The sequence below is a fragment of the Papio anubis genome, chromosome 2 (genome assembly GCF_008728515.1).
Source record: "Papio anubis isolate 15944 chromosome 2, Panubis1.0, whole genome shotgun sequence".
Taxonomy (NCBI): Eukaryota; Metazoa; Chordata; class Mammalia; order Primates; family Cercopithecidae; genus Papio; species Papio anubis.
Genome location: NC_044977.1, coordinates 116,629,302 through 117,605,463, shown reverse-complemented (window position 1 = coordinate 117,605,463; position 976,162 = coordinate 116,629,302). Strand labels below are relative to the sequence as shown.

The following is a 976,162-nucleotide window of genomic DNA, read 5'->3' as shown; positions in this document are numbered from 1 at the left end:
AAAAAAGAAAATGCAGAAATCACCGGTCTTCTGTGTCGCTCGCGCTGGGAGTTGGAGACTGGAGCTGTTCCTATTCGGCCATCTTGCTCCACCCCCCGAGTTTTATACTTTCATATGCTTTTGTGTTACTAACTTTTTTCCAACTTGAAGAACTCCCTTTAGCATTTCTTATAAGACAGATTGAATGGCAATCAAGTCTCTCAGGTTTTGTTTGTGAAAGTCTTTATCTCTCCTTTATTTCTAAAACACCACTTTGCTATATATTCTTAGTTGGCTGTTTTTTTCCCTTCAGCATTTTGGATATGTAATCTCATTCTTTCCTGCTCTGTATGGTTTCCGCTGAGAAATCTACTGCTAACCTTAATATAGCTCCTTTACACGTGATTTGCTTCTTTTGCTGCTTTCCAGATTCTCTCATTCCCTTTGATTTTTGACAATTTAGTTATACTATTTCTTGGTGCAGTCTTGTTTGGGTTTAATCTGATTGGAGACTTCTTACTTTTCTGTGAGTGAATATTTATATTTTCCTCCAGATTTGGAAAGTTGTTTGCTATCATTTCTTTAAGTAAGCTTTCTTCTCTTTTGTCTCTCTCTTAATCTTCTTTACCCTCTATAGTTTGAATTTTGCTCTTTTGATGCTGTTCCATAAATCCTGTCAGGTTTCTTCATGTCTTCTTATTTTTTTCTTTCTTTTCCTCTAACTGTATATTTTCAAATAGCCTGTCTTTAAGTTCACAGATTCTCTCTTCTGCATGATAAATTCTGCTGTTGACATTCTCTATTACATTTTTTATTTTACTATATTTTTCAGCTTCAGATTTTATGGTTTTTTTAAATGCATATAATTTCAACTTTTCTGATAAATTTCTTGTTTTGGACATTTACTTACTTTCTTGATTTTGTTGAATTATTTCTGTATTTCTTGAAGTTTGCTAAGCTTTCTTAAAACAATTATTTTTAAATTATTTTTAGGCAGTTTGTATATCCTTATTTACTTGGAATTAACTACTGGAAAATTACTGTGTTCTTTTGGTGATGTTTTGTCTTTTTGGTTTTTCATGTATCTGGTTGCCTTTTACATTGATGTCAGCACGTTTGATGTAGAAGTCACCTCTTCTAAACTTTATGAACTTGTTGCTCTGTAAAAAGACCTTTCCCAAATGTGGGAGGTTGTGACGGTACTTTCTGGGTGAGGTGAAAAGATGCTGGCACCAGTGACAGCACTGCTGTGTAGTCTTTGTGCAGCTCTATGATCTGAGGTTTGTGTTGACCAACATTGCAGGAATTCTTTGCAGCAAGACTGGATATTTGCAGTGGTAATGAAGATTGTAGAGGTCTTTGGTGGCAATGGCCACATGTGCGGGCAGTATGGCTCCAGGATCGGCAAAGTAATTGCTCTAGTACCTGAAATGCAGGCACCTTTACCACTATGTTATTAATAGTTTATGAGTCGCGGGTGCTTGTGGAACAGCCAGGGAGCTAAGAGGCACACAGGCTTGTGCAAGTTGAGTGTGTCTGAAGTTAGGGTGTGGCCTGGATGGGCATGTGGCATGAAAACTTGGCTTCAGGACTCAGAGTGTGAACTAGCTCATTATGGCTATGGCTCCAGTGTTTGAGACATAGTCAGACCCAATGCACCCATGGAGTTTGGGTCTAGAGTGCTGGGACACTTAGGGCAGCTGTGGTCATGAGAGATGGCGGTTCCTTTCCTGAAGCAGCTCAAGAGTGGTTGCTTCTTTGGTAGAAGATGGGTGTATAGCCATGTCTCCTTCCTGGAGGTTCCCTGGTAGAAATTATAACCTCGGTGGCAAGAGATGCCAGTGTCCTCTGTGGAGCAGGCCGCTGGAGACTACAGTGGTTCCTGTCACATGATGGATATCAACAGCCTGTGACTTTCTCATTTGTTCCTAGTCATCTACTGGCATCTCAGGTATGTCAATCTCACCAATGATCCTTTCTATGTGGATAGTGTGTCTGTTTGCTCTCCTATGTTGCTGCAGATTCTTTAATAGGTCTTTGAGCCCTCATTAGCCTATTTTGATTTGTGGATAGCTGCATATATATTTTTGTGGTGGGATAAAGGCTGGTATCCCCTACTCTCCCAAAAAAATCAAATAGTATTCTAAGAAGTAATTCAAGAAATGTCACAAAGCAGTGCAAAAATAATTGCTAATGCAAATAGTTTGGTTATTTAAAGAATATTTATGTGTGAATGTTATAAATGGTTTTTGTTGGCTCGTGTTGAGTCAGTACAGTGATGCCATGACAGGCAAGGCATAGTCTAAATGATTAAAAGAAAAACCAAACTAAAAAAACAAATACACTTTTAATGAAGAAAAATCTTTCAGTTAGATGGATTAAAAAAAAAAAAAAGTCAATTGACCTAAACACACATTATGGCAATAACATAAAGCTGTTCTACTTGCCAGCTGCTAAAGTTCTTTTCAATTTTTTTAATGTGAGAAGTCAGGGTCAGCAGAACTGCTAGAAAATAATATCGTAATGAATACACTTAAAAGTTTCTCTTAAGTCACACAAGGTGTGTTTAATCAGATGTAAAGATGTTTTTCTCTTTCTCTTCCTGTGGTTTAAAGGCCACAGGAAAGCAGCAGGGAGCCCAGTCAGCTAAGTGGGAGAGATGCCTCCAAACTGCTATATCTGGCCACCAGCTTGAGACATTTGGGATTGTTGCTCTACTTCTAATGCCTAGGTAGCAACATTCATTGCATCATTCTTATTACAACATAACACAAAAAGGATAAATTATAAAATAAAAAAGATGGATAATTTTTATTTCATTAAAATAAAATTTTATATATGTGTATATAAAGGACTATCTATATATGCATACATATAGTCTTCAAGTTTGTTAGAGCCTGTTCCTTATCTACCCTTTACTTCGTTTCTCCTGATTTTTATCTATTGTACTTAATAACAAAATTTTATTACCTTTCCAGGTATTCTTTGTAATATTATGGGCACTTTATATTTGTGAGCTATCCTGTTCATTGCCCTTTTTTCCTCTTTCTCTTCTCTGACACAACCATTTCATCTTGTCCATGATTGCACACCCTCACATTTCTTCTCTCTCCCTGATTTCTAGTATCATCTTGCTTTTTCTCAAACTTACCTATATTCAATAATTTGTCATTTTTGAGACAAAATATAATGCCTAGATTGTAAAATATAATGCCCAGTTTCTTGAGTTTTGGTAAGTTTATAAATTGTGCAACTCCAACTCCAAGTGAAACAGAGATCATTGTACTCCCCCAAACTTCCTTTGGGTCACTTCCTATCCAGCTTACTACATTCAAGTGGGTAACCACTATTCTAATACATAAATCAGCTATGCCTGTTCTTAGCTTTCATATAAATAGAATCAAATAGTATGTACTCTCCTGTGTTTGGATTCGTTCACTAAATACAATATTTCTAAGATTTAATTTTTGGGGAATTGTCAGTAGTTCATTCATATTCATTTCTGAGGAGTATTCCATTTTGTGACTATATCACAATTTTATTCATTTACCTCTTGATGGACATTTGGTTGGTTCTAGTTTTAACAATTATGGTTAAAACTGTTATCGATATTATTGTATAAGTTTTGTGTAAATATTTATGTTTACTTTTTGGGGTAAATATCTAGTCATAGAATTGCTGTATCATAGGGTGTATTTGTTTTAATACCATGAGAAAATTTCAGTCAGTTCTCTAAAGCAGTCGTACCACTTTGCATTCATACCATTAAAGAATGAGAGATCCAGTTGCTCCACAAACTTGCCAACTTAAATATTCTCAGTCTTTTTTTTTTTTTTTTTTTTTTTAATCTTAGTGATCCTACTGGGTGTAAAGTGATGTTTTATTGTGATTATAATCTGTGTTTTCCTGAATATTCATGTTGTAAAACACCATTTTTGTGTGCTTATTGACCATTCGAGTACACGATTTCTTTTGTGAAATAACTGTTAATTTGTTCATTTTTTGTCAGCTGAATATCTTTTTACTATTGACTTGTAATTTTTTATATTTCTCTCAATATGAGTTATTTTTCTGATATATGTTTTGCAAATATTTTTCCTCATTTGCAGATTGACTACATTCTTAATGTTACTTTTGTTGTTCAAAAATTTTTGGAATGAACTAAAAATTGTGAATCTTTTTTCTTTTATAATTAAAATATATAAATATATATAATATATATTTAAAAATAAATTAAAGGTTGCTGCCCAGGCATTAGAAGTAGAGCAGCACTCCTGAATGGCTCAAGCTGGTGACGGGAGGTATAGGAGCATCCCTCCCACTTAGCAGACTAGGTTCCCTGCTTTCCCGTGGCTTTCCGTAAACAGACCATTCACGCATTTGCCTGTGAACTTAAAATAACCCATATCCCACATGCTATTTCCTTATACATATTGCTAGTTTCGTCTCTCTCTCTGCCTGATTCTTTATTCCTGCATCACATGACCCAAGGATGGAGGACTGCCCTCTTAACTCATTGTAACATCCCTGCCCAGGATCTGAAAGTAAAAGTATTTTAACTTGCTTTCTATTATGATGATGTGCTGAATTTGTGCCTTCCATATTTCAAACCAGGTCCTACCTCAGGCCAAACCTGCCTCAGGACATGGGGGTGAGATGGGGGGACACAAAGTTATGTTCCTACTGCCAGAGTGATGGTCAGGCAGACCTGAACAGAACATGGGGCAGATGAGAGCCAGAAGGGTGTCTGCCATTGTAAACAAGTTTCCTTTGTGAACAACCCCTTGGTCATTGGTTGGACAAGTAGGCATTAGACCACCTGCCAGGTAAAAAAAAAGTAAGAAACACTGTAAACACCCATGTCCAACTCCCCTTCATTTCCTACTAGGGTAGGGTTGCTAGCTGCTCTGGTACCAGAACCCAGTTTAGCTGGGGAGACTCAAAACATCTATTTAAGAAATCTTTGCCTATTCCAAAGCCATGAGAATATTCTCCTATAATTTCTAGTAGATGCTTTATTATTCCAGTTTTTACATTAGGTATGTGATGCAGCTCAACATAATTTTTGTTTGTAGAGTGAGGTAGAAGTTAATGTTCATTTTGTTTTTCATAGAAATAGTTGATTGCTTAAGCCCTATTTGTTAAAGCAAAACAAAAACAGAACACTCCTTTCCCAATTGAACTAACTTTATACTTTGGAAAAGTTCAACTTGCCATATAAGTATGTAGTTTCCCTATATATTTCCTGGACTCCTTATTCTATTATGGATGGTATTTTAAAAAGGCATTTCTCAAAAATTTACTGATAGTTTACAAAAATAAAATTGACTTTTGCCTATTGACCTTATATCCAGCAACATAGCTAATTTTGCTCACTAATTCTACTTAGTCCTATTTTTTTATTTTAGAATTCCATTGGGTTTTCCATATATACACACTTCTGTACAATAACAATCTTCTTACTTCTAACTTTCTAATAATTACATTACTTATGTCTTTTACTTGTTTTACCTCAATTACTAGGATTTCTAAATCAATTTTGAATAGAAACTGTATATATGAACCTTCTTCTTTTCTCACAGTTTTGAAAAGGAAACAACCTTCCAGCATTAAATTTCTTAGCTAAATATTTTTTGTAGATGCCCTTACCAGCCTGAGGAATTTCCCTTCCATTTCTAGTTTTTGAGTGTTTTTCTCATGAATGCAAACTGAATTTTGTCAAATGCTTTTTTGGTGTTTGAGATCCTATGATTTTTCTCTAGCCTACTGTTAATGAGATGAACTACATTGATCAAGTTTTGATGGTTAAGCCAGTCTTTCATTTTGAGATTAAGACTGCTTTATCATGTAGTATTATTACTCTTTTGAACACAGTGGGTCTTCTTGTAGGCACTTTTAAAATACTCTCTTTACTATTTTTCAGAGATTATGATGTGCCTTGGTATAATTTTTTTCATGTTTCTTGTGATTGGAGTTTGTTAATGCTTTTGGATTTGGGGGTTTATAGTTCCATCAAATATGAAAAATTTTCTACCATTATATCTTCAAAGTTTATAGTCCTGTACTTTGGTGACTTTAATTACAATATATTAAGCCATTTGAAGTTGTACTATAGCTCACAGATACTTTGTTCCTTTGTTTTATCAGTATTTTTTCTCTGCATGTTTTATTTTGGATATTTCCGATTATTGTGTCTTCACGTTCATTAATGTTTTAATCTTTTGTATCTAATCTGTCTTTAATCCTATTCAGCACACAGTTGTCATCTAAGACATTACATTTTTTCATCTATAAGATTTTGTTAAATATTTATAAATATACATGCCACATCTCTAGCTAAACTGCTCCATCTTCTCTACATTCTTGAAAATACAAAATATATAGTCATCCTTTGTTATCTGCAGAAGATTGGTTCCAGGACTCCCATGGATACTAAAATTATGAATGCTAGAGTTCCTTACATAAAATGGCATAGTAGTTGCATAAAACCTATGCACATTTTCCCTGTACTTTAAATTATTTCTAGATTATTTGTAACAATACAATGTAAATGCTATGTAAATGATTGTTATACAGTATTTTAAAATGGTCTGCTATTTTTATTGTTATATTTTATTATTTTTTTCAAATATTTTTCATCTGAGATTGGTTAATTCCATGGATACTGAACTGGTGGACTCATGGACTCCAAAGATTCTTCCACCTACAGTTTTCTATTATTTTTTCTATTATTTTTCTATTATTTTTCCCCACAGGCCGTAGGTAGTTTTCATACAACACATTCACTGATGTCTCAGCTAAAGACTCTAGGGGAACTCTCTAGATATCCAGAGCTCTTTCTCTAAGGCTTTCTTCTCTAGCTGCTTGGCCTTCTTGGATTCCATCACCATTTTCTCAGTACAGGAGGATCTTCTACATTCTCACTGCAACCTGAAAACTGGGAAATTTCAGGTCTCATTTTGCTTGTTTTCCTTCTCTCAGGGATCACTGTCCTGATGGCCAATGACTGAAATCCCTATTTTATGTATTTGTGCTCAAGCCAAAGTCATTGGACAAGGGAACCAATTATTAAAGACATTTGAGGTTGATCTTCTGGGATATAAAGCAGCATGTAAAAGACAGAGAGAGGACGTGAAGGGGCAAATAGAAAATATCCAGCATACTTGACCAAAGAAGTTCTCATCTTAGCTTCTTCAGAATTTATTCTTGTAAATAAACTGGACTGAGTCCTTTGGCCTCATTTCCTATTCTAAGCATCTATAGACTTTGCAACATACGATAAACTTAACCATCCTCAATTTCGTAGTTGCAAAAATACATAGTGTCAGAGCAATTTTGCCTATTTGTTCATCCATGTTATTTAAAATAGAAGGCAAATTTTACAAGTCCAAAAGTTAAGAGTTCAGTCTCCTGATTTTATTAATAATGATTCTTCATTATGTACAATGAAGTTCAATATATGTATTCAATATATCTGAATAACAATAATAGCTATAACTTATTGAGAAACGTCTGTATAAAATGTGCATAATATATCATTTACAGATATTTTTCTTGTTTAATCCTCAGAGTACCGTTATAAAATAGTTATCATTTCAATACCTATTTACATATTAGAAAACAAAATTAAACTGATTTTGTATGTTCACAAAGATCATATAACAAGTAAATAGCAGTGCTTGGATTTAAGCATTGAGCTTTCTGCCTCTATAGCTCACACTCTTGTTGCCTCTTTTTGCTTTGGTAAAAAAAAACAAAAAACAGTAATACAATTTCAAAGGCAATTTTTATTGTTGGGCTCCAGAAAAAAAATTATTCACATTTTCAATTTCAATATGAAGGTTAACTCAAGTGTTTTTTTAGGCAGCTTGCCCAGACTCCACTGCTTTTCCTCCATAACTGGTTCTTTCCCTCATTTGGTACCTTTCTCATATTGAACGGTAAGTCCACTTTCAATATTTCTCTGATAGTGAAAAAGAGAGAAAAAGAGAGAGTATGGAGCTTTAAGCCTTTTATTTAGTTACAGCTACTGAAATATTTTCATGCATAAAGGCTGCAAAACTGTACTCAAAAAGGGTTGCTTGACATTTCAAAATGGTACCATCTCTGTAAAGATAAGAAGAGCATGCTATTTACAAATCTTCCTTAACACATATGATGTTTCAAGGATTCTTTTCATCTTAAAACTGAAGTGCTTATACCTGTTTTCTCATCTAACACTGCATTAGAAGTGACAAAAAATAGCGTGAATCCAGCTCTGACTGCCAATGCATTGTTATGTACAGAAGGATAGAAGTCAGCTTTGTCCATATTAGCATTAGAAGACCTTGCTGACCTATTTACTGGTGTACAATATTTTATATCTAACTACTGAGAGGAATTAGTGCTCTGTGTGTGTGTGTGTGAGAGAGAGAGAAAGAGAGAGAGAGAGAAAATAGCAGGAAAATAACAGAGTAGAAGACAAATTGGAGTAAAAAGAGTGAACAGCCTCGTTTTTTGGATCTGTAGTCAAAGGGCAGAAGGAAAAAGAGGAAACTTTCATTTATGGTAAGTCCCTAACAGTTATCACCATCTACAACTGACATCAAAATAAACGTCTCCATTATAGGACCCAATGCCACCAAACAGGCATAAAGATGTCACCTATTAATGAATTCTCTGTCATGGGAGATGTCCCGGATAGAAGATCACTTTGGGGATATATTGATCATATTGTACCAAAGTAGACGTTTGATAGAATGTACTCAGAGGTCCCTTTTAACTCCATTGTTCTATAATCTTAAGAGTTATATAGATTAATAAGTAATTCTTTCCACATTACTATGTATTTGTGATGCAAACAGAAATTCCCGACTGTTAGTAAGACAGCAGCATGTAAGTGCACAGCATATTTCTGACCTTTCATTGCAATTCATTTTTTTAAAAATTATAGAATTGTTATATTTGAAGATCATTACCTTCAACTTTTCATTATTTCAGATGAAAAAGCAAAGACTTGGAGAAGTAAATTGACTTGTTAAAGTTCCCCGAGCTACCTAGTGGTAGATCTGCTAAGTAAATCATAAGCTACTAAGTAAACTATGGGAAGTTTAACTCAGTTTTCTAACTTATGCATGCTAAAAGATAGTTTGTAGATACAGTGTGCAAGAAAAAGCCATTTTTACTACATTTTACATTACTATGTTACATCAGTTATTAAATTTTCTATATTTAATTGTTCTATCGGTACAGTGGATAAACAGTTTTCTTCCCAGAAGTCATATAAATGTTGCTTCATACTTATAATTTTAAGATAATCATACAGAAAATATGCCATATATTTTCAATGATTTATATTTTTATATAGAAAGATAAATAAGTTTTAAAAACAAAATTTTAAAAATTTATATTTGTATATAGAAAGAAAGATAAAACAAATAATTTTTAAAAACAAGGCATGAACTGACAGAAAACTTTAGTTTTATCTGGACATTTAATACGTTTCTCTACTAATAAGCAAAGTATGAAAAATATATAATCTCAGAATTAAGTTGAACTACTTGTTGGTTGTCTTTAAGCACCCCACATCAATAGATGGTTTCAAATTTTCTTAGTTATAGACTTGGTTACTGAATAAGTCTGGTATTCTGAGCCATCCTGATAACTCATGATAAACTAGCAATCCACATGTCAGTTGAGAGGCCCTTTCTGCGTTCTGTAGGTTATGTAAGTGACCACAACTCCAAGGCCTATGCGAATCCAGAGCTCTCTCGTGTTTTCTACAGAAGTGCAAGCCTTCACAAGCTTATGATCTCCTTTATCACCTAACCTCCTGCTTCCACATGCTACTCTTTTGCAAAACCCAACTTCCTTGGCAATTTCTATCCACAATCAGCAATCATCAACAACATCCATCCCTCCCAAAACATTTGTGAATATGGCATGACTAAGGTAGAATTTCCTGAGTACTGAAAAACCTGAGTAATGAAAAAGGATGAGAAGGTCTTGCTTATCATGCAGTAAACACTTTTAAGACTGAAATTAAACATTCCTTTTTTTCTGTAGTCCTCTGGGTTCCTCTCCTAGCTCTCCCCCAAGGTATCATTCCATCTTATGTCCTTTCCAGACACCTTTCTTCACGAGCCCCTATTTCCTCATCCCTTTCCATTTCCTCTCTAAAGGAAAAAAAACATATCTTTCTCTGTCCCAAAAGACCAGCTCCATGCTTTGCTCTGAGGCCTTTAGCCTTTGGAATGTCCTTGAGACCCATCCAGGCAGTTATGGTATTTTTGTCCTAACTCAAAGACAGTTTTCTCTCTCTACAAATCTTGGGGTGTATTTATAGATAATAATTTATTTGCCATTTTTCCAGTTTTAAAGTAACTCTAGGGAGGGCACAAGAAGACCCGATACATAGATTGGCCTCTGAAAGATCCTAAAATTACCAGGAAACTACATTGGAGCAAATTATGTGCTTCCAGATCTTAGAAAAAAAGATAAAATAGGGTTGGCAAATGCCCACTTGCCTCATTGAATATTATTCAAGCTATGATTTTATCAATGTTATTGTGTTTAATAATTTGAATTTAAGTGACTACAATAATGAAAACTTACCTTTATAGAAAGAAGTGAATAGTACTTCCTGCTTGCTAAGTTATTTTACACACTTCATCTCACTTGAGCTTCACAGAAACCTTCTGGGAGAAATAGATGAGGAAATAGTATTAATTTAGTTTTTGTTAGATGTCATGAAGGTAAGTGATTTTTAGAAATGGGATTTCAACTTTAGTCCTTCCATATGTAGCTACTCAAATTTCGCCATTTTTCTATATCTCTCTGTCACTTCCACAATGGTGACCACCCTCCTGTCTTGAATTTCTCTAATTCAGTCTCGCTTCTGCAACCGAAGAGATATTTTAAAAATCCAGATTTGCTCATTCCACATCCTTTCTTAAATTGACTCAATGCCTTCCCATTGTGTGATGGTTAATATTAGCTGTCAACTTGATTGGATTGAAGGATGCCTAGATGGTTGGTAAAGTACTGTTTCTGGGTGTGTCTGTGACCGTGTTGCCAGAGGAGACTGACATTTGATTTGGTGGACTGGGAGAGAGAGACCCACTCTCAATGTGGGTGGGCAGCCATCAACTGCCAGTGAGGCTAGACCAAAGCAAGCAGAAGAAGGTGGGATGACCTTGCTTGGTTGGTTGCCTTCTTATAATCATTTAATCACGAATTGCCCCATCTATGACGTTGGGGTCAGGTGTCTTCATAGGAAAGCATGCAATATCATGGTACCAGACATACTGTGGTACAACTGTTTTTATAGTCATCTATTTCTGTTAGTGGACTTCAAGTTATATGAGGACAGTGACCATATTGCTTAAAAACACTTGTTGAGTAAATTCGTTCAGGGGTCAGCAAATGACGTCTGTGGGCCAGATTTAACTCACAGCTGTTTTTGCACAGCTCACAAAGTGAGAAGTTAAAAAATTGTAGAGTTAGAGAGAGAGGAAAGATACAGGAAAAGAAGGATGAGCAGGAGAAGGAGAGGCAGCAGAAAAGATATATAACCCTCAAAGGCAAAAAAAAGTGTATCATCTCTAACTTTACAGAAAAAATTGTCAATCTCTAAATTAGTAAATAAAACAATGAAGATACTTTGAATCTAAATGTTTGCCTCTTTCAACAAGCCAAGATCCTTCTCAAATATCTTACGACTATCTTTAAAATCTTTTGATTATAGGGAGAGTCACTTAGTATGTTATAAGAACATTCTAAATGTCATTTCACCTTACTGATTAATAACAATAATAAACATCTCTGATGTGTATTGCCAGGTAACAGTGGCTGCTCGTGGCATTAACTAGCTTCATGAGATTGATTCAACAGAGGTTGCTTATATCTGCCAAAAGTATGATAAGCTTGGCAGACTATAAAACAAAGTAGAAGAAAAGTGTTTTTGAGAGCAAAATCAACCTGGTAATTTCGACTCTCTTATACTTTGTTTCAGAAAATAGTTTATTCATCAAATTGAGAGCCCATATGTGAAAGAGAAGAAACAAAGCTTTCATGTTAGTGGGTAGCACATCCTCTACTGTTTTTATAAGAAAAGTGTGGTCTAGGTAGTTTTCAAAGGAGAAAAACAGTTTTTTATTTCCGCTGCTTTTTAATGTTTTTAAAGTTGTTATTTAAATAGCCAGCATTGTTAAGGTCTATTATGTATTCAACCACGTGCAATTTTATGTATTTTGCCCTTAGCAACCATATTTTCTTTGTTGTCTGCATCAAAATAAAGATATTTAGGTGAAGGTTTTCACTTTCCAAGTTTTCACTCTACTTAGCAAGTTACTGCATGATTGCTGATTCTCTAAAATATCAAATTATAAATAGGATGACTAAATAAAAAGACTCTTATTGGTATTTGATAATTTGAAAATGTATTGAACCTAGTGCTTTTTGCAAAGTCATGTGAAAATATTCTGGTGTACATTGTCTTTTTATGACAAAGTGTTTTAATAAGCATTGGACAATAAATGATAAAAATATTTTTGTTAATTTTCTTTATAATACTTATAAATTTACTTACATGAATAATGTCATTGGAAAACTAGAGCTCAACAATTTTACAGTGCAATTACTGAAAATGTGTCCTCCTGTTCACTGGTTTGCTTATCAAAAGTCTATCAGCTTGAGGTATGATTTATTCTTTGGCAAGCAAGAGTGTGACCATTCAAACCAATGGACATCAGCCCAGTCAAGTCTGAGCTTTCAGGATTTAGGGGAAGTGGAGAAGGGGAAGTACTGAGAACAGGGAAGGAATAGACTCTGTGCTGAAAAGCCTATTAATTTACTTTTTATAGAGGAGATGATGAACATGTTGATTACCTATATTCTTAACATATGTAATCAGCTAATAAATAAAATTAGAATCCCTGAATTTGCATATATTATTTCTATGTATTATTTCTATATATTATTTGCAACAAATGATATATTACCATCTAGCTCCAAGTTGTGATCACGTCCACTGTCAGAGCCTTTACTGGGAAATTCACAGAAAATGCAGAATCTGTTACTGTTTTAGCTCAGAGTCAAGTAGCATAAATCATAGATTCACTATTCAGTAATTAGGCGTTGAAATGGCTCAGAATATGGTAAGTAATTGTTTAATAATTCTATTCATTTAATCAACACACAGATTTTGGAGCCCCTGATATATGCGTGGCATTTCACCATAAATAAAACTAGTGTTTTTTTCTCAAGGAGTAAGCAGTTTAATTGGGGGCAGCAACTTATAAATACTATCATTTCAAATAGCTTTGAAAGTATGAAATATGGGCTATGAAAACACAGGGCAGGTAGGAAAAAGTTTGTGTAGAGGATCCCTTATGAGGTTCATATTGTCACATCACCAAATAACTATGATAAATGGAAAGAAATAAAACATATTTGAGCTGCAAAAGTACCCCACAATTTTCCAAAGGGGAAAACATTGATACAACTCTGTTTTTTTTGTTTCTTTGTTTTGTACTGGGCCAGTTAATTTAATTAAGGGCAAGAAAGGTCTGGAAGACTCCGGTATTATAAAACTCAATTTATAACTTGAGTTCCTTTTATGAAATGCATTATAGACATACTTGATTAGGAATTTATTTTTAAAATATGGTAAATAGTTATTAGGAACTTTGCTGTCTTGATGTCAATGAAATAGTGAATAATAATGCTGGTTCTATCTACCTCTAATTGAGTTTTCTGTAAAACTCTACCAAGTGTTTGATATCTATTTTTTCCATTTAATTATTTTAATGAGCTAGGTACTATTATTATCACCATGTTACAGATGAAAAAACTAAAGCATAGAGATATTAAGTAACATAGGGCAGCTAAGCAAGGCATTGGTAGGTGAAAGAGTTGGGATATAAACCCAAGGGTGAAGGACTCAAAGATACGCATTTAACTATTGTATTTTATGAAGGTAAAGACAAAATAAAGCTCAACATGCTTATATCTGAAAAGTCAACAACAAAGGATATTGGCCAGAATTAATATGCCTGTAACTTGGCCATAATCATTTACATATTTTTCTTTTAAAAATGTTTATTTGAAAGCAAAATTCTAGATCTTTTGTGTTGTGTTCCCTGATATTTTTTACCCATTGAATTCCAAATATACAATTTTACTCTATTTACGTACTCATTTTGGACCTGTGCCAAATCAGAAAGTAGTAATTTTAGGATACAGTGGTAATTCATAGTTTAAGACAAACCAAGAATGGAGATTAATAAACAGTAATCAAATGGTAGATATAAAATATGTGCTTGTGGGTGAGATTATATGCTATAAAGTCAAAGATGTTAGTTGATAAATAGTAATATTTCCATGCCTCTCAGAAATATTTATATATGCATTGTTGCCAAAAGTGGTAAACGTGGATGAATCGTAAAGCTCATTGTTCCCTTTGCTTTTTTCACACATGCTCCTTGCACTACTTTTAGGGAATCATGTGCCCTTGGCATCTTCCCTAGTCCCTTGTAAACTTTGATTACAGGATTCCCTTACATGGCCCATTACCATCAATTTGATTAATGCAGTATTCCTTTTTTTTTTTTCCTCGGGGCCTCTCAATACCCAGAAACCTAGTTTTACATTTTCACCAAAAGCTGAACTTTAATTATCACATCTGTGTTTGTTTCCTCTTGCTGCTGTAACAAATCACCATGTTTAGTGGTTTAAAATAACACACTTTTATTTTCTTACACTCTGGGAGTCAGAAGTCTGAGATGAGTGTTACATGGCTAAAATCAAGGTGTCAGAGAGCTGTGTTTTTTTCTGATGGCTCCTTCATACTCCTTTTCTGAGAGGCCACCTACATTCTTTGGCTCATGTCTACATCACTCCCACTTTTACTTTCATTGCCATATCTCCTTCTCTGATGCTAACTCCCCTCACTTCCTCTTTCCTGTATAAGGGCCCTTGTAATTACATTAAGCCCACTTAGATAATCCAGAATAATCTCTGCCTCTCAAGATTTAACTTAATCACACCTACAAAGTCCCTTTTCCCTATAAGCTGACATATTCACAAGTTCTGGGGATGAGGATGTGAACACCTTTGGAAGGGCTACTTGGGACCATGATCCCTAAAAATGACATGGCAAGGTTTTGAAGAAAAACCTGTTTGCAATTTTCAACATATAAATAACAATCTTCATTTACAGGCAGTCCCAAATAATCCTTCCAGTTCTGCCTGATTATTTCTCTTCTCATCTTTTCTTATCTCAAGTGTTTGGGATAAAGTAACTGAATATAGGAATATAATAAGTCAAGTCACTTCATGTAGTAAATTATTATGGTTTTCCCCCCTACCTTTCGTCCTTTTGGTATTCACCAATGAAATCTGTTTCAGAACCACATTAGATTAAAAGAGGAGGCATTGTGGTATGGTACCTAATTATGTGTTCATATTACCTGTGTTTCAGGAATTATGTGGACATAGTCTGGTGAATGACACATGGCAAGTGCAAAACTAACGTTTGGTCTTGCTTTCTCCATCCTTTTCAAAGTCTAGTCAAGTCTGTAGGATGAAATTCATCTGTTCTGAGCGTGACCCTTGAGTTGTCATTTTGGTCCTCCCAAACATCCATCCCAGTGGTTTGTATTGAAGCGGTCATTCACTGAGATTCTTCCATCTGTTCAGTTCCTGATCAGAGGTGACTTCAGTCCTTCAACAAATGGTGCATTTGAAAAGATTAATGGTTTTTTTTTTATCCTCAATGATGTTTCTAAATTCTGCATTAGGAAACAGAACTTGGGCTGGAAGATTTTGAGGGTAGAAGTTACCAGAGTCATAGCAGCTATGGTTTGGAATAGTGTGCAACTTAAAAAGTTGTCTCCTCTCCCTGTGCTTCTTGAATCTTTGAAAACACATTTATGCACAGAAAACATAAAACAAGGATAGCTTGCTTCAGATTGATTGGAGTTCCAACGTTTGCTTCACTTATTAAAGCTTATGTCATTTAATTAATCCTAAGTTTTATTTTGGTAGGAAATTATTTAGGAGTAGAAGCCATTTTATTATCATAGAACAAAGGGAAATAATGATAATTTTTAAAAAGATTATAAAAAGCATATTTTATTTCAACCTTTCTAATTTTTAAAATAAAATAATGCACATCTGTGACTAAATAATTCTATTTAGGAAGAAAAGGTTTAATGTAGCTTCTGTGGGCTGTTGTACTAATGAGCCCTGATCAGCTGAACTCTATAAACTCTAATATTTACACCTGGGATTCTTGGGCCTTTGTCTAGATTCATCATAAAAGACCTTCAATATTTGCTGGGTTCAACCAACAGCCATAGAGTGCCCACTATCAGTTAAGGCTTTACACTATAAACTAGCAGTGTAAATATAAATAAGATATAGAGATGTTATATATTTATATTTCTGCAAGAGATTTATATTCTAGAACAACATTCAAGTTCTATCCAAATACAAGTACAGCACTCCTGCACAATGGTGGCACCAACATAAATAAATCTGGTCCCTGCCCTATGGAACACAGAATCCAATGTGGAGGCAGAAAAGTCTGTAAGAAATACACTGTAGAGTGAATGTATGTGTATTAAGTGGAGGAGCTTTAGGTTGGAGAGGGTCAGCAGGCAAGTAGCCTCATAGAATTTTATGACATGGGCCATCATGCAGTTCAGAGTGTGTTGGTCACTCTGGTATTTCCAGAAATTAGATAATCAGTGTACTCAGGGGAGATGATCAACCTCTCAAACAAGACAACAGTAACTGCATTCTGAACATTAGTGGATACATCATTGAAGATATTCTTTTGCTATGATGAGAACGTTCACATTTCCTTTCCATATCATTTCATTTTCTCATTATCAAAAATATTACCATAGAGTATACTATGAATTACATATTTACTCATTCATAGAGCATACTATGATTACATATTTACTCATTTAATCCTCAATACTAGTTTATGAGGCAGAAAATAGTATCCTCATTTTACAAGTAGGGAAAATGACGCATAGAGAGGTTAAGCAACTTTCCTGAAGTCCTATAGTCTAGAAATGAGGAACTGGGTTTGGAGTGCAGCTTCATTCTAAAGCTGACAGCTGTCACTTCTGTGCTATTTTGCTTAAAGGGTCTTTAGAAGAAGTGTAAAACTGGTCAAATAAAATAAAAATTAAAACATTTTTATTATATAGGTTATTCTTGATTAAATTAGACATAGGTGTTTCAGGAAGACATTGTCTCCCCAAATTATGTGTAAATTTAAATACTCTAAACTTTCAGAGACAAGCCTTATTTCCTTGGGTGTCATTTCTTGCCCTTCCAGATATATCTTGAAAAAGGATCAGAATAATAAAGATGTGAACCAAGTGTGGTGGAAACAAAACAGAGAGATGTAAATGCTTTAAAGCTATAGCAACAGACGTGCTAATTAGTGAATAGCTCATCTCTATCGTTTCTGTATAGCCTGTGGTAAAATGTCTCCATGTGAGGGAGGTGATTTTATATATATGTGTGTGTGCGTGTGTGTGTGTGTGTGTATATATATATAGAGAGAGAGAGGGAGAGAGAGAGAGAGAGAGAAAGAGAGAACATATTTAACTTTTCTCCTCTCAGGATTTATCTGAAGGATCTGTCAGTGTCACCGAGCTCTAAAAATGGTTATTATTCCATAAAAAACCCTTCCATTTCCTTGCATATATAACATTTTTGTCTTAATTGCAAAGTTAATGTTATTTCCCATTGTAGCTATTAGTGTTAATCTCTATGTACAATTCGCTTATTACAGTAAAGCTTGGCTATCTGGAGACCAGGCATCCTAAAACCCCAGGCTTTCATCCAGATCTGAAGACAATTGGAGAAAACATGCATACACAGGATCACCTCTGCCCATTTCCTTTTTGTCTTGGAGGCTTGTTTCCTGTAGCCATTTGAAATACACAACAGAACCAGCTTAGATGAAATGAAGATCCCAGGGCTACAGTTCCACATTATAACTGATTTGTCTACCAAAATGAAGAAAGGAAGAATAAGTGTAGATAAAATTAGATTTTTTTTTTTTGGCAAAAAGAAAGAATAGCATTCATTATGTAACAGGAAACAAAAAGACAAGGAGGGAGAAAATCAAAAAAATGGAAGAGAGAAATGGAAATTAATAGTATCTGGTTCTCTTACTGAGGTTGAAAAATGAGGGTAAGGAAAGGAGGGGTCAATAATTGACTCAGAGAATCTTAATTTAAAACAATATAATAACACTGGAGGGGCAAATCAATCCAGAAAATCTACAGTAGAAAAGATTTAGTTGCTGGAGGTGAGTGGAGGATTAGAAAAAATGCCCAATCTCAAAGGAGTCAGAGACCAGGATCAAAATCAATATGGACAGCAATGTTGAAGTGAATTGTTCACCACAGAGTAAAGTGGAATAGAAGCAACTGAAATCTACTGTAAGAGAGGGAAGAGTTCTGAGTGATAGTTTATAACTCGGCAGCATTAAGGGCTTGTTTTTAGGGTCACCAAGAGCTCTTTTCAATGGTGAGTAGTATGGCTTGAAGAGTCAGTTCTGGGTTTACCTGTAGCCACAGTGGTGACTAAATGTTAATGAAGCAATTGGAGACTGTGGACAGCAGACACTTCAATAGTGGTGAACTGCAATAAAAAGGCATGGTTAGCTACATAGTGCTCATTATGCAATGATGATGATGGTAGAATTCCTAAATCCCTAATACCCGGGTATCCTCTCATTTGTTGTCCTTCCAGATATGCCTTGAATAAGGATCAGAATAATAATTCATATCCTATACTGTTTTCATTTCCTATAATGAATTCATTCTTGACTCTATTTCCTAATAGTATAGGATATCACTCTGTGTGTGTGTGTGTGTGTGTGAGAGAGAGAGAGAGAGAGAGAGAGAATGGCATCTGTGCATCAACATTGAAAACTTCCTGAAACTGTTGATACTTCAATGCAAATTGCTTTGAAAGTGGTATCTCTCCATTAAACTTTGTTAAAACCAACTACTGCATGTACCGTTGACCCAACGAAGGGTGAGGTAACATGCTTAGTAGCTATGGCTTAAGTCCAATGTGCTATTAGCTGTGATGGGCCACAAGGCCCATGATGACTTATTATCTTCCATCAGCTCTCTCAGGTCATGTCATTACCCATATTAAATACTGCTGTTAATTATTCTTCCTTGTATAAATGCTTGACTCCACTGGACACTTTCCCTTCATCATAAACACTTGGCAAAACCACAACCCTGTTTAAATTCAATTCCTTACCAACTCCATGGCTGTATCTGTACAGCTGGAAAAAATGTATAGCCACAGTGTGTTCATTCATAACCGCAAACCACAAGTGAGTCCTTAATACCATGTTGTAATGAGACAATGCTTCCCTAATTTAATTGCTTTCACTGTTCCAAAAGTCTTGATACTCAAAACACAGGCCATAGGATCTGTAGCATCTTCATCACCTGGGAACAAAAATGCAGAATGAAATGCAGAATGAAATGCAGAATCTCATGCCAGAATTACTAAATTTGATTCTGCATCTTAACAATATCCCCAACTCATTTGTATGCACACTGAAGTTTGAGAAGTACCAATCTTCTGACCTCTGTCTTCCTCACTCTGCTCAACCCACACTTATTTCTATATATTCTTAAAACATAACCAGGCACATTTCCACTTCAGTGTATCTGCAAGGGCTATTCCTTTTGCCTAGAATGCTCTTCCCTTGGGTGTCCATGTGGCTAATTCCATCATCTCCTCCAAGTTTTGTTCAAATATAATTATCTCCTTGAGTCCTAACTTGATCACCCTATGTAAGAGTCTAATTCATTCTTCTTGTCACACATAACCACCCCTTACTGTATATTTTTTCTTTCCTTCTCGCTCATCGCTTTCTAACATACTATGTCATGTCCTTTTTTGTTTTGTAGAGCTATCTATCATTTGTTTTCTGTCTTCCCCCTCTTGAACAGAAACACCACGAAAGCAGGTTTTTTTTTTTTTTTTTTTCTTATTTAGTTCACCGATGTATTCCAATCACCCAGAATATTGCCTGGTTCATAGTATGCACTCAACAAATATTTGTTGAATAAGTTAAAAAAAAAAAAACAGATGATGTGGAAATGAAATACCTGAACCTATGCCCCAAGCCTTAGGCTTTCAGTTTGGTCTGCAATTGAGTTCATTTAGGTTGAAGTGTCCTCAATGGTATGAGAGACTGAGAGAGTGAAATCGCCATTCCTAGCTTTGCTATTTTTGTCTATCCGTTTTAGTCCATCTTTCATCTACTTTTTGCATACAGAAAACTACACAGAAGTGTGTACTTCTTCTGTGACATAATTTTTCTTTAATTCCCTGCTTCTCCTGAGCCCCTGGGACTCCAGGATTAAAACTTGTATTTTCTGAACATTTTTTCTCAGAATATTCTTCCAAATTTCTTTTCCTAACTGAAAATTGTCTATAGCTTGAGAATAGGATATGCTCCGCAGAAACCTCATGTATTAGTCCATTTTCATCCTGCTGTGAAGAAATACCCAAGACTGAGTAATTTATAAAGAAAAAGAGGTTTAATTGACTCACAGTTCCACATGACTGGGGAGGCCTCACAATCATGGCAGAAGGCAAAAGAGGAGCAAAAGCACATCTTACATGGTGGCAGGCAAGGGAGTGCATGCAGGGGAACTGCCCTTTATAAAGTCATCAGATCTCATGAGATTTATTGACTATCACGAGAACTTCACAGGAAAAACCCACGCCTATGATTCCATTACTTCCCACCAGGTCCCTCCCATGACAAATGGAGATTTGGGAGCTACAATTCAAGATGAGATTTGAGTACAGTCAAACTATATCACCTCACTTGGAAAAGGCTAATACTTTCAAAACCCATTCACCTCACGTGGTATTGGTGTCCTCCTTGCTCCCATGAGCTGCTTCCAGACCACTGTTCATTCTCCAACTGCCCAACTCTTGGTTCCTACGCTATCTCACTTTCTCTCTCTACTTCTTTGCTTTTGTTTGTTTGTTTGTTTGAGACAGAGTCTTGCTCTGTCACCCAGGCTGGAGTGCAGTGGTATATCTCAGCTCACTGCAAACTCTGCCTCCCTGGTTCAAGCAATTCTCCTGTCCCAACCTCCCAAAATCCCGAGTATCTGGGACTACAGGTGTGTGTCACCACGTCCAGCTAATTTTTTGTATTTGTATTTTCAGTAGAGATGGGGTTTCACCATGTTAGCCAGGATAGTCTCGATCTCCTGACCTTGTGATCTGCCCGCCTCCCAAAGTACTGGGATTACAGGCATGAGCCACCGTGCCTGGCCTCATTGCTATTATTAATCAACCTCCTGACCATTCCTTCTCATTCTTTAATGGCTAGGACATGGTCCACTGTGCACGTTGAGAGAGAGAGGAGCTCAGTATTCTGTCCTCCATGACTTTCAGATACTCATTCAGTGATATTTTTCACCCCTCCACAGCAGCCACTCAATTTCTATGGTCATAATCTTGATTTGTATTGCCCTGGACTACTCCATTTGTGATGTCACTAATTCAGATATCTTACTGTCAGATGACAGCTTTCTACCTTCAAGTTATCTGTTTGTCTACTTTCACTCAAGTTTTCTGACCTCATCAGGATTTTCAGACAGCAGAGTCCATGGTCCATAATTTTAATCACCCTTTTTTCAATACTCTGAACCCCCTTGCCAATTACCTGGCCAACCTGCAAACCTGAATGAACTCAACTAAATGGCTTTCCTTTTCTGCTCTTATGAATGCTGTTTGAGAAAACCGTGTAGCTAGTTGTTTTCTTTTTGATCAGAATATGTGTCCATCCTGAACTGATTCGTCAGTACTCCTTAGGAACTCTGTTATTTGTTTTGTAGTCAGAACATTTCTTGTTTCCTGTAACAATTATTGAAGTTCTCTGAATCTTGATATTTTGTTTTTGTACATGTGTTGTTTATGCCTACAGCCTGTAGTAAGCAAGTACAAACAGCTAAGCAGTAAAACTCCAGGTAACTGAAGCTGGGAGCACTATCAGATGTCACAATCAAGCAATCTGGAGTTCATGTTTTCTGAGTAGAGAGGGAGCCTTTGTGAGGTAGGACTCAGCCTGGAAGCTCCAAAAAACACAGTTCAGATGGGCTCAGAAAGAGTCAGAAGGCACAGAGCAGAGAGCATGCAGGGCAGAAAGGCCATTCCCAGGTAGTAAGTGGCTGAGCCTGGCATTTTTCAGGGTTTTTGGAAGAAGGACAAATCTTAAATTGTGCAGACAGTGGAGTGGCTATCAGTGGACACAGAAATACCACTGATAAAGCCTCTAAGGAGTCTGACTGTAAGGAAGCTTTATCCAGGGAGTTGAATAATTCTCTACTATTAAAATTAATAACCTCAGTTCTGCTCCAATGTGGGATACAAAAAGTGTGGGATGCAGAAGAGATCAGCAGATGGCAGCACTAGATGATGAGGAGGAGAATCCAAATGTATGGAAACAGAACTAGTTCCTTATTTCCTTTGGCCCCCTAGAAAAGGGTTTCCTGAAGAGCACACACACACAAGGTAATTATTTGTAGTTTTTGATATGCATTCATACACTGATAGTTTTTGAGTGCTGTATGTGACTTTTTTGTAGTTTATGTGTTCTGTTATCCTATACTAATTATTTTGCTTCTTCATATGTTTACATATAGATGATACTACTTTTAAACAGCTTATTCCTTGCTAAATGAGCTACACTTTACATAAGCACGGTCCAACTGCTGAATAGTTTTACAATGTTTTGGTATATTTAAACAGAAAGGGAAATGGATTCTCTTTTTATGTAATAATTGCTACAGAATTCTATAAGCTTACTGGTAGTTGTTAAAAAGTATCATTTTCCTAGAATTTTCAATTATGGAAAGCGTTTTGAAGCACATTTTTAAGCATTTTAAGTGTTGATGGCTAGTCATGAAAAATTTGAGGTTTCCTATGATGATGGTGATACGCTTTGGCTCTGTGTCTCCACCGAAATCACATCTTGAATTGTAATTTCCATGTGTCGAGGGAAGGAGGTGATTGGATCAGGGGGCCAGGTTCCCCCATGCTGTTCTTGTGATAGTGAGTGAGTTCTCATGAAATAGAATGGTTTTATAAGCGTCTGGCCTTTCTCCTGCTTTGCCCTTCTCCCTGCTGCTACCATGTGAAGAAGGTCCTTGCATCCCCTTCACCTGTTGCCATGATTGTAAGTTTCCTGAGGCCTCCCCAGCCATGTGGAACTGTGAGTCCATTAAACCTCTTTCCTTTAAAAATTACCCAGTCTTGGGTATTTATTTACAGAACTGTGAAAATGGACTAATACAGATAGCATGGATTGTAATGAAAAGAAAAATCACAAGTCATTGTATCAAATTATTCAACAAATAGGGGAAGTGAACAGAATGTCAATGGGTGACAAATGTTGAGTGTTACAAACTATTATGCATCAAGTGAGGAAATATTTTACATTTAAGAGAAAAAGTAACGTATCTGGTGGCAGCAATGGTGAGCTAAGAGATTTTGTCCTTTCTGCACTCTGAGGTAACAGAATCAGGGTGTAGGAATATGAACAGTCACCACTTGACTTGTCTTCAGGCGAACCTGTGTTCCAACTTGGTTTAAGTTGATGTAGGGAGTTTGAAAAAACATGAAGTAAATCATATGTAGATAAATATATTTACCACAAACTAGGATTCTAGAGAAATTAAGGTTGGATTGAAAGGAACATCAATTTGAAAAAAAAAAAAAAAAAGGCAAATGAAGAAATCACATGATTGTGTGTGAATACTAGGATTGAGCAAGTAGCTCACTAGAGCCATCTTACATTTGTCCAGTGACCAAGAATGAAATGGGCATCGGCCACAGTTAAACTGATACTTTTTGAGGCTACCATCTTAGAAATACAGGCGAGACTATTAGACAGCATTTAGAGAGTACATTCCTGAATTCTTCTGCTGTTTTGATTGGTTCTTTGAGGTAATTTTTTAGTGGTGAATTCTCCCTAGGCAGTAGCAGGAAAATATTTGGCTCTTGAGGTTAACCTCCAGGGTGTAATCCCAGTTGCTTAATACTCAGAACAAGCTATTGAGGGCATTTAACTTGCTGGGATAAAAATAGTCCTTAATTACAGTTCCTAATGGGTATTGGTTTCATTCTGAATTCTTACCTCATTATTTCATTTAACCTCTAAACAATCTAGCAACTTAGATAGTACAACCTGTTTTAGTAATAAGGCTAAAATAACAGTCTCAGTGGGAGAGGCCTGTAAACATTCCCAACCTCTTCTCAACTGGGAAGAGCCACTGGGGAAGTATTCACTTGCGCCTGGAGTTATACTGAAAGTCAAACTTAGGGAGAGTTTGGAGAAAAGTGAGCCTGTTTTCATGTCAGCAGTAGTACAGCATTCTCTTCAGGGAATGATCAAGACTTTGATAGTTTAGGAATACACTTTTCTCACCCTAACAGAAGTTTTTTACATGACGGAGAATATTACCTTTTTATAGTCATAGTATAACATGTAAATGTGGATAAGTATGCAGGCTAATAAGAAGGTATATGGGCATTGTGTCATTGATATTAAATTAATAATAATTTTTTAAAGTAACAGCAGTAAAAGCCAAAATAATAATACAGCAACAGTGAAAAGGGTGGTTTTCTGAAGAGTAAGAACACTACCAGTTGGCTAAATCTCTTTAACCTTTTATTTGATAGCTAAATTTAAGTTAAACCATTCAAGAAGTCATTCAATGTTATGCATTATTATATCTTTATTTAAAAAAAGCAAAAGATCTAAAATCTGACATCAGAGAAGAAAAATCCAACACTTTGTCAGATGTATCTGGCATCATCTGCAATGTAGGGTAGAGAGTTCCTTTTTATATCCATTTCTCAGCTGTAATAGGTCTTCTTCCACTGTGCTCTGGGAGCAAAATTTGCTACATGCTCCTCCAGGGGCTGAAGACTTCTGTTTTATAAGGGCTAGGGTCTAGCTGGGGCTTCCTGGTTTTTTTGTGGAAAGGAACTTTTCCTTCCTCCAGGCCTGCACCACTGAGAGAAGCTTTCTATAGTCTCCATGCCTGCCATCTTTGTTATTAGTATGCATTGGAAGGAAGCCTGTAGAGAAGAAATAGTGGGTGTGGATTCCACTTACCTCTGTTGCTCTCAGGGATTCTATTTTCTTACCCAAGCTTAAACTAAGCCTTTAGAAATTTGTTCACATTTCAGCTGGATTCCTCTTACTTGTTCATGTGTACCTGACATCCATCTTTTCCTTACAGGCTCTAACACAGGTGAAGCATACTTATGTCATGTCTTGATTTGGATTTCAGGCTACTTAGCTCTCCGATGGGCTCAAGAGAAGTTATGATTTTGCTGTTTTTCTGGCTTTTTCTTGTTCTCAGAGTAGGAGTAACACTCTTTACGTATTTCTGCACTCTAGGCAGAAGCACCAAAATCCATAACTTCTCTTAATATTTAATATTTACCACCTTGTCCTTTCCCTATGTTTTGAACGAGGTCCTCCATACTATATTTGTCTTTATCCAGTCTGCATTTTTTAACTTTTTAGTGATTTTTTTTAGTAATTATAGCTTGCTTCCAGGATTACTTATATTCTGTATTTTTTCTCTTCTTAATTTATATTTGGTTCTTTTCGGTTTCTCAATTTTTATTTTTTAAGTGTGTCATTTATTCCTCTATCTTTTTGACAACATTAAATATACTTAGGTTAAAGTAATTTTTAGATCCATTATTTTCAATTCACTGGGAGTGAATTTATCTCTAGGATTATATTATTTATTATTTGATTTTTCTCAATAATAGTTTATCACTTATGCTTACTTTCTAGCCTTTTCTGAATAGTTAATTTATCTCTCTCTCTCTGTACCCATGATCTCTCTGCCACACATGTGGCAACATTGCATATCTCACCTCCATGCCAGTGGGTGGCCTGACCCATTTCCAGGTTGTACAGTGGTCTCTTACCCTGCTCACAGAGCAGACCTAGGCAGAAGTCAGTGTTTTCATCCGTCCTAGTCCCTGATGTCACAGTGGAGCCTGATTCTGGTCTTTGCTGTGTGTTGGATGCTTTTCATCTCTTTTATTTGCAGCAGTTGACTTCCTTGTGGCTTTTTACATTCTTTCAGACCTAGAAGCCAGCAAGGCCTGTAGCTTTAACCTTTCTTACCACTGTGTGTTTCTCTTCTATTTTGGGCCAATGAAAATGTTTGTCCTTGAACATAATGACTGTATGGCAGTTCTTTAGATAAACAGAAACAAAGTGTATTGAATAGCATTAATAAAATATTTATTGTAAGGGATTGTGTCATGCAGTTGTGGAGACTGAAAGTCCAAGATCTATAATTGGCAAGTCTACGCAAAAGAACCAATTGTAAAGTTCCAATTCAAATCTGAAGGCCTGAGAACCAGGATAACTAATGGTGTAAGCCCCACGTCCAAGTTCAAATGCAGGAGAAGACTAAAGTCCCAGCTCAAAGACAGTGGGCAGAGAAACAGAATGCTCTCTTCTCCCACCTTTTTGTTCCATTTAGGTATTTAATGAATTGGATGAGACCTACCCACATTGAGGGGAGCAATGTTCTTTACTTACTCTATGGATTCAAATGTTGATCTCACCGAGAAACACTCTCACAGGCACACCCAGTGTGATGTTTAGCCAAATATCTGGGGCGCCCTGTGGCCCAGTCAAACTGACTTGTAAAGTTCACCATCACAACTACACTGTTTCATATCATTTTTTAAAAGTTATTGATAAAAGTTTGATGTGAGAAGAGCACTTAATCATTGAACTTACTCTGCCATTTTCATTGGGAATCTAGAACAAATAAATGTTATTGCTTTATTTAGTAATAAGCTTGGATAATTGTACATAGTGTATGGTTAACAATAATGCATAGAAATTTATTAAAAAGGTAATGAGTATATCTGTTATATATTGCTATATACCCTAGCTCCAGAAATTACTAGCTATGTGGTAGTTCATGAATTCCTAAATAATGTCATTTTTTTAATACTCAGTGTCTGTTTCCTCAGCTGTGCAGTGGAGATAGTAAAGAGTACCTATTTAATAGGATTATTGTGAAGATCATGTAAGGAGTTTAGACTGGTGTCTGACACATGGAAAGCTCTTGATAGCTGTTGTCTATTACTGCTACCATTATTATTACCAGTGTTTGTGTACGTATGCAAAATTAAATGGAATATATGCCTATCTTTGTATTCAGTTACTTATTCCGAGGGCAAAGCATAGGAATTAGACTTACGCAGTCATAGCCTTGTACTTTTTACCCTGTATGTTTGTTTTCCTTATACCAGCTGCCTTGATGCAAAAATTGTGCACCAGGCTCTTTACCACTAGCCTTGTAAACCTAAATCCATAAAATAATGGTCAAGTACACTTACACACACACAAAGATTCTCTTTATCAGATCATGTCTTTTTTTTTTTTTTTTTTTTTTTCTGTGTGTGTGTGTGTGAGATAAAGTTTCGCTCTTGTTGCCTAGGCTGGAGTTCAGTGGCCTGATCTTGGCTCACTGCAACCTCCGCCTCCTGGGTTCAAGCAATCCTCTTGCCTCAGCCTCCCAAGTAGCTGGGATTACAGGCACCTGCCACCATGCCCAGTTAATTTTTGTATTTTTAGTAGAGGTGGGGTTTCACCATGTTGAAGTCTGGTCTCGAACTCCTGACCTCAGTTGATCCACCCATCTCGGCCTCCCACAGTGTTGGGATTACAGGCGTGAGCCACCGCACCTGGCCCTATATTATGTCTTTTAAATATGACATAATATGACATTACAATTAGCTTTTAGTTTTAATAACTCTTACATATAATATATATATGCAGACACATATATAAGCATATATATATACACACACACACATATTTGCTGCTTTAAATATTGATCGTTCATTCCAAACTTTCAACGCTTCTCTACACTACACACCAACACAGATAAACACACATACTCACATACACAATTTAAAGATGACTTTGAATTTTATGCCATTGAACAAATAGATACTATCAGGTGGAAGTTCCTTCAACTTCCCTGCAAATTCTGCAAGTTTACTTGTGTCTGCATTTATTGCCATCCTCTTTAGTTTTCAGGCCCTTCTACATTCTCAAGAACCTTATCAACCTTCCCTTCTCTCTGTTATCAGTCTGACCCTCTCTACTTGATTCTTTCGATCAACAATTCAAAGTTAATCTCTCCAATAGTAAAAACAAAAATCAAAAAGAAAAATACCTGACCCAATTTCTCTTTGCAGCTACAAATCGATCTCTATCCTTCCCTTCACAGTCAAACTTCTGGAATGAATGTTCATGATGACTGTTTTCATTTCCTCTCCTCTAACTGACTGCTAACACACTTTAGTTTGCCTTTTGCCCTGAATTTTCCACAGCAACTGTTTCACTGAGGCCACCAATGTCCCCACTGGACACTTTACAATTCTCATTCTTATCCCCTCACCAGCATTTGCTGCTTTTCACCTCCTTTTTTCTCTTTTTTAAGATTACTTTGGTACGTACACCTTAAAATGCTGTTATTCCACCCAGCTGTGTCAGAGGCCCTTTTCTCTTCCTTGTTTATACACTCTGATGAACTATCTCTATTATCAATGATGCACGTGCGGACAGTTCCCAAATGTCCACAATATCCACAATGTCCACAGTACTTCCCTTCACTCCAGATCTATCATCAATAGCTAGCTGCTGTTTTCCACTTGGATTTCCCACAAGAACCCAAAATTCAACATATCCCAATAAAGCAAATTATTTTTTATTCCCCAAACTGCTATTTCTTCAGAATTGGTTATTTTAGTAAATGGTACAATAAGCTATTCAATTCCTCAGGCAGTAAATCTGGAAATGATCTCCAATGTTTTGTCTCTCTCACTTTCCTCTCCATGTCCTATCAGTTCTATACCCCGAATAACTTTCATAATTTTCCATTTACATCAATTTCCACTGCTGCCATTCTATCTACACCACCACCATCCTAGTGTGAATAATGTGAGCACCATTGAAGGACTGCAATAACCTCTTTTTAAAAAAATTATATAAATTTAAGGGGTACAAGTGCAGTTTTGTTACACAGATATATTAAGTAGTGGTAAAGTCTAGGCTTTTAGTGTAACCATTACCTGAATAACGTACATTTTACCTGTTAAGTAGTTTCTTGTCTCTTACCCCCACCCATCCTCTCCACCTTCAAGTCTCCAATGTCTATCATTCCTCACTCTGTATCCATGTGTACATATTATTTAGCTCCTACTAATAATTTACCTCCCATTATTTAGTTCTCACTGAGAACACGTGATATCTGACTTTTTGTTTCTGAGTTATTTCACTTAGGGTAATGGCCTCCAGTTTTATCTATATTGCTGCAAAAGACGTGATTTTATTATTTTTATGGCTGAATAGTGTTCTATAGTGTGTGTGTATACATTTCATTTTCTGTGTATATATTATATGTATATCTGTATATATGCACACACACAGACACATTCCATTATGTATATATACACACATTCCATTCCTACTGGTTTAAGATGATACATCATTGCGTTTTTAATTTGCATTTCTCTGATGATTAATAATGTTTGAGCATTTTTTTTGGTATGCTTTTTGACTATTTGTATGTCGGGTTTGAAAAATGCCTATTCATGTCTTTTGCCCCCTTTTTAATGGGGTTATTTTTCCCCTGCCTCTGGCTCCACATCTACAGGGGTTATTTTGTTATTACTGTTGTTGTGGAGTTGTTTGATTTCCTTGTAAATTGTGGATATTAGCCTCCTGTCAGATACCTAGTTTGCAAACATTTTCTCCCATTATAAAGGTCATCTGTTAACTGTGTTGATTATTTCTTTTGCTGTGCAGAAGGGTTTCAGTGTAACTGAGTCCCATTTGTCTATTTTTGTCTTTGTTGCTTGTGCTTTTGAAGTCTTACTTATTAATTTTTTGCCTAGATCAATATCCATAAGAGTTCTATAGGTTTTCTTCTAGTAGTTTTATAGTTTTGGATCTTACATTTAAGTCTTTAATCCATCTTGAGTTAACTTTCATATATGGTAAAAGGTATAGGTCCAATTTTATTCTTCTGCATATGGCAATCCCATTACTCCAGCACTATTTCTTAAAAACAGTGTCCTTCCCCAACCGTATATTTTTGGCAATTTTGCCAAAGGTCAGTTGGCTGCAGATATGTGTGCAATGACCTTTTAATAAATTTCCTTTCTTACATTTTTTATTCATTTATTCATTGATTAAAAATATTTATGAAGTATTTACATGTGCAAGATAAACCATGTGCCAGGCATTAAATTAAATTAACAAATTAAAATAAATTAACGAATTAAAATAAACAAACAAATCTGTGAACCACTTCTCAAATAGGGCAGATGAAAATGCATAAATAAAAATTACTGGGAATCAAATGGTGATTTTGCAACAAAGGTATTACAGATGAAGTGCCAGAGAAGTTCAAAAGAAAAAGTACTACTTCCATCGTGAAGGTAAAGGAAGGAGGTTTCATGGCAGAGGAGACATTTGAACTGAAATCTACATTTTTTGGCTTGAGAGTATTGGGGTTAAAAAGATAAAGGGAAAAAAGTATTTGGAAAAGGAATGCTCAAAAAGAAGAAACCAGAGTGAAGGAAAGCAAGTAGGGTTAACGTGTATGCACATCACTAAATCTAGCATCCAGGCTGGGTGCTCAAAGGAGTTCATTGGAAGATGAGGCTGAGAAGTAAACACTAACATAATTTATGGGGGTGCATTATTCCCACATTCTTCACCCCTCTGTACATTGCATTTGGTTGGTAACATATAAAAATAGAGGTCCAGGTAAGGTGGCTCATGCCTGTAATCCCAGCACTTTGGGAGGCTGAGGCAGGTGGATCACCCGAGGTCAGGAGTTCAAGATCATCCAGCCAGATCAACATGGTGAAACCCCATCTCTACTAAAATTACAAAAATTAGCTGGGCGCGGTGGTGCATGCCTGTAATCCCAGCTACTTGGGAGGCTGAGGCAGGAGAATCGCTTGAACCTGGGAGGCGGAGGTCGCAGTGAACTGAGATTGCACCATTGCACTCTAGCCTGGGCAACAAAAGTGAAACTTCAACTAAAAATAAATATAAATAAATAAATATATAGAGAGGGCCATATCTGAAATTCTTAATAAATTAAAAGAGGAAGGAGATCTAGTTGAACTCTTCAGGAATGAGGTGTGACTCAGAAAAATAAAAATGGCTCTTATGTGCACATTTTCATCATGCCTACCCACTTTAGAGCCACATTTCAACTGGCTCCTCCATCCACAGGCAATCTTTACAAAAGGGAAAATTTCTATTAGGAAATCCTTCAAGGCTGCACATTACCTCTCTATATGTGTAGGGGCAAATAGGCAAATATCTATCACCTTCTAGTGATCAAAATGATTTAGTTAGCTCAAAGCAGCTATTACATAAACCAAAATTTTAGATATAATAATATGGGTTTGAGGTAAAGTCTAAAAGGCTCCTTTTCATAATAGCATCACACATATTGAGTACTTCTAATATATTTTCCATTGTGAGAGTAGTAGAATAAATGTGAACCTGCTACTTCAGGCTTGCAACCTGATTTGTGAATTTAAAAATTATAATTATTATTTTAAGCATCAAATATAGTACATTTATTTCTCTGAAAGAGAGAAAATGAGAAAGAAATGTGAGAGGGCAATTATCTCCAACTTGAATCCTAAGATACTTAAATCATCTCTTGTTTCCTTTGCATTAAATATTTATATTGATTTCTTAATACTGTAAGGGACACTTAACAACTCTATTTATATATAAATGACTGGAAGAACACTTTTATACTTTGAACTGAACTAGATTATTAAGAAATCAGCACTTGATATTGTATAAAAAAGTATTTTGTTATTTTAATGTAGTCCATAAATTATAATTGAGCATAGGAAAACAAAAGAAAAATTTACTCATTACAAGCAGGGAAATCTACTCTAAACCAAATTCTTGCCATTTTAAGTTTAAGCCAATCATCATTTTAAGAGGTATTTTCCTAAAACATTTTCTTGCTCTTTTAAAAAATCATTTAAATATATGTTTTTAGAGTTAGCTTTGAACTCCATTTATTTTCTGGATCTCATTTTTCTTTCCTTTTCTGGACAGAAATCTTACGTTTATCCACTTTTTTTTCTTAATGAACTTAATACATCTTACTTCGTTAAACATGCTCAGTTCTCCTCCAAATTAAAAATAAATCTTTTTTTTTTTTTTTTTTTTTGGTAGCTGGCAAGATGGCCGAATAGGAACAACTTCAGTCTGTAGCTCCTAGTAAGATCAATGCAGAAAGTGGGTGATTTCTGCATTTTCAACTGAGGTACACAGCCCATCTCATTGGGAATGGTTAGACAGTGGATGCAGTCCATGGAGGGTGAGCTGAAGCAGGGTGGTGTGTCATCTCAACCCGGAAGTGCAAAGGGTCAGGAAACTCCCTCCCCTAGCCAAGGGAAGCCCTGAGGGACTGTGCCATGAGTAACAGCCCAGATACTACACTTTTCCCACAGTCTTCACAACCTGCAGACCAGGAGATTCCCTCGGTTGCCTATACCACCAGGGCCCTGGGTTTCAAGCACAACACTGGGTGGCCATTTGGGCAGACACTGAGTTAGGTGGAGGAGTTTTTTTCATACCCCAGTGGCGCCTGGAATGCCAGTGAGACAGAACCATTCAATCCCCTAGAAAGGGGGCTGAAGTCAGGGAGCCAAGTGGTCTAACTCAGTGGCTCCCACTCCCACGGAGCCCAGCAAGCTAAGATCCACTGGATTGAAATTCTTGCTGCCAGCACAGCAGTCTGAAATTGACATGGGGCTCTTGAGCTTGATGCAAGGAGGGGAGTCCACCATTACTGAGGCTTGGGTAGGTGATTTTCACCTCAAGTGTAAACAAAGCCAACTGGAAGTTCAAACTGGGTGGAGCCCACCACAACTCCACAAAGCATCTGTAGCCAGACTGCCTCTCTAGATTCCTCCTCTCTGGGCAGGGCATCTCTGAAAGAAAGGCAGCAACCGCAGTCAGGGGCTTATAGATAAAACTCCCATTTCCCTGAGACAGAGTACCTGGGGGAAGGGGTGACTGTGGGCACAGCTTCAGTAGACTTAAATGTTCCTGCCTGCCGGCTCTGAAGAGAGCAGTGAATCTCCCAGCACAGCACTTGAACGCTGCTATGGGACAGATGCCTCCTCAAGTGGGTCCCTGACCCCTGTGCCTCCTGACAGGGAGACACCTCCTAGCAGGGGTCAGCAGACACCTCATACAGGAGAGCTCCTGCAGGCATCAGGTGGATGCCCGTCTGGGACAAAGCTTCCAGAGGAAGGAGGAGGCAACAATCTTTGCTGTTCTGCAGTCTCCACTGGTGAAACCCAGGCAAACAGGGTCTGGATTGGATCTCCAGCAAACTCCAGCAGACCTGCAGCAGAGGGGTCTGACTATTAGAAGGAAAACTAACAATCAGAAAGGAATAGCATCAACATCAACAAAAAGGACGTCCACACAAAAACCGCATCCGAAGATCACCAACATCAAAGACCAAAGGTAGATAAATCCAGAAAGATGAGGAAAAACCAGTGCAAGAAGGCTGAAAATACCAAACACCACAACTTCTTCTCCTCCAAAGGATCACAACTCCTCGCCAGCAAGAAAACAAAACTGGAAGGAGAATGAGTTTGATGAATTGACAGAAGTAGGCATCAGAAAGTTGGTAATAACAAACTCCTCCAAGCTAAAGGAGCATATCCTAACCTAATACAAGGAAGCTAAGGACATTGAAAGAAGGTTAGACAAATTGCTAACTAGAATAACCAGTTTAAAGAAGAACATAAATGACTTGATGGAGCTGAAAAACACACCATGAGAACTTCATGAAGCATACACAAGTATCAATAGCTGAATCAATCAAGCAGAAGAAAGGATATCAGAGATTGAAGATCAGCTTAATGAAATAAAGTGTGAAGGCAAGACTAGAGAAAAAAGAATGAAGAGAAATAAAACCTCCAAGAAATATGGGGCTATGTGAAAAGACTAAACCTACATTTGATTGGTGTACCTGAAAGTGATGGGGAGAATGGAACCAAATTAGAAAACACTCTTCAGGATGTTATCCAGGAGAACTTCCCCAACCTAACAAGGCAGGTCAACATTCAAATTTAGGAAATACAGAGAACACCATAAATATACTCCTCAAGAAGAGCAACCCCAGGACACATAATTGTCAGATTCACCAAGGTTGAAATGAAGGAAAACATGTTAAGGGCAGTCAAAGAGAAAGGTTGGGTTACCCAAAAATGGAAGCCCATCAGACTAACGTGGATCACTCTATAAAAACACTACAAGCCAGAAGAGAGTGGGGGTCAATATTCAACATTCTTAAAGGAAAGAATTTTCAACCAAGAATTTCATATCCAGCCAAACTAAGCTTCATAAGCAAAGGAGAAATAAAATCCTTTATAGACAAACAAATGCTGAGAGATTTTGTCACCACCAGGCTTGCCTTACAAGAGCTCCTGAAGGAAGCAGTAAATATGGAAAGGAAAAACTGGTACCAGCCACTGCAAAAACATACCAAATTTTAAAGAGCATCAACACTACGAAGAAACTGCATCAACTAAAGGGCAAAATAACCAGCTAGCATCATAATGACAGGATCAAATTCACACATAACAATTTTAACCGTAAATGTAAATGGGTTAAATGCTCCAACTAAAAGACACAGACTGAAAAGTTGGATAAAGAGTCAAGACCCATCCATGTGTTATATTCAGGAGACCCATCTCACATGCAAAGACATACATAGGCTCAAAATAAAGGGATTGAAATGTACCAAGCTAATGGAAAGCAAAAAAGGAGCAGCAATTTTGATCCCAGTCTCTGATAAAACAGACTTTAAACCAACAAAGATCAAAAAAGATAAAGAAAGGCATTACATAATGGTAAAGAAATCAATGCAAGAAGAAGAGCTAACTATCATAAGTATGTGTGCACCCAGTACAGCAGCACCCAGATTCATAAAGCAAATCCTTAGAGACCTACAAAGAGACTTAGATTCCCACAAAATAGTAGTGGGAGAAATTAACACCCCGCTGTCAATATTAGACAGCTCAACAAGATGGAAAATTAACAAGGATATTCAGGACTTGAACTCAGCTCTGGACCAAGCAGACCTAATAGACATCTACAGAACTCTTCACCCCAAATCAACAGAATATACATTCTTCTCAGCACCACAATGCTCTTATTCTAAAATTGGCCAATATTGGAAGCAAAACACTCCTCAGCAAATGCAAAAGAACAGAAATCATAACAAACAGTCTCTGAGACCACAGTGTTATCAAATTATAACTCAGGATTAAAAAATTCACTCAAAACCTCACAACTACATGGAAACTGAACAACCTGCTCCTGAATGACTACTGGGTAAAGAATGAAATTAAGGCAGAAATAAATAAGCTTTTTGAAACCAATGAGAACAAAGACACAACGTACCAGAATCTCTGGGACACAGCTAAAGCAGTGTTTAGAGGGAAATTTATAGCACTAAATGCCCACAGGAGAAAGCAGGAAAGATCTAAAATTGCCACAGTTAAAAGAACTAGAAAAGAAAGAGCAAATTCAAAAGCTAGCAGAAGATAAGAAATAACTAAGATCAGAGCAGAACTGAAGGAGATAGAGACATGACAAACCCTTCAAAAAAAATCAATGAATCCAGGAGCTGGTTTTTTGGAAAGATTAACAAAATAGACAGACTGCTAGCCAGGTTAACAGAGAGGAAAAAAGGGAAGAATCAAATGGACACAATAAAAAATGACAAAGGGGATAACACTGCTGATCCCCCAAAAATACAAACTACCATCAGAAAATACTGTAAATACCTCTATGCAAATAAACTAGAAAATCTAGAAGAAATGGATAAATTCCTGGACATATACACCCTCCCAGGACTAAACCAGGAAAAAATAGAGTCCCTGAATAGAACAGTAACAAGTTCTGAAATTGGGGCAGTAAATAACAGCCTACCAACCAAAAAAAGCACAGGCCCAGACAGAATCATAGCCAGATTCTACCAGAGGTGCAAAGAGGAGCTGGTACCATTCCTTCTGAAGCTATTCCAAACAACAGTAAAAGAGGGACTACTCCGTAACTAATTTTATGAAGCCAGCATTATCCTGATTCAAAAACCTAGCAGAGACACAATAACAATAACAAATCAAGCCAATATTTCTGATGAACATCAAGGCAAAAATCCTCAATAAAATATTGGCAAACTGAATCCAGCAGCACATCGAAAAGCTTATCCACCACAATCAAATCAGCTTCATCCCTGGGATGCAAGGCTGGTTCAACATATGCAAATCAATAAACGTAATCCATCACATAAACAGAACCGATGGCAAAAACCACATGATTAATTCCATAGATGCAGAAAAGGCCTTTGATGAAATTCAACACCCCTTCATGCTAAAAACTCTCAATAAACTAGCTATTGATGGAATGTATCTCAAAATAATAAGAACTATTTATGACAGACCCACAGCCAGTATCATACTGAATGGGCAAAAGCTGGAAGCTTTCCCTTTGAAAACTGGCACAAGACAAGGATGCCCTCTCTCACCACTCCTATGCAACATAGTATTGGAAGTTCTGGCCAGGACAATCAGGTAAGAGAAAGAAATAAAGGGTATTCTAATAGGAAGAAAGAAAGTCATATTGTTTCTGTTTGCAGATGACATGATTGTACACTTAGAAAACCCCATCATCTCAGCTCAAAATCTCCTTAAGCTGATAAGCATCTTCAGCAAAGTCTCAGGATACAAAATCAGTGTGCAAAAATCACAAGCATTCCTATACACCAATAACAGACAAACAGAGAGCCAAATAATGCGTGAACTCCCATTCACAATTGCTTGAAAGAGAATAAAATACCTAGGAATCCAACTTACAAGGGATGTGAAGGACCTCTTCAAGGAGAACTACAAACCACTGCTCAACGAAATAAAAGAGGACACAAACAAATAGGAAAATATTCCATGCTCATGGGTAGGAAGAATCAATATTGTGAAAATGGCCATACTGCCCAAAGTAATTTATAGATTCAATGCTATCCCCATCCAACTACCATTGACTTTTTCACAGAATTAGAAAAAAACTACTTTAAATGTCATATGGAACCATAAAAGAGCCCATATAGCCAAGACAATCGGAAGTAAAAAGAACAAAGCTGGTGGCATCATGCTACCTGACTTCAAACTATACTACAAGACTACAGTAACAAAAACAGCATGGCACTGGTACCAAAACAGATATGCAGACCAATGGAACAGAACAGAGACCTCAGAAATAACACCACACATCTACAACCATCTGATCTTTGATAAACCTGACAAAAATAAGCAATGGGGAAAGGATTCCCTATTAATAAATGGTGTTGGGAAAACTGGCTTGCCATATGCAGAAAACTGAAACTGGATCCCTTCCTTAGCCTTATACAAAAATTAACTCAAGATGGATTAAAGACTTAAATGTAAGACCTAAAACCATGAAAACCCTAGAAGAAAACCTAGGCAATACCATTCAGGACATAGGCACGGGCAAAGACTTCATGACTAAAATATCAAAAGCAATGGCAACAAAAGCCAAAATTGACAAATGGGATTTTATTAAACTAAAGAGCTTTTGCACAGCAAAAGAAACTATCATCAGAGTGAACAGGCAACCTACAGAATGGGAGAAAAATTTTGCATCTATCCATATGATAAAGGGCTAATATCCAGAATCTACAAAGAACTTATACAAATTTACAAGAGAAAAAAAAATCAAAAAGTGGGCAAAGGATATGAACAGACACTTCTCAAAAGAAGTCATTTATGCAGCCAACAAACATATGATAAAAAGCTAATCATCACTGGTCATTAGAGAAATGCAAATCAAAACCACAACGAGATATCATCTCATGCCAGTTAGAATGGCAATCATTAAAAAGTCAGGAAACAACAGATGCTGAAGAGGATGTGGAGAAATAGGAACACTTTTACACTGTTGGGAGTGTAAATTAGTTCAACTATTGTGGAAGACAGTGTGGTGATTCCTCAAAGATCTAGAACCAGAAATACCATTTGACCCAGTAATCCCATTACTGGGTATATACCCAAAGGATTATAAAGCATTCTACTATAAAGACACATACAGACGTATGTTTACTGTAGCACTGTTCACAGTAGCAAAGACTTGGAACCAACTCAAATGCCCATCAATGATAGACTGGATAAAGAAAATGTGGCACATATACACAGTGGAATACTACACAGCCATAAAAAGGATGAATTCATGTCCTTTTCAGGGACATGGATGAAGCTGGAAACCATCATTCTCAGCAAAGTAACACAGGAACAGAAAACCAAACACCACATGTTCTCACTCATAAGTGGGAGTTGAACAATGAGAACACATGGACACAGGGAGGGGAATGTCACACACTGGGGCCTCTCAGGGGGTGGGGGCACTAGGGGAGGAATAGCATTAGGAGAAATATCTAATGTAGATGACGGGTTGATGGATGCAGCAAACCACCTTGGCATGTGTATACCTATGTAACAAACTTGCATGTTCTGCACATGTATCCCAAAACTTAAAGTATAATAATAAAAATAAAATAAAAGCACAAAAAAAGTCATTTTTTTTTGATGACTTTACCTTTTATGGTGAAAAGCCTAATCTTATTATCTTTCTGGATGATTTAAATTTCTATGGTTTATCAGTATACTCATCTACATCACTTCCTTCATTTGTTCATTTTATTCCTTCAAAACAAATATGCACTGAATTTCAGTCAGTCCTTGCTCCCTTCCTTCACTAAGTTTCCATTGCCCTCTTTAATTCACTTGTGTTGTTTGTGTCCTACTTTGGTTATTTGTATATGTGTTTTGTTTAACCTTCTAATTAAAAGTTCTTTGAGGATAGTGTCTCTGCTTTGTGTATTTTTATGTCTTCTGAATATCTAATCAATTGCTTGGACAAGTCTCTTCAAGGAAGCACAGAATATATACAAGGCATTAATTTCTAGAATTTCTATCTTAACAGGCAGGGATAGAGAAGGAATTAAAGTAACATAAACAAATTGAACAGAGATTCAGAGGTGGGAAGCCACGATTTGTAGTTTTGCAGACTCAAGAATCCACTTTTGCAAGACTGAAGGAACTGGAAAGAGGCTAAAAGGAGAAAACCTGGGAGTAGCATGTGGTGAACTATGATTATGGCTGAAGTTAAAGTTTGACCAGCAAATTGTTTCACCTTTCTTCTTTTGGTAAACACCCTAGGCTTTTCCTACATCGGCCTTTACTGTATGTGTAAATCTTGTTGGGCTCCCTTACCTCATACAAGGGTACATCATGTGTCCTGCACTTGGTCAATAAAATTAACCCCATCTTCAGTCACAGAAAGGAATGTGCGACCCAAGCAAAATCATTTTAAGTCCTCCATAGAATTTCTTTTCTGTGGTTAACAAGGTAATTTTCCCTGGGGATGCTGCCCTGAAGAGTAGGTCTGGAATTGCTGACAGGCATCCTGCCCCAAAGGTGAAGAGAGGCTTCCTGAAAATAAAAGCAAGCCAAGGAATAAAGAAAAGGAAAGGAGAAAAACTTAAGGACTTCAGTTAAGGGTCTGAATACAATCAGGGTGAGAGCTAAATGCACCCTCAACTTCTCAGTTAGGTAACTGAGTTTGGGAGTTTGCTTTTTTTTTTTTTTTTTTTACTTACTTGGGCCTGAGTTGAGTTTCTATCACTTTCATTATAAAGAGGATGGGTGATGTTGAAAGATGTCTGTATTTTTTACAATGAAATGGAAGATCATTGAATATTTTAAGAAAAATAGTAATGTACTATTCGATTTTGTTGTTGTTGTTGTTGCTACATAGTTCAGACACCCTTTCATCTCTTTTGTGTACTATTGCAATAATTTCATAACTAGCTTCCCTGCCTTTGGTTTTGCCTCTCCTTCCGTATTCCACTCCCCATGCTGCTACAGACAGACTTTTCTAGAAAGCAAATATGATCACACAATTTCCTTGCTTAAAACTCCCCCACTGACTCTGTTTGAAGGGTCAGGTCCAAACTTAATTGTCTGATACACAAGTCCCCTCATTATCTGACCCTGGTTACATACAAGCTCATTTATTTCCCCTCACCTACATACCTCTCCATGCTGTAGCTAAATTGAGCTGCTTGCCTTTAAGAACACATTTTGTTCTCTAGTGAGCTCATGTCTTTAAATATGTTAGTCTTCTGCTTGGAATATCCTTCCCTAGGAAGTCCTTTTGTATTAAGAATGAGGGTATCATAAGATCTAGGTAGGATGCTACCTCAGAGATATTGTACACTTCAAGTGGGAAGAGACCGTGTCTCATAGTTCCTTTGATTCTTCAATAATGCAGTAAAAGGTACAGTTAGGCACTCAAAGGATTGATGAGTGAAAACTCATTTACTGAATTACATTTTCTCAGGAATGTACTTAACTCTGTATGTAAACACAGAAATACAAACTTCCAGGACTTAAATGTGATTGACATGAGAGAATGTAGTGTAAATAAACTTTACTAGCATACATACACACAAAACACAATCTTAACTTTCTTAAGAGCTATATACATAGTGCATTGTAAGTGTGATTTTAGGCTTAAATGCTTCTGTACATTTCAAGTTCTTAAATAATTACCAAAAACGTACTTTAGAACCTAAAACACACACACACACACACACACACACACACACACACACACCCCTAGATACACAGTTGAAAGAACTAAAACTCTGGGAAATGAGCAAATGTGCAAACTGTCATATAATAAAGTACCATTGGCTCTTAAATGAGCAAAGTATCTTTGAAAATATGGCACAATTGGTTTATGAAAACATTTGAGGCTAATATATGCTCATTCTGAAAATTATCTCAAAAAAGTGGGGTCCATGTCCCATAAGTATAACTTTAATGTATTTTATGTAAGACATACATTTAAAAAAATTGTTTTCCAAGGACATCTGAGAAAATTCCTATGTCTTTATGCTCAATTTTTAGCTAAAGTTAGAGATAGTCTATAATTATGCCCTGGAAATTTATTATTGACTCAATTTGGCTTCACACATTAATTGAACTACTTTTAGAGCACCAAAATAAGTCAGGCATACTGTTAGGTATATGGCATACAGCAGTAAACAAAACAAATTAAATTAAGTCCCTGATCTCATGGTACTTATCTTCTGGTGGGTGAAAAAAGCTGGCAAGCAAACAAATAAATATAATCAGATTATAATAAGTATGTTCAAGCAAATTCAAGAATTTAAGAAGGCAGAGAGTGAATGGGGAGGAGAATGCTATTTTAGATAACAGAGTCAGGGGAGATTTTAAAAAATTATTTATTTAGAAATGGGGTCTTGCTATGTTCTCAAGGCTAGTCCTGAACTCATAGGCTCAAACCATCCTCCCATCTCAGTTTCCTAAGTAGCTGACTACAGGAGTATGCCACCATGCCCGGCAATATTTCTTTGAAGGTAACACTTGAGCAGAGACCTATACGAATGAGGGATAGATATCAGGAGGAAGAGAGGTCTGGGAAGAAGGAATAGATATGTACAAGCTCCTGAGTGAGATATTATTTGATACCTTGTAAACAAGGGAAACAAACGATCCAGAAATAATGACACAAGATAGGCTGTGCTATTGCGTTATGGGAGGTGCAAATTAGTGACAGAAGAAGGGAAAATGAAAATAATTTCAGCTCAGGGGATCTTTAAGATAACATTTTTGGTAGTTTTCCAATAGGTAGAGACGGTGATTTGGGTAGTCCAAAATAGAGATATGTGGGATTGAAAGCCTGTTGAGCTTTGGTTGTTAGGATAAGAAGTTTGTATTTCACATGATAGAAAGTACAGGTTTATTAAAGGGTTTCAGAAATGGAGTTTGTCTTGTTTAGGGCTAGATAAAAACAGGATGGATTTAGCCAAGCTGTATAAACCATATGTGGTAGAGGGTTGGTGTGTGAATAACTAGAGCTGGAGACCATGTGGATTCTGGTTAACTGGATATAATGTTAGTGACCCTAAAAGTCAGGTTCCATCTTGTTAGTATTAATAATATCTATATATTTTGTCCAGGTTATAATAAAACATTACCAGGAAGCTGTGCAGGGGGTCCACTTGGCAATGCTACAACTCAAAGACTATTTGGCTCTGTTTTTTCTTTTAGAACAGAAATATGAGCCGCCATTGCCCTATAAACTCTTTCTCAGTATATTATTTATATTTAACCAATTTTAAGTAAAATACATATAATTTATAAGGAAACTTGCAAAATAATTTCATCTAAGCATCACATTTTATTAATATTTTTTCTTCCTAAATGCCTTGAGAAAGAAAAACAACATGCTAATCTCCTGCTGTGGGTCTTTGGGATTTTCCAAAGAATGAGTAATATTCCTGCTTTTTCTTTAAGAGAATATGCTATTTAATTTTCCTTATATAAGTAATTACTAAAGAAAAACATCTTTCCACTTGATGATCTCTGGACTGAAAGCATACTGAGTCTACACACTACTCTATTGAGGTGTCCGAGGTACAATATGCTATTTACACTCAAGCCTAGCTTTCTTTTTCAATATTTTCATTTTCATTCCTGGGAAAAACAAATTTTAACATCACAATGATTAGGTATTAGATACATGCTTATAAAGTTGATTTCTCTACTTCTCTAGTGGTTTTCCCCTATTCTCACTCAATAGATGTATTTTCATACTAAGATTCTTTTTGAGCAAATATTTTCAGAAAATGCTAACACTCTGCCTATTTGCTATATTGAAGTCTCCTTCTAAATTTACAAAGGAGCAGACATGTGTAGGCAAGCTTCATAGGGTTTTTATTTGTGTTTGACTTTCCAGGGTTCCAGTATTCATTTCAAACAATTCTTGACATGGTGAAAGGCAGTACACACAAGCACCATTAATGTCACAACCTAGAAGGCCACATGATTTTCAATGTAAGTTGGATCAAGTCTTCTATATTTTACTGATGCCTTCATCACTTATTCACATGTTTAATGTCTTCTTTTTTATGTCATCATTCACATTTAATATGTTTAGTCTAATATTAAGGTTAATTAATAGAAGACAAATATACCATAAGAAAAACAAAAGGCAACGCTGGGCACTGTGGCTCACACCTCTAATCCCAGCACTTTGAGAGGTGGAGGCAGGAAGATCACCTGAGGTTGGGAGTTCGAGACCAGCTCGACCAACATGGAGAAACTCCGTCTCTACTAAAAATACAAAATTAGCCGGGCATGGTGGTACATGCCTGTAATCCCAGCTAATTGGGAGGCTGAGGCGGGAGAATCGCCTGAACCCGGGAGGTGGAGGTTGCGGTGAGCCGAGATTGTGCCATTGCACTCCAGCCTGGGCAACAAGAGCGAAACTCCGCCTAAAAAAAAAAAAAAAAAAAAAAGAAAAGAAAAGGAAAAAAAAAAAGCAGGAAGGACCTAGGAATCACTCTAAAATCACTAATGACTTCCTGGTTATAGATACCATATATTGCCAGCAAATGTCATTATCAGTTTTTAACACTAATCTCAAATATCCATACACATACACGCATGTGTGTTGGTGTTTGAATCAGAATAGAAAACATACCATGAAGATACTAAAAATAGAAACATCTACGAATTACATAATTTGTGTGCCAAGTGCTTCACATGCATTATTTTGGATAATCCTTACAACAATTCTACAAGGTAGGGACCATTATTATCTCCATCTTGCAGAGGTGAAATTCGAAGTTTAAGAAGATTAAGTGACATGGACCAGGCAATTACAAATTAAGTGTCAATCCAGGATTCAAACTCAGGCAACCTGATTCCAGAGTCCCAGCCCTTAACTACATACCAACAAAAGAAAAATAAAGTAAAAAACAAAACTTCTTGCTATGTAAGTGCTTTTGAGATCAAATGGTAGGGGATGGGTTTACTTCCTTAATAGGGTTTGATTGGGATAGTGGGAAAAAAAATGAGCAAGGAGGTTTGGCTCATTCGACTGTATGTACAGATTGTGATAAATGCTGTTTGTGTGACAATTCATTTTGTTAAAATGCTTAGGCTTTTTGTAAAACTAACTCATAGGAATGAGGTAATAATGGCCAGCTGATAAAGTGTAGCCATGAAAATAATGAAAAAGAACCCACAATAGAACCATTTAAAATTAATCTCCTACTAAAAATACCAAATATTGGAAGTGAAAAATGCTTAGTTACTACCTTTAGGATTCTGATATTAACCTCAGCAAATACAGTTAGGAAGTGGTGCCTACAGCCTTGGGATACAAGAGAGTATATAAAATATCATGTTATGTAAATTATAATGGAGAACTTCATAGAATCATCCTTTTTTATTCTTCACTTGTCAAAATCATATCCTATATCAAGTTAGGTTAATTATGTAATCTCATGAAAATTAACAGGACCCATTTAGCTACTTTCACAAATATTGAAATAGATACTTACTTCTCAACTTTCTTAGGAAATTCCAGACAAATTTCAAAGGGTTCAGGTTGTCAAATGAGACAAACTTGTGCAAGTTGGGCATGGTACACCTGTTACCAAGAATCAGATGCATGTTTCAGTAGAACGAAACCTCACTTTCTTGGGAGCATTACAGAAATCTGCTGGATTTGTCAACATATAGCCTAAAATTTAAACTTAAAAAAAAGAAAAAAAAAATGACAAGATAGACTGGATTCTAAAACGATATCAAGACAATGTGGTACTGAATTTCCTCCAAGCCAAAGGAACATGTCTTATTTAAGACTGTTTTTTAAAAATCAGAGCGGAAATGGTAGAACCTTGGTTTCTTACTTACCGGTATTAATTAATAAATGAGTGATACTCAAGGGCCACTGCAGTCTAAATGTTAAACTTCCTTTCTTTTACTTGAATTGTACAGATTAAAGCATACGTAAGATTGAGAAATATGAAGCAAGCTCTTAAATGGTGAGAAAAAAACATCTCTCTAGTTCACGTGTCACTTATAGCGATTTTCTACTGCTAGGTTTTCCTTTTGGGTTATGATTATTACAGGTGGCAATCAGTTAACTTAGTGGTTCTGTAGGCACCGCCCTATCTTCAACTCACTTGCATTTAAAAATTCACACAGAGAGGCTAGTGGGAGGCGGGTAGGTGTAAACAATGTGCTATAGTGAGTCACACCCGTCACAAAAGCCAACAATGATTAGCTGTGATTTTTAAAAAATCACCTATCCAGCGGCAGAAGCTGTGGGCACAGCCAGGAGGGAGAGGCCAAAGGCAGTGGCGTTGCGTTTACACTACTCGCACGGAACAGGCTACAGCCAACGAACGCTTCAATTCAGAGATTACTCTGCCTCTAGCTGGAGGAAGCAGAGGAAACAGAGGGGAGTTCGGTGGCAAGAGATTTACCAAAAAGCTAGGGGGGGGGGGGGGGGGGGGGGGGGAAGAAGAGGCACAGTGGAAGGCTGTTGCCTCCAACTCCGCTCTCTCCGTCACCAAGACGAAAACGCCTGGAACCCAAGCACAACGACGCCGAGAACAGTGAAACTCAGAGCGTCCGAGGCCTCGCGTCTGGACGGCCGTGCCGGTTCAGTCACACGCCGCTCTGAGTGGTTTGGCGAACGCCACACGTGACTCCCTGGGCCCTTCACCCCTCCTGCCGCCGCGGGCGCTGCGGGAGCTGCGGGCGGAGGACGCTCGCTACCGCGGGAGGAGTGAGGGAGGAGGGCGGAACTTGTAAAGGGAGGGACCATTACCAGCACCAAGTCTGCCACCGCAGGACCCGCGCCCCCGAAGCCCACCCCCCACCAAGATCGCGCCTCCAACCGGCGGGAGGGGCGCGCAGGGGAGGGGACGCTGTGCAATAAACCGGGCGGGGCGGGGGAGGCAGGGGAGGGAGTCCTGGCTCTGAGGGGGCAGGATTGGGTCTGGAGGATGGTCTGGCTTGATTCAGACTCCTGCACCCGACAACGCCACGGAGTGAAGGGAGAGGGAGAGAGAAGGTGGCAGTGTGTGTGCGCGCGTGTACGTGTGTGTGTGCGTGTCTACAGGTAGCAGTGGCGGCGGCGGCGGCGGCGGCGGCGGGGACCGGAGCAGGGGACGCATCTGCAGCCACCTCCCCGCCTATGATTTTCGGAGGCGATTGCTCACTTAGCTGAGGATCTGTAGCCCCGGGAGATCTTCTCATCCTCTCCATTTCCAAGCTTCATAGGTGTCTTCCAGTTTCAAGTGTGTGTTTTGGGTATTTTATTTTTAATTTTTTTCCTTCTCCCTCTAAATCTTCTCGGAAATTCTGCATGTTGAAGCAGGTGGCTCCTGGTACGAAATCTCTGGATACATTTGGCTTGCCAAGTTTTGCTCTTCGCTGTCCCCTCCCGCTTACAGAAGCATCTGTGGTGCTTTTCTTTTTGGATTTACATGCAGAAAACGTATATATGTTTATATACCGACCGCATAATATATAAATACATATACGCGTGCCCAAGCGCCTGGTTTTCGTCTCTCCTCCCTACGAAGCGGAATGTTTTGGAGCCGATGGATAACAAGAACACGATTAACATTCTTTTGAGCTTGTTTTTTAAAAGGGGGAGGGAGCGTGAAGAATTGTTTAACATTCGGCCATCGTTTGGCTGCACACTAAACACCACGAAGTATTTATGGTTGCAGATCAGGTGCAAACGGGGCTTAGAGAGAAAGGTAAGGGAGCTTCCTGCGTCCGCCGAGCTCCGGCGTTAACCTTAATCCCGGGGACTGCCGAGAACTTCCTACTCCCTGCCTCTCCTTCGCCTTCCCCACCTTCCACCCACCCTTCCCTGCTCTCTCTCTCTTCTGTAAACTCAACCCTTTTCCAATCCCACTGGGGTGGGGGTGGAGGGTGCTGGAAGTGTAATCGTCTATTAGAGTTTAAATGCGTCTCTCTTTCCCAGGCGAGTAACTGAGTTTTCCAATCGCCTTTCTGGTGGTTATAGGAAATGAATTTTGTCCTTTATAAAAAATAATGCTACCTAAATAAGTGTTTTAAACATCTGCAGGTTCCAGTCCCTCACCCTATCCTCTGATGAAAATAAAAGCAATAAAAAATAATGAACTTTAATAAACTGGGTGGTTTTTTTTTTTTTTTTTTTTTTTTTCAGCGTTGGGGTTCATGGAAGCTCCCAAACGCTTATTTTTTTTTTTTTTTCCATTTAAAAAGAAAGATAACCAGCAAACAAACCAGTATCTCAGGAGTCCACAGCGGAGGAGATTCGGCTTCCGTTTCTGCATAAAACCAATACATTTTACTTGGAGGGTAATTTGCCAGAGTTGAGCGAGACGAAGCCGTGTCTAAATAAGTGCATGCCACTAAATTTCCTTTTAAATCCACCTTTTACACCATGGCCAGTCGCTTGTTTAACTCCCGTTCAAGGGACATGGTTTTCAGACCTGACCTTTTGGGGAGATGTGGGAACTTCCCCTCATTTCTTCTTATGTCCCTCTAACCTCCTTCCTCCTCCGCGCGGCATCTCTAGCCCTGGCAGTTTGTAAATTGCCCGTTTTGCCCACCCTCCTGGTGGGCGTTTTCTCCCCCACTCCACTCCTGCCCCCTCTGTCCTTTCTTCATTGGCGTCTTCGGAGCAGATGCATCTTCTTTTTTCTTGGGCTCACTCTCCCGTTTACCCCTCAGTCCTCCCACCCGCGACTCCCCACTTGCCCCAGCTCTTCTCGCCGCTCCTCCCCGCCTCCCCGCGGCGGGTTGACCCTTCAATCTCGAGTCCCGGCCTGTGGGTGGGCGGGGGGGGCGCCGCGGCTGTGAGCAGAGGATCAGGCGGCGGCGCGGAGAGCGCGCCCGGGCGGCCAGCGCCGAGCGTGCGGAGCTGGCGTGGGGAGACACGGCAGGAAAGGCGAGCCGGAGTGGGTGATGAGAGGCCGGGAGAGCCCGTCCGAGCCGGAGAGACCGGAGAGAAGGGAGCGAGCGAGTGTGCGGCGCGCACGCTGCCAGAGCCCGGGCGGAGTGCAGTGGCCTCCAAAGCCTTAGAGCGGCGCCCCAGTCACTGCAGCTCTTCACCCTAGAGCTGTGCCCTGGGACCACAGAGACCAAGAGCATGGAAATCGGCTGAGAGGTACAAAAGAAATAAGGAACAGATTACGAGAAAGCGGGGAGGGTTTCCTGGCGAAATACGGAGGCTGAGCAGATGGAGGAACAATGCCGCCTCCAGAAGAAAACCCTTGCCTGAACCCTCGGCGGAGCGCAGAGGTGCTGCTTTCAGCCTTCTGCTCTCCCCAGGCCCTCCGGCTAGTTCTGGGGTTGGTTCCGCCTGTTAGTTTGACAGGGCTAAGAAAGTTGCTCTTCTTCCCCACAACGTTTCCTGCGAGGTGGTTTTCAGATCTGTATGGTTCCGGTCAAGATGTCACTCCCTAGATCCCCCGCGTTGAGCAACTAATATATTATGCATTATTGGGCAATAAGCTCTCCTGGGAAGAGAAGGTATTCCAAACATTTAAACCGTTCTCCATCGACGCCTGCCCGCCTCAACACAATATCTTGTGAGTAGAAATGAAAAACCACCTGAATTTAAAATTATTTAGGTTAAGATTTTGCACTGGGAATAATTTCTTCCAGAGGAGGTTGTTAGTGTGTTATAGAGATGAGGGATATTGCATGTTCAATATTTGATTCATTTGTGAAAATTCTAAATCATGAACAGTTGGCCTCCACAAAGGTACTGTTTCTTTTTGCATTTCCAGGGCCATAGTGATACATGTAGGATTTGGGAAACGTGAATTCGTATAGTTAACCCAGTATCTGTTACTCTGCATTTTTACAGGTAGTTAATATACTCATTTTCCCTCTTTTTATACTTAAACTCCGGTAGACTATTTTTGCTTAAATCAATTGAGTTGTCATGCTGTACATGAAAATTACAGGGTCTTAATGCATTCCTCACAATTAATTGTGCTCAATTATTAATAGGATCATAGATATTAAAATGTCACTGAGAAAGGGTATGTGTACCTATGTTTGAGTGTAAAACCTATAAAATGTCTCAGCATTTCCATCAGCCATTGTAACCTAGCAGAACACGAGGTTTTTGAAATGAGCTCAGAAGCAAGGGCCATTCATGTATTTAAAATGTTAAATGTTAAATGCAAAAACATTAAATTTACTGTGCCTTTGGCAGAGAATGAATCTAAGTCTACTTGCATTGCAGAGTGATTGAGTGATTCACAGAGAAAGTGGAAGTTAATCATTACTCAGGCCTTCTGATTACATGGTTTGATTAAAAGAAGTAACTGTTTTCTGTAAGCCTGCTATTCTGCAGTTAGTCTTCCCAATCCTCTTAACATAAGCAGAAATTGAGGGAGTCAATCTTTCAGTAGATTCTACTAGAGTTCCAGTAGTGTGGAGTAAGAAAAGCTTCTTTAGTTCCCCTCCTTCCCATTGTCTCCCTTCTTCCACCCCCAAAGTACTTGCTGTCAATCTTTTCTTTATTCCCTCAGTGTAGTTTTACTTTGTGAAATTTTCCACTTACATTTAGTAATAACATACTTTCAAATGTAAAGGTTTGAATGGCTTTGAAGTTGAAGGTGAAATATACACTTACAGAAGATAGGCTGAGAACTCTGTTGGTTTCATTTGCAGAGGGTTGGAAAGCCTGATGACCCTATGCATCCCTGGATGACTTTCTTGGATCACTCTCTGAAGTCTCTTCCAACTCTGAAATTCTTATATTTTATTCCGCTTTTACTATTTTCACATGGTTATCCAGTGGCAGGATCTACATATCCCTTCAAATTACATTAAACTGGCTGTTTAGGGTTTTCTTTATAGGATGATTAAGTAGCTAGAACTAGAAAATACAGTTATAAATCTAAAATAAGAGTGTTTTATAAAATTTTTCACATAAATTTTAATGTTATTGACAACTTTTTGTGAGACAATACTAATACAGATATAGCTATGAGGGACACATATCTCTCTGGGTTTTCACGGGTTGAAACAAATAGTTTTTAACATAGTAATGGTTTATCTCGATAATTCTTTATTATTTTTACACAAATGAGTTATTTCACAAATTACCTAACAAGTACTAATTTGTAGTTTGTGTAAGCAAAACACAGTTAAAATTAACAGTAATATTAGAAACTGCAACTGTGTAACATATACCTTTTCCACATTTTAAAGGCTTATTTTTTGAAGTGAAGTTTGCAGTCGGTTTCCATCTTATTGGATTGTCAATAGGAAAATATGATTTTTCAGTTATGTTTTAATTATTTGTAAATGGAATCACCAAAGTCCAGTCTTCTAGACTTAATATTATTATTTCTGAAATATAGGTATGGTCTTATTAACATTGGCCAGTGGCCCTTTATGGATTATTACATGCCAAAGTCCACAACCCTAATGACACTCAATACTTTTCACAATTCATTCTTAAACCTCCTTATGTAGATTAAAACACTGTCCTCTTGGCTCCCCTTCTGAATTTACTCTTTAGTCCATTCACAAGACTCTTACTTACTATTTTCCCCAACACTACGTACCATTTTAGGATTTTGTGGTTTGCTTATGTTAATCTTTCTTCATTGATCCATTCCCTGCCTACCTACCCCACCTCACCAAATATACACCAATGATAGGACAGAAAAACATTTTAGTTCCTTGGGTGGTCTTTCCTTCATCACGCTGCTTCCTTCCCGTACTCTTACTCTGAGCTCCCACAACACAGTATTTATACTGGGAGTAGCCCACCTTTCACACTTCTGATGGTTGGCTTTCTCACTGCACGGTGAATTGCCAGAGGTCAAAAGACATGCCTGATTTATCATGTCATTCAGAAATGATAGCTTAGCTTCATGTCTGAACATAAAGTCTACCATAAATGAATAGTAAGTGTATTATTTATAAATATATTTGGCTATGAAGTAACAGAAAACTTGGCTAACAGTGGATTAAGCAAATAAAGCTTTATCTCACATAATAAAAAGTCAGGAGAGGATAGTTGTTTAAGCATTTTATCACGCTTCTTCTATTATCTTGGAAACTTTCTTCTCATGGGCACAAGGTCACTAATGTGCCTCCAAACTCGTGCTTGCTTTGGGGGCCCAAAATGGGGGAGAAAAAAGATAACAATATTCTCCCTCAGAATTTTTCAGCTTTGACACTGTTGTCGTTGTGGGCTTGATAATTATTTGTCTTTGTTATGGGGGTGTGTACTGTACATTATAGGGATGTGGAGCATCATCCTTGGCCTCTATCCACCAGATGCTGGTAGCACACCCCACTCCCACCTCATCATGAGTTATACCCAAGTATTTCCATTCATTGCCAAATGTCTCTGAGAGGTCAGATTGTCCCAGGTTGAGAAGTATTGCTATGAGATCAGAAGGAAGGAAATTCTCTGTTTCCTACTCTTCCCTACCCCTGTTTTCTTTTTTGCTCCCCCTTGCATTATGGTGGTGGCGAGGATCTTTTTGATTTTTGTTTAATAAGTAATAGAGGACACATGATGAGATTTAAAAAACAAATAAGAAGAAGGAAGAGGAGGGGAAGAGGCCAAACAAGCCTTCTCTGAGCATTGTGTCTTTTTTTATGGTGTGAACATTCTCCCTATAGCCTTCCATTCTCATATCACTGCCAGACTGTGTCAGCTGGCTTCTTCTAGGTAACTGAGAGGTTGGAAGATAGATTTTTAGGATGGCATTTTACTACCTTCAACAAAATCAGAATCTTTAAGAAAAGAAGGGGAAATGGATTTGGGTTTGAAAACTTAGTGTTTGCCATGGCAAGTGAATGAATACATAAAATTCATCTAAATACTTCAGGAGAAAGAGTAAACACAAAATAAACATCCATCAAAGAGGGTCAATATAATTTTTCCACATGCTAAATGTTAATAAAGTAACTAGGATAAAACTGTGACATTTTTCCTTTTGATGATATTTTACTTGGAAAATAAATGGGCAGAATGGAAACATATAGCGCTTCATAACATTTTTCTCTGCAGACAGCTTCCCTTCTCCTCCAGTCTATTGAATAAAGCAATAGAGTTTGCTATTGATACGTACCAATTATTTAGTAATCATGTGAGAGATGTCATAGGAAATAAAAATGCAGCTCTATTGTTTTAATACTTCTTTCTAACGCTTGTATTTAGAAAGATAACACATGCTAGTGAAGGCAGTAGGTAAAATGCGTACAGATGTGTTAGCATGGACTATAGAAACTTTAGGTAGGGTTGCTTAGCTACCTACCATCTACCTACCAATAAATACTCTTGGATTCTATCATAGGAAATAATTCTACCTTACAAAGGTATATTAACATTGCTATGGATGACCAATGATCTTATCTGATTGATTGTAATATTTTTTCTTCCTACCCTTGTTTATATTTTCTGTAAGTTCGTTGAATGCAAATTTTTGTTTAACTTTGTATAGAATATAGAAATATAAAAGATGGTGTCTGTTAGGAAGCTTTTGCCTGCAAGTGACAGAATATCCAATTAAAGGCTTTAACAAAAAAGACATTCATCATCTCACAGAACCAGGATTCTGGAGGTGTGCTGATCCAGGGTTGGCTAACTTAGGAGTTCAAGGATGTCATGGCTCTGGTACAACTTCACTGTAAATCTCTTGAGTCTTTATCTTGGAAACAAGATAAACAATATGGTTATCACAGAGCCAAATATCACCTCTTCTCATAGCCCCACTCAAAGCAAAAATGAAAAAGCAGCCTTCTTCTCACGGATATATCTCTTTATCTATAAGGAAACTTTTTCCCAGAAGATATCAGCAAACTTCCCTTTATGCCTGAATGACTAAAACTATGTCACATTTCACTCTTAATTTATAACTGGCAATGAGACAATGCGTTGTGCGATTGTTTTTGATCATCATGGTCGGTCCCTTGAGGGCTGGGGGAGAGGTCTGTTTTCCCTGCGGACTTGACTGCATCACACAAAAAATCAGAGCTCTGTTAAGTGGGAGGAAGGGGGCAATAACAATCTAGGGCTCCTAATGGGGAGTTCCACAAACAAAATGCCTATCCTTCTCAAATCTCTTAAAATATGGAATGCCTATGTGAAAATTAAATGCATGAAAAAATAATTACATGGTCTTTGAATCCATGGAATAAATGGTGTATATGTCTGGCTGCATGCTTCTGATGTAGAATGCATGCTTTCATGATGTTACAGAGGTTTTTTTTTTTTTTTTTTTTAATAGAAACTGAATAATTGGAAAATGTAGGAATGTGTCCCGCATAAAATTGCAAATACCAAATTATACTATATTACATGTTTAAATTATAAACCTTGCTTTGTCAACATATACCTATCTATATGATCATATAATGTAAACCATAGTTAAATCAGAGGATGTCTACCTTACCAAACAGACCACGTATCCTTATCTATGTTTGTCATATGATTTCACCATCATAATGCAGAAATAATAAGAGAAATGACTGAACCCTTTGGCCAGTTACTCTCATAAAGAAGGACTTCATATATGCTTTGCACAAATAAAAATTACTTCTTTGTTTCTGATAACGGTTTATTTACTTGAGGGGCTCAAGGGAGGGATCTAATTTTCAGCTCACATACCAGTGAGCATCTCTCTCATTGAACATTATGACTCATTTTTGTAAACAAGGAAAGCTTTATTTTCATTCTTTTGCCTGACTTCATGGAAGCTCAGAGCCAATTTTGTGCTCAATTGAAAAAGATGTCCTTAATCATCTTCTTTTACTTGGCTTTATTATTTGGATTCATTTTTAAACTTTAACTTTGTTTCAATATTTGATTATTTCAGAGTTTTTTTAAATCGTAGCTGCTTGAAATTATTTTTTGGAAGGAGAAAGAATGTAATGAATACATGCACAAACAAATGAGTGCCATCACACATCACTCAATACATGTCTTTTTTTCCCCTGAATGAATATATGTTTGGAAATTAGATGATACTACGTTCGGTAAACTGCTGAATTTGTGGCATGAGAGGAGCAATAGGTACAATATGGTGCAATAGGATTTCAGGGAAAAGAGCAGTTGTGCTTGAGTTATTTTTATGGAGATACATATTGTAGTTTGCAGACAGGTGGGAAACTAAGGCAGTGTAGGTGAGATAAAGTATAAATGAATTGAATTCATTATATTTATTTTGCTCTATGAACAGGTATCAGTTGTGTCTCAACTTTTTTTCTCTCCAGTTTTAGAACTCTAATAACCTCATTGCAATAACTCTTTCTACAGTACAAAGGACTCAAAGCCGCAATGTAAAAGAAACATAAACTAGGAAAAGAATGAGTTTGATATCTCTGTTTCAAAGCAACTTTTGTGATGGATGTTGGCGATCTTCTTGGCTTACCTTCAGTATGTTAGAATGTGCCTTCTGAGCATCTCATCATTCCATTGGCAATGTTCTATTTTCAGGCTCCATGCCTAGAACTGTTTACACCACAGCAACCACCTCTGAACTGGGCTCCTCGCCTCCAGGGGAATTGATTTTTGAATCAAGCTTAAAATGGTAATTAGTAACTCCATCTGTGTTTAGGGTCAGGAACAGATGCTTTTCCTTTTTGCTTTAATGGAAGATAGATTTGAAGGTGGAAATATAGTGAAATAGAGTTTAAGTAGATCTATATTGTGGTGGGCACTCCTACGTCAGGTGATGACCATCATGGAAGTATGTTTTCAAGCATCTACCTGAACCCTTTCATCAGATAAGAGGTAGATGCTTAGAAGGTTTATTTCACAAATCCAGTGTGAATTCATTATGTTTCATAGCAATGAGCCTAAGCTACTGCAAGTTCCTGAAACCTCTGCTAGGGAGTTAAATGTTTAATTATATTTAATATACCATATTTTATGAAAACCAAGGAGCAGTGATTCTAGAACACTGCATTTTATTCACACTGTGGAAAGAACACCCCAATTTATTAATTCCACAATGCTTCCCTACTACTTAGAATTTTTACTTTATATTTCTATAAGGAGAATTTTTAGACAAATAGATACAGATTTTTAACATATATCAATCTTTTACATGAATAAAACATATAATATTAGCAAGATGCATTGGTTTAAGAATTAAAAAAAATTTATCCTATTCATAACCTCTTCTGAATCATTTTTTGACTCATTCATAGCCATGTTTTTCCACAGAAAATAGTATGTATGTGTTGGTGATGCACTATTTTTTAAAGCCTTCGCGATTGTCTTCAGAATTTAATTCCAAGCAGCTGATACCTTCTGAATGATTTGATCCTAGTATGTTGTTGATTTTACTAGAATGTGACAATGGAATGTTTTCAGACAACAACCAGAACTCATATGCCTTCCTTAAATTGTCCGGAACTGTCAGGAGTGGTGGTTGTCTGGTCATGCTAAGAAGAATACAAACAATTTTCACATATTTAGTCTATGGCTACTATGCCTCCACTACTGCTTGGCCATAAGGAATTATAAAATGCACCCTGATTTCAGATATGTTAAAGGTGTCAGAGTCAATGAAATATGGCAACTTTAAATATACATGTATCCTCATTTTTTAAACAACCTAATGCAATAACGATAACTAATTAACCAACCTAATAATCTCCAAGTAGTTAGATAAATTATTGCATAATTCTTAGAAACTATGATTAAAATCTAATCCTCTCTCTTTTTTTCTCTATTTGCCCTCCAATTATGTAATATATAAAATACAGCTAGTCTTAAGAAAAGAAATAATAGTAGGATGAAAACAAACGAAGATAACTAGACCAGAAATGAAAGAGACCGATTTCTGGGAGCAGACTCTTCTAGTAACCCTCTGTGTCATTTCTACTGATCCCGTCACTCTAGGCTTTTGTTTTCATGTTTCAAGTGTATGGTTGGACTAATTAAACATGTTTCCTGGCTCTAAAATCTATTTTGGATAAAGATAATCAGAAATAAAGTCCATAATAATATATTGCACATGTTAAGTTAGTATGATACAAATACATAATAGTGGAGGGATGTACCCTAAGCTGGTAAGCTTAAAATATGTAACATATATAACTTTAAGATTTATTGTATCATGTATAACTTAAATATTTTACATGTTTTGGGAGACTTGTCCATACATATCTTACTTGTTCTTTAAAATAACTGTTAAGCAATGCAGAGGATTCAACGGAACAAAAGTAGGACTTAGGAACTCTTCTCAAATATACTGGATGAGAAAGATTACTAAATAAATCACAGCCAAATAGCGGATGTAAAAGTGGGAGGAGGCAAGAAGAAAATGCATTTCCACCAAGAACAAAGAAAACTTATGCAAGGAATTAACTATCACTATATATAAATGTTCTTAAAAAGAGTTATCAGCAAGAAGCAAGAGAAAATTGACAGGTAAAAATGAAGTTTCCCTTTTTAATTTTATCATTACTGAACCATATTTCATATATATATATATCAAAGGAAGAGAAGAAGCCTATGGTTGGACTAGTCAGATGCTACTATTTGTGGATACATCTTGACAGTTCTTACTGTGCAGTTCCACAGACAACAGTGTTTCTTCCCTGTATTGTATTTGAAAATTGCCACTGCTCTTAAGTGGTCAGAAAGCTGGGCACTTACTTTCTGATGAATAACAAGCTCTCCAGAGGTGTGCCACTCTCTCTCGTTGTAACTGTAGTCGCCACAGAGAAAACACTGTGTTGCTTTTCACCTACCTGCTTTGCTTAAAAAGTGATTTGATTTATGGGGCATGTAGAAAATCCTTCTTTTTTATTTTGGCTAGATATTCTTGAAGTTTTCTCATAATACAATTAAGATATCAAAAACATATGATACAGTATTACTGAAGTAGTTTTCTATAAAATTATTAATTAAATTATTTTAATCCTCTAGTTGTGTCACTTTGTCCATAAGAAAAATATTCAAGATACTAGTTTTTAAGATGGAGAGTACTATTTAATGGCTTAGAGTCTCAGACCATTAAATGGGGTTCAGAGATTATATTCATATTGTAATCACATCTTTATGACTAAATGGGCAAAATCACATTTTTTGACCTAAGGCGGTTTGTAAAACATATTGTACAAAGGCATAATTTATTTCTAAAAACTTTAATAAATTTTCAATGGTCTTTCCAGCTGAAAAAATGAAGGGGCCATGGTGGGTTTTAGATAACAGAGGCCCACTTCCTTAGTTTACATGTGACACAACTGAAGTCCAGAGGAAAAAAATGATTTGCTTGTTTACGCAATGGTAGAGCAAGCACCTGATCTTCACATAATGCCTTCATGCATTAGTTTTATTTAAAGAGCAGTAATACACACATCAGCACTATATATTCTGTATATAAGTTACCATGATTACATAATTACTAGAATTTTAGAAGTATAGGTAATAATCGCCAGAACTGATAAAAAAGGGGAGTCATATTTTTAGCAAAATTTAGTGGAGGAGGTGTTATTTAAAGGAGATTAGGATTTGAATAAATAGAGAAGAGAGAGCAAGCATTGCTTGCATAAAAGCAATAAAAATCAAGACTAAGGCAGCAGAGGCAGTTGGCCATTCTAGATTCTTTCAAAAGTAAACACACACATACAAACACATTAAGAAATACCATTGTAGAAAGTAAAGAAAAATGCTTATTGAAACCATACATCTTATTTTGCATTTAGTATTTTGGTTTAGGAACTCTGCAGATTAGAAATAATAATTATATGTTTATTTTGAATAAATAGTCCTCAGAAAAATTGGTTCATATTACTCAGATCAGAAAGAGTTTGCTTCCACTAAAAATAAATTATTTAAAATGGAAAGTATGACTTTCTGAGATTGTCTATTCGTGTCACTGGTTGATACAAAATCAAGCTGAGATTATTTGATTGCTTGTCATCAAATGAGACGATTCTTCTTATCACGAGCCTGCCTACATATGGTTCTCTAGCCCGAGCACTCTTTCCATAAGAAATACTAGAAATGTTCTGTCTTACACAATATGTCTTCTTTTCCTTGCTCCTTTTCAACATGGTATTCCAAGCAGTCCCTCCAGATTTGCTGATTGCAAGACAAAAATTCCTATTTGCTTAAGGGAGAGAGAATCTAGTGGGTGCTAATCTGTCTTTTAATGCTCATTGGACAGACTCATCGTCACTTAAAAATTTTTAACATTTTTAAGGTCTAAGGGACAATTTCAAGAGAGATGTATTCTTCTGTTTCTACTAAATTCTACATAAAATCAATACATCCCTCCTGACTCTCCTTGAAGTCACTCTCCATAAAAACAGCAGCTCATTCTGGGAGTCGGTGGCTAGAATAACCCGCATCTGGAGATTAGGGAGGGAATCATTCAGAAGAGCATAAGCATGTTTTCTATAGAACTCCATAAACACGGCCTCTATAACTTCTCAAGAATAGGTGCATTGGCCGGGCGCAGTGGCTCACGTCTGTAATCCCAGCACTTTGGGAGGCCGAGGCGGGCAGATCACGACGTCAGGAGATAGAGACCATCCTGGCTAACACGGTGAAACCCCGTCTCTACTAAAAATACAAAAAATTAGCCGGGCGTGGTGACGGGCGCCTGTAATCCCAGCTACTTCGGAGGCTGAAGCAGGAGAATGGCGTGACCCCGGGAGGCGCAGCTTGCAGTGAGCCGAGATCGTGCCACTGCCGATGGAGCTGGAGTCCGTCTCAAAATAAATAAATAAATAAATAAATAAATAAATAAATAAATAAATAAATAAATAAAAAAGAATAGGTGCATTACAACTCTGCCAGTCAAAATACGCTGGGAATAGTCCTGGTATTCCATTTTGAATGCCATTTCCTCACCAGCCTTCTCTAGAACTCCTAGGAAGCCTGAGATTTCACAGAACAGCCTCTCGTGGGACACTCTACCATAGAAATCTGGGAAAAACAAAGAGCATGGGGTGGTGCTACTATAGGAGGGAACGAAGGTACAATCCCTGGAAATGGAATAATTTGTTAGAGCATTAGAAAGAGTATAAAGAGCCATCTTTAACATTGCAATATCTTTTATTTATCCTGCTACACTCAGGTTTGCAAAACTGCCATATGTATATATGTATATCAATATGTAAATGTGTATCTACCTCTCTCTCTCTATCTGATTAAATTGAAAATTAAAGTCGAATGATTGATATGAGAAAGCCTGAGACGAAACAATCACTTTTCTTGGAAAAAAATTGTTCATATTCCATATATACGGTACACGAGAATGTGGAAAAACACTAGAAAACATGTCACTGGCCACCAGGAAAATAAATCTAGCATTCATCTATCAGTCCATATATATTTTTACTTGTCTTCATGAATATTATTTCTTTCCCCCATTTCCAACTCCTGATTTCCTGTCTCCTGATCCCTGTATCCAGTCAACAATGTCTCTTACATGGCATCCTTTCTGTACCTAAATCCAGAACCCAAATTCAAAATTTCCCATTGTGCTTTTGAAATGTTGCAAAAGCTTTCTAAATGCAAGTATCAGCAACCAACACTCTAATATGAATAAGTTTGTCTGAATATTTCCCTCCCCCATGTGATACTTGGCTAAAAAGAATGAAACATAAAAAAGTATTGCTGGGGAAGGCGGGGAAGATCAGTTTAAACCAAGATCATTGCCAGTGAGAACAAGCCTAGGTTAATGCCAGGTGCTTACTAGAAGGATGTTTTAGGGACCTGTAGGGAGGCCAAGAGGCAATCTCTGGAGAGGGTGGGAGATTGAGGAATTTGAGTCTGGGAAAGAGGCTGAACAAATGAGCAAGATAAGAGAGAAAACAAACAAACAAAAAAACTCGTTCTGCATCATTCTTTAGCTTAATAGGTAACTTAATAGGTAACTTAGCTGCTGCTAAGTTAGTACTGAAATTCATGATTCTGTGCGGACTTCACATCTCTTTGATTTAGTTTTTCTGTCTGTAAAAAATACACTGAGAGTAGTCCTGCTAGTCTATTTTGAATGTCATTCCTTCACCAGGTTATTCTAAAACTCTAAAGGAGTATAGGGCTGTTATGGGAATAAACAAAATAACAGCACTTTTGCCTGGCACATAAAAAATGTTCAGAAGTGTTCGCATTATCATGAGAACCCTCTATACATAAACACAGACACACTCTGCTCACCTACTAATAGCCGTTTATCACATATTTCCTAAGTACTGGGTGGGACATGGTGCTAGGCACAATGGAGAAGGCAAAGATGAGTCAAACGCTATCTCAGTTGTGACAATCCTTTTTTCACCTGGAGTTTTTGAAATTAAGATATAGTGTTCTACATCCATGTTTTTGCTAATGCAGGGGAGATCGGGCTGCTTTTATTTCACTAGCACATGGAAGGAGGGATAAAGCATTTAGAAATGGTGAAATTGGCAGCTTTAGAAAATTCAAGAACTCTATCAGCATTAGAATGTGAAAACATTTGAGTCATAGGCTTGCTAGGGAGTGAGTATTTAATAGGTGCCTTTGTAAAATCTCCAAACTAGGCTGTATCATTTTCCATACATGTTTAAATCTCTTAATTACAAAGCAACTTTAATTATACATAAAGTATGCCACTTCAATCATGTTTTAATCACACATAAAAAATTAAATTTATCCCAAAGTTATTTTCTGCATTTCAATTCTGATTTTTAAACTCTGGCATATTCTGTACCAAAAAATTGCATTAAGCTAATGTTTATGCTTGCACATAATCCCACACTTTCAAGGCAACACTTAAAATATTCAGAAGAGCTTCACAAGAGGGAGTAGTTTAATTCTGTTGTTGACTCAGAGCCATTGTTCTTCACAGTTACAGCTCCGCTGGCATAGGCTACATATGGTCACTTGTTTTCTCAGTGTACAGAGTGATAATGCATTAACATTCTGGCTGGTGGTGGAGGCTATGCTGTGCTTTAGAGAAATATAGCAGGGAAGATGTGCTGCCTCTTTGGCAGAAAAGAGGACAAGATCAACACGGGAGAGCCTGCAGATTGCTATAAACTAATCACTGGGACTGTACACTGTGGTGGCTGACCTAGAAGTCAGATCATTCCCTTACAGAGTCTAAGTTTCAAACATTGTCTGTCTGTGAGTAGGACTTACATTGAAAGAGTGGTCATCAGAGAGAACTATGGATCACAGCCACAGAAGGAAGTTTTGCCAGCTTCCTCCACCACTGCCATTCAGAGGTGCTGTTCTGGAGCCCTCGGTTGCCACTTGGAAGAGACTTTTTATGATCCCACTTTTGCTCTAATCATGGCTATGTAGGCCGCAGGTCAAGTGGAGTACTGGGCTGGTGACTGATGGCCCTGTTGAGGTCCATTAGAAGTAGTACTTAAGTACTTTCTTAGGTCATTAGTATGCAGCAACAAGAATGGGGATTTTGGCTGGAGTTTAGTAAACATGACTTTTCTTATGGCTTTTGCAATTACCTTTGGTGTGTATGAAGTGAGGAAAAAAGGCCAAGGAAGATATTAAGCATCGATTCCTACCCCGCCCTCCAAAAACCCCTCATCTCTTATCTAATATTATTCCATGTGGGATTGTATCCCAAGAGACATTTCCAGTTATGAGGGCTTCTACCTACTTTTTCCTACTTATCTGGGTTACATCTGTGGTTGTGAATAGAAAAATTAGTACCAGTGGCAGCACCAGAGGGAGCCACTTACACGCTTTTGTTTTTAAGCAGTGATGAAGCTGACAGTAAGACTTAAAATGCGGAAATATTAAGATTTAATTGTATTTTCTGAAAGAGAATGGCAGAAAAGTAGATGATATGTAAAATCTGTTAACAGCAATTCCAAATTATGGGACTAGTAGCAACCATCTTATTTCTCCCACTTGAAATATTTGTGAATGGTAATTGCCTGGCTGCAATCCAGAAAGTAAATCATATTTCAAAATGTAAAATTGTATTTGGAGCAAGAAGTATTCTCTCTGATCCTGGCATTGTCCCTCTGCAGAACACTATTAGTAAGGTTGCATGTTTGAAACCTATACCAGTTTGCTGTTTTTGTAATGTTAATGACGCTACCAAAAATAATGAGGAATTAAGACTAAAACTTTTTAGATACACATATCAGTGCTCAATACATTCTCTTTCTCATTCTGACACACACACACACACACACAGTGTGCACACATATTTGCACAGGTGATTTTGTTGTAGAGCATTAGAACCAGGATTACTGTAAGGACATCAGCTAGGCTTGTTCTTGAGTACCATGATAGGGTTGAGGGAATTAAAATACTGAAAGGAAAATAGAATGTATTTATCTTTATTAGCACACTGACCATTTTTTTTTTAATGAGGAAATAGCCAAATCCATAAAGTTCTGAGTGAAACTCTCTTAATTACCACACTGACAAAATATTTCAAGAAAATATATTGATTCCAACTTCTTGGAGGGGAGGTTTCTAGCCCTTCTCTTGTTTTATCTTGGCTGATTCTAAAACAAATTATAAAAACCTTGGAAAGGAAGAATTGCTATAGTTCTTCTTTGAACAACAACAAAAGAAGTTGTATTCTTAATACTGCTCAGCCTTCCTCCACCCCACTTTGACAGCATCAGGCATATCCAATAACATACAATCACAAGAAGGGATTCTGTGAAATGAGATGATCTCCTTTGACTCTGTAATGGTACTTTTTTGGCCTGATTTTGATAAGGCCTGCAGTACATAATGCTGACAACAAATGCTTTCTTAAGTCCCTTTCCATGTAACAGTAATTATCTTCAAGAAAGTATTTGATTAACTATGGTTCGTGCTATAGATGGAAAGGAGAGAATAAGAAACATAGCTTGTGCTTGACTTCCTGGCGATATTTATCCTTCTTTCTTTTTAAGAGTCCTTTCTTCTCTTTCTGCCTTGCCCACCCTAGCCAACTTGCTGCCCTTGCAGGCTGCCCATTCCTAATCCATGTGTGGGGGAAGTGATGGACTAAGGAAGTTGGGGATGCAATGTGACTGTGATCTAGTGTCCTTCTGCCTGCAGAACTTTTAAGAACACAAATTTGCCTCTGAGACAAGGAAGTTCATATATTTTTTGTTTTATCTATCCATCCATCTACCTATTTAATTTTAATTTTAAAAATGAAATTTCTCAGCCAGGTGCTGTGACTCATACCTGTAATACCAGCACTTTGGGAGGCCGAGGTGGGCGGATCACAAGGTCAGGAGTTCAAGACCAGCTTGGCCAATATGATGAAACCGCATCTCTACGAAAAATACAAAAATTAGCCGGGCCTGGTGGTGTGCACCTGTAGTCCCACCTACTTGGGAGGCTGAGGCAGAAGAATCGCTTGAACCCAGGAGGCAGAGGTTGCAGTGAGCTGACATCATGCCACTGTACTACAGCCTAGGTGACAGAGCAAGACTCCATCTCAAATAAATACATAAAATAAAATAAATTAATTAAAAAAAGAAAAAAAAAACTTCTTAGTCTAAAAAGAGGGACCATTACTGAAGAAGGGATCTACAGCAATTTTGTTAACTTCCAAAACTCTGGAAGACATTGGTTATCACTTCCTTCAGGAGCCTTGACCCCACATGTCTAGAGAAGTTCAGGGCCAGAGCAGCAGGTCAAATGGGAAGCCCTGGAGCTAAACATATCAGGTGATTCTGGCTACCCTATGGGCAAAAGGTTTCAAGAACCTTCTTTTCCCTGGAAAAACAATGAGAAAGGAAGCAGCAGTGGTTGTGGTACAGCAGGTGACTAGTGAAGGCTGCAGAGGTGCAGAGCTTTGTATGTCCAGAGAAGGTGCCCCCGGCATGTGGTTCCACACTGTAGCGATTATCAGGTCTGCTTTGTGCACAGATGATCCTGAGTTCGGGAAAGTACCCCAAAGTGTCTCCAAAGCATCTTCATACTTACGTTGTATTAAGATGTGAACATATGGGAACAGGAGTGGGACCCGGAAGGGAGAGGGGCATGTATGGTACCGAAAATGATCATCTTCACATCTTGTTGTTTCAAGCTATGTCTGCAAGTAAATCGGGAGCTGTGCTGCTAACTTAACAGAGAGATGATGCTTGAGTATTGATTTGAGTGTGAGAAAGGATATATTTATTATATAGTACTCTCCTTGGTAGTATACAAAAAGCTGGGAAAGGGCAGGGAGCAGAGTGAGTAGAGGGCATGTCTTCCACTTAGGGAGATTAAATGGCTATCTTTGAATTGGACTGGAGGAGAAGCAATCCTTAGGGAGCTAGGAAACCAATGGACTTAAGTAAGGGATCAGTGTGGTCCTTTCTTTGTAATCTGAGAATTACCGCTATGCTTTGTTTAGCAGTGTACATAGAGGCTTCAGTTTTCCAACTCAGAACCTTAGTTAAGAGACTAGAACTACATTATATGATATGCAACATCTCCATGTGTAAAAAAAAAAAAAAAACCCAAAAAACAAAAAACTTCTTAGTCTAGAAAGAGGGACCATTACTGAGGAAGGGATCTACAGCAATGTGTCCATTTGTGTTTAATAATAAAACCCTTGAAAAGAAAAGGATCTGAACATTCATGTGTTTGGGGAGAGAAAGGTAGGATGATTTGAGGAGCAACATCTCACTTTGGAAATCAGATTTGGAGGAGCAGGACCACGAAAGGTGAAGTAGGTGGTTTTGAGAAGGCCCAAGGGTATACAGCCTAGAATGACAAACAATAGGAAACAGACAAGAAATGATCTTGGGACAGAGCAGGGAAGAGGCCCTAAGATGTCCACATATGAATAACGTCATCAGAGAAATCCACCTGAAATCCCTAAACAAATAAATTGAAACAAGAACCCACAATAAGATGCAGATGGAGACAAAAGGGCAATCAAGGAGGCAACTGCCAACTAAGCAAAACTTCTCCTTGGTCTTTGATCAAGCAAAGTCAGAACATTTGCAGTGTTTTGAAAACTGCATTTGTTTTACAAGCTAATTGTTATTAAAGGGTGATTTCAAATAGTTAGATTTAACACTACTCCAAATAATTGTAGTAACTCAATGGTATATGGTTAAATTCTGGACCTTTGAGCAAGGCTTTCAGCAAAAACCTCCTTTGTCAAGTGCAAAATAGGCAAATTTACAGCTCCTATTATATAGGGATTGCTATTTAAATCTCAGATGGCAGGAAGTAGGAGGGGGGATAATTTAAAGCAACTGACAGGCATTATGTCTTTCTCTGATCCTTATTTTTTAAGTTCTCAACAAGTAGTTTAGCAGTAAGAAGACAAATCTCTCCCAGAAAAAGTAGAATGGAAAGAAGCTTGATGCTATGCATAGTACACTGGGATTGAAGTTGGATGATGTAGATATAAGTTGACGTAGGTAAGCTTTGACTTTGCTGTATGCTAATGATTGCCGAAGGCTGTTCAACCTGGCTGAGTTTCAGTGTTTTTCCCTATAAAATAAGAAAGACAACATATTCTTGCCTGTTTCATAGAGTAGTATTAAAGGACTGTAAGTCAAAGTCTGAAAAGGCATTTTATATACTATTAAACTCTATATGAATATGGGATACCATTGAGTATAGCAGAGAAAATGGTAGTATATTGTAGTAGAGTCAAATTGGATGAATTCAGGGCATAGGCCTTAGAATCAGAGGAACCTCTGCCATTAAGTTATTTAGTCTCTCTATGCTTCAGTTTCTCTATTGATAAAGGGAGATAAGGAGAGTACTACCTGTGGAACACTGCATGGAGTAAAGGTTATATATATATATATATATATACATACATATATATATATATATATATATAGAGAGAGAGAGAGAGAGAGAGAGAGAGGGAGATAAAGGAGCTTGACATAGAGCCTAACACACAATAAGAGTGCATACATAAAATGAATATTAGCTATTACCAGGTGTGATTATTGTGGTTGACACCACTGAGTTTATTTATCTTAGAAATGGTAAATTCATGAGCTTCACAGATAAGGAAGGACCTTGAAGCTCAAGCACTTTGTTTCTATATAACACTTACATCACTTGCATTATACTTGTTGACATATAGATGGTATTTAAACCATGAGATTAGATTACACCACCAAAGGAGTGAGCATAGGTAGATGCTCAATATATGCATTCCATTCCCCAAACTTCTAAACTACATAACCGTATGCAAGCTCCTTATCCCTCTAAGCCTCATTTCTTCATTTGCAAAATAGAGATAATATCTTCCTCATAGAATGAGAGGGTTTAATGAGATAGTATATGCAGAATATGCAGCACCTCATTGGAATGATTTCATTCGGTTCTTTTGGTGAAAACTCAGCCTTCAGAGATGGCCTTGAAGGGCCAAAGGGAAAACAGGGCAACCAGGAGCAGCTTCTTCCTCATGATTTTAACTGTGTGAGTTGTTTTCCCTAACTCATATTTCTTTTGCTTTCTATTTTCTGAAAGACTTCATGTTTCAGTTAGTTCAGACAATACTGCTTTGGTCACAAAGCTGACCCCTACTACATATAATCCTGAGGCTTTTTCAGGTAAAAGACATGCAAAAATATACCTACAAAACAATGTGTTTATTTCTTACTTAGATATTCCAAAGCATGTGAGCATTAAGATTCGAAAGAAGAGGTGGGAGACATATAGTTGCAAATAATATTTGTATTCTTTAGAATTTGATATGATTAAATAGATACTGTTGTGGCCCAAGCACAAAGATTTCATCACTTTAATATATATAGTTAAAGTGAGTCTAATGTATTTTGAGAGAGATATAAAGAAACTCAAATATTTATTCTGAGATCTTCTACAAATAATGTTTTGAAAGTTCATATAAAATAAATCTTTATGATACCATGATCAAACTGTAATATTCATCTGTCTGTATGAATTCAACTCTTATGTTCAATAATAGAAATATATGCTCTTATAACTATAAAATTGAAACCTCTTGAGAGTACAAACTGGTAAACTTGGAAATCTATTACTTGGAATTAAAACTGCATGTTATTTTTTCATAGAAAATGATCTACCTTTTCTGTGTTAGGTATTACATTTGACATATTCTTCCATGTCTCAAGGTAATACCTATGGTCTCACAAATTACATTTGTAATTAGTTATTCATGCCATTAAACTTAAATATACTATAGAAGTTGAAGAGAGTTCGTAGAAGTAGAAAATAAAAATAAAGTTTCTGATTTTTTTTTTTAAATGGGCTTTTTCAGTTTTAAGACTACAGAATTAAATAATCATTTTAAAAGCTCACACATGAAAACTATTTTAAAAATGTCTTGATATGTGATACCTGAACTCAATTCTCTAAGTAATCTATTTACAAAAAATAATGATTTTCTATTTTGCTTAATTATCTGAATCATATAAGCATTTTTACTTTAATGGAAACAATAATTTTCTTTATAAAATGAGTAATTCATATTTTGTTATCATTATGTGAATTTAAACACTCTTAGAAAATACATATCAGACACTAATAGGAATTATTTTGAGTTGCTTAATTATACACTGCACAGAAATGTAATAATTCATAACAGATTGCTTGCAACAATAACTTGCAATTTCAAAGATATTATGTTTAGGTCTCTATCAGTTTACAGTTATTTTGTAACTTATAAATAGTTCTTGTACATGTAACTGGTGTAACAGATATTGTAACATAAAGTGTAAAGGGAATGCACAATATGAAATATTGAATTAACTATGTTTTTTAGGTGTTTTATTTCTTCTTAAACTAAACTTTTATGTAAACTTTCTGCCTCCCTATTCTTCTCAGAGTAAGTTTTACTCATAAAATTTTGTGGCTTTTATTATTTTTATTAAACAAGAAATATTCATCTTAATAATTAGACAAAAAACAATTGAGCAAATAGGAAGAAAAAACAGAATTCTGTCATCACAAGGTAGCTCCTTTTATTCATCCATTCTCTTTCTTTTTATTTCTGTGTTTGTGTGTGTGTGTGCATATTATTTAAAAGTATATATACATAAATATTTTTATTTCTGTGTTTGTGTGTGTGCATATTATTTAAAAGTATATATACATAAATATAAAATATAAGTATATATAACACAAAGATGGTATTTTAATGCTCTGTTATATATATATTTGTTTCACATATTAATATGTGAAATATTAGAAGGTATAATTATAATTATAATATAATTAGAATATATAATTATTATAATTTTAAGATATAATTAGTATACAATATAATATGGTATACTATAATTTAACAACTTATTGTTTGAAATTTTTGTTCTCAGTTCTTTTTTCTGTTAACTATGAACTGCATATTTCAATGCACAGTTGTTTGATTATTTTCTTAGGATAAATTACTGATCATGAATTCTTGGGGTAAAGATGTGCACACTTTAAATTCTTTCAATGTATGTTCCTAAAGTGCTTTCCATAAATGTCATAGCCCAATGAAATGTCTCAGGCAGAAGTTCGTTGTGCCCTGTGCAATACAGATGTTATATTCTTTTAGATATTTTCCAATCCAATAGGTATGATCTTTCTTGTCATTGCATAAATTGGCAAGTCTTTGATAGCTAATGATATAAAACTATAAAAAACATGTATTTGCCAAATGAATTTCATCTTTGAGATTTCATGTAATTTTTCTAATCTACTGTTCATTTATTCTGTTTATGTAAACACAGCTATAGATCATTTTTTGTTTCTTTCTTTAACATCAAGTTTAGATTCTGAGAAGCCAAATTATGTACATATTAACCCATATATTCTTTAGATAGTTTTATGTCTTGAGTTTTTACAATTACATATTTTTGTCATTCAAAATGTGTTATGTTATGAAGTATGATATAAGGATCCAAACCACACTTATTCAACTCACAGGCCCTGGGCCACATGGGGTCCAGGATGGCTTTGAATGTGACCCCATCACAAATTTGTAAACTTCCTTAAAATATTATGAGTTTTTTTTGGCAGTTTCTTTTCTTTTTTTCTTTTCATTTCTTTTCTTTTCTTTTCTTTTTTTTCTCATCAACCATCATTAGTGTTAGTATACTTTATGTGTGGCCCAAGACAATTCTTCTTCTGGTGTGGCCCAGGGAAGCCAAAAGATTGGACACCCTAAAAATAGTAGTATTGAAGAGTCTATCTTTACACACTAATTTGAAATGTGTACTTTTTCATGTGCAAAATTTTTACACATAGTTGAGTCTTCTGGAATTTCTATTCATTGCCATTGCTCTGCTTATTGGGTCAAAATGCTGCATTGTTTTAATTTATTATGTATTTCTAATACTTTTGTAATATCAGGTAGTACAAGTCCTATGCATTAACTACTCTTTTTTTCAGATATTTTCTTACTATTCTGTCTACTGTTTCTTCTAAATATATTGTAAAATATTCATCAAGTAAAAAGTAATATAATTGTTATGATAAATTAATAAGGAAATGTTAACCTCACACTCTTGATTTTCAGAATCAGGAACCTAGTCTATTTCTCAGTTTTTAAAAAATCATTTTTTATGGTATACTTTTTATTTTTAAATAATCTCTAATGTCTAGAAAAGTTATTTATTTGGACATAATCTTAAAATTAGAATTTGCAAGAGTACAAATGTCTATTTTTAAAGCCATTTAAAAGTAAGGTGCCCATCTTTCCTTCAAATACATTAGTGTACATTTCCTACAAATAAGGATATTCTCTTTCCTAATTACAATTGCCATCAAAATTAGGAATTAACATTGGTATGTTATCCCATCTAATCCTTAGACCCTTTTCAGTTTTTATCAGTTGTTCCAACAAAATCCATTGTAGAAAAAGGATCCATCTTATAATAATAATTATTTTTATTATTATATGAGACAGCGTCTCTGTCACCAAGGCCGGAGTGCAGTGGCGCAATCTCAGCTCTTTGCAACCTCTGCCTTCTGGGCACAAGCAATTCTTCTGCCTCAGTCTGGGACTGGGACTACAGACTGAGGCAGAAGACTGGGACTACATGTGTGTACCATCATGCCCAGATGCATTTTGTATTTTTTGCAGAGACAGGGTTTTGCCATGTTGCCTCAGGCTGGTGTTAAACTCCTGGGCTCAAGCGATCCTCCTGCCTCAATCTCCTAAAGTGCTTGGATTATAGTCGTGAGCTACCACACCTGGCCCAATTTTGAATTATGTTTTCTTTTTACTTGCTATGTCTCTTTAGGCTTGCTCAGTCTGATACAGTGTGTTAGTCATTCTTTGATTTTATGCCTCAACACTTTTTAATTGATACATAATGATTTTACAAATTAACAGGATACATGTAATATTTTGATACATATATACAATGTTTAATGATCAAATCAGAGTAATTTGGTTATCCATCAAATTCAAACATTTATTATCTCAAACTCAAACACTTATGATATATGTATGTGTATATAGTTGTGTGTGCATATATATAGTGTACTATATATATTTATATATATATATATTGTGCACACACACAATGGAATACTATTCAGCTATAAAAAGAAGGAATTCTTATCATATGCAGCAACATGAATGAACTTGGAGGACATTATGCTAATTGAAATATGCCAGGCACAGAAAGACAAATATCACATGTACTTTCTCATATGTGAGAGCTAAAACGTTATTCTCAAGGAGGTAGAGAGAAGAATGGTGGTTATCAGAGGCTGTGAAAATAAAAATACTATATGATCTAGCAATCCTGATTCCATACCTTAGCTGCTATGAATAGCACTACAATAAACATAGAAATATAAATATCACTTCAATTTCATTTCCTTTTGGATATACCTAGTAGTAAGATTGCCAGATCATATGGCATTTTTATTGTTGTTTTCTTGAGGAACAATTATACTGTTTTTCTATAATGGCTGTACTAATTTACATTCCCACAATCAGTATACAAACCTTCCTCTTTCTCCTTGCCAGTCTCTGTTATTTTTTTGTCTTTTTGATCATAGCCATTTTAACTGGGGTGAAATTATATCTCATTGTAGTTTTGATTTGTATTTCTCTGATGATTAGTAATGTTGAACACTTCTTGTGTACTTGTTTGACATCTGTATGTCTTCTTTTTGGAAATATCTATCTAGATCATTTGTCTTTTTTATATTAGATTTAATTTTTGCTGTTGAGTTGTTTGAGGTTGTTATAGATGCAAGTTATTAATTCCTTGTCAGATGGATAAACTGCAAGTATTGTTTCTATATTAGTCCATTCTCACACTGCTATAAAGATACTATCTGAGACTAGGTAATTTATAAAGGAAATAGGTTTAACTGACTCACAATTCTGCATGGCTGGGGAGGCCTCAGGAAACTTACAATCACGGTAGTGGGTGAAGGAGAAGCAAGGAGCTTCTTCACAAGGCAGCAGGAGAGAGAGAGAGAGACTGAGGAAGTGCCACACTTTAAACCATCAGATCTCATGAAAACTCCCTCACTATCACAAGAACAGCATGTGGGAAACTGCCCCTGTGATCTAATCACCTCCCACCAGGCCTTCCCTTAACACATCGGGATTACAATTTGAGATTAGATTTGGGTGGAGACACAGAGCCAAACCGTATCATTCTGCCCTTGGCTCCTCCCAAATCTCATGTCCTTTTCACATTTCAAAATCAATAATGCCTTCCTAACAGTCCCCCAAAGACTTAACTCATTCCAGCTTTAAAGTCAAAAGCAAGTTAGTTACCTTGAAGATACAATGGAAGTGTGGGCTTTGGGTAAATGTTCCCATTCCAAACTGGGAGAAATTGACCAAAAAAAAAGGGGACATAGGCCCCATGAAAGTCCAAAATCCAGCAGGGCAACCATTAAATCTGAAACCTCCAAAATCTCCTTTGGCTCCATGTCTCACATCCAGGGCACACTAATGCAAGGGGTGGGCTCCCACAGCCTTAGTCAGCCCTGTTCCTGTGACTCTGCAGAGTACAACCCCTGCGGCTGCTTTCACCAGCTGGTATTGAGTGCCTGCAGCTTTTCCAGGTAAAAAATGCAAGCTGTTAGCAGATCTACCTTTCTGGGATCTAGAGGGTGGTGACCCTCTTCTCACAGCTTCACTAAGCAGTGCCCCAGTGGAGACTGTGTTTGGACTCCAGCCCCATATTTCCCTTCCACACTTCCCTAGCAGACATCCTCCATGAGGACTCCACTGCAGCAGACTTCTGCCTGGACATCCAGGCATTTCTATACATCCTCTGAAATCTAGGCAGAGGCTCCTGAAGCTCAACTCTTGTCTTGTGTGCACCCACAAGCTGAACACCATGTGGAAGCCACCAAGCTTGGGGCTCACATCCTCTGAAGCAATTGCCTCAGCTGTAACCTTGGCCCCTTTTAGCCACAGCTGGAGCTGGAACAGCTGAGATGCAGGGCACCAAGTTCTGAAGCTGCACAGATCCACTGGGCCCCGGGCCCCGTCCATGAAGCCATTTTTCCCTCCCAGGCCTCTGGGTCTGTCATGGAAGGGGCTGCTCTGAAGGTCTCTGACATGCCCTGGGGGCATTTTCCCCATTGTCTTTGCTAGTAACATTCAGCTCCTCCTTACTTGAACAAATTTCTATAGTCAGCTTGGCTCAAATTCCTTCCCAGGAAATGGGTTTTTCTTTTCTACCACGTGGTCAAGCTTCAAAATTTCCAAACCTTTATACTCTGCTTCCCTTTTAAACATAAGTTCTAATTTCAAGCCATCTCTTTGTGATCATATATAACTGAAAGCTTTCAGAATAAGTCAAGTTATCTCTTGAACACTTTGCTGCTGAGAAATTTCTTCCGCCAGATACTCTAAATCATCTCTCTCAAGTTTAAAGTTCCACAGATGTCTAGGGCAGGGGCAAAATACCACCAGTCTCTCTGCTAAAGCATAGCATGAGTGAACTTTACTCCAGTTCCCCAAATGTTCCTTATCTCCTTCTGAGACCACCTCAGCCTAGACTTCGTTGTTCGTATCGCTATCAGCATTTTAGTCAAAACTATTCAACAAGTCTTGAGGAAGTTCCAAACTTTCCCATATCCTCCTGCCTTCTTCTGAGACCTCCAAACTGTTCCAACCTCTGACTGTTACCCAGTTCCAAAATCATTTCCACATTTCAGGTTATCTTAGTGGCAGTACTCCACTCTTCCAGTACCAATTTTCTGTATTAGTCCATTCTCACACTTCTATAAAGATACTACCTGAGACTGGGTAACTTGTAAAGGAAAGAGGCTTAATTGACTCACAGTTCCATATGGCTGGGGAGGCCTCAGGAAACTTAAAATTGTGGTGGAAAGTGAAGAAGAAGCAAATACCTTCTTCAGAAGGTGGCAGGAGAGAGAGATAAAGAGCGAGGAAAAACCATCAGATCTTTTGAGAACTCCTTTACTATCAAGAGAACAGCAAGGGGAAAACTGCCCCCATGATCTAGTCACCTACCAGCAGGTCCCTCCTTCAGCATGTGGGGATTACAATTCAAGATGAGATTTGGGTGGAGACACAGAGCCAGACCACATCAGTTTATCATTCTGTAGATGACCTCTTCACTCTGTTGGTTTTTTCCTTTTCTGTGCAGAGGCCTTTTTTTTTTCTTTTAATCTTTATAGAATCTCATTTGTCACCTGTGTTACCATAAAATCAGTATCCAGATTAATGTTCTAAAATGTTTTCCCAGTGTTTTTTCTAATAGATTCATAGTTTCAGGTCTTATATTTAAGTCTTTAATTCATTTTGAGTAATTTCTGTATATGGTGAGAGACAAGGGTCTATTTCCATTCTTCTACATACAGATATCCACTTTTACCAGGATTATCTATTGAAGAGACTGTCCTTGTATGTTCTTGGTGTCTTGGTTGAAAATGAGTTGGCTGTAAATGCATAGACTTATTTCTGGGTTCTCTGTGCTATTTCATTAGTTTATGTGATTTTATGCCAGCACCATGCTGTTTTAGTTACTATAGCCTTGTAGTATACTCTGAAATCAGGTATTATAATGCCTCTAGCTTTGTTCTTTTTGCTCAGGATTACTTTGACTATTTGGGGTCCTTTGTAGTTTCTTGCAAATTTTAAGAATTTTTTTCCTAAATCTGTGAAGAATGTCATTGTTATTTTGATAGGAATTGCATTGACATTGTAGATCACTTTGGGTAGTATGGACATTTTAACAATATTATTTCTTCTACTCCAGGAACATGAGATCTCTTTTAATTTTTTGTGTGTCATTTCTAATTTCATTTATCAGTATTTTATAGTTTTTATGGCAGAGCTGTCTCACCTCTTTGGTGAAATTTATTCCTAGGTATTTTATTGTTTGTAACTATCATAAATGGAATTACCTTCTTGATTTCTTACAGATTGTTCACTGTTGGAACATAGAAATACTAATGTTTTTTGTGTCATGATTTAGTATTATATATTGCAACTTCATTGAATTAGTTTGTTAGTTCTAACAGGTTTTTGGCAGACTCTAGTTCTAACACGTTTTGGCGGAACAGGTTTTTCTAAGTATAAGATTATGTCAACAGCAAACAAGGACAATTTGACTTCTTCCTTTTTCATCTGCATGCTTTTTTTCCCTTTCTCTTACCTAATTGCTCTACTAAGACTTCTGCTATGATGTTGCATAAAAGTGATGAAACTAGGTATCTTTTTCGTCTTCCAAATTTTACAATAAAGTTTTTCAAATGTTCCCCATTCAGCATGATGTTAGCTATGGGTTTGTCATATACAGCCTTTAATGTTTTGGAGTATGTTTTTTTCTATATTTGTTGAGAGTTTTTATTATGAACAGATGCTACATTTTATCAAATGCTTTTCTGCATTCATTGAAACAATAGGCTTTTGTCTTTCAGTCTGTTCGTGTGCTAGCACATTTATTTATTTATTTATTGAACCATGCTTGCATCCCTGGGATAATTCTTGCTTGATCATGATGAATAATCTTTTTGATATGCTGTTGGATTCAGTGTGCTAAAATTTTGTTGAGGATTTCTGCATCTATGTTCATCACAGATATTGGCTTGTAATTTGCCTTTTTGTTGTGCCCTTGTCTGGTTTTGGTTTCAGGGTAATGTTGGACTCATAGAATGAGTTTGAAAGAATTCTTTCCTCTTCAAATTTTTTGGAATAGTTTGAGGAAAATCAGTATTGTATTTTCTTTAAAAGTTTGGTAAAACTTAGCAATGAAATTATCTGATTATGGACTTTCTTTGTGGAAATTGTAAAACTTACTTAATCAACCTCATTACTTAATGGACTGTCCAATTTTTTTATTTCCTCATGATTCAATCTTGTAAGATTATATGCTTCTAAGAATTTATTCATGCCTTCTAAATTTTCTAATTTGTTGGTGTATAGTTCTTCACAATAGTCTCTAATAATCTTTTATATTTCTGTGGTATCAGTTGTAATGTTCCATTTTTCTTCTCTGATATTACTTGGATCTTTGTTTTTTCTTAGTCACAGTAAGGTTTATCCATTTTGTTTATCTTCTCAAAAAAACAGCTTTCTATTTTGTTGATTATTTTTCTATTTTCTTTTTCATCTCAATTTCATTTACTTTTGCTCTGATTTTTAGTATTACTTTTTCCTTCTATGAATTTTCAGTTTTATTTGTTCATGCTTTTCTAATTCCTTTAGGTGCTTAGTTAGGTTGGGTTTTGGAAGTCTTTTTGTAAACATTTATTGCTGTAAACTTTTTTCTTAGTACTACTTTTTCTATATTGCATAGGTTTTGGTATGTACTGTTTCCATTTTAATTTGTTTCAAGGAATTTCAAAATTTTCTTTGCAAAGTATTCATTGATCCATTGGTTTTTCAAGGCCATGTTGTTTAATTTTCACGTATCTGTGCAATTTCCAAGGTCTCCTTTTGTTGTTAAGTTCTAGTTTTATTCCATTGTGTTCAGAAAAGATACTTGATATGATTTCTACTCTTTTGAATTTGTTCAGACTTGTTTTATGACCTAAGATATGGTCTATCCTGGAGAAGTTCAATATGCTGAGGAAAATAATATGTATTCTTCAGCAGTTTGCTGAAATATTCTATAAATATCAGTTAGGTCTATTTGGTTTAGAAACTCTAATTTTCTTTTTTTTTGGTTGAGTTTCTGTCTGGAGGACTTGTTCATTGCTTAAAGAGGGGCATTAATGTCTCCTACTATTACTGTGACAGTCTGTCTCTTTCTTTATATTTATTAATATTTGCTTTATATATTTTTGTGCTCCAATGTTGGAGTACATATATATTTACAATAGCTATATCCTCCTGTTATACTGACCCAATTATTATTATTTAATGACCTTCTTTTGATAGTTTTGGACTTGAAGTCTATTTTATCTGATATAAGTTTAGCTACTGCTTTTTTTATGGTTTCCATTTGCATGGAATCTTTTTTTTCTCCTTCACTTTTATTCTATGTTTATTTTTATAGGTGAAGTGAGTTTCCTGTAGGCAGCATATGATTGGGTCTTATTATTTCAGTTGCATAATTCAGTTTATTACATTCAATATTATTATTGATAAGTGAGGACTTACTACTACTGTTTTGTTTCTGATTTTCTGGTTGTATTATAAGTTCTCTCCTCCTTTCTTTCTTTTCTACTGTCTTTGTTTTGGCTACGTGATTTTTTTCTGGTAGTATGTTTTAATTTCTTTTTATTTTTAACATATCTGTATTATTTTTGATTTATGATTACCATAAGACTTACAAAATATTTTATGATTATAACAACTTAAACTGATGACAACTTAACTTTGACTCAAAGAAAAGAAAAAAAATGACTCCATCTCCCCACATTTTGACCTTTTTTGTCTCAATTTATATTTTTATACATCCTATCTCTTAAGAAATTATGTAATTATTTTTGATAGATTTGTCTTTTACTCTTCATACTAAAGGTATGAGTGGTTGATACGTCACAAGTTTAGAATATTGTGCATTTGTATTTGTACTTGCCTTTTCCATTGTTTTATACTTTCAGATGTTTTCGTTTTGCACATTAACATTTTTTTCTTTCATATTGAAGAACTCCCTTTAGCATTTCTTTTAAGCTCAGTCTGGTGGTCATGAATTTCCTTAGCTTTTGTGTGTCTGGGAATGTCTTTAATTAGAGCTCCTCTATATGTTGTTTCTTTTGTTTTGCTGCTTTTACAATCCTCTTTTTGTCTTTGGCCTTTGAAAATTTGATTATTATATGCTTTGGAGTAGTCTTATTTGGGTTAAATCAGGTTGGTGATCTTTGATCTTTTAGTATCTGGATAATCTTTCCCTAAGTTTGCAATATTTTATGTTATCATTTTTAAAATAAGTTATCTACACCTTGCCATTTCTCAACTCCCTCTTGGCGGTCAATGACTATTAGATTTGCTCTGTTGAGGCTATCTAGATCATGTAGACATTCTTTTTTCTTTTTCATTCTTTTTTTCTCTCCTCTGACTGTGTGTTTTCAAACAGCCTGTCTTCATACTCTCTGATTCTTTTGCTTAATCAGTTTTGCTGGCAATAACCTCTAATGTATTTCTCTATCTAGCCATTGTATTTCTCCGCTCCAGGATTTCTGTTTGATTTATCTTTTATTATTTTATTATTTTTGTCACATTTATCTGAATAAATTTCTGCACTGGTTTACTGTGTTATCTTGGAGTTCACTCAAAACTACTGTTTTGAGTAGTTGATCTGAGAGGTCACAAATCACCATATTCTTAGGGTCAGACATTGGCTCCCTTTTTGTCTTCTCGTGGAGGTCATAGCTACCTGTTTGATTTTGTTTCTTATGGATGTATGTCTATGTCTTTGCATTCAAGGTTTAGTTATTTATTTCAGTCTTTGCTGTCTGCCTTGGTTTGGTCTTTCTAGAGTACGTATGACTAGAAGTCCTGTGCGGGTTGATTTTTGAGTACCCTCAGCCCAAGAACACTGCCTCCTTTTCTGCACTAGATGGCACCCTTGATCAGATTTGCCACAATTCTTACAAATAACTTGAGAGTGCTGCCGGTCCCAGATTGGGCGTGGGGGAATCCTAAAGTGTATATCCCCGCTGTGTGGGAAAGCTGGCTAAGGGTTATGCCCAGAGAGCCCCTGAAGTACCTCCCCTAAAGCATGTTGCTGCTGAACAGATTTGGTGATTTGGCATCTCCTTTGACAGATGAAGAATAGCTGCTGAGTTTTGTTCACTGGCTGGTACTAGCCACACCTCTACTTTATGCCTCTAGTTTCCCTTAGAAGCCTTCACCCTACAGGCATTTGTGATGCTTCCTGTGGATTCAAGCAGAAATGTTTTTCCTGTGAAGAAACCTAACTGGTGACGCAACTGTCAGTCTTCCTTGATCTCACTTTTTCCAGGGTAAAATCTGAATCTGGTAGAACCTTTCTGCATAGTGCCTGGCTAGGGGAAGGGTGTTGTGGCCACAGAGTTTTGTTTCTCTTACCTCCTGCTTGTGGTTTTTCACTTCTCTGTGATACCTGGAGTCATCATAGCCTCAGTTTTTAGTTCTAGGATATCTCTGGTGATAATCTTGGCTCAAGATAATTGATTTTGGTTTCCTATGAGGGAGAGTAAAACCAAATTGCTCTTACTCCACCCTTTTGATAATATCACTCTCTCGACACTTTTAAGGATTATAGAACTGTTGTCTTATAGTCTCTAAGTTTGGAATTGTCTGATATTTCTTCATGATTACTTTTACAAGATGCATGTTTTGGAAAAATGTCACAGAAGTGAAGCTATTATCTTACTGCATCCTATCAGGTGGCTCTTGATTCAGGTGGTATCTGCCAGCCTTCTCCCCTGTAAAGGTGTCTGATATCATTTGGATATTTGTCTGCTCTAAAACTCTTGTTAAAACTTTATCCCCAATATAGGAGGTGTGACCTAGTGAAAAGTATTTGGGTTATGAGGGATATGTCCTCATGGTTTAGTGCCATTCTCTTGGGATTAAATGAGTTCTCACTCTTAGTTCCTTTGCCATCTACTTGTTAAAAGGAATCTGGCATCTCCTTTTCCTCTCTCTTGCTTCCTACCATGTGATCTTTACATACCAGCTCCTCTTTGCTTTGTATCATGAGCAGAAACTTCCTGGCAGCACCAGAAGCAGATGCTGATACCATGCTTCTTGCACAGCCTGGAGAACTGTGAGCCAAATATATTTTCTTTATAAAGTACCCAACCTCAGATATTTCTGATAGCAATACAAACAGATGAAGACAGTATTCTTTTCCCCTTTGTAATATATCATGCCCAGCTAACTTTTAATTAGTTAATTGACTGTATCAGTATGTATTCATTCTATTTTCACTAAATGGGTCACAGTTTTTATTACTCTCATTTTATTCTTTCATGCTAAAATTTTCCCTATTTCACTAGTAGAAACATGTTAGGGTAGAACACGTGAACTTTTACCATAACCCTATCATACTGAAAGCACTTTCTTGCCTTCTGGCCCAGTAAGATGTTCCTGGATCATCTTGTGCTTTTCCTTCTCTAGCTGTTGAACCAGCCATTTCTCCAAGGATCCTTGTGTTCCCTTTTTTTTGTTTTTAATCTACATTTTGGTTTGTTTCTTTATGAATAAGAGTAGTTTTGGGCAAATATGGAGCAAACAATTTCTTTTTATTCATGTACTTTTCCTATCAAATCTAGCACACATATACAATGTACAAAATCTTTCTTGTACTTATATAACTTTTTATTTGTATGAAATATGATGAAATCAGTATCTGTGAGCATTTTTCAAATTCAGTAATCAATTTTTGCCATGATTTTTAGATATATACATATATATATAAAATATATACTTTAATTTTTACAGCAATTTCACATTTGTAGTAAAATTGATTGGAAGATGCAGAGATTTCCCATATATGCCCTGACCTCATTCTTGCATATCCTCTTCTATTATCAGCATCTTACACCAGAGTGATACATTGTTATGAACAGTGAATCCACAGTGACACATACTTATCATCCAAAATCCAAATTTTCATTAGGATTCAGTGTTGGTGTAATACAGTGTGTGGATTCCACAAATGTATAATGATATATGCCCACCATCATAGTATCATGCAGAATAGTTTCACTGCTCTACAAATCTTCTAGGGCTCTATGATCTACCTATTTATATCTTCCTCCTTACCAGCCCCTGGCAACCACCAAGCTTTTTACTATTTCCATAGTTTTGGCTTTTTAAAAATGTCATTTATCTGAAATCATATGGTGCATAACAATTTTATATTGAATTCTTTCACTTAGTAATAAGCATGTAAGTTTCCTCCATGTCTTTTCATGGCTTGATAGCTCATTTCTTTTTAGTGCTAAATAATATTCCTTTGTCAGGATACATGATAGTTTATCCATTAACCTACTGAAGAACATCTTGGGTTCTTTTAAATTTTGGAAATGATAGATAAAACTGCTATAAACACCTGTGTGCAGGTTTCTGTATGAGCATAAGTTTTCAACTTCTTTGTGGAAATACCAAGGGGTGTGATGGCTGGATCAAGTGTAAGTACTTTTGTAAGAAATTAAAAAACTGACTTGCAAAGGTGCTATACCATTTGTATTTTCGCTAGTAGTCAATGAGAGTTCCTTTTGTTCCACCTCCTTGCCAGCATTTAGTGTTGTCAGCATTCTGGATTTTGCCCTTTCTAATAGCTGTGTGGAAGTACCTCGTTAGTGTTTTAATTTGCATTTCTCTAATGACATACGATGTGGAGCATCTTTTTCTATGCTTATTTACATCTGTATAGCTTCTTTGGTGAGGTGTTTGCTAAGGACTTTGGCCAATGTTTTAATCAGGTTATTCATTTTCTTACTGTTGAGTTTTAAGAGTTCCCTGTATATTTTGGATGAATTCTTTATCAGATATATCTTTAATAAACATTTTCATCTAGTCTTTGGCTTGTCTTCTCATTCTCTTAGTAGTGTCTTTTGCATATTTTTTTATTGTAGTCAAGTACAGCTTATCAATTATTTCTTTTGTGGATTGTGTCTTTGGAGTGGTGTATAAAAGTTAATGCCAAACCCAAAGTCCTCTAGACTTATTTCCTATGTTATCTTTTAGAAGTCTCATTTCCTTTTAGAGGACAGTGATATTTGAAGCCAATATTTGGGTGCTGGGTATCCTCATTACTATTTGGGAACCACTCCTCACAGGCTCTCTCAGTGGACAGAGTTCGGAAATATATATTTATCCAATTTATATCTCTTTATATTTCTATATCTTTCTATTAAAAATAATGAGTTCACACTATTACCTAAAGTTCTAATCAAACACCACATAATTATTTGGGTTTTCTCCCTTTTCATATTTGCAACATTTTTATGTTAATGAGAAACACGGCTTTTATTATTCTTAAGATATTTACCTATTTGACCAATTGCCCTGTATTGAACCAGTCTCCCATTGCTGCCACTGTGCCTTCCTCTGACAGACGTCCTCCTCACCCCACCTGGGCTCTGATGCTCCTTATTGGGCTGCCCTCCTGCAGGAACACCCTCATCCTGTTTGGGATTGAACAGCCTATGTCTGAACTTGCCTCTGTTTGGATGACTCCTCATTCTGCGAATCCCCTAGCTCCCCACAGTGTTCCCTCCCTGTCTGAAACCTCTCCTCACCATGCTCAGGCTCTGATCCCTTTCTCTGGGCCATCTTGGATGCAAACCCTCCCCCATTAAGATGCCTACTTTCCTCTGTCTTACCCAGTTAGTTTAGTTTAATAATGTTCAGTAAGGAAAAAGAAGGAAAAGAGAAGAGGGCCTGATCTTTCATGTCCCTCAGTAAAATTTACAGTTTCATTGTTAGCTTTCTCAGATTTCTAGCTATTTTATATTTTTGCTTGTATGGTGCATATTTATTTTCTTTTTTTCTATTTTCTCCCTTTGTTGCTGGTACATAGATAAGTTTTTATTTGTACTTTGAGTGTTTAATTTATAACCAACCAATTTCTTGATCATTTTGCTCCCTCCTTATATGTATTTAATTGAGCTCTTCCTAAAACATCAGTTGTTCTATCACTTTATGCATAATGGAAGTTTTCTTGATCTGATACTTCTTTGTAGTTGAGAAGCTCCTGGCTTAGGTTATATAATTTACAGGAAACAAGTTGCTTAAATAAAAATGTCCCTAAAAATTCATTAATTAGTATTAAGATTTATGATTTACTACATAAAATGATGAAATATAGAATAGTGAGGCCCTTTTAAAAGTATTTAAGAATCAGCCAAAATATTGCTTGCTTTTTAAGCTTAGATTCTTTTCTTCTAGACTGTGGAAGTAGAAAATACACAATTATTCAGAATTCTAGAATCGACTTTAATCCAAAATCCTTAACTAGAAAGTGGGGGTCAGGAGAGGTGGGGAATTAGAAATTTAAAACTATGTGTTATAGTTTATATTAGATAATTTTGAGACATATTCAAATTACTCAAACTATTTTCTCCTTAACTTTCCTTTTTTTCATAAAATCTTTAAGAGTATCAAACAGTATAGCAAAGTAGGTTCTAATGTTCATATTCTTATTTCTAATATAATACATGAGTTCTTTGTAGTAGTGGTTTTCAAATGTTAACATGCATATGAATTATCTGGTAATGGGGGCTAGGAAATTGCATTTTGATCAAACACTGCAGGTGATTACAATTCATGGGCCTCACTTAAGAAACACTGATTTAAAGTGAAACAATATTTGAATAAATGCTTCAAGTGGTATACTTTTGTTTAAAGTGCAGACAAAGAGTAAACACACTTTTTTCTAGTGATTATATCATTATTCAGGGAATACAGGGCACCATGTAGCTGGAGTCAATTGCACTCTCTACAATCTACTATCAGAATAAGCTGTTGATGTTCACCAGCTCTCTAGGATCAAGAGCTAAGTTCCTTGAATGTTCTTATCCTTCCTGAGGTTTTTAGTAAAATGACACCCTATAAAATAGTCTAAAAGGAGTTGTAAAGTCACTCTATATTGTAGTTATTTATCCAATTTTCAGTGTTTAAGAAGCTTTCTATTAGGCAAGAGTAGGTTCAGAATTATCTGTGAATAGCTACAAAATAATGGTGGTTGTTGGAAACTCCTAAGAATAGCACATGCTTTAGAGGAAATTTTTTGGTCATTTGGTCTAATGTAAAACTTAAAAGGTGGCCTGAAGTTCACCCACCATTTGAAAATATGTAGGTGCTCAGTTCCATGTAACTAATGCTCTGCTTTCTCTTTGCTTTCTGTCACTTCTGAGGAGCAGACCTGTGAAGCTTGAGGCCACTCAAGTTCCAAATTTGTGACAAATCTCCCAGGGCTCACTGGAGTGGCAGTAAGTTCTCGCAGTTTGATTTCTTTTCAATCATTGAAGTGTTAGAAAAGTAGCAACAAAAGCTCCCATGGAAAAACAGCAGTTGTGTTTCCTGACCATCCACCATAGTCATGACTTACCTCTTTTGTTCCGATGATTTTTCTGTTGAACAATTTTAATACTTTTATCCATACAATATGCAGTATAATTTTGACAGGCTGGTACAATCCTTTAACCATGCTTTGAGTGTGGCTACTGTTTCTCACACTTTTTCTCCTTCTACGCCCATAACCTGCCATAGAAAAATTGGTTTTATTTTTGAAAATTTCTTTACCCTTTTCAGCTATTATTTTCACTTTAAATATATAATGTTTTTATGTTATAAAGTTTGATTCTGTTTTGATGGTATATGCATACACACACATATGAAAATCTTACATTCATGGAAGCATTATTTTGTGATATTTATAATCAGTTCAATAAAGTCATTTTTAGAAAAAAAAAAATGTAATAGGCTGGGTGCGGTGGCACACGCCTATAATCCCAGCACTTTGGAAAGCTGAGGTGGGGGCATATCACAAGGTTGGGAGATCAAGACCATCCTAGCCAACATAGTGAAACCTTATCTTTACTAAAAATACAAAAATTAGCCAGGTGTGGCAGTGTATGCCTGTAGTCCCAGCTACTCAGGAGGCTGAGGCAGGAGAATTGCTTGAACCTGGGAGGCAGAGGCTGCAGTGAGCTGAGATTGTGCCACTGCACTCCAGCCTGGGTGACGGAGCAAGACTCCATCTCAAAAAAAGCAAGCAAGAAAGAAAAAAATGTAGTAAAAGTCTGTACCATGCGTTTAGTCAACAAGGAAGGCTAACATCAGTTTTAATGAGAGAATATTATAAAGAAGATATAATGACTTTTGGGTCAGAAAGAACCACTGATACCAAACTGAGGCTCTGTTCTTTGTAACTAAATCCCAAACCAAACTGATTAACCGACAACCGCAAGAACAAAATCAAACACCACATGATGCATGTTATTAGAGCGTGTCTATAACTCCATTTTTAAATGAACTTATCAAACACCGAGTGAACCCAGCACTTGTTGAAGAAGAGACAGAAATGATTATTTAACCTTTGCTAAGAAATTAAGAAATCAGTTTTAAATGACCAGCGTTAAAAGCAAAACAATTTTTCATTGTCACCATCCAAATATACTAAGAAGGAAACATCTAGAATATATTTCCCAATATTAAAATTATTTCAGAAGACTGCTGTACCTCACACAATTTTGTTTATTCTGGTTAGTGACTCCCATTCTTTGGCAAATAATACATGGCACACACATGAGTTCTGGAACATGTTTTAATAACTCTGAATTTCCTACCACTCATGACCCATCTCTTATGATTTGAGGACCTTACATTAGGGAAGTCAAACAGGGAAGACTCTATATTTGTGACCAAGAGCATTAATTTTAGGCGTGGTTTAACTATGTGTCCCATTAATTCCATAAAATATCTACAGGTTATTATCTGTAACTCAACCCACCCAGATCCATGTTCTGCTCTTCTCTGTCTTGTTCTATGCCTTGAGAAGCTAACCTTGACTTCTATAAGCTACATCCACCTAGGCCCCCTTGATAGTTGGCTTCTTTTAAAAATCCAACAAATGCAAGACAATGGTAGGAGAACAGAGTGTAAGAGAGAGAGTTTGGGTTATACCCCCATCCCTGCCATTCTTTCCGGCTCTAAGCCATGATTTCTAGCAGTGACTACATCTTTTTATCACTGTGATCCTGGTTGGGTGGCTCTCTTCTATGCCTCCAGCTCTAATTGTACTCCAGTAACACTATTTTTCTCTTGTCCTTAGACCAGTCGTAACTTCTTTCTGTTGCCATTCCCTGGGTGCTACAATGTTCCTTTTTATTTTTCTTCACCCTGTCCAGATCTAAAGTTATCCTTATTAAAACTTCTCGAAGTAGATTCTGATTCCTGCATGACTGACTCAGACATTAGCAATAAGAAGCACTACATAAAACACTTGACTGTCAAAATTCCATTTTTGGATATAGAAATAAGATGAGAAACCTGAGGAAAATTCCCAAGTCATGATCTGTTTAGAAAGTACCTATACTTGGAATAATTTGACTGTTGCTTCCTCCTGCTCTTTATCCCCTGGTTTCTTAATTATCATAGGTAGATTTTCTGCTGTTGGTATTATCCATCACCCCCAACACTACATGTGTCTATTGTGACCATAACTACTGCTTTCTGAGAGGACTCGGTCGTCTACTGTAAAGATCTAATTACGCACTGTGACCAGAAGCCCTTTAAGACTGAATGAATAAAGATGAGGCTTTTTCAGCTACAATATTAAAGGACAGTTGCAGCTGCAATAAAACATGCATTGGAATTTATCCAGCACTCCTGTGTGCAGCCCCTTGCTCCTCCTGCTCTTGAACATTGATGGATATGACAATGTGTCTAATCCCAGTTGTATTCTGTGGTACTTGTCTTGGAGCTGGTTGTCTGACTTGCCTCTTCATTCAGCTTAGTGGACTTGATTTCCTCTCATTTGGGTACCAACTTTTGATTTTCTTTAAATCTTGCCTCCAGACTACAAACATGCCAAGTATTGTGCATCGTGTGCTGTTTCTTTCATTGCTGTTCCTGCCACCATCACTCTTGGCTTTGCCTCTGCTGCTGCCATTACTTTCACCACCCCCATCCACAAACACACACATACACACACACACACACTCGTGCATACACACACACACGTGCTGTGCTGTGTTACAGACAAAGGTCTGCTATCTTTGCCTTCCTGATCCTGCCTTCCCTGCTATTGGTCACCTTTTAACCACTGCCACCATCCCCTCTGCCATCAAACTAGCAATTTACTGGTCTGTTTCTTTCATTTCAGCCCTTAGACTGAGTTTTCAAGTATCTAAGTCCCCAAAGATTATACAATTTGTTATTTTGGATTTTTTTTTAACATTGCAGATTTATTATCAAGGGAAGTTAGTCCTGAAGGATTCATTCATTTGGGGTTTATAGCAGATAGGCATGAATGTATTTTTCTCTTAAGAAAATAGAAATAAGTCTTTGATGGTTTGGTTATTTTGAGATAAATTTCACTTTAATGGTGGTTTTTTTGGTTTTTGTTTTTTCCCTTTGGACTGTATTTCCAAATCAAAACCCTTTTCATTTTATGATGGAGAAAATCTTATATCCTAGATGCATAAATATTTTGTGTTATAAAGTTTCTATACCAGAAACCCAATTTCCTGGTTAAGATAGGAATAGAGTTTAATTAAGGTGAAAAAAATGAGCCTTATGCATATTGTCTTTCCTATTAAGACTATATAAGGAAAAAAATGACAGAAATGAAGGAAATAACTAAGTTAAAAGACATGCCAACTTGATCCAGAATTTCTTCCCTGCATTCGGGGCTCACAGATTCAATATGCAGTCTTTTCCAAACAGTATGCAATATAGTGCTCCTATTTTAAAAAATAATATGATTCTAATACTGATAACTGTTATAATTATGAATCACTGAGAAAAAAGTTTTATTTAATTTTTCACTTTTGTTTTCAAAGTTTAGAGCTGAAATTATTAAGAAAATACAGAAAACCTGTGGAAGATTTAGGGAGCACTAATAGTCACTCACATGTTTTAAAATGGGACTTCTAAAGAAAGATTAAAGGAATTAGAAGTATTCAGTAGACAGAAAAGATAAAGATACAATTGCCTTCAGGGAGTTAATGGGTACTGGATGTTCCTTTTTTTTCCCCTTGAATGTAAGAAGAGGGAACAGTGTTATCTGTTAGCAAGAAAAGTAAAAACGATAGTTACTGTGTGGACATTTTTAGGATTATTTCTTCTGAAGTTCCTTAAAGATAGACTTATCTGGGAAATATTTCAGTATTTTCCAAATTCAATTCAGTGGAGACACAATTTATTAGAGATACTCACTTTCTAAGATTTCCTTGGTCAAAACAGCTTGACAAATGTCTCATATTAAATTCCTCTCTTGGATATTAGCAATCTGGATTAGCATATTGAAGAAAAATTTATGGAAAGAAAAGAGCTTGTTGGAGTCTATTTAATGCTTAGGCAACCAAGTTTATTTGCACAAGGGAAGAATTTTTTCCCCCATAGCACATACCACATTCTTTAGTTTTTCTCTTAACACCTGTTAAGAGACACTGGTTTAAAGCCTGGAGAATGATTTTCTAAACCTGTTGAGGCTCATTGTTGAGTTTTAGTATTATATTAACAAATGGTTATAAACTTGTGAAATTTAATCCAAGGGATGAATGGGAGCCAAATAAGAAATATGCAGGAAACTATATAGAGGAATTATTTTGAGGTTGAGTAAATACTTTATGCTTCTATTCCCACAAAATGTGTCCCAAGGTGTAGAACACAAGGAAAAATGTGCTCATCTCACATCTTTGAAAAAGTTGAAGTTTATTTCTTTTTGTTAAAAGGATTGCTTATTCACCTGCAAAAAAAAAAAAAAAAAAAAAAAGGTACAGGAACACCTTGGATATATTGTAGGTTTTGTTCCACATCACTGAAATAAAGCAAATATTGCAGCAAAATGAGTCAGACAAATTTTTTGTTTCTCTGGCCATATAAAAGTTATGTTTACACTATACTGTAGTTAATTAAGTATGCAATACCGCTGGATCTAAAAAAATACGTATCTTAATTTAAAAATACTTAAAGCTAAAATCCTAGTGGTTATTTGAGCCTTCAGTGAGTCTTAATCTTTTTATTGCTGGAGGGTCTTGCCTTGATGTTTATGACTACTGATTGATCAGAATGGTGGTTGCTAAAAATTGGGGTGACTCTGGCAACTTTTTCAAATAAGGCAGCAATGAAGTTTGCTGCATCAGTTTATTCTTCCTTTTAGGAAAGATTTCTATGTAGCATGCAAGTTAGTTTGATAGGATTTTTCCCACAGGAGAATTTCTTTCAAAATTAGAGTCAATTCTCTCTCTTAGTTGCTTTATCAAGTAAGTTTAGGTGATGTACTAAATCCTTTCTTGTCATTTCAACAATGTAGATTTTATGTCTTTGACATCCGTAAGAAGCAACTCCTCATCCATTCAAGTTTGTTCATGACATTGCAGCAATTCAATCATATCTTTAGGCTCTACTTTTAATTGTAGTTTTTTGCTTTTTTTTTTTTTTTTTAAACCAAATCTGCAGTTACTTCCTCCACTGAGGACTTAAACCACTCAAAGTCATCCATGAGGGTTGGAATTAACTTATTTTTGCTAATGTTGATATTTTGTTCTCCTCTCATGAATCACAAATGTTCTCAGTGGCACCTAGGATGGTAAATCCTTTTGAGAAGGTTTTCCATTTACTTTGCCCAGATCCATTAGATAAATCACTATCTATGGTAGCAGTAGGTTTACAGTGTATTTCTTAAATAATAAGACTTGAAAGTTGAAATTCACTCTTAATCTATGGGCTACAGAATGAATGTTGTGTGAGCAGGCATGAAAACAACATTAATTTTGTACATCTGCGTTAGAGCTCTTGAGTGACTGGGTGCATTTTCAATGAGCAGTAATATTTTGAAAGGATAGGTCTGAACTGTAGGCTTAAAATATTCAGTAATCCATGCTATAAACAGAAGTGCTGTCATCCAGTCTTTATTATTCTATTTATAATGCACAGGCAGAGTAGATTTAGCATAATTCATAAGGATCTTAGGACTTTCACAATGATAAATGACCACTGGTTTCAACATAAAGTCTCTAGTTGCATTAGCCCTTAACAAAAGAGCAGTCTTTCTTTTGAAGCCTGCAAGCCAGGCATTGACTTCTCTCTAGCTCTGAAAGTCTTAGATGGTATCTTCTTCTAATAGAAGGCTGTTTCACCAACATTGAAAATCTGTTGCTTTCTGTAGCCACCTCCTCAATGATCTTCTGGATAAATTGGTGCAGCTTCTACACCAACCAGCACTTTCTGTTTCACCTTGCACTTTTACGTATGGAGATGTCTTCTTTCCTTCAACCTCATGAACCAATCTCTGCTGGCTTCCAACTTTCCTTGTGTAGTCTCATAACCTCTCTAAGCCTTCACAGAATTGAAGAGAGTTAGGGCCTTGCTCTGGGTTATGTTTTAGCTTAATGGAATGTTGTAAGTGGTTTGATCTTCTTTTATCCAGACTACTAAAACTTTCTCCATATCAGCGATAATGCATTGTTTTGCTTTCTTATCATTTTTGTGTTCAATGGAGTCACACTTTTAATTTTCTTCAAGGTCTTTTCCTTTGCATCACAACTTAGCTAACCATTTGAAACAAGAGCCTTAGCTTTTGGCCTATTTTGGTAGGCGTCCCTTCCTCACGAAACTTAAGTATTTCTATTTTTGATCAAAGGTGAGAGATATGTGACTCTTCTTTCGCTTGAACAGTATAAGGCCATTGTAGGGTTATTAATTGGCCTAGTTTCAGTATTGTTGTGTCTCTGATAATAGGGAGGCAGGAGGAGAGACAGAGAGATGGGGAAATGGATGGTTAGTGGAGCAGTCAGAACACACATATTTGTTGGTTAAGTTTGCCATCTTTGTGGATGGAGTTTCCAACACCCGGACACAATCACAATGGACACATCAAAGATCACTGAACACAGATCAACGTAATAGATGTAGTAATAATGAAAAAGTTGAAATACAGGAGAAGTGCCACACAAAACGAGCACATGCTGTTGGGAAAATGACACCAATAGATTTGACGAATGCAGAGTTGCCACAAACTTCCAATGTGTGAAAAATACATTCTCTGCAAAGCCCAATAAAGAGAAGTGTGATAAAACAAGGTATGCCTGTATTTGAAGTATATATTAAATCTGTTAAACTACCAGGTCATGATGTAAATTCCTGGTTGCCTTCTGTATTAATCTAATTTTAGTATTTTGAAATGAACCTGAAAAATTTGTATTGTAGGTGCATATTAGCCCTTTTAACTTCAAAACCATGACATTTGCACTCAAATTATGTAAAAATATGTATAAACAGCAATTAACTTAAATTTGGAGTAATGAATGTGTCTTTGCAAGTTGGAAAAATGCCAGTAACATTTGGGATCTTAAATCTGTTACCCAGTTTTCAATGTGCAATGATTTGTATTGAGTGCATTACCTGTTTATTTTTTATTTTAAAATCATTAAATATGAAAATCTTTTTTCTTTTTCTTTTTTCTTTTTTTTTTTTGAGACGGAGTTTCGCTGTCTCCCAGGCTGGAGTACAGTGGTGCGATCTCAGCTCACTGCAAGCTCCACCTCCGGGGTTCACACCATTCTCCTGCCTCAGCCTCCCAAGTAGCTGGGACTACAGGCACCTGCCACCACGCCCGGCTAATTTTTTGTATTTTTAGTAGAGACGGGGTTTCACCGTGTTAGCTAGGATGGTCTCGATCTCCTGACCTCGTGATTCACCCGCCTCGGCCTCCTAAACTGCTAAGATTACAGGTGTGAGCCACCGCGCCCAGCCTAAATATGAAAATCTTAATGCTATAAAAAAGTAAGTGGGATTTTTTGGGTATAAAGAGTATTGAGTTATTTCCATTGTATTTAAAATGTATCAAATGTTTATTTTTCATGTAAAATTACTAATCATATTTTCTATCAAACAAGGTTTGTAACTTTACTTTGTTAGCATTTAAATGACTGGATGGGGGTGTTTGTATTGAAAGGTTTAAATTTTGCACTAGTTTTCTTGTATACTTTCAGTAATTATTGAGTCTTAATATTAGACTAGAAACAACTATAAAATTATTTTCAAGATTATATTAAAATATTAAAAAATTAACTTTTGAAAGGTGTTTGATTAATTCTATTAATCAGAGGTTTGCAGGATTTGATAATAAACACCATGGCAAACAATATAGCCTAGAGTTTCTGAATTTAAGGATGTTAATAACTTGCCTGCTGTTAGTTGTAGTAATAAATCTTTCAAAATTTATACTTTTGCCTGATTAATTATAGTATGACTTGGTCTAACAAGTAAGATATACACATACACATATTACATGTATCTTTTAAGTAAGCCAGCAACCTATAGTGCTAACTAAATATAATATGATGCTATACAACCAGTTTAGAGGAAATGACAGAGTGGTTTGAAGCCAGTTGGGGTCTATAATAGAACACTTATGGCACCAATCTTTCCAGGGGAGGCAAATGGCTGTATATTTTAAAGTGGAAACACAAGATTTAAAATTAAATGCCAGTCAGGTATTGTGCCTAGTGGCTATAATCGCATCTACTAGGAAGACTGAGGTGGGAGGATCACTTGAACCCAGGAATTGGAGGCTGCAGTGAGCTATGATCATGTCACTGCACTCTAGCCTGGGTGATGGAACAAGACCCTGTCTCTAAAAAAATAGAAGTTTTTTTAAAAAATTGAATGTCCAATTTTTATATTTTTACTTTTATATATATGTGTGTGTGTGTGTGTGTGTGTGTATATACTATTACTATATATATAGTCACTAAAGGATAAATTGAAGCTCTTTGTGACTAAATTATTAATTTTTGAAACTGTACTCCCAATACCATTTTATATAACTTTATCAATTATGATTTCTGTTGCTTTGAGATTTTACTGAAAATTATTTTCTATTTTTGAAAGCATTTAATGAGAATGGAAAAAGAAGTAAATAAACATATATATTGTATGTGCAGTATCAATAAGGATGCGCATAGCACATTTTAAAACTTTACTTTCAGACTTTTCATATTTAATTTTCAATTTTCAACAATGTTTACTTTTTCTGGCAATTTATGAATTTTTGTTGCTTTAGTAAGAAAAACGTGTAAACATTACTCTTAAGCTGGAATTATTTTCTAGAGAACAATTTCATTGTATTTTCTTAGTAGAAAGACTATAGTGCTAGTTAAACCCATAACCATTAATATTGAAAATTGTAATGCTGTAAAGAACTTGAAGGGATCATATTTTTCAAGGTAATACACTTTTGAAATAGATAATTTACACCCACTCATGCTTATTCATTGACAGCATATCATTGTATAAATGGCTCACTTAACTGATCAGTGAACATACATTCTTGGATAATAAGCAACATAAGATTGTATCAATACTTTGGTATTAATTTGCTCATAATTTTTGCTCTACTCTATTTTTTTGTGATATCTGTATATAATTTTAACTTGAAAAGATCTGTAAAAAATATAGTTTGAAAAATATCACATATACTGGGCATCTTTCTAAAAAGGCAGTATCACTGGAATACAATACTAAGATTATAGGAATTTAGACTTATAGTCTTGTTTATAAAATCCTGACTTAAACATCTTTTTAAAAAGTGTAACGGCTGCTCTTCTAAGGTTGTTATAAAATCAATTTCATATTTGATATTATGTTGTATGCCTAGATAAAACGATAGATGTCTGTGGCTCTATATCTGTGTAACAGAAGGAGAGCAGGTAATGCTGCTCATCAAAATGAATAGGCTCTAATATCTATAAAATGGAAGATAAAATTTAGACTTCTGCTTGAATGAAATGAGCACGGGTGTGATTTCAGGCAGGTCTGGTATACATTTATTCCACCTTCTACCATCTTTTCTCCCAGTCTCGATAAGGCAACTTCTGCATAGCTGATTTATAAGCTAAAAATTACAACTATTAATTTAAACACAAATGTGTGGATTTTAGTCTTTCAAATATATATATATTCTTTATTTTACTTTATTTAATTTGGTTCCTTGAAGAAAATGGAACATTTCTCAAAAAAGTTAAAACTTGAAAATGCCCTTACTATGTTAGTTTATTTTTTATATTTCCTGGCCTCAATGGCTGGATGTTTGCAACTATATACTGCAGTGTCTATCTGTCTATCTACCTATTTATCTATCTGTCTATCTACATATATACATATGTGTGTATATATACATGTGTATATATGTGTGTATATATAAATATACACGTGATAGACACTGCAGTATATAGTTATGTATGTATGTATATATATACACACAAACTCACACACATATATTACATTTTGTAGCCCTTTAACATTACAGAAAATATTTTCTTTGGTGTTTTTTTCCGCTGCTTCAACAATGCAATTTGCAAGGACATATATTAAAAAAAAAAAAGCAAGTACTTGTGTGAAGATCTATTATGGTTTCCTGTCGATTGGTGTCTTTTGTTTTATTTGGTATTATAGTAAAATGACCTGTTCCATAGGTATGGTTAATTAAAGCTTAAGTTCATTAAAGATTAGTATCCAGGCTCAAAACTCTTTATACCTGTTTCAATTTATAGAAGCAAAACCTGAGACTTGGAGAGGTTAGATAATTTGCCAATGATCTCATAGCTAGCGCATGGCTGAACTGACTGCAATTCCTGAACATTTTGCTCTTCCCATACAGTAAGCTCAACTGGTACCGCCTGCACTAATTTTTTGTATTGTTTTGGTAGAGACGGGGTTTCATAGTGTGGGCTAGGATGGTCTCAATCTCCTAACCTCGTGATCCAGGCACCTCGGCCTCCCAAAGTGCTGGGATTACAGGCGTGAACCACGGTGCCTGGCCTAATTTTCTTGCCGGCTTTAACATTCAAATTTTCTTATTGCTATGTTGACATGTAAGTCATGTTTTGTTGAATACTTACAGTATAGTGATCAGTTTGTGAACACGGTGAGATCACACTGACCATCCTTAGAACATGGTCTGTTCGATTCCTGGCCTCTAGTATCCTGATCATGTCCAATAGTAGAGACAGAACATAAACTCATGTTTAAATGCATTAGTCAATGTTATCCAGAGAAACAGAGCCCATAAGAGAGAGAGAGATTACTTGATAGATAGATGATTAATAGTATAATAGGAGATTCAGGGATACCTCAGAAATACTGTATATTCAGTTCCAGACCATCACAATAAATAACACACTAAAGTGAGTAATAGACATTTTTTGGTTTCCCAATGCATATATAAATTGTGTTTACATGACACTGTATATTAATAAGTGTATAACATTTTGTCTAAAAATGTACATACCTTAATTAAAAATATTTTGTTGCTAAATAGTACTAATGATCATTGGAGACTTCAGTGAGTCTTAATCTTTTTGCTGGTGGAAGGTCTTGTCTTAATGGTGATGGCTGCTGACTGATCAGGGTGGTAGTTGCTGAAGATTAGGGTGGCTATGGTAATTTTTATTTCATTTCATTTCATTTCATTTCATTTCATTTTATTTTATTTTATTTTATTTTAATTTTATTTTATTTTATTTTATTTTATTTTATTTTATTTTATTTTGAGAAAGGGTCTCATATATTCTTTTTGCATGGGCTGGGATGCACTGGTGCAGTCATGGCTCACTGCAGCCTCCACCTGCCAGGCTGTAGCAGTTCTTGCTAAGTAACTGGGACAACAGGTGTATGCCAACACACCTGGCTACTGTTGTGTGTGTGTGTGTGTGTGTTTTGTAGAGATGGGATCTTGCTATGTTGCCTAACTGGTCTTGAACTGCTAGGCTCAAGTGATCTTCCTGTGTTGGCCTCCCAAAGTGCTGGGATTGGGATTGGTAGTTTTTTTGTTTTTTTGTTTTTGTTTTTGTTTTTTTTTAAATAAAGCAACAATGAAGTTAGTCACATTGATTGATCCTTCCTTTCAAGAAAGATTTCTTTATAGTGTGCAAGTCAGTTTGATTGGATTTTACCCACAGTAGAACTTCTTTCAAAATTGGAATCAATCCTCTTTAACTATGCTGCTGCTTTATCACCTACATTTATGTATATTCTGTATCATTTGTTGTCGTTTGAACAATGTTCATAGCATCTTCTCTGGGAGATTCCATTTCCAAAAACCACTTTCTTTGCTTCTCCATAAGAATGAACTCCTCATTCATTCAAGTTTGTTCACAAGATTGCAGCAATTCATTTATATCTTTAGACTCTACTTTTAATTCTAGTTCTCTTGCTGTTTTTACCAGATCTGCAGTTACTTCCTCCACTAAAGACCTCTCAAAGTCATCCATAAGGGTTAGAATTGACTTTTTTCTGCTAATGTTTATATTTTGATCTCTCATGAATGCTCTTATTGGAATTTATAATGCTGAGTCCTTTCCAGAAGGTTTTCAATTTACTCTGCCCAGATCCATCAGAGTAATCATTATCAATCTGTCTATAGCCTTATGAAATGTATTTCTTAAATAACAAGACTTGAAAGTTGAAATTGCCTCTTGATTCATTGACTGTAGAATGAATGTTGTGTAAGCAGGCATGAAAACATTAATCTCTTGCATATCTCCATCAGAGCTCTTGAGTAACTAGGTGTATTGTCAATAAGCAGTAATATTCTGAAAGACATTTTATTCCAGAACAGTAAGTCTTAACAGTGGGCTTAAAATATTCAGTAATCCCTGCTGTGAACAGGTGTTCTGTCCTCCATGCTTTGATATTCTATTTATAGAGCATGGGCAGAGTAGATTTAGCATAATTCTTAAGGGTCCTAGGATTTCCACAAGGATAAATGATCATTGGTTTCAACTTAATTCTCTAGTTGCATTAGCCCTTAATGAGAGAGTCAGTCTTTCTTTTGAAGCCTGCAAGCCAGACATTGACTTGTTCTTTCTAGCTATGAAATTCCTAGATGGTATCATCTTCTGGTATCATGTTTCTTTAGAAGAAAGCCTACAAGCCAGGCTTACTGTAGCCACCTTCATCAGTGATCTTAGCTAGATCTTTCAGATAAGTTGGTGGCAGCTTCTACGTCAGCACTTTCTACATGCACTTTTATGTTATGGAGACATCTTCTTTCCTTCAACTGATGAACCAATTTCCTTCGACTGATGAATCAACCTTGCTTCCAACTTCTTTTCTGTAGCTTCCTCACCTCTCACAGCCTTCATAGAATTGAAGAGAGTTAGGGTCTTGCTCTGGATTAGGCTTAGCTTGAGAGAATGTTGTAGCTGTTTTGTTCTTTTATCCAGACTAGTAAAATTTTCTCTGTATCAACAATAACACATTATTTTGCTTTTTTATCATTTGTGTGTTCAGTAGGTAACACTTTTAGGCTTATTTCCAACTTTTGATTGAAAATGAGAGATGTGTGACTATTCTTTCACTTGAACAGTCAGAGGGCATTGTAGAGTTATTAACTGGCCTAACTTTAATACTCTTATGTCTCAGGGACTAGGAAGGAAGGAGCAGAAGGAGAGAGACTTGAGAATGGCTAGTTGATGGAGCAATCAGAACATACACAACATTTATGAATTAAGTTTGCCATCTTAGATGGCTGCAGTTCACAGCACTCCAAAACAATTACAAAAGTAACATCAAAGATCACAGTGTCGGCCCATTCACATTGCGATTAATAAATACCTGAGGCTGGATAATTTATAAAGAAGGGAGCTTTAGTTTGGCCTGTGAACCTCAGGAATCTCACAAACATGGCAGAGGGTGAAGGGAGAGCCAGGGCTTAACATGGTGAGAGCTGGAGCAAGGAGAGTAGACGCCACACTCTTTTAAACCATGAAATCTCATGTGAAAGAGCAAGAACTGGGCCAGGCGCAGTGGCTCAAGCCTGTAATCCCAGCACTTTGGGAGGCTGAGATGGGCGGATCACGAGGTCAGGAGATCGAGACCATCCTGGCTAAAACGGTGAAACCCCGTCTCTACTAAAAAATACAAAAAACTAGCCGGGCGAGGTGGTGGGCGCCTGTAGTCCCAGCTACTTGGGTGGCTGAGGCAGGAGAATGACATAAACCCGGGAGGCGGAGCTTGCAGTGAGCTGAACTCCAGCCTGGGCGACAGAGCGAGACTCCGTCTCAAAAAAAAAAAAAAAAAAAAAGAAAGAGCAAGAACTGACTCATCTGACTCATTGTTATGAGGAGACACCAATACATTCATGAGGGATCCACTCCCATGACCCAAACACCTCCTAATAGGCCTACCTCCAACATTTGAGGTTACATTTCAATGTGCGATTCAGTGGGGACAAAATATCCAAACCATATCAATCACTGATCACCCTAGCAGACACAATAGTAATCAAAACATTTTAAATATTTTGAGAATTACCAAAATGTGGCACAGAGACAGGAAGTGAGCATATGCTGTTGGAAAAATGGTGCTGATAGACTTGGTTGATACGTGGTTGCTACAAACTTTCAATTTATTAAAAATGCACTATGTGGAAAGTATAATAAAGGAAACCACAATAAAACAAGGTTAGCCTGTGTGTATATATGGGTGTGTGTGTGTGTGTGTGTGTGTGTGTGTGTATTATATATGTTTATAAAGATTTATTTTATGTTATTGGCTTACACTGTTATGGAGGCTGAGAAGTTCTACAATCTGTCGTCTATAAGCGGGAGACCCAGAAAAGCCAGTGTAGTTTGAAGGCCTGAGAACTGCAGAGATAATGGTATAGATTCCAGTACAGGTGGGAGGGCAGAAAGAATGATGGCCTAGCTCATACTATCAGGCAGAAAGCAAATTCAACATTCCTCCACCTTTTTGTGCTATTTAGGCCCATAAGTGATTGGATGGTATACAACCATCTGCTTTACTGGGAAGGGCCATCTGCTTTAGTAAGACATCAATTCAAATGCTAATCTCTTCTAGAAACACCCTGACAAATACACCCAGAGATAATGTTTAACCACATATTTGGGCACACTTGGCCCAGTGATGGTGACATATATAATTTATCATCATCATAAATAAATATAAATGATATTTTTAAAACTGATAAGCTCTAAGAAGAGAGTAAAGAGGTGACATGAAGTAGTGACAAGACAGGAGGTGAGGATGTGGAGAAGGCAGCATGAACTAGGGTGGCAAGGAATGATACCTCTTGGGAAGCAATACAGCATGTTGAGAACATGGACTGAGGTTCAGATTCTACCACTTATTGCCTGAGTAATGTCAGGCAAGTTACTTAGACTCTCTGTTTCTTAGTTTTCTCATTTGTAAAATTGGAGCCCTGTCAGTATTTACATATTAGTGTCAATGTGATTTAAATATGTGCAATGTGTTTAGAATAGCACCTGGATTATAGGAAGGATTCAATAAATATAGCTATAGTATCTGTCAAAGACCAATTGGCTCATTCAAGAGTTCAAATGAAGAGAGTTTAATAAAGGGGCCATTTATAGATGTGTAGGATTAGCTAATGGAACCAGCAGTATGTGGAAAATCACCCAGGTAAAATAGTAACAGTAGAAAGCCAAGCCATTACTACCTGTAAGCCTGACGAGGCAAAAGGAAAGAATGAATGTATTTACCAGAGCTTGGTGGGAGCAGTAGCTGTGTAAAATGATCACTGGTATATTTTGGAGCTCAGCATATGATCTTCTTCCTTCAGTCTCCATAATCTTACCATAAAGGTGATTATTTTCTGTATGATTTAGCTGCTTTTGTATATGGAGTCCCTGACAAGAGCTGTGGTGATAAAGAAGCTCATCCATGAAAGAAGAGTTGCTTGGCAGGGAAGAAACATGGGAGGTTGATACTGTAACCTATCTCTTCCCATTTTTTAATCTTCTAGCGTTGCTTACTATCAGAACATCCAATCAGAATTCTTAAGGGAATCTAGATGTGTTCGTGAAGGATATCCTGAGGCACAGAGAAAGACACAGAAGGGTTGTGAATGAGTTGAGGAGGACATTAGGCACTCAGCTTCATTATCATTATCATCATCATTATCATTATTATCATCATAATTTTCATCATTATTAAATGACATTTGTATTGAGAAGTCAGGCCATTCCAAAATTAGGGGGAATAGTACCAAGAACAGAGGACAGCAAGTTTCAACGCCCTGAATCAGGGTTGATACATGTGGTTCTGCAGATTTTGAACCACATAAGTGCAGGGAGTTATATACACAGAGGCTAGGTTCACAAAGCATAAAGACAAGTGTGACTTGAGTGAAACAAATATGTGAAATTGGGGGAGCGATGCAACTGTAAGGATAAACAAGTTCAGATCATTTAGATTTTTAGAGGTCATGCTAAAGAATTTGAGTTTTATTTTACATGTAATAGGAAGCCCTTTGAGGATTTTAAATAAGGAAGAGAGGTGATCTTATCTATATTTACAAAAGACAACTTTAGATGCTACCCGAAGGTTAAATTCTTATAGGCAAGCAAGACCAGAAGAAACAGGAATGATCTCACAGTAGTCTTGCTGAGAGATAATAGTGGCTTGACCTAAAGTTGAGATTCAGTATGTATGAAATAAAGCAATAAGACTATCTTATGGGTTGAATATAAGAGGAGGTGGAGATGATGAGAAAGAAAAGAACCGAGGATAATTCCAGGTCTTTGGTTTAGGCAGCTAGGTGGACAAGATTGGCATTTATGCAAGAGTGAAATCCTGAAAGTAGAAGCAGCATGTATTTTGCATGCATGTGTGTGGTGTGTGTAATAGGAATTAGGGAGATGGGTGATAGGTAATTGTTGCAGAACCAGGAGTTCTGAGATTTCAGGATTTGAAGAAACCAAACTGACATATTAAGGAGACAGTCCAGAGTACAGAGATGAATTAAGGCCTGAGATGTACGTTTGAATGTCATTGTGATATTGATGGGATTTAGAACTGTGGAAAGTAGAAGAGGAGTAAGGACTGAGGCCCCGGGTACACCTCAGTGTTGTGTTAGGAATTTCAGCAAAAGTAGAGAAAGCACTGGAGAGTGAGAAGAAACAGAGAGAGAGAGAGGAGGGAAATCACTAGTGTTTATGTCATGAGTGCAAAAAGAAGAAGATATTTTTTTCTTTTGCTCTGTTTTGTTTTGTTTCTACATGATCCTGAAGGCCAGACATCAGAATACAGTGTTTTTAGAAAGAGGGAGGGATCACTAGTGTCCTGTGGAGCAATATGGTGCTGGACATACCACCTTCTTTCATTCTCAGGTATCTCACCCTAAAGATGATCCTTCTCTTTTCTGTATCATTTATCTTCTCCTCTGTATTCGATCCTGCCAATAATTATTTAAATATGCTAAAATCTTTTCTCTCTTAAAAACCAAACCAAACCCAAACAAACAAAAAATCCCACAAACTCCTCCCCAAACTCCAGATCCAGCTACTTCTCCCATCGTCAATGGCTCCTTCTCATCCAAGAGCAGTCTAGCCTCTGTTTCCAGTTCCTCATTATCCACTTTCTAATCTACAAGTGAGTTGTGATTCTTTTGGCAACAAGTTACTGAACATCTAGATACAAGTGACTTAAAAAATGAGGATTTATTTTTCTATTGAGAAGAAGGTTGCATGTGGGAAGTTTTAGGGTTGTTTAATTTAGCAATTCAGGGATGTTGGTGCTCTGCAATCCCCTTGGCTTTTTTCTTATGGTTGCAAGGCAGCTGCAGCATTTCTAAGTATTGTGTCTGCACTTAGGAGATGTTTATTTTTCACTATTTCACATTACATTAAGGAAGAAACACCCTTTGAGAAGACACTAGCAGACGCCACTAAGATTTCACTGGCTAATACATGTACCCATTCTCCAGTCGCAGAGAGTCTGAAAGAGCAAAGATCTAGCATCTTTAGCCTCAGTGGTGGGAGACACTCTGTTAACACAAGAAATAAGAAATAAGAGGGTATATTATTTTTAATGCTCAGCTCATAGCCCATCTCTTCCTCTAGATTAAATTACATGATCTTAGAGCAGTAATTTGTTTTGTTGTTCATCATTTTCTTAATGCTCAGCCCATTGCTAAACTCAGTTAAAATATATTTATTTAATGAATGCACCAACAATTCTCATTTCCTGTTTCCACTTTGTTAGGGATTAAACAAATCCCCAAGTTTTTCAGGTGCGTGTATGTGTGCATGCACATACACATGTGAATTTAATTGCAAATATGCTTGGAAACAATGATAGCTGTCTTTTAACTAACGCATAAACTCAGTGACATTTCTTTGGTTAATCAGAGGCTATACATGCTAATTTTCTAGTTCTTGAGTTTGTTATGGTAAGCAGAGATTGACAAATAGTTGGCTTCCAGGTCAATGAGATATTATTTCATTGTAGAAAACAAGATCATGAGAAACCATGGAAGTTTTTTCTGGGTTCACATTTTAAAATAATTTCTGAAATAATCTGAAGGAAATTAATGTCTAGTTAAACTTAAAGATGCAAAATAAAACTATTGCCATCAATATATTTATAATTTTATGCTATAATGATAAGCCATGCACAGACCTATTTCAAGAGAGTCCTTATAATATGTTTAAGTAATAGGCAAGTCCTAAATAATTTGTAGTTAAGTACTATAATAGCATATTTTTGTGTATCAAATACATATTTTTAAAGAGGAAATTATAATTAGTGTGTTGTAGGTATTTATGAAATACTTATAAGATAACTAGACCAATAAATAATATTAAATTAAAGGAGGCAACATGCTTCATAACTAATGCTATCCACATGACCCTCAGAAAATGGTAAGCCTTCAGGAAGCTTACAGCTTAGAAGATCAGACATATACAAAATGATGAAGAGCTGGGACAATAAGAAGAAACTGCTATTCTCTGTTCTTTCTTTGAAACTTGGCATCCCTTCTTCCCATAATAGTTCAACCAGCTAATATTGAACTATTAAAGTGTTGAATGTTATCACCCAAATACTATGACAGAGCTCAAGAACTGAAGGCATGGTTTTTGTTTGTGTTTTTGCTTTTATCATTTTTGGGAACATGTAGAAGTAGAAGTACCAGTCATTAGAAGCTGCAACTAATTGTTTGGATTCTTTGCAGTTATATTGTGGCCAAAAGTTAGATACAATCTATATTCCAGAATTTCTATTTTCTCGGCCCAGAAAGAAGTTGTGTCTACGAATGTTAAAGAAATTTTAGTGTGTTTATAGTCCATTTTTTTGATGTCTACATGGAAATAAAAGAGAGGTTTTCCGGGATAAATCATGGGGTATAAGCATTGGATCCAGTGTCCCAACCTCAGTTGACTTTGATGTCTTCACAGTATGAAGAGCTGCCTAGGGAATGCTCTCTTGCCAGACCTAAAGCACAGTCTTTGACACTCAGCAATCTTGTGTGAGTGGGTCTGAGACTTAGGCTATTTCCATGATTACATCTGGATGGTATCTCATACAGGAATGAATCAGAGAGAAAGTAGAATGGAGAGACAGTAGTTTACTCTAGAAACTATTGAGCACCAGGGTGGTTTATTATAAGCAAGGCAGATATGTCTTGTAGTCAAATCTAAACAATTAATACCTATATGAGCCTTGATGTAAGGAAATCAATCAAGGAGACTGAACTGTCTATGCATGGCTGAAATCCTTGATTCTGAATCAAAAGGGTGGTAAAGTACCAAATTCAGTTAGTGATTTTAGTGAGCACTAGGGGAATTTTATACTCTGGCCAAACATGTGTTTATCCAATCCTCTTGGGGAAAATGTAGGCTCCTGAGTGTACTAATTCTCTCAGTCCCATTTGTGTTTTTTTTTTTGTTTGTTTGTTTGTTTTGCCTCTTGCATTAATCATGAACTGTGCTAAATATTGCGTGGACCACATCATTTAATTCTCAAATGGGGGAAAGATTCTATTATGACCATTTTATAGACTTGGATACTGAGGTCTAGAAAGACTAATAACTTACTTAACTTTACTCTATTTGAACATCATTGACCCTAGTGACCTCCATTCTGCATAATATGATATTGTACATGTAGTAGGCCTACAACACATATATGAGAAATAGAATAATAATAATTCTCAAGTCAACATCAATACCATTAACTTTCAACTTCATTTGACATTGTCCTATAAGTACGTGTGATTTAGTAAATAAATATTATTGAATCATGTCCTGGTTCCTCACAAAAGAAACTAGAAAGATTATCTCTTCATATGACATAACCTGAAAATATATTGTAACATTCTACAAAAAAAATCTCTCTTCTTCCCTGGTTTCTCCTTTTGCCTCTTCACCTAGTTTTTCAAATTTTACTTACCTGTATAGGTTAAATGTCTTACTACTTAGTAGCTGTGACAGTTTTCCGAGTGCCTCAATTCTTCACCTGTAAATTTCACATAAGAATAACATTTATTTCGTGACATAGCTGTGAAAAAGAAATCAGATAAAGCATGTGAAGTTGTGCTTCTCAAACCATCTATGGTGAATGAACATTTTCTATAAGTTATTATCAATTGCAGATTGATAAAATATCAAAAATCAATTGTAAGATAAATTAAATAAAAAATAGAAACAAATTTTTATTATTAGGTTCAGCGCTGCTACTGTGTTGAATTCCTATAAAAGTCTTTCAAAGTTTGCTCAGATTTCTTTACTTATCTCATTGCAAACTGATAGCAAATAGTTTGCTCATTGGCAATAGTCCGTTGGCCCCATTTTGAGCACCACTGATGTAAAGCTCCTAAAAGAGTGCCGTTTACATATTATATGCTCAATAAATATTTGCAGTTTTATTGAAAATAAGCAAGGTACCAATGACACTGTTAGTTTTTTACCTTTCTTAACTTTTTAACTTTCTCCTCCAAATCACTCTGTCTTCACAAAATTTTCTTCATTAGATTTTACTACTCCCTATCCTCCTCAATGCTTTTGTTCCTCTTGCTAATTTATTTTGAATGTCCCTTTAATTCCTGAACTTAAGGCTCTCCCTCTTTTTGCATGCATTTTCTTGAATTCTTCATTTCTTTAGAAAGTCGCCTCCTCCCTGACTCTACCACCTTCTCCCCTGGATTTCTGTCTTACCGTAGCCAGTCTCCAATTCAGACAACTCTGCCTCCCAGGTGATTTTGACTTTCGGCCTTGTTACCTTGCTTTCATATCAGTTCAACAATCTTCTGTTGCTCTCTCTACCATCATTTATTTCTGTTTCAACTTATTTTGCATGCAGTGGTTATTATGTACTATTTCAATAATGCCTTACATTTAAAATAATTGTCATTAATTTGTTTCCTTAAAAAAAATCTGTCAGGAATTGAGAACCTGATAGTACCAAATAAATTCAAGAAAAGGTGTTTTATATTCTGCTGAGACTTTATTTCAGCAGTAAGTCCTCTTTTTAGTTCTCTTCGAAATTCAGCCTGTCTTTTCTTAGCTTCCTTCAGTCACTCACTTTTTAATTCCTCACATCTTTCTTGAGGATTGTTTGTAACTCTGGTCATGCTGAATTGCTTTATATAGGAGAGGCAGGATCTCCACCTTGTCCTAATCCCTCTGGGACACTTTATTTGCTCAATTTAGCTCTGAGAAGAAATCATTTGTTCCCAGACTATGGGCTAGAGATCACTGGGGCATGCTAGTATGTATGCAAGTGGTCTATAACTCTACAGGTACTCTCTCCCCAAACATCAGTGTTATTAACTCTTCTGAATAACTGAAACTATACTTTCCCTTAAAAGGATCATCTTGTTCAAAAACATGAGAACATTATTCATTGCAAACAAACTGAAAACAAATCAATACAAAATATACATCAAAGTGTGCTTATTCTTAATTGTATCCCTGTGTTTTCCCCACACTTGAAATTCCATCTCCAATTTCTTTTCACTTCTCTTCTGTAGAGATCTGTTGCTCCCGCTGACCTTGTGGTACATTCAGTTCCACATTTCAACCTTAGCCACAAATGTTAGCACTGCCTAAAATGTTCTCTTGTAGTATCTCTGCCAATTACCATTCATTTATTATTGCTGTTATTGTAATTATCATCATCATTGTCATTGCTGAATTGGCTCACTTCTTCGAAGAAGATGTCTTGGCTGACTTCTTAAGGCAAGCAGTTTTCAAAGTGTGATAAGAGGATGCCTCGGGGTTCTTGGTACCCTTTCAACTACATATTTGTGTGTGGGCAGACTGTCTTCTAATACTTTAAGCAAAACACCGTATCACGACAGATTGAATGAAGAAGCAGATATGGCAATCCAGCTGTCTTATATTAATCCCAGCATTAAATACACTTGCAAAAGTGTAAAATGGCACAATTCTTCTCACTAAATGATTTTGTTTTTGAAAATATTGTTATTTTATATAAAATATATTTATATTAATATATAATGGGTTTATAGTTGTTGCTGAAAGATAAATTGATACATAATATACATTTTTCAAAATTTAAGCATATTATGGTAAATATCCATAGAGATATTCTAAATATTTAAAAAAAAAAAAAAACCTCTTTAGAATCCTCAAATATTTCTAAAGTCTAAAGAAATGGAGAGACCAAAAAGTTTGAGAGTTACTGCTTTAAGCATTAAGGTATAAATGGCATTTTGTTGTTATATATATCTGCTCATTCTCTTCAGCTTCATAAATAATAATAAATAGCATTTACTGAAAGTCTACTATGGAGAAGCATGATATGATATGTATACTATCTCTATCCACACAGTAAACCTGTAAGTTAACTTTCTTACTCTAATTTTATAGACGCAGAAACTGACGTTTAGGGAAATTAAGGAATCCCTCAAGTTTTCCCAGAAACTATGCTGGTGGAGTTAGGCTACTACTTAACTCCAAATCCCTGCTATTTCTTAATATTTACCACTATCTTGCGTAAATCCACATTATTCATCAAACCACCTCCCATGGTATCAGTAACAATTGTTTTCTTTATTTTTTGAGATGGAGTTTTGCTCTTATTGCCCAAGCTGGAGTGCCATGACGCAATCTCACCTCACTGCAACCTCCGCCTCCCGTGTTCAAGCAATTCTCCTGCCTTGGCCTCCCAAGTACCTGGGATTACAGGTGTGTGCCACCATGCCCAGCTAATTTTTTATTTTTAGTAGACACGGGGTTTCTCCATGTTGGTCAGGCTGTTCTCGAACTCCCGACCTCAGGTGATCCGCCCGCCTTGGCCTCCCAAAGTGCTGGGATTACAGACATGAGCCACCGTGCCTGGCCGATATCAGTTACAATTCTATACGCAAGGAGTTAATGAACAAAATAATTATTAAATAGATAGAGTCAGCCTATCTTTAGAAACCCCTAATGGCAGATGTTAGTCTTCAAATGACCTATTTATCTCTAGAACTATTGTTTTTTCTGAACTATTTTTTTCTAAATTATTTTCAGTCTGAATTGCCTCCTGTAGACAGTGGAATATTGGTTCTGCAAATCAATAGGTTTCAAAGAATGAACACAATTCATTCAACTTCTACTTAAGTTAAGCTTTCTAAGCTTAATTCTATATTAATTCACCTGTAGATGCTTAATTTGATCTGGAAACATTTTATAATTCCACTTCCTGATAATATGCTTAGGCATTTCTCACAGAGGAATTAAGATTTTCAAAGTTATCAGTACATAATTAAGCCTTGTTCAATTAACTGGCCTGCTGCCATGCTTGCAGGGTGCCGTGTCCTGCAACTCAGGAAAGTGACACAGCATCAAAGAGGATTCTGGCTTTTGTAGACAGAGCCAACACTGAAGAAGTAATGCTTAGGAAAAACACCCAAATGAGTAATCCATTTTAGTTGTTGCTGAGAACTTCTTGGAGGAAGGAGCTTTGCAGGACAACTGACTCATCTTGCAGCAATGTGTAATGCTTGTGCTGGAAAAGATTCTGGTAGGTGAGAGCAACTATGGCAGCAAAGGGCAGAAACACCACCCCCTAGCACACAGAAACAAAAGTTATTTGAGAAAGGACATTTGTCAGGAAAATAATAAATTTGGTTTTAGCCAAATTTGATGTAAAGCCTACATTTTTAACGGAAATGCCAAGTAGGTAGTTAGAAATGTCAGAGTGAACATCGGAAAATAGTAAGACAAAATTCATAGAAGTGAATGTTTTAGATTAGAGGTGAGAGATGAAGTCATACATTTTTTGAAAGGAAATCACAAAGCAATAAGCTGAAAGAGATGACTGTTAAACTTTGCATAAATCTTATTGTTACACTGAGAGATTAAGAAAAGTAAAACTTAAAAATGGCAAAGAAAAATATGGTAGAACATGCAGTTAGAATATGCCAGTGCCTCCAACGTCTAGTGAGAAAGAAGTTTCAGGAAAGAAGATTCCATCGACATTGTGAAATATTCCAGAGAAGTGAAATAAAGAGGAAGAAAATATTTGGCTTGTGAATGAGAAGATACTTGGTGACTTGTGAGTTGTTGATACATGAGCTAGATTATATGGCAGTAAACATGAGAAAGAAATGTGATTATAGCTTAAGGAACTAATGGAAAGACAACAATTGATAAATAGACCAGGTTCGAGTGAGGCTGAAAGTTCCAGGTAGGATGATGTATGCATAACTTGAGGGAAAAGTTTCATCATCATCAGATTGTCTAGTAAAAACACGAAAGACATATTCATTGAGCAATTGTGGTATAGAGACGCTGTCTTAGGTGCTTGAACATAGCAGTCAAAAATCAAAACCTAGATATCTAAGCTGTGGAGCCTGAGATTTTTTTTGAATATTTAACAGGCTCCTAGCCCTGGGCTAATTAAGCACTATTAGAAGAAACACGCTCTTGTGTTATATACAGTGGTGTGCTGGTAATCTGGCTTACTGGGAAAAAAATTAAAAAATAAAAAGCCTTGATAGAGTATTTGAGGCGTTCCTAGTTGTACATATTCCTGTACTGTAGCCAATTTCTAGCTACCAAGATAATACCACTGGTGTGGAGTTGGGAAGGAGGTGCAGAATAGGCTCCTGAGCTGGCTGCAACAGAGCGCTGGTACTGGCATGTTTTGTTTTGTATGCTAGATATTAACATACTTCTACCTTTATTTTATTCATATGTAAAATAGGAAAAATATTTTGCAACTTTTATGAAGTTGTTTATTGATGAATATTTTTGGCGGAACCAAAAACTGGAGAAATGCAAGCTATGAAATTAATCACCATTAAGTGAAATGGTTAGACATTTATACATGAAAACAATATTAAACTTAGATTTGGAAAAACGTAGACAAAAATAAACTCACAGATGGTAGACAACTTTAGAAATGCAGTAATACACCTCACTTATCTAACATCTTCAGGGAATGAGCTGTTTCATTTAAGTGAATTTTCCTAATAAAACTTACAGATTCAAACATTAGCACTTTTTAATTTTAACAAGTTTATGTGGAAACCTTTAAAAAATGGATTTGAAAATTTGTTGCCTTCTTTATTTTTATAACACATATTTTGAGTTTAAAAATAATATGTGATCATTATATAACATTTGAAAATAAACACATATAAAGGAGAAAATAAAAATATATTTCTAATCTCATCATCCAGAGGAAACCAGTGTTTTCAAGATGATTTAATTTAATTTCATCTTCTTACTTACATGTATATTTTTAAGTAATTGAAATATTTTTAATCAAATATATGTTATATGAATTTATTTGCAAGCATTTCTCACATCATTATTCTGTAAATGTATGTTTTTAATGGCAGTTCTATTTTGTCAAATATGCACACTAGAATCATTTTAAATATATACATATTGTTATTGATAGTAATTTACATTGCTTCCATTTTTCGTAATTATAATGTGCTGCAAAGAACAACCTCATATATCTCTTTCTACCTTAGGACATTTCTAATTATAAATTCCTGAAAATGGAATTAGTGGGTCAAAAGATAAGGTTGTTGTTTTAGACAGTTAATGAAGTTGGTCAAATTTTAGTGCCAATTGGTCAACCCTTGCCTGCAGAAAAAGTATGACAATTAATACTTTCACTAGAATGTATGAGAGTACCCATCTCTCTGTGTTCCTTGTCATCAGCAGACATTGCCATCTTTATTATTGTTTTCAAACAATGTGCTGCATGTCATAATGATTCAGTCATCATCATGTTTATAAGTGAGATTAATGAGATAATGTATGAGATAACACCTAGAGTACTGCATGACACATAGTCATTAGTTAGTAAATAACTAGGTCAAAGTTGAGGCTTAGCACAATGTTCATCCCTCATTCACATTTCAGTGTGAGTCAATGAGGAGTCTGCTCCATGCAGTCCTTTAGAGATCGAGGCTTCTTCCACCTATTGGCTTCACTATCACTTAAGGCCTTAGAATCCTTGCTTCAAAACTCACTTCTGTTTAGTGGTGACCACAGGCAATCTAAGGCACAGTTGTTAATTCAAGTAAATTTTTGTTTTATTCATATACAAAGATGCACCCATGATTTATTAAAGATTGTAAGCCTGTTTGCCACCATTGTAATGCATTTTCTTCTTTTTATAACCTTTATATCTCAAGCAAACACATATTATACTGATTCATGATTGCACACTGAATGTCTGCCACTCCTCTAGGGTAGAAGCACTTTGAGAGCCATGGGCTGAGCTTGATTCAACTTAGTCTCTTCAACACTTGATATGGTGTCTGGCACTTATTAATATTCAATAAATAATGATTGGGTCAATGAATAAATAACTGGATTAATAAATGCACTTTTTGTTCCTTTGCCTGCTTTTGTGGTTTCATTCATGTGGCCATATGTTCTCTCAGTGAGTCTCCCTCTCCTTCCACCAGTTATCCTAATCTTCAAACCTCTTGGAACTTCTGGGATAGTATATATAAAATAGAATATTAACTATCTGTGGGCCTAAAATAACTCTTGAAGTAGTTAAGCTTAGAAACATTAATAAAATTTATTTACATCAACACTGCCTTACTGTCTGGCCCATTACTATGTTCTGGGGAACTGAGGCCATCAAATAAACAAATCTGAATGAGTGAGGCACATTTTCAAATCAATGTAGGCAGATACTCTATTACCTAAAAAAGAAAAAAAACCTGGATGTGCATTATCCTCATATGATGAATAACCCTTTTCCCTCAATAGTAGTATTTGGCATATTTGAATTCAACGTTTTCCCATGTTTTGTGTTTCCTGCACCATGTCTTCTTTGGAATAAAAGGAAACAAAGAGTTCCTGGGATATCAAGAAGGTTCTGTCCATTTAATGACTTTTAAAAAAAGTCACTTACTACATCTATAGTAAGTGAGTTGAATCAACTCAATTGAAAAATAAAAAATAATTGTTCTTAGAGTTATCCACTGCAATGGAATTAAAAGCCAGTGCATAATAGAAAACTCTGTATTATGGAATTGGGGAACTGATCTGACTTGGTGTATAACTAGGGTATTGTAGGACGAGCTACTTCAGATTCCACTACTGCTAGATATATAGCCTTCATATGAAATATAAGTTTTATAATATCTGTTCTGTCCCCATCAGAAGTTTATTAGGCTTAGTTGAGATCAAATATTCAGAAGAAATAAAAATGTTATCAATACTTAGAGCAACACTACTTATTTTAAATAATACACTATTGATACTTCTTCTAAAGCCTTAATTTTTAAACTTTTTTCCAGTTCTTACTGGTAAAATGAATTTTATTCAAATTACAATAATATTTCTTAAATAATTTATTATTTATTATAAAAGATAATGTACCTTTAAAATGGTTTCTAAAATCTCTCTTCAGAGAGGGCACCTTTGTTGATTTCCAACTGGGCTTTCACTCTAAGTAGGCCTCCCAAACATAGCAATACCTCTCGGATTGTTAATTAGTTCTCCTACTCCAAGTTACACTGATGATCCCCTCTTCTTTTCTGATAGTTCCTGGGGAAGCAGTCTGATTACACAGGCCATTGCATATTTAGTTGGCCAATTAAAATCTTTGTCATTTCAAAATGTTCCTTGGCTTGTATCGCTTATGCCAACAATCTTTATGATTCAGGAGAATATTCCTAAGGCAGCTGGATCAGCTGGATGCTAACTGACATTTGGGTGATGCCTAGGAAGCAGAGTTAAGTCCTCAGAAAGTTGGCATATGCACTTTTAAAAACTAAAAAAAAAAAAAAAAAAAATACATTCACAATGTTGTGTAACCGCCACATCTGTGTAGTTCCAAAACACTTTCAACACATCAAAGTAAAACCCCTTATCCATCAAGCAGTCTATCCTAATTTCCCCTTCCTTCCAGACCCTGGTAGCACCAATCTGCATTTCGTGTTTTTCAAAACTGTTTAATGTGGAAGTAATTTCAAATTTATGAAAAGTTTTAAAATAAAAATAATACAAAGAACACCTACATACACTTTACTCCAATTCATCTGTTGTAAACATTTACCTCATTTGCTTCTCTATTATATATGCATATAATATATAATAATTATAATTTTATGTTAATTACATATGATTATATATATGTATAATTATTTTCTGAACCATTTGAGGGTGACCCTCAGACATTTGTGTGGTCTGGGCATATATTCTCAGATTCAACTTTAGAATTGACTTGTGCTCTTTCAGTAGCTGCCAGGGGTGCATTTAAAACACAGAGATGATTGTATTTCTAATATGCTCAAAACCCAGTGGGGACTTCTTTTTTGAACAGAGAAATCTCTTAACTGCTTTGCAAGGGCATTCAGTGTGCCCACACCGTGTTTTTTAACATCCTGTCTTGCAACTTCTGCTGTCCCCATTTCTTTATCTTTCATCAACTTCATCCACACTGAACTGCTTATGATTGCCAGTGACTGCCATCATATTTTTGGGGATTTCTTCTTCCAGATATATCCATCTCTCTTTCTCTCCTTGTCAAATTCACCCATGGCCCAACTTAAATGCATATTTTTGTTTTCACTTCCTTGACCTTATCCTTTATCCCCAAACACACATAGCACTTGTAGCAGAGGGACTAACAGCATGGGTTTGTCTTGCCAAATCATGGGTCTGTCACTTGTTAGCCATGTGAATTTGAGCGATTTCCTTCTCTTTTCTTCTGTTTGTTCCTCTGTAAAGTGTGAATAATAATAATACCCACCTCCTAAAGCTGTTATAGAATTAAATGAGAGAACACGTCCAAGTGTCTAAAACAGTCTTTGGTAGATAGAAAACAAACACTCAATAACATGTGAACTACAGTTTTAGCAAGACTCAGCTCAGTATATTTTGATTACTTGTTTATATATCAATCTCCCAGGGCAGGCTATGGGATTCTTAATGATGAAAACCCTTGTTTATTCATCTTCATATCTCCAGCCTTGCTGTTAGGAGAGCTACCTTGTGAATAATAAATACTGCTAACTTACAGGTAATGCCCTTCTTTAGACAGAGTGGATTACAAGAGACATTTCAAAGTGACACAATTTAAAAGAAAGGTGGAATCTGCACTAAGGAATCTTTAGCTTGTAACTGCTTGTGTGTGCTGGAATGAGCAAACAAAAATTCTAATTATCTTTCTAGGAAATGGATCAAATAAAAGAATTAGTTGATCTCCAGAAAACAACAACAACAATAAAAACCTGCATCCTTATAGCAAATGTATTGAATTTATTGTACTTTGAAGTACTGCTGTTGCCTCAGGTCAGCATTAAGCTTCTAAATTCTATGATATATCTACAAGTATATTAGTTTTCTAGGGCTACTGTAACAAAGTACAACAAATTAGGTGGATTAAGCAACAAAAATTTTTTGTTTCACAGTTCTGGAGTCTAGAAGTCTGAGATCAAGACATCAGTAGGATTGGCCCTTCCGAGAGCTATGAGGAACAATCTATTTCTTGTCTATCTTTCAGCTTCTGGTGGTTTGCAGGCAACCTTTGGCATTCCTTGGCTTGTAGATAAACCAACCCATTTTCTGCCTTCGTGTTCACATGGCGTTCTATATGTGTATGTAGCTCTGTGTCAAAATGTCCTGTTTATAAGAATGTCAGCCATATTGAGTTAGGGGCCCAACCTAGTCTAACCCAACTTCATAATAAATAATTATATCTGTAATGACTCTATTTCCAAATAATCTTCTGAGATACTGGGGGGTTAGGACATCGATATGAATTTTGGCAGGTACATAATTCAACTAATAACAATAGACTTTTAGAGAATGCCTTTAACATTTATTAAGGGTTGAATATCAATAGATGTGCTTTTGTTCTTCACTGTCCTTCTAATGAAAATTGTTTTTGATGCTGCTTTCCAGAACCTAAGTGTTCAGAGGAAACACTGAACGTTTCTAAACTTAGAGTTATGATACTTGATATTCCTGTGCACTAGAGAAATTCCTATCCAAATAGATAGATTTATGATTGTAACCTGAACTTTGCTGAAGCAGGCAGGTTTGCAAATTTTAGCAGTGTTGACATTCCAAGAAAGAAGGTAATGAATTCTAGAAATTCAAATCTGATCATTAAGGTGGAAGGGCTGGGGTTAATATAAAACTCACCAGAAGTAAAATATTTAGACAAACAGTAGAGGTATCATAGAATTTAGGGACTTGGGGAACATTCAATCCTTCCCTTAAGAAAAAGTCATTATATCCAAAGTAATGCACACGCTATTCTCAGTTCTCAAACACAGAGATAGGATGTTGATTACATTAAAGTAAGAAATTTGAAAATACCTAGCTTCTTACCCTGCCCGGTGGTAATATCTCTTAAAATTTGACCACAAACGTATTCTACTCTCTGTTTCCTTCACGTTTTTGTTTTCGTTTTACCTGCAGAAAAACTTCTGCCATTTCTATTATTTTTGTCCTTAGTCATAATGTCTTTATGAATGATTTCATTGTTTTACCTTCTAAAATCTTGCCTTGTATAGAAAGTTTAAATGTGAGCCTTATAAGAAATGATGTTCCTTGCTTAGAAAGTATATTTCAGGAGTACAATTTGCAGAGTTAGAAATTATATTAAATAATTAAAATGGAGAATAGTTTCACTTATCAAATTGTATTTGAGTTAACCTTGAGAAACTCTCAGTATCTAGTATTGTGCCTTGGGTAGAAGGAATTTATTAATATCACCAACCCCCTTGGACTTATTAAAATTATCTTGTATTCAATATTTTTGAGTGAAATTAATACTTTCCCTTTTATTATTACTAATAAAGGAATATTATTAACCTGGGGTCGGAATACATAAAAAATATCATGAGGATACAAGTTCTTGAAGAATTTAATTACTGTGACTATAGCATCTTTTTTCTTAGCATTTTTTAATTGTCAGCCTGAAAAAGAATTGTCTGTACTATGTTAGGCATTTTGGCTCAACCCTGAGTATTTGACCCAAATGGGATAAGTGAATCGTTTTCATCTGCTCCCTTAGGAGTCTCTTGGCTTTATGAATCTTGCATCATGAATAATTAAACAGTGTTGGCCTATAAATTCCATCAGAAGCACAGTATCTCAGAGATTCATATTTATTTCACAAAAGATAAATACATTGAGGAATCAAATCTGGCAATTGTGTATAAAGCTTACTTTCAGGTATAAGTTTTTTTTTGTGCAGTGAGAATTCAAAATCCTTAATAGACAAAATGTTAGTAACCCCACAACAGAAATCCAGGAAAAGTCCATTACTGCTTTTAAAACCTTCATATTAAGATTTCCTATAAAAATGTAAATGTTATGTCTCTAAATTTGTGAATTCAAGCTATTACACAGTACAAAAAATATAGAAAATGTTTTGATAATTACTGTAAGTTGAGAATATGAACTGTCTCAGCAAGAGTACCTGGCCCTTCTAGAGTAATGAAACATAACTTCAAAGAAGACATTATTTTCTCTGTTCATTTGGATTGTTGGCCATTGGGTTAAAAGTAGAGATTAATTCCCCACTGTGGGAAATGAGCATTGAAATGCTGACTTGCAGAAAAGACGTTTAGAATGAATTCAGCTTTCCCCTTTTTAACCTTCAAATATGGACCTTGAAGTCCAGGAAGACAAAACTATAAACTTCACTAAAATAGCTGCTGTTTGAGGACTATGTGCCTTGAGTAGTACTCTTCTCAGACAGTGAAGCAGCATGATCTATTTCAGAAAACTCTTTCTGTTTTCCCCTTCATTCTCCCTATCCCCAATTGGCTGTTTATAAATGAAAATATTGTATAATAAAACAATACATTATTTTTTTCATTGGGCATTAATTTCTAGTGTATTTTAAATGTGCATTTCCTACTAAGTTCTCAAATAAATAATCTTAAGTCAACTTCTCTGCATCATTTTGCTGGTCAGAAGGACAAGCCTTCTGTGTGCACTATAGCTGCTAGATGCTAGTGGGCGAATAACACAGCATTCCTCTTTAATGAGGCGGCAGATTTCCTACCTCTGAAAATTAAGAATGTTGGTCTCTGCAGTAATTTGGCACAGGGCTGCTTTTACTTTATTAAATTTCTTCTAGTAGCAATAAAAAGAGTGCCAGTGTTAGCCTCAAACCCAGAGCTAGAAAGAAAATGTGTTGTTAGCCTAGGCCAGGTCTCAGTTGAACTTTTTAATACTGTGTGTAATTTTTTTCTTCCTCCTGCTCCTCCTCCCCTTCTTCAACTTCAGCCTCCCCCTCGTTCTTTTCCTTTTCCCTCTCTTTTTCTTTCTCTTCCTCCTCTTGCTCCTTCTCCTTCTTTTTCTGAAGTCTAGTCTGTTTTTATTTGAGAGTCCTCAGACTACTCTCAACTATCATGCGGTAGAGTCTTCAGTACTTCATGAAAGACTTGTCCTTCTAAGAACTGAGAACAAATAAAATAAACCTGAATTAACAAACAATACTTAAATTCACAGATTGGAAAAGTGGCAATTATTCTGTGAAGTGTTGCATCATCCTAAAATAAAACCCCAAAACCTTCAATTTCTTAAGAATATCTATATCTATATGTGTGTGTGTGTGTATAAACTATATATTCTCATATGCAAATATGCAGCACTTCAATAAAATGCTCAAAATTATTTATGAGAACAGGAAAACCTGAGAATCACTTGCCTAATATGAGGTTATTCTGACATATAGTTTGATATGTATGTACTGATTGTCACAGTTTTCCTTGGTTAGTTTCAGTATAAAATATTCGTGTTATTATTAAATATGCTTAAGAAATGGCAGAAGTTGGGCTGGACATGGTGGCTCATGCCTGTAATCCTAGCACTTCGGGAGGCTGAGGCGGGTGGATCACGAGGTCAGGAGTTTGATACCAGCCTGGCCAACATGGTGAAACCCCGTCTCTACTAAAAATACAAAAATTAGCTGGGCTTGGTGGCACACACCTGTAATACCAGCTACTCAGGAGGCTGAGGCAGGAGAATTGAACCTGGGAGGTGGAGGTTGCAGTGAGTGGAGATCGCGCCACTGCTCTCCAGCCTGGGTGACAGAAGGAGACAACACAGAGTCTCACTCAAGAAAAAAAAAAAAAAAAAAAAGAAATGGCAGAAGTTATACATAACAAGCTACTATGATTCCGATACCATGAAACTATATACAATCTAAAAATAGTTTTTATATTATCTTAGATGCAGCATTAAAATTACCAATATAAATTTATACTCTGGCTAATGGATTTTCCAACATAGAAAAGAAAATAAGTGTTTTACTAATTAATTTCCAACTCATCACCTCAATAATTACTAAAGTTTGTGAAAAACATATAATTTCTAAACTAATGTTACTAATGTTATTTCAATGACTTGTTAGGGTAGTCAAAGCTATTTATACATGAATAACAAGTTATTCGTGTCTGCTTTAAATTTTTGTCTAAATGAATCATTCTTTTGTTTTCTAATTAACAAAATCCTTTATAAGAAATAACTATATAGAGTCTGTGTATATATGTGTACATTTATATATTCACTATTTAGCATCTGATTACTCAGCTCTCTAACATGCTGTCTCAAAATTTTAAGTTATTTATTATTGTTTTTATTTTCAAATCTTCAACAAAATATAAGATTTAAAATCAGCTTGCCAAAAGTGCAACATCTTATATGGTTTGCACAATTTTTTCTTACAAGTCTAACAAAAAACAAACCTTTTTGGGAGCAAATACTACATCTTATCTGCCAGTGAATCCCCAGATCCTTGTATGATGACTGATACATGGTAGGAGCTCAACAAATCTTTTTAGCAAGATTTTTAGCAAGAGTTAATTAATGACTGATCACTTATTGCATAGCAATTACTACTAATCATTCCTCAAGTGTATGTTTTATCTCTTTGGACTAAGCACATTACTCTTAATAAGATTTACAAAATTTTTGGATGTAATGTAAATACTCAAATCCTTGCATTTGAGACAGTTTCTAAGAGAGAACAACTGCTAAATGTTGTTCAAAATCAGTTAATTGGGTCTATTAATTGGGTCTATTTATTAACTAAACAAGCACTGCATTTTAAGAGAGTACAGTTAATGAGATGAAAGGAAGGAAGCAAGTCATTTTCTTCTTTAAGAAATTATTGAAGTTGACATTGTATTAAGATATTTTATGGCTGTAGTTCTCTGCCTACAGTGCCTTATAAATATTGATTATTTAAGAGTAAAGTAAGACAAGCTGGAGAATTACCTAAAGAGAAGGCTAAGAAGACAACTAACATCCCATGTGGCCGGTAGACATAATTCAACTCAAAAGCAAGTTTGGTTTCCTTAGATCAGCGGAGTGCAGCCTGAGTGGGGACTCTGTCTCTAGAGATGGTGCTAATGCTAGGAGCTGAAAATAAGTTTTGAGGGAAACATTAACAAAAAGTCAAAATTTTATAATAAGGTGCTTAAAAATGAGTTTCCTTATGTTATCCTGTATGTGGGAGAAAAATTTGGATAAGTTTAATGTTGTAACTTTTAGGAGTTAAAGCAAGCAGGCAAGATAACTACATACATAATTATAAATCTGTTTATCATCTATTTTAAAGCTGCTCCAAAAAATTGTGGCCTTTTTTTTTGGTGTAAGTGAGCCCAGTTAACACTGGAATCTAGGTTTCAGAATGAACAACCAGAATTGGTAAAGGTCTGGAGTCATAGAAGAATATAGAGCATTTGGGGAACTGTGTAATGAGTAGATGTCATAGGTGATAGAGATGAGACTGAAGAAGTAAGGCCAGAGTATAAAGGGTCTTCCTGTGCTACACTAAGGAATCTGCTTTATCCATCCTTAAAGTGATGTGACAAGGTACGGTTGCATTTTGAACTGTCATTTAGACATTTCCATGAAGGGTAAGTGGGTGGGCCTTTACTAGATATAGAGACAACATTTTAGTATGTTACAAGAGATAGAAAATGCATTTATTTGAATGTAGAATGGAAGAAAGATCTACCATTCTCCATTATAGATTGATTATGTGTTGGAGACAGAAAGGGTTGTTAACTGAGTCAAGGTAGTTGTGGAAGCAATTGATAGGATGATGGAGACTTTGACTAAGATAAGGAAGGGAGGAGGAAGAACGGATCGTAGAAGAGTACAAAAAATTCATGTTTTGATTTGTTGACATTGGGTTATCTGTAATGTCCTAGTGAAATAAGCATCAGCAGCCAGTTGGATATATTGCTCAGAGTTCAGGGGAGAGATCTGGACTAGAAATAGGGATGTCATTTCTAGTAACAATGTAATGTAAGTGGGTATCAATGCAATGTAATGTAAATGGTGTCATTTACATACAGGTGGTAGGCAAAGCCATAGAAAGTGAGATGAGGCCAAGAATGAAACCCTCACCAGGTGCAGTGGTTCATGCCTGTAATCCCAGCGTTTTGGTAGGTTGAGACAGGAGGATCCCTTGAGGCCAGGAATTCAAGACCAGCCTTGGCAACATAGTGAGACCTTGTCTCTACAAAACATAAACAAACACAAACAAACAAACAAAAAAACCAAGCATAGTGGCCAGTATCTGTAGTCCTAACTACTCAGGAGGCCGAAGTTTATCACTTGAGCCCAGAAATTTGAGGCTATAGTGAACTGTGATCCTGCCACTGCATTCCAACCTGCATGAAAGAGCAAGAGCTTGTCTCAAAAAAGGAAAAAATAATAATGAAACCTTTAGTATTGACAGAGTTGTAAGGGACAAGCACAGAAAGGGTAGAAAGGAACCTCCTGAAGGGATCTGCAACTGAATAATGAAAGAGAAAAACCTAAAGAAAATTGAAGCATGGAAGCTAGAGGCAGATTAACTTTAAGAAGTTCATCATGCATTTTTCTAATGATAAGTGATGTTGAACTTTTTTTTTCACATGTTTGTTGGCTGCATGAATGTCTTCTTTTGAGAAGTGTCTGTTCATGACCTTTGCCCACTTTTTAATGGGGTTGTTGATTTTTTTTCTTATAAATTTGTTTAAGTGAGATACCATCTCATCAGTCAGAATGGTGATTATTAGAAAGTCAAGAAGATGGCGAGGTTGTGGAGAAATAGGAAGGCTTTTATACTGTTGGTGTGAATGTAAATTAGTTCAACAATTGTGGAAGATGGTGTGGCAATTCCTCAAAGATAGAGAACTAGAAATACCATTTGACCAAGCAATCCTATTAATGGGTATATACCCAAAGGAATATGAATCATTCTATTGCAAAGATACGTGCATGCATATGTTCATTGTAGCACTGTTCACAATAGCAAAGACATGGAATCAACCCTAATTCCCATAAATGATAGACTGGATAAAGAAAATGTGGTACATATACACTATGGAGTAGTATGCAGGCATCAAAAGGAATGATATCATTCCTTTGCAGGGACATGGTTGGAGCTGGAAGCCATTATCCTCAGCAAACTAATGCAAGAATAGAAAACCCAACACAGGGTATTCTCCCTTATCCTTATAAGTAGGGGCTGAACAATGAGAACACATGGACAAAAGGAGGGGAACAACACATACTGGGGCCTGTAGGGGGTGGGGAGGGAGAGCATCAGGTTAAATAGCTAATGCATACAGGGCTTAATACCTAGGTGATACATTGATAGGTGCAGCAAACCACCATGGCACATGTTTACCTATGTAACAAACCTGCACATCCTACACATGTATGCTGGAACTTAAAACAAAAATAAAAATTAAAAAAAAATTACAATGAACAATATCATGTATTAGAAATAGGCCAAGTGAAACAAGGACAAAAATGTGAAAATTGGGCTGGGCGCGTTGGCTCACATCTGTAATCCCAGCACTTTGGGAGGCTGAGGAGGGTGGATCACATGAGGCCGGGAGTTCGAGACCAGCCTGGCCAACATGGTGAAATCTCGTCTCTACTAAAAATAATCCCAACTGCTCCAGGGGCTGAGGCATGAGAATCACTTGAACCTGTGAGACAGAGGTTGCAGTGAGCTGAGATTGAGATTGTACCACTGCACTCCAGCCTGGGAGACAGAGCAAGACCTTGTCTCAAAAAAAAAAAAAAAAAAAAAAAAAAAGAAAAAGAAAAAGAAAGAAAATTGGATGTGGAAAATAGTACTTCAATTTGGCTATTGCATGAGGTATTTCAATTAATAATCAGGGTTGATGTAGTTGAAGAACTAGAGGAAATAAGTATAGACTATTCTTTCAAAAGTCTTACTTGGAGAAGGAAATAGGTAGAACAGGATATGCTATAAAAGATGGCTGTGTTTGTTTGTTAAATAAACAAGCCTCTCTGCACGCAGTGGAAAAATACTAAATAGAAAGGCATCATTTGAAGACATGAAAATAAGGGCTATGATGGAATGGCTTGGTTCCTGAGGAGATGAAGACATGAGATCTAGAATACAGGTGGCTATATGTGTAGCGATGGGCAAGAGTGAGGATGAAGGAAGTAGGAAAATAAAAGAGTGAGGAAGAGAGGAAAAGGGCCACAACTGATGTAAATTATAGAATCCCAAGCCAGAATGTATAAACAAACAAGAGACTGTATTGACTCTCATAATTGGGTAGGTCAGGAATAGAACTGGCTTCCATAGAGCTGGATCCAAAGGAGCCTAGTTATCACAAACGTGAAATCTGGCGGTGCTAGCTTAATTTTGTAGACAGGCTTTCTTTGTGTCATTAGCTTGATGGTCACTGTCCAGATAGTCACATGTCCAGATTCTACTCGCATTTTAGCCTCAAGGAAAAGACTCTTCTACTCCCAGTGTTGGTATATCAACCCAGAGGATTTCTCTGGTCATGTGCCTGTCTCAGATCACAGAGATGAGGGTGAAAAACCATTATAGTGAGCCCAGACAAGACCAGAGGAAATGGAGATTGGATGGAAAAACAAGTAAAAACTGACAGCAACAGGGAAAAAAGAGCAGCTATGAACAATAAAGAAAAAAAATTGATATGATTTGAGAGAGGGCCTATGTGTGAGAGAGTAAACACACGACCACCTTTATTTTTATTTTTATTTTTTTTGTAGGGTTGTAAAGTAGAAAGAGAAGTTGTTAAAGTGCAAAGGATCAGAGTCAAGTTAGGGACTTGCAGAAGGTGATGATTTCCAACTGTCATTGAAGAGAACCAGAAAGAAAGCTGGCCTGGATATGTAAAGAGGTGGACAATTTGGGACATTTATGATATAAGACAGTTGAAAAGACACTAGATTTGGTTAGGACGGACTGGAGTATATTCCAGTGCTACCACATTTTGTTTGTACCTGTTTAGGCAACATCTCTTCTCTGGTCCTCTTTTTTCCCCTTTTTTATTTGTACAAATGAAATGTGAAAACATGATTCTCAGTGCTAGCCACAAACGAGGTATTGCATTATGGAGTCATAGGCTCAGAATCAGATGAATGACATTAAAGTGATCTAGAAGCCAAATGTATGACTTGCCTCCTGGAAAAGAAATGAAGAATGGGTTTCTATTTGAAATTACCCAACTCCCACTGAATAGAAAATGTAAAATAAACCAAAACTCACTTTTCCTTCTCTAGTTTTAAAATATATTAAAGATGATCCTGCTATTTTGGTGATGGTTTGCACATATGCACTCAGATTTGAATAAACCAAAGGAGAATATAAAAAGAGGAATAGGTCCAAGATGTTACTCATGGGGTCTGGATAGTACTAAGACAGATTTATAGCAGTTACTTTCCGTATCTCATTACATAATTACCCAATCAAGGACATCAACAAGATTTAGTCTCATTAAATTGGTACTAAATGTAGTAAATTTTCTAATTCATCAATAAGAAATCTCTAGGTAATTTGACTAGGTGATAGCTCTAGCTTTTTAATTATTCCACTTAATTAGTCAATCACTTATCTAGATCGCTAAGATCTTTGGATAAATGTCACATGAATTTATTAAGTATAGGTTCTTTGAAACTATCTAGACTGTAGTCAAAATCCACATAGTTTAGTTAACTTTGCTCATCTCAGAAGAAGTAAAGTAAGATCAATTGGGTATGAATAATAGGTGCTTCATAAGCACAATGAGTTTGTGTGTGTGTGTGTGTGTGTGTGTCTACACAAACCCTTAAATTGCATTCATCATGTGTCAGGTATTCTTCTAAATACTTCACATACATTAACTCATTTAATCTTCACAAATATGCCTTTAGAGAGATATAATTGTTATTATTAGACTAGTGGTATTCTGATTTTTCAGATAAGAAAATTGAGGCATAGAAAGCTGGCATTCAAATTGAGGCAGTTTGGTTCCAGAATCTGTGCCCCCAGTAACACAATAGTTATGCTATAAATATATGCTATTTTAGAGAGATTATTTACACAGGGTTAAAGGTATTTTTCAGAATTGACAGGATTTGGTAATGTTTTATAACAACTAAATAAATATTTATTGGGGAGTGTCTCCTATTTTAAAATAAAAATTATTTTCTGACTAATATAAAATTATCATGGAAAAGATTGAAAGGAAACTAAATATTACACATAAACTGCAATGCAGAACTAATAACTGTTACTCATTTTGATCTGCTTCCTTCCAGCCCTCTTATAAATATGTTAATTGATTTTACAAAATTTGGATCAAGTTTTAAATAAACTTGTATATTTTGTTTCTTTCACTTAACATTTTATTAGAATAATATTTCTTTACATAATCTTCAATATGACTTTTTTCTTCAAGTCATTTGTTTTGGATGTAATATTTTCATATGAATGTATCATATGTTAAATAAGTCTCTTATTTTGTTTACTTTGAAAATTCAAGTTATTTATTATATCAGATAATAATATTATGGTCATTGTTATGCCTTTTGAACATTTTTTAAGGTAGCTGCTTAGATGTTGAAATTATTCAATTAAATCATATGGTTTTTAAGGCTCTTTTAAAAACACTCACAAATTGCTCTCGAGGAATATTATTGTTCCAGTTTGCATTCTTACCAGCAGAGTGTGACAGTATTCAATTCATCACATGCTAATTAGAATGAATATTTTCATTTTAAAAAATATTTGACACTTTGGTAAGTGACAAAATTATATTTTATTGGTGCTTTAACTTTTATTTCTTTGATATTAATAAAATGACACATTTTATGTTTGTTATTCGTTTGTGTTTCTTTTATGAACTGTTGAGGTCTTTTATCATTTATCTTTCTTGTTATTTACACATAGGGAATTTGTTTTTCAAATCCCTCTTCACTCTCCCTAAATTGACATCTATCATTCAATTTTGTTTGTGATAATATTTGATGATGTTCACTTGCATGTAATCAAGTCAAGTGGTCCTTCATGTGTTATTTTTCATTTTGATGACATATATGGAAATGCCTTTCTCATGTTTATATTACAGTCATCTGTATACCTTTCTAGTGCTTGTATGTCTTCATTTTTTTATAATTACACTTTAATATACCTACATTTCTCCTATATATGTGTGAAAGGAGAACCTCAACATTTCTTTCCAGAGTATTTTTGAAATTACTAGTTTATCATGTGATATAATTTTTTTAACACATTAATTTGTTTCCAGGTGGATCTGTCTCTTCAGGTTTTGATACTCTCAAATTCCTGCCTTCACTCCCAGCCCCATCTCCACACTTTCAATACACTATCAGAAATTTCCTGGATAAATTTTCCTGCTTTTGTAAATTATAGGAACATTTCTTGATTTTTCTCAAAATATGACATAGAAATTTCAATTTAAAAATTTGCTAAATCCCTTTATATTTTAACATGATCTGTTAGTTTTTTGAACATTTCTCTTGGAGGCTATTTTAGATACAGCGGTGAGGGAAGATCATTCTGAGACGATGACAGTTGGGCAGAGGGAGCTGAGTGAAGTGAGTGAGAAAACCAGAATTATTAACAGACATGAAGGAAAAGCAATCTAATGAGAGCTGGGTTTAAAAGACCATGAAACCTGATAAGAGCACTCTAATTTCCCGAATGCCTAAAACTATAGGCAGACAATGTCCTTAATTATTGACAACTATTATTACATGGACAGAATCTTAGGTTTCCCAGAATTAGAAGGAAAACTTAGGACAAAAAACATCACTTTGATACCCTTTCTCATTAGTAGGAATAAAATTGCTTAGAATTTAAATGTGTTATAGATCACGTAATCAGTGGTAGAATTTAGAGAAGATACAAATTACTCAACTTCCTGTTTTATATCCAGTCTTTTAAATCTCCCAAACTCCAGTAGTTGATTCTGTGGTAGTCATGTTGTAGGAACTATAGATTATCTATCACACAGATATTCTTGGTAAAAAGCTCCTCAATAATTGAACACATCTTTTTGATGTTGTTTACCTTTTTGCTTTTTGAAAAACATATTCTAAACTTCCAAAATGTAATTTTAAAAATACCAAGAGATTCTAGTTTTCATGTCAGGATATAGTTGTTAACACACTTATAATAGTTATATTTTATGACAGTCTTTTTCATTAAACACGTAAATTAGACTTTCTAACTTTTTATAACTCAATAGGAGGGCATAGAATTTCATGAAGGTCAAAGCAGTATGATGCCATTGTTATAGATTGCGTAGAAAATTAACATTAATTGGAAAATACACAAATTAATACAATTAATTTTATTCTACTAGTCCCACAAGTTTAAATGAAAAGATAACAGTTTATTATTCAAACATAACAGATATTATATTTAATAATACATTTAATTTTAAATGAGAAAATAGTCTATGAACTGTTAAAGACAAAGTTAATGATATTGAACTTTTTAAAATGTGAGCAACTTTATTTAAAATTTATTTTTGTAAGTCTTGAGACGTTGTTCCACTTGGAGAAAAAAGATTTGCTGATACATGTATGGCAAAAGCCCCTGACTTATAGAGTGGAAGGGCCCTTGCAGATCATCGAGTTCACTAGGAAGACACAGAAACTGCAGATGAGAGAAGCCATTTGGCCCACAACCCTAAGAAACAAAAGCATTGCATGTCACTCCTCTACAACTATCATTATTCCTTTGAACCACATAAATGAACAGATCAAAGGGTATGTCCATCTTTAATTTCATTAAACTTTGCCTGAAATGTAACAGTTTATAATAGTCAGCAATACATTAGAGTTATCATTTCTCCCAATTATTTCTGACTTTAAATTTTTACCAATCTTGATGCTAGTAGAGTTAAATATCTTTTCATATATGTTTAACTACAAATGTTTCTACGGATAACACAGATTATAAAAGGCTATAGGAAATTAATATAGTGTCACCATAAGAGTAAACGGTAGACCAATTAAGCAGAAAAAAACCTTAGACCTATGTGTATTTAGAAAATATACAAAGCAGTAGAGAAAGCATTGCTCACTGAACAAATGATGCTGGGATATTTTACCACCTATATTGAAAAATACATGTTTTATGGATGACAGAATCACGTCCAAATGGATTTAAGATCTGTGTGTGAAATTCTAACTTTGAAACATTTTAGGAAAAAATATCTTTTTGATCATGGGGAGAGGGATGGATTTATTATAAATTCTCTTATAAAATTTTCTATTTGTTAAACAAAATTTAAAAGATGGAATGTGTAAGAGAAATATTGGTAAATAAGATTCATTAAAATGCTCGAAACACATTTTTAAAGGGCCTACAAGCAAAGCTGGGAAAAAAATTCACAGACTGAGTGTAGATGCAATGCATATTTCTCTTAGAATCTTAATAAGCAAAATATTCATATTAAAAGTCTCCTTCAAGTCAATAAGAAATAAACTCTAAAAGGGGAATGAAGTTGGAACAAAAGACATAGGCCAATATATCTATGAAAAGATATTTAACTCTACTAGCATCAAGCTTAGTAAAAATTTAAAGTGTATTACTGATCATATTATAAGTTCTTACATTTCAGGCAAAGTTTAATGAAACTGAAGAGAGACATACCCTTTGATCTGTTCATTTATGTGGCTCAAAGGAACAGTGATAGTGGTAGAGGAGTGACATGTGATGCTTTTCTTTCTTAGGGGTGTGGGCCAAATGACTTGTCTCATCCTCAATTTCTGTGTTTTTCTACTGAACTAGATGATCTGCAAGGGCCCCTTCCACTCTATAAGTCAGTGACTGTATTAGTCTGTTTTCACTTTGCTGATAAATGCTTACTCAAGCCTGGGCAGTTTCTGAAAGAAAGAGGTTTATTGGGCTTACAGTTCCACATGCTTGGGGAGGCCTCATAATCATTGTGGGAAGTAAAGAGGAGCAAGTCACACCTTACTTGGATGGCAGCAGGCAAAAAAAAAAAAAAAAGGTTGTGCAGAAACTACGTATTTTAACTCTATCAGATCTCGTGAGACCCATTCACTATCACCAGAACAGCCTGGGAAAGACCCGCCCCCATGATTCAGTCATCTCCCACTGAGTCCCTCCCGCAGCACGTGGGAATTATGGGAGCTGCAAATGAGATTTGAATGAGAACACAGAGCCAAACCATATCAGTGACTTTAGCCATATACACGTAACACAGGTTATAAAAAACTAGAGGAAATCGCATAATAATTTAATAATCTTCTTTTCCCTCCTTCAAAAATTGTTGTGCTTATGTTTACTTTCTCTTCCATTTGAATTTCAGGATTTTTCAAGTCACATAAAAAATTATGCTAGGATTTTGTTGGGAGTCGTATGAAATTTAGATTAATGTAAGAAAAATTGCCCTGTTTGAAGTATTGATTCTTTCCATTTATGACCATGGTTTCTCTCTTAATATTTTCAGTTCATCTTTCATGTCCTTCAAGCCAGCTACATAATTTTCTGCAAAGAATTGTTGTATGGTTTTGAAGGACTTACTTTGAGGCATCTTTTAAAATTGTTATTAGAAATGACTTTTTTACAATGCATATTTCCTAGTAAAATGCAACTGATTTTTATATATTTACATAGAATCTTGTAATACTTTTTTGCAGATACTTTTTCCTACATAGGTAATTGAATAATCTGTAAATAACAATATTTAGTTTTTTCTTTTCATATCTTTCCTTATATATTTTTCTGACATTAATTTGGCCAAATAGTCCAGGAAATGTCACATTTCTTTTTTGAGGTCTTATCTTTTTGTTTTTTGTTTGTTTTTTAACCTCTTAGAAATCTGGCAAGGCCTCACAGTGTAATGTTGAGTAGTGCTAGTGATTGCACCTTTTTCTAGTTTCTAACTTTATATTTATTTTTATTTTTGAGATGGAGTCTCACTCTGCTGCCCAGGCTGCAGTAAAGTGGCATGATCTTGGCTCACTGCAACCTCTGTCTCCTGGGTTCAAGCGACTCTCCTCCCTCAGTCTCCGGAGTAGCTGGGATTACAGGCACGCACCACCACTCCTGGCTATTTTATTTTTTGTTATTTTTTCTTTCTTTTTTTTTTTTCTTAGTTTTTAGTTTTTAGTAGAGACGAGGTTTCGCCATGTTGGCTAGGCTGGTCTCGAACTCCTGGCCTCCAGGGATCCGTCTGCCTCGGTCTCCCAAAATGCTGGGATTACAGGATTGAATCACTGCACTCAGACTAGTTATGCTTCTAATGTTCACCGTTATTTTGAGGTGAAGTTACAGGCTTCACTGGACTGTAAAAGGACTTCATGGCACAAAAAACGCTCGGAACCTTTCACTGAAATTATCAGTCTAGGGATTTGGAGCAAACACTGTGGATAAAAGACTTCATAAAGCTTGCTGGTTGCCCTTCCAGTTTTTATCATTCCACAAAGCATAGGACTCTGTACCACCCTGATTTAGTTCTGTGGATGTCAGAACTAGAGCTCTGAGTCACTGCACCTCTTAGAACAAGCATTATGTAGCTCAAGGAAATGGAAGGAAAGAAGCAAGAACATAATTTGATTTGTTCTTTACTATTTTATCCTCCCACACTCCTGACTGTCTCCTGCTCAAAGTGCAAACCTGAACAAAACAGTTCAACTTTTGCCTGTTATCATCTTTATTGTAACTAATATGTATGTTTCCTTAATTTCTGGTCAAATAGAAGAAGCTTCTTTCTAATAAATTAATATATATTTAAAAATCCTAACATCTTAAGTTTCAAGTTTAGTTCATTCTTTTTAACCTTTTCTTATTTTCTGATATATGCATTTAAGCTTATGTGTACTCCTCTAAGTTCTGCTGTAGATATACCCTACAAAACATATATAGCGTTCTCACCATTTCAGACTTGTATATTTGTTATTTCTTCTTTAAGCCATCAGTTTTTAAAGGGGTATTTATAAATTTTCAAGTGTTAGTATGGGAATTAGGAGACAATTTTTTTATTATTTCTAATTTTGTTGCAGTGTGGTTTTTATGCTGTTAAATCTTCAGTATTTATTAAGACTTACTTGGTGATCAGTTCTTGTAGATGTTCCATGTGTTTGAAATAATATTGATCCACTAACTGTTCTGCCTGGGGTTTTGTAGTTATCTATTAAGTAATATTATTTTTTTCTAAATATTTCATGTCTTAGTATTGCTTTCATTTAATACATTAGATATTAACATATCTATGTTAAAATTGTCGAATTCCATATTGGCTTTTGTCAAATTCTCTTTATAATTCTTTCAAGTTATTTATGTATTTTGCAACAATATTGTTAAGGAAATACAGATGAAGTATTATTGTTTCCCTAGTGAATTGTTCTGTGAATTACACATTTTATCTCTAATACTTTTTTTCGCCATAAAGTGTTTTTTATGAAATCAATGCAATTATGCCAGTTTTCCTTTCCATTTGCTTAATTTCTCTTTCTTCATTCCTTTCTTGAAATACCTTCACTGTTGTTATGTTTTAATAGTTATTTAAACAGTATGCAGCTGTTATTTTCAATGTATTTTAAGTTTCTGTCTCTGAACTACGTTTATTTAATATATGTTTATTTTGGCCACTGATCCATTTGAATTTATTCTTTTTCATCTTATGTGCTTTATAATTACTAGTTTTTGTTTTATTTTGTTATTGCTTTTTTATTTTTGCTTTTTCATTCTTCTTTTCTACCTTCTGTTTGATGACATTTTCTTTGTTCTACTTGGTATGTTATACATTTTATTTCTATTTGTTAGTGTTACATTAGATTTTTAACACTCTTGTTTACCAAAATAATGTTTAACATTAAACCATAATTATATCTTCTAAAGTATAAGAATCTCAGAATATTATTTTACTCTAATCACTACTCACCTAATCATTTTATATATTCATACTATTTTCATTTGTTTTAGTTCCAATTTGTGTTTAAATCAACCTAAACTAAAACCTACTCTTTGTTCATATTCTTTGCCATTTTTTTTCTCTATGTGCACGTATTTTTCTATGTATTTGCCAGTCATTATTTTTTATTTCCCCCCACTTTCCTCCTGGATTGAATTATCTTTTCTTGATGTGAGTGAGTTCTTTATCATTTCTTTCAATGACATTCTGTAAGTGGTACACTTTTGCCTATGACTATCTGAAAATATCTTTATCTGAGTCTCAGTTTTTAATTACAGTTTAGTTGAGTATAAACTTTTAGGGTAACCGCTAGTTTTCCTGGGATAGCTTGAATATATATTCCATTGTAGTCTGGTCTCTATCATTGCTGTTGAGAAATCTGGTGTTGTCTTCTTGGTATTCAAAAGTAATCTTCTTATCCCGGCTGTCTTCTTTCCTTTTTCTTGATGTGCTGCACTATCATTTTGGTAGGTCTAAGGTTTGATTTTATTTATTCTACTTAGGATTTATTCTGAATCTGATCATTAAAATATTGTATCTATCATGAAAAAGTCTCAGTCATTGCTTCTTTCAAAATCTTTTCCTTCAGTTTCTCCATTTTTCTCCTCTGAAACTTTTATTATTAGGTGATTCTTCAGCTTTCTTTTTTTTTTTTTTTTAAATTTCTATCTCTATTTCTCTGCATTATATTCTGGGTAAATCTTTTTCGTGAAACTTTCATTTCACTAATATCTCCTCAACTACACTTAATCTGAGCTTTAAATTTTCTTTTCTACCCTCTGTTCACTCCTTTCTCAGCCTTTTTCTTTTTCTGCTTCCTTCTTAATTAATATTTTTCTGGGTTTCATTTCTGCTAATACTGTCTCAAGCAGTCATGTTTGTGCTAGGCTTTGATTATCCCCCATGCATTTATGACTTCCATATCTATATCTCTAGGATGATTCTTAGAGTATTTGCCTTGATACCTCAAAAACTCCTAAACTGAGCATCATTTCCTTTCCTGAATCTGCTCCTAATTTAGCTCCTTATAGAATCACATGCTGAAGCCAGTTCTAGGAGTCATCCTAAGTTGCCATTAACCCCTCAACTGTGCCATTAATATTCTACGCTATAATACCACTCACCAAATTCCATTTATTCTACTATGTAATGTGACCCACCTGTGATCCTTGGCACCCTTATTATTCTCACTTGAATGCTGTAATTCTTCCTCACTGACGAGGAAGCAAGATAGTGGATAACGGATGAGATATGGGAGCAAGATAGAGTGAATTTGAATTTGCATCTCTGGGTTTATTCTATGTATAATTTCTCCAAATCTCAGTTCTTCACATAAAATGGTGGAATAATAACACTTACATCATAAAGTTGATGTAAACACTTTAAGGAAAAATGCATGAAAAGTGTTTAGTGCAGTATCTGACTTATAGTAGGTATCAATGAGTGTTAACTTGTGTTATTATTAGGAATGGGTCACCCTGCATCTACATTCATTAATACCTCTGTATAAAGTAGACCTGTCACATAGAATCATTTAATGAGCCTCAGCATTTCACATGTACCTTCTTAGATATAGTGCTTAATTCATTTATGGTTAGGGTTCTAGGCGTAGTAATTGGTACATGCACAATACTGCAGGTATATATTTCTTATGGGTCAATCAAGCTGTATTTGATTGAAGAGCAAAATTAATGTTATAAATAATAATATTTGTTACAATAGAATTTCCTATATATTTGGATATTTTCTAGGCAAGGCTAAAATAGTGTGCATATATGTGGCTCGTGCTTCTATTTAATTAAATTGTAACAAGATTAGAATACAATAATTACTTAGTCATAATTACATAACAAGAAATATAATTGGCAAGGGAGATATTTTTAAATATATTAAATCAGAATCCATTGCAAAAACAATAGTTTACTGTAGCAGTACAAAAGTAGAATAGGTTGGAAGAAAACCAAAGAAGGAAAGAGGAATCTATAATCTTTGATTAAATTATTTGCACTGAATTATTAAAGCAGATGATAGTGTGAATAAATCATGCTAGAGAAACCCTATGCTTTAGGCTTAAAATTTGGAGTTACAATGTTCTAACATGGAAAATATTAGCACCTCCTTAGGAATCCTGGGTAGAGGGAATTTTCTGGATATTTGAGTCTATCCTCCAGCTCCAGGTCATTGTCAGTGGCCCCTGAAACATATCATTATTATATGTTAATGAATATTTCTCCAGTAGTAAAAAGTGAGAGCTCCACTTATTGAATTCACGTTATACATCATACTTTGGATTAAAGTTTTACCTATGGAAAATTTCATTTATTCTTCAGTATATGCCTATTGGGTATTACCAACTTCGTTTTACAAATGAAGAAATTGAAGTTCAGCAACATTAAATATCATGCCCCAAGTCACAGAGCTGTTGAGCCGCTTGTCTGAGAATTCTATCCAGGCGTGTTTATGAGGTATGAACCACAGTCCCTGCCTTCTGGATGTGTGCCAGATTTTGCCTACTAGTGAGAGGACTCATTTTTACATGCTCCTTGGTCCAAAGAGTAGAAAATGGCATAATTTCAGTAAGCAATAATGAACTACAATTTTGTGTTAATCATTTGAAGCTGCTGATAAAATTGGGGATTAGTAACTCAACTTTAGTAAGCACTCTTGTCTATTGTAAATATATTTGGAGTGGGTGATGTATGTTAGTTAATATATGTATTTAATAATATTATAATAGCTAACATTTTAAAGTGTTTACCATGTGCTAGGCAAAATTCCAAGTCCTGTACATTCATAAACTCTTTCAATACTAACAGCAAACACATAGAAATAGTACTCTCATCACTTATATATTACAGATGAGAAAATTGAAGCACAGAAGGCCAAATACTTTTTCCACATTCACACAACCAGTAAGTGGAAAACTGGATAAAATTTAGGCAGTGTAGCACAAGAATTTAGATAGTCAACAACTATTCTATGAAACAAATACACATAGAAAAAGATTTGACACATGTAAATAATTTAATTGAATACATATGTATATATATAGTATTTCTTCAGAACTTTTACCCTTATTTTGGTTTTTTTGAAAATTTCCAAAAATTTGTTAAAGTTGAAATAAAACTATACTAAATTTCCACATGGCTATCCTCAGATTCAGCAATTGCTGCATTTTGCCATACCAAAAATGGTTGATGGTTCTCTAAAATGTATAATCCAGACTTCTCTGGTTACTTGTGGTTTCTTTGATCCTTTTCATCTGTGCCCTGTTTTTCCAATTCCTTCACATCTCTGTCAATATTTAGCATTATCGTTGAGTGACTGTGTGTGGGGGCGGTGGGCGGCGGTGGCTGTGTTTCGTTCTATTGTTGCTATTGTTTTGTTTAGTTTTGGCCATTCTGGTTGGTGTATAGTGGTATCTTGTGGTTTTAATTTGAACTTGTCTCCTGATTGATGACACTGAGTAGTTTTTCATCTGCTTTTGGGCATTCGTGTATCTTCTTTAGTGCAATGTTTGTTTGTTTGTTTTCAGTTTTTCTGCCCATTTGTTTTATTGGTTATCTTTTTTTATTGAGTTGTAGTTTTCCTCAGTATATCCTAGATACTAACCCTTGGACAGATATATATGTATTTTATAAATAGCATCTCAAGTTATTGCTTTCCTACTTATTTTCTTAATGGTGTTTTTTAATGATTAGAACTTTTTGATTCGATGAAGTCTAATATATCATTTGTTTTTCTCTCTTTGCTTACATTCTGTGACATGCCTAAGAAACTTTGACTAACATCAAGTTATGCATACATTTTATGTTTCTCCAATAGCTTTTTATTTCAGATTTTATGTTTAGATATATAGTTTGAATTATTTTTATGCATAATGTGAGGTAGTGTTGAGAGTTCATTAATTTCCATACGAATGTTGTTATTCTAGCATCATTTTTAAAGAAGACTTACATTTTCTTATTTGATCACTTTTTTATATTTTTCAAATATCTAGTGAATAAATAATTGAGGATTTATTTCTGGTCTTGATATTCTTTCACTGATCTATTTGGCTGGTATCATACAGTCATGATTATTGAGAATTATACTAACTCTTGAAACCAAGTAGTGTAAATCCTCTAACTCTGTTATTTTACTGAATTGCTTTCAACATTCTAGATGCTTTGCATTTCCATATAAGTTTTACAAACAACTTATCAATTTTTATAAAATAGTCACTAGAATTATTAAATTTTGTTGAATCTTTTGTAATTTGAGGATCATTACTATATTAACAGTGTTAATTCTTTCAGTTCAGGATTATAACTATCTGTATATTCTTTGCTTTCTCTCAGCAATATTTTATCATTTTCAATTTACAGGTCTTACATACTTGACTAAATTTGTTACTGATGCTATTGCAAACATAATTGATTTTTAAATTTCATAGTTCAGTGGGTTTCTCCTGGTATATAAAATATATACATTTTTTATACATTAATATTGTGTTACTTGAGCTTTCTAAAATTACTTGTTTATTCTATCAATTTTGTAGATTCCTTTGGATATTCTATGTAAATTTTCATATCATTAGGAAATATAGATGGTTTTACTTCTACCCTTCTGATGTTTATACATTTTCTTTCTTTCTCTTATTGCAATGAGTATGGCCTCTAGTAAAACAGTGGGTGAGTTGCGAGAATATACACCATTACCTTTGTCTTAATTTTAGGGGGAGAATTACATTCAATATTTGACCATTAAGTTAGATATTAGCTGCAGCATTTTTTAGCACCTTTATCAGGTTGAAGAAATTTTCTTCTTTTCCTGGTTTTCTAAGAGTCTTTTTGGGAAAAAAAAAAATTCTATTGAGGTGTAAATTACAAACAGCAAAATACACCATCTTAAGTGTATTACCATAATCAAGATACAATATATTAAACAATTCCACAAATTTCTCTTATACCCCATACCAGTCTCTGCTTCTGTCTCTGTACATGAAGTTTGTGTTTCCTAGAAGACATGTATTTTCATATGATTTGAATCATAGAGTTTGTATACTTTTGTAACTTGCTTCTTTTATTCAGTATAAGGTTTTTTGAGAAATAGTTGCATGTCTCTGTAGTTGATAATTTTCGTTTCTTCTTTTTACATGGCTAATTTCTCTATCTATGCTTGTTCTCATTTCCTGTCAGCTTCTGCAGATTTTGTGCTACCAATTATACTTGGATTTTCCTGTCTCCATGCCGCCTTTTATGTTTCTCCTTAATATGATTCCATCTCCTTCATTACTCAACTTTGAGACCAGAGACTATGTCTTCATATTCTTTATATTCATTTAGTCAGTCCTTTATTGGGTGTCTATGTTGTGGCTGCCATGATGGGCTCTTAAGTGATGCCAATACTGCTGGTTCAAGGATCACATTTGAATAGATAGCGTCTAGAATATTCTGTGATACTGGGGACAGGTGAAGGTTAGATTACTAAACATTTCCTCATCTAATACAAATAATATGTGTAATTCCATGTAAACATACAAAATATTAAAATTTATATTTATCAAGAAAGCAGATTATACTGCAGATGATCAGAACTAAATTTTTATATACATATATATGGTTATTCAATTCATAAATGTTTTTATAAAACATGGGAATATCCGAGATACATTGAATTTACAAACCTTGGAGAGATCACCTGCATGGATTCTTCAATCAGGAGCACATTCATATTTAGTCTGTTAGCTTATCACAATTGACAGAGATGCTTTGGTTGTGAGTTTGGAATATGAATATAAATGTGGTTGATGGAGAGACAAAATAAAGGATTTTTCTTAATGAGAATATATAAAAATAGATGGATTTACCTAATTAATATTACTCGTGTGTTTAAACAGAATATGCACAATTAGGATAAGATTTAAAGAGATAAGATTTCCTGTTGTAAATGGAGATCTTATTATTAATATTTATTAAATTCCTTTTTAATCCAACTCTAGGATTTTGAATCTTAGCGCTTCTTATAGTCTTCCAGAAGATTTTTTACTTTTCTCCTTCTATTGTTTAATCTTTTATTAGAGAGTACCAGCAGAAAAAGAAAGTTTTGCAGTGGTGTAAGGACACCTTTCTCGATGAATCATCATGATTACATTTTATGTAGACAAAGGCTATTACTTTGCCATTGTTTCTTCAGATATCCTTATTTAGGCTGGGCACGGTGGCTCACACCTGCAATCCCAGCACTTTGGGAGGCCGAGGTGGGCAGATCACCTGAGGTCAGGAGTTAGAGACCAGCCTGGCCAACATGGCAAAACCCCATCTATACTAAAAATACAAAAATGAACTGGGCATGGTGGTGCACTCCTGTAATCCTAGTTACTCGAGAGGGAGGCTGAGGCAGGAGAATCACTTGAACCTGGGAGGCAGAGATTGTGGTAAGTCAAGATCGTGCTGCTGCAATCCAGCCTGGGCAACAAGTGCGAAGCTCCGTCTCAAAATAAATAAATAATAAATAAATAAATAAATAAATAAATAAATTCTTATTTATATCTTCTCTTAAACTTGAATAGCTATCCAGTAAACTAGCATTATCAGCTCACAAGATAATTTAGACATTTCTTTCTATGAAGTTTTGGGATTAAAATTACAAACATATACACATATATCTATTTCATAGCATAATTTTAAGAGCACACTTTTAAAAAAACCAAAATTATTAAACAACCACAAGATAGTGTGTAAGCTACAAAAAACGTCTTCAAATCAATTCTTGCATTTGGAAAAAATCTCAAATGCTAAATAACTAGTCAAAACATTTGATGATTCACAAATTGATATTCTATTAAAATTCAGCCATAAAAATGAACATTTGCATTAGAAAAAAAATCAATATTCAAGGCCCAAGTAGCCTAGGCTGTTTTTAATGTTTGCTTTAATATAATTATCTTTATTGACTATGAGAGTTATTTTATGGTGTCTACATAACAATAATGCAATAAATATCTTAATATATATGAATGTATCTGATAATTTTCACAATAAAAATTCCTTTGTTGTTCAGAAGATAGGCACTTTTTATAAAGTTTTAGCTATCATTAACAACATGCTTCGTCTCAAATTAGTATTTGGCTGGTAAATGTCAGTTTCTCTAAACTCTGAGTAGGTTCATTCTTTTAAATACCTTATTTTCACAGAGAGACCTTCTCCAACTCCTCAGCATGGGTTTAGTCTCCCCGTTACAAGCTCCCAAGATATCCTGGGCTTATACTTCACAACACCCAGCACATATAATGGTGTTACTTGAGTAACTGCTTTTATTCTTTGCTATTCTGTGAGCTTCATTAGTGAAGGAACCAGGTATTATTTACTCTGCACCTAACACAATGCTTGCACATGGTAGGCACTAAAAAAAAATAACTACTGGGTTTTTATGGTAATCAAATGACTGTGTTAGTATCTTCCCAATTGACATCCTCCAGGTTTGTTTATCTTTTTCCAAGATATCTCAGAGTTTTATTTATTTATTTTGTTAATTTTTATTTTATTTTAAATTCCGGATACATGTGCAGGACGTGCAGGTTTGTTACATAGTGCCATGTGGTTTGCTGCACCTATCAACCCATCATCTAGGTATTAAGCCCTGCATGCATTAGCTATTTATCCTGATGTTCTCCCTCCCCTGGCAATCCCCCAACAGGTTCCAGTGTGTGTTGTTCCCCTTCATGTGTCCATATGTTCTCATTGTTCAGCTCCCACTTAAAAGCGTATCTCATAGTTTTAAATGGGTAATTGGATGACCTCTGAAGGCTTATCTCTCAGACTTTCACAGCATCCAGTAACAATTACTTTGTAAGAACCTAGCAAATTTTGATAAGCAAACATCTAAATAAAAACAAAACTTAAAGCCCAGAGACTTTATCTACTTCCCACTTAGAAATTCTTTATCATAATGCAGTAGTTCTCTTTACTACATACCATTTATGTTACCATTGTTGTTAGTGATTTGGAGTAACAGATTTTTGTCCAGTTTTGAGAGATTGAAGGAAAATGTGAAGGAGCAGATAATTATGTAAATAAATTTATAATTATATATATTAGAATTATTTATAAAATATAGGACTCTCTACATATAGAATTTCTCTATATAAAATTCTATAAATTCTATTTTTATGTTCAGTGAATGTAAAAACATTTCATAATGTAAAGAATAGATATAGATAGAAGATTTTTATCGAAAGGGAATTGGTTTTTCCCTTTCTTATTAAATAAATGCTGAACAATTATTTAAAGAATATTGGTTGGAAAGATTCCAAGTTGTTAGCCTGCCTAGCCCACCCACATATCTTGGTACAGTCATGGTCTTATAATAATAAGGCAGTGTCTGAGTACTCACAGTTTTCAAGTACATGGCAGATCCTTACATGGTATCTGCTCACTCATGCTTGATTTAATAATGCTTGTCATGACCTAGACTTTGAGGTTGCTAGACACTTATGACTCTATATGTTAAGTCACACTGTAATAATTTTTTCCACAAATATTTTTACAAGAGTAGACATTTCAAGTGGTAAGTAGTTCATTTTGATAACAATCAACTCTGTTATCAAGAGTGGATATTCTACTTTTCAATATTCAGAAGTGATTATTAATTTTTTGGCCATGAACATCAAATTCTAGTTCTTGGCAATTTTCCTAGAGACAGTAAAAGAGGATCTTATGATCCCAAATCTCCAAAGTATATAAATAAATCTTCAGGTCTAAAGGAGTAATTTCAATGAAATGTGATACCTTTATTCGTGTGTGAACTCTTAGATGACACAAATTAGGTTGATTTGAGGTTTGTGCTGTGTCAAGCTATGTATGTAATAAATGCTTCCAGAGAATATGAGCTATAGTTCTGATGCTGCCAGAATTTCATTTTTCACAGAAGGGATATATAGTTTTCTAGCTAATGTTTTCTTCATGAGCACACATGTTTCAAGTTCACTTATATGTGTGCATGTATGTGTGTATGTTTCAACTAACATGTAAACTTATTCTTTATACTGAAAAGTATATGTAGGAATACTTGTTATATGAAATTAGGCACTGCAAGACATGTATTAATAATTTGATTCAGCATATAAATATTAAGTGTAGAGCAACTGGGAAAGAGAAATAGCAAACTGCACAAATCACTGAATTTTAATCGACGTCCCCTCCCCTGGCAATACTTTTAAGTTCCTATATAACCTTCACAAAGGGGTTTGATGTTAAAATATTCAGAGGAAGCAATGATCAGGCTAGCAGCAGCAGGTAAAATGCACTTCCTAGTCTTGAAAGACTTATATTTGAATTGCTGTTCATTGTAGTTACATAAACTAAAGTTGAATTATATATGAATTACATTGTGTTTATGAATTATATATGTAATTTTATAGACCTTTTGCAACTTATAAAGCCTTATTCATAGTATCTTCTTTTTTCCCCATAATTAACATGACATATAGATGTATGTATATGGCATGTTTTGTGTGTGTGTGTGTGTGTGTGTGTGTATTTAACCCTATTTTACAAATAAGGAAACTGACACTTAAGGACGTTGAATGACTAACCTGACCTCACAAGTATTAAGTACCATATCCAATTACTTGAAGACTAAGACTCTTAGTTAACATTTACTAAGTAAATATATAAGAATTCTGCAATATGGAAACAAAACAAATCTTCGAGCAAATATTTGCTGAGTGCCTACTGTGTGCAAAGCAGTGTGGGAACCTCATTTTCTCAGGGCTCAGCAGCATGTTCTAAATCCCTTGGGTGTTTTATAGTTGCATTTTCCGTCATCATAAAGGCATGACCCTCTTCTGGGCTTCAAGCCAAACACTGAACAGCATGAGATAATGTGCAAAGGCTTATTCTTGACATCTGATAATTTATAAAAATGAAGTTGTCCATGAGAAAGATTCCTATAAATATGTTTTATATAAAATCATTTGTAGAAGATTTTACTTTTTAAATTAAATTTTTTGTTTTTCACTTAAAAGATTGTTGATAAATTTGGCCTACTAAGCTGTTATAGACCAGACATCCCTAGTGCCTGCAATTCTCCCTGGGAATGCTTGTCACTTTGTAGGAATCATATTATCTTTTTGAGACCATCTGAAGATAGTTTGTTAATTTGTTGGTTTACCAGTCTCTAGTTATCCTGAAAGACTTAACTCCATTTCCAAAGGTGCTACAGGGTGTAGCACTGTAAATCTGATACTCGATGGTAATTTTTGCATTATATATAATATCTTTTATGGGAAATTCTGTATGCATAACTAGAAGGGAACCCTGACAGGGATTTTTTTTTTCTTATTATCTTCTATTTAAAGCACTTTGCTTCTTTTGCTCGCTGAAGAGAAGAAATAACACACACTAGTTATTGGTAAAAAGATAGGAAAATAGCAACATCAGAAATCTGATAATTAGGAGGTTTATAATGGCACATATGTGTCATAAACTGCCAATTAATCTTGATGATGAGAAATATAATCAACTTTAGTTACAAATAATGCCTCTCTTCAGAAGATTTAGAAAAATGTCAATGGTCCATACAATTTTTATCTTTGTTTCTGTTTCATTGAACCACTGTAGGCACACTCCTTCAGAATTTTTATCTGCAGGCTATCGGGAATACTGGTCCTAGTTATTGAGTGTAATCCACACACTTGCTTATTTATACACTATCTGCAGCATATGTATACAGCATTTGGTGAATTAATGAGGAAATGTATGTGGTGGAATACATTCTGAGATTCTAAACTGATAGCTCATATGTGTGTTTTAGCATTTTCAGAAATAGTGTTTTTAATCCCCCCCCCACATTGAATTTACTTCAAATTTACATTTACATATTGAATAAACTTCAATAATTCAAAATCTAACCTAAAAAGAGGAAAAATAGAGTTTGCTAAGCACATATCTTTCAGTTAAAATATTTTGATAGTATGAAGACCCTTGAAATCTCTTAACCTCACATCTGCTATCCACACTCGTCTACTGCATTCACAGACCAAGGTTAAGAAAGACTTGTTTATACCCAGGATTTCCATGTCCTCTTTTCTCTTTCACTCTTCAACCCATTCCAATCTGGTTTCACACGAACTCCCCATGAAAATAGACTTTTTCAGCACTTGATGTCACCATTCATCATCTTTCAGTCCTCTTCACTGGCGATCTCTCAGCAACATTTCACCTCCATTGACCACTTTCTCTTTCCCTTAACTTTTCTTCCTACCATTCCCATTTCTTCTTTCCCTGCAGGCTTGTCTTCTTAAGTCTATTCGTGTTGGACTTCCTCAAGACGAAAAACTCCTAAATAAATATTTACAATTAAGGCCTCAAATCGAAAGAGCAGATCCAGAGATTTCAGAGCTTGTTTGATATCTACAGTTGACTGTCTCATAAACACCTCAAGTTTAACAAGTCTATAATTGAACAAAATATGCCCTTCCCCCACCCGACACACATGGACTCCTTCACATCCAAACTTCCTCTTCCATTCTGTGTCTCAGTAAATGATATCCCTCTTCAACTATTGCCTGAGTCAGGAAACAGAGACTTACTCTGGATGCCCAGCGTTTTCATCCTCTTTATTAAGACATCACTTTTAATTTATGAACACTCCTTGAATTATCCTAGTTCCAGTTTCCATTGCCGTAACCTGAATTCAAGTCACTTTAACCCCTACCTGGCTTAGAGCTTTGGCAGATCGTAATGGAGCTCCCTGCATGGAATCCAGGAGCCGCATTGCAGCCAAAGCGAACTTTTGAGAACAGAGATTTATATCATGCCACTGCCTTACTTAAAATTCTGCATTGGCTTCCTATAATTCTTAAATTAGGGACCATGTGTTTAATACAGCCTATGATGCCATTTAGAATTTAATATCTGCCTACTCTCCAGAGAACTCTGATATTCTGTACCACTCTTCTCCTAAGGGTCTTTCAGTATATCAAGCTCCTTGGTATACTGTTCCTTGGTATACTTGGTGCCAAAGCTCTATATGAGAGCTTTGACACATTCCATTACCTCCACCTTGAATGTTCTCTGCATCCATTGTACCCTACCTCATCTCCCATTACCTAAACTATTCTTCAAAGCTTGGTGAAAATGTCACTTCCTCAGAAGCCCTTCCTGACCATTCAGGATCTTCTTGTTATCCTAACTCTCATTGGCAGTAGATTCCTATCACTGAATTTAGCACAATTAAATAATGACTTAAATAACTACCTGTTTGAAGCCTTTCTCATCTGCTATAATAGAGGCTTTATGGGATAAAGAACTATATGTATATTGCTCATTGCTGTACAACACCCAAAATAATAATTTGCCCATTACAGAATTTGTATGTATATATGTTTAATTAATGAACAAATGAACAAGTAATACTTTCAACAGCTGACACCACATATTTCTAAAACCACTGGCATAAGTGGGCACTAGGTAAATATTTATAAATAAATCAGTGAATATAATGAAAATATACATTTTTGCTTAGTGTTCCTGATAAACCTTGAACTTTGACCATGTTATTAACTATACCTTTTATTTTCAAAATGTTGTTTGCTATTTTTTCCTTTGGCAAAAGGAATTTTCTATCCTCTTAAAAACATACTTACCAGAGAAAAGAAGTTGGAGTGCTTCTAGTTCGACATACTAAAGCTGAGGGTTACCATTTTATACCTAGGAAATGTCTTCCTGTTAGAGTCTATATATTTCAGATTTTAATGAAATGAGGTTGAGTGAAACTTTCTGCAACTTTTAGATTTAACTGATTTTACCATCACATTATTTTAGTTTTTTTAACTGTGAATATTTCTTGGACAAATTCATAGTCCTTTGCTGAAATGTAACATTTTCCTTAATTATGAATTTAGACAACACACCACACTAGTAACTAGCTATAATTGTGACTTCAACACTTACAGAAAACACAAATATTTCATATCATTTTACAGTTGTTACAGACATTTTAAAATATTATTTTTACACATCCCTACCTTGAAATTATGGTAGCTATTAGACCTGCTTCTATGTCTTGTTACAGAATGTGCTAAGAGACACATAAATACCCATATTACATTTAGTCAAAATATTGTTAACAATATTATTGGTTCCATCAGAATTCTATATTTGTTTATTTTTAATGAATTTTAAAATATTCTGGGACACGGACTTGGTTCACCAGATTGCCAAGAGGTCCCTATCACAAAATGATCAAGAACTACTGCATTATGCTATATTTTCAGTTGTGTCATTCATTGTGTAGTGTTCAGAAAAACTTTTTAAGGAGGAGACTCTAGTTTTTAAATGAAAGGTCAAAATGAAAAAGAATGTCACAAGTTGTACATTCAAACTTAATTGTAACACTTGGTTTTTCAAATGATTGTGTAGGTGTCTTGCCTTAATGTGCAGTATTCTTTTTCATCCTTATTCTTCTTTGCACCCAAACCCTTCTCACTTCAGGCAGAAACCGAGATTTTGAAGTAGGGTTGGGTCCCTGAACACTTGCTACTTCACACTTCGCTGCAGGAAAATAATTATTTTGGATTAAAGTTTTTCACTTCTGCTGTAGGGAATAAATACATGTTTGCTGCTGATCAGGAAGAATTAACTTCAGGTTTACTCTATTCTGGACCACACAAATCTATGCTTTTGAATGGAAGGTGGAACCAAGAACCACCCTTAACATTTTGTCACACTGAGAGTGGAGGAATTGGTTGAGGAATCTTTTCATGGTCTGTAAAGGACAATTAAATCTATCCAATTAAAATTTTAAAAATGATAGCACAATTAGCTCTCTCTTCTTAACTGGATTGTTTTGTTTTTGAATGGAAATTTTCATTTCTTATCGTCATTACTAATGCCCAATAAGAGAGAATATATTTGAATTCTATGATTGCTATTGAAATAATTATGATTTCACTTAGTATGTCCACCATAGTACGTGGTCTTCAGCAAATTAGCAATTAATCATTTGTCTTTGTGATTGTTTTCAGGTAATAGTTATTTATGTAAATGTAGAAATTTTTTATATGTTGTATTGATGAAATTATTTCAAAATGCAGTACATCTTTCCTTACTTTCCCAAATAGTATGTGTGTGTGTGTGTGTGTGTGTACATATATATTCCTCCCTACATTCTAAAAATGATTTAATCGTGACTATTGGTATTACATTATTCTAAATATGACCCACTTTTCCTGACAGTTGTTATAATATGAAAAAATGCAAACAGGCATTGGTATTAGGGAAGACATTGGCTTTGAAGCAACGTATCTGGGTTTAACTTCTGGCTCCTCTGTTAAACATGCAGTTTTGTGACCCTGGACAATTTACTTAGCTACAGCTCAGTTTACTCAACTGTAAAAAGGGGTAATGTTAATGCCACCACATACTACCTCATTAATTGAGAAGTACATATCAGGTACCTAATAAATAGTAGTGATTAGAATTAGTGTGTTGTAAATTCTGTCTTAAGGACAACTGAATACTTGGTGTTTTCTCCTATAAGAAAGATCCATTTTAGGGTTCTTTTGTCTACCTTTAGTGGCTAACATATCACTGCTAAGAGTATTTGTAACCTGTAACTCCTTTCTTATTTTTGCTTTGGCTTTTTCTTCTTCTCTTTGTAATTTTGGCTTGTAAGTTTTAGTGTTATGATTAGCAATTCTTTTGTTTTACAGCCAAGGTTACAAAGGTATTACTACATGTCTATTCTATTTGATCAATGAGCTAATATATTACATTATGATGCATGTAATTATTTTTTTCTGACAGATCCTTTTGTGTCTTAGGTGATTTTATGTCATCGAGGACTTTTATTTTCCACTTGATCTTGTTTGGAACACCATGAAACTACCATGGAAAATAAAATGTAAGCCAGGGAGGTTTTCCTGTGTCATCTTCGCTATCCCTGAGGCTCTCCATGTTATATATCTACAGGAACATGATTACATCTTAGAAGTGCCAGGAGAAAATAGGTTGGGGTAGAGGTACATGATTCTTCCCGTGGAAGTGCCTTTTGCTGTATAGTTGTTCTTCTCTGGAGCCCTCTACTCCTGCCTTCCCTCTGCAACTTTTTGGTCTGCTGGTCCTGGGGGTCATTTGCCAGTTTCTTCCAAGTTAGCAACCTTGAGATTTTGTCCTGCTCATTAAAAAAGAAGTCCACAGCTCTTCAGTTTGCTTCTCAAGGAATACAGTTCTCCAGTCATATCAAACTCTCCTCTCTAGGGCTAACAGCCCGAGGGTGAAGTTGAGGGAGGCAGGTTGTTTCCTAGTGGGGTCAAGCCCAGCCTGCACTCTTTTCCTAGTCTGACTGCTCCTTCTAACCCCTGACGCTGCTGCTCCAGCTCAACCAGCCCATTTGTATCAGGTGTCTTCTCTTTGATAATGCAAAAAGTTTCCATCATCGTCCTGATGTTCTTTTGATATTTTCACATCATAGTTCCATCATCACAAGTCCATCAGAAAGATGGCACTTCTGGAATACATACAAATTTCTTCCTTACAGGGTCTATATTTAAGAATATTTTGAAACCTGAAGTTCATCAAATAGTATCTCATTGTTATAAAGTCTCCTTCCCCACCACCCACCCACTGCCACAAGTAAGGCTCTAAGTAAAATTCTAACATAACCTATTCAGCTCCAAGTCAAAACTTGTTGCTACAAAGTAAGTATATGTATAACACATCTTGATGTTTTTAACATTTAGATATTTTGAAGGATTTTTAAATGATTTGCATCTCATTTGATGGTTTTTTTTTTTCCATATATAGTTCCCATTACTCTTTCTAGATTTGTTTTTATTTTTTCAAATTTTGATACCAAAAAGGTATTTAGTTCATGACCAGCCTGGGTAACATAGTGAAACCCCGTTTCTGCATAAAATACAAAAATTAGCCGAGTGTGGTGGTGTGTGCCTATAGTCATAGCTACTCAGGAGGCTGAGATGGGAGGGTCACCTGAGCTTGGGAAGTTGAGACTGCAGTGAGCCATGTTGTGCCACTAAACACTGCACTCTAGCCAGGGTGAAGGGAGTGAGACCCTGTCTCAAAAAATAAATGAATAAATTTTAAATAGTATTTCTATATTCATGGATTTTAAATGATTTTTTTTTCACTGGCAAACAATAAGTCAGGATATGTAACTAAATAGCATAGTTATATAAGAATAGTGCCAACATGCTTAGATTAATTTAAGAACATCAAAAATTATACCCATGTGAAACTATAAGGTCCATACACTACATGTTTGAATTTTAAAAGTATTATTGTATATTTTGTTCTATAGAATTGTGAATTGATTGTTTTGATGTCTTTTGCACAACTGAGTTAATTTCAGGAGAATGAATTTGCTTGTAAACTATGAGAAATATCCAATTTCAATGGATATGAAGGAGATAAGCACGTGGAGTATGCTTCAGTGCACAGAACAGCAGTTTTAGTCACAGGAATAGATTTGATAGGAATCACATTTGGCTGTAACAAGAATCTACATATGGAGCAATGTACAAGGTAAATTCTCCATTTGCAGGATCAGAATGTAAGGTGGATTTAAATATCTTCCAAATTTTAGAATTCCACATAACACAATTTTTCTTTCTGTTTATGAATATAGAAGAAGCCTGCTGGAGGACAAGTAGAGAAACTGAGACTTCAACTCTTTCTTTAAATTTGGTTCCCTTATTCAGTGTGATGATTGATATCACTCACCTGACCCATTTAACTGACTACTGCACTCTTGGCAAGTGTTAGTCTCCATTAGGCTCAGCAGGTGATATCATCACTGCCCATATGATTAAATGAAACTTAGTAGTAATATGGATTTCCCAAATTGTGTAGTATCTTCCTAGTATATCATCACTATCCCCATTCTATAGCCAGAACACAGGTGAATTTGGCTCTGCAGTGACAGGTTCAGATAGATAAATATGAGAATGGGAGGTTTTCATTTGCTATTGGCATTTTTTAACATTCATAAAAAATTGTTTTATTGCCCAGATGTTGGAAATGTATTAATTATCGTATTGGCTCTTGGGCCTAGTTCTTGCAAGAATGATAGTAGATGCCAGAAGCTAAATAACCTTTTGTCATACTGCTGAATAAAGGATTGTTTGTGCTCTCCAGTTGATAAATTATCTCTGTGCCTTGTCATTATAAAAAGAAACTCATCTTGTTCACTAGCCTGACAGGAGATGAGAAGGCCCTAGAGAGCACAGAGAGTTTTTGCTTTCACAAATCACATGTAGGATGTATGCTGTGGGTCCTGTCTGGAAATGAATGTGGGAAGAATCCAGGATGAAGCATACAATTTTCATTGTTACTACTTGGTATATGATAGATTATTACAAATTTGCAAGATTAAGGCTTTCCTTTTACTCATACTAACTTATCTGAAATCCAGGAACCAATTCTAGCACAGACAAATGTTCTTTTGCGCATAGTTGAGAAAGAAAAGGAAAGCTTAAAATTTCAATGCAGCTAAGATGATATCAATAATTTTATGATTATTCTATTAGTTTGTGACAGGGATTCATGGAGACATTTGATATGAAGGCATATTGTTTTGTGTTAAAGAGAAAAAGCTCAATTATTCCTTTAGTCCAGTGTTTCTGCTAAATAAAATGCACTGAAACTTGCAAATGGCAGGTTGTTTATGTTATTAATAAACTTTATTTTATATAACCCATTTTAGGTTCACAGCAAAACTAAGGAGAAAGTAAAAAGGGTTCCCATATGTCCCCAGTCCCCACACACTCACCACCTCTCCCATTATTGACAAACATCCTGAACTCAGTTGGTACCTACATTGATACATCAATATCACCCAAAGTCCATTGTTAACATTAGGGTACATTCTAAGTGTTATACATTCTGTGGATTTAGACAAAGGTATAATGATTTTTATCCAGCTTGGTGTTCCCTGAGCTTCCTTGATCTGAGGTTTGGACATTAATGCGGGGAAATTTTCAGTCATTATTGCTTCAAATATTGCTTCTGTTTCTTTCTTTCTTTTCCTTCTGGTATTCCCATCACATGCTTGTTAGATCTTTTTTGGTTATTCTACAATTCTTGAATATTGTGTTTTGTTGTGGGTTTTTTCAGTCTTTTTTTCTCTTTGCTTTTCAGGTTTGGAAGTTTTTATTGTCATATCCTCAAGTTCAGAGATTTTTTCCTCAGCTGTGTCCACTCTACTATGAGTTTACTGAAGGCATTTTTTACCTTAATTCTTAGAATTTTCATCTCTCTGCTTACATTATCCATCTGTATTTTTCACATTACCTACTTTTTTCATTAAAGTTATTTGCATATTAATCATAGCTTAAAAAATTCCTTGCCTCATAATTATATTGCAGGATATTTTCTTGACCCCCTCCTAAGACTCATGACAGGGGTGCATCACTTACTAAGCCCACCCACTCAACCCCTCATGGGTGAGAACATGCAAACAAACAAGGGCAGGAACCAGCTGCTTTGGTGCTGGCAGAAGTGAACTCCAGGCACGCTCATGGCAGCATCCAGGTCAGGGCGCCTGCCACCCCAAGACCCCAGAGACTGAGTTACAATGGTCTCTTAGCTCTGCCATCCGCAGACAGCAGTGTGTTATCAGCTCAGTGGGCCCTTTGCCTTCTCGCATGGGGCAGCTGCCTTCTGCCAGCAAGGGCAAAGGGTCAGTGTGACAGTCTTTTTTGGTATCCACACCCAGTGCATCTTGAATTCTTGTCTGGTGCCCAAGAGGAATGAGGCCACATGGACGAGTTGAAGGTGGTGAATGTGGATAATTTTATTGAGTGATGAAAGTGGCTCTCAGCAGAGAAGGGAGCTGGAAAGGGGACAGGAACGGAAGTCACTCTCCCCTGAAGTCAAGCCGCCTCTCTCTGATGTCCAGCCATTGTCTCTGAAGACAAGCTATGTCTCTCCAACATCCAGGGGCTTCTTCCCGATGTCCAGCTGTTTCTAACCTCTACCGGCTCAGTCTGGGGTCTTATAGGCGCAGGATGGGGACAAGGTGGGCCATAGGTAGTTTTGGAAAAGGAAACATTCGATTGATAAAAAGACATTATTCAGAAAGAACCAGTTGGGAGAGAGTGGACACACAGGGACGGAAGTTCTCACTTTGGACTGCGAGTTTCAGGCTTTTTGATTCAAAGGTGGGAATTTGCCAGGGACCCACCCCTGTCTGCCTAGAGTTTCTCTGCACCTGTCACTGTCAGTTACAACATTTCTATCACATCTGACTCTGTTATGATGTTTGTTCTGTTTCATTTTTGCCTTTAGTATGTCTTGTAATTTTTATGTTGAAAGAGGAGCTTGATGTATGGGTAAAAGAAATTTCAGTAAATATATCTTTAGTAATGCAAAGTAAGACGTGGAAGGAGGGAAATGTTTAAGTCTTATAATTAGATCTCCGTCTTTTGGTGAACCCCTATCCCCGGACTGTGAACTTTCAAACACTACTCGAGTCCCCTGTTTCCCAAAGTGTGCTACGAGAACTAGAGGAAGCTGGAGTTAGATATTTCCCTTCCCCTAACTGGGTTAGGCTCTGATAAACATTGGCACATTAGGTTCTGGTAGAATAGTTTCTCCTGAGGGCAGACTTTGTTACAGAATGTTCTGATGTATTTGAAATGGCTACAGTTCCCCTCCCTCTGATGAAAATGAGATTTTTTTTTTCCTTTGATAATTGCTCTGAGGAGGTAGTAGAGCTCATGTAGGTAAAACTTGCAAAAGAAAGGGTATGCCTCTACGACTAATCCTTTCTAGACTTTTTTGGAACAAGTCTCACTTTCAGACTTGTTCAGATTGAGCCTTCAGCAATTTGTCAATTACAGCTTAGGTTTTCCTTCCCCAGCACTGCTTCCAGTGGAGGTTTTCATGGATTTCTGCTCACGTAAGTTGTGATTTTCTATATTTGCCTTTCTCGCTAATTTTTGAAGCAGTGTTTTGCCCTGTAACCTCACTTCTCTGACGAATCTAAGAAAAGTTGTTGATTTTTCTGTTTGTTCAGCTTCTCATTTGTTATTAGCACAGAATGGCAACTTCTAAGCTCCATACATACCAAAGTAGAAACCGAAAGTTCCAGTTTTCTTAATGAAATATGTTCTCATTGTTTGATAAATAAAATAGAAATGTTCTCACTGGTGAAATCTTCTGTCACTTTCATTAATGTATGTATTGGCTGGGCATGGTGGCTCACGCCTGTAATTCCAGCACTTTGGGAGGTCGAGGCAGGAGGATCACTTGAGGTCAGGAGTTCAAAACCAGCCTGGCCAACATGATGAAACCCCATCTCTACTAAAAATACAAAAAAAGTAGCCGGGAATGGTGGTGGGCGCCTGTAATCCCAGCTACTCGGGAGGTTGAGGCAGGAGAATCATTTGAACCCAGTAGGCAGCGGTTGCAGTGAACAATGTGTTGTGTTATACATTGTGTAACAATGTAATGTGTTACATTAACATTGCTATGTATAATGATACCATGAGATCATGTTAAGTTACTCACTGCCCTTCTAAAACATACTGACTGCACACATAAAATAAACAATGCTCAATATATAAGTCTAATGTATTCCGAATGAATCATATGAGATTTAATTAATATGTTTTTGAAAGTCATACCGGGTTATATTGAAGAATAATTACCTGAAATTTATCTATTTTTTGAGATTTAAAAAAAAATTTATTTCAATAGTTTTTTGGGGTAGAGGTGGTTTTTGGTTATGTGGATAAATTCTTTTGTGGTGATTTTTGAAATTTTAGTGCACCTGTCACCCAAGCAGTTTACACTGTACCAGATATGTAGTCTTTTATCCCTCAACTACCTCCCCTTTTTCCCCAGCCCAAGTACCCAAAGTCCATTATATCATTCTTAGGCCTTTGTGTTCTGGTGGCTTAGCTGTCACTTTCTAGAATTTATTTATTTATTTTAAATTTTAATTATCGTAAAACCACTTAGCATCAGATTTACCCTCTTCACAGATTTTTAACTATACAATATAACATTCTTATCTATGGGCACAATGTCTCACAGCACAAATCAAGAATTTATTCATCTTGGAAAGCTGAAATTTTGTGCCCATTGGTTGGCAACTTCTTGTTTCCCCATACCACTCAGCCCTGGCAACCACAATTATATTGTTTGTCACCTTGAATCTGATCATTTTAGGTATCTCATGTAAGGGGAATATTGTGGTATTTGTCCTTCTGCGATTGGCTTATTTCACTTAGTACAAGGTCCTTACTTTAATCCATGTTGTCACATATGGCAAGATTTCCTTCTTTTCTAGGGCTGAATAGTATTTTATTGTATGCATATACCAAAGTAAATTTTTTATACGTTTATGTGTTGATAGTCATCTAGGTTGTCTTACATTTTGACTATTGTGAATAGTACTGAAATAAATATGGAAAAAAATGTCTCTTAGAAATCCTAATTTCAGTTCTTTTGGATAAATACCCAGAATGGGATTGCTGAATTATATGGTAGTTCTGTTTTTATTTTTTGAGGAATCATCAAACAGTTTTCCACGGTGACTGTACCACTTTACATCCCTCCCAACGGTGCACAAGGGCAACAATTTATCCACAACCTCACCAACACTTACCTTTTCTCTTTTTGATAATAGCCATCCTAACAGGTGCGACATGATATCTCATTGTGGTTTTGACTTGTATTTCCTCAATTATTAGTGATATTGAGCATCTTTTCACACCTGTTAATCATTTGTCTTTTTTGGAAAAATGTGTATTCAAGGTTTTAGCCCATTTTTAAATCGGGTTATTACTTATTTTATTATTGAGTCCCTTATATATTTTGGAGTTTAAGCCTTTATCAGATACATGATTTGCAAAAGTTTCCTCTCATCATGTAGGTTGCTTTTTCACTCTATTGATAATTTCCTTTGATTTGTAGAAGCAGTTTAGTTTGCTGTAGTCCCACTTGTCTATTTTTGCTTTGGTTGCCCATGCTTTTGGTGTCACATTCATAAAACCATTGCTAAGACCAATGTCATGAAATTTTACCCTGTGTTTCTTCTAATAGTTTTATAGTTTCGAATCTTACATCTAAGTGTTTAATATATTTTGAGTTGATTTTTGTGTGATAGAAGGGCCCAATTTCATCTTTTTCATGTGAATATTCAATTTTTACAATACCATTTGTTGAAGAAATTATCCTTTATCCATTGTGAAACTTGGTATTCTTTTTTTTTAGGTTTTAATATTTTATTTTTTTACTTGTAGCCCTCATTTCCTGGAGATTAGATTGGCATTCCTGCTGAAGATCAGTTGACCATATATGCATGGGTTTATTTCTGGACTCACTATTCTGTTCCATTCTTATATATTATCTGCCTGTATGCAGTAGCACACTATTTTGAGATTCTTCATTTTTATCATAAAAGGGTCTTGCATTTTATCAATTTTTTTTCTACATTTATTGAGAGACCAAGTGATTTTTGTCCTTTCTGAACTCAATTTTACAAATTTATTTTTTTGACTGCTACCTTCAATTTAGTTTTCTTAGATTGTCACTGACCTTGTATATATGGAAAGTACTGTCTTGGGTGCTTCTAAAAATGTGCTGATGAGGAAATCATCCCTGATGATAGTGACAAATTTTTCAATGGAGCACATATTATTAAAATAGAAGGAATAATACAAGGGTAAGAGCCTGGATATTCTAACTTACTATTATGTATTGCATTCTCTAATTCCTTTTTATTGAATACACTGAAATCAATATGTCTAATCCATACAGCTCTCTTGAGTTCTAGCTCCACCTTTTCATACACTGTCTTCATATCTCCATCTAGATAGCCAGAGGTTTATCAAATTCCAGGTGACAAAAACAGAATTCATGCTCCTCCTACAATATACTCCTCTTCCTGAACTTTTTGTATCAGCTAATGGTAATTTCACCCCTTCTCTTGAACTCTCACCCAAACTGTTAAAATCACCTTCCAACTCTTCCTTCCACCTCCAGTCTCTTCTATCTTTGACATAGATGCCAAGAATTATCTTTCTATATTGTAAACATTGTTATGTCTATTTATCCCTCTAAAACCCTTCGGTGGCTCATCATTGCCTAGAAAACAAAGTCCAGATTTCTCAACATCACATTCAAGAAATCTGCCTAGCTGTTCAACTTTATGTGTGTTCTTCATACAGTATTTTCATTGTACTCTCTATAAAACATGTCGCTTCCCATCATTCTGACACCAATAGGGTATAGGAAGCAAAAGAGTATTAGCAGAAGACCATGATTTTCGAGCTAATAAATTACTGAGTATAAAACCTGACTTCAATAGTTTGGTAGTAATATGAATAATACAAATTGATTAGCTTTATCTACTTCATATAATTATATTAAGGATTCAAAAGACTGACTCTATTTATATACATATTATCTTACTATCTGTCATCACTATGTACTTAATTTATTACCATTCTATTCATATATCTTTAAGTATTAGATCTGCCACTTAGTAGGCAATTAATAATTTATTAATGTAATTATCCTCATCAGTCATTTGTTATGTTCTCATAAAAGCTTCTTCTAGTTTCTGTTAATTAATTTTTGACATGCATCAAGTTGTTCAAAGAGGGATATATGCACATTGTTTTATAATTCCTTGTGTTCACTATCTATCTATTCCAGTATGAGTTTCTCATGGCCCTTAAATGAAGTAATGAGAAGGGAATTCAGAGTTAGAATAGAAGATGCATGGAGGAATTAGTTGCGGAACAAAGAAGGGCAAACACGGACCACTCACTGTGGAAGTTTATTCATAACTACTGTTGTTTGTCATTTCCTTCACTCTCAGAAAACTTCTTGCAAAATATCTCTCACTCTGTCTTCTGAATCTCAATACTCTCTCTTACTCCTCAAACAGACACAGTGTGAATTCTGCACCCATTACTCATTGATAAAATCACTTATTCAAAATATACAATGGACTAATTTTTAGTGCTTATTATATTTTCTTTTAGCTATATTTGACATGTATACAATACTTCTTATATAAGTATTGTGTGTTGCCTTCTGTGATACTAATGCTCTCCTTATTCTCTAATTTTTATTTCCACTATTCTTTGTTTTGTATATTTCACTCTTACTCCACAATTGTACCACCCTTTATGACATTTCTTTAAAGTTTGTTCTCTTCTTTTTCTATGTAAACTTTTGCTGAAGCAATTGCATCTACTTTCATGACTTAAATTTTGGCTTTTATAGTTATGATTTCCACATCTATGCTTCTAGCAACTGAAGACTAGTATATTCAAGTGCTTATGGGACATTTTCACTGGGATATCTTTCAGACACCCTAAACTCAATGTATAGAATGTTGAATTCAAAGATTTTCTCTGTAAGTCTAGTCTTTCTTCTTTGTTCCTTATCTCAGTGAATATATAATCATATTGTTACTTTATCAGATAAATTGGGAATAGTTCTTAACTCCTTTGTTTTTCTCATCTCCAAAATCCAGTTATCAAATCTTGTGTGTCTAAACTCCTCAACATATTTTGAGTCTATTCAATTTATCCCATCTTTTAAAATTCCTATTATTGGCCAAGAATGGTGGCTCATGCCTGTAATTCTAGCACTGTGGGAGGCTAAGGTGGGCAGATGGCTTGAACCCAGCAGTTTGAGATGAGCCTGAGCAACAAGGCAAAAACCCATCTCTTCAAAAATAAAAAAATACAAACAATTTAGCCAGCCTGATGGCATGCACGTGTACTCCCAGAAACTCAGGAGGCTGAGGTGGGAGGATTACTTGAGCCCAGGGAGGTCAAGGATCCAGTGAGCCACAATTGTGCTACTGCAATTCAGCCTGGGCAACAGAGCACCAGGCCCTGTCTCAAAAAAAAAAAAAAAAAAAAAATTCCTATCATTATCTTCTTTTTATGGAATTGCTGCCATCATTTCCTAATTGGTCTTCCTCTCTCCAGTCTGTTTTCAAATATATGTCTCTTATCAAATTCTTTAAAACCCCTTATTGACACTTGAGTAATTTTTTCCTTGAATGGAACTCATTTTCATGATCCATTCCTACTTTTCTAGCTTAAAAGTTACTTTCTCTGGAGATAACTTTATAGCATTCAAAATGTATGTAAGATGCCCTTTTTATAAGGTTCCCCTATTGTCCTTTGCGTTCTGTATTAATAAACTTAACAGACTGTTCCACTAGTGCCAGGTTAGTTTTCTCCTCCATTAGATGGAAAGCTCCATGAAAGCACAGACCTTGGCCCTTTTCACTATTGTGTCCCTGAAGTCTAGCAAAATGTATGGCATGAAGTAGCTACTTAAAAATATTTTCTTAATTTGGGGATAAAAACTAAGCAGACAGAAGACAATATGAATAATTGGAGGGATTTTGTTTGTTGGTTTGTTGACTTGTTTGAAAAGAGTTGGAGAAAAGGAGTGTCTCTTGTTTTTACTTCACATTTCTAAAGTAGTTTTTGTTCATTTTCATTAGCTAATATATACACATGCTACAAAATTGAAAAGCACAACAGAGTATACAGTGAAAAGTTAATCTGTTTGTGTCATCTGTCACCCAGTCATCCTTTTCCCCATCCTGGGGACAATTCCTGTGATTAGTTTTCTTTTCATCCTTCCATATACAGTCCATGTATTCTCAACATCTGTGTTTATATGTATGTGATTCTTTAAAACATTTTATACAGTCAGCAGCAGAATGCACTTTTCTGCACTTTGCTTTGGCAAATTTATCTATCTATCTATCTATCTATCTATCTATCTATCTATCTATCTATCTCTCTATCTATATGTCTATCTATCACATCTATCTCCATGGTGGTAATATAGCATGCCCTATTTTTTAAACCTTCATGGAGTTCCAATATATAGATGTGCTATATTTTGTTTAATCTGCTCTACACTAATGGACAATTAGACTGTTCAAACCTGTGAAATAAAAGATATCACTACAATGTATATTCTTATACAATCATCTTCTGGTACACATGAGAAAAGGCTTTAAATGAGAAATTAGATCAAAGGATGTATCTATTTTTAATTTTGAAAGGTTTTACTAAGTTGCCCTTATCAGAAACTGTACTACACTACTGCTCACATTCCTACCAGCTAGATCTTCAACTGCCTTTAGGCAATGACATCAATGCAGTGTGTTACCAGACAAATTTATTTTTGTCAAACCAATTGATTAAAAAGTATCTCATTTTCATTTGCATTTGTGCTAATGTAAGAAAGATATATTTTTTTCCTAAGATTAAGAGCCATATGTTGACATTTTTTTTTTCTTTTTGGTAAAGAGTTCACATGCTTTGCTCATTATTTTTCTAGTGAGCTAGTGGTCTTGTGATGAGCTATTTCCAAATTATACAGAGTTATAAATATTTATATGTATGTACATATATAATTACATTTACTGTAACTATAATTATATGTAGGTATGTGTATACATAGTTATATATACTTATATATTATAAAGATATATATGTATGCAAGTATTATATATGAGTATGTATATGTGTGTGTGTGTGTAGTGCGTGTGAGATATGAGTTGCAAATATTTCCCTCATTCATCTCTTGTTTTCTGACTTTGTTCATGGAGTTTTTCCTCCTACTTTTGAGAATCTTGTGTCTCCTGCTTCTAACAACCTATGCTCATATGTGTGAGCAAAGAAATAACATAAAACTGGAACTTATATTTAAAGAGCAAGCAGAGTATAAAACTTTGAAAAATTTGCAGCCCAGCCACATGGTAGAAAAGAAAAATCCATTTTCAGGGGAGAAATTCAAGCTGGCTACAGAAATTCACATAACTAAAAGGAAGGCAAATACTTACACAATGGGGGAAAGGCCTTGATGGCATTTCAGTGACCTTCACAGCAGCCCCTCTTTATGGGCCCACAGAGGTCTAGAAGGATATAATGATCTGTTGGCTGTGTCCAGGGCCCTATTGTCCTGCACAGCCTCAGAACGTTGCTCCCTTTATCCCAGAAGCTCGAGCTCCAGCCATGACTGAAAGGGGCCCAGCTACAGCTCAGGTCACTGCTTCAGAGGGTATAAAACTGTAAGTCTTTGCAGCTTTCATGTGGTGATAAACCTGCAGGTATGCAGAGTCCAAGAGTTGAGTCTTGGAAGCCTCGGCCTAGATTACTATACTATGTATGGAAGAGCTGGAATGTCCAGTCAGAAAGTTGCTGCAGGGGTGGGGCCCTCATGGAGGACCTCTACTAGGGCAGCATGGTAGGGAAATGTGGGGTGGGAGACTCCACACAGAGTCCCCACTGGGACACTGCCTAGTGGAGCTGTGATTAGAGGGCTACTATCCTCCATACTCTAGAATGGTAGATCTACCAGCAGCTTGCCCCATGAACCTGGAAAAGCTGCAGGCACTCAACACTAGCCCTTGAGAGCAGTTGCGGGGACTGAAGCCTGGAAAGCCACAGAGGCAGAGCTGCCCAAGGCTTTGGAAACACACTCCTTGCACAAGTGTGCCTTGGATGTGGCACATGCAGACAAATATTATTTTAGAGTTTCCTATTTAATATTTAATGACTGTCCTGCTGGGTTTTGAATTTGTGTGGGGCCTGTAGGCCTTTTCTTTTGGCCAATTTCTCTCTTTTGGGATGGATTATTTACTGAATGCCTATATCCCCATTGTATATTGGAGGTAACCAACTTTTTTTTTTTTTTTTTAATCTTACAGCCTTATAAGTGACTTTCTTTATCTCAGATGAGAGTTTGGACTTCAGATTTTGAGTAAATGTTGGAATGAGTTAAGACTTTGGGGAACTGTTGAGAAGGGATGATTGTATTTTGCAGTGTGAGGACATGATATTTGGAGGGGCCGCGGGTGGGATGATATGATTTGTATCTGTATCCCCACCAAATCTCATGCCAAATTGTAGTCTACAGTGTTGGAGGTGGGACCTGATGGAATCATGGGGCAGAGTTCTCATGAATGGTTTAGCATCATCCTCTTGGTGCTGTTCTCGTGATACTGAGTTCTTGTGAGGATTGGTTGTTTAAAAGTGTGTAGCATCTTCCTCATCTCTCTCTTCTCATGCTTTGGCCGTGTAAAATGTGCCTGCTTCCCCTTTGCCTTCTGACATGATTGTAAGGTTTCTGAAGCCTCCCCAGAAGCAGAAGCCGCTATGCTTCCTATACAGCGTGCAGATCCGTGAGCCAATTAAACCTCTTTACAAATTACCCATTCTCAGGTATTTCTTTATAGCAATGCAAGAACGGATTAATACAGTCTCGTAACATGCTGCTGGATTCTATTTGTACTGTCTAGTCCAATATCATAGGAGTAGGTGCAAAATTTTGTTGAGATGAGAATGAACAAATGTAGGGACTTGTTATTGATAATCTTTTCCACTTCACTGAAATAAAAGGAGTAATAATCTATGTAGTCACTTAGCATTTGTAAAGCCCACACTAGAAACTAAGTACTGAATTAATGCTGGGGCTGAGAATATGGAAAGGGCATTATTTCTTTCTTCAAAAGCACACAACTGAGTGGGTCAGAAATATGGCCAACAAGTCATAATGTAGTGTGGTCAAAGCTTTTATAGTAATAGGGCCATTAAAACTCAGGGACCAGCATAACCTAGGATGTGTGAGGGAGTTGCAGGATGCATAACAGGTAGTGACATATAATCTGGCTTGGAGACCAAAAACTTAATGTAAGGTTTTGGGGAAACAACTGGGTGGAGTTTGTTAAGGAACAAACAAACAGAAGAGATGGTTTTAGGTAACCCAGACATTAAAAGAAGAGCCAACTTGAATTTAAAACATATTTTTAGAGAGCTACTTTTATATCTACAATTATTGAATATAACAGGTGAAAAGAAACTTAGGACTCATCTCATTTATGTTGCCACCTTGGTTGGTAGCATCCTTCTTTGGCATGAGAGGTGAAAACTGAGATGGCAATTGAAGTTAGCAGGTATAATAAGGCCTGATTGTGGTCAGTGTGTGCAAGAGTCTAAGCAGTTTATAGGGCATTATGGGCATTTATCACAGACAGTAGTAAAATTGCTATACTATGTGAAGAGTGAGGCATTAAGAATAAACACATTCTGCTGGTATAAGATGTAAGAAATAATTCAGATAGGGAGACTGTATATCTAGTATTTCATAGCCTGCTGCTGAATGCATGGCAGATACCATACATATAATATCCTCTGATTCACAGAAATCCTGAGACATTGGTATTTCATAAGTGAAGGGTTAGATGCACTGTATAATTTGTTGAAGCCAAAAGCTGGTGAATGACAGAGCCAGAATGAAGGTATTTGAGACTTTGGTGAAGCCACAGATCACATAGAAAAGTGTGTAAGATCTCCATAGAGGTGCTAACCTTCTATCCCTACAAATTTTACCTATTAAGACCATGGGTTCTCCTTGTAGACAATATATGCCTAAATGTATTGAACACCCAAATGAGGCAGTGATTCAAAAAGAGAGTAGTAAAGCCTAGAATCAGCACTGTACTTATGGCCTGGTCCCTTGTTTTTCACTAATTTTTCAGATCACGAATTCTGAGCCTTTTTCTGATCCTCGTAGTTATGTCTGCTCCCATAGAAAGTGTGACCTTTCATTTATTGACACTGTTACTTCCAGAACCTCCCAGGATAATGAGGAGCTCTGAGCCTAGTGATAATAATAATGAAAATACTCCTGTAGCATTTATTATTTTCTTGACACTGTTCTAAACACTTTACATACTCGTTCAATCTTCACAGTTAATACTATGAGGTATATTCTACAGCATTAAGAACAGTCACAGAGCTTCTGATGCCAGAGCAGGATTTGGATTCAGATTTTTAAAATTTTAAACATGTATTATTTGGGATAACACAATAAATTCTACTTGTTTTTCAATACATTCTACTCATTTTCTTAAATTAAATTACATTTTATATTCAGGGGTTACATGTTCAGGTTGTAACCATAGTAGCGGGTAATTACTAGTTACGCTAGAAACCCAAGTCCCACCACTATAGTGTAACTATCACAGAAAGGGTGAACATTGTGTCCGATAGGTAATTTTCAACTCTCGGCACACCTTCCAAGCTCCTGATCTTTTGAAGTCCCCAGTGTCTACTATTTTCATCTTTATGTCCATATGTACCCATTGTTTACCTCCCACTTGTAAGTGAGAACATTTGTTAAACATTGATTTTTTTGTTTATGAGTTATTTCATGGAGCACAATGGCTTCTGGTCCCATTTGTGTTACTGCAAATGACACTGTTTCATTCTTTTTCATGGCTACACAGTATTTCATGGCGTATCTATACCACATTTTCTTTATCCAGTCCACCACTGATGGACACTTAGATTGGTTCACTTTACTCTTGGGAATAGTGCTGCAATGAACATATGCATACAGGTGTTGTTGTTGTTGTTGTTGTTGTGGTGGTGTTGTTGTTGTTCTGAGATGGAGTCTTGCTCAGTCACCCAGGCTGGAGAGCAATGGCGTAATCTCGGCTCACTGCAAGCTCCGCCTCCCGGGTTCACGTCATTCTCCTGCCTCAGCTCCCGAGTAGCTGGGACTACGGGCGCCCACCACCACACCTGGGAAATTTTTTAATGTATTTTTAATAGAGACGGGGTTTCACCATGTTAGCCAGGGTGGTCTTGATTTCCTGACCTCGTGATCCACCCGCCTTGGCCTCCCAAAGTCCTGGAATTACAGGCGTGAGCCACCACGCCCGGCCATTGTTGTTTTTAAAATAGAATGATTTCTTTTCCTTTGGGTAGATACCCAGTAGTGGGATTTCTGGGTTGAATGGCAGTTCTGATTTTAGTCCTTTGAGAGATCTCCCTACGGTGTTTCATAAGGGTACTAATTTACATTCTCACCAACAGAATATAAGTGTTCTGTTTTCTCCTCATCCATGCCAACATCTTTGTTGTTTTTTGACTTTGTAATAAAAGCCATTCTTACTGGTGTACGGTGATATCACCTTGTGGTTTTAATTTGCATTTCTCTAATGATTAGTTATATTAAGCATTTTTTATATGCATGTTGGACAGTCGTATGTCTTCTTTTGAAAAATGTCTCTTCATGTCCTTTGCCCACATTCCAAAAAATGAGGTTGTTTTTGTTGTTATCATTGAGATACTTGAATTCCTTGTAAATGCATAATATACAAATATTTTCTCTCACTCTGCACATTTTCTATTCACTGTGTCAATTATTTCTTTTCCTGTGCAGAAGCTTTTTAGTATAATTAAATATCATTTGTCTATTTTTGTATTTGTTGCATTTGCCTTTGGCATCTTCATCATACTCTTTTTGCATAGGCCAACATCCAGAAGAGTTTTCCTAGTTTTTCTTCTAGAAATTTTATAGTTTCAAGTCTTATGTTTAAATATTTTATCCATCTTGAGTTAATTTTTGTATATGGTGAGAGATGAGGATCCAGTTTTATTCTTTTGCATATGGCTAGCCAGTTTTCCAATCACCATTTGTTGAATAAGGTATCCTTTTCCCATTGTTTATTTTTGTCAACGTTGCCAAAGATTACTGGGTTATAGGTATGTGGCTTTATTTCTGAATTCTCTAGTCTGTTCCATTGGTCTATGTGTCAATTTTTGTGCCAATACCATGCTATTTTAGTTACTATAGCCTTATATTGTAATTTGAAGTCAGGTAATGTGGTGCCTCCCGATTTTTTCTTTTTGTTTAGTATTCCTTTAACTCTTTAGGCTCTTTTTTGATTCCATATGAAATTTGTGATTGTTTTTTATAAATGAAAAATGGCATTGGCCATTTGACAGGAATTGCATTTAATCTGTAGATTTCTTTGGAGAGTATGGTCATTTTAACACTATTGATTCTTCCCACCCATGAGCATGGGATATTTTCTCATATAATTTCTTTCATCAGAGTTTTGTAGTTTTCCTTAAAGAGATGATTCACCTCCCTGGTTAGCTATATTCCTAGATATTTTATTTTCTTTGTGTCTATTGTAAATGGGATTTTGTTTTTGATTTGACTCTCAGCCTGGACATTATTGTTGCATAGAAATGCTACTGATTTTTGTACACAGATTTTGTACCCTGAATCTTTAATGAAGTCATTTATCTAGTTGAGGAGTTTTATGGAGGAATCTTTTGGGTTATCTGAGTATACAATCATGTTATCAGCAAATAGAGATTATTTGGCTTCTCTTTTCTAATTAGGATGCCTTTTATTTCTTTCTCTTGCCTGTTTGCTCTGACTAGCACTCCTAGTACTGTGTTGAATAATAGTGGTAAGAGTGAACATTCTTGTCTTATTTCAGTTCTTAGGAAGAATGCTTTCAGTTTTTGCCCATTCATTATAATGTTGACTGTGGGTTTTTCATATATGGTTCTTATTGTTTTGAAGTATGTTTCTTCAATGCCTAGTTTGTTGTGGGTTTTTATCGTGAAGAGATGCTGGATTTTGTTAAATACTTCTTCTGCATCTATTGAGATGATTATATAGTTTTGGTTTTTAATTGTATTTATGTGATGGATCACATTTGTTGATTTGCATATGTGAACCATCCTTGCATTCCTGTAATAAAAACCTCTCCCGCCGATTATGATCAATTATCTTTTTTGTGTACTATTGGATTCAGTTTGCTAGTATTTTGTTGAGGATTTTGCTTCTCTTTTCATCAGGGGTATTGTCCTACAGTTTTTTTTATTGCTGTTGTATTCTTACCTGATCAGAGGGTTACTGGTTTTATAGAATAGTTATAAGAGAAATACTTCTTCCTCAAGTTTTTAGTTAGAGAGGAATTATTCTTTCTTGAGGTTTTGAAATAGTTTCAGTAAAGTCAGTGCCAGCTCCTTTTATGTTTGGTTAAATTTGTCTGTGAATCTGTCTGGTCCTGGGTGGGTTTTCTGTTGTTATTTTTGGAAGATGTTTTATTACTGATTTGATTTTGTGACACATTATTGATCTATTCAGAATTTCTCTTTTTCTCTTCTTCAATCTTGGGAGGTTTTATGTTTCCAGAAATTTATCCGCTTCCTCTAGGTTTTCTAGTTTGTGCACATGGAGGTATTCATAGTATTCCTTGATGATCTTTGTATATCTGTGGTATGAGTTGTAATGTCACTTTTATCATTTCTGATACATACCCATTTGAATCTTGTTTTTTTCTTGGTTAACCTAGAAATTTATCCTTTCTAAGAACAAACTTTTTGTTTCATTGATCTGTTATATCTTTTTTAGGTTTTAGTCTCATTTAATTGTGCTCTGATCCTTGTTATTTTTTTTCTTCTGCTAGCTTTGGGTTTGAATTATTCTTGTTTTTCTAGTTCCTTGAGGTGCAACGTTAGGTTTTTAATTTGAGATCTATCTTTCTGATTTAGGCATTTAATGCTATAGGTTTTTCTCTTATCACTGCTTTTGCTGTATCCCAGAGGTTTTGGTATGTTGTGTCTCTATTTTCATTTATTCCAAAAATGTTTTTTGATTTCTTACTTTTCTTGTTTACCTAAAAGTCATTCAGCAGCAGGTTGCTTAGTTTTCTCGTACTCGTGTAGTTTTCAGAGTTCCTTTCTGGTATTCATTTCTAATTTTATTCCACTGTGGTCCAAGAAGATACTTGATATTATTTTTACTTTTTTGAATTTATTGAGCTTTTCTTTATGGCCAAAACTATGCTCAATTTTGGAAAATGTGCCATGCACAAATGAGCAAAATGTATATTCTGTTGTTGGGAGAATGTTATGTAAATATCTATTAGATTCATAGATATTTAGTATCTGTGGGTCTGTGTACTGTTGTCAGTGGGGTGTTGAAGTCCCTACTTTTCTATTATTAAATTCTTATCAATCTGTTTTCTTATGTCTAGTAGTATTTGGTTTGTAAATCTCAGTACTCCCATGTTGGGAGCATATATTTTTAGGATAGTTAAATCTTGTTGCATTGAATGCTCTATCATTATATAATGCCCTTCCTTGTCTTTTTTTTTAAACCGTTGTTGGATTAACATCTGTTTATATATATATATATATATATATATATATATATATATATACATATATATATATATATAAAAGAATCGCTACTGCTCTTCATTTTTTAATTTTTAAATTTCCATTTCTGTGATATATCTTTTTCTGTCCCTTTAAATTTTTTTAAATGTTTAATTTTTTGTGGGTACATATTAAGTGTATATATTTATGGGTTCATGAGATATTTTGATAGGCATCCAATGAATAATCACATCAGAGTAAATGGGGTATCTGTTGCCTCAAGCATTTATCCTTTGTGTTACAAACAATCCAATTATACTCTTTTAGTGATTTTTAAATGTACAATTAATGTATTTTTGACTATAGTCACCCTGCTATGTTAGCTGTTAGCAAATACTAGGTCTTATTCATTCTTTCTAACAATTTTTTGTACCTATTAAATATCCCCACTTTCCCCACTACCCTTTCCAGCCTCCGGTAACCATCCTTCTACTCTCTGTCTTCATGAGTTCAATTATTTTAATTTTTAGCTCCCACAAATAAGTGAGAACATGCAAAGTTTGTTTTTCTGTACCTGAATTATTTCACTTAACATAATGACTTCCACTTCCATCTATGTTGTTGCAAATGTCAGGATCTCATTCGTTTTTATGGCTGAATTGTATTCCATTATGTACATGTACCACACTTTCTTTATCCATTCATCTGCTGATGGACACTTAGGTTGCTTCTAAATCTTGGCTATTGTGAATAGTGCTGCAATAAACATCAGAATGCAGATATCTGTTGGATATGCTGATTCTTTTCCCTTTGGGTGAATACCTAGTTCTATTTTTAGTTTCTTGAGGAACCTCTATACTGTTCTCCATAGTGAAGAACCTTCACAGCAACAGTGTATGAGGGTTCCCTTTTCTCCACATCCATGCCAGCATTTGTAATTGCCTGATTTTGGGATAAAAGCTGCTCTGAGGTGAAAAAATATCTCATCATACTTTTGATTTGCATTTTTCTAATGATCAGTGATGTTGACTACCTTTAAATATAATTGTTTGCCATTTGTATGTCTTCTTTTGAGAAATATCTATTCAGAATTTTTGTCCATTTTTAAATTATATTATTAGAATTCTTTTCCTATAGAGTTGTTTGAGCTCCTTATATATTCTTGTTATCAGTCCTCTGTTAGATGGGTGGTTTCCTTTACTTTGAATCTGTAGGTTTCTTTAGGCATTAGGTGAATGTCTTGAAGGCAGCAGATGGTTGGGTCTTGTTTTTGTTGTTGTTGATGTTGCTTTAGTTTTTTTAAATCCAATTTGCCAATCTGTCTTTCAAGTAGAGCATTTAGGTCATTTATGTTCAAGGTTAATATTGATATGTGAGGTTTTATTCCTATAATAGTGTTGTTAGCTAGTTGCTTTGTAGTTTCAATTGTGTAATTGCTCTATAGGGTCTTCTCTGAGCTTTGTACTTACATGTCCTTTTATGATGGTGAGTATTGTCCTTTCATTTCCATGTTTAGAACACCTTTGAGCATATCTTATAGGTTCAATGTATTGGTGATAAATTCCCTTAGTGTTTCCTTGTCTGGAAATGACTTTATTTCCCTTTCATTTATGAAACTTAGTCTGGTAGGATATAAAACTCTTTTCTGACAAAATTTTTTCTTTAAGGAGGCTAAAAATAGGTCTCAGTCTCTTCTGGCTGAGATGTTTGCAGTCAGTCTGATGAGATTCCTTTTATAGATGATTTGATGTTTCTCTCTAGTTGCTTTTAATATTTGTTATTTTACATTGACCTTGCATAGTTCTATAACTATATGCCTTGATGATATTCATCTTGTATAGTATCATCCAGTTGTTTTCTCAATTTATTGTGTCTGAATTTCTGCATCTCTAGCAAGATTAGGGAAATTTTCCTGCATTATTCCTTCAAATATGTTTTCCAAATTTCTTACTTTTTCTTCTTCTCTCTCAGGAGTGTAACTATAATTCATAGGTTTGGTCACTTCACATAATTCCATATTTCTCCAAGGCTTTGTTTATTTTTTAAAAAATATTTTCTCTTTACTTTGTCTAACTGGATTAATTTGGAAGACCAATCTTCGAGCTCTGAAATGATTTCTTCTGCTTGGTCTAGTCTACTATTAAAGCTTTCAACTGTATTTTGAACTCATTTAAGTAGATTTTTCATTTCCAAAAGTTCTGTTTGTTTTTGTTTTTAAGACACCTATCTCTTCCCTCATTTCCCGGGTTGCTTTTAAGGTTTCTGTGTGTTGGTTTTCAACCTTTTCTTTGATCTCATTGAACTTTCTTACAATCTATCCTTTGAATTTTTATGTAATTTCCGAGCTTTCATTTTGGTTAGAGGCCATTGCTAGAGAGCTAGTGTGATCCTTTGATGGGTTCATAGCATTCAGATTTTACATGGTACCAGAATTCTTACACTGGATCCTTCTCATCTAGGGAAGCTGACACTTCTTGCTTTTGAAGTTACCTTTGTTTGGATGGAACTTTAAAAATCTATCTTTATTTTATTTATTCCCCCACTCCACCTTGAGGGTGTGACAGTACAGTACGTTAGGTACTGTACTGTCTTTGGCTTTGTTTCTATGTTCCTGTGCGCTTCTGTTGGCAGGTTTCATATTGCATTGTGTAGTTTGACCTATTGGCCAGTAGGTGGCACTTGCGGGTAAGAGCCAGCTGCGCAAAAGCAGGTGAGTATATACTTGACACTTGTTTACTGTGAGGTGCTGTCTGTTTCATGTGATGGGCTGGGTAGCCGTGTTCGGAGTGAAGAGGGGACACAGATGGGCAGATCTGGGCCACCTGGCTTGCCCATGAATACTCCAATGAAGAGCACAAGCACCAGACTTAAGGGGGTGACCTTGGGGGCTCCTGGTTAAACGCACTGAGATCTTTGCTGGGGTTGAAGAGGCTGCACCAGCTCCATGCCCTAGATAGGCAAGAACGTGATCTGTTTATCACACTCCTGTCCTGGGGCTTGTAACTCTTAGTTCAGATCCACACTGTTTGTGTATCTATCTCTAGGCCACAGTGCAGCTGAACACGGTGGGAAATGTCCGACCCTCAGCTCTCAGTAGGAATGGTTTTGGGGTGGAACCTCTTTGTTCCACCCAATAAAGACAGCTTTGTGGCTAACCTGTTCTTTAGTGCAGTAATGTTGCCACTTTGTGTAGAGAAGGGGAGGATACCTTTCAGGATGTGCGTGCAGCTGGGTGTTAGCTGTAGTGGAGTTGGCTGGCTGGGTTGACCGGCCTCTAGCCCTGGGTGGAGTGGTCAGGTATCAGTGGTGTAGAACTGGACTAGGTAATTCCCCCATTCCCATGTTCCTAACTTATGGAACGGTTTTTAGTTTATTTTTTCTTTTTCTTTCTTTTTTTTTTTTTTTTTTGAGATGGAGTCTTACTCTGTCACCCCGGCTGGAGTGCAGTGGCGCCATCTGGCTTACTGCAACGCCTGCCTCCTGGGTTCAAGCAATTATCCTGCCTCAGTCTCCTGAGTAGCTAGTACAGTTACACACCAATATGCCCGGCTAATGTTTGTATTTTTAGTAGAGACGAGGTTTCACCACGTTGGCCAGGCTAGTCTTGAACTCCTGACCTCAAGTGATCCTCCTGTCTCGGCCTCCCAAAGTGCTGGGATTGTAGGTGTAAGCCACCATGCCTGACCTTATGGAGGACTTTCTGTGTGCTTAGTTGCGCCAGTCTCGTTTTCATTCCCACTGTGACCCTGAGGTAGGTATTATGATCCCCATTTGGTGAATGAGGGGAAGGAATATAAAGGACACTGATGAGTTCAATGTGTTGTCATCCTGGAAGAGACAGGGTGTGGATGAATGAAACAGAAGTTAAACTCACCTAGGGGAGAAATATTTTCTGTTGAAAAGTAGTAGATATCACCCTCAAACATAAAAGCTATTTGTGAGGGTAATTTTCTGAGGTGAGTTTAGTTAAATTACTTACAGATATTTAACCATATGAGTGAAATAAAAATTTTCATCGTATTTAGTTAATTTAGCACTTTTTATTGAAAGCTGTTGGTGTTGGTCTTCTGTCAGCAGAGAAAACATTACTGTGTTGTTGTTTAAAGTGTTAATCGGATGGTTCTTTAATTTTTCACCTTTCTACTAAAAAATCTGATTTGATGCTAAGCAAATGCCTGCTCTTTTGTTTTAATTCTGAAAACAGAGTTTAAATAATTACTTTCTAGACTCTTTATACTTCATCATTTTTCTTTTGTCACTTAGTTTATAATTATATTTAAATGCTCTTTGTTTTAGTTAAAACTATTTTTACTGTTCGATGCTCATTTTTAAAAATGAGTTTTTGAAAGTATTTTGGATTTTCTTGGGCTTTGCTTTAACTGACATAATTTTCCAGTTCTACCATTTTTTTGAACTTTTTAAAATCTTTTTTTCTTCTAAAATTCTTGCTGTCATTTTTGCTAGTCTTTGACCTAGTCTACTCTTCACTTTTAGAATATACAATTACTGTATTAGAAAAAATAGGCCGGGCGCGGTGGCTCAAGCCTGTAATCCCAGCACTTTGGGAGGCCGAGACGGGTGGATCACGAGGTCAGGAGATCGAGACCATCCTGGCTAACATGGTGAAACCCCGTCTCTACTAAAAAAAATACAAAAAAAAAAAAAAAAAAAAAAAACAACTAGCCGAAAAACTAGCCGGGCGAGGTGGCGGGCGCCTGTAGTCCCAGCTGCTCCGGAGGCTGAGGCAGGAGAATGGCGTAAACCCGGGAGGCGGAGCTTGCAGTGAGCTGAGATCGGGCCACTGCACTCCAGCCTGCTGGGCGACAGAGCGAGACTCTGTCTCAAAAAAAAAAAAAAAAAAAAAAAGAAAAATAGATGGCTGTGTATTGTGACACTTTGACACTTACTTTTCTTCAAACTAACATGCACTCCATAAATTTTATGTTTAAGCATACAAATCTAGGTAACTATTTTATTTTCCCTTTTTATTGCTATTATTTCCTCAAATGCTTTGATGCCAAGAAAATTGGTGAAAATATACAGAGGCATAGCACTTGGAGACCTTGATTTTTCAAGAACTTTAAGGTTTAGTATAAATGTAGAAAAATAGTGTATAAACAAAATAACATGGTGCTGTGATGGACATTGCAATTCTTTTTAAATTTTATATTATTGCTTATTCTCTAGGATGTTTAAAAGTACAAGAAGCCTTTATGGTATTCAATTTTTATAGAAAAATCTTTACTTCTATTTAAATTTTTATTCCTTTTTAAAGCTATTTCTAGCACATATGAACTTGATTTTTATTCACTTTTATTTTCTTAAAAATTGTATTTATTTTTATATATATATATATATATATATATATAATACATACACACACACACACATTTCTATGGAAATCATGTTGTTAGTCAGTCAATTTCTCTTATTCTTTATTCCAGCTAAACTTTCAACTACCTATAAATCTCATGCTTTATATTCAAAGTTAAGGTAACCAATTATTTAAACATGTATTCTCAACAGATCAAAGATTTCACCTTTGATTGGCAGCCAGTCTAAAACTCTACCTTACATTTGATTCTTTTAAGCCTCCAGCAAGGATATTTGATCCTTTTCTAAGTCCTCTGCTCTTTTTTGCCCTCATGCCACTCATCTCCTTGTAAAATCCTGCATTTCATTATTAGCTTTACACAGACTCACAAATGGCTATTTTCTCTTATTAAGTTTCCCTGGGCTCTTCAGCCAAAATGGAGTTCTATTTTAGAGAAGTGCATTTCAACTCTTACTATTACTATTGCCTTTCACTCATTGCTTCAATTTCCTCTTCACTAGCTTTCCTTCGAATTTCCTTTAATTTGGCCTCTTAACTCATGAATTCGCCAAAGCTATACTTCCAAATGTCACTAATAATCATTTCTTGTTAAAATCCCAGAGCTTTTACTGTCTTCTTGTCTTTCTTTCACTCTTGATTACTTTAGATATATTTAAAAGTCTCTCTTCATTTGTTATATATATATCTTTCAGTTCCAGAACCCTAGAGAATGGTAGATATTTGATGCCATCTCTTTGAGATACATCTCTTAAAGAAAACTATATATATTATTTGGTCTCTTAGGCCAAATTGTGGATATTTCAAGGTATAGTTATTTTCCAAGATTGGAAAAGTAAAGGATAATTGTAATTACCATGATATTCCTAATGTTCTATGCCTTCTTTATTTTGTATTTTCATATAGCCTAGTGAACATATCCACTAGGATAACCCATTGCCATCTTAAAGCAAACCAGAATTTGCCAACTCCTTCCTGTTTCTAAGCCACTTGTCTTACTTGTATATGTGTGTTTCTTGAAGAAATCTTCGTGATTAAGGAGATACTATAAATTGTCTGTTTCACCATAATAAGCAAAGGCTGATAGTCACTAGCAATGTGTGGCTACTGAACACTTGAAATGTAACCGGTTACATTTGTTTCTTTTTTATCTCAAAGGTTGGCCACTCAAAAATTTAAAATTACATATATGGCTCACACTTTATTTGTATTGGACATTGTGGGTATAGGTTATGCCACAGTCATAATTACAAAACCTTAGTGACTCACAGCTACACATATTTATTCTCCCTGATCCTCCACGTTTATTGCAGGTTGGCTGAAAGTTATGCTCGATATCTCCTTACTCCTGAACCCAAGTTGATGGAGCAACCATATTCTAAAGACTGCCAACAGTGGGATAGAGGGAAAGAGAACTCTAGGGATCTTGCATTAAAAAATGAAATGCTGTGGCCTCCAGCTGATTAATTTTGCATGCATATTCTTGATTCACTGACCAGAATAAGTCCCATGGTCCTTTCCTGTAGTTATTTAGAAATGCTGTGTTGGCAATCATACCATTCTTTATTCTAGCATAATGGTAATTATTAGATTTAATCTTTAGAACAACCTTACATTATTTTCAATTTGTGATTAGAGCTTAGTTATTATTGGATAACCCACACAAAGCTGTTATACTTCAATTAAATCTGTATTAGAAAATTTATAAAAGCAAACATTGGAAGGTGTTTACTTATCCCCTTATAGATTGTTTTCTTTATAAGTTTTCTCAAATTAAAGGATTTTTAATTCAGAATTCTACAGAGATGTATGCCCAGTTTAACAGAGACTTCATAGCAATTAACACTGTTATAAGCTGTAATGACTGGAAAAACACAGAAAATAATTGAGTTATTTGTTACCCCATGAGTATACAGGCAACTCCCCATTCTCTGAGATGTGACAGGTCTTAGGATCACTTGGTTCTTCTGGAAAATAAAGCCTGTAATCCTATTTATTCAAGTTCTTCCATGGCTCTCTCAGAGAAAAGTTGTGAAATCCTATATGACAGACCCACTCTCCATGAAAATGAATGACCAAACGACATGTTTGACACAATCGTCAAAAAATATCCTTAAGATACAATTACGTATAGAAGTTAGGTTGATTCTGTAGAAAGGTTTTGGGGCCGGGCTCGGTGGCACATGCCTATAATCCTAGCACTTTGGGAGATTGAGGCAGGCAGCGCTCTTGAGCTCAGAAGTTCGAGATCAGCCTGGCCAACATGGCAAAACCCTGTCTCTAGTAAAAATACAAAAATTAACCAGACCTTGTGGTGCACGCCTATAGTCTCAGCTACTTGGGAGACTGAAGTGAGAAGATTGCTTGAGCTTAGTAGGTGGAGGCTGCAGTGAGCCGTGATCACGCCACTGCACTCCAGCATGGGTCACACAGTGAGACCGTGACTCAAAAAAAGAAAAGAAAGGCTTTGGAACATGGGCTTTTTAACCAGAAAACATCTTCGTGGCACCATTTGCTAAGTGACTTTAATCAAAGTACTTAGGCTTATTCAGTCTTATTCCTGATCAGGAAAATGCGGATAATGCTTACCTTGTGGGTTTGTTACGTGTCTAACAGTCTTCTGGCACATATTAATTCCACAACAAATGCTAGCTATTTTAAAAGAACTGTAATGTAGCTTCATGCCCTAATTGGTGGTCACATAAACAGCATATTACTTTTCAGAGAGATTCTTTTGCAAAGAGTATCCTCATTATTAATTTCTTCTTTATAGTGTTTTCACTTTATCTTGAAATTATAAATCACGTTCAATTTGCCCTTCTACTCAGATTCTTGAGGTACCTATACTATATATTATCAAATTCATTAGGTTGCCCTTCATTCAAATCATTAGGGGCTTCTCTTCAAACTGGCCACAGCTGAGTCTCTGTCTTCGATCATTTATTTCTGTCTCCTTTCCCCCCAGGGCACTTTGCTTTTGCCAGTTTCATGGCAATTATTACACATGCCCTTAAACTATACTCTTGTATACATGAATTATTGCTCTCTAAATATTACACTCTTTAGGGCAGGAGCTATAATAGAAAGAATCAACTAAAATGCCTGGAAACCCTATTCCCTACTAAGTTTTTTAATTCCTTTATCTCAACTTAAATGTCTAAAGGACACAAAGGGGTGGGAAATTAAAGTTAAGACAGTAATTACCCAAGGCCACACCAATACGAAGTGGCAGAACCAGGATTCAAATCCAAGTTGACTTCTACCTAAAACTTCAGTTTTAAATCAGTTTCCACATTTCCTTTCCTCACACCTGCCCAACGCTGGTGGAACTCTCCACCCCTTGCAACATTCAACATAATGCCTTGATTCACGCTTTTAATTGATTAATAAATAAATTCAAATTTCCTTAACTATCATTACTTTTATTAGTAAGAAGCTGTTATGTTCTTTGCAAACACTGAAGGGAACAAAAGCACTAATAACTTACAGAGAATAATACCACTCTCCCCCAGTCACAGGGCATGCTGAGAGTGCCTGTTTCAAAAACACATACAATTTAACAGAATAAAAATGGATTGAGTAAAAATATGGAGTAAAGAAAAATAAGAGAAAAAGAAACAGATATTTCAGGGATATGGTCAGTCCACAAGGATACAAATCAGAAGAGTGTGAGTTGGAACAGACTTCAAATCTGATGCTGACCTTCTTTACATCAAAATAAAGTGGAAACACAATGAGCTATGAAATATAGTGTTCCTGATACAGAAAAAAACTGTTTGCTTAAGGAAATTTGTTAACATATGAGGGCACTTCTGATGTTGTGAAAAACATCCTGCATTAAATACAACATTCCTTTTTGCATGGCTACGTGATAAGTTTTGCTTTGTGATCCAGTAGTGTAACAGAACTCACTTATTAAGTGGTGTGCATTCTGTCTCTCAGCCAAACACCCATATTATTTCCTGCTATATTCAGATATCAAGTCATAAGTGGCAGGACTACAGACAGTGTTCTGAGGCTTCGTAATATATATATAAAAAAGAAGAAATGCAAGGAGAATTGTATCTAGGCTGCTCAGATTATCAGCCACCACATACAGAGTGAGAGGATCAAACTAGTGTAAACAGTGACCATAAGATGTTAACTCACTCTTGATGGACAAGACCCACTTTTAATAATGGATTTATACATTTTTAATAGTTGGCTTACATTTCATTATAGTTTATTCAGTAACCATTACAAGCCTTTGGTTTTCAGTTGTCAAAATAAGTAGGATAAACGAAGATCAAATGGTCACAGTATTTTTTTTTTTACTTCAAAATAGGGCACATGATTTAAATATAGGCAAGGGCATGCACAGATGAATTTTGATAGAACTGAGAAAACATTCACTGTCATCAAGTCAGCTCTCACTGTCTGAGACATATTAAGGCATTTGCAGTCATTTGATAAAGCAGAAGAGAAACCATACTATGAAACCAGCTGCTTCAGGGTTGTGGGAAACATGTAAAACTAATGAATTCCCTGAGCATGGGCTCATTGCTACACTTCTTTTGCTGTGAAGTGAGTTCCTTGGCAGAAACAATGCTGGATGGACTATCATAACAGTGAGTAAGGCATTTTGTAAGTCATTGAATGATAGCTTTGGTAGAAATGTGCGCAGTAAGGCAAATCTATATCCAGGGTAAATGTATATTTCAATAAGGACCAAATGCTTCCTCTTCCATAATGAAAGCAGTGTGATACATTTAACCTACCACTAAGTAAATGACTGGTCACTTGAGGAAATGGTATCATGTCAGGGACTCATAGTTGGTCTCTGCTGCTGGTAAATTAGGCTGTCAGTAATGGCTCTAGCCAGTTAGCCTTGGTGAGCAGAAGTCCATATGTGAAGCCCATGCCTAAGCTTCAACCCTAGTAATTGTGGAAAGAAGCTGTGTGGAATCCACAGAATAGGTCATGCTATTCACTAAATTATCAAAATATTCCTCTGCTAGGGTCACCCTTTGGTGAACATTCACATGGAGCACAAATATCTTCATGTTTTTTTTTGTTTGTTTTTTTTTGTTTTTTTTCTCATTCAGAAAGTCCTATCCATACACATCTTCCCTAAATTTCCTTGTCAGCACTTTTCCAATCATATTTCTTCCAAGTCCCTAACCATCTGGACAAACCATCAGCCCCAGCCCCTGAATTACTATATAATCACACATCTGACTATACCTCCTTACAAGAAAAGTGGACATCAGATGAACTATCTGAGTTTCTGCCCACTGGGAGGATTTCCTTCACCACTGTCTTTCAAGGGTGTCCCACAGAGGTTCTGTAGTGCTACATTTGTCCACTTTCGGGTGGTGCCTGCTTATTGTGCAGACCATCTGTAAATCATACCTAGGTCTTTTCTTCCTCTGTCATCTGATAGTAGGAAACTCCCCATTAGACCGTAGGTGCTGCTGGGTAGAAAGAAGGCAGTGTAGTAGGAGTGGGGATATGTACGTTTGGGTCACCTCTTTATGAAACTCACTTGTGCTTTCAGGATCTGTTTGGGTTCCATCATATACATATATATATATATATATATATATATATATATATATATATATATACATGTTTTTTTTATATATATATGTTATATATATATAAAAACTTCTACTTGATGATAGAGTGCTGCTGAGTGGGGCCAACTTTATAATGGTTTAGTCGGTTAGATAAGACTCAGTATTGTGGGCAGCTCAGACTACATGGTAATGTGGTAGCTCCTGGTTAAGGGTTCAGTTTCTATGAAGGCCCAGCAGCAGGCCAAGAGCTGTTTCTCAAAAGAAGGGTAGTCATCTGCAGAGAATGGCAGCGCTTTACTCCCAAATCCTAAAGGCCTGTGCTCAGATTCCCTTATAAGGACCTTTCAAAGGCTCCAAGCGGCATCCCTGTCTGCCACTGCCACTTCAAGCACTGTTGGATTTGCTAGGTCATATGGTTCGTGTGGCAGAGCAGCTTGCACAGCTGCCTAGATCTGCTACAGAGCCTTCTCTTTTGCTGGACTCCACTTAAAACCAGCAGCTTTTCAGGTCACTCAGTAAATGGGCCAGAGTAACACATCCAAATGAGGAATATGTCAACTCCAAAATCCAAAGAGGCCTGCTATGTGTTTTGCTTCTTTTGTGGTCATGGGAGGGGCCAGATGCAACAACTTAGCCTTCAGAAAAAGAAGGTAGTGCATTATGCATTGGCTCTTAAACCCTCCACCTGGAAGTGACACATGTCATTTTTCAGTAACAAGTCTTTGGCAGTGACTCCTTTCATGAGTCTATGAAATCTTAAGTAGGGCCAGGAAGTGCAGTCCTGCCATGTTCTCAGGAGTCAGAGAACAGGGAATGTTTGGTGAACAGAGCTAATGACTGCAAGTTCTATTGAAAAGCAAGTGTTCTTGTTGTTAAACTCCTCCCTCCTCTTAGACACTATTCCCTGGTGACAACTACTTCTGCTTCTGTGTTTAGTTCCTCTGGTGCATATTTTAATACGACACGTTGACATGTTTTTTTCTAAATCAACTTATATGTTATGTATCAATTCCTGCTACAACACTGAAGGGTTTAGTTCATTCATGCCATCAACCTTTTCTCTGCTCTTGGCACCCAACCCCTTCTCCCACAATCATGCTTTCTTACAAAGTTAATTGAAGACATACTTGGATAAAAAAACAGGATGTACCAAGGATGATAAATACGTAAGTATAGTGACATGCAATCCCACTATGATAGCTGTACTGCTGACCTAGAGGTCAGTGAATGGAACACTCTAGGAAACAGTATATAGGGAATCTATAAGATATAAAGAATACTTTACAGCTTGTAAACAATAGAGAACATTATAAAGGCATTTATAGAGTGCTTAAGGAGAATTCATTCTAAATTGACACTAAAAGTATTTTCCTTATAGAGGCATAGGGGCTACTGAATACATGGGGGAATGAAATATAATCCTAGTGTATGACTCAAGGTTGCCGCCAATTATATTTGTATCATTATTGTAATAATAATGTTTATTAGATTTGATAGTTTGGAACTAATCCATATAAACATAAAGGTGTATTTAAGGCTTTATGACTTGAGTAGTGCAAAAAAGAAGGTGAAGAGAGAGGGTAGGAACATTAACATCATTTCTTATTCTATAAAATGGGGATTCAGTGCATATTGTCTGTGATTCGTGAAATTCAAAATGAAGGTTTAGCTATGCTGTTTGAAATTGTAAAGGCATCAGTTGATGAACTGAAGATAGAGATATAATTATTTGTAGGTAGGGGGATTAACTTAGTGAGAAAGGAAACAGAAGTGGTAAACTTTCTGATTCTTTGCCTATCTAAAAATGTCTTTATTCAGCCCTCATACTCAATTGATAGTTTCACTTTATGTAGAAATTATTTTTGTCGTGCATTACTTCGAACATTTTGTCTTACTTGTTTTTACACATCTAATGTTACTGGAATCTGGTTTGATTCCTGTTTACTTCATTGGTGACCTATTTGTCTCTCTTTAAAAATATTTGTGATGTCACCTTTGAGCTTGATGTTAATTTTTACAAGTTGTATGTAGATGTGGATTTTGTTCATTATTTTGCTGGGCATTTGATGGACCCTATCAACCAAAAAGTTAAATCCCTTACTTAGGGAAATTATCCTCTAATATTTCTTTGATAATTTTCTACTACATTCATCCCTCCCCTTATTCTCTCATACTTAAACTGTGATTTATTAGTTACTGAGACCTCTCGGTTTGATCCCCTGCATTAAATGTTTTCTCTTACTTACTTTATATTTTTAATATAATTGGTTTATTTTAAAATTATTTTATAAAATTTTAGCTTTATTTCTTCTATTGAATTTTTATTTTGAAAAAAAATCACTTCCTCTTTCTAAAAGTCCTGTCTTATTCTTGTATGGCTCCATGTTTGTTGAATCCTCTTTTTGTTTTGTGTATGCAGACTCTGCAGATCTTCTCTAAATATACAAGGGGAGACTTTTAAAAAGTTTTATTCTGTTCTTTAAAGGGTGTTTTCATCTCTTTGAAAGTTAACTTTTTTATCTGCTTAGTTTAGCCTTCTTCCCCCTCATTCCCATTGCTTGATTTCCTCAAATCACTAATCACTGCTCACCTTTTATGGTTAGAAGTGAGGTAAATAAATATTTCCTAGAAGCACTATAGGTAGAGACAGATTTGATTATTAGTGTCTTTATGTTAAACAGGCAAGAAGCTAACCCTTATATTGGGGGACTATAAATGTGAGATGTTTAAGTTTTCTTCTTATATTTTATTTATGGAAGAAACTTCTTTTTTTGTTTTGTTTTGTTTTTTGTTTGTTTGTTTCTTTTAACCTAGTATAAGTGGTGTGCAGGCTATTTTACAGTATGAGGACTTCTCTTTAGAGGCTTTCATTCTAACCCCTGTCTCATCTCCCATCTCTGGTATTATTTGTATACAGTTGTCTTTTATATTTAAAGAAGATTTTGCTATAGTTGACAGTTATACTTTAAAGTGATTGAAAATACATGCCACAAGTCTATTGTCTTTTCAGTTCTCAATAACTATAGAACATATCCTTTTATCTAAATAGTTGTAGCTGATGTGACTGGTATCTAGAGTTCTGAGTATTTCCTCTTACTTTCCTACCCCATCATGTCCAGGTTCCATGTCTTCAGCTTTTATTTCACAGTCGGTGGTGTAGCAGAATGTATTGAAGAAATATAGCATTTTATCTCGCTCTTTTGTTACCCTGTCTTTGCACAACTCAGATGAGCATATGATGTAGCTTAATTCTGTTTGATTTTAGGACCATATTATTAAATTTTTTCCTGTATGCTAAAATGTAGTAAAACTATGTTTTTGAACGAGAAATCTTCCTACAGAAATGTTGCTTTTATAGCTTCCAGCTAATTTCACAACATATGTTCTGATTTTCTACTTTTGTAGATTAGCATAGCACTTAACAATGTTCTATAAAAATAGCAAAAATGGATGTACGGCTAATGAATCTATCACTTGAATGTCGGGCTTTCCTAACATAACAGAAAAGAACTTTTAGCTTTCTCAAGACAATCTTTCATTCCCAGCATTATTCTGTCTTTTTAAAGCCGTACATAAACTCCTGATATATACTTATGAGGATATACACTGAGGTAAAACAGTTCTTGAGTAATTGTTTTGAGGAGTTTTGGTGATTCCAACAGTATCCACTGAGTGAAAAGTTTATCAGAAGACAGCAAGCGTATTCTAATATTGTGTTCTGAAACATGACTAAAAGAGATTGAATAAAGCCAGATATTATAAGTGAAATTCTTGCAAAAGTAACCAAAGAACCTTGGATTTTTAAAAATAAAACTTCTATAGGATTGATAATGATTCTTTTATTTATATGTGCAATTTAAAATATTTATTGAACTCTAAATCTGTGCTAGTCACTGTAGGAGAAGATAGAAATAAAATGGTATAGAAATAGGCACAATCTTTGCACTCATGAAGCTTAGAGACAAGTGCAGAGAGAATTGTAATACAGGATAAGTTCAACAAAATATTACTTGTTATGAAACATAGATGAATGACAGTAAACCAAGGTTTGAGTGCAGTGAAAGAAGTCAGGGAAGACTTCTTAGTGGGAATAATATCTTAGATGAAATCTAAGTGATATATAGAAGCCAGGCATCTAAGAGGTTAAAGAAAATGTTTCAGAGAAAACTCCTATGGAAAATTCTGAAGTATGGGTAGAACCATGGTATAATTGAAGAACAGAATGTTCTGAGTTCCTGGAGTATTATGTTGAACTGCGGGTAATAGTGAAATAAGGTGGTAAGGCATATTAGCATGCCACGTCATCATAAAGACTTTGCCTTTTTCCAAAAACCAAAAAAAAAAAAAAAAAAGAAAGAAAAAAGGAAGCCCTTATTTATTTTTAAGTAGTAAAGTACCAAGATTATATTGTGTGTGTGTGTGTGTGTGTGTGTGTGTGTGAATTACTCTGGCTGCTGTGTGGAGAATGGTTTACAGAGAGCAGCAGAGAAAGCAGAAAGAAGACTATGCATTTATTTAAGACATAAGGATGTGGCAATCATGACAGAGAAAAGTAGGTGTCATAGAATAGGTAGGTTCTGGTAATTGATTGGCTATGATGAATGGGGAAAAGGACTCAATAAGCACCCTAATTCTAGCTTGGGCAACTAGGTAGCTGTATAGTGGCTACCAGTTCCATTCCCTGAAAATGGGACTACAAGGAAAGGGTTTAATTTGAGAAAAGTCCCTTGAGACAAGTTTGAGATATATTGAGTTTCAATGATCTGTGGGATATCCAAATAGAAATATGTAGTCATTATAAGAAATACCAGGAAAAAAATAATAAGTTAAAAAAAGATTTGGCCTAGATACACAGATTTGGAATTTTCAGTACATAGGTGGCAAATTAAGTCACAGAGTTCATGATATAATCCAGAAGAAGACTATCAGATGAAAAGGAAAAGGGCCCAGAAGAGAAAACTAAGGACGCTCAACATTAAAGACATGGGAAACCAAGAAGTCCCTAGAATGAGAAAGAACGGGAGGGAGGGGTATCACAAAAACCAGGAAAAGAAATTGTTGCAAGAGAAAGGGTGTGAATAACCAAAACTTTGAAATGATACTCATGGGTCAATATATGATAAAGGATAAAAATTGTCTATTATATTTAATTATAAGGAGGTCATTGATAACTCTGCAAAGTTTTGTGTGTGTGTGTGGTTTTTTGTTGTTGTTTGTTTGTTTGTTCTGTTTTTTTGAGATGGAGTTTCGCTCTTGTCACCCAGGCTGGAGTGCAATGGCACAATCTCGGCTCACTGCAACCTTTGCCTCCCAAGTTCAAGTGATTCTCCTGCCTCAGCCTCCCGAGTAGCAAGATTACAGGCATGTGCCACCACACCCCGACTAATTTTGTATTTCTAGTAGAGATGGAGTTTCACCATGTTGGTCAGGCTGGTCTCAAACTTCTGACCTCAGATGATCCACCCACCTAGACCTCCCAAAGTGCTGGGATTACAGGCATGAGCCACCATGCCTGGCCCTCTGCAAAGTTTTTATTATCAAAGATGAATTGAAGCAGAAAGGCAGAAATAGAAGCAAATGTACATTTCAGAAAACTTACAACTTTAACAAAGTATGTGGAAATATACTTTCTTTGAAGCTTTTTCAGGAGAGAATGTATATTATGCTAGGTTGATAAACAGATTATTTTTTTAAAAAAATCTGAGGGTAATGGCCCTACCATCCCATTACTGGGTATATATCCAAAGTATTATGAATCATTCTACTATAAAGACACTTGCACACGTATGTTTATTGCAGTACTGTTCACAATAGCAAAGACTTGGAAACCAACCCAAATGCCCATCAATCATAGACTGGATAAAGAAAATATGGCACATATACACCATGGAATACTATGCAGCCATAAAAAAGGATGAGTTCAAGTTCTTTGCAGGGATATGGATGAAGCTTGAAACCACCATTCTCAGCAAACTAACACAGGAATGGAAAACCAAACAACACATGTTTTCACTCCTAAGTGGCAGTTGAACAATGAGAACACATGGACACAGCGCGGGGAACATCACATACTGGGGCCTGTCAGGGGGTGGGGGGCTAGCATTAGGAGAGGGGAGGGAGAGCATTAGGAGAAATACCTAATGTAGATGATGGGTTGATGGGTGCAGCAAACCACCATGGCACATGTATACCTATGTAACAAACCTCCACTTTCTGCACATGTATCCCAGAACTTAAAGTATATTTTTTAAAAATTCAAATGGTATTGATCAAAGACAGGAAGCCATGATGGAAAGGAGTTCAAATATGTACAATGTAAAAAATATGTCAGCATAACACTGATAGGGTAGAGGTATCATTATGATTAAATTTATGCAGATATTTAGAAATACACCACTGCATTCTATTTTGTGAAATAGTGAAACCCCTGGCACTTGGGATTTTCTGAATCAGCAGTATTTTTTGTATCACGTATGATGTGTATGTATATTTTTCCCATACCATGAACCATCTATATAATCACTTTAATTGTCATGTTTTGTCTGTTGAGGTCCCTGATGTACATCCAGTCCCTAAAATACTGTCTGGAATGTGTGAGATGGGCAATATATATTTATTAAGTGCACAACATTTTATTAGAGAAGTGCTGTTAAATAAAAATGTGTTGGTTAAATGAAAATAATCTGAGGCTTTCTCACACAAGTAACAAAAATGATAAATGCACATAAATTAGATTCCACTAGATCTGAGGTTTCTGAATTTTTCCAGGCTGTAGTTCTAATATTCCACTGTGTTTCCTCTCTCTGTTATGCATAGGTATGATAAGCCTTGACAGTTCGGCAGTGCTATTAAATTCATGCATTATTTTTCAACTGATAATGAAATAATAACAATGGTCAAGAATCATTCCTTAATACAGACTTTTACTTATACACATAATACACATAAAGTTGAGCAGTATCCACCAATCTTCTACATCTTGGATGAAGAAGAAAATGATTAAATATCTTATATTCTTGAATATAATGAGAAATACTATTTCCTTGCAAATATTATTTATAACTTTGAAAGTAATATGTGCATATGCGTAAAAAAGCAATGAGTACAAAATTAAACACTATAAAATGATAACATGACCTCTTATTATAAGTCCCTTGCTTACTCCCTGGAGGAACCCATTTTTTCAGAACCTTCCCATGATTCTGTAAGTAAGATATTCATTTTGGAGATATTCCACTTTGGATTACTTGTTAATTAAACTTGGGGATAGAAAGACTTGCATTATTTAAATTATTCTTGGGTACAATCGCTATTTTTTTTTTTTTTTCTCATGACTACTTCAGTGAATATTAGTCTGAATCTCTCCAAATCTTGTTTTCATACCATGGACCACCATAAACTGTCATTTGAGTTCTCTATCATTACGAACTACAGTCTTGTAGATCTTTTATTCACTCAACAGGATTACAGCGCATACTCTGAAAGAAGTACTTCATCCTAATTAGTTCCACAGGTGCCTTTCCTTTAAAAAGGAAATAGTTTCCACACTGTCTCCAGAAGAATGTTTTCGGGTCATTATCCCTTTGATAAATGAACGTGCTGCAGAGCCTGGGTTTCCCTGAAGGGTCTCTGCAATGCACAAAAATGCTGTGTTATAACTTTTGATCCATGATTGCCCTAATTTTCTCAATTTATCCAATATTATATCTAGATATGCAGTCCCAGATCTCCAGTGAAACACACTGATGCTTCTTTGTTGATTTTATGTACTTATTTTTCCTCAGGTTGCTACTAAACATAAGTTCTCTTCATACTAGGTATTATGTGTCAGCTTTTAGAGAATTAGATTGTTTATGGCATTGGGATGAGAATAAAGTACTTAGACAGTAGATTAGTGGTTTGAATTCTTCCCAGGCTATCAGCAATCAGAAGTAGTTAGTACTCTCTTGGGCGCTATATAAAATGAAGGTGGTCTGATTACAATTCTGGGCCAGCAGGAAGGAGTACAATTTCTATTACAAGGGGCAGGAACAGAAGTCTTGGTTAGAAGGCCAGATGTCTCCTTCTACTGGCTTATAGGAACAAAACCCGAACATGTTTTAATTTTTTTTCCCTCAAAGCACTATCTTGGGAGTAGTACTAAAGTATTTCATTCCCTCCCCACAATCATTTTCTCCCACTATAATAACTTACTCATTAATTTACTTACTCATTTACTTCTTTCTCTAGCACTCAAAAAGTTCAAAAAGTTCATTGAGATTGTCTCTATTTTACTTGTTCCAAGTCAGTGCCTACCAAAACCAAACACCTTTGACCCTTCATTTACCATATGCAGCCACCTTGTTAATCATTGTTTCTCTGGACCTCACAGTTTATTGTCTTTGCAAACAGAGGCTGTAAATCTATTGTGCTTCTCTAAAATTAATTTCTGGTCAATATATCAAAGAAGCTTTGACGACATTTGACCAAGGCAGACGAAGATACAAAAACCTATGTGGAATGATTCTGAAATGCTTCCTATAGATCGGCCAGACTTTTAAATCGTGTATGCCTTACTGTAATGAAAAGGTGAAGGAGAAGGCATGAGGAAACTAGAGTAAACTGGGAACTCCGCTTGGAACCCAGAGGGATACCAGCACCTCAGTTTTTTGTTTTTTGTTTTTTTTGTAGATCACGAGATGCTTCTGTAGTGGTTATAGAAGCAGTATGATCTGCCTGTAGAGCTAATTGGCATCAGTGAGTTTTAAGACAACTTTCTGAAGGAAAATACAGTATGTGATTTTAGTCTGGTAATGAAGTCTAGATTTTTATATTATTGAAACAGCTTGAAACTATTTTGACCAAGGCCTGTAGAAAGAAATATATGTATTTAATATTAGAATCTAGTGAGCACAAACATGCTAACATGTGTGTATGAAAGTATATATGTGTCTATATATGAAAGTATATATATTTGTATATGAATATAATTTGAAGTGGAGATTCTATTAAATGATTCTTACCTTGCTATGTGTAATGTCCTCTGACATATTCTAGTATTTATTCTACACTCTACCACTAAAAAATAACTCAAATATCTGGCCTCATACCATTAGATCTATTTCATGTATGCTTAGTGGATCATGTACTGCAGTTTGAAAAACATTGTTCTATTGTTACTCCTTACAAATTGTGGATATGTATTTCTATATTATGTCATTTTTACCACAATTGCTCTCATTTCAAAAAAAATTTGTGTTAAAACATGTTTAAGCATTGGGTTTTTTTAGGCACTGAAGACTACAAATATGTTCACCATCATTGTGGACTGAAATAGTTTGTAACTATTCCCTTTTCACACAACTAGATAATAAATCCAGATAAATTATATGTCTGAGAGTACCAAGATTTTTCTTTTCACTCATACTTATCTGTTTCCTGAATAAATGAAAGCTAGCTTCCTAGAGTGTTATTACAACATATTTACAAGTTCTAAATATTCTTTAGCAAAAACCAAAATATTCATTTTTCATTCTTTTTGTTTTTTAAGTTTTAAATTTTTGTGGCTACATAATAGATGTATATATGTATGGGGTACATGAGATGTAGAAAACATTTCACATTTTGATTAAACAAAGTGATTAGATTTATTTCACCTGTATGCCTGCTTTACTATAGTTTCAGTGTTGCCATGCAGATTTTTCCATTTATTGGTCCATATTCCTGTGTTAATAAAAAAATAGGTACCTCTCATTTTATAACCAAATTTGTTTTCTCCCTGAATAAAAACAAGGCTTACTCTTTATTAGATTAATTTATTTACAGAAGGGATGCTAAATCATGCAATACTTGTTGTAAAAGTTGTTTGAAGCAGTTTTTTATATGCTTATATTACTGGCGGAAGATGACTATGCATATTTCTGAACAAAATTTAGATAGCTGACAACATTAACCCTTAGGATTTGAAGGACAAGCCAATCCTGTATAAGCTATTTAGGATTTCTTCTACGTACAAGTCATCCAACATTGCTCATTCTATTATGGAAGTCAGTCACTAAGTCTCTCGTAAAAGTTAACCTTTTCCAGTGAACCATTATTGGTGACATAACCTTATCTTCTACTTCAGTGATGAATTCCACAGGTCACTGACATATGATGGTTTTCAAAATGTAGAAGATGATGATGAGATTATGAGGATCTGTGTCAACTGAGTTAGACTCTGAAAGTTGTAAAAGTGTCATGAATCCTGTTGGTTCAGTCAAGACTTGATTTTTAATATCTCAGTTGAAGGTCTTCATGCTGCCTACATGCCATACAATATGGCAGTTTGTTGTAAATTTTTCTTTAGCAATCTTAAAGATTTTTTTTAAGGGAAATGTGAATGCCAATTATATTTAGATAATTAAAATGAATAAAATTTTGTTTTTAATAAATGTATGCAGAGAGATAGAACAAAACTCAGTCATAATATTCTCCTCTTGATTAGATAAAGGGATATAATATATGTCATGTTTTGATGAATTGCATGTTTGGGCACACATGCATGTTGTCAAGGAAGGATCATCTGCTGTTGTTATATCCTCCATCAATCTGCACAAAGAACTCAAGTTCAAGAAAAGCAGGAGGGTAAAGAAAGAACCTACATGTATTCATCATAATAATTATGTTAGCTATTTATCTTACATTTCCCTTTAACACATAGGAGCTCTGACGTGGCTACTTGATAATAACTATATTTCCTAAGAGTGCTGAAAAAAATAGCATTTGCTAAATACTCGGAAAATGCATAATGTTTACAAACCACATTTGTAACCTGCAATGTCTTTTTGAGACCATTAGGCAACTATTTACTGAAGTTAATTTTACCAACATAGGTGTTAATGGTACACTAGTGTCTTAAACAGCAGAATGCAAACTAGGATACTATTCAGAAACATCTTAGACATTGAGTGGCTGTGATTCATTAAAATATACATTACAACCTATTCATTTTTGGCTACATTGTATAAAGGATACATTTTTATTTAAATATTCTTCAGAATTTTCTCCCTATACACATGAGAGCTTCCAATTTTTCTCCCTATACACATGACAGCTTGTCTCCTCTCATCTCAAACATTTTTACAAATCTAAGCAGATTTCTGCCTTTACTGTATTATCACCTTATTTGAGAAAGCTCATTCTGCTTCTTCTAATCACTTCTAATCTTGTCTCACCTTCACTGATAACTTTAACAGTGGAGACGTCACAGATTAAGTTGGACTGGATTTGTGGAAATAAGGTGAGGTGATTTTTCACAGAAATTAGAGGAATCTTAGTGATAAACAGTGTAATTTTCAGAATCTTGCCAAAAGTTTTTCCAAATACCAAGCAAAAATGGAAGGAGTTGAAATTAAGGATCATCATATTTTAGAAAACAAACCACAAAACTAAACCAGCTCAATGTGTAAGCTAAAGGCAGGAGCTCTTAGTTCTCCTAATATCTGTATTATGGATTCATTAAATTGGTTGTATACTCTTTACCACTTAGTTAATATGTGAGCTTTAAATAGCTTAAAAGCTGAGCAATTGTTTCATGTTTTTAAAATATTGTGTTTGACATAAATTCTTGTTAATGATCTCTGAGCCTAAGAAGGCTTATATTTATGCCCAGAGGATAGTTCACATTTAAAAAGATCGTTCTGGCTTTTACATGTACTCTGAACCTACTATGATGGAATCCCTCAATTTTAAGGATTATTATAACTACTTGCTTCAAGAGAAAACCTTTTATGCAGTAATATGAAATTTCTTTCAAAGGCAGGCAGAGTTGCATTGTGATCTTGGTACCAAAATCATCTGCTTACTCCACCTCCAGCTTACCCATTTACAACTTATGTGACTCCCACACAAGCTACTTCACATCTCTGAACTTATGTTTTTTCACTCATATAATGGTAACAATTATACCTACTTTTTCAGAATTCTGTAAGCCTGGCTGACACCAGTAATTCACATGAGGTGGACACTCAAAAATACTTGTAGTGGCTGCTATTATGGTTCCTAGGCACCTATTAGTAAATAGTAGGAAACTAAGTAAAACAAATATATCAAAAGTGATAGAAAATATTCTTTGTAAGCCATTCAGGAGATGACTACTGTTAAGAAATGGATGATTTCCTCCTTTGAGAAGAGAAAATTACTTCCTCTATATTGAAATAGACTTATTGCAGAATAGTCATACTATCACACATGAGAAAATTTCTGCAGTATGTGTGCCTAATCCCCTAGAGAAGAAATTTATTTTCACCCTCGTGAAAATATGGACAAATCTTTTTGACGGCCATAGTAAGAGCCGACCACTGGGGAGGAGAGAAAGTCAGCTTATGGAAATCACTCTCAATTAACAAGTGGCAGGTCAGAAGAAGTCATGGTGGTTTTAATTACAGGACAAGTTTTTTTTCTTTTTCTTTTTCTTTTTTTTTTTTTTTTTTGAGACAGAGTCTCGCTCAGTCGCCCAGGCTGGAGTGCAGTGGCGCGATCTCGACTCACTGCAAGCTCCGCCTCCCGGGTTCACGCCATTCTCCTGCCTCAGCCTCCCAAGTAGCTGGGACTACAGGCGCCCGCCGCCACGCCCGGCTAGTTTTTTGCATTTTCAGTAGAGACGGGGTTTCACTGTGTTAGCCAGGATGGTTTAGATCTCCTGACCTCGTGATCCACCCGCCTTGGCCTCCCAAAGTGCTGGGATTATAGGTGTGAGCCACCGCGCCCGGCCAATTACAGGACAAGTTTTGAGCAATTATTGTCTTCTAACTAAGCAAAAATAATTTGAGAGGGTTCCCCCCCCCCCAAAGGATCTATGCATCAGATAACTGTTGTTAGCAGTGGAGAGCTAATATGATTGCCTCTATTTTTTCCTACAAATTTGAGGTTGTTGCATTAAATGGCATTGTTGTAGGACTTTTCCCTAGTTCAGCTGAGAAAGGGGTCCTTGATCCACAGCCACAAAACTTCAGGCTTGCAGACGATTTGAAGGGTGAGAATAGTGGGATTTATTGGGCAAACAGGAAAAAAGGGGGAACATGGACGCTCCACAAGGCCACAGTTCCTGCGAGTGTAGGCTTCCCACCTCACAGGTTGAATTCCACTTTCCGCACAGGAAGAGGAGGAGCCAGGCTCCCCCTCGCTGCAAACAGCATGAACTTCCTGAGGCTCCCCCACGCCTGCACGCAGGCCAGTTGCAGTTTTGCCAGGGAGCCGTTCCCACCTAGCTGTCTTCCACATCGTTTGTTTATACATGTGTGGTACTGTTAATGTTTTGTCCTACTTATGTGTTTATATAAGACAGTAGTATGGAAAAACATGCTATATTTTTGAAACTTGAAATTTGTATGAGAAATTCTATTTAGATCCTGTTACTTAAAATAGGATCCATGGACTGGCGACATAAAATCTTACTAAAAATATATTCTCTCTGTCCCTGGCTCAGAACTATTAAATCAAGTACTATGTTTTAGTAAAATTCCCAGGTAATTCAATGCACATTAAAATTTACGGGGCAGTGGGTTAGATCACAAAGCTATTCCTGACTTTGGAGCTCCTTATGACTCCAAATTGTAAATACTTGGAGGATTCACTTTGAAAATCTAAATTCCCAAACTATGGGATCACCATTGTTAACTAGTACCTTAAGAAATAAATCTAGATAAAAAGATAACTAATTGCCTGGGGATAGATGCAAAAAGGAAATTATATTATTTACTAAGCCTGATCCCAACACCTAAGGAAACATCAAGAAGAGATTCTAAATATATGAAGCGTTGTCCACTAGAATAGGAATGGAAATTACTCTCTATAGACCCAGAGAGAATTAATTACTAGGATCAACAAATAGAATTCGCGGGAAGAGAGATTTTGGTGCCAGATAATTGAACTATTTGTATGTGCAATCCTTTTCCTCACAAATTACATCTATTTATCTCCTTTCTTCAAGCCGAGGTTTACCCAGTATCTGTCATGGACTCTGTTGAAAGAACTTTATAAGTAAGAGATTTGAACGGAAAGACTACAGAAGAATGACCTCAGAGGTCACTTTGAAGTCTGAAATTCCAGGATTTGCCCACTCAGGGAATAACAAATGCCTGTGAATAATTGAATATATGTGACAAGTGAAAAGAGAACTGTTTGAGTGAACATAAGTAGTGGTTAGGTTTAACAACTAATAAGAATAATCAGCTACACAGCCTGTGCAGATTTAAGAGGCAAATTACATGTTTGGAAAAGCCAACTAACAGAAGGGCTCTTAGCTATTTTGTGAGGACTTGAAAAGTCACTCGAGCCCTCTGCTGGCTGATACGCAGGGCACTGATTTTTAGATAGGAAAGGAGACTAAATTTTCCCCCTCGGAATAATAGGTGATATTTGTACATCAAAGAGAAGTAGTGAGAAATATCAAGGATAAGTTAATTAAGATGGCTTATGAGAACTGCAACTTGTTTGACTCTTGGACATTTATTTTTGATTATCTTTGTAATAGCAGTTGATTCAATTGCTACCATATGGTGACACCAGCAAATAATTTTTATTTTTTAATATTTGAATCAACTTTATTTTCAAAATCTATGTGGGGAATTATAATTCTGTAAAGCTTCCAAACAGTATAATTAATAAAGTACTAGCAGTTTCCTAAACTAAAAATTAAAGATGATTTAGAATTACTTTAGAAGAGAAACACACCTGTATGAAGTTTCTTCATGTGTTTCTGTGTGTTTAGAAGTATGTTTATTTTCAGACTAAATCTATAGTGAAGGTTAAGTTACTATCATTTCTGGACTGCAGTGGTAAGAGAGAGAATCCAGTGTATGGTAATGAAAAATACCCACTGTAGATTATTTCCATCATCCCCAAATGAAACATATCATCATCCCCCAAAATTCCTCCTATTGTGTTTTTTTTCAGTCAATTTCTAACACCTGCACAACCTAGAAAGCTACTCTTCTGACTTAAATTAGTTTTTCTTGTTCTAGAACTTCAGTGGAAATGAATTGTGTTTGGCTTCTCTGAATTTAAAAGATTCACCCAGATTGAGTTTATCACTAGTTTCTTCCTTTGTATTGATGAATAGTATTCCACCATTTATCAGTTCCCATGGTGATGAACATTTAGCTTATTATCAGTTTTTGGTTCCTATGAAAAAAGCTGATATGGATTTTTTAATTTCTCGTGTGTATCTAGGAGTGGAATTTCTGGTTCTTAGGGTAAATATGTAACTACAAAAAACTCTCAAACTGTTTTTCATAATAATTTTAGGTTCATTTATTATGAAAAAGTTATATATTCTCATAAGTACTGTATGTATGAGAGCTCAAATTTCTCCATTATCTTGCCAGTATTTGGTATTTTTAGACTTTTTTGTTTTAGCTCTTCTAGGGGATGAGAAATTGTATCTCATTGTGGTTTTTAACTTGCATTACTCTAATGACTAAAGATGTTGAACACCATTCTGTGTGCTAATTAACCATTTATATGTCTTCTTCAATAAGTTATCTTTTCAAATATTTGCCCATTTTTATTGAGCTGTTTACCTATGTATTGTTGATTTCTTAATATATTATAGAAGTAAGTTCTTTATCGGATGAAGAAAATTTCATTATTGTTGCTTGGTGAAATATATTTTAAAATCACGAATGGGTGTAACATTTGGAAGATTTGTTTTTTCCTCCATCAGTTGAGATGTTGTATGACTTTTGTCCTTTAACTGATGAATTACATTGAATGATTTGTTAATGTTAAGCCTCCCTTGAAATTACTGAATAAACCTTGCCAATGGAATCTTTCTTATGTTGTTAATCTATTTGCTAATATTTTAGTAAAGACTGATGTGTTTAATCTTAGGAGAATTATTAGTTCATATTTATCTGTTTTTCTTACATGTTTCTTGTCAAGTTTTTGTTTGTTTGTTTGTTTGTTTTCTGTTTTTGAGGCTAGGTCTCACTCTGTACCCAGCCTAAGTGCAGTGGCACGATTACGGCTCACTATAGACTCGAAACCCCCAGGCTCACGTAATCTTCCTACTCAGCCTCCCGAGTAGATGGAACTACAGGTGTGAGTAACCACATATAGCTAATTTTTATAAATATATTTTTTGTAGAGATGGGATTTTACCATATTGCCTAGCCTGGTCTCAAACTCCTGGGCTCAAGCAATTACCAGCCTTGGCCTCTCAAAGTGCTGGGATTATAGGTGTGAGCAAATTCTCCCAGCCCCATGTCAAATTTTGATATCAGGATTATACATAAAATGAATTGGGAAGTGTTCTATACTCTTCTATTATCTGAAAATGCTTTTAAAAGATTGAAATTATTTATTCCTTGAATGTTTGAAAATTCAATAATGAAGCCTCTGGATCTATTTTAAGAAGTATGTTTTAGGTAGATTTTTAATCATTAATTAGATTTTTAAAATAGAGATGAAGCTGTTCAGATTTTTTTATTTTCTCAGTCACTTTTGATAAGCTGTGTATTAACAGTTTGTCTGCTTCATCTAACTTGTTACTTTATTCACCTGACATCGATACTATTTACATATTTTATTTGTATTATCTAAAATATTTTTTGTTGATCTTTTCTTTTTCATTTCTTTCATTTTTCTTTTCATTTCATTTCATCCCCCCCCATCCCTGTCCTATATATCCTCTCCTCCTGGATTCCAAGGACTTACATGCTAATGCTAAAGTAGTTAATACTGTGTCACAGGCACTAAACATGTCACAGCCACTTTCATTTTTTTTTAGCAATGTTTTTCATTCATGACATGCCTAATTTGTGTTTCTTTTTTTTTTTTTTTCCTTCATCAGTCTTCCTAAATGTGTTTTGATGCTATTGATCTTTACTTGAAAGAAACTTTTGGTTTTGTTGGGTTTTTAAAGATTATTTTGCTGTGCACAAACACACATTCATTGGCTATATTTGCTTTTCTTTTTTTAACTTATTGATTCTAGCTGTCAGTTTCTCTCTAATCTGTGCTTTAGTTGCAAATCACAGATTTCAATATTGTATGCTTTTATTATCATTTAGTTAAAATATTTTCTAAATTACCTTATAATTTCTTCTTTTTTGTCTAATTTGTTTTTAGGAGGGTGTTTTTATTTTCCAAATATATGGATGTCTTTTTGTTTAAACACTTTTTTTTTTGTCTGGGTACAGTGGCTCATGCCTGTAATCGCAGAATTTTGGGAGGCTGAAGCAGGAGGATCATCTGAGCCTATTCAAGACCAGCCTGGGCAATATGAGTCCCCTTCTTACTATTTAACAATTTGTCCAGCCTGGTGCACATGCCTGTAGTTCTAGCTACTAGGGAGACTGAGATAGGAGGATTGCTTAAGCCTAGGAGGTCAAGGATGCCTTGTACTGTGATTGCACCACTGCACTCCAGCCTGTGTGACAGAGCAAGAACCCATCTCAAAAAAAAAAAATAAAGAAAAGAAAAATTGCTGTTGATTTCTAAGTTTATTCTATTGTGCCTGAGAAAATATTGTTTATTATTCTAATATTTAAAGTTATTGAAACTTATTTTGTGCCCCAGATTATAGAATATCTTGATAGATGTTCCATGTGCAGTTATAGATTTTTGTGACTATATGGATATATAAATATAAATATCCATTAGGTTGATATGTTTATTCAGATTTTCTGTAGGCTACTGAAGTTTTGTCTACTCATTCTATCAGTCACTGAGAAAGTAGTGATAAATTTTCCAACTGTCATTCTGGATGCATTTACTTCTCCCTGAAATAAATGTTGATGCTTATTTATTAGGTATATAGATATTCAGTTATCATGTCTTCCTGATGAATGGACCTTTTATAATTATGAAATGTTACTTTTATCTCTCATAAAACTCTGTCTTCAAGCCTGTTTTTCTACTATCATCACAGTCACATCAGATCTCTTGTAATTAGGGTTTGTATGGCACCTGTGTTTCTATCTTTTTATTTTTAATTCATTTCTGTCTTTATATTTGAAGTATGCCTCTTATGCACAGCATATGACTTATCTATTTTTTTCTCGTTTTCAAATCTTGTCTTTAAATTATTTAATCTACTTACATTTAATATAATTATAAGATTGTATTGAAGTCTACTTTCTTTTATTGGTTTGTCTTTACCCTATTTAATTTTCTTGATTCTGTTCTGTTTTTCTATGCTCTTTAAATAATTGAATGTATTTAAGCCTTCTGTTTTATATCTTCTATTAACTTTTTATCTAAACCCCTTTATTGGTACTTGCTATAGAAATTATAGCATAAATTCTTAACTCATCACAGTCTACCTTGAATAAATATTTGCCACTTCACATGTAATACCAGAACCCCTTTCCATACATTTTATGCTGTTGCTGTCATTTATTCCTATGTTAGTAATCCCATGACACTTTGTTATTATTTTTTCTTAAATATTCAGTTGTCTATTAAACAAATTAAAGAAAAAAAGTATTTTATATTTACACATATAGTTAACATATTTTCTGTAGATTCAAATTTCTACCTGGCATCAGTTCCTCTTGAAGAGCTTCCTTTGGCATTTTTATTGTAAGTGACGTTTGGTAGCATCAATTTTTTCACTCTTATTTATGTGAAAATATCTTTAAAATTTGTTTTTTGAAGTTTTTTTGTTCTCTATATAATTTTGGATTAACAGATATTCTTTTTTCCCCTTTTACCACTTTAAAGATACAGTTGCATTGTCTTCTTTCTTGTATTATTTCTAATAGAATATCAGATGTTATTTTCTAATTATTATTTTCCTAATTGAAATGTAATTTTTCACTGCTTGCTTTTTAAGATGTTCTATATACCATTGGTTTTCATCACTTTGACTATTATATCCCTAAGTGTGATTTTCTTTGTATTCATCCTGCTGTGGTTTGTTGACTCTCTTATTCCTGTAAATGTATATTTTTCATCTCATTGGAAGACATTTGGTCATTATTTCCTCATTTGCATCCCCCCCCATCCCTGTCCTATATATCCTCTCCTCCTGGATTCCAAGGACTTACATACTAATGCTAAAGTAGTTAATACTGTGTCACAGGCACTAAACATGTCACAGCCACTTTCATTTTTTTTAGCAATGTTTTTTCTTTGCTTCAGTCTGAATAATTTTTATTGACTCGTCTTCAAGTTTACTCATTCTTCTACCGGACCTACCCCATTCAGTTCATCTAGTGAATTATTTTTAGATAGTTTTTTAGAGTTTCTTTTTCTCTTTTGAAACAGAAAATCTCTTCATTCATTATGTCCATTTCCCCTTGATATTTTAAAATCATAGTTATAATGGTTATTTTGAAGAATATGTCTTTTCTGTTACCTGGGCCATTTGTGGGTCTGCTTTAATTCACGGTACTTTTAATTGGATACGGTCACATTTTCTTGCTTCTTCATATATCTCATAATTTTCTTTTGTATCCTAAGTATTATGTATAATACAAAAGTGAATATTTTAGTAAAGGCTTTATTTGATTTTTGTTGTTGTTGCTGTTGTTTTTCCAAGTAGGTAAACTCTTTTCTCTTCCTGGTGGTAAAGATGTGGCAATCCTCTGTCAGAATTTTTTTGGTTGAATAGATCTGATATGGCACTCACATTTAATTAAATTGAATTCATCTATGACTAGAGGTACTAACTACCATCAATATTGCCTCTACCTTTTTGATCTTAGTTTTGGAAGTTGGAAGTCATTGGGCTGCAGTTTCAGATATTTGGTTTATCTTTGGAATCATTTCCAGTAAAGCCTCAAAATCAAAGATGCTTGGAATACACCATGATTTCTCTCAATTTTCAGCCCCTTTTTCCACTGCTGGTTTCTTGACAAAATTCAGTAGGCAAGAATTGAGGGCCCAAACATTTGTTTTAGCATATGATTCTCTTTCTGATCTACATACATACTGCTGTCTAGAAAAGCTGTCATTTGATCCTATTTTAGCAAGAAAACTATCATATAACTCATGTCTGAGGAAGCGTTGTCTTTACTTCCAAAGCCTCTTGTCTCTGGTACAGCATGCCTTAGTTCCGTATGTGGTTGTGATGTTGACTTCTAGCATCTGCCTCCTACCTTCAACATTTTTCTGCCTTTTGTTTCCAAATCTCATGGCTTCCTAAATCCTAGTACAAAACCCCATCCCAAAGCCTTATTATCTTCAGGCAGAGATGAAGCGGAGCTCATGATGGCTGTAGATATATCTCTCCCAACAAGATCCCCTGAGAAACACAAGCGTCACAGAGACTTTCCCCTTCAATTTAGAAAGCATAATGGCAAAAATTAAATATATGTGGTAATAATATAAAATTCATTAAAATTAGAGGCCAAATACTATAATAAATATTAGTTAAAAACTTTTCTATGCAAAAGAAGTGAGGCATTGCTCAAAATAAATATTTATTACCTTTGTAATCAACTGATTCATTAAATTTTTAAATAAGACTCCATATACCATATCAAGCATTAAATTTGATACTGTGAAGAATACAGAGATTATTTAAGACATTATCCCTGTCTGTAATGAATTTAACCATCCAATGGGAGAGAGAAAACATGCACATTAACAGGTATAGTACAAGGTATAATATACTGAAGGCTAGAAAACATTGTAGAAAAATGCTCTAATGGTTTGATTATTTTGTTTAATGGTGTGACAATTAAACAAAATACAGGATTGGAGAAATAGGGCTATAGAAGATCAGCACAGTTAAGGTTTTTTGTTTTTGTTTTTGTTGTTTTCTGTTTGTTTGTTTTTCTTAGAGGGTGGGGAAGCATGAAGACATTTTAGACAGCAAGAATGACGTGAGCCAAAAAATAAAGGAGAGCCATTGAAAGGCAGGTTCAAGGAATGAAAAGCAGCACATTTGACCAGATGCCAGGGAATGTAGAAGAGAGTAGCTGGAACTAATCCTAGACAGGGGTCAAACTGCGTATGTGTGTGCATGCATGTGTGTCTTGGCCATGAGGAATGCTGCAAGTGAACTTAATTCAACTACTAAAGACAATAGTAGACTGTGCGCTGTGGCTCACGCCTGTAATCCCAGCACTTTGGGAGGCCAAGGTGAGCAGATCACGAGATCAGGAGATTGAGACCATCCTGGCCAATATGGTGAAACCTCATGTCTACTAAAATACAAAAAATTAACTGGGCATGGTGGTGCACACCTGTAGTCCCAGCAACTCGGGAGGCTGAGGCAGGGGAATCGCTTGAACCCAGGAGGCGGAGATTGCAGTGAGCTGAGATCTCGCCACTGCACTCCAGCCTGGTAACAGAGCAAGACTGTCTAAGAAAAAAAAAAAAAAGACAATAGTAATTTTATATAACACTTTGAAGTTTACAAAGCACATTTATATGTCACCTTACTCATCTTATCAACAGCTATCTCCACTGATTATTCCATAGTCTTCTTGGTTGGATATTCTTCATCTAGACATTTAAGATTCAACATTCAAGTGATCTGAGGTTCAATTACTGGGTCTCATCTTATCTGTTTATACTCACTCCTTTGGTTTTCTTCATCCAGCCTCCCAGTGAGCCACAGTTTTTCAAAGTCATGTCTGTATTCCAGAAAGCTCTTTCAAAAATCAGATTTGTAGATAAGGACACAATAACTTTCTTTTGGCTATCTCCACCAAAATGTCTAATAAAATTGACCTACCATGTCCGAGGCTGAACTATTTATCTCTCCACAACTCCACTACCCACACACATACACACAAAAACTATTCCACCTGCGGCCTTCTCCACCTGAGATGATAGGGATTCCACTGTTCGAATTAGTCAGGCTTGTGCTATAAAATGTTTCAGCGTCTGGCAAATAGAGGTGGTTAATAATCATTCACTGAATGAAATAATACATTTTCCTCATGGATTCCTGTTAGCTTACTGATTGGGGGCATCTGAGGACATGAGCTGGCCTGTAGCTTTACAGTCATTGAATATTGAATAAAGAGAACACAGTGTGCTTGCTCATAGTATTTTTAGATAAAAATTTACAAACATAAGAATATTGATAATATGCATGCACTTGTTAGTTAATAAACATCAACTGGGCCTTTGAGATATGCCCCATGCTCACCTGAGAAAATCAGAATAAACCAATGTATCTGTTGAAAAAGCTAAAGGAAATTAAGTATAGGTAAATCTGCCCCAAAAGCCAAGGAATGATTTAAGTTTATCTTCCATAAAGAGAAGTAGTAAAGTTAAATTTATTGCTGAAAATGTAAGAAAGAAACAACTTTAATTGCAGACCCGCTAGCATTACCAGAACTCCTGATTCTCTTTGACCTGCTTATATCTGTTCTCTCTCATGCAGACTTACATTTTACTGACATCTTTTAAAATGTGGTAATAGTCTGCAACAAAGCCACAGACCTTAGAGTCATTCTTGGGCCATCTTTTTTTTCCCTCATTTTCTTGTATATTCTTATAAATCTTTTGGGATTTACCTTTAAAATACGTAAGAATCCCATCCTTTCCTTGCCACCTCTATTACATCCACCCCAGTTAAACCCATCAGCATCTTTCATTTGGATTTCTGCAATAGGCTTCTTGCTCGTCTTCCTGTTTCCATCTTTGTCCCTCTACAACCATTTTTTGCACAGTAGCCAAATTGAATTTTTACAAAATAAAATGTATTCCTCTACTCCTTCCACTCTTCTGCTCAAATTCCTGCAAGGGGTTCCAATTTCTCTCTGGATAATAGCCACAATCCCTACAAAGACAAACAAGACCTGACCTGATCTGGCCGTTACTACCTGTCAGTGTCATCTCCTGTCTTGCTTCCCTCCTCTCCCTGCTCTAACCACACTGGTTTCTTTGTTGCTCTGTGAACATACCAGTTACAATCCTGCCATAGGGCCTCTGCACTCACTGTTCCATCTTCCTGGAATGTTTTCTACTCAAAAGAAGTTAGCTTTCTCATCACACCTTCCACCTATTTTAGGCACAGTTTTCCATTAAATGCTTCCGTATTTTCCTCTATGCTCTTTATAGACCTGAATGAAGGGAAGATACAAAGATAAAGGATCAGTAACAAAGAATACAGAGTTTTATTTATCCACCTTAGGGAGACATTAAGTAAAACCATCCTACTGAGAAATGAATATTTAAGTAGATCAGAGTTTGTTACTACCTGTGTAAAACATTATGAGTCCTCAGTAATATTTCCAGTTCTCTTCATGGATTACACTGCCGTGTGCTCTTGAAGTTTGAGTGCTACCACATAACTTGCCTTGATCGTATGAGACAATGTTAAGTGATCTTCTGACTGAGCATGTAAGATCCTGTGTATAATCTTCCATACTCTTTTCCCCTTTATGAACTCTGAGCTCCTGAGGAGATGGCAGCCTCAGAAGATGGTTTAACTTTTATTACTCTGAACCCTTGAGTTACTGTGAGAACCAAGAACCCCACTGAATTATGTTGGACATGTTGCAAACACAAGAAATCAATCATTGTTGCCGCAAACAACAGGAATTTTAAAGTTGTTGTTATAGCCTAAGTGAACTTGTTTTAAATGATATCCTTTTCAATTATTGCCTTATGTTGTACCTGGGTTATCTCCTGTGACGAGATCATTAAGCTAACAGGAATTCATAAGAAAAATATATTATTTCATTCAGTGAATGATTACTAACTACCTCTATTTGCTGGACACTGAGAATATAGTGATAAGCAAAAGCTCCTGTCTTCTGGGAGCTTAAAGTCTAGAAGTTGAGGTTGTGTTGAGCACAATGTGTTGAGAGGGAATGATGAGGCTAACATCCTGCCAAAAGGGAAACTCTGCCCAGGATGATAAGGATGAGAGACACAAGGAGTACAGGGCAAAGTTAGAGAAGATGTCAGTCTGGGTTACATGCAGTATAAGGTTGGGAAGAAGCAGAGGAACATCAGAAGTCAGTCCTTAGAAATAAGCCTTATGAGAAGGACAGCCAGGTGAAAATACAAGACAGTAGTCTCTTCCAGGCACCTTGAATAGACCAAATATAGCGAAATAGGCTGCCTTACAGATGGAGAATGAAGTTGACTGGGAAAGCTAAAGCAGATGTTTTGCAGTGAAGCAGCATGGAATTGAGAAGAGGGAGATTGAGAAGAGTAGAACAGAAGTGACCAGGATTTGGAAGTTGAACAGCCAAATGTTTTCCAAACCTTACTAAATCCCAAGACTTGTGCTGCTGAATTCCTATTTGGTCTACTCCACTGAAGCCAGGAAAAGAGCTTGAGTGCATTCAGAAAGCTGGATATCTACTTCTAATAATTATGATGGGCGTAGGGGAGGGTAGAAATTAAAAGATGGCATGAGAGCATTGGCAGTTCCCCAGAGATGTAGGTTTATTACATTGCATAGGAAAATAGAGGAAAACTATAAGATAACTCTCACCACAGAGAAAGAAGCAGCAGCTCCAGACATGGGTCTTCAAATTCCTAGTTATATGTATTACCACGTAAAGGTAAACCAATTTATGCTACCCCCAAGATGCTTTGAAAGACAGAAATGTTCTGAGACCTGACATTTTTTAGTTGAGCAGAATTAATTGGAAAGAAGATGAAGCAGATAATATAATGAAAATTTTATTAAGGTCATAGATGCATGTATTGAAGAGCATTTCCTTTGTATGAAAGAAAACAATAACAATTAAGGCTGTTTAGGTATATGAAAATTCAGCGGATTAAACCAATTTTTCCATTAACTGTAAATAGAGATTTAATCTCTCACTATGTTCATCCTCTTGAAACTCAAAATAAGCAAAATTATTTGTAGAGAAAGAAGAGGGGATGAGTGTAGTAGGATTAGATAAAGACTAATATGGAGTGAGGTATTGTGAGATGTAAGCCTGTAATTTTTGTACAGCAGTACATTATTATTTCAAATTAACCTAAAAAAGAGCTTGAAAATATTCATAACTATATCTGGTTAGTAAATGGGTTAACCAATCCGTACATTTCACGCATCACGGTTTCAGTAGGAAATAGCTTCAGGATGGAGATTGAAGCTACAGACCTGAGCTGCTTCTCTAGGTTTTAATTGTTAGGCATTGTTCTTGACCTTCCTTAACCTCAACTTCAACAGCATTCAGACAAATTGGTTAATTGTATGGGCTAGTAGGTCACCCAAATATGTGTAATTGGACAAATCTTATGCAAATTGAGACAATGATTTGGGAATTAAATAATGCTTGCAAAATTTGATTATTTAGTAATACCCATTAATACAATTCTGTCAAATTATTAAATTTGAAAAAAATACTTTCTTTCTAAAATATTCTCACTCTCTGCCCCATCTTATTTCATTAAGGCTTATTTATCCTCCACACTTAGTCTTTCTCAAGTACTTTTCCAGACTCCCTCTCTACCTTCACCCTGCAAACAATTAAATGTTTCCTTAACTATCTGCTATTGATCTTTGCTTCAGCACTTATCAGGTTGACTCATACACATTTATTTTTGTGTACATTTTTTTTTAATTAATTTATTATTATACTGTAAGTTGTAGGGTACATGTGCATAACGTGCAGGTTTGTTACATATGTATACTTGTGCCTTGTTGGTGTGCTGCACCCATCAACTCGTCATTTACATCAGGTATAACTCCCAATGCAATCCCTCCCCCCTCCCCCCTCCCCATGATAGGCCCCGGTGTGTGATGTTCCCCTTCCCGAGTCCAAGTGGTCTCATTGTTCAGTTCCCACCTATGAGTGAGAACATGCGGTGTTTGGTTTTCTGTTCTTGTGATAGTTTGCTAAGAATGATGGATTCCAGCTGCATCCATGTCCCTACAAAGGACACAAACTCATCCTTTTTTATGGCTGCATAGTATTCCATGGTGTATAGGTGCCACATTTTCTTAATCCAATCTGTCACTGATGGACATTTGGGTTGATTCCAAGTCTTTGCTATTGTGAATAGTGCTGCAATAAACATACGTGTGCATGTGTCTTTATAGCAGCATAATTTATAATCCTTTGGGTATATACCCAGTAATGGAATGGCTGGGTCATATGGTACATCTAGTTCTAGATCCTTGAGGAATCGCCATACTGTTTTCCATAATGGTTGGACTAGTTTACAATCCCACCAACAGTGTAAAAGTGTTCCTATTTCTCCACATCCTCTCCAGCACCTGTTGTTTCCTGACTTTTTAATGATCGCCATTCTAACTGGTGTGAGATGGTATCTCATTGTGGTTTTGATTTGCATTTCTCTGATGGCCAGTGATGATGAGCATTTTTTCATATGTCTGTTGGCTGTATGAATGTCTTCTTTTGAGAAATGTCTGTTCATATCCTTTGCCCACTTTTTGATGGGGTTGTTTGTTTTTTTCTTGTAAATTTGTTTGAGTTTTTTGTAGGTTCTGGATATTAGCCCTTTGTCAGATGAGTAGATTGCAAAAATTTTCTCCCATTCTGTAGGTTGCCTGTTCACTCTGATGGTAGTTTCTTTTGCTGTGCAGAAGCTCTTTAGTTTAATGAGATCCCATTTGTCAATTTTGGCTTTTGCTGCCGTTGCTTTTGGTGTTTTAGACATGAAGTCTTTGCCCATGCCTATGTCCTGAATGGTACTACCTAGGTTTTCCTCTAGGATTTTTATGGTATTAGGTCTAACATTTAAGTCTCTAATCCATCTTGAATTAATTTTCGTATAAGGAGTAAGGAAAGGATCCAGTTTCAGCTTTCTACTTATGGCTAGCCAATTTTCCCAGCACCATTTATTAAATAGGGAATCCTTTCCCCATTTCTTGTTTTTCTGAGGTTTGTCAAAGATCAGATGGCTGTAGATGTGTGGTATTATTTCTGAGGACTCTGTTCTGTTCCATTGGTCTATATCTCTGTTTTGGTACCAGTACCATGCTGTTTTGGTTACTGTAGCCTTGTAGTATAGTTTGAAGTCAGGTAGCGTGATGCCTCCAGCTTTGTTCTTTTGACTTAGGATTGTCTTGGAGATGTGGGCTCTTTTTTGGTTCCATATGAACTTTAAAGCAGTTTTTTCCAATTCTGTGAAGAAACTCATTGGTAGCTTGATGGGGATGGCATTGAATCTATAAATTACCTTGGGCAGTATGGCCATTTTCACGATATTGATTCTTCCTATCCATGAGCATGGTATGTTCTTCCATTTGTTTGTGTTCACTCTTAAGACTGCAAATCCTTTAAAAATGCCCTGTATATCGGGCACTTCTTTATCTCTAGCACTTGGTAGACTGCCTTTACATAGTATGTCTTCAAATTTGTGTTGAGTAAAAAAGGGTAAAGAAAATGTAAATAAATGAAGTTTTCCTCTATTTTTAAAACGTTAGAAAAGGAGATTTATCCTCTATCAGCTCAATGTATAATTAAGTATTCTGTTATCAAATGATACCATGAGATGCCACTAATGTCGAGTAAACTATTGGGAATGTGTTTCATTCTGTGCCTTTGTGGGACCTCATTTTCCTCTTTATCCTTATTTATTAAAAAAGAATAGTGTCTATTCCACTTAAAATACCTATTCCTCTTGTTGACTTTAACCTTGGTAGTTAAGAGAATTGAATTATTCTGCGTATGTGTGTATAATTCTGAGAACTGTAAAATGCATGCATGTAAGTTTCTATTACTGCGTTAACATGGTCACCTTCTAAAAAATAAGATAAATTAGAGAGGGCAGATTCACCAAGTGCAAGAACCCCCATTTGAAGTTAGGATTGAATGTATGACTGATACATACATTTTAACATTAATTGGAAATAGTTAATAATACTCTTAACTCACATAAAGTTGAGATATTGAGGGAGAAAATGAAATATTTGGTAGTTTTTTTGTTTTTAAAAGTCTGTTATACTAGCTTTATTAAATAAATAGAAATAAGGAATATATACACTCATTAAAAAATAACATTTTAATTTTTATGTGCTCCTTCAAATTTCTGGAATTCAAATGCATATATTTTTAAATAATTAAAATTATAGCACAAATTTAATTTTGAACCCTTTCTTCACTTACATCGTATGCTGAACATTTTACTGTATTTTTATATAATAATGTTTATCAAGTGTAGTGGCATATTTTTCCTGAATATTTCACTGTTTCTGGGTGTTTTAATTATTCCCAATTTTGCTGCTATAAGTTCTTGGGAGGAGCATATTTCCACATATAGGTTTTCCTTCTTTGGGATTATTCTTTTGGATTACATTTCTAGAGGAAGGATAATTAAACTGTTGGACTTGATTTATCTCCAGCAAACCCCTATAGAGGAAAGGGAAAATATTTACCTTTTTAGTAAAGAAATCTCTTATTAACATCAAGACTCTGAAGCTATATTAAACTATTGACAGTAATTTGAATAAATGAATGATGAAAAATATTTTTATTCATTTTTTATTGACAAAAATGTATATATTTATGGTGTTACACATGATGTTTTGAAATATGTATACATTGTGCAATGACTAAATCAAGCTAACATATGCATTACCTCAAAAAATAATGATCTATCTGTAGTGACAACACTTAAAATCTACTCTCTTGTACAATAGATTTCCTTCCTTCCTTCCTTCCTTTTTTTTTTTTTTTTTTCTCTTGACAGAGTCTTACTCTGTCGCCCAGGCTGGCACTTTCTTGGCTCACTGCAACCTCCACCTCCTGGGCTCAGGCGATTCTCCTGTCTCAGCCTCCCGAGTAGCTGGGATTACAGGCAACCCCCACCAGGCCTGGCTAGTTTTTGTATTTTTAGTAGAGATGGAGTTTAGCCATGTTGGCCAGGCTGCTCTCGAACTCTTGACCTCAAGTCAACCACCTGCCTTGGCCTCCCAAAGTGCTGGAATTACAGGCATGAGCCACTGCCCCCGGCCTCAATAGATTTCTTTAACCTATTCCTCCTATCTAATTGAAATTTTACATTCGTTGAGCAACAGTGAACAAAAGTATTTAAGAAACAAACAAAAACAAAACTAATTAGGAAAGTAAAGTTAACTTCAGGAGGGAAGGGAGTGTCTAGGACCTTTTTTTTTTTTTTTTTTTTTTTTTAATGGAGTCTTGCTCTGTCATCCAGGCTGGAGTGCAGTGGCGTGATCTTGGCTCACTGCAAGCTCCGCCTCCCGTGTTCATCCCGTTCTCCTGCCTCAGCCTTCCAAGTAGCTGGGACTACAGGTGCCTGCCACCATGACCAGCTAATACTTTTTTCGTATTTTTAGTAGAAACGGGGTTTCACCATGCTAGCCAGGGTGGCCTCGAACTCCTGACCTCGTGATCCACCCGGCTCGGCCTCCCAATGAGCCACTGCGCCCGACCTAGGACTTCTTTCTTCAACAGTCTTGTGTTTGTTTTCTCAGTGCTTTTCCCCAGGGAAAAAAAATGCTGTAGCACAAGGGAAATGCATGATTCTTAAAAAGTACAGTAAAATTACTCTTCAAAAGGATTTTACACTAATAATGAGTTAGTTTATCCTATCAGTTCTAGGAGAACATTAGGCACAATTTGAAAATGTGTTTTATTAGACATAATTTTAATAAAATTATTATATTTAGTTTTCCTTGAAACCAGCAGAAGTAAAATAAAACAGGGATACCTGGGATTGTGAGCTTTAATTTATTTACTTATTACTTCAAAATCTATTATAATACCAGTTCTTTTTAAGTGAGAGATTTTCCCTTCATCTTTTGGTTTATGAATTAATCTGCAGTCACATGCATTTGGTTACTCAGGGCTTTTATTAATTTTTTTAACTTTCAATATTCAAGTTCTATCAAAATGCTGTACTATATTATAGACATATTTTCTGAGAAGGCTATTTTTTATTTTCTTAAAATAGTAGTCCTTCAAATCGCATTAAGAGTAATAGGTTAAATTTAAATTTATTTTTTTTTTCTTTTTTCCGAAAATATCTGTTTTCTCAGCATGGTTTTTTTTTTCCTATTTATTTGTTTTTCCTTTTTAATCCCCCCCCCCCTTTTTTTTTTTCCCAAATGCTTGCTGTTTCTTTTTTTCTGTTCAAATTCATGAATAAAAGATTAGGGTGCTTAATGTAGGTATCTAGCAGGACATCTGTCTTATGGTCCTGGGAGTTTTAAGAGCTGGGGATTGGGAGCTGCTGGGGTCCATGACTCATTTTCTGCCAGTATGATATAGCATAGGCACCAAGTTCAACTGAGACCCACTTCTTTGGAATGTGTACTACCCTAACCCACATTCATGCTTTCTCTAAGAAATTACTTAGCAGACAGCATTCATTCATTCATGCATTTCTTCTTTTTTTATTATTATTTTTATTATACTTTAAGTTCTAGGGTACATGTGCATAACGTGCAGGTTTGTTACATATGTATACTTGTGCCATGTTGCTGTGCTGCACCCATCAACTCGTCAGCACCCATCAACTCGTCATTTACATGAGGTATAACTCCCAATGCAATCCCTCCCCCCTCCCCCCTCCCCATGATAGGCCCCGGTGTGTGATGTCCCCCTTCCCGAGTCCAAGTGATCTCATTGTTCAGTTCCCACCTATGAGTGAGAACATGCGGTGTTTGGTTTTCTCTTCTTGTGATAGTTTGCTGAGAATGATGGATTCCAGCTGCATCCATGTCCCTACAAAGGACACAAACTCATCCTTTTTTATGGCTGCATGGTATTCCATGGTGTATATGTGCCACATTTTCTTAATCCAGTCTGTCACTGATGGACATTTGGGTTGATTCCAAGTCTTTGCTATTGTGAATAGTGCCGCAATAAACATACCTGTGCATGTGTCTTTATAGCAGCATGATTTATAATCCTTTGGGTATATACCCAGTAATGGGATGGCTGGGTCATATGGTACATCTAGTTCTAGATCCCTGAGGAATCGCCATACTGTTTTCCATAATGGTTGGACTAGTTTACAATCCCACCAACAGTGTAAAAGTGTTCCTATTTCTCCACATCCTCTCCAGCACCTGTTGTTTCCTGACTTTTTAATGATTGCCATTCTAACTGGTGTGAGATGGTATCTCATTGTGGTTTTGATTTGCATTTCTCTGATGGCCAGTGATGATGAGCATTTTTTCATGTGTCTGTTGGCTGTATGAATGTCTTCTTTTGAGAAATGTCTGTTCATATCCTTTGCCCACTTTTTGATGGGGTTGTTTGTTTTTTTTCTTGTAAATTTGTTTGAGTTTTTTGTAGGTTCTGGATATTAGCCCTTTGTCAGATGAGTAGATTGCAAAAATTTTCTCCCATTCTGTAGGTTGCCTGTTCACTCTGATGGTAGTTTCTTTTGCTGTGCAGAAGCTCTTTAGTTTAATGAGATCCCATTTGTCAATTTTGGCTTTTGTTGCCGTTGCTTTTGGTGTTTTAGACATGAAGTCTTTGTCCATGCCTATGTCCTGAATGGTACTACCTAGGTTTTCCTCTAGGGTTTTTATGGTATTAGGTCTAATATTTAAGTCTCTAATCCATCTTGAATTAATTTTCGTATAAGGAGTAAGGAATGGATCCAGTTTCAGCTTTCTACTTATGGCTAGCCAATTTTCCCAGCACCATTTATTAAATAGGGAATCCTTTCCCCATTTCTTGTTTTTCTCAGGTTTGTCAAAGATCAGATGGCTGTAGATGTGTGGTATTATTTCTGAGGACTCTGTTCTGTTCCATTGGTCTATATCTCTGTTTTGGTACCAGTACCATGCTGTTTTGGTTACTGTAGCCTTGTAGTATAGTTTGAAGTCAGGTAGCGTGATGCCTCCAGCTTTGTTCTTTTGACTTAGGATTGTCTTGGAGATGTGGGCTCTTTTTTGGTTCCATATGAACTTTAAAGCAGTTTTTTCCAATTCTGTGAAGAAACTCATTGGTAGCTTGATGGGGATGGCATTGAATCTATAAATTACCTTGGGCAGTATGGCCATTTTCACAATATTGATTCTTCCTATCCATGAGCATTGTATGTTTTTCCATTTGTTTGTGTTCTCTTTTATTTCACTGAGCAGTGGTTTGTATGACAAACCCACAGCCAATATCATACTGAATGGGCAAAAACTGGAAAAATTCCCTTTGAAAACTGGCACAAGACAGGGATGCCCTCTCTCACCACTCCTATTCAACATAGTGTTGGACGTTCTGGCTAGGGCAATCAGGCAAGAGAAAGAAATCAAGGGTATTCAGTTAGGAAAAGAAGAAGTCAAATTGTCCCTCTTTGCAGATGACATGATTGTATATTTAGAAAACCCCATTGTCTCAGCCCAAAATCTCCTTAAGCTGATAAGCAACTTCAGCAAAGTCTCAGGACACAAAATTACTGTGCAAAAATCACAAGCTTTCTTATACACCAGTAACAGACAAACAGAGAGCCAAATCATGAATGAACTTCCATTCACAATTACTTCAAAGAGAATAAAATACCTAGGAATCTAGCTTACAAGGGATGTAAAGGACCTCTTCAAGGAGAGCATTTCTTCTTTTAACAAATTCTGATTGTGATACTTCATAGATTCAAAGGTAGGAATGTAGATAAAACTCTCTCTCCCAAAGAACAATTAATACAACCAAGTATGATAAAAGATAAGGATAAGCATAGTTTAAGTAGGCTTAACCCTAACCTAACTTGGGAGTGGGGGCCAGAAGGGGTCAAGAATGGCAGTGAGGAGTGAGGTAGGATAGATTGTATCTCTGTAGGGTTAATAGAGGCAGTGCTGACTAAAGTAAGAATTAATGGATCTATGGAAATTAGAAAGGTAGATTGATTAGGAAAGAGGGCATCCAAAAGGAGAGCCTGTCAAGCGGATTGAAAACCATGTGCAAAGGTGAAATGTTTCAGAAAGAGCAAGGTAGATTTGAAAAGCTACAAGTAGTGCAGCATGCTTAGAGAGGCAGTGTGTGGGAAGAGAGATTGCTGGTCAGGAAAGGAAGTGGCCAGCTTGGGGGTGGTATCTGGAGCTATTCACACCCAAGTGATCTGGGAGACACTATAACATGGCATTTCATTAGGAATCCAGAGACCTGAAATCTTTGACTGAGTGAGCTTGACCACATAACTTTAATTTCTGAAGCCTCTGCTTCCTTCTCTATAAAAGGAGCGTGTGATTTTTAACTAGCACTCCAGGAAGCCCTCCAATGGGTGCTAGGTGGGGATGGGAACTTGGTGGCCAGAGCTCTTTGTCCCATTCCTCCTTCACTTACACTATATCAGTTTTGTTTTCACCTGAATTATTTGCTTACAAATTGAAGTGAATTTATTTATTGAAGAGAGAGTCTTACTTTGTCGCCCCGGCTGGAGTGCAGTGGCGCAATCTCGGCTCACCGCAGCCTCCACCTCCCAGGTTCAAGTAATTCTTGTGCCTCGGCCTCCCGAGTAGCTGGGATTACAGGTGTATGCCACCAAGCTCAGCTATTTTTTTTAATATTTTAGTAGAGATGGGGTTTCACCATGTTGGACAGGCTGGTCTCAAACTCCTGACCTCATGATCCACCCATCTTGGCCTCGCAAAGTGCTCAGATTACAACCCTGTAATGATTACAACCATCATGCCCAGCCTATTTATTTATTGTTTTTGGAAAACTGGTCCCCCACAAAAAATATTTTGAAAGCCACAAGACTAAGTTATCTGAGGTCTTTCTGTACACCACACCACTTAAGGAAAAATAGCAATGTGTACTATTAGAAAGAACAGTAGACCTGGAGTTCAAAGCTTGGATTTTTATGGTTGGCAGACCTCTGTGTGGCCATAGGGAGCCAATTTTTCTTAGTCGATTTTTTTTAATTATAAAAGAGGAACAAATATTATCTGCCCTTCTTGTCTTAATTTTTTTCCAAAACTGAAATAAAATCAGATATGTTGAAGTGCTTAGTGAATAGTGAGGTATTTTAAAAATGACTGTTATTCTTTAGGAAAATATTACCTATGCTGAAAGCTGTCTCTAGGTATGAGTATCTAATATATAAAAGATGCCCTTGGCGTGATGAATCTGGTTATTTAATGGAGGTGTCACACTTCTTATGTTACGTTTTTCTTGGCTCCAGTTCCCCTACCTAAAAGTGAGATAAAAATCTCTGTACTGGACAATTTTCTCCATAGCTTTCTAGATTTATCAGAATAAGTTTTATTAAAAGAAAAATAAATATTAATCATCAACTTAAACTTCATTGAAAAGTGATGGTAACCTTATATCCCAGGATGCTTCCTTGAGTTATTCACTGTGCTTAAGAGCATGCATTAGGCTGGAATATTACGAATCTTCTTTCATAGTAGTTTCATTACAAACTCAGGAGAAGTAGGTTAGATGTTTGTTTTTTGTTGTTGGTGGTGGTAGTGATCTTTTAAAGGAGCATTTCAAATCCAACAGCCCTTTCTCCTATTAATCATACTGCCCATTCTCAAAAGCAAAACTTAGGTATGTGTTAGGTTAAAAGATCTTCCTTTACACAGTGTGAACAGGGTAAAAAATTAAGGTTGAAGGAAATAGATAATTCTGTCTTTCTACAAATATTGCAGCCACTTTCACATTGCAGATGAGGACAAAGAATAATTTTTCCCTCTAAGAAGTTATTACTCAGAGGGAATAATATAGTTAAATATCACTCAGGTTTTTCTGAATGCAAATCCTGTGCACATCTCCACATGCTATCAGGATCCAATTTAAGGAGGACTTTGTTACCATTCGACAGAGTCTAAAATATGTCTCTGGACCCCTGTTCTTAACCCAGGCTGCATGTAGTAATGATTTGAAAGTGTGATCTAGCCCCGGAGATTCTGATTTAATTGATCTTGAAGGAGGGGACCAAACATTGGCATTTTTACTCTCCTCCCAAGGGATCCAAGGAACTCTAATGTGCAACCATAGTGAGAACCACTAATTCTGGTAAAAATTAAGCAGATAAATGATTTGTTCAGATTTGTAGTATAAAAAATATTATTTTGGTGTCAGTGTGAGAAATAGATTGGATGAAAGTTAGATGAGGAGGGCAGAGGCCAGTGAGGCTGGCACAGCCATGCAGCCATGAACCAATCTGAGTCCATGCCAATAATTCCCAATATTGCTTTCAATTTCTGGGTGAAGAATCTTGTTACCAAGTCCTCGGCGATCTGTTTCCTTGATTTTAGTTGACCTTTCTGCTTTCATATTTACTGGTCATTCTCTCGTGGTGCTTCTCGTTACACCTTTCTCTGGTTGTCCTAGCTGTGATTTCGAGCCAATGCCCTTTCCCAGATAAAGAGGGAAACCAAATAGGTTGCTGTTAATGCAGTTTTGAATGGGCATCCTGGGTATTTTCTCTCATCTGATCAGACCTTTCAGGAGGATTTTGCTTACAGCTCCCAAGTTGCAGTCTCACCAGGGCCCTCCTCTAGTCTTCCCTTGCCTTAATACATAGTTCATCTTCACCCTGGGAGGAATCACTGTATCTCACTACAAGGAGACACCTTCATCCTCTGAGTGAGGCATGAGAACTGAGTGCCCTATGTGAGGCAGGAGAACTAGAGCTACCCCAAGTCCCGGTGTTATTTCTGCCTCACAAGAAGTACTTGCAGCATCCCATCACTACAAGGTGATGCTCTCTTTTTTAGAAGAACCTCCCAACTATCCATTCCATTTATATTAGCTCCTGAACCCTGAAACTATTTCCTCAGTATCCGTTCTCTTCAGCACTGAGTTACTACCCTTCACAATGAACAGGAAGTACAAGAGGCTTGGATATAAACTTGGATATAATCTCAGTTTACTCTGTTGTTAGTAGCCGCAAGTCACTTAGTGTTACTGGATTTCAGTTTTCTGATTTGTAAAAGTAGGAAAAATTGTATGTACCCTTCAAACTTGAAAAAAACCTATAAGCTGAAGAACTAAGTACAATATTGGTACAGAAGATGCATTCAACAAATGAGAGTTGATATTATTTTTGCTATTCTGATTATTAAGTTTGCATGCCTTCAAGTCAGCTGCGAAAGCAAATACATAGATAAAAATGTTAGTCTTTGTAATGGCTAAATGAGGATACATGTATCTTCATATGTATATTATATATATATTAATTATATACATTTAATTCAGTATATTTAATAGATAATCATTTATAATATAATTATGTATATTATATGTATGCTGAAACAAGAGAAACGGAGTTGGGGAGAGTAAAAAGGATAATGAGTGTAGGAAGAAGACAGGCTTTCCTGAGATCTTATTATTTTTATGCTATTATTATTATTGTTTTTGTCTGTTATATTTGCTTCCTGGTCTAGTTCTTAATGAATATGGGAATAGGAAGGATAGAGAAAAAATTTTTGATCATATTAAGAGTCAAAAAAGATGAAAAACCTGGGCGCAGTAGCTCACGCCTGTAATCCCAGTACTTTGGGAGGCTGAGGCGGGCGGATCACGAGGTCAGGAGATCGAGACCATCCTGGCTAACACGGTGAAACCCCGTCTCTACTAAAAATACAAAAAATTCTCCGGGCACGGTGGCGGTCGCCTGTAGTCCCAGCTACTGGGGAGGCTGAGTCAGGAGAATGGCGTGAACCCGGGAGGCGGAGCTTGCAGTGAGCTGAGATCCGGCCACTGCACTCCAACCTGGGCGACAGAGCGAGACTCCATCTCAAAAAAAGAAAAAAAAAAAAAGAAAAAAAAAGTTTTGAAGTTTTTATTAAATGTGCTCTTTTTATAAGGTAAAGTCTTTTTAAATCAATTAAATGCTGTCAATAAGAAATACCTTTTGATAACAAAAATGTAATTGATTAAATGGAAATATTTGTGTAGCAGGGAGTAACCCAAATATAAGATCTTGATTTCTCTATTTCAACTGAGGACACAGAGAGAAAATGGATGTTAAACTTTGACTAAATTGAATTGAAATTCAATTTAAAATTTAATATTTAAATAATTTAAATTAAAGCATCATTGAAAATACTAATTCCAAAGCAGTTGATGGTTTTAAATAATTTATGTAAAGTCTGTAATCTAAGGCAGGCTGCTTACTAAAGTGTCTCATTCCTATTTTACCATGAAACTAACATACTTAATGGACAAGCCCAATTACAAAACAAATTCCTTTAGGAATTTTATGCCTCAAAAAAGGAATAGAGACAATAACATGAGAGAACATATATTGAATACTACAATAGAATGATTGTTCAACATTTAAAGGATTTATTCAACTACACCATCATTTAGCCTATATGTCATAGCTTTGTCCATAAGAAAATTATGGGTGACTTTTGTAAAAGCCCTTGGATGCAGTTAAGATAAACAATGCAAATGACACATTTGATCTGCCACTCTAATAATTATTTAAAAAACAAAGACAGGATCTCACTCTGTTACCTAGGCTAGAGTGTAGTGGCACAATCATGACTCACTACAGCCTCCAACTCCTGGACTTGAGTGAACTTCTCACCTCAGTCTCTCGAGTTGCTAGAACCACAGTCTCACGCTGCCATGCCAGGCTATTTTGTAAAAAATTTGAGTCTCACTATATTGCCAAGGCTGGTCTCAAATTCCGGCTTCAAAGGCCTTGGCCTCCCAAAGCCCTAGGATTACAGGTGTGAGCCACTGCACCCAGCTCCAGTAATTCTAAGCAAACAAACAACAACAAAAGTTACGATGACTTTACACTTAGCAAACACGTATGAGCATCAGGTTTAGAATTTTAGTTAATGCCAAGATTGGTAAACTTCAGTTTCTGGAATCTTGTTTGAAGACTAGGACAGTTAATTTTCATGGCACTTTTTCGTGGTGACTTAAAAATAATAGATATTAGTTCCAAGAACACTTCTTCACATACTTTTGGTATTCTAAATTAGGTAACAGATTTGTACCTGAAACCTTAAAACAAATTTAAGTTACCTTCAGGTTTTCTTATTTCCTCACCATCATATTCTTTTCCAGTTCAAACACCATTCTTCCCTATGAAGAAATTGGAGCTGAGATTTAATAGTTTTGCTTTTCTCTTGGTCATTTGCTCATATTATGTAGTTGGTCCCAAGCAATGTTATTCTTATCCTATCCTTGGCTATCATTTTCTTCTAAAAATACCAGATAAATTTCTTTCTATTATTGCTGGCATTTTTACAAACGCCAGTCAACTGATTATCATTAGGTAATCATTCTCTTCTTTCATGTTCTTTTTAACTTTTGTTTCTTTTCTGATCTTTCTTTTTAAATGTAATTCTCAAATATAAAGTTATCAGAAACTTGCCTATAAAACCATCCTGATAATTTATAGAAGCCTTTGTGATTCTTTATCTAGATTGTGACACAGGTTTAGAATGATATGGAATAATATGTAAAATTTTCTTTTTAACTTGTTTCTTATAATCTAAAGCCACACTATTCTTTATGGTAGTCACTAGCCATATGTGGCTATTGAGCTATTGAAAAGGAATTATTCCAAGTTGAGATGTGCTCTAAATATAATATACACATTGGATTTTGAATACATTTATATGAAAACAAATTTCTCAATAATAGTCTTTCATATTGATTATATGTTGACATGATAATATTTTGACATATTGGGCTAAATATAATAAAGTATTAAATTTAATTTAACCTGATTCTTCATTTTTTCCTGTGGATGCTAGGAAATTTAAAATTGCCTATGTGGTTCACATTATGTTTCTATGGACAGAACTGATTATTCCCAGAATATTTTTAATATTTTTAATGTAATATTTGTAATTAAGTATATTAGTTTCCTATTGCAGCTATAACAAATTCCCTCAAATTTAGTGGCTTAAAACAACACAAATTTATTATCTTATAGTTTAGGACGTCAGAAATCAAAAATGATTGTCAAAGGCTGTGTTCTTTTTGGAGGTTCTAGAAAAAATTCCATTTTCTTGCCTAGAGACTACCTGCTTACCCTGGCTTGTAGCCCCTTCTTTTGTCTTCTAAGCCAAGAGTGTAGCATCTTCAAATCTCTCTGACTCTTTCTCTCTCTTCTCTGTTTCTCTTATCACATCTCTTACTCTGATTCTGACCCCTGACCCCTCTGCCTTCCTCTAATAAAAACCCTTGTGATTATTTAGTACCCATCTAGGTAACCCAGAATAATCTCTCCATCTCAAGATCCTCAATTTAATCACATTTGCAAAGTCCCTTTTGCCATGTAAAGTGGCATATGCACAGATTCCAGGAATTAATACATCTATGGGAGGGGTGGAGGGTATTATTCCAATTACCATATTAAGTATATTTAATGATATTCTTTCTTGATTTGTTAATTTCATTTTTAAAATTTTGGTTGCGGTCTTGTATTTTAAGATCAACGAAACTGTAACACCAAAAAATAATCATAAGAAACATCAAGTCAGGTGTGGCATGGCACAATGGCTTCTCATCTGGGTGATGCTGCTGACCTCGATGTGATCTTAGTTAAGTCACTTATCTTCTTGGACTTTTTCTGTTTAGTGAAAGGAGTCTGTGAGTTTATGAAGGAACTTTAAAAGTGCAGTTCTTTGGGCCACTGTTCAAATATACTCTAGTTGTTTTAATGATTAGTTTGAGCCCTTGTAAGATGAATTTCAGCTATAAGGTATTTCTTGTAGCTTCACCAGACTTATGAATGATGAGGATGTGAATTGTGAGTTGGTTTAATGTATTACACATAAGCCAAGAATTATATTCTCATTCCATCATATAATGAGTATACTTTTTGTTAACACATAAACCATATATCCTCATAGTCTTATCTATTTTGTGACATAACAAATCATGCTTTGAACTATTTTGACATTACCTTTTCTGCTTAATCTATATAAACAACTATGTCTGAAATATTACCATGTCCTGCTTTCCTTCTCTCCCTTCCTCCTAGTACAATTTATAAATAAAGGGTCAAAAATTAATTTTTTTTGTAACAAATCCACCATTTGTTAGCTTGTTTATCACTAGGGAAGGTTTGGGAAACTTTTAGAGAAGAGGACACAAGAAAAGGCTGAGAGTCATGAATTTTATGATGGTTGGAAGATTGAACAATTTCTTATGCATTGAATGTAACATAGTTATGTCATTCTGTTAAATCATTCTACTGTTTGTTTCTAGGTCATCAGAAATAATTTTATTCACATACAAGCAAAAGCAAACTCTAAAACCAAACACAAATGATCTTAGAAAAATATATCATTTTTGAAAAACTTGTGATGTATTTTCTCAGTTTCTTGTAAGTAATCAAAGATTAACTAAAGGAACAGATTAATGTATAGATAGATAGATAGATAGATAGATAGATAGATAGATAGATAGACAGACAGATAGAGACAGAGAGACAAGAAGACAGAGAAATAACCATTCCTTTAGAAGATATCATTTTAGGCTGGGTGTGGTGGTTCATGCCTGTAATCCCAGCACTTTGGGAGGCCAAGGCAGGTGGATCACGAGGTCAGGAGACCAAGACCATCCTGGCTAACACTGTGAAACCCTGTCTCTGCTAAAAATACAAAAAAGGTAGCCGAGTGTGGTGGCGGGTGCCTATAGTCCCAGCTACTTGGGAGGCTGAGGCTGGAGAATGGCATGAACTCGGGAGGTGGAGCTTGCAGTGAGCCAAGATCTGGCCACTGCACTCCAGCCTGGGTGACAGAGCGAGACTCCCTCTAAAAAAGAAGAAGAAGGAGGAGGAGGAGGAGGAGGAGAAGGAGAAGGTCATTTTAAGGGTTCCTTTATTTAATATTTTGGAAATCATGGAACTAAATATTTTGGGACAGGTAGAAGATGCTCATTAAGTTGCTAATTGAACAATAATGAAAATTCAGGCTGGTGTTCAAGTTTAATTATGTAATTAGCATAAAATCCTATCCAAAAATAGAATACCCAACTCTTGTCTGTGAAGTCAATGAGATGTCAATGCCACTGGGATATAAGTAAAAATTTCTCTTTTCATCTTGAACTATGGAATATTAATTTTCATGTGGTTTCCCATCCTATTAGGTCAAATTTTATAGTATATTGTGCTAATATTGGAAACATAGACTCAAATAAACTAATATTTTACAATAAACATTAACAGATGATATTTAATAAGATAGTTTCCTGATTGTGTTTTTTCAATACTTAAATATCTAAGATAATTTTATACAATTTAACTCATTCTAAACTACATTGCCATGCCAAAATCAATCATGGTACTATGGAATTAAAAGCCACCAAAATATCAAGAGAACCTGCTCAGAGGTTATTAGAGCATCAGCGTGAATACTACCTCACAAATATACATTCAAATATGAAGAAAATATTCTGCAAAATATTGCATTATGCTATTATTAGCTAAAACCTTTGAAATTGGAAATTTCTATATTTTTCAATTTTACCAATTAAATAAATGTATAAATTACAGATGTAAAAAAGACCTCTTTCTAAAAGAAAACAATCTTAATTATTAGCATAATGGCACCATTATTTGAAAGTTTTTAACACGTCAAAATTATTTGAGTTTGTTTTGAAAAATCTGGATTTATTTCTGATTTAAACCCTTTTAAGAGTCCCTCTGTAAATATCTTTTAGCATCTCTAACCAACATTGATGAAAAAGCCCCATTTCAAAAGTGGCAGTCTCATGCTAAAATATCTAGTCTTGGCTAGTCACAGTGGCTATGCCTGTAATCCCAGCACAGCCAATGTGGGCTTATTACTTGAACGCAGGAGTTCAAGGCTAGCCTGGGCAGCATAGCGAAACCTTGTCTCTAGAAAAAAATACAAAAATTAGCCTGGTTTGATGGCATGGGACCTGTATTCTCAGCTATTCAGGAGGCTGACATGGGAGGATCACCTGAGCCCAGGGAGTTTGAGGCCGCAGTGAACCGTGATCGTACCTCTGCACTCCAGCCAGGACAATACAGTGAGACCAGGTCTCAAGATAATTAAATAAATATACAAACAAAATGTCTAGTCTTGCTCATCACTTCCTTAGCTTCCATTACCAGTCTGTATTCCATGGAATATAAAGATACATCTGGTATATTCAGCATCCAGGTAGATGTGTTCTCCCAATACGTATCTGAAATATAGTCAGTACCAGTCAAGCATTTTAAGTCGTCTCTTCTAATTAAGCAGGATTGTGGGAGTAGATTCTTCCCAGTAGAAAGAATGTCTTTGTAAACAGCCACTTTTGCAGTAGTTAGAACTTACAATGTTGCAACACTTTTTATTTTTTTTCTTTCATAATTCCCAATTGCCGTTCATTTAGATTCAAGTCTTGAGCATATAATATGAGGTTCCATCAGGGGAGTTCTGAAGATAGTAGAGGATTTTTTTCCTCCAGACTTGCTTTACAATTCTGTTTTATTTTATTTCCAGCTTCAGAATTTTAAAAATTATCTTTAAAAAATTGTTGTCAGTATGTAGTAGGTATATATGTTTATGGGGTACATGAAATATTGAGGTTATTTCTTCTTTTTCAGACACTGACCTGCAATCTTTCACAACATCCTAAAACATTTATCAAAAGCCAGAACTGAATTGATTTGACCTGGTCATAAAAGATGTGCATTTATATCATTTATCAAAAAAAAAAAAAAAAAAAAAAACCCTTTTCCCAAAATAACTCTTTTGTACTAAAAGCAACAATGAAATACTTGCTCATCTACTTGTTACGAAAACCATGCTATTTCCTCACATTATCCATTTGGTATTAATCAATCCATCATTTTCTATTTGGTATAGAAACCAAAATAAGATATGTAATTCTAACATGTTTTTTATGAGAGCTGAAATTTTAATAACACGGTAAAATTGGAATGCCCTAGAGTGCTCGGGTTTGCCAATCTTGACTTTTATTTCCATTATTATTGTTCATACTAATTCTTACTTCCCTCTTGTATTGATTTCGTTTTCTGAAGAAATTAGCAGACCCATCTAATGAAGAGATTCGCTTCATTAGAGAGTTTATTCTCTTCATATAGCAACTAGTTTTATTGTTTGACCTATTAAGTCAGTCATTTACTAATAATTTGTATCATGAGGGATACAAATATTAAGTATGTTTCTATCCTGTCAGTAAATCACCAGGGAGATAAATGAATTCGATTTCACATTTTTATCCTCAAACACCTTTCCTCTATCCCTCCTTCTCCTTTCACTTCTCCTCCTTTTACTCCTCTTTCTTCATTAACTACCTTACTCTGTCAACCCAGTTTACACTTAAATACACTGAAAAACGAACCTTCAGTTCTATATTAATATCTAATACTTGTTCAGTATGGATGCTGAAATATTAATTTATAATAGTAATAGCCATTTACAATCAACAAATCAATCATCAATGGGAAACTAAGGGTTTGTGGTGGTTGGCTGTTTTAAAATCAACTCTTCTATGATATACTTTGGATTATGCCCAGTATACAGGAGGTATTCAACAAGTGGTTGCTGAAAGAATGTCAGCCTCTCCAAATTTCAGAAATATAATGGTACATCTGCTGCTTCTCCCCAAATTGGCATACCACTATTTCCTCATCACAAATCTGTTTTGGTTATTTCCAGGAAATCTATTCAGAATAGTTGAAAGTTGATTGTTTGACAATTAACTCAAGCATTTTTCCTGAGTCCAGGGTGCATGGAATAGTATTAACTGCTCAACTGAGTTATAAAAAATGTCTTTTCTTGGGAGGCCGAAGCCGGCGGATCACGAGGTCAGGAGATGGAGACCATCCTGGCTAACACGGTGAAAACCCCGTCTCTACTAAAAATACAAAAAATGAGCCTGGCGTGGTGGCGGACGCCTGTAGTCCCAGCTTCTCAGGAGGCTGAGGCAGGAGACTGGCGTGAACCCGAGAGGTGGAGCTTGCAATGAACCAAGATCGTGCCACTGCACTCCAGCCTGGGTGACAGAGCGAGACTCCATTTCACCAAAAAAAAAAAAAAAATTCTTTTCTAACATTTGGTATCTCTTTTGCATGGATTATGAAATATAATGCCTAGTGATTGTGAAATGAGATTTCCAGCCCTCATATTTCATATCAACAAAGTCTTCTTATTTGAATTCACATACATATTTTAATATTCTGGGTGAATTTTCTTTCATGTTGTAATTTCAGCTTATGGCTGCACTGGCTTTGGTAGTTTATAGTTAACTGCTCAGACTGAACATAATCAATCAGTTGATTGACTGTTTCACAATTTCAAAGGCCCCGTTATTTTTTGTGAGATCAAAGGAAAATACAAGAAAGAGCTAGCTGAGGATTATATATATATATTTTTTCAATTTCAACCACATTTTCCCATTTAGGTGGTAATTTTTGCTTCCTAGCTAGGATTTCTATTATCAGTTATAGAAATAAATAAACACCATTCCATTTACACTTCTTAGAAATATTCAGCAGTACAGTTTTTTTAAAAAAAATCTCCATATAAAAAGCACATTATGAAATATTGAAATTTCATAATTTTTTTCACATACACATTTTTTAATGAGAAAATTTTATAATATGGTAAAGATTCATGGAAATCATGTAGTCTAAATCTTTAATTTTAATAAAATATTTAAAGCATATAAACAATTTATATAGTAATATTGTAGACACCTGTGTACTCAAGATTCAGGCTGATAAATAGAGCACTATAGATACAGTTGAAGCTTCTGGTGATGCCTTTCCAATTTCATTTACTTGGCACCCTCCCCACAGTAACCTCTACCCTGAATACCATGTTTATAATTATCATGCCTGCTGATATAGTTTGCTCTATAAGTGTATCTGATCAAATACAATAGATGTAATTATTTTGCATGTTTTTGAATTTTATATACAAATAGCATCATTCTATAAACATCTTTCCACAACATCCTTTGTTGTTGTTGTTGTTGCTCCACATTATATTTTTTGAGATTAATTTATATCAACTCAAGGAGCTAAGGTCATATTCATTTTTCTTGTTACCGTTTCTGCTATTGCAGTATATGAATATTCTATAAATATTTTGTCCAGTTATTTATCTAAAGATGTTTAGATGATTTCTCCCTCCTACTGTTTTTTTCTGTTTCAAATAATTCTGGAATGAATAGTTCTAGGAGTGGAAAAACTGGATTATAGGATATAAGAATGTTCAACTATTGATAAACTGCTCTCTGAACTTGTACTATCATATACTCTCCATAATTTCTTCATTTTCATCAATATTAAGTTTTGCTGGACTTGTGAATTTCTGCCAATTTCATGACTGGGAAACAAAAATTTCATTATTTTGAATTCCATTTCTCTAATAACTAGGGAGACTGAAGACCTTTTTCAGATGCTTATTGGACATTGAGAATCTTTCTCTTTCAATGAACTATTCATTTCCTTAACCCATTCTTTCCTATCATATTTTTTATCTTTTATAAGACCTTTTATGTACTTTGGATTATAATCCTTCTTTGGATATATGCATTGCAAATATCTTTTATGAGTGTAAATTGGATGTATATAATTGTTTTATTTTAATATATCAAATTTAACATAATTTCTTTATGGACTTTGGTTTTTTTATCTTGTTTAGTAAACCCTTCTGTTCTCATCTATCCAAAATCACAAAGTGATTTCCCTCTAAATGTTGTAAAATTTTGCTCAGCATCTTTAGTTCTTTAACCCACCTTAACATACATACATGTGAAGTTGCAATCTTGTATTATCATTTTTTCATGTGGCTAATTCAATGTCTGAATATGTCATCTTCCCTCAGTGCTTTCTAATGTCACCAGTTATTTATCAAGTTTCCATAAATGCATGAATATTTTTCTGGACTTTCTATTCTGTTCCATTGGACTAGTTTCTAGCCCTGAACCAAATCTGCACTGCCTCAGTTACTGTTATTTTATGTTAAGCCTTAATAGTTCGTATGGGAACTTCCTGAACCTTGCTCTTCAGATTGTATTGATAATTTCTTACCCTTTGCCCTTGCAAACGCATTTTAGAATTAACTTTTCAGGTTCCACAAAAAAGTTGTAGTAGATTTTATTAATAATTACATTAGTTCTATAGGTTAATTTACCATATTGATTCTCCCATCCAGGAACATGTATATTTGTTGATTTATGTCAGTTTACCCCTTAGTGTTAATAGAAAAATTAACTGTGGGCCAAAAAGTGATGGCCCAAAGTCACATGGCCAATTAATAGCAACACCAGTGGTAGAAGAAAGGTCTTTTGACTCCTTAACACCTTGTACATTAAAAAGGCTTAATTATTTAGTCATTTAAAGAATACCTTAGACTCCTTGCAGCTACAGAACCCCTCACCATGAAAGAGAATTCAACTTCTCTAGTTTACTAGGCCCAATTTGTGTTTCAAGTCCTCAAAGTGTGATTAGAGTGCTTGAGAAAACAAAGTCCTGAAATTCCTTGCATTGACTCTCTCTGGAGTCTGTCTGAAATGCTAGGGTTAATCTTGAGGTCATTGAATTTCAAAGCATTCAGGTAAGCAACATTGAGGCCTATGTAATGACTCTTAGGCCTTGCTCTGTGACCACAGGCGTAGAGGAACTATCACTTGCTTTGCTGAATGAACACTAAAAGTCCAAAATAAGAAGAAATTGTCTAAGAATACACACACACATACACACACACACACACAATCATAGTCCTTCAAAGGAAATAAAATTTTAAATGTTTTTCTAAAAGCAGCATATCAGGAAAATTGAGGCTTCTTCTAGATCGATAGTTATTCAGGAAACAAATACAGTTGCTTTGAAATCACCGAGTTGCCTCAAATTGGCATTTTAGCTACTAACTGCCATTGGGGAAAATGTTGTAGGAAAAAAAAAAAAAGAATCCAGAGGAGACAGAGGCACAGAAGATTCAGTCTTTAAACATAAAACAAAGAAACATCAGATGCTGTATTCAAGCAGTCATATACTATTCATGTTAATTGCAGTTCAACCTTCTTTAACTACTACAGTAGTCAGTTATCTGAAGGGGCAAAAAAAAAAAAAAAAAAAAAAGGTGAGGAGAGGGGATGGGAAAAAAAAGTGAGATCCCTGCAATATCGCCTGGAGCCACTAGGGGTATCTTTGTACCATTTTTCATCCTGCACCGATTTGGAGTAGAAACCTGTATTAGGGTAAAAACAGGGTCCTCGGCATTTTTTTTTTTTTTTTTTTTTTTTTTTGCAAGGAGTGCACCCAGAATCCAAAAACGATTTTTTAAAAAAGAAATAAAGAAAGAAAGAAACCAGAGTTTTTTTCAATCATCCGAACAGGGTTATGAAATTGTTCTTGTGGACATCAGCACCGGGAATTCATTTTTGAGGTCAATTTCCAATCGAGATAAATCTATTGGATTAGTAGGATTATCTGATTGCAGCCGAAAGAAGTAACGTTGTTTGATCATTTGTATTTCTTTCCTGATGGTCGGATTTACATGGAGGTGGCTTTGGGTCCCCAGGATTCTGGATCGTGGTTGCATCTGGAGAGAAAAAAGGATCAATCGACACGTTTTGGAAGTGTCCGTGGGTGAATAAAAAAGGAGGGAGGGGGGGCAAAACTAGGGTTGCGGATGCTTAAAGGAAAAAAAAAAAAAAAAAAAAAAAAAAAGAGAGAGAGAAAAGGAAGCGTCGTGAATCCTGAAACAAGAATTACTGGGTGCTCGAGATTTCAAAAAAGCGTCTAGAAACTGGTAAATACTTTGACCATTTCAGCTTGAATTTGAATTTGACGGCGAAGTGTTGCAGAAACGGTCTCCTTGAATCACTGCAAAGGGACCGGGGAAAGATGAGGGGTCTCCCTCTGTGGATTTATCTTGCTGAGGGTAAGTTTGTGGCTCTTTTATTGGGAGGGGGCTGACAGGGTTTTGTGCCACTGCGCGGAAGGTGATGCGGACGCGGTGCCTGTGAAACGGGCAGAGAAAGGGGAATGTAAAGCCACCTCGCGCATCCCCGGAGGATCGCTAGGGAGCTACCTAGATCGAGCTAAAAACCTTATTTTTGTGGCGTCGGTGGGGGAGCCAAGCAGCTCTCCAAGCTCTCAACTTTGCATTGAAAATTTCTCAGTTGGGAGATGCTTCCCAGATGCAGTGCTTTCTCCTAGCACTACTTTAAGGAGAGGAGGCGGCGGTGCCTTGGACAACCTGCATGTAGAGCGGAAAGCCCAAGTAGAAATCGCTGGTGCTTCGGCCGCCGTTTCGGCGGCTGTCGTGGCTTCTAGGGGGATATTTTGGAGCGGGAATTGGCTGTTTTCATTTTGTCTCCTCCCCCACCCCTCTCTTCCTACCGCTTCCCGCTTCCCACTTCTCTCAGCCGGACACTAAAGGGTTACAGGGTCACTGCACCGTATAGAGACAGTAGAAGTGAGTGACTGGCCACACATGTTATCTTGTAATTCGCTTGCAGGACTTTCCATAACACAAGTCCGAGGTAACTTTCTTCGAGTTGGAGCAGCCCAGGAAAACGTTGCAGGCTTTTTGCCGAGGGCCCAGGCTAGCGAGTGCGCCAGGCAGAGGGCTGCGTTTCTGATGCATCCCTGACCTGCCTGCCTCGCCACTTACTGGCTTTTCTTTCCAAATGAGCGGTGCGCGCGCGTTCCCAGACATTTTCTTGCAGCTTAATTCAGGGATTTTTTTCTTTTTTAAAAGACTTTTGTAGCTCCCAAGAAAAACTCATCTTTATTTGCAGAAGGAAATCAATTTCAGCAGCTATAATTAATCACTCAAATGAGTGAATATGAATTGACTCAGGCAACTAAAAGTTGCTTTGGAACCCAGAAAAGCATATTATTCTAAACTCATTTTGGAGTCCATGTAGCTTCAGAACAATTGCATACAAAGAACTGATTTATTTGAGGGATGTATATAAATGTGTTCAGTAGGCTAACGAATCTGAGACTTCAACATCACAATTTTAGTTGGCTTTCTTTTTTAATTTAACGCCAATTCGTTTAATTTTAAACTTTTAGACATTCGAATGCCTTGTAATAAAGTGGAGATAGATAAAAGATAAAACATACATTTTGTACGATTTAATCTTTAGAAGAAAAGTGTTACCTTTTTTCAGGGATTTCTGGTTTACAGATTATGAAGTGTATGCAGATACCTTTGTGGTTTTACCACTGAAGTCTGTTATATGTGAACTCATCAAAAGGCAACTCTTCAATGTCATCTGAAGCACACTCATTCTCTAGTACTTTTTTCAGGAATTCCAGTTACATGCGACATTCTGGCTATTAAAAGATTAGTCTCACCAAACTTTCTCCCTGGATTGATGTGTGTATGTGTGCATCTGAAATCTAATTTTGAATCATGCATGTGAGATTTGTTTTTTAAAGATGAAATAGCAAAATATAAAACTTTTGTCTCCCGGGAATTCTAAAGTAGAAAAGGTAGATATTTCCTATTTCAGTAGGCATCGTGTAAGATTATTTAGAGATTATAGAAATAATAATAAATAGTTTCTACAAACCCAATGGTTAGTTTTAAGGAGATATCGGAGAAGCTAGGTTAGTCTCTTTTTACTCTGCTATAAGTCACGTGGTTCTTGTGCAGGCTGAAAGCAGAAGAATGGACGTTCTGTGTACTGGCACAGTCTAGCCACTGATCCTAGTCACACTGTCTAATAGTTTTTAAAATATTTTTCAAAGTTTAAACAGATTTTTAAAAGACAGCTAGCAAATAACTTTAAGTGGTAATAGCAAATAAGTAATGACGGTGAGTGGTAAGTGGGTTGGAATTTCTCTTTTTAAGCTAATAGAGAATATGGCTGTTGATATAAAAATAGATGGATAATTTGAAACATGAAAAAGAAGGTCCTTTTCAAAGTTGATTTGCATATTCCAAAACCATTAAATCAGTAGTCATTGCTTGTGCCACAGTGTTAAAATGGAAGACTTAACTTAATGTGCCTTTGTAGTGCCTGGAAAATATGTTTCTGTCAGAATAAACAATCCTTTCTACTCCCTTGTTATGTTCTCTTTTGTCAGTGAAAATGAAAAGGGAGAAAGTGAACTACTCTTTGTTATAATCTACTTGGAGGGGCTGTATCCTTTGTTTCTACAAGCAGTACATACACAAAACTTTGGTAAACATTGTAGGTAGTAAATCCACTTTGGAAAACCAATAACAATGGAAATAAGTATATACAAAATACACACCAAATTTTTTTTTAAAGTTGTGGCCAGTAAACAAAGAGCAAGGTACCCAGTTAGATAAATGCTCTCCCTAATAGAGCGGATTGTTCTAAGAACTATTGAAAAACCTGAGGAGTTCACTGAGAAAATTATTTACATTTAGCTCTATCTTACCTGATACATAGTTTTGGTCATAATTATTAAAAAGAACATGGTAGACTTGATGAGTTGTGAATATTCTATCAGAGTAACACAAAATGTGGTAGTTTGGGGTGAAGAGATGGAAGCTCTCAATTAGCCCTGGAAATTTGCAAGCACAGTTTCTGATATAAGTGACAAGAAATAACACTGGATTCCCCTAAGCTTATCACTATGGAAAAACTGATGTTTCTTTCACTGGAGTTTTGCTTGACAGCTGCACCTCTCCCTCAAAAACCTTTTATGTGTTGTAACTGGCCTAACATTCACGAAAAGCTAACACATTTGCTATAGATTCTTTCTATGATTTTGAGATGACTAACTACATTAAATATTATTTTACATTAAAAAGAAGTTAGCAACACACTCTTAATTAGAAACAAAGTGATAAGGGCAATTATTTTTAAATGACTTGTTGAAATTTAACACATGACACTTCCAAGTGCAAATCTTCCAACTCTTTTGCTTTATTGAGAAATAAAAAAGAACAAAAATCAACTTTCAATTAATTTAAAATTCAAGTTTTTGACGTCTTAAATTTGCCAACCATTGAAAAATATCAAATTTGTGAACACTCATGATGAATCTAAGGTTTTTATTGCTTTTTAAGAGATCATTTAAAACATCATGAGGTAGCTAACCGTATAATCCTGTGGGATAGCAACATTCCCAACTGTTTCTAAGAAAAATGATTCCTTAATAGTAACACATTTGCTTGGTCACTTTTGTTCTATTATTAATGAGATAATGTTGATAATATCAAACATTACTATGTTGGTATAAAATGATCTGAATAATCTCTGCCTTCAGGAGTCATCCCCCAAACAAAGTAAAATCAAACAAACAAAAAACCCCACAGCCATTTGGTAGCTAACCTGTGTGATAGAGAATGACTATCAACTCAAAGCTTAAGTGAAGTCAGGGAAAACTAGTGAATCATTCCAGGCATTTGAAATTATTAGACATTAAACTTTTGGGGCATTTTTATATGAATTCTTTTTATAACAGTCAGTATAATCTCTTCTGTGCCTATTTCTGTTACATGTAAGAGAAATTCTAGTCAATGGCAAAACGCTTTACTGCTGTCATTACTGCAGACTTTATAGATCAGAGATGTGTCAGCATGTTAGCTTTAGCAGTAATGTCTCTTTTGTGTGAAACCTTATGGGCCTTGCAGGCACTCTCTCATCCTGGCACTCATAAAACGTTCAAGTCCCCATATTTATTATTTAATTTTCTTCCTATATATAGCAACACAGCACTTCAATATATGAATGTGTAGTCAAAAAAATGACAGGCAATTGTGAGTGGGACTAATGAGTTTTAATAATACACATATTAGGGACTGCTAAAGGAAGTTTAATTAAGAAAACCAAGTTGAGCATGAAATTCATTTTGGAACAAATGCAAGTTAGGTTACTACTACAGATGTGAATTCAAAAACCACAGTGATATATCACAGGAAATTAAGTTCCAGCCTGAGACTAGACCTACCTAATGTAGTTGATATCTTAGGACTTAGCTTTAAGTGGACAAACTTTTATTTAACTTATGAAACAGAAGAATATGTACTTTTTTAACTTTCTCCTGGTTTGTATAGAAATTTTACTTTAGTATTTTCACTGTGTATCCAGCCACACTTTATGTACATAATATTAGTTCACTTGTGACAGGCCGTACAGTAACTTTTTCTTTTTCTGTAGCCTACTTTTCTAATGCTACATATGCCTACAATTAGAACTACCTGCTGAGGCCCATGCTATCTCTTTGGAGGTGGTATAGTTGGTGCTTCATTAACAGAACTGCATAGTCATCAACTTTCCTCTACCTATAATTCTGTTTATGTTTTGCATAATTTAGAAAATAAATAGATTAATGTGTTTGCTTCCTTACTTTTATTTATTTATTTATTTGGGGGTGGCAGTGTGTGCGGAGCAAAAGCAGAAGTTGGAGAGGAGATTGAATTTTAGGCAAATATTTTGTTAGAATATGATTTTCTTATATTTTGCCTGTATTGAAATAACACAGACACTTTCTAAAAAGAGTAAATAATCAGGCAATGATATGAAAGTCTTTTTGTATATATATGGTTCTCAACAGCTGCCTATTGGGAAACATCCAACTGATATACTGTTTTTTATACCAAAGTTTGTCATCAGTTTTGTGTAACCATAATGATTCTTTTTTCTTCCCTGACACACCCGATGAATCGTGGATCTACAGGAGAAGAAAAGAGGTTACTTGTAATGTTTGAAAATGAATTGAACATTGTCAGTGCTTTCTAAAAAATAGTCACAATGAATACTCTCATATTGTCATATGGAATACTTTCTATGCTTGGAAGATCAACAAGTTCAAACATGTAATCAAGTAATATTGATTTGATAAAATCCAAATTGAGATTATCATTAGTATAAGTTTTTTCCATATGACAACCACCACTTCCATGACAGAACTGACCAGAAAAAGTGATTACGGCATAGAACATTGACCAGTGGTTGTCACAATAGTCACACCTTGAAAATAAAACTTGAGCAATTTCATAGTTAACTATAGAGCTAAAAGGAATAAAAGTTCACTTCAGCAACCATTATGTTTCAAGTCAGTGCATCTGTCATTTCTAATTTAAATCTGTATTACTTACTGTCCAACACTTTACACACAAGTGACAGTACTATCTATTCTTTTTCTTATGGGTAGAAAAAGTCGCCAGTTTCATTACCTGTTTAACTGTGCCAAGTGTTCTAATACATATGTTACTACAAGATTGATGCCAAAAGTCCCTATATTTCATGCCATGGTCTTTAATAACAACATCTAAGAGGGAAAATGTTTTTTGTTTTGAAGGAATACTGTACTAGTAGTCTGTATAACCTCCACTGTAGTAGGGGATTTTTGTCTGGTTTGTTCGGAGCTGAGTGTATTTCTCTTCATCACCTAGAACAGTACCTGGTACATAACTGAAGATCAATAAGTGTTTATTCAATGAATAAATGAAAATCGACTCATGTTCTAGCCTTGGATGTTAGTAGCTAAACATGTAACCTCTTTATGTAATGAATGCCTGGGATCTTCATTTTTGCTTTTTAAAAAATGTGTAACCAGTAATTATTTGAATTGACAAATATTTTTAAATAACATACAAAATTCCAAAGGTAGGAATGATTCTATTCAAAAATTGAACATTAATTAAAGACAGAGTAATTGAAGCTTTTTAGTGATTTCATATGGAGTTTATATACTTCACTTTGATAAATTATTTGATCAAGACTTACAAGTGTATTAGGATTATTTATGTTGTTATAATTTACTGAAGGTATATTAGAGTTATTTTCTTCCATGAAGAAAATGTGATATCTCAGGGAATGTTGGAATTACTAAAAGTTATTTCAAACAGGTAGAACATGAACAATAAGACAGTAAGATTTAAAATATAACTGTTGGGGATTTTCATCATTACTTAAGATCTTTTTTCATTTGTAAAACTTTATGATCCCATTCTCCCTATTATAAAATTTGAATTTAAATGGTGACTTTATTTGGCAACTTATGTTCCATGAGTATATTAAATTCTTGTTAATATTCTATTCTATACATTAATATATTGATATACTATTTGTGTTACACAAATGACCCATGAACAGGGCATTGTTTTGAATTTTGTTATTTTTATTAGTACTAATGCAACTTTTATATGAAGGGAGAAAACGATGTAGATATATAAAGAAGATTGCTAGTGTGATATTCTTTCTCCTTTGGATCACTGGTTGAGCTCTAAGCCAGGTCAGAAGTGACAGGAAACCATTATTGCTGTTTAGTGCCTTATGTGAAAGGAGTTGGTGGTCTTAGTCCAGTTCCTAGTAGACAACTACTCCTTAAACAATAGTCACTACACTATTTGCCAATTCCAACAAAAGCCTGGGACTGAATGGACACAAAGGTTTAACTACCCTCTCTCTGCTGATCATCCTCCAAGGGGTCAAGATTGACACACCCTGGCACAGGGCCATACTCAGACTTATCACTGGCCCTGCCAAAGTCACAGCTATTCTCTGGCAACAAGGGATTTTTTAAACTGGACTTTAATTAAGCAGGGAACCAGGAATGGCAATTTTCCACTCTTCCCAGGCATCAGCAACTCACTACAAACAAAAATAAGCTTAAAGAGTGAGTTGAGAATGTAGCACTCTTCTTAGATTGTGTTAACTTCTCTATAAAGATACTAGCAGGCATAATTAAGTTGCTTCTGGAAGCAATGACTTGTGACCCAAAGGTGGCCCCTTCCAGACAAAAGCATCAACTTAATATCAAGGGAAGTAATCAGCTCTACCAGGCTGTCTCTTCTGAGCTCTTGAGTGATTATTCATTTTCTTCTGTGGGATCACAGGGTCATCAATTGGTTTTAAAAAATGTATCCTGTGGTATTTTACATATACATTAAAACTGTTGCCCATGACTTTTGAAAAACACTCAGTCTCATTGATTTTTGCCCCTCTTGCCCCCTTCGTCTTCCTGTTCATTTGGAAGTCAGGCTTCCTAAGTAGATTCTAGATGTAACAATTAATATTTGGAGATTACACCTGAAAATAGTTTCAGAATAAATAGAAAGTAAAACTTATATAGTTAATGTTAATTTTTTTCAGCCCTCCTTCTCTTCAGAATAACAAAATAAGAATCTGTCTAATATTTAGCCATTAGTTGTAATGAAGGTTATAGCAGAAATACTCAGTTGTGTAATGCAGAAGACAATGCTGTCACCTTAATCTTTTCCTCTTTTTGTTGTCAGAAAAGCTATTATGGCATCTTAGAATCTTGTTTTATTTTCTTTTTGGCCACACAATAATGGAATTAGCTGCCAGTCTGTATGGATATCTGTACACACTCCTACATGATGAGAAATTTCCATTGTACTGTAACCTGTTTCTACCTCTTCTATGTTTCATTCTCCCTGGCTGCAAGTTTAATTAAGCTAATGCCTTCACAGAGGTCAAGCATCACAGATGGATAAATAAAATCTGAGAGTTGTGTTAATTGATGAAAAATAGTATAATGAATTAATGGGTCATTCATTCAAGAAATATTTTCTGAGGACTTACAATGTAATGCATTGTTTTGGGGCTGGTTGTTAAAAACCAACAATTCAAAAGACACAGCCTCTACTCTCAAAGTGTAAGGGTAATCTGATCAAGTCATTTGTATGATTATAATGATTCTCATCATACTTTGGATAAGATCTCACACTCCTAAAATGGCCAACAAATTCTTGAGTTGTCACATCCTTTCTCCTCTCCAGTCTGATGGGCTACCCTTCTCTCAGTTCACAGTGATTTCTTTGGAAAGCCCCAACCTCCACAGCATTTGGGTTTCCTGTTACTTCTGGCACATTCTATACCTTGGTTTTCAATTGCCAACTCCTACTCAATCTCAGACCCCAGTTTCCAGATTAATTCTTCAGGAAGATCATCATTCCAACTCCATATTCTTAAATCTCCCCTCAAAATACCTGGCATTATCCTTCTTGGTATAGTATTTATTACTAGATAGCTGTCTGTGTAATAGACTTACTTAAAGTCTACCTTCCCCCATTGAACTTCCGTCTTTTTAAAACTATTATTTTTGATTCAAGGGCACATGTGCAGATTTATTATATAGGTAAAGTCGTGTCATGGGGGTTTGTTGTACAGGTTATATCATCACCCAGGTACTAAGCCTATTAACCAATAATTACTTTTTTGTCTTCATGAATATTAGCACTATTCCTCTCCTGTTCATGTTGTCCTCTCCAATGCCTAGTACTAATTATTTGCCAAATATAGGAATGAAAATGGAAACTGAGATTACAAATTACTGTGGAAAAAAGTACTGTGTGTTTAGTTGCAAAAAAATGTAATAAATGTTTTGAGAGGTAAGAGAAGGGAGTATTTTTATGACTTGAAGGTCTAGGGAAGGAAGTCTTACCGACTTTTGACCCAGGCCTTGAAAGGTAGTAGCTGTGGTCCCTTCAGAAGAAAATTGATGGGGAAAGCATTCTCCAGGACGAACAATCTTGGTGAACAAGTTGAGCCCAATTAACTGAGCGCTGCTTCCAGTGCTGTGCTGTATTAGTCCATTTTCATGCTGCTGATAAAGACACACTCAAGACTGGGAAGAAAAAGAGGTTTAATTGGACTTAGAGTTTCACATGGCTAGGGAGGCCTCAGAATCATGGTGGGAGATGAAAGGCACTTCTTACACGGTGGCAGCAAGAGAAAATGAGGAAGATGCAAAAGCAGAAACCCCTGATTAAACCATCAGATCTCATGAGACTTATTCACAACCACGAGAATAGTGTGGGGGAACCACCCCCATGATTCAAATTATCTCCCACTGGGTCCCCCCACAACACACAGGAATTATGGGAGTACAATTCAAGATGAGAGTTGGGTGGGGACATAGAGCCCATATCATTCTGCCCCTGGCCCCTCCAAATCTCATGTCCTCACATTTCAAAACCAATCATGCCTTCCCAACAGTCCCCAAAAGTCTCAATTCATTCCATAATTAACCCAAAAGTCCATAGTCCAAAGTCTCATCTGAGAAAAGGCAAGCCCCTTCCAGCTGAGTCCGTAAAATCAAAAGCAAGCTAGTTACTTCCTAGATTCAAAGTGGGTACAGGTAATGGGTAGATACAGCCATTCCAAATGGGAGAAACTGGCCAAAACAAAGGGCTACAGGCCCCACACAAGTCCAAAATCCAGCAGGGCAGTGAAATCTTAAACCTCCAAAATAATGTCCTTTGACTCCAGGTCTCACATCCAGGTCACGCTGATGCAAGGGGTGGGTTCCCATGGTCTTGGGCAGCTCCACCCCTGTGGCTTGGCAGGGTCCAACCTCCCTCCCAGCTGCGCTGCTTTCATGGACTGGCATTAAGTGTCCGTGACTTTTTCAGGTGAATGGTACAAGCTGTTGGTGGATCTACCATTCTGGGGTCTGGAGGAAGGTGGCCCTCTTCTCACAGATCCACTAGGTGTTACCCCAGTAGGGACTTTGTGTGGGGGCTCTGATCCCACATTTTCCTTCCACACTGCCCTAGCAGAGGTTCTCCATGAACTCCCTGCTGCTCCAGCAAACTTCTGCCTGGGCATCCAGGCATTTCCATGCATCTTCTGAAATCTAGGTGGAGGTTCCCAAACCTCAATTCTTGACTTCTGTGCAACCACAGGCTCAACACCATGTGGAAACTGCCAAGGCTTGGGGCTTGCACCCTCTGAAGCCATGGGCTGAACTGTAACTTGGCCCCTTTTAGTCATGGCTAGAGTAGCTGGGACACAGAGAACCAAGTCTGTAGTTTGCACACAGCACAGGGACCTTGAGCCTGGCCCACGAAACCGTATTTTCCTCCTAGGCCTCCAAGCCTGTGATGGGAGGGGCTGCTGTGAAGACTGACCTTAGACATGCCCTGGAGACATTTTAACCATTGTCCTGGGGATTAACATTTGGCTCCTTGTTACTTATGCAAATTTCTACAGCTGGCTTGAATTTCTCCTCAGAAAATGGGTTTTTCTTTTCTATGGCGTTGTCAGACTGCAAATTTCCTGAACTTTTATGCTCTGCTTCTCTTAAAAAATGGAATGCCTTTAACAGCACCCAAGTCACCTCTTGAATGCTTTGCTGCTTAGAAATTTCTTCTGTCCGATACCCTAAATCATCTCTCTCAAGTTCAAAGTTCCACAAATCTCCAGGGCAGAAACAAAATGCCACCAGTATCTTTGCTAAAACATAAGAAGAGTCAACTTTTCTCCAGTTCCCAACAAGTTTCTCATCTCCATCTGAGACCACCTCAGACTAGATTTTATGGTCCATATCATTATCAGTATTTTTGTCAAAATCATGCAACAAGTCTCTAGGAAGTTCTAAACTTTCCCACATTTTTCTGTCTTCTTCTGAGCCTTCCAAACTGTTTCAACCTCTGCCTGTTACCTAGTTCCAAAGCTGCTTCCACATTTTGGGGTATCTTTTCAGCAGTGCCCCCACCCTACTGGTACCATTTTATTGTGTTAGTTCATTTTCATGCTGCTGATAAAGACATATCAGAGACTGGGAAGAAAAAGGGGTTTAATTGGACTTACAGTTCCACATGGCTGGGGAATCCTCAGAACCATTGCAGGAGGTGAAAGGCACTTCTTACGTGGTGGTGGCAAGAGAAAATGAGGAAGATGCAAAAGCAGAAACTCCTGATAAGACCATCAGATCTCATAAGACTTATTCACTACCATGAGAACAGTATGTGGGAAACCACCCCCATGATTCAAATTATCTCCCACTGGGTCTGTCCCACAACACGTGGGAATTATGGGAGTTCAATTCAATATGAGATTTGGGTGGGTACACAGAGCCAAACCGTATCATGTGTGTTACCTTCCTTTAGTATTGTTTATTTGCAAAATTAGTTTGCTACCAGGTATAACCTTTACCGTGTGCTCATGTTTCACTCCTTGTTATTTAAAGAAAAACTATTTTATTGGTAAATTTTTTTCTCCAATTAATTTAAGTTTTAGTTGGCCTTTTCTCATTCACATTCTATTTTCTCTCTCTTTTTTTTATTGTTATTGGAGAGGTACATTTAGTGTGGAAGTAGCCCAAGGGGAAAGGGAACAAATAGAACCATTTGTATACTCTACAGAGAAATGGGAAATTTCATGCAACTCTGGAAAACTATTGAGGGCTGCCCACAATTTCTCCCAGAAGGAGGTTCTGGGCAAAATTAAGAAGGAGGCAGCATTTGTCTTTAGAGAGTGTTAATTCTTCTGCCTTGTCACTTTCTATTTCTTGAAGCTTGCTGCATCCATAAAATGTGCTCTTGTTTTATTGAAGGATGTTACTGTGGCTTTGTGTTTCTGACTTCAATTTAATTATCTGTTACAAGAAGATGATAATGATCTCTACCTCATGGTACTTAGAGACAATAAAGGAGATGATGCAGTTAGCTCAACGTTTAGCCCCAGTACTTACTCATTTGGTGCTTGTCATTAATCCAGTTATTATTAAATGATGCTCATGGCAGAATAAACTTGTCATCACTTTAGTTCTCAATAGCCTTATGTTAATATGGCCATGACATAGGTCCTGGCATCCCTTGGAACTTCTCCATGATCAAGATCTTGAACTTTGATATTCTCATCTCAGAGTAAACCCTTTTTGGCCTTGGTTTTAATTGTCTTATATTTTTCCCCTTTGTGTCCTTCTAGTACTGCTTAACTCTGTTTTAGATTTAGTTGATCTGTTCTACATTAGGATTACCATTTCTTGTAACCTTTGCTCTTTGCTGTTCTACCATTTTTTCCTTCCTTATCCCCAACCCTGACTTCTATCATTTACTCTCTGCCCCAGGCTGTGGAATGTTCCTGGAAAAAAGTTTCAATACCACACTCTTTGGGGCTGCTGCAAATTATGACTATTAACTAACCCCAGCAAGCAGATGAGCAGCCTTTTTATTTTGCTTCTGTTGATATTCTATGTGTTTCACCCTCCTCAGTTCCTCAACCTGAGCATAGGACTTTTTTGAATTGGTCTCACTGAGGTGCAGCGCACAAACTCCTGTGTCACAAAGGTTCAGGACATGTTCTTTGGAGTTAGGCAGTCTTGGGTTTGTTTCTTGGATCTGCCTTTTTCTGGCATTGTGGCCTTCAGAGAGTTATCTGACCACTTTCACCCTTCTTTTTCTCACCTCAAATAAGAGGGCTTGGCTTATAAATCTGTTGTGAAGGCTAAGTGACATGAACTATGTAAAGTGTTTCGGACGGTGATTGGCAAGTAGAGGGTGACCTACAATAGTAGTTGTTTTTGTTGCCATTTTCACATAATTGTGGATGAAAACAGCTGATATTTCAAACTGAACCTGGAATTAAGATTCTCTCAGGTTTCTTTTGCACCAGTTCATTCACAAAGGTAACGATTCCCACACCTTTGTATCTAGTCTGTGCGTTTGATAACCAAACCATATTTTTGCTAAAGGTGAAAAATGTATACATATATACATATATGTTATTTTTTAGTAAAAAATATGGTTTGGTTATCAAAAATGTATGTAGGAATATACATATATATTTAATAAAATTTATGTATGAATATACATATATATATTTGATAAATATTTCTATCACCAGATTACGAAACATACACAAAAATAGGCACTAAGAAGATAAGAAAGATAAAATTAACAGTGTTTTAAGATGTCTTATAAATACTGATGACTTCATTGCATTATTCACTAATATCTTAAGGCACAGAGATTTTTTAGGACACAGTTCACAACGAATAAAATGGGCATTCATTCACACTTCAAGTTATCTTCTTGAGGTTTTCAAACATTTTTCTGATTTGTTATTATATCTGATTAGATGGCCATTATTTTTAATCTTGTGATATAGCTGAAGAAGAGCTTGTCCTAAAAGTAGAAATTTCATTTTGCCTTTTTACAGTTCTTTATTTATGATTGTATTTCTAGTACTCCCTTTCATTGATATTTGATAAAAACTTAATCCAGTAGTTTGTTTTTAAGGGTTACTTTAATTACAACTTGACACAAACGTGTAAATCTATTTATCCAATGATGTAAACTTTAATGCATCACTGCACATTGAAACTGAACAATGGACAATAACAAAGTGCTGCTGGTGGTTAACCAGCTGCACTACAGACCAATCTACCTTCCCAAGAACACTGTAAGTGCTATGTGCATCAATAGCCATGTGATGACACTGGTGTTAGGTCATATATTCATATTAGCAAACTTTAATTGCTTTCTCTTTTATATAAAACAAAAAGAGAAAATGAAGGGCTTGCTTGATTTGGCTATAGCCTGCCATCTCAATCTTATCCAATGCTCATCCTCATTTACTCTGCGTTCTGGGCAAACTAGACTGTGCCTTCCTCAAAAAAAAGCTTTACTTTTCTTTCTGTCATAAGTCAGGCTTCCAAAGGAAAAATTAAGACTTTGAGATGAAGGTTTGTCTACAAGAAGTTTCCTGGGATGTACCATTGGGAACAATTCCTGTAAGGGAGTAAGAGAATCTCAACCAACTCCTCCCTCTCCCCATTTTCATGGGGAGCTTTGGGGCTGAAGTAGCCCCTCTGATTATTCTGTATTGAGAAAAGGAGGCCAGGCCTTTGTATACTGGCAGAAACCAGTCATTAAAATATGAAGGTGCCCTCAGGAAGTGTGAGCAGCACAGTGTCTACTGAACATTCTTTCCACTGTGGGACCCCTTCTGTGACCATCAGTGTTTATCCAAATCGTATTCATTCTTTTAAGTCCATCTCAAATTTCCCTTGATTCATGAACTCGTTTCTAATTTGCTAGCTGGAGGTAGACTTGTCTCTTCTTTTGAAGCCTAATATCATTTTGTAAAATTATGTTCATTTGTATATTCATCCCATTTTAAGTACTTACTATGTGAGTTAATTACACATTAGTTACTCTAAGTATTCATTTGCTGAAAGGTGTCAAACAGTTTATACTCATTGGACAGCTTTATTACGGCAAAGAATACAGTATGGCAACAGCAGAATAAGGATATGCGTTAAATTGAATTTAAACAATCTCAGACTCTGGATTTTTTTTTCTCCCACTCCTGGGTCACAAAGAATATCCTTTTGTCTCCAGTTCTTTAACCACCACTAGTGTGTATATGAAACATTTTGCTACAGGAAACCCAGTATCTTTGGAGTTAGGTCAGGTTCTCTTATAGTGAACTGATCACATAGATATATTTCAGGTATATGGCTAGCTTTGGTTATCAAATTTTACCACACTCTGCTGAAACCAGATATTATTAAATTGCATTTTTGTTATATTAGTATTACTAAGTTCATTTTTATATCCATTTATTATTAGCATATATAGTTGACAAGCTAGTGTGGCCTGACTCAAACAACTCACAGATCTATAAGTGCAAAACATTATTTGTCTTTAGTTAGTAGAGTTGATCTTCATTATTCCTGGTTTCTGTATTTGCAAACTTGTCTATTCACTAAAATGTATTTGTAATCCTAAAATCAATACTTACAGCACGTTTACAGTCATTCCACAGACATGAGCAAAGCAGCAAAACTTTGAGTCACCCTATGAGCATCTCGCCAGCTGAAGTCAAACAAGGCATCTCTCTGCCTTCTTCTTTCAACTTTATGGACACAGGATGGACACTGTGCAGTGGCAGAGGCTGTGCAGTGCAGTGCAAGATGCTTCATCTTTGGGACCAATTTGGGGGCATTTTAATCCCAACTCTAGCACCTGTTAGTGAAGCGGCCTCAGGCACTTAATGCTTTAGAACCTCAGTTTTTCTTTCATAACATAAAACAGAATCTACTAGTTACAAGCATTATGGATTATAACCTATAATCTATGTGAGATTTATATATCTATATATGTGGGTATATCTATGTACATGTGTGTACACACACACACACACACATATATACACACACATATACATGTGTATGTTTTTAAAAGCAAAAGGTCTGTGTTCCCTAATTTAGTGTTCATCATGACTTTATAGAACATAACTACCATGAATAACAAGGATCCACTGTATATTGTATAACGTTGGTTAAGGGTCACCATCAAGCCAGGGAGCTCTAACAGTAAGCATGCTGTCAATCCAGACCAACTGAGATTTAACCACGCTTGCACTATGTAACAAATTTTCATATAGATTTTATGGGGAACATAAAGTTATTTTTTAAAACACACATGCAAAATCTTGCCCCAAGTAAGAAACTTAACAGGGAGGAGTTGAGTTCAACAAGAAAACAAATAAATGCAAACAATAAAACAAAGCAAGGTAGAAATAAAAAGGTTTATTTATTTTTTTTTTAGAAAAAGATATGTAAAAGGTACATGAAGTTAGAAGTTTGATATTTCCTGCTAGGTACCGCTCCCATATTCATCTTGTATTTATTGAACACATGTCACATTTCATCTAGCATTAGAGTAATTTTTTAGATTACTTATTCCTTTACAATGGCGTAAGCTACTTGAGAATAATGAGTAGACTGTGCATGTCTTTCAATTCTCCTTAACATTCAGTGCGGTAGCTTACACATTGTAAATATCTAATGTTTGCTGAGTGAATGAAAGATTGGATGAATGTGGCCACCCAAAATAATTATCTAACATCCCATACGGTTCTCCCTACTCCTTTTTCGGAGTTTCTCAGAAACAAACTAGTTGAGGGACCAGCTTTTGATGAATTAATGTAAGGGAGAAAATGTATTACCATTTATGATGCCCTTTTAAATATTATTTATTTTGATTTTATTCTTTTAGTGGGACTATACATGCTTTAAGTCAAAAAGAGGAATAATGAGGAAATTTATGAGCTAGTATCCCCATTAACTTAGAAGTCAGACGAAGCTAGTTGCATGTGGATTGATAGGCTAATCTACGGGTAATACATGATTTGGTCTACTGAGTAAGAGTTTTCTGGCCTTATTATTTTAGTGTATTCTGAAATATTTTAAACATACAAAATAATACAGAGAATTCAAATACTAAGGTTTTGTCAAACTTGCTGTAGTTCATTGTTGGCCTTTTAGGGCCTTACCACATGTTATCTGTCTTAGATGTCAATTAAATAATTGGCCCAATTAATTTATTAGTTGCTAGAATAAGCCTTACTCTTTTTCCTTTTTACTTAGAGATGCCAGCTATCCTTTTACTATATATTTATGTATTTGAGAATAATATATAATATTCTTTTACATAATTTAAGTTTTATTTAAATAGTATTTATTGTACCTAATTTTCTGTGACTTGTTTTGTGAAAAATTTTGAGATTTATATATGTTGATATTTTGGGTTTAGGCCCTTTATTTTCACTAATGTATATAATTTGAATTTGTGAATACATCATAATTAATTTATCAATATCTATTGCTGGACAATTAGGTTGTCATAGTTTGAGGGTTTTTTGGTTCTGAATAAATAACCAAATTATTACACAAATCATTGTTTTAATATGATTTTGTGTAATGACATAAGAGAAACCTATCACCACATTCAATATAGGGTAAAGCTAGTAAAATATGTATAAAAATATATAGCAAAATGAAATATTAACTTCCCATAAGAATAGGGTAGACCATTTTTTATTTCTCTGTCCTGTGAAATTGTCAGAATATTTACTGAGACTTCATCTTCTGAAGAAACATAAAATAGTTTTACAATTCCATTTTAAATACACTAGGATCAATTTCTTAAAAAGTGATAATTTTGAATTGAGAGACTCTATCATGTGTGGTGATCATAAGGATGACCTTTAAATCAGATAGCAGTGGGTGCCTGGATTTGCTAACAATTAGCTAAGAGACTCTGGCCAAGGTGAAATTCACCTCTTCAAGTCTGAGTTTCTCATGAGTAAGAACGTGATAACTGTGAATCTACTTCATAGGGTTGTTGTCAATGAAACATAAATGCATGAAAACTGAGGATTTTGTATACACTAAGGAAGCATCAATAAATAGGGGTAAAATTGTCAGCAAATTCGAGACTTTCTATTTAGGTATATATATATATTTTAAATTTTAGTACTTTAAATAAGCCATATTTTTATATTTGACCTGGATGACTGCTGTTATTATAGTAGCAATTTCTGAAAATTTTGGGGGGTCAATACTATAGTTCTCCGTACATACAACATGTAAAAGGGGGTATTTTTGTAACCTCAGGAGCTAAACATCATTCAAATTTGAAAATCCATCATGGCATGCAGAATTCCAATCCTCTGCAATTTGCATTAAAGCAGCACATCAGTGGGAAACAGGAGCTTCTTTATCCTTAACACAGTTAGGGATTTCTAAGTACAAAAAAAGGAGTGTTATTTTATTAATAACAAAACAAGTATTTGATATCAGTTGTGCGAAGAAAAATTTTTGGAAATTGCTGTAGAGTAATTGAAAATTAGGTTGAAAAAAAAATAATGATGGAGACTTTTAAGACCTCACCACAGGTTCTCTAGGTTAGGTGTCCAAATAGTGCATTTTTAACACCAAAAGGAACTTGCAAAGATTCGTTCATGCTGTGGCCCACTATGATGCTGCACAAGAATAAGCATGATATATACTTTACAAAAATGTGTTTGTGTAGCTGAATCTTCGATAAATGCCAGAGTTCTGGAACAGGAATTGGATTGGTCTAAGCCTGTCTTTTGTATGTTAATGTGCTTTCACAGCAAAGGTATGTGAATTAACCCAGACTAAAGTATTTTCAAAGACAAACATTTATCTCCTTATAGCCTTCTGTGATGGATTGTTCAGAGATAAAGACACACTAGGCCAGAACCAAATCTCCTGCTGCCCTATATAGTTTTTACAATCTCCTTTTAAACAACAGAAAGTCAGGGCAGTCTCACTGCCAGACCAACACTTCTTTAGGAATCTTCCATAATATACAGGATAGAACCATCTCTAGTACAAATCAGCACTTTATTTTCAAAGTAAACACTTCAAAAGGTTGCTTGAACAAGAAAAGACACAGTTTTTGAGCTGTACGTTATTTGACAGTTAACGTCAGATTACTCCGAGGACTGCATTGCACCGAATGTTACATTTTATTCTGATGCATTTTAAGTTGAACTTTGTAAACAGTGATAGATGTTTGATTAGTGTTAATATGCAAGATGCCATGATTAGGCATGATTGTTTTTTTTAATCACCACACTCTCTTTTTGTAATCTTCCTTTGATCTCTAACGGACAGTGAGAAAAAAATTGTAATTTAAAATATATTGACTTTGACTCATAAATTAATTTTTGCATTGCAAATTTATTGATATCTATAATATATAGCAAGATGGTAAAATAACTTGTCTGCAAAAAAAGATGTAAACTTCTATCTTTTTTACAAACTATATCCAATGCCATTTTCTCTTTTAAATTATTGAATCTTAATTTCAAATAGGAAACTCATAAGCAAAATTTTATGAAGATTTTTGAGATACAGCAAGGAAGTGAGGTAGTTTCATCTGAATAATCATAGCTGAACTCATATTAGTTTTCTTGTCCTGATATTATCTTCCTTTTTTTGATAAGCATAGGGTTGGGAACCACCTTTTTGTGTGTTTTCCAATGCATACAGTCATTCTTACAGAGTTTGTATCTGTTCTGCTAGTTTACTGCCAGTTTCTTAAAATATTTTCTGCTATTGGGTTTTAAAATTGAAATAAATTAATCTTCTATAGCTTGAAGTGATTGAAGACTATTAATAAAGTATAAATTTCACACCTAACATTCAGTATTTTTAAATACTTTACTGTGACATGTTTCTAAAACTGTGTATTTTAACAAGGCCTGCTTCCACGTAAATGTATATGACGTCAGCAGACACATTTCTCCATAATCTTGTAATTGTCATCTCACTTCAACCCATGATTTTCGTATGGTAACATTTAACTTCCCTGATGCTAGTCATTATTAATGTATTTCTGTAGATTGTAAAACATCTAGTTATCACACTGTCTATGTTAGCTTGTTCCAACTCATGATTTATTTTCATTTTTTCTAGGATATAGACCCGCAGCTAACTGGATTTGATTTATAAGAGAGAAAACTACAGTCAATGCCCACTCTTGCCACATTGCTAATATGGAAAACAGAATGTTGAATAGGATATGGTCTGATAAAGAGTAATGATTGAAGATGCTGCTCCAATACATGTGAAATCAATGGGAGATACCTGCTGTCTGAAGATCTTTCAGAACTTTTCTCGACAAGCTCCCCTTTAAGAAATCGGAGGTATATTCTACCATTATACAGTCTTTCTCAAGTGGATATAAATACGTTTGCCTCACTGTAACCAGACAACTAGACACCTAATGTGGGACCATGGCACTACCCAGATGCATGTGGCAAAATTATGTTTGGAGAGCAGTGATGGCATGCGTGGTACACAGGGGACTGGGTGCCCCATTGACTCTCTGTATGTTGGGATGTTTGCTTCAGGCTGGTCATGTGCTATCACAAAAATTGGATGATGTGGACCCACTGGTGACTACCAACTTTGGAAAGATAAGAGGGATTAAGAAGGAACTCAATAATGAAATTTTGGGGCCTGTTATTCAATTTCTTGGGGTTCCATATGCAGCCCCACCAACAGGGGAACGTCGTTTTCAGCCTCCAGAACCACCATCTCCCTGGTCAGATATCAGAAATGCCACTCAATTTGCTCCTGTGTGTCCCCAGAATATCATTGATGGCAGACTGCCAGAAGTCATGCTTCCTGTGTGGTTTACTAATAACTTGGATGTGGTTTCATCATATGTACAAGACCAGAGTGAAGACTGCCTATATCTAAATATATATGTCCCAACTGAGGATGGTGAGTTTATTGCAGGAAAAACAAGGAGATATATTTTTATATTTTTTTCTATTCTAAGTTCTAACAATATTAATTCATGTGTACTGGTAGTATGCATGGCTTTTCCTGTTGGCATGTAGACATATTTTACATGCGTGCATGGTGCTCTTTTTGTTTATGTGTGTCAGTGTATCTGTACTTATTTTTTTCCTGTGCTTACTCATTTTCTTTCCTCCACAGCACGTATATTTAGGTAGAAATGGGTTTCTAATTTCCATTTCCTACCAAATGACTTCTGAGAAGATGCATCAACATTTCCTCATTGCATGTGCAGGCTCAACGAATTGGGGATCTTTCGCACTCAGTAAATGCAGGAGCGTATTGAGTTAGATAGTGGTGTTGCATGTTCCGGCGGTCTGTGATGGAGCGCCATGTTATTTTCTAGTCTTCTATTCATTTTTCAGTAAAAAGAATATCCAAGGAATGTGCCAGAAAGCCCGGCAAGAAAATATGTAGAAAAGGAGGTATGTATAAAAGTGGAAATTAAAAATGGGGGAAAAGGCTTGCAGAGGAAGAACAAGATATTCTCCTTAAGGATGATTTGCTGATGCTGGGAAGTAAATGATTAGGTGATATTTGAAATCTGATGAAGTCTGTCAAAATAGAAAGGTGGTTAAGGAGCGCTCTAGCTGAGTAGATTACATTGGTTCATTGGTTGTGTCTTGTGTTCTGGTGCTGGTAGCATCGGTAAGAGTTGAATCTCTGCTTTGAGTTTGTGTGTAGTGGAATATTTATTTAGGCTATTATGATACCTGCAAGGAGCCCAAACAATGCTGTCTTACTAACTGGTAACTTTGATCTTTGATCTCTGAACTCTTTTCTACAGATACATATTTGTGCTCCTCTTAAAATTTGATCACTCAATCACAAATCTAGTTTTTCGTTTATTCTCAGCATTCCTTCTGAACACTCTATGGACTTTCTCATCCTAAGGGTAAATTTTCCATAATTATTGAGCAATTATTGTTATCAAGGTAATAGTGTTTTTTTCTTAGTCTTTTCATTTTCAGTCACTTTTCCAGAGGAGAATGAGATTTTGCAGATTTGATACTAAATATTTACAGTCTTAAAATTACTTTAACATTTTTATATTTACGTTAAACAATTTAAAACATAGAGAAGTGCATGATTCAGAAGCTACAATTAAATCAACCTTCAAATCATCCTCTAGCCAGATTGAGCAAATGTAGACACTGACAGCTGCAAGCTTGCATCTGAATGTAGCTTGTCCACACTCCGCTTTTATATAACATTCAGTAAATCACTCATAGGAGAGTATGATTTTCTGTGGCAGTAAATCATCTAAGTGTTATTTTGACCTTATTCATAACTTTGTAGAATTTCCAATCTTCATACAGAAGTCATTAATATTCTAATGCTGCACATTCTATCTCTCTATGCACTTCTAATCTCCTGACTAGACCAAATCAGATTTCATTATAGCATCCTTGTGGGGCAGGGAATGTCTAAACTGTTCTGTTTTAATGGGATTGCGTTTATGTGGAAGACACTTTATAAATAACAAAATTCGTAACTCAGTTCAGAAGTATTTGCATTACATTGAGGATTGTTTGTTTGTTTGTTTTGTCTTTGCTCTTATTTCTTGGGTAATACTGGTAGAGTGGGATTTAACCTTCATTCTTTATTGATATTATGAATTGGGTTAAAAGCACAGTATACTTAAGAAGATGGATGTGGAGGCAACAAGGGTGTTTTAAACAACTAAAAAAAGTCTTTTTTTCTGCAAATGAAAATAACTGCAGTAATTTACATACCTTCAACTAATGTACAATACTGCAGTAGTTATTATTATGCAGCTTATCAAGCATGTGTAATTAGCTAAGTGACTTTCGTCTCCTATTACAAAGATGTTGATTCACAAAGTCATAAATAAAGATGCTATTGAAGAATGCATAAATAGAGCATAATACATAAAAATATGTATGATGAAGAAAAAGATAAGAGCACCAAAAGGTAAGCTAGTGAGTGAGAAAGTGACCTTTCTTCTCAAACAACTTTAGAGGATAAAAGATTTATTAGAAAATTATTTTTCATTGTTCTTTGTATTGTTGGTTTCATTTGCTCTAGTAAGAGAGTTGGCAAAGAGACATGTAGGCAATGCTATTTACCTTCACAAACTCTGAACTAATTAATAATTAGAATGAGGACAACATCTATCAATGCCCACTTGAGCCTGTATGGTTTACAGTTTAAATATATTGTGCTTATTCATACTATTAACTATGCATTCTAAAAATCATTTTGGCTTGGAAATTTAATATATCCTATTATTATTATTAAATACATTGTGCTCATTTATTAGCTGTTTGTACATTATCCTAAAGTCTAAATAACAAAAAATTTTTGATGTAATTTTATTATATAAACAGTACTTTTAAAATAAACAAAAACTAAGGTTTAGAATTTAGCTGTTAAGTAGAGGAGTAGAAATCATTTTTCCAAACTTTTACTTGTTGTTTGTTTTTATTATTTTTCTACCATGAAGGGGGTATTTTGGTTATTTCAAGATACCATATTTTTGGGAGTCAATAAATTATTAGTCACTTTATATCTGTTTATGTATATACTAATATATACTGCATATGGATGTGAGATTTTCAGTAGAATGCCAGAAGTATATAAATGATGGTTTAGGAACTGTGAGAATAGTTGCTTAGCCAGGACTTTATGAATGATGGTTCAGGAACTGTGAGAATAGCTGCTTTGCCTTTTATCTAGATGCCATTCAAATCCTGTCTTGTTATTATTTATTCTTTTATGTGTGTATGGATCACCTGCAGAGACAGATGGACCCTCATCCCTGAGCCAAGTACTCTATAATCTGTGCATACTGTATTCATGCAAAACTATTTCCTAATTGCCAATTACAAGCCACATACTATTCAAGTCAGCCAGTAATAAATGAAACAAAGAACGCTCTTCCCATAGAACTTATAATCAAACAACTTTACAAAGAGCAAAGCATTTTCTGTACTTTGGTGTGTATAAAAGGAAACAAATCTTATCCCTCCTCCAAGAGATGTTGTTCTATAATTTTTAAATAGAGCATGTACAATATTTTCCTGCAATTTAAGAAAAAGTTCATTTTTATCAACAGGCTGCCTCTCATTTTAAAACAAGTCCCAGTTGTACTTTTTAATCTATTTTTTAATATTTCCCATGATAGTTTTAGCCATATGTTAATTACCCTCTAGATATTTCTTCAGAGTTTTATCCTTACAAAATGGAAAAGAAAAATGAATTCATAAATGAGATGATTGTCAACACTTGAACAAACAGGCAGATAACATGATAGACACTGGAATTTGGTTGTGGAGAACAGATACCTGGTTTTATATATTAGGTGTTTTGCATAATGTATCCATTTAATCATCATAACAGCATTAGGAGAAAAGTATATTACTCTCTGTTTTTAAATTTTAAATTTTTTATCTCTGTTTTACAAGTAAGAAGGTAGACTCTGAACAAAGTTAGGTATTCCAACCTTACCACTGACTGCTAGTTAGTGGCAGAGGCAGGTTTGACCTTAATTCTCTTTTACGTTAGATAGATTTCTGTTATGTTAAATTACCTTCTGTGATGATTTCCATAGCAGAGACTTGTATCTATCCATCCTTCCTCTTTCTCTTTTTTCCTTCTTTGTTTTACGCATTCAAATATGTCATGAGTTCTTTTTATCCTATCCGTTGACCATATTTTAGACAGACTTAACGCTCACCTTAATTGAATTGAATCAAGCTAATGTTAGCAGCCAATTTCCAAAAATATATTCAGTAATCATTTAGTGAATACTTTAAACCTCAATTACTTTTGTGCCAATCTAATAATACCACATGCTTCTTACTGTCCAGACTAAGATCCCCACGTATTCTTCCTGGCTGCTATTAAGGAGTTGCTTTAATTTGCTTAAGTTTCCCTCTGTTTCTTTAGGTTGCTCTCCTGTGAGAGTTGCTAACAAACAAGAAAGTGGTCAAATATTAGGCAGTAAACATAAGAAGGAGAAAAAAGGGACCTAGAGAGGATTCACAAACACATTGTCTGGCTCATGGATTCTCTAGAGTTGTGTAGTCTTATGTTTCTCCAGCACTTTTATTATTATTTGCATGGCTCTCCTAAGAAGGATATAGAACTAATTTTCATTCCTGCACTTGTGAGACTTAACTTGCTTTTATTTACCCCAATTTGTATGGTGCAGAAGATTAAAATCTTTGTAGATGACTCTGGTACAATCATTTACTCTTTGAGCATTTTGTTCGTGATTTTCAAAAGTGTTTTACTTTTACATGCTCTGGTTCATAGTCTTTACCTGAGATAATATTAATTCTTTCAAGAGCCTTTTCCATAAATTTTTGGTTTGTTTGGTTGTCTAACATAGGGACTGATTTTTTCCTAATTTAATGTGTATAACAATGACTCCTAGTACTGTCAAGGTATTTAAGAGTTTAAAAGGGGATTATATTCTAGAATGTTCTTACTTCTTGCTTATACATTTCTCACTCATTTACTTATTCATTTGACAAATATTTACTGAGTACTTACTCTGTGCTGGCTATCGCTCTAGGTGTAGAGTAAATAAAAGAAGACAAAAACCTTGCCTGCTTGTGTGAAGCTTGTAACCTAGTGTGTAGAGACAGTTTGTAAATGATGAACACATTAAAAACTAAATTAAAAAGGTGTGAGAGGGTGAGAAATTGAAACAGAGTATGAAAGACTAAGAGTGCTGGTATGGAGAGTGAAAATAGTTAAAAATAAAATGAGGACCACCTCATTCGGGCAAGGATCTGATGGAGATAAGGTGATTATCTAGAGAAAGGTATTTCAGGAACAATTAGGAATGTAGCAGATCTGGAAAGGGGGAAAAGAGAGAGAGAGACAATGAGAGTCAGAATAATCTGACTTGATATTTTAAAAAAGTTACTCTGGCAGATGTATTGAGAGTAGGTTGTAGGAGAGCATGGAGAAATGGGGAGAGTAAGTGGTGGTGCTCCAGATAAGACTTGGTCAGGGTCCAGGCTCAAACCAGGGTAGTAACCATGGAAGTGATAGATTCTTCATGTATTTTAAAGATCACATTCCTTGATCAATTTGCTGTGGGCTGTGAAAGAAAAGGAGAAGTCAAAAAAGATTACTATATTTTTTATCTGAATACTTGGAAGAATAGATTTGCCATTAATTAAGATGGAAAGGAAGAACATAGAAGGGTTTGGGGAGAAGCAGAGTACAAAAATAAGTTTAGTTTTGGACATGTTTAATTTGAGGTGACCCTTAGACATCCAAGTAAAGACATCAAAAAGCCAGTTTCTTGAACCAACATCTTGAATCAAGGTAGAGATAAAGGTTTATGTAGAGATATAAATTTGGCAGTCACTCTAATATAGAAGGTAAAGATTTCAAGTCATGAGCTTGAGAGAGAATAAAAGGAAGTGAATGAAGATAACGAAAGAAATAAGACACCAACGTTTAATTTATAGGAACATTCCAACATTACGAGGTCTGGAAGAAGAGATGGAAAGCAATGGAAACTGAGAAAGAATTATGTATGAGATGGTAGGTAAACCAAGATTTTTGTGTTGCCCTGGAAGTTAAGTCAAGAAAATGTCTCCAAGTGAGCATAGTGATCAACTGCGCCAAATTAACTTTTGTGGGATGGTGTGGGTTTTACACACTGGAGTGTGTCTAAGAGAATGGGTGAAGATTTGGAGTGGCTTAACACAATTATTTTAAAGAGTTTTGCTTTTTAAAAAGAGATCAGAAAAAATACGAGGAGTGAGGAAAATAGAGGTTGTTTTTGTTACTGTAGGTTAAGATAGAAGAAATAAAGGCATTTTTTTTATACAGCAGGAAATGAGCAATCTTAAATATAGGCAAAAGATGGTAGAAATTCTGGAACAGTATCCTTCATTAGATGAGAAAGGTGGGATTTGGAGATTTTGAATTAAAGAAATATGGGTAGAAAAATTAATATGTTGCTATGCACAGTACATGAGTGTGAGTGCATGGGCAAAAGTATAGTGGAGTTCTCTGCTCTTATCTGATTCTATTTCAATTGTTTGATGTGTAATGTTAAGGGAAATGAAGATAGAATTAACATCAGTGAGATCTTGCTATGATATAGACATCATGGCATATTAATTTATTTGATATCACAACAGCCTTGTGAGGTTCCCACCCTCACTTTCCAGATGTAGAAATAGAGGAACAAAGAAGTTAAATTATCTTGCCCAAAGATTCATAATTTGTTGTTGTTGGCCAACTATTTCCTTTGAAGGGGCTGTTTTAGAATGGAGGAACTAAAACAGAACAACAAAAACAGCACAAAGCAACAATAAGAATCATGTTTATATGGGATTTAAGATCACAAATAGAAAATGAAATTGGTGGCCGATTTGCTAGTAGAAAAATCACCGCACACTGAAATATTTGTAACGCCTAGTTCACTTAGAGTTTGAAGATGAACGTAAAACTATTGAACCAGAGATTTGGCTTTATATTTGAATTAGTAACTGTGGACAGATGTGGTTATGTCTTCAAAAAGCTAAACAGTGTAAGTTGGGACTCTGAAATGAAGTAGATCTAAAGTGTTGTAAAGTTTTAAAAGAACAACATCAATTGCTCCATTGTTTACTGATAGGCAGAGTGAGTCTCCTGAAGCAGATGATTAAAAGACCATTATAGCTGTCCAATTCAATTTTTTCAAAGAATAAATACTTTTTTTTCTTATAGAAACTGGGGTTGAAGTTGAAAACATTTAAGATTTATGCCACCAGCAAAAAGAGTTATGCTAGAAAATAAATTCTTGGTAGAAACTGCTATCCTTTCTCCTACCATATGTCATGTCTTCCCTTATGTATTCTTTTCACATGTATAGCATTCGATAAGCTTAATAATAATTAGAATGCAATGTTTTGTTTAGTTGGGTTCTATATTACTTACCATTACACATTTTGTAGATAATATTCTGGTCTTTAATATTTCTCCTATGAATAATCCTCTCTTTCTTCCTCCCCTGGCAGTACATGCTAATGTGGTTTAGGACATGGCAGAATTAGAACGTCACACCAGTATGGACATTTGCTAGTAACCATTCCGCAGAATCATTCTGGGTTTGATCACCTTAAACTCTGGACAAGTTGTAGAAGCATAATTTGTAATCAGAAATCTTCACATAGCCATTTGTAACTGGACAGAGCACTTTATGTAGCACTTCTTATATTGTGTAAGTTGCCCAGGCTGCTGTAACAAATTACCACAAACTGTGTGATTTAAAACAACAGGAACTTATTCTCTCAAAATCTGGAGTCAAGAAGTTTAAAATCAAGGAGTGGAAAGGTTTGACTTCTTCTGGAGGCTCTACAGGAGTACCTCCCTGATTTTTTCTAGTTTCCGGAGGTTGCCAATAGTCCTTGCTGTTCCTTAGCTTGTAGTTGCATCACGCCAATCTCTAGCTCTGTTGTCACATAGCTTTCATTCTTGTGTGCCTCCTTATATCCCCATGTCTTCATCGGTCTTCTTCTTCTTCTTCTTTTTTATTTTTATTTTTTATTATACTTTAAGTTCTAGAGTACATGTGCACAACGTGCAAGTTTGTTGCATATGTATACATGTGCCATGTTGGTGTACTGCACCCATTAACTCGTCATTTACATTAGGTATATCTCCTAATGCTATCCCTCCCCCCTCCCCCCTCCCCACAATAGGACCCAGTGTGTGATGTTCCCCTTCCTGTGTCCAAGTGATCTCATTGTTCAATTCCCACCTATGAGTGAGAACATGCGGCATGTGGTTTTCTGTTCTTGCGATAGTTTGCTGAGAATGATGGTTTCCAGCTGTATCCATGTCCCTACAAAGGACACAAACTCATCCTTTTTTATGGCTGCATATTATTCCATGGTGTATATGTGCCACATTTTCTTAATCCAGTCTGTCACTGATGGACATTTGGGTTGATTCCAAGTCTTTGCTATCGTGAATAGTGCTGCAATAAACATACGTGTGCATGTGTCTTTATAGCAGCATGACTTATAATCCTTTGGGTATATACCCAGTAATGGGATGGCTGGGTCAAATAGTATTTCTAGTTCTAGATCCTTGAGGAATCACCACACTGTTTTCCACAATGGTTGAACTAGTTTACAGTCCCACCAATAGTGTAAAAGTGTTCCTATTTCTCCACATCCTCTCCAGCACCTGTTGTTTCCTGATTTTTTAATGATTGCCATTCTAACTGGTGTGAGATGGTATCTAATTGTGGTTTTGATTTGCATTTCTCTGATGACGAGTGATGATGAGCATTTTTTCATGTGTCTGTTGGCTGTATGAATGTCTTCTTTTGAGAAGTGTCTGTTCATATCCTTTGCCCACTTTTTGATGGGGTTGTTTGTTTTTTTTCTTGTAAATTTGTTTGAGTTCTTTATAGGTTCTGGATATTAGCCCTTTGTCAGATGAGTAGATTGCAAAAATTTTCTCTCATTCTGTAGTCTTCTTACACAGATGTTGGCCCCTAGACTTAGGGCCCGTTCTAATACAGTGTGACCTCCTCTTCATTATATTTCCAAAAACCTATTTCCAAATAAGGTCATTGTACTGGTTTTCTGGATTGCTGTAGCAAAGTACCACAAACTGGGTGGCTTAAACAACAGAACTGTTGTTGTTGTTTTGCAGTTCTGGAGACTAACAAGTCTGAGATCAGCACGTGGGCATGGTTGGTTCTTTCTGAGGGCTGCGAGGAAGAACAGTTCTGGACCTCTCTTCATGGCTTATCGATGGCCGTCTTCTCCCTGTGTCTCTTCGCATGGCCTTCTGCCTGTGTATATGTCTGTGTTGCAATGGTCAATATTTTAGAAGGATACAAATTATATTGGATTGTGGCACAACCTAATGACCTCAACATAACTAATTATATCTGAAATGATCTCATTTTTAATAAGGTCACATTTTGAGGTACTCAGGTTAGGACTTTAACATATAGAATTTTGGGGAGACACAATTCAACCTGTAACTGTCGCATCCGAAAGTTCCAGCTGGACATAAGTTCTTGAGGCACAGTAAGGACATTGCCACTTTTTTCCAAACTAATCCCCAGAATGATCTCATAATGTTTCTATCGTTATGTCTATTTTAAATGTTGAAAAACTATAGCTTACTGGGGTTAAATAAGTTGCCCAAGTTCACGTGAATATTGGAATTACTGAGACTCCTGTTCAAATCAAAACTCAAATTGTATGTGATAGCTCCCTTTACCATGATGACCCATCCTATAGATAATAAATTTTCTCTGTCCTCCTGAGAAGTTCTTTTAATTTTTTTTTTTTTTTGGTATTTTTCTATCAAGATAGGATACGATGCATTAGTCCATATGCTTTTATATATCCAAGTGTTTCACTTTGTGTCAACAAAATGATTCAGTTTTTTAATGTATTTCTTGAATTTTAAACATTTTATCCAGATGGTTGCTTATATGCAAACATGGTTTAAGTTAAAATGAAGATCCTACCAATTTAAAACTGTAATATTATTGCTTTTCAGTTCCATTTCATTTGTTACTTTAGGGAATTGAACAAAGTTATTTTTAAAATAATTTTTAAGTTAAGACCTAATTCTTTGTTTACTGTAACCCTATTCATTTGGTATCTATGAAATGATAACATTAAAGCAATTTAAGCATAGCTCATAATTTTCATGAAAGCCTGTAAAATGTTGCAAAAAATCAGATTTAAGCAATGACAAAATTAATCTAATAAAAGGATCTGGAGTCATTGTAACCATAATTATAATTTTTAAAAGTAGAAAAATCTGATTAATCAACAGTGGTCCTAATTTTTTGGTCCTCATTGCAGGAATGAAGGAGTGAAGGAGCAAGTCCTTTTCTTCCTATTTTTTTCTTTTTCTTTCTTTCTATCTTTTCTTTTTTTTTTTTTTTTTTTTTTTTTTTGGCCAAGATCTTTGGAGTAGTTATTCCAATAAAACCAAACAAAACAAACAAACAAAAAAAACTACATCATCTCCTAGTCTTAGAAGAATATAAAAACATTTACCTTTTCCTCTTACAAAAGTGCTCACATTTTCTTTTCTCCAAAAGGTTTGACTCTTCTATAGTCTTCTTTCTGAGTTCCCCTAATTGGAAAATGAAAGAAGGAAGAGCAAGGGCAGGGGGATAAGTATGAACAGGACAGGTTGACACTAGGACAAGTAATGTAACCCTGTCAAGTAGTAGTAACTATAGCTACTCCCAGTAAAGGAAGAGGGATCCCTGGTTAAAATTATTAAAAATATATATGTGCTTCCTAATTTGGACTCCTAGACCTCTTGGGAACAGGTATGTTCTGTGGAGGATCTCTAAAAAGAAGAATGCCTGTAACATCCTCTAACTCTCCATCCCTGCTAAGTTCCCACAAACCATCTTCCTCAGCTCACCATCTTTCCTGACAATGAGCAGGCCAGGCCTCAGCTTGCAATTCTGAGCTTTCATCAAAGAGAACTGATATGTTGCTTTGGCACAGTAATTTACAAGGAGGCAGATCCTGAGGTTTCTGAGCTGCTCCAAGCTAGGCAGCCAAGAAATCTGTCAGTGCTTCTCTTGACCTATTCCCAACTTCCCACCAACGCAAACACCCACACTCCCACACCCGCCCACCTGGACAGCTCCCTCATCCCTCACACATGTGTATATGGAGACACCACCTACAATGGAAAGATTTCTTTCCTTTTTTTCACTTTTCTTCTCTCCTTTCTTGATTTCTTTCTTCCAGTGCAAAGGGGGATTCTGTTGCCTTATTAAAATGTTTAGAGGTCTTTCATTTAAGGAATAACTTCATTTCCGTGAAAATGGAAATATTTATAAATTTGTATTCCAAGAAGAAAATATTTTCTAAAATGGCCACTTAAAATATTTTGTATTCCAACTGACTCTGAAAGGCCAGAGATGAGTTTTTTTTTTTTTTTTTTTAATCTATTTATTTTATGAAGTTTTTTGGCCACCTCCGCAGTTTAGCAAAGGGTGTTCTTATGGGGGTAGAGGGGAAGAAAACATAAAACTTTGTATAATATTTACTGGGGCCTCAGACTGTGGTCAGGTGGAAACTGACTATTGAAAGTTGTGCTTTTATCAATTAATTGATTGATTGATTGATTGTTGTTCTTTTTGGTGTTGTTGCTTTGCTTGGTTATGTGTTCTGTGTCCTGGAGTCCCTGCCTCAGGTTTCCCAGTTTGGCTGTTTTCTGTCTCTCTCAGCCATGGTCTACTGTGGACAAAGTGCACCATCTGGCACTTTGGGAAAGAGATGTTCTTTGCCCTCAGAGGGCTTACATTGCAACAAAAACCTCAGTAACAAGAAATAGGGCTTTTTTGTTGATGTCCATGTCAATATTACTAAGTAAATGTAAGTTTGATATGTATTAAAATCTCCAAAAAACAAAATGAGGAAAGAGCTGCTCCTGTAAAAAAAGAAAAGGTAATGATGCTGATATTTGGCACTGTGTTTCCTATAATAAAACATTTAATTAAATCTTTAAATGTGTATAGAGCACAAAATATGCACGTCAGAATAAAACACATCAGGCATAACCAAAACTATAATTATATCAACCCTGTTGCCTGAGCCCACCTTAGTTGCTCTGCCAAGAAGCAATGATTTAAAACTTTCCATCCATCTGGGTTTTTTTAAAGCCTAAAGTGTACCTATACAAATCTCTTTAAAGCTGGGGAATGCTTTGGCTACTGATACAACAGCTGCTGGATTACAGGCAGTTGCTTCCAAGAGTAAAAATGAACAGCTGATGCTCTAGGGCTCTTTTCTCACTTTTGTTGGAAGTCTTCTCAGTGCGGAGCCCTGGGGTAGGTCCTGGAGATACTGAGATAAAAAAGGCATTAAAGAGCTCACTCAAAGGGTTCACTATCTTGTGGGGGAGGCAGATATAGACAGAAAAAATAACAATATAGTAAGTGCCCCCGAGGAAAGGAGGCAAGGGGCATTGAGGGAACACACAGGAGAGGTATCTGTGGTTTGAGATATTTTAAGATAAAAAGTTACCCCTTACATGAGCACTTACAGATAAATACTTTAGTCTCTCAAAACCTCTAAAGGCTAATATAGTCTATGGGACCATATTTCAGAGATTAAAATATTTCTGAGTGCTTTTTAAAAATATGTGTGTGTGTTCTCTCTCTCTCTCTCTTTTTTTTTTTTTTTGCATGGATATCAGTTGTCTCTTCTTCCTAATCTCACTTTGCCAGGATTTTAGAAACACTACCTGCTCACTTCTGTAGTCCTGAGTCTGATCGATTACGGTTTGTAAAACAGAGCACCCACACTTGAAACACACAAACAAACAGAAAAACTTGTTTGTTAAACAGCTGGACTCAGAATGAGAGTTTTCACCATCTGTAACCCATGGGAACTTAAATATATTGACTTTGTTTGATGGTAATATTTTTTCAGTTTTATGTTCTGAGTAACAGGCCACTGAAGACATAAGCTTCAAATAAGTGAGGTGTTTACTAATTGGGAATCTATAGAAGCCAACCCTCCCGACATGAGGAGACCTTTTAGGGGTGTGTACAGGCATTGCTAACTCCTGACATTAAGGACACCTGCAGAGACCATCCTTCTTCCCTGGTGCACGCCCTCCCTCCTTCTCCATTTCTCTCATCCTAATCTACAGCCTCTGTCATTTCTTGCCTCAACCACTGTAATAGCTTCTTAACAGTTCTTCCTATTCCCATTCCTGCTTCTGCAATCTCTTCTACACATAGCAGCCAGTGTGATCTTTGCTTTAAAGTCTGAAATCAAATTATATCACCTCTTTCTTAATTCCCCTCAAGGATTCTCTATTGCTTTTAAAATAAATGTACAACTCCCTACTATGGTCTAGAACACTCTGTAAGACTCTACGTAGTAACTCTTGTCTGCTGTTTCAATATCCTTCTGTATATTTCTCCCTTCTCTCTACTTTCTAGCTTTATTGATATTCTTTTTGTTACTGGAATAGTCAACCTCCATCCTACCTCAGGACCTTTGCACATGCAGATCCTTCACTTTTAGTGCACCTCTACCTCTTTTCATGTCTGACTAAGTTTTGTAATTCAAGTTTTGGAAAAATGCCACCTTGTCAAAACAGCCTTTGCTGATCAAGCTATCAAGGTAACCCTACCCTTTTACTCCAGTTATTCTTTAATATCTTTGTGGTTATTTTCTTCATTACATTTGTATCTTCATATGAAATTATTGTGTTTATTTATGTGCTTAGATATTTATTCTCTCACTGCCCCAGAATAACATTTCTCTTGCTCACTACTATATCTACAGCACTCACAAGGAATTCAATAAATATTCATTGAAAACATAAACAGCCTTAAGAAACAATGCAATTTGTTGGAGCGAGCCTTCATCTCCCACCATCTGCATTTATTTGAGTAATACTACACCTGCAATCATTGCTCACCAGACATAGTAAATTCTGTTCCTTTCTGCTATGCAGTCACTATTTGTTTATGGCACAGTGCTCCCCAAATGAAGTAAATTTCAAAGCCAACATCAGAGTCTTTAACTAAGAAATAACAGTGTTCAGTGGCTCCGAGTCTGACAGATATAACCTGGACTCTGTCGCAGGGGCCCTCGAGGCCAAGTGGCTGCCAACAGCCGGGGCTCTTGGCTTTCTGCCTGTACACGTTACTGCCAGCCTTATTGCCTCTGCACTGAATTTATATTTTAATACAGGATGCCGACAATGCATTTGTGTAATAGGAAAACTGAAAATGATTTTTCTTTACCAGCCAGAAGCTTCATTTTTCTTTTCCTACCTTCTATTTTAATCTTTTTCTTCTTATTCAACCCCAGTTTCCCTCCCCTGACAAATATATCTTCTAATTATTTTCTTTTTTCCTTGTTTTACCATCTAACTCTATAAATAAGACTTCTTGCTAACATTTTCTCTAAGACATTTTACTTCAGATTGTGTAAGAGGCAAAAAGCCTAAATACCAGATAATCTAAGAAGTGGTCTAATTGTATTTGTGTAAGGGATTATATAGCATTAAATAGCTTCACCAATGGCCTGTGTGGGGATCTCATTCCTTATGATTTGGCCTTCCATTTGTTATCACCATTAACATATACATGAATTCAGTGGGTTTTTGTCATTGTTTTTTGTTTCTTCTTTTTTTTTTAGAGACAGGATCTCACTCTATCATCCAGGCTGGAATGCAGTTGCAAGATGGTAGCTCACTTTAATCCTTGAGCCCATGGGCTCAAGTGATCCTCCTGCCTCAGTGTCTTGGATAGCTGGTACTAGAGGCACACACAACCATACCTGACTCTTTTTAAACCTTTTTGTACAGATGCGCTCTCCCTAAGTTGGCCAAGCTGATCTCTAACTCCTGATTGCCAGCAATCCTCCTTCCTCGGGCTCACAAAATGCTGGGATTACAGGCATGAGCCACTATGTCTTTTCTTCTTTTATTAGATATTAGCAACCACAGATTTACCAGGGCAAGCCAGAAATCACTTTATCAAATGAAGCAAACCAGAGAGTGAGACTATATTATATATTTATCACCATAGGCAGAGTTTTGGGAACATGGTTAGTGTCCCCAAAACAGTTGATAAATGAAGGAGCATTTTGAGTATGGCAGAAAATGGGCCAGTTAGATCATTGAGATAAAAAAGAGTGGCCAGCGGCTTTTCTAGTGGATGGTGAAAGCTGAATCTTGGAGAGTTGGTGGTGGAGAGGCATACTAAGAATGTTATTGACCTATAACATCTCAATCTAGGAGTGAGAAATAAAGCTGGCAGTGAGATCAACTAGATCTATGCCTCAGAACACATTGCAGAGTGATAGAGAAAAGAGTGTTGGATTTCTGGTGGGAGTGACTTCGTGGGCTGGTAGTCTGTGTAGTCTGACTGATCCCTGAGCTCAGAATGGCCCCACACTTGGTTAAATAATCTTTATTCACCATCTTGAAATTCATAATACTTTTTGAACAAGGGGTCCTGCATTTTCATTTTGCACTGGATCCTACAAATTATTTAGCCAGTCTTGTTTCTCGGTTTTGCTGGCATTTTCCCCATGGTGCACATCGGTAAATGTTCATGTAATTATGAGAGATGATAGAATAGAAACCCTCTGTGCACACTGAATAATTATATTAAAACTCTCAACTAAAACACTATGACCACTTGTATTTTTTACCCTTAGAGTTCCCTTCACATCTAAGGGGAAAAATGAAAAAAAGACATGTTGTAACTTTGGGAAATAAAAGGTCTGTTCCTCTATTATTCTATCATTCTTGTTTTAACGCACTTGTTGAGTATCTGATCAGACAGTTGTTGAGTGTTTAATGAGTCGTAGAGGCTATGCTGGACCCCAAAGATAAAAGCAGGAAGACTTGGTACTTGTCATAGGGGACAATCAAGCAAAACTAACAAAAGTCATTATTATAATAGCTACAATTTGTACAGTGCGTGCCACAGGCCAAGCATTGTTTTAATGGCTTTATATATTACCTTACTTAATCTTCACAATAAACCCATGAAAAAGTTGCTATTAATATTTCCATTCTTCTAAGGAGAAATATGAGGCACAGATGGGTTACTGTGCAAGGTTCTGCAGTTGGAAAGTAGCAGAACCAGAATTCAATGCCAGATGGTTTAGCTCCATTGACTGTGCCCTTAGCCACTCACTATAACAAGCAGTAGAGATGCTATGGGAAATAAGTAAAATTTACATACGGTAGAATGCTACCCAAGGCGGGGAATGGACATCTCTATCTTGGATGGGAGCTGGAGAGAAAACACTTTATCATGGTAATGATACTTGAAATGACTGCAGAACAAGAGGAAGTGGCCCATCCACTGAGCACAGGATGTGCAGGGATGAGTGGGAGAGGGCTTGGTTAGGTAGAGAACAGCTTGTGATCAGAGAGTACAGTGAGAGATGAGCCTGGAGCTCTAGGCAGGATCCAGATGTCTCTGGAGCTTGGAGTTTTTCTTTAGATGATAGGATGTCATTGAGGGATTTAAGTAAAGGCTTGACATAATCGGATGAGCACCGCAGAATGTTCTTTCTGACAACAGTATAAATGATGGAATCCGAGGATGATGAACCACAATAGGGAATAACTAGAAGTTCAGTACAACTTAGTGTGTCAGTGACCATGAAAGCCTTACCCAAGACGATAACTGTGAGGTAGAAATAAAGAAATGAAGGGTAAGAGATATCTGTTTGGCAGCTTTATAGGGTTTGTGGAGTAACTGGTCGTTGTGGGGTGGCAAGACTAGGGAAATAATGGAAACAAGGATGACTCTTAGATGTCTCACTGTCCAGTACCTTCCTCCTTGACCTGATGCCCCTACTTCCCCTAACCAGCCTTGTCTAACATGGCTTCTTCACCAGAACTCAAGAAGGCAGAATAGGGAAGAAGTGAGTTAGAATAATTAAAAAAAAAAAAAAAAAAAAAAAAAAAAAAAAAAAAAACAAAGTTGGGGAAAAGGGAAAGTGTCAAAGGTAGAAAAGAGGAGAAAAAGGGGGAAAGGCACCAGAAAATAAACAGAAGGGCAGGATGGAATACTGAACAAATTTTTAATCACACATATGCCAGATAAAAGGTAAGTTCTTGAAAATAAAACATCTATATGGATTTATTTTATTGAGTCATCTTTTAAAAATAGAATTTGGGAGAGAGATAAGTATGTCAGAATGAGACAGAGATAGATAACACAGAAATGGGGCTGGGAAAGAGTCATAACTCTGCAGCTTACCCACGGTTGGGGTAAGCTCAAAAATGAGAAGAAAAACATGCAGAGACAGGAAATCATAAACTGTTAACTGGAAAGAAAGCAAAATCATTTAGTTGAAGTGTAAATTGCTGAAAAGAACAGACAGGTGCATAATCTATGTAGATTTGTATTAATGACTAGACAAATGAACATAATTTTTCAGAACACTGGTAAGTCAGAAAATGCATATTGATTGAATGCAACGTGTATTTCTGAGCATTGACTGTGTGGCATGCCTCATGCTAGGTACTGAATGACAAATCAAGTCTACAAATTAGTGACACGCAAAAGCCTAAAAGTACTGCACTTGGGTACTCAAAATCTGATATGAAAGCAGATTACAAATAATCAAATATGTACACTACAAGACTAGAGAGGTCATTAAGGAGGAAGAAATGTTATAGCTCTTCATAAAAATGTAAGAACTCATGAAGTTTAGGTTGAATCAGAAAGCTATACTAGAAGAATAATATTTGAAATCAACCTTGAGTGATGGATAGACTTTCAACAGGCAGAGATGCAGGGCTTTTGTCTGGTAAAGGGAAAGGCATTACAGTTGGTAAAGTCGGGGGACAATAAGTGTGAAGTTGATTAGATCACATAAAATACTGAATTTTGATAAAGTATTGATTGTAGTAAAATATCAAAACCCTGGAGGGTCAGGGTGAGGCATTTTACTATCAACAAGTATGCACTGATGGTTTTTGGGCAAGGAGCTGTGATAACAAGAGTGGTTTCAGTGAAGGGTGGGCAGGGAATGGGCAGGGTAGAGAATTAATTACAAGAAAGGGGACTAGATGTAATTTGTATGAAAAGTGACTGGCAGTGGAAATAAAAAGATAACAAATTTGAGAGACATTTCAAAGCAGAAATTAGTAGAATTGGAAAGTGATTGCATATGGGGGTGGACAGTGAACAAGGAGGCCTTGGCAAGGTTGACAACAGATTGGAAATGGAACAGCTGGGAGGAAGACGATGCTGTTAATAAATCCTATTTCCAAATCTACTCTGAGGATAGATGAGCTTGTGAAATTTTCAGCAAAATTGATCATGGGAATGAATTTACCATTCTTTCCTTTATTCTTATCAATATAAAGGTATAAAAAAGCTATTTATGCCTTTGTGGTGTGTTCAAATAAAATATTAACCTCATCAATTCAAAGAAATGCACTGAAAAATCTTCCTTTCATTTTTTGCCAAAGCAGGGAGAAAAGATGATACATCTTACACACTAAAATTTCTCTATTACTGTCATTTCTGGGCTGTGTATAGCTCTGGATTTCCAAAAGAGAAATGAATAGGGTACATAATCCTTTTTTTTTTTTTTTTAAAAAAAAAGGCTACCCACTGCCATAGACTGAGTATAATTTTCAATGACAAGCCAAGATTGAAGAACGTGTACAAGGCCAATTACAGACTCAGCTTGTTTTTTGAGCATTTAACTGTTCCCATCTAGTGCTGTGTTTATTTGCATGGAAGCGGAATGGACCCAAAGAATTTGAAAGCAGTGAAAGCCGCATGTCTCGCTGTGAGAAGTACAGATGCGTCTGGTTAGGCTCTTTCCTGAGACTCATACACCTAGATCATCAAAACCACATAAACCTCAGAGAAAGACTGAGAATACAGAATATGGGACATGAAGTAGAAAATTATCTGAAAGCAATAGCAAGGACATCTGGAAAGATCAGAGTATGATAGAACGCCCAAATTGCTTTCCGATGCTGACCTGCTGGAAGAAGAAGAAAAATAGTCCCAGTGAAAAGAAGAGAAAAAAAAACCACCCAAAACTTATTTTAAGATTCTAGAAAAATGAATAGAAGTTTCCACTTGTCAGGTGATTATGCGGATGCCGGACTGCATTGGAGAAGTCGTTTTATTTCACCTTAGGTAGCTTAAAGGGCAGGTATTACACCCATGACATTTAGCATTACTGAGAACTATTTTGTGTTGCAAAAACTATGAAAGTAAATCAACAGTTTCCACAATATGATTCCAATAGAATAATTATTTATTGTTTGGCATTTCCAAAAAATAAAGAACAAAATTACTAACTGACCCAATTAGTAAACACAACAAGTTGCCGTACTTCCTGCTCGATAACAAATGTAGACCTTGAGGAAGCTGCACATAACCTTCCAGATCATTGAGCAAATAAATTCTTCAGAAATCGTTAACAGGGCTTCTAAATGCATTATGTACCCTCAAGGGAGTGTTGAGTCCCAGGGAACTTCAGCTGAATGAAGAACTAGGCTATGAAACCACAAAGAGCCAGCACCCTGTTTTGTTCCATAATCATTTGACAGCAACATATATTATTTAGAACCCCCATTCTGCCTCTAACGTGGCCTCTACATAAACCTCAGCGAAGGTTAAGTCATTCTTGTGTATTCTGTCCATAAAGCCCTTTGGCACGCAAGTCAACAATACTAGTTGGATACTGGCAGCAGTGGGCCCACTGACTGTGTCAAGGAGCTCAGTCTGATTGGAAAAGAAGTTAGGACAGGTACATACATACTGTAAAAATGGGGTAGCGTGATTATTTTTGTGAAAGTGAAAAACAGATTGTTGGAGAGTTAAAAGGGAGGAGCGGTAATACCTAATTGTGAATGTGTTTTGGATGAGGTTAAAGTGAACAATCAGAAAATAATGAGGGTTAAGATAGCCTTGAATAATATAGACTTTTGACAGGTCACTATGAAAGGAGAGAATGTGTGCCAACAAGAGAGAATAGCATGGGCAAAGAGAAACATTGAGTTGGGAAAGAACGAGAGTTGTAACCATCACGTGGCTGCAGTTGAGCGGGGGAACAGATAATAAGTACAAGGAAGGAAAGATTGATTGGGACGTATTGTGAAGCGCTTTGAATGTCAGTGTGAGGATTTTAATTTGGTAGGCAAAGGGGAGCTACTAGATGTTTGTGCATAAGAGAGTGACATGATTAAAATTGTTTTAGGAAGATTAATTTGGCAGCTGTCTTTGGTTAGATTGATGATACAAGAGACTGGGTTTTGTGAAAAATAGTAGACTTTTGCATTTGTGCCATCTGACAAGAAGTTCATCAGTAATTTCAAAAATCTTTTAAATATTTAAATTTTCTTGCCATCCCATTGACATCTATTTAAAAGGCCCGAAAAGATAGGCAATAAAGAAATTTGTTAGCCTTTTTCTTTTTTCAAATAAAAATAGGAATGCTAGAAGAACCTGTATAAAGTTCAGAAGTTGTTCTCCATGAAAGGGACAGGGCCCTCTGGCTCTAACAACAGATCAGCTGTTGATAGAGTGCTTGACCCATGGCTTCCTGTTCTGGCTCTGTCATTCTGTTGCCGTGTATTTGAGCAAGTCATTTTATCGCTATGGGCCTCAGTTTTCACTTGTGTGAGATGAAGGTTTGGGCTTCATGACCTTCAGTGTTGCAAGATTTCTCATTTACAGGTTCTTTCTAGGAGCAAAGGGACTCGCAATAGATTACAGGGTTAATATTTGTCTGCAATTTCTGCCTATTTCACTGACTTGTCAAGAATTCTAGTAAGGAGGATGAGTTTGAAGATTTCACTTCATGCATGGATTTAATGTAGCATGAGCCTGTTTCATTTATTGCAACAGTTTAAATGCCATCTTTAATGTTTTCTTCTCATGCTACTGCTGCTGTTTTCCCTGTTTCCAAGAAGGGAAACTTTTGCAGATATGCCTGCTCCCACGACCTACAATGAATTAAGGATACATTAAGGACACAATTTCTTCTTTATATTTAAGAAGATTTAGAATACCAATTTAAATAAATTAGCTGTGGTATGATAGTGGTATATCTTAGTTTTATCTGTCAGGCAATAATTTGAATCAGCTAACTATACTGTGTAGTAGTTTAACAACATGAAAACAAGACAGCTACCACATGCAGTAAGAATAAGCATAAGGTTTCTCCATTAATTTACTTAATTCTTATAAAATGTAAACAATATTAGGCAACCAATGGTAGTATACCTGGACTAATTTATAGTTCATAGGTTTTTTGTGTTGTTGTGTTTTTTGTTTTTTATTTTTTGAGACGGAGTCTTGCTCTGCCGCCCAGGCTGGAGTGCAATGGCCGGATCTCAGCTCACTGCAAGCTCCGCCTCCCGGGTTTACGCCATTCTCCTGCCTCAGCCTCCCAAGTAGCTGGGACTACATACAGGCGCCGCCACCACGCCCGGCTAGTTTTTTGTATTTTTTAGTAGAGACGGGGTTTCACCGTGTTAGCCAGGATGGTCTCCATCTCCTGACCTCGTGATCCACCCGTCTCGGCCTCCCAAAGTGCTGGGATTACAGGCTTGAGCCACCGTGCCCTGCCAGCTCATAGGTTTTAATTTTTTTTTTTAAATAGGAAGATGATGATTTATATATATATTTTTTATTTTATCCACTCTCTCTTTATTTGTAATTTTTAAAAAAAGACTTTCAGATAGTTCATAAAAGACTTCGGATGATGGTAAGAGTCTTCTTGAACTTTAACTTAGTTGACGGCGATTTCATCCATGTCAGTCTGGTCAGACAAATGTAGAGAATGAGTGAGTCAAATATTCTTAACTCTGCCCACTTGCCTTTTCCCTAATTTTAACTAGAGAGTCATCAATTGTTTCTGGATTTACTATAACTCATTTAAACAGTACTTAGCTGAGTTTGAGTCATCAAGGAACTAGGGATACCACTGTCAGAAGTCCCACTGTTTTTTTAATTTTACAGAAAAATGGGCAGATAAAGTAGAATGGTAAAGAAGTAAGGAAAAGGAATGCCATTTTATAATTTAGGGAACATTTTCATGATGTGTATTTTAGACATAAGATGTGTTTTGATATATGTGTGTAAGTATTTTATGATTGTACACATTGGAAGAACTATTTCCTGTCCCCTCCCCGCAACACACATACCACCACTACCACCACCCTGGTACGTCTGCTTAGATTGCAGTTGAATAAAGAAATTTAGGTTTGCCAGTTGATTGTACTAAATTTGTTTCAATGGTGACATGTGTACGTTTACTCATGCTTTTGAACTTTTTCCAAATAATTTCCAAAGGTGTGTGGAAAGGTGGGGAAAGTCTATGTCTTCCCCATTTTTGTTTGATAAGACAGAAGAGGCTTGTTTGTTTCAAGTTAAAAATCATTAACTGTTTATTAAATACATTTTATGTACTAGTCATAGATCAATAATAAATTGATATATTATTTACTGATGAAACATTAAGAGATATTAACTGATAAAATAATGAGGTTAAGGAGTATTCAGTTAACTTGGCTAACCTATTCACGTGAATCTGCATAGAAAATCTTGGAATGTTAATGTAATAAGTCTTTATGTAGTCTATAGATACAAATCAATTGACTTTTTATTTAAAACCGTATTTCTAGTTTGAAGAGCTCAGTATAAAAATGAAATAAACTTTCTGTTGGGGTATGGACTTTGTTACACTATAAAACATGATAGAAACAGTTTTGAAATTTAGTGTAATTTTTCTTGTAAAACTAAATACCACTTTGGTAATTGAGTTTTTATTAGCAGCTATATCATAATACATTCAAATGTATAATGTCCCTTCTCTGTTTATAACCTGTATATTAGTGGTATCCAATAGAGGTTTCTGTGGTCATAGACATATTCTATATCTTCTCTGACCAATACAGTAGTCTCTAACTCCATGTGGCTATCAAGTGCTTGAAACATGGCTAATGTGACTGAGAAACTAATTTGATTTAATTTTATTAATATAAATTAAAATTTAAATAGCTATCTCTGATTAATTGCTACCATTTTGGGCAGTGCAGCTGGAAATGAGTATTAGTATTACCAGGAGAAAGAGAAAAATGATCTGGGATTTTCAAATATGAGTAAGATCTTAGTCTTTACATTTTGATATTTGTGAATTTACAAAATAGTAACTAGAAACTGTCACAAGAAAGGTACTTGTTCAAATAGAATATGTCACATGTGGTTTATTTTTACTTTTAGGCATTTTGAAAATAGGACAATGTAAAATTTATTTTAACTACTTCTTTGAAGTTTTTGTTGAAATTTTGTTACAAATGCTTCAAAATTAAAGCAAAAATTCCTTTAGAATAGTCTGTTATACCAAGGGCTATTTTATATAAGACACTTTTGCTAATATTTTTTAGAAATATAAAGTAGGTGAGAATTATATTTTTGTTTCTGGAACTAGTGTTTACTATATTTTTTTCTCAGTGATATAGACCAGTGTGGGCCACATACCTAGGCTATTCTAGAACTGGTCCCTGAAAAATGATGTCAACATTTGGAAATATTTCATTAGTTGTTTTTATGACTCTTGGTTTACAAACTTGTCACACCTTTTCTTTAGGAGATTTAAAATAGATTATTATAACTGTTGACTTTTCAAATAATTTCTTAAAGACTATATTGATGATCCATAATCTGTTCCTCTTTTTGGAAAAAGAGCTGTTGTCAAAACTAACAAAACTATCCTAGCAGGAGGAAAAGGTAGATTTTCCTTAAAAAACGAAGTGACTTTCAAGTCGTTCCTTGAAAGTCACTGACTAGGAAACAAAAACATTTTCGTAAGACTGGCTCCTAAGTAAACTCACGTCATCAAAAGTGATATAATTTTTGTTTCCCTTTATTCTTTACTGTGATCTATCATGGGTTTTTTGCTTTTTTTCCAGTATTATTGAAGCATAATTGACAAACAAAATTTGTATGCATTTAATGTGTACAATGTATCCTTTGACCATCTTCCCATTCCTCCCACTCCTCAGCCCACGGAAACCACCATTCAACTCTGTGCTTTACAAATTTGACTTTTTACGATTCTGTGTATCAGTGAGGTCATGCAGTATTTGTCTTTCTGGGCTTTGCTTATTGAACTTAATATAACATACTCCAGGTTCACGTATGTTGTTGGAAATGACAGAATTTCCTTCTTTTTTTAAGCTGATGATATTCCATTTTACACACACGCACACACACATACACACACACACACATCATTTTCTTTATCCATTTGTTTCTCAATGAATACTTAGGTTAATTCCTCCCTTGACTATTGTGAATAATGCTGCAATGAACGTGAGAGAGAAGATCTCTCTTTAAGAGAGTGATTTTATTTCCCTTGGATATATCTACCCAGAAGTGATATTGCTAGATCATATGGTAGTTTTATTTTTAATTTTTTGAGGAATCTGCCATAGTTTTAAGTTGAGCATATTATATGGAAACATCTGAAATTTGTAATTTTCCAGCATATTATCCTTAGAGCCCAAATTCTACTCATTACTTGCATCATCTCTCCTAGTTCTGTGCTTCTTTGTTTGTAGCAAATCAAAGTACCTTTTTTGGCTTTTTTTTTTTTTTTTTTTTTTTTCTTAAAAGGACTTCTACTTTAAGTTATTCAAGCAGCTGACTGTATTTCATTCAGGTGAGACTTTTTCATTTTAAAATGTTGGCTGTTCAGAAAAAAAAGGTATTCCTCAAAATCTGTGTGTATTATCTGAATTCTTTTGCCATCTTCCCATGAGGCTTATGTTGATGTTGTACCTCATTCCAGTATTTGTCCACTGAACTTCTGTCCTTTGTATTTTTATTTTTTGTGTGAATGTTTGGCTCTCTTCCTGTCAGGTATTGCTCTCCTCTTCTGTCATTGCATAGCTGGGAGTTTAAGCCCTGAAAAATAGTCCGTACTGATTGGGGCCTGTCCTACCTGGATAAGTAAGCTCCTTGGAGCCTTGTGGTTACCCTTAAGGGCTTGGAGTCGTCACCTCTAGGATCACCTTGCTCTGTAACATGTTCTTCTTACTGGAGACTGTTTTCTGTTCTTGTTTATAGGTGTAAGAATGTCATTTGACGTCAACTTTAGGTTGAGCTCACTTAGCTACTGGGTGGTGGAGGCTAAACAACCCCGCCTTATTCTTCATTTACTACTGACTTTTTCTGCCTATAATGCATGTGAAAATGCCTTAGGTTTTGCCTTTTACAGTAGGCATTAATAAGCAGCCACATGTGCAGAGGTATTGCACTGTGGCTGAATAAATATAAAGAAGTCAATGTAAATATGCACATAAAAAGAGAAGTTAGAGAATACTACAAATTAAAGTTTTACATATATAGTAAATCAATATGTTAAACATTGTTAGTTACTGTCTAATGAAACTGGGAGTGGTTTTAGAGATACTTTAGGCTACACCATCTTTTTGTTAAGTAGAGTAGCTTACTTGGGGTCTGATGTAGCTTTACAATTTTGTCCTAGGAAGCTGGATGTAATATTTTATTTTATTTATATTATTATTAGTAGAAGTATTATTTGAAACAGAGTCTCGCTTTGTTCCCCAACTGGAGTGTGGTGGCGTGATCTCGGCTTACGGCAACCTCCATCTCCTGGCTCAAGCGATTCTCGTGCCTCAGCCTCCCTAGCAGCTGGGATTAGAGGTGTGCACAACCATGCCCAGCTAATTTTTGTATTTTTAGTAGAGACAGGGTTTCACCATGTTGGGCAGGCTGGTCTTGAACTCCTGACTTCGAGCGATCTACCCACCTCGGCCTCCCAAAGTGCTGGGATTATATGCTGAATGTAATATTTTTATTACTCATCTCAGTGACATCAGAGTACTGTCTACATTGTGCAGCATTATACCAATAAATAGTATTACTGTAAAAGTAATTTTAGGATGCTTATCATAGTTTCCTTTTTTTTCTTTATTCTTCAATTTAATCACAATGGTGAAGGGATATGCCTGAGTTTTAGACTATCTTGTTGCTTTTTTCTTTGGTAAGTCTTCTAAACAGGAGGATCCAATTATTTATTTGTGCATAGATCATATTCCCAGACTGGAGTTGATTTAATCTTAATTAGTCTGGCAAACACCATCTCTAATTTATCATTTATTTAGTAGAGTGGGGACCTTGCTATATTGCCCAGGCTGGTATTGGAAACTTGGGCTCAAACAATCCTCCATTCTTGGCCTCCCAAAGTACTGGGATTGCAGGTGTGGGCCACTGTGCCCAGCTTCCAATTTCTTAAAAATTAAATATTAAGAATAGGAAATGATCAATAGACAATTACCTTTATTAATTAACAATACTTTTTAAATTAAAAAGACATATTCTTTATTCAGAGACTTAGCTTTAGGTTTTATTAGTAAAAGAAAAATTGTAAGTTATATTTAAATGAAGAGCTACGTAACAATAGGTCATAAAATATCCAGTGAAAGGTTATTTGACACTTGGGAATCCTTAGACAAAGGGCTTTTAGCAAGTTGTATATCAAGTTTCTACTAGACAACTCCCTTTGAATCATGTATGCATAACTAATGCCTTTATCTCTAGCTCCTTGACACCTTGTTTAATATTGCTGGTTATAAATGTATGTCTCTTCATTGCTTAAAAAAAAAGAGAGAGCGACGGCTGTGTTAAAACATTGAAAAAATCAATCTCCATTTCAGACTTTATCAGACTTGTGCAATTTTCATTGAAAATGCCTTTAAAATTCAATAAATTCCCCTTTATACAGCCTTTTTTTAAAAAATAATATACACCAAAAATAGAGGAGAACTTAAAAAATGCTGAAGGTTAAAGAGGGCAGGAGTTATTTGAGAAGTATTTTCTCTTTTCAGACAAAGGAAAGGAGTGGGAAAAATGCTTGTCTTTAGAATAAACTATGTTTCTAGGTTACTTATGAGACATGTCTGGGAAAACGAACGAAAGCAGAGGCAGGAAGTGTCATTGGGAAACTCAGCTATTTTCGAAGTTATTACCAAGTCTACACAACAAGGACAAAAGAGCTTAAGTGTTTGACATTCTTTCCAAGGTATGAGGAAGAATTCCAAGGGACAGAATTAATATTTCCCTCTATTGACATCCTGAACAGTGAACAGTGTTCTATTTATATAATGAATGTTTAAGTTCTAGAATCCCTAACTGTAATAATCACATACTTACCTGATTTTCTTTAATTTGAGAATAAGTCTGCAACATTTAAGAAGACAGAAACCAAAGGACATTTCAACATAAAGCTCGGTATAAGCTAAGGATTAAAAAAAAAAAAAAAAAGGAAAAAGAAAAACTTTATTAAAATGTGCCTGGATGGCAGTGTTCTGCATTTCCCTAAAAATCAAGTGGTCTAGTATTTTTTTCTAATTATATCTTACTGACCTTTAAAAATCAGATTCACTTTTTTTTCAGTCATCTATTTTTAACATCATTCTAATTTAATAGTATCATCCTTCAAAATTTCTTCTCTTCCACAGAGAGAAACTCAATCCTTTGTGAGGCCTATTTATTACCTCTGCAAGGACATCTCTTACTAGGTACCAATATTCTTTAAAAGTCCTTCCCTTAACATGTTTTCTTAACACAGAACAGTATTCTTCTGACATGCCTTACTTAAATTTTCTTTTACATGCCATAAACTTCTTGATTTGGTACCCCAATTATCAGTGTATGCAAATATTAGAGTTATTGAAATTTGGTAAGAGAGAAACTCTTGGGAGAGATGAGACTTGAGAGGGCCAGTACAAAATCAAAAGCATCTAGAGGTGTGGTCTAGTGGAAGCTGTTCCGAATGGGGAGTTTCAAAGAAAGTCCCAAGAAGACAGCCAGAAGGCAAGTTGCTTTCTCAGGGCATGAAGCTCTGCTGTGACTGCTCTGCCTTCTTTGTGTTCTCTTCTGATTGGTTAACTGTGTAGGTAGTTTCAGATTTAAATGTTTTGAGGAACAACACATTCACTCTGAAAGTGGTTATTTTAAATTAAATTTGTGGTTTCACTCATTATCATTATCAACTCTCTATGAAATGACTGCTGAGTAAGGAATATTCTGCTAAGCAGGCAGAGGGAAGATTCTAACAATGTGGAGAATACAAATGTATTGTTCTGCGAAAGATTGTTAACACTAACATCCTTTCTAAGTGTAGATTATATATATCTTTAGGGCTTGACTTTCCTTTTTTTCCCTTTCTTATTTATTATGAGACTTGACTTGCCTTTTACTCCGGAACTGCAAAAAAAAAAAAAAAAAAAAAAAAAACAACAACCAAAAGCTTTGCACTTGGTGTGTGTGTATCTCTGTGTATGTGAATTTGTGTATGTTGAAGGGAGGGCAAGTGTTTGTATGAATTTCTGTGTATATATCAGAAAGAAACAGAGGCTACTAGGAGTAAGGGTTTTACTTCTCTCTTTGTACTTCATGAAGCAGGTTTTTGCCCCGGAGTTATTTTTAAAGTATAACATCATTTGGCAACTTGGTAAATATAGATATTCATAATTATCTATAACCATGGTTATGAGAGTAAATCTAGTCCAACAAAGTAAAATTTACTCTAGAATGATATAGTTATTTGCTCAAAGTTATTTTCCAACATGCCCTCAGAATAGGTTAAAATAGATTTTCATCTCATAAATTTCTGGTCATTATTTTTCATGCATTATTTATTTTACTGAATAAAATTTACTTATTAAAATTAAGTTTTGGAAGAAAATTATTCAATCATATTTATAATCTACAATTTCAAGATGAAATTTAAAATGTTCTTTTTCTCATAATGAACTTTAATATTTTTCTTTTTTCTTAAGCCTACAAAACATGATCCTGTAGCAGATTTTTTACAGCTGGGTTATAAACCCTTGGGAAATTGTATTTATAATAGAAATGCTGCCATAACTTTAAATCTAGCAATACTAGGAGGCAGCCTTCAATCTTCGTGATTTGCTGACAACATAGAAGTTTGTTTTCAGATACATCTGCAGTGTCTATCTTGAGCATTCCAGATTGTAGGGAATGAAGTGTCTTCCTCTCTTAGAGGAAAAAAAAGAGCATATTCATTTTGCTGAGGGCAGCATCAGTGGAAATGGGTTTAGTATGCTGCACATATCACTTTATGCTTCTTGAATTTTGATAGATATTTTTGTTATGACATGGGGCTTCCCAAATGGTGGTTGTGCAAACATTTGTTCTGCTTTATTTTCCCCCAGAGTATCTGGGAAAAGTAGCTGAGAAATTTCTGGGAATCAAGTGAAGAAGTTCATCTGGCTCCCCTTTCACAAATTTTGGTGCATCCAAATCTGTGGAAGATGCCTGCAGTCACTGGGAGTATATTTTATGTGAAGGGATGCTTGTGTCAACATGAACACACTCAAATAATGAGCATAAATTAAGTGCAGCAGAAAAAAATGGCCTTGGTTTATTTTTAGCTCTGTCCTACCTATGTTCATGAGAAGTTCAGAGAATTCAGTCAATTCATCGTTAGATATTTGAATACCAGCTGGGCACTCAAACATTTGCATCACTTGAAAATCTCAAAGGGACAGGATTTCCTGTAGCTGACTGGATTTCCACCTTTCAATCCTTCCTTTTTGAGATTTAGAGCCAAGGAAAGCAGCCAGACTTTTATGTTTCCCTAATATTGTGGATTCATTGTATAAACAGATAGCATTTTAGAGAAGTCCTCCTTGAGTGTTTTTTGGTTTGTTTGTTTTAATAGTTGTCTTCTCAAAAAGGGATGACATGGGACTGCTTTAGTACCTGCTTCCTGAGAGCGATATGCATATAATTGCTTCAAGCAAACTACCTTGGTGGCCAAATGATTATTGTTTGCTCATAAAATATTTTTCTCTTGTGATACCATGAAATGTTTGTTGTGTAAAAAAGATTAATGAGAATTAAAATCTGATAAATGGGGGCCTAGATCATAGAACATTTTGTAGGGAGCTAGAAGTACTTTAGCTTTTACTTTGTTTGGGACAAGGAGACTTTGTAGAGTTCTGAGCCAAGCATTGACACAGCTGACTTATGTTGACATTTGCACATCCTAATTGAGATTATTTCACCATTTTTCTGAACCCCATAACAAGTTTGAAACCTTCTATGGTGTTAAATTGCTCTTCATGTAAGATCTGCCATGGCTTGGCCTCTGCAAACTTTTCTAGCATTATTCGTGTCCACACTTGGCCTTGATGTCTGGTCTGCAGTCATTTGTCTTGCTTTCAGTGTTTTTAATGTACATTTCCCTAGGACAATTTCACCTATTGTGTGTTCTTAGCCAAATATAGCTGCCATTCATATCATTGAGCTACAAGGTAAGTGTTTACAACTGATCTTTAAGAAATAGAAGACTTTGTAAGTTCCTGGAAAAAGGAATTTGGTGGCCTAGAAGTTCATCCTATGGAAAGAATCTCAGAAATATCTAATTCAAACATTTTACCATAACATTCAAAAATGACCCAATGAGTTGACACCTTCAGTTACAGGCAGGGAAAGTGCCATCTGAGAAGGTAGCCCAGCCCTTTGGGCTTTTCTGAGAAACAGCTTCTCTAAGAAAACAATTTCTGGTGAAGTCTGTTGGGTGAAGAATATTAGACTTCTAAGACCAGTAAAAAAACAAAACTCCCCGATTCTCCTTATCTTCTAATAATCGTTTAGCAGGACAATATTTATAGGAAAAGAGAATATCTCGAACTGGATTTTTTGTTCCATAACCCTTTCTGATCCCCATAGCTTGTTAAACCTCTTACATATAATCCACTTATATTGGCTTATACTCACAACACTGTAAGGCATTGTTCTGTTGCCCATTTTAATAGAATTCTGAGATGATGTGATAAATTGCAACTAGCCTAAGTAATTCTCTACTAGAATAAAAACAATCTACTGAAGGCTGTATCTGCCAATAAAGGTAACCTTGCCTAAATCCACATTTTTAATTAAAAGCATTATGGGATTTTAAGTTTTTTTAATTTCTAAAGAAATACATGTTCTTTGTTAAAAAAGGAAAGGAAACAATACAATATTGGGTAAAATAAATAAAAAATTCCCACTGACTTCTTCAAAATCACTAGACAATTTCTTGAGAGTACATATGATAAAATGTGGTTTAAAAATAAAAAAGAAAGTTATTTAAAATGAGTATTTCGTCCCCCATAAAAGAAATAAGTAAATAAAATCTCCAAGTTCCCGAATCTCATCCAAAATATATGATCACTATGAACAAATATGTATATTGCTGTGCCTCATGTAATATGTTTTTACTTGCATATTTCAAATACTTATATGCATTAGTACATAATTTCTTTTTTTTTACAAAATGGGATGGCATAATACATACCATTAAACAATTTCTTCTTTTCAACTAGCAATAAATTATAGACCTCTTTCCACATCAGTCAAAAAAAGATAATGCATATATTTTTTTCACTAATTTGTAATATATATGTGGTAGGAGGAAAGTGTCATGATTCATTTAATCATTTCCACCTTGAAAATGTAGTTTGAAATGCATAGTATTATTTTATTGATTGCATTTATAATTGAGTCTATTTACTGTTCTTACTAAGAACTATATTTTGGGAGGATTGCTCATCCACTTGAAGGCAGAATTGGAACTGAGAAGAAGAGTAAGATAGTTTCTCTCCTGGGTGATCTAGATCTGAGACAGAGAGAGCTGGACTAGGATAGGACAGAAGGAGGACTGAGGCTGAGAGATGCAGAAAGCACCATCAGGGAAGGAGCCCTTGAGATGGCAATAGGACCTCTAAGTAGGTGTGTAACAGACAAGGGGAGAGCGCCCTCCTCCACAATGCAGGGATTTTACCATTATAAGACATGGTTAGGTTAACTAAATTTTTAATCTCTTCTAAAATATAATACATGTAGCACACGTTAAAAAAAAAGTCATTCATAATAAAACTCTGCTTTATGTTTTGCAGGTCTATGAACACTTATTTTGTCTAAAAACATTAATAGTTATATTAATAAAATGAATAATCACAAAATAGCCACAGAGTATTGTATGTTCTCCACCTGCCTTTTGTTTCTTTTTTTTTTTATTTTTTGAGACGGAGTCTCTCTCTGTCGCCCGGGCTGGAGTGCAGTGGCCGCATCTCAGCTCACTGCAAGCTCCGCCTCCCGGGTTCACGCCATTCTCCTTCCTCAGCCTCCCAAGTAGCTGGGACTACAGACGCCCGCCACCTTGCCCGGCTAGTTTTTTGTATTTTTAGTAGAGACGGGATTTCACCGTGTTAGCCAGGATGATCTCCATCTCCTGACTTCGTGATCCGCCCGTCTCGGCCTCCCAAAGTGCTGGGATTACAGGCTTGAGCCACCGCGCCCGGCCGCCCGTTTGTTTCTTATATACACATCATCTACTCCCTTCAGTTCCTTACGACACAAGTTTATCATTTCTGCTTTATTTTTACTCCTGTGACTCAGAGATATTAAGTAATTTCAGTAATTTCAGTTTATAGGGAGTTATTATCTTTGGAACAATATCACTCCTGCAAATAAGGACAAGAGAGCTCCTGTTTGCTGCATTCATTCTCATTGGTTCTCAAACAAATACAAATTAATGTATAATGGCAATAGCAGTAGAGCCCTACCTCTATTTTTGAAAAACTATTATTCATCTACTCTGTTTTGTATTGAAGGTCTAGGTTCATTTTTCTGTTTGTCAAAAGAGAAAAACAGTCACAAATATCTGTAGTGTCTTAACTGTATTTCTAGAAGAAACAGGTAACATTTTCTAAAGAAAATGATTTCAGGAAACACGTTTTTGGAAATAAATGATCACCCGACCCGGAACTAATAAAAATCTGAATTCTTTCTTTGTTTGGGTGCTTTCTATACTTAGAAATGATTTACTTCTATTATCTTAATTTTCTCATTACTGTTATTAATTAGAAGCATATTTTATATCAATGAAAACTTTGAAGTATCATTCCTTCTTCCTCAAAATGATAAGGAAATATGTCTATGGGGACTTAAGTTAATTGGATAAAACATTTCTGAAAGGAGTGAGTTTTATGTCCAGTAAAATGAGACTCACATTTCTATTGAATTTTTCTTTACTATGGAATCTATTAATAAATAGATGTGAAAGAAGATAGTAATCAAGAACACTCGGCAGGCTCGTTAAGTGCAGTTCCACAGCAGAGGAGACTGTAGTATATTTATTGGCCTTGCTATCCAGGGTGGCAGTGTTTTATTTCCTGCTTTGAAATTATTTTAATTTGTTATTTGGTAAATTGCCTATCCTCGTTTTTACAGTTCTATAAAAAGTAAGAGAAGAACTTAACGATGGTATTTATCAACTTGTTGTTTAGTAGAATGTAATTAGCTGGCAAAAGAGGAAACATGCCATATGTAAATGATGTCTGTGATTCTTCCTACCCCACCGCTGCTGCATCCCTGCACAGAACTTTCCATTTGTACATTGGTTTTTTGGGGTACGTCCACCAGTGCCAAAAAAGAAAGGAAAAGAAAAAGCAATGTTTTTGTCAACTGTCTTTTTCACTGTATAACTAATTAAGCAGTGAGGGGGTTCTATTCCTTCAAGGAAATTATAACTATTTTACAGATTAGGAAACCGAGGTTCACCAGCTGGGCATCTTCCTCAAAGTCATGGTTTGTTGATGACATCTCTCTCTCTCTTTTCTTACCTGTACTTTACTTTACTTTAATTTAATTTGTTTTGTTTTGTTAACCATATCACTCCTTATTCTACTCTTAGCATATCATTTTTTTGCTCTTCAGACTGGAATATTCTTTGGTATGATATAACTAAAAATTTCCTAGCCAAGAAAATTGAGTTCATGGTTTGGAATTTCAAAACATGATTATTTTAAACTTTTTGTCCACTCTTGGGACTACCTGGGAAATAGTTGTATGGGGATTTTTAATTTGAAACAACATTAAGGGTAGATTATCTTGTAGATAATACAATTACTCATTTCTCTTGGACGCTAAAGGGGTCATTAACACCTATACTGTAAAATATTGTAATAATGAATAAAATTAGAAATTTAACGTAAAGAATTAGAATGAAAATATTTTGCCGTGAAAAGAGGTCAAGAAAAGACAATGGGGTATCTCCTTATAAGACAGTGCTATGCTTAAGCTAGTGTGACAAATAAATACGGTCTTAGCTGTTAACTTTATTGTGCAAAGTGCAAATAGAAATAAGATAAATTCTGGGAACTTTTTGTCTCCTTTTGTTAGTCTTATAGTGAATAAGATAAATTCATAAAAAAATAATTACTGTGGCTGAACAGCAAACACTGGGTGATATGCAACATTCTTTATTCCCAAACAAAAAACTTGGTTGTATAGGGACTCACCTAGCTTCAAAATCCGAGGGTCAATGAAAATCATTAAAGAGGCCTACTATGTAATGAGTCGGTAACTGTATCTAAAAGACAGTTTATCAGAAAATATCTTTGGAAATATGCAGAGTTTAAAATATTGAGAATAATTTTGTTTCTCCTTGCTTTTTCATCTGTCCTGCTATTATGGTACGTAAAAGGAATAATGGACAGAGTGGTCACTTCTTTACATTTGAGTAACATTTAAACTAAATGACCCCTATTGGTGTGAATCATATAGAGAATAATTTTTACCACTGTTTCTTTCATGTAAGCTTTTTATATTCTCTTGTTCTAGTTACTGTAAAATGCTGAAAATAATCTTTTAATAAAGTAGTCAAATGACAGGATGCTTATTTAAGGCCCACAATATAATGAGAATTTGGTTTGTATAACTCTTAATTGCTTCCACAGGCATTATTTTACAGCTAAGATATTGAGACACTATGATGTTATGAGGCATGTCTATGTAGCACAGATGTTTGTTCTCTGAGAAGCTTCTATGATACTTTATAATATAGAATTGAGCCTTGGGTAAAAAGACCAATGGGAAGTTTCATGGGCTAGGTATACTATTATGCAGAACCATGAAAATGGTTCCTTTTTTGCCTCAGTCATCCTAGTGTGCCATAGGTTACATATGATATAAACTTCAATTAGTATTTTCATTTCTTTGTATCTGTGCTTGGGATTTGGTGTTATACACCCAGATAAAAATCTCCAGAGATGGAGTTTCATTCCCTTATCTTTCAACATTTGGAAGTTGAAAATTGTGAAACTTTGATAATAAACCCATCACTGCAATTGAAGATATATACTGATAGGTGTGCTAGTAGATTTTAATAGAGATATTTACTTTTCCTCCATCTCCCAGAAATCTGGAAGTTAAGATATGATTTTTTCACCTATGATAAAACTCCTGTTTTACGCCAGTTCATTTTTTTTCAGTATAGTTTTGTTTTGTTTTTTTAACCAATGAATAAATAGGGGAATGCATTTGTTAGAATTTTTTTTTTTTTTTTTTTTTTATGTAGCCATAAAGGTGAAAAACTTGGCTGTGACTCTGTTTAGATATTCCAGGCTGAGGAAGTGTAATTGTAGCTGTGAAATGAAGTGGGTGTAAAATGAGTTTGATGGTTCAGTCAACTTCAATAGAGAGATGTTGATTTTATCCTTTAATGGGAAAAGGTTCTGCAAAAATCATTATAAAATGGAAAAAAAATAAATTTGCAGGTGTGCAAGTCTTATTAAAAGACGTATTTAAATGTTAAAATGAAATTTAAGATCATATTCTTGTCAATATTTTGTTTTTATTTTTAAAATAAAAACAAAAGCTCCCTTTCATCACCTGCTGAGCATGTGAGGTCAGGTTGCTCAATTTCTCTGATATCTTTATTTCTCTTTTGTAAAATGTACGTACCACACAAGGATTAATGATCAATTTGATGAGATAATATACAAGAATTGTAACTTTAAGGCCCCTTTCACATAATGGATTAGTTTAATCAGAGATGGAATCTCTGTGAGGGGAGTTCTCTTTATTAAAATATCAATTTAAAAAACGTGATTCATAGTCTGGTGACACAGTGTTTTTCCTACAAGTTCATTGTGAGATGTGTCAGAGTAACTTTGGAGGAAAGACTTCTTTTCATGTATTAATTTTCATGTGCTAATTATAGGTATTAATTGTTTCTGAGATATAGAATATCAACATGTAGTATAGGAAAGCAATGAATAAATAAAGGAGAAGTACTTATGAAATAGAAAAAAAAGAGTGGAAACTTCAAGAGAAGTGATTGTTCTGCCTTTGTACTATGTCTAGCCAGCTTTGTGTGCTCAACAGGAATGCTGAAGGTCTGGTGAGCATAGGGGTGAGGAAGTTATACTGTTGGGCCTGAATCTTTGATATAAAATGCTTCACATGTTAGAATTTTATTTCACTGTGTTTGCTTTCTAACCCTAAATGTGAATGGAATAGGCCAAATAATAAAATATTTAAGCAATAAACAATTTGCCTGGCCTGCATGTTCTTTCTGGCCCAGTTAAGGCTGCATCCTAGGGGAATGCTGCCAAGCAGCAATGGAATGAGGCAGTCATTTGGGATGTCTCAGTCTTGGAGGTTTAATGAGGCAGGTAGCTAATTTGGGTCAATCAGTGGAGTGAAGGGGACAGAACTTGGTCTGGCAGCAAGCAAGTTGTTGAGGCATCTCTGACCACTAGGAGAACTGGGCCAGACCTCAGCTTCTGGGTAGCCTTTCAGCCTTCTGGTCTTGTGAAAACTGATAGGGATAAGGCTGGCATCCAGTCATGGGGAATGGCACTGGACAGGTTCTCAGGCTATGGTTAGACATGGAGGACTGTTATCGGGATCTGCTGATTGAAAATGAGACTTAAGTGCAGAAATGTTTTAAGATGATCAGAACAAGACTTAGCAATTGTTTTGACCTAGCAATGATTCTCCTGAACTACTAGACTAGAAGTCCTGAAAGTCTCCCAGAGAAAAGTCAAGACTGATGCTGAAATATGGGGCTTAATGAGTTCACAACTGGAAGCCCAGGATCTGGTTAAGGAAACAGTTTGTCCTCAGCGAACGCTGCACATTTTATAACGTTCACTAAGCAATTGCCAGTCTGCCTCTTTCTTTTTCTTGTTTGTGGAGTCTTCTTCCTTCCTTTCTTTCTTCTCTTTTTTCCTCCTTTCTTCCTTTCTTGCTCTCTCTTTCATCTCCTTCTCTTTCTTTCTGTCTCTTTTCTTATTCCCGTTTCTTTTCCCTTCTTTACTCCTTCCATGTTTAGCTTTTATTGAAGGTCTAAACTCCAATATTCTAATTCATTATTGAAAAAAACTTTCTTAATCAGCTATCTGCATGATGCTTACTGTGTCATCTTTCAAGGACAATGGGGTGCATAATAAAATGATGCATAATGTACCAAATATGTTACGTATAAAGGATAAATTGCAAATTATTACCAAAACTATTTCTCAGTAAAATTATTCAGAGAAACAATCTGGTGATCAGATAGACTCTAAAGTCAGTCATCTGAAGCCTGTATGTTAATGAGGGAAATTTTACATTTTAGAAGAAAGGTCTATATTTCTCCAAAAATTTAATTTTTGGCATTTTCATAGTGTATTCTTCAAACACTCTTTATATTCTTCACCTAAGTTCATTGTTAGTATTTTTATACATATAATTTATATTTATCTTTCCATCTGTCTAGTGACAATGTTTTTGAATCGTTTTAAACTAACAGATAGCAGGACACTTCACAACAAAATACTTCAGTGCATATCTCTTATGAATAATGACTTTCACCATAAGGCTATTATCATATCTAAGAAAATTAACATTTATTTAATACAATAATCTGATAACATAGAGTCCATATTTAAATTGACCTAATTGACCCAAGTAGTGTTTTTTATAGCTTCGGTGTTTGAATTTTCCATCCAGGAATCAATCAAAATCCATGAACAGTGCATTTACTGTATCTTAAATTAGTTGCCACACATTCTAATTTTTTTTTTTTATGACACTGTTGTCTTTTAATGGCCAACTCCAAATGTTGCTCACAATAATTCACATTCTGTATTTGTTTGATTATCTTGTCATAGTTAGATCAGATTAAACACTTTGGCAAGATTATTACTTAGGGGTTATTGCTTACTTTTGTTAGGAAACAAATCATATCAGGGCTTTCTATTATTTATGTCACTATATATTTGAATACTTGATTAAGACAGTGTCCATCATATTTTACCATTTAAAAAGTACATTTTTCTCTTCATGATTAGTAAGCAAACTATGGAGTGATATTTTGAAGTATTGGAGATATTTTAAGATAGTGTGACTACTCTGTTTCCTAGTATCCTTGATAATCATTGAGTGACTAAATCATAGCACTAGAGGATGTGATGCAAATTTTTAATTTTTGATTCCCTTTGTACTTATTATTCTTTCTAAAAAACCATTTAATTCTGTTATAGTAAATTAATTCATTATTCTTTCTTATACTCTAATATCTAAAGTTGGCCCCTTGAAGTTCCTTCACTTTAGCTACTTTTAATCCCGTTAATATCTGAGTACATATTATTATTATTATTATTATTATTATTATTATTTGGGATGAAATCTCCCTCTGTTGCCCAGGCTGCAGTGCAGTGGCACGATCTTGGCTCACTGCAACCTCTGCCTCCCGGATTCAAGCTATTTTCCTGCCTCAGCTTCCTGATTAGCTGGGATTGCAGGCGTGCACCACCACACCCAGCTAATTTTTGTGTTTTTAGTAGAGACAGGATTTCGCCATGTTGGCCAGGCTGGTCTCCTGATCTCAGGTGATCCACTCACCTAAGCCATCCAAAGTGCTGGAATTATAGGCGTGAGCCACTGTGCCCGGCCCATGTCTGGGTACTCCTTACCTTCCAGTGCAACATGATGTCTCAAGCTCACTTTGTACTTTGTTGCCTCAAACTGAAATTAAGGCATTTCCGAAGAAACCCTCATTTCTTTTAATGGAGTATAATATTTTGAAAACAAGATGTTAATAGCAGGTTTAATCTTTGTTACTGGGGTGGCATTGACCTAGATTAGAAGTGGGTAAGCTAGAGCCTGTGAAGCAAATCCAGTCTACTGCCTGGTTTTGTAAATAATATTTTATTGGAAGAGCTATGCCTGTTGTTTACATATTATCTATTTCTATTTTCACACTACAATGGCACAGTTGATTATGTGCAACAGAGACCATATGCCTGCAAAGTCTAAAATATATGCTATCTTACCCTTTACAAGAGAAAAAGAAATTTGCCAGTATTTTATGTAGATGCTTTCAGTGGACTGAAGAAATCCTGAGAAACAAACAAACAAACCAAAAAAACAGACGAGGTATGCCATACAACTCTCCCAATTTATTGCCTTGAGAGTTTTCAGACTACGCTGTAGGAAAGACAGACCCAGATGGAATCTAACCGACTCTCAAGACTGGGGAGATGGACTCCAGCCAACCAAAGTGGCTATGGGTACAGCGGTGGGTGGCGGCAGGGTCAGGGGACTCCCTTGAGTATTAAGCACAATGATTAAAACATGCATGTGAAGAAACCATCAGAATTCAGGGAAAGAATTTTCGAAAACCATTACATTGACCAACGTATGATGTGCACACAAGACTAGAACTGATGCACACTGCTAACCAGCTAAACTGACGAATTAATTCATGAGACATGAGGTAGTGTACTCAGGAAGTTCTTGCCTTAGTGGTGGAAAATAATTAACCCTAGATCTAGTGCTGCCCTGTACCCAAGATTCAAAAGGCTTTGCAAACTGTTTTAATATACCTTAACAGAGGCTCAGCTCAAAGCTCAAGAATGTTTTTAGGGCTGCAGACATATCCAGCACCTAATAAGATAAATTTCAAAATGTTTGGTATCCAATCAAAGGTTGCAAAGTATGCAAAAAAGTACTTACATATGACCCTTAATAAAGAAAATACTAAGTCAATTGACACTGCACTAGAACTGACCAATACATTAGAATTAGCAGACAAGACATTAAGAGCCATAACTGTATTAAATATTTTTAAGTTAAATATAAAATGTGTATATATATGTATACACACATCTGAATCTACCTTCTAAACATGAAACCTATAATATGTAAGATGAAAAATACATAGAATGTGATTAGAGCAGATTAGCATCGCAGAAGAAAAGAAGTGAATTTGAAGATACAGCAATAGAAACTATTCAAAATGAAATGGAGAAAAGAAAATTTAGAAAAATAGAGAGAGCTTTGGTGACCTATCTGTGGGACAACTTTAAGAGGCCCCATATGTGCATAACTGAATTCTCTAAAGCAGCGTAGAGAGACAGGGTTACAGAAAATATTTGAAGACACAATTATTGAGAGAATTCTAAATGTGATGAAAACTATACATTTATAGATTCCAGAAGTTCTGCGAGTCTCGATCATGAGAAACACAAAATAAATGACACCAAGCACATCATAATGAAATTGCTTGAAAATAATGGTCATAAGAAAATATGAAAATCATCTGAGAAGGAAAAGACACTGGGCATACAGAAGAAGATAATAACAGCAGAATTTTAATCAGACACAATGTAAGTGAAAATAAGGGCAAGCAAAGTACTTCAAAGTACACTACTTTAAAAAACAAAAACTAGCCACTGCACTCCAGCCTGGGTGGCAGAGCGAGACTCCGTCTCAAGGAAAAAAAAAAAAAAAAAAAAAAGCTGTCGGCAATTTGCACATTTCTACAATAGAAACAGATGCTCATTCCTCATTCACTCAATTGACATATAAGAATGTTATTGTGAAAGTTACTGAGCTTTATTTGGGCATACTGGGGGAGAAAACATCCTAGTGACCTCTTTGTTTGTAAGCAGGCTACCAGAGTTGGGGAAACAAGACTCTTACTCACTGAAAGAGACAGAATCTGGTTTTGCTGCCCAGGCTGGTTTTGAACTCCTGGGCTCAAGTGATCCTCCCACTTCAGCTTCCCAAGTAACTGGGCATACGCCATCACGTGCACTGGTACAGGTGTGTGCCACCACACCTGCCTTTCTCTCTATTTTAATTATAAAAACATACATCAGAGGAACCAGCAAACAGGATGCCCAAATAAAAGGCATACATGGAAGCTGCCAGTCCATCAGCTGCGGATCACCTGAGCCCTGGGGCTGGTGCTTACCTACTGAGAATGGCACCAAGGACCAGCCAACAAAGGTTAATCTGGGACACTCTTGGACAGTGATTCTGATGTCTGTTCTGAACAGCGCACTCAACAGTATGACAAGAGAAAGGGCCCAATGTCCACTGAACTACCAGTTCTTCCTGCTGCAAGCTTTCCCAGGGCTGAGATCCCAGGGCTAAGCAAGGAGCCAGCCCCAGTCAGCACCTTGGCGTCTGCCTGGTCCTGTCCTACTGGTATCTGTAAGACTGCTTACTTCCACGAGGTGATGCTCGCTGTGGGAGTCCATGATGAACTTGAACTGGAAGTTCCAGGCAAGCATGTGGGCCCTCTTCATCCACAACACCTCCATCCTTGTCATGGTGTGCATGTGCCTGCATCTGCACGGCTGCTGCCCACTGCTACTGTGCTGCCTCATCTACATGCTTTGGCTCTGGCCTACTCATGAGAGTTCCTCGCCTGCTGCCTCCTGCACCAGTTCAACACCTGCCTCTGGAACTACTCCGAGTTCCACTTTGACTTCATGGGCCTGTCACCCTGGAGTATGCTGTGCCCTGGTTCTGCGAGTCCTTCATCATGGAACAACTCCAGGGCACTCTGCCCCTACTTCAGTGCCACCCAGCCTGGGAAGCCTAGCAGACCCCTGGCCCTGGCCAACATCCGTGTCAAGACTGAATGAGAGTAGAGGGGGATGAGTGGGGGTTCTGGGGGTCTCTCATGGAATTCATGGACAAATAGAGCAAGCTGGTGTATTGCCCCTTCTGTGCAGTACAAGCCCTGCCCTGGCCAGGCCTCAGCCCTGTAGGGCACACACAGCCCCATACCCTCCAATGTGTACAGGTGTTGAGGGGGCATGGTCAGGTGTTGGGGGACAGGGTGTCAAAGCAGTAGAGGAACATAGGGAAGGGTACATGGATTTTGGCCCAGCTCAGAGGCTGGTAGTGGAAGGCCTGTGGGTAAAGGGTGATTGGACTGTATGGTTGACTTTGGAAGCAGCAGGCCATCCTAGCTAAGGGACATTGAGAATGGGGCCACAGGTAGAAGGCAAGGCCTGACCTCCCTCCCTCTCATCTGGATTTAGTCGGGCTTTGGCTGGTTCCATTAGGCAATATTCAGGTTCTTGCTTGCAACCAGTACTTCCGCAGGGACCTGCTGAGCAGTAGCGTAAGAGAGACTGGGCAGCCAGGAAGCTGCTTGGCAGTAATGTTGACGTACAAAAGCTGGGAGACCTTCCCTTGGCTCCTCTCCCCTCCCTCACAGACCTACATAGCTCCCTTGGCCTTTGGGGCCCCCCATAGTGCCAGATTCCCACCAACCTTGGGCTTTTGGGGGTTTCAGTCCCCATGACAGTGCCCTCCCATCTCTTGCAGGCTTTCCTCCACTATTCCCACTTTATCTCTTTTAGCACCACTATTCCTGGTGCTTGGGGAATTCCTGGGTTATGCCTCCCCACTCTTGGTCTAGTGGGCTGTGGCAGTGTCTCCTCTCCACAGTGGGCCAGCTGAGAATGAATGATGCCCTTCAATGCACAGTCAGGCCGAGATGGGCCTTGTGGATTCACAGTGGTAACCTAGAGGCAAATTAGTTCTGTGGGGAAGAATCAGAGTTCTCAGTTACTTGGACTCTAACTGGTTTATTTTCAACCTAATTGATCAATCTAGCATTCCAGGGGATGGAGGGGGAGGTATCCAGCATTAGAGGCTCATGGAGAAAGAGGGAGAAAGAAAGAGATGTCCTTCAGTCTTGGAAAGCTCTTTGGAGCACCCTTTGTGGGAAAGGATCAGTTCTTGCTCTGCCATACCCCCAGCGCTGTGGCAGAGCATTCTCATGGTTGCCCCTCTTCCTGGCTCCCTCCCAGGGAGGAAGATTCTTTGAGCTTGCTCCTTAAACAGTCTTAACCCTGTCACACTCATGGGCATTGTCATCTTGGTTCTGCCCTCCCCCTTTTCCTTGTGACAGGCCCATTGCTGGCAGTAGGCAGGTGAAATCCTCACTCTAGCCACTTTCAGCTCTGCCCCCATTCCCTGAGGAGAGGGGTCTGTTAGAAAGTGGTCCATCCCATGGTATATGGTCTCTTCTTAACCACACTCAGACTCTTAGGTAGAAATTAGCCTTTCCCTTCTTATAGATCATTTTTAAATGACAATAATCCCCACCTCCCCCCGACCCCGCCAAAAAAACTATCAATGTGGAATTCTCTATACCCAACCAAATATATTTTAATAGCTACAGTGAAGTTAAGACCTTTTGGAGGCTGGAATAATTAATCACCAGTACAAAGTAGGAATAATCATTTCCTGCTACTGAAGCAAGAATTTCCTAAGTACACTACCCCATGCTTCACAAATGAAGAGTTCACAACTTTCTCTGGTTAGGAATGTGCATTGGTTATAGTCCTGTGTGTATATCACACACTGTTCACTTTAATTCTTTTGAATAATTTCTTCCCGGACTCTAGAAGAGAAGATTTGAAGTGTTCCCAACACAAAGAAATAATAAATGTTTGAGGTGATGTATATCCCTGATTGTATATTACACATTAAGTGCAAGTGTCAAAATATCTCATGTGCCCCATAAGTATGTACAATTATTACATATCTATAAAAAGATGTCCACTATAAACTCTAAATCAATGACTAAAATATCAAAACAAAGTGTTACATCTAGTAAGCCAACAAAGGATATGAAATGGAATTATAAAAATGTTCAACTAATCCAAAGGTAGGCAGAAAAAGAGATAAAGGGGAATAAACAGATGGAACATATTGAAAACACATAATAAGATACAAATTTAACCATATCAATAATCACATTGAAGGCAAATGTTTTAAACATTTCCATTTAAAAGGCAGAGATTGTCAAAACTGGATTAAAAACATAATTAAAACATTTTTGCTGTCTAAAAGAAACACACTGTAATATAAAAACACAGGTTAAAAGTAAAAGAATGGGAAATATATGCCATGTTAACACTAGTCAAAAGAAAGCCAGGATGGCTATGTTAATGTCAATTATACCAATTTCAGAACAAAGAATATTACTTTAATTATATGACAAAGCTCATTTCAAAATGATAAAGGGGTTAATCCATCAAGAAGACATAACAAGCCTAAATGCTTATGCTTCTGATAATAGAACTTCAAAATACATAAGTCAAAACCTGATCAAACTTCAAGGGGAAACAGACAAATAAAAAATTTTAGTCAGAAGTTGAAATACTTGTTTTTCTATAATTGACAGAATCAGTAGACAGAAAATCATTAAGAATATAGAAGCTTTGAACAATGCTAACAACCAATTTGACTTAATGGACACATATATAAAACATTCCACCCAACCAGAGCAAAATACTCCTTCTTTTCAAGCCTGCACAGAACATTTACCAAGATAAATGATATTCTGGATCACAAAACAAGTTGCAATACATTTAAATGGATCCAAGTCATGCAAAGTGTGCTTTCTGATCTTAATGGAATTGAATTGGAAATCAATAAAAGAAAGTCTCTGGAAAATTCCCAAATATTTGAAAACCAAATAACACTCGGATCAAAAATAAATCAGAATAAAAAATGGAAAGTATTTTAAACTGAATGAAAATACAATATATCATAATTTAGGAATTTCCCCTAAGCAGAAATAAGGTAAAATTTATATACTAAACCCCTATATTAGAAAAGAAGGTAAGTCTCAAATTTAAGGCATCAGCTTCATTTTATGAAACTATTATAGAAGAATAGGAGCAAATTCTGCCAAAGTCAATAACATGAAAATAGGGAATACATAGGGATGAATATGACAAAAGTTATTAAAGACCTATATTCTGAAAATGGAAAAGTATTGTTGAGAGAAATCAAAGAAGACCATAATAAATGGAGAAATACCTTGGTCTTTGAACATAAGAGGCACTATTATTAAGATATCAATTCTCCCTCATTAATCTGTGGATTTAATGTTATACCAATAAAAATATAATCAGTCTTTTTTTCTTAAAAAAAAAGAAATTGACAATTTGAGTTTCAAAGTCATGTGGAAATGCAAAGGACCTAGAATTTTTAAAACAACTTTGAAAAAGAACAAAGTAGAATTAACACTACCTGAATTCCAGAAAAAAAAAAATTGATAAACTGGACATCCCCAAAATATAAATCAAATGACCTCATTAAGAGGATGAACAGACATGCTACGAATTGAGAGAAAATATTTTCAAGTAATATATCTGTAAAGGATTTATACCCAAAATGTGTAACAAAATCTCTAAACACAGTAAGAAACCAAAACACAAAATGAAAACCAGTCAAAATATTTAAAAAATGCTTCACCAAAGAAGATAAGAGATAAGAAATAAGCACATGCTATGAAACGCAAACGGCAGCAAAAATGAAATAGCACTTTACATGTAGCGAAATAAATAAGTTAAAAAGATGATCACACTGAGTTAGTGGAGGATGTGAAGAATTCCGAACTCTTGTGCGCAGATGGGAATGTAAAATTGTACAACCACTTTGGAAAACAAATGGGTAGATTCTTCTTCCTCTTTTTTTTTTTTTTTTTTAGACAAAGTCTCACTTTGTTGCTCAGGCTGGAGTGCAGAGGCCCTATCTCAGCTCACTGGCTCACTGCAACCTCTGCCTCTCGGGTTCAAGCCATTCTTGTAACTCTGCTTCCTCAGTAGCTGAGATTTACAGGCATGCACCACCACACCCAGCTAATTTTTGTATTTTTAGAAGAGATGGGGTTTCACCACGTTGGTCAGGCTGGTCTCAAATTCTTGACCTCAGGTGATCCACCCACCTTGGCATCCCAAAGTTCTGGATTACAGTCGTTGGGATTACAGGCGTGAGCCACCACGCTCAGCCCTATTATAAGATCCAACCATCCCACTCATCAGTATTTAACCAAGAAAAAAGAAAACATGTGTCTATTAAAAAATTTGTGGATGAATGTTCATAGAACCTTTATTTCTATTAGCAGGAAACCCAAAACAACCTAAATATCCATCAGCAGATGAACAGATAAACTGGAATAAGCATAAAATGGAATACAACTCAGTAATAAGAAGGAATTAACTATCGAACATTAAAATAATTATGCTGAATGAAAGAAGCCAGATTCTGTCCTTGACAAGAGTATATACTGGATAATTCCATTAGTATAAAACTTTAGAAAATGCAAACTATAGTAACAGAAAGAATATGAGTGGTTGCTGAGATGGGACACTGGGGAAGAGAGAGAGAGATTCCAAAGAATATGAGAACACCATTGGGAGTGATAGATAAGAATACAATCTTGATTGCAGTTAATAGTTACATATCTATGTAACTATTACATATACATGTCATACATATGTCAATAGATATGTCAAAACATATCAAATTACATATTTTAAATACGCACAATTTATTATGTCAATTATACCTGAACAAAGCAGTTTAAAAATGTTGAGTCTACATTGTTATTTTAAATTCAAATGAAATGCCATGAGATTCTTTTTCAACTTCCCACATTCCCTCTGTGTATTTTCCTTTTCTCACAGTGAAAACTAGTTCCTAATAAGATTAAAATATGTGCTTTCTGTTCTCACAACACACAGGCAACTATGATCACACACAGACCTAGAGAGAGAGAGAAAGTTGATTTTAGGGTTGTATCTATACTACTAGTACTAAAAGAATATCCTAAAAGTAAAAATTAAAGGTTTCTTGCAGTTCTTTTGGTCCATATGATATAAACCATTAAAGTACACTGAAAGTGTTCAATAAGAAAACTATGTTCAAATTACTTGAGTTCTTATTTTTAAAATATAGTTTTTCAAAATAAAACTATATGAAAATGTATACTCAAATGTTTCTCCCATATTAATCTTTTTCACTTTCCATTTCCATTTACCTTATAGAAAGGAAACTATATTCTTAATTTTTTTCCAAAAAAACCTAAATTTTAAAATATTTGCGTATATATATATATGTGTATATGCATACTCATTTCTTATTTCTCATTTCTTACACAAATAGTGACATGCTGTGCAATATCTTTATTTATCAACTTTTGTACAGTTTGATTTTTTTTAACTTAATGCATCTTAGATGTAATACAGTCCATGAGTATCCACTTCATTCATCTTCAGCTACATACTTTCCACTCATCATTATTCACTCAAATTCCTTTCCTACGGATGGCATCCTATGGACAATTTTCACTATTTTGTCTTTCCAAATGATGTCACAATGAATAAACTTTTGCATAGATGTAGATAAATATGAATGTAGATATAGATCTAGAATAGATATAGGAAGTTTATTTTTAGGGGAAATTCCTAGAAAGGGAACTGGTTCTGTTGTGGTAGATAATACAGATTTCGCCACAAGGGTTACTGTATAGTTTACACTTGCTCCAGAATCTATACCTGACTCCCTCCTATGTATGGATTGTCAAACTTAAACGTTTGCAAATCCCACAGGTTAAGAATGGTATCACATTGTGCGTTAAATTTGTATCTTTGTGATAATGAGTGGTGTCTATATGGTTTACTTTTTTATTCACCAAAATTCTTGTTTCATTTGAAACTCATAGTGGTGAGTAATGTTAGGTTGCGAAATAAGTATTCAGTTGTCTCAACATAATTTATTACAAATATTTATGTTTTCAACAGTGAATTGAGATGCTACCTTTACTATACACTGAGTTTTCATACATTCTTAAGTGGATTTCTGGTAATCTGTTTTGTTCATTGGAGAAACATCATATGGTTTTAATTATAGAGGTTATAGAGTATGCTTTATATTTGTCAGTACTGTTACTCCCTCTTGTTAATTTTTGGAGGGATTTTCTAACTCTTTTTCTGTTTATTTTCTTTTTTATTATTTGTATAAATTTAAGGGATGCATGCATTTTTGTTACATGGATATATTGTGTAGTGTTGAAGTCTGGGCTTTTAGTGTAACCATCACTTGAATAATATACATAGTATCCGCTAAGTAATTATTCATCCCTCACCCGTCTCCCACCCTCTTACCCTTCCAAGTCTCCAGTATCCACTATTCCACTCTGTGTGTCCATGTCTACACACTATTTAGCTCCCACTTCTAGGTGGGAATGGGTGGTGTTTGGCTTGCTGTTTCTGAGTTGTTTCCTCTTAAGATAATGACCTCCAGCTCTGTCCGTGTATGATTTCATTATTTATAGGGCTGAATAGTATTCCATATATATTCCGTATATATGTGTTTATATATATATATGTATATATAATAAATTGTTATATATATATTACTTTTTTATTTGGTCATCTGTCGATGGACAGTTTGGTTGATTCCATATCTTTGCTATTTTGAAAAGAGTTGTGATAAACATAGGAGTGCAGATATTTTTGATATAATGATTTCTTTTCCACTGGGTAGATACCCAGTAGTGAGATTGTTGGTTTGAATGGTAGTTCTATTCTTAGTTCTTTGAGAAGTCTTCATACTGTTTTCCATAGAAGTCTACAATTTACATTCCTACCAGCAGTGTATATGTGTTTCCTTTTCTCTGCATCCTCACCAACATTTGTTATTTTTTGACTTTGATAACAGCCATTCTGACTGGTATAAGATGATATCTCATTGTGATTTTAATTTGCATATCTCTGATGGTTAGTAATATTGAGCATTTTTTTATGTTTGTTGACATCTGAATGTCTTCTTTTGAAAAATATCTATTCATGTCCTTTGCCCATTTTTTTGTTTGTTTGTTTTTTGAGACAGAGTCTGTCTGTCGTCCAGGCCGGAGTGCAGTAGCATGATCTCGGCTCACTGCAACCTCCACATTCTGGGTCCAAGTGATTCTCCTGCCTCAGTTTCCTGAGTAGTTGGGATTACGGGCACTCACCGCCATGCCCAGCTAATTTTTGTGTTTTTTAGTAGAGATGGGATTTCACCATGTTGGCCAGGCTGGTCTCAAACTCCTGATCTCAAGTGATCTGCCTGCCTCAGCCTCCCAATGTGTTGGCATTACAAGTGTGAGCCACCGTGCCCGGCCCCTTTGTCCACTTTTTAATTGGGTTATTTTGTTGTTATTGTTGAGTTTGAGTTTCTTATAAATTCTGGATATTAGTCCCCTCTCAGATACATAGTCTGCAAATATTTTATGCCGTTATGTAGGCTGTCTGCTCACTCTGTTGATTATTTCTTTTGCTGTGCAGAAACTTTTAGTTTGTCTGAGTCCCATTTGTTTACTTTTGGTTTTGTTGCTTGTGCTTTTGAGATCTTAGTCATTAATACCTTGCCTGGGAAAATATCCAGAAGAATTTTCCTTAGGTTTTCGTCTATTATTTTTATAGTTTCGGGGCTTACATTTAGGTCTTTGTTCCATTTTCAGTTGATTTTTGTGTTGGATGAGAGAGAGGGGTCCAGTTTCATTATTCTACATATGGCAATTCCCAGTACCATTTATTGAAAAGGCTGTCCTTTCCCTGTTGTATGTTTTTGTTAATCTGTTGGCTCTAGGTATGTGGCTTAAGCTCTGGGATCTCAATTCTGTTCCATTGATCTATTTGTCTGTTTTTATACCCGTACTATGCTGTTATAGTTACAATAGTCTTATAGTATAATTTGAGATCAGGTAATGTGTTGCTTCTAGCTTTGTCCTTTTTGCTTAGGGTTGCTTTGGCTATTCGAGCTCTTTTTTGGTTCCATACACATTTTAGGATGTTTTCTCTAATTCTTTGAAACATGACATTGATATTTTGGTTGGAAATTGTATTGAATCTGTAGATTCAATATAAGTCATTTTAACAATATTGATTCTTCCAAGTCATGAGTGTGGGATATTTTTGCATTTGTTGGTGTCCTATATGATTTCTTTCCTCAGATTTTTGTAGCTTCCCTTGTAGAGATCTTTCACCTCTTGTTTAAATATGCTGCTAGGTATTTTTAGGTAGGTATTATAAATGGGATTGCCTTCTGGATTTTCTTCTCGATTTGATTGTTGTTAGTGTATAGAAATGCTAGTAATTTTTGTACATCTATTTTGTATTCTGAAACTTCACTGAATTTATTTATCAAATCTAAGAGGTTCTTTTGCAAAGTCTTTAGGGTTTTATAGATATAACATCATATAATCAGTAAACAGAGATGATACAACTTCCTCTTTTCCAATTTGGATGCCTTTTATTTCTTTCTCTTTCCTGATTGCCCTGGCTAGGACTTCCAGTATTGTGTTGCATAGGAGTAGTGAAAGTGTAAATCCTTGTCTTGTTCTAGTTTTAGAAAGAATGCTTTCAATTATTTTTATTCAGTATGACATTGACTGTGGGTTAGCATTTATGGCCTTTATTATTTTGAGGTGTATTTCTTCTATGCCTAGTTTGTTAGGGTCTTCATCATGAAGGAATGCTGAATTCCATTAAATGCTTTTTCTGAATTTATTGAGATGATCATATGCTTTCTGTCCTTAACTTTGTTTATATGATGAATTACATTTATTGACATAAATGTTAGTACTAACTTTTTAGCTTAAGAAAATGAAAACTTAGCATTTTTAGAAATATTATTTTCTATTTTTATATTGATATAGTTGATTAAAAGATAGCTATAAATTATTTACTATTTATGTATTGAGATGTGGAATCTGATTTCCCCTCCTTGGAGTCTGAGCTGGCCATTGTGGTTTGCTTGACTATTGGAATGTAGAAGTGACATTCTGAGACTTAAAGGCTTGGGCAGAAAAAGCCTCACAGACACTTTCTCGGTCTAGGAACCTCAGTTTTAGGAACTAAGTTCCTTTCTAGGAACCTGTTAGGACCCAGACACCATGCTGTTAGGAAGTCCAACAGCTCCTTGTACAAGCCACATGAATAGGAGCCAAATATCCTTGTCAGCAACCTTGGTTGAGTCAATAGCCACTACCAACCAGATAGCCACATGAGTGAGTCTTCTTAGAGGTGGATCCTCTAGCCCTAATAGAATCATTCGGCTGATGCTATATGGAACTGAGTTGAGTCATCCTCAATAAGCCCTACTCAAATTTCAGATTTGTTTGACAAAAACTGAATAATAATAAGAGAACTGTTGTTTTAAGCCAGAAAAATTATCTTAGGAGAATTAAAACTGGATAGATAATTTTTAAACTTTCCACTTTGCCATCATATACTCTTTATACCTTTGTTTTTATACCATATTCTATTAAAATAATGTTGAGAGGATTGTAATACAGTCTATTTAAATAAGCATTTTACCTTAAACACCTTAATAATACTAGTAATATCTTATAAAACATTAATCTGAATAGCATAACATTATACTTGTTTAGTAAAATGAATAGTTTCTAGTAATTAAAATAAATTGTTACTCTTATCCTACATACTTCAAATAAGAGTTCAAGGCAGTTAAAAATCTATCTATGCATCAGGTCCCTGTTATAACTAAATAGAAGGAGAAACCTATAAAAAGTAGGGAGTACATTATTACATTATTTTCTTGGTTCTAAGTTTCATCCTTTTACACTTTAATAGGTCTCAACTTGGATGCTTCTTGTGATTGATATATATGTTTAATGTAGTGACTCTCCTACCATCCAAAAGCTATTGCTAAGTCAAATCACATGTTAGAATTGAAGAATTATGTATACATCTCGAAGCATTTTCCTTTTTTTCTAAAATAAAATTAGCATCTATAGATAGCTATCTGAGAGCTGCAAGAAGATTCTTCAGGAAATTAGTTTGAAATGGCTAATGTAGTTAGACAGATATCCAGTTTTCACAGGAAGTAAAGAATTAATGGATGGATGATGTATTTTTCTCTGCTTGGCCTTGCTTTTTTCAGTCATGTATATAAGCATAGAGTCAGTAGTGTATACAGTGCGGTCACAGATACTGAAGCCAGACTTCTTGGTTTCAGATCTCAGTTCTTCCATGGTAGGCATGTGACCTTGGAAAATTTTTGCTTCCATTATCGTTTTCTATGAGTATTCAATAATCTAATACTCATAAAGCACAAAGGAAAGTAATAGCATATGGTTTGCACCTTGCAGGAGTTTGTTAAATAAAATTAAAATGCAGGGAGGACCTCGGAAGGTGGAAAGCTAAATAAGTATTTTAGAGGCAGAAAGAAAGGAAAAAATAGAACAGGCAACACTGTTACATGATTTATTTAAACAGCTGTTGTTTCTTTATATCAATTCTTATTCACTTATATGTAGCATCTCTGTAGAAAGTATGAAAGGTGCTTCTGAAAAGTTTTTGAGCGTTTAGAAAGTTCCAAAGCCTAAATATATATATGAACCTTTCTGTATTGCAGCAAGTCATTCTGTTATGTACACATTTTAGTACAGATGGCTATTTTGAGAGAGTGTAAGCAAAACTGGTTATAACAAATGAATTTTCTATTCCCAAGATTTGTTTTTCTCTCAGTATGTTATCATTTTGAGGTACATTTTTGGAAGCATATATGACAGGTGTACTTACCAACTGTGCCTGAAAGAATGATGTTTATTTAAAAAAAAAAAAAAAAAAAAAAAAAAAAAAAAAAAAAAAAAAAACTACCACTGCAAACCTCTAGTTCTCTGTTCTTTCTTCACGTTGAAATTATTTCTGGATGAATTTGTTTATTTCTTATTTCTCAGTTGTATTTATTTATACTTTGCACCCTACCTACATCCCAAATGATTTTAAGATAGCTTTTAAAAATTCGTGTATAATAAGACAATTAAAATTTTTAAAAAATCTGACACTAACATGTATATGACTGTATGAGAGCATGAGGTTCTCAATGGAAAAGTACATATGTTACCAGTGGATGGTGTCCAGGTTCTTGGCAACTTGAACAAAGAATTGGACAAAATGCAGAAACTAAGCAAAGAAAGAATGAAGCAAGGAAAGCAGAGATTTATTGAAAATGAAAGTACACTCCACAGGGTGGCAGGGGACCCAACCATAGGGACTCAAGAGCCCCGTTAAAGAATTTTTTCGGGGTTTAAATATCCTCAAGAGGTTTCCATTAGTTACTTGATGTACACCCTATGTAAATGAAGTGGATGAAGGAAAGTTACAAAGTCATTTACTTGGTGTTCGTCCTATGTAAATGGAGACGATATTTCCTGTCATAGCTGAAGTGTTTCCATTTGATTTAGTTTTAGGAAATCCTTAGGTTTCCTGCCTCCAGACCCTATTCTCCTGCTTCACATATGCCTAAAACTTTGTAATATCAAATTTTGTTTGAGCTTGCTGGTAGGCAAGGCAAAAAGGAGCACTGATTAAAAGAAGTATTCCAAGTTAATTAGAGCTCATAACCGTTTTCTTTTCCTCATCCTGAATTCTGAAAAGCATCCATTGGGCGGTTCCTACCTATACAGAAATAATACTCTCTGCAGAGCTTTTGCAGAAGATACAGAGACATCCCTCACATCCCACCCACTCTTGATGAAAGTCATAGGTGTACTAGGCAAATGTCACTTAGTGAAAATGTAAGTTGGTGCTTGGTTTTGGATTGTTTTATTCATGTGTGTGTTGGTTTGCTGTTGGTGAGACCCAGCTGACATGGTCCGGATGTGTTGCCTTCTCCTCTGGTGACAGTTAGAACTCTTCAGGAAGTTGTTTTCAGAAGATGACCCCCACCACTACCTGAATTAAAAGCACATGAATAATGTGTTAAAATGTACATTCCAGGTCCTCAGCTCGGTCTTACTCAATCCGAATTTTGGGGACTGGGTTATTTTTTAAAAGCCTCTCAAAGGATTGTTATGAACAGCAAAGAGGGCAAATTACTTTCTTAGACAAGTAGACCTGTGGGAAACGGATCAAAGGGCAATCTAAGCTACAAGAAAGTGAAGGTTTGAAGACTTTGCATACTACTCTGCAGGATTTTACAACTGACAAGTTGATCGTTTTACCTCAGCTTCCTCCTCATCTGAAAGAGGAGGAAATCATTTTGTCTTACCTACTAGAAAGGATTGTTGTAAAGATTACATTAGATAATAAATGTAAAAATGCTTTGAAAACCATTTTATAAAAGAGAAGACCCAGTTTTCATTATTATCAAGAAAAACATGTAGTTTTTTAAATCTAATAAGGAGGTTGTTAGGCATAGAACTTTGGGATCTTGTGGGGTGTTTAACTCCTGAATTTCACTCACTATGGTATCTAAAATAAAAGCCTTAAATTCTGGGGCTCAGGGAATCTGGAGATCCTCTGCTTCTAAAATAGAATTTCAAACTCCTTCTGTCTTCAGATTTGCCTTCCCTGTCCTTCCGCTTCCATGTGCTGCCAATTCCTGGGGCATTTGGAGTTGTATAGTGCAAATTGAATTGGTTTTTGACCTTCTTTACTGCTAACCTAGGAATCAACTTTCTTAGCTAAGGATTTGCCTCTTGTCTTTCTACAGTCTAGCTTCTAAAATAGTGCTGTTTTCTCTCCCCGCCCCCTTCTTTTGTTATTGTGAGATTTTTTTCCTCTTTCAGAAGTTATTTGCAGTCATTTTAAGGGGTACTGGGCAGTAGGGGGAAAGCTAACCCAATATTTTTGCTTTGTTCTTTTAAAATGTAAATGCTTTCTCCTTAAAATCATTAGTTGCAGACTTGATTCACACTCTTGTTTTATGATGTTTTAAAATGTGGTGCATATATTTTGCCTTCAGCTAAAACAAAGAGGAATCATGCCACCCACTCAAAAGCCCCAGATCTGGTTACTTTATTCTCAGCAGCAGGGTGGAAGAAAGAAAGAAGGAGGGAAGGAAGGTAGGAAGGAAACCAGAATTAATGGACATTAATTTTGAAAAGTATTGGTGATGATCCTTGTCAGCAACGTATTAATACTTCCTAGATTTTCTTATGACTCTCCTTTTTTTCATATAAAATCTGATGAATGTGACAAGTTTATGCCTGATTGTACTGGGAGAGTGATAAACTTAAGTTTGTAAGTGCATGGTGACTTTCAGCAATATCCAGTAAAGGGACTTGGGAAAAAATAGGTTTTAGGAACCCTATTAATAAAACATAGGTAATTAAAGAACTGAAAATGGTGTAACTTTTATATGGTAGTTAGAGAATTTAACAGTCATGGTAACAGTCTACATTATTAGTAGATGCTGTGGCTATACGTATTTATATTGTAAGTCCAAGGTACCCTATATATATCTATGAGCAATCAAAGAGATATTGGGTCTTTGCAGATAGATGTCCTAACTACTTCTCATTTTCCATAGGTCTGTTGCTACCAGTATGTGATTAGGAAGCTGTTATAACCTAAATTACTCCTTTGTTGATTCTTTGTTGGGTGTAATTCCATTAATTGCTTTACAGGAGAGAGAAAGAGCTTGGGATAGACAAGTTTTGAAGAGAATTAAGAACAGCAATTGTGGTTCAGAGTGGAATCCAGGCTAATGACATACAAGAGCAATAATCCAAATTTGTTCCATTCTCAGGTAGTCCTAATTCTAATCTTTATACTGAAGCTTTATGACTACTGTAACTTTAATTTGGAAATAGCATAGAAATATCCTGCTCCTTCAGATGACTTCTGATGAGTCCATTTTTAGTTGTGCAGAGTCTTACAGAACTGGGAAACATGATTCAGTATGAAGGTGAAGGCATCAAAGCCTTCTTGCTACTTTGCTTTGGTTCATTCAAAGCTCGGTGCTGCTAAACTAAGACTTCCTTGGGGTTGCCCTTGCTAGTCTCTCCCAGGGTCCTGTTTTCAAGGGTATATAGGCATGGTTTAATTCCAGTGCTAGAGCACTGCTCTAAGAAGAGGCCCCAAATGATCCACTGGCCAAAATATCTTTGCGTGTTCTATAATGTACTTTACAATCTATTCATACAGCACTACATTTGTATGGTTTATACGCATGCATGGAATGGAGGTTCATCCTCAAAATGTTTGTAAAACTATCCCAAAAAGTAAGGAAATTATTCGAAGAGTACAGTTAACCTTATTTGATGCTTCTATGAAGATAAGCACACAATTATTTTGGTCTTCTCTTCAACAGAGAAGTGTAACTACAGAAGCTTGAAGCCTTGCATTATCTCATTAGGCAGATGAGTCACTTAACTTCTATTGCCACTACTCATTTTTGCCAGAAAATCTTGTCTTACCATTAGCATTATTTAGATAAATAACCAATGTAAGTAATAATAAAATATCCAGTGAAAATAAAACCTAAATGTAGAAGAATTTTAGAGTTTAGGAAGGTGTCAAATTTAGAGGTATACATTCTCATTCTCATATTATACTCAATATTGATGTGTAAGCTATTAAAAACAAAGCATATTAAAGAAAGGGCATTTCTGCTGTAATTTTTTCAAATGAACAAAATGGTGATGCCTAACACCATTTTATTTGCTGTCTCCTCTATTTGCTGAAGAGTCCAACTCTTTGTGACAGCTGAAATGACAATCGTTGCATGATATAACCATTTACCTAGTGTGTACAAGGATATTTCAGAAATATTAGCCATGTGGGAATCATTTAAAAGGCAAGTAAGTATGACCAGAATCATTTAGCACTTAGAAACTTCCAGAGCAGCAGTTTAAAAAATAGCCTTGGGCCACAGAGTCGTCTTTGCCAGCTAACATATTGGGTTTATTATATATATGTATATATAAAAAACCATTGTGATGCCTTGATCTCTGATTCAAAAATTTAGAGCACTGCTAGCTTCAAATCTTGGTGTGTACCTTATGGTTGCTTATTTACGATTTTCTGGGCTTCTCTGTGTGTGTGTGTGTGTGTGTGTTTGTGCGCACGTGTGCATATGTGCGTGTGTTTGTGTGTGTGTGTGTATGTGTGTTTAGAAGGGGGTGGTGGTTTCTTCACTGCTTTCATCATTTGCATGCTTGTGTTTGGTTTTAGCGAGGAGGTGTATGTTTTCGGTTCTGTTTTGTTGAAATTCCTTATCACAATAGTCCACTACGTTAATAGTCATCTTGCAGGCTAAATGTGACTCCTGAAAGTCATAGGTATTTTGTTCTGAATTTACATACTTGTCCTTAACTGGCAGATATTCAAGCTTCTTCCTTCTATACTTTGTTGATTTGTATAACTCTCCTATTCTGAGGACATAGTGAGAGAAAATGTGGTACATGTTCTAGTAAAATGAGTGGTTATTCTTGTTATTCTGTAGAGACAGCGGAGGCAGGTGAATTATGTTCCACTATGTCAGCCCCAAGCTAAATAGAGCTTTATCTTTTCCACACAGTGAAAGCATCTAGAGGGAATGCAAAGTAGTTTCCATTGTGCAATGAATCACTCATTAAAGTCAATTGACATCCAAGGAACACTTGTTTCAGTTATCACAGCTATTGGTAGGGGGAAGCTGGTTATCAAAGAAAGACGGAATACCACACTGGACCAATCATCTCCTTATGTTTTTCCCAAATAAATAACATAACTTAGAAGTCAATTCATTACATTTTCTAGGTTCATGCATTGAAATTCAGGTTCTCCAACTTTCAAATTCTATGTTATAAGTTTCTGAATATATATGCATTATTTTCACCTCTAGAAAGTTATTGAAACTATTAAATTGCTTGGATGACTGAAGATCAAAAGCATTATAGTCAATTAAGAGGAGAATACCATACTAAGTGATCTTTGGAATATAATACTTTAAATACTAATTCAGCTTTACAACCTGAAGGTAAAAACCAAACAATTACACGGGACAAAAACTGCTTTAATGTATTACTTCTTATCTAAACACTGTTAAAATGCTCAAATTCTATTACTAGTGTAAAATGAAAAAAATGAGCACTAAAATATATCACATTCTCCACCATCAAGTCCCTTTGACTGGTGAGAAAATACTGGTTCATATTTTATCTAAGTGCTCCCAACCCATCCTCTTCACATTATACTTGGATGCACCATGGTGTGCTGAAAAGACGTTTGGCTCAATTTCAGACTCACACATTACCTCTTCATGTGGTCTCAAGTTAATGAACTTCCCTGGGCCTGAGTTTCCTCATCTATAAACAAAAAGAGTATGAGAGCATTCATAAAATATTATTTGAAAAGACTGAAAAGCAAATGTGAATGAGTAGTGTCCAGCTAAGGGTGTGTGCCAATAATCCACTTGAGATTGTTCCTGCCTTTCATTCTGTGTGTTAGTGGCAGAGATGGAGGGAAATGAACTAATGAAAGAAATGTGTAGACGAATAGGATCAAAGGAATTCAAAGTAGAGTAGTGAGTGAGCTGAAAATTTTTGTATAGTTTCTCTAGGATTCTAAGAAAAGAAATTCGTTTGATGACTGATAATTATAATGCTTCAAGTTTATTAATGGCTTACTGCAATGTGTCTCAATAAAAGGTGACTGATGTTATCCACATTTTTCAGATGGATAAGTTGAGGTCAAAGAAGATAAGTACCTTTCCTAACATTCCATTGCTCATAGCTGGGAGCATTTGGATTTGACTCTACATCTGTCTGACTTCAAAGTCAAAGTTCTCAGCATTGGGTGAAGAAGCCTCCCAAATTGTGGTAAAGGTACCTAGTTATTATTATACCACATAGTGGTAAGTGAGATTATAGAGCAGGAATAATTCCCCTTAAGCTACTAAATTTACTTTCCACCATTTGAAAAAAGAATTTCTTCTTCGATTAGATATTTGACCTGTGTCTTGATAAGCTGTTTCATCAGACATAAATTTATGTTGTGATTAGAGAAATGTATACTATTCCTTATCTTAAGCTATCTCTTAATAAAGTTACAATTCATGACTATAAACATGTATGTTTATATGATTATAAACATATTTATGACTATAAACATATTTATGACTATAAACATATAAACAATTCATGGCTATAAACACTAATGATATAGAATCATTAGTAAATTGCATAATCTGGCATTTGGGGCCACTTAGTGAAAGTCATTAGAATACCATTTCATTGATTAAAAGAGAAGTTTACCCATATTGTTAATATAAATAGCCATCTGTTTATACCATGAGCATGGTAACAGGCAAATCAGAGCAGGAAGCAGGGTACATGCAATAGTGTTTGGAACCTTGGTGAATCAGACCACAGCAGGACTTTGTTCATTAAATTGCAGTAGGCTGATTGCTGAAGGCATTGGTCTGTTCTCTTAGAACTCAAATGACAAGAGTCGCACAACTGTTTGTACATAGTAAACTCCTTAATCACTTGACTCATCGTGTATGGCTTATAATTCTCTTCCACAGAAGGATGAGCAAGTTATCGTTCCCTTTATCCATGGCTGCTGAGTACCTCTTTCAGCTCACAAGCATTGATGACAAAGAACATTATCTTAAGAAGAAAAGTATGAATGCCCAATTCCATTGCCAAATAGGCCCTTACAGAGCTATTCATGGAATCCTAAACTTAATATATACGGAAGTAATAATGAACTGAGACTAAAATAATTTGCTTCTAGACATAATTCTGCTACATTAAAAAAAAAATCAGCCTTGACCAAATCACCTTATCTTAGCTTTCTCACATAAGAAATGAGGAGGTTGTACAACTTAAGGTGTCTATCAGTCATGAAACCTCAAGATCTGTTCATCTATGCTTAATTTCATAAAGTATATTAAAAATTATTGGAATAATTTGTGCAGCTTAAAGTTGATTCATAATTTATCCATTTGAAGTATCTATGTGTTTCAAGATGGCTACATTGTTTTCTATTCTTACTCCTTTTGAAATAATAGATGTTTGATTTTCTATGAATCTTTGGAAGGATTCCAGATTTTTTCATTGGAGTCTTCCTTAGCCATTAGCCTATGATTTCATTAATTTTCTTCAACTCATATCAGTGGTTCTCAACTTAAGACATTTGGCATTCTCAAAATAAGACATTTTTGGTTGTCACAAATTGGGAGCTGCTACTGGTATCTCTATTACATAAAGACTAGGAATGCTGTTTTAAATCTCACAATTCACAAGGTAGCTCCATAACCCCAACACAAAATTTTCTTGCCCAAATTGTCAACAGTATACTTTTCCATAGGTATTTAGAGAAAGCCTACTAACTATATACATTAAAGTAGAGAGGAGCTAGTCTGGGAGTCTTATTTTTATACCAAATATAAAGCACACTGCAGGGAAGTTATAAATCAGTTTTTTATGCATTTTAAAAGCATCAGGTGATACTTAGCTATAAATAATTATTTTCAATTTCAAAATTCAGTGGGCTAGATGGTAAATGCATGGACTTTGGAGTAGGTGAACCTGGGTTCATATCCTGACTTTATCATTTAATGGTTATATGACTTCAGACAACTTATTTCTCATTTTTGAGTCTTAGTGCTCTCATCTGAAAAAAGTGTTTAATTATATCTTCCTTTCATTGTTGTAAGACTTAAAATAGAACGTTGAGTGCTTATAAGAAAAAGCTATTTAAAACAGACACACAACAATGATTATGTTAACAGTGATAGCTGATTTGCTTAAAAAATTCCATTAATCAAAATTTTCTTTGCACAAAGTTGTTTAACTTATTAAGGTTTTATAGCAGAAAAGCAATACTGATAAAAACTTCTGTTGAAACTAGGACAAAATAGGACAAAAACAACTTTTCAAAAACTTTTTTTTGTTTAAAAAGTATAAGAAAAACAAATTTTATGCTGTAAAAAGAAAGTTCTTGCATATATAGAAGCTAGTGCCAAAATAATAAATAGCTTTGGAAAGATATTGTAAAGAACTGTGTTGAACAAGAGAAGCTCCTAAAGATATTAAAACCACCCACAAATGAATCAGAAAAAAGCTGCAGTTGAGAGATGACTAGAAATGTATTGGTAGCTGAGCTGGGAACAGTTTTCAACATGCTTTATTTCTAAACATTCCATCTTTTCGGCACTAATGTGTCCAGTAAGGTCAATGACTATAGAAAATGATCAAGTGTAGACAGAGGATTCATAGATATCTGAAAGCCAGGTTCCTTGAAGATTATCAGTTTAAAATCTGTGATTCACTGCTACTTTTTTTCATTATGAGCAGTCTTTTTCCCAAAGGAATCCTGCCTGATGAGTAGGAGTACATTGTTTGAAAGAGCTACAGAAGTACTTCTTAGGTGTTTTTCCCCTTTAGCAAAATGTTGGGAAGATGGAGCAGTATTCAATATGAGGTATGCTGTCATTATATTTATTCTAGGCCTTTCAGCACTGTAATTTATTTCTGTGCCAAAACAATGTGAATTGTTAAAAAATGTACTTCTCCAAAATGTGAAACAATTGGACTGGATCCCTATTGAATTATGCACATATCTTAGCTAAAAGAATGGTATTTTCTGAATAATAAAAATCATACTTTTTTGCAAAAGCAAAATACTCAAAATCTTTATCAGTACATTTTAAGGGCTATTCTGCCAATTGGACCTAAAATGAACTTTAAAATTTCAAATGGTTCTCAGAAAGTCCACCACATTTATTTAGAACAGATTGTATCTACCATCTCTTATCGTTTGACTGAGATGATTCTTCCTGGTAATGAAGAATCCTAAATGGAACTGGCATCTAAATTTTAGAAATACAGAATCACTTTATTGTGCATGAAGATGCTTCTAGAATAAATATGGTCATATGATCCCTTTATGATAAAGAAATTGGCAGCTTGAGTGAGGGAACAATTAAAAGTGTTAAAAAAAAATGAGCACTGGACAGTGTTAACAATTTCCTCTGCTGTGATTCTTACACAAAGGGAAACAAAGTTTTCATTCATTGAACACCCTCTGTGGGTAAAGTACTCTTCTGGTGCTTCCATACATGTTCTCATGGAATCCTCAGAGCCACGTGCAAGGTGTGGAAACTGTATTATGTGTTATGTGTTATTATGTATTATGTCAGAGATGAGATTACTGAGTAGCAGAAATGTTAAAATCATTCAATTAGTGAGTAGAAGCTCTGAGTTTGAATCCAGATGTAAAACCTCAAGTTCAGCGCTCTTTTCTCTAAATCACACTGCTTGCATTATTTATTATTATTTTATAGGTGTTTGAATTTAAACACTCCCCAAAAGGCTCTTAATTTCCACTGCTGGATGAGTTCTTCAATGTCAGGGGTAATGATTTGAATGTGTCTGAGCTCATAATATATTCTGTATTAGTGACTGGCATATAGTTGGTCCTTATAAGTATTTGTTAAATAGATTCCATTACTGACAACACACAAGAAATACATCTTGCTTCATTTGTCAAAAAAAGATGGTTGATATGGTCTGGCTCTGTGTCCCCACCCAAAATCTCATCTTGAATTGTAATTATAATTATAATCCCCATGTGTTGGGGGAGGGACCTCATGGGAAGTGATTAGGTCATGAGGGTGGTTCTCCCATGTTGCTCTCGTGATAGTGAGTTAGTTCCCATGAGAGCTGATGGTGTATAAGGGGTTTTTCTCCCCTATGCTCTGCACTTCTCCTTCCTGCTGCCATGTGAAGAAGGACATATTTGCTTCCCCTTCCTTCATGATTGTAAGTTTCCTGAGGCCTCCCAGCCATGCCGAACTGTGAGTCAATTAAACTTCTTCCCTTTATAAATTACCCAGTCTCGGGTATGTCTTTATTAGCAGCTTGAAAATGGACTAGTACAGTGGCAGAATGGCACACCTGTCAAGCCATTTAGACGTTCTGAAGATAAATGTTATATAAATGCATCATTATATTGCTGCTGAAATGATGAGGTTTACATAATTGACACTGAAGAATCTCACATGTGTAAACAGTGCTAATCTTCTGTCTAATTTAAATCTTGTTATCAAAAAAATTGTGTTGGGTATGTATTCAGAAATAGTTGCCTGGGATAACATAAAAAAGTTAAAAAGATATGTGTTTCAATGGGAAACATTTAAATTTTACCTATGTGGTTTTATGCATTTCTTAATGTGCAGAGAGAAAAAACAAACTGTTGTTGAAAGATCTGAAATAGTAGTGACCAAATTCTTTTGGTACATTGTTTCTGTAATATGAAGTTTGTCATAATTATTCATGTTTTTTGGATTTGTAATTGGTATTAATTTCGCCTTCCATCGGCATTATAACTTAGTGCTTCCAAATGCATTTTCTTTATATGCCTGACCTCTTTTCCTGAACACCTGAAGGGCAGAAAATGGCTATTCATCCTTGTGTCCCTGCAGGCATCTAATGGGTGAATTCATACTTTACCTTACTGTTGTATGTGATTGAGGATATAAATTGTGATATACTTGGAAAAAGCATCATGCCTGTCATGAAAGCTCTGGCCTTACATCTTCTCTTATATGTCAATTGACTTTGAGTTCCTGATAAGTGACATCATATTGTTGTAGTATATATATATACACACGCACACACACACACACACACACATATATAGATAGATATAAATATCTATATATATAATTTTTAGTTCCTGATAAAATCCCTTCAACACTATCAGCTTTTCCCACCTCTGACCATTGATGTAGATAAATACAAGCCTAAATATGCTCCTTTAGAAAATGAAGTGTCCTATTGGTAGGATACAATCAATGTAATTCTGGACCAAACCATAAGCTCAGATATATTTTCCACAAAATGTGTGTCATTTTATATGCAATTTTTTCAGTCTGAGTTAAAAACTACATTATGAAGGGAGCTGAAAACATGCCTAATGTATTGGTGTTAAAACAAGTTATTGTTTTTGAAGGGAAATTGCATTGTTAGAAATTGTGTTGATACAGTCCTGTTTTAATCAGAAGATGTCAGAGTTTAAGGATGTTAGAGATATGATTAACAGATCAATCATTCCCTAACAGGGACTCTCTTGGTGATGCTCTCTTTCTTTGAAAATGAAAATGATCTCAGTTATTTTTGGGTGTGTTGTTCATTCATTGCTGTCCTGAAAGTGAACACCCTGCTCCAGTGAAAAGTTTTTTAAAAGTTCATTTGCATGAATACTAACTAAAATGACAATAAAGATGAGAAACTTTATTTATAATAGCTTTTTAATGGTACCCAACATTAAGACATCTTAAATTCTAAAAACAACATCATTTTTAATTGTATTATTAGAACTATAGAAAACTCAGATTAACAAACAGAACACTCATTATGCTAACTCACATTAAAAGAAAATGTTAACACTTCATTGTATATTGTTCAAGATCAGTTCTTTTGCACATATTCAGAGATAAGAACTTTTTGGACATGAGATACAAAAAGTAAAAAAGAATAAACATAATCACATTGGACTTTACATATAGTGCATTCTACTTTTTAAGATGATAATAGATTACAACGACCCATGTATGCCAATAAATCTAAAGAAATGTAATAATTTTCATGGCTGAGTATAGCTTTGTGTGATGTAACATGATTTATTTGTTGGGCATTTAGGTTATTTCCATTTTAATTTTTCAAATATTGCCATAATGAAACACACACATACACACGCACACACATACAGCTCTGTGGGTGTTTCTGATTATTCCCTTGGGATACATTTTAACAGATAAAATTGTGAGAATAGTAAATAATACTTCTTTTCTTAAACATTTTTTAAAAAAACTAATTTTGGACTTGCAGAAAAGTGGCAAAAGTAAGACAGAGATTTACCCAACACACCCTATCCAGATTCTCTGAATGTAACATCTAGCATAACCATGTTACAATGATAAAACCAAATAATTAAATTGGTATGATACTATTATCTAAATTGCAGACTTTAATGGAATTTCACCAAGTTTTTTTCTGTGACATATTGTTCTGTATCAGGAATCTATATAGGTTTTCACAGTTTGTTTGCTTGTTGTTGTTGTTTCTGAAATTCCCTCCCTTTTTTTTTGAGTTTGAGTCTCACTCTGTCACCCAGGCTGGAGTGCAGTGATGCAATCTCAACTCACTGCAACCTCCACCTCCTGGGTTCAAATGATTCTCCTGCCTCAGCCTTGCGACTAGCTGGGACTGCAGGTGCCCGCCACCACACCTGGCGAATTTTTATGTTTTTTTAGTAGAGACGGGGTTTCACCATATTGGGGAGGCTAGTCTCGAACACCTGACCTCATAATCCGCTTGTCTTGGCCCCCCAAAGTGCTGGGATACAAGCGTGAGCCACTGTGCCCGACCCCATTTTTTTATAATTGCAAAACCATAACGTATTATGTCTCATTCATTCTTGCATGCAATTCATGAACATTTATCTTCAGTTGAAGGCACAAGGGATACAATGTGATTTCCTTAAGAAGCTTACAGTCTAGTAGGAAGAAACAGACCTGTGAATAATATGGTTGTCTAAATACTATAACTGGCATTGGTCCAGATTATTATGCATTCAGAAAATAGGCAGTGATCAAAATTTCCTGAGGGAGACTCTAACTAGACTTCACAGAAGAAGAGACAGTTGCCAAGTCTTAAATATGAGAAAGTAGATATCAGTTTAGTTGAGTTTTTAAGGCAGAAGAAAAGATATTGCCAGCAGAAGTAATGAGCAGAAAAATACCAGGCTCAACTAAAGGCTCACAAACCAAAATGGGTGCATTTTAGGGTAATATAGCAGTGTGGAGATCACGGTGCAAATGAAGAAATGATATTGTGCTAAAACACAAGAACCCAGACTTAATGACTGAATTATTGCTATTTTCATGTGATAGCTATCTGTGTATGTCTCTGAGGAAGACAATCCTGTGTGAAAGGCTTGGCCATTCTTCAGTGTTGTAGTCATGGACAATTCACTTTCTCACTGCCCCAGCCTCTTTCTTTTTCTTTCTTTCTTCTTTTTTTTGAGAAAGAATCTCATTCTGTCACCTGTTAGATGGAGGGTGCAGTGATGCTGATCTCAGCTCTACCAAACTCCCTGGCCTCATGGGTTCCAGCACTCTCACGCCTTAGCCTCCTGAGGCTGGGATTACAGGCATGAGACACCTGCCTGGCTAATTTTTGTATTTTTTAGTAGAGGACGTCACCTGTTGGCCAGGCTGGTCCTCAATTCCCTGACCTCAAGTGATCCTGGCTCACTGCCTCCCAGAGTGTTGGACACACTGCACCGCCAGTTTCTTTATCTTTAATATGGGAATACTAATACTTAGTTTGAGGGGATTCTGTTAAGATGTAATAGACATGGCAAACCCCCATGCATAGTCCATATAGTGGACACAAAGGCAGCCATGAACTACATGCAGTGTTTATTTTTTTTTTTCCAGCACATCAGAAAGCATGCAGGGTTTTAAGCCCATATATGTTCTACTTTTAAGAAAAAACAATGTATGGCCAATAGGTAGAATGACTTGAAGAGACAGTGAGACTTGTTAGGAAGGTGTTATGTTTATTGGGTGTGTAGAGGGCAATGTAATACAATCTTGTTTTATATTGTTACATTAGTTTCCCAGGGCTATTGTAACAAAGTACCACAAACTAAGTGGCTTAAAACAACAGAAAATTTTGTCCCTCAGTTCTTGAGGCCCGAAGTCTGAAGTTAAGGTGTTTGGCAGCCATGCTCCTCTAAAAATATCTGCCTCCCTACCTTCTGATAGATCCTCAGTCAGACAGCAAACTAATCCTCACATAACATTCTCCCTGTGTGCATGACTGTCTCTTCACTTGGCTTTCTTTTTATATGGATATCAGTCATATTGGATTAGAGACTACCCTACTTCACTAAGTCCTCATCTTAATTAACTAATTACATCCACAACAACCTTATTTCCAAATAGGTTGCATTCGGAGGTACTGGGGATCAGGACTTCAATAGGTGAATTTGTGGGGACACAATTTACCTTACAGTATTGTTTTTTCTAACTTCAGCATTAAATGGTCCTTTCTGGGTGCTCCCTAGCACTGTGATAATGATTACAGATAAGAACATTTTAAAGTACATTTTGTAATAATGCAAGTTTTTTTGTTGTTTTTTTTTTTTTTTTTTTTTTTGAGACGGCCCCACTCTGTCGCCTGGCTGGAGTACAGTGGCCGGATCTCAGCTCTCACTGCAAGCTCTACCCCGGGTTTACGTCATTCTCCTGCCTCTCAGCCTCCCAAGTAGCTGATCACAGGCTCTCACCTCGGGCCCCGCTAGTTTTTTGTATTTTTAGTAGAGACGGGGTTTCACTGTGGCAGCCAGGATGGTCTCGATCTCCTGGTCTTTCTCGGGTGATCCCGGGCCTCTGTCTCGGCCTCCCAAAGTGCTGGGATTACAGGCTTGAGCCACCGCGCCCGGCTATAATGCAAGTTTTTAAATAGAACTAGCTACCACTGACCATTGCTGCCAATCAAAAACCAACTCCACCATTCAAACACTGGGCAAATGTAGGAGGGTGTATAGAAGTTCTGTTTACTTATGCATACATTCTTGGATAAAGCAGTTTAAAACTATTATGTGATGTGAGGTTTTAAAAACTAAAAACACAAAATCTTGTTTACAGCATAATTAAAACTATGTAAGGAATATGCGTGTCTGAAATTTAATATACTAAAAAAGTGTTAGTTTTTAGTATAGTGGTAAGATTTTGATTTCAAAATTATCTTTAAGCTGATTGTTTCCTGTAAATAGGGAAAAAGTAGATCAACTGAAAGCTTTGAATTCTGAATCTTAATTTTCATGCAATTTGAAAATTGTCATCATTATTCTGAGAACATAGGTGCCTGGTGCCTTGATGTGATTATTAGTATCACATCTCAAATGTGGCATGAAGAAAGGACAGACCACTGGACTCTGTTATTGCATTCTTTCCATTTTTATTTTAACTATTGGCCCATTTTTTGATGGCAAGAGAGTTAACCTTTTTTTTTTTTCTCTTAGTTTTTCCTTATTTTTAATTTTTAACGAATTTTTTAGAGAAATTTAACCATAAGGCGGACATAAGGCACAGAAAGAACCATAATCATGATGATTCTTCAAAGTGTGGATGTGTAACTCGCACATGTCAAACATAACAATCTAACATTTTTTTCACCTACACTATCCAATGGTGCCCAGTAGTTACATGTGGCTATTTGCGCCTTGAATGAGGCTAGTGTGACTGAAAATTGATTTTTTTTTATTATACTTTTTTGTCTAGGGTACATGTGCACAATGTGCAGGTTTGTTAGCATGCATGTATACATGTGCCATGTTGGTGTGTTGCACCCATTAACTCGTCATTTACATTAGGTATACCTACCAAGCACCTCCTCCCTACCCCTCCCCACAATAGGATCTGGTGTGTGATATTTCCCTTCCTGTGTCCAAGTGGTCTCATTGTTCAATTCCCCACCTATGAGTGAGAACATGTGGTATTTGGTTTTCTGTTCTGCGATAGTTTGCTGAGAATGATGTGGTTTCCAGCCGTATCCATGTCTCTACAAAGGACACTTAACTCATCCTTTTATGGCTGCATATATTCCATGGTGTATATGTGCTACATTTTTAATCCAGTCCGTCACTGATGGACGCCTGGGCTGATTCCCAAGTCTTTGCTATTAGAATAGTGCCGCAATAAACATACCTGTGTATGTGTCTTTATAGCAGCACATGACTTATAATCCTTTTGGGTATATACTCTAGTAATGGGATGACTGGGTCAATGGTATTTCTAGTTCTAGATCCTTGAGGAATCGCCACACTGTTTTCCTACAATGGTTGAACTATTTACAATCCCACCAACAGTGTGTAAAAGTGTTCTATTTCTCCACATCCTCTCCAGCACCTGTTGTTTCCTGATTTTTGTCGATTGCCATTCTAACTGGTATATGTCTACAGGCTGATCATACTTTAATGGCCAGTGATGATGAGCATTTTTCATGTGTCTGGCTGTATGAATGTCTCTTTGAACTGTCCGTTCATATCCTTTGCTCACTTTGGATGGAGTTGTTTGTTTTTTCTTGTAAATTTGATTGAGTTCTTTATAGGTTCTGGATATTAGTCCTTGTCACTATAGATTTGGCAAAATTTTCTCCATTCTGTGGCTGCCCGTTCACTGATGGCAGCTTGCCAGCAGAAGCTCTTAGTTTAATTAGATCCCATTTGTCAATTTTGGCTTTTGTTGTTGCTTTTGGTGTTTTAGACATGAAGTCCTTTGCCCATGCCTATGTCCTGAATGGTATTACCTAGGTTTTCTTCTAGCTTTACATTTAGGTCTAACATTTAAGTAAGAGAGTTACCTTTAACCTCACTTAGTCACCTTTTAACTTAGAGTAAGGACAAAAAAAAAAAAAAAAAAAGAAAGAAAAAAAGAAAGATGTGGGTCATTCATCGTTTCATATGAGGATCATGTAGTAAGCATCATGTCAGATTTTGTTCTGGAAAAACATTTTTAGACTCAAAATAAAAATGCTGCCTTTTGAGTAAGAATATATGAGAGAACAGGCTATACCATTTGCTACTTACAAGTTATTGGTGGTTTTTTTTTTTCTTCAGAAGTTCTGTAAGTAGCTCTATTGAAAAATTTCAAAATAGACAAAGTACATGAAGCTATTTTGAGAACAAAATGTCATTGCTGAAGGTATACTTTTTCATATATTGAACTAATGCATTGTTGAGAACGTTCTTTGCTAATTTATCAAAATGTCATCTTCAGGTACTAGGTTGAAAAATGAGTAACTGCTAGAGTTGGGGACCATTGGAAGGTGTCACTGCATTCAGGAGCCTATCAGCTTTTAGCTTCCAGCATAAAACAACGATGTTAATCATTAGTGTTGAGATTTAAAATGTCAGAAGTTCTTAAAGTTCTTAGCATAAAAAATAAAGGCTAAAAGTTAAGCATCTACTGTACTATAAATCCAGATGTACAAAAGGAGAACACAGTACTCAAAAAGCACTTAAAAAATACTCAAATAAATTACCTGAAAAGTGCATAGGTAACAAACAACTTTTAACCATGTAATGGCAAATGTCTTAATTTTATTCTTATAAAAATGATTCCTGTTGGCTTTTAATTACTCTAAATTGAGGAATGGTGTATTATTAGTACACTCTTCACATATATGCTATTCACTCCTAAATACTTATGTGGCCAATCATATGTTGGACAAATATAGTTTTGCTTCCCTGACAAAACTCTGAGCAATTAGAAGAAGTAACAGAAATCTATAGCAAAATAATATAAGAATTGAATCCCTTGGCCAGGCATGGTGGCTCATGCCTGTAATCCAGCACTTTGTGAGGTCCAGGCTGGTGGACTGCATGAACCCAGGAGTTGGAGACCAGTCTGGGCAAAATGATGAAACCCCACCTCTGCATGAAATATAAAAAATTAGCCTGTAGTTCCAGCTACTGGGAGGGCTGAGGTGGGAGAATCACCTGAGTCCGGGAAGTCGAGGCAGCAGTGAACTGTGATTGTGCCACTGCCCTCCAGACTGTCTCAAAAAGAAGAAGAAGAAAAAAAGAATTGAATCATTTTACCTTAACATGGTTAACCACATTGGAAGACAGAGGATCTCCATATGAAATAACTTCACAATTGACTATACTTTTACTTGCAACAATACTTCTGCCACTTTATGTTTGGCACTTTGGTCAATCTCCCAACACTTTTGCATAAACTTTACTCTTTTTCTCCACCCATTATGCAAACAAGCTAGGTAGGAAATCACATTTGACAGGTGAGAAAATGGAGACACTGTTATTTTAAGTATCTGATCCAATGGCAAACACAAGGTAAAACACCTGGTACTACAATTTAGACTTTCGAGAGATCAGTGCTCCAATGCAAAGCTTTGTAGTTTAAATGTTATTTTTAATGCAGAATGAGCACTTAGTGCTCATAAGAATTCAAATAAGAAAGGAATAGTTTACCTGTAGTCATGAAGCTATACTTCTCTTCAAGGTTTTAGCAGAGTAACCTTTGGGATTTATGTGCTATCTTGCTTCCAAAGAGAATACACAACATTTTTCAGTTGTTATTAATCCGTACCTGTGAGATAGTGGATGGTTGCTATCAGGGCAAATAAAGACTGGGTGAAATGCTTACGAGATTTGCATAAGGTTATTGTTTACAACAGAGTCTGTTCTGACACCTGATGATGTAGGAATTCCTGGATAGGTGAAGATTAAATCTAGGATGTATTCTCAATGGCTTTGGACAAGTTATTAGACCTCTGAGAGCTTTGTGCCTTATCAATACAATGGGGACGCTGGTGACACCTCTTGGATAGAGTTGACAAAGACTTGAATGGGAGAGCCCATGTAAATTTCCTACAAGAAGACTGACACCTTCAAGGAGATAGTCTTCCTCTCTCTTCTCTCCCCACCATGTTTCAGCTTAGGTTATCTTATTCAAGCCTTATTATCATTATGTATAGCATTTTGTAATTTTATTCTCAAGTTGAAGTACCTATTACAATGTAGCTCTTTCAACTATACTTTTCTCCCCCTTGCTGAAAAATAGAGGTCAGTGTCACTTTATAACAGCAGAAATGGTTATACATTACTCAAAAATTGGGGAATATTTCAGCAGATAGACCTTTAAGGAGTCACTGTAGGTTTTTGCTGGTTTAAGCCTTGTCAATAAACAATTGCTCTCTCAGAGTAATTTAGAGGGATTTAGAATGACAGTTATATTTTTAATAATTGTGATGGCATGACAAGGAGACTGGTTTGTGATTAAAGGTTGATGCTTTTAAATACTAAATGGAGACTTTTTAGGAAATTATATTGGTAATTCAAAGATTTACATTATCAGCATCCATTTTTTTCCCTCAGGAAAAATCTTTGATAACCATATATGATCAGAATGGTATTTTCTTGATGCTTTGAAATGTACCCCTGGGTAACATAGTAAAATATAAAATACTAAAATCATTTGAGCATAATTTATGTTAAATCATTCGTTTAGCAATAAGTAGCTACTAGTACTAGTTAATCCCTGATACAACTCTTATGTCATTCACAAAGAGGAAAATAATGCCTTTCTATTTGCCATGGTAGAGTACTTGTGCATTTATTCTGAAATCAGTATCAGAACATTAGAGTATACATTAAAAGGAGAGGCATTAAAATATGGCCTATTTTACTGTTTTTGAAACACTGATCTGGTTTGCAAGGTCTAATTTGCTTACCGTGATTTTTGTAGTAATAGAAAATGCAATTTTTGCAGGGATGTTGCAGGAGGATCAAGCATGGTGCATTTAGTTCCTAAAATAATGCTGTGAGCTCAGTGGTATTATCCCATTGTGTGCATGAGGAAACTGGGGCGTAGAGAAGATAAATATGTTGTTAATGTTATACAACTAGTTAAACATCACAATGCAACCTCCATCTAACCACAAAGCCATGTACTTTTTTTGTTTTTTAAGTACATATGTTAATGGTAGAAGACTGTCCAGGTTCCTGGCATCTTGAACAAAGAATTGGACAAAACACACAAACAAAACGAGGAAGGAATGAAGGGACTTATTGAAAATGAAAGTACACTTCACAGCATGAGATGGGCCGAGCATAGGGGCTCAAAGGCCCCATTACAAATTTGGGGGGAGTTTAAATACCTCTTAGAGGATTCCGTTGGTTACTTGGAGTACACCCTGTGTAAATTAAGAGGATGAAGTAAAGTTACAAAGTCATTTACTTGGCCTGCACTCTATGGAGAGGATATTTCCTGTCATAGCTGAAGGGTGAATCGGCCTTACGTTCCCTGCCTCCAGATCCTATTTTCCTGCCTCACATATAGTCATCCAATAATCACTCATGTCTAGAGATCTATGTTAAGGACATAAATTTTGTTTCATTTTCTGAAGTAATAAAAGGTAAATGAAAAAATACACAAAATTATAGACTCTTGTTAGATTTATGTAAAACATGAAAGTAAATATATGAACAATCAATAGTAAAATGGCCTTGTCTAAAATACATGTGCATTAGCCATTGTACCAAGGATATTTATTGTGCTCTTATTGTGTACAAAGGACTATGCATTCATGTCGTTACCCCAACTTTACAGATGAGGAGACTGAGGCTTAGGGAGTTTAAATGGCTTGTCCAAAAAAAAAAAAAAAATTAGCCAACATCTGGGTGGCTTCAAAGTCTGTGCCCTTAATTAGTATGCTATATCTTGGGCTAAAGTGAAAGCCCCGTAGAAAAAAAAAATTGTAATGTTATGAATATGTTATTTAAAGTTATAGGAAAATTTGTTAAAGGAATAGAAAGCTGTCCTTTCAGAAATTAGATTTCTCTTTATATCTGTGTAAGAAATAATTACTGAGGAGTTAATTACAACAATAGTATATTAAGGATTGGAGACTATTAATTATTATGGTAGCTTTTAAAATTTCGAGTGGAAAGATCTTTCCTAAAGCTACTTTCCCCCACAAATTCTAGGTTAAATAAAACATGGTGAGTGAGCTTAGAGATTCCCATTTGGGATGAGACATAGATTTATCAACTTGAAGAAAATAATTCAGCCTATGCTAAGTTTTCTATCCCTCAGGATTCTGTAACTGTAGTAATAGGGATTTGGGATATATTTTTATCATTATAAAAAAATTTATGTTTTTTCATGTTTTTGTATGATGAGATTATTTTGGCTAATTTTTTTTTTTACTCAAATTATATCAATCAGTGTGGTAGCATTATTTTTCATATGTTGGCCAGAAGTTTTGATTGACAGCTATATGCTTTTAATTTATAAAACACATTGATTAATAATAAATTGTGTTTGTTAATCTTTATTAGACATAGTATAAAGGAAGAGAGAAGCAACAGAAAGGAAAAAAAAATCTTTGTTGATTGAATATTTGGAAGTGATTGCACTGATATCTATGTGGATCTTCTTAATGAAATGTTTTTATTTAACATGGATGAACATCAATAAAATATTCTTTTTTCCCCACTTTTTGGTCTTCAAAGTAGTTTTCAAAATGCCAGAATCCCATAGTCATTTCATTGCACATATATCTCTCAATTGACCAGTCAGCTCAATCTTCAAAATTGATCATTTTAATGCATCTAGGAGCTTCGTGTAGCAGATGTCAATTGAATACATTATTAGAACAAACAAAGAAAACTTTGAGAAATCTTTATGTAAAATAATTCATCTGATTATCAAACCATAGGTAAATAAGGAAAAAGTGTTTGCTAATTGGGAGAATAGATAGCACTTCACCCAAAAATTTTAGCCAATTATTTTGTTCTTGGTAGCTGATAATATTGTATTAACTATTGTTTATCGATGCCAGGAAACCATGTAAGGTCATTTTGTGGTTGCTAGAGGTGTGGGGTAGTGGGTGTGGGTTGAGAAGAAAGGAGGTGGATGTAGTTATAGAAATGCAAAACAAGGGATCTTGTTTTATCCTTCCAATAGTGATGGAACTGTTTTGTATCTTGACTCTTGTGGTGGACACATGAGCCTGAACATGTGATAAAAGTATATAGAACTACTCTCTCTCTCTCTTTCTCTCTCTCTTTGTCTCTCTCTCTCTCTCTCTCTCACACACACACACACACACACACACACACACACACACTAGAGTATAGGTAAAACTGGGAAAATCTCAATAGGATTAGTGGATTATATCAATGTTAATTTGCTGGTTATGATATTTTACTATAGCTTTGCAATATGTTACCATTTAAGAAATGGATAAAGAGTGCAAAGGATCTCTCTGTAATATTTCCTAAAACTGCATGTGAATATACAAATAATGTCAAAATAAAAGAGTTAATAATAATAGTAGTAGTAGTAATAATAATAAGATATAGCAAAAGGAAACTAGAAAGAAAATCCTTCGTTGAGCTTTGAGGCATGCTGCTCTTCCTTGTTTTCCAAACAGCCAGAGAGCTGAGGTAGTGATGCCTTTGACAGACTGTAGAATCTTAGCAGTCTAGCAGACAGATCAACAGGACTGGAGGTCAACAGGGCCAGATGGAAATTGGAACAAACAAAGCCCTAGTAGTGGGACCAGAGCTCTGCTATATTCCAAAGCAGTTCAAGTACTGTATGAAGAATTTTAGCCAGTCTACCCTTTTGGTTCCCTGACAGTGGCTATTTAGTATCCAGTAATTGCTAATATAAAGAATATGCATGCTATGTGTTTCAGATAATATAAAGTTTTTGGTTTTTTTCTCTATGAAGGTAATATGCTAAATGGATAAAATAATTTTATATATATACCTTTGATGTACTTTTTATATAAATTCATAAAATGGAAAATAGATTTTTTTCACATTTAAATTTATTTTAAATATATTTTATTCAAATTTTTATTTTGAACATGTAGTTGCTGCACACTGGAAATATTAAGTAAATATCTATCTTTAGTCTGAAGAATGCCTAAACTTCCACTGTACATCTCAGCATACCTCAAACAAAGCAAAATTTCATATTTCCTTATAATTATTTGTTTTCATATGTCTCTTCTGATAAGACATTGAGTCCTTGGACTGTAGAACATTTCTTCTTATTTTGTTTGTGTCTCTCTTCTTACTTTGACTACCATCCTTTTACTCCCAGCCCTGATGTCTAGCATAGCACCCTGCAAATGTAGATGATTAATTAATATTTGTTGACTTAATTTAAAAGTGAATTGTGGGAAAATAGGTTTGGTGATAGAGCGTGTATAAATTTCCAGAGCATATTAAATTTCCAGAGAAGGAGAATAGAGTCAGAAATGAAGGACCTGAGACTTAGGGAAAGACTATTTGTGTAGCCATCAGAAAAGTGCTTCAACAAGGACCAAGAGAGGCTGTACAGATACCTTGGCAGCTGTAGAGTGAAGGCTGGCTATTATCTGGCTAGAAGGATGAACTGAAGAACAAGATTTACACCCAGGAATACAAATCAGAGCCCAATTATATGAATATTGTCTCCCACCAGACCCAAAGGTAGTGCCATCTTGCACCTGCTTGGAACTATATGCTAGAATACCTTTCAGACATCCAGGCTAGTACAGAAAAACATACACTATGTTAGCCTTTCTTGCATGTAACTCCATCAATCAATCATTCCTTTGTCTGCTTCCATTGCTTGGTTTTTATTTACTTTAATTTTTAATAAATTTGTCATTGAAAACCTTCAGGCTGCCTATAAATTATTGAGGGGAGAAATAGATTTTAATTTCCTTAATAATAATCTCTTTAAACCAAGGCAGTTTCTTCACAGATGAGCAGAAATATTGTTGTGCAAAGACTACTATACTACTATATAGATTTGATAAATTTATAACCTATCATCTATGAGGCTTATGCATTCTAAACATATATTTAAAAAACATTTAAATGCAGATAGATATAGATACACACATCTTTAGCTCCATGGGACAAAATGAACTACCATAAATAAACTGTCTGTAACCAACTAGTCACCGTAGTTTAGGACTCACATAATTTCCATAACAGTCCTTCCTGAATTCTGTATTAATGTCTACATTAGGTAGGTACAGCAATCAAATCTTAGAAACATTAAATTGTTGATTGAAAGTCCTACAGCAATACTAAAGATGGGATTAAACTTAGGGGCTAACAGCAGAGCCCTATTCATTCTTTGACACCAAGTAGCTATTTTCAGACCAAAACAAATGACATAGTGTCATATAATTTAATTTTCAGTTATCTATAATTTCTGGTGCAATTTTCTTCAGTCCTGTCCAGTTCTGTGTGTGGCACTGTGTGTGCGCAATTTCCTCAGTTTGTTCCTTATCCTGCTGTTTATGGAAGCATTTATGGTATCCACTTTTGAAATGCCTCTGAATTGAAATACAATATATCTAGTCAACCTGAGTGTCTACAGGCCTTTAATGTGACAAGGGCAGTTTATTCTCACAGTCTCTAATATAGTCATTTGACAAACGTATATTCAATGCTTGCTGTTTATCAGGATTTGTTCTATGTACTAGGAAGACTAAGATGAATATGGCATGGTTCCTGCTTTTAAGAAACATACAGACTGTTAAGAGGGCTATGTTAGAAATAATTACTACACAGAGTAAGGACATGCCACAGTAGAGGGAAGAGAAAAGGCCATTGGATATACAAAAAAAAGGAGAGTTTAATTTTGCCTTTTTATCATAAAGCTATAGGAAAACTAGGGCAGGCTTCACAAAGGATGTGATGTTTGAATATGTATTGAAGGAATTGTAGGAATTAACAGTTGGAAAGAAGATGGGGCTCATTCTAAACAGAAAGATGCACATCATAGAGGTTGCAAGGGTGCTGCAAATGGTTCATTATGGCTATAGAGACTATAGAGTAAAGAAGTTGAAGAAGCAGCTGAAGACAAGAGATCCTCTGAGGTCTGATTTTAAAGGACCTTGTACACTAGGGGTTAGACTTCATTTGTCTTGGTAAAGAAAACTATTCATAGGCTATATTTTTAAATTGGGAGAGTGATGTGGTCAGATACGAATTTCAAAATGATTACCCTGCCAACAACATGGAAAATAGATTTTAAAAACTGAAAACAGAATACTAGTTAAGAGGCCACAGATCCAATCTAGGTTAGAAACATTGAGAGCTTCCACTAAGTAAGTGATATAGAAATTGAAAAGGTGGACCGATTTTATAGACATTTAGGAGAATTCTTTGCTTTAAAACCTTTTGGAATTGAAGAGTCTATAATAATTGGGTGGTTCCATTAAGCGAGAGAAAAAGTATGGTAAATGGAGCAGAGTTTAGTTGGGAATTAGATGAGTTTGGTTTAGATATGTTACTGAGTTTGAGGACACTCTGGAAATCACAAATTAGTATTGAACCAGTCTGTCGGTGTAAAGATTTTTCATTCATCTGTATTTTGCAACCCCGATGTGGAAAAAAAAAAAAAAAAAAGTAAAAATGTACAGGGAGATTTTGGAAATGATTTAGAGTTGATAAACAGCAAATAGATTAGTTGATTGAGATTTTTGGTAAAAGAAAAATGTAAATGATTCACCAGGGCTAGTAAAAAAAGGAAAAAAGATGAATAAACTGATAGATGGACAGAAAATGTGCAGCTCAAGAAATTAGAGGTTCCAGGATTTCAGAAAAGATAAAGGAATGAAGGAGCTGAAATAGTGTAAAGATTTTACAGGCAGCACTAATTCTGAATCATGCAGTATTCTATAGATTCGGGTATGAGTGGGTTGCTGAAGTGATTTGGGGATAAATGTTCTGCAGGGGAGGGGATAAAAAAGACTGAGAAGCTAGAAAATTAGATAGGTTATCCAATCCAGCGACTGTGTTGCAGTTGCTGAATACCATTTCATGAGTTAGGTTGGAGAGGTAGACTATAAGCCAAGAGCTAATTTTCTCTACAAATGTAAAATGACCTGGAGGTCAGTTGAAGAAATGATGAAAGGATGGAGTAGAGGGTGTTACAGTAAAATAATGTTGGTCTCAGAGAGGAAAGACTTTTTCAAGAGTGAGTTAATTCTATTTTGAACTTTGAAGTAAGATGCCAGGAACATACCTGGAGTCTGATCTTAGTAATCCCTGCATCTGATTTTAGTAATTGTTAACCATGATAAACCTACTGTATGTGCTTATAACTAGACAATGGCCATTAATGAATGAGACATGGAAACCTCCTCTGTGTCCTACAGAATATGGCATGTTTTATGATAAAAGTTCTTTGAAAAGTTTATGCCAAGGAAACAATTAATTATGACTGTGAAAATAAATCAGGACATCTTCTACAGAAGAGAAAATATTGGACCGGTACTTGAAAAGTGCATATGATTTTGACTGGAGAAAAAGAAATAAATGAGTGGAGAAAAATATTCTGGAAAAGTGAATATGTTGAGGCTAAAGGAAAAAGAAAATGAGGGTAGAAATATTTTATTTTGTAAAAAATAAAATGAGGTTTTGAAAGTTTATTTTGTTTTGTTTCTTAGCAGGGGTCGTGGTATGGATAATGGGAGATATTTTAGGTGGAACTCGTGAAGAATTCGGTATGAGATGCTGAGCTTTGTGCTAATTTATGTTAATATACTGCAGCCTTATTAAGTATTTCACTTATTTTTCTTGATAATGTAATTTGTGCAAAGGTAACAGTAATAATTTGAAGATGGAGGTGCCATATTTTGGAATGATCAGAAATGTACTTTTAAATTATCTATATACGTATAAATCACCACTGCTAAGTTCTAGAAAATTCTAAGGTAAAAGCAAAGATTGGAAGATAAAAATGCAATTTTGAATTAATTTGAAGTGTAGCCAGTCATCAGTTTCCAAAACAATATTCTCTTTGTTATCAAGGTGATAAATTTTTAAAATTCTGAAAAAACTAAATTCAGTTTAAATTTTAATTCTCTAGGTGTCAAGTAGCAAGATGGAACAAGGTTACGATTCTTGTGTTTGCTCATTAATACCATTTTATGACAATGATGATATTTCTGCATACATTTTGAAATATGTTAATGACATGTAGTTAAAGGAGAGGACATTGTTTGACAATTAAGTTGGACCTCTGTCACTAGGGACCATGGATGGAAACTGAAGTAACTTTGGGAGGTATATACAATATCTATTTGTTTCACTTCTTGGTGCAGAACAGAATGTTCTGGACAAAGAACTAATGAAAATTTACCCTTTCTGGCTCCAACTGAAGTAATCTGATGCCTTGCGATTGGAATTTTGAGACATGGGAAACTGGGTCAGATTTTCTTTCTGCTTCAGGCTACATTAAAAAAAACCCTATAATAATTAATTTTAAAGATTTCCCATTTGCTTCATGTTAAAACTATGTTTTTCAACATGTTTAACAGTGAATTTTAGCTACGTAATTTTATTTGAAATTTTTTAAGCTATCAAATGCATGATGATTGGACTGACTGTTAACCTTTTATAGATTGAGTTTACTGCCTTCAAAAGAAATGCAGCATTTTCTGACCAGTGAGATAAGATAAGCAGAAGTCGTTTTATATTCAGAGTACTATTTTTTTTAATATGGTGAAGAAATAGAAACATGAAATGTTTTTTCCAAGCTAAGGTAACAAAATGACTTTATGGTCAGTGTTTGGATGTGAAAGAGGAATAGAAGATTGATGTTTTGATGGATAATAATTGACTGTTAGCTGTTCTCACTCTTCTAAAGGCAAGGATGAATTTGCACTGATGCTTCCTTACTGTCACTCTAAATAACATATTTCTGTGGCTCAAGCTGTTATCAGTAATTGTAAGTAGGTATTTTTGTGACAGTCAGTCCTCTGGAGCCCACATGATGAATCCGTCCTTGGCCTCTCCAAACCTCCCTGGCTGATGTGCTTGAGGTTTACAACTCTGTACTGCCTACCCCTTAGGGAGAAATCTGCACATCTTCGTGCTACTGCTTTTGTGGAGAACTCTCAGAGTAAGACATATTTTTGACCCTGATTAAGCACTTAGGCTCCAGACTCAGACTGCTAGTAACTACTTACTAGGTGTAAAATTGGGCAGGTTATTTAAGCTCTCTGCACCGTGTTCCTTCACTGACCACAAGAATAGTGAACAAACAGTAACTCACCTCACAGGAACATCATCAAATTGAATGTTCAGGCATGTGATGCCATCAATACAGTGCTAATAAATGCTCAGTAATTACTTCTTATTGTACTTCTTTTGATGGTTTGGGGAATTCATTTAACTATCCTAGTCAACCTCCTTATTTATAAAACACTTGAACATAATATTTTTAAAGGATTCTGAGATTTGTGAAACTAACTTACTAAGAATTGACAGTGTAAGCTTTATTTAGTAGCAAAATGGGCTGTGAAATCTGTTAGACCTGATTCGATCATGACTATGCCATTTACTAGTGTTTTTCTGTGGGCAATTTGTCTTTACTCCCTTGTCTTTTTTCTCATTTTTAAAAAAAGGTGAGAATAATAGCAGTACCCACATCATTCCAAGTTTTGAAAGAATTAGATGAAAGAGTTTATACACAACATTTCATTTAGTGGCTAAATTCAGTAAATAATAACTATTGTTATTATTATTTTCAAATTTTTCATACAGATTTTGCCTTTATGAACTTGTCTTTGCCCACCTATAAAGACAATAGGTGGCCAGGCATGGTGACTCACTACTGTAATCCCAGCACTTTGGAAGTCTGAGGAGGGTGAATCACGAGGTCAAGAGATCGAGACCATCCTGGCTAACACAGTGGAACCCCGTCTGTACTAAAAATACAAAAAATTAGTCGGGCATGGTGGCACGCGTCTGTAGTCCCAGCTACTCAGGGGGCTGAGGCAGGAGAATCGCTTGAACCCAGGAGGTGGAGGAGGTTGCAGTGAGCTGAGATTGCACCACTGCACTCCAGCCTGGGTGACAGAGTGAGACACTGTCTCAAAAAAAAAAAAAAAAAAAAAAAAAAAAAAAAGGTATTAATACATAAGCCATGATTTTCCATACCTAAGAACTTAAATAAATGGGTTAATCCATTATGTCTGAGGTTGCAATTTTGTGAATTTTTTCAATCAGACCTTGGTGATGACCTTGAGCAGTAGGATATAAATAACTCCCACATGCTTCACGTTCCAATAATGGAACACCAGGCATAAATGGGTCAAGTCTTTTAAATTGCTGCCTGAGGTGTCAATGAATTATATACTAGCAAATCATGGATGTTGAAACCTGAAGTTCACGTCAAATTCAGATATCTCTTTAGTTGAAGAAAGCCACCAAAGCTATTGTAATGTGAGGAGTTTACTCCAGCATGAGAGAATATTTAGAGATTTTTATTAAGTTGTCATATAAGTTGCTGGTTTTGCAACTGTTGACAGATATTAAAACCGTGCTTTTCATCATAGGACATTCTGTATACAGTGTGCATTTTTGTGGTTAGTTTTAAAAAATAAATTTAAATGTTTCTTTCTCCCATTTAGTATTAAAATGCAGCTGGCATGTATTTATAAATGATGTATAAGAATCTATTTTTTGCTCCTTATAAAATAGAGAGCTAATTTGATTTGCTTTTCTTTCATTTTTATCCCCTTGTGTTCTCAGTGGAAGAAACTCTCATTCCTACATATTTCAAATCCTCCTTCCTTCCCCATCCTCTTCCCCCCATGGCATGAATACTGCTTCATGCACTGTGTTTGAAAACACTGCTTTTAGTGAGTGCTGGTATTATCTTTCTGGGAAATAGAGTTGAAATTTCCCCAGATCCCACTAAGCTCTCCTCAGCCTGTCACTACTGAGGGTATGGAATTGACTACATATTGGGGGATCTCCAAGTGACAGAACCACAACTATTGCTGCCATGTGTAAATTAGAGAAAATACTAGATTTGAGGTAGTAACTCAAAATATGATTTTCTTACCCTCTTTCTCTCACTCCGTATTCCCATGGTAATCAAAAACACTTAATTACTTAATTTCAAGTTAAGCATTTACTGTGAGAAAATTATTTATGCTTACTTTACTTCAGAACTCATCCACATAATTAAAACACAAGTAATTCCTTTCACTTAGTTGATATGATCAAATAAGATAATGTAAATGAAACAGATGATAAACTGTGAGGTGCGGAAGGGTGTGTCAGGTATAATGCTTCGTGCTTTGCATATGTTTTCAAATGTAAACATCATTTCAACCCGAAGAGATGCATTTTATCACCTTTTTGCTGATGAAAAAACAGAGGGTAAGGCCAGGTCACATGCTGGGAAATGACTGTTGGACTTGATTTTGGTGCAGATCCAGCTGATTCCAAAGCCAATGTTTTTCTTTAATCACAGTAAGCAAATCATGTATCATTTTAAGATTATGATTTACATAGTAAACAAAAGTATATTGTTATTACTTAATTGTATATAACAAGTGTACCTTATTTTATTTAATGTATTGAAATTCAAACATGCCAAAACAGAAAATAATTTGAAGTGATTATTAACTTTTCAAAAAACATCGTTTGCTTTTGAAGAAACAGTAAGTCTTTTTAAATAGAACCCTTTTTAAAAAATTCTAGTATCATTAAAGATATGACTTGATTTTTAAAGACTTCACTTCTATATACCTTTCCAGCAGCATGTGTTTTAAACAGACTGATGTGCCTCTACGGTGCCTTTTTACTTTGAGCTCCATAAATAGATGAAGCACATTTGGCAAGGATAAATGTGAGTTTAAAAGTCAGAACTTAAGTAGTGTGCATATCTTTATGACACTATAAGACTGAAGTGTACCTAGGTAATAGATGTAAAAGATGTCCATTGCTCTAATTTACTTATAGGCCATTAGCTTTCCATGTATCTGGGCTTTGAAAAACCAAACCAAAGGAAAACCTGCTTGTGATGTTCAGAGAACCCAGTTTTTAAAATGTGTTGAAGTGGTCCCACTAAATCTCTGAGCTCATGTGATGTCCAGTTTACATCATATTGGAAATGTCAGTCACTGAATCAGGTTATTGTTCACTTTTTTTGTTTGTGGGTTCAAATTACGTATTGAGAATTTACATGAAGTGTTTCATGATGAAAATATCTGAAGCTTGAAAGTTGTACTTCAGTTAAATTAACTGTATATTCATCCCAATTTAATATTTTCCTGACCTTAGCAGTTAAAATTATAACTAAGCTATTTTAAAACTTTATACATAACAGTAGAATGTTATTCCAACGGCCTTTAAAGGTAAATAATCCTTGCTCTACATCTGATAATTCAGAAATTATTGTTTTTAATAGTGTTCTTTTGCATGTAGATAATATATTATTTCATACTGATAGATTTTAATGTGTGCCACCACTTTAATCTTCTATGCACAGTATGGCACCAGATGATTCTTACCATTATGTTAAGCTCTCATTATTAGACCATTTAATGGCCTTTCTCTTTAATAATGGAAACTCATTTAATAATGCATGGTTTGTGTTACATTAACAATAATTACAGGATGCCTGGTAGTTGCTCCAGTTGAAAATCAATTTAAATAAGTTGCTCCAAATATTACAGTAGACACAAAACGAAACTTATTGGTCATTAGTAATTATGAGACAAAATCATTAGGAGCTCTGTGGACAAGAAAAGAACAGATTCAAATCATTTTTTATGTATGGTTAAGACATATTCCCAGGTTTTATGAGCTATGAGGGTTGAGGTTACTAATATCTTATGAAAATTAACAGCTAAACGTGTTTTAAGTGCATTAATAATTCGAACTGTCCTAAACACTATTATAAAAATGCTCCCACAATTCCTACTTAAACAATATTGCTGGGTGATTTTCAAGGCCTTAAGTTAATAGTTACCACTGTTGTATACCTCAGCCCCTGTACAAAACAAGGGCTGCCAGGCAGTCATCAAATCCCAGGAAAAGAGGTTATTGGAGTTCAATTATCAGAGATAGGCTGGAAGTCAATGATTTAAGACGGTGAGCTCTAAGTTGATATAGCAGAAAGATAGCTATGTCACATAAGGACTCAAATCCAGGAAGTTTGGTAAATGATCCCAAGAGTACCAAGATAGGGTGATCCGGTGTAACTCTGAAGCAGGTACCGGGGCTTTTTGTATGTGCTGTGTCAAAAAGGTAAGCACAATGAGAGGGTTGAATGCGAATATGGAGATATCATTTACTATTCTTCGACATCAGAGGTCCTCTTACAATTAAAATAAAATTAATACTTCTTTCACTTGATTGAGAAGATCAAAACCTGAATTTATGATGTGGGAGTACGTGGACTCTATCAAGCTACAAGAAGGGTAAAGGGAAGAGGGAGAAGAAAAGACATGGCAGAGTCTAACAATCATGACCATGCTCACTGGGGAGGTGGCTAACAACTATTTTTAAATTTTAAAACATTTTATAGGAAATACATTGAGTTAAAACCCAAGGCAAGAACTTGTTCTTTTGGTCACAGTACACAATTGATTTTTCATAGCATAACTCTGGAGCAATACTGAGATAACTGTGAAAGTGGAGACATTTTAGCTTATTCTTCAGCTGTTGAATTCATAGTTCTCTTAATGTTGTACTAAGATGAGAAAGCAAATGCAAAGTACTTGACTAAAAGAAAAAAAAAATCAAGCGAAAAACAAAATAACATTACCCCAACTGTTTAATGAGCGAAAATTTCTTTTACTTCCTCTCTTTTTTTCATTTTCAAAAGGGAGTTTTAACTTCATTTTAATTTTATTATAATTCTCTTTAAACTAGAATTACTGTATAAAAGTTTTTGAATTCTGGGACTGACTCTAATGAAAAGTAAGGGAAATGACATTTCCTGGTGATCTAATCAAAGTTTGCCCTCTGAAGATTTTTAAGGGTGGTTAATTTTATTATCATCACTATGTAAATGTTTCCCAACTTCTAATCATAGGCATGCTATTGCTTATCCATGCTTCCCCCAGTCGTATAGACAAGATCCATAACCCACTCCAACATCCTGCATATAATAAACACTTGTGGCCGGGTGCAGTGGCTCACGCCTATAGTCCTAGCACTGTGGGAGGCCGAGTCAGGCAGATCACGAGGTGAGGAGTTCAAGACCAGCCTGGCCAACGTGGTGAAACCCCATCTCTACTAAAAATACAAAAATTAGCCGGGTGTGGTGGTGGGCATCTGTAATTACTTGGAGGCTGAAGCAGGAGAATTGCTTGACCCTGGGAGTCAGAGGTTGCAGTGAGTGGAGATGACTCCGCTGTACTCCAGCCTGGGTGACAGAGCAAGACTCCATCTCAAAAAAAAAAAAAAAAGTAGATATTCATGAACCTCATATGAAATCTGAATTATGTGTGGTATGGTAATGAGTATTACTGTGATACTCATTTTTGTATCGGAGGAGTGGTTACTGTGAGTTGGAAAGTGTGTAGCACTGGGACAGTAGTAGTCTATGCATGTTGGGTTTTCCTGTGGTTGTAAAGAAACTCCAGTTGGAATCCACGATCAGGTTGTTTACCTTAAATTCTAGACTTAACTCTATGTTCGTAGAGCCGTGATGGATTCTCCTTTAACAGTGGTTCTCAATAACATAGACTTAATGACTCCTTTGTGTAAAATCTTTTGCAATGCACATTTTACTAAAATGAAGCTAATGGATAATATTCTCTACCCACACATGTGATTTTTAAAAGTAATTTTAAAATGATATAGACCTTATTATGTAAATGCGTGGGTATGGCTTCACTAGAAGGTGGATGAAATAGTCAGATGCTTATGCCTATACATAGAATCACTAAGATGAAATAGCTAAAATGCAGACAGATACAGGTGTGCTTTGTTGGGAGCTCAAATAGTAGGAGCAGCCCTGCTGTCAGTCACTTGATTTTCCTAAATGGTAACTTACTCTTGACATAATTCTGAAAAATAAAATAAAAATGTCTCTGGATTTATAAAACAGTTGTATTTTGGGATAATTTATACTTATACTAAAGAGTGAGAAAAATAAAATGTTTAAATGTTGATATATAAAAAGGAGTTGTCCATGTTGTGGGCTCAGATAACTAACTATACATATTTATTTCACTTATGTATGTATGTCCAGCAAGTCTTTGAAAGTCGTGTCAGATGTAGGATAATTCTTCACTCTACAGGAATGTTCCTTGAATGCAGAACAGCTGGCAAGTATTTCCAGACAATCAATGAAAGAGCCTCCCAAATTAAAAAGCAAACAAAAGACATTCTAAGGAACACAGCCACTGCAGGCAAAAACTGTTGCTCTGTACTAGAATACCATGTTTTAAAATCTCAGTTAATTTCAGGAAACACTAGTTCTCTAAGAAAGGTCTAAAATTAAATAGAATGGTCAGAAGGTAATATTAAGGTAATAATACTAGTGTTTCAAATGCCTGATATAATGGACATTCTGCAGTTCATACACAGAATTGTATGTATTCAGTTGAGTTATAGACCTAGACTATGTCTGATGATGAGATTCTACTGGTCATGTGCCTTTTCAAAGGCATTTTTTCAAATATTTAATGCTACTGCATGTTCTTCCACTTGTAAGTCGTATGACATGGTGTATGTGAACATGCTTTGTAAACCGTTAAGCCAATTATGAGTGTTATCAATTCTATTATGGAGATTTTCTTAAATACTGACACAAGGATTTGCTAATGGCTCCTGAGGATGCAATGGAATCCTCTTATTTCATTTGCTGTCCTAAGGGAAGTAAGTTTAAGTAAGCTTACACAAAGTTAATGATTCATTAGGCTTTGAGTTTTGGCCTCCTAAAACAATGCTGTTTTTCTTAGGACTTTGTATTCCTCTGAGTGCTGTGTGCTGGGGCAGTGGAGAGCGACTAAAAAGGTCATTCACATTTTCTTTTTAATCATAGCAATACACTGGAATCAAAGAATCATAGCCATTGAGAGAGCCCTGTTACCGTCTCAGTCATTAAAATAAAGCTGTTTATCGAACACTAAACACATGCCAGACACTATGTTATTAAAGATACCACAGGCAAGTCACGTGGTCTCTTACCGCAACTGGATGTGTAAGAAAACTAATCTTGCTTTCCCCTATTGGGTAAAAATTAACTGAGTATCCAATATGTTTTCAAGCTTAGGTAGAATATGAGAAAATAGTTCTTGTAGTCAGCATTCAAAATTAGTCTTCAAAATGTCATGGACAACATTGCTAATTTCTAAAACAAAAACCTCCTCCAATTTTCTTTTCTTTCATTAAAATAGTGCCAAGGAGTATTGGGGAAGGGAGTTACATATGAGACTGACGAAAAGTTGGGTTGTTCTGTTTTGGCATCCTGCTGTCACATTTAGTGTCTACATTTAGTCACTTTCCATTTGGGTGTACTAATAATTTATGACTATCATCTGCCGCTAATGTCATTTATGTCCTACTCTGGTAGACCCAGATCTTTTCTCACTGGCTGCCTTGGCTCCATAAAAGTCAGGCCTTCCTTTATGTCCTGAGTCACCTCCAGCCTCTCAAGTATTTCTCCTGATTATGCTGGTGGACTGTACTGCAGGCCTGCTTGTTCTCAACTCAGTATCCTGGACATGTGGGACTGTGCTTGCAGCATGGCAAAACCAAACCCATCACCCCCTCTGACTACTTTTGCTTCTAAGGGTATGAGATTGCACTTACCACAGGACAGTGTGAGGTATCTTGTAAGGAGACTTCCCCTGGGAAGTTACAGAGACTTGGGTAATGGAGGAGGCAGCCCCAATCTGCTTGTAGAGTTCCTCTCACTTCCCTAATGCCCCTCCCTATCTCCTGGACAAATCTGAACACACTTTCACTGAAATGGCTGTTCAACTTTTCTTTCTGCCTCCCAAAATTCTCTGAGATCAGAAAGGGAAAATGGCATTTGACCCACAGTCTTTTCCTGTAGGCACTATTAAATCTGACCTTTTCTACCCTAAAGAAGGAGCCAAAGGAATTTTAACAAGATTCCTCAAGATAATGGCTTGGTTTGCAAGGCTCCCATGTGCTGCAAAATCATATTTTGGGTATTACAAGCTGAATTTTATCTTGAATTATTTTTCATTCTATTTGTAACGAATCCTGATCCTCCCACTCTACCTTGCCCCATTCAATTAGGTACCTTGGATGAACTACACTAAAAATCTTGTTCTCAGAAATGCAATCAAGGAAAGCACTTCAATAGTTTTCAGAATAAACTAGAAATAGGGGATGCAATAGTGGAGGGGATAGACATGATCCCTTACTTCTGTGGAGCCCATGTTCTATTCATGAGGAATGGGGGTCAGATAAATAAAAAATAAAATAAGTGGGGGATTAGTGTTATGAAAAAAGTAAACATAATATTAAGGTAACAAATATAGGGATGTTTGAAGAAATTGAGTGGTTCTAGTCTTTTGTTTATATTTGAAGAAACTGAGACTTAGAATTTTCCAAATATTAATCATTTACTTACTGAGAGTCAAAAGTGATAGCAGGACTCCAGAATCCTTACTGAGTGAGCCCATTTTATAGGCAACACTTTAAAAAGAAAATGAACTAATGGTCTTGGTGTGGATATAGGTTAGAACAACTTGTATTAAATATTGTGCCAAAACATTTTTTAAAAGTCTCTACTCAAGTGTGCTGGACTGCTGACCGTACCATCATGACTTACATGTTTTATACCTTTAAACTTTTTGTTTTTCAGTCCTAGAATGCCATTTACTCTCACTTCTAGGCATTATAATTTTTATTCCTGCTTAGACACCTCCTTACTTATGATTCCAACTATGATGACCACATCTAGAAATAAGCTGTCAGCTCTTGCTATTATTACCTTCTGTGGCGTTTTTCACATACTGCCTGAATTACTGTTTGGTTTCTCACTAAGTTGGAATCCTTTTGTGGGAAGAATAATACATACTATAAATGTACATAGTGCTTTGCTCACAGTTATCAGTAAATATTTGGTGAACAAATACATGAATTATGTAACGAAAGTCCATGATGGCAGATTCCACAGAAGCTCTTAGTGGATGAATGGTTCATGGACCTCATAATCTATAACCAAGTTAATGAAGAACATAGTTTCTGCTTCCATTTACAGCAGTACTGACTGCATGTAAGAATAAAAGCACAACGAGGCATAGTTTTTTTAAAAAGATAAAATGTGCAAGATACATAGATATGTGACTAATTATAGTTTGTGTATGGAGAGATCAGAGCCAAGTGTGGTTAGGGAAAGAAGCCAAAGGCAGAAAGACTTGAGTTTAAACCATTTTTGAAGTACAAGCTGAACAGGTTGTGGTGCCTTAGGGAAAGTGCCTTAGGAGAAGCTGTAAAAATTGCGGAGGTTGTAGATGGGTGAACACAGTTCTAGGTAGAATATATTAAGTTGATATACCTGACTGAAATATTAACTGGGGATTCCAGGAGAGGGAGGAGTGGAAACTTTGAAGCTTGTGATTAGGAGTCTGAATTATATTCAAGGAATGATTGGTAGTCATTGTTGGCTTCCAAGAGGGGGAACTTGAAATAACATTTAGGGAATACTCCTACTCCTGTCCTTTGCTCATGCTGTTTTCCCATCTGGAAGATTTCCTTTTCTCCAAACCCCTCTTCAGCCCATTTCTTCAAGGCTTAATTCATATCCCTCTGTCTCTGAAGCTTTTCCAATGATTCCAGTCAATGTGTTCTCTCTCTCTCTCTTTCTCTCTCTCTCTCTCTGTTTCTCCATCCTCTGCATTTATTGCTTTTACTACAAAATTAATATCATGCTGAATTCTCTCTTCTTAATTTATAATAGGCACTTTAAAAGATTTTCTAAAATACAGTTTTGCTCAGTAGCTGCAGGTTCGTATTTGCATCATAAGGAAAATAAAATCTTTGAAGCCAGGGGCTTTATATTATGTTTTCGTGTACTCCATTTAGCACTCATCTAGGTTCGTGTGTGTTTAATATGTGTCTTAAAGTGGGAGAACTTATAACCCAAGTATCAACTCAGAGATAACGTTTAAGAGTTAGGAGAGACCTAAGAGGTCCTCCCCAGAGCTTGTGTTGAGATCATATGTGAAGTCAGTACCAAGGGCGTGCATCACATTTTTTTTTCTGTCAGTGGTGTTATCTAGCTGGATCCTATATGATACTGACCATACTTGATTGTAAATGCTATCGAACGGCTTCCAAAACCAGACAAAATGAAACAACAGCAACAAATATTTTATTTAAGTGAAATGTTTTTACTACTAAAGATTTTTGGAAAAAAAATATTGGCTTATGGGTGGTTCCTGAGAATACACATTAAATTCCCATCTGTGGAAGGACTTTAGTCATTTGAAAGCTAAAAATTGACTGCACAATGCATCTTTTTATAACAGAATACAAAATTAATTTTATTGCACTAAGATACACATGGTATCTTGAATGTTGTGGATTTAATAGGTCAGAAAATAGTAGAAGATTTATTTTTCATGTAGCAATTATCAGGAAATAAAATTCAATGTACTAATTAAATGAAAATATAGCATCCTTATAATTATCTTTTCATGTACTTGTTAGACATAAGGCATTCTCAACTGGAAATCAGTATTTTGTTAAGCCCACTAGTGTTTAAAAAGGAAATTGCTCTGCTATTAATTATTCTGCTGGTAGATGTTATGACATCACTTACTTATGTAGTCACCGTCTCTTCAGATATAAAAGGAGTAAGCTTTAAACCTTGTTTCGCAGTTATCACTGTTCTCTTTGAAGAAGTTTTTACTCAATTAAAAAGTCAGTGATCTATTCACATTTGTGGCATGAGGATTAACTGATAAGTGTCTCTGTAGCCCAAAATGTTATATGACTGCTATATAATAAAGCAAATAATCAGTTATGTCTTTGAAATTAGAAAATACTATATAAATGCAAAATATGACTTTTTCAACTACATTTTTCTAAAGTACAGAGGTAAGACTGGACTTATCTCATACCTGCAGTGGGTGATGAAAATCCTTGGTAACATACTACTTTAGTGTTTATATTGAGTATTTTAGAAATGTGTTTGATGCTACGATTTGGAAGTACGCAGAAGGCTACAGAGCCCTGAAGGCAAAGGTGAGCTGCTTGAATTAATATGAACAAAAATGATAATACTTTACACTTAAAAGCTCACTTTTTTGCAATATACTTAGAAGTCTTTAGCTGCATTACCTCTAATCCTAAGAATACATCGTGAGAATGGTCTCTGTGAACAGGGTTAAATGCATTGGAAAGAACACTGATGGAAATAAGGAGGGGTCACTTTCCCATTAACAGGGTCTATGTAGAGTCAAAAGCACACGCCTGATGTCAGATAGAGCTGAGCACACAAACTGTTTCTCCACCAGTGAGACATTTCAATCAAATCAAGTATCCTTGCTGTTTTGAATGGTTCAAATTGGTGGCCTAAAGAGATTTGTTACATGATTACTTCAAGAGTACACTACAAGTGAAAGTAAAAACTAGAGTTACAACAAGTTGGTTAAGGAATCTTTGTAAGGTAATTTTGTGGAAAAATAATAGAGCAAGTGATTCTGACAGAGCAGAATAAAATAAAATGCTGGGGATCTTGTGGTATTGACGGAAGTGTTTCGATGTGCACCTTCTATAAAGTTGGTCCTTCACATACTTTGGAACACGAGAATTTTTTTAATTGTGAAGTTAGAGGAGGGACTGAAATAAAATTTACTTACCAACTATGGAAAGCAAATGCTATTATTGCAAGTTCCTTCATGAATAGGGAGGTAGCATAAATATGTAACACGTGAGAGTAGAAAACAATGGAGAATAATGGAGCATGTGTGAAAAAGCTAAAACTTTACCAATACCTTCAAACATAAGAAGTTACTTAAAGTATTAATATGGTATTTATAAATTAAAATTATCCACTCATTGAAGAGAATTTTCTTTACTAAGTATCACACTTGACAACCTGCTTATATTCATGTTGCATCAGAATTTTAACTTATGTTAGCATTCACTCTCCTAAATGTAGTAGCATAGATTAGAGATGTTGTTCTTCCAATATTGGCTATATATTTATTTATTTATTTATTAGCAGGCTAATGAATAAGTAATGTTTGGGAGAAAAATGCAAAAATAATGAACAAAAAACCAGGAAAATGGTGTTCAGAAGAATGAAAAATTAAAAGGAACGTTAATTTTCCTTAAAAGATAACAATATAGGTTTTTTGTGTTATTTTGGGTCGTTGAGGTATCCAGAACCAACATTTTTGGAGAAAGTTGAGGATAGTGAATTGTAAAATAAGATTAAGGTGTTTATAAGCTATTAATATACAGATATTAGTTTAATTCATACATTAGTTTAATTCATGCATTAATTCATTCATTAGTTTAATAGATTATTAATATTTTAGGGAAAGTATAAAATCATACATTTAAGGACAATACACTGCTGGTAATAGGAAGAAATAAAAGGAAAGTGTAAGAAAATAATAGGAAGAAAACAGTCCTTAAAAAGTATGAGAACCCAGAGGAAACTGAATCCCAAAGTATCAACAAAGAGAGAGCAATGAGACTGACCAGCTCTATTAGTGATTTTGTATGATGTATATTGCTTGTTGCTGGTCAAAGTTGTGAAACTCTGTTTGTTTTTTTTTTTTCTCTCTCTCTCTTTGTGTTCTGAAATAAATAAGGTCAATTTTGAATTATATTTTTTCTGTATGTTTAAGTCAGTGATCCACTCTGAGCAGTCTAGAACAATATATGACAAGAGGAGCACCAAATAAAACATTATGTACTATAGAGGCGCTAAACTGAATGAAAATTGTTTGGACACTTGAGGGCCAAGTGTGGTGCTGAAAGCTTGTGAACAGTGATAAAGGCCCATTTAATGTTTCATTGTGTTTGGTTCATTGGGACATAATGACGTGTACATTATCCAGGACTTCCAATATATTGAGGTACAAACTGATTCAACAGAATATATTTTTCTCTCATATTGCCTTGTGTGATAAAAAGAAGCAAAACTGAATAAGATTTTGTTTGTTTGTCAGAGTGTACAGTAGGGTAAATGAAACAGGTTTTTGTGCATAGCTCCTGATACCCAGGGTGAAAACTTGTCATTTTTTCATAGGTGCCATTGAAAATATTACTTACCTGGTAGATTCCAGCCTTCATTGTAAATTGAAACATAAGATTATAAACCTAGGACTTACAACATATCTATGCAATGGTCCTGATTGGAATATTACTCACAAGTGCAATTTTGTGTTGCCTTGTATTGACTATGACAAGACACATGACATGTAGCATGTGCACAACCACTGCAAACAATATTAGCAGAAAATGAATTCCAAAGAGGGAGAAGAAAAATATGGCCCACTACCAGCCCTCCACTGAAGTGTGGACAGATAGTTGAGGTGTCAGAAACTTTCAGATTTCATTAATACGTTCTGCATTTATCTTTATTTGCTTTGACTTTTCTAATAATTGTATTGAGATGTTCAGTATCCGAGGCTTTTCCAGAGACTTTTAGCTAGATATATTGAGCCTGACAGTCAAAGACTTCCAGCTGGGTGTTAAAATTAGTCAATTTTTTAAAAATCCCATATTTTATGGCCTAAATAAAGTTGCTAATAAATACTTCATTTTAAAAAATAAACTTTTTCAGGAGAAAAAGAGAAGACTATCTACCTTCAGTATCCAGAAGTACTTTGAAGGCATGATTCTGTACTGTGAAATATTCTGACAAATCAAACATTATTAATACAGTCAGTCTCCATGTTTCAAAGTAGTTGTCTTCTAAAGTCCATTTGTTACTGGGTAGCTTAAAAATAAAAAACAATACATTTTTATGTAGGAAAATATAATTGGCTTTCCAGACTGATCCACAAAATTCTCCTCAAAGAATAGTGCATCCACAAGGATATATATGTTCATACTGAGGATTTTTTCCCATCCATTTATTGTTCTGAGTCGTTAATAAATTTTATTTATAAAACTAGACCATAGACTCAAATTTTTAATCTTATTATTTTCCAATGCCACTTACACTATACTAGCATACTAACTATTAAATATTTTGTTTCTCTTTGGTTTTGTTTTTAAAAACCTTATACTTAGCAGTAGTCCACAGCTTTTTGCCAAACTAGTAATGTAAGAAGTATATCCACAAGCATAACTCAACCTGATCGCCATCACTTCTTGAAATAAAACCTTGCACAATTTAATCTCTCTGACTTTCCCTCTGTTTTTCTCTCTATAAAGTGTAAAGAATAATACTCGTATCATGGAATGTCTGTGAGCATTAGAGAAAGTTTGTGAAGTGCCTGGCACTGTGCCCAGCATATATTGGTGCTATCATGGCTCACTGCAGCCTTGACCTCCTGGGCTTAAGCAGATCCTCCGACCTCATCCTCCTGAGTAGCTGAGACTAGAGGTGTGAGCCACCATGTCCAGCTAATTTTTGTATTTTTTGTAGAGACAGGGTTTCGCCATGTTTCCCAGGCTTGTCTTGAACTCCTGATCTCAAGCACCTCTCCCACCTTGGACTCTCAAAGTGTGAAGATTACAAGTGTGAATCACTGATCCTGGCCTTATTTGTAATTCTTTATGGTACCAGTGAAGAAACTAAGTTCCAACTAAGTTGGCTAAAAATGGAAATCTATTGGAATATGCAATTCAAGAAAAGATTGAACAATATAACAGTTGTGTGACAGGAGGATTTGGCCCTCCAAAGATTTAAATACTGACAACATTCTCTTTTGATTTTTATTTCTGCTTGTCTTGGCTTCTTGACTCCGATGTCTACCTCAGCACTCTAACTTCTCCTTGTGGCATAGTGGGGAAATGGCTATGTTTTAGATCCCTAGTTTTATGTTTTATAGGTATGGCTACCAAGAGACTCTTTTTCTCAGCTCCAGTTTTTTAAAACTTGAAAAGGGACTGTGAGTGACCCTTTTGTTGAATCAAGAGATCCAACCCATTGCTGAGCCAATCATCTGTGGTCCAATTATGAAGTCATTCTGAACAGTGAAGAGTTATATGGTTAGCATCTTTGAGGAGAAAGTAGACTAAAATTTCTAGAAAATGGAAGAGAGCACTGGGAAAACAACTCTGTTTACTTCTTAATTCTTTTCTTTCCTTCACCTTCCTTTTCTTTCTTTTCTGTAAGACGAATATGGTCACTGACAATTGAAAGAACACTAATTGGGCTTATTTTTTGTTTCTTTCTTTCTTATGGGTTTTAACCACATTAAAATGTTGCCCTACATATACAAGAAAGTGTAAATTTCTGTGAACTCACCACACTTTTTCATAATTATATCACAGTTTTTTGTATTCACCTACAAGGTGTTCTGCAGACATTGTGGACTAAACACCTAAACAAGAATAGTATGTTTCATAGAGATATATTGCTACAGCAGATTCGGATTTTTATGAAGAAAAAATTTATAACTCTTCTGAAAATGGGCAGTCTGATAGAGCCATAGAGCAAGCTAGAAAGTAATAATAGCTATTACCTATTATTAACAATGCTATCCTTCTCATCATTTTAAAAATATGATCAGAAGTAGTATTGCCACTTTAGCTTTGATCCTAGTGAAAGTTAAATGTTTCTTTCCAGTTTTTATGCTGCCTTTTATTCACTAACATATAGATACATATTTTAATTACAGGAACATTGCATAGATACTCATAAAACAACTTGATGACGTGTCAGAAGGATATGCTTGGGAGTGTGTCAAAGAAGGACTCAAGTGTTTTTTCTGTACATATTTTCCAAGCTATGTTTCCTTAAGCAATCTTCCCTACCTTTCTAAGTCTCAGTTTCTACATCTATCTGTTAATAAAGTAGATACAGTAAGCAAATTAGTGGCTGGTTTTATTTTTCGTTGCCTGATTTTATGAAAGGTTTTTAAAAAACATTTAGAGAGGGACATACAAATTTCTATATTGTTTGCTAGAGTAACAGGGACAGAGAGAAAGATTTTCGTTTTTCTTTTCTTTCTTTCTTTCTTTTTTTTTTTTTTTTTTTTGGTGGAGTTTCGCTCTTATTGCGTAGGCTGGAGTGCAATTGTGCGATCTTAGCTCACCGCAACCTCCGCCTCCTGGGTTCAAGTGATTCTCCTGCCTCAGCCTCCAGAGTAGCTGGGATTACAGGCATGCACCACCAAGCCTGGCTAATTTTGTATCTTTTTTAGTAGAGACAGGGTTTCTCCATGTTGGTCAGGCTGGTCTCGAACTCCTGACCTCAGTTGATCCACCCACCTCGGCCTCCCAAAGTGCTGGGATTACAGGCGTGAACCACGGCATCCGGCCGAGAGAAAGATTTTCAATCTAATATTATTTTTATTACCATTCCCCTTTATAGGTCAGACCCTCTCTGTGATTAGGGGGTAAATGATGCACTTTTTAGTAATACATTATTTTTTTCAGATTATCGGGGCCATTTTGTAAACATATGTTCCATTGCAATGGATGGTAACCAGTGGCCTAAACACGTAAGGACAAGGCTTAAAAAATGAAAAAGAAAAACTTATTTATATATGCTTTATTTCAGGATAGCTTAAAAACTTTTTCCCATGTTCTGGTTCATTAGGATCATAAATCCTTAGGAGAATCACTGTTCTGTTGCAGAAGATGTTGTTCACTGATTTGTGAAGGTTTGTAGTTTATTTATTCTGCAGCTATTAGACATTCAATAAAAGAATTTGATGATACTGCTTATGGTATTTTTTCCCAAGAATTAGAAATTCAGGAAAGAAGGGCGTCACGTTGCAATACTGAATTATCAAATGGAAGGTTTTTTTGTTTTGTTTTGTTTTTTTGTTTTTTTTTTAATGCCATGTGAAAACAGAATCAGCACTCAAGTGGTCTTCTTTCAAATACCCATTCTTTCACCGATGAGAGATAAGAGACCACCTAAACCATTTCATTAAATAGCTTCTGGTCATCTGATGCATTTATGTGCCTTCTACTAGTGAAACAATCATATTCCCTTTTGATGTATAAGACTTTACCTACTAGTGGCAAAATGCTTTAAAATGGTAGAATCAATTGACCATCATATTTGTTCAGTTATCTGTATATACCTTATTCTATGTTATGCCCTATGGAATATACAAAAGAAATAGGTTTTCAAAGAGCAACATGTTTGCTCCTTTTTTTTTCTATTTTATGAAAAAAAAAAATACCTGCAATTAAAATTCTGTTGTCCATACATACACAAGAAAAGCTTTCCCAAATGAATAAATGATTAATTTCAAAAAGCCTTTATTTTGTTCTCTTTTGACATTATCTGCCTATTTGGAGCTAAGAGAATGCCAATGATGAAATTTTGAGAAATGTTGTGTATTGTGCAATTAGAAAACAGGAAGTTTTTTGTTTATTTGCTTTAGTTTTGTTTTGTTTTGTTTTGCTTTTGAGAGGGAGTTTCCCTCTTGTTGGCCAGGCTGGAGTACAATGGCGTGATCTCTGCTCACTGCAACCTCCACCTCCCGGGTTCAAGCGACTCTCCTGCCTCAGCCTCCCAAGTAGCTGGGATTACACACATGCGCCACCATGCCCGGCTAATTTTATAATTTTAGTAGAGACGGGGTTTCTCCATGTTGTTCAGGCTGGTCTCGAACTCCCAACCACAGGTGATCCACCTGTCTAGGCCTCCCAAAATTCTGGGATTACAAGCATGAGCCACCGCACCTGGCCCAGGAAGTTTTGAAAAACAAAAATCTAGGACCTCATCTCCCCCTTTATCCTGGCAAAACCAGTTCTCATTTAAAAACCCAAATTTTTATTATGATTTACCAAGCATGAACATAAAATAAAAGAACACAAACTAAATGTTACCAATACAGGTTAATAATGCACATCCATACAATTTAGAGCAAATCCAAAATCAACTGGACGTTAAATATGTTAGCCTATTCTTGACGTTAAATATGTCAAGCTCTTCTCTCTTGGTTTGTTTTGACCTAAATTTCTAACCTGATATTCTTATTCAAATGTGTCATGAGGGCAGCCAAATGGCCTGATTTTTCCAGGGCAGCAGTGAAAACTGTTCTGCTTTGTCAGGGATTGTTCAAAATAAGTTGTTCTTGCAGGGAATACAAAAATGTAAGCTTCCTGTCTCAGTGAACTAAGCAACAGAATGGGAGTTTTAAAAGTCACAGATCCAAATCTCTCTCTCCAGTACTGAGCCACCATGTAGCCTTCGTGGCCTTGACTTCTTGGTTTTCACTATTGAAAATGGGAATTATAGAATGCAGAGAGTATTTTATGTTTTAAGGTTTAGGGGGAAGAAGGATGTAGAAAGGTACAGGAGAAGCAGCAGGTAATTTTTTGAGGACTGGTGAATAGGGACACTGTAAGATATACCTCACAAATAATGAGCTTTCCCCTCCCACCAGTGGGGAGAAAATTGTCCACCAGTGGAAGGTAGGAGGAAGACAGAAAAAGAAAAAGAAAAAGAAAAGAGAACTTCTCTGGTCACAGAGGTACTATTTAGTGCACTGGAGCCTAGTTTATTAAGTGGACCTTTGTGACAAAAAAGAGCTAATTCACCTACCAAACTGAGCAGATTTACATTCTTCCCATCACAAGGACAAAACTCCACATAGTTAGTTATTCATCTTTTGGGAAATAACTGGATAAGATATGGGCAATGGAGTAAATCAGCAGAATGAAAACTATTCCCCAAATGCCAAAAACCACAGGCTCTTGGGAAATATACTAAAATATTATTGTTAATTGTATATCTACAAAAATTATTGTAAATGCATTCATGTTAATCACTACTGCAGAAATGCTCTATTTTCTTACTTTTTATACCATTCTGTTTCTTGGAAAAATACAAGATAATTTTGAAAGCAATCAAAAGAGCCAGATTAGTTCATTTTAATTAAGTCTTACAAAAACTGCCTTGTTATCTATGTGAACTTTGGTTACTAACTTTCTCAAGGTGAGAAAAGATGTATTCAGATCTCTGTATTACTGTAATGTACTTTGTACTCTACAGGCAGAAACAAATAAATTCAATCATTAAGACTGTATAAAGAAAGCTGAACAGTAGTGGTTTATGTTTTCATAATGAGTTCCTTGTATTGAATGTGGAAATTCTGTTGTATTTTCATGGAGTCTGCGTAGAATCTATACATAATTAAATGCCTGTTTTCTGCTTTCTGATGCATTATCTTTAGGCAGAAACCTGCATTTGTGTTTTTTGGTGTCTAGCTATTACTTGAATCTAATTTCTGTCATATTTATTTTTTAATGTGAAACTTCTCCTATCAGTGTTATAACTCATATATGGTAGGGCAAGACAATTATGTAGAAGTCAGAGTACAATGCTAATGTGTATGTTTGAGAGAGGCTAATAGGAATCTTAAGCTCTAGACCTCATAAAAGTGCCAGAAAATGCCATTGAATTTGGTCTAAAGTTTTTCTGAAGCATATAGACAAAATGATGTTCCCCTCACCATCCAAAAGTGTCCGTATTCTGTGAACATATTGGCCTACATTGCAAAAGGAACTTTGCAAATGTGATAATGTATCTTGAAGTGGGGAGATTATCCTGGATTATCTGGGTGCCTCAGTGTTGTCACAGGAATCCTTATAAGAGGGAGGCAAGAGGTTCGGAATCACAGAAGGAAATGTGATGAGGGAAGCAAAACTCAGAGTAATGAGGCCACAAGCCAAGGAATGTAAGCAGCATCTAGATGCCACAAAGGATAAGTAACTCATTCTTCTAGAGCCTCCAGAAATAATGTAGCCCTGCGATACTTTGATTTTAACCCAGTGAAGCTGATTTTGGACTTCTGACATCCAGGACTGTATGATAATACATTTCTGGTATTTTCAACAACTAAATTTGTGGTGATTTGTTAACAGGAAACTAATACACAGTAATTAATCTGACTTTTCAATTTTAAATACAAAACTCTGAGGTTTGAATTAGAACACAGTGATTCAGATACAACCTTAAGCTTATGCCTTTTCTAATAACAGAGTTAGAATATAAGTAATACAAGCCCATTGCACTAGAATATAAATTAATACAAGCCCATGGCACTCCACTAGTGCCAGTGGAGATAAATGACTTGCTTAAGGTAGTACAGCTAGTTAGTGATAGAGATGAGATGAATTGGGCTACACAAGACTGTCAGACCACTGATATTTAATGTCTACCATGCTGCCTTTGCTTCATGGTATAAAAACATTGGCATACAAAAGTCATGTTTAAGATTTTTCAAGTGTGGTAAGAAATGTAATAGAAGTGGGTGTGAGGATGAAGGGATAGAGAAAGGGAAGAGTTACTTAATGACAAGAATTTATATACGTCCTGCTAAGTTACAGATTAGGCAATCTGTAGTGAATCAATGAGACATGGCCCTTGTCCTCTTGGTGCCTGTTGGGAAGACAAACATAAACAAATGTAATTATAATGAATTAATAGAATACTTTAAAGGAGCAAAGTTCTGTGAAGATTTTATCATATGCAAGGAGTTTTCCTCTTAATCTATATTGACTTTGAATAAGATGATTAAAAAGAATTTTATTTTATTAAAAGAACATCATATGATTTTGAGCTGTTACTCTTATTCTGTAAAGATATAATAATCACCTTTTATTATGGGGAAGAATGTATACATGCGTTTTTCAATGTCTTTGGAAACATACTTGTGTATATTTTAGAAGCCCAGGTTTGTGGATGACACTTCACAGCAATGCCATCAGTTTCTATGGAGACACTAACTATTGTGCAGTTAGGAGGAAAAAAAGACTCCTCTGCTTCCCTGTAGCTTTAAACTGTTTTTACATCTTTCTATTCCACACATTCAGAAATAAAATTAAAATGGTTTTCTTTTTGAGCAATATTACTTGAATGCCAATAGTATTATCTTTTATTTCACAAAGACTATAAAACATTTATGAATTAAATATAGTCCAACAGAAAATGACATCTTCCCTAGCCATCCCATACCAATGGCAAAGATAGTATTTCCTCTGTGTGGTTTATAAATCTAGAATTTTTATTCGTATTATGTTACTAGAGTTTTTTTTTTTTTTTTTTAAACTTATACATTAAACACTATCAATAACTTCAACCTTGGTCTTTCACACAGCTGTGGTGTGTAGATAACTTCCATTTATATTAACTGAAGTTACATTTGCTTGCTAGCAGGGAAGTACCTTTTATAGAACCAAATTAGTACAAAGCCATGTGAAAGAACAAATCTCTTCTACTTAGAAGAGGCACGGCAATTCAATTTAATAAAGAAATTCTACATCATTGTTTGTTTCCTAGATCCTGATGGGTTCATTTTGTTTTCTTTTGCATCATTAATTTTAAATAATTTTTAAACATTGGTAATCAACAGATAATATTGCCTGATTTGAACTTCCTTTTTATACTGGCTGTATTTACTGCTGGGAACTTTTTATTTATTTTAACTTCTTCTTGAAATAAGAATCCCTATTTTACTAACGTTTAGGTTTTTAAGTCCTGTGAATGCTGGATTACATAAGTATCAATAAATATTACAGTTGGCAAAAGCTTAAAATCGCTTCTAAAAATAATTTTAAGAAACCAAAAATAATTAAAATGTCACTCCTGAATTCATACATTCAAGTGTATTTTAATATTAAAGCTAAATGTTAAGTGTTAACCGTGAATCCATGGAGATAGTGTCATACTTTGTAGTCTAAGTACTTTTAAGTAGCACAAGGTCTTTCAACATAATTAGCACAGAATATTGAACCACGCCAGAAATACGGGATTCATCATTAAATTTAGAGGCTTCTTTATCTCTCTGAGTCTAATCGTGTGTGCAGAAGACTAATTGTTAATGGCATGGTCTTTATTGCTCATAGCTTTCTTTTATTTTAAATGAAATAGTCTGCTTTGTGAGAAATAATTAGGTTTTATAGGCCTACCTGCATGGAGCCTTTTGTTGAATGTCTTATGGTTTTGCCAATTCAGATCCTGAGAGCAATTAGACTCTGTGGCGGAACTGTTCCTTAAATCACACACATATTGTGTTATTGCCGGCCTTTTATTTTTTTTACCTGCAGTAGCAGATGCAGACGCTTCAGTTACTTGCAAGTACACAAGACTAATTGTTAGCCAGTGCAAAAACTACTTGGTTTGGGAGGCATAAACTAGGAAGACAAAGTTGTCATAAGTATGGCACATACAAATGTGTCCTGATGTCTGACATTGTCCCCAAAATAATTATGTTCTCAATTATAGAACAAGTCTGTAACGATTCTCTAAAGTGACATGGTAGTTTCATTGTTTAAAATGATGGTCAAAATTGGTGGCCAAGTTGTAGTCTTTCAGTATGTATTGGATTTTTTTCCAACCAGAATAATTTATTTGCTTCCCATAGTCAGTTGGGAATTATTGTTCCTCGGTGAGGTAAATAATAGAGACACTTTTCAAAAGTGCTCATAACAGTTATCAAAATCAACGTTTCATTTCTGAAAGAGCTCAATTGGTATGATTAGTCAGAGATCCAACTGGTGAGATCTGATAGAAGTATTGTCTAAAATGTTGCAAGTTTCAATATAATTTTGAGAGAACTATGTGTTATAGAAGAAAAAAATGGCTGAATTATTTTGATCACTCTGCCTACTTGCTTTCTTCATGACACAGAAAGGCTCAATAAGTTTATTCTTAATCATTTAATAATGATAAAAATAATTGCCATTGATATGGTAGAATGCCTTCATAAATTGCATTTCCTTGGAACTGTTTGTCAAATTGTGGTTAGGGGTTGGTGTTCACTTTTCCAACGTTCTCACATGAAGTTACAGTAAATCCTATTTGTCTACTGTTCTGTTTGACACAAATTTAGCAGTGTTTTATCTTCTCTGTGTTATCAACATGTTAGCCAGTTACCATTTTCTGAGGCAGCTATACTCCTGCTACTATGTAATCAATAACAAAATACTTTCAATCTTGACAATTTTCTTTAGTGGAAAATTATTTTGCATAGGCGTTTTGCCATTCATTCAGATCTACAATGTCAAATAGTATCACTCCCAAAAAGGCACTGACAGCCTTAAACATATGCATGTATAAATCAATATTTTTTTTCAACTAGTCTCCTTTGGAAACTTTTTTTTTTTTTTTTTTTTTTTTTTTTACTGAAATACTAGAAGGTAGACGAATTTGTGACCTACATCCTGTGGCAAACCTGAAGATAAGTTTGAAAAAAATGTCATATGAACTCGCAGGCTCCACAGAGAAATTTACTTGTGGGTAGTACATCATTTTTGATATAAAGAAATAGGTCATTGTAAAATGTTTTCATAGGAACCAATGGTACTGAGATGTTTATTTTCTGAATTTCTGTCTTTATTTTCCTAAATTCCTCCTTTAAATAAGGGAGGGCCAAGAAAACACCTTTTTGTTATGTTAGACAGGTAAAAATGCACATTGCTGCTTTGAAACACACCTGAGATTTTTGAAATTCTAAGAAGGGTTTACAGTTGTATAAGAAATTGGCTAATTAAAATGTTGTTGAAAGATTATTTGAGAGAATATTCCCTTTTAGGGAAAAGAGATGAGGAAAATAGAAAATCTAATAATAACCTTAGCAGGTAGAAACTTTTGTTTTAAATAATTTAACATTTTTGTCATAAAAATGAATGGAATACTTATTCGGTCGTCATGGAGAAAGCCTAGCCTACCCCTCCTTTTTTTTTTTTTTTTTTTTTTTTTTTTTCTTTTTTTTTCCTAATATGTGGAGAGCCTGATCCTTTACATTTGCTTATGCTGCTTTGAACATTTTGGTCACAATTTTTATTTTTTATATTCAAAGTATATAGACCTTGTGACAATCAGTTGTAGCAATAACTCTTCTTGTAGTCTTTGAAAGATCAAACACAAACAAGGAAAAAAATTCTAATTAAGGTTGAGATTATTTGAATAATTTTCCCCTTAAATTTAGTGAGGTTTGGGAAGAATTGCGTGTTATGAGTTTATGACAACTAAATAATAATTAAACTTCAAATGATTAAACTTTAAATAAGTAAAAGAGAAATAATTTTCATGCTCCTTGCAGTAAGTCAACAGTGTTAGTGTTAAACAGACCATGAGAGTTCCTTGTAGACCTATTTTTAGAGGCAAAAATTGTTTATTATTTGGTGTATACCTTTCCATACTTTTCATGCGTATGTAAGTATATTTTATCTATTGAAATGTAGACATGCTGTATTTACTGTTCTATCATTCCCCTCTTCACTTAATAATATGGGGAGGACTTATTTACACATCTAAAGCTATCACTTTTTAGAAATAGGTGTAATTTTAAAAAATAATTATGCATAACTAAGATGTAGACTTTTCAAATTATTTTATTATAAACACTCTTGTAACAAATGTTCTTATTCATGTGTCTTTACATACTTGTTCAATTATCTCACTAGTATGGGTTCCTAGAACTAGATTTGCTGGCTTAAAGGTGCTTAGGTAGATATTGTATACTTCATGAAAATTTTGGTTTCCACATCCCACAATAGCATTGTCCCTAACCATCTTTTATGTTCTATATTTCTCTAATTATAAAACTCTAATAGGTTTTAAAATCTGCTCCCTTTGGTTATTAACATATTGCTGGTCTTTTTAGCCATCAGACTGAGCAGGCATTACCAAGCCTATAGCAGAGGATATCTACACATAGATATCAATCTACAGATATGAATATAGATCATATAGATACAGATATAGACATAGTTATTGATATGGTTATAGAAAAGGTTATACACATAGATGTAGATATGGATTTGGACAAAGACACTCATATACACACACACAGGCACGCACGCACACATGCACACACACACATCTTTTCCCATAAATAAGTTGTTGTTTATGCTGTTTCATCAACCTAGAAACTTTTATTTTTCGATATTCTACTTGATGTATCCCGAGAAGCTGAGCTCTGATTTCACTCTCCCTACCATGTCGCAGCCATATTTTATTGCTGCTGTCAGAAATCTCATATTCCTTTATAGAACTTATATGGTGCCTTGCACTCTCCTATAACACTTATCCTGCTGTGTCTTTAATTTGACTTAGGCATATCTCAGCTTCAGTATTCATAGATAAGGTCCTTGGTGGCAGGAACCATGTCTGACCTATTTTTTTAAATCCACAAATACTTTATGATTTGGCAATATTTATTGATTTGGGGTAGGTATTTAAGCCAGTGTTGTGTACATATGGATTTCCATTGTCTGCCACAAAAGGAGTAATTTTGAGAAATACAGTGTTTTGGAAAAGAATATGAGACATGCAGTCAGAGAATTTGCCACTTAATTTCTGTGTGGCTTTAAAGATGTTCCTCATCTAATATGAACCTCAGTTTAATTCATCTGTGAAATTAAGGGAATAACAATATACTTCAAAAGTAGTAAGCGTATCACAAAGTAGTAATGAAGAATAAACAAGATACTGGCTTGACAGTGTTTTGCAAATGTTATATAAACATAAATATAATAATTATATATTATTACAGCTAAGATTTCTGAATTCTTATGTCAGTAGAAAGTAAATAAGAAGACTGAGTCTGCCTCTCCCAACAGGTGCCCAATGGTATGAATCTTAAGAGACCGAATGGAAAACAAGATTCTGGATGTAAATGTTGTGTCCATATGCATCCATCAGAAATTACTTAGTAAAAACAGAAAGAAAAATAAGCTCACAAATAGTGTTGCACTCTCTTTCCTGTATGATAGAATAGTTAAATTAATGGCTAAATCTAATTAAGAAACTGAAAAATTACAGCATGACTGCTGCCAATACTAAACCCAATGGACTGTGAGATAGGATATGGTAGCACTCAAAAATTACCTCACCATTGTTGAATATTAAGGCAATTTTGCTACCTATCCTTAGAAATAAAACAGCCCTTGGAATTAAATTTTGTAATTTGTTATTGGTTCAAGAATTAATGCCTTTTACTATCATAAATATATCATCACAGTTGACAAAGCACAATTTTAATTAACAGTGACAGGTAAAGCTCCTTACAGTCAGATTGAATTTATATTAGCAATTATATAAAAATTATATTTTCATCATCACAGTTTTACATTGAGGCCAAGAGTACTCATCATATATAATCCTGCCCCTAACATTTTGTGGGGCATGAGCCAATATGAAAATTATAAAATAGCTATAAACTGCTTAATATGTCCTTCTACCTTGATAAATAAATATACTTTTATAATAACCCAGAAGCCCAGGTTTGAATTTGGGATCCTCTGACCCTTTGGACTCCAGCATCCAACCTTGGCTGAAGAGCAGCAGGCCCCTCCCTTGTTGCCTGATCAGTTTCCTTTTCATCCCCAGCTCATTGCTGCACCACAGGGAATCCTGTGCTCCACCTCTATGGAGTCACACGTCTAAGCCCTGTCATCAGCACCTCTCAGCCCCAAAAGTCTGTGTCTGAGCCAATATGCTAGTCTAGGGATGCACACACTAGTAATGTATTTGATTTCAGGGGAATAGACTAGGAGAGAGGCCTGTATAGACCTTGGATTGGACTCAGGACCATTAAGGCAAGAAATCTCTATACCTAGAGAATAGCCTAGAAAAGGTATTGTAAACTGCAGGTGAACACATCCATTGGGCCCCCTAGAATCCTTGTTCTCTGAGGAGAAATACAGGACTGCAGAGAGCTATAGTGACGATTTCTGAAGTACAGGACTCAGGGGCCCACCTTGCCTAGATGTGGGGGTGGTAATGATCATACATTAAGCATTTGAGTGTATTTCAGAGATGTCAATTAAATGATGGCTCAAATATATCAGTGATACTGATAAGTTTAATACATTGATTTTCAATTATATATATGCTTTAGGAAAAAATAAAGTTTTATTTTAAACCAATACATTCTTCAGTATATTAATTTGTTTCAAAAGTGAAGTTCTCAAAACATTATTTCCGTGTGTGGTATTATTTCCTTTTTGACATATTTATAGGGAATTTTTTATTGAGAAATGTAGATTATGTATGTGAAAGACACAAAGCATACCGAATAATTTAGACACAGACATAACTATAGCCATGAGTGTCTGTGTTAGTCAGGAAAGTCTAGGTTTTGCTATGGCAGCAATCACACTAATTTAGTGGTTTTAAAATACCGAGGTTTATTTCTCATTTGCACTATGTCTATCACGAGTCAGCCCATGGCTGTTTTCTACAACATGGTCCTTCTAACACTGGAGTTCAGCCAGACCCAGCAGTCACCCTTTTGGTCTTAAAAGTTGTAGTAAAGAGGGAAAAGAGAACAATGGCAAATCTTGCATTACCCATTATGTGCTCGGCCCAGAAGAAATACTTGCTCCTCTGGCCATAACTCATTGACAAAAAACAGTCATAACAATCCTGTGTTCTAGAGGGAGATAGAACCAAAATATTTGTTGATCAAAACTAATGATTAATCTTGTACATTTTACACATGTATGTATCTAGGAAAGCATAAGAAACACCAAGAAACGGCTCGGTGCAGTGGCTTACACCTGTAATTCCAGCACTTTGGGAGGCTGAGACAGGTGGATCACTTGAGGTCAGGAGTTCGAGACCAGCCTGTCCAACATGGTGAAACCCCTGTAATCCCTGTGATCCCAGCTACTCAGGAGGCTGAGGCAGCAGAATCACTTGAATCCAGGAGATGGAGGTTGCAGTGAGTAGAGATTGTACCATCGCATTACAGCCTGGGCAACAAGAGCAAAACTCCATCTCAGAAAAAAAGAAAAAAGAGAAATAAAAAGAAAAAGGAAAACAAAAATCAAGAACCATACATGCCAAATTGTTAATATGGTTTCCTTAAGGATGGAATCTAGGTTACATCTACATTTTAAAAACTTGGTGTATGTTTTTCAGTACTTTTGTAATATTTGTTAAATTAAGGCTATAAAATAGTCTTTAAAGGTATAAATACTAATGCAATACCCATATGTTGAAAATTAAAACCTACTGTTCATCTAACATTAGTTGTACTTTCATACAAGACAAAATGGTGATGGACGTCTTTAATTACACTTGAGATTCAGTAGACACTATTATGGTTCAGTAGACACAATTATGGATTTTTTAAAAATTCAATGAGTGAATATTTATATATTCAGATACTGTAAGAAAATTAAAATAAGCACACCAAAAGATACAGTAGAAGATATTAGACTTATATACAATGGAAAAGGACCAGTAAGGTACTCAGTTTGTTCTTCCTTAATTCTATGGGACATTTTAGATGCTGGAAATTCACTACTGCTGTGTTTAACATTTCATTTAGTATTCTAATGTAAGCTGTATTCCCACTCACATTAAAAAAAATCTCTACATAGATTTCCCAGGATTTATGCATTTCTTTATAACTTAGCTGTCTTGCATAGCCTAATTTTTCAGTATTTAAATATCTAAAATAAGTTTTAAATGCAATGTTTCGGAATTATTTTCTATTGTTACCTATTAAAGCAAGTCATATTGTTTAGAAGTAATTTAATTTCCTAGGACTTGGTTTATGAATACTTGGTAAGTCTATGCCTGCAACAACCACTGAATGCCCCACAGCACAGGAGTGCAATGTCTTTGATAGCATGGGTTTTGTTAAATTAATGAAACCTTAATAATTAAATTTTTAATTGCATCTGGAAATTTTTCATTAACTGAGAATCTTTTACAATAAAGTTCCTTTTTACCTGACACACTTCGGAGGCAATGCATACTTTTGGAGGCATCTAATTCAGGCTTAGCAGTCTCAAAGCATAAGAAGACCCAGTCAAGTACCATGCAAGAGTAAACTGGGTAAGAAAGAAGGGAAACAGTCCATGAGAAAACAGATTTCTGTGAAGACCTGGGAGTGCATGCTCCTCTTAAAGGTATTCCAGTTAGAACAATTTTAAAGCATTATTCCAATGAAACTAAACACTCTCATTGGCAAAATTTGAGTAGCTGTCTATGAGTTTGAGACTCTAGGACTCAGATTCTTGTTTATCACACATATTTATTTATTATTCAATATTAGTCTACACAGGGAAGAAGATCCATAATTCTATGTCATATTCTAAATTGTGCAAACAGAAAAAAACATAAAATCAAGAGATGCAAAATTCTTAAGAGAAAAATAGTATTAATTTTGTAATGGGTACATAGTTTTGTTAACCTCATTTTGATCATCTTTTGGATTTAAAAAATTCGCAATAATATTTCACAGATACCTCAATTTAGATGCTTTATGGCTAAAAACAAACAGTGGGCTTGGTAATTTGTTTCTGCTGAGAGTGAGAGAAAAATCAGCATGTAAGTTGTTTTTATTTCAGGGAGAAGCAGGACAATATCCCAAGTCAAAACATGAACGAACAGAAGTCACCAATGAAACACAGACTGTTAGCACCTGTTGCAAACCTGTGTTTCCTTAAATCCAACTAGGATTTAGAGTTTAAATTATAACATTAAATTGGTTGTAATGATGCTTTATAACAGTGCCTTTGAAAAACACTCATTTTTTGTTGTTTTGTTAATGCATAAAAGCATCAAGGCTCATTATTTTCATATTTCTAGGCTCAGATCAGCCAAGGGGTTAAAAGAAAAATAGAAGCTGAAAGGACTTCTTTTGCCCAGGGAGCCTTCTCATCATTCTTATCTCTTACCTGTTCTTAGGAGGTAAGACATGCACTAAGCATATATGCTGCTTATGCTTGTTACTGGAATTGATCTACTATGCTGATAATGAGTCACTGTGAAATAGCAGCCCAGTTACTGAAGGAGGTAAGGTTAGAGACCAGAACCTGACTGGCAACAAGGCTGTCTGGTTGCCTCCTGACATACTGAGCAGCAACTCTTTATGCTTTCCCAGAGTAGGGACAGTATTGTTCCAAGTCTGGAGTGGCAGAGGCCAACGCTGATCACTAAGTGGATCAGAATCAGCACTAGGAAACTGAGGACACAGAGCAATATTTGTAATTTTACTTTTGAACCTGATGTTTGTTGTCATCTACAGTGTATTGGGTTCCTGTTTTCAGTAAGCTTTAAAAAGCAAACTAAATACAGATCAGGAAATTCATGGACATACTTCTATGACTGCTTCATAATAATGTGTGGGGTGTGTGATATGTGCTACCCACTGTGTTCAGTGTTTTTATTTTGCAGTTTTTTTGTTTTGCTTTTAGTTAGTTCATTTAATTATTACACTAACTCAGTGAGGTAAATATTGTACTTGGATTTCCAGATAAACATACTAAAGCTTTGGGAAGGTAATATGCTTGCCTAAGAGCATATAGCTATGAAGTAATAGAAAGAAGATTTAAATCCATGTCTGTTTAACTACCAAGCCTAAGGTAGCCATTCTTTGTTAGCTATGGTTAAGCTAATTATACTCAAGATTCTTAACTACTAAGTTTGTCTAGATATTTAGCTCAGTGGTTAACATTTAGGATCTAGCCAAGGCTGCCTGGACTCAGATTCTGACTCTGCCACCGACTACCTGTGTGCTCCCTAACAAGTTATTCTACTTTTTTCAACCTTAGGTTTCTTACTGTAAAATAAGAATAATAGTAGAATTTAATTTCTAGGGGCCTCATTAATATTAAATGAGTTAATACATGGGAAGTGCCCAGAACAAGTGGTGTCTAGGAGACATTATTGCTGTCATTATCTTATCATTACTATTATTAGTTATTGAAAACCAACAATTCTGCAAATGAATATTAAACGAAATCCTTATATACAAGTGCAACTAGTTGTGTTTTTTCTTAAAACTTGAGGCATTAAAATTTGATTTTTTAAAGATGAAAAATATGCAATCTGCTAGATAACAAATTAATTGTAAAACTTCAGAACAGGTTGGTTGGGGTGTAGACAAATATAAAAGAGCAAGAAAAAATTAATAAGGGGAAGGATAGGCATGGAGGAAGAGACAACAAGAGATCTGTGTAGTAGCAGCTAGGTTGGAAATAATGATATACTTAAAGACAAAGAGGAAAATAGACATTCTAAGAGATTATATTCATCAAGTAATACAATTAACTCATGATTTCAAATACACTATTACTTTAAACAAGATTGCATTTTTATAATTCTGGGCATACATAAAAAATATCCTCTCTTTGTATTTACTCAGATGGAAGCTGAAATTGCTTTCCAAAAAATGGCTCTCACAGTATCATTGGTCAACTTGACTGTGATAATGTGAAGTGAGAATAAAGAAAAGGAGTTAGGTCCCAAATGAGCAAAAACTAAAAATAAATGAGTACTTTATCAGTGTTTCCTTTATGCAATGAAATATTTGTATTATCTGGGTTTACAAACTACAAAGATACATGACTTCATAACTAGTTTTTTTGTCTTTATAATTATCTTCACTTTTTTCTTTATCTTTGGGAGCGAAGTGCTGATGAGTTAGTGTGATGTAAGAATAGAACAGTTAAGAGAAGGAGAAGAATGGCACCAAACACTAGCTTTATGTTCTCAAATTTGGTGCTTAGGCCATTGATAATTGTTATTCTTTTGAAAATATATATGTAAATTATTTTCATTTTTTAAATTATAATAAACCTATGTTCGGTAGAGATATTTTCTAGCTTATTTCACTGTTACTATATGATTGACTTTGGACAATTATTTAACCTTTCTATACTCTTCATTTTTAAGTTGAGATTAATGATAGTACAGGGTCCTTGTGGGAATTAAGTAGGCTAATATTGCAAAATGTTTAGAATAGAGCCTTATACCCATCTGTACTCAATAAATGTTAATTATAAGCATAGCTATCATGGGTATGGTTACATTCCTTAGCTCACTTTCTCTAAAACAAATCACGTATGTACCCTATATTGTAGGGTGCATTGTTATGCCTGAAAGATATTTAAAGTGATATATGACTTTATTACTAAAGAGTTATGCTGTTTATGGCTGGTTACATCCTAACAAGTTAGAGATGGCTCAAGGATACAAAGAAAAAGGAAAAAGATGAAGGGAAAACTAGATTAAGAAAGAGGAAAAATAAATATTTGAATGCAAAGTGTAATAGAAATACATTTGCAACTAGAATTTAAGGTTTAAATTATAACATTAACTTGGTTTTAATGATGGTATGTAACAGTGTCTTTTGAAAACATTCATTTTTGTTGTTGTTGTTATATTGTCAACTCAGCTGAGAAAGTCTTGGAATTGGAAATGGGCTCTGAAATACATTTAGTGTTCAAAATGTATTTCCATCATTGGTAGCTACAATTCTGGTTAACCTCTCTGCTTCTTGATTTTGTCATCTAAAGCTGGGGCCACTAGTATGTCTATTGCAAAAGTTTTTGGAGGGTTAATTGGGATAATGCAGGTAAAGGGCTTAGAACTGTGCTTGACACCATATTTGCATTCCTTAAGTGTAACTATTATTATATTGGATTAACTCTTAGGGTACGAGAAATGGTGATGAAAAAGGCACTGTTCTTGGTCTCATGCAGATCAGAAGTCAACTGAAGAAGAGTTAGAGTGAACAGGCTCTTATACTATAGCTTGGAAATTGTCCTGAAGCTGCTAGAGGTACACAGAGGTTGCTGTTAGAGCAGCAATTTAAGGGGAACCCATTTGTTTTAAGGAATAAAGTATGTCTTTCTGGAGCAAGTGATCTCTAAACTGGATCCTGGGAGAATGAGATTTAACTTGAAAAGGGAGTGGGGAAGAGTTCATCAAAGCTTGAGGGAACTGCAGGTGCCCAGAATGTTTTGGGAAAATTCGAGTACTTTTGTATTATGGGAGAAAAATGTAGGGGTCAGATGAAGAGACTGAAGCAACTGGTAGAAAAAAAGGAGGTAAGTGAGCAGGGTAAAATGAGAAGGGTTTTGTCCTGAGTGTTAGGGAGGTTAGACTTGCAGGGATTCTTCAGAATAATCACAGAAGAATAAACAGAAGAGCTGAGATCTTTAGAAGAGTTATCTTCTCTGCCTTTTGATACAACATGAAGAGCAGATGGAAGGAGGCAAAGTTTCCAGGAAGGCAACCACTTTGGAATCACTTACAGAAATTGTTAGGAAGTGGTTGTAGCCCCTCAAAAAAGGCATGAAGTGGAGGAGAGAGAGAAGTGGATGGACTCTATTATATTTAGATGGAATCAATAAGACAATGTTTTTTCACTTCTTAAAATGGGATTACAGGTCTTGGCTTAAATGATTATTTCATAGCCATTTCACTTGTTTTCTTGAGTAAAGATCTGAACACTGTGACTTGTTTTTGTCCAGTAAGACTATATGCTACTCATGTTCCATGGCCTTTAAATAAACACTTTCATGCCCAATTCTACAATTATCATGTGGAATATTTCCACCTGAAATGTATTGTTAAGTCTGTGGCTTCAATAGTAAGAGAATAGTAAGCAAAATAAATATGCCACTTCTTTTTATCTTGTTCCATAAGTGATGGATGATTTTCTTGGTGTGATTCATCTCTCTTATTAAGAGCTTTAATGTTTAGGATTCTTGTTTTGCACTATTACAGAATCAAGGTAGCAAAAAGGGACTAGTGAGCTATTTCTACGAATCAGGAGGGAGGTTTTGTATCCCTTTTATTACAAGCACATTTTTCTTTTATTTTCTCCTCATTCTCTTTCCATTGAGTGGTGTATAGATAGAACTTCTTATTATGCTTGCTGATATTACATTGCTGGGAAAAAATAATTTACTTAAATAAATAGCATCAATGTTTAAGCTATTTTCCACACAGCATCCTATCTGGTTTTGCAGAGAGTTCGTTAATTGGGCAAGTATAAACTAGTCACAAACTGCTGTAGTTGATAGTTTAAAATTTAAAAATAAAATCCTTGTCCTGTTTATACTGTTTTTTATGTCAGAGCATTATGAAAACAGGATTTCAGACTTTTGAAAAAAAATATTTTATTATTTAGATTTTGATTAATGTATTTTAATTCTTGCTGAACAAAAATATTTAAATAAGATAGAAGAGTTGTATTTTAAATTTTTTGGATGATATTAAAAATACCTAATACATAAATATGCTTATGATAACCAGAAATATTCATAAGACGATTCTATCATTCATAGAAAAAACTTTGAATTATTTCACGAAATAAAATTGAGCAAATCTACCACTTTATTGCTTTCCTGTCAAAGTTGGCTGTAGGTAAGAGCTGGTGGAGACAGTGAATTTGCACGTTCAGGAAAGGGATTTGAAGGAATTAATCTTTACAAGCATTTCTAATCTCTGAATTTAAACTATTTCTCTATTTTTGGAAAGATGGGTCACAGATTTTGTAGATACATTCATTTTACTTAAACACGTGAGTGCTTGTCAATAGGGTAGTGTTTGCGTGTGTGTGTATATACACATAAAATATACCATCTATGCATTGAGATAGAATTTCAATTTGAAGCACCATGTATATAATCTTTAAGAACGTAACTTTCTTAAACTTCAGTCCCTTTTACAACAGACTAAGTGCTGCTAATATACAGGAAGCAAGAGGCAGCAGGGTCTTCACCTCAAAAAGACCTTCGGATTGCACCCCTTTGGAGCTCATCAGAGCCCATTCAGGTTTATCCTGAGGGGTCAGTTGATGCACTGCCTGATATTACTTCTTCCCGGGGGCTGAATGCACAGCTTCAGCAAGACACCCAACTCCTGCTGACTTGAGAAAAGTGTTATTTTAATGATGATTATAATGAGCTTTAGTGTTGCTGGGAGCCAAATGTATCCTTAAGTCTAAAAGAGAAAGCTGCAATCAGGATGAAGCATAATGTAACTTAGATTATTATTTGATATGTTGGCCTTTTAATTATGATTTTTCCCTTTTTGATATTCATTTATTGCCTGCTGTTCCAAGGTGAATATTTGTCATGTATCTTTATGAAGATATCATAGCAACTGAAACACACTGAATGCGCTGAAGGGGTATGGGATCTGTCTCATACCGTTTATCCTGACACATTAATCAATGAAACTATAGCTTTGATCCTAGCACCTGAATTCATGTCTAGTATTTAATTTCCTCTCCGGCAGTCATTACAAGTTACTTTTTATTAAGTGACTCTAGCTTTAGAAGATGGCTTTTAGCCACTTTTGAGCCCATTCTTGCACTGCATTGTCCTGAGAAGCTGATTAAGGAAACATTTAATAAAAGAAGCTTCAGTCAATTTGGTATGGTGATGCCATAGCAATCCTTAAAGTTGGTGGAGTTTGAGAGTGAACTTTTTTTGTCTTTAGTAAAAGTTGATGTGATCTGTTCTAAAATTGTTGTGTTTTATTTATTCTGTTGCCAGATTTTAATATGATTGAAATTGTTTTGAAAAAAAAGTTAGTTTTTATTTTTAAGCTGTTTAGATCTCTTAAGGAAAGTACATTGACATGGTGCATGTCCATTTTTTTACAAAAGAAATATATATCAAGCCAGTTAATATTGGGAGTGAGTAAGAGGTTGGAAACTAGAGGTGTTGATCCAGCTTGCTTGTAACAGTTCTTCACCAATGGGTTTCAAACTGTTTTAGCTATGATCCATAGCTAATAACCTATTTCACATGTGCTTGTAGGTTAAAAGTAGAACAAAAATTTCACAAAGTGATAACCTCAGTAAAGGCAATGAATTGTATTTTCTTTTTTATTATAATTGATGACAATTTATTGAATATCTACTATATATGGAATACACACAATCTTAGGTGCTAGCAAGATACGAGTGAGTAATGCTTTCAATCTGTATGTGGCACTTTACAATTATATTAGTCTTTCTGCAAGCATCAGGAGCCACAAAGTGGTTTAAAAAATGATTTATAAACTCTGGCCCTCAGGAAACAATTAAAGATATCAAAATATCTCATGTACCCCATAAATATATAAACCTACTATGTACCCCCCAAAATTAAAAATAAACTGCAAATAAAAGGTGCATGATGTAGGTACGAGGGTAAGAGTGTTGTTTTTCTTACAAATTAGAACATTTTCAAACATTTGAGAATGTTAGAACTTCACTATATCATTTTTTAGTGTTTTTTATTGACACTAGACATATATACATATGTATGGGGCACATGTCATATTCTAATACTTACATACAATGTGTAGTGATCAAATTAGGGTATTTAGGATATCCATCACCTCAAACATTTGTTATTTCCCTGTGCTGGGAACAAGGAAATAACAATTTCTCTTCTAGCTATTTTGAAATACACAATAAATTATTGTTAACTATAATGACTCTATTGTTTTATCAAACACTAGAACTTCTTTCTTCTATCCAACCACATGTTTGTACCCATTAACCAACCTTTCTTCATCCACTGCCCCCAATCTACCCTTCTGGTAACTATCATTCTACTCCCTACCTCCATGAAATATCAACCATTTTAGCTCCCAAATATGAGTGAGAACATACAACATTTTTCGTTTTGTTTCTGCTTACTTCACTTAACATAATGACCTCCAGTTCCATCCATGTTGCTGAAAAAAATGCCGGTCACAAATTAGTAAATCGATTTTATAATCTATAAATGAGTCTCAGTTTGTAAAACACTGCTCGCAACCACAAATTACAATCCTTAGAAGGGAGGTAGGCACACCGTAAATTTCGAAAAGTTTCACTCAACTATAAAAATCTATGACTCTGACTAGAAAATGCAGCAGATTATGATTCTTAAGTGTCATATGACAAATTCTGGTTACAAATGTCCTGAGTTAGGCCAACATATGCATCATCTACTGGTATGGTCCTATTCAATATATGGCTTTATCTGACGCAAATTGTTTCAAAATAAGTGGCAACATGTAATAACTTTTTAAAGAACATTTAAAAATAATTACCAAAAATGTTTATAAACATACCAGAAACTTTCCTATTTTTAAACAGTAATGTATAGGTTTTATGATTGGCGAACTGAATGTGAAAAACTTTTCTTGAATCGCTAAATAAAATAATTTCTTATATTGCTGAGCTATAGTTGAAAGGAATTAATGTAATGAAATCCACTTTTCATACCACTGTCATCTTCCTTGCCCCCAAAGTAAACCAGACTGGCATGGAGGCTTTATGAGGACAGGCACCATTCATGTTGTTCAACCATACTGATCCATTGTTTCCTCAAAGCAAAGCACTATTCCAGGCCCAGTCCCTTGGCACTTGTTAGATATATTATTGATTCTATGAATATGAATGAGCGGGTGGATGGATCAATCAGTTCGTTTTAGTAAGACTTGCTCGAGGTAACTGAAAAATGGCAAAAATTTATTTCGATCTCTGATTTTCCTTTCTTTTTGTCTTTCTTGGACTTAATTTCCTTAGTCAGTAAATGTGCACAGTCTGATATCTTATTTTCCTTAAACTCCTTTTTGTGAGTACCTTCTTGCCTGCACTAAGCTCTAGATCTCCCTCTTGTCAATTTTTTTTTTTTTTTTTTTAACAAAAGTGGCCATCCTAGTATCTGGTCCTCAGACATCATTTAGTTACACACAAAGTAATCTATGCAAAGGAATAAAGAAATCTCTTTAATGGCTTATAGTGTAACTCCTTCCAAGGGGACTTACATCTCCATCAGAGCCTACTGGGAGAAGGCATTGTATTGCATAGTGGAATTAAGCGCACTGTTAAAAAGATTTGGGAAATCTAATGGTAGCTATTTTGTCAGTGTCCCACAAAAACCTCATATAGTTGATGTTTGAACTTTTCTCAGAAAATACTGACACTGTGCTGAAGACAGAAGTTAATGAGGAATCCTCAAAATGTCGAAATGTTTATGTATATAGTATATATATTTTTCTTTCTACAGTCTAGGATGGAGTATTCTCAAACTGGCTGTAGATTTGGGGATGTGCCTAAAAATGCTGATTTCTGGGCCAGGCACAGTGACTCATGCCTGTAATCTCAGTACTTGGGGAGTCAGAGGTGGAAGGTTTGCTTGAGGCCAGGAGTTTCAGACCAGCCTGGACAAAATAGGGGGACCTCATCTCCACAAAAACTTAAAAATTAATCAGGCATGGTGGCACACATCTATAGTCTCAGCTACTTTGAATGTTGAGGTGGGAGGATCAGTTGAACCCAGGAGTTCAAGGCTGCAGCGAGCTATGATCATGCCACTGCATTCCAGCCTAGGTGACAGAGTAAGACTCTGTCTCTAAAAAAATAAAAAATTAAAAAAAATAATAATAATTTTTTTAAAAATGCTGATTTCTGAGTCACAATCCAGGCCTACTAAATCAGGATACCTGAATGTTGTAACCAAAATCTTTTTTTTAAAATAAACTCTCTTGAGAGAGTCACAAATTTTAAATATTTCTGAGGAGGGGGTGGTGAAAATTGTCTATGATAACTTATTTCTTTGAAACTTGTTTGAAAATAAGTTTCATTTTTCCCTTATTCAAGTGACCTGAAGGTCACTTATTTTTTGTCCTGTATTATAAATGGTTGTTGATACTATGTGACATGAAAACAAAGTTTAACCAATAGAACCTTACAGAGAATTCTAGGCTACTTCTCAAGACTTGTCAAGACTCTGCCTGCATAACAGGCAGAGCAGCTTCCACTATATCACTATCAAATATATCATTATTTGCTTAGGAAGGACAAAATATATTAAATGAGAAGGTGGGAGTGGATATTTCAATTCTGTTTCAGCTCTAGAAACAACATCTCTTTCATTATATCATATGTTATTAGTAAGTTAATTCCACTGAGGAGAAAACACAACAAAACTAAACAATTTATTTGTATTGCTATGTGAATACATTTTATATATTCCAGATCTTACCTCTCCATTTGAATCTCCCTACTAGCAAAGGTAAACGAGAGTTTAATATATTCTTTAGACCAATATTATTGAATGTCTATAAAGGCATAGTGCAAAGATCTGGAGATGAAGTAATAAAACAAAAACGTGATTCCTGCTCTTGTGTGTCTGCTGATAATTTTTAAGAATAAACTTATTTGTAAAATTAATTTTTAAGGTATCTAGGTAGAGCTATGATGAGGAGAAGTAAAGAGTATGGAGAGGAAGACTACCGTGGTCCTGAAGAATGAATAAGAGGTAGCTGATCAGGCAAAAAGTCAGGTGGAAGCTTTTAGGCAGAGAGAGCAGCACAAATAAAGGCTCTGCTTTTTATTATTTAAAGACTGCTTTTTGAGTGCTCATATGTGCACAACACTATCATCCTAGCCTGTTTTAAAAATTATTTTCCTTTTGAAAGAAGCTGCAAGCCTCAACAATGAAGCCATTATTATGTTTACAAGTTACTTAGGAGAAAGAAAAATTATAGCAATTTAACATTTTACATTATGGCTCCAGTCACCAGGTGAAAATGAGCTTAGTGTTGACTGTCCTCACCCAGGTGACCTTGTGTCCAATCAAAAAGTACATCACAAAATTTGGCATCACTTGTAATTTCTAATATGCAAAAAGATAGCCAGGCCAATCTGCATGTTTTTTGGTATATTGACTAAGGCTCATTTAAGTATATTTTCTAAGTAAACGCTATAGTTTTTGTTGCACATAGCACTTCTTTGCTTTTTGCTTTCAAATTTCTCAGGTTTGGTCACCACACTCTTAAGGTAAAATGTAAATATACAATAATTTATAATAATAACAACACTAATGATAATAATGTCTTAGAGTGCTTACTCTCTACTAGATATTTATGAATTATCACTTCATTTTACAACAACCCAATTGGTTTTTCAAAGACAAAATACCCTATACACATTTTATGTCATTATTTATGGAGATTGTTAAAGAAGGACTGGAGATAGTAGAGAATTTTAAAAGAAAGAAATTTTGTTTATTGCTGCTTAGGAAGTTATAAAATGATTTTTACCATCTTTGCAGCATAGTACAGCCACTAGCACATGACTTACTCTTTGCTATGCAGGACCATTTAATCATTTTAATGAATTAGGAAAGTGGCCCCCATTTGGCCAGGATAAAGAACCAAGTATGCTTTGTTGCTGAGAAGGAAGCTGGTGTGACGTGATGGGCAACATAAATATCTGCTGGTAATAAAAGGGACCCCATTGGAATGGAGTTACGTATTCATTTATAAGGGTTTTCAAGTACTTCTCTATTTCATGTGTCTGCTACAAATTGTAAGTGCCCTAGAATGGAGAAACACCTTAAGTGATGACACCGCTGAGAAATTAGTAAAATAACAGAATTGATTGTAAAAGAGCTCCAAAGTTGGTGTCCACACAATGGGTTGATAGCCTTTGCTCTCTCAGTAACAAGTTCTGCAGTAACCTTGTGAAAGTCATTAACTTGTATCAACATACTTTTCTTTTCTTTGCTCTGTTGCTCCGGCTGGAGTGCAATGGCGTAATCTTGGCTCACTGCAACCTCCGCCTCCCAGGTTCAAGCGATTCTCCTTCTCAGTCTCCAGAGTAGCTGGGATTACAAGCATGTGCCACCACGCCCGATTAGTTTTTGTATTTTTATATTTTTGGTAGAGACGGGGTTTCACCATGTTGGCCAGTTGGTCTCAAACTCCTGACCTCGTGATCTGCGCACCTCAGCCTCCCAAAGCGCTGGGATTATAGGTGTGAGCCACCGCACCTGGCCAACTTTTTTTTCTTTATCTTCATAAGTGACCTCGAATCTGCATTCATCTGTTAAGACATGAGAAACAATAAGGGAAGGTACATTGTGCAGGCACTGCAGTCACACCAACCAAATCCGGAGTCTGTCACACATAATACCTTCATGATCATGACAAAATTATTTAATCTCCCTTTTCCTCACATTTTTCATCAATGTTTAATGGCAATGATAATATTACCCACATTAATGATAATGTTAATATCATAAGGTTGTTGTGAAGATCCATTTATCACTTACTCATTCATCAAAATTTTAAGAACATCTACTATGTGCCAGGCACTATGATGCATTTCAATGAAAGATAGAAAGACAATAATTGAAAGATAACGAAAAATATAAAACATGTGGAAAATTAATTTGAGATGGGCAAGAATATTTTAATAAGGTAGGCAGAGAAGATCTCCTTGATAAAGTGATGGTTAAACAGGGACCTAAATGAAGTAAGTGAGTAAGTCTTGAAGCTATGAGGGGATGAGGACATATCACATAGAATGAACTACAGAGGCAAAGGCTGTGCGACACAAGGGTTCATGGCATTTTCAAAGAGCTGCCCGGAGGCCACTGTGGCTAGAGCTATGTGAGAATTTTCAGAAATAAATTTAGAAAGATGTCAAGAGGGTAAGAGAATATATGGACCCTGTGGAACATTATTAGGATTGGCTTTTACTGTGTTATGGAATTTAAAACATTCTTCATTGTTAGCTTCATCATTATTCTATGTACAACTAAGGAACAAAAACTGCCATGAAAACGATGGCACAATACTTTCTAATCATATAGATTTTTACTTTGTATTCATGTAAAGAGTCTATTTAGTATTATTTAGATAAGAATTATTTTATATGCTGTGCTGGTCTGCCTCTCTTTCTTTTTATATACACAGTAACTTCTCATTTCAATGTTGAATCATAGTCGAAACTTACTGAAGATATTGAATTCAAATGTATAGTCCCAATAGTGCCTGTAATTCAACTGAAGTGATGACCAAGTTTGTTCCTATACAAGCAATGATTACTATGTCATAACTGCCACCTGGCTGACAGTGAATATAAGACACTTTTTAATTTTCTATATAAAAATAAGTGTGTATTATAGTCATCTAAATGTGGAATGTAAATGAGATAGAAAGTCAGAAAAAGGTGTTGAGAGAAGTCATGATTCACTTAAAGAACTGCTTTTGCTGCCATGAAAAGAATAGACTGACTGAAATGCACAAAGGTGCAAGCAGAGAGCTGGCCAGGAGATGTATTTGATTAATAACGATTCAGATGGATGGTAGTGGTTTGGCTCAGAATGCTATCTTAGAGGTGTCATGAAGTGGTCAGATTCTGATGTCTTTTGAAGATAGAAATGACAAGATTATTGACAATTGGATGAAGGGGATAGGAGAAAGAAGTCAGAATAACTCAAGTTTTTAGCTTGAGACTGGGAAGATGGCACACAGATGGGTAGGGATCCATGGGGGTCAGGAATCTGCTGTTGGACATGATACATGTGAATTTCACTATTAGATATTCAAGTGGAAATGTGGAGTAGGTGACTAGAAAATGAGTCTAGAGTTCACAGAAGTAGAATCTGGAGATAAAACTTTGACATAAAATGACTCCTTCCCTGTATAGATGCTGTTTAATATTATGAAACAGGATGGCATCATCTACAATTGTGTTTCTCCATTTTTAGCTACTATTCACACTGTTTTTGAGATGGAGTCTCACTTCGTTGCCCAGACTGGAGTCCAGTGGCACCATCTTGGCTCACTGCAACCTCCGCCTCCTGGGTTCAAGTGATTCTCCTGCCTCAACCTCCTGAGTAGCTCAGATTACAGGCATGCACCACCACGCCCAGCTAATTTTTGTATTTTTAGTAGAGATGAGGTTTCACCATGTTACCCAGGCTAGTCTGGAACTCCTGACCACAGGTGATCCACCCACCTCAGCATCCAAAAGCGCTGGGATTCAGGCATGAGCCACCAAGCCCAGCTACTATTTGTACTTAAAATAACATTTTGTATCACCGTGTCACTAAGTATCACACAAACATAAACTGGAAAAATATGTATTATTTAATGTAACTTTATTGTATAGGTATGATACATTTTGTTTTTCTTATCTCATCTTTTCTCTGTTCAAAAGCCAAAAGTTACTACATGTTCCTGAGATTAAAAACACTAAACCAGAATGGGAATGAGAATAGAGAAGAGATTAGTTCCAAGAACTGAGCCCTGCTTCATGCAATATGTCCAAATATCTGCAGCAATGCCTAGCACATATTAAATGCTTAATAAATGTTAGTTTGTATTATTAAAGGGGGCTCCATTCCCCCAAAAATATTACTGATTTGTTTTTATCAGCTTCATAGTTGGAGGACTCATTACAGCATACAGAAAAAGAAACAGGTATTGCATTAGTTTTCTATGCTGTGTAACTAATCACTACAAACTTGTCTACGTAAAACCACATACATTTATTATGTCAGTTTTTGTGAGTCAGAGCTCTGGGTATAGTTTAGCTGGGTTCTCTTTTTCAGGATTCCACCAGATATTGGCAAGGGCTGCAGACTCATCAGAGGCTTGACTGGGGAAAGATCCACTTCAAACCTCCTCAGGTTGTTGGCACCATTCATCTCCTTATAGTTTTAGAGTTCAGTTCTGCACTATCTTACTGGCTGTTGGCTGGAAGTCACTCTTACCTCCTAGATGCTGCCTGCTGTTCCTTGCCATGTGACCCTCTCTGTAGGCAGTTCAGTGCATGCCCACCTACTTCTTCAAGGACAGCATAAGAATCTCTTAAGCTCCAGTATGCCCAGCTGGGGTCTTATGTAACATAAATTATAATAGGGATGACAACCCACTACCTTTGTCATATAACATAACTTAATCAAAGGAGTAAAGTCACCTTTTCCATACTCTATTGGAAGTGAGTCATTTGTTGTGACCATACTCAGAAGGAAAGGATTACATAAGGACCTGACTTACTGGGAGTCATCTTAGGGCCTGTTCTTCTGCTTGTCTTCTTCTTATCCAAGGTATTCTTCCTGGAACTTGTAGGAAGGAGTAAAATTTTGGTCTTCATCTTGATTACGAAATAATAAATAATAGAACAGGGGTAAGAAGACACGAGCACTATTCTTAATACTTTCTGTTTTATCATGGGAATACAGCAAGGTAATTAATCTGTCATTACCTCAGTTTTCCCATCTTTAAAATGGCTGTACAAGTATCTTTCCAGTATATTTTCTCACAGGATTCTCAAGAAACTGATATAAAATATTTTATGAAAAATTGAATTTTTAGCTATAAAGTGGCATAACACATGATAATACCCTTTATTATTATCATTATGCTCTGGTTCTCTAACTTTTCAGCAGCTGTCTAGAAGGACAAAGCAATGTTGTAAATGGCTTGTGACCTGTCACCTTTCTCTAAATCTTGTCAGCAGGAAGCTCTCAAATATTTATTGAAGGAATAACACATGTTTTTCTTCATTTGTTTTATATCTAGTTTTGTTCGTCAAGGGAACCATAAATAGTTTTACCTTTCTTTATAAAGTATGTTTGATTTTGAAAACAAACCACAAGTGTTGTACAGTTTGTATTAAAGGACTACTTTATTGCTTTTTTATTACCTGAAAAATGCAACAAAAGTTTAAAATTAATAACAGTCAGTAGTAACAGGAAGTAGAGATAATAAAAGTTATGTTTTTTTGCCTCAGAAGCAACTTGCAATTCACTTTCCATTTCCTTACCCCCCCCTAAAAAAAAAAGAAGGAGAAGAAAAAAAAAATCAGGAACTTTTCTGGTGTTTGTTTAATCAAAGCAGCAACAGAAAAGGAGACAGAAAGAAAGAAAAAGGAAAACTTCTAAATGTAAGGCAGCATCTGTCAATTGAGAAGAGAGTCAGGCATTTGCTTCATTTGGATAGTCCCTCTATCAACAGAAGTTTCATTGCCACTGTTGAGAGGAAAAAGTAACAGTGAAACATCAGAGGGGGAAACAGATTTACTAAGGCACAGCAAAGTCTAGTAGTGTTTAAGTATTTCATGGGATCAGTCAGTTAGTAAGTGGCAAGCTTAAATGACCATTCCCAGAAATCTTACATAACATACAGAGCTGACTTCCCAGGAGAGAAACATATTTTCCTTTGGAGACCAATGTCTAGTTTTCAATTATTAAAAAGTAGGAAAACATTTATACAGCGCATCTTTCAATGCTACTCTTTTAAAATAATAGATTCTTGCAAATATCTTTCATTATGCCTACCACTGACCTATCTAGTGCTAGAGTTACATCCCTTTCTAGCACCTAAAACTATCTCCTGGAAATAATACTGGCACAAAGCCTAGGCTTGGCTCTCACCATTTGCTGGGCATTTCCAAATGAAGATTCTTTGTGTTGAAATTCACTCTAGCAAAAGCCAATTTTTAACCTTTCAGCTCTTGCCCAACCCATACACCTTGCATGGACTGTAGGGTTCCAGTTCACAACAAGCGCATATATACGAATTCTTTATCCTTTATTCATGGAAGGAAACATTCTGGCTCATTTACAAATCCTTTATAGCTCAGAATTTTGGTTTAAAGTGCCTTTTGAAATGAAGGCAGAATTTTTCTCTTTATTTTTTGGTGCTACTAAGAAGGAATTTCCTCTTGTAATCAAAAAGAAGTACAGGAAGGCAATGGAGACAATAAACCAGTATTACTGGAGGCGATGTTTCCCACTGAGTTGCAGAAGGTAGTATTTGTGGGTAAGTGAATGGATCAGATCATAAAAGTCTATGCAGCTGATGTGAAGAATGTAGATTCTACTCTAAGTAAATGGTAAATCATTGATGGCTTGCGGAATACGAATTGATATGAAAGAAATATAGGGTATTAATCTCTCAGTAGTTTTCCCTATGGTTGAAAAGTTTTGAGGCAAGGGTTAGTTTGAAGGTGGTTATACTCATGTTAGTGTGAGGCACTAAGGTTGGGTAGAATTTGAAGTGAGAGAGAAGAATGGATGTGAGAGATGTGTAGTAGAGAAAAACGACTAGACTTAGTGACAAGATGTGACAAATGAATAAGACGTGGCAAGACTATGAAAGTCCTAAGAAACATAAAATAAAAACAAACTAGTAGAAGATATCTTACAGGCAAATTTTGGCATATGGAAAAATAATATGTTCACACTACCAGTCTAGGTGGACTTTGCATATATGTATGAGAAGACAATATATAGCAGAGGTGACTACCTCTTTTATACTCCATTGTGTTCTGATCTTCCCTTGTTTTGATTAAAGCCACGTGAGCTTTAGAATGGGCTAAATATCTATAGTGGGTTGAACAGTGCCGCCCACCCCCCCCCCAACAATTCATATCAACCCCGCACCTCAAAATGTGACCTGATTTGAAAATTGGGTCTTTTAAGATGTACTTAGTTCAGACGAGTCATGCTTGATTAGAGTGGGCCCTAAATCCAAAGACTGGTATCTTTGTAAGACTAGAGGAGAACCACATGGAGACATACGTATAGGGAAGAACACCATGTGAAAAACAGAAGCAGACGTTTAAATGAGGTAGCTATAAGTCAAACAATGCCAAAGATTGCTGGAAGCCCCCAGAAGCTAGGAAGATGCAAAGAAGGATTTTTTTTCCTGGAGTCTTCAGAGGGAGTATGGCCCTGCCTGCAGGTTGATTTCAGACTTCAGGCATCCAGAACTGTGAGAGAATAAATTTATCTCATTTTAAGCGACCAAGTTTGTGGCAATTTGTTCCTGCAGCCCTAGGAAATTAATAACATATCTGAACTACAGGAAATAATAATTAACATTTATTGAACCATCAGTGTTTGCTAGACACTGTACTGAATGCTTTATTCAGATTACCTGATGGAATCTTATTTTGCTGAGATGACTGTCATATACTTTTAAAATGAAAACACTAAGACTTTGAGGGGTTTTAGTAACCTAGGTCATATTGGTAGTAACTGGTGAAACCAGGATTCTTAAAATATCAGTTGTACTTAAGAGCCACCAAGCAAGTTATCTCTCAGTCATTCCATCCACTGCTGAGCAATTCCCAGGAAATGTATTTTCAGCTTTAAAGTTCTCGTAAAACAAAACAAAACATTCTTTGTTGAGTTCAGATTCATCAATGGATCAAGAATTCCTAACCTAGATAATATTTCTTGTTCCCATGTTTAGACTCCTTGGTCTTCTGTGAGCCTCTGAGTCTTTGGGGGTTATAATAACTTCATTTTGTTTCCATCTATCCTAATTCTTTAGGCTTTGGTATCTAAAGATTTTTATAATCTCTAAAATTATTTTACCCGGGGGCATAAGTTGCATGGATGGTTTAAAATACACACACTTACACAGATTTGAAGTCTTGGTGAAGCAATATGCAAAATTATAAGCTTTTCTAATGATTCTTCTTAATTTATTATAATGCCTTTGATGGAATGCAAATCCACAACTTGGAATTTCTGCTGTTTATAAAATAAGAATATTGCTAAGTTTAATTTTTAAGGAGAAATATTGACAACATTGATAAAAGCTTAAAAATAGCTTTATCGTTATACTTGTACATATTAAAGGCAAAGGTGAATGCATTGTTAAATGTCCAGGTCACCCACAATATAAATGTGTATGTGGTGCCACCCATTCATTAGTGGTTTTGTAATCCAATCATAGAAAATTTTTACTGATAATCAATTTCCATATTATATCAAATGCTTCAAAAATTCCATTTTACATTTGCATATCTATTTGTTTCAGATATTTCACCTATGGGACTTAAAAATTTCTGAGTAGGTCAGTGAGGCAGAATTTCCTCTTTTTGCCCTCTGCTTCTGACTTGTGTTTAGTGCTAGAAAAATACATTAATTTAAAATACAGTAAAAAAATATGTTTATTGTGTGCCTACTATTGACCAGGCATTATTTTAGATATTGAAAATATAACATTGGAAAGGGGTTCAGTGCATATATGCTTATATATTATTATATATCAATGTACATTGTATATATAAATGTATCAATTATATTAGAAATACCTGGATATAAGAGAAAGAGTAAAACAAATTTGTAATATGAAATATCTTGTAGATAATATCAATGATTTCAGATCTAAACTTTCATGCCTCATGTTTTGAGGTCTAACACACTACTGCCCCACCGCTCCCCCCTCAAAAAAAATAGAATGAAAGCTACAAATTTGTGCCATGTATGTAATTTTAAAATTTTTTAGTAGCCACACTGAAAGAAAAGAAATAGGTAAATGGCCATATTTTATTTCCAAAATATTATCATTTCAACAAGCAATCATTGTGAAAATGAGATTTTTACACTTTTTTCATTCTAAGCATTGAAATTCCAGTGATATTTTACACTCATTTCAGACTAACCACATTTCAGGTTGCTCAATAGCTGTTTCAGGTAGCTAGTGGTCACTGTACTGGACAGCGCTTATCTAATGCCTTGATTGTTTGCCTTGTCTTTTCCATTTGAAATGGGAGTATTAAGTAATTCATATCTTTTTTTCCTCACATGCTACAAATAAAAAAAAAAAAATGGGGAAACAGGCTAATTGTTTTCTCAACTATTCCAATATAAAAACAAAATATAGCTATTTATTTAAAGGTCTTTTTTTAAATAGAACAAAATGTTTAAAGCTTACTTACAGAATATCAGATTTGGGCACCAGTAGAAGATAATAAAATCTCTGATGTGTTCTCTTTGAAAATAATTGGGGAAATAATATTTTCTAACTTCAGAATTTTAAAGAGAAAGCAAACATATCAATTTGGGCAAGGCTTCAAAGAGGCCATGATATGTGCCTTGAGAAATCCCTTGGCCATCACCAAGGGACTATTCTTTCTCTTGGAGCGGCTCTACAGAATAATTTTACTGTATAATCTGTGACTCTTTTCATTCCGATATCATTCACATGGAGTTTTAGATGACAATTTCTCTTTTCCTAGGGAAAAAATTTAGTACTATTTTATGCATAATTTAAGTTATGTTATTACTAGACAGATTTTTAAAGGAAATAGGTTTTTGAAACCCTTAGTTTCATTTTATTCTTGAGTTCCGGTAAGTTTTATACATTTGTTAATTAAACATGACCATGAAACATAGCAATAAAATCTGAAGAATGGAAAGAAAGATGGAGTTACTTTATAATTTTGTTTCTAATATTTTGTAAGATCATTTAAATGTAAGATGGACTGTATTCAATTTCAAGTTTTTATTTTGGAAATGTACAAATGGTATAAAATATTAGGACTTTGGATCCGGGTCCCACTAATATTGTGAGTTTCCTCATTATGAAATGGGAAATACTACCTATTCTGCAGAACTATTGAGAGGATTAAATGAAATAAATATGTGATAAATAGTATTGTGTAGCTATTACAGCAGGCTCTTAGTGAAGTCTAGTTATCTTTTCTCCTCTACCACAATTACTGCTTCATTTTGTTTTAAAAAATTCAGGTTCCTTCTTCAATCTGAAAAACAGCATGAGAAACATTTTTCATTATTGCTTAAGGAAACCAAAAAAAAAAAAGAAAAATACAAATTCTGTTTAAAAAATAATTCACCAAGAACAATATTCTGCACTTATAATTTACATAGAAATATAAATATATAAGTGAGATGTGCAAAATGACATGGATTTAGGTTCTTGTATTATGACTGAGTTCATGAAGTGGTCAAAAAATTAAAAAGATTTTTTTTTGTAAGGAACAATACTGCTGTTTGCTAACAGAGTAATGAAAGATAAACTCACTGAGGAATAAACTCAGTAAAATAATAAAAATCATTATGGTGTTAAAATAGCTGATGTATATTTTTATCAAGAAAAGTACAAACTAAATTGCTATTTTCAGTTATTTTCAAACACACCTCTAATATGCCAGTGGTTAGGATAGTATTTTAAGGTAGTTCAGATAAAATATTATCTGTCATTTAAATTGCTTAAACCCCCTTCACTAGGACCTTAAATGCCCCAGTAGGACATCTTAGCATAGCTAGATGTTTTCCGTCTTTTAATTACTATGACTAATTTTTTACAGCTGAGTTACAAAACCTTGAAAATAATGAATATGGTGACACATTCTTAATTATAATGGTGCAAACAGCACCACTCTAATACAGTGTGAGTCTTACATTGAAAAGGAATTTCCCTGGAATTGAAGCTCCTCTGATTGCTTTCCACATCACGTTTTAAACAAACACTGTGGTGCTTTAGCCATGACTTGGTTGCCTAGGATACACAGTTAATGTAGCCCTAAGATGCTGCTACCAGTTAGGCTTTGAGGCCATGTCTGTAAGTGCTGCACATAGCCGCTTTTAATACAGTAGAAACATTTATATAACAGGGATACTTTGCGGCTGGGTTCCGGGTGGGTAGTTGCAGTTTCATTCATGAGATAACCAGCTGTATATTTCAGTAGTTACAGTGAAAATAGTTATTTTTACTTTAGTTTAGGTTAGTTTTTCTGTGAAAGAGGCAAAAAGTGACTGTGTTTTAAACAAATGCAAAATTGATTCAGTGACCTAATTCTAAGACACATTCTCAACGAATTAAATTTTCATTGTTGAAGAACTGGAAAAGGTAACTAGCTAAATCACAGTGAGTCATTTCTACAAGCCCCTTCATTTGATAGTGACTTTTATTTGTAGATTTTTATTTAGTCTCTGTGGTAAAACATATCAGTTTATTTTTAGTAAGATATTTGAAAATTTCATGTACTATAAAATTATTACTATAATAAAAATAAGCATTAGCAAGATTATGTTTGTAACAGTAGTTAATGAGAGTATTGGTGATGAACCACAGAAATAAATAAAAATATTATATGTACAGCAGGCTCTTAGTGAAGAACTTTTATATTAAAAGTTATCTTTCAATTTTTATAACAATTTTTATACATTGTTAATGGTTTTGGTTATATATTTTAGCAAAACAACCTAAATCTGGTTTTAAAATTAGTAGTCTTCTTGCTTCATTCCTATGAAAACTTGAATTGTCTTCTTGGCTGATTGGAGTTGTTGAGTGAGTGGGAAGATCCAATTTGAACCAGCAGGTGGTGCTTGAGTTATAAATGCATTTAGAATAGAGATTTTTTTGACAATCTTGCACAACTTTCAGGAATGGTTGTTCTTATTTTCTATTTTATTGGGGTAATTACGTTTTAGAAGGAACATATCATTTAGAGCTTCTGAATTATCACTGGAATTGATAAGCTTAATGCCTTTTCATTCCTTCTCTCTTTCCCTTTCCCTTTTCTCTAATCATTGTTCCCTTTTCTGCAGTAGCTTTCAGCAGCTGTACTGTCAGGGAGGAAGGATACAATCTTTTCTCCACAACAGAGGGCCTAGGTGGTGAAAGTGGAATATATTTTTCTTGCAGTTGGGTATCCAGGGGAGCTTCAGGCATATTGCCTGCAAGTGTACCACTTTCTCTCCTGGGTAAGATTCAAGAAGGTTCCTAACTTCACCTTGAAATTTTGATGCATGTTTATGACACCACTTTTCAAGTTCACTCTTCTGTACATAAACCATTTTTGCTGTGTTTTAGAATGCAGATCTCTTAATAGTGACTAATTTCTTCAGTCTTCAAAAACACGTATGGTCCCAAAGGTAATAAAATTATGGCCTTTGACATTTGTCACAGGAGATTGACGCTGTTTGTGTAAAAAATACTTCAGAAAAGCATTGCCCATACAACCAAATTCAACAAGAAAATAAAAGCATTGTGTTTTTTGATGGATAGTGCATTTTCAATTTAGATGTACTAAATCTAGTGGATGAGCATAAAACCTAAATGACAAAAAATATAATATTACCGGTTATCTAGTGTTACTTCTTTCTATGAGCACATCAAGTAGACTTTACTGTTATATTTTAATTATTAAATACTAAAGCTAATAAAAGTCCTGGATATCTGCTATTCCTGCAGAAATAATCTGAAAGCATCTTATAATTACATTTTTTCATTTTAGGAAATTCCTTTATTGGTTTTGTTAATAACATTTGGTTCTGTAATATTGATGGCTTTAGAATTTGATCATTTTAAGGCCTTAGAGCCTAATTTATTTGACCAATCACATTTGTGACATTTTAGTTTAAGATAATAACCACTGTACATTCCTAAAGTAACATGTGTATTGTGTTTTCAGTCTATTGTGAATTATATCAGATAATTAAATTCTGTGGATAACTTTTTTTTTTTTTTAAGAAATAGGGTCTCACCCTGTGGCCCAGGCTGAAGTGCAGTGGCTCAATCATACCTCATTGTAGCCTCAGACCCCTGGGCTCAAGTCATCCTCCTGCCTCAGTCTCTCAAGTGGCTGGGACTACAGGAGTGTGCCACCACACCCACCTAATTTTTTAATTTTCTTTTTGTAGAGATGAGATCTCACTGTGTTGTCTAGGCTGGTCTTGAACTTCTGGCCTCAAGCAAATCCTCCTGCCTCTGCCTTCCAAAGTGCTAGGATTATGGGCATGAGTCACTGCACCTGGCCTTATTAATTCACTTGTAACAAGCAATCTGAATAAATCACATTGTTCCCCTTAAGAAACTCTTTTTCTTCTATTTTTCCTCTGTAGGAATTTTCCCTGACAAAGTTAATATCTTCAACAAATTATTGTAATTGTTTTTTTCTGAACTCTGACTCAAAGTGATCAGGACAATTGGTATTAGCAATGGCAGAATAAAGAGAATGGAATAATGGACCTTTCCTTACATTATGTACAGGTCTCCATCTTTATGACTAATGTGGCATAACATTCTTCTCTACAAAGGTTTTTCTTTTTCCTTTAAGAATTAAACTTAATACAGTATTTGTCAGTTATAAATCCAGCTATGCAAATAAGGTTCCACTAGGACTGTGATGAAGGGAGTGAACTTCAGTTGCCCTTATGAGCTCTATTAATTTGCATGTCCATAGTAATATATGAGCATAAGATACAAAAAGTAAAGATACAAAAAGTAAAGATGAGTCATTCAAATTCCAGCTACTATTGAAAAAAGTAACAACCAAAATTCAAAGTCCTAGCAATATTTAGTCCAAAAAGTGAATATTTTGTTCATTTAATACATGGGAGTTTATTTTCATTCATTTTCTCCCTTGCACATAGAACTACTGAAACACTTTTATTTTTTCCCAGTACATCTTTGGCCACATGAATTTATAGAGAAGAGCAGAGCAATGTAAAATACTAATGAAGCAATTCTTTCTCACATTTCATAGTGCTGCCAATCAAACTCAAAGGATTAGGAAAAAGACCCTTCGTACAAGTTTATAAGACTAACATTTCTTACTAGTTCATGAAATACATTTAACTTCTCATTCTTCTGCAACATAGAAAGCTGTTGTCAGCTGGCTGATTTCTCGCACACCAGGCAAACTCTTCTGTCTCAAATCTGCATAGAGATAAGTTGGAGAGGAGCAGAGTCCCTTTGGGGATGAAATTTGCTTTTGCTATTTTTGTTATTCCTTTTTCACAGGAGGCTGTATAATAATTTTCTGCCTAGGGTCTTGAAATAACATTAAAGATTGACAATTTAGTTAGGCTTGTCACTCTCAGGGCCAAAGGTGACTCATATTGCACAAGGGACTGGTGACATTCACATTAAAAAAAAAAAAAATACCTTTTGCGTATAAATATTATGTTTCCAATTACAGGTGGCATTTTGAAATGCTTTTTTGTGTTGTGAGTTATTCAAACATGTTATAAAAATATATATTTTATCTTTGTATCCTCATGCTTTCCTTTAGGGTGATTTTGGTTTTTGGAGTAGCTCTTAGAAACCTCTTTCTCAGGCAGACACCAAGCAGATGGAAGCACAGAAAAGTTGGAAGACTTCACGTTTGGGAGGTAGGCACAGACTGAAGGAAGTGGATGCCCTAGGTTAGAGACAAGATAACAGCATTGTGAGAATAGAGTAAAAATGAATTCAGCTTGATTTGTTTTGGGCTTTATGTTGGCTACCTAATACAGTATATAGAAGTGAGAATGCTTTCTACCTACCTTCTTTTCTTTTTCCTTTCTTCCTTTCTCCACTTCTAACTCACAGAAGTGAAATTGCTGATTGATTTCTGTGCTTAAGAAAGGAGAAAATTTTTCCCGTCCCCCAGTCTCCTTCCACCAGTCCTACAAATGTGATTGCTAAGTTTAGGAAAAACATATGCACATTTTGTATGTAATGTTCTGGGAAGCATGAAGTCCAGGGGAGTATGATTTACAGATGGATATGCAGAACCAATATCAAAAAAAAAAAAAATGGAGGAGAAATATAAACATAGAAGGGGACCAGAACATAGTTGTTAGATGAGATTCAGCCTTCTGACTTGTTTTTTATTTCTGAACAAAAATTGTTCCTTCGTCACTTCTGATGAAGTCCTCCGTCTTTTTAGAAGGGAGGCTTGGAGAGAGTTGCAGTGTGAGAAAAGAGCCGTTGCAGATAAAAAAAAATTAATTTCGTCTTGGAAATTCGAGTACCTACAAAATATTAAAGGTGCTAGTAAACCATTAAGGTATAAAATAACCTTAAAATCTCAACCCAATTCACCTCCAATATGATTATGACTTCAAAGTAGAAATATATATTTATATTTTTCATATACCTGGCCACTAACATTGGCCAAAATTGATCATTATTGATAAATCAAAACTGTATACATTTGCATAATACCTCTATTTAATTATGAGCAATATTGGTGCAGATAGTTTCAAAATGTGTCTGAGATTTTAATGGTGGCAGTAAATCGGAGAGGATCTATTTATTATTTCATTTCACCTACTCTAAAATGGCTGTTAATTTTTACAAAGAATCTTTCTAATTATAGTCATATTACTAAACAGAACCCATTTTACTTAGTAGATCATGTGATAAATGCAAAAGCAAAAATCCACTGGTAGTTTATTTGGAATTTAGGTCTTACTACCTAGAGAAATAGAGTGAACATGTGTCAGTTGAGTTTCCACACCAGACAATGCATGACAACTTCCTGTATGATTGCTAATATAAAGCCTCCTCATTTAAAAAAAAAAAAAAAAAGCTTTATTGAGATTTAATTCACTTTCCAGACAATCTACCTATTTAAGGTGTATGATTCAGTGTTTTTTACTATATTCACAGAGTTGTACAACCATCACTGTAATGCATTTTGGAACCATCACCACAATTTTCATTATCCCCAAATGAAACCCCATACCTATTAGCAGTCACTACCCATTTCCTTTCAACCCCTCAGCTCTAGACAACCACTAATCTGTGTCTTTATAGATTGCCTCTTCAAGACTTTTCATGTAAACAGAATCATATGATGTGCAACCTTTTGGCTTATTGTGTTAGTGTAATGTTTTTAAGATTAACTCACATCATAGCATGTATCAGTACATAATTCCTTTTTATTGTACAATAATATTACATTGTATGGATATAGTACATTTTATTTATCAGTGTCAGTTGATGGACTTTGAGTTTTTTCTACTTTTTGGTTAATATAACTCATGCTCCTGTGAACATTCATGTACAAGAATTTGCATGGACATGTTTTTTTATTTCTCTCAGATTATCTACCTAGAAGTAAAAGTGCTGCATCATATGATAACCCAATATTTAACAGTTTGAGGTACTAACAGACTATTTTCCAAAGTGGATGCGCCATTTTACATTCTCACCAGCAGGGTATGAGGATTCCAACTTCCCTTCATCCTCACCAACACTTGCTTATCTGTCTTTTTCATTATGGGCATCTTAATGAATGTGAAATCATATCTCATTGGGTTTTGATTTGTATTTCCTGGATGGCTAATGATGTTGAGAATCTTTTATGTGCTTGTTGGCCCTTTCTATATCTTCTTTGAAGCAAAGCCTATTTGGATTCTTTGCCCATTTAAAATTTTTTTTTAATTTTTATTATTGAATTGTAAGAGAACTCTATGTATTCTAGATACAAATCTTTTATGAGATACATGATTTGCAAATATTTTCTTTCATTTTATGTGTAGTCTTTTCATTTTCTTTATTATATTCTTTGTGATATAAAATTTTTAAATTTTTATGAAGTCCAGTTTATCATTTTTTTCTGGTTATTTGTGCTTTTGGCATCATGTTTAAAAAGGCTTTTTCTAGACCAAAGTTGTGACATTTTACTATATTTTCTTCTAATAATTGTATATGTTTTGTCTTCTCATTTAGGTTCATAATCTATTTTGAGTTAATTTTGTGCATGGTGTGAGGAAGGAGTCCAAATTCATTTTTTTACATGTTGATATCCAGTTGACTCAGGACGATTTGTTAAACAACTATTCTTTCCCCAGTGAATTTTCTTGGGGAAAATTCTTGACAAAAATCATTTACTGTAAATGCAAAAAGGTATTTCTAGTTTCTTGATTCTATTCCACTGATTTATATGTCTACACTTCTTCCAATACCACACAATCATGATTACTGCAACTTTGGGGTAAGATTTGAAATTGGGAATTATGATTCCTCCAACTCTGTTTATTTTTGAGATTGTTTTGGCAATTTTGGGTCCCTTGAATTTCCACATGAATTTTAGGATTAGATTGTCAATTTATGCAAAGAGAGTATCTGGAATTTTGATTAAAATGTGTTGAATCTGTAGATCAATTTGGAGAGTACTGCCATCTTAACAATATTAAATATTCTCACCATGAATATGCAATATGATTCCTTTTATTTAGGTCTCCTTTAATTTATTTCAAATGTTTTGTATTCTCAAAGTATACGTTTTGCTCTTCTTTTGTTAAATTTATTTCTAAATATTTTATAATTAAATTTGTTTTGGATGGAATGTTTTGTAATTGGAATTGTTTTCCTACATTTATTTTCTGATAATTCATTGCTAGCATTTAGAAATTCAAGTTATTTTTGCATTTTGATCTTCAACAATGCAAGATTGCTAAACTCACATATTAGGCTTCATATACACTGAGGTAATCATGTTGTTTTTGTCTTTTATTCTATCGATATGATATCTTACATTAATTGAATGTAAAACCAACCTTGCATTCTTGAGATAAATTTCACTTCGACACAATGGATAATACTTTTCATACGTTACTTGATAACGTTTGATACGATTTTGTGTCAGAGCATCCACACATTTACAATGCAAAACATTTATAAAAACTGTGCTGACAGATCATTAAAAAACAGACTATGCATTTATCCTTGTCTTATTTTCATTCAACATGTTTGGTATCTGCAGCAAAAACAAGGAAATAGAAATGTGAAGGCCAGGCACGGTGACTCAAGTCTGTAATCCCAGCAGTTTGGGAGGCTGAAGTGGGTAGATCACTTGAGTCCAGGAGTTCAAGACTAGTCTCGGCAAAATGACAAAATGTCATCTCTACAAAAAATACAAAGTAGCCAGGCATAGTGGCTTGTGCGTGTTGTCCCAGCTGTTAGGGAGGCTGAGATGGGAGGATTGATTGAGCTCAGAAAGTCCAGGCTGCAGTAGGCCATGATTCTGCTACTACATTCTAGCCTAGGTGACAGAGAGAGACCCTGTCTCAAAAAAAAGATGTGAAATATTTCGTATTTTTAGTGCACTTGGTACATTAGTGGCATAGCTAAAGACAAACATAAAATACCAAAATCATGGCAATCCTAAACGTCAGGTTGTAGACAGAATAAAATATTTTAAAATCTGAATCTACATGTTCTAGAAAGATGAAGTACCGGCTTCCATTGTTAGATAAGAAACAATATATAGGTATATATACAGATGTAGGTATAAATCTCTATCTATCTATCTATCATCTATTTATCTATCTATCATCTATCTACCTAGCAGTACAAAATTACAGCATATATGTTGAAGAATGCCATTTTCTAAGTCTTGCATGGAAATCAAATATAAGCACAACAAACTTCTGCCTTGAAGGAACTCACATTCTACCGGAAGAGGCAAAAACATTTGATATTAGAACGTGGAAAACTATAATTAGAGGTAGCTTAATATAAGTGGCATAAAAGATATATAATGAAACCCCCTTGTAGGTTAAAAGGAGAAGGTTTTGTACATGGATAATGAAAAAGACTATTCATGGAGGAGGCTGTTCAAGTAGTATGATGTAAACCTTGAGTTGTCTAGGATTTCATCAGGCTGTATTGGAAGAGAGGGGCTTGGTGAGAATATCCAGGATGGCACAAACAAAAGCTCCCCAAGCAGGAACTCATGAGTCACATTCATGGAGCATCAAACAGTTCAGTTTGGCTGGAGAATGGGATATGTTAAGGAAAGTGGTCAAATATGCTGCTCAAATAAAGAGACCATATTGTGGGGGGCAGGAAAACCAGCATAAGGGGTTTAGCATTTACTTGGTAGGCATTACTAAACCTCCACAATATTTTGATTGAGGATATGCTGTAATACTAGCTTGTAAAATCTGTTAGATGAAAAGCACATGTATCTGTAAATATTTTAACCCAAACAAAAGGCTACCAACGAAAGGTCCAGGCTGTGACAACTAACCTAGTAGATCCTCTTCTGGAACAAAAGGAAACATTGCTTGTCTTGTCAACGGAAGGGGTTTGCTTATATTAATTCAGGATTTAATAGCAAGCTAAGCCATAGGGAGCTGCTGTCATAATGAAAAACGCCACTAGAGTCCTCCCGGAAAAGGTACTTCTGATATAAAAGACCTCAGGGAAAGGTTTCTGGAGAATCCATAATTAAATGTCACATCATGGCAAGGGCAGAGGAAAAAAAATGACTCTACTTGGAAAATGGCAAAATATAAATGTCTGGTCAAAATATTTTTGTGCCTTATTTAAAAGAAGGCTGACATTCTTCCTAGTACTCTAGACTTTCAATTAACCATACTCAGTAAATAGACCGTTTGTTAACAAAACAAAGGTTGTAAATGCACTTCAACTTTGCTTGGCAAGATAATGCCCATAGAAATTCCTAATTTCTGGGTGGAATTCTTTCATTCTGAGTTGATGGACTAGAAAAAGCTTAACAGATTGCTACACTACTGATTCATTTCCTAACAGACAGTTTAAAATATATTGGGGATGAGATCATTGTAACTGTTTTCCCATTTTCCCTAGTTTATTTATTTAAAAAAGAAAGAGTGTAGGGGAGAGGGAAAAAACCCTAGTTTAAATTTTGATTGTGTAGCCTCAGAAGAGACTATTAAGATTCAAAAATATTCCTTCCAGATGGGTCCAACTCATTGCAATAAGCACATAAAACATAAAAGACAGTAAATTAGCACAGAGTACTTATCCCTGGAGTCTGCCATAGGAGCCAAACAATGGAAATTACTGGTATACGCGGAACTAGACAGTTAGTTAGAAGGAACTCAGTGATTTTGTGCTATATTAAGTCTAATCATACATTAGGGATAATAGCAAAATTATGAATTCTCTGTTATTTAACACTGGATTCCTACATTTATCACCTGTTTAAGCAAGTTAAACAGTAAAAGAATGGACCATATTTTGCACATGGCACATTGTAGGACAGTATTTTGCACAGAAAAAATAAGGCTCTTTTGATCAAGTCTGGACCTGCCAATATAAAACCTGTATCTTGGCCAAAATTCTCCCTCATGCCCTCCCATACCCCTATTCCAAAGAAGTACTGATTAGGAAGAGAAGAGAAGAAAATAATTATAGACAAACAGAAAGAAAAATTTTAAGAATAGGAGTAAAAAAAATTACAGTGAGGTTTAGAAAGTTGAGAATATGCAAAACAAAAGTTATGGTGACAGGCAATGACGTCTAAAATGAAAATGTGCTTGTTTTTGCTCACACCATAGTTTATAGACAAGGAAGTAATCATATGTTTAATTCTTGGATAATGGAAGATGTTAGAATTGAAAAATAAAAGGAAAGGATAAATTGTTCTCAAAAACTAGAAAAGCCATGCATAAAGTGGAGAAGGTAAGGGCTTACTAGCACTGACAAAGAAGGATCAAATGAAAGTAGATTAGATGTGAAATCAAGGAGTCAGATTATCTTCTATGACAATTTCAAAGCCTACAGAAAAAAATAGCCTTGACTTTATAAAACACGCAAAGTATTATTAGCAAAGCAAAGTAAACGTTTATGAAAACTCTTAGCATATAGGTATACAATTAGTTATCAGAATGACTAAATACACAGATGTTTGATTTAGTCAACATTTTATAAACTAATAGAACCTAATGAAGACAGTTACCAGTACATAAGTATTACATCTTAAATATTGTTAGAATCAATGCAGTAATAATCCATTAACTTGCTACTTGGATTCCATTAAGTGGTATCAATTTTATTCTGTTGCCTTGCATAGTGTCTGGCACAGAGCAGACAATCAAAAGCCATTTCTTGAGTTAACATATAATTTCTAGCCCAGGGCCATCATAGAAAAAGTGATATTATAGATTTAACGCCCAGGAAATATTTCTTATATACCTACTATGTGCCACATAAAAGGGACACACTGAAGTTCCAGGGACCTGATAGTCTTTGAAGTGACATACATGAGCTCCTTAGCATCTTTCCACTAACTTGTGGTCTTCTATATCAGCTTTCTGGGTTTGTTTTTGTTTTTGCTTTTGAGACAGAGTCTCACTATATCGCTCAAGTTGGAGTGCAGTGGCACGATCTTGGCTCACTGCAACCTCTACCTCCTAGGTTCAAGTGATTCTCCTACCTCGGCCTTCTAAGTAGCTGGGATTACAGGCACGCATCACACTCGACTAATTTTTATATTTTTAATAGAGACAGGGTTTCACCATGTGGGCTAGGCTGATCTTGAACTCCTGACCTCAGGTGATCCACCCTCCTCGGCCTCACAAAGTACTAGGATTACAGGCGTGAGTCACCGTGCTCGACCATTCTATATCAGCTTTCTTACTCATGAAAACGTAATTATGATCCAGCTAAGAAAGTCCAAGTTACAAAGATTGAGAAAACTAAGAAAACTTCTATCACTGAGGAAATTGAGGATGTGTTCATATACTGCATCCCTCTAATTTACGCTCCCTTGTTGCAAGCTGGCCTTCCCACCCCCTCTAGGTCCTCTGGTGAATAAGCAAAACCAGTCTCACTCTAATTTTTACATCAACCAACTTGCAGAAATGTCAATTCATTCTGTGATGTTCTCTATTTTTTTTCTGAAATAAGATTTGTTTCTTTCTTCCCTCTGCTTTTCCAGGAATCCATTCTTCTCCTTCTCTTCAAGGATAACTATATTACAATTTCTTAGGAATGTGTAGTATATCTATTTTCCCTTTACAAAGCTGCAGGCAGTTTTATTTTGAAGCTAAAACTCATGCAATTATCAACAAGGACATTGGGGAAGAAGAGGGAGGGATGTGATTAGGAGAACTGAGATTCTCTTTTAATATTAAGGCTGATGTCACTGTAGTAGGTAATAAATATGTAAATTTTCTGTTTACCCCAATTGATTAAATGTAATTAATACCTTTCCTAAAATACTTTGTTTGCCTGATGAAAAAAAGTGAAATATTTTTCAAGCTTCTACTACATTCTATACATTTTATATGCAATGTCTCAACCTCTATTATGATCTTTTTAGTTAGCTAGTATATTACCATGTCATAGATGAAGAAGCTGAGTGTCAGAAAGATTAAGAGATTTCTTTAATTTCTTTCTTATACCTAGATATATTATGGCTATACTCTAAGCCTTTATATTTTCCTTCATAACATGTTTTTGGTCATTTAAGAAAACAAATATTTCATTTTTATATGACATTTTGATGCAACAAATTTCCCCTGAGAGTTCAGCCTACATTTCTTTTTTACTTTTGATTTGTGCTAGACAGTTTTGCAAGGGAGCAAAAGTTGTAATTTGTTTCCCATGAAAGTGGCCCTGGTTTTCTAGTATTAGTTGAGGTTTTAGGGACGTGTTTCCATTGTTTATCCCTAAGAAAAGCAGAAAATACATTTCTTTCTTGCTATTTTGTCTAAGTTATTCCTCCAGATTTGAGGGGGTTGTTTGTATTATATCTATAAAATTATTTGCATGTACTTGTATTTAAATACATACACCCGTAATCTTCAATATAGATTGCCTGGCTAGACCTATGTTTTAATAACAACTATGTTGCTACAGAAGACTAGTGTAGGGGATTCTTCACTTTCCTCAATATGCTGAGGCTACCCAAACTTGCATGGAACAGCTATTGAGACATTTCTCTTGATGGAAGTTTTCTACTGTTGACCCTTAAAGACTCATAATAAATTCACACTTCAGCAATGGATGGCAACAGTTGAGTTCTACGTTCTAAATTTGATTTATTTTTATCATTAATGTTTGATAATGACTTTAATATTTAAAATCATGCAAGCATCTAACAAGTGGTAACATGTACAGAATTCTGAGTAGCTTGTCCTGGAGTGTAGTCTAAATTATGTTTTCTGTGAGAATGATTTCGTAGTGACTAAGCACCAGCAGCTCAAGGGACAAATACACCATTTACTCTATTATATTATATTTTCTTCTTTGAACAGCTGCTACTTATTATTCATACTACTTCAGTGTCACTGTCAGTGCTTTCTACTACCAATATATCACAGCATTTGCTCACATCTTTGCCTCTTTCACATAGAATTTGAGAAGAAAAGAAAAACAGGACTTTTTCTTTTTAGAATTTCCTCTTTTTCTTCAGCCTTTGAAAATGCTATTGCTAACATTCTGTTTTCTATGTCTAAGTGGAAAATGTTTCATCCTTTCTGAGGTTACAGGGATGAAATAATAGTAACAGCAAGCTACTGGCCTTTCATTGGACAGTTCGAGGGGGAGGGAGTGGGGATTGTTCAACTGACTCTGGCACTCTGGGTAGGTTTCTCTATCTCTCCCTCAGGGTTAACTCCAGTCCATATAATTGCTTTAACTGCCTACAGAGTTCAGTGTTCAGAGATAGACAGTTGAATTTCATTTATTCTAAGTTTAATATTTTATACAGTAAAACATGTCAGAGAAGGCGGTTGTCAATACTCCAATTTCTGAACACTACACATCACAACTTTTAAAATTTAAAATGACTTTATAAATTCAGACAAATAGCTCATTATAAATTCAAAATAACTAGTTAGAAATTCAGACAAAATTCAGACATAAAGACATAAAGATGCGTGCTATGGTAAGGGAGGGTAAAAATTTCATGGATTGGGGCCAAACTAATCAACATTTCTATCTGTGCTTTATCCACTTTAGTTACGAAACCTAAAACCATCAACTTTATTCTCTGAAATTCAATAGAATGGGAATAAGAAGATTCAACCTGAAGGATTGTCATGAGAAATATGTAACACATCAGGACAATGGATGCTACTCAATAGGTGTTCAAAAAATGTTTTTCTTCCTTTTCTTCCTCTTCCTTTACACAACATTCATTGAGTGCTCAGACACTATGCTTAATTTAAGGAGGCAATGATAAGCAAAAGCAGATTCACTCTCTGCTCACTGGGAGCATATTTCCTATAAGGAAAACTATGATAAAGAAACAATCCCGAAAATACTGGCACACTCTCACTGGAGCAGGTGCTGCAGAAAGGAGGGACAGGGAACAGCATATTTTAGAAGGATTTGAGTTTGTCACAAAGATCTGGAAAGACTTCCTTGAAAAGGTAATAATGTAGCTGAAATCTGAGAGATAAGCAGGAGTTAACTAGGCAAGGCAGGGAGTGAGGAGCCATCGTCATCAACCTCATTATTATCTTTACTACCACCATCGTTAGAATGCATGATTGTGTGAACACTAAGCTTCTTTTAATTGTTCAGAGAAGTAAAACCTGCCAAAAATTTTGTAAATCATTAAATTTTGCTATGTATCACATCCTTAGCTTTCCTTCTGCCTTTCCCTATGACCTCGCCTTTGCTTTCTTGTGGAGGCCACTGATTGGCAGTGATACTGAAAAAGCTGTTATTTATTTATTTTGTTTTGACATCTTTGTTGGTCTGCTGGGATGGATCCGTTATATCTTCTTCTACTACTGTGTATACCAATAGCAGAGTCACACCGATCACTCTTTGCCCACACTGTCAACTTCAGTTTTTCCCGACATTGTTAATAGACCACCTATCTTTCCTTGCATTTAATTGAAACCAGGAGGTACAGTTGGATCCGTGATACACATTCTGAATGGCTCATCCTTAACCCGAACTGATGAGCCCTATGTATGGAGCAGACTGTGGCGAACAAGCACAATGACAGTTGTTTTCATCATCTATTGTGAAGTGTCTGTAGAACTTAGTGACTTGATGTCAGCTCTTGCCATATTTTCTGTGCTCAGAGATGCCTTGCTTGTGACTAATGTCCTCATTACAGATTGAATGAAGAAAAAAGGGAAACGGAGAGCAGATGACAGCTTTCCCCATCCACCAAAAGAACATTATTTTCCTTTCTTATCTCCATGAACTCACCTCTAAAAAGTTACCAGACATCATTTTTTTTAAAGTAGGATCCTTGGAGATCCTAAATAGTTTATGCTTAGTTGAATTAGTATTAAGCAATATGCTAATTTAATTAAGTAAATTAATTAGCTTATATATTTACATAAGTACATCTAAAGCTTTTTTTATGATAAAGAGTTGGTTATTTATTTATTTTAAACAGATAAAAGTTCAAGCAAACCTAGAAATACCTGTGTTGTATCAGTAATGAGAATAGGGAGGAAGATAAGAGATCTTGTTTAAGGACTGAAAGGAATGTTAGCGATCATCAGCCCCACGCCTCATGGTTTATAGATGAGATTATGTGACTTGCCCTAGATCACACTGCAGGTGTTTAGGGAAATCTCCCAGCATCAGGCTAGGTGTTTGGATGCATATGACATGGCTATTGGTGGCCCAGTTACCTAGTTCCAGGAAACAGGTACTCCAGAAAGAAGAGGTCTCATTTCTATGTTTCTATTTACCATTGACAAAGGATAATTTGAATCATGGGCTATTAGTTCAAAAGGAATTTCAGATAACTATAAGTTAGAAACATTCACTTCACAGATAGGGAAACTGAGGCTCACATCATTGCAGTCAGTTATCCGAGTGTGTAACTAGTTTGCAATCAGGACACTGGACTTACTCAAAACTACCTCAGTGTTCACTGAATGCCCTCTCTAAGTGAGGCATTGTACTGGACAGCAGATTATAAAGGTAATTACAAGGATTTTCTCCCTCGGGATTGACGGCTTGTTTTCCTGGTTCCTAGGCAGCAGAAAGGAATGAAAAGTTTATACCCATCTATTAATCTTAGGCTGGGCTTGGTGGCATGCACCTGTTAATACCAACTATTTGGCAGGATAAGGTAGGAGGAGCCCTTGAGCCTAGGAGCTCAAGATTAGCCTGAGCAATCTAGTGAGACCCTATCATCAAAAAAAAAAACAAAAAAAAAAAAGTTAAAAAAATGTATCTCAGGTTATGAGTATCCTCATATAAAATATTTCATTTTGTGTTCTTATTCTCAAGATAAAGTTTAAAATGCTTAGCTAGAATCTATATGACCTTTTACACTTGGCCCTTTGCTTCTCAACACTCCTGACTCATCTCCTAATCCTCTCTCCTCCACTTACTGACCTCCAGTCATGCAAGGCTTGTCCCTGTCTCTAGCTTTTATCAGGACTTCCATGGTGTGTCCTCTACACTAGCTGATTCTGACTAATGAGTCAGAATTCGAGTCTGAGTCTTAAAGCACTTCAGGAAAACCGTTCTTGACTGTCTACACTAGATTAGTCTGATTTGTCACATGGTATTATAGAACATTCTGACATGTCCTCTACAATCACAGATATAAAAATCAGTTATTTATGTAATTATTTGTTCAAGATCTGCCCTTGTTACCAGAAGATAAGTAATCCCCATGAAACAGTAATCATCTTTTTATTCAATATAACACCTTCAGGCTGGGGGTGCTCATCTCAGCACTTTGGGAGGCTGAGGCAAGAGGATCACTTGAGGCCAGGAGTTCAAGACCAGCTTAGGTAACGTAACAAGATCTCGTCCCTACTAAAAGTATACATACACAAAAAATTAGTTGGGCCTGGTGTCTCACACCTTGCACCTGTAGTCCCAGCTACTAGGGAGGCTGATGCAGGAGAGTAGCTTGAACCCAAGAGTTTGAGGCTGTTGCACTCCAGCTTAGGGTCTCCAGAGCAAGACCCTGCCTCAAAAAGAAAAAAATTATAGATAGATAGATAGATAGATAGATAGATAGATAGATAGATAGATACAAACAGACACATATACATATATATATGTATATATGTGTCTCATTTTTTGAGACAAAGTCTCAAAACACTATATATATATTTAATATATATATCTTTAAGTATATATATATTTAAATATATATAATATATTTAGTACATGAAACAGAGCCTGGCACATATTTAGACTATCAAAAATTATTTGGTTAATGTGTGCATAAGCGAATGCATCTTTCTTAGAATGGTTTGTCCCTGCATTTTTGATTGGCAAGCAAAAGTCCTGTTCGAATCTCAAGGGTATATTTTTTCTTCACGATCTTTTCCACATTCTTTAGGAGATACTTTTTATGCACTTTTCACTCAGTGACACACATTTCCTTTTTACCTGATGACTAAGATTGAGTATTCAAAAAGGAATAATATACTTTTTGTTCCAAAGCAATTGAAAGTCTTATTCATTTAGGGACTAGCAACCATTGGACTATGATGTGAGAGTTTTAAAACAAAATCTTCCTTCTTCTCTTTTTTTTTTTTTTTTTTTTTTTTTTTGAGACAGGGTCTTACTCTGTCACCCAGTCTGGAGTGCAGTGGCATGATCTCAGCTCACTGGAACCCCTGCCACCTGGGTTTAAGCGATTCTCATGCCTCAGCCTCTTGAGTAGCTGGGATTATGGGTGTGCACCACCACCACATTTTTGGTTGAGACTGGGTTTTACCCATGTTGGCCAGGCTAGTCTCAAACTCCTGACCTTAAGTGATCTGCCCACTTCGGCCTCCCAAAGTGCTGGGATTATAGGTGTGAGCCACCATACCTGGCCTGAAAACATATTATTTAGGAGCCTAAAATCTAGTAAATATTATTTGTTGATATAGTACTGATCCAGAAATAACTGCATTGTTTTACTTTTGTTGTAAGAATCAAGAAAGATTTTATCAAGAAGGAAGCAGGTAAAAGAAAGTTGCAAGTGCAGAAGATAGATAACAGTTGATCCCTTAGATTTACTCTTGCTGCTGACTTCCTTGTCTGTACAGGCAGAACATTACATCTGAACACATAGGGGCAGAGGAAGTTACAATGGAGAAATACTATCTACTGAGTATGTGCAGAACAGCTGGACTTGTGATACAGCTTCCGGGAAGAAAATGTTGTAGTGGGAAAGGTCTTCCCTAGAGCTGTCCACAATGGGTGTGAGAAGAAACTGGTTGGATTTTAAAATCTCTGTATAAACATATATTTTTTGCCATTCAGTATCTAAATAAGGGAGGATGAAAAAGAATGAATGCAAGAAATTGGCCTCATGGTAACTGACTAATTTACATATTATCACAACATCCAGATGTAATGTAAAAAAACAAACAAAAGGTTTCTCCATAACATCACTGGTAAGTTACTGAAAACTGCTTGTCTTTGGTCTTGTTCTATTTACTTTTCATCTGAAGTATTCAGCTATGTAGATATCTTCTTGTCTATCAGTTTCGAAGATTAGCATCTCAGTAGTTCATCTGAAAACTACATTTGTATATCAGCCTACTGTTTGAGTAAGGTTGCTTATTTAGTTGAAGAAGTTTGGGTTGCAGCAAGGTGAAACTGATTGAAATAACAAGATGGCTACACCTTGGTGCTAACCCTGGATATAGAGAATTCAGGTTGTTAGTGGTCTTATGATTTCAAAGTAGGTGAAGTCATTATATGCACATAACATGATTGAATTCATTATGAAGGAAAAAAAGCAGATCTGTTCAAATGCATGTTTATGTCTCATTTGCATTTTCTGTAGGCTTGATGCCATCATATATCGGTGAAGACAGTGAAACTATAGTGCAGAGAACCCTATAATTTGATTAAGTGTACAAACTGTCTTGAAAAAAAGTTTATCTCACTCACCCTTTCTGTTTTTTAACCTAAAGACCTTTTTGCTACAACTTAGAAAGGAAACTTAGCATAAAGCCACAGTTTAAAATAACAAGATGACTTACAGCCTGCTAGATTCCAAAGTCATTTTTTATGATCAAATAGTTCAGTCAAAGGACTACTGAACAGGTGTTAGGAGCCCTGTTGGCCCCAGGCAGATCAGTTTGTCTTTCTAGGCCTCAGTTTCCTCATTTATAAAATGAGAAGATTGTCCTAGCTAAATAATCTCAAAGATACTCTTCTAAATAAAATAAACATTTTTGATTTGGTTACATAATGTGAGCATTTGGCACTTTGCTGACAAATTTAATCAATCTAGACAAATGGCTTGAATGCCAATCAATCAAACCATAACTGTTAATTTAATTAACTAGAAAGACTCCCCTTCCAAAATAAAAGGTCAGCTTTCCAGTTTGAAACAATACCGGAGATCTTTATTCCACATGTAAGACATCATTTCCTTAAATAGTGCTTCTAACAACAACAACAAAAAATAATATTAACATATACACATATACGTTGTAAAATATTTCTCTTCTAACAAAAAAATTATTGTAACCTATTAAACATTACTGTCACTCTTTAGTGATGACTAATACATATTAATTGAAAACAGAATGACGTGCTCTTCTAGTACCTGATTTTCTGGGAATAACTCCCTTTGTAACAGGGTGACTATATTACACTCCAGTCTTCGTAAAGCACGTTAATTTCTCTGATCAGTAAACATATTCCTGGTAATTATTGGATACTTTTCACTTATTCACTCTCACGCAAAGGTAAACAGTTCCCAAACTAATTAAAAGTGTGATGAAGTTTGTCCTCTGTTCATGCCTCTGTGCTTTTCCTCTTCTGGTCAGAAATTTGTCCAGCTGGAAATCTGCAGACTTAAAGGGAGTTAATTCTGTTATCCCATCACAGGCTTCCTTCCCTGGTGGATGCTGTCCTGCCCTGATTTGCCCTGTACCAAAGCAATCTTCCTCAGCTCCTTGTCTCTCTTCATATAGGCAGATCTATGCTCTCCTATCCCTTATAGCCCTACTCATTATTTTGAACTTTCTACTGAAGCCTTTTTCATGTTGTCCCGGCTATGTGGCTGTATTTTACTTCATATTAGTGATAATTTATTACCATAGCAACACTTTCCTCATGGCTTACACCATACCCTTATGATTCCTGTGTTTGTTTTAAAGTCAGGTAATGAAGTTTCTGGTGAGAGTATGTCACTGGATTACATCACCTTTGCAAATTGGAGGTTACTGAGCTAAGATAGAAAACTCATTTCCTTGGCATTGTCAGAGTATTCTATTTGGTGCTTAACAAAATGTAACAAAACATTAGCTTACAGATTGAATGGGATTTGCCAGTTTTCTAAGAACATGAACACAGGTACAAGTAGTAGTGGATATGTATCAAAATAATTTTATGTCTATTGAGAATTCAGAATGCATTTCTGTGCCTCAAAGTAATCATTATGCACACTAATTATTGTTGTAGCCTGCAGAAATAGTGGTTAGTAGAGGTTTATTTTGATAGAAAGGCAGATAAATCAACTTCTCTGTCGTTAATTCTTTAGATGATGCATAATCCTTTTACTCAAATGCTTGTCTTCCTGCAGTGTACATTAAGGTCTAAACTCCAGCTCAGTTATGATGTGTGGAAGAAAATTCAAAGCCAAAAAAGTTCTTTGTAATGCACTTGACCCTAGGATCATTAGAACATTTCAGCACAACTTAACTGCTGGTAGAAAGAATAGTGCTTTAGAAGAGCTAACTAAGGTAGTTGTATGCAAAAAAATTTAAAAACTCACATTAAACTATTAGCCTATTTCCGCAGGGTGTAACAGGAGCATATTTCTAAAAACAAATAAAAGGTCAGGTGTTTAGCCATGTGACAGATGTGTTTTTTGAAACTGTGAATTGTAGTCACAAACTGTAGAAGTAGAAGTATAGCTTCAAGTTTTGAAATATGATTCCAGGGTCACCTGAGTAGGGGCGCATCTGTAATAGGACTATACTAGTTAAGATAATGTTTGTGCATAGATACACTATTTTTTTTTTGAAAAGAAAATAACTGATATAATCCAATTTCAAATGTCCTAAGAATTCTTCATTTCCACCTGTTCCTTGCCATGGAGGATCATAGAAACATGTAGTATGTTTATCAATTATTTAATATATAAAGAGATATAGCCATAACTTGTTGATTTAATCTAACATTGATTAATTTTCTGAAACTTTACAAACTAGTTTTACTTGAATCCATCTTTATTTGCCATGTGTTGTAAAAGTAAAAACATGTGAGGATAGCTACTATTTCTCCCTAAATGTAAGTGTGGTGGATCTATTTACCTAACTCACTCAAACAGGCCTTAAGTAAGTTACCTTTGGAAGTGAGGCCCTGTTATGTTAATACTCAGACAAAGTAAGACAGAGATTTCCAAGCAAGGATGAACAGTCTAGATAAGCAAATCAACAATTTTGTTGTGTACAAGGAAAAATGAGAATATCCTTAAAATAGAATAACAGCACAGCAAAACCATAGAATGTGAAGGTTTAAGGGGGCTTGGGAAAAAAATATAGTAATAGCTACTAAACACTGTTCCAGGCACTGTGCTAAGAGCGGTACCTATATTATCTTACACTATTCCCACAACCATCCCTCAAGTTAGGTTTACCTTTCCTATTTTACAGATACAATGCTAAGGATTAAGGAGTTAATTAGCTTGACTCAGTTGACACATCTAGAAAATCACAGAGCTGTGATTTGATCTTTTTCTGACTCTGAGGCCGGTACTTGTTAAAACATAATCTTAACATGAGTGGTTTAGCACAGCTTGAGGAAGAGGCCTCTGAGAAACATGGCAGAATTGTGAACTCTTTTCTAGGCTGCTGGTAAAGGCCTGTGGACATATGCCCTGTATTTGTATTTTTCTGATTCTCAAAATTGTGTTCACAAATGTAAGTTATTTCCAGGATTATTGTAATGCCAAATGCCTCTTCTGCCAGACTTCTGAAGGGCAAATAACAAAACCTTACTGGTATCTTAAAAATACAGATTTGTATTCTTGACTTCTTATAATATGCAGAATGTACCCAGTGTTTAATATGCCAAATATTAACCTCCTGAACATACCTTCTTTCTTTTTGTCCTCTGCCCTATATCAGTCATTTACACCCACTGGGATACCTTACACCTCATCATAAGCAGAAATCCCTCCATGATCTTGCTGTCAAGGATTCCACTCTCTAACCACCAGCTGCTTTTCTCCCAGTTCACCCTCAATGCTCCAAGTCTAACATATTCTTCACTCCAACCCAGCACTGTAGTTGTTGAATCAACCAACTCTTATTTCTCATAGCATTAATACTTCTTTCCTTTGTTTAAACAGTTCAAAGTTCATCTTTGTTATTTTCTTACCTATAGCTGGAATTAATTTCCTTGCTCCTCTCTCTTTCTGGAACTTGATTGTCTCCTTCTCCACTTACTACACTAAACATGGCAAGAAAACTAAACCACACTGAATGGGTCACCACTTTAAATATACTGCCAACTTCAGTGGTTTTCAGACTGCCCAGCGATTCTATTACAGTTTCCCTGTCCATTCTCCTTCTACTTCCCAGTCGACTTCTCCCTCTCAAATCTTCAACAGTTCTTCCCCAGTCCTCAATCTCAGCTGTTTACTTTGCTTCCCAGTTCAGTGAAAACATAGAAGCAATTATAGGAGAATGTCCACTCTCCTCCAGTACCTACCGTCTACCCCATCCCTTCCCTTATACTCCAAGAAAGGCCAAACCCTTGACTTATGTATTAGACACTATTCTCTTTTGCCAACTTATGGACACTGCTCAAAAACATTCTACCCACCCCTCTTTTCAGTACCATCCACTTTTCACTGTCTACTAAGTTGTTCTCATCAGCATGGGAACATGCTACAGGTCTCAATCCTTTTACTTATCTTTTAAACCACACTCATTGCCTTATTCATTTCATCCAGACTGCTGGCTTTAAATACTGTCTCTGAATTTATAATGCTTAAATTTACATCTCTGCTTCAGACATTTACCTCAATTAAGATCTGAATATTTCTACCTATTCTCCAACTCTGCTTGGATATCCAATAGCCATCTCAAACTCAACATGCCCAAACTCTTCTTTCTTCCATATTTGTTTCATGATTTTCCCTGTCTTGGTTAAAGCAACTCCAAACTTCCAATGGCTCAAGCCAGAACACTTGAAATCATCCCTGATTTTCGTCTTCCTCTCATACACCATATCTAATTTGCCAGCAAGTTATGTTGGCTATACCTTCAAAATATATCTGGAATAGGCTGTCTTCCTACTAAATCCACCCTGGGCCAAAACATTGTTGTGTCTCACCTGGATGAAACCAACAACCCAAACTGTTTTTTCTCTTTCTCTTCTTGTACCTCTAGGGCTATTATCACTTCAATATCCAGAGTGATTATATTCAAACATTAGTAAGTCATATCATATTGCCTCTTGCCTTAAAATCTTCCAGTCACTCTGCGTTCATCCAGAATAACAACCAAATACACAGTGGCCTACCATGCCTCAAAAAGTGTAGCCTTTGTTGCTTTTGAGTCATCTACTTTCTATTCTCTCACTTCTTCAGCCCATTAGTCACTGTGTTCTCATTCTACCTCAAAGAAGGCACCCTCTAGCCTCAGAGTCTTTAATTGCTGCTTTCTCTGCCAAAAATGCCCTTTCTTCAGTATCTACATAATACAGTTTCTCAGTTTCTTCAAGTATTTTCTTTCCCTCTTTCTTTCCCTCTTTCTTTCTCTTTCTCTCTCTCTCTCTTTCTTTCTTTCTTTCTTTCTTTCTTTCTTTCTTTCTTTCTTTCTTTCTTTCTTTCTTTCTTTCTTTCTTTCTTTCTCTAACTGTACTATATGAAATTTCAATGCACATTTCATCCAATACTCCTTATTCTCCTTTCTCTATATCATATTTTTCTCTGCAGTATTTATTACCATCTAAAATATTACTTAGTTTACTTACTTAGTGTATTATCGATATCTCTACTAATAGTTCTATTAGTGTAAGGATTTTTGGCTATTTGTGCTGTATCCCCTGGGCTTAGAATAGTACTTAACATATAGTAAACATTCCATAAATATTTGATGAATGAATGAATACATTGGCAGGAAAATGAGTAAGAGTTCTGTCACAAATCCAACTAGTACAGAAAAATAAATATTCAAATACGTTGTCCAAGTCTTAACCTAAGATAGTACTGAATCTTCTTAAAGCTCTGTATCTACACTAATGTTTTCATTCTTCTTCATTCTTTGCTTTCATGTCATACATTTACATGTCCAGAAAGTCACTATTTTTTTACCACTTTTTATGTCAACACTCCATTCATTACGCTTTATTTAATTTATACAACAATTCCAGTATTTGTCACCTTCAATCACTCATCACAGAGTTTATCATGAAATGCCATCTAAAGGTTAAAGATAGGACTTAAAATCTGTTTCTGAAAGATAAAACTATCAGATCAAGGTAGTGCTTACTTGTTTAAGAGAAGATAATTGTGTAAGAGAAAACATCATTTGAAACATTCCCTGACAATATTTTCCTTAGAAAAGCTTTACTAATCAGGAAAAATTTCAGGTACTGTATTTGTAGTCATTTAGCAATTTTGTTCAGTTAATATTTGCATTTTTTACAAAAATTAGAACAAAACTGTACTATGTGTATTATCAAGGTTTACCAATATTCTGATGTTATATTGATATAATATTGATGTATCCATTACATTATTTAATGCCAAATCTAAGGTCAGGAAAACAAATTATTATTGCATCATTCTTATGATTATGATATTTCTTATTAATGAGTTTACAGAAAGATATGGTGCTAAAACATACAAAATACTTCTGAGACATCAGTTTGCAATATCTATATTTTTTAAAGGAAAGAAATATAGTTTAAAATAGTTTCCCATTTCACATGACATTTGACATGTTGTAGGTACTTTGGGAGCAATTTTCAAGGCAGACCCATGTGACTTATAGATGCTGGGATGGGAAAGACAGCACTGACATTAGGGCTGAGTTTGGAGACAGAGGCAGAAACATATAGACAGATGAGTGGCAAAGTTGGAGTTCATTACTTAAATACATTGCCCCAGTCTGAGTAGGTAATTGAAAATGACAAGACTAATTAATAATTAAGGAGGGAGACACAAATCAAGAGATGCAAACATAAAGAGCAATGTAAAGTTGCCACATTTTGTGCTCCTCAGGCTCACTCAAGAACTCTGATATCAAAGGCATAGTCAACTGTGCCCAGCAAACATTTTTGTGGTGTTTAGCAAATTTAAGTGCATTAACAGTTTTCCTTACATATTTCTACTGACATATACTTAAATTAAAATGCTACTTCTATAACTCATGATATTATATATTGATTCAACTGTGAGGTCAATTGTATTATTGATAAAATAGGTTATATTACTAATGAAGGCATTTTGCATTATATATGGTATTTTTATTTTTAATTATACTTCTTTTATTCAAAAGTATTTTCAACAAATAGAGCTACAAAGAAGTCTTAAATTTCATTCAGTAATTCTGTTGTTAATGATATCTGCATTAATGCTTTGGGATTTTACACAATCACATTTACACATTTTTTGTATCCAATAAGATAAACCAAATAAGCAATTACTTTTAAGTGATAGGGCCCATGAATTTTAGTATAAGAGAAAAATGATACAAGCATAAAAATCAAAGTATAAAATTTTAAAAGTTAAATTTTAATTATAAACATCAATATAAATTTATTTTATTTTTCTCTTCAAATACATATGTATCCTGACTTTGAAGAGAAAAACAAGTCATGGATTCATTAGTTAATGTTGATATGAATCAAAATATTTAGTGTAAGAAAAAGAATATGAAAGTATAAAAAAATTAGAACTTTTCAGTGTAGAGAGCTGCAAAATTCAAAATATAATCATGAGTTCTTCAGTACATGTACGTAGATATATATATGCAATGTGTGTGTGTGTAAATGTATATATTCTAACTGTGTGTACTAAAAAAGGCTTAGAAATAGTGACAAAGCAGAAACAGTGACCATGAAACTTGTGTCTCTAAATACCATTTCCCATTAATAGGAAACAGAACTTCTTACAAAAATGGCTGATTACAGATCCGTGTCAAGAAATGCACAAAATGATTCAGCGACATTTGTTTTGTTCAGAAAACAAAGCAGATACAAAGACTAATGGATAAATGTAAGGAAAAAAAAAGCAACATAGAAATCTATATAAAACAAAAACCTACAGTAGAAAAAAAAGACAGAAATTTACATGAAGAGCCCTTTGACTAGTGCTTTTTGTGTGTCAAATAGAATATTGACTGTAGTTTATACAAACACTTCAAATAATAAAAATCAAAGAGTCTATAATGATACTAAGACAGAGAAAGTCAAAACAAAAGCCAAACACAAATATCAATGCATCGGTGGTAACTAGGGCACTGACTCCATTTTCTAAAAATTGTCAATTTGAAGAAAATAATTATCTAGAGGTGATGCAAATAATATCTTCTTTGTAAAAGAATTCTGTGTGTAAATTGTGGGAAATGATGTAACTAAGAACAACGAGCATTTTTGCAATATCTAATGATACCACCTGTAACAGATAAAATCATTAATGAATGAAACCATTGGATGAAAGGTTAATGGGAAATCAAATATCACCATCTTGATCCATTGCCTAATCTCAGAATCACTTAAAGCAGGAAACTCAGCATTATGTGACCTACAGATCCTATCCTGATATGTTGGAAGATGAAATACACAGAAATATTAAGAAATATTCTTGTAAAAAAAAAAATAAAAGTTTTACCTCCATCTAATCAAGGCTTTAGAGCTCATTGATAGTTTACAAGAAATACAGATGATGGTGGAATGAATTAAATTAAACCATAATAAATGTAAAAAATATATACATTTAAAACATAGAATAGTATACAAACAATCTGACTCAGTTTCTTAATTAAGGCAATTATAGCCAAAGAAGGTGGATGGGAAAAGAGGATTATAATTTTTAAAACTTGATACATAACAACCAATAGCAATGTGCAGACATCGTTTGTGTCCTGATTCAAACGAAGCAACAGAAAAAAATAATGGCACTTTGGAGATAATCAGAGAAATTTTAAAATAGTCTGGTTGTTAGATTCTACGAAGGAATTACCTTACTTTCCTTAGGTGTGAAAATGGCCAAGTGATTATGTAAATAAAAGCCCACATACTTCAAAATTACATACTGAAGTTTATAATATGATATCTGAAGCTTGTTTTAAAATACTTTATAACAAACAAAGTAATAAAATGCATGATATAACAGTGCCCACATTTTAATATTTATCTAACATGGGAAGATGGATGCTACGGACTGAATTGTGTCCCCTCCCCAAATTCATATATGTTGAAGCTCTAAGCCTCAAGGTGTCTGTATTCAGAGACAGGGCTTTTAGAAGGCAGTTAAGATTATATGAGGTCATAAGAGTAGGTTCCGTATCTGAAACTATTGCTGGCCTTATAAGAAGAGGAAGAAACAGAGAGAAAACTCCTTCTCTCCATGTGCATGTAATGAACAAAGGCTATGTAAGGACACAGTAAGAAGATGCCTGTCTGCAAGCCAGGAAGAGAGCCCTCATCAGATGTGGAATCAGCTTTCATCTTGATCTTGGATTTCCCAGCCTCCAGAACTGTGAGAAATAAATGTCTGCTGTTTAAGCTACCAAGCCCGTGGTATTTTGTTATGGGAGCCTTAGCAAACTGAGACAATGGATATATGGAAATTTATATATTTGAATCTCTAATTTTATGTATTTTGAAATTTTTTTAAAAATCTTCTTGAAAGTTTCTGACCATGTCAATAAAACAGAATGTTATTAGGATTTAAATTCTCTTTTAACTGCTTTTAACTCCCAGATCCCAATCCATCTGATCTTGTAGCTTTCCTGCTAATATATTATCTATGGTACTTTATAGTCTACAAGAGAAAATCCAAGCTGCTTACCCAGCCAGTGTTTCCCATAATTAAGCTCCAAATAAATCTTTCCAGACATGTCTTGCTCTGACTTCTGTAACATATCCTTATTCTTCAACCAAAATAAACTTTATATCACGAAAAATGCCCCCTCCATGTATATTTGTAGAAATTCTTTAAGTGATTCTCAATTTTTACATTGAGACTTCAAAAAAATAGCTAAGCAGTTAGTATACCCAATTACATGAAGCTGAATAAATGAATGCAGTGTAGGTTCTGATATCAGTTCTCAAGTTTTCCTTCCTAAGGAACTAGAAAAAACCTTTAATCAGTGTGGCTAAAGGATTGCTTTAGAGAGAGCTGTAGATTCTCTCTCCTGTGGCTCTCACACTGAGAGCCTTGTTGGTGCATAGATATCTCCTAGTTTCATTACCTTTATTGATAAATTCTTAGTTTTACACTTTGGTACTTGCATGACGTTTAGTCTATACATATTAAGCATTATTTTTCTTCTACATCCCACATTTTCTTCCCCTTTTCTCACCACCTTCTTTTTCACATGTACCCCAGGATCTCAATTTTAACTTCCTAACATGAATTCTTCCTTATTTTTTCATGTTATTAAATACACACTCACACACACCCAATTTTCATGTCTTTGATTTAAAAATAAAATATTTTATCTATTTTTCTATGCATCTTCCTTTCACTAACTTAACAACTCATCATGGAAAACCCTGCACATCAACTGACAGATATTAAGTACATTTTTAAATAATTTTATAATATTAGCAAAGATAAACCATAATTTATTCAACCATTTTCCTATTGAGAAACATTCAACTTTTTCTTATGCAGTTTCACCACCAACATGGTTCATCAATGAAAGTCTTGGTACATAGTAGTGGTTTAATCTCTATGGGAGTGGAGTCACTGCTCTGTATGTTTTTAATTTGAACATGTTTTCACATTGCTTTCTTAAAAGTTTGTGACAGCTATTTCTTTGAACAATGTATGAGAGTACTCTACTACGTGGAGAATGTTAGGCATTGCAATGTTATTGACCGTGTAGCCATCTACTGAGGCAAAAAGGCCTATTGCATGATTACTTTCACTTGTATTTCCCTTACACTCCGGGGTTGCTCATCATACTTCCATGTAACTATTGCCATTTTTATTTGTAGAGTAGCTCATATATCGTTATTCTTTGGCCCAGTTTTCTACTAGGATGTCAGCATTTTTATCAATTTTAAAATCTTTTGTATATCATACAAAATATTTTTATTATCTGCATTATTTTTATTTTAAAATTATTTCATTATTTATTATCTCCCAAATTGTCCTCTAAGGGCTTTATTGTTTTGTAATTACATCTTTAATCAACTGGAATTGGGTGATACAAGGATCTAATGTGTTTTCTTTTAGTGGATAGTCAGTTGTAACATTCATTTACTAAATTAGACCATCCTTTTCAAACGAATTGAAATACCTCCTTAGTGATCCATTACATTCCAAAATATACTGTGCTCTATTTCTGAACCATGTGTGCTTCTCTGCAAGTGGCTTTTAATTTTTGCATTCCTATAAAATCACCTCTTTCACTAGTTGGAAATTCTGTCTTCTTGCTCCAGGGTCCCATAGCACTTTATTTTTACTTTGACCACGTCCTATCTCAAATTATAGTTGCTTTTATCTATATGCCTACTGAATTTCACTGTCTAATCCCTGAAAGAAAAATCCACACTGAATTTGTCTTTGTATGCTTCACAGTTTCTTGAGCAATTTAGAAATTTATGACATGGTTATTGAATACATAAATATAATTATTCACTAAATAAATATACTAATAATTAAATAAATATTATGAGAATCGTAATAGTTTCATACCATTTTAGAAACCGGAAGTGAGGGTGATTCTGTTCAAGATGTGGCAGTTTTTATTCTTGTTTTACTTTATAAGTTCTTGCAACAATGAATGAAGTTAAACCAAAAAATTATATTTATGTAATCTCTCAATGTCCTATTCATTAGTACATAAATCATAAATCCAGACTACCCTTTTATGCATAGTTTATTGTACTGTATGAACATTTAGTAAGTAGCTCAGTCTAATTTAGTTTTATGTTTACTCTTTCTACTTAAAGCCATGAATGGTATAGATAAGTTTATAGATCTGCGAGAGCCAGGAAACTTTGATAATATTAAACCAAATGAGAGAAAAGCATATAAAAGGCAGTTTATTCATATTTTGACCTCAGTCACAGGTTTTAAGATGCAGATTTTGCTGTAGTACAACAAAACAGAGGACACAGCAACTAAAATTTCTAACTCATTAATATGTTAGTATCACAAAAATCATCCCAGTTAAGTCAGCACAATAGAGCAATTAGAAGATGTTTACCTAGAGCTACCTAAAATCATGCAGTTTTAACTCTGGGCCTATAACAATTTTTAGAGAAACTGATTGTGATAGCCTCTGGGTAAAATAAAAGAGGAAATTCTGCTTCATTTCCAGCTGTTTTGTGTAGTACAATGAGAAATGTCGACAGCTGACCCAGTCTTGCTCTTTTTGCTATATCTTTGTACTCAACATATAAACTGAATATACGTTAGTGTGCAATGACTTTTAATACTCATATTACCATATAATGCTAAAGAACACTGAGATGCAGTTCTTGTGTCAAAAACAACTCAATCGCTTGTTCTGGTAGAGAGTTCAAAGCCCACTGGAGTGACCTCTTACTTTCTCTTCTATTAAAGAAAGAAAGAAGTTGTCTCCCTGGAGGTTGGCAGAGGTCCCAAACTCAGAAGAAAGGTTGATTAGATAAGCTGCATTTAGTGGCTATGACAGATGGACATGGAGTCGATGGGTAAGAGATAGGGGAGCCAGTGTCCATAAGCAAGTGTGATTCCGAAGTACAGTTCAACTGAGGGAAAAGCTAAAATATTCTGATGAGACAGGTAGATTAGCATGATATATAGAGCATCACTACCTTTTAAATATGATTACTTAGTTCATTTTGGGCAGATTTTATGAGATTTCTTATTAAATAGACCATAATATTTCAGAGATTAGGAGGCCTTCCATTTTAATGGACTCTTTAATAACCTGCATTTCCTACAGAAACATTTCTTCTAGCCTGGTAGCTTCAAATATCAGTAAAATGAGAAAATAAGACCTTAGCCACCATTATATGCATTGGATGCTCTTTTTGTTCTTGTAGCCTTTGTTCTCTGATTTAAACTTCTCAATTGAGATAGATAATGCAGACTTTTTACCAGGGAAAAATCGGTGAATAAGGCAAAGCTAATAAAATGGAGCTAAGGATCGTCAGTCTGGGAGGCTTCAGTTACATTTTGGGAATGAACCAACAGAACTCTAGTTCTCAGAGATACAAAGCAAAGAAATAATCCAAGAAAGCAGTTGAAGGGTTACAGAATGTTTCAGGGGCAAGAGTCTAACAGCTTGCTGGTGATTTTAATACTATTCAGCAATATTAAGGCATGATTCTGATTCAAACTGATGATTTCATTTATTTTTTCCAGGACAGTAATAAGCCAAAAGTAGCTTAGATGGTTCTGAGCTTAGAAAACAGAGGCAGAGAAGAAACTCTCTTAATAAGAAGAGAAACAAATAACAGAAGGACAGTGCTGATGATAGATTCCAGGGAATCATGTTCTCTGATATACAAACCACTGAGTGTGACTTGCCTTCTCCAATAATGAAGTACATTTTTGTTGTTTTTTAATGAAAGGAAAAGCAGTTTACTATAACACTAGGTTGCTAAAATTGGGATCTGCTCTAAAAGTGATGATGCAAAGAAATATCTGTACCTTTAAAATGATAATAAATAAAAAGAAATGGAGAACAAAACATTTGAGTGATTAAAATCTAGATGTGATGAAATACACTATAGCTATAGAAAGTATGCAAATAATGTGATTTTTTTCTTCACTTTCTTATGTCTTAATGGTGGGGGAAATAATGTACTTCCAACTGATACTAAAAAGAGACTGTTTTATTATGTTTACTACACAATGAGCCTGCCTAAGGCATTCTCTAGTTATGTTATACATTATTAACTGTTATAAACCATTACTCTGAATAGTACCCAAGCGGCCTGGAAGTTAATGTTTCTCTTTAAGTGCTTAGCTCACTATAAGAGAGTAACTTAGACATGAAAAGTGACTGCTTATTCATCAATGCTGATTCTGCCAAGATTAGGATAAAGTTTGGGGTGAGATTGGAGCATGTCAGGAAATATAAAAGGAGAAAGAGGGGGAAAGGGTTAAACTCGTTAAAACAGAAATTCCAAATGCTAATTGTATGATATTTTAGGGCATCGATTTCAGTAACTGTTGTGGAATTCTCCAAGCAATGGGATTGTGTAAATTTGTCTCTGATACACACACACACACACACACACACACATCTTTGACAGTCGTGAGGCATATGGTTTCATGTTCTGACAGACTGCACCCTTTTTCTTATTACAACTCCTGATACTTAAATGTTTGGAGAAATGGAAAAAGCTTTGAGAGCTTCATTCTTCATCTTCTCCCAATCTGTTAAATTCATTAGGTCAGAAAATTTGTCAATATCTCATATACTGCCAAGGACAGAGATGATTAACTGTGAATTATTTAATGAACATCGTTATTCCAGCACATGATGTAAAGGAAGTACCTGGCCCCTTTTTTGTCCTAACCCCCACTAGCATCTATCAATACATATTCTTTTGTCTAATTGAATTTATTTCTTCATTTAACAAATATTTATTCACATATCTACTATGTGCCAGACAAAATGTAAGTGGTTGAGAGAAGAAAGACATATAATTTCATGCCCTCTTGAATAAAATGGAAAGCACAGTAGAAATTCATGATTTGGGTTTGCTTTTGTATTACAAATATAATTTTGGTTTGATAAGACATTTATGATTTTACTTTATTTCTCATTCATTTTGAATTTTTCCTAGACCCGTAAAAGTTTGTTTTGATACATGAAGCTTCTCATTTAATTTGTATATATGGTATAACTAACAGAGTTTGAGATTCATTAACTGAATCTAGAACTGCCTTATGCCTTCAGCTCTCGAGCAAACTCCTCTTTTCTACTGCCTAGAGCTATAAGAAAAAGAGGAGGTATGAGGAAGAAAAATATTGAAAAGGGAACACAAAAAATGGAAGAGAGATGAAGAGGAGGAAAAAAAGAGTAAGAAAAAGAAGGGTAAAGCATGTTCAAAGTGAGGAAACAATATGAGGAATGTTAATGAAAGAAGCAACCTCACAACCCACTTACCCTTTCACACATCAAACATACTCATTCAGTTTCCTGTGAAATAAAAGATCATTTTATATTCAAACATTTTCCATAAAATCTGTACTGTGCTCAATAAGCTAACAAATATCTGCAACATTGCATTGAAGAAGTTATAACATACTATTCGTTTATTGTTTTTTAAACCTTGTTTTCTTTGGGTATGATCACTCTTTGAAGTTGCCTGTAAAATTTTCATATTCTCACCGATGAATTTCGAACAAATAGCAAAAACCCTGTACACTTCATGTTGGAGAGAAGTTCAAGAAGAGCTCAGGATGGGAAAGACTAGATTGCAGTAGGGAGGGTTTTTAAAAATAGGTCAAAACTGGAATGTGGTCTCCAGGAAAGCTAATGGCATCTTAACTGACATGGAAGCATAATGTGCAGAAAGTAGGTAATAAGTATAATCTATCTGATCAGATCTACCTTAGGTTTCACCATGAAGGGCCATGGACAGACTAACGCTATGTTCAGAGGGGTGTGACTGAATCACTGCTTCTTGTAAGGTTCACTTGTTCATTAAGCAAGATGAAAGCAGGATCAAAAAGAACAGAATGGCTGCCTTCACTTATCTGAAGGTCTGCCATGTGGAAGAGGTATCTTCGCTCCTGTGTTCCCAAGGAGTTAGGAAGACTCTGAGAAGTATATCTCAGCTTATTTTTCAGATGACGGGATGGCGTTCTCAGATGCCAATAACAGATTGGGCTACCACAAAAGTTTTAATGCAAAATTTCCATTAGTCACAATTAGCATAATCTGCATAACTACCTGGTAAGAATTTGTTGAAGGATTCACTTTCCAAATGGATAGTTGAATGAAAGGATTTCTAGTTCTTTTTCTACTCAAAAACACAATTTTCTGAATAGGAATAAAAAACCATAAATATAGATCTCTCTAGCCTATCACAAATATATTTACAAACAACCATATTAGTATCATTTTTCTAGAATAAATAACTTACTACTTTGTTAATGTACTCATCAGACATTTGTATTATTTTTATAATGCTGCAAGGATGCCATCTGATATTTCTTGTTGGATAATTTCCATGTCTAACTTATTAGAAAGAAAATATTTTTATGTCCATCTTTAGATAGGCTTTGAAAAGATGGATAGGTGAATAAATGTGCCAGAAGTTGCTAATTGCTGTGGGTGCGTGTGTGTGTGTGTGTGTGTGTGTGTGTGTGTGTGTATGTGCACAACACATTTGTATGGAGGAGGTTTTTATTCACGGAGATAATTCCTTCTTGCTCCCAGAAGTCTTTCTGGTTCATGAGGACTAAAAAGAACAAAAGCAAGAAAACTGGTGCAGTATAAAAACTTTAACTCACTGAAGAAAAATGGATAGAACAATGTGTTGCCAGAATCTAAAACAATATAGAATGAAAATTTCATTGGCTTGATAATAAAAGGTAATTGACCAGATAGACAAGAACTTTTTCTGCACTGTGGTCTAAGCAGATTCAGAGAAACCAATGATACTTTCTCTGGAGAAATGGTAAAATGATATGCAAAATAAAAAACCAAAAGGAAATCTGCCAGTAGGACAAGAAGGAGAAAAAATAACTGGACTCCCTTGCCTTTCTGTTTTGAAATTTCAATTTTTCCTCTTTTCTCAGTAATAGTTTTCTCAGTAACCTGAGACAGTGCCTTGGGAAGTTAGAGAATGTTACACACTCTCTTCAAGCCATACATCCCATTGTTATTGTTCCGATCTATCTCTATAAACTTAGTCCAGTTTACTTCAATTTCTGGGATTTTGGAATGACCATTGCCACCATGCAGAGCCCCAAGCTTATATTACACAGTAAGAATACCAAAGGAAATTGTTTCTCACACTTTTATTGCTGGCTTCAAAAGGAAAGAAAAACAGAATGACTGCCATTTCCATTCTGCTCATTTTGTTCTTATACATACTCATCTGCTTCCGGATGATACTTCATCATCCCTGCTGTCATTTACCACTCCTTCCCTCATTCCCTACCATCTCCTCTATCCTTTATATCCTTTGAAGGTAGGTCATGCTCATGGTTATAGTAGCATAGTAAAATTTGGTAGAGGAGAAGCTTTTCTATTTTCTAGATTACTAAACACATATTTTTATATGGATATATGCACATATGCATGAAAACGTCTAGAATCTTCCTTATTATGTTTTGTCTTGTCATCTTCTTATTTATTTATTTTCTGAGACAGAGTCTTGCTCTGTTACTCAGGCTGGATCCGGTGGTGCCATCTCGGCTCACTGCAACCTCTGCCTCCTGGGTGGAAGCGATTCTCATGCCTCAGCCTCCCGAGTAGGTGGGATTACAGACACCCGTTACCACGCCCAGCTAATTTTTTGTATTTTTAGTAGAGACGGGGTTTCTCCATGTTGACCAGGCTGGCCTCAAACACCTGACCTCAAGTGATCTACCCGCCTTGGGCTCCCAAAGTGCTAGAATTACAGGCGTGAGCCACCACACCCACCCTCATCTTCTTTTCCTCATACTTTTTCTCATTCTTTCTTATTTTCCCTCCTCCATGTTCTCCTATTAGTAGTACTAGTAGCAATATTAATTGTTATACTAGTAGTGGTAGGATAGTGGTATTTTCTACTTATTGAACACTGACTATATTAGTTGTGTGCTTGTCATCTTACATATATTCTACATAATCCTAAAATGCCCCTACTATGTTATTTCTCTATTTTATAAGATTGGAAACAGGAAGAGGTTAAGTCATACAGTTAGAGGAGCAGGACCCCTGCATTGAATTATCCTAAGTGTTAGAATAGTATTGAATCTGAAATTTCACAATTTGTAAAGTTAGGAGAACTGGTCTCAATGAATATTGAAAGAAAAAAAGGGAAACTTGTTTTGCCTTTTTCATTTTTATAATATAAGAATAAATTTTTAAATCAAGGCCAGATTGGAATAAAAGGAACTTTATGGCTGTCATCTTATACAAAGAGTATCATTAAATAAGTTACAAGCTAATGTGCAAAATGATTATTACACAATTTTTTATCTAGATAAATGATTTTTGAAAATTTGATTAAAAACAATCTGCTGTATTTCTCCCTAAAATTATCTCCTTCACTGATTTGCCATTCTCTAGTTCAGTAATGATAACATAAATAGTAATTACAATTTTTCTTGAGAGGGTATTTTAAAGCTTCAACTGTAAGTAGCTGTAAATGTTTAATGTGTAATTATAATGTGGATATAAATTAATAATCTGGAAAAACAAAAGAAGGGACTGGCGTGTTTTTCTTCAATAATGAGTATTTTCTAATAGACACAGAAACAGAAATGTAAAATTGGTACTTAAAACAATGCTTTAAGTGTGAAGGGATTTCTTATACTTGATGACCAAATTATATTCATTGCTTCTTCCAACAAGAAGAATCTAACACCTATTTGACACATAATTGGTGTCTGACATATGTTAGGTAGATGAGTGATGGACAAAATATACTGATAGTTGGTTTGTACTTAGCATTAAAAATATGTTATTATATGTAGAGGATATTGGCCAAAATCTTGGAAAGTACAAATTTATAAGGGGGATATGCATTTTCACCAGACAGTAATAATAATAATAAATATTAGAAAATAATAAATACTAAATGATCATAACAACAGAGAATTATCCAGAAGGTTTAAGATACTGACTTTTTAAGACCTTTTCACGACAAATGTATTCTGTGGTTTAAATTGTCCAGCCAATTCATTAAATAATGCAATTTGTTTTATAAATATGTTCATTGTTTACTATATAAGTACAGGGAACATAGAGTAAACAATGACCCATTCGATTTGAAGAAATCTTAGTAAAACACATATTTATTTTTATCCTAATTCTATATATTTAAGTTTTAAATTTTCTTCAACATAAATTATAGTTTAAGGTCTTGAAATGAGTCTAGACAGATCATTTGTCAAAATTCAACATTTAAAAGGAACTTTGTATTTTGAGGCAATTGCACAAATCATTTTAATCTCTGCCTTTGAATAATTACATTTTTGTAATTTGAATTGTATTTTTTAACAATTTCCTTTGAACATATAAAAATTAATTTAAATTTCTTATTTTATATTAACATTAAATAAGTTGTTAATCAGAAACAAGTTTCTTATATTGATTTCTATTTTTTTCTACCCAAAATTTTCTCTCAAATACATATGTGTTCATGAAATACTTAGATATTTATCTAAGTTAGAAAATGGAAATTAGGTAACCAATATATGTAATAAAATAATTTCATTTCCCAATACCTGAGTCTGGGGGAAAAAAAAGTTACTGTTAATGTTGAAAGAAAAGTAATTCATTGAATTTTAGAGAATACCTATTTCCTACTATGTGAGTTCAGAGACAATCTTCATGAAGCTCTTCTTCGCTAATCAAGAATGGAGTTACTCCTCAGTTGTCAGTTGCTTAAGATGGTACCACAGGAGCTAAGAGAAAACCTGGTGAGACAGTTCATGCACTCAATAGATTATTAATAAATCAATAGCCCTCTCCCCAATCATAGTAAATAATCCAGTGTAGATTTGCCTCTTAGGATCTTGAGATTTTTCGTCTCAAGCATACTCCTTTCATAAATGCCCAAACTCTTGAAATGGTCACCATTTCAAGATACATAAGTTTACACCTTATGTATCACATATGTCAAATATTTCCTGAGGCCATCTTTTAAATTTTTCCCCCTTGGAACTTGTGTTAAAAAATAACCTTTCTATCAAACTCCATTTATGTTTTAATTAATTGTTTTATTTTACTTATCAAACACATATAATAGCCAATCAAAAAGAAGTGTGAAGTACCTAATGTTACAACTAAATGATTATCAAAAGCAAAACAGCCCCAAAACCAAACTAACATTTTGTTGTTGTTGCTGAGACAGGGTCTTGCTCTGTTGCCAAGGCTGGAGTGCAGTGGTGTGATCTCAACTCACAGCAACCTCTGCCTCCCAGGCTCAAGTCAAGCTATGATTCCACCCCAGCTTCCCAAGTAGCTGGGACTACAGGCATGTGCCACCACACCCAGCTGTTTTTTGTTTTTGTTTTGTTTTGTTTTGTTTTGTTTTATAGAGGCAGGGTTTCACCATGTTGCCCAGGCTGGTCTTGAAATCCTAGACTCAAGCGATCCACCCTATCAGCCTCCCAAATTGCTGGGATTACAGGTCCAGCCTCAAATTAACATTTTAACTGACCTAGATTGGTCTCCATTACCCTGTTCAAGAATCTTCAGGGCCCAGAAAGTCCAAATTAAGAGGCATAGTTTTGGAAGCATTAATAGTGAACATCACCTCCTACCCCTTACACATCTTTTCCACAGCTGTCAGAATATCATATTTACAATGAAACTCCTCTGCCAAAAATTTTTCAGTGGTTCACTGTTTCTTCCAGGAGAAAGACCAAGCTAATTAACATAGTTTACAAGGACAGTCCATCCCTCATCTTCCACCATTGTATGAGTTATATGCTCAAACGACTGTAAACTACTTGGCCTTCTATTCCACACTTCATATCCCAACATTCCCCCAAACACACATATGAGGGCCGCGTGTTTCCTGCCAGTCACGCTGTTTCTCATAGCCCAACATTTACCTCAGGAATCTCCTTCGAACTTTTCAGCATGTGGTCCCCTGATAACTCATGCATGTGCCTGGAGTAATAGTACATGCTATGCATGAAACTGTCTGCCCTTCTAGGTGCTTATCTCTTTGAAAGGTGTGTCTATGTCTCAAGAATTTTGTATTTATGCCAATCCATCCAAGGCCTGTCACAAATTACAGAGGGCAGGATTGGAGATGGAATGTAGGCTGGAGATAGAGGCATGGATTGGAAACACAAAAGAGTATAAAGTTGAGTGCATCTACTTAACAACTTTCTGAATTCATATGCCAGTGAATAAATGAACAGGGAGGGTCTTATTTTGAGCTATCTAAAAAAGAGTTTAGTGTCTCTTAGCTTCTGCTACATTCTTCCCTTACCTCATCCCACGGGAAATATCTAAAAGGTAGTATTTCTCCTACAGGATAGCAGAAAAATATCAGGTGTCCCTGCTTTATGTTTTCTGTGTACAGAATCTATAACTTTCAAAGCTCAAGGCAATTAATGGAGGCCCCTAATTTTCTGTTATATTCCAAGGATGCAGCAAAGTTTGGAAACGGTCCTCTTCCTAGAGCTCTGGAAAATGTCCTATCTTAGTAAAGATAATTCTCAAGCCATTAGGAACCTCAGAGATCTAGAGCAACTCTTTACAAATAAAGAAACTTTTGCTTTTTCATTTATTCTGTAGTGGAAAATGCCAGGAAAATGCCTGGTGCCGGAATAAAAATGAGTCAACTGGCTGCTCCTCAGGCATTCATAGTCTAGTTAGAAATAATGACCTATAATAAGACAATTAGACATGTAAAACATTTACAGAACTTGGGCTACAGAGGTGAGTTGATTTTCGTGAGGTTATGTGCACAGATAACGTTGGCTGATCTCAAGAGGAGGGTACAAATGATATGTCATAATTTCTGCCCTTGACATTTAAAAAAAATTAATAGATTTTAAAAGTTTTATGAGTTATAGAGTCATGTGGATACTTTAATTACTTTGTTGCTACCCCCGATATTGTACTTTTCTCATGGTAGAATATTAAATAAATATTTACTGGAATATATCTAAAATTTTAATTCAGTGCTTCTCCTCATGGATTCCTAATTCCTTTGAGGGAGTGAATGGGAGTGAATAGATTTTGGAGTGAGAGACATTTGATTCACAGCTCTGGTCCTTCATTTACAGAAAATACAATTTCAGATGAATGTATTGACCTTTCAAAGTCTCAGTTTCCTCATCTGTGAAATGAAAATGGTAGTGTGCCTCCCAAAAAAGGCTTGAAGGGGATTGAATCGCATGTGATTCAATTAACATATAATTTGCACTCAATAGAATGAAAAAAAAAAAATCCTGCTATTTTGCCATGAAGAGCCTTTCAACCTTTATAGGAGAGCTTGTGAATCAAAAAGCATACTGCCAATAACATAGCCTTTCAAAACTGAACCCAAGGCTTATACAGCTTATAAAGCAGAAATCCTATGCTCACTCTGTTTCCTCAGCTCGCAGTGTTCTTTCACCTCTCACCTCTCAAAATCCCTATCTTTTTTCAAGGTTCATCTCAAATGCACTTCCACAAAGAAGCCTTCACTGAGACTTCACAGAGAAATCTCATTTTCTTTTTCTCTTTCTTCCCATAGTATTTTACTTCTATTACTTCTAAATCATTTATTTTAACCACCCTGATTTAAAAATTGGCCGCATGTCTGTCTTCCCATTATATGATAACATCTGTGATCACATGGTGAATGGTTAGCACAATTTTTGTGCATAGTAGGTTCTTTCAGATGACATCTGTAAAATCAAACTAAACTGAAAAGAAAATAAGGAACTACATTATTTTTGTGACTCATCTGAATTTTGCAATCTTATGCCATCATTTAAAATCAAACCTATAAGCAGATGTGATGATTAGGGTATTTGAGCACATTAAGGAATCTTATAATTCAAGAAAAACTTAGAGGAAGTAATTTTATTGACTGAAGAGCAAGATAAACTCACTCACTTTTAATTGAGGGGGCAAAATAAATGCTTCTTGAATGAACAAGTACTCAAGGAAATAACTAACACCTTAAATTGTATGAGGTTTGTATATACCACCATATTTTTAAAATAATGGCTAGTAAACACAGAAAATTAGAGCTTTATTCATTCATTCATATTCTTTAAAAAAAAAAAGTTTATTGAATCTTTATCAGGACTCTAGAATTGGACAAATTACTAAGAACGACCTCTCAATATTGTTAATACCTGTAATAGTAACAACATTAGACTTGTTCATTAGTATGTTTAGGCCAACTTTTAATAAAAAATGTTTATATATATCAAACTTATTTCATCCATACCATATTGTAGTGTGGAAGCCTTTCGGACAGAAAATGTAGAAACAAATTAAAATATAATTATAATTATAAAAATATACATATACATGCATGTAGAGATCCTCAGGATAGCTGAGCATTCTAACTTTAACATGTTGTAGTTAACTTGTCTTTTTCAACTTTGAATTTAACCAAAAAACAGAAAAGTGTAACTTTATTTTTAAAAATTATATAATTCTCTTTGATGAATGTACTGATCATTACTACTGACCAGAGAAGGAACAAAACCCAGGGCATATTTTTATTAGTCACATAAATGTGTTTTTCAATTATTTAAAGAGAAAAGTGAAAAGATTTAAAAGATTATTGGCTCATTTTTACTTTCCCTTTTGTGGATGTTAATCAAAGTTTTGACTAATTTATTCTTACTTTTAATAGTGTATGGTAGGGTTTTTTTTTTTTTATTTGAAAGAGCAATTTTTATTATAATGAAGTTAAAATCAAATTTGTTCACATTTTCTCATATTGAGTCATGAAGTTTTAGAAGCTATTCAGTTTAAAAATAAAATATGAAGGGCACGGTGGCTCACTCCTGTAATGCCAGCACTTTGGGAGGTCGAGGCAGGAGGATCACCTGAGGTCAGGAGTTCCAGACCAACCTCGCCAACATGATGAAACCCCATCTCTACTAAAAATACAAAAATTAGCAGGCATGGTGTCAGGCGCCCATAATCCCAGCTACTTGGGAGGCTGAGGCAGAAGAATTACTTGAACCTGGGAGATGGAGGTTGCAGCAAGCCAAGATCACACCATTGCACTCCAGCCTGGGTGACAAGAGTGAGATTCTGTCTCAAAAAAAAAAAAAAAAAAAAAAAAAAGTAAAAATAAATATGAAAAAACAATACAAATTTATAAATTTATAATCATTGTACTTCTCAAATTTATACAAAATAAAATTTTCTTACATATTTAAATTCACTTATTTCTTAATAATTTAATGCATTATAAACTGTAGAATCTTCTTATTTTATTTTACTTTAAAAAACTATATGTACAAAAATATTATATTATGGTTATAAACACTCAAATCCTGGAGGTAAAGTTAGAATCACCCTTTAGTCTTATCCAGTCCCTTCGATTCCCAGAAACAACCAGTGTGATCAGTGCAGCTGCCATCACTTCCTATACATTTACATTCCTACACATAGCCATTGAAACAGCATTTTATGTGTATTTTTAAAAATACTTTATACAGATGTCCTGGAATTTTTTTCTTTATTTTTTGTCTTGTATTTAGTAAGTTAATTTTATCTACAGTGCATTTTAAATTTTTAATAGATTTAAGTTTAGCTCATAGTTTTAGTAACTATGTTTTTCTCATAAAGCTTTCTAATTGTTCACTATTGTTATATTTGAGAGCTTCTGCTTTTTATATGTCAAACCTGTTCAATTCATTCTTATTATTTGACATTCATTCTATTAAGTCTTCTTAAATGCTCATATTTTCTACAGATAGTGAAAATGTTCCCTCTCTCTCTTTCTTTCTCTCTCTCTACACACACAGAGATACGGTTTGGCTCTGTGTCCCCACCCAAATCTCATGTTGAATTATGGTCCTGAGTGTTGGAGGTGGGGCCTGGTGGGAGGTGATTGGATCATGAGGGCAGATTTCCCCCTTGCAATTCCCATGATAGTGAGTGAGCCCTCATGAGATCTTGTTGTTTAAAAGGGTGTAGCACTTCCCCCTTCTCTCTCTCTTTTACTCTGCCATGTAAAGACATGGTTGCTTCCCCTTCACTCTTCCACAATGACTGTAAGTTTCCTGAGGCCTGCCCAACCATGCCTCCTGTACAGCCTGTGGAATTGTTAGTCAATTTAACTACTTTTCTTTGTAAATTATCCAGTCTCAGGTAGTTCTTCATAGCAGTGTGAGAATGGCCTAATACACACACACACACATACACACACACACACACACACAATTTCTTTCTTTCATTTTTTGGCTGGGTTCCTATTTTTTGGCATAAAATTACCCAGTATTGAATATATTGAACAAAACCATAGAATGAGTGATTTATGTCATAATCATAAATGAAGTTTTTTCCCTCTCTGTGCATCTTATACCACTTGGTGGACTAGCTCTTATGTTTTGGATGAAACCTTTGGCAGGTCACACTTAGATAACAATAAAAACATCAGCAACAAAAACTTGATATGCCCCACATTTTGTTTAAAGTTAAGCTTTTCTTCTCCTTCAACTTGTTAATGCTTAGACAGAAGCCTGGACCAGAGAATGGGATGTGGTGGTCTTCTTCTCTTCGCATTCCTGCTCCTCAGTGACTCCCATCCTTTATCTGTACTCACGGAGTGTATTATTTGGTTCTTTCCTAGGCTGCCAGACTCCTCCTCTTAATTGCAGCTTCCTCTCCTTCAGCCAGCAGGCTATAATTCCACCTCGCTTTTGCATCCAAAAGCATCACCCCAAACTCTTTTTGCAAAAGCAATCTTCCTCTGGCAGAAGTCTACTTGGGTTAGATTTTCTTTTCAAATTATTCCAGACCAACATTCCTACTATGAATTCCATATGCATCTTTCCAGACATATTCACTTTTAGTTCTCTATCAGTGAAAGTGCAGTAATTTTTTTTTCAATACAACACCCAGCCCCACTGCCGTAACACACTTCAGTCAACATTTGTCTGCCTTTTCCCCACTGTGGTCAAAGAGCTTCAAGGCACACATATCAAGCTATCCAAGCTAACTCCTTAAAGTTTCTCATACCGGACTGGAAGTGAGGTGAAGCATTTATTTCTCTCCCTCTATGGGGAGGGGAAGGAATGTGCTTCAACATACAGCTTTCTACAAAGAAATCCTCCCCAAAAAACACTTTTTTATTAATCTTTTATTTTCATATTGTGAGCATTGGACTAAGTTCACAGGCAGCTTACTGGTCATCTTCTTTGAAAGATTTACACCAACAATCTAGCAGTTCACCTTGGAATTGTTTTGTGCTTGGCTTTGTTTGAGACATGTTGTTATTCATATGTTGTTTTAAAAAAGTGTAGTGCCATTACTGATTTTAACTGTTTGTAATATGTTATCATTGATATGATGTTTGTTATATATTTTGGGCAGATAACTTTTGTTAATAAATACAATTTTTATTGAATAATAATTAAATTAAGTGTCTATTTGTGCTAGAAATTCTTTACATCACTGGGGATATAATGGTAGGAACAAAAGGTCTCCCTTCTCACACAGTAGTGGGAGGAGGTGGGTAGGTTCATACATTTTAAAAGCACACACATAATTGTATATATAAATGAAACTAGTTATTTCAGAAGTTAATAAATGCTATGAAGTAAACAAAATGTAGTAATGTGACAGAGTGACTGAGGTATGAAATTAGATGTTGGAGGAGGAAAAACCTCTAAAGGGATGGAGTTTAAGCTGTACTTCAAAATGGAGTTAGTCACGTGAGGAGCAGGAAAGAGAACATCCCAGTCAGACAAAGCAGCACACCTGAAGTCATAAGGTGGGAATATGTGTCCTTTCTAAGAAACAGAAAGGACAGTGTTGCCAGAACAGCCAGGAAGGCAGACAGTGGCAGATGCATTCAGATAGCAGGGCATGTGGGCCACAGTAAAGAGTCTATGTTTTTGTATTTATAAAGCAATTGAAAGAAAGCGGAGAATTTTAAGCAGAAATGCTTATGACTTCATATGTGTAAACTGAAGTGGTCACAGGCAAGCCTTTGATATATAGTCCCCCTAGTTATAAGGCTACTGAGAGAGCCAGGGCAAGAAATGTCAGTGGCTCACACAGGTTCTTAGTAGTAGAGATGGGAAGAACTTATTTAAAATGTAAGTGGGGAAAGAGAAGGGTATCCTACCAGATAAAGTGCTTCAATAGTTGATCTTCTGGCTCTGGACACTCACTAATATTTCTCTGAGTTTTTGACTACCCAGTCATCCTATCTTTTCCACACAAACTCCTATATTCAATGTCTTATTGAGAGATGGTGACTCCTGTTACTGGTCTGGCCAAGAGGTGAATTGGAGTATATGTACAGGATTCCAGAACCACTCCCTGCTATCACACTCCACATAACTGTGCTGTGGGTTCTCTGGACTCACTTCTTCTAGAATGGGTTGCTTATGGGCCTGATCTTTCCTTGGTGTTGAATCTAGATTTTGTGTTAATTTTCTGTGAGTATTTTTGATAAAGTTTCTTTGTTCAGTTTAAGATCATTTGCTCTCTGTCTTCCCAGGATTCTTTGTTGTTTCTGAGTACTTTGGTACTCTCATTTGCATTTTTTTCTTGAAATTTCAAGGTATTTGGGGAGCGAGAGAATTTGCACCTCTAATACAGCCTCCCACACCCACCTCACACACACATTCTAGGTATGGCTTGTATTTTGTCAATTTAACATAGAGTGCTTTTCCATATTACAACACATTTAAACTCAATCAAATCTTTTAACTATAGTTTTAATGCAGTGTCTACTAGTTTTGAAAAGGTTTCAGATTTGATACATTATAGTTGAATCTTCTTCAAGTATTGAAAATATTCTTTAAAGCCTTTATAAGGTTATGCAAGCTTATGCAATTATAGTCAATAAAATAGTTTTTTATTTCTTAAATTTCTAGTTTCTTTCTCATCAAAATGCAAATTAGTACAATCAAATATGCTTCTGTTTTCTGAGTATTTATAAGAAATACTGGATTTACTAAATCTGCACTAAATGTCTAATAATTAAAAGGTAAAATTGCAAGAACTTAATTTTTTAAAATTCAATCCTTTATTATGTACTCAGATTATAAAATTTAAATTATTTTATGACTTTATGTTTTTCATTACTCATATGTGTTTTAAAATGTATGCATCTCCCTGTGTGCTCTTTCATCTTTTGATGGGAATGTGCCATTCACCTTTAAGGCTTTGGTCTTTGGAGTTGAACAGACATGAATTTGAACCGTGACTTGTTACTCTGTTATCTGGGGTAAAGTATTAACCTCTCTGATGCTTTTTTCTCCCCCACCATACAATTGGGACCATGCCTACTGCATGAGATTCTTCAAATTTGTTATATAACATACGTAAAGCTCCTTTCACCATGCCTGATTCTCAATAAACGTTAGTTACCAGCATCTCATTACTGACTCCACATTGGCTTTCCATTTTGGAATTATCATTTATTAGTTGTGTAATCACAGATAGGCAACTTTAACTTTTTGGAAGCATATACTTTTAGGTTAACTAAATGAAAGAAAGGTCATAGAAGTAGTTTAAAAACAATAAAGCATTAATAAATACAAAGGGGGAAAATACAACTAGAGTGACATTTTGTTAACTTAGGTCATTATAAAAATATATCCCCATTACATCATTACAAAATAAAGTGAAAGATACAGAAAAAGAGACAACAATTATGTGATACAACTACACAGCACTGAGGGCTAAAAAGGAACAATCATTATAGATAGTCCAGATATGAAAACATAGACTTTTGTCTATTCCAGATTTTCTACTGGAGTTCTTTACTGTGCATTATACTCACTTTCTACTATCAGCATTAGCTTGTATGTACAAACTGTTTATTGCTATAGATTCTCTTTCCTTCATCTTTTTACTAAACCTTCCAGGCAAAAATGCCCAACTAGTATTTTTCTTAACTGAAGTTTTATTTTCTTGGCTATCAGTCTCAAACCGGTGCAATTCTAAATAAGTCAACTTTCTCCAAATATTGGAGTAATGAACAAAAATACTTTATTAGAAATTGTAATGTTTTATACCACCTACATCTGTAAACTGTGTCCAACTGGCTTTAGAGAGCCCCTAAGCTGACTGTAAACAATATGAAAATAAATGGAATCTAATTAATCTGGATTCTCTGAAGAGTTGGGTAAGATAAATTAAATGAACCATGGCTTGTTTAAAATTATTATTGCAGTATTGTTCCTTTCTCATTGTAATTATTTAACATTATCAGTTACCTGATTAAGATTTAGTTTCCCTACTGTTAATAAATAAAATCAATGAGCATTGATGGTGTCAACCTGTTGTAATGTTGACAACCTAATACAGCTCTGCTTACTTCAGGAATATGTGTGCGGAGATCAACTTAGTTACCTGTCCCTTAGTAATTGCCTTTGCATGTCACATTTCCATATCTTTAATGTTAGAGGAAAAAACAATTAATTATTAAAAGGAATTTCCTCATACCTGTCTACTTCCTGATGTAAATTGGGCAGGTATGGAAGTGACATCAATGACTTGGCTGTTATATGTTTATTTTCCTCCATATATAAAAGTAATTTGGTTGACCTTAAAGTAATTCGCCAAAGGTGACAGATTTGGTTGAAGTGGATGGAGATACCTCTCTGATCCTCTGTTATGACTCACTAAAAAATAATTCTTATTGTAAAATTGGAAAAACATGTTCGAGTAGCAGTGGAATGATCTTTCATAGGAAAAAGTCAACTGAACACACAAATCAAACCTGTGAACCTGATCTCGTTACCATCATAATCTTACCATGCAAGACAACAATCAGCCTTTGTATATCACACAGACAAAATAGAATAACTATATCACTTCAGAAGGGTATAAGAGTGATTAAAAGCTCAAGCTATGTAACAACTGCTTTAAATTCAAACTCTTCACTCCTTGGCTTATGCAAGTTATTTCATCTTTCTAGAAGTTTCGGCCACTTCATCTATAAAATGAGGATAATAACAATACCTACCTAATAGACTTCAGAAAAGAATAAATGAGGCCATTTATGTAAGGTTTTTCTCTCACTGCCTGGAATATAATAGATACATGTTAGCTTTACTAGTTTTTATTACAATCATGAAACAGTACTTTGAATGCCCAAGGTAGCAATCATATGGATTCAGTGAGTGACTCATTGTGAATAAGTGGCAAGTTCTGTAAGTGAACATTGAAATGACTGCTTTTTTGTTTGTTTTATCTTGTTTTATTTGTTTGTTTGTTTTTTGGAGATGGAGTCTCGCTTTGTTGCCCAGGCTGGAGTGCAGTAGTGCGATCTCGGCTCACTGCAAGCTCCGCTCCACCTCCCAGGTTCACACCATTCTCCTGCCTCAGCCTCCTGAGTAGCTGGGACTACAGGTGCCACCACCACGCCCCGCTAATTTTTGTATTTTTTAGTAGAGACGGGATTTCACCGTGTTAGCCAGGATGGCCTCAATCTCCTGACCTCGTGATCCACCCACCTCGGCCTTCCAAAGTGCTGGGATTACAGGCATGAGCCACCGCACCCGGCCTGTTTTATCTTATTTTTAATTGAGATACAGTAATTGTATATCTTTATGGGTTACAGGGTGATATTTCAATACATTTATACATTATGTAATGATCAAATCAGGATAATTGGCATATCCATCACCTCAAATATTTTTCATTTCTTTGTAGTGAGAACATTCAAAACCTTTTAGCTATTTTGAAGTATGCAATACATTATTATTAACAATAGTCAGCCTACTGTGTAATAGAAGACCAGAATGTATTCATTCTATCTATCTACCATCAATCTATCATCTATCTATCTATCTATCCATCCCATTTTTAGAAATCCATTCATCCCTTGATGGTCACTTAGGTTGATTTCATATCTTGCCTGTTGTGAATAGTACCAGAATAAACATGGGAGTGCAGATATCTCCTTGAAATACCTATTTCAGGAAATGACTGCTTTTGAAAAGTTTTCTATTCTTTTCCAAACTCCATGCTGGTCTGAAAAGGCTCATACAAACTTCCCAAGTATCTATTCCATTCATTAAAAAATCTAGCACGTTTATGACTGATGATGATAATAATCATTGTGTTAAGCAATCAGTACTTCACTATATACAGGTGATTCACTTTTGTTACAATATATTCCTTAAATACTACAACCCAGTGAAGCATTCATCAAATTCACTTTCCACTTAAAGTGTTAAAGTTCATCCTTGGTACCTGCAAGGTCATTCCTGACAAATTGACTGGGGTTGTTAAGGTACAATTTAAGATAACACACAATTTCTTTAGTGTCTGTTTTTTTAAAAAATACCTTGTTTTCATTGTGTATAATTACATACTTACATTGACAAATATAAATGTCTTGTTCATGGCAGCTACTTTATCTTTTCTGGCTTTGGAGACCTCTTTTTTAGTTGAAATTTATAAATTAACCAAATGAAGTACTTCAGTATTTCTACCATTGTTAATTTTTTTTTTTAAAGGAAAAGACAAGAGTCTTGAATAATTTATAGCAGAATTTATTAGGCGACGGTTTTAGGAAATAGAAGTGAATTTTTTGCATGTGCCAATGTTTCCATCTTGTTACAGATGGCTCTTGCTGGCAGAAGATAAGGGCAGAGGAAAGCCAATAAACTTGCCAGATTTTCCCTAAAAAATAATGAAGAATTTAGTATATCGCGCTTAAAAACGAATTTTTGCCATTATTATCTACTAATACCTGCTTCTCTTTTTCCGCTTTAAAATTGCTACACAAAGATGATATTAAACCTTCATAATTTCTATGAAAGCAAAATGTAGTTATTGAGCGGATTTTGGCTCTCAGTCTTTTCTTTCTTAACAATAAAGTTAATGTTCCAAAAATGCATGAAAATTTATTTTTAACTGACAGTTAATTTTTTTTCAGTATGAAAATTAAATCATTTCATGTTCTTCGAATATAGAAACAAACGTAGAATTCTGGATGACATATTACAAAAAATAATATGAGTAATTAATTGATATGACAGAAGGTTGTGATATCATTTAACTAATTTACAGTGGTAAAATTTTTCTTACAGAGTAAATGTAAGTACGGAGTTATTCAATTTAATTGGGATATGTAATGTATCCCTGTTGTAATAAATAAGTGATATAGAATCATATTTAATGTTTTGTTCATTAAAATATGAAATACTTTAAAGGATAAGAACATTCCTAAAATTAGAGTTCATTGTGCTTAATATATTTTATATACAAATCTGTAGAAGTAAATAGTTGCATTGCAGAAAAACTGGTATTTTGATAAGCTAAACAACGTTGAGATTGAGTATCTGATTAACTAGATATTAGCTCAAAATTTTATTTTAATTTAACACTTTTAAATATTATTTCTAGGAAGTAATATTTGAATTTTCTTAGTGAGCGCACAGTATTGAACATAGACTGCATTTTTTGTTTTATATTTATTTTCCTCTTATTCCTCTTAAATCCCTCAGGACCAAAATTCTGAATATCAATTATTTTTATATCAGATGATAACTGTGAATATATGGATGGAAGATATTTGGCTGAATCATTAGAAGACATGGAGATTAAGTGGAGGGTTACGTTTTTATTCAAGTCATTTTTCTTCATAGTTTTTTATTCTCCCCTTATTTATTTAACAAAATTTTATTGAGTTCTAAACTACGTCAAATCCTGGGCCACGATCTCAGATATAAAGACAAAGTTGGCCTGGTCTTTTTCCATAGGATATTTAAAGTCTATTGTAGAAACTGGACAAGCATCAAACCAACTGAAAGCAGTGGGACAGAGACCTAATGTTAATATGGTTTGAACTAACTACTATGGAACACAGGATAAACCTAGATATTACCAAAAAATGAGAAAATCAAACTGTTTTTCAGATAAGTGGATTTTGAGGAAAGTTGTCAGCTACAAATCTGACAGTATAAGTCCCATGCACTGGGTAACAGGCCTTAAAGGATGAGTGGCAGAGTATGGTGTAAAATAATGAAAAATGTTTTACTAGTTTCCCTTCATCAACTGCTATTTTTGCAAGATTATGTAAAATGTTCATACATTGACTCTTCATTTTACAACTTTCTTTATCCCTTTTTTCCAATTCTGTCAGTTGTCTTTTGCCAGAAAGTGTTATCCATTTACCTATAAGGTCTGTGAGTCAGAGAATTAAAATACATGAATAAAATTTCCAAATTACATGCATAAAAAGCTATACATTTTCTAGATGGCTGCCCATGGAATATATAATTTGTTCTTTGAAATGTCCATATTTAAACTTAAAGTTGACACTTTATCCTTAATTCATGCTGCAATGCTTCTCACTTCCATACATAATAATGTGAATTAAAGATTGTATTAATCTACAGTTGCTACTGCTGTCACTTGGTTCATGTATTTAATGATGATGCATATGTTTCTCTCTGTACGATATATAACTACATGCATACATGTACCTGCATATGGTCAGTGTACATATATATGCTCAGTGGGGTGATAAATGTGTTAAAAATGTTAGTTATGTTCAAAACATGAATCTCAAATAAGACTCAATAGTTTATCAGCTGAAATAATTGCTACGACAAGTGCAAATAACTGGAAGACTTTAAAGTTTCAAATAATGTTTCATGCGCACACTTAAATTGACCATCTACACCTTCAATGCCATATGTACTAGCAATCAAGATAAAAACATGCATTTTGCTAATCCAACCATAATGTTATTCTGAGCAGTTATTTTATTGATGAGGTAAAATTCCAATTCATTTATTCCAGTAGAGTATTATAATTAGTTAAAGAAATTAAATATTTATTCTAAAAGTCAGTAGAGATATGTGTACAAATAAAGTTGTTTGTAGATCAAGCAGCAATCCAAGAGAAGCAGACATTTAAAGGTGTGCCCAGAGTATTTACTTGATTTTTTCCATGTTAAACAGCAAGTTAAAAATTCTGATCACATATTTTAATGATAAAAATAATATATGTCCATGGTTTTTAAAAATGTAAATATTGAAGAACATGTAAGTGAAAAAGTAAAAATCCAACCCATTTCTCCATATCACTGTACTCATACCCTAGAGAAAAAGCATTTAAAATAGTTTATTGGATATCCTTCCAGGAAATATCTATGTGTATTTAAACATAATATGGCTAATACTTTTTTCTATGCAAATAGGATGATACTTTTCAGATTATTCTGAAATTTGCCTTTTTTTCTTAATCCTACATCTTAGATAACTAAATATCAGAACATATGCATCTACTTAATTCATGTTAATAAATATACAAAAATTGAATTTGTTCACTGTTATGGATTAACTTTGATGGGCATTTTAGTTAGCATTTTGGCTTTTATCATACCCATTTTTGACTTAATGGATACATTGTTGTCAAAGCCAGTCGTTCAATTTAAAATCTGAGGATAGGTTTGGTTGATCTCCATGAAACGTATTGAATAGAGACATGGACACTGGAGTTGCCCCCACTAGTTAGTGATATCACTTCGGATAGGAGGGGTTAACTCCCCATGTCTCAGTAATTGGATTTGTAAGACAAATATATCTTTTAAAAGGCACATTAGCCCTTGACATACAAGGTGGTCAGGAGAATCCACTGAAGCAATATATGTTGACGTGTTTTGAAAAAGATGAAATATTTTTTAAACTTAAAGTATATGAGGCACTGGTACTCTAGGTAGAGTCATAAACTATTAGCTCAAACTGGTCAATGTTATATGCCTCAATCATGGAAAACCTTACAGTAATTTTTTTATTAAGCTGTATTTGATTTAAGATTTAAGGGAAGGTTGAGGTCTTACTGAAGAACATGCAAGGTAGAGTAGATCAATTTGTTTCTCCTTGCGTTTTAGTTACTTTTATTGAAAGTGTCCCTGTGGGTCTCACCAAAGCTGTTGGGAGAGCTTTGGAAGTGTCTCTTTTCAGTTTTCTTTGTCTAGGGTATATTGGGGATAGGGGAGGAATAGGGCAAATTAGACATGAAATCTAATAATGTTGCTATGGTCAATTTGGGAAAGATCGGGTGTTGAAAGTGCTAAGCAGGAAAAGTACATACAACACCTCACAACATTCCTGACAGGCACACAGGCATTCAGATATTAATTTTTGGAAAAAAACATAGATCAGCAAATTAATTGAAATGCAGTAAAGGCAGTGGGTAATGTAAATATAGTAAAACAGAAAAGAATCTCTCCTCAAGATACTTTTACCATAAAACCATAAAAATGTTGTTATAAGAAAAAACAAGCATGTGCATGTATGTGTGTATGTTTTGGTAAACTGATAATATGCTAGTTTTGAGCACTATTTTCAAAAAGCTCAATTCCTCAATAAAAGCTCAATTTTATGAATGTTTGTAGTTTATGGACTTATGCTCTTGGGAGAAAATAGTAAAATAAGTGTAGGTATTTTATCTATTCACTCCATGCCTTGGGCAGCCCCCGGGAGAACAGGAAAGGGAACATGCGTAGCCAGGCAAATTTTATTGTGTACTCAAATCTTACTTTTTTATTTGGCATTGTTCTTACCACCCATGATTTAAAAATGATATGAGAATTTTTCAAACTATGTCCTCATATCTTATCACTTTGCTTTTTGTGCTTCATTCCTCCCACCCCCACTTTAAGTACTTACAGCTAATTAAGTTTCTTTGAAAGAAATCTGAAATCACTCAACAGGTATAAAAAATGTATATACTAATACATATACTAATACAAAGAGATCTCCAATGTGCAAAATAGCGAATACAGAAAGCTGTCTTTTATGAAAGAGAGGGAGCAAATATATATATATGTATAATTTATAATCGCTAATGTCTACAGAAATAATATCCTTCATTTTACATAGAGGACATGGAAAGGACACACACAAAAACAAACAGTGGCTATCATAGGATTGGGGATGAGAAGTAGGAACAGGGAAGGTAAGGGTGGATGAGGGAGAAGCATGATTTTTTTACTGTACTTTGGTTTTTATTGTTTGGATTTCTCAACTTTGTGAATGAATTACATATTAAAAAGATACCATTACATTTGAGAAAAACGTTGAAAATTCCATAGTTGAGGCAGCAAAACGCTGTGAAAACATTGGCTATAAACCCGAGGAGCATGAGGTTTTTGTAGCAGATTTACTACTGTTGCCTGTAACTTGGAACAAGTTACTGAGACTTTCACTCTCCCTAGCCTCAGTGTCTTCACCTGCTCCAGATGGGGAGGTTGCAACTGATTGTCTCATGACCTAGATGTCATTCTGAGCTATATTTTAATTGATCTAAGATTGTGCATAATCCAGAGTTATTGGATTAGTGCCATAGGCCACTCACTGAAAGTACGGAAATATGTTCTAGTGTATTTTACATCCAAAAAAAGTTGTCATAATGTTTTTCATTCCTTCGTTTGCTTTTTGAGACGGAATCTTGCTCTGTCGCCCAGGCTGGAGTGCAGTGGCGCGATCTTAGCTCACTGCAACCTCTGCCTCACGGGATTCAGCTATTCTCCAGCCTCAGCCTCCTGAGTTGTTGGAATTACAGGTATCCACGACCCTGCCAGGCTAATTTTTGTATTTTTAGTAGAGACAGGGTTTCACCATCTTGGCCAGGCTGGTTTCGAATTCCTGACCTCAAGTGATCTGCCCACCTCAGCCTCCCAAAGTGCTGGGATTACAAGCATGTTACAATGTTTTTCGAAGAGATCTGTTTTATAGTGTTCTGGTAATGTTTCTTAAAGGTAGAAGCTATGTCTAAAATAATCTGTGTAAAATGTTTGATTATGTAGCACGTTTACCTAGAGGAATTTAACTTTTCAATACAATTTTAGCATTAATAAATATGCACTGATAGGAGTCATAAAATGTATGGAGCACTGATTATGTGCTAGGTAATATACTCAGAACTTTACATCTATAATTTTCACACCAATTGACAATAAGTTGCTTTTGTCTACATTTCCACTTGAGGAAATAAGCCTTAGAGACTTAGATTATAGAATAGATATTCTAAGTATAAAACTTGAGTTGCAACAGAATATGTTGAAAAATAAGGAAGGTGAATATTAACATCTCTCCATGGAAAATGGTAGTTGTATTCTATCTGGAAGCCACAAAGGACTAGGTAATTTCCGGGAGTATTTTCATTGACAGACTGGGTCTGAGAGAGGGTATAGATCACGGGAGCTTCTTTTACCTGCCTCTTGTCCCACAGGCACGCTCAACAGGGACATACAGAGGGAAGTGGCCGCACTGAGATACCTACCCCATGATTCTTATATAAATAGGAGAAAGAAAGATGCACACACACAGACCGTACCTAGAGGCAGAGACAGACAGAAAGGCAGACAGAGAGAAAGACAGAGAAGGAGAGTGAGAGACAGAGAGAGGAGAGAGAAACAGAAAGAGAGAAAGACACCTTCAGAAACCCAAAGTCAGAGAGAGCCACTACAGAGACTTTGACACTGTGATATGATCAGAAAGGAACACAGGCATACAGAGGGATCACATGGTGTCAAAGCATTCTGAAGAAGAAGAGAGACTCATAAAAGAAGATTTGTAAATACACACAACAGATAGAAAACATTGTAGAAGCACACATCTGGCCAGAGAGATAAACAAGGCAGAGCAAGGCACACAAATAAGCATCAGCAAGACACAATTAGGCAGTCTTATACATACAGAGACATATGCACAGAAAACAAAGTGAATGGTATGAGCCTCCACATGGGAAGAATGAAACATGTTAAACTAGACAAAAGAAAACACACATTAACACACACAAAAAAATATATAGACAGAGGCAGAAATGACATTTATGCACACAAACATAGACATACACACACATAACAAGACAGACATAGATACCCATAGTCTGACAACAATAAGAATCAGACTTTATTTCTGGCTATAATAATAATTCAAAAGCTGCCCCACTTCCCTGGCTTCTGCACTCGGCAGGGGGCCAAGAATTCCTTGTTTCCCAGGTCACAGAAGGCGCCCTCACCCTTGGATCATGGTGCCTCATTCTTACTGTGCCTTTCTACTTCTGTTCATTTCATTATGTTCTAGTGAGCATATTTCTCCCACTCTTTGGCATTTATTCCCCATCAATATATCTTGATAATTTCCACATCTTCCTTACAATACATTCCTTAATTTTTCTAAAAATATGTTCTAAATCACTGCAGGTTGGGTTCATTGTTTTATCTAAAAATGATTTTCTTCTGGGCCGGGCGCGGTGGCTCAAGCCTGTAATCCCAGCACTTTGGGAGGCCGAGATGGGCGGATCACGAGGTCAGGAGATCAAGACCATCCTGGCTAACACGGTGAAACCCCGTCTCTACTAAAAGTACAAAAACTTAGCCGGGCGAGGTGGCAGGCGCCTGTAGTCCCAACTACTCGGGAGGCTGAGGCAGGAGAATGGCGTGAACCCGGGAGGCAGAGCTTGCAGTGAGCTGAGATCCGGCCACTGCACTCCAGCCTGGGCGACAGAGCGAGACTCCATCTCAAAATAAATAAATAAATAAATGAAAATAAAAATAAAAATTATTTTCTTCTCCCAGTCTTAGTTTTACTAAAGTCTGATATAATATTGTACAAGATAGTAGGGTGGGCATTTTTTGGTAACATGTGGACCCCAAAGAATCTAGAATATTGTCAGTATTAAATAAATTTTAAACCAACATGGTACAAAATATTTTGAGATAGAGATTATTTATTGACTAAATTTCTAAGTAAATAGATATTTTAATGGCATACAGAGGCATATACGTATGCATAGTTGGGTTTATATATATACATATATATGTAAAATATATATGTTTTTATCTGTAAAGGTATATGTATACTCTCTCATCTATTTACAGTATTCTTACAAAATAAAGCTTTGTTTGGGAGAAGACTGTACTGTTTCGTCCCGGCATTGTCTTCTCAAAGAGAAGTTACCATTTGAGTTGAGCTTATAGTGTCAAACATTTCCAGCTATTGTGCCTCATAGCTAAGCATGTACACAGTGTGATCAATTTTATATATTTATGTACAACTTTTCATTTTACTCTCCAGTGAGAGGTAAAAGAGGAAAGGGTCCAAATCTTACAAATAGAAAAAGGGTCTGGACTTCAAGTTTTCCTCAAAATGTGGTACATAGACCTCATTCAACATTAAATTGTTGAATTCTAGGCTCTACTCTGACCAACCTCAGGGGATAAGAGGGTTAGGAAATGTCATTTTTAATAAGCTCCCTAGGTATTTTTTATGCACATCATGTGGAGAAGTACTGTCTAGAGAACGGAATTTTATTGATTTTTGTACAGGGATTAAATCTGAAAGCTATGTACCAATGCAGAGGGAGGGCCATGTGGGAAAGTATCATGGCTGTGAATTTTGTACATTAAAATTGCCCTGAATATCCCTATGTATTTCCTTTTCTTTCCTACTTTTTTTTAAGTACCAAACCATTTTGATCTATGATCTTGTTCTCGTATGTTTTCTTACTGCCCTTCTGATTAACAAGAAGTGTCCAGAATAATTAAGCTGCCAACAGAAACAAATTTCTACTTCATTTCAACAAAATAGTATTGAAAATCATTCTTTCTCAATGGAAAGTTATCTTTAGGTGATTCGCAAAGGAGAAGTGAACCCATGTATCATATGTGTGTAATACACACACACACACAATCATATACATAAATATGTATAGTATTTATATTTATAAATCAAACACTACTGCCGTGCTTAATAGTATATGAATCATTCTGGCCTAATTATATGTAACTAAAACATTAGATACTATTTCTTAACCTGTATCAGAAAAAATGAATTTTAATACTAAGTAAATACAGACGCATTCATATGCAAAGAAAATATGTATAGGAATGGTAACGTAGAAAACAGATATGGGGCAGGGCACAGTGGCTCATGCCTGTAATCCTAGCATTTTTGGAGGCCGAAGAGGCGAGGAGGGTGGATCACCTGAGGCCTGAAGTTGGAGACCACCTGGCCAATATAATGAAACCCCGTCTCTATTAAAAATACAAAAAAGTAGCCGGGCATGGTAGCAGACGCCTGTAATCCCAACTACTTGGGAGACTGAGGCAGGAGAATTACTTGAACCCCGGGAGGGTGGAGGGGAGGAGAGGTGCTGCTGAGGTTGCAGTGAACCGACATCGCACCATGTCACTCCAGCCTGGGCAACAAGAGCAAAACTCCGTCTCAAAAAAAAAAAGAAAAGAAAAGAAAAGAAAAGAAAAAACAGATGCTGGAGTGATTATTCCCTTATAAGACTTATTTACTCAAATAATTCACCATTGAGTACTCAAAATTGCAGTTTCTCTTAGTGTATTTAAAATTTACAAACATTAATTCATGTGCAAAGTTTTAAAAACATCTCTTGCCTAAAGTCAATTGCATATTTTTATTACTTTAAATTTTAATACAGCTGTTTCTGTCTTTCTATACTAAAATAAAAAGTCTGTGATATTCAGGATATGGCTGTTTATTTAAATGTGAAATATTTCACAAAATCCAATGCGATTTCCACATATTTTTTTTTCTTTTCTTTTTTTTTTTTTTTGAGAGGGAGTCTGGCTCTGTCGCCCAGGCTGGAGTGCAGTGGGGCGATCTCGGCTCACTGCAAGCTCTGCCTCCCGGGTTCATGCCATTCTCCTGCCTCAGCTTCCCGAGTAGCTGGGACTACTGGTGCCACCACCACGGCCAGCTAATTTTTTTGTGTGTTTTTAGTAAAGTCGGGGTTTCACTGTGTTAACCCGGATGGTCTCGATCTCCTGACCTCATGATCCGCCCGCCTCGGCCTCCCAAAGTACTGGGATTACAGGTGTGAGCCACTGTGCCCAGCCGATTTCCACATATTCTTAAAAATATACTTTTTTTTGTAGAAATACTGGAGACTAAATGGAAAAGCATTTATATTGGTAAAGATATTTTTCTTCAAAGGAAATCTTGGCTGCCAGTAGTTAATATTAGTATTAAATATGGTATATTTGATAAATGTTATTATTCTGGACTCTTACAAAAAGTAGCTTGATCTGAGACATTTTAGTAGCTTAAAGGGAAGAATGAAAATGTAAGGAAGGAGAAATCAATAAAGCATGGGGCCTCTTATCCCATATTGATTCCTGTAATCCAGCAACCATTAAATACTTCAATAAGACTCTTTTAAGATGGCATGTTTATGTTTTGAAGATCAAATACTTTAATTTGTTCATGGGTTTCCCAAACACAATTAATACACAAGATAGAAGGTAAGCTTTCAGTGACAATGTTTCCGATGTTTTTGAGCTGATCACAGCAAAGGTGCATTGTAAATGAAATTATGCTCAAGCAGTTGCTTCTTGCAGTGCTGGTGAACATAAATGCCTTTTAAACATTATCACAGATTATGTAAATAGGGCTAGAACATTGAGGCTGGTGAGTAATGAGCAAAAATATTTTAATAGTCAAATAATTAAAAAATATAGCATCATCCAGAATCTCATTCTTATTTTCCATAAAAAAAATCGGCTTTTTAACTGCATAAAATTTTAGAAATACAGCTTTGTCCCAAAGCTGCCCATTTTCTCCTTAATGAGTATTATTACAATGGAAATAAAGAATTCTGTGACATTTTACCTTTAAATTTTCTGTATTTTTTTCTAATGCTATAAACCCAGACTTGACATTTTGCAAAAAAGAAAAAAAGAAAAAGTTTATCTTATCTTCATTTGCTGGTAATCAATTTCAAATGTATAATGACTAAATATTAAATAGTAAATGGATAAAAAAATTATTAAATACATTTAGAACCTTCACTTTTTAAAATGCAACACAAAATATCAATTGATTTTCTACTGTAGCTGTTCCATTGTCAACCTATTTTTTTTTTTTAGTTTTTAATTTATTGTGTGGTAGTAAAAATTTTTAATATTTATTGTGTCCTCAACATATACCAGACTCTATTCTAAGAGGTATAGATATATTACGGCCTTTAATCTCATAAATGACCATATGAAATTGATATAAATTATTTCTATTCCCAATTAACTAATGAAAAAAAAATCAAGAACTAGAGTTGTTAAGTAACTGGCCAAAAGTCTAGCAGCAGGTAGAGTGGTGGAGTCAGGAAGCAAAATCGAGAAATCTTACTCCAGCTGAATGCAGTGGCTTGAGCTTGTAGTTCCAGCTGCTGGAGAGGCTGAGGGAGGAGGATCACTTGAGCCCAGGGGTTGGAGGCTGTAGTGACCCATGATCACGCCTGTGAATAGCCACTACAATAATCTAGCCTGGATTACACAGCAAGACCCCATTCTAAAAAAAAAAAAAAAAAAGACCTGATTCCAGAACCTGTGTTCTTCATAGCCAATAAGAAAGAAAGAATTTTGGCCAGGCACGGTGGCTCACGCCTGTAATCCCAGCACTTTGGGAGGCCGAGGCGGGTGGATCACGAGGTCAGGAGTTCGAGACTAACTTGGCCAATATGGTGAAACTCTGTCTCTACTAAAAAAAATACAGAAAATTAGCCAGGAATGGTGGTGCGTACCTGTAGTCCCAGCTACTCAAGAGGCTGAGGAAAGAGAATTGCTTGAACCCGGGAGGCAGAGGTTGCAGTGAGCTGAGATCTCGCCACTGCACTCCAGCCTGGGCGACAGAGTAAGACTCCATCACAAAAAAAAAAAAAAGGAAAGAAAGTTTTCATTAAAAAGAAGTGTGAAGTGTGTATGCACTTTTTTTCCTGAAAATAATACAAATACAAATACAGCCAGTCCTTTGTGTTGTGACCACGCTTCTTTTCTTTAGTAGTCCCCACTATTTCCAGCTCACTTAATACGTATGACATTAAACTTCCACATTACACGTGAAAAGGCTTTGCAGAGCTTTCACAAACACCATCATATTTGATCCTACCACAATCTCCCAAGGTGGATAGAACACATTGTCTCTTCCTTTTTATAGCCAAAGAAATGAAGGCTCAGAGATAGAAAATGACTTGAACAATGTCATATGGATTATCACCTAAGATGTAAGAGGCAGAGTTCAAACTAGACCCCAAGGCTTCTGTTAATAACTTGGGCTCTTTGACTACAGAATTTAGCATCTGTAATTTAGGGATGAACCCTCTCATGCTGGTGAGGCCTCTGTGTACTGTGGGAGCAACTGACTCACAGCTTCACAGTCTGGGCATAGTGTACAGTGGTCCACACTCCACCCATCCTTCCTGGGATTAAGCAATAAACTAAAGTTCACCTTCAAACTTTTGTATTTGAATAGAACACATTTTCTTTGTTTTTCCCAACTGTCTCACCTCCGTGCAGCTAATTTAGTTCTGCTTTCTCAGCATCTCTTTTGGGGACGGCACCTGTGAGCTTCATTCCTTCTGCAGAGCACAGTCCCTACCCATGTCTTTTTTTAATCCTTTGTTGTCATAACCATGCCTTTCTTTCCTCATACCATAGAAGGCACATCTTGCTCTCTACCTTCCACCCACATTTATAATTGTTTCTTTTATTTTTTTCTTCATCATTTCAATGTACCTTATGCCATGTAATAAATGAGCAACAGATTTACCCTGAGTGGTTAGAGAGTTTGAAATATATATATGTCTGTGTATGTGTGTGTGTGTGTGTAAATATATGTATGTATGTATGTATGTGTATGTGTGTATGTATGTATCCCAGTGAAGCACTCCTCTTGGATTTAAACTGCTATTCTATTATTCTCCCTAAAGTGGTTGCACGGAATAGTGTGAATGGTGTGAATTCCAAAGTAATACAGAGCTGAGTCCATATCCTGACTTCCCATGTATTAGATAGAGGATATTGGACAAATTTGTCATCTTTCTAAGCCCTAGATTCCTTCTCAACCACCCATAATTCAGTGATAATTATCATTACTCTCACTGTATTCTCTTTACAGATCAGGCATTATACTAGGTATTTCACTTTCAGAATATTGAATTGTTATGAAAATGTTATTATGAAAGTATTATTCTAATTTACATTTAAAGAAACTAATAATAGAGAGGATAAGAAAACTACCAAGGTCATATAGCTGGCAGGTAATTTAGTGGCAACAACATAATTATAAAGTTTTTCTTTTTTAAGTGCATATCATACCAGAAGGTACATGTGTGAGTATGGTTGTGTGTGAACGTGTGTGTGTATTAAGGATTTGCTTTGAGGTGATGGATAGAAGAGAGGTGAAGGGTAAAACAAATATTTAACTAAACTTATCTATGCTAATCCTTGTAGGAGGCACTTTTAATTATTATCACAATATTTTTTAAAGAGCATGGCATTGTCTTCTGAGATGCTGTGAGATTAGAAAACATGTCAAAGGTTACACAACTAGCATATGAAAGAGCCCCAGATCCAAACCTATGTATATATCTGTCTCTAAGCCCTTTATGACACAGAAAAATTATCAATTAGTATTAACGTATAATTTAGGAAATATCTTTTACAGTCTTAGACTTCTAGATTTGGAAATATCTTTGAGAATAATTCAGAGGTGATAACAAACATATAAGTTGTCTACAGTAGTTAAAAAGGATACTGCATAGCGTACTGTGACTGGGTGTGGTAGCCCCACCGATGTCAAACATCAACTCTTTAGTTTCCTAATCATGCTACAGTAAGGGTACCCTGGGAAATGGGCCCAGACAAAGCAAATTGGGTGCTTGAGTAGAAGGACTCTGACAGTTCTGGGCAGTCGTTTTTCACCAACCTGTACAAGCATTTCACTCTCTCATTGGCCTGTATGACCATCCATTAGTCCTGGCTACTCTTGCCCTTATTTTACATCTGGTTAATTATTTAATTTTTCCAAGCTTTAATATTTATTCCACATACCACCCAATTTAATAATATCCACTACTGAAAAATTATCCGATTTAACTGATATTACTTATTTAGTTTGAACTCTAGGATCTTTTGTCCTTTCAAAACCATTGGCTTGTTTTTAAGTTTCTTCTGTTTTTTGTTTTTTTTTTTTCTTTTAAAGGCACTTCAATAAATATTTTTCTTTTTTTTTTATTTAAATTTCAATTGCATCTAGATAAAGTGTTGCTTAGGGTATTGCTAAAGGCTTTCCAGTTGTAATATGATTATAAAAAATCAGTTAATTTATAGTTTGCTTAAAACAGGCCTATGCTACACCCACACCCAATTTTTCCTTTTCTCTGCTTGTCTTTACTGCTATGTGACTTATTGTATAGGAGCTAACCAGACTGGGTGAGAGGAAAACTGAGATCTAGACCTAGCTCTGCTTCTGACTAGCTGTTGAGTCCTGGGCAAAATCTGTTACACACTCTACTTTTGTTTCTCCACCTGGGAAATGAGGAGTTCCATAGTCACTCAGTAGGGTCATTTCTAGCTCTAGTGTTCTATGAATCTGGGCACATGACCACTGGATTCCAAGTGTTTCTATAGTATGTAGTATATGCTTAACATTTATTGCATCATGTGAGATAGACAGAGGCAGAGAGAGAAAGGGGCAGAGATTGTGTACCCGAAATACTCCATCCTGCATGGTAAAAGAGGATCAACTCACGTGGAATAGCACAGAAAGTATGAAAAGAGTGAAATTGTGCTTCATTGAGAATCAAAGATGTTTAGCAAGGAGAGGCATGTGTGAGACCAGAAACTGTTAAGAAGTCATTTCAGGGGAATAGACGCTCACTGTCAGAGAGCTCATCCTTCACTGGCTTATTTCCAGTGAGACCCACTGAGAAAATAGGATCTTCATAATTACTGCTTCAATCTTTTTGTCTCACTTATGAAGATAAAATTTAGTAATGCCAAAAAATTAAGATATTTTTATAGTCAGGTCTTGTTGGTCTGTAGAGAACTCTCTCTCTCATTCATATCCTGAAGACAGCATTTTGGGCCAAAATACAAAGTAATACTCCTTTCTTTTCAATGATAAATGTTCTTACACATTATTCTAGAGGAGACTCTCCATGTTTGCACTAACACCTTTCCTCCTCTCTGAGGTGAGTTGATTATAAGGAGAACTTGAAGGATTCAGACATATGGAATAAAACACACAAGGTCTAAGGATGAAGTCACTGTTTTGTTCAACAGCACAAGACTCACAATAAAAAAAAAAAGACGTATTTTGGAAAGCAATGGAACTTAGAGATAAAATGTGCAAATAGTAAGAGGGTCTTATGGGCTGGATTGGAGCATTTAGTATATGACAATAAGAATAAAGAAATAGTAAAGACTTTTAAGGAGAGTACTGAAACAATGAAAGTCATGTTTAAATTACATTAATCTGCACTGCATTTTTAAAAATGTATTTTACATGACTAGCTTCCATTTGGAATAGAAAATATCTTATTTTTGCTCATGAATTTTGAAAACATCAAAACTAGTGTTAAACCATATTTAGTTTTCATCTGTCTTGTTTTAGCTATTTTAAAATTCACAGTACAAGATTCACTATGTCTAAGTAAGACTTTAGGTTTTTAAGTTCCTGTTAGTTCCCTTAGAGTGCTTGCAATTTTAGTCTCAGAAGGAGTTGAATGTGTGCACATTTTAGCTGATGTTAATTTACAATGATTAAATCATTTTTCGCTTTGGGTTTGCCACTATTAATAACTACAACTTCAAAAAACCTATGGAATACAAAATGGATTGGGAGAGAGTCTAGAGTCTGCATGATGGTGGAAGCTACCAAGAGCTTTCTACAATAATTTAATCATGTGGTAATGGTGGCCACTGACTAGGCTAACAGTAGGGAGTGTTTAATGACAGGAATGAGATTTCCCTGGGAAATCTGATGAAATATGATGAGAGCAAAGGAAGAAAGAGGGAATAGTTACATATTATTTCTAGATTTAGAGTTTAGAGACAGAGGGAAGGGTTACACCTCTGAAGCAAGACCTATGTTGGAAGGAAAATGGGCTTTGAAGATGGAGACGATGGTCATCCTTGTTGTACTGAGATGTTGGTGAAATATCCAAGTAGAAATTGTTGCAGAATATTGTATCTTTGTATGAATATAACATTAATTAAAATATGTTAATTATCAGGCAAAGAATTTAACTTTAAATACATATTTAATCAAAACTTTAGAAATATTTATAAAATTTCAGAAGTGCTAGAGTCTTGAATTTTACTTTTTGGTGACATTAGTTTTACTTGCAAACACAAATGGAATAAGACCTCAGAGGCTCCTTTTTCATCATCTAATTTCACTTCCATAAAGCTATTCTTGTCTGATGAGAACATAATGCAGGCTTCTGTATAAAATATTCCCTGTCATATCTCTGAGAATGATTTTGCCTCTTTTTGATTCTTGTGTTTAAGACTCAGGGCAGAGTTTATCAGTGTGTGCTTAAACCCTGTAAATGGCTTCCATTGCTTTTAAGATTAAGACAAAAATCCTCCAGCTGAAGGGGCTGCATGTTCCAGTTGAGTCTTATCTGGCTCTTCGTCCTCATCACCCACCACTCTCTTTTCTACTCCTTGTATGCCAGCCACACTGACCTCCAGGCTTCCTCTCTTTTGGGGCCTTTCTATGTGCTGTTCTCTTGGCCTGAAATCCTCTTTCCCCCCTACCTCCTCATACCCAGCCCTTTGTCTGCCTGGTGTCTACTCATCTTTCCGCCCTTAGGCCACATTGCACCTAGTCACTGAAGATTTCCCAGACTCAACCAGGTCACCTTGTATAACATGTCATAGCACCAAGACTTTTTCCTTGACACTCATCACAATTTTTAAGTATATGTGTATGTATATTTGCTTCATGTCTCTTTGCTGAGGTCTAATTTTCATGAATGTAGTTGTCTTGCCTGTTTTGCTCCTCCATTTATCCTTTTTGCCTAATGTACCATATATTTGTTAAACAGCTGGATGACAGAATAATGAAACCATGGCAGGGAGGCTGGATTATTGATGCCATCCCAATCCCATCTTCATTGAAATAGCTCTGGATGTCTAGTGGCACTTGTGTCCTCACATGACTCCTGCTCTAGGTGCAACTTTGGATAATACTTGGAAAGTCAGGGCAATGGAGAGTGTGTCTTCACAAAGTGGGAAAGGGTTTATAGAGTATCCAGAAGCATTTCTCCAGAATAAAAGGAACATCAGTTTGAGATTCTTCAGGCTGTAGAAATACTGCATCTGCACTTAAAAAAAAAAAAAAAAATCAAACAAATATAGTATTAAAAATAATGAGCTTTGTAAATTTGCTGATGCTCATGTTACGGGTTAGCCTATTTTATTTACTTTTTATCCACTTAAATTCTTTCTTCCCCAGATGCTATCATTATTATTCTAGATGGAATTGCTTTTGGCATCAAAGTGTTATGTAATCAAGGTAATTTATGGAGAAAAACTATTTTTTAAATAAATACAAATGAGCTCTTCTCAATGTACTAGACCAGAGAAAAATTCTCTTTTCCCCTTTCCTGACTTTAACATAAGATTCTCCTTTTTTTATGTTTTAAGTTGTGCTCTTGCCTCTGAAAAACTGTCTGAAGGAATATATTTTGTGCTTACGTGTCTTCTTCCAACACAAAAATAAACATAGGGTATGTTTGTTGCTTTCAGACCCTTGGAAATTGTTTCCTTCCAAAACATGTTCACATAGGAGCCATTAGCCTAAACAGACAGCTCACCTAAATGACACTCATTGTCATGAATGACAGAGTACCACCACCAAGATTTGCACTGATATGGATTCTTTTTTAAATAATCAAGTGTTCCAAAGTTCACTTCCAATATCTCATTGGAGTGGCTTGCATTGTATTTTCAGTTTAGCATAATACAAATGTATGACATTCTCAAAAGTGTAATTCCCCTTTAACTGAAACATTTTCCAGAAAGAAAATTATTTTTTGAGGCCGGGCGCGGTGGCTCAAGCCTGTAATCCCAGCACTTTGGGAGGCCGAGGCTGAGGCCCGGATCCACCTTGGTCAGGAGGTCGAGACCATCCTGGCTAACATGGTGAAACCCTGTCTCTACTAAAAATACAAAAACTAGCGAGGCCGAGGTGGTGAGCGCCCTGTAGTCCCAGCTTCTCAGGAGGCTGAGGCAGGAGAATGGCATAAACCTGGGAGACAAGGCTTGCAGTGAGCTGAATCAGCCACTGTGCTGCCAGCTTCTGGGTGACAGAGCGAGACTCTGTCTCAAAAAAAAAAAAAGAAAATTATTTTTTGGCTATGATTTCTTTATATCTAGTCATATAATCAATAGTTTTAAAAGTGTGATAACTTTTTGTGGAATAAATACAGTAATATCAAGTTAGCGAGAATGATTCCAAATCAGTCACTTTTACTCATTTCTGTATTCTCAAAAGGTATGTACTCATTTTAGTTATATAAAATTAACTAAATTTCAATGGGTAAAATTCAGTAACTTTGCAATGACAACAACTGTCATGATATCTAATTTCTTAAAACCATTTTTTAATGTTTGTCAGTTTGAAAAATTCAAATATAATAATATAGTCCTATTGTTACTTAAAATGCATTGAATTCTGGCATTGTTCCCCATATGGAATACACAGATTTTTTCATATCCTCTATTCAAGTTTTATAAACTAAATTTTACCCCAAGAGAATACACCTTGAGAATATTTAGCCTGCTTCCAATTGCTCTAGAACAACAATGGCAGTATCTTAAATTCTCTCATTGTGTAGAAATGGCCTTAGGGATGCTTTACAATCAGTTTACTTCAAAGACTGCTGGGTCAAGAGGACAGGGGAAAAGAACAAGATCACTAGCCAGGGCTTTCCATCTATCATGGTGGGACCACTGGAGCCAGAAGCTCTAAATAATCCTTAAAAATTCAGAGACTTGTTCCCTTGAGAAGGACACATTTCTTATGGCCAGCTTTTCTAAGTCAGGAGCTAATAATACCCACAACCTACTTGCCTTTTGCAGATATGTGTGACACAAAGTATGGATAATTTCTGCTGAATTGAACCCGTAATGAAGGAATTTATAATCACTTCTAATGTATTTTGAGACCCAAAGTATATTAGCCTTTCATCAAAGGGAATGATAAAAAGCAGCATTAATATGGGTGGATAGTAATTATTTCAGAGCTCATAATTATTCTCCTGTTAACTACAGAGAAATGCTGATATTTTTACTCCTTTTTAAAAAAAATAAAAGGCTCTGGTCGGATTCTGAAATGTAAGAATGCATTGCACGTCCTTTACAAGAACCCGTGCTTTGAATTATGCTCATGTTAATCGAAAAGGAACTATTTTTGAATTAAATGAGTTCAAAGTTCATGGTTAGGAGTTCTCTTTACCTTGCTTAGTCCTGTTGTTTCACCACTGAATTTATTTATTGCCCATAGGAGATATAAAGTATAGTAATTACTATCACTCCCTTTCAAAATGACAGGAGGTCTACTTTCCTATTAACTCTAATGAGAGTTATGTGTGTGTTCCTCAGGGAGGACAGACCCAATAGAGTTTCAAGGTAGAATAAATCACTTCTACACACTGGTTTTAGTGGTCTCATTTGCTTTATATTTTGGTGCTCTGAGATATCCATTTAAACTGCTTGTATTGAAAATGCAGTATTTGTTGTTTAAAAGAAACATAAGCTGTGGTTAGAATGTTGTTAATAACTGTTATTTCTATTTGGAGGATGAATGTATGTTACCCTTTGAGGAAATGATGTTGCTCAATTTACAGGAATACACATAGGAAATGTGTAAAATGTGACTGCCTACTTTTCATAAAAAAATAATGCCAATTACCTTTTACAATATTTTCTTTCTATTTAAAATCAGTGATTACATCAGTTGTAACAGTTTAGAACAAAGGGAAAATGAGCCAGACAGCCGGATGCCCTAGGCAAGAAGGGAGCTCTAGGCAGAGGCGGTGTTTTGTTTCCAGCACGGGAAGAGGGAATCTTGAGATCATGTAGGGATCTGTTGGTAATCCACAAGCATATGTTTACCCCACTGAGGCTTGAGAAGCCGGTGTGGAGTTTCTCGGTTTGCAGCCCTGAACTCTGTAGATATTTATTCTCAGTGCCTTTAGGCATAGAGATAAAGGAAATCTGTTTTCATTCTTCTTATAATCAGTTTTGCCCCAAACTGTTACCAACCCTCTTCTTCCTAGGGCACCTTCTGAAATAAGATATGTAAAAAATTATTCAGATTAAGAACACCCAGATGTACTGAAATCACTAAAATACTGATGTAATTCGTACTATAGGAAAACTTACTATCATCTAATAATAACATTTTATTTAGTATCAATAAATGAAGTGTATTGTGAGAACTGGACTTAATCCTCCTCCAGGATAATCACATCCCCATGATATTGAAGCAATATTTGTATTTGTTTTGAATTCTTCAGATTTATTACAATAAAAGATGTCCTATACAAAGTATACATGCAATTATTATCTCACATCAGGTAAGAGACACACAGTTTCCTAAGTAAGGAAGGTAAAAATAACTAATGTAGCAAACAAACAAAATCAAACTAACAGACAAAAAAACTGATCCATCAACCATGTATCTACGGAAAAACTCTCTCTGTATATACTGTCCATGACTTCTCTACATATGCCCTCAAATAGCAACTGAGAACCTTGTCCCACATGCAAAGAAGTGGAAGATGATATTTTGACAACAATTCTCTTACTGTTGCAACTCATGTAGGCCCAAGAGCTAGCCAGTTCTAAATGCATGTAAAGTATATGGAAAGCACTGGCTCGATGGCTATATAAGCTGAAAGATTCCCCATAGAAATCATGTAAATTGACTTGGGTACCCTAGGAGGGGAAAGAAAGACGATTCCACCTGACATATTCAAGAGAGAGATCTTATAGAGTCCCGAACAAAATGAAGTGATTTAATTGTGATAGGTTTTACACATGCCTCCAAATATTAGCAAACTAATGATTCAGGAAAAAAATTTTGAGCTCACATTAATGATTTCTTAATATAGCCCAAAATTAAGCAAATTAAGTAATTTAACTAAAATTGGAAAGTAGATAGTGGTTTTGGCAGCAATAAATGCCACTGCATTTAAATTGTGTTGCTAACCAGTAAATAAAATCATAATTTCTACACAGCAGTCTAGAAAATAGAAATGTGAAAAATATATATATTTTTGCAATCTTTAGGAAATTACAGAAAAATTAAAAGCTTGAAAATATAATTTTTTAAGTCTAGTATTTTGAGGGATGCTTTGAAATTGGAAATATTTTAAATATAATATTCTGATTTGGCAATTTTAAAATTTAAATTAAAAAATGTATAGTTTTCAGAAATGTAACTATGTTGTTGCATGAATGTCAAACAATCCTAAGAGTGCCTTTTGCATTTAAACAGGGTCATGTTAAAGAAATGTAGATTTCTGTGAACTTGCAACCGAGTGTCAATTAATGTAAATTATTGCTTTATCTAGGTTTTCTGTTAATGGAATAATTGCTTGCAGGTGTGTTTATAAAAGTATATCACTTAATTTATTGTTTACCGTTTCCCTGTCTGTGTTTGAAATGACCTTGAAACCACGACCTTTCCATAGAGTAGTCAATGTGCCCACTTCCCTTCAATTACTTCATCCATTTCTGCCTTTCCAATCTTCTGATCTTTGACCAGTTATTACTATTTTTCAAGGCTGTCTCCCTGAGCTGATGAAACATAACTGTATTATATCTTATTTTTTCCCTTCTGGTTTCTGGGATTGTGTTTTTCATTCTTTGGGAGTTATATAGTAAATTTAGTTTTGGAATTACAAATATAATGAATAATGATCTCGGAAAAGACTTAGAAATTTTTCTAAAAATGTTTAACAATCCTTCCCTATGAAGTGTGCTTAGGCTTATGCCTGCTTCTTTGCTATTTATGTTATTGAAATCAGTACATGACTTTCAGTCCCCTTTTCCCTCTTTTTTCTATGACTGTTATTTTATGCATGACAAAATTCTCTTGCTTACTGCTGTGTGATTGGCTGTCTTTTAACTTGAGTGTCCTGTGTTTGTAGTGACTGCTTTTTGCATGAGGATTATTAAATGTCATACAAATTAAATGGTTGTGGAACCAAAAAAAGAACGTGGGACTTCACTTGCTTTTTTGTGTGCTGAGTATGTCAATTATGTGACACTTAAAATTACTTTCATATGCCCTTTGACGTCCCCTTTGGTATGCTCCTTTATTCTTGCAAATTAGCATTGTTAAGTATAATAAAACACTTATTAAACATTCACAGTGTTTTAATACAATTGTTCTCCTCAAACATGATCCTATTATAAATAACTATACTGAGCATGAAACTGCACTAAGGCATAATTCCATTATATTACTAAATTGATTATGAAATATAAGCCGTGACTTGGTAACTAGCTTAATAGCTAAACACCGACTTCTACTGATCGAACCTTTGCTCTGCCGAGTGATGAGACTATCTAGTGATACATTTGTGCAGGTTGCAAATGTCTTAAATCCACAAGTAATATTTAAATGAAAACACATGGGGAAATATTTGTGTAATGACAAGTAATTTTAAAAAGTCACAGTTTTGAGAAATTATGGATTAAAAATATATAAAAACCAAATGTTAATGTTCTTTAAAAAAAAAGAAAATAGAAAAAGAACAACTTAAAATATTCATATCTCTGTCTTCTCTAAGGTTATTATATTGTCTCAAATTTAAGAATGAATTTGACCTACTTTTTTTTTAATGTTGTCACCAATTTAAATTAGAAAAGACACTGAATAAATTAAGAATAAAATAAAGCTAATAAAACTTTACCTTTTTGTAGGCAATGATTTTTTTTTTTTAATAAAAACATTTTCTTTGCTCATGACTTGAGTTTCAAGCCATAATGTATTTTTTATACTGGATATATTTACAACCCAAATCTTCTATGAGATATTTTGGGGAAAGGGATTTTTTTTTTCATAAATGAAAATAGGTAATCAATTATGATGTGACCACTTCCCCACTCTTTTTGGAAATATCCTTGAGAATTTTAGTATTTATATTTATTTTTTCCCCTCAGTCTTGTTTATTCTTGAATTATCTTTTTTTTCCCTCCATTTCTCCGTTCTCAATCCTAGGTCCCCTTACAAAGAAACAGACAGATGATTTAGGTGATAATGACGGTGCTGAAGATGAAGGTATTTTTTTTCACCAAATCTATTTGCATGACAAGGGCCTCAATCACTTTTTCCACCCCTTTCTATTTTTTTAACTTCTTGTCTTTTTTTGAAGAGTTGTTTTTAATTGCCATTTTTGATGTGTTTTGTCTTCTTGCTTGTTGTTACATAAAAATATAGAGTATTAATTTTTTTTAAAAAACTGAATGTTAAGTTTTACATTTTGATACCAACCATTGAAATGTTTTAAAAAGAGGGGCATTTTTTTTTTGTTTTCTTGAACTGACTTTTGATATGTTTCATCCCACATTTTGACTGAATTTTGTCCACCTTCTTTGAACTAACAATCTCTCCCTTGTAGTCTCTCTGTGCCCATTTTGCATGTTTTCTAATCTATGTAAATATTTTCCTGAATATTAAAATGTGTTTCATTTTTACATTCGATATTTGTTTTAAAAAAACACAGACACCCAATAAACTGAAGGACAAGCTGAAAGCTAATATAAAGTGTTTCTTGAGCAATATATTTTACATGAAAAAATACTGTTTTCTGTTGATTTGCTTAAATGTCGCATAAATACAATTAAGTTGTATACATAAGAACAGGCATTACAACTATTTAGAAAATTGTGGTAAACATTGTGCAGCCATTTAAGTATTTTGGACTCATATAGTACTTTTGATAGAATTTGTAGCTATTTTCTTAGACAAGATTCAATGAGTATTCTTTAATTTCAAAGAGACATAATTTCAAGATTGTCAAATAAAATATTCTGATTCTCAAACATTGCAACTATAAGCAATACAATATTTTCTACTTCATTAATATCAAAATTGTTTCTCCTTACAACTTTCATTTGATATACAATTCTGATTTACTCTATAAACCTAAGAACTCACTACCTAGATTGGCTTGACATTTCTGATTTCACTGTACCTTTACATATTATTAAAGTTAGCTCATCTTTTTTGGTTCCAATCAGGATTAAAGCTTATGTTTTTTGTTTGTTTGCTTTGTTATGTTTTGCAATCCCAGGTTTCAAAGTAATTGCCAGAAATCTAGAAATTAAATCTCATAACGAAAATAATAATGTGGTAAGAAAAGTTTTCCAAAATAAAATAATCTACAGCCAGGCCAGCAGAAGTGTTTGTTCCATGAGTTGCAAGGGAACTATGGGTAAATAAATTTTTACTAAAATATTTGCATTGTTTTCATTGACATATATACATTTAATAAAGTCATTCACAACAGATAATTAAATTATAGAGGTGGAGTATTGAGAACTTAAAATTTATATTTGGTGTTAATATTTTTAAAATATGTAAGAATTATTTTGATTAAATGAAACGTATGACATTTGATTAAATATTTATTTACCACGAACACCAGCAGTGGATTAAAGATTAAACACAAAGCAGTCATTAATATTTGAAATAAATCATTATCGCTGTCCAAGAGTTATTATTCTGAAGGTTAAATAGCAAAAAATAAACTTATAGTCTGAAGATGCAAATTCTGATTTCTTTAAACACTATTTGAAATTTGATGTATTCCAACATTTAGGATATGTTTTGACATTGTAGAACATTAATCACTGTCTCCAAAGCTATAAGAAGACTACTTCCACTTTCAGGCTTTGGGACTTTTTGAACCCCTTGAAAACCCTTAACTCCTAGAATTTGTTATCTAAATAATACTGAAAGCATACGGGACTTCTTCATGTGTATCTTTGTAAAGGCCAAATTTTCCCAATTTAGGCAAAGGGTTAAAATACATTATTTTCCTATTTTAAAAATATTTTAATTGCTTATTTAATATGATTTTTTTTTTCTTTTTGTTAGAACAGCATCAAGTGAGGAATTTACCTATTTAGAGTAGATAAGTCTGAGCAATCATAGCTAGGCCATGTAAACCTGAACCTATTTTATAGATATGTTTTGAAGCACATTTAACATTTTTAAATAGCCATTTAAAATATTCTCAAACCCTATTAAAATGTCAGGTAGTATTCAGGTTAAGTACTAAGCCATTCAGTCACAAGAGTTATCGAATCAATAAATATTTTTAAGTAATCAAAAGCGTAGAATGTCAAAGCAGTCAATTCCAGTTCGGTCTCTTCCTCTGTGTTGTTTTGGATAATTGTTTTGAAACAAAAAAGATGAATTCAGATATCCTACAGGGGAAAAGAAACCTTTTATAGAAATGTCTGAGCATTTTAAACTCAATTCTTCTTATTATTATTTTGTAGATGTGGCTGTGAATAAAAACTGTGCTCAATATCTACATTGAATTTGTTCCAAATGTTGACTCGACATCACTGGACATAAAGCAACAAATATGAAAGACTTGATAAGTAACTTCATTTACATCAGTCAGAAGTCAGGTCATCAGATGACTTACGTGAAATTCCCCATTACTTCCCAGTTCCCCTCTACCTATTATGGGCTTGATTTCAGGTCCCAATCTCAGCCACTGAATAGTGAGGCCACCAAGCATATTGCTGGGGCTTGCTGCTCACTGACTTACCCTGATGGAAGGCTTCTTTATGGAGCATTATTTTTTACTTCTAAATCTTGTGTCCCTGCTATCACTCTTTTGTCACATTTTGTCAAACACAATTATATCATTTTTCATTTCAGTTTTATAACAACTAAAAGAATGGTATATCTTTTTTTGTTTTGTTTGTTTGTTTGTTTTCTTGACGAAGTTTCCTTCTGTCACCCAGACTGGAGGGCAGTTGCATGACCTTGGCTCTCTGCAACCACCGCCCCCTGGTTCAAGCAATTCTCCTGCTCAGCCTCCCGTGTAGCTGGGATTATAGGCGCCTGCCACCATGCCTGGCTAATTTTTGTATTTTTAATAGAGACGCGGTTTCATCATGTTGGACAGGCTGGTCTTGAACTCCTGACTTCAGGTGATCCACCCACCTCAGCCTCCCAAAGTCCAGGGATTACAGGCGTGAGCCACCATGCCTGGCAGAATTGTGTATCTTTTTTTTTTTTTTTTTTTTTTTTTTTTTTTTTGAGACGGAGTCTGGCTCTGTCGCCCAGGCTAGAGTGCAGTGGCCGGATCTCAGCTCACTGCAAGCTCCGCCTCCCGGGTTTACGCCAATCTCCTGCCTCAGCCTCCCGAGTAGCTGGGACTACAGGAGCCCGCCATCTCGCCCGGCTAGTTTTTTGTATTTTTAAGTAGAGACGGGGTTTCACCGGGTTAGCCAGTTTGGTCTCGATCTCCTGACCTCGTGATCCGCCCGTCTCGGCCTCCCAAAGTGCTGGAATTACAGGCTTGAGCCACCGCGCCCGGTCCAGAATTGTGTATCTTTAAGATAATTCCATAGTTACAAACAAGACTAATCTGAAGTGACAAAAATGCTTCAAAGTAACATCCCAGATTTCTATCAACTTATTTTAAAAATTCAAGAAGTATTTTTTTTAAAAAAAATTATGGTGCTAATAGTATCTTCATATTAACATTTCAATATTTAGCCTGGGTGTGGTGGCTCACACCTGTAATGCCAGCACTTTGGGAGGCCAAGGTGGGCAGATCACTTGAGGTCAGAAGTACAAGACAAGCCTGTCCAACATGGTGAAATCCCATCTGTATTAAAAATAAAAAAATTAGCCCAGCATGGTGGTGAGCACCTATAATCCCAGCTACTCAGGAGGCTGAGGCAGGAGAATCACTTGAACCTGGGAGGTGGAGATTGCAATGAGCCCAGATTGCACCACTGCACTCCAGCCGGGGCCATAGAGCGAGAGTCCGTCAAAAAAATAAAAATAAAAAAATAAAAAATAAAATAAAAAAATAAAAAATAAAATAAATGCAATTTTATATCCTGTATAGTTCCTTTTGAGACAATTTTTTGTAGATTTTGAATTTTTTAAACTAAAAAGATATGTTTAATTCTGTTATGTCCGGTTTAACAAGGAGAAATTCAGTCAACGCTTCCATGTTCATTCAGTGGTTCTGAATGATAACCTGAGGTTCGTAAAAATGACTGGAGGCACGAAAGTCTGCCTTGAAATGTTTTTTTTATAATAGAGAAATATATAATTGAGGCAATACTTCACAATTTCAAAACTGTTAATCCTAAACTCTAAAATATGGGCAATTAAATACTTCATAAGTCCTTTAAGATGGAAAAAAAACCCCAGTAAACATATTTAATGATTATATTACTAATAATTATAAACTAGGATCATTAATGGAAATTGTGATTTCAAACCTTGGTTGCCAGGCACAAATAAATCCCCATTAACTGCTCTAGATCTATTGATACTTGCTACATTGGCTTAAAATTTGGGTCTATAAGAAAGACTAAATAGGTACTAAAATTTTAAATCAAGGTGTTTACTCAGACTCCAATATTTTTTTTAAACTGTTTATGTTTAGCAAGGCTTAAAACCATTGCAAATAACAGAAATTATAAACATGCCTGGCAAACATTTGTACTTTTACTGGAACTGAGTTAGTGTTTTAAAATTTCTGAGAGGGTTCTTAGAAATTTTAGTAAAGTCAATAGATGCTTTTTAAGCAAAGTAAAAAATCTTAAGTGAAAATTCATAGTTCACAAATTCTGCCATATTTATAGGTGGTTAAATATGTAACGAGGTTTAAAGAGACAACTTGGTTCTAAAAAATTAATTATAAATTAATAAGCTGCATGTGATATATTTGCACAGAAGATGAATGCCCCCCCTCAACATTATTACTAAAATGATGGAATTAGAAAATGGTATTCAATGGTAGTCTGTCTGATATATTAGTTTTATTTATAAAGAGTCTGGTTCTTTCTAAAAACAAATAAATACTTATAATTGAAGCTCTTTATATTTGCTATTTACATAAAAAAAAACCCCTATAAACTAAGCATAAAAGTTAAGCCTAAGATAGAAATTTGTAATAGAACATTATACAAAGTAAAACCTGGCCAGGCGTGGTGGCTCACACCTGTAATCCTAATACTTTGGGAGGCCTAGGAGGGCGGATCACCTGAGCTCAGGAGTTCAAAACCATCCTGGCCAACATGGTGAAACCCCATCTCTATTAAAAATGCAAAATTAGCCTGGCGTGTTGGCGGGCACCTGTAATCCCAGCTACTCAGGAGGCTGAGACAGGAGAATAGCTTGAACACTGGAGGTGGAGGTTGCAGTGAGCTAAGGTCATACCACTGTACTCCAGCTTGGGTGACAAGAGCGAAACTCCATCTCGAAAATAAAAACAAAATTTAAAAAGTCTAAGATGGACCACTCTGACAATGCACTATTAAAGGCTTCCAATTTTTCTTGTAACAGAAAATGTCCAAAGTTTCTATGGTTTCTCAAACTTCGTTAGCAATATAAAGGTTTGTTATGTCCAAGAATTTTACCTATTTTAGTAAGTACTATAATTACTTTTGCACCAACCTAATAATACTTTTTATAACATAAATCTCAGGGTTACTTCAAATGAAAAATATGTTTTGGAACACAGCATAAGAATCCCAGAGAACTGTATTTAAAAGAACTGCTCAATATCTTAAGTTATTAGGCAAGGCTGAAATGTGAAAAGTTTGAAAAAGCAAATTCAAATTAAGATTAACCCAAACTATCAGTAATTCTTTCAAGTCAAATTTTCAAAGGAAAATAAAAAGATACCACTCAAAATAGCTCCTAGAATCTACTGTCATATTTTCAGTGTTTTCTGACAATGTCCACTTAATTCTGTTATTAAATATAAAACGTGGCAGTTCTTCTCAATGTGTGCCTGTATTGTTTTCCAGGTGAACAGAATGGTTCTACCAAGATTTCATTACTGTTCACAGTTGGTGCTTTGTAATTCTGTGTAATTTTAATTAAAGAAGAATTCTGAAACAGCCTCCCTCTGTGCTACCTCCAAGCATACAATTAGCAGAGTACAGTGTCTGCTGTGAACAGTCAGTTAATGATTTCAGTTTAATAATTTATTATTGCTTCTTCAGTGCCAGCCACACTAGAAAAATAAGAAACTGAAACTGTATGTAGCAAACAGGCATTTAAGGTGCATGGTTTAACAATCTCAAAAGGATTACTTTCTCTGTGTAAGTCAGCCTAACATCTCCACAAGCCCCAAATCCTTATAAATGAATGAGTACTACTTTTTTCTCCCAAGGTTTCAAGGAGAAAATAAATTTAGATTTTCCTCTTAAATGTGTCTGTGTTTAGTGAATGGTTCCTATGTCAAAATATCCTTCCCTCACTACTTAAAAACAAGACATTCTTCTCAAATATACCTTTGGGGTATTAGAGGGGTATGAGTAACTTTATACACTGGTATTAAGTCAAATTTAAATAGTCTTTTAAAAAAGGTTGTAAGTTCTGCAATGAGCTATTTCCCCAATTCGAAAATCTGGTTAACCAAGCTGAACTGCAATTCTTGAACCTAAAATGATTCTTCATTTAAAGAAATCACTTTATTATTACACTAGAGAAATCAAGGCATTTACATTACACAATCTATTTTTTACAAAAAATGCAAAGCAATCTCTAAGTAATCACTAGTTCTTTCAATAAATTTGTATTCTATTAGTCCATTCTGAAAATTGGCACCTCGATTATAAGGATGTTGGAGAGTTAAATTTGATAAAAAATTTCAAAAACAAAGGAACAAAAACATACTATTAAATTATACTTTTTAATATTGGCATAAAAAAGATAATACATTTGATGTAATTTGTTTCAATTGTGGGTATAAGAGATCATGGGCTATTATATAATAGTAATGTTTTATTTATGTATATATTCAGAGCCATATATATAGATACATATAATATTTCAAATATTTCAATCTGTATAATTCATAGATAAAACTATATTTGCTGATATACAGTTAGACTTCTCTACAGAAATCAGTACATTTTTCATATTGATTAAAATTATCTTATTTTATTTATATATTATTTCTAGATCCTTATTGAAAATTACATAATTGAGGAAAAGTATGAAAAAAGCAAATATATTTAATAAAATTCAGAGCTGTAGAAATCACTTTAACCCTAAATTTTTACACTTTACATTTGAACTTAGCTCTATCCCATCCCATGTCTACAGGATAAAACATAGAGCCAAAGTGTGAAGAAGAAGAGTATATTAGCTACACAAAGAAAGTAAAAAAAAATATTTGTCTGTTCTCTTCTTCCAAAAGGTAAGGGGAGCTGGATATAGTGGATGTCCTGAATTTCCCAAAAAATGTCATTCTAATGACATTCCCCTAAATGCAACAAGAGAAGCACAGATGTACATGACTTTACTGCCTAAACATTCATCTGAAATTCCTTAGGTAGTAAACTGAAACATCTTGCATAACACAATACTGTAATTACGTTCACACATTGGAGCATAAATGAGTTGATGTAATCATGTTGCATTTGACACAAAGCTTTACAGTACATAAGAAAGGATAAACAGATTGTTTTATTCACAATAGCAATAATACCATTGTCTTTAGTTTATGGCTCATAAATGTCATGTGAAGTCTATAATAGTTTTAAAAAGTAGTCCTAAGAATCATTGCCATTCTATTTCTTTTGCTTTTACTGTCACTTGAGGAATTAATCAAAATGCACTAAAATTCATATCTAATTTTAATTTGTCTAAGTTTTATAACTCAGTTTGCAACTTGTAAACAAAATTTTGATAGAAAACAATGGATGCCTATTGCTATTTCCACAATAGCTATTTATCTGAGTTGCTTAAGAAACACTTTAATAAAAACAGCAGTTTAAGAACTATATTAAAATTATGCCCTCTTTTCTCTAAGATGGAAAATGTATTCTCTACTTCACTGTGTGTTATTTTTGAGGATAAGAAAGATTGTCAACCATTTGTTTTCCAGATATTCGGGACAGTGGGGGTCCCAAACCAGTGATGGTGTATATCCATGGTGGCTCATATATGGAAGGTACTGGAAATTTATATGATGGAAGTGTCTTGGCAAGTTATGGCAATGTGATCGTCATCACAGTCAACTATCGACTTGGGGTACTCGGTAAGAAGAATTTCTTTATCATTTTCACGACGAATCCATGAAGTATATGATGGTTTTGTTTTGATTTGTTTTGTTCTGCTTTGCTTTGTTTCACCCATGTTTTTATGCTTGTTGACGTTCTTGAACCCAAATTTTTTATAGTTTCAATGAACTCTATAGGTTGGCTTTATGATATGAAACTAAAAGGTGATGAAATTATTTATGTTGTCATGGAATGTACTTCCTGGTTTATAAAACTCTGAAAGGCAAAATAGTAGGGCCTTATTGAAGAAGAGTTCGTCTTTGAACAAATATTTCCTTCTTCTGCTTTTCTATTTACAATACTGTAAGATTGCCTGAGGTTTGGTGTGAGCTAAGATGTAAGTTTACATTCTCTTCTGGAGTATGTATATGGACTCGCTTTTGGGAATGATTGTTTGCCATTGTGATGGAGGTTTCTTTGGTTTGTTGTTGTTATTTTGGTTCCATGATAATTAGTAATATTTTTCTGAATGTATTCTGATTGAATTATTTAATTTGAAAAAAGCATACATGGATTTTATAAAGTAACAAAGAATTCAGTTCAATGATGCATACTCTTGCCAAAAGAATGATAAAATAAACACAAAGTGGAGATTTTTAGCTGTGATGAGAGAAATATTATTTATAAAATAACTTAGGTACTCTGAGATAGGCATGTTATCTTATGCAATAATCAGTTTTTAAAAGATAAACTTGCTATTCTAGTATATGTTTATTTGTTATAATGTTGCCACAATTTGAGGAGTAAAATTACTGTATGATTTAGTAAAACATCTTTATCTGTGATGTACTTAACAGAATTTGCTAAAAGAGCATAATGCATCCACAAAATATTTACATTTTTATTCTTGATTGTTCTCCAAGTCTTATCCCATACTATACACTTGAAGAAGTATAAATTATAATTTTGTTTCTACACAAAGAAGCACCTCACTCTTTCATTTTATTATCTAAAATATTCTGGAAAAGGATTTTGAATTATATTCCTTTTTATAATAATTGGTAGAATCATATCTTTTATCCATGTTGAGAATCAGAATTTTTTCCTCTTCAGTGTTATCCTAACTGCTATGCAGTCATAATTCTGTGTTTAAGCTTATCACAAAGGTAGAATAGTTTTAAAAGGTAGAATAATTTTTGTGAATCAAGTTTATAGTCTAGAGGAAGGAGACATTTTACCAATGTGAAGGTTAAGTCTCAATCATTTTCTAGTTTGCTTTTCTGAAATTTGGAGTGTGGTGAATGACCATAGATGTGCTGCATCAGTATAGGTATAAAATATTTCTGTAGCATTGATCAAATACACATGAGATCCTCCATAGTGTCTAATCATCCATTGCATCAAACATTCACACGATTTCTGTGGGCTGGGATGAGTGTCTTTCCACCAATGAAAATTCTGTGTATTAGAAGACGTACAAATGATTGCTCATAATAATTCTTGAATCTTAAATCTTGAATTCTTAAATCTTAATGTTGTCATTTGTTTCCTGTGGAACATTTTAATCGGAAGGAGGATTTTTAATATTTTAATGCATTGAATTTTAATTGTAGTATTGTTGAGAGCTCAGTTGTTTTTGTTGATTATTATTCTTCTATTTTTCTAATTTTTCAAGTGAAAAATCCTGAGCAGTGACCAGTTTGCCAGGTGAAACTTTAAATTGAAATGCTAAATTATGGTAACAGCGTTTTTAAGGACTTGAACATCCAGTTAGTCATATATATTTATTTTATTTAAGAAATGCTTTGGTCACAACTTTTTTTTTTTTGCCTCTTTCTGTTACTGGTTTTGATTATATAAAGCAAGATTTCATAAAATAAACTTTGTTGTTATGTTAATATAAACTTTACCTATTCTTTTTCTTTTTATGTATTCAGAACTGATGAGGACTTGACTTTGACCTGATTTTAGTCCTATATTCATGCCCATACCCCATTTTAAATGCCACACTGTGAGGATTAGATTGCGAGGCAATGGATTAACTCGCCAAAATATAAAGAACTCAATCACTTGGTTTAGATAGTAGCAGACAGTAGACAGTGTTGATGTTATTGAAGTATGATTTCCCAGTGTTAAATATTTGTTCTGGCTCTACTGTACCCTAGAATGTAACATTTAGTTGTCTTTTCTCCTTTATTTCTCTTAAACACATTATACACTGATAACAAGCCAAAGGCTGTCCTTGATAGACCTCTTCTCAATGTGACAAAGCATAAACTCTGTGAAACATTGTTTAGGTAGACTTTAAGACATTAGCTCTCAAACAGATGTATTCTGGTCACTTTTTTTGAAAAATATGTCTTGGGTATTGTGAACATGTATTTAAATAAATTAATTCATAAAAGAGAAATTATCAGAACATGTGTTTCAGCATATTTTGCATGAGTGCTGCACCACAGCAAGATCAACAGCTCATCTGACAGAACTGCAACAATAAAGACTGTAGACTTTTGAGGTTGGTGTTGTGAATAATTTGTCTAACAGTAAAAAGGTAAGCCAAGGTTTCTTGGGTGTGGGATCCAAGACTACGGCTGTCTAATTTGCACTTGAGTGATTAAGTAGGAAATAAGATATGATCCCACATCTGAGGAAATCCTGAGCTGTGTTTTCACTGGGGTATTTTGGTGTGAAAGAAATAGATTTGGGGGTCCAATGGACAAAATGGGTAATTATAAGATCATTGATTCGAGGTGACTGGCTGGAACAATCAGGATGTCTGCAACAGGTAGTGCAATTTGTGTTAATTTGAACTTACCATGTGGAGGTGGTGCGGAGTCTTACAAGTTTTGTTTTTTGCTTTGTTTTTAGTGATGAGTAGAGATGTGCTAATGTTTCAGTTAGAAGATTCATACAGCTATGTAGCTGCCAATTTTTCAGTTTAAAGATTTCACGTTAAAAACTTGTTTATTACAAAGTAGGAATAGAATAGAAGAAAAAAAAATACCTCCACTGTTCCTCAGAAGAAGCTAGTAACAGGTCAGAATTAGTTCTTCTACCAACACCCTTTAGTGGTTTCCTTTGGAGTGGTAACACAGAATATCACTCTTACTGTGTTGTGTATGATTTTCACCCACCCTGGAAATGCTATTCAAAATGATAGGAAAAACTGCCAATAAGATTGACAAAGAGGGAAGGGAATGCAGGACTCTGCCTGCTAACCTCATTCCCTAGTTTCATGTTAGAGCTCCCAGAGACCGCCTACTATTTAGCCTCATACTTCTTATACACTGAATATTTAACTTTTCTTTCACTTTTGGCTATACACATTCTTTGTCCTCAGTCAGTTTTGACATAAACTTTCCGTATTTGCTTTCTTCAGCATCTATTATTTGATACATTGTTACATAGTCCTTAAATATGTTTAAAATTATTGTTAGTAGGGTATTTTTTTAACATTCTAGTATATGATTTATAATCATCTTAGAAATGTAGGGAGAAATGGCCAGGTGCGGTGGCTCACGCCTGTAATCCCAGCACTTTGGGAGGCCAAGGTGGGTGGATGGCCTGAGGCCAGGAGCTCGAGACCAGCCTGGCCAACATGGTGAAACCTCGTCTCTAGCAAAAGTGCAAAAAATTAGCTTGGCTGCAGTGGTGGTGCCTGTAATCACAGGCTGAGGCAGGAGAAGCATCACTTGAACCTGGAAGGTGGAGGTTGCTGTGAGCTGAGATTGCGCCATTACACTCCAGCCTGGGTGAGAAGAGCGAAACTCAGTCAAAGAAAGAGAGAGAGAGAGAGAGAGAGGAAGAGAGGAAGGGAGGAAGAGAGGAAGGGAGGAAAGGAGAATGGAGGATGAATAATGAATGAGGTGGAAAGAAAAGAAAGAATGAAAGAAAGAAAGAAAGAAAGAGCTGGGATGATGAAGGAAGGAAGGAAGGAAGGAAAGAGAGAGAGAGGGAGGGAGAGAGAAAGAAAGAAAGAAAGAAAGAAAGAAAGAAAGAAAGAAAGAAAGAAAGAAAGAAGGAAGGAAGGAAGGAAGGAAGGAAGGAAGGAAGGAAGGAAGGAAGGAAGGAAAGAAAGAAAGAAAGAAAGAAAGAAAGAAAGAAAGAAAGAAAGAAAAGAAAGAAAGAAAGAAAGAAAGAAAGAAAGAAAGAAAGAAAGAAAGAAAGAAAGAAAGGAAGGAGAAAAGAAATGCAGGGAGAAATATTGATGTGTTCTTAAAGGGGGAAATAATCAAAATTAAATGTTCTGATTATAACTAGGGTAAACATGTTCTTATGAACAAGAATTATAGAATATATAAAATAAGTATTGAAAGAGAATATAAAATAAGTCACTATTAGATGAGATGTTGTACACTAAACTTTTTTTAAATAGAAATTATTTAAATGATAATATTGACAAATCTCAAAAATGAAAAAATATGTTAAGTAATTTATCATTAAAATGTTTCAACTACTTATTTAAATTTAGAATAAATCTATAAATTACTTATGGAGTAAAAGAAAAAATTTAATACCCCTGTGAGGATCTTACTCGGGCAAACAAGATTTTAATCTGGTGGAAATTTAATCAGTTACTTTTATCTTGACATAAATATCTTGGAGGCAATTATGCAATTCATAATTCTAGCCCATGTGATTTATTTTAGAAAAAAAGTGTTAAATATTTTAGAAGTACTGATATCTATCTGGAAATTTGGCACATTTTTGGAAAAGGATCTAATTAAATATTTTACTTAGTAATTGAATATTACACCACTCATCCATGGAAAAAAATAATTTAAAGTGCTAGCTCACCTACTTGTATTTAAACAATTACATTTAGTTTACTTTATAATTTTATGTGGGGCTAAATTGTTTAAAACAAGCTTTTGTTAACTTTACTACATATACATTTAATGAACACTTTAATTTATTTTTATTCTATTAGATATGGTTGATGAAATTTTAGACTATGCAATAATAATGCTTCAAGTATTATTAGATAAATGGCAACAATAAGTATAACTTTAGGCCAGGCATGGTGGTGCACGCCTGTAATCTTAGCACTTTGGGAGGCTGAGGCAATAGGATCACTTGAGCCCAGTAGTTCAAGATGGGTCTGGGCAAAATTGCGAGATTGTGTCTCTACAAAAAATTTTCAAAAACTTTGCGAGATGTGGTAGCATGTGCTTGTATTCCGGGCTACTCAGGAGACTGAGGCGGAAGAATCAGTTGAGGCTGTGATCCCACAACTGCACTCCAGCCTGGGTGACAGAGTGAGATCTTGTCTTAAAAAGGGTACTTGTGTATACACACACACACACACAACATACATGTACATATATATATATATATATATATATATATAAAACTTTAGTGTGGTCAGTCATCAAATCAATAACACTTGTTTTCAGCATTATACACCTTTTCTGAGGGATAAAAGTGAGGACAGTATAGTTTTTATCTTTAAAGAGTTTTCAATATAGTTGAGGAGAGAAACAGTAGAGAATAATAATTGATATTCTACTTTATATTTATAATATATTGGTTTATTAATTGATCTGTGTGAATAGATTCACTTGATATATAAAAGAAAACAACAAGAGAAAAGGAAGGAAGGAAGGGTAGGATATCTGATGGATTAGTAAGGATATAGTAATTGATATTTATATTTGAATCTGATTGGCCGAGGATCAAGGAAATTTGCTAAAGCCTGTGCATTGATCATGATTTAAAGAGAGAAGCGTATTAATTCCTCAAGTGGTACAATGTTTTGTCATTTTTACTCCTGTTTATTGCATTGTTTTTGTTTCTGTCTGACTCTTTAAAAGAAACCACAAAAAACAAAAGTCCCAGACTCCAAAACAAACTAATATTCTACAACACATTCAAATGTGTTCTTGGGAGACAGAAAGAGAAGGAGTCAGTTTGTCTATAGAGTCCAGACTGTTTTCAAGGAAATGGTTGTACCTGAGGAAGGCCAGGAGGAGTGGATTATCCTTGGTATTAACTGAAGTAAAGGGAGAAAGACAATCTTCATTTTTATTTTCATTTATTCATACTAATTTGAAAAAGTGGAAGTAATTTGTGACAATGTACACAAATAAATAGATTGGTAAAATCATAGTTGAATAATAATGCTTATAGAGAAAAGGATACAGAAAGTTAGGTCATGAATATGTACAACAGTTGAACATAGATGCATTTCCTAGCTTTCTAGAAGCATAGTAAAATATAATGGATTAAATTTCATAATTATCATAACCCCCAAAAGGAAACAAACATATTAACTCAAAAAAATACACAAATAATAGTTTTTTTTACATTGTACTACAGAAGAATTTAGCATATGGGTTGTATTGCTTCTATTTGAAACAAGTGACAATATAGGAATTGTGTGATGATCTTTGTGTCATTATAAGATTCAAAAAATATTCTCAGTATATGATTATTTATAGTAACCTTCTGTAAAAGCCAAAGACATAGTAAAAGCAGCTGGGAAAAAAAGGTGGCGAGGCCGAGAGCTAGGCCTGTGTCCTCCCATGGACGACCTTGACTTCCCAGCAGCCCCTGCGCCGGGCCCGTGGGGTTCATGGGGTCCCTGGCTTTCACCAAGGGTACGTGTCTCGCCCACGGGCGGCACCCCATAGCATCATAACTTCATAAATGCTCATAACTTCTATAATGTCATTTTAGCAAAGAGCTAACCAAATGCAATCTGGGTAAGATATTTGGTGATTTCACTTATAATAGGATAGAGCTAAAATCCAATTTAGAGCAATGGATGGTTTATTTGATCCATAGATTTCTTCTCTCAAATATGTTATATCAACTGGGTTTTAATAAGGGCCAGATGGTAATCAATTTTAGATTGAGTGCTAAAATGAGCTCCTGGAATAGAGAAACTATTTGTCCTTTAGCGGCCGGTGCGGGGGACAACTTTAGATAGGTAATGATATTTTGCAAAGTTGACTGTTCATTATTTTTATTCCCTTACTCCCTCCAAAATGGTATCAGGTGGCCTGCAGTAAAAGCAACTATTTATTTATGCCCAAAACATAGAAAAAATCTGAAAGTAAGCATGCCAATTATTGTGGATGTTAGTTAAAAGAAGAAAAATGATGTGGTTTAGGTAATTCATTCATTTATTCTTTCAGCCATTTTTTCCCTTATTCTATATAGATTGAGCAATATTGTGTATGTCATTCTCTTAGCTATTAAGGATATTGTGAAAAATAAGCTATATGTGATCCTTGCTATCAGTAGATTGTTAGCTTTAGGGAAGGTAGAAAATAAATAATTAAACAAATCATATAGTTTGCTAGATAATGATTGAATGAAAAGTTAATTTTCTTAACAATTGCCTATATAATAAATTCTAGAGAAATCGTGCAATGAGAAGGGAGCTACTTTATTTTAGAAACACAGAGCAGTTTCCCTGAGGAGGTAACATTCAAGTTTCCATTTCTTTTCTTTCAAGTTTCCATTTATTTTCTTTCTTTCTTTCCTTCCTCCCTTCCTCCCTTCCTCCCTTCCTCCTTCCTTCCTTCCTTCCTTCCTTCCTTCCTTCCTTCCTTCCTTCCTTCCTTCCTTCTTTTTCTTTTCTTTTTTTTTTTTTTTTTTTTGAGACGGAGTCTTGCTCTGCCGCCCAGGCTGGAGTGCAATGGCCGGATCTCAGCTCACTGCAAGCTCCGCCTCCCAGGTTCACGCCATTCTCCTGCCTCAGCCTCCCAAGTAGCTGGGACTACAGGCACCCGCCACCACGCCCGGCTAGTTTTTTGTATTTTTTAGTAGAGACGGGGTTTCACCGTGTTAGCCAGGATGGTCTCGATCTCCTGACCTCGTGATCCACCCGTCTCGGCTTCCCAAAGTGCTGGGATTACAGGCTTGAGCCACTGCGCCCGGCCTCTTTTTTTTTTTTCTTTTTTTTAACACGGAGTCTCCCTCTCTGTTACCCGGGCTGGAGTGCAGTGCCTCTCTGCCTCCCAGGTTGAAGTGATTGTCCTGACTCAGCCTCCTAAGTGGCTGGGACTACAGGTGTGTGCCACGCCTCACTAATTTTTTGTATTTTTAGTAGAGTTGGGGTTTCTCCATGTTAGCCAGGATGGTCTCAATCTCCTGACCTCACGATCTGCATGCCTCAGCCTCCCAAAGTGCTGGGATTACAAGCATCAGCCACCACACCCAGCCCCATTTCTTGTACTCTGCCGAGAAAGTCCTTGTCAAGATTCCCAAAGACCTCTAGATTGCCACCTCCATTAGTCACTTCTCTGTTTTTATCTTGTATGATCACTTCCTAGCACAGGACACAGTTAACCATTCCTTTTTTGGCCTGCTTGTTTTGTGGCATCACCCAGGATTTTCCTCCTACCTCCCTGACTGCTTCGTCTCAGTCTCCTTTGCTGACTCCTGCTCTCCTACCCTGACCTCTAAATGTTGTGCAGTTAGGCATAATCCTTGGCTCTCTATCCTTCTCTCTCCATGATATGCCTTAAGGAATCATTTGCATTGCTTTAAATGCCATCTCTATGGAAGTGACTTTTCAAAACTGTATCTTCAAGACTAACCCTTCTTCAGAACTCCAGCCTTTCATATACTTCTGTATACCAACCCTTCCGATGTAGATGTCTAATGAATATCTCAAACTTAACATGGCTGAAATATGTTGAATTTCTCAGGCCTCCTTTTCTTATTGACTTCCACAACTAGGTTATAATATTATTATGTCATTCTGTTAGTTATTAAGGATATTGTGAACATCCTTAAATTATATTATAATAATTATTTATAATGGTCAATTAAATATATTTACAAAATTATAAATATTATAATTTATAGTAAATATAATATAATCAATAATGAAATACTATAATTATATATTTAAATTTTTAACAATAGTTATAATTAAATCTATAATATCTAATTATAATTCTCAAATACTATAATTATAATTACTATAAGATTATAGCCTAGTTGTAGAAGTCAATAATAACCTGATAATCATTGCAACAACAGCAATAGTGGACACATTCATTGAAGACTTATATTCCAAAATTTGTTTTAAGAAGTTTACATGGATTGCGTTATTAAATTCTCACAACTCTATGAGGTAGCACGATTAGTTTCCAGATTTCATAAATGCAGAAACAAATGAGTAGAGAGGCTAACTAATGTATTTACAGTCACACAGGTTAAACAGCATTCAGTGGTGGAGACAGGATTCAAACCTCTCTTAACACAACACTGTACTGATATCATTGGCTTTATCCATCTGGATGATCAAGTAAAAACTCTTTATTTTTCTATGTTTTCTAAAATGCTAGATTTAAATCAGTGAAATTAGCTTTTAAAAACATGCATTATAACAGCTCACTTCTCTGCTTAACCCACTCTAGTGGCTTCCCATTATTAATTTAGTATAAAATTGAAACTTCATCCCTGCTTTGTCTGGCAACAGCCCTCATGAAGTGGTCCTGGCCTGCATTTCTTAGTTCATCTCAAAACACTCTTCCTCTCTGTTCCAGCAGTCATTTATTCTTCATACACATCAAACCTTCTCCCATTTTAGGTATTACATGCCTGGTGTTTCCTCTACCCCAGATCTTTGTGGGGCCAGTTCTTTATCATTCTCATTGTGGTTTAAATGTCATCTTCTCAGGGAGATCATCCATGTTCATCCAGTCTAACAAGAGCCATCACTTCGTGCCATCTCCCTTTAAAAATTGTCTGCATCACAGTTATCATCCCTGATTATCTTCTGTTTATATTGGTATTGTTCATTTTGTTATTGTCTAGATCCGCAAAGCCCAAAATAGTTTCTGGCATAGGATATTTTATCAGAAAATATTTGTGAATGAATTTAAACTGGATCTCAAGGGTCAATAGGTGTTGATCCAATGTGGTCATAAAATGGAGGAGGCAGAGCTGTGGGTAGAAAAGAGGGTCTGGGTGAAAACCAGAGGAAGGAAACAGTTTTGTATGTTAACAGAGCTGAGCAAACTCAGCTGGAATGCTCAGTGTTCAATAAGGTTAAAAACATACGTAGCAGGCTGTGCGGCACCTTTTTAAAGATTTAGGACTTCTATGAACAATCAGAAACAATTATAAGAGACTGAGCGGGTAAGTGACATGATTAGATCTGCATTTTAAAAATGTTTTAGTAGGCCTAGACCTTGATCAAAGTTGACATTCTGCTGTGGATACAAAAAGCCCAGCTAATACCTCATTAAAGTGAGACGGTTGGTAGTCAATGGATGAGGCAGATATTTTGCTCACAGAAGATTGAGGGACCTGCTGAGGCTGGACTCACTCAGGTAAGTATAAGAATCTGTTTTTTACACAAAAAGCAACAGAGATTTTGGCAATTTTTCTTCCTTTATCTTGATAATGGAGTCAATCAAGCCAGCATTGTGAAGAGTTCTTCTGAATGCCTGCTTTGAAGGAGTGAGAATCAATATCAGTTATATTTCAGAGACTGGCAAATATGAGAGATTATAATATACTTAGTAACTTGTTTCATGCCTCCTTATTTCTTAATGTTTGTATGTTATTAATATGGCTTCATATAAGTTTTGGGTTGTCCTAAAAAGGATATCTTATTATTTCTAATTATTGTTTTGATAGTCTTTGGGCAAATTCTGGGAGAAATTTGACAATATGTGGTTTATGATTTTCTCAAGTTGTTAAGATCAGTGATTTGGAATAAGACTACAGAATATAGTATCAAAATTTCCCTCATTCCTAGTTAAAGCATTCTTCTAGGACTAGAATTCGACAACCATTTCCAGGTATTGACAGGACTACAACTAATCAAACAATAAACAAAAATATATTTAGCTTTCTTTCAGAGCAGAAGTCATCCTTTTAACTAATTCATTCATTTATTCTTTCATTAATTCCACAAACATTTATTAAGCACTCACTATAGCCTTCTAATTAGTGGTGTTTACAATGTTTAAAAAGCCTCAATCCTTCCTCTCTGGAACTCACAGTGAGTGAGAAAAAATGACATTAAACAAATAAACACAACATTGAATGACATCAAGCAAATAAACAAAACATTAATACAAATTTTGATAAGTTGTATTTCTGAAAGAACAATGTGCTGCAAAAATGAATTTTTTTGAAATGTAGACTGAGGATTTCAGCACAGTTTTATGGGTTTTTCCTGCATGCATTTACAAAATTAAATATTACAAGACAGATAAAATATTTTGAAATAATTTTAAAGCTGTAAAATAATTAGAAGCAAAACAAATCATTTAAAAAAAGCAACTGTGGAAAAATGCAAAATTCAGACAAACAAACAGACCACCCACAACCAACCAGGCAAAGTTCTCTATCTGAATTAAATGAGCAAAACTGGTTTGTGAAATCGAAAATATACAGGGAAAATATCCCAGGAGAGTGACTAGCCTTTAGGTAGACATTTGATCTGTGGAATGGATGGGTAACCTTGGAACTTTGCAGAGAAAATAAAAGGTTCTCTTTTATTCACCTGCCTATAACTCTGAGAAAAGTCATGAAATGTAATAAATTAGCTGCATTACTGACTTTTTAACAGCAAAGATATAGGTCTTTTCTTCAGCCAGGGTCAGTTTTTTTCTCTCTGTTACAAAAAGACAATGAGGGCTTGGATTTTGCTTTTTAATTTTGTTCTGCCTTTGAATAGTTCTTTTTTTTTTTTTTCCAATAAGGAACTAAGGCAGTACTCCCTTACCTTCCCATGACCTGGTGTCATGATCTTTGATGTTCTGCCCACTTTTACTGATTTGCCTTTAAAATATAGTGCAATTTCATATGCGAAGACATCTTGTTTGTTCTTTCTTTTTCTGAAATCTTTTAGAAAGGGATTTCTAAAGTCTTTCCTTGAACCACTTGCTCTGTAAATATATGGATACTGCTTCTTTTTCTTTGTCTTTTTAGTTTTAATTTGCAGAGTTCATTTTTTAAAATCACCTTATGTTAGTTTTCTTCTTTCTACTCCCATTGCTACTACCTACTCACCTTGGATTACCAAGTGGGTTTTCGGCTGACCCCTCATCCTCCAGACCTAAATTCACATGCCAATTTCACCCCACACCACAACCAGGCAGATTACTTTAATGCCAGAGCACCAGTTTTCTTTAGCTTTTCCTCTGCTCCACATCTCTATACGGTTCTCGCTGACTCTGGGATCCATTGCACAGTTTTCCTGTCATTCCAGATCTGCTGAATTACTTTGCTCTTCTTCTTGTCAAATTTTACCTTCTATTGGTTTCTGAGAAATCCTTTTCAGGCAGGCCATACTAGACTCCTCACTGCCTAGAAGAATCCTTTCCAACAGCTGACCTGCCACAAATACCCATTTTCTCAATCGTTGTAGCCCAATTATCTCTCTCCCTTCAATTATTTGGGCTTCGTTGATCCCTCTCTTCTCTCTGCTTCCGTGGCATAAGCAGCTTAGTCTTTACTTTGGTATGCGTAATAGCAATCCTACTTGTTATGGTTATGTATATTAACTGCTTAATATGGTAGATGACTCACCACCCAAATTAAAACGTAAACACTGGATCTTATCTGGTTTTCTAATTTTATTAAGACAACAGACTGCTCTGCATACATAATCAAAAGTCATCAATAAACATATAAATGAATTCACTGTGTGCTCTTCTCAGGATATGCATTTCTAGGAATACAGAGCAGGTAAAAAGAATGGCTGGTGGTATGGAATGTGGGTAGTAAAGTGTATTAACCATGTGCTTGCACAAGCTTCCTTTCAAGTCCCAAATATATGAGGTGAGGACTTATCCTGGCGTACGCGGTGAAACCCCGTCTCTACTAAAAATACAAAAAATTAGCTGGGCGTGGTGGCGGCGCCTGTAGTCCCAGCTACTCAGGAGGCTGAGGCAGGAGGATAATGGCTTGAACCTGGGAGGCGGAGCTTGCAGTGAGCCGAGATCGCGCCACTGCACTCCAGCCTGGGCAACGGAACAAGACTCAGTCTCAAAAAAAAAAAAAAAAAAAAAGTAGCAATCCTTTATCTCAATACCAGTGGCAAGACAGTCTCCTGGATTTTCTAGAAAAATATTCCTTGTTCTGAGACTATAATGCATGAAAGCTGCAATTTATTTTAAATTGACCAGCTATTTCTACATTTCCCATGTATTTAATGTTTGCATTCTTCTGGTTCCTGCTCAGCATGTGGTAAGTGAAAACGTTGGTGCTCATAAACATTAGATAAACATGAGAATAGTGTTGAAATGCTACTTTTTGAATTAAAATGCAATAGTACTCCCTTATTCACAAGGGGTATGTTCCAAAACGCTCAGTGACTCTATAACTGCGGATAGTATAGAACCTTAAGTAAACTACTTCTTTATGCATATGTACCTATGATAAAGTTTAATTTATAAATTAGGCACAGTACTATATTAACAAAAAGAATAATAAAACAGAACAATTAAAACAATATACTGTAATAAAAGTTATGTAAATCTAGTCTTTGTCTGAAAATATCCTACTCTACTATAAGATATTTACCTATTTTCAGACCGTGGTTGACCAGAGGTAACTGGAGAGTAAAACTGTGAATGAGGGAAGACTGCTATGCATATGATATTGCAGAAAGGATAACTATTCACTTTATATAGATAATAGGCTTTGGAACCTGTAACTTTTTCAGGCTCAGCTTAATGTTGTTCTTATGTAAAGATAAGAAATAAAAGGAAATTGTAGTTTATTTAATTTTGCCTTTTGATACTTCATCCATCTTGAATTACAGGTGCACAACTATTATCACAAAGAGAGATTTGGGTGCAATCTTAAACCAATCCTTGATTACCCTCACACCCACTCATCTTTTATAACAGTATAGTCAGGACCATACATTTAATTGTATTCTTAAAATTTTTCCCCAAATATGGAACGAATGACATTTCTCTACTGATTTATAGATTGGTAATTTCACCATTTGCAAACCTTTTTAAGAGGTGAGGCATATCCCTGAGATGATACATATCTAAGAGATATACTAATTTCTGTTCTAGTATTTGCTAGCTTCTTGCATCTGAGCTTTGAAAAAAAGCCATCTTTACTGGAGAAATCAGTTCTCTCAGAGAATATGCAACATGCTCGAACAGAAGTAAGTTATTAAAAAAGATTATTTGTAGTAATATCACCATAATTAGGAGCAATTTTCTGACAAGAATAAGAGATGAGTTTGTTCTTATGTTATTTAATTATGCTAGAATTCTTTATGTTTTTGACTTTGTATGAAAATAAGCTTTAAGAAATACTCATTATTCTTTTTCAATACAAATAAAACAATTGCTTCCGTAGATAGTGTTTTTCCTTGAAATATACCACAGTTTTATCTGCTTTAAGTAACAAGAAATTGGGATTTTAGTGAATATATTAGGCTCTTCTGTTTTAGTATCAATCTGTACTATTTACTAAAGCAATTCATAGTCCACAATTCATATTTGGGTTTATTTTTTGGACATGTTTACAGAGACCACAGATCAGACATATGTAACTTTTTCCCTGATTCCAGGTTGATCTGCATCTATATGAGCAAAATCTACATCGTCCCTTAGTGATATTTCACTATAATTCATACAATCTTGTTATTTAGGAAAGTAAATAAATAAATAATTCATTTACCTATTTTTACCCTTCCTTGTGCTAGAAAGTATTTGTGAGAGCGTATACTATAACATTATGTTGAGATATACATAATAAATCAGGTTTAGGGAAAACAGAAGACTTGAAAAGGCAAAGAATAAAGTCTCAAAATATTTTCCAAGTTGATGAATTGAAACTCTACCAGGTTTTATTCATTTTTTAAGATCAGAAGGTTGTGAAACATGACAAGTCTTCAGAGAAATCAAAGTTATTCTAGGCACTAAGCTCTGCAAAAGAAATTTCCCCTGTGGGACTTTATGTGTTGGGGACGATTACAAAAACAGAATTCTATGATAAAAATGCTTTTAAATGTAAGTAAGCCAAAGCCGTGTCATTTAATTTTATTTACGATCCGTACTTCCATGTACTCTGTTTAGCTGTAATCATCTACTCCATGCATTAGCTTTTCTCTACCTAGTCAGCCTCCAAATGGAACTGCTCAGGGACTCCAACGGCCAAAAGACCCAGCAGGTGTGATCAATAAATAATAATGATTTCTATGTATGTGTGTATTCCACAGGTAAATGTTCTAATTGAATATTGTTTTGATGAGAAAACTACTGATTATAGGTTGAACATTTCTAATCCAAAAATCTAATATCTGAAATGCTCAAAAATCCAGATGTTTAAAATTACCTTCTGGCTATGTGTATAAGGTATATATGAAACAGATTTTGTCTTTAGAATTAGATCCTTATTATGCATATGCAAATATTCCAAAATTGAAAGAAATCTGATATTTAAAACAATTCTGATCCCCAAGCATTTTGGGTAACTGTTACGCAACCTATATTTCACTTTCTGATCCATTAATATAGGAAGTCTGAATCCGTGGGTTTGAATAAAAAAGAGCTTTTCCGTGGCTTGCCAAGTTCATCAGCTATATTTAAGAAGAAGAGATACTTTACTTATTTTTCTTTTTAAAAATGGTACCATGTAATTAAGAAAGCCATTTTTTTTGTTTTCTCTTATTCCCTTAAAAAAGATCTACTTGCTATATTGTCCTTTCTTTTCCTTTTCTTTTTCTTTTTTTGTTCTATGCTTCTGTGACAGTCTTCATATAATAGTTTTTAAAAACCTGCTTTTTTTGGAAATAAAATTAAAATTGAGTAACTGCAATTTAAAATCATGTCAGTTAATTCTCTAAGACTTTTCTATATGACTCAAGTGATATGCAGTAGATGTCAGTGGAAATTCTTAGTTGCATTAAGATTAGCAAATCCCAATTAAAGATATTCTCATATAATTTTTAAATGTATATATATACAATTTCTATAGGTTAAAAATTGGTCTATTAGTCTAAACTTGAATCTGTCATAAGTTATGAATCTGTTCTCTTAAATGTTTCTTATATAAATCTCTCTATGCACCACCTACTACTTGTGGACCAGTGCTGTCCAACAGAAATACACTGCAATACACATACATAATTCGAAATTGTACAGTAACCATATTAAAGAAAAGTAAGAAGAAATAGATAAAATTAGTTTTAAATATATATTTCATTCAGACTAATATATGCAAAATGTTATCATTTCTAAATGGAGTCAACACAAAATTATTACTGGTACACTCTGAAATTTTTATACTTTGAAATATGCTGTGTACTTTATATTGTACTTACAGAACATCTCAATTCACATGCTAAATCTTCAACAGCATCTGTAGTAATCCTACTAAACAATACAGTTATGCATAACAGAAAACACTGGCACTGCTTCATTAAAAAAAAAAAAAAAAAAAAACCTAAAATTAAATAAAGTAAAAAATGCAGTAACACAGTAACACGAGCCACATTTCAAGTACTCAATGGTCACATGTGGCTATTGGTTACCAGATTGGACAACACACAGTTCTACACTGTTGTAACTAAAGTTTTGAATTATAGACACCTGTTGGGAGAAATATTTGAAACAAGAAACCTCAATTCATGGAAGTATTTGTAAATTATATACATGTGCATGATATGAATATATTATGTATGCTATAAAATTATAGAAGACAGAAATTTTGAAGATTAATGAGTATTTTAAAATAATGTTATTTTCTTATTAATTTTATTAGAAAAACAAATCTGTTTTAATGCACTGTGTTAGGAAAACACTTCGTTATTTTTAAGATATTCATTTTACATTTTGTCATCCAGAGGGTTGGAAGAGTGTTTCTAAGATCAGTTTAATGTTTGGTTTTAATGGCTGTTACAGCTGAAAGAGATGAGTCACAAAGACACAAAAGTACAATAACACATTTAAGGAGCAGTTCATTGTTAATCACAGTATATTTAAATCCACATAATAGTCTTATAGATAATTCTGAGAGCTGAATACTTGTAAAATAGGATTAAATTGTCATGGTTTCTACCTTGTAATGTGGTTGGCTAAAAGCTCATTCTTATAGCAAAAAGGAAAAAAATGTCAGCTTTGCCATTTTATGTGACTCATTGGTACTTGTACAATCTTCAATCTGTGGTTTATTTGCAAAAATCCTTTGAACCACTTGCTCCATGCAAATGCTAGTTTGATTAAAATTGGATAACATAAACACTAAATTCACTTAACTAGGCTTATGTAATCAATTATGCCCTTGTTTATTGTTGTTTTTTAAAAATTAAATAAACAAATTAAATAAAGCAATATGCTTTAAAACAATAAAAGTGAACAAAGGTGTAAGGGGCTGCTAGACATCTCCATGCCCTCAGGGGACCGCATGTGCTGTGTATGACATGTATGTATTGACATGTGCACTTACATGACATGTTTGACTTACATAACCAGGAAAGGGTATGTATATTTTCAAAGTTTGATTTCTTTTTTCTTTTATGAAAGATGCGTATAAATACAGGTTTTGATATTTTTCTCCCACACTCATATGGATCATGCTGTGTCTCCCTTGACTAAGCACTTAACCATTGTGAATATTACTAATGTAAGTTAAAATGCTCCTTATCAATATGATTTGGTGACGTGTACTGATGTGGTTTGAAGATTTTCCTCTTATTAACCATATGTAGCCATTTCAATATATCTAGTGGAAGTAACTAGAAATATCTTTCATTGACTAGCATCGAACACCATGATTTTCCTAAAGCAGATTAGTAACATTATGTAGGTTCTTTCAGTTTTTTGAGTATGTAAAAATCATATCCAACAATCTGGCAGCCCTAAAGTGGGCCCAAATAGCCACTTAGACCTTGGCAAATTGTGCCCAGGAGAAAAGCACAGAAAACTGTGCCAGCCAAAGAACAAGTGAAAAAATGAAGAAATTAAGGTCTCTATTTTTAAAATATTTCTCATTTCCATTCACTTTATAAGAATTCAAGTTATGCTTTTTTAAATTTTAGACTATGACACTCTGCTGAAAGGGATTGAGAAAGCTTTTCAGCAAAAATTATTTTTGAAATGTTGAGAGCATGGTTAATTTTCATTTATTTTTAAAAGTAAATTTAAAGTTGGACCATTTATTTTCAAATGACATGGCAATAATGAGCAATTGGAAATATCTTTTTGCATATTTAGTAATTCTTAGTGGAAAAAATGATAAGAGAATATGCCATTTTGTTCAATTTTAACGTTGATTTTGATTTTTATATCCTTTGCTCAGGCTTTGTAGTGATTAATATTAATAAGATGTATTCTGTTAGTTAAGATTTTTCATTTTATTCTATTTTCCCACAGTATATAATTATTATTAGAAAATAATTGATGCTTACACTGTGTTCTCCAAAGCTCACGTAGTTCCCAACTAAATTAGTGGATGCTTACCTCTATTTAACCTGATCTTTATTTACATGGTAGTTGATAAGCTCCTTTCCACTAATGAGAAGTAGATCTGAGAGGATTAGATCTAAGAAATGGTAAGATATGTTCTCTGTACATCACTAAGATAGCCTAATCCTTAACTGTGATTTCGTTTTTTTTAAATAAGTCTTGTTGTAGAGCATAGTAGAGTTCATTCTGAGTCGTGGCTCAGATGCAAACAGGCAAAGTTACCCCCAAGACTCAATTAAAATGGTGGCTCATTTTCTAGTTTATACCTGCACCTATGAGACATACTAATGCAAAAAACTAGCAAATGTAGTTTTTTTTTAAACAACTAAAAGTGCATTTGCTGTGTGTGTGTGTATGTGTGTGTGTCTGTATGTGTAGGAGGATGTTTCTCTGTTAGTCAGGATAGGTAACATTCTACTGCGGGAATAACAAACTCAAAATATTAGTGGCTTAAAATGACAAAAACTACTTCTTGCACACTCAGTTTCCTCTGGAGATACAGAAAACTCTTGATCAACTATCCTCTGTGTGACATTTCTGTAACTCAGACTGCCTTGATCTTAATCTTGTATCTCTGCCATCTCAATACCTGGCTTCCTCATTTCCTGAGGGAGAGAAAGAGTAGTCACAGGATTCCTCATTGCCCTTTCATTGCCTCAACCAAAAGGAACCCATAACATTGGCTAAAATGAGAGATAGAGCTCCACTTAACTGCAACAGGACTGGGAAATAGAAGGAAATCCATAGAACATGTTATGAGCATTACTGTCTCAGCCATGATGTTACTCATTTGATCATAAACAGAATATTTCAGTTTTCATGTCTGATTTCTCAGAGATTTATCCTGAAGTTCCGTATAAATAGTTTTTCTTGAAATGCTGGTTTGCAGTGTTCTGAAACTAAGGGCTTCTGCCGAGGGTGTTAATGATGATTCACTCGGTTGAAAAACAACTGGGTAATTTATCCTAGGCTACACATTGGGGATACAAAGAGGAGGGAGATGCAGTGCTTCTGACCTGAAGGAGTTTACTGATTAGTTTTCAAAAAAGGTGTGTAAACATATATATTATACTGGTAAATGCATTCTCCCATCTATTGAACAAGTGTTTATTCATTGCCTATGGGATGCCAGGTCTTTTCATGGGGGCTTGACTTAGCAGAAAAAGGTCTCTGGTTTGTAGTGATTATATTTTAGATGGGGGTTGGAGGAGGTATATAGGAAACCAAGAAACAAAACAGAAACGTATTTCATCAGAAAGTAATATGTACTGTGAAGAAAATAAAACATTGTGATCCCCAGAGAGGAAGCTGGAAAATCTCTGATTAGGTGATTAGGAAAGAATGCTCTAAAATGGGATCACTAATGGGCTACCTGAGCACATGCATTCCAAGATCTGGTGTGGGTACAAAGCATTCTAGGAGTAAAGGCCAGAAAACAGCAAGTTTCTTCTCTTGTAATTAGTTAGACTTTAGAAGACAGGCCAGTGGCACTGGAGCATAGTATATCAGGAACAGAGTGGTAAGGGATGAATTTGAAGAAATAGGTAAAATCCAGATTATGTAGAGTCTGTAGGTTGAGGTAAAGATTCTAGTGACGAGATATAAATAAACATAGGATATTTAAGGGAACAAAATTGGTTCTGTTATCTTAAGGCTGGGCAGAGGATCAGAGAAGAAAACTGCTTTGGGGAGAGGATGCCTGAGCTGGATTTTAAATGAGGATGAGTCAGCTGGCCAAGAAGTGTTGAGGGTCAGTACATGCAGAAAACATTTAGCAGCACATTAATAGCAGAGCTGAAAATAAGAAAGCAATGATCAGCATATATTTGACTGTGCCAAGAATTTAGAAGCATAGAAAACAAAGGGACAACACTTTAAGACCCTCATCTTAATGAGGGATCATATATTTATGATGTGTGTGTGTGTGTGTGAATGAGATGAATAACATTTATTATGGAAATTGGCTAATGCAAGTATGGAGGCTGAGAAGTCCCACCATTTTCCATCTGCAAGCTGGAGAACCAGACAGAGAAGCTGATGATGTAGTTCAGTGTGAGTCGTAAGGCCAAGAATTAAGAGCACTGATGTCCCAGAGCAGAAAATAGATATTCCTGCTCAAATAGCCTTTCTCTGCCTTTTTACTCTGTCTGAGCCCTCAAAGGACTGGATGACACCTGCCCACATTGGTGAGGGCAGATCTTCCTTACTCAATATACTGATTTCAGTGCTTATCTCTTCCAAAAACACCCTCACAGACAACACCTGGAAATAATGTTTGACCAGCTACCTGGGCATCCCTTAGCCTAGTCACATTGACACATGAAATTAGCCATTACTCCATATTAATATTCTGCTTGCTTAAATAAAACTAAAGGATGGTTTATAATGTTCATAATTTTGAGTTTGCTAAAATTATTTATTTTATTCCTATGATTTAAACTTGATTATATGTGGATATAATAGTGTAATTTGAGTTGCTGCCACATCACGTGGATACTTGATTTAAACATTTATCAAATTTAACAATGCAGATTTCTTTCTATAGTGTGAATCCATTAATGTTTTTTCATGACTTAAACATTTTTGTAGGATTGTTACAAACTAGGAGATCTAAAACACTGGAAAGTATATGTCCAGGAACACGGGTCCCCTTCTAATGATAAAGGCAGATGAGTGGGAGCTGTCCCAGGATGTAAGAGTTTTTCTGTGTTCATCCAACAGATATTCACAGAATATCCTTCCATGCTAGATACCGATCTAAGTATTGGAGACAGAGCAACAAACACAAGATAAAAAACTCTTTTACCTTTTTTACCTCATATTCCAGTGAGAAGATACAAGTAATAAATAAGTAAATAAAATACAAAGTGTGTTTGATAGTGATAGATGCTGAGGAGAAAAATAGATCGTGGAAGGTGGCTGGGAAATTTGGAAGAGTGGTGGTAAATTTTAGTAGGGTATCCAGAGAAGGCTTTTTTTTTTTTTTTTTTTTTTTTTGAGACGGAGTCTCGCTCTGTCACCCAGGCTGGAGTGCAGTGGCCGGATCTCAGCTCACTGCAAGCTCCGCCTCCCGGGTTTACGCCATTCTCCTGCCTCAGCCTCCCGAGTAGCTGGGACTACAGGCGCCCGCCACCTCGCCCGGCTAAGTTTTTGTATTTTTAGTAGAGACGGGGTTTCACTGTGTTAGCCAGGATGATCTCGATCTCCTGACCTCGTGATCCACCCGTCTCGGCCTCCCAAAGTGCTGGGATTACAGGCTTGAGCCACCGCGCCCGGCCCAGAGAAGGCTTTTGAGTAAAGACTTGATTGATGTGAGAAAATATATTATGTTGATATCTGAGGGAAAAGTGTTTCAGGCAGAGGGAAAAGTAAGAGCAAAGAAATTAAACAGAGATAGGAACTAGGTTGGTTGTGAAATAGAACTTGGCCTGTAAATGAGGTCAGATAGACCATGAGAGTGGGATAGTGGCAAATGTTGTAGAGATGGCATTGGGAGGAATTTGTTGCTTTGCGTGGGAGCGGGGGGAGGGATTAATCTGGAAAGGCACTGATGAATTTTAAGCAATAATGGCATGACCTCAATGACTTCCTAGCAGTAGTCCCTTGGCTTTCTGTATTGAGAACAGTTTGGAGAAAAGCAAGAATGCAAGCAAGGAGACCAGATAGGAGGCTACTGCAATAATCCAGGCACAATATGATGGAGGCTTGGACCAGGATGGTGAGTGTGGAAGCAGTGAGAAGTAGTTTTATGTTCTCGGCCACTGCAAGAGGGAACTTTTGTATTCTGAGTGAGAGAAGATGGCAGGAGGAACAACTTTTTGGCAAGACAGCATCCAGTTAGGGTAGATTAAATTTGAAATGCCTATTAAGTATCAAACTGGAGGTATCTATTTGATAATCAGATACACAAGTTTAGAGGTTAGAGGAGAGGTCAGGCTAGAGAGAAAAATCCAAAATCCAAATATGCATGACTTTCAGGTTTTTTTCCTTTAAAATATTTAATTGACAAATAAAAATTCTATGCGATGTGTACAATGTGATGATTTGACATGTGTATACATTGTGTACTGATTACCACAGTCAAATTAATTAATTCATGTATCACCCTTCATAATTAAAATTTTGTGTGTGGGGTGTGTGCATGTGTGTGTGTGTGTGTATGTGTGTGAAGATCACTTAAAGAAACTGCTCTTTTATCAAATTTCCAGTAAACAATACAATATTATTAATTATAGTCACTATACTATATATTAGATCCCAAAAACTTAGTTCATTTTATAACTGAAAGTTTGTACCATTTGACCAACATATATGCTCTGGTAGGATTTACCTGATTTGTTCTCTCAATTTCCTTTCATTCACATTTTCGCTGATTCGTCTGCCCTCTTGCCTTCCGAAAGTTGACATTCAGCCCATCTTAATATGTGGCCTTGAGTATAGCCATATCTAAAAGGTTTTAAGTAATCATCTGTGATGTTTCCTTCTTACCTACGGTAAATAACTAATTGATCCAAACATGCCGTGTTGAGTGGTCATAATATTTGCTCAGTGACTTTGGGTAGGTTATAGAATTACAGTGGGTAGAGTATGTGGGGGAGGGGAGGAATAAAAAGAAGTCTTTGTGTCCACTCAGTTTATCAATATGTTTTCATCCATTTAAATTGTGTTTAGTTGAACTTATCTGAGCATGTGAAAGAGATATTGTTTTAATATAGTAAGCTATGCACACAGCCCAATATGTATTCATTGAGACTTATAATTCCTTAATTTCATAGGTCAGTTAATAGTATTCCCATTCAACCTCCAGGCTGTCATAACTTATGACATTCAAGTGTACATTTCAATATGGTCGTAGCCAAGGGAAGTCACATAGCCAGTGAAGCAGAGAGAGGAAAGAAGATTGCCATACTTGAATGTGTATCATCAAAATGATAAAATGGGTCTATAATAAACAATAGGTTATGGCTTCGTATGCCTAACAGCATCAATTGCAGTGCACAACAGGCAAATTATTTATGAAATGGGCCTTTTGAAAATATATAGCGTGTATAGTCTGAATCTCATTTCTATGTCCTTTCCAACAAAATAGATTGGCATTATCCATCTATTTGGGACACATGGTTGCTTTATTATTTTTTAAAATATGACACCTTATAGACAGGAAATATTGAGGAAATGCAATCCATACAATAAATGAAACACATAAATATATTTTAAAAATATATCTCTTGTGGCATTTGGATTTTCACAATTCAGGAAAAAATAAAATGAAATCTTCTAGAATTCAAAATAATATATGCTAGTGTTATTCATATATTATGTGCATTACACCCATAAATAATACTAATGATGAATTAACTGTCATATGTGCTAGCTGGAAAGGTTAGTCAGTCAGAAAATGTTCTGGAGAAATCATGTGAATAACTAGTCCATGTTTACCTTGTACTTCTAATCTAGATTTTTATTAACTCTTAGTTCCACCTGAGATTGAAGTTCAGGATTTTTAAGGAGACTAACACAGAATAACATCGATGAAGAATACACTTGACTTCTAGCCTTCTTTGAAAATAATAGGGAGATCATTTCAGATTTCATCTACAGTTGTAGCTCTGAATTTGGTCAATCCCCTTTAAAAGGAATATTTTTACTTAACATAATGATCTCCAGTTCCATCCATGTTGTTGCAGATGACAGGATGTCATTCTTTTTTATGGCTGAATAGTATTCCATTGTGTATATGTACCACATTTTCTTTATCCATTCATCTGTTGATGGACACTTAGGTTGCTTCCAAATTTAATCCCTCATAACTATCCTGAAAAGAAAAATTCCAGTTTAGTATCATATTACCTACCTGCACATACATTTGTAAAAGGTATATATCAACCACATCTCTTATCTGCAAAGTAAAAGAGAAGATAAAAGGAAAATAACTTTTAAAGAAATGTGTGTTTCAAAGTGCAGGTTTTGGATGAGGACTGTGCTACAAGGCATAGTGAAGTAGACAAATGCCTCCTCATATACATAGAACCACTATGAACACAACAACTACAGTGGCGAGATGACAAACACTGGTGCATTGTACTGATGGCTTAGTTACCACCAGTGGCATTGCCATTGGATGTTGATATTTCCTGAGATAGTATAAACATATTGATTAAATTTCATGTAAAAAAGTACAATGTTTGTACTTTCTACAAAGTGCTGTAAACTTCTTTAAAAATTTGTTATGTGAAAACAGGAAAATGTTTTTTCATGACAATCACATGCATTTTATGGGTGTGTGGCCCAATTTATATCAGTTAAAAATATACCCACAATTTTTAAAAACTTTTTAATTGAGAATGCTTGATTTAGAAGTGGATGTTACAGTCATATGCCATTCATTATAATTCAGTAGACACACATACATAATCGGCAGATAAATATTTAGATTCTCTTTCTCTTTGTTCTTTTCTTTATTCACTTTAGAGATTGAGTAAACAGGCCATCTTTATAATTATTATTTTTCATACATCTAAGTCTATATTCCACTTTCTTTTTCTTTTTCTTTTTGACACATAGTCTTACTTTGTTACCCAGGCTGGTGTGTGATGGTGCGATTACGGCTCACTGCAGCCTCAACCTCCCAGGCTTATGCAATCTTCCCACCTCAGCCTCTCAAGTAACTGGGCCACAGTTGCTCGCCTCCAAGCCCAGCTAAATTAAAAAAAAAAAAAAAAAAAAAAAATTATTGAGACAGGGTCTCCCTATGTTGCCCAGTCTGGTCTTGAACTCCTGGGCTCAAGCAATTCTCCCACCTTGGCCTCCCAAAATGTTGTGACTACTGGTGTGATCCACTGCACCTGGCCTTTACTTTATTCTTAAAAGAAAATTATTTCCCTGACTAGTGAATCACGAAATTTCTCATGTTTCTTCCAATGCATATCTAATATTCTATTATCACTGGAAAACTTTCCTTATATTGACTATTGAATTTATTGTTTTTGGATAATACAGGATTAATATTCTTTTAATTTCATGCCAATTTGTAGCCATCTGAAGTCTTATACTGCTGCCCTTGCAAAGAGAAATCTCTTAATTGGAGGATGATGTTTGCTAGAAAAGTTTATGTAAACATTAAAAACAAAAAGTCATGTATGAAATCCTTATCTTCCTTCAGAGAAAAAGAAGACTATTCAAGATATAGAATATCTTGAGACTATTCAAGACTATTCTATATCTTGAATAGTCTTCTTTGATGAACCCATTCATCAAAGCTATTTCCTTGTGTTGTCAAATTTTGTTAACTTAGGAAAGTACGAAAGTTACTTCTATCTCACATTAAAAACATATCATTATACTTAACTAGTTTTTAATTTTAAAGTAATACATATGCATGTTTAAATAAATAAATATATAAAGCCTAGAAAAGAGATATTAGGAAAAGCAATTTTCTCTTCAACCTAGGTTTGGTCTTCTTTAGAGGCAAAAATTTTTGTTTGCTTGTTTATTTCTCTCCAAAAATTTCTTACACAAATAAGTCTTGTTAATTTTTCTCAATGAATGTATATTGGAGATCTTTTCTGGTCAGTATACCCAGAACCTTTCCATTTCACTGCGGGATGCAGAGTATTCCATATGTGGAGGAAACCGTATGTGTTCACAGGTGATAAATATTTAGACTATTACATATTATTACAATAAAATAAATTTAAAATCTTGCACATTACATTTTATACAAACTGCTGAATATAGAAAAACATTGAGAAGTGGTATTACTGGGTTACAGTATGTGTGCATTTAAAATTTTCATATAGATTGTCAAAGTGCATTGCAAGAGATTGAACCAGATTACCTGCTCTCAATAACTTATATGCGAGTCTGTAACTTCACAAACCCTTTTAATTTGTATTTTCAAACTGTGTGCACCACACCATTTTGTTTGGTTTAAAATATGTGTCAATTTGGTGTGCATTTATTTAATTATGAGAAAAATAATCTATATAGAATTTAATATACTTTTTTCCTTCCATGGACTGCTTATTTATACCTTTTGTCAGTTTTTAAAATTATATTTTGGATATTTTTTTTAATCTGTACTAAAAAAATAGCTTTTTGGTCCTTTGTCTATGCATGCTGCAAGTAGTCACAGTTTATCCTCTATCTTTTATTTGTATCTATTTATTTTTTTGGAGATCATCTCCCACTTTTTTGTCCAGGCTGGTGTGCAGTGGCACTATCCCCACTCACTGCAGCCTCAACCTCCGGGCCACAGTGACCCTCCCACCTCAGCCCCCCAATGGCTGGGTCTACAGGCACGCACCACCACGCCCCGCTAATTTTTTATTTTTTTGTAGAGATGGAGTTTTGCCATGTTGCCCAGACTGTTCTAAAACTTCCGGGTCTCAGCCTCCCAAAGTGCTGAGATTACAGGCATGAGCCACTGCACCTGGCCATCTTTTAATTTTTCATGACATGTTTTCTTCTATAGGAGTTTAAACTTTTTTTATATAGTCAAATATACATTTTTTTCCTATATGGCTTCAAGATTCTATGTCTTGTTTCAAAAGACCAAGATTATTGGGTGTTTTCAAGTCATTCAGATTTTTTTTTTAATAATCCCCTTATTTTTTGTGGTTTACTTCTCAAACTTAAAATTGTCTAGGATTTATTTTAGTATGTAGAAAATAAGATTTACTTTGGTACATGAAATAAAAAAATCAAACTTTTTCTTTCAACACCATGTTTTTCTTAATTGGTAGGCCCAATGTCATTCATTAATCCATCCATTTCTCACTAATTTTAAATGTTAACTTTTCATATTACACATTCATATTATAGTCACACTCTTATATTCCAGACATTCTGTTCTATCTTTTAAATTAGCTGTATATTCTTTGCTTCTATCAAACTTATTTAATTAATACGGCATTACAATACATTTTGATGGTGGGCATGGCAAACTCTGCCCTTTATTACTCTTAATTTTTTGGAAAATTCTTGATCTTTTTCACGTGGTATTTTTACTTTACATATTTTAAAATCAGCTCCTCTAGTTTTAAAATTTTACTATATTTTATTGGAATTCCATTAAATATTTAGGAAGAACTGACCTTTCACAACATGAATTATTCTTTAGAAAACAGGTGTTTTCCATTTATTCAAGTAAATGTTATTGGTTAAGTGAATTTTCCCATTTACAAGTGACCTAAAATTCTTCTAAGTTCTCTAATAGTAATAATAATAATAATGATAATGAAAATGATAATAATAATAGCAATGCTTACCACTCAGGGTGCATTACATCTTGGCCAAACACTATGCTACAAGCTTTACACATATTATCTCATTTAACTCTTGCCCCATGCAATCAAATACATGAAGAAATTGAACATCAGAAAAGTTAAGCAACTTACATATGGTCATAGAATTAGGAGGAGATTATCAAACTCAAGCCCACACAAATTTAAGTATCATGCTCTCCTTCACTATGCTAAACTGTATTTATCTCTATGTAATCACTTTCGTTCATCAAGGGCAAAAGGGCACTTACGAAACTGAACAGGGGATGTAACAGAGGAGAAATTCTGTGAACTTCACTTAAGAAGAGGCGTAATCTCTACGCTCTTCATCACACCAGCAACAAACCAGAATAAAGGCCATTGCTCTGTTGACAGTGAACTTATGTGTGCTGCCTAATTCTGGCAATGAATTCTTACCCAAATTTTCTGATAACTAATAATCCCTCTAAATGTATCACAGGAGAAACTATTTTATAACAATATGTAGAGTTCCCCCCTATTTCTTTTGTTTCTTTGTAAAGTCATAATCTCACTTGAAGTTGGTAGTGATTTTTGCAGTTGATTCTGAGCGTTATAGTTTATCAGAAATTTATTACTTTGCTTTAAACATTGCTTGAAATTGTTTTCTGGACTTTCATATATCATGCATTGATAGTGCATAGACAAGCAAAACAAGAGGAAAGACTTTTTAATAAAAGATATTTTTAGTTTACTTTGCACTTGATAAAAGAATAAAACTTACCTTGCATTTTCCTGCTGTGATCATTGAAATTTACAACAGAATTTAAGGCTGAATTGTTTTCTTTGGATACATATTTCATTATCAATCATCTAAGAAAAGTAATATTTCATATTTAATAGAGATAAAGCATATATATTGAAAATACACATTAGTATATGTAATATATATGGATAAGAATATGTTCAAAAATACATACACACACACACACACAGTTTTTCTCTCATCTATGCCCTTGTTTATCTCCAAGAAGATTTAAAATAACATTTGGATACAACAGACATATAAAACTCAAAGTTTTAAATATTGAATTAAAGTTATGAATTGTCATCAAAGATTATAAATGTTTCCTTAATCCAAGAATACTAAATGTTTCCTTCGGAGAGTGAAAGAAGAGGTGAACATCGGCTAAATCTTGAGAATGAGAAATTTAGAACAATCACAATAAACATAAATCAACAGACAAGGGAATTTGAAAAATAATATCTTTACATATACATTAACATTTGTGAATTATTTTTACAATTCCTATTTCCCTTGATCCTCACAACTGCACTGTAAAGTTGACAAGGACAGTATTAATAAATTCATTTTGTATGTAGGATGTCAGAGACTCTGTGATGTTACAAGGAAAGTTCCACTGGTAGTTATTGCATGCCAGCACTGGAACTTGCAACCAGGTAACTTCACTCTGGCTAAAAATATAACTTCAAAATGGTTAAAATGAATCTGTAACATAAACCAATACCATCGTGACTATAGGAAATATGAAGACCTCAGAGTATTTTGGATTACAACCCTAACTTTATGATGGCTAGTATATCAAATATCGAACATTATGATAATTCTATAATGACTTTGGTGTCTTATAACATTATGATAAGACAGATTGGAGTTTTAAGATTTTATTCATAAAACAATTATTCCTTGGGGTTAGCACCATATTATCACAACTACTGTTGCAATTATTACTACAACTAATTCTATAGTAGTAATAATCATACTACTACTAATAATAATAGTTTATTGATTTATGGACCTTAATTTACATGCAAATCAGAGGATTTTGTAACTTTACTTTTAAGAGAAAAATGTATAAAACCCTCACAATATGCTCTTGTCAATGAAACAATATAATTGTGGAAAATAAATTACGGTTTTATCAGATTTTCTTCAACAGTTTCTTCCAGGGTACATGAATTTAGTTGATGTTGTTAGTTTCACACTTAAATGTAGTATTATGATTCATGAAAAACTTCCTTGATTTTTGAAACTCAACTTCCATCTCCCCCATTACTGAGAAAGGAAATTTTTCAGATGCCCATCACCATCCATGCGGCATAATCTTTCTGTGTTCACAAAGTCTGGTACAATCTTATCAGTGGAATCAAAAGTTAGAACAGTGTGGCATTTCATGTAACTTCAAATTAAAATGAGCATTTCTTGTTTGGATTTTTCTAAGGCCATCAACAAAATGATAATGCTCACATGGGTAAAGGGATGCTGAATATGTAATTGCTTCCTAAATTTATCTAAAGGCCTGATATTGATCTACTGGGTAACATGACATTCATCTTTGAAAAACACTATAATATGTGTTATGAAAATCATCTAAGTATATTTACATAATAGATGTTAATACCTCTTTTGGAACTTACAGATCCCTTTTACATATTTACACAATGGACTGATAATACTAAAATTGTAGGTTGAAGAAACAATTTTCTTCTTTTTCCCCAAACTAAACATAAAAATGAGAAGAAACAGGAAATTAAGAGTATGCAATTTTCATTCTTAATTCATCTCCTTGCTGGCTCAGACTACAGCTACTATATTTTTTAAAAAAGACAAAAGATGTTTTTAAAGTTTTTAATACATATAAAATTAAGTAAAATCATACATATACTTTAGGGTAACATTTTCATTAATTTAAAAGTGGTTTATCTATATTTAAATACACTCATCATAATTATTATAGAATAAAGGAAAATATGCTTTAGGACAGTAAACATAGACAAGGCTTTGTTCTTTATGAGGCAATCTGAATTTTAATAGCATGTCTATTATAAAAGTATCTGAAGACTCCGAAAAGCCTTTTGTTTCATAATGATATTCATTAATGTACAATGTGTTGAGCAAAAGAAACGGCTGTCACCTGAAGTAGATTCTCTGGTTTCTGAATCTTAGCAGGAAAAAATGAAACCAGCAAACTGAACATTCCAATCTTAATTCCACTGTATGAGATGGTCTACATTTGTATACATACATTGTATTTCTAATTAACTCTTTCTACTGCAGAGGATTTTCCCAAGCATACTTACATATACATTTATTTTTCTTTTTAACTATGGCAAAGCATGAAAATATAAAAGAATAACTTGCCAAAATGTTTGCATGTGGCCATGGGGAATGTTGTTGCAGTTGGAGGGAAGTGGGATGGGTGGAGACTGTATGCAGTACTAGAGAATCAGTATTACTGATTTGAAATGTTTATATAGCTTCAAAAATTGATATATAAACTTGTACTTTTGAAATTTTACAAATGGCACACTTAAAACTGAAAAATATTTTATTAGTCTAATTTCGATTTTGTAGAATAGGAAACAGTGTTTCACGGGTAAGAGATATTAAGTGAGGGCAGGATTGAGTGCAGAATGAGATTTTTTTGATGCCCAGCTCAAGGCTTGTTCCTTTTAGTGTCTGATTAAGTTGAGCATTTGTTTAGTGTAAACACTAAATTGTTTGTAACCTGGTCAACTTTCTACACTGACCAAGGAAAATTAAAAAAAAAAACCATGATTTGATAATCTACTGTATAAGAATAACATTTTATCTTTATTTTAACATCAAGTTTGGCCAAGTGGATAGCCTTACAAAATAGATATGATAACCAAATTTTTGATAATTTACATTTACTTGTGTTGCTTTTTATTTGACCAGCTGCAGGTTCATTGAAATATTTATCTTGGAAATTAACATTTAACCACTACATAATGGTTTGTTTAGTTACTGATTTAGGTTACCATTTTATCAAGAAAAACTTTGTTTAGTAATTTTGTGTACCCGTAAAAATGTAAGTTTTTTCTTTAGTGCAGTAAATAATGTTTGCCAACCCTAGTCTTAAATTCATTCTCCTAGAACATACACTTAATAAGAATTGGGAATTTATCTGCCTGCTTCCATGCTGGACTCCCAGCCTCTAAATCCCTGTCTGTCAAAAGAGAGCCTTTGAAAAAAAAAAAAAAAAAAAGATTGTCAAATGAATGAATGAATCACTGCTGCTTTTGTATGAAACTTGTGAGAAAAAGTGGGTAATGATTTTGGTAGAGTTTCAGAATATTTCCAAGAACTTCTGAATTGCTTAGAGAAAGAGAAAAATGGAACTTATGATTGCTGAGGCAATGGATTCTATACTCATAGAGTGAAATTGTCTCTATGTTTGGATCCTGAGAATGTGTGAATAAAAATATGATGAGCAAGCAGTCTACGTTTGACTGATGCTTCACATGAAAAGTCTTACTGATATAGAAGTGTATTTTTTTGGTATATATTAATCCAGCTCAACATGCTGGAATGTATAAATTATTTTTTATTCAGAAAGCCATTTTCTTGTCTTAATTTTATATCATCAGAAAGCAAATTTGGAAGAGAAATGTAGACCCTCACACTCTTCTTTTTTTAACTTCTTGAATTGGATGACTATTTTACAGATTAGGATTCAAACAAGCAGGTAACTTCACCTTTGGTTAATGTGAATAGTAAACAAAAATCCATCACCCTTTTCTTAATTTGTTAAATTTATGTAAGACAATAGTTATAATATTCATTGCTCTAGCATTTTCCTACTTTTTCTTTTAGTTTGAAGTTAATTTGGAGAACATTTAGAATGTTTATGTGCATATAAAATTGTCAGGTTCTTAAACAATGAGTTTTCACACAGCGATGACCTAGGCCACATTCTCAGCAAGATAAGATCCTCAATATCCTCAGAGAAGTTTTGTTTTGTTTTGTTTTGTTTTTGTTTTGTTTTTTTGAGACGAATTATTGCTCTGTCGCCAGGATGGAGTGCAGTGGGGTGATCTCCACTTCCGGGATTCAAGCAATTCTCCTGCCTCAGCCTCCTGAGTAACTGGGGCTACAGGTGTGCACCATCACGCCTGGCTAATTTTTGTGTTTTTAGTAGAAATGGGGTTTCACCATGTTGACCAGGTCTCAGTCTCTTGACCTCGTGATCCACCTGCCTCGGCCTCCCAAAGTGCTAGAATTACAGGCGTGAGCCATCACACCTGGCTGAGAAGTTTTTAAAGCTAGTGTGCACTTTAAACTTTCATTAAAGGGGATGTTTGTAATGCTTAAAGCACTGAAACATTAGCAGCAATTAAGGAGTAGGGAATTCAAATCATCTGGAAAAATTAGTGCATTGCGTTAGGAAATGTGGTATTATAGATATAGCTAAAAGCTCTATTATTATTTTCCCAACTTAACTTACAAAGCAACCGAGGCACAGAAATATGTAAGTAACTTGAAATATTCATGCGGCTAGTGTGGTGGATGCAGACATTTAAACCTAGAGACAACTTAAGCCAGAGATTCCAGCTTTACCACTGTGCTATTTTACAAATTGCAGCATCAACATATTCAAGAAACACATATGGCAATATATGTGACTCTAAATACTATTATTGCATTTTATTGGACAGAGTCCTGATTTCATCTACCTCAGGTGCTAAATTCAAGACTCCAGAGCTGCCTTAATTGACAAATGTACTATCGTTCAAGAAAAAGGGGACAAAGTCTTCTCAGATCATCTGAATTTGGGGAGAATGTATAAAATAGAAATAATAACTTACAACAAGTAGCTCTAAGGACTGCCATAAAATTATCATATTTGACTAGTATTTGATTTGGGTTATATAGATGTAGCTGGTGATATAAATATAAAGATAACTAATTTGGTGGAGTTTTCAAGTATTTCCAAGATTAAAAGCAGGTAAAAGTAGAGAGTAATCATTATGAAGTTAGTAGTTTCTATGCTCACAGTGTGAAATTGTCTGTATGTTTGTAATTCTTAGAGTGGGTTGACATCTATCATTTTAACAGAGATGCTAGAAGAAATGAGTATGTACAGGTAGGCTGAAGTCAAGTTGTAAGGGTATTAAAACCTGGGCTAAGGCTTCAAACAACATATTTTCATCTTTGATGACTCCTTCCTTCATCCAATCATTAGGTGTGCTTTAATGTCTTTGTCACAAACAACAACAAAATATTCCTTTCTTCTCATACTCACATTTTTAGTGCAGTCACAGATATTGTGTATCCTCTTTTCAGTCTCCCATCTTTATGTACCTAGTTATTATCTATCACTATTTTCTTAACCACAGTCCAGCTACAACTTTTTGCCTCAAAAGCTTTTACTAGATTTCCAATCTTAATTTGCTGGTGAAATTAAATATAAGAAATACCCTAACTCACATTTTAACATCCTCACAACTTAACTTCAGCTTACCTGTACAACCTCATTTCTTCCAGAATCCATGTAAATACTGTAGCTGTCAACCCACTTTAGGAATTACAAACATATAGACAATTTCATGTTGTGACCATAGAAGCTCCTAACTTTATCATGATTATTCCTCACTTTTTCTCAATGTCTAAGTAATCCTAAAATTCTTAGAAATACTTCAAAACTCTACCGATTATATTATTATATAATTGGTATATAATTATATAATAAATTATTATAAATTATTATATCTAGAGCTACATATATATATATGTGTATGTACTAGTCAAATATGACAATTTCATGGTGGTCTGCAAAACTATTTGTAGCAATATTACAAGTGGATTGTTACTTCTAATTTATATATTTTCCCCAAATACAGATGATCTGGTAAAACTTTGTCTCATTTTTCTTGAATGAGAATATATTTATTTCTCTTTTAGGCATCTTTGAAAAGTCTTGAATCTTGCACCTGAAGTAAAATCCAAAATTGAGAGGACTCTTGGCATTCATAAAATATGTGGAACAGGAGGAAGTTGTTAAGGGGGAATAAAGGATGAATTCAGCCATTTGTGTTCGTTCATTTAAGGCTGCGGTGAGATAGTGAGGTGATAATATTCCATCCATGAGCAAGGACAAACCCTGTTCTGAAGTTCTGCAGGAAGCCATTGATTGGAGAGGTACATTTGGATGGCATGCATGGAGGGAGGGCACAGCTGAAGTCTCAGTAGCAAATGAAATTGCTAAAAAGGAAGACTGGAGAACAAAACATATAGAGGTAGAAACTTTGAGAAAACCGTAGAAGTAGAGGAGTCATGGCAAAGAAAATGGATCAGCATGAGAAACACTGGAGTTATAAGAAATAGCACAGGAGAGTCAAAGGATGAAATATGATGAAAAGGAGTGGTTAGTTCCTTAGAGAGGCAATGGAAAAATGCTAGTTATTTTGACAGTCATGGGTGACAGTTCAGAACCTCATTTTTATAGAATAGTAGGGACAGTATTTCAAAAGATTAAGGAATATATGCTTAATGGAGGGGGCAGGGGGAAGCAGCCTGTGTTAGTCCATTTTCACACTGCTGAAAAATACATACCCAAGACTGGGGGATTTACAAAGGAAAGTGATTTAATTGGAGTCACAGTTCCACGTGGCTGGGGAGGCCTCACAATCATGGCAGAAAGCAAGGAGGAGCAAGTCACATCTTACATGAATGGCAGCAGGCAAAAAGAAGAGCTAGTGCAGGGGAACTCCCATTTTTAAAACTATCAGATTTCATAAGACTCATTCACTATCACAAGAACAGTGCAGAAAAGACCAGTTCACATAATTCAATCACCTCCCACCAGGTTCCTTCCATGACATGAGGGAATTGTGGGAGTTACAATTCAATGAGATTTTGGTGGGGACACAGACACATTCATAACATTCCACCCCTGACCCCTCCCTAATCTCACATCCTCCCATTTCAAAACCTTCCCAACAGTCCCTCAATGTCTTAACTCATTTCACCATTAACTCAGAAGTCCACAGTCCAGAGTCTCATCCCAGACAAGGCAAGTCCCTTCTGCCTATGAGCCTGTAAAATCAAAACCAAGTTAGTTACTTCCTAGATACAATGGGGGTACAGGTATTCAATAAATACAGCCATTCCAAATTGGAGAAATTGGCCAAAACAAAGGAGCTACAGGCCCCATGCAAGTCTGAAATCCAGCAGGGCAGTCAAATCTTAAAGCTCCAAAACTGATCTCGTTTGACTGCAGGTCTCACATCCAGGTCATGCTGATGCAAGAGATGGGTTCCCATGGTCTTGGGCAGCTCCGCCCCTGTGGCTTTACAGGGTACAGCCTCCCTCCCAGCTGCTTTCACAGGCTGACACTGAGTGTCTGTGGCTTTTCCAGGTGCATGGTACAAGCCGTCAGTGGATCTACTATTGTGGAGTCTGGAGGATGGTGGCCTTCTCACAGCTCTACTAGGCAGTACCCTAGTATGGACTCTGTGTGGGGGTTCCAACCCCACATTTCCCTTCCACAGTGCTCTAGCAGAGGTTCCCCATGAGAGCCCTGCCCCTGCAGCAAACTTTTGCCTGGGCACCCAGGCATTTCCATACATCTTCTGAAATCTAGGTGGAGGTTCCCAAACCCCAAATCTTGACTTCTGTGAACTCACAGGCTCGACACCATGTTGAAGCTGCCAAGGCTTGAGGCTTACACTCTCTGAAGCCATAGCCCAAGCTCTACTCTACATTGGCCCTTTTCAGACACAGCTGGGTGGTTGGCACACGGAGCACCAAGTCCTTAGGCTGCACACAGCACAGAGACCTTGGGCCCGGTGCACGAAGCACTTTTTCCTCCTAGGCCTCTGGGCCTGTGATGGAAGGGGCTGCCATGAAGACCTTCTGAAGACATTTTTCCCATTGTCTTGGGGATTAGCATTCAGCTCCTCATTACTTATGCAAATTTCTGCAGAGGGCTTGAATTTCTCCTCAGAAAATGAGATTTTCTTTTCTGTTGCATTGTCTGCAAATTTTCCAAACTTTGATGCTCTGCTTCCCTTGAAAAACGGAATGCCTTAACAGCACCTAAGTCTCCTCTCGAATGCTTTGCTGCTTAGAAATTTCATCTGCCAGATACCCTAAATAATCTCTCTCAAGCTCAAAGTTCCACAAATCTCTAGGGTGGGGCAAAATGCTGCCAGCCTCTTCACTAAAACATAACAAGAGTCACGTTTGCTCCAGTTCCCAACAAGTTCCTCATTTCCATCTGAGACCATCTCAGCCTGGACTTTATTGTCCATATCACTATCAGCATTTTGGGCAAAGCCATTTAATAAGTCTCTAGGAAGTTCCAAGCTTTTGCACATTTTCCTATCTTCTTCTGAGCTCTCCAAACTGTTCCAACCTCTGCCTGTTACCCAATTCTAAAGTCACTTCCACATTTTTGGGTATCTTTTCAGCAACACCCCACTCTACAAGTACCAATTTACTGTATTAGTCCATTTTCATGCTGCTGATAAAGACATACCCGAAACTGGATAATTGACAAAAGAAAGAGGTTTAATAGGACTCATAGTTCCACATGACTGGGGAGGCCTCACAATCATGGCAGAAGGCAAGGAGAAGCAAGTCACATCTTACTGGATGACAGCAGGCAAGAACGATAAGCTTGTGCAAGAAAACTCACATTTTTAAAACCATGAGATCTCATGAGCCTCATTCACTGTCACGAGAACAGCACAGGAAAAACCTGCCCCCATAATTCAATCACCTCCCACTGGGTTCCTCCCACAACACAGGGCGATTGTGGGAGTTACAGTTCCAGATGAGATTTGGGTGGAGACACAGCCAAACTGTATCACAGCCCTTGTTGATTGTTCTTTCAAGAAGTTGGCTAGTAGAGTAAGACAGAGGGGGTGTTTTGAGGAGAAACAGAGTTGAGAAAAAGTGCCTTACTTATTTTGTTTTTATTTATTGGTAAAATGTGTGGGTTTGTTTCTACAGTCAGGTCTATCTGTAGGATTGATCTTGCACATTTTTATGAAAATTTTTGAAATAAAAACAAAAACAGTTGAGAATGAAAGTTTGATAAGGGAATGTATAATTAATAGAACAAGTTTCTGAAACACAAGGAAGAAGGTGAGGTACCTAAGCATGGAATCAGAAGACCGTTTCCTCAGACTTCACAGCAGAGACAGAAAAAAAAATTCAGCTGGTTTCATCTCCTCTGCATTTAGAGTTCTTGATTTAGGGTGTGAATATTGTAAGAAAGGAAGGGACAATGGGGACAATAATGTTTGTGACTGTTTCATTGTAGACATTTCTTGAACAAAGTAAGCATAGTTCTAGAGTTTTGTTGCTTGATCGTTCATTGACTTTCTCATTCATTTGACAGATTGTATTGAGCCTGTAGTATGGATTACACACTGTACTAGAGAGAAAACACGTTGTCACTATATTTAAGGAGTTCATAGTCTTCTATTTTTAAATAACCAGCCATTATAATAGAAAGAAAATTCTGACATGCGAATGAAGACATTATGTCATGATCTGTGGAAGTTCTTTGTACTCATAAAATGCCATGCATTTAAGACAGTATCTCTAAGGAGGAAACTGGTTTGATGGTTTTGGAGGAATACCACTGGATTAGGTGATAAGTTTTATCAATGACCTTAAAAGATAGTGGTTTTCATAAAACAGCATCTCACTTTTCATCTTGTTATTTCCATATTCCCACCATTCCTGCTGATATTGTTGAATAAATTCTAATACTTAGCAGGCTCATAAAACTAATTATAGTGGAACAAATATATATTTGAGGTAGTCCCATAATGTGTAAGATGAGTCTAACTCAGTAGTTGAATCCTGGAGTTTTATTACACAATTAATACATAATAGGGCCTGTCTTATTGGACCATCAATATATGGCTTGTATGTACTGGGAGACAATAAGCCAAATGCCATCTACTTTCTATTATAGAGCATCTGAGTGAATGATCCTCTGTTGAAGCAAAAAGAAAGACACAACATAAACAAACAGAAAAACACACTCAGAAGTATCTTAATGCAATGATAAATTTCTATTGTGGAGAAATAATTCAATATTTTCAGATATTTCTCTAGGACTCAATAATTTTTACTTAAGATAGATGGATATACAGATAGGTAGGTAGATGGGTGGATAGATAGATAGATAGATAGATAGATAGATAGATAGATAGATGAATTATTCCAGGAGTAACTCAGTAGGAAATATAAGATGTTAAAGCTGGTAGATTCTTAAACAGAAATCTGTCTAGTTTCTTCATTTTATAGGTGAAAAACTGAGGCAAGGTATTGGTAGAGGAAATGAGCTGGATTCCATTTATCTTGACCCTTAGATTTTTTTTCAATAATACTTGGTTCTTAGTTTTTTTAAAGTGTTTTTTTAATTACAATTTTTTTGATATCATAGTATTCAGTACCTTGTCATATAACCACCTGTTTACTTATTTATGTATTACTCATCTCTGGGATGGTAATTTCCGTTCTTTCTTTTTGTTTTTAAAGATGGGGTCTTGCTATGTTGCCCAGGTTAGTCAGCTCCCGGGCTCAAGCAATCCTCCTGCCTCAGCCTCCCGAGCAGCTGAGATTGTAGGCATGCACCACCACTCCTGGCTAGGATGGTAAATAGGAGCTACACTTTACTTCTTTGTGTCCCCAGTACAAGTATTTGTGTCCCCAGTACAAGTATAGTTCCTAAAACATGGTAGATTAATTTTAAATATTAATATAAATGAATGAATGAACCCTCTTTTCTAAATTCTCCAGTTAAAATTCCATCCAGTGTTACTAAATGAAGACTTATTGGAGAGAAAAGGCTTTTCTACTCTTTTAGGTTTTCAGGCCTACAAGGTCTCAGTAGATAATGGATGACCCAGGGCTCAGTGCTTTTGTATAAGGTAAGCTATCCCTAGTATTTCTGGGACGTTTCTGAGGGACATATTCCCATGTGGGGTACAATGGAAGTTAACAGAAGACATTCAGATTACTCAGAGTGGCAGAGGTGAGGGAACATGTGTGGAGTATGGGATGGACCTAAGCCTAGATTTAAATCCCACCAAAATAAGCTGCATGTTTCTTAATTATGCTACATCTAGGACTCTGACCTGGAGAAATGGGGAATGTGATTTCACGATGTGCCATCTGCTCCCTCTCCCACCCGCATTTCCACAAATGTCTTGAACTGAACTGCAGGTCATCCTTTTAGGAAGAGACTGATAATGACATTTTACTCTACTGAGGAGAAAATCGAGGTATGGAAAGATTAAATCATTTGCTCAAGAGCAAAATGAATTATGCATGCATGCTTACAGTATTCACACCAACGTGTCTCCTTCTCTGCCTTCCCTGTGTATGGCTGAATTTCACACCGAAGTATTACATAGAGATGTGTTACTAAATTAAATGGAAGTGTTTCATTTAATTGCCATGTAAATAGTGGACAAGCATTATCTTTATATGTAAATAAATCAAGGAATCACGGTAGTAAATAGCTCCTTGGTGTATCAATAGTTAAAACATTTTTAAAGCCTTCTTTTAGTGAATACTTTTTTTTACTGTGTTGCAAATGCACAAGAAAATAAAATGTTAAATTGCCCATGATGTTTAATAATAGTCCAAGGTGGTTGTCTTAAAAAGTATATGAAAGATGCCTCTCCTAAATGTATTCCTTTATCTGATTAAACAATTAAAGAACCACTGTTTGAAATGATGAACTTTCCAGACAGTTAAATATATTCTTGCCTTTAAAAAATACTGCAATGAGAAGCTTGTTTAAAAGATATTTTGGGATTGTATTCTAAGATGACAACTGATGAATAGCTTTGTTTTGCTATTTTTTTTTTTTTGTCAGAAAGATTGTTTATACATCACTTAGATCTCTCAATGCCTTTTTCTCACATCTTAAAGATGGTATTTTTTTAATATTATTTACCAAATGCAAATTAGATACAAAGGGAAACCAGACATTTTGATCAAGTGCTCAATTCTTCAAATAAATGTTTCCAACAATGATGGCTACCAGCTATATTAAAAATGTAGCTTTAAAGACTGGCTTATTACAATGAGAAGTTTTTAAAAAGCTGTATTCTTATATTATTTTATGCACTTTTCAAAGTTGCTTTCATTATCAGAAGATAAAAATATATTTTAAAACGTATTATATTATTATTTTGGAAGGCTGAGGCAGGCAGATCACCTGAGGTCAGGAGTTCAAGACTAGCCTGGACAACATGGCAAAACCCTGTCTCCACTAAAAATACAAAAATTAGCTGGGCGTGGTGGCATGCACCTGTAGTCCCGCTTACCTGGGAAGCTGACGAGGGAGAATCACTTGAACCTGGGAGGCAGAGGTTGCAGTGAACCCAGATCACATCACTGCACTCCAGCCTGGGCGACAGAGTGAAACCCCATTTCAAAAAATAAATAAATTGATTAAATTAAATTAAAATAAAGTTACTATATTTTGAAATTCGTCTACTTTCACCTTTTCCTCACAGTCCAATGAATGGAGATCAGTAACAAGCAAATATATTCATTTTTCCTCTTCTGAGCATTTACTCTTGCCACCTATTTTGTTAATAACAGGGCATGATCTCTGCAGCTGTATTACCTGGGTTCAGATTATAGAGTCTCCAGTTACTAGCTGTGAGAGTTGGAGCATGTTACTTAACCCCTGCTTCCTTTTCCTGAAAAATAGTGATAATTACAGTATCTAATGTAGTGTGACAATTTAGTTAACTAACAAGGGTAAAGACCCTAGAGGAATACTTGGCACACAGTAAGCATGAACTCAATAGTAGCCATTAATAACCCAAATCCTCATTCCACATCTATGTGGTAGGTGTTATAATCTCTGATAGACAGTGAACCTTACAGAAGTCAAATCACTTTCCCAACATTGCACCTTAAAGAGAGCAGAGATACGATTCAGTCCTAATTCAGATAAACAGACTCCCCTTTCCACTCATTTCAAACTGGTTTTCAAATTAATGTTAACATTGAGACATCTTCAAGTCATTTCTTTCATAAGGAGTAATAATATGCAGCAATATTATTTTTTCTTTCTACTGCATATATCATCTTTCTGAATGCTAAAATATTTTACTTCCCCATTGCTTTTTTCATTGAAAAATATCAACAATGTAATGCCATTTTCCCCTGAACTACTAAGAAAGGGAACATTTGAAGTAAGTAATAGGCCTTTTGGAATATTGGCCTGCATTTACTGAAGTATGAACAATCACCTTCCAATTTGGAATGCTTGTTGATTTTCTTAGCTAATTTTTCTTCTATTTTTGGTGAATATTTTACTCAATCTTCATGTGAATTGATTTACCTCCTATTGAGCTTTGAGATGTGAGCTATTTTATTTTCTAACTATTACAGAATTAAATAGGATATACCAATGTTAAAAATGGAACTATAATTACCTGCAATAGATTTCTTTTTAAACAAAACTCATAAGGAATTACAAAGCAATTTTCTAGACATAAGGTATGTGGAGGGTGAAGGGTTGCATATGAGCTGAGAAACCAACTGGAGACCCCATAACCTTCTAAAATGCACCAGATATGTAGGATATAGCTAACGATTTTATGTACAGCTCATTGTCAATTTTCCTTGGACTATAGATAATTTTTTGATATATTGTATAAGCTTTGTGATAACTACCATATAATGAAAAAAGAAAAAATTTCTTTTGCTTAGGGGTAGTGTTATATCTTTTCTTTTAAATTAATGAAGGCATTGTTTTATTTGGATTACTCTCTGTATTACTCCATATGTGGTAGTAGATAGATTTGCACCTAATTTTAATTCATATTGGTTAGTCAACTTTCTGTCTCTACCGAACTTTATATACATCCTGGGACAAAATGTTTGACAAATTTAATCCCATATTGACTCATTGAGAAACCAGGCCTCCATGTGTATCTGTCAGTCATCTAAAAATCATAGGACCAGTTAGGCAAAACAAGAGACTGCAGAGTAACAGTGTGTCCTACATCTGAATATAAACATTAGTAGAGGTCGCATGTTACTAGAAACTTGTTTGAAAATTTATTATATTTTACTAATACAAAATCAGTGGTGTGCAAAATGTTAAGTAGTTTTTAGGGTTAATCATTCAGCATCATTTAGGTATGAGTATCATTCTATCTTAAAGCACTGCTTATGCCAGTGCTAATTACTTATCCCTGGTCAAGGACTACTGGGTAGTGGTGGGAACACAGTGTGTTGTGATAAACAGAGAACTCTGTTGTGGCTTTGGACTCTCACATAAATTTATGTAACTCATTTAAACTATCTGAGGCTCTTCATAAATAAAATTATGACAGAGCAGATGACTTCATGTTCCTCCTGTGATGCAATTCTCTGATACTGTGACTATGAAAAATCTAACCATTTAATAGATAAATGTGTTCTTTCATAAGTGTGATTCATAGTTCATTGATATCACTGTTTGTGAGTTCAAATGTAATATAGTAATATACTGTAATAAAATACATTTATCTGAGGTAATGTTTTCTCTGCATTAATGTATTTTCTTTAATTATATTTATTACTTATATACACATGATTTCATATGAAAGTAATATTTGCTGTAGAAAATTCAAATAATACAGGAAAATATATAGAGAAGAGTGTGAAACGTCCTCAAGAAGTCTCACCATTCATAGGCAGCAATCAGAAATAGTTTGGTGGACACCTTTCCAAGTACCAATTGTTTCATTAATACCTACTAAGTGACATAAAATTTTACATAAACTTCCATTTATTCATATATATCTTAGTATGTATGTGTGTATATATATGTGTGATTATGTGTATATACAGATGTTGGATTTAACAGAATAGGACATCTCTTTATGGTAATGACTATACGTATTAATGTTGACATTCAATAACATACAATAACTACCCATAGCAATTCTGATAGGTCCCTGGGGCACAAGTTCTCTCTCTTCTTAAAAATCACTATGTTGCGATTTCTGGGTTACGCTTAACTCTTCCTAATCATACAATTAGAAACGTGTTTACATTTAGCTTCTTCTGGCACTTCCCTTGTGGTTTTCTTTTGGGGAGGGTAGCGTTTTATTTTTACTCTATCTGCAATTTAGTGTAAATAATGAGTTATTTTTTCCTACTGTATCCTTCAATGTTGTTTTGCCTTTTTTTTTTCTTTTTTTTTTGAGACACTTTCTCACTCTGTCACCCAGGTTAGAGTGCAGTGGCACAATCATGACTTACTGCAGCCTTAACCTCCCAGGGCTCAGGTATCCTCCCACCTCAACCTCCTGAGTAGCTGGGACCACAGACACGCTACCACATCTGGCTTTTTTTTTTTTTTTTTTACTTTTTGTAGAAATGAAGTCTTGCCGTGTTGCCCAGGCTGGTCTCAAACCCCTGAGCTCAAGCAATCCTCCTGCCTCAGCCTCCCAAAGTGCTGGAATGACAGAAATGAGCCACACACCTGACTTACATATCTTTCAAACTTTTATGTTTCTTATACCATCATGTTTTATTTAGTTTCGTAATACGGTTTGATATCCAATTGATCAAGACCACTGTCCACATACCCATTACTTTTATTATTCTTTTTCCTTGCAATTTGCACAAGTTTATTTTTCTGACAAATTTTAGAACATTTCATCAAGTCTAACCTCCTAAGAATCATGACAGGATTCTTTTGTAATGAAAGTATAAATTAAATTAATGAAGATAAACAATTATTTCAATAATAAGTCATTCATCTACATGAATAAAGTCTCTTTTATTGTTTAAGTCTTTGATGTATATTTCAATAGACATACATAACAAGGTCGTATTGCTTTATGATTATGTTTATTCCTTGATTTTGATACTTTTTAAGGGAACATTTGACACAATTTTAACTTATATTTTACAAATGTTTACTTTTCTGAAGTCATTCATAGCCAAACAGTTTAAAGAGTGATCTTATACTTTCAAAACCTTAAATTTTCCAGGTAAACAACTAAGACATTTGAAACTATTAATAATGTTATCCCCTTCTTTCTATATTTATGTTAACTTATGAGGACCAGACCCAGGTTTCTTTTGCTAATATTATCCATTTCACCTTCTTGTGCCAGATACCTAGAAGATGCTTAATAAGTATCTGGGGATATATTAAAATTTTGATCTCGTAGGACTGGTTTAGGATTTAAACCAGAGAGGGAGCACTCTTCTATTGCATCTGCTTTCATAGGTTTGAAGAATTTTTCTGTTTGAGTCGAAGTCATAATGTATTCATGTTAAAATGTTAAGAAACTATATATTCATTTCTTATATTCTAAGAGTCTTCTTATAAAGCATTTAAAATGTTGTCAAATACAGTCTTTATGTCACTTTTTTTTTCTTTTTCATTATTAGTACAGCAAATCAGAGTGTTTCCTGTTTATGTGGGACTTAAAACACATAATTTGAGGACCTCTTTGACAAAGGAATGTGTCATAAAAAATTATGTATGTAAAGTTGAGACTAAAAGTAAGTGGTTATTTAGATTGAAATATAAAAGCTGCCATGGAATGCCCCAATAGAAGTAAAGTGTTCTGAATCTAAGGGTTCATCAGCTTCAGAATAATTCCACATCTTGTGGTGAATTAAAACATTTCTAATATATAACTAATCTTGTATTTCAGAGGCAAATCCCATTTGGTCATGGCATACTATTCATTAAATATCTAGGTTAACCCTAATTGTTAGTAATATGTTTATATTTGTTGTATCACTATTAATGTTAAATTATTTTATAACATTTTTCACCAATTATATTTATAAAGTTTTAAAACCACCAACATGTTGGCTTTGTAAAAGCAAATAAGAAATTTCCTTTTCTTTCTATACATTTTCTATATTCCAGTGGAGCTTTAATATTCTTGCTTAAATTTGTAAAAGTCTTCTATATCCTTAAAGCAATCACTAACAATCTAGATCTACTAGATGTTCATAAATACAGTGTCATTTTGCTTTGAAAGAAGTCATGCTTTTATCTCATCAGCCTGATACTGATAGAGCACAGTTAAAGATGTTTCCTGGTACTCTCAAGAGGGTTTATTGGTAGTCTTCAAATCTGCCTATGTTATTGCTATTTCAATATGATTGCTTATCACAGATTTACAAGAAATGGACTCAGTCCTCCACATATTTATACACGTCTCCCTCGCTTTGCACACTACTCTGTCTTTAAGACATCAACATAATCACTTGTTACCTGCTTCATTAGTCACGTCTTTAGACTTCTCAGGTTTCAGGTGTGTCTTGTCAGCATAGTGGTGCCAGCACAGATAGGATAATGACAAATGCTACTTTTATAAGGTTGGCAGATAGCAAACTACTTGTAGCATATGGAAAACATACTTTTATTTTTCATGCACTTGTGATATTCTCATTGCTGATGCTTACGGGGCGTAATTAAAGAGAAGAATAAGTATGAACTTATCATAAACTAGCTTCAGTGCATCTGAAAGTCAGAGACCTGATTTTTATTCAATGTTCCATTTTATCATAACAGATTTGTTTTTCTCCCAAATTCAGTCATCTTTTCAGATGAAGAACTCATGAATTTAAAGCATTAAACTCAATATAAAAATAAGTATAACAAATACATTACAGAGTACCCAAAGTGTCTGGTAACATTAAGGAAATTGTATATTTATAATATAGCATTATGGGTAGCTGAACTTCATAAATGGATTGAATTAAACTGGTATACTATTTCTTATGTGTGCTTACTAAGTGCATTTTTCTTACTGTATTTGATTTTGTAATATGTCTTTTGGCAAACTAACACAACCATAAAAGTTTACTTTATTTAAAAATATTGACTATGTATAAGCTTCATATTTTCTGAAGATTTTGCTCATGGTTTTAGGAATATCATGATTTAAATACCAACATAATTCAATGATGAGAGGTTCTCATGGTCAGCAGTAATAAAAATGGTATCTTTTTTTAGTTTAAATTAAAATCATATGATAATCATTTTATAAAGTATTTATTAAAATTTATATACATTTGATGGTGATCAATCTTATTTTATGCAATTGATATAGTCCCCCAAATATTTTTGCACATTATATGTTAAAATACTACACCTTTAACATATTTTGAAATGTTAATTATAACACTCTGATCAAACATTAAAAAATCTTAAAAATAGTAGCTAAACTCTTAAAATTCAAACATCAATCTCTCATTTTATCAGTTTCATGCTTATAGAATTTCTTGTTAGGTTTTTTTTTTTAAGCAAGGTACACTTTTAATATGGCAACAACAACAAAACTGTATCCGTAATTCAAATACCCATTTCCCTTTGAAGAGTATTTCAGTATAGCTTTTTAAAATAGCCACTTAGGAACTCATTTTAATTAAAGTAATCATATTTGCTACCTAAATTAGTTGTCCTGTTACTACTGTGCCATTTCAATATATTAAAATGAAAACAGTACAATGATGCCAACTATAAGTCTGATTTTTTTTAACTTTGCCCAGGAAAATCATTTCCTTTGAAGCCTATATAAAAATTATGCAGGAAAAAGGGTGGGTTATGTAACTATGAATCTATTCTCAGCTTTCTGTGGCTGTGTCTACAATAATACTCATTTACAGCATAACCAGGGGAGGAATGACTAACTTCTCTTCTTATCTACAAGATAATGAATATCCTTTTTTTTTTTTTTTTTTAAATCAATGTTTGCATTGATTTTTTTATGGTCACAACAGCAGCCAAAGAGAAAAGTTGCATGGTAAATTTGAAATTGTTGACTGATTTTTATAAATATTGAAGTTCAAGGAGTGCATTACCGTTAAAGGTCATATTTATTGGGGAAAACATTATTGCAGATTGATATCTGAACTGAGCTCATAGAACATGTAGCATTGAAATAGAAGGAGACAAGGAGAATGACATTATTCCCACTGTGCAAGGTGATGTTTAGCAGGGTTAACTTACATCTTTCATTACATCTAGTGGGTATAAGAGTTGAACAAAAAGTGCCAGTCCTTGCCAGGCTTTTTGAAAAATCATACTGCAAGATAAAAAAATTAGAACAAAAACTAGTAAATGTTTTGTTCAAAACCACAAAGAATTATTTTTTATAGAGCAGTGTGTCTCTCCTGGTCTTTTATATTATTAACGTACGATGCCACATTTTTAACTGTTAGAAAGAAGGAGTAAAAGAAAATGTCCCATAGTCTGTCACTTTAGACACTTTAACAGTGTTTGACAAAATGTAGGTAAATTCTTCTAAGAATGTTATCATTAAAAATTGACTATGGTGTTCATAAGAGTGGTGATATTAAGAATTTATATTTTAAAATTTAATCATATCTGTGTGTAATCCTAAGTTGCTGACTGAAGTTAAATCTTTTAAAAGATAATTACAATTAATGTAAAAATATTTTCTGCACTCATGCTTTTTTCTAGATGTTTATATGTTGTCCTTCAAGTGTGTATGCTTAAATAAAATAAAATAAAATTATATTTTAAAATATTCTTAAAAATATTTTAACTTTTAGAAATAACTGACTCTAAATATTCTCATATATTTTGCTCAATTAACTAGAAATCAACTAATAACAAAATGATCTTGATTTTTTTAAATTTAGATGTACTTGGCAAAAAAGTTTTATTGCACCAAGCCCTACATATTTGAAACATTAATTTTAGATGCCTCTATGGCAACATAATGTATTCTTGTAGTCTTCCAAGATGTGCCACACTTTGGAATCTTTGCTAAATGTCATACACTGAGAGACATATCATAAACAAAATAAAGAATGACCACAACGGTTCAAAAAGTTGCCAATACTAACAGTTCCAACAAACGTCTTTTATTCAAAATATATGATTTGAATTTCAAATAGTTCTGTAACTAATTTTGATATAAAATTCTAAACAATTCTGAGTATTGCCAGTTGCCTTCAGTAGAGGAAAGGCGATATCACAATTTAACTCTATAAATAAATATTCCAAGTCTTATAATTTATAATATTATGGTGGCCAGGTAGCAGATTGGGGATCATACACTACCATATCACTACCATAATTTTAAACAACCGCTTGGTTTCAGGTTTACCCGTCACTCTAGCTACTTTTTGGTGAAAGAATGGTACTGTTTAGAATCTTCCCTCTTTCTGGATTTTCATCCTCAGGACTTATTTCTCTCCTAAAAGCAAGAAGCAAAGGAGCTATTTCTGAAGCCTCTAGCAACAGCGTTTTAAGTTACTCAGCTGTGTATCAGGATCTTGAGGCATTCCTTTTGGGGTACTTCGTCAAGTGTACAGCTTCTTCTTTAAGCGTGGATAATTACAAAAGCCACTTTCTGAATGCTGCAGAGACTTCACCTCTAGGGAATGTTGTTGCAGCATGTTCAGGCTTTTGCAGTAGTAGTAATAGAAATATTGCTAATAAAATAGTAGTAGCTGGTTTACTGTATATTAACTGCTATGCTGTGCACCTTGCTCAGATTATCTCATGTAATCCTTAAAACAACCTACGCTGTAGGTGGTATTACATTTATTTGGCAAATGGGCGTAAACTGAACGTTAAAAATCTGTAAGTCACAAGTTTGGAAACAGTCAAATTGAGAATATAAGGCAGGTCTCTCCCAGGTAAAAACTGACTATAAATCATAAACTTCATATTTAATAACTGTGTTTGTCAGAGGTTGAAAAGTTCTTTATTATGAATTTCCTTCCTAATTAGGAGCTATTGTCCAGCAAAAGCAACATGTTGTAGTGTAACAGCATGGCCCAAGCTGGAATTCAAAACCAAATCTGGGAAAACAGAAAGGTTGATGATCTTTCCTAGGGCCTGTTTGCATAAATGTAAATGCATGGATAATATTCCAAGGAGATTTCTAAAGAAAATGAGAGTTGTTTTACACAGAGGCCTAAAATACTAGAGAGAAAAGTGAACTGCACAAGGCTTAAAATATTATCATAAAGCCAGAGGTTGACAGGTAAAATTTTATGATAGGTTTTATAAGACTCAGTACAGAATAAACTTTAGGCTTCAGCTTCACAGGGAAGTAAAATTGCAGAGGATAATATCACCATTCTTCCATACAGAACCCAACAGTGCCCTGGCTCCTGGAATACCAGGGAATCCAAGGAACTGGAGAGGTACCTTTGGCATTTGCAAAGGGCATTAGTAAAAAAATAAAATAAAAAATAAATTTTAAAAAGGCATGAAAAAAATTAAGAAACAAAATTTATCGTGTAGCTCATCTTATTCAATACTCACTCTTGAACACAAGAGGAATACCACCTGGACACACGAAGGAGTAACTGGCAAAAGCTTTGAAGTGGGTGGGGATTGGAATAGCATGCCCTTAAGTCAAGCAGATAGAAGGTAAGAGCTAGTAATTCAGTAATCTGGACACAAATGTTACTGTTGATAGAATTTGAATCCACTGATAAGTGACCCCTGACATGCTGGGACTTGCATACCATTTACGTTCAAACCCTGAAAGACTAGACGACCTGAAATTTCTTCTACGCTGTAAATATCCCCAGCTTCATGGTTTGCATAGAGCCTTCTCAACCTAAAACTCCCTCCCAGGTCTATCTTTGAGATTTTATCACTTTCTTTTTTCAAAACCCGATACATTTTCCAATTTACTTAACTGTTCAACTGTTTTTCTGCTTCTCCCACCTCTGTACCCAACACAATGGACACAAAATAGTATGTTTTACATTGATAATAACAATATTGAACAAGTTCTGAAAATCAACCCACTAGCATAAAAAAATTGCAGAAAGTCATGTTGCCTCCTGGATTGCGAAAAGAGGGATAGAAGCAGGTGGGTTCTAAAATCAGTGCTACTTATTGGGCTATATTGAGCATCTTCAGGGTGTTACTCTTTCTTTATTTTACTATCCAGAGATCCAGAATCCCTTTATTCCCCATCCCAAGGCCACTTAAAAGATTACTAAGTCAACAATTACTAAAAGTTACTACTAGAAAGAATATGTTTTAAAATATGCTTAAGTTTCAGTATTGTCCTATACAAAACCATTTCTCTTTGTAAGAAGAGAACTATTTCAAGAACCTCACTATTTCAAGAACCTCATTTTGCCATTACTTTTTTCTTAGCATCTTCACATGCACAGTGAGTCTGGAAAGATTTCCAGCCTCTTTTCTTCCATTTTGAATTCTCAGAGGGCAATATTTTGCTTGATTTTAAAAGATGCATGAGTGAAGAAAAATGAGTTCTGTCAGATTTCTCTGCCTTGGACTGAGTCATATATTTTCCCTAAATCCGTGCACCAGACAAAACAGAAGGATAGACTGATTTGTCATTTTCTCTTCTAGGATGTTTAATTTCAGACAGCTTTTTTCAAGGTCTGAAAAACAGTTACCTTCTGTTTTAAAATTATAATCTAGTAATCAAGCCTATGTAGGTTTTGGGTAAAATGCTAAGATTTGAATTATTTTAGGGAGCCTTGCCATTTGGATAGGTTTCCAATTTCTGAATTTTCTTGTTCCTCACAGTTGTTGATTAAAACGGGTCATGATTTCTATCCTTGCTTATCCCATTGTAAACACACAACTTTAATATCAAAAGGAGTCTGTGTGGATGGTTTCTATGATAATTTCTAATTCATACATTGTTTGATTTCATTTTATTTGGAATGTCAGTTTTAAACCTTTAAGTACTGAGCCTAAATGAAATTTTTATATGAGATGCCTTATTCATCTTTGACCTAAATTGCATAGATAGTTTATATAAGTAGCACTGGATTTTTCATTACCACCACATTCCTGCAAAACACTTCTCCTAGGTCTGAAAATGATCTTCAAATCATTTACTTGTCTCTTCACAACCATACAAGCCACACTAATAATGTCAGCAGTCTTTGTTTGAAATGCCTGTGCAGCTTTTATCTAAAATAAAACTTTCTAAGCTTTTGTATTAGAGAAAATCATAATGTAAGTTAATGATGTTTCTCTCTGTATTAAAATATCTGCGTTTAATACTCTACTTCCATATAGCTTAACTTCACTTTTATTTGACCTCCCTTTGCACGGAATTATATTTGGGCCACCATTATTTTTTCTGCCTCTCAGACATAAATAAATGTGACCTAGCAAAGTTGTTTTGGTATATTAGTTCTCAGAGAGAACCCCGATGCCTGTAAGAATCTAGGAAAATATTTATAAGGGCCCTATTTCACTCTTTAGGAAATTATACTGTTGTGTGATATGAACTAAATAAATAACAGCAAAAGAGTCATTTTGATAAGGTTCTTTGAAACTATTGTTATAGTAAATACAATCAGTTAATTAAAACAGTGTTTTCTCCTCACTGAAAAATTGAATTTTTCTTTCTAGGCCTCAGCTTTCTCATCTATATGTTGGGGGAGTGGAACCAAATAATTTTTAGAGGTGGTCTAAACAATTTGTTTTATAAATTTGAAATTATTATTCAAGATTGTTTTTTCAAGATGTTTTCTTGTTCAAGAGTACACAACTAGACATCATCCATTTTATCTAAATTTTAAAAGTTTGAGTATAAAGTAAATTTTAAAATCTCCATTGTGTTTGTTGTTCTAGTACTCCTTCATTTTATTTCTAACTTTAAAAAATGTGTGCTTTCTTATTTTCTTGATCAAATCCTCCCAGATGTTTATCTATTATATAAATCTTTCTAAAAATAACTTTTGATATTATTAATCCTATTTTGTTTCTTTGTTTTCCTTGTCATCATTATTTACATTTTTATCTTTCTTTTTCTTCCTTTGCATTGTTTTGGGTTTACTTTGTCATATTTGAAAATTATTTTAAGAACGCTGAGCTCACTATTTCTAACTTATTTTTTCATTAAGTTATTAACATCATATACCTTTACAAAAATACTGTTTTAGACATATCCTAATATTTTTATAGGTAGTATTTGATTGTTGTTCAGTTCTAGGCATTTATAAATTTCAATTATTGTGTCTTCTTTGACCCATATATTATTTAAAAGTGTGTTTTGGGGTTTCCAAATTTCTGAACATTGTTGCCAAATTTTTACATTTCTAATTTTATTGATTTTTTTCTAATTGTAGACTATAGACTATCAATTATTTTATCTTTGTTCAAATTTTCTTTGGTGGCCCATTTTAGCTATTAACTAATTACCTATTTTGTTCTAGAAAGTCCAAAACACTTTCTAAGATTAATAAATCAAGACGCAGGTGTAAATGTTACAATAGGAAGAAAAATGAGTATCATCAGTAAATTAGTTAAAATACATTTAAAAGAGCGAAGAAACTTCCCTTGTTAACAGTGTGATCGGGTCGAGTCATTAAGGAATCCAGCAGGCAGGGAGGTTTGGATCCAACCCTCTAGTCTCTAATAAAGAGAACTGAGGACTGCTCTCTAGAGAATGAAATGTGAATAATGTTAATTCATTATAACCTTATTCTTAAAGAAGAACCTTCCACAGTGTCTGCCTCTAACTGCCTACCTGCTTCCTCTATATCAAAAGATGAAGGGGAGGTTACCTACTCATGTGACCTGGGAAAGTATGCACACCTCAGTCAGAGCGAGCATTCAAGGAATAGGCCTGCGGGGGACAGACGTATGAGACCGTCAAGGAACTCATGCCAATTGCCTATACCAGTCAACATAAATATGGACAAACAAGGAGTAAGAGAAATCTTTGAGTGAGAAAAGTTTTTATATTATAGGTTTCTTTTTCCTTCTGTATCACAGTACATGATTAATACTCTAAATTCTGGTTCTGTTTTTACTTTGTCAAAAGTTGGCCTGTTATAAATTCAAAGAAGACTTTATCATATTTTGAAATTTAAATACACACTTTAAAACTTGATGACATAAAAACAATAATAATTATAAAACTAACAAATTAAATGATAGAAAATAGATGAGAGTTTGGAAAAAAGTATTTAATTTTCTCTTATCTTTCATACTGTAAAGTCAATGTGTAATTTTAACAAAACCAAGAAAAATGGAAGAAAGTATAAGCCTTAAAATCCTTATGGCAACCACTAGAAATTTTTTTTGAAAAAAATTATAATAGAGCAAAACAGAATCTAGAACTGGGAGATGGAAAGAAGGGTGAAACAGTGTTTAGTCTCCCAAAGTACTTACTTTTCATACTGGTAAGTTAATAGATTGCCAATTCCAGTAATTGGCATATGTGTGTGTGTGTCTATATATGCATATATAGACACACACATATATACATATACATATATACATATACATATATACATATATACACATATACACATATGTATATATACACATATCATTGCAATTGTAATATTTAACAAATATTAATAAAATGAAAATGGTTACCAGAAACTTTTGAAGTGTGAAGTTGTGGGGATAGTATGTGCGTGACTTTGTGTGTGTTTCTAAATTTTTCATTTTTTTAATTAATTAATTATTTATTTATTTATTTATTTATTGAGACAGAATCTTGGTGTGTTGCCCTGGCTGGAGTGCAGTGGTGTGATCTTGGCTCACTGCAGGCTCCACCTCCTGGGTTCAAGCGATTCTCATGCCTCAGCTTCCCGAGTAGCTGGGATTACAGGTGCACACCACCACGCCCAGCTAATTTGTGTGTGTGTGTATTTTTAGTAGAAGAGACGAGGTTTCACCATGTTGGCCAGGCTGGTCTTGAACTCCTGACCTCAGGTGATCTGCCTGCCTTGGCCTCCCAAAGTGCTGGGATTACAGGCATGAGCCACCACACCCGGCCAATTTTTCCTTTTATACCACTCTAGGTAGTTAAAAATATTAAATCATGCACATAACTTACAATAATTTTTAAATGAATCTATATACAGACAAAGGATTGCAGTTCAAATCAATAACTAACTACGTCTACATCTACTGATATGGAAAGAGAACTACAATATATTAATTAAAAATGAAAACATATTACATATAATTATGTTTATTATAGATTCCAAATATGTAAAAATAGAGGGTATGCATATATGTTTGTATTAATCAATGTCTAAAAACATCTAGAAAGGGAAACACCAAGTGAATAATTGTGACTATTTAGACAGCATTTTATTTTGTATTTATTTGTATTGTATATAATCAGTACTTCAGTGCATTGATAATATAATAAAATTTTATTAGTGAAAACCATTGATATCCTAGATAATTTGGTTGGCAAGATATCTTACTTAATTTAATTTACTCTGAACTCCCAATATTCAAGTAAGAAGCTATGTGAGTATGGGAATTATCTGTGCCTTGCTCACTTCTCTAATCTCTGCCTCCAGGCCAGGTTAACCCCTATACCCATTATAAAAACCTCTGCAAATATTTCTGTAGTGAGTTAATGAATGTCACAAATTACCTTAATATAACAGATGTCATATAGCAGGTATGCTAAAATATGTTAAAGCTTTTGTTTTGTTAATAGTCTATGTGACCCAGTAAGAATTAATAGCTTTGAATAATAAAATTTGAAAATTGTTCAGAGATAGCAATGTAAGCGATGGCTGATTTTAAAAAAACAAACCAAAAAAACACAACAAAAAACTTCTATTTTATGTTAAAAATTACCTATTTGTACATATGTTGCTTTTTTAAATTAAAAAGCTATGAAAAATTAATGTGATTGTTCTGGTTTAACCAGAACTTTCTCATTTATGACTTTTATATTTTTCTCCATGACATATACCTGCTGTCTTTGTGGTTCATGTACTTAATTCAGAGTTCTCTAAAATGGATATACATTTCCTAAAGCTTCTTCATTATCATCTTTCGTATCAGTAAAGCAGCAGCAGAAATCTTTGCTTACTTTAGGTTTCTGAATGCTAATATGTAGAATAATGTTTCTTTTCTGTAAGTCCTATTACTACAATTTTTTTTTTAGTATGAGTATATAATGGCATTTACTTCCTCAATTAATTTCATTGTAAATGCACTAAAAGTTGTCAATGAAGTCATTCTGAATATCTTTAATAAACGATAAGCCTCAGTCATAAACAGAATGAGGAAAAATGAGGATGTGCACATGGACTAACTTGATGGTTATGGCTTCCGATGAATTTCTTTTTCCCTTCAGGGTTTGGACTAAAGCTGAAAGCAAAAGAATATTCAAGAGGCTTAAGTTTCTTCCTTGCTCTGATGTGGCTGTATGCAAATCAGTGGTGTTACTGGCAGGACTAGAATGCCACAGAATGATAGTGACCATAATATAGAACCCTATAGAGTGGGGTCTGGAAGTCTGCAGGCAGAAGAGAGCTTGATTGGCCATCACTGAGCTTTCATATTGTACTAATGAAGAAAAAGTGAACAATCTATTGCAGCAGACATAGTTAATTAACTCTTCCTTCAGATCCCAAGTACAACATGACAGAGCTGCCTTCCATATTTGGATGATGGTGGTGAGAGGAAAACTGGAAGAATAATGATCTGTCTCAAATGGGAAAGCTATGATCAAAAAGGAAACATTTAAATATTTTGACTTTGTTGTAAATAAAATTGTCAACCCAATAATGGACTGTTGAATGCCGTGTTTAAATGCAAGAATTTAGTGAAGTGTTCATGAAATATGATAATATGCCCCTTAGTTTCACAAGCATAATATGACAGGAAAAATAACCTTTTGTCTCCATTTTAGAAATGAGATATAAGTAACATATTATAGATTTGTCCTAGCTCAAGGGTCTGACACTTAATAGATGTACATATTGGCAATTTGCTTAGTAGATTATCATTTACTGTCAGTTTTTTAATTAGAATGTGATCTTCCATTGTCTTTAATCTATTTACATCATGGATGACAAATTTCTTTCCCTTAAAGCAAAATATTTATTTATCATGAGACAATTTTTACCAAAATTATTACACGTCGAAGGGGGAAATCGTAACTGGGATCATTTGGCTTTTGAATTTTCAGACTACCTGGCATCTTTAACACAATAATAAAACATATTTTAAATGACTGATATTTGCACATTTGCCTTCTCAAAAACATTCTTAATTTTGCTATTTACCATAAATCTATTACTATTTTACCATTAATTTTGGAACCATGCCATGAAAAGTTTGATTAAATTTATACTCTGTTTATGTAGGCAACTGAAACTTATATGAAGGCTATAACTCAATGTTTCTAGTCAACTCTGAAGGCAGGAGTCCCGTTCATGGTTTTCACATTGGCATATGCATCTCCTTACCCATAGAAAGATTGTTAAAGCAAATAGTTCTACTGGTAAAAAGGGATATTTGTAGAGGTACTCTGGGAATCGGAGTGGTGGAGGAGAGAGATGGCAAACCTAGAATGAGAAAGTCTAAACTGCCTTTTAGAGGGGAAAAGATGGTTTTGATGGGATATATGATGCCTTGTCATCCATTTCTGCTGGGAATATAACAAAAAGTATATTTAGATGATGTTTAAACAGTGAAACTTTGTTTAAATATTTCTGATTGGATTGTCAACTTAATGGTGTGGTCCTCTGGTACTAATTCCAGGGTACGATTGTGAATTCAGCATATTTGTCAAAGAGAATGCTACTCCCCGTTAGGTGGCATCTTTAGCTTTATTTTAGGGGTTTAGTGTGAAGTAAATGTAACCACAGTTGTATTAATCCTTTCTTTGTGTGTTTTATGTTTATTTCACTGAGTTTGTTTTTTAAAAAATCTCAATTTTGAACTTACCTTCAACCCTTTAATCTCCTAAGACCTTAAAATCATGGTATATTATTTGATTGCATATGTACTGTCATTTTAATAACTTTAGGAAAGATACATCCTTATCTCCAAAATGCTCAATCATTTCTAGTAGTTTGCTTAGTTCTTATATGTACATAATAATAACCAACATTTATTGGACACAGTATGTGCTAGAAACCATTCGAAGTGTTTTATGTGTACTAAGTAATTTATTCCTCAATAAATCCCTATGATTTCAAAACTATTATATTCACAATTTTACAGATAAAAACTTGCAGCACTGATAGATTTTTTTAAAAAAGAAAGAAACTTGATCAAGATAACCCAGCTTGGAAGTAGAGAAACTGAGGTTTAAATCCAGGTAACTTGATTCCAGAGACATTGCCCTGAAACTTGATCATAGAGCTTTGATATTTAAAAGTAAAGCCGCTTCTTGGAAAAGTGATCTTAAATGTAGTTATTTGACATTATTTATGCTTCAAAATGAATGATCTGAAAGAAGGCTTTGATGTGCATAAACCTGACACTGGAAGAGAGATCATTTTTAGGGGAGGAAATATGATGAAGAACTGAAATGCTAGAATCTTATAAACATAAGACCCTTACTTCAAAACTTTCATTAGAAAAATGTGTAAACACTTTATTCTGCTACTAACCACATGGGCCTGGAATCTGAGAAGTGGAGGGCACCAGGCAGCCTTCCTCTTTAACTAACTCTACTTCAGCAGGGTTAGATCTGCACAGTTGAGTCAGCCCCCTAAAGGAACCAGACACCTGTGACCACATCTGCTTCTTTCCCTTGAGCCTGACACCTGTTCTTTCATCAGGGTACTTCTGTAGTTTGGGAAGATGTGGTTGAAAGAATGTATTTGTGAACTGCAAGCAGGTAATTAAGGCAGCTCAGTACCTTGAACATTTCTGATGTTAGGAACAGGCATTTGAAAACAATAATGACAGTAATTAGATAGGTAGTGATTCTCGCCTGAACCTGGGAGGCGGAGGTTGCAGTGAGTTGAGATTGTGCCATTGCATTCCAGCCTGGACAACAAGAGCGAAACTCCATCTCAAAAAAAGAAAAAAAAAGGCAGTGATTCTTTTTCTGCATTATTTATTATTTACCTGTTAGAAACTAATGTATGTCTCTCTGCATGAGTTAAAAATAAACAAATGAATGAGAGAGAACAGTGATATTTTGTTGAGAAATTGGACATATGTTTGCTATCATCTATTATAAGCAAAACTATTTTAGAATTGAATTTTTACCAATTGACTTATATACAGTTGATTTTATATTCTCTACTAAGTTTACATCAATATCAAATTTGAAACCTCAGCGGCATCCAATTGATTAGTTGGTTTTAGACAAAAAGGAATCTCATGGAAGATGTGCCTTTGTTAATACATAGCCACTGAAGAGACCAATTTTTCAATAAAGCCTTGTTTTCTGATTTATATATTCATTAGGTTGGCAGTGGAGATTTATATAATTGTGGGGTTAGTTATATAGCAGCCTTTTGGGGATGGTCATCCTTTTGTCATTAGAAGTGATAGGGTTGAAATCGTTCCATAAAGATATATGATGTTTCTAATGTATTTGTGGGGAAGGAGGGTCAAAGATGGAAAAGAGTTACAAATGTAAGAATTATGCCATTCAGAATTGTAAGTGTGAATCTGTATCTTTGAATGTGTATGGCTTAAAACAACCATAAATGGCATAGCACTATCTTCCAACAGCACAGTCTGTCTGTCTGTACTCCTAGAAAGATCTAGCAGCACACTAAGGATAATTTTTTCTGATCAACTAAGCATTCTTAAAACTGATTTAGATAAAAACGATCAAATAAAATTTAAAATGTAACCTCTTCCTGGCCAAAATATGCCTAGATGATATCAGATTACAGCACAGCAATCAGTTAATTTTCTCTCCAAAATTTAGTTTCATCCGAGCAACAAATGTGTTTCCTGTATTGATACAGAATGTAGAGACAATCTTTGCCTATAGCTTGATTTTATACATCTAATAAACTCGTTATATTAAATAAAGAGAAATGTACATTTTTCTGTATCGGCTACTTTAGAATGATTTGCACAAGGTTAAAATACAGAGTTACTGGAACTGGCAATTTGTGTTACTTATAATACGGTTCTGACTTTTATTATCTTTGATAGGTAAATTGAGCTTTACTGTATTTACTTTATGAATAATTCTTTTTCAAATCTAAATATTGAGAATCTGTTTTCCATAAGTTAAATAACTATACCAGTTTTTAAAGAAACATAATGTTGGTATGTTCTCTAACCTCATAGCCTGTTAGTAAATTAAAATATTATTTAATTAATATTAATTATCAAACAATATCTGATAATGAATAAAAAGGTGATTTATCATTATTATATGATAGTGGTGATGAAGGGTACATTTCAACTGCTCTTTCAATTGTAATAATACAGTCACATTTGTCCCCTAGAAAAATCACCTGAAGAGGCAAAGTAAGAGGAACATGTGATAGATTGGGTAGTTTAAAATCCACTTACTAAAAGTAAATGAATGTATAAATATTTTCAAAGTGAGACAGGCCATTGCTTTTTTTTTCGCTTTGAATTGAAAATTGGACTTGCTTTAGATATAACAGCTACAGCCCCGTAGGAGAATGTTCTCATGTGGCTTATTGCCTTTAAAATAATTTACTGGAAAATCTTAATCTCCACTGAGAAAATAGTCCAGATCTTCTATATATCTTAACGTTTTAAAATATATTACAAACCTGTAACTTTTAAATATTTCCCAGTTACATTAGTCAATGTCATCCAATTTCTATCTATGGCTTTCATTCACATGAAGGAAAAGTGTAACTGTTGGGGAGTTCTGAACTTTCCAGCATTTACAGAATCCTGGTGGGCTGATTACTTAGTGGAGGGAGAAGCAAGGTGAGTAAGTGAGTATGGGCATGAGAGAAAGTGAACAGGAAAAGTCATGGGAATTGGATGACCAAGATTTTAGGGAAGCTATTGAAGGCAGTACTATTTTGGTTGTTTCATCTATATATGTTCAATCAACACTTGTGACTATATCGATATAATTCAGAGACTGAAAAATATTGTGGTTTGGCTACCCAGATAGTCTGGCAAATACGAAATATAACAGGGTTTGTGTGGTAGATAATTGTTTTGAAAAATTAGTATGCGGTAAGTCTCAGAATAAAGTTACACTGACTACTATTCATTCATTGGTGAATAAACAGTCCTTAGACCTCTGATGTTCCTCCTGGTCCAGGTTTCCCTACCGTGGAGTGAGAGTAAAATACTTCCGCTTATAGTGAAAGGAGGGATTCAACTGGAAATTTGGCAGGGCCTGACTGCTTAGAAGTTCTAGATAAAGAAAGTCTACACCAGTGGCTCCCAAACTTCACTGGGCATATTAATCTTTAGTAAAAATGTAGGGGCCCTATTCCCAAAGAATCTGATTCACTAGGTCGTAGGACACAACATCTGAAATTTTAGCAAGCATCTCAGGTGGGCTAAGACTAATGTTTCATGTCTCTAGTTGAGCTTAAACCTGCAATATTTACATGAGGTATTTAAAAAGTAGGGAGAGAGCAAGAGAGAGAGAGAGAGAGACAGACAGACACAGAGAGAGAGAACAAAGAGAGAAATAAAAGAAAAACCTTACAAACACTCTGAATTGGACTCTAAAATAAAAGTTATCAGTAAGTTTTCAAAAAGTATAAGGTACTGTCTCTTCTCTACTTCACTGCTATTTTTTCATATTTTGAGCATATTTTGCTAAATGATATTCCATACTTTTAAGGAACATAGTAATAAATCAGAAAAAGTTAATTCCAATGGCAGAAGATATTATTAAGCTACATCATAATTTTTAAGTGCAGATAAGTGGCAATTAGCATTAAATCCTAACTTTGTAGTTTAAATGACATAATCATGCACTGCTAGAAAGAAATAAAAATAATACCTTTCAATTAGCAATTGTTCCTATTTGACAAGAATGATCTAATTTTCTTAACATATAAATTAATATATGCCTTTAAAACAAGTTCTACATATAAAATATTAGTAAAGAAATCCATAAACTTAATGAAAATGATAATCTTTAGCTTTGTGAGAGGATAATATTTTGGATTGCATATGCATGCAATCTAATGGCCTATGGCAAAGGTTGTTTGGTTTTATTCCCCGGACATCAGGAACTAGTCATCTTTTATTTTAAGAAAAACTGAAGGTCTCTTTAAATCTATACCCCAAATCTACTATTAAAAGGTCAGCTTTTCTGTATTTCAAGTAAGAAATGGGTGAAAATATCTGTCTGTAGTAAGCCACGTTTGCTGGTATTCAGTAACCTAACCTCAGCACATTACTGTAAACAAAAGCTTCTTGGTGTAGAAAAAGAAATTGTCACAGGTATTGGGAGACATATAGCACAAAAGAGAGTATTTCCTTCAACTTCTACTCCCCAATTTTTTTAACTGGCTTTTACTGGAATTAAAATATATGTCACACAAATGAGGCTTTAATTCATTGTCTCTTTGACTGAATTTTTTTTTTTTTTTTTTTTGCTGTTTGCATCAGATGTTCAACAGAGGACAAATTACAGTTTCAGACTGTATCAAGAATTCCAGCAGACAGAGGCATCTGATTCGATAAATTGTGCACACATTTGAAAGAAAGTCTTTTATTCTAGACACGGCTGACTTCATTGCTAGCTGTGATGTTCAGCAATAGATCTAGAGGCTGGAAGAGAGGAAATGCTGACCAGTGCAAATGCATTTCAATGTGTGAAGGATGCTAGATTATCAGAAAGTATATTTAGAGAAAGCCTTCCTAGGTTTTAATAGAGATCCTTACTTTTGTGTCAAATAATATAATTATTATACACGTAATTAATATACATGTTACCATTATCTCTTCTAATCTGTTATTAAATTGCATACTTATATTTTGCCCTTATATTTATATATTTAAAATCTCAGTTTTAAAATAAATTCATTTACATATATTTCCTCTTGCTTTCAAATCCAACAACTATAAATTCCATGAAATTCAGCGCTATATCTTCACAAAAACCTAATAAAGTACATCTTCCCTAGATGGTGCTTTATGACTAAGTGTTGAAAGAATAAATACTTGCTCAGTTTGAGGCAGCATGGGAAATTAAAAAGAACTAGAAAAACAAACAGGGCCTGGAAGCTGGTTTTAGATAACAAATTTATCACCAAATTTATCTCAGAGTTTTCTGACAGTTTCAACAAAAAGGGGACTGTTTTGGTTTTGGTTTTGACTGTTCAGTAAAAGGAGCATCCAGGGTGAGAAATTTATCTGGTTCTGAATTTAAGAATGTGTCAACAGAATGGTTAAAAAGACAAGTAAGTATAATAGACTATTAATTCTCCTTTTGAGTTTCCTAATTTATATTTGGTGATTGATTTGATGGTTGATGCAAAACTTATAACATTCATTGTGGTGTTCAATACATGCAGAAAAAGTACTGGAGGCAATTGAGAGGCAGGTTATGATACTGTTATCGAATGAAAAATACCTGTTTGATCTCTGCCCCCAGTTCCTGGCACAGAGCTACTGAGCAATGGGGATGCTAAGTGCATCTTATATTCCAATGTTTGGTCTTTGAACCCATTTCTTGACACAGACCTCCTAATACCTTAGAATTTCCTAAGTGATATGAGGGTCCTTTGTTCTAATGAGGCAGCTCTTGGTAGACTCCTGGATGTAGGCTGGTGACCAGAAAGACCAACCCATAATTAAGAGCTTGAAACTTTCAACCCCACTATCCCATTCTCCGGGAAGGGGAGGGGAGCTTGAGTTAATAATAGGTCATGTCTACACGACGAAGCATTTATTAAAAATTCCTAAACTACAGGGTTCGGAGAGTTTCTGGGCTGCTGAACATGCGATGAGGCAGGGAAGATGATGTGCCCTGAAGAGGCTAGAAGCACCACACCCCTTACCACAGACTTCACCCTATGTGCCTCTTTATCTGGCTGTTGATCTGTATTCTTTCTTATATACTTTATAATAAACCAGTAGATGTGAAAAAAAAATATGTATCAAGCTGGAATAGAGTTGCGAATGTATGATTTTTTCAAAAAGGAAAAATACAATCTTTATAGTTTTTGTATTAGCCCTTAATGATAACAGGAAGTATGAAATTAAATGTTTACTCAGTGAAGATTTTACATTGAAGAGCCACTAGACATAGACAGATCTTGATCTTTGTTTTCCTAGGGCTCGTCAAAATTCCTGGCACCTAAGAGGATCTCAGTAAATGTTACCTGAATGGAAAGATGTCAAGGTCAATTAAAAATCAAGTTGAAGATATTTCACTGATTTTAATTCTCTGAAAGATAGCATAGCTCTACTGGTGGCTAAATTTATGTATAATCCCTGAAACCCAGAAACTGTACAAGGCCATGCCTGGAACACAGTGCTGATGATACATCAAGAGTGACTCCCAGCTGCCTGGAGCCTGCATATTCGTGCTTTGGTTCTTTTTCCTCTAGTAGAATGGTCTAGACAAAGGCCATAGGAACAGGCCTGGGTACTTCAGTGAAGATGTTATATGTCCAGTCATTGTCTTGAGCCAGGAGTGTTTAGGACACTGTTTAGGATACAAACATTTTTAAGATTTTGGTGACATTCAAGAAAATATGAAATATTTGTTATAATAGGACCTTTCTATTTCAACCATTCCTTAGAGTTAGCTGGAATTCATGAGAATAACATCTTTGTTTATAACTTAAATAATGAAGACTGCTTGGATGACCCAACGTGAGGAGGGGAGTTAGGGTTAGCTGCAGTGAAGGTGGGTGGGTCACAAAAGATGCACTGGAAAACATGCATCTCATGGGCAAGAATATTGGAAGTTGTCTCCCTCTCGTGGACTGAGAGAGGACAGGGTGGCCAAGGAAATTCCTTGGTAAGTGGCAGGCACGTGTCTAGGCCAAACAGGCAGGAGGACATTTTGATTTGACTGACTGACTGACTAGCTATTTAGTCTAAATTGAACATGTGGACAATAAAAGGTTTTCTAATGCGTCCCCAGTGTGGACCTATGCTAGTGATTGAACAAATGTGATTTAGACTGCAGTGTAGTCTGAACTAAAATGGGTCAAAGAAATCTAGAATGGCAAATAGCTTCTTGGCCATGTTCCCTGTTTTTCTTCACGCACTAGAAAAATACAAAAAAAAAAAAAAATGACCACTGGATTTTTCCAATGATCTTGACAAAACAAAGTTTTGTTTTAAATAGAAAATGTATTCTTCTGCTTTTACTATTGAAAAGACTTTGGTGTGAGTTTGTATGTCTTGCACACATGCAAATGCCCCTGAAGCACCTTAGTTCCCTCAGGCTAAACAGAAGCCCCACTTCACAGGAATTTTTAGTGTTTAAAGTAAGTTAAAGTTTATTCAGGGCTATCAGAATGACAGCTTTTCTTTCCCACTAAGGTCCTGCTGACTTGCTTCAAGGATTTTACTGTTCAAATTTCTATCTAGCTTTTCTAAATGTAGTTTCGAAGTGGATTATAAAGCTTTTAATCTCACTAAGTATCCATAGTTTATTTTTCAACACAAAGGGCTTTCATTTGAATAATATCTGGAACTTCTCCCCACCCCCATTTTTCATCTTTGTTTTTTGTTCTTTATTACATAAGGAGACACACAGGGGATATAGGACAAGCAGATGAAAAAGGATGTGAAATGATCTTAGAGTTTGACGATATAATGTCACATACACAGTAATTACTGTGAAATGTCCCCAGTGCCTAAGGTCAATTGGGGCTGGCACATGAAGGAGCTCAATAACTACTTGCTAAACGCAGGGATGCGTGTATGATGGATTTTTTTTTTCTTTCTTTCTTTCTTTTTTGAGACCGAATCTCACTCTGCTGTCCAGGCTGGAGTGCAGTGGTGCTACCTCAGCTCACTGCAACCTCTGCCTCCCAGATTGAAGTGATTCTCATGACTCAGCCTCCTGAGTAGCTGGGATTACAGGTGCATGCCACCACACCGGGCTAATTTTTGTATTTTTAGTAGAGGTGGGGTTTCACCATGCTGGCCAGGCTGGTCTTGAATTCCTGACCTGAAGTGATCTGCCCATCTCAGCCTCCCAAAGTGCTGGGATTATAGGCATGAGCCACTGCACCCAGCCTGATGAATTTTTAAATATTGTACTTTTAAGCTAAGAAGATGATTTTTGAAAAATACTCTCTGTCAGTATAAGAAAAACTAACATAACTATTTGAAGTTATAAATAGAAAGTATTTAAAAGACAGAGCATGTGTAAGTGTAGATTTTTTGGGGGGTGTTAACATAAAACAAGAAATTATTTAAAAATTTTATTGTATTTCGGTGTGGATTTCTTACTTTTTTTTAGTCGTAGAAGATGGTTTACGCATTTTGCATAAATTTTTGTAGTAGTCTTTCAATCAAGTTAGAATGGCCTGATCCTCTCTTAAAGTTTCTTCTCTTAATTGTCATCACCTCATTTTAGATATGGTATTCCTTCAGCTGCACATCCTGTTTCTTGAACCAAAGACCTTGAACAGTGATGGTTATGGGCTGAACTGTTTCCCCAAAAAAATCATATGTTAAGTACCTAACATCCAGTGCCCCAGAATGTGACTCTATTTAGAGATAAGACCTCTAAAGAGATAATTAAGGTAAAATAAGGTCATATGTGTAGGCTCTAATCCCATATGACTGGTGCCATTATAAGAAAATGAGAGTAGGATACAGACAGCACATAGACCAACGGGCAGCCATGTGAGGACACAGTGGGATGATGGCCACCTGTAAGCCAAAGAAAGATGCCCCAGAAGAAACCTAACCTGCCAACACATGATCTTGGAATTCCCAGCCTCCAGAACTGTGAGAAAATAAATTTCACTTGTTTAAGCCACCCAGTCTGTGTCATTTTGTTATGGCAGCACTATCAGACTAATACAGTGACTATCTTTTCATATTGGGCAGTCAGGAGACTTTCTAGTCTCATCCTGGAGGATGACTGGGCTATAGTTAGAACCCAGCTATTCCCCCTTAAGCTGGGTTCTAACTGCTTTTTGTTCCACAGACCTGTTAGGCAGTCTGATGAATCCTATGGATCCCTTCTCAAAGTGATATTTCAATGTATAAAATAAAATACACAAACTTACAAAGGGAACCAATTTTATGGAAATACAGTTTTCAAAATATTTTTTACATGTAAGATTTGAAGTTATATGGGCATTCTTATTAGCCAGTGAATAATAACATCTAGCAAGTGAATATAATTTTAATATTTGGGGCTATAATTATAATATAATATGAAAATATCTGTGGTTTCTATTAAAGATAAAGTCAAAAGTACTATTTATCCTCCTGTGGTTTATTTCCAATGTTCAAAATGGAAGAAAATGAAAATTTTCAATTAGAGGTTAGTGATGATAATCAGTAATTTTCCCCCTCATCCAAGTTCCACAGTTAAGAATCCTTGTCTTAGAGAAATAGTAACAGCGTGATCTCCACTGTGAAAAAAGCTTAGGATTACAGACCACCAAGTAGAATGTACATTTTGAGTGATAAATTTGCACAGATCTATCTCTTAATCATTCACCTTTGTGACTAGTGGTAGGTATTTGCAAGGAAGTGAAAAGAAGGAAGTAATCTGAGATTAGACATAGAGAAAACCTAACCTGAGCCGTAGGACTGTTGTCGTTTATGATTAGTGCTTAGGTGAAGATGTGGGCTACAGGCTATGCAACTACTTACGTTTAGTAACCTTAGAAAATCTTTAGGCTTTGGTTTTCAAAGCAGTATACTATCGAGAGTATAAATCACATCCCCTTTGTAACTCCTGTAGCAGAGCAAGGAATTTTTCACAAGCCTCTTCACTTCCTGTCAGACTTTGCCATTCATGACATACCATGGATAGGAAGAGCATAGAGGGTGTTTGACCGCTGTGGACATTGAATGCATGTTTTGGTGGGTCAGTATAAAAATTGAAGCCATGTCAGTTACTATTTCTACACATGACAGTGACCCTCTGCCATCTGAACTTTATTTGCCAGGTAGAATCTGTGCCTGGAGCCTTAATTCGTAAGATCTATACTCAAGTCCTGACTCTGCCACTGGAAACTGAATATCTTTTACCTTTAGTTTATTCATTTGTAAAATGGGTATAATAAAAATACCTGATCTGCTTTCTAAAAACATTTGTTTAAAGCATAAAATGTAGAAACACATGCAAAAGCCATTAAATGTAAGTGGTGAAGTGCAATACTAATGTAAGGCAATAATACATCTAAAGTAAACATAGTTAACATTATACTAGAAACTGCAAATTAATGTAGCAAGACTTTTTATTTATTCAAAATAATTTTTTTTAAAAAGTACCATTGTTTTTAAATGAGAAAATATTATGATTTTAAACCTTTATTAATAAAAACAGAATCCTCATAATGCCCTGCGTTTTTAAACAGAGTTATGCTTTCAATTCGGCTTATAATATTAACAGGATAGAGACCCTCGATATAAGGAAGCTTCTTCCTCTCTGAAGTTCTAGCAAGAATTCAGCACTTCAGTTGAACGTTTTATCTAATCTAATAAGTTTTTATTTTCACATGATTAGGAAGCAAAACCTCAGATATGACTTTGTAGATGAAATACAGCTACTCAGAAAGAAGCTGGAGATGCTTACAAAGAGTTTAGTGCTGGTCAGGCTGGGGTAGATAAGAGTTTTAAAAGCTTAATACATGCCTTAAAAACCTCTCAAAAAAAATCCCTGAGAAAATTTTAAAACTGAAGATAATGATTGATGAGTGTGATAAATTCTAAGTATAGCAATAGTGATAAAGAATTGAAAAATCAAACTGATTCCCCTGGAAGGTAGTAACATATTAAGAAATATCAAGTTGATTCTTAAAGGAAACAAGATGTATAATTTTTGAACAGTAGGTTATGATGGCTATGGAAGTGGTAATTTTGACAGTGCTTTTGGGGTGGTTGAGTTGGAACAGGTCAATTAGCTTTTACAAAATGTGTTTTTGCCTTAGTAACTTAACCACCGAATATTTATATATCATAGTTTAAAAGATTTGGGTGTGCTTCATTTTACTTTAAAAATTTAGCAAGATTTAATTAATTCTAATTAATTAAAATAATGTTCAGGCTTTGTTTGTTTGCATTCATCAAACTGAAACACTTCTTGCAATTCGGAATAATTAATGAGGAGACTAAATTCAACAATAATTATAGATTTTTAAAGGGAAATTGTTGGTTTACATTGCTGTGTGAAAAATATGGAACACTGCTAAAAATAGTGTGATTTTAAAAGCTATTCTATGATTCCAGAGCTGGGGCAGGGAAACATACGATGAGCCTGGGGCATCTTTTGTTGCCAGAAAATAAAAATGTGCTGAAAGAGAAAAATGGGGCATTCCAAAAAGGCTTAGATGCTAATGGGAAAGAGCTCCCAGTGGCCAAAGTTGGAACAACTTAAACAACGTTATAAATAGCATAAACAAAAACATAAAATAAGCAAATAGAAAATTTTGGATTAAACTCAAAAACTAAAATGAGTATCTATGAATACATCTTGACAAAAATATATAGGTGAATAAATGAATAAATGCCATGGAAGTGAGAACTCTTCATTACCAAGGAATTGCAAAGAATTAATACAAAAAGAATGAAGGAAATAGAAAATCAGCATTTGGACACCAAAGTAATAATTGCTTTAGCCAAGATCTACTGATGGATATTCAAATTGGTGAGTAACAGTTTAAATAAGAATAGGATATTTGCATAGTCCCCAGGTATCTCATTCCCAAAATGGGTAATAACAAAGGAACAAATAACCCTACAATGTTGCATTTTGGCAGGCACTACATTAACCGAGTGATCAATTTTAATTACTAGTACTACCTATTGATATGATGCACCTTCTCATATGATGTACAGAGAAGGACACAGGACCTCTCTGATAGCCTTGCCAACAATAACTAAACTCAATCTAATAATGAGAAAACATTTGACAGACCAAATTATGGGACAGTCCATGAAATTCCTGTCCATTATTATTCAAAAATTTCAGAGACATAAAGGACAATGAAAGATTGAGAAATTGTCAGAGACTGGAAGAGACAAAGGAGACATCACGACTAAATGCAATGCGGGGTCCCAGATTGAATACTAAAACAGAAAAAAAAAAAAGTGAAAAAAAAAAAACCCTGCAGAAACTTGAGTAAGTTCTATACTCTAGTTAATACTAGTAGTATTGTATTAGTGCTAACTTCTTAGTTGTGATCAATAGGCTATGGTTATATAAGATGCTATCATAAAGGGAACCTGGGTGAAGGGCATGTGGGAACTTTCTGTACTTTTTGCCACTCTTCTATTAAGTCTAAAATTATCTCAACATTAAATTTTTTTTAAATAAAAGCTCTTATAACAAAATATACATATCTAATTTTAAGATAATAGCTAACATTTATGTAGTAGTATGTACCAGGCATTGTTACAAATGCTTTACATATGTTGATTTATATAATTTCTGCAATAGTAGCTGCCATTAACATCACTATTTTATAGATGAGAAAACTGAGGCAAACAGAGCGAGTTTACAGTACAGCTGGGACTTCAACCTGGAATTTTAGTTCTGGCATATGTACTCTTAACTACTGTTATATGGTCTTCAAATTAACTGACCTACCTCTAAGGAATACAGTTACCATAATATGTTACCTTAAACACCTTGGGGATTTTTTTTTTTTAATCTTTTTGAGATGGAGTCTCATTCTGTCACCCAGGCTGGAGTGACAGAATGGTACAATCTCAGGTCACTGCAACTTCCACCTCCCAGGTTCAAGCGATTCTCCTGCCTCAGCCTCCCAAGTAGGTAGGAGTACAGGTGCATGCCACCACGCCTGGCTAATTTTTGTATTTTTAATAGAAACAGGGTTTCACCATGTTGGTCAGGCTGATCTCGAACTTCTGACCTTGTAATCTCCCTGCCTCGACCTCTCAAAGTGCTGGGATTACAGGTGTGAACCACCGCGCCCAGCCAAAATGCATAACATGTAATATTGTTTTGCAGCAGGCTTTTTTGTTAAACATTATATCATGAATATCTTTCTATATCTATAAAAATCTTCTGCATTATTTTTAATATGAAAAAATTTAATTGCTTGAATATATAAGACTTCGTATAATCAAGTATCTTTTTGAAAAATTGGATCTATTACTCAGAAAAAATACTGCTATGAAGATCATTGTGTACAAATTATTGTATCATTTTCTGTTCACATTCATGCATTTACCAGTCTTTTATTAGTTCATATAAATGAACATAAATATATATAAGTAAATATATAAATATATAAGTATATATATTATGTATATATACATATACAAGTGTGTATATATATATTTAACCTGCTGTGCTTCAGGCTCCGTGTAGGTGCTAGGGATATAGCAGAGAAGAAAACAATCATCCCTTGCACTCAAGGATCTCATATTTCATAGGATAAATTCCTGGAAATGGAATTGTGGAATCAAGAGTTATGTGGATATTTACACCTTTTGACTCACTCGGCATATTGTTGCCTAAGAAAGTGGTGGAAATTGACAGTTCCGTCAGAAATGTTTTATTGAGGCTGGGTGCAGTTACTTACGCCTGTAATCCCAGCACTTTGGGAGGCGTTAGCATGTGGATCACCTGAGGTCAGGAGTTCAGGACCAGCCTGGCCAACATGTTGAATCCCTGTCTCTACTAAAAATGCAAAAATTGTCTGGGCATGGTGGCACATGTCTGTAGTCCCAGCTATCCAGGTAGCTGAGATAGGAGAATTGCTTGAACCTGGGAGGCAGAGGCTGCAGTGAGCCGAGAACATACCAGTACACTCCAGCCTGGGTGACAAAGTGATACTTTGTCTCAAAAGAAAGAAAGAAAGAAAGAGAGAGAGGGAGGGAGGGAGGGAGGGAGGGAGGAAAGAAGGAAGGAAGGAAGGGAGGGAGGGAGAAGGAAAAGTAATGTTTTATCGAGTTCAGGTAAACTGATTCCTCAATACTTTTTTCTCTCTGTTCTTCAGACTGAACAATTTCTATTGATCTGTCTTCAAGTTCACTGGGTCTAATGCCAGCTTCTATCTGCTGTTAATCTCATCCACTGAAATTTTAATTCAGATATTGTATTTTTCAGTTCTAAAAGATTTATTTTCAAAATAGTTTCTATATCTCAGCTGAAATATCTTACCATTGTATTAATGCTGAGCATGGTTTTCCTCACATCCTTGAGCATAGTTATAATAGCTGTTTAAAATACTTGTCTACAAAAGTTCAACATGTGGGTCACTTTAGAATCAATTTTCATTAGTTGCCTCTTTTATTGAATATTGATGACTTTCTTTTTGTTTATTTGTTTGTTTTTATCTAATTTGGATTATATCCTTGGCATCATGAATGATACACTGTGGAGACTCTGGATTTAGTTATGTTCTTCCAAATGTGTGGAATCTTGAACCCTCTGGAATCTGCCCATTTGTAGTTTTGTCCATTGTCTTCAGATAGTTTTGCATGTTTTCTAGAATTTCTAGTTGTCATCTTTGAGAAAGTTGTTCCAATAGGAGCCACTTAGTCATGATGAGAAATAAAATTTCATGTAAATGAATTCTTAAAAGCATTTCTCAAGTGCATTTTAAAATACGTTGAGCATCAGTGTATTATTTTGCAGACAGAAAATTATTTGGACATATAAGTTCTTTAAACTTTGTTTAAATTTCATTTCTTTGTAGCTGTATCCTATAAGTAAGCATAGTTTGTTTTTCTTTCTCATCTTAAAAACATATTGTGTGTGAAAATCCAAAAATATTTTCTTCTTTGTAAAAGTAGATCAACCTTAAAAAAATAAATTTAGGTAAATACCTAACTTAAAGTGAGCTACAGAAGTTTTTAGATAACTTTAGCTGAATGATACATAACTGAAGAAATATATAGCTCATATGTAAATTGTGTTATTGTCAAGATAGAATGTAAAAAGAAATAAAATCAAATGTAGACCTTTTCTAGACTTGATCTTAACCAAAAGGCCAGAAAGTGATGAATGTAGATGTTTTCTAACAATTTTCTTAACTGTACCATTGCCATTTTCTTTTTACTAATTTATTTTAATTAATAAATAAAAATAGTATACAGGCATAGCTCAGATATATTGTGTTTCAGTTCCAGACTACTGCAATAAAGCAAGCATTACAATCAAGTGATTCACACAAATTGTTTTTATTTTCCAGTGCTTTTAAAAGTTACGTTTACCCTATACTGTTGTCCATTAGGTGTACAATATAAGTATGTTTAAAAATATACACACCTTAATTTAAACATGTTTTATTGCTAAAAATCGCTAACAATCATGTGAACCTTTAGAAACTTGTAAGCTATTTTGTTCTTGCCTAAACTAAGGCTCTTGCCTCAGTGTTTATGGCTGCTGACTGATCAGAGTGGTGGCTGCCAACGCTTGGGTTACTGTTGCAATTTCTTAAAGTAAGACCACAAGGAAGTTTCCCACTTCAATTAACTCTTCTTTTCATGACACATTTTTCTGTAGCATTCAGCAATGTTTGACAGCATTTAACTCACAGTAGAACTTCCTTCCTAATTGAAGTCAGTGCTCTCAAAATGTACCACAGCTAAGTTTACGCAAAATTCTAAATCTTTTGTTGTCGTTTCAACTATATGCACAGCATCTATACTAGGAGTGGACTACATCTCAAAAAACCACTTTCTTTGCTCATTCATAATAGGCAACTCCTCATCACTTGAAATTTTATCATGAGATTGCAGCAATGTAGTCACATCTTCAGGCTCCACTTTTTTTTTTTTTTGGAGACAGAGCTTGGCTCTTGTCACCCAGGCTGGAGTGCAGTGAGTGGTGCGATCTTGGCTCACTGCAACCTCGGCCTTCTGGATTCAGGCTATTCTCTTGCCTCAGCCTCCAGAGTAGCTGGGACTACAGGCACGCACACCACTACCCCTGGCTAATTTTTGTATTTTTAGTAAAGACGAGGGTTTGCCATGTTGGCTAAGATGTTCTCGATCTCCTGACCTCGTGATTCACCTGCCTCGGCCTCCCAAATTGCTGGGATTACAAGCATGAGTCACTGTGCCTGGCCAGGCTCCACTTCTTTTTGTTTTGTTTTGAGATGGAGTCTCCCTCTGTCGCCCAGGCTGGAGTGCAGTGGCGCAATCTCGGCTCACTGCAAGCTCCGCCTCCCGGGTTCATGCCATTCTCCTGCCTCAGCCTTCCGAGTAGCTGGGACTACAGGCACCGCCAGCACGCCCGGCTAGGTTTTTGTATTTTTAGTAGAGACGGGATTTCATCGTGTTAGCCAGGATTATCTCGATCTCCTTACCTCGTGATCTGCCCACCTCAGCCTCCCAAAGTGTCAGGCTCCACTTCTAATTCTAGTTTTTGTTCTATTTCCATCACATCTGCAGTTATTTCTTCCACTGAAGTCTTGACCTCTCAAAGTTATCCATGAGGATTGGAATCAACTTTTTCTACACTTCTGTTAATATTGATGCTTTGACCTCCTACCCTGAATCACAGATGTTTTAATGGCATATACAATGGTAAATCCTCTCTAGAAGGTTTTAAATTTACTTTGCTCAGATTCATCAGAGGAATCACTGTCTATGACATCTATAACCTTTCGAAATGTATTTCTTAAATAATAAGACTTGAAAGTCTAAACTGCTCCTGATCCATGGACCTCAGAATGAGTATTGTGTTAGCAGACATAAAAAACAATAATCTCCTTGTACATCTCCATCATGGTTCCTAGGTGACCAGGTGCTTTGACAATAAGCAATAATATTTTGAAAGCTTTTTTTTTCTGAGCAGTAAGTCTCAACAATGGCTTTTAAATATTCAATAAGTCATTCTTTAAACAGATGTTCTACCATCCAGGCTTTGCTGTTCCATTTTTTGAGCACAGGCAGAGTAGATTTAACATGATTCTTAAGGGCCCTAGAATTTTTGGAGTGGGAATTGGCTTCATCTTAAATCACCAGCTGCAAAATATCTTAATGAGAGTCAGCCTATCCTTTGAAGCTTTAAAGCCGGTCATTGACTTCTATTTAGATATGAAATCCTAGATGGCATCTTCTTCTAGTATAGGGCTCTTTTATATACACTGAAAGTCTGTTGTTTAGTGTAGCCACCCTCATCCACAATGTTAGCTAGATCTTCTGGGTAACTTGCTACAGCCTCTGCACCAGCATTTCCTGCTTCACATTGCACTCTTATGTTATGGAGGTGACTTCTTTATTTCAACCTCATGAATCAATCTTTGACAGCTTCCAACTTTTCTTTTGCAGCTTCCTCTCCTCTCTCAGTCTTCATAGAATTGAAGAGAGTTAGGAACTTACTGTAGATTAGGCTTAGGCTTAAGGGACTGTTGTTGAAACCTTCTCCATATCATCAATATAGCTGTTTCACTTACTGATATTTGTGTGCTCACTGGAGTAGCACTTTCAGTTTCCTTTAAGAACATTTTCTTTGTATTCACAACTGGGCTGTTTAGTGCAAGAGATCTAGCTTTCACCCTATCTTGACTTTTAACGTGTCTTTCTCACTATGTTTAATCATTTCTAGGTTTTGATTAAAGTGAGACATGTGTGACTCTTCCTTCCACTTGAACACTTAGCAGCCATTGAGGAGTTATTAATTGGCCCAATTTTAACATTGCTGTGTCTAAGGGAATAGGAAAGTCAGAAGAGGAGGGGAAGAGATGAGGGAATGGCCAGTAATTGGAACAGTCAGAACATACATGACATTTATTGGTATAGTTTGCATTCTTATATGGGTGTGGTTTTTGGCACCTCAAAACAATTGCAATAGTAAAATCACAGATCATCATAACAAATAATAATATTGAGAAAGCTTGAAATATTGCACTAATTACCAATATGTGACTCAGAGAGGTGAGCACACATGAAGTGAGTACATGTTGTTGGAAAAACAGTGCTGATAGACTTGATTGATGCAGTGTTGCCACAAACCTTCAATTTATATTAAAAAAATAAAATAAAACTGCAATATCTACAAAGTGCAATAGAGTGCAATGAAGTATGCCTGTATATTTATGGTGCACAATGTGTTTGAAACATATATACATTATGTCATTGCCTGTTTCTGATTTAAATCCCTGTACTATATATATTGATTTGTAATTACCCATGTTGACATGATGGTATCATGAGCCATGATATTTTCAAAATAATTGTTTTATTAGTTTTGATTAAAGGGAAACCTTTTTTTTTTTTTTTTTAAGAATTCCATAACCTTTAAAGGTAAAAATTCTCTCAGCTTGGTGATAGAAATGGAGACACAATCACATTGATATTTCACATGAAAAATTGTCATTCTAGCATTTTTACTCTTTCCTTGAATAGTACCATTCAACCATAATAAATTATCCTCCTCTTTGAATACATATTTTCCTTTTGCATTTAGGGTAGGGCAAACTAAAGATTTCTTGTTGACTTTTTTTTTTAATAGAAAGAATCATTAGCAACTAAATCATCTTAGGATGTTGTTTGCCCTCTAAAGTGCTGACCCAAAACTTTTATTTGCAATGCCTTACTAACTTACATCATCTTTGAAAGGAATTCTCTGCTCAATAATTCACAAGAATTCTCTGGGGGAGATAAAACTATAAATTTATGTTTTAAAAAAATGAAAAGTAAGCCAGAAACATTAGAGATAAGGAATCAACTGCAATTTCTGATTTGATTTCCTAGCACCTAATTTCTATTTCTAGGCATGTGCAAACATCCTGTCCTAGTCTTAACATTTTATCCTTATGTGCTATTTGTAATGAGGCACAGTAAGAATTTAGGTGACTTTTGATTTATGATGTGCTCTATATATGTTCATAATGATCTTTAAGTAAGTAGCATAAGTATAACACTTTCTGTAGTATCTGGTAATATATTGTTGACAATGAGTGACGGAAGATACTGATTTAGATTACTTAAAAAGAAACTACATACTTTGAGTTTAGTCGAAATTTTTACACCCACACATACTGATAGTATATGGAGGAAACAAAGTTTCCTACATATGCATGTACATGCGACTTTAAACTTTATCTATATTTATACACTTTTTTTAATCTCATGAATTAAAATCAGATGAACACATATGTAATTTACCAACTTCTTAGTCTATTTGTACTGCTATAACAAAATAACACAGACTGGATAATTGATACACAATTGAAATTTATTTTTCACGTTTCTGAAGGCTGGAAAGTCCAAGATTAAGGTGCCGGTAGGTTCATGTCTCTTGAGGGCTGCTCCCTGTTTCCAAGATAGTCCCTTGTTGAGTAGCCTCTGAAGAGAATTGTCCTCACGTGGGCACAGAGAGGTAAGGAAGGGACTTACCCTCTCAAGCCCTTTTATAGGATGCTGATCTCATACATACAAGCCCACTCTTATGACTTAATCACCTGCTAAAGGCCCCACCTTTGAATAGTATAAAATTGGTGATTATTTTTCAATATAATGAATTTTAGAGAACACATTCAAACCACAGAAACCAAAATGGTAAGATTCAGTTGAAAATTCACTATCTCCATAGATCTGAGGGTCTTTACTGAGCAATCTAGCAAATATTGATATTTCGTAGAAATTATGTTGTATACTTTGTCTTTACCCTGAATTTTATTAATGCATTTTTATAATCAAATCTGCACAATTTAGAACATATTCATATACTGTGTGCCGTAATTTTTTTCAAACATATATTGTCTCTGCCTAGTTCATTTGAAGCACCTTACATAATTGAAACTCAAAGTAGCTGTGCTGGTATACAGTAGGTGGTTGAGAAGTGAAAAGAATCTCTTTTAAGTTATTTATTTTCACTACTATATTAAAGTGTAAAGTCAAGGGAAACACTTTAATACATTTTGTAAAACTAAAATACTGTACATAGTAAGTGAAGTGCCATATAGTTAGGCTAGAAATAGATCCACTTACAGATAAAAATTTGATATATTGCTATTTTAATATATAATAAATAGGAATTATGTATCTATAATAAAAAGAAAGGATATTCAATAACTGGCTAAGGGATAAGTGTCCAAAAAAATAAAATAAAATTTATGCCACCATAATCCATTCACTAAATAGTTAAACACTTGAATATTTGTATACTGCTGAATGTCAAAATTTAGGAAGCAGAGAAAACGCAAAGAAGAAATAAACTTCAGGGAAGAAAGAAATAAAAAATTGAGACATCATTTTCAGCAAATACGAAAAACTGTGTAAATCTTCATTACTTAATGTATTCATGAATACTGGAATATGTTAAAACCCAGAAGATACATGGACAAAGGCACGAAGTGATAATTATGAAAAATGTAACTATGTAACTCCTCTTGTATTTCACATTTTCTTTACAGAACCTATTAGTAAGAATGAATCTAAAACATGAAGAAACTTATAGGGATGTTTGTTTCAACATTATTTAAAACGGTCATATCCCAAACACCTGGGGGCCCATCAGTAGATAAGTACTCAGGTAAATTGTGGCACACACAGACTATTATGTAACCACTACAAATATGGACCATGTAAGATCGTGGCGACATGTTTACTGTTCAATGAAAAGTCATCATTTAAAACAGGGAAAATAGTATAATTATAACAAGGCAAAAGTAGAACACTCATGAAAAAACAGTGAAAGTAAGTACTTCAAAATTATAAGGTGATTTGCATTATGAAGAAGAGACTGTTACTATTTTTTTCTCATTTTTCTAGTCCTCAAATTTACTGTTACATGAACACTGCCTTTCAAATGTGAAAAAAAGTTTAAGGTATAAAAAGAAGAAGAAGAAAATGTGCTTCTTTAGCTAGAAATACTCTAAAGTACATTTTGCATTTTTTCAGCAGTAGTTTCATCCATTTTACTAATTATTATTTTTCTTTTATTAAGACAAATAATATTCAATGGGGGGCAAATGCAAGCATCTGTCTGGTTCTCAGGATTCCTACAGCTCTTAAATTATAAACTGAGCACTTATATATAAGGCAAAAATAGTTTAAACGGAAAATTAATTCTAACAATGCATTTTACCAGTAAAATATAAAATACGGATGAGTGTAAAAATCAAAATAAATGAAGAAATATGTCAGTCATAAAATTTCACCTTGGTGTTTCAACTCAGGCAATTCCTAGGGAGAAGAGTGGCCTCCTGACTCCATAGGAAGTATAATAAGTGCATGACCAGAGACTGCTGAAACCAATAAAAATAACCATCAACCCACCACATGTCTTTGTAATCACTCCATATTATGATTTTCCTTGCACTATAAAATAGACTAAATATAGGAGAGTTCAAGAAAAAATTGATTTAAAAAATATCGCTTTTTTCTGATTAGATTTCATAATTTGCCAGAGACAAAATATCTCTACACTTCTTTGTCATACCAATCAACCTTGAGATATTCACCTTTCAGCATGTAAGTCTAAATTTAAATAGTCAGTATTCATCATTGCCGTTAGTTATTGTAAGGTATAGCCTATTTCTTTCATTGGAAATAAAGTACATTTCTTACCTGACCTCAGTGATTCTTAAATAATATTCATTTGAAAAGCTTGTAGATACTACTGCAGAGTGAAAATATCTACCTTTCTTATTTTCAGTACTTGATCACAGTAAAAAATGCTTTTATTTGGGGGAATTCTAGCTATATTTCTTGGATCACAGTGATTCTAGAATCCTAAAGAGTTCAGAATTTAGATTGCATGTCTTTTCTTTTTTTTTTTGAGGTGGTCTCCTCTGCCCGCCAGGCTGCTTGGAGTGCGGTGCCCGATCTCCTTTCCTGCAAGCTCAACCTCCCGGGTTTGCCGCCATTCTCCTGCCTCAGCCTGCTGAAGTGGCTGGGACTACAAAGCCCGCCACCCAGCGCCCGGCTAATTTTTGTATTTTTAGTAGAGGCGGGGTTTCACCGACGATCTCGATCCTGACCTTGTGATCCGCCCGCCTCGGCCTCCCAAAGTGCTGGGATTACAGGCGTGAGCCACCGCGCCCGGCGTCTTTTCTTTTTCAACTTCTTTCACTTTTTGCTTAATGAAGCCTTTCGATCATAATGACTCAGTCCAAAAGAAATACGAACCTATTATTTTTAGTGATCATGAAAACAAATGCTTGGTGAATTTTTCTCTAAAACATCAAAAAAATTTAAATTTTAGAATTGCAAGAAGTCGTGGAAAATATTATCTAATTCTCACTCTTCACCTCACTAAAATTTTGAAAACTGTATGTGATGTTCTAAAGGGACACAGCTAATTAGAGGCAGAGTTCCAATAGAAAACCTAAGTCTCTTGATTCATTTCCAATGCTTTAACCAATATATTGTGTTGCTATTTAGGATAGTTTAAATTCTAATTTTCCATGGTTAGTTTTAAAATACAATCATTTTAAAAATATACTAGTAAAACAGTTTTTGCTTTCTAAAAATAACCAGCTCTAAAAGGGATCTTTTCAAGCATTATCATTATTTTAATAACTGTTTTTTAAACCATCAACCTGTATTAGTAAAATTTTCACTCAGAAAATTTAACTACAACAAAAATAACACTAAAAGAAAACCACTTCTACCATTACTATCATCACTTAAATATGGATCCTTTTCAAGAAATAAAATTATAAACTTTAATTGAAACTTTCTAAATTACTTCTAACTGATCTTTAATTATATCCCATTGCTTAAAATAATGCAGATATTTAGCACCAATAGGAAATGCTTGTAGTGACAGTGAAACATGGTTTATATGAATCACCCATGTAATGCACATAATAAAATCTTTGTGAATCACAATGTTCCCTTTATTCTATTCCCAAGTCTCTCAATTATAGGCATATCTGGAGCTACTAGTCCAAATATAATTGATGTAATAATAGATAGCTTAAAGCACAGTGAGATACAGTCATCCCTCAGTATCCATCGGGGAATGGGTTCCAGGACCCCAGAGATACCAAACTCCCCAGATGCTCAAATCCGTTATACAAAATGCTATAGTATTTGCATATAACCTAAGCATATCCTCCCTTATACTTTAAATCATCCCTAGATTACTTATAATACCTAATATAATATAAATGCTATATCAGTAGTTGTTATACTATAATTTTAAAAATATTTTTATTGTTGTATTATTATTTTTTTATTGTTCTTTGTTCCTGATAAATTTGATTGGCCATTGGTTGAATTGTCGATGCATAACCTGTGGGTATGGAACTTGCAGATACAGAGGTCAACTATTCTGAAGTGCTTTTAAAACATCATAAACTAAATAGCAGTGAGCATATTTTTCATGTTATGTTCATATTAATACATGCTAATTTTTTGAATATACAATAAACTTATCACATTTTATTAATATGAATATTTGATGTCCCAAAACTTCTATATATAAACCAGGGAAAGTTTGTCATGATGTATTTTTTTCTAACATTATGTATTTACATCTTTTTTGAGTGTCGAAGAAGACATTAAAATGTTTAGGAGTATTTAAACTCTGCAATATCCCAGTAAAAATGAAAGCTCGGAGGTTTTCGTTTTGTTACCTTTATTGTCATTTGAATATGGACTATTGACAGCTCACCATTTACAAGACATGCACAAAGACAGATTTATTATAATTAAGCTGTTAATTAGTCACTTTGGCTGGAGATTTTCTGTTATTAGAGTAGAATACTACATTTCAAACCAGCTATACAAGTTTTTTGTTTGTATTCACTATCTCCATGTAGAATAATTTGAAATGAAAATTGAAGGCTTCTAATTTTATGCAGAGTGACAGCTATGTATTTCCATAAATGTATGAGCATTTTGACATGAAACTGTTATTTCTCATCTGAAGTCATAATTGTTCAGCATGAAAGTGGGCCATGAGAATGAATAATAATAATAATTTGCCTTTTTGAGATCATGGCATTAATAAGCATAATTTTCAGAGCTGCATATAAGCAAAAGGAGCTTTGCCTGTAGACAGTATGGCAAGACGGTTATTGGGAGGAGGGTATGTGAATTGCCCACCTTTGCAGCCATCTTGCCTTTCTGACCTTTCTTTCTGCATAGCTGTAGCCTCTAGCCAGCCACCTTCCACTGCTTTACTAGAAACTGTGACAAAGACAGCAAAATAGAGGCAAGTGTAGGAATTCCAAGGAGTTAATACCTTTTACTACATAGCTCAGTGGTATGACCATTTAGCTGTGACATGTCGTTTTTAAGGTAGTCTGTTTCCTTTTAAAAGAATCCAGTTGTCAAGAAGTAAAAAGGGGTTTTGTTGTTGTTAAATGATGTTTTAAAATCCTGTCCAATTTATGTTACAGAAAGTACCTATGGAGGTTGAGACTGAAAGACAGTGATACATGAAAAGGAATAAAAGAACATGGCAAACATAAGGTCTGGCAACGACCATGATAGTTGTTTGCCTGCCAACAGCAATAATAAGGACTAGTTGTACTGGTTGAGAAAGCTGTTTAATTCAGATGCATCCAAAAAAAAAAAATATGCATCCTTCAAAAGAGATACGGTGCATACATTTATACTTTTAAAAACACCACCATGAACTTCAATATTGAATGACTCAAAGAAAATGTTTAAATTCTTCAAGATTACAGACATAATAAAGAATGCAATAAATTGTGGGAATTGGTAGAGATTTTGCTAAACATAAGGGCTTACTCTTTTCTGTATGCATGAGGGTGTGTGTGTGTGTGTACACACGTGTGCACATGCATGTGTGTGTGTTTAATTAGGTAAAATTATATAAGTTCATTTAGGCTCTGCAGCATTTTCTGATGACCCAGTAATCATTTTCAGTTATCACACTTAGCTGTTAAGAGCAATGAATAGAAATCTGAAACCAAAAGCCATTCCCTTTAAAATTCTATATGCATTAACTTGGGTTACAGGAGGAAATTCCCTTATAAAACTGAAGGTATTACCATTAACACAGAGAACTGTCTTTCAGGTGTTCAGATAATAATTCTGACTCTCATTTCTAAGACCTGTCCCTTCAGTTATTTTGCAGCTCATGGTCAGAGGTTTGTTCAAAACCACCCACACACACTTGTTTAGTCCCTGGGTGACCAACAGAATGCATTTATGAGAAGGCTGCTTGGGCCGGAGACCGCAGTGTGTGCCTCTGGTACAGAGATTCTCTTTGGTGCCAAATCTAACTGGCCTTTACAGATATTGCATTAGCATCGTGCACAAAATGTTCAACTGCCTTACTCTTGCACCCTTTTCCCTGACCTCAAATGAATGTTTTCTGAAGATATAAATGTGTGAAAGGTGGTCATTTATATAAACCTGGAGAAATACAAGGAGATAGCATTGAAAGAAAATTGTTATTGCACTCTGATCTCGAAGGAAAATTGATTTATTATTATGAAATAACAAAGTACTCTTAAGGCTAAAACCTTTTTTGCCCTACTTGAACCTGACGGAAAGGTTTACTTCCTAGTTATAAACCCATCCAAAGCGTGGTCTCTAATGGAAAAATCCGAGAGCTCCTTCACACATGGCAATAGGAGCCAGTGCTCTAATAAAAGCCTTCATTAAAATATGGTTGGAATCTATGTACCATGGCAATTCTCAGCTACAAATTGAAAAAGAATTGGTTGCACCTGTAATGAGAGTTCAATTAAGTGATCTTGGAAAAAAGCTAGAAGGAAATTAAATATTGAATCCTTCATCACTGAGTGTTTATCTTGAAGGGAATAAGGTATGGACCGAAGACAAGTGGAGATCGGCAGATATAACCTCTCCCGTGTTTATTCTTTATGGTGAAGTAGCTTGCTCTTATTCAAGCAAGGCACTTCTCTATCCACGTTTAATTCTGTGATAAAATAGGATAATACAAACCACATGGTTTACTACAACATAGAGATGTCATACAGGTTGACAGGTAATGACAGCAAAGTACTTTGGACACAATGCTAATATTGTGCACTGCTCATTATTTGAATTATTGATCATGTGCAATGGCCTCAATTATCAAAATAGCAAATATATAGCCTGATCTCTCAGTTCCCAAGTGGAAAGATTATGGGCTGATGATAATATCTCCTTAGATTCTCTTTAACCTAATGTGGTATTTTGTCAGATTTTCAAGCTATCTGCATAGTCAGAAAGTCATTTTAGATATTTAGGCAGCAAAAACCTCTTCACAGTACTGAATCTGGCAAGATGCCATCCTAAAATAGTTCCTCTTTTCCATATGTGTTATGCCCTTTGCCCAGCCTACCTCCCTTCCCCTTATGCCTAGTTTGGCCTTTATTTCTTCTTCTAAAGTTTCCAAACCCATGTTTTCCTAGCTGAACCATCCACAAACCTTAAACATTGAGGATGATTTACTCCTGGCCAATGTCCAGGGCCATTTGCCAACCTCCCCAGCAGAATTCTAAAACTTACCAAGGGAGTGGATACGAGTGGCCACCGCTGAGGGATCCTTGGGACCCTTCTCAAATCCAACATAATCAAATTTAGAAAGGTTGGGTCTTTCTCATACCCTGTGCTCAAAAGAAATCTAATTATACAGGAAACTCTCCGGCTCTGTCCTAATCAAGTCACAATAATGCCCATCATGCAGAAAAGACAAAATTGCTTCTAACACACTGCCTCGCACCTTACGGTGAGTAATAAATACTTGATGAATGAATATGCAAGCAAGTGCACTAAATGGCAGAAAGTATATTCCACAGCCAAGGTCACAGCAATTATGTTTCTAGAAGCAGGAGTCACAGGAAAATAACAATCACCTGAATTACTGTTCTACTTAAGCACATCATTGAAATGGTTTTGTATGTCATGGAATCCTGATACGTGAGAGAAATCATCTATCTTTACAAGCATTTACTCCTGTTAAGTATATATTATGTCGTTAAAACAGAAAGAGTTTGTCACGTATATTTAAGGGTGGGTTTTTTTTTTTTTTTTTTTTTTGCATTTCCCTTATTTTTATGTATTTTTATGTTAGATGCTTTGTCCTGCTTGGGCCTGTGAAAACTTATTACTTTATAAGTCTCTATGTCATATTCTCCAATAGATCCTGGCATCTCTGTTCTCTGTTTTTACTTTATGCAACTTCTTTTTCAGGACCTTCCTAAATGTAGGTTGGGAGGAACAAAACATAACTAAGATTTTCCTATATATGTTTTATATACATCATTTTCCTTTTAACTTTCACAATAGCACTGTAAGCTAAGGATCAGTAGCCCCAATTTACAGATGAGAAAACTGAGTCTCAGAAAGTAGATCACTTCCTGCAGGCTAATATGTGTCAGCATCATGTTCAGAACCAGGAAGAGAAGGCAACCTAAAAAAAAAAAAAAAGACAGTTAAGAAATGAGGAATAAGAGATTATATTAAACTAACATTATTTTTAACACTACCTACTGGAACACTGCCATGATATCCAATTGCCAGACACTTGTGGGGCTTCCATCCAGCTCTATATCCAAGTTGTGTGGGCAGGAAAATGTGAGGGCACAGAGGAAGCTGACTGCAGCAGGTAGATGAGAAGAGGAAGTAAGGCATGCCAGAGAGGCACCATCATAACCCCACAGTTAGGTTTTAACCTGACTTGGAAGCTATGTTATCCTTGACAGCCATTGCAGTAGGTGGCAATATTGCACTACCTTGGAGACTTGGGGAAGCCTTTTCCCCTTTTTTTAATATCTAAAATTAATCTGTATTATAACTATGCATCTTCTGAGCCCTTGCCTCTTGTATACCTGCTAATTACATTAATATTTGAGGCAGCAAGAGACTCAGACAGAAAACAGGTATCTCCTATCCATACTTTTCTGAGAAATCAGGCCCAGAAAATCAGGGGCCCTCTCATAGGCACCTCAAACCCAACATACCTCAAATTGAACATGTTTCCAACTTCTAGCTACTCATCCCTCTTTTTATGACCTTCCTAACTAAAGACATTCATCCGTCTAGTCGCCCAAGCCAGAAATCTGGATGTCAGCTGTGGGAAGGCAATGACATGTGGTGGTTAAGAGCATAGCTTTTGAAGTAAGTTGATTCTGAGTTCAGTCACCAAGGTTTAGATTTCAGCTCTGACACTAAAATTGGGACTTTGAGAAAGTTACTTTACCTTTTGAAGTCTCAGTTTTTTAATCAATAAAATGGTTGTATCAATCATACCTTTCTCATAGCACTGTTGTACGGGCCATATGATATAATCCAAGTAAAGTGTTTAATAAAATAGCACGCAGGTATTAAGACACAGGAAAAATTAGCTACACTGATGATCATGATGATTAATGATGATACTTGACTTTTTCCTCAACCATCCTTCACCCTAAAGGGCATCAAATCCTGCACATTCTAACTAAATACTTTCAGATCTTTACTTATGTCTATCACTTTGTCTTAGACCCTAATTAATTTTTTGCATAATTATTATTGTATGGGCTCCAAACCTGTTTTTATTTTTTTTTTTTTTACCTCCTACTTAACTCACCTCCCTTTGTCTTTTGTGTTGCCCCAGAAGCATAAATACAATTTTGTTTTCCTCTGCTTAAAATTCTGTGGTAGCTTGCCTATTATTTATAAATTCCAACCTCCTTTTTATGTCATAGCAAGTCTTGCATGTGTGGACCCTGAATACTTATGTTACAACATCTTTGGCCTCCTGCTGTTCACATCCTTTATTCCCATTCACCTATTCATGCCTTTTTTGTGACAGTAATTCTACCTGAAATGTCCTGCCAGTTTGTCCAACTTTCACACTTTACCTTACTCACTATTTCAAACTCAGTGAAGCACCTTCACCTCCTCTTTCCTGCCATCCCTTGGGGTGAGCTGGCTGCTCTCTCTTTTATACAAGTTGGGCTTGGTATAGACTTCCATTATAGCACTCATCACAGCGTGTTACAATTATCATCATCATCATCATCATCATCACCATCATCATCGTATAGTTAGTATAGTCCTACTAGAGGCCAACATCAAACACACTACCTAGCAAAAAACTAGGTCGTACCAATGAAGCACTGTGACTTACCAAGAGGTAAAAGGAAGGCAACCAAGCTAATTGCCAGGCATAATTAATCTCCGGAGACTCAAGTTGATAGTAAAAGAATAATTATTGGAAGCTTGCAAGTCTCCTGGGGTGGAGAAAGGAGTCTCTAAGTCATTCATTCTCCTGTGTGATTTACATAAATTGAGTCTTGCTTTTCTTTGGTATTTATTAAAGATACAGTCTCATAGATACTTCAGAGTCATATAATGAGTGTTCCATTGTTTCCATACCAATTACCTCAAACTTAAACATTTTTAAATGTTTAAAATAACAAATTTCTTTTCTTTTCTTTATTTATTTATTTGTTTATTTATTTATTTATTTTGAGGTGGAGATTTGCTCTTTTTGCCCAGGTTGGAGTGCAATGGCACATTCTTGGTTCACTGAAACCTCTGCCTCCCGGGTTCAAGCGATTCTCCTGTCTCAGCCTCCCAATTACCTGCGATTACAGGTGTGGGCCACCACGCCTGGCTAATTTTGTAATTTTAGTAGAGACAGGGTTTCACCACGTTGGTCAGGCTAGTCTCAAACTCCTGACCTCAATCCACCCACCTCGGCCTCCCAAAGTACCGGGATTACAGGCATGAGCCCCCACACCCAGCCAATAAATTTATTTTCTTATAATAGTTAAAAAGTCTGACACAGGTATCACTGGGCTAAAATCAGTGTATCACAAAGACTGCATTTCTTACCACAAGTTTCAGGGAGAATCTGTTTCCTTGCTTTTTGTTGGAGGGAGTTGTTGATCTAATTCAGTTTCTTGTAGTTGCACTACTGAGGAGGGTCCCCAGCTTCCAGAGGCCTCCCACATTCACTTTGTATCCTTCCTGCCTCCTCTTTCCTCTTGCATCTTTCTAAACACAGTCCTTTTAAGGACTGATGTGATTAGACTTGATCCATCTGAGTACCACATCCATAAAGTCCCTTTTTCTATGTAAGGTAAGGTAGTCACAGGTTCTTGGGAGACTACTTCATGATTTTATTACAAAGGCATCAAGATGCTGGCAGGTGATGATCTCTACCAGGATTTCCCGGAAAGGAAAGCAATGAAACTGAAACTTGGGTAATCTTACTGTGAGGCAAAAAGAGTCCAAAATATGGTAAAGATTTTTAAAATATGTCCTTGCAGACACCATGTAACAGGGTACTCAGAGAATTCAACCTGAATGGAGACACTCAACTTCCCAGTGTCAGAGAGGCTTTTATTCCATGTTACCAGGAGCCTCCCAGCTTCCAGAAGGACCAGAGACCAGTAATCATTTGGTTCTTTGAATGATAGATTAATTTTCCCCAAAGAAGGCCTCACAGAGAAGGAAAACCTGCCAGCTTCCAAATATTTTTTTTTTTTTTTGAGACAGTCTCACTCTGGTGCCCAGGCAATGGCATGATCTCGGCTCACTGCAACCTCTGCCTCCTGGGTTCAAGTGATTCTCCTGCCTCAGCCTCCCAAGTAGCTGTGATTATAGGCATGCGCCCCCACACGTGGCTAATTTTTGAATTTTTAGTAGAGATAGGTTTTGCCGTGTTGGTCAGGCTGGTCTCAAACTTCTGACCTCAGGTAATCTGCCTGCCTCAGCCTCCCAAAGAGCTGGGATTACAGGTGTGAGGCACCGCACCTGGCCTCACAGCACCTGGCCTCAATGACTATACTTTCCCTAACAACTTGAGTCTCTGGAGATGAATTATGCCTGGCAATTAGCTTGGTTGCCTTCCTTTTACCTCTTGGTAAGTCACCGTGCTCCATTGGTTCCACTCAGATTTCTGCTAGGTAGTGTGCTTGATTTTGGCCTCTAGTAGGAATACACTAGCTATGTGATGATGATAATGATGCTTATAATGGCAACATCCTTTGATAAGTGCTTATTTCTTAATCTGTTTCCAGTTTCCCAAAAGATCTGCTTTGTGAAGTCTTCATGGTGGAACCATTCTGTCTATCATACATAGGACCAAATAATTACTGTCCAGCTGATCCTTCTGTGAGCTGGGAGAATCCTGATAATGTAGAATAAAAGTTTCTCTGGTTCTGGGAAGTAGAGTCTCTCCTTTCAGATTGAGTTCTCTGAGCACCCTGTTGTGCAGTGTCTGTGAAAAGGCTAGAAATAGACTTGCGTTTCTACGGTAGCAGTTTTAAAATTGCTTGGGTGAGTTCTTCATGCCCTGGGAAGGCATTTTACTTTCATAGTATTTATGACCTTATTTGACATTTGTTAGTTTGATCCTACAAAATATGAACATCTGGAGTAAAGTTGATGTATGCTTTATTAGCATATATTCTCTGACATTACCTATGCTTTTTCATTCTCTTCTTCATCCCAGTCTCTGGTCACAGTTCTCATTCATACCATAGATGCTGACATGCTTCATTATAAGATGCCAGCCAGCCCTGAAATCTCCAGCTCTCTCAATGCCACCTCCTTATCTAGCGCCACTCCCATCCACTCTTCTCACCCAATCACCTTTCCCTCAGCTAGAGACCTGGACACTCAATTATCATTTCATTCAAATAAATAGTCTCTTCCCTGCCACACTCATTGTTCCTTTTCCTTGAATTTGACTGTCAATTAGTGATCACAAACTGCCCTGATTACCACCCTTACTACTAAACACATCCCTCAATCCTTCACTACACGCTACTCTTGTTTCTTATTCAACCTGTTTCCAGGGTCCCAAAAGATGTTCTTTGTCAGAACCAATGTTCTTTCATCCAGAAGTAAGTATCTTTCTTCCCTTTCAAATTTAGCTACTTTCTTCTTCAAACTCTCTATTCCACTGATCCCATGATTGTTTACATATTATTAAAATCTTCACCGCATTTTTTACTCTTTTGCTGTGCAATAAGATTCCCCAAGATTCACTTTCACTGATTTTCTTTCCAGGCAATCCCTCTAGAGATCATCACCTGACTAGCATCTTGATGCCTCTGCAATAAAATCATAAAATATCTACTATCTTCCCAAATATCCATCCCATTAAATTAAGGTAGTAAAATTTGGTATCTTCCCTTGAAGAGGACATTGGCATATTGCTGTTGCCTTGTTTAGTTCCTGTAAATATATCATTCAACAAACAACCTGCACTGATGTCCTCTGCAGTTTTGTAGAAACAGAAATTGAGATCCAAATATAAATAGCTGAGGTTAAATGAGTTGTTGAGCTACTAAGACTATAGTCTCAGTCACCAGTAGGCATGGCTTATCCCAATATAAGCAATTTTACTTTTGGAGTAAAATCCAATGACAATTTACATTTTGATCTCATTATGTCTAGGTTAGGTAAAATGTTATACTGATACCCTCATTTGGATGTAGAACAAATAAGGCATTCTTGTTCTAACTAATGAAGGCAAGATAAACAACAGATATCTTGTAAGAGGAAAGTCCTGTTCACTGAACCAGATAAGCTTTAGGGACTCAATTCTACAAGTAAGCTGTAGATTTCTTCTCTCTTTGTCATGAACATCTACCACTCATGTTACAAATCAATGCTAATAGAATTGCATGGTGTTCTTGCCCCCTTTAGACAACATGAATCATTGCAATCAATCAGATTTGCATTTGTAAAAGCCATGGTGTACTGTAAAAGTTAACACTGGAAAAATTAAAGAATTCAAAAGCCACATGTAAAAGAAATGCTTTTCTAGATTATACTTGAATTATCATGATTCAATGGCAAAAAAAAAAAAAAAAAAAATCCTAATAAAAGTTTCTGCCTTGAAAATTAGCTTTCACTGACATTTATAAATGGTAATTTCTCTGCCTAGGCATCTCCCTATTACTTGTAACAATTCTAAATTGTACTCGTGTTAAGACCTTTAATTGTAAGTTATCCTGAAGATGTGCTTTAAATCCAACATTTTGTAATCTTTTAATATTGAGATAATTTCATTTTATTGTGGAAATATACAATATTGCAGAAAGTAAACATAGGATAGGGTTTTGATGTTCAGTTTCTCTTTTAGGTATCAGGAGAAAAATACTGCATTTCTTAGTACCAGGCAGTGAGGTGCTGAAGCCAGCTGATTTTGGCTTTAAAAGGCAAATAGTATGCATCTCTTCCCATTGTGCATTCAGAGATGTCACTCTGGTTGCTAGAAATAGACCATGGCAAGGTATTCACACCATAGAAATCAGTAAATGCTCCAAATCTCAGGGCTTTTCATCCCAGAGACCTGGTATTAAGCATTAACCAGCATACTACTGGTATTGCATGTTAACATACATACAACTTCTATAACAATGTAGTAGCTTCTAGCTCTGGGGAGTCAAATGGACTGATTGTTGTTGTTGTTGTTGGGTGTGTATGTTTTACAGTTAACTAGGGACTTATTCATTTCTGTAGTAAAACTGTCACCATTAACTGTGAATCCTTTTTTAGTAGTAGGGTTGTATGCTACTTTGACAAGGTACCAACTACAAATATTCCCTGTAGTAAATGGAGTATCAGCCACAGGATCAACACACTTTCAAAGAGACCTCATAAACTACATTGGATTAAAGCTGTCCCAATGACTTTACACAAACTTTAAAGGAAAAAATGAAATTGTTCTATGGACCATTCAGATAGAGCTTTAAGAGAACACCAAAACAATAGCAACAATAAAAATGAAGCTTGATCTGGGGTAAGGAGATAGAATGGTTTCTAAGAATAATAAAATTATTTTAAAATGTTAAGTGTTAAAGTAATTCAGGTCAGAGACAGAATGATAAACATGTACATCTCTGGATCTTTTAGCAAAATAATACAAGCAAGCACCCAATTTTATTCCTTCAACTTTTCCTCCAGTGTACCATTCCCACCTCCATCAAACTGTGGGTTTCTATTAATTAAGCAAAGGCAGAAGCTTTAGAGGTTCTGGGGTAAATACATTTTAAAAACCTAAAATGGGGTCTTAGATAGCTTAAATTTTGTTGAACTTGATATAGAATCAGAGCAATCAAAACATTGAAAGTTTTTCAAACTAGTAAAAAATTTTCGGACTGACTTACATTAGTAGATTATACTCAATGTTTTTAAGAACAATTTAGAATAAGCATAGAGCATTTTTTAATGGAACTTTGTCATTGAGAACATAGGTAAATCTTGGCAATTTTTTAAACCACTTCTAGTTAAATTAGTCCAGCTAGATTAAACCAGGGCTGGGCAAACTATGACCAGTAGGCCAAACCTGGCCACCTAGCTGATTTATACAGCCCCTGATTTAAGAATGATTTTTATACATTTTTAAATGGTTGAGAAAAAAATGAAAAGAATAGTATTTTTGTCATGTGAAAGTTATAGGAAATCCAAATTTCCATTAATAAAGTTTTATTGGAATATAGTTTCACCCATTCTTTCACATGTCATCTGTGCTGCTTTCAGGCCACAAAAGCTGTGTTGAGTAGTTATCAAACATTATATGGCCTACAAAGCCTGAAACATTTGCTATCTGCTACTTTACAGTGTAAGTTTGCTTACCCATGGACTAAATGACACTTATTTTTAATTTGATATTTAAATTCCTTTTCTTTAACTTGAATCAAATTTGAGATCAACAGTTTTCTTAAGGATATTAAATAGCTACATGTTAATTATGAAACATGTAAACAAAGAAATAAATGATGCATATGCAATCAACTGAGTTCATAAGAGATAATGTGTTCAGATTTTCCTTTTTCCTTTCAATCATCTCCAGCCAAAGGCTGTTGAGCAGCTGGTGAATCTTCTGCTTCTCCTCCCCAGAACAGAGAGGATAAAAGGGCGAAACTTAGAAGCTATTAAAAAGAGGTTAGCAAAGATAATGCTCAAAGACAGAGAAAATAAAAAGAACTTATAATTATACTGTGTTCTATTTTTGAGTGCTAAAAACATTAACTTGTCAAATGTATACTTTAAAATGTGCCCAAGTTTTGTAAACTCTGTTTTGTTACTACTTCATTTTTTAAATACCAAGAACTTCCAATGATTGGAATTAACTGGACCTTCTCAGGACCTGACCGTGAATTTGTGTGCATCTGTTACAGTAGAGATGTGAATATGCCCTAATATCATTGCCCTGCTGATATGCAAGTTCGGGTAACAACCCAGAGGAAAAGAAAGTAATTATTTCCAGATTAAGACTGGCCAAACACAGACAGAAATAGATTTTGAAAACTCATGGATTTTTTTCCATGAATCCCTTTAATTACTTTTCTTATATGGTATTATTAAATATGGTTTAGAATAACTCTATCTCCATCTCTGTTCTTTTTAGGTTTTCATAAGTATGGGAGCAGAGAAAAAGGGAATTTAACTTACAATTATTAACAGGCAAGATTTACTTAAGATTATGTGTTCAAAAGTCAAATGACTTTGAGTTCTTCAGAGTTTGAGGAGAAGACGGTCATGCAAAGTACAAAGATCCAGAGAAAGGTCTATTGACACCAGGATGGTGCAAAATTTATTTTCACCAGTAGAGTAATCTCCTAGGATGTCTGTAAAACAATTAAGGCTCAATTATCATTTGTTCAACATTTTACCCTGATAGAACCTCTGATAGGGGAGCATGTTCTTTCCTGACATGGCAGGAAAGAAAACTAGTAGTTATGAAATGACGTTTTCAAAGTCACAAAAGTGATAACTAATGTAGCCGTGTTTAAGGCCAGGTCCTCTGACTCCAGACTCATGTCTTTTGGAACTACTGTTTAAAAAACAGCACAGAGTTCAAGAAAAGCACCTAAGAATACTCTTAAGACTTTTTTGATCATCTAATTTAAATAATATTTATTTAATGTTATTTGGCCTATAAAAATCTAGAATACAGATTTATTTTTTCTTGTGTTCCAAGAAAATCCCTTTGCTAGTGTTTGACACGGAATTGAGATTAAGAAAGCGTTAGAAGCTCACATATATATGCACTCCTTGATATTTGCATGTGCTACGTAATCCACTATAGCTGGAGGAAGGAGATGAGGAGTACAGTTAATACATAGACATGTTTCTGAAACCAGTAACTAAAAAAATAGAAATAGAAACAGAATATTTGAAAAACTAGTATTTTTTTGGTTGTGTGTGTGTGTTTAAAAACAGTGGCTTGGCATTTCTCCCTATTGCATATTAGATTTGGATAATATAAAATTACTCTTAAATCTGTTTACAATCTCATTTTGGAGTTTATTCCATTTGTTAGCTGCCACTAAAGAGTATTTCTTATTTTGCTTATTCAGGATATGCATATTCTGTATGTAAGACTTCAGTATGTGTGATCCTCATTTCTAAGATTCCATATGAAATGATAAAGGATTCTGTTTTGCAAAACTGAAGTATGAAATAGTAATATCTCTCTTTGTGGTACTCAAGACATCCTGATTTGATAATTTCATTTTGGAAACTTTATTGGGAAATGATCTGAATTTACACAGAAGAGTTAATTTCTTTTTCAAGAATAGGCCTTAAAATGCTGTTGAATTTTATTGATTTGCTCTGAGAATCACTGCACTGCCCTTCAAGAAATCTGAGTTGAATTGAAAGGACGTACTGCAGTTGCTGTGTCAGAGTCAGAGCCATTTGTCTCACAACATTACACAGTATATATTGAGACTTCAGATACATTTTGCTTGTCTAAAATACAGCTTTTACATTTAAGTCATTTTAATGGCAAGCTAGTATTAAAACTGACGATTGGATCTTCTGATGTGGATTTTATTATTAGTACTTTGCTTGGCATCCAAAATTTGGTTCCCTACAAAGATAGCCCTTGACAGAATGTTATTTGATTATCCAAATCAGTACTCACACTTTTTCAAGAAACCTTGAAGAAAATTAATTTCCTGCACTCTGCCATATCCCATACTCCTAACTTCTTTGAGCTTGAATACTTTTTCTTTAACTTTTCCAAATCTCATAATTTTTCTACTCCTCCTGAATAGGATCCATTAAAAGGAGGTGAGTTCACTTAGAGGTCACAGCTTCTGTCTGTTGTCCTGACCTTTCCATAGGAATACACACATTACTGGCCCATGTCTTACTTATTTCCTCAACTGGTGAGGATTTCAGAATTGACATAGACATAGCTTATGTTTGACACTGAAAATATGATTTTTCAGAGAGTTTATATAAGAATTTTAAAAATGTTATATCCCAAAGTTACAGGTCAACCTGGTTTCATAACAACATTTCATGATAGCTATTCTTACATAGACTTTCTCTCCACAATATGGAATAATTTAAGGTTACATTTATTATTACACATGAACTTTGAGTAACCTGTGGCTACTCAACCCAGTGTTCAAGTTGGCAAGCCTCTGGCAACTATATGTTAATATTTGATTGTGGTTATTTCAACAGACTTTATAGTCTTATTCTTTTTTATTACTTGGAGATAATCATAGAGTAGGCATGGAATAGTGATTTTTGGTTTATTTCTGGGCCAAGAGAGAGCATGATTATAATTATATGAGACTATAACTATTCTGTGAACCCACAGCATTAAGTCTAGAGAGGGTACCAGGAGCATTCATTTAGCAAAAATGAGTTTTGTGAACTACTGTGTGCCAGGCGCTGTTTTGATGCTGGAAACAGAGCATCAAAGGGAGGCTTAGTATTTGTATTAAAGAGGTCTCATGGGGTAAAACAGATAAACACATAAAAGTACCGTGTGTTTACTGCTATAATAAAAATGCTATAGGAATTTGGGGGTTTACCACCCAACTTGGCTTGGGTGTGTCACAGCATTCTATGCAGATGAATGGCACTGTAAAGGTCTGGAAAAGTTTAACGTGAGGAAGAGACTTGTGAAGTAAACAGTGGACAGGTCAGAAAAGGCATTGCGTGTTCTGTTAGGAATTTATCCCGGGGAAAAATGGAGAGCATTGATGGGCTTTTTGGAGGGTAACGGCCTTATTAGATCAGATTGGCAGTAATCCAGGAGGAAAACTGGTGACTGGATCTAAGGAAAAGGGATTAGTATGGGGAGCAGAGGATTATCAGGAGAGAGAACAGACCAGACTCGGCTACTGACTGAATGAAGGGAGTGATGGAAATGGAGTACTCAGGGTCAAGAATGGTGTGGACAGATGATGAACCTTTTAACTTTGGTCATATGTGCTATGTTGAAGAGTTTTTGTATGGTAAAGATAATTTAATCTTTGTACTTTGATGATCTGAAATACATTTATGTAAAACATAAACATGTTTCTCTCAATTATTTAACAAGTAATGCTCTATACTACTGCATTTACCTATTTGTTACTAGAGGGGACAGATGGAAGCTGCAGATTGGGAAGAGGTGATTAAACAGTGAGAATTATCTATTGGTGAGGCTAGGCCTACATATCAAGGTAGCTGTGCTATAGGTACAGAATATAGAAGAGAAGGTAGGAAGGTATACCTGCGGGCAAGGAGCGTCGGAGGGCCTCCTGAAACAATGAAGCGATTGCTGAAAGCTGGGACAGTTAGTCTTCTATTTTAAAGTCTCAAATGAGAGTTGGTGTCAGTCTCACCCAAATTCCTTGAAATACTGTCATATATTTCAGGGAGCTGTAAGGAGATCTTTTATTACATCCTTTCAAATCCTGATGTGCCCTCTAGAAGTTGGCTTTAAAATAATTGTAGTCTTTTTTCCCCAGCACAGACTCAGAAGACTCTTTTTTTCTTTTTTTTTTTTTTTTTTTCCATTTCCAGGCAGCTACAAAGTTTACTTTTAAAGTAAAGGTTTACTTTTCTAAGAAATTTTTGAAGGACTCCTGTATGACAGTACAATTTAAACTTTTAAGAACTTCGTAATAGATTCAACTTATAGGACTGTGGGCTGCCAATTTTATTTTATTATTTGGAAAGTCAAACTATCAGTGGCTCTTGGTTTGCATATAAATTCTTTTGGACTCCTTTTATTTCATTATTGCATGGCCTTTTTAAAATAAAAGAGGTCTGATGTAAATATCTCCCTTTCTCATTTTTTAATCTCTCCTTTTATCTCTCCCTTTCCCCTTTCCAATCTCAGTTTAGCAAAAAATTACTCTTGGGCTAGTTACATTTAAGGCATTGTGCTAGCCCTGGAAAGACAAAGAATGTAGGAGGATAGCTCTAGGGTGAAGGGGTTAGAACTCTTTGTCCTGGCTTCTCTCTTCTTAACTTTCACCTCTTTCTATTTTGCTTAATTTTTCTTCCTTTTTTTTCCTCCTAAATGAAGTATACTTTTGGGTATATGTGAAAATAAAGTGGTCTTTTTTTTTTTTTTTCATTTAGTTTCAAGTACACAGGCACGAATATGTGATAAATAGGCCCATTGAATGTTCCCATTTCAGTATGGCAGCTGGAGGAGGATATGGAATCATATCTTGAGGGAAATACCCATCCTAATGTCTTCAGAATTTCAGGGGAAGAGACGCTCATATTTCTTTTCTGGGCCACTTTTTTTTCTAAGAGGGAATGCCCTAGACTAGCTCTGACCACACAAAGATATGTTTGCATTTATGATTCTGCTTGCTGGTCAACGAAGTGATGGTGATAAGATTTGACAGAAAATGCCAACAGATACAGAACAAGAGCAAGTTATTTTCAGGTAGGTAAACGAAAAGCTTACAATAGCACACACTGATTCCACAAGACTGGTGATATTGCAGTGTTCCCAGTGAGAGGACCAACCTGCCCTGGCTTTCCAGGCCCATAGAGAGCCTGATATTGCTGCTTCTGCTCTCTTCTTGAGGTGACAATCCTATCAAAATTTTGGAAAAGCTCCTCTTTCTAGTTTCATGGGGTTTTAAACCTCCGTGGCTCCTCCTGACAATAAAGTTCTGGCTACCTGCCTGATGCAAAGAATTAGGTAACAATTTCAGTATTGCCCTGTCTGTTTACCTGGGTTCTCTTTCCCATGTGGACTATCCCCATAGCAGCGTGAGGCCTTGGGCCTGCCAGAGGTCTAGTCCCGCAGATGCCAACTTCTGTTAGTTTTTGCAGATGAATGGCACTGCAAAGTCTTGTTATTTGTTTATTCTTGTTGTACACAGTTTAAATTTGCAACTTCAGCTGATTTGTTAAAAAGACTCTAGAGTGAGGAGAGCCAAAGAGTCCATATTAGCTTCCAACCCCAATTTGTACTGCCCACTTAAAGCAATACGTTAAGAAAGATTTCAAGGCTTCATACTGGTTCACTGAGAAAGAGCTCTGGTCCATTATGTATTCCACAGACAAGGGAAGGGAATAATGGCACGCATTCCTGACATTTCCCTTTCCTGGTCTAGCACCATCCTAAATCTTTAAGAGAGAAGAGAGACCTCTTATGTGGCCCTCCCTTCTCTCTTAAAGGGTGGATGTGATAAGAAATACATCACTTGGGGCATTTCAAGCAAGCACAGAAATGTTTGGTGAAAATAACAGAAGACATGGATCCAGCAGCACTTTCCCTAGCAGGTTTACCTCTATAACTCCAAAAGAAGTCTCAGGGCATAGCCTTTCCTTGAAGCAAAATGTCTGTCACTGAATGGTAGGATTTGTGGGGTTCTGACAACTCTTGTCTAACAGAAATAAAAATCTCTTTCATCAGCTTGTGGGTAGTCCCTGAAATTTAATCACAGGGGATGTATTCCTGTAGTATACTAGGAGATTGAGCTCTACTGTGTAAACAGAATGTAGAATTAAAGAACTCGGACTGAGAACAGACACAAGGGCGATGGATTTTAATACTATTGTTTTCTAGTTGAGGAAACAAAGGCAACTTAACCAATAAATTATCTTTAATTTCAAGGGGAAAGAGAACCAGTATTTGTTCACTAGTTACTGTAGATTGTTTTATGGATTAGGAAACTGTAGAGAGTTTAAGTATTGTTTAACATCACACAGCTAAGTTAGCGCCACAATCAGAATTTGAATCCAACTTTATCTGGGGCCTAAACCTATGTGCCCTTTGCACTTGATCGCATTGTTCTCTTTCATTAGCATTTTTTCCATCCATTCTCCTCCCTATCCCATTCACTTACTGTGTGTGTTTCTTACTCTACTGAAATCTGATCTCTTCTACTTTGGACCTCAGTAAGATTCTGATAAACTAATTGATGATTTATATTAATAGTTGATGAAACTCAATGCCTTATGACCTTTATTGTGTACCTACTTTGGGATAGTCTCTAAGGATATAAAAGAAATGTCACCCCTGCCCTGAAAAATTCCAGAGTAGCCCAGTGCTTCCATCTATATAGTCAACCTGTCACATTTTTGTAAACAAATTTGTGATAAAATTATTGCTACATTTTTTTCATCTTTCCCATGATGGAGGCAAAACAGCGGGTGATTCTTTGGGCTATTTCAAATCTACTTTTTCTATAACACTGTATTTATTTCCCTTCTGTCTCCCTTTTTAAATTAAATATTAAAAATGTTAGCCAGGCATAATAGGTGCACCTGTAATTCCAGCTACTCAAGAGATTGATACAGGAGGATCACTTGAGCCTGAGTTCCAGGCTGCAGTGTGCTATGATCGTGCCTATAGCTACTGCACTCCAGCATGGCTAACATAGTGAGACCTCATCTTTAAACAAACAAACAGACAAACAAAAAAAAAAGAAAGAGAGAGAGAGAGAAAGAAAGAGAGAAAGCAAGCAAGCAAGCAAGCAAGCCACGTTACTGAGGCTCTCTTTAATTAATAAATGCTTGAAAAGGTCTTTGTAAGCCTCAAATAGTTACTAAATTAATTGTAAACTATCTACTTCTATGGGTTTGGGCATTTTCCCGCAAGAAACAGTTGAAGATCATTCCAATCTCCCAGGCCTGGTAGTCATTAAAACTTAAAGAAGTATAATTAGTGACATGAAATATCCACATCTTATTGTTCCTGGTCAAGCTCAGCAGGCAGGAAAGAGTCAAAAGTCAGGAAGCCTAAAGCTCTGCTTCATTATAAAGAAATGCCACCACCAGCACTTCTCACATTTCTTTTGGAAAGAATATTTAAGTGTAAGGATATTTTCCCCAGCAATTCCTTGTTATTCATATCAAAATGTTATGTAAAGTTGATTTCCTCTTACCGTGAGGCATCACTTAAAATACCTACCTATAGCTTTGTCCAGTTAGTGGAGAATACTTCATTTGTGGTATTTCCAAGAGTCCAGGATTCTACAGAGAATTTCTTCAGAGTTAAGAATAAGCACTCTACTTCCCCATTTCCCTACATTTCTGTATTAGAGCTGAGTTCTCCTCTCTCTTTTTATCACATGTAGAGAGTTCTTAGGGACTATGAAAGAAATGAGGATCCAGGAGAAGTTGTAACTTAGATGCTTTATCTCTCTCTTTTTTTTTTTAGACAGAGTCTTGCTCTGTCACACAGTCTGTAGTGCAGTAGCATGATCTCGACTCACTGCAAACTCTGCATCCCAGGTTCAAGCGATTCTCCTGCCTCAGCCTCCCAAGTAGCTGGGATTACAGGCATGCACCACCATGCCCGGCTAATTTTTGTATTTTTAGTAAAGATGGGGTTTCACCATATTGGCCAGGCTGGTCTCGAACTCCTGACCTCAGGTGATCCACCCACCTCGGCCTCCCAAAATGCCGGGATTACAGGCATGAGCCACCGTGCCTGTCAGATAGCTTTATCTCTTTTACCTTTCAATCTACTATAGAGCTAAAAGAGAAAACAGGACAACTTTTATAGAAATATTAATTACTGCATGTTAGTTAAAACTCTAAAAATAAGGCACAAATAAGGGACCATTTATACCAACTAAATTGGAAAAATATGTATATTTAAATGGTAATACCTAGGCTAGTTTGATTGCAGTAAAACATCACACATATCTAGTGGTTCTTAACCCAGAATTGTGCATTAGAACCACCTGGGGAGTTTTTGCAACTTACCAATACCAACCTTCCACCTCAACCTCAAATTCCGAGTAATGGAGTAACACAAAGGATTTTTTAAAAGTAATTTTTAAAAGTAATTTTTATAATATCTTTAAATAGCCACACAAAAATGTTTGTGTTTTCAAACCTCAGAATCTCACTTGTGGTAAGCTATCTTTAAAAAACTGGAAATTAGGAAAAAGCTGCATGAGAAAAGCTCAGAGTTGTTTATTATTTTTAAAATTTTAAACAGCCTAAATATTGAATGGGCAATATAGTAATTTCTATCCCCATCACCCCATACTCACTAATATAACAGCACCTACCTATGCTGGTTTTAAAGTATTTCTAGTGCAGAGTTGACTATGAAATCAGGCATGGTATAGCCTACGTGTAGCAATGTCTATAACTCTAGTGGGACTGGCAAACTCAGGGGCAATTAATATTGATGTAATTGTGGAAATTATGTTAAAAAATAGACACTGCTTGTAAACAACTGAAGGAAATAGAGAAAAATGAAAATAATTTGGCTTGTTGAGATAATGGCATTGGGTAAGTTATTTTTCTTTCATTTTGAATTCTGTTAACATAATTTTGATGTCCATAAAAACATTTTTAATAGGAATTATTGGCAGGCTAAAGATATTTTTAGCTTTATTAATTTATCTAAAGATTGAAATGTAATAACATCAACTGGCCAGACTCAAGTAGCCTAAACCCAGTGTCCTAAGAATCATTAGTCTTTTACTATCACAAAGGCTCCCTCTCTTCCAGTGAGGTGGGAAAATGGATCATTTTTCCATTACTGGCAAACATTTGTATTAGAACATTGTCTCCCAAGATTAACATTATTCGTTTTAAGGAAATAACTAGCGTATGAATTGCATTCTATTAGCTAGTCATTAAGTCAGGAAGTCCTCGCGGAATGATTCAAGGAAAGTCAGATTTGGTTTCGGGGGAGGTTCAGTTAAGATATATTAAAGAAAAAAAAAAAAAAAAAAGCCCAGACAATGGCATTTGGCACCTAGAAGAGAAAAGCGACTTGAACTTCAGTTTAACCCTGGGCTTAGCCATCTTTTTGATGATACATTTTCCCCAGGGACCTACACTGCAAATCATCCTTTATCAGAGGACTTTCCCAAACAGAAGCATCTCATCCTTCGGTCCCTTCCCTGAAAACAGTGTAATTCAAATAGGGATTTGTGTGTATCCTGTGCCAGGCACAGTCACAGTGCCTGGTGTCCTAGACCTTACAATTTGAAATGAAGACTCACTTATTCCATTTCTGCTATTGAGCAATCAGTTTGCCTGGAGAAGCTAATGGTTGCTGGGAGATTATATTATTTTCTCACCTTCCCGTGGTTACATTTAAGTACGGACTTCTCAAGGGAAGCTTCGATGCAGCCACCCTCCCCACAGCATTTTTGTTTGTTTGTTTTGTTTTTTTGAGACAGAGTCTCGCTTTTGTTGCCCAGGCTGGAGTGCAATGGCACGATCTCGGCTACTGCAACCTCCGCCCCCCCGGGTTCAAGTAATTCTCCTGCCTGAGCCCCCGGAGTAGCTGGGGTTACAGGCATGCGCCACCACGCCCAGCTAATTTTGTACTTTTAGTAGAGATGGGTTTCTCCACGTTGGTCAGGCTGGTCTCTAACTCCTGACCTTAGGTGATCCACCCTACTCGGCCTCCGAAAATGCTGGCATTACAGGCGTGAGCCATCACACCAGGCCTCCACAACATTTCTTATGGTGAAGACATGTTAGGTCAATAGGGGAGAGATTTGCTAACCCAGGAGTCTCTAATATTAAACCCTAAACTCTCCTCAGACTTTATTCCAGGCACTTAACACGACTGGGTTGTTCATGCTCAGTTTCTTTCTTCCCCTTCCTGATCGTTGGTAGAAGTTTCAGAGGATGAACTGCTTCTCAATACTAATGTGCACACAAATCACCTGGGATCCTGCTAAAAATGCAGATTCTGGTTCATCAGAACTGGGGTGGGGCTTCAGATTCTGCAATTATAATAAGCCTTTTGATGCTGCTGCTTGTGTTATTTATCTCTAGTATCTGTTGAATAGCTTGAGAAATGAGCTAAACCTTGAAGGACAAGGACAGGAAAAAAATGACACTTTTCCTACAAGAAACAAGACTGGATATCAGTGTTCATTGCCCATTCCAGTAATACATGTGATCATTCTAAGTCTGAAATTTGAACTTTTGCTATTTTGCTTTACAGTGATTCTCTTCTTTTCTAATCTCACATAGGATAAAATAAGAATAATTAAGTAATCCCTTTATATAGCTTGTATTTTCTAGTACCCTTTTATTTAGATCTATACAAGGTATGCAGATTTTCAACTATATTCTACTAAACTTCTTAAGATTCTAAAATCACTAAATTTTAATAAGTAATATATAATGCTCTCAGCAAGTGTGTGTTTCCTTGAGGAAAAGAGAAACAAAAATATTTCGGCAATAATGTAGCATAAAAATATCCATTTGGAGTGAGAGACTTGATTTTAAGATTGAGCTGTTTTAATCTCATTGTCACTGTGGCCATTTTCTTATCTTCTCCAAGTGTTCTTCCTCATCTATAAAATGGGTATGATAACTATATCAGAGGGTGTTGGAAAGTCAAAAGGAAAACAAATTATTTGAAATGCTTTGGGAACTGAAGACACTTTAAATAGCTGCTAATTATTAATTATTCATTACATTTTCATGTACCTTGCCTGAAATCACAATGTTTTATTGCATTTCACACACCAATATTTATGAATATTACTAAATGTAAGGATAAGAGACTAAATTTGGGAAAATTCTCCTAAACTCACTGTATCTCCAGAAAGAAAACAAACTGTTACAATATCCAAAGAGAATTTGTTAAGAAAGCAATCCCCCAAACAATAAAAATGTACTAATTTTGGAAAAATAATTGTTTAAGCTATTGCAAGCTCCAGTGCTTTTTATAGCTAATATCCTTTTCTCTAGCTTTGCTAAATTTAGTAGTTTATCTCAATTATTAAGTGACAGTAATATGTAAGTATCTAAGAGGTGAAATAAATCTATGTTAACCTTGTATAGAATGGCTTCTAAAACAATGATCAAACTTTATGAGAATGCAAAAATACTCCTTAAATATTGTAATCATCCAGAAACACTGACACACATGTCTAATGAGTCAAAAATATTAATTTCCTTTTTCTCTCCTTCAATACATGTAAATGTTAGCAAGCCTGATGAAAGGTTGAATCAGAGATTAGCTCAAAACTGTCAAGAAGAATATCAAAACGACACCTTCTGGGGCATGTAGGCAAACCAAATACTTAGTGGAGACAGGCTAATTTATCATAGTGCAGTTGCGATGGCAACAACAGTTCTTGGTGCCATGTGACCCAAAGCAGTTTCTGTTGACTGGCTCTAACTGACTGTCAGTTCAGCAAAGGTTCCACTGTTTGCAGTGAAAAGGAAGAGAGAGCATTGATACTTGTTGAAAAGGCATAATAATAATAGTGTATCTCAAACCCTGAAAGCATCCCTTTGTTTCCTCGAAGTTTATTTTTAAGCTGGCTAAAGGGATCCCTCTAATGTTTGTTACACAAAGACCCCTTATTTATTCACAGATTAAATATATGTCCCTCTGTTTACTAAGAATTGTATCTATGCCAATAGAGTTGCAAACAACAAGCATTTAAATCTTTCAAGATAATAATAATGTTTTATTTACAATGCACTAAATTTTTTACAGAACTTTTTCTAGTGTATTTCATAAGATCACAAGACATCTGGTTGCATGAAATATAAGCCAGTAACTAAATTTCCTGCATATAATTTTTTCAAATGCAAAAAATGGAGCCTGACAGTGTTCCCCTCTGATGTGAAGAGAGCATGAGATCTTTAAGGAAGGTAGACAATAAGTATTCACTTTATTCTTCTCGTCTCCTTTTCGCTGTTATTTTCATTGATGAGCAAGTAACAAGGGCCACGGAGATAGTCACACTCTTTGATTCAAAGAGTGATTTTATCTTGGGGAAACCTCACTAAAGGAATAGCTCTATGCCATAGAGGAGAAAGAATGAGATTTGGAGTCAGATATGAATTTCAAATCCTGGTTCTGCCACTCGCTCACTGACTGCCCTTGGGGAAGTATTTTTCCTCCATGAGCTTCAAGTTTTCTCATTTGTAAAACAGACTTGAGAGTATCCACCCTGAACGGTGTTCAGGAGCCTTATAAATCATACGTACTAAGTATCTGGTATATACCCATTGTATCTTCCAGAGCTCTCAGTATGTGGTATTTCTAAGTGCAGTATCATCTCTAAAAACACTGGAGAAACAATCAGTATTACTAGAATTAGAAAAATGAGAAAAATTAGAAAAATGACTTAGTAAACTTTATAAATGTGATGTATCAACAGAATTAAGCGTGATCTAATCATTTAAAATTTTGATTAAAAAGATGACTACAGGGGAATTTTATGATATAACAAAAATAATACTATTACAAAGAGCACAAGTAAAATTATGGACTTTATAATATTCTATCACTATATAAAATACACATGTCTGAGGATGGCAACTGGCTGAATGAAAATACTATAGAAATTATGATTACAAGTGATTACTGTGTTAATATTGATCCCTCCTTTAAGGCACTTCACTGTCCTTTCCATTAAAAATGTAAGGAAAGAAAACAGTATAGAGGTTGGAGTGGTGAGAGGAACGTCTTCAATGGCTTACACCACCACCAACAGCAACTAGAATGCATTTAAAATCCCTCTTTATCTTCCGCTTAAGAATACCCATTCACCGCAAGTCCATGGGAGGCAGAGGCAAAGTTAACTAAATATGGCTCTGCAAACACTTTTGTGCATGTTCTTGATATTCTCTGACCAGTACTGCCTCAAAGAAAAAACAGAAAACTATTTATAAGAAAGAATCCCTGTGTGAAAGAATTCTAAATTACACAACAAAGAAAGAGTAAGTGGAAGAAAAGTGGGAGAATGAGAGCAATTTGCAAGATTGATTAAAAGGTGTGGTTCACCTTTGGAATGAATTTGTGTTCAAATTTAAGATTTAGATGTTCGATACCCTGGCATGTGGGAAGAGCAGCTATAAGTCTTTTCCATAGGACTGGAAGTTCATTATAACCTGGAACTAATGGCCACAAGAACTAAGAGACACAGGATTTTCTAGCTGAGTCTTTTTAAGTGGCAGTTGAGCAGTTCACTGAGGGCCAGGTTCAGTGCTGACAGCCCAGGATGGAGCGAGGAAGGCAGATAAGAAGGCATTGACAGGGACAGCTGGGAAGGTCTCTCAGTGAATGCTGACATGCTTTCCTCTCTCAACATCCCAGCTAAACTGGTTAGTGTCCAGGAACTATTATCTACTCCGGCAAGGACAGGCCACATTTCATTTCATGCAAAAAGTATGTCGAGCAGAAGAACTCAGGAACAGCCAAAGAAAAGTGCTTGATGCTTTATTACACTCTTCTTATCTCAACTGCTCTGCTCCTGACTATGAGGTTTCTTAATTTACCAGTCTCTGTTAAAGAGTATTGCTGTTTTAAAGCAGAAAAACATATACTAAAACGATTAAAAATATAGACTGAAAATCCATCTTGTTGGTCTTCATGGAAATTCTGTTAGTCATTGTTAGAGTTCCCTACCTAAGTCAAAATCACACTACACTGCAGGAAACTTATATGGTATACTCAAAACAAGGAAATGACATCTAAACTCCAGTCTAGTGTGGTCGCAACTGGCGTCTTCATTAGCAAGTCAAAGTGATCACATGAAATTTGGTTGCTCTGTGCTTCCTTACAATACACAGTTGATATCTTTGGGCTGTGGTTCTGCCTCCCTAGATACTCCAACAGCCATCTCTCTTTGAGGTCTCACCACTCTCTAGCCTGTGGCTGAGTTCCCATTGTTGTTTTCTTGACAGAAGTCTCCCCTCCCCCACATCCTTAAAGAAATCACTCTTGGATCTGAAGGAAGCCTCTGCCCCACTACCACCTCTCATATTCACTTTGCCTCTTCTTCAAAGGGTTTAGGCTTTTGTGAAACAAAAGCCAGCAAGACTTACAGGCTCTGCCTGGTTTGTGGTCAGCCTTATACTCACCCGGAGAAAATGAAGAATGTGAAGCATGGAGGCTACTTGAATGGCAAAAGGGAAAGGAGATAATAGAGAGAAACACACACACACACACACAATAAGCCTTAATGAATATATGTGTGTGTGTATATATACACATATATATACATACACACACACACACACGTATATTTGATGAAGATTTACATCGTCAAGCAGCTCTGGGACCAAGTACAAGGTAGAGAATTTGTAGGGTATGTGTGTGGTGGCAGGGGATGGATTTATTATGTAAAAGTGAAGCCCCAAGGCACAGGGACACTGAAACGGGAAGACACTAAAACAAACATGAATCAATAGAGGCAAAATCACCAGGTTGAGCGGAGTAACCATTTGAGTTTCCTGACATAGGCCCTTCACACTAGGTCAGCTCTAAAGATCACTGATTCCTAAATCAACTGTTTCAAGATTTGTGTTTTGACTTTGTTTTAAATTAAAACAGTGCCATACTTTGTGTGGTGGTGTTCCTTAGAAGATGTGCCTGTACTTGAATGGAGCACAAGATTTTATTTTGAATGGCAAATAATCCTTGTGGTTTTTAAAATAATTGCTGCCATTACAAACAGCATTAATTATGACATTATTTTCTTCTTAATCATTTACACCTTCAGTTAGACTTGGGCTCTTAAGATTAGCTGATTTGGGCAACATATTAACAGGACCAAGATCACAGGCATTGAAGATCTTGGGCCGGCTATGCTGACTCTATTTCATGATTATGGATTGTACTTCTAACCTCAGCCCGCAAGTTTTGAAATGCATTCTTCTGGCATCAAGGAGTATTTTGTAAGAACACATGAACAAATCGATAAAAATCGATTTCCTATTGGAAAAAACTCAAATTTTATGACCTATATCTCATGAGTAACCAGCACCTCTGCATACGAAGAAACATAATTAATTAATTCATTTTCAAATGGAGCTGTCTACAAGGATGTCAGGGTAAAACAAATTTACATTAAAAACATTGTTTACTCTTGACAGATCAGTAGTCTGAAGTCTATATCTGCAGGCGGAAAATGTATTGCTCTTGAATAATATCCAAGTAAGCTTTTCAACATTTTCCAAGAGCATTTGAGAGGGAAAACATATCCCTTATCAAGGATTCTTTGCCTTATAACTAACCAGGTAACTTATAGAATCATTCTCACCACTGTTGATACAATCTATTCAAAATAATATCATGAAGAAGGCCGATTTTATCTGTAATCTATACAGATACAGTTGTGAGTTAAAGTAGGTTTGCTAGAAATAGTCATGGAAACCCACAGTTTTAGAGGCTCACATTCTATAACTGTTCTTTTCATGGGGTAGTCCCTTATTCAGACATTGAATAGTCTTTTTTTTAAAAAAAAAAAAACCATGGTACTTACATTTTTGTATTCTTTTATTTTCAAGGATCATGTAGCTTTTTTTTTCATATTAATACTCATATGCAAAGCCTATGCTAGTCTTTCTTATTATTTTCTATTTTTTATTTTTTTTAGATTATAGTAGCATTTTAGGCTGAGTCAGGATTGTGTGAGAAAAGTAGCAGGGTTTTTTAGGTCATGGACTTTAATGTGGAGCTCCAAGCAGGCCTTGTCTTTCACTGCAATGGGTTAGCATGAGCATGTCATACTCCTCCGAGCCTCAGTTTTTACATTTGTGAAATGTAGGTACTGATCCCCTATATCTTAGATTTCTTGTGAGAATGAGATTAGATAAGCATATCATATAAACTAGCATAGTGTTAGCATGTAGCACATACTAAAAGTTAGTATGATTATGATGTCTTACTATGATCATCAGATAATGAGGAGTTTAAGTTCAGTTGCCTTTCAGCTACCCTACTATTGCTGAGTTTCATGAGTGACCTCTAATGGAGTACAGAGCTCAAAACACAATTGGCTGTGGCATGCTCCAAATATTTTGCTCATTCATTCACTCGTTCATTTACTGATCACCATAAGTGGAAGGACTGGAAACAAGAATATAAGCTATAGCTTAAGGAAATAGATGGGAGAGGCACATTATTGCAATATAGCCTAATTATAATATTTTATATCAAATAATTTAGATACATGTCAAAGTTTTTTGTAAATGTTGTCATAACAATAATTAGGACTACATGAAAGACATTAGATATGGTGCCCTTCTAGAGAGCAATTTCAGTAGAATGACTCTTTTAATGCTATTTTTATTTATTGTAATACCTAAAGAAATACATATTCCAGTGAGGCATACACAAACAACATGAAAATTTCAGATGAGGCCACCTTTTTATAAAAGTGCTTAAATTTGACCACACTGGAATATAGGATGCGTGTTCCAGTTTATCCATAAAGATACCCTAATATTCTGAAGTTAAGGATTCATTGGATCTTGCTGAATACTGACAGCAAATCTAAAATGCCTTAACTAGTACAATTAAAAAAAAAAAAAAGAACAAATGAAATTTTCTGGATGGTTTCCTGTGATTGGACCAAACTGTCGAAGGAAGCAGAAAGTAGAAAAGCAGACTTGTTTTATGTAAATGTGGGCGTTTTGTTTTGTTTTGTTTTCCAACTTCAGACTACAATTGCTGAATAAGCTAGTTTCCAGCTTACTACTCAATCAAGTGAGAATAGCATAGAAAGGGAAGAAGGCACACATTGCTTAAAAACTACTTCTAGCAAGAAAACCTGAATCTGTGCACTCCAAAGTCAAGTTGATAAACTATATAATGGAAATTAGTGACAAATTTAAAGATCTAATTTCCAGAATCTGATTTTGCTTCATTATATGAGAAGGGATTTCATGGATTTTATAATAAAGGAAGATTACAAAGAGACAATAATCTCTTGGATTACTTCATACTTTCTCTGGATTTATCTTTATCACGGGTATTGGAATCAGTCACATATGAAACTAAACTGTAATTTTAGACAAACCTTGTAAGTCTTAGTTATTTCTTTTGTAAAAATGGGAACATTCATATGTATAAAATATTCAATAGTGATGGGCATAACACCAGGAACATAATCAATATTCATTACATATTAGTGTAATTTTGCCTAAATTTTTAATACAGATACTGATACTTTTCTTAAGAAAATAGCAAAACCAGAACTTAGATTGAATACAAAAGTGATTTTACTAAAACAAGAGAAAAGTAAACATATCCTTCTTTGCCTCTACATTTTTCTAAGCCCTGACCTAAAATGGCTCGTCCTAAGTCCCCTAGTGATAGTTATATCAATTACTTCCTAGTCAGTAAGATGTCTAAGCCAAAAGTAAGGCAGAAATTCGGAAGAAACTGGCCATCAGCAGACACAGTGTATAACTGCTTCCATCTGATTGAGAAGTCTCATATCCATGACACGACGAAATTTTATCAACTGAACTTAGGAAGGGCGCTCTGAAATTCTTACAAAGCAACATTGTGCGTGCGCACGTGCACGTGTGTGTGTGTGTGTGTGTTGGCCCTTATCTGGATTTATTGTTGATGAATGGCTTGACTTTAAATCAACAGGCTATGATTTAAACCATTTCACTTCCTTTCAGTTTGTCCATTGGTAAGTTAAACTTTTAAATTCAGTCCCTTGTCTGTAAAACTGCAGCTTATAAGAACACTTACCTCTAAGGCTGTTTTATGAATTAAATGAGATAGTGTATGTAAGATGGTTATCATATTGACACCTATTAAGTATTCAGTCAATTATAGTACTTGTTCTTATTATTAATAGAAGTAATGTATTCATTTCTTATTAATGTCTTCCAAAGTTTGAAATTTGTAGTTCTTTAAACGTATTTATGTGAAATCTTAACTGTGCTTACTTAATGCTTCGTTAAGTGTTGCAACATGAAATGACCTCACTATTATTAAGTATCATTACAGTTCTCTGTAGCTTGCTACACGTCTACAAAATGTATCAAACACCTGAATTTTAAAATGCATAGAATGGGCCAGGTGCGGTGGCTCACGCCTGTAACCCCAGCACTTTGGGAGGCCGAGGCAGGTGGATCACGAGGTCAGGAGTTCGAGACCTACCTGACCAACACAGTGAAACCCCGTCTACTAAAAACACAAAAATTAGCCCCATGTGGTGGCATGCGCCTGTAGTCCCAGCTACTTGAGAGGCTGAGGCAGGAGAATCGCCTGAACCCGGGAGGTGGAAGTTGCAGTGAGCTGAAACCACGCCATTGCACTCCAGCCTGGGTGATAGTGAGACTCTGTCTCAAAAAAAAAAATATATATATATATGTGTGTGTGTGTGTGTGTGTGTGTGTGTATGTATATATATAGAATGGTAGCATCTTCTAGTCCATTTATTGCCTTTATTGAGTGTATCAGTTTCCTATTGCTGCTGTAACAAATTACCACATATTTAGTGTTATAAAATAATATAAATGTATTATTTTATAGTCTTCGAATCAATGTGTCTACAGGATTGTATTACATTTGGCAGCTCCGGTAGAGAATCTGTTTTCTTGCCTTTACTATCTTCTAGGGGCTACCTGTATTCCTTGGCTAGTTCCTCTGCTGGTTTTGGATAAACTAGGAGTTCAGCATGTTCAATTGTCATTTTCTCTCTCTCATTTTGCTTAAGTCACCACATCTGTTATCCTGATTCTCACTCTCCTACCTCTCTCCTTTTCTTACAAGGACTCCTGTGATTATACTGGGTCCACTTGGATAATACAGGATAATTTCTGTATCTCAAGATCCTTAACTTAATCACATCTGCAAAATCACCTGACAAATGTATTTGTAAAGTAACATATTCAAGATTCTGGAGATTAAGACTCAGGCATCTTTGGGAGGCCATTTTCTATCTGCTACAGAGAAGATGAAGGAAAAAGCTGTTTATCACCTTGAGGACATAAAGGACAAATTAAGGAAAAGATTCAAGTTTAATGTTGTTCATATTTTACTTTACAAGCATATTTCAAAGGGGATAGAGCAGAAAAAAACATTTTCTTGGGTTTTTACCATATGAGAGAATCCATGAGAGATAATTTACACAATTTCATTAAATTGTCTAAGCCACACTCACTTAATTAGCCACATTTCACAGAAGAGGAAACAGGACTCCTAGGAAAATTTGTCAAAGATCATCCAGTTAATCATAGAATTAAGGATTTGAAATAAGCCTGGCCAATTCAAAAATCCACACTCTTAAGTAGGTCATGCTCTGTCTATAACTCATTGTATCTTAGCTAGAACAGTTTAAAAGAATTCCTAAGATACGAATAAAATATTTAAGAATTTCTACATCACATTAAATGGCTGATTGTTTGTACATTTTACCCATGATTTTATCTTCTATTGAACTAATAATGAAAAATATGCAAACAGAAATGTTCTAGTACATATATACAGCTATTAAATATGCACAGTTTTGCTATAGAGGACTCATTTTTCTTTCTTAATAGATAATATATATTTTTCTACAAATTTTATAAATCTTAAAATATATGCAATCAATGTTTAAAATATTAACATGGATGCTGAAGAGCTTTGTACTTAATTTAATCAAAGGAGAATGCTGGGATGCTTTTTTTTTTTTTTTTTAATTTTAGTCTTAGGACTTTAGATTGCAAACTGCCCAGAGCAAGGTTGAGAGAGACGCTGAGAAAAAAGGAGCAAACCTAATATCTTATGAAACTGAAAATTCTAATATTAATCTTCAGGCTGAAAGGAGAGATTAAATGCAGATACTCTGAGACCACTTATGTGAGATAGAAATAAAAAAGGCTTGGATTATCTCTTATGGTTATCAAGTGTTCTACCCTACTACTAGACTAGATTACTGCATATGAAGTACCAAATAAATGGCTCATTGGATTGAATGATTCATGGACTCCTAAAGCAGGTGTGTTAGAAAGAAAGTGCTAATGTAAATGTTATACTGCCATTGACTGTGCTCATAAAATAATGAAAAGTGTAATATAATTTGTTTTTTTTCAGATTTGAGCCATATGTTGTATCACATCATATAAGAAAAATAGAAGACACAGGCTAGCACAAAGTTTACTCAAATGTCACAGGTGCAGATTGTTCTTAGTTGAAGGGACAGATGCTACCATAACACCTACCAACCTGCTAGTTTGGTTATTTTCATCTTCAGCCACCTTCAAACATGTGAGAATGCATATGAGCCATCACATTTGCTGTTAACTTCCTCTGAAACTCAAAGTTTAAGAGTCAGTAGCTCATCACACTCTATTAAACATTCACAACCCCTGGTTCAACCTCTAGGTTTTAAATATTGGAGTCACCTGCTGAAGGAGAAAAGATAGGTGAATAATAGAAGACTTAAGTGCTTCAGGTGTTTCAACCTCTGTCAGTCAGAACTTTCCAGTTCTTAGCTTGTTTGGGTAGACAGAGAGAGAGAGAGAGAGAGAGACAGAGAGAGAGAGAGAAAAAGAGAGAGAGAAATGTTTGAAAATCACTGTTCTAGAACCTTGTGGTTGGCTGACAAATGTACACATATGTTTAAAATGAGAAGCTTATAGTTTCAAATTTTGAATCACAAATTCAAGGAACACAATATAAACAATGAATTGGAATTCAGCATATGTGTTTCAATTTCAACATCTTTTGTTGACTTACTTATCCAACTTACTTTTTAAGATGGCTTTATGTTTTGGGGGTTTAAATGAGTTAAACCTCAAAAATCCTCCAAAGCAATCGGAATTTACATGAAGTTCATAGCAATAGATTTCACTAGAATTTGGTCCTTAATATATATAATTATATATAGTATACATTATATATTTATATATAATATTAATATATATTATATATAATTATATATTATATATAGTATATACTATCTATTGTATATAAATATAGCATATAGCATATATACTACATATAATTAATATTATATATAATATATAGTATATATACCTATATTAAGTATATATAGTATGTTATATATAGTATATATAATATATAGTATATAGTTCTACTATATATTATATATAGTAGAAAATAATTCAGTTGACTTTAGTAATATATTGTTTCAGTTGTAGTAATTTATTTTTTCTGTGTTCAAGTTCAGTTCATACAAGCAATGCATCTAGACATTAAAAAAAAAGGTTTTTCTTTCCTTTCTCTAAAGGCTTCATTTATACTGTTTTGATTGTGATCAAATCTCATTTATTTTACCCTAGGAAAATATTATTTCTCAGCAACTCAAACTTAATTAAATTTATTAATTTAAATTTTTATTTTAGTTAAGAGATTATCAAGATATTTTTCCAACAAGATTATATTACCCTCATTGAAGGAAACAATTAGCATGTGTATGAGTTCTTTGACTTGTCCCAAGTCATACAGCTAATGAGTGTTAAAACTTGAAATGAGCTGAACCCTCCTAACAACTAGTATGCATTCTCATGAGGTTGTTCCTTCTTCTATGTATATAACCTTTGAAAATACAGTCATCAGAAATTGACATCATGAAGAATTAAGTGGTGTTTATCATTGCTATGTAGTAGTTGGGGCTATTTGAATCACTGGCTGACTGAAACAGACCCTTAGGGCGTGCTTATTCTAACTTGCCACTCATTTTCTAGGCAGAAGGTTTTTCTTTGTGCCACTCTGAATACATTATACCAACAGCTACAGCAGAGCCCAATTCAGGGTCTTAGCAACCCAGGGTGGTGCTACGTAATTCCTAAACTTTACCTAATATCTTTTAGGGGTGGTGGTGTTTCTTGGTTATTGGGCAATTTAATCCGTTTCTAAATAATGTTTTAAGTAAACAGGCTCATTGATCCAGGTTAATACAACTACACATATTAAGGGAATAATATAGAAATCTATATTTTTTATGACTTGGAATTTTAAAATTTGTATAAAGAACTAAATAGTTATGTTTTTATATGTTCGATCGATTTTTATTAATAAATGTTTCCTGAACTTTAAGTAGACAGAATCAGGCTAATATATGTTATTTGCCAAGCACTGTAGAAGAAAAAGGGACAAATATAGTTTAGACAGTATACCTGTAGCTGCATGTATACTATAAAACTTTGAAGAGAATTATTTAGTCTTTTGTTTTCATGGCACCTTAAGGTACATGGCCTAAAGGTGTGGAGGAATTGCCTTATGGAAGAATGCAATAATATTAGGTACATTTAGGTACTGGGAACTCAAGGGAGGATTTGATGGTTTGCTAGGCATATGTCTGTGAAAGGTATCTGGAGTGACTCAGTAATGAGGCAATTTCTTCAATTCAAGTTGTTATCTTCAGATAAAAACAGCAACAAAAAGACTTTGAATTGGCAATATATGCTAATTAGATGTATATCAAGTAATTGGCAAATTATAGCAACTTTTTTGAGTAATTTACATCATATTTAAATTTTTTGTCTAATACCAAACAGCTCTGTTGAGAAAAATAAAATCTATTGTCTGAACTCTTCCTTCAATCAAGATAATCAAACTAATAAAACTGTTTAAAACACTCAAATAAAATTATGTTTTAAATATATTTCTAGATTTTATTTTGAATCTAATTATGCACATAATTATATATTATTAATATATTTTGAATTTCTGGGTTGCAAATCACCCTGGTGGCCAAAGGACAGTGAACCAGAGGTCACAAGCTTGAGGCCCAAAGACACATGTTTGTATAGCCAACATAATATCTGTTCTGCCTATCGATTGCTACATCACAAGCCAACCCAAAATGTAGTGGCTTACAACAATTTACTTTTGAGTTGTGTTCTGGTTCTGTGGTTGACTGTTCTCAACTGGGTAGTCCTCGCTTTAGCCTCATGGGTTTTCAGTCAGATGGTGTCTGCACTTCAAGTCATGTGAAAACTTTACTGGGTTTAAAGACGAAAATGGCTTCTTTACTCATATACTAGATACCTCTGTGTTCCTTTATGAAGTGTGTTTTGCAGCAGGTTAAGCCAAGGTTTCTTAATATGAGCCAGGAAGCAGGAATTACTGTCCTATTAAGGGCCACCATGTAATCTGTGGAGCCTAGTGCAAAATAAAAATATGGGCCCCATGTTCCACAATTATTAAAAACTTCAAAACAGTGAGAACAGAACATTAAACCAAGCTTGAGGCCCTTCTAAGCGTTGGGTCCTGTGTGACTGTGCAGGTTACGTGCCCTTGAAACTGGCCTTGTAGCTACTTAGAGACATATCTACTGGGGAAGCTCTGGTCACCCTTACCTGTAGCTCAGTAACAATTGACTCTTTTAGATGGGGCAAGATAGGGAAGATAAGGTTGGATATTTCTTCCCCAAAATGGATCTGTTGACAAATATATATATAATATATTTATCATAATTTTTACATCATATATATGTACATAATGTGTGTGTGTGTGTGTGTGTGTAAAGACACAGAGTCACCTGTGGCAACTTTCCATGAGGGAAAGGCATGTGCATATGAGGCATAAAGAGTTGATGGTGGCCATCATGGAGGTAAGCTAACATTATGGCTTAAAAAGAAATGGAGTTAATGGTCAATATTGAAAAACTGAAAGATTTTACATTTTTAAAATTCTGCATTTCTGTTTTCCATTGATCAGTGGAAGCTCTGGCCACCCTTTCCTGTAGCTGAGTAATAGCTGATTCTTTTAGATAGGGCATGAAAACTCCATTCCCCACACTCTGTATACTTATGAGCCTCCTAGCCACTGTAAATATTTGGGCTTGAGACCTTTGCCTGTTACCAACATAAAGGAATTTTTTTTAATGATGCGAACATAGATTTTATAATTATTGTATAAACATGTGTAGTTTTCAAAACTTTTATATATTTTCAAATTTGATTTTCTGCCTTTATTTCTCTACCTTTATTTCTCATTGTATGCCTTTTAAGATAAAGTATGTCACTACCTTTTTTCTCATTGTATGCCTTTTAAGATAAACTACGAATTTAATACAGTAAAAAATATGTATGATTTATTTTGACAAAACATGAAGAATTCAAAGCTATATTTTCTAACAAGGGCTCATTCATACTTAATTTTATATACTATACTTTATCATGATGACATAGATCTTTAGTTATTTTAATTATGGCTGGTCCTGTTTATTAATATTAACCCATAACAACAGTAAAAGGAGCAGATTAGAATTTTTAAATTTCTGACCAATAAACATCTTATAAACCATATTCTGCAGATTGTCAGAGCTTTTTGACATGATAGGATAATTCAACATCATACAACCAAAATCCAAAAAAAATTGAATATATGAAAGCTAGTATTACTATGTTAAAAATACTCTTTTTAAGTTCTAACAGTGATTTATAAAGATTTCATATCATAATTACATAAGCAATTGTATTCACTATAGTTTTCTTTATGTGTTTCATGGAACCTTCAAAATAAAAATGATGTATAAATACCAAGGAGCTGCATATATTTCTTTGACCATTTAACAACTATGAACTTAAAATACTTTCCTTTTACAGCTTTTAACTAATTATAATTCCCACATGAATATTAAGAGAGAAAATGTGCTCCAATTAAAATTGATAAGAAAACTGAATGTCTTACAGATACCACATCATTCACTTTAAAACCAATCAGTCACAACTTAGTGGCTATGGCTAATTATTTCTCAACAACTTTTTATATATAATGTTACCTTTGCTGGGAAATACAGCTCAAATTTTTAAAAAGCCATTTCTCATCATGTATCTGAACATATTTGTTCACATTCTGTTTTTCCTAGGAAATAAAAATATTAAATATTATGTTTTGGAAGACTATTATACTTTCATAAAATTATTTAAAATTTCATCCCAAGTGAGTTTTGGGTACATTTTTTTAAAGCTGGTTATTTATATTAATTTTACACACTTCAAGAACTGCATATTTATCTTCTCAGAATGGAGGAGATGGAAGATTTTTGGTAAGGATTATTGATAAAAGGAAGCTTGAAGCTCTTTATTAGAAACAGTTAACTACTTTGGCTTATTTTCTAGTGCCATGTATCTTCTCTGGAAAGCAATTTCCCCAACTGATAGAATAATATTTTAATGGAATAGTGTTTGTTAGGTGAACTGACATAGCAGATAGACTGCTTGGGGTTAAATTCCATGAGCAATTCCATTAAATTCTTTATTCTTCAGTTTCTTCACCTGAAAATGGGAAGAGAAATTGAGTCCACTTCATAAGGCTGTTCTGAGATTTGGATAAGTTAATGTATGAAAAGCTTCTGTACTAATGACTAGCACATATGTACGATATAATTATTATCATCATCATTGTCATTGTAACTTTGTATCACATTTCATCAACATTTTTTCAGCAATCTTACCTACAAAGCCGAAAGGTAAGATACCTAATCTAATAGTTTCAAAATTTATTTGACTATATTTTATATTTTTAAGTCTGTGAGTCTTAAAAGTGAAGAGGAAATAGGAAGCTAAGAGGTGGAAAAAAGTCACTTTACTACCATGGTTGCTATGGGCTGTGGGAAAGGTAGCAGAGATAGGAGCCTTAGTAGAAGAGTCTGTTTTGTGGTAATTGTTTTCTTCTTAAACTTCTGGAACTTCAAAAGGACTTTCCAAAAGTTTCAGAATCAGCATTTCTAAAGGAATTGAGATCTGCATCTTGAATGGTCATACATACCCCACCCTAAAATGAACTGGCTAGAGAATGTGCCTGCCACAGAGAACTATTACACTGTATTCCTTTTCTTCTTCCCTCTTTAGAAGGGCACTTCATAAAGAATGGTGTACATCTCTCTCTTCCTAAAGTTTACTGCTTCTGTGATTTAAAAATTGCTGGTGTGGATTAAACATCTTCCAAAACGAAGTAATCTTGAAGAAATATTCTTAGACTTATCTGAATGATGTATGACATAATCTCCCTCTCATATCTCATTAAATTTTCAGTATAAATCTGATAAATAAATTGAAACAAAAAATCCTTAGATCATTAAGTAAAGAAAAAATTTAAAATATTGGTGATTGTATTTAGAAAAAGAATGGCTGAGTAAAAAATCCTTTGACAAGTCAGTTAATCTTCATTTATTTCTTTTCAACAAAATTGAAGGTGATGATAATTGAGTTGTCAGCTGAGAGATCATTAACAGTAATTTTTATCATAGATCTCTATGTGATTTTTGGCATGTAACTTGGAAAAAGTTCAAATAATTGAATGGCATTTTTTAGAATAAAACTTCTTCCATTCTCATTTACTTTATGTGAATTCATTTTCTCAAAATTGACATCTATAAAAATAAAAAGTAAGCATAAACCTATGTTTAATATTACCTTATAGCAATGCAAAAAAATTCACCCCTGACTACAAAAACTGATTGGAGGAGCAGAGGTCATCCATCTCATTAAGGACTCAATTCCCAATACATTTTAAAAAATTGTTTAGTAATTATCAAATGTATTTCTTTATTTCGATCAAGTGCATATCAATAATAATTATGCAAAAAACCTGAAAGAAATATACTAACACTTAGATTGCCATCACAGGAATTTTTTATATTTAAATTTCTATTTATATACATATTTTCATTGCACAAAATTTTAAGACCTTATAAAGGTCTTTCAAACGTGAAAAGTGTATTTCATTAAAATATAATGTTATGGGAAAGGTGAAATAAAAGTCCAAAGAGAGAAAGAAACAATGCAAACCATTTAAACTGTGCAGGGCTTTTTGATGCATTCTATTTTGTAATGTATGCTAGTAGGTCTTAAATTGATGTGACCTTCAGAGTCAATTAGGTATGTCTGTAATCCAGCACTTCAGAGGCCAAAGTATGAGAATCCCTTGAGCCCAGGATGTCAAGGCTGCGGTGAGCCATAGTCGCACCCCTGTGGTTCAGCCTAGGCAACAGAGTATAACCCTGTTTCCAAAAAAAAAAAAAAAAAAAAAAATTCAATTAGGTACAAATAAAAGAGTCAAAACAATTTTTATAACATGCCAATATTTACTGTATGTTGGGAATTTTTTATTTTTAAATGTTAAACTTATGAGAAGACATTTAAGTTGTATGGTTCTTAAAATATTCTTTTAGAAGGTATATGGGTTAAAATACATAAAAACCACTAACTTGAACCCTTTCAAAGATCATCTGGTTCTAAGATTGCATGACTATTTTGAAAATGAAATACTTGCTTGGTGTATTTATTAACATTTTACTTAAATTTTTATCTAGAATTCCTTAGAAATATTTAGAGTATGATCTTTAAAAACCAATTTTGAGGTTTTTTTTTAAATTTTGCCTGTGGGTATTTTCTTTGACATCTTGATATTCTTTCTAAAAGTTAATAAAAGAAATAAGAACACGCAAACATTGAAACACAAAATGTATCAAACCTATTTTTTTCTTTTGGTGGGGGAAGAGAAAATGCAGGAATATTAATTAAAGCACCACTTAGTGTACTAGAAATTCACATTTGTAGATGTTAATAATGTTATCCATTTTTAAGTACTTAATTAAAAAGTGACATTTTAGAAAGCTGTACCTGGATAATGAAAATAAGCCACTGAGGATCTTTTGGGGATGTTGGTATTTTGATGCAAGTTTTGGACTAATAACATTTTAAAGAAAAAAAAAGAGTTCATTTGAGGCCGGGCGCGGTGGCTCAAACCTGTAATCCCAGCACTTTGGGAGGCGAAGACGGGCGGATCACGAGGTCAGGAGATCGAGACCGTCCTGGCTAACACGGTGAAACCCCGTCTCTACTAAAAAAATACAAAAAACTAGCTGGGCGAGGTGGCAGGCGCCTGTAGTCTCAGCTACTGGGAGGCTGAGGCAGGAGAATGGCGTAAACCCGGAAGGCGGAGCTTGCAGTGAGCTGAGATCCGGCCACTGCACTCCAGCCTGGGCGACAGAGCAAGACTCCGTCTCAAAAAAAAAAAAAAAAAAAAAGAGTTCATTTAAAGAATTCAGAGAGTAGGAACCTTCTGACAAATGAGCCCAATCCATGGGAGAAATAAGGGAAGAAAATACCACCGCAGCTGCTTTTTTTAATTTCACCGATTCAGAATGATTAGAATGGTATCCACCTGGACCCAGTGTAGCGTAGTAACAATTACTATTGCCCAGATGTTTTGTTTACCTGCCTCCCTCATGGAACCATTGTGCCACTTTCTGCTGACCTGGGAGCTGGAAGAATTACAGTCCAATTGTTGGGTGTGGAACCAGGACAGGAAGGAAGAGCCTGCTCCCAGAGCAAAGGCCGGGGACCCTGTCTGCAGAATAGGGGAAGATAAGGTTGGATATATTTTCCCAAAAAGCGGATCTGTTGACAAACATATATGTAAATGTATTCCAAGAGATTAATTATTTAAAAGTAGACCAGAGATATAAAAATATAAATATATATATTCACAGCTTAAAGAATAATAATGAATCAGCACCCAGATTAAGAAATAGTACATTACACTACCTTTAAAAAGTTGATTATTTTAAAAATAAAATCTATGTCATTGTTCTGATTTCTCTCACTCCAATTAGAAAGTAAAGATTTTCAAAGAGCATACATGTCATTCAAAACTTCTTTAGCTGTCATTCATTCTTATTTTTAGTGCTGTCATTTTCATTAGAATCTTGGTATACTAAAAACTCTAAGATCTTACTATAATCTAATTCTATTTTTTAAAAAATTTAGTGACTAAAAAAATGAAATACATTTAGATTTTCAGGTCTAAAGATTTTTTTAAAAATACTTTTTTTAAACTTTAAATAGTATTTTTTTTCTGCTTTCATGTTATCTAAGGAAAAAGATAACTGTGTCAAAAAAGACTACCACTCTTAACAACTTAAAATAAGTCTCAAGAACTATTAAAAGAACTATCTCTATTCTGGAAAAGATAATTTTACTAATTATGATTTAAGTATACTATGAAATCTCAAAGAAGTCTAAGTCTCCAACTCTAGTTTCTCTAAATAACACTGTTTTATTTCATCATTTTCCCTAACCACAAAACTGAAGCATAACTCATAGCTTGCCATAGAGAATCAAGTTCACCTGAGCGATTTGCTGAGTCACATGATCTGATCCCAACCTTATTTCCCACTAAATTCTGAGAATAGTCTGTTTCCAACAAACCTACCAGTGTATACGTCCATATATTTATCATTCTCTACTACTTATTCACATTCTACCCACTTTTACAGAGTTCTTTATCTAGGCTAGAGCACAGTGAGTCTCATTTCTTTTACCTCACAAGATTTTCATTACCTGCAGCTATCTTTTATCTCACCTTGTAATGTTCCATGTTTATGTGGCATCGTGCTCCATGAAGGCAGGATATGCATCCATCCAAGTTAGAAACTTTTAGAAACTGTGTTTGGGAGTAGGTGGGGAAAGTGCAGGAAATATTATCAGTCCCAATGTTAATATAAACCTTAACCCACCCACTGTTAACCATACCCTTAGGCAATTCAGTACCACCTTCAAAGTTATAGGACTATTAACTGCTTTATTACCTGGAATTATCTTGGTAGAGTGTAACTGGAAAGCCAGTTGAGTCTTTCTTACCACTTTCTCTTTTATCCAGATGTGGCAAATGATTGTTTCCTCCCCATGATCAATAAACTTCGCATTTCTTTTCTGGACACCTTCTGAATTATGAATTTCCTTCCTTCCTTCCTTCCTTCCTTCCTTCCTTCCTTCCTTCCTTCCTTCCTTCCTTCCTTCCTTCCTTCCTTCTTTCCTTCCTTCCTTTCTTCTTTTGACAAGAGTTTCACTCTTGTCACCCAGGCAGTGCAGTGGCAAAGGATTTTTTTGACACCTTCTGAATTATGAATTGCCTGCCTGCCTTCCTTCCTTCCTTCCTTCCTTCCTTCCTTCCTTCCTTCCTTCCTTCCTTCCTTCCTTCGACAAGAGTTTCACTCTTGTCACCCAGGCAGTGCAGTGGCATGATCTTGGTTCACTGCAACCTGCACCTCCCAGGTTCAAGGGATTCTCCTGCCTCAGCCTCCTGAGTAGCTGGAATTACAGGCACATGCCACCATGCCTGGCTAATTTTTGTATTTTCAGTAGAGATGGGGTTTCACCATGTTGGTCAGGCTGGTCTCAAACTCCTGACCTTGTGATCTGACCACCTCGGCCTCCCAAAATGCTGGGATTACAGGCATGAGCCACTGTGCCTGGCTGAATTGCCTCATTTTTTAGTATTTAAAAGTGTAGAGTTTAGCTTAATATCTAAGCCAAAATCTCTCATCTAGTGTGAATCCTCCCCTTCTAACTCAGTTGTGACGTAGGCTCAGAAACTTAAGGGAGGGATGGGGGGGCACAATTAGCTTCTCCTCCTGCTCTTCCTGGCTGCTATACACTTCTTCCCATTCACTGCCCAGGCTGCTTCCGGCTCTTTCCAAAGTATAGGAAGAAGATGAGGAGTAAAGTTAGAAAGACCTCCCTTGGAAGTTAGCATTTGCACATTTTTCAAAAGTGGCATCATTTTAGGATTGGAGGAGACAATGGGGACCTTGTTCTCCCACTCTCAACTGCTGCTCCGGAAAACACACACACACACACACACATACACACACACACAGATACAGGTACACACATACATACATACATGTACATTCATAGTGTCACAGAAACAGGCTTTCTTCTTTTTGAACCCGAGAGCAGCTGCAGAGAGGGCCCTGTGATCCCTGTAGCATGCTTCTTCAGTGATAGGGAGAGGGGCTCCAAGAGTCCTTACTTCTCTGAAGATCTGGTTGTGTCTGGCAAAGTGCTTTTTATGTAGGAATTGTAGAACACCCCTCTGAATAGTTGAAATTCCCTAACATTCAGAGTTACACACACATTTTCTGAAATACAGGTGTAGCTAAGTCTCCATTATTTGTTTGTATTACCATGACCAAAAAGAGTTATTGTGATTATTCTTAACAACTTTAATATAAACTTCTGATTTTACAACTTCAGTTGTGAGTTACCTATTGTTAATCTTATAAATTGGCTAGTGTTATTTATATATGGAAACCCAGACTCGGAAAATTAATTTGTCCAGGGTCACACACTTTTAAGTGACAGAGTCTTCTGATCCTCTGTTCTTGGGGATCACCACACAGCCACTTGGGAACTTTCCTTTTTGCCTCATGAGTGACCTGAGCCTCAACTGTGTGGTACATTATCCTCTGTGATCATGACAAAGCACTTCAACTTTTCGAGTCTCAATTATCTTATCTCTTAAAACAAAAGAATCTTAAAAATACTTGCCTCAAAGATGTATTGGGATAACTGAGGTCTATAATACCTGAAGAGAGGAACTATGTCGCATAGTGCATGACACATAAAAGGCACTTAATATTCATTGAATTGAATTAAGTCTCACAGATTTAAATAAAAGGTCTTTGCTTTAATTTTCAACTTTGTATTTGGTGTGAGGTCTCTCTGTCTCCCTTCAATTAAATAATATTTAGAGGTACGCTCACAATAGATTAGACATAGTTTTTTTTTTTTATTTATTTTTTATTTTTTTGAGATAGAGTCTCTTTGTTGCCCAGGCTGGAGTACAGTGGCATGATCTCGGCTAGCTGCAACCTCTGCCTCCTGGGTTCAAGAGATTCTCCTGCCTCAGCCTCCCGAGTAGCTGGGATTACAGGTGTGCACCACCATGCCTGGCTAATTTTTTGTATTTTTAGTAGAGATGGGGTTTCACCGTGTTGACCAGGCTGATCTTGAACTCCTGACCTCAAGTGATTCACCCGCCTAGGCCTTCCAAAGTGCTGGATTACCTGCGTGAGCCACCATACCTGGCCTGACATAGTTAATTTTTGAGAGGATGAAAATTTAAAAAGGAAAGGTCGATTATTATAAATCCTATTCTTGTAGAATTCTGTATTAAAGAACTTCTAAATTTTTTAGTGAAATAGGTTCTATGTATCCAATCCAAACAGCTTATATCAACTGGGAAAATTAGATATATTCCATTTAATATGTGTTTAATATACAAAACTTACATGAAGTTCTTACTTTTCCCTGATTTGAAAGGAGCAAAGTGCTCCTTGCATAATTCAATGGCTCAGGATGGCTTCAGATGGAAGAAAAACTTGTAACAGTTGCAGGATGATCAGTTATCTTCTTATTATCAGGGGTTTACAATCTGAGCACCATATGGTTGGTGTCATTTATTTTGCATTCTTGCACGTTCTTTCTTTCTTGAAAATTACCAGCTAAGTTGTATGTTCACCTTAAAGAAATTCAAAGGATATGGCAGGTTGTCAGATTTGCCCACACAATATCTGAAGTCAAACCACCCACAGAGAGATTTAATTGGAGTTACCTTTTGCTGAGTGGATAGGTATTATGTGACTTTAGATTCCGTAGTTACAATGGAATATTTTATAATCACTGTCATTTACAAAAAAAAAGGAAGAAGGAAAGAAAACAACTTAAAATTTCCCAAATATTTTCTGAGAGGAACAAATCTCCTTATTAAAGTGTATGTCTACCCAATAAGCTCACTCTTTCTTTCTCTGTCTCTCTCCCCTTCCTTCCTCCCTCCCTCCCTCCCTTCCTCTTTCTTTCTCTCTCTCTCTTTCCTTCCTTCCTTCCTTCCTTCCTTCCTTCCTTCCTCTTTCTTTCTTTCTTTCTCTCTCTCTCTCTCTCTTTCTTTCTTTCTTTCTTTCTTTCTTTCTTTCTTTCTTTCTTTCTTTCTTTCTTTCTTTTCTTTCTTTCTTTCTTTCTTTCTTTCTTTCTTTCTTTCTTTCTTTCTTTCTTTCTTCTGGTTCAAGCATCTTCTGCCTCCCGGGTTCAAGCGATTCTCCTGCCTCAGCCTCCCAAGTAGCTGGGATTACAGGCATGTGCCACCACACCGGGCTAATTTTGTATTTTTAGTAGAAATGGGGTTTCTTCATGTTGGTCAGGCTAGTCTTGAACTCCTGACCTCAGGTGATCCACCTTCCTCGGCCTCCCAAGTGCTGGGATTACAGGCACAAGCCACCGCGCGGCCAAGCTTTTTCAAATAAATTCCTTCCTACAATGGTTTTTTCTGATGACATCTGATTCCAAAAAAAACCAAAATCCAAAACAAAACAAAAAACTAGTAGGTGCTAGTCACGGTGAGAAGAGAATATTTATCTGAGCATCTCCACTTGATGCTTTTATAAATGATGAATGTTTTAGCTTGGAAACTCCGTACCTACTGGGAGAGTTATACTTTAATATCATTTATTAAAAATGCAAATTGCATATTATTCCAGGTTGGGGCTGATTATTCTAATTATTGTTATTTATTATTTTTTAGCACCATCAGTGCTGCACCAGGTAACTGGCAAAAAATGTTCAAGTTAGAGGAGGAACTGTTATTTTCATATTTCCTAAGCAACATCAATTTGTATGACTAACATTTCGGCAATAAAAAGCAAAATGTAAAACTGCAGCCTGCTGTGAAGGGAAGTCTACACATTGAATGAACACTGCAGGGACATACTCATAAATATTCATTAAACAGGGTTTCATTGAAAATGAAATTTAAGTACTTAAGGTAGTGTAATACAAGTAGGTGAAAAGCTATTTCACCCTAGCTAAGAAACCAGGATAGACTGAGATAATCTAAGAAAGAAGGATAGAGTTTAGAGGATGTCTTTTGTACCCCAAAATACGAATTAAGAAAATGAAGTGTTAATTCAATTGTCATATTCATCCTGGTGCTTCAGAAGTCCAATCTTCACCATAAAAGAGAACACAGTGTATTTTAAACACCCTATAATTATGTGAATTTGGGAGGAGATTTGAAGGTCTAGAGAGTTCTCTCGGAGTAGATAATGAAATACAGTCTCCAGGAGATAGCATTGTTCAAGAAGTCAAGGTGGCCTGCTTAAAATCTGTGTGGCCTCCAGTAAGTCACTAAGCTCTCTGACGTTGTTTCTTACCTAGAAAGAGAAAATAGTACAACCTCCTCACTCACATAGTCTTGTTGAGAAGACAGAGTGTGTGTATATTTAGAAGTATTTTGTAAACTATAAAGCACCATGAAACTATCCATTATTGTAATTTGCTAGTATTCATTTCAGTGCATTTATGGAGCCTAATCTCAATCTCTATGATTGCTTAGTTATATTGACATTTTTACATTCATTGCTTCTATTTTCCTTTTTGTAAAGAATGAATTAATACACGAATTTTGAAACTCAGTCAATAAATTTTGAATGAAAACCTATGATTTTTCCAAGCATCATTCTAGGGGTTCTAGATAAACCAATAAACAAAACAAAATGAGAGTCTCCACCTTAATGGAGCTATGTCCTATTCAGGGGAAGTCAATAAGAAGCTAACATCATAAATACATAAAAATTAAAATGTTAGTAGGTGAGAAGTGCTTTGAAAAAAAAAAACAAAGCGTGGAAGTGGCATAGCAGCATAAGGAACATGGAGGGTTACAGGGGTAGAGGGGCTTGGGTCAGTATTCTCAAATAGACTGGTCATGGAAGGCTTCAATGAGGAAAGATCATTTAAAGACAGGCTTTGAAGTAAGCTAGGAAGTTAAGTCTTGTGGCTATCTAGGGAACAGCATTCCAGGCGGAAGAAATCACACTTGCAAAGACCCTGTGGCAGGAGTGTGTCCTGGATATTGAAGGAACAGCAGTAACTGAGGGATTGAAAACTGAATGAGAGAAAGAGTGAGTAGAAATAGAGTCAGAGAGTAGGAAGCCACATTGCATAAGAACTTTTAGATCATCGAAGAATTTTACTTTGCCTGGGTAGAAGGAAGAAAATCACTAAAGAGTTTTGAGAGGAAATGTGAAAAGATTTGAACTACATTTAACCGTATCATTCTGGCTTCTGTATGGAATTAGGTGACCAGTTAAGAGACTATTGTAATAGTCCAAGTGAGAGAAAATGGTGAAGAGTAGTAAGAAGCACTGAGACTATAAATTGTCTTGGAAGGTACAGCCAAAATAATCTATTCACAGTTTGATGTGTCAGACAAAAGCAGAATTAAGATGACTTTAAGGTGTTTTTCTGTGTTTTTTTTTTTTTTAATATTTTTTCCTGTTCTGTTTTGTTTTCCAGAGCAAATGGAAGGATTGCATTCCGTTACTGAAAGAGGAGAATTATTTTATTTGTTTTGTTTTCTTCTTTCAATGCATTTGTGTCTAGGTGAGCATGTGGGTACACAGGATCAATCTTAGATGAGCTATTTGATTATTTTTTTTCAGTTATTTGTAATCAGGTGTCCTGTTTCTACTGTGATCAAGGTAAAAATGGTACTGTTTCAAATTGTCTTATGTCATTGTGGCAATAGTTTAGTTTTCAGTTTTTTCTTTAAGTTGCTTCTGAAGAAATAAATTGATCTATAACTCCTCTTTCATATCATGTTATTTAACACTAAGCTAGAGTTATATAGGGAAATTTTCTGATATGATTAATTCAAGAATGCTGAAGAGCAATGGGTTGTGTGTAAGCAGAAGGCAAACCAGTACTTAACTAGGACATCTGTCTATGAGAGAGAAAGGAAGTGCACATTATTTAAAAAAAAAAAAAAAGGATGTGGTAGGATTTGTCTACAAATTAAATCTGGAGAAGAACAGAAAGAGAGAAATTAGCTTTAATACTATTGCTCAGGAGAATTGTCCAGATAGTAACAGCACCAATGGGGACTGAGAAGGTAGGATGTGTGACCAGATTCTTTGTGGGATGACTAAAATGTTCTTTCTTTGCTAATCTTGATGAGAGCGATGGTTTCATCAAATTTCTTAGAGGCTAAAGAGAATTAAACTCTTGTCAGTCTTGAAGGCTTCTGGCCAGGTGACTTGCTGAGTGCCAGGGAATAGCTGATTTGCATATATGAAGAGTCAGATAGATGTGACTCATGGCAGACACTGGCTGCCCCAGGGAGGTGCTGTATTATAGCTTAGCTCATGTGTAAGTTTAAGAATAGCTGCCACAGTTCTTTTGGCATAAGCCATCTGAAATTAGAAAATATTAATTTATGTATAAAGGTAACGGGGTGGTGGATAAGGATGGGATTTATTGGAAGATACTCAAAGAATCACAAGAAGTCCTAAACAAACAAACTCTGAGACAGGCAACAGAAAGGCTCAGAAAACCTTCAGAGAAAATAGGAGGGGCCTCAGTGGAGTGTGAAAAATGTTATCTTGAGAGTCATTAAGTAATTGAATGGGAAAAATAAGTATCAATATGAAAGAGATAAGAAAGCAGACAAACAAATTAACTATTCAGAAGGCCACCTCCAGTGAAGCACTAGAAGTTCAGAGAGTAGCAGGAGAGAGGAGGTAGAAAAGTAATGATTAGAAAGCCTCATTGTGGAGAGAAGGACTGAATCCCACCACTAGATCTTTGAAAGGTAAATATGAGCCTCCACTAGTGGGAGACTTTTCAATAAGCCCCATATCAGTTAAGGCCAGAACTTCAAAGAATCTGTGGATTAAGGGAGTTTGATGAGTACAGATGGGGATTCTAGAGTGTAATAAAATGTTAGAAAAATGACCAGAGGGTCATTTTAATTGGTTGACAATTAAAGACAGCAGGTATCTGAGACAGTTTATCTAGCTTGCCACAAATGGCAAGTGCTTCAGATCCGTGGTGCTTGGGAAGACCCCAAGGATTTTGAGAGGAGTCAGATTTGACATAGTTCTTCCTTCTGGTATTTTCTATTTCCTCTTTCAGAAACATATGATGAAATGATAATGACTATCAGATAAATCAACAGAGCTTTCTTCTGATATTTTATTTACTTTCCCCTGATTTAGATACAAATCCCATTAGGCAGTGACTAGGTTATTTCTTTGTTCTGAATAATATCAAGCAAATTCTCAATGTACTTCATAAATGTTAATCTCACATGTATCTCTCAACCTGAAAGGTTCAGTTTGGTTTGGATAAATTTTTCTTAAGATATTTGTCAGATCACACTTCTTTTTATTAATATATATTATAAGTGAATAAGGATCTTTTATTAAATAATAATATAATAAAGAACTATTCCTCTCATTGAAGGAGAAATGTTTAACACCTAAATAATGCATAATGCTATTCTTAGTATTAGGAGATGTGCAAAGGACACTGCATTGCTTTGCAAAACTGTATAATATCATTAGAGAAAAACCATATGTGCAATAAAATAACTATATGTAAATGAATAACTTCAAATAACATCTGACAATTTTCCAGAATCTTTAAAAAATGTGGGATGTTTTGCATTCTGTGGCAGATAAAAAAACACTAATATCTAAGTTATAATAATAATCATACTGTACTATTATAGTGTACAATACTACATAGTGTTAATATTAGTATTAGTATTAATATACTAATATGATTTAATAATAAACCATTATGTTATATAATAATATAATAATTGATATCTAACTTATTTCACTTTGTTGTTTTATGAAGAGGTTGCAAGAAAAAGTGAATAGTGATGCAAATAGTAAAAATTTGCATTTGAATTATAAGCAAATATTTTATTGACTGCATGCAAACCACAGATTACATTAATATTATGATAAAACTCAAATGGTGACTTTTTGTATGGAGGATAAGAATTGTTACTTTGGGTAACTATCCACTTATCACTGGGCTTCTTAGCTTTCTGGCCTTTTCTCAAAACTGAAGTCAAATTTCACATTTTATCTTCCCCTGAACGTTTACACCCTGAAAAACCAGATTCTGTAAATAAGAAGCAGTTTCTTTGTTGTTTTCTTTTATGAGCATTCTCAAAGTATTTTCTCAGAAAACCTCGTAATGAATCCATCTTTATCACAAAATTAGCCTTTAGGTAAGAATTAAATCTCAAGGCAAGTTGGGGCCATACCTTTGTCACTCACATGTCACTATTTAAATATTTGATGAGGCTGATTTAAAAACCAATAATATCTCTTTAAAGACATAAGATATTATGTATGCCTGTGGCAAATTTCTTAATAAAAGAGTCTCTATCCTAGTATTCTGTTTCAAAATTTTATTGCAACTTTGTGAGGTAGGTATTTTTATTTCCATTATACAGATGAGGAAAGTAAGGCTTAATGATTACATTGTCTGTCCCAGACCACTCCATTATTTGCAAGCAAAGCTGCTTTTTCAGACTAATCATTGCTCTTAAATTCTGTGCTATGTTCCCATCTTCTGGGAGTTCTGGAGTTTTTCTCTTCGTTATTATTCCCACTGCCTTAGTTCAGGCCCTCATCATTTTGCATCAAATCCAACCTAGTTTTTTAGCAAGCAAAGCCTATCACAATCTTGCCCATGTCAGTTAATTTACAGTTAAACTATCTGGGGGTTGTAAAGGTTAAGGGACCTGCCTAAGGTCATACAGCTAAAAATATCAGAGATGAAGTTTAGCTGCAGCTTCGTGAATGAAAGGTACAATTCTTGGTTAAAATCTTGTAATGAGAATTAATAGTTAAAGTCTAATCTAAAACTTTCCTTTTATGTAGTCCAGCATGAAAATATGGATTTTTTTTTACCTGCCCTGCATGTCAGTAGATACTAGTTTTATTGGAGCCCAAGATAAACAAAAAATCCAATAATAACACTCTTCCACAAAGTTGGCCAATTCTAGAATCTTGAAGTTCAAAGTGGCAGGTTTCATTTGTCATGAGAATATAGTCTAAACACACACACACAAACACTCTCTGTCTCTCTCTCTCTCTTACTGTTAAATTGATTCAGACCATTAAAAATCCATTAAAACCAGAAACTAGATTTTGGATAGACTAACTAGTGTGTTTTGGTTTTATTTTGTATGTATGTATTTTTGAATATTTTAAACCAATTGTTAGTGAAAGAAACAATGTTTAGCAACCAGTGATTAAAAATCACTAGAATTTGTAAACTAAGAGAAAATATTGAATTATATCACGAGGCAAGTTGATAGCTAATACAGATTTTGAGACGCTAAGACCTACTAATCCCCTTGGACAGTGTGAAGCCTACAGCAAAAGGTGTTCTGAGCAAGTTAAAAGTTCTGAAGCATATTTTCAAGGATAATACCTCATGGAGAATATTGAATTAGTTACCAAAACTTTTCATAGGCATGGATTCTGTTGTGCAAAGTTATCATTTTTTTATAAAGACCTTTGGATTTCCACATTAAGTATTTTTTTTTTCATGGATCTTATGTAAAGGTTCTCACAAAATTGACTTAAAATAAGTAGTTGGTTTCTGTATTGTTTATATGTTTCAAACATTTATTCTAGTTTTGTAGTTTATAAATTCAGTCTCTACGTCTGCTTTCTCCTTAAGGGCACCATTTTTCATCTTAAGCATGGCCATGTAGATGCCTACCTCCTATACTTCCTCATAAGTACCATGCATATTATGTTTATTACTGTGTGTTTAATTTGCATTGTTCCAGATCCCTACACCACGGGTTTAGAAATTTCAGGTCAGTAAACACTATAAGAAGTATTTATCTCATTTATTCTAGCATTATAAGGGCAATTACATCTAAGCAGTGTGACACCACTGTGAATTTGCTTGGATGGCTAGGATTACAATGGCAGATGGCAACCCTTGGACGTTATAACTGCAGTTTACTGTAGCATTTTCGCAAGTTTTTACATTAAAATTCTCAACTGAAAGGGTGACACAAGATTAAAGATAGGACCTTCAGAATGAAATAACTTGCATAAGCATTCATTAATTACTGTATTGATTCTATCATTTTTTAGGTCCTCAAGGTATATGTCTTATTTAGTTGTAATACACTGTTATAACATGATAACCTGAAAAGGCAGACTTCCTGGCATCAGTTTTTCACTTGAAAATTGGTGCTTTTGCTTCAGCTTTCATCATTATGTGCTAGGCAGTAAGTATATTTAAAAATTAGAAAATTTTGAATTGACAATGGTTTTATTGTATCTGTATTGGATTAATATTTTTATTTTCACTATTTAGAAATGCAAGAAAATAATCAGGTTTCTTCCCTAACTAAAGTAGCATGTAAAGACCATGTAAAATGAAACTCATTTGAACACAGGGACATATGTATACACAGAAACACAATGAAAGTTTTCTAAATTAACTAAAATTTCAAATTATGGAAATTTTCCTTCTTCCTTCTTCCATCTTTCCTTCCTTCTTCCATCCCCCTCAGCTTCCTCTGATCCCAACCTATAGGTCTCAGACCATTCGGTGAGCAACCAGACCAAAAAGATTTTTAGAAATGTGACCAAAATTAGGATTCACTGACTCTGAGTAAGAACATGAGCTATTAATTATGTGTACATAAACTTCAGCTAATGAACTCTGTGATGATATTAGCTTCATAGGTACTTTTTTTTCTTAATTACAAACTGGATTTCAGATTACTGAGCTTATGAAATAATTCACCCATCAATGAGAGGTGTTGAGATAAATACAAATAGAGTGAAGATTATAGTTCAGAGAACAAATTAATACACTTCATGAATGTTACTAGTGGCTCAAATTGGGAGATGAGATTTATCATTGAGTTCAGAAAATGATGATACTTCAAACAACAGGTATAACTTGATCAAATTTTTATATTGCAAGTTATTTATTACTACTGAGAATTAAAAATCTGAACTCTGTGAATTTTTAAAATTAATTACAATGGAAAAAATTAGACAGGACTTGTATGCAAGAGAAAACATATAATCTGCAGCTTATCGATGCCGTATCCCTTAGTAAGCGATTGTTACAGATAAATTACTAATAGCTACTAATCACTTGACAAGTGATTTTATTCATATCATCTGTAACATCTTTGCATTATATCTCTAAAATGTTGGGGTTTTGTCAAAATGTGATTAACGCAAAATAAGATAGTAGAAGGAAATGTCTTTCATCAAAAAATGCAAGGCAATTTCTCTGGTCAATTATTTAAGAAGATATACATTAGTGTTTACATTTTCAACATTAACCCTAGATGCTCCATTAATATTTCAAAATTTAAAATGTAATATTTGTAAATGTGACCCAATAATGTAGTTGTTCTGATGTTAAAAAAATCCATCTGGGTTTATATTAAGTACATAAAAAACTTGTAACGATAAACATAAATAGGCCATTATGTTACCGAATTCTTATTGAGCACCTATTAATTGTCAAACACTGGGAATATAAAGATGATTAAAAGAGGGTGCTTTTCTTCAAGGAGCTCACTTTCTAGCAGGGAAAACAGAAATTGCATCATATTTTGTGTATGGTTGAGTAGTCACTAATGCTATTCACAAGAACTGCAGTTCTCCTCTTTTCAGGCTCGGAGTAGAATTATACTTCCCAGTGCCTCAAAGTTAGGTATGGCCATTCGAATTGTTTTAGATGATAAAATGTGAGGAAGTGACCCTCCAGAGCAGAAAATGTAAGAGCCAGAGCATGACTCAACGTGTTTCTTTTTCCCCTTACTCTTGATGCTGAGTACTGCAGCACTTATTTGCCATGGAAACATGGTCTTGGTGGCTGAGTTACTAGAATGAGCAGAGGCCTTTTCGTGATCTCCAGTGAACATGCATAATGACCAATAAATGTATGTTTGTTGTGTTAAACCACTGAGATTTTGGAGTTCTTTGCTACTGCAGTGTGACTTAGCCCTTGCTGACATATACTGCTAGCACTTACAAAATGTCAAGGAGGTACAAAGGAAAAATTTGTGAGCATACTGCTCAAGCTTGTAATAGATAGGATCAAATGAGTAATTAATCATTAATTTGGCTTCTCTAATGCTATAGCTTGACAAGAAGACTAGAATAAACACCCTCCAGATTAGAGGAAGCCCTTAGCGCACCCTCTTTTCTACTCTGCTTCTTATCTGATCAGCTTCTACAGAATGAAGTACTGAGAACAGGCATCAACTCAGCGGCTCCCAGCATCAGTGATTTATGACAGACGTCCTTAGTGGCAAGAGCAGGATTTAGGGATGGTGATCTATAACCCACACAACATTCTACAACCTAACTGAATCAGAGATATAATTTGGGGTGAAATAAGTAAATCAATGTTTTCCAAACCGAACTTGTCAACACAATGACCAGAGGAACCTATTTTAAAAAATTGAAAAAATATTTTAAAGTATTACTGAACACATGAGAAAAAATGCAAGCCATAGCAAAAGGTTACACAATGTAAAGCATACATCTCTTTCTTTACCTAGACTGTAAGACTTACTCCAAAAATCAGTTAATGTACATAGTTTTTGCATGCTTCCAGAAATATGTAATGTGTATGTATATATGTATAGCCCTAAAATGTCAGCTAGAAATGTTTATCTAACAGAGTTCTCCTGAAAAGAGCTCAACTGTGCTGGACTCAACCAGCAACATTGATTTTCCATGTTCTTATCCCTTCAACTGAAAAGAATCAAGTTAAATCTGTAGGGAATGAAAACTAAACAGCTCTTTACATGAAGGTCCATGTCCTATTGCATTTATCTCGTGGGTTAAAATCATTCATTGATCGCTAATCACCTGTGGTTGTTTACACACAACAGGTTCCCTGGACAACACAAAACCACAAGGAGGATTATATATACCACAGGAAACAATCAATAAAAAAGGCACATAACGATCTTCCTGAGAGGAAATTGAAAGATTTTCCCTTTGTGACAGTCTGTATATGTGTGATAGGATTGTCAAAACAGACAGAAGGGTTTCCAGCTGGCAGGAAAATGTTTTTAACATTTGGTTTTCATATCCACTTTTCTTGTCTCACTATAATAATATTAAAAATGAAAAAAACATTTCAAAATTTCTTTTAATAGAGAATTCAATGCTTGTTTTGCTTTTCTCCCCAAATAATAATGAAACATGCCTTTTGTCTCCTTTGGAATATTACTGGGTTTTGTTTTTGTTTTTGTTTTGCCTCACTAATGCCTAAAATATCTAATCAAGAGTCCATTTTTGTTATCCAAAAGAAGTTGAACGACATTAGTTTAGGATTCTTAAAATCGATTTAATGCACTTTTAATTCAAAAATGATTAGTCAGTCTTTTTTTTTTTGAGGCGGAGTCTTGCTCTGTCGCCAGGCTGGAGTGCAGTGGCGGATCTCAGCTCGCTGCAAGCTCCGCCTCCCGGGATTCCGCCCTTCTCCTCAGCCTCCCGAGTAGCTGGGACTACAGGCATCCGCCACCTCGCCCGGCTAGTTTTTGTATTTTGTAGCGAAGTAGATACGGGGGTTTCACCGTGTTAGCCAGGATGGTCTCGATCTCCTGACCTCGTGATCCGCCCGTCTCGGCCTCCCAAAGTGCTGGGATTACAGGCTTGAGCCACCGCGCCCGGCCACGATTAGTCAGTCTTAAACAGAAAGGACATTTTGTATAATCCACTAAAAATATTGAAAGTTATGTTTCAGGCACTGGACTAAAAACAGAAACTAAAACCTTCAATGAAATTAAAACTATTCTTTATAAATTTTACACTCAAATAGTTATATCTTTTTGTTTGTTTGTTTGTGTTTTTGAAACGGAGTCTCGCTCTTGTTGCCCAGGCTGGAGTGCAGTGGTGCGATCTCTGCTCACTGCAACCTCCGGCTCACAGGTTCAAGCGATTATCCTGCCTCAGCCTCCCGAGTTGCTGGGATTTCAAGCATGCACCACCATGCCCAGCTAATTTTTGTATTTTTTAGTAGAGGCAGGGTTTCTCCATGTTGGTTAGGCTGGTCTCGAACCCCTGACCTCAGTTGATCTGCCTGCCTCGGCCTCCCAAAGTGCTGGGATTACAGGCGTGAGCCACCATGCCCGGCCTCGAATAGTTATATCTTCTAGGTTCCTGGTCTACAGTGTATACCTAGTTCTCATTTGAGGAAATAATGGAAGTCATTAACTCAATCAATACCAGTTTATCTTTCCGCATTTTGTTTCAAAACGTTTAATATTTATATAAAACTACAGATTTGTATGTGTCATTCAGAAAAACTGTCCTGAAAAAATTCAATTTAGAAATAGATCTTTCCCTCCAAGTGCCAAAAACAAGCATGAAGGAGTCTGACCCGTCTGAGAACGTTTGCACATAGGGGGACAGAATGTCAAAATTTCCTTGAGATCTTCCAATAATCATATCCTGTTATTTCCTCATTTCATAAATTTGCCTTACTATTTCTCCCCCAGTGATATTTGATAGTTTTATATTTCTCATAAGTAGTTTAAGATGACTGAATATCTATGTGCCTTTGTCTATGACGTATTCTTAGAACTAGCCAACTGCTTATTGTTATAAATTTCATACTAGTAAATACTTTTATTATATTTTATAAATACTAACTATGCATTGCTTAATGGTCACCATTTACTTTCCCCACTTCTGAAACTTCATGATTCTTACCCCATTTTCCATAATTATAGAAAGAAAAGTTTTCAATGTTACACTTGGTACAGTTTTATAAAGAGGCTTTTGTGTAGCTTTCATACATTAATTATGAAGAGAAAACAGGTGAGAGTTCTCTAACTGTGTAAATGTGTAAATACTTTGAGAGTGAATGTCAATATCTACATGCCAGATAGTTTTTGCTTGCTGCTCCAATTATCCCAAGATCATAGTACAGAATCATAATTTGCTCTTCAAACCATTCAGGCCTTCCAGAACACCGCCTGAAATTAAATCTTCTGCTTGTGCATGGCTTATAAAAATTGAATGGCAGTTCATTTTCACAACACATGACAAACATAAAGGAAATTATGAATTAATTTTAAACCTTGCTTAGCGGAGTCTTATCAAATTGATGGCACCCTTTGTCTTACTGAAGTCAGGCATCAGAGCTGATATGCTTAATTAGAATCAGGCATCACCAAATGTTTTAGAGTGACTGTTCAGATCATCTTGTTGGACCCCCGGCCTTCCAATGGTTGGAGGCCTAAACAAGGCAATCGACTCAAAAGGTTGACTGGATTTGACTTTCATTTCCATGCATTACATTAACCACCTCAAAACACATTATTGTGCTGGATGTTCAAATAAACAAAAACGAAAGATTTTGAGAGCTTATTTAGATAGATGGATGGAGACAGATAGATAATAGATCAATTAAAATATGTATATATATAGTATATATATAAATACTATACATTTGTAGAAAAACTGTGCTATAGGAAACAAACTAAAGTTACAACTAACTGTCCTTCTGCAATTATTCAGGAACTAACTATGCATTTGATGAATTACTTAGATTTTAGCCTTTCCCATTTTGGCCATTTCCCTATTCATCACATGCCATCATGAGCTTCTAGTTAACACCAAACCATGAATACATGTCTATTATCCATCTTAAAAACATATTGTTTATGAACAAGTGACATCCACAGATGCTATGGAGCACTGGCTGTTTACTCCTAGCTACGATGCTGACACTGAGAGATGTCCACTATTGATGTTCCCTCTTTATTTACTACTAAGTGTGTTCTTGTGTTTGGAATATTTTTCCAGGAAAACATCATGGTCAGGAATATTGGCTGTTGGGGGGGATATATATGTGTGTGTATGTGTGTGTATGTATGTGTATGTGTATATATATATAAAAAATATGTGTATATATATATACACACACACACACAGAGACGCATATATACATACATAGTGAAGCACTGCCTGTATTTTTGTCATCTTATAATGATTGTTGTACTGTTTGAGAACCAAGCAGTATCTGTGGTAGGTCAGGTTTAGGTCACATCTACTTAGTTAATTTATAAAAGTAACTTCGGAAAAGCACCCCATTCTAATAGTGTTGGCTTGAAGCAGGATCATAAGTGTAAACCTGCAGTGTATCATTTAGTGAAGACTGACCGAGTAGCCATTACAGGATGAAAATCAGGTACCTCAGACTAGTTCAGATCATTATTACATGGTTCAGATTTTACCAGCATATCCTGAGCTCAGAATAGCGCCAACAAGAGTTGAAAATGTGGCATCAACTTCATAGTTCAAGGTTGAGTTTCAACATTTTCTTTTCGCTTTGGAGGAAAAAAAACAGTTTTTATTCCTTAAGCGCAAAATGCAACCAAAAAAGAACAAAATACAGTCAAAAGATGTGTGCAACTTTCTGATGCCTGTGAGAACAAAGTTGTATTTGTTATCCCTTTTTTCATAGTTAATGACAGCCTCAAATATTACCTTCCATGACTGACTAAATCTTCCACTGAAATAATAATATTTATGAAAACCAGGGAAGTGAAAGATACAGACCCGTAAGTTAATGGTAAAACTACATTTTCACATATTACTTTAATTAAACATACAATTTATTCACTCATTATTCTCTTTTTGGACCGACAGTGTAACATATTGGTAGACCTAAAAGTAATGAAGGACAGATCAGATGTGGTGGTTCACACCTGTAATCCCAGCACTTTGCGAGGCTGAGATAGGTGTATTGCTTGAGACTAGGAGTCTGAGACCCTCCTGAGAAACATGGCAAAACCCCATCTTTACAAAAAATACAAAAAATTAGTTGGGCATGGTGGCGCATGCGTGTGATCCCAGCTACTCAGGGGGCTGAAGTTGGAGGGCCATCTGAGCCCCGGGAGGTAGAGGCTGTAGTGAACTGTAATGGCACCACTGTACTCCAGTCTGGGGGACAGAAGACCCTGTCTCAAAAAAAAAAAAAAAAAAAAAAATGAAAGAAATAAAAATATATTTTTCCTTTGTGAGCATTTAATATTAATTACTTTTTAAATGGGTCATTATAAATTTATCTAATTATTGCAACTCCAACACTGTCCTTTTGGGGGCAAGTATTCTTTCTTTGGATTTCAGAACCAAACAGCTCTTAAGGCTTCAGTTCTGCCCCTACAACTCTCATCTGGAAAACAAGCGAGCTCAGGAAAGCACCTAAGTCTATAACTCAACTTCAATGAAAGCACATTCAGAATGAATTATGTTTGAGCTGTTTCCTCTTTGTTAGGTAATGGCGAGTCTGCTCCCCTTGAATTGGGTAACATATCGTGTCATCTATTTTGTTAGAGTGCTCTAAGACTTGATAATGAATCAATGATTGAAGCTTTTGGAGGAATTCGGCTTCTTGGTTTGTGGGAGGACGGGTAGGTCTGTGCTTTTGTGTTATACAGGCAGATTTTCTTCTCTGCCATTTTATTTTGCACATCTCTTAGCATTATTGCTAAACGTGAGAACAGCATTTAGGAAGCCTAACAAAGCTTCCCAAGTGTGAAGCTGTGACATTTTGTTATTCTAGAACCACTTCAGAAAGCAACGTCTTATTTCTACTTAACATTTAATGTTTTGCAGCTGCTAAAGAATTATTTACAAAGTAGTAAAACAGAGAAAAAACAATCCTTTCCCAACATCATTAGTAATAAATATGTTTGCTTATATTTTCTAAAGAAGTCACAAGAAATGCAGATAATGAGCGACTATTTGACAGACATGTACAAATGTGCCAGCCAATATTAGACAAAGAAAAATACAAAACACTGAACTCAAACATTGTATAATGTTTTATAAATGTCATTTTAAGTGTCCAGTTAATAGTATGGGTGTGTGTGTGTGTGTATGTGTGTGTGTGTGTGTGTGTGTTTTGTCCCTATGCAAGGAGGATTAGAAACCTTCCAGAAAGGAAGCATTGTATCACCTTCCTCCTTTTTATAATATAATGTATGCTCGTATTTTATTTTACGGTAATTCCCAATTGAGCCTATTTAAAATGAATCACAAATGAACATGTGGAGAAAAATGCCATATTAAAAAAGGAGAGAAATTGAATTTCTCTCTGAAGCTTTGTTTATATAGGCAACGTGAAGTCAATAGAAACCATCTCTGCAGCATTTACTTGGTGCTCTATGTTAGAACTGAAGAGAGAAACTGGGAGGCGCAACCTTCTCTGGCCCTGGAAAAGTTCACTGGATGAAATGTTACCAGTCAATTATCCCTCTCCTAAACCTAGGACGTTTGCTCTCAAGGGTATAGTCTGACTGGCAAGGCTAAGAAGGAATGGAGATATGATTCGAGCTAGAAAAAAGGATGATTCCAATCAAGTCTCTTAATAACTTTTCCTATCATCAACTCAGGTTCAACTGGAAAGTGTGAAACTCCTCTCTAAGGCTGTCTTTTACTTTTTCCCATCACGCCCGGCTTTTTGAATACATCTTTGCTCCTTTCTAGTCTGAAAATTTAATGCTGGCTATGTTAACTGTGTAATTTGTAGACTGTTAGCTCCTTGAAGGAAATGGTCATACCAAATTCACATGGGGTGTAGAGAGTTGGTATTCAGTGATCATGATTTGTATAAATGGATGTGTAATAAAGAAGAGTTTTAACCAAAAATTTTATTTGTTCTGTCTGGCTAGGATTCTTTGGGTAACTTTATATTTGACAAACTTTGATGGTGAAGAGAAAATGAGATGGAGGCCACTTACTGAATAATTTGGACCCTTAAGCCCCCTTTACCTGGACTTAAATGGAAATTTGATTGGATTGCTTTCATCCAATCTGGGCTTCATTTGATCTGATTTGAAAGTCAATAACACGGTTTGATAGAAGGACTTTAATCTATGCCTCATCTGCTTGATTTCAAAAGTCTTTGGAAAATTGGAAAAAGGTGGGTGTTTTCCATCATGCCTGGGCTCCCTTTAGAGGGGGTGGTGGGAACAGGAACCAAAAACTCTGCTCTCTGGTGATGTTGGTTACATCTGTGCAGCTATCAGTGTTTCCTCCTACACCTCTATCCTAACAAATACATTTTTTGATGTGGGTGTAAACCTAATTTTCCTGTGCATAATGCTAGTGCCTCTGGAGTGTGCAGAGCTGGCTGGAATGTGCTCTAAGTGGTTTGGGAATAAAGGCTTTTCTTGTCATTATTTGCAGTCTGTAGTATTCAGCTGCCAACCCATGCCATATTATTTGTGTGATGCTTGGTGACAGTCTGTGTTGAGTTTTAGCTATGATTTTTGACATAATTTAATGAGCTGGAATGCCATTTTCCGCTGTAAGAAATACGCACATATTTTCAATGCCAGTGAAAAGTTGTTTATTTTATACATATATTATTTTTCTGAAACCAGAATGTCTACTCTTAACAAATATTAACATTATATGTTCAGTATGTAAAATGTACTTTTTTTTCCCCACGCGCTTTTATGAGAGGTTTAGTCGTCAGCATAATTGAAGGAAGAAAATGTACCTACTTGGTTGCACAAGGTTTGCTTCTTTCCTACTCTTCCTAATTAGCTTTTAACAAGCTGTCAATCCTCCACTCTATATGTTGCATTTGTAAAGAAACGACAAGGATGAGTTGCAAACTCCCTGTGAAAACAGACTGTGCTTCTTAAGGCAGGTATATCCAGGCTGTCAGGGTAGGTCTTAGCCCTACAACTTTGAGTCAAATACAATATGATTTTTGCCTGGTGCCATAAACTGATGTTGAGCACATATTTATGTGTCTGTGCCATCTGCCCTTTTCCTTAGAGATGTCATCAGCTTTTTCCACATAGACTCACTTTAACACAACAGGAAAAGGCCCACCTAATATTTTCCGTTTTGTTAAATTAGAATTTAGAAATGCAAATTATTTTTTTTCTAATAAAAGAAGTAATACATGTTCAATGTGAAGGATGTAAGTAATTCACAAAATTTTACCCAATAAACCAAAATCACCTCTTAATCAATCATGCAGAGATGACCAGCTTAATATTTTAATGCATTTCTTTGGGCATTTATATAATCATTTGTGTTTGGTTGTGTGTGTGTGTGTGTGTGTGTGTACAGATATTTGTTGTTTTCTTCATAGGAAGGTTGCATTTTACATATTATTTTCAGAGCATGTATTTTTATTTACCAATAGTTTATGAACATTTCCTTTGTCAATAGTATTGTTTACAGCACTATTTTTAATACCACTCTAGCATAAGGCAATAAAATAATTTACTTAATCCTCTATTAATGGATGTTTAGGTTATTTTTCAGTTTTTGCTATTCATAAATTATCTCTGTGCAGTTCACGTTATGTATTTAGTATAGATTCCTACCCATGATGTTATTGGATCAAACGCTATGTACATGTTGGATCTAACGCTATGTACATGTTGGATCTTTTATAGCAATCGCAAATTGACCTACCAAAAGATTAACTAATCTTGTACTTCCACCAGCAAAGAATGAAAGTTTCTTCCTATGCACTGTCCTCTACTCAATGGGTCTCTCATTATCTTTAATCACTGCCAATATGTCCATTGAAATATGGAATCTTGTTTCTTTAATTTACACCGGCAAGAACAAATGCTTATCATATGTTTAATGGTCACTTCATTCAAACAAGAAAATGCAACTTCAGAAGCATCATAGTATCATGTTTAAGTGAGGGCTCTAGGGCATCAGAAAACCTGGTCCTCCACAACACTTCACCCAATTCATGTGGACTGGGAATTGTCTTTACTTGTCTATATAATGTAATCGGTAATGGAAATGAAATCACAGATTGTTATGATTAACTATCTAACAGTTGTTAGGTTTTTTGTTTTGTTTTTGTTTTTGTTTTTGAGACAGGGTTTTGCTCTTGTCACCCAGGCCGGAGTGCAGTGGCATGATCGCAGCTCACGGAAACCTCTGCCTCCCGGGTTCAAGCAATTCTCCTGCCTCAGCCCCCCGAGTAGCTGGGATTACAGGCGTGCACTACTACACCTGGCTAATTTTGTATTTTTAGTAGAGACAGGGTTTCTCCATGTTGGTCAGGCTGGTCTGGAACTCCTGACCTCTGGTGATCTGCCCGCTTCAGCCTCCCAAAGTGCTGGGAATACAGTTGTGAGCCACCACACCTGGCTCAGTTGTTAGGATTAATCAAGTCTTAACATACAATAGTGATAAGAAAAATAATAATGGCCTGAACATCTCCATAGTACTTACTGTATTCCAGGCACTGTCCTTAGCCCTTTGTATATTTTAACTCTTTTACTGTATTATGAAGCTATATATAAAGCTCTTAGCACAATGCTTGTCAGGTAGTAAACTCTCAATACATGTTAACTGTTATATTTTAAATAATTAAACTTTTCTGATAACATGTGCTGCCAAAAGTGCACATGGATTAATTTTATGGATGAAAATTAATTTTATCAAAACATCTTCAAATCATCAACATTAAATTCCTTTAAAATATACAATACAGGCATTGAGTACCATGAACATTCACTTAGAATTTATTTTTAGCTTAATGTAAGATGAAATTATAAGATGTTTAAAAATAGGTTTTTAAGTAATATAATGATTATTGAACTATCAAATGCCAATATCCCTCTTAGCCATACTTGAAATATACAAATTAAGTATAGAGTTAAGTAAATATCTAATCAATTGGAGTAATAGAGGGACTTTATTTGATAATCAAAAAATGAATGATTTCTTCATCTCACTGAGTGGTAGTATGGTTGTACCTGCTGCTATATGAGGTCAAGCAACTGAATGGTAAAATAGCTAACCATGTTCATTTGCTTCTTCATGACCTGACATTTGGCTTCAAGTGAGGTGAGTCTCTGTTTCCTAAGGTTAGCATCAACACACAGGATTCTATGATACAATGTTATAGCACAGAGGTGTAGGTATGAACACATATTTTATTGTTAGAAAACCTATCTTCAAACCACAGGTTTCCTTTTTAGAGTTGGTTGACACTGGGAATGTTAGTTAAATTCTCCAAATTTTAATTTCTTTATTTATATAATGGAGTATTTACCTCAGAGGCTAATGTGAGAATTAAATGAAATAAGAAATGTCAAGCACATAGCACAGGGCCAAGAACATGTAACTAAGCTGTTAGCTGTTGATTTTATCATTACAGTAGAGACAATGCCAGATTATTCAACACGTGTTTTATTGATGTGTAAGACCTGACTTTGAAGCATCTGCAGGACAAAATAGTTGAGACGGCCAGAAGACACATAGGTTTTTTAGTCTGAAACTCAGAGGAAAGACCAGAGTTTGAGAAATAATTTGTCCTCTGTAGAAGGGTGAGTAAATGGACAGGGATAGAAGTTTTAGGAGAAAGATTGCCCCTGAAAAGGTGAGAGACAATAGAGTCTAGGACAAAGGAAGAGGACACATTCCATAAACAGGGAGAAGGACATCTATGCCATAGTAACAGAAAGATAGACCGAGATGGGTACAGATAGATGCACGAATATTTACATGTTTGTCTCAAACTGTTCTGAAACTCCAGTACCTGTGCTTATGAGTGTTAAACATTAATGCTTTCCTGCCTGGTTATTCCTAAAGTTTTATTTTTGAATGATTCCATGATTGGACATTATACTTGATTATGATAAACTCAGATTTTGTGGCAACCCAGACAGACTTTAGATGAAATAAAGAGAACTGGGGAAATTCATAATAATATATTTTAAAGAATTTTTTTAACAAGCAGAAGATACAATTTAGTAAATTTTAAAAAATAATGTTTTATATCTCCAAAAAAGTTTGCCCTATATGCAGACACCTCTCTTCGCTCCATTTTTTTTTTTAAAACTATGGTCAACCTATGTAAAAATATATTAACTCATAAATTGAAACAGCTAAACAAGATAATCAGTATAAATGAGAATTTAGATAAAAAGCTCGCAGCACAGTCTTTCTGAACACACAGTTCTCTTTATATAAAAATAGCATGTTTTAGATGCCTTTTACTATACTTGCAAATCTCAAGGTGTAAATATATTTTTCTGAATATATTCCTTAATAGTTCAATAATTGGTTGCAAAAAGGGGCTTTATGTGTGATTCAGCCTTTAGTCATTTTTCTCTTCTAGCAGAAGTGATATATTTAAGAAAGAGAAAACTTCTTAATCTACAGAGTGGAAAAGAGCAAAACTGTAAATAAGACATAATTAGAAAGATGTATCTTCTTATATGATTTGGGGCATTTTTAAAGTTCTTCCTCTGCTTATTTATATTTTCAGAAAAATTCCCCTAATAGCCAATGCATAAATGTCAATTTATAGACTCTGGGGTAAAAGAGGCATCTGGATTGTGCTTTTGAGACCTTGTCTTTACTACTTTCAGACTGAATGTGATGAATTGTTAAATAATCTTCAGCTGGTAAAACCAAGTCTTAAAAAATGAAGACATCCTATAAACATTCAGTTTGAAAATACTAAAAAATATCTGTATAATATTATGTCAGAAAGTGAAGCATGACATTGTCATAATTCTAAAATGAAAATTTAATAGAACTAGAATTTATACAAATTTATTACAGTGAGTTTACCAGCGTTGCTAGAGTTTAAGATGTCAGAGGAGGAAATCATTATGTCTGGCATTGCTGGATCAATTACCTTTGTGGCCTCTAATAAATTTCATCTTCTGATTTTGATGGATGTTTAACCATCTGCTCTGGAGAGATTTCCATTTATATACCTGGAAAATGCTTCAACTGAGTACTTATTAACTATTAGCAACTGAAAGACAGATATAGTTCTGTGGTTACTGTGACATAGACAAACATTGGGACCACATGATCACTTTATAATGAGATTTAGTATCCTTTTGTAGTTAACAAAAATAAAAAATTTGGTAAAATTATTGTTTTTCTTTACTATCTATAAATGCTTCAAAGAGTAGTTAATGGAGTAATGTATACTAAAACGTTTAACTATTGAACAAATGGAACTGTTGGTAAACACCTTGGAATTTTGTTTCTGTGAATGTAAAACTTTAATTCAGCCAAGTTTGTTTTAGCTCACATATAAATATTATGTAAGCATTTGCTGACATAAAAATATATTTACTGGGAACTATAACATTTGTTTTCACATTTACAAAAATATGGTATCAGAATACTTATGTGTATGCTGGAACTTTAGTCTTATCATTAGGTTGGTGCAAAAGTCATTGCAGTTTTGCCATTACTTTCAATGGCAAGCACTGAACTAACAAATACATATGTTTATATGCAAAGGAGAGTTTAAGAAAATATACTGATGTTCAAACTTATTCTAAAAAGGTCCTAAACAATACAAAATAAATATGTTATTTATTTTATTTATTTATTTATTTGAGATGGAGTCTTGCTCTGTCGCCCAGGCTAGAGTGCAGTGGCGTGATCTTGGCTCACTACAACCTCCGTCTCCCGAGTTCAAGTGATTCTCCGGCTCAGCCTCTCGAATAGGTGAGACTACAGGAGTGAGCCACTATGCCTGGCTAATTTTAGTATTTTTAGCAGAGATTCTCCGGCTCAGCCTCTCGAGTAGGTGGGACTACAGGAGTGAGCCACTATGCCTGGCTAATTTTAGTTTTTTTAGCAGAGATGGGGTTTCACCATGTTGGCCAGGGTGGTCTCCAACTCCTGACCTTAGATGATCCACCCGTCTCGGCTTCCAAAAGTGCTGGGATTACAGGCCTGAGCCACCATGCCTGGCCTGTTATTAATTATACAAATAGAGTTTCAGCACAATTCTTTGTCTACCTGACTGGAAAAAAATGAAAATGGAGAAAATTTTCTTTGGAAAATTATATGGTAGTCTTTCAATTTGTTAAAATTTGTCTAATAGATGTATATGTCATCTGATAAAATCAGACTCTGGTTAAGACTTGTGTTCAACCTTTTTAGCAATTTTGATTAGTATATTAATAATTCTGAAGCCACAACATCGTCTACCTTATGTCTTCTTTTTCCTATTAGATGTAACCTTTCTAAGAGCAGGTATCATTTTTTTTTTTTTTTCTTTGTTTTGAGATGTAGTCTTGCCTTGTCACCCAGGCTGGAGTGCAGTGGTACGATCTTGGCTCACCACAACCTCCGCCTCCCAGGTTCAAGTGATTCTCCTGCCTCAGCCTCCTGATAGCTGGGATTTCAGGCACACATCACCATTCCTGGCTATGTTTTGCATTTTTAGTAGAGATGGAGTTTCACCATGTTGATCAGGCTGGTCTCGAACTCCTGACCTCGTGATCTGCCTTCCTCGGCCTCCCAAAGTGCTGGGATTACTGCCATGAGCCACCGCACTGGGCCAAGACCAGGTATCATTCTTATCTCTGTATCCTATATCATATATCTTAGTATCCTCCAAATAGTAAAATCGACATTTCGTGTTATATATCCCATACCATTCTTGCAAATTTTAATGTGTGCCTTGCATTTTCACATAATTTTATTATGGCTTAATGTTAAACCATTTTGGTTAGATTTTTCACAGCATAACTTACACGTAGTGCAATAAAAGTACGTGTCTGTGAACAAAGGCATACTGTTGAGAACATTTAATATTGCACCTGATATTATAGCCAGCATTATTTCCCTTTCTTTTCATAAGGACACTATTTTTATGTGAGGGGTGGGACGCAGGTAGGAAAAACACTGTTCCATTTATCAGTCTGTGTACTTCCAGCATAGCAAACTTCCTCCAGGTCTGTAGATGGGCATGTGGCATGGGTCTGTTCAGTCAGTCCAGCCAATCCCAGAAAGATAGGTTTAAAGGTGGGCACATTTCCCAGTAAGAGGCAACAAGCCTGGAATCCCAGACTTCACTCTCTCCAGAGTCACTGAGATGAAGAATGTGTGCCTGGAGCTGCTAGCAGACATGTTGCCCTCCAGAAGAGAGCTGTTGCCTAAGAATGTACACAAGAGGTGAGGCAAGGAATAGTCTTTGTGACATTTTTTTATTCCTGAATCTTGTCACGTTTTAATCTAGTGCTATCCTGGATTTTTCAGTTATAGAAGCTAACAAATGGCCTTATTTTTCCTTAAGCTTGCTTGAATTGTATTTATAACCCTTGCAACTTCATCTACAAAGCAAGGGACTGGAATAGATAGCTGTTGCAAGATTTCCCTTTCAGAAATCAGTCTATATGTATAACAGCATGAACTTAATTACAGAGATCCCGTGTGTTTATTATATCAAGATAAACTGAAAATGTTTATTATTTTCCTTCATTTCATTTTTTTGTCTTACTACTAGTTTTTTTAAGTGGTTAAAATTTACTTTATTTTGAGACAGAGTTTTTGCTCTTGTCACCCAGGGTGGAGTACAATGGTGTGATCTCAGCCACTGCAACCTCCACCTCCCAAGTTCAAGTGATTTTCCTGCCTCAGCCTCCTGAGTAGCTGGGATTACAGGCGCACACCACCACACTGGGCTAATTTTTGTATCTTTAGTAGAGACGAGGTTTCACCCTGCTGGCCAGGCTGGTCTCGAACTCCTGACCTCAAGTGATCTACCCACCTTGGCCTCCCAAAGTGCTGAGATTACAGGTGTGAGCCACCGTGCTCGGCCCTAAAATTTACTTTTAACCTCTATATCTTTCCATGATTACTCTGCTGTTTATCAGCATTCAGAGAGGCTTAGAATTATCTATTAAAAAATTACTAATAAAAGGCAACTTATTGTATTTAAACATATAAGTGACTGTCAGAGAAAACAATTCACATTTATAAAACAGGTTATAATACCTGGTCCTCTTACCTGATGCTTACCAAATCTTGTTATCATTACCTAAGTTGTTTTTCAAAAAGATGAATTTTGTGTAAACAAAAAATAATACTTATTGATTTTCTTGCAGAAAAAACTTCATGAAAAAGAAAAAAAGTTATTGTTATGTTTCTGAATTAAGCTCTGTTCAATTTTAGAGCTGCTTGTTATCCAATTGGGCACTAAACTAAGGTGAACATTTATCTTGATTAATGGTAGACAGTCCTGGACTGCCTGGGACCATTTTATTTATTTATTTATTTACTTACTTACTTATTTACTTATGTATTTATTGAGACCAGAGTCTCACTTTGTCACCCAGGCTAGAGTATAGTAGCACTATCATGGCTCGCTGCAGCCTCAACCTCCTGGGCTTAAGTGATCCTCCCACCTCAGCTTCCCAAGTAGCTGAGACTATAGGCATGCACCACCATGTCTGGCTAATATTTTATAGATAAAAGTTCTCCATATGTTGTCCAGGCTGGTCTTGAACTCCTGGACTCAAGCTATCCTCCCACATTGGCCTCCCAGGTGCTGGGGTTACAGGCTTGAGCCACTGTACCTGACTCATCTCTATTTATATCTGCTTTCCTGATGTAATTGCTAATGGTCCCCCATTTTGCTATCAAAAGTATTCCAGTTATGAGAAAAATTATGTGTTCATCCCAGGTATGGCCACCAAAGATGTTCTAAAGTTAAATGATAAAGGAAAATGATATAGTGATGAACTTGTAGCACTTTGAAAATAAATGAGGTGTCTGACAGACATTTTACAACTACCAATGGTAAATAGGGAAAGAATTTGTAAAATCAATAAAAATGCAAAATATTATCATCATCAGGCTACTGTAACTTATTGACAAGAAAAAATGAAACAAATGCATATGCTTATTGCTGAATTTAGCTGCACCACTAACCCTCAATGAACTATTCTTCAGAAATAGCAATCAAGCCTGACCCAGGGATAGCACATGGCTTCTGTATATCTATGCATTCTATAGGAAAACTCAATGCCAGGTGAAGCACAGGTGCAATCATCTACATCAGTAGTCACCACTAAGAAAATCTTTCTAAATTTTAAATCTTGAGGGAAGTGTAAAAGCTTATTATTGTTATTATCATTATCGTTGAAGTGCATAGAAGTGTAACTGCTGTCACAGGGAAACCTGCATTTGAAATTTGTAGGAAATTTGCTTTGCAAGATAAATTTCAGTTCTAGCTTCCTGAATAAACTGTTCAGTTGAAGTGGAATCAGCATTTCACAATGTCTGCCAACCATTTCAAATGTCACTTCTTGAGTTGCTTCTTCCCACGTCCCACTTTCTTCGTGTATGTTCTTTCAGTAGAACCAATGTACTTCTGAGGCAATAAGAGAAATAATCACTGATTAGGTAGAACTGACTATTGCTCATATGGTCACTAAACTAAGGTTCAGACACAGAGGACAAACTGAAACCAAGGTTGCTCTTTCCAGACTCTCCTTTTTAGTTTATTTCCATCATTTTATGTAGAGTATCCTAAATAGCAACATAAACATACATATATATGCACACATACAGGGATAGTGGGCTAACTCACAAATACGAGAATTAGTCATTGAATCTGGAAATAATACTGAGTACTTGTAAAATCCATAAAAATCTCCATTAGGTATGAAAAGGTAGTAGAGAGGGAATTGGCAATTATTTTCAGTCTAGGGCCAGGTAGTAAAAGTTTTAGGCTCTACGGATCATATGATTTTGGCTACAACTATTTGACTCCACCATTGTGGCACAAAAGCAGCCACAGACAAAACACTAACAAACGAGTGTGGCTGTGTTTCCATAAAAACCTTTATTCATGAACACAGAAATGTGATATTCATAGAATTATCATGTCATGAAATAAAATGGTTTTTTTGAAATGTTTCAACCACTTAAAATATAAAAATCATTCATCCTTAGCTCATAGGCCATGGAAAAATAAGTCAATGGGCAAAATTTGGTATGTGAACCATCTTTTGCTGATGCTGCTCATAGAGCATTAATACTGTTCTCTCTCAGGGAGAAAAATATAAAGAATTGTGTGTGGCATTTAGCAAAGGTTCCCAAATATACTTTAAGATACATGTAATGTTGTTAAAATGAGGTGCCACATTTTTCCCCTTAGAAAATACAGATTATTACAGTGCTAGGAAAGTGCTATGAAAACAACAGTTTCTAATTTTACATACAGAGTCCATGATAAATACACCTCCAGAACAATGCTTTGTTATACAGAGATAATGATGTCATTTTCATGTATAGCCAGCTTCCTTGCCAATCAAATAATACTATAGATAGGTGTGACATTATGTTCAGGCATTATCAGTTTTGACTGATAGGTTGGAATATGGAATATAAACAAGAAACTGGAGAATAATTGCTTGACCTAAACTTCAGATAAAAATTGTTGAAGAAGACTAATATTACTAACATGAATGTATTAGAAATTATCTAAAAATTGTTTCTTCTGTAACTGTCAAGATGTAATCTAATGATGAGAGAACGAACCTTGGAAATTTCTATTATTATTTAATTTATTGTTTAGTCAAATGGGTCATTTTAAATAGATCACTATTACAAATATAAGTATTTTTGGTACAATTAGAGGTCATTCAGAATACATAAGAATAAATATAGTTTAACATATGAAAGAATAAATTATAATCTGATACCAATTATTAGCAAAAAATATAATTAATGTTATATTCCTACTAGTGGAATAAATATTTTAAAATACAAAACTTCATACAATAAGCTTTCGTAGAGCTTATATAGATCTTCAAAGATGTTAATATTAAAGTATCCAAATTTGATAAGGCAGAGTTTAAATGTTTCATTTCATCATGTGGTTTGTCCAAGCCTGTCATTTTAAAATAAATAAATCAAGCAGAGAGATGCAAAGGGACTTATTTAAGGTTACACAGCAAATTAGCAGTGAATCAAGACAAGAATACAGCCTTTTTCCATTACAATATTCTATGACCAAAGGAAGCAAGAGAAATCTAGCTTGTGATCTGAGGAAATAAGAATGTTTGAAATTGACCAAAAGGGTTTTCTTTATTGTTGTAATCTCCTTCCTCCTCTTTCCCTTCCTCTTCCTCCTTGTTCCCTTATCTCTTCTTCCTTCATAAGCTAGTTAAATGTTATTCTGGGAAAAAATAAATATGATTTGAGTTATTGCTAACATGAAAAATAAAATTTTATGTGTTCTCAATTTAATTATATTTTATGAAACATTAACTCTGACATGATGGTGCTATGAACTGTATGGTTGAATATTTCTGATGTACTAAATGCACTTAAAATTGTGGCTTTTATGTATGGATATGATAGTTTTCTTTAAAGAGTTGTCAGTGTAAACATTCTAAATAGAACAAAGCATAATGATACCAGTCATGATTGAAACATTTTATTGATAAATAACATTAAATATAATCTTCCTACTCATGATTCCTAAGAAAGATTAGTAAAATCCTACATAGTAAACAGCTCACAGACTTCTATGGAGTTGGGAAAATTTATTTTTCCCACTGATCAGAACATAAGGAGGTTTTTCTTTTCTTCAGAGAACTCACAGTTTCCTACTGAGTTGGATTTTTTTTTAAATGAGTTAATAATATGGTGAACATTATAAAATGGTGATTTTAGGCATGTATGAAAAGCTATCAATAACAAAAATAGAGATATATCTACAGAATTATGATGCATATTACAATATAGCAAAAATATTTGGAGAGTAAAGTGATTTAATGAGAATTAAATACTATTTAAGATAAATTTTAAATATCTTAGTGGTAAAAGTATATGTCTTTCTGAGAAAACCAAATGTATTTATTTGACAGGATAAATTGTTTATCCAGACAAATATTAATCAACATTTATTAATTATTATCTATATTACAGCAAAAAGGGCAATATTATGAACATTTTCTTCCCCAAACAGCTGCTCAAACTCTGCACATCATAATGCAGATATAAATAGCATAGCTCATTATATTTTAGATAGCTGGAGTCTATTACACACTTTTGAAAATTATTATTTTGCTCTGCCTATTTTTCTCTCATGAGTTACAACTAAATATTGACATGTAAAAGAAACATGATTTAAAACTAGTTTTTCCCCAATATCCATTCTCTCCTTCTTGGAGAACCTGAGACTTTTAGCCCAGAATAACAGCTATATTATTTAGACTCGTAAACAATAATTTTTAGGAAGCGAAACAATCATTTCAAGAGACATCTGCATTATTTCGACCTACTGGGTCACAGCAGAAAATGCTATGTGCTCCTTACAGGTTGGACTCTTAAGAGAAAGAATAAATCTTACTGATAGTTTCTGCTCCCTCCTGTGGGCCTGAATGTAGATTTGGTATTGTCATGAGATTCTTGGGGTGTTGCTTCACCAGCTGGAAACCTCTGTAGCCAGTGGCACCTGCGCCTCAGTTTTGCTTGGGCCTGCTGGGCTCATTCTGTCCACTCAGCCTGGCAGGCTGTGCTCGGCTTGTGCTACTGGCCTGGATCCCACACCTGCCAAGGAAAGTCAAGCGCGAAACAGCAAGGGGCGTGTGAGTGAGTGAGCATTGGGTCCAGCCACTGCACACAGCCAGGCACACCAGGTGCTGGCTCCCTGTGAGGCTGCAGCTGGACCAGGCATACCACAAGCAGCTTCCATGGTTGGCACCAGAAGCTTGGAGACACCAAGAACTGCAGAGACCTAGACAAGGTGTAACAGCTCTGGCTTGGAGAGCTCCTAGATCTGGTATCCCTATAGGGGCTATAGCTCTTCTCTCCTTCTCTCCTTCTTGTCACCCTCAACATGGCAAGCAAGGGGCATGTTTCAGCCCTGTTAGTTATAGCTCTTTTAGCCCTGCCATTTGACAGGTTCCAAGTTCTTGTCTGACATCCAGGAAAAATGAAGTACATGGACAGGTGGAGGTTGAGCAAGGTGAAGAGGAACTTTATTGAATGACAGAACAGCTCAGGAAGGAGACCCACAGTGGATAGCTCCTCTCCTCTGGCAGGGCATCCTGATGAGTGTTCAGCTCTCAACAGAGAGGAGACCCTGGAGTGGGTAGCTCCTCTCCGTGGCTGGTTGTCAGTTCATTTACTCAGCTCTCAGCAGAGAGGAGACCCTGGCATGGGTAGCTCCTCTCTGCAGGGAGGTCATCCCATTTTCTCCTTGAATCTCACTGAGTCTGGGGTTTTTATGGGCTTCTGAGGGGAGGAAGTGTGAGCCAATTGGTCCAAGGGCAGCCATGGGTAGGCTTGGAAAAAGCACCATAAGTTCCCACTCTGGTCTGTGAGACTTGGTCTGTCCCCCAAGATTCAGGCCTTCCCCAGCTTGAAGGTAGGGCTTCACTGGGACTCTCCCCTTCCTGCCCTGGTGCCTGTTTGCCTCCTACCACTGTTCATAGCACCCAGGCTGCTCATGCTGAGAGATGCCTGCAGGCCAGTGCTGAGTTGTCCTCAGCACCCCCTTGGCCTCTCTCCCATGCTCATTGGTGCCCAACGTCTGGAGGGGGCCTAGGCAGCAGGGGGTTTTCATGTCAGTACTGCCCTGAGCATGCACACACCTGGCCAGGTTGTGACAGTGCCCTAGCTCAGTCTCAACTTTGCTGCAAGATCAGAGCAAGTGTCAGGAGCAGGGAGAGGCCAGGCAGTAGGAGCAGGCACTTCTGAGCCTATGAGGGAAGGAGGTGACTTCCCAGGCGCCTGAGAGTGCAGAGATGCCTGGATCTGCAGCTGTGGTTTGGGTGGCTGCAGCTATGCCTGGGAGGGCAGGACACCTGCCTACTTCCAGCCTCCAAGAGCACAGGGATACCCAGGTCCACAGTCACAGCTTTGGTGGTTGCAGCTGCACCTGGGAGGGCAGGGCTCCTACCTGCTTTGTGGAGCCCACAGCCCCAGCTGCTCCTTCCCACTGCAGCCAGTGTTTTTGCAGTTGCTGATCCAGATGGGCTGCTGCTGCCATCAGTAATGAGACATATTTATCAAACTAGAAGCAGGAAACACCTAGAGATGGCAGAGTAAAAAGAGAAAAGGAGTCTTAGGTCTCCCATGCCTGGAGTCACCATAGGAATCCTGGACTGACAATGCTTATGTTGATACATGAGAAAGAAAGAAAACTTTTGCTTCTTGTACCCTAACTTTCAAATTTTGTTATTTATCAAGATGACCATATGGTTTTTACCCATTAACTAATAATATGAGGAATTACATAAACATTGAATAAAATAATCAAAGAATGAATATTTTTGCATTCTTGATAAAAACTTTACTTGGTCAACTTTGCAATAGATTCAGTTTTTTTCTATTTCATTTAAGCTATTTACATCAATATACAAAAGTGCTATTAGTCTGAAATTTTTATTTTTTAATTGTTTTGATATTATAGTTGTGCTAGATTTATAAAATAATTTTCAGAATCTTCCATATTTTCTATGCTCCTACATAATTTATATGTCAGGTAAATATTGGTCTTTGGAAAACTTTAAGGAAATTGCTTTTAAATCACTATGGCCTAAATATTTTCACACACTTTTCCATTCTTACATAATTATTGATATTCCTAGGCTTCCTTTTTTTTTGATCAATGTTAATCAACTGTATGTTTTTAGAAAATCATATTATACTGAGATTTGTATATCAGATTACACAGATTTGTATATGACATTCAAAAACATTTTCTCAGATTTTGGATCTTCTTTCTCATTCGTAATATAGTGCTCTTCAGTTTTACGCATTACTGTTTCCTCAGCTTTACATAAGACTGAAGTTTATCTATTTAATTGTCTTTGTCAAATAATCTCCACTGACTTTTCTTCTTTACAATGTATTCACTTACTTCCTGCAATACAGGCTCTCTTTTTGTTTTTCTTGTTTTGTGTTTCTTTTCTTGAATTGATTGGTTAGTTCACTTATTTGTAGGTTTTTTGCTTAACAAGAAAAACATTTGCAGATAAAAATTTTGATTTCTGATGAAATCTTTGATCATTCTAAAAATTTTTGATATATATTATTCCCACTGTCATTTTTCTACTAATATCTAAGTGGAATTTTTGTTTCTCCTTTACTCCAGTGTAACTTCGGGGAGTTCTTTTTCTTTTAAGTTTTAGATATTTGTAGAGGGTTACAATTATGTAACAATGTCTGTTACATATTTAAGTTAAAATAGATAGGAAGACAAGTTTTTTTTTTTCCAGTCCTCTAATATTTCTGTCCATCTACACTGAAAGTTCTAAAGGGTTTATCTTTATATATTTAAATGCAAGATTATTCATTTTGCAAGTGTTTATGTCTGATCTATCTTTAATATATACTTCACAGATTATCAGTGATGCAACATTAATGTCTGAAATACTACTTAAATTTATTCTTTTGAGATCCCTGTTTTCACATTGAATTTGAGTAATATGTCTTTATCTGTCTTTTTACATTTAATTTTCTTGTGAGTCATTCTTTAGGTGTGGTTTTATGAATAGCATTTAGATTTGGTTTTGTAAACCAATGTGATAATCTACTTTCCAATTTTGTGTGTGTGTGTGTGTGTGTGTGTGTGTGTTTGCTATTTCCTATTTATAATTTACTTTCCTCAGAAACATGAAGTATAGAATATAAAATATACAGTATATGTTTTCTCCAGCCAATCTCTTGACCTTCTGCCCCATTCCTTCTTGCTTTATTCTCCTTTTGGACCTATTGGCTCTGTATAAAGGTAGAAAAATAAAATGGTAGAAACAATTGTTGGAGGTCCTTAAAAAATCAGTGCCCAGAACATATGCTGAGGACATCTAGCAGAGCTTGGTTTTGGGGACATGTTGAATTTACTTACAACTTTACTAATTACAATGTATTATAATTTGATCTTCATCTCTAGGCTGATTTAAGAGTGCTGTGAAAATACTGTTTATGCAGGCCGGGCGCGGTGGCTCAAGCCTGTAATCCCAGCACTTTGGGAGGCCGAGACAGGCGGATCACGAGGTCAGGAGATCGAGACCATCCTGGCTGACACGGTGAAACCCCGTCTCTACTAAAAAATACAAAAAACTAGCCGGGCGAGGTGGCGGGCGCCTGTAGTCCCAGCTACTCGGGAGGCTGAGGCAGGAGAATGGCATGAACCTGGGAGGCGGAGCTTGCAGTGAGCTGAGATCTGGCCACTGCACTCCAGCCTGGGCCACAGAGCGAGACTCTGTCTCAAAAAAAAAAAAAAAAAAAAAAAGAAAATACTGTTTATGCATATGGATTATTTTTTGAAAAGATTATAAAGAAGTCATATATTCATTGGAATATATGCATATATAACTAGTTCATTTTTGTAAACTACTTAAGATGAAATTAGTGAAGGACATTAGATATAGGTGTTAAGTATAAAGTGGATATAACTCTGTGTAGTCTTAAAGAAAAACCATATGACAAGATAGAAGACTCAGAGTACATCAAAAATGTGGACGGGTGCCCTTATGCAAATGAGGAAGGTTAGACCTTGAATGTCAGATATTAGGATTCAAGCTTCTAATGATTCTTCCTCTTTTTTCTTATTATAATCAATTAATAACATAACCTCACATAGGCTACCCTAAGTTACAGAAGCTTTATCAACCAATTCTACCTTAAACTTTAACAGGGAGGTCTCTCCTGCCTACTCAGCTCTCCCTGCAAAAGTAACTCTGGGCTAATTTGTCCCCCATGGATATCTTCTTCCTCAAGCTGTCTTTTCTGCTTCCTGCTTCTTAACTTTGTTCTGGTCTCTAAGTAGAAAGTGCTAAGGAGATGAAAAAAAAAAGTCCAGTTTTGAAAAGTCTTATTTTTAGTTCATGGACCTTTGTTACTGAGAAGAGAGTTAAAAAAATTAATTTGGTCTTTGAAAATCAAACACAAGACAAAGAGTACACAACAAAGTGAAATTCGAAATATATATATTTCTTAGTCTGCCTTCATCAAAAGTTGGCAGGATTTCCTTCTACAGTCTGGCAATTTGTGAATTAAGCTTAGCCTGCATATTAGGTGAATTTTATTATTTTCTGTGTTTTCAGACACATTTTGAAAGTCATATTAGGAAGAAGTTAAATAAGAAGTGTCTTTGACAAACATCACCTTAAGTTGAAAGCCCCATTAAGAGAGAATTTCACTCTTTTTTTTGTAATATAATGTATTAGGTCAAACATCTTTTTCAAGCTGGGCTTAGTTACCCCAAATGTGTGTTTGGTAAATACTCTACCATGGACTGTCATATTTTATTCAAAGCTTTCAACATGAACATTGTATTTCTTAATTTTACCTAAAAACTCTTGAACATAGTTGTGAATTCTAAAACAAATGTTACATTGAGTCAAATATTTCCTAAATTTGTCACTTATTATTTTCAATGGGAGATTTAGTTCCCAAATTAAAGTTCTGAAAGGATAAAGAATTTACAAGGTAATAAGCTAGAAAATTATCTATTAATATAAAGGCATGTTATTTCCATTAACTAACAAATACATTCTTGGATTTGACTCAATAACTACAAAGTTATCCTTCTGATACAGAATAACCTAAGGGTGCTTTCTAATTAAAATTCTGAAAGTTGATGCTCAGTTACCATATCTGTCTGCAATTCTAAATTAAGCTGGGATCTCTTATATTGAGTTAGTCTATAATCTCTTCTTTCACTGCTATGTAGCAGTTGAAGAAATGCTAATTTAGTAAATCAGATCAAGTTCAATCCTAAACTATTATTACTATAGCAAATAAAGTTAGTGGTAGTTATGGTCGAGTTGCAATTTATGGAACCTCATAATCTTACTGGTAATAAAAATAATAATTCCAACAATAATAATATTCTACCATTTATTACACTCTCGCTCTTGCTGTGTTCTAGGCCTTTAAAATGCATTATCTCATCTGACTTGTGCTACAACTGGAAGAGGGAATTATCACATCAATTCTATAGTTAAAGCAGCTGAGGTGAGAAAATAGGATGGTTTTCAATAACAAAGCAATGGGCGCCAGGGGGTTGAGTGATTGGATGGAAGGTGCAATCAGAAAAGACGATTCATTAAAAAGCTTTTAAGATATTGTAATAACATTCGTTTTAGGTTTTAAAATTGCCTTAGTAGTAGACATGTGCCTTAGATGATATGGAAAGACGAAGCACAACACATAAGAAAATAAAAATCATAAACTCCACTTCACAGGTTACATTTTACATGAGTGGGAAATTTCCAGAAACTGCCTACCCCTTCTATGTAGGGATCTGGAATTCAGGAGAGAGGTCTGACTGAGTTATAGCTTTGGAAATTATCAGTATATGATATAAGTTGAAGTCTCAGGTATGGATAAGACATTTTAAAAGAGCTTTGTGAACTGAGAAGAAAAAAGGACAAAGGGTATGATTGTGGAATTTGGATATTCAAAAAGCAATTAAAATGATAAATAATGCTATAATTAGGACAGGGTGTTATGATCAAAACTAATAAAGATTATACGAGATAGAGAATAGCTGAAAATGTTGAATTACGTTGTCAAGCAAGACGAAGCTTGAAAGGTATCTAATTGGCTCACCAATTAGTCAGCTACAGCTACCCATTCCTGGTGAACAGAGGTGGGCACACTTGGAATTCAGTTTTCTGGTGTATTCAGGAGTGAATGGTAGGTGGGTAGGTGAGGAAGTGAATGGAAATTCTACAAAGCAAGGGTGTGCAGAGATTAAGAGGTCAGTAGCTAGAAATCAAGAAAATAGTTTTATTAGAGAGACTACAACACATTTATCTCTGCACAGGAGTGAATGGTAGGTGGGTAGGTGAGGAAGAGAATGGAAAGTGTAAAAGCCAGGGTGTGCAGAGGTTAAAAGGTCAGTAGCTAGAATCGAGAGAAAACTTTTATTAAAGAAACTTAAACACATCTATGTGTGGAGAGAGAGAGAAGATTGAGACATAGGGCAGACAGATGATAGGAGAGTGATGCTTGAAGGAAGTCCAGTACATAAATCTCAAGTTGTCCTGGAAGGGCTGCCACAGATTATTGTCTGCAGGGCACTGAGTGGAGGGGTGAGAGACAACACAAAGTCTTGTTACCATACTGAAATTACACAATGTCCGTGATAGAAAAGTCCTTAGGGTTATCTACGGCAATGTCCAGCTGTTATATTTGTGCATATTCAGGAAAGTGAAGGACTTACTTAGGGTCGGATAACTACGTAGGGACAGAAGCAAGACCGGAATTTTGTTCTGATTTGTAATTCAATGTTCTTTCTGGTACACCAGGAAACACAGACTCAAGTTTATACTTTCTGGTGGTAGAATATCAAAGCATTTCTTAACAGCATCTTGAGTATTGAATTCACCTTTTATTGAGGCGAGGACTAGAAAAACTAATTTTTCTTGCTTTCTAAACTTGCCCTACTCCTGAAATCTGTATGAATCAACTGTAATTTTGACTTTTAATTTTTAATAATGGTTCTTCCAAAGTGGATTAAAAATGGTAGATGTACGGAAGTTTGATTTTGCATGATACTTTTATATATATATGTTCTCAAATCTAAATAACTATCATATTTTTGAAACTGTATGCCAATATTCTTGAAAAACAAGCATGGAAAATAAACATTTTCAGGTATGAGTACATGAGGATGGGATTGGAAATCACATGGATAAGTAAGGAGATTTGGGATTTTGTGGTAGCTGTTCAGATATGAGACCTTCAAGGCTGTTTTGAGTAAAAATATTCACAGTCATAAGTAGCTATGCAGCACAATTCTGAATAGTGGTATTCTGAAATTTGGTTTATATTTGAGTCATTGCTTTCCAAATTTTGTTTCCCAAGTTGCTTATAGGTATTTTTTGAATAAAGAAGTCTGTGGTCAAATTTTTGCCATACTTTCACTGTATCCTCTCCTACCCCTACTTGAAAATTACAATGCAGAGTTAAAGATCTAAATAATCCTACAGAGTAGAAGACCTAAAGACATCTAAGAATTCCAATTATCTTGTTGAATCCATGTTTTCTAAACTTGTTTAACCACAAAGCAGGGTTTGGTTTTGTCTTCCTTTTTTTCCCTTAGAATATTTATTATTAATATTAGTAATATTAGTATTATTATTTGAGACAGATTCTCACTTCGTCACCCAGGCTGGAGTGCAGTAGTGTGATCTTGGCTCACTGCAGGCTCCACCTCCCGGGTTCAAGAGATTCTCATGCTTCAGTCTCCCTAGTAGCTGGGATTACAGATGTGTGCCACCAGACCCGGGTTTTTTTGTTTGTTTTCTTTTTAGTAGACACAGGGTTTCACCATGCTGGCCAGAATGGTCTTGAACTCATGACCTCCCTGATCCACCCGCCTCGGCTTCCCAAAGTGATAGGATTACAGACGTGAACCACCCAACGCGCTGGTCCATTCCTAAAACATTTATTATCGTCTCAAGAGTAAAAGTGTTCCACAAGTGGCAGAGAATTTTCTAGACTGGATTTTCTCTTTTTCAGGATCTTTTATTCAGTATCCAAATTTTTAAGACATCTGTTGAACACAAATACTTATCTTTCTCTGAAATAAACGTGCATTTGCCACACTAAAGGCGCTAAGAGCTAAAGAGCTAAAGAGAAAAAAGGGCATGCTTTGCTATAGTACGTTTACATTCTATCAATACTAACATTGTAAAACATAATTTTTCAGTATATAAATATATATATTTTATATTATATGCATAATATACATTATGTGTACATTTGTGTATGTATACATTTTGTGTGTACATTTTGTGGGGCAGGTGTTATCAGTACAAATATCTATTTTTTAATTAGGCTTGTTCGTATTTTGGGAATGTCTAAATTTTGTATAGCTCATTGGTATTTACCTTGCCTTCTTTATAATAACGAAAGATTTTAACTTTGGTTGGCACCAACTGATATTCAAAATAAGTATTATTTCCTTAATAATTTGGTTTATTGTCCTTTCTGTAACAATAGAGCCAATGACCAGTTGCCTAAAATCTCTCCTTTCCATGTTTAATATTAAATATTTGGCCCAGTAAAAGTCCACAGCTCTGCTTTTCAAAGCTTACTTCAGCACACTCCTCTTACTCCTCTTACAAATGGTGACATGTTTTCCTAAGCCCAAAAAGAATCTAACATGTGACTAATCTAAAGATGCCAAGAGACATTTGCTTTTGTTTTGATTTGAAATACTATTGTGAAGTAGAAGGTCCATCTCGAAGGTGCTAGCATTTGAAACATGTTACTGTGTCATCTAACAAAGGACATAAAGATAATTGAACAATAAACTAAGAAAGTGCATGAATTATTTCTGTCATCTATTTTTTAATTGCATAAAACAATATGGAAAACTGTAGATATCAGTCTAAGAATATTTAGATGCCCCAGCTAGTCATTGAAAGCACCTACCATTTCTTACAGACTCCATCTGCCATGCATTGCCAGACTTAGTGATAAGTGAACTTGGTAAGTTGTGATGCTTGCTTAATCAGCAGTATCAACCTTGATAATTTGATATATTTAGAAATACCAAAGTGAATGAAGCATTATATAAAAATAGACATTTTTTTTTCTTAAAATAGCATCATTGTAGTGCATTACACTCTTGGTAACAGACCTTGGTAAAATCCCCAAACTGAAAGCGGTTTGCTGAACCAGGATGTATTTTGCAAGGTCAGTGTACACCCTATGACATGAACCAAGTTTTTATGTTTATTCAAAGAGAAAGGTCTATAAATGATGACAATGTTCAAATATCTTTAGTAGATGAATTGGAGACTAAAATCTGAAAAAAATTCATATAGTTTCTGGTACAGTTTCACCAACTTTGCCTACGAGTCATACTTAACATCTAACGGTAAGACAAGGTCAACAACAGCAGGATCCCAGGACATCAGCATGGAAGTCAAGCTCACTGAAATTCAGATTTACTGGGCTGGACGTGTGTGGAAGATGGATATCAGCAGGGTGGCGAAGCAGCTGATAGACTCGCTGAAATGGAGTGACTGTAAGCACAGTAGGCAAAAGAAGTACTCTAAGGCCTTTAAGCAATGTGGCATAACTTCTGACTGGTGGACAGTGATAGCAGCAAACAGACCATGCTGGTGCACAGCAATCAGAACTTGTGTGACTCCCTTCTAGTGACTGTGCTATGCAAACTCTAGGACTTTTGCTTGAACTATAATAAGGTAGCTGTATAGAGATGTATAATGGCATGCTTTCCTTTTGAAATAGATGTAGCTAGGTCTTTATTGCATTGATTTGAATAAAACTAATATTTCTGCTACAAAAGAATTCTTGTCAAAATCTGTCCCTTAGGGCCCTCACAAGTGATTTTTCACTCCTAAGTTACCCCAAACTATCCTGTAACCTCTCTTTACATTTTCACATTGCTATATAATTTAGCTTCTCAGAAATGTTTATTTAGTTTCTGTTTTCCTTGGCATGCTCTCTGTAATTCTAACTTCTTATTTTCAAGGTTTACTGTGATTCTCAATCCTTCTGAAATGCATTTCATCCCGTTTCCTTTTGCTTTATTCTGTCTACGAACTTACCAGTTCAATGAGCCTTTACTTTCACAGGAGCTAAGAAACAAATAAGAGATCCAGTGAACACATGTTATGTGATTTATCCTCATTGGCATTTCTTTATATATTTCATTTGTCTTTTTTAGAAATTTGACATAAAGCTTAGCCCTAGCATGAAGGCTTCCCAAACCAGTAAAGTTGATTAGAACATATTCAAGTTTAATTTTATCCCATTAAGCAAACTGGATTCAGGGCCTTTGAGCTTTGATGGTAGCTGATGCATGTTCCAGTAACATATAATTCAAATGCTGCTGTCTAGAGTTTGCTGTAGTTTTGAACTTTATCCCTGAAAGGTTGTGTGGTTCAGACTTGTGTGTTTTTCTTTTCTAAGTTACAATAAGGTATAAAATTTCATTTTAAGAATTCTACAATCCTTGAAAACATCATGGAGTTTTTCAATTGTAGAGATTTAGAATAGATCTTATGATTTACATATTTCTCAAGTCCATAACAACTGATCTTGTTTAGTTACTATGAAGAACATCTTTTCACCCTATAGAAAAGGAATATTTTAAATAATGACTTAATTTTGAACTATTATTTTATCTTCCATACAAGCTATTTGATTACTGGAGTTTTGCTTTTCAGAAATAATTCAACCTAATTTTAAAAACAACTGATTATGGGATATATCTGTATCTATATTTATTTCTATATCTATATCTATCCCTCAACCAATTATAGTCCTATAGAACATTTAGCAGTTCTAAAAAATGAGTCAATGACAATTTTTGCTTTTTTGACAGAAATACTGGATGAGGCTTATAATTAAGTGTGTTAATCAGAAAAAAAAACTTTATAGCAAGAATATATACAATGAATGCTTTATTGAGTCCTAAGACTTCTGGAAAATTATCACAGAATAAAGTTTGATGTGTTCACATTCTCTAACATCCCACAATTACTGAAAATCATATATATATATATTTTTTGAGATGGAATCTTCCTCTGTCACCCAGGCTGGAGTGCAGTGGTGCAATCTCAGCTCACTGCAACCTCCACCTCCCAGGTTAATATAATTCTTCTGTCTCAGCTTCCTGAGTAGTTCAGATTACAGATGCATGCCACCATACCTAGCTAACTTTTGTAGTTTTACTAGAGATGGGGTTTTACCATGTTGGCCAGACTAGTCTCAAACTCCTGACCTCAAATGATCCGCCCACCGCAGCCTCCCAAAGTGCTGAGATTACAGGCATGAGCCACCGCGCCTGGCCTAAAAATCATCTTTAACATTACCAGTTTGTTATTTAGATGAGAAAAGAATATGCAAGAAGATTTAAAAATATTTTTTGTTACTTTTAATTTGTTGATAAAATTATTTTATTTTGTTTATTTTTATATTTTACTTATTGTCTAAAAAAAGATTTAAGGATGAGTTCAACATCAAAATGTGACCCAAACAAAAGGAACCAGAAATAAATTATAAGATATCTTGATTTTCCTTCAGTCAGGGCCATAAGGACAATATGCCACATGATATGATTTTAATTATTTGATAAAGGAATGCATGCCAGTTCATTTGGAGAAACAGATTTTTCCTAGTACTAAATTCTAAATAAAATCCATCATATAAATTTCTACAAAGGGTTTTAAAGTAACATAATTAGCTAGGTATTTTATAGGAAGAAGAAAAATTATTTTAATATTCCTATATTTACCCATCCATAAACACTACAAATTAAATATCACTAGCAAATATAGTGGGCACTATCCAGAATTTAGGTAATTTAGATGCTAATAATACATTGACAACATATATAAAACTAGAGCAAGGTTTAGCCTGCCCATTGAGAAGTCTATCTCAAATATCCTTGACTTACGTGAGCTTGTTTCAGGATTAAGTTATAGTCAGTTCAGGGCTGGATTCTGTGATGACTATCTGGAAGGCCAATATTCCATGCTGTTGAAAGCGATCCATATTCTTTAAATCTAATATAAATCTATGGCAGAACTTACATTTATTATGAAAATCTGGCAACTTGATTTTTATTGTCACTACTTTCATATAGAAAGGTGCCTCTACGTAGAATCAAAATTGCTACAAAAAAAGAGTTTTGACTCATTCCAAGTAATTGCCCACTAATTTATTTGAAATCTCAGAGTTCTGTATGGAGAAGATATCGGGTCTTAAAAAAAAAAAACAAAAACAAACAAAAACAAAAAACAAACAAAGATCTAACCACAAAATAAAACCTTTAATTGCCTATTTTTATTATATAACTGTAATATTTTTAAGTGAACTGTATACTAGTTCACTTATATGCACTTGATATGCATTAAGTATGTGCATATCAAGTGTTGCATTTCTGATAGTTACCGTTTCTTTTTTAACTACTTTCATATATTTTAACATCTAAAAGAATAAAATTAAGGTTGCTATTTTCCCAATACAAAACTATTTAAACAAGTCCTTTAGTCTATTGTGCACCTATGATGTGATAACCACAGTCCTTGTTGCTAAAGACTAACAAAGCATTTGTTTAGTGGAGAGTGAAACAGGTAAACATTAGTAAAGACTATAAATATTTTGTGATAAATGCAGTGAGAGAACATGTACGGGGTGCATTGTGAAAACAGAGGACAATCACCTCATTGGCCTGAGTCCCGAAGGCCGTTTAGTTGTTAATCAGGTGAAGGGCATTTTAACTAGAAGGAATGGCAATTTAAGGAGTATTGAATCCAAATGCAAGAAGTTCAGTGTGGCTGCAGTCCAGATGTTTTATGGGCAGGTAGGAGGAGATTAAGTAGGAAAGGATGTGGAAGCCAGATAATGAAGGACTTTGCTTACAATAAAAAAAAGTTGGATTTTATCCAAAGTGTTAAGGCGTTAATTAAAGCTTGAGGATTTATAGAGGGGGTAGATTCCAGAGCTATTAGAAGAACATAGTATAGCATAGCAGCTAAAAGGACCTGCCTAAACCTGGGTTTAAATCTAGGCCTTGTCTACTAAGAGTTATGTGACTTGAGCATGTTATTTAACCTCTAAACCTGAGTGTTCTTATCTGCAAAATACCTGCCTGGTACGTCGTTACTGTGCAGTAAAGAGTAGCTGTTGCTGCTGATTCTGGCTGCTACTTCCACTTCTTAAAAAGTGGACTTGAAGACTGAATACTGGCAGTCATGGAGGAGTAGAGTGCTACTGGAGAATTCACTAGAAATGTAGGAAGAAGAATGGGTTTGGGTTTTGGTATTTTAGACATGTTAAATTTGAAACCGAAAGTGCAAATCCAATGGAATCCATGCTAGTTTGTGAGCTATCAGCAAATGAGGTATCAGACGAAACCATGCGTGAATGACAAAACTGCCTACATAGAGGAGATAGACAAGAAGATGTCAAAGGTGAAAAACTGCGTGCATTCACTATTATTTGAAAATGATGTGGAAAAAGAAAATAAAATCCCTGAATGAGAGGAAATCATAAAGGGATATAAGAGAAAATGGTGTTACAAAAGTCAAAGAAAGATTTCCAGGAAATAAATTGTTTATCATACTGATTGCCAATGAGATGTCAGTTGTGATAATGCTAGAAAATATTCACAAGAAGGAGTCACTGGAAGTCACTGTCAGTGTTCAGAGAGGAAAAGGGAAAATCGAGTTTCAGTGGAATAGGAAGTGATTGAGACAAGAAGAAATGGAGAGTCTAGAGATTTGTCTGAAAAGGAGAGAGATGATGATGATGATGATGATGATGATACTGAGAGGAGAGCTTAAGGACTTTTTAGTTTTGATTTGAACATATTATCACATTGCATGCAGGAAAAGAGCTGATTAAGGAGGATATGTACACAAGAAAATGGGGAATAATTTTGTAATCGAAATTTTAGTTAAAAATTTTCCCCCAAACACTGAGAAACAGTATATATGAAATGCTAAAGTAAGGCATGAAACTACTGAGATGACTGAATTGTTGATTTAAGTGTCTTGGGCTTCCTCGGGACCATGACATGGGTTCCTTGCAGTCACAAGCCATAAGGGGCTGGTGCCTAACTCATACCAAAAAGCCAAGACTTGTGCACATATAAAAAGTAAGTGACTTTCCAGAATGTGTCAGGGCCAAGGATATGTAAGGATTACCTTTGAACCAGATAGGGACTACAACTGAAAACTGTTATACAGTCATTCTGACTCTTGTGCAAGTGGACTGCTTAGGACAGTAATGAGAAAAAGAAGACTATGGGGAGTGGACTCCAGGAAACCAGGAGTACACAAGTGCAGTTCACAGCATGGGAGTTCAGTGGAAAGTACCCAGCTGAGGAGCAGCTTCTGAAGAGCCCACAGAAGGCGCCACCAAGAAAGAGCCACTTTTAAGCATATAACAGGACTACGGGGCATCAAGCCTCTTAAAAAGAACATTAACAAAGTGAGAGTATCCCACCTTTCTTTTCCTAATGGGAGAGCAGAGAGTAAAAAAGTGAGACTACCACATTCTCCTTCCTGAAGGCAGGAAACCTGCTTGCTTGCAGCAGAAGCATCAGCTTGGAGAAAAGTTTAGAGTTTTGTTTATTCTTTAGGACTGGCTTACTACTTTATGATTTATTATATGTAATTTAAAGTGATTTGGTTTTTCTACTACCTGCAAATGACCAGAAAAGTCACGAGACTGCTTAGAGCTCTACAGTGGTGGTAGAATAAATGCAAAGGTGCAGAAGAACATAGAAATACAGTTAAATTTTTAATAATATACAAATCACACTTATTTGGCATTCTGGTACATTTGGTTCAGTAAGGTCCCAAAGAAGTGTGAGTGGATAGAATCCACATTTAGGAAAACTGACCTTGAATAGCAAACTTTCACAAATGTAGAAGAGAAAGCGATAAAAATGAGAAAAGATAATGATAAAATTTAGTTGGAGCAAACAGCTAAAAGAACAGAAATAAATGAGGAGAAATTTGACTTGATGAGCCTTATTTTTTCTGGGAATTGATGAGCTTCCCTTCTGTGAGTTAACAGTCCTGGTGAGGCAGTGATTAGATTGGAAGATTAAAAATTGAGAGAGGTTTAGAATGAAACAGAGTAGTGGTGCTCAAAGTGTGGTCCTCAGACATCCCCTGCGAAATTGTTATAAATCCAACTCCTTAAGTCTCAACCAGACTTCCTGAATCAGAAACTCTAGGGGTGGAGCCCAACAATCTGTATTTTAACAAGCCCTCCTGATGATTCTCCTGCACACTGTAGAGTCTAAGAACCACTGTAAGAGTTTAGTGATTTAAAGCACGCGTTCTGTGTTTAAATCACAGCACTGCCACTTATGGTCTTTTGCAAATTACTAATATTTAACCACTCCTTGTCTCAGTTTCTTCATCTGTAAAATGAGGATACCTAGCAATAACATACTCATAGTATTTTTGTAAAGTCTATATTACTCAATGTGCTGGAAGTCTTTAGAATCTCTACCATATTGAAATAATAATTAACAAATGTGTATTATCATTGTGGAAAAATGGAATAAATTTCTAAGTATACATATAAGACAATGGTAGTTCTGATTAGTCTGTATGTACTTTGTGACAATTTACCCCTTAGTAGCCAAGACTCTTTGTTTTAGTCCCTTGCCACAAGCCTGCCCATCCGGGACTCCTGTTGTCTTTTTCTTTTTCTGCACCATCTTCAGCAGCATAAGGCTACTTTGATGAAAGAAATGGAGGAAAGGAGGAAGAATAAACCAAGAAGCAAAGTAATGTGTGCAGGGAAATGCATATTGAATTAGTCAAGTTCTGTAGGAGTTTCAAATAAATATATGATAACAAATTTTTGGGGAATAAAATTTTGGTTTTTGTTTTTTGGAAACACTTTAAATGTTTCTTTGAGAAATAATGCTAGGAAGCCATATCAAATATAGTAGCCTGGTAAAAGACAAATTCTGTGGTATCTAGAGAATCTGGTTTCCAGTGCATTTGAAAGAAATGTCTAATTAAATTGATTATATTTTCATTTACTTAGATCTATATGGCTTCATTTTTAAAGTATTTAATGATATTTTCCAAGACCCAAATAATTTGATAGTAATAATGTTGGCTACATAGATGAGTCCCCAGTAGTTTTTTGCTTATTATTACTGATAAAACCACATTCAAAAGTATACTATTTGTGTTTTTCTGGTTACACCCTAATAGGCTGAAAATATGTAATAAAATACCCTAATGACTACACCTTGAGAACTAAACCCTGTTGTAATTGCTTTGATGCATGGGCTAGCAGGATAATTGATTGACACTAAGACTGCTCAGTAAACAGCCAGCTAACAGAATTAGATTAATGAAAACATATGGTAATTACAACTGTGCAGAACAACTTGAAATCTACAATGTAGCCTCAGGATAAATAATCAAAAGTCTGATCAAAGAGCAATTAGAGTTAATAAAAGTCTTATTGTGCATTTAGGATTAAGTAAGGCTGAAAGATAAAACTGTAAAGTTTTAGGAGGGTATTTGATGAAAGATTTACTTCATTCCTAAAAAAAAAAAAAAAAAAGGTTTTGGTATTCTGGAGTAGTAATTGAATTTTTGAAAAAGGAAATTCTCATACATGTTTTTTAAACATTGCTTAAGAAACATTTATTTTAGGATTCTTCATACTACATTGGTATTTTTATAACACACATTTACTTAAATAAGTCCTTGAACTTCGACTCATTCATTCATCTGACAAACAATTATTAAGCACTTACTATATACAAGTCTCCAAAGAGAAAAAAAAGTAAAGGTAAAACAGTCACAAATGCTGACCTTTAGTATTTTAGTCTAGTAGAGAACTAAAATATGTTTTTTAAAAATTTGTGATTTAAGGTGGGAAGAGGTAGAAAAGCTTTTTAGAAACATATGAATAAAATATTTGAATGATTAAAAGGAAGAAGTGATTACTTTCAGGGGGGGCTTCAAAGAAAGCTTTAAGATTCCTTCATGAGTCTTTTAAGTTTGAAGAATTTGTTACATATTTTGGCAAAGATAGGAATGTTTTGCTTTACAATACTCCTTACAGTGAGCCCTATTTTCTGTTTTGTCAGTCCCAGCATATCGTCTTTATAATTGAAAGCATATATTTGATTTTATAGTCTTATTGTCTTATTTCCTAGATGGATGAAACTAGAAGTAAAGCCATGAGTCATAAATCATAAATATTAGGCTTTCAAGTATTACTTTGATTCAAGAGCCAATAACCCTTTTCTCACATGCCACCCTGAATATTTATTACTAGGTTCAATGAGTTCAAAATATAGTAATGACCCAAGGACCCACCAGTCTAGAGACAGAGAGAAAATTGGCTTAATTGTGTTCACATGTTTCTAGGGCTGGGGTCTGTGGCGGTGTCAGCATCATGGAAATGGATTGGAACCACTATAGTAAGATGTGCACATTTACACTTACAGCTGTCTTTAGGTAAATTAATTGTCTCTTCTTGGATGCCTTGGGCTAAAGGCAATCTAGTTTATGTATCACCAATTTGGGGGTTCAGGGAAAATAGGGAGTGAGTTTACCTGGGTGTTTTTGGGTAGTCTCAACACTGGGGATCTCTTCCAGATCTCTCCTTGTTGCCCTTCACTCCTATCTGCCACCTCCCTTTCCGATCAATGAAGAGTGGTTGATTGGGGAAGGGAGCTCTGCGAAGGAGAGAATGACAAGACAAGAATTATTATATCAGAAAAAGTTGACAGTTTGGTGCTGTGCAAACCAAAAGATAATATTGATCACAGAACAAAAATGCAATTGATTTTCAAGGAAAGTGAATACCTTAATACTAAAACTTCAAAGCGTAATAGTTCTTTGAAGTATATAAAGATGAGTATAGAATCTCTTTTAAAAGATGAGAAAATTGAGATTCAGACAGGGCATGTGACATTACCCAAGATTGCATGGCCTATGTGAGATATTATCTTGAGATAATACTTTCCAGTTCCTCTTGTAGTGCATTTTTTACTCAGACCAAGAATGCCCAGGTCTTCACTGAGCACCCTACCAACTCCCTCCCACATTATCATTTTCTTGCTCCATTCATTGTCCTTTATCATATTTTTGGTGGCATTTTTTGTTCATGTTATTGTAGGATTGATTTTCTCATGTGTGAGATTATTTAGTTTCTTTCCACTAGAAATGAAGTTTCTTGAGGGCAGTCATATATCTTGTTCACTAATGTTTCTAAATCTGATTACCATTGCTGTATCCTCAGCACCTAATACAGCGTTGGTAGATCTGCAATATACATTTACTAACTGACTATTTATTTACTATACAAAGTGGGCTAGGTGATTATAAATCAGAATAATTCCAGCTGAGTGATATGCGCTCTGTACAATTGGAGTTGTGAAGATAACATAAATATTCCACAACTCTACATTCGGGTTTTTATTGTGTTATTAAACTATATTGCAAAATGTATTGCTCTCCTCCTTTCCTGAAAAATGCCCATTTAAACTACACTACAAAATTTTGCATATACTCTTATAAGATATTTATTGACCCAAGGTATTCTTAAGTATTGGCTATAGGATAAATTATTCTACAGGCTTAACAACACAGACTAGCTAAGTATGAGATTCCACAAGATTCCGTTCTAGACCCTGGGGAGCATAACAATGAATGTACTATGGTCCCTAGTTTTGGGTAGCTAATAGCCTAATTGCATGTAAAACTCTTTTGGAGTACCAGGATCAGAATTTTGGAGCTATTACAGACAATGTACTGATGAAGATGTGGGTCAGCATATTTTAGTGATTTGACCAATCAAGCTGGAGGTAATAGTAGAGCTGGAACTGAAACCCAGATTTTCTGGTTCTCAATCAGCATTTTTCCCCTAAGTGTTTACAAGTTCTAGTTATTATTTTTGCTGATTAACTACCATGAATAAATGTGTCTTACCATGAGCTTATTTCTCTGATTGTCTTTATTTCATTTTGTTTTTCTCAGCTGTATTGAAGAGCATGATTCTACAAGCCAATGATTCTTTCCCTGGTATCTGCCCTTAAGGAGTCTATGACCTTTCATGTTTCTTAGCTGTCATTTCCTCAAGCAAACATTGGCAGGTCTATCCATCTTTCCTCCTAGATACTTTTCTAACCTCTTAATAATTTGATATTTTTAGCCACTTGCCAATTTACTCAGTGTGCATATTTTCACTTCACTGACTTGTATCTAGGTTCAAACTCAACCTTTTAAGCACTACAGAAAAAAAATTTACTCATTCATTTTTCATGCATTATTTCATTTTACAAATATGAATGCCTACCATGTGCCAGGCACAATGCTAAGTATGGCAGACAGAATTGTGAGCAAATAGTCAAAGTACTTCCTTTATAAAAGAGTTTACGGACTACTGAAGTGGAGGAAAACCAATACACACACAAACACACATACACACACACACACACTATTGCAACTGTGACAAATGCTACAATAGAAAGATATTCATCCTGTGTGAACCTATGATAGGAATATTTGACATTGCCAAGTAGGTCAGAAAAGCTTTCTCTGAGAAAGTAACATTTCAGTTGAAATCCGTAATATGACCAGATGGCAGTTAAGCAAATAGGAGGGGGAAGCATGTCTTAAATGAGAGTGGAGATGGGGGAAGGGCACGTGCATAAACTCTGTAATATGTGAAGGATCATGGTGAAGGGTAGACAAAAGACAAGTGTAACGGTAGGTAGAGTACAAAAAGTGAAGGGGAGCTTTATCTGAGTTGACAAAACAGGTAGAAATTGGAATCTGCAGGATCATGTATAATACATTAAGAAGTGTCTTAAGCCCCGAAGAAATTGGTAGTCACGGAAGATTTTTTTTTTTTTTTTTTTTTTTTTTTTTTTAGACGGAGTCTCTCTCTGTCGTCCAGGCTGGAGTGCAGTGGCCGGATCTCAGCTCACTGCAAGCTCCGCCTCCCGGGTTTACGCCATTCTCCTGCCTCAGCCTCCCGAGTAGCTGAGACTACAGGCGCCCGCCACCTCACCCGGCTAGTTTTTTGTACTTTTTAGTAGAGACGGGGTTTCACCGTGTTCGCCAGGATGGTCTCGATCTCCTGACCTCGTGATCCACCCGTCTCGGCCTCCCAAAGTGCTGGGATTACAGGCTTGAGCCACCGCGCCCGGCCATCACTGAAGATTTTAGGGAGGAATTAATCTTTATATTAGAAGATAGAGGTTCCAAGGATGACTTCAACAAGCTGGATTGTGTTCCTGGAGGTCTAGTGGTGCTATTTATTGACGTAGAAAAAAAATTATGGACAAAGCCCAAACTCTGGGAGAGCAAGGGAAGGAAAATCATGTATTCAGATTGGACCATGTTAAGTTGGAGATGCATGTAAGATACCCAAGATGAGCTGTAAAGTAGGCAGTTGGTTAAACAACTTTGGAACTCAAAAGAGTATTATGGCCTAGAGATATAACTGTATGAATCAGTTGTGACTAGATGATAATTGAATCTGTGAGCATGGATGAGATCACTTTGGGAGAAAACGTCAAATGAGAAAAGGAGAGAATGCTGAGTAGCAACCTTAGAGGAATGTCAACATTTTGTGGCTTGAAGGGGAATGAGAATGGCAATAGAGTAGTAGGGAGAGGCAAGGTAACAACAGGAAAACCAGGAGAGAATTGCCTTGAAGCCAAGGGAAGAGAAAATATCAATTTTGTCAATGTTTATGAGAGATAAGGAAAAGATAATAGGTCATGACTACATTGTTTTACAAGGAACAAATAAATGGTTTTTATTGATTCAGGGAATAGTAATGTCTAGCATCAGTCTGACTTCATTTAAGCCTTCATCAGACAATGCCACTAAGGACCAAATGTCTCTTCCCTTCTGCCTCCTTTGGCATTGGCTCTGTCTTTACTTGTGATAGATTGGATGGGAGATAAGTGATTATATAATTATATATTGGTGTAATCACTGGATGAATAATACAGAGAAAGAGCAGTTTAGGAGGGACATTTTTAGTTTAGTTATGGGCATGCTAAGTTTGCAAGATATGTGAAGATCCAAGTGCAGATGTTGAGTACATAGATAAAATTAAAGAAACTGGCAAATGAAGTCATGAATGTTCATGGAAATACCTATAAAAACATACAAAGAAAGTTAAGGGGGCTTAGCGTCTAGAATTGAGAGACTTCAGTATTTAAGGAGTGGGTCCACATGGTACAGTCAATTAATAAGGACCAAAAGTAGCAGTCAGGAAGAAGAAAAATCAAAAGAATGTGATGTCATTAAAGCCAAGGGAAGAAAAGCATTCAAGAAAGCAGTGGTCAACCTTTGTCAAATATTCCTGAGAATTGAGTAAAATGAGGCCAGGCATGGTGGCTCATGCTTGTAATCCCAGCACTTTGAGAGACATAGGCAGGTGAACCACTTGAGGTCAGAAGTTCGAGAGCATACTGGTCAATATGGTGAAACCACATCTCTAATTTAAAAAAAAAAAAAGTAGTCACTTGTGGTGGCGGACATCTGTAATCCCACCTACTTGGGAGGCAGAGGCACAAGAATCACTTGAACCCTGGAGACAGAGGTTGCAGCGAGCCAATATCATGCCACCACACTCCAGCCTGGGTGACAGAGTAAGATTCTGTCTCAAAAAAGAAAAAATGAATCAAGAATGAATAAAATATCTATATTAATGAGCAGCTGAGGACATTGGTGATCTTGTCTGAAACTGTTTCATTGATATACTAAGGACAAAGGAGGCAAGTAATGGAAAGGGGGATTAAGTCACATTAGAGTAAATTGAGGAGTGAATGGTGAAACAAGAACTGTGGAGGGCTTTTTTAGCAATGTAGATAACTCTCCCAGAAGAACAGATTATAAAGAGAAATAGATAGAGCAATAGCTAAAGGAAAAAGTGGGATAGCAAGAGATGACTTTGTTTGATGAGAAACACCAGGCATGTAAAAGAATGACAGGAATAATCCAAGAAACAGGTAAATATTAAAGATACATAAAATAAAAGAAGTATTAATAAATGGGAAAGAATGAAATTTAGAGTACATGTTTTACAAGGTGAGCACAAGGTGCAAGTAAGAGGATTATTAAGCCTGAGAGTTTGTTAAAATAATAGCTGATAGACTCTAGATTGAAGAGAAAAGATGTGAGGATAAGAATGGCAAATGAGTAAGAGGTAAAAAGAAGTGACAATGTGAAGACACCAATGAGATTAACAACAGCTATGGTTAGTGTAATCGAGCGCCAGTATGTAAAGTATGATCTGTTATAACATTAATAGCATATGCTAAGCCCGGTACACATTGCAGAATTTTTTGAGATTACCATGGAACTGGGAGTATTCTGAAGGTTGCTACTGGAGGGACACATTGTTTTCCTATACATCCATAGTACTTTTGTGTCACTATACTAGTCCTATCACCATATCCTGTTACTGACTGCTCATGTATCTGTCTAGATGAGTAGATTATGAGCCCCTAGAGCATCTCTTTGAGCCTACCAAAGCATTTTAAATATAAGAATACTCAACATGTTCAATGGATTGAGGTAAAGTTTTCCATGTGGCACCTTATCAATAACTGTATTTATATCCCTGTGATTAATCTTCAGCTCCCAAGTGGTAGCAGTAGCACGCATTTGCTTACATCTCATCTTCTGGATTGAAGTATGACGTATTAAGGACCTGAAGTTTTAGAAGTAGCAAGGTGTTGCCCCTTGTTTAAATCAACTTACTCAATACAAATACACTGGGTTGTACCAGGCAGTTATGCCTCTTGGATACATTTAAATCACTGAAAAATAAATTTGAAAAATTATTCTAAAGCATTAACATATAAACTCCTCATTAAAAATATTATGTATTAAATAGAAAGTAAAAAATGTATACACTGGACAAAACTAACATTATCTTAATGTATGTTCTTTTTAACTTTACTTCATGTTATTTTCAGGTTTCATTCATATTTTCTATCATTTAATCATAGTATATATAAAATATTACAGCTTATTTCACTCTTCATTAAATTGTAAAATTATTCCACGTTGCTATATAGTCTTTTATGTCTATCATTTTTAATGACTGCACAAAATGTCACTGGGTTGATGCATGGTAATGTACACAGCCATTCCCCTTTTGTTTGACATTTAGTTTATTTCTATTTTTTCCTCAATATAATAGTTTAATGAACATCTTTGGGAATATAGTTATTTCTTTTTGGATTGTTTCCTTAGGATACATACCTATGGTTGGGATTACCAATCAAAAGATAAAAGACATTAACATGAAAGTTGATATGCTTTCAAAAAAGATTGTATAATGACACAATATCAGTGCTTCAAACTTATCTTTGTCAGCATCAGGTATAAAAATTTTTAATTTAATATATATGGAATGGCAAGGGTGGAAATTATTTCAAACTCATGTGACTAATCCTCCAAAATTTGAGTACTTTGATTGACCCATTTAGATTTTGAGGAATATTAGTTATATCTTATCCATTTCACTTATCTTTTAGAGAAATTAATACTTTGCAATTTGATCCTTTGATCCATATTTTTTCAGTCCAGACTTTCCCAATTATTTTAGTTCAGTTATTTTTATTACATACAATTCTACATAAAATATTTTCTTACATAAATTTATACCAAATCCTAATTACAGCTATATGTCGGAATACATTAGTAGCTGAAGCTGTGGGCATTGGAGTCACGAGAAACGATTTGAAAACCAACTCTGCCTCTCTAATTGTCCTCCTGGTGACATAATCCTCTGAGCTTCCTCATGTGGGAATAAGAATAACAACAGTATGACAGTTGTGTGAGGACTACATATAAAATATTTAAACATTGTGCTTAACAATATTCGGCTATTTGTTGATTTAGATTATCCGCCAACCCAGGATACTGGTTTTATTTTATTTTTCTCATCTGCCTGTAGATTCACCAAATTTTGGAATTGATAATATTTGGGTGGTTTCACAGCAGAAATAAAACATAGACTGGTAAAATCTTTAGTAAGAATATTGACCAAATAAATTTCCGTATGAAGTTGGTTTAGCTCAAAGTGCTGGAAGAGTTGAGGTCATGGCTCACAGGTATCACTGGTGTAACACATAACTCCAACTATTTCTATATTACATTAAAGCAGGGATCTCATTTTATCTGGTACATTACATTTTTGTTTAATAGTATTGGCTGAATATGTCTTCTGTTTCTTGTATTGCTATGTAAGGCCATGTTGTGATATGCTGTTTAATTTTGCTGGGGCTGTATTTTTATATATGTGTATAGAGAAATATCTTATACCTATATAATAGTGTTTCCTCTCTGTGTAGTACAACTCTTCATATTCATCATCATACCAAGTATATTTTCTTACATATAATCATATTTCTAACAATAACACACATATTTATACTTTACCATTTAAAAATTCATTTTACTAATTTTCATTTTCTTTTTAATATACGCTGCCTAACTTAAGTAATATGCATATGAGTGTCATAATCTAGCAATCAACTTCCAAGCTGCTTTATTTTTTCTTCAAGTGAAATGATTTTAACAGCTGATATTTTTATATTATATTTATGATTTTTGAAGTATACTAGCTGTCACATTTGAAAAAAATCTATTTTGATATTCAACTCAAACATTTGAGGAATAGAAAACCTATTAGTATCCTTAATTTATGAGTAAGGAAACTAAGATGCCACAGCATTAATTGATATTTTGTATGGTCTTATGAATAGAAGATGAAATGACTACGGCTAGAACTTAGGTCTCTAACCATCAGCTTTATTCTAACCATTAATATGTGCCTTTCTTTGGTTTGGTGTAAATATTAACTCCAGGACAGAGGCACTTTTGTTTCTGAGGATAAAAAGAAAATATTTAATTCTGTTGAGAAACATACCAGGAAGCTTTATCTAAAATAACAGATATAAAAGTAATTGGATAATTTATATTTTAATATTTAATTTTTACATATTTGCTTTTTCTTGAGACAAAGAGAAAGAATAAGGCTGATTAAAAAACAGGAGAAAATAATGAAATTCTCTTAGCTTCTCTAGCATTCTAACTCTACCATGTATTATTAAATGCTTGGTCCATAGAAATATAGACCTCCTAGATAAGGAGCCAGAGTATATCATGGACATAGTAAATTTAGAATAAGGGCAGTTAACTCTATAAGGTAAAGGATTATTGATCATTCTGGAGAATATAAAAGTTTAAGAATGAAAAGCAGTGAATGCATTGATGGTCACAGCTAGATACACTCTGTATCAATTTCTGAGTCAAACTTCTTGTCATATTGGTTAGGTTGATCCAGTTTTCCTTTCTATTGCTGCTGCTGTGAGTTTCAGTGAAGACAATGCAGACATGTACCAGAAACATTTAAGTGCTTTTTGATTGCAGTTTACCATAAAACATATAAGGCCCCAATTTAGGGTCTTGTGTTACATTCCCTTGTGGCGAAAAAAGTTTTCTTTGTTGTGTGCCAACATGATGCATCTCCATACCCAGGTCCCTATCTTAGAAAAGGTATCAGTCATTAGACAAATGGGTAGAATGTGGATAGTCATCTAAAGATCATAGACAGAATTAGTATGATAGAGTTCCACATTTTTTCTTATAAAAACATTTTTATTCCATTTTATTCTTTTTCTCTCAAGGAAAAAATGCTAATATAGAATAATTAAGTTTTAAAATACAAGTTTTCAAGTTATTCTGTTTTTTTCTCACTATTTTGGGTAAGTTATCATGTTTCTCATAAATATTGTTAATTTTCTTTTAGTTCACCTTCATATTTGAAGGGCAGCACATTACTTAGTTTTAGTTGGGCATTGTCAATTGCCATGTACTAGTCAATGCCAAATGTCAAATGCCATAAGCTAGAAGTAACTTGTAATTATTTGCAGATAGCATAACTCCAGGATACTCCTTTTCTTTAATTTTCCCAAGTCAGTTATTGAGTTGGATATATGGACTGTAAGTGAAGGAGTACTGATCTCACTGTGCTCAGGAAATGCTTCTGGTTGAGTCCGGCAGACACCCAAAGGATTCGTGCAGAATTTCCTTAAACTTTTTCCATCCTGAATCAGAAACATGTGGATTCTTGTTTGAAAGGCAGATTCCTGAGTCCATCCCAGACCTACTGAATCACAGTCTCTGGGGCTGGATTCCAGGAACCTAACCTCAGTGCTTGTCTCTCTACCTACTCCTTGATCCTTATGCTCCAGCCTCTTTTAGTCTCTGACTCGTGCCAAGTATGTCTCCATTAGAAAGCCATGCACATCTCTTCCTTTGCCTGGATCTCTTATTTTCCAACTTTCTCATGAATGGTTCCCCTCGTTCAGGCCTCAGTTCAAGTGCCACCTCCACAGACCAGACTTCGTTGACTCTCCAAGCTAACGCAACCCCCATCCTCACCATAACATTTTCTATCACATCAATATGTTTTAGTTTTAACGTTTAGTGTCTGTCACTTTTTACTAAAATTGAAACTCCACTAGCACAATTACTTTTCTCTGTCTTATTCACTGCTGTATTTGCAGAAGGCACTCCAATACATACTTGTGGATTAACTAACTGAATTTTTAAACAAAAATTCAGGTGGCTGTCACATGCCCTCAAATTTGGCACCACAGGACTAGAGGATGTCTCAGGATGACTAGCATATGTTTCTCAATTAAAAACAAAACAATGTGATGCCCCAGGTGATTTTAATTATCTGGTTAAGTGGCTCTTCTCCGAGGCAAATGAATCTAACCTAAACCTCCAAGAGTACTTAGTTACATCAAGAAACCCTGTGGCAGTGTGAAAGTTTGCTGAGCTGGGATGGGGACTATAGCTTTGGCTCCTGCTTCTGCATCTTACTATGTATTTTTCTTAGGCCAAACAATCAAAGATTATGGACTTCAGGGTTTTGTTGAGATGCTTTACTTCTAGGGGCCTACATATTTGCATATCTAAAATAAGAGAACGAGACTAGATTAATATTTCCCATACTAGGTTCTACAAAATGCTAATTCATTGAGACCTAAATATTGACTCCCTAGAAATAATGCAAGATATTTCAAAAGCTCATATGGTCCAAAAATTCAAATTATTATGTCTCTCTCTTGGAGATTCAAATTACTATGTCTCTTTCTCACTTGGAGATTCACAATACATATTTGCAGTGCTAAAATACTAACAATCCTCCAGGAAATAAATTTGTTCACACTTATTTAACCCAACATTTATCAAACTTATCTAATCACAGCATTTGTTTTACCCTGTACAAACTATGCAGTAGCATTCCACAAAATTCAGCATGAGAAGTGCTGAACTAGATTATCTCAATGCTATATCTTGTGGTTCTTAGGGTTAAAAATTGCCTGGTGCCAGCTGGGGGTGGTGGCTCACACCCATAATCCCAGCACTTTGGGAGGCTGAGGCAGGTTGGTCACAACGTCAGGAGTTCGAGACCAACCTGGCCAATATGGTGAAACCCTGTCTCTATTAAAAATACAAATACTAGCCAGGCATGGTGGCATGTGCCTGTAGTCCCAGCTACTCGGGAGGCTGAGGCAAGAGCATCACTAGAACCCAGGAGGTGGAGGTTGCAGTGAGCTGAGATAGCACCACTGCATTCCAGCCTGAGCAACAGAGGGAGACTGTCTCAAAAAAAAAAAAAAAAAAAAAAAAAAAAATTGCCTGGTCCCAAATTTCAAGGATGTTTGCTATCTATTCTACTCTAGAAGCTCTGTAATCCCCATGGGGCTGGCTTCACATCTGCAAAATAGAGAATTATGGCAATTTGAAACTCCACTAGCACAATAACATTTCTCTGTCTTATTCACGGCTCTATTTGTGAAATAGAGACTTATGACAATTTGAACCTTTTTGCTTTCAATGCTGAAATCACTGGTCAGCATTCCCTAGGCTTGGAGTCATTCTGTGTGAGATCAACCCCTTTTCATTAGAACCTGTACCTACCACCTTCTCACTCCATCCAGGCAAGTCCTACATCTAAAAAGCTATGCAAAGACTAAGGGATTCAGGCCAAGAGAACTTTTATCTTGGTAGCAGGAACCCAATCTAGTGCCAGGAGATAGACTAACAGAAAGCATTTTGGTTTTTGTCTATAGAAAATATGCATTGAGTAAACAATACAAGGAATTTTAAAAGCTTTTCTTTGACCATCACTGGCACAATATTGTCATACATGAGGTGATTTAAATAACTCTGCGCCAGAAAGTTCATGTACCCCTGAAGTCATACATTTTGTAATAAAGTATTTTTTAAAAAGAAACTATTGCGTGGGTGCGGTGGTTCATGCCTGTAATCCCAGCACATTGGGAGGCCCAGGTGGGTGGATCACTTGAGGTCAGGAGTTCAAGAACTGCATGGCCAACATGGCGAAACCCCGCCTCTACTAAAAATATAAAAATTAGCTGGGCTTGGTGGTGCGTGCCTGTAATACTAGGTACTCTGGAGGCTGAGGCAGGAGAATCGCTTGAACCTGGAAGGTAGAGGTTGCAGTGAGCTGAGATGGTACCACTGAACTCCAGCCTGGGCAACAGAGAGAGACTCCATCTCAAAAACAAAAACAATGAAAAGGAAAGAAAAGGAAAAGGAAAAGGAAAAGGAAAAGGAAAAGGAAAAGGAAAGGAAAGGAAAGGAAAGGAGGGGAAAGGGGAAAGGGGAAAGGGGAAAGGAAGAAAGAAACTATTAAGGGCTGCTGTGGTTTGAATTATGGTTCCCTTAAGACTCACATGTTGTAATCCTAATCCCCAGTACTTCAATGTGTGACTTTATTTGGAAATAGAGTCATTGCAGATGTAATTAGTCAAGTCTAGATGAAGTCATACTGGAGTAGAGTGGATCCATAATCCAATATGGCTGGTGTTCATATAAAAAGGGGGAAATTTGGGCTGGACACGGTGGCTCATGCCTGTAATGCCAACACTTTAGGAGGTCGAGGTGGGCAGATCACGAGGTCAGGAGTTTGAGACAAGGCTGACCAACATGGTGAAACCCTGTCTCTACCAAAAATACAAAAATTACATGGGCATGGTGGTGCGTGCCTGTAATCCCAGCTACTCAGGAGGCTGAGAGGGAGGAGAATTGCTTGAACCCGGGAGGCAGAGGTTGCAGTGAGCCAAGATTAGGCCACTGCACTCCAACCTGGGTAACAGAGCAATACTCCGTCTCAAAAAAATAATAAATAAATAATAAATAAAAAGGGTGGGGGAAATTTTGACACCAAGACAGACATGCACCAAGGGAAGATAATATAAAGATATACAGGAAGAAGATGACCAAGAAGGAATCAACCTTACTTACCAACACCGTAATTTCACACTTCTAACTTCCACAAATGTGAGATAATGAATTTCTGTTCTTTAGGCTGCCCACTTCAGGTGCTTTGTTTCAGCAGCCCTAGCAAATGAATACAGTCTAGATGCTAGAATCAAGTCTTTGGGACCTATATAGAAATCTATCCAATTGCCAGCTAAATTCCTCCTTCCAGACTACCAAATGTTTGAGTAGTCTTGGGACACGACAGAGCAGGACAGTGAACAATCTTCCTCAGACCACTTTATTTAGTTCTTGTGCCCTAGAGTAGCTGGTTTAGCTCAAGTCTTGGAGCAGATTTCTTAATAACATTTTGGTGAATCTTCCTTTACTGTTCTAGTGTATTTTGTTTCAGTCATACTAAGCAGAGATTGGAAGAAATTACAAATATTTGGAAAGATAAAAGGCAATAAATTACTTTGAAACCCACTTTGTACAGCCCTGTAAGGTTGATGAGACAACATTTTGGGCAAAACTGCCTAGATTTTTAAAGTGGATGTTAAAAGCAGGTAATACAGAAAACTTGAAGTGAATCTTCCCTGAAATTACTGCTACCATTACCACTGTTCTTTGAGGACCAGTCTAATGCAATTTATACCTCTTCAGCCTAACACTAAGAGGTCAGAGCTTTAAAATGGCACTTGTAACAAAGAGAAGAGTCAAATTGTTCTTGTCACTAATTAGTTCAGATGTTATTTCAAATTCACTTTGGCTCTGTTATTGACTCAAGAAATCCAGATCTGAGGAAATCAACTGTGAGAATGTTACGAACAGGGAAAATTAGGTCACCATTTATGTTTTGCAGCTAGAAAAGGAATTCATTGCCCATGTTTAACTTCTCTTTAGCACTAATCTCAATATAAGAGGGTTGACAAAAATCTGAAAATAATTATAATATGAAAAATAATAAGGCTTGAATTCAAAACTTTGTGAAAATTAGAGCCACTTTTTTGTTTTCTCTGTTTATAGTTTCTTTCTATCTCTTTCAATCCAGCTTACCATAGAATAATAATATCATCATCTACACACCACAATTATCATGATTAACTTCATTTTCACCAATAAAAGTCACTCGGTACCCTTCTGAAACTGTGCAAAGGCAATGCCTAAACCCAGTTCTACCCTGTAGTTACTTTTAGTTGTATTGAGAATATGCCATACTGTGGTTCAGTTGGACTTAGCAAATGACTTAATTCTTTTTGGCATTTTTCAGTAAGGGAGGTCTTAATTCTGAATTCTCACTTGTATTGACAACTAATGAAATTGTCAATTGTAGTCATGTCTTTACTGTCAAATATTCCAAATGCCTTTCCTTATCAATGGTAATACGTTAAAGTGTATTCTCATTTTATCAAAGCCGGTAGTTTGGCACTCTGATCATATTACTTGAACAATATAAAGATGCATAGCTACATTTTGGGAAAACTCACCCTTTTTCTATCACCCAAAATAAAAAGATTCTCAATTATGGAATATGCCCACTTTTAAAATGTAGCTTCTCATACAGGAGTGCATTTCTTATTTAGTTTTCAAATATATAATGTATCTGGAGACACAAAGGCCAGAGTAAACAAGAACAAGTCCATGAAATACAATCTGTCTATAATCTAATAGCCCTAGTCAGGGGACTAGAATCTGGGCCTAAAGTCATTTTACTTGTCTCTATATAAGAAAAGTTACAACCAAAAACAGACCCTTGTTTAAATGCTTTTTCTTTGTATAGATCCAGGTTTTGTGTGTGTTAGATACAAGTTCATTCTATCAAAATAGATGAAGGTACAAAGTTTTTCATTCTTTCTTCTACTATGTTTATGTCATCACCAATCCTTTATTAATAATCGGATTCTTTTAAGGGTTTCCTATAGCCACTACTTTTAGTCCATTTCAGGATGAATGAAGGAAAATAGCAGGTTGCTCAGACCTTAACAGGAGTAACTAGGGTGGCAAGGCCTTACTTTTTAAGCACAAGGCTGCCTATCATGACTTCTAAGGTATACTATTTGTCCCAAGAATTATTAATAATGCCTCCTGGAAGAATAGCTATGCAGGCAGAAATTAACCTTTTCTCTTCTACTTTTTTTGCTCCATGTTTAACTTCCCAGAATTCCATACACAAATAGTTATGTTTTTAATCTCCAAATAATTTTTATCTAGTACTTTCTTCAGTTGAACTCATTGATCCTACTTTAAGTTTCTTATTAAATGTACACCTCTTATTCTTCTTGCCTTTAATACCACTACTCTCTCCTAAACACCTTATCAACCTCCCTGCCATCTCTACTTACCATCATTGTGATATTATTTAATCCCCTCTCAACCTTGTTCTCTCTTTCTCTGTTGCCCAATCCACTTTTGTTTTACACACTTAGGAGGCTGAAGGAAAGATAAGGTGGGAGAGAACAGCTAGCAGATTGAGAATAATTTTGATGAGTTGGCACTTAATTTGGTAAATTCACCAGACTTTGCCTCAGCTAATTTCATTCTGTCACATCTCTCAAGGTTGTTATTCAGTAACTAAACCCACAGAGCTCAAGGGATAAGGCAGTTGTTATCTCTGAATGAGAAACTTAACGGTCACATCAACTGATAAAACAGCATCAGCGTGACTTACACATTCCTTACCGTTGGGCAAATCTACATGGGAAATCGCATGCTTGTACTCAGAACAATCTAAGTCAGTTTTTTAAAAAGAAGTAATCCTCAGCTAAGGGACCTTGAAAAACTCTTGTCTACTATAAAGATAGCTTTGACCACAGAATAATAATACTTCAAATCTTTGGCCAAAATGTCCTCTCCCGTGGGCAGCACTTGAATGTGGAAAGTCAGGGTTTATTTTTATTTCTGATGTTTCTTTTTCTATACTTCCACGTCTGAGAAGCCTCCTTTAGGATTAACATATTTAAAAAAATTCTGATGGTGCAATGAATCAAGGTATAGTCCAATCTAGGAGTCTCCTGTAATGTTAATATGACTTTGTAAATCTCTGATTTCACTCACTATAATAGTTAGATGGTGTTCAACTAAAAATAATAGAAAATCTTATTCACAGTAGCTTAAAATAAAAGTACATTTACAAAGAAGACCCATGGTTTGCAGTCTTACGGCAGGTGCAGCAAGTAGCTTAATTATGTAATCAAAGACCTTCTCCTCCCACCCTTCCTTTTCCCCATGCTCAGCATTTTGGCTTCGGAGTTCATGACTGTCATAGCTTTACGTCCTCAGAAAACAACACACAAACCAAGAAGGGAGGGAAGGGATAAAAAGCCTCTCTCATCTCGGAGCACTCTCTTATCAGAGCCATTTTTGCACTCTACCTTGCCCAAGCTCTTCCTTGCAGTTTACTTCTCTTTGGGTATACCTGGATCACCAGCTCACTTATGGAAAAATTACTGGCCGAGAAGAATAAGATTGGCGTATTGGCTCAGAATAATCATGATCCATCCTCAGCAGCTAGGCACATTGTCTTGGGTGGGGATGGAGGATGTTGTTGCCCTAGTAAGCAAGAAGTGGGAATGGCTGTTAAATAGACAATCAACAGAGATTATCACACCATACTCTGTTGGGTGATTAGGATAGTCTTAGGCTTTACCCAAAATCTATTGATCAAGCATCTCTGGTGTTGAGGATCTTCATGTAAAACCAAAGGAGAATTGGTTTTACATGAAAATCCTCAACACCAGAGATCTTCATGTAAAACCAATTATCCTTTGGGAGGCCGAGGCAGGTGGATTACCTGAGGTCAGGAGTTTGAGACCAGCTTGACCAACATGGTGACAAGTCTTATTGATAGTCAATCAATAAAAGCATATTATCTATATGACTTTCTATATTTGCAAGTACTTAGGGTGCTAGGCAAACTCACCATTTTCCCCATGTACTGCTTACGGTACCTTTCTCGATCAAAAAGTTCTCTACAAATTATTTGTTTGCTGACTATTTTCTTTATTCTCCTAATCTTGAGTGAAGACATTCACAAAAGGGTAAACCAATAGTACCTCATAAAGAAATACATTTTGTTTGGTGCAAACATACTTAAGATTGCAACTTATTTGAAATTTTTTTTGCAAATGAGCATGCAAATTTTATATTACTCTATCACTTGCAAAACAATTCCAGTTAACAATCATCTATCTTTTTAAAGTTTAATTTTTCGGAGGGTCTTAATCTATTTTAAATATCATTTGATGCAGCCAGTATACTGAAAACTGTTTATTGGCAACTTGATTATTCCATAATTATAATGGCAGTTCAAGCAGTATGTGCCTTCTTCAGATAATGTCATTATAATTTAAAGAGAAAATTAGTAAACAACCCACAGCTGTTTTGGTATGAAATGTGCATGCGTAGTTATGAATATTCATATTCATAAATATTTTATCTTAATAAAAGATATTAATTCCATATTTTAAAAGAAACAATTGTAATGGTTATTAGAATATAAAAATACTTTTTAAGACTGTGTTTCATTTTCTCATTAAAACATTTTTTCTAAACATATTTTAATAAACTTTATAGAAGTTTTAAACTCACATCAAAATTTAGCAGAAGGAACAGAGATTTCCCATATACCTCCATACATGCAGAGCTTCTCCAATTAGCAACATTTCCCACAGAGTTGTACCTTTATTACAATTGGTGAACCGATATTGACACATTATTATCACACAAAGTCCATAGTTTACATTAGGGCTCACTTTTGGTGTTGTACATTCCATGAGTTTCAACAAACGTATGACATATATCCAGCCTCCTAATATCATATGGAGTAGCCTCACTACCATAAAAATCCTATGTGTGCCACCTGTTTACCCCTTCCTTCTGCCCATAGATTGATTTTTAAAATGCTAAAAAACCTTAATAATTGATATAATTTAATAGAAAACACCTTTACCATCAATAAAAACGTATTTTCTATATGACTTTTATACCTTTTAGAAATTTTATGTGATTTAGTATTCTTCACTTAATATGAATATATTCAATGACAAAACATTGTGTGACAAATTTTGTAATTCATTGAAAACCTCTAGAGCAGGGCTGTCAAATTAAATTTTCTGTGATAAAAGAAATGTTCTATATCTTCCCTGTTGAATACAATGTTACTAGCCACACATGTCTATTGAGAACTTGATATGTGGTTCGTGTAACCAGGGAATAGATTTCTCAATTTTATCAAGTTTTAATTAATTTAAATTTAAAGAGTCATATCTGACTTGTTCTACTACATTGGATATCACAGATTTAGAAGGAAGTATAAAGTAGGAGAAAGAATACTTCTTCTTTCATACCTCACTGAAAGCTCCGGATGCCCCTTCTCAGGATATGGAGATGTTCTTTAATAAAATGGTCTGCAAACATCAGGACAGAAAATTATCTGGAGAATTGGTGTTTTGTTGTTGTTGTTGTTGTTGTTGTTTGGAGCCTCCCTCTGTCCCCCAGACTGGAGTACAATGGCACAATCTTGGCTCACTGCAGGCTCTGCCTCTTGGGTTCTAGCGATTCCGGTTCTAGCAATTCTCCTGCCTCAGCCTCCTGAGTAGCTGGGATTACAGGTGACAGCCACCACATCCGGCTATTTTTTGTATTTTTAGTAAAGACGGGGTTTCATTATGTCAGTCTACCTGGTCTCAAACTCCTGACCTCAGCTGATCCACCTGCCTCAACCTCCCAAAGGAGATTTGGTTTTACATGAAGATCCTCAACACCAGAGATGCTTAATCAAAATATATTGATGTTCATGTAAAACCAAAGGAGAATTGGTTTAAATGAAGATCCTCAGCACCAGAATGCTTGATCAATAGACTTTGGGTAAAGCCTAAGATCATGTGATTTTGATACTGGTTCTCAGAACCACACTCTGTGAAACTCTTTTCTAGGGTGTGTCTATATACTCTTCCCTGCCTGTCCATAGGGACTATCAGCAGCAGACACTCTCACTAGAATAACGACTTTCAAACGTATTTGCCTTTTTGCTCACAATTCATAGTAAGAAACAGATTTATTGTTACCCGCACACGCACACAATATATGTGTATTATTCATAAGTATACATATATTTTTATGTGAACTCTGATCCTTTAAATTACATTTTACTTTATTTAATTTTTCAGAATCTGGTAGTGATCCAATAAAATGTGTCAGGACTCAAATCAAAAAAACGTTGTGCTGAATAGCCATAATTCAGGCCCTGAGGCTGCACACAAGACTCTAGGGCAGAGATACAGAAAGAACAAATTGAGAAAGGCTTTTTTGCTCCACCCTTCTCCCATGGCTAAGAAATGTCTGATTCAACAAATGTACCAGTGGCTCTTTTTTTCTTTTAAATGATTCAAGAATAAACCACATATTTATGATGTAACTGCCATAAAAATCAAACACAAATGTCCCATGAAAGAGTTATTTTTATAAGTAAAATAAGCTTATCTTTTTAAAGTATGATGTTGATTTTGTCCAAAAATAGATATTGTGGTGACTTTTCATGCTGAACAGTAAGTGAGTAGTTTCAAGGCACTCTCAGGGTATGTAATGTTAGTTTTTAATGTATTCTTTCATTTTTATAGACCCAGAAAAGACAAGAAGATATTTTGTTTGTTTGTTTGTTTTGTTTTTTATTTATTTATTTATTTATTTATTTATTTATTTATTTTTTAATTTATTTATTATTATTATACTTTAAGTTGTAGGGTACATGTGCATAACGTGCAGGTTTCTTACATATGTATACTTGTGCCATGTTGGTCTGCTGCACCCATCAACTCGTCATTTACATCAGGTATAACTCCCAATGCAATCCCTCCCCCCTCCCCCCTCCCCCCTCCCCATGATAGGCCCCGGTGTGTGATGTTCCCCTTCCTGAGTCCAAGTGATTTCATTGTTCATTTCCCACCTATGAGTGAGAACATGCGGTGTTTGGTTTTCTGTTCTTGTGATAGTTTGCTAAGAATGATGGTTTCCAGCTGCATCCATGTCCCTACAAAGGATGCAAACTCATCCTTTTTTATGGCTGCATAGTATTCCATGGTGTATATGTGCCACATTTTCTTAATCCAATCTGTCACTGATGGACATTTGGGTTGATTCCAAGTCTTTGCTATTGTGAATAGTGCTGCAATAAACATACGTGTGCATGTGTCTTTAGAGCAGCATAATTTATAATCCTTTGGGTATATACCCAGTAATGGGATGGCTGGGTCATATGGTACATCTAGTTCTAGATCCTTGAGGAATTGCCATACTGTTTTCCATAATGGTTGAACTAGTTTACAATCCCACCAACAGTGTAAAAGTGTTCCTGTTTCTCCACATCCCCTCCAGCACCTGTTGTTTCCTGACTTTTTAATGATCGCCATTCTAACTGGTGTGAGATGGTATCTCATTGTGGTTTTGATTTGCATTTCTCTGATGGCCAGTGATGATGAGCATTTTTTCATGTGTTTGTTGGCTGTATGAATGTCTTCTTTTGAGAAATGTCTATTCATATCCTTTGCCCACTTTTTGATGGGGTTGTTTGTTTTTTTCTTGTAAATTTGTTTGAGTTCTTTGTAGGTTCTGGATATTAGCCCTTTGTCAGATGAGTAGATTGCAAAAATTTTCTCCCATTCTGTAGGTTGCCTGTTCACTCTGATGGTAGTTTCTTTTGCTGTGCAGAAGCTCTTTAGTTTAATGAGATCCCATTTGTCAATTTTGGCTTTTGCTGCCGTTGCTTTTGGTGTTTTAGACATGAAGTCTTTGCCCATGCCTATGTCCTGAATGGTACTACCTAGGTTTTCCTCTAGGATTTTTATGGTATTAGGTCTAACATTTAAGTCTCTAATCCATCTTGAATTAATTTTCGTATAAGGAGTAAGGAAAGGATCCAGTTTCAGCTTTCTACTTATGGCTAGCCAATTTTCCCAGCACCATTTATTAAATAGGGAATCCTTTCCCCATTTCTTGTTTCTCTCAGGTTTGTCAAAGATCAGATGGCTGTAGATGTGTGGTATTATTTCTGAGGACTCTGTTCTGTTCCATTGGTCTATATCTCTGTTTTGGTACCAGTACCTTGCTGTTTTGGTTACTGTAGCCTTGTAGTATAGTTTGAAGTCAGGTAGCGTGATGCCTCCAGCTTTGTTCTTTTGACTTAGGATTGTCTTGGAGATGCGGGCTCTTTTTTGGTTCCATATGAACTTTAAAGCAGTTTTTTCCAATTCTGTGAAGAAACTCATTGGTAGCTTGATGGGGATGGCATTGAATCTATAAATTACCTTGGGCAGTATGGCCATTTTCACGATATTGATTCTTCCTATCCATGAGCATGGTATGTTCTTCCATTTGTTTGTGTCCTCTTTTATTTCACAGAGCAGTGGTTTGTAGTTCTCCTTGAAGAGGTCCTTTACATCCCTTGTAAGTTGGATTCCTAGGTATTTTATTCTCTTTGAAGCAATTGTGAATGGAAGTTCATTCATGATTTGGCTCTGTGTTTGTCTGTTATTGGTGTATAAGAATGCTTGTGATTTTTGTACATTAATTTTGTATCCTGAGACTTTGCTGAAGTTGCTTATCAGCTTAAGGAGATTTTGGGCTGAGACAATGGGGTTTTCTAAATATACAATCATGTCATCTGCAAACAGGGACAATTTGACTTCTTCTTTTCCTAACTGAATACCCTTGATTTCTTTCTCTTGCCTGATTGCCCTAGCCAGAACTTCCAACACTATGTTGAATAGGAGTGGTGAGAGAGGGCATCCCTGTCTTGTGCCAGTTTTCAAAGGGAATTTTTCCAGTTTTTGCCCATTCAGTATGATATTGGCTGTGGGTTTGTCATAAATAGCTCTTATTATTTTGAGGTACGTTCCATCAATACCGAATTTATTGAGCGTTTTTAGCATGAAGGGCTGTTGAATTTTGTCAAAAGCCTTTTCTGCATCTATTGAGATAATCATGTGGTTCTTGTCTTTGGTTCTGTTTATATGCTGGATTATGTTTATTGATTTGCGAATGTTGAACCAGCCTTGCATCCCAGGGATGAAGCCCACTTGATTATGGTGGATAAGCTTTTTGATGTGTTGTTGAATCCGGTTTGCCAGTATTTTATTGAGGATTTTTGCATCGATGTTCATCAGGGATATTGGTCTAAAATTCTCTTTTTTTGTTGTGTCTCTGCCAGGCTTTGGTATCAGGATGATGTTGGCCTCATAAAATGAGTTAGGGAGGATTCCCTCTTTTTCTATTGATTGGAATAGTTTCAGAAGGAATGGTACCAACTCCTCCTTATACCTCTGGTAGAATTCAGCTGTGAATCCATCTGGTCCTGGACTGTTTTTGGTTGGTAGGCTATTAATTATTGCCTCAATTTCAGAGCCTACTATTGGTCTATTCAGGGATTCAACTTCTTCCTGGTTTAGTCTTGGAAGAGTGTAAGTGTCCAGGAAATTATCCATTTCTTCTAGGTTTTCCAGTTTATTTGCGTAGAGGTGTTTATAGTATTCTCTGATGGTAGTTTGTATTTCTGTGGGGTCGGTGGTGATATCTCCTTTATCATTTTTAATTGCGTCGATTTGATTCTTCTCTCTTTTCTTCTTTATTAGTCTTGCTAGTGGTCTGTCAATTTTGTTGATCTTTTCAAAAAACCAACTCCTGGATTCATTGATTTTTTGGAGGGTTTTTTGTGTCTCTATCTCCTTCAGTTCTGCTCTGATCTTAGTTATTTCTTGCCTTCTGCTAGCTTTCGAATGTGTTTGCTCTTGCTTCTCTAGTTCTTTTAATTGCGATGTTAGAGTGTCAATTTTAGATCTTTCCTGCTTTCTCTTGTGGGCATTCAGTGCTATAAATTTCCCTCTACACACTGCTTTAAATGTGTCCCAGAGATTCTGGTATGTTGTATCTTTGTTCTCATTGGTTTCAAAGAACATCTTTATTTCTGCCTTCATTTCGTTATGTACCCAGTAGTCATTCAGGAGCAGGTTGTTCAGTTTCCATGTAGTTGAGCGGTTTTGATTGAGTTGCTTAGTCCTGAGTTCTAGTTTGATTGCACTGTGGTCTGAGAGACAGTTTGTTATAATTTCTGTTCTTGTACATTTGCTGAGGAGTGCTTTACTTCCAATTATATGGTCAATTTTGGAGTAAGTACGATGTGGTGCTGAGAAGAATGTATATTCTGTTGATTTGGGGTGGAGAGTTCTATAGATGTCTATTAGGTCTGCTTGCTGCAGAGATGAGTTCAATTCCTGGATATCCTTGTTAACTTTCTGTCTTGTTGATCTGTCTAATGTTGACAGTGGAGTGTTGAAGTCTCCCATTATTATTGTATGGGAGTCTAAGTCTCTTTGTAAGTCTCTAAGGACTTGCTTTATGAATCTGGGTGCTGCTGTATTGGGTGCATATATATTTAGGATAGTTAGCTCTTCCTGTTGAATTGATCCCTTTACCATTATGTAATGGCCTTCTTTGTCTCTTTTGATCTTTGGTGGTTTAAAGTCTGTTTTATCAGAGACTAGTATTGCAACCCCTGCTTTTTTTTGTTCTCCATTTGCTTGGTAAATCTTCCTCCATCCCTTTATTTTGAGCCTATGTATGTCTCTGCGTGTGAGATGGGTCTCCTGAATACAGCAGACTGATGGGTCTTGACTCTTTATCCAGTTTGCCAGTCTGTGTCTTTTCATTGGAGCATTTAGTCCATTTACATTTAAGGTTAAGATTGTTATGTGTGAACTTGATCCTGCCATTATGATATTAACTGGTTATTTTGCTCGTTAGTTGATGCAGTTTCTTCCTAGCCTCGATGGTCTTTACATTTTGGCATGTTTTTGCAATGGCTGGTACCGGTTGTTCCTTTCCATGTTGAGTGCTTCCTTCAGGGTCTCTTGTAAGGCAGGCCTGGTGGTGACAAAATCTCTAAGCATTTGCTTATCTGTAAAGGATTTTATTTCTCCTTCACTTATGAAACTTAGTTTGGCTGGATATGAAATTCTGGGTTTAAAATTCTGTTCTTTAAGAATGTTGAATATTGGCCCCCACTCTCTTCTGGCTTGGAGAGTTTCTGCCGAGAGATCTGCTGTGAGTCTGATGGGCTTCCCTTTGTGGGTAACCCGACCTTTCTCTCTGGCTGCCCTTAAGATTTTTTCCTTCATTTCAACTTTGGTGAATCTGGCAATTATGTGTCTTGGAGTTGCTCTTCTCGAGGAGTATCTTTGTGGTGTTCTCTGTATTTCCTGGATTTGAATGTTGGCCTGCCCTACTAGGTTGAGGAAGTTCTCCTGGATGATATCCTGAAGAGTATTTTCCAACTTGGTTCCATTTTCCCCCTCACTTTCAGGCACCCCAATCAGACGTAGATTTGGTCTTTTTACATAATCCCATACTTCTTGCAGGCTTTGTTCATTTCTTTTTCTTCTTTTTTCTTTTGGTTTCTCTTCTCGCTTCATTTCATTCATTTGATCCTCAATCGCTGATACTCTTTCTTCCAGTTGATCGAGTCGGTTACTGAAGCTTGTGCATTTGTCACGTATTTCTCGTGTCATGGTTTTCATCTCTTTCATTTCGTTTATGACCTTCTCTGCATTAATTAGTCTAGCCGTCAATTCTTCCACTTTTTTTTCAAGATTTTTAGTTTCTTTGCGCTGGGTACGTAATTCCTCCTTTAGCTCTGAGAAATTTGATGGACTGAAGCCTTCTTCTCTCATCTCGTCAAAGTCATTCTCCGTCCAGCTTTGATCCGTTGCTGGCGATGAGCTGCGCTCCTTTGCCGGGGGAGATGTGCTCTTATTTTTTGAATTTCCAGCTTTTCTGCCCTGCTTTTTCCCCATCTTTGTGGTTTTATCTGCCTTGGTCTTTGATGATGGTGATGTACTGATGGGGTTTTGGTGTAGGTGTCCTTCCTGTTTGATAGTTTTCCTTCTAACAGTCAGGACCCTCAGCTGTAGGTCTGTTGGAGATTGCTTGAGGTCCACTCCAGACCCTGTTTGCCTGGGTATCAGCAGCAGAGGCTGCAGAAGATAGAATATTTCTGAACAGCGAGTGTACCTGTCTGATTCTTGCTTTGGAAGCTTCCTCTCAGGGGTGTACTCCACCCTGTGAGGTGTGGGGTGTCAGACTGCCCCTAGTGGGGGATGTCTCCCAGTTAGGCTACTCAGGGGTCAGGGACCCACTTGAGCAGGCAGTCTGTCCCTTCTCAGATCTCAACCTCCGTGTTGGGAGATCCACTGCTCTCTTCAAAGCTGTCAGACAGAGTCGTTTGCGTCTGCAGAGGTTTCTGCTGCTTTTTGTTGTTGTTGTTGTGTAGCTGTGCCCTGTCCCCAGAGGTGGAGTCTACAGAGACAGGCAGGTTTCCTTGAGCTGCTGTGAGCTCCACCCAGTTGGAGCTTCCCAGCAGCTTTGTTTACCTACTTAAGCCTCAGCAATGGCGGGCGCCCCTCCCCCAGCCTCGCTGCTGCCTTGCCGGTAGATCACAGACTGCTGTGCTAGCAATGAGGGAGGCTCCGTGGGTGTGGGACCCTCCCGGCCAGGTGTGGGATATGATCTTCTGGTGTGCCTGTTTGCTTAAAGCGCAATATTGGGGTGGGAGTTACCCGATTTTCCAGGTGTTGTGTGTCTCAGTTCCCCTGGCTAGGAAAAGGGATTCCCTTCCCCCTTGCGCTTCCCAGGTGAGGCGATGCCTCGCCCTGCTTCAGCTCTCGCTGGTCGGGCTGCAGCAGCTGACCAGCACCGATCGTCCGGCACTCCCCAGTGAGATGAACCCAGTACCTCAGTTGAAAATGCAGAAATCACCGGTCTTCTGTGTCGCTCGCGCTGGGAGTTGGAGACTGGAGCTGTTCCTATTCGGCCATCTTGCTCCGCCCCCCGACAAGAAGATATTGAGAGCACACATATAGTCTATACATCTGTTCTTTGTATGAACCTAAATACTTATTACAGACCCTTTTGCCAAATAATACAGTAATATATGTGCTTGTTTAAAAATAACCTGGAAGAGATTTCCATTTACAGCAATCTTAGTCTATTTTTTTTTCTTTTTTTTCTCCTGTTGGAATGGATCTTAATTTTATCCATGTGGGTTACAAATCTGAAGCAATTAAAATTAATGATTGTGTGGAGTAATAGCACAAGAGGCTATTTAATCCCTGGGGGATAAATGTTCTTCATTATCATTTATTATCCTCCTGTTTCTTGTTAAAATATGTAAATAAATAGAAGAGGGACAGCTTACAGGCATTTTCATTATTTTTTGATGTCATTGGGACACAGTTTAATACTGTCATTATGAATGGCATAGACACACTTGGAATTCTGTATTCAGGGATACAGCAGCTTCATAGAAATGTCTTAAATGTGTTGTGGAAGCATGTAAACCATCTTAAAGATCAATGCCTCATGGGTTTATTTGTATGTGGCCAAAGCAAATCACCAATGTAGTTGTTCATGTTGCCATTTGCAGTTGGTAAAAGACATGCCATGTGTCCACTAAATGGTGCATTTTGCACTAGCTGTATTTGTGGCACAATGTCAGGTTGAATTTGGAGATATGATTCACTCTCTTTGTTCCAGAGCAGATACAAATTATCATAGCATGAAGTAAATAGAGCTACTAGTGTGTAGGTCAGATGTTAAGAATGATGTGTGTTTTTCTTTGTGTCCCTAACAATGCTATGGTAACTTTTGGTCAGTAGATGGAGTTGCAGGTCCCAGACATGTTTATTTTCTTTTGGATACTTTGGCCTTATTCAAAACAGAATATAGATAGAAAGAAAGATAGATAGATAGATAGATAGATAGATAGATAGATAGATAATAGATAGATAGATAGATAGATGTATAGTTCAGGAGCCAACTAACAGTACTTCAGTTTTTCCATTCATTAATTTAATAATGAAGTACATATATAAAGTATATATATAAATGGTATATATATATAGTATTGTATATATATAATATTTTCCTTTACCCTGCACAAAAACAAAATGTATACATCCATGCATTTTGGTGTGTATCTGTGTGTGTATATATACTATATATATACTATATATACTATAATATATATACTATATATATTATATATATACACACACACACTCACATACACATATACATATGTGTGTATGTGTATATATAGTAACTAGGAACCCAATTTAAGGCAAATTCTTTGTCGTCTCATATTATCGCAAGTAAATATTCCAGATCAATCAATATAAGTAGATTGCCAAAAGGATTTTGAATGTTTAACTTTTATGGAAAACTAACCTAAATTTGAAAAATATGAAGTTTAATGTTTCACTTAAAAATTGTGAAATACACAGAGAATGTATTGGTAGATAATTCTTTTGTTTGTTTGTTTGTTGTTGAGACAGGATCTCACTCTGTCACCCAGGTTGGAGTGCAGTGGCATGATCACAGCTCACTGCAGCCTTGACCTCCCAGGCTCAAGTGATCCTACTGCCTCTGCCTCCTGAATAGCTGAGACTGCAAGAGTGCACCACCACGCCTGGCTAATTTTTGTATTTTGGGGGGTTCTGCCATGTTGCCCAGGCTGGTCTCAAACTCCTCAGCTCAGGCTATCTGCCTGCCTCGGCTTCTCAAAGTGCTGGGATAACAGGCGTGAGCCACTGTGCCCAGCATGTATTGGTAGATAATTCTCAGTGAGATTTTCTTTTGTATGAAAATTTTTAATTTAACCTTGAAAAAGCAAAAAAAAAAAAAAAAAAAAAAAAAAAAGAGAGAGAGAGAGCAAAAGAGAGCCTAATTAGTAATGCATTAGCTCTATTTTAAAACCTATTAAAATTTAGTTCTTTATCTTACATCTGATGGCAAAATTTTAAGCTCATGCGTGATTCATGTCTCTCTTACTTTGAAACATTTTGTTTAGCAAAGATCCAGGCAAAATTAGGTGACAGCATTAATCTTTTATTTCTCTCTACTAGCGTCTAATTTTTTGGCTTTAGGTTAGATTTGGGCACATGTGCTTTGCCTGAAGGCTACTGATATTTTTGTTTTTAAAATTCTGAACCGTTTTTGGAACACCATGAGCATTTTACAAATGTCAAATAATTACAGTACTACCAAGCATAAGGGAAGACCAACACCAACAGCTTTCCAGAAGAAATGTTTGAAACTTTACCTTTGCAAAGAGGACACGTAAGGAGAAGGATGAAAGTTAATAGAGTTAGGCACCAAACCCTCAAAAACTAGTATATATCTATAAAATGGTTGTCAGTATAAGTTTCTGTTTATATTTGTCTCCCATTATTTACACACCTAATTTTGTGGATTTTCTTGGACCAAAGAATTCATTTCATTTTTCCTGCCGCTAGTTTCTTAAAAATTATCCAGCCTGCTAGCCCGAGGTTTGCAATGTTTGCTTGCATATGAGAGAAATAAACTAAAGCTGGTTAAGCCAAGAAACATTTTATCCAAAGGTTATTCACGTGTCTTGAAACCTAAGAGCCAGAATTCAGTTGTTCCAAAGGAAGAAACTAGAGTCAGGGGCCTCAAGCCTAGTGAACTCTTTGCCATCTCTGCTCCCTGCTTCTCTCTGTCCACCGGCCTCATTCTCCTCTCTGTAGACTGGCTTTCTTTCCTTCACACAGACATAAAAGAAAACATGGCCACTCCTCAGTTCTTGAGTTATATGTTGTAAATACAGCTGCATAAAGGGGGAGTACAATGAATCTTTATGAATCCTAATCCCAAAATTTTAAAAAGGAGACTGAGCTGAAATAGGTCAAGTGCTCTTCCTAGTTCAATCAAATATGTCAAGATGGTATCCCACTGTACAAAATGGCTGCAGAAACCTTTCTGCCCTGAGTGAAGAGGGAAATAGGGAAAGAGTATTGTGAATTGATCAGTCACTCCAAAATGCCCCAATTAGTGTTAGACTATTTTTGATGTTTTTCTTTTTCTTTCTTTCTTTCCTTTTATTTTTATTATTATTTTTTTAGAGACAGGGTCTCACTCTATTGCCCAGGCTGGAGTACAGTGGCTCCATCTTGACTTACTATAGTCTTGAACTCCTGGGCTCAAGTGATCCTCTTGCCTCAGTTTCCCAAGTAGCTGGGACTCCAGGTGCACACCACCATACTCGGCTAATTTTTAAATTTTTTGTAGAGACAGTGTCTCACTATGTTGCCTAGGCTACTCTCAAACTCCTGGCTTTCAGCTATACTTCTGCCTCTTCCTCCGAAAGTGCTGGGATTGCAGGTGTGAGCCACTGCACCTAGCCCTCGTGTTTTGTTTTTAACCACAACAATCACTTTAATTTGTTTTAAAATATCAACAAATATTTACTGAAAGCTCACAAAGAGCAGAGTATCAGTCTAAGCATTAATGTATTTCTTCGTTGACGTTTTTCAAATTTAAAAGTAAGCTTCAAAATTATGAATGGTGCCAGATAGAAAACTCTTAATTCCTGCTTCTATTCCGTGGTGGTAACTCAGCATCTATAATTTACATAATAGTTTCTTGTTAGTCCACATGTTTAAAATTACTTCTATTTTAAGATCCTTGCTGTATATATAGTGCAAGGACATGCTGTTTTCCTGAATCAGTGCTTCCCAAACTGTCTGGTGCCTCAGATTCACCTGGAGAATTTGTTAAAGCACAGATTGCTGACTCACACCCAGAGTTTCTGAACCAGTTAGTCTGGAGTGGAGCCCCAATAATGCACCTTTACCAGTAAGTTACCATTTGTAACTTAGTGGTAGAGAATGTTAGAGAATGTTAGTCCTGGACCACAATTTGAGATATAATTGCCTTAAATAAAATTAAGTTCAACTTCTCCAAAGCTGGCCAGTGAAATAAGGCTTTCCAGGTTAAAGTCTTAGTTCTCACCACTGCCCTCCGGAAGTTGATCTTCCCTGGAGAGACTGTTTTACACACTAACACCAACTCTCTCCACAACACTGGCCTCACCAGGTACACTTGAACATTTCAAATCAATTCATAATTTTTACCTTCGTTCCTAGAACTACGATTTGGACTACTTCAGACTGTGTAACCAAGGGATCACTCTGAATCAAGGGAAAATTATAAAGAAGAAAATATGCAACAAAGTAATCTGAATTGCAAACTTAGTGTTATGTTTTATTTTCTGGCAGGGGAGGTGGTTGGGGACCACTGTAAGAGATGACTTCTTTGAGTCAGTGAGACGTGACTATCAATGAGACTTTATGTGGAGGACACCAGGAATTTCCTTGGCAAAACCACTTTAACAGGGCATAATAGAAGTCCCACATCTATACAAGACAATGTCTTTTAAATAGTGATTTGTGACATATTAGTGAGTGAGTAAATAAATTTAGTGGGTTATGTCTATTTTTTAAATATTGAATAGAATGGAAAATAGCAGAATAAATCTTATACTTAGGTCAATTATTATAGTGTGAAACATGTTGTACAATATGGGTTGTGGTCATAAAAATTTACAGCAAACTACATTCAATAACTTTTTGAAGTGGATGAGATAACAATTATTAATTATTTTTAAAACATAATTAATCTTGGAATGGGACCTCAGTACACTTTTGTGCAAAATGATGATGATGGAGGAACAATATTCCCACCATACCCATTCTACAGCCAGGCTATAGATAATTTGTCAAACAGAGGAGGCACCAGACATCTATATTAATTGATCCATATTAATTGATTAGGATTCTGCATCTTTCAAATATTTCAAAACTCATTGCATTTTTGAGCTGGATGGAACATCCAGAATCATTTTTTATGGTTACTTTTAAAATACATTTACAGAATTCTAAGAGTTTTATTGAGATTTCCAGGGCTCATAGTCCCTAGTCCTGTTTGAATTAAAGTTCTTTATCAAATTGATTCTAAGTCTTGTTGATGGTATTTACTGAGCTCTGACTATGTTCCTGGCAATATTCATAATCATCCTGTAAGGATGATAGTATTATCACCCCATTTTTCAGTTGAGGAAACAAAGGCATAGTGAGTTTAAGTAAATGGCTAAGGTTCCAGATTGTGTTCTAACCATTATACTCTAATTCTCATAGCAAAACCACCACAGAGTTCAAAACACACCCACTTAAGAAATATCCTTATTTATTCTAGCCACTTAATTATAAAGGTTTTTATAGCTTACTGAAGTAAAATACTAGAACCAGACTCCATAGATGTAGTAGATTTAGGGCTAGAATTGCGATCCCTCAGTTTGTTTAATATTATTCCCATTCAACAAGCGTTTGACCAAGATCTTGCCCATTGTCAGTACACTGGGTAACATCAATACAAGTTTCTCTATGGACTGAGCAATACTTGAGATTAGCCAAGGAGTTGTCTATGGCTAACCTTCACAATCTACAAAACCTCCTGACAGGCACTCTTGTTCTTACTGTTTCATGAAGGAGAAAAGTAAATCCCAACAAGGATGCATAGCTCTTCCTGTGTTACCTGTTAGGGTCACAGGCAGCCTTTCCATCCTAGACAACCTGCTTTCAAAGCAGTTATTCTGTTCACCTCATCCATTGCTATTTCGTTGGCCAGGTCCCCCATTGCCACATTACTTTTTCCATTTTCTTTGAGTGTTTAAGTAGAGGAGGTACTTCGTAATGCTCTGATTCCCTTCAGCATGTGGCTCAAATAAATTAAGAAGAAACAATAAAATGTAACTTCAATGTGAGGCTTCACTTGATTATGTGTATCAAATAAAAAACATCACTTTTATTAAAGCCCAAATTATGATATTTTCATCCTTCCTTGCCCACTAAGAATTTAATTGCCTAGAATTCAGTTGTTTCAGAGTCTTCAAAACATTGCCAAGTGTTAAGAATTAAGTCTGCTTACACTGTTTTCTTCTCATGAGGCAATAAAACGTATAAGACTTTATTCTTATAAGTCTACTTGCACTGTTTTATTCTCATGAGAGAGTCACTCTGTTCTATGACTGCTCCTTTCAGGATACCAGTGGTCATGCTGATTCCAATTCTCTCAAAGCTATCAACCCCTGAAATATTGGTGCGATTCTGAGCTCTGCACGTTATTCACTTACATGCACCCTCCAACTTCATGCTGAATGCCATCACTTGGGTCTGAAAGTGTTATTACCCATTATAGTCTAATAAACATCCTTTTCAAATAGTTCCTTCACCTGTTGATCTTCAGCTTCTAATCTCTTAGCCGTAGTTGCACACATCAACAAAGGAAACACACTTACTTCTATAAGGATCAGCAATAATCTTCAGGCGTAGAGCATGTTTTCTCCAACTTAGAAACTTCTCTCTATGGGAGTTAGTATCTCTAGAAGGACAGTGAAACTCTAGATGCTCCATAAAATAACCTCTTTGTTACCTGACAGAACAGATGAGCTCCTTAGAGCTATAATTGAATAAAAGTCTCATCCATTTCCAAAGAAGATGACTGCTTATATTCTCATAATAAAAGGTCTTCTTGGTGGTTTTCCTGGAACACAAGAACAATTTGCCCCAAAATGATTTCAAGGAGTTTTCAAGAAAGCTTTGAGATGATATATTTTTTTTTTTCCAACTTTACTCAGCAAGGCTTTAAAAATTCTAGGACTGAATTTCATCTGAAGTACTTGGTCATAAATAACATTAGAGGAGTTCTAGGAGATGATTTGACCTTTGATACCTCTAAATATATGTTGTAAAAAACCAGAAATATAATTTCAACTGTACATCTTATAATAATGGGAAAATTGCTGAGACTTAGATGATACAAGTAAGGGAAGTTTCATAGAATATGTTTGGAAAAAAATACTGACCTTTATTCTCCAAACACCACTTCATTTTTAACAAAATCCTAATAACATTTTGGGAAGCTACCTCTTCATTTGCCTGCAGGACCAATTTGTAAGACAAAGACATCAATTTCCTTTCTAGTTATACCTCATTTTGCCCAGAGCTGGTATTACCCAGCATGACCACTATTTTATTCCTGAAAGTAGCTTCAATTGACCTTTCAATTGAAAGATTCCAAAGACCTGAATCCACCCTTAAAGAGTGAAAACATGTTACTAATAAGTAAACTCTGCAAAACATTTCAAAGTACAACAGCATTTCCAAAAGAAGAGTAAAAATTTGCCTTAAACAATGTCGTAACTGCCTGAATTTCTAGAGTCATTAATTTGAAGAAATAACAAACAGATTTTTTTTTCTGATATAACTAGATCTTGCAAGCCTATCAAAGCAGAGAATCATAATAAGGGGTTACATGGTGGATATCTTAAACATTTTATTATTTCGAAACATGTAAGTACATATTATTGTACCAATCTTTGATTCAGGACTGAGTATTTTCATCTGTGATTTGGTCCACTGATGATGGTTCCTCTCATTGTTTCTCATCTATAATACCGTGACTGCACATTTCCAGATTCTGTTTTTTTAGAGTAAAACCTTAAAGAAAATTTATCATCAAGAATTTCTACTTATATTCTTTGCACCTTCACATCCAATTTGCAGCAACTTGAATTTTTGCAAAACATTTAACTTAGTTTTCATAACAACTGCTCTATTCACATTCATTTTCATCTTTGTAAGAAATAATTAATTTATATATGTAACAAATTCAACTGGCATAAACAATGTCAGAAATAGTTTTGGCAAACAGACAACTCCAGATGTGGAGGCAAAGATGAGTTGATGAATCCGAGCGAATCCTACCTCCTTTTGGATTCTGTTGGTATTGAAAAGCAGTCAGTAGGTTTTACAGAGTAACAGAGAGCCATAGTTAATCCAGGCAGTTGAGTAAATCAAGGTTAGTTAATAAAATTTTAGTATATTAATTAAGAAATTATCTTTACATCTTGTATAATGTGAAATGTATAAAGCACCAAATGTGAAAGTCACACAATGAGGGCAAGAAGGCAAAGGAAAGATCCCTTTGTTGGAGGATAGTAAAGATGAATTCATGAGGTTAGTTGAACTTAAATAATGGATAGATTTAAATATATACATGAGATGAAGAGAGAAAAGGTAAGACTTGACCTGTTCATTGTGGCAACATGTCCATATCCAAACATGTGTCAGATCAGCAGTGCGCCAGAATTAAATTCTGCTGAGTGGACAGATGGGTGGACACTGGTCTTCTCCTGACTTTTTCTGAACCCCAGGATATCCTGGGAGTTCAGTCAAGGACTCCACGTGTATTGTCTATGGTGTAATACTCCAGATGAATGCACACTACCTGCTCCCCACCCACCTCCACGGACAATTCAATTATACTTTGCGTGTTGGGCTCAGACGAAAGATTGAATTGTACAGAGAATGCATCAGCAAAAGACTTTTGAAAAAACACTCTACAAAATTTTTCAGGGAAGAGAAAGGGAAGAACAGATGAGAGCAAAATTGAAATGGGCTTTTGAATTGCCAAGCTAACATTTTCTGGTTTAATTTTAAAGGTCTGAGGTGACCAGAAAAATGTTGGACTGGCAAGACAGACTGAACACTGAGAGGATCAGTGAGAGGGAGGTTAAATGATGACTCAGTACTAGAGTTAGAAACAGACTTTTTTCTTTGAAAAAAAAATCAGAAAATTGGGAATAGAAGTAAGTTTTGGATAAGAAACATAAACTCACCTTTAGATCCATTTAATTTGATCAATATTAATTCAACAGCTACTCTGTGTCAAGAATTGAAGTTAAGTCATTATGTGATAAACTTCCAGAATGCTTGTAGTCTTGAGAAGAGATCAGTAACGAAAAGTCTACAATGAAAAACGTATTGTAGGGGTTAAGAGGGTAGTCCTCTAAGACAAAAGCAGATGGATGTTGGTCTATATTCTACACCTGTGCATCTCTGACCTTGTTTCCTTATCAATAGTGTGTATATGTACCTCATTACTATACTTTGAGGATTAAATAAAACAGATAATCCGTGTACAACAGTTAGCTGAGTACCTGGCATATGGAAAGCATTGGTTAATATGGCGATGGTGGTGGTGACAAGGAAATGGGATGATGATGATGATGATGTACAGCAGTGGTCCTCAATGTGATTTTGCTTGTTAGGGGACATTTGCCAATTTCTGGAGACAGTTCATGTAAAAACATGTTATAATGTACAGAATAATCTCCAAACAATTTTCCAATCCCAAATGACCATAGAGCTGCACTTCAGAAACCCTGATGTAGAAAGAAATGCTGTGACATGGATAAAAAGATGCCATAGAAATATGGGAGTTCTGGATGAAATTAGGCTAAGTTAGGATAACAGAATCACCTAGACAGACTTTTTTTTTTTTTTTAAATACCAAGATTAGGGCCCTACTCAAAGGCCTGAGACTTTTATGGGGAAGGAGGTTGAAATCAGTATTTACTTATTTATTTATTTATTTTTGAGATGGATTCTTGCTCTGTTGCCCAGGCTAGAGTGCAATGGCATGATCTCAGCTCAATGCAGCCTCCGCCTCCTGAGTTCAAGCATTTCTCCTGCCTCAGCCTCCCGAGTAGCTGGGATTACAGGCGCCCGCCACCACGCCGGGCTAATTTTTGTATTTTTAGTAGAGATGGGGTTTCACCATGTTGGCCAGACTGGTCTCTAACTCCTGAACCCAAATGATCCACCCTCCTTGGCCTCCCAAAGTGCTGGGATTCTAGGTGTGAGCCACTATGCTCGGATGAAAATCAGTATTTTTTAACACTTAAAATGTTAAGTGAATCATTTTTACTTTATGACTTGTAATCAGTGATTACTGTAATCTGTATTTTTTAATACTTCCAGGAATCAGTCTTTTTTTTTTTTTTTTTAAACTTCTCAGATTATTCTAGTGGTACCACAAGTTGAGAACTGCTACCCCTCATGAAATAACTAATAGGTAGAACAATGTATGAAATTGACCTTTAGTTTGTATCTCTTAGAAACTGACAAATGTTAAAGACCACAGTGAATTTCTAGTGAATTTTTTTGCCTTGCGAAGAAGTCATTCTATGGCATCCCTTGGGGGGGAAAAAAAAAAGGATGGAAAAGTGGAGGTAGGTAGTAAAACAGACTGGTGCTGCTCCAGTTTCTCTCATTTGTGACTTCGTTCGGGTCAGGCAGCTGCAAGCTATTCATTGCAAATAGAAATTGTTTTATACTTGTAAGTAAAGATTTTAAGCTAGGTCAGGATAAAGTCTTGAGTAGTCCATTTATCCATCAACTGTCAATGCTTTGGCAGAGAGAAATTAGATAAGTATATAGATGACTTCAAAGGCATGCAGAAAAGAGTCGAGAATCATACCGAAGGAACACAGCAGAAAGCTGAGGATGAGTGAGGCTGGGTGGCAATGGGTTAACAAGGAACAAGCTCAAGTTTGCTCAGAGACAACCTCACACTTTTAGGTGGAGGAGCTGGAAAAGAAGAGGAAATAATAGTATTTCAAAGAAATAATAGTGACATTACTCAGAAGAATAATATCAGAAGGACTATGGACTTGCAAGAAACTGACTATTGCAAAGCTTATTTTCTTTTTAAGAAAACAACTTATTTCACTTTACCTGATATATTTAGCAGGCATTATTTGAATTTAATTGATAGCTTCACTGAAGCAGAGTTCTTAAATCTTTGCCAGTTAATGAGTGGTCCATGGACCAGTGGCACTAGTATCACCTGGGAGATTGCCGGAAATACATAATGTGAGGCCCACTTTAAATATGTAAATGTATTGTACACACATTAAAATTTGAGAAGCACTTCTGTAAATTATGGAGTCAAGGTATGCATTCAAACCAAATGATCTGTGGAAACTTTTTATTTCATATTCTAAATCCTGCTTAGCCTGAAAACAATTTTAAAAGACTTTAATTCAATAGATATATTTTTCTACAAGAATAGAAAGAATTTTTAAAAACTCTAACATATCTCTCTGTGTATATTTCAGTATAAAAATAGGATTTGTTTTCATTTTTAAAAAATATGGAAAATTCGACTCTTAAGGAAAGGACATTTATCTATTTTATCTGCAAATCTTAAATGATTAGATGCCTTCTCCTGGATTAATATGATAAGGACTGGTATTTTTCTGCAATTGAATGTATCAAAATAATAATAATTTTCAATGCAAAACTCAGTTTTCAGAAGTACTGTAGTATATAATCAAAGATTATATGTGATGCATTTAATCGGATTTGTTTGATGAAAGCATACTCTATAGTAGTATATATTTTGCATGAAATCACAGAATCTTAATGCTGGAATAAACTTTATAAGTGAGTTAAAACAATATACATCCAATTCTGCAATTTATTTTTCTGTGTCTGTGGATTGGGTTTTGTTTTTCAGTGTCACTTAAAATATGGTTCTCTGAATTGAATCAAGCATCAGATCCACAAGCAGTGATCACTTCCAATAATCTGGAATCTGAACTTCAATTTGTGTAGCCTGAAGATTCCTGTCAGCTTTGTTATTACTGCATCTTTATTAACATTAGTTAGAATCATTTAAAAATATATTATTAGTACAAACTATCGGATAATTTCCCATGAATTCTTACTAATAGGATTATCTACAAAACTAGGCTTACACAATTGGTATTTTGAAAGTAAAAGCCTATTTGTCAAGTTATCCATCGTGTAGATTTAGAGTAGCTTGTTAACATTTGTCAAGATAATTTTGAATCTTGATTTGGTCACTTCTTGCAACAGCTATCATTTCATGTTTTGTAGTATCTTCAAATTGTATATATCTTTTTTTATTCTTATTTAAATAACTGACCCAAGTGGTTAAACACAAGGGAGTGCTCTGCTAAAAGAAAAACATTCTTGGACTCTCATTTGCTAATATAGCAATTCTATTTAACAAAATTAGATAAATTTGGAAGAAGAATCTCTGTGGATCTATGTTGGCTTCTTTGTCGTTGGTTATTTTCTGAATTCAAAGATGATAATTTGATAAGCAATAGGAAAAGCAATATTTCTACTTAAACTTTAAAATGGAATGGAAATTATCAAAATGTAAAAGCATCAGATTAGCATCTATTGTTTAAACAGAGTAAAATGTTATATGCAGAGAGAGGATTAAGTGTGGCCAGGTACGGTTACTGTGGGAGTCATAACAATGTCTTAAATTATGTTCATGTTAAATCTCAATCATAACATCATTTTACTATAGAATATATTTTATTTAATTAACTTCTGATTTTACAAGTTGTATCTTTATTACTTCTGCAGGAAATGATAAAAGCCTCTAAAGATTATTTGATATATTTAAGATAACAAGTCTGTCTGGGTCAAATCCAGTAATTAATATTTTCCTAATGAAAATAAAATGAAGATTTCTTCTTATTAAATAGTGTTATATGCTATCTTCATTTATTAATATGACTTTGCCTCTTCAATGTACCTTTTATCCAAGGATATAATAGCCTGTTATAATTTGATCTCTGTTTCATTGATGGACAAACTGGGATACCAGAGGTGTAATGATTTTCCCTGAATTGTATGTCCCATTAATTATGACGGTAGTTTTATTATAATCTATGACCTCTAATATCAAATGTTTAGTTCCGTTGCTTATAAAGTTGCTGATGATCCCTTTAAGTGTTACTATTTGGAAAATCCATAATTTCTGGGACCTTGTGTGTGTTGCTTCCCATTGTATCTCTAGATTCTAATGTAAGTGCCTGGCATGTAGTAGGTGTTCAATAAATATTCATTAAATGAATGTACCAACGAAATGTAATATATATGACTGTCATGTAGGAAATGCCTGCTATTGTTAAGTTCAAATACATAAACTATACTTACTCTGTCAACTTGTTCCTATCTTATTTCTTGTGATGAGTACTCAGCAAAAGCCCTCTGCTGCATCTGTGCTGATCTCAGTTTACATAATCCCTCAACCCCTTACAAGCAGACATAATACTGTGTTCATGCATGCAATTGCTCAGGTTTTTCTTGTCACCTTAATTGAACTTTTTTTTTTTAACCACCAAACTAAATTTACATAGAGAAATAAAAGAATAGCACTTAATATATGTATTCCTGAGTGAAGTGCCTGGGATCTCTTTTATTTACTAGCTATGTAACAGTAGATAAAATATGTCATCTATCTGTGGCCCATTTTTCCCATCTGTATGATGGGGATTATGATAGTATCTACTTCATTAGATTTGTAAAGATTAACTCATCAAATAGTTAACAAAGTTATCTTTATTCTTACATTTTCTACTATATTTAAGACCTTGTTTATGTACTATACTTCTCTCTACTACTACACGATCAAACTGCCGTCTCCTGCCTCTGCCTTCACCCCCTCCAAACCTAAGAGGACTATTTGATAAGGTTACACATTCATCCCCTCGTTGCCTAATATAATGGTCTTTCTCAGAGTTAACTCTTCTCAATCTCTCTGCCCTATAAATAGTTATAAAGACCCTATTACTGACTGCAAAAACTTCCCTCTCCAATTTCTTGGCTCACCGCAGGATGTTTCTACTTCTCTAGACTCTGTTTCTATTTTCCAGACTCCTATTTGTACTCTTTTCCAAAGAAATCTCACCCTTTTGTGTCCATCAGTATATAGTCATTGATCACAAGAATGAATAAGTTATGTTTTCATCTTACTGTTTTTCTGTCCCTCATTCAGGAATTATTCATTATGTGTCACATTGGCTTCCACATGTATCCCTGTCTTTCTGTCTGTACTGACATTCTTTTTAACTGGGTCACCTGCTGTGTGCATTTGAAAAGATCTATCCAATCTCTTCCACAGTCCTATACACTTGACACAGAGACATGATCTTTCTAAATCAGAGCTCAAATTGTGTGTCCCTCTCTCCTACTTACAATTTTTCAGTTTATTTTACTTGCCAACCAACCCATATTTTATTCTATTTACCTAGTTATAGACCTCAGTTGTGGACAAAATTCGTATGTTGAAGCCCTAACCCCCGGTTCAGAATACTTCAGAATGTATTTGGAGCGGGGGCCTTTGAAGAAGTAATTAAGTTAAAATGAGACTGTTAGGGTGTGCCCTAATCCAATCTGACTTTATCCTTATAAGAAGAGGAAATCAAGGCCAGGCATGGGGTCACATGCTTGTAACCCCAGCACTCTGGGAGGCCGAGGTGGGTGGATCAATTGGGGTCAGGAGTTCAAAACTAACCTGGCAACATGGTGAAACCTTGTCTCTACTAAAAATACAAAAATTAGCTGAGGGTGGTAGCAGGTTCCTGTAATCCCAGCTACTTGGGAGGCTGAGGCAGGAGAAGTACTTGAACCCAGGCAGCAGATATTGCAGTGAGCCGAGATTGCACCATCGCACTGCAGCCAGGGTGACAGAGCAAGACTTCATTTCAAAAACAAAAACAAAAAGACAAGATTCAGACACACAGAGAGACACTAGGGATGCATGCACACAGAGGAAAGACCACGTGGAGCACAGTAAGACAGTGACCATCTGCAAGCCAAAGAGAGAGGCCTCAAGAGAAACCAAACCTATCAACAACTTGATCTAGGATTTCTGGCCTCCTGAACAGTGAGAAAATAAATTTTTTGTTGCTTAAGCCATCCGGTCTGTCCTGTAGTATGTTTTTATGAAAGCCCTAGCAAACTCATACACACTTCTGTCCTTTATGGTCCCACGCTTTAATCCAAACGTGTGATTATTTTCCATTCTGTGCTTTCAATCACGCCTTTTTCTCATTCTCAAATGCTGCAACTGTCCTATCAATAAACAGTCTTCTCAAAACCACATTGCCTGAATCTCTCCCGCCTGTGACTTCCCACAGTACTCTGTTGCACCCTCCTTTATGGAAATATTTCATTTATATCCTTAGGATAGGTTATATCCAATGATGTGCAAACTTATATCCCCAGCTAGGAGATAATTTTCTTGATAACAGAAACCAGATCTAACAAGACATGCATATTTAGCAGGCTGCACTGGATGAAGTATGCTCAACATAGTGAAATGATAACTACTTTTTTATGTTCTCAAGGTTTACATATGTAATCCCACTAATATTGTAAACCCTAGAAAGCAGGAATCGTGTTTTGTCATAGTGCATATCTGAATAGGCTGTTAGAATTATACATTGTATACACACACACATTCACACACATACATTGACTTGTGAACTTGCGCAAACGTAGTGAGGCTGGATAGATGTGTAGCAATTGTTAATTGCTGAGTTCTCCAAAGTGAGTACATTGGTTTTGCTGACCCAGACCAGTCTAAGTGTGTGTGTGTGTGTGTGTGTGTGTGTGTGTGTGTGTGTTGTAAGTGAGGATGGGGAGAAGCTACTGTGGCATTTTGCAGAAGGAGGTATTTGCCCTAAGAATGAACTCTTAGAAGAGTTCAGTATCCATTAGCTTCTGCTGGCTTCTGCTGTAGTAATAACCTCCAAAATCTATATTCTTGGCAACAGCAAAGTTTGTGGTTTAGCTGTGCCTCTGTTCCATTTCTTCTTCATTTCTGCCAGGCAAATGCCAGGTAGAGGGAAAAGATTAATAGAAAGATCTCACAATATCTCTTAAAGCTTCTGCTCAAGTGTGGCATATGTCACTACTGCTCACATCCCACTAGCCAAAGAATGTTACATAGGCAAACCTGCTGTCATTGAGATGGGAATAATATCCCTCCCTCCCCGCACGGAGGAGCTCTTTATCAATAGGCACTTAATTTTGAGGCAAATGCATGAACATTTAGGCAGCTAAAGAAAACTCCTAAGTTCCCATTGCTTCCCAGAGCATCATTTCCTCCCTGTGTTCTCTTCTGTTTGTTCCTCACCTGTGTCCTTGCCTTAAACACAAAGCAAGAGTACCTCACTCTTGACTCTTCAGACAGGTACTCAGTTTTGCTTGTATAGTAAACCCCTTGCTGAAAGAGGAGAACATGTCCTGAATGTGTTCAAAATACTGATCCTCACTCTACAGCTCAGACTGTGCTTTGTGGATTTAGGGAGAAGTGCACGTTAATGTTTGCCAGGAAGATCAGGAACACAGGGCCCCAGATAATCGCCTGCACAATGAGTAAGCAAATGTCTTCACAAAATGTAAGGTCCTTTCACAATCTTGCATGTATAGATAGTGTTTCTTGGAAAGAGATAAAAAAAAATCTTCTCAGATTAAAGCCTTTACTTTTTTTTTTGGTTTGATTTCATTCATTTATTCAATCATTCATTTAATAGTACTGAGCACCTGCCCTGTACTATAGTCTGTGTTTGACATGAAAGATACTAAATTACTAATGTCTTTGTCAGCTCAGGTTGCTACAACAAAATACCATACGCTGGGTGACTTAGCAATGAACATTATTTCTCATAGTTCTGGAGATTGGGAGTCCAAGATCAAGGCACTGGCAAACATGGTGTCTGGTGAGGACCTGCTTCCTGGTTCATAGTTGGAGATCTCATCACTGTGTCCTCACATGGCAGAGAGAAGGAGCAAGCTCTCTTAAGATTCTTATGAGGGCATTAATCCCATTCATGAGGGCTCCCTCACTACATCATCTAATATTCTAATTACCTCCCCAGAACTTTACCTCCTAATACCATTCCATTAGGGAGAAGGGTTTTAACATATGAATTTGGTGGGAAGAAGTGAGGGGTAGGGTTGGGGAATAGACATTCAGGTCATAGCAAGTATTAATGAAAATATCTAACAACGATTGAATGTTTATTATATGTCAGTCACTACGATAAATGCATTACAAGATGCAGTATTTCCTTTCATCTTTACAAAATCCTAAGGGATAGTTATTACCATTTTATAGTAAAAGAAAAAAAGGCTTAGAGAGACTACATCCCTGTGCCACATTCACTTAGCCAGAAATCGGTGGAATGAGTACATGAATCCTGGTCTCTTTGACTTCAGAGCTCACATTCCTAACCACACAGTAAACACAGTGATATATTCCCTCAAGAACCTTATTATCTAATTGGCCAAGGAGTGGCAGTAGAATTTCTAAGTATCTCCATTAAATAAAATGTAGAAACAAAGTAATGTACTTATAATAGAAGTTCCACAGGAGAAAAGAGAAAAGTAGCAGTGATTAATTCCAATAGGCAACAGAAGGGAAACATGGGAAACCTTCTTTTAGAGGACAATGGCTCAGCTGGGCAAAAAGGGTAAGTGGGATTTCAATAGGCAGAGAGCATTTATAGCTTAAGCAAAGTCAGAGAAATGCTGCCATGCATAGGGGACAGGGCACAGATCTGGGTGATGCTACGTGAAGAGCATCTGTCTAACCTAGTAAGGTTAGAGAGAAGATTGGGATCACAAAAAAACTTTAATCATTATACTAGCAAATTTGAACTATTTTGGAAGTCAACACAGAACTACTTCCCTTCTAAATCAATATCAACTTTTAAGTGGGTATTCTTGAGAATGTGAAACGAGAGCTTTAAAAATGGCTTTAAAACAAGTATTCAAAAAAAATTTTCAAATCAAAACATAATACCTCTGAAGACAAACTCTATAATGCTTCAGGCCAACTCAGTCTCTGAAGCTCAAATGAGCATAAATGCAATTAGCCGTTTGCTCCCTTAAAATGAGGGTAGATCTGTCTAATGTAGTTTGTAATTTGCCAATTGCATGTAAATTATTTTCACTTGAAAATCACTTAAGTTATGTAAAGGGACAGTCCTTTCAACATGTTAATCCCAAATACTGACACTTTTTTTCCCCCAAAATATTGCTGTTTATTTTCAAGATATACTACAAAATAGTACAGAGGCATAAAACTCTTTCCAGTTGAATTAAATGTTATCAAAATCCTTCAGGAATAATTTTGTTAAGGCATCTATACTTAATATTACATATTCCATACACAGCATTTCTTTCTGATTTGATTGTTAATATGTTCTACATATAGTCACAATTCTTCTTATGGAAGATTTTACGTAACATCTGAATTGCTTATCATTAAATATTTTATAACAGGTAAAATGATGAATGAAAAACTTGAATTGGTGAATTAAAGTTGGGCTGCATCAAAATTTCTTGTCCCTGCATGAAAATTGATGAGCTTGTTGATGATTCATTGCATTTTGCATTTAGAAGCATTATATTTAGTGCCACTAGGTTACCATAAAAAATATGAAAGGCTAGAAAAATTAATATCATGTCTCTCAAATTTGATGATGGGATGAGAAGGTAAAATCTAAATCTCAGCTTTCAAGGTCAAAGAGGGATTTCTTGCTCGATTCAATTACTGCTCAGTTTGATAGCAGTAAAGGAGTTAAGAGCATCTCTCCTATAATTTGGCTAGACTTTCATTATAGAAATAGAACACATTAACAGGAAACCATTAAATACAATTTACGTATGAATAGCCCCCCTCAATGGAAACCATTAAATACAATTTACGTATGAATAGCCCCCCTCAATGGAAGCTTTGTTTCTTCCATTTGCAGGGTAAAGTAAAGGTAACCGTTTCATATCAATTACCAGTCACTGTGGACAACATACTTTTATTAACTCTGTGGTCAAATGCATTCATCTTTATATTTCAAGAATGGCACAAATCTATTCTTTTTCAGTATTAATCTATGTCCCACACAATTACTGCCCTGACATTTATTGGAGTAATAAGTTGGCTTTAGTGTTTGTTGGCTTTTCCCTTCTTTCAGCCATTCTGCTTTCCTGAGTTTTATAATGTGCCTTCATTTTTTTAACTGACTGGAGGGAAGGTGGTTCTAATTTCACATTAGTGAATGTGGCCCATTTATTTTCATTTACTTGGTACCCTAAGAGAAAAAGAAAAGTATCTATATTCACAGTTTCAATTTAGAACAGTGAATATAAATGCAAAATGCAAACAAGCTTTGAGGTTTAAAGCTTACATTTAATCATCAAAGTTTTAGTTTCTGTTTCTTGCATCCATAACTATACTAAAATGGTTGTAAGTATGTAATTGCATTGAGGAAACCTGGGTTCAAGTGTAAACTCTGCTTCTCTCTCTCTGAAACCGTGGGGCCCTAGGAGTTCTCTTAATTTCTCCAAATCTTATTTATTCATCTGCAAAATGGAGATACTACCACCTACCTTCAGAGTTATTGTAAAGGTGAAAAAAAATTTATATTCAATAATATTTATAGAAATTCATATTGTTCCAGACACTGGTCTAGGCACGAATTACATCAGAGAACAAAAGCTAGGAAAAAACCTTCTCTCCTGGAATTTATAATTTCTCATACAAGAAAACAAAATGCGATTTTATGGTATAGAGGAGGTGCTCATTATTCCCAGATATTTTCAGCCTATAGCAACAAAATGAAATGACAATTCTTTCAAATAGCAAATTTTGATAGATGCAAGACCACAACTTCTCCTCAAAGCTTTCTTCAGTACTCTCAGAACTCCCAAGGAGCAGTCTAATGTAAGCTCAGAGAAATGGCTCAAGTTCTCTCCTTTTCTCTCCCTTCTTAGACCACCATGACAATGAGTTTGTGCTGCTAAATTTGTGCCACTGCACTTGTACTTGGAATGGCCCTGCACAGGCCCCCAAGGTGTCCCTTACCACCCATCTCCCACACTTACACCCCAGTCTCAGGAAATGCTAGGCTCACCTGGCCCTACATATTGCTTAGATATTGCTCTAGACAGAAGAAGAATTTATGCCCTACTCCGTTCTTGAAGAGATCCATTTCTTTAATTCGTATTTTCTGTCCCTTAGGTTGATCTTATTTTTAAGTATGAGTGATTGTGTGAAATCTCACTGATTTCAGAGGAAATGCCATTTCCCACTCAAAAGGCACAAGTCCTTACCTTCAGTTTCTGAGAGAATAATTAGTAGAATATAGCAAAGCATCCTCTATCATTCATTCTTGACTAACACTATCTGAAGGGTACCTATTGCCCAGTCCACATCCTCTTTACTGTTTATCTTCTAGTAGAGGAATTCTACAGGTTATTCCTGCAGTCTTTGCCTTTTGCCTTAACTTTAGAAACCAACTACTTGAAGATTTGCATTCTATCCTCACCATCATAGTTTCAAAGACATTGGGGTCAAATATTGGTCACAGCTGAGCCCTAAAAAGATAACAGCAGATGGTCTACTCTGTTTTACTGATCTAGCTCCAAAAAGGACCACATTCTCCTTGTCATATATATAATAAGTTTGAGATTGTAGATACCAGTTTCAAGTGATGTACTAGAGATGTTAAATTTGGATATAACAGTTAACCAAGAGCTTCAATTTCTTTGAGGGTTTTGATCTGATATTAAGTTGCCGAAGCAGAGCATAGAGCTTAAAGCAACAAAATTGAATCAGATAGTGGGGAGGGAAAGCAGGTGCTGTATTGATATTTACACATGGACAATAACATCATCAAAACTGTCATCTTCAAACACGTAAAGCAGCTTTTGCAAAAATGAGAGAGAATAGTAAATTCAGAAATGAGAGTAACTTTAAACTGTAATGTACGTAATGGGTGAAGTCTTCCAAATAGCTCCTCCAGATTTTACACAAAGCAGTGAATCCTGAGTGAGTCCAATTTTTGGTTACGGGTATTTTCTTTGAGATGATAATAGATACGTGGGATTCTGAGTGTTCTTGAAAAAGTCCTTACTCTAGCCATCCTCATACTGGTAATATTTTGTCATAAAGATTTTGAAAGGTTCTAATGTTATATGATTTGCAATTGACTGTTACTCCCCCTCAAAATAACACAAATTGGATTTAAGACCAATATCCTCAAAACTGGCTGAAATGAAAAATGAACGAAGTAAAACATAAAGTAATATTTCTGCAAAATAGTAATATTTTAATTACTCAAAGGCAGTTATGTAAGTGAGTGAGAGCTTATCTTCAGAAGGATCAAATTCAATAATGTAATGGGTCAACTTCAGATTAGCTATTGTTTAAAATTATTGGTGATTGAATAGAACTTATAATTCCAGACTAGTCAACAGAATCCAAGCATATGTGATGCCTCACATACATTTTTGTTAAACCAGACAAAAATAAATCTCTACTTTTCTCATCTTGAGTCTAGTGTCTTCTTTTCTTTGAGTTTTTTATTTGTTTGTTTGTTTGTTTGAGACAAGCTCTCACTCTGTCACCCAGGCTGGAGTGAGATGAAGTGAGATCATGGCTCACTGCTGCAGCCGCAACCTGCTGGGCTCACTCACTCCTACTTCAGCCTCCCATGTAGTTGGGACCACAGGCAAGTGCCACCAGGCCAGGCCAATTTTTAAAATTATTTTTAGAGACAGTGTCTTACTATGTTGCCTAGGCTGATCTTGAACTCCTGGGCTCAAGTGGTCCTCTCTCTTCAGCCTCCCAAAGTGCTAGGATTATAGGCGTGAGCCACTGCACCCGGCTCAATCTAGCATTTTCTAAAGATACTGCCAATAGTACGAAGGTATGGTTGATACTGCCATGTCTTAGGTAAATGGAAACTTCACCCAAGATTTTGTAAGTGTTGAAGAGTTAACAATATAAGTTAACAGAGGTTCGCAAAATTGAAAATAACCCAAGTCCCATGAAACATGTAAAAAGAAAAAATAGTCAAATGGCCTCCAAATATCTTACGATATGTAAACTACATTGTTGTGTTAATAAGCAAACATCTGATTTAGCCCTTTTTTTCTTACACAATAAACTTCAGCCTTCTTAATACACCATTTTAATCTTTTTACTTTATTATGCCTACCTGGCTTTTCAGATTTGACCTTATTTTGCTTAGACTTTTGCCACATCTGATAATTGCTTGTTCCTGTTCTTCACCATCTTTCAACATTCTACTTATACTGCAAGGCACTATTTAAATGTTACCACTTTAGGAAGAAAGAATCACTCACCCTCAATGGCTACTTGTGCCACATTCTTCTATGAAATACTTCTTACCATCTCCCCATATGAGGTTATATTGCGCTCTTTGCATGCATCTCATTCATTAAATTGTTCGTTTCCAGGAGAAAAAGACACGCCTCGTCCCTTTCCTTAATCTCAATAGCATGTCATAAAATACAGACGTTTTGGAGTTAGACAAACAAGGTAGGATTTTGAATCCTAGTTCAGAAGCATTATGTTCCAGAACAAGTTATTCAATCTCTCTGACCTTCTGTTTGCTTCTCTGTGAAAGGAAGATAGTAACCTTCCTCTCAAGCTTGTTGTGAGAATCAAGCGAGGGATCATATAAAGCACTTGGCTCAGTTCCTGACCCCAAGTAGCAGCTTCATGAATGATAATCAGGACTCTTGAAGGAAGGGGTATGAGAAGAAAAGTCATTTATTTTCAAGTCCACCTGAGTGGCCATGAGCAGTAGGGACAGGGCGAGGGGACAAACTGAACAGCTGTAGGAAGCCTCTACCAACACAAACGTAGGTGATTTTCATGTGGAGAAAAGCATAGTCTTATTTATCTTATGTCTCAAAGTGGTGGTTTTATCTTTATAATTCTATTTTGCTATATTTATTTTTATAAAATTTATGATAAAATACATTAGGTCATTATTTTAATTTTATGGTTATCAGTTAAGAAGTAGCACTCCATATTCTTACAGAAGCTATTATCAAGTTGGGTGCTATGTTCCTTCGTCAGTTTGGGCTGCCATAACAAAATACCACAGAATAAGTGATATAAACAACAGAAATTTGTTTCTCAAAGTTCTGGAGACTTGAACTCTGAGGTCAGAGAGTCAGAATGGTTGGGTTCTGGTGAGGTCTCTCTTTCTGGCTTACAGACATCTGCCTTCTATCTGTGTCCCCCTCATGACAGAGAGTTAGAGAGAAAAATTAAGCTCTCTGGTGTCTCTTCTATATGGGCACTAATCCTCTCACGAGGGCCCCATTTTTAGGGACTTATGTAAAGCTAATTAACTCCCAAAGGCCCCATCTCCAAATGCAATCACTTTGGGGGTTATGACTTCAACTATGAATGTTGGGGGAACATAATTCAGTTCATTGCACCGTGTATAAAAAGATTTGTATATTTAATCGTAGACTCAGCAAAACCATAGATTTTAAAGAGACTTAGTTACATTTAGCCAAATGTCCCCATTTTTTACAATGGAGAAAACAGAAAACAGGAGGGGTTAGATGGCCTGTCCAAGGTTATTACACCAATTAACAGACAAAATGAAAGTAGAATTAGATTCTTTGATTTTCTAACTAGTATTTTCAACATATAAGTGGCAGATAAGGTGACACATGGGCAGAAACCACTAAAAATGCTCATGCAGAGTGAGAGTAAAGAAAATAGAACAGAACGTTTTAGAAAATAATAAAATAAAAGGGGGACTGAAAATGATCATCAAAGCGGTGGCAAGAGATTGGAAAATGGAAGAGAACAGTATCTGGAAGACAAAAGCAGCACTGAACGGATGGCAGACAAGGCAGAATTCTATATAAAATAACAACATTTCTAACATCCCAGAAATTAGAGTAGATAGTGTTGGGTTCTAATAATGTGACTCACAAAAATGGAGTCTCCAAGGATTCTGATTAATAACTAACAACTCTATAGTAACAGATGCTCCATTTTGAGTCTAAACTGTGCTTAATCTAAGATTCCAAAGTAATTGGAAGCCTAGAAATGTCAGTTTGCCAGAAGACTTTTAGAGTGAGCACCAGAGAAACTTTTGGGTTATGACTTCTTCTAAAGCAAAAGAGACTGGATGTATATGGGCCAGAGTCTGAAAATACAAGTACAAATACAGGACAGCAATCATTACTCAGACTGTCTTATGACTAGTCCCTATGGAGTCATAGCTGATTCTTACAGCATTGCAATGAAAGAATAAGTACATCTCGGAAAGAGCTGCTTTATTATAATAACTACAGGACACTGAGTGCACAAGACATCAGCAGATTGAGACCAGCAACCATCGCTGGAGCCAATTTTCTTGGCATAGGGAGTAACACCCTCAATATAGGAGCATCGGGAGACAGGGGTGATGCCAGAAGAAATGACCGCACTCTCTGTAGATGCTTATAATTGGGTTGCTGTTTTTGGCATGAGAAACTATCAAATTGGTGCAAAAGTTATTGCAGTTTTTACCATTAAAAGTAATAGTAAGGAATATTTTCATTTTTTTTTGTATTAAAAGTAATATAAAGAATATCTTAATTGCAGGCCTTAGCAAGAGAGGAGTAAATACCTGAAGCCACATAGCAGCCAAGAAGACTTCCTCACGAGGGACAGTAGAAACTTAGAAACTCCCAGCCCAGAAAGAATTATCACTGGAGTTTTATTTTGCCAGAAACATTGGATTGGGTTGAGGAATGAGCAGAGAAGGGAAAGATTCTCTGCTCTGTGGTTGCTTTTTGAACATTTTATTCAAAGCCAAGTGTATGAAGCAGACACATATACCTTAATTGCTGAGATGTGTATAGTAAATAATTTCCTTGACAACCTATCAGTGTTTTCTAATGAATCCGGAACCATTCATATCATTTGTCATTTTAGTGGAATCATAGGAATTGGTAGTTTGTGGTCATTTTAGGATGAGTTTATTGAGGTTCTACATGACTTTTTGAACAATAAGATTCTACAGGTACATCTAGAAACATTCTTAAAACAAAATTAAAATTCCCTTTAGAAGACATCATACACAAGGGTGCTTCCTACAGGTCACTGAAATATCCAGTGGTCCTCATTGATTTCCCCACTTTTCCTTTTCCTCTGCAACCTCATTTGCAATCCAGAAAGTTCAGGAGTTGATACTGCCTTTGATTAACGTATCCAAATACTTCTGTGCATCATTTAGATCACTATAATGTGGATTATGTGTGTGTGTGTTAAACCTAATACTGTATTTTTTAAAAACTAGAATCAAACCAATAAAAATGCAAATGTATTTATTTTGGAATACAAGGAAGAAAAACTGAAAAATAGCCCCAAATATAAACAAATATAGCTAATAAGGTGATGATCACAACAATGTTCATCGTATCAAAAATAAAAACTTCCAAGTGTCACAAAATGGAGTATTGATAAATTAGTTATTCAATACCACCAAATACAAGCAGCAGTAAAACATATATATGTTGTTGAATTTAGGCAAGTGTGTATATTCCTAGTATACTGATATACTACATAGTGGCTTACAAAATTATATATAGTATAGTATAGTATTGCTATGGTTTAAATGTGGCCCTCAAATTTCATGTATTGGAAACTCAATCCCTAAATTCATATGTTGATGGTATTTGGAGATGGGGCCTTTGAGAATAATTAATATGAAATATGGTCATCAAAATGGGGCTGCCATGATAGGACTGGTGGCTTTATAAGAAGAGGGAGAGAGACCTGAGTCGGCTCACTCTTGCCCTCTTGCCATCTGATACCTCCCACCATGTTATAGCAGTAAGAAGGCCCTCACCAGATGTGGCCCCTCAAGGTTGGCCCACCTCTAGAACTGTAAGAAATCAATTTCTTTTCTTGATAAATTACCCAGTGCTATTCTGTTATAGTAACAGAAAACAGACTAAGACAAGTATGATATCATATTTCATTGCAATTAAATACTTTTAAATATGAAAATATAATTAGAGACAGGTAGAGAGAAAGGCACCAACATCTTAACAGTATCTCTGCATAGTATATTATCAGTAATTGTTGTTTCTTCTCATTCATTTGGATTTTCTACAAATAATATGCATTATTTTGCTACTAAGAAGAATGGGAAAGGTTAGTTTTCATAAACAGCTTTATTTTCTCTTAGCATTTGGTTTGCATAGTTATGCACTAGAACAAATGATTGACTGCAACTGAAATAGTAATATATAAATAGCAAGCATTACAGAAACCATTTAAACAGTATACCTTGACTCTCACTAAAATCTGGCCCTCAGGTCTATGTCACAAGATTGTATGATTAATTTAACAGCGTTCAATGACTTGCTCCTAAAACTTAAAGTAAAAAAGCCTCTAGGTTAGAGGCTTCATGTATTAACTTTGTGCTCTAATACATTGTATTATAGTAGATTTTGCTCCTCTTGTATTTTAATGCACATTTCTTTTGAAAATTTTTTAAAAAGAGAAATAACTTGTATCACACACATTTGTAGGTCACACATCCATTTGAACCTTTCATTTACCCAAATTACAGAACCATCATGTGTGATTTGTCTCAATTAGCAACTTTATAGTTTGCAATTAACTTTACTGTTAATTGATTCCTTCTGTAATAAATGTTTGAGGAAGTGAAATGAATATGACATAATTCTTTCTCAAAGAGGAAAATTTTAGGTTGAGACTTGAGCAACAAGTTTGGAAAGACAAGTTTTTTTTCCTTCTAAAAATTGTCCCCAAGTGATTGATGGAAAACTTGTATCAGGTGTTTATGAAGACTGAAAATTATATTGATAATTGTCATATTGTTGTACTTCTTACTTTATATTTTTTTTCTCACTGAAAATGTTACCTAATTTAAAAAACATTGATGTCTAGGTCCTGATGTGCTACTCTCCTTAAAAAGATGTAATAAATGTGCTTTCTTAAAGAAATCTATTTTAGTAACAGGTTGGGGACGCCTGTATAAATTTATAAATGATTAAGTTTATGTTATATTGGAGTCATTCACTAATGCAAATGGTAATTTGAAAGCTTGACTTGTGGTTGAATGACTGAATGTATTTCAGTGTAGTAGTTTGTGTTATGTTCTTTAGTGGTGAAGAGAAATCTTCAGTTTAAAGACTTCATTATGTTTATGAATACATGGGAGAGATGGGTAAAATGCAATTAGAAAACAATACTAGCAAGTTAGTATGTATAGTCTTACATAAATGTCTGGAATCCAAAGTAATTTTGTACCCTCTAATTGGTGCTAAAAGCATTTAGAAATGTGTTCTGTGTTTTCATATTGTGTAGAAATTCAAAGACAGGAAAAAATTTAAATTGATATAATTCAAAAAGGACAAGGAGCTTCATTCCTTTCTCATAAGTAACTGTGCCACTGAGTATATCCCTTTACTCAGTTATTGCTCCTCTCTTGCTTTTTCCGCTTGATTTCTTGCTGTTAATGAATCTATGTTGACCTTGGTTTCTGGTAAACTAATGGTTGAGGAGGTGGCTAGTGGTAAAGATAAGAAACTTAAAACAAGATTGTGTGGAGAGAGAAATATGTTAGTACTCCAGGTACCCACAACAGCTGGCTTCCATCTCTTGGTATCTTTAAACAATAATATACAAGGACTGGTGCTGGCCAGTGATGATACATTCATTGGTGAAAGGAAAAAAGTAAGGGCAATGTAATAAAGTTTCCATAAAGCAAACTATATTTTATTTAAAGAACTTTATTTTCTTCTAAGATTATAAAATTTCCTCTTTTCTTAGTTAAAAATATCCTTTTGTGTAACGAAATGATGGTGTTACTAGAAGAAAGGTAGTTCGTTTTGTTTTTTATTTATCTTCCAGGGAAAACAGTAAGACAAAAATTATAATTTGGCTTCCCAAATATATGTTTTTACGTTTTAATCTTATGATTCCATGAAACACAATAATCTTGGAAGTAGTATAATAGAAATGAAGAGAAGAAAGGCAGTGCCTCTCTGTATTCAAGTGAAGAAGCACATCTGGGAACTGCCAGTCATGCGGTTCTAGCCTTATGTATAAGCACATCTGAGAAAATTAAAGCTGCATGCTGAGAATCAGAAAAGAGACAGAGAGACAGAAGTCATCAGGTTTCCATTTTTGTTATCTTCTTTTGATTTTACTTATAGGAAATAATACATTCCTTTTTTACATGAGATAGTTTCTGTTGGATTTCTGTCACTTACAAATGAAAGCATCCAGATGAAGGAGTTTCTGGAAAGGGCAATCTCCAGCTCTCTGTGAAGGATCCTTGAACATTTTCTTTCAAGAGCAAGGTCTGCAGTGAGATACAGAAGTGCGATTATTGACCCGAGTTAAAGTGGCAGAAATCTGAGAATAGGGTTCAGTTGTGGTTTCTTCTCCCCGCTCCGGGCTGTGTTGCCTTGATATTCTGCTGATGACCTGTAGTTGGTGGAGATCTGTGCTACTTTACCAAATTTCCGTTGTTCCATTATCTCCCTGAGTTTCTTGATTCGTGCTTGGTTGACTCCCACTAAGAATAAATATCCTTTTAATTTCCAGCACTCCCTAGCAGTCAGTGGGCAACCCTTTGGTCTGTCTTTAGTATGAATAAAGCTGCTTCTTCTGCTTATTCAGTTTGCCTTACAGAGTTTGCTCTGGAACTGAGTTGAAATTTAGCATGTTTGTTACCGTGGCATAAACACTCCAGAAAATCCCAGAATTGCAAAATGAAAAGGAATACATGAGCATTTAATTTTTCAAAAACTATAAGTACAGAAATGAGGAGACCAAGGGTCTTTATGATTTTAACATATTATTTACATAGACTTGTATAATTTTATATCCTGATAACTGCTTATTAAAATATATCTAGTATTTATTTCCATTTTTCTGTCTTTCCTCTTTTTCTTCAAATGACATATAGTTCCCATATTTCTATTATTTTAAGGTCAATTAAATTATAAATCTTTAAAAATTCAAATTCAAGTAATACACAATTTGTAGTAAGATAATTTATCATAAATTTATGTATCTTCACTCTCATAAAGGGAAAATTTTTTTACAGAGAAAATGAATAAGTATGATTATTAAGGTGCTATCGAAGTTTTGGAGTACTTTAAATCTGCATCTGCAGAGCCATCAGGCAAGAGAAAGAAATAAAAGATAAAAGGCATCCAAATAGGAGGAGAGGAAGTCAAACTCTCCCTCTTCACAGGTGATATAATTCGATGCCCAGAAAGCCCCATATTCTCTGCCCAAAGTCTTCTAGAACTGATAAACAACTTCAGTAACATTTCAGGATACAAAATGAATAAATAGAAATCAGTAGCCTTTCTATATACCAATAACATGGACCTTGAGAGCCAAATCAAGAATGCAGTTCAATTCACAATAGCCACAAAAAGAACAAAATATCTATGAATACTGCTAACCAGGGAGGTGAAAGATCTCTACAATTATAATTACAAGACACTGCTAAAATAAATTAGAACTGATGCAAACACATGGAAAAACATTCTATGCTAATGGATAGGAAGAACCAATATTGTTAAAATGGCCATACTTCCCAAAGCAAGTTACAGATTCATTGCTGTTCCTATCAAACTACTGATGACACTTTTTACACAATTTAAAAAAGACTATTCTGAAATTCGCATTGAACCAAAAAGAAAAAGTCCCAATAGCCAAAGCAATCCTAAGCAAAAAGAACTAAGCCAAAGGCATCACAATACTTTACTTCAAACTGTACTACAAGGTTACAGTAACTAAAACAGCATGATACTTGTCCAAAAACCAATACATAGACCAATGAAATAGGTTAGAGAACTCAGACATAAGACTGCACACCTACAACCATCTAATCTTTGACAATGTCAATAATAGCAAGCAATGGGGAAAGGACTCCCTATTCAATAAATGGGGCTGCAATAAGTGCCTAGTCACATGCAGAAGATTGAAACTGGATCCCTTCCTTTGCACCATATGCAAAAATAAACTCAAGATGGATTAAAGACTTAAACGTATAACCTGAAACTATAAAAACCCAAGTAGAAAACCTAGGAAATACCATTCTGGACATAGGTTCTGGCAAAGATTTCATGACAAGGACTCCAAAATCAATTGCAACAAAAACGAAAATTGACAAGGGGTACCCAATTAAACTAAGGTGTTTCTACACAGGAAAAGAAATCACCAATAGAGTAAACAGACAACCTACAGAATGGGAGAAAACATTTGCAAACTATGCATCCAAGAAAGGCCTACTATCCAGAATCTGTAAGGAACTTAAAAAATTAACAAGCAAAAAATAACCACTCTGTTGAAAAATGGGCAAAGGACAAGAACGGACACTTTTTAAAAGAAGACATACATGTGGCCAACAAGCATATGAAAAAATGTTCAGCATTACTAATTGTGAGAGAAATGCAAAGCTAAACCACATCAAGATACCATCTCACACCAGTGGGAATGGCTATTTTTTTAAAGTCAAAAAAGTACAGATGTTGGTGAGGTTGCAAAGAAAACAGAACACTTATACCCTGCTGGTAGGAATGTAAATTAATTCAGTCACTATGGAAAGCAGTTTGGAGATTTCTCAAAGAACTTAAAACAGAATGACCATTCGACCCAGCAATCCCATTATTGTGTATATACCCAAATAAATATAAATTGATCTACCAAAGACTCATGCACTCATCTGTTAATGGCAGCACTATCCACAATAGCAAAGTAATGGAATCAGCCTAGGTGCCTATCAATGGTGGACTAGATAAAGAAAATGTGGTACATATGTATCATGGAATACTATCCAACCATAAAGAAAAAAAAGTGAAAATAATGTCTTTTGCAACAACATGGATGCAGCTGGATGTCATTATCCTAAATGAATTAACACAGGAACAGAAAACCAAATACTGCCTGTTGTCACTTGTAAGTGGGAACTAAACATTGAGTATACACGGGCACAAAGAAGGGAATAATAGATAGCAGGCCCACTTGAGGATGGATGGTGGGAGTATAGTGAGGTGGGGGAAAGTACCTATTGAGCACAATGCTCATTACTATGCTCACTACCTGGGTGATAAAATCATATGTGCACCAAACCCCAGTGATAAGCAATTTACTCATATAACAAACCTGCACATGTGCCACCTGAATCTAAAATAAAAGTTGGATGTGATATATATATCATATATATATAATATAGAATATATTTTATATATATCATATATATAATATAGAATATATATTTTATATATATCATATATATAATATAGAATATATATTTTATATATATCATATATAATATAGAATATATATTTTATATATATCATATATATAATATAGAATATATATTTTATATATATGCATCCAACAAAGGTCTATTATATGTATATAATAAACCTGCATGTGCATACCGACTATTGATATACTAATTATTTTAGGGCACTAAACTTAATTTACACTTGTTCTGTGAAATATCTTACAACAAACTGGTAATCATACATGCACTGTAGTAATAATTAAAAGTTAAACTTTCAGTCACTCTCATCGATTATACCTCAAATTGAACTGAATAATTAAAGTTGTACTAACACATCTGAGTGCATGCATCATAAAAATCTTAAGATTGTCTTTACAGATAAAACCTGATGGTTAGAGACTTTTAAACTTTTCTGAATTACTTAACAGCCTTACATCAGAATCCATGTCTAATGACGGCCACAAGGCCAACAGTCTTGGCCAGTGATGGGTTATCTTGCCTCTTGGTAACGAAGTTCCCATTGCCAAGACACCATTTATGGAATAGCTTGTGGAAGATGAAAGAGAGAGTCATCTTTTAAACACAGCCAATAATAGTGACTCAGGAAAGGCAGAAAAAGAAATCTTGGAAGTAGATGTCCTGGAGTCAGTTGTTGAAACAATCCTATTGACAAGTACTGTGGTAGATAGAACAAGACACATATACCAACAAGCATATGAAAAAATGTTCAACATCACTAATCGTGAGAGAAATGCAAATCAAAACCACATCGAGATACCATTTCACACCAGTTGGAATGGCTGTTTTGGGGAAATAGCCACTGAGGAAATCATGGGTCTAGATTTTTTTCTGGAAGAATTTTCATTTGATGCAGGGGATATCTTTTGTCCTTGGTACAAAGTTTCCTAAGAGCCTTTGAATCTGCACTTACTGACTTACCATTGTCCTTCCAAACCTTGCAGGACCAAAAGGGGACACAAAGGGGTTTCTGGAGGTGCTAGTAATGGTCTCTTTTAGAGCTGGGTGTAGATTACAAAGGTTTATTCACTTTGTAAAAGTTCATCAAGCTGTAGATTTAGGATTTGAGTGCTTTTCTCTGAATTATGTTATACTTCAATACAATTTTACTTAAACAGAAAAAATACCTAGAAAGAAGCTTTATTGATTTAAAAAATTAGCAGAGGCAATAGCATCCATAAATTATTGGAAGAGAGATTCAATGAGACAAAGAAGAAAAGGCAGAAAGAAAAATGAGGCAAGATAGACAATATGCCATTGCTACCTCGCATGTCCCTGCTGCAACTCACATTGATTGGGTACGTATTGAATGCCAGGACTATTCTCTGTGCTCTACATGTAACATCTCACTTAGCTCGTGAGTTTAATAGTATCATTTCCATTTTACACATGAGAAACTAAGAGTTCAGCCAAGTTATATGATTCTAGGCTCACAAACCTAGGATCTGCAGGAGTTGGGGGTCTGCCTGGAGGCAGGCTTCTCCTAGGATATGTGTAATGCTTTTTGGTAGTCATAGGAACTCCCTTTATTCAGGCCTCCAAAAATGCTGGCATCTGCTTGCTGTTTGCAAGGGTGAAGAATGGGATATGGGTAGAAAGGCATAGAATGAGTATTGGAAAATCTCAAGGGGATTAATGCCCATTCCTTCCTTTGAGGTGGAAATCCATCATCTTAGTGTGGAGAGGCACTGCTGTTAAATTCTCTGCCCTCTGCAAACAGCCATCTGTCTGAGAACTCCCTGAAGTGGCTGCCATCCAGGATGACTGTGTTGCTGCAGTCTTTGAGTGGTTGGAGCGCTGTAATGTCTATGTTAATAGCTGGGAAATCGCAGTAGCAGCAGCCAGACCACTCCAATGGAACAATCCAAGTCAGAGTAAGTTTGATTGAGCAAAAAAGTCATGCTGACTGTGTGATGAAGAGGCAGAACTGGTAACAGTGACAGGCCCTGCAGTCAGCAGCTGTGAGTTTTATGTGCAGGGCAGACTGATCTGGAAAATGGGAAGAGCTGACTGCTAATAACACCTTGGGGGGAGGTTTGTTCAGTGCATCTCCCTACTCCTTGTATACCTCTGATTGCATGCAGAAGCTTAGGAAATAAAACACACTTGTAACATCACAGGGTGCAAGTAAGTACATGTGGATGCTGGTGTAGAGAGAAGCAAAACCTAGTTTTCATTGCAAGAATCCAAACAGAATAAGAGGGCTTTGTCCACTATCTCCAGTCCACGGTTCCCTGGTATTCCTAGAGTCCTATTAAAAAAAAATAAAAATAAAAATAAAAATAAATGGGCTGAACCATAGTTCAACTGCCACAGCAGAGCATAGATCATCCATCAATTAGCTAATATTTAGGGGAGAACAAAGGGATTTTGTGATTCCTATCAATAGGAGTTTGCAGACGAGTTAAGGAGATTATGCTTGTCAAGAAAAGACAACTAAGAACTTTGCCCCGTAAGTGTTAGCATGCCAAATGAGTAATGCAGGCAATGAGGACAATAGGAGTGCATCCCTCCTCAGAGGAATAGGTTATCTGCTATGTAGAATCAATTATATTGTAAGGAATAAGAAAAAAGCTAGGACTGGGGACACTTTAGATTTATGGTCTACGTACAACAATGCACAGAGTTAAATTTTCTATATCCCACTAAGAAAAATGTTCTCTTTGTACCCAGGAGTGTCATTTGTATGTGGCCCTCTGTAGAACTCATCCCAAGCATTTCTGAAAAACAAATAAAATAAATTAAAAATAGTCATCATTCAGAGCTACGGAAGGCTCTGAAGTCCTCTATCCAAAGTATTAAATATGCAGGTAAAAAGTCAGATTGCCTGAAGGGGCACCATGACTCAGTCTTTCATAAACATCAGTGACTTTTGAATTCTTTTATCTGCTCATTGACAATATAAAATTGCCACTGCTCTGTCAATCTGTCATTAAATATTTGGATCTAATAGTGATGCCATTTGGGATTTGTGGCATCTTCCACTTTAAATCTTTAAAATAGAAAGTAAACATATTCAGTTTCATCAGCATTTAATTGTACAAGCTCAAAATATAAAAATTAAATGTACACCTCTAAATCACACTCATCATTTTTCATGAGCCTAGGCTGTTCTTTGATAGTTCTTTTTGGCTAATTGTTTCTAATGGTAATAGCAATAACTGCCATTTAGTATATGCTTGCTGTGGGCCAAGAATTAAAAATGCTTTACCAATGTTTACTTCATTTAACTGCATTTTTCGTTTCTGGTTAATCACAAATTTTTGTAGAATTTTTTCTAAATTTATCAGTAAAAGACAAATTCACAAGTACCTAGGCCAAACCTGTTTTTCCAAATGAGGTTACTAAGGCTGAGAATGGTTAAGTATCTAGCCTGTAATCTTTTTAACCTTGGGTTGCTTTTAAAAGTATGACTTAAACATGACTTCAAAAGCACAAACCAATTGTGCACAAATTGTCAAATCATAAATAAATTAAGAGTATGACTATAAGGATATTAAAATATTCTGTTCCATTGAGGAAATTGCATACAAAGCTAACAGTTTAAGAGAAGATATATTCAGCATCTAGAGTTGATAAAGGAAATATTATATAGAATAGACAGAGAATGCATTCAAATCAACGAATCAACAATCATTTTCAGGGACTCCAAGACAAAATGGACAAAGAATGAAATTAAGGATGCAGAAAGTTAAGCCCAAATGGATAACAAGCATGTAATAAGATATTTAAGCTTGCTAGTAAATAGGAAAAAAGACAAACTATAACAATGCAATATATTTTTTATCAATCAGATGGACAAAAATTAGAAAGATGTATAATTATCAGGACTGCTAAGGATGTAGGAAGCTAGAAACACTATGCACTGTTGATAAGAAAGTAAACTGGATTAGCTGTTTTGGAAATGATTGTCACTGTAGAGATGAATTTATATGGCAGCTTTATGACATTGGCTACATGGTAGAATTTAGCTATGTAAAATTCTTATATTCACAAAGAGATGGAATTTGTATTTTGTGGAAATACTTATAAGAGGGAAAGGAAGCCATTTTATCTGTAGTTTCAAACTCTTAACTAAAAATTAAAATTAGGTTTTTTTTTTTCAGATATAGTTATTTAGGCTTATATTTCCAGAGGCCAAAGACTATGTTCATTATTGTGCATTGAATGTATTTGATACTAATAAATAGCTGTGTATGAATAAGGGAATTTAAAAAATTAATGTGGATTATTTATTTTTATTTTTACTTTTATTTTTGAGACTAGGTCTCACTGTCACCTAGGCTGGAGCACAGTGGCACGATCACTGCTCACTGCAGCCTTGATCTCATGGGCTCAAGCAATCCTTCTCCCTCAGCCCTACAAGTAGCTGGGACTATAGACATGTGCCACCATGCCAGCTAATTTTTGTATTTTTTGTGAGACAGGGTCTCACTTTGTTGCCCATGCTAATCTCAAACTCCTGGGTTCAAGCAATCTGCCCACTTTGGCCTCCCAAAGTTTTGGGCTTACAGTCATGAGCCACCACACCTGGCCTAGATGATTTTTTTTTTAAATCCTAATATCTTGCGTATACATAGAGTCATATGGATAATCTTAAAAATGCTAAGTGAAAAAAAATAGCTCAAATGAGAAATACAGCACAACCACAACTCATGTAAATAAAAGCAGATGAACACACAACATTACTATATATTTTAAGAGTATGAGGTGGGGGAGAGGTTGGGTAAAACAGGTGGTCAGGAACAAAAGAAGAAAACAATAAAACTTGAGCAGGATTTTAGAATACTTATCATGACTATGTCCCATGCACTATCAGAAATGGTTAGCCCAATTCTCTGCACTTGAGGGCCAACAAGCAAACAAAACCACTTCTTTTGCACAGCTTGTTAGCAGCAAAGGCAGAACTTGAAGCAAAGTTGCAAGAATTTCTGTTCCTAATTTTATTCTCTTTTTATATTGCATACTGCTTTTGTACTAAATATTTACATAATATATTCATGCAATGAGGATATTGTAATTCAATTCAAATACGTTTATTAAGCAGCAATTATATGTAAAAGATTGATTGTCTTAGATGTTCAAGGACAACACAGCCAGACGTATAAGCCAAATAAAGCTTGACTAAGTTTGGTCTCGTTCGATTATTTTAAAAAAAGAAAAAAAATATGAAAAAAAAAAGCACTAAAAACAGAAATCTATCTTCACCAAGCCTTTAAAGCAATATAAATTTATACTGAGGTTCTCGCATACTCACAGAAGGAATTCCTAAAAATGTTCTTTATCCAGCTGTCTACCCAAAGTTCTATCATCCTGGCAAACTGCTCTCTTCAAAATTTATCATCTTGGACTCTCTCTGAAGCTCCAACCCTTCTCTCTTATACCCTGTTCTCCAGCTTTTGAATTTGTTTAGTTTTTCTTCCTAATGTAGCTATTTCTATTTATCATTTTGAGCTCTGGAACTGTAACCACTACTAATCACCAAAATAAAAGACTGGCAAGTAGGTTCAGGGGAAAGACTATACATACATACACAGGTCCACAATCTCTTTGGTGCCAGATGTATTTCAGAATTCCAAATTTTTCAGGTTTTAGGAAGAAATTTGGTGCATAATAAACACCATGAAGGGGACTGGGAAGCACTGATGTAGTAATGATACATCATTATTACTGCAACAAGACGTATAGTCACACTATATAAGGCAGAGACACATCAGTTCAGGTCACGTTTTACTCCCAAATGTATTCAGGATGGCTCAAGTTTTGCTGTCTAATGAATTTTTAAAAGCTCAATTTTTATAGCTTTATAAATTATGAAATTGAAGATGAGGGCATGGCGTCCTGTACATCAATACTCAAGGATCATATGAGTTGATTTGCATAAAACTCATAGATCAGTGCTTAGCTGATATGGTTTGGCTCTGTCCCCACCCAAGTCTCACCTTGAATTGTAATCATCTCCATGTGTCAAAGGTGGGGCCAGATGGAGATAACTGAATCATGGGGGATGTTTTCCTCCATACTGTTCTCATGTTAGTGAATAAGTGTCATGAGATCTGATGGTTTTATAAATGGGAATTTCCCTGCATAAGCTCTCTTTCCTGCCACCATGTAAGATGTGACTTTGCTCCTCATTCATCTTCTGTCATGGTTGTGAGGTCTCTCTAGCCATGTTTAACTGTGAGTCAAACTTCTTTTCTTTAAAAAGAGTACAGACTAATACAGTAAATTGGTACTGGTTGAGTGGGGTGTTGCTGTAAAAATATCCAAAAATGTGGAAGTGACTTTGCAATTGGGTAACAGGCAGAGGTTGAAACAGTTTGGAGGGCTCAGAAGAAGACAGGAAGACGAGGGAAAGTTTGAAATTTCCCCAAAGTTGAGACTTCTTGAATGGCTTTGACAAAAATACAGATAGTGATATGAGCGCCGAAGTCCAGGCTTCAGATGGTCATGAGGAACTTGCTAGGAACTGGGGCAAAGGTGACTCTTGCTGTGTTTTAGCAAACAGATTGGTGGCATTTTGCCCCTCCCCTAGAGAGCTGTGGAACTTTGAACTTGAGAGAGATGATTTAGCACATCTAGCAGAAGAAATTTTTAAGCAACAACGTGTTCAAGAGGTGACTCGACTGCTGTTAACAGCATTCAGTTTTAAGTATTCACAGAGATATGGTTTGGTATTGGAACTTATGCCTAAAATGGAAGCAGAGTATAAAAGTTGGGAAAATTTGCAGCCTAATATTGTGATAGAAAAGAAAAACCCATTTTCTGAGAAGAAATTCGAGCCAGCTGCAAAAATTTGCATAAATCACGAGGAGTCAAATGTTAATCACCAAGACAATGGGGAAAATGTCTCCAGGGCATGTCAGAGGTCTTCATGGCAGCCCCTCTCATCACAGACCCAGAGACTTAGGAGGGAAAAATGGTTTCGTGGGCCAGGCTCAGGGCCTTGCTGCTTTGTACAGTCTCAGGACTTGGTGCCCTGCATCCCAGCCATGGCTAAAAGGGGCCAACATAGAGCTCAGGCCATCAGAGGATGTATGGAAATGCCTGGATATCCAGGCAGAAGTCTGCTACAGGGGTGGAGTCCTCATGGAGAACCTCTGCTAGGGCAGTGCAGAAGGAAAATATGTGGGGTTGGAGCCCCCATACAGAGTCCTCACTGGGGCACTGCCTACTGAAGCTGTGAGAAAAGGGCCACCATCCTCCAGAACCGAGAATGGTAGATCTACTGACAGCTTGCACTGTGTGCCTGGAAAAGCTGCAGACACTTAACATCAGCCTGTGAAAGCAGTTGGGATGGCAGCTGTACCCTGAAAAACCACAAGGACAGAGCTAGCCAAGACCATAGAAACCCATCTCTTGCATCAGTATGACCTAGATGAAAGACATGAAGTCAAAAGAGATCATTTTGGAACCTTAAGGTTTAATGACTATCCTATTGGATTTTGGACTTGCATGGGGCCTGTAGCCCCTTTATTTTGGCCAATTTCTCCCATTTGGAATGGGTGTATTTATCCAATGCCTGTACCCCCATTGTATCTAGGAAGTAACTAACTTGCTTTTGATTTTACAGGCTCACAGGTGGAAAGGACTTTTGACTTGAACTTCTAAGTTAATGCTAGAATGAGTTAGGAGCTTGGGGGACTGTTGGGAAGGCATAATTGCTTTTGAAATGTGAGGATATGAGATTTTGGAGAGATCAGGGGTGGAATGATATGGTTTGGCTCTGAGTCCCCACCCAAATCTCACCTTGAATTGTAATAATCCCCACATGTCAAGGGTGGGGCTAGGTGGAGATAATTGAATCATGGGGATGATTTCCCCCATGCTGTTCTCATAGTAGTGAATAAGTCTCATGAGATCTGATGGTTTTATAAATGGGAGTTCCCCTGCACAAGCTATCTTGCCTACCAACATGTAAGATGTGACTTTACTCCTCATTTGCCTTCCACAATGATTGTTGGGCCTTTCCTGCCATTTGAACTGTGAGTCAATTAAACCTCTTTCCTTTATAAATTACCCAGTCTCAGCTATGTCTTTATTAGCAGTGGGAGAACAGACTAATACAATAACTCATGGTAAATACATAATAAGTGTTGGCTATAATCAATATCAATACAATTTTATGGCACTGGATAACACATGGGTTATTTCATTTAATCCTTATGATCACTCTTTAAGTTAGCTATTCTTTTTTTTTTTTTTTTTTTTGAGACAGAATTTTGCTCTTGTTGCCCAGGCTGGAGTGTAATGGCACGATCTCAGCTCACTGCCGCCTCCGCCTCCCAAGATTAAGTGATTCTCTGGCCTCAGCCTCCCAAGTAGCTGGGATTACAGGTGTGTGCCACCATGCCTGGTTAATTTTTGTATTTTTAGTAGAGGTGGCGTTTCACCATGTTGGCCAGGCTGGTCTCAAACTCCTGACCTCGTGACCCACCTGCCTCAGCCTCCCAAAGTGCTGGGATTACAGGCATGAGCCACCACACCCAGCCAGCTATTCTTAATACATTCCATAGAAGAGGACATTCAGACTCAGTATCTTGCCCAAAAACATTTGTGTACTTTGTGAGCAAGTTAAATTTCCATGTAAACTGTGTCTGATTCTGAAATATGCTTTTAATCATATTGTGACTCTTAATCTCAGGGAATTCGCCTCTGGTTAAAGGTGACAGATTGAACTTATATTTTTACCTATCCTCTTTCCTGAAATGTAAAATAGCAGTAATGGGATATTTAAAAATGCTTAATCCACAGGCAGTCGCAGTGTGGTAGAGGTAAAATAACAACAAAATTTTGGAAACTAGAAAGCAGATGGGCAAATCTACTTAATGACTAAATAATACCAGGGAAACTAAGTTCTAAGCCAATAAGTAACCCAATTTACATTGCAAAATTCCCCAAAAGCTCAGGACATTACCAAATTAGTCATCTCTAGAAGTGAGGACAAAATTGGGATGAAAAAAGGAAATATTGGTCAAAACTCTTTAGATGCATGTTAAACCTTTCTTTTTGCCATACATCTAAAGTACCTGAACACCACTCTCCCCTGGCCTATGGTATAAAACTGGTTAGAAGGTGAAGAAATTCAAGGGAAGGCTTACATATGGAAGAGTAAAACCTTTTACATTCATTTGCTTTCAGTGCCCAATACTGGCAGTCAAGTTTATACCCTCCAGAAAGATGGGTGAGAAATCCTTCTTTGGGAGAATCTAAGCAGTCCTAGAAAGCTTCTCCACACCAATGCCTTCTCCACAACGAGGGCCAACTCTCCAGGGGAAAAGACTGCCAGAGGCTTATCCCAGTGGAGGAAGGGCATTATTTCTACCCCTAGCCTGGCTGGCTTTCACGAGCCTTCCCATTTCCTGACCCCAATAGATTCAGAGAGGGAGGTTCTTCATTGAAATGGTCCATCCTAAAGAGAAGTCCAGAGTTGGCAAGCCTCATCCACTGAGCTTTTCATCACCTTTAGTTTCTGTTTGTAAGTGTACAAATGCCAATGATCAAAAGATATTTGAGACAAAGGTTTGTGATTAAAAAATAATCAATAAGAAAGAGGCAAATTGAAGGAGACTCTTCAGGAGAAAACTACAACAAGTCATAGTTGATATCTTCAGAGATGCAAAAGATTATAATGTTTCCAAAACAAGAAAAAGCTGTATGGCATAAAAAAGGAATATTCACAGATTAAAACCTCTTAAAATTTTTAAAAATCAATCAATAAAAATTTTAATGGAAGGTTTAGAATACAGAATTTAAGAAATATCTCAGAAAGAACAGTAATAATGATAGTCCTAGAAAGAGAGAATTGAGAAAATATAGAGGAGGAAATATCAAATAATTAACTTAAGAAAAGTTGCCAGAATTTAAAGATAGGAATTTTCAGATTTCAGAAGGCAATTTAGTTCCTTGTATCCTGGACGAAAGTAGGTCTACACAAGGCCTACATTGTGTAATTTTAGAAGACTAGAAGAGGAATAAAAACTTATAAAAACTTCAGAAAAGAAACAGATTTAATAACAAAAAAAACTTAATAGTTATTATATATTTGCTTAGCATCATAAGAAAGTTAAAAAACAAAATTCAGAGTTAAAAAAACAAGAAATTCTAAGAAAGAAACGATTTCCAAGGAAGAGTCCTATAACCAGGCATGGTGTTAATAAGTTGAAAGGTAAGAGTAAAGAGTAATTAGATCTATAAAACCTCAAAATATGTAACTCACACATACTTTCACAAGAAGCCACTGGAGTATGTGCTCTACCAAAACAAGAACGTAAGCCAAAAAATATGAAGACCTAGGATTCAGTAACAAAGAATTCAGCAATAGAGAGGAACAAAGGGAATTTCCAGTTTAATGTGAAGGGAAATCTGTGAAGGAAATGTTTTAACAGGATCTTAAAGTATTACACTGAAAAATACTAGCTAGACCACACACTGAACCAATTAAATCAGAAAATCTGGTGATGGGCCCCAGGCATCAGATTTTTTAAAGCTCTTTAGGTGGTATCAATGCATAGGTAAGTTTGATAACCATTGGTGCAGAGGCTTGTTGTACAAAGTGTGCTCCTTGGAGCAGTACCATTGGCATCACTAGGGAACTTGTTAGAAATGAAGTATCTCAGGAATCGTAGGGACATGGAAATATGTTTTAAAGACTTGCTGGAGGCTGAGTGTGGACTACTGTGAGAGTGAGAAAATTCTAGGGGATGCAGTCTTAAGGGAAAGATCCATACTCTCATGGGCTTTACCTCCAGTAACTCCACTAAGATCTTATGGTGAAAATCCAAGAAAGATGATGTCCTTGTGCCTCCAGCAGAGGAAAGGAAGAATAATCATTGTAAAAACACCAGTGCCTTCTCCACAACGAGGGCCAACTCCCCAGGGGAAAAGACTGACAGAGGCTTATCCCAGTGGAGGAAGGGCATTATTTCTACTCTAAGCCAGGCTAGCTTTCCCTAACCTTCCCATTTTCTGACCCCAACAGGGATCAGAGATTCAAGGAAATAGCTTTGGAATGCTGCAGCCAGAGAAAACAGTAGGGGACAGAAGCAAAAAGATATATTACTAGAGAATCACTTGTGAAGGTCACAGCCTCAAGACAGCCCACCAAAGAACTGAGATTAAATCATAAGATTATGATTTAACATATCTTCTTCTCCCCCACACTTCTTCTCCCCCACACTGTACCACCACACCACAGGGCTCTAGTTGAACAACGATTACAGGTAAAAAGATGCAACACACAGACTTTCTTTGAGGATTAATTAGGGAAGTCTAAAGTTGAGAGTGAAGACAAACACAAAGACAAAGGAATTAAAGACCTCTGGCACTGTAACTACTGCAAACATTGAAAAAAAACACAAATGTTTAAAACACCCAACTCCTAACCAAATTAACATAAATCCTGACACTAAGGATTTATTTATTCAGTTTCTAGTACCTGATATGTATTTGGCTTTCAAGGAAAACTTACAATGTATACATAAACCAAGAGAAGAAGGATAAAGCAATCATCAGAACAAGATTCAGATGTAACACAGATGTTGGAAATATCAAATGGGGATTTTAAAATAACTGTGATTCATGTGTTCGTTGCTCTAATGGAAAAATTAGACAACATGAAAAACAGGAAACATAAGCAGAGAAGTTAAATCTCTAAGAAAAAATAAAGAAGAAATGCTAGAAATGAAAAACAATTTAAGAGAAGTTGAAGAATATCTTTGATGGACTCATGAGTAGACTTGACACAGTGGAGGAAAGAATCAATGAGCATGAAGATAGGACAACAGAAACTTCCCAAACTGAAATGCAAAAAGAGAAGAATTTAAAAAGCAAAACAGAATATTCAAAAAAATCATATGACAATTTTTAAAGGTGTAAAACATGTATAATTGTAATACTAGAAAGAGAAGAAAGAGACAATGGAGCAGAAGATATCCTGAAAGTAATAATGATCAGGAACTTTACAAAATTAGTGACAGACAGCAAAACACAGATTGAGGGAATTTAGCGAACACCAAGGAAGATAGGTACAAATAACTAACTAAATAAACTAAGAGTGTCATATTCAAACTGCAGAAAACCAAAGATAAAGACAAAATCTAGAAAGAAGCCAGACAGAAACACTTTATATATAGAAGAACAAGAATAAGAATTACATGAACCTTCCCATCTGAAGCCATGCAAAGAAGAAGAAAGTGGAGTGAAACATTTAGTGCTGAAAAAGAAAAGCCTCATAAATCTAGAATTATATATCTAGCAAAATTATTCTTCAAACATGAAAGAGAATTAAAGCCTTTCTCAAACAAACAAAAACTGAATGAATCCATTTTCAGCAGACATAAGAATGTTACATAAAAAATGTTAAAAAAAATGTTTGGGCAGGAGGAAATTCATATATGTCAGAAACTTGGATCTACATTTAAAAAGAGCATTAGAGAAGGAAAGACAATGAAGGGAAAATATAACCTTTTATTTTTCCTATACTTAATTGACCTAAAATATAACTATTAAAAATAATAGTAATAATATTTTAGGTGATTATAGTACATGGATAAGTAAAATGCCAGCAATGTCACAAGGGTTGAGAAGGGGGAATTGGGAATATGCTATTATAAATCACCTGTACTACATGTGAAGTGGTATAGTGTTATTTGAAGGTAGACTTACATTAGTTTAAAATGCATATTGTAAACTCTAAGCTAAACACTAATTTTTTAAAGAAATACAGTCGATAAACTAAAAGAGGAGATAAAAAGAAATCATATAAAATGCTTGTTTAAAACCAGACAAGGCAGAAAATACTTGAGGAAATGGGAAACAAACAGCAAATGTAACAAATGGAATGTAAGTTACAAATTAGGTAGATATTAACTCAATGATATCAATAATCGTTTTGTGAATAGTTTACACAGACCAGTTAAAAGACTGATTGTGAGGGTGGATTAAAAAAGATAAGACTCATGTGTTTATAGACTCATGTTAAAAGTTGAGGGATGGAGAAAGATATGCCATGCTAACCCTAATCAAAGGAAAAGTGGAGTAGCTATGTTAATTTCAGAGGAAGCCAACATCAGGACAAGGAACAATTTTCAGGGGTTAAGAGGGATATTTCATATAAAGCACCTGCTCTGTGTCTAACACCATGACAAATTTTTTTAAATTTACATTATTTAATTTATCCCTCTTGAAAATACAATTGGTGGGTGGTATTTACTCTATGTTTAAAGATTAAAAATTAATAAACTGTGAATAATGGCATTATGAATTGGTCTCCTTTTGTTAACTATATTACATTGCAATAGCAAACAAAAATCAGCATTTGAAAGGTGCAAACAGGAACTCAATACACCATTTCACTGGTTAATTGTATATTTCATTGATTATTGTCATATGAACCTATTCAAAACTGCTGACACTGTTGCTGCTCAGGTAGGCAAGAGACTCAGGAAGAGGCGTATCAGTAGAACCTTCTATACCAGCCTGTTGTCTTGTGTGGTTTGTGGCTATCTTGTCTCACAGGCTGCTGATGCCATGTGATCTCACATGTAATCCTGGTGGCAGTTTCTACTGCTTTTTATTGTCTCACAGCTTTACCACATGGGTTGATGTGTTTGGTATGCACTTAGCACATTTTATCTGCCTGCCAAGTTGGGTTTTGCTCCACATAATGAAGCTCCTGCCTTGGTGTCCTGCTACCGTTTATCATCTGCAAACACCTCGTCCTGCAGAGCAGAGCTAGAGGGAGCATGACTTCGTGTTGCTGAGCTGGCTGGAGTCCAGGTTCTTGTAGTCAGTGATCTGCAATTCCATTTCATAATAAAAAAGAGCTTATAGTATTGCTGGTGAAACTGCCTGAAGAAATCCAGGTGCTGGCAAGTCTAGATCCTATTATCACTGCCCTGTACATTAGTGTTTAAGTCCACTAACCTCATTCCAAGTTACATGACCTTCTGCACCACCAACCTTACACATTCTGCATTTACAAAATAGACAATGTATTACTTGGTCTGATGTGAGAAATGACATGAGTTATTATACTTTTACAATAAAGAGATAGATGATATCTTCATTTGTAAAGGTACATGGCAATTTATTAACTTATGCAGAAAAATATTAATGCTACATTATAAATATTATTCTTCAACTAAGGACTTTACGAGTAAAATCTAGATCAGACTAAAAACAAAATAAAACAAACTAGCAAATAGTTTAATATCAAGATCAGTGTCATAGTCCTCACACTTCCTGGCTTTTGAAGTTTATTTTATACACTTTAGTTTTATTTAACACACTCTTACGTAGTACTGATTATGTGATTTAGCAAGTTCTTCAGGCGATTCTTATGGAGGTGGAACCACTGACTTAGTGGGAAAAGTAAAGCTCTTGGATACCTCCTAGTATATGAACTTTATTCTCTTACTTTTCAGTTGACTGTTTCTATGCAAATAAAGATCAATAGTGTAATTCTAACTCTATTACACATGAGAACATTTAAGTTACAAGCTTGGAGGCCACGAATTCCTTGGAAGAGATAGTAGGGAAAAACCCAAACACATTTTATCGAGTGACTCCTGGTATTTTGGAAATAGTTTTGTTTTTGATTTTGTTTTTCAAATTTAACATGTATTTTAACTTCAAGGGTACATGTGCAGGCTTGTTACACAGGTGAACTTGTGTTGTGGGAGTTCATTGTACAGGTTATTTCATCACCCATGTATTAAACCTAGTCCCCATTAATTATTTTTTCTGATCCTCTCCCTCTGCCCACCCTGTGCCCTCCAATAGGCCCCATTGTGTGTGGTTCCCCTCTATGTGTCCATGTGTTCTCATCATTTAGCCTGCTTATAAGTTAGAACTTGCAGTATTTGGTTTTCTGTTCCTGTGTTAGTTTGCTAAAGACAGTGGCCTCAAGCTTTATCCATGTTCCTGCGAAGGACGTGATGACATCCTTTCTTATACCTGCATAGTATTCTAAGGTGTATATGTACCATATTTTCTTCATCCAGTCTACCACTGATGGACATTAGGTTAATTCCATGTCTTTGGTATCATAAGTAGTGCTGCAGTGAACATACGTGTGCATGTCTCTTTATAATAGAATAATTTGTATTCCTTTGGGTATGTACCCCGTAACAGGATTGTTGATTTGAGAGATATTTCTGTTTTTAGGTCTTTGAGGAATCACCACTGTGTCTTCCACGATGGTTGAACCAATTTACACTCTCACCAACAATGTATAAGTGTTCCTTTTCCTCTGCAACCTCATCAGCATCTGTTATTTTTTGACATTTTAAGGAAAGGGGTTTTAACCTATAACTCACATTGTATAGGTGTACTTTCATTTGCCTTTGTTTGTATCTAAAAACTAAATAATCATCAGTGATAATTTCTTGATATGCCCCAGGAACAAGTGAACCACCTTACTGTCAAAGGGGCTTCTCTCTACTAGCGTGACTATACTGGATAAAACTATCTTTTGATGTTAGACAACACGATGTTGATGAAAGCGCTAGCAATATAATAGGCCTCAAAGCAAAATGGTTAAGAACATAAGCTCTGTGGAGCAAGTATATTTACATAGTGCCATCACACAAAGTATTACTTACCAACAAACACAGGTGAGGAAATAGGAAAGAAAACTATTTAGATATTTGCTGAGGCTGATAGTTAAGGACAGATTTTGTTACATGTTAATTTAGGATACTTAATTTTAAAAGAATAAATATATCACTAATGCTATTTTGCATGTTGTAGCACCTTTTGCTTTTTCTGAAGTAAACAAATGAAAAGAGAAATTAAATAGCCTTTGATGAAGGCTAAGGCAGTGGCTTTGAGCATATTAGTTGGGTGGTAATTTAAACAATAAAAAATTACAATTGACGGTGTGGTGAAACATTATTGAAGCAGGATATTATGAGGACTATGGTTTAATAGGTTGCAGGAGAAAGTGTTGAGGCAAAAAGGGCAGAGATGGTTCCTGATATTAATGCCTCCAGTAATGATTAAAAATATATTGAATGAATTTTATGATACAAATACATTCACAAATATGGAAAATTATGTTTCTTATTCAAAGAATGTTATGAGGCATGAAGCCTGCTGAAGAATATGAACTAAAATAAGGTAATAAAGAGAGAGAATGTGGCAGTCGCTGTGAATCCAGGCAGTATAATTCTTGTCAGGTTTTTACTTTTAATTCTGTAAATCTCACTCAGCTGCTATGAGCAAGTCACGGAACTTCATTGCCTCATTGAATTGCTAGATTTTGGTCAAAACTGAAATTTTTTTTTAATGTCATGGCTAGTTGCTCTGCAGCCAACAGACAGCCTTTTTTATCAAGTGTACTGGGCTGATTTTATGAGGTGTCAGTCATTCCATCTCTCACTTGGCTCTCAGTTCATGCACCAGATTGACAAGGAGTCTACATCATTTGCCCTTCTTGTGACGTGGGACATGATCTCTACCGGAAACTCCTTTTCAGAAAAAGATTATCAGCAGCAAGCCACTTCTATAATAACTTACCCTAATGATGGTCCTTACATCATCTAAGTGCATACTAAAAATAAAGTTTAATGCTAACCTTTCCACATCTTTCTTCTTTAAGAATTGTTCAGAATGTTCCTCTATGTGCTACATCTTATGGAATATTCACTCTAAGGTTACCCCCCTGAGTCCATAACTGGTTAACTTAAGAAAATGCCTTCCTTCCAAATAAGCAAAGTCAGCTACTACAATGAGTTAAATTTATGATTTAGAGAAATATTTTGTTCTGGGTATTCAGAAGTTCTAATTGCCTTAAGTTTTACTTCCTGACTGTCCAGGTGGCCGTTCACAAACCCTTCACACTCTTCAGAGTGGCTTCCTTCTTCTTTTCTGGGAAGCTTGAAGAACTAAGAAAATGTATCGTAGCCCTCTTAATATCTCTCCTTCCATACCCACAGTAACCAGTGATGCTTAGCTATTTTGGGGTTTGAATCGTTTCATGTACATAACTCTCAGAGAAAGAACATGCGGTCTTTTCCACAGGATCTACCATAGACTTGAGCATCAAAAATTGCTCATTGAATATAAAAGCAATTCACTTACTGAGCTCTAATTTCACTGGAAGTTGTTTCCCATAGCGTGATACTCCCCGGGCTTGAGAAAACAAGAGAGATTTCCTTAGGAGTCAGTTATTTAGGAAGGAGGCATTCAGTCCCATATACCAGTTACCTCACACATTTTATCTTCAGACACAGAACGTTATAGATATAGATATAGATATAGATATATCGTTTTAATTTTTTAAATTTTACTTTAAGTTCCAGGATACATGTCCAGAACGTGCAGGTTTGTTACATAGGTATACATGCATCATGGTGGTTTGCTGCACCTCTCAGTCCATCATCTAGGTTTTAAGCCCCACATGCATTAGGTGTTTATCCTAATGCTCTGTCTCCCCTTGCCCCCTACCCCCTGACAAGCCCCAGTGTGTGAAGTTCCCCTGCCTGTGTCCATGTGTTCTAAGTCCTCTATGGGAAGAACTATCCAAGATGTCTAGGTTAATTCTTGTATTTCCAAAATGTTTTCATTGGCTCTCCATGATTTTTTTTTTTTTTTTTTAAATCTTTTGAAGATGAAGCATTCAAAGGCACCAGGTAAGGGAGATAAGACTCAGTAAATTAGTGAAGTTATTGGAGCTCACTTATTGCAAAGGACAAAATATATACACCTGAAAAGTGAAAATAGCAATAGAGTGATTTCCAGGGCCAACACAGTCAGGGCTTCTGGCAGCAAGGGTGAGATGGAAGATGTGTTTGGAATCATTTGTGTTTATGGTGCCTTTGTAGGCCTGTGACTGCCTGTGCTTAGGAAGATAAGAAAGGCTGAGAGGTAACAATTTTCTGCCTAAGAATGTGAGAAGTGACAGCAAAATAAGTAGGACTTTCGTGTTGCAGCGGTGGTAGCTGGAAAGCTTACTGAAGTTGAGCTACTGATAAGCCCAGAATGGAAATAAGGTCAACCCTCTGATGCCCCGACCACCTCCTTGAAAATGATCTGTGTGAGGCCAATATTCAAAATTCTTGCAATTCAAAGACATTACTCTGTCCTAATTATCTTTGACTTTCCATAGCGTTCAGCTCCCCACTATTCATGGTAATCTCCAATTTGACATACAGGATGCCCATTCCTCTGTTGTCTTTTTTTTTCTTTCTGTTTTGCCCTATTCCCCTCTTTTCAGAGAAAAGGGACTGGGGGCTAAAGAAGGCTAAATGCCCACCACGTGTCTTCTGATTAGCTCTGTGTGTTACATAAGGGGAATGACAGAGAGAGCAGTCTGTTACTAGGTGAGGTCAAGGACATCCTTCCGAAGAAACTCCAAGCAAGTGACTGCTTGGCAACTATGTACAGAATGGATGAAGAATGAAAGTTAAGTGGACAATCTAAATTAATTCTCGAAACTTCTGAAAGGAGCTATCTTTGACCTTGAAGGGGAATGTAGACAAAATAAAGGAAAAAATAACTGCCACTCATTAAAGACCACATTTGTGTAGGACACCTCATTTTATACATTACACAAGAAAAAAATTGATAAACAACAAAAAATTTAGAAGTTTCTGCTCATCAGAGGACACTACTGAGAAAATGAATAGGCAATCCACAGAGAGAATAAAAAGAAATATTTGCAAAACATGTATTTGAGACCTCATTGTCTCATTTTACTTCAGAAAATTCTGGAGTGTTAGGAATTATAGTTTTCCTCTTTTAGAAAGTAAGAGGTTTTGAATTTCAGAGACTTTTTAATCAAAATTCTCAAACATTAATAAAGTCAAAAGAATTTTACAGTAAATGTTCATATATCTATTGCCTAGATTCTGTCATTAACATTTTATTATTCTTGTTTTACTACAAATTTATTCACCAATCTGTTTTATTTTTAATATATAGTTCAAAGTAAATTGCAGATAACAGTACAGTTCTCCCCACATACCTCAACATGTATGTCATTAACTATAATTCAATATTTTTATGTATCTTTTTCTTTTGATATAAAATATACACACACATATATGTGTACGCAATGAAATTCACAAATCTTACGTTTATTCACTCAGTGTTGAAAAATACAAACATACCTGTGTAAGCCAAGCTTCTCTCAAGATGCAGACCATTGTCATCACCATCATGCTCCATTCCAGCCATTGACACCTGTCTCCAAAGTTTTAACTACTGTGTGGATTTTTTTTAAACGATTGTTTAATATTGCCTGTTTAGAAGTTCTTGTTAATGAAATTAAATAGTGTGCACTTTTTCCTGTAAGGCTTCTTCTACTCAGCACGATTATTTTGAGATCTATCTATGTTGTCAATATGTTAGTATTTTTTCTTTTCAGTGTTTACTAATATTCCGCTGTGTTATTACACCACAGTGAGCTTATTGATTCTATTATTAACAGATACTTAGGCTGAAGGCAGTTTGAGGCTATTATAAATAAAACTTCTGTGAGTGTTATTGTACAAATATTTTTGTGAATACATATTTTTAAATTCCTTATGTGAACATCTAGGAATGGAATTGCTGTGAGATATTTCTCCAATGTGACAGTATCATTTTGCATTTTTACAAAAAAATAGATGTGAGTTGCAATTACTTCACATCCTTACCAAAATTTGGTGTGGTCAGTCTTTTAATATTTGTTATTCTGGTGGGGTTTGGAGTGGTATCTCATTGTGCCTTTAATTTTCCTTTCTCTAATGATTACTGATTTCATGCACTTTTTCGTGTGTTTAATGGCCATTTGTATTAATATATTGGCCATATATTATTTTGCAAAAGTTTGTTCAAATATTTTTCCCATTTAAAATATTGAATTATTGGGAGTCCTAGGTGGGTGGATCACTTGAGGTCAGGAGTTTGAGACCAGCCTGGCCAACATAGTGAAACTCTGTCTCTACTACAAATACAAAAATTAGCTGGGTGTGGTGGCGGGTGCCTGTAATTCCAGCTATTTGGGAGGCTGAAGCAGGAGAATCACTTCAACCTAGGAGGTAGAGGTTGCAGTGAGCTGAGATTGTGCCCCTGCATTCCAGTCTGGGTGACAGAGCGAGATTCTGTCTAAAAAAAATTAGGTTATTGGACTTTTTATTATTAAATTTTAAAATTACTCATATCCTAGACACCTGTTCGTTATCAGATATATGTTTCACAGGTATTCCCTCTACACTGCGGCTTGCCTATTCATTTTCTCACTGGTGTCTTTTGATGCAAAGAGGTTTTAAATTTTGATGTTTTAATTTTTTTCTTTTATAATTATTCTTTTCTATGATCTGTTTAAGAAAGCTTTGTCTAGCTCCAAGCCATACAGACATCCCCCTGCATTTTTCTCTAAAATATTTACTGTTTCATATTTTACAATTGGGTCAATCTTCAAATTAATTTTTGTGTGTGGCATGAGGTAGATGTTGAGATTTATTTTTTACCATATGGATATCTAATTATTAGACTACCCTTTGTGAAAACACTTTTCTTTCTCTATTGCATTGCTTTGCCTTTTCTCTGAGACTTTTACATAAGTTGTCCAAGATTTCAGTTAGTGGATCAAGGGACATGAGTCCAAACTTATGTTTGATTGATAAGGCCATTTGGGTTCTTTTCCAAATTTTACCTAACAAAAAATAATACTATCAATTACCAACACTTATTAGTCACTGAGATAATTGTCTTAGCATAGATTATTTTATTTCATTTGTAAAACTCTATTAAGTAAACTTTTTAAAAAATAAACATTTTTATGATGTCCACTTAGACATAAGGAAACTAGGGCTCAGAGTAGTAGAATGTGTCAAGGCCACACAACTCATAAGCAACAAAACCAAAACTTGACCTGAGGCCTGTCTGAATCCAAAAATGGCTCTCCCAACCAGTGTGCTATGATGTATTAGTTCCTTCTCATGCTGCTATGAATGAATACCCAAGATTGGGTAATTTATAAAGAAAAGAGATTTAATTGACTCACAGTTCTGCATAGCTGGGGAGGCCTCAGGAAACCTATAATCATGGTGGAAAGCACCTCGTCACAGGGTGGCAGGAGAGAAAAATGAGTGCCAGCAGGAGAAATGCCAGATATTTATAAAACCACCAGATCTTGTGAGAACTCACTCACTATCATGAGAATAGTGTAAGGGAAGCTTTTCCCATGACTCAGTTGCCTCCTCTTGATCCCTCCCATGACACATGGAGATTTTGGAAACTACAATTCAAGACGAGATTTGCATGGGGACACAGCCAAACCATATCATTCAGCCCCTGGCCCCTTCAAGATCTCATGTATGTCCTCACACTTTAAAACACAATCATGCACTTCCAACAGTCCCTTGAAGTCTTAATTCATTCTAGCACTAACTCAAAAGTCCAAGTCCAAAGTCTCATCTGAGACAAGGCAAGTCTTTTCCCCCGATGAGCCTGCAAAATCAAAATCAAGTTAGTTACTTCCTAGATACAATAGGGGTAAAGGCATAGGTAAATACATTCATTCCAAATGGGAGAAATTAGCCAAAACAAAGGAGCTACAGGCCCCATGAGAGCCCAAAATCCAATAGAGCATTCAGTAAACCTTAAGGTTCCACAGTGATCTCCTTTGACTCCATGTCTCACATCCAGGTTACGCTGATGCAAGAGGTGGGCTCCCATGGCCTTAACTAGCTCTGCCCCTGTGACTTTGCAGGGTACAGCACCCCTCCCAGCTGCTTTCACAGGTTGGTGTTGAGTGTCTGTAGCTTTTCCAGGCACACAGTGCAAGCTGTTGGTGGATCCACCATTCTGGAATCTGGAGGATGGTGGCCCTCTTCTCACAGCTGCAGTAGACTGTGTCCCCAGTGAGAATGCTGTGTGGGGTCTTTGACACCCCCATTTCCCTTATGCACTGCCCTGGCAGAGGTTCTCCATAAGGTCTCTGCCCCTGCAGCCTGCAGCACATTTCTACCTAGACATCCAAGTATTTCCATACATCCTGTGAAACCTAGGCAAAGGTTCCCAAACCTCAATTCTGTGCACCTGCAAACTTAACACCATGAGGAAGCTGCCAAGGCTTAGGGCTTGCACCCTCTGAAGCCATGGCGCAAGCTGTATCTTGGCCCCCTTTAGCTATGGCTGAAGCAGCTGGGATGCAGGGCATCAAGTCTTGAGACTACACTCACCTGGGGAGCCCTGGGCCTGGCCCACACCATTGTTTCCTCCTTGGTCTCTGGGCTTGTGATGGTAAGGGCTGCTGTGAAGGTCTCTGCCATGTCCTGGAGACATTTTCCCCACAGTCTTGGTAATTAACGTTTGGCTCCTCATTACTTTTGCAAATTTCTCCAGCCGGCTTGAATTTCTCCCCACAAAACTGATTTTTCTTTTCCATCACATGACCAGACTACAAACCTTCTAAACTTTTATGCTCTGCTTCCTCTTGAATGCTTTACCAGTTAGAAATTTCTTCTACCAGATACCCTAAATCATCCCTCTCAGGTTGAAAGTTCAGCAGATCTCTAGGGCAGGGGCAAAATACCACCAGTCTCTTTGCTAAAGCATAGCAAGAACCACCTTTATTCCAGTTCTCAATAAGTTCCTCATCTCCATCTGAGACCACCTCAGCCTCTCAGCCTGCACTTCATTTTCCATATCGCTATCAGCATTTTGGTCAAAGCCATTCAACAAGTCTCTAGGAAGTTTCAAACTTTCCCATATCATCCTGTCTTCTTCTAAGAACTCTGATATGCTTTGACTGTGTCCCCATCCAAATCTCATACGGATTTGTAGTTCCCATAATCCCCACATGTCATGGGAGGGACCTGGTGGGAAGTAATTGAGTGATGGGGGCGGTTACCCCCATGCTGCTGTTCTCATGATAGTGAATTCTCATGTGATCCGATGATCTTATAAGAGGTTTCTCCCCTTTTGCTTGGCACTTCTTCCTGCCATCATGTGAAGAAGGATGTGTTTGCTTCTCCTTCCACCATGATTATAAGTTTCCTGAGGTCTCCCCAGCCAGGCAGAACTGTGAGTCAATAAATTACCCATTCTTTGGCAGTCCTTTATAGCAGCATGAGAATGGATTAATACACCATCCAAACTGTTCCAACCTCTGCCTGTTACCCAGTTCCAAAGTTGCTTCCACATTTTTAAGTATCCTTACAGCAATGCCCTACTACCCAGTTACAATTGACTGTGTTAATCCATTTTCATGCTACTAATAAAGACATATCCAAGACTAGGTAATTTGTAAAGAAAAGAGGCTTAATTGACTCACAGTTCCACAGGGCTGGAAGGAAGAAATAGGCCTCAGGAAACTTACAATCACAGTGGAAGGGGAAGCAAACATGTCCTTCTTTACATGACAGCATGAAGGAGAACAATGAGTGAAGAGGGGAAAAACACCTTATAAAACCATCAGATCTTGTGAGAACTCACTTCTGTCATGAGAACAGCATGGAAGGACTGCCCCATGATCTCATCACCTCCCAGGAGGCCTCTTCCACAACACATGGGGATTATAATTCAGATTACAATCCAAGATGAGATTTGGGTGGAGATACAGAGCCAGACTATATTATGTCCCTTAATGAAAATCAGTGTGCCAATCATACATTTTACTTTGTGGGAAGTAACTGAGACATTAGCTAAGACTGCTTCTACTACATAGAAAATAAGCATATTTGATTCTATGTGCTACCCTGAGGAAACTGGAATTTCAGACCAGTATTCCTCGAAATGGTAACTCATTTTCTTAATGACTTATGTTTTTATTCTTTACTCTATATTTTACTGACAGTATTTGAATAAATCTGCTTGCAAATGTAATATAAAAGTAGCCAAGAGTAAGTATGGAAAGCTGAGCTTTTAAAATTCTTCTTCCTTATCAGTTGAAACAAAACAGGCTTTTCAGTCCTCTGAAATAATTTCTATAACAAGAGCTCCAATCTCAGATGAGATTTTCTTAGTTTCAAGAAATCTGAGGAAAAGCATTGTGATTTAAAGTCATACCAGGGCAAAAGCTACATGCCTATTTGTTCAGAAAATATTTGGTCATTATACTCCTAGTGTTTCAATAATGACCTAAAGACAAAGGTGCTATCTTAATATATGTGAGATTTATTGCAAATACATTCGTAAGGAGAATTGTACCAACTATTTTGCAAGAGCATGTAAAAAACTGAAGCTCCATACTATATTTTCTTAAATGTAATTCAGTAGTAATTTGAAATTGCTTTCATATACAAAAAGATGACAATAGTATTTCCTCAAATGGATTTGAATACAAGGGTTTTGTTCTTAAATAATAATGGAAAATTGAAAATTGGTACAATAAGATACTCCTTCCTGCTTTATTAAGAGCAGTCATGGCTGCATTTAATAGAAGCAGGCAACTTTTTATTTTACTGTATTACTTTGTTTGTTCACTTTTGCCTCTTGTAGTTCTACATTAGTACAAAGAAAATGGAGCTGTGAAGAACTTCTGGGATTTGCTCTTGATCTTGCAAGCACAATCCCCTCCCTCAGTGTGACATTTGTTGAACTCCAATTGCCACTTGTATCTGTGTTTGAACACACATTGCTAGGTTCAACAAACACATGGTTTACTGTGCTTAGAAGGAATTAAGATAACAATCTCATGCAACTTTGTGACTGTTTCCTAAGGATTATACCTTAGAAGTGTAGAAGAATAGATTTATAGTTCTATCTCATAATGGGACTTCCTAGACACTGCTTATTTATAAAATTAAGAAGAGGATCAAATGAAATAGCTAAGTAATGTATATTTGTGAAGTATGAATGGGCAGATTCTATTACTAAACAAGGAATTGCTTTCTTATTCCTTAATTTTATTTAGTGTTATGCCATTCATCCAACAAATTTTACAGGAGTGAAAAGTGAATGTGTATGAGAGCTGTATAGTATAGTTAAGAAAATTTATAAAAGGTTTGGAAGTATTAAAAATAAATCTACATTGAATGTAAATTAAATTGTTAAGGAAAGTTATCAATGATGAAAAGGTAAGATTTCTAAAGTTTTAAGAGAGTATAAAATAGATGTTCATTAGGTCAGAGATTGTTGCATTTTTCTGTGCCTTAAGTTACCATGTTTATTATATTTAACTTAAGCACAAAACAATATTGCTGATATCTTAAATGTTAATATTTATTTGAAGGCTATAATTTTATCATAATTCACCATGAATTTACCATAATTCACCATAATTTTAAATATTGGTTGCATTAATAGTATATTTTCATAAAGTGTACATTTTTCCATTTTCCACAAGTTAGTGGAAAGACAAGATTCCACTAACAGAAATTTACTGAACAGTAAACCCTAGGATTACATATCTATTCTATCAAGTAAGAGATTTCAATTTTAGCCAAGGTCCAATAGACAATTCTATTTGTAATTGAGATTGTGACTGAGAATTGAGTTAGGAATTAGAGTTTAGCGACAAATTTGGAAACATCCAAATCCATTATTGAGTTGCCACCATATGCACATACTATTGTTTTTGCTAGAGAAATTCGAAAAAATATTTTGACACAATTACTGTCCTTGGGGATTTTGCAATCTGATAGGAGAGATAAGATAAATGAAAAAATCTTAAACACACATGCACAGATGCACATGGGCAGGCACACACACACTCTACACACAGATACACGTAGTAATATGTGTTAAGTAAATGCAAAAAACAGCCAGAAAAGACATGATGTGTTAGAAGTCTAGAGACTTTGTATCTTTTCATATTCCTATCATTATTTTATTTGCTTAGTTAAATATTCTTATCTTGTTTTATTCTCTCTAAATATTTGAGATAGTAAAAAAAAAAAGATATAATTTGCTTTTTAAGACAAAGATAATGGATGAAATATGTGTGAAGAAAAATCTTTGCTAGAAAAAGTAATTTAAAAACAAAGGGACAGTAGAGTTCAAAATGGATGTTCTGCAATCTTAAGCACTTCATAGATGTAGGCAAAATTGTTAGGTATGAACTTTCTAGAAAGCAATTAAAGGGAGATCTGATTAGGTTTGTCATTTTAAAAGTCTAAATAGAGCAGTTGCACAGGAGAGACTTATCTGTCCTCCATACTCAGCAAGGAGAGAATTGTTTTCTATCTAACCTCAAAAAGAGAACATTGTGGGATAGACTCAACATTCTCAACACATCGTTGCTATAAACATAACAGATTTCATGGGATTATTTTGATGACATCCCTCCAGATGGGCTGCTGGTTTAATGTTAATTTGATCTGGAGATAGTTGTGATGTGTAATTTTGGACCAGTCACTTGCCCTTTATAAGCTTTAGTTTAGTTTCTAAGTTTAGTTTCCTCATCTGCACAATGAGGGAATTAGACTGATTGGATGATTTAGAGAAGAAATTATAGTTTAAGTGCCCGTGAGAGGTGAAATCATTGGTGTCAATGATGGCAAAGAAGGATAGGAAAAAGAGGTATTGAGTTTGGTCACGGACAAGTTGACAGTTTTGCAGAAACTTCAAGGAGACAGTTGGAAACAAGGCCTCAGATAATTACTGAAGCTGAAAAAAAAAATGTAGGTCAGTGCTACATATCAAAGATTAAAGATATGAAAAAAAAATTTCTCCTGGGGGAAATCTGTAGATAAAAGACAATAGCTAATCCATAAAGAATGACAGAAGAGTCACGAAATGAAAGAGGAGCCAACAAGGTGACAGAGAAATACAGAAATCAAGCATTTTAAAAGGATATAATGATAAATGATAATTGTATGAATTATCATCAAAGATAATACTTGAAGATAAAATACAATAATAGATGTGTTGAAATACAATTGATATATTCAAATTAAACACATAAAGAAAATTATATTAGTAACTATAGATGCTAGGTACCACAGAATATTTTTTTCTAAGATAGAGTTGTGGCTCTCAAAAATATGTTATAGGAACAAAGTGCAGTAAGTAAAAAATAATCAGATCATAAGCTAGAGTATCACAAATACCCAAAGATAAACAAAAATGTCTGCATCTTTTGATAAAGATGGATTACATTCAGCCAACAGTCCATGGTGGGTTCAATTAAGGAAAAAAATTAAAAATTACCCCTACAAGACAAAGAGACAAGAACAAAGAAGGGAGGAGGAGTAAAGTATTTTTGAATGTCAGAAAAAGCTTGGACAAAGGCTTAGACATAGGAAAGTCTGGGATTTTCAGAAAACAGCTAGTAACTATGTAGTTCACATAGAGTATATGTAACGCAGTAGCTATTGATATTTTTGAAAAAGTTAAGTTGAGACCCTCTAATTCCAGAGTAAGAAAAGTTATACTTAATATGTTGGATGATGAAAAGCTATTCAAGATTTTTGAGCCAGTAAGTGGCATGATCAGGGCAGTCCCTTAGCAAGATGCATGTGACAGTTATGGATAGGACAAAGGAGAAAAGGATTGAGCAGGGATAAGCTGGGATGGGAGTTCTCATTACACCATGGCAATAGTGTAGGTGGCCTGAACTGGAGAAGTCACAATAGAAATGAAAAGATCCAGAGGGCTAGCAAACTTGGGCAGAAACTGAATGTCAGTGTGTAACTACTGGCAAATGACATTGGGCCCTAAGGCTAATTCCCTATCTCCCTGCCATCTTTCTTACTTAGTAAAAATGGATTATGGTGTTTTGCTTCTACCTGTCTCAGTGATGCTGTCAGAATTGATTATGCATATTTGTCCAAAGTAATCTAAAGTGCTTTAATTCTTTGGAACTGGACACTATGTAAATACGATTATTCATTACGTGTAAAAGAGGAATACAGAATGATGGATGTGCCTAGCCAACGTGAGAGAACTGTTTAAGAATATTGAGAGGGAAATAAGCTAAGTAATCAATATCGTGTTTTAATGTGGAGAGCTAAAGACATTGATAGAAGGATTCTGAGTGGAAGGGAAATAGGTGAGGATAATGCATTTGGGAGTTAAGACTGATAAAAGCGGGCTATGTTACACTAAATAATTTCAAAAGAAAAGGTGAGTATTTTAGGTTCAGTGTTCAGTATTATAAAGTAATAAGAAAAAAAGTTTAAAATGAAAATTAGAGGTCATTTGTAACATTTATTAAAAAGTTGTAAGAACAGTTATGTATGTCGATGTACATTCTGAATTTTGCACCAAAAGTGATCAACACATACACATATGCATTATAGAATAACATTTGATTTCAAAGACAAGTCACTGGAATTGTAGAGATCAAGTGATTCAAGTCAGGTGACTAGGATTCAAAAGGGTGGGCACCATTGTAGGCTACTATGGCATTGACATTAAGGTGTCAATTTCTCTGGAGTACACAGAGATCACTTTAGGATCATGTTTTTACTTGTTACCTGTAACAGTAGCCATGAAAAGAAAGAATGCTGACAGTGAAATTTGGACTTTGAAACATTTTTTTTTTTTTTTTCTGTTTTCAGTCCAGGATTATGGACCAGATAGACCTAGCATTTAACATAGACAAAAAGTCTATGGTAAACTATTAGAAAATAGTGTATCACTTTCTTGTTTTCTCAAGCTACTGAAAAAATAATTGAAAAAGAAAATAGTACATCACTTAGCATAAACTAAGTTATGTCACAGTTTGACAACTAATGCCATGGCCTGGTGCAGAGAGGACTCTCTGCTTTGGATTAGGATAAGAAATAAATTTAAATTGGTCTTTTAGGCCCCTTCCCTCCACCTTTATTGAAACCTTACCACACTAGCTGCTTGGTCTCCTTCCCACTTAGAATGTCTTTAAAGCTTTTCCTCCTATCAGCTGATAGTTTTAAGATTAAAGTGAACATATGAGTGTTGAAGAACATTCTAGAATTCAAAGCTCTAATGGTGACATGAGGACTAGAGGTATTGCTCTGAGGGCAAGAAGTATCACTCATGTCTATTTGTCTGGCCAGTTGAGCATGATGATTCCAGCCATGAGAGAAGAGAGTGCTGGGCTGAGAGGTTAGCTGTTGGAATAAGGTTTAGTTAACTTTGGAATTATACAATCAGCGAAGGGATGTCCTTGCCAGTACTTCTAAGAGACCAAACAAGAGGGCCTCCAGCTCCCTAATTCTGGTTCTACTGTACCAGCTCTGCTTTAATTTGTTTTAGGCAATGGGATCCCAGATGCTATTACATTAAGGATTCTAATTTAACTCTTAAAAAGTATTTTCTTAGATAAAGTAACTGGGATTCAGGGAGATAAAGTAACTTAGTGACTCACCTAAGTTTCCCCTTGTCTCCAATTTCAGGGTGCCACCCACCATATTACCATGTTGATTTGTGAAGAGACTCTCAAGTAGTTTCAATTTCATAGCCTCAATTTAAGAGAGAGGCTAAGTGAGGATTTGGCATACCACATAGGAAAGGTTGCCAAGCCCTAGATTTCACTGATGAGACGGTTCCATTCTCACCTATGTGTGCTGATCAGCTGCCACCTAAACCAAGGAGAGCTCCCATTTGCTTTGTGTGAACTGGCTTTGCTGTAGCAGTGCTAACTGGCTATAAGGTAGATTTCTTACAATCAATTTGGCATGGCTCTTTGCTCTTACCCTTATGTATGACAATCAAGTCTACAAGGATGCCTAGGGGATGCTTTAGGGATTGGAGGACATAAATGGGACTAAAAAGCTCATAAATGAGGGCATGTCACAAAAACTGAAATTAGAGAGTAATTATGGTACTTAGGGCTATGGGAAGAACTAATGGGATCAAACTAATAAAATATTTCTTGAGAGCAAGTGACATTAGCTTGTGTGAGGATTCCAAAAAGACTGTGGAATTACGTTCTGTGCCATCAAAATCTTTACCTCATCCAACCAAAGAGAAAAGCATATCCCTCACAGGCAAACGGGTCTCATATGTTTTTGCTCTAATTTTCTGTTTGTCTGAATAAAGATGCAGCACAATACAATTGAAAAAGGACATGGATTCAGTGCTGGACAGTAATAGTTCTAGCTCTGGGTTCTCTGTCTTTCCAGTACCAACAAGGAACCCCCTCTCCTCTCTGTGAAAAAAAATTAGTTATTCATGTGGCATCATCTGTTTAACACTTAGCTCAAGGCTCACAAAATCTAAGTGATTCTTCAGTAAAATGTTAATTTCCTGTTTTACTTGCAGCCTCACACCCATATTGAGATGTCACTGGGCTTTTTTTCTCCATGAACCATTTTACTGAATGTGCCAAGTGAGAAATGTAAAATGAGGTCATCATTTCAATCTGGGGTGAAAGGCAGGGCATGTGTTGTATAGGGGAAAACTACTCAATGCAGTAGTCTGTAACGCATATGTAAGACAAATTCAGACGATTTGGGACCCTTATGATAGCATGATCTACTTTTTAAATACGGATATTATTTTATTTTCCCTTGAGATTTCATTGAAGAGTTAACAAGATTATTGACTTTTTTTTTTCAAATTAAGCAAGAAATATACTTGAGAATGCGTAATTCATAATAAATAAGCATCAAAACACTTTATAAAGACAACAAACAAGTTCATTCTGACCTATTCAATTTTTAACTTGAATACATTTCATATTTCTTACCATAACATTATATTTCAATGTACTAAATAGTGATATACTGGTATATTTAAATGTGGCAATAAAAATCAACTGGAACCAACCAAATTTATGTGATAGGACCCTTGAGGCTAATATTTTACTGTATCATTTATTTAAATCTTATCTTACTAGTCTATTTAATAGGACAAAGTGAGGTAATTAGGTGCTTCTATTTGAGAGTATACAGTGCTTGTGTCTGTGTCACTGACACTAATGGCAGGGATCTGTGTGATTTTCAGTACTGGAAATTAGACAACAAAATTCACTGTCAGTAGATTTCCAAGAGGATTCACAGTTTGGCTTAATCAGTGGATATTATTATTTTACAAAGCCAACTGCTTTGTGCAAGTAGCAACAATGTTCTTTCTATCAAAAATGCTCCTACAAAATAGATGCAGCAGTAAATGTTTTACAACTAGCTAATTGCCACCTGTTCCCATGAAGGCTGTTATGGAATGATGTTATTTGCACTCCTTTCTTATACTATCCCAGAGCACATGTGTAGGACTTCTTAGAGTTATCATATTGTCAGAGCAATATTATCTTTTTAGGGGGATAGTGGTGTGTTGAAGAAAGTCCCCCCAAAATGAAATAAATACATTGGGTGAGTTTCTTGCCTTTAAAACTTACTACCAGGTGATTCGGGGCCAATCTCTAAATATCCCTGAGCTTTAGTGTGCTTCTTAACAAAATAATAGTAAAATATTTTGCTCTACTCAGTTCTCAGGACTGTTATGATAATTAAAAATGACAATGAAAAGTATTCTGTAAACTGTAGGACAAGAGACCAATGGCCATAATTATATTTTTAAAATGTATGCTTCTGGTGGTCTTGTAAACACAATTTTATTAACTACAAATGTATCATTTCAAATGAACTATCTATACAGTTTTGACATCACATTTCATTTATTATATTTTTTTCAGTAGGTTTACCCAAGCTTCAGTTACTTTGAAACTGTTACAAATAAACATTTGTATATTTTTAAAATTTTTGTTTTGATGGGCTGGTGTTTGGGAAAAGAGCAGTAAGTAATGGGTAAAACTAAATGATCCCTGTCCTTTAGGTGCTAGCATTTAACAGTTGCGTCCCTTTTTGGCTTTGACTCTTCCGTTCCCTGCTTTCTTACTCAAGCCATCTTGTCTCTATTCTTTTTTCCTATTCCCTAATCCTTGCCCTTTTCCTTCTTTTACTCTTCAATTCATCCATTCATTTGCTACCTTTCCCTTGGGTGTCTAGTTATTAGGAAAAAACATTCACGGCATTACATTACACACTGATTACTTTAGAAATTTGTTTTTCTTTGCTTATATTCAATATATTCCCTATGTTGAAAATTCTGAAATTTTCAATATAAGGATTTCTGAAATTTTCAATATAAGGAATTTATTTATGCCAAGCTTCTTGAATTTTTTTTTTATTATTATCAAATACAAATCTGAGCAAGTTCCTAAAAGTTAAGTAGTCTTGGGAAAAAAATCACTGGAACTTTTAGGGACATAACAACAGTTTGCCAGACTTCTATAAAACAGTATATTTGCTCGAAATATAGCTTCTTTGTGAACTATAGGTATGGCTTCAAGTGTTTCCACTGACTGCATGATGAGCAACTAGAGAGCAAGGATTTGGTCTAATTTATGGCTAAATACTTAGTTGCTAGCTTGGACCTCTGAGTAACTAAAACAAAATGGTAAATAGACTTGGTGTAGTCCCAATTGCTACATGGAGACAGACTAGATTCTTGCTATGCAGCAAATTACACACACATGCAAGTAATTTTATTCAAGAATTATTAGACAGTAAAGACCTGTGCAGTTGTGAGAAATACAGTGATATCTAAAATAAAATCAATCATTAACAAAGAGTTTACAATCTTGAAAGATTAATTCAATGAGTTCTATAATAAGAAATTGTTATGTTGACTTAAATAACCCTTCATGATCTGATCCTCTCTTTCTTCTCTATTTCAGTTTCTTGTCATCCTTCCTCCCTATGCTTTAGGGGTTCTGAACTGGTGCTTTTCAAATTGTGTGGAAGAACGATTTGCTTTTGATTGTTTGAATATTTCATTTCTAATCCACTGTGGACATGTGCATGGGTACTGCTGCATGCATGTGACTAGTACACTGCTCATTTCACATGACAATACGAGAACTGGTCCAGACCATATTCAAGGCCATGATGATGAGTTCACTGATATGTTGATGTTATAACAGTGTCAACTTTTCATAAAAGTTTCTAAGCACTTATTTGCAATGTCCGATCTTATATCTATGCATAGTCTGACAGTGAATTAGTGGATCACTCTCCACCAATCAGCGCACTCTTAAATTACTTGCAGTTTGCAAGCCAGTTGATGCCCCCTGCCATTTTGCTTTTGGTTTCTCCTTCCTGTAATGACCCTTATTTCTGCTCCCAACTAATCCTCTACTAGTCTGTTGAGACTTAGCACTAGGGTCACCTCCTCCAGAAAGCCTTTCAAGACTGATCCAAAACTCCATTACTATGCTTATCCTCTGCATATATCACAGCACGTATTGCCTGGATCTGAACATGTGTGCTCAAATTTCTGAATATCGACTCCTTAAAGGAGCTTGCTTTTTTTTTCTGTCCAGTGCCTAAAATGACTTGTGGTCATCATTTACATTTAATATCTAATTATTGAATAAATTAATAATCAAATGAACCAAAAGACATGTCTGAAACCACAAAATAGGGAGATATTGATTCTGGTTGAGGGAACTGGGAAAGTTGTCGCTGAACAAACATTTTGAACTAACGCTTGAAAGAAGAGAAAGTTGGCAGGCATAGGAAGGAACAACATATTTTAGGCTGCAGAAAAGACAAAGAGGCAAAAAGGGCATTGAATTATGATCTGATCAAGCAACGATGACTTGTCTTATGTGACTAGAATGTTGAGTCTCTGGCAGATAAGGCTGAAGAAAAATCTGGAGAGGGAGGCATTTAGATTTAACTTGTGGGATGTGTGAAATCATTAAAGATTTTAGGCACTCTAGGAAAATTCATTCCTGTGTTCAGTCCACAGCTCCTAAGCAACAACTGAATGCCATATACTATGTTTGGTCCTGCTACTAAAGCATAATCCCCATCTTCAAACAGCTAGTGGAGTAGACACACAAGCAACATGAAACCATTCTCAAGACTTTTGGGGAGAATTAAATGTGTACAACACTTAAAACAATGCTTGGTATATTACAAGCCCTCAATAATTGTCAGCAATAATCATTATCATACCTGACTTGTTATTTTTTAATCTTATAAGTTTACAACATTCTTAATGTCAGGTATGCCTATCCAATAAAAGTGGATGTTGAATTTTTTTTTTTTTTTTTTTTTTTTTTTGCTATTTTTACAAGTAGGTTGTAGCCCATTGTCTCTGTCCTAGTAGAATCTGAAAATAAATTGTTTTATCGAATAAGAGAGCAGATTATATGCTAAGTATTGTGCTCTGGGCTTTACATGTGTTACCTCTATTATTTAGTTCTCATAGCTCCATGAGCCAATACTATTATTACTTCCCTTTAAAGACGTATAACCTAAAGCTTAGAGGGGTTAAGTAACTTGTCCAAGGGATTTTGAGCAGAGGTCTATCCCCGGAAAGCAAGTTCCTAACTATAACATTCTATGGCTATTTATCCAGAAGTACAATTTTTATATTTTGCCGTGATGTAATGAGTGTGTTTGGTGATTCCTCATATCTGACTTTCTTTCATACTTTATTGTTCCTCCTCTTTCAGATTATCAAAGTGTGATATAGGCTGTTTTTTTTTCCCCCCAAAAAAAAACCCTTCTTTTTAAATAATATTTTTTTCCACTGGAAATAAGTAATTTCTTTTTCTTTTCATTGAATTGTATGTCATATAAAATGATTATTCTCATGTCATTGTAACAAACAGACCTATTTGTTACTTTTTTCGCCTAACTCAGGGACATAATTTCCCTAAAAAACGAGTAACGTGTGAATCTATCATTGGAGCAGGTTTTACTTTCAGTGCAAACAAGAATCCAAAGTTTGTATCATGGAAGTTCTCTAATACCAGGATACATAATGGGATTTTTATAGTCATTCCTCAAAGATAAAGGCCATTTATGTTTTTATTTTCCCATAATGAACCATTTAATAAAACATTAAGTGTCTGTATACCATTTACAAATACGCTCAAACACTGTATTTCAAACTTAAGGAAATCATTCTCCTTTCAGGCAGTTTTAATAGAGAAACCTTGTCACTTACTATGGTAAACATGAACTCAATCAAATTATTAATGAAGTCTTTCTAATTCATCTTTGGATGTTTTCATTCCCCTAGGAAATATAGTTTTATAATCTAACTTTTAAGCCATATATATACTATACTTTTTTCATTTTTCTACATTATGATTAATTACTTGCTGATTGACATTTTGAGTTCGGTCTTATTTTCCTCCCGCCTAATTACATCCAATCATTTTGTTATCCTTCTGTAATTTCATGACAACTCTACTGAAAGTATTGTGACTATAGATTGATGTTCCACAGCTTCTTATAGTCTTATAATTCAGGGCCTATTAATGGCAGACTGAGGAGGAAAAAAAAACAAGAACTTAATTGGTTTTAAATTGCCCTTAAATTGTAATTAGAGGAGAAGAGAAGTAAGTCATAACTTAAGTACTTTTTGTCACAACAAAATGTAGAGGCATCCATGTGACACGGTACTGTTTTTGATGGGGAAGGGGAAAACTTCTTGATAACTAGACGTGTGAATGCTACTGCAATTCTTACTGGGAAAATAAACCAGCACCTTATGGAGATGTGTATGAGCCTGCATGTGGCAGCAGGGCCTCCAGGGAATCCCATAGTAGCAGTATGACCTTAGGTCTGGGGGTGACTAAACAGAAAGGTGAAAATATAATTTAATATATAAACAAAATCTTCCAGCAAGACATGGTGCATAGAAATGAGTTGCTTTCTAACAGAATTTGAGAAACCTCCCTCCATAAGATAAGTCTTCTAATCTTCCATGTGTATTTTTGTTGCCACCATGAGTCAACTTTGGCTGAAAGTAACATTGATCTTGCCATGGTTTTGGTGTGGATGTAGATGGAAGGGCAATCTGGTTGCCACATATATCACCCATTGATTTTCCATTGATTTTGCTCATGACTTGCTAGGAGGGGTCTCCTTTCTTTCTCCATCTACATCTCTCCCGAACCTCAATCAAAAAGAACGCCCTTATAAAGAGCAGAAATCATCTTTAGTCATGTTGTTGAATTCTATGTGTATAATTTCAAAACTAGCTCTGCTTGTAGGGAGTAGATAATTTTATATAATTTGCTAAGTTACTCTACCTCTTTTACAGTCGAGGGTAAATAGTCTTAGATATTGAAGAGAAATACTTGCAGAGTTAAATACAGAAGGAAGAGTATAAGATTTAAGATTGGCATAGGTTGTGATTTTGAGGGAAGAGACAGTTGTAGCTAAGATGATTTCTTTGCATTCTCAGTGAAGTGACTGTAGAAATGCAGTAACAATTCAGATGGCAAGTGGTAACAAGGCAGGTAAGAATATATTCACCAGTATTTTTTGTGCTTCTTTTGTCAAGTGAGTGATTTCAAAGCCTTTCATATCATTATTCATGGATAAGCAGTTTGTGCATGGGGAATTAGCCAGAGAGGCAGTTTTTATTTTCACAGTTGACTTTCAGAATTATGAAAACTTAACTTCTTTAACTCCATTTGCTTGTACATTGTTTTGACACATTCTGTAACAAAAGTTTATGACAAGGTAAAGCATTTATACTGGAGAGTACCTGATTCAGTTAAATTAGAAAAAAGCATGAACTGGACACACTTCCCACCCCCTTGCAGATGAATCTCACTTTTACAGATTGTAGAAAAGAGCAAAAGGGGTGCCATGTTACAACACAGAGAGATTTTTGTACTTCATCTTGCTTCTTTCTTACCCTTTCTTAGTGCCTATCAAATTGCCTGAAATACAATAGGTAGATACTCATATACATGTGTTGAAAAGTTCATAAGTGAAGAGATGAATATTAATTACAAACTATTTAAAGAATTTGTATCATAAATCAATTTTTCATATACATTTTGAAAATTAATAAAAATATTAACAAATCTCTTATTATTTTACCTGACCTACTTCTGCCTGAACCTGTAAGGGTATTTAGCAGTAGACATGTACCTTGTGTAGTTATTGTGAAAAAAATCATTCCTTATAGTAATCCATGTCATTTAACTGAGATTTTTTAAGAGGCATATTTGTATGTGAAAATACATAAAGCATTAAATTTGTCAGTACTTCCTTGTCTATAGATAATTTCTGTTGCCAAACGTTCAGCATTTCCTTGGTCAAGATCTGGAGAACTCAAAACAAATGCCAGTTATTTTACACTCAATTCTGCAGGCTTGAGGATGAAATATGAATAATCTGATCTACAAATACATTCACAAATGTGTATAACAGCTGTATGTAGACAGAATATGAACAGTTTCCCGTTGCTGTTTAATACTTTTCTGAGCTTTCATCACGTGTTTGGTGCTAACTGGGCACCTCAATTATTCTCCATCTGCGCTCACTACCAAAACTGCCAGCCATCATACTGCTTGGGCCCCCGAGCCTATGGCAGAGAGCCTGACAGGGTAAATGATGCAATCTAGTACTTCTTCCTGGGCTAGCCTAGCTAGTTAATCTAGTAAATGGATTACTTTGTCTTCAGCATTGACTTAGACTACGAAATAAAGCCGTGGGTTGTCACAGCCTGAAAGGCAACTTCGAATGGAAAGGATATTATATCAGAACTCCATTTAGCAGTGTTTTTCAGTGCACATGGGATGAAATGGTTTAAAAGTGAAACTACTGTAAATGAAAGGTTTTGGGTGGGGCAAGAAAGGAGTTAAGTAATCAAATTAGAGGATGAGATATAAAATCCATCAGCCTCAATTTCCAGTTTCATTCCCTATCAAATAGTATGCCAAGCTAAACCAGATGGCCTTTTGCTTTTTAAGCCTATAGACATTTTTCACTGATATGGAGGCTTTTCTTGATGAAAATGGACATCCATGACTTCTCATAATATTTGAATCAAGTCATATGTCTTATGATGACTGCAATTACCATTTATGGAGAATCCATTATGTGGCAAGCTCTGTGCAAAAAGTCCTATGGTAGCTAATTCTTGTATTAACTCCACACGTTAAATGCTATTACAAATTGACTGGAAGGAACCTAGGTTCAGAGTAGTTAAGTAATTGTGCTGAATTTACATGGCTAGCAAGTTTCTGTGCTAGAGATTTGAACCTGGCTGCATTTGGCAGCATAACAGTTATTCTTAATTTATTTCACACTCTGCATCTAAGAGCCCAAGGCTCTCATGGGTTTGGAACCAATTCCTGCAGCTTCTGGATTCTTACCTTCACTTTTTATAAAGCTGCAGGTGAATTTGTGAGTGGGAAGAGGGGCACTCAAAAACGTCATTAACTTTTCTAAGGGCATTGAGGACAATCATCATGGCACCACCAATGTTGGACCAATGTTGATCTTAAATTCAGAGACTTTTAAAAAAAATTTTGTGTTTCTACATGGTACTTATTTTATGGTTATATTTCACCACAGTATAAAATATTTTAAAATATATATTTTTTAAAATTGGGGGTTGAGCTGATGAAAATGGTGGGGAAGGCAGTGAATTGAAATGTTTTCTCTTTTCTCACTAAGTCTGAGCAGACTGCCCCATCTCATATGTTAACAGATCACACAGCCTCAGCCATGCATAACTTGGACTTTTCAAGTTGATGTGAAGAATAGGGAAAGAGGAAGAAGAAGGACAGGAAAAGAGAAAATGGGAAACAACTCAGGATCTGATTTAAAACTGCAAAAAGAAGAACCAGAACATGTACCCCCCTTTACCCTCCTTGAACAGTAGGATTTAAACCAAGTAGAACAAAACTTTTCTCTTTGCTTTGTCTCTCCCTAAGCAAATATTCATTTTCTTGAAGGAGATTGCTGATCAGAATCAAGCTCTTCCTACCTCTCTCTTGCCACATCCCATCTTGCCCTACAATTCAACTTGCTTACTCTTACACCTTCAAGATTCCCCCACTTTCAGTCAATCAATCATGTGAAGAGCTATGCTATAATTTTGTGCTTTTCACATCCTCAACTTATGTTACAATGGGATTTCGAGGTGCTTTTTGCTGGCTCAAGCTGATAAGAAAAAAATATATGAGTGTTGGCTTCTTGAGCTTACATCAGTGTTGTGAGTTGTATAATGAAACCTGTCTGGATTGGAATCCTAAAGCTATTATCCTTCTAGCACTGAGCTAGGACACCTAAGGAGCCATTTAGAATCTCTTTGCCACTTACAGGTTGGAAAATCAGTTCTTTTCTTCTTAAAAAAGGTTTGTTGAGGGTAGTTATTCAGCTTACCATATTGTCAACATTTTGCCTTATCAGCCCTGGGGAGATATACTGAATTCTAAGGTATGATTTCTCCATACGGTTATTTTGCCTCTTTAATGAGGTCTCAATATCTATTCTGGTGGTGTTTGAAAAGTTTTCACTTGGGATCTTCTGTGACCTTGGTGTTGTGTGCCATTTGCGCATCATTAAAAGGTTGTAATGAAGTTCTGCTGCACACAGATTGTAAAAGGTCAAGCAGAAAGTTGGGAGCCAATGAAGTTGGGAAGAAAAATTGTGCTTGCTGCAGAAGTTGAGGGATTCATTATATTGATGCTATGGGGTTTTCAGCAGAGTAATAACTGGGTTAGCAATAGAATGTAAATCTTCTCAGCCACTTAGTCTGAATCTGCTTCTTCTTGATTTGTGGGGATATATTTTTAACAGAGTACAAGGAAAGTCATTACACTCAGAGGAAAGCCGGTAGAATTGGTAAATGCACTGTAGATAGACCAGCCAAAAGAAGAGCAGAGCTAGAGGGATAAAGCATGTCAGCCTTCCTGGTTGCTACTCTGAGAAGTATTGTCAATCCATATAAAATAATTGTCTGATAAGAACTTTGCATAAGTAATTATTTCAATTCTTTAAAGGATATAAAGGACTGTTTTTTAACTTTAATGGCCCAGAGGTACAAGAATAGCTAATTAACTTGCTTAAAATAGAAATCAACAGAATTAATTAAAATGACAACATAAAAATAACATCAAAATAACAGCAACTTCAAGTCAATTTATTTAGAAAGGATCAGCAAGGTAAGCTAATATGCGCTTGGCTACTCTATAAGGTGCAGAAGCTCCAGCTACTGGATCTCCATTGAATATTCCCTGTTTGCAGTTTCTTAAAATGGGATTCTAGAAATTATGTGTAAAAGTGCAGCAGTTGATTGCATGTCTCACAAGCTTACATATGGAGTGAGATAATTTCTTCTTTAAACAAGCCGCAAACCATCTGTTGACTCAAGTCAACCCTCTGAATTTTACTTTGAAGTAAATCGGAAGCCTAGTTATTCCACAAGACTAGTTTAATGTGTTTTCTAAATTCATACATGTGAATGCTTGGGGGGGAAGAAAGTGTAAGAAGGCTTTTTCTGTAGAAGGATAAAAGTCATTAAGATATGGCTTATAAAATTAAGACTATTATTAGGAATTTCAACTTAATTCAATTCCACTGGTCTTAATTGAGCGTTTAAAAGGTTTTAAAAAAGAAAAAGTGACTTTTAAGAAAGCTTTTGAAGCTTGGGAGTGAGGGACAATGGGAGGTTACTGACAATTTTTATTTAATTATTATGTTGTATTATCAAGTATTTTAGTATTAAGGCACATAATCTAAGGTAGAAGGACTACATATAGTTCTCTTTTCCATAGGTGGCACCCTGTTTTATATAGAAACTAATTTTTTTCTTCATTAATACCATATGTTAGCTAAATAGCCAATGTATCAAGTGGAGTTAATCTTTTGTCGCTGTTCACATATAATAATCTCAACATCTTTTAAATTTTTGCTTTCAAAAAATTCTGATTAAATGCCAATTAAGAATTATAATATATAATTAATTATAATTATATGAACCAGAATATTATACAACAGCCCTTTAGAACCAGAATAGTCTATGTCATATATATCATTCATTCTATAGCCTAGTTATTCAGAGGATGAAACTATTGTTTCTAATTTTTTTCTCTAAAATGAAAATGTTGTTGAAATTGCTATCCTTGTGATGAAACAATATTTATTAATACATTTCTTTTATTTCTTTAGAAACTACTTTTTCTATTAAAATGTACATACTCAGAATACTATCATTATTAATTTTACTGTGATTTAAATATAATAGTCATGTGGAAAAATATTACATTTATTATGTTCTTCCCTCAGTATAACACTATATTAGATACTGATCATAACAACTAGAACTTTTTTCATGGTAATGGTACCGATCTCATTCATTCATTTACTCATCCATCAAACAGTCCCTTAGAAATTGTTCCATACCAGGCTTCAGAAAGTTTCCTCTGAAAGAAAATTCCATTTTCTAGCAAAGAACCAAATACGTAGAAAAACAATTTCAATCTGACATGATAATGTTGGATGTAAACTATCATTCCATACATAGGAACAATAATATGGAATACAGCTGATTTCTCATGAGAATTAATGAGGTATGGACAACAATGGAATGACATCTGAAAAATGTTGAAAGACTGTAACAACTGAACTCAGAATTTTATTTCCAGGGAAAATAACTCTCAAAATTAAGGGTTAAATAAATACATTTTTAGATAAATAACAACTGGCAAAATTTATCACTGAAGACCCATTTTACAAGAAAAACTAAAAGAAGTTCTTGATGCTATGGGAAATGACATCTATAGAAATTCTGATCTGGAAATTATCAATTTTGAGATAAACAGAAGAGATAAACTTCTTTTATTTTCTTATTTTTTTAGGTAGACTAATGTCTGTTTAAAATAATAACAAAATATTGTGAATTTTCCCATATATAGATGTAAAATATGACAACATTTGCACAAAGGATGAGAAAAAAATGAAATTATGTCATGAAGTTCTTATATTTTATATAAAGTACTAAACTTTGTTATCAACTAGCTTAGCAAAAATGATAATGTGTATACTTATGTGTGAGAGAGAGGGAAACAGAGAGACAGAGACAGAAAGAGACAGATTAAGTGAGAAAAAGGATGTTTTAAAATTTTAACAGTTGATAAATTTAGGACAAACATATGTAGGCATGTATTGCATTACTCTTTTAACCTTAGTATGGTTTTGAAATTTTTAATAGTAAAAGGGTTAGAAGTAAAAGGAAAAGCAGATCCTAAAGGATTAAATAAATAAATAAATAAATAAATAAATAAATAAATAAATAAAAACAAGGGGGCAGGTGCAGTGGCTCACGCCTGTAATCCCAGCACTTTGAGAAGCCAAGGTGGGTGTATCACCTGAGGTCAGGAGTTCAAGACCAGCCTGGCCAACAAGGTGAAACACCATCCCTACTAAAAATACAAAAATTAGCCAGTCATGGTGACAGGCGCCTGTAATCCCAGCTACTCAGGAGGCTGAGGCAGTAGAATCGTTTGAACCCATGAGGCAGAGGTTGCACTGAGCCAAGATTGCGCCATTGCACTCCAGCCTGGGCAACAAGAGTGAAACTCCATCTCAAAAAACAACAACAAAACAACAACAACAACAACAATTAAAAAAAAAAAAAAAAACCAGGGAAGATCCTAGGAAAAGCATATAGAAAGCTTCATGAAGGCAACATTTTTTTCCCAACACCTAATATAGTGATGGAATTTAGTGTAAAATATTTTTTGGTGAATTATTAATTATTAACGAACAGAAACTTGAGAGGTGAAAGAGTAGAAAAAGGAAAATAATTCGGAATGTTAGCCTATCATCATAACTACATTAACATATAATGCAGTGGTCAAGAGCAGGAATTTTGGAGCTAGATTAATAGTTTGGGTTTGAATCTTGACCCCATTGCTTACTAGCTGTGTAATCTTGGACATATAACTTAACCTCTCTATGCCTTAGTTTCAAATGAATTGAATTACAATGCTTATTAATTACATTAATATTAATTATGATATTAATATATGATACATATATTAATAAGAAGGATATATGAGAATATGTATATGTATGATAGGATATATGTGTGAATATGTATATATATGTATAAATTTAGGGAAAGCAGTTACAGATATTACATTAGTCTTTCAACTTCTCAATAGTTTTGAAATTTTTAATAACAAAAAGGTTAGAAGTAAAAGAAATAGCAGTTCCTGGAGCACTAATTATTAGACAATTATTAAGAGTAAAAAAGAAGTAAGAATGCGAGGATATATATGGATACGTATTATATATAATATTTATAACAGTGGTGGTCACATAGTAAGTACTATATAAATGTTAGCTTCTATTATACTGTCTTATAAAACATTAAAAATATCTTAAAGAAAACTATATTCAATGGGGTGTCACGTATTTTATAAATAAGTACAGTATATAAACCTTAAATTAAAAAGAAAAAAATTAATTTTTGAAATAAACAGAAGAGATAAACATTTTGTTTTCTTATTTTTTGAAAGACTACTGTTTTAAAATAATAATATGTTGTGTATTTTTCCATATGTAGATGTAAAATATGACAGCATTTGCACAAATGATGAGAAAATAAATGAAATTATGTTGTGAGGTTCTTATATAAGTCCTAAAATGTATTATCAAAAAACTTAATAAAAATGATAATGCGTGTTTCTGAGAGAGAGAGAGGGAGGCAAACAGAGAGACAGAGACAGAAAGAGACAGAGATTAAGGGAGAAAGAGGATGTATGTATAATTTATCATTCACTATTTGTCAATTATTTGATCATATCTTTTGAAATATATTAGGTAAATATTCTCAAAATACATAATCAAATCTTGACTTCTGAAAGAGAATTTTTCTTGGTGTGGAAGAATAATTGAAGCATGATTTAAACATTTTAAGACATTGATTTGAATTCCTCAGTGTAGTGTCATAGCCTGCTTTGAAAATGCGTTTCAACGATTCCTGCCTCCTAATATTCTTGTTCTTGTGTGTGTAGACACTTCTTCTGATATGTATACAAAGTTCCTACTTACTTGCTTCTAGTGAATAGAATATGGTAAAAGTGATGAATTGTTACTTCTAAGATTACGTTACATAAAAAAAATGACATTTCTGTTTCCCTCGTACTCTCTCCCTCTCTGGCTCTTCTCACATGCTGTGAGGAAGACAGCCGCCATGTTGTAACCTTCCTTTTGGAGAGGCCTATAAAGTACAGAACTAAAGGCAGACTCTGACCAATAGCCGGCAAGAAACGAGGCCCTCAGCTCCGCAACGTGCAAGGGACTGAATCTTGCCAACAATCACACGAGTGAGCCAGAAGATCCAGCTAAGCAGCACCAAGATTTGTTATCCATAGAAACGATGATGTAATAAATATAGTTGAAGTTTTGGGTTAATTTGTTACACAGCATTACTAATGCACTTGGATTTTTTTTTTTTTTTTTTTTTTTGAGGCGGAGTCTCGCTCTGTCGCCCAGGCTGGAGTGCAGTGGCCGGATCTCAGTTCACTGCAAGCTCCGCCTCCCGGGTTCCCGCCATTCTCCTGCCTCAGCCTCCCGAGTAGCTGGGACCACAGGCGCCGCCACCTCGCCCGGCTAATTTTTTGTATTTTTAGTAGAGACGGGGTTTCACTGTGTTAGCCAGGATGGTCTCGATCTCCTGACCTCGTGATCCGCCCGTCTCGGCCTCCCAAAGTGCTGGAATTACAGGCTTGAGCCACCGCGCCCGGCCTGCACTTGGATTTTTAAGACTGCTTTTTAAAGCAAATTTAAAGAGCTAGATAACTTAATGACATTTCTGAGACCTTAAAAAAGGGTCATTACAACAGACTTGATGCCAGCTTTCCCACGATACAAATAATTTGGAGGCTAATTATTTATGGTCTCACTAATACAAATTTTCAGAGAAAGTTTATTTTCCTTATTTTCTTGTTTCCCTCATTTAGAAGAGATAATCTGATAACTAAAGTAACTTGAAAATTATGGACAGCTTTTTTTTAAAAAGATTCTAAAATTATCTGCCTCAAAGGAAAAACTGAAGTCATATCAAGATAAGGTATTTATCTCAAATATTTTTAAGTAAACTGTCAGCCTATTCCAAGGTTAAGTGTGGTTTTACAAAAGTTTATTCTCTTATTTTCCTTTCACTTTTGACCCAAATATCAGTTTCATCTAGCCACAGTTTTTAAATGGATGTATTTAAATCTATTTCTCTTTCTCTCTCTCTCTCTCTCTGTGTGTGTGTGTGTGTATCTCATAATTTTAGTTGTTTTTAGGTTATAGATAGTTCCACTGTAGTGAAGTAAACCCGTGTGTTATCAACAAATATATATTACATGATGTAAAGGTAAAATTATGTCTCGGTGACACTCTTTTTAAAATGCTAAACTTAAGTGGGTCCTTGCTATGGGCAAGGTGTGATTTGGCAGGACCTTAAATCTAAATGACTTGTTAATGTTGGAAATTATGACCAATACGCAAAGGATTAGAATCTACAGTTTGTTCAAATGACTGTTCTGGTGTTTGATAAAAAAGGAATTTAATAGTAAGTAAGTTCTTCAAATATTCTCAATGAAACTAAAGTGTTTTTCTCAGCCTGTGATGCTCTTGGTGATTAAAAAAAGATAACATTAACACAAGATAACTTACTTGACATACTTAATCTCAAAAGCTTTTGCTTCTCTGTATTTCTGAGTTTGTTGTTTAATAAACTTCATAAATATTTAACTGTTTCACTGAGAGAAGTTACCTTAAATAACTCATTCAGATAAAGAAAAAAATTAAAAACAAATTCACAAAGGAATTATAGGTATATGATACTATGTTGAAAATTGTCAGGTTTGGCAATTCCTGATCATTTTTCTTCCGTTGCTGAGAGACTGAAATAAATTTGATAAATCCACCTCTCTACCTCCAAAGCTCCATTAAATTAATCATAATACAAATGGGAATTTAGCAAAACTAGAATATATTTGAGGGGGTATATTTTTGCTGATTATAAAAGCAGTCTGAACTGTAGTAACTTTTATTTCTACCAAGTATTTAGAAATAGTAGATCAATAATTGCAAATTCAATACCCAGAATTGATTTCCTTCTGTGTTAAATTAGAGAAGGTATTTACAGTGGCATTTGTTTACAAAATGCAGCTTAAACACCTGCTTCGAAAGGCGGTGTTTTCCTTCTTCTACGGTTACTGAGTCAGATGAAGTCTTAATTGCTGTTAATGTAGGCAGATCTGAGTACATTTCTATGAAAATACCTGTCCTCAGGTCTCCTCTACTCTGATGGGCACAGGATGTTCTACTGGAGGAATTTCATCGGACGAAGTTTTCACAAATCTTTGCAGATCAGTTCTATTTAGTACTGTAAGTCATCTGTTATACCCTGTGCCAGGGCCCCCTGATGACTAAACTTAGATATCCTTTAAAAATGGAATGATCAAATTCATCTATTTGAAGAAAATACTTTGGGGCACCTGGGGAAAATTCAAAAGGACATAAATATTAAAGAAAGTAAAATGTGGAATGTTCAAGTACAGAGAATTGTCTTGAGAATCAGGACACAAAAGTTTTCTAGTATTTGTTCTATGAATAGCACACCCTAGTTCTTTGAAGTAATATAAGATTGCCTCTCAGCAGGCTGGCCTGAGGCAAACTGGGAAGTAGGTGAGACTGCAGTGTTTTTTCCCACTTGTGTCATTCCTTCTAGCAATAAATATGCATTTGCATTTTAAATGGATGTCCTTGCTTTAACTACTGGAAATTGGCATTTTAGGCACTGAAGATAGCTAAGAGAAAGTGTTTCTGAGTAGCAGTAGCCTTTTAGAGCTCCAAGTTCAGCATAGAGCTGGCTGCGCGCTCTGCCTAAGTACTCTGGGCCTCTACTATCTTGAGGACACATTAGGTAGCACAGCAAAAATGTTGTATAAAATACATAGGTATCCATAGGAAAGCTTCAAGTCTGTTCCACTCCTTTCCAGCCTGCAACCGTGAGCCCAGTATGCTAGATATTCTGACCTCTATGCATCTCCTTTCTAAACCAATAGTAGAACCCCGGAATGCTTAGGCAGAGCTGGCAGCCAGCTGTATGCTGAACTTGGAGCTCTAAAAGGCTACTACTACTCAGAAATACTTTCTCTTAGCTATCTTCACAGTGCCTAAAATGCCAATTTCCAGTAGTTAAGGCAAGGTCACCCGCTTTCTAAACCACCCATGTACTTGACTTGAACCTAAGTCTATTTTGTACTCAGAATTAGCTAAATATTATTTGCTTAACAGAAATATTTGCCTTAGACTGACTTTATTTGCAGGCTTTCAAAATTTGTTTTTAAGTATTATGGATTTAGAGAATGTTGAGCACCTCAAAAAGAAGTTATATTTGATATAAAATGATTAGAGTCACAATTTCACTTTAATCAATCTCAATCATCTGCTTCATTTTTAAAACTTTTAATGATATTTATCTAAGATAACAGGTGAGGTCAAATAGATTTTTTATTTTTAATATAAAAATGTGAACAGAAAGCATTTTATTGAATAGCAAGTGTATTCTACATTAATGTGTGTGCCAATGGTGTGGGCTAATTCGAGAGATTTATTTAACACCTGTAACACGCCATGTAGAGAGAAATGAGTTGGTGGAAGAAAAGAGTTATTGTTAAACATAGTAGTATTTAATTATGTGTCAATCTGTGTGGTGGAATGAAGGAGGATAACAGAGTTTCAAAGGCAGGGGTCATATTAGAAGACAGGAATGTTGCACAGACTTTGTAGAGATATAAATAATGGGGTTTAATTTTTCTTGAAGATCCAGGAGAAGCCCCATGGTTTAGAAGCCAGAATAGACAGGACTTTTTATAAATCATAGATTAAGTAACACATTATCTATAGCAGAACCTCATGGGAATTGAGGTAAAGCGCATAAGAGGAATTTAACTGCTTCGGATACGAGGCTAAATAATAAAAAGTTTTTCCTGTAGTTTGTGAATCTGCGTGTGGTATTATCAAAGTAGTGTTTTGGAACTGTAACTCTGATAGCTGTGCCCAGGCCACATGAGACAGGAGAGAGGAGGCCAGATGAAGGAGACCAGTTAGAAGGATATTGCAGTGACGGGACAGATGATCATAGAGAGAATGATAAGGAAAGGAATGCCCTAGGGACAATTTTCAAAAGTAATTAATGAGACTACCTGTTTATATAAACCTATGTTATCAAAACATATATTTTTCAAAGCAAATGAACACTTTAAGACTGGATGAAGGAAAAACAGAGCACACTTAGTTGTGGACAGCTGGGCATGAGCTGTGAAACTGCCCACACAGGGTACAGTATAAGGGGTTCATTGATTGTTCAGCTGTTAGGGCAACATTTGCCCTGAACGTAAAAAGAAGATGAGGAAACCATCTCAGGTGTCAGATAAGTACCAGAAAGTAATTCAGTCTTCAATCTTGATATTATTTCTGGAAAATCAGTAGGGTAAAATGGTTATTAACATAGGCTTGGAGTCAGAAAGACCAGGTTTTGAGTTCTATTTAGCTGTAAACCTGAATACTTATGTGAGCTGGGTTGAGTGACTTAAGCATCACTAAATCTCAGTAACCACATCTCTAAAACAGAAACAGTAAGTGACCTTTATAGTTTGGTTGTAAGGATTAAATGAGATAGCTAATGTACAATACTTAGGAGAGAGTTTGACATATAGTAATTAGCCAGTACATAAATATTAACTGTTGCTGTTATTACGGTGATGATGTTATAAAATGGCCAAAAGAACACAGGATGATAGCTTTGGAAGGAATTAGAATCAGTGTTGCAAGTCTGATATTTTTCTGCAGCTCTAGAGAAAACTAAGGGTATGAAAGGCTAAATTGAAGTGAACCCAGACAGAAGATTCCTACCTCATATTTTTCTATTAAAATGAGAATAAAAGCCTGAAACTATGCCTTATACTTGGTTATTATTTGCAAGATAATTCATAACATATACCTCACTATCTCTGACTTTTTTTTTTTTTTTTTTGAGACAGAGTTGGAGTGCAGTGGCACAATCTTGGTTCACTGCAACCTCTTTTTCCCAGGTTCAAGTGATTCTCCTGCCTCAGCCTCTTGAGTAGCTGGGATTACAGGTGCCTGCCACCATACCTGGCTAATATTTGTATTTTCAGTAGTGATGGGGCTTCACCATATTGGCCAAGCTGGTCTTAAACTCCTGACCTTGTGATCTGACCACCTCGGCAACCCAAAGTGCTGGGATTACAGGCGTGAGTCACTGCACCTCGTCTTATCTCTGACATTTTTAAATAAAAAATTCACATTTTAAATATTAGAACATTATAAAATTATTTTTATTTTTATTTTTATTTTGAGACGGAGTCTCGCTCTGTCGCCCAGGCTGGAGTGCAGTGGCCGGATCTCAGCTCACTGCAAGCTCCGCCTCCCGGGTTTTTACGCCATTCTCCTGCCTCAGCCTCCCGAGTAGCTGGGACTACAGGCGCCCGCCACCTCACCCGGCTAGTTTTTTGTATTTTTAGTAGAGACGGGGTTTCACCATGTTAGCCAGGATGGTCTCGATCTCCTGACCTTGTGATCCGCCCGTCTCGGCCTCCCAAAGTGCTGGGATTACAGGCTTGAGCCACCGCGCCCGGCCTTATAAAACTATTTTTATGAGAATGTCAGGGCTGGCTAAATATATAAACTGATAAATTACTATGAAGTTGGTATATTCATTGATAGTAATAGGCACTGGGTGCAGTGGTTCACGCCTATAATTCTAGCATTTTGGGAGGCCAAGGTGGGTGGATCACTTGAGTCCAGGAGTTCAACACCAGCCTGAGGAACATGGCAAAACCCTTTCTCTAACAAAACAATACAAAAGCACAAACAAAAAGCAATTAGCTGGGCATGGTGGTATGGGCCCAAGCACTTGGAAAGCTGAGGTGGGAGGATCGCTTGAGCCTGGGAGGAGGAGATTGCAGTAAGCCAAGATTGCACCACTACACTCCAGCCTGGGTGACAGAGCGAGACCCTTTGCGAGACCCTGTCTTAAAAAAAAAAAAAAAAAAATCAAGTGTTCATTTGGAAATATGAATCTGACAAATGAGTAAGAAATATTTTCAGTTCATTCAGTTATTTATTTTGCACATATGTTCTGTGAGAAACTGTGCTAAGTATTTCCAAGAATACAGAGACAATAGTTTGCTCTCAAGAAGCTTATGTCCAAGTAAGATCTAGTCGCAAGATCAGGAAAGCCTTCTGAAGAGGTTAACCTTGAGAATGCCTTAAAAACAGAAGATTTCAGAAGGCAGAGAGTAGAAGGCACCTCATGTGGAAAGGACCAGAATGAATTAAAGGGTGGAAAAATGCATAGTTGATAACAGAGAATTAAAAGTAATTATGTTACGTGATTGCAGAAAAGGGAAAATCAGGGGGAGAATCTTTGAAAAGTAAGTCTAAGTCTACTTTCACATTATTGTATTTATCCTCGCAGTTACACTGAGTGGCAATTTCATGCTCTTTTCATTCTACAAATGAACCAGAGAATTCATGGGTTTGCCTAAAATCACTTAACAAGAAAGTATGATGTAAGAACTCCCCATCCTAAGGAGAAACTGTGTACTTGGGGAAGGAAGCAGAGAAGGTTTTGATCTTGGGTGAGTTAAAAGATGGCATTGTAAGATAGGGACTGGAGAAAGCCAACAGAGAACTAACTTTGGCATGAGGACAAACAATGTGTGCTGAAATGGTTATTTGACAGGTGCCAGTAGGAGAACAAAAATAACATTGGAAAATACAGACTCAGGAGTTTTAACTTATGTTAATAAAACTGTGAAAATGGGGAGCACATCAAGGATACCGATGGCAAAATATAGGATTTGGGTATAATAGTGAGGTCTGAGTTAAAATTGAGCAACAGGAATGTGAGGGCAGCTACATCTGTAAAGCTAACTACTTCCCACAAAGCTTGCAGTGCAGAGCAGGAACAGACCAAGCAGACGCAGTGAGTGACAGAGAAAAGGGTATTGGCGTTTGCCACTTTAGCATAAGATAAAAGGTCAAAGATTCATTTTGGAGCCCCTCCAGAAGGAACTGACCATGGAGTTCAAAATGAGTTCATAGCAGAGTAGCAATGAGGAAGCTAAAGAGAATGGCTGAGTGAATCACTACCCGTATTAATATGTCCATACCTATGAAGTGGATTTGAAACATAAATGACTCAGCTTGAAGACAGCAAGATATATTGCCACTCCCAATGTAAAGGGATTAATAAATTAATAAATTATTAATTCAGATTAATAAATTAAATGACTCTGAGTAAAACATGCCTTCTTGAGTGGAATTTTCTTGAGTGAAATTCCATATAAATACCAAGTGGCTTCATTACCTAAATAACTCCTTAGACTTTGTTTGTATGGTATTGATATAAAATATATAAAAACTATCTAATCATATTTTTAAGAGAATAATGAATCAATAAAAATAAAATTTTAGATATAATGAGTTCAAGAAAACCATAGTTTTTTTTCAAGTGAAGAAACAGGATTAAGTCATACTAGGGATACAGAAGGCATTCTTTTAGAACATTATTCCATTCAATTACAAAGTTTATATACAACTTCTACAAGTTTTAGTTTATATTTAATTAAAATTAGCTAAGAGGTTATGCTGCATATATTTCAATAACTTTTGAACAACAAAATTTCAGAAATGTTTTTTTGGGGGGCACGTTAGCATATGTAAATAGTTTCAAGATGAACATTGAGCAGCACATCTTTTAAACACAGAGTTAATGAGGTTTAACTAAAATCATTTCCTCCACTGGTAGAACATTCCAAATCTTGGCGTCACTTTTTTGGATTAAGACACTGATTCTCTGTTTGAGTTCTTTTCCTTCTAAAAGTCTATATGTAGCAATGAAGCCTGAAAGATTATTTTCAATGTTTTGGAAATTTTAATGTAAATCTTAATTTACTTCTTCCCATTTGGTTGAAAGTATCACAATTCTAAATTCATGCTAATCAGAAGCTCAGATTAACTGCTGGTGATATCACCTAAACTTCTGGAATATGATGATAGAGCAGACACACTTACCTGAATCACATGTCTGACGATCACAGTACCCATATCCATCACTTATTTCCTCACAAATGCAAAATGACAGTCAACATCTTTCAAAACATAAGATCCACAGAGGAATGATAAAGTGGTCCTTTTAGTTAAATAAATGATAAGTACTATATTTAAGGCACTAAGAATGTCTTGACTTAAATGTAAATGTTTCCTGGAATAAGGTAATAAGCAAATTGTTAGCTTTCATCTAATATAAAAATGGAGATTGGTTTATCAGATACACTAGCAGAAAGGAGTCTATTACAGTATGCAGGAAGGGTGTCAGTGAAATTGAAAACTGAAAAGGTTGGGAATAGGATTCTTTTGGGAATGTTTGTAACATAAGCTTGTTTGGAATCCAGTGTAGAGGGAGCATCTCAAAATAAAAGGCTTGATTTCAAATGGAGAATTGAAGATGTAAATAACTCTCATGTGTTTCTGTCTAAGACTAACTCTATATAAATACCTAGGAAAATTAAGAGAATCAAATAGACTTTATAAATCACAATTATTGCCCATTTCCTATTGGCAAAGATGATAATGTGCTAATATTTACGATTAAGCTTCTGTGGTTTGGGTATTGTTTGTGATTATAATTTCACACTAATTTAAATGATGTTTACTTTAGTAGAAACATAAATATACAAAAGGAATTATTTAATTCCAAACTGTTCTTTATAGTAATAACCAACTATATGATGACAAGGGTAAGTTTAAATTCTGGGTGATTACTTATTTTCTTGTTGAAAACATATTGAAACTCTGGAATAAAATGCAAGTCATAATATTTAGGATCAGACACGGAGATTACTTTGGCAAGTTACACAAGGTTTACTTTTCTAAAGGATAGAAAGGGAAGCCAGTACAATCAAATTTGAAGGCAGAGAAATCAGCAACATTATTTTACCACAAACATCAGTATAAGTTTCTGAGCAGCTTCCCAGTGCCAATTCACTAGTGAAAACATAGTTGTGGATGATTCTTAGCGAGTAAGGGGCACATCAGATCTTCTGAAAGTTCAATTGCTCCCTTCAGCTTAGCTTTAAAAAGATAAAAGTTAAGCAGTCTGTGACACAGTCTTGCCCAGATACATGCTGGACACAACTACACCTGAGCCATGGCCTTCTTAGTCAGTCTTAGAGTTCTACCTTGCACAATGTGATTGCTAGTGTATAACAGACACGCTTAATTTGGAATAAACTTCTAATCCACCATTCTTGGTGTTCCCAAGATTATCTTACTTGGACTCAATACATTCCTGAATCTAGTGCTGTGGCATCAGAGCAAGCCAAACATCTCTTGGAGCGTCTAACAGACCCTTGAATGAGCTATAGATGTTATTTGACAGAAGATTATAAAATCTGCCATAAATTTGCATCCTGAATTCCGGTGGCATTTAAAATATTTTCTTATAATAGTCTAACTTAATTTTTAACTCTTCTAAAAATAAATACAAACAATTTTATTATATTTGTAAAGAAATATATTTCCATATCATAGGAACTGGGGAAATTTATGATACAATCAATAATTATTTATTTTAAGAAAGCATACTGTCAAGATAAGCTATTACATGAAGATAATGATTTTAAACCACGTAATATTGATTGGTTCAGATCCTTAATCAATAAAAATTAGCAAATCTATTTAAATGATAATCAGAGCTCCTAGATTAGAAATAATTTTGATGAAGCGGTCCTTTAAAGTAAAAGCCAGACATGATTGAAAATGTCACAAAATGAACGGAATTTCCTCCTGATGCCCAGCCTGACGGTATGACTTGCCCAGGATTTGCATATTCTAATTGAGAGCAGAGTGGAGCCAGATAGGCATAGACATTTCCGCAAATTTACATGACTCTTTTTTCAATTTTTAACAGTAAGACTGGTAAGCATTTTTATATTAAAAAATGTCTTAAGGAAAAATAAAATTTTCTTCCAGATATGTGTGTTTCATCATTAGAGCTAAAAAGAAAAATGAAAAGGACATAAAATAATGCATAAGTGGATTATTGATTCTTACGCATGTCAGTATTTAGAAATAAATTTCAGTGGAACTGAAAATAAGCTATTAATATTTAAATTTCATTGCTTTCATTAATTTTATCAGTATCAAATCATGCATGAAAATAGCTAATTTAACACTGAAAGTATACACTTTACATTGTTATATGAAGAATCACTGTGGGTGTAACAACATCTAAGTAATTAAACTAGGCAACATCACTTTATTTTACACGTCTGCCCACACTATATCATTCAATTAGCTTATAATTGTTAAAGCAATTAAATTCTGATTTTTATTAATTATGTGTCCAATATAGATAATATTTTGTGTCCAAAATTTGACCAGTGGTTTTAAAGCAAGACATTTTGTCATTTTAAAAATAATTTATTTTCAGAAAAATTTTGTTTTATTTAGAAGTGATACAGGCAATCACATAATTCTAAGTTTTTGAAATATATTTAACATTTCTTTACATCTATGTATATATGAAAAGAAATGTTATGAAATATCATATGTTATATATAGATATTTATTTTAGAAAGTCTGTAACCATTAGACTCAGTTTCCTTTGTTGGTTTAGCCACTTGAAGAGCATAGGGAAATAAGGCCTTACCCTTCTTTGCATCACTCCATTCAAACCTCAGTGCTATTTCCTGAACACTTACAGTTTGTTTGAATCTGCTCTGCATTCTGGGGACTCAGGATGCATCTGAAGAGGCCCAGACAGTGTTCCTCTGTGCTCAACCGAAGCTTTCCTCTAAACTGGAAATGTTTTTCCATATTCTCTTTGCCTAATAAATTCCTATACATCTTTCAGAATCCAATTAAATTGTCATATTCTCTATGAAACCTTTCCTGAAGCTGCTAGAGAGTGTTAATAGTTCCTTTCTCCTCTGGGACCATAAAGAGTGTGTGTGCGTGTGTGTGTGCGCGCGGGTGTGTGTGTGTTTATCCTCACATGTGTGTGTGTACATATGTGTGTTTCTAAAACCATCAGCGCTTGTCAAAGATTGTATACAGGTGATGGCTAATGAATTCTATCTATGCGGCTGTTACTTTTAAAGGGTTAAAGAGTGTCACCACTTGGTTAAAATTGTTTGTGGCCGTTGGAAATCACTAACAATGGTACCTAAATAATTCAAATTTCTCCTATCCAAAGCAGCTCCAAGTATGTTCAGCTTGTAAACAATTAAATACAGAATTCTCTACAGCCATTAATAAATCCTGATTTGTTTAAATAACTGGACATTTAAAACTGATTCTCAATAGGAAATTAACCTTATGTATCTTACATGCATATTTTCCTACTAAATCAATATGCTGACGGACACATCAAGTGACAAATAGCAGATAAAAATATATTTCTTTCCAGGAAAAAAAGATCTATTCCCACTTTTAAAATGAGATTATGTAGAATACATTGTGGGAGGAAATGAAGCATTATAGCACTTAGAAAGTAATGCTCCATTAAGATCCAAATGCATCAACCTAGATACCCTGACTAATTTTATAGGAGTTTAATGCACTACTAGAACATGGAAATCTGTGAAATAGCTCCACTAACTTGATTTTTAAGTAAAACTTGTGTTGTTTAAAGGAAGCAGTTTACTTTTAAAGTTGTTATAATAGAGAAATTAATTGTATAAATAGTAGCATATGATGATCAGAAAATATTTGGACAACATGAAGAAATATATATATTTAGACTTTTATCTTCTTTCTTTTCTTTTCTTTTTTTTTTTTTTTTTTTTGAGATAGTCTCTCTCTGTTCCACAGGCTGGAGTGCAGTGGCGTGATCTCGACTCACTGCAGCCTCTACCTCCCGTATTCAAGTGATTCTCCTGCCTCAGCCTCCTGAGTAGCTGAGACTACAGGCGTGTGCCACCACGCCCAGCTAACTTTTGTATTTTTAGTAGAGATGGGGTTTCACCATGTTGGTCTGGCTGGTCTCAAACTCCTGACCTCATGATTTGCCGGCCTCGGTCTCCCAGAGAGCTGGGATTACAGGCGTGAGTCACCGTGCTTGGCCTATCTTCTGTCTTTTTAATAATACCAGCCAAGGAAGGCACATTTAATCTTTACAGGGAATAAAAACCAGAAAATTTCACAGATGTGCAGTTACTCTCTAATGAGTTAAAATACTGTTTCCTGAAGTTAATCCATTGGAGGTGGGGGAACAAAATGGAGGAACAAAACCGAACAGTTAAATATGTATCTATATATGCCACATAGCGTTTTGTCTACAGAAGAAAACAAATCTCAATATTGCTAAAACTTAAGTAGAATATTTCAAAAACCATACTATATGATGTCTCGATTATATTTTTAGAAAAAAATCACTAGTGAGGTTTTCAAGGAGAGGAACATAGGTAAGATAGATTATTTGCTAATTAATTTATAGCATGTAATGCTGGAAAAGGATGACTAGTATGTGTCAGATTCATCCTTATGTCAATGTAGTTTCCTGAATCCACACAGCTTGCACAGTGTGGAAACAAAGAAGAATTCAGTAGCATTATTAGGAGTATTAATAGTGATCAACTATCCATTGGAAGGGTTCTAGGCAGAAATTTAGACTAGATTGTTTCTGAAGTATCTTACAACTCTGAAATTATATGTTGTCTTAATTTTGTTTTCCTATTTATACGTGTATAGGATTAGAAGATTTCTTCTCACACAAAAGTATATAGACATTAAAAAAAAAAAAAAAAAAAAGGCCGGGCGCGGTGGCTCAAGCCTGTAATCCCAGCACTTTGGGAGGCCGAGACGGGCGGATCACGAGGTCAGGAGATCGAGACCATCCTGGCGAACACGGTGAAACCCCGTGCTTTTGTAACTGCTTTTACTCTTTGGGGTCACAAAGGCCAAAATGTAACTCCTAAATCATTATGATGCCACTTCCTACCTATGTAGCATTAGGATTATTTATTTAGTTTTTGAGACGCAGGTTCGTTCTTCATAGGGTGATCTTAAGGTTGGAAATTACTTCCTCTATTTTGCAAAATAGTCTCTGAAAAAGAAAAGGACTGACAACCACAGTGGTTTACCGCTGTTTCACATTAGAAGAAACACCAGATCTGTTAATTTTAGAGAAACTTTATTTCATTCATGTTTTGCAACTTACTACTTTGGAAATATCTTGCATTTACCCTGTCCTTTCCAAACCAATAAATCTAAAGAATGATTCCTTAATACTAGCTGCATTTCTATAAACGAAGATTATATATCCTTTATTTTTTAGTGAAACAAGTACCATGATACAACGGGGTATGTGTGTGTGTGTGTGTGTAAATGTGGATATATTTTTCCCTTTAGTCTCAGATTGCAATGTTACTGCATTTGGCTAAAGACTGTATATACTCTCAAGCAGAAAACTCACAGAATGGGAAATTATTTTTGTAAATTATGCGTTCAATAAAGGTCTACTCTCCAGCATCTAAAAGGCACTTAAAAAAATTTACAAGAAAAAAGGAAAAAAAAAACTACCCCATTAAAAAGTGGACAAAGGACGTGAACAGAAAAATTTCAAAAGGAGATATACATGCGGCCAACACTCATATGAAAAAAAGCTCAACATTACTGATCTTTAGAGAAATGTCAATCAAAATCAAAATAAGATACAATCTCACACCTGTCAGAATGGCTAAAGAAATTTAAAGTCAAAGACAACAGCTGCTGGAGAGGTTTCAGAGAAAAAGGAATCCTTATACACTGTTGGTGGAAGTGTAAATTGGTTCAGCATTGTCAAAGACATTGTGCTGATTCCTTGAAGACCTAAAAACAGAAACACCATTTGACCCAGCAATCCCATTACTGGGTGTATATCCAAAGGAATATAAATCATTGTATTATAAAGACATGCATATGTTCATTGCAGCAGTATTCACAATAGCAAAGACATGAATTCAGCCTAAATGCCCTTCAGTGGTAGTCTGGATTTAAAAAATTGTGGGACATGTACACCATGGAATAGTATGCAGCTATAAAAAAGAACGAGATTATGTCATTTGCAGGAACATGGATGCAGTTGGAGGCCATCATCTTTAGCAAACTAAAGCAGGAACAGAAAACAAAATATTGCATGTTCTCACTTATAAGCGGGAGCTAAATGGTGAAAACACATGGGTGCATAGAAGGGACCCACACACACTAGGGCCAATTGAAGGGTGGAGGATGGAAGGAGGGAAAGGATTGGAAAAATAACTAATGGGTACTAGGCTTAATATCTGAGTGATGGAATAATCTGTACTACAACCCTCTTGACACAAGTTTACCTATGTAACAAACCTGCACATGTCCCCCTGAACTTAAAGTCAAATAAAAAATATTAAAAGATAAACAATGGAAAAATCTGTACATACTCTCCATATATTACATTTGATTCTTTTGGCCCTTTGCTGTAATAATTTCTGTCCAAACATTTCACCAGTGCCTGCATCCAAAATATATACCCAATGGGATGGAAATGCTCAATCATAACAGAGAATAAATTAGCCCTTTCTTATAGTTCTGTTACCGGCAGCAAATTCATACGGGGTCTGCAGCAACACCACTTCTTGCTTCCTCAGAAGAAGGAATTTGACCAAGGAGGCATAAGGCAGAAGGAGAGACTGAGACAAATTTTACAGGAGTGAAAGTTTATTAAAACAGTTTAGAGCAGGAAAGAAATGAAGTAAAGTACACTTGGAAGAGGGCCAAGCAGGTGACTTGAGCGATCAAGTGTGCCATTTGACATTTGGCCTTGGGGCTTTATATGTTGGCATACTTTTGAGGTCTTGCATTACTTCCACCTGATTCTTCCCTTGGGGTGGGCTGGCGCATGTGAAGTGGGCTGTCCGCAAATTCAGTGGCCAGTGTGTTTAATGGAGTTGTAGGTACGCTCACTTGAGGCATTCTTCCCTTACCAGTCGTTCCGAGAACATCTAAGTTAGACTCCACATTTTGCCTCTTAGTGTGCCTGCTTAAACCCACTTGCCCAACTCCTGAGATCTTATCAGGAGGCTGCTGATCATCAGTTTCAGGTTTTTGCTTTGTTTTTTTGTTTTTGTTTTTGTTTTTTTCCTCTATTGGGAGACTGCCTTTCCCTGGTGCTGGCTGAGACCAATTATTGTTTTCGAGAGACAGTTAACAACTGCCTAACTATCATTTGATGGTCGCCTGACATTGATGTGTGTGTGTGTGTGTGTGTGTGTGTGGTGATAGGGGGAGCCCTCTCCTGCCCTGCTCATACCTGACTAGCTACCTACTGTAATAGTTCTGGTAAAAATTAAATGTCAGAAATCTAGTTACTGTGTTGGGTGAGCTGCTGAACTTAAAAATCATGTTCATCAGTGAATAAGTTGCATCCTTCATCCAGTTTACAAGTAATGGAATATACTTAACCATGACTTATAACTTAGACAAGAAAACGTCTGGATTGCTCCATGTTAGTGTGCATTGAAGGGAGAGAAAGACACATATTATATTTGTTTATGACTTGGTGAAATGGGGATACTTAAATTATAGAAGCTTCCAGTCTTAGTCCATTTAGGCTGCTATAACAAAATGCTATAAACTGGGTGGCTTATAAACAAGAGAAATTTATTTCTAACAGTACCAGAAGCTGAGAAGTTCAAGAGCAAGGCACCTGAAAATTTGGTGTCTGATGAGGGCCCACTTCCTGTTACATATAAGGTGTCTTCTCAGGGAGAATTAGCATGGCAGAAGAGGGCAAGACAGCTCTGTGGCACCTTTCTTATAAGGACACTAATCCCATCAATAAGGGTTCCGCCCACCTGATCTAATCCCCCCTTACATGTCCCACTTCCTAATACCATCAAATTGGTGATTACGTTTTCTTTTCTTTTCTTTTTTGTTTTTTTTGAGACAGAGTTTTGCTCTTGTTACCTATGTTGGAGTGCAATGGCACGATCTTGGCTCATCACAACCTCCGCCTCCCGGGTTCAGGCGATTCTCCTGCCTCAGCCTCCGAGTAGCTGGGATTACAGGCATGTGCCATCACATCTGGCTAATTTTGTATTTTTAGTAGAGACGAGGTTTCTCCAGGTTGACCAGGCTGGTCTCGAACTCCTGATCTCAGGTGATCTGCCCACCTCGGCCTCCCAAAATGTTGGGATTATAGGCATGAGCCACCTATATTCATGTGTTTTCAACATATGAATTCAACATATGAAAATTCATGTGTTTTCAACATATGAATTTGTGGGAAACACAGACATTCAGACATTACCATCCACCCTGAATTATTTTAATCGAATTTGGGGACATTTCTACTATCCAATTTATCCATATGAGAGAACAGTTGATGATTCCAATGTGAGCCATTTAGGCTGTAAGACTGATACTGAAAAATGTGCAGTGGCTGCAGTGTAATTATTACTTTCCTAGTGATGTCATTAAAATGAAGATCTAAGAAATTGATTTCATTATTCAAAGTGAGCTTTTGTAACTGCTTCTCTATTTAAAGAGAAAATATCAAACAACTTTAATAGAGCCTTCCATCTGATAATTCTCTGATGAGGCAAACCACACATTTATATAAGGTATATACATATATTCCCAATACTTTCTTGACATGACTACCTAGCACTCACTTTTTATGTGCCCATCCTAATGTTCTTTTATTTAAGATCCTACTTAGATCATTGGGCTAGTGAAAAGTCAATTAAAAATAATAATAATTTAAATAGGGAGGGTAGATATTTTACTTGGCTTATTAACACTAGCGTTAGCAATCATTTTTCTATGACTTTTCCTTTAAAATGAGACCATTTTAAATGCAAACAATTGGCGGCATGTTATTCAGTCATTAAAAATAATGACAAAAAACACTACATAACAGAGTTTAAGATATAATAGTAAATAGAATATATACAATAGTATATACTGTATATATAATAGTAAAAGAATATATACAATAACTACTAAATAAGATTGGAGCTTTGTTTTAAAAAGCAATATATTTTTAATAGGAAAATATATAAACACATTGGTAGTATTTATTTTTATGTGTGTGACAGAATTCCTGTTCATTTTTTTCTTTTTTTTGAAACAGAGTTTCATTCTTGTTGCCCAGGGTGAAGTGCAGTGGTGCAGTCTCGGCTCACTGCAACCTTCGCCTCCCAGGTTCAAGTAATTCTCTTGCCTCAGCCTCCCAAGTAGCTGGGATTATAGGCGTGTGCCACCATGCCTGGCTAAGTTTTTTTTTTTTTTTTTTTTTTTGGTAGAGACAGGGTTTCACCATGTTGGCCAGGCTGTTCTTGAACTCCTAACCTCAGGAGATCCGCCCATTTTGGCCTCCTAAAGTGCTGGGATTACAGGCATGAGCCACAGTGCCCGGCCCTGTTTATTTTTTTCTACTTTTTTCTCTATCATTTTATTTAATAAACATAGATTATGTTCTTAACATATTAGCATCTAATAAATGTTATAAATATTAGATATACAACATATATGTTAGAAAATGACATGTATAGTAGATGAACATATGTTAATATGAAGCTATACAGCATAGGGAAATAATCCGGTAGATTCTGGACTCTGGCAGAACTTAGACGGTGATTCCTCTTAGCAAATTAGCTCAACTCTGTGTAGCTCCATTTATTCATTTATAAAATGGGTATACACAAATAATCTTAATTTATGAATTAAGATAAATATATTGTTAGGAACAGATGTATTTATATATATAATGGAACTAAAATAGTGTCTCGCACATGGTAGGTAGTAAATATGTATTAGCTATTATGATGAAATCGATACTATAATGAAAACACTTTAAAATTGCAGACAATCTAATATTCAGTGTTCTTTGAAAACACATAATTAATTCCTAGAATTTAATTTAAAATATATAACAACATCTCATATATTCAGGTTACTTGCTTAACAACTTTATTTGGAAGAAAGTAAACAGTATAGATTTTAAGTATTGGAATATTTTTTTAAAAAGAAATGTCGGAAAGTTAATAAACTGATGCTCATGTAACTCATTCTTCACATAGTCTCAAGCTCTCACTCAGAGAATTTCTTCTTCTTTTGCCTCCAATGCTAATATCCGGCTAATATAGAAATTTTTTCCCCTTGTAACCACAGCGAACAAGCGACAGGTAAAAAGATGGTGGCCATTGGAAACAGTCTCTCTGACAACAGTGAAAAAAAAAGAGCTGATAGCCACATGGTGGGACAGAGACAGACCAGCTGCACATTATAAAGAAACAAAACCACAACCACAACAAAACCAAGAACTGTTCATTCTGTAGAGGGACAAACAGCCTTTAGATGGAAAATATCATTTTGTATTTTGCTGTAGAGTGAATACAAAAAGGTGATGCTTCTGCTAAATTATTATTATTGTTATGATTAGAACTCACTGTTTCGGAAAGCAGGAGTATTTTTTCACACATTTTAAAAGAATTTTTTTAATTTTAGTACTTTTGTGTGGGATGGGCTATGGAAAGAAATAATTGCATGAAATAACTTATTCCTTAACAATTTCAGATAGTTGAGTAACAATACAGAGATTCTAAATCACAATTTTTTAAAAAAAGAGTTTTCCTCCTTTACTGTTCAAAATATTTAAAAAATATTCTACAGACACTTACATTATAGCTGAGTCAATCTAACTAACAACAGTTATTGAAGAAGAAAATTCATTAGTGAATACGTTGCAGCAAAAATTAACGTATCTTCACATAGAAATTTTCTCCAGATTTTACATTGGAAAAAAAAATAAGCCTTTCTGCTCTCTAAAAAGACAGTACAAAGTGAAAAATGAGGAATAAAAATCAACAGAAATTGAAGATGCAAATTATATTCATTTAATCTTTGTCCTCTAAAAATTCAGAATATAATATAAACCAGATAACCAAAATAAGGGAGAGGTTATAATTGTGTTTATCAGTATTCAGAAGTCAAAAAATGGTAAGAAGGGATTATCCTGGCCTAAATAATGATACAGTGATAACAACCACCTAATAACTTCCCTGAGAAAATACTGTTCCTGACATTTAATACTCCAAATTCTTCCTGTAATCTTTGTTCCACTCTTTTATATGTCATAAAAGTCTACACTTTTGTAATTCAATCATGATTCATGTTTTTATATTGGAATAATGAGCTTCAGTTTTGATATCTTGCTAAAGTTAATTCCAAATACTTAAACAATGTGAAGTATTTTTCTTTAAAAACTAAAAGTGAAACTCAGTAGGAAGACTGAACCATAATTCTTCTTTTTTATCAAAACTAAGACTATATTTCTTCAATTGCAAACTATATTTGATTGTAAGAATCATTATCAAATTAGTAAAAATTCTTGAAAGGAAAACATTACCATATTTAAAATATATTTTGGTTGTGAAATGAGATTTAACTTCACAAAAGTTAAAATTATAAAAATGTAAAAAGTATTTCTTAAAATTTGCTCCTTAGGGTGGGATAGATAATGTGATAAAGCAAGTGTAACAAAATATTAGCTGTAGTTGTTATATGAATATGTATTATATTCTCTTTACGGTATATTTGAAAATTTTCTAGATAAAATCTTGGGAAAAATATGCTTCTTAGAACAGAGAAGTTTAAAACTCCTTATTCAAATTAAGAAAAATAGCATTTATTAGGCTTTCATTGCATTTACTGAATTATCTTTCTATGATGACTCATTTATAAATGGTTTTTATATATACATTTACATATATACATATATGCATTTACATATTAAATATATACATTTATAATATATATATGTTTAAGTGCATATGACCAGTTTTTAGGTTATATTATATGATTGTTAAACAAATACTTTTTAATTTTTTTGCCTAATCTTGAGACATTATTAATAGCTTTAATATGCAGTCTTAAGGAAAGAAATCACATATATAAAAATATTCACTACATCCTCTAAAATAAGCCTTAGTAGAAACATGGAGAAGTGAATATAACATAATGTTAACTTCAGAAAAGAATATGAATTTTATAACTCAGTATAAGCCACTATATAAAACATATAGTTACTTAAGATGATTGGAAAGAGAAACTAAAAAATTTTAATAGCCTTTGTACCTTTGTGGTGAAATTTACGGAATTTTTTTCCACCCATTTCACCCAAAACTATCCCAAAACTTTCAAAAATATTCAAAATATTACTATATTTAAAATAAATATTTGAATGATGCAACCTAAAATAATATATAACCTTTGGGTTTTTTCTTACTTTAAATGAAAAGTTTACAGCAGAATCTCTACAAAGTTGTTTGTGTTTTGTGCAGTTATTCTATTTTTCTTGTTATAAATCCCCAAAGTCAAGATTCAGACTCTTTTAGCATCCAAAATGTAATTAATCTGGAAATGTGGTGTAAAATATTTCCTGAAGGAATACTATTATCTTTACATAGACAAACCGTGGAGCTGGAGGACATTATCCTTAGCAAACTAATGCAGGAACAGAAAACCAAATACTGCACATTCCCAAGTGCAAGTGGGCGCTAAACACTGAGAACACGTGGACACACAGAGGGGAACAATACACACTGGAGCCTACTTGAGGGTGGAGGTGGGAGGAAGGAGATAATCAGAAAAACTAACTGTTGGGTACTAGGCATTGTACATGGGTGACAAAATAATCTATAAAACAAACCCCATGACATGAGTTTAGATTATCCATATAACAAACCTGCACAGGTACCCCTGAACCTTAAATAAAATTAAAAAAAAAATATGTGGATGTTTGTCAGAAGCACTCATTTCCTTACAGCCATTTTGTTTTATATCTAACCTGGTAATAACAAGCTGATAAACTTTTCTGGAGCAGTTAACTGTAAAATTACAAAGCTGCCAATGCATGCATATTCTACTGGTATCTCAGAAAACAGTTTGATGAAAAGTGCTTTTATTATTTTAAGCCACAATTATACCACGAAAGAAAAACACATACCTGCATAATTTTCCAAAGTATTAAGTAACTACCAAATATGTCCCGCACTCTCACCCCTAAATCCAAACCCAGACCTAGGTTTCAGATCTTTGTATACATACATTCTCTGCATTTTTTCATGACTGTATATCCTGGCCTTTAGATATAATGTAAAGTTCTATGCCAAAGCTGTACATGTGGCCACTACAAAATGAATTTTAGTATGTTTATATTTGCCCACATAATTATTTGACACTTCATAATGGATTGTAAGGATCCATCACTCAATGAATTTCCTTTTTGAATAATTAATTATGAATAAGAAATGCAGTCAGTCATGTATTTAATTTCTCTTAGTCCCAATTACATATCAGGGAAAGAAAGCAAATGGGTTCTCCATTTTAAGAAGTATTTTTTATTGTTTGTCTTTTGCTTTGTATTCCTGCAATATGGCATCATTTGCTGCTCAAGGCAGAGACTTCTAAATCATGAATGCAAGCAAAGTGTTAATAGGTTTTGCTGCCTGGTATATATGCTAATATATATGTGTGTATATATATAATGTATATATGCTAATATTGCATTTTGTTCAAATGCCAAGGTATAAAATAATATAGAATAATAATAAAAATTCATTTTGCTTCAAAACTTATTTTGTATTGACATTAATAACATAAGTGAATGACGAATTTGCAAAAGGTAAGCAATTAATATCAGAGGCTAGCAAAGTTTCAGATACTTTACGAGAGAAGGCAATAAGGTGCAGAAGCAAGTGACAATAAAAAGGTGACTAGAAGAGGAAATAAGAGATTACGCAGGAGGCCTTTGGAGAATATGCAAATGAAGGACATGTTACAGTTTCCCATTTTACAGCCTTTATTGCCGCAGTTGAGAGCGTTGTTTATCAAACTGTCAAAAGAAAAGAGACAGAATAGGATTTTTAAAAATCATTAATTAAAACTAGATTATTTTGGCTGAGCGCGGTGACTTACGCCTGTAATTCCAGCACTTTGGGAGGCCAAGGCAGGCGGATCACGAGGTCAGGAGATCGCGACCATCCTGGCTAACACGGTGAAACCCCGTCTCTACTAAAAATACAAAAATTAGCCAGGCGTGGTGGTGGGCGCCTGTAGTCCCAGCTACTCAGGAGGCTGAGGCAGGAGAATGGCGTGAACCCCGGAGGCAGAGCTTCCAGTGAGCCAAGATCCTACCACTGCACTCTAGCCTGGACAATATGCGAGAGTTAGTCTCAAAAAACAAAAAAAAACTAGAATATTTTTCATTTCTTAAAAATAAAGAAGTATCCAAATATTTCAAGACACATTAAAGAAGGTGCCTGAAATTCATCACACTAAGTGTTGGTCTCTGCAGAGTACCTATTTTATGACAGATTTGAAATAGAAGTTGGGGATATCATAGAATATAAAGACTCTGATCTCTTTTTAAAAATCAATAGCTTTTAAAATCCTAAATGCTCCCACTTCTGAGATTAATAAACACTAAGAATCCATCCTGAATACACACAATGGCTTCTATTACAAAAGGAAAAATGAAAACAGTGCTATTACTGACACAGTCAATAGATCCCACCTCAGTGTATATTGTACTTTCTATATTTTTAATTTAAATGCATATAGTTCTAGGGACGGGAGCATGATCAGCATTCATTCACTTCAGAACATAATAGAAGACGTGGAAGATTTTCCCATAAATAAACATATAACCTGTCTTGGGTACTATTTGCTTAAAATATTTTCTCTGGAAACTTATCTAGCCATTCTCAGTATGTGGTTCTTCCGCTAACCTGTTCTTTATTACTGCTTTCCTTCTTTCTACTAAAACTTGAGCAGAAAATCATGAAATTGAAGTCTCTGCCTCAGGTTTGAGGACATAAAACCTAGAGTCCACAAAAACAGCAGCATTCCTTGAAAATAAGAGAGGATACAAGAAAAGTTTACATTCACACTTTCCTTAGCGTAAAGGAACACACAATTTTAGAAGCATAACGAATTTTCGGAGTACCTGAAAATATTTCTTACTCTTTGTATTTATGTGCCCTTGCAGTAAAAGAGACCTCTACTTTAAAAAATTTTAAAGTAGTTAATATATATTAATTCAAATGATCCTTCAGCAAGACTTCTATTCTTACTATGAAGGGTGAGACCACCAATAAATCATTCAAGAGAGAGCTTTACAGTATTCATGTGGAGTGTGCTACAGATCCACTTAATCCAGTTAAGTTGAAGAAGTAATTCTCTCATTGATGGGCATCCAGAATTTCTATGGCAAATTCACAAATGCATTCAGAGGGCAAAGTAAGCTCTATAATATTTGCCTTGAGGACTGCATCAACAGACTTTTTTTTTGTTTTAACATATTATTTGGCAGACTTAGGTTTTAGTGGTGGTACAATCACTTTATCTAGAGTCATCAGTTTATTTTAACTCATTAACTCTTTATCAGCCAAAAGGCAGTTCTATAATGAAATGTATCTTAATGAAAAGCAAACCTTTATTTATTGAACTGCCTTTCAAAAAATGTAATCACTTTTTGTGTATGTGAACCAGCAAAGTGTTCTGTTTACATAATGTAAATTATTTTGTGTTAAAATTTTAAATAGAAAAAAGAAAGAAAAAGAAACTAAGATCCGAACGAAGTGGCTCATACCTGTAATCCTTGCACTTTGGAAGGCCGAGGCGGGCAGATCACTTGAGGTCAAGAGTTCAAAACCAGCCTGGCCAACATGATGAAGCCTTGCCTCTACTAAAAATACAAAATAATTAGCCGGGCGTGGTGGCAGGCGCCTGTAATCCCAGATACTTGCGGGACTGAGGCAGGAGAGTCGCTTGAACCTGGGAGGTGGAGTTTGCAGTGAGCTGAGATCTCGCCACTGCACTCCAGCCTGGGGGACAGAGCGAGACTCTGTCTCAAAAAAAGAAAAAAGAAAAATAGACTAAGACAGTAATCGTTTATTGCTCCAGAAAGTCCCACCCACAAAGATATTTCAAGGGAGAAAAAATACTTGGACCAGTTCATACACTGAGAAGGTTGGTCATTTGAGAACCAAATTGAAAGGAATTGTCTGTAACCCAACCAGTAAAACTCAGGTTGAATACGGAGACACATAAGGATCAAAACTCCAAGAGAAATGGCAATATTTGTACATGACATATGGTGAAATTTAAGAAAACAAGGTTTTGTCCACCCCCGCCCCCCACCCCGAATGTTATAGCAATCTTCCAGAAAGCCACAGATGATTCAGACCCTTGCTACTCAAGGTGTGGTTCTCAGACCAGCAGTATAGGTATCATCAGGGAGGTTCTTAGAAATGCCGGCATCAGGCTTTATTCTGGCGCATCCACGGCATTCTTATTCCTTCTAAACTAAGAGTAGTCATTTTTGCCTTCGAAGATATTTGCCACGCCCACTGGATTTTCACAATTGTAAATAAACTTGTGACACTGATGCATTGCTAGACCATCAGCTCTTGCAGCTGAAGAAGTACAGTGCTGCAGCCAGGAGGCAGAATTTCTCTTTTTCAGACAACTCTGACCTTCCCAGGGCAGTAATTGATTTTAGATGACCAGGTGCCTGAAGGAAATTAACCTGGAGTTGTAAAATCAAGATGAAATTTGAGTTAATCTCGAATCAATCTGTCAAATGAATGATTCAAGGGCTTCAACATTAGTCATCTCTAGTGAAACCTTTTAAAACAGCTATTTGTGTTTATAGCTTTCTCTTGTAATCATCAGGTGGTTTCTATATTTATTCAAAAATTATAGAATGCATTCTACTCTGAGTTTTTAAAAATTCTCTAAGTGATTTATGCTGACTTAACACCTGATGGAAACAAATGCCTTTCAGTTACTTAAAAGAAAAAGTCTAATAATAGGCTTGCCTTCAAACTTTGCCTGTGGCACAAGCATTTTCTTTAACTAATGTACTATAGTATTTAGTCAGGGACCATGCTAGTTCCAAAATAGATATGGAACTATTGTTTATTCATTCACAACAAGCTAACGAAGAGGTCATGCTGCAGCTACCATGATTTTTAATCCAAAAATATTGTTTTTAAACATAGGTTGATGAATCATTTATTTTCCTTCTCAGGAACCAAATACATACTTTTGTTACAGTGCCTGGTTTTATAAAAGTAATATATAAAGTTCAGGGTATTTCATTTTTGCATTTAAGATACTGTAAAACTTAAATCCTACCTGTTACAAGTTAAATACATTGATATGTTTAAAAGATAATTTCTAATTCATTAATTACTAATTAGTGGTTCCTCTGCCTCTTCCTGCTATGTCGGCTTTGATTATTTTACTACTATTATAAGCCTCCCCAAGCATGGCCAAGTCCCAAAGGGAAGAGCAATCAATCAAATCTATTCTAAGAGTACTGTACTAAGGAAGTTTTGTAGTAAAAGAATTTTAAAAACAAATCTGTTACCCTCTCCCAGCTTATAAATCTTTCAACATATAAAGATAAATATGTCCAAATTACTATTACAAATAAAAATACATAGAATATAAATATGTATGAAGAGATAAATAAAAGGAATATGTTTGTGCAAAGCATTCCTCTTAGCCCATAAATATGTACTATAAAATGGAGTTGCACTGAGAAGTCACGAGAAACAGATGACTCTTCAGAGCTTGTAAGACGGTACTGAACTGGTGAATGGAAGGAGGAAGTTATGAGCTGCGGAGAGACACATAAGCTAAACCAGAGGAAAGAAGACATGTAGAGGAAAATATCCAAGTATGATAGAAAATAAAGAATAATCTCACCAAAAAATGGGGAACAGGTACCGTAGGTATAGACATAAGATTGGGAGTCATTTTAACAATGTAAGGGAAAATTTTGTGAAAGATGAAATGAGGATTTGGGCACAAAAGATTTCATTTCTTCATATATGCTTGAAGAGCTATGTTTGCTTCCTATTAAAAACTCTTGTCACAACAATTTGCCATTTGGCAATTATTAAAAAAATGAAAGTAATACCAGTGATGGAATTCTGTTTTCCACTTTTGAGATAAACCAAAGAGTGACATTATTCATAACATTATAACATTTCTCTTATTATTATTATAATTATTTTACTTCAGCAGGGAAATTGGGTCTCTGGGGCCCATATCTGCACCATATATGCACTCTGATGCATGACAATACTGGCCACTTCACGAAGATATATAGTTAGTCCATTCCAGGTGTCCCTAAAGAGAATATGAACATTCAACTTAATTATTATTCAAAAGTTATGGACAATTGCCAATTCAAATGTGGACCATGGATTCTAACTTCAAATCTGTTCTCTGTCTCCCTTCCCCCCAGTGTTTAATTCATCAAGTCCTTAAATTTTCTAAGCCATTATCAAAATGAACTGGATCCACACCAGGATTTAGAAAGAAGCAGTCCCGTAGCTCATTGTCATTCCCTTGAGCTAGCCAGTCCCAAGGGCCATACCTAACAACAGTGAATGCAAAGAATAAATCAAACTCCGGGATGACTTTTAAAAGCTTAGTTTTCTTATGAAAATGAAGCTTTAACCTTGCCTGGCATATCAGGGATCTAAAGGAATACAATCTTCCATTTATTTGCATTAGCCAGAAAGGTATTGTGCCAACACGGAACCTTATTTTCAGCAAACACAATTTTGCAGGAGAGAAGGAAAAGCAAGAATTAAGATATCTATCTGAAGTAAATTCAACCAGATACAAAAATTCTGTTATGGCTAAATAAGTGCAAGTAATAAAGATACCTGTTTACAGAATAGTGCTTTCTTTACTAAAATTCTACACAGCTGTTAGAAGATGAGAGTATTTTAGAAGCACACAGCTTCCAGCTAAGCAGCTGCAACACATTTCAAAGCTGTGCATCAGACATGGGTTAGAGGATGGAAGTAAAGGCTCATCTCAGTATATTTTAGAAAACAAATTAAAACAGCAGTTTGTCTCTCTGAAGCAAACTGATTAATAGTTACACACAGACTCATCAATAATGCTAATGCCTACCAATAGGTTAATGCTGTACATTAGCCTATTTGATATAAATGAAACCACAGGAAATATTTATTTAAGTTGTGAGTTTCATAGTGTGATTGCCTCTTTCCCAAGGTTGACCTTATAATTAAATTGTTCACACCACACATATAATTATTTTCTGCTAGTTGGTGTACATTTAATATTCAGGCAATCCTTTTAGCCAATGTCACTATAATTTAGTTAATAGTCACTATCTATTACAAATACAGAGATTGAACCTCTTTGCTCCTCTCACCTCCAACATATATGCATTCTAAAGTGTTTTATACATTTCCTTTTTTTTCCTCTCTAACGGTTTTTCTTGCATATAATCTCATATATCTCATGAATAAAATTTAGTATCACGGTTTGGGAATTTAAGTGAGGAAATTTTGTTTTCCACTGAAAGTAATTTGGGGAAAATTTTCTTTATTATATAAATCTACAAATCTGAACATAATCCAAAAAAGTAAAAATCTGTATACCCTAGTGTGCTGCATAGTATAGACTAGATTTAAAGAATTAGTGACACTAACCAAAAACTAGTCATAACAAGATGGTTCTATATATATATATTTTTTTATTATTATTATACTTTAAGTTCTAGGGTACATGTGCATAACATGCAGGTTTGTTACATATGTATACTTGTGCCATGTTGGTGTGCTGCACCCATCAACTCATCAGCACCCATCAACTCATCATTTACATCAGGTACAACTCCCAATGCAGTCCTTCCCCCCTCCCCATGGTAGGCCCTGGTGTGTGATGTTCCCCTTCCCAAGTCCAAGTGATCTCATTGTTCAGTTTCCACCTATGAGTGAGAACATGCGGTGTTTGGTTTTCTGTTCTTGCGATAGTTAGCTGAGAATGATGGTTTCCAGCTGCATCCATGTCCCTACAAAGGACACAAATTCATCCTTTTTTATGGCTGCATAGTATTCCATGGTGTATATGTGCCACATTTTCTGAATCCAGTCTGCCACTGATGGACATTTGGGTTGATTCCAAGTCTTTGCTATTGTGAATAGTGCTTCAATAAACATACGTGTGCATGTATCTTTATAGCAGCATGATTTATAATCCTTTGGGTATATACCCAGTAATGGGATGGCTGGGTCATATGGTACTTCTAGTTCTAGATCCTTGAGGAATCGCCATACTGTTTTCCATAATGGTTGAACTAGTTTACAATCCCACCAACAGTGTAAAAGTGTTCCTATTTCTCCACATCCTCTCCAGCACTTGTTGTTTCCTGACTTTTTAATGATTGCCATTCTAACTGGTGTGAGATGGTATCTCATTGTGGTTTTGATTTGCATTTCTCTGATGGCCAGTGATGATGAGCATTTTTTCATATGTCTGTTGGCTGTATGCATGTCCTCTTTTGAGAAATGTCTGTTCATATCCTTTGCCCACTTTTTGATGGGGTTGTTTGTTTTTCTCTTGTAAATTTGTTTGAGTTCTTTGTAGGTTCTGGATATTAGCCCTTTGTCAGATGAGTAGATTGCAAAAATTTTCTCCCATTCTGTAGGTTGCCTGTTCACTCTGATGGTAGTTTCTTTTGCTGTGCAGAAGCTCTTTAGTTTAATTAGATCCCATTTGTCAATTTTGGATTTTGTCGTCATTGCTTTTGGTGTTTTAGACATGAAGTCCTTGCCCATGCCTATGTCCTGAATGGTATTACCTAGGTTTTCTTCTAGGGTTTTTATGGTATTAGGTCTAACATTTAAGTCTCTAATCCATCTTGAATTAATTTTCGTATAAGGAGTAAGGAAAGGATCCAGTTTCAGCTTTCTACTTATGGCTAGCCAATTTTCCCAGCATCATTTATTAAATATGGAATCCTTTCCCTATTTCTTGTTTCTCTCAGGTTTGTCAAAGATCAGATGGCTGTAGATGTGTGGTATTATTTCTGAGGGCTCTGTTCTGTTTCATTGGTCTATATCTCTGTTTTGGTACCAGTACCATGCTGTTTTGGTTACTGTAGCCTTGTAGTGTAGTTTGAAGTCAGGTAGTGTGATGCCTCCAGCTTTGTTCTTTTGACTTAGGATTGTCTTGGCAATGCGGGCTCTTTTTTGGTTGCATATGAACTTTAAAGCCGTTTTTTCCAATTCTGTGAAGAAAGTCATTGGTAGCTTGATGGGGATGGTATTGAATCTATAAATTACCTTGGGCAGTATGGCCATTTTCACAATATTGATTCTTCCTATCCATGAGCATGGTATGTTCTTCCATTTGTTTGTGTCCTCTTTTATTTCACTGAGCAGTGGTTTGCGTATGTTGAACCAGCCTTGCATCCCAGGGATGAAGCCCACTTGATCATGGTGGATAAGCTTTTTGATGTGCTGCTGGATCTGGTTTGCCAGTATTTTATTGAGAATTTTTGCATCAATGTTCATCAGGGATATTGGTCTACAATTCTCTTTTTTTGTTGTGTCTCTGCCAGGCTTTGCTATCAGGATGATGTTGGCCTCATAAAATGAGTTACTGTGGATTCCCTCTTTTCCTGTGGATTGGAATAGTTTCAGAAGGAATGGTACCAGCTCCTCCTTGTACCTCTGGTAGAATTCAGCTGTGAATCCATCTGGTCCTGGACTTTTTTTGGTTAGTAGGCTATTAATTATTGCCTCAATTTCAGAGCCTGCTATTGGTCTATTCAGGGATTCAGCATCTTCCTGGTTTAGTCTTGGGAGAGTGTAAGTGTCCAGGAAATTATCCATTTCTTCTAGATTTTCTAGTTTATTTGCATAGAGGTGTTTATACTATTCTCTGATGGTAGTTTGTGTTTCTGTGGGGTCAGTGGTGACATCCGCTTTATCATTTTTTATTGCATCTATTTGATTCTTTTCTCTTTTCTTCTTTATTAGTCTTGCTAGCGGTCTATCAATTTTGTTGATCTTTTCAAAAAACCAACTCCTGGATTCATTGATTTTTTGGAGGATTTTTTATGTCTCTATCTCCTTCAGTTCTGCTCTGATCTTAGTTATTTCTTGCCTTCTGCTAGCTTTTGAATATATTTGCTTTTGCTTCTCTAGTTCTTTTAACTGTGATGTTAGAGTGTCAATTTTAGATCTTTCCAGCTTTCTCTTGTGGGCATTTAGTGCTATAAATTTCCCTCTACACACTGCTTTAAATGTGTCCCAGAGATTCTGGTATGTTGTATCTTTGTTCTCATTGGTTTCAAAGAACATCTTTATTTCTGCCTTCATTTCGTTATGCACCCAGCAGTCATTCAGGAGCAAGTTACTCAGTTTCCATGTAGTTGAGCGGTTTTGATTGAGTTTCTTAGTCCTGAGTTCTAGTTTGATTGCACTGTGGTCTGAGAGACAGTTTGTTATAATTTCTGTTCTTGTACATTTGCTGAGGAGTGCTTTACTTCCAATTATATGGTCAATTTTGGAGTAAGTACGATGTGGTGCTGAGAAGAATGTATATTCTGTTGATTTGGGGTGGAGAGTTCTATAGATGTCTATTAGGTCTGCTTGCTGCAGAGATGAGTTCAATTCCTGGATATCCTTGTTAACTTTCTGTCTCGTTGATCTGTCTAATGTTGACAGTGGAGTGTTGAAGTCTCCCATTATTATTGTATGGGAGTCTAAGTCTCTTTGTAAGTCTCTAAGGACTTGCTTTATGAATCTGGGTGCTCCTGTATTGGGTGCATATATATTTAGGATAGTTACCTCTTCCTGTTGAATTGATCCCTTTACCATTATGTAATGGCCTTCTTTGTCTCTTTTGATCTTTGATGGTTTAAAGTCTGTTTTATCAGAGACTAGTATTGCAACCCCTGCTTTTTTTTGTTCTCCATTTGCTTGGTAAATCTTCCTCCATCCCTTTATTTTGAGCCTATGTATGTCTCTGCGTGTGAGATGGGTCTCCTGAATACAGCAGACTGATGGGTCTTGACTCTTTATCCAGTTTGCCAGTCTGTGTCTCTTAATTGGAGCATTTAGTCCATTTATGATATTAACTGGTTATTTTGCTCGTTATTTGATGCAGTTTCTTCCTAGCCTCGATGGTCTTTACATTTTGGCATGTTTTTGCAATGGCTGATACCTGTTGTTCCTTTCCATGTTTAGTGCTTCCTTCAGGATCTCTTGTAAGGCAGGCCTGGTGGTGACAAAATCTCCAAGCATTTGCTTATCTGTAAAGGATTTTATTTCTCCTTCACTTATGAAACTTAGTTTGGCTGGATATGAAATTCTGGGTTTATAATTCTTTTCTTTAAGAATGTTGAATATTGGCCCCCACTCTCTTCTGGCTTGTAGAGTTTCTGCTGAGAGATCTGCTGTTAGTCTGATGAGCTTCCCTTTGTGGGTAACCCAACCTTTCTCTCTGGCTGCCCTTAAGATTTTTTCCTTCATTTCAACTTTGGTGAATCTGGCAATTATGTGTCTTGGTGTTGCTCTTCTCAAGGAGTATCTTTGTGGCATTCTCTGTATTTCCTGAATTTGAATGTTGGCCTGCCCTACTAGGTTGGGGAAGTTCTCCTGGATGATATCCTGAAGAGTGTTTTCCAACTTGGTTCCATTTTCCCCCTCACTTTCAGGCACCCCAATCAGACGTAGATTTGGTCTTTTTACATAATCCCATACTTCTTGCAGGCTTTGTTCATTTCTTTTTCTTCTTTTTTCTTTAGATTTCTCTTCTCGCTTCATTTCATTCATTTGATCCTCAATCGCTGATACTCTTTCTTCCAGTTGATCGAGTTGGTTACTGAAGCTTGTGCATTTGTCATGTATTTCTCATGTCATGGTTTTCATCTCTGTCAGTTTGTTTATGGCCTTCTCTGCATTAATTATTCTAGTTATCAATTTTTCCACTCTTTTTTCAAGATTTTTAGTTTCTTTGCACTGGGTACGTAATTCCTCCTTTAGCTCTGAGAAGTTTGATGGACTGGAGCCGTCTTCTCTCATCTCGTCAAAGTCATTCTCCATCCAGCGTTGCTGGCGATGAGCTGTGTTCCTTTGCAGGGGGAGATGTGCTCTTATTTTTTGAATTTCCAGCTTTTCTGCCCTGCTTTTTCCCCATCTTTGTGGTTTTATCTGCCTCTGGTCTTTGATGATGGTGACATACTGATGGGGTTTTGGTGTGGGTGTCCTTCCTGTTTGTTAGTTTTCCTTCTAACAGTCAGGACTCTCAGCTGTAGGTCCGTTGGAGATTGCTTGAGGTCCACTCCAGACCCTGTTTGCCTGGGTCTTCTTCTGCAGAGGCTGCAGAAGATAGAATATTGCTGAACAGTGAGTGTACCTGTCTGATTCTTGCTTTGGAAGCTTCCTGTCAGGGGTGTACTCCACCGTGTGAGGTGTGGGGTGTCGGTCTGCCCCTAGTGGGGGATGTCTCCCAGTTAGGCTACTCAGGTGTCAGGGACCCACTTGAGCAGGCAGTCTGTCCATTCTCAGATCTCAACCTCCGTGTTGGGAGATCCACTGCTCTCTTCAAAGCTGTCAGACAGAGTCGTTTGCGTCTGCAGAGGTTTCTGCTGCTTTTTTGTTGTTGTCATTGTTGTTGTTGTTGTTTAGCTGTGCCCTGTCCCCAGAGGTGGAGTCTACAGAGACAGGCAGGCCTCCTTGAGCTGCTGTGAGCTCCACCCAGTTCGAGCTTCCCAGAGGCTTTGTTTACCTACTTTAGCCTCAGCAAAGGTGGGCGCCCCTCCCCCAGCCTGGCTGCTGCCTTGCCGTTAGATTGCAGACTGCTGTGCTAGCAATGAGGGAGGCTCCGTCGGCATGAGACCCTCCTGGCCAGGTGTGGGATATAATCTCATGGTGTGCCCGTTTGCTAAAACCCTTGGTAAAGCACAGTATTGGGGTGGGAGTTACCTGATTTTCCAGGTGTTGTGTGTCTAAGTTCCCCTGGCTAGGAAAAGGGATTTCCTTCCCCCTTGCGCTTGCCAGGTGAGGCGATGCCTCGCCCTGCTTCAGCTCTCGCTGGTCAGGCTGCAGCAGCTGACCAGTACCGATTGTCCAGCACTCCCTAGTGCGATGAACCCAGTACCTCAGTTGAAAATGCAGAAATCACCTGTCTTCTGTGTCGCTCGCGCTGAGAGCTGGAGACTGGAGCTGTTCCTATTCGGCCATCTTGCTCCGCCCTCCGGTTCTATATATTTTCTTAAACTGTTTATTTACTTTATATTTTATCGATATACCATTTGATTATCTAAAAAGCAATTTATAAGTTATGTCCCCAAAATAGCATAGGATAGACACATAAGTGAAAAAATAAGTTCTACCTTTTGTTTTTCATTTAATATGTTTGTACATTTATTTATTATTTATTTATTTATTTATTTATTTATTTTTTTTTTTTTTGAGACAGAGTCTCGCTCTGTCGCCCAGGCTGGAGTGCAGTGGCCAGATCTCAGCTCACTGCAAGCTCCGCCTCCCGGGTTCCCGCTATTCTCCTGCCTCAGCCTCCCGAGTAGCTGGGACCACAGGCACCGCCACCTCGCCCGGCTAATTTTTTGTGTTTTTAGTAGAGACGGGGTTTCGCCGTGTTAGCCAGGATGGTCTCGATCTCCTGACCTTGTGATCCGCCCGTCTCGGCCTCCCAAAGTGCTGGGATTACAGGCTTGAGCCACCGCGCCCGGCCGCATGTTTGTACATTTATGTCTTAAATACTCATTATCTTATATAGAGGCTTGTAGCTGTACAGCAAGCTTGTCCAACGCATGGCCTGGTGGGCCGCATGTGACCTAAAATGGCTTTGAATGTGGCTTAACAAAAATTAGTAAACATTCTTTCATTCTTTTTTTTTTTTTTTTTTTTTTTTTTGAGGTGGAGTCCTGTTCTGTCACCCAGGCTACATGATCTTGGCTCACTGTAACCTCCGCCTCCCAGATTCAAGCAATTCTCCTGCCTCTGCCTCCCAAGTAGCTGGGATTACAGGCGTCTCCCACCACACCTGGCTAATTTTGTTTTGGGGGGGGGTATTTTTAGTAGAGACGGGGTTTCGCCATGTTGGCCAGTCTGGTCTTGAACTCCTAACTTCATGATCCGCCCGCCTTGACCTTCCAAAGTGCTGGGATTACAGGCATGAGCCACCGCACCTAGCTGACATTCTCAAAACATTGAGTTTTTTGCAATTTTTTTCTAGTCATCAGCTATTCCTAGTGTTAGTGTATTTTACATGTGGCCCAAGGCAATTCTTTTTCTTCCAATGTGGCCCAGGTAAGCCAAAAGATTGGATGCCCCTGCTACAGAGTGAAGTTATCATCTTCCAGTTTGATGGGAGGAAGTATAGCTGTGGCTCAAGTCCTTTCATAGCGCTTTGCCTTAGTTTCCCATATGTGAAATGAGGTTCATTGTTACCACCATTTTTCTTTAAGATGTAATTTATATCCATTCAGTTTCATTTTTGTTGGACTCATATCTGAAGGCTACAGTTTATATTAAACCATGATAAATCTCTGTGAAAGATTCTTCTGTAACTTTCATTGTGAGGCATAATTGTTTCAGGGATAAATATGGGATTCTAGGAATGTCTGGGCTTTAACCATAGATTAGTATAATATCCTAGGCAATTGTCTTTTTGCTAAGACTCAGTTTCCTCTTTGATAAAATAATTACAGGCTCTATCTCACTAGGTTGTTGTAAGAAATAATTGATCCTGTAATGAGTTGTTTGTAAATTGTAAACTGTGCTACACATGTTAATCAAAATATCACTGAGGAAATTGCCATGCCATTGTGAGCTTTATTTTGTGTTTAAATAGCAAACTTGAAATTCTGCATTCCCATTAGAATCAGCAAATCTTAAAAAATATGCAATCCTTGTTAGGTAGTATTTTTAAACACATGGACTTCTGTAGTTTTACAACTACAACAAAAATTCATATTGATATCACCTTCCTTGTGTCATAGCACAGACTTACTTGTTTGATGGAGAATTTACTCCTGCATTTTCTTTAATGAATGCTTGCTCTGCTTCATTTTACTGAGATAGTATAAAATGGGTATAGGAGTGATGATGGTTAAATGGAAATCAAGAGAACAAAGTTATCTTTTCAAAGTAAACTTCCCTCCTCTTTCTAGTCATTGGACAAAACTGGCTTCTTATTGAACACATAATTGACATCTCCATTCAGATGGAATTGGGGCATGGCAAACTTAATGTGTCTGCCAATTTCACCTCATACCACAGTGTTCTTGAATTCCTAAAACAAACAAGTTCTTACGGGCCCCAGTATCTTTATACATGCTATTATTTTTGCCCCAAATAATGTTGGAATGTCCAGCTCTTCTCATCTTTTGAGTCTCAAGTTAGATGTCGCCTGATCCAAGAGAATGTTCCTGACTACCTAATCCAAAATACTTCTCACTTATTTTATTATTTCCTTTCCCTTCATAGCATTTATCTCATTTTGTAAGTACGTATATCTTTTTACTTAATAATTTATTGTTTGCCTATTCTAGTTTACTATATACTCCATGAGAGAGGATTATCATGTCTGTTTTGTTCATCTCTGTATACCTAACAAATTGTCTAGTACATAGAAGGCACTTGATAAATAGCTATTGAATAAATGAATAAATTAGTAAAAGCAACAGATAAAATATACCTGTCCAGAGCAGCCATCTCAGAAAATTACACTGGGTGGTTTTAATTGCTGGCTGAACAACTTCTTGTGGATCTCTTGCTAACATTTTAAGCTCAACATGCCTTAAGCTCAACTCATCATTTCTCCACTCTGTACTTTCCACCAAGCCTGCTTATCTTTAATCCTCTGCCTATCTCCTGTGATGACTCCATCTACTTCCTAGTCTAAGAGTAATCTTGGGAATCAAATTTACGTCCTTCATCTTCTTTACTCCATACATCCAAATAGGTTTTCTCCTCCAAAAGTCTCTTTTATTTATTCTTATTTCATATTCATTTGAAAATGAAATTGTATGAACTCCTCATTAATCTCAATTCTCCAGAGTTTGTCCATTCTTATTTACATGCTTATACCCCCTACTAGTTTATAAACATACTAAGGGCAGGGATTCTTTTTATTATCACAGTTCCTAACATGGTGATATACACACATGGCCAATTCTGGCTGTGTGTTTATTGACTTCTCCTAAGATTCACTAGTTTCTGCAATGTCTATGCAGAGCGAAGTTATAATTTGTAATAATTATGATATATTTTTAACATTGCTTCACGAGATATCTTCAAAACCCTTGTCTCCTAACTTAGCACTAATTTGGTAATCATTCAGACATTATCATTACAAAACCTACAAAGCCTATTCCTTTCTCTCTTGCAGGCAGTCTGCCCTGAGGGCATAAACAATAGTATTTATTATTTATTCTTTAGGACTCCCATGTTATACCCTATTAAACCTTGATAAATATTCTTCTGTGTTTCTAGAAAAAACAAATTGCTTTCCTGCTCATCATTCCTTGGCTCCGCTCAAAAAAAAAAAAAAAAAAAAAAAAGAGTCAAGCATATTTCAGCTGGGAAAAGGAAACCATAGGGAGCCAGACACAGAGACTATACTGTTTCTCATTTCATTTCATCAGCCTTGGGACTTGAACAGCAGGTCACTCCATTTGAAAACTCGCAGACCTAATAAGTAGGAAGAGGCATAGAAAGCAGGCTGACCACAGATTGGACTATAGCACCCAGCCATTTCTGTCTGTCCTGGAAAGGTCAAAGAGAATGGCATCATATACCGCCATTGTATCGAATGTTTGTGGCACCATTTTCGGGGCATTTATGGAAAAAAAAAAAGGGGGGGGAGGGATCAAGGACTGGATAAGCCCTTTCCTGCCTCAGTACCTGTTTCATGATGTTTCTTTATAGTCATCATGACTGGCAAAATAATCTTTAGGTTGCTGGCAGTGTCCAAAAAGTAGACAAATAGACCTTGTACCTGTGGAAGAAATTTTAAAAACTAAAAAAAAAAAAAAAAACCCGTAAAGGTGCTTTATGAAAAAAAATTATATAAGTGTGGAGCTAAATTTGGCTAAAGAAGAAAAAAAATCTGATCTGATTTTAGTAACAGGCAGCCAATGAAAATCAAATTAAGAGCAGTCCTCACATATCTTATAGATTAACTTCCCAGAAAGTCACTAGCAGTTGTAAAAAAGTATGCTGAATTAAATTGTACACGATAAGGGAGTCACTTTTCTTGTGCAAGAGCTGATGTGTGTGTATGCATGTGTGTGTGTGTAAAATTATGGATATGACACACACATCCATAATATATCTATCTATATAATAAAATGTGCATATATATGTAATGTATATGTACATATATATAAATGTATTTGTATATATGCATACATGTATAAAATGTGTGTGTGTGTATATGTATGTATACATATGTAAATGTGTGTTTATAGATACATATATACACACACATTTTACTATATATATTACAGTCATAATTTTAGGCTGGGAACAGTGGCTCATGCCTGTAATCCCAGCACTTTGGGAGGCTGTGGCAGGTGGATCACCTGAGGTCAGGAGTTCGAGACCAGCCTGACCAACATGATGAAACCCCATCTCTACTAAAAATACAAAAATTAGCCAGATGTGGTGGCATCCACCTGTAGTCCTGGCTACTCGGGAGGCTGAGACAGGAGAATAGCTTGAATCCAGGAGGCAGATGTTGCAGTGAGCCAAGATCACACCACTGCACTCCAGCCTGGGTGACAGAGCGCGACTCCATCTCAAAAATAAAAAATAAATAAAATGTAATTTTAAAATAATGTTATAAACACTATCATAAGCCTTATTTACAAAGAGTGAGTTTACAAACATGTTTAACTGCAGAATAGCTTTTGATATAACATTTTTAATGGACATAATGTATATAATAGATGAAAATGGAATTAATGTGATATGTGTGTATATAATTTATAAAACATGTAATATATGTGTGTATTTGTATATATGTATGTAACATACATAAATATATGTAATATATAAACATACCGTTATTGAGAGAAACTAGGAACAGAAACTTGGTTGTCTTTCCCATCTCCCTTGGTGACCCATGAAGGGTTCTGCACGGAACATGGGTTGATTTAGTTAAGTACAGATATAACCTAGTTATACTGTAATAGTGTAAAACTTTCTAAAATGCATTTAACTTAAACAATATAATCATGGAAATGTCATTTTATAGAGCATTAATTCCCTGAAAGAGATTATAAATATACCTCTACCATCAGAATACAAAAGTAGATAGAAGGTCGGTTTGAAAATGGATAACTTTTACATGGGAAAGTTCTCCCCAAAATACCTACACCTTTCAGTGTGAATGTTTAAATGGATGACATTTTTGGTAATACATTATAAATTTAAAAAATAAATTATAACATGATTTGTAACAGTAAAAAACCACCCGGCTTCTTTTATGTTATTTAAGTTTTTATTAGATGTGATCATTTTTAGAAATCATATTGAAATATATTATTATAGTGAGTACCCTCAATATTTCTTTTTATAATTAAGAATATTAGAATTTTTCTAATGTAATTGAACATGTAGAAATGATGACAGTGGTATTTAAAAACAAAGATTTTCATAAGTGACCTCAGAAGACAAGGTAACATATTATTGGAATTAACATCTGGGAGTGAAATTTAAGACAATAAATAAGTTTTTGTATATGTATGTATGTGTGTAATCATGTGTGTCTGTAAGTTTTTTTTTTTCTTTTTTTTAACTAATGGCTTTTGCCACAACTGAATATTTAAAAGGCTTCCATTTATTCATTTTGGGAACGATTTGAGGGTTAAGAAGACAATAGGACTATGGGTGCCACTGTAGAAAGAGGCTAGCTAGATATAAATGATTATAATTATCCAATATTCTGAATGTTTTCTTAATCAGCAGATGGGATATTTCTGTTCATGGCAAAGAATTTCAAAGACGTAATCATTTCATTTTTGTAACTATTCACAATTTTAAGTATAACTCTGCTTAGAACTCAAATAACTTTAGAAATCATTCATATTTATTCTTCAGGGCAAAAATTAGTGAATGGATATGAATATCTTTGGACTGTCTACACACCAAACAGCAAACTGAAAACTTGGCAGTTGTTCAATTTATTTGATCAGTGTAGATTGTCAAAGGGAATATTCATGGCCCAAAAGAGAGCCTTTAAAATTATTTGAATTTAGAGCTGCAAAGAATCATTTTTATGTATTAATATAATGTGCATGAGTCGTTTCTATCCAGTCTGTGTTATAAACAGATAATTCTGCCAGTCACTCACTCAACCTTTTGAATAGTCAATCATTAAATCTAAAATTATTTCAATTGATGTGAATGTAGGGCACAATTATGTAGTGTTTTGGAGTGAGTTTATCCAGCCAGCTATGAATAAAAACATAGTATGTAATGGAAAAATGTCTGATCCAGTTTACAAAGAAAGTGGTTATAAAGAGTTACTGGAATAGCTCCTGGAGTTTGACAGAGATCAAATCCTCAGGGAAGTGGTCAGAGGTGTGGCACAGTCTCTAATTATGAACAAGGATACCTGCTTATTATCACTCCAACACCAGTTCACCCTAAGAAGGTGGTGATTCATTGTCAGTGGGTGAGTGGTGCATAGTTAGCAAAATAACTGCCCACCATTTAACTAACTCATGTAGCTCTAAGCATGTGTCTGGATTACCTGTTTTATCAGTTAATCCTCCTGCAGTAGCTTCTCTGCAGTATATCACTGAGGCGGTATTAACATTCATCTGATAAAATCAAAGCATTTCTCCATAAATGTTGGACCACAGCAAACACATTTAAGGGAAAAATAAAAGGAAATTTACATACAAATCACTTTCATAATGTTACTAATTTGTTGCTACTTGCAGTAAAGTTCTTAATGAGATTATCCAGGATTGGGACTATTTCCATTGAGAGTTTCATTTGCCTCCCGAACATTTTTCCTTTGTTTGTGGCTGTGCATTTATTACATTCCATTACCTATATTTCACATTTTGTAATTCACAGTTTGTGCAAATTTGTAAAATGTGTTCTTACAACAAAAGGAAAAAAAATTAAGAGTAATCTTGTGCATGAGCACACTTTTCTTACTATAATACATATGTCTATGAGCATTTACCTCTATACCCACTTAGCAAATTGGTGAAGGTAAAAGGAGGGTCAGTGGGAAACATTTTTACCAAATTCAGAAAATCTGCTGCCTCAAATGTTTTTTCCAGTGTAGTAGACAGTAAGAAAATAAATAGATATTGGACATCTGGCTGTCTCATCTTTCTGCAGTCCTACTGAGGACTGATTTCACTAGAGTATAGAATAGTGCTTCTCAGACGTTCTTGTGCATTGAAATCACCTGATGGTCTTGTTAAAATTCAGATTCTGATTTAATCCGTCCAGTGTTAGGTCTGAGTCACTGCATTTCAAACCACATCCCACAAAGGCCACTGGTCCACAAATCAATCACACCTTGAGTAACAAGAGTATAATCTATTAAACTACTAATAGATAAACTCACTTTCAGTTTAAATAACTGAATATAAAGCAAATGCATGTTGTAAGCAAACACCAAAAAGTGAGCAATGCCTTAAAAATGCATAAGCCATTAGAAAATTTATTATATAGGAGCCTGTTTATACATTTAATGAGATTTTAGCTTTGTTAACTTAAATGAGATCTCATGAAACAAATGAAAATGTCACAAAATTAAGATATCAACTAAGTTGGTCTCCCTGCTGTGAAATTCTGACGGTCATATTAAAGATAAATCACTTTATTAAAACTGGACATGTTTATTAAAATCAAAACAGTCATTAACAACAAATGTATAAATCAAAATGGCCATGTCCAAGGGAAAACAGTAGAAGTTATGAAACAGTCGTTTTAGTCCCAGTTCTGCCATAAAACCCGTTTCCATTATTTATAAATTGAAGATGATAAACACCTGGCTCGAATCTCTTAAATATGTAGTTGACAATTCATTTGTAAGCATTGTGAATGAATTATAACTTATACCTAAGACATTTTTTAGAATTGCAATATTATTTTCTGCTGTAGATACCATGCATATGCTAATTCACAGTGTTTAAGGCTGTTTATGATCTCCAGGTTTTAAGATATGTGTGGTCAATTTTAGTTGGTATTGCATTTTTAACAATGCCCCAGTTTCACTGCAAAAAATAGATTTAAATGCACAGAGTTCATTGAAATTTATAGCAATATGTTATGTAACAATATTAGTTCTTATTGAAGGCTTTCCCTGGACTTCTGAGGATTACAGGTGAGAATATAATTCCAAATCTGAATAAACAGTTATAGAAAGTGATTAAAACTTATTTAGTGATAGAAATCAGTGATTATTTTAACTTGGCGGTCTATGTGCCATCATTTTAGCCATTTAGTATGACATGGTAAAGTAATTCAAAGGGAAGGCTTAATTCAGAAAAAAAAGTTCAAAAGAATGAGCTAGTAAAAATAGGCCCTCTTGTGAAAAGAAAACTTATTGTTAGTCAATACTTTTATCTCAAAGAGAGATAAACTGTGAAAATACCTGTAGAGTTAATTCTCTCAGGCAATAGAGTATTTCTCGACGTTCATGTATGGACAGGATGCAGTTCTGATGTGTTTTGCTGAGTCAGGGATTTCTTGTGGCAACTGTCACTGTTGATGCATCATTTTTAAAGATGTGCCTTAGAACTTTGCCATGACCCTTGGCGGCTTGTTTATTTTTCTGTGAAATGTATGAAAGTATAATTTAGTTTGTTCAGGTTTTACATGAATTAAATATGGGGTTTGTGCTCCTTACTGAGCAAAATACGGTGAAAAAAAAAAACTTCCTTAAATTTTTCAGAGTTTGACTTGAAATGAAAACTCAAAATGTAATCTTGTGCTGTTATTTTTGTTTCCATTACATGATGCCAGAGACTATAGACAACTAAGGAATCTCTCAACATGGCTTGAAATTTTGCATGTATCGATAAATACTTATGGTAAAAAAAACTTTATTTTAATTTTAGCTACTCTATAATGTTCACCATAAAGTATATTTTCGTTTATTTTTATCAATTTAATTCAACTTATTTTATTGAGCTCTACCCCACTGCTAGAAACATATTCCAAAAGTACAAGGCTAATCTTGTCTCTCTTGGTTTAAAGTCCTGCAATGCCTTTGCTTTCCCAAGGCATTTGCCTAAAGTTAAACCCTTTCAGTGTGGCCCACAAGCCCCCTTAGGATCTGTCTCTGCCTGCTTGATGTATAACCCAATTTCTCCCCTCACCCCATCACTTCACATGCTGGCTTCCAGCCACACTGAATTATAAAATGGTTTTTCCAATGTGCCATCTTCTCTTAAGCCACCAGGCTTCACATAGGCTGCAGTTTATCACTAAAAAGGCACTTTCCTGTTTTTTTCTTCTTCAAAATCCCTTCATTTCAATTAAGAAGTCACCTTCTGCCTCCTGCTTTCTAAGATCTTCATAAGGGGTAAGAAAGGTGCCCCTTCTAAGTAAAGTTACCCTTTTTTTTTTACTGGTTCACCAGAGAAAGTTGCAATTTATGTCAATTTCCTCATCATGTCATTTATTTAGCACTCCCTTTCACTTACAATGGGGTGTGTTGTCCTGGTTTGGATAATACACTCCATGGCCATCATACTTCTGGAGGCTCCATATTCCCCTCTCCAGTAAGTACAAGGCCAAGAGCAATAACTGTTTTGGAGTCAGCCAGGCCTGTTTTCAAAACCTGTTTCTCCCTCTGTCAACTGTGTGATTTGAACATAGGTAGTTGCTGAAAATTTTTAACATTGATTTTCTTATTTATAAAATTGGGGCAGTGATGTCTAACTTCTGGTACTTTCTGATTTTTAAATTCAATCATGCAAGTAAGTTACATAGCTTAGTGCCTGGTACATTTTAGGTTCTGTTAATAGATAAATATAGGCACATTACAATGTTAAAGAGCTATTTCAGACAAGGATTCAAGAATCAGGCAAATCAAACTATAAGCAGTTTGGACTCCACCAAAGGAGCATGAGAGGAACAATTGTATAAGGTGTTTGAGGAATTAATACACAGAAACTATTTGCTTGTTTAAACTGGAACAGTAGCTTTCAGGTCTCTAGTTAGAGATTACTTGGCAGTTTCTGGTTGGTTCAGCGGAAGTTTTGTTTTACTGTTTATACTGAGTTAGGTTTGATCAGCTTATGTCTGAACCCAAAGTGCTGGAGCCATCTCAGCCTAATGGCCTCCCAATTAATTTTGTAAACAACTCTCAATGAATCACAGCTTTTAAAAAACTTAATGATAGCACTGTGTTCTAATGATATGTTGCTTCCTTCACAGGACTGTATACTTCTTAAAGTCAAAAACGTGTCTTTGTCTTTTATGTATTTTTCCTCAGGCCCTCACACAGTAGTGCCCACAGTATAGATTCATAATAAATAGTTATCAAAGGGATTAATGACTAGAAAAATGACTGACTGACTAAAAAATGAAAGAAAACATACTATCTGTCCTCAAAGGAAGAAAGGTACTTTTAATATAAGCCACGCTCTATGTCATAAGTGCTCCCCGAAAGGACAAAGAAAACAGTGAAGAAATTATCCTATTTCCAATCAGGACATCAGGGAATATTCACAGAGCAAATGACATCGAAATAGGGCTTCAGTAGGAAGAAAGATGTGTTATGGGATAGTACTTCAGACAGAGGGCATGATCACCGTATTTTCATCATACAATAAATATGTTAATGAATGATATGTACTTAAAAATAACAAAAAAAGTATTTCCACAATTATATGCAAAAGTTTAGATTTTCCACCCTCCAAAGTGGCCTTCGTGATTGCCATTCTTTTCACTGACAAATGTACTGCTGAGTGTGATTTCTCTTAAGTTGATATGTAGTATAAAAAATCATAGCCAGCTTTTTTTCTCCCTCTCTTGGTTTAACTCTTGCACGTTTGTGCATAGGGGGGTATAAGATGTTCGTTCTTTTCTCCTTTGCTTTTTAATATGATAATTATCTCTTAAAACTAAAGTTGAAATTAATAAAGATATTTTTTCTAAAATTAGAAGGATCTATTTGCTTTGACAAATTCTAACTGTTTATAGTGTCAGATTATTTTCAAAATATTACAGATGTGGAAAAGGGGTAGAATTAGTTTTGAGTAAAATTATGGCTTGTCGGCAGATAACACAATCAACCTTTCAAACGCAAACACCTCTTTCCAAGCATAATTGTTGGGAAATGAGAGCCTTATTCAAATGCTAAATAAGAAAAATGACGATAGGAATAAAAACTCTCCTGGATAAAAAAATAACGAAGAACAGAATTTTAGGCATGGTTTTCAAAAGCTCTCCAATTGCAGGCGTGACCTGGCTGTTGATTGGTTGATTGGATGGCCCTGATAGTGTACACAGCCCATGAATTCTCTGACAGCCCAGGGAATTCAAGTTAATGGACAGTTAATATCATGATTGAATGGTGCCTGATCTATTTGAGGATGGAAAATCAATAGTCTACTAGATTCGTCAGGAAAAGTGGGGGAAGAATAAGCATGCCTATTTGCCGTCATTGCTACGGTTACACTAATTAAGCACCACCTTAAGATGGAGGGGAGTCTGGAGAATTGAACTGGTAATGAGACTCAAACTGGAAGTAAATGAAGCAACTTTACCATAAGGCACACTGACAGACAATTAAACCTTTTTATCAATGCAGCTTTCATGCAGAAATAAAATCTCATATGGCAACTGTACAATAAATGGAGGACTGGGAAGAACTGTAAATCTTTTTCTCAGCTTGCAGTTGTATTTATAACTTTCACACTGTTTTGACATTTGGATTTATTTGCATTAGAAGTCAAAGTGAGTAACATTGCATTTTTCTACATAGAAGTTCCATGTGTCACATTCATTGAAATGTTTCAAGAAGGGTTTTGATTAAACATAAAACCGATTAGAGATAAGCAATTTCCTTCAAAAAAATTTGGACTGGAAAGAGGAAATATTCTAAAGAGTAATAATTGCTGTATTTCAGAAATCCTTCAAAATATTTTAAAGTTGTTAATTGTATAGATAAAGGCTTATTTTTGCTTATACAAATATCTCTTTTTCCTCACTTTAAAAATTATCCAATAAGAAAGACCATCATACATAGCCAGAGAATCTTGCCATCTTAAGTTTTAGAATGGGAGTAGATTTTATTTTAAACATAATGAGGGATAATGGGTTTTTTTATTGGCAATTAAGTGTTCTAGTGAAGTGACAGGTATTAATATGCCATTATAATATAGTAAAGTAATATAACTCACCTGCATTTTTAAAGAAAATGTGCCTTTGAATCAGAGGCCTTTTGTTATGTTGCAGTGAACTAGTGGTATCGTAAACTTTTGCACAAAACATAAAGATATTATTACCTATTAGAATCACACCTAAATTCCTCACCATCAATATTCTTGAATATAGTTTTTACTGTATGGCATAGTCATGCATTTACCTGCTAAATTTCTATAAATAGGATCTAAAGGTTTTTTAGGAAAATAACTAGAGCATATACATTTTTTTTTTTACTTTTTTCGTTTCTCTGTTATACCTAACACTATGTACTTCACACTACTGCTATTTATTATTATTTTTCTATATAGATTACTAGCAACATTCCTAGTTTATCTTCTGTATAAAAGCCGAGAAATAGAACACCTGGCTGTTTCTTCTCACCTCATAGTGTAATGATATTTTACTTTATCTTTTATTTACTCTGATACATTTAATACAATTTTTCATTTCCCAGTCTTTTGCAGTAGCTTCTCATTTCTCCTTTCAGGTTTCAAATCATCCTTCTTTAAGCCCTTGTTATGTCCTTATTTCCTCTGCAGTTATTTGGTTATTTGTCTCTCTATCCATGTCCCATGGCTTGGCTATTCGAGTTTCAAAAATATTATAGTAATATTTCACTTAAATTGACTTGTGAGCTTTAATATATTATAATAATATTTCACTCAAAGCTATTTTACTCAAATGGCTTTTATTGAGCACCTGTTAGATGTATTTCACTGGGGTATATTTATACCATGATTCAGATGTGTGCAGTAATTCATGTTTTTACTCAAAAATATTTATTAAATGTTTAGAACTGTGTGTTCTGCATGTGCTCAACACCATGAAACATACTGGGGATTCAAAGACTGCCTTACTAGGCATAGATTCTGCCTTTAAGTATCTTGTAATACTTGTTTTAAAAATACAGCATATAAGTTAGACATGTAGGAAAATTAAATATAATCTAAATGAGAATAAAAGAGATGATATAAAAACATACACTTGAATTATAGTGGTACAGAAAAAGTTGAATTTTTGTTGTATTGTTCTAACTCAAGACAAAAAAAGAGCTTCAGAGAAAAGATAGGATTTGAATTCAGTCTTACCAATAAACAGGATTTTGTTAAGTGGAGAAGAATTGGAGAGATGCTCATGATCATGTAGGTGTGCAAGTCGACAGGGTTAGGGTTAATATTTTCTTTGGCAGGGTTGTAGGTTGCATTGAGATAGGAAACAGGAACTTAGGGTGAGGTTACAGAAGGTATTGAGCATCATGCTGAGGAGTTTAGACATTATTCTGTGGTCAACAAGAAGCCACCAAAGACGGCTTCTAATCAGGAAATTACATGACTTGTTATGAGTTTTCAGGATATGGCTAGTGGCAAGAGTAGAAAAGGATGTGTTCTCAGATTATAACTAGAAGCAGGCATGAAACACAACGAGTCATCACAGAGTTCAGTCAGGAAGTTATTGCATAAATACAAGTGAAAATAATATATGCTTGTGTTTTAGTCAAGTAGGGTATAGCTAAGAAAGAGGAGACCAAGAAGTAGACTAGAAAGACATATTGTATGGGACTTAAGTTATGACTGGATATGAAAGGTGTAAGAAGGGGAGGAATTGAAGTTCAGTTTCATTATTCGGATCAAAGAATTTGGCTTGCTGACATGGTGGCTCATGCCTGTAATCCTAGCACTTTGGGAGCCAAGGCAGGTGGATCACTTTAGCCCAGGAGTTTGACACTAGCCTGGGCAACATGGTTAAACCCTGTCTCTACAAAAACTACAAAAATTAGCCAGGCATGGTGGCACGCACACATATCCCAGCTACTCAGGTGGCTGAGACTGAGGTGGGAAGATCACTTGAGCCCAGGGAGGTCAAGGTTGCAGTGAGCCATGATAAGGCCACTGCACTCCAGCTTGGGCAACAAAGTGAGACCCTTTCTCAAAACAAACAAGCAAACAAAACCAGAAAACAAAGAATTTTTCTTTTAAATCAGTGACATCAGATCATGTTTATTCAGGACAATTGTCTTCACCATATTGAGAGATGTCCTTCCTTATATATATATATATATATATATATATGTCTCTCTGACTCTTCTAGCATTTCCACATTTTAGCTTTTTACCTAATGAAATCCTATTACCTTTTCCAATAGAAAATAATAGTGCACAAGACTCTTAAGGACCCATGGAAATGTATACTGTTAGCAATGTTGGTTTTGGAGCCATTATATGAATGGCTACAATATCCCATGGCCATGGGATTTATTTGAGGTCACATTGGTTAATTGCTCAATAAAGCAGAGCATCATTTTTTGACTGACATGCTGGAGCCCCTGGAAATAATTCAGTAATTATCATCGATTGAGAATCTATATTTTACTTGACCCAGTGATCATACCTTTACACAAAACATCTTATTCAATTATTAGTAAGAACCATAAGCCTTCTTTTACAGATGTGTAAAATGAAGTTCAAAAAAGTTAAATCATTTGATCAAAGCCTCAATTAGAATCACCCAGGAAAGATTTTAACTTATGTTAGAATCTAGAGCTGGCATAAAGTTTACATACTCACTGTTAACTTTTGAGGTTAGGGGTCTCTTTAATATATGCTGTTTCTCCAAGAATATAGCATTATGCCTTGTATGTATATAATAGTTTCTCAAAATTTCAGGATCAGTTATACTTTTCTATTATGAACTAAATCTAGATTTTTAAATCTGATCTTTTCTCTCAATATTTTTGTGTCTTGAAGCAAAAATACAAAAATGTTCCAACCACCCATGGTCAGGCTTCCTCAACAAAATATTCTCTTCTTGTCTTTATGGTTTTAAGAATTAATTGTGTTCACTTATTCAAATAAATTAAAAGCCATGAATTTCTATATACTATATTTTTTCATTAAACATTTTATTTTTAGATAATTATAGATCTATATGCAATTGTAAGAAATGGCAAAGAGAGATCCTGCCCCTTTCTTGGTCCTTTGACTAAAGAGAGCAGGCATTTTGGGGACTATTTTTTGTCTGCACTCCCTGGTATTTCCGGGTACCTCTTTTTCAGTACCAAGCCTGGACTATATAAGGCATAGAGAAAACACAGCACACTCACCATTGTTAGAAAAAGCAAAGCTGGACAGTACTTAAAGAGGTGAAGAAAAAAAATTATTCAAGAACTATTGCAACAGGAAAGAAAGAGACCTCAGTATAAAACTGAGCTCAATTCTGGATAAAGCATTGACAAGGGGAGATTAATAGCCAAGGAACAGGACCTGTATTAATCAGAAATCTCCAGAGAAACAGAACCAATGAGATACAGAGAGAGATACATAGGAGGAGATTTTTAAATGTGAATTGGCTCCCGTGATTATGGAGGCTATGACGTTCCACCATACACCATCTGCAAGCTGGAGAACCCAGAGAGCCAGTGGTATAATGCAGCCCAACTCTGAAGGCCTAAGAACCAAGAGCTCTGATGTCTGAGGGCAGGAGAAGATGCATGTCCCAGTTTTAAATGATAAAGATAATTCACCCTTTCCCCATTTTTTTCTTCTATTCAGGCCCTCAGTAGGTTACATGATGGCTACATACGTTAGTGAGGGTGGATCTTCTACTCCATCTACTGATTCAAATGACAATCTCTTCAAGAATCACACACACACACACACACACACACACACACAGAGAGAGAGAGAGAGAGAGAGAGAGAGAGAGAAATAATGCTTTACCATCTATCTGTGCATCCCCTACTTCAGTTGTCACATAAAGTTAACCATCAAAGATCTTATGTTGCCTTTACCCGGGTCACAGTGATAACGTATTGTGAAACTATAGTACAACATCACAGCCAGGATACTGATATTGATATAGCCAAGGTGAAGAACACTACCATCACCATAAGGATCTTTATGTTGCCTTTTTGTAGCCACTTTCCTCCAGCTCCACCCTCTCCTAAACTTTACCTATGACAACCACTAATCTGTTCTTCAATTCTATAATTTTGTCATTTCAAGAAAGTTATATAAATGGAACCACAAAGTAAGTAAGACAAAGTAAGTAAGACTTATGCCTGGCATTTTTCCCTCAGTATATTTCTGTAGAGATTTATCTAGGTGATTGTGTGTATTAATAGATCTTTCCAATTTCTTGTTAAGTAGGATTCCATGGAATGATGCACTGTAGTTTGTTTAACCATTCACCCATTGAAGGACATTTAAATAGCTTTCAGTTTTTGACTATAAATTAAGTTGCTATAAACATTCATTAACACATTTTGAGGTGAACATAAATTTTCTTTTCTCTGAGAAAAAAATTCCCAAAATTTCCGTTGCTGGATTACACAATAGTTGCATTTTTTATTTTTTAAATAAAGTACCATATTGTTTTTCAGCTGAGGCTGTGCCATTTTACATTTCCACTAGCAATGTATGAGTGATCTGATTTCTCTGCATCTCCAGTAGCATTTGCTGTTTTAACTCTTTTATTTTAGCCATTTCAACAGGAATAGTGACATCTCATTGCTTTAATTTGCATTTTTCTAACATCTAAAGCTGTAGAACGTCTTTTTATGTGTGTATTTGCTATCAACATATCCTATTCAATGGAAATGGCTCTTCCTGTCTTTTGCCCATTTTCAAATTGAATTATTTGCTTCTTTTACTGTTGAATTTTTAAGTTCCTTGTACCATATTTTTACATTTTAAATAGTAATATTTCATTAAATATGAAGTTTACAAATATTTTCTTTTTATAGCTTGTCTTTTGATCCTTTTAACTGCATCTTTCCCAGAGCAATTTTTTAAAATTTTGATAAAATCTATTGTATTGATTTTTTTCTTTCATACATTGTGCTTTTTGTATTATGTCTAAGAAGTATTTGTCTAACTGTATATCCCTAAGATTTTCTCCTGCATTCTTTTATAAAAGTGTTATAGTTTTACATTTAAGTCTGCCACCAATTTTGAGTTGATTTTTGTATAAGATGTGAAACTTAGATTTCTGTTCCTTGCTTGGTTGCCCCTTTCTTGGTCCTTTGACTAAAGAGAGCAGGCATTTTGGGGACTATTTTTTGTCTGCACTCCCTGATATTTCCGGGTACCTCTTTTTCAGTACCAAGCCTGGACTATATAAGGCGTAGAGAAAACACAGCACACTCACCATTGTTAGAAAAAGCAAAGCTGGACAGTACTTAAAGAGGTGAAGAAAAAAAATTATTCAAGAACTATTGCAATAGGAAAGAAAGAGACCTCAGTATAGAACTGAGCTCAATTCTGGATAAAGCATTGACAAGGGGAGATTAATAGCCAAGGAACAGGGTAGGGGTCAGTGCATGGAAGTTACTAAGAGGAAACATCAGGAGTAAGGGGGAGTTCTGGCTAAACCAACTTGCAAGGTTTCTTGCTAAATAAAACTGAGTGACGCAGGTCTGGCAAGGCAAGCCTAATTGAGCAGACGGGTCAGAGGAGCCTGGCTAAACAGAGGAAAGAGACTTAGTCATCAGCATGTCATTTCTTGGGTCTGAGGTTCCTAACTGGTCTGCTGATCTGCTTGCTCTTCATCTTTCAGTCTCTCTGTCTCTCTGTTCTCTGTCTCTATGTGTGTGTGTGAAATATATATATATGTGTGTGTGTGTGTGTATGTCTGTATACATATATATATGTATACATATATATACATATATACAGACATTCACACACATATATAATAGGTTTTTTATAAATGTGAATATTAGATATATTTATACAGCAAAAAGTATCCTATAAAATTTAAAGAACTATTTGAAAAGATACAGGCTAAATACTTTTAAATAACCTTCACAATAAATTGTCTTATTAAATTTTTTCCTTTGCTAAAATTTTAGAGTAAACTACTTTATTTAAAAAGAGAAAAATGAAAAACAATTAATAGCATAATGCAATCTAAAACAAGTGCCTTCTAATTATTTTAAAGTAATATTATTATACTTTTGTAGTGATATATCCTTTTGAGATAATTTTTAAAATAAGTTCCTTTGTCTTCAGTTTTAAAAATATTTTCCCTCATACTTACTTGCACCCTCCTATGACTGTGCATTATATTTTGTGTACCACTTTCTAGTTTGCACATAAAGTCGCTGTTATGCTGTGCTCAATAGTTATTATTGCCTTTTGGACTTGCTTCTCAATTTTTTATCCTCTATTCCTCACTTATAAGGACTCCCTCCTCATGTTTGATCATGCACATTTTACTGAACCACATAATTTTCATGAGCATTTTATTTGACCTACAACTGTCAAGAGGATCCTTTCTCTTTTCATGTAATAATGTTTTTCTCTATATCTGACCTTATAACTCCATCAAGAAATTAACATATTAAATGTTTTCTTTTATCCTTCTTTATTTAGGCTCAGTTGAATTTTTATCCAACATAGAAAAAGGTATTGGCTGTTAAGGTACTGTACCTTATTGGAATATTTATTATAAGCAAAGATGTGAAAATATTTTAGGCATATAAAGATTCCTTCCAGTGTTATGTTTAATGTTGCTTTCAAGGAACAAATCCTTTGAAATTTAAATTTGGATTCAGTGTGTGCTGATAATATAGCATTTATGTCAGAAGCAAAATCAGAAGCCATCCGCATCTTTCTCAACTATGTCTGGTGTGGTCAACTGAAAAGGAGCCAATGCAAATGCCCCATTGGTAATTAAAGACATTTTAAAGAACTGCAAAAACCTAAATCACCATATTCATTGAATTCTGTAGAATGTTCCACACTTTTTTTCTTTCCTTTCTTTCTTTCTTCCTTTATTCATTTTTTCTTTTTCTTTTTTTTTTTTTTTTTTTTTTTAGGTTTTTAGAGTGGTATACACTTGATTTGTCCTTTTTGTAAGTGAACATCCTGCCACTACATACTTCCCAAGACTTGTTAAAGCTGGAAACTACAGATGTTCACTTGGGTGGCTTCTCCTCGGTGAACATTTCCCTGACTTGTAGTTAATTCTCTATTCCACTGGGTACTGTGCTACATTTCCCTGTAGATTTGTGCTTGCTTTTCCAGGTTTTCCACATCTCTACCTCTCAAATGAACTAATCATAACATTATGTTTGGTTGTTTGCATTATTACTGTGTTTAGTTTTTATCTCTATCTGGCTGTTTTAAGGGGATGTTCATTTTATTTTTTCAGGTAAAGTTAGATATTATTCTTGTTGTCGCCTGGATCTGACATCCAGAAAAAGCATAAAACCTGAAACCAATAAGAAACAAATGATTTTAGTCCTTGCTATGTAACTCTTCAAGCATTTTTCGTTGGGTTTAAGTACATTGTAAAAATTAATGAATATTTTTAAAAGAGTTAACTATTATGACACTAACCCCAAGGATAATGCCAAGCGCGTAGTAGGTAGTTAAAAATATTCCAGTGTACAAACAAGTAAATAATGAAAATGGTTAAAGAACATTTGCTTGATATAGTCTGTTAAAATACATAATTCTGACCAAGGAATTATTTTTCTAACATGATGACTTTTTCCCTAAATTATCTGGATAAATGCCTTCATTTTAAACTATGTTTTGTATATGTAAACATAGAATCTTAGAATATTTTCTTTCAATCCAAAGAAACCCAAAATAAAATGTAGATAAGTTAAACCAATTTGAAGCACTAGATAAGAAATATGTGATTTCAGAGAACAGTCTCTCTATATGGACTTTGGTAAATAGTTACTGCTGCCTTTTAAAGGCCACAGTCAGAAACACCCAAAGTAAGTGTTCAGAAATATTTATCGTCAGTCCTTATACACACTTGGGCACTGTCCAGCATTAAGCAACAGAAATTTCTCATGGATTGGCCAGAATACACTCTATTTAAATAATTATTTTAATCCAAAGAGAAAGGTATCTTAAAGAGTTAACATTTTGTAGTTTTCATAATTATTAGATTTTACATTTTGCTAACTACTAATCTGCCAGTCTAAGAGAGGAAGTACCAATTCATACTCCACAGTATGGCTACATAAGCTAGTGAAGCAGGCTAAGAATGGGACTGTAGAAACTGGTGTGGCCCAGAAAGACCATTCTCCAGTCGTTACTTCTTATCTCAAATTGATCGTATGTAAGAATGGAGACCGAAACTCTCCAGATATTACAATTTTAAGATTTTAAATTTAATAAAAGCCAGAACTTTGGATTTTTATATGAACCCTCCTTTCCCAGTTTTTAAAAGTTGCCAATTATTTCACAAGCTTTTAAATCCACTGTGATCAAAATAAGCTACAGGAATATGCTAAATGCAGGTTAATTTTAACATATATTAAATTTATATTAAATTTTAAAATGATCATAGGATAAAAATGGCCTGTTACATTTGGTAAAGTTAAAAGTTATAAAATCTACACTTGGTAGGGGAAGGAAGGGAATGAAGTATTAGTTATTACTATGGTTTTGCCCTATGGTCTGAATGGAGGGTTACTGGGTGCTATTATATTATTTAAAATAATCAATTAAATGAAAACTAAATAAAAGAGAGCAACACATGAACTTGCAAGGAAAGTATGCCATGAAGCAAGGGTTAAGTTCTATGCATATTAAATCCAATTTAAAAATATATTGAAACATGCTAAACGTATCGACTACTGGAACTTCTGTTCTAAGACAGAAACCCAGCCAGCAAGATGATTATGTGAGTGAGAAGTTGATGCATAAGACAAAGTTCAACAGAATGACTCAAAAAATGTCACAAAATAATATCTGAATAATTACCAAATTAATATAGTGGCAGTTGGCACTAGATTATAAATTAGGAAAACTTCTAGTGGCTTAGAAAGATGCCTGAGTATAAAAACAGTCTTTGTGTACGAAGAGTTTATATATGAAACTGCAAGGTTGAAATATCTAGATTGAAGTCACTGGATAGTGAAATAGATAAGTTGATTGATTAATAAATGGAAATCAATTAAAAATTTCTCTTTCTCCATTACCATATCTATAAATATTTTGTAAAACTTTCTCAATGCATCAGACTACTCTTAATAATATGACAACAAATTGACAACATAGAGTTTGAACTTATTGAATAGAATCAAGAAAATAAATGTGAGAGAAACCACTATTCTTTTTCTTCTGAACTGATCACTGCAATTTCTATTTCTCCCTTTTAGACTCAGTGCCATTTCAGTGTTATTTGCTAATATCATTCTATTCTACTCACTGTTCAATAGATCCATGACACAGATTAACTGCCTTGGTTGGATGCAGAATGTATTTTATATCTTCTGTTGTATTGAAAAGTCATTTTAAAATGTCACTCATTACTTCCGCTTAAAATGATGAATTCATACAGTAGAAGACCAGATTAAATTGATCTAGAAGTCCTTATTTATAAGCCAATAACATCATGTTTCTAAAACTATGTTAGATTAAAATGAAAATATGATATATTTTTATTTTAGACCCATTGTTGATTAAAGAATTTGACACAGTGATTAGTATATAGTAAGTACTCAATGAATAGTCAGTGAACAAATGAATTCATGAGTTTGTGCTTGGCCTTTAGTTGACTCTCTAAACAAGTTGATACAAATAAAAAGTCTTTATGTTTAAACAGAAATATATGTGTATGTGCTATTTTAATAGGTTATGTATATAAACACACATATATAGTATCTTCTATAATTCCTTTATGCCCATTTTCAAGAAATATTAATGTTAGATAGGACAGAGGGATTAGTAAGGAAAGGAAGAAGAGGCTACTTAAAGTAATCCCATCACACATACTAGATTTTAATGTTTATTTTTTATGTTCTATGTGGTAAGCACTTTGACATTTTTCTTACCTTGAATGCATTCCTTCTAAGAGCATTTACTTATCAATAGTATATAATCTCTAAAAAATACATTTTCACATGCCAGTAGGTTAAGATGCTAATTTTATATACTTTCAAAATTTGATCTTCAAGAAATCAAGCAATAACCTATAGTGATTTTGAGCTCTAAATGTTTCTAAGGAAGATTGACAAAATGAAAGCAAAACAAAAAGAAGAATATGATTTATTTCCAAAATAAGACAAAGTTTTATGAGACATAGTCTTCACCATTCAATTCAAATGTATTCTACTCTAGTATTTATTGGGGGAACACGTCAGTAAAAACTGATTTAAAACTTTGTAGAACTATAACTTTCTTATCATTCTTACATCTCCTAGCTAAAATGAATTCCTTTTTTTTCTGAGAATTTTGCAACAGTTGTTGCCATTCATTAGCTGTCTGTCTTTAGAATATTCACTTAATTTTTCTGAGCCTGGATTTAATGATTTAAAATGTGGGCACAAATCACACTTATTTATGTGATAGGCCTGTTGTATAGATTTAGTAAAATGATTCCTGAATAGGTCTTAAGATAATGCCTAATATTTAGAAAATTAATAACACTTTATTATTTCTGATATTTTGATTAGTTGTCAAGGTTTTATTTATCACTAACTGTACATAGGTGAATCAACTGAAATGTTCAAGGCTGACAATTGCAAGAGTCTATATCAACTCTTTTTATAGTCACAACAGAAATCTTTGGAAATCAGGACTGATAACAGTAGCACAGATAGAACTTAACTACCCCACAGCAGTAGTAGGAACCACTCTAATAAAAATAATTTATTTTACCAGATACTCTCTTCTCTAACTTTATTTTCCCTTCCTCTATTTTTAGATTGAGTGGTACAAAAATTAGCTAGGAATGTCCAACATATGTTAAATAAAACTCCTCTTGTGTGACAGAAATATATTTCTGCATCCTTATCTAGGCTGAATTATTGGCCTTAATTTTTCAGTGCCGTGCATACACAGGCTTTAGTTTTTATGCCATGTGATGCTGGCTGTTTTCACCCATGTGAAACACTAGAAGTATTTAGACATGCAAGTTTCTAGAAATGCAAATTGCAGTAGCAAATATATTTTATAAACATTGAGGAAAGATTTTATGTAATTCATTAAAATACCAACCTATGAATATCAACTTACAGCCCCCGGTAATGTGAGTGAAGTTGGAGAAATGATCTCTCTCATTATGGATAATCCTCAATTTTAAAATGGCATATAAACAATTTCAAAACTCCCGGAAGTGCTCTAAATATTGTAAAATTGATGCTTCATACCAATTTATCTGATGCCTTACTCAGTGAGGATTTAAGTCTCAACCCAATCAAGTCACAAAAATTATTAATCTTTCAAATACAAAAAAAAGTAGGCATCTTTTCTTTTTTCAGTATGTTTCCTTTTAAATTACAATTTTGTTAAATCTAATTTTGCTCACATAACTTCTAGTGATATTTGTCATACTTTGTCTAACGCTGCATAGTTTACATGCAATTATACATTATCTGTAAGATGTTATACTTTTCCACCTCACATATGTACCGAAAAAATGCATCTTTCTTTATAATGTTCATTTTTACCCCAATTCAAAGGTTCCTAACAATACTAGGTCTCATCAAAGAGACTAGGCTCTTCCAAGTATCAGGAATCTCTGACTTTCTAAATTCCTTAATCTCAATATTGTCCTACAAAATAGCAGGCATCTATTAAAGACAAGTAAACTGAGTTACAGAGTAATTTGCTTTCGAGTATATCGCTAATAAAGAGCAACAACTGGATCAGAATCTAGATTTTCCAAACTTTGATAGACATATCTTTACTGCCTGGTTAACAAAGGACTATTGACTTTACTGACATCTAAAATGGTCCTGGGATTGTGGACAGTCTCTTTCAAAATTAATTATATTTTGATTTTTGTTGTTTCAAATTAAAAATCAAAGTAAGTAGAGAATGGTCAATGATTTGGGTTCAAATTTTGCACAGCTTGACCTTGGAAAGTGATTTGATCACCTGGAGTTTACTCATTTTCCAATGAGATTAAATGAGAGAACTGCAGGGCTTAGTTAAGCATAATGACTGATACTTAAGCACAATATATAATAGCCTTTATTATTGTAAAAATTGAAGCATGAGAAAACAAGATTAGATCTCAGCTGTTATTTAGGTTCTATCCCTGATTCTCCATGTCGCTGACTGCTTCATTACCCTAAGCAAATCTTACCTCTAGATATTATTTTTGTCATGTATTATACAGATATATAAAACCACATTATAGAATCCATATTAAGGTAACTGATTCATGGAGAGGTCCTTCCATCCAGAGAATGTTGAAGTCATGGGGATAACTTTGGAATCCTGACCCAGAAGTAAAAGGTACAAATGAGGCTGGGAAGAGATGATAAGGGAGAGCGTGTTAGTTACCTAAAAGACTATGTAGAGATAAAGGGAGCCTGGGGATACTCTTACATCTCAGATGTCATAATAAAAAAGACAACACTCTAGGGTTTAAAAGTTTGGACTACAGTTTATCCTCTATCACTAATTTGCTGGGTAGCCTCAAAAAATGCCATTTAACTCCTCTGAGCTTTAATGCTTTATTTGCTCAATGAAGATGTTGAAGTATATGACATGTGACTGTGGTCACCTCAAGCACTAAGGTTCTATATGTCTCTACATTAGATGACAGCATCCCAAATTTATTCCATTAACAGTTAAAAATGTTCCCATAGTGAATCGTGCATATGCCACCTATCATCTAAAATTTCCTGGTAAAAACTCTAAGAATATTAAAACACTGGGAAGTCCGTTACAACAAGAAAATTATTAACCATTCAATTCCCAAATCCCATAGCCTCCATGGAATTTGTTTAATACTTTTTTTATTTTTTATTTTTGGAGACAGGGTCTTGTTCTGTCACCCAAGCTGTAGTGCAGAGGGCTGATCTCGGCTCACTGCAACCTCCGTCTCCCAGGTTCAAGGAGGTTGATTCTCCTGCCTCAGCCTCCCAAGTAGCAGGGATTTCAGGCATGCATCACCACGCCCGGCTAATTTTTGTATTTTTAGTAGAGACGGGGTTTCATAATGTTAGTCAGGCTGGTCTTGAACTCCTGACCTCATGATCCACCCACCTTGGCCTCCCAAAGTGCTGGGATTACAGGCATGAGCCACCATGCCCGGCCGTAATACACTTTTATAAATACTAAAATAGATAATATAAAGGCTTTGGAAAGTATGTTTTAGTCAAATATGAGATATTATTATTATCACCATTATCATTGCTGTACACCACCAGCATCAACACCACTCATTATCAGCATCACTATCATCTTACATTTATGAACACAAGTTCTAATTGTGAAATGTGACATGTAAGATCTTTTTTTTTTTTTTTTTTTTGAGACAATCTCACTCTATAGCCCAGGCTGTAATGCAGTGGCATGATTTCAGCTCACTGCAACCTCCATCTTGCAGGTTCAAGGGATTCTCATACCTTAGCCTCCTGAGTAGCTGGGATTACAGGTATGTGCCACCATGCCTGGCTAATATTTGTATTTTTTGTAGAGACAGGGTTTCACTATGTTGTCCAGGCTAGTCTCAAATTTCTCGTCTGAAGTGATCTGCCTGCCTCGGACTCCCAAAGTGCTGCGATTACAGGCATGAGTCACCACGCCCGGCCACCATGTAAGATTTTTAGAACTCACAGACTAAGATAGCATTTGGAAACTGTATACATACTCACATACCACAAAGATGAATGTTGATCATGAACTTCAATATTAACTCAGTGCAAATGTAGAGTTTAAATATTCTTAGATAATGGCAATTGAAATAGAAGGCATATGAGCCATATTTCAGTTAAATTTCATTTCAGTTCTGAATGACTTTCACTTATTCTATCTTCTCATTTCTTAGAAGACTTAATAACATGATATATGAAAAAATATTTCTATTCCATGAATGGAAAGTATATACTGTAATTGACAGCCTTATAATTTAATAATACACAGGGTTCAAAGCATTTTACATCCATTATTTTATTTTATATTTGTAACAATCATTTAAAAGTTGGCTTGACAGATATTATTTTATTCATTTTATGCACAGGCACACTAAAAGTAAAAACGGTTAAATGCCTTCTTCAAGGGTACAGATAATCTTGAATTTTCAGTGATATTTAACATTTTTAACTTTATAGCCTATTTTGTTTTGCTATCATTCCCTTCAATTACATTATGTCTGTAATAGGCATCTATTAAAAAAAACTGGTTCATGTGAAAAAATGAAGATATCGAATGACAGTAGATCAATGTTTCTTGAGTTGTTTTATATATATAATATATATCACAGCACACAAAGAAAAATCACTGCGATAAATGAACCAGCCTGCTTATGGCTGGTGAAGAATGGCCATGAGAGTGGCAAGAAGTCCATAACACACCTGAAACCTCTTTGCAACACATCACTGTGCTGCTGCCTATCAGCTGGAAAGCTCTGAAATCCATGAAAAGATGATTGATTTAACCAAAGATTAGAAGGAAACTCTATTACTGTCATTTTCATAAAGCAGGTTTTAGTCTGTGTGACTCATTAAAAAATATCCTTTATTTAACATATAATCTTAACAGACACTCACGTCCAATACTCTGTTTCAGGATCTGAACTAATCTGGCTTCAAAGAGAACAAAGAAATTCTATATGCAGGAAATTAAATGTGCTTCACCAGGAGTTTGTTTTGTTTCTTCTCTCTGTTAATGAAGGCCATGTTATTAGTAGTTATTTGTTGTTGATTTTTCATGTACTTTAGAAACCAGTCATTTTTCTCTCTTTTATTTTTATTTTTTATTTTCAAAATTCATAAAATGTTTGAGCCACTGCCACTTACCAGTGCTCAGGGATTTTTTTTTAAGGGGAATGGGCAGCAAGCATTTTCTCTAAATTCTTCTCATGACCCTAATCACTTTCTTCTTAGTATTATTTGTATCTATTTCACCTGTTTACCTAGTGGAAGCATCTATGCCTGCTTCAGCTTCAGAGTTCTCAGAGAGCTTACTCTAATATTTTGCACGTAGCATCCTAACTCCATGACCAAAGCCATTCATTTTTGAAACACTTAATTTGGGATTAATTTCCAAAGCCTGTGTCTTGCAGGCTCTGAGAATTAAAGAAGAAGAAGAAGAAATGTTTTTGTGAGTACACAATGTAGTAATAGAAGCTAAGGTTCTATCTACAACAATTTCAGTATGTTGCAATAAGTGTTAAGATTTAAAATTTTTTAAGCATAATGTATTCACTTGTGGTGGAGAGTGAGCTAGTGAGGAAACATTTCACCAAAGAATAAAATTCTGAAGTTCTTCTCGAAGTATTCTTAGATATTCAGCAAGTACATATAGGTGAGGAGTAGGAAGAAGGAGATTTCTAGCATTTGCCTACCTTCATGATCTAAAAGAAATATAAGAAAATCTAAGCATTTGGAATGGTCTGGAGAGGAGATGTTATGTCCAAGTAGAATGCAAATTAGGAAATTGGTGGCTTTGTATTACATATTAAAGGTCATAATATGGCTTTTCCTATTGCACCCTTGACTTGTACAGATTACCTAACTGAAGGTGAGCATTGCCTGACATTCTTCATGTGATATAGTAAATGACCATATGTAATCTCAACATTATTCTCTATAATCTTCTAGAAAGGCAATAATAATTGGTATTCTATCTCTAGTTAAGGCAGAGGACATAGAAAAAAAAAAACAGTGGAATATGCTTTTTTCTTCATGCTTACAACATGTATGGTTAAATTAAAATAAAATTATTATAAAAGTAATACTTTTTTATTGAAATCTCAAATAATACTAAGGTTAGTAGAGTAAAAATTCAATGTCTTCTTTTACCCACAATGCATCATCCCATAATTCATCTTTTCAGAAGCCACCATTAGAGTTTTGTATGTGAATTTCCTGACCCACTTCTGTGCATTTATAAATGTACATGTTTCTTAACATGATAAATAAAATCTTTCTATAATGTATTTTCTACAATTTGTTTCTCTTTCATTTAATTATTTGATATAGACAACATTCTCTACATTATGCATAGGTTTATCTTACTCCTTTTAACCACTTCAAAGTATCTCATAGCTTGGAATTTTTAGAATTTATTTTTAAATCCCCTTTGTCTTAAAATTTTGTGCAAACCTATTAGACTGGTGAAATAGTTTCATTTCACATGGATATCAGAAAGCTTTTTCATGTGCCTAATCATTCTATGGACTTACACTGGGGTCGTCTAGTCTATAACACATGCTATTGCTAGAATCTCTAAAACTGCTTCAAAACAAGAGTTTCTTCCTGGAATGACTACAGTGTTACTATACAACTTACTTAGAAGCTAAACTAGCTTCTTAACTTAGAAAGTGCTCTAGGAATATTTGCCTGGGACCCATCATAAGATTTACTTAGATCAGAATTTCCCAAACTGTGTTTTGTGGAATGCTAGTACATCTTAATAGTTGTTCAACCCAAAGAAATTCCTTTGTCAAATAATACAACTCTACCGTATTTTCCCTTATATATTCATGGTCCAGTGACTTATATTAAAGGCCAGAAAGTTCCTGTAGTAAAGATATTTATCTATCTTTGTTTTACCTAGCATTTAACAGGAGTACTAAGCTCCTTTTTAAATAATAGCTGTATTTTATTAAATACTGCTATTCACAGTTTGAAAACCACTGATATAGATGCTTAAATACCTCACAAAATGTCCATTGACATGAAAAATAGCAAACATTGACAAACATCTGAGTATCACAAAAGTATAGAGCTTGAAATATAATCAGAAATGAATGTAAGGTTGATTTTAAGGGTTACATGAGATGATGTGAAGCAATTTACATTGCATCAAGCACATAGCAAGTATTGAAAAAAGTACTGATTTATGGCCAGGCGTGGTGGCTCACGCCTGTAATCCCAGCACTTTGAGAGGCCGAGGCTGGTGGATCACAAGGTCAGGAGTTTGAGATCAGCCTGGCCAACATGGCGAAGCCCCATCTCTACTATAAATACAAAAAAAAAAAAAAAAAAAATTAGCTGGGCGTGGTGGTGCATGCCTGTAATCCCAGCTACTCAGGAGGCTGAGGCAGGAGAATCACTTGGACCCGGCAGGCAGAGGTTGCAGTGAGCAGAGATCATGCCACTGCACCCCAGCCTGGGTGACAGAGCAAGACTCCATCTCAAAACAAATAAAAATAAAAAGTACTAATTTATTACTGGTTCCACCTGCTCACCTTATTAATTCATTTATTAATTTGACTCTTAAAAAATATTTACCAGTGACCCACTTTGCCTTCTTAAAGAGTTTGAATTTAACCCTATGGCATTAAGAAACAATTGGAGATCTCAAAACAAGATACGACTTGGTCATATTTCAGTTACAGAAACATATCTCTTTCTCCCTGTCTCTCTCAGCAGTATGGAGATTTAATTGACAGAGGAGAGTTATGCTCCCAAAAGGTAAAGTTTTAAACCTCAAAAAGATAGTTTCTTGGCCAAGTTATCACAACTTGAAAGCGTTGAAACTCAAACCTAATTGACTTTGAATCCAGGCTTCACTGCTCACGACTCTACTGGCTGTATTCCTGACTCTTGCTATAAGGAGGCCCAGCAGCTGTTATTTGACCCTCAATATATCTGTATCTGCAGAACAACAGGCCTTGTTATGTTAGCCATTCACTTCAGTAAGCTAGTAGTCTGCAGCTTTCAAAGTTCTGTAACTTATGCACCAGGAATTACCTCAGAGCAAGGGAAATTCAAGTTCAACTTGAATAATACCTTTAGAGTCAACTGGGTAGCCTTGTGTGTGCCCTACAGTTGGTAATACATTGAGAGTTCAGGCCAAGCACATATGCTCATTATTTCTGTTGCTTTGGAGCAGTGACTAGTGACAGCATTTGAAAGAACAAAAGCAGCAAGTTCTGTCTAAGAGCCACTTGACCTTTTCAACTCTACTTGACCTCCAGTCTGTCCATAGGTCCTAAGTGGAATGAATGTGACTCGGAATATTATTGTCTACAGCAGCATTTTATTTTGAGATTAGTGACCAGACACATTTCCACCCAACAAGGTGACCTGTGCTTTGTGTAAAAATGCTGTGTGTAAAGCACAGGGCAACACTGTCACACTGGGTCCACATTTATATTCTAGACAAGTTGGCAAGTATATGAAATTAGCTAATGTAATCAGCAATTGTGGCTTGACCTTCAAGTAGCCTTAGAATAAGTTCTAAACTAGACTTCCAGCACAGGAAACTAAGAAAAATAATATTTGCTCCATAGCTATGGGCATACAATTTCATTTGGAATAGATTCACTTCTGGATGCTTAAATATCCAGTTCTCAGCACTGTATTTTTTATCAAAAAACAAACAATAAGTTTTAACTTTCAAGTTCTTATACCTCCAGGAGCTTACACAATGAGAACTATATGCCCATATATTGAAGCGTTCATCATTTAACTTACATAGGATTTCATGGGGACAAAATCATAAACTAGAATATACTACCAGAACGTATGTTTCTAATTTCTTTACTTTGTAGAGCTGAGCCTACATGAGCATATAAACATGAGAAACTGAACTCACTATTCTTGCACTTGTCATTTTCTTCTGTAAATCAAGCAGACTTTTTCTGCCTCTAATTTACACCCACGCTCTCCTCCATCTATTCCTTTACTTCATATATGTGGAAAGTTTTTCCGTCTTTCCTAAGTAAAGACTTCTCTTTCTCCGCTTTGAAATTCCTTCTCCTTTGGACTGGCTTTCAATTATACTGTCTTAACATACCCTGTAGAATTTTTATAAACATAGATAATAGGAAAAATGAGTAAACGTATTTCCCAAGCAGTCATTTTGCCCATTTTCAATCTCCGTAAAAACATAGTAAGTTGTTCAATGCCATCTGCATCTAATTATTTTCCCCCTTATTAGTAGGTAACCTCGTTGAGATCAAAATTTTTTCACATAAAGTTTTAACCCATTTGGAAGACTGGTTTTCTGCATGTTCTCTAAGAGGCTGAGCATGAAGGAAAGGCTTAATAACCATAAAATAAAAATAGCAGGGTCATACAAAGGAAATGTAACATTGCTGCACACTTTCTTGCTTTAACTGAAAGACAGGTTATGTCCTCTGTTAGCTGAAAATCCACCAGGATCCCTTGGTCTTTTATTATCTTCTACCTAGAGGGGGAGATTATTTTTTTTCTACCTCTCTGATGACATTTTCAAAATAATTCTTGTTCTGTAATAACCTCTTCAGGGAGAAGGAAAAAATGCAATTTACGCATCCCCATGATCATCATGTGGCAAATTTGCCCTTCAGATTTCACAATGACATTGTTTTTAAGCCAAAGCCCAGAGCTAGACCTCCCAAAGCAAAGATCATTTGCTCTGGTTTTTCCCTCACATGGAAAATCGTTTCCTACCCTTGCTTAGTTTATGGGTTTTAAATAACAGACAGAAGAGGGATTTTTTTTTCTCATTCTTAGATCTGCTATACCTATCTACGCCGGTGTTTTTGGTTGTCAGAGATGTACTAAGTCAATTTGTTTCAGCAGCATGCTATTGATTAACAAAAATAAAATTTAATAATAAATAAATAAATAAAAATTTCCTCTTTAAAATGAGAAAAGGAGAAAGCTTTTTTTTAAGATAGCAAGCGTATATGCAAATATCAACTGATACATGAATATATCTTGGAACCACCAAGAAGAGGATGCCAAATGCTACCAGTTACTCATTTAGCTAGAAGACAAGTGAAATGTGAAACCATGGATGCTTAATTTAAGGTAAATTCACCTACCACAAGATTTCTGGTATAGACTCCAACTCATCAGGATTCATAATTGAGAATCCCAAAGCAAAGAGCAGAGAGCCATTTGCAGGCAGGCTTTGGAAATGAAAACCAGTGACAAAGGCAGAAAAATTAATGGCCACCAGAGTAGGCAGAACATTGGGATTTGTTGCCGGTGAATTACAAAAGAGACAGCCGAGAGCCCATGCATTGTCTGTGGTTGTCAACGATTTCTGCCTGGGCGTTAATGAATGTTGAGTCTGTAGTCAAGAGGCTGTTTTTGTTGTTTTGTTTACCTTTTGTTTTGTTTACAATTCTGCCTTGGGGTTTCTTCCCTGGTTTGGAAACATTCCCTTCACAGTCCCCCATTCTCATAGAGTTCTTTCTATCCTCTTGTTTCAAAGAGTCATGAATACATATTTTTTTCTTCCAAGCAGTCATAGTGCATTATCTTTCTATGGAAGTCTCTTAGAATGACTCCCTTTCATGTATTTCTATTTCCATTACTGAAGATCTTGCTTCCATGCCTCATACACTGGTGAATATCATAGCCGGCACCCGTTTGATCTATTCTGCCCATAGATGCCACACTAATCGTCCTGTGAAACTGCAGTTATTTCTAAGACTTCCTTCACTAATCAACATATCTGTCCAGCTTTTAGAACCTCTTATTAATATATCCTATGTATTTCAGCTGCCTGCTCCTCCGGATATGTTGGTGCATTTCAAGTCTTGTATATCTTCATAAAACATTGTGCTGTGATCAGAATTGTGTTCTCTCAAATATATCTGTTGAAGCCCTAACATCCAGTGTGACTGTATCTAGAGGTAGGGTCTTTAGGAGAAATTAAGATTAAATGGTGTCATAAGGGTAGGGCCTTACTCTAGTAGGATGGTGGTCTTATAAGAAGGGGAAGAAAGAGAGATCCCTTTCTGTGAGAATGTGGCCATCTATAAGCCATAAAGAGAGACCTCACAAGGAACCAAATTGTCCGGCATTTTAATCTTAAACTTTTCAGCCTCTAGAACTGTGTGAAAATAATTTTTGTTGTTTAAGCTACCCAGTCTATGGTGTTTGTTATGACAGCTCAAGCTGACTACTATACATTGTCACCGATATAATTGTTACTGCTCTGTTAATAGCTACTCTTTATTGAACATTAATCCACTGAATATTCCTCCATTGAAAGATACTTCTTGAGCACCTGTTTTGTATGAGCATTGTACTAATTTATGGGAATACCTTGGCACTGATAAATAAAATCACCATAGTCCCTGTTCTATGGGAGAGATTAAAATGAAACAAATATACTATAATACACATATATGTATATGTGGATATACATATATTGCACACATATAAAAAATATGTATGAATATTATGAATGAGCTAAATGCTGGGATGAAGAAACACAGAATTTTATGGGAGCATGTAACAAAAGGATCCTGTTTAGCATGGAGGTTCCTGGAAACTTTTCTGAGACAGTTTAAGCTAACACTTGAAGTTTGACTGGGAACTGACCAGGCAATGTCAGAAGGGCCAGCAGATTCAAAGAGCCTGGCTCAGGTGCGGGCTTGGGATACTTGAAGAATGTAACAAAGGCTAGTCTAGCTGGAGAATATTGAGAGTAGGTAAAGAATGGCATGAGATGAAGTTGGAGGAATACTTAAGTGCCAGATTATAAGGTAGCATTTTAGGCAAAGCTTGAGGTTTTTATCTGTATTCTAAGAGCAATGAAAAGCCATTAAAAGGCTTAAAGTTTAGGTATGATCTGAGTAGATTTTCAGATTTGAAAGGACTTTGATGACTGTGTGTAGGATGATCTAGGTGAAGAAAGGAAAAGTAAGACTCATTTAATATTTTCGTCTATAGGCCATGTTCGCTTACACTAGGTTGCAGCAGGGGAAGATAAAAAGTTGTTTTGATTTAAAATATATTTAAGAGGAAGTCATGAAAAGATTTCATGATTGACTGTATATGAGCACAAGGAGGTGAAGATTATCAAAAATGATCCCTAGATGTGTAGCCTGAACAACGAGCAAGATGGTCGTGCCATTTACTAAGCTAGAGGAAACTAAGGGAGAAGGAGTTTGGGTGGGGGAGGTGGTGTGATACAGGGAGTTCAGGTGTGGACATACTCTTCTTAGGATGCTGGAAAGATGGTTAAGTTGAGATACTGAACAGGCTGCTGCATATTCCAGTTTGGAACTCAAAGAGAGGTCAAAGTCTGAAATATTGCCTAGTGAGTTGGCAGAATATACATGTACATGTCATGGTTGTACATGAGATTGTATATAGAGAAAGTATACAGTGATAAAAGAAGCAGATAAAACTCAGCACTGAGTCCCAAAAAAAAAACCAAGAGTATTCAAGAGATAGGAAGAAAACTTTTAAGACTGTAGCATCCTAGGCCACAAGGAGTGAGGAATATTTCTGGAGAGTGGTCATCAGTCACTTTGTCAGAAACTATTATAAGGTTAAATCATAAAAAGAAGAAAATACCTGTTAAATTTAACAACACAGCTTCTACTTTGGGGCAGACATCATACAAGACCTTTTACATCAAATTTTTAGTCTCACAGTGCAATAAGTAATATTGTCATGTTGCAGATGAAGAAATGAGCATATGAGTGCAAGGTAACGCATTAAGAAGGAGTGGAGGCAAATATCTGTTCACCCAGGCATGATGCTGGAAAGAAGAAGACTTTTACTCTATCACTGCCATTAGAGCCTTCACCTTTCCCTTTCTTGAACTGGATTTGCTGTATTGTCACTGTTTCTTTGTTTGTTTGTTTCTTTGGGCTTTAAAGTCAAGGCCAGAGAACTAGTTTCTGTTTATTCTCTTATTGCTTTATGTGTGGTAGCCCTGTCTCTCCCATTAGATTTATGAGTTCACTGAGGGCAAGCACCAGAGCATAGTGTAGAGGAAAGAAAATATACTTTGCAACCTGACAGACCTGGGTCATAGTTTAAAAATCATAATGCCCATGAAGTGTCTAGAGGAGTGACAGGTACAGATGAGCCAAGTGTTGAATGAATGTGGCTTTTATTATTTCTGTATATTCCTTCCAGCCAAATGCACTGCGGAGAGTAAGATTAAATATTTATGTAACTTAATTCTTAGGATACTGTGTGTGACAATAAATTCTTCCTCAGTTAATTGTTCCCATCATAATTGTTAATATAGTTAGAAGTCAATTCACTCTCCATATGAAAACTTGCCTTAACCTGGGACTGAGAAGATAATATAAAATAAGATATTCTGCCTTTCCTTAAACCTGTGCAAATGCCATATTGGAAAACGAGACCCCTGAAAGTCATGAACTCCTGGAGGACAACTTCTGTGATTTTTCTAAGCTGCCTTTTCCATTGTACCTAATCTAGTACCAGGCACATGGTATTTACACAATACTTACTAAAAACAAATAAATAAATTTGATGTTAATGAAGAGGAGATTTCTTGGCCCCCAAAGACATTAGAAGCTTTTTTTCTTAACTACAAAATGTCATGTGTTAGCATGGCATGCTAACTTCTTAACTACTGCTCTAAACTCTATTGGTAAGATAGATAGATACAGTTTATACACATGCACAATAGGGTATATTCATTCTTTTCGAAAATATCATGGGGACAATATGATTTTAGCAGTTATGTTTGAGACCAGAAGAAACTAAAAATGTTTCCTAGACTGAAGCTGAGGCTTAATAAATATTTTTACCATCATGACTCATCAAGCTTAATATCTTGGAATACTGTGTGAAAAATCTTATCTAAACAGTTTAATCATCCCCAAGTGTGTGGGAGTTTGATAAGATCAAGTAATGTAGACATTTAAAAACTTCTAAATTATCTGTATTCCTCCCCTTTCAACCTTTACAAGTAGAGTAGAACCACACGATCCAAGTGCGTGGTTATTTTCTATTATTTAGGCATTATAAGGGCATAATATTTTAAAACCATTTGATTCTATGTTATCCTTTCGTTATTTTTTGGCAGATTTTTTACTTGTAATAGCTAATTCTTTTGACATAGTAACAATAGCCCCTGCATTTTTTGCATCAGGTGTAGGACTCTGAAATAGTATTACTCCCTCCTTCTTCCCATGTTCCTGCCAAACTCGTCTCTTCAACATTCTTAAATGTGTCGGTCATACTACCTTCACCTGAAATGTCACCCTCCCCTTGTGTCCTACTGTAGAAACTCCTCTCCTGTCAAGGTTCAGTTCCAATACTAACCCTTCAAAGAAGGTACACATAGCAGGTACTTAATAGAGGCTTGAGTTGAGTGTAATAACAGCTGGCTATTTTCTTTCCAACTTTATCCTTCATGTATTATTTGAAATGCAATAAATTGGGTCCACTTAAGGTCTCTTTCTAGAATCTGAGTGCACACTGAAAGTATATTCCAGGCATCACAAACACAAATGTTTATAGGAACAAGGCAGTTAAAAGAAATGAGTATAGTGAGCCTGGTTGTCTGAATATAATACAGGGGTAGTAGGGACTATGATAAAACTAAAGTAGAAAAAGCTGTGTACAGAAGCAGCTCCTGCTAGTTCTAGCTAATTTTTGCCACTTTGTTCTGTCATTTTCTCAATGTGTATAAAAGTGCCCATCTCTCAATGAGAATTTGTTGAATGAGTGACTGAATGAATGAATTAATGCTAAATGAGAAACTATTGCTACCAAACCTCCTAATTTTCCAATAAATAAGAGGAATATGAAATTTTTATTGGAAACACTCTGAATTTTTAATTTTGATAGTCAGTCCCCTAAAACAAAAGATCTTTTTTGACCAAACAGATTTACACAGTAAGCTTAGTCTGAGAGCCAGCAGGAGTGCTACCTATCCTACATTCATTTTTAAGAGGTAATTCATTTCTAATAACTTTGTAAAGGTATAATAATTTAAATTTGACTTCCAGCTTTCCTCCAGCTGGAGTCATGAAAAATAGTAAAATAATAATAGAAAAGATAATATGTGGGATAGATAAGAATTAAATTTTAACATTTTCTGAAATATCTTCATTTGGATCCTTACTTGATCCTTACAATGGCTCACTTAAATGGAAAGAAAGTAGCTTTTGCCTCCATTTTACTGCCTTTGAATACGTCCAGTCTCTTTACTGCTGTTCTGATTGAATGGTGATTATTTATTGAGCCATTTTAAAAGCAGCCCCAAAGTCCATGTAGTTCTCATCTTTGTACATTTAGTCCAAGTGTCTGACCTTAGACAACCCATAGTGATGGTGCTTTTACCTTCTCAGTTGGTAGCTTGTAACTTGTCCATTTTGGGACAAGCTATTTCAGTGGGCTTCATAAAGGAGCCACCTGCCTGGACATTCAGGAAGGCTGAGTTCTTTAGATATGGTGCTGCATAAAGCAACCTGAAAAGAACATCATAAAGCATGTCCTGATTATCACCCTCCTCACTGCTTCATCTGGAAAATGTGTCTGCCTGCCAAATACAGCAGGCCCAGGAAATCAAAATAGAAACGGGAAACAAAGGAAATTAGGGAGAGAAATTTCTCGTCAGAATGCATCCTTGTCCTGTGGAGAACAGAACGTTGCATCTGTTCAGGTCATTACCTGGACATTATAGGTAACAAGCTTCAATTAACACATATTCAAACATACATGGTTAGCTTGTCAAATCTGGCGATAAGAGCCCTAACACAAGCAGATAAGTAGCATATAAAAGCATTGTCTTGCCACTCCTTACCAAACCTTCATTTGGTTTCAGAAATATCAGTTGGCTAGGGAAAGTTTTTATCCTCTACATTCAAGACTTAGAAGTGTTGAGGCCCAAGCAATCAATTTTTGGCTCATAATTTAAAGAGGTAAGAATCTCATTTTCTTTGGCACAGATGAATCAATGTGATTCAACTTACCACCTGTTGCTCTATCTCCCCACTCCCGCCACCCCCGCTTTACAACACACACACATCCATTCATTCATTCTACTGTATCTACGAAAAACATATGAAGTGGAGCTGAAAAAATTTACAATCACAATGTACATTTATTTTTAGGAAAAGCTCAGAATTTTTCAAAGTTCACTAAAGGTGAATTTAGTAGTCAAAGTACATACGAAATTTGGGTTAAGACGGGGTTGTTAGATTTTTTGAGGGCATTGACTTTTTCAAAATTGTACTGGCTATACTTTAGCTATGCTGCTGAGTGGGATACCCCAGCCAGTGAAACAGTATAGCTTTATCTTTAAGCCTAGGGCTGAGAATTAAGTCTTTATCATTGTATATGTGAAGGGAAATTTGTATTTAATAATATTTTTTAAAGCATGCAAAGATAAAGTAGTTAATGTGCCTTATAAAATAAGATACCTAAATGTAAGTAAAAGAAGTTGCAGTGGGTCCTAACTATAATTTTTTACTCTCTGATCTAACACATTTGTCACTGAAAGTTCATGTGTAATATTCAAATGACAATATCTTTATATTTACTACTGATAAGACTATGTTGGTCGTTGAATCCACACTTCTCTTGTAACCATTAGCATCTGTAAGAGCCTGTCTGTTGCGAGCTTGCAGAATGCAGCTGCAGACCACACAAGGAAAGAGACTGAATTTCAGAGCAGGGATCAGATAGCACTATCCTGAGATCAAATCACTGTATAGGAGGCTGGGCATGGTGGCTCACACCTGTAATCCCAGCCCTTTGGGAGGCCAAGGCAGGTGGAGCACCTGAGGTCAAGAGTTCGAGACCAGTCTGGCCAACATGGAAACCCCATCTCTACTAAAAATATAAAAATTAGCTGGGTGTGGTGGTGCACACCTGTAATCCCAGCTACTCGGGAGGCTGAGGCAGGAGAGTCACTTGAACCTGGGAGGCAGAGGTTGCAGTGAGCCGAGATCGTGCCATTGCACTCCAGCCTGGGGAACAAGAGTGAAATTACATCTCAGAAAATAAAAAAAATAATAACTGTATAGTAGACCACCCTCACCCCATGCCTCCAAACCTTGATCCAGTTTCCAAAACAAAATTTGTTCCTTGCCTGACAGCTCTAAGTCCTCTAAATGGGCCAGGTGTAATATAATGAAGGATAGGAATAAAGGCATTCATCCCTTTATTCACTCCACAAAGTTTTAAGGACCTATGATATATCAGGCAATATGGTATGCAGGAGACACAAAAGCAAATGAACTTTTTGGGAGATGATGGCTAGGAGAGAAAATGGCAAAGGTGTAGCAGGTGACGCAGACAACAAGAATAAAAGCAAAGGGACAGGATTGTTCATTAGGAGAGTTGCAGTCATTCATGACGGAAAAATGAGTAGAGTATGAAGGGGAGAGAAATGAGAGAAGACGATGAAAAGTGGAGTTTAAAATTTGATTTTTATACTGAAAGTTAAGAGCATGTAGATCATTCTTCAGTCAATGGCAGAAACTACTTGCTAGCAATTATGTTCTGTAGTGTCTGCCATTCAGTTCCTGCCAAATACTCACAGAGACAATGAAAACAATTGTCACAGGGATATAGACTTTTTTCTGTGAAAGATCTTCATGTGATTCTTCTCATCATACCCCTTTCCTGAGAAGAGAAAAAATAGTGTAATGAATGTATCAATTATCTATTTATTAAATTTCATCTCTATAGTAAGCCAGGTTACCCGCAAGTACTTAAGCATCATTACACACTTAAATTCCTCATGCAGATACTATGATGCCCTTGCCTTTCTCCAAAGCTAATGTATGAAATACATGGAAAATGAGATTAACAATTATAGTATTAATAGCAATAATAAGTAACTTATCTATTATTTTATCTGAAGATAATAGACTTTTTATGTATGCACTGCTCTATTAATAAGTGTATGGTCCATAACATTGTACAAAATGATTTGTATAAACGTTTTCACACATATTCCTTAGTTCCCTGAGTTCTTCTATTAGCCATAAGAAAGCTACATAACCACCGTATTTCCCTATTTATTGTGGATGAGGAAAAGCCCAGAGCTGAATTCTGATTTACATGGTGGCCGTAAAGTTTTTTCTACATTAAACTCTCTGAACTTCAGTTTTCTCATTTGGAAAATGAGCCTTATAATGATAATATTAATGTAAGTAAGTCACCCATTATGTTATATGAAGATAATACACTTTTTTAAAAAACTTTAATATAAATAGTGTAGTGTGTGATTATGTATGTCTGTTTAAGTAAACGATAATCTATTCCTTAGCACTGAAGGACTCAAATCAGGATACTACCTTCCAGGGTGGCTACATGAGTTCTTCAAATATTATTAGTGAAATTACGCCAGAAAGCTTGCCAATTAGCTCAAGAGATATTAGAAATCTATATGGTAAAATGACAAGTATTTAAAATTTGTCAGTGGCTAGAAAGGTTGTACTGATATCACTGCTCTTTCTTAAATGAGGCACTAGAATATAAAATCTCAACAGGTTCATACTTTCAGAAAAGTGTTCACAGTCTGGATGCCTATTTGGTACCATGTGTCTCATTTCATGGCCTGCGGCTCAAACAGTGGCTGGCCTCACCTTGTTGCATCTGCCTGGGATGTAACAGAAAAGGAATTTCCATTCATAGTTGTTATTCTTCAAGAGTTCCGAGGACAGCGGGTGTGTGATCCCTTGAATATACAAGGAGAGGATGTATGAGAATATTTGTGTCTGCTTACTAATCAACCATTATAAAAATGAGAATTTGGTCTAAGACTTGCTTTCACTATAACATAATAGTTGGCAGCCTGGAGAAGTATATAACTCCACATGCCTCTGATTACTAAAGGCTAAAGATATTTACAAAACAACTAGACAGTTGAGGGTAATGTCATCTCAGAAGATTAAATAAAAAAGCCAAAACCTTTCCATAAATATTTGACATCCTGATTGCATTTGCAAACCCATCTCAGAAAGGTAGGATATTGAAATTTTTTCTTTCATGTTTCTTTTCTTTTAATAAGATATTGAAAATTTTTCCTTCATGTTTCTTTTAAGACTGCTTCAGAAAAAAAGAAAACAGTTTGAACACTCTTGTAAGTCTGGCCCTGTCTTAAGGGATTTATGGATTTTTTCAGTCTGTTTATAACCTCCTGTAAAGCTTCTAAAACCTTTTGGATTAATCATCAATAAACATTTACTAAGTACTTCCCAGAGTTCACGGTACTCTACTAGTCACCATGGGCTTAACAGTGTTCAAGGTAGATGCAGTCACTACCTCAGGAGTCAGCAAAATGATTCTGTTCTTTATCCAGTAATACATTATTTTATATGATCTCAACAAGGAAATTCAATCCAACAAATGATTGAGTATGTCCCAGATATAAGACTCAGTGCTCTCCAAGGGAGTGGAAGAGATTGCATAAATAGGCCATCTGAATTAAAAGAACCATGGAGAATGTTTACCAAGTAAGTAACCCAAGGATCTACTAGGGTCACTCTGTCCTTTGGCCAGTGACAAATTAGGCTTAACCACTAATCCATGATTCCTGGAAAATTTAACACCCTCCCCAAAGTTGCTGTGAAATCTTGAATGTCATTGATTCCACCTCAGCCTCTTCTAACCTACTGCCAGTAAATTAAAAATGATCAGTTATAGATCATCTGTCTATAGTGCCTTGTGGTTCTTGTTCCTTCTGTGTCCACTTAGCCCCACTCCTTGAATTTTGTGTGAAAACACAAGAATATTTGGCACTTATTAGACGTTTCTGAGTGATCACTTGGTCAATAACATTACAGTGTGTAGGAAGAGGAGCAATGTAAAACCAAAGAAAAAGTAGCCAAGAAGTTAAAACCTTCACAAGCCATTAATTCCTTCATAGAAGTCTCCAGATCCTAACCTGTTTTCTTCCCTTGAGCCTCACTTGGAAAATATCTTCTAATCTTTGACGTCTGAATCTCCAATCAACTTTCAGATAAAAACTCCTCCCATTTAATCTTTCCCTCAGGATCCATTCCTCTTTCTCCCAACAGAGTAAGTCTGGAATCTAAGAAATTCAGTATTAATTAATGCCTGGGTAACAAACCAGTCAATCTTTGGAGGTATTTTGTTCTTTAAATCAGATAAAATTTTGGCTTTTGTCGAGAAGGGGGTGGACAGTATGATGACAAGGAGGTTGAGGATGAGGAAGAGGCTTTGACAATCCTTGTCTAGTTTCCTTGAAGGGCTTCTCTCCATATGAGCTGAAGGCCTTAGTTATTCCTCTGACTATAAGAGCAAACTGGCACACTTCTCAAAGACAAGCAGTAAGTTTTTGGAGACAGATTGTCCAGTCCCATAAGATAAAACCTTTGCCTAACTGCCTTCTTAATTAGCAAGATTATCTTTCTCACAATGGAGTATGTCTTCTTATCATACAAAACAAGATGTGCTTTTTCTTTATCTGTCCCCCACCACACCCCACAAAACACACACACACACACACACACACACACGTATTTTTTACTTGAGCCTTTTTAAGATTTAGAAACAGATCTGAATAACTCTAAGTTATTCCAATACCTGGAAAAAGTTTTAAAGCCACTGGTAACAAGATTTTAGACTGTTAACAAGGTCTCAGACAAGGTCTTCCTCTTCTTCAGCTTTAATCTTGAAGGTGAAGGAAAAGGACACATTATATTTTATTGTAGCCACAAAATCAAAAGAAACAGTTGTGATTAAAGGACAGAAATAGGAGAATGACTGACTTAAGTAAACATTAAGAAAATAATCCAAAGGATCATTTTAGAAAATGGCAGATGGGAAAGCCACTTTGCAAAACATTAAGGAGTGACTGGCTGCTGGGGAATTGGTGAGGTTAAAAACCAACAGTGCTTTTGGGTGAAACTGAGAGAGAAATGGAAAAGCAGCATGACCCATCTTGTCTGGTTATCAATTCAATACTTTCATGTACATGAAACAATTTATTTAGCCAGAACATTAAATAAATCATTTGGGGGAACTTTATAATTTACATTATATCTGTATTTAACACATTACAGACGAAAAAAAAAATCTACATTTCTTTACAAACCTGAATGAGATATACTGGCCCCTTCCTGACTTTATACTGAAGGACTAAGAAACCAGTCTCATGGTGGGTGCCCAAAATGACGTTACATGAAGAGGCTGAAGCATGTGAGGTAGTGAGAGAAACTTGATTCATCTTGATATTTCTACATAGCCCCCGAAAAGCCTGCAACTTCAAAGTAAATGACTTGAAGCTGGATAGTGTGGGCCCTGGCAATTCTGAGGAAACTCTCGTATGCCACCAGGAAAGTAAAGACTGGATCAATTTCTCATACACACTTAAATGCGACCAGACCACTGGAGATACAACTGGGTGCCCAGGTAAAAGCAGAGGCCAAGGTCTAATTCCATGTTCCCAGATACCCAGCAAATTTTTGGAAGCATATGCAAGAAAGATTAAGGCTGTGCCTTTCTAGTGTATTCCTGGAGGAGCTGGCACCCTGTCTGATATTTATGCTTTCCTTTCAGAAGCAATTGTAGGTACTTCTGACATAGAAAAAAAAAAAAAAAAAAAAACCCCACAATTTAGTGTTCCACCAAAGTTCTGAGATTATTAAAACCATTTTCCTAATGTCTTTAGTATAATACCTATCATTCTGATCATCCCACGTGTAACATTATTGTTTCTTAAGATTTCTAATGCATCTTAATCAGACATTTGGTATCCTAAATTAACCACTATTGAGGCAATTTCATGGAGGTTATATTTCTCAGAGTCTTTATTTTAAATAGTTTATTAGGTAAATGTCTGAATATACTGAGCAAATTGATAAGGTAAAAAACATTTGTTTTTATTTTTTGACAAACAAAATTGTAAGTAGTTAGCTAGAACATATAATAGAATTGTTTTGGGTTATATCCTAATGATAGGCAGAGGACATAAAGGTGTAACATGTTTCAAGGTAAACAGTTAAATATGCTCGAAAGTGAGCAGTAGTTGTCTAGAGAATATGTGGCTTAAAGCAAATATTTTTCTAACCCTCGAAAGATGTTAATGATTCATATTAATAACACAGATAAATCTTTGAAATAGCAAACTTTTTTATTCACTCTAGTTTTTAGTAAATGGGTTTGAAGTGCTAACAGTTTTGACTTTTAAAAGAATATTTGATTATTTCCAGATCTTCTGTGTAACAGAATTTACATATTTACAGAAGTTGAAATATGACCTAATAGAATACCAGGGAATACAGGACCCAGTGCTGGAATCGTCACTGTGGTCATTTGATTCTTAGTTTAATTAAAATAAAAATTGAATTTTATATACTGCTATGTATGTAACACAAAATTTACTGATCAAGAACTATCTTGACTAAATAATTCCTTATTCATTTAAGCTAGTACCTTTTGGAAAAGCCATCATTAAGATTCAGACCTAGATCAAATCTAGTAAAATAATAAAATGGAAACTATTATTACTATATCACTGAAAATTAAGATTCCATAAAGTAAAAACTGACTACTATTTGCAGGCCGCTGTTATTAAATTTTAAAATTCTACCTCTTGCTTCTTCTTTCTGCCTGAACATGGCTTAATATATCTTCTAATATGTTTAAAGCCATGCATGTTTGTGGAGGGCTTTGATCTTTGCTTCATCTGGAAATAATTTCAAAGTTGCAAGATTGGAACAGTCCTCAATTTCCAAACATCTGCAGCAGGATGCAATAGATACAGGATACAACAGATGTTTGTAAGTTCCAAAAATACATTTCTGATATATTGGTGGAATGTTCACATAAATATTAAGAACTGGAAAATAAAAGGCACATAACAATACATACTATTGGGTGTTTGTTACCCCCACTTTCAGATACTGTAGGAAATAACTAAGTTTGAATAAATACTTAAGCCTGTTTCCATAACCCTACCCCTAAACTGTTACGTTTCAGTATTATTAAGTTGGGACTTAGGTCATTGTATTGTCAGGTCACAAAGTTATATAAAATACAGGAGAAAATTGACACTTATTGGGTGGGCAGAGCAACATTGTTTTGACAGTGAAAATTACCAATTTATAATTTTTAAAGAAATGCATGCCTAGCACAGACCACCTGATTACCAAGAGGAAGCTGAAGAGGAGATTCTACTAGAGGTAAGGAAGAGATACTGTTTTCTTGACTGTGTTCATTAGGTTCAAGGTAAGCAACTCTATTTACCAAGAATAAGCCAGTTCTTTTTCATTTGAAAATATGTCTGCCCAGGTAGGCCTGCAGACATAACAATGTTAAAAACAGGTAGCATTATTGCAGCACTTATCGGTACCTTGACTATTCAAAGGTGTTAATATGCCAGGTTTCCCAAAGCAATTAATTTTTATCTTACAGAATATTTGTCCCATTTACATAGTTTGGGAAACACAGCCATAAATGTTACAGATGCTCCTTGACTAATGATGGGGTTGCATTTCAATAATGCCATCATAAGTTGAAAATATCATAAATGGAAAATGCATTTAATACATCTAACCTACCAAACATAGTTTAGCCTAGACTATCTTAAGCATGTTCAAAACACTTACATTAGTCTACAGAGGCAAAACTATCTAACAAGAAGTCTATATATATGATAAGGTATTGAATATCTCATGTAATTTATTGACTACTGTGCTGAAAGTGAAAAACAGAATGGTTGTAAGGACACTCACCATTAACATTCACAGTTGAAAGCACCATTGTAAAGTTGAAAAATCATAAGTAAAACCATCCTAAATTGAGGACTCTCTGCATTTTCTTGGATTTTTCCTGAAATATGTTTCTATGTGTTTCCATCTAATAGAAAATGGAATATACCATCAAGCAAAATGTCTAAATATTTATTTCAATCCCTGCACGTTTTCCTAAGGCTGTTTAAACCTTAAATTCGAATATTAGGATTGCATATGACATAATTTTATAGTAAAGATTGGTTTAGAAGTCACTAATCTAGGTTTTAATCTAGACTCTACCTAATTAACTAGCCATATGACCTTGGAGAACTAATGTCAACCTTCCAAACTTTAGTTTTTCATCTTTTATATGAGAGTACTAAAATCTACTTTGGCAAACTTGCTGAATTGTTGGAAATCTCAAATAAGGTCATGGTATTGAAACAATTTTAAAAACTCACATCGAGGGATTATTTTTATGCTCTACCAGAAATTTTATGTGTCATTTAATGCCTAAGGATAAGAAAAGACTGTAAATATGCATAATGAATCAAGACAGCCATATAATTTTGATATGTCTTTGTGGGAAAATACCTATAGTTCTGTATTATTTTATCTATTTTACATGTGGGAAAACATAAATCTGAAAAGGAAAATCATTACCTCTGGTCTTATTAGGTAGAAAGGGGCATTACTATCTATTCCAGCTCCTGATTTCTGGGAATAAACAAAAAGAGACTTCATTTGCACATATGGTGCCTAAACTCTTCTGGAAACCATTTATCTGGTAACATTTGGCAAAGTGTCACTCTACTTGTTAACACCATTAGCATAGAAGAAATTGATCACTCCAATTGCTCTGCTAATCCATTTGACTCTAAGTTAGAAATGACACTACATTTGGAGGCTGCAAGTCCCCTAATATAATGTTTTAGATGAACTGTTAAAAACTTGGCATTGAGGTAAATAAATAGTTTAACAGCATGTTTGGTCTCAAAGGAATTTACCCATATACTATATATATAGTAGTTATTTGAAATTTGGCATATAAATTTAGTCCCCAATGTATAGGGTCTCTTGGTAAGTCAATTCAAGTTATCAGAAAAAAATCTGGTTGCCACAATGTATGCAAATTATTTTCAATAATGTTGTTTTTACCCTCTCAAGGCTTCATTTGAGTTGTAATTTAGAATATAATTGAATTATTTTGTTATAGTTTATTCTACATTCACTAGTACTGCTTTCTACTATTTGTTTGTTTGTTTGTTTGTTTTTTGAGACAGAGTCTCACTCTGTCACCCAGGCTGGAGTACAGTGGCGCCATCTCTGCTCACTGCAAGCTCCGCCTCCCGGGTTCACACCGTTCTCCTGTCTCAGCCTCCCAAGTAGCTGGGACTACAGGCGCCCGCTAACACGCCCGGCTAATTTTTTGTATTTTTAGTAGAGATGGGGTTTCACCATATTAGCCAGGATGATCTCTCTCTCCTGACCTCGTGATCCTCCCGCCTCGGCCTCCCAACGTGCTGGGATTACAGGCATGAGCCACCACGCCCGGCTTCTACTATTCTTAAGATTTAGTTCTTTATGCATAGCTGCACTGAGTATATTGCTTTACTTACCAATCTTTACTTCCTCGTTTTTGGCTCTTTGCAAAATGGGAAAAAAAAGAAAAGAGGGAAAAGGTGGTGCTGAAAGTAAAAAATTAAATTATCTGGTTTAATTAAGTTCAGGCAGTAAACTTAAAGCCTTTTTTTTTTTTTAATTTAAACTTAATTATCTGGTTGTTTTATAATCATGGCTAAAGAATATAGAAGCCAAACATACTTTTAATACCCAGTTACAAAATATTTTGTAGTGGCCGGGCGCGGTGGCTCAAGCCTGTAATCCCAGCACTTTGGGAGGCCGAGGTGGGTGGATCACGAGGTCAGGAGATCGAGACTATCCTGGCTAACATGGTGAAACCCCGTCTCTACTAAAAATACAAAAAACTAGCCGGGCGTGGTGGCGGGCGCCTGTAGTCCCAGCTACTTGGGAGGCTGAGGCGGGAGAATGGCGTGAACCCGGGAGACGGAGCTTGCAGTGAGCCGAGATCACGCCACTGCACTCCAGCCTGGGAGCACAGCGAGACTCTGTCTCAAAAAAAAAAAAAAAAAAAAAAAAAAAAAAAATATTTTGTAGTAAAATTAAAATCTGTCTTGTACTAAAACTAAGTATATTGCACATCTTGCACAGGTAATGATAATTGACACATTATTACTCAGAGTCCATGGTGTACCTTAGGGTTCATTCTTGGTGTTGTACATTCTGTGGGTTTGGACAAATGTGTATGGACATATGTACACCATTGTAGTAACATACAGAACAGTTTCACTGTCCTAAAAATCTGCTATATCTGCTTATTTCTACCTTCCTCCTAATCCCTGACAATCACTGACTTTTTTACTGTCTCCATAGTTTGGGGATTTTTCCAGGAAGACACATAGTTGGAATCACACGGTATATAGCTTTTTCTGACTGGCATCTTTAACTTAGTGATATGTATTTAAGTTTCTTCCATGTCTTTTTATGGCTTGATAGCTTAATTTTTTTTTTTTTTTTTTTTTTTTTTTTTAAACACTGAATAGTATTCCGTTGTCTGGATGCATTGCAGTTGATTTATCCATTGTTCTATGGAAGGACATCTTGCTTACTTCCAAGTTTTAGAAATTATGAATAAAGATACTATAAATATCTCAGTGCAGGTTTTTGTGTGGACCTATGTTTCCAACTCCTTTGGATAAATAAAAAGAGGAAACGTGCTGGACTGTATGGTAAGAGTATGTTTAGTTTGTTAAGAAATGCCAAAATGCCTCCCAAAGTGGCTGTACCATTTTGCATTCCCACCAACAATAAAAGAGGGTACCTGTTGCTTCACATCCTCAACAGCATATGGTGTTGTCAGTATTCTGAATTTTGGCCATTCTAATAGATATGTAGAAATATCTTATTGTGGTTTTACTTAGCAATTCCCTAATCTTTTCATATACTTACTTACCATTTGAGCATCTTCTTTAGTGAGGTATCTGTTTAAGTCTTTTGCTAATTTTAAAATCATGTTGCTCATTTTCTTATTGTTGAGCTTTAAAAGTTCTTTGTATATTTTAGATAACAGTTATTTATCAGATGTGTCATTTGCAAGTATTTTCAGTCTGTGGTTTGTCTTGGTCTTCTCTTTACCAGATGCTTTTCTTCTGTTGAAATATTAGCTGTAATTTTAGGGTGATTTGCTATATATTATTTATTTAATCCATCTTTAAAAAACATTCGTAATATTAGACAAGCAAAATTTTCCTATAAGGTTTTAAATATAGAGTTGATCTGTGATTTTTTTGCCAGATAAATTTATATGCTAACTTGAATATTTCTAGTACAGTTTTTAAATTTATTTTAGATGTGTTCATTACCTAGAGTTAGGTTTTAATAGATACTTCGTAATATATTCATTATTTATTTCATGCAGAACTTGAGTTAGATAAATTAATCTTTATTCTTAAACTTTCATAGTTTGGGTAAATGGTAGTAATATTTATTGAGCATATATTACTTGCTGGGTATATTTTAAGTATTTTATATGAATTATTTTATTCAGCCCTCAAAACCCTAGGAGACAGGGAATACTATTTTCATCCCCGTTTTATGGATGAGGAAATGAGGCAAAAAGAAAGTAAATTTCTGAATGTCATACAACCCATACATGAGTGGAAGAAATAGTGTCCAAATCCAAGTAATGGCTTAGCTATTACTCCACATTACTATATGTCATCTTCCACTTTCTGGAACATTAAAATTCTTGAATTGTTCTTGGTTGACAATATCTTCCTTAGTTTTCTATGTCATGGATTATTTTTTAAAAATCAGTGATTTTTACAAAGATTAAATTTTGAAGAAAGAGCTGGGGGAAAGTTATCATTTCATTTAGGCTATTCTTTTGTTAAGTGTTCACAAATTTTATAGCCAAAAGTTGAATAATTTTGTATAACTCTATGATTGGGAAAAATTATATTAGATAATGACTCAATTTTGGGAATTGATGTTAGAAATTTATTTTTAATCTCTATATTAAAGTGTATTATCATTTGTTATTTCTAAAATAATTAAAAGCCAAATAGTGCAATTTTAGTGAAAGCAAAATTTTAAAATGCATATGTTAAATGTTGTTTAATGGCTTCTTAGCTCCTCTTATAATTATTGTCACACTTCACTTAACATTTTTCTGGTTTTCTTTAGTAATTAAGTACTTCAGGCTTTTCCATGCCATTTAAGTAATCATTTTTACACTGTTTTATATTAAGAAATTAACAAGAAAAAGGCTTCTTTTTTTTAAATACAAGCAAATCATTTTTCAGGCAGTTAACAGGAACAGGATTATATCCTTCAGGAAATTTATAAGTAATTTTCCTATCCAGTAATAAAATAAATGAGAGGAGGGTTGCTGAAGTGTTTCCTAATCTTTCATCTTGTCACATTAGGATTCATTTAAATGCCAAAATCCAAAGTGTCTCATATGAAGAAGAAAAAAATCGCCCATATCAATGACCAAATATGCAAGGAAGAGCAATGGGTGCATGTCTAGGAAATTTGATTCGATAAGAAAATGGTTTCATTCACTGAAAACATGCAAGTTGAACAAATTTAATTAAAATCTAAAGTACTTAAGGAAAAGATCCATATGTACCTGAAAATGTCTTCTTCATTGTACTCTGAAGTTATATTTATAATAAATATATGCTAGTGGTTCATTAAGTCAACAAATATGTTTAGTACCTACTAATTGCTAGAGTGTCTCCTATCCTCAGCTCTCAACCACAGAGTCCACGTGCCAACTTTGTGAAGCCTGCAGTCTGCTAGAGAAGTGGGGAGAGATGAACAATAAATAGATCAGCATTAAATTAATAAGGTCATTTCAGGCAATTGTAACTTATGAGAAAATAAAACAGGATGTGGTACAGAAGGACTAATGGTTTATATTTCAGTTTTTAAATTAAATGTTAAACACATAAAAATGTTATTATTTAATACTACATTTATATTATTTATTTCATGTATATATCACAGATATAAAACCAAAACACACAGCCTCTTAAAATCTAGTGAAGAAATAAAACATTTAAATCCCCTACATACCCTTCTAATCTCAAATTTCCCCCATCCTCACCTCTAGAAGTTGCCACCACTTTTACTTTTGTGTTTATCACTTGCCTAGTTTCCCTAATTATTTTATTACATATACCTGTACCTAAATATATAGTATCATTTTGTACATTTAATATATTGTATAAATGAAAGCATACTCTTTTTTAATAATATCCTTTTGAGGGTCTATATTTTGTTTTAGACAGTCATCTATGTTGATGCATATTTGTTTGTTTTTCAATACTAGGCATAATAATTCACTATATGAATTCATCACAGTGTATTTATCCATTCTACTCTTGATTGGCAATTGGTTTGCTTACAGATTGTTTTTCTCTTTAATTGTCATTACAGCTAATGCAGCTCTGATCCTTCTTGATCATACTTTTGACCTCATACATATGTATAAGTGGTTCTCAATGGGTATGTGCCTAGGTGTAGTTTCTGAGTTACAAAGTATGTTAGTACAAATTTTCTAAATAAATTTTCTGGTTTGTTTCAAGCAGCAGTACTGATTCACAGCAGAAATGTGAACTTAGAAGCAGAATGTTCTACACAGAGAATACAAGCACAGGCCCTGAGGTAGAATGAGCTTGGCGTATTCAAGGAAGAGAAAGAAAGACAAAGAACTAAAACATAGCAAGACATCTAAAAGCTAAAAAAAAAAAAAAAAAAAAAAAAGGGTTAAATCAGGGCATAATAGGACATTTGAAATAGGAATCAGGAAGAAGAACATAAGATTTCATGTACAACACTAAATTTTTGGTACAAATATATATGCATTTATATTATATGTGTGTTCTTGCACTGCTATAAAGAAATATGTGAGGCTGAGTAATTTATAAAGAAAAGAAGTTTATTTGGCTCACAGTTCTGCAGGCTGTACAGGAAGCCTGGTGATTGCATCTGCTTCTGGTGAGGCCTCAAGGAAACTTACAATCATGGTGACAGGCAACAGGAAGCCAGCATGTCACATGGCAAGAGCAGGAGTAAGAGAGAGAACAAGGAGGTCTCAGACTGTTTGAAACAACAAGATCTCATGTGAACTAATTCAGTGAGAACTCACTCATCACCACAGGGATGGTGCTAAACCATTCATGAGGGATCCACTCCATCGATCCAATCACCTCCCACCAGGCCCCACCTCCAATACTGGGAATCAAATCCCAGAGATTAGGAGGGGACATCCAAACCATATCAATCGGTAATATTGTTTATATTAAATAGTACATAAATACTGTTTAATAAGGAATTTATGGGCTGCTGCATATTTTATAGAGCAGAAAGACAAGTGAAGCCCCTGTTAGCCACTGGAAAATTTTTATTTAGGAACTTCATTCAAGTTATGAAACCAAAGTGAAGAGAATGACAGAAACCAAAGATGCTATGATTATTATTTGGTCATATGTTTACAATTATTACCTCAACAAATGGCATATCTGTTTTCCCTCAAGATGTCACCTTTCATAATCTCTGTATTCCAAGTGGAATCAGTGATTGTATAGCCTGAGCAACAGTTTTTGTGCTAAAAAGCAGCCAGCAAAAAATAATTCTCTTAAATGAAAACTTAGCCTTCTATATTTACTTCAGGTTGACTTTATGACGTGCTGACGGAGATTTGGCGGGGGTATACAGCATCTCCCCACAATCACTCTTTGGCGAAACCACAGAGAAATCATCTATGTATAAAATCATGGTCAGTTATTTCAACCTTCAATGTGTATATTTTCTTCCATCAGACACAAGTTTAGGATTGGTTAACAAATTATTCATAGCAGAAATTAATTACTGAATTGCAACATCTATGAAGCTGAATAATGCAGTGTTGCTTGATTAATTAGTGTACCAACTTTTTTTAATTTTAGACTTGGATGCTTTATTGCATTCTTGTTTCAATTGATAGTTATTATTATTATTATTATTATACTTTAAGCTCTGGGACACATGTGCAGAATGTGCAGGTTTGTTACATAAGTATACACGTGCCATGGTGGTTTGCTGCACCCATCAACCCATCATCTACATTAGGTATTTCTCCTAATGCTATCCCTCCTCTAGCCTCCCACCCCGTGACAGGTCACGCTGTGTGATGTTCCCCTACCTGTGTCCATATATTCTCATTGTTCAACTTCCACTTATGAGTGAGAACATGCAGTGTTTGGTTATCTGTTCCTGTGCTAGTTTGCTGAGAATCATGGTTTCCAGCTTCATCCATGTCCCTACAAACAACACGAACTCATCCTTTTTATGGCTGTGTAGTATTCCATGGTGCATACATGCCACATTTTCTTTATCCAGTCTATCATTGATGGGCATTTGGGTTGCTTTCAAGTCTTTGCTATTGTGAATAGTGCTGCAATAACCATACATGTGCGTGTGTCTTTATAGTAGAATGATTTATAATCCTTTGGGTATACGCCCAGTAATGGGATTGCTGGGTCAAATGGTATTTCTGGTTCTAGATCCTTGAGGAATCACCACACTGTCTTCCACAAAGGTTGAACTAATTTACACTCCCACCAGCAGTGTAAAGGCATTCCTATTTCTCCACATCCTCTCCAGAATCTGTTGTTTCCTGACTTTTTAATAATCACCATTCTAGCTGGTGTGAGATGGTATCTCATTGTGGTTTTGATTTGCATTTCTCTAATGACCAGTGATGATGAACTTTTTTCCATATGTCTGTTGGCCACATAAATATCTTCTTCTGAGAAGTGTCTGTTCATATCCTTTGCCCATTTTTTGATGGGGTCTTGTAAATTGGTTTAAGTTTCTTGTAGATTCTGAAAATTAGTCCCTTGTCAGATGGATAGGTTGCAAAAATTTTCTCCCATTATGTAGGTGGCTGTTCACTCTGATGATAGTTTCTTTTGCTGTGCAGAAGCTCTTTAGTTTAATTAGATCCCATTTGTCTATTTTGGCTTTTCTTGCCACTGCTTTTGGTGTTTTATTTATGAAGTCTTTGTGCATGCGTATGTCCTGAATGGTATTGGCTAGGTTTTCTTCTAAGGACTTTATAGTTTTAGGTATTACATTTAAGTCTTTAATTCATTTTGAGTTAATTTTTGTATAAGGTGTAAGGAAGAGGTCCAGTTTTAGTTTTCTGCATATGGCTAGCCAGTTTTCCCAACACCATGTATTAAACAGGGAATCCTTTCCCCATTGCTTGTTTTTGTTACCTGTTTTGTATTTATAGAAATGAGATGTTTAAGATAAAACAGACGGTCAGGCTCACGCTTGTAATTACAGCACTTTGGGAGGCAGAGGCAGGCAGATCATGATGTAAAGAGATCGAGATCATCCTGGCCAACATGGTGAAATCCCGTCTCTACTAAAAATACAAAAATTAGCTGAACTTGGTGGTGCACACTTGTAGTTCCATTTACTTGGAAGGCTGAGGCAGGAGAATTGCTTGAATCTGGGAGGCGGAGGTTCCGGTGAGCCAAGATTGTGCCACTGCACTCCAGCCTGGTGACAGAGTGAGACTTCGTCTCAAAAAAAAAAAAGGAAAAAAATAAAATAAAATAAAATAGACAAAATATTTAAACAAAAATACATTGAAAAACATATATTATGCCTGCTTTTTAAAAATGAATTATCATTCTTGTCTTTGACATTGCTACTTGTGTTTTGCAGCACATTTGATTGTATTCCAATAGAATTCTCCTTTTTAAAAGACTAGATAATGCTCTAAAAGTCTAGGACATGGCCATCATTCTTGATTAGTAAAATTATAATACATTCTAATAATTTTAAGCACTGTAAGGCTAAAGGTGCATACATTTTAAAAGTTGTTTAAATCTAAACTTCACTTTTACCTAAAATATCAACAACAATTTATTAAATATTACAAACTCTAATAGGAGGCAGCAATGTGCCATAGTGCAGTAGTTTAAAACTCTTTTGACCAAATTTTCAGTTAGAAAAAAATATTTTACATCATGACTAGTGTGTGTGCACACACTTGTGCCTGCTCACACGCATGCACAAACCTTGTAACTGCATCAAAAGTTTAAGAATCAAAATTTACTATTAATATATGCATGTACCTTAATATAATCTGTTAATCTATTCTACTCTTTCTCCTTCCTTCCTTCCTTCCTTCCTTCCTTCCTTCCTTCCCTTCCTTCCTTCCTTCCTTCCTTCTTTCCCTTTCCCTCCCTCACTTCCTCTTTCTTTCCTTTTATTCTTTTACACTTCTGAAGTGGTTAAGAATGCTACTCGGATATGTAAGACATATGTATAGCAAATCATCACGTTGTACAATTTGAGTATATACAATTGTTGTCTATCAAATATTTTAAGATTTTAAAGAAGCATTGTTAGGCAAGTTGTTTTATCTCTAGGTGTAAAATGAGAATAGCAATAGTACACACAATATGATTTTTGTGAGGTTAAATAAGATAAAGTATATAAAGTAATCAGCACAATTTATAACTACTGGTAACTGCTCAATAAATGTAAATGTTAATGATCAGCAAACGTATTTTTAATTTTAAAGGAAAGCAAAAGCAAATTATTTTAAATGTTTAAAGATCATTCGAATAAAATTCTTTATAAAATATCTGACATGAATCTTTTTTTTTTTAGACGGAGTTTTGCTCTTGTTGCCCAGGCTGGAGTGCAGTGTCGCGATCTTGGCTCACTGCAACCTCCGCCTCCGGGGTCAATGCGATTCTCCTGCATCAGCCTCCGGAGAAGCTGGGATTACAGGCACCCACCACTGCGCCAGGCTGACTTTTGTATTTTTAGTAGAGGCTGGGTTTCACCATCTTGGCCAGGCTGGTCTCAAACTCCTGACCTCAGGGCATCCACCCGCCTCTGCCTCCCAAAGTGCTGGGATTACAGGCATGAGCCACTGCACCAGGCTGACATGAATCTTAATTACAAAGTAGACGTTTAAAAATATTTGCAATATATAGTATACCATTCTTCTTAGTAGTGTTTACATAAAACTGGTTTAAGAGAAGAAAATTCCGTTCATAAAAATAATGCTTGAAGAAGAATGAAAAACATCCTTTCAAGCAGAATGGAAACTTTTGTTCAGGATGGTTTATCGGTATGTAGATACCCAGTGAATCCCTGATAGCTGAGATTGGCCTCCTCCTTCATCACCAGTTATAGAAAAAGCATTCTAGTTCCGGCCAATATTTTTTATTCATGCCAAACCACAGCTAAGCCTAGACTACCCAGGTGAACTAGGGTTTGTGTAAGGATGTCACGAGTAGTGTCTGTGAAAGTTCCCGTCCCGGCTCCAGGAGACCAACGAAAAGTGAGGTTACCTGGAGTCAGAGCGCACGGACCCTGCCTACAGGTCTACCCAGCAACAGCAAATTGTTGCTATGCGGTGTAGGTCCATTGTTGCCAGTTCTGATTTTCTTCCAAAAGGGAAGGAAAATCTGGATTTTTGTGTAACGGCTTTTTTTGTTTGTTTGTTTTTGGTTTTTGTTTTTTGTTTTTTGTTTTGACAGAGTTTCTCTCTTTTTGCTCAGGCTGGAGTGCAGTGAAGCGATCTCAACTCACTGCAACCTCCACCTCCTGGGTTCAAATGATTCTCCTGCCTCAGCCTCCCAAGTAGCTGGGATTACAGGCGCCTGCCACCACGTCCGCCTAATTTTTTTTTTTTTTTTTTTGTATTTTTAGTAGAGATAGATTTTCATATTTTTAAATTCTGCAAAATAATTTTTGAAAATTAAAAACTGTGTGGGCCAAGCAAAACACATTGCTCACTGGATCTGGCCGAAAAGGTGCTAGTTTAAAACCTGTGATATAATTCAGCCTAAAGATTCACACTTGCTGAAATCAGAGGAAGAAAGGGTGCGGGAATTAATTAGATTATTGTGAATAAGAGTTTCTTAATATATTTGGAAAGACCTCCACTTCAAACACTGCATATGAATAATACATGATAATGACATGAATATTATTATACTTTAAACATAGATGAACTACCACATTAAAATAGCTTCTAAATCCTCCTCTTGTTCTTAGTTGCAGAACAAATTTGCATGCCCCAATTACCAACATTCTGGTGTGCATTTTGCAGAAGAACACTTCTACTAAAGAATGTGTGTCATTCAGTGAAGAACATGGCATAACACAGTTTCAAGCTACTAAATTGAAAAATGAATTTTTAACGTTCTCAGTGACAAACGAGTTATTCTTCAATCTGATTAAGGAGTATGGGTATTTTCCCATTTGTAGATGTTGCACTGTTTTTCTGGTTTAAAAGAAAAGAGGTCCTTAGAAAAATGTGTTACTTGTGAATGTGTTAGGTTTCTGTTCAGTTTTAGTAGCTTAGATTACATGTAAAAGGGGACACAATATGTCCTAGATAATACAATCCTATAGAAGTCATACATTTCCTAAAAGAAACGATAGGGTGTTAAGTAATTACAACTATATGGTAAGTACATCTCCATTTTACAAGTGCTTAAATAAATATAAATATGCATTCCCCTTTGCTAATTTAGAAATGCATCCCAAATTACCATAACCCTATAGCTGCACTTGCGTTTTTGCTCCTTCCCACTCTCTTGCCTATCTTTAAATCTGTTTTAAGTAACATGTAATTAACACTCAGCAGCATAACTCAATTTACTAGCACTTAATTGTCTCCTCCTAATTAAGTATATAAATCTGTTTGATAAATGCATCATATACACTTTTACGTGGGTTAGAAGAAACTTTACTTGTTCTAAATCTAAATAGAATTATTAAATAGAAATCAAAGATAGTTGGCCATTAAGGCTCTATAATAACTATTTGTGTGATTTCTTTCCTTCATGTTATTCGTCAAATATTTACTTAGCATTTACTATGTCCCTGGCCCTAGCATGTGCATGATACAGTGGCAAAGTAAAGCATTTATTACTTATACTACACATTTCCACAATTATATTATTCTGCTATTACAGGCCTTCCACAGGCATACCAAATGAAGTACAAGGTATTGCAGTGGATCGTTCAAAACCTGTTAACAATAGGACACTTTTTTCCTTACATTATTTCCTACTCTTCTTTTATGTGTGCCAATGTTCTGGCCACATCTGATTACATTATCCATTAGAATACTTTTATTTGCAAAACATGGTGAACAAGGAAGTTCTTAGTGGGTAAAAAAGAAGTTCCTAAGGCAAAACGTCATCCAACAGGCATGACTTCACTTAGCTCTCATGCATTTACATTTAATGAGGAGAAAAAACTTTCAGAGTAGCATTAAACCCACCTTTGATGTCCCCCAAGGTTTCATTGGCCAGAATTGAATCACACAGTCATAACTAGCCAGCACTGTGGAGTAAGCCAACAATACAGTCTGCTAAAAATTCTTATTGTAACCCAAACCTCACCATTTCTTAGCTCTGCCTCCCTCCATGCCATTCCTTTGAAGTGCTTTCTTCTTCTGACTTCTGCATGTATTAAAATTCTACATTTCAGCAGTCAACTGTATTCCAAAGCTTTACTATTTCTCTACTTGCCAAAGAAAAGTGACTTCAGCATTCTCTCCACTTAGTCCGTCCCTATCTTCTCTAATGTTTGTGCTTCATTCGGTAGTTGTTAGCATGCTTTTCTTTATTTTCATATCAAATTATAAGCATCCTTGAATGTAAGGGCAGTTAGGTTCTTCTTATTTATGGCCTTTAAAACTATCACCACTTTAGGAAAATAATGTAGCCATTAAAGAAACATTGATAAATTTAATAAAACTCTAAAATGTTAACCCAAAGATCTTTAAAAATATTTGAAGTGATTTACAAGTTAAAACTAGAACAAGATATGATAGATAATAATAACACAGAATAGAGACTATAGAAAAGAAAATTGGCTAGCGTAGAAAACCTGGGTAAGCACATCACTGAGGTTGGGTGTTAAATTGGTTTGAGAGCTTTTGAATAACTAGGTGAAAAAAGGAAAACAAGCTGGATTAAACAGGTGTTGCATTCTGTCAAGTGTGACTTAAAAAGTCGTATTTTCCTGTAAAGAAACTCAAGGTGTGTATATTCAACACATGGATAAATTACACCAGTTATTGATTCATAATCTCTAACTTTTTACTACTGTTCCCTGAAAGAATCTTAAAAACATTATTTGTTCCTGTCTTCTTTTGCTCTATAATTGGAAATTAGCCAACCAGTCACAATGTAGTTACCATTGTAGAAGTTGCCATTCATTGTACAGCTAGTAACATAGACAATATATAGCTATTCAATAGAAACTTAGTTATTTCTCTAAAATATCAGAAATATGACCACATAGTGGACATTTTTAATATTTTAAGTGTAAATATATACTGGCACCTACAAAAAATAATTAATTCTGCATCCTCTCTTTTCTGTATCAAAGTTAATGTGTTTCAACAAAGTTGTTACAAAACAATAAGTATGTCTAGTGCAGGGTTTCTCAACTTCAGCATTATTGACATGTTGTGACAAATAAATTATATGTTGTAGGGGACTCTCTTGTGCACTGTAGGATGTTAAACAGCATTGCTGATCTCTGCACCTTCTCAGTTGTAACAAACAAGAAATGTCCCTAGGCGTTGCCAAATGAATCCTATAGAGTAAGATTGCCCCTATTTGAGAACCACTGTTCTAGAGCCAACCCTACCTTCCTAGAATTACATTGGGAGCTGCAGTTAAGCCCAAGTTAAGAAAGTTGCACAGCATAATCCAATAAGAAACCATATGAATACTGAAGTCTCTTATCTGATCATTGCTGCAGCTATCATTAAAGGTCATAGCCATTATCTAGCAGAGATTCAAAAGGTAAATATTAGGAAAAAATGATAAATCACTACTTCTGTTTGGAGCAGGAAGTACAGGGATGGAGAGTAGAAAGCCGTAATGTTGGAGAATACAGTGGCATAGGAAAACATTAAATAATCAAAGAATAAATTATTGATAATAAAAATTTCTGAACAAAAATTAGTCCTGCAGCATGCTTGTCATTGTAGTACAATAATTGCATAAACTACCGTCCACTCAAACTAGCAGTACTCAATCTAGTAGGCCGTTTGTCTTAATAGCATTTTTCTCATTGTGGACACTCTCCTCTGCCTTTGAATTCTCTGGTTTATAGACAATTTTTTTCCCCCAAGTCTGAAACATCTCTACAGCTCACATAATCCCCTTTCTCTCTTCTATATAAGTGTGTGTATCTAACAGAGTAGAGCTGCAATATCATATATTGATGAGTGGTGTCTTTTACACATAGAAAGCCAAAAAAAAAAAAAATCCTCCTTCACTTTGAAACATTGGATTATATAAAATTAGTTAATTCCTCACTTACCCTCACTTCTACAAGCTTAATAACTTGTTTTTGTATTATAACTGATAAAAAAGATGTTTGTTAATAAAAAGATTGCTATCTGTTGATGAATGGATCAATCTGTATTTGTTAATAGTCATAATTTTTACTTTCTACCTTCATTATCTCCTAATTCCATCAGTGAGTATTTGAAACAGTTGCTGTAATACTGAATAGCTGATCATGTGCATGATGTTTAAAATTTCTTCTGACATCTTTGCCATAGTATGGGCTTGCATTTCTCTGAAATGTTGAATGCCCTGAGGCCTCTAAATTAGAATGTATTTATCCTTTTAAATAAAGTTCTAATAAAAACGTATCACAGACAGATTAAGTTTCTATGTATCTCTAGAATGTTTGTTCTTTGTAAATCTTTACATAGCCTTCTGAAAACATGCACAGCTTGATACAGATTTACTCAGATCATTGTGTTATGTTGATGGGTTTCCTTTGTGTAACCTAGTTCTACAAAGTTTTCTGCATTAAGCGCTGAGTGACTGATCTAGAACAAATGTGCTGCCTGAACCATTTGAGTATTAAAAAATGAGGCACAGATATTCCTAAAGTCTTTGAAAGAGTTCCTCTTTTGCTCTTCGACTGATTTCCACACTACAGATAGACAGAAAAAAATATTTTAAAACTCCATTTCTGAGTTAAAAGTTTGCTGAGAAAAAAATATATATACCATGAACTTCCATATACCAATTTTTGAACCTCATAATGTGAATAGAAAAAAAATAACTATTAGAGAAAGAATATAGTTACCAAAGCACTTTTGCGTATCTGTTCTAATATCAGAACATTAGCTTTAATCACAAATCACATTCAAAAGTATTCATCCAGAACAAGTCTGATTTTTGTCTTCTTCTGAATTACAAAATAGAATGGTGAGAAATACAAATCATTAACTAAAACTTCAGAATATTTGAAGAGAAGTAGAGCTAAACTTTTCATCTAGGATTATCTCAAGTGTACCACATAATATTCAAATACTAAAATAGTATATGTCTATATCTGTATGTCTATCCTTCTATATATATAAATATATCCTCTAAACCATATTTAGTGTATTTTGGATTCTTCACAAGGAAAAGCAAACAGATGTTCTTAATGTCAAATAAATTTTTAAAGATTTAAAAATTAGTAGTACTTTGTTTATCAAATATATTAGGTTTAAAGGACATATCATTTAGGCTGACACATAGTATTCATTGAGCATTAGGTGAGTCCTATAATGTTATGTGGAAACATTTTGTATTTAATCTTCAACTAAGAAAACCAGATACTTAATATAACATGATAATGCTGAACCATCCACATCTGTATCATCTATTATCTGTTCAGCATCTAATATGATCACTTTTTAAAGTTTATCAAATAATTTTATTCATCTACTTAAAAGTCTTCACTATCTTTTCATGCACTTAGAATAAAATGTACAGTCTATTCTATATAGACAGGCAAGCCTGTCTCTTCTAAATTCTTATCTAGCCCTTGCCTACCTTTCTGACTACTTCCTGCCTCCCATTTCCATCACTACGCTTTGCAGACATAAATACCAGCTCAGGTCCTCTACATGGGAAACCAGGCTCTTTTATTGACTGATTTTGTAGGCTTCAAATCTTAGTTAAAATGACACTTCTTGAAGAGGCTTAGCTATAATATGTCACTCCCTTATTCGACTTTTCCTCAACACTTCATAGAATTTACCACAATTTATAATATTGATAGATTGTGAAAGTTGCATTCATAGGACAATGGTCATTGTGATGATTATACTAACGTAAGCAAGGTAACATTGCAAGGATAATTTTAAACTCAATTTTCCTTAGGTTTGAAACAAATGTGAAGGTAGACATGATATTCACTTTCCCATATACATTTAAAATACCTATAGGTATACATAGATGTAGCATTTTGCTTACACAGAAAATTGCAATGAATATATCATATTGTCTGTCCAGAGGTCTTAAGCATTATCTCGGTTTCTAACATCAACTCACCAACTTAATAATCACATTCATATATACACTTATGTTTTCATGATTTTAAAACAGGAAACATCTTTGAAATGTTTATGATTCTATTAAATTTAAATTGGGTTAAAGTTGGCACATAATTAAAATCACAATATGTTACAGTATTTTTTTTTTAAATCAGCTATTTATTGAGCCCTGAAGATTCCAAAATTGGCCAGGTATAGTGGCTCACATCCATAATCCCAGAAATTTGGGAGGCGAAAGCGGGAGGAGCGCCTGAGCCCAAGAGTTTGAGATCAGCCTGGGAAACATAATGAGACCTTGTCTCTACAAAAATTTTTTTAAGCCAAACATGGTGATGCATGCCTGTGATTTGAGTGAATTCAACTGAATTTCTCTCCTTTAACTTAGTTGCTACTTTTCCAAACACTAGCCAGTTCAAAATGGCTGTGAATTTCTCTATTTGTGTATTTTATTGTCTTTGGCATTCACAAAAGAGTGAACCACAATGTAACCAAAATAAAATGTAATTGTGATTCATTTCCATATGTGGTTAATGGCCCATGGCAAAATTTTGGTGATAACTCATCTTTACTGAATTATATTGGGTTATTATGGAATCAGGAAGACATCTAGAACTATCATCATTCTTTAAGATGGGCATTTTTTTCTTCTCAGAGTTGACATCAGCAGAAGGCATCTTGGACAGAAAATGAATCACCGAAGAGTCTATGCTTCATTTTATAAAGAACTTCAATACCAAATTTTTAAAAATAAATTTTATTGTTTAGGATGATAGTATAAATATACTTTTAAGTGCTGTAATGGAAAACATAAGACTGCATTTCTGTGGAAGAGAGTGACAGTATTTCCCACTTAATCAAGGGCTCCCTGTCCTCAAATAATTTGTTCTGTAGGTGACATAAAGTAAGTGATTTGGTCCTTTCTACACAAGATTTTTCACATCAAGTTTTTATGATGGAATATTACTACAAGGAATTTTACTGAACTGGAAAGTGTAAAGGAAGGATCATTGATGAAATGTGTTGCAATGAGAGCAAAATGTGAAATGTTGCTGAACTAAAATGAACTTTGTTTTGTCTCCAGGGCAGTCATGACTTAATGAAGTACAGCTATAAGCAAGATAAGTCAGACTTTGCACAGAAAAGTGACAATGAAAGCGATTACATAGGAAAAATCCCACAATGCCCCCTAAGTAGATTGTGTGTGTGTATGTATATGGTTGTGCATATGTTTTATGTATATAGATTCATACATTCATGTGTATATACAGTATACATATTGTAGATAGATATAAAGATTTTCATTTTATAAAAACATCTTAAATATTTGGAATGCTTTTGTTACACAGTTATTGAGAGATCAAAAGCCCATCATTTTAACATCAAATAGCATAACTTGCATTTTTTTATTAAAAATACTTGCCCTTACTATGTCTTTTCTCAAAGACAAGACATTGATCCTCTAGGTGGAGGCTGTTTATGTTTTTTTCTTTCAAGAGATGCTTGACAGCTGCTCCCTGGAGAGGAACTCAGACTCCTTAAATTTTTATTAGGCTACAGTATTTGAAATTTGGAAAGTAGACATTAGTCTTTGAGGTGCAGTGTTTGATGGTATGAATCTTTTAAGCTGTAGTACTGCAAGAGAAGAATTTAGAGATTAGCTACAGACCATTTGTCAGGGGAGACTGAAGCATTCGTGAACAATAAATAGTGAAAATATACTTGCAAACTTTTCATTAGACAATATAGGGAAATCTTATTGTGTGTTTTTCAGGTTTCAATACTATATCAAATAACATAGCTACTAAGGTTATAATGGATTTTTTTTTCCCCATTTGGTTCTCATTTTCAGACAAAAGAAATATCTTCCTGGCTAAAGTTGCTTTATATTACAGAAGTAGTATATAGCATAAATTGCTATGAAAATAAGCAAGAGCATGCAAAGTGAATAAAGAAATATCAAAATGAATAAGGAAAGAAGTGTAGCAAGAACTGGAGGGTGTATGTGCTAACATTATTTTTTTGTAATCAAAAAAAAAAAAAAAAAACGCTTGTGGTGTTTTCAGAGATGAAAGTCAATCTTAGTGAAATCTATTTTGTAAGCCTTAGAGAAAGGAAAGAAAGTTATTCCTTTAATTTGTTTCCTTACAAGTGTTTCTGTCTTCATTTATAATCTAGCTACAATGCTTTGAAACACCTTTACATAATAACATAAACTATCAGGAGGCTAAATTTAAGGCACATATTGCTTATTTTAAGTACCTAGACTGTGAGAAGAACATTTACTACATTTAACTAGTTAAGGTATAAAGAGCAGTGATACAGGTCTTGGTAGAAAAGTTCTTTTTAAATATATAACATCATTCCCTGCTTCTTTTCCACTTTAATGCATATATGGGGTAAAGGTGGCTGAAACTTGTTATTTGCTGGATAGTGACTTTAGGAATACCATTTAAGCCAGTTAGTTGACTTAATACTATAGTAAATGTTTTTAACTAACAGCTATATCTGGAACATTGTATTTCTCTGGGAAAGCTATCTAGGAGATATTTCTGGCATAGTCAGCTGGGCTCACAGAAATATGTTCAGCCTTGTTGCCTTTATTTTCTTTTTGACCTAATGTTTTGCTTTGTTTTGTTTTGTTCTTTTAATGCTGCCCATTCTGTAAATGAAAGTCAGACGATGTAATTTGAATGGAACACTTAGAAACCCCTTTCATGCAATGACTCTGTATAACTAGTCATTTGTCAGGGAAAAGTGTGAGATTTTTCTCTAAAATTAACAGATTTGAGAGTAAGATTCCATATTTAGTGTATCAAAGGTAATTGTTTTAGGAATGATATTAATTTTAAAATAGTCTAATATAAAACATAAGGGGGTTCTCACTTAAGGAGGTCTTCATATTTAAGAGGTAAAATACAGTTTGTAGTGTGCAATTTTGAAAAAGTATGATGTTGATAATATTAACAAAGTCTGACTTTTGCCCCAAATTTGTGATTAATGTCAAAATTTAAAACAAAACATTACCAAAAATAGTACTATTGCAAAGCTATGTGGCAAGTTAATTATAAACTACATTTACTATATTTCTGCACTATAGTACCACTTACTCTAGAAAATATAAATATCCCACTATCATTTGCATAGATTCATTTTAAATTGCATGATTTTAAAAATTAAACTTTGTCTTTCTACGTAGTCTTATTTAAGGAATATATGTAGATATATATCTACATATATATCTACATATATTCCTTAAATGAAATGTAAAAGTCCTGTATTTTAATTACATATTACACTAACGCGAGAATTTCAAAGGCACCTGGTGAGTGGTGGACCTGAGGATGTGTGGATGTGTTGGAGAAAGAAACGGATGTTTTAGTGCAAAGCCAATCTGACCAAAGTGCTGTGAACAAGATTTTTAGATCATTTATATTCAAGGATGCTTCTTAACAAGATGCTTATTTAACTAAAAACATAGACGCAAAAACCAGTATAACTGGTAACCTTAGAACACATTTTTCCCCCTCTTTCTCATCATTACATATTAGCATATTAAGGAAAATAAACAGTGTGGTATATTTTTATATGACATCTCCACTTGTGCTTATTAATAAGTATTATAAGCCATTATTAAATATGATTGATGAAAGGTTTTTTTAATAAAAAAACAAAACTCATCAGTGGGTTTAGATAATTCAGATATTCATTTTTTTAAAATGTGTTTGAATTTTTCCACCAATGATAGTTGACCTAACCGCCCTCCACTCAAAAAGACTAAAAGGAAACAAAATGCCTAATACAATGATGGTCTTCAGTAAATGTTAGAAATTTGTAGTAAAGAGAGTTTGGACAAGATACTTGCAATGTCTCTTTAAGCTCTAATGCCGCTGGGAACTTTTACTTGCAACCTAAACCTCTTCATCTGCTGGAAATTGATTGTCTTGATCATATTTTCAGTGGTCTCTTTTCCAAGCATGGGGAAGAAGCAAGGAAAGAGTTCTGCAAGGAGATTGAAAACAGATTGGAGGCAGAGAGTGTTAAAAGTCTTTAGAAGCAGCATCATAAGTGTATATAAGATATTTCGTTAGATCTCTTCCTTTCCACCCTTAGAACACTCACTCCCACACTATTTTTCTTTAATACTTTTTAGTCTTAAACATCAACCAGGATTCTAATACCATTTACAAAAATTACTTATTTTCTTCTGCCTTAAATAGAAAGTACATTGTCCAGCCCACAGGTCCCTTCTATTATGAGGCTTCTGGAGAGTCATAAGTAGAAGAGAGTATTGGTGACAAATGAAATGCTGTGTCTAAATGGCTTTAAGATTGGATGAAAGAACAGCAGTTTGCTTTGTGTTTACTTACCTTGTTAAGTGTGTTTTCACTCACTCCTCAAATCAATTATAGTTTTTACTCTGCTTTTATTTTCAGGGGCTAACCAACAAAATTTCACACATGAGTTTCTCAAATGTGAAGAAGAAAATTTTTGTTCAAAGACTTCGTAAAGTAATACATTTAACGTAGAATTTATTTGAGCATGTATTCCTTGAATGCCCACTATGTATCTGAAACTATAATGTATATTATGTGGAAATAAAATATAAGTAGAAACCAAATCCCAGAAGTTTATAAAGCTGGGTGAAAGAAGAGATAATATTTCTAACCATATAAACATTAGAGACAATATAAAATAGAATATCATTGAAATGCCCTAGAAAGTCATTGTGATATATAACCTTGCTACTCAGTGTTGTCTATGGATCAGAAGCCCCAGGCATACCTTGGTGCTGTTATAAATGCAGAATCTCAGACCGTGTTCCAAATCTACTGCGTCAGAATTTGCGTTTTTGCAAAATTCTCAAGGTGTTTGTGTGTACATTAATGTTTGAGAAACACTTAATTGGAATAGTGTTATTTTGTGTGGGTATAAATGTGTTTTATAGAGTGAGAGACTGGAGGAGGTGATAAGGGGAGGCAAGACCGGATATATGTACCATAGTTTGAAAAAGCCATTAATCAAACAATCAAGGCTTAGTGTAGATGGCAGCTTATCATGTCCTGGCTCCTGAACTCCACCTTATTATCAAACGGTCTGCATTCCTTAGGACTTCCCCATCACTTTCTATTTTAATCTAGGCCATGGTAAGCTCCTTACAACTATTGGGTGCACCTAACTTTTTTCAGTCTCCTTTTTTAAAAATTGTGTTTTTGCAGTCTTCAAGAAGTACAAAATGAAGAGATACAAAAAATTCTTCTCTGGTTATTAGAGAAGAATTCTTTACTGAGTAACTCCTGAGTCAAATCAGGAATAGCCAGGCTGCTATTCTTCCAGTATAACCTGGGCACTATTGCATCTATGTAAAATATCTTCACCAGCTCCCTAGGAAATGGCTCCTACCATAGAAGTAAGACAATTTATTCTGAATTCCTGGCACTTTGAAAGCCAATTACAAAATAAGATATTTGTGAGGTTTTTTTACTCTTAATATCTATACGTCTGTAAGATTAAATTTTGGTCCATTTTTCAAGTGTTACTTAACCAAAGACAAATTAGTAAAGAGCCAAATCCATGGAAATACCAATTTGTAGTCAATTTTTAATTGAGAGAAACATTTGAAAAACTCAGTTCTGACTATAATATTTTAAGGGTCATATTATATTCACTAAGCTCAACAACTAAATTTTATAAAGTACAGTTTGCTCTGATTATACAGTCAATAATGGGCAAAAAAGAAAAACAGGATCTAGTGAATAGGTGGGCAATGGAAAAGAGAAAGAAAGCCCAACAAGGTAAGAGATTTTCTAGAAGAGGTGGAGAGACAAATATTTATAAAGAGAAGATCACACAGAAGAGAAAAAATTGAGACAAGCAGCAAGAGACAAGTTCCCTAGGCTATGAGGCTGATGTGTTAATCAAGTTAGGCGGCTGGTTGGATTCCACAGTGTATTTGTACTATAGTCATCAAAGTAAGTTATCACCTGCTATCCCTAACCTTTGAAATTCCAATGAGCTTTTCAGCAATTATCCACTAGCCACTGCTCTTCAGCTATTATTATTATGCTTAACCTTCGCTAGGCATTTAACAAGATGCCATGACAGCCTCCATGGGGGATTGATTTCATTCTCTTAGATGCAGCATTAAAGCCACAGCAGTATCATTTCATGAGTACTTGAAGTGAGCCAGATGAAATCAATTTCTTATGAGATTTTCTTTTTTATGCAAAAGACATTCCGTTTTTAAATATATTCCTGATTTTTAGCATGAATTATTTTTCTTTTATTCATCTCTAGAACCCCAAAATAAACGGACACACAAACACACACACACACGTGCTCTACAAACAGAAGCCATTACTTTTTTACTCAGTTTGTATTTAGAATAGTTTCACACTTACAGAACAATTTTAAAAATTAGACAAAGAAATTCATCCAGATTTTCAAATGTTAAAATTTTGCCACATTTACATTCTATCTCGTTTGTTTTTTCTCAGCCATTTGTGAAGAAGTTGTAGACCTGTAGATCCTTATTTCTCTCTCCTAAATACATCAGTATTCCTCTCTGCCCCCGCCAAAAAAAATAGGAAATCCTTTTACATAACCATGGTAATGAATAACTTAAACTTTTTTATTATTAAAAATATTTGGCATTCTCTAACAATGAATTTCTTATTTACAATAAAGAATATTTCTTATTTAGCATTGTTCTTTCCACAAGAGCTTTTCTTCATTTGCTAACATCTCATTTCTTCATATTCATCCTTATACTTCTATAAAATATTTTGTAAGAAATGACTGCAAAGCATAAAACTTTGAGTGTGAACACTTTTCTTTTTCCACTATTTATCATATCTCCTTCCTGCAAGTCAATATAATAGTGTTATTCATCTCCTCAAGCATTTATCCTTTGTGTTACAAACAATTCTTTTAACTATTTTAAATTGTCCAATTATATTATTATTAACCATAGTCACTCTGCTGTGCTATCAAATACTAGGTGTTATTCATTCTTTCTATTTTTTTGTAACCATGAACCATATTCACCTCCTGCCCACAACCCCTCTAGTACTCTGCCCAGCCTCTGATAACCATCCTTTCACTCATCTCCATGTTTTCAATTATATTGATTTTTGGATCCCAATAAGTAAGTAGAAATGAGAGGTGACAACATACTAGCAGCCCTGGCTCTTGGTGCCTCCTCAGCCTCAGCATTCACTCTGGCAGTGCAGCCCTTCAGCCCACCACGGCATTGTGGGAGCCCCTCTCGGGGCTGGCTAAGGCTGGAGTCGGCTCCCTCTACTTGTGGGGAGGTGTGGAGGGTGAGGCGCGGGCAGGAACCGAGGCTGTGCGTGGCACTCGCGGGCCAGCGTGAATTCCAGGTGGGCATGAGCTCAGCAGCCTGGGGAGTGAGGGGCGTAGCACCCGGGCCGGCAGCTGCAGAGGGTGAGCCAGGTCCCCCAGCAGTGTCAGCACACCCGCGCTGCCCTCGAATTCTTGCCAGGCCTCAGCTGCCTCCCCATGGGGTGGGTGGGTCTCGTGACCTGCAGCCCGCTATGCCTGAACCTCCCCCCACGTCACACCATGGGCTCCTGCGCCTCCCTGACAAGCTACCAGCACCACTCCCTGCAGGGCGGCACCTGGTCCCATCCACTGCCCAAGTGCTAAGGAGTGCCAGCACACCATGTGGGACTGGCAAGCAGCTAGCTCTGCCTGCAGCCAAGGTGTGGGATCCACTAGGTGAAACCAGCTGGGCTCCTGGGTCTAGTGCGCATTTGGAGAGCCTTTATGTCTAGCTGGAGGATTGTGAGGGCGCCAATAAGCACTCTGTGTCTAGCTGAGGGTTTGTGAATACACCAGTCAGTACTCTGTATCTAACTAACCTAGTGGGGACTTGGACAACTTTTCTCTCTAGCACTCTGTGTCTAAGGGATTGTAAACGTGCCAATCAGCACTCTATGTCTAGCTCAGGGTTTGTAAATGCACCAATCAGCACCCTATGTGTAGCTCAAGGTTTGTAAATGCACCAATCAGTACTCTATATCTAGCTAACCTAGTGGGGACTTGGAGAACTTTTCTAACATTCTGTGTCTAGCTCAGGGATTGTAAATGCACCAATTGGCACCCTTTCAAAACGGACCAATCAGCTCTCTGTAAAATAAACCAATCAGCTCTCTTAAAATGGACCAATCAGCAGGATGTGGGAGGGGTCAGATAAGGGAATAAAAGCAGCCTGCCTGAGGCTGCAGGGGCAACCGGCTTGCATTCTCTTCCAGACTGTGAAAGGTTTGTTTTTTTGCTCTTTGCAAGAAATCTTGCTGCCACTCACTCTTTGGGTTCATGCCGTCTTTATGAACTGTAACACTCACTGCAAAGTTCTGTAGCTTCACTTATGAAGCCAACAAGACCACGAACCCACCAGAAAGAAGAAACTGCGGACACACCGTCTTTAAGAACTGTAACACTCACCGCAAGGATTGACGGCTTCATTCTTGAAGTCAGTGAGACCAAGAACCCACCAATTGTGGACACAGAAACATGTGATGTTTGTCTTTCTGTAGTCATTTCTTTTTTCACGGAGAAAATACTGACCAAACGTTAAACAACCTAACTGTGTAGACTGTGTTTTCTTTACCTTTTCCTTTTTTCTACTAAATTGCGTGAAGTACTGTGAAATCAGCTCTAAATCTGTGATGGAAAACTTTATGAATAATATTTAGTCTAATGGATCATAGCCTAGAAAAGCAATGACAAAAAAAAAAAAAAAATCACCATATAGCTGTTACTCACAGTTAGAATTTCACATGTCAGAACTACAGCATCTCCCAAAGGAAAGCATTATTTTATTTGCGCTCCAGAGAGAAGGAACAAAATATTTAATTCATGCTATGTGCTTGTATGAAAATTTTATTGTGATTCAAGATGTCCACGATTGTGTTACCAAAACTCTAGGGGTTTAGTTTAGGTCTTGCTGCTTGCCACACAGAAAACTAATCACTGAGACAACTAGTATTGCTAGTGAAAAAGGCTTCAAGCAGGTGTCGCAACCAAGGAGATGGGAAATCACTCTCAAATCCATCTCCCTGACTGACTAAAATTAGTGGTTTCTGTAGTAGGGAAGAAATCCAACAATATATAGGAAAAGAAAGAATGGGCGGGGTAAGGAAGAAAGGCTAGTCAACAGGAAGCAGGCGGCCAGTGATATGACAGAACTAGCGTCTCATTTTCCAGTTGTGGTGATCTGGTAAGTTTTCAGCTCCTTAATACTATCTGGGGGGTCTGGTGGTAAGTTTCCTGAGAATGGGACTGATAGAAGACAAATGTAACTTTCTCAAGTTTTAAGGCTGGGAGGATCAATTTTTATATGTATTAAAAGAAACCATAAATATCAGTTCTGTGGGACAATTGGACTGGTTTCAATTGTGAGCCTCACTTTCCACTTGCTTCTACAAAAGCGGGAATTCTAGGGTTGGAAGAGCTCATATGGATGGTCCAAATCCCATCTAATATAGGAATCGTCAGCATTAACTCAACAATGACAGTTAACTCCTGGGATAGTTAGATAAAAATACAACCAAAACTAGTTTTGGGCATTTTAGTTTCTAAATTGAGGAACAACCTGACCCCTCAGAATTCTGTATTCATGTGTGTTAGATATGATTTTTTGCGCAATATAAATGTGGTTATATCATACCTTTCACACACAAATAGAATTAAGACCTCTCATGTTGTTAGGTTTTTTCTTCTTTCTCTAGGCTCTGTTTAATCAGTTCTTCTGTCTCTTACTAATATGAAATGGTTTCCAGATAGTAACATCATTCTCTATTTTGTGTCAATAAAACATCTAGAAGCAATCTGTATAATCCAGTTATGGATTGACTTTGGAGGGACTGTAACTTCTCGCTAATCAGAAACTATTGCCATTGGCTCAACTTTGAGAGCAGTTGCTTGACATTTTTCATTCATTAATACAAGGATTGATAAAATCATTATGTTTGTTCTGCCTTTTAGGAGCGACTGCTATCAAGTGAATTATGTCCAATTCTGTACTGTGCAATTGATTTCTTGAATATAATCAAGATTTTATATTCATTATTCTAAAATTACTTTTTTATTTTCTGAAGAAGCTGTTGGGTTACCCTCAATTAGAGAATGACTGTGGATCCTAACCATGAATTAGCACTAAGAAATGAGACAAGTTTAAAACAGTCCTATAACTGTTCTACCATATTGTGAAATGTGAGCTTCCCATGTAAGCTAGTGTGTTGTCATGGCCTATAATTCAAGGAAGAGGCATCTGATTAAATGAGGATGAGAGAAAAAGAAAAGAAAAGAAAAGAAAAGAAAAACATTGCTTTAATTCTGTGGCTACTCTCTGTCAGGCACAGGATTAGGTAAATTAAATATCAGTTTTTATTGACGCTTAACTCTGAGAGGAAGATATAAACAGCCTTTGTACGCTGCCATGCTAGATTTAAAGCCTAGAGACTTAGACTCACATCTTTAGCCACTATTTTTTAGCTGTGTGTTCACAAGCAAGTTCCCTGGATCTTCATTTTAAAGTGGAGAAAAGATGAAATTAAACCTTACAAAGAGAATTTTCATTAACAAGTACTATTTATATTAAAGTTATCACTAGCTACAGGATACCACTGTCTACTAGACTAGATTTCCTTTTTTCTAGGTAGAATAGAAAATATTCTAAGAACAAGAGCATCAACCTTGTTCTTCAGGTTAGGAAGTTCCCCCCTTTAAAATTTTTTTCTCCTTTCATGAGATGCACTGCCCATGGATATTTCTAAACTTAATTTCTCTCATTGAACTTTTGTTGTTTCTTAAACATACAAAGTAAATTTCCATGGCTTCAGAGGAACATACTGCAAAATAAGAACCATGCCTATGCCAAATTCAGAGCCAGTATCATACTGAATGAGCAAAAACTGAAAGCATTTTCCTTGAGAGCTGGAACAAGATAAGCATGTCCATTCTCACCATTCCTATCCAATATAGTACTGGAAATGCTAGCCAGAGGAATCAGACAAAAGAAAAAAAAAAAACATTCAAATAATAAAATAAAAAGTCAAAAATAAGTGGCATTTCTAGAACCTAGAAAACTTTTGTTTTCCGTTTTGTTACATCTTGAAGGGTCTTCTTAGTTTGTAATGTTTCATTTATTTACTCTTTTCCAACTTTTAGACTCAGGGGTATGTATATGTGTTCGTTACCTGGGTATATTGTGTGATGCTTAGATTTAGAGTATGAATGATCCCATCACCCAGGTACTGAGCATAGTACCCAACAGTTTTTCAACCCTTGCTTTCCTCCTTCCCTCCCCACTTCTAGCAGACCCCAGTGTCTATGGTTACCATCTTTATGTCCACGAGTACCTGATGTATTGCTTCCACTTCTAATTGAGAACACACAGTATTTGGTTTTTTGTTTCTGTGTTATTTCATTTAGAATAATGAGCTGAGCTGCATCAACAATGCTGCAAAGGAAATGATTTTGTTGTTTTTAATGGCCGCAGAGTATTCCATGGTATATATGTACCACGTTTTCTTTATCCAGTCCACCATTGGTGGGCACCTGAAACTGATTCCATGTCATTGCTATGGGGTATAGTGCTGCAATTAACATATAAATGCATGTGTCTTTTTGGTAGAATGATTTGGGTTTTTAATATATATACTCAGAAATGGAATTGCTGGGTCAAATGATACCTCTGTTTTAAGTTCTTTGAGAAATCTCCAATCTGCTTTCCATAGTAGCTGAACTAATTTACATTCCCACCAACAGTGTAGAAGTATTCCCTTTTCTCTGCAGTCTCATCAGCATCTGTTGTTTTTTCTTTTTGACTTTTTAATAGCCATTTTGGCTAGTGTGAGGTAGTATCTTATTGTCATTTTGATTTGCATTTTTCTGATGATTATTGATGATGATAATTTTGTGTATGTTTGTTGGCTACTTGTATGTCTTCTTTTGAGAGGTGTCTGTTCCTGTCTTTTGCCAATTTTTTAATGAAATCACTTAGCTTTTACTTGTTCAGTTGTTTAAGTTCCTGGCTATTAGATCTTTGTCAGATGCATGCTTTACAAATATTTTCTCCCATTCTGTAGGCTGTTTACTCTCTTGATAGTTTTATTTTCCTGTGCAGGAATTCTAGTTTACTTAGGTACCACTTGTCAATTTTTGGCTTTGTTTTGCTTTTTCTTCTATTATTCTTACAGCTTGAGGTCTTACTTTTAACTCTTTAATCTATCTCGAGTGAATTTTTCTGTATTGCAAAAGGTACAGGCTGTTTTATTCTTGTGCATATAGCTTGCAAGCTAATCCAGCATTATTTATTAAATAGGGAGTCATTTCTTTATTGCTTGTTTTTGTCAACTTTGTCGAAGCATAGATGGTTGTAGGTGTGTGTTTTTACTTCTGGGTTCTCTATTCTGTTCCATTGGTCTAAGTGTCTTGTTTTTGCACCAGTACCGTGCTGTTTTGGTTACTGTAGCCTTATAGTATAGTTTGAAGTTATATAGTGTGATGCCTCTGGCTTTGTTCTTTTGCTTGGGATTGCTTTGGCTATTCAGGTTCTCTTTTGGTTCCATATTAATTTTAGAATAGCTTTTTTCCAGTGCTGTGTAAAATGACATTGGCAGTTTGATAGGAATAGCATTGGATCTGTAGATTGCTCTGGGAAGTATGGACATTTTGCTGATATTGATTCTTCCAATCCATGAGCATAGAATGTTTTTCCTTTTGTTTGTGTCGTCTCTGATTTCTTACAGCAGTGCTTTAAAATTCTTATTGTAGAGATCTTTAGCCTCCTTGGTTAGATGTATTGCTAGATATTTTGTATGTGTGTATATTGTAAATGGGATTGCATCCTTGATTTTGCTCACAGCTTACGTATTGGTTTATAGAAATGCTACTTATTTTTGACTTTTTATTTTATTATTTGAATGTATTTTCTTTCTCTGTTCTGATTCCTCTGGCTAGCATTTCCAGTACTATATTGAAAAGGAATGGTGAGAATGGACATGCTTGTCTTGTTCCAGCTCTCAAGGAAAATACTTTCAGTTTTTGCCCATTCAGTATGATCCTGGCTCTGGATTTGGCATAGACATGGTTCTTATTTTGTGGTATGTTCCTTTGAAGCCTAGTTTCTTGAGGGTTTTTATATGAAGAGATGTTGGATTTTATCTAAAGCTTTTTTTTTTTGGCATCTATTGAGATGATCATATGGTTTTTGTTTTTAATTCTGTTTACATGGTGAATCACATTTATTGATTTGCATATGTTTAACCAACCTTGCATCCCAGGAATGAAGCCTACTTGATCAAGGTGAATTAGCTTTTTGATGTGCTGTTGAATTTAATTTGATAGTATTTTGTTGAGGATTTTTGTGTCTATGCTGGCTCATCAGGGATATTGGCCTGTAGTTTTATTTTTCCACTGTGTCTTTGCAAGCTTTGGTATCATGGTGAGTCTGGCCTGATATAATGAGTTACAAAGGAGTCTCTACTCCTCAATTTTTTGAAATAGTTTCAGTAGAATTGGTACCAGTTCTTCCTTATATTTCTGGTAGGATTTGACTTTGAATCCATCTGGTCTGGGGCTTTCTTCGTTGGCAGGATTTTTATTACTGATTCTATTTCAGAGCTCAGTATTGGTCTGTTCAGTGTTTCCTTCCTGATTCAATCCTTGGAGATGGTGTGTTTTCAGAAATGTATCCATTTCCTCTAGATTTTGTAGTTTATGTGTGTAGCGGTGTTCCTAATATTCTCTCTATGGATATTTTGTATTTCTGGGAGATTGGTTATAATGCCACGTTTGTCATTTCTGATTGGGCTTGTTTGGATCTTCTTCTTTCTTTTTTTTCTTTTTGCTTTTTAATACAGTTAGCAATCTATCAACCTTGTTTATCCTTTCAAAGAACTTTTTGTTTCACTGATATTTGTGCAGATTTTGAGGTCTCAATTTCATTCCGTTCCATTCTGATTTTAGTTATTTGTTTTCTTCTGCTAGCTTTAGGGTTAGTTTGTTCTTGTTTTTCTAATTCCATTAGGTGATGCTAAGATTAATTTGAGGTCTTTCTAACTTTTTGAGATAGGCATTTAGCACTATTAAATGTTCCTCTTAACACTGCTTTTTCTGTATCAGAGACCTTTTGGTATGTTGTGTCTCTATTTTTATTTATTTCAAATAAGTTTTTGATTTCCGCTTTAATTTTATTGTTTACCCAAAAAAAGTAAGTTGTTTCATTTCCATATGATGGTATGGTTTTGAGAGATCTTCCTAGTATTGATTTCTATTTTTACTTTACTGTGGTCCAAGAGCATGGTTGGTATGATTTTGATTTCTTTAAATTTATTGAGGCTTGTTTTATGGACAAATATGTGATTAATCTTGGAGTATTTTTGGTGTGCAGATGAGGAGAATGTATATCCTGTGGTTTATGGTTGAAGTATTCTGTATATTTCTATTATGTCTAGTTGGTCACATGTGAAGTTTAAGTCCAGAGTTTCATTGTTAGTTTTCTGCCTCAGTAGTCTTAATGCTGTCAGTGGGGTGTTGAAGTTCCCCACTACTAGCGTGTTGCTGTCTAAGTAATTTTGTAGGTCTATAAGTAGTTTTTTATGAATACAGGTGCTCCATGGTTGGGTGTGTATACATTTTGGATAGTTAAATCTTCTCATTGAATATAACCTTTTGTTATTATGTAATGCCCTTCTTTGTCCTTTTTTTAACTGTTGTTGGTTTAATGTCTGCTTTATCTGATATAAGAATTACAACTCTTACTCTTTTTTGTTTTCCTTTTACATAATAAACCTTTCTCCAACCCTTTACATTGAGCCCATGGGTTGTCATTACTTGTGAAATGGGTCTCTTGAAGACAGAAGAAACATGAGTCTTGTTATTTTATGCAACTTGTCACTCTGTGTCTTTTAAGTGGGGCATTTAGACCATTTACATTTAAGGTTAATATTGATATATGAGATTTTGATCCCATTGTGAAGTTGTTAACTGGTTGTTTTGTAGTTTCTATTGTGTTTTATTCTATTTTTGCTTTAAAGGGTTTGCAAACTATGCATTTAAGTGTATTTTGGTGGTAGCAGGTATCATTCATTTGTTTCTATGTTTATATTTTATTTCTCCTTCATTTGTGAAATTAGTTTGGTGGGATATGAAATTCTTGTTTGGAATGTCTTTTCTTTAAGAATGCTTAAACTACTCTCCCAATCTCTCCTGGCTTATAAGGTTTCTGCTGAGAAGTGTGCTATTACCCTAATGGGGTTCCCTTTGCATGTAATCTGCCCTTTTTTTTTTTTCAACTCTAGTTGCCCTTAAGATTTTTTTTTTCTTTAGCATTGACCTTGGGCAGTCTGGTGACTATATGCCTTGGCGATACTTGTTTTGTATAGTATCTCACAAGTGTTCTTTGCATTTCTTATATCTGAATGTCTAGCTCTTTAGCAAGATTAGAGAAATTTTTTTTATTATTCCCTCAAATACGTTTTTCAAGTTGTTTGCCTTTTTCTTTCTCTCTCAGAAATGCCAATAATTAATAGGTTTGGTAACTTTACAAAATCCCACAGTTCTCAAACACTTTCCTCAGTTAAAAATTTTTAAAAACTTTTTTTTTGTCAGATTGGCTTGGTTTAACAGACTTGTCTTTAAGCACTGAAATTATTTTTTCTGTTTTTTTCCAGTCTATTGATAAAGTTTTCAATTATATTTTGAAATTTCTTAAATTTTTTAATTCCAGAAATTAGTTTCTCAATTCCAGAAACTGAGATTTATTTGTTTTTAAGATGTTTATCTCTTCTTTGATTTCCTGGACTGCTTTAGAGGATTTCTCTGTGTTGATTTTCAACTGTGTATTGGATCTCACTGAGCTTCTTTGCAGCCGTTCTTCAAATTCCTCTGTCATTTCTGAGTTTCTATTTTGGTTAGGGATCTTTGCCAGAGAGCTAGTACAATTCTTTGGTGGTGTCACTACATTTAGATTTTTCGTGGTGCCAGAGTTCTTATGCTGGTCCCTTCTCATCTGGAGATGCTGGCACTTCTAATTTTTGTAATTATTTCTATGCAGGTAGGATTTTCTTTTTCTTTCTTTTTCTATAATATTATTTTTTAATTATTTTTTTCTTTCCCTTTCTATTTTCCCCCTCCCTAGGGGATGGAAATGTAGAGAATGCTGGGAAGGGTCATTTGACATTGTTTATATAGCTCTATGCACGTCTTTAAGCAGGCTTTATATTGGCTATTGGGCTAGGCAGTTCATCCTACAAGCCCGTAAATGTCACTTATAGGTAAGAGCTGGCTGCAGCCAACGTGACTAGGTATATACTTGATTCTTGGTTATTTGCAGAAGTTCTCTGTTGCCTCAGGCAATCAGCTGATTTGAGGACTGTACAATAGTCTGAGCTCCCTACTCAGCCCTGGGTGGTGTGGGTGGGGAGTCAAAACAGAGGGGGCTAACCGGGGCATATCCACCTGCTGGTTTCCTGATGGCAAGCACGGTACTAGTGCCAAGAAATAACCAGTGGGTAGCCTAAGACACTCAGAGGTGTGACAAACACTCAGGAGAAACTTCCTTACCTCCAAGTTCTCTGCATGGGGATAGGAGGTGGTCTAAGCTCTTAATCCAAGAGAGTAAGTCCTCCAGATGCCTAGTGGACTTGACTGAGTATGGAACAGAGAAAGCCTGCCTATACGAAAATCTCCACACAGGAGGGGTGGGGTGACTCAGTCTGCTTCACCAGGCTTGGAGCCTACCTGTCTTGAAGAATGCTTGGAGATCTGCCTGGGCATGGAGCAGAAAGGGTCTCACTGTACTACAATCTATGTCCAGAAAGGGTGGGGCAGCTCAGACTGTTGAACTAGATGAGTGGGTGCTCTGAATGCCTAATGATCTGCCTGGGCATGAGGCAGAGAGGGGTCTCCTTCACCAAGATCTCTGTACAAGAAGGGTGGAGTGACTCAGGCTGCTGGACCAAGCAATCAAGTGCTCTGAATGTCGAGAGATATTCCTGAGCATGTAGCAAAGAGGGTACCCCTGCACAAGGATCTCTCTGCACAGGAAAAGTGGGGAAGTTCAGGCTGCTGAATTAGGCAAACAAGTATTGTGAATGCCAGAGGATCTGCCTGGATGTAGATCAGAGAGGGCCTTGATGTACCACACCTATGATTAGGAAGGGTGTGGCAACCCAGACTGGTGAACCACATGATCAGGGTGCTCCTAATGCCTGAAGATCTGCTTGGGCTTAGAACAGAGATAGTCCCTCTGTACCAAGATCTGTGTCCAGTAGGGGTGAGGTGGTTCAGGCTGCTGAAACAAGTAAGCCAGTTCTATGGATGCCCAGGCATGGAGCAGAGAGAGTCTTGCTGTACCACAATGAATGTGGTAGGAAGGATTAGGAAGGATGGGTTACTCAGGCTGCTGGTGCAGGCAAGCAAGTGCTCCAGATGCCTGAATTTCTGCCTGAGAGTAGAGTAGAAAGGGCCTAACTTCACCACAATCTCAGGGAGACAGAGTGGGGCACCCAGCAATGGCACATCAGATCAGTTCCAGGTCACTAAGCTGGCCAGGGCTACGAGTCTCATCACTCAGGAGAAACTGTAGCTGTAGCAGCACTCTTCTTGCCCCAGGCTTACGATGGGGGAGACCGCAATTCCAGTGCCTACTACATCTGGGGAAATGTCTGCAGCTTTTCCCAGTGTCTTTCCCTCACAGCATTTTCAAGCCTCTCTCTAAGTAAATTCCAGGGCTTGGGAGAGGCAAAGTACTCTCCCTTGGCCTGGGTTGCTTGGATTCCCAGCATAAAGGTGAGTCACAAAGGGAGCTTCTCTGCCTCTCCCACATACTGGGGCTTCACTCACTTTGAACAACCAGACACCTTCATGGGGGGGGGCTGTTTGCCGGTGTTTTCCTCTCAAGATTTGGGGTATCCTTCAAGATTCCAGTGGATTCCTGTTGTCCTTCTGGAATTAAAGCTCACAGAGTTGATCTTTATGTACTATCTTGCTGTTGCTAGGTGGCTGAGGCATGCTGAAAGCCTCTCATCTGTCGTCTTTGAAAAAAAAAAAACACCTTTAAGTTTTGTTTAATTCATCCATCAACATTTCCCACCTCCTACAATCTTTGATAACACTTTCAAAAAATTATAAACAACGCTTTTCCAGGAAGTTTTAGTTTTTTTCAAAGCTGCTTTGCTTTTGTGTCTCAGTAACGGTATGTTATAGGGCCCAACAGCACATGGGTGATCCACGCTGTAATCCACCATCAGGGCTCCCTGTCTCCATGATGAATTATTGCATTACATCATCAGCCCAAGGGCTGACAGGAAAGAAAGTACTTCAAACAGTCCTCTTTCATAAATTGTTTTAGTCTTAATGAAAGAAAAAAAATGGTTTTGAATGGGTATGGATGAGTAGAAAAACTGACTATACCTTTCAGATCTGTATTGAATTAGGTACATGTGAGAGCAGCTACCAAAATGTTCTTCACAAGATGGAATTTTCTGTTCATTTTAAACATATGACACTAGCTAATGTGCATAACAGCGACCACAATGAATGCAATATTCCATAAAATACTAAAGCGATTTTAGATCATCTGAATCAAAGAAGGGATTTAAGTAGTGTTAGTATGGGTTTGATAATATGTGCATTTTAGTTCTTCAATAATGTGTGCTGTTGCCCTATTAAGCCAAATGTTTGTTTAACCACATACTACATTTTATATCCTTGTTAGATAACAGAATTATCACTGAACTTGAATGTATTCATTTACATATTTTTACATGAAAAATGTGAAATGAAAATTTACATTCATATCAAGGGAAACAAATCATGAACTCTATTATCAACTTACTCAATATTTGAAATTTAGTAAGGTTGTAAGTTTGTTGAAAGAATAGACTGGCGAATGAATTAATAGACCTCTAAGTTCACTTTTTTCTTTATAAGAAATCTGTTTGAAATGTACAGTAATGTTATGTTTTTGAGAGTAATAAATCAAATATTTCTGCAAACAATTTAAATATATATCTTTTGCCACTCTATCTAAAATAACTTAAAATCAGGTGTCTAATTGGTTGTTATTAGAGAACTGTATGGAAAACATAGATTTGAAAGACTGAATTTTTATTTTAATTTACCTACATTTCTCTTCTTTATTAAAAGAAATTAAATAGCACCATGAACAAAATTAACTATAGGACAAAGCCTGTTATTTCTATTATTGTGAATATGCCCCTTCTGCATCATTTTCCAAATGTAATATTTGCTTGTTAAAAATAAGTAGTGGCACACTTTATGATATTGGCAAAGAAAAACATGATCTAGAATATGAGCTTGTAAAATAGTTTCTACCCTTTTCTAATAACTCATTTAATGTCTTAAAGATATCTTTAATGTTGAAAAATTAAATATTAAAGTCTTTAATTTCCTTCTGAGGCTGCTAATAAAATTGGGTAAAATGAGTTCATAAGCATTTTTACAGAGTTGTCATAATACCAGCACTACAGATCATATGATAGTTTGGAATTTTGAATCTTTAGGTATTTTATTACACTCTGTCTGTGAAACATTTAGTTCCATCAATTTAACTCTTCTTTAACAGTCCCAGGACCTTTTCCTTGTCATCAGTTTCCCACCTCTCACCCCAAGTTTGGGACCTTAAGAAGCTCATGGTTCCACATGTCAGGGTCACCAGCTTAGATGACAATAACTGTATCCTCTTAGTCCTCCCTCAGATTTTTATGTATCTGACAGCTTATTTATTATTTTGGTTATTATAATAATAATTTCAATATTTACTTGCTAAGGCCCAAATTCTAATATAATCCTTAGATAGAATTTAGACTCAAATCTTTGGATCTTTGCATGCTAAGAGTTTTTTTCAAGGTTTTCTCCATTTCTCCAGTTTGCTAAGTATCTCTTACGAAGTTCTCTTGATGCTTTTAAATGTTTTTTAATTTGTATGTGTTTTTAAATTTTCATATGATCACAGTCATATGTCATATGTCATAGATCACATATATATGAGTTATATTAGATATTTTGATATAGGCATGCAATGCATAATAATCACATTGCGGTGAATGGGGTATCCATCACTTCAAGCACTTACCCTTTCTATTACCAACAATCCAATTACACTCTTTTAGTTATATTTAAATGTATAATTAAATTATTTTTTATTGTGATCGCCCTGTTGTAGTAGCAAATACTGGGTCTTATTCATTCTTTTTAACTATTTTTTTTATACCCATTAACCATACCTACCCTCTACTTCATATTTTAAGGTCTTACATTTAAGTTTTTAACCCAATTTGATGTGATTTTTGTATGTGGAAAGAGATAGAGGTCTAGTTTTATTCTTTTGCATATGGGTGTCCAATTTTCCAAGCACCATCTGTTGAAGAGACTGTCCTTTCCCCAGTGTATGTTCTTGGCACCACTGGCAAAAATGAGTTCATTGTAGATGTACGAATTTATTTCTGGGTTCTCTGTTATTTTCTACTGGGTCTATGTGTCTGTTTTATGCCAGTACAATGCCAATTTGGTTATGATAGCTTTGCAGTATAATTTAAAGTCAGAGAATGTCATTCCTCCAGTTTTGTTCTTTCTGCTTAGAATAGCTTTGACTATTCAGGGTCTTTTGAGACTCCCTAAAAATTTTATAACTGTTTTTTCTGTTTCTGTGAAGAATGTCATTTGTATTGTGATAAGGATTGCATTACATCCATAGATGGCTGTGGGTAGAATGGACATTTTGATAATAATTTTTCTTGCAATTCATGAACATAGAATATCTTTCCATATTTTTGTGTCCTCTGCAATTTCGTGCAGCAACAACGTTTGAAAGTTTTTATTGTAGAGATCTTTCACTTTTGGGGGTAATTCCTGTGTATTTAATTTTACTTATAGATATTGTACATAGGATTTTTAAAATATCTTTTTCAGATTGTTGGCTGCTGGCATATAGAAATGCCACTGAATTTTGCTTGTTGATTTTGTATCCTGCAATTTTACTGAATGTGTTTATCAGCTCTAGATTTTTGGTGGAGTGTTAGGTTTTTTCCAAATATAAAATCATATCATATGCAAACAAGAATAATTTGACTTATTCCTTTGTAATTTGGATGTGCTTTATTTTTTTCTCGTATCTGATTGCTCTAGCTAAAACTTCAGTATTGTGTCAAATAATACTGGTGAAAGCGGGCATCCTTGTCATCTTCCAGATCTTAGAGGAAAGGCTCAGTTTTTCCCCTTTCAGTGTGATATTAGCTATGTGTCTGTTGCATATAAATCTGTCGAATTTGGATTATAGGAGGGTATGTTCCTTCTGTACCCAATTTTTGAGGATTTTTTATTATGAAGGGATATGAATTTTATGAAATGTTTTTTCAGCATCAATTGAAAAGATCATTTGGTTTTTGTCCTTGATTCTGTTGATATGATGTATCATATTGATTGATTTACATATGTTGAACCATCCTTGCATCATTGGCATAAATCCCACTTGGTCATAATGAAGATCTTTTGTGTGTGTGTGTGTGTGTGTGTGTGTGTGTGTCTCAGTTCTTTAATTTAATCAGAAAGATTAATTAGCACTCTTTCCAAAGCAAATCTACATTTTTATGTTCTTTTATCTAATTATTTTTCTTTCTTTTTAATTTCCAAAGCTTATTGGGGAACAGATGGTGTTTGGTTACATGAGTAAGTTATTTAGTGGTTATTTGTGAGATTTTGGTGCACCAATCACCCAAGCAGTATACACTGCACCCAATTTGTGGTCTTTCATCCCTCACCTCCTTCACACTCTTTCACCCTGGGTCCCCAAAGTCCACTGTGTCTTTCTTATGCCTTTGCATCCTCATAACTTAGCTCCCACATATGAGTGAGAACATACGACGTTTGTAATTCCATTCCTGAGTTACTTCACTTAGAATAATAGTCTCCAATCTCATCCAGGTCACTGTGAATGCCATTAATTTATTCCTTTTTATGGCTGAGTAGTAATCCGTTGTATATATATACCACAGTTTCTTTATACGTTCATTCATTGATGGGCATTTGGGTTGGTTCCACATTTTTGCAAGTGTAAACTGGGCTGCTAAAAACATGTGTGTTCAAGTGTCATTTTATATAATGACTTCTTTTACTCTGGGTAGAAACAGAGTAGTGGGATTGCTGGATCAAATGGTAGTTCTACTTTAAGGAATCTCCACACTCTTTTTCATAGTAGTTGTACCAGTTTACATTCCCACCAGCAGTGTAGAAGTGTTCCCTATTCACCACATCCATGCCAACATCTATTTTTATTATTATTACTATCTGATTATGGTCATTCTTGCAGGAGTAAGGTGATATCATATTGTGGTTTTGATTTGTGTTTCCCTGATCATTAGTGATGTTGAGCATTTTTTCATATGCTTGTTGACCATTTGTATATCTTCTTTTGAGAATTGTCTATTCATATCCTTAGCCCACTGTTTGATGGGATTGTTTTTTTCTTCCTAATTTGTTTGAGTTATTTTTAGACTCTGGATATTAGTCCTCGATGCATCATCAGGTTGTTTATTTAAAGTTTTCTCTTTTTTAAAAAATATATAAGCACTTATAGCTGTAAACTCCTCCCTTAATACAGCTTTTGCTGTATCCCATAGGTGATTTTAGAATGTTTCCATCATCATTTGTTTCAAGAAATTTTTCAATTTCCTTCTTAATTTCTGAATTGACCCCCAATCATTCAGGAGCATATTGTTTAATTTCCATGTGTTTGTATAGTTTATAAAATTCTTCTCACTATTAATTTCTAGTTTTATTTCATTGTGGTCAGAGAGATGCTTGATATTGTTTCAATGATTTTGAATGTTTTGAAACTTGTTTTGTGACTTAACACATAATCTATCTTTGAGAATGATCCATGTGCTGAGGAGAAGAATGTATACTCTGCAGCTTTTGAATGAATATCTATTAGGTTCATATATTTTATAGTGCAGATTAAGTCTGATGTTTCTTTGCTGATTTTTTTGTCTGGAAGATCTGTCCAATGATTAATGGGGGGTTGGAGTCTCCACTATTATTCTATGGGAGTCTCTTTCTCTCTTCAACTCTAGTAATATTTGCTTTATATATCTGAGTGTTCCAGTGTTGAGTGTGTATATATTTACAATCATTATATCCTCTTGTTGAATTAGCACCTTTATCATTGTATGGTGACATTTTTGTCTCTTCTTGTAGTTTTTGTCTTGAAATCTATTTTTTCCTGAGGTAAATACAGCTACTCCTGTTCTTTCTTGCTTTCCATTAGCATGGAATATCTTTTTCAATCCCTTTATTTTCAATATGTGTCTTTATTGAAGTTTTCTTGACGTTTACATTATCCAACGCCTATTTTAGTGGCAAGAATATTGCATGGAAAATTGTCATTCAATTTATACTCCAAGAACCCTCTAATATCTATTGATTCTTTCCATCTCACACACACTGAGTGCTATAGCATTTATAAAGTACCTTAATGTGTAATTATTTTTAAAGATTTGTGAGGTACCACAATTTTTTTTCACCATTTTCAGAATGAGGAAAATTAGACTCAGAGATTAAAAGATTTCCCCACGGTAACATGATCCTGGCATATAGTCAAGAGCTACACCAATCCTGTAGGTCTTTATGCTAGAGATATCACAGTGCCTTCCTAATAACTCTTCCAGGCTCATTACTGGCATGATTTCCATTGAGAATGTCTTCAGGATATTTCTCTCTTCACATTTATGGTGCAAATATTAGATTTGTCTTCATTCACCACAATGAGCGTATGTTTTTCATATTAAATCTGCCTACTTATACATAAACAACTCAAAACATACACAATTGGGAGGACTTTTGTACTTAATATACATCCATGAGTTCTGTTTTCAGGTCAGGTTTCTGGCCCTGAAATCAGGCTTGTTGAATACTTTATTTTACTATGTAATTTACAAGTCATGTTGGGAAGTTGGACCCTACAATTATATGTATTTTTAGTGCAAAACATCATCAATCTTCTACCTTTAGAGCACCTAATTTAGGTCTAATGAAATATATTTAAATGAAATGTAGAAAGTAGTCAAACAAGTCTCCCCAATTCTGTTACCTATACCAATATTTAGAATTTTTACAATAAAAATCTTCAAACGGTATTTAAAGTTTTACTGTCATTGATTAATTCTAGTTGTTTATAGATGTAAAAAAATCATCAGTGGTATTTTCAAAAGTTCCAGCCATGATGTATGTTGCAACAAAACTTTGCATTTACAGTAAACAGTTTTTCTGCGGCCCATCAGTGATGAGACTCCCTTTCTCTACTAAGCAGACTGCCTCCTTGGAAAAGAAAGAACCATTTTAGCTTAGCACTTTAGTTTAGTTTAGTTTTGTTTTGTTTTTCTAGAAGGATGTAAATTGTTCTGTTTGTTAAAATGCAGAACAGTGAATGAAGAGTGAATAGTAACTTTGTAATACAGATTGCTGTCCAAAGGGAACAGGGGCCAGAAACATCATTTTAATTGAACTCAAAAATCTAGAATGTATCTTTAAACACAACTGCATGAATGCATCTAAGCACTTACACAGTTAATATCATTTGGCTTCATCTTTAGTCATAATTTATGTTCATTACATATGGGTAATGGGTATGACTTGCCTCAACTAAAAGGAACAAGTAGGGGCTGCCTTAGTTTTGATGACTGAGTTAATCTACACATACTTGTGCTAAGTTGTGTGGAACGCGTCAAATAAAGAGTTATCTGGTCCGGCATAGTGTAGGAGATATTTACAATCTGACAAACTGAAAATTTAATTTTAAATAAGGCTATCACAAAAAAACTAAGTTAATGATTTAGAAGAGAAAATATACAAATACTATTTATACGCTCCTAGCTATGCACAATACTCAAAATTTGGAAACTGTTTCAGAGATTTGGGCTGTATAGACGTTCTAATTCAACAATAAACATTTTATTATTAAAATATTCATTGAAAAGTTTTGAAATGATATATGGTAACCCATTATTTTTCTCTAACAGAGGGCATTATAGAGGTACTTTTTCTCTTCTTTCTACATTTTTATTTTTCTTGATTTCCTATGCTAAGTACATATTTCATGAGCTTTGAAAAACTTCTTCAGAAAATCACTAGAGATCAAAATTTTAATATTTACTTAAATGTTTAATGTTAATTAGTATTCAGATTAGAAGTGATGACCATATTTTTTGGCAATAAATTCTGCTTGATTCCTCTGTTCAGAAGCTCCATTATTAGTTTTACATTAAGTATATATTGCATATAATAAAAGTGAAGGAATAACTAATTATAAGTCAGTGTCTTCAGCAAGGAAGAACATTAGTTAAATTTATGGAATAGAGTTCTTTTCAGTTTAACAGTTAAAAGTAACTATAATTTGAACGCCAGCTAAAGAACTGTTCCTAGATTAGCAAGTCCTAATATAAAGAAAAATACGAGATTCTTATATTCAATTATATATGTATATAGTCAAAATATAATTATTTACTCATGGCCTTTCATTGTGTCATATTCTCCTTAAGAAATATGAGTGGTCTTGATGATAGACATTAAATCATAGTCATAATTAATAAATTTTTTATTTATTCTTCATGTTGGAATTAGTCTTTCACCATAATGTAACAACAACCTAGACAGCAATACTGCCCCAGATATACTTGCCTCGTCATGGGAAGGTAGAACAGTGAAGTGATAAGAGCATCGATTCCAGGGTCAGGTGTGAGATGAATTCTTAGCTCTCACACTCACTAGCTTTATAAAATTGGCCAAGCTCTTTAATCTCTCTTTACCTCCATTTCTTGATCTGTAAAGTAGGAACAAAAAAAGGTAAAGTGGCTTAATAGTGCTTGGCACAGTAGGAAGTTCATGACAAAGGTTAACTATTTAGAAGAATAAGTGGGAAGGAATGCATTCTATCTAGTGAACTAGGGCAAAAGCTTTTTCTCTTGATTTATTCAGATAACTGACCCCAGAAGTATTCCTTCTGGTTTCATTTGAGTTATAGTCATAATTTTCTCTATTTCCAATACAGTGTATGTAGTCAGCCTAGGTGTTATTCAATAGACCTGTTCCAACATCTACTGTGATTGATTTATTTAGAAATACCTCCAGGCCAAAATGAGAATGAAAATAAATGGAACAGATGAAAGTGCCCTGCTGCAAGCAAGAGCTACAAATTGAGGTTACGAATAATTGCTTCGGCATAATTGTTATTTGTAATCTTAGAACAAATGCAAATCTCCCATTAGGAGCAGTAAATCCAGTGCTTAAAGTAGAAGATGAGTATTTCACTGCCTAGCAATGGGAAGCCATAACTGAATGCTAAGTGCAACGACATAAAAATTTCCTCAGGCCTTTCATTCAGACTAACAATGCAGGGAATATGGTGGACACAGGAGTACCTTCAGAAAAATGAATATCAAAGATGATTTCTTTGCCCTGTGTATTTTTTTCCAAGATACACTATAAAAACTTTGTCTTTAGATTTATAAATTCATACTGTGCTCTGCTTCATAAATACTTTATATTTATACTGAGCCTGACTTCCAGAAAGCCTGATGCACTTTTTATGGTTATTAGTCTTTATACCTTCATTACTGAAGTAGATAATAAGGTGAAGATATTAGCTTTACTTTAAAGAGATAAGAATAGAGGCATATAGGAGGTCAGTGACTTTCTCAAGGTTATGAAATTGTTCTGTGGTAGCTCCGGGAAGAGTAAAAAGAATACACGATTCAAACTCATTTTAACTACCACATCATCTTTTTTCAAATTACTTTTTAAGTCAGTAGTTATTATTACCAGTGAAATTATGATAATCATAGTGATGAGCCAAAGGTTGTAAGTAGATTTCTCAAATATCCAACAATTCCTGGGCCAAGATTACTACGTAAGAAATGTTGTATTTATTTTTAAATGAATTCTTTACCTCATAATAGAATACCATTTTAAACTATTAAGTTAAAGCCTAGATAAGATTAAATTGAGTTATTGGCCACACAGCAGCTTATTATCTTGATTTAAAAAAAAAAGAAATCCCAAGGTCCATGTGTACCTGTAGAAATATTTAGAAATGTAAGTAGTTGAAGAAAAGAGTAGACAGGTAAAGTTGAATATGTGTGTTTCAGAAAGTGAAGGGTGCAATGGGATGAAAATATATTGCAGTATTACTATAGAAGAATGAAAAACATCAGTATTCAGACAGTTTCTGATGTATACATAGCTGAGGTCAAATATAAAGCAGATATTTTTTGTCTCCCAGACTGAGATCACACTGCCTTAATATTGTTTGTTAGATATTGGCAGGGAAAAAGTTTAGTATGGTATAAATGTATTTTTTAACTTAAATCATTTCATAGATTTTTAAACAATTCCATGTAAACTCTGTAGAGGAAGGAGTACAATATGTAGTCTGTTGCAAAACCAGAGTAGTATATATTTTAGATAAATGGATATTTTTGAACTCTAGAAAAATTGATTATTTCTGGGGGTTATTACCCCACGACTGAAATCCAAATGTGATCTCAACTTTCTTACAAGGCCCTTAATAGTTGAAGAACAGAACTTTAATTTAAAACCCATCTCAAGCAGCATCCACAAGACTACCCTCTGATAAACTTTTTAACCTGTGACCTCTTCCTATAGATCTCATATGGTGACAGGTTTCGATCTGTGATCCTAGTTAATCATTAATGGTGCCCCAGATTGCGAGAGTCATTCTTTGCAAAACAGTAATAGAATTGTAATAGAATTATAGCAATATAATCCCAAGCTGATTCAGTGAGACTATCTATTTTTCTTAAATAAAATAAAAGAGCTGTCAAGCACTATTTATGCCCCCAGCTGCTATTTCTGTAGTAGCCCCTTCCTTCAATTTACTAAGGAGGCAGAAGAGTCACAGAAGAGTTACAAATGAAAGAAAAATGAAACAATACAAAAGCAAGAGTGCCTCTTAGCCTGCATTAGGGAGGTTGGAGTAAAATATCAAGGACACAGATATTGCCTTCAATGGTTCCCTCACAAAAACAAATTGCCAGTAATTTGGAGGTTTGTAGCTTCATTACTTTCTGTCTCTTTCCTGTAGGCTACAACGTGTGGTCCAATTTTAGTGTGAGACTGACCTAGCTAAATAATTGTATTTGGATAACAAAGCGAATAAACAAGTGCAATTTTGTTTTTGAGCTGTTTATAGAGAAATGTCATGTAATTATTGCAAAAGCAAATGTGGAATTTAGAAATATTTTAAGGGTACAAATGGCTTTAATGAGGGGCAAAGGTTGCTAGTATCTTATCTCTTAAAGCCAGTTCTGAGTTATTAATGATTTATATATATTAAGCAAGTTTGGGGAAACAATTCACTTTCAACTTCATTATTTTAAAGGGAGTAACTCTCACTTTTACCACTAATTATCTACTTAGTTCAATAATTAAGAATTCAGTTAATTCTTTGGAGATGATAAATGTTTTCTTGTGTGTCTACTCTGTGCCAAGCATGAGCCACTGAAATGCTTATAAAAATGAATAAGATAAACATTTTAACTTCCCACAGATCACAATCAAGTGGAAGACTTAGACTTTAAAAAAGGAAAGATAAATGCGTGAAAAATGAGGTACAAAAACCGTATAGAACTATAGACAGGAGAGAAGGGATATGGACTGGCTTCTTTGGGGGAAAAAAGAGAGGTATTTAAATCAGTTTTGAAAGATTATTAAGATTCTAAAAAGCGATTGGAGTGCAGAGAAATCAGATGTAAATTTGATTTACATCACTGCAGGCAAAGAGCAGGGGTAACACTAAATTGCCATGTTCTCCATATCAGAGACCTGTGTTGCAGAAAATACTGTGTACCTTTATCTGAAATAACCAGATCCAGGACACTTTAGTATTGTCCTGCATTCTTTTCAGAATATCAAAACTTCTCCTGGCTCTGCATACTGCTGTCACATGGAACAATATAAACTCATCAAATAAATCATATATATTCACACTCTCAGGCCTTCTGTACTTACCTAGTGTCTTATATGTCTATAAGTCTACTTTCTCCCTGCCTTTTTATCCACAGAACGTACCTACATATACCTGGCTATTTATTAGAGTTTAATGACTCATTGTGGGAGTTCTGTCTTCTGAGAAGCACTGTCCAATGCTACCATCTCAAGTTTAAATTAAGTACCCCTCCTCAGGGGCACAGAGCCCATCCCTGTTACCTCTATCACAGCACTTACTTCATGCTATCTCAATCCACAGATTTTTCAGATCTCCTCCTGTAGACTATAATCTTCTGATAGCAAAGACAATAATATTAAACACCAGGAAGAGAGCCTGCCCTGCAGAAGACCCTGGTTCAATTAATATTCGCTGACTGGGAAACATTCAGATATAAAAATGTAGAAAAAATGTCTGTAGACAGCTGGGCACAGTGGCTTAAACCTGTAATCCCAGCACTTTGGGAAGCCAAGGCAGGCAGATGGCTTGAGCCCAGGACTTCAAGACCAGCCTGGGCAACATGGTGAAACCCTGTCTCTCCAAAAAATAAAAAAATACACACACACACACATATACATATGTACATAGAAAACTTACCCAGCATGGTGGCGTGTGCCTGTAGTCCCAGCTGATGCTGAGGTGGGAAAATCACATGAGCCCAGGGAGGTCAAGGCTGCAGTGAGCCATGATAGCGCCACTGCATGCCGGTCTGGGCAACAGATTGAGACCCTGTCTCATAAAAATAAAAAATATATAAAAAATAAAAAATAAATGTCTCCAAATAAATTTGGACTATCATTATCATTGTTCAACAAAATGAGTAGGTGAGTGTACACACCTAACCCATATATTCGGTACTTGTCTCTCACCTTCACGTTTCATATCCTTAATTAGCAGAGCCTACCAATCTTCTTCTCTAAATATTTTTTATTATTTCCACTTATATTTTATCTCTACTATCATTGCCTTAATGTGGGACTTCATTTTTCACTTGGACAATATTGCAATAACCTCTTAACTGGTCTCCCAGTTATAATAAATGTCTATTAAATTTAAATGGTTGAATTGCTTAAAGTAACACTCTCTATTTTGAAAATAAATCAACTAGCAAGTACCTGCTGCCCACCTACAATATGTTCCAAACTTATTATGTGCTATGAGGGAGTCAGGAGAAGCAGAGCATACAAACTTCAACTTTACCCCCACAAGACTATCATGTGGGCAGGGAGAACTGAAACAGTGCTTCTCAAAGTACATCATGTATACGCATCACCTAGGCATGTTACTAAAATACTGATTCAGTAGGTCTTGAGCAAGGCCTGAGATTTTGCATTTCTAACAAATCCCCAGGAGATGTGGGTGCCACTGGTCAGTAAGTCATCCTTTGAGTGAAAAAAAATATTAAAATTCATTAAATACCATATGACATACCTCATAGTGAAGATTTTAAGTGCAGGCAGACTTCATGAAAGTAGTAAATGATACAATGGACAACTCTCCATGATAAGAGAAGAATGGACACTGAGAAAATGCAAGCCCATGTCCTGTTCCTGGTCAGCTTATAAGATGACTCACTTCTCATCTTCTCTCTAAAGCCTTTCTGACACAATCTCACCTTGCTGGTACAATCTCACATTGCTGCTCTCTCTCTACCCCTTTTTATTCAGGCTCTAAAGTATTAATACATTCAGAAAGATCTTTCTAAAATACTCATCCGACTTTGCCACTCTTAGGCTTAAAGTCCTTTAATTCCTTTCTATCACCTGCCATGTAAATTCCACACTGGAAAGCCCTTCTCAGTTAACCCCCTTCCTGACTCTAGACTCAATTTCCACCACTTCTACCATATGTCACCTGCATTAGCCAACCTTCAACACACTCTTTCTTACCTCTGCTTGTCATAGGTCATTGCCTGTGCCTGGACCTCCCATACACATTGTCTACTAGGAAAAAGTGCATCCATTCTTACTGGAAACTCCAAAGTTCCCTCCTCCACAGGGCCTGCCTTGTCCTGCCAGGCAGAGTTAGGTATTTCAATGCCCTTTTGAGTTCCATAGCATATAAAACATTATTGAGTTCTATTTATCTCTACTGATTTCAGCACTCCCAAGTGAGCCCTATTTTGCAAGGACCTGAATCTCATCTTTCTTCATATCTCCTACCCATAAGGCTATATTCAAAATGTAAAAGATGTTTTAATAACTGTTTGTTAAAAGAATAAATAAATAAATAAAACTAGCTATTTGCTCAACATCCCTTTTTACCAAGAAATAATTTATGATGGCGCTAATAAACAAAATCAACGTGTTCTGTGATGAGATTTCAGTTCACTACAGAAGTAAATGTTAGGGTGAAGGGGAAAGAGAAAGAGAAGACAGAGGAAGAAAATTCTAAGAAACACTGCAATGAGGAAAATAGACATGTACTACTTACATGTTAAGTCTTTTCTGAGCACACACAACATTCATAATTTAAACTGCCCTAAAAAGTCCAACGAAATTTTAGCTCATTCCCAGAAAGCAGTAGAAAAGACAGGAAAGTGTGTTAATACTCCTTCTTTTCCAGTCATTATTCACCTAGATACTGGAAGTTGTGTCTCAGATATTGGATTGAACTGAAATGAAAGAGGGTCTCTTGATGAGAGCAGTCAATGTTCCTCCTATTTACAGATGGCATGGCTGTGCTTATGGACAATGTTTGTGAATTATTATTTTTCAGTTGAAAGCAAAACTCAACCATGAATTTCAGGGAGCAAGTAAAAGATAATCCTGAATATAAATAAATCATGCCCCACAACTCATAAGAAAGCCACCTAAATGGTCATATTGGTAAAAGAGAAGGATATCTTTAGAATTTTCTTTAGAACATTGCTCCATAAAGAAATAGAAAAGTCAAAAACACTAGACAAAATAATATGCAATAAAACAAATGAAATATTTAAAAGACTGTCATTTATACTGAAAAAAATTAGACTATCAGCATTATTGTTACTCGGAAATCTCACACTCTTAATATAAAAGAAACTTGGCAATGAGTAAAATGATTAAAATTATTCAGTGTGTCAAAAAACACTAAGCCAAATATTAATGTAAATAGAAATATCAATAAACAATTACTCATAAAGAATAATGTCACATTACATAAGGATTAACTTTAATATTACATCAAATCATTCTTCTAAAGCTATTTATACTAAATGTCATTTGATACTCCCAAAATTTTAATACTTTTCTCTCTTTTCTCTTATCATCTTTTGTGTCCATATTTTTAATCTCCAGATAAAAAGTGAGTGCCTGCCAGGTTGTAGGTTCAATATGTGTTGAAGCTGAATAAAAGTGAGTTATCATCAGCCACTGTATCAATCAGTCAACCATATTTTCCAGAGCATCTGCCTACATGCTCAGCACTGCTCTGAGAGAAATAGAAGAAACAGGGAGCCTGAAGTTGGTCTTCTTTCCTGGGCATTCAGGTGTAGTCAGGAGACAATGCTAAATGCTAACAGTGGGATCAGTGAGAAACTGTGGAAGCCAGTTCATAAGCCGTATCATGTAGTTCATGATAAAATTGCTGTATAGGATTCAGAGTAGAAAAGTTCTACTCGGACATGGTCTTATGAATTGGGGATGGAATGATTAAAAAGATTTCCAAAGGAACAGACATGGAGTGAAGTCCAGAGTGAACAGATCTGAGGAGATGTTGCACTCTTGAGATTCAGGAAAAAAACATGACCACAGATCCAGGGGCAGGAATAATAGTGCACAGCCAGGCCCTGGTAACACAACTAATATAGGAATAGGACCCTGTAGAGCTGCAACTGCACAACCTGCACAGTATGCAAAGACCCTGCTATACAGCTCTTTCAACTTGTTGTGCTGTTTTTGGCTTCCTTGTACCCACTTGATTCCATCCTTTGAGACTCAAATGTTATTGCTTCTGTGAAGCCTTTCCCTTTCCCCAACCTTCCATCACATTCTACATGTATTAACAATGTATCCATATTCCATAATTATATATCAGTCATTGCATATAATCTTTATCCTACCAGTTCACTCCTCCTCATCCCACACATTGTCTAAATAAGCACTGACCAACAGAACTTTCTGTGATTATAGAAATATATCTGCACTGTCCTAAACAAGATCCTCAAGCCAAATGTGGCCACTGACCACTTAAAATGTGGCTGATGTGACAGGGAATTCAATTTTATTTATTTTAGATTAAAATTTAAATAACAGCATCTGGGTAGTGGTTACTGTACTGGACATATAGTTTTATACTATGAACTTCTTGAAGGCAAGAGTGATGTATTATCATCCATATACTTTAGTATAGTCAATCATAGTATGTACTCAATAAAGTTTTGTTGAATAAATGGCCAAATCTGAATGAATCATAGTATGTAGCTGACAAAGTAATGAATATAAAGATCAGACATATGAAAAAGCAACAAATTTGATGGTGCCTAAAGATAATTATTGAAAGATGAGAAAGAGAAATAGTGTGACTTAAATGTAGTTTGCTTTTTTAAAAAATGTTAGTAAAGGTACCCTAGAATAGAAATTAACCAAAAAAAAAAAAAAACCTGTTGAAAGGCTGATACTCTATCTTCTTTGTATGTTTATGTTTTATACTGCCTTTTTGCATTATTTTATACTGTCTTAATTATATCTAAGTCTTCAAACACTAGACTGTGACCTCCTTGAAACAGGGACTTTTATTCCCACTGTATACCCAGTTCCAAATGTAAGCTTAGAACACAATAGGTACCCAATAAATTTTACTGGGAGAGTGAAATGAGTAATAAGACAGGAAATAAACTATTTTAATAAAACTAGCAGAGTTGATGTTCAGAAAGAAAAGATTGCTATTAGAAAACATCGTAAGACTGTGAACAATAAAGCATTCTGCAACATCTACTTTATGTGTGCATTTATGCCTTGTATTTGAGAAACCTGTGTTATTTCAAATAACTTTTTCCTAAAACAAAATCATGACTGTCTTATTCTCCCTGTCTTCTACCTGCCATTCTATAAAGTCCCATTGCTTTTAGCTTTAAATTTGGTTTCAGCCTCTTTGACTCTTTTACTATTTTCTTTTAGTATTTCCTTTACCTTAAGAGAGTGAATACAGTTGTCTTTACTTTCTCGTGGTAGCAGGTTAACAGTATAGAAGTATGAAAATGTCACCCCAGACTAATCAGAACAAATTGCAAGAGTTTTTCCTAATGCCTCTGCTTCAGACCTACCATGTAGATTAGCATATCAGATTTATCATTCTGATACATCAGAGTCTGCTTTGTATTTGTCAGCCAGTGTCACTTCTCAGAGCATTGATTTTTACTCTGAGTCAGAACGGGTTTCTTTGATATCTCCCTTAAGAAATGCCAAGTTTGGCCACCATCTATATCTTTTACCCTTTCACTAGGTTGCTCAGAAATCAATAAAAGAGCAGGTTTATGATTGCTGATGCTTAAATTGTACTTGTCATTCTAAAGATATTTATTGCATACTTACTATGCAAAATTGTGTTCTAAGTGCTCTAAGGGAAATTGAGATGAATCGTGCATGAACCTGACCTCCAAGAATACGGTCATCACTGAAAGACAAGATACCGGCATAATAGATACGAAGTAGCAATTGCTAAGTACAATTATTCCTCCATATCTGAGTGGGATTAGTTCTAGAACTCCCTCCAGATACTACATTGCCATGATGTTCAAGTCCCTTTAAAATGACATATTATTTGCATATACCCTATACACATCCTGTATACTTTATATTGTCTCTAGATTATTTATACTACCAAATACAATGTGAGTACTATGTAAATAATTGTTATACTTCATTATTTTCTATTTGTGTTATTTTTATTGTTGTATTATTATTATTTATTTATTCATTTTTTTGGAAATTTTCAATCATGGTTAGTAGAATTCACAGATGAAGAACCCTCAGACATGGGGGCCTACTGTAGAGCATAATGGTTTAGAGCAGCCTTGGATTTGTATTTTGACTCCTATATTAGGAATTATGTGACATTAAACAAAATACATGAACCTCTCTGTGCTTTACTTTCCTCTTTTGCAAAATGATACCAGGTTTTGTCTCTGGATTATTGACTTATAATCTGGATGAACCCAAATCCCCTGGTGGAGGATGACAGAGACCAAGCATGTTGATACCTTAATATTGTTTTGTCCCTAGCACACGTATAAAAATGCTTAGCCAATGCCTGATTATAAGCAAAATGCTTTCAGAGTTTAGAGAGATAATGCTTTTGCTGTATGGATGACGTGGATTCTGTCTGAAACTGAAAGATTGTTGGATTTAGACATAGAAAATACAAAGTCAAAATCTGAAAAGAAGAGCATCAACTATCCACAATAATTCACAAGGCCAGGAGATCGGAAATTGTTATTTTTCTTCACAATTATGTTTATCGAAACATTGTCTAAAATTTATGAAGTACCAGGCTAGGTGCCTTAGGGAACAATGTCACAAAATAAATGGTCTCTACTCTCACAGGAGTCTTTGAACTAGTAGAGGTTCCTGGGGAATCATGCCATCTTTAACCTACAGCATGTTTTTCTCATTGGTAGAGGTAATACTGTGGGTTTGTTGGGAGGGTGGACTGCTAGATGTCAGGGACTCTGTTTTAGTTAACTTTGCCTCCACGTTAAGCACAACTCTTGGCACATAGTAAGTACTCATTACGTGTGTATTGAATGAATCAATGAACATATTTTGCATGAATATGTTCTAGTGCTTACTCAGTAGTAAAATTAAGACTTTTATAATAATTCTTAAAAATAGCTACTTGAGTTCTATAGTGTTATTACCTAAATTATGTTTATCAAAGGGTGTAACGTTTCAAAGGCAAAATTAACTGCTGAATGATTTTAAAGACGAAATAACATTCATGATAATATTACCACATTTGTATAACACTTTATACCTTTCTAAAAACATCTTTTGGATAATTTTCCTGGTTTTTGGTTTTGTAATTTGTATGTTTATGAAATGTGGTATGTTTTGTAATTTGTACATTTATGAAATGTACAAATTAATAAATGAGCATTCAATAAATGGGCATTCAATAAATGAGAACATGATATCACTTAGGACATAAGGTGGAAAAGGTACAACACTTGAGCACTGTGCTACAATTCAGTTTTTAAAACGAAATTATTATATGACTTAGAAAGCGTATTTCATCCCTTGTTTGAATTTGAGTAAAATCTGCTCACTTAGAATGTTTAGAGAAATGAAAAAGTGTAAAATAATAACCAATAATAGTAAAAATAATAATGATGATGACAAAACCATGAGCTTCCATTCACTGAGCAGTTGCTATGTTTCAGAGCCACTACCAGTGCTTTACAGGTGTCCTCTTATTTAATCCTCACAACAATCCTACTTAACAGGAACTACTGCAAGTTCCCTGCTACAGTGAAGGAAACCCAGAGTTATAAATCTTAGAAAGAATATCAAAGATCATAAAGCAAATAAATAGCAAGACCAGGATTGAAACTCAAGTTTGTCTTCTCCCAAAGTCCAGGCTCTTCACACCCTCCTACTAAACTGCTACCCACTCCTAAATAATGACAACGAAGACTATTTATGAACTCATCCTTTTTTTTTTTTTCCAGGTATTAGACCTTTAGTGAATCATTTATCCTCAAAATAATACTAGAACAATATAGGTTTTGATATTCCATTTTCCAGATGAGAAAACTGAAGCTTAAAGAATCTTGGCTGCTTGCCCATGTTTACAGAACTAGCCATGGTAGAATAGAGAATGGACCCAAACTTATTTAAGAGACAACAGGGTCCTTAATCACTATCTTCTATCAATGGTAATGAAGTATTTTGGTTAGGAAAAAAAGTCATTGTATTTAGTTCTTACTATAGTTAAAATGAAATAATGTACTTACACTTAACATTAAAGTCACACCAAATATAATTTCCTCTTTTCACAATGATTAGAAAGGCACTTCAGAATCTGGAAGTGCCTCATTATCATGCACATAATTAGCATATAATAATATTTTTAAAGGGTGGGTGTTTGAACTTTTGGACCATTTAGCTTCTGGACATGTGGGAGTTTGTTTTTAATGTTTTATTTTACTAAACAATTTCTAGCTAAATTATCTGGAAATCAGGTCTGAATGAAAGACACAGAGCAAAGAGTACTCTTACCCCAACCCCTATTTCCTCAGATGAGAGAAATAAACCCATCTTTCTTCACTGGATAGAAGAATTATGGAAGAAGATGAGCACACTCCAGTGTTTTCTACATCTTAAGTTACTCATCAATATCTATTTCATTTCATTATGAATTCATCCACCACCCAATTTGAGTAATTGTCAGTAATCAGAGAACCTTTCCCCAACCTTCAAATCTATTTCATGGACATGAAAATGTCCCTAGCGCCATAACAGAGGAAAAAAACTTACGTTATATAATGTGAAAATATTTGCCATTTTACTTGAGCTACTGGGATTTAAATTATGTATATGTCCATCATTCTTCAGCATGTTTCCAAATCTGCAGTGTATTGTATTTTTTTGCAACTAATAGAACTCATTACACTAATAGTCTAGTATTATGTAAATGTATTTTATCCAAATATCTAGTATCCATAAGTAGTTTGTTTTCTATATCCCTAATGTAATATATCAAATAATAACTCATTTTTCAAAGGGAGACAGTTCATTAAAATTCAACAACTGTTTGTTAAGGATGAAACAGCAACAGTATAAAAATTGATGTTGCAAAACTTCACAAATGAGGGTATAAGGGAAGTGAGAATCAGGAAATTGCAGGGCTGCCCTCTAGGGCCATTTTGGGGCCACTTGTCTGAATTTTAATATTACAATTGTTTTACAAAAAGTCTCCAAGTTATTAGGCTGGGAGGGAAGTCAATTTACAGCTAGGTGACTTGAATATCAGGGGCATTCAATAAATGAGAACATGATATCACTTAGGACATAAGGTGGAAAAGGTACAACACTTGAGCACTGTGCTACAATTCAGTTTTTAAAAGGAAATTATTATATGACTTAGAAAGCGTATTTCATCCCTTGTTGAGTTGTATTTAAGTAGTGTAGTGAATAAGAGTTTTAGACGATTTTGTTTGTGGTTTCAAATGTAGTATTTGCTCCATATTTTTTTAAAGCAAAATACCAAGTGTAGAAATAGCACCTACCGGAGGTTTAGATAATTTGAAAAGCAAAGAACATGAACCTGCTGATGAGCTGACACCCATTGTATCGCAAAACAGTATTAGGAAAGGTGGAAAAAAAAAACATGCAATTTTTGAAGGTACTCAGAGAATTACATTTATCCTTTGGGATGTATCTATGAAATCTGCTTAAAATTAAAAATAAAATATTTTTAAATATTTAAAAAATTAAACTTAATAGACTTATTGTAAAAATATTAGACTTATTTATATAACTATGTTCGTCAAAATCACTTTATTCAAAAATTACTATATTAACATATGCGTATGTATACATTTAAGAGGGAAAGTTCTTTATGTTTATATGCATGCTGCTTTATACTTATACATGGTTTACTTATTAGCTGTATATAACTTAACTGAATAACTTCTCGTCACTTTAATATTACCTACATACTTTTAGAACTTTTTGTTTCTAAACGGGTTTTTCTCCATATGCTATTTTCAAGGAATGTCATGTTTGACCCTTCATATAGCCAACAAAAACTCTGCAAGAAATCTGTCTTTCCAAAGGCAAATATTAAGGGTGTAACTGGGGGCAGAGATCTCTTATAGCTGAGATTTTATACTATTCTCTTGTCTTTTTATTATTATTATTATTATTTAAGTTCTAGGGTACATGTGCACAACGTGCAGGTTTGTTACATATGTATACATGTGCCATGTTAGTGTGCTGCACCCATTAACTCATCATTTACATTAGATGTATCTCCTAATGCTATGCCTCCCCCCTACCCCCTCCCGACAATAGGACCCGGTGTGTGATGTTCCCCTTCCTGTGTCCAAGTGATCTCATTGTTCAATTCCAACCTATGAGTGAGAACATGTGGTGTTTGGTTTTCTGTTCCTGTGATAGTTTACTGAGAATGATGGTTTCCAGCTGCATCCATGTCCCTACAAAGGACACAAACTCATCCTTTTTTATGGCTGCATAGTATTCCATGGTGTATATGTGCCACATTTTCTTAATCCAGTCTGTCACTGTTGCACATTTGGGTTGATTCCAAGTCCAGTTTCAGCTTGCTACTTATGGCTAGCCAATTTTCCCAGCACCATTTATTAAATAGGGAATCCTTTCCCCATTTCTTGCTTTTGTCAGGTTTGTCAAAGATCAGATGGCTGTAGATGTGTGGTATTATTTCTGAGGACTCTGTTCTGTTCCATTGGTCTATATCTCTGTTTTGGTACCAGTACCATGCTGTTTTAGTTACTGTAGCCTTGTAGTATAGTGTGAAGTCAGGTAGCATGATGCCTCCAGCTTTGTTCTTTTGGCTTAGGATTGTCTTAGCAATGCGGGCTCTTTTTTGGTTCCATATGAACTTTAAAGCAGTTTTTTCTAATTCTGTGAAGAAACTCATTGGTAGCTTGATGGGGATGGCATTGAATCTGTAAATTACCTTGGGCAGTATGGCCATTTTCACAATATTGATTCTTCCTATCCATGAGCATGGTATGTTCTTCCATTTGTTTGTGTCCTCTTTTATTTCACTGAGCAGTGGTTTGTAGTTCTCCTTGAAGAGGTCCTTTACATCCCTTGTAAGATGGATTCCTAGGTATTTTATTCTCTTTGAAGCTATTGTGAATGGGAGTTCATTCATGATTTGGCTCTCTGTTTGTCTGTTACTGGTGTATAAGAATGCTTGTGATTTTTGCACACTGATTTTGTATCCTGAGACTTTGCTGAGGTTGCTTGTCAGCTTAAGGAGATTTTGGGCTGAGACGATGGGGTTTTCTAAATATACAATCATGTCATCTGCAAACAAGGACGATTTGACTTCTTCTTTTCCTAACTGAATACCATTTATTTCTTTCTCTTGCCTGATTGCCCTAGCCAGAACTTCCAACACTATGTTGAATAGGAGTGGTGAGAGAGGGCATCCGTGTCTTGTGCCAGTTTTCAAAGGGAATGCTTCCAGTTTTTTCCCATTCAGTATGATATGGGCGGTGGGTTTGTCATAAATAGCTCTTATTATTTTGAGATACATTCCATCAGTACTGAATTTATTGAGAGTTTTTAGCATGAAGAGCTGTTGAATTTTGTCAAAGGCCTTTTCTGCATCTATTGAGATAATCACGTGGTTTTTGTCTTTGGTTCTATTTATATGCTGGATTACGTTTATTGATTTGCGTATGTTGAACCAGCCTTGCATCCCAGGGATGAAGCCCACTTGATCATGGTGAATAAGCTTTTTGATGTGCTGCTGGATTCAGTTTGCCAGTATTGTATTGAGAATTTTTGCATTGATGTTCATCACGGATATTGGTCTAAAATTCCTTTTTTTGTTGTATCTCTGCCAGGCTTTGGTATCAGGATGATGTTGGCCTCATAAAATGAGTTAGGGAAGATTCCCTCTTTTCCTGTTGATTGGAGTAGTTTCAGAAGGAATGGTACCAACTCCTCCTTGTACCTCTGGTAGAATTCGGCTGTGAATCCTCTGGTCCTGGACTTTTTTTATTGGTAGGCTATTAATTATTGCCTAAATTTCAGAGCCTGCTATTGGTCTATTCAGGGATTCAACTTCTTCCTGGTTTAGTCTTGAGAGAGTGTAAGTGTCCAGGAAATTATCCATTTCTTCTAGGTTTTCTAGTTTATTTGCATAGAGGTGTTTATAGTATTCTCTGATGGTAGTTTGTATTTCTGTGGGGTCGGTGGTGATATCCCCTTTATCATTTGTTATTGCATCTATTTGATTCTTCTCTCTTTTCTCCTTTATTAGTCTTGCTAGTGGACTATCAATTTTCTTGATCTTTTCAAAAAACCAACTCCTGGATTCTTTGATTTTTTGGAGGGATTTTTGTGTCTCTATCTCCTTCAGTTCTGCTCTGATCTTAGTTATTTCTTGCCTTCTACTAGCTTTTGAATGTGTTTGCTCTTGCTTCTCTAGTTCTTTTAATTGCAATGTTAGAGTGTCAATTTTAGATCTTTCCTGCTTTCTCTTGTGGGCTATAAATTTCCCTGTAGACATTGCTTTAAATGTGTCCCAGAGATTTTGGTATGTTGTATCTTTGTTCTCATTGGTTTCAAAGAACATCTTTATTTCTACCTTCATTTCATTATGTACCCAGTAGTCATTCAGGAGCAGTTGTTCAGTTTCCATGTAGTTGAGCAGTTTTGATTGAGTTTCTTAGTCCTGAGTTATAATTTGATTGCCGTGTGGTCTGAGAGACAGTTTGTTATAATATCTGCTCTTTTACATTTGCTGAGGAGTGCTTTACTTCCAACTATGTGGTCAATTTTGGAATAAGTGTGATGTGATGCTGAGAAGAATGTATATTCTGTTGATTTGGGTTGGAGAGTTCTGTAGATGTCAATTAGGTCCGCTTGGTGCAGAGTTGAGCTCAATTCCTGGATATCCTTGTTAGCTTTCTGTCTCGTTGATCTGTCTAATGTTGACAGTGGGTGTTAAAGTCTCCCATTATTATTGTAGGGGAGTTTAAGTCTCTTTGTAAGTCTCTAAGGACTTGCTTTATGAATCTGGGTGCTCTTGTATTGGGTGCATTTATATTTAGGATAGTTAGCTCTTCCTGATGAATTGATCCCTTTACCATTATGTAATGGCCTTCTTTGTCTCTTTTGATCTTTTATGGTTTAAAGTCTGTTTTATCAAAGACTAGGATTGCAACCCCTGCTTTTTTTTGTTTTCCATTTGTTTGGTAGATCTTCAAGCATCCCTTTATTTTGAGCCTATGTTGTGTCTCTGCATATGAGATGGGTCTCCTGAATACAGCAAACTGATGGGTCTTGACTCTATCCAATTTGCCAGTCTGTGTCTTTTAATGGGACCATTTAGTCCATTTACATTTAAGGTTAATATTATTATGTGTGAACTTGAGCCTGTCATTATGATATTAGCTGGTTATTTTCCTCACTGGGTGATGCAGTTTCTTCCTAGCGTCAATGGACTTTACATTTTGACATGTTTTTGTAATGACTGGTACCTGTTGTTCCTTTCCATGTTTAGTGCTTCCTTCGGGATCTCTTGTAGGGCAGGCCTGGTGGTGACAAAATCTCTAAGCATTTGCTTGTCTGTAAAGGATTTTACTTCTCCTTCACTTATGAAACTTAGTTTGGCTGGGTATGAAATTCTGGGTTGAAAATTCTTTTCTTTAAAAATGTTGAATATTGGCCCCCACTCTCTTCTGGCCTGGAGAGTTTCTGCCGAGAGATCTGCTGTTAGTCTGATGGGCTTCCCTTTGTGTGTGACCTGACCTTTCTCTCTGGCTGCCCTTAACATTTTTTCCTTCATTTCAACTTTGGTGAATCTGACAATTATATGTCCTGGAGTTGCTCTTCTCGAGGAGTATCTTTGTGGTGTTCTCTGTATTTCCTGAATTTGAATGTTGGCCTGCTTACTAGGTTGGGGAAGTTTTCCTGGATGATATCCTGCAGAGTGTTTTCTAACTTCGTTCCATTTTCCCCATCATTTTCAGGCACACCAATCAGACGTAGATTTGGTCTTTTCACATAATCCCATATTTCTTGGAGGCTTCGTTCATTTCTTTTTACTCCTTTTTCTCCACACTTCTCTTCTCACTTCATTTCATTCATTTGATCTTCAATCACTGATACTCTTTCTTCCAGTTGGTTACTGAAGCTTGTGCATTTGTCAAGTAGTTCTCGTGTTACGGTTTTCATCTCTATCAGTTCTTTTAAGGTTTTCTCTGCATTGATTATTCTAGTTATCCATTCATCTTTTCTTTTTTCAGTGTATTTAGTTTCTTTGCGCTGGTTACATAGTTCCTCCTTTAGCTCTGAGAAGTTTGATCAACTGAAGCCCTCTTCTCTCAACTCATCAAAGTCATTCTCCGTCTGGCTTTGTTCCATTGCTGGCGATGAGTGGCGTTCCTTTGGAGGGGGAGATGTGCTCTTATTTTTTGAATTTCCAGCTTTTCTGCACTGCTTTTTCCCCATCTTTGTGGTTTTATCTGCCTTTGGTCTTTGATGATGGTGATGTACTGATGGGGTTTTGGTGTGGATGTCCTTTCTGTTTTTTAGTTTTCCTTCTAACAGTCAGGACCCTCAGCTGTAGGTCTGTTGGAGTTTGCTTGAGGTCCACTCCAGTCCCTGTTTGCCTGGGTATGAGCAGCAGAGGCTGCAGAAGATAGAATATTGCTGGACAGCGAGTGTTGCTGTCTGATTTTTGCTCTGGAAGCTTCGTCTCAGGGGTGTACCCCACCATGTGAGGTGTGAGGTGTCGGTTTGCACCTAGTGGGGGATGTCTCCCAGTTAGGCTACTCAGGGGTCAGGGACCCACTTAAGCAGGCAGTCTGTCAGTTCTCAGATCTCAGCCTCCATGCTGGGAGACCCACTGCTCTCTTCAAAGCTGTCAGACAGGGGCATTTACCTCTGCCGAGATTTCTGCTGCTTTTTGTTTAGTTATACCCTGTCCCCAGAGGAGGAGTCTACCGAGGTATGCCGGCCTCTTTGAGCTGTGGTGGGCTCCACCCAATTCGAGCCTCCCGGCGGCTTTGTTTACCTACTTAAGCCTCAGCAATGGTAGGTGTCCCTCCCCCAGCCTCGATGCTGACTTGCAGTTACATCTCAGACTGCTGTGCTAGCAATGAGGGAGGCTCCTTGGGTATGGGACCCTCTGGGCCAGGTGTGGGATATAATCTCCTGGTGTGCCGTTTGCAAAGGCCCTTGGTAAAGCGCAGTATTAGGGTGGGAGTTACCCAATTTTCCAGGTATTGTGTGTCTCAATTTCCTTTGGCTAGGAAAAGGAATTCCCTTCCCCCTTGTGCTTCCCAGGTGAGGCAATACCTTGCCCTGCTTCAGCTGTCACTGGTCGCGCTGCACCCACGGACCAGCATCAACTGTCCAACACGCCCCAGTGACATGAACCCGGTACCTCAGTTGAAAATGCAGAAATCACCCATCTTCTGTGTTGCTCACGCTGGAAGCTGGAGGCTGGAGCTGTTCCTATTCGGCCATCTTGGGCACGCCCCCCTGTCTCATCTTTCTAATGACAGTAGCGTGTGTGTGTTTGTGTGTGTGTGTGACTTCCATTTTCCTACTTGCACCCAATGTATTAAATTTATTTTTTTCAGTTAGCAGAAGCCTTTCCATATGATAAAAATGACAAGCATTATGAAAGGCATTCAAAGTTCCCAGGCTTGTTAGGCCCATTCAAGGATCAAGTCTTCCTTCAAAATCTACTTTCAAGATTCCACAAGTTTATTGCAAGATTTTCATATGCAAATAACAGACCTGTGTAATGATCTCCCTAACATATTTTTGCTCTATCAAGGTTCAACTTGCTGTTAGAAAGTAGCAGTTAATGTCACAACTACTGTTCTGTTATGCAGGCAAGAGAATCAAAATACGGTAATCAAAGTATAGTAGATAATTTTTTTTAGTACATAGTAGAGTGGTACAACTAAACTTTCTTTTAAGCTGTTAGTCAAATTATACAGCTAAGAAGCAAAAGACAAATGAGCAAAGCTGTATTTGCTACACAGTTTGTCTCTTAACCAAGATCAAAGAATGAAGCTGGTTTGCAACTCTGTGACCTGTCATTCTGTGAAAAATATCTCTCGCCAAAAATGAAACTACAAATCACATGCTGTTTGATGGTGTTCCTATGCTTGTGTGAACAGGCCACTTCATTCAAGCTATGAAGAAGCTGCTAACAGGTGTCGTCTGCTTTGTAAAATCACAGTTTCCACAAAGCACCATGAATTGGGATCATTAAGAATACCCAGATGCTGTATCCCAGGCTTCATGGCTTAAACATGTGCTTCAGATTTTGAGGTTTTTGTTTTTTTTTTTTGTGTGTGTGTGTTTTGTTTGTTTGTTTGTTTTTTTGTTGTTGTTGCTGTCAGTTTCAAAGATCTATCTCCAAATGAGATAATCTGCATTCAATATTCATTCAGTAAGTTTCCTCTTTGTGCTTAGCATTGGACTGGCTCCTAGAGAAATGTATATGTAATAAAAACAATGTAGGTTCTGTCACGATTTACTGCTGCTTAGTTTGTATGTGTTTTTGTCTTGTCTTTTCTACCAGCCTATAAGCTCTTGGGACTATTTGTATAGCATCATGAGTTCCCCAAAGTACTTCCCACAAAGAGCTCAATTAATACATAGTTTTATTTGCCTAAGAAAAGCATCTGTTATAACTTACTTTCCTTCCCTCATTTTTTTTCCCAATTTCCCTCCCCAGCAACTTCCACTCTGTCCACACAGAACTGTTCATTATTCCTTGGAGTGATTTGCATTTCCATTTATCTGGGCCATTGCTATTACTAAACGCCTGTGTGTTTTGTTTTGTTTTTTAATGTCCTTTATCCATAAACTTAACTCTTCCTTCAAACCAAGCAGAATTAGTTCTCCTTTAAATGTACCACTATTAAAGCACTTATTACATTGGTATATAACTAATTGTCAACTCCTGTCACTAAACTACTAAAAGTTTGGTATGATTTTATTTTCCTCTTTGTATCTGTAGTGCCATGTAAGACCATTTATAAGGTGACATACAAGTTGGTACAAAGGAACAAAATAAAATGGCATACAATAGTTTTAAAAAGTTTGCTACAGCTTTGTCCAACAATTAGTCATTGCTTACTATTGAGCAGGATAACTCTGCCTTGCGATTGCTTCCAAATCCCTCTTTCTCTGAACTCTCTGCTCTTCAACTTTTCAAGAGTACCTTTTCCATACACTCTCTACCTCAAAAGCTTTTCACTTAAAACCCTCCTGCCAAAGTTGGGAAAGGGATTATTGGTGTAGTGATGGTACTTTTTCTGGGAGTATTTGAATCCAAACAAGAAATAAATTACCTTAAACCAAAAAAGTAGGTTTTGAACTGTGAGGTTTCAAGCAGTAGCAGAAACAAGGGAAATAGTTTTGTCAGAGGCCACACCTACAAGTCCAAAATCTTCTTACAACTCGATTGATCGTCCTGTGCCTCTTGATGTTTTCATGAAAGATGGAGGAATTGCTATTACATAAGAAATAAGCTATTAGTAAGATTATTCCATTCTACCATGGCAAAGTAGTGTGGATGGCCACATGGGAAAGCTGAATAAATAATTATTTTATAAAGAGAAAACTAAAGTATCCATCTCTCATTCCTAAAAGTACCATCACTGTGCTATTTTGTGTAAGATTACATTTTTAAGGCTTGGTTTAGAATATTTTCATTACAAATTCTTCCCTGACATCATTGTAACATTTTCTATTTGTTTTATAAATTTTATTTTTAAAAAATTAATTTAAAAACCAATAGTCACTGCAGAGCTTAGAATAAATTTCATCATTTTTCTTTATCTACATTTACCAAGGGAACACCATAGCATACCATTGCTGAATGGTGTTTTCATTCACTAGATGACCATCCTCCTCCACTTCTGTTATTTTACTACTAAAGAAACTGCAATATTTTTTATTGTGATATAATATTTACTTCCCACATGTTTTCCAAAAGATCAAAATTTTAATCAAAATTTAAGAAACAATCTTCTGGCCAGGCACAATTATTCACACCTGTAATCCCAGCACTTTGGGAGGCCGAGGCAGGCGGATAATGAAGTCAAGAGATCGAGACCATCCTGGCCAATATAGTGAAACCCCGTTTCTACTAAGAATACAAAAATTAGCTGGGCGTGGTGGTGCACCTGTAGTTCCAACTACTCGGAAGGCTGAGGCAGGAGAATCGCTTAACCCGGGAAACGGAGGTTGCAGTGAGTTGAGATCGCGCTTCACTGCACTCCAGCCTGGAGACAGAGCAAGACGCCATCTTAAAGAAAAAAAAAAAAAAAGAAACAATCTCCATCATTCTTTTATGACATAATCCACCTATATACACTTCTAACTAAATCAAGATATTTAGATTACAGTCTAAGTTAAACCCAGATGTACAAAAATCATCAGGCTATTTGTAGAGAAAATATTGTTTTGATAAATATAGTTATCTCAAAAAAATTAGCAAAAAATGAGGATATGTTTAAGAAGTAAATAAATATTTGTGTGTGTACGTGTATATATATATTAGACATAGATAGTTACAGATACAACATTATCTTTTAGACCCATAAGGAATGTTGGGATAAAGAAAATACAGCCTATTCACTAAAAAAAAAGAAAAGAAAAGAAAGGAAATGAGACCCAGGAAGAAAGTTTCAGTGACCCAACTCAAGATCTTTTTTTTTTTTTTTTTTTTTTGAGATAGAGTTTCATTCTTGTTTCCCAGGCTGGAGTGCAATGGCATGATCTCAACTCACCACAACCTCCACTTCCTGGGTTCAAGCGATTCTCCTGTCTCAGCCTCCTGAGTAGCTGGGATTACAGGCATGCACCACCACATCCGGCTAATTTTGTATTTTTAGTAGAGATGGGGTTTCTCCATGTTGGCCAGGCTGGTCTCAAACTCCCGACCTCAGTTGATTCCTCCTACCTCGTCCTCCCAAAGTGCTGGGATTACAGGCATGAGCCACTGCGCCCAGCCAAAGATCATGTTTTTTATTCACAGTCATAGCTAGACCCAAACACAGAAGTCTTGACCTTTAAACTAGTTCCCTTCTCATCATATATAATAATTTTTGAAAAGTTATGTTCAAAATGGACTATACAAACAAATTTAAGATCTCTCTTTTTTAGAAAATTGAATATTTAAAAAATATGTTTGATGATATTTCAGAGGCATTATTCTTAACATCAATTATTAATAAAACTTACATTTAAAAATTCCAGTAAGCAGACTTACGAAGAATGAAGAGTTTATTAACTACACTCAAAAAGACAATCTGAAAAACAGACTAATAAATCAGAAAAATAATTAGATTAGGAAGCTAATCTGTGTATGAGATTGCTCCTCAAGCCAAATCCACTCTGAACTTGGACTTGGACTTAGTGAGGGATTAGAGAAATCTCTCTAGGGGCCAAATTCATAATCCATGGCAGCCAATGCAGCCGAAGTGTCTGTGCACAAATAATATTCTTGCCTGAATTGCAGTATCATGATGCTACATGTTTCACCTAGGTTGGAAGAGATACTGCTAAAGAGCAAGGGGCACAGGAAACCTGATTCGACTTTTGGAAACCATTAGAGAAGTGTGTGAAGTTTGGGGAAAAAAAAATGCCTTTTTCAGGGGAAATTAAGTATAATCAGAGGTCAAGGCAGAAATGTACTATCATAGATTGGTCAACCATTTACATGGATTAGGGTGTGGGCTCACTCGTTTCACCAAATACCACACCTGGAGAGTAAACGTAACTCTTAGGCATCAGTCACCGGGATTCCCTGGGTTCCTTAATGCTCTGTCAAGATTGATGAGGATAAGCCAGGAGGGGAACAGATTTAAGCCTATAAATTGAATCTTAGGTAAGCCTATACTCTCAGATAGACTATATTTTAGAAGGCAGAATCTGGCACACTTTAAACTTTGATTTTTAGAAATGTTTTTATTAGTTTAGTATGTTCACTTAGCAAGCATAATTTTATTCACAACTGCCTATTATGTGCCTGACAATAGGGTCTGAATTCTTCATAATCCAGAACTTTGTCATACTCAGTTTTTAGCCTCAGAAACTAACATAAATTAATAGTTATTGATAAATCTGTGCTTTTTTTTTTTTTTTTTTGGCTGCATTGATAATCTGAGGATCAAATTTCCCAGGCTCTCCCAAAAGTCAGGCAAAATTATACTTACTTAGATTTTCTATTACATTCATTTGTAAACTTTTGTTAAAATCTATTTTCAAAAGTTCTCATTTTGAGTTTTATTCATCTTGTATACACTCTGCATGTAATGCCACCAATTAAAATGAGAATATGCTTAGAAAATCTTTATAACCATCTACCATGGCTAATAATCTTAACTTTAATGCACAAAAATGTTATTTCATTGGAAATTTGGTGCGTTCTTACAGAGTGAACCTTGTTTCTGTAGCATTTTCAGTGATCTTAGATCAAAAAGCACCAACAAATATTTCTAGATTTATTTTCTATAGCAAGCACTCATATGGCACTTAACTATTTGAAAAATCAGTTACATTTTAAATAATTGCCAACAATCAATGCTGTCATGATCTACAATGTATAGAAAAAAATAGCTTACACAAGTAGAACTTTGCATACGCCAGGATTGTATTTGAAGTGCTTTATATTTATTGACTTTATTCATATTTACACCAACTCTGTAAGAACCATTGTTATCCCCAATAGTAACATTCCCAAGACCTTTCAGCTTGCCGTGGTAGAAGTAGGGCTTAACCCCAGATGGTCAAGCTCCGGAGTCTGTGCTTTTAATAAATATTTAATTTTGTCAATTTATAACAAAGTCATTTGGAGCATCTCCTGTTGCTGGGGATGCATGGATGGCAAAAATATCTTTATCTTTTAGCTATCACCTTTGCTGAAATGTTGGGTGGCCCATGCCCACAGGACAGAAAGTTTTATATGCTTATTTTTAACAAATAGAACATAGGATTTAAAAAGACAAGGGTAAATTTCAACAATGTAGTGTATATGTTGTCTTCTAAGGAGCAACAGAAGACAACTCTGACTACCTTAAGCAAAAGAAAATGTTTTAGTACAATAGTGGAAAGCCACAGAATTATAGGAAGCCTACAGAACCAAGCTTAAAAACTAACAGGAACCAAGCCATCTTGGTGGAAGAGGAAAAATAACTACAGGTATAGTTTATATCAGATACAGAGTGATTAAGTGAGCCATACTAGGATAAGTGAATTCCAAATATTTTCAGTCTATTTGCTGCTCTACTCAAGACTTAAACTCTAGAAAAGGAGAATCCAATTAACCTGGCTTGAGTAACATAACTCTTCCTTGACTAAGAGAGGGAGGGGATTGGAACACAGCCCTGTCAGTCTATGTTCAATGAGGACAATACTTTTCTAAATGCAACCGAGGCTGCTCTTAGGAAGTAAAAATAGGTACAGGCAGTCAAAAACCCACAGACGTCCATGGTTGTGACTTTCAAAATAATTCCCACCATCGTGTGTGTGTGTGTGTGTGTGTGTGTGTGTGTGTATGTGTAGGTAAGTTAATCTGTCATAAAAACTGCTTTAAAATCATATTTCGTTAAGATTTATTTCTGATTATAAAAGTAACATATATTCACTGTAGAACATTTGGAAACTAAATATAAAAAGTCACTTATAATCTCAAGAACTGTCTAGTATTGTCATTTTGATGTTTTTCTTTTTTTCTTTCTACAAGTAGTTATACATACACATATATTTATGCACTGTATACTAAAATTTGAGATGGTTCCTGTAATTTTATATTGTACATTTGCCACTTAGTTGATTGTTATTATGTTTATATTATTAATCTCTCTAAGAACATGATTCCATGAAATAGATAATCATCTATATGTAACCATTCTACATTGTTGTACATTTAGGTTGGTAAGTAATAATAGTAGTAACAGAGAAGAAAATAAAACAGCTAATATTTATCAGGTATATATGTGGGTCAGATACTCTGTGGCATGCTTTACATGAAGTTTTATTTTACTAAAGCAGAAACTAAAGTTCAGTGAGATAAATATCCCCAAGGTCAAAGAGCTAGTGACTATAGAGTTGGGATCTGAGCCCAGATACTCTGGATAGCCTGTGTTCTTGGTAGTTGTATCTCTGTGTTATTACTAAATATATTGTGGTGTACATCCTTACATATAAATATTTGCAGGGCTTATTTACTTTAGATAAATTCCAAGATGGGAGATTGCTGAATCAAAGTCTAAACATTTACAAAGCTCTTGATACATTTTGCCTGTACAAATGTATAAATTTCTATTTTTTCTGGCAGAATATGAGGATGCTTATTTCATAACAGTAGTCCCATCATTGGATAAAATTATTTAAATTTTCAAATTTGAAATAAAAACAAGTAAGGGGATCTTATTTTTATTCTTTTTTTTTTTCAATTGATAATGAGACTCACTATGTTTCAATTCATTACTTTTTCCTCTATGGTAATTAAGTGACATTCACTGAACCATATTTATCTGAGTGCCCACACTTCTCTCCCCTGGGGTATTATTTAATGACGAAGGTAATGTGCATGAATCTACTTTGATTTGGCCTCATGACTGGATTTCATATTCTTTTTTTTTTTTTTTTTGAGATGAAATCTCGCTCTGTTTCCCAGGCTGGAGTGCAATGGCACTATCTCACCTCACTGCAGCCTCCACCTCCCCGGTTCAAGCAATTCTCCTGCCTCACCTCCCGAGTAGCTGGAATTACAGCCATGCGCCACCACGCCTGGCTAATTTTGTATTTTTTGTAGAGATGCGGTTTCTCCATGCTGTCCAGGCTGGTCTCAAACTCCCAACTTCAAGTGATCCGCCCACCTCGGCCTCCCAAAGTGCTGGGATTACAGGCGTCAGCCACTGCGCCCGTCCTGCATATTCTTATATTCATTTTACGAGCAGCTTTTCCAGGAGTCAATCTAACCTTGCTACACTGAGAGTATGCAATGCTTTGACAAAGGATGTAAACCTCAGGTTCCTTATTTGTAAAATGATAATGACAAGAATAGCACATACCCCATAGGTTTGTTATGATGATTTAATAAAACATAAAGGATTTGAAACAATGTTCAATTCATTTTAAGTGTTTGGTCCATGTTAGCTACTATCAGTCGTAGTAATGGTAATAGTAGTAAGAGTGAGGGTGGATATGTGGCCAAGGTGATCTTTTCTAAAAAGCACTATTTTCTAATTCTTGGGGATGTGGACTGCCTTACAGAGGGGAGTAAGTCTGAACAGTGTGGAAGAGTTGACCTAGAGCTCACAATCTTTGAGGGTCCTTTTCAAGAGGATCCTCTCAATGGACAGATATTTGCATCAGTAAATAAATACAATGATTAGATAAGGTTTGCCTGCAGTAAGGACAGAGGCAGAAGAACAGTCAAATACATGCTCTGAAAGGCTCCTGGAAAGAAACTTTCTCCTCATTATCATTTTGGTGCCAAAAATTCCATTTTACTTCTGCAGAAATTCAGGTTGGAATGGCATTTATTAGCTGCCTATCATGTGGTAAGCACAGTTCTACAAGATTTTCAAACATCTCATCTTAACCTTATATAAAAAGACACCCAATGGATGTGAAAGAAGTAATGTTATTTACAGAGCAGTATTATTTGCAGAGGAGGAAATAAATACCATAGGAGCTTAGTAATTTACCCAAAGCCCACAGTTATAGTCAAGTTAGTCTGTCATTTTTTTCCTGCCAATGGCCTTTTCTGGACATCTAGGCCTGGAGAGCTCTCCTTGGGGACTAGATTTAACAGGAAAGTTTTATAGCTCCTGGTGTGATCAGCAGTGGGGTGCTGGGGTCTAACAATAATGGACCAGGAACCCTGAGTTTGACTTCAGCTCCTTTGCCTCTGCCCTTTACTCATTTGATCACTTTGGAAAAAATTACTTAATTTCCTGTTTCCTCATCTGTAAAATGCAGGTAATGACTGTTACCTTGCAGTGCTCATGCAAGAAGAAAAGGTAACTGCTGTAAAGTTCCTAGCACATAATAGGCAGTGAATAATTAATAGTCATTATAAATAATGGCTCAGAATACTAGCTATTCAACTTCTAAGACTTGAACACTGTGTTCTCAACTCTATAGCCTTAATATTAACACAGAGAAAAACCCAAAGCTTGAGTCTTCACATTCTGACCTAGAGAGACTTCCTTCATTGTTCCTGTCATTTATACACCAAAAGTAAACTGAGTTGTTACTGCATATGAAGCTCGTTTTAAATGCTTTGAGAGACAAAAGATTCATCAGACACAGATTCTTCACCGAAGGTCCCTACAGTCTAGAAGACAAGATTAAGCATGACCATCAATAACTAGTACCCAGAGTAGAAAGTGGCAAATGCTTCAATAGGCTAGATTTCATGGAAAGTGCTATATGTTGCAGTAATATTAATTTCAACTATTAACATCATAAAGCAATAATATTAACAAACTTTTTATTTTATATGTACTTTTACCTAAGATCAAAATTTCACTTCAACCTCCCTCTCAGCTATTGAACGGGGCAACTTTATCTTACTTGACCCTAAACAGACCAGTTATTCCTCCTCCACTATATATTTTCCTTATCCATCAGGCAAAAATATTCTAATTACATGGAACAAAAACCACTGCTAGTCTTTTTCTCTGACCCTAGAGCAGTAGTGTCCACAGACTGTACAAGTGTGTATAGCCTGGGGGTAGAAATTGAACCCTGTCAGGGCATGGTGGTTCACGCCCATAACCCCAGCACTTTAGAATGCTGAGGTAGGTGAATTGCTTGGGCCCAGGAGTTGGAGACCAGCCTAGACAACATAATGAAACCTCCTTTCTACAAAAATTACAAAACAGTAGCTGGGTATGGTGGCACACACCTGTAGTCCCAGCTACTGGGGAGGCTGAGGTAGAAGGAGAACATGAGCCCAGGAGGGGAGGCTGAGGCTGCAGTGAACTGTGATTGCACCACTGCACTCCAGCCTGAGCTACAGAGTAAAACCCTATTTCAAAAAGAACAGGAATAAGAACAAGAACAGGAAGAGGAACAGGAATGGAACAGAAAGGGAAGGGAAGGGAAGGGAAGGGAAGGGAAGGGAAGGGAAGGGAAGGGAAGGGAAGGGAAGGGAAGGGATGAGGGAGGGAGGGAGGAAGGAAGAAAGGAAGGAAGGAAGGAAGGAAGGTGGGAGGGAGGGAGGGAAGGAAGGAGAGAGAAAGAGAGAAAGAGAAAAGAAATTGGGCCCTGTTTGCTCTTGGTCTCTCCTAATGTCCTACTTACTTAGAGGTACTGCTGGGATTGATTCTGGGTCTCCCACCTTCCAGCTCTGCCTTCTCTTTCCTGTACAGCATCACCCCCTCCTCAGCAATAACAGGTCACTTACAATGTTCTCACTCCATGGACAGGCAAATTAAAAATTACAGCCTAGTGATCTAGAAATTGCAAATTCAAATGAATGAGGTCCACTGAGAAGCAAAGATCAAGATGTCAGAAAATTCTCAAGTTCATTGAGCTTAAATGTAAAAGGAGAGGGCAATATTGAAACAAATTTGTTGCATATAAATGTCACCCAGCAGCATTTCCATCTGCTCCCAAATAAAGCTTGTGTCTAGGTAAGGAAACCTCATTTATATGGACAATGTAATGAAACTAAGAATCCATGATAGTGTTCCACAGCACTTCTTTCCCTCTCACCATGGTTCTCCTTTCCCTAATTTGTCCTGACCTTTTAGATGAAGTTTCTTATTGAAGGCAGATTTTTTTCCTTATGTTCTCTTTATCATTCAAATTTTCTTTCATTCATTTCTCTCTGTGCTTCTTATTCTTTAATCATTCTTTCTTTTTCTTATGCTTTCCTCTCTTCCCATTTCTTCCTCCTTCTTTCTTTTTATCTCCTTTTATGCTCTCAATTCACTTCTTTATATCTCAACATGTCCCCGTCTCTCTAAGTCTTTATGTCTCTCTACCTTTCATCTTATCTCTCTCCCTTGAAAGGTGTTTTCTGTGCAAGTACTATGGTACTTGAGGAATTGGGAATAAAATGACCTGGATCCAAATACAAACCCTCTTGCCCAACTAAGCTAAACACAGAGGAGTTGGTATTTTATTTTTGTTCCCTGCTCCTCTTAAATAGCCATGTCTATTTCCAAATGAAAAGTCTGCTAATGACCTAGCAGGTTCCCAGTGTCGATAGGATCCAATTATCTGCTATTTGGCACACAATGGCCTTTGTGTCTGCCAGCCATGCACCAGGTGGTGAAAATAGCATGTCTACTTTATTCCTAAGCATGAGGGTGTTTTTCTACTAGAAAAAAAAATAAAATAAAACCCTGAAAAATAGTTTTGAGACTCAGAGTATTTTACCCAAAAGGTCAAAGATTCACTGGAATTCTATTTTCTTTTTCTTGTTATTTTTAAGTTGTCATTTTTCTGTAATATTAGTTGTGCTGTGTGTATATTTTCAGTCTGAGTTTTCTTTGTTCCTTACTATTAGATTTTCCTTAAACTCATAATCCTGACTGCTTTTCAGAATGTTCATTTTCCCATGGCAACAGAGATGCAAATGAATAATTCTGGTGTTACTGTGGGGAAGAAAAGAAGAACTTGTGTGTGACTCATACAAAAAAATCTGTTATTCAAGAAGAAATATCGCAGCAATAATAATAAAGGTCAACGCTCCCATCTCACCCATGCAAATCAATGAGAGATACACACATGTGGTTGAGGACAGGCTGTTAGTCCTCAGTGAGTGGTGAATCTTGTTGGTCAAGTGAATTGCCCTCATTTTTCTGTTAGAGGTTGTGGACTATTTTTCTTAAAAGGGAAACACTTTATTGATTGATTGATTGATTGATTATTTTGGGGGTAGAGCGTGTCATTGAAAGGTACCTGACCCAAAAAGATGAGTCTGTGTAATGTGCCTGCTTACTGAAGCTAAACTTAAGATCTCTCCTCCTATGATTATGAGAGTTCTTGGCTATTTCTACCCACCAGCTCACATTGCTGACACCAGCAGAAGTTCACTGATGCTTCAATGACCTAGACAAGAGCAGTAATTTTCTGCCCTGTGCAGTGTCTCAAAGGTTAAAAATTCTAATTGCTACTAAGGATTTCCTTCAAAAAGAGATGTTTAAAATCCTTATTGGAAGATCTACTTCACCATGAACAGAGGAAGTATATTCATTCCCTCTGTGAAATATAAGCACTCACCCCTCCAGATTAGCCTGTGGTACATTTGTTCTTGGGCAGTTCAATGTGGATGAATCTTGTGAGACAGGGAAGCCATGGTAAGTATGCTGTCCTGGGTGTTCTGTCTCAGGACTTTCCTCTGCTGCCCAGGGCAGTGATATTTCATCATCCAGCATGGTGCTACAGCTGCAGAAGGCAGATAGAGATCTGATACATCCAGGGTACCCACATATAAGAATAAAATGGATGAAAGATCAAAGAACACCATCCCATCACCACTCTTTCAGCATCACCAACCCAGGATGCCATCTTACATGAATATTGACTGGGACTTGTGTAATTGTAGCTCATAAAGCAGGATCTTTTGGATAGATACATATTTTTCATAAGGTATATTTCTACAGAATTTCTAGATTTGAATGATATAGCTGTGGCTATTCTGTTATTATTAGAAACTTAATCCAATCGTTCTTTATTAAAAAAAAGATTTCCATAGCAACACAGACACAAAACAAATTTCCTGGGTAGATACTATAATTTGTTTCAGATAATATAGAGCTTCTATTGGAGTCATTATTTTAAAATTATAATTATTATACAGACATTTTTATCATAGCATTAATATTAACACTTTTATAATGAATTCATGCCAAAAATATAATTTTATATCTTTCTATTAAACATAAGAGACAACAGACTTGTATCTACATAAGTAAAATTAAATCAGATGATGATTTTTAATGAAATATGTGTTTTTCTCCAAATCTCTAATGTTTCTTTTAGAGCAGTAGGGCTTTTTGTTTCGCTTTTTTTTTAATTTTACAACCTTGACCTATTATTACCTCAAGTATTTTCTTGATAACTTCTAATTCCAGAGCAATTTTGTTGTTCTTTAAGGACAATTAATCAGAATAGATTTTAACATTGTACAACACTCTAAACTTGTTTCCAGAGGAAGAAATATTCTTTGTATATCAAAAAAAAGTTTAACCTAAAATGTGATTAAGCAAAAGCATGGATTAATTGTGTTTCCACTGATGTAAAGAAATCTTCATTGAATGTTCCAGCCGATCAGCCACTGGATTAGTGCATAGGATAAACTCATCCACGGATGTTAACTGAAGTCCTATGTGTTCTCAGTAGAGTGTGTCAGATTCTGTTGGTATTTGCTCCACTAAACATAGGGTTGGGGTTTTTTGGTAATAAAGTTTGGGGTGAAAGTCTTGAGACAGCATAAGCTCATGAAGAAGCAAAAATGTAATCTGATTAGCAGGATTTGTATCTATGCATGGTAAATTATAGAAGATTGTGGTCTTTCCATGACTAATGCACTAGAAAAACTTTACAAATGAAAAGTTTGATCGTTAACGTGGATACTCTTTCATCTCTAAAACAGCTTAGTATATTACCTACCACAACTTTTCAACTTTTGAATTTCTAGGCAAGTAAAACATTAAAATGCATATTAACTAAACTTCAAACAGGTTTTTTTTAGATGTCACCTGAAAATCCTTTTGGATTACTCATTTCCAGTTATCATATCCTAGTTTGCAGGGGCTTATTAAAGAAGGATTTAAATGTAATAGGCACCAATGAGTTGGCAGAAATAGAACATAGAAAACTAGTCACATGATCCCAGGATCATGAAGTCTCTTGATCCAGAAATTATGTAACTGTATTGAACACAAAATAGTTAGCAAACTATTGTGGCACTTTTATTAATTTGAATATGATTCAAAATTTAAAAAAAATATTTTTATATGTTCAACTAATATCTTGAGTAACATGAAAATACATTGTGGTTTTTCTACTCTTGGGAATCCACTGAAGTTTCCTCTTAAGAAAGTTAAGATAGTCAAAGCAAAACACTTGAAGATTTAACATTGATTATATCATATTCTGTTTTTAGAATACAATTAGCTTGAGGTTAAAGTTAAATATTATAACATTGCAATTTTCAAAAAGAAAATGGAGATGTTTAGATTTTCATTACTCACTCTTACTTCAGCACTTCTTTTATAATTAGTACATAAAACTCTCCAAATGTAACATAAAATAAAAGTTTTAATTTTAGTTAACATTTAAAAATAAAGTAATTATTGTTATTACTGAAAAGAATATGCATATTATGGTAGTAATTTTTAAGGTTTTCAACTCTTCAGGACTTTCCAATGATGTTGCTGTCATAGTATCTGTATATGTGTTGGTCTTTTGTACATATTTTTAAATTGTGTTAATATAGGCATTTGTAAGTGAAGCTTTACAATAGCAAAAATGAACTAAATCACCTGTAAATATGTCCCTTATCTAATTTCTGTGTTTTTGCATCTGAAAAGAAAATACCTAGACAGATGACTGATTTGTATATATTAAATAGGAAATGCAGTGGCACTTAAATTCTGATTAGACAATGTATACCTTTTTTATTTTAATATGTTTCCACAATATATACTAGAGAAAGCCTATTTTTAAGCACATGTCCCAGAACTGCTAAGTTCAACCTTATAGGATTCTTATGAGTATCACTGAAATAACTACATGTTAAGTGCTTCAATTCAGTGCCCAGCAACCAGAACTCAGTAGGCAATGGCCACGATTATTTGTATTAAATATTTTAATCAACATAGGTGAAGTAGACATGAAAATTATGTGACTAATTTGTTCACTGTAGAACCCAAAATCAAACTTAGCAACTGAGAAAATACTTCAATTATTAATATTAAAGTCCAGATGAATCTGGCAAAAATCTCCTGATAAGATGACAACATTTGTTTCAAACCAGCAAATAAGAACATGGACTCTGATTTTAGATCAACAAAATGCAGCATGTATTTTCAAAATAATCACAAATAATCTCCTAAGCAGGTACCTCCAAAATCCCTGAGGAGGCATTGTGTTCCTTTCTTCACTTGGTCTCCTCTGCGTGCAGTGACAGGGGAGAAATCAGATACTGGGCTCAAGGATCACACCAACTTCAAGCCACCAAGGTCAAGGAGGCAACATCAGGCACCTTGGAAGCAGATCGATCCTTGGCAAAACTGAATTTTGTTTTAGCTAGAGCACCTTTTTATCTTTTACCTTATAGTACACTAGTGGGTTCATAGGCCTCCCCTCTCATTTGCTCAAGACCTCTCATCCCTGCTGTCCGTCAAGGCCCCCAATCAAGACAAGGAACGAGGGCCTGTGTCCTACACTCAGTCCCCACTGCTGTTCATTTTAAACTGCTTTGCAAACCTATCAGTGCTCTATAGAAGTTACCTCTCAGAGTCTCCCTGGGCTTGCTTTTCAGCTACCAGTAAAATAATGTATGATAAGTTCTTTTCTGATGAGAACAGTTTGCCGTGCTTCCCAGCATAACTGGTATTCTGAAGACCTGTGTGGAACGGAGAAAAGAGCATTATTACCTAGGGAGCACCACGTGTTCCTGTCATTGTGAAACTGATAGGCTCTTGGAAGCAAGGGTGTGCCTTTGTTTGCCCAGCAAAACCCAGCACAGGGTCAGGCAAAATATAGACAAGGCTCTCAATTGGAGTGAGCCTCTTGGGTTCAAGAGTAGGTACTTCTGGTTGCAAGTTTGAAGTATAATATCCTGCATACTTGCCTTATTCCCCCTGGACTGGTCTCAGGATTACCATGGAAACACACACATCAATCAAAGATCCACAATGAATAAAACAACCCTGCCCAGCCACAAAGACTGACAGTTGACTTGTAGGAGAAGTGAAAGAATGTTCAAAGTTCTCTTTCTTGTTCTTCTTCTACCAGAGTGGTGAGATTTTGAAACTGAATGGTACTTACGTTTGGAGGTGTTTTATACCATGTTTTTTTGTTTAGCTCATTCATGGAAAAAAAAGAAAAAAAGAATGGCAAGCATTGGAAACAAAAAGTGCAAAAATGAGTAATGATAACATGCTTGGCTGGTGTACCGCTCTCTCCCCATTATATCTTCTGGTGTAATGGCCCTGCCCAGATCCTGCACAGAATAAGACCCTAACAGGTTCTTTAGTCACAGGCGCAGGACTTGGCATAAAGTAGGCACTCAATACATTTCTATCAGATGAATGCACCCATACTAAGATACAGACAGATTGCAGATTAATTCTCAGCTCAATTCAAAATAAAATGAATATTTTTCATTACAAAGAAATTGATTCATGTTATATTGCCAAGCCAAATGTGTGAACTGAATGGACTTTATGATAGTCAAAATGTATGTGGCTTCTATATACAGAGGCCACAGGCTACGAGACATTTCCACTATAGTAATATTTTGTACTCTAGGATATTTTCCTTATCTCATTCTTCAAGTAAGACAGTCAGAGACAATTGTCCCCAAAGATATTTGCTTGTACCTTTTCATAGCTATTAATAATTTTTTGTTTGTGTGTCTTGCTGTCTCAACAAACAACAATCTCTTATTCCTCTTTCAACCCCTCATGGTGTCAAGCACAGAGATTTGCACATTCTAGGCCTTCAGAAAAACTTGAATTAATATTCTTGTTAGAGATGTACAAATGAATTTCTCTTAATTGAAATACATGCAAACTAGAACTGCTTGCCAAGTTCTAATTGGTAAATAATGCAAACACTGCATGTATTTGGTTTGCTTTCTTTGAATACTGCCTGTATTTTTCAAACCCCTTGACACATTATAAAACAAAGCTTTAGCAAAAAGCAAATCAATTTATTTTAACAGAGACTCCTTAAGAATGCCTTTTGGGGACATAAGTGAATGATACACAATAGGCATCTGCTCCCCATTATTTCCAGGTCATGAAAATATCATTCATTTCCAATTCTATGCTTCCTGCATGACCACCCAAAGAAAAGCAGCAGTCTGACTTTACATTCTCAATTCAAACAGAGAATCATCTGTGGGAGGTAGGGAGATATGGTTGAATTAGATTAGGTCAAACTTTTATTTCACTTAAGAAAGGATATACCAAATCTGCAAAACAAAGAGCAGGGGTGAGGATAATCTGATTTGTTACTGTAACTTAATAATAAGTTTATTCAGATAAAAAGATAAAACAGCAGGTGGTCACTCAAATGGTAGGTGAAGGTAAATGACTCACCATTATTGCAGCCGACATGACCCCCTTCCAAACACCCAATTTAGATCTGATCACCATTACTTTAGAAAGCTAAGTCTAGGGTCAGATATAGGGCAGGTTCTCATTGGAATTTTCTAATGCTGTCTAATATTACTGGTACATAGCTGGCCTAAGTAGCTTGTATTTATAAATCTGACAGCCTACTTATATGTTGCCTTCAAAGAGGTACGATTATTGCAAGATAACGCCATTATGGGGGTGGGGAGGAAAGGAGAACAATAATTTATCAATCATGAGGCCCAGAAAGTAAACACAATGTCTCGAACCTCAATTCAATCAGCAAAGGTCCAAAGGATATCATCAGCAGATCTAAAAGAACTGAATGTTTATCTTTTTATTCCTTTGTGAGGGTGTTTAGTATTATATGTTGCAGGGAGTAATGTGTATAATGTGGTGATATAGGCAGGTGGTAATTCTGTATTTTATTTTCTTTGTTTTCCTTTTTTGTTGCTGTTTTTCTTTGTTTAGACACGGTCTGGCTCTGTCGCCCAGGCTGGAGTGTAGTGGCATGGTCTAGGCTCACTGCAACCTCTGCCTCCCAGGCTCAACATCCTCCCACCTCAGCCTCCCGAGTAGCTGGGACTATAGCAACATGCCACTGGGCCCAGTTAATTTTTGTATTTTTTAAATAGAAACAGAGTTTTGCCATGTTGCCCAGGCTGGTCTCAACCTGCTGAACTCGAACAATTCACCCACTTCAGCCTCCCAAAGTGCTGAGATTACAAGTGTGAACCACCGTGCCTGGCCTAATTCAGTGTTTTCCACTTAAGTATTGCTACTTTTGTTTTGATTTGTTAAAACATACCTCCAGCCTTCCTTCTGACTGCACTATAACTCTATTTCTTCCTTATTGTACTTTATCACTATGCTTTATATACACTTTAGATCAGTATATAGAGCATCACAGGGTTTGTTGTTTGTCAGTACTCATTAGCATAAAAATAATATTCATCCCATATTTTCCAGTGGATATCTCCATCACATAGTGGCAAACAAATCCCTGCAGGTAAATGCCTAACAAAGTTGTTAAGTCAGATGAGAATATGTATTTATTGGAGTAGACTTATATTGTCACTTGAGAAAGGATGATGTTCACCACACTGGTACATGCCCACTGCTGTCTATCTACCTTTCTTTTTTTTTAAGATGGAGTCTTGCTCTTCTCGCACAGGTTAGAGTGGTGTAGTGGTGCGATCTCGGCTCACTGCAACCTCCACCTACCGGTTTCAAGCAATTCTCCTGCCTCAGCCTCCCAAGTAGCTGGGGTTACAGGTGCCCGCCACCACACCCGGCTAATTTTTGTATTTTTGGTAGGGACCTGGTTTCGCCTTGTTGGCTAGGCTGGTCTCAAACTCCTGGCCTTGTGATTCTCCCACCTCGACCTCCAAAGGTGCTGTGATTACAGGCATGAGCCACCACGCCTGGCTGTCTATCTACCTGTCTACCTGCATCTTCTATCACCCTCATCCAAACCACAATGTCCTGAGCACCTTGGCATTATCTTTCTTTCAAGGCACACCAAGATCATTTTTATCTTATAGATGTTTTGATGCCTTTTCCTGGAAAGTTCTTACCCCAAATCATCACATTATAGGTTCCCCTTAACATGTAAGTCTGAGTTCACATACCTTTTCCATAAAATTCACATCATCTATATCCTCCAACTCCATCCTCACTCTCGAGCATCAGTTTTTATTTGTCACATCCCCTTGTTTGAAAGTTTTCATATCACTTATCACTATCTGAATTTAGCACGTTTACTTTCTTATTTGTTCTCAGTGTATTTGTGTCTCCCCATTGCGAAAGATACATGGGATGAAGGCTGTTGTCTATATTATTCTCTGATGTAGTTCCAGCACTTTCAGGTGTATCTGGTACACAATATTTGTACAACAAGTATTTCTGAATAAATGAATATGCCCTTCAAAGAGTATAGTAGGCCAGATTAATGGAGGCAACTGGTGTTGGTAATGGTGGCAGGGGGTGGAACAGGACTGCATATTTTCCATGATGACTAGATTTTCTGAAGCCCTGGAATGTCACAGAATTTAAAAGCTGCAAAAAGCTTGAGGCCCAGAGAAAACAAGATCTTCCGTCTCTTTATTAATAATTGGCAGAACACAGATAGATCCAAAGTCTTTCTACTGTTTTTCTTCTCCCTACCAGCTCTCAACTTCAGTGCTTGGCACTCTAAACTGTACTTTCTTCCTAGCTTTATATCAAGTAGCAGTTAAAAACATACAATTACATGCCACATAATGACATTTTATCAACGCCAGAGCAACAGGACAGAGGATGTATATGAGGGTGGTCCCATAAGATTATAACACATTCTTTTTACTGTACTTTTTTGAAGTTTAGATACACAAATACTTACCAGTATATTACAGTTGCCTGCAGTATTCAGTACAGTAACATGCTAGACTGTATCATTTAGGTTTGTGTAAGTGTATCCCATGATGTTTGCACAATGATCAAATCACCTAAGGATGCATCTCTCAGAATGTATCCCTGTCATTATCAACATACAGAGATGTTTATTAGTTTTCTATAGCTGCTACAGTAAGTTACCACAAGTATAATGGATTAAAACAAGACAAAGTTATTTTATTACAATTGCACATGTCAGAAGTCTGACACTGGTTCCATTAGATTAAAATGAGGCATCAACAGAGCTGTGTTCCTTCCTGAAGGGGAATCCATTTCTTTGCCTCCTGCATCTTCTAGGAGCTACCTACAATCCTTGGTTTATGACCTCTTCTTCCATTTTTAAATGCTGCAAGGCTGGTCCGGTCCTTTTCATATCATACCGCTCTGACCTTCTCTTCTGCCTTTCTCTTTGACACTTAAAAGGCCCCTGCGATTACATTAGACCCACCTGGATAATCCAGGATAACAGTTAATTAACCATCTTAATTCTATATGCAACTTTAATTCCCCTTTGCCACATATGGTAGCGTAGTCACAAAATCTGAGGATTAGGATGTGAACATCATCAGAGGCCTTTGTTCTTCCTATCACAAGAAGCATTATGAAAATAATTACTATGTTTCCCTCATTCAAAATAACTATGGTTTAAATTTTGGAGCATACGGTACCATTTGAGTTGTGGGCAATTTTGGGTACTAATAAATTCTGCTATAATAGTTGTCCATATCCATTGTCAATTGTTTTGTTAGAGTGTAATTTTCTGAAAATTAAAAATAGGACTTTCCTTGAAATTTAAGATAAACACATGTCAAATGTTTCATTCAACTTATTAATTATTAAATAAACCATGATTCTAAGACTGCTTCAAAGAAATATATGAGGAACAGAGATATATAATCAATCAAACAATGTCAAAATAATAATAGTAAGCAATAATAATAATAAGTAATAAGAAGCAAAACTGTTTAATATCCCATATAATCATAAAACAATAACCTTTGGGTTATTCTTTTCTACCAGGCAGAAATCTACTAGCTAAGATGTAACATTATAGTGTCTGCACTTTGCATTCTTTTAGACAATTTTTTTAATCCATAGAAAAACCTGTAAAAACAATTATATTGAAGAGAACTGCATTCATTCCCTTGCTTTCCAAGTTTTGAATAATTTTTCTTAATATTTTAGAATAAATTCTAAAAGAAGAATTACTGGATTAAAAGAAAAATTTAAATTACTGAATTATTTTAACGTTATAATTTACTTTTGAAAACCATTACATTTGTAGATGATGATTCATAGCGTTTGTCTTCCTTGGATGTAAGATTAGGAATAAAACACTGGTTTCATGATGCTCTTTTACCATATTTAATTTATAATTGTTTGTCTTAAAGGGCTTTTTTCTCCCATAATGTGAGAAATAATATATGTGACATGCTTTTTTAGTACTTTAAAATAAATCGCTTATGACAATGTTACTCAAAGAATTTTGACTTACTGCAAGGGTTTTTTAAATGTTACTCTGAGGGTATTAGCTGTAGTTTTGTATCTTTTTAATGTCTGGAATTTTAAAAGATACAAAACTACAGCCAATACTATAAATTGTGTTGCAATTTTGCAACAGAAATCAGCGATTATCAGAAATGAAATTAAGCAATATCCATTATGTTCTCAGAATTTAAATTTTTCCACTATTTTTATTGTTTCTTCAGAATCATATTTGCCGTGTATTGAGTTTCTGAATTATTCAGTCATTTTCCTGGATTTTCATTAGCTTTTCTGAAATGCTTAGTAAATTATAGTGAAACTAGCTTATAGAAGCAATTACTAGTGAATTCTTAGCCTTCGTTGCTCATGCAACAACAGTGTTCCCTATTAAATATGTTAATAAGTGCTTTACCTATTTATAGGCACATATTTTAGTGTTGTCTTCTGAAATAATGCTTATAACTTTAAGAATGGACCCACACTCACAAGTCCTTTTGGTGCCTTTTTTTGGTTATCCATGATGGTAGGTATCAAAATATTCAGTTACTTAGTTTTTAGAGAGACTTCTGGGCTTTGTTTGTTTGTTTTTAACTATGGCAATAATCTGTGTGCAGTTAAAATTCTCCATATTATAGTATAGAAAGCTGAGTAAAAGTGACTTTTAAAATAGCTAATCATAGTCTCTAAAGTAAAAGGAGTTCACAAATGGTCAGTATTGGTGGTCATTAGGGACCCAGCATTCCATATCCCTACCCTGAGTTCCTTCTTCAAGGCTATCTTATTGTCCAAGATGCTGGTTCTTAGGACATTCCACCAAAAACTTACACTTATAGATAACTGTCTAAAATTTATCTGAAACAATGTAATTTGTTTGGTTAGTTACATTATTGCTACCCAGAATAAAATCTGTAAAAGAAGGGAAAAATGGGTATTCAGTGACAATGAACAGTTTCTACCACACTTATTTAATCATTTAAATAATTAGAAACTGTCAGGGAATTGACAGGGAACTCAAAGTCAAAATTTCTGAATATCAAGTCCACCTACTATTAACTAGGAGTTTTTCTCGGTTGAGTTACCTAAACTTCGATTTTCAGATCACCCCCTCTGACTTAATTATTTCTTGGGTTTCATTCAGTTCAGAAATTCAATAATCTCATACTGCAATTTATATTTAATCTAAGACACAAATGGTGTTTAGATTTAACTACTATCATATAGGCCTCTGGTATGCTCAAGACATAAATTGAGAACTTCTTGGAGAAATATTTGAGCACACAGAGTGCCACTTGCTGTCTCACTAACAAAAATGTGACACTTTCAAAAGCCTGTGGGTAAGCCTCAAAGCAGAAATATCTATTTAAAATTATCCCTCCTGCCTATTATTGAGCTGAGACACTGAATGCTTCCCTTCATCTGAAACTTTAGGGACTATTTGCATATTAGGAGTGTAAATCTTAACTAATCCAGCAGGAGGGAAAGTATTTATTTTGTATTGAGAAAATTTTGTTTCAGGCGGAGAGAAGATATTCGAGTGATGATTGTCATCTTTTATATGCCTTGTAACTGTGATAGATGGTCTTGAGCTTCAGTGATTCATAATGGCATTTGGAAGCATGCAAAAAAAAGCAGCTAATTCAAATGAACGAGTCAGTAAAACATCACAGCAAATGTAGGTCGCAGAAAACTGTGGAAATCTAACAGAAGGGCAGTGTGTTGCCAATGAATATATTTGAGGACAGTAAGAGAAAACTATTTCTACACTCATCACTGGCTCCAAATAAAATGGTGATTTTATCTTTTCTACAGCAGCCTCCCAGTGGGACAACCTTCCTCTCTCCATTCCTTTTACCTCCTGAACCTCCTCTCCCCACAGAGCCAAATGGCTTTATACTTGCTCCGTTTTCAACAGTCAAATCTTCTTAATATTCAGAGGAGGAAAATGTGACCCAAAAGAGATTCATGACAACCCAAAGGGTAGGTTATTGGCAGTACAGAGATTAGAAATCCAATTTTACTGGATTTCCAATCCACTTTCAATTGCATTACTGTGTTCTTTAATAATTCCTGTTAAATTGTGCACTTTACAAATTTGGGTGTCACATTAGTAGCTAACCTGAGGCCAGGATCTGGACTCCTTCCACTGACTCTTTAGCATCACCCTCTGTCCTCACAAATGGGTTTTCATTGTAAAAACAAAGACGACTTCACAGAATGGGTGAGAGAGACAAGCAGAGGGACATAGGACTCCCTAGAAAAGAACCCATGAAATTACAATGTATGGTGACTTCTTCTCATGAGGATAAGCCAGTTCAGGCTTTATGGATCAATTACTGTTTCACTCTTTCTTTCAAATAGCTTTGGAACACATACTATGTACCATGAACTATGCAAGGTGCTGAAGATTCAAGGGGAAGAAACTCAGTTCTTCCTATCTTTCAGTTGTGTTGGTCTTGGGCAACTGAGTAGTATGCCCTTTTCTGAAATAGAAAAGACTGTATGAGGAGCAAAAATGCAGGACAAGAGCAAGTATCTACCAGAGTGAGAGATACCCTCGACTCTCAACCAATAACTACCTCCTTTGCCATGTTCCTTTCTGTCTTTGCATTACTTAGGAAGTGAAGTTCCAAACAGGATAGTTTAGATGTCAGGTTGTAATGCTAGGTCAGCTCAGAAAACCCTGGAATCAGGACCTGTCATGTGAAATTGCCCCAGATGACTGCCCCAGATCCCTTTCCATCTCAAAACACCTTTCCCATTGACCTGTCAATTACCTGAGTCACATCATTAGTGGTTTTGCTTCTGCCATGTCATTGTCTACTGAAGGCCTTATTATAGTAGACATATGTAAGTTATTCAGAAATAACATTTAACAAGTTAGTCTCTGTGCTAGTTTCCTAGGGCTGCTGCAACAAAGTACCACAAACTTTGCTGCTTAAAACAATGAAAATTTCATATATCATAGGTCTAGAAGTTAGACATCTAAAAATAAGGTGTTGGCAGGTCATATTTCTTCCAAAACCCCTAGATAAGGCTCTTTCTTCCCTTTTCCAGTTCTGGTAGTTGCAGGTGTTTTTCAGCTTGTAACAGCATAACTCCAGTCTCTGCCTCTGATGTCACATGGGGTTGTTCCCTTATGCATCAGTAAATCTTCTCTTTTTATAAGGACCACATGCTACATTGTCATGCTACATTTATTGCCCATTCTAATCCAGTCTGATCTCATGTTAACTGTTTGCATCTGCAAAGACCGTATTTCCAAATGAAAACATAATCTATAGTAATGAACTGTCCTAATCGGCCAGCCTGCCCTAACAAAATACCATAGACTGGGCAGCTCATAAATGACAGAAATTTATTTCTCACAGTGCTAGAGACTGAAAGTCCAAGATAAGGGGACCAACATGATCAGGTTCAGGTGAGAACCCTCTATCAGGTTGCAGACTACTGACTTATTGTATTCTCACATGGCAGAGAAATCCCATGAGACCTCTTTGTGCGATCCCTTTTATAAGAGCTCTAATCCGCTTCACGAAGGCCCACTTTCATGACATAATTACTTCCCAAAAGCTCCACTTTGTGGGGGACACGAAATTCAGTCCCCAACGTGAATGTTAGAACTTCAACTTATCCTTTGGAGGGAGACAGTTTTGATGAAGTGTAGGGGCAGGATGAGAGAGACAGAGAGTAGGGTGAAGGCACCTAGAATGAAGTCAATGTGGCAGGCTTAAGTAAGGTGTGAAAACAGATAATCCTTGGTCAAACAGGGGACTATATACATACATTAGGCATTGGAGGTAAGCACCAAAAGAATGTGCCAGAAAAAGTAGTGAGGGGGATAAAGAAGACAAACTTCACCTAATTCATAAGCTTGCCTGAGCCAGAAAATAAATGAACTTTAGAAGTAGAGTTTTGCAGTTTAAAGTAAATTAAGTCGATGAATAATTTCCTTGGAAAATTGTCTTTGGCCCAGTCACAGCTCTTTTATGGCTTATACCAGCTTTTTCATGGGAAAAATTAATGCTTTAGACAAGTTGAATCCATACCACTTAAGTTCCCTTTAAATAATCAAGCAAGGTTAAAATGAAAGTATTCATGGTAATAGAATTTGCCACCAGGGGATTATAGCTTACTAAGAAAACTATGACTAATACCATTCATTGACTACCCTTTACCTTCCCAAGAGTAATATGGTAAAATTGCAGTAGGGAGGATTTAAGGCAGACAATAAAAATGTTCCCAGTACAGTTTTTTTTCTAGTATTGCTGCATCATCTGTTCTTCAGTGAGGTTAAGGAACTGGAAGGAGATTATCAGAAAAGATTGAAGTAAAACGATGCCTTATTTCACTCAGTCAATATTTCTTGATTTATCCAATAATCTTTCCCACCACAAATATTCTTATTCTTTGCTTCTCAGCACAAACTGATAGTTGCTTTTTCAATAAATATCTCTTACAACCTTAGGAACCTCACCTCATAATGGTATTATAGTTAAGGTCTGTGCAGCAGATCCCTTTCAAGACAAGGAATCCTCTCCTTTGGGACTCTCTTATATGCGGGCTAAAGTGACCCTTTAAAGTGAGACCCCTCTCTGGAAAATTGTATCAGGACAGCATAATTGAGGCCTTGTTTGTTGAGCCTAATATCAGATAAGCAAGCTATATTTGTGAAGCTATCTTTCCCTTCATGAGCTTCATTGTAATTTTGCTTTCTTGGCTCTTGACATTCTCCATGTTTCCCACTCTTTTCTGGGATCCAGCTGACAGTAGCCCATTTTCTATTGTTTGGGAGCATTTCTTGAGTTTCCTAAAGTGGGAGGATTGCCTCAGGGCTGTTATTGCCATTTATTGAGATTGGGATGATGCTCTAGTTCTGACAGAACAGTCCTGGTTTCTGTTCAGCTGGTGATTCATTATGACCTAGATCATTTTCTACCATATTTGTTCATATTCAATCTTTCCTCATTTTAAAATAAGGACAAAATATCCAAGTATATTTCAGGCAACTTGTCAAGATATCCAAAAAATGGTTTCCTGTTTTCTGAAATTCTGGCAAATGATGTCAATAGCACCAGCTGGTACCATAAGTATGTACAGTTTATCTGGGAGACCACCCTGGAGTGGGAACCAGGAACCCATGGAAGATACAGCGAAAAGGTTCTCTGAAGCAGTAAAGTGGGAATGGCAAGGATTTTCAAGCCACATAGACTGGGTTTGAATCCTGCTTCTTCCACTCTTCAGTGGGGAAAGTTACATAACGTTCCAGTCCTCAGCATCTTAATCTGGAAATTGTGGTTTATTAAATCTGCTCCACTGAGTTGCTGTTAAGACAGTATTCTTCAAGGCATCGTCCTCAGGCCATCAATGACATAATCACAGGGGTTGCTTGCTAAGGCAGATTACTAGACCCCAGAGCTAAAGATCCGATTGATAAATCTGGAATGAGGCCTAGACCTCTGACATATTAGCATACATTCCAGATGATTACCTGCTAAGCTTAGAGAACTGCAGCTATGAAACAAGTGTAAACTGCTTGGTACAACAAAATAGATCTATCGCTGGACAGATAATCAGTTCCTTGAAAGCAGGTTGGTGTGTATTCACTGTTGTATCCCCAATAGTCCAATGCCTTGGCACAAATCAGATGTTCCATAAACATTCTTTGATGTGAATGGTTAGAAATCACTAGTCAGAGCTGAAAGCAAAGACCAAAATGGTCAGGGAATGTTTGCTTCAAGTAAAATAGGAAACAGAAGCGAGATACGCCATCAGAAAATAAGCAAGATTGCTGGCTGCAGTTCAGTTTTTCCAGATGTCAGCATTAGTACAGAAGAGCAGCCAGCAGGTGTCAGACAGAGAGAAGCTGTTGGGAAGGCAGCAGAAAAAATAAGTTAGACAATATAATGAACACTGTAGTGGGAAGGGACCAGGCAGGGAGGTGATGTAAGCCTCTGGCAATCAGGACAAAAGTGTCCACAAAGTCTCAAGAGCAAGACAACAAAAACTGGAAAACAGAGACCTTGCCCTGAGAGTCCAAAGCAGAACGTTTGAGCACCTGGATGAGTTTGGGACTGTGTGAGCAGATTCTCGTAGGAAAGTCTAGATAGTTTCAAGGATGGCACTAGACAAAGGCAAAACTAAAAACATAACAAAGGAAAGTGGCAGAATCACTAGTTCTGTGATGAAATCAGACAAACTGAGTAGACCAACAAAATCAAAATTTTGGTTCTAAATCAATATGGAGATCTCCTACAGAAGTGAACCTATTAGGACTGTTTCATACACTCTGGTATAGGCCTAGAGATACATAATTAACATTTTATAACTAGAGCTAACCTGGTTGTTATTGGAATCATAAACAAACAGCAATTACATCCTTATGTGCAACATTTCCTAACAAAGGTATACTCTGGCTACACACACATACTTGAAGACAAATATAGATCAAGGTGACATTATTTCAAAAATAATAGTGAATTGAGCATATGAAAATTACCTTACATATTTGAGAAATACACCTGATGTGTGCATGTATAAAACTTTATTCCTCTTTCATTTTTACATTGGTTACCTCAGACATTATGCCGAACAGTGTGTAGATCCATTTTTTGAATCCTAACATAATATAGTTTTCTAGGGCATTACTTAACAAATGGTTGTGCTTTCCCTGTACCTGAATTATAGCCTTATATCTTATTATGCATATGAAATATGTAGACAGCAATTAGCCCAGCAATTCAGTGTATTAATTACTTGCCTTTTAGAAAGCAACATGTCTGCAATCTGCAAAGAGAGCCATAAAAGGAATTCTATAGCAATACAAGCATTTGTATGTTTTTACAGATAATTCCATTACATAGAGTCATTCATGGAGAATAAATGGCAAGAAAAAATAGGGTTTATCAGGGTAAAGCCCTAAGGGTTGAAGAAAACACAGGAAAATCCAATTAGGACTGCAGGGAGTTGGTTCAATCTCTTAATCGGCACTGCAGCACAGCAGATTAATATTATTGCCTACTATTTAAACTTTATTACTCCATTTTTCTGTCTGTGGTCCTCTGTTTTGCCAGCCCACCTTGAAAAGATGGCGGGCAGAACCATATAATACTTTTTATGGCCTTGGCAACAGCACTGTTTTGTGGCTTGAAAGATAAGTACCATTCTAGAAACGATGAGGTGAGGAAGCAGGCGACACTTTAGCTTGTTTTATAAGCCAGAGTGTAAGGCTGTTTGCCCTGCATTCTAATCACAAAAACCATCAGCACCAGCACTTTGCCAGCTTCTACTGACCGACAGCAAAATTTATGGAGTCATTTTTCTACAGAATTATCCTCATAAAGTTAGAGGCATCTGGAGACAGTGACTACAGCAAAGACTCCAAATAGATCTTGGTCTTGGGTTCCAGTTATGACACAGACTTACCAGATGACCTTGAGCACTCAATTTTTGGCATCATGAACAGTAAGTTTATTAAAAGCCAGATTCTTAGATAAATGGTACTTAAATAAACATACGTTAATTTTTTTTTCTAAAAAGTGGGGCATATGAGTTTCCTAGGGCTGCTATAACAAATTGGGTTGCTTAAACAAGAGAAATTTATTCTCTCAAAGTTCTGAGGCTGAAGTCCAAAGTAAAGTTGCTTGCAGGGCCATGCACCCTTTTAAGCTTCTAGGAAAGAATCCTCTCTTGCTTCTTCAAAGCTTTGAGTGGCTTCCAGTAATCTCTGCTGTTCCTTGACGTGTAGCTGCGTCATTCCAATCTCTTCCTCCATTATAACCTGGACTTCTCTGTGCCTCTGTGTTGGATCTGAATGTTGCTCATGTTTTTTGTTTCGTTTTTCATTTTATGGAGACATCTATCATTAGATTTTGGCCCTCTTCTAATCCAGTATAATCCCGTCTGAATTTCACTAATGTCTGAGAAGATCCTATTTACAAATAAGTTCACATTCTCAGTTTCCTTGCACATATAAATTTTGGGGGGATTCTAGTCAACCAACTTCAGTGGGAAATCACGTAGCCTACATAGCGCTAAATCTTTGAGTATTTTGAGATAAGTAGTTGTGAGCATTCAAATAACTTAAATCATGAGTCTATTAATGAGTTATTACATGTATGTGTTATACACACTCATGCAGTCTGTGATTTTATGGTATGTTAATTTATTCCACAAGCATTTATGTTACCTGAAACCTCTTAGTTATAGTAAAAGCATGTTGCATATTTATTTCCCTAAGTTTATTTTGCAAATACTTCAACTAACAAAATAATTCTAGAATTAAGAGGTTTTTTTTTTTTTTACTTTATATAGATATTTGGTAGGCAAATGTTAATCTTGGTTAGAAAAATTAGGAACTGGCCGGGCGCGGTGGCTCAAGCCTGTAATCCTAGCACTTTGGGAGGCCGAGACGGGCGGATCACAAGGTCAGGAGATCGAGACCATCCTGGCTAACACGGTGAAACCCCGTCTCTACTAAAAAGTACAAAAAACTAGCCGGGCGAGGTGGCGAGCGCCTGTAGTCCCAGCTACTCGGGAGGCTGAGCCAGGAGAATGGCGTAAACCCGGGAGGCGGAGCTTGCAGTGAGCAGAGATCCGGCCACTGCACTCCAGCCTGGGTGACAGAGCGAGACTCCGTCTCAAAAAAAAAAAAAAAAAGAAAAAGAAAAATTAGGAACTAAATATTAGTTTTCTAAACTTTTATCCCCACCACAAATCAATGCACACTTTATTTTATACAGTAAATGGGTGTTTTATATGTCGCACAAATCAAATAATCTCTTATTTCACAATCAACATGGTTCTCTGAGCTAATCATTTTTAGAATGAAAGACTCCTAGGTTAGATTTGGGGTTTATTTTGCGTTGACACAAAAACTCATTAGATTCAGCTCAGTCAATATATCTGGCAAAATAACATTCCTGTTTGGGCAAGCAAAGTTTTCTTTTCTCTGAATTTGCAATTCTCTTCCAGTTTTCAGGTTCATAAGACGCATATAAATGTAATCTCCCTTCTGCACACCACTGGCTCATTTATTTCATTCGTTTCTTCCCAGGTGTTGATTAGACCACTCCAGTTGCTATTTTACAGCATAGAGTTGTTCAATTGTTAAATATGGAAGTGTTTATTTGAAAATATAACTTTTTTTTTCTTTCTACTTCTACTCTTCTGAGGTTGTACTTTACATTTTAAAGTGTGCTACTAATATTTTTTTAACATTTTCAAAATCAATCATCTCACTTTATGTAATTTATTTCCCTGGATGCTTACATGCTTTGTGCCACCAGAGAGGAGGGCAGATCATCTCAACTCCTTCAGGGATTTTATTTATTTCTTCTATAAATCACTGAGGATACTTTAACTCTCCTAACAGAGTTCTCACAATGATCAGAGGAGAGCTGACAACTTCATTTTGTTATCCCTTGTTGCACCTCCCACTTCACCTCACGTCCTTGCCTTCTTTACCTAAATATGTGCTTTATCCAGCTCACTACCCCTTTGTGCCAAATTACCGTGCCAATTCTGCTTTTTATGTTTATTCTTACTCTGATTAATGTCTTTTTGATCCTTCATGAGACCAAACAGGTTTTTTGGTCCTGCATGAGAAGTCCCTGCAGGGAAAATTCGAACCTTTATAATTTTTTTGGCATGAAAGCAAGCAAAGTACTAAACACAATTAAGTTTCTGACAAGCTTGGTCTTCTCCCTTGGATTTCAGTACACCTTTTTCATTTGTTTTTCTACCTCTTTTACTCTGTCTGTTGCTTAGTATTGGTATTCCTCTAGCATTTCTTTCCTTCTCACTTTTTCTTTACCTAATCTCACCCACTCACCTGCCTTCAACTAACACCTGCCCCTGGCAGCTCTCAAATCAGTGTCTGCAGCCGAATGTCTTTTCCTGACTTCTACATATGTATCCTAGATCCAGAACAACTACTTTGTTGACAACTGCACTTGAATATTTTATATATACCTTTTTAACAAATGTTTTTCAAGCTTTGTCACCTGGTGCTCACAGAAATAAATGCATATTTGCATCTCAAATCACCAAGTATACCCAAAGGCCCGAAATCACCACATGACTTGGTGCCTACAGTAGCATGACCAAAATTTACCAAATCATTACCTTCCAATTGCTCCTCCCTCTGCATTTCCTCCCCAAGGGGACTCCAATGTAGGAATCTGAAAGTTATTTTAGACTCCTCCCTCTTGTATTTCTCAGAAAGAGCCACAAAGTCCTAAACATTCTACTTCCTAAATGTCTCTCTAGTTTAACCCAAACTTTGCATACTGCTTCACGAACTATTTTGCATGATAACCCTGATAGTTCTGCTTATCTCTTTTCTATCTCGTGAATATTTAGTCCCTCTTCTATACTGGTATACAAATTATTTTTCATCACCTTCTGTTTGCTTATCTTTCTCATTCCATAGAGCAACCACTTTCAGGGTTCTAGAAATGGCCAATAAAGAATGCTTCTTCTGAGTTACTTACAATCCAGTAGAGGAAACATAATTATAAACTAATTACTATATCATACAGAAAATGTTCTTATTTTGTTGAGCATAAGATATTCAAGTGCAGTTGTCAAATGTTCTCAAATTGTTGAGCAATTTCAACATTTCAAGAAAGGAATGACATGGGAATCAAAAAGAAGCACCTAACATGGCTTAAATTTTCTCACTTAAAAATGGAAATCTGGCCGAGCGTGGTGGCCCATGCCTGTAATCCTCAGAACTTTGGGAGGCCAAGGCGGGCAGATCACCTGAGGTCAGGAGTTCAAGACCAGCCTGACCAACATGGTGAAAACCCATCTCTACCAAAACCACAAAAATTAGCTGAGTGTAGTGGCAGGCACCTGTAATCCCAACTACTTGGGAGGCTGAGGCAGGAGAATCACTTGAACCCAGGAGGCAGAGGTTGCAGTGAGCCAAGATTATGCCATTGCACTCTAGCCTGGGTGAAAGAGTGAGACTCAGTCTCAAAAAAAAAAGAGGAAATTTATGCACTCACCTGCCATCACCACATCTACCTTTCCCGCTAGGAGGTGCATCAAGCTAACCAAACTTTTGTTGCACTAGGCTTTCATCTTGAGATGGTCACTGAAATACTTTTCCAGAATCCCCAGGATTTCAATAAACAAGCTTTGTGTAATGCTGATGTAGTCCAACACACTCAGTTTAGAGACAAGTCAAAGAGGTCAATTGATGGGTCTAAATTTAGAAGCTTGTTAGGGGTTTAGTCAAAAGGAAAACTCAAACCTTCCAAGAGACAGTCCAAGGTTTTATCTTGGACTTTATGTAGACTCTTTCCTTTCCCTCCTACTCTTCCCTCCCACCACTAGAATGGAAAAATACAAGTATCTTAAGTATCTCAGTAATCCTGTACTTTGGTTGGGAAGGGCTACCTATGAGGCCTGAAGTATTAGTCACAGCATAATATTCTCAAGAAATCCCAATACCAAAGTTTTTAATGTTGTTTAAAATATCAGTAAAACATATGGCCACTTTTTTCAGACAAAAATATACCTGAAACCTTAAAGTTTCTCAGATCCCACTAAACCCTTCCAGGGATCTCATGTAAAGAATCTCTGCCCTAAGGGCTTAATGGGCATTTACTTTGTGTGGTAGAAAAAGAAAAAAGAAAATTCAACAACCAGTATCTGGTCCAGCCAACCTGTAATATGAATATCCAAAGTGATATAACAAGGCTTGTACTATGGCTTTATTCCCATAATATTAGATTATTCTTGCAAGTCAGAGAAATGCTAAGGGGGAAGAAAAATATGATTTATAATTAAGACCATGAAGCACCTTTACTATCTGGAGTACTTGGGGGGTTTTGTTTTGGTTTTATATCATTACAATTAAAATCTAGTGTAGCAAGGTTTATTAAACAAGTCAAGGAAAAAATTCTAGAGCAGAAATACCCGTATAACATCTAGTAAAATAGCAGAAAGATCTAATTTTATTAGGAGTTGTGTGGTCATGATCACAGATTTCCATAGTTTTCCCTTCTGTACTGAAGGTGATGTTCTCTTTATGAACCAAAATTGAAACTCACTAATGGCCACCAAGACTCAGTTATGCCTCAGATCATCAAAATGTATTCAAAGAGATGATTAGGAAACATATGGCTGGAAGTGCCTCATCTATGAAGAAAGCATGGAAGTTCTTTATGAGCACAGCTATGAAATAATTATGAGTGCCAAAAAAGTACATGGTTTCTAATTGAAGGCATATAATAGTCCTAGGAACAAGAGGTAGACAATTATCTACTCCCCCCACCCCCTTACTCACCACCCCCGGTTATCTAGGTTTGCTTTCACCATCCATTTCTTACACAGTGCCAAAGACTGGACGAGCTCAGCATAAAGAGTGAGCTAAACAGGTCATAGGTTGAGAGGGATTTTTCCAGTTGTTTTGGGGGTTGTTTGCTTGGTGGCATTATTGCATTTTTCTGGTACAAGTAGCATAACACAGAAGTCATGATTTTAAGTTCTAGTCTGGATATGCCTTTCCATATTGCTGAAATGCTGGGGAACTATTAAAGACTATATATAAGATGCTCTTAGGCTAGTTTTTGTCAAGCTCAGCTTTTAAAAGACTCGTGATGCACTGAATTTTATTGTTACTTCCTCTACTTTTTAAGTATTTTACAACATAAGAACCAGGTGCTATATGTCTGTTACTTAATTAAAAAGGGTTATATACCATCCACTAAAATTTAAAATAACACTAAACTTTTTTAAAAAATGACTTGCTGAGGTGTTCCTTTGTGAATACTCTCCCTATTCCTTGGGCTGCCTTATTATGACCATTCTATCCAAATTGGCAGTTCTGGAAATTACTCATTTCTGGAGTTGATGACTTTTTCCATTTGCCCCAGCTACAAAGGAGTACCTGTGTTTTAATGAAGTCATATATAAAGACCTGGTTGTTTATTACTGGTATACAAAAACTGAAAGCAAGAATGCATAAGATTGTTGCCTTTTAGTGATTCTAATATTAAAAATAATTTTAGGCCTGGTCTAGTAAGGTTTATAATAATAGGTGAGTTTTTAAGAGTAATGAGGACTAATTGCATAAGCTTTGCATGAATTGATAAATAGAGAAATCACTGTACTTACCTGCCAGGTTCACACAGTCTTCAGGTGTAAAACACAAAGCCATGTTTATTACCTGTACAATTAGCTAATTGAACATCTAAGTCAACTTAAAATACTATGAATTCATTAAGTTAATCCAAATTCCTGTGAAATATAAGACTGGAAAGAAAGCAATCCAAGGGAATATTCACCCTTGCTACATAGTGGGGAAAAAATATTTAAAATTTTACTGCCTTTTCCATTTCACACATGAGGGATCTGAGACTCAGAAAGGTTAAAGAGAAGGCCACAGAGGTTGTAAAAGTTACAGCAGGATTCAAACACAATTCTCTTCAATTTATTAATATCTTTTTATTTTTCTTTAGTACCCAAATAGTCATGTCGCATAATATAACTATTTTGGTTTTACTTCAAATTATTTCATAATTTATCAGGAAAGCTATAATTTTAGGTAAATGTTTTTGTAACAGAAAAAGGCCCTCAATTTATCTACTTTAGACCTTTTATTTTACAGATGAGAAAACTGACCAAAAGAGTCAAAGAAAATTTCCTAAAGATTCATAAATGTCTGGTGGCAAATGTGTCACGTAGATTTCCAACAATCTTTCAAAAATGTTTATGAAATAGCATTACTTAATTAATTCAAGTAGATGTATATTTCAAGTACAAACAAGAAAGAAAGAAGTTAATGTTAGCATCATCTAATATCTATTTGACTTATGCAAATATATGAAGTGTGTTAAATATATAATTTGGCTAATTGCCTTTAAATTTGGCTCACTGTATGAGCGTAAATAATAGAATCAAATGTGATATTATTTGTATATTATATATGCTTAAATGACTTTTAATATATATTTGTACATATTCTTAGAAAAATTTGTATATCTGATACTGAGACATATTGTTATTAGCTCAGGGTTATAGTGTTTTTCTCTCTCCATTTTTTTTTTTTTTTACATTGAAATTGTTTCTCAATTGGTTCTTCCAAAGAGAATCCTTCAGTTAATTATGTATTAAGATAATTGATTCATGAAATTAAGATTACCTTTTGTTCATTTGATTTTGGAGGAGCACTGCTATAACAAATAAACAACCTCGTTATTTGCCACTTTCTTTCCAGTGACTGCTCATGAAAGAAATTAAACGATACATCATCAGTGGATCTTCCTGTAGAGTAAGATAAAACAACTTTTGCAAATCAAATGGCATGCAACTTCACATAAAAGAGATTTGGCTCAATTATGGGTTCGATCATAGTTTTGTTAGCATAAATCATTTTCCTTCATCCCCAAAGACATGTATTTGCAGAATACCTACTAAGCGGTAGGGGCTACAGAAACAGAACTAGAGACATCAATGTATTTTCTGTATTGTGCATACAAGGGTAGAGGGTCATAAAATGTATTTTAGAACATAGGTTAGATATAGAGGCTATTCAGCACTAGGTAACTATATACTTGTCATTTTAATTCCATGTTAATATGCCCCTGCAAATAAAATTCCATTTGCTCTTTATCTAAATTGGGTGGAAAAAAGTTTTATTTCAAACTACAGCAATAAATGTGCCCTTCCTTTTCACAACTCTTCTTCAGAGTATTCCCTGCCCACAAACAAGCCCTTTTATACAAATCTAGTGACAGGACAAAGAAAATGGTGCTTCTATTCTATTAGGTTTCTGTGGGAACCAAGAAATAGTACAAATATTGATCATGTAAGTAGACTATTATATTTATTATAATATAGACATTGATTACTTCCTGGAGAGTATTACCTTGTAGAAACTAGGCTACAGTATCATATTCCCACTGAAGACAGTATGGATTCCATTTATTTCCAAAGCATGTCAAGAGATGCCACCGTGTTGTATTTCAGTGTACACACTTACATCTCAAATTGCCTGGGTTTAATTTCCAGCTCTGCTACTTGCTGGCTGTGTAAACCTGGACAAATTTTTCACCTCTCAGTCTTTTAACTTCTTCACTGTAAAACAATGGTAATTACAGTTTTTGTTATATAGAATTATTAAGAGAACTAAATGCACTACTATTTCTGAAGTACTTATAACAAGATCAAGTATGCCAAAAGTGAAAAAGAAAGAATGTGAACTTTGTGACAGGCAGAAGTAGATTTGGGTTATGAATCTGTCATTTACTAGTGGTGTGATCTTGTGCAAATTTTCTAAAATATGCAATCTGAGTTTCCTCATATAAAAATGAGGACTGGTACACATCAAACCTCACGTATATAATACACATTCATCCTCTTCTCTTTCCCCATCTCCATAAAGTCTATTTACGAATATTACTGCTTATGCCAACGTCAAATTATGCCCTCCCCAAATTAATAAAAGTGAAATATTAGATTTGTTTTCATTTACTTAATTTGAATTTACTTAATTTACTTAATTTCATTTACTTAATTTGAACATCATTTGCTTTCATATCTTTGTCTTAGGCAAAATTTTGTTTCTAATGAATACTAAAAAGTAAAAGAAAAAAACTAGCAGATATATGTATTTCTAGGATTTGCTCAACTTCCTTAAAACATGATTGGAATTTCAGTGAATGAATTTAAGGAAGTTTTAATTCAGAATAAAGCAAGAGAGTATAACAAGATTCCATTTTAGTGTAATTGTGATTATGTGATGTTGCTTTTGAAATAATTTCTTTTGGTGGGAAGGTAACTGTAATTTCTTAGCCTTGTTTTACATGAGCCTCTTCCTTTGTATTGACGGTGTATGGAATCTATCCACTTCTGTGTGAATAAAATATACTTGAGCCTCCAGTTCTTATGTGCTGCTAATCTGACAGGAAATACACTCATCCCAAAATGATTAATTAAACATTTAGAGAAATCCTTACATTCCTTCTCAACCAAAACTATTTTTCCCCCATTTCATTGTTGTCTTCAGCTGCATTTTTAAAGGGAAATCTCCTACAAGTGAAGGTCTCACAGGTCCATACATGGCAGTTTGGTGAAGTGCAATAAGACTCTCACACTGATTTATTGAGCACCCACTATATGCAGAGGCAGGTGCCCTATGAGACCTGACCCGGGAGAGGAATTACAAAATTGAAAAAGCACAACATGGAACTTTAAAGGGTGACTGAGAATTGAGATGAATATTTTCCTAGGAAAATTTTAATCATGAACTCTTAAACTTATTTGTGAAAAACATGTAATTTCACTAAGAAATCAAAGATATACAAATTAAAATGAGATGTCATTTTCCCCAATGAAACTATTAAAGACGAATACAAAATGCATAATTCCCAGTGCCAAGAGTAGTACAATGGTATATATCTAACATTCACTATTATTGGTGTGTAAACTTTCTGAGAAAAAAAGTTGTGATATTTATCTATCTTAAAGTGTGAATAGATTTTCATTCAGTGTTTTCATTATCAACAATTAAAAAATGAGAATAGAAAAAAAAATTATCTACAAAATTATTCACCTTGGCATTATGTGTTTTAGTGAAGTATCTGCATTGGTCTAATATACAAAAATAGAGAACTAGCCCGGCATGGTGACACAAGCCTGTAGTTCTAGCTACTGAGGGGGTGGAGGGGAAGGCAAGAGGATCGTTTGTGCCCAGAAGTCTGAGACCAGCCTGAGCAACATAGCAAGATCCTCCTTTCTAAATGGATAAATATTTTTTTTAAAAAAGTAGAGAAATAAATTAACAAATTATAGTACATTTATAAGATAAAATATGATCCTCTCATTACATACTATATTGTATATTGTAAATGGCTTTAATGGTGTAGAGAATTGTTTTCTTGTTTTGTTCAAAACAATAATTTTTAATTTTGAATCTTGTGACTAATTTGTTAGTCCTGCAAAGGCAATCTAGTCCCCAGGCAGGAAGGGATTTTTTTTTGAGAAAGGGCTGTTACTGTCCTTGTTTCAAAGTTAAGCTGTAAACTAAGTTCCTCCCAAAGTGGGTTCTGCCTACATCCAGGAATGAACAAGGACAGCTTGGAGGTTAGAAGCAAGATGGAGTCAGTTAGGTCCGATCTCTTTTACCGTCATAATTTGCTCAGTTATAATTTTTGAAAGGGCAGTAATAAGAGAAAAACTTCAGCCGAATTAAATTTAAGAAGTTAAGTGAGTAATGAATGATTTGAGAATCGGACAGCCCCAGAATCACAGCAAATTCACCGAGACTCCAGGGGTGCCTGGTGGTCAGAACACATTTATACACAAAAAAGGTAAAGTGACGTACAGCAATCGGAAGCGAGGTACAGAAACAGTGAGATTGGTTACAGCTCACCGTTGGGCTTATTTGAACGCAGTTTGAACATTCAGCAGTCTATAAGTGGTTGAAGTATGGTCACTGGGATTGGCCAACACTCAGCTGTTGTTACAGGTGCATGCTACTAAGCTAGGTTTTCAATTTTGTCTGACTGTTAAGCTAGAGTACAGTTCATCCACAAGGACTCAAATATAGAAGTATAGAGTCCTTCTCAGGCCCTATTTAGTTTGCAGTTTCAATATGGATAGGATTTGGTAATTCCTAATTCTCTGCATAGCACCCTTTTCCAAATCTAAATGTCTCTGGGCTCATGATCCCTGATTTCCAGGGCTCTCATGCCTTTCTCCCAGCCCAGAATCTTAGCCTGGCATGTTGCTCCCAAGTCAAGCCAGCCTAGCTGGTGTTGACACGCTTTCACAATTGCTTCCCTTTTCGTATTGGCTCTACTCTGCAAGGTTCCTCTTCTGGGTGGTTGTTTAGAGGAATTATTTTACCTTTCTAAGTCTAGGTTTTCTCCTCTATGAAGTTACATATCCCTTAACTTTTGGGATAGTGATTGCTAACCATTTAAATAGTCATCTGTTCTGTGAAAGGACTATATATGCAAAGCAGCCCCCAGATACCGAAGAAGCCAAGAAACTGGGTTTGCTAAAAATTACTGACATGAAGTGGATTGATTAATAGGAGAAAATGGATACAAATTTATTTAACATGTATACATGGGAGCCTTCAGAATGAAGACTCAACTTCCCAAATAGTTACAGAAATGAATATGCCATCCTAAGGCCACAGTAAATAACGCAGGCACAGAACATGGCCGGAAACAGGTAAATCAAGTTTAACGTCAAGACAGATTAAGAGAGAGAGAAAAGCCGGAAACAGGTAAATTAAGTTTAATGGCAAGACAGATTAGGAGAGAGAGAAAAGACGATTTTGGCTAGCAAAAAGTGGCCTTGTCATGTAGATGAAGCTTCCCTCAGGGAGAATAGATGGTAAATGTTTCCTTTCAGATTTTAAATGGTTCAGACTCTCAAAGGAGAAAGGAACAAGGCTGCCTTAATGGAGATTCTCTACAAATGCAAATTTCCCCAACTTAAGACAGCTTTGCAAGACCACTTCTGTCAGGCTGGCCAAGTGGCAGCCATTTCAAAATATGACAAAGAAATGTATTTTGGGATAAAATGCTTTAATTTCCTTCAGAACCAAAGAACAAGGCAGACAAATCCAGTTTCTCAGTAAAGGATGTTTTATTGAGGGGACTTACAGACAAAAGGGTGCTCTTGGGTGGCAGCAAGACAGGAAGATCTTTGCACTGTTATTCCCAGATTCTGGGCTTATGTACTTTAAGGGAAGGGTGTATGCGCTCCAGTAAAAAAATTCAAGGCGCTGGATGCGGTGACTCACACCAGTATCCCAGCACTTTGGGAGGCTGAGGTGGGAGGAGTTTGACCTGAGGTTGGGAGTTCGAGACCAGCCTGACCAACATGGAGTAAACCTCGTCTCTATTAAAAATATTAAAAAATTAGCTGGGAGTGGTGGCGCATGCCTGTAATCCCAGCTGCTTGGGAGGCTGAGGCAGGAGAATCACTTGAACTCAGGAGGGGGAGGTTGCAGTGAGCTGAAATCATGCCGTTGCACTCCCGCCTGCAACAAGAGCAGAACTCCTGCAACAAGAGCAGAACTCTGTCTCAAAATAATAATACTAATAATAATAGTAATAAATAAACAGTTAAAGGCAAACCTGTTGAACAGACAAGAATGTTATATGTGTAATATATAATTTGTGTGATAACATCAAGGTTGACATAGTCTTACATTAGAGACAGTCATCCATAAAGTTGTAATCAGGAGGCATTCTGGGGACTGAGGTTAATCAGAAGTCACCATGGTGGATTAGCATCCAAGATGGAGTCACTTTTGTCTCCATAGCATCTTTTTTGGGTCAAAGAATTGACTTAAAGATGTGGGAACTTTAACAGAACTAGTTCACTGAAGGTGACATGTAATTTACCAGTATTGTTAAGTCCACAAATGTAGGTATTGACACAAAATATTACCACCGTTGCCATTTAATTCTCTAGTAGTGATAAAAATGCGGTATTTATTACATGCTAATTTCTAACTTATTTTTTGTTGTGCCTATTACATGTTGACACACAGCTTCTTTTTCTTTTATTCTTTAAATGAGCATTTAAACTTTAGTTTTCTATAGCTCTTTTCATTAACCTACTTTAAGTTCCATGTGAATAGAGGTGTTTCGGCAGTGAATCCATTTGAGTCTGCAGCAACCTCAATTCTTACCTCCTCAGAAAAAGAATTCAACCAAGGGGCATAAGGCAGAGTAAGAAACTGAGGCAAGTTTTAGAGTAGGAGTGAAAGTTTATTGAAGAGTTTTGGAGGAGGAACAAAAGGAAGTAGGATATGCTTGGAAGTAGGATATGCTTGGAAGTAGGGTACACTTGGAAGTAGGATATACTTGGAAGTAGGGTACACTTGGAAGTAGGGTACACTTGGAAGTAGGATATACGTGGAAGTAGGGTACACTTAGCCAAGCAGGGTACACTTGGAAGTAGGATCATAGTTGCACGTAGTTTGACACTTTGACTTGGGGTTTTACATGTTGGCATACTTTTGGAAGTCTTACATCCCTTCTCCCCTGATTCTTCCCTTGGGTTGGGCTGTCTGCATTCACAGCATCTTTCTCGCAACTGGGAGGGAAGCATGTGCAGTGTATTTACTGGAGTTGTATGCATGCTCACTTGAGGCATTCTTTCCTTACCATCCAGATGTTCCAAGAAGGTCGTGTACCAGTTAAACTCCATGATTTTACCTCTTAATGCATGTGCTTGAGCCCACTTGCCAAACTCCTAAGATCTTACTATGAAGTTGATGAGCACTAGTTTTAGATTTTTTTCTTTTGAGAGACTGCCTTTTCTTGGAGCTGACTGCAAGCAGTTATTTTAGAGAAACAATGTAACAACTGCCTATCACCTGATGGTTGCCTGACATTCCTGGTGGGAGTCGGGGGAGCCCTCTCCTGCTCTGTTCATGTCTGACTAGCTACCTACTGAAACAAAAGCATATGAAATTTAGTCATTCCACACTAAATCATTCAGTTATGCTTTTAGCACCAAATTAATATAAAACAAAATTATATAGTTTATAACCTCAATTTTTAAATATATAAGAAAATCCTCTTTTTCCAATATTTTAGTTTGAATTTTTTTTATATTCCCTTTGTTGCATTTTTTTATATATATTTCATCCTTCTGGGCTCTGTAAAATAAGAGAATCATTGCTCTCACCATTCTAGTGACAGTCAGTTTTTTTTAGTGTTACCACAGCATCAAACCAACATGTGGAGCATCTGACCTGCATTCCCTTAACTTTGCTGCTGACTTGGGCTGAGAAATCAGATTTCATATGTCTGGAAGTTTGTAGTTGTCTCTTCCAAATTTATTTAGAAATCTACTCTTGATAATGTTTAACCCAATTACACAGGAGATTAATTAAGAACTCCTTCATGTACACCAAGTATGTAACTCCCACTCTTACCATCTCTTTTCTCCTGAACTTTTCCTCTTGGCTAAGACCTCAGTCCTAGGGAGTAATAATTAATTTCAGCAAGCCTGGTGTGAGGAAAAAGGAACAACAGAAAGCACATCATTCTTAATACAGTTACTTGTTCACACTCCAGTTCTACTCTACATCTGTGTGAGATAATGTGATTCTAGCTTAGTGATTTAACAAACCATTTTTAGAACATGTCATCCAATGATTTCCCTATAATACCCTGGGCAGATGCATCATAAGTTCAAATTCCTAAGATACAGAAAAAGGAAAACAGAGGATATGTTTTAATAGAACACCCTTCTCAACTGGCTTGATATTATTTTATCTATTTATCTTCTTTATGATTACAAATAGGACATAGAGTTGCTACTTTCCTTTTAAAACTGTGGATTTGTTAACATATTTTCTGTGTTACAGATTATGTAAAATCATAAAAGGCTTAAATATAAGTAGACTAGTGTCTTCTAAAAGAGTAGAACTAAGAACAGACCAAATTCCCAGTAAGTTTCAGGAACGTGACCTAAAAAAGGCAAGAAATAGAATTTAACTCTTTAAAACTCCACAACTGCAATTCCCCTTATGCTTCCTTATTATCTCTATAGCATAGTCTACTATCTGATATAAAATATATTTGCTGGCTTATTTATTTACTCCTGTCTTCCTCCACCTAAAATGTAAATTCCAAGTAGTCAGGGAGTTGGACTCTTATTCACTGCTCTTTCTTCAATACTTAGATTGTGCTGGCACAGAGTCTGTCCTCAATAAATATCAATAAGTCATGATGAAATGAATGTTACTAGTATGCTTATTTGGGATCTATAAAGATTTGAGGCCTACCGTACAATCAGTTTTGATAAATATGCCTCCGGTGCTTGGAAAGAACTGTGTTCTCTATAGGATACATGTGGTTCAATACCAGTATGTTACTTCAACCTATGATCCAAACATGTAATTCAAATCATGAAATCCAAATTCTCTATGCCTATATATATATTTTCCTACCTAGTCTGTTAAATGCTCAAAGCATTAGATGAAATTCCTGTAATTGTTTTTCCAGATGTTTCCCTTTTATTAATATTTAAAATTACTATATTTCTAAGAGTCTTATGTTACGTGTTTTAATGTAACATCAGAGACATGTAAAGATTGGTGACAACTATTTTCATTGTAGATTGTAACTCTGATCCAAAAAAGTCCCTCTTTTTTAAAAAAATTAAGTTCTTTTATATTGTCTTTCTTGAATTTTACTTTTTCTAGATTTAATGCTATTCTTAGTGCTGGCTTTGAGTCTCTGTTTACTTGTGAAGTTTTGTCCATTCATTGATTTTTACATGTCTTTAATATGTTACTTTCAATCAATATGTATTTGGATTTTGTTTCTTAACCAGTCACAAATTCTTCACCATTTAAAATTAAAATTTATAACAGTTACATTTATTATAACTGTACTGTGTTTAGTCTTATTTTAACTTTTGTTATTTTATTATTTATATTGTTGGTAGTTAACTTTATTTTCCTTGTTTTTATTATATAGTTTCTACGGGCTTACTTTTAGTCACCCAGTTAGTACAACAATTTTCAAATCTGTAAAAGTAAGTCCATCTATACACACTCTGCTTCTAAGCCTAAAGTTAAGTTCATCAGTTCATTAATCTACTATTTATTGAGCACCTATTGTGTACTAGAAAATATTCTAGGCGGTTGAAATACATCAGTGAACAAAATACGCAACACATGGAACTTGTGTTCTAGTGAGTTGCTTTAAAGAAATTAGAAATAATTATCTTATAATTAATTTATTGATAAAGTAGAAAATTAACTAAAGTCTTTTTTGCTTTTCTAATTTAGTGTAAGGAATTTCAAATTCTTTGTCTTCATTTTTATTCCCTGCCATCCCAATTTAAAGTTATTGTCAATACAATCTACATGTTTAGACCTGAAAGCTTACATTAATATTTATTCATAGTTTATACAGATTCTATTCCAATATTACATTTTGTTTTATTCATTTGTCTATCCAAAACTACAATTACTGATACTGTTAATTATGTTTAACAATTTTAGCCGGGCGCGGTGGCTCAAGCCTGTAATCCCAGCACTTTGGGAGGCCGAGACGGGTGGATCACGAGGTCAGGAGATCAAGACCATCCTGGCGAACACGGTGAAACCCCGTCTCTACTAAAAAATACAAAAAACTAGCCGGGCAAGATGGCGGGCGCCTGTAGTCCCAGCTACTCGGGAGGCTGAGGCAGGAGAATGGCGTGAACCCGGGAGGTGGAGCTTGCAGTGAGCTGAGATCCGGCCACTGCACTCCAGCCTGGGCGGCAGAGCGAGACTCCGTCTCAAAAAAAAAAAATTTTATATCATACCAATCCTTTAATGACATAATTTTCCTATGTTAAAATTCTTGCTTTTGATTCATCATTCGGTCAGCTGGAATTCACCTTCAAGTAATATTTGCAAAATGAACATAACTTTCTGAGCCAAGCATATCTGAAGTTAGCATTCTATTGTTTTTATATGTAAATAAACATTTGTTTGGGATACTTTTTTTTCGTCTTGAGACAGAGTCTTACTCTGTCACCCAGCTGGAGTGCAGTGACACAATCTCTGCTCACTGCAACCTCTGCCGTATGAGTTCAAGCGATTCTCCTATCTCAGCCTCCCAAGTAGCTAGAATTACAGGCACCCACCACAACGTCTGGCTAATTTTTGTATTTTTAGTAGAGATGGAGTTTCACCATGTTGGCCAGGCTGGTCTCGAATTCCTGACCTCAAGTGATCTGCCTGCCTCGGCCTCCCAAAGTGTTGGGATTACAGTTGTGAGCCACGGCGCCTGGCCAGGATAAAATTTTTAGGTTGTAAGTTGATATCCTTCCCTGAAAACTCTGTAGCACCTTTTCTGTTGCCTCCAGATATTTCATGTGTCAAAGAAGTCAGTTGCTAATAAGACTTTTAAATCCTTTGTGGACAACATTTTTACCTATATAGTTGACAGTAGGATATGCTAAATATCCTCATGAATCAAATATTTTGTTCCCGTAGGTATCTATATATACTAGGCCACTGGAATAAGGACAGTTCTTTTCACCTCTATACTCATTTGTTTTTGTTTTGTTTTCTCTTCAAACTCAGGTAAGTGTCATCCATGTACTTTCTTTTTTTTCCTTGCTAATTGCCTCCTTTGCAGCTGCCCTAATGTGTTCCTCTGGAATCTGTATCTAAACTCTTAAGGTTAAATAGACAATTCTTCAATCCCTACTTTCTGTTTTTTTCTTTTTTCTTTTTATTTTTTATCATTTCTTTTATATTATGAAGTTCGGTGTTTTTTTTTTTGTTTTTTTGTTTTTTTTTTTTTTGTCCTGAGACAGAGTCTCCCTCTGTTGCCAGGCTGGAATGCAGTGGCATGATCTCGGCTCACTGCAACCTCCACCTTCGAGTCCAAGCAATTCTCCTGCCTCAGCCTTCTGAGTAGTTGGGACTACAGCTGCGTGCCACCATGCCCAGCTAATTTTTGTAGTTTTAGTAGAAACAGGGTTTTACCATGTTAGCCAGGATGGTCTCAATCTCTTGACTTTATGATCCGCCCACCTCGGCCTCCCAAAGTGCTGGGATTAAAGGCGTGAGACACTGCGCCCAACCTATGAAGTACTTCTTATGTTTTTTTCTCCCTCTTACAGTTTCCATTTTCAGTTAAGGCTTTAATTTATCTTTATGACTTTGAACCCAATTTCATAGACAGAGGATGCAAAATAGTATGTCTCTATTTGTTTTCCAATCCTTGTAGTAAATCAGTTTTAAAGATAAACACTCACTCTCATTTGTACAGATAATAAGATAATATCAACTCTCTGTCTCTCTCTCTCTTTCATTTTCTATACTTAAATAAAAGGTCATCTATACTGATTATATGTTCCCTACTCAATGGGGTTGGTGGAATGTCTTGACTTTCATTATTGACTAACTGGGAGCTCATTAGGCATCCGTTTCTTACCTACAGCTAAAATGCAGAATGATATATTGTCTAGTCCGTTCTTTCTTTTCCTTTTTTTTTTTTTTTTCTTTTTTTGACGGCGTTTTACTCTTGTCACCCAGGCTGGAGTGCAGTGGAGATCTCGGCTCACTGCAACCTCCGCCTCCCAGGCTCAAGTGATTCTCCTCCCTCAGCATCCCAAGTAGTTGGTATTACAAGCATGTACCACCACACCCAGCTAACTTTTGTGTTTTTAGTAGAGGTGGACCTTCACCATGTTGGCCAAGCTGGTCTCAAACTCCTGACCTCAAATGATACGCCTGCCTTGGCCTCCCAAAGTGCGAGGATTACAGACATAAGCCACCCAGCCTGGCCTATATTGTCTAATTCTAAGAAGTTACATGTATGCATCTAGCATGCTTGTACTGTATTTCTCTTGGCCCCTTTCATCTAGAATTTATGCAAGAGAAGGTCCTGTTAGTAGGGGTTAAACATTTGGATTCAGCTATTCCTGATTGCATTTTAGTTATTACATCATGTAATGCAATAAGTTTCTTTTGTACTCTTTTTTGCTTGATTCATTGTTAATGTTTCCTTTTGTATTAATTTTTTAAATCCTGGATAAAACAATAGTTATTATTTCTTTATGTGTTTTAGCATGGCAGAAAGAAGGGTAGTCGATATAATTGTAAATGCTAAAAACTGAGTCAGCAAGAGTGTACATTGATCAGACATCCAGCCTTAGTCCTAAGAAGAGGGTTTGGCTAGTTGACAAGCTGACTGAGTAGGACCAAGAACAAGTCAAACTCATATTTTGACAAACTGCAGGGACGGATACCTGGCTCAAGGAAAATAAAGAAAAAGAAAACATTAAAAATAAAATAATATTTTTCCTTTTAAAAATATTATCAAGCAAAAAAAATGGATTATCCTAGTAAAAGTAAAGCAGAACTCTGAAAATAATACAGGAACCCCAGAATATAATTTTTAGAAATTGACACTCTTTATAGAATGTACACTACATTAACTCTGAAACAGAGGCATAAATCAGAGAAAATAGATTTAAATAAAAAGACATGAGGTTAATATTTAACAATGGGTGTGTATAATAAGGAGGGATATCAAGAGAATTAAACAGTAATGACAGATTTTAAATTCAAAAAAATTGATGCTAATAAAGAGTGGAATCAATACAATAGAAAACTGATTCATTGCATGCAGGTCATACTTAAAAAGTTCACTTGTAATATAGAAAAAAAGAAAACAAAGTTGAAATGAAGAGAAAGAACATAATACATATGATATTAACCATATGGAGATCTAACTTTAGAATTTTCTAAAGAAAGATATAAAAATTGGAATATAAGTATAATGAAATGTAATATGGAAGAATTTTCTTGAGTTGAAAAATTGGCTCAAATATCCAAATTGAAAGAGTCCTCCTTATAATAAGCAAGGATTAAAAAAATTTACATTTAGATAAATTCTGAAAAATTTTTAAATTATCAAGAACGCTGTCATTACCCAGGCCAGATAGGAAAAAAAGTCCGTTAAAAAAAAAAAAAAAAAAACCAACAATAGAATATCTAGAAAGTAACAAAAAAATCACACACCCAGTCTCTCTGCCACTGTATTGCAGAGTATGATAGAGCAGCAACCATAGAGTTTTGGGAGAAAACATCATGACCCATGGATATTACACGTAAGAAAACTTCTATTCTGGAATATTCAAGGACTCAGAATATGTACCACCCCTGCATTCATTTTGAAAGCAAAGTAGTGGTTCAAGCACAGGTTATATGTAAGAGAATTTGTGGGTCTTTTCATTCTTTGTTTGATTCCAACTCAAGAATCCAGGTGGACTGCTTCCTGTCAGGGGAATTTTGCGACCCAGGGGATATACATGGCTCTACCGTATTCCTTTGCTGTTTCTTTTCTGCTTCCACATTTCTACAAATTTCCAAAATCTGTTGTGCCAAGTCTTCTACTTTACCATTGAGATGGCCTCTGGTAATTTACTTAATGACTACTTAACATAACAGTTGCCATCCTCATCCAACCCCTTCTAACAATGACGAAACTTAGTTTCAAGAGTTTAAAATAGCTTTGAACCCTACATTTTTATTTATTTCCCTCCTAGAAAAACAGGGAAGATAAAGTCCCTTTATACTCATTTTAACTGCTAGGAAATTTTATTATCACTCTCTATGATGTTTTAAAATTCTAATTCATAACCAGTGTCATTTTTTTCTAATATAAAACGGGTAGTTTATTTTTGCCTGTTCTATATATATTTTCTTTTCCAGGTTTTAAATCGTATTAAGTGTACTGCTTTTATAGTAAAAATATACTTCATTAAAATTTTTAATAATAGCTTTCCCACAGTAGAGATATGGATGCCCAGTTAGGTGTGTTGACCTTGGACTTCTGAACCAGGATTCTTAAAGCGGAGTTTTCTAGCCATCATTTAGACCTGCACTTATCCACCAATTAAAAAAAAAAAAAAGAGCACCTTCCTAATACTCCGTATATATAAAAGAATAAAATCAACACAGTCTTCATTCTCAAGGATATTACAATCTTTTGGGCACACAGATAGTGAATTGATAAACCCCTACCCCCCAACATATATATATATATATATATATATTTTTTTTTTTTTTTTTTTGAGATGGAATCTCGCTCTGTCGCCCAGGCTGGAGTGCAGTGATCTCGGCTCACTGCAAGCTCCGCCTCCCGGGTTCACACCATTCTCCTGCCTCAGCCTCCCGAGTAGCTGGGACTACTCGAGCCACCACCATGCCGGGCTAATTTTTTGTATTTTTAGTAGAGACGGGGTTTCACCGTGTTAGTCAGGATGATCTCCATCTCCTGACCTCGTGATCTGCCCGTCTCGGCCTCCCAAACTGCTGGGATTACAGGCGTGAGCCACTGCGCCCGGCCCTAACATGTCTTCATCAGTGTGGATGTGTGCCAAGAGAGCACAGTCTCTCTGCTTCATGAAGCGGTTCTTAACCTATTTTCTCACAGCAACGGAGCATAATGGTTTTGAGCATGGACTCTGTAGTCAGAGAATCTGGGTTCGAATTAAGACTCTGCTACTTACCAGCAGTGTGATTTTAATGTGGTGATGATAATACTGGCCTACTAGAGTGCATCGGGATTGACTGAGTCAACAGTTGTAAATTGATTAGACTGCTTGGTACACCATAAATCGGGGTCCCCATCCCCCAGGCCATGGACCGTGCCAGTCTATGGCCTGTTAAGAATCAGGCAGCACAGGAGAATCGCTTGAACCTGGGAGGCGGAGGTTGCAGTGAGCCAAGATTGCGACACTGCACTCCAGTCTGGGCGACAGAGGGAGACTCTGTCTCAAAAAAAATAAAAATAAATAAAAATTAAAAAAAAAAAAAAATCAGGTGGCATAGCAAGAGGTTAGCTGCAGGCAAGCACGTGAAGCTTCATCTGTATTTACAACTTCTCCCCAGGGCTCACATTACTGCCTGCGCTCCATCTCCTGCCAATTCAGTGACAGCATTAGAGTCTCATAGGAACCTGAACCCTATCGTGAACTGTGCATGCAAAGGATCTAGGTTGTGTGCTTCTTATGAGAATCTAATGCCTGATAATCTGTCACTGTCTCCAATCTTCCCCAGATGGGACCACCTAGTTGCAAGAAAACAAGTTGAGGGATGCACTGATTCTATGTTATGGTGAATTATATAATTATTATGTATTACAATGTAGTAATAATAGAAATAAAGTGCATAATAAATGCAATGCACTTGAATCACCCTGAAACCATTCCCACCCCCATCCATGGAAAGATTGACTTCCACAAAACTGGTCCCCAGTGCCAAAAAGGTTGGTGACCACTGCCATAAATGATCTAAAGGTATTAAATGAAATCCAGCATGATAAACTTTATAATGACTTCTAGAAAAAAAAAAAAAAGATTCTTGCCATAGCTTAACTCCCTGCCTTGATTTTCATTGTCATTTCAAACTTTTTATTTTTTCTATGTCCTTTTTCTGAATTTGAAGCAAAGATGAGAAATGGTATGTTGGAGTTATTCAGTCAGACACCATTTTTAATCACAAGTCTTGGAAAACTGAATAGATTATCTGAGCAGGCCCAAGTCACTGGTATATTTAAATGTTCACATACAGACATTTCTAATACTCAAAAAGAAAGTATGCCCTTTGCCTATTGCTTTGATAACCCTTTGCTCTAAGGAAGGAGATTATATTTAAATTCCTCCTTTCAAACATGTCTAACTTCCCAGATCCAGGGCTCACAAAATGACTTAATGTGGCTTGTTAGGCTCGTGGGTGGGCAGGCTGGAGATTTAGTCACTATGGCAATGACAGGTTTAAATAAACAGTGCTAGTAATATAAATAAGCTGCTGCCACAAAGCAACACTTTTAAACCAAACACAGAACCACATTTTAATGACTGTAAGCTTAGAAACTTTTAGTTAATATTAAATTAACTAGGTCTCTATGCTTGGGCTTTCTCTTTCTTACAAAATCTTAAAAATTCCCCTATGTAATTCCGTTTCTATTCTAGTTTCTTTTTATACATTTCTAATTTTTTTTTTCTGGAAATCCCATGAGGTTGGTTATATTGCAGTTTCTCATCAATTACAGTATACGTAATTCCTTACTCTTAAGAAAAGGGCTGGAGAATACTTGCTACAGAGAGATAAAACATTTTAGTAGTTCTTCTGACATTGTATTTGAATAGTAAGTACCCTATCGACAGCTATCCTGAGTATACACAATCAACACATGTTAACACATTTAGTCCTTACAACTTACTGAGATGTTGCCTCATTCTACAGAGAACACTATTTCACAGAAGTCAAAGAGCTCACCTGAAATTCATACCACTTTTGGGTGACAGAACTCTCATTTCGACTCAGATCTTCTGATTTTTTTAGGTCCAGGGCCTCTGACACTTCCCTCATTATAGGGAAAGAAAAAAAGCTGAATTTGCTTTACTTCTGTTTCATTTTTGTGTTTCATCTCTAAGAATACATAACTCATAACTGAAAGTAGACTCTTTTCTTTCCTAATAAAATAAATGTGGATTTCTTTATATTTCAGTGTGCTTTTTAATTCAGCTAATGGCTAAAGAAGGGAAAAGAATAGTTCCAATAAAGCTATTTTTATTTATTAAAAAGTTTGTGTTCTTTGTCATACATTCTAGATTCTAAAAGAAGAAAGTAGTGATTTAAGAACAGATAATCAAGTGATAATCTTCCTGTTTAATTTGTGGGAAGTTTAAAAATGTCAAATATGATGCCCAAAATTTTCTGCATTATGCTTATCATCTACTAAGATGAAATTTTAATTTGGGAAAACAGTAATTAAGAATCTTTCCTCTCTTTACTATAAACACTGCATTATCTTATTGTTGAGAGTTACATATGCTCACTGAGATGGAAATACCATACAGAACAGTGTTTTTCAAATAAATGTCTTTTAATTATTACTTTATTGAAGAAAATGCCCTTTAATACTAAGTACAAGAGAAGAATTAAAATAAAAGGAAACAGTGTAGGTAAAATAATTTTTTAAAGGAGATGATTAAAATTGACTCTTACTACAAACAATTGTGGTTAGGGGAAATTTAAAAAGGGGAAGTCATGGATGTGTAAAATAGGTATATTGAGTCTTTTAAAAGGCAAATTTAAAGTGTTGCTAGTTTCTGACCAGATATTAGGACAAGAGGTGACAGAGAGACCCCCATTAAAATGCTTGGTGAGCACTCCAGAAGCCGCCTTTGAGTTAATCGGTAATTTTTCACAGACGACATCTAATCTATGAGTATAAATTACTTTGCACTCTGATTATTCCTTAATTGAAGTGCACCAATGTGAAATTGCCATAGATGTCGCAGGAATGATTCTAGTCTCAATTAACTTGGGTGGAATTGAAGCCCTTTTTTCCCTGAACTGGGATTATTGTCTGACATCTTGTATTTATTTAAATTGTTGCTAGAAATTAGAGGGAGACTGTGTGTGACTAGGTGTTTTATAAGGATGTTCTGGAGCCAAAAGAGCATCTAGGCAATCTATTTCTATTTTAATCTATACCCATTGTACGCTGCTGTTTTGTGTAACAGATGTGCTGCTGGCAGAGGCTTAATCTCCCTAGATTCTGTTTGGGAAGTGGAAATTAATAGCACTCATATATTTTTTTAAAGTGGCATTTACAGTCTTTGTAATTTTTAGTTCAAAAGGCAATTACCCTATTAATTTTTTAAAGTAAGTCTCCTACATAGCTATTTTTGCTTAATATACAAAACATTATTTAGGCTTTCTTTCTAGATTGTGGGGAAGGGCGACATGAGTGAACTCTACTGTGTATCCTACTTTACCAATCCTAAAAACTATTGGAAAAATATTTTACCAATAGCTGTTTAATAAGTAACTGAATTAAAATATCTTCTTCTGTTTTTTCCTAATGAGTATCAGTTGGGTAAATATTCTTGGTATGTTTGTTTTCGCCTGGAATTAAAAACCATGAAGAAAATAAACCCAGTGTCTAATTACACAGTAACCAAATAGATACATGTAAATTATCTCTACAAAGACTATAATGTGCTGATAAAATTACTTCCCAATTCTCAACATTACTAAAAAATATTACCGATATCACAGATTATATATAACTAGAGGTGTTTTCTAAAAGTAAATTTTATAAGGTCTCCATAATAACAAATTGATCAATTTACCTCAAATATTTCTGCCCACTTACTTACACATTCTTAAGTGTACGAAAAGCCTTGAATGTTGTCTCTGAAAGTCTCCTATTACATGGAAATGTTACCTAATATGGTAACCTAATAACATATTGTGGAAGTTAATTGGCATTACTTGGAGACTGACATCAAAGGTGATTTTCTCTAGCTTTGATAGAATTGTGCCCATTGTCAATTTGATTCCATGTACATTTATTGAGTTTCTATTATGTGACAAGCCCTAGGGAGACACATTACATGATCCTTATTCATTCAGTATAATTTAGCATAAGTTCATTTAACAGATTATTTAGCTAGTCTCAAACAAATGTTCTAGGAATGAGAATTGTAGTACTGTTTCTAGACATCACTGGATACTTGCTGAGGCTAGAAGAAAGCAGAAAGACTTGAAACAAATTTAGAAATGGCAACATCCCCACTACATTTTTACTTACCTATTTTGAGTCAGTCAAATCAATGAAAATGAAATAATTAATCTTTCAGTATATTGGTTGCTCTGTATATGATCTTATCTTTAAAGCCAACTGTTTATTATTCTAAAACCAACTTTCTATACACATGCAAGATTTTTGAGAAGAATAGACAAGGCCATTCTTCTTGAGGAAAAACTTACTAGGACAGCCCTAGTTCCATTTTTTAAAAAACAGAGACAGGTTCTCATTCTGTCACTTAGGCTGGAATGCAGTGGCCTGATCACAGCTCACTGCAAACTCAAACTCTTGGGCTTAAGTGATCCTTTGGCTTCAGACTCTCAAGGAGCTAGGACTGCAAGTGTATGCCACAACACTTGATTAGTTTTTCAATTTTTTCTAGAAATGTTGCCCAGGCTAGTCTCAAATTCCTGGTCTCAAGTGATCCTCCTGCTTCCACCTCTCAAAGCGTTGTGATTACATGTGTGAGCCACTGTTTTTAGCTCCTAATGGCATTTTTAATAAAGCTATGTTTTTGAAGCTTAGAGGAAATACACTCATGAATGAATTGATGGTTAAATGGTTTGCCCTGGGGAAAACTTGGTCTTGATAATCTGCTGATGATTACATTGATGGACTGGATCAGCAGAAACCAAAGAAAGCATAGCTGGTCCACTCTAGGAATTTGACAAGTAAATTAAACTAATCCAACCCAAATGCCCATTGATCTCATTGATCCTTAGCCTAATTTTGCTATGGTCCATGTAGACATACAGAGCAAAATAATTCCTAAGAACCAATAGCATAGAGCCTATATAATTGGAATATTTCCAGATCTTAAGGTTGATACATCTTAAGCATTCTCTAAATTACTGTGACTCATTTCAACCTATCTTAGGAAAGATTGTGCATGCCTCTTCACAATGCCAACAACATTTCTGAGGTATTATTGTTTGTCGGTGTTACTTGGAGATCGACATCAAAGGTTGTTCCTCAGTTTTGACAGAACTGTGTCCATTTTCAGTTGAAGTTAATGTACATTCATTGAATGATTATTATGTGTCAGGTCCTGAGGATACATGTCATCTGGAAGCTGTAAAACTAACCCCTGACCTTAACAGGCTCACCACTCATTGAGCTTCCATTTAACACAGGTTCTTCATTATGATCTGGCTAAAGGTAGTGTGGATGGCTTTGAAAGATAAACCCACCTACATTTTTCTGTTAAGAGTCTGTCTCTCAAAACTCTTCCAAAGAGCCTTTTATCAGGTCTTTCTCGTTCCTGCTGTCTCTCACTCTCTCTCTACATTGTATTCAGACCTCTCATCTAAATGATTTTATCAGTTCAGCCAGAAGTCTCTCCAATCCTTTAACTTTACTTACAGTTATCTATAGCCTCTTGGTAGTTGACAACTGTCAGCTGGACCAACCTGCATTCATTATTCACTCATCAAGTGACCCAGCCTGGAGATGAGATAAAGAGCCCAAGCCAACAGTCCATTAAAGCTATCCCAGGAAGCCAATAACAGCCTTCTCAGCTGGAAACCACCCTGGCTGTGAAAGACAAGACATTTTCAGGCTCCACAGTGATGGTTCCCGCTCTGCTTTGCTTCAGTGTCTGACCTCATCTGAACAAGAACTGAAAGGGTCTATAAATCTGCCTGAAAGTTTGCAGATGTGTGATGTATATTAATTAGATTCTTGAAAAAGATACTAATCCACAGGACATGTTTTTAGCCTGTGTCTGTACTCAAAAAATAAGCAGACCAGGCATGACTAATTCATTCATATTGGCTATGTTAGCAATTGACATGGATCACTGCAGAATCAGTTTAGCTTTGGCACTGATAGGCACCAGATTTCTAGCTCCAACTTCAGATTTGCAAGTGGAACTCAACTAGCTGATAGGCAAGTAAGGGGACATGTAGAGAGGATTACAGTGCTAAGACCCCATTTTCACTTGGGAAAAATGATAGCCAGATTCATTTACATTTTTTTTTATTCTATAAATTTGTACATATGGCATACTGTGTGCTAGAGATTGGTAAGTGATATAAGGATGATTTCTTTTCTTTCCCCTCAACCTTCTCAAATGTTTATAGTGTAATAGGGAACAGGGTCAGGCAAATAGTTGTTTATAAAGAATATCCACCATTAATATGCATAGTCACCAATTCAACAAACATTTATTGATTTATAAATGTTTATATATATAATTACATATATATATTTATGTAATATGTGTAGAAAGTGTGCTAGGGACACATTGCATAATAAAGAGCGCTAAATATAGACTGTATAGGCGGCCACAGTGGCTCATGCCTGTAATCTCAGCACTTTGGAAGGCCGAGGCAGGCAGATCACCTGAGGTTGGGAGTTCGAGACCACATTGACCAAAACAGGGAAACCCCATCTCTACTAAAAATATAAAAAATTAGCTGGGTGTGGTGGCACGTGCCTGTAGTCCCAGCTACTCACGAGGCTGAGACACGAGAATCGCTTGAGCCCGGGAGGCAGAGGTTGCAGTGGGCTGAGATCGTGCCACTGCACTATAGCCTGGGCAACAGAGTGAAACTCTGTCTCAAAAAAATAAAAATAAAAGACTGTATGTTGGAGGTACAGCTGTATAATAAAGAACTTGAAATAAAGACTATATAGTGTAGGAGATCAGAACAGAAGTGGGCACTATAATCCAATATACAATTTTCATATTAGAGTTTTTTACACTACTTCCATCCTGTCATCCTCTCCACTCCTGCTCCTTTGCTTCCTACTCTGTGGCCTCTCCACATCCAGGAAATTTGTGATGGTGCTATATTTAATTAAAAGTTTCAGATGAGATTTGCTAGGAACCCTAAAGGGGCTGTAACAATTACATTAGTGACCATGTATTTGTCTCTTAATAGTACAGCCTTAGACTGAATAAAATGATGCATATCTCAAGTCCTATTTTGTAGATATTAAAAACATACCTTTTATAAGTTCTATCCTTCACCCATGTTTTCTATTATGTCATTGCTTCATTTATGTGCAGCCATATGTTGAGAACTGCATTTATTCCTTTATTTTCATTTTAACATGATTGCTCTAATTCACAAGTTACTTATTTGCCATGCCCCTCTACACTTGGTGCCTTCTGTGGTACCTGTCACATGCTGCCGATAACTTTTCTTTTGAACTGAACTATAAGATATGTTATGAATGTAATTAAGATAGTTTTTTCTCCCTCTTAGAATCATATAGTACTAAACAGGAGATGTAAAGAATGGAGCTCTCAGGGCAAAGATCCAATGTCAGTCTCTTCACATTGCATGACAAGTGAATATGGTCCTTCCTTGAAATAAGGCTAGACAGTTCTGTCCCCAGGAGCTCTGACAGAACGCTTTCTTTGAGATGAGTGCTCGTATCAACTGAAGCTAGTTCACATTCCCTTTAAAATTAATGTAAAATTGAATGAGTACTTTATCCACTTACCTACTTTGTGAAAAGTGAGTCCTATTCTACTTAAATGAAAGCTAAAGAAACCACAAGTCATTAGCCTGGAAATACTTTTGATGAAAGACCAATTTTCTATTGAGTTATGTTTAAAACCATGGGAGTTTTCTCTCACTTTCCTTTTTTGCTTAGTTATTTTTCTCTTCTTTGATTGTGCCTTTGTGTTATAAGAAGGAGGCTGCTGTGTTTCATTGTCACAAATGGGTCATGCATTTGTTCCAATGTGTGACCTCTGGAAAGGAGAAGATTATATTATCAAGGAATAGAAGGTTGTAGCTTGGATGATTTGTTAAGGAAGAAAAAGTTAAGTGTTCAGCAGAGAGATACTGAGAAGAGTAGGAAATCTTTTAGGTCGTTATAGCAGAGGAATATTTTGTTCAAAAAAAAAAGATCATGCATAAAGCCACACTTCGTTATTAAAATATTAAGTGCACACTTTTTTCCAGGACAAAGCCCTTAAGTCTTACTCTGTCATTAACTTACTAGGGAACCTAAATTCTTATCTTCTGATCAGGGCTATTATATCAATTACATGAAACATGGTATACAAGTACTTAGCCAAGTGCCTAGCACAGAGTAATGGTCTCAATAAATTCTAGTGATAGAACATAGGAATAGTCACCATTATTATTAATTGCTATATGATAGAATGGGCATTACTAAAATATAATTAGTTCATATTCTGGAAAGACCAGATAAATATATGTATTCAAATCAGTTTTTTATTTGAATTGTATTTATTTGATTTCAGTTAAGGGGTTTATTTGTCTCGAGGGAAAGCATTGCAAAAAACAAAATTATTGCTTGAAGAGTGAGGATCTGTTGCAGGGGAGCTTTAAGATGGCAAAGGAAACAACTAGAAGGACACTGGCATCACTGAAAGCCTAGAGGAAGACCCTGAGGTCTGGAAAAGGAAGAAACAAAAGTCTGCACTGCCTGAGTCAAAGAGGCAGAGGAAAAAAGAAGGGAGAAGGAGGTCTTAGTAGTGAAGCGGAGTTGGTGCTGGACCTTGAAGCTGAGTTTGAGAAGTTAACATTCTTTACTTCTGATCATAAATAATTTAAAAACTACAGCCCATCTCGGGGGAAAGAAGAAGCTGTGACCCAGGATATATAGATAATCAAATACTGATCACCCTTTCTACCCTTAGCACCTTGCTTGTTCCTCTGAGTGAGGTTTCTCTGGGCAGAATCTGACATGCTGCTTTCAATAAGGAAAAGGCTTTTTTGTTTTGTTTTGTTTTACTGTTGAGCACAATATGAGTATACCAGCTTAGCCTAATAGGGAATAAGGTTTCCTCTGATTGTCAAACTTGCACCTATAAGTGGTGCTGATGATTTTTTATCAGTCCGTGCATCACATGTGCTCTGGTGGAATCCATCTTCCATCACAGCAATATCAATCAACTCTAATTTTAAAAACTAAAAGGAAACTATGTACAAAAATAGGAAAATGCTATATTTATAACTCTAAAATATTCACAGAAATGGTTAATGCAAAATGAACATTTTTCAAATCACGTTTATTTATTATTTAATATTAGATTTTCAGTTCACAATATATCATGAGTAATGATGTAAGAAAATTCTTTGCAAGAAAGGTTGGATAACCTTCCTTACTATATAGGGAAAAAAGTCTAAGCCTGTTTACATTCAAATCTAATGCTGAACGCCTGGCCAGAGCTTGTTGTAGACCTTTTGGTGAGCTGCCACTAATTCATAAAGTAACTCTGTGCAAATTAGAAAAACATACCTCCTGGAGGCAGCCTCTCTTGTGCCATTACAATCTCCTCAACCAGGAGGTGGCCCTGTTACATGGGCTACCTTGTGGCACCTGGGCAAAGCTGGGCAACTGCAATATACCACCAGGCCTTTCCTCTAAGACACGCTTGAAAAAAAGTTAGCTCGTTGCATGATGGTATTTCTTTTGGCATGGATCACAGGTGAAAACCCTAAAGAGCACATTATTTTCTGTAGAATTTATAACATTGATTTTGTTATAATTAACTTTATTTAAATAAATTGCAAATTAAGCTACTATAATTTGGCTCCGATCAACAAATATCCATCTACATTATGTATTGATACACTTATACAAAAGTTGGAGACTAGTTCCACACAATGCAGACAAAAAAGAATTAGATTGCTTTTCCTGAAGAGTAAAGAAAGTATTTTCTTTGAATATCCTGCCAGAGGAACCTGCCAGATGTTTTCCATCTTTTCTGAGTACAGAAAAAAAAAAGAAAACTGGCTTAAGCTACATAGATATTTCAGCTCTGGAAAAAGTTTCCTGGCAAAGAGAATAATAAAATTAGTTTATAACAAAACTTTTTTTTTCTCAAGGTAGATAGAATTTTAAAGGCAAGAATAAGCATTTTATTGGCCCATTTTAAAACCCAGTTTTTCCTTTCCTTTAGAAATTTAAGGATAATTTCTAGATACAATCACATTCTTAACTGCAAGAAAAAATAATAAAGGTATATAAAACAGGCCCCACATACTCATTTCTTGTCATAGAGAAATGGATTTTTGCATGGAAAAATATCCCTGCTTGTCTAGAATAGTTAAGTGTGGATAAAATGAAGTCTGGAGGAAAGGTCAACAGAGTAGGTAGTTTCAATTACTAGATTTTTGCCATCATGTTTCTATAACAAAAAACACCATTATATAAAAATAGTAGATTAGTAAAGTGGAAAGGACAGGAAATGTGTAAAACTCGTATATAACAAAATATTGTTATATAGAAATAATTTACTAGTAAAGCAAAAAAGAGAGGGAACATACACAATATAGTGAGTTGTTTGAGTAAAGAAATCCACAACCTATTTTTTTTTTCCTTGACTAGCATTGGACTAGAAAACAGAAAAACTAGGATCCTAACCAGCTGTGTGAAATCAGGCAATTTACATTCCCTCTCTGATCCTCGGTTTTCTCATTTGAAAAATTATATGGTCACACTAGTTACTAAAGGCTCTTCCAGCCCAATATTTTTGTCAGAATTCTTTACATTCTTTAAGACATTAGAGTTCTCAAATTTTAGGATATCAAAATCACCTGGGAATTTGATAAGAAGGCAGATTCCACCGTAGAGATTCTAGGCCCCTCTCCAGAAACTCTGATTCAGTACATAGGCTCCAAAGCATCATTTTCCACATATACTGTCTCCATGGTGAGATCGCAGGAAAAAGGGAGAACAGGAGACATGTCTTATTAAAACTATAAACTGAGTAACTAGCAGAGTGTCTGGCAAAGAATAGATGCCCAACAAATGTTGACTTAATGAATTATTTTTCATTAAAAGATTCTTTCATGTTCATGATCTTAATTGATTTTCATCATTATCTGATTCTCTAAGAGAACGAGGGGTTATTTCTTTTTTTTTCTGAGATGGAGTATCGCTCTGTTGCCCAGGCTGGAGTGCAGTGGCCGGATCTCAGCTCACTGCAAGCTCCGCCTCCCAGGTTTACGCCATTCTCCTGCCTCAGCCTCCCGAGTAGCTGGGACTACAGGCTCCCACCACCTCGCCCGGCTAGTTTTTTGTATTTTTTTAGTACAGACGGGGTTTCACCGTGTTAGCCAGGATGGTCTCCATCTCCTGACCTCGTGATCCGCCCGTCTCGGCCTCCCAAAGTGCTGGGATTACAGGCTTGAGCCACCGCGCCTGACCAGTTATTTCTAATAAAGGGAAAATAGTCTAGGTTGCTCAGTAGCTACAAATTGATGTAGAAGTGCTTTGTAAAATTAGGAAATGTTTTTAAAATTTATTTCTTTTTTTCAACATAGCTGCCCTCCAATCTTCAATGTAAAAGAAAAAAAATGAATTCTGTACTTGTATACTTTTTGGTAAGTGGCGTAATAACAATATGCTCATTTTATTCTGAAAAAGGACTCACTCTTTACAGTAAAGTGCTGGAAAATCAAGCCGTCAATTCAACCCACAGCAGCTGTCTCTTGCACCATCTCTGCCAAATGTCACCCTTCCTCTCGGGTTTAATTCTGCTACTGTATCTGGGGGAGTATGCCTCGCTGCATAGTTTGTAATATCAGTCTCCGTGCCTTCCAGTCTCAGATTCCTTCTCATTTCACCTCATGTATATTAATACAAAGATTAGTTTCACTTTTTTTCTTGAATAGCTAATCACTTGGCAGCCAACATCCAACTGTGGCATTACAGGTCAAATCAGCTGAAAAGGACAGTGACTTCAAGCAGGAAAATATAATGCTTAGTGAAAACTGCACCCAGAACAGGACCTCAGACTTGTCACCCGGACATGAAAGATTTATTTTCAATTATAAATCTGAGCTTAATGTGAGGGCACCCTGGGGGAGATTCAGATCACTGCCTCTTCTAAATTGACCTTCTACTTGTTTCAATATTTCCTTCTCTGCTGAACAGCGTTCCATGACCCTCTGAGCTGAAGATCCATATTAGCTACTGTAGTAATTCCAACCCTGGGAAAACTTTTGAAAAATTTCTCTAACTGAAGGCCAAGTTGCATGAATAATTTTCTCCTTGGTGAGCCTTCACTGGCTAACACAGCAATAGATTTGGGGCTTCAGACAGCACCTCCAGAGGATTGCGGAAGCCAATATCACCATGTTGCTTAAACTTGAGTGGAATCCAAAAGCCAAAAATTATTCTAGTTTTCAATATTAGGTGGATTAATTGTAAACAGCTAACTCAGAACTATTATATATCCTCTTGGCATTAGTAAACAAGATGCCTTGAAGCTAGCTGCTGATACTGCTACACTGGCTGCTGGAATCAGGAGTTTGCCTCAGGATATTTCAGTTCCTTGTTCTAGTGCTTTTATGTGCACTTAGCAGATGCACCAAAATACATACCATATGGCCCTAATTTAGGGTTTGCAAGCTTTTCTCTTAAAAACTGCTAATTGTAATTTCTTAGGAAAAGTCCTTTTTAATTTTTTTTTTTTTTTTTTGTAATTTAAAATTTGGGGTAATGAGAAACTTGAATTATCTTTCAAGTTCTATCAGAGACCTGATTACTGAAAAGTAGCTTAATGTAATTTTCTTTCCTCTATACCTTTCACTACATCTAACTTGAGACTTTTCTCTTACATGTGTTTCTAGATCATTTGTTGTAGAATACTTACACCAATTTTGGTTCTCACATTTTAGTCTAATTATTATGTCCATAAGCATGAATAATTGTGTTAGGTGAAAATAAACATATTACCTTCACTTGGTTAATCTTATAGATATTTAGGTTTTCCATAGTGATTTTATCTACATAATGTCGGGAATGGCAGATACAATCTACCATTATGTCTACCAATACAAAAAAAAATTGGGTCCAGTTTTTCCTTTCCTTTAGAAATATTAGGATTTCTAAACAAAATCAGCATTTTTAACTGCAAAAAAAGTAATAAAGATATATAAAACAGGCCTCACATACTCATTTCTAGTTTTTGTAACTATATTTGTATTTAGGCTATGTATAAAAAGAAATCATTAACTAATTCTCCCTTGTTATATATATTTTAATTACTTTTTTTTCCAGAATCAAAGGTGCTTAGAAATAACCATCTTTAACTTCATAAGATTTATGATACACCTACTATATGTGTGACACTTTGCCAGATATGGGGATGGTGTTAAACAAATAATTCCAAGTCAGTGTTGGTACACGCTTACAAATGAATGTCTAGATTAAACTGGGTATTTAGAGGAAAGTAGGATAACTGTGTTTAAAGTACTCCCAAAAACATTTAAGCCAAGCCTCAGAGACAGAAGGAGTTGACCATTGAAACATGTCAAAGAGCAGCGGAACTTTGCAGAGAGGAATCTGTGAATGAGAGTGACAGTGATAAAATCAGCCAAACTCCCTCTCACTGCAAAGACTAGAATATTTTGATCGCTTTTGAGATTTAGAGAGAATATTTAGGTTATTATAGAACTAAGTCTTTTTCTTTCTTTTCTTCTTTTATTTATTTATTTAATTCATTTATTTATTTATTTATTTTGAGATAGGGTCTCACTCTGTCGCCCAGGCTGGAGTGCAATAGTGTAATCTCAGTTTACTGCAGCCTCTGATTCCTGGGTTCAAACGATCCTCCCATTTCAGCCTCCTAAGTAGCTGGAACTGCAGTCATGTACCACCATGCCCAGCTAATTTTTGCAGTTTTTATATAGATGATGTTTTGCCATGTTACCCAGGCTGGTCTCAAACTCCTGGGCTCAAGTGATCCGCCCACGTCAGCCTCCCAAAGTGTTGAGATTACAGGCTTGAGCCACTGCTCCTGGCCTTCTTGAACAGAAAATTTTTATTCAAAAATTATAAAGGAAGTTTTAAATATATTGAGCATAGTGTATGTTAATGTTCTCCCATTCCCAGGGTATCATGATAATCAAGTCAAAGGCCAAGTTCGTGAAGCTACATGCTCCATCAGGCAAGAGAGTATAATAATAGAAGTCTTACCAGGAGATTCATTCGTTTTTTATTTATTATTTCATGAAATATTTATTCCATGGAAATTAAGCTAGGTGTCAGGAACACAAAGGTATACTGTGTTTATTCAGGGGACGTAGGCCAACACACCAGTGACAACAACATGTCAAGAGTGCCAGTGGAGGTAAATCCAGAGATTGGTTGCTTAATCATCTCTACATCTCTCCAAAATGCTGTCCCACTTCTCAGACAACATTTGAAATGTTCAAAGAAAGCTGATTTCTTTCCCTCCTCATTACCTTTATTTTTTCTAATGACATAATCTACATAACTCATATTACCATGCTATTTCCATAATCTATGAAATTTAAGCCATTAATAGTATTTTTTTAGCTAGGATGAATTATAGACATTAGTGCTTTCAATTTTTACTTGGTGTGTGCATGTGTGTTTGTGTGTGTGTGGTGGTGTGTTGGTACTTCTATATGCAATGTATGTGAGATTATTTAGTATTGTTCTAGATTGTGGTTTTACCCCATTTTATGCCTCTTTTTTGGAAATGAAATACCACTATACTCCAAAACTTAGGAATAAGCTTCAGTTTCTGTTCCCTGTAATTACTAGAATTTTTAAGTAATTTTCATATGCAAAAATCAACTCAAGGTGGATTAAAGACTTAAATGTAAAACCCAAAACTGCAGAAACCCTAGAAGAAAACCTAAGCAATACAATTCAGGACATAGGCACAGACAAAGATTTCATGACAAAGACACCAAAAGCAATTACTAAAAAAGCAAAAATTGACAAATGCGATCTAATTAAACTAAAGAGCTTCTGCACAGCAAAGAAATTATCAACAGAGTCAGACAATCTATCACATGGAAGAAACTTTTTGTAATCTATCCATCTGACAAAGGTCTAATATCCAACATCTCTAAGGAACTTAAACCAATTCATAAGAAAAGAAACTACCCCATTAAAAAGTAGGCAAAAGACATGAACAGATGCTTCTCAAAAGAAGATATACATGCGGCCAACAAACATATATAAAAAAGCTCATCATCACTGGTCATTAGAGAAATGCAAATCAAAATCACAATGAGATACCATTTCACATCAGTCAGAATGACTATTATTAAAAAGTCAAAAAATAACAGATGCTGGTGAGGTTGTGAAGAAAAAAGAATGCTTTTACACTGTTGATGGGAGTGTAAATTAGTTTAATCATTGTGAAAGAGAATGTGGCAATTTCTCAAAAACCTAGAGGCAGAAATGCCATGTGACCCAGCAATCCCATTACTGGCTATATATCCGAAGGAATATTAATTGTTCTATTATAAAGATACATGCACACATATGTTCATTGCAGCACTATTCACAAATAGCAAAGACATGAAATCAACCTAAGTGCTCATCAATGATAGACTGGATAAAGAAAATGGGGTCCATATAGGCCATTGAATACTAGGAAGCCAATAAAAGGAATGAGGTATGTCCTGCACAGGGACATGGATATATATGTATATATTATATAAAGGGGACTTTATTAAGTATTAACTCACACTATCACAAGGTCACACTATAGGCCATCTGCAGACTGAGGAGCAAGGAGAGCCAGTCCAAGTTCCCAAACTGAAGAACTTGGAGTCTGACGTTTGATGGCAGGAAGCATCCAGCATAGGAGAAAGACATAGACTGGAAGGTGAGACCAGTCTCTCTTTTCACATTTTTCTGCCTGCTTATATTCTAGCCATGCTGGCAGCTGATTAGATTGTGCCCACCCAGATTAAGGGTGGGTCTGCCTTTCCCAGCCCACTGGCTCAAATGTTAATCTCTTTTGGCAACACCCTTACAGACACATCCAGGATCAATACTTTGTATCCTTCAGTCCAATCAAGCTGACACTCAGTATTAACCATCACACACGTGTTTTGATTTATATGTGGGAGCTGAATGATGAGAATACATGGACACATGTTGGGGAACAACACACACTGGGGCTTGTCAGAGAGTGGAGGTGGGAAAAGGGAGAGCATCGGGATTAGCTATATATAAATCAAAATGCGTGTGTGATGGTTAATACTGGGTGTCAACTTGATTGGATTGAAGGGTACAAAGTATTGATCCTGGGATGATCTGTGTAGCAAATCACCATGGCACACGTTTACCTGTGTAACAAACCTGCACATCCTGCACATGTACCTCCAAACTTAAACTAAAAGTTGGAAAAAATAGTAATAATTTTTATAATTAGCTTTTGTAATTTTAATTAATTCTCATTTATTAATTTTTTTGTAAATTTAATTAATTTGATAATTACTAAATATTTAGGAATTATATATGAGAAGACTATTCAAAAATTTTAACCAGACAAATAAAGGAAAGCCAAAGTCCCCTAACTACTAGAGGTTTCTTGTAAAATTGCTGTATTCATTGTGCCAAAGAAAAGATGTGTTCAAAGGTAATGGGTACCTGTCAAAATGACATAGGAACCAGCTTTGAGGGGCTCCCACTAGCCATATGTGGGACAATTGTAGCCTCAAAATATGGCAGTAAAAGATTATAACCACTAGAATAAAATAAGAACCCATGAATCCATAATGATATAAACAAATGAAAAAGTGAATAAAAGTTGAAAAGAAGAAAAAGCTTTTTTTAACAGCCAATTCCAACTAATAGTAAAACAAATGATAACATTAAATTTTCTTAGATAAGGATCGTCAACAGATGTTAAGATTAATGTCTAAAAGTGATGTAAAAGAAAATGTTTGTAGTTTCAATATATCTGTATACTTTATACTTATCCCCTGCAAAGGAAAGATAGTAACTTTGTAATGGAGAAATGGCAAAATCACCACCCTAACCAAATGGTCAATGGGCAAAGCAACATCATGTGCCTCCTGTTGTAGTGCATGGAGATGATACAACATCTCTTCACTAATCTTTTACCAGAAATGCATAACCTGAATATAATTATGAAGAAACATCCGATAAACCCTAATTGAAAGACATTATATACAATAACTAACCTATATTCCTCAAAAAATGTCAAAGTCAAGAAAAATTAAGACCAACAAACTGTTCAAAGTTAAAGGGACCAAAGAGAAAACTAAATTCCACATGTGAGTTCAGGTTTGATAGGAGAGGGAGAGAAAAGAAAGGGAAGGGAGGAAAGGGAAAGAAGGAGACGGTTGAAGAGGGGAGAGTAAAAGGTATTATGTTGGAGATACGGTTGAAGTGTAGACAGTAGTTCTTTCTACTATGTTTTACATTTAAAAATACTGAAAGTATTCAAAAGTTTTAAAATCACTAAATCTGTCAGAATAGCTTTTAATGGAGAAGACTATAATATTAGCAGCATATAATAAATACCAGGTTTTCCTAGTCATTCATTAGGGAGATATTTATCCTCTCAAAAAAATTCGAGATACTAGAAATAAAATATGGAAAATAATCTAGTCTAGTCAACATTCTTACTAAATTATCTTGTCATTTTTATACATTACCCAGACCTTATCTTGTATCTTTCTATTATTTGTGTCTGTCTCAGGGATCAGCTAGTGTGAAATTAAAGACCATAGCATCCCTCTTTCCCACTCAGACCCAGCTATTTGCAGTTGACCCTTGCTACCTCTTTTACGATGATCAGATTTCTCACATATCACTTCTCTCTCTCTCTCTCTCTCTCTCTCTCTCTCTCTCTCTCTCTCTCGCATTCTCTCTCTCCCTCATTCTCCCTCATTCTCACACTGTTTTTGGAGGAGATGGCTTTTTTTCTACTCTCTTTTTCCGATAGCCTAAAAATTGCATCACTTATGTGTATTAGCAATTTTTTAAAAACTATTCTAAAGTAATGAATTGTCAGCAAATCAAGACACAATGTCCTCTATTTCATATCATCATAGTATTTTGGTTCACAAAACTGTTTTTATTACAATACAATCCAATTAAATGTTTGGTTTCAATTCTAAGAAACTATCTACAGTGAATACAAACATGTTCCTTACCCTTAATAGAATTTCTTAAATTTGTTTATTGTTTAACAAAATACTCTTACTCTACCTAAAACTAAGAGGGCAACATACATATATGTTAAATATATATGTGTGTGTGTGTATATATATATGTTGCCCTCAGTGCATACGTGTATATGTGTGTGTGTGTATATACATACATATATATATATATATATATATATATATATATATATATATTTGTTTTTTTTTCTTTCCAACTTTTATTTTAGGTTCAGTGGGTGTATGTGCAGATTTGTTACATGGGTAAATCGCATGTCAAGTCATGATTTTGTTCTTTTCTATGGCTGCACATATTTCCACAGTGTATATATACTACATTTTGTTTATTCAATTCACCACTGATGGGTATCTATGTTGATTCCATGTCTTTGCTATTTGAATAGTGCTGCAATGAACATACATGTGCATGTGTCTTTATGGCAAAACTATTTATATTCCTTTGAGTATATACCCAGTAGTGCGATTACTAGGTTGAACGGTATTTCTATTTTAAGTTCTTCAAGAAATCTCCAAACTGCTTTCTACAGTAGCTGAACTAATATACTTTCTACCAGGAGTGTATAAGCATTCCCTGTGCTTCACAACCTTGCCAGCATATTATTTTTTGAACATATGTATTTTGAGATGCCTTGCCAACTCCTTTCCATGGAATAGTTTAAAAATGTGGTAAATTTTACCCTATTTTGTATATTATAAATATTTAACTTTTTCTAATTCTTAAAAACTTTTTTCTTTTAATTCTTCTTGACTTCATATTTTTTTTCAGTACAAATGGATGAGTGGTTTATTCTATTTAATGAAATAGGTGATAATAAAGAAAATGTCAAATTCAGTTAGTTAATTATAGCCAAAGTATTTTTATACAACATATATTAAGCTCCTTGCATATTAAAAACATTATCTCTTTTTTTTTTTTTTTTTTTTTTTTGAGACAAAGTCTCTCTCTGTCACTCATGCTGGAGTGCAGTGGCACAATCTTGGCTCACTGCGAGCTCCACCTCCTAGGTTCACGCCATTCTCCTGCCTCAGTCTCCTGAGTAGCTGGGACTACAGGCGCCCGCCACCACGCCCGGCTAATTTTTTGTATTTTTAGTAGAGACGGGGTTTCACCGTGTTAGCCAGGATGGTCTCGATCTCCTGACCTCGTTATCCACCCACCTCCGCCTCCTAAAGTGCTGGGATTACAGGCGTGAGCCCACCATGCCCAGCCACATTATCTCTTTTAATAATGATAATTTTATGGGATGGATACTATTACTAATATTGTCTATTAGGAAACCAAAATTCAGAGGGACTAACTAATTGACACAGTAATTTGCTCCCAAACCTGTTAGTCTGTTTGTGTTGCTATAAAGGAATACCTAAGGCTGGATAATCTATAAAGAAAATAGATTTATTTGGCTCATGATTCTGCAGTTCTGTACGAGAAACATCACACCGGCATCTACTTCTGGTGAGAGCCTCTGGCTTCCACTCATGGCGGGAGGCAAAGAGGAACCACTGTGTCATATGAGGAGGGGAACAAGCCATTCATGAAGGATCTGCTCCCATGACCCAAACTCCTCCTAATAGGCCCCACCTCCTACACTGGGGATCAAATTTCAACATGAGATTTGGAGGAGACAGATATCCAAGCTATACCAACATCCTGGTTATCCCACTAAGTCTGGCTGCCTTTTTGCCACACTAAATGTTGAGGGAATCTCAACAGTCTCTCAAACTTTAGGACCTTGACCTGTATTCTAGACCAATATTCTGGGATAGCCTACTGGGCTACGTGTCCTCTTATCTCATCTCGGATAAGCCCCATCCAGGATTGTCCTATTTTTCTCTCTTCAAAGCTAATGCCACCCACACTGCATCTTAGAGTACTTTCCCTCAAGATTGGCTGCTGAGAGGGATTTTTCTTAAGTTCTCACTTCATTGCTGCCATCTAAGAAAGATAATAGACTTACTTCATTTCGAAAGTTTAATTGTTAGTCTTCATGTGTTAATAGAAAATTATAACATTAATACTGTCCTTCATTCAGCAAACATGTATATAATGACTATTTGGGGACAATTACAGTGGATAGAAATTGTAGTCCAGAAAAAAATATAGAATATGAATGACTTATAAATACTACATTACAAAGCACACACACATACACACAGGTTACAACAGGAACACTTAAGAAAGATAAAAATAAATATTGAACAGTTAGAAAATTGCAAAATAGGTTTAGTTTTTATTGTCCCTGAAGCTACATAGTATAATTCTGAAGTATGTATTTCCTGAGGACCTTTCTCATATGATAGACATTGTTGTTTCTTTAATGTCATGCTTTGAAGTGCACTATGTCTTTAAATCACTAGACATATTCCCATACAATCAGAGCAATTAGAAATGAAGAATGTGATTTCTTTTGACTCAAAAGTCCTTTTAGAAGGGATATTTCTTCTTTCTTCACTTCTTTGTGAGAGCAGTTATTCAAAATGCACAGGAACTTTGTGAACTTTGATACCAGGTTTGTTGTCCAGATACACATAGACAGGAAGTACACAATAGCCTAAAGAAGGGAGTGCTGGATAAGCTTTTCTTAAGATGCAGACCCAGAAAACACTAACAGCCTTAAATTGTGGCGAAGAATATGGGGTTGGTGATGGGAGCTGGAACTGGGGATTACTTTTTCCCTAGTATCTTGGGGCATTCTTTTTTTTTTTTTTAATTTTTATTTATTTATTTATTATTTTTTTTAATTATTATTATACTTTAAGTTCTAGGGTACATGTGCATAACGTGCAGGTTTGTTACATATGTATACTTGTGCCATGTTGGTGTGCTGCACCCATCAACTCGTCAGCACCCATCAACTCGTCATTTACATCAGGTATAACTCCCAATGCAATCCCTCCCCCCTCCCCCCTCCCCGTGATAGGCCCCGGTGTGTGATGTTCCCCTTCCCGAGTCCAAGTGATCTCATTGTTCAGTTCCTACCTATGAGTGAGCACATGCGGTGTTTGGTTTTCTGTTCTTGCGATAGTTTGCTGAGAATGATGGTTTCCAGCCGTATCCATGTCCCTACAAAGGACATAAACTCATCCTTTTTTATGGCTGCATAGTATTCCATGGTGTATATGTGCCACATTTTCTTAATCCAGTCTGTCACTGATGGACATTTGGGTTGATTCCAAGTCTTTGCTATTTCACATTCTTGAAATGGGAATGGTGTATGTGATGCAGAGCTAAGTAAATCAGGACCCTTTTTTCTAACTATTACAACCTAAATTGGGAATAAATCTGGTTAAAATAAATACTTTGGTCTTATTTGGGGGAAGAAGTCACAAGAAGTTAAAATTGAGTGTAATATAGAAGGAATAATCTCACCTCTTTACCCTGGAGATGGTAACACTTTGGAATTTGGAAACTGAAAACCAAAGAAATAGCTATAGGTATTTTCTTTCTAGGCATCTATTTACAGTCATCTTCTTCTTTCCCACTGTACTCCCCCGTGTCCAGCTGTCAGTGATCAGAAGCCATGAGCAGCAACACAGTGTGTTATTTCTGAGGCAAGTCATTAAAGAGCAGATTATCTTAGAACAAATTAATAAGTAGATTCACCAAAACATAAAATTTTGGAAATACCACCAAGTTGTTTGATGTTAAGATATTGACCTCATTTCCGAGCCAGGTTTTTTTTTCCAAAAGATACACACAAAAAGGAAATTGTTTTTACTTTGTCCTTCATTGCTTTCTAAGAAGAATTTAGACAGTAACCTTCAAGGGAACACAATAGCAAGGAAGCTAGCTGTATATGGCGAATAATTAAATGCTGTATGTGTGTTCTTTTCCCTCACACAGACCCCAAGTTGTCCAATTTGGAGAATTTTTTTATTATTACGGTAAAAAAAAAAAATTAACATTAAATTTATCATTGTTACCATTTGTACATATACAGTGCAGTAACTATATTAATATATTAAGTATATTCACATTGTTTAGCAATAGATCTCTAGAACTGTCTCATACAGCACTGAAACTCTATACTCATTAAATACTAATTCCCCCTTCCCCTCTCTCCACAGCTCTTGGTAGCCACCTTTCTAATTTCTCTTTCTATGATTGTGACTACCTCAGATATTTCATATGAGTAGAATCCGACAGTATTTGCTTTTTTTGTGACTGGCTTATTTCACATAGCACATTGTCTTTAGAGGCTCATCCATGTTGTAGCATGTAACAAGATTTGCTTCTTTTTTAAAGTTACACGATATTGCATCATATGTATATCTTCTTTATCTGTATTTTCTTTATGTGTTCATCTGTCAATGAACACTTGGGTTGCTTCCTCTTGGCTATTATAAATAGTACTTAGATGAACATGGACTTACACATTTCGTGTTGGGATCCTACTTTAAATTCTTTTGTATATATACATATATATACAGAAGAAGGATGCTGAATCATATACTAATCCTATGTTTAATTTTTTGAGGAATCTCCAAACTATTTTTGATAAGGGCTACATGTTTTACATTCCTACCAAAACAAGGGTTGCAAATCTCCTACATCCTTGCCAACACTAAGTATTTCCTAGTTTTTGATAGTAGTCATCCTATAGGTGTGAGCAGATACTACAGTGTGGGTTTGATTTGCATTTTTTAATGACTTGTAATGTTGAATATCTTTTCATGTGTTTATTGTCCATTTGTATATCTCTTTGAAGAAATGTCTATTTAAGTTCTTTGCCCATTTTTTAATTAGGTTATTTGGGTTTTTTGTTGTTGTTGTTTACTTGTAAAAATTTCTGGATATTAATGCTATATCAGATACATGATTTGCAATTGTTTTTTCCCATTCTGTTGGTTTCCTTTCACTCTGTTGAATGTTTTTTTGATGCACAGATGTTTTGAAGTTTGGTGTAGTCTTATTTATTTTTTATTTTGTTTCTTGTGCTTTTGGTTTAATATCCAAGAAATCATTGCCTAATCTAATTTCCTGAAATTTTTAATACATGTTTTATTTTAGGAGTTTAATAGTTTTGGATTTTTTCATTTTGAGTTAATTTTTACATGGTGTATACTGAGAGTCCAACTTTATTGATCTGTATCTGGATATCCAGTTTACCCAGTATCATTTGTTGAAGAAACTGTTCTTTTGCCATTGTATAGTCTTGGCACCTTTGTCAAGAATCATTTGGCCATATATGCCTAATTGTAGGGATTTTAATACATTATATTTTAAACAATTTTGACTCAAACAGAAATAAAGGGAAACTAATCACATTCTAGCATGAGGATTTTATTTCCATATAGCCATGTCACCCCATTAGAAGAGAATATTTTTCAAACGTGAGTAGTGACAGATAGAAGGAATACTTACTTGCTGAAAGTTTGGAGGTTAATTGACTAGTTATAATGATTTCAAGGGTCTAAGAAGAAAGGAGGAGGACCTGGAATAAGTCCGTGACATAAAGTTTAAAGCACGAGACAGAGGCAGAATGCAAAGGAAGACATGACTGAACTTGGCAACTGAAAAGATAAGGAGAGTTAGCACATAGGATTTCTAGTTGGATTTTTAGCTGGATGAGTTCAAGGTTTTGTTTCCACAGTTTTAAATCCTTTTATGTTTAAGATACAAAGTCCTTAAAAAGCTATTTTTTTGATCCGTATTCCCAAGTCCCTAGAAGGACATCTCACTATCATTCAGAGTCTCATGTCTGCAAGGCTGGCTCTTTAATACTCAGTATGGTCTCTATTGTGAAATACTTAGCAATGTGACTCAAAGAACAAACCACAGTCATCTGTATCCAGGCAACAGCATTGATAAACACTGCAAATTTCTTTTCTACCTTATAGCTTGAGCTACATAATGTGGGCTAAAAATAATACTGTATTCTATTCAGTGTTTCTAGAAATTAACAACTATAAACATAGACACTCAAATATGTTCCTACCTTAAAAAAAGAAGGAAGCACAGCTACAGTATAGAATCACTGTCATCTTACATTTCTGACATTCTAGTTGTCATCTCAAATGTAAATAGTCTGCATTCTTTTTTTTTTTTTTTTTTTTTTTTTGCTTTTAGCATTCTAAAGATATTTGTACATGGTTGTTTGATTGTATTGTAAAAGACCTAAGTATAAATTGGGTCAACCAATAAACCGCAGGGCTACTGCCTGACAATTTAAATTAGCTCCTTTCACACTCCTTAGGATCTACCTATCAGAGAGTTATCTGAGTTCCATAGACAACAGTAACCTAAGCCAATACCTTGGTCACAGTAATTATCTGTTTTTATTTATTTTCCTCTTGTCCAATTTATTTCAGGCCTGGTCTTATTTTTCCATTACAAGAGCCTGTGCACCCATGTGCAATTACCTGGTTTCTCTCTAGCACTTGAAACTAACTCTTGTTGCCAGTTCAGGTAAACAGAAAACTCAAACTAAGCCTGCTCAGTAGATGTAATCAACTCAGTAGAACTAGTAGTTTCATGTAGGAACCACAAATGGAAATGTTTTTTTGATACACTGAGTTTTGAGGTGGGAAGACTGGTAGTAAATAAATTCTGTTTGAACAAATAGGTGAATGACAATTGTAGTAGATATATGAATCAGTCAAATAATTTTTAGCATAATTGCAATTATGAATTTTGAGAGTTAGCCTTAAGTTTAAAATTACTAATTGTTAAAGTTTTATATTCCTGAGTCAAGTAAATTAAGTAGTTGAATTTTTGGGGGGATAATTTTGTGCATTTTTCTGAAAAGGAAAAGAGTTTGTTTTATAGTCATTATTACTCTATTTTACAAAAACAATAATGTGTCAATGTGTTACTACAATAATTAGTCACACATGCCAGGAACTTAAAATGAGTGTCAAGAAAAGTCAGATAAAGTAGTGACTATCTGTTAAGAATGATTTAAGTGACATTAAAGGAAAAGCCTTCTTCTCCAAAGTAATCACGAAGTGAGGACTCTGCAAAATTGAGTTCCCCAATGACTGGACTATAGTTGAGCACTTCAATGTAAAGTTTCAGCTAGAGTGATATGAAATAGTGGTACTGTTCAGGACATAACAGCTAAGTCAATTTAAAAAGAACTTTAAATGACTGCTTCACTAGATAGCAAGGTATAAAGAATGCTGCCAATGTACATCACTTGGGTAATTAGCAAACTGTATCTCTTTTGAGACAGCAATTTAACTTTCCTCATTTTGTGCCTTTAACTTAGCCACAGGATGTTATACCATCAGTAATCAAAAAATGTATGCAAGTATATATCTCTCTACCAGGTCTGAAGACATGTTATTTGCTTGGTCAGCGGCCTTAATAAAGACAGCTGCTATCAGTTTTTCATAAAATAAAACCCAATGTGGTCTTCTAAATTCACTCTAATGATCAGTTAGTTTCAGATAGATGATATGGATGGATGAATGGATAGATGGATAGATAGATAGATAGATAGATAGATAGATAGATAGATAGATAGATAACATACACATGAAATACACTAGAATCAGGAGTAAGAGAAATTCAGTACTGAAGGTTAAAAATGGAGCTTGACTGAGTAATCTTGGACATTTTGAGGCTACAACACAATAACTTCTACCCAATGGTTTACTCCATTTTCTATGCTGTGGTTTAATAATGACATTTTTGAACTGAATTTATTTTATTTAAAACTCTTTCTTGAATGTATTACAAGACTTCTTTAGACTATGTATAAAGTAGAAGTTACTCTTCAGAGGAACTTTTTTTTTTACAGCACTGTTATATAAACACAAAGCTATTTGACTAAAGAGTGCATCTATAACTGGAATTATAGAGGGGATACAATTTAGTTAATGTGGAAATAATTGTCTTATTACCATGGTTCTCTACATGCTACACATTGGATGATGATTATTTTATGAGTAAGTCAATTCTGTATGGATGTAAAGATTCATTTGAAAGTAAGTGGAGTAATTTGAACGTAACTGCAATTATTTTTGCACCAACCTAATAACAAGAGTATTATGTTCTTATTCTTTCACTCACTCTCTCTCTTTCTCTCACACACACACACAGACACACACACATCCTTTTTCCTTCAAGAGTTTCTCTATCTAATGTACAGTAATCCTTCCGTAATATTGTTTTCAGAGTTCTTGCCAATAGTCTGTCTTTATAGACCAAAACATTTGTAAGAGAGTCTTTCAGAAATGTAAACTAATAATTCTGTGTTATACCAAAGTTGATGTGATAGCAAATAGAGTTAAAAGAGTTCCCTGCCATGCTTCTGTTTTGTATTTTATTGTCCTCTAATTTATATGCATATTGAGTATTTGCAAATACTTCTATCTAAGAAGACACTATAAAATTTTTTTAAAATTATTATGCAAATTCAATAAAAGAGAATGGGTATGACCAGAAAAATTTGTTTATTTGAACTGTATTTTTACAATTTTAGTCTTAAGGAAAGTTAACATTTTAAGGATTCCACAAACACAGAGACACACACACACACACAATGAGTTAGAGACTGCAGTTTTATTTCTTAGAATTTTTGATCTTGTAGGAAAAGAATAACTAAGCACTTTCATTTCTTCAAAGTTTTCAAAATTATTCAGGAGGATTTGTCTTCATCTATTCCTTTCTACAATGATCCTAAAGAATTTCTTATTCATATATTCAGTTTGATTATGGATTTATTTGCTAACCTGATAGGTAGTGTTATCATGGTTTTGTTTTCATAAATGTAATCGATGTCTTAGCTTATTTTACAAAAAGATATATTTCAAATTGAATAAAATAATTTTTATCACAAACATTGACCCATTATATTGAATTTCTATAATATGTCTCCAATAACAAAATTAATTTTTTTAAATTGGTTCTATAAATTTGTTGAGATTGGAAATTATATCCCTGAATATAATCAATTTATATCTAATAGGACTCTAAATATTTTCTACATAATATAAAATAGTCCATAAGATGGAGTATTTTATGAAACACTTTCTACATTTTCATTTATACTAAATGCAAAAATATATTAGAGAATAGATGTTTATTTTACAAGTTATAATAAACACACTATAAAAGCTATTAGGTCAGCTAAATGAGTGAATATGTTTAAGATATTGCTAAGTAATATGTTTGACTCTCCCTTCTACAACTTTCATAGGTAAAACAGTTACTCAGATCTTAATGCCACAATATTTTTTCTATCTGTCTTCTTTTTTTCAATTGCCTTTGCCATTCTGTCAGTTCAGATCCTTAAATTCTCTCCCCTGCCTCCATTTTCTCTCCCTCTCATTTTCAGATTCACCTCATTTTCCACTCATTTTCAGATTTACTACAAAGCAGAGCTTTGAGCATTCCAGAAATATATGTCTGAACTTTTCAAAAACCTTCAATTATTCTACACCATTTGCTAATTGAGTAGCTCCCCTCAGTTTGGCATTTAAAGTAGTCCTAACCGTGTCTTCAAGTCATCTCTGGCACAGTAATTCTTTCTTAATCATTGATCATCATTGATAAAAATGTACATAGTCATATACATGCAGAGTTCTATATAATTTTATGGAGTTTACCAAATCTTTCTCTACAAGCCTTAGAGAAATACCTGCCTGCTCTACACATTTCCATCCTGCTACTCTGCCACACATGCCTAACATTTCAACCACGTTCGATGACAAGCAACTTGAGGACAGACATGGTGTTTTCTGCAAAATGCACATTTACATAAGCCCCATGATACTATCCAAATGTCTCCACTGAGTAACTTGGCCCCTGGAATGTCTTTCCTCAGGTTTTCAGAATGTTTGCATTCCCTTTATCTGTCCCTGTTACCTGTTACCTGGATAAGTTGGGAGGCATTTGGAGAAGATAAATGTCATTTTTCAGATTTCAGTCACTGCTATTCTTGCTAAAGTAAATTCTTTTATTATGGTGGGAAATAATCTTTACTAATGAACTTGGACTGTCCTTACCTTGATTAATATAGGCTTCATTTGTATTTAAATTTGATGTCTATTTGGTTCATGTCGGCTCAAAAGGTGTTTTTCAAATTTATATTTTTCAGGTTTCTTGAGTACAGGGGATCAGGCTGCAAAGGGGAACTATGGACTCCTTGATCTCATACAAGCTTTAAGATGGACTAGTGAAAACATTGGATTCTTTGGTGGTGACCCCTTAAGAATCACTGTTTTTGGATCTGGTGCTGGGGGTTCATGTGTCAATCTGCTGACTTTATCCCATTATTCTGAAGGTAACCGTTGGAGCAATTCAACCAAAGGTATTATGCAGGTTGCAAATTTTGACAATTTTGGTGTCTGCATGCCACCACCATCAATAGTATGTGATGCTCTGTATATTTCTGTGTTCAAACTGAGTGTTAGGTTGAACTCAATATCTGTTTAAAGCTTTGTTCCTTCAGCTTTTCTGTGCATGTTTAAATTTTCGTCAAACTCTTTTCTTTGTCTCCTGTGGAGCTTGGTAAGGATGCCCTTTCAAGCACACTTCAGAATAGTTAGCATTACAGTTACTCTTCTTTCCTTTAAAGGGTGATTTGAGGAAAAAATCAGACAAAGACATTCTACAGTTCTGTCATCTTTGTTTATTCAGTGATCAAAATCAAAGATGAGACTTTTTAAATGCAGGGATTGTATATCATCTATTTTCAAGACAATAGACATTTTAAACCCTTTATTAGTATGAAGCTAACGAAGCAGTCGTAAGCTAGTTTGTCTGAAAACATGTGATTTCGCTTGTTGTCTGAGTACAGAATGGACTGTTGATTATTTTGCATGCATGATCCAAAATTGTCAAAGCATCAAGGTCACTGGTAGAGCTTTTGATTAAAAAGAAAAATACATTTGATTCAGTGTTTTTTCTATTTTTAACTCCAAAAGCATTATTTTCCTCCCTAAACTTGGCAAGGCAGCATGGAGTACTGAGGCTGCTGAAATCCATGAAATATTTTTCTCATTTCCATCTTCTGGCTTTGACATATTTTTTCCAAAGTGCCCGTCCAAGGCTTACCATGTTGTTCTTTATGAATTCCATCTCCATTTTACCATGCATAGAATCACCCATTCCGACTGCATTATTAATTTGAAATTTCACAAGAACAGAAGAGTATTGCTGGAGAAATTTGCAAAGCAAATACTTTTTCTGCATTATTTATGTATAATAGAGAGGAAGACAGAGAATATATAAAAATGCAGACCATCTTTTAATTTCTGATCTTTTATTGTCATTTTATATCCAAGAAGAAAGTATATACTGTCAAATATAATTCATTAAACATCTTAATTTGTAAGGTTGAGTTTTGTGATAGGAACACCAGACATATGATATTTGTTTTTCGTATCAAAAACATATGAGTGTTGAATTTCAAAAGAATAGCCAGTCCTTAAATGAATCTGTATATTTGGAGAATCATATATAGACTCAATTTATTAGCACAGTTTATATAAGATTTCATTTATATTAGTACAATTCTGATTCAAGATGACAAAATAACACAGATGAACATTTCCAAGAGAGATTTCATCTGCAAAGAAATGGCTTCTTTTGAAATAATAAATTTAGTGGTTTTTAATTAAACAGATTAGATTGTTCTAACCTCAGTATTTTTCCTAATGCCACTATGTAGCTAGAGCAACACTAAGCCACCTATATACAGATTAGATTGTTCTAATCTCAGTATTTTTCCTAATGCCACTATGTGACTAAAGCAACACTAAGCCACCTATATAGGTTTCTCGGGGCCGCTTGATCAAAATTTGACATGAAAGCCACCTTTAGCTAGTATAAAACTAGCACGGTTTAAGAGATGAGTCAGTTAGTTCATCAGCTAACACTGCTAGTCATCAGCTGATGGTGTAGTAAACAGTAGGAAATGGTTATGCAAACTGTTGAAAATACAACATTTTATTATACACTTCAGGAAATCTGTCTATCTCTGGAAAAAGACATGAACTTAGGTTTGGCCTAAACCTATCTCCAGACTGAGCTGCCTGATTTTATCAGGAGATGCTCAAAAAAAATCTCTTGAAATCATCAAGCTGATTCTGCCTCCAATGTAGATGTAAACTTTAAAGGCAATAAACCCCACAAAGGGCTGCACCAATGCTCAGGCCTGGGTATACCGTGAGTAAACCCCATCTTGCATCCACACAAGAGGCACTTTCACTAATGATAAAACATATGGTGTTCCCAATACCATCTAGGTGGTATATTTTAGGATATATTGAACATGATGTGCCTTTCCTTCTAAATCTCTTTCAGTATATTTAGTTAATGTTGAATCCCTGAAATGGGAAATAATATTATAGAAATCACCAGATCTATTTTAGTTATATAATTTTTATTTATTAAAATATTTTCCTGAGCAACTGTTAATAAACAGCTACATATTTTTTAAAATTATCTGCATTTGTATCATTTGCTCTAGCATACTTTGTTCTAGTAAACTAAAAAATGTTTATAAAGCTGTCAGAAAACCAAAATAAATGTATATTAATACTGTTAGATTTTAAAAATAGCTTTAGAATTGTATGGGAACATGTTACAGACATGTTGAATGTATAGGCATATTAGGTTAAAAATATCTAAAACTCTCCTTCTAATTCAGACAGTGCTTCAACACCTTTGTGAAAAGAGTTTTTATCTCATTAACACGTATGAATAATTAAGCATGTTTTTAAATAACTGAAGCACAAAGCTGTATTTGGAAATTGATAATAAATTTAAATATTTAAAAGCAAGTAGATAAACTATATTTTTAAAAAAGGAATTTTATCAGAAAAATACCTTAATGAGAAGATAAAGTGCGTTTGTAAATTTTAATGACATGCAGCACTTAACAAACTGCATATGGAACCATCATTTACAATTCTTAAATGCAATTAAGTAAAAAGCAGTGGACCATGTGCTTTTCATCTTTTATGATAAAAGTAGTAGTGTACATTCAACAGTGGCAAAAGTTAAATCACACCACACTAAATCTGTCTGCTGATGGTTTTTTCTTTAGCCTAGTGAAAACACTTCAAATGTTATGTCTTCTTCTGAAAGAGGAATATTCAGCATACTATGTCTGACATGAAGATTGGAAAGAGTACGTCTAAAGTAATATTCTGTTTTGTGTGAATTCAGGGCCAACCCCAGGGTATAAACAAACAGCCAGCCCCAGTCATTGTGTGAGTCTTCAAGAATTCTTTTTCAAATAACATCTGGTTAAAACAAATATATAGAACTATTTTGAAGGAAGATAGACACAGCCAAGCTAGAGGAAATATTCCAAACAGACAATGTAAAGTCTGTTGAGGACTTGAATAGGAGAAGATTGGCCCCATCTGGTTAATGTTGATGATAAGTATTTACACACTCATTGAAGAACATATTTGGGACTTTGTACCACTACATCTTCTCCTTTTCTTCTTGCCTGCTACCTCTTTGAGGCTTCTTGATCCCTAAAGCAGGTGCCACTCAAAGCAGAAGAATTAGATCCACCTCTCTAATCCACTATACCCTGCAGTTGGCTTTGTGTAATTCCCTTAAGCAAAAATGTCTCTATCTCCCTGTTTCTTGAGTTGTATCTGGGTTTTTATATACATGTCTAAAATATCAGATGTTACTGTTTTACCACAACATTACTCAAAGATCATCTAAAATTCTTTGTTGATTTTCCCATAGGACTTTTTCAACGAGCAATAGCTCAAAGTGGAACAGCCCTTTCCAGCTGGGCTGTTAGTTTTCAACCTGCAAAATATGCTAGAATGTTGGCCACAAAAGTTGGTTGCAATGTTTCAGATACAGTAGAGTTAGTGGAATGCCTACAGAAGAAGCCTTACAAAGAACTTGTTGACCAAGATATTCAACCAGCTCGATACCACATAGCCTTTGGACCTGTGATTGATGGTGATGTAATACCAGATGACCCTCAGATACTGATGGAGCAAGGAGAGTTTCTCAACTACGATATAATGTTAGGAGTGAACCAAGGGGAAGGGTTAAAATTTGTTGAAAATATAGTAGATAGCGATGATGGTATATCAGCTAGTGATTTTGACTTCGCTGTTTCAAATTTTGTTGATAATTTATACGGATATCCTGAAGGCAAAGATGTTTTGAGAGAAACTATTAAGTTCATGTATACTGACTGGGCTGACCGTCATAACCCTGAAACCAGAAGAAAGACATTATTGGCTTTGTTTACGGACCATCAGTGGGTGGCACCAGCTGTAGCCACAGCAGATCTTCACTCAAACTTTGGTTCACCTACGTACTTCTATGCCTTTTACCATCATTGCCAAACAGATCAGGTTCCAGCTTGGGCTGATGCAGCCCACGGAGACGAGGTTCCCTATGTCCTGGGAATCCCCATGATTGGTCCTACAGAGTTATTTCCTTGCAATTTCTCCAAAAATGATGTGATGCTGAGTGCAGTTGTAATGACATACTGGACAAATTTTGCTAAAACTGGGTATGTACCTAAGGAATGAAGTTTATTTTTAATAAAAATATTATTTTAACCATTTTAAAATAATAGATATTTATGCCCAGATAATCTCATATTGGATTAATACCTGCAATATATTACAATCCTTTATTCAAAATTAATTCTACATTATGGTGTTTTTAAAAGTCATTGCTTTATTATTTCTGGTGTTTTAGAAGCTTGTTAAGAAAGTACATATCTCAATTGCATTACTTAATTACATATGCTTTTGGTTTTTGAATTATACAAGACTTACTATTGTTCAGCAGTACAAAATATTATTTTATAGTGCTTTGTAATTCACAACACTCTTTCATCCTTCCAACTACCTTTCTGAATCTGGCAGATCAGGTACTATTAATCCCACTTTACGAAAAAGAGACCTGAGGTTCTGGGAGTGTCATAGAGATGGTCACATGTCTGGTATATAGCAGAACCTAGTCTCAACGCTTTATCTACTAATTTAAAATCAAAACTCTTTTCCACTATTCCGTGTCATCTCTGCTAGTTTGCCTATGAGACAACTCATACGTATGTGAGTATTTAAATAATTCTTTAAAATCTTTGGGTAGATCTCAGGATAGGCCGAGAGAACAAGAATGTGAGACTTATTGCCTTACATTATTACTCATCGAACAATCTGCCTGCTAGGAGATTTATATTTCTAAATTGACCCAAGTTAATTTAAAAAACAATCTAAAGCATTGCTGAGTCATCTCTTTAATTATTATATGTTAAAGTAGTATGATTTTTAAGTAAAAAACAAAATAACTTTATCTTTTCCTTTTTAGTGACCCAAATCAACCAGTCCCTCAAGACACGAAATTCATTCATACCAAACCCAACCGTTTTGAAGAAGTAGCATGGACCAGATATTCCCAGAAAGACCAACTTTATCTCCATATTGGATTAAAACCAAGAGTTAAAGAACATTACAGAGCCAATAAGGTGAACCTCTGGTTGGAGTTGGTACCTCATCTGCATAATCTCAATGACATTTCTCAGTATACCTCTACAACAACTAAAGTGCCATCAACTGACATCACTTTCAGACCTACGAGAAAAAATTCTGTACCTGTCACGTCAGCCTTTCCCACTGCCAAGCAGGATGATCCCAAACAACAACCAAGTCCATTTTCAGTGGATCAAAGGGACTACTCAACAGAGCTGAGTGTCACTATTGCAGTTGGAGCATCACTGCTGTTTCTGAACATCTTGGCCTTTGCAGCCCTGTACTACAAAAAGGATAAGAGGAGACATGATGTTCACAGGAGATGCAGCCCTCAGCGCACTACTACCAATGATCTAACCCATGCACAAGAAGAAGAAATCATGTCCCTCCAAATGAAGCACACTGATTTGGATCATGAATGTGAGTCCATCCATCCACATGAGGTGGTTCTTCGGACCGCCTGTCCCCCAGATTACACACTAGCTATGAGGAGGTCACCTGATGATGTTCCCTTAATGACACCCAACACCATTACAATGATTCCCAACACCATACCAGGGATTCAGCCCTTACACACATTCAACACATTTACTGGAGGACAGAACAATACTCTGCCCCATCCCCATCCCCACCCCCATTCACATTCAACAACCAGGGTATAGCCAGATAACAGAAACAAACTATTTTTTTGGTGGATTGCAGTAAACGATTACTGAAGATTCCTTGGCTTTCAACCTACAAGACTTACTATTTAAATAAGGAGGAATGTTATGTGAATATACATATCAAGAACTTTGGGGGTTTTGAAAAAAATGAATTGTGTATATACAAATCAACTTTAAAAACAAATTTCAATTGCTTGAAGCAATTGTGCCGAATGATACTTTTTCATTCACATTCAAGAATTAATTTTTTGAAGATTTAAGTTACATAATGGAATTAGGCATGTGGAACACCAAACAGGAAAGAACTATGTCTGAAATATAAAAAATAAAAATAAAAAAACTATGAATATGCACAAGGGACACACCAATGGAATGTCAGATAATTTTCACCAGTTTTTATTTGGAGCCGTTTTATTGTGTAGACCATATTTACATATTTGGATAAGTACACAAAGCGTCAATGCTGTTAATGGCCTTAGCAAAGGCTCATGCTGAAATTTGCCAGTAAAACAAAGAAGTTTAAAGACTGGCAGGTACAACATTATCACATAAGTGCTGTCAGTATAAAGTTGTGGGGATAAAGGAAACTGGATATTTTTAGCACGATGTGCATGATAATTTATATGCTTGGTGGCTGTGCTGCTGATTAAGCCGTAATTAAAATTCTTCTCATCCCATTGGAGTTTTTAATAGAAGCTTCCTCCATCAATTGGCAGAACCTAAAGATTTTAAGGGGCAAAAGTAATTACAATAAAATAATTCACAGTAGTTTCAATATAGAAGGAATTAGTTATTAAAGGTATTTGAAGAAACTATAGGTATAGTGGTGAATACTCGCTGATATGAATCCCAGAAAAAAAATTCCCTGTTTTCAATGTTCTTTTCATTCTCATCTAGATAATTTATAGAACTATAACCCTAATTGGACATGTGGTACAGGATCTATAAGTTGCTGTGTTTTTTTTGTTACTCTGTATTTTGTTCCTTTTGGTAAGGTGAAGTGTGTCCAAAGAGTTACTTGCAACAGTCTTTCATGATATGAGGATGCCCCAGTATTAACACTCTGATTATAGTTCTGAGTTCATTGATTTACTTATGCTGCATGACAAAACGTTTACTAATAACAATTCATTATAAAGTTATGTCCCTCTTTACATCACTTATCTTTCTCACTGAGGTTCATTCACTGGAATTTACTCACGCAATCTCAGTAGAGTGCAACGTAGATACAGAACCTAGGAGAGTCAACACCTGGAGGATTTTAGTCTTACACATACGTGTGATTTTAAATGAATATTCTCAGACCACAGGAAACTCTTCATCCCCCTGTTGTTTACCAGTAACAGTATATCACAGACCTTTCCAAATGTTTGTATATGTAATCAGATGTACATTTATATTTAAAAAAAAAAAATGAGATGGACTTAAAGAGCACATCCTGATAAATACTTTCTCTCTTACCTGTACTATATTTCTATTAGACTAAAGTTATGTGATTTTTTTTTTACATTTTTTCAGATGACTAGCAATTTTGATAGTTTATAAGATAATGCAAAGAACTTTCTCTGACAAACTAACTGCAGTAACAGAAACCTTTCTTTTCAGTTACTCTTTTTCAAGAATGAAAGATTATTATACAAAAAAATTGTATACTACTTGATGGAACCAACTTTGTACATCTTGGCCATGTCACTGGTCATTGTGTGAAATAAAGATAATCTGGATAATGACTATTAGTCCAATGCTAAGAAACATGATCTTTGCTCATTAAAGAGCTAAAATGTTTATTGCTGTTTTGTCTTTCTTTTTTCTAAAAAAAAAAAAAAAAAAAAGAAAAGAAAAGAAAAGGAAAAGAAAAAAAGGAAAAGAAAAACAAAGAAACATGACTGTCTCAAAGAGTAATTTTTCTAGATTAGACCAGTCGGGTTTTTGAAGACACATAGGTAACTTCCATAGAAAACACAAACATGTATTTAAAGGCAAGTCTCATCTAAGATGAAACTCATAAAACTTTAATGTTATGAATTTAAAAGCTCCAGAAATTCATGAAAAAAAGAAAGATTAGCTTTGTGTTGTTAAATATCTCTTAGGTACAGATGTTGTAGAAATAAAGTGTCAATTGTTTTCAGTTAGAAACATAAGTTCCACTTCTGGTCATCAAGGAAAAGGTCTATTGAAAAGAAATGTGCAATATTTCATGGAATACAAATAACTAGGATCATAAAATGGGGGTGATTAAACTACCATAAAGTAATGAATAGAAAGTTGCCATGCTAAGAGAATGTAAACGTGCTGAGCAAGATATTAAACTGACACTAAAAGATAAAAAATCTATTTCAAGGAATTTATTTGATTATAATCCCCCTCCCAATTGTTATCTATCAATGAAATGTATGTATTCCTCCATAATTTAAAAAAAAAAAAATCTCTGTTAGAAGCAAAAGTCTTCAAAATCCAGAGTGATCTACATGCAGTTTTTGACTGAGGTGGTTATGCTTTTAAACTGTGAACTGCCAGTGTACACAAATAGAAATAATTGTTTAGCATCTGAAGTATTGTTCAATTGGAACACTGTATTTTACTGTATTAATTAAACAAAACACTAGAACAGAATAGAAATGACAGCAAAATAAGATATGAATGAATACTTTTGTATGCATTGCTTCATTTGGCAAAACCAAACATTCTATTAAATACTGTGTTTTAACGATGGCCATATTTATAGCTATCTACCAATCTATTGCTCTGCATTTATCAATCTACCTATATGTAGCATAACTGTCATCCTCTTTATATTAATTTAGGAAAATGATTTCGGAAAACAAAATATAGCCCTATTATTTTCTCTAAATTAGGGTAGAATAACTTTATGGAAGATAAAGCAGCCTAGGTTTAATAGCTGTTCACCAGTCACGTGATAAAGTCATTGTGAATGAGTGTTAGTTGCTACTTTTATAATTTCCAGTCTCTAGTTTTCTGAATGAAAAAGGATGTTCCACAATTACACAGAACATTAAGAACTGTTTTTAAAGCTGAAACATAATTTTTATATGCAAGAAAAATAAATACTCTTACTAAATTTTAGAAAGTATGTTGAAAATGTGTTTATTTAGATAATAATTTTCTTTGAAAAACAATGTAAGTAAAAAATTAAAATAATATTTTTGTCATTATTTGTTAATTCAGATTCTCCTGGCTCCGATTAAAAATTAGGCAAAGCTGCTTATAATTTATATAAAAATTACACTAAAGTGAACTTCATTTCATTGTTTTGCTGTTATATAAAATTTTTGCCAAATGTTTACCAACAGATTAATGTTTTAGAGTATGGGTTTAGAAAAATAAAAGTGACAAATTTCATAGTTTTAAATCTTTATTGAACATGTTGACTATGAACAGAATCTAATTGGCTACCACAGATATATAACAAAGTTTATTACTAACTTTATGCAAATTGGAAAATAATTTGCTAAAGCATTAAAAATATCCAATTTGGAGACATCTTGCTGGCAACTCAAAGCAGAAAATCTGAATATATATTATTTTATTCCTTATTTCAGATATAAAAGTTGACCAAAATGGTGCTTTATTTCAGACTTCCTGATCTGTACATGAAAACAGCAACAACATTTTTAAAAAATTATCAACTATATGTAGCACTAAAAAGGAAAACAGATGGCACTAATTTTCTTACAGAAGTGAAGTGCTGAAACTAAATTGTTATATCTATAACAACAGTTTTTTCACCTCTTGGCACACTCATCCTGACACACATATTAATATCAAAAAAGGATACAAAGAATGTGAGAAATGTGTTCCAGCTTTAAAGACACTACCAAATAGAAGTTACTGGGATTCTTTTCTTTGGCGAGTTTCACTGAAATACTTTCAAAGGGTGAAATGATGAACTGAATTCTTAAGAAGCTATCAAATATGGCAGCCTTTTGATGTTAGTAATTTTGTTTTCTTCTGTGTTATTGGTTCAAAGTACTGGCCTTTTCCTTCATTTCCAGTAATTAGTTGGTATAGACTATCACTTTTTAATGTGAATGGGAATTAGATAATTTGGTTACACTTGTGAAAACATGCTTCCAAACACATTCAATTAATGGGCACTTCCCTGCTGAGATTTTGTTATCATTCATTTAATTATCTTGTCAAGCTTTCCTGTTACGACAAATGTTTTAGCTTTCTGGTCAATAAACTAAGGGAATTTCTCCAGTAGCCTTATACCTCTCCTGCACTTGATCTGATAGCAACATACCCTTCAAATTGTCATCAGAAGTCTCTAAAGAAATTTCCTACTGATGTGAAACATTTGGTGACCAACTTGATTCTTTTTCATAAGCATTCTGATTTGACTTTATTCTGGCACTTTGCTGTATTTGTATGCAGGCCAGAAATCAATTCCATTTGATAAGGGTTGTGGAGAATACAGACAGGAATAACCACGTGCAGGGCTTAAGTGCCTTTTCCTCCTGAGATTTTATTTATAAAACTTAGCTTTTTTTAAAATTTTCAGATTCTGATAATTCAATTTAAAGAGTACAATAGGAAGACTATATTATAAATTACCAATAAGACAAGTTTATTTAGACATTTTTACATTTAATTTGATTTTTAAAATAATATCAGATGGATCTAAATGGCTTCTGGGAAAGATTGAGGTAAATTTTTGAAAGTGACAATTATATAGGCATCTGGCTTGATGGTACTTAAGAATAAAAATTTAAATCTCTAACAAACTTTAAAAATGTTCCAAATATTAAGTTTAATTTAAAAGAAGTCTGAAGCTATTAGAGATAATCATATAGTAGATAGGTATATATATTTTTTCTAGTCAGCTATTACATACACCACATAGTATATATACCCTATATACTATATGGTTTATATAACATTTATAATGACCCTTTCAGACCCATATACTTACAAATGACATTGTATAACTACCTACATATATATTAATGTGACAGAATTTAGTCCTCTATGGAAAGTCAAACCAAATTGCTAGCAGTTTTGAGTTGAAATGAATGATAACAATTAAAGCTTTTAAGAAATTGGTAAGGGTACAGTAACAAAAACTCAGCAGATAAATGTAAAACAGAGGGACCATTTTTGAATGCCATTTTCAGAGTTGACATCTAAACTAGATGGTGTGTTTAAAAGGATTTTAGTGGTTTTGATTCATCCTTTCTCTGCATTCATATCATTTAGCAAATTAATGGGACATATGTCACGGTTTTTGTGAAAAAGACCATTGGGTTGTCATGATTCAGTTTGTGTTTGGACATCTATGGCTTTCATTGAAAACATGTTTATTATCATGAATAAATATTACCATGTTTTCCAAGTTGTGTTGACTATTTTTAAACTCAGAAATAATTTCTTCTCTGTTTGCCTCACAGAAAAACATTACTAAGATAAGTGTTTTCTTACAAAAATCTTTGTATTGCTTACCCACTGCTGACAGTTCTCACTTGATAGAAACAATGATATTTTATTATCTTTTCACCTCTTGGTAAATGCAGGGCAAGAATTTAGAGAATAGATTTGGGAAGCTTGGACACAATTTTTCAGAAAAGAGAGAGGGAAAGTGGGAGAAGGAGAAAGAAAAGAATGGAAAAAAGGAGGAAGTGAGAGAGAAAAAAAGGAAGAAAAACTTCTCAATTTTGAATTAATGACTTTTTGCATCCAAACAGTGTTTTAAATAGAGATGTGTGACAGTTTTTTAAAAAGAAGAGAAAAGGAATGTAAATAAATCTCTTTAAATCATAAATCTATTATTCTTAGAGAACAAAATTAATAATATCTAGGAAGATATCATAAATTTAATTCTTGATCCAAGTCTTGATCAAATCGTGTCACTAGAAACAAATAAAAATAAAACCTATACTGAAATGTTTATGGTTCTATACTATCTAATCAGTAATGATCTTGGTAGGAAGACTGTGTGAAGTAAGATCATCTCTCATCTGTATATAGCCCAAGTTAAGAATACAGCAAAGAGGACATCATAGAATTTCCTCATACATAGCCTAAAGAAAAATGTTTCCAATGGCTAAATAAAAGAATTAGCATTGCTTTACAAGTCTCTGTGGCCACATATGGCCATGGGCACCAAATAAATTAAACAGTTAAAAAACATATTCTAACAATTTCACTTTCCATAAACAGGTTTTGATGTTTTGTAAAATTTGATGTTGTTTGATATGATTACATTTTCACTAGTTTTATATTTCCTTATGGTTTGCAGGATGTTATTTCTGAGTTCAAAAAAAGTTTCAAATATACTCTGTGAATGTTCATGTGAAAGCAATATTTTCTAATGGAATGCTCTAATTTGAAGTACTGTCTCAATTTTGGAGAGTTGATTGACTATCTAGTTAAAACATTTCTATCTCCCCTGAAAATACTCAACTTTGTTCTCAGAGCTGCCTTCCTCTGCACTACAGGAGATCTTCTTACCAGTTACTGTGGCTCCTATTTCCATGGCCTATCCTATTACTAGTTATGGCCTCTTCTCCAAGGAGGTAAAGTTGTGCTGAAAGTCTTAAAAGGGGATCTAACTAACTGGTGCCTTGGGAATTGGCTTCCTCTGTTCCTCAGGCAGGTTAGAAACTAGTGAACATCAATCAAGCAGTGAAAGAAATTAGTCATTTCTTCTTTCAACAAATGGTGTCTACTATGTGTCAGGCAACATAATGGGTATTAAACACGTGGCCAATTCTATGACTTACTAACATACAACTATTGTCAAGTTTGGAATAGGTTCAAACATTTGGACTGATTTAGACCACTTTCTATGCTATACTCTGTAGCAAATCATTGTACAATTCCTCGTTTTGTCTATTTTACATGTCTCAAAACAGTAAACACAAATCAACATTTCTTGAGTTCAAAAAAATGTTAGTTGAATTCTATTGAGCCAGTTCACCAGTTAAGGTATTTGGCAGCCATCTTTCCAAATAATAAATACAGCCCTATCTGAAGTCATGCTACAGTATGCCAATTCAAATTTCATGGAATATGAAATTTCCAGCATAAATCTCATCTGATCCAGCCCCATAAGTGGTTCCTTAACCCTTTGCCACAACCTCAACATGTAATTGTGAAGTCTGCCATTGAACACTGCCATGGGTCTGAATTCTAAAACAGCTGGCTACATTTTGGACTATTTGAGATATCTTTTTATATTGATTTATTGCTCCATTGTTTTCTTTGTATGGTCATACAGTCTTCATCACCTGAATTGCTCTCAAATATTTAAAGATAGCTTTCATATCTTCCATGAGTTATTTTCTCCTCAAAGCAAAAAATCCCACTTGCAATACAAAATAGTGCAGTCTTTTCACAATTCTAATCACTGTTCTCCAAATTTGGTCCCAAGCCTAAGTTTCTTGGAAAGTTTAATGTCTAGGATTGACCATAATAAACACTTACGTATAGTTCATCACTGCCTAATAGAGTCCCACTATCAACTTCCTCATTGCACAAACTATATTTATTTTAATTTAACTTGCAATACTATTACATTCTTTGTTGGCCATAGCATACTGATAATTCAGATTGAGATGTACTTTCTACTAAAACTTTAAAAATTCTACATGCACTATTGTTAAGCAAATTCTGTCTTTCTACTGCCCTTGATCATTTGAGTTTTATTGTATGTTCAAGATATTAAACACTATTAAATTCTACCTCATTAGGTACAGCACTACAGCCTATGGAGACCTATCTATCCACCTCAGAGTAATGAAATCAACAAAGGTGATAAACTTCTATCTTCAACCAGTCACTAGCAAGAAAATACCAGCAGAATCAGGTTGAGGATAAATCTCTGGAATAATAGTAATAGAGATAGTGTGTAAAGTACTGACAAAAGCAACAGGTGACAATTACTAAGCCCTTTTATGTTCCAAGTTCTGTATCGCACCCCACAACAAACTCCTACATACCACTCTCAAAATATCTTTAATACCTGTTGATGTGCTTATTCACTAATTCATTGTTTAAAAGATTATTATTAAGCATCTATTATGTATGTTACTGAGCTAGTTGTCAATGATAGAAAAGTGAATAAAATGTGGTCCCTGTTCTCACATTACTAGCAGTCAACTGATTACTCTTCCTCTCTTCTACACACACAGCACAAAATACGCTATCAGATACATTTGCAGGATATATTTTTTTCCATGTGAAATATTTGCCTGACATCATAGTCATCTTTAGTAAGAAAACTTGGATAATTACTCTAAACTTTCCATTTGGGAACTTCTGGGTTCCTGGTGCGTTGTATTAAATGTTAGAAGATGTAGAAAAATCATTCTCACACCAATCACCTATCATAATTAAGATGTGGATTTAGGCCAGTCAAGTGTGGTCTTAAAGTGGGATTCCTTGTATGAAAAAGTAATACATACATAAGATAAAACAAAATATTTTAAAGTGAAAAGTAGACATCCCTCTTACTACAGATTCTAATCCCGTAGTCTTTTTCCCCAAAGACATTGACTATCACCAATTTGTATATAAATCTCTACAAATATGTCATTCATGTGTAAACGTGTAAAGGTGTATTTTCTGTGTATGTATGTGGGGGGCATTATATATATATATATATTCATATATATACACACACACATATATTCACATACACACACACATACACACACACACACACACATTCTTTTTTAAAATTTATCTGGAAATGTTCCATGTGAGGACACTATATGTCAGCTCTAAGGGCAAAACAGAAGAAAATAAAAATAGGTTTCAAATTTCTCCTTACATTCAAGGCTATTCTAATCAAAATTTCAACACTGTTTGTCTACACACTTTAGGTGAGTAAGGGTCAGGAATAGCCAAGATTATTTTGAATTGAACGAATAAGCAGCAAATATTTTGTCTACCATATTTCATTATTTACTATAAAACTATTGTAATCAAAGAGTGTTACATCAGTTCAGAGACAGACCAGTGTAGGATAACAGTGAACCCATAAACAGATCTATGAAGAAAGAGGAACATGGCATATAAAGGGAAATACAAATCAAGAGAAAGGAGAGATGCCTCAGCTACCAATGGCTATCCCTACCCATAGAGAAAACATCCCTATGTCATACTACACACAAAAATCAACCCCAGACAAATTAAAAATACAAACATAAAAGCACATTTTAAATGTTTCAGAATGCATAGGAAAACATTGTCATGTCCTTGAAGTAGGGAAGAATTTATTAACAAGACATAAAACAACATAAACAATAAAGAAAAAGAATAACAAGTTAAAATTAAAATGTCAAAACATCAGATAACAAGATTTTTAAAAAACTGATGAAAAGCACATATTGAAAGTAAGTATTTGCAACACATATCAGCAATGAAAGATTAATTAATATGAGTGGATAGAAAATTCCTGTAGTTTAAATAAGGAAAGGACAAATTCACAAGGAAAATAGAGCTGATTAAATACTGGGAATAAAAGACATGTGTGTTTTTTTCCCTGTTGCTAATTTTCACAAAATGTAAGGAGAGGACTAAAAAATATATAAACTTATCAGAACAAAAAGGAATAGAAAAAGAGATAGCAGGTAAGAAATTCTAATAAGTTTTTGAGAGATAGAAATTAGATAAACTGAAAACATTAAGAATATAATACAACCTATGAAATAACAACATAAGTCAGAATTAGAAAAGTTAAGAGATGCTTTAATATAACTCAAGAAAGAATTATAAATAAAAGAAAAAATAATTTTTAAAATCAAGACTAAATTAAAAGAAATGCAGACCAAAGAATGCTTTAAGAGACAGAAAAATATTCAAAGAAATAGGAATAAATAGTAAACAGTCGAAAAAATCTAAAAAGTTTCAAAAAGGAAGGAATGGAGGATGTGAGCTGAGAGGGAGAGGAAGGGAGAAATAAGAAAAAATCAAGCATAAGTGATATGAAGATAGAAAAAGGAGATTCAATATACATGTATATGAAACCTTCAAAAAAGAAAACCAAAACAAGGAGAACACAACAAATACAATGAAAGCTATATTCAAAGACACTTTTACAATACAACAGAAAAAGATTTGTTGTCACATTTTCAAAAGGCACACTGAATATCTGCAATAACTGATCAAAAATGACCAACATCAAGACATATGTTAACAAGATTATTGACTATCAAAGAAATAATACAAGCATTTACATCTAGCTAAAATCACCAAATCTCTTAAAATGAAGACTCTTTTGTTATATAATTAGATCATCATCAGACTTCAGAAACAATGCTTTATACCAGTAAAAATTAAAGTAACATACGAAAGATAAGAAGTTAGTGCCGGGCGCGGTGGCTCAAGCCTGTAATCCCAGCACTTTGGGAGGCCGAGGCGGGTGGATCACGAGGTCAGGAGATCGAGACCATCCTGGCTAACACGGTGAAACCCCGTCTCTACTAAAAATACAAAAAACTAGCCGGGCGAGGTGGCGGGCGCCTGTAGTCCCAGCTACTCGCAGGCTGAGGCGGGAGAATGGCGTGAACCTGGGAGGCGGAGCTTGCAGTGAGCCGAGATCACGCCACTGCACTCCAGCCTGGGCGACACAGCGAGACTCCGTCTCAAAAAAAAAAAAAAAAAAAAAAAAGAAAGATAAGGAGTTAGAATGTAAGCAAGTTATTTTTATATTCAGTCATAAACTAACTTTCCTACAAGTACGAAGGGCATGGACAAACTGTTACTGGCATTCAAGAACTTAGGGAATACTGTTACCATGAACACCTCCTGAGAAGTTTACCAGAAAAAGACCTGTAGACAAACAGAAGGGTGACATGGACATAAGGACTGATAATGGGCACTAAATACCAGAGAGCTAAGACTAAATGAGGGCTATATGGTGGAGTACAGGGTAAGCTGGTTGCATGCTCTGACAATGAAGACACAGTACAGCTATAAGAAATATAAAGATAATACAAAAATCATGGGTAAAAATTTTCATTATTTTCAATAATCATATTTACAGTGGTAGCAGTGCTCTTGCTACTCTGAAACTGCTTTCTGTGTAACAGAATACAGCAGAGGGATATTGTGATATGCTAATTCTATCAACTGCACTGTCTTTGAGAACCAGCACTCTTAATGTGGAAGAAAGGATATTCTGAATCAGAGTAGAAGAGGTTAAGTAAAAACCCACCTTGTGGTTTCAATTTTAAAGTGCAACTGTCAGAATGAACACTTTAAAAAATGTTATGCAAACTATGATGAAGCTAGTAGCAATGAGCATCCCTAAGGACCAGATTGTGGTCTTAAAAGAACATTTCCTACTTTAAAAAATTCACCACGCACACAAACACACATAGAAAGAGAGGTCTGGGGAACAAACTGTAGAAGGTGAACCTGGAATATCTTGTCAAAGACTTCTAGGAATATATCTAAAGGACATCGGAACCAATACAAAGATGATCTCACTATCTAAAGATAAGACAATTTGAACATCAATAAGGATAATTTCAATTAATTGAAAACAAATCGAGTTTAAATTCTAAAGTGAATAATAATTAAAAAGAAAACATCTACCACCTATGGCAGATAACTGGAAAATAATTCATTGTTTTGAAAACTCATAAGTAAAAAGAACAGTTAAATATTTTGTCCTGCCATTCCTCCACCAACTGTACATCAAGGTAGCCAAATGGTAGATGAGAATTCACTCTTAGTAGAAGTATCTCAGCTAATAAAAGAAGGAATTATTGTATTAGAATTTCAGTTGTCACTTGTTTTATTGCTTCCAATGAATCAGTGGATCTAGGTATTAAACATCACAAAATTAGAAATAATGAGTCATCATGTGCCTCCTGGATAGATATATACAAGATTACCTTTGAAAAGGCTTGCAGTCAAAACCAAACCTGTATATAATGAAGTCTCTAGGTTTAATGGTCAGAAAATATATAGGTTCAGGAAGTACATCAAAGAAGCATGCTAAATTATACCATAGATATGAAATCAGACAATTCACACTATTTAAAATTTTCCCAATTAAATTTTCTTGTTTCCTCAGTAAATAAATTGAAAAAAAAATACAGAGAAAATACGTAGATTTTTAAAAACTTGCAAATACTTTTAAAACAATTTCTGCTTCAGGAAGTACGACTTGGTGATAAAATTATAAAGGACAGCAAGATGCAGTAATCTAAAATAGTGTTGATTGATAACAAAGGAAATAAGCTGTGATTGAGATGGTCCATGTGGAAGGACTTTTTTTGCAGTGGCTTGCAAAGTGCTATTTCTTAATCTGGGTGTTTTTTACCTGAGCATTTTCCTTATGATGATGTTTTAAACCAAACATTTATTTCATGATGTTTTTCTGTACCTGGATTATATTTTACAATAAAATAAATAGGATTGTAATAAAATAAATAATACATGAAAATGTTTCAGACTTAAAGAACATGAGTTTATTAATTGAAAGGGCCTACAAACTGCCCAGTACAATGGATGGAAAAACCACCTGTGAAAGCACACCATCACAAAATGTCACGGCATCAGAAAAAAGGAAAAATTTCAAAGCTTCCTCAGAGGAACAAAAGGAATTCTCAATGTCGGCTCTGGAAGCTAGAAGACATTGCATAATATTTTCGAGAAATAATTATGATCAACATACAGAATTTTATATTCAAACAAAATGTAAGTTCACTGTATCAGTCCACAAAGGCATACATTCAGGGGAGAGAGGAAATAAAAAACCAGGATCACTGCTCAGGAGACTGGAGAACAGCTCAGAGTATGAAGCTGGGGAGTTGTAGAAAGAATATCTATACAACAAAATTAAAACTGACATGTTTCATCAGTGAAAAAAGTGTTATTTGTATAGATTTTACATTTTTTTTGTTAAATTTGGAAAGAATGTAGAAACTGCACCACAAAATCAAAATTATTAATGCAGAGAAAAGCAGAAAGTACTACAAGAAATGGAATGTAATCTTTGAATATATATTTGTGCACACGAATGTAAGTACAGATAATTCTTACAAACAGAAAGTTTGGAAAAAGCGTATTTTAAGGTTTTTTTCTACTGATTTCCTAATTGATTTAAAAAGGTGTTATTCAAATTTACATTCCACAAACAGTGTATTAAAGTATCTATTTCCCTACTCTCTAATCAAAACTGTGGTTATCAATTTTTTATATTTTCCATTTCAATATAAATGTAATATCATTATTGTATTAATTTGCATGTTTAAACTGAGGTAAAACATCTTTTCTTATGCTTATAAGTCATTGTATTTCTTTTTTATATTAGATGTATTCCTTTACTTTGTATATTTTTTCTATTTGTTTATTAATCTCTTATGAAATTATAAGAGTTCTCTATAGATAAATAAAATCAGTACTTTTGGTCATGTGTGTTGCAAATAATTTTGCTCAACTTTTCTTTGAATTTTATGTTATTTTGTGCTAGGCAGAAAATTTTTTCTTGTGTTCAATTATTGAAATATATCAGTGTTTGCTTTGTGTTTTCTGAGTTTTGTTTCTTGCATACAAAGACCTTCCCCGTTTCAACGTTTAATTCATTCATCTTTTTTTCTGTATGGACAACCTCATTGTTTATAGTTAAATCTTTGATCCATCTAAAATGTATATTGACATAACCAGTAATAAAGGGATTTAGGTTTATTTTTTCCCAGATAAGGTTTGAATGCAATTCAGACCTGAATTAAGTGGATTGTGTTTTATTGTTAAGTTGAGGACTTTTTATTTTCAGCTACTGAAATCTGTAAGACTGTAGAAGAGCAAGATGCTAGTCAAGCCACACAAGGTTTATTACTACTTCTAAGTGTCTTCTTACATGCTTACAACTAAGACCTGCCCTCCTAGTATGTGACACCCAATTCCAAACACTATCCCAAAAAGGAAAATGACCCAATCAGTGAAAGGAAGGCTCTCTCACTTAAACAATAACAATCTGTACATACATTTACATCAACAGACCATATTTTAAAAACTCAACACTAAAATAGCTTAAGAATTTTCTCAGCCCTATGATCAAAAGAAAATCAATGGAAATGAAAGAACTATGATGGGTAAGTGTATTGATCTAGGTTGGAGTCAGAAACGGGCAACAACAGAGGTATACCTTCACCTGCACCTGGAGTCACAGACCTAAACCAAATGTCTCATAGATGCTGCTGTAAGATTGCCAGTGATTTCCACCAAGTAACGTACTATTAAAGACTATAGTAGTTGTCTTGGCGTTTTAAAAATACCCTACTTGGTGGTTTTGGGTTTCTTCCCAGCTTGAAGAGTAATAGAATAAGCAGTCCTCTTTTTTTTTTTGGTTGCTTAGAAAGTTCTAATTTAAGTTTTTTGCATCATTTCTTCATCCATTGTCCAAGATTGCTACTGCATCTGTGATTTTCTGGTCATCATTTTTTGAGACTGGCTCTTGGAGCTTATACTCTGTTACATGAATTATTTATCTACATTTTTACTCTAATCATTAAAGGGCTTACGAACAAGAAAAAAATGTTAAAAATGCAATAAAAAGCTCCACATTAGAGTTGACTATTTAACAGAAACTATTTTTGTTCAGATTCCTATGAAGGCTTTTAGCAAAGATAAATGAGCTTATGCCATAAAGCTATGCATGTTTTGAAAAGTGATAAAAGGTTAATTGGGTACCATGTAAGCAAGAGTGTTTACGAAGAAACCCTTTAGTTGGTGGTCAAGTATATTTAACAAATGTTCATATCTTAAGTCTATATTAAGTTGCCGTTCTACACGAATACTACACAGTGTATTTAGAAACAAAACAAAAGAGCTTAGCAATGTGTGAACAGTTTTCAATAAAAAATTGGGGGGGAGTTGGGTGAAGGATGAGTTAGAAGGAGAGAACTGAGCTGTGTAGCAGACGTGAAAAGATGTGTTAAAGAAGACGATCTCTAAGTATTTTTGTTTCTGGCAAACAAAAGCTGCCTTCAATAATAAGCACATATGTTTGTTTCAAGGACTATAAAACCATGGAAAAGATTAAGGGCCCTAGTAATTAGGGCTGAAGCTGAAAGAATTATTATTTGCAGAAAAAAACCTTAGGAGGGAAGAAGGAGTCCTGAAGATAATATTGGCAGCAAGTAAATCTTGACAACGTCCTCTGGAATTTTCCACAGTCCGAATGCCATGTTAAACTACATTTTCTTCTCACCAAAAAACCAAGAAATATAAAACTGTAGATTTATATACATGTAGCATGTGGGTAACTCTGCTCTCCTACCAGGAAATATACCCTTCGTTCTTTGCTATGTAGACCAGCAGTACAGTAAAGTGGAGTGGCGATTTGAGGCTCCTGAGATTTTTTAATTTGTTATGAGAATTCAGCCTTAAAGATCTTGGCCAAATCAAATAATCATACTTTTGTACATCAGATAAGAAGATCTATCAAGTTGCATTTGCCCAACTAAGGTGACTTGATTACAAAGGCAACCTTCCACCTAGTTTTGTCTACACTAGCCTCTATGCAAAAATAACATTTCACTGCAAATCCAGTGTTTCCTGTTTTCCTTTGTCACTTCTGCTCTCCACGGCCCCCAACCTTTCTTTTCTTACTTACAAACTTCCTGTCCGTTGTCTTTGCGTTCACCACCTTGCCTTTCTTAAGGTGTAGCCTTTAGCTTTACTCCTGAGTGTGCTTTCATCACTGTTCTCTGTAGCAACACACTCACGAAAATTTCTTGTAGCAAAATCTCTCTCAATGAGACTAGATTTGAGGAATTTCCTCCCCATGTGCCCCGTGTCGTTTCATATGGATTCTTCTCTTCATTAATTGTCACTGCCATTTCATACTTTGAAACCCTCATCCACTCTTACCTAGATGTTAAAATAGCCTCCTATCAGGTCTCAAAAAGTCCTGTATGACCCAGCTGCTGTTTGCATCCAATTCCTTATTCTCTTCCTATGTAGCCTGGACTCCAACCGCAAAGAAACTGCCTAGAGTTCCTCAAACACATTGTGATCTTGATCTTCCTGTTCTGAATCTTTGCATGGATTTCTCTATTTTCCCTCTCTTTCCTTGGCCAACTCACAGTAACCCCTCAGGACAGGACTCAGTTAAGATGACAGCTCTGCTTAGGTAGGCCTCTCTGCTTGGTGACTCCTAGGCTAGGTAAAATCTTGACTTTCTTTTTTTTCTGCCACAATATAAATCACATTTTATTTTAATTATCTGCTTCTCAGTACCCCCTCAAGGCTACAAACTCCTTGAAGTCAGGAACTATCTCATTTGCTGTTATTCTCCTTATGCCCACTGCTCAGTTCATATTTGAGGAAAAAAGGGGCATGTACAGTTTCTAAATGTATCTTGACTTTGCTACCCCCGTGATTTTTCTCATACTATTCTTTTTGCCTAAATTTTATCCTTTCCAATTTATTCTCTCCCCAGTCCTATGTCCCAGTTGCTCTATTAAATCCTACTTATTTTTCCAGCCAGATTCAGGTGTTGTCTCTTCTATGAGAATTCCCTCATGATACCCACTAGAACTGATCTGAATTCCCACTCTTCTGTATCCTAATCATGTAGCATGCATCACACACTGCTTTGTAATATGCTCAGTCTCTGTTTTTACTCCCACACTAGATGGATTGAAAAGTAGAAACGATGTTTTAAAATATTTGTATTCCTCATCTTACCTATCACAGTGTTTTGCAGAGCTGGTGCTTAATATATACTGAATGAATTATTGTGAAATAATTTCTCAAAGCAATAAACTTCTCTGTGTTTTATCTAGAAAATGTTCAGTCACAGCACGTTTTCCCCCTTGTGAATCTCTTCATCTTTCCTATTCCAACAGGGAAGTATATGATCTATTTCTACATGTTTCCCTTAGAGCACTGCAGCAGAAATCTTTCTGAAGATGTGGTGGGAGCAGTAGAGATATGTGAATAATTCTGTTTGGTATACGTGAAATTGTAATTGGATTTCACATCTCTTCTACTGCTGTTTCAAAGACCCAGAGATCTCCAGGAGGAACTCCTTTCTCCTCTACCTAATAGCAATGTGGAGATATATGTCATTTTTTATATTATTTTCTCTCATCACCAACATGACCAAAACCCAGCCTCCCATCCTTAGAGACCTGAGCTCAAGTAAGACATTATTTGTGAAGTCTTCTCTACTTTCTCTAAGCTGAAAACACTCACTTCCAGCCCTGCATACACATAGTACTGTATCGATATCTCTATGACAGTCAACTCTCTCAGCCTTATGTTTCAGTAAACATTTATGCCCAAGTCTTATTCCCCTTCTAGAGTATAAGCTCTCAGAGGGCAAATTTTGTTCCTGGTTTCTCTATTTCCTTTTACCCATAGAAAAGTACATCCTTTTCTATGTACATATGTGTTCTCTCACTTACATATATGTTAAATGGTATACAACATATACATAAAGAATATGTTGTCTGGGTGCTTTGGCTCTTGCCTGTAACCCCAGTGCTTTGGGAGGCTGAGGAGGGAGGATTGCTTGAGGTCAGGGGTTCAAGACTAGCCTGGGTAATCTAGAAAGACCCTTCTACAAACAAAAATTTTTTTAATTAGCTGGGTACGGTGATGTGCGCCTGTAGTTCAATCCTAGCTCTTTGAGGCAACAGGATTGCTTGAACCCAGGAGTCTGATGTTACTGTGAGCTATAATCAGGCCACTGCATGCCAACTTGGGCAGCAGAATGAGACCTTGTCTCTAAAGGCAAAAAGAGAGAATATGTATATGAATATGATATATACACATAGTACCCCTATTTATATCTTTGGAGTGGAACTAGTATCTATATTAAGCCAGTCTGTTCCACTGTAAAAGTGATAACATGAGATTGATTGATTGATGCTATTAGAAACTAGGTTATTGTACCAACTTATTTTAGTACCATTATCCTCCCTCCTAAAATGTAACAAAAGGCTCAAATAGAATTTTGGCTCTGTTTTAGATAACCCTCCTTCCCAAAGACTCCCCTGATCCCCCCAGATTTTATATAGTTTTCATCATAATTCCAGAGCCATAATTACAGCATATTGTAGCTACTCACTCATTTGACTGCTTTCTCTTTGATTTCCTTGAGGGCATGGACTACATCATAATATTTTTCTGTGTTTACACTACTTAGGAAGACAGCTATAGTAGACAGAATAATTCCACCACTGCCCTTCAAAGATGTCCACATTCTAAACCCTGGAACCTGTGCATATATTATCGAACATGGAAAAAGTGACTTCAGATGTCATTGTTAAGAATACTGAAATGGAGAAACTACCCTGGATTATCCAGATGGGCCCTAAATGTAATCACAAGGAGTCTTATACGTGAAAGAGAGGAAAGAGAGTTAGAGTTGAAGAAGGATATATAACTACAGAAGCCCAGGTTGGAAGAATGTGTTGCTAGTTTTAAAAATGGAAGGGGGCTGGGCGCGGTGGCTCATGCCTGTAATCTCAGCACTTTGGGAGGCCAAGGTGGGTGGATCATGAGGTCAGGAGTTCAAGACTAGCCTGGCTACCAATGCTGAAACCCCGTTTCTACTAATGATACAAAAAATTAGCTGGGTATGGTGGTGCACACCTGTAATCCCGACTACTCGGGAGGCTGAGGCAGGAGAATCACTTGAACGCGGGAGGCAGAGGTTGCAGTGAGTCGAGATTGCGCCATTGCACTCCAGGCTGGGTGACAGGGCAAGATTCTGTCTCTAAATAAATAAATAAATAAATAAGATGGAAGAGGGCTACAAGTCAATGAATGTGAGTAACACCTAGACAGCGGAAAAGGCAAGAAAATGGAGTTCCCTCTTGAGCCTCCAGAAGGAAAGCAGCTCTGCCAGCACCTTGATTTTAACCAGTGAGATTCATTTTGGACTTCTGACCTCCAGAAGTGTAAGATAATAAATGTGTTGTTTTAAGCTTGTGGTAATATACCAGCAATAGGAAACTGACACGACCATCAACACATGGCATGTGCTCCATAAATATCTGTCCAATTAAAGAACCATTAGATATTCGGCTTGAAAAATATCTGATAGAATTAATGGTTGCATTTAACTATCGAGGGTGATCCTGAGGGAGAAGAACAGATAAAGAAAAATTACATATTTCCTACGTGAAGGTGGGCCTGAAAAAAATGTGTAGGAAACACACACACACAGAGATAGAGAAGATGAAAGAGAGAGAAAGAGAAAGACAGTAACTCCAATTTTCTGGCTTAGATAATAGGAATGGATTTTTCTGGAATGGATAATAGGAAATATATAAAGAATATACTTACATGCTCCTAATTTTGGACATGTTTGATAATAGGGTCCCTATGGAAAAACTGGGTAGAGACAATGTGTAGGAGACAATAAAAATTTTGACTCAGGAAATTAGGGGATATATAATGTAACCCAGTAGCCTTGATATATGAGGTTAGAATAGAAAATAGCTAGAGATAAGACTAGAAAGGCAGTGTGATGTTTCTTAAATGCCAAGAGAAACCAAACCCAATGCTTCAGAAAGAGGTTGAGAGGAAAATTGAAGGCATTTGAGCTGGAAAAAATGTAATCAAGCTGATGCTTTAAGATTAATCTGGCAACCTTAAATATAATGGATTGGTAAAAAGGAGGACAAAGCCAGAAATACCATTTAGGCTTTAGTGATTACTTTCAAAGACTATCTCATTTGATCCTCACAGCAATCTCGTGAGGCAGGTAAGACAAAGCATTATCAAAGCCTATTTTTGTATCATCATAATTCCACTTGTAGCATATTGATGACTAGTTCACTCTACATTTAAAGCATTACATACAATTTGTAATGGACTTAACTTTTTACTGTTCGAATCAGTGTATTAAGATGCTTGGTCAACTTTCTTGCCTCTAGTGTTCAGGGATCATTTATTAAAAGAAAATCAGGAGAAATGAAGACAATAAATGGAATTTATTTATACAAATAATTCAATCCTTACATAACCAAACTGTCCTGAGAAGGGAAAAGGAATATTTTATTATTTTTAAATGGAATAAAACATTATTTCTGTAAATTGAGTTTGATCAGATACTTTCATCAGAAATAATCATTGTTATGATGGAGCCACATTTGTCCAAACTTATTAACCAATAAAAGGCATTTGGATAAACCACTGCCAACCTTCTGCAGAAGTTCTCTCACAAAGAACTTGTGACATTTCAATATTGAATCTAATATCAATCTGAAAAGCCTTTAAAATCACAGAGCTTAAAAATCATATACCATGATGACAGAGTCCCTGGGGCTAAATTTAGGGGCCAGCAAATCACCAGAAATGATTTGGTCAGAACAAGAGAAAGATAACTGGGAGAATAATCAGGTAAATCAGGTTAGGAGCTCAAGATTTCTCACCATTGTTCACTATACTATTCCCAATTAAATTCTCTCCCTTTGATTTATGGGAGGCTGCTCTGAAGCATTTATGTGAATAATTCAACACTTAGAGACAGGAGATACAACACAGGTCGATCTTCATATAGATTAAAACTGGTTCTACAGCTGATTTCACTGATTTCAAGTTCATCTTGGGGTTCACTTTGGACTTAGTATTTGGTTTTCTAAATCATTAATCCAGGTAAGAACACTATTATTTTAGACATGTTTATTACTGGCAATGTATTTTTTTCAAAATATAAATATTAATCATTATTTAGGGGATCTTAGTAGTTCAGTAACCCAGAAATGGCCAATATGAACTAAAACCTTACTGCTAAAAGCATGATTTGTGGACCAGCAGTGTCAGCAAACTGAAAGCTTGTTGGAGAAGAAGAATGTAGAGACCTCCCATGAACCTGCTAAATCAGAATCTGCATTTTCACAAGATCCCCAGATGCACATTGCAACTTGAGAAGCTTGGATCTGAATTACAAACACTTCAGAAATTGCTTTAATTTTACTTCCTCAAAACTCTCCCAGCCAACATTTCTTTGACATCATAAGAGCTCCAAGCCTCTCCAAATTTCTTATTTATTTTCACTCTTCGATCAGTTTTCACTATCCTAAATAGCCAATCATCTGAAGGGTTTTCAGGCTCCTCATGCTGGAGCACAGTAATTGAATACATGTGAGGGCTTATTCTTCTCACAAAACAAACTTCTTGCTTGACTATACACATGCCACATTGCCTTTATTCCAGCTTAGTTTGACTTTGTTTAAATTTGTACAAATCTTAAAAAGGAAGGCAGAGGGTGCACAGTTGACAGAAAGAATGAGTTGGGATGAGTGAAATGCATTACAGCTCAGTATCTATTTCTCTCTGGTTCCACCTCATGGGTAATAATTTCAATTACTGTGTGTATGATTTTAACCAATTTATGTTAACTAGAGATTCATTCATGGGAAGCTCGGTCTGGTGCTTTGGATCCATTTCCATCGGTCCTTACAGCCACTCCTCAGACCCCAGCAGCAAAGATGGTGAAGCAGATCGAGAGCAAGGCTGCTTTTCAGGAAGCCTTGAACATCGCAGATGATAAACTTGTAGTAGTTGACTTCTCAGCCACGTAGTGTGGGCCTTGCAAAATGATCAAGCCTTTCTTTCATTCCCTCTCTGAAAAGTATTCCAACGTGGTATTCCTTGAAGTAGATGTGGATGACTGTCAGGATGTTGCTTCAGAGTGTGAAGTCAAATGCATGCCAACATTCCAGTTTTTTAAGAAGGGACAAAAGGTGGGTGAATTTTCTGGAGCCAATAAGGAAAAGCTTGAAGCCACCATTAATGAATTAGTCTAATCATGTTTTCTGAAAACATAACCAGCCATTGGCTATTTAAAACTTGTAATTTTTTTAATTTAAGAAAATATAAAATATGAAGACATAAACCCAGTTGCCATCTGTGTGACAATAAAACATTAATTCTAACACTAAAAAAAAAAAAAAAAAAAAAAAAGATTCATTCATGGAAAACAGATAAACTATGCAATTTAATAAATCACTTTCAATTTTACTTTCTAAATTTTCTCACTCAGAGATGACTTCGGTATAGTATTTCCTTACAAGTAGAGCAGAGAAGCAGAAATCTCTTCTGTAGCGATGTTTCTTAAAAAAAAAAAAAAAAAAAGCCATCAGTTTGCTCTTCAGGGAGTGTAGGAAAGTTGGAGCTGGCATGGAAGCTTCCTGAGACCATCCCGCCCTGTCTACCTAGATTGTTCACTTGTCCTGATCCTGTTTGTGGCCTCCCACGTCCACATCATTGACCTCTCCATCACCAGGTTACTCATTGAAATCATTCATGTCATCTGCATGTGCTCATCCTCCGTTCTTTACTATCCTCCTCATTTTCATACTCCTCCCTCTCATCCTCATAGTGCTTTGATCCTGGTTTAGGCAACACGTTGTTGTCTTTCTCTGTGAGGCTCCCGACCTTCCTACTACTGCAGCTCTGTCTCCTCTACACAGGGTCAATATAGATTTAAATCACAATGTATCAGTCACTTCTGGGGCAGGAGTGAGGGGAACAAGGTGGACATGGCTTCTAGATTGTTGATTGAACTTGGCCAAGTCACTCAACCTCACCAAACCTGAGTTTCATCATAGTGCCAGGAGGCAGCAGTTTGCAGTAATATCTTAGGCTATGGAGTAGCATGGTAGCAGGACGATAATAGGAATGAGTTGTTTTCACTTTCCTGCAAGGATATTCACTCTCAGACTAGATGTTAGGCACAAGGGAACAGGTGTGTATATATAGAGAGATTTAGGGAACCTCAGTTCCAGTCCTGGCTTTACCACCATTTGCAACCCTTTGCCATCCATGTTTTTAGATGATCATTTAGCTTACCTAAGCCTCTATCTCCTAGGTGAGAAGGGAATCTTCACTTATAGTCAATGTCTAATATGTATCACATACTGATATGGTTAGGCTTTGTGTCCCTACCCAAATCTCACCGTGAATTATAATTCCCATAATCCCTACATGCCAAGGGAAAGACCAGGTGCAGGTAACTGAACCCTGGGGGTTGTTTCCCCCATGCTGTTTTTGTGATAGTGAGAGAGTTCTCACAAGGTCTGATGGTTTTATAAAGGGCTCTTCCCCGCTTGGCTCAGCACTTCTCCTTTCTGCCGCCTTGTGAAGAAGGTGCCTTGCTTCCTCTTTGCCTTCTGCCATGATTGTAAGTTTCCTGAAGCCTACCCAGTGGTGCTGAACTGTGAGTCAATTAAACCTCTTTCCTTTGTAATTTACCCAGTCTCAGGCAGTTGTTTATAGCAGTATGAAAATGAACTAATATACATACCTTTACATGCTTATATCAGACATTCTTCCCAACAATTCTATAGGACTAACATTTAGTTTTTAATAATGAGAAAATTGGTGCTTATAGAGGTTAAAAAAAGTTTCCTAAGATCTCATAACCTGCAAGTAGTTGAGCAAGAATGCAAAGTCAGGTCTGTCTGACTCCAAAGTACTTTTACTCGTTTTTCCTCCAGACTAATACAGTCTGCTGCGTACTGAATGTTGTAAAGTTCCAAGGAATAAATGAATGTAAAATAACTGTCGATAAAAGCAAAACACTTGTTTTAGCCCCTTTGTGCTGTTATAACACTTCTAGCATGTGTTCTCAAGAGACACAGTCTGAGCCAAACCTGAGCCTGCTTGAACTATGGCTGAGGCAGCCAATGAGTGTTGCTCTGGCATGCAGGGAGAAGAGACTTGAGATGGCCCAGGGCAGTGAGTGCTAAGATTTTAAGGTAGCCTGAGGTACACCTCCTTTAAAATTGTTCTGCTCTCAAGGCCCTACCAGTCTGGGCCTGTGATGGGAGTGGAAGTCTCAAATATCTCTGAATATTTGGGGTCATTTTTTCATTTTCTTGCTGAATAGCATCTGACCTCTCTCTATCCATACTACTCTATTTATTAAATGCTTGTTTGGCCACACCCTTGGCTTTCTCTACCAAACAGCTTTTTTATTTTTCAAATGTCAAGGCTGGGAGTTTTCCAGATCTTTACATTCAGCTGTCTGTCTGATTATAAATTATGTCTTTAATTTGATTCTCTCCTCTCTCATTTCACTATAAGCAGTAAAAAAAAGCCACATAGCACCCTGAACACTTTGCTGACGGATTTCTTCTGCAAATATCCTAGTTCACTACTTTTACATTCTGCCTTCCACAAAGCTGTAAGACAGGCATGGACAAAATTCAGCCAAGTTCTTGTCACTTTGTAACAAGAATTACCTTTCCTCCAGTTTCCAAGATAGTTCTCATTTCCATCTAAGACCTCATCAGAATGGCCTTTATTATTCATATTACTGTCAGCATTCTGTTTACAACTACTTAGATAATTATTTGGAAGATTTAGACTTTCTCTATATTTCTCCTCTTCTTCTAAGCCCTCACCAGAATCACCCTTAATGCTCCATTTACAGTAATCTAGGCTTTTTCTAGCATGCACTTCCAAACTCTTCCAGCCTCTGGAAATGTCCTTCCACATTTTCAGGTATTTGTCATAGCAACACCTTCTTCTCTGTTATTATTATTATTATTATTATTATTATTATTATTATTTTGAGAAGAAGTCTCACTCTGTGGCCCAGGCTAGAGTGCAGTGGCATGATCTCAGCTTACTGCAACCTCTGCCTCCTGGGTTCAGGTGATTCTCCTGCCTCAGCCTCCCAAGTAGCTGGGATTACAGGCACATGCCACCACGCCAGGCTAAATTTTCTATATTCAGTAGAGACAGGGTTTTGCCACGTTGGCCAAGCTGGTCTCAAACTCCTGACCTCAGGTGATCTGCCCGCCTTGGCCTCCTGAAGTGCTGGGATTACAGGCGTGAGCTACCGCATCCAGCTCTGGCATTAATGTTTGTCTTAGTCAAAAGTAATTGTTATGTTTGTGCTGTTATGATAAAATACCACAGACTGGGTAATTTATAAAGAATAAAAATGTATTTCTCATAGTTCTGGAGGAATGGGAAGTCCAAGATCAAGGCACTGACAGATTAGTTTCTGATGAGGGCCTGTTTCTCACAGATGGCACTATCTAGGTGTCCTCACATGGAAGAAAGGATGGAAGGGGGAAAAGGGGCACAAACACATATTCTCCAATGGTGGAAGAGCAGAAGAGAGGAAACTCACTCCCTCCATACCTTTTATAAGGATTTAGTCCATTCATGATGGCTGAGCTTTCATGAGTTAATCACTTTCCAAAAGAATTTACCTCTTAATACTGCCACAATGGGAATTAAGTTTCAACGCATGAATGCAGGTGACATTCAGGTCGCAGCAGGACTGGTTGCAATATTTTAATTAATGTATATTTTTACGGAATTACATAATCAAAAAGTCACAGATTTCTGTAAATGACCCAAAGATGCTCATGGTCTGGTTGTGACAACTCTTCATGAAACAGAAAATGAATAAACCATATTGTGTATGTTCAATCCAATGACTTAAACATGTGATAACACTGGCTTGGATTTTATTGGAGATGCAAAAAGGAAGAAAATGGGCTCCTTCTCTCAAGAAAGTGCATTTTGATGAAGTTGATAGGGGTTAAGACCTTGCTGTAAAACAAGACAGAATGAAATGGGTGTTAAATACTGGTACAAGCAGCATATTGAGGAAATACAAAGAACAAAACCATGAATTCTGACAGAGGGTATCAAGGAAGAGTGTACAGAGTATATATCTTTTATGAGTCTTAATAGATGGCCAGAGAATGTGAGAATGTATTCCTGGTTGAGAAAAAAAAAAAAGAGCAGGTAAAGGCATAGAAGCTTGAAGGTGCACATGTGAAAAACTGTGGAGTGGCGGTGGTTACATCTGGGAAGGAAAAGTCCCTGGAAAGAAAAAATGGAACGACTTGCCAGTTTAACTATAACTATTTGGTATTACTGAGTTTTTTCCCATCTGCATTTAATGCCCTTCTGATTTTTCTTCAATTTAAATGATGTCATATCTGAAGGAAAACAATGTGTTAGTTTGAGCAATGGGAAAAAATTTTTTCATTGTATCATGTGCTAATTACAGGTACCAACAGTAAAACTGGAGGCTAGAAAGGCAGAAGTTTCCCCAGAACAGAAATGTGCACATAGGAGATTTGAGTTGACCTTAAATTATAGATAACTGATAACCAGATAGAGAGGAGAGAAAATAGAAAGAGAACTAAAATGATTTGTCATGTCAATCATGTCTTTTTGTCTGACCCAGTTTGCCTGAGTGGAATTGTGCAAACAATCCTGGAACATCTCTGCCACCATGAGTATATATTGCCTTGGTTAAGTTTAAAAATGCATGAAATGAAGCATGCTACAAAGAAATCGAGTGTTTTTCAGTTTGGTCTTTAAAGTTCCTCCTTAGCAATTTCTATCTTCTCTCCAAAAGCTTAGAACAAATTTAAGTTCATGGCACTTAAGTTCACCTCTTTCTTTCCTTTACCTCTCATATTTCAGTGTGAACAGCGGAACTCCTAAGAGTAGAAACTCTGGATACTTATATTTGAATTTTTAAAAGGATATTGTTATTGCATCATTAGTTTTTTGCAAATACATACATGCACTTAAATAAAAAACAATAGTAAATTGGTTCCTAAGTGACTGCTTAAAGATCACTTTGGAAGAATAATGAAAGGATCCAAAATATAAATGAACATTGGTTAAGTCTATGTTAAATACTACAAGCAGAACCTAGTGCATTTTCATGTTTCATCAAAAATTAAGTCGATTATATCAATAGGCAGTGCTTTTTACATTTACCTTTTAAATAATGTTTCACTCGTTCAGAAAAATAATGAGAATTTTACTAGCTCTATTATTTTTAAGTCTCTGTTTTTCACCTCAATAACTGCATCTGTGAACCTGAATCCAAGTTTTTTAGGCCCTGGCACAGACCAATCCCTTTATTAGCAAGTGGGTCAGAATCTGCATATGGGCCTTACCATCTGCAAAAAGCAAACCATCTGGATGGAAAAGAAAGCTGACCTTAGAAAACCTGCTTTTCCTTTAAAGTTAGACATCCTAGAAATAACTTTCCTGTGTTACTGAGGTCTAGGTCTTCTCCTAGATGCCAGGAGGGATAGTGAGTATGGTTGTTCATTAGGAGAGCAACCCACACTCAGGTCCTGCTACTAAGCCAGGTGGAGAAAAGTTAGATACTCTGAGGATTTCCCAAATATGCCTACTCAAAATTGAGAGGCCAAAATGTAATTAATGGAGTATAGAATATGCACACTCCTTGCCTAATGGTTCAAATGTGGACAACCAGTAAAAAATATCTTCCTCTCTCAACATTCCTTTCTTCCAAGAATCTTTTTCAGATCTCTCAACAAACCAAACAGCATCACCCTCTGTCTTATCTCCACATCTAAGATTCATCCCCATGCATTATTTTTCTCAATCCTGGCTCCTGAGACCTCAGCAAGGTCTGCAGCCCAAGTAAGTCAGATTTAATCAGAAAAACAGAATTCTCTCCAGGGATGTACTAGTCAGGGTTTTCTAGAGGGAGAGAACTAATAGGATATATGTATATATGAAAGGGAGTTCATCAGGGAGAATTGACTCACACAATCACAAGGTAAAGTCCCACAAGGTTGAGGAGCGAGGGAGTCAGTGGTGGATCAGTCTGATTGCCAACATCTCAAAAGCAGGAAAGCCGACAGTGCAGCCTTTAGTCTGTGGCCGAAGGCCCGAGAGCCCCTGGCAAACCTCTGGTGTAAGCCCAAAAGTCCAAAAGCTGAAGAACTCGGAACCCGATGTTCAAAGGCTGGAAGCATCCAGCACAGGAGAAAGATGAGGGCCGGAAGACTCAGCAAGTCAAGTACTTCCACGTTCTTCTGCCTGCTTTATTCTAGCCGTGCTGGCAGCTGAATTGATAGTGCCCACACAGATTGAGGGTGGGTCTGCCTCTCCTAGTCCACTGACTCGAATGTTAATCTTCAACACCTCACAGACACACCCAGGAACAGTACTTTGTGTCCTTCAATCCAATCAAATTGACACTCAATATTAACCATCCCAAGGGAGTTCAAAAGATGACTTAATTACAAAGAACTAATTACAAAATTCTTGGAAGAGATGCAAAACCAGAAGCGGTGATGAGAAAATCCCTGTTTGCAACAGCAGAAAGTCACTACCACCCCTGGGGTTTCAGGAATAAAAAAAGGAACATGGAATTACTAGAATGCAGGAGCCAGGGATGGCCAGTAGAACTGGAACCACAGAAAGAAGTACTGATTGGTAAGCTGGTTCTGCAAAAAGAAGCACAATCATAAATATCTCCCAAGTCAGAGAGCAAGAAGGGAAAGAAAATTCTGGCTTTTTTACTTCTCTACCTTCAATTATCCTGCCAATTTCATGCATAGGCTGAATAAAATAGAAACCACCAGAGCCAACTCCTTGTGATAGAGGGTAGAGCAGAAGTGTGAAGATGGATCTGAGCAAACACTAAATAACTGACCTAGTCTTGTTTTTACCCAGGACTAGAGATCAGACATTTATTTCACATCCTTCCCCCACAGGTCATTCAGAAAGACATCTGAGGCCCACACACAAGAATACCCTAGAATAACAGCTTTTATGAATCTATATCTTCTTGAGTGAGTAATATTTTTCTCCCCAAACATCAATTGAGATTTGCTGCAGAGCCTAACATGTGGCAGCTGCTGAAGAGTTCCTCCACCTAATGCTGCCAGCCAGGAACCACAATCTAATCACAGTTGTGGAGTCTACACCCTGACTTTAGAACTTAGCAAGAACTCTTATCCCACCAATGCATACGAAGTCCCTGATGCCATTGTATTTGTGCAATGGGCCTGGAGATATTCCAGTTCTCCAAATCATATTGCATTTGGTCAGGATAACCATCTCTAGCTGCCACCATAAAGATACACCAGATTCTCAGTGGCCTAACATAATAGAGGCTTATTCCTCACTTGCACAGTCTAGTGTGGGTCAGGATCTTCCCTCCACGTTGAAGCAAAACCATTTGGGTCACATGGCCTATGCAGTAGCTCAGCAATGTCTTTTCTCCTACACCTAAAGATTCATCCCCAATTATTGTCTTAGCCAGTTTTGGCTCTATACCCAAAAATCTATAATAAAACGGTCATTTAGGCCATTTATCAACTTTGACAGGAGGCAAGATCAGTGATCAAGAAAACTGTGCAGTTCTGGCACCTCACCCAGAAGCAAGAATGGAATAAAAGAACAGAGAAAGAGGACTGGAAACCCAGATTCACTGGCCCAAGATTTGGAAATATCTGGCAGCATCATGGTCCAAACCTTGGTCAGTTAAGACTGTTGATTTCCCCGTACTTAGTCCTGCCACTTGGCCACTACCCCAACTACTCAATGGCCCTGTGCCCTGACCTATGACCACACTAGCTCCTATAGGGCGGAAGCGTGCCATACTAGCACGTACCGGTGCCATCTCTGCCACCTGTCACCATTATTGCCTAGATATCCTGCCCAACCAATCACCATAATCATATCACTTGCTAAATTTGTGCCAAGTCTCCAGACATATACTCTCTCTGCAAGGAAGGGTTTTCAGACAAAAAAATCAAACAGGTGTGTCCTATAGTGAATAACACTATCACATAGTCAATCAGTGCCTGAGTTCTTGTTCTAACCAGAGAGTTTACTGCTTATTCGAGATGAAGGATGAGGTCAGTATATTGACAGAATCTTTGAGACACAAAGAAGCATCATCAGAGGATCTCCCTCCATCTCAGGGCACCTGATTTTTTTGTTAAACAAACAACAGTTAAAATAAAAATATAAACACCAGAATGGTGAGCTCTTCCACTATCAACACGGTAGGCTCCTGCATCTCTTTATCCGTAAAGAATTCTTCCTCAGATACCTTGTTGATCTCTGATCCCTTAAACCAGAACCACTAACTATTAAACTAGTTTGCTAGGGCACCTACAACCTATCCAGGAAACTAAGGAATAGACAATAATCTTCAAGATGCGGCAAGTCAGTAAAAGCGTATAATGATGCCATTTGATCTGTGAAATGCCCAAGGTCACGTAATTCTTCATGTATAAATTATCTTGTAGTACTTCTTAAGAAAGGCTGAAATCAGTGACTGTATAGATGGTTGCTTACTCTCCTGACCCCTTGATTCCCTGTATTTTATTTCTGACTTGTTCCCTGATATAGACATCACTCTTTTCTTGCAGTGATTGTGTTCTTCATCTAGATGATGCACATTTTTTCCCTCACGCATGTAGATAAAACTGTTCCAGCATGTTATCAATGAGCTTTTCTGACTTCATGAAGCATCTGGCAATCTAATCTCCCAGTGAGTCTTTTTGCTTTTTTTCTCCTTTTGAAGTCAGTGTCTAGTTTTTGTCAAAGTTATACATTCACAAGCTTTAAAGACTCACATAGTACTAAAAGTCATATAAGGATAAACAGTAGTCAGTCACTATTATCAGATTTTTATCACCAGAGACAATCAATTTCTACTTTTCTATTATTTTATGTGGTGTTTACCTTCATATTTATAAATATGCTTGTATTGTCTCTTTTACTCTCCAATTTTTATTTTCAAAATTTTCAAACCCATAGAAGAACTGAAACAATTGTATCTTTCCCTGAGATTCACCAATTGTTAACATTTTGTCACACTTGTTTCTCTTTTCAATGACCTTTGTAGATGTAAGTTGCAAATATTATGACATTTTACAGTAAAATGCTTGAACGTATATCCACTAAAATAAGAGATTTCTTCTCTATAATATCTCATGGCTTTTGATGACACAGACTACATTAATAAAGCCCCAACTCATAAGTCATAAAACAATGTCCTAGTGGAATGTATCTGCTGATCACCGAGGATCTATATTCCTGTAGTGCATAATAGTTCATTTTTGGCCCATCTACTTTGATACCATAGAATTTGAATATACTTCCTTACATTCCACTACCTGTGATATTCTCTCCTATAGAAATAATGAGCTTCATTTTCACCACTTTCCTTCAACCCTGGTGCCACATACATATATTTTACATCTATTAATAACTTCCAGGTGATTTCTTTAACCAGTGAACTGGAAGGACCTCAAATATAGTTTCAAGTGTACAAGAATTGTATTAAGCAGCACCAAGCCTTGGCTGTTAAATGTTCTTTGGGCCTTCCTGTGTGATATCCACACTTACCTTCATGCTAAAAGCAGAAGAAACTGAGCATACTGGCAGCTATCAACCTTTTTCTTTCTAATTCTAATTGTCTCCCTTCAAGCATCTCCATGTCATCATTCATAAATAAATTATACTTCAGATTCCAGAGGCCCTCTTGAGTAATGCAAGATGGAAAAACACCATATGTTGCACAGAAAATGGTGCTTTATCTGAACTTGTAGAGGGACCAGTAGAAAAAGTCCTTCTTTTTCTGAAATTTGGAATGTCTCTTAGAAGACTGGTTTAGTCGTCATTCCATGAAGACTAAAGCATCTCCCCATATCTGGGAAAGGATGTGGGAAGTAGTATATGAGTCAGCCTAAAAATCCTGAGTTTCCTAGGGCAGGCAATCCAGATGTCTCCTCTATCCTCCTTTCCCCATCTACTCAGGATTTGAGGCAGGGGAGGAGACTTATAGAATCATGCTCCTGAGACCCTCAAGTTTATCCTTAGTTGAAGGCATGAAGCAAGGACTTTCCCGGATCTGATCAGAGGCCAGACGAGGGATCAAGTGAAGAACAAGAGATGGAATGTGCGTTGCTGGGATATTTAGTAACGTAAGTCTGAAAAATTAGGTCTCTGGTGAGAAGGCCCTTTCATTTGGAGTCTAGCATGGACAGCGAGGATGAGGGCAAAATCTTGAGTATTTTATGGGCAGGAAGGTTGATCTTTGATTTTTGTTTCCCTTTTGGATGTTTGTTAACCATATATCTTTTCATTTGGCCAATAAAAATCCAAGTCATTTATAACAATGCATGCTTAGGGTGTTTTTAATGTCTATTTAACCTTCCTTGAACAAAGAAAGCTTTTGATTGTATCTCAAGGGAGAATCCGTAAGAGCTTACTGACAACTTGTAAAAGGAGCCGTCATTAGCTGTCTTTCACAATGATCCTTCTTATCCAAGAATTTTGACCCAAAGTTAGCTTGGCTTTTCAGTTTTCCCAGTCATCTTTTATTTTCCTACCTCTCTCTCCATAAGCAGCAAGAGGAACTAGAGGATCCCAAGCATTTCTCCACCAGAAGAATGATTTTTCTAACTGTTTTTTATCAAGAAGAGAAATGACTTTCTATATTTAGCTCCTGCTTACTTTTTTCCAAGAGAAACCCAAATTTACTCTTTCCTTTCCAAAGAGCACATTAGCTGTGCATTTTACCAACTTAATGTACATGGAATAATTCTCATAGCAACTACTATACACAAGATCCAAAACGACGGCTTTCTAAAACAGTCACCTCCTTAAAGAGATGGTAAAACCACAATTTATATAAAACATTCTAGATTTCACATAAATCAAACTTAAAAATGATTAAACACAGAAGAAATGTAGAATCAGCATAAGGGAAAATGATAAATTAAGTCATATTGCTGAGTTCAAAATATATATTATGGACATGGAAAAAAACTTTAAAATTGGACTTCACATGAAACACATTTCCTTAACTTTACTGAATTACTTTGAAACTCTGGTATGAATTTCTATAGTCCTGTTTCTCAAAGTGTGCACCACAGATCAACAATATCAATATTTCCATTATATGTATTTATAACACCTGATTCCTACTCCGGATGGATGCCTGGTGATTCTCACCCAGACTAATGTTTGAGAACGATTATGACGGAGAAGAAAAAGTTGAATAATCATTTGAAAGAAATAATTTTACAAACATAAAATATCAAAGATAAGTAAAAAGAAAAAACCATAAACATTTCTGTATTTGGAGACACATGCTAAAACTTCATTTGCTGATGAAATGGTATAGCATCTACACAGGGCGCCATTGGTCTTGAATTCATTAATGTTGAAGTTGAATGATATAAACATGGAATCGTTATATTATTCTATTTTTATATATACTTAAATTTCCCATACTTCAAAGTCTTTCAACATGCTGTTACATAATATTCCGAAAATCAGAAAGAGACATTGGTCATAGAGTGGCTTATCTTTTTCCACATGATGAACTTAGAAAGCTAATCCAACGTGCCCTGAAATCATTCGGTATGTGTCTGATATTTAATCTAATTGTGTCTGAGGTATATCTGATAATATAAACATACAAGTTTATATTTGAAAGTATTTTTTCTTTTGAAATCAACATTCTACTTATAATAGTCATTTAAAATTACTTTTTTTACCTTCATGACATTTCTCAATGTTGCCAATAGCAGTTATTAATTATAGCTACTCTGATATAACATCACCTTTCATTTTCTGATCTTTGTCTTTTCTACATGATCCTGTCTCCCTTGAAAAATAAAACTCTTATTTTAGAAAAGCAACTTTAATATCTGGGATCAGTGGAAAGGGTCATGTCTCATTTATTAATGTGCTTCAGTCTTTGTCCCTTTAGTCTTTTTTTGATCTGAAGAAAAATAACTTCACTTTTTTCTACTAGCCCCAAATACTCTGAGGCATTGAACTCTTAGCCTCTCTATGCCTGGCAGATCCTTTTTAAAGGGCTAAACTCTCCTTAGATTGGTTTGTACAAGTAAAACAATTCGAAGTACATCCATAAGGTTTATGAAATCAATAGACTGGTCTACACAGGAGATGGCAGAATGGTTCTAAGAACTGTCCAAGCCACAGCTTTCTTTCGAACAGCTCAACAGTCTTTATAGATATCAGTAAAATTGAACTAATCAATACCTCCTAGCTTCTGCTAATCACACTGTTATATAGACAAACAGCAGTTGGTTAGTTTAATCAAAATCATAATTGGAATAGTCTATAGCTGTAAATATAGAAATAGTCCAAGACTTTAAAAAGAAAAGGCATTATTATGATGAATCTGTTTTAACACTTATTTCCAGTGACATTTTTAAA

General features: G+C 35.5%; 1 protein-coding gene, 3 long non-coding RNA genes and 1 pseudogene across 19 annotated transcripts; 3 read left to right on the top strand and 2 right to left on the bottom strand.

Moving 5' to 3' along the window:
- Positions 1 to 21,230: 21,230 nt before the first annotated feature.
- Positions 21,231 to 44,054, top strand: LOC110742425. The gene is made up of 3 exons (XR_002520129.2): positions 21,231 to 22,560; positions 43,022 to 43,119; positions 43,900 to 44,054. It is a non-coding gene; the product is annotated as an uncharacterized LOC110742425 (long non-coding RNA).
- LOC108584633 lies at positions 24,091 to 45,559 on the bottom strand. Its single transcript, XR_002520131.2, has 4 exons — positions 44,989 to 45,559; positions 44,634 to 44,722; positions 39,466 to 39,684; positions 24,091 to 25,131 (listed from the first exon to the last, which is right to left on the bottom strand). It is a non-coding gene; the product is annotated as an uncharacterized LOC108584633 (long non-coding RNA).
- Positions 45,560 to 46,052: 493 nt separating this feature from the next.
- On the top strand, positions 46,053 to 947,555 carry NLGN1 (neuroligin 1). Of its 15 annotated transcripts, none has more exons than XM_021933748.2 (8): positions 46,054 to 46,850; positions 83,252 to 83,320; positions 241,076 to 241,888; positions 242,332 to 242,391; positions 450,272 to 450,424; positions 936,164 to 936,376; positions 939,781 to 940,570; positions 941,377 to 947,555. In XM_021933748.2, exons 3-8 carry the CDS (start codon positions 241,396 to 241,398, stop codon positions 942,197 to 942,199), a joined length of 2,532 nt encoding a protein of 843 aa, XP_021789440.1. In that variant the 5' UTR covers positions 46,054 to 46,850; positions 83,252 to 83,320; positions 241,076 to 241,395; the 3' UTR covers positions 942,200 to 947,555. The 15 variants fall into 15 exon arrangements, with proteins under 15 accessions (XP_009199612.2, XP_021789464.1, XP_021789440.1 ...); XM_021933754.2 differs by lacking the exon at positions 46,054 to 46,850 and adding an exon at positions 47,946 to 48,677; XM_009201348.4 differs by lacking the exons at positions 83,252 to 83,320; positions 242,332 to 242,391 and adding an exon at positions 442,381 to 442,440 and having other exon boundaries at positions 46,053 to 46,850; positions 936,164 to 936,349.
- On the bottom strand, positions 603,366 to 635,054 carry LOC108584634. The gene is made up of 4 exons (XR_001899948.3): positions 634,968 to 635,054; positions 620,901 to 621,023; positions 604,752 to 604,882; positions 603,366 to 603,397 (listed from the first exon to the last, which is right to left on the bottom strand). It is a non-coding gene; the product is annotated as an uncharacterized LOC108584634 (long non-coding RNA).
- Positions 947,556 to 963,551: 15,996 nt separating the features above from the next.
- On the top strand, positions 963,552 to 964,037 carry LOC101012211 (annotated as a pseudogene). The gene has a single exon (XR_643929.4). The product of XR_643929.4 is annotated as a thioredoxin pseudogene (transcript).
- The last annotated feature ends 12,125 nt before the right edge of the window (positions 964,038 to 976,162 follow it).

Bases quoted from the DNA above. Each gene is read 5' to 3' on its own strand.
- NLGN1 (XM_021933768.2), top strand. From the start codon at position 241,396: ATGGCACTACCCAGATGCATGTGGCAAAATTATGTTTGGAGAGCAGTG. The intron at 450,425-936,163 runs GTAAGAAGAATT...TATATTTTTCAG, and splicing joins CTATCGACTTGGGGTACTCG to GTTTCTTGAGTACAGGGGAT. The intron at 940,571-941,376 runs GTATGTACCTAA...TTTCCTTTTTAG, and splicing joins ACAAATTTTGCTAAAACTGG to TGACCCAAATCAACCAGTCC.